Source organism: Chiloscyllium plagiosum, unplaced genomic scaffold (genome assembly GCF_037043375.1).
Source record: "Chiloscyllium plagiosum isolate Xiang-an unplaced genomic scaffold, Cpla_swu_hap1 HiC_scaffold_5, whole genome shotgun sequence".
Lineage (NCBI taxonomy): Eukaryota > Metazoa > Chordata > Chondrichthyes > Orectolobiformes > Hemiscylliidae > Chiloscyllium > Chiloscyllium plagiosum.
Window position 1 is genome coordinate 53,016,101 of NW_028270143.1, and position 1,132,810 is coordinate 54,148,910.

At 41.9% G+C, this 1,132,810-nt stretch overlaps 6 protein-coding genes and 2 long non-coding RNA genes across 38 annotated transcripts in view; 5 read left to right on the forward strand and 3 right to left on the reverse strand.

Annotated features, from left to right (window-relative positions):
* LOC122549861 (uncharacterized) overlaps positions 1 to 8,986 on the forward strand; it is a 73,638-nt gene extending 64,652 nt beyond the window's left edge. For 9 of the 11 annotated variants that reach the window (XM_043690002.2, XM_043690003.2, XM_043690008.2 and 6 more), the window contains 2 exons: positions 1,924 to 2,047; positions 5,175 to 8,986. In XM_043690002.2, the coding sequence (XP_043545937.1) occupies positions 1,924 to 2,047; positions 5,175 to 5,380 (330 nt within the window). In that variant the 3' untranslated portion in view covers positions 5,381 to 8,986. Of the gene's footprint in view, positions 1 to 1,923; positions 2,048 to 5,174 lie in introns of those variants that run through there. The other 2 variants (XM_043690012.2, XM_043690014.2) reach the window with 2 other exon arrangements.
* A 32,172-nt stretch (positions 8,987 to 41,158) lies between these two features.
* Positions 41,159 to 141,880, forward strand: tex10 (testis expressed 10). 3 transcript variants are annotated; one of them, XM_043690023.2, is made up of 15 exons: positions 41,159 to 41,212; positions 51,798 to 51,988; positions 54,369 to 55,084; positions 68,647 to 68,875; positions 73,608 to 73,720; positions 79,940 to 80,181; positions 80,814 to 80,952; positions 85,398 to 85,567; positions 93,489 to 93,666; positions 111,988 to 112,076; positions 113,426 to 113,559; positions 114,861 to 114,941; positions 128,925 to 129,106; positions 132,431 to 132,641; positions 141,064 to 141,880. In XM_043690023.2, the coding sequence occupies exons 2-15, from the start codon at positions 51,809 to 51,811 to the stop codon at positions 141,175 to 141,177; spliced, it is 2,778 nt and encodes a 925-aa protein (XP_043545958.2). In that variant the 5' UTR covers positions 41,159 to 41,212; positions 51,798 to 51,808; the 3' UTR covers positions 141,178 to 141,880. The 3 variants fall into 3 exon arrangements, with proteins under 3 accessions (XP_043545958.2, XP_043545960.2, XP_043545959.2); XM_043690025.2 differs by having other exon boundaries at positions 85,401 to 85,567; XM_043690024.2 differs by lacking the exon at positions 41,159 to 41,212 and adding an exon at positions 46,998 to 47,132.
* Positions 141,881 to 421,780, reverse strand: invs (inversin). 12 transcript variants are annotated; one of them, XM_087987167.1, is made up of 20 exons: positions 421,546 to 421,717; positions 416,108 to 416,178; positions 410,301 to 410,408; positions 356,792 to 356,927; positions 324,493 to 324,659; positions 304,758 to 304,931; positions 298,692 to 298,859; positions 294,547 to 294,727; positions 291,081 to 291,190; positions 283,099 to 283,270; positions 268,119 to 268,274; positions 259,703 to 259,932; positions 257,067 to 257,173; positions 244,180 to 244,389; positions 224,717 to 225,057; positions 205,512 to 206,229; positions 185,527 to 185,762; positions 185,145 to 185,225; positions 163,258 to 163,377; positions 141,881 to 145,049 (listed from the first exon to the last, which is right to left on the reverse strand). In XM_087987167.1, the coding sequence occupies exons 3-20, from the start codon at positions 410,301 to 410,303 to the stop codon at positions 144,934 to 144,936; spliced, it is 3,426 nt and encodes a 1,141-aa protein (XP_087843293.1). In that variant the 5' UTR covers positions 410,304 to 410,408; positions 416,108 to 416,178; positions 421,546 to 421,717; the 3' UTR covers positions 141,881 to 144,933. The 12 variants fall into 12 exon arrangements, with proteins under 12 accessions (XP_087843293.1, XP_043545962.2, XP_043545966.2 ...); XM_043690027.2 differs by lacking the exons at positions 416,108 to 416,178; positions 421,546 to 421,717 and adding an exon at positions 421,732 to 421,780; XM_043690031.2 differs by lacking the exons at positions 416,108 to 416,178; positions 421,546 to 421,717 and adding an exon at positions 421,732 to 421,752 and having other exon boundaries at positions 410,301 to 410,405.
* A 149-nt stretch (positions 421,781 to 421,929) lies between these two features.
* erp44 (endoplasmic reticulum protein 44) lies at positions 421,930 to 521,687 on the forward strand. Of its 2 annotated transcripts, XM_043690040.2 has the most exons (12): positions 421,930 to 422,076; positions 448,926 to 448,998; positions 452,763 to 452,802; positions 474,557 to 474,672; positions 486,975 to 487,159; positions 492,557 to 492,672; positions 509,011 to 509,068; positions 509,270 to 509,386; positions 511,377 to 511,488; positions 517,069 to 517,210; positions 518,873 to 518,975; positions 521,056 to 521,687. In XM_043690040.2, exons 1-12 carry the CDS (start codon positions 422,014 to 422,016, stop codon positions 521,155 to 521,157), a joined length of 1,227 nt encoding a protein of 408 aa, XP_043545975.1. In that variant the 5' UTR covers positions 421,930 to 422,013; the 3' UTR covers positions 521,158 to 521,687. The 2 variants fall into 2 exon arrangements, with proteins under 2 accessions (XP_043545975.1, XP_043545976.1); XM_043690041.2 differs by lacking the exons at positions 448,926 to 448,998; positions 452,763 to 452,802 and having other exon boundaries at positions 421,944 to 422,076.
* Positions 521,250 to 640,019, reverse strand: stx17 (syntaxin 17). 4 transcript variants are annotated; one of them, XM_043690043.2, is made up of 8 exons: positions 639,887 to 640,019; positions 606,782 to 606,953; positions 587,751 to 587,816; positions 530,564 to 530,792; positions 527,102 to 527,226; positions 526,722 to 526,772; positions 522,570 to 522,656; positions 521,250 to 522,215 (listed from the first exon to the last, which is right to left on the reverse strand). In XM_043690043.2, the coding sequence occupies exons 2-8, from the start codon at positions 606,902 to 606,904 to the stop codon at positions 521,970 to 521,972; spliced, it is 927 nt and encodes a 308-aa protein (XP_043545978.1). In that variant the 5' UTR covers positions 606,905 to 606,953; positions 639,887 to 640,019; the 3' UTR covers positions 521,250 to 521,969. The 4 variants fall into 4 exon arrangements, with proteins under 4 accessions (XP_043545978.1, XP_043545977.1, XP_087843296.1 ...); XM_043690042.2 differs by lacking the exon at positions 639,887 to 640,019 and adding an exon at positions 639,661 to 639,757; XM_087987170.1 differs by lacking the exon at positions 639,887 to 640,019 and adding an exon at positions 570,190 to 570,334 and having other exon boundaries at positions 606,782 to 606,921.
* Positions 640,020 to 665,953: 25,934 nt separating this feature from the next.
* nr4a3 (nuclear receptor subfamily 4, group A, member 3) lies at positions 665,954 to 696,217 on the reverse strand. Of its 4 annotated transcripts, none has more exons than XM_043690045.2 (8): positions 695,774 to 696,217; positions 692,463 to 692,716; positions 689,785 to 690,632; positions 687,518 to 687,647; positions 686,685 to 686,845; positions 684,618 to 684,817; positions 683,663 to 683,841; positions 665,954 to 667,527 (listed from the first exon to the last, which is right to left on the reverse strand). In XM_043690045.2, the coding sequence occupies exons 3-8, from the start codon at positions 690,628 to 690,630 to the stop codon at positions 667,271 to 667,273; spliced, it is 1,773 nt and encodes a 590-aa protein (XP_043545980.1). In that variant the 5' UTR covers positions 690,631 to 690,632; positions 692,463 to 692,716; positions 695,774 to 696,217; the 3' UTR covers positions 665,954 to 667,270. The 4 variants fall into 4 exon arrangements, with proteins under 4 accessions (XP_043545980.1, XP_087843298.1, XP_087843299.1 ...); XM_087987172.1 differs by having other exon boundaries at positions 692,546 to 692,716; positions 695,774 to 696,208; XM_087987173.1 differs by lacking the exon at positions 695,774 to 696,217 and adding an exon at positions 693,024 to 693,601 and having other exon boundaries at positions 692,546 to 692,716.
* A 270-nt stretch (positions 696,218 to 696,487) lies between these two features.
* Positions 696,488 to 698,054, forward strand: LOC148149932 (uncharacterized). The gene is made up of 2 exons (XR_015757193.1): positions 696,488 to 697,836; positions 697,942 to 698,054. It is a non-coding gene; the product is annotated as an uncharacterized LOC148149932 (long non-coding RNA).
* A 74,765-nt stretch (positions 698,055 to 772,819) lies between these two features.
* On the forward strand, positions 772,820 to 801,878 carry LOC148149933 (uncharacterized). The gene is made up of 4 exons (XR_015757107.1): positions 772,820 to 772,894; positions 792,868 to 792,934; positions 801,530 to 801,621; positions 801,744 to 801,878. It is a non-coding gene; the product is annotated as an uncharacterized LOC148149933 (long non-coding RNA).
* Positions 801,879 to 1,132,810: the final 330,932 nt, after the last annotated feature.

Genomic DNA, 1,132,810 nt, shown 5'->3' on the forward strand with positions numbered 1-1,132,810 from the left:
TCTGAATTCAGAAGCAAACTTTTGCAAGAATCTTAATGTGCAGCAGAGAAGAGCAGCCAGTTTTTGAATTTGGTTCGAGAATGATTAGGAAACAACCCAAACTCTGCCCAGGTTCAATTTAACTGTGCCGATGGAAGGAGGTTTCCCGATTTTTACTTTGGCTTACCAAGAGACTTATCTCCAATGGTTCTTTTGTCGGGCTATACATATTGCTCTTGATTTCAGTCGAGTTCCTTTGTTCTTTTAACATCTCTACAACTTTATGCAAGTTATTTATTTCCCTCCACTGTCGCCAGAATGCTTCAAACTGCTGCTCCTGCTCTAAAATTCAAACTAGTTCTTTTCAACATTTAGGAAAAGTAAGATGGTTATCATCGTTCTTGGGAATATAATCTTAAATAAGCTTGTTGATATGTTACAGTTGGATGAACTTTCTCAATCTAGAAGTCTGCTTCCTTTTTTCTGCATAAAGGTATATCGTGAAGTGGAATTAAATCTTGAGTAGACCTGAAAGATGGCTAACTTTTCTGTCAGAGCTGGAAATGTGTTGCTGGAAAAGCGCAGCAGGTCAGGCAGCATCCAGGGAACAGGAGAATCGACGTTTCGGGCATAAGCCCTTCTTCAGGACTTTTCTGTCAGTTCATTTTACTGTTGATGCCCATTCTGATTTGCAGTGCTGATGTTAAAATGATCCACACCAGATACAATTTCTGCACATCGAATAGCTGTCATGTTAACTATTTTAATTTACCGTAACAAAAACAACTAAGCTAAATCTGATGTCCTTTATTCTGAAATTGCCCATTGTAATTAAGCACCCAATCACATACCTCATGCTAATGTGGAATATGGTTTATTAAAGTTTTAATTTCAAACAAGTTTGGGGTAGTATATCCCAATCTTCAAAATATTCTTTGTTTCATTTATTTTTTCCCCACTTAAACTTTGGCAAACAGAAGACAATCTTTTCTTTCATATCAGTGAGTTTTTGGTTCTTGATAATTCTGTTCATAATCTCATGGTTGATTTATGTGAGGCAATTGTATTGGATACTTTTGAGTATTCTATTAAAGCTTTCACTCCTGGCCAATGATACTTTACAGAACAACCGAGAAGTCCATTGAGTCTTGCAAAGCTATCATGTGCAAAAGAAGTTTCATATGGTTAGTTGAAACTTAATATCTTTAGAACTCTTATTGTTTGTAGGAACTCCTGCCAGAAAGAAAATGCTGAATAAAATTAGCGTTTATTGCAGTATTTTACAGGTATTGTTGTTGAACTCCAGATAACTGAAGTCATTCACAAGCTAACTTGACTCCCAGATAATTTTTCAAGAATATGCTCATCTTGAGCAAGTGGAGAGTTGTATACTGTGATGATTTCATCAACTTCTCCTTTGCTTTTCGAACAGAACTGCTGCTACTTTCTACCTTGTTCTCTCTGTGCAGTCTTGAAACAGAATAGGAAATTTGTCTCAATTTTAATATTCTTTGTTCTCCCATTGATGTATTGATCACACTACAAACTGGATCTTTCAAAGACGGCTTTTGGAAGAAAACTTTTTATTTTGAAATTTTCGCTTCAGTTTTTGCTGCTAATTCCACAATTAGCTTTATTTCAACTAAATTGAATAAAGAACTTTTGAAAATCAGTACTGCTTGGGATCTGTTTTTATTTGTTTCATTGAACTCAAGTTTCATATTCTGATCTCAAATTGATTACCAAATTGATGGATAATCCCAGTGAACTTTATTTACTGTCAGCCTAAAATGCTTCGACATTTTAAATTGTAATAAATAAATTAGACTAGGTTTCTTCTTTTGGAAAAAAAATGTTCTTATGCTTTGTTTTTAACTAAACAGTGTCTAAATAGTTCTTGCTGTATCCCATTTCAAACCTTTTTTCCCTTGCCCAACCTCAAAGGACCCAGTCATGAGGGCTACATTGGATCAGAGAACTGCAAGATCCATCGGTACACCAGATGACTATTCCAGATATAATCCTGATGCATCAGCTTCTGCAGTACGAGGCTCAGAAAGCCCCAGAGGTAATTCAGATTTGAAAATTATCAGCAGCATCTCTATTTACAGGTGCCATTAGACAAACCATATTACCTCTTACCTCACTGGTTTCATTGCATTAAGTGTGGTTGACCAATTGAGGATTTTATCTGAAATTTAGCTTGGATTTTAAGGTAAGTAGGATAGTAGCAATTGTAATAGACAGCATCTGAAGCTATCATCAAAAGCCATTGAAATCCTCGTTTCTATGCTGGATCATAAATTCAGGTTCTTATAATTAGCTGGGACTTGATCTGCTTTAGTCAATCTAGTCCAACCTTTGGATTAGTTTAAGAAATGCTATCTGAAGGGCATTTTTCTACACATGAACCTGTGCTCCTCTCTGCCGTATCAGTTTGGTTCAAGGTCATGGACCCAACACAGGGATCCACATTGTGCAAGAAACAGCTGACAAAAGCTAGACTAATCAATTGCTTTTGTAGATTAGCTAATCTTGGGTGAACATTCAGTTGCCTGAAATCCATATATTTATCCATGATGGGTTTACTTTGCCTTGGGAATAAATGCTCCAAGTGGATTTGAAGCTGAGTTTCCACCTGCAAAATTTACCCTCTGCACCCTGCAGTTGGAGTGAATCTTGTTTTTTCATAATTTGAAAGCCTCAATGTTAAATCATGTAGAGGCTATAGAGGCACCACCATCATCAATGGGTCCCAATATCTTTAAAAACTCCACAGCAATATTTTTTGCTGCAATGATCTTGGATACATCAGCTGCTGAAGATCCATCTTTTTTTCATGCGTATCTTGGGGGACAGCTGCTGTTGCTGGACTTGAAGTTGTACTTTCAGCTACAAAATCTTCCCATTCCAACGTCAAATTGGAATGTGCAAGAGCTTCACTGGTTCTTTCAGACAAAATTGTTGAAGTCATGCACACAAGCAGTACCAGCTGTTGGAGGCACTATGATCATAATCAAGCAATTCCATACATTTTTGTTGCGATCATCAAAATACTCTACCCTAACATTCATGAGAGAACCTAACAGAATGCTATCTTCTGTATCAAGGAAGAAAACCATTTCTTCATGACATGGGAGTTTCCTCAGCCTTTTGTGTCAAATTTCTTGAGCTTTAGTGAAGAAATGGATTCAACCTTGTATCACTTTCACATCAAGAGAGTGTTGTCAGTGGCATTCTGTGGTAGTCAGGTACTGATTGCATTTGTAATGTCAGGGATTGTATAGAATCATAGACTGACGTTTTTGAAGGTTTCATGAGTTGTCCTTCTCCACTTGCCTTCAAATGCATGGAGCCAGTTTGTGTTCCTGCAGGACTTTTTTTCTGGCCAGCTACGGAGTGTCAGCACCACCTAACTTTATCAGGATTAAGCAATGCAGAGAGATCACAAATCTCTTTGAGTTCCACTTTTCTGGAGCTCATCAAGGAAGCACAAAAGTACCTTTTACATAATGATAATTGGGAGAAGGTAATGGTGCTTGTGATTTTCTGCATTTGCTGAGGCAGGGTTTTCCAAGTCCTGTGTCTCTTGATAGTGAGTGCATTTAATCAAGATGCCTCTTCAAACAATCTGTAGGTTTGCTATAGTTTGTTGAACTATAATAACTATATCGAGACCCTGTGCAAAATGGTGTTTGACAGTCAGCAGAAGTCACTAATTTTGCATAAGATGCAATCCATGAGGAGCATAGAGCACTCTGGAAATGTTCCAGTTCCCTTTTACTTCTAATTAATGAATTTTTATAAATTTGTTCCATTGCAAGCTTGAACTACTAGCTACTGAACACATTCCCCAAATGTTTTTCCTCCATCTGAAAAGTTAATACGCTAGTGCATACTTTTTATTCAGAATCATCATGATGTATATTGACATTTGAAGTCAACTAAAATACATTTGAAGGCATCAATTTACAACTGAAACTGAAATTCAGTTGGCCCTTTTTTGGCTAGTTCCTTGCACTTCAAATGTGCTTATGCATCTGTCAATTGTTACCAAAGGTTTGATTATTTGACTAAGAACTGGTAACTTGGGACACTTCAGAGACTATTCAACACAGGCCTAAAGTCCACCACATAATGGTGAACCTACTTTGAAGAAAGGATTCTCTTCCACTAGTTTTAAATACCCTCACTTCAACTGAAATGTGTGCTAAGAAAATGGAACATTCTTTTTGTTCTAGAGCACTATGGAATGGTGCAGTGGCGTACCTACTACTTTTTAAATTAAAGCCTGTGATTGAGTCAGAGACACCAATGCTGCAGGTTTCTCTCTCAAATATTAAATGAGCATTCTGATGGTGTGGCACTAGTGAGTAAAGGGTGAAACATAGTAAGGTAATTACACCTTTCACCCTAAAGATCTGCTTCAAGGACAGAAGAATAGTATTCTTCCTGCACCTGTTGCTGGTAATTTCCAAGGGCAGAGACGTAGACCTATCCTCAACCAAAGGAAATCAGAACAAATATTTCGAGATCCAAGTGCTTGAGGACTGCTGGTCTCATAGTCACTGCACCCTGAGGGATTTAGCCTCAAAGATCTACCCAAAGATGGCCAAATATTTGTGCCATCAAGTGCCACTAAATGTTACCACCATACAAGAATACTGCTCAAAATCACAGCTTTTACATTCAGTGGGTTGAATGCATATTCCTAACTCAGGAACTGCTTCAACCAGATCTGCATACAAGTGCAAGATGTCAATATAAATAGAACTATGTTCTGTTCTGAGCTTTTCTAATCTAGCCAGTAATTGGACTTATCTCTGTCCTCTATTTAGGCTTTGTATGGCAGAGAACTGATGAAAACAACAACACATAATTCTTGATATAGCATGTGGAATTTGTTTCTATTAATCAGTTTTAACATTGTGTGGTGTTTCAGATTTGGTTTGTCATTTTGATACTTGTAGCTGTCAAATCTTGGAAACTTTAGTTTATTTACCATTGGTCAGATATAAATGCTTCCTTTGTCATTGAATTAAAAATGCAATCTGTTGTGCTTAATGCTATCTTCCATTGCTTGCTCTATAATAGGATCTTTTGGTAGTGTCTTACTATAATTTTTTCAGACTTGGCATCACAATCCATGTTTATTGTAACAAAATCTATTCATGTTCTATTTTAATTTTTTTTAGGTGGCTATGATTGGAAACAGGATACATTGGCAACAGACGTGAGGCAATCATTTGACTCCTCATCATATCTATCCTCTTCTGCTGCCAGAGATTTTGCAATGTATCCCTCTTCAGGCAGGGACTATTCGTCAGATGACAAATCTGGGAGTCAGTATATGAACTGGGGCACAAGTGTAAACTCAGCCAATACCTATTTTGGTCGCTAAGTTCATTGCAAGGGTGTATAAAGAGAATAAAGGATGGTTGGGCACTGTGTTCTGAATGCAGCAGAGCTATAGCAGAGCCCAAACCAATCTGTTAATGTACATCTTTATTCAGTATCTTCTTCCCTCACCTTCCATTTCGTTTTATTTAATGTTGTGTACTTTTTGTATTTGTTTCTGAAATGGGCACCATATCTTTTAAAGGTAATGACTGCAGATCTAACCCATGCTCACAATTCAACTGAAATTCAATGAAATAATATACCACTGGAGCCCACCCACATGTAGTGCTTTAATAGCTTGCATTCTTTTCTCATCAAACATTAATGTGTACAGAAATTGTTGCCCTCAAAACTTTGTTTCAGGAGTGCAGTGTTATTTTTATTTCCCAAGTTTCTCTGTTCATCTTATAAGTGCAGGAACTAGCATTCGTTGATGGAAGACCCACATTATCTGTTGACAGTTAGACCAAGATGGACATCATAGAAGCTTCATCCTGTCCATGGAAGTCAGGAAGAAGGTATTATTGATAGATTGGAATGGGAACCCTGGATGCCAACATTCCTATACTGGAGGGATAGTAAGCAATTGTCGGAGATGAGATTAATCATTTGTGTAGTGACCTTTATTTCAGTCCAGAACCATATGTTATATTTACTTAAATTAAATGAGAGAGCTTTTCTACAATTCTGTACTCCTCATGAATTTATACATATAATGCAACCAGCAATTATATGCATAAGCCAATTAGAGATCGTTTAACTTGCATCTGGTATTTTAATGTTCAATTCCAATGGTAAGAATTTTTCAAACAAATTAGTCATAAATTAGAAGATAACTATATCATCCCCCAATGACAGAAAGCTTTAGAGACTGCTGTTTTATTCAATAACAGTGGCATTATAACATTCAGCTCATTATCCCAGTTTAAGTTGCTTTGACACATGCCAGTAGGTGATATAATGTGGAGAAAGAAAGGGTGGGGAAACTAGATTTGAGCTAGTATTGATATGGAAAAAATGCTCCCACTCTGAAATTGTCGACTGGGAAGACTGAAAAAGGAAAACTTATATTTATAATACTTCCTTAAAAGAAAAGCTTTTCCTTGACCAATGTTGACTTGCCTGACAAGTATGCAATTGCTAAAGCTGACCATTGATGCATCAGTTCATGGACTTTGGTTTGGTAGACATTTTAAGCAAAATAATGACTACAGATGAGTTTCACGATACTTTAATCGACAGTCAAATTTAATGCACAGTAAGTGATGCAAAAATGTAGCCAAGTTAGACAACCTGTCTAAATCTACAGGTTAATGAACATCTTATTTTTCTTGCTACTTAAATAGCATACAATGAATTATAAATTGTCCTTTACAACAATTTTTGAATTTGTTGGTGGGGAAATGCTGCATGTTCATTTGGGTGAGTGTGGCTTCTTCATTTTGAGAAACCTCCTCAATATATTCAGAGAAGTATAGAAAGACAGTTTCTAGATTACTTATTGAGCGTATTGCTGTATTATTTCTAATATGGAATAAATATTGGAGACTAGAGGCACTTGCGCTTTAGGCAAATTCCTTTTTGGAATTTTTGTTAATGTTGTTTGATTAGCTTGATTACCACTTTAAAAACTTAAGTTTAAGAATGTGAGTTCTTGAATACCGAATCGAAATTTTCTTCAGCTGACTATATTATTAAATGCAAGTGTTTGTTAACTGTTGTTTGAATACTGTATTTTCCCTGTAGCTTTTAAATTATACATTTTATGCATTACATCTACAGCTTGTAGGAAATGTTTAATATTAGACAATAGAATTGGAGTAATCTGTCTACTTTGGAGTAGATAAGTAGTGAGAGTTTTATTATATTAATACAAAGGTTTTTACCATCTTAGATTTGCAACTGTGATGTTTGGCCTGTAAATCTGTTTCGGTTCCAATCATTTGGCATTAATTTAAATTTGTGTGCATTTACAATTCAAGGTTTAATGCATAAGTGAATTATGTTCTTGAGAATAATGGTACTGTTTTGCAAACTGTAATTAAACAGTATTTCCATTATTTAAACTATATACATGTAGAAAAAAAGCTTTCCATACTTGAGACCTGATGAACAGAGCTTTTAAAAATGCATTTTGTTTTCCATTCAAACTTGCAACCAAAGTACTTTAATGATTATGCAAGTGGGTCCACTTATTGCTTAGTCAATTATTCTTCCATGTATAGTAACAAGGTTCCAAGTTCCGTTCTAAGTCAGTGTTGAGTTATCCAGCCTTAATTAGGGCACCATAATCAATTGTGGCATCCATCAGTTAGGAGGGAAATATTGACAGAGGTTCCTGTTCCTGATCACGGTTCAAGGATTCTTGCTGAAGTGTTTGCACAACAGGATTGACTTTGGTCAGAGCTAATCTCATACGGAGTGTCTTCCTGCAGTTGATTCATTTGCCGATGATCACTGTAAAGACTTGTATGTATAATGACTAATTGAGTTGGTAATGAGCAGCCATGAATTATGAGGATGGAACAGAATAAAATTACTAAAGAGGTTTTAAAGAAATACAGTATTTTGCATCTCCAAGCCTTGTGCTCTAGTAAACAGACAACTGAGGAAGAATGCATTCTATATTACAGCACAAAATTGAAGTAAGTTAGTGTTGAAGTAATTGGTTGGAGGGAATTAGATCTTATGGTATGATCTGAGTTGGGCAAGTGTTAGAACAGAGGCTCCATCCTTTGCCACAAAACAGTCAACACGTTAGTGAATTAGATGTTTTGGGTCACAAGTGAAATCAGTGTTTGATTTTGGGATCCAAAGTATGTTTGGCTTGTAGTTATGGAGTTATCCAGGCAAACTTACAGCAGAAAAACTCATCAATGAAATGTTAGTTTCTTCACAGATTGAAATTGCTATTAAATGCCAATACTTGTATCGTAAAATATAAGACACCCTGTAGTAATTTCCCCATAGGTGCACTCTACATTGGTATATAACTGAAGTGAGGGAAAAAATTAAAAATTACATGGATTTTTTTTATAACTAGGCTAGTTTTCAATATGCACGTTGTATTCTTTGGCCAAGTCAACAATTTGTGATGTGACATGTACCTGAAGGTCATGAAGTCTAAATCGTATCATATGCTAAGTTAATTCAGAGGATATTAGATCATAAAAATAACTTCTTAGGTACATTGGAATTTTTCTCCTTGTTTGGAAAGTTTTTTGGAGATTAATTATTTTGAATTTCATACTTCATATCTTTCCAACTGAGTATAGTGATTGCAGTTACGATCAAATTGTCTCGAGAACGTTTTTTTTGCTGTTATTTTTGCATTGATTGCATGGCTAAGTGGAACGAATGCTATTTTCGGTGAAGAACGATGAATGTCATTTTGTGAAAATTGTACATTTACTATCTTTTAAAAGTTTTGACGCTAAGCAATAGTAATGCTCAAAATGTAAAACTGCAGGAGAGGTGATCTATGTTCTATTTCTAAAATTTTTGAAAAGTTTGAATGTGTTTCATCATTGTCTAAATAATTTGTGTTTTTGCTTCTTTGTTTCTGTGACCATAAAAGGAATCGAAATAAATAGAAAATTGAACATTGTATACAGAACATTTTCTCCCTTACTCAGAGTCTGTAGTTAAGTAAATATTTGGTATTTCAAATCTCTCAGGAGAGCTGGAAAGACACAAAGCTATTATTGATCATTTTTGCAAAATAAAACAAACCATTGTTCCCTTATCAAGAATTAATAAACATCAATAGTTTCAGGAAAAAAATGAAAAGTTGGAAGTCAGCTATAATGTTAGACACTGTTACTCCATATTCCTAAATGTATAGTTCTTAATTCCACAAATTATTATAAATTCTTCTGGTGGTGTGGGTAAAAAGCCTGGCAAATTACAATCTCTCAATTCAGTCTTTTCAGCCTGGCAAATTACAATCTCTCAATTCAGTCTTTTTTATTTGGGCTGAGCTCTGCTCTTACTTGCATGGTTTAGTTGTGTTTGTCCTTCTCAACTCTGCTCCAAAGAGAGACTGGTCAGCATATTCATGGCCACCTGTCAGACTTACTATAGACCACAATCTCTTCTCAGAACAAAGTATGTTCAAGTACTTCTTTATTGCCATACCAGCCCCAATCTCCCCTTCCTTCTTGGATAAATAAATTATTTACTGGACTTTTCAAAACTTTATTTTTCAATCCCAATTGCTTATCATTCAGCCCTTAAACTCTCTCCCTACAAATAATTATTGTCTGGTGTTTACTGATGTGAATGTTACTTTAAACTTAACTGTCCAAGTTATGAATATTGTCCAAGTTAGTGAGTTTTGAGAAGATTTGTAGCTCAGGTTGAGGTTCTGGATATAAGTTTGCTCGCTGAGCTGGAAGGTTCGTTTTCAGATGTTTTGTCACCACATTAGCTAACATCATCAGTGAGCCACCGGTGAAGCACTAGTCGTATGGCCCGCTTTTTATTTATGTGTTTAGTTTTCCTTGGGTTGTTGATGTCATTTCCTGTTCTTTTCCTCAGTGGGTGATAAATGGGATCCAAGACAATGTGTTTGTTAATAGAGTTCCAGTTGGAGGGCCTTGTTTTGAGGAATTCTCACGCATGTCTCTATTTGGCTTGAACTAGGATGGATTTGTTGTCATAATCAAAGTGGTGTCCTTCCTTATCTGTAAGTAAAGATACTAGTGAGAGTGGGTCATGTCTTTTTGTTGCTAGTTGATGTTTTTGTATCCTGGTGGCTAGTTTTCTGCCTGTTTGTCCAGTGTAGTGTTTGTTACAGTTCTTGCAAGGTACTTTATAAATGATATTAGTTTTGCTTGTTGTCTGTACAGGGTCTTTGAAGTTCATTAGCTGCTGTTTTAGTGTGTCGGTGGGTTTGTGGGCTACCATAGTGCCAAGAGGTCTGAGTAGTCTGCCAGTCATTTCCAAGATGACTTTGATGTAGGGGAAAATGGCTAGGGTTTCTGGGCGGGTTTTGTCTGCTTGTTTGGGATTGTTGCTGAGAAGTCGGCAAACTGTGTTCATTGGGTACCTGTTCTTTTTGAAAACACTGTATAGGTGATTTTCCTCTGCTCTTCATGGTTCCTCTGCTGCAGCCTGTGGTGGCTTGTTGAAATAATGTTCTAATGCAGCTCAGTTTGTGGATGTTGGGATGATTGCTTCTGTAGTTCAGTATATGATCCGTATGTGTTGTTTTCCTGTAGACACTGTTTTGAAGATCCCCATGGGCTGTTCACTCTACTGTGACATCTAGGAATGGCATTTTGTTGTTGTTTTCCTTCTCTTTAGTGAATTGTATGCCAGTAAGGGTACTATGAATGATCTTGAAGGTTTCCTATAATTTATTTTGTTTATTGATGACAAAGCTGTCATCCATGTAGTGGACCCAAAGTTTGGGTTGGATGGTTGACAAAGCTGTTTGTTAGAGTCTCTGCATTATTACCTCTACTAAGAACCATGATATAAGAGATCCCATGGGTGTTCCGTTGGTTTGTCTGTCATATTGCTGTTGAAGTTGAAGTGGGTGGTATGGCACAGGTCCACTAGCTAGACGATATTGTCGTTGCTGATGAAGTTAGTGGTGTTTCGTGTCTGTGTCTTTGGTTTTTCTAATAGCGTAGTCAGTGTTTCCTTGGCTAGGTTGATATTGATGGATGTGAACAGGGATGTTACGTCAAAAGAGACCATTATTTCATCCTTTTTTATTGTGGTGTCTTTGGTTTTCAGAAATTCTTGGATGGAGTGGCATGAGTCGTCTTCTAAGTGTTTTAGTCTTGGCTAATCTGTAAATTGATATTCCAGGTAGTGAGACTATGGATCTGAGGGGGGCTCCTGGTTTGTGAATTTTGGGTAATCACTTGAAGTGTGATGTGTTTCATTTTTTGGAAATCGGTCTTATTTCTCCAGATTTCTGAAGTTTTTGAGTAGGGCTGTAATTCGGTTCTCTAGTTGTGGGGTCGGGTCTGTCGTCACTTGTTGGTAAGTGTTGGTATCTGCAAGCAGTGTGTTCCATTTCTCAATGTAGTCTCTTTGATTTAAAATGACTGTCAAGCTTCCTTTAGTCTGCAGGTAAAATAACAATTTTTTTTAGTCCTTCTTGTGCTTTCCTTTCTTGGGTATTGTGTGTTTTCCTTTTTCATGTTTAATGTTAGTGCGACTATCTGTCTGATAGTTTACTGGGTTTCTTTTGTGAATTCATTGTGTTTCAGTGTTGTTTCTAACACTGCTAAGAAATCTTACTTGTCCGCATCCTGGAAGTTGTACTTTAATCCTCTTACTAAGGCAGCTTTTTCAGTGTCTGTTGAGGGTCGGTCAGATAAGACTATTTTTTAAATCCATGCGTCTGTGTTGTTACTTTCTGTAAGTTTGTCTAGTTTGTTTTCATTTTCTGTGTTTGTCACTGTCTAATGTCTATGGCTTGTTGTACTGTGTCTGTGCATTCATGATCTGTTGCATTAGTGAGTAAAGCCTTTTGGCACAAAATTACGCTGTTGTATTTTAGGGAGTCTGTTGTGGGCATCATTACTCGTTTCTCTAAGTATTCTGTGGCCGTTTTACTGTTATTCTTTTAGCTAGTGGGGTGTTAAGGGGACATTTGTATTTAAGATATTTAGGTAGTACCTGTTTCCTTTGGCATTTGTGCAGGAAGTACAGCTGTTCATGAGTGGCATTGGTTTCCCATTTTCCGGCCAGTTTTAGAGTATTGCACCCATTGGTATTAGCGAGTTTTGAGAAGATTTATAACTCAGTTTGGACAAACAGGCAGAAAACTAGCCACATGAACATCAACTAGCCACAAAAAGACATGACCCACTCTCACTAATATCCTTACATACGGATGAGAAAGGACACCACTTCGACTGGAATAACACATCAATCCTAGGATAAGCCAAACTCTATCAACAAACACATTGACTTGGATCCCATTTACCACCCTCTTTTAAAAAAAGACAAAGTGACATCACTATAGGAAAAGACATCACCAACCCAAGGAAATCTAAACACACACACAAAACGCAGGCCATACCACCAGTGTTTCACCAGGGGGTCACTGATGATGTAATCTAGAATGGTGACAAAACATCTGAAAATGAACCTTTCAGCACAGCGAGCCAACTTACATCCATTGTCCAAGTCTTGTTGCCTATGCAGCTGGGCCAATTCAGTATTTTTTTAGCGGACGTTCCCACTTGTTGTCTTGTGCTGGAGGGAAGGTCATTAATGAAACAGCTGCAGATGGTTGGGCTGAGGACATCACCCTGAGGAATTCCTGCATTCACGTCCAGAGAGGCTTATTCACTACTGCATGTGTCAAGTCTGAACTTCATTTGAGGACTTTTTGTGTGCACTAATACCATGTGAGGTGGGATTGACTCAACAGATTTAGCAGCTCAACACTAGACATTCGTGAGGTTTGGAGCTTTAATGGCAGCAGAATTTATTTCAGCACAAGCTGTAATATTCTGGCACAGCATAAGCATGACTCTTCTGATTATGTTGAAGCCAGGGGACCAACTCTGCTTTAACAAGTTGAGTTGTATTGCATACTTTGAGCCACACCATACGTAGCTAATCTTAACTGCACACATGCTGAAAAGCAAAACATTATGATCCAAAGTTGATATTATTGGATAGGTCAGATCTCAGACTGAAACCTGGCCTGTTTTTAAACAAAGCTTTTCACATAAGCATGCAATACTGTAGATTTGCTTTAACAATAAAACAACTTTATTAACAAGAGAGGCGATAGACTTTTACTGTCTGCTTAAAAGTATAATCCAAAACGTGTTCTGTGCGAATTTGAAAAGAAAAGCTGCTTTTGCATAATACCCAACATCACTGGTTATATAGTCTTCACTCCAGAGTCTGTCACCTTGGTGGGTTTAAATCACTTGTGACTTTAACTTTGACTGAAACAGCAGATAGCTTCTTGCTGGACGTGAGGTTTTTAATGCACGTGAGGTTAAAATGTACTCAGCTTAGACCCAGACGAGAAGTGTTGAGACAATCACTAACTCTTTCCCCAGGGTTGATCTAATTTCACTATATCCTTCCCAGGACCACTGGTCCATACTCGCACCTTCATTTCAGGATGTCACAGTATTACCCAAAATGCAAAGAAAAACTTTTTTTTTAATTTGAAGGTGTTTTCCTTAAACTTTAAACTCTCCTACATGAAGCTTCTTTATCTTGTCAGTGGTAAAACTCTACAATGTTAAAAAAAACTGCGTTAATTCTAAAGCTTAGCCTCAAAAATGGTTTTAAAATAAATCATGATGAATTACAATTATTTCTGTAGCTAATCAACTTCCAGATACATAAAAAAAATTCCAAAAAAGTCACATGGTCTGTAAGATGAGGAAAAACAACCCCATACAACTGTTTAGATCAAAGCATTGTGCCATATCCAGTCATGAATGGTTGTCGACAAGCAATAAAGAAAAGGAGGTGGCTCCAAAAACATTCCCGGCTCCAAAAACATTCCCGGCTCCAAAAACATTCCCATCCCCAATGATGGTGAAGCCCTGAAGAAGGGCTTATGCCCGAAACGTCGATTCTCCTGTTCCCTGGGTGCTGCCTGACCTGCTGCGCTTTTCCAGCAACACATTTTCAGCTCTGATCTCCAGCACCTGCAGACCTCACTTTCTCCCCAATGATGGTGAAGTTCAGAATGTCAATGCAAAAGACAACACAAAAGTATTTGGAAACTCCTTCAGCCAGAAGCATGAAGTGGACAATCAATCTCAACCTCTTGCTGAGGTCCCCATTTTCACTCGTGCTATTATTCAGAACAATCACTTCAGGCAACAAATGGTATATATTTTTTAAAAAGCCGTAAGTATTGATGCAAAGGCTATTAGCCCCGACAAAATTCCAGCGATAGTACTGAAGGCTTATACTTCAGAACATCCATGCTGTAGTCAAGTTGTTCCAGCAGAGTCAGAAATGAAAAAATGGTCAGGTACTGTATTAAACAAAACACAAATCTAATCCAATATTTCCATGGCATCAGTCTACACTCAATCCTCAGGAAAGTGATGGTAGACATAATCAACATGCTGTCAAGTGACTCTCAGTGACAACCTGCACACCACTGGTCAGTTTGGGTTCTGGTGGGGTCACTTTGCTCCAGTTCTCAGTACAAATATTGGTGTAAACATGGGTAAAGGTGTTGAATTCTAGACATGATGTGAAAGTAGCTGACTTTTACAAAATAGCACATGAAGTCAGTGAGAATTTGAAGTCGGTGAGAATCAGGGAAGCCTCCCCACCAACAGTGTAGTTCCAATTCCCACACTGGCTCAGGTTACTATGAAGGACTCTCCTTCTGAACCTCTCCCCTTGCCTGAGGTGAGGTGACCCTCAACACCAATTATATCTCAGGATGCCATGGTGGCACAGTGGTTAGCACTGCTACCTCACAATACTAGAGACCCGGGTTCAATTCCCACCTCAGGCAACTGTGTGTGGAGTTTGCACATTCTCCCCGTGTCTGCGTGGGATTCCTCCCACAGTCCAAAAATGTGCAAGTTAGGTGAATTGACCATGCTAAATTGCCTGTAGTGTTAGGTGTAGGGGAATGGGTCTGGGTGGGTTGCTCTTTGGAGGGTCAGTGTGGACTGGTTGGGCCGAAGGGCCTGTTTCCACACTAAGTAATCTAATCTAAAGAGAGCAGTTCTATGGTCAGGTAGGACAATGGTGACTTTATTCTTTAGTACCTCTGATGGATATCAATGAGATTCATTGTTAATCATTTCACTAATTAGGGGAATGTGTAAAGTGATTGTTACTAGCCTCTGCCAATGAACCAATGCCCCTGGAAGCCATGTATCCTATCAGATCTTGACTGGAGCTTCCATTTCTGTTCGTCTCTGTCAGGAAAAAAAAACCTTCTGTTTCTACAGCACCATATCAACCCATTTGTTGCTGAAACTCTTTATCAAGCCTTGACTGCTTCCACTATACCTATTCCAATTCTCTTTTCCAGTGTTGTAGCCTCCATTTCCTTGGCTTACCAACACCTGGTTATTGTATCCAATCTTGCATCAGTTTCTACTGGCCAATCATCCCATCCTTAGTTGAAGCTGCCCAATTAATTCAACAATTCTAATCTAATGTTCTCACTTTTGTTGAAATGCTTAAAAGACTCATCCCTCAATCTCTGCAAACTCCAATAATACTCCCTTTGTTCAACTATTAATAGTCACTGGTCTGTGCCACCCAGGCCCCTGAAATCAGGAATGATCTCTTGACTGCCCCCTCTCCTTCCATCCACCCTCCTCTGGTTAGGATCTGACAAGAAAAAATGTGCATGTTAGGTGAATTGGCCATGCTAAATTGCCTGTGTGTTAGGTGAAGTGGTAAATGTAGGGGAGTGGGTCTGGGTGGGTTGCTCTTCAGAGGGTCGGTTTGGACTTGTTGGGCCGAAGGGCCTGTTTCCTCACTGTAAGTAATCTAATCTTTAAAAAAAAATGTGGTTTGCAATAAGAAAATGTATGTTTGCACAAGTCCAGATACATACAGAGATATAAACAATATTACTCTATCTCCCCATGTAGACAAATATTAATTGATTCTTTTGACCCTCATTTTAGAACTGGAGAAAATAATTAGTATCTATAATGGCTTATGATAATGTTATTGTTGCTGCTTCATCACATTGTAAAAGTTTTTGCAATTGAAAGTTACCTTCAAAGCATGAGCTGCCGGTTTATTTACCATTTCGGTTATAATTAACCATTCCACAAATTCCTGCCACCCCATGATCCTAAATGCAGTTTTAAGACTGTCATGACCATTTTGTTTTAAAATTTGATGAAAATATATTGGTGGGTATGAATCACATTTGCTGCAGAAACTAAACAGTACAGTCGTTTAAATTATATCTAAACACATTGAACCCCAAAACATCCTGGAATAGGCAACCAACTATTTCATTCTTTTTCACTACAATGCAGTCTTTCAGCCATTCCCAGGAACAGTAACTTTTGATGAGGTAAGATTAACCTAAATCTCTCTCTATAAGAACTGGTATATTCCATCACCTTACTTTTTTCAGGTCCACCTTAAACTCTACCTCTTTGGTTCAGTTTTTGGTCACATTTCCTAATATTTCTTTCTTTGGATTCACATCTATTGAAGTCTAATTTTAAGTAGTGTGGGACTTGAATTATCAGTCCCTTTCCTAACTTCAAGCAATATCACATGTCACAATGAAATACTTTTGTTGCAGAAAAATCAATATTAGAAATTACATATGAGAATCACAGTCATAGAAACAGACCCTTCAGTTCAACTTGTCCATGCTGACCAGATATCCTAAATTAATCCAGTCCCATTTGCCCATATCCCTCTTAACCCCTTTCTATTCATACAACATTTAGAAGGCATCTGGATGGTTATAATTGTACCAGCCTCCACCACTTCCTCTGGCAGCTCATTCCAAATACATACCACCCCCTGCATGAAAACTTTGTCTTTTTAGGTCCCTTTTATCTCTTGCCCACTCACCTTAAACCTATGCCCTCTAGAGTTGAACTCCACTATCCTCGGATGAAGTCTTTGCCTATTCACCCTATCAATCTCCCGCAAGATTTTATAAACCTCTACAAGTCACCCCTCAGCCTACGATGCTCCAGGGAACATAGCTCCAGCTTATTCAGCTTCTGTCTTTAGTTCTATACTTCCAACCCCACCAACATCCTTGGAAATATTTTCTGCACCCTTTAAAAGTTTAACAACATTTTTCCTACAGTAGGAAGAACAGAATCGAACACAGTATTCCAAAATTGGCCTAACTAATATCATTTTCAGCCACAACATAACATCCCAACTCTTACATTCAGTGCACTGACCAATAAAGGCAAGTGTACCAAATGCCTTTTTCACTACCTTGTGTACCTGTGATTTCACTTTCAAGGAACTATGAATCTGCACCCCAAGGTCTCTTTGTTCACGTTTACAAAATAAAATCAAGATTGATAACATTTTTTTAGTCTTAAAAACACTTCACTGATCAATGAAATGCTGACACTCCCAGTTGAGAGTAGTTCCAATAATAAGGACTCCCCAAGGTCAGCTGTGAATTTCACTGTTTGGTTTTTTATTTGGATGTAACTCAGATTTCCAAAGATGTAAAAACTTATCAAAAATAGTAATTACAAGTCCAAGGAATCCAGGAAATAAGTTCCAGCACTGAAAAAAAAATCTTTAAAATTAAAATGAGCATGATTCCCATCCACCATTTTGTCAGTATCCCCTGAGTCATCATGCTATCCCAAGGGTGTACCATGCATTGGCTGGGAATCAAACCTGGGCCTCCCACTTGGTTGGCAAGAATTCTACTACTGAACCAGTACTACAGCCACCTATATGTCCTAGCCAGGGGTTATATATTTTTGTGAAAGCAAACTCCTTACAAATCTTGCTTGCATATAACGAGAATTCCAGTACAAATAACAAATTTGCTTGTATGTATTCAGAAAACTTGCAAACTGAATTTATATATACTAATGTATATGGAATTGGCTCAGTAGCCTTTAGTGATCCACATTAGTTGAGTTCAGTCACGATAGCAACAGCAGTCTTTTGATGCTTAAATGTTATTCAATTACTTTTGCTGATAAATAACCCAATTACATTGTAGACTTATAATTTGCTTATATTTCCTGAACGCTCATTTCAGCTCAATCTAATTTTATTCCTTCAAAATACATTATGATTGCACCTCACAGCACACATTAGTCAGTAACATAAAGGATATATAGCTCTACCGCTACCATACGATCTCTGCACCAACAAATGAAATAGCTCTCACATGTAGTCTGTCATTCCCAAAAATCCAAGCATTTATATTCATCTTTAAAAGAAGCTCTGATTTTAAGCTCTGTCAAGTTGAGTGGCTCAGTCAAACCGAGTGCAAATGAACTGAGCAGCTTAAGCTTCAGTTATTATGGAATGCATAAAAAGCAGTACAATTGGTATACACAAACAACTATACGCAGGCTACATGTGATTTACACTAAATGTTTGAAGCAGTGTTCCACACTCAGATGCCTGAAACTGCTACATTACCTTAGTAATTGAGATAGTGATTGCATTCACGTTCTCTTTCTTAATCCTATAGATTCTGGAAAGATTCCTGCTGACTGGAAGATAGCAAAAGTGACTACTATTTAAGAAAGGAAGACAAGGGAACATGGGGAACTACAGACCTGTCAAACGGATGTTTGTCATAGAAAAATGTTAAATTTATAATTAAGTATGTGATAACTGAACATTTAGAGAAGAAAGGCAAAATTGGACAGAATCAACAGGAATTCTGAGAGGAAAATCATGTTTGAAAAGCCTGAAGTTTATTGAGGATGTTAATTATAGCATAGGCAAAAAAGAACTACTGAAAAAGTGATGTAATTTGCAACAGGTATTGCTGATTCCCCATCACACACTAATCTCTGGGGGATCCACATCAGCACCTTCCCTGGATAATGTTCAAAACAGTTTGTTTTATTTCTGAGGTAATTTTTTTGGGATAGGCATTCCTCGAAGAGAAGTGGCAGTTGATTAAACACAATGTAGGAACAAGTTACTACAGATGCTGGAGGTCACAGTGAGTCAGGTGGCATCCATGGAGAGAAAGTAAGCTAATGTTTCGAGTTGAGAAGACTTTTCATCAGCGCTGAAGTGGGCCTGATTTGATTATATCCTCTATACTATGTTTCTGTTGTTGGAGCCATTCTGAGGGGTGGTGTTGCCCTCATTCCTCTTTTTTTTTTGGCAGCAGCTTATCTTTCCAAATCTTGCTTGTCTTCGTCATCATTGTCATTACATTTGTTAGTCTCCGATGATGGGGCCACAGCCTTTGTTGCTGTTTCCCTTAATTCTATGCATTTTGAACAAAAGTTCCAACAGAAGTCAAGTCTAAATGTGTAATAATTATCATCTCGTTTTCAGTTTTTCTGTTCCACCATACCTTATGGACTTGCAGATTCTCATCCATTTTTCCACTTAGACTGAGTCTATTTTGTGTATTTAATTGTAACAAATGTTGTAATAGACCCCGCCAACATGCAGTCCAACTCTTCCTGATTCTCCAATACCTTGGCCATGTCAAAAGAGGGAGTTTGACCCCACCCCACAGCTCACCAATAGGATAAACAACACATTGAGGAACCTACAAAAAACAGACAGATAACCACGTTTGACCAAGGAAGAAAAAGACAACCAACTCCCATTCCTAGACGTGATGGTGCAGAGAACACCGAACGAAGAATTTACCACAAAGGTATACAGGAAAGCCACACACACAGACCAAGTCCTAAACTACAAAAGCAACCACCCCAACACACACAAAAGAAGTTGCATCAAGACACTGTTCAAATGGCCACAACATACTCCAGTACACCAGAACTGCAAAAAAGAGGAAGATGAACACCTCTACAATGTATTCGCCAAAAATGAATACCCCCGCAATTTCATCAACAAATGCCTAAGGGAAAGACAACGGAATGAGGACATGCCACAACCCAAAGGACTAGCCACACTATCATACATCAAAAACATTTCTGAACTGACAGCCAGACTACTGCGACCACTAGGACTCATAACAGCACACAAACCAACAGCCACTCTCAGACAACAACTCACCAGGACGAAGGACCCGATACCCAACATGAGCAAAACCAATGTAGTGTACAAAATCCCATGCAAGGACTGCACAAAACACTACATAGGACAAACAGGAAGACAGCGAACGATCCGCATCCATGAACACCAACTAGCCACGAAACGACATGACCAGCTATCCTTAGTAGCCACACAGTCAGATGACAAGCAACATGAGTTCGACTGGGACAACACTACTATTATAGGACAAGCCAAACAGAGAACTGCCAGAGAATTCCTAGAGGCATGGCACTCATCCACAGATTCAGTCAATAAGCACATCGACCTGGACCCAATATACCAGCCACTGCAGCGGACAGCTAGAACTGACAACGGGAAGCAGCAGGTACAAATCATTATAAATGCCGGAGGAAACATCACAGAAGTGCTTCACAGGAGGCTCCCAAGCACTGAGGATGTCACCTAGACAGGAGACGAAACGTCTACAACACAAATTCCCAGCTTGGTGAACAGAACCACAACATAATACCATCAGGCTGTCACCTGCCCTGTCCTAATTATAGATGGCAAATTCATGTACTCACCTGAATTGCAGGACAGTCTGGAGATTGATACAAGTATCCTGCTGACTTTACCCAGTCAGGGTGTGCTTCCAATTAAGGCTCAGGTAGGTTTTGATCATTTGTTAATTATATAAGCAGGCAGAGCTATCTTGGTCAATACCACTGTTCAACCAGCTACACAAGTGTACATTATCCAGTTAATGATCTGGAATCGCTAACGTAACAAGGAACTCATTGCAGTTACAAAAAACTGGTGAACTTCTTGCATTGTCAAAGAACGAAGCACTGATTGTGTTAACAAATTTAATTAACAAATAACGATGAACTGCTTATATTAACAAAGAACTGATTGCCCTTATGCAGCAGGTTCACAGCTATTCATTTGGTGTTGGTTATTTTATTATATGTAGAAAATAAGGTAGAAGGTCAGTGTGGAGGAGTCATTAGCTGAGTGATTCAAAGGTAGAGTGAGTGAACTGGAAAGTGAGCATTTGGTCAAACTGGGGAACCCAGGTGCTGTAACTAAGGCTAATTACAAGAAGAAAACACTTCAGAGTGAGGTTTGTGGAAAGGCATGGATTGAGATGCCAACCTTTAGTGAATCCAGCCGCAGATTGATGTTGTGAACCACAGTCTGACTTAAATATAAAGACTGGTGTGTAGAATTTGTGAATGTTTTTAGCCTTTAAAAGTAAGGGTCTGTCGTGTTTTATTTTCTTAAAAATAGCTGGTTAAGTATAAAATTGGTACTGCTGGTTTACTTTTACAAAAGAAAACAGTGACAGTGAAGTGTGAAGAGCAGGAAATCTAGAGTAATTTTAATAAATTAGATCAAATACAATTGTGATGAAAGGATGGATGATGTTTTGCTGCTACAATATATAAAGTTGTTGCACATCAATGTTGTACTGAGTGAACGTATCTGTAATAAATAAGCTTGAGGAACTTTGAGTCAAGTTGAGGAGCTGGAATCTGAGCTGCAGACATAGCGTCACACCAGGGAAGAGGGAAAGTACCTGGACATTTTGCTTCATAGGATGGTTACTTCCCTCACAAGGGAATTCAAATATTCTCTGTAATTAGGGACAGGAAGGTATGATTACAGGTAAAGCAAGTATAAGGCTGTTGCAATTCAGGACCCTCATGCCTTGAAATTGTCCAGCGGTTATGAAGTTCTTGCAAGCTGTGTGAATGGGAATGTGAACTGCAGGGACCTTGAGTGAGCTGACCACAGTACTGTGGTAGAGGGGGTCATTTAAGTGCGGAAAGGAAATAGGAACATAGTGGAGGTATAGAACAGTACAATTGGGGGATAGATGATCATTTCTGTACGTTCCAGCAGGAGTCCCAAAGACTGTGCTGTTGGCCTGGTGCCAGGTTTGAGGACATCTCCTTAAGCTGGAGAAGAACTTGAAATGGGAGAGGAGAGATCCAGTTGATGCCATCCAAATTGGTACCAATTACATTGATTGGACTAGAAAAGAGATTCTGCTGAAATACTTTGAACATTTAGGAGCTAAATTAAATGTGCAGAACCTCAAAGGTGGTAATATTTGGATGATTACCTGAGCCATAAAGGTGAGTATAGTCAAGGAGTTAAGACTATAGTTCAAAAATGGGTGTGGAATGTGTTTCATGTCAAAGGGCACTACATCAGTGCTATGTAGAAAGAAGCTATTCTGGTGAGACAAGCTTCCCTTGAACCACGCTGGAACCAAATCAAATAACTTGGACTGTAGGTAGGGAGGCGGGAGGGTGTTGATTAGGGATTGGTAGAGGTGAAATAAAATCTTACAAAGCAAAACACTATGACAGCATTACAGGATTGCTACTGAGATAATGATACCCAGTGTGGGAAGGAAGGACAGAATGTACAAATATAGAAAACAACAGTAAATATGAACAAGTGGTGACAAAGTGGTAAACATACTTGATCATTACTGCATGTAAAATTTGAAACAAATTAACTATTAATAACACAAATAGAAGTTAATGCATATGGTCTTCTGGCCATTACAGCTAATGTTGTGCCATTGTTTATGACTGCAATGAAAAGACAGGGAGTTATAGACCAGTGATCCTGATGTAAGTGGTGGATAAGTTGGGTTTACATAGTGATCAATACCATTAATTAAATATTCAGAAGAATGTGACTTTTTGAAAGGATAGAAAGGAAGTAAATGGTGGTAGTATGGTATGGAATAACTGCAACTGGGGGACTCAGTAATTACATTGAATGTGATTCTGGATGGTTGGATTTTCTTTGTCATTGCCTCGCACTTGTGGCATTAATGTTGCTTGTGACTTACCATCCAGGCTGGTTGTTGTCCACATCCTGCTGCAAACGGATGCAGATATTTTTAAAATTAGAGTCATAGTCATAGAGATGTATAGCACAGAAGCAGACCCTTCGGTCCAACTTGTCTTTGCCAACCAGATATTCTTATCTAATCTAGTCCCAGTTGCCAGCACTTGGTCCATATCCCCCTTAAACCCTTTCTATTCATATACCCATCCAGATGCCTTTTAAATGCTGTAATTGTACCAGTCTCCACCACTTCCTCTGGCACATCATTCCATTCACACACCACCCTCTGCGTGAAAAGTTTCCCCCTGAGGTCCCTTTTATATCTTTCCCCCTCACCCTAAACCTATGCCCTCTACTTCTGAATTTCCCCACCCCAGGGAAAAGATCTGGTCTAATTGACCTATCCATGCCCTTGATGATTTTATAAACCTTGATAAGGTCACCCCTCAGCATCTGATGTTCCAAGGAAAACAGCCCCAGCCTATTCAACCACTCCCTATAGCTCAAACCCTCCAACCCTGGCAACATCCTTGTATATCTCTTCTGAACCCTTTCAAGTTTCATAACATCTTTCTGATAGGGAGATCAGAATTGCACGCAATATTCCAAAGATGGCATAACCAATGTCCTGTACAGCTGCAACATGACCTCCCAACTCCTATACTAAATGCCGCCTTCACTATCCTATCTACCTGTAAATGCACTTTCAAAGAGTTATGAACCTGCACTCCCAAGGTATTTTCGTTCAGCAACACTCCCTAGGAGCTTACCATTAAAGTGTATAAGTCCTGCTAAGAGTTGCTTTCCCAAAATACAACCCTTTGTATTTATCTAAATTAAACTCCATCTGCCACTTCTCAGCCCATTGGCCCATATGATCAAGATCCCATTGTAATCTGAGGTATCCTTCTTCGCTGTCCACTGCACCTCTAATTTTGGTGTCATCTGCAAACTTACTAACTACACCACCCATGTTCACATCCAAATCACTTCTATAAATGACAAAAAGCAATGAACCCAGCACTGATCTTTGTGGCACTCCACTGGTCACAGGCCTCCAGTCTGAAAAACAAAACCTTCCTCCACCACCACCCTCTGTCTTCTACCTATATTTCATGAGATCTAACCTTGCTAACCTGTCTCCCATCAGGAACCTTGTTGAATGCTTTACTGAAGTTCATGTAGATCATGTCCACCACTCTGCCCTCATCAATCCTCTTTGTTACTTCTTCAAAAAACTCAATCAAGTTTGTGAGACATGATTTCCCATGTACAAAGCCATGCTGACTATCCCTAGTCAGTCCTTGCCTTTCCAAATACATGTAAATCCTGTCCCTTAGTATTCCCTCCAATAACTTGCCCACCATCATGTCAGTCTATAGTTCCCTAGCTTTTCCTTACCACCTTTTTTAAATATTGGCACCACGTATGCCAACCTCCAGTCTAGCGGCACCTTACCTGTGACTGTCGATGATACAGATATCTCAGAGAGAGGCCCAGCAATCACTTCCCTAGCTTCCCCAGAAGAGTTCTAAGGTTCATCTGATCAGTTTCTGCAGATTTATCCACCTTTTGTGTTTTAAGACATCCAGCACCACCACCTCTGCAATATAGTCATTTTTCAAGATGTCACCATCTATTTCCCCACATTCTGTATCTTCCATGTCCGTCTGCACAGTAAAGACTGATGCAAAGTACTTGGTTAGTATCTTTCCCCATGTCCTGTGTTTCCACACAAAGGCTGCCTTGCTGAACTTTGAGCGTTCCTACTTTCTCTCTAGCTACTCTTTTGTCCTTCATATATTTATAAAATCCCTTTTGGATTCTTCTTAATCCTATTTGCCAAAGCTATCTCATGTCCCCTTTTTGCCCTCCTGTTTTCTCTCTCAAGTATATTCCTACTGCCTTTATACTCTAAGGATTCACTCGATCTTTGCTGTCTATACCTGACATATGCCAAACCTAGTCTTTGTGGCCATTCCACTTGCCCTTGGATTAAGTGCCATGCAAAAGCATTTTGGAGCCCAGTTAAGACTCAACCACATTTCTGTGGCTCTGGAGTCACATGTAGGACAAACCAGGTTTAGGAGGCTGATGTCGTTCCTGCAAGAACATTAATGAACAAGATGGGTTTTTATGACAATCGATGATATCTCCATTATCAACAAATCATTTCCAGATTTTTACTGGTGGAATTTAAATTCTGCCATTATGGGTGGAACAGTGGTTAGCACTGCTGCCTCACAACGCCAGAGACCCGGGTTCAATTCCCGCCTCAGGCAACTGTCTGTGTGGAGGGGTAGGGTGTAGGTTTGCTCGCTGAGCTGTACGTTTGATATCCAGACGTTTCATTACCTGGCTAGGTAACATCATCAGTAGCGACCTCCAAGTGAAGCGTCTGTGTGGAGTTTGCACATTCTCCCCATGTCTGCGTGGGTTTCCTCTGGGTGCTCCGGTTTCCTCCCACAGTCCAAAAATGTGCAGGTTAGGTGAATTGGCCATGCTAAATTGCCCGTAGTGTTGGGTGAAGGGGTAAATGTAGGGGAATGGGTCTGGGTGGGTTGCTCTTCGGAGGGTCAGTGTGGAATTGTTGGGCCGAAGGGCCTGTTTCCTCACTGTAAGTAATCTAATCTGAACCAGCGAGCATTAGTCTAGACCTCTGGATACTAGGGAATATGTTGTGGGGCCTCTTTCAGAGATATCTGTATCGTTGACCACCATGGGTAAAGTGCTGGAGAACTGGAAGATGGCTAATTATGTGCCATTGTTTAAGAATGATTGACTGACTGACTGGTCAGGCTATAGACCGGTTATCCTGATGTCACTGGTGGATAAGTTGTGGAAGGGGATTCTGAGAGATAGGATTTATATGTATTGGAAAGGCAAGGAGTGATTATGGATAGTAAGCATGGCTTTTGAGTAGGAGATTGTCTCACAAATTTGATTTAAGTTTTTTTTTTGAAGAGGTTACCAAGAAGATAGATGGAGGCAGAGTGGTCAGTATTGTCCCGCATGGTAGATTCCTTAGTCAGGTCAGATCACATGGGATCCAGAGAGAGAGAGCCAATTGGATATAACATTAGCTCTACAGTGGAGAATACAGGCCTGGAGGCCTGTGACGAGCAAGGCTTGGTTCTGGGTCCACTATTGTTTGTCATTGAAGGAAAAATATAGGAAGTATGGTTAGTGAGTTTGCAGATTACACTAAAATTGCTGATATATTGAACAGTGAAAAAGATTATCTAACAGTACAATGAGCACTTGATGAGATGAGCCAATGGGCCGAGAAGTGGCAGATGGAGTTTAATTTAGATAAATGCAAGGTGTTACATTTCAGTAAGTCAAAATAGAGCAGGACTTATACAGTTAATGGTAGGGCCCTGGGGAGTGTTGTTGAACGGAGATATCTAGGGATGCAAGTACTTAGTTCATTGAAAGTATTGAAGGCATCGCACATTGACAGGATTGTTAAAGCATTTGGTACATTTGCCTTAATTGGTCAGAGCATTGGGATGTAATGTGTGGCTGCACAAGACATTGGTGAGGCCACTTTTGGAATACTGACTACAACTTTGGTCACTCTGCTATAGGAAGGATTTTGTTAAACTAGAAATGATACAGAAAAGATTAACAAGGGTATTGCTGAGACTGGAGAGTTTGTTATAAGGAAAGGCTGGATAGGCTAGGACTTTTCCCCTGGATGTGGAAGGCCGAGGGGTAACTTGATAGAGGTTTATAAAACCATGAGGGGCATAGATAAGATGAATAGTTGAGGTCTTTTTCCAAGGAAGGGAGTGGGTCCAAAACTAGAGGGCATAAGTTTAAGGTGAGAAGAAAGAGTTTAGAAGGGTCCTGAAGGGCAACGTTTTCACACAGGGTGGTATATATGGAATGAGCTGGCAGAGGAAGTAGCAGGGGTGGGTACAACTACGCATTTGAAAGACATTTGGACAGGTGCATGATTAAGAAAGGTTGAAAGGGATATGGACTAAATGCAGGTAAATGGGACTATTTCAATTTAGGAAACCTGGTCGGCATGGATGAGTTGGACTGATTGGTTTGTTTGGGTGCTGTATGACTAGTCCAGTAACATAACTATAATAGTTTCCTGATCTCAGTTTTCGTCCTGCCTCCTCCTGGTCCATGATCCCACCACCAAAATTCATGCAAGTATTCTTTGGAATGATATTAACATCTCCTTTAGAGATTTTTATTCCACAGCTTCCAAACTCTGATAAAACCAGTTTCCAGGTGAGGTTTGCTAATTCTTTATGCTTCAAGACAAGATACCACAAATCGTGAAGCTCCCAGGTGAGGAGGTATGAACTAGTTCTCCTTCTGTATTCAAAACTGCAAGAAATGGGAGAGAGGTTTATAGCTCCGAGGAAGTGGAGTCGGAGACACATTGGATAGTGAAGAAGGCGTTTGGTATGATTTTTCCTTTATTTGTCAGAGCATTGAGTCTTGGAGTCTGGAGGTCATGTCATGCCTGTACACGACATTGATTAGGCCGCTTTTGGAATATCATGTGCAATTCTGGTCTTCCTCCTATAGGAAGGATGTTGTGAAACTTGAAAGGGTTCAGAAAAGATTTATAAGGATGTTGCCAGTGTTGGAGGATTTGAGCTATAGGGAGAGGCTGAATAGGCTAGGGCATCCTCCATGGAGCATTGGAGGCTGAAGGGGTCACCTGAAAGAGGTTTGTAATATAATGAGGGGCATCAACGAGGTAGTTTCCTGGGTGAGGGATTCCAGAACTGGAGGGCATAGGTTTAGGGTGAGAGGGATAAGATTTAAAAGGGACCTAAGCGGCAACATTTCTACACAGGCTAGTGCATGTATGGAATGAGCTACAAAGGAAATGGTGGAGGTTGTTGCAATTGCAACATTTAAAAGGCATCTGGATGGATATATGAATAGGAATGGTTTAGGGGGATATGGGCCAAGTGGTGGTAAATGGGACTTGATTAATTTAGGACATGTGGTCGGCATGGATGAGTTGGACCGAACGGTCTGTTTTTGTGCTGTACAGTCTATGACTCTATGACCTGCCTTTGCATTTGTCATAAAGTTTATTTATAAAGTATCCCCTCCATTGTGGACAACTTTGTCCCATATCAAATGAATTTATGTTTGAAAGGGAGCCAATTTAACCAAATTTTCTCAAGTTAACAAAGGAGAGACTTTTGGTTACTAATTGTGAGAAGAAATAACAATATAATACGCGCACACACTGATTAGAAGTGGGAAGTGACTCCAAGTAAAGATGTAAGTTTTGTAAAGAAAAACTTCAGTGTCTAAGCTATTTGTGAACAGAGAATAGTAGACCATTGCAGCTTTTACAGTGGTTGTTGGCATTAGTGGTTGAATGGATGAAATTGAGATTCTTGGTTTTGTAACTTGATTTAAATTCTTTTGTCCTTTCAGTGGCTTGCAGTGCTGAAAGCAAACCAAATTATTTTCCTGCTTCTTTATTGCAGTGCAGAGGTGGTTAATGGGTATCCTCAAAAATGTGGCCTTCACAGTATAATTGTAGTGGACAGCAAAGAAGGTTATCTCCGATCTCAACAAGATCTTGATCAGATGGTCAATAGGCTGAGGACTGGCAGATGGAGTTTAATTTGGATAATTGTGAGGTGCTGCATTTTGTTTTTTTTTTGAAGGGCAAATCAGAACAGGACTTATACACTTAAGTCCTGAGGAGCTGATGTATGGGAGAATTCACATTTTTGGATCATTGGAGTCTCTTGTGGGGTAGAAGTGACTTGTACAAGAAGGACGGATTGCACCTAAATTAGAAGGGGAATAATATACTGGCAGGGAGACTAGAGCTGCTCAGGAGGATTTAAACTAGTGGGGTGGGGGGTGAGACCAAGGAGATAGTGAGGAAAGAGATCAATCTGAGATGGAACAATTTGAGAAAAGAAGCAAGTCAAATAGTCAGGGACAAAGCAGAGAACAAGGTAGGATTGACAAATTAAACTGAATTTATTTCAACGCAAGGGGCCTAACAGAGAAGGCAGATGAACTCAGGGCATGGTTAGGAACATGGGACTGGGATATCATAGCAATTACAGAAACATGGCTCAGGGATGGACAGGACTGGCAGTCTAATGTTCCAGGATACAAATGCTACAGGAAGGATAGAAAGGGAGGCAAGAGAGGAGGGGGAGTGGCGTTTTTGATAAGGGATAGCATTACAGCTGTACTTAGGATATTCCTGGAAATACATCCAGGGAAGTTATTTGGGTGGAACTGAGAAATAAGAAAGGGATGATCACCTTATTGGGGTTATAATATAGACCCCATAATAGTCAGAGGGAAATTGAGAAACAAATTTGTAATGAGATTTCAGTTATCTGTAAGAACAATAGGATACTTCTGATAGGGGATTTTAACTTTCCAAACATAGACTGAGACTGCCATAGTGTTAAGAGTTTAGATTAGTTTAGATTAGATTAGATTAATTACAGTGTGGAAATAGGCCCTTCGGCCCAACAAGTCCACACCGACCCGCCGAAGCGCAACCCACCCATACCCCTACATTTACCCCTTACGTAACACTACGGGAAATTTAGCATAGCCAATTCACCTGACCTGCACATCTTTGGACTGTGGGAGGAAACCGGAACACCCAGAGGAAACCCACGCAGACACAGGGAGAATGTGCAAACTCCACACAGTCAGTCGCCTGAGGCGGGAATTGAACCCGGGTCTCTAGCGCTGTGAGGCAACAGTACTAACCACTGTGCCACCGTGCCACCCACGGTGGAGAGGAATTTAAGCATGTATAAGAAAATTTTCTGATTCAGTATGTGGATGTACCTACGAGACAAGCTGCCAAATTTGACCTATTCTTGGGGATATAAGGCAGGGCAGGTGACTGAGGTGTCAGTGGGGGAGCACTTTGGGGCCAGCGACCATAATTCTATTAGCTTTAAAATATTGATGGTAAAAGATAGACCAGATTTAAAAGTTGAAGTTCTAAATTGGAGGAAGGCTAATATTGACAGTATTAGGCAAGAACTTTCAAAAGCTGATTGGGGCAGATATTCGTAGGTAAAGGACAGCTGGAAAATGGGACGCCTTCAGAAATGAGGTAACAAGAGTCCAGAGACAGTATATTCTTCTTTGGATGAAAGGAAAGGCAGGTAGTTATTGAGAATGCTGGATGACTGAGGAAATTGAGGGTTTGGCTTTAAAAAAAGGGAAGCATATGTCAGATATAGACAGGATAGATTGAGTGTATCCTCAGAATATAAGGGGAGTAGAAATATATTTAAGAGGGAAGTCCGGAGGCCACAAAGGGGACATGAGATAACTTTGGCAAATAGAGTTAAGGAGAATCCAAACGGTTTTTACCAATCCATTAAGGACAAAAGGGTAACTAGGGAGAGAGATCAGCAAGGCAGCCTTTGTGTGGAGCTGCAGGAGATGGGGGAGATACTAAACAAGTATTTTGCATCAGTGTTTACTGTGGTGAAGTACATGGAAGATATAGAATGTGGGGAAATAGATGGTGACATCTTGAAAAATGTCCATATTACAGAGAAGGAAGTGCTGGATGACTTGAAACACATAAAAATGGATAAATCCCCAGGACCTGATCAGGTGTATCCTACAACTCTGTGGTAAGCTATGGAAGTGATTGCTGGGCCTCTTGCTGAGATATTTGTATCATCGATAGTCACAGGTGAGTGCTGCAAGACTCTAGGTTGGCTAACATGGTGCCACTATTTAAGAAAGGTGGTAAAGACAAGCCAGGGAACTGTAGACCAGTGAGCCTGGCATTGGTGGTGGGCAAGTTATTGGAGGGAATCCTGAAGGACAGGATGTACATGCATTTGGAAAGGCAAGGACTGATTCGGGATAGTCAACATGGCTTTGTGCATGGGAAATCATGTCTCTCAAACTTGATTTGAGTTTTTGAAGAAGTAACAAAGAGGATTGATGAGGGCAGTGGTAGATGTGATCTATATGGACTTCAGTAAGGCATTAGACAGGTTCCCCATGGGAGACTGGTTAGCAAGTTTAGATCTCATGGAATACAGGGAGAACTAGCCATTTGGATACAGAACTGGTGCAAAGGTAAAAGACAGAGGGTGGTGGTGGACGATTGTTTTTCAGATTGAAGGCCTGTGACCAATGGAGTGCCACAATGATCGGTGCTGGGTCCACTACGTTTCGTCATTTATATAAATGTTTTGGATGCGAACATAAGAGGTATAGTTAGTAAGTTTGCAGATGACACCAAAATTGGACGTGTAGCGGACAGTGAAGAAGGTTACCTCGAGATCCTGATCAGATGACCCAATGGGCTGAGAAGTGGCAGATGGAGTTTAATTTAGATAAGCGTGAGGTGCTGGATTTTGGGAAAGCAAATTTTAGCAGGACTTATACACTTAATGGTGAGGTCCTTGGGAGTGTTGCTGAATAAAGAGACCTGGGAGTGCAGGTTCATAACTCCTTGAAAGTGGAGTCACAGGAAGATAGGATAGTGAAGAAAGCGTTTGATAGACATTTGGTATTGAGTACAGGAGTTGGGTGAGAGGGGAAAGATATAAAAGAGACCTAAGGGGCAACTTTTTCACGCAGAGGGTGGTATGTGTATGGAATGAGCTGCCAGAGGATGTCATGGAGATTGGTACAATTGCAACATTTAAGAAGCATTTGGATGGGTATATGAATAGGAAGGGTTTGGAGGGACATGGGCCGGGCGCTGGCAGGTGGGACTAGATTGGGTTGGGATATCTGGTTGGCATGGACGGGTTGGACCAAAGGGCCTGTTTCCGTGCTGTACATCTCTGTGACTTTATGACTCTATGTACAGGACATTGGTTAGACCACTGTTGGAATATTGCATGCAATTCTGGTCTCCTCCCTATTGGAAAGATGTTGTACAAATTGAAAGGGTTCAGAAAAGATTTACAAGGATGTGGCCAGGGTTGGAGGATTTGAGCTATAGGGAGAGTCTGAACAAGCTGGGGATATTTTCCCTGGAGCGTCAGAGGCTGAGGGGTGACCCTATAGAGGTTTACAAAATTGAGGGGCATGGATAGGATAAATAGGCAAAGTCTTTTCCCTGGGGTTGGGGAAGTCCAGAACTAGAGGGCATAGGTTTAAGATGAGAGGGGGAAGATATAAAAGAGACCTAAAGGGCATCTCTTCCACGCAGAGGCTGGTGCGTGTGTAGAATGGGCTGCCAGAGGAAGTGTTGGAGGCTGGTACAATTGCAACATTTAAGAGGCATTTAGATGGGTATATGAATAGAAAGGGTTTGGAGGGATATGGGCCGGGTGCTGGCAGGTGGGACTAGATTGGTTTGGGATATCTGGTTGGCATGGACGAGTCAGACCGAAGGATCTGTTTCCGTGCTGTACATCTCTATGACTTTATAATCAATCAGTGCTTTTCCTATTCTTGCCATGAATTGGAAAACATCATCAACTTTGCTTCCAATTTCAACATACCTGTTGTCTTTAAATGGTATATTTCTGAATCTTCCCTTCCTTGACTTGTCTCTCAATTCTGGACATAGACTGTGAACAAATATTAATCCTCTCTTACTTTGTCTTGCACCCTGCTTCCTGAAAGGATTCAATTTTATTCTCCTACTTTCTTCTTTGTATCTCTTTTCATTATGTAATTTCCCATTTCAGGACTTAGATGTCCTCATTTCTTCAAACTGAACAAACCCCAACCTTCCACATAAACCACAGTCATTGACAGCACCATCGACTATGTCCATCTGTTTCCTGCACTTGTACTCTCACCCCTTCTGGAGCCACATTAGGATTCACCTTGTCCTCACCTTCCAACCCATCACTTTCCATATTCAATGGATCAACTTCCACCATTTCTATCAATTCCACTGTGATGCTTCCACCAAACAAATCTTCCTTTCTCCTTTCAGCGCTTTGAAGACATTAATATTTGTAGCAGCCTGCTCCATTACTCAATCACTTCTAATACACCAGCCACAAAATGTTTTGTCGCGTGTACATCTGCCATTTACTGCTCTTTGCTCAATATCAAAGGTCCCAAATACACCTTTCAGATGAGACCTGTTTTAAGGTTAGAGTTTTGAGAAGATTTGTAGCTCAGGTTGAGGTTCTGGATGGTAAGTTTGCTCACTGGGCTGGAAGGTTCATTTTCAGATGTTTCCTTTCCATACTAAGTAACATCATCAGTGAGCCTCTGCTAAAGCACTGGTGGTATGGCCTGCTTTTTATTTGTGCTTAGGTTTCTGAGGGTTGGTGATGTCATTTCCTGTTATTTTTCTCGGGCGTGGTGAATGGAATCCAAGTCAATGTATTTGCTAATAGAGTTCCAGTTAGAGTGCCGTGCTTCTAGGAATTCTCACATGTGTCTCTGTTTGGCTTGTCCTCGGAGGGAAGTGTTATCCCAGTTGAAGTGGTGTCCTTCCTCCTCTCTATGTAAAGATACTAGTGAGAGTGGGTCATGTCTTTGTGTGGCTACTTGACATTCATGTATCTTGGTGGCTAGTTTTCTGCCTGTTTGTCCAACCTGAGCTACAAATCTTCTCAAAACTTGGTAATACCTATGGGTGCAATATCTTAAAACTGGCCCAAAAATGGGAAACCAATGCCATCCGACATAGTGTCAATGGAAACCAATATTAACTAAATATCTTAAATACCAATCTCTCCTTAATACCCCACTAGCCAAAAGAACAGCCGAGTAAAACAGCTGCAGAATGCTTAGAGAAATAATTAATTATACCTACAACAGACTCCATAAACACAACTGGGAAATTTTGCGCCAAAAAACTTTACTCATTACAGACCATGAATGGTACCTGGAACATCACCTTACAGATTAGCCAAGGAGCCACACCAAAGATTAAAACACTTAGTAGAAGACTCACACCACTCCATCCACTCCACCCAAGAATTCCTGAAGACCATCAAAGACACCAAGATAGAAGAGGATGAAATAATGGTCTCCTTTGATGTAACAGCCCTGTTCACATCTATCAACATCAACCTGGCTAAGGAAACACTGACTACACTATTAGAAAAACCAAAAACACATTCCCCAAACATCACTAACTTCATCAGCAACGCCATACCACCCACTTCACCTTCAACAACAATATCGACAGACAAACCAATGGAACACCCATGGGATCTCTGATATCAGGGTTCTTGGCTGAGACAGTAATGCAGAGACTTGAACAAACTGCTCAGCCAACCATTCAACCCAAACTTTGGGTCCGCTATGTGGATGACACCTTTGTCATCATGAAACAAAACAAATTATAGGAAACCTTCAAGACCATCAATAGTATCCTTACTGGCATACAATTCACTAAAGAGGAGGAAAACAACTGTCATTCCTAGATGTCGCAGTAGAGCGAACAGTCCATGGGGAACTTCAAACCAGCGTCTTCAGGAAAACAACCCGTACGGATCAAATACTGAACTACAGACGCAATCATCCCAACACCCACAAACTGAGCTGCATTAGAACATTATTTCAATGAACCACCACACACTGCAGTGCAAGGGAAGAGCAGAGGAAATTTTTGAATACCCAAACAGTGTATTCAAAAAGAATGGGTACCCAATGAACACAGTCTGCCAATCTTCTCAGCAACAAACCCAAACAAGCAGACAAAACCCACCCAGAAACCCTAGCCACACTCCCCTACATCAAAGACATCTTGGCAATGACTACCACACTATTCAGACCCCTTGGCATCATGGTAGCCCACAAACCCACCAAAACCCTAAAACAGCAGCTAATGAACTTGAAAGACCCGAAACAAACAAAAAGGAAATTTGATGTCATTTACAAATACCTTGCAAGGATGTAACAAACACTACATTAGACAAACGGGCAGAAAACTAGCCACTAGGATACATGAACATCAACTAGCCACAAAGACATGACCCACTCTCATTAGTATCTTCACATACAGGTGAGGAAGGATACCACTTTGACTGGGACAACACATCCATCCTAGGACAAGCCAAACGGAGACACATGAGAATTCCTAGAAGCATGGCATTCCAACTGGAACTTTATCAACAAACACATTGACTTGGATCCTATTTTACAACCCCTGAGAAAAAGAACAGGAAATGACATTGCCAACCCAGGGAAACATAAACACACAAATTAAAAGTGGACCATACCACCAGTGCTTCACTGGAGGCTCACTGTTACCTAGTATAGTGACGAAATGTCTGAAACAAACCTTCCAGCCCAGCGAACAAACTTACATCCAGATGATTTAACGTATATTTCTTTCACTTCACAAAATAAACTATTTCTCACAAGGTGATTAGTTGCATAATGGGGATATCAAATGCAGATTGAGTGACTGTTTTGCAGTCAGTCTGCAAGCATGACCCTAGTTTTGCATTGCTGATCATAGAATCATAGAGTTATACAGCACAGAAACCGACCCTGAAATCCAACTTGTCCGTGCCGACCAGCCTTCTAAAATTAATTTAGATTTGATTTTCCAGCATTTGGCCAATCGTCCAGATGACTTTTAAATGTTGTAACTGTACTAGCCTCCTCCACATCCTCTGATAGCTCGTTCCATATATGCACCAATCTCTACTTGAAAAAGTTGCCCTTTAGGTCCTGTTTAAATCTTGTCCCTCTCACCTTAAACCTATGCCCCATAGTTATGGACTGTGCTACCTTGGGGAAAAAGACTTTGGCAATTCACCCTATTCATGCCTGTCGTGATTTTAGAAACCTCTATAAGGTCACCCCTCAACCTATGACACTCCAGGGAAAATAGCCCAAGCCTATTCAGCCTTTTCATTTCCAGGGCGTTCTGGTATAACGCATGTTTCTTCAACGTGAAATGACTACAACACGATTGATGTATCGTGGACAGTGTTTCTATAACACAAACTTTCTACTGAGTGGGTATAGTGATTTTCTATAGTGATCTTCTACAGCATGATTTTCTATAGCAGTTTTCCCTCGCACTATTTTCTGGAGCATGGGGTTGCAGAGGAACACAATTGCCGTGTTATAGCAGAACAACCTGTAGCTTAAACCCTGCAAACCCACCAACATGCTTGTAAATCGTTTCTACACTCTTTCAAGTTTAATGACCTTTTTCCTATAGCAGGGAGGCCAGAATTGAACATGGTATTTTAAAAGTTGCCTAATCAATGTCCTGTGTAGTTGCAACACTGATTCTTCTTCAGTCCTCCAGTCCAAAAAAAACCCTTCACAATCACTGTCTCCAATCTTCAAGCCAATTTTGTCCAATGGTTAGCTTGCATTGGCATTTTAATTCTACATCTTAACAGATATCTCCATTCTTAGCCTCCTTCATTGTTTCACTATTGCTCAAAAAACAACAACTTAGAGTCATAGAGCTGCACATGGAAACAGACCCTTTGATCCAACTCATCCATGCTGACCAGATATCTGAAATAAATCTAGTCCCATTTCCCAGCATTTGGCCCATATTCCCTCTCAGCCATTCCTATTAATATACCCATGCAGATACCTTTTTAAATATTGTAATTATACCAGTCTCCACCACTTCCTCTGGCAACTCATTCTATACATTCACCACGCTCTGAGTGAAAAAGTTGCCCCTTAGGTCTCTTTTTTAATGCTTTCCCCTCTCATCCTAAACCTTACTCTCTAGTTGTGGACTCTCCCACCCTGGGGAAAAGCCTTGGCTATTTACCCTATCCTTCCCCTTCATGATTTTATAAACGTCTCTAAGGTCACCCCTCAGTCTTCGATGTTCCATGGAAGATTCAGTGTCTCCCTACAACTCAAATCATGCAACTCTGGCAATATCCTTAAATCTTCTGAACCCTTTAAAGTTTCATGACATCCTTCCCATAGCAGGGAGACCAGTATTTCAAAAGTGGCCAAATCAATGTCCTGTCCAGCCACAACTTGACCTCCCAACTCCTATACTTGATGCACTGACCAAGAAAGGCAAGCATATCAAACACCACCTTCACAATCCTGTCCACCTGGGATTCCAATTTCAAGGAACTTCTCTTTGACTTTACATTCAATTTTGAGATTGCAACTTTATAATCTAAAGCAGGTTCTGCAGATCCTGGAGATCTGAAATACAAATAGAAAATATTGGAGAATCTCAGGCAGCTCTGGCAGTGTCTGTGCAGTCAGAAACTGAGTTCACATTTTGAAATATGACTTTTCTTTGGAATTGAATGCGCCTGAAAAAATAATGTGCTTTATGCTGTCAAAAAGGAGGAAAGAGGAGCAAGTGGAACAGATGATAAGGATGCCCCAGACCAAAAGGCATAAGGAATACCAATGGTAATAGATATACAAATGAAAAGTAGCTATGAATGGTTGCTGTTAAGACTAGCTAACCTATTTTCAGCCATTAACTTAAGTTGTTGACGTTCCCATGTTAACATATCTTGCTTTGATACTAGAATTATGTTCTAGGCCTGTTGCAGTTGTCCAGTGAAACCCTGTTCGAAGCTGGAGCAACAACACCTCACTTTCTACTTTAGCACTTTATGGCCTTCAGAGCTTAACATTGAATTCATCAACTGCAGACCATGAACTGTGTCCTCCCTTTCAATCGTACTCCATTTTTCCCTCTCCTCAGTGATTTGTTTGTCTGGGTTTGCTGTCAGCAGAACTGATCTAATTTCTTCATCTAAATCTCTTTTCAGCTACCATTAGCACTCCTTTTGCTTTGGGGTATTTGGTCTGTCTTCCCTCGTTTTGGATCTGAAGGTTCAAAGAGTCATATTGGACTCAAATCATTCACACTGTTTTCGTCCTGTTTTTTTCTCTTGTTTTTGGACAGTATCTGTTCAGCACTTTGCCATTCATGCCTCCTCTTGTTACAGCATCACTTTTGCTTTGGCCTTAGCTTGTCATCCACTCTCTCCTGCCTTCCAGTCTTTAACAGATTTTCTTGTTTCCATTATCCACCTTTGCCCTATTTTACCTCCTTGAAATATTACACTTCTAATAGTTGGGGTAAATGTTTAATTCAGAGGCTGTTTGAGCTGCTGACAGTTGCCAGTATTCTCTTTTTTTTTCATTGTTAATGTTTCCAGTCCTGTTACCCTTCTTCAGAACGAGAGGCAGCTTCGAAAAGATGATATACTAATGACAGAGAGCAGAAGGAGCAAAGGATGTTTGGAGAGTGAGTCCAGAGAGAGAAGAAAAGATAGGCAGACAAAGGGTTTGTTCATAGTAGGCTCGGAAATAACACAAGCCAGAGAGGTGATAATGTAGATTAAGCAGTTGAAAATGGGTGGTTGAATTGAAGAAGGCCTATTTTATGACAGGACCTGGGATTGTGGGAGTAGGTAATAGACGAAGAATAAGTGTTCATGCTCTGAAATTGTTAAATTCAGTGTTTGAGTCCCTAAGGCCATGAGGTGCCTAAGTATCTCTGTTTATGATGAGCTTTGTTAGAGCACTGTAGCAGGCCTGAGACAGAAAGGTTGACATGGGAACATGGTGATGTATATTGAAATGGCAGGCATAAGTGTTCTGCAATCACCCAGTCTGCAATTTGTGTCTTCAATATAGAGGAAAACACATGTCTATCTCAGACACATGTCTGCTCCAGCAAAGCTCAAGGCAATATATGGTTTATTACCTACCCCAAAACCCCAGGTATTGTCTCAAAATGGCAAAATAACAGCCAATCCATTTTCAATTACTCAGACTTCCCATTATCATCATCTAGCTACTTCTTCTTCCCTGAGTGTTGTCTGGAAAAGCACAGCAGGTCAGGCAGCATCTGAGGAGCAGGAGAATCGACGTTTCAGGCATAAGCCCTTCATCAGGAAAATCTTTAGATGGGAGATCCCCAGAGGTGATGAGTTTGTGGATGGTCTGGGAGTTGATGGTTTGGTGATGGGAGGTGAGGTTGTGGTTGAGGGGTCAGTGGGAGGATGTGTCTGTGAGTTGGTGCCTGGCTTCAGCAGTGTGGAGGTCGGTGTGCCAAACTACTACTGCCACCTCCCCCTTGTCTGCGGGTTTGATGGTGAGATTGGAGTGGAGGACTGCCTGTTGGGAGGGTGGGAGGTTGGAGTGGGTGAGAGGGGAGGACAGGTTGAGGCGGTCGATGTTACGCTGGCGGCTTCTGCCGAAACGCCGATTCTCCTGCTCCTTGGATGCTGCCTGACCTCCTGTGTTTTTCCAGCACCACACTCTCGACTCTGACCTTCAGCATCTGCAGTCCTCACTTTCTCCTACTCCTTCCCTGGCCTAGTATCAATAATCCTTTGTCTGCCTCTGTTTTTTCTCTCTCACTGTCTGCTCATTTCTCTCCTCCTACCCTCGTATCAGCAGAAATACCATCTCTTCCTAGTTGTCCTGCTTTTAGTTGTGAAGGGGTCATTTAACTCAAAACGTCAATTCTGTTTTCTCTCCATAGATGCTGCCAGTGTTTCTGAGTTTCTCTAGCAATTTCTGTTTTTGTTTTATTTAATTGATATAATATGTTTTTGTTTTATTTCTGTTTTCATTGCCAAGATGTGGAAGTGCTGGTGTTGGACTGGGGTGGACAAAATTAAAAATCTCACAACATTAGATTATTGTCCAACAGGTTTATTTGAATGTACAAGCTTTCAAACCACTGCTCCTCATCGGGTTGCTAGTAGGGCGGGATCGGAGGGCACCAAATTTAGAATGAAAGATCAAAGTGTCATACAACTGATGTGATGTACTAAACAAACGTAGATTACTGTTAAGTCTTTAATCACTTAGAATGTGGATGCAGGTTTTGATTGATTAATATGTAAATCCCAGATTTTCTTTCAAGTCACAGCCCCAAGATAACTTAAGGTTTTATCAGTATATTTTAAAAAAGGTGACATCTCCACTCAGACAATGCATTAAATGAGTGAAATTTAAAGTCTGTCTGTATCTCAACCTTTAGTCACACTGGTTCTATTTCCAAAGTAGGAATTTATAAAATGTCACATTGACTGACTGCCGACAGATTGTGTGCTTTTCGAACAAAATAAAATGTATCTGCAATTGCAAATCGACAAACGCAAATTCACCCATAAACTTGTGTGTGTGAGGGAGAGGGAGATGTGCATGCTTAATAGAGTTTGTGCACGTGTGTGACGGAGGGTATGCCGTGAGTGTGTGTGTGTGTGTGTGTGTATAAATGTGCGGGTGTATAGTGTGGTGAGGTCACCTGTATTGTGGCTTCATGTCACAGGCGTATATTCTGTTACCCTCATGCACACACTCTCAAGCACACACACTGTGTGTGTGCATGAGTGCATCAGAATATATGCCTGTGACACTGTGTGTGTGTGTGTGTCTGTCTGTCTCTCTTTCCCCCTCCCTCTTTTGCGTGTGTGTAAGTCTATGGGGTGAATTTGCATTCGCAGATTTGTATTTGCAGATACATTCTATTTTGTTCAAAAAGCGCACAATCTATAAGCAATCAGTCCATGTTACATTTTATAAGTTCCTACTTTGGAAATAGAACCAGTCTGACTTAAAGTTGAGGTACAGACAGACTCTAACCTCACTCCTTTAATACATTGTCTGAGCTGAGATGTCACCTTTTTCTTAAGGTTTTATCTCTGGGCTGGGACTTGCATATTAATCAATCAAAACCTGCATCTACATTCTTAGTGATTTGAAGACGTAACAGCAATCTTGGTTTCAAGTATAAATTCTTCATCAGAAAAGGGCCCGTAGCCCCCACGCCACAAATTCATGATGAAGGGCTTTTGCTCAAAACGTGGATTTTCCTGCTCCACAGATGCTGCCCGACCAGCTGTGCTTTTCCACAACAACACTTTTTGACTGATCTCCATCTGCAGTCCTTACTTTTTCCTAGCAATCTAGATTTGTTCAGTACATCACATCAGTTGTATGACACTTTGATCTTTTACTATAAATTGTGTCCCATGATCCTTCCCCACTAGTTACCTGACGAAGGAGCAATGCTCTGAAAGCTTGTACTTCCAAGTAAACTTGTTAGACTACAATCCGGTGTGTGATTTTTTTTAACATCATTGCCAGGAGCTTGTCCCTCATGCTCAAGACTACATTTCCCAGAGGCCCGTGTCTTAGGACCTCGGCCGGCCGCCCTCTCACCGACTCTTGAAACTAACGGCGAACAGCCGCATAGACCGATGCAGCGGGAAGGAGCTTGATGGATTATGACAGAAGGAGAGAAAGCACACCGCAGGGACAGCCAGCACCGTCGTTAGTAACACAGGAACAAAGCGGCCACCTATGATGCGTGTTGGTAGAGGAGGAGGAGCCCGGGGAAGGACCCCTTGTGTTTCTGGCGGTTGGTGGAAGCGGCGAGAAGGCGGCGTGCCAGGTAAAGGATGTGGGGGATGGATATGACGGGGGCGGATTGGGGTGGTGAGTGTCTGGCATCGGGAGTGTGTGCGAACAACTGAAACCGGAGGCCGTCCCGCTCTCTGTTTCCTGCCCCGTGGTGGTGGTGGTGGTGCTGCTGAGACGCCTCAACGCATGTTGTATTATGTTGGCGCGGCCTGAGTGGGCCCCTTGCTGGCTGTGGGCTGTGGGGACGGGGGAATATTGATTCTCTTTCTACAGGTCCCCTGTTTTTGTCCAAAAGTAATGGAACCATCTGCAAATGCTAACCATCGTGTGGCAGGTCTGCAGAGAGATAAGAGTTAACATTTCAGGTTCTTGATCTTGCATCAGTGGATGAATTGTTTGAAATGTTGTTTTTCTCTTGTGATCCATGGTTTGATAAGAACTTCACAAGTGGATGTAGTATCATTGGCGTCCCCCCCCCACCACCACCGCCACCGCACAATTATTTTGAGTGAGCACAACTCTGCCAGAAAAATATTTTCGAAACATTGTGCGATTTCTTTTCTTTCTCCAGACACATAAATTTTGTGGACGTCCGATCAGTAAAACTGAAATAGTCTTTGTGCAGAACATGAAGTATAGATTAGGATTTGCAACAGATTTTGTGGAACTGATTTTAAAAGAGAAACTGCTGGAGAAACTCCATCAGGTCAGGCAGCATCGGTGGAGAGAGAAGCAGAGTTAACGTTTTGAGTCTGTTCTAATAAGTTATACCAGACTTGAAACATCAACTTTATTTCTTCTGCAGATGTTACCATATCTGCTGAGTTAATCCAGAGCCTTATTTTTATTTCAGATTTCCAGCATCCACAGTATTTTCTATTTTTTAAATATTTGTGAAATGATACTTATTTCTAATGTATGTGTAAACTTGTAATCTGATCAGGTTAGTGTGTCACACTGATATTGCACCTGAGGATAATATGCATTAGGGTATGATTGTTTTTCCCTAGTGATTCATGGTTGAGAACCTCATGAATGGATGTAGTATATTTCAGAACTTTGGTATAGCTCAGCATTGGTTGGCTGAACATCTGAAAATCAACAGAAATAATCATATCCGATGGAATTTGGAGAAACAAAAGTCAGTCCAGATTTCTGGTGCATGGTAGCTCCCCAGGATTGAAAGCTAGTACAAATGAAGAGCAGCAAAAAAAAAGAGGTAAACCCACATCGAATCATAGAGATACTTTGCATGGAAACAGACTCTTCAGTCCAGTTGATCCATGCCAAATAGTTATCCTAAATAAATCTAGTCCCATTTGCCAGCATTTGGCCCATATCCCTCTAAACCATTCCTATTCATAGACCCATCCAAGTGCTTTTTAAATATTGTAATTGTACTAGCCTCCAAAAGTTCCTCTGGTAACTGATTCTATACATGCACCATCCTCTCTGTGAAAACGTTGCCCCTTGGGGCCCTTTTAAATCTTGTCCCTCTCAGCTTAAACCTGTGCCCTCTAGTTTTGGACTCACCCAGTCATGGGAAAAGACGCTGTTTGTTTATCCTATTCATGCCTGTTATGACTTTATGAATCTCTGACTTTCTAGGGAAAATGACCCCAGCATGTTCAGCCTCTCCCTATTGCTCAAACCCTCCAATCCTGGCAATATGACAAGGTCTGTGACTCACTTTGTGGAATAACCAGAGATTGTTAATGGGTAGAAGTGGTGTTCAAGAATCACACAGGAAACAAATTGTGGAGATCTTCCCATTGTAGAAGAACCCACTTATGCAGTAAGGTTGAGAAAGTACATGTAAATTATTATATCTTGGAGTCTTGGAGTGTTTGGGCCATTGTACTGTGGTATTGGAAGAGGTGTTGTATTTCCTCTTTTTGCATGAAAAAAAGAGGGTTTGGAAGGAAATACAGGCATTCCCTGCCATTTTGGAGTCCTCTCACAAGTTGATTTGATTGCCAGTCAGAGCACAATGCAGGACAGTGGAAAGCAGCCATTCATAAGTATGAGAAATGTTTACATATTAGGTCTTTAAAAATTCAAAATAATGTATGAGATTGTATTCATAAGTATGAGCGTTTTAAGTTGGATAATTATAACTCCGGGACCCAATTACTTACTTAGTATGATGTCGCGATCGTTGTGTTGGCACACATCTTGTCAGGATACAGTTTATTCATGTTTTTGATCAAACTTACTTTGTATCTGTCTCTACGACTGTTATACAGTTTTCACTACAGTTTTCCTCATGCAAGTCTGCAACATGTGCTGGGGTTGATGTTTTCAAATCAGCCTGGTCAGAGATTTTATTACTTACCTCTGGAGCAGCCTGGTGAGAGATTTTACTACATATCCCACTGTCTCTGGGGTATGATGTAGGAAATCTCTCTGTGAGAGCCCCAAAAAGTGAGCTTTGCTTTATTTCTTTAATTTTTACTCCAAGCAAAATACTCCCAGTCAAAATTATTTGGTATGTATATAGTCCTAGAGTCATGGAGTCATAGAGGTGTATAGCATGGAAACAGACCATTTATATTTTGTTTCAATTTTGTTATTTGTAATAGCTCCAAGTAAAGTTAAATAACTTGTTGTAAATGGCTTGATATGTGATTTTTGTTCATGTCATGTGGATTTGTGGTAGGCATATGTCTAGACTGGAAAGCAGATGGGAATAATAATTTTCATAGAAACATAAAAATGGGATCAGGAGGAGGCCATTCGGCCCTTTGGAGCCTGCTCTGCCTACATTCACGGCTCTTATCTAACTCTGTACCCCTGGTCCCACTTTCTCCCCGTACCCTTTGATCTCTTTAGCCTCAAGAACTATATCTAACTCCTTGAAAACCGTGCAGTGTTCTGGCTTCAACTGCTTTCTGTGGCAGAGAATTCCACAGGCTCACCACAGAGTGAAGAAGTTTCTCTTCATCCCTGAACTAAATGGCTTACCCCTAGTTCTGGACTCCCCAGTTATTAGAAACATGCTTCCTGTGTTTACCTTGTCTGGTACTGTTAATATTTTATAGATGTCCCAAGATTCCCCTCTAATTCTTCTCCGCTCATCTTCTTAGTGAATGTAGGCTTGACTGATCCAGTGGGTCATCTTCTCTGAACAGATTGACCCCAGCACATGTTGACTCTGTTTTCTAATTAATGTTGCAGACTTGCATGAGTAAAAATGTAGTGAAAATTGTATCACACAATTGTAGAGACAGATACAAAGTAAATTTGATCAAAAACATGAATAAACTATATCCTGACAAGAAGTGAAAACACTTACATGTAACAAAAAAAAATTCTATTGCACTCAAGTTCAATTCTTACGAGGAATCAGTCTGGTAAACCTTTGTTATACTCATTCCAGAGCCAGAAAATCCTTCCCTTGATAATGTAACCAAAACTGTATACAGTACTCCAGTTTTCAGGTTAATTCCCTCAAGTTCTCATAACTGTTGTTCTTAGCTTGTTGAACCAATCTGGTCTCTGGTTTTAGAGAAAGATAGTGTGTGTATTCTGTAACCTCGTTCATGATTAACTTGCAGAAACCCACACAACATTTTTATTCAAATTAACAAATTTATCGCATTTTTCAATGCATGATTTCTAGTTATTCTTTCACTAAAGACTTTAACAGAATCAAAACTTCTTACTCTGGCAAAAGCTACCTAAACTATCCACGTGTAATAATAAATTAGAAATATCAATACAAATATTGTCAAGATTCTGGCCTTGTGACCTCTTTGCAGTCATAGAATATGACATTTTAACTAGAAACTGCTTTCTTCTGATTTGAAAAGGCAGGTTTACATCTGATGGTTGTAATAGTACTTAGGGAATAAATGCTCACTCTCCTTGAAATCTGATATGTCATTCAGAAAATGTGCATGAAAAGCATGATAAACTGACTTGACTTTAGAAAACCATGGATGTGATCTGGGCAAAAGTGGAGTGATCAGATTTACGGGAACTGATCTTGAACTTTTCTTTCACAATTCATTGGATTAAGGAATCTAAGAGAGATTTATAAAAGGAAAGAAAAGTTGTGTGTTTTTGCTTTATTCTTTGAACATTTTGGCTAGGATGACCACAGAACCTAAGCTGATATTGCCCTGAAGTGTTCATTTGATAGACTGCTACCTTTTCATGCTGTTTTTCAGAAAAAGAAACAAAAGCTTAAATTACGCGTATATAAAGAATCCTGTGCCACAATTGAAAGCATGTCAGATAACATATGTAAACTGACTCTTCTTCCCACTTCCGATACAAGAGTATTTTTTGTGGGTAAATTGACCCAAATAAAAGATTGTGTTTTAAGTGCAAGGAAAGTATACTTGTACACTATAAAGCTTTGTATAATTGTATTAGTAATGTGAAATAAACCAACTGAACTTTTCTAAACAAATAGATCATAAGTAAAGAGCTAAGGGAATGAAATAAGTTTATTTTTCTCATACTCTAATTCAGGAAGAAATCAATGTTCTTATCAATGCTTTTGGTACCACCTTACATCCAGTAACTCATCCAAATGATTGCTTGTGTTCAGCTTTGGCAGGCTGTTTTTAAAGTTGGTGATATTTAAATTCAAATCCTGTTGTCACTTGATATTCAGACATGTAGTTCTGGTGGCATTTCTTTCATAACCGTCAGGAATGAGAACTGTAATTGAAAGTGTATAAGGTATGAGCAGGTGGGGAAAACGTTTAGGGTTGCTTGACAAAATACTCAGCCAGATGACTTGGATCAGATAAGAACTTGCAGGAAACAGTGAGGTGCTCAGGCAAGGGTAGTGAGTTGATGAGGTGAAAAAGTATTCATTATGTAAAGTCAGATAGCAAGGTGAAAAGCATTTATTATGTGAAGTCACTTAACAAGATTAAGTCATGATTTGGAGATGCCGGTGTTGCACTGGGGTGTACAAAGTTTAAAAATCACACAACACCGGGTTATAGTCCAGCAGGTTTAATTGGAAGCACACTAGCTTTCGGAGGGACGCTTCTTCATCAGGTCATAGTGGAGGGCTCGATCCTAACAGAATTTATAGCAAAAATTTACAGTGTGATTTAACTAAAGTTATATATTTGAAAAATTGATTCTGTTAAGTCTTTCGTCTGTTAGAATACAGTGATAGTTCCACTTCTTTCATGTGTAAATCACAAAACCTTTTTAAAAAAAAAGTTGCATTCTCGGGTTAGCTGTTAACAATGGTGATAGCTAGACAATATGTTGGCAACATATTGTCTAGCTATCACCATTGTTAACAGCTAACCCGAGAATGCAACTTTTTTAAAAAAAAAGGTTTTGTGATTTACATATGAAAGAAGTGAAACTATCACTGTATTCTAACAGACGAAAGGCTTAACAGACAATCAATTTTTCAAATATATAACTTTAGTTAAATCACACTGTAAATTTTTGCTATAAATTCTGTTAGGATCGAGCCCTCCACTATCACCTGATGAAGGAACGTCCCTCCGAAAGCTAGTGTGCTTCCAATTAAACCTGTTGGACTATAGCCTGGTGTTGTGTGATTTTTTTTAACAAGATTTAAGAATATTCATTGTATAATGCTAGATGGCTTAATCTTTACTGTGGATGCTCGCTGATTGGGTGACCGTTACAATCAGTATAGATGTTGCCATATTTGGAAGCTGGTCCCTGTAAGTGACTATATAATTCCTTAAGAATCTACTGTTCGAGAGAAGACTGATGACTCATGTCTCTCTGCATGTGAGCAATCGTTCTCTCTCCCTCCAGGGCCTGGAATAAAGATGAAGGAGGTAAATAAAGCCATGCTGTGTCTCTGAATGTTTGCTTTGACTGATACTGGATAGGGATACGGGACGACAATATTAGCAGGATCCAAAGGAATAATTACAATCGGACGATATCAGTGATCACCTGGAACACTGGTATCTCGAGACGGGTGGCCCCACAAGGTAAGATTTAAACCTTGGTCCCTCTCGATATTCCTGTGTGTCGGAAATGGTCCCCTCGTTCAGTTGCTCTCTATTCTATGGACTCCTCGAACAATAATCAGCTCAGTGGAGAGAAACCATTTCATAAACGTGCTGACAAATAGAGGTTTGACTCCTCTGGGCTGAATTGAGGTTCAAGTCCCCTGGGTCTAATTGAGATTTGAGTCCTCTCTGTTTAATTGCGGTTTGAGTCCCCATGAGGAGTAAAGTGTAAAAAGGGTTAAAGTTCACTAGTGGTGAAATTTTGAGGTTCTGCGTGTCTTTGTTCTGGGGGAAGAGAATGTCTTGGACTCCAGTGCCCTGTGGCCCACTGCAAGGGCTTTCTCTTTTTCTAAGTGTAATTCCAATGAGAGGAGGCAAAAAATAAGTAATGCTGAAATTTAAGGTTGTATTAATACATAAGTTTAAAAAAAGAAAGTTTCAATGTAAATTGTGCCATGCTGTCAGTGTTTGATATTTAAGTTTTTTGGTTCGTGAAAGTACCGGTTCAGAAAATCCTTTTAAGTAACTGTTTTACCTTGTTTGAATCAGGATCTCAATTCAGTCTGTTTTGTGGGCTATGTAATGGGGCAGATTTTGTTTTTACATTGAAATTGTATAACATTGTGTCCTTTTTTTTAAAATTTATCAAACTGGTAACCGTAAAACAAATTGATTTGCGTGCCTTGAGCTCCTGATTTGTTTGCAATTCTACAATGTGTTTTTTTTAAAAACAGGCACAGTTGGGTCAGTGGTCATGCTTTAGCCAGATGAGAGTATTGTATTAAAATATCCTTGCTGCTGTGTTTTTAATACAGAGTTTTCACAAAAGCAAGAGTGCATTTTGAGTTTGATGTTTTTTGTTTTGTTTTGTTAAGATTTTAGAGAATATTAGAACTTAAGGCTGAGCTGTTTTCAGTTCTGTTAATTATTGTTACGACTTTATTGGCCCCCATCATATTGCAAATTCAAAGAATGTTGATCTCTGGCAAAGTTGCCACTGTAATTCCAACTGTTTTAGTTGGGAAATTTCATTTGGAGAACATATTTTAAAATATTCAGCATTTGTTTCCCACGAATATTTGAGATTTAAATTTGAACTGAAACTGCCTCTTCAGTTGCTAAAGCACAAGAAACATTTTGTTGCTTTCTTTCTGTTCCAGACTTTAGAAATAATTTTCTGGACAGCTTTCACATGAGCCAAATAACACTTTGTTAAAGAAAAATAATTTTTTAATAACCTGAATGGGGTCCTCCGAGGATTAAAATTTTAGGACCATTGATTGTTGCTTACAAATGACTGAATTGTTTAGACAGAACAATTTAGAAGTTTATGGATTGTACAAAACTTGATAATGTCATAAATAGTGAGCAGAGTAAGAATGTTGAAATAGGCAGGCACAATTTAGTGTAGTTGCATGTGTGACTGTTTTCAGACTGGTAATCACCTTGGCAAAGAAGAAATGAGTGTGGAAATGCAAAGAAACTTTAAGCAGCTAGCATAGTCTCTAGAGTTTCACCATTCACAGGTAAAGCACACCTTCGGACCACCGTCCACCTCTCCATAACCTGATCCAATTGATTCAATTAGCTCCCCAGTTATGAGCAAGAAAAGTGAAGAAGCTAACAATGCTAAAAAGGAGGTCTGTATGCTTTTTGATAGTGACTTTCCTGCGACATTAAACCACGTGAGCTTTACCTTTTTTCTTTTGATCATTTTAAGGGATATGTCGGTTCACTGATTAACCTAACATCACAACAGCCAGTTGGCTTTGTCACATTTTAACAGCAGAGCGGGAGTAGACGCAGCAAAGAATGCTGTGTTCACCAAGCCCACAGCTGCTGCACTGAGCACTCAGATGTGCTAATATCCTCCATCTGAAGCATCTCCGGAAAAATGGAAGTCTCGTCAGTTTTGTTAAGTATTCAACTGCCCTTATCCAAGAATTCAGATTTCTCTGAGAAATGGTGTGCAAGAACAGGATTGGATTTTGTTTTCTGAAGGAGATTTTGAAGAACTGGCTCGTTTCCATTCAACTTGGAGGGAATGGAGTGGTCACTAAGAACTTTACTGGTGAATTTTTTCCATGTGGGAGGATTCTTAAAACTCTGTTTACTGTAACGGACTAGTAACTTTTGTTGTTATAATGATTGTAAACTGTGTGAAGATAACTTAACTTAAATATTGGCTGTCAGAGTCTTATGGAAGCTAGTATTGCAGTCTAAGTGTCATGAAATGAAAAAAGGAGGGAATGATAATTTTTATAAAGTGTGAACAGGTACAGAAAGTTTTGCTTGACAAAAGGTTTAGCTAGCATAACTTGGATCAGATAAGAACTTGCAGTAAACAATGAGGTGCTGGAGGCAAGGGTAGCGGTGAAAAATCATTCCTTATGTAAAGCCATTTAACAAGATAAAAAAGCATTCATTCTGTAAAGTCAGTTAACAAGGTAAAAAGCATTCATTATGTGAAACCAGTTAACAAGGTTTAAGAACATTCACTGCCTAATGCTAGGTGGCTTAATCTTTACTGTTGATGCTCGCTGATTGTAATGGTCACCCAATCAATATAGATGTTGCCTTATTTGGAGGCTACTCCCCGTAAGTGATTCCTTAAGGATCTGCTGTTCAAGAGAAGGCCAAGAGCTCATATCTCTGTACACGTGGGCGATTGTTCTCTCCCTCCAGTACCTGGAATAAAGATGGAGGTAAAACCATACTGTGTCTGAGTGTTTGCTTCGATTGATATGGGGATAGGGAAATGGGACGACATCTAATTTCTAAATCTCAATTAGGGAATGAAAATAATGTCCTCTTTGCTAACTCTGACCAAATGAAGGATCCAGCCTGTACTCTGGCAATTGTATTCTCCCAGGTGAAACTTGAAACTAAGTGCAATTTCTTTGGGGTTTCAACAAATCTGGCAGTAGAAATAAATTTGGTGAAAATTTATTCTCAAGTCTGAGTTTTCTTTGGCTTTACTCTTTTGTGTTTTTGGTTTTGTCATCAGTAACCTTTTTATCCTTTTGCTATAATGTAATTGCCTATGCCTAACCACATCTATTTTTCTTTTAATGATTCTTTCTCTCTTTTCTTTCTACCCCCCCCCCAGCTATTTTTACCCACTCTGAGATCTATAAAAACCTCACTTGCATTGTGAACTAATCTACTAATATGAGAAATAGTGCAATTTGACAGTGATAGCGAGGCTGTGGTAGTCCAATCTCGCATTCAAGAATTTGAAGTAGTAACAAATTTTATGCATTGGTATATTTGTCTCTCAAATTAATAGTTAAACTTGGAATTTAAAAATATTGATAAAGTATCATAGGTGTAAGATTGGAAAAACTTTCTTATTGCTTTGCTTGTTGAACGTGGTGGGAAGATAACAACATTTTTTAATCTTGACAGCAGAAGTAGTATACTTAATCACTGGAGTGGTAATGAATGGTACTGTCCCTGCCTCTGGGTCAGAAGGTTCAAAGCACATCTAGCCCCGACATGTGTCGTAACATGAATGAACAGGTGAAACTATTAAAATAAACCAAAAATCTGTGAATGCTGGAGATTTGCAACAAAAACAGAAATTGGTAAACAGAGTCACTAGACTCAAAACCTTAACTCTGTTTTCTTCCCATGGATGCTGCCAGACCTGCTGAGTTTCACCAGCAATTTCTATTTTTAATTTAAAAAATGTGTGTTGTCGCAAGGTTATTTTAACTGGAGGAGTCTCCTCTGTCATGATGTCAGCAATACTCGGCTTCAATAGAGATTAGCAGATAATGCGCCCTTTAAAGCATAGAAATAACCCGACTAGGCAAGGCATTACTAGCCTTCCTGACTGACCTTCAGATGCAGGTACAGTGGCTCGGTTAGTGGGATAAGGGTGGCCTAAGTATTGGTAAGTAAAGTTGGTTCCCAGGAAATATCATTGGATGAAGTAACTGTCAAATAAAACAGTATTGTGTATTGATTAGTAAGTGTTTGAATGTACTATGCAATCATGGCCTGTACTCTCCTTTTAAGAAATGTAAAAAATGTCTTTGTTTTAAGACATGTGTGCAGCTCCTCTGAGGAACACAGAAGTACACAAGCTCTGTGTTTCTGGACACTCTGTGCCTGGCTGTATTAGAAATAAAGAGTGAAGTCTTAACAGCCAGGCCAATTGCGAGTGTTTATTGACCGATTGTGGAACCGAGACACCCTGCAGGGGGTTCAGATCTTCAAGCAATACTGGTAGCACATTAAACTGCAATAAATTAAGTGTTCATCTGTCATGTAGGTATGTACAAGATCACAAGAAACTGTGTGGCTGAGTCCTAAAGAATTTTTGTAAATGGATTTGGAGGATGATAACGATAATTTGGTGTAGCAGTAGTCCTTTCGGTTCTGCCTTCCATCTGATCACTGCCAATTTGAACTTCTTATTCTTTGTTCATTACACTTCCTCTCTGTATTTTCCTATGTTGGTCAGTTGAAAGCAAATTGATCAATGACTTCTAATGCAGTCTCTTGTAGATGGCCACTTGGAGGTGTGCAAGTGTCTCAGGGTGGCTCTTTTGGTTTAAAGTTAGAGGAAAACCTGAGGCATTTTCCATGAGGTCCACCATTTTGTTTTGACAAGTTAATAATCCGTGTTCTTTGCAGGGTAAACCAAGATGACAAAGAAGAGAAAGCGTCAAGATGACTTTCAAAAGGTGAAACTTAAAGTTGGCAAAAGAAAACCAAAAGCAGATAATGTAACCAATACCAAATTCAAAACACGTGCCATCCATGTTCCACAGCAACTGAAGAGTGATGCATCATTACCAACAAATCACCGTAAACTTAATATAAAGGTATGTGTTCTATCCCTGGTTTGGTTCATCTGACAGTCCAATCTGGATAAGTCCACTGCACTGTTCTGTTTTCCTTTTCTTGAAGGTAAATTTATATTTCGTGATCACCCAAGTGCCAGTTTGTGTGCTGTCAAGATAGTGAATGTGTCGACACACAGAGGTGATAGATCCTATTCTCAAATGCAGTTTCTATGTGAGTGCTTCCAGCAGGATAAACCTGGGTAGAAACCCTGATTAATCTCTTCCGTGCCTCTACCCTTGGACTACCAAGTCATTTGATCTGCCCCAAAAATTCTCTTGGCTGTCATGACTAAATTAGCACAAGGTAATTGCCTAGTCCCTGTGTTGGAGTATCTCATAGAGGGAAACTTTATCCCCTGAATTATCGAGTGAAGGATAAAAATGTGTTAATTCTTGTTGTTTGCTAAAACTTTACTATTTTCAGGAATTACCTAAAAGCTTAGCCCTTTAAAGAATGAACATTCTGGTTTGGCAGGCATTAGTGATGTACCGAAGTTTGAATGAACACACAAGAGGACTGTATTCAAGAGTAGTACAACCTTCGCATAAACCAAATCATCCGCCGACATTTCCACCACCTCCAAACAGACCCCACCACTAGGCATATATTTCCTTCCCCACCCCTTTCCGCCTTCCGCAGACAGTTCCCTCCATGACTACCTGGTCAGGTCCACCCCCTCCCCCCAAACAATCCACCCTCCCGTCCTGGCACCTTCCCCTGCCACCGCAGGAATTGCAAAACCTGCGCGCACACCTCCTCCCTCACCTCCATCCAAGCCCCCAAAGGAGCCTTCTACATCCATCAAAGTTTTACCTGCACATCCACCAATATCATTTATTGTATCTATTGCTCCCGATGTGGTCTCCTCTACATTGGGGAGACTGGACACCTCCTAGCAGAGTGCTTTAGGGAACATCTCCGGGACACCCAAACCAATCAACCACATCACCCCGTGGTCCAACATTTCATCTCCCTTTCCTACTCAGCCAAGGACATGGAGGCCCTGGGCCTCCTTCACCGTGCTCCCTCACCACCCGATGCCTGGAGGAAGAAAGCCTCATCTTCCGCCTCGGAACACTTCAACCCCAGGACATCAATGTGGACTTCAACAGTTTCCTCATTTTCCCCTTCCCCCACCTCACCCCAGCTCCAAACTTCCAGCTCAGCACTGTCCCCATGACTTGTCTTACCTGCCTATCTTCCTTTCCACCTATCCACTCCACCCCCCCCTTACCTATTACCTTCATCCCCTCCCCCACTCACCTATTGTACTCTATGCGACTTTCTCCCCCCCACCATCCTTCAGGCACTCTGCCTGTATTCCTGATGAAGGGCCTTTGGCCGAAACGTCGATTTTACTGTTCCTTGGATGCTAACTGAACTGCTGTGCTTTTCCAGCACCACTCTAATCATTACTCACTGAAATCCCCTTCCTACTTCATTATTCTTCCTACTTCATTATTATTCTCTACCTTGTTTTTGCTTTTGTTATTCAAGAAACTGCTTAAAGCTACCTCTTGGACCAAGATGTTGGTTATCTGAATCATTGTTCTCCATGTAATATAGGTACAACACTGCTGTTGTGGACGAAGATCTAGGTTTGTGACCCAGTAGTAGTCAGGTAATCATTTTAGCGCTCCAGGTCAAGTTGATGTGTGACTTAGAGAAATGTGGATGTGTGGGTGTTCACATCTATTTGTCACCCCTGTCCTTTAAATGACAAAAAGGAATTTATAGATTAGGTAGGAGAAATTATATTCTCTGATGACATAATCTTAAAATTAGAACAAGGAAACACTCATTCCACTCCCATGAGTGGGAGTATAGAACTCTCTGCCCAAATGGTAAAGAAACCCTCCTCTTATGTCTTCACTGGGAGACTCCATATTTTTAACTGTACCACCTTGTTCTAGATTTCCCGCTAGGGATTTGCCTTATCTGCATCTTCCCCGACTGGCCATCTTCATAATTGCACCTGCCTCCGTGATTTAGCCCAGCTGCTACTGAAGCCTTTATCTGTTCCACCATGATCTCATCTTTATTACTCTTCAGCATTGCTGTTCAGCCTCCGAAGTTTAATTCCGTTAAGAAGTTAAGTGTTTTGAGCAGTCTGACTTTATCTGTTCCATCTTTTATGTTGCGCAAGAAGTAGACTGTTTAATCCCTGTATTCTGTTCCACCATTCAGTGAGGCTTAGGCTGTATTTACAACTTCATTATTTTATTTCATAGAATTATTTCTCAACAAATTTGTTACTTCATGTTCTGGAAGATTTTGAAGCATTTGTGAGAATGTTTTGTTCATATTGCCATTAAAGTGTACAGATGTTAATTTAACTTTCCTTTTCCCTCTTAATAGGATCTGCTGACACAGTTGCACCATTATAGTTCGGGCATTAAACAGAGTGCTCTGATTGGTCTAAAAGACCTTGTATCGCAACATCCATCAGTAATCACATCTCACCTCTCCAATATTCTCAGTGACGTAGCAGCTGTGTTCACAGACAAAGACCCCACCGTGAGATCAGCAACTGTTCAACTTTTAAACTTTCTAGCTCCTCGAATCTCTGGTGAGCAGATGGCCCCTTTTTATCCTTTGGTTTGTGCACACCTTTCTAGTGCAATGACTCACATAGTAGAAGGGATACAAGAGGATGCCTTGAAGATCTTAGATGTTTTGTTGGAACATTACCCTGAACTTCTTACAGACCATAGCAGCATCCTGCTGAAGAATTTTCTGGAGCTAATTTCTCATCAGAAATTGACAAAGGAATTGAAAGCTGGAGGAAAAATATCTTGCTGGATGTTATCTGTCAACCCAAACCGCCGGGTTACTTCTCAGCAGTGGCGGCTCAATGTATTGAGTAGGTTAAGAAAATTCTTACAGGCAATTGTTGAAGGTTCAAGCCAATCTGTGGAGAATGAAGCCATTTTTGAGACTGATGACAGGATTGGGTCTGAGCATGTGACCACATTGCAGGTCAGCTGGGAGAATTACATAACTGGACAGCAGCGTATACAGTTGTACGAACACTCTGGATCTCAACCCAGTACTGTGATTCCGTTCAGGCTAAGGTGAGAATCTTTGGGCAGATCTCATTGCTCACTAAGGAAAGTTGAATGACTGCACCTTAAAAGAGTAGAAAGCTGTTTAATTATCCATTGTCTTTTAGTTGACTTTTTCATGTATGTTTGTTCTTTATATGGTAAAAAGTATTTATAAAGAAAGGTACCAGTTTTGCCACTTAATCTTTTTAGATGTTAACTCTATAAACCCTGTCAAATTATTTATTTAACATTTCTGCATGCCACCCATGCAATTTAATTCAGTTTCATCAGTAAACTTAAATAGAACATTATAGTACAGTACAGGCCCTTCGACCCTCTGTTGCGCTGACCCATGGAACCCATCTAACCTACACTATTCCATTCTCGTCCATATGCCTATCCAATGACCATTTAAATGCCGTTAGAGGCGACGAGTCTACTATTGTTATTGAAGGTAGTGTGTTCTATGCCCCTACTACTCTCAGTAAAGAAACTACATCTGACATCTGTCCAATATCTATCACCTCTCAATTGAAAGCTATGTCCCTCATGCTAGCCATCACCATCCAAGGGAAAAGGCTCTCACTGTCCATCCTATCTAACCCTCTGATTATCTTATATGTCTCAATTAAGTCGCCTCTCAACCTCCTCCTCTCTAATGAAAGCAGCCTCAAGTTCCTCAGCCTCTCCACATAAGGCCTTCCCTCCATACCAGGCAATCTCTGAGTAAATCTCTTCTGAACCCTTACCAAAGCTTCCACATACTTCCTATGGTGCACTGACCAGAGTTGTACACAATACTCCAAATGTGGCTGCACAAGAGTTTTGTACGGATGCAGCATGATCCCATGGTTCCGAAACTCAATCCCTCTACCAATAAAAATGAACACACCGTATACCTCCTTAAAAACCTTATCAACCTGGGTGGCAACTTTCAAGGATCTATGTACCTGGGCACTGAGCTCTCTCTGCTCATCTACACTACCAAGGATCTTACCATTAGTCCAGTACTCTGCATTCCTGTTACTCCTTCCAAAGTGAATCAACTCACACCTTTCTGCCTTAAACCTCATTTGCCACCTCTCAGCGCAGCTCTGCAGCTTATCTATGTGTCTCTGTAACCTACAACATCCTTCGTCACTATCCACAACTCTACTGACCTTCGTATCATCCGCACATTTACTAACCCATCCTTCTATACCCTCATCCAGGTCATTTTTATAAATAACAAACAACAGTGGACCCAAAACAGATCCTTGCGGTACCCCACTAATAACTGAACTCCAGGTTGAATATTTCCCATCAACCACCACCCACTATTTTCTTTCAGCTAGCTAATTTCTGATCCAAACTGCTAATTCGCCCTCAATCCCATGCCTTCGTATTTTGTGCAATAGCCTACCGTGGGTAACCTTATCAAACGCCTTACTGAAATCCATATATACCACATCAAACACTTTTACCTCATCCATCTGTTTGGTCACCTTCTCAAAGACCTCCAGGTTTGTGAGGTACGACCTACCCTTCACAAAACCGTGTTGACTGTCCCTAATCAACTTATTCATTTCTAGATGATTATAAATCCTATCACTTATAATCCTTTCCAACACTTTACCCACAACTGAAGTAAGGCTCACGGGTCTATAATTTCCAGGGTTGTCTTTATTCCCCTTCTTGAAGAAGGGGACAACATTTGCTATCCTCCAATCTTCTGGCACTATTCCTGTAGATAATGATGACATAAAGATCAAAGCCAAAGCCCTGGCTTCCTAGGATAAATCTCATCTGGCCTTAGGGGTCTTATCTATTTTTACACTTTTTGCAGAATTGCTAACACCTCCTTCTGCATCTCAATGCCATTGAGTCCAGTAGCCTGTATTGCCCTATTCTCCTCGACCACATTGACTTTTATTAGTGTGAATGTTGACGAGAAGTAATCATTTTAGCACTTCCCCTATCTCCTTTTGACTCCATGCACAGCTTCCCACTATTGTGCTTGATTCTTTTATTCCTGGTACAGCTGTTGAAAGCCTTAGGGATTTCCTTGATCCTATCTGTCAATGACTTCTCATGTCCCCTCCTGGCTCTTCTTCGCTCTCTCTTTAGGTCTTTCCTGGCTAACTTGTAACTCTCAAGCGCCCTAACTGAGCCATCACATCTAATCCTAACATAAGCCGCTGCCTTCCTCTTGACAAGTGATTTAACTTCCTTAATAAACCTCGACTCCTGCGCTCGACAACTTCCTCCCTGCCTGACCGGTGCATACTTGTCAAGGACCCACAGTAGCAGGTCCTTGAATAAGTTCCACGTTTCAATTATGCCCATCCCCTGCAACCTAAATCTTGCCTAATCACATTGTAATTACCTATCTCTCAGCTATACCTCTTGCCTTGCGGTATATACCTATTCCTTTCCATTGCTAAAGTAACCATAACCGAATTGTGGTCACTATGACCAAAGTGCTCAACAACTCCAAATCCAACACCTGACTGGGTTCATTACCCAATACCAAATCTAATGTGGCCTCGCCTCTTGTTGGCCTGTCTACATACTGTGTCGGGAAACCCTCCTGCACGCATTGGAGAGAAACTGATCCATCGAAAACACTTGAACTTTAGTATTCTCAGTCAATATTTGGAAAGTTAAAGACTCCCATTAAAAACTACCCTGTCACTCTTGCTCCTATCAAGGATCATCTTTGCTATCCAACTGTCTACAGTGGAACCATTTGGGGGCGTATACAGAAATCCCAACAGGGTAACTTCTCCTTTTTCCTGTTTCTAATTTCAGCCCATACTACCTCAGTAGAGGAGTCCTCAAACGTCCTTTCTGCAACTTTGACTAACCGTGCCACATCACCCCCTCTTTGACCATTTTCTCTGTTCTTACTGAAACATGTAAATCTCGGAACCTGCAGTAATCATTCCTGTCCCTGCCCGACCCATGTCTCTGAAATGGTCGTAACATCACAATCCCAAGTACTAACCCATGCTGCAAGTTCACCCACCTTATTCTGGATGCTCCTGGTGTTGAAGTAGACACACTTCAAACCAACTTCTTGTCTGCCGGTGCCTTCTTGCAATCTTGAAATCTTAGTTCTGACTTCACTACTTTCATCCTCCTGTATACTCGACCTACAATTTTGGTTCCCATCCCCCTGCTGAATAAGTTTTTAAATTCACTAGAAGAGCTTAAACAAATTCTCTTCCCCCCCCCCCCCCCCCAGGATATTGGTACCCCTCTGGTTCAGGTGAAGACCATCCTGTTTGTAGAGGTCCCAGCTACCCCAGTTATCCAGGAATACAAAACCGTCCCTCCTGCACCATCCCTGTAGCCACGTGTTCAATTCAAATCTGCTTATCTTGCTAAGGTATTCGATAGAGGTTATGATGATTTCCTTTTATTATCAGTGCCCATCCCAGGATGGGTGCAAGGAGGTGAGGGTGGAGATGGCTTAACCTGTAAAAATGTGAAGCTGGATTCCCTACCTGCAAAATGCATACCCATTGTCAGTTTTATAGTGAAGAACACTATAATGAACAGGTGCCCAGTCCAGAAGGAGGCATGGTGTCATGGTTTTTATTTTAATTGCGGGGAATGAGTGGCAAGAAGATGATGGTCGGGAGAACATGGAGTAATATACTTGAATCAGGATCGCAGAATGTATGCAAGAAACTGTGAGGCAACACTTGAATTTAAAAAAGTTTAATTGTCTCTCAGTGCATGGAGACTCCACAAAATGTTGTTTATAGTATGCATTGCAGAAATGTTTTAGTTGATCTCTCAGAAATCTCCACCGCACTCCTCGTAACTATTCCTTTTATTACACCTCTCTCTCACCTCTGCCATAATTGCCCCAACCCATTTGACCTCATTGCTCCCTACCAAATATGAATTGGATTATTTCATAGCTTTTTGTAAGAAATAAAACTCGTACATATGTGTATATTCCATGTCATTGTGCCATTACAGTTTTCTTGTGATTTCATAGAGTCATAGAGACCCTTCGGTCCAACCCATCCATGCCGACCAGATATCCCATCCCAATCTAATCCCAACCCAATCTAGTCCCACCTGCCAGCATCCGGCCCATATCCCTCCAAACCCTTCCTATTCATATATACCCATCCAAATGCCTTTTAAATGTTGTAATTGTACCAGCCTCCACCACTTCCTCTGGCAGCTCATTCCATACATGTACCACCCTCCGTGCAAAAGTTGCCCCTTAGGTCTCTTTTATATCTTTGCCCTCTCACCCTAAACCTATGCTCTCTAGTTCTGCACTCCCCCACCCCAGGGAAAGGACTTTGTCTATTTATCCTATCCATGCCCCTCATAATTTTGTAAACCTCTATAAGGTCACCCCTCAGCCTCCGATGCTCCAGGGAAAACAGTCTCAGCCTGTCCCTATAGCTCAAATCCTCCAACCCTGGCAACATCCTTGTAAATCTTTTCTGAACCCTTTCAAAGTTCGCAGCATCTTTCTGATAGGAAGGAGACCAGAATTGCACGCGATATTCCAATAGTGGCCTAACCAATGTCCTGTATAGCAGCAACATGACCTCCCAACTCCTGTACTCAATACTCTGACCAATAAAGGAAAGCATACCAAATGCCGCCTTCACTATCCTATCTACTAGTTACTCCACTTTCAAGGGGCTATGAACCTGCACTCCGTGATCTCTTTATTCAGCAACACTCCCTAGGACCTTACCATTTAAGTGTATAAGTCCCGCTAAGATTTTCTTTCCCAAAATGCAGCACCACTCATTTATCTGAATTAAACTCCATCTGCCACTTCTTGGCCCATTGGCCTATCTGGTCAAGATCCTGTTGTAATCTGAGGTAACCTTCTTTGCTGTCCACGACACCTCAAATTTTGGTGTCATCTGCAAACTTAGTAACGGTACCTCTTATGTTCGCCTCCAAATCATTTATGTAAATGACGAAACATAGAGGACCTAGCACTGTCCTTGTGGCACTCCACTGGTCACAGGCCTCCAGTCTGAAAAACAACCCTCCACCACCATCACCACCCATGAGCTCTAACGTTGCTAACCAGTCTCCCATGGGGAACTTTGTTGAACACCTTACTGAAGTCCATATAGATCACATCTATCGCTTTGCCCTCCTCAATCCTCTTTGTTACTTCTTCAAAAAGCTCAATCAAGTTTGTGAGACATGATTTCCCACGCACAAAGCCATGTTGACTATCCCTAATCAGTCCTTGCCCTTCCAAATACATGTACATCCTGTCCTTCAGGATTTCCTCCAACAACTTGCCCACCACCGAGGTCAGGCACACCGGTCTATAGTTACCTGTCCTTAACACTCTTCTTAGAGTGGCACCACATTAGCCAACCTCCAGTCTTCTGGTACCTTACCTGTGACTATTGATGATACTAATACCTCAGCAAGAGGCCCAGTAATTACTTCCCTAGCTTCCCACAGAGCTCTAGGGTATACCTGATCAGGTCCTGGGGATTTATCCACCTTTGTGCATTTCAAGACATCCAGCACTTCCTCCTCTGTAATATGGGCACTTTCTATATCTTTCCTTATCCTTTTCCCCAGTAAATACTGATGAAAAAACTCAGTGGCTCCACACAAAGTCCGCCTTGCTGTTCTTTGAGAGGCCTTATTCTTTCCCTAGTTATCCTTTTATCTTTAATGTATTTGTAAAAACCTTTTGAATTCTCCTTAATTTTATTTGCCAAAGCTATCTCATGTCCCCTTTTTGCCCTCCTGATTTCCTTCTTAAGTATACTCCTACTGTCTTTATACTCTTCTAAGGATTCACTCTATCTATCCTGTCTATACCTTACATATATGTCCTTTTTTCTTCTTAACCAAACCCTTAATTACTTTAGTCATCCAGCATTCCTTATACCTACTAGCCTTTCCTTTCACCCTAACAGGAATATACTGTCTCTAGATTCTCTTTATATCATTTCTGAAGGCTTCCCATTTTCCAGCCGTCCCTTTTCCCTGTGAACATCTGCCCCCAATCAGCTTTTGAAAGTTCTTGCTTCATACCGTCAAAATTGGCCTTTCTTTAATTTATAACTTCAACTTTTAGATCTGGTCTATCCTTTTTCCATCATTATTTTAAATCTAATAGAATTCTGGTCGCTGGCCCCAAAGTGCTCCCCTACTGACACCTTCGTCACCTGCCCTGTCTTATTTCCCAAGAGTAGGTCAGGTTTTGCATCTTCTCTAGTACGTACATCCACATACTGAATCAGAAAATTTTCTTGTACACACTTCACAAATTCCTCTCCATCTAAACCCTTAACACAATGGCAGTCCCAATCTATGTTTGGCAAGTTAAAATCCCTTACCATAACCACCCTATTATTCTTACAGAGAGCTGAAATCTCCTTACAAGTTTGTTTCTCAATTTCCCTCTGACTATTAGGGGTTCTATAATACAATCCTAATCAGGTGATCATCTCTTTATTATTTTTCAGTTCCACCCAAATAACTTCCCTGGATGTATTTACAGGAATATCTTCCCTTAGCACAGCTGTAATGTTATCCCTAATCAAAAACGCCACTCCCCCGCCTCTCTTGCCTCCCTTTCTATCCTTCCTGTAGCACTTGTATCCTGGAACATTAAGCTGCCAGGCTGTCCATCCCTGAGCCATGTTTCTGTAATTGCTATGATATTCCAGTCCCATGTTCCTAACCATGCCCTGAGTTCATTTGCCTTCACTGTTAAGCCCCTTGCATTGAAATAAACACAGTTTAATTTATTAGTCCTACCTTGTCTCTGCCTGCCCTGGCTGTTTGACTCGCTTCTGTTCTGATCTGTACCAGTCTCAGATTAATCTCTTTCCTCACTATCTTCCTGGGTCCCACCACCTCCTCTCCTCTCCCCCACCCCCTTACAAATTTAAATCCTCCTGAGCAGCTCTAGCAAATCTCCCTGCCAGTATATTAGTCCCCTTCCAATTTATGTGCAAACCGTCCTTCTTGTACAGGTCACTTCTACCCCAAAAGAGATTCCAATGATGCAAAACTGTGAATCCTTCTCCCGTACACCAGCTACTCAGCCATGCATTCATCTGCACTATCCTCCTATCCTTGCCCTCAGTAGTTCGTAGCACCGGGAGTAATGCAGCTCTTACTACTCTCAACCTTTTTAAATTCCTGCCAACTCTCTGTAATCGCCATTCAGAATCTTCACCTTTCCCCTTCTAATGTCGTTGGTTCCTATGTGGACAATGACCTCTTGCTGCACCTTCTTCCCCCATGAGAACATTCTGCACCCTCTCTGAGACATCATTTGATCCTGGCCCCAGGGAAGCAACACACCAGTTTGATTTTTCGTTGCTGGCCACAGAAAAGTCTGTCCCTACCTCGGACTAGAGAGCCCCCTAGCACCATTGATCTCTTGGAACCTGACATACCCCTCATTGCATTAGAGCCAGTCTCAAAACCAGACACTTGGCTGTTTGTGCTACGTTCCCCTGAGAATCCATCACCCCCTACATTTTCCAAAACAGCATACTTGTTTGAAATGGGTATAGCCACAGAAGGCTCCTGCACTAGTAGCCTACCTCTCTTCTCTTGCCTGGAGTTAACCCACCTAAGTGATTGTATCTGAGACTTTTTTTTCTCTTTTCTCCCCCCCCCCCCCCCCCCCCCCCCAGTACAACTCCCATCCATTACTTGCTGTTGCAAATTTCTCATTGCTTCTAAGCTCTCCAACCATTCCATTTGATCTGATAAGATTCGCAACCAGCAGCATTTATTCCAGATATAATCCGCAGTAGCCCTTAAACTCTCTTTAAACTCCCACACCTGACAAGAAGTGCATATCACTCTACTAAAGGCCATTTTTGCTCCTTCACAATCTACAGCCCCAGAAAATAACACCGTTCATTCCTCTACAAAACACTGCCCAGTTAAATTAATAGTTATGGCTTATATTTAAGTTTAATCAAGAGACATATCTCAAAAAACATATAATCAAGTAAGAACCCACTCTACTCACTACTGCAGACTTTCTGCAGGTCACACTTAAAAACAATTTACTCATCTGTTTTTGTGCTGTGAACTTCGCCCAAACAGTTCCTCCAAGATCAGTTGTGAATTTCACTGTTTGTTAATTTTCCCAGACATACTCCGATGTCCAGCGATACATGCATTCAAACAACAAAGGCAGTAACTGTGCAGGTTCACTGCTGTCAGTTTTTTTTCTCTCTCTCTCTGTACTGACCTCACCATATGCTTACTTTGTCTATTCTTCTCCCTTTTAAAACTGCTGTTGTTTTGACTTTCACTTTCCTCCAAAGTTCCAAAACAATGCAACAGCATATAAAACTGTAATTGCTGCTCCTGGAATTCGAGGAAATCACCTACAGCACCTAAAATACCTCAAAGGAGCAGCTGTTACAGCCAGAAATTTTTCCTGTCCTCCATCTTGGATTAATCTATAAGATTAATTATTGCCCTCAAATTTGTGCATTTTGCCTCCTAATTTTCTCCAAATCTTTGTGTCTTTTATTGAGGTGTGATATCATAAATATTGAAATTTAGCTGATATTTATGAAATGAACTCCCTTGCATGAAATATGGATAGTGAACAATGGGGTAACTGTACATTGGGCCTTATAGCAGAACTCATCTACAAGTAAGCTGTTCTAGTGGAAAAAATATCAGGAATGAAATCTCTTCCTGTTCTGTTATTTCCTTGTTACAATATGTGGCATGCTGTGCAGGGCTTTTACTTCTGCCCATTTTGAGATTCGGTATTTTAATTGGATGTTCGCTTAGCTTTGCTAAGGTACTGTTATGCCTTACTGAGGTAGCATGCTGGAAATTAAGCTCTGCTATTCCTGGAGTTGTCTTGTAAGTTTAAAAAAAATTGCCAAGTCCCTAGTTTACCTTTTGGATAGATGCTGACTGATGCATACATATTAACAAAGACACACAAAAAAAATTGGTGTTATGAGTGGATGGAATAAAGTACTGGGGAAACTGTTTGATAACACAAGCTCTCAGGATTCATAGAGATATTTCTTTTTGTTTCCCAAGATCTACAGTTCTCCATCTTTTCCTTTGCGTTCTCTCACCTTTCTCACAGCAATCACATATGGACTGATTAGCGAATGATAAAATCTCTGACATGTTGTTTAAAAGCAATGGCACAATTTATAACAGTCACAACTGGGAGAGGGTGGGGTGGGGGAAGGAATATGTATGTATTGACATTCTTTATGCTGTCAGTATTTCACTGGGGGGAGGAGGAGATAAAGGGAGAGGGACACTATCTGCCCTTTTGAAAGCTTCTGCAAATGTTCTTCACACCCACAAACTGTTCAGCTACTCAGCCAGTTAGCTTTGGTTAGGCTGTAATGGCCTTTGGCATGCACTACTGGTCATGATTCCAGAGCCCAATCAGTTTTGAACAGAGCAGTGTAAATACCAAACAGCCCGCACGATGAGCTTTAGTAATTTGCTTTTTCGAAGTACAATAATTGCTTCGTTGTAATAGATTCCTTTTCCCAATTCAGTTACAATCAAAATCAAGTAAAATAAAACCTACAGTCCATCTACACATCTTGGAGGTGCTTTGATAAATTTTGCCAGTTTAGGTACTTAGTGTTGATTTTACAGGTCTGAGGAACTTTCATATCTGCTTAACACCAAGGTTCATTGCTTCAATTCCTTTTTATTGAATTTTATTTTTGGGGAGGAGTGAATGTTGTATAAGCAACTGTGTTAGGTTTATCTCAAATGAACGGTCAACAAAGAAGGGACCTGCAATGTCTGAAATGTGAGCAATGATCTGCAATTTTTAAATGCTTACCTGGAATGCATGGAGAATGTTATTGCCTTTATGCTTTAATTAACCATAAATTACATTTTAATTTACATTGCAAAGACTTAATAAACTTTTCATTTTCCTTAACCTTTACATTGAATGGCCTCCTCCTTGACATAACCAATGTGATTATGACATCAATGAACTTATCCCTATGCTATCTCAATAACCCATCATGCCATTGATACTTGGAAATCAGTCAGTCTCTTAAGCGTACTCAATTATTGAATTTGCACTAATCACTGATAGAGAATTCCAAAGATTCACAGCCCATTTGAATAAAAAATGTTCTTGTGTCAAACCTAATGGTTTCCCTCTTATTTTGATATTGCGTCCCTTGGTTTGCTATGGGAATCACCTTTTGAATATCCACCCTGTCTACCCCTTTTAAGTATTTATAGTTTTCAATGAGGTCACTTCTCGTTCTTTGAAACTTTGGAGAATACATGTGCAGTTTTTTCCAATCTCTTCATAGGACACTCTGGAAACCAGTCTGGGGAACTCATTGCATTTCCTCGGTGGCAATAATATTTTCCCCAAGTTACAGGGACCAAGGTTTCATTGTTGAAATAAGGATAATAATACCACTAACTGCCTGCTCCACCTTATGTTAGCCTTCAGTGACTTAGTATTAAATGCACATCTACTGTTCCTACCAAAGTGGATAACCATCACTACATTTCATCTGTCATCCGACTAGGGCCATTTCAGAGGCACTTAAGAGTCAACCACATTGCTATGGGTCTGGAGTCACATGTAGGCCAGATCCGGGAAGGATAGCAGATTTTCCTCTCTAAAGCACTAATGAACCAGATGGATTTTTATAACATTTGGCAGTGAATGTATGGTTGCCATTAGCTAGCTTCATTCCAAATTTTTAATGAATCCACATTTCACAGTCAGACACAAATTCATGTCCTGGAGCATTGGTTTCATTATTTTCTCCAAGATCACCTTCTTACTAATAGTAATCTCCTTTCATTTCCCATTCTCCTATGTCTCTTAAATGTCTAGTTCTGGGATATTTCTTGTATATTTCTTAGCAAAGATTGATAGCTTCTCTGCCATTTCTTAGTTTCCCCAATATAAATTATCCTGACTCTATGTATAATCAACCCACTTTTGACTTAGCCAAATGTTTTCTTTCTATGGACAATGCAGAAGCTTTTACGATCCATTTTTGTATTTTGTTAGTTCTGTTCTTCATTTCTTTATCAATTTATTGGTCCTCCTTTGTTGTATTTTAAAATCCTCCCAATCCTCAATTCTATTTTTAATTCCAGCAGGTAGTTTATTAGCTTCCGAATGCTAGTTTCTAACCTTGGAATTGTAATGGACCCTGAAAATCTTGCTACACTATACGCTTTCTGATCAGCATTAAGCCAAACAGCTGATAATTTCTAGGCCATCATTTCTGTTCTTGACCAAAAGGTTAGAATTGGTAACAGTAGCATGTATTTGATACATGGTGTTCACATTGCACCATGTTACCAAGCCCTCTATCACCCTTGGTGTTTGACTTGTCATTGTTAGATATCCATCCCATTTTGGTGGTGTCATCAGTGAACTTTTGATGGTGTTTGTTTCCAATTTGGCAACATAGTCGTGGGTGTACAGGGGTCTGAGGACGCATCCTTGGGGGTCTCCAGTGTTATTGCGGAGGAGGTACAGTTACCTAGCTTCATGGATTGTGGTCTGTATGTCAGAAAGCTGTGGATCCAGTTGCAGAGGGTGGAACTGTGACCAAGGTCAGAGTTTTGAGGTATTCTGGAGGGGATAATGGTGTTGAAGGTTGAGTTGTAGTCAATGAGCAAGAGTCTGATGTGGGTGTCCTTTGATGCTAGATGTTTCTGGGATGAGTGTAGGGCTAGTGATATGGCATCTGCTGTGGACCTGTTATGTCAATAGCAAATTGTTGGGGATCGAGGCAGGCTGGGAAACTGGAGTTGATGTGGGTCATGACCAGCCTGTCAAAACACTTCATGGTTATTGGTTTCTTAGGTACAGGAGTGATGGTGGTTTTCTTGAAGCAGGTGGAGACTTTGGCTTGCAGGAGGGAGAGGTTGAAGATATTGATGAATACCTCCGCCATTTGGTCTGCACAGAACCTTGGTGCTCGGCCGGGGACACCATCCGGTCCCGTCTCTTTCTTTGGGTTGACTCACAGGAAGACCGATCTGACATCTGCAGCAGTAACTGAGGGAGCAGGTGTGTCCATGACTGTAGGAGCAATCAGGGCAGGCGTCATTGCATTGCTGGCATTCTGCTCAAACCGAGCATAGGGAGAGATGTGGCTTTGTCTGCAATCTTGCTCTGATTCACTTTGTATCTTGTAATGCATTTTAGGCCAAGCCAAAGGCGGTGGGTCTGTTTGGGTCTCACTTTGGTCTGGTACTGTCTCATGGCATTCTTGATGGCTTTGCAGAGGTCCTACCTGGATTTGCTGTATTGATCTGGGTCATCCGATTTGAATGCTGCATAGCTTGGAAGCAAACTTTCAGACGGTAACATTCCTGTGTATCTGTTGCTCTTGTTCCCCTAGGTGATAGTGGTCTTGGTTTGGAAGGTTCTTCTGTAAAAGTCTTAATGTGTTGTAACAGAATGTCTTCTAGGTGGTAAACACTTTTGCTACTGTTTGTATTGAAGAGTGCTCATGTTGAAGATGGTGGCACAGCGAACATATGCAGAATTACCCTCCTGAACTATCTCATTTATATTACTTATTCATCCTAATGCTTAGCCAACCCCAAAAAGCTATACTGTAACTCGTGGAAAAAATGTCTTCAGATTTGTATTTAGTGTCATCATATCTTTTTATAACTAGTTATTTGCATATAACCTTATAAAATGCTATTTGGTGATCACATTTATAATCCAAAATGTAAAGGTGTTTTTCAGCTATTGTAATGAAAATCTGTTAGAACTCATGGGTAATAGGTGAAGACTGTGTTTCCAAATTAGATTATCTTTTCATTGAAGTCATTGGCTTTTCCCGTTTTGCTTGGGGTTTATGTCTCACCATTGCATTGTTGCACCTGACCTTGTGTTCCTTTTTTCCTTCTTGGAAATCTCATGTCCATCTCTCGCCTCCCCAACTATCCTTCATTTCTGCAAAGAAAACTATATTGTTTAAACCTCATTTCTGCTTATTGGTTCAAATTTTAAGCGATTTTAAGGAGAAAAAGCAAAATCATTTTGATTATTTTAGAGCTGTTTTCTAGGAGTTCTTTCTGAGACTGGGTAATAAAACATGACTTCACCTACAGTACTTCAACCTCCTGGAGTTCGTATTGAGGAACAACTAATTTAAGGACAAGGGAAGCAGGCATGGGCTCCTTTTCAGCACTGAAGTTTAATTATACTGCAGCTCTTTTTCAGACGAGGGGATGTAGTGAGTGGTGGCATTTCTCAAGGACAGAATATCTGTTAGTGGTCTATTTTTGTGTTGTTATGGGAGCCATGTCTGTAATAATACTTGTTTTCACTTGGTTTGATTGCCCTTGCGTACCATTCTGTCGTTTTTCTTTCCTAGTATTCATGCTTTTCTATCACGTACAGGTCTTCGTTTTCTTTATTTTCCTTATGCTATTCTTTGTCTGTTGGCAAATATTTAAGAACATTTTTTTCATCGTTTTGAAAATAGACTTGTAACTGGTAGCAGTAAGACCTAAATGATGTATATTTGAAAAGAAATATTTTGTCGATTAATATCTCTTTCGGTAATAGTTCGTTTACTTTATCTATTTATGTTTTCCAGACCTCTTGACACTGAAGGTTTATCCTCTTTGGAAAATCTGAAAGGGTTTGTTCAGATACTCATACCCCTTCTTTTGGAGTGTTGGATGGAAGCCTCTCCGGCTCAGCTAACAGGTGCCATACCAAGTAACCTACTTGAACCAGAAGCCATGATGCTTAAGTTGCAAGTTCTCAGCATCATCCAACTATTATGGAAACTAATGCAGCGCCAAGATGAAAGTCAGAAACTGGTAAGATAAATGAATCATTGATTTTAAAAAATGAGATGGCATTCCTATAATGGTTCATTTTGTGATTGAGCCAGGGCAATTGAATTATCTTCCCCTCATTTTTAAAACAGAAAGATAGTTTTTACTGTTGCCATTTACACAGGTAAACAGGGAACATGCAATTATCATGTATGAAATAAAAACAGAAGTTGCTGGAGAAATGTAAAAGGGCTGATAGCAACTGTTGAAAGAAAAAAAGATAGAACACAGAACAGGCCCTTCGGCCCACGATGTTGTGCCGAACATTTGTCCTAGCTTAAGCATCTATCCATGTACCTATCCAATTGCCGCTAAAAGGTCACCAATGATTCTGACTCTGCCACTCCCACAGGCAGCGCATCCCATGCCACCACCACTCTCTGGGTAAAGAACCTACTCCTGACATCCCTTCACCTTAAATTTATGTCCCCTTGTAACACTCTGTTATACCTGGGGAAAAAGTCTCTGACTGTCTATCTATTCCCCTGATCATCTTATAAACCTCTATCAAGTCACCCCTCATCCTTCGCCGTTCCAGTGAGAAAAGGCCTAGCACTCTCAACCTATCCTCGTATGACCTATTCTCCATTCCAGGCAACATCCTGGTAAATCTCCTCTGCACCCTCTCCAAAGCTTCCACATCTTTCCTAAAATGAGGCGACTAGAACTGCACACAGTACTCCAAATGTGGCCTTACCAAGGTCCTATACAGCTGCAACATCACCTCACGACTCTTGAATTCAATCCCTCTGCTAATGAACACTAATACACCATAGGCCTTCTTACAAGCTCTATCCAACTGAGTGGCAACTTTCAAAGATCTATGAATATAGACCCCAAGATCCTTGTGGGCGACACGGTGGCACAGTGGTTAGCACTGCTGCCTCACAGCGCCGGAGACCCGGGTTCAATTCCCGCCTCAGGCGACTGACTGTGTGGAGTTTGCACGTTCTCCGCGTGTCTGCGTGGGTTTCCTCCGGGTGCTCCGGTTTCCTCCCACAGTCCAAGGATGTGCAGGTCAGGTGAATTGGCCATGCTAAATTGCCCGTAGAGTTAGGTAAGGGGTAAATGTAGGGGTATGGGTGGGTTGCGCTTCGGCGGGTCGGTGTGGACTTGTTGGGCCGAAGGGCCTGTTTCTACACTGTAATAATCTAATCTAATCTAATCCCTCTGCTCCTCCACCTTACTAAGAACCCTACCGTTAACCCTGTATTCCGCATTCTTATTTGTCGGGATTGAACTCCATCTGCCACTCCTCAGCCCAGCTCTGCATCATATCTAAGTCCCTTTGCAGCCGACAACAGCCCTCCTCACTATCCACAACTCCACCAATCTTGGTATCGTCTGCAAATTTACTGACCCACCCTTCGACTCCCACTTATAAGTCATTAATAAAAATTACAAACAGCAGAGGACCCAGAACTGATCCCTGCGGAACTCCACTTGTAACTGGGCACCAGGCTGAATATTTACCATTTACCACCACTCTCTGACTTTGACCGGCTAGCCAGTTCTCTATCCAACTGGCCAAACGCCCCACTATCCCATGCCTCCTGACTTTCCGCATAAGCCTACCATGGGGAACCTTATCAAATGCCTTACTAAAATCCATGTACACTACATCTACTGCTCTACCCTCATCCACATGCTTGGTCACCACCTCAAAGAATTCAATAAGACTTGTAAGGCAAGACCTACCCCTCACCAGTCCGTGCTGGCTGTCTCTAATCAAGCAATATCTTTCCAGATACTCATAAATCCTACCTACCACCGAAGTAAGACTAACTGGCCTGTAATTCCCGGTGTTATCCCTATTCCCTTTTTTGAACAGGGACATAACATTCTCCACTCTCCAGTCCCCTGGCACCACCCCCGTTGACAGTGAAGACAAAAAGATCATTGCCAACGGTTCTGCAATTTCCTCTCTTGCTTCCCACATAATCCTAGGATATATCCCGTCAGGCCCGGGGGACTTGTCTATCCTCAAGTTGTTCAAAATGCCCAACACATCTTCCTTCCTAACAAGTATCTTCTCTAGCTTACCAGTCCGTTTCATACTCTCCTCTTCAACAATACGGTCCCTCTCATTTGTAAATACTGAAGAAAAGTACTCATTCAAGACCTCTCCTATCTCTTGCGACTCAATACACAGTCTCCCACTACTGTCCTTGATTGGACCTACCCTCGTTCTCACCATTCTCATGTTTCTCACACACGCATAAAAGACCTTGGGGTTATCCTTGATCCTACCCACCAAAGCTCCCTCCTGGCTCTCCTGTATCCCTCCAACACTCTGTCTGAACCTTGTTTCCTCAACCTTATGTCAGCCTCCTTCTTCCTCCTTACAAGACATTCAACCTCCCTCGTCAACCAAGGTTCCCTCACACGATCATTTCTTTCCTGCCTGACAGGTACATACATATCAATGACACGTCGTATCTGTTCCTTGAAAAAGTTCCACATTTCAACGACATCCTTTTATGCTCCTCAGATCCTGTCTTGCAGCATCGTATTTACCCTTCCCCCAATTGTAAAACCTGCCCTGTTGCACGCACCTATCTCTGTCCATAACCAAGGTGAAAGTCACAGAATTGTGGTCGCCATCACCAAAATGCTCACCCACTAACAAGCGCATCACTTGTCCCGGTTCGTTACCAAGTACCAAATCCAATATGGCCTCCCCTCTGGTCGGACAATCTACATACTGAGTTAGAAAAGCTTCCTGGACACACTGCACAAACATTGCCCCATCCAATCTACTTGATCTAAAGAGCTTCCATTCCATACTTGGGAAGTTGAAATCGCCCATGACTACTACCCTGTGGCTTCTGCACCTTTCCAAAATCTGTTTCCCAATCTGTTTCTCCACATCTCTGCAGCTATTGGTGGGCCTATAGTAAACACCCAACAAGGTGACTGCTCCTTTCCTATTTCTGACTTCAGCCCATACTACCTCCAAAGGCAGATCCCCCTCGAACTGCCTTTCTGCAACCGTTATACCATTTCTAATTAGCAACGCCACCCCCCCCTCCTTTTTTACCATCTCCTCTAATCTTACTGAAACATCTGTAACCAGGAACCTCCAACAACCATTCCTGTCCCTTTTCTATCCACATTTCCATGATGGCCACAACATCATAGGTGAAAATGTGTTGCTGGAAAAGCGCAGCAGGTCAAGCAGCATCCAAGGAGCAGGAGAGTCGACGTTTCGGGCATGAGCCCTTCTTCAGGACTCATGCCCGAAACGTCGACTCTCCTGCTCCTTGGATGCTGCCTGACCTGCTGCGCTTTTCCAGCAACACATTTTCAGCTCTGATCTCCAGCATCTGCAGTCCTCACTTTCTCCACAACATCGTAGTCCCAAGTACCGATCCACGCCTTAAGTTCACCCACCTTATTTCTGATACTCCTTGCGTTGAAGTATACACACTTGAGACCATCTGTGTCTGCAAGTATTCCCTGTCAGTGCTACCTTCTCCACAGCCTCCCTACATTCTTGGACATCCTGAAAAACAGCTAACCTACTTGGTGGACTACAACTCCGGATCCCACTCCCCTGTCAAATTAGTTTAAACCCCCACCCCCCACCGAAGAGTGCTAGCAAACCTACCTCCCAGGATATTGGTGCCCTTCTGGTTCAGGTGCAGTACAGATCCCACCTTCCCCAGAATGCAGTCCAATTGTCCAAATTCCTGAAGCCCTCCCTCCTACACCATCCTTGCAGCCACCTGTTCAACTGCACTCTCTCCCTATTCCTTGCCTCACTGTCATGTGGCACCGGCAACGACTTCTGGCTGCACACCCTCCCCCTTAAGGATTCTGAAGACACGGTCCGAGACGTCTCGGACCCTGGCACCCGGGAGGCAACAAACCATCCGAGAGTCTCACCAAGGCCACAGAACCGCCTGTCTATCCCTCTAACTATAGAGTCTCCTATAACTAGCACTCTCCTCCTCTCCCCCTTTCCCTTCTGGGCCTCAGAGCCGGACCTCGTGCCAGAGACCCGGTCACTGCGGCTTATCCCTGCTAGGCCGTCCCCCCCCAACAGTATCCAAAGTGGTATACTTATTGTTGAGGGGAACGACCACAGGGGATCCCTGTACTGCCCGCTTCCTCCCCTTCCCACTACTAACTGTTACCCAGCTACCTCTGTTCTCTGGCGTAACTATGTCCCTGTAGCTTCTATCTATCAGCCTCTCGAATAATCCTCAGTTCAACCAACTCCAGCTCCAGTTCCCTAACGCGATCTGTGAGGAGCTGGAGCTGGCTACACTTCCTGCAGGTGAAGTTGGCAGAAGCATCGGTGGTCACCCCTACCTCAAACATCCTGCAGGAGGAACATTCCACTGCCTGCGCTGCCATAACTCTACGCTTAGTCTCCAAAACAAGAACACTAAGTAGCTTACCTGTTCAGCCGACTGAGTCTTTTAATGTTTTGAGTCTAGTGGCCCTTCATCAATTCCTTTCCTAAGAGACATTAGTAAACCAGATGGATTTTTATGATTTAAATTTTCATCATCACCTTTTCACTTCCCGATTTTTATTGAATTTAAATTCCATGAGAAGCTGTCACTGGATTTGAACCCATGTCACCAGCATACACCTGAGCTGCAGTATTACTAGTCCAATGATGCTATTGATGCATTACTATTTGCACAATATTATTTTGTCCAGTTGTGGTTGAATATATGCAGATTCTTTCTATGTTTTTCAGGAATCCTGGCTACGGAATCACTATCTCTCTGATTTTAAAGATCAGTTCATAAAAAATTTTCCTTATTCTGTGTTGGAAACAGCTGGACATAAAAAGAAAGATGGAGCAAAGAAGTAAGGAATAATGAATACCACTCACACATTTGTTATTACATTGAAGCTATAAATAGTTTATAAGTAGTTTGATGCAATTTACCACTTGTAGGCTTTAAATTTGAGGCTAATGGGTCAAACATCTTTACTACTAAGATTCCTAGTGATCCAGTGGTCATAGTTCAGTTTTTGCAGTGCATTAACCCACCCATAACCTTTGTAAGAGTTGGTGTTCTCCCTGTCGTAAGTCGTAGTACAAAGGGAGGGCTTGTGCCAATTGCAGCTATGCTGCCTCTTTGGTTGAGCTCTGATTAGTCCCATCCTTACTTGTTTTTTTTTTCTTTTTTTTCTTTTCCAAGTATTTATCTTATTCGCCTGGTTTCACCCTTTCTGGCAGTGCATTCCAGATCACCATAGTTTTCTCCTGTCACCTTTTTGTAGTCAAGTCAAGTTGCCATAGGGGTGTTGTCCTCTTGAGAGTGATGATTGGTCATAATTTAACTTGAGAATCAACACATCTCAGTCAAGGGGAAGGCTGACAAGGCAAGTCCTTCACGGGAACCTCAGCCAGTGCAGGAACTGAACTCCTGCATTGCAGATCAGCCATCCAGTTAATGAAGCTGACTGACCCCTACCAGTAGATTCCTTTAAATCTGTGTTCCCTGGTCACTGACCCTTTTCGCAGTAGATAGCAGTTTCTCATTATTTACTTGTGAAATTATTCATAATTGTCAAGTCCCTGCCTAACCTTCTGTATTCTAAAAAGTTCTCTCCGCATAAATGCAATTCCTAATTTCTGGTGCTGTTCTTGTAAGGTTTCTTTGAACTTGCTCCAAGGCCTTATTAATATGTAGGATTTATAATTGGATGCTGTATTCCAGCTGAGACTGAACCAACATTCAGCATAATTTTGTTGCTTAAAATCAAGAATCCAATATGTTTTTTGCAGCCTTCTCAACCTGTCTTGTCATGTTTAAAGGTTTTTGTAAACATTCAGACCTATGTGTCTCTGTTCCTGCTCTCACCTAACCGACCCCCCCCCCCCCCCAACAACCCTTTTAAAATTGTACTATTTAGTTGTTACCTCTCTTCATTCTTCCTATCTACATGATCACATCATGTATTTAATCATAGAATCGTAAAGAACAGAAGATGCCCTTCATGTCTGTTTCACCAAAGCTACACTAAATCTAAACTGGTCTCCCCTTCCAGCAGTCGACCCGTAGCCTTAAATGTTTTGACATTTAGGTACCTTTTTAAAGGTTGAGTTACCCAGTTCAACTACCCTCCCAGACAGTGCATTGCAGACCCCCTCACCCTCTGGTCAAATCTCCTCTAAACCTCCTGACCCTCGCCTTAAAATTATGCCCCCTTCGACTAAAGGGAACAGCTGTTTTCTGTTCACTCTGTCGATTCCCCTCTTGTACACCTCTATCAGGTGACCCCTCAACCTTCTCAACTCCAAAGAAAACAGCCTGAGCTTATTCAGCCTTTCTTCATAACTAAATTGTTCCATCCCAGGCATCACCTTGGTGAATTGTCTCTGCATCTCCATCTATGTAATCCCATCTGCCTTGGTACTATCCTTCATCTGCCATATGTCTGCCCACTTCAACAATCTATCTGTACCCTCCTTAATTCTGTTACTATTCCCTTATTCAAAGGGCAATGTACTGTACATGCTGGAAGCCTGCATTCATTGCTGGAAATACTCAGCCGATCAGGCAGTGACAAGAAAGAAAACAGTTAACGATTCTGGGCCTGTGACCTTTCAGCATATGAACATCCTTGAAACGTAACTGAAGTATAATGTTGGTTCTCTCCATAGATGCTTCTTGTCTCACTGATCTATTTCCTAGCCTGATTATTTACTACATATCCAAATTTCATTTCATCTGCAGTCTTTAACATGATGCTTTGTATATCAAGTCATTGTATATCCAAGTCCACATATGTAAATGGGAAAAGACTTCAGAATTGATCCTTGGGGGACTAAGACATACTTATCGCCAGAATGAAAACAGCTGTTCTGCACTATTTTTGAGAGTCTTGGAAACAAACATTATATTGAGTTTAGTTTTTGGTGCTATATAAGAACTGTTCTCTGAATATAACTACTATATCTAACCAAATTAATGCTTCATGTCAATTGTTAATATAGCTATATTAACAAAAAATACCGACCACTTTATTTTACAGTCACACCATCATTGAGAATAACTGGAAGAAAATTGATTGGCAGGTATCTCCTGCTTTATTTAAACATAAGTCATGTACACTATTTGTAGCATTCTAGATATCACTGTGCAAGTGACTGAAGTGATAGTAAGGAAACACTTTAGGTCTGGTGATCATTATGGAAAAGAATAAACCTTCCATAAAAATTAAAGTTTTTAAGTGGAGTAAGACAAATTTTATTGGTATGAAACAAGAACTTCCAAAAGTTGATTGGAGTAAACTGTTTGCAAGAAAAGAGATGTCTGATAAGTGGGAGGCTTCCAAAATACGATAATGAGAGATCAGCGCCATCCTGTACCTGTTCGAATGAAGGATAAAGCTGTTAGGATTAGAGAACAATGGATGAATAAAGATGTTGAGGTTCTAGCCAACAATTAAAAAAAAACATATTAGATGTAGACAACTGGATTCAAATGAATTGCTTGAACAATATGAAGAGTGTCGGGGCATTCGTAAGAGGCAGATCAGGAAGACAGAGGGGTGTAAGATTGCCTTGGGCGAAAAGGTTAAGGATAATCTAAAGAGGTTCTTCAAATATACTAACAGCAATAGAACAATTGGAGAGACAGTAGGACCCTTCATGATCGAAGAGGCCATCTTTGTGTTGAATCGCAAGAGATGGGAGAGATATAAGATGAATATTTTGTGTTAGTTCTTACTGTGGCGAAGGAAGTGGAGGCGAGAGAACTCGGAAATATTGTTATTTTTAAAACAGTTAACATTACAGAAGAGGAAGTGTTGGAGGTCTTAGAAACTATGGAAGTGGATAAATCTCCAGGACCTGATCTAGTGTATCCTAGGACACTGTGGGAAGTTAGGGAGGAAATTGTGGGGCGCCTTGCAGAAATATTTGTATCATTGTTACAGAGTGAAAGTCTAATTTGTTCACTGTTAGGATTAAATAATTAAATGGTTACTTGTTATCTACAAAGTGAGTACCAGGGATTCCTTTCACTTAAGCAAACTTTTAACAGATTATGTGGCAAGGTGCTCTTTTTGGGTATTTAGATTATTACGTGGATGACACATTTGTCATCACTAAGCAAAATAAATTAGAGGAAACCCTCAAGACTATCAATAATACCCTTACTGGCATAAAATTCACTAAAGAGGAGGAAAACAACAACAAATTGCCATTCCTAGATGTTACAGTAGAGCGACCAGCCATGGAGAACTTCAAACCAGCATCTACAGGAAAACAACACATATGAACCAAATATTGAACTAGAAGCAGTCATCCTAACATCCTCAAAAGAAGCTGCATTAGAACATTATTTCAACGAGCCACCATTCACTACAGCACAGAGAAACTACGCAGAGCAGAGGAAGATCACCTATATTGTGTATTCAAAAAGAGTGAGTACCCAATGAACACAGGTTGAGATTTCTCAGCAACAAGCCCAAACAAGCAGACAAAACACGTCCAGAAACCCTAGCCACTCTCCCCTACATCAAAGACGTCTCGGAAATGACTGCCAGACTACTCCGACCACTTGGCATCTTAGTTGCCCACAATCTCACCAACACACTAAAACAGCAGTAATGAACTTGAAAGACCCTAAACAGACAGCAAGCAAAACTAATGTCAAGTACAAAATACCTTGCAGGAACTGTAACAAACACTACATTGGACAAACTGAAAACTAGCTACCAAGACACTGAACATCAACTAGCCACAAAAAGACATGACCCACTCTTACTAGTGTCTTTAGATACGGATGAGGAAGGATACCATTTTGACTAGGGCAACACATTCATCCTCGGACAAGCCAAACAGAGAGACACACGAGAATTCTTTGAAGCATTGCATTCCAACCAGAACTGTTAGCAACAAGCACATTGACTTGGATCCCATTTACCACCCCCTGAGAAAAAGAACAGGAAATGACATCACCATAGGAAATAACTTCAACAACCCAAGGAAATCCAAACAGATAAATAGAAAGCGGGCTACACCACTAGTGTTTCATCCAGAGACTCACTGTAGATGTTACCTAGTATGGTGACGAAACATCTGAAAGCGAACCGCTCAGTGAGCAAACCTACATCCGTATAGGAGGCATGGTTAGTCGGTTTGAGGATGACACCAAAATTGGTGGTACAGTAGACAGTGAAGAAGGTTATCTAAGATTACAAGGGGAACTTAATCAATTGGGTCGATGGGCTGAAAAGTGGCAGATGGAGTTTAAGTTGGATAAACACACAGTATTGCATTTTGGTAAAACATACAAGGGCAGGACTTATACAGTTAAAAGTAGGGCCTTGGGTAGTGTTGTACAACAGAGAGACTTAGATGTTCATCTACATAACTTTTTATGCTTTGCATCACATGTGGACAGTGATTTTAAAAAGCTGTTTAGCACGCTTGCCTTCATTGCTCATTCCTTTGAGTATAGGACTTGAGACGTCATGTTGAGGTTGTACCAGATATTCATGAGGCCTCTTCTGGGTTACTGTGTCCAGTTCTGGTTGCCCTGTTAGAGAAGGGATGTTATTAAGCTGGAGAGGGTTCAGAAGAGATTTACTAGCATGTTGCTGGGTATGGAAGGTCTGAGTTGTAAAGAAAGGCTGGATAGGTCAGGACTTCTTTCACTGGAGCCTAGGAGGTTTAGGAGTGACCTTTATAGAGGCTTACACAATTGTGAGGGATATAGATTGGGTGATTGGCAGCTGTATTTTCCCTCTGCGAATTTTCATGACTATGGGGCATATTTTTCAGGTGCAAGGAGAAAGATTTCAAAAAGACATCAGGGGCAGTTTTCTTAGTGGTTCATGTGTGAAATGAACTTCCAGAGGAAGTGGTAGACATGGGTGCACTTGCTATGTTTAAAAGACATTTGGATAAGTATATGAATAAGAAATGTTTGAAGGGGTATGGGCCAAGTGCTGGCAGATGGAACTAGTTTAGTTTGGGATTATGGTTGGTATAGACTGGTTAGACCGGAGGGTCTGTTTTCGTGCTGTATGATTCCATAACTGTAAAATTGAAAATCTTACACACTTAGTTTTAGCGTAAGGTAATCGGACTTGGTATTATTTTGTTGGACAGCCGCATATCTTAAAATGGCTAATTTTTCAGTTTAAAGGAAACTTACCTTAAACTGAAATTAGCTGTGGAGTATTCTAATGTGCGTCTTTTTGATTGAAGTGTACGTTATTGTCAGTAAACTATTTTATTGTCTAGTTAATTGTATAAATTGCAACTGTCACTTAGAAGTGACTTTAAATATATTTATATTACAGTATCATTTGGGGGCAAGCAGATGTTTCAGATTATGTTAGTTCACAATGATTTTAGTGTAGTGCTTTCAAAGCATTTAAGTATAAATCTGTTTTACAAAATTGGAAGCAGATAACTAAGTTGATCATGTTGAGAGGAAAATTTCTATTTGAACTAGCAGCTTTTTGTTTTGAAGTTTTGCATCCTGTACCATTGCATATTGATGATGTCACTGGAACTGTAATCAAGTGACTGTAATTAATCCCGTGGAACATCAGTTCAAATTGCACCCCAGCAGTTAGTGGTATTTAAACTTAATTATGAATTGATGATGATGAAACTTCCAGATTGTTGTAACAACCCTTCTGCTTCACAGTATCCTCTGGGAAAGCAAATCAGTCATCTTTGCTCAGTCAGGTTGTTGACCCACCACATTTTGACTCTTAACTGCCCTCTGAACTAGGATAAAAAGTACTCCATTGTACTACAACACCGCAGAAAAATTGATAAAGCTACATTTAACCCAACTACATTGCACCCATAAGATAGAATTAACTATGATCTATGAAAACTTACTTCATTTTCTAAAGTATTATTTTTAAAACCACCCTTTTCTGATTTTAATTTAAGCATTACAACCTTGATTCCCCTCTGAATACCCTTTCTCTAAAACATCTAATTTGACAGCTAAAAGGTGCACAAATTAATGAGATTTTCTTTTTAATCTAATCCTGCATGAAGAGTAAACTAGAAGAAAATTGTATATTTTCTTTTATTTTTAGGGACAAACAAGCAGCAACATTCATGAACAATACAGACCATCCTCTTGCATTGAACCTTGCCTTGTGTCAAGTCATGGTGTCACTCACCAGTGCCTTAACTGTCCATCTGGATGCTGACTGGTTAGAGCAAATTCGAAAATTTATCTCCGAAAGCTTGTCAGATGGCAGGAAGTTGACCTCTCAGCAACTGAATGGGATGCTGATGTTGGTGTGGAGACTTGTACTTGTACAGTGCAACAGAGGTGAGATAAAATAGTGAACAAGATGGCAGTTGTAAAGTGAAAAGAGTTGGAAAATTCTTGTGTCGTAAGATAATACTTGTGAATTAGGTGCATGTGACATTTTGGCATGGATACATCTGTGAATTAAATTTTGTTTCTGAAAATGTTTTAAAGCAATTTTCATTTATTGTAGTATTAAAAATATTGATATCTTGTTTATTCGTTGAGTTTGATACTTGAAGTTATAGGGCAATAAATAAATGATTTTTCTGCATGAATTCTTTAGAAGCATTTTGAAAAATGAAGTTGTAATAAAGGAGAAGTTTAGTATTATCCAATTTTTATGCTTCTTGATGGACATTGAGTGCCCTTGGATTGCCTTGCCTCGATGGCTGTCCTTCACATGCAAACCTAAATTGATTCTTTGGTTAAACCTCTATCGGATGCTCACAGTTTTCACATCCATATATTTCCACATTCAAAGCAGAAGTACACCAGATCATTCAGATTGAATGGTATTTTTCCTTTGGCTCCATGGTAGTATCATCAAGACCAGTTTCTGTGCTCACTTCCATCTCCTCTGAAATAAGTGAATATAGTAATTGTTAAATTTTGACTTTGACATTTTCTGAATTCTTTATATTTGCTTTTAGGTTCCACTGAAGAACTGCTGAGGGCAGTTTACACACAGTATCAGCAGCAGGGTCTTTCACTTGCAGTTCGCACTATGCTGCTTAACTTCTTTAGTGGTCTTTATTTGAGAGAGAAAACTTCCAATCTTCAGTTTGCGAGGTAATATATTCTCATCAAGAAGGAAGTTTCCAACTCAAAATTCTTCCTTGTCAATTTGTAACTTGATTCCTCTGAAAAGGCTTATTATATCCAACACCAGAGTTCTTGCTTCTAGCCTTGCAGCATCACTGACATGAGGATGTAATTGCCCCATGTAAGTTTACTTGTGTGGTTTTAATTACAAATGTAGACATAACTGTTTATATTGAAATTTGAAAATAAGAATAGGATGCGTGAGTTTACAATAAGACTGCTGTTACATTCTGGTTCAATTATTCCCCACTTTAACCACATGTTGCTTCAAGCCAGTTCTTTGTGTTGCATGTAAGCAAACAAAATTAGTTTGTGGTGATAATACATTTTTATATGTGGGTTCTGCATCGAATTGAAATTCTAGCAAGTAATTTGTCCGCATGTCAGTCAGCATGAGGCACGCTAATGAGAATTTCATTGTTGGAGTTGTCATCTCTTGCCAATTACATCATATTGTTCTGAGAAATCATTTTACATTTTCATAAAATTCTTGTTTGCACTTTTTCCTCATAACTTATAACTTATAATTTCTACATCCATAAAGTGTACTTCAATAAAATAAATTCAATAGATGATATAATTTGTAATAATTGAATTGAATTGAATTTATTGTCATGTGTACCAAAGCACAGTGAAAAGCTTTGTCTTGTGAGCAATGCAGGCAGATCACATAATTGAGTAGCATAGATAAGTAAATAATAGGTAAACGGCAGCAAAAACCAAAACGCGGGTACAGGCGAATGCAAAGAGTTTGAGGGTCCATTCAGTATTCTAACAACACTAGGGTAGAAACTGTTTCAAAACCGGCTGGTGCATGTGTTCTGGCTTCTGTACCTTCTCCCTGATGGTAGAGGTTGTAGAAAAACACTGCCAGGGTGGGATGGATCTTTGAGAATGCTGGCAGCCTTTCCTTGACAGCGGGCCTGGTAGATGGATTCTATAGATGGGAGGTTAGCCTTTGTGATTGTCCGGGCCTAAAGTGCATTTATTGAATTGTATTCAATGTCTTATCAAAATTTTTTACTTGAGTACTTAATTTCTTCTTTATTTGCCATTTTTGTCCAGAGCTGAGTACCAGTTGTGTAGTTCAACATATGCAATTTTAGTTTAGTTCTTATCATTAATCTATTTCAGCAGCTTTTCAAATGATTATCAAGAAAAGATAGAAAAATGGAAAAACTTCACTTTAAAATTAAACATTTTAAAATAGTCCCTGTCTGAATCTGAATAGTGAAGAGATAATGGCAGCACACTGACTAGGATTTGTTAAAATTTGCTTTCTCTTTTCTCATTTATCCCTTCTAAAAAGAATACAAATGGTCTTGAATTGCTGCTATCAGTCATTTGTCAATATTAAAAATGAGAAAATGATGAATCGAAAGCCAAACCCTAGGGAGTCGTATTTAGCTAATATTTTCCTGGTTCAAAAGTTATGTTTCATTAATCTATCATTTCTCAATGTAAGTAGATTTTGTTCAAGTCTTGTTTGTATGTTCTGCTTAGTTATGTTATGGACCAGAGCTGGAAATGTGTTGCTGGAAAAGCGCAGCAGGTCAGGCAGCATCCAGGGAACAGGAGGTCTCCAGCATCTGCAGACCTCACTTTCTCCTCATGTTATGGACCAGGCCAGACCAGCTCAAACATTTCAAGGAGGTAGCCCAGACCCAAACATTTCTAGTTGTTTTAAGCAAGTGGAAATTCCAGGAGTGAAGCAGTTGGCCCAACCACTCAGTTTTAAACAAAACAGAATTTATTTACAGACTATTGATTGAAACACAAAAGAGAAAAGAATTTAGATTAACTTAACACAATCTGAATAGCCAGTTGACTATTGCAACTTAATGGTGCTGTTCCAAATACATGCAACATCCTCATAAACACCCCCCCCTCCCCTTGGCAAAAAGAGGTAAAATCAACACCGATTCTTACAGGAGAAATGCCAGAGAGAGAGAGACGATCAGCATGGAACTGCTTGTTTAGGTCCGTAGCAGCTTCTCTGGGTTCTCAGCTGAAACTTGACCAGCAGCTGCAAACAAAATAGCTTGCTAAAACCAAACCAAACCCTGAACTGGGAGAACTGGCCACTCCCCTTTCATTGTCCAAATATATTTTTTTCAAAGTCCTTAAAGTTTTTTCATGTTGATATTTCCAGATATATCGAAATGTCTGCCTTTACGACCCTTCTGAAAAGAATGTCCAAGGACAGAATAAATTTGTTAAAGGAGCGGCATCTTCACAGTTGTCAGTGAAAGTATAAATGGAGTGGTTTTTAGGGAAATGAATTTAGAGAAATTGAGCTTTGTGTCAGTTAGTGAGTGATACTTGAGCACATAGCAAATGAATGGGAGTGGGCTAGTAATAGTGATAATTGTCTAGTTTAGATTGCCCTTGCATTTTGTTAACTAGTTCATGGCTTTGATTGAATATTTTAGTTTAAATGTAGCATCTGGTACGTTGACAGAATCCATCATTGTGTTCGGCCTTCTGCTTCCCATTTATTGAGCTGTTTCGTAAAATCACTGAGACCTCTATTTTGGGCAGTAGCATCTATGATAACAAAGAAGTCAGGAAGAAGTACTATTAGCATTTTGTACTTTTGGCTGAATGCCCTTATTGACACTTCAGCCTTGCGTTTTGCACTTCCCTCCATGGTTGAAACTTCTCTGATAATTGTCTGACGTGACCTCAGCAACTTTCAGTTGTAATAGATAAAGTGAAGTGGGTTTGCTTTAATTGTGTGTTTGCTCAGTTACTTTGATATTTGTTAAACAGGTAGCTTCAGTAACATTAAATGTAAGTATAACTTTAGAGCTCAAATTTTGGCAATATGTGAGGTCGTTCCAATTTTAGAATCTAGAAAGCTGCTTCTACTTGGTGTTGGTTAGTGCTTAGAGATTTTCTGGAAAACCAATTATTATTAATGCATACATCCGACTAGGATCCCAGGCTCCACTCGCACTATTTGTATTCTGTTTGTTTATGCAAGCTGGTTGGAATGGCAGAAAAGCACTGGAAATGTTAATAAGAGAGTAGCATTGCAACAAATCTTTTATTAACCGGTACCCATGGAACCAGGAATGTGCTTGGTTGATCAAATATTTCAGATTATCAGAAGCTGCACATAACCGCAGTGAACCCTGACCATCTCTCGAACAATTGATGCAAAAACATTAACGCAGTGCCTAAATTCAATGTAAAAACACGCAGTAAGTAATGGAAACATAATGCAGGGGGTATACACGTCACTGTTACAGGCGAAAGTAAGGACTGCATATGCTGGAGATTAGAGTCGAGAGTGTGGTGCTGGAAAAGCATAGCAGGTCAGGCAGCATCCGTGGAGCAGGAGAATTGACGTTTTGGGCAAAAGCTTTTCATCAGGAATGAGACTGAGCGCCGAGGAGCTAGTGAGATAAATGGGAGAGGGGGGTGGGGCTGGGGCTGTGGGGGAAGGTATCTGAGAGTGCAGTAGGTAGATGGAGGCAGATGTAATGGTGATAGGTCAGACAGGAGGGTAAATGAAAAAGTGGGAAGGAAGATCACTGTTCTACTTTATTTATGGCAGTGCTGAGAGAACTTGGGGAAATGTTGGCTCACCTTCGATCTGGGTCAACTGGAACTGCTCCAGTTTTCTAGTTAAAAGGAACCACCAGGTCAATAGCACTGAGTCCAACAATCTGAAATCCAGAATGTCTTTTCATTACAATGGATTTATTCACCACAGAACTATAGGTGTAGAGCCAGCAGCTGATGGGAAAGGTGTGGTGGTCCTCAAAAAATGAGTGGGTCAGCGCAAGCCAGCAACATTCTATGAAAAGATAACTATCAACAAGAATGGTCACATTACCCTAAACAGTTTGTGACACATCTGCAAGAACAAGTATTGTGAGAACCTTTACATGACTGCATTTCGCTGTGAAGAACCAGAAAATAGTTGTGGTGAAGCAGCAGCGCACTTGGGTACCAAGAGTGTGTTAACTTGTAAAAGATGGACGATGGCTTATGATTAAAGGAAGATTTTGAGTAAATAAAGAATACTCAGACATCGTGGTAGATTGAGGTATTTGAGGTATATAATTTTTTTGCTGATCTATCGAGAGTGCTGGCTGATATAGTGCTGGTTCAAACAAGGTTTGCCTCCTGACCTTTGTTTTGCAATACTGTGAGTAGAATTGCATGCTTTAAGGACAGAGTTTAATGAATTTTCCATTTGAAGTAAAAAGTAGCTGGTCTGAAATCTACCTCAATGTAGAATGCCAGCATTTGGATGGAAAATTTTATAATGCCTAATACTTTGTAAACATTCTGAACCACAAAACATTTCAGGCAGTTTGGTGATAACACCCTTAATCGATGTTCATTTAATGGATGGTTTGTTTCCTGTTGATTGCTGATGTGCTTCTTCTCTTGGACAGAAGCAAGGTGCTGACACGTTGGCTAGCTGGGCTGCCATTACAGTTGGCTCAACTTGGTTCAAGGAATCCACTTCTCTCAGTACAATTGATTGATGTGATACATGCAGCAGCTGCTCGCTCGAACAAAGAACTTCTTCAGAGCCTCCAGAGTAATGTCTACAGGTTATATGGTAAGGCTGCTTTTAGACACTCAATTTGTTTATAAGATCATTAAAGAAAAATTCGAGTAGGCCCGTTGGGCTGGTTCCACCATTTGGTAAGATCATGGCTGATCTAATTGTGATGTTAACTGAACTTTTCCCTGAGAAACATGGACTCACTTGCTGATTAAAAATCTGTATAACTCAGACTTGAGTGTATTCAATGAACAACCTCTGTTGCTAACTGTGGAAGTGAATTCCAAAGATTAATGGTACTGAAAGCGAAAGTTCCTCCTCCTCTTTGTCTTAAATTGACAAATCTGCCTTTTAGTTCTAGATTTCCTCCTTAGAGGAAAACTTATTCCAGCATCTACACTGTCACGGCCCCTCAGAATCCTGTATGATTCAGTAAGAACATCACTCATTCTTCTAATTCCCAATGAGCATAGGCCTAACCAGACCAAACCCCCTCAAAATAGATCAAGGAGATAGGCTAGACCCTAATTTTTATCTTAAAGCAAGTATAAGGCACTGTATTCCACGTGTGATTCGATTGATCAAACTATTAGGCTTTAAGCGAAACACACTTTATTCTTACATCTCAGCAAAAATATAAACAAAAAATTAAGAATTGACATAACTTTAGCTCAACAAAATAATGTATTACTGAACTACAAAACCCCCAATTTCAACAGCTGAAAGCAAAAACTAAAACCTTGGGTTTGTGTGAGCTTGACCCAACCCACTCATGCTTGTCTAATTTAAAAATAACCAAAGCTGTTTACTCTGCTTTTTATGGAGCAGAGACCTCAGCATCAGATTTACCAAACCCTGCCTGCCCCCCCCCCCCCCCCCCCCAAAAAAAAAGAAACAAGACAGACAAATTCCTCGTAAAGGCTAATCCTCTATGAACCACTTCCAAAGTACAATTATCCATTATTGAGTAAGGAAACCAAAATTGTGCACAGTTCTCTAGATGCAGTCTCACCAATATCCTGTGCAGGGCAGAATGAATTCCCTACTTTTTGGACTCTATCCCCTTGCAATGAAGACCAGTGTTCCATTTATCTTGCTAATTACTTGCTGTTCCTGCCTGCCCATTTTTTTGTTCAGCCTGTTTGACTTTAGACCCTCAGCAGCGTGATTAACTCTTAACTATCCTCTGTATTGGCCTGGATAGTCACTCACAATCACTAGAAAGTCTCAAAAACAAAATTAAACTGCATGGACTGCCTAATGGCAAGGTGACTCAGTGATTATGAATGCTGCCTCACAGTTCCAGGGACTCTGGTTCGCCTCAGCAGCTGTCTGTGCAAACTTCAGACATTCTCCCTGTGCCTGTGTGGGTTTCCTCTGGGTGATCCGGTTTCTTCAAATCAGTCCAGAGTTGTGCAGCTTACGTGAATTGGTCATGCTAACTTACCCATAGTGTTCAGTGATGTGTAGGTTAGGTGCATTAATCGGGGTAAATGTAGAGTAATAGGGTTGGGCAATGGGTCTGGTTAGGTTACTCTTTGGAGGATCAGTGTGGACCTGTTGGGCTGAATTGCCTGTTTCCACTCTGTAGGGATCCTATCCCAACTCCGACCCATTCTATTTCCCCCTTTTCTCCCCTTTCCCTAACACAGTCATGTCAACTCTGCAAAGTATTGCTCATTTCTGTGGGTTAGTGCCAAAATTGGGAAAGCTGCATTTTTTTATTTTTCTCGCTTGCAGGTTGTATATGGAACTGACTGGGCCAACATTTATTGCCCATCCCTAATTACCCTTGAAAAGGTGGTGGTGAACTTCTGCAATCCATTTGGTGCAGGTGAAGGAGGGAATTCCAGGCTTTTGATCCAGCAAATCCAACTGGAGGGACAGCAATGTGTATCTCCAAGTTTGGATAGTGAATGACTTGGATGGGAACTTGAAAGTGGTAGTGGTCACCATGTATGTGTTGCTGTTGTCCTTCCCGATGATAGTGGTTGTGGGTTTGGAATGTGCTCTTTAAGGAACTTAGTGAATTTCAACAGTGCTTATTTTGTTTGTGGATGTGGTGTCAATCAGATGAGCTACTTTGGCCTGAATGGTGTTAAGCCTCTTTTATTTCAGTCTGGTTAAGCAACAACTTGATGCGGTCATACTCTCAAAATTTATACCTTGCAGACCCATGTCCCAGGCACTACCATTATCTTCCCTGGATATATCTTTTCCCATCAGCTGGACATAACCAGCAGAGGTGATTAGAACTGTGATATGGGGTTGGGAGGGAGTTTCATGGGAGTCCTTAACATCGACTCTAGACACTATGATGTCTCATGGCACCAGGGCAGGCATGGTCAAGAAAACCTTCGACTGATTACCGCATACTGTCCTTCCTGAGCTAAAGAATTAGTGTTCTATGTTGAACATGACTTAGAGGGTGGAAACGGTGCAGAATGTATTCTGGGTGAGGGATTTCAATGTCCGTCACCAAGAGTGGCTCGGTAACAATATTACTAATTGAGCTGGTCAGACCTTAAAGGATATTACTGGTAGATTGTGTGTCTGTACCATGTGATGAGGGGACTAACCAGAGGGAATAATCTAGTTGACCTCCTCCACACCAGTCTGCCTATGGCAAATGCATTGCTCACGATGGTGTCAGTAAGAGTGACCACTGCACAGCCCTGATGGAGTTGGAAGTCCTGCATTCAAATTGAAAATACTTTGCATCATGTTGTGTGGCACTATCACTATCCTAAATAGGATAGACTTTGAACAGATTTAGCAACTCAGGACTGGGCATTCATGAGATGCTGTGGGCCATCCAACACTAGTTTACAATGACATGGCCCATCATATCTCCCACTCTACCATTACCTTCAAGGGAATCAGCCCTAGTTCAATGAAGTGTGCAAGAGGGTATGTGAAGAGCAGCAGCAAGTATACTTAAAAATGAGGTGTTGACCTGATGAAACGCTGAACAGAAAGTGATGGAGAGAGCTAAGTGATTCCACAACCAGATAGATCCAAAGTCTGCAATCCTACTGCATTCAGTAAAGAATGGTGGTGGACAATTAAGTGCCTCACCGGAGAGGAGTAGATGGCTTTACAAATATCTCCATCCCCGAGCTCATCAATGTAAAAGCTAAGGCTGAAGCATTCAGCCAGAGGTACAGAGCGAATGATCCATCTAACTAGCTCCAGAGGTCATGATCATGGTTGTCAATCTTTAGCCAATTCATTCCACATGATCCCAATAAAGGGCTGGAGATGCTGGATACTGCAAAGGTTATGAGCCCTGACAACATTCCAGAAATAGTCAAACTTGCACCCCTGATGAAACAGTTTTCCAGTGCAGCTGCAACATTGGCATCTACCCAACATTGTGTAAAATTATCCAGCTATGTTTAGTACATGAAAAGCAGGACAAATCCAACCTGATCGATTTTTGCTTCATCCACCTATTCTCGATCGTGAGTAAAGTTATCAATTGTGTTAACAAGCAAGATACCTGCTCACTGATACCCAGTTTGAGTTCTGCCAAGGCCATCCAGCTGTCAGTACAGCCTTGGTTCATACATGGGAAAAAGAGCCGAGGTGAAAGTGACAGACCTTGATGTCAAGGCTTCATTTGACCAAGTGTGGCATCCGGCAGCCCAAACAAAACTGGAATCGATGGGAATTTGGAGGAAATCTTTCCACAGCTTGGAGTCATACCTGGCAAATATGAAGATGGTTGTGGTTGTTGGCAGTGAGCCATCTCAGCTCCAAGATCTCTCTGCAGGAGTTCCTCCGGTTAGACTCCAAGGCCCAGCCATCTTCAGCTACTTTATCAATGACCTTCCCTCCACCATAAGGTCAGAAGTGTGGATATTTGCAAATGATTGAACCACTTACAATACCTCAGATAGTAATGCAGTTAATGTTCAAATGCAGCAAGACCTGGACAATATCCAGGCTTGACTTGAAAAGTGGCAAGTAACGTGACTATAATCATTTCCAACAAGAGAGAAACTAATCATCGTCTCTTGACATTCAGTGGCATCCTGGGATTACTATTAACCAAAAGCATAACTGGACTAGCCCTATTAGTACCATGGCTACAAGAGCAGGTCAGAAGCCAGGAATCTAGTGGAGAGTAATTAGTTTTTAGCAGTTGCTGGGATGGACGTTCTTCCAGTGTTTCCTTCTGGCCTTCTTGCTTTGGATAGCTGGTGGCACAGTGGTAATGTCACTGGACTTGTAATGTAGAGGCTCATGCTAATTCTCTGGGGATACCAGCTCAAATCCCACCATGGCACCTGGTAGAATTTGAATTTGGTTAATAATTCTGGAATATAGAACGAGTCTCCGTAAGGGTGCCAAGAAGTTATCATTAATTATCCTAAGAACCTATCTGTTTCACTAACATGTCTCTCTTAGGGAAGGCCATCTGTCACTCTTAGCTGGTTCAGATTACCTATGGTACAAGATCCACAGTAATGTGGTTGACTTTTAACGGAGTGAAGTCTTGAGGATTGGATAGTGAAAAAGGTGTTTGGTATGCTTGCATTTATTGGTCTGTGCATTGATTATATAGTTGGGAGGTCATGTTGAGGCTGTATGGTTTGGCCATTTTTGGAGTATTGCGTGTGATTCTGGTCTCCCTCCTATAGGAGGGAAGTTGGGATACTTGAAAGGATTTAGAAGAGACTTACAAGGATGTTCCCAGGGTTGGGGGGTTTGAGCGAAAGGGAGGGGCTGAGTAGGCTGGGGCTATTTTACCTGGAACTTCTGAGGCTGAGGGGTGACCTTATAAATGTTTATAGAATCATGAGGGGCATTGATAGGCTAAATAGTCAAGGTCTTTTTCTTGGGATGGGGGAGTCCAAAACTAGAGGGTAAAGATTTGCAAAGGATTTAAGAGGCAACTTTTTCACGCAGAGGATGGTGCATGTCTGGAATGAGCTGCCAGAGGAAGTGGTGGAGGGTGGTATGATTACAGCATTTACAAGGCATTTGGATGGGTATATGAATAGGAAGGGTTTAGAGGGATATGGGCCAAATGCTGGCAAATGGGACGAGAAGGAGCCACAAGGGTGGCTCAGGGGCTCAACTCCACCTTCAGGTGACTGTCTATCTGTGGAGAATTTGCACTTTCTCCCTGTGTCTGCATGGGTTTCTGCTGAGGGATCAGGTTTCCTCTCAGTCCAAAGACATGCAAGGATTGGCCATTTTTAATTTCTCATAGTGTTCAGGGATGTGTAGATTAGGTGTGTTAGCCGTGGGACTTGCAGGCTTATAGAGATAAGGTAGGAAGATGGGTCTGGTTGGTATGCTGTTCGGCAGTTCAATGTGGGGTTAACGATAGAGATATATAGCATGGGAACACACAGTTTGGTCCAACTCGTCCATGCCGACTAAATATCCTCAACTAATCTTGTCCCATTTGCCAGCACTTGGCCCATATCCCTCTAAACCCTTCATGTACCCATCCAGATGCCTTTTAAATGTTGTAATTGTACCAGCCTCCACCACTTCCTCTGGCAGCTCATTCCATACATGCACTACCCTCTCCGTGAAAAAGTTGGCCCATAGGTCGCTGTTAAATTTTTCTCCTCGCTCACTGTAAATCTATGCTGAATGGCCTGTTTCCACACTCTATGTATTGTATGATTCTATGATTTTATTTAGAATAGCTGGTTGACATGGATGAGTTGGACTGAAGAGTCTATTTCCGTGCTGTCAATTTCTATGACCCCTTAAAAGCCAAGCAGTTCAAAGACAAGGGTGGGCAGCAAGTACTGATCTTGACAATGACACCCACAATCCAGTATTTAAAAATAAGCCTCTCATGTAGTTGTACCTCCCTGTACTTTTCTACAGACCAAATCTGAAATGTCTGGCCCGGGGGCTTCACAGTGTCAGTGTAACCTCCGTGTATTCAAGTGTCTGTAGCTCATCCTCCAGCTAATCATTTCAGCTGCAGACACTTAGTGCAGATATAATTATTGCGTATCAAACTGGCATCCATGAGCTTCCACATGCTATAGCTGCAACACATTATATTCCTCTTTTTGAAGTTAAAAATATAATTTAACTGTTGTCTGTAGTATTTCAGTTAGTTCAAATAGTTAAGCTAGAAATTTAATGGAGGTCTTATTTCCCAGTATTGGTTTAAACTATTGCCTGTGCCTAAATTCATAAAGTTTTAGTTCAGTAATCAACCACAAACAAATGCATGATTAAAGCGTTAAACATTATCAGCTTGTGGAAGCCTGATGTCAAATAAAATGCAGCACCTCCTCTCCCTTCTGCACCAGATTTCTGAGTTAGCAATTTATACCTTGTTAAAGTCAGACTCAAAATGGCACAATGATCAAAAGTAAATTTTATCATACTTGGGTTAAAAAAACTCATAAATTGGTGTCTTAGGTTTGTGCCTTCATGTTAAAACAGTATTGCATTTCACAGTAAATTATCTCAATTTTCAACTTTACTGTTAATAAACTTCAGTTATTTCATTCGTTAAGCTTGTTGGATACTGAGGAAAATATTGTTTTTTAAAAATTCTTCTATGGATTGTGGGCTTTGCTGACAAGGCTGAAAGTTTTTGCACATCTCTAGTTGCTCTTGAATTGAAAGACTCTTTCGGCTACTTCAGAAGGCAGTTAAGAGCCGATGACATTGCGTGGATCTGAAGTCGCCTGTACATTAGACCAGGCAAGGATGGCAGATTTCTTTAAAGAATGCGAGTGAACCAAATGGATTTTAATAATAATTGACAGTTATGTGGTTCCCCCTTCAGTGAATTTTTAATTCTAGAATTTTTTTCTATCGAATTCAAATTTCACTAACTTTATGGTGGAATATAAACCAAATCCCTAGAGTTTGGGGTCCTGGATTACTAGTCCAATTACATTACCACAATGCCACTGCTGGTGTATTAATGTAAAATTAAATAAGAATTGTGACTGTAAATGTCAGGATCAGTAGCCGTTAATGTTGTAAAAATAATTTTCATATTCACATTTTTAAAATTTTTCCTCATTTAAAGGTAATACCTCTTTGAAGACTGCATTGATTTGACTATTTAGAAAATTTTTCATTTTACACTGATTATATCCAGCCCATGAAAGTACTAATTTGTTCTCATGAGATTGAACATGCTAGAAATCCAGGTTATTGACTTGCATGAAGTGACTGAGCAACGTTATCTTAAATTTGCTGCTGAAACAGAGCTAGGTGGACAAGTAAGCTGTGAGGAGGATACATATTGGTGGCAAAATGATATAAGGTAGTTAAAGTGAGTGGGTAACAAGGTAGCAGAAATATGAAGCTAGGGAAGTGTGAAGTTATTCACTTTGGTCGTAAGATTAACAAAGCAAAACAGTTTTTCCTCTGGTGTGAAATTTCCTCTGGTACAGCAAATAACATGTTGGTCTTTGTTTCAATTCATGAAGAAATCTTGCTAAACTGTACAGGGCTTTGATGAGACTTCATCTGAAGTACTGTGTACACTTTTGGTCTCTACGTTTGCAAAAACGACAATCCATTTCTTAGTTGCTGTAATCAATGTTGAGACAATTTAAATTTATGATTGCTGGATTACTGTGGAATATAATGTGTCTGTATCAAAAAATACTTGTGATCAAATCCAAGCAAGTTTTCAGGACAAGCATGTTCTGATACTAAAGTAACAGTAAACCCTATCCTGGGTGAGAAATATTTGAGCCCATTAGTTAAAATCAGGTCATAAGTTAGAATTATTTGGATTCAGAAACATCCCAGAAAAGTAACTTCTAGAAATGCCACTTGATTTTTTTGCTGATATTTTATTTTCTAAATGGATTCCATTGCTCAGAAGTAATTAGAACTTAACTGGACCCATAGTGTAAGATTCCACTGGGGTTGGTGAAACAGAACTGCCGTTGTGGGGCTTGTCCTTCATGCATGAAATGAGATAGTGCATTACTTACTGATGCAGTTGTGTTATTTTACTTAGATCCACAAGATGGCACTCTGGTCCTACTTCCATCTGAAGCACAGCGTTCTTTGGTGCAGCTTGTTTATTTCTTACCGTTTATTTCATCTGAGTTATTGTCTTGCCTCAGTCGTTGTTGCACCATGGGAAGAGTGACCTCCAAACTAGCCATTAGTCTTATTCGTATACTACATATAAGGTAAGATTGCAAACTATTCAATAGTTATACTTTATTTTATTGAGTAAGTAAATGCCTAGACCCCAAAAAGCAATTAATACTCCTGTCTAGATAATAATTAATTGTTGTTTGTTGTTATCTCTTTGTATATTTTAAAGTGTTTATTTTTGAGTTTCCAGAAGTAATCATACTTAGTTCCTGCAACAAGGAAATAGAGAAAACCAAATTAATAACTAATTCCCCAGATAATTCTTTTAAAGGCCTGGAAGGTACTGTATATAGAACAGTGTAGTGGTCGATATATCATGAGACATTAATTGAGATAAAAGAACAGTAAAAGTAAAACAAGATAGCTAACTAGAAAGATGAATTTAAACAAACCTGTCCAGATAATTAGAATTTAGGTGGATGGGATAATACACAACAATTGGAAGCTTTTTCAAATGTGAGATGGTTATGGTACAGCTTTGACATATTCATACAAAATGTTAAGGTCAAACTGGAGTAGAGAACTTAATCTGATACCCGAGTAAAGAGGCTGTATCTAATAATACAAAAGCAAGCCAGTAGAACAGACGCATTATAATGTGCTTTAAAGAAAGGAGTGAAGAAACACAAGACAATAATATACAAGTAAGTAACTTCAGATTTTATAAACATGAGTGGAATTGTATGACTGATTAAAGGTGCAAAAGGAAATCTTATGAACATAACAGGTTTTTACAAAAGTGGTTGATGGGACTGAACATAGTATATAAAATTTAGTGGACTTAGTGGAAGACATTCAAAAATGCTGAAAGAATTTCAGCACTGTGCCACCGTGGGCGGCAAGGTGGCACAGTGGTTAGCACTGCTGCTTCACAGCGCCAAAGACCCGGGTTCAATTCCCGCCTCAGGCGTGTGGAGTTTGCACGTTCTCCCCGTGTCTGCGTGGGTTTCCTCTGGGTGCTCCGGTTTCCTCCCACAGTCCAAAGATGTGCAGGTCAGGTGAATTGGCCATGCTATTGTTAGGTAAGGGGTAAATGTAAGGGTATGGGTGGGTTACGCTTCGGCGGGTCGGTGTGGACTTGCTGGGCCGAAGGGGTGTTTCCACTCTGTAATGTAATCTAATGTAATCTAATGTAATCTAATCTAATCTAATCTAATTAATGAATGCAATAGCATTCTGACCTCAAGCCTCCTTCGATTAAATGGTTGGCAATGTTGCACAATTGTTCAGAGGGGACAAGTAATATAAGACTTTCTATATAAGTATCAGCAGTAAGGTGACCCTTTGAAGTCTTTCATGAAGAATAAGAATAATTGTTTAGTAAAGCTTAGGTTTGTTTTTAAGCGTGCATGATATGGGAGCTGGTGGACCCAATTGTGGTTCATTGTGGCCACTTTTTTAACAAGGGTTGGTTGCTTAAGAAACTCCGACTCAGAGTTGATGAGCTGGAGTCTGAGCTTCAAACATTGTGACACACCGAGGAAGGGGAGAATTACCTGGACACTGTTTCAGGAGGCAGTATAAACCCTTGGATTAACTGCCTTGAATTCGGTCAGTAATCAGGGACATGAGGCTATGCCTGTGAATGAGCGAGACAAGTAGGGGGATCCACGAGGTAGTACGGAAGGAGCCGAAGCTTGACTAACACGTTGAAGATTCTTTCTCCCTGTGTGAATGAGAGTGGGGGCTGTAGGGAGGATGAGCACACTGACCATAGCACCATAGTACAGGAAGCCATTCAAGAGAGGAGAAGAGAGAAGTGCAGTTGAAATAAGGGATAGTAAAGGGAAAAGGCATTATTTGACATGGTGAGGACTGAGAGTCCCAAAGGCTGTGTTGCCTGCCTGGTTCCAGTGTTCAGGATATCTTATCAGGACTACAGAGGAACTTGGAGTGGAAGGGGAAAATAATCCAGGCGTTGAGGTGCACATAGATACCAAAGCTATAGCTAGAAAGAGGAAAGCTGTTCTGCTGAAGGAATATAAGCAGCTCGGGGCTAAATTAAACAGCAGAACCAAAAAGGTAGTAGTGTCCGGATCCACAAGCTAATTGACACAGGGTCAACAAGATTAAAGATGTAAATGCAAAGCTCAAAGATTGGTGTGGAACAACATATTTGAATTCATAGGACATTGGCACCAATACCGGGAAAGGAGGGAGCTGTTCCGATCAAACAGGTTCCACTTGAATCATGCTGGGACCAGAATCCTGGTGAATTGTGGATAGGACTTTAAACTAAACAGTAGGGGAAGGAAATGTAGGCGGTTACATGGAAAATTATGGAAAAAGTTCAAGTGGGAAAGGGCTCAGAAGAGATTATTAATATTTCCAGAACAAATAAAAAGAACAGAGTATGGAAAGGGTCAGGAATCTTAACTGCAGGCACGGCAGATAAAGGGACAACTGTGCGACGGGTGTTGCGCTTAATTGCATGCAGTCTGCAAAACAAAGTAAATTAGCTTATGGTGCCCTATGAAATTGGAGGGTGAGCAGCTGTGGGTGTCACAGAGATGCGGCTGCAAAAGAATCAGAGCTGGGAACTAAACATCAAAGGATACACGTCCTATTGAGAGGACAGGCATATTGGCAGAGGGTCAGGGTTGTGTTGTTAGTAAGAAATTAAATTGTTGGGAAGAAGTGATTATAGGGTTGGAAGGTTTAGAATCTGTGTGGGCAGATTTCAGGAACTGCAAAGGAGAAAAGACCCTGATGGGATTTGCATACAGGCAACCTAGCAGTAGTCCAAATGTGGGGCAGAAATACATTACAAGATAGAAAAGGCACATAAGAAAGGCACTACTACAGTAGTCATGGGGGACTTCATGTGTAGGTGGACTGGAAAAATCAGGTTGGTAGCAGATTGCAAAAAGTGTAATTCGTAGAATGTCTAAGATGGTGTCTTGGAGCAGTTTGTGGTAGATCCCAGTAGGGAACAAATAATTCTGAATTTCGTGATGAGTGATTATGCCTGATTAGGGTGCTGAAGGTGAAGGAAGCTTGAGGGGGCAGCGATCAAAATATGATTGAATTCACCCTACAGTTTGACAGAGAGAGAGAGAGAGAGAGAGAGTTGGAAGTGGAACCTAACAGGGAAGATTGTGAAGTACTAATGGCAGGAATTTCTGGGGGTAATTTGAGAGGCACAGCAGAGAATGAAGGAATCATGGTTGGTAAGGAAAATCAGGGGCAGCAAAAAAAAGCATACAATGTGTTGAAGAAGAGTAGGAAGCCAGAGGATTGAGAACCTTGTTAAAAACCAACCGGGCACAACTGAAAATTCAATAAGTGGGAAGAAAATGAAATGAGGTTGAGCTAGCGCGTAATATAAAAGATGATTGGAAGAGTATTTAAGATACACAAAAGGTAAAAGAGACACAAGAGTGGACGCTGGACTGCTGGGAAAGTAGTAATGGGGAACAGAAAAAATGGCAGAGGAACTGTGTAAGTACTTTGCATTGATTTTCATGATGTAAGACACCAGTAGCATACCAGAGCTTCAAGAAAGTCAGGGGGCAGAGGTTGAGTGCAGTGACCATCAACTAAGATGGTGCTGGGAAAACTGAAGTCCGAAGGCAGATAAATCATCTGGACCAAATGGACGACACGCCATGTTCTGAAGGAGGTAGCTGAGGAGATTGAAGAGGCATTGATCATGTATCACTGGAATCAGGGAGGGTCCCAGCAAACTGGGAAATGGTTAATGTAATACCACTGTTTAAGAAAGGGGGCAGGCAGAAGATGAGAAATTATAGGCTGGTTAGCTTGACCTCAGCTGTTAGTAAGATTTTAGAGTCCATTATTAAGGATGAGATTGCGGCATACTTTGATATGGAGAGGTCATGCCTGAGAAATCTGTTAGTTTTTTGAGGAGATGATGAGCAAGTTGGACAAAGGAGAGTTGGTTGATGTAATCTATTTGGATTTTTTGAAGGCCTTTGACAATGTGTCGCACAGGAGGCTGCTCAATAAGATGAGTCCATGGTGTTATTATATGTTACTGGCATGGATAGAACATAGAAGAAGATGGCCTGTGGGGATCAAGTGATTATTTCTTTTGGAAGATGGTAACTGGTGACTAGTGAAGTTTCGCAGGGGTCAATGTTGGAATCACAGCTATTCAAATTATACATTAATGATCTGGATGAAGGAACCGAGAGCATTGTTGCTAAGTTTGCAGATAACACAAAGATAAGTGGAGGAAGCAGGAAGAATTTGGACAGGCTAGGAGTGTGAGCAAAGAAGTGGCAGATGGAATACAGTGTGGATATGAGATTATGTACTTTGGTAGGAAGAATAATGTCACTGTTTATTACACACGGAAATTCCTTGACTCTAGCACAGCTTAGTCAGAGTCAGCACCCAGAGTGTCAGAACCTGTGACACTTTTTTTTCAGAACCTTTGACTCCCTTTTTTTTCTTGCTTTTTATTTCCCCACACAACCGCCTAACAGCAGTAGTGCTTATTTTCCCCTGCACCCATGTCGTGTGTGTGCAGGTGTTGGACACACTGAAGAACAATAAGTGTGTAAATCTTTATTTATATTCCACCACCGGGAAGAAAGGAAACACCCGAGTGGCCAGCGATAAGCACTGCCCTTCTCGACAAAGAGCAATGCTGTGTGATCAAAAAGTGAAGGGGAGGGGGCAGGGATTAAATCAAAATAGAGTTGGAGGATACTGCTCCTTTTTCTATTTTTTCTCATTTTTTAAACCCCCACACTACCGCCTTACTACGGTAGTGCTTATTTTTTTCCCCAGCACCCATGTGTGTGTGCAGGTGTGAGACACAGTGAGAGATACAAGGTGTACAAATCTTTATTCGATTTCCACCACCAGGAAGAAAGGAAACACCCGAGTGGCCAGTGACAAGCAGTGCCCTTCACAAAAGGCAGTGCTGTGTGATCAAACAGTGAAGGGGAGGGCAGGGATTAAATCAAAATAGAGTTGGAGGATACTCCTCCTTTTCACTGTCAGCAAGGGCTCCCTGATTTGGATCAGATTAACAGCCCCAAACAGGGAACTCCTATTCCGAGGTCCAGCTGGGTGACCATTCACAATCATTGCAGGTGGGGACTGGGAAGTTTAAGTTTGGAGGGATTATATGTTGGTGAAGCAGCTGTGAGTAAAGGTGGGGAGGGCCTCTGTGTAGTGAAGTTGACGAGGGTTTGTCGTTGGGATCCGTGTGATTTGAGGGAGGTTATTTGTGGAGCGAGGGCTTAGTGGGTGTGGCATGCATATGTGTTGAGGATGTTTACTTGTTCAATGGATGTGGGAGTCACTGGCTTGGCTAGCTTTCATTCTGTTCTTAATTGCTTTCAGAAGGCTGTGGTGAGCTGCCGTCTTGTACCACTACACCCTAGACATGATTGCTACACCATAGTGCTGTTAAGGAGAGAGTTCCAGGAATTTCTCCCAGCAACAATGAAAGAATGGTGATGTAGTTTCAAGTCAGGATAATGTATGGCTTCATGGGAAGTTAATTTGTTCCACTACGTCTGCTGCTGGACGTGACGGTCAATGTTCCTTCTAAACTGCATGGCTGCACAGCTATTCTGAATCTTCCTGCTGTGAGCACTGGTGTATTCTCTTCACCTTTGGCTCAGTTTTACTAATGCCATTGAATATTAAGGAGCAGTTGGTAAATTCCTATTTGTTGAAGACGTCCATTGACTGGCACGTGTATTGCAAATGTTACTTGTCACTTATCAGCCCAAGCTTAGAAATTGCTCTGATATCTGAGGAACAAAGAACAAAGGAAATTACAGCACAGGAACAGGCCCTTCGGCCCTCCAAGCCTGCGCCAATCAGATCCTCTATCTAAATCTATCGCTTATTTTCTAAGAATCTAATATCCCTCTGTTTCCTGCCCATTCATATATCTGTCTAGGTACATCTTAAATGTTGCTATCGTGCCTGTGTCTACCACCTCTGCTGGCAATGCATTCCAGGCGCCCACCACCCTCTGTGTAAAGAACTTTCCACGCATATCTCCCTTAAACTTACCCCTCTCACCTTGAACTCGTGAACCCTAGTAATTGAGTTCCCCACTCTGGGGGGGGGGAAAGCTTCTTGCTATCCACCCTTTCTATACCTCTTATGATTTTGTAGACCTCAATCGTGTACCCCCTCAACCTCCCACTTTCTAATGAAAATAATCCTAATCTACTCAACCTCTCTTCATAGCTAGTGCCCTCCATACCAGGCAACATCCTGGTGAACCTCCTCTGCACCCACTCCAAAGCATCCACGTCCTTTTAGAATGTGGCAGCCAACTGTACACCGTATTCCAAATGTGGCTGAATCAAAGTCTTATACAACTGTAACATGATCTGCTAACTCTTGTACTCAACACCCTGTCCGATGAGGGAAAGCATTCCATATGCCGCCTTGACCACTCTATTGACCTGCCACCTTCAGGATACGATGTACCCGAACACCCAGATCTCTCCATGAATTTTCCCAATGACTTTTCCAATTTATCGTATACTTCACTCTTGAATTGGATCTCCCAAAATGCATCCACTCCCATTTGCCGGATTGAACTCCATCTGCCATTTTTCAGCTCAGCTCTCCAATCTATCTATATTCTGTTGTATTCTCTGACAGTCCCCTTCATTATCTGCTACTCCACCAATCTTAATGTCATCTGCAAACTTACTAATCAGACTACCTATACCTTCCTCCAGATCATTTATATATATATTACAAACAACAATGGTCCATGCTGGGAAACCACTGTGTGGAATACCACTGGTTACAGTTCTCCATTTTGAGAAACTCCCTTCCACTACTACTCTCTCTGTCTCCTGTTGCACAGGCAAGTTGTTTATCCATCTACCTAAAACACCCTGAACCTCATGCGACTTCACTTTCTCCATCAACCTACCATTTGGGAACCTTTTAAAATGCCTTACTGAAGCCCATGTATATGACATCTATAGCCCTTCCCTCATCAATCAACTTGGTCACTTCCTCAGAGAATTTGGTTACGTTGGTAAGACCTGCCTTCCCTGCACACAACCATGTTGCCTATCACTGATTAGCTTATTTTCTTCCAAATGGGAATCGATAGTATCCTTCAGTATCTTCTCCAGAGGTTCCCTATCACTGATGTCAGGCTCACCGGTCTGTAATTACCTGGATTATCCCTGCTACCCTTCTTAAACAAGGGGACAACGTTAGTAATTCTCAAGTCCTCCGGGACTTCAGCTGTGTTCAAGGATGCTGCAAAGGTATCTGTTAAGGTCCCAGCTCTTTCCTCCCTTGCTTCCCTCAGTAACCTGGGATAGATCCCATCCAGACATGTCCACCTTAATTCCTTTTAGAATACCCAACATTTCCTCTCTCCTTATGTTGACTTGACTATGAATAACCTATCCCTAACCTCAACATCCGTCATGTCCCTCTCCTCGGTGAATACCGATGCAAAGTACTCATTAGGAATCTCATCCATTTTCTCTGACTCTACATGTAACTTTCCTCCTTTATCTTTGATTGGGCCAACCTTTGTCTTGCTGCTCATATATGAATAAAAAGCTTTGGGATTTTCCTTAACCCTGTTTGCTAAAGATATTTCATGACCCCTTTTAGCCCTCTTAATTCCTCATTTCAGAAACGTCCTACGCTCCAGATATTCTTCCAAAACTTCGTCTGTGTTCAATCGCCTAGCCCTTATGTATGCTTCCTTTTTCTTAGCTAGTCTTACAATTTCATCTGTCATCCATGGTTCCCTAATCTTGCCATTTCAATCCCTCATTTTCACAGGAACATTGTCTCTCCTGTACTCTAACCTCTCTTTTAAAAGCCTCCCACATAACAAATTGGGTTTACCTTCAAACAGCTGCTTCCCAATCTCCATTCCCCAGCTCTTGCTGAATTTTGGTATAGTTGGCCTTTCCCCAAATTAACATTCTTCCTTTAGGACCACTCTCGTCTTTGTCCATGAGCATCCTCAAACTTATAGAATTGTGATCATCATTCCAAAAGTAATTGCCTACTGAAACTTAATCACCTGGCCTGGCTCATTTAGCAACACCAGGTCCAGTGTGGCCCCTTTCCGAGGTGGACTATTTACATACTGCTCGAGAAAACCCTCCTGAATGCTCCTGACAAATTTTGCACCATCTAGACCTCTAACACTAACTGAATTCCAGTCAATGTTGGGAAAATTAAAATCTCACCACCACCCTGTTGCTCCTACATCTTTCCATAATCTGTTTACATATTTGTACCCCTGTCTCTCACTTGCTGTTGGGAGGCCTGTAGTACAGCCCCGACATTATGACCGCACCCTTCCTATTTCGGAGCTCTATCCATATTGCCTCACTGCTCGAGTCTTCCATAGTGCCCTCCTTCAGCATAGCTGTGATATTCTCTCTGACCAGTAATGCAACTCTTCCACCCCTTTTACCTCCCTCTCTATCCCACCTGAAGCATCGGTATCATGGGATATGTAGTTGACAATCATGCCCTTCCCTCAACCAAGTCTCAGTAATAGCAATAACATCATACTCCCAGGTACTAATCCAAGCCCCAAGTTCATCTGCCTTCCCTACTACACTACTTGCATTAAAACAAATGCACCTCAGACTACCAGTCCCTTTGCACTCATCATCTGCTCCATGCCTACTCTTACCCTTAGTCACGCTGACTTCATTGTCTAGTTCCTTACAGACGTTAGTTACTACCTCCTTACTGTCCACTAACCTCCTCATTTGGCTCCTATCCTCCTGCCATATTAGCTTAAATCCTCCCCAACAGCGTAAGCAAAGATATTATGAATCATGAATAATGCTGAACATTGTGCAAGCATCAGCAAACATTCTGAATTCTGACGTTTGATGTAGAGAAAGTCATTGAAGCAGCTGAAGGCATTTGGGCCTATGGCACTACCTTGAGGAGCTCTGAAATGATGTCTTGTAACTAAGATAATTGACAACAAACCCAGCTGTCTTCCTTTTTACTAGTTATCACTCTGTGTCTGTATAAGAGTTTTCCCCCTAATTCAAATCGACTGGAGTATTTTTCAGGGTTCCTTGATGTTATGCTTGGTCATTTGCTGTCGTGATGTAACCCAAAATTCCTCTTGAGTTCACATCTTTTGTCTGTGTTTGGATCAAGTCTGTGATGAGATCAGGAATGAGTGGGCCTGGCAGAGCTCAAACTGAGCGTGAGTGAGCAGGTTAATGTTGAGTAATTGCTCATTGATAGCATTATTGATGATGTCATCCATCACTTGGTCGATGATTGAAAGTAGAGCAGCAATTGGCCAACATAAATTTGTCCTGCTTTTTTGTGACAGGACATCCTTAGGCGATTTTCTGTGTTGCTCATGTTTTAACTGTACTGAACAGCTAAGCTATGGTGTAGCTAGTTTTAGAAAAATATTCCTTCAGCATTGTTGGCAGAGTGTTGTGAGGCCCCATATCCTTTGCAATATGTAAGGCCTTTACTCATTTCAAGTCATCACTTGGGAGTGAATTGAGATGGTTGAAGGCTGGGCTCTGGGATTATGGGGAATTTGAGGAGGCTGTGGTGGGTTATCTATTTTTCATATCTGGGTGAAGATGGTTGCAGATGCTTCAGCTTTGTCTTTTTCACTGATATGCTGGGCTGTTGGTGTGAGGAAGTTATGTTTTGAGCCAGACCCCAAACCCAAAACCTCTGCACAAAGCAGTCTGACCTGGGCCGGCCATATAAATACTTTGGCTACAGAGCAGAGGCAAGAAATCCTGCAGTGAGTAACTCCCCACCTAATCCCTAATACCTGTCCGTTATCGACAAGACACAAGTCAGGAGTATGACAAAATAATCCTCACTTACCTACAGCACTCGTGAAGCATGACTTCATCCAGGACAGCAAAGCCTGTTTGATTGGCATCCCATCAAACACCTTCTTCTTTATTCACTGTCTTCACCACATATCCAAAGTTGTAGCTGTATGTAGCATCTACAAGTGGGGTACTATAAAAACTCACTCATGCTCCTTCAGTAGCACCATCCAAATTTCCAGTAGCAAGTCACCACTGCTTTCAATTGGCCCTTGAAATAACACATCTTTGTTACTTGGAACTTCTAAAAAATGTATTTTGATCATGTTTTATACTGTATTGCAATTCCTTCACTGTAATAGTCTTTATTGAAAAGGTTTATGATGCAAGTGGACATCTGAACCATAACTTTTCTCTAGAAAATGTAGCTATTTACAGATATATAGAAATGATCTTTAAGGTTTATTTTACTTTACAAATATTAGTAAGCTTGGATAATGACTCCTTGTTAGTTTCACATTGTCTTGTTCCAATAACTTTATATTTCCCAGTATAATTCGCCAACTGTAATTTGGAAGCAAAGAGCTGCTGAATGTTTCTATGACAGTTATCTAGATTACAACTTCTAAAAGTACTTGGTGTTGAAGAGGGGATTCCTTGAAGTAACATTTAGGCATAAGTTTGGACACGTTGACGTCAGCATCAGGTAGAACAACAGATCCAGAGTTGGAACTCTGTGATGCTTTGTAGTGTACCACACACACACTGACTTTGTGATTATAGTGATGCTAATAGAGCTTTCATTTAATGGTAAAGGGCATTGATTATCTGCCAAATTATCATCGTGCCTCAGTTCCTTTTATAGTAACTGGCTTGTAGCCAAACAGGTAGATTAGCTGTTTTTTTTCAAGTTGTGATTAATATAATCAATTCAACAATGATGCCAGTGAATAGGTTCCATTTTGTGGATTTTGCTAACTTGTGCATCAGAAAATAATGTTTAATGTCTAATGCAGTGGGATTTTAGTAAAATAATTGATGTGCAGAATTTGCTGACTGTTGGCTTCATATTTTTCTAAGTAATTTGGAGATTTCTTGAGTTCTTTTCGCATATAAAACAGTTTCCTATTAGCAACTCTTCTGGTGTAGCTTGTTGTGATACCTATGAATGCAGGTATTTGTTGAAGTATTTGTTTTCTAATAGCTTCTACAACCTCCTTCATGTTTCAAGCTAATTGAAGTGAATTTCGTTTTATTTCTTTCTCATTGCAGTTGTTAATAAAAAACGTTAATTTAAAATAAAATTAATAAGTGACATTCTTTTCTGTATTATTACTTACTGAGGAAACACCTCTAAAAATAACTTCATTTTATTGAGGATTTTTACTGTCCGTGTGATTTTTTTAAAAAAAAAATCCTCTTGCTGAAGATACTGGCTCGATCAGAAGTGTAATTCCACATTGTCAGTGGGGATTAATGCTGCATTAAAAAAATTGTTATGATAGTGTAGCACTAATTTCTGTGAACATTACTCCTCTTCACCTCACCTACCCTCATTAGGAGTGTGCAATTCACTTTAAAAAGACAGGAATGAATTCTTTCGTAGATTACTGTTCTGTGGGATAGTGGAAGCTATTACATTGGAACATATCAGGAAATCACAGACCAGTTAGCTAAACCTATGTCAGAGGAAAAATCCTGGATTTCATTATTAAGCAGATTATAGTAGGAAACTTCCAAAACAAAATTAAATAAGGAAGTTGTGATTGATGAATTTATTAGTTTTCTTTTGAGAGAGTAACCAGCAATGTGGCTAAAAGGAAACTTTCGATATGGTATACTTGGATTTTCTGATGATGTTTGACAAGGTATCACATCAAAGGCAATGACACACAATACAAGTTCATGTTGTAAGGGTAACATATTAATATGGAAGCAGGATTAATTAGCTTGCAGGAAGCAGACAGTAAGCATAATTGGGTCACTTTCATGTGTACTGCAGGGTTCGGTGTTGGAGCTTCAACTGTTTGCAATCCATATCAGTGACTTGGATAAAGGGACCAAATGTGGTGGGGTACATTTGATTAGAGGACAAAGATTGGTCGGGGATTAAATTGTGAAAAGGCCATAAGGAGACTGCAACAGGTGCAAGATAGTGAGCAGCAATTTGGCAAATGGAGTAGAACATGGGAAGATGTAAATGTGTCCACTTTGGCAGGAAGAATAAAAAGATTTAAATGGGGAGAAGTTACAGAACATTGCGGTAGAGAATAATCTGGAGTTCCCTGGCACACTTAGAACAAAAAAAAGTTAGTATACAGTTTCAGCAAGTGATGAAGAACACTGTGGACCGTTATTTATTGCAAGGAGAATGGGAGTATTAAAGAATGAATGTTTTGCTACAAAATACAGGTCATCAGGTAAACCACATCTGGAGTACTACACCATTTCCATCTTATTTGAAAAAGGATAGAATTCCACTAGAAGCAGTTTAGAGAAGGTTTACTTGATTGATTCCTGTGATAAAGGTGTTAGCTTACTAAGAAGCGTTTAGACACGTTTGGCCTTTATCTGTTGAAGTTTAGAAGAACGAGAGGTAAATTTATTAAAACATGTAAGATCCTAAAGGGACTTGACATGGTGGATGCTGAAAGATACTTCTCTTTGTGGGAATGAAGAGAACTTTGGGATACAGCCTAAAAATAAAGGGACTCCTATTTAATGCTGAGATTGGAACTTTTTTCTGTTGGTGTTTCCCAGAGAATAGTAGAGGCAGTGTCATTGTATATTTTAAAGGTTGAATAAGTTAGATTTTTGACTAACTAGTGAGCCAAACGATCTATGTGCGAGACAGGAAGGCGGAGTTGAGACCAAAGTAAAAAAAGTTCAATAAAATCAGCCGTGACCTTGTCAAACAGCAGAGCAGGCCAAGGGGGCCGATTGACACTCCTGCTTTTTAAAAAACTTCTGTGCACGTTTGTATGAGATTCTAGTGAGATATGGTCTGGTTCAAAGCTGGAGAGCTTCAGTCTTATGTTGCATTGTGTGTTCAGCTGATTTGTCATCTTTGTTTCAGCTTGAAGTTAGGAAAATCTGACCTCTCAGTTGGATATTGTAGTAGTAACATTAATTTTGCATTAAAAAACCCGTTCTGTGACATCAAACAAATGGTGGGGGAAAGAGAGTTCTGCTTTGTTCTCTTTCCTGACCTTGGATTTGGCCTATCATTAGAGACATGCACTTTTGTTTGGTCTGTTCACCATTCTTTTGAGAGAAAAATATATGTACTCATTCATCATCTGCTCTCCTCAGTTGGAGAGAGAAGTTGTGAACTGTTGCCCTTCAGTTACTAAAATAAAAATACTGGTTCCGTACCTGTGCAGGAATGGAGATATTTTTGCACCTTCTGAATTAAAGGGAGATAGTGGTATGGTGTGAACGTCACTGGATCATAATCCGGAGATCCTTCCATGTGGCAACTAATATAAGACTATTCTCTATTTTGGTGTCCATGAAACTATCATTATCATAAAAACCCAACTGTTTCACTAACATCATTCAGCGGAAGAAATTTGTCATCCTGACTTACATGTGACTTCAGACCCATGACAAGTGATTGACTGTTAACTGTCCCTGAAATGTCTGAGCAGGCCTCTTAGTTAAAAGACAATTAGTGATGGGCTCTCTTTACATGTACAATAATGTTTGTTCTTGTTTTTTTTTAAAATAGAGAATCTTGTGGCATAATTTTCATAATTAGCTGCTGGGGATTTGGTGCCCTCTTTCAATAAAAAAAAGTCTCTGACAGGATCATAATGGATGTCACAGCAAAAACTTGTGTTCCAGTTCTACCACAGGTCACTGAAATCTTCACCATTTTCTCTATCCTAATCACCTCAGCCTGAGTATACTGAAGACACTATTCCCACCTGACATCATGAAATTCAATCCAGGAATTCTACCTGCATCCTTTTTTGCTCTCTATGTTTCAAGTGCTCACTGAGAGCCTGCAGGAACATATACAATTATAGTTGCAAATACTTATAATACTCATGAGAGGAATATGTATCCTTAAAATTAAAATATACTGTGTTTTATTCAATGATGTTCCTGTTGTTTATTGAATTACCAAACATGTAGAACACTACTAAATGCTGACTTTGTCGGTAATACCCATATCCTGTGAAAGAAAAGAAAAAAGTTTTGTTTTAAATATCAATTAGTGGAGGCCGAATTGAGCAAGGAGTGACTCCAATGTAGAATGGGTTAACTGTACGAAATCTTAGTCTTTCAGTTTGTTTTAAAGAGAGAACATTTAATCGATTTTGTTTTACAGTCCCCCTGCCCAAGGCTCATATTGCCTTAGGACCTTTGTCATTGCTGTTTTGCAACATACCACTTGACTTTTGTTTAAGTCCCTTCCTGTTCTTGTCTTTTATAGCAAGCATGGCTTCAATGACAACAAATAGGTAGATAATTCCTGGTTAATACCTCAACCTTCCCCTGATTGTATGGGTGTTGCTTCACTCTGGCTGCCATTAGAAAATAGCACATATAACAGTACAGCACAGAAACAATCATTACAATCTAATGAGTTAAACTTTTCTTTAATTTTGTATTGACAAAACAGATGGTATCCTGTTTGGATCCTGCCAACACTATTTTTCTCTGATTTTGTCTTTATCAATCAGTGTCACCTTTGGCCAAATCCAGTGATCACCATCCGTCTCCATTAGAAATATTGGATAATTGGCAATCTTACATTTGAATCTAAATTGAATAAACATTATTTGTCACATTGTCATGATTCTACTGAAAGTAAATAAGAGGAATTAAAACTTACTGACCAAGCTTTATAACCTTGCTTCCACTTTATTTGTTTACATGTTATCTTTAAATCAGGTTGTTCAAAATGATTTTAAAACAACCAAGGACATCAAACTTTGAGTAAGCATCTGGAATATTTTGTGTTGATGCAAAGCATGTGATGTTTTATTTATAGAAACCATTTGTTGACCTGTTCAATGCACTGTGATCAAATGGATGCTAAATATTTTGGGAGATAGTGAGGATTGCAGAAGCTTGAGAGTCAAAAGTTGGTAGAGTAATGCTGGAAAAAGCACAACAGGTCAGGCAGCATCTGAGGAACAAGAGAGTCTACGTTTCGGGCATAACCCTTCTACTGTGGCAAGGGAAGGGGACTGGGAAATATTTAGACATGAATTTTAACCAACTACAATGGCTTTTCACTCTGATTAAAATACTTCTTAAAATTAGAGTTTTCGATTTGTTTTTCTCTCTCCCTTCTGAAGCATTGATCTCTGGTTGAAATGCAGTATTATTACGAATGTTCAGCAGTATTTGGCACACTTAGTAGCCATTGAACTAAAATAGAATTTAGTGGACTACTTGACTTGATCATGTTATGTATATCTTTTGCCATCATTTATGTGTTCTAAAATATAACTTCAGAAATGATATAATACATCTTTGAAATTTAAAAATTAATTATTTTAATTTTAAAAAATGTGGGCAAATGTTTGAAAAATTGATAAAAGTGGCTTTGAAGTAAATTGAACTCAAACAAGCTGGAAGTTCATTGCACCAAAATAGTGGAGCTTAGTGAGATTATTTGTTATCAATGAATTCAGTTAAGTTATAGCCAGAAGACATGCCGGTTGATTTTATTTTAAAAGAAATTAAGAACTGCAACTTTGGATCTTGTGTAACTTGTACCTCCTTAGAAATTGAGAGATAAAACCAGACCTCCACCTGATTGAGATGTATAAAATTATGAAAGACATAGAGTAGTCAGGAAGAAACTTTTCCCTTGGTGGAGGGATAGTGATCAGGAAGCATAGATTTAAGGCAAGGGGCAGAAGATTTAGAGGGAATGAGAGGAAATATTTTTTCACCCGGACAGTGGTAGAACTCTAGAACTCATTGTCTGTAAGGGTTGTTGAGGCAGAAACTCTCATAACATTTAAGAAATATTTAGACATACAGTTGTTAATACCAAGGGATACAAGATCTGTATAGGTCTAGTGCTTGCAAATGAGATTGTTTTTGACCGATGCAGGCCTAATGAGACAAAAGACTTTTTCTGTGCCCTATGACTATAACTCCCATGTTTCACATCTACTAAACAGGTATTTTGTTGAATACAATATATTTCTACTGTAATTTCAAGGATACAGATTCCACTCACCTTGTAAATAATTGAAACTGTAATTTCAGATGTTCCTGCCTGTACTGAGGGAACACTTGAACCATAGAAAGTATAAAGGATGGCGGTTGAATTTCTGGACTGACTTTTGTAATGTTAGTTAAGAATAGGATCCTTCGAACACCTGGGCTGGGAAGCAATCAGGGTGTGGAAAATGGAACGGGGGATAGCATGCTTGAATTGGAGCACAAGACATGGCTGTTGTACATGACAATGTTATTGTACAAGAGAAATCAGAGCAATTATGGTAAACTTAAAAGTATGGCTTATAGAAACCTGTGCAATAAACTTCACTAACTTTCGTATCATCCACAAACTTACTGATCAACTCTGCTATGTTATAGCCAAAATCACTTATGTGTATCACATACAGCAGGGGCCCAACACTGATTCCGTGGAGCCTTGGGGAGCAGTCAGTCTGTCTTTCAGGGAGTGGTCACAGTTTGAATTGGATTTTGGACTGTGGTTTCTATGAAAGGAAATCTGTTGATGCTACAGCATAAAGATTTGAAGCCCCCTTGCCTAACCTTCCATGAGCAGCTCTTGGAAGGCCAGACAATAAAAAAAACTAAATGATAAGCATTACTGCCTTTATTTGAGTGAACTGTAAATGTGACTCTGATTGACAACTTAGTGAAATCAACCAAAAATCACCATCTGTGCCTCTGGAACAACGCATAGTGAAAACCACATCAGTAATCTGGCCAATTTTGTTTCTTTCTTTTATTTACCCCTTAAATGTGTTTGTCTGTCTTTTGTGTGAATGGGGCTGGAAGCAAAGGCTGTTGGGTTGAAAGCATAGTCCAGATTATTTTGTTGTTTAATTTTTGTTCTACTAAAATAGTTATAATATTAGTAAATTGCTAAGTCTTTAGTTTACAATATAAATTGCCAACTGGAATTCATTATTCGGAATCTGGGACTGGCTATTTAAAAGTCTGGTTAGGAACCACTGGGGACAATTTTGAGGGTTTTTGAAAGTTTTACTTTTACTGTGTTGTGAATAAAGAGGTAGAAGGGCTGTTTGATTCAGCTGTCTGTCTTGATGTTGTGACACTAATGAGAAGTCAGATCCACGGGTAACCATCCTCTTATCTTGAAATTTGATAGAAATAGCAATTGTAAGACATTCCTGTAATATTGTCTCTGCAAACCATATCTTGATCTGGTTAACAGGTCCACAGAACAATAGCATTAAAAAAAATAAATCTTGCATTGCTCTTTGCCCCATAAAACCTACTCAGCTTGTGTCTTTCTTGTAATTTGTCACTTTTCAATCATGATTTTTCTAAAATTCAACAGCTTGAACTAAACTTTTCCTTTCAATGATTTCAGTGTTGCCAGTTAGAGACTCCAAAAGTAGTACTGAAGATACATAGACTTCTTTTTCCGGTATTTGTCAGTTCATGTATCCCAGTCACCATTAAAGTATAGTGGTTATGTTGAGTATTGTCCTCTACAATGTGTTTTTAAAAGCACATCCTGAATTTCTCAATATTTAGGATTGTGGAATCCAAATAGATAGGACTTAGAGGTGAATCAGACATTTTTTGGGGATTCATGCATGACTCCATGAGTTGAACATATAATGAAAGCAGAAATCTCCTTGCATTCTTGAGGGAGTCCTGCATCATCAGAGGTTTTGTCTTTTGATTGAGACATTAAAGTGAGGCTTATGTTTGTGCTGTTGGATTGATATGGCATATTTCGGAGCAAAGTGTTCTCTCCACTATTAGTACTTGAACAGCATCATTAAATAAAACCCAGTCACTGGCTGCCCTGTTTTTGTATTACACCCTTGACGATATTTCAGTATTTCATTGACTATAAAGTACTTTAGAACATCTCTGTTAGTAATGCCTATGTTTTATTGAATTATTTCTGTTCAGCATCACTATTATTGCCAATGTTCAATTTGCTCCAAGAGAAAGCAGAGTCTGGGTACATGATAAACATTTAATTATACTGGCATATTTGTTGACTGAGTTCCACAATTTAAAAAAGAAAGCAGACAATATAACTTGTTTTCAAATGAGCCGGCTTGATCTTTGGATGTCAATTAAAGAACAAAAACTTTAATGTGAAAAGTAATTAAATTTAAATTCAAATCTTTAATCAGTTTGGTTACACTTTGCTGTGCATTCTAATTTATTTTTGTATCCCTTTTCACTGCTAAAGTTAATTTCTATTAAAATGTTTTTATCAAGTGTGCTTTGAATTTTTTTATTCTCCGTTATCTAGGTAAAATTTGTGTACAGTCTCTAGAGAAGTCGCATTTTCCATATAATAGATGAAATGGTGTATGTTAAAATTTGAAGTATGCAGGACACTTTATGTTGTACTTTATTTAATTCCAGGTCATCTTTTGGTGGATGGACTTGTTCGGTTCCAGAAAGTCTGGTGAATGATGTGGATTACTTCAGTTTTCTGTTTTCTACATTGACAGGTATTTATGTCCAATATTCTTCTACTTTAAATATTAAAATTGAAAATTTGTTTGAATGCAGTAGGCCAGACTTTCCAGTTTAGCATTTCTTGATTTAATTCAATCAGCCTTTATTTATTTGTGGTACTTTAGCTGACCACATTAGTATCAGTACTGTATGCATACAATCACTCTCCTGTTTAGCAGTATTGCATGAAATATCATTAACATGAACTACATTATCTCTGTCCAATTTGAATAGAAAGCAGCACATAAATTGATTCTTTATAATATTTTTAAAGTCCTATTAGGAGTGTCGAACAATGAAAGCAAAATTCTGCAATTGCTGGAAATAAAACAGTATGTGAAAAATACTCTGGTCTGGCAGGGATCTGTAGTGAGGGAAAAATTCTGAAAGAAGGGTCAGTGGACTCGATGTTAACTCTACTTTCTCTCCACAGATACTGCCTTACCTGAGTTTTTCCAGCAGTTTCTGACTTTGAAACAAGTTTAGTGTTTTTAGGCAAATATGACTCCTTCAGAACAAAAGGAAGGTGAGAATGTGATGGGTTTTATGCCATCGAAAGCAAGTTAATAGCACAGAGCTACTTGGAAACATCCTGCTGGTTGTTCAGTGATGAACATCTTGCCTTTGTGGAAATGGCTACCAAGGTGCCAAGTGGACAGAATCTCCAGTGATCAGAATCACCATGGGGCTAGTAAAGGAATTCTTACCTTTTATTCAAAGAAACATTGTTTCATACTATAGTTAGTTTTGATATTATACTATGGATATTGACACTTCCATGCTAACAGTGAAATCTTAAAATTGTAGAATGCTTAGTAATATAAGCAGGCTAATCAACTTGTTATCTCTGAGCTTCTTTCTTAATTTACAAATGGGATTCTGGTATCATTTGCTGGACCAGCATTTATTACCCATTCCTAGTTGCTCTTGAGAAGGTGGTGAGCTGTCTCCTTGAACTGTTGTAGTCCATGTGCTCTAGGGGAGGAATGCTGTAAGGGAAGAAATTCCACAATTTTGACTGAACAACATTGAAGGAATGGTAATATATTTCTAAGTCTCGATGGTCAGTGGCTTCATTTGGGGAACCTGCAAGGGAACTGGCTCTTTGCAAGAGCTGTGCATCTTGTGTCATTCCTGTATCTTTTTCCTGTAGAGTAGACTTCATTGTAGCTGCAAGCATTGTGAAGTATGCTGATTTGTTAAAAAAGAAACAGACAATTTTTAAACCTTATTTTCAGAATGTTTTATCTGCATGGTATTCAGATATCTCAAAAGGACTACGTGGATAGGAAAAGGTTGTAATTGTTAATTGTCTGTCTTCTGTTCATTTCCTGTATTGCAGGATTCTCAGGAGAAGAATTGACATGGCTCCAGAGCAGCACCAGTAATCCTCATATAAGTCAGTCCCAGTTTTCGTCAGTGCGTCTTTATGTTACGGATCTTGACCAGTTTGCACACCACTGGGCCTTGACTGAGGTAACTTACAATACTTCGCAAGAACATGAAAACTAATGTACACTAATAATCCTGTGCCTGATGTTGTCCCTTCACATTCATAAAAGATTTGAGATTTCGAGAAAGCTTAAACCTTTGTAAGACAAAACACTCTACGTTTCTTGAGCTTTCTGTCTAGATGATATTCATAATTGTTTGTGATCTTTTTGCAAGTTTTGATGCATAACATTTCATCCAGGTGTTGCATGAATCTCTATACATAGCTAGACTAAAGTCTTGAATAGTATTAAGATATCACAGCTCTTGGTATAAGCTATTAGCTGGTAAAAGTTGACAGTTCCTGGGGAAATATGCATAAATTAATTATTTTTCAAATTTTGATTGTGTAATCTGTAAGCAAAAATTGAGAACTTATTGGCATATCACTTGCACACTTACAATCTGGTGATAATTAGATACTTCATATAAAATTACAGAATTATGAATTTGCAATATACTTTTCCACTGTAACATTACACAAATGCTCAAATCCATAGATAACTTCCTAATCTGTGCTGTTAATTGGATTAAATGCTTCGCTTGCAGTTTAATGAAGCTATACAAATATTTTTCTTAGATGTTGAAATTCTTAGTTGTTGCACAACATCTTTGCAACTTGCATCCATTTTCTGTTGGATTAACTATTTTAAATACCAAACTATTCCTTTCCTTTGTTGGGGAAAAAAATAAATTGGAGTTGGAGGGATCATAGAATAAAACTTTCAATTGGCTAATCAAATACAAGTCCACCTTTACAAAAGGCTGTTGCATTTAGTCTCACACTGCATGCCTTTTGGGACTCCACTTTACCCCCAAAAAATCTCAATTTCTCCAGCCCGTGCCCAATTTATAACCTCACCACATTTTGTATCATTTCAAAATTGTATTCCTTATACAAAATTCCAAGTCATTTAGATAAAACAAGGAAAACAATATTCCAGCTATAAACCCCAGGGGATTTCATTGCATTCTTGGGGGAAAAAAATCCTGTATGTCTCTTATCCCTTAACCAAATTTGCAGCTGAGCGCGTCCTTTATTGTTTTTTTTTGATTTATGTGGACACTTATGATTTCACATTTCAGTTGTTGTAGCATTTAAATGGAATCACCATATAATCTTTGTAAATATAATGTAGACTCAACTGAAGTTAAGTGCTAAGTATCTGTTGCCCATGTATGGAAAATATTGATGATATTTTAGAAGATAGCTGCCAAACTTGTTACATAGAGGATATTATATGTCATATTCTTTGTTATGAACTGCTTTTGTATTTATCTTTCAGGTGATATGTCAATGTTTATCAGCCATACCATCCAGAATCCAGTGCTGTGATATTTTACAAAGTGCCATTTGTAAGCATCTGGTAAGTCCAGTAATTGGTTGAATTGTTAATAGTGATCCACTTCTTGGATTACTGTGTTTTTTTAGTTGGGAGGGCACTGTGGACCTTCATGTTGCATTGGACAGAGAAGATCTGAACAGAAACGGCGCAGTATGTTGAGATGTCGGTTCAGTACGCCATTAGATCTTAACACACAAATCTGATTTTCCTATTCCACCAAATTCATAACATCATCTTTATTGCCTTAAGAAGGTGGAACACTGATGTCAGACACGTAGGTTTTAAAAAAAAGTAAAAAGTTGGAAACTTGCCACAAACCTATGACATTATGAAGGACGAGAAGTGACAACGTTAGAGCAAAGAGGAATGCTCAAAAAAGAACAGTCTGAAAGCTTTGAGTTACTAATATAAGTCATGGTCAATGTGACTAGTTTGAATCACTTGATTCTTGCTTCAAATCTTGGCACAAAAAAAATTACAATCCTAAATGTACTGAAAATGTAAGTTGGATAAATCATAACAGAATTATCAGTCACATGAAGAAGAAAAGTTGTGAAATGTGATGCACCAGATTTTGAGAGAATTGCTTCAAGTTATTTTAGTTTGATAACATTACATTTAAAATATTTTGCTTTTATTTTTGACCTTTCTTTAAAAAAAAGGCAAGGAAGAAATAAAGCAAATACTTATGTCTACTTTTAGACTTGAGCAGTCAATAAATGACTGTTGAGTTATGAAAGCAGCCACATATACTTTTGAAAGTTTCTGAAATGTTTGCGTCACAGTTGACATTTTTTTTGCCTTGAGCTGTAGTTATTATTTGTCTAATGACACTGTGTCATTGTAAATGAATAATGCTATTTATTCAGAGTAAGTGAAACCTGTGGCATGAAAAGTCTAAATTTTACTAGGTTTTGAGATTGAATTCAATGATTCTGACCGTTTTATTTTTGAGAATGAAACCTGTGACTTCTAATTTATTGAAATAAGTTGCTGCCTCCAAAAGTCACTAAATGAAAATCTAGTTTTATTCAATTTGGAATTGTTTTGGAAAATATTTTACCAGTATTTTGTGTTTTGATGGTGAAATCAGTTCAGCTTGAGGGAGAGATGCATGTTTGTAATGCAGGTTTAAAATAATTTAAATAGCCACCACAGAATTTGAGTACTGTTGAAAAATTTGCCTCAAGGCCTAACTGGACTTGTATGTCAGTAAACCTGGGAAAGGGACTGGAACAGTGATCCTTAAAAAGTCTGACTAAATCAACAAAGTGCATGCTGTCATTAAAGACAGGTTCAAGGTTGTATGCAGTAGACCTGTTGATTGGTATGGCCAGACGGTCTTACTGAAAACCATGCTAAAATAGCGTTTGCTATATTTTGGTAATAATAACAAACAGCTGTATGATACTTACAATAAGGGTTGTGCTCATGGTGCATTGTGTCTGCGTAACTGAGGCTCGCTAAGATGTACACAAGGAATTTCCTTTTAATTCATTTATGGGACTTGGGTGTTGCTGGCTGACCAACATTGACAGCCCATCCCTATTTGCCCTTGAGAAGGTGGTGGTGAGCTGCCTTCTTGAATCGCTGCAGTCCACCTCCTGTGGGTTGACCCACAATGCCATTAGGGAGGGAATTCCAGGATTTTGACCCAACAACTGTAAAGGAATGGCAACATATTTCCAAGTCAGGCTGGTGAGTGCCTTGGAGGGGAACTTGCAGGTGGTGATGTTCCCAAGTACCCTGCTGCCCTTGTCCTTCTAGATGGGAGTGGTCATGGATTTGGAAGGTGCTGTTTCAGGAACTTTGGTGAATTTCTGCAGTACATAGTCCACACTGCTGCTACTGAGTCGGTGTTAGAGGAATTGAATGTTTGTGAATGTGGCGCCAACCAAGCGGGTGGCTTTGTCTTGGTTGGTGTGAAGCCTCTTGAGGGCTGTTGGAGTTGCACCCATCCAGTCAAGTGGGGAATATTCCATTGCACTCCTGACTTGTGCCTTGCAGATGGTAGGTAGACTTTGGTGTATCAGGAGGTGAGTTACTATCCCCAGTATCCCTAGTCTCTGACTTGCTCTTGTAGCCACTGTGTTTATGTAGTGAGTCCAGTTGAGTTTCTGGTCAACGGTAACCCAAAGATGTTGACAGTGGGGGGATTGAGTAATGGTAATACTGTTGAATATCATGGGGTGGTGGTTAGAATATCTCTTATTTGTGATCATTGTCTGGCATTTGTGTGGTGTGAATGTTACTTGCCACTTGCTGGTCAAAGCCTGGATATTGTCTAGACCTTGTTTTATTTGGCTACAGCGCGCTTCAGTATCTGAGGAGTCGCGAATGGTGCTGAACACTGTGCAATCATCATCAAATGTCCCCAGTTCTGACCTTATAACAGAGGGAAGGTCATTAATGAAGCAGCTGAAGATTGGGCCTAGGACACTACCCTGAGGGACTCGTGGAGCTGAGGTGACTGACCGTCCACAACCACAACTATTCTACTTTTTGCCAGATATGACTCTAACCAGTGGAGTGTTTTCCCCCTGATACCCATTGATTCCAATCTTCCCAGGGCTCCTTGATGCCGTACTTGGTCTATTGCAGCCTTGATGTCAAGGGCTGTCGCTTTCATCTCGCCTCTGGAATTCAACTCTGTTGTAATGAGATCAGGAGCTGATTGACCCTGGCGGAACCCAAACTGGGAAAACTTGCTGTCTTAACCGTAACTGGTTCTGCACAACGTGAACTGGGCAAATGGTTGTAGCAACCCAATCTATTCAACCAATGTTGAACACGTTTTCTATTTGCTTGGTGAAGAAGTCCTTGACATTTGCAGAGACCATAAAGGATTTGCATATCAATAGCTATGTGTTATTCATCTGCTTATTTGGTATTGTTAACCTGTTCATCAGTGCGCCACTCAAGGAAACGTTTACTTTTGCACTCCCGCACTATACCATACGATCTCGACCCCTAGACCCGCCATCATTTTGGGATTCAGTATTCACTGCATTCTTGAACTTGGCAACTCGTGCAGTTGAGTTCAGTTTGAATAGACCATGTATGTCTAAAAAGATGGTGTTGCCAATGGATTCCCGCTCGACCCAGCTTACTCAAACATCTTTGTTGGATTCCACGTTCTTTGAAGCAATGCAACTTAACCTCCTCCCCTTGCATATTTATGATATGTTTGCTATATTTAAATCTGCAGCTGCATGAATTTCTTTGCATGTTTTAATGGGCTTCATCTTGTGCTTAAATCCACATTTGAAATGTAACATTCAAATGTGCTGTCTTTCCATGAAGTCCCAGTTGAGATCCGCCATGGGGTTTGCCACTATTGACTACTGTAAACCTACCTTCACTGCATTGGGTTTCATACAGTTTAGTGCACTACAAGACTGGTCTGAACGGCAATCTTGTGAATAAGGCCTGAGCTCTTTTTTTTTACTCTGAAAGCTTAATGCTGAAATATGGTGCATCAGAGACATCTTGTGTGACAGTGGCTACTGTGATCAGATCAATTCTTGCTGTATATTAATCTGAAGAGATCCTAATTTGGTGGCTCTTAGTTCTGTAAGTCTACTTCAGATTAAAGTATTTCAAAATCTTGAGCAACAGGTGAAGCTGTTATTGCATACTCTCAACGCACGTGGTGTTTGTCACTAACAGGAAGTGGCTGTCTAGTCAAAACACTGTCTGCCCGTCAGTAGTGTGGTATACAAATTTCATTGCTGGTGTGATGCCAGGTATGTAGGCCCAAAACTGATGGTTTGTATGAAACTATTCCATTGGTTGTTTGGCAACAAGCGATTTATGGATCCTACCCAGCCAGCCCATGCTTGTAAAACTTGCAGCGCACTGTCTAACTTTAATGGGATTTTGCAACTGGAGAACATTTAACCAATAATCCTGTCTGTGCAAAGAATGACAAGCAATTTAAGATTTTTGTCAGACTCTTGTGCTTGTGTGTACTAGAAGCAACATATTCAGACCCTTATTCTCTGAAACAGAACATGTACATGCAACGAACCTATTTCATCTTAGCAAAATAGGTTACAGCCATTTACTGTTTCATTTCTCGGGATAGTGTCCTGACCAATTAATCAATATCCCTGGTTTAAAAATTATATAAAGCCTGGCAGATACCTGCCAATCATCCTTCATTGATACATTCTTCATGCTAACACATTTACTAATTACAGAGGCGAAAGTGAGGACTGCAGATGCTGGAAACCAGAGTTTAGATCAGAGTGGTGCTGGAAAAGCACAGCAGGTCAGGCAGCATCCGAGGAGTGGGAAAATCGACGTTTTGGGCAAAAGCCCTACCTGATGAAGGGCTTTTGCCCGAAATGTCAATTTTCCTGCTTCTCGGATGCTGGCTGACCTGCTGTGCTTTTCCAGCACCACTCTGATCTAAACTTTACTAATCACAGTCCATTTCTCAACCAATCAGCAATCTCCTCTCTTGTAGTGTGAATGTTGTTTCCCCCTTGGCTTGGTATTCTTCCTAATTGTCTTGAGTATTAAATGTCTTTTTCAACAATACTCAAAAAGTGCAATATTTGTGAACAATTGCAGACAGAAATGAGTAGAATTGTCGTCATGTCATTCTGTTCCCGCCTCAGTTGAAGCAGAACACTCTCTCACAGTATAGTTTTACATCCTTCATCTTTATTCCGAGCCCTGGAGGGAGAGAGAACGATTGCCCATGTGACAGAGACATAAGTTCTTGGTCTTCTCTAGAACAGCAGATTCTTAATGAATTATATAGCCACTCATGGGGAGCAGCATCCAAATAAGGCAACATCTATATTGATTGGGTGATCGTTAGAATCAGTGAGTGTCAATAGTAAATATTATACCATTTGGTGTTATACAATGGATGACCTTAACTTTAATTGGCTTCGCATAATGAATGCTTTTTCACCTTGTTAACCCACTACCCTTGCCCTCATTGTTTACTGTAAGGTCTTATCTGGTCAAAGTCATGCTAGCTGAGTCTTTGCAACCCAAAACTTAACTCTTTCCTTACATACTCATACCTTATACACTTTCTCATTCCCTCCTTTATCATTTCATGATCACCACTTAGACGGCAATACCAACTTTCATAAGACTCTGACAGCTAGTATTTAAGTAAGCCATTGACAAACAACATACAGTCATTATAATAACAAAAATTACTAGTCCGTTACAGTAAATAGAGTTTGAAGAATCCTCCCATGTGGAAAAAAATTTACTAGTAAAGTTCTTAAATCCACAGGCCTTAGTGACCACTCCATTCCCATCCAAGTCGAGTGGAAACGAGCCAATTCTCCAAAATCTCCTTCAGTAAAGCCCAACCTGAAACAGTTTGTCCTTGCACACCATTCCACAGAGAAATCTGAATTCTTGGTAAGGGTAGTTAAGTACTTCACAAAGCTGATGAGACTTTGATCCTTCCATGCTTCAGATGGAGGACAATGCGCAGTGCTGCAGCTAGAGGCTTGGTGAACGCAACATTCTTTGCTGCGTCTGCTCCCGCTCTGGTGCTAAATGTAATAAAGCCAACTGGCTGTTGTGATGTCAGCTTGATCAGTGAACCTTCATAGCCTTAAATGATCGAAAGAGAAGATAAAGCTCATGTGGTTTAATATCCGTAGGAAAGCCACTGACAAAAAGTGTAGCTGCTTCACTTTTCTTGCTCGTGACTGGGGAGTGGTTTGAATCTGTTGGATCAGGTTGTGGAGGGGCAGGTGATGGTCCGAAGGCGTGCTTTACCTGTGAATGGAGAAACTCTAGAGGCAATGTCAGTTGCTTAAAGTTTCTTTTCATTTCCCCTCTCATTCCTTCCTTGCCAAGTGGTTATCAGTATAAACATAGTCACACATTTAACTCACTAAATTGTATCTGCCTATTTCAACATACTCAGTTGTCTTGAAGTCAGTTACTCTGTTCACTATTTATGGCATTATCAAGTTTTATACAATCCATAAACTTCTAAATTGTACTGCCTCAACAATTCAGTCAATAATAAACAACAATCAGTGGTCCTAAAATTAAACAGTTTGGTGCCTCCATTCAGGTTATTCAAAGATTATTTTCCTTTAATAAATTAATATTTGGCTAATGGGAAAGCTGTCAGGAAAAGTATTTCAAAATCTGGAACTGCAAGAAAAAAAACAATGTTTCCTGTGCTTAAGCCATTGCGGAGGCAGTTTCAGTTTAGATTTAAAATCTCAAATATTCACGGGAAACAATGCTGAATATTTTAATATATGTTCTCCAAGTGAAACTTCTCAAACAAAACAGTTGGAATTACAGTGGCAACTTTGGTAGAGATCAACATTCTTTGAATTTGCAATATGAAGGGGGCCACTGAAGTCTTAACAATAATTGAACGAATTTAAACAGCTCAGCCTCAAGTTCTAATATTCTCTAAAATCTTAAAACATCAAACTCAAAATGCACTCTTGCTTTTATGAAAACTCTGCATTAAAAAACACAGCAGCAAAGATATTTTAATACAATACTCTCATCTGGCTAAAGCATGATGACTGATATGATTTTCTTAATTAAACGGGCATTGTAGAATTTCAAACAAATCAGGGGCTCAAGGCCCTCAATCAATTCGTTTTAAGGTTACGTGTTTGATAATTTTAAAAAGAACCTAATGTTGTATATTAACGTAAAAACAAAATCTGCCCTATTACATAGCCCACAAAACACACTGAATTGAGATTCTGATTCAAGCAAGGCAAAACAGTGACTTAAAAGGATTTTCTGAACCAGTATTTTAACAAACCAAAATATTGAAATATCAAACACACAGCATGGCACAATTTACATTGAAACTCCCTTTTTTTTTTATTGACCCAACTATTAGTACAACCTTAATTTCAGCATTTCTCTTTTTTTAAGAGCCTCTAGGGGAAAAATCGCGCACATTTGAGACCCCCCCTTGGTTCACCCGGTGCTGATCCATGAAATGGAAAATTAGGAGTCAAAAAGATAGAGGTAGTGGCCCCAAAAGATCCACACCAGAGTTAGACAAAAATAAATCATGTCCACAGACTCCCAATCAACCACCACAGCAGAGAAAAAAAAATGCAAGCACTGGTCGAAGATTCCCAAAGCTCTGTGAACCCCACACCGCCTGGCACGTGTACACAAAAAAATCACTAAAACATCCTCACCTCGGTGGAAATTAGACCTAGGAACGCCACCCCACTACCGGATGAGGCCGTGAAGGAAAGAAAGACCAGCCGTATTCTCCAACTGAATCACACCCACAAAGAGTGAAAGCTTTGCAGCAGACTGCATGGCGCCCCAAAAGAAGGATTCGCAGAGTCGAGTCCACAAAAAAAAACCTGGAGAAAGCTTTCCCGGCAGTCAGTGCACTTTACTTTCGGGATCTAAGCGGACAGGCTCCACTTTCTCCTTTCCCAGTGATGCCATGCCGTCCCAAAAGTACTTCAAAGGGGAGTGTGGGGGACAAAGGCAGCAATTACAAGAAGTATCAAATTCTAACTTTTTTTAGACCCTCAAACCTCGTGTGGGTAGTGGACTTTCACCTCTTTTTACCTCGAGGATTCAAAACCCTTTTTAACTCTGGGGACTCTAACCCCGATATACCTAGAGGACTCTAACCCAATTTTAAGTCTGTGGACTCTAACCCCTTATTTTCTCAGTCAGATAAAGGTTAAGATTACGCTTCATTTAGAATTTTAAAGCATCGTAGTATGGGTGATCAGTGACTGTTCAGCTGAGAGGCATTAATCCCAAGCAGTGATTCCCTTGAGGCCCACACTCATCAGCTCTTGGGGAGACTGAAGCCTGACAGCCATCAGAAGTAAAAGCAAAATATTGTTAATTACGGAAATCTGAAATAAAAATTGAAATACTGGAAACTAGATTAGTGTTTCAGCTTGATTTAATTGGCCACTAACTTTAGATATTAACATTAGAAACATTCTAAGTGTGAACGTTGTAGTCATAAATGCACCAACCTTTACCAGAAGCACAGCAGTACTGACCTCTGGGGAACTCCACTACAAACAATCCTCTCGCCAAAAAGGATCATAAACTATAACTCTGTTTCCTATCACTCAGCCAATTTTGTTTCCATGTTACCAGTGACCTTTTTATTCTGTGATCTGTAACTTTGCTCAAGTCTGTTGTGTGGTACGATATCAAACACCTTCTGAAAGTCCATGTACACCATATCAACAGCAAATGTCATTGAGTCGTTCTGTAACTTCAAAAATCTCCATGTTAGTCATAGAGATGTACAGCATGGAAACAAATCCTTCAGTCCAACTTGTCCATGCAGAATAGATATTCTACATTTAATCTAGTCCCAATTGCCAGCATTTGGCTCATGTTCCTCTAAACCCTTCCTATTCCTATACCTGTCCAGATGTCTTTTAAATGTTGTAATTGTACCAGCCTCTACCGCTTCATTTTGCAGCTCATTTCATACAAGCACTACCTTCTGTGTGAAAACAATTACCCCTTGGATCCCTTATAAATCTTTGCCCTCTCACCGTAAACCTATGCTGTCTAGTTTTGGACACCTCTACGCTGGGGAAAAGACCTTGACTATACACCCTGTCGATGTCCCTGATGATTCCATAAATTTCTATAAGGTCACCCCCAACCCCCTTCTGACGCTCCAGGGAAAATAGTCCCAGTTTATTCAATGCCTCGCTATAGCTCAAACCCTCTAACCTTGGCAATAACCTTATAAATCTTTTCTGAACCCTTTCAAGTTTCACAACATATTTCCTAAAGCAGGGAGATCAGAATTGAATACAATATTCAGAAGTGGCCTAACTAATGTCCTGTACAGTCCCAACTCCTATACTCAATGCACTGACCAATAAAGGCAAGGCCTTCACTACACTGTCTACCTGTGAATCTATACGGGCTTCAATAAGGTCACCCCCCACCCCCACCCTTTTCAAGGAACTATGAACCTGCACCCCAAGGTCTCTATGTTTAGGAACACTCCCCAGAACCTTACCATTAAGTGTATAAATCCTGCCCTACCAAAGTGCAGCACTCCCATTCTAAATTAAACTCCATTTACAGTTTCTCGGCCCATCGGCTCACCTGATCAAGGTCCCCTTGTACTCTGAGTCTTCCCTAGCTTCCTGCAATGTCCTGGAATAAACTTGATTATGTCCTGGGGGTTTATCTACTTTTAAGACCTCTCAGCACCACCTCTTCTGCAGTGTGGACTTGTTTCAAGCCATCACGGTTTATTTCCCTTTGTTCCCTAACTTCCATGTCTTTCTCCATGGTAAATACTGATGCAAATTATTCATTTAGAATCTCGCCCATCTCCTGTGGGTCAACACATAATTGCCTTGTTGATCTTTAAGGGGTCATATTCTCTCCGTTGTTACTCTTTTGACCTTAATATACTCGTAAATCTCTTTTGGATTCTTCTTTAGCCTATCTGCCAAAGGCAAACACCATGTTTGGGGCAAATGAGAGCCACTTGGTAGATTTCACATGAATCACAGTGCAACTATTATATTAATGAATCATATAAACAGGGATGCAGCTAGCCTTTTGCACAAGGCAGTAATTCAGTGTAACAATGTGGATAATGACAGCCAAAGTGTGACATACTGAGACAGAGCATACAAAAGCAAGGAGAGCCAACAAGTAAGGGTAGAGCAGGAAAAATTACAACAAGGCAGAGCTAAAGGATATTTGTCTGAACACCTGTACTGTTTGTAACAAGATGATGGAATTGGTATAGTCATCTATTTCTGCTATGATACACTGCAGCTTCAGTACAGGAGCAAGAGAGGAGCCCAAATTTGGGGAACCAGCAGCAAGAGAGGACACAACAGCAGGCTATATTGAGGCCCCGAATCAGGGAATCAGCAGTGAGAGAGGAGGCAAGGTCTAACAGCTGCCACTTCAAGGGAAAATAAAATCAAACAATGATGTCACAGGAAATTGGTGGGTTGATTTTTGAAGTGCATTTTTTTTAGGACAAAGGGATTAACGGAGAAATAACAGGAGTTAATGAAAGTCCGGGCCAACGTAGTAAACCAGTAAGCCAAGTAGTGTAAGGGAATAAGTTTTTAAGACTAAGTAACTTTGTTTAAGACCTGTCAGACTGTCAAGTGCAATGTGTCACCTATAATATGATGGGAGTCAGCAACCTTACTGGTGTCCTAGTTGACCATATGTGCAGAAAGTGGTTTCAGCTGCACAAATGTGAGATGTGAGTTTGAGCTAGAATGGCGACAGAAGGCAGTGCGGCATATCTGCAAAACTAAGAATTATGTGGATAACATGTTCAGAGAGGTGGTCAAATCAGAGTTTAAGGGACTAGTGGAAGGAAGGTTGACTGCCAGGTAGTCCAAGGGAAGCAGGCAGGTAGTGCAGGAATTCCCCGGCAGTTGCTCACAAATTGGTTTTCCATTTTGGAAACCAATGAGGGAACTGGCTCCTAAGGGGAGCACGGCCAGAGTGACGTTTGTGGCACTGTAAGCAACTTGGCTGGACAAGAGGGCAGGGAGAAAAAAGGAGGAACTAACATGATCGGGGACACATTGGTTGGGAACAGATGGATGTTTCTGTGGCTTTCAAGTCTGATACCTGGGCGGTATGCTGCCTGTCTGGTGCCAGGACCCAGAATGTCTGAGTGGCTCGGGGTCCAGGTTGGCACTAGTGTCTTAGACAGGAAGGGGCATGTGGTCCTGCAATCAGAATTTAGAATGATGGGAAGAAAGGTAGCAAGCAGGATCCCCACAGGAGAGGCAATGGCTAAGTGATATTATTGCTAGACTATCTATCCAGTAAATGTTCTAGTGCCCTTGATTCAAATCTCATCATGGTAGATTGTGAAATTTAAATTCAAAAAGAATGCCTGGAACTAAGAATCTAACAAGAGCCATGAAACCCATTGTAGACTGTCAGAAAATGTCCTGGTTCACTAATGTCCCTCAGGGGAGGAAACTGCTTACCTGGTCTGGCCTGCCTGTGGCTCCAGACCCATGGCAATGTGGTTGATTCAGAACTGCCCTCTGGGCAATTAGGGATGGACAATAAATACTGGCCTGGGCAGTGACACATCATGTGAAGGAGTAAAAGAAATATGGTAATGTCCAGATTATTTCTAGTTGAAGTGAGTACAGAATTTGAGGTTAAGAGATGAATGTATGGTTGGAAACATGGCAGGAGGGAGGGCTTTAGATTGCTGGGAAATTGGGATTGGCTCTGGAGCAGATGGGGTAAAAACAATGACTGCAGGTGGCATCTGTCAAACTCGAAAATCCTCTGAACAGAATTGTGGGCATATTCATTGCAATGGTTCGTAGGGGTGGCTGACGGTCATCTTCTCAAGGTTACTTTAGGATAGGGAATAAATGCTAGTCTTACCTTGGATATTTAGATCTGAAAACCATTTTTAAAAAAGTGATGACTGGTCACATCGTTCCTAAAAATGAACTTTATTGTCATCCCATTTGTTCATAATTGAATCTTCAGTGAATCTCTTCAATAAACCATCTCTGATGGTGACTCAAGTTGGATTTGAATTGAATTGAATTGAATTGAATTTATAGTCAAGTGTATCGAGAAAAACTTTGTCTTGCGAGCAATACAGGCAGATCACATAATTAAATATGCATATATTAGTGAATAGTAGGTAAACAGCAGCAAAAACAAAACCACAGTTATAGACGAATGCTAAGAGTTGTGAGTCCATTCAGTATTCTAACAACAGTAGGGTAGAAACTGTTTTGAAACCGGCTGGTGCATGTGTTCAGGCTTCTGTACCTTCTCCCCAGTGGTAGAGGTTGTAGAAAAGCATTGCCATGGTGGGATGGATCTTTTGAGAATGCTGGCGGCCTTTCCTTAACAGCGGGCCTGGTAGATGGATTCTATAGATAGGAGGTTGGCCTTTGTGATTGTCTGGGCCGAGTTCATCACTCTCTGTAACTGTGTCCGATCTTGAATAGTACAGTTGCCATACCAGGTAGCGATACATTCAGACAGAATGCTCTCTATGGTGCACTTATAAAAGTCATGCCAAATTTCCCAGATGCCTGAGAAAGAAGAGATATTGTTGGGCCTTTGTAATCTGTGTGTTCACATGAGAAGTCCAAGAAAGCTTGTTGTAGATGACCACTCCCAGAAGCTCGACACTCTCCACTTGTCCCAGCTCTGTGCTGTTAATGTGTAGGGGGCATGAGTAATATCGGCTGAAAGTTGATAATTTCCTTGGTCTTGCCGGCATTGAGAGCTAGGTTGTTCTCAGTGCACCATTTTTCCAGGTCTTCCACCTCCCGTCTGTAGTCTGTTTCGTTGCCATCTGAAATTTGACCAACTATTGTGGTGTCATCAGCGAACTTGTAAATGGCGTTAGTCTGGTATTTGGTGATGCAGTCATGGGTATACAGCAAGTCAGTAGGGGGCTGAGTACGCACCCCTGGGGAGCTCAGGGGTGTGTTAGTGAGGATGAAATATTGTCCCCAGTCTTCACTGATTGTGGCCTGTGGTTCAGGAAACTGAGGGTCCAGTTGCAGAGCGTGGGCTTAGTCTGAGATCACTAAGTTTAGTAATCAGTCTTGAGGGGTTAATAGTGTTGAAGGCTGAACTGTAGTCAGTGAAAGTCAATCAAAACTGTAGTCTTATGTTGCTGTTCTTGGTGTCAGGATGTTCTAGGGAGGAGTGCAGGGCAAGTGATATGGCATATGACATAGATCTGTTGGTCCGATAGGCAAATTGAGTGGGTCAGGAGTAGTCGGGAGGCTGGAGTTGATTAATGCCTTGACCAGCCTTTCAAAGCACTTCATGATCACTGAAGTTAGGACCACTGGGCGGTAATCATTGAGACATACTGCATGAGCCTCCTTAGGCACAGGGATGATGTTGGCCCTCTTGAAACTGGCAGGTGCAGTGGCCTGCTGCAGGGAGAGGTTGAAGATGTCTGAGAAGACCTCTGCAAGTCGATCTGCACATGCTCTGTGTGCGCAGCCTGGAACTCTGTCTGATCCCGTTGCTTTCCATGGATTCACATGAAAGAAAACTGATCTTACCTCTGGTGCAGTGACTGCTGGGATAGATTGGTTAGGACTTGTCGGAATAGGTGCTACCTCTCCGCCGAAATTCTACTCAAAGCGAGCATAAAAGGCATTGAAACAATCTGGGAGGGATGTGTCATCGTCTGCTATCTTGCACTGTCTCTTTTTAGAACCTGTGATATCATTCAGTCCTTGCCATAGTTGCTGGGTTTCTAGTTTGGATCGGTATTGTTCCTTGGTTGTCTTTAATGGCTCTGCGAAGTCATTCTTGGATTCCTTAGATTTGAGTGGGCCTCCTGATCTGAAGGCCTCACAGTTCCTGTATGCCCATCAATGATCACCCATTCTCCATGTTCTTCCTCCCTCCCTCCAAACTATCAAGCAATTTACACTTGTTTCCCTATTGGGAATCCAGTCAGTTTTCTTTCCTGATAGGAAGACAGGTAATTGACCAGTACTTTGTTGGGGCCTTAATTCTGGGTGGGTTGAGAAAGTCTTGTGGATCTTGTTATCGAGCATTTAATGTTGAGGTGGTGAGAAGGGAGTGAGTATCTCTCCAGGGCTAGCTTACTCAATTATTTGTCCTTTTTCATTGCCTTCCTCACCACCTGCAAGGTGAAAATTGTGTCCTATTTTTCCAATAACCTTCGAAAACAAACTTCAAAGAATGTAAAATGTTGCTGAAACGTGTTTTCTTTAAACAAATATACAGAATTCTTTTTAAAAATTCCATTAGCACTCAAAGGCTTTTTAATTCTTCCCTGTATAAATTTGTTCTACCAGCAATGATCCAAAAATGATAGCACTGAGAATTAATCTAAATCGACAAGAGGAATGTGGATGCACTTAATTTTCCTTCTCTTGTATTTCTGATAGCATTGCTGGAAAATTTTGGTTTTGAACAAAAATAATTTCTGCAGAGTTAATTAGATGTTTCATATATGTAAACCCATGTTTCTCTCTTTCTCTTCAGGTGAGTGTTCATCTCTTGCCAGACAGCACCGCAGGGTCAATCTTAAAAGCAGTTGGTCAGCTCATAGATCCAGCCTTTATTCCTAATGAGTGTTTGTTGAATTTCCTTGCTGAGTGTTGCTACAGTATCCTTTACTTCATACTAACTTTGGAAAGGAACAGCAGAGGAAATGCACAAAAAAGGTAACTAAAATTCCTTTTCTGCTAACATTCCTCTATTTTCAGTAATATTCTTTCTTTGTCGATTCAGAAGATTGTTTTCTTCCTGTCTGTTAGTTTTATTTGTTCTTAGTTTTTATATTTCCAAATATTATGTACTTCCTGCACAGAAGTTTTTTTTTGAAAGTAACAATCCTCTAAGATGGCTTACACTGCAGTGTAATCCAATATTAATTGAGTTTTATTTGGAATCGTTGTTAAAGCTTCAGCCTGTTCGGTCTGCCTTTTTGAATGAGTATCTTTGTTTGGTCAGATTGATGGACTGCACAAAGTGTTAACTAGGTTTATAGATTATTTACATACACAATTGAGCATGAAAACCTTTGGGTGTGATATTGAAACAAATCCTATACACCTGTCAGACCTATGCGCATTAATGTACCATGGTTTTCAGGCAGCAAAAGGCTTATTTCTTAAATTCTTATAGTCGTTTTTAAATCCCATATGGCCTTGTCTAACCAGCTCTGTGACCTATTCCAGTCCTGTAACCCTTTGCGATATCTGTGCTTCTCCAGTTTGGGCCTCCTGTGTATTCTCAATTTTAATAATTCCACCATTAGAAGCTGTGCCTTCAGCCGCATAGGTTCTTGATGTTGACATAGTCTTTTGAAACTGCTGTACCTCTTTCCTTTTATAAGATGCTCCTTTTTGACCATTCCTTTGTTTGCCTGTCTCCTGTCTCCTTCTATCGTTGTCAAATTTTGTTTATGATGCTGCTGGGAAGCACTGTAAAACATTTTAAAGGTTCTGCTTAAATTCAAAGTGTTTTCATGTATTTGAGCAGATTGCATACTACTGATATGATACTAACTACTTAATGCTACTTGGTTTAACTCTGTACCTTTCTTTTAAACAGCAGGCTGTGGCATTCACAATTTCTTTTCCTAATTTTACTTCTCGATTATTTCCATTTTAATATTATTTTTCATCCTGTTTAGTTAGTTCTTCACAACTCTAAAGACAGAATGCTTATTGAGCAAACAACAGACTTCAGAATCTGAAATAAAAACAGAAAGCTCAAATCAAGCAGTATCTAAGGAAAGAAATAGATACATTTTCAGGCTGATGATAATCCCATTCCTTTAATGTTAACAGTTGCTTTCCTCATCTATACTGATCTTGCTGAACAATTAAGATAACAGGTGGACCAAAGGACTTGAGATGAATGCCTTTCATGTTTGCTAAGAGTCAGCCAAGTCTGACTTGGTCAAATTTTGGTATTTAATATGTTAAGTCATGTTGCGTTTATAGATCAGTTTACTCATGATGACAATTAATCAAAGAGACAGTATCTTAAAGCCATGCAATCCTTCATTAGATGACAAAGGAGGTTAGAGAACCGTTGGTAAAAAGTTGGAAAAAAATAAGGTTCTGCTTGGAAACTAATAAGTACAATGTTATTATAATCAGTTGCCTTTTTACTTGCATAGTTTGTTCTCATTCCTTTGTAGTATAATTTAAATAGCTGCTATTTTGATGGATACCAGTTTTAAAAACAGCAGAGAAATGTAAGTATGGTGGAACTGAAACCAGAACCTTAGAAAAATTTATATAAAATGTATCTCTAGAAAACAAGCAAAGGATTTATCTTTGTTAAAACACACTTAATAAAATGACATTCAACAATTGCTTACACAGTTTGTAAATGCTATTGCCAATCAGGCTATTACTTGATCAGATAGATCTTATTTTTAACTAAAGTCAAATTGAGTAATCTTGTTCATTGCTGTGGCTTCATTTATGTATCATTCTCTGTGACAGCAGGATAACAAAAATTATTGAAAATTCAGCTGCCGCGGGTTAAGGCTTGTTTTTAAGTAGACATTGATATGTGACACAAGTCCATCTTATTTGAGCTTAGTCTTTAAGTGGCTATTGGTATAGTAACCGTTAGTGTATTTTCTAATGAGATTATTTAAAATCACAAAGTTTCAGAGTGCTGCTCCTTCGTCAGATGAAGTGATGAAGCAGTGCTCTAAAAACTTGTGATTTCAATTAAACCTGTTGGACTATAACCTGATGTCATGTGACTTCTGACTTTGTCCAGCCCAGTCCAACACCAGTACCTCAATATCAGTGTATTTTCTGTCCTTGCTCCATATGAAATAAGGAATGAAACCAGACATCTTATTGCAGTACAAAGACTTAGCAGAATCCCAGTTCCCTCTTTTAGATTTGGATGAAACCATTTGGGGCTGTTTTCTCAAAGAACCTCAAATATTCTTTGCAGGTCCATCATTCAAAAGAAACACTATTTGTTGGTGAGATTCACGGTTTTTTAAATGGCTCTATTAGTTACTGTCCATTAGGAGAATTTTATAGGTTCTTTGCGTTTCCTTGAACTGTGTATGTTTTTCTTCTCTGAACAATGTCAAAGGCAATTACGTTTGCTCCACTGTCGCATGTGATTTGTGTCCATTAGTTTCCTAAGCCAGAGTTGGAAATTCATTCAATAATCTGACCACTTGTATCTGCAGTACATCATTTGGTTTTTACAGAATTCTCAGAGTTCATTAATCAGCTAAAATCTGTGTTAGATTATTAACTATACAGAAGTTGAATAAAACATTTTTGCTCGGAATGTGAGCATTGTTGATTAGGCTAGTATTTATTGCACTTGAGAAGGTGGTGTTGAATCTTTTTCTGTTGCAGTCCATTTCTTGGAGGTATGTTACCTTTAGTGAGGAAGTTATAGGATCTATTTATTAGCAACAAATGAAGAAATGGTTCCAAAGTCATCACATGACTTGCGCTATATGACTTGCATTGGACTTTGTAGCTGGCATGGTCCTACATATTTGCTGTCCTTGGCTTTTCTAGGTGGTAGAGCTTGTGAATTGAGAAATTGCTGTTGAAGGAGCCTTGGCGAGTTACTGCAGTGCATCTTGTAGATGGTACAAATTGCTGATGTTGTACATTGGTGGCAGAGCAGGTCCAAAGCTAGGTTGTTGTGTATATGTTACTTCATGACACCCAAAAACAGATGCACCATTTACAAGGTACAAGCCAGCACTGTGATGAAATACTTTTCACTTGCCTGAATGAATGCATCTCCAAAATAAAACTGCCCAGTTGAATATGATAGAGGTGGATGGAATGCTGATCAAGTCGGCTGTTTTGTCTTGGATGGTAATGAGCTTCTTCAGCGCTATTATAACATCTCTTGTAGATTCTACTTTACCACTTCATTTTTGTATTCTATTCCTTTTAGATGTAAAGACAAAAAAATCAATTTGCCCTTTTTTTTGGTATTTTTCTAATTGTGATATATTAACAATTTCTTTGCAGAGAATTGCTGTGGGGATCATGCCTTACTGCACTGGTCCGCATACCCCGCCTGCTGCGACTGATGCTGCAGAGTTTGCGAGTAACTGACACCTGCCAGGAGGAGCTTCCTGTCGTTGCACAGATCCTTCGTCTTCTGCTTCAACAAGTACAGCTTAGGCAGCATATGGTAGCAAATGCAGCACTTGTGCAACAGGTCATACAGGACATCACGGTATGACTGTCTTTCTTGACAATATTCCAAGCACACCAAACTCTTGTACTTATTATGAATGAATATCAATATTTTAAACACACTATTTTAGCATTTTCTAGATCCACCATCTTATGTGTTTCATTTTTGTTGTCTGACACCTTTACTAATTCAAAAGTGTGTTTTGAGGCTTAAATAAATTAGTGAAAGCACTATGGATAATTTGAATAGTCTGGAATAATTAGTTGGCAAATTGGCATTTTCGGGCAAAAGCCTTTTATCAGGAATGAGGCTTTTTGCCCAAAACATTGATTTTCCTGCTCCTCGGATGCTGCCTGACCTGCTGTGCTTTTCCAGCACCACTAATCTAGACTCTGATCTCCAGCATCTGCAGTTCTCGCTTTCGTCTGGAATAGTTAGTACTCTAGGCAAGTTAGCTTTGTACAATCTCCATCATATATAAGCTTCAAACTAAAAGCTAGGAGTCACTGTCAATTGCACTAAAGTCCATTCTTAAGTTGTTAATTATATCATTTGAAATATTTGTTTTTCTTCTAGGTGAGCAACTATGCTTAGTCACTAATTGACATTTTATGATTTTCCTTTCATTTTATGATTTTCCTTTCCTCTACTATCTCATCCCTTTGAATGTTCCATTCTGATCATCATGCTAACAGTTTTACACTCAGTGTGGTGCTGAGAAAGGCCACTTTTTTTATCTAAAATATTTGCAATTTCTGTTCCTCTAGCTTTCATTAGCTTTTTTTTAAAATAGATTCTTTCTACATTGTTACAGTTTGTTCTTTACAGCTGACATTGTCAAAGTGCATTCTCAATAAGCTGCTGAAAATAATTGAAACAAATTTTTACATGATATTTAATCTGAAGTTTGTAATTTGACGTTTTCAATCAATCTGATCATTGAAAAAGATATCTCATTATAACTCCACCAGACGAAACAGCAAAGTTTACAACACAGAAGAAGACTATTTGACTCATTATGTCTCATCCATCTGAAGAGCTATCTAATCTTATTCCTAATCGTTCACCTCTTGTTCTGTAGTGTTTTAGGGGGTTACGACACATCCGGTGCATATCCAGGTGTTCTTTTAACACAATAAGAGTTCCTGTCTTTACCACTCATTCAGACAGTGAGTTCCATATTCGTGTCAACCTTTGGTCGAAAGAGCTACTTTTCAACCCTGCCCTTTTCCGTTATTGATTGTTTTAAATCTATGTCTCAGGTCATAACCTTCCTGAAAAGGGATTCAGGTCCTTCCTACCCAGTGTATCTTGGCCCCCTCATAATTTGATGCACTTCAATTAAATCTCCCATCACCCTTCTTTGTTCTTAAGAAATCAACAGTAGTCGATCTGGTGTTGTCATGTGGTTGCTCAAGTTATACGCAATACTGTAGCTATGGTTTATCTGGTGTTCAATACATGATCCCAGAATTGTTAGAGTAGAAGGAGATCTGTTGTGTTCTACAATCTCACTTGGTATCAGACACACATCCCCCTCACTTCTCTCGTAAATTTATTTTTTTTTCCTCTTTCAGCTAATTATCCAATTCTCTTTGGAAAGCTCTGATTGAATTTGCCTCCTCCACAATTTCAAGCAGTGCATTCCAGATTCTAATTACCTGTTGCCTAATTACTTGTTTACTGATGTTACCATTGCTTCTTTTTGTCAATCAACTTAAATCTATGTCCTCTAGTTCTTGATTCTTTTACTCATAAGTTTCTCTTCTGATTTTGAACACTTGTATCAAATCTTATCTCAGTCATTCTAAGGATGCACATTACATGCCTTATTTGTGGGAAGAAAGTGAGGACTGCAGATGCTGTAGATCAGAGCTGATAATCTGTTGCCGGAAAAGCGCAGCAGGTCAGGCAGCATCCAAGGAGCAGGAGAATCGACGTTTCGGGCATGAGCCCTTCTTCAGGAATGAGGAAAGTCTTTTTTTGTGGAACCATTTTCATAAACGTTCTCTGCGTCTGCTCTAATTCCTTCATGTTCTTTCTAAAGCCTGGTGTCTAATATTAGTTGAGGATGAATCAGTATTTTACATAGATTTGCTATAACTTCCTTGGCTTTGTAGTCTTTTCTTTATAATACATAGGATCCCATTTGTTTTACTAAGAGATTCCTCAGTTTGTCTTGCCGCCAGTAGTGATATTTGCACAAGTGCTCCAGGTTCACCCCCACCTTTAAAATTGTACCTTTCAGATTAAATTGCCTCCTTGTTTTTCATGCCAAAATGCATCACTACACATTAAAACTTCATATGGCATTTCTCCACCTATTTCCTCAGCTGTTGATGTCCTTTGAAGTTTTTTGTGTCATCCATAAACCATGAAAATTGTGCCCTGTGTGCCCCAGCCTAGGTTATTAAATAGATGAAGGAAAGTCATAATTCTCATACCAACTCCTGAGAAACCTTGCTGTATGACTTCTGCTTTCAGTCTGAGCAGGAGAAAAAATCACCACTATAATCTGTTTCTTGTCACTCTGTCAGTGTTAAATTTGTTAAACTACTGGACCATTTCCATGGGCCGTGGGTAGTGACTTTGCTGACAAGTCTGTTATGTGGCTATTTTATTAAATGCTTTTTGGAGGTCCACGTACCTTAAATCAACCACATAACCATTATCATCTAATCTGTACCTTTATCAACAAAAATTAAAACAAGTTGAGTAAATGTAATTTTTTTCCTTAACAAATGAACTGGATTTCCTTCAATCAACACATGTCCAATTGGTTGTTAATTTTGGTATGGATTGACATTGCTAAAGGGGTTCCCACCATTGAAGTTAAATTGACTGACCTTTCGTTACTGGGCTTATCCTTGCACCTTTTTTTGGAACAAATGTGTAACATTTCCAATTCCTCCAGTTCTCTAGCAGCATCCAGTATCTGATGAACGTTAAAGGGTTATGGCCAATGCATCTGCATTTTCTCTTACTTTCACCAGTATTCGCATGTCCAACCCTTCTGATCCTGGTGGCCAACATTAAACACTATCATCGCTTCATTCTTTTCAGCCCACCCAGTCTCTTAGCTATCATTTATCATATGACTTGGCCACAGCTTCCTTGGTAAAGAAAGATGGCAAATATTCTTTCGGCATTTGGGTTTATGGTCTCTGCCTTCATGGAAATAAATGACTTCCAAAAGGTGTATATTAAATAATGGGCCTATAAGCAACTTTTGGCCACTAATTGGCCCTACTCTTCCCACCTCCTTGTTACTTAAATGCCTACAGAAGACTTTAGATCTACTTTTATTTTAGATGTCAGTATTGGCTCATTTTGTCATGTTTTTCACTCCTCCAGTGAAATTTCTATATTCTGCTTGGTTCTCACTTTAATTATCAACCTGGCACCTGTGATATGCCCCTCTTTATCTGCTTCATCATCTCTCCATGAGAATACCATCTTTCATTGTTTCTCTTTCCTTTCCACCTTGTGGGAATACACCTTGTCTACTTGAACTGTCTGTTTAAGGGTAACAAATTGTACTGTTACAGTCTTGTCTACCATTTCTAGCATAATCGACCTGCTCTTTATACTGTTTGCCTTAGTAAATAAAGGAAAGTATTCCTTCTTAGCCACTTTATCCAGCTGCTGTGTTATCTCGGGGATCAGCAAATTTGTGGTCACATTTCCACTGTTCCTTTTACGCTTCTCAGGATCCCACCATTTGTTATGCATTCCTTTGTTTTGTATGATTTCTGTAAATGACCATCTCCAACAAGAAAGAGATTAACCAACTCTCCCTGAATTCAGTGGCATTGCCATTGCTGATTCCCACTATATCAATGCCCTGTGCTTTACCATTGATCAGAAATTTAACTGGATCAGCCATGTAAATACAATAGCAGGTTAGAGATTGTAAATTCTGCAGCAAGTAACTCACCACCTGACTCCAAAGGTTTGTCTACCATGTACAAAGTGTAAGTCAAGAGTCTGATGAAATACTCTTCATTTGCTTAGATGGGTGCAACTCCAATAACACTCAAGACACTTGAAACCTGTTGGACAAAGCCACGTGTTTCATTTGCAGCATGCCCACTACCTTCAACATTTCCATCCTGTACTAGCAACACGTAGTGGTGTGTACCATAACGAAAATACATGGCAGCAACTTACCAATGCTTCATCAACTGCACCTTCCAAAATTATGTCCTTTACCACCTAGAAGGACAAGGGTAGCAGATACGTGGAATTGGGGGCAAGTTCACTAATGAAGCAACTGAAGACGTTGTGCCTTGAACACAACTCTGGGAAACTCTTGCACTGAGATGATTGACCTTCAAGAACCACAACTGTCTTCCTTTATCATATTACCTCTCCATTTTCTTTCCCTTGGTGAAAGAGCCCCGCCTGTTCAATATTTCATGATAGGTATAATCTTTAAATTTTGGTAAGATTCTTGTAAACCTTTTCTTGCACTTCCTTTATTGTCTCCACTTTTTTTTTAATAATAGAGACCAGAAACTGTGGTTTCTTTGATTTTCTGTACAAGTTTGCTGTAACATTTGTAGGAGCATAAGAAATAGAAATAGAGGATGACCAAACAGCTTGTTAAAATTGTTTCACCATTTAGTATCATGGCTAATTTATGTTAATTTACTTTTCCATATTATCCCAGCGTCGACTGAATCCCTTTATTTCCAAAATTCTGTCAGTCTCCATCAGAAATATCTTTATGTATACGTTCATGATCCTAGCATGTCTGTTACATAAGTACTGTAACAACACAAATAAAAGCAAAATACTAAGATTCTAGAAATCTGAAACAAAAACAAGTGCTCGCAAAACTCAGCAGGTCTGGCAGCATCAGTGGAGAAGCAAACTTGGGAACCGGACTCAAAACATTAACTCTGTTTTCTATCTCCCACCTGGACTTGAAACATTAACTTTGTTTCTCTCTCCACCGATGCTGCAAGAAATTTGCTGAGTTTCTCCAGCAAATTCTATTTTTATCTCAGCATCTTGTTTAGCCTTGGCAATGGGCAAGTTTTTAGAACTGATACCCCAAGGCAAATTCAACAGTCACTTGGAGAAGTGTAGATCAGTTTAAACAAAACACGATGGATTGAAAGAAAATCGCAATGAAATAACTTTTTAAGAATTTAATGCTATGTGGTGTATTAAGTTCTAAAAGTCTGATAAAATGCCATGTTAGACTTCTCAGTGAGATTGAGGACAGTTGTAGTATACATACAAAATTGCCTAAGTGACAGGAAGTGTTGTCGTGAGCAGTGGATTTTGTATTAAGCAAAGTATCCAGTGGGGTTTCCCAAATGTTAGTACTGTTACCACAGCTTTTTGTGAAACGTATTAATGACTTAAGAAAACTTGCAAAATTTTCTATTAAGTGCCCTGCTCATGAAGGCGGATGGTGATTGCTTTAATTATGCCATGGATAGACTGATGGAATGGAAGGGAGACTAGATGTAATTTGATGCTGAAAAGTGTGAAGTGATAGAAGAGACAATGAAAAAATGGGTGCAGCTCTGAAGTGGTGGCAGCAACAGATACAATTGAGAAGTTATCTCTGCATATATCATTAAAGGTGGCAGGGAGGTTGAGAAAACATTTCCAAAAACATAAAGGTCTCTAGGTTTTGGAGAGGGGCTGAATGGACTTTTCTTAAGGAGAGCAACGTGGGATTGGCAGGCACTCTCTGTGCTATAATTCTATGCCTTTTCATTTGTTTGAATGCTGAGTGTTTTGATCGGGGCAAAGTAATTTTTCTCTGCTTGGGGCTCTTTTTGAGATTTCCCTAAGGCTTACTTTCATGATTTTTGGCAGCTATCTTTTGGTTTTCAAGGTTTTCTTTTAGGGCAAAGTCCACATTCAAGAAATGCTGGGCCTGGTGACCAAGAATTTGAAACAATTCGTTTTCCTTTAATGACTGCCTGCCCGCCCCCCCAACCGTCCATCCCAACCCCAATGTCACTGAAGATTGATTTTAAAGAAAACTGCAGGATTGCATAAGACTAGAAAGTTGGGTTCTTTTGGGTCAATTAATCACCTAACGTTTTCCACACTTCAAAATATTTCTTAAAAAGGAATACTTGTGCACAACAATAACCAAGAAAGCTTGTATGCAGGCAAGCATTCCTCGAGCAAAAACAATGGCAACAAAAGTAAACTGGATTTTCCTAACAATATTTTATCTCTGTTATCACACTTTAAACTTTACTTCCAAATAACTTATTGGACAAATATAAAAGAGGCAGGAAACCATTGAAAAGATTTATTTTTATTTCAGTGGTGGTTTCTAAATTTAAACCCTCCCCCGGACCTGGCTTTTTAAAATTAATTATAAAGGTCAGGAAATGATAAGTATCTGGGAGACATAATTAACATAAACTGCAAGTGAGTAATGTTACCTGTTGCCCAAGTCTTCTTTTCCTCTTTCGTTGAATGGATGAGTCGCAATAATTTGTTGAGAAGGGCACTGTTAATTTATAAATAGCTTAAACAGAATCTGCTCAATTACTACTTTCCAGCACTTGCCAGAAACACTATCTTCCTCCCATTTTCTCCCGTAATAAAAACACACAGCTCCAAAAGGATTGCTTATTACAAAAATTAAAGGAGGAAATAGTTTTAACTATTCATTGACTCTCAAGTTGTAAGGTTCTAGTCTGGATAATTGTATCTGACTCTTTGAGGGGGTGGGGTGAGCTTCCTTTCTTGAATTATCTGTTTTCTTTTTCACTGCTTACTTGCCTTCATTTTGAGGATGAATTCGCATATTGCCCACATGTATTTTGTCCTGTGTTCTTGATGATGCACTGGTATAGTGAAGCGTGGAAAACTGACAGCAACTTCATGTTTCTACAAGTAATTGCATACTCTTATCTGCTGGTTGTTACTGTCAGTTACGTTTTGATAATGGTGAGTTCTGATGTCTCTCCATTATTTTTGTATCAAAATATGGGTCAGTAGTCTCTTGTGAAATGCATTCAGAACTCCAAACGTTCTAAACTATGGCAAGAATAGTTCACTACATAAGGATTTTTAATCAGAGGGGTTCATATTAAATATTCAGCTTTTGTAAAAACAGTTGACTTGGAGCCACATGCAAAAATTACATATTAATATATTACATATTAATATATATATTCATAAAAATTGCAGTTTAAAATGGAAAAACAATAATCTTGTTTACAAACATGGAGCTATCATGACATTGTGCAAGTGATTTGACAGGGACTTGTCTCTGCCACTGACATGAGAACATTTTTACACCAGTGTAGTTTACTGAATTGTTTTTATCAGTGATTTTGTAGTCTTAAAACTTTGAGGATTTTCACATTCTTTCATAGATAAATGGAAGGCATTTGCTTATTTACCTTCCCACTGTCATTGCCAATAAAATATTTCCGTGCCAATGAATAGTGAGTGGAGAGAATTCTTTCCTATTCCACTGTGTAATATTAACTGCATAAGCTTTGTCTCACTTTTTATGTTAATGCCTTGCAGCAAGTCATGTAGAAGTTAGAAATATATTTATTAACATTCACGGCTTAGTGCCTGGAAGACTGTCAAGTCTAACTGTGAGGTACATTTGTTAGCATTATGCAAGTGACTAACAAAGTGTTTTTTTAATATCTAATTTAGCAATAATTTGAATTCACCTTTATGATTTATGTGCATCAGAGGTTAGATGACATAGCTGTTAGTGATCCGTGCCTTCGGCAACTACTACTTAGCTCTTAAAATCGGGTTTCATTTGATGGAGGAGAAAGTGATGAGTGGATCTTATTTTCAACAACTGGTGAGGATCACAGTTGCCTCTTATTTCAAAGGCTTTTGTCTGTCTTAAATTTGAAGCAGAAAGGTTTTACTGGTATCAATTTAGCAACTTGTGACTGGGAGACAGGAGGCAAGAGAAAGTATGATTTTTCTTTTTAACATTTTGTTGTGTACGTTTTTAAAAATAGATTTATTCGTGAATATTGCTTCTTGTATCCAGAGATTCTGAATTTATTTTTAAAAAGCAAAGATTATCTTGGCTGACTGGGGTGAGTTACTTCCTCTTTCTCTGTGGTGATAAGTACCTGTACGCAGAAAAAGACTGGGCAGTTGAGTAACTTGCTCCTAGGAATTGGTTGTAAATGGTTTGATTAGGTGGTTATTCCCTTAACAAATTGGTAGATAATATGGTGATTTAGCTGGAGGTATAACCCCATGTCAGTCTACACAAAATGACCTGGTTGCACTGCTCTACTTGCCCAATGTTCAGTACAGATAGAAATCTGAGACCTAAGGTGAAATTACCATCATCAACTGCCCTTTTTCACTATTTACCAAAAATATGTAGCCTACATAGAACAGAATAAAACTGGATGTGATGGGTTTGAAAAAGTGCTGAGTGAAAGACAAAAGTTTGGCTTTTCTGACTTTTCATATTTTTTTTCAGAACTTCAAAGCTGAAGATTTCCAAGAGCAGTGGTTAATTGACCTTCATTATTGCTTCAGACTCTACCTTACAACACAGCACAGAAATTCAGCTAATTTCACAGTGACCTATTGAAATGCAAGAAATTCAGTAAAATATTGGTACTTGCTCTTAAGAAATGCTACATCAGAGAACAATTAGAAATGGGGTCTTGCGGCTCTATAACTTTACAAACATATGGAATAAGATACTGTATGCTCCGCTGTTGCTCAGGATAGAAATCTTTAGCTTGAAACCATAGGGATAGCAGTGGTTCATTTGTTCTATACTGAAGTTTAGATTTATTCATTAGTTGAGAGTGATGTAGCATTTTTCAAGATTAATGCATTTTTATTCTGTAAGTATGCATGGAGAGTATTCTATACTCTTATTATTCACAGGAAATTTCTGTTTGCAATAATATTTCCAGACTGTCCTCAGTGAAAGTGTAAAGATTTTGATAAACCTGCAGAACTGTCTTTTCATTGTGGTTTTTTGAGAACCAATTGCACGTGTGCCTAAAAATGTCTCTTAGCTACTTTCAAACTTGTTTCTGTCTCTCTGACCAAAGTCACTTTTGTCACATTCCATTTATACTTCAGTGGTGACAGAAAAACTTAGTTTTCTTTGTAAAGATGCAACTTGATTCTTTCTAGAATTTTCAATTGTGAATCTTGATTATGTATCCTTTCACTAATCAATCTATATGACAGCTCCTTTTTAATGGCAAAATATTTACTTGTTTTTGTTTGTGATCATGTATTTTGTTACAGAAATAAAAAAAAATCTTTATTGACAATGTATATATTCATTTAATAAAATCTATAAAAATAACTTTTAATAATGAGGCATTTCTGATACAAAAAAGTTGTCTTAACAGAACAATAATAAATATTTCCAGATACAGTTAAATATAGATGAAATAGATCTATAACTATTATGATGGACAGCAAGTCATGTAAGTTGTGGAGTACCACTAAATAAGTTGTGTACTGTGAATGTAACATTCATTCTATTTGCATGAATCAAAGCTGCTTGCTACATAATAGCTATATTTGGATATTTGTTTCCAAACTTGAAGCATAATATTGTACATTTTAGTGCTTGCAAGTGAGTGGTTAGGTAATATTTATTTATATATATATTTCATTGTTTTACAGTATTGATATATTGGTTAAGTATAATTTAATGTGAATTATCCAGTTGTGTGGATTAGGCAATTTTAATAAAACAGTGATGGTTTTAATTTAAATTTACAAATAACTGTAACTAAAAGTAGCCTGATATAAATGAAGGTACAACATTATTTTATCCTAACACATAATAGATTTTACCCCACTGCTGGAGAGGTTCAATGGAAATGTATTGTATCTATTGCTAGGTTTGTATACTATCAGCAAGATGCACTGCAGTAACTTCCAAACCGGTGATTGCTACCAGCTAGGAGGACAGTAGATGTAAAAAAAACACCATACCTGCAAGTTCCCCTCCAACTACACATCGTCCTGATTTGGAGCTATGTTGCTGTTTCTTAACTGTAACTTAAAAATCGTGTAACTCACTCCCTGTCAGCACTGTTGTGGGTTTCACCACCACTTTCTCTAGGTCAACTACGGATGTGCCATATTCCCCACATCCCATGATTGGGGAAGAGAAGTGTTGATTATTACTATATAAAAAAAAATGGGGGGGGGGGGAACCAGTTGTTTAAAGGATGGCAATGATTACATTTATATAATCACTACATACTCCTCTTTCAGTTGTGTGATTTTGGTCTAATTTCTTCTGAGTTATGGGTGGCCATAAATATTTATTTGCTTCAAATAAACTCCTGTGTTCTATGGCAATGAATGGAATAAGTATACATTTTAAATTTATGTATTCTATTATACTTTTCTAATACTCAACTATTATGTTTGTCTCACTGTTTGATTTGAGTGTCTTAACATTAATGAATTGCTTACATAATCAATTGGATATAGTCCAGTTAATTGTTTCAGTTAAAGTAACAGTACAAGTTTGAATTAGCATTAAGTTGATGAAGATTAGCAGAATACAAAGAACCAATAAGGTGTGGAATTAAAAGTTGCAATGGGCCTACAGCTAAATTTAAGGGGCTAAAATGTACTTAAATTGATCACCTTTTTAAAAAATATCATAGCTGAATTTAACAAAGTTATTGAAACCTCTTGCATGCAACATGAATTCGTGGACACTTGATCTGTGAAAATATCTCTGTTTACAGAATATGTCTGCCAATGTACGGAGGAATGAAAGAGGATGACCATTTATCAGAAGTAGGAAGTAAGTAGGTCTCTGCCTACTTACTTCCTAGTAGCTTAAAAGACAGATGTAAGAATAGAGATGATTTTCTGTTTGATTTAACAATTACACAAAAAAAAATCTAGAATTATCACTGTGATGAAAGTGGCTAGTGAAATATAATTGGAGATGATTCCTGAAACATGGAAAACATTGCTTAGGAAAAGATTACAGCAAACACTAATGTTGGACAATTTTTAATAAATTTTAGTAGAGAAAGGAATGAGAAAGTTTGGGCAGGTAAATTTTTAGATGCTCTAGCAAACAGGACCGAGATTTCATCCTGAAAGCTGTAAATATTTTTAGACTTAGGGAAAAAAAAATGAAGTTATAAAAGTAATGTGTTGGAGATTAAAATACATGAAATTACTAATCAGATGTAGTGAGCTGCATGTTAAATGCATAATAGTTTTCACTATAAGGGACCTGTTTAGTCCAGGTAGATCAAAATATACAGTATCTTAGCTGTGAAAATTTGAAGTAACGAGAGCAACAAACAGGTTAGTGGACTGGTTAACGTATTACAACTGGAGGTGAAATATTTTGGAAACAAAAACTAGAGAAAGTAAAGTTTAGTGCTAAAACTTTCAAATGAGAACCTGAGCAGAAATCTTTGTTTTCATAAATAGGGGTGTAATATCTAAAAGCAGAGAGAACAAATATCTGTTTAGGCTTCAATAAAATTTGTATTAAGTCTTTCCGGCCATGAAACTGTTGAGGTTGTGCAGGTGGAATACAAAAGAGGGGTAGAGAGGCAAAGAGACAAGGGAAACTAGCTGTTACGTAGATTAGAAGAAACCAGATAGGTGTCCAAAATCATGAAAGCTGTTGAAAATGGTAATAAGGAAAACAGTTGTCAAGTTACCACACAATTAGAAATTAAGGAAGATAAATTGTTGTCCAACATAAAATCATTATGGACTGAAGGGACGTAAGGGTTTACAAAGATTGCTGCCATCCCAGAATCCATGTAGTTTTATAAGTTTTAAATGTAAAAATTATGATTTTTAATTGGTGTGGGAAAATGACAGCGTAATGGAAATGTGTGGATACCACAGAGTTGACACTGGCATAACGGGTCAAGATTAGGGTGGTGCTGGAAAAGCACAGCAGGTCAGGTAGCATCCGAGGAGCAGGAAAAAGCCGATGAAGGGCTTTTGCCTGAAACGTCTATTTTTCCTGCTCCTCGGATGCTGCCTGACCTGCTGTGCTTTTCTAGCACCACTCCAATCTTGACTCTAATCTCCAGTATCTGTAGTACCCAATTCTGCCTATTGGCATAATGGAGTGCAACAGCAACCGCCATTAATGTAACAACTCTAAGAGGATTTAACAGAGTATTTTTCATATTCTTTGGCATTGTTTAATACCTGTAATCTATAACCTAGTTTTAAAGTCTTAAGAACATTTGCCCAAATGTACTTGACAGCTTAAGCCTCAGTGAAGTGCATAGGGCACGAGTACAATTCCATGAACCGACTTTGGTACATTTTCATGATGTACGTATTGGTTACAGTCCTGCGCCATAACTTATTCCTTTGGTCTAGCTTTGTAGGTCTTTGCTGAAGTGTGTGGTCTCATGTTGTAGGAGAACTGTTTGGAATTTCCAGTGTTTCCCAGGAGCTGAACATGCTGAAGTTTACTCACTGTGGATAAAAGCAGACATGTAAAAACATAACTTACTGATTGTATAAATATGTTTCTACTTAATCATCTGTTTTGTTACCATTATTTCATGATTTAGGATATTGTTGTTTATATACTTGGCAACAGAGAGGGTCCCTCTGGTGCAGTAGTAGTATCTACCATTGAGCCAGAAGGCCTGGGTTTAAACACTCACCTGTTGCAAAAGTGTGTAATATCATCTCTGAGCAGATTGATTAGAAGAAAAATCTATATTTGGCAATGGAAGTACAAACATTGCTTGTGTAAGTATGTTTAAGTCAGAGGACAAATAAGATAACCTTCTAGTCTTTCAGTGGCATATATTTCAGTGGCCTCTTGATAAACTGCTTCCAAATTCTAGCTCTTAATGTGTAGGCTAGGTTTTAAAATGTAATGAATATTTCTGCATCTACATTCTTTTTGGACCATCTTGTTGAAAACATATTCTCAACTGTGCCCCCCTCCCCAGTACTTTTACTGATCACTGTTCATGGCCAGGTGACTGATCCCTCTTAAAAGGGATATAAATGCATTCTATCTTCCCAATCCAGGCACCTCAGTTCTGAAGAAAATACTCCCAACTTAACTAAATGTATTGTATAGCTAAAATTCGCAATATTTGGTTTAAATTTCAGAATTTTTCTCTGTATCCTTGTCTGACTACAGCCTGTACTGAAGAATAAAAAGTGTACACTATACTTCATCCAAGCATCAACTAGGATTTTATGCAGTTCCAACATATCATCCCTGTTATATCTAAAAGGAAGTGTTGACATTTCTGGTCTGCTTCCTTTAAGTCAGCATCCTAGCATTCAAACAGATGTCATTAGTTCATTCTCTAAACTTGCATAAAACTCTGCTTCAACCTCTACTTGTAGCACTGCATGCAGTTCTAGATGCTGCACATTAGAATATATGGGAATACTTTAGATGGAGTATGAGAAGCTTCATTAGAATGGTCCTCCAGACAAGGAACTTCAATTTTGTAGACTCACTGAAGAAATTGAGACAGTTCTCTGTGGAAAAGAGATTGAAAGGAGATTTGATAGAGGTATTCAAGAGTGTTCTGGACAGAGTAGATAAGTATAATTTCTCACTGGTGGCAGAATTGAGAATAAAAAAGCACAGATTTAAGATAATTTACAAAACAAACACGGGAGCAGAAGGCTTTTCAAGCAGAGTGTGTTTAAAGTTCTGGACTGCAATCCCTGAGAATGTGGATTCTGGTTCAGATGAGGCATTTGACAGCAACTTTTATTATTATATGAGAAGGATGTACATGGGAGAAGGGAGAGCAATGGACCAAAGTACATTGCTCAGTTGGATAACCCATACAGTCACGATTATTAGAATAGTCTCTTCCTAAGTTAGAACAACTGTGATTCTGTGATTTCCCATCCTGATGCAACACAATATCTGCAATCCAGCTCAACAGCTTTGATGTGAAGTTTCTCCCAACTTCTTTTTTCCCAGTGGTGCTTTGCCATTGCCTTCCACTCTTGGGACCTGTCTTTTTGCCCTAGTCCTAAGTCTATCTCAGCTGGAATCGAATTTTAACTTATGGTCTTGGCATCATTCTGAATCACACATTAGCAAACTAACTAACTGAGCCAACCTGCCTTTCCATCAGTAGGAGCTAGTTTCAGATTTTTCCTTTGTGTGTGGTGACCAGAGCAATGCTTGATCAGCAAAGGTCAAAGTGATACCACAGGCAGATCTTAGGGTCACTGAAACTTTCTTTAAAGATGTGGATAACTCAAAAGAAGTATTGAAGAGACCATCTTTAATTAAGCCTTGAAAAGCAAATCCAGTGTTACAAAATTGAGGCAAAAGAAGTTCCAGATTGCTAAAAATGGATCTCTAATGAGGAGATAAAAGACTTCCTCATAAATCTGCCGAAGAAGAGTGGATGGTTATTCACATAGTGATATCACCCTGATATTATAAAGAGAGAGTGCAGGTATCAAATTAAGTTCCTATAGTAGGGCATAGAAAATGTAAGCATTGAGATATAGCATTTTCCCTGGTCATATCTCCATATGGATTTTACGCAATCCTGTAAAACATGTCAGACTGAGAAAACCTCCACCGATTGGGAACATTACTATCTATACCAGTTTTTGAAGACCTACTGCTGCCAAAAACTAAATCAGGATAACGTGGTATCCTTATAATTATGGATGTAACTTGTTTCCAGAACTCCTTCCTACAGTTAAAGTAGTGTAACAACAAACATCAATTTTTCACTCAGTATAAACTGCTGATTGATCAAATTGTATTTCAATGTTCCAACTTTACACCACAGTATACCTGCACAGTTACTGCCTTTGCTGTTTGCATTCATGTATCGCTGGACATCAGAGTGCGTCTGGGAAAATTAACAGTGAATTTCACAACTAATCTTGGAGGAATTGTTTGGGCGAAGTTCACAGCACAGAAACAGATGAGTGAATTGTTTTAAGTGTGGCCTACAGAACGTCTACAGAAGTGAGTAGAGTGGGTTCTTTCTTGATTATATGTTTTTTGAAATATGGCTCTTGATTAAACCTAAAATATAAGCCATAACTATTGGGCAGTGTTTTGTAGAGGAATAAGATGGTGTTATTTTCTGGGTCTGTAGATTGTGAAGGAGCAAAAATGGCCTTTAGTAGAGTGATACGCACTTCTTGTCAGATGTGGGCGTTTAAAGAGAGTTTAAGGGTTACTGCGGATTATATCTGCAATAAATGCTGGTGGTTGTGAATCCTATCTGATCGAATGGATCAGCTGGAGAGACAGTTAGAGTCTATGAGAAGTTTGCAACAGCAACAGTATGTGATGGATGGCAGGTATAGGAAGGGGAAAGTCTCAGATACAGTCACATAGATGGGTTAACTCCAGGAAGGGTAAGAGAGGTAGGCAGCTAGTGCAGGAGTCTTTTGTGGATATACCCATTTCAAACAAGTGTGCTGTTTTGGAAAATGTAGGGGGTGATCAATTCAAAGGGGAATGTAGCACAAACAGCTAAGTTTCTGGTATTGAGACTGGCTCTAATGCAACGAGGGGTGCATCAGGTTCCAAGAGATCAATTGTGATAGGGGACTCTCTAGTCTGAGATACAGACAGACATTTCTGTGGCCAGCAGTGAAAAATCAGAATGTTGTTGCTTCCCTGGTGCCTGGATCAAGGATGTCTTGGAGAGGGTGCAGAATGTTCTCACGGGGGAGAGGGGCTAGCAGGAGGTCATTGTAAGCATTGGAACCAACAACATAGGAAGGGAAAAAGTTGAGATTCTGAAGGGAGATTAGAGAGTTAGGCAGGAATTTAAAAAGGAGGTACTTGAGTAATATCTGGATTACTCCCAGTGCCATGAGCTAGTGAGGGCAGGAATAGGAGGATAGAGCAGATGAATGCATGGCTGAGGAGCTGGTGTATGGGAGAAGGATTCGCATTTTTGGATCATTGGAATCTCTTTTGGGATAGAAATAACCTGTTCAAGAAGGACGGATTGCATCTAAATTGGAAGGGGACTAATATACTGGCATGGAAATTTGCTAGAGCTGCTCAGGAGGATTTAAACGAGTAAGGTGAGTGGGTGGGGGGGGGGGGGGGGGTGCGGGTGGCGTTTTTGATAAGGGATAACATTATAGCTCTATTACAGCTGTACTGAGGGAGGATATTCCTGGAAATACATCTAGGGAAGTTATTTGAGTGGAACTGAGAAAGAAGAAAGGGATGATCACCTTATTGGGATTGTATTATAGACTCCCTAATAGTCAGAGGGATATTGAGAAACAAACTTGTAAGGAGATTTCAGCTATCTGTAAGAATAATAGGGTGGTTATGGTAGGGGATTTTAACTTTCCAAACATAGGCTGGAACTGCCATAGTGTTAAGAGTTTAGATGGAGAGGAATTTAAGTGTGTACAAGAAAATTTTCTGATTCAATATGTGGATGTACCTACTAGAGAAGGTGGAAAACTTGACCTACTCTTGGGAAATAAGGCAGGGGAGATGACTGGGGCTAGCGACCATAATTCTATTAGATTTAAAATAGTGATGGAAAAGGATAGACCAGATCTAAAAGTTGAAGTTCTAAACTGGAGAAAGGCCAATTTTGACGGTATTGGGCAAGAACTTTCAAAAACTGATTGGGGGCAGATGTTCGCAGATAAAGGGACAGCTGGAAAATGGGAAGCCTTCAGAAATGAGATAACGAGAATCCAGAGAAAGTATATTCCTGTCAGGGTGAAAGGGAAGGCTGGTAGGTATAGGGAATGCTGGATGACTAAAGAAATTGAGGGTTTGGTTAAGAAAAAGAAGGAAGCATATGCCAGGTATAGATAGGATAGATAGAGTGAATCCTTAGAGTATAAAGGAAGTTGGAGTATACTTAAGAAGGAAATCAGGAAGGCAAAATGGGGACATGAGATAGCTTTGGCAAATAGAATTAAGGAGAGTGCAAAGGGTTTTCACAAATACATTAAGGACAAAAGGATAACTAGAGAGAGTATAGGGCCCCTCAAAGATCAGCAAGGTTGCCTTTGTGTGGAGTTGCAGAAAATGGGGAAAATACTAAACGAGTACTTTGCATCAGTGTTTACTGTGGAAAAGGATATGGAAGATATAGAATATAGGGAAATAGATGGTGACACCTTGCAAAATGTCCATATTACAGAGGAGGAACTGCTGGATGTCTTGAAACACATAAAGGTGGATAAATCCCCAGGACCTGATCAGATGTACCCTAGGACTCTCTGGGAAGCTAGAGAAGTGATTGCTGGCTCTCTTGCTGAGATATTTGTATCATCGATTAGTCACAGGTGAGGTGCCGGAAGATTGAAGGTTGACTAACGTGGTGCCACTGTTTAAGAAGAGTGGTAAGGACAAGCCAGGGAACTATAGACCAGTGAGCCTGACATCAGTGGTGGGCAAGCTGTTGGAGGGAATCCTGAGGGACAGGATGTACACATATTTGGAAAGGCAAATGGCTTTGTGCGTGGGAAATTATGTCTTACAAACTTGATTGAGTTTTTAAAAGTAATAACAAAGAGGATTGAGGAGGGCAGAGCGACAGATGTGATCTATATGGACTTCAATAAGGGGTTCGACAAGGTTCCCCATGGGAGACTGTTTAGCAAGGTTAGATCTCACTGAATACAGGGACAAAATTGCCATTTGGATACAGAACTGGCTCAAAGGTAGAAGACAGAGGGTTGTTTTTCCAGACTGGAGGCCTGTGACCACAAGGATTGGTGTCATTTACATAAATGATTTGGATGCGAGATAAGAGGTAGAGTTCGTAAGTTTGCAGATGACACCAAAATTAGAGGTGCAGTGAACAGTGAAGAAGGTTACCTCAGATTACAACAGGATCTTGATCAGACGGGCCAATGGGCTGAGAAGTGATAGATGGATAGATTCAGATAAATGCAAGGTGCTGTATTTTGGGAAAGCATATCTTAGCAGGACTTATACACTTAATGGTAAGGTCCGAGTGAGTGTTGCTGAACAAAGAGACCTTGGAGTGCAGGTTCATAGCTCCTTGAAAGTGAAGTCGCGGGTAGATAGGATAGTGAAGAAGGTGTTTGGCATGCTTTCTCTTATTGGTCAGAGAGTATTGAGTACAGGAATTGGGAAGCCATGTTGCGGATGTAAGGACATTGGTTAGGCCATTGTTGGAATACTGTGTGCAATTCTGGTCTCCTTCCTATCGGAAAGATGTTGTGAAACTTGAAAGGCTTCAGAAAAGATTTACAAGGATGTTGCCAGGGTTGGAGGATTTGAGCTATTGGCTGAACAGGCTGGATATGTTTTCCCTGGAGTGTTGGAGGCGGAGGGGTGACCTTATAGAGGTTTACAAAATTGTGAGAGGTATGGATAAGATAAATTGACAGTCTTTTCCCTGGGGTCGGGGAGTCCAGAACTAGAAGGCATAGGTTCAGGGTGAGAGGGGAAAGATATAAAAGAGACCTAAAGGGCAACTTTTTCACGCAGTGGGTGGTATGTGTATGGAATGAGCTGCCAGAGGAAGTGGTGGAAGCAGGTACAATTGGAACATTTAAAAGGATTTGGATGGGTATATGAATTGGAGGATATGGGTGCTGGCAGGTGGGACTAAATTGGGTTGGGATATCCGGTCGGCATGGATGGGTTTGACCAAAGGGTCTGTTTCCATGCTGTACATCTCTCTGACTCTAATACAGTTGAACACCAAGTCCACAGTATATCAACCATAGGAGGAGCTTTAGAGTGATATCAGACTGAAAGTATGATTGACTGGTTCATAAAGGTTTTAAGAGGATTAGTAAAATGATCTGATAGACACCTCAAATCGTAGGAAGAACTGTCAGTTTTGTGATATAAATATGTTGGAGCAAATATGGCAGGTTGTAAGAATAGTGGAACATGACAAAGGCAGTGAGCATGAAGCAAAAGGAAATGTAGACCATTCACAAAATGAATCTCTGAAGATCCACTTAGCCTGCCCTGAAATGGTGGGATAGTTAGACATTATATTCTTGTACATTGAGGAAGGACAATGGAAATATTGGGTAACATATTAATCTAATTATAGAAAGAAACCTGTCGAGATAAACAAGGTGTACAATTTTAGTCATCATGGTGTGAAGGACTCAGTATACAAAACTTCATGCTTATTGCTAAAGGCCAGAAAAACAAGCTCAGATGAAAGCAGAGATCCAATAGACATTAGAAAGTCACTTGATTGAACTTAGTCAAAGACCTTCAGATATGAAATCGCTCCTCATCTGTCTTAAATGTGTGAGGGTTTAGTGACCCTCAGGTTCAAGTCAACCACTAGTCATCACTTCAAAATAACAGAGCAGCCCTTTGATCTCTGGTAACTTTATTTTGATTATGCCCTCTGGTACCAGACTTTTCGACAAGCGAAAGTACCTTTCTTCATCTACTGTCAAATCTCCTAAGAATCTTGTATGTTTTAATAACGTTGCTTTGCATTCTTCTATATTCCTATATTACAGGATTGATCCACTCAACCTCTCCTCAAAAGGCAGTCCCTCCACACCTGGGATAAGCTGAGTGAACCTTCTCTGGACAGTCTTTAATGCCAATATATATCTTAACTTTGTTTCTTCCTTTCTATCTTGTTAAGATTCTGTACCTAGGTATTTGCACCTAAGATGGCACCTTGAATGGTGACATTTTACACTTTTCACTGTATTCGAGTACACATGACAATAAAAATCAAAGCAAATATATCTTTCCTTAGATAATTGATCACAATATTCCAACTGTCTTCTAACAAGTGCCTTGCATAGGCTTTTGAGGATGAGTTCATGTAAGTGTGAGTTTTATGGTTTATATCGTGTATGTTTACATGTTTATATCATAGTGAAACATATTTGAAAATGGTGTTTCAGTATGGTATAAACATGTAAACACAAAAATGGTGGAAAAAACGTCTCTGCAAAAGAAGAAACCTTGCAGAACAAGCTGCACAGATCTTTCAGGTTCCTAGAAGAGACATAACTAAGGAAATTGCAGAAATCGATATCCTCAGCTTCCTCTTAAGTTCTGTTTTGTAGGCTGAGTGATGTATATATTTTTAATATTTAAGTTTGGATCTTTACTGTTGAATTAATGACAGATGAAGTTTTTTCTGTGTGAAGAGTTTAATTATTTATCAATATTTCTGTAGCCATAGTGCTTTCTTTAGTTTACCACTGAACAAGGTAAACAATTGTGTCAAGACTTCTACTGGAAAATTCTGGAATTGATGCTTTTTTTTAGGCATAAAGGAAATACCCATAGCTTGGGAAAAAAAGTTTTGGTGTTTAGTCTGGGGAAGTTCCGCAAAAGCTTTTGGTTGTATTGAGCAATTCTCTTGAGAAAGGGAGAAGATACAAACTAGATTACCTTAGAGGAGCTTAGTAATAGTCCCAGGGCAGAAGTGTTTAGATAAAACTCTGTAGAAACTGAGGACATTTAAATTCAACTGTATGAAAGCTCCAGGAATAATCTCTTGGATATTTCACACTGGGACTTGAAGTCACAGATAAATTAAGTGGATTGAGGTGTTGGAGAAAGATTTGTTTTCATCTGGGGTGAAGACTGTACAAAGGGTGTTACTGGATACTGTAGAGATGTTTCTTGGATTGGTAAAGAAAGTTTTTTGGAGCAATAGGATTATGATTTACTGTCAGTTTCAACATCTCTAAATTTGCATTATGTATAAAAAGTTTGTTATTTTATCTTCTTTCGTGAAATGAACATCTACTTTATTGTTAAAACCAAATATGCAACATTTTGTGCTTATGTTTCAGTAAGAGACCACCTCATTTTTAAAGAAGTCTTTTTAAAACCATTTCAGGTTGGATGCTTGGCTCAACTGGGATATTTTTCCCATTTTTTAAAGAAAAAATTCCAATCTATTTCGGAGTTGTATTATTGTGTGTCCCTTTGGGATTAAGGAGGTACAGTTTCATTCTGCAGAATAACTTAGTTGATAACCAGTTTGACCACTTATTGTAAGAATAAGTTTGCTTATAATAAACACTAGTTGACTGAAGTATGGTGATAGACTCTTCTGTTCTGGATAACAGCAATAAACAGAAATATTTTGACCATTCTGGTGATTAAATAAGACATTTATACTTTTAGTATGGCTTGTGGGGCTTGATTATGGTGTACTCCTCCCATCAGAGTTTAACAATGATATTAAAATCTAGTTCAGATAATAGGCTCCCTTTTTTAAAGCCACTTTAATCCTACTCTTCTGCATTCCTTTTTATTTATTAGAGTTAAAAATACGATAAGATAAAGATGTATAATGCAATATGCCTACCTTGGGCCCATATCCCTTTGCTTAAATTTAAATCTTAAGCGATACAAATTTTTATTAACAATTGCATTGGCATTGACTACTGTTTGAGGAAGAGAGTTCCAAACCTCCACTACTCTTTCCATGTAGAAGTGCTTTGTAACATCTCTCCTGAATGGTCTGGCCCTCATTTTTAGATTATGTCCCTACTTCTCATTATTCAACCACTGGAAATAGTTTATCTACCCTGTCTTTCCCTGATAATATCCTGAAGATCTTGATAAAATCATCCCTTAACGTTCTAAATTCGAGAATAAAGGCCCAATTTGTCTAATCTCTTCTCATTAACTCAACCCCTGAAGTTCAGGTATTATCGTTGTAAGCCTGTGTCGAACTCCCTCCACGGCCAAACATCCTTCCTAAGGTGTACAAAGTTGAAAATCTCACAACACCAGGTTATAGTCCAAAAGGTTTTTTGGGAAGTACTAGCTTTTGGAGTGCTGTTCCTTCATCATGTGCACAACCACCTGATGACGGAGCAGCGCTCTGAAAGCTCGTGCTTCCAAGTAAACCGTTGGACTATAACCTGGTGTTGTGAGATTTTCAACTTTGCACACCCCAGTCCAACATTGGCACCTCCAAATCATTTCGAAGGTGTGGTGTCCTAATCTGCTCACAATACTCTGTGGGATCTAATTAGGGTTTTGTATGATTGCAACATTGTACTCCAGCCCTTCAGATTTGAAGAGGAGCATTCCAATAGCCGCCTTGACTATTTTCTGCAACTGTGGTATTTTAAACAGATATACACCTGAACCCCAGATCTCATTGGACATCCACAGTATTAAATTTTGTACCTTCTAAAAAAATACCCTGATCTATTCTTTCTCGGTCTGAAATGGAATAACCTCACATTTTCTCAAATTAAAATCCATCTGCGACAGCTTTATGCATTCACCTAATCTATCAATATCATGTCATCAACACCGTCTACAATGCTGGGAGGAAGTGAGGGCTGCAGATGTTGGAGATCAGAGTCAAGAGTGTGGTGCTGGAAAAGCACAGCAGGTCAGGCAGCATCCAAAGAGGAGGAGCAGGTAAATGTTCGTATCTATCACATTCTCAGCTACTGCCCGTTTCCATTTATCTCTTAGCACCCCGGCCCATAAGCCTCATTCCTGATGAAGGGCTTCTGCCCAAAACGTTGATTCTCCTGCTCCTTGGATCCTGCTACGCTTTTCCAGTACCACACTCTCGATCACACTGTCCACAATGCTGCCCAATTTTGTGTCATCAGTAAATTTGGATATTTGATTTTTCATGCCATTATCCAATTCCTTAATGAATATTATGATAAATTTGAGGTCTCAAAACATATCCCTGTGGGACACTAGTCATGTCCTGCCAATTTGAGTACTTACCTATTATTCAAACCTTGTTTCCTGACACTCGACCAATTTCTTATCCATGTCAGTAATTTGCTCTCAATTCTGCAAGCTTCTACCTTAGTTGACAACCGTATATGTGGTTCTTAATGAAAAGCCTTCTGGCAGTCCATATAAACAACATCCATCAACTTACCCCTGTCCACAACCTTTGTCACTTCTTCAAAAAAATTCTGAAGTTTGTCAGGCATGACCTACCTTTCATGAATCCATGCTGACTCTCCCTGAAGTTTGAAGTAATGTTTGAAGTAATCAGTTCTATCCTTGATTATAAATGCCAACAATTTTCCTACCACAGATGTTAGACTAACTGATCTATAATTCGCTTCTTTCCATTGGTCACCCATCTTAATGAGCAGAGTGAGAGAAGCAAATTTCCATTGCAGAGATGGAACTCCTGAATCCAGAGAAATTAGATATGGTAAGGCATTGGTAGGGTGCTCCGAACTCCTTTAACATCAGGTCTCGGGGATGTGTCACTCTTCAGTTCCATTAATTTCCCCGTTATTGATGATTTACTTACGGTCATTGACAATCTCCCCACTCCCAGCCTTGAGGGTGCCAATAGAGATTGTTCTGCTATAACACAACAGCGGAATTTCTCTGCAATCTCGCCTATAGAAAACGCGCTATGGAAAGCTACAGAATTGCGCTGTAGAAGATCACTAATAGAAAATTGCTATACCATTCGGTAGCAAGTTTGCCTTATCCAAACAACATCCACAATTTGTCAATCACATTACAGCCAATTCGCACTGATGAAACACCCGTTATAGCAGAGTGACCTATAGTACTCTTAACCAGCTGCTTTATTTTTATATAACTATAAAATCTCCTCTTATTGTCTTGTTTACTGTGAACAGTCTCCGTTGCCTTACTTAAATCCGAAATTCTAGTATCTGATCTTTGCTTATCTCTTAAGTGCTGCATGAAACTCGATCATGTTATGATCACTATTTGACAAATGCTCATGAACTAGGTCAGTAATTAAATCAGGCTCAATGCTCATGACCAAATCCAATATTGCTGGTCCCTTTGCTGCATTCAAGGCTTACGGCAACAGGAAACTCTCCCATACAGACTAGACGTTCACAACCTTTTTGGTAGGTCTCTCTAAGATTACAATTGCCTATTCATGCCATAGATAGAATACCAGTGTGGAAAACAGGCCCTATGGCCCAACAAGTCCACACTGACCCTCCGAAGAGTACCCTGACTATTGCATTTAACCTACACATCCCTGAACACTATGGGCAATTTACCATGGCCAATTCACCTAACCTGCACATCTTTGGATTGTGGGAGGAAACCCACGCAGACACAGGGAGAATGTGCAAACTCCACATAGGCAGTTGCCCGAGGCTGGAATTGAACCCAGGTCCCTGGCACTGTGAGGCTACAGTGCTAACCACTCAGCCACTGTGCCACCCTTACTGGTTTGCCTTTGCTACATAGTTGCTTAATTCCAGCATTTATACCTTCTAGAACTTCTAAATTGCTACCAGTTTATAATGTGACACTACTGTTGCTTCTTTACTGTTTGTCAGTTCCACCCAGGTGTCCACTGGGTGCATTCCCCTCTTACATCTTCCCTCGCCATGGACATGATTTTGTAATCAGTAATGCTACTCCACCCGCCTCTGCCATTTTCTCCATCCCTACTGTGCCTAGTTTCCAGTCCTGACCATCCTGCAGCCATGCCTCTGTAATGGCTACAATATCATAGATTCCAATTTGAAGCTGAGCCTGCAGCTCATTTAATTATTCCTTACACTCGGTACATTTGTATAAAAAAAACTAATTCTGGCTACATCCTCTATTCAGTCCTTTAACATCTTTTTATTATTTCTTACTTCTGTACCTACTTTTGGTAGTCTTTCTTGTTCATTAAACTGGCTCTACTTGTTCATCTTATTAACCTCTATCTTCTCCATACATGCTGACCTGCTGCTCTAGTTTCCACCATGTAGTCAAATTAGTTTAAACTTTTCCATTCTGGTGCAACCCGTCCTTTCTGTATAGATCCAACCTGCCATGGAAAAGATCCCAATGATCCAGATATCTGAATTCCTTCGTCCTACACCAGCTCTTCAGGCGTGTATTCAACTGTACAATTTTTGTCTTTCTGGTCTCATTAGCATGTGGGATGGGAAGTAATCCCAAGATTACAATCCTGGAAGTCCTGCTTTTCAACTTGCTGCCTAACTTTCTAAACCCTTCCTGCCTGTGTCATTAAGTTCCAGTATGGACCATGACCTCTTGATGTTCACCCTCCCCTTGCAGAATGTCTTGTAGCCACTAAGAGAAACCCTTGACACTGGCACCAGGAAGGCAACACACCATTGTGCAGTGTTGCTTAAGGCCACTGAATGCCTAACTGCGCCCCTGACTCTTTTCATTCTCTTTGAGACGTAAAAAATCGAAACAGATGTAGGCTGTTCGGCCTCTCAAGCCTGTAACACCATTTAACATCACTGATCAATATTCCTCACGCCCACCTTCCTACTCTTTACACACAATTTGTGACTTCCCCTACTAATCTAGAATCTATCTCATTCTTAAATACACACAAGAACTCTGACCCTCAACCCCCAAGACACACAAACATCAGAAGAAATTCCTCCTCACCTCCATCTTAAATTGGCATGCCTTTATTCTGAGCCTGTGCCCTGTAGTCTTAGACTAGAAACATCCTCTCAGTCTTCACCCTGTCAAGCCCCTTAAGATCCTATATATCTCAATGAGATCAATCCTCATTGTTATAAACTCTAGAGATCCAAACTTTTAACCTTAGTTAACTTTTTCCTCATCAGACAATCCTCAAGAACCTTCTCTGAACTGCTGCAACGAAATAATAGCATTCCTTAAATAAGGGGATCCATTACAACTAATGTCTTCAATAAGATATCTTGATATGTAACACAAAAATGTGATCTGTAAATGTGCATATACACCAAGTGTCATCAAACAAAATTCTATTTAAATTGAGCCTAGATTCTCTGTTTATCTTTGTAAATGGTACCTTTGTCTTCTGACAAGTTGATTTTGCCAATTTATTTTTTAAAATTCTTTTGACAATAGATGATAACCTTTACACTCTCTTTGTTATTTACTGATCAGAACTTGAGCTTCTGCTGATGTGCAAAACATGACCTTGTTGGATTATGTACATCATGAGCAGGGAAGCATCAGTAAGGGGAGGAGGTGTCATCACCATCGAGCAAAGATTTCTGGCCATCTTAAAAGATTTTTCATCACCATATATATTTATTTACAATAATAAACAAAGAGTGCCACCCCACCCAATACCACAGGATTACAGAGAAATTAAAATTGGATAAGCCTTATCACTGCTAGCTTTCTCGTGCACATTCTGACTACACAGTAATGTCAGCTTCTTCATTCCTTAGACCTAGCTAACCAAAGCAGCATTCAACAATACCTTTGGCCCCTTGCTGCTGACCAGCCCTATCGAAATTAGTCTTGATCTTTGCTGCAAAGGACACAAGAGGACTGGGAAAAATCTCAAAGTACAAGGCTGAAATTCACCAACCCTTTATTTACTGCATTCGCTCATCCCCACTGGGAGCTATCCCAATGCTCTGGCCAGTGCCATTACTCCATTTTACATTGACAACCTTGAGGTAGTGAACCTCTCCATTTCAATGTGTAAGTAATTATGTAAATATAAATAGGTGGATCCTCATAAAAAGACACAATCCGATCACATTCAATATTCTTTGAGCCTGAACACCACCTTCCATGTCTTTTACACACCTGACATCCCGGATCTTGTCATGACATGGATTGATTTCAGAGCAGGCACCCCGTTTTCACCCATTCATAGTCCTCACAATCACCTATGTTGCTTTTCCTCTTCCCTGGCTAACTATCAACTATCCGCCCTTGAGCCCCGCCCCTCCAACCGCCACCAGGACAGAACCCCACTGGTCCTCACCTACCACCCACCAACCTCCATGTACAACATATCATCCGCCGTCATTTCCGCCACCTCCAAACGGACCCCAACACCAGTGATATATTTCCCTCCCCTCCCCTATCAGCGTTCCGAAAAGACCACTCCCTCCGTGACTCCCTCGTCAGGTCCACACTCCCCACCAATCCAACCTCCACTTCCGGCACCTTCCCCTGCAACCGCAAGAAATGCAAAACTTGCGCCCACAAAACTTGCGCCCCTTACTTCCCTCCAAGGCCCCAAGAGACACTTCCATATCCGCCACAAATTCACCTGCACCTCCACACACATCATCTATTGCATCCGCTGCACCTGATGTGGCCCCCTCTATATTGGAGAGACAGGCTGCCTACTTGCGGAACGTTTCAGAGAACACCTCTGGGACACTCAGACTAACCAACCCAACCACCCCGTAGCCCAACACTTTAACTCCCCCTCCCACTCCACCAAGGACATGCAGGTCCTTGGACTCCTCCATCGCCAGACCATGGCAACACGACGGTTGGAGGAAGAGCGCCTCATCTTCTGCCTGGGAACCCTCCAACCACAAGGGATGAACTCAGATTTCTCCAGTTTCCTCATTTCCCCTCCCCCCACCTTGTCTCAGTCAAATCCCTCGAACTCAGCACCGCCTTCCTAACCTGCAATCATCTTCCTGACCTCTCCGCCCCCACCCCACTCCGGCCTATCCCCCTCACCTTGACCTCCCTCCACCTATCGCATTTCCAAAGCCTCTCCCCCAAGTCCCTCCTCCCTACCTTTTATCTTAGCCTGCTGGACACACTTTCCTCATTCCTGAAGAAGGGCTCATGCCCGAAACGACGATTCTCCTGTTCCTTGGATGCTGCCAGACCTGCTGCGCTTTTCCAGCAACACATTTTCAGCTCTAACTATCAACACTCCCTTTGTCTGCCTAACATTTAGTCTCTCTCTCTCTCTGGACTCTGACTCCATCTGTCCACTTCCTCCTTTACCCCCACCCCTTGTCATCAAGATAAATACGAATACCATCAGTTCTGAAGAAGTGGCACTAGACCCAAAACATTAACCTTGGTTCTCTGCACAGATGCTGCTAGTTTCTGTTGAGATTCTTTGGAACAGTGTAGAAGGTTGAGAAGAGACCAGAAAGGCCTCAGAAGTGAAATGGAGAATTAAAATGACAGACGACCAGAAGCTTAGGCATATAGATTGGGGAGGTGCTCAGCAAAGCAATCACCAATCTATACGGTGTAATCGAGAGTTTAAAAAGTACGGTTTAGTGTTTCAGTAGCAGACTGATTAAGGAAGAGGCTAATTAGGTTACAGAGCTGGTAGTTGGCACTCTCTATGATAGAGATTATACATTGTCAGAAGCTGAAGATAGATGGTGATGTTACAAATAATTTTGCCCAGTGGCTGGAAAGACAAATGATATAAGTGATGAGAGTATACAGTTTGAGGTAAAGTTTAGATGTTGACTTTGTCCTTCACAATCTTCATTTGGTAAAATAGCAGCTCATTCAAGACTGGAGGCCAGAAAAGTAGTTAAACAATGTACATATAGTAGAAGAGTCAAGAGAGCTGGTGGAGAGCTAGAGTTGAAGGTCATTAGCAGACTTTCCAGGTTAACCCAATGTCTGTTGATGATCTAATCAAGACAAACACAAAAATAGAAAGAAAATGAGGCTAATGATGATTCATTAGTGACACTGCTAATTATAATTAGCGTGTATACACTCTGGTGGTTAAATTAATTTTCCACCTAAGGATTTTATAGTAATGAATTTGATCCTTCTACCCCATCCAACTTTACTGAAATATTAAATGTGCTTATGTTGTCAATGATACATGAGAAAATGGTCAGGAATCTTCAAGTTGACCAACTGCAATCCTTCTAACAATGATGGTCCCATAGTGATGTAAGTTGAGAAATACTATTCATGTGACCTGATATTGATAATGGGAAATGGTTACATATTGAAAGATGTGAGACTGGGAAGCGGTGTTCAGAGATGATGGTGTTTCCATTTCTTTGTGCTTTTGTCCATGCTAGTGGCAGCAGCCATTGCAACATAGATGTTTTTAGAATAAATTTAGCAAGTTACTGGTAGGTATCAGAGAGATAGGTGTGTGCATGAAGTAAGTATTGAATAATTTGAAAGAAATCAAACAGAGTATTCTTTTCTTGATAATATTAAACTCCTTGGAGCTGTTGTTGCTGCATCTATCCAGGCAAGTGACAAAGAGTCATAGAGATGTAGTGCACAGAACCAGACCCTTCGGTCCAACTCGTTCAGATATCCTAACCTAATCTAATCCCATTTGCCAGAGCTTGGCCCATATCCCTCTAAACCCCTCCTATCCATATAACCATCCAAATGCCTTTTAAATGTTGTAATTGTACTAGCCTCCACCACTTCCTCTGGCAGCTCATTCCATACACATACCACTCTCTGCATGAAAAAGTTGCCCCTTATGACCCTTTTACATCTTTCCTCTCTCCCCCTAAACCTATGTCCTCTAGTTCTGGACTCCCCCATTCCGGGGAAAATACTTGTCTATTTACCCTATCAATGCCCCTCATGATGTTATAAACCTCTATAAGGTCATCCCTTCGCCTCTGGCATGCCAGGGAAAACAGCCTCAGCCTATTCAGCCTCTCCTTGTAGGTCAAATCCTCCAACCCTGGCAACATCCTTGTAAATCTTTTCTGAACCCTTTCAAGATTCACAGCATCCTTCTAATAGGAGGGAGACCAGAAATGCCCACAATATTCCAAACGTGGGCTAACCAATGGCCTGTATAGCTGCAACATGACCTCCCAACTCCTATACTCAATGCTCTAACCAATAAAGGAAAGCAATAAAGGAACGCACTGCCTGCAACAGTTGTAGACACCAACTTTAAGGGTATTTAAATGGTCATTGGATAAACATATGAATGAAAATGGAATAGTGTAGGATAGATGGGTTTCAGATTGGTTCCACAGGTCGGTACAACATTGAGGGCTGAAGGGCCAGTACTGCGCTGTAATGTTCTATGTTGTATGTTCCTATGGTTTCACACAGACTGCCTTGTTGATCTTTGAGGGACCCTATTCTATCCCTAGTGACCTTCTTATCCTTAATGTATTTATAGAATCCCTTTGAATTCTCCTTAACCTTATTTGCCAAAGCTATGTCATGTCCCCTTTTTGCCCTCCAGATTGCCCTCCTAAGTATTCTCCTACTGCCTTTATACCCTTCTAAGGATTCACTTGATCTCTGCTGCCTATACTTGACGTATGCTTCCTTCTAGGTAAAAACAATGACTACAGATACTGGAAACCAGATTCTAGATTAGAGTGGTGCTGGAAAAGCACAGCAGTTCAGGCAGCATCCGAGGAGCAGGAAAATCGACGTTTCGGGTAAAAACCCTCCATCAGGAATAGTATGCTTCCTTCTTTTTCTTAACCAAAACCTCAATTTCTCTACACCTACCAGCCTTGCCTTTCACCCTAACAGGAATATACATCTCTGGACTCTTGTTATCTCATTTTTGAAAGCTTCCCATTTTCCAGCTGTCCCTTTATCTGCGAACATCTGCCCCCAATCAACTTTTGAAAGTTCTTGTCTAAAGGCGTCAAAATTGGCCTTCCTCCAATCTAGAACTTCAACTTTTAGATCCAACCTATCCTTTCCCATCACTATTTTAAAAGTCTATTTCAAAAATGTTGGACTTGATTCTCTCATTAATGGTGAAGGAGTTTTGAGGGATCAAGTGTTGGATCATTGCCTCTGCTCTTCTCCATTACCTTCACTGTTTAAAACTTCAACCATAAATCATGCTTTTCTTAAATGCTGAGTAAACGTTGGAGCTTTTCTCATAACCAACAGGCTTAAGGCTAAGAAAATATTGGGTGTTCTTATTCTAAACCATCTCTACAGCCTTAACATTCTTTACCATCCTCAGATTACAATACTGACACAATACCAATATAGAGATTTCATCCAGAGATTTGTACTTACAGTGAGCGTTCCCGTTGAAGGTAGTCAAGTCAAGCATAAGTTGGGACTGATTCATAGAACTGAGGGATGTGGTGCATGCTGATCTAACTCTTCGGAATATACCTTTGACAGGGCCTCCAGCTACATATAACAAGGTAAGAGGTCGTTTAATCAGATGGCGTGCCATTTACAAATTTCTGTAGCTTACTCCATTGTTCCATATTCTCAAAATGTGATCAACCATTTGTATTGATGTTAATCAAAGTGGATCAAACACTGTAAATTAATAAAGGTTACCATGTTGTACTTTTCTTGAATGATATTTTCTCCATTTCTTGTATAAATGTTGATATGATTAGTTGACATGGTACAATGGGTAGTTAATCAAAAAGATATCAGTGATGTGTTTAAAAGGTTTCCACTGATATATCACGTCAGCTGTAGCAGTGAACAACTTTGATATGACAGGAACTGCTGTTCAGCGACAATTCTTCCTCAAAATTTAACAGAATAGCAATAAAGTAATATGTTTAACTTTTCTTCAATCATTCATGTGATATAAGTATCTTTGATTGGGCCTGCATTTATTGTCTATCTCGAGTTACCCTTGAGAAGATGGTGGTGAGCTGTCTTCATGAACCATTGTAGTTCACCTGTTGTTAGTGAGAAAGATCTTGACCCAGTGACAAGATGGCAATACATCAGGATGGTGAGTGGAACTTGCAAATGGGAAGTCAAGAGGTGATTTACTCACTGTAAAGTTCCTAGTCTCCAACCTGCTCTTGGTTGCCATTGTATTTATACAGCAAGCCCAGTTCAGTTTCTGATTAATGGTAACCCCCAGGATGTTGATAGTGGAGGTTCAGTGATGGTAATGCCATTGTCAAGGGGTGATGACTAGATTCTCTGGTGTTGGGGATGATCATTGCCTGGCATTTGTGTGGCATGAATGTTACTTGAGACTTGTTAGCCCAAAATTGACCAGATCTTGTTGCATTTAGAAATGGACTGCTGCAGTAGCTGAGAAGTTGTTAATGGTGCCGAACACTGTGCAGTCATCATCAAACTTCTCCACTTTATGCTGGAGGGAAGGTAATTGATGAAGCAGCTGAAGATGGCGGGGCCAAGGACACTACCCTGAGAAACTCCCGCAGAGATGTCCTGGAGCTGAGCTGACTGACCTGCAACAACCACAACCATCTTCCTTTGTGACAGATGTGACCCATAGCTGGAAAAAAGATTATGAATCACACCTGGGACAAAGACAATCAGTCACAAAGATTCATTAAAGACAAAGTAAATCTGGACTAAACATATAGTTGTTCAATTATGTGGTAATTCCAATGTGCATAAACAGTTGATCAACCTAGAGATGTTGTGAAGAAACACCACTTTTGATATTGCAATGTCATACAAGTATGTGGACCAGACATGTTTTTTCTATTTGCCCACCATTAAATATGAACATGTTTTGCAATGTTTCCAGTGGGCATGTTAGTCCAAGCGCTTGTGTACAGGGATTTGAAACAAATTGATTTTAACAGGTCGCCTGTCCATAGTGAATTCGGCCAGCAGAGAGAACAATGTCAAGATGTTACCGCCCACGCAATGAATAAACATATTCTAAATGCTATATTACCATGTTCAGTTACACAACCTTAAAATACTTCCTATTTAATACAAATAGTTGGATAACTTTCCTACCTCTGTAACCCTTATATATGAAAAGTAATAATTAATCATAAATTGGAACTTATGAATCAACTAACCTGATTTGTTTGCTCAGTACATCAAGGGAATATGTTTCATCCCTAACGACAGTAACAGTTGAATGGTAAACGGAAGCAGATTTTGAGGATACCCTGAGGCTTTTGGAGCCGTTCAGTAGAAATGAGAAAATCTAATTGCTGTATAAGTGGCACCTGCTATCAAATACAATATACAGCTTCCCTTAGGTCTTTTGTTAGTTGCCTTATTAACACCTGAAGGGTATGACAGTTTGGGAAGATCACATTATTTTGCCCTTTATATTATTTCCTGCGATGCAAACCAATTGTTATTGAATGTTTTGCTCACCATTTAAATCAAATGTTTAAAGGCTGGCTGAATCAACACGATATCAAAATGCTGCTACGGAAAACACAATGTGTAACTAGAAAGTGATACAATCATGTTTATATATTACTGTAAAAAAAATTGAACTAATAGTTTCCAGTGCTTGCATGCTAACCATTGATAACAGCAGTATAATACATAATTAAAACAGTATCTATAAATATTGTCATGCTCACTTAATTGAATTATTTTATGTTGACAAATGACAACATTCAATAAAGCAAAAAAACTTCAAACCAATACCATGTCTACTATAACTAGCCATGAATACCTTACTCTCAGTTAAATCAAGTCTGTAACAGAACACATATGCCGATCGAACTATATCTAAGTTGTACTGAACTGTTACATGCTATATTTCAACAGCATATAATATACTTCAAACATAATCTGTTCGAGACATTTTGTCTCAGCCACACAATGTCAGTGAAACTGTAAAGAGATCTATACCAATTCTGTTAAGGCTACCGAATCCTGTTGCTCTGTAAAACTTTAAAAATTCTGATGTACAAATTGCTGCACAGGGTTTTCAGTTTTGTTTTGTATTGCTTCACAAAAATCATGGTAAAAATCAAAGACCAATGTGACCTGTCTATGCACACTACATCGGGAATAGTCTTTGACATTACCAGTGACAGTCTTGAACTTTTCAGACAGATATCTTCCTGTCACCCACAACAACAGTTGAAAGGAGCTGCACACTTCTCCTTAAGTCAAGCCAGTAATTCCCTAAGCTCCAATTTATTTTAATATAAAAGTTGGCTATACTGTATGTGAGAACATTCTCTTCAACTGAGTTCTACTTTACAGACGTCACCTCTACAGATAACAGTTTTAAACTTAATACCGAGTATTAATATTTCCTCCATACATTAAAAGTTAATTCAAATGCCTTGGTCAGAAAAGGCCAACATATCAGAAATCAAATGTTATCATCGGATCTTTCCTCAAGCAGTATAAACCATGTGCATGTTGAGTAATTAGAAGTCTTTGCAACTAATGTAGATACTTAGATCGACTGTGAGCATTTGTAGGAGTGTGATATTCAGATCTAGCACCTTGGGATGTCAGCAATAGCTGTCCAAATATCGATATGCACATTGTGGAAGCTGATGAGCCTGAAAACTTTCTAAAATTGTACAGATCACCTCTTGAATCATTGGTTATTCTGCATCTTGAAATGTCGAAGATCTATAAGACTGGAATAACCCTGTATTGAAAATACTGTAACTTTCATGACTGCAGGCACAATAGAGTCACAAAGGACACTTTAATAATTTCACAAACTTCAGTAAGTGGCACCTTGGACAGCCGTGAATTGGTCTGTTAGGCATCTGTTATGACTTTTTGCCAATATTCCACGTCCTCTAATATTATCTTCTTGATTAATTTTGAAACAAGAGATAAACTGTCTCAACATGTCAAATCATTGGATTTTCTTCACCTTTACTACGCGTACATTATGCCATATTAATATGTAAGCATGTTGGGTGTAGGGGAGAGGATAGAGCCACTAGAGGATAAAGTTTTTCATTCCTGATAAATAAACTGAGGAGGAGAAAAGGAACAAGACATATGAAACATTAATCAATTAAAGAAAGTAACATTAATAGGAATAAATAGTTTGTCTCTTCATTGTTATCCTCCAAATGAGATTTTGTCAAGTTGTATCACCGAATAAGGATGGATCTGAAGATCAAATACATAGATCAATGTTTCATATCATTCTGCTAAAAAGGAACATCCTTGAGGGATGAAGATTTATGGCTCAGATTAAACCTGTAAACTCAGTTCTATTTACCTTAATTTTTTTTTACTTGACAGTTATTTTGCTGATCTTAAGGTCTGTCGTTCTTGCATTACGAGTATCATTTATTCGCTGATGGGTTAATCATAAATTAAATACCTAAAACTATTTGCATCCAATGGTTTGAGATGTGCACAACTGAATGGGGAAGACACTCGGTATATATTCCTCAAAGGATCTTTCTTATATCTAAATGATCTATGAAGGCATAGTATTCTGATGTGTAAAGTGGGATTTTACAGTCAGTGGTAAACTAGGAACAGAACTGCTTATAAAGATCTTGTAATCTTTGTGTTGTTGTTTTTGCCACTTCTGATGACAGTTTTAACCAGGCACCAGGTCAAGAGGATCTCTTGCCATGCAGTAACAGTGATGTCAGCAAGCAGGTAGACAGCCAATCACATTGAAATATTCACACACAGCAATCCAGGAAGTTAACGACACTGAAATTATTCATTTTTAATTCACATTTTTAGACAATGAAATTAAATTATTTTAATTGGATATACATATAGAAAATATAAATGGAAATTAAAATATAAATGGAAACAAACTTCAAAAAGGATTACAAAAACATGGAATTCTTTTAATCATGATGGAGAAACTTAACATTGAACAAATATAAAACGCATTTTTCATGGCCAGTGAAGATATGCAAAGGTAACTGTGAAGTTAGCATGTTCTTAGTAAAAGCCCACCCACACCCACCAAAAGTGAATTTAGCAATTTGGAATAATTTGTCTTGGGACTGGTGCATCAAGCGTGAATTTTCTGGGCTTTGGGTGGTTGGCCCAGGAGTGAAAATCCAGCTGTCAGTTTGGTGATTTGCAGAAGAAAGACTTTGGTGTCACTTATCAATGTCACTGAACATTTTCTTTTTTCTGCTGAGTAAAAGGGACAATCACAGCCAGAGATGACCAATTCCTTCCCCACCCAAGATAGCCTCTCTAGTTCCACGATATATTTGTTCATAGATGTGCATAACTGAGGAGCACAGGAATAAGAAAACAATAATTAGCTTCTTTCTCATCTCTAGGTGATCAAGTTATGAGTTTGAAATATAATCAACACTGATGTTCTTTAACAACAGAACATTAGTTTGTTACACACAACAAGCAAAAGAAAACATAATAAGCTTGACATATACAACAACTTTGTTTTAACCAGCACCTTTTGTACTGGCACTCTTGATAAACTGGCATATATACCTCAATTACTGCGAGATTCACTGTTTATTCTGTCCAATTATTATAGTTTTTAAATTATTTACCTCAATGTAAATATGCTTGTTGTTCAATCACACGGCTACATGAAATATCAATGATTTGGAGTTGCCTATGTTGGACTGTGGTGGACAAAGTTAAAAATCACACAACACCAGGTTATAGTCCAACAGGTTTATTTGGAAGCACTAACTTTTGAAATGCTGCTTCTTCATTAGGTGGTTGTGGAGCAGAATGATAAGACACAGCAACTTTATATCAACAGGATTGCAGTGTTATGGAATGTAATAATAAACAAATTTAGCTTAGGTCTTTCATCTTTTAGAATTATCATGTTAGTTTCGGTTCCTTCATATGTAAGTCCCAGGACTTTTTTAAAGTTACATTCTCAAGATAGCTTTTAACAATAGGTGTCATCTCAACTCAGAAATATCAATAGTTGATTCGATTTCAAATCAATTTCTCTTCAAATACCACAATCTAAAGTTTCAACCTGTTTCTCAACACCATCCATTACAGAGACTTAGTCCCAAAGAATAATCAATTCCATCTCAGCTTTTTAAATCTTTATTTGAACTGCTTATCTGGTCTGATGCCATGAATCTCTCACATCTCTGATGGTCTAACTTGCTCAGTTCTAACAACTTGAAGATTTCTATTCAAACAGTCCTGGTTTGGAACCTTCATAGCCTAAAAACTACTTTTGCTGAGGTGATTGATTCCTGAACTGAATTGGGAAACCTTGGTTTCCTTGTTTGGAGAAACCATAGTGAAATAACTCCGCAAAGGCAGGTATCCCATCACCAAGGCACCCTTTATTTACACTGGGATATTAACACTAACTCAGTAACTCAGAGTTGGCTCTTAGAGTGAACAGAACCCCTGTCAATCGTGTCTATATCTGTCAGCCAGGGCTCCCTGATTGGACCAGGTTTACAGCGCTAATCAGGAAACTCATATTCTATGTGGTCTACCTGGCTGACTTCGTTCCAGTCACTACATCCCTTCCCCTCCAACTGCTAGGACGTAGGCCTGTTCTTTTTCCTGTAATTTCTCCTGGGATGTTTTCACACTAGGTCCGATTTCTCCAACTCTGCCTCGGATATTGGGGGAGTGCACTCCACCATATCCTGCTTCTTCTGTCAAGAGCGTCTCAGAAGAAATTCAGGTGATAACAGCGTCAAGGTTGTGACACCTGTCATGTCCATCTCATCCTCAGACCCTAGGCAGATGGGGAGAACCCATGGGTTCTGACAGCCTTGCCAGATGTTCTCCGGGGTCGGGTATGTTTTAAGAGGTTGCAGCTTTTATGTGGTCCTTGTGCTTGTTCAGCACGACGTCTCCTACCCAAACTTTGTACGTCATGGGACCTGACCTTGCATCAACCATGCCTCTTCTCCATGCAGGGCCATTCCTGTGGTTTTGAATCCAAATTTCATCCCTTGAAGTAAACTGTCTCTCTCGCTTAGAGGAGTCTTGTGCCTGGCATTGGCATTCCTGATGCTGTTTCACCTCATCCCCATGGTCTGGGAAGATCAGGTGTGAGTCTTCTCCCCATTAGGAACTCTGCTGGACCTGTCCCTGTGGTTTCTATAATCAAGCAGGAACCAGGACAGTTTGGCATTGAGAAACGCTGTAGGCTGTTTCTGTAAGACTGCCTTGAAAGTTTGAACTGGTCTTTCCACCAGACCACTGGACCCAGAGTCCCTCTGTTCAGGAAATGTCCTGAGTTAGGCTATGTAATTATCTTCACTCCAGTGGTGTTCCCTGAGCTCAACTGACCTTAAGGGGGGTGTCCACTTCCTTCAGGCATACCCTACAACTCATGCTCCAGTTGCCGCATTTCCTAATGACAGTTGTAGTGCCTGGCTGAAGTCCAGTTGAGCTTCAGCTAATAGGTGCTTTTATATGGTCACATCATTAATTCCACATACCAAATGGTCTCTCAGTATCTCATTAAGGGGTAAAACAAAATCAAATGCCTCTGTCAGTTGTCTTAACCTCATCAAAAATCCTAATACGGATTTCCCCAGTTCTCAGACTGCCAAGTAAAATTAATAGTGTCTCAGAATTAGAGGAGTCTTCGGGTCTTAATATTCCTTAACTAAATCCGTCAATTCTTGAAAAGTTATAGTATCTTGTACTTCATGGATGGTTAGGCTTCCAGTAACCAAAAAAGCTACGGGTCCACAAACTGTCAGGAGACCTACTCATTGCTTTTCGTCTGCCCCAATTTCATTTGCCTGGAAAAAATAACGCATTCTTTCCACATATTGGGTCTAGACTTTGATGGTGGGATCAAATGAGTCACAGCACCCCAATACCAGAAACCCTTACCCCAAATCAAAGATGACTGTTGCGAGCAAATCTCTTCAGGGACATGTTTTTCTCTCGTTGCCACTGAAATAACTCCATGAAGACCAATACCACATTACCAAGTCACCCTTTATTTACATGTGCATAATACATGACACAGACTTTTAGAGTGAACAGAATTCCGACATTGGGTAACTCAAGATGGAGGATGGGAAAATAATTGTGGCTTTAAGAGCTGTTCCTTTTTTGAGGTATATTAGGTATTGGAGGTGATTTCCTCTAATTCCAGGAGCAGCAATTACTGCTTCATAAGCTGTTGCATTGTTTTGGAACTTCTGGGGAGAAAAGATCAAAACAACAGCACTTTTAAAAGGAGGAAGACAAACAAAGGCAGAGACCACATAGTCAGAGAAAGAAACCGACACTGCTGTCTGCCACAGCAGTGAACCCAGCACAGTTAGTGCCTTTGCTGTTTGAGTTCAAGTATCTCTGGACATCAGAGTGCGTCTAGGAAAAATTAACAAACAGCATAATTCTCGGCTGACCTTTGAGGAACCTGTATGGGAGAGCTCCCAGTACGGGAAAAGCTAACCTTGCTGTAAATCTTCAGTACTGAGTACTGTGGGTTCATTTTGATTATATGTTTTATGGAGATCTGTCTCTTGACTACATTTTGAAAATATAAAACATAGATACTAACTTAGCCTGGAGCAGTCTTTTGTAGAGCAATAAGACGGTGCTATTTTCTGGGTGTGTAAATTGTTAAGGGGCAAAGATGGCGTTTAGTAGAGTGATGTGCTCTTCTTGTTGGATGTGGGACATCAGGGAGCGTTTCCATGTTACTGATGATTATGTCTGCAGGAAGTGTCTTTGGTTACGATTCCTATCCAATCGCATGGATCAGTTAGAGGCAATGAGTAATTTATAAGAGCTAGAAATTATGATGAATGGAAGTTATAGGATAGGAGAAAAACAGCAGATACAGTCAGGTAAATGAGTAGGAGAGAGAGGCAGATAGTGCGCGAGTCTCCTGTGGCTATTCCTATCTCAAACAAGTATGCTGCTTTGGAAAATGTAGGGGGTGATGGACTCTCAGGGGTATGTAGCACAAACAGCCAAGTTTCTCTACCGAGACTGGCTCTAATGTAATGAGGGTACATCAGGTTCCAAGTGATTGATTGTGATAGGGGACTCTCTCGTCGGGGCACGAGAAATCAGAATGGTGTGTTGCATGCCTGGTACCAGGGTCAAGGATATCTCGGAGAGATTGTAGAATGTTCTAAAAGGGGAGAAGAGCCAGCAGGAGGGTGCTGTACACATTGAAACTAACAACATAGGAAGCAAAAAGGATGCGATTCTAAAGGGAGAATATAGAAAGTTAGGCAGGAATTTAAAAAGGAGGGTAGTAATATCTGGATTACTCCTGGTACTATGGGCTAGTGAGAGTAGGAATAGGAGGATAGAGCTGATGTATGCGTGGCTGAGGAGCTGGTGCAGGGGAGAAGGGTTCACGTTTTTAGATCATTGGAATCTCTTCTGGGGTAGAAGTGACCTGTATAAGAAAGATGGATTGCACCTGAATTGGAAGAGGACTAAGGTACTAAGGCAGGGAGATTTCCATGAGCTGCTCTGGAGGATTTAAGCAAGTAAAATTGCTGGTGGGACCCAGGGAGACAATGAGGAAAGAGATCAATCTGAAACTGGTAAAGTTGGGAAAAGGAGTGAGTCAAATAGGGCAGGCAGGAACAAGGCAGAGAATGAGGTGGGACTGATAAATTAAACTGCATTTATTTTAATGCAAGAGGCCTAACAAGGAAGTCAATTGAACTCATGTCATGGTTAGGAACATGGGACTGGGATATCATAGCAATTACAGAGATATGGCTCAGGGATGGACAGGACTGGCAGCTTAATGTTCCAGGCTACAAATGCTACAGGAAGGATAGAAAGGGGGGCAAGAGAGGGGGGAGAGTGGCGTTTTTAATAAGGGATAGTATTACGGCTGTGCTTAGGGAGAATATTCCTGGAAATTCATACAGGGAAGTTATTTGGGTGGAACTGAGAAATAAGAAAGGGACAATCACCTTATTGGGATTGTATTATAGACCCCCCCAATAGTCAGCAGGAAATTGAGAAATTTGTAAAGAGATCTCAGTTAGCTGCAAAAATAATAGGGTGGTTATGGGGGAGGGGGGTGGACTTTAACTTTCCAAACAGACCGGTACTGCTATAATGTTAAGGGTTTAGATGGAAAGGAACTTTTAAATGTGTACAAGAAAATTTTCAGATTCACTATGTGGATGTACCTACTAGAGAAGGTGCAAAACTCTGACCTACTATTGGGAAATAAGGCAGGGCAGGTGACTGAGGTGTCAGTGGGGGAGCACTTTGGGGCCAGCGACCATAGTTCTATTAGATTTAAAATAGTGATGAAAGGGATAGACCAGATCTAAAAGCCGAAGTTCTAAATTGGAAGAAGGCCAATTTTGATGATATTAGGCAAGAACTTTCAAAAGCTGATTGGGGGAGGGTGATGTTTGCAGGAAAGGAGACAGCTGGAAAATGGGAAGCCTTCAGAAATTAGATAATACGAGTCCAGAGACAGTACATTCCTGTTAGGATGAAAGGCAATGCTGATAGGTTTGCGGAAAGCTGGATGAGTAGAGAAACTGAGGTTTTGGTTAAGAAAAAGGAAGCATATGTCAAGTATAGACAACAGAGATGGAATTAATCCTTAGAAGAATATAAAGGCAGTAGGAGTATACTTAAGAGGGAAATCAGGTAGGCAAAAAAGGGACATGAGTCCCTTAACTCTGGCAAACAGAGTTAAGGAGAATTCAAAGGGATTCTATAAATACACTAAGGACAAAAAGGTAACCAGGGAAAGAATAGAACCCCTCAAAGGTCAGCAAGGCAGCCTATTTGTGGAAACGTAAGAGCTTGGGGAGATACTAAACAAATATTCTGCATCAGTGTTTACTGTGGAGGAGGACATGGAAGATTTGAATGTGGGGAAATAGATGTTGACATCTTGATAAATGACCATATTACAGAAGAGAAAGTGCTGGATGTCTTAAAACACGTAAAAGTGGATAAATCCCCAGGACCTGATCAGGTGTACCCTAGAACTCTGTGGAATGCTAGGGAAATGATTGCTGGAACCATTGCTGAGATATTTGTATCATTGATAGTCACAGATGAGATGCTGGAAAAGTGGAGGTTGGCTAACGTGCCACTATTTAAGAAGGGAGGTAAGGAAAAGCCAGGGAACTACAGACCAGTGAGCCTGACATCAGTGTAGGGCAGGTTGTTGGAGGGAATCCTGAAGGAATGATTTAAATGTATTTGGAAAGGCAAGGACTGATTAGGGATAGTCAACATGGCTTTGTGCATGGGAAATCATGTCTCAAAAACTTGATTGAGTCTTTTGAAGAAGTAATGAAGAGGATTGATGAGGGCAGAGAAGTGGATGTGATCAAATGGATTTCAGTAAGGCGTACGACAAGGTTCCTCATGGTAGACTGGATAGCAAGGTTAGATGGGAGAAAGTGAGGACTGCAGGTGCTGGAGATCAGAGTCAAAAAGTGTGGTGCTGGAAAAGCACAACTGGTCAGGCAGCATCTGAGGAGCGGGAGAGTCATCATTTCAAGCAGAAGCTCTTCATCAGTAATGGGAAATGGGAAGTCTTCAAAAATGAGATAAGCATTTCTGATGAAGAGCTTCTGCTTGAAACATCCACTTTTGGATCTGCTCCTCGGATGCTGCCTGCCCGGTTGTGCTTTTCCAGCACCACACTTTTTGACTTAGCAAGGCTAAATCATATGAAATATAGGGAGAACTAGCCATTTGTATACAGAACTGGCTTGAAGGTAGAAGATAGGATGGCGGTGGAGGATTGCCTTTCAGACTGGAGGTCTGTGACCAATGGTGTGCCACAAGGATCGGTGCTGGGTCCATTGCTTTTCGTCATTTATATAAGTGATTTGAATGTGAACACAGGAGGTATAGTTAGTAAATTTGCAGATGACACCAAAATTGTAGGTGTAGTGGACAGCGAAGAAGGTTACCTCAGAGTACCATGGGATCTTGATCAGATGGGCCAATGAGATGAGGAGTAGCAGATGGAGTTTAATTTAGATAAATGTGAGGTGCTGCATTTTGGAAAGGCAAATCAGGGCAGGACTTATACACTTAATGGGAAGGTCCTGGGGAGTGTTGCTGAACCTGCTGACCTTGGAGTGCAAATTCATAGTTCATTGAAAGTAGAGTCACAGGTAGGTAGGATAGTGAAGAAAGCGTTTGGCATGCTTTCCTTTATTGGTCAGAGCATCGAGTATAAGGGGTGGGAGGTCATGTTGCGGCTGTACAGGACATTGGTTAGGCCACTTTTGGAATATTGTGTGCATTTCTGGTCTCCTTCCTATCAGAAGGACGTTGTGAAACTTGTGGAAGGGTTCAGAAACGATTTACAAGGTTGTTGCCATGGTTGGAGAGTTTGAGCTATACCTCGAGGCTGAATAAGCTGGGGCTGTTTTCCCTGGAGCGTCAGAGGCTGAGGGGTGACCTTATAGAGGTTTACAAAGTCAAAGGGGCATTGATAGGGTAAATAAACAAGATCTTTTCCCTAGGGTGGGGGAGTTCAGAACTAGAAGGTGTAGGTTTAGGGTAAGAGGGGAAAGATTTAAAGGGACCTAAGGGGCAACCTTTCATGCAAAGGGTGATGCGTGTATGGAATGAGCTGCCAGAGGAAGTAGTGGAGGCTGGTATAATTGCAACATTTAAAAGGTATCTGGATGGGTATATGAATAGGAAGGGTTTAGAGGGATATGGGCCAAGTGCTGAAAAATGGGACTAGATTAAGTTTGGATTTCAGGTTGACATAGACGAGTTGTTTGTTTCCCTGCTACACCTCTCTATGATTCTGCTTTATATCTGTCAGGCAGGGCTCCCAGCCTGGACAGGTAAACAGCTCCAATCAGGAAACACCTATTTCATGACCTTGTTCCAATCACTACATAATGTACTTTCTGAACTGAACTCCAGTCTAAAGTCTAAACAAATCTAATTGCCTTGATGTGATTACACTGCATATAATACACCCAGCAGTATAAACATTGCATCTGTTAAAGCTACAGGGATCCTAGGCACTTGATATCTGGTCGGCATGGACATGTTGGACCGAAGGGTCTGTTTCCATGCTGTACATCTCTATGACACTATGACTGCAATCACGTATCTTCTTTTAGATCTAATGTATTTTGATCACAATTTCCTAATGATTTCTTGATATTTCAAAATATTTCACAGAACTGATCCACATCTATATACCTCCATTTTAAAATGCAAAATAAAAAAAAATGATATTTTAAAAGCTCACCTTCCGCAATTAAATTAGGAGATAAACAGTATAATTTAAGCTTTAAAAAGGGAATTTTTCAATTCAATATCAGTGCTTCTAATGAACCCAGTTTACACAGGAACAAGACGAGGCCATTCAGCAGCTTGAGTCTGTTCCATCATTCTATTACATCATAGTTGATTGTTTTATCTCAAGTCCATTTACCAGCTTATTGTTCCACTTTGCTCAAGACCCTATGCCAACAGTTGACCTCAATTTTGAGCATGTCACTTAGTCAAGTATCCACAGACGTTTTGAGGAAGGGAGTTTAAGCTTTCAACTACCTTTTGTGCTAAAATGTACTTTCTTATTTTATATATAAACAGCACAGGTCTAATTTTAAGATTATGCCGTTTGGTCTAGATTACTCATGGATTCATACAACATGGAAACAGAGCCTTTGGTCCAGCCAGTCCATGCTGACCATGTTCCCAAAATAAATTAGTCATACCTGCCTGTGCTTGGCCTATATCTCTCCAAACCTTCTCTATTCATGATCATATATAAATATCTCTGAAAGATTATAACTTTACCAGAATCTACCACCTTCTCTGGAAGTTCATCTCCCACACAAATCATTTTCTGTGTAAAACAAAAAATTGCCTCTCATGTCCTTTGTATCTTTCTCCTTTCACCTTAAAAATATACTTCCTAGTTTTGAACTTCTCTACCCTTGGAAAAGACCCTTGTCATTCACCTTAGCTATGCTCCTCGTGATTTTATAAACTTCAATCAGGTCATCCCTTAACCTCCTATGCTCCAGCTTTTCCAGTCTATTTTTATATCTCAAACTCTCCGTTCCCGGCGAGATCCTGGTAATTTTTTTCTGAACACCCTCCTGTTTAATAATATCCTTCCTATAACTGAAAACTGGATACAGTACTCCAGAAGAGGGCTCATCAACATCCTGTACAACCTCAACATGACGTCCGAACTCCTGTACTCAAAGGTTTGAGCAATGAAGACAAGTGGGCTAAATGCCTTCTTAACCAGCCTATCGGTGATGCTATTTTCAAAGAATTATATATCAACTATAATTATATTTACAATTATAAATTATATTACTCATCTAATGCGAAAGTGTTATTTGAAATAACACCTTGTTTTCTTTAAGGTTGTGCTTAGGAAACCAGTGCTAACTCTACGAGGAAAAATCTACCCTGGAAACTCCAAGGATTGATAAAAATAAAAAGCTAAAGTTAACATATGAATACCATAAAAATCGTAAGAAATAAGAATAAAGATTCCTCTAGCTAGCTCCGTCACAGCTGATCCAACATTCCTCATATCCAGTTTACTACATTTTCCCCAATAACTCTTGAATTCCCTATTGATTAAGAATCTATCTATCTCAGCCTAAAATATTCACAAGGACTCTGCCCCATTAGCTTTCTTCATCAAGGAGTTCCAAAGAAACTCAACCCTCAGAGAAGAAATTCCTCTTCATCTCAGTCTTAAATCGTTACCCTTACATTCTAAGACTATATCCTCTTCCATGAGTGGCAATAATCCTCTCAGAATTTACCCTTTCAAGCCCCTTAAGAATCCTATATGTTCCAATGAGATAATACAGTTGTACAGCATAGAAACAGGGCTATCAACCCCACCTTATCTATGCCAAGTGCAAGCGGGCATCACAGCCGCTCCACATTTGCCACGGGACTATGCCTACATCGGTAAAACTATAGGAATTCATTTTGTGTTTTAAAAATGGCAGCCGCAGCTTAAACCCACAGAACTCAGCAGCTGCCGGTCCGCCCACGTGACCGGGACATGGGTGCCAGAGGACAGATCAAATCCACACTAGGCCAGACACTAACCATGACTCATAGACCGAAACTCCGGAGCTAATTAATATGGAAACCCATCTCCTAATCAAATCAAGAGACTGACTGAAACACACCCATATTCATCAATACAGAACCATCCTGACACAAAGGACAGGCATCCACCAGACAGGAACGAACAGACTAATACACACCAGCACCCCAAGGGAACAAAGGGGGGTGCTAGCCCCCAGCCCACACAGAGAGAGACAAGCAGATAGTACCCAGACCCGTTTACATAATCCAATTAGCACCCTATTGTGTGTACACTGCAACTCTCCTGGGACGGCAGGAAACCCACCATTTGCACCTACTCCAGCGATGATGGGGAACTATTATCCCATTCATACTCAAAATTCTCACATCCTGACAAAGAAAAGTATATAATGTGTAGCAGCGCGCGGGAACAGCAGAACAGCCGAGATTTGGACCTCGGTTGGTCTCCGCCGGTGTTACTGTATCAATAAACGTTACCGATTGTTGAACCGCACTCTGGGCTTGGACTGATATCATTTCATCCACGCTAACACAAGCAACAAAGAAACTCATCTCATTTACCTGCATTTGGTCATACACTACCAAACTTGTTTAGATGCCTCTTATATACTTGCCTCCATTACCCTCTCAGGCAACCTATTCTATATTTCAACTACCTTCTGGGTGAAAAATTATTTTTCCTCAGATCCCCTCTAAACCACTTGCTCCTCATCTTAAATCTATGCCCCCTGATCTTAGGCATGTCTGTCATGAAGAAAAGATTCTTACCATTTCCCCTATCTATGCCTCTGATAATTTTGTATACCTCAATCCAATCCCCCCACAGCCTCCTCTGCGCCAGGAAAAATAAAGCCAGCATAACCAGTCTTTCCTCAGAATGGAGGCTTTTCATCACAGGCAATATTGCAGTGAATCTTCTCTGCACTATCTTCAATGTAATCATGTCCTTCTGATACTGTGGCAATGAGAACTGCACACAGTATTCCATCTGTGGCCTAATCAATGTTTTAAAGTTGCAACAAGACTTCCTTAATCCTAAATTCTATGCAACAGCTAATGAGTGCAAGCATTCAGTAAAGCATCTTCACCATCCTGTACTGACACTTTCAGGCATCTATGGACTTGTATACCAAGGTCCCTTTGCTTCTCAGTACACCCTACCATTCATTGTGTAAATCCTTCCCTTATTGGACCTCCCAAAATGCATCACCTTGCACTTATCAGGATTAAATTCTATCTGTCATTGCTCTGCCCAATTTACCAGCTGATCAAAATCACACTTAAGACAGAGATCATCCTCACTACGAACACCACTGCCAATTTTTGTTTCATCTGCACAAAATTACACATTATACCATCTATTTTCATATCCAGGGCAATAATGTACATAACAAACAGCAAGCGTCCCAGCACTAATCCCTGTTGGACACCGTTGGTCACAGATTTCCAATTACAAAAGCAACCCTTCTGCTCACACTTTGCCTCCTATTTGCAAGTCAGTTTAGGATCGAGTTTGCAAACTTGCCTTGGATTCCATGGGCTCTTACCTTTGGACCAGCATTCCATTTGGGACCTCTTCAAAGGCCTTACTGGTCCATGTAAACCACATCAACTGCAGTACTCTCATCAATATATTTAGTCACCTTTTCAATGAAATTAATCAGAAGGGATCTCCCTCCAACAAATCCATGCTGACTATCCCTAATCAATGCCTGCCTTTCCATATGTTGATTTGTCCCTGTCCTGTCCATTAGAACTTTTTCCAATAATTTCCCAACCACTGGCACCAGACTAAACTAGGTAAAAACAATGACTGCAGATGCTGGAAACCAGATTCTGGATTAGTGGTGCTGGAAGAGCACAGCAGTTCAGGCAGCATCCAAGGTGCAGTGAAATCGACGTTTCGGGCAAAAGCCCTTCATCAGGAATAAAGGCAATGAGCCTGAAGCATGGAGAGATAAGCTAGAGGAGGGTGGGGGTGGGGAGAAAGTAGCATAGAGTACAATAGGTGAGTGGGGGAGGTGATGAAGATGATAGGTCAGGGAGGAGAGGGTGAAGTGGATAGGTGGAAAAGGAGATAGGCAGGTAGGACAAGTCCGGACAAGTCATGGGGACAGTGCTGAGCTGGAAGTTTGGAACTAGGGTGAGGTGGGGGAAGGGGAAATGAGGAACATTGATGCCCTGGGGTTGAAGTGTACCGAGGCGGAAGATGAGGCGTTCTTCTTCCAGGCGTCTGGTGGTGAGGGAGGCCCAGGACCTCCTTGTCCTTGGCAGAGTGGGAGGGGGAGTTGAAATGTTGGGCCACAGGGCAGTGTGGTTGATTGGTGCGGGTGTCCCAGAGATGTTCCCTAAAGCGCTCTGCTAGGAGGCGTCCAGTCTCCCCAATGTAGAGGAGACTGCAACAGGAGCAACGGATACAATAAATGATATTAGTAGATGTGCAAGTAAAACTTTGATGGATGTGGAAGGCTCCTTTAGGGCCTTGGATAGAGGTGAGGGAGGAGGTGTGGGCGCAGGTTTTACAGTTCCTGCGGTGGCAGGGGAAAGTGCCAGGATGGGAGGGTGGTTGTAGGGGGGCGTGGAGCTGACCAGGTAGTCACGGAGGGAACGGTCTTTGCGGAAGGCGGGAAGGGGTGGGGAGGGAAATATATCCCTGGTGGTGGGGTCTTTTTGGAGGTGGCGGAAATGTCGGCAGATGATTTGGTTTATGCGAAGGTTGGTAGGGTGGAAGGTGAGCACCAGGGGCGTTCTGTCCTTGTTACGGTTGGGGGGTGGGGTCTGAGGGCGGAGGTGCGGGATGTGGACGAGATGCGTTGCGTGGGAAGGGAAATTGCGGTCTCTAAAGAAGGAGGTGGGAACTGGTCCTCCTGGGAGCAGATACGGCGGAGGCAGAGGAATTGGGAATATGGGATGGCATTTTTGCAAGAGGTAGGGTGGGAAGAGGTGTAATCCAGGTAGCTGTGGGAGTCGCTGGGTTTGTAAAAAATGTCAGTGTCAAGTCGGTCGTCATTAATGGAGATGGAGAGGTCCAGGAAGGGGAGGGAGGTGTCAGAGATGGTCCAGGTAAATTTAAGGTCAGGGTGGAATGTGTTGGTGAAGTTGATGAATTGCTCAACCTCCTCGCGGGAGCACGAGGTGGTGCCAATGCAGTCATCAATGTAGCGGAGGAAGAGGTGGGGAGTGGTGCCAGTGTAATTACGGAAGATCAACTGCTCTACGTAGCCAACAAAGATGCAGGCATAGCTGTGGCCCAGACGCGTGCCCATGGCTACCCCTTTGGTCTGGAGGAAGTGGGAGGATTCAAAGGAGAAATTGTTAAGGGCGAGGACCAGTTCGGCCAAACAAATGAGAGTGTCGGTGGAAGGGTACTGTTGGGAACGTCTGGAGAGGAAAAAATGGAAGGCTTGGAGGCCCTGGTCATGGCAGATGGAGGTGTAGAGGGATTGGATATCCATGGTGAAGATGAGGCGTTGGGGGCCGGGGAAACGGAAGTCTTTGAGGAGGTGGAAGGCGTGGGTGGTGTCTCGAACATATGTGGGGAGTTCCTGGACTAGGGGGGATAGGACAGTGTCGAGGGAGGTAGAGATGTGTTCAGTGGGGCAGGAGCATGCTGAGACAATGGGTCGGCCAGGGTGGTCAGGCTTGTGGATCTTGGGAAGGAGGTAGAACCGGGCAGTGCGGGGTTCCTGGACTATGAGGTTAGAAGCTGTGGGTGGGAGATCTCCTGAGGTGATAGGTTCTGTATGGTCTGGGAGATGATGGTTTGGTGATGGGGGGTGGGGTCATTGTCGAGGGGGCAGTAGGAAGAGGTGTCCTCGAGTTGGCGTTTGGCTTCAGCAGTGTAGAGGTCAGTGCGCCAGACTACCACTGCGCCCCCTTTATCCGCTGGCTTGATGGTGAGAATGGGATTGGAGCAGAGGGATTGGAGGGCTGCGTGTTGTGAGGGTGAGAGGTTGGAGTGGGGGAGGGGGGTAGACAGGTTGAGGCGGTTAATGTCCTGGCGGCAGTTGGAAATGAAGAGGTCGAGGGCAGGTAATAGGCCAGCGCAGGGTGTCCAGGTGGATGCAGTGTGTTGGAGGTAGGCGGGAGTCCTGATTGTGAAAGTAAGCTCGGAGGCAGAGGCGACGGAAAAATTGTTCGACGTCACGGCGTGTATTAAATTCATTGATGCGTGGACAGAGGGGGATGAAGGTGAGTCATTTGCTGAGGACTGATCGTTCGTCCTCAGTGTGGGGGAGGTCTGGGGGGATGGTGAAACCTCGACAGGGCTGGGAGCTGGGATCTGGTGTGGGTGTAGAGCTGGGAGTGAGGGCAGAACCTGTAACTGGAGTGGGTGTGATGATGGGGGGAATGGGAGTGGAGTCATGAGCAGGGGTAGTGTTCCCCTCGGGGTTCTGGGGGGTGGGGATAATGACAATGGGGTCAGTGGGAATGCAGGTGAGTGGCGCTGGTGGGGGTGGAAGTGGTGGTGACCACGGCAGTAGGGGTGGCGGACGTCACTGAGCATGTGGCATCATGCCCCGGCCCCAACCCCTCATCTTCACCATGGATATCCAATCCCTCTACACCTCCATCCGCCATGACCAGGGCCTCCAAGCCCTCCGTTTTTTCCTCTCCAGACGTCCCCAACAGTACCCTTCCACCGACACTGGGCCTCCTTCACCGCCGCTCCCTCATCACCAGACGCCTGGAGGAATAACGCCTCATCTTCCGCCTCGGTACACTTCAACCCCAGGGCATCAATGTGGACTTCAACAGTTTCCTAATTTCCCCTTCCCCCACCTCACCCTAGTTCCAAACTTCCAGCTCAGCACTGTCCCCATGACTTGTCCGGACTTGTCCTACCTGCCTATCTCCTTTTCCACCTATCCACTCCACCCTCTCCTCCCTGACCAATCACCTTCATCACCTCCCCCACTCACCCATTGTACCCTATGCTACTTTCTCCCCACCCTTCTCTAGCTTATCTCTCCACGCTTCAGGCTCACTGCCTTTATTCCTGATGAAGGGCTTTTGCCCGAAACGTTGATTTCGCTGCTTCTTGGATGCTGCCTGAACTGCTGTGCTCTTCCAGCACCACTAATCCAGAACCAGACTAAACTGGCCTATCCCACTGCCCTTATTGAAGGAACCATATTAGCAAACATCCGGTCATCTGGCACTTCACCTGTGACCAGCGAAGTATCATCTCTCATTCTTTTAAATTCCAGTGAGTAAAACCCTAACCTGTTTAGCCTTTGCTGATTAGATACCTCCATACTGGGGATTATTCTCCTGATTGTCTCTGAACTGCCTCCAATGAAATGATATCTTTCCTTAAATAAGGAGAGCTGCTCAGAGTACTCCAGATTTGGCCTCACCGTGTATAGTTACAGTAGAACGTTTCTAGTCTGATACTCCAACGCCCTTGAAATAAGGGCCAACTTTCCATTAGCCTTCCTGATAATGTGTTGCACGTGTTCTACCTTTCTACATTTTGTGCACATGTATCCCCAAATCCCTTTCTGCAGTGTTTCTCCACTTAAGTTATATTCTATTCTTTCATTCTGTCTTGCAAAATGAACAACTTCATGCTTTCCCATATTATACTCCAAAGCCAACTTTTTGCCCACTTACTATTTTCTTGTTCCCCACAACTGTCTCCCCAGATTCATTTTCTTATGGGCCAATGTTACTTTAATCTCTTTCTTCCTTTTTATATATTTAAAGATGCTCTTATTGTCAGTTTTTGTATTCTTTGCCAGTTTGCTTTCATAATTTATTTTCTCTGTCTTTATCTTTTTAGTTCTTTTTTGCTGGATGTAGCTCTAACATTGTCAATAACAGCAAAGGATAGCATCATTCATACTTACGATTCTCCAATCTTTTGCTGTTTAAGGTAATTTTCCAATTCATTTTGCAAGTTACCAATTGGATAAGCTTCCACTATTCTTTCAGACAGAAAAATCTAAATCATAATGTGGCATGAAACAAAAATCTCCAATCTCCTAGATACTTTTCCAATTGTTTCAAATCCATGTCCTGTGATTAATGACCACCTTGTTAGTAGAAACAGTGTCTCCTTATCTACTCTATCCAAATTCCTCATAATTTTGTCACTTCTATTAAATTTCCATTTAACCTTCTCTCTGCTAAAGAGAACACCTCTGTTTTACCTGGAGCCCCCAATGAAGATCCCCATTCCATGACTTGTTCATGGGATATAAATGTCATTGCCTAGGCCAGTGTTATCATCTATCTCTTAAAGCCTAGACGGCAGCTAAGAGTCAACCAAATTGCAGGAGGTCTGGAGTCACATGTAGGCCAGACCAGTTAAGGATGGCATGTTTCCTTCCCTACAAGACATTAGTGAAACAGACGGGTTTTTATGAGAATTCATAGTCGTTACATGGTCTTCATTAGGCTAACTTTTAATTACAGTTGTTTTTTAATTCAAATTTCACCATCTGCCATGGTGGGAGTTGAAATTATGTCCTCAGAACAATTGCCTGAGGTTCTGAAATGCCAGTTCAGCGACATTACCGTTGTTCCTAGAATCTATCATTCTAAAGGAATAAAAGAATGTTTTGACAGTCCATCTTTGAAAATTTATTTGAAAATTTCATTTTCTGGGCACCTTTTTGATTACCAGAAGATTACAGATTAAATTGCTTAAGGAATAAATTCAAAATCCACATTAGTAAACCTAAGAGAGACTGTTACACTTCAGGTGTTATACTTGCTACAATATATAGTACAGACAATGTTAGTCTTAGTTCACTTTCACATCTGTGTCATGAAATTACATCTCCATGGCCCACTCCAGAGATTTATATAAATAATCTGGATTGACATCTCAGTGCTGCAATGGGGCTGTCATATTTTTGATGATCTGCCTTCTAAGCAGAATACTGAAAATCCCATGGTTCCATTAAAAAAAATGTGAGTTCTGAGAATACTGCCTACATTTACATTGGCTGCACCGAATTCATAAAAGGCGCCACATAGATGCAAGTCTTCTCTGCTAATGCTTCTATTATTAATTTAATGTTAGGAATGCCTTAGGACAGCTAGTGGTGAAACATAAACTGACACTAAACAATAATATTTGATGCAGATTTCAATAGATTTAATATTTGAAATTTTAAAAAATGCAATTCTGAATACTTGAAGGAAATGGCAACACTTCAACCAAGCTGTGGCAACATTGTAGTATCTAACAACACAAAATGTATTTCTATACTTACATGTTTTCTGGACAGAGATATGACCATTTCTGAAAGGTGATGATTGTTGTGAAATGTACCCTTTTTCTTCCTGAGGTTTCCCTGACAATTAAACAAAAAAACAAACAACTAATGCCTTGTACAAAGCTCACAAGTTCTATAAATAGCAACTGCTACATTGCAATAATTAACGTCTTTACTCAGGTACATATTAATTTATGTATGGCATAAAATCAATGAGCCTGCTTGTACTTATTGGTTGTCTAATTTTCAGGACGCCATTCACTCTCCTGAAAGAAACAGGATAATAATTTAACGAGATTCAATCTGCCCTTTTTAATCCTTCTTCCCATTCCATGCATATATAAACCTTATTAAGATGAAATTGTTGAAAACAAGTTACCATAAATTTGCTTTAACACTGAATGTTGCTTAGCCGTCCGTGCACAGGGACTCCTGTTGTTGAATGTTTGGCTGCTTTTTCTGGAAATAACATTCACGATATTGCCACTGAGATTCTTCCTCCAGGCTAGTTGGATGGTGAAGGCAGCCACCTCTTGCTTCCATGTCTTGTCATCATTGTCCCCATTCTGACGTCGGCAGCGAAGGAGCAACACCAGGGCTTTTCGTATCCTGTAACTACAAATATAAATACAGTACTAACACTTTTCGGAACATTACAAATTACATTTCCATGTGGCTGATCCCAAAAACCAATTTCCTATTTCCCACTTCCTCCAATAAACATCCAATTCTGAAACAAACACAAGGAACACTGAAAAAACTCAGCAGGTCTGGAAGCATGTGTGGAGAGAAACCAAGTTAACATTTTGTGTGTGGTATGCCTCTTCCCTTCTACTTTGTTTTCTTTCACACTTTTTACTCCACTGGTAGCTCATTGACCACTCTGCATATAAAATAGGTAAATGTAAATAGCTTGTGCACCTCCTCTAATCTAAATGTTATGCTGAGAATTAAAGAGTGACAACAGGAATAAGATGAAATCTTATAAGTTCACACGGTAAGCTACATTTCAGTAGCATGAATCATAGAATCCCTAGAGTGTGGAAATAGGCCATTTGGCCCAACAAGTCCACTCCGATCCTCCATAGAGTAACCTACCCAGCCCAATTCCCCCATTCTATTCTAAATTAGCCCCTGATTAATGCACCTAACCTACACATCCCTGAACACTGGGCAATTTAGCATGGCCAATCCACCTGACCTGCACATCTTTGGATTATGGGAGGAAACTGGAGCACCCGGAGGAAACTCACACAGACACGGGGAGAATGTGCAAACTCCACACAGACAGTCGCCCAAGGATGGAATCAAACCTGGGTCCCTGGCACTGTGAGGCAACAGTACTAACCATTGAGCCACTGTGCTGCCCAACAGAGCCACCATGCCACCCACCAGCACAATCAGGGTCCACGCCAATGAGAGGAGGGGAATCTTCCACACCAGGTCTGTTTTAGCCTTGAGAGCAAACCTGAGAGTGTAAACAGATTCTTGTGATAACAGAAAGACCATGGACGGAAGATTTTTGTTTAATGTATAAAAATGAAATATAAACAATATTTGTGGGAGGATAAAGATTGATGGTTTGTTGTTTTTATGGGGCAGAGTTTGAGCAGAGGTGTGGCAGAGCTGGATACAGCTAGACAGAATATCGGACAAAGTTTTGTTTGCCAATTTAAGAGTCTCTCCCTGAGGTTATCTGAACAAACACATTCATGAGTTCTCCTGTGGTTTGTGTAGGAAATTAAAACCAACAATGGTGTAGTCAAGCAGGAGAATTGTACCAGGTCCTTGCGTTACCTCTGAAAAGGGGTGAGTACATTTTATTTCCCAGCCACTGAGAGGCCTACCTGAGAAAATTCTGTCCAATTATCTCAAGAAGCTTAGGGGAGGCCTCAGGACAGAAGGTGGTGAGTAGAGGAGGCAAAGCCATGCTAGTGGGCTGTTATACGATTGCAGACAGTAGTCAAAGCTGCACAGATTAGGCTCGACTACTTGTAAGTAAAAACGTTGCTGAAGTGTAGCGGGGAAAGTAACCCCAGAAGATGATAAGTGGGATGGTCTTACAGGAGTCGAGATTTTATTGGTTTTGAACATCGAGAAGGAGAAGCCTCTGAAGTTAAGGTGACATTGGGATATTTAATATACAACTGATAGATTGTTTAATGAAAATGTTAGGATCTTGGGTAGTGGAAGCAGTACTGGAAATTGCAGAGGTATGCAACAGTCATTATGAATGTGTCCTTGACAAACCTTTGAAAGAGATCATAAAAGGAACAAAAGAGTTCAGAACAAGCTAGCGTACAGTACTCATTTGTGTGCTTTATAGATGAATAAAGAAAATAACAAGCTGCAGGGATTTGTTAAAAAAAGCTGCAGGGTATAAATGGTGACTGCAGGTAAGTAGTGTACCATACAATGGCATTGTATTACACGAGTAAAAAACTGTGAGCAGACCCAATGCTGCAACTGGATATACTGGGTATTGATTTATAAATGGAACATAAAACAGACTTCTCCCCTGATTTAGCTAAAATCAAATGTGTCAAGACCAGACAGCAGCTGTAAGTATTACCTCATAAAATGAGGTAATTAACCTTGGAAACATAGTTCACGATGCTTCCCCATCAAAGGGGATTCCGCAAACATCACAGATTCAAAATAGGCTTGATCAAAAGAGTTTAACAAGTGATTTTTTTTTCTGTGAATAGCATTGACCTCCATTTAAATAGTAAGCTTTTAAGTGCTGTAAAAATGAATTTTTTGCGGTGGTGAAGTTCGACATATTCCAAAACCAACAGACAAACTGGAGTTTAGCATATAATCAATTTCAACATACATGCATTTGTTCTCGCTTGCAGGAGAAAAAAATATAAATAGGAGTGAGAAAAACCTAAAACAAAGTGTGAAATATTACAATAAGATGTCATTGGGAAAGTAGTTTACCCTGTCTCTTTCAGAACAGCAGAGAATAAACTTTTTCTGTTGACAGCCTTTTAAAATCTTACCTCCCGTTCCATGTGGCTAATGTTTGATTTTGGACAAGACTGGGTTTTGGTTTCTAAATTTACAAAAATGATCAGATGTTACAAACTCATTGGGCTGTGAACCAAAGCCATAGTGGTTTTTATTTTTGTAACTTCAATAGATCTGAAGAAGCACCTGGTGATACAGCAAAAGGCCTAGGAGCCTTGCAGATAGCCTTGCATATTCAAGGATTTATCTATGGACCTCAAAACAAAAGACTTTCACAGAGTTGGCCTGTACTAATCAGGCCATTTGCTTTCTTTACAGAAAACTACCAAGCCCAGGCATAAGTGTTTCTGAAATTGAGATTAATAAAACATCATTTAATTTGTATAAAAAAAGGGGAAAGATTGTTTGGGAATAAATCAATTGATCAATAATAAACCTGTCAGCCCAACAACACTGCCAAGCCTGTACTTAACAAAAAAAGGCAAAGAGTATTGTTGCCACATTTAAATTTGGAATAATTATAAAAGAAGGGAAAGTTGAGCATAATCTACAAAGTTACTAAGTATGTAAATTAGCTCACTGAGCTTGAAGGTTTGTTTTCAGACGTTTCATCACCATTGTAGGTGACATCATCAGTGAGAGTCTCTGGTGAAAATTTTAGGAAAATTTGTATTTTTTAATGTTTGGAACCACATAGTAACTTTTGATCTCTGTTTTAAAAATATTATGAAAACTTTTTTCAAAGAAATTGGACAGTATAGTTTCTCTGAATCTGAATCAGATAGAATGATGATTAATGGGATGTTGTGGTTCTGTTCGCCGAGCTGGGAATTTGTGTTGCAGACGTTTCGTCCCCTGTCTAGGTGACATCCTCGTGCTTGGGAGCCTCCTGTGAAGCGCTTCTGTGATGTTTCCTCCGGCATTTATAGTGATTTGTATCTGCCGCTTCCGGTTGTCAGTTCCAGCTGTCCGCTGCAGTGGCCGGTATATTGGGTCCAGGTTGATGTGCTTATTGATTGAATCTGTGGATGAATGCCATGCCTCTAGGAATTCCCTGGCTGTTTTCTGTTTGGCTTGTCCTACAATAGTGGTGTTGTCCCAGTCGAACTCATGTTGCTTGTCATCTGAGTGTATGGCTAGTAAGGATAGTTGGTCGTGTCATTTCGTGGCTAGTTGGTGTTCATGGATGCGGATCATTGGCTGTTTTCCTGTTTGTCCTATGTAGTGTTTTGTGCAGTCCTTGCATGGGATTTTGTACACTACATTGGTTTTGCTCATGCTGAGTATCGGGTACTTCGTTCTGGTGAGTTGTTGTCTGAGCGTGGCTGTTGGTTTGTGTGCTGTTATGAGACCTAGTGGTCGCAGTAGTCTGGCTGTCAGTTCGGAAATGCTCTTGATGTATGGTAGTGTGGCTAGTCCTTTGGGTTGCGGCATGTCCTCGTTCCGTTGTCTTTCCCTTAGGCATCTGTTGATGAAATTGCGCGGGTATCCGTTTTTGGCGAATACATTGTATAGGTGTTCTTCTTCCTCTTTTTGCAGTTCTGGTGTACTACAGTGTGTTGTGGGCCACTGCATTCCGCAACCCAAAGGACTAGCCACACTACCATATACCAAGAGCATTTCCGAACTGACAGCCAGACTGCTGCGACCACTAGGACTCATAACAGCACACAAACCAACAGCCACTCTCAGACAACAACTCATCAGGACGAAGGACCCAATACTCAGCATGAGCAAAACCAATGTAGTGTACGAAGTCCCATGCAAGGACTGCACAAAATACTACATAGGACAAACAGGAAGACAGCTAATGATCCGCATCCATGAACACCAACTAGCCATGAAACGACACAACCAAATATCCTTACTAGCCATACACTCAGATGACAAGCAACATGAGTTCGACTGGGGCAACACCACTATTATAGGACAAGCCAAACAGAAAACAGCCAGGGAATTCCTAGAGGCATGGCATTCATCCACAGATTCAATCAATAAGCACATCGACCTGGACCCAATATACCGACCACTGCAGCGGAAAACTGGAACTGACAACCGGAAGCGGCAGATACAAATCACTATAAATGCCGGAGGAAACATCACAGAAGTGCTTCACAGGAGGCTCCCAAGCACTGAGGATGTCACCTAGACAGGGGACGAAACGTCTGCAACACAAATTCCCAGCTCGGCGAACAGAACCACAACAACGAGCACCCGAGCTACAAATCTTCTCACAAACTTTGAATTAATGGGATGGCCACTTGGAGTAAAAAGATAAGGACAGGTGTAATTATATGAAATATATAAAGCAAAAAGAAAGTGTAGATGAAATTAATTATTGACAGCTTCCTCTTGGAGATAAGACAGAAACTGAAGAGTGAGTCAGACATGTACACCTACTTAGCAAAATGATAATTGTGGTCAGAAGAGCAAGAAAATGTATTTTAATTGATGGCACATAATGCATGGATAAATTGATTCTAAAATAATGAAAGTGGTATTGGTGAAAGGAATAAAAATTAAAATTAAAATAATTGGGTTTAGATAGTTGAAGGCTCTAAGAAATTTTTTATCACAGAGGACTGTTAAGACTATGTCATTAAGTTTATTTGAGGCTTAGGTACACAGATATTTATTCAACAAGAGAATCAAGGATTATGGGGAACAGAAAGGAAAGTGTAGTTGAGAATTATCAGATCAGCCATGATCTCATTGAATGCTGGACTTGATGGACTTGATGGACTGCATGACTTACTTCTGCACCTATGTCTGATGGTCTTCAGACTATAGGGGCACAAAGGTGAAGGAAGAGCTGGAATATCTTTTAAGTCCACAAATAATTTGTTTCTGTAATTTTATGTACTGAAACCAGCCAACAATGCCCTTGGTATGCAACATCAGTCAAAGCCTTGGTTCAAGCTGTTGGCTTTATGTTTAGTAGTTGCCAAAAAGTTTAATATTAACTAATATCTTTAGTACATTGTATGCTATGCCCATTGATCCCTTTAACCCTAAGAATTATATCTAACTCCTTCTTGAAAACATTCAACATTTTGGCCTCAATTTCTTTCTGTGGCAAAGAATTTGACAGGCTCTCCACCTTGTGTGAAGAAATTTTTCATCTCAGTCCTAAATGTCGTACTCTATATGATTGCATTATGACCCTTGGTTCTGGACTGCCCGGTTATCAGGAACATCCTTCCAGCGTTTACCCTGTCTGGTCCTGTTAGAATTTAAGAGGTTCCTGAGCTCCCTTCATTCTTCCAAATTCCAGTGAATATAATCCTAACCGATCCAGTATCTTTTTGTACTTCATTTCTGCCATCCCAGGATTCAATTTGACAAACCTTTGTTATATCCCCTTCCATAGCCAGAACATCCTTCCTCAGATAAAGAGACCAAATCTGCACACAATACTCCAGGTGCTTTCCCTCGACCATCCTATATATTTGCAGCAAGATATCCCTGCTCCTATACTCGAATTCTCTCGCTACGAAGGTCAATACATCATTTGCCTTCTTCAGCACCTGCTGCATTCACATGTTTACTTTCAACAACAGTTGGACAAGGACACCCAGGTCTTGTTGCACCATCCCTTTTCCAACCTATCACCTTTTTCTTGCTACCAAAGTGGATTACCTCACATTTATCCAGAGTATGCTTCAGCCGTAATGCATTTGCCCACTCACTTGTCTAATTATAGAAGCCTCTGTGCATCCTTCTCACAATTCAGTCTCCCACTCAACTTTTTGTCATCTGCAAACTGGAGATATTACGTTTAGTTCCCTTACCTAAATCATTAATATACGTTGTAAATAGCTGGAGTCTAAGCACCGATCCCTGCAATAACCCATCAATCACCACTTGCCACTCAGAAAAAGACTCATTTATTCCTACACTTTAGGAATCAGTTCTCTATCCATGTTCATTCATTACCCCAATTGTTGTCTGTTGTATTGACTTTTACCTAGCAGAGGCTGAAAAGCAACCCTCCAATACTTGCTTGTACCTGTTCATGGACCACGACTTCATTATTGAATATAAAGCCATTGTGTTGCTGACCTTATCTCCACGGAAGCTCTTCCGTCTGCAGCTTCTATCCCGAACAAACCAAACCTACCTCTGTTCCAAATTCCATCAGCAAGATTGTTGCAATTGTACCAGCCTCCATCACTTCCTCTGGCAGCTCATTCCATACACATACCACCCTCTGAGTGAAAAAGTTGCCCATTAGGTCTCTCTTATATATTTCCCATCTCACCCTAAACCTATGCCCTCCAGGTCTGGACTCACTCACCCCAGGGAAAAGACTTGGTCTATTTATCCTAAAACATGCCCCTCATAATTTTGTAAGCCTCTAAAAGATCACCACTCAGCCTCCAATGCTCCAGGGAAAATAGCCCCAGCCTATTCAGCCTCTCCCTATAGCTCAAATCCTCCAACCCTGGCAACATCCTTGTAAATCTTTTCTGAACCCTTTCAAGTTTCACAACATCTTTCCAATAGGAAGGAAACCAGAATTGCAAGCAATATTCCAACAGTTGCCTAACCAATGTCCTGTACAGCCGCAACATGACCTCTCAACTCCTTTAATCAATATTCTGACCAATAAAGGAAAGCATACCAAACGCCTTCCTCACCATCCTATCTACCTGCGACTCCACTTTCAAGGAGCTATGAACCTGCACTTCAAGGTCTCTTTGTTCAGCAACATTCCCTAGGACCTTACCATTAAATGTATAAGTTCTGCTAAGATTTGCTTTCCCAAAATGCAGCACCTAACATTTATCTATATTAAACTCTATCTGCCTCTTCTCAGCCCATTGACCCATCTGGTCAAGATCCCATTGTAAGCTGAGGTAACCTTCTTCGCTGTCCAGTACACCTCCAATTTTGGTGTCATCTGCAAACTTACTAACTATACCTCTTATGCTCAAGAGTGGGAGATCATTTCCTCTTTTCTGCCAACTAAGGCCCAAACATCAATTCCAGGTAGAACAGCAATTTACTTGTACTGCTTTTCGACGGAGCATACTGTATTCATGTTGCACAATGTGATTTCCTGTACTCTGGGGAGGCAAAGCATGACTGCTTTGTGTGACATCTCCATTCAGTCCCCAAGTATAACCCCAGTCATTTTAATTCACTACTCTGACCTTTCTGTCTATGGAGTGCGAAAATATTCCAAAGCAGTTTGATACAAGATCAAAGAATAGCATATTATGTTCTGACTAAACACTCATTGTTGAATTCAACAACTAAAGATCCAGGGAATACAAGATGAATGATAGCACCCTGTGAAGCACCAAGAATTGGAGAGACCTTGGTGTGTATGTCCACCAGTCCCTGAATGAAATGGGACTGGTCGATAAAGTGGTTAAGAAGGCTTATGGGATACTTTATTAGTGTTTAAGAGAAAGAAGACAATGCTGGAAGTGTTCGAAAACATTGATTAGGCTACAGCTAGAGTACTGTATGCAGTTCTGGAATCCATATTATAGGAAGGATGTGATTCCACTGGAGAGGGTGCAGAGGAGATTTACGGGATGTGCCTGGGCTGGAAAGTTTAAGCTTACAAAGAGAGATTAGATCAACTGGAGTTGGTTTCCTTGGACCAGAGAGGATTAAGGAGAACACGATAGTGATGTATAAAATTATGTGCAACATAAGGTTGACGGAAGGAAACCTTTGCCCTTGGTAGAGGGATCAATGACCAGGGACATAGATTTAAAATAAGGGGCAGGAGGTAGAAATCTTCAGAACATTTAAGTAGTATCTAGATGTACACTTGCGATAGCAAAACACAAAAATACAAGATTATAGATCAAGTGCTGGAAAATGGGATTAAAATAGATGGCTGTTTTAGACCAGCACAGACTCATTGGGCCAAAGGCCCTTTTAATGTGTTATCGTTTCCACCTTGTTCTGTGTGGTTTTTCTGGGATTTTTCCTACTGGCTTGTTTCTTATACTCAGCTGACTGCTATACAGTTGTGCACAAAACATCTGGACACAACTTTGCCTGTTTATTGCATCCATTACCACACCTTTTGGCTTTTGTGTCATGAAATCTTTTAATATTTGATCTCTTCTGCCCTTCAAACTATCTCAGCCTCCCTTTGGTTTACCTGTCTTGCCACCCATTCTATTGGCTAAAAGCTTACATTGTTTCTGTGCTGAATACCTCTACGACTCTATCAAGTGGAAACGTTAATTCTGTTTTTCTCTATAGATGTTGCTTAGCCAGCTGATTATTTGACTTCTTAAAATTTCAGTAGTTGAGCTCTTATCAAAATTAGACAATAGGCACTCTGTTCCTTCTAAAGGAAAGTAATTGCCTGCAGAACTTGTATAGAGTTTAAAAGTGGGAGCTCTTATTCTTTTCTTGACCATTGCAATTATAATAGGCTGCATTCCAAATAAAAAAATCATTGTTGGAAGTTGTCATATTTCAAAAAGTATTATTACCATTTGAGATTATTTTGTATCTTTAACATAAGATTATTTTGTATCAGTGCAGACCTTGTAGGTCTGGAGAAATATTGTAGAAATGAAATCAGCACTGAAAGGGTTTAAAATAAAATTGCTTTCCTGGACATGAAGTAACCATAGGAGCATTACAGAAGTTAAATGAGCTACAATCTGGACACAGCTTTTACTGTGTAAAGCACGCTTATAAGTTTTAGGCCAAAGAAGATCAAACAGTAAATGACAGGATCTCCCTGGAGCTGCCCTATGTGGAATAAATATGCATTGAATCATTTCCCTTGTGTTGCTTGTTACTATTTTAAAAATGTAGATTGAAAAGCACAGCTGTTCTATTGCAATTTGAAAAGAATTCCTAGAAACCTCTGTAGACATTTATCAATGGGTAATAATGAATGCTGGTTCATACGTCAGGGTACAATATGCAAACTAAAAAGCTCATGTCCTCACCCGAGTGTCCCACTTTGCTGTCTTAGTTTTGGTGTAAATTTGTAATTAATAGAAACTTAACTTAGATATAAGGTTATAATATCCAATGAGGAACAGACTTCCTCCAACTTTCGTGATATGAAAGCGAAATGGGTTTGGTGAGTTTGGACATGTGTGCCACATTTAGCTGTAAAAGTAGTAGCAACTTAGCATCTGTGGAGAAAAATCAGAGTTAAACTTTCAGGTCCAGCAATCCTTCTTCAGAACTTCTCAGACCGTTCCTCACTCAACCTGAAATTTTAACTGTCATTTCTCTCTACAGATGCTGCCAGGCTTTTCCAGCAGTTTCTGATTTACAGTATCTGCAGTTCTTTTGGTTTTTATTTAGCAACTTAGATTATTTCACCATGGTCCAACTTTAATTCCGGTTGCATAGAAACTCTGCGATTTAACCTCAACAGGTTTCTTTATTAAAAAGCTATGAAAATGTACATTCTGCTTTTTTATTGTGATTTATATACTGAGTGTCATTTGTACACATTGCACAAGTTCACTTCTGAAAGGTTAGAACAGCAAAGTGATCCAAACCAACCTAACACTTCCTAACTACTTGCATCTAATAAAGGAAATCCATGGAGAGAGCAGGTTTGTATGTGTCAAACATGGTTATTAGAAGTCATATTTTAGACAACCACAGGATGACAACAGAAGAAAAACTGAAATAGTACATCCTCCCTGGGAATTTCTTCTAAAAATTCATAACAAGCTTGTTAGATAAGTGCAAAAATCAAAAAACATAAGGTAACTCTTGCCTATTGCAGCATTATATTCCAAAGCACTTCACAGGAGTGTAATGAATCAAGCACATATTAGAGTTGGTATTTAAAAGTTTGATCAAAAAGATAGGTTCTGAGAATCACCTTAAAAGAGTTGAGAAATGTAGAAAGGCATAGAGATTTCTGGAGGGAATTCCAAAGGCTAAAATCTATGTAGCTGAAGGCATGGTCACCAGTGGTGACCAGTGGTGAAGCAATTACAATTGAAGCTGTCAAGATGTATCGGAGGGTTGTAGAGCTGGTGGAGGTTGCAATCCATGGAGGAATTTGAAAATAAGAAGAACTTTAAAATTGAAGCAATCACATCCTGTAGTGCATCAGTGGGCACAGGGCTGTGCAGAACTTGATATTGGAAACAGACTTTTGGATAAACCTAATTTTATGAAGAATAGCCAGGATTGCTTTGGAAAAGCCAGATCCCAAGGTAAAAGAAGTGTGTATGAGAGTTTAAACAGCAGACAAGCTACAGTCAAGCAGAATCAAATGCTGGTTCCAGAGATTTAAGTAGCTGATCAGATGATGCAGATGTATGATTAGGGCATATGGTTAACCCTGGCAGTTGCCAAAAGGAAGAATGGATTTGGTGGCTTGGGAACTAAATTTGTGGTAATGATGAAAGGTAAAGGCTTCAGGCCTCCTGAATGTTTGTTGAAGGAAATGTCTTCTCATCTAGTACTGAATGTCAAACAAGAAATGCGATTAGATAGAGTGAAGGTGTCATAAGAGGTCGTAGGGAAGTATAACTGGGTATATAGCAGAACAAAATATAAAATGGATTTTTGAAAATACCGTGCACATTTGGACGTAACAGCTATTAGATATAAGGCATCACTACATGCATCACATATCTAAATGTATCAACGGATACCAGAAATATCTTAGGATTTATGCTCTGATCTGTACTAGGTCAGGGCATTTCATCAAGATTGGAAACAGGGGCATTATAATTAGCTTCAGTACCCTGGGCAATGAAGGGATGAAAAAACAACTAGAGTTCCCACTTGTAAACAAAAATCTAGTAACATCTGCTGGAAATTATACATGTGGGTATCAATGAGGACAGGATCAGGTTCAGCTTGACACTCCAATAATTGATATCTTAGAAACATTCGTTGGTATACTCAGATACAAAGTTTTTCTTAGGTGAGGCTTTGGAGGGCTGCTGGCATATGTGTAACATAATGTGGCAAGAATCAGTGCCATTAACACAGGAAAAGAATGAACCAAGGGCCCTAAGAAAAACACACCACCTTAAATCTTAGCTTCCAATTCAGTTTCAAATTTAATTAACAAATCATATGAGTCAACATTGAAATGTCTTGCAAGTTTGTCACAAGACAAGTGAAAAGATTCTCAATTGTTTACAAAAGATCAAGCTAATTTGAACAAGAACACTGTGACATGACTACAATTATGTTGCAGATGAGGTTGCCGAACCTAATAATCTATTTCTAGCTATTTTAAATAGGCTTCCCACAGTAATAAAAAAAATAGGAATATTCTTCCAATGAGCAAATTAAAAGAAAAAGCAGTTGTTGGAAAAGAAAGCTTGATAACATGAATCACGAGCTCTGGTTCAGTGTCTCGATCAGTAACTTTGAATACTTTCCCCTACAATATCAGAGCAAATACTAAGAATTGGAGCAACAGAAGAAGTTGTAGAAATGTTCAACCAAAATAATCTCTCTGCCTCGCATGCTGCAAGACAGGCAATAGATAGACTCGTTAATGCACTTATTCATACATGTATGTAGGTCTTTGAGATCTGAGCTGAACATTTAGTAATATATCTGCATTCCTTTTGTTGTAAAAGGTTTTCATTGAACATGGTGACGGTAAAATGCCGGTAAAGGCACAAAATCAGAAAATTAATCTCACTGTTCTAATTATCATGACTCAAGTTATCCATCTTCTATGAGCTGGCAAGAGTGGACACTGGCAAGTTTAAACTCAAAATTACTGACAGAAACATACAACAAACATGTATAAATAACTCATAAAGAATGAACTCCATCGTCACTGTCCTTCTTAAATTGACAGAAAGGAACTACCTTATTTGGGAACTTTGAACTACTCAGTTCAGATACTCATTTGTGAAATTATGGTAATTGAAACAAGTTCCTTGATTAAACAACACTGGATCATAGAATCCCTGCAGTGTGGAAGGAGGCCATTCAGCCATCGAGTTTGTACTGACCATCCAATGAGGATCCCACCCAGACATGGCCCCCTATCTGTATCCCCACATTTACCACAGCTAATCCTACATATTACGGACAATTATAGCATAACCAATCCACCTAACTCACACATCTTTGGACATTTGCATCGAGCCAAAAACGACTCTGACACAGGGAGAATGTACAAACTCCATGTAGACAGTCACCCAAGGGTAGAATTGAGCCCAGGTCCCTGATGCTGTGAGACAGCAGTGTAAACCACTGAGCCACCATGTCACCTGTAGATATGTATCATCTTGTTGGCATTTAAAGAGAAAAAAAGATTTTTGTTAATATCAATTATCAGATCATAGGAAGGATGCACTGAGACTTTACAGAAAGTGGATGTTATTTATTTCATTGCTGAGACTCAGAATTATAATGTATCCGCTTGAAGTTACAAGCAGATTTTTAAAATATTTATTCCCAAAAAGTAATTTACGAAACATGATTTTATTTATATGGTAGAGAAAGACCATCCTATTTACTATATAGTATTTGAAGTGTTTCACAGAGGTACAAGGGAAAAAAGAAATACAAAGGCAGAGAAGAAGAAGTGACCAGGAGTTGGATCAAAGAGGTGGAAGTGTGGTTGGGTTTAGCACAGCCAGCAATGGTAACGTAGAAGGAGAGGGATGCACAACAGGCGAAGCTCAGAGAAGAGTCATGTGTCTGAAGGTTGTCAAATAACATGTTACATAGATAAGGAGATGGAGGCCATGGGCAAGTTCAACACAACCAATCAAGTTCTTAATTTGATAGACTGGGTAACTAAGAATCAGTACAGGTTGGCAAAGTCAGGGACGTTGTGTAAATGAGACTTGGTTGGGCAAAAGAATGAGCTGGAGTGTTTAAAGGGCTGAGAATTGGGAGGTTGGCTGAGAGCATTCTAATAGTTGGGTCTGTAGGTGATAGTAATAGATGAGCAATTCACCAACAAACTGAGGCAGAGTGCAGGATGGACAATATTAGATAAGTAGAAACAGGTGTTCTGTGTGATAAAGAAAAAGGAACAAGAACAGATCCACACCCAATTCCAGAATTAATGCTGTGAGGTTGGGCATGGAAACCTTTGGTGGAGTTACTCTGGAAATAATCAGATAGCTAGTAGTGGAATCAGCAATGATATTCCAAGGGCTATTGAGCAAAGCATATTTGTTCAAACTGGATTTTGAAACATATTAAAATCACAAATCCCGTTCTGAGAAGTGTTTTCGGAGTTATGAGGAGAGATTATACAAATTAGGCCTGTTTTCTTTATAATTTAGAAGGTTAAGAGTGATCTGATTGAAGTCTTCAAGATAATAATAGGCAAATAAAAGAAAAAGAAAAACCAATTTCACTGGTTGGAGTTTCTCAAACTGGGGGGCATAGTCTGTAAATTAGGTGAAAAACAACTGCAAGTGAGAATTTACTGTATGTGCAGCCACATTGTCGATCTGCACATATCTTCAGCAGAAACTCAGAAGCATTCAATTCATGATGTCAACAACAACTGAAAAAGTTGTTACTCATGACACAAGTATGGGGAACATGGGAAAGTGGTACAAATTTTCATACTTTGCAATGTGATTTAATAAACTTATTAGCATAACATTTATACAATACCAGTGTGCACACAGAATTTGAAGTACAACATTTATCTTTCCCTCCACTTCAATGAAGAGTAACTGCAGCTCAATCAAAGATAGAGACAGGTTGTTTGGATTGCTGAAATGCTTTTGACTATAGTAGTTTGAATCTTTGGTCATTGGGAAAAGAGACACATTGCTTTGTATTAGTTATAGAGTGGGTGTGCAATGAATAACATGGGGAGTATTTTGAGTGGAGATTTCAGTTTATGTTTTAATATATTTCCAGTTCCACGTCCCTTTTCATTATTATCCTTCGCCTTGGCCAGCAATACTCCAATCCTATGAGTATCAATTAAAAAACGTGTAGCTACCTTTCTGTTGCAAAGCATTTTGTCGGAGATCAGCCACATATTGATAGGCCATTGCTAAAATGCATAGATACTTGCCAGTCTGTTTAAGGAGGCAGACAAGATGTTCATACATAGCAAATTTAAACTTTACTTTGGAAAATAGCAAAATAAAAAATTTTTTTAGATTTTTAGTTATTTTTTATATTGGTCACAACACAGAGACATACACCCAAACCAAATCAGCCTTGCCTCCTCCATATTTGCAATGCAATAAATTAAAACGTTTAAAGACTCTCAAAACTGACCCCAATGGTTCGTAAGCAGATTTTTTGAATAACCAATCCCAGACTTAGCAAATAATCAATTCTCAACACCAATTTGTAGCTTAAACAAAAGACGTATTCATTTACAATACAATAACTTTCATAGAGCAAAATTTAACAAAGTAATCTAATTAGTCTACGCTATAAACACAAAAATCTTAATTTTCAGACTCATTCACTCAAAATATAGACAGACAGACAAACAAACATAGTCATGGGATAAATAACAGAAAAGAGCAAAACTGGCTAGATTACTTTAGTGATTTTCACTATACAGTGTTCCACAGGTAGAGATGATGGTTTCTTGACTGATTTTCTGTTCTCTTAAATTCTAAGAGCTGATAAGGGAGGTTAGGCAGGGAGTGTTCAATCTTCATGTTATAACATCAATGTCCAATTTTTTTTCACCAGAACACACCCAAACCCAATTCAAACTCTGACCACTCCCTGTCAGACTGAGTGTCTCCTCCACAAGGTCCCAGTTATCATGCAAAATCTGAGTTTCTGCTGTCTGTTTAAACAATAATGCTCTTCCGCAGTGATGAGGAATCCATAGAACCTCTTGATGAAGAACCCAACCTGCAAATTAACTTCTCGGCCTGGAGTCATGAATAAATAAAAGCTTGTTGGGTCTGTTTTCCTTTTAACACAAGTCGTTATTCACAGTCCAAAGGTTATCTTTAGCTTATAGTTCCCAGATCACAGCTTTAACCCAAACTGATCAAAGAATAAAAACAATGAAAATTCAGCTATGGTTCTAACAGCATCAAGGAGCATGGGGAGAAAGTGGGAATTATGGCTAGAGATTCAGATGTGACCTTTTAATGATGAGCAGGCTCGAAAGGCCAAATGGCCTACTTCTGTTCCTAGTTTCTATGTCTAAATTGAAAATCAGGAAGGGTAATTAATTGTTCAGCAACTAGTTCAACAGTGCTTGCAGGCTATTGAAAAGAAGAAAGACTTAAATTATGTTATGCACACTGTGCATTCTTTGCTTGCATAGTACAGAATACATAACTTACAACTGTTTGGGGCAGCAAGACAAGGACAGAAGGATTTTAAGGATGAACTGAAACATACTCACTCTCTCATCAATCTCTAAGTTAGTGCCAGAGAAAAAGCAACAAAACAACAACCCATTCACCAATATCTACCTCCTCTCAATTAACGTTACAAAAGCAGAATGTCTGAGCATTGACTCATTACTGTTATGGGCATTTTCACTGCATATGTTAGCTGCTGCAATCCTATTTTACGCTTCAAAAGTATTTCACTAGCTGCAGACGTTCTGAGATTATGAAAGACATTAAATAAATACCAGTTACTTCTCTCTTTTTAAATGGATCATGTAATTTTTTTGAATTATGTTTTAGAGTGATAGTTTCTGTAGGTTTTTTCTACCACCTTATATGCCCATCAGGATCTATTTTTCACCATAAAGAGCTTTCTACTACCTCTTTTAAAATGCTTTATTTCTAACATGGGTTCTGTTTTTAAGGTTCCTCAACTGTTTTTGGTAAGCTACCAGATTTTCTCTCTTTTGAGTCTCAATGCTGCAAACTATTTCCACCATCTCTTTTTCCTCCACTTGGACTTAGTTTAAATCCTCTTGGGCTTCCTGCTGGCCCTAAATGCATTTTAAAATGCTTTTCCTTTCTTAATTATCTATTATTATTTTTTTCCTGATTACTTTAAAACAATTAGTGTTTTTCTCTACAGAGATTGATTATTCAAGTTAATTTTGCCATCACACAACACCCAACTTTCATCCTTCTTGCTACTCTCTCTAATTGCCTTTTACCATGTTTTTCCTGCCACAATTTCCTACTTTAAAACTTCTAGGAATGATTTTGACAGCCTGGCTTTTTTTTTAATCGTTCAATTGTCATTTGCTTGTAACACTTCTCTTCACACATACAACACTTTGACCACTCAATGGAAGTTCATAAACTATAGAAACTGAAGGTTTCCATATTTATACCTACAACATCACTAATAATTGGAAGTATATTCACTTTGTCTTAATTCACCATGAGGAATAGAGCAAGTGATCTATTAGTAAATTCTAAAATTCAACTAATACAAATTGCTATAGATAATGGAAAATAATTGGCCTAAAGTTCTGTAAAAGTGTTCTGGCTCTGTTGTCAGAAAATATTACTTTCATTTTGGCATATTTATTTCTAAATTTCACAGTTTCATAATCAGAATACCCATTTTTTAAGTTAAAAGAAGTAAACTTTCTATTTACAGAAATTGTATGCAATCATATGTAAAAACAACATTCATGTTACGTGATGACATGTCAAATGCACTCAGGTGAGGGATCAAAATTTATGAATGTAATATTGTGATGAGAGGTAGGACTTGAACTCAGAATCTGATTTAAATTTTCAGTTTGGTTACATTTGTAAAAGGATTATTCTGCAAATTAGCAGATTGTGAAAATAAGATCACAGATAGCTTTCAGTGCGATAATGCACTCAAAATCCGACAAACTTAGGTACCAAAAGTCATCTAACAATGTTAAAATATGTAATGGTACTTACATAATAAGGGATTTCTGAATGCTGTGTCAGATGTAACCAATACTGATGAGACATCCAGCATTCCCATTAGCAGCTAACAAATCAACTCAGGATTCCATAAAATTTGTGGAAAATCTTATTAAATCTTATTGAATTACTGAGGTGGCAGATGACAAATTAGCATTCATAACACAGAAACAGAACTCAGTACTGCCTAACCATTTGAAAACACAAAATATGCTGATTTTTTTTTCCTAGTGAATTTACTTTTATTTTTCCTTGTTCTATTATTAACTTCCCTAATGTCATCTCCTTCTTTGTTAATGTCTCTCTCTAATTAGTTCTAAAGTGTACACAGTCTAACCAAAATTAACAACCTCAAAAAAACCCTCTTGGTTTGTGAAAGTTTCTTCTCCTCTACTGCAAAATGCTCCTTGAGATTGGAAAAATCATCATTTCGTCACTTTCACACTAAATCTACTTAAAGATCTATCAAGGAGAAAAAAACCCTCAATGACAGGATCAGGTCTTACGCACTAACCACACCAAATTATTAGTGACCAAGCCAAGGATTCATTAGCAATCTATTTTTTAAATTTTAAACAGACTGTGGGAGTGATTTGCTTTATTCACCATTTTAATTCAAAAGGGAGCACAAGTATAATATTGAATTCCAACGCCCCTCCCCCAAGTCCCTCCTCCCTACCTTTTGTCTTAGCCTGCTGGACACACTTTCCTCATTCCTGAAGAAGGGCTTATGCCCGAAACGTCGATTCTCCTGTTCCTTGGATGCTGCCTGACCTGCTGCGCTTTTCCAGCAACACATTTTCAGCTCTGATCTCCAGCATCTGCAGTCCTCACTTCTCCTCCTGTCATTGAGCCAGGATAATACTTTGGTTTGGTCGTAATGGTAAAGTATGGAATATGCAGAACCATGAGATTATATATTGTGTTTGAATGTTGATTGTTAGCAACTCATGGCTGCCCAGTGTGAGCTGCTAAATTTGTTCTTTATTTATTCCATTTAGTACAGGCTACAATACTATGCAACGTGATGGAGGGTGTCCTCAGTGTGAAGTCAAGATTTTGACTCCGCAAGGACTGTGCGGTGGTCAGTTATGACCAGAGGCATCTGTGATGTATGAACTGCTGCAGATGAGATAAACTAGGTTTTTCCTTTGTGATTGTTCTCCCACCCTTTGCTGCAGACCCTATCTGGCCTATGTTGACGTTGTTAGCAGGGCAATAGGTTTTCAACATGTACTGAGAACAACAACAATTGGCCTAGCTCATGTGCAGAATGATACCATGGGTCAACTGAAAACCAGAGGCATCCTAATGATTATTGATCATTCCACCAGACTAAACACTCTGATACAGTGATTAAAATGGTTGATTCACAAATTGTTAACAGAGATATGGGTGATGAAAGTTACTTGCCACCTTGTTGAACTGAATGAAATCCAGAAATTTCAATGTTATTTGCTGCAAATGGGGCAGGAATTGTTAGAAATGATAAACCATTTATGATCAAGATCATGATCTAGGTCTAAGGCTGAAAAGGTGGGGAGATCATGTAACAGTGTTGTGGAGAAGAAGTGGGGAGGAAGAACCTGATCCAGGTCTGACACAGGGATAAAAAGGATCTGTCATTTTATCATTATCACTTTCTTACTCTCATGAATACCTAAGTTTCATTTTCCCAATCCCAATTAGTCCTTAGTCAGGTTTTCTTCCCTTCGTCTGTTGCTGCCATGCTCCAAGCTTCTGCTGATCTCTCTCCAAAGAATCCTTTTTAGCTCTTCTCTTCTCTTCCTCCATTTTCCTCTCCCTTTCCTGATTTTCTCTGCTCTTGATTGCAGTAGTACTGCCAGGCTATCTGACCTCAGATTTGTAATGCAGGTCTGCGAGGTGTGATCAACTACTAATTTTGATCCTGATGGCAAGAATTTCTACACTGAAAAAATTCTACCCTGACAATGTGCGCATACTCTCATGTGGTGTCTGGGACTTTTCTGGCTTCACAGACACTGTGTCAGCAATCACAGCAAAAAGAAATAACAGAGTGCAAGAACAGATATGTTTGACATAGGAATAAAATGTTAAAAAGTTTTTTTTTGAACGATGCAAATATGAATGATGGCAAAATTTTGATACTGATCACGTGTGATTGATGTGGAAGGCAAAGACGTTAAGAATAAAAATCAGGAAGAGAAATCAAGCTTGCTGGCAAGGAGCAACTGCATGTTCCAGCCTAGAAAAGGTCGAGATTGGTTTCTGTGGTCTCTTGGATTAGTTGGTCATATTTTCAATGACTGTTAATAATTCATCTTTAAATTTCAATATTATACTTGTGCTCCCTTTTGAATTAAAATGGTGAATAAAGCAAATGGGACTTGACCTCTTCCCTTTGCTTCATGATTGGTTTATGCCTTCAGCCATTAAGGCACCACAGCCAGGAATTCTTTCTCCAAATATTCAGACTTTTCATCTCACATCTCTTTTAAGACCTCTTAAGACTCACTCCTTCAATAATCTTTCACATAGTTAATCAAAGGATTTATGTGAATTACTACATGAATGCATTGTTCACGGAACAGACAGAAGCATTGCAACATAGTAATTTAATATTAATAAAGTGTCCTACCTTTTCCATGCCCTCTGAATAACTGCTGCTGCGTTATTCTTCTTCCGAAACAGCTCTTTTCGCAATCTCTCCTTTTCCACTATTTGTACTCGAATTTCCAAAGGGATAAGCTGGATATCAGATCGTCTATCATTCAAAGTGGTAAATGAACCTTTTTCAGTGCTAGGAGATTGCGAAGAACTAGTCCTGTCCCGAGGTGCATTTTCAATAGGATTATCATACATTCCACTGCGACCTTTAGGTTTTGAACAGGCTGGAGGATGCAAAACAGAAGTGATGGTACCAGAGCACTGGGCGCCAGTTTGCACTGCATTGACAGCATTATCAGTACTGTTTACAATTGCATATTTGGCGCTTCCAGGCCGACTTGAACCAGCAGGTGAGAATCGACCGCACTTTAGTCCTATCCAAGGCGCTTCATATTCTTGGGAAGATTCAGATGTTATTTTATGATGTCTGCCACAAATTAATAGAGGTGGGTTTTGTTGTTTCACTGATTTTTTTGTTGCACTGGCTGATCTAAAGCCAGTAGGTTTTGACTTACAGCCATTGGATCTGTTGGTACTTTCAGGGATCCTTCGATCACTGTCAGTGTTAGCATCTCCTTTTTCTGAAGGAGTGAGCTGTCTGCAAGAGTGTAGTTCACTAGGAATGCTTCCTTCATTGTATTGATGATGATCACAGACACGAGTACCCTTTGAGCTTTTCCTGATAAGTTCTAGAATGATGAAACAAATCACACATTAGTAAAAATAACCAATAAGTTATAACAAACACTTCTTCTTTTGTGACAATTGAGATTGCACCTACATATATGAAAAGCTCTATTCTTGGTATTGTCAATAAAAATTCATAACCATCTATAAATTTCTAAAATGGAGTAATTTATTCTGAAAAATGTACTGGTAAATTTCAAGATTATCTAGGTGACAGGTTTTAGTGTTGGAAAATAGAGCGTTTTTCAACTTTTTACACCAACAATTAATAAGCATCAAACACTTGAAGGTCAAGGAATGTACTTCCGCTGAGTTGTGTCCAAGCAATATATCTCACTTAACCCAAAGTGGTTAACCTCCCTAACACCTTTTATTTCACATCTTAGAACAGCTATCATTACACTGCTGCATAAATACTGCTAATGGGCTTCCTTGACTCCCATTCTCAGCTGCATTCAACTATTAGTGGCTCCTAAGGCTTTTCATGAGCCCTAACCTCAACATTGCAAGTCCTGGAAACCAATGTATGCATTGGTTTCCAGGACTTCTGAATGCCCTCAATGCATTGAGCTATTAACCAGCACCTCAATTAGTCAAACTACCAGGCTTGAAGCAAAACACACTTTTATTCTTACACTATAGTAAAATTACAAACAAAAGAAAGGAGAATTGCAATAACTTGACGCTATCGGAAAACTTAACAAAATAACAGATTATTTAACTACTAAACAGCAACTTTTCCGATGTACTAACATCCCATAAACACCTTGGCAAAGGTAAATTCAGTAAAATAGATTGTCTCACATGCAATTCTCCAGCCCAGGAGGAAAGAACATCAACAGACAACTCAGAGGGAGAGAGAACTCAAGTATTTTGCTGTAGCAGAGAGATATATAGCAGTTTTCAAACTTCAGTAGCTACTGAACATTAAACTAAAATGCTGGTTCTGTGGGATCTTGACCGCATCCCATCATGCTGCTTCTACTGTCCCAAGGCCTCACAAGCTGTTCCCTTTATTAGTTTGGAACAGTCAGCTCGACACCTTTGTCTCAACCTGTCTTCATGAGAATAACTAGGTGAAATTACACCTCTTAAAGCCATTGTATTGTCCCACAGAAACTCAGCTAATAGCAGCACCGAGTTAAAGCATTTTTAAAGGATCGCCACCATTTCCAAAACATTTCCCTTCTAAATTAAATAGATATCAGCTGATTCCACAAAACCAGCTAAAGTCCTATGTCAATCAAGATAACCTCTTATCCACTTTGCGTTTGACCATAAGACCATAAGACATAGGAGTGGAAGTAAGGCCATTCGGCCCATCGAGTCCACTCCGCCATTCAATCATGGCTGATGCGCATTTCAGCTCCACTTACCAGAGTTCTCCCCGTAGCCCTTAATTCCTCTAGACAACAAGAATCTATCAATCTCGGCCTTGAAGACATTTAGCGTCCCGGCTTCCACTGCACTCCGTGGCAATGAATTCCACAGGCCCACCACTCTCTGGCTGAAGAAATGTCTCCGCATTTCTGTTCTGAAATGACCCCCTCTAATTCTAAGGGTCCACGGGTCCTAGTCTCCTCATCTAACGGAAACAATTTCCTAGCATCCACCTTTTCCAAGCCATGTATTATTTTGTACGTCTCTATTAAGTCTCCCCTTAATCTTCTAAACTCCAACGAATACAATCCCAGTATCCTCAGCCGTTCCTCATATGTTAGACCTGTCATTCCAGGGATCATTCGTGTGAATCTCCGCTGGACATGTTCCAGTGCCAGTATGTCCTTCCTGAGGTGTGGGGACCAAAACTGGACACAGTACTCCAAATGGGGCCTAACCAGAGCTTTATAAAGTCTCAGTAGTACATCTCTGCTTTTATATTCCAACCCTCTTGAGATAAGAGACAACATTGCATTCGCTTTCTTAATCACGGACTCAACCTGCATGTTTACCTTTAGAGAATCCTCGACTAGCACTCCCAGATCCCTTTGTGCTTTGGCTTTATTAATTTTCTCACCATTTAGAAAGTAGTCTATGCTTTTATTCTTTTTGCCAAAGTGCAAGACCTCGCACTTGCTCACGTTAAATTCCATCAGCCATTTCCTGGACCACTCTCCCAACCTGTCTAGATCCTTCTGTAGCCTCCCCACTTCCTCAGTACTACCTGCCTGTCCACCTAACTTCGTATCATCGGCAAACTTCGCTAGAATGCCCCCGGTTCCCTCATCCAAATCATTAATATATAATGCAAACAGCTGTGGCCCCAGCACCGAACCCTGCGGGACACCGCTCGTCACCGGCTGCCAATCTGAAAAAGAACCTTTTATCCCAACTCTCTGCCTTCTGTTAGACAGCCAATCCTCAATCCATCCCAGCAGCTCACCTCGAACACCATGGGCCCTCACCTTGCTCAGCAGCCTCCCGTGTGGCACCTTATCAAAGGCCTTTTGAAAGTCTAGATAGACCACATCCACTGGGTTTCCCTGGTCTAACCTATTTGTTACCTCTTCAAAAAATTCCAACAGGTTTGTCAGGCATGACCTCCCTTTACTAAATCCATGTTGACTTGTTCTAATCAGACTCTGCTCTTCCAAGAATTTAGAAACCTCATCCTTAATGATGGATTCTAGAATTTTACCAACAACCGAGGTTAAGCTGATTGGCCTATAATTTTCCATCTTTTGCCTTGATCCTTTCTTGAACAAGGGGGTTACAACAGCCATCTTCCAATCATCCGGGACCTTTCCTGACTCCAGTGACTCTTGAAAGATCTCAAGCAATGCCTCTGCTATTTCCTCAGCCACCTCTCTCAGAACTCTAGGGTGTATCCCATCGGGGCCAGGAGATTTATCAATTTTAAGACTTTTTAACTTTTCTAGCACTATCTCTTTCGTAATGGCACCCATACTCAACTCAGCCCCGTGACACCCTTTAATTTTTGGGATATTACTCATGTCTTCCAGTGTGAAAACTGACGCAAAGTACTTGTTAAGTTCTCCTGCTATTTCCTTATCTCCCATCACTAGGCTTCCTGCATCAGTTTGAAGTGGCCCAATGTCTACTTTTGCCTGTCATTTGTTTCTTATGTACTGAAAGAAAATTTTACTATTATTTCTAATATTACTGGCTAGCCTACCTTCATATTTGATCCTCTCATTTTTTATTACACTCTTTGTTATCCTCTGTTTGCTTTTGTATCCTTCCCAATCTTCTGATTTCCCACTGTTCTTAGCCACTTTATAGGATCTCTCTTTTTCTTTAATACATTTCCTGACTTCCTTTGTCAGCCAAGGTTGTCTAATCCCTCCCCGGTTAATCTTTCTTTTCTTGGGAATGAACCTCTGTACAGTGTCCTCAATTATACCTACAAACTCCTGCCATTTTTGCTCTACTGTCTTCCCGGTTAGCCTCTGCTTCCAGTCTATTTTAGTCAGTTCCTCTCTCATGCCCTCATAATTACCTTTATTCAACTGTAACACCATTACATCCGATTTTGCCTTCTCCCTTTCAAACTCCAGACTGAACTCTACCATATTATGGTCGCTACTTCCTAAGGGTTCCCTTACTTTAAGATCTTTTATAGAGTCTGGTTCATTGCAAAGCACTAGGTCCAGAATAGCCTGCTCTCTTGTGGGCTCCATGACAAGCTGTTCCAAAAAGCCATCCTGTAAGCATTCCATGAATTCCCTTTCTTTAGATCCACTAGCAACATTATTTACCCAGTCCACCTGCATATTGAAGTCTCCCATGATCAATGTAACCTTGCCTTTCTGACATGCCTTCTCTATTTCCCAGTATATGTTGCGTCCCTGGTCCTGACCACTGTTAGGAGGTCTATACACAACTCCAATTATGTTTTTTTTGCCTTTGTGGTTCCTCAATTCCACCCACACAGACTCCACATCATCCGACGCTATGTCATTCAATACCATAGATTTAATTTTGTTCTTAACTAACAAGGCAACCCCACCCCCTCTGCCCACCTCTCTGTCTTTTCGATAAGTTGAAAAACCATGGAGATTTAACTGCCAGTCCTGACCCCCCTGTAACCAAGTCTCTGTGATGCCTACTACATCATAATCATTCACTATTATCTGTGCCATTAGTTCATTGGCTTTGTTATGAATGCTACGAGCATTCAGGTAAAGTGCCTTAATGCTAACTTCCTTATCATTAGAGATGTTGGAAGTCATATGTCCTAAGTTATCCTTGCTTTTTACTGCATTCTCAGTCTGCCCCAATTTTAAATGTGCCTGGAAACATGCTATCCTGCTACTTATCTTGCCATTTACCTCCATACTCCCTGTCGCTTTCACTTTCCCTTCCCCCCAACTCAGAAGTTTAAAGTCCTACTGACCACCCTATTTATCCTCTTCGCTAGAACATTGGTACCTGATCGGTTCAGGTGGAGACCGTCCCAATGGTACAGATCCCCCCCTGTTCCAAAACTGATGCCAATGCACCATGAAGTGGAATCCCTCTTTCCCACACCAATCCCTTAGCCACGTGTTTACTTGCCTAATTTTACTTGCCTGCTAACATGTAAACAAAGTAGATAGGAGAAGATAGATATATCTTAAGCCTTGGTACAAGTTATCTCTATCGAATGTTATTTGTGAATCCAATGTAGTTAATATTGTTTATAGCATGTCTAGTTACGTACACCAGCCCTTTCCCTGCCAACTGTTTGAAGTTGAAAGAAACCCTTTATAACCTTGGTGTCAAATTAGACTGAAACGAGCTTTCAACCACATGGCTGCACAAAAGACTGTCTATATCTATCTCCATAATATCAATCTAACTCCACCCTGCCTCAGCTCATGTGCTGCTGAAACCTTCATCCATCTTTTTTTTAAAACCAATGGTGTTTACTTGCTCCATATTACTGATAAACTTCTTACTTGCTGCTCTTGATAAAAACTGCCCATGTCCTAACACACACCAATGTGTGTGCTGACTTTCATGCACGATCACTTCATTTTATATACTATATATTTATACTCGAGACTTTTCCACAGTGCTGAACAGAGCAAATTAAAAATGTTGTACAATTAGATTAAATTTGATATTATAAAAACATAAGTAGGTTTGTCATCCTTGAAAGCACTTTTGTGTTTGATACTTATTTTTTACATATTTATTATGGATTTCTGGTCTTGCTCATAAGGATTTGGAGAATGAGGAAAGATAGCACCATAATGGTATATTTTAGGTATGAATACTGACTAGAGCTACTTTTACATAAAGTCAGTAGACACTGAAGACTGGTGCAGGTCAGCAAGAAGCTACATTCCACCTTTTGTACCCACAAAATCAAGAAAGCATTTCATAACAAACCAAAAACCATTTATCTGCAAGTTCACTTACAATAGGGAAATAAGCCACAGCTTACTCATGATTCATACTTTGTTAATACTCATGAGTATCAAAACCCGCTTCAACGCAAAGGGCTGAAATTTTCAGTCTGCTGTCAGCAAGTGGGCAGGTGGTCAGCCCATATTATTTCACAGGGGCTTCCAGTTACTCATCCCCTACCAGTGCTTAACTTTAAACAAGTATTTATTTTTTCTATTCTTTTCATGATCTAAGTAGATGTAGATAGACTAATATCTATTGTATTTCCTAATTGCCTTTGAGAACATCGTGGTTGTTATAAAAGGCAATTGGCCGGAAGAGGTTGATCTTGGACACTGCACTGGGTTCCACCCAAACTGACAATGTCATGCACCCTGGGATGGGGAAAGAGGAATCTACCCCTGGTTCCTGATAGTTCACCCTTTCCCACTGCCTCTGTAAGGTTTTATCCCCACTTCTGGTCTTGCTCTAACCAACTGCTCATCTTCTATGTTCTCACTGCTTCTCTGTTGTTAGTGATCTAGGAAACACTTCATTGTCTTTTAATTTTCTAATGAGGCATGTAACCAAGTCAGCTTTGTAGTTATTTCCTCCTTTGTTTCCTTAATCTGTAACAAGATCTTTTTTTGAGATCTAACTAAAAGGAAAAATAGGGGAGGAGTGTTCCAATCTTGATGCAGGTTATACTTCATCCCCTACTCTGGCCACAGTGCTTGGTCCTCATACATAGGCCTTGAACTAAATCATGTGTCTACTGTTATGATCCCATCTAGTTTTAGGTAGACGTCTTACACAATCTATTGACACCCTGCTAAACTGGTTCGTCTATGGCTTGTAGCAAAATTAAAGTCATGAGTTTAATTGATAGTTTAGGTTTCCTTACTACTTGACATATACAACATGTTTGGTGAAATTTATCCACGTCTTTATGTAATTCTGGCCATTAAAAATATTTTAGTATTTTAGCCTCTGTTTTGCTAATACTTAAATTACTTGCCACTGGCATTTTGTGGTCTACCTGTAAACTTGTATTACAATATTCAGTTTGAACCACCATCTGATGGACAACTGCCCATTCTTCATTAGCTAGAATTTGAGGTAATCTCCATTCTCCATTTGTCTTTCAAATCATAACACTCAGATATAGGCTCTTACACAACTTCTGAGTGGTGTGTTTGGTATAACATTCTTAATTCAGGATTCACCTGTTACATTGTTTTAAAGAAGATGAGTGAAGTTGGACCCCATCTTCCTTTCCTTCATTCCTATTATTCTATTTTTTTGACAGTTGTGTCTGTTAATGGCATTGCTACGTCAGTTTCCTTTTTCATTGCATCCTTGTCTTCCAGTCCAATTCTATGGACTTGAGAGCTAGTTACAACATAGTTATAGAATCAAAGAGATGTGCAGCATGGAAACCCTTCGGTCCAACTTGTCCATGCCGACCAGATATCCCAACCCAATCTAGTCCCACCTGCCAGTACCCGGCCCATATGCCTCCAAACCCTTCTTATTCATATATCCATCCAGATGCCTTTTATAAGTGTTGCAATTGTATCAGCCTCCACCACTTCCTCTAGCAGCTCATTCCATACACGTACCATCCACTGCGTGAAAAAGCTGCCCCTTAGCTCTCTTTTATATCTTTCCCCTCTCACCCTAAACAGCTCCATTTCCTCTCAATATTTTTATTGGTTTCTCTACTTTTCAAACAGCATATTCAGAATCTCCAGGCATCTGATTCTCTTTATTAATATTGAACGAAGAATTTTGTGACTAGTCATCTAAACTTTCCTAAAGAATCCGAGGAAGCAACATCTTGTCACACTACAGGTACAGTTTAATAACCAATTTCTTTATGATGCCCCTTTTTCTGAGGATTCTTTAGGCATTCCTACTACTGCAATTCTCCCAACTAACCTCTTAACAATTAGCTTTGGTATATCCAGACTTAATGCAATGGAAACATGTTACTTTCTCTACGTTACTGTTCGTCCTAGTATTTCTCTCTATTGCTCGGGCATCCTTCTGCTTGTTCCTTAAAGCTAGGACATTTTCCATTCCAGCCTTCTTACTCATCCAGTTTTCTTGCAGATTCCCATATTACCCTCTCCACACTTCTAATTATGGTACCTGCCAGGACTGCTGCTTTTGAAACTTATATTAGCTTTAAAGTTTACTGGAATACTATTTTTGAATACTTCCATCATCATGATTTTCCTTAGGTTTTACATTTTTTTTCTAAATTCATTTATCAAAACCACTGATTCTATGCTAATTCTTTTCTCTTACAAATTCTGCAAATGTCTGGTTAGGTTTGTTACTTGTTGCCCTAAACTTTAATTGATAAGCTTCAGTAATAAGCTCATAAACATGGATTATTTTAACAGTTTCATAGTCTGCAGATTGTGCTTTTGAAAAAAATTGGCATTCACGTTCATAATAGTGTTTGTCAAAACGCTCTGTAGTATTATTTTGGTCTCTATGTCTGCCCTGCTATCTTTACAAATGAGGTTAAATATCTTTCAACTTTATCCTCTGCAAATTTAGGCACTAAGTGCAGATTTCCTGTTAAATCAAATCTATTATTGGTATCAGAAGCATCTTCTGAAATATTAACTCTTCTTTAAGCTTTTTTCTAGCCAAATCATGTTGTCTGATTTCCATGTCTCCTTGGAGTTTTCAATATTTTAAAACACCACTTCCATATCTTTGTCATTCTCTTCTCGATTTTCCCAAGCTTGCTTATGTTAAATTCTTTTATTTTCTTCCTCAGGGCAGCATGGTGGCACAGTGGTTAGCATTGCTGCCTCACAGCGCCAGAAACCCGGGTTCAATTCCTGCCTCAGGCAACTGACTGTGTGAAGTTTGCACATTCTCCCCATGTCTGCGTGGGTTTCTTCCGGGTGCTCCGGTTTCCTCCCACAGTCCAAAATGTGCAGGTCAGGTGAATTCGCCATGTTAAATTGCCCGTAATGTTAGGTGAAGGGATAAATGTAAGAGAATGGGTCTGGGTGGGTTGGTCTTCGGAGGGTCGGTGTGGACTTGTTGGGCCGAAGGGCCTGTTTCCACACTGTAAGTAATCTATCTAATCTCTCTTTCCACCTTTCTTGCAATTCAAGGCTTTTTGTTTCTACATAATCTTAAGTAATTCCAGTAATGATGCATCAAGTTGAGAGTTCTTTTGTTTTAATTTCAAATGCTATGTAATTAGTTTAAGCATCTCATCTTTACAAGATTCTGCTTTTATTTCTACCTTCATCTGCTAACTCTTTTAGTTGAGCCTTGGAAAAAAAATACTTCAAATAATCCATTATTATATACTTTACTCCCAGCAACTCTTAGCCCAACACTCAATGCGATTCTGAAAATACCATGATTACAATATGCTTTAGCCCAACATTCCTAATTTATGCCTGGTATCTCTTTGTACTCACATGTTCAGCAAAGACACAGATTTTATTTAAATGCAATACATTCTGATCTCACGAGCTCCACTTGTATTACATATTTTTGTTTATATATTCATATTTATACTTAAGGACTGTGAGGAACTAAAATATAGAATTGTTTGGACATTCTAGATTTAAAGGATTGATCAAGCTTTGAAGACAGACTTTTTTTTGACATGGAAATGAAAGGTGTAATGTGAGCTGTGACTCACTTGCGAATTACTGAAATGTCAAGTAACTTTAGAAAGGAGACAAGCAAACCTTTTAAGAAAGATGAGAGATGAAGCTTATTCTTCAAATGTTCTACAAACCTGGTTTGGAAGAGATAGGAACTACATGCTAAAGGTCACCTAACAACACTCTTCTGAAGTTAGTTTCTGTTTTTCCAGGACACCTGTGTAGGTCGGAAGAAGGAAAAGACTTCCAAAATGTGCAGTAAACAATTCTCTATCTCTCTTCTTAAAAAAAAGTAAGAAGACAGCTGACAGCAGGTCAAGCTGGACAGATTTCTCTTGGTGTAGTATTATTGGGAACCAGATAAATTCCCAAATACTGGTATTACTGGCTAACTCATAAGCGCTGAACACTCAACAGTGGCAAAGAGATAACAAGTAACTGACTTTCCGTCTGAATTGAACACTCCAATATACTTTTCTAAGGTATGATTTGCCTGTATTGCACGCAAAATAATATTTTTCCATTGCATCTCAGTATGTATGACAAGAATAAAACAAATCAAATCAAAAATCAATCAGAATTTTGATTGCATCGACCGGAAACTCAAGGAATTGTGTTAAGTAATCTCATTTTATTTTTTGAGTTGCAAACCTTGGCCCAAGGGAGCATTTGTTTCATTTTGCTTTATTTTCTAAAAAAGTCAATCATTGCAGAGCATTATTGTCTTGTTTATTGTGGGAATGCATTGGTTTTGTATTAAGGGGAGAGAGTTCAATTCTGTTTTATTGCTTAGTTGTTAACATTTTTTCCCCTGTTTAACTAAATTTTGTTTTTAATAAACAAGTTAATTTTGAGTTTGTTAAGGCAATCTGGTGAAAGTCACTTGAATCACAACGCTAATGATATGGCTCATGGAGTAGAGGGGCTAGATTACCTGCCCAGCTCTCCTGCCACAGACATAACTGAACTACAAATAAAAGAAACAACAGAAACCAAAAAAGGTTTAATAAACTGAAGAAAGAAAATGCAAATGCAAGGAGTATACGTGTTTCACTTTGATACCCCACTCCAAAAATGTGCGATGAACTCATGACTGTTTCTTCCGTTACATGTAGCATGTCATCTTGGCGCTCAAAACTGAATTTAAGCATCACTTAAAGCTAGTCTGCATCTCTTAAAAGGGAAGTGCATTGTGGCTGAAATAAACTGTGAAAGAAGAATAGAAATGCAAAGCATTTCTTGAACGGTAAGAGGTTAGAAAATGTCTATGTACAAAGGCACCTGAATATTCTTGTCAATACATTACTGAAGGCTAACATGCAGGTGCAGCAGGCAGATAGGAAGGCTAGTGGTATGTCAGTCTTTATTGTAAGATTACTTGGGTATGGAAGTAGTAAAGTTTTGTTTCACTTATACAGAACCTTGGTTAGACAACATCTGGAGTAGAGTGTAGTTTTGATCCTTACCTTCGGAACAATGTTATTGCCATAGAGGGAGGTTCATTAGACTTGCCCCCGGAATGGTGGGACTGACCTCTGAAGAGAGGCTGGGAAAACTGGGCTTGTATCCTCCAGAGTTTTGAAGAAACAAAGAGTTGATCACCTTGAAACCTACAAACTACTTGAAGCAATAGCTAAGACATTTCCCCTGGGTAGAGAATCTAGAACAAGGGGGGCACAATTTTAAAATAAGTGGATACCAATTACAACTGAGATGTGGAGAAATTCTTTTACATAGAGGGCTGCTAATCATTGGAATTCTCCATCCTAGAGGGTACGGAAGAACAGTCTTTAGGCATGCTTAGATATGGCAGGTTTGTAAATATGAATAGGGAGGCAATGGACTAGTTGTTTATCACCAGACTAACAATCCAGAATCTCAGCTAATGTTCTGGGCATCTGAATTTGAAAGCCGCCACAGCAGATTGTGGGATTTGAATTCATTTTTAAGAATCTGGAATAAGAATCTACTGACCATGGAACCATTGTCAACTGTTGGACCGATCGCCTGGTTCACTCATGTCCTTCCGGAAAGGAAATAATCTGGTCAGGCCTAGATGTGATCCCACACCCACAGTGGTTGAATTTCAATGGTGTAACAAGTAACTTAGTTACATCAATTGCTGCAAAGTCTAAAAAAAATGAAACTGGATAGACAACCTGGCATCGACCTAGGCACTGGAAAAGACAACAGCAGAAACAGCCCTGACAACCCCGCAAAGTCTTCCTTAATAAAATCTGGAGGAGAGTACTAAACTTGGGAGAGCTATCAAGTCAAACAACAGCCTGACATAATCATACACACAGAATCATACCTTACAGACAATGTCTAAAACACCACAATCACCACCCATGGATATCTCCTGAACAACCAGCAGGGCAGACCCAGCAGAGTGACACACACTCAGGACGGAGATGCTCTGGGAGTCCTCAACATTTACTCCAGACCCCATGATGTCTCATGGCTTCAGATTAAACATGGGCAAAGGAATCTCCTGCTGATTAGTACACCGTCCTCCCTCCTGCAGATGCATTGATACTCCTCCATACTGAACAACACTTGGAGGAAGCACTGAGGGTGGCAAGGGCACCAAATGTATGGGTGGGGGATATCAATGTCCACCACTAAGAGTGGCTTGGCAAGAGTGCTACTGATTGAGCTGGTCGTAGAGATGTACAGCATGGAAACAGACCCTTCGGTCCACCTTGTCTATGTCTTTCAGATATCCTAAATTAATCTAGCACTATTTGCCAGCACTTTGGCCATATCCCTCTAAACTCTTCCTATTCACATACCCATCCAGATGCCTTTTAAATGTTATAATTGTACAAGCCTCCACCACTTCCTCTGGCATCTCAATCCGTACACACACCACCTTCTGCTTTAAAAAGTTGCCCCTTAGGTCCCTTCTAAATCTTTCCCCTCTCACCCAAAACCTATGCCCTCTAGTTCTGGACTCCCTAACCCCAGGGAAAAGACCTTATCTATTTATCTTATCCATGCCCCTCATGATTTTATTAACCTCTATAAGATCATCCCTCAGCCTCCGACGCTCCATTGCCCCAGCCAATTCAACATCTCCCGTTAGCTCAAATCCTCCAATCCTGGCAACATCCTTGTAAAACTTTTCTGAACACCTTCAAGTTTCACAACATCCTTCCAAGAGGAGCGAGACCAGAACTTCACACAATATTCCAAAAGTGGCCTTACCAATACCCCGTAGAGCAACATTATGATCTCCCAACTCCTATACTCAATGCTCTGACCAATAAAGGAAAGCATACTAATGCCTACTTCACTACCTTATCTACCTGTGACACCACTTTCAAGGAACTATGAACCTGCACTCCAAGGTCTCTTTGTTCAGTAACACTTTCCAGGATCCTACCATTAAGTATATAAGTCCTGCCCTGATTTGACTTTCCAAAATGCAGCACCTCACATTTATCTAAATTAAACTCCATCTGCCACTCCTCGGCCCACCGGCCCACCTGATCAAGATGGCTTTGTACTCTGAAGTAACCTTCTTCACTGTCCACTGCACCTCCAATTTTGGTATAATCTGCAAACTTACTAACCACAACCTCCTATGTTCACATCCAAATCATTTATATAAATGACAGGAAAAATATATTTGATCTCATCATCACCAATCTGCATCTGTCCATGATAGTTTCGGTAAGAGTAACTACTGCATAGCCCTTGTGGAGACAAAGTCTTTCCTTCACAATGAGAATAGCCTGGAGCATTGGAGGCTGAAGAGTGACCTTATAGAGGTTTGTAAAATCATAAAGGGAATGATTACGGTGAATAGCCGAGATCTTTTTCTTAGGGTGGGGGTGTTAAAAACTAGAGGACATAGGTTTAAGGTGAAAAGGGAAGGATTTAAAAAAGACCTGAGGGGTAACTTTTTCATGCAGAGACTGGCGCGTGTATGGAGTAAGCTGTGAGAGAGTGGTGGATGCGGGTACAATTACAACATTTAAAATGCATCTGGATGCTCAGGAACAGTTTAGAGGGCTATGAGCCAAATTCTGGCAAATGCGACTAGGTCAGATCAGGATGTCTAGTCGACGCAGACAAGTTGTTTCTGTGCTCAATAGTTCTATAACAACCTCGATCATGTTGCGTGGCACTATCATCATGCTAAATGAGACAAACTTTGTCTAGATCTAGAAACTCAAGACTAGGCATCATGAGGCACTGTGGGCCATCAACAGCAACATAATTCTTTTCCAGTGCAATCTACAACCTTATAGCCCAGCATAGCCTCCACTCAACCATTACCACCAAGACAGGGAATCAACCTTGGTTCAATGGAGAATACAGGAGGATATGCCAGGAACAGTACCAGACATACCTATAAAACAGAGTCAACCTGGTGAAGCCACCAAACAGGACTACTGGCATGGCAAACAACATAAGGAGCAAGTGATAGACAGAGCTAAGTGAGCCTACAATGAACGGATCAAATCTAAATCCTGCAATCCTGTCACATTTGCATCTCTTTCCTTCGCTATTGCTTCAAGTTTGTGCCTGAATAATTTTATGCTATTCTAAGTTAAATGTTATTTTGTGAATAAAAAGGCCCAGTTCACTCAAAAGATTTTAATCTGCTTTAAGCAGCTTAGCATTCATTCACCACTGTCTTAATACTCCCAATCATCTTGGCACCACTGCATCGACTTCCATATTAAAGCCATGAATTAGAGTGGGAAATAACAATAAAAATTATCCACTAATTTGAATGAAACAATGTCCAATTAGTATGTGCAGACAGCAAAACAATACATAGTATAATTAAGTAAGGAAAGGAAAAATATAACACCCTCCAATAATTATCTTTTGCAGTAACCTTTTAATTATCCTGTAATTAAATTAACAATTTATATTTATATTGCACCTTTAAAACTGCAAACTGTCCAAAATATCACAGGCGCATCACTCAGCAAATCTGATATCAAACCAGACAAAGAAATGTTACGGCAAATATCAAAATGTTTAGTGAAAGAGATGGGTTTAGAGTACTGGAAAGAGAGGTAGAGACATTTAAGAAAGACATTTCTGAGCTTAGAGCCATTATAGCTGAAAGCATAGCACCAATAATGGAGCAATCATAATCAAGAATGTTTGAGAGGATAGAATTAGAGGAGTGCTAATAGAAACACAGAAACATAGAAAATAATAGGCCAATCAGCCCTCCAAGCTTATTTTGCCATTCAATATGATCACAGCTGCTTATCCAACTCAGTACCCTGCTCCCGCTTTCTCTTCACACCCTTTAAGCCATTTAGCTCTAAGAACTATATGCAACTCCTTGAAAACCTTCAATGTTTTGGCCTCAATTGCTTTCCATGACAAAGAGTTCCACAGGCTCATCATTCTCTGGGTGAAGAAATTTCTCCTTGTTTTGGTCCTAAATGGACTACCCTGTATTCTTAGACTGTGACCCTTCTTTCTAAGCTCCCTAGTCATTTGGAACATTATTCTTGCATTTACCCTGTCTAGTCCTGTTAGAATTTTATAGGTTTCTATAACATAACCCCTCATTTTTGTAAACTACAATGAATACACTCCTAACAGATCCAATCTCTTTTCATCAGTCAGTCCTGCTCTGCCAGGTATCAGTCTGGTAATCCTTTGTTGCACACGATCCATTGCCAGAACATTCTTCCTCAGATAAAGAGACGAACATTGCACACAGTGTTCCAGGTAACCAAGGCCCTATACAATTGCAGCAGACTTCCTACTCCTGTATACGAATCGTTTTGCTATGAAGGCTAACATACTAACTGCCTTCTTCAACATCTGCTGCACCTGTATGCTTACTTTCAGCAGCTAGTGTACAAGGAGACCTAGGTCTCGCTGCAACTCCCCCTTTCCCAATCTATTGCCATTTAGATAATGATCTGCCTTCCTGTTTTTGCTACCAAAGTTCACCCTCCCACCCAGCTAAAAACAAATATAGTAATACAGAGAACCTCGATTATCCAAACGAGATGGGCAGGCACCGGTCAAGAGACTAGTAGCACATCGCACATGAGTCCCCAACTCCTCCGTCCCCCAACCCCATCCAACACAATCCTCGCCTTCCCATCTATCACCTCCCCAACCCTGTCCAACACTGCCCCCTCACCGCCTCCCAAACCTGTCCAACACTGCCCCCTGTCCGCCTTCTAACCCCGTTCAATACTGCCACCCTCCAGTCTGCCCCCAACCCTGTCCAACACCGCCACCTCCGTATGCCCCCAACCCCATCCAACAACGCTGCCCCAGTCTGCCCCCCAATCCCGTCCAACATTGTCCCCCAGTCAGCCCCCCAATCCCGTCCAACACTTCCCCCCAGTCCACCCCCAACCCTGTCCAACGCCGCCCCCTCACCCACCCCTATCCTCGAACAACGCCGCCTCCCCCAGCCCGCCCAACCCCGTCCAACACTGCCCCCTCAGCCTGCCCCCAACTCTGTCCAACATCACCCCCTCAGCCCGCCCCCAACCCTGTCCAACGCCGCCACCCCCAGCCCGCCCCAACCCCGTCCAACGCCGCCCCCTCAGCCCGCCCCAACCCTGTCCATCGCCACCACCCCCAGCCCGCCTCCAACCCTGTCCAACACCATCCCCAACCCCGTCCAACGCCACCAACCCCAGCCCACTTCCAACCCTGTCCAACGCCGTCCCCAACCCTGTCCAACGCCACCACCTCCCAGCCCGCCCCAAACCCTGTCCAACGTCGCCCCCTCAGCCCTGCCCCAAACCCTGTCCAACGTCGCCCCCTCAGCCCTCCCCCCAACCCTGTCCAACGCCGCCACCCCCAGCCCGCCCCAAACCCGTCCAACGCCGCCCCCTCAGTCCGCCCCCAACCCTGTCCAACGCCGCCACCCCCAGCCCGCCCCAACCCCGTCCAACGCCGCCCCCTCAGCCCGCCCCAACCAACGCCGCCCCCTCAGCCCGCCCCAACCTCGTCCAACGCCACCACCCCTAGCCCGCCTCCAACCCTTCCAACGTCACTACCCCAGTCTGCCCCTAACCCCGTCCAATGCCACCCCCCCAGTCTGCCCCCAACCCCGTCAAATGCCGCCCCCCCAGTCCCCCTCCAACCCTGTTCAACGCCGTCCCCAACCCCGTCCAACGCCACCACCCCCAGCCCGCCTCCAACCCTGTCCAATGCCGTCCCCAACCCCGTCCAACGCCACCACCCCCAGCCCACCTCCAACCCTGTCCAACGCCGTTCCCAACCCCATCCAACGCCACCAACCCCAGCCCACCTCCAACCCTGTCCAACGCCGTCCCCAACCCCGTCCAATGCCACCACCCCCCAGCCCGCCTCCAACCCTGTCCAACTCCAACCCAAACCCCGTCCAAAGCCACCACCCCAGCCCGCCCCCAACCCCATCCAATGCCGCTCCCCCAGTCCGCCCCCAACCCTTCCAACGTCACTACCCCCAGTCCGCCCCTAACCCCGTCCAATGCCACCCCCCCAGTCTGCCCTCAAACCCGTCCAATGCCGCCTCCCCAGTCCGCCCCCAACCCCGTCCAATGCCGCCCCCCAGTCTGCCCCAACCCCGTCCAATGCCGCCCCCCAGTCTGCCCCAACCCCGTCCAATGCCGCCCCCCTGTCCGCCCCAACCCCGTCCAATGCCGTCCCTGCCAATCCGCCCCAATCCCGTCCAATGCCGCCCTCCCCATTCCGCCCCAATCCCGTCCAATGCCGCCCCTGCCAATCCGCCCCAATCCCGTCCAATGCCGCCCCTGCCAATCCGCCCCAATCCCGTCCAATGCCGCCCCCTCAGTCCTCCCCAATCCCGTCCAATGCCGCCCCCCCAGTCCGCCCCAACCACGTCCAACACCACCACCCACAGTCCGCCCCCGACCCCGTCCAATGCCGCTGCCCCCAAGTCTGCCCCAACCCCGTCCGCCCCAACCCCATCCAATGCTGCCCCCCCAGTCCGCCCCCAACCCCATCCAATGCCGCCTTCCAATCTGCCCCAACCCTGTCCAATGCCACCTCCTAGTCCGCCCCCCAACCTCGACCAACGCTGCCACCCCTAGTCCGCCCCAAACCCGTCCAAAACCGCCCCTCAACCCGCCCATCTCCCGCCCTCTAACTCTGTACAACATTGTCAACCTCGGTCCACCCCCCAACCCCATCCAACAATGCCCCCCCCCCCCAGTCCGTCCCACAACCCCATCTAACAATGGCCCCCCCAGTCCACCCCCAACCCCGTCCAATAATGCCCCCCAGTCCACCCCAACCCCATCCAAAACCGCCCCCCAAAACTGCCCATCTCCCGCCACCCCCAACCCCTCCAACACCATCTCCCACCCCAGCCCGCCATCCAACCCCATCGAACACCACCCCCATTCCCCCCACCCATATCCCCCTCGCAACCCTGTCCAACACTGCCTCCCCATCCGCCCACCGCCCAAACCTGTCCAACACCACCCAACTTCCCCCCCACCCACAACCACGCCCCAACCTTGTCCAACACTGCCCCCCAATCCCATCCAACACCGCCTACTTTCCCCCCCACCCACAGTCCAACACCACCCCTCACATGCCTGCATCTGCCCCCCCCACACCTCCCTCCTCTCTGGGGTAGCCGGACCAGACATCAACAACAAGACTGCTGCTGTTGACTTTTGGGGGGTCCAAATTGTGCGCGTGTACACACACACACACACACACACACAAAACTTTTTACTGCAATTTTTTGACAGGTTCCAACTTTGTCCTGTAAAGGACAATGTTGGAGAGATCATCTGGGGAAGTGGCGTTTAGGGCATACGCCTGTGTAGACCTCTAGGGAAAGTGTGGGGAGAGAGAGCGAGGGCGGGAGGTCAGTCATTTGGCTCCCATTGATGTCCAGGACTGTTCCCGGCAACATTTCAGTAAGCCGAGTTCACTTTTAATCACTGTAAACAAAAAACTTGATCAATGTTGGAAACACATCTTTGATGTAATGTTTCCATCAGGACCTCGAGATCTCCTTCGGATAAATGATATTTGGATAATCGAGGTTCCTCTGTATTGCAGAGATAGTAAGGAATGGGGTCATGGAAGGAATTTACACTTTTCTTATTGGTATTCAAGGAGATGTTACTTTAAAGGGGGCAGTGATTTTTGTTGAAAACCTCATTAAAAAGTAATTGCAATTTGAAAGACATAAATGCTAAGGATATTCTAGTAGGGCCCAGTTAATACAGATGTTATTGTTTACATAGACAAATGGTCAGAATCATGAATATGATCTGTAAAACACAAGAGTCATTATAACTTCAACCACATAATAAGGACAGCGAACAGCTGGTCTGAACTACTCAAAATGAGTGTCTCTGATAATATACATAATTTTACATACATTTAGATTATAGGTGTCATGCTATCATTTAGCAATATGATGGGAGATCTATTAGCATTTATAAGAATGACTTCCATATCAGTAGATATTTCTTTTCTAAGTATTCTTAACTAATGCATGTAAACTATGTACTGAAAGCTGCCTTACCTTTTCTGTTCTTTATTCCTCTTTTTCCAGTTTCTATAGATGAAGTGTGACTTCGAATTGTGTCTATACTCCGCCAAGTTTGCAAGAGAGGCCTTATCCTTGCTGTCTTTTCAGATTTGCTTTTAGAACTTCTTTTAAAGTCTTCACTAATTCTCAGCTCCAACTGATCATGTTCTGAAATAGTAGGGGAAGTGCTCTCCCCATTTACTGGATAAAGATCTGCAAGTTGGCAATTGATTTCTAGATTTGCTACCTTTTGCTGTACATTTAATTCAGATTCCAATCTCTTTTTTTCCTTCTGAATCTCTGCCTCCTTTCTTTTGTTTTCCTCCTCACGCTTCCTGTAATTAAATAAAGATAGTGAAAAATCAAGCAAATACTTTGTTAACAGTGGGAAGAAGTGAATAGATCATTTCATGTTGTATACAATACCAACACGCTTGACAACATATCAGTGAATAAAAAGTATCAACTACTTTCATACGTATTATCAAACATTGATTGGCCCACATCTGTAAAACCGCATGCAGTTCTGGTTGCCGTATTATAAAAAATGTGCAGGGACATTGGAAAGAGTGCAAAGAAGCCTTTCAAGAATTATGCCAGAAATGCATGGGTATATCAGGAAAAGCCAAACAGGGTCATGAAAATGAGGTTGGAGGGGTGACCTAACAGAGATTATTTTAAAATTATGAAAGGTTTTTGAGAATATTTTCTCCTGGTGAAGAACATATCAATATAGGTTAGTGATCACAAATTCAAGTATGGAACTCAGAACAAACATTCTCACCCAAAAAGCAGATAAGAGAGGATAGATTTATATTTCCTCAATTACCTCTCCATTGTGACCTTATCTCAAGGCTTGAAAATTTCCACATCCCCTTAAGTAAGAACTGAGAGCAAAGTTGCAGGAGGGTTGAGGGGCGTAATGGTGGAAGGGAGAGGATGGTGGTGGTGGTGTTTGGGGTTAACAATGGTGTCAGGGACTTTGAAAATCCATTTTTCACTTTCTTTCAAAGGAGCTAAAAGGCCTCAAAGCTTTATTAGTTAGGCTGCACCCACAATTTAAGAGGAAAAAGAGGATTTATAAGGGCAGCACATCCATACGAGTTCAGTGAAATCTCCAGAGCAGACATTGTTGCCTCAGAGGTTGTGATCCAAGAATCACAGTTCGAGGTGCCTTGGAATAGACAGTTACCTTGGTCACCTTACATGAGGAAAGGTGAGAAGAGATTCAAGTAGAGTATAAACACTTGAATGGATTAGTTGAGTCAAAAGACCTGTTTCGGTACCATCTATTCTAAAAAATCCAATATAATACAATTGATTTCTGATTCAGGCACTCCCAAGCAACACTGGTCAGAAAATCACTGTCCCTCAAACAGATTTTCCATTCCTTAGCTGAATGAAAAATTAAAACTTGCAGGTCTGAAAGTTCCCAATTAACACCGTTCCTTATAAGGGGTGTCGACAGTGGAAAGCAGGGCTATCATCATATATTGAATCTTTTTTTTGTTGAGGGTTCTTAATCCTGCTTGAATGTTGCAGATGTAAGTGGATGACTCCTACATAAGCCTTTATTGACTCGTGTCAGAGAGAATGGCTGAAAGATCTGATGATAAGATCTCAACTTAATTTTTACTACCTATTACAGGGACCAATCTCATTCAAGTTATTATTCTTTCTGACGAAGTAGATTGTTTTGGAAAATTGTTTGATTAGAAATAAAGAGTTGCTACTAACTCCAATTAAATCCTCGACCAGAATCTACACATTGTGAAAGGAGATGACAATCCCTGGTATACCAGATAGGAATAATAATACTAGCTCATTTTTGATCATTTTAATCTATAGATCATTTAATTTATAGATCCGATCAGTTGTTTATCTGAGGAATTGGCAGGAGGGAGGTTGGAAGGTTGCACAAAACCCACGGAAATCAGAATTTCTTATGCATATTGGGATGTATTAAATCCATACCATGCATATGACATCGCAAACATCCTTGTTCAGACACCAGCCTGATCAATAAGCCTGGAAATGGGTCTGGTTGGAGGCAAGGTTGAACTGGGGATAGAAATGAGTCAACTGGGGAAGAGGAGTGGAGCAATACCATGATTCTATTGACGCTGGGATCCAGGAACAGCAGAAGGACCTTGGTAGCATAGTAAAGAAGTGATCAAAAGCCTGGCAATGACAGAAGGAAAATCAGAACTCTTGGGTTAGAGTGGAAAAATGTGAGGTTGGAGGCCTCAGGTAGGGCAGCGAAATTGAAGGTTTCAAGGGGAAGGTCAGGGTTGGGAGTGTTTTGAGTGTCAAGACAGCGGTGACGTTACGATTCTTTGCAAGATGGAAATTCCAAGTCAATGCTTCATGGCAGAGATCACATGACTACAGTAAGCCAGGAGAGACATTGATACAGAATGCATTTCTCTCCTAAAGGTTGGCCATGTGCAAGAGTTGTCGAAGCATACACACTAGTTTCAGTCAGTGGATGTAAAAACACTCAGCTCCTGGATTCACTAATCTTCACCTGGTTGAGGTTATTGGGTCTCAGATCAGCCATAATCCCATTGAATGGTGGAACAGGGTCAAGGGGCTGGAATGCTGTAGATCTGGAGTGTGGACTCAGTGGGCCGTCAGCTGTGGTAGCGCCTGGAGCAGGACTACTGCCTGCAGTAGGCCTGGAGTGTGAACTCAGTGAATTGGCGAAGGTGGCGATGCCAGGAGCAAGATCTCCTGGCTGTGGTATGCCTGAGACACCTTGCAGAAGCCCTGGAGCTGTGTTTGAAGAATAATTTCTTTTTATTCTTTTTGTAATTCAAAATGGGACTGGATTGCGGCGACAAAACGCTTTTCAACGTATCTTTCGAGGTACATGTGACAATAGATAATTCATACTCTGTTTCTATATCTCATCAGGCCCTGGAAACTTAGTCAACCACAGTCAAAGTTGAGAAGAGGATGATGTGGAGGTGCCAGTGCCCTATACATTTTGTGTCCTATGATCCTGTCCCACTAGCTTTCTGACAAAGGAGCAGTGCTCCGAAAGTTTGTAATTCCAAATAAACCTGCTGGACTATAATCTGGTGTTGTGTGATTTTTAACTTTGAGAAAAGGAGAGATGGTTGTGGCATCATTATCATATTAAGTATAAGTTCTCATTTCTCTGCCATTTTAGTTTAAACCCTCCCCTTAGTCAACCATCATCCTTACAGTCATACTTATGGTATCATACCTTACAGATAATGCCCAGACAACACCATCCATTGGGTATGCCCTGTCCCATTGGCAGGACAAACCCAGCAGAGCAAATTAGCATTCAATTGAGAGGGAGTTGTCCGAGTCCTCATTCCTATGAAGTCTCACAGCATCAAGTGAAATACAGGCAAAAGAAACTTCTGTTGACTGCCACATGCTGTTAAATAAATAGTGGCTAAAAGAGCAGGTCAAAGGCGAGGAATCCTGCAGCAAGTAACTTATTTCCAGGTTTCCTTATGTTTTCCCACTAACTACAAAGCATACGTGATGAGTATGATGGAGTACTCCCCAATTGCCTGGGTGAGTACATCAATAGCACTCAAGAAATTTTACACCATCCATGTCAAAGCAGCCCATTTGATTGGCACCACATCCTCAAACATTCATTCCTTCCACTACCGAGGCACAGTAGCTGCAGTTTGTAGCACCTACAAGATGGATTGCAGAAGTTCACCGGGGGTCCTTCGACAACACGTTTGAAAGCTGTGACCACTACCATTTAGAAGCACAAGGGCCTCAGATACTTGGGAACAGCAACACTTCTCCAAGCCACCCACCATCCTAACTTGGAAACATGTTACTGTGCCTTCACTGTTGCTGAGTCAAAATGCTGGAATTCATTTTCTAACAGTAATGAGGGCTTACCTACATTAAATGGACTTCAGCTACTTCAAAGGCTACTTGGGATGGACAATAACTGGCCAGCAAAAGCCCAAACCCTATGAATCTATTAAAAAAGAAGTGATAAAAGCTTGTAGGATGCCACTCAACATTCATGCATAACTGACCAGGAATTTCTCCCACATTTACCAGCTGCCATGGAAATGCAGGAAGGATTAACAGTATGACTATCAACTTGATTGGCTGCAGCATGAACCTTCCTTCTGTCAACCCGCAAGTAGGACTGCAGAGGCAGGAGCACCACCCACTGAACCCTAAGACTTCCTTGGAGTCATTGTACATTATTCTTCTTTCTTGAATTTTTAGGATTGTGGGAGGAAATTAGGCCATATATTATTGAAACAATAAAAACAAAAGGTAATAAAACTTACAGCAATATAGGTGATAGCTGCAGTGGATGACAACAAAAGAGGTTCAATATTCACATACTCTACGGAGCAAATATTGACAGCGCACTTGGGAAATCCTGCTAACCATACATTGAGGAATTAGGAAACATCTTGATTATTTGATTATTCATGAACAAATATGTATTTCATGAGCATCTTCACTGGTATAAAACCATAATTATCCTCCAAACAAGTCAAACTAACCAATCAACATAATGTTTAGAAACGGAACCAGGTTCAAATTAGAAAAAAATAAGAGCAGAATTTTATGGGTCCCTACTGGCATTTAGCTGGGAGTCTGCTTCTCTGCTGCATGTCTATGATCTGTAGAGAGTTTATAGGGGCTGGGTGAGGCCTAGGGTGGCCCATTTGCTCTTGCATTAATTAAGGCTACTTATTGTTCACTTGAGGGACACCTCCTATTCAGTCTTAATTCTGAGGCTGTTGGGAGTTCAGGGGTAGAGGGGAAGCCCAGCATATTTTACCCTGCTCAAGCCTCAGGTGAGAAAGGAAGTGGGAATCATTTTCAAGAGCCCAATAGTGTTCCAATACCCCAGCTTCACCATTAAGATCTTCCAATACCTACACACAGCTTCATTCCCCACCTTCCCACAGTGCGACTCTCCCTACCCCTTGCCCCCACACTTACCTGGGATTGGGGGAAAGTAGTGTCTCTTTATAATCTCAGTTTGGCTACTGTTGCCACTGGCACTGTTGGGACTACAGAGTTGCATGGCAGAACATCCACTCAAATGAGGTGCAAAAATTCCACCTTTAGTGCAACAAGGCTCCTATCACTATGCAAAGGCTTTTGAGGTGCATACAAGCCAATTCTTCAGGTGATGGGGTGGAAACCCGAACATTGAGAAAACCCTGCCCTGCCTTTGAAACTAATTGTATTGAATATTAATTTAAAACAAAATGTTTATCAACCTATTCAGACATGGTTCACTTCTGGCATAAGTCTGGACATTAGCACTGCACCACAAGACCCTCCTCAGAAGGTTAATTGTACATTGGCAGGTGTTGAACTGAGGATTCACCTGTAGTGACTCTATCTATAGGCTATACGTCCAGGTTCAAGTCTCATCTGCCATGCAAGTGTGAGATAACATGTCTGTACATTAGATTAGATTCCCTACAGTGTGGAAACAGGTCCTTCGGTCCAACAAGTCCACACCGCCTCTCCAAAGAGCAACCCACCCAGTCCCATTTCCCTCTGACTAACATACCTAACACTATGGGCAATTTAGCATGGCCAATTCACCTGACCTGCACATCTTTGGACTGTGGGAGGAAACCAGAGCAGCCGAGGAAACCCACGCAGACACGGGGAGCATGTGCAAACTCCATACAGACAGTCGCCGAGGCTGGAATCGAACTTGGGACCCTGGTGCTGTGAGGCAGCAGTGCTAACCACTGACATGTATAATCATTTAAGTAAACTGTTAAGGAGATTGAAATTGTGGTTACTGGATTGAAGAGAGATGTATATATTGTAACGTGTATCTCTTGTGAATAGGTCCTTCATTTTTTTTCCTCAATTTTTTGTACTGAGAAAGGCAGCCATCTCTGACTGGTAACATTCATGTAACAGACAAGTCCACAAGTTGCTAGAGGCAATATTTAAATCTGCCGAGCAATAGCAGAGGGGCTAACTGCAAGGTTTTCAACAGGTCATTCAGGACTGTTGAGGATCCAGTCACTGAACATCTTTCAAAAGTGATAACGGGCAGAATGTTATAGTGGCTTGAATGACATGGGCTATAGCAAGATCTGCGGCAGAATCGAGTTAGCAATTCAGCAAGGCCTATCAGGACTTGGGAGTATGTTGCTGCATCTTTTATGCATCTACTAAGCAGCAAGGAGGATTTCACTTAAGGAACTAGCAAGTTGCTAATTATGGAGGATTATTGCTTGTTACATGACTGATGAACATTAATAAGTGATGCCTTATTGATGCTCAGCTTCCGACCTCACCAAAGACAGCAAACAAACTACAGATCAAGAATTCTCAACCTAAAGGTCAGAGTGAGTACCTGACAATGTCAGCTTGATACTTGCTCCAAAAGACTTCCCTGTTGAATGGTATACCAAAGCAAACATAGGCTCCTTCTAATGGGGCCAGGAAAATAATAATGAGAAACCAGGGAAATGGCAGAGAAGTTGAATAAATACTTTGCATCAATCTTCACAGTAGAAGACACAAATAGTGTTCTGAAGTATTATATAATCAAAGGACAAAAGTGGGGAGGAAATAAACAAAAATGACGATCATGCGACATAAAGTATATAGGAACTAACGGGACTAAAGGTCCTGGACTTGATGGGTTGTATCCAAGTATATTAAATACAATCGCTACAGAGATAGTAAACATTGAGTAATCTTCCAAGTGTCCTGAGATTCTGGATAACCTAATGATTATCTGGTGTAGGACATTAACTGGAGACTCACCTGTGCTCACGTACTGAAAGGAGACAGAAACGGACTCCTCAGACTGGAGACAAATGAGATGCAATGTGTATTTTTAAAAAAAATTCATTCATGGCATCAGGGTGTTACTGGCTGGTCAGCATTTACTACCCATCCCTAGTTGCCCTTGAGAAGGTGGTGGTGAGCTACCTTCTGACACCATTGCTGTCGGTTGATTCACAATGCAGTTAGAGAGGGAATTCCAGGATTTTGAGCCAGTAACAGTGACAGAATGGCAATATTTTTCCAAGTCAGGATGGCGACTGGCTAGGAGAGAAACTTACAGATGGTGGTGTTCCTATGTGTTTATTGCCCTTGTCCAAGATGGAAGTTGTCAGATTTGGAAGATGTTGCCTAAGGACCTTTGGTGAATTTCTACAATACATCTTGTAGACAGCATTGAGCGTCGGTGGTGGAGAGAGTGGATGTCTGTGGATGTGGTCCCAATCAAGTGGGCTACTTTGTCCTGGCTGGTTTCAAGCTTATTAAGTGTTGTTGAGCTGTAGCCATCCAGAAAGTGTGAATTTCTGTGTTAGTGTGGAAACACATGGGCCCAGTTTTATTGTTCACCATCTGGCTGTGTTCTACCATTGAGTACTTTCATTTTTATTCCACTGGTTGTAGTGAATTAACAAAAAAAAAAGTACAAATATGTGATTATGCAAATTCACAACACTATACTAAAATAACTATAATGTTGCTTTTCTTTGTACTGTGCTGTTACTTGTAAATCATCAATAGAATACTGACAGACAGTAAATGTCATATTATTTAGACTTCTGTTCTAGTGGGAAACGATTGATTAATGTTAATACGTGGTACTGCAACTGTCACTACATTAGCACAAACCACAGCAAATGACAAGCTACTTATGTAATGTGTCATCATCATTCGCCAAGATCCATGTCAATGACAGGTGATGTCTGTTCAGTGCTATCTGTTATGGTAAAATCCAAACTCTATCTGTCATTGCTATCTGGTTGTACTTGTTCCATAAAGAGAACTGATTATATCTAGTGTCTTGAATCCTGTTAATTGATCTCAACGCTGTATGCCTGGCAGGTGATGCCGACCAGCAATCCCTGCGGCTCTGTTTACTGTTGAATATAGCCAGTGACATGGTAAAACAGATTGTAATTCTTCCTTCAGTGATATGGGGAATGGATTCAGGGGCTTGACTCTTCTCATTTATCAATAAAATCAATCTCCATTGCTTATAAATGAGTCTTTAATCGTGACAGGAAAGAACCATGAAGTCTGGAGCTAAATGGATACCTCATACAAAGATAGTTTATAAATAACAAGGCTACTTGTTATCTTTACTTCGTATGAATACGTGCTAAAGATAGTTGTGAAAGATAATTACCCATAACTAATGGCCATAGAATGCTGTGTTGTATAAGCCAAACCACAGCAAAGAATTACAATCTATCAACGTTTGATTTCAAGTTCTTTGAAAATTTACTTCCTCATATTACCAAAGCAAGAGATGCCTCAGCCCATTTCACATTAAAGTCAGTTGCTCAGAGAGGCTTTGTATTGGCGATAATATCAGGAAGATGCAAATAGAAACTCTGACGATAGCCAAATCTGCCCTCCTCACCCTTATCATCCAAAGTAAATTACAAATAATCTCATCTAGTGGTTTGGAAACAGACTGGGGTTGGGGGAGCAACACAGGATGATACAACCAAACAAAAAGGTTCTAACTCTGCCCATGGTGAAGATTCATATTTGCAAAAGTGAAAACACACATGATTTGGGTTGAAGCCATATGGAGAGACAGAGGATGAAATTATCCAGGCCTGGCGGTCAGAAATGAACATAATTAGATGGAATGCTGGAGAACCAGAACCCAGCTACGTGATTAACCAATGCGGATAGGCTATCAGTGTGGAATGAGTCCCTCAGACTGCACTATTGTTGCACGAAAGTGGGACCAAATCAAGGGCAAGGTGGGGGTGACTGCGAACCACCCCCCTCCACTTCCTCACTTAACACCTGCATGTGAGCCCCCTCCTTGTATCAGGCAACCATAAGAACATCCCCAAACAGCACCTATCTTTCCTGTGGGCAAATCTTAGTTCTGGGAGTCAAGGAAATGTTGTCTCACTTACTATGTTCTGGGGCTACTGGTCTCTGAATATTCTGAAAATGTGTGCAAAGATACAACATCTAAAACTTATAAACTGTTTTTTGTTTTCTGGTCGAAAACCCTGTGGCTCCCTGATTTCTGTAAAATGTGGTGGGTCTTCTCTCTTTATCACGTCGCAGATTTCACTCATAGAAACTCTCATGCTTTCAGAGCTGGCTGTCTAGCTGTTATCACCACCTTTGGGTTAGCTCAGGTCAAGTCCTTTCAGTAAGGCAGAAATTGACCATCCAGCAGACTATGTGGCTGTGATTCATAACAGAATTTAACAAAATTTAATGGCAGACAAAAGAATGTAAAGGTTTTGATATATATTCTTAAAACACACTGCTAAATAATGCAGGATCATGAATATAAAAATGGATCAAACAAATACTGAAAACCAATGACATGACAGTTGAATAATTGGGAAAGTTGATCTTATTTTTGGTAAATTTAAGAATTTTCATAAGAAATAGTATCAGCCTTAATCCCAACTGCAGAGCAACCACAATTTGACCCATGTGGTTTTGTGGTCTTTAAATAAGGGTGACAACCTATTTACAAGGTGGTTAAATTATGGACAATTTGTGGCAGTGCATGTGAAATCATGAGAGATTTACTTGTGACTGTCCTGACCTTTTACACGGTATGCTTTTTTAATTGGAAAGTACTTCTATTAAATAAATTTGCAATCAATTCATGCCCAGAATGGAGATTAAACAACTAACCTGTGGGACCACTGAGACGCTTTTTTTATTTTAGATTAGATTAGATTACTGACAGTGTGGAAACAGGCCCTTCGGCCCAACAAGTCCACACCGACCCGCCGAAGCGCAACCCACCCAGACCCATTCCCCTACATTTACCCCTGCCCCTAACTCTACGGGCAATTTAGCATGGCCAATTCACCTAACCTGCACATTTTTGAACTGTAGGAGTAAACCTGAGCATCCGGAGGAAACTTACGCAGACACAGGGAGAATGTGCAAACTCCACACAGTCAGTCGCCTGAGGCGGGAAAAACCCAGGTCTCTGGCTCTGTGAGGCAGCAGTGCTAACCACTGTGCCACCCACAATTTATAGTAAACACTTATAGTAAATGTATAAAACTAATTTCTCATGATAAATCTCCAGACACAGCAGATAGACATGCATGAAGAAAAATGAAATCAGCTGCTCAGAAAAAGACAAAACTGGGTGTGGTATTTAACACTGCAAATTATCTATCCTAACACCCATTGCACTGTCAGTCTCTTTTGATTCTGGAATTTGCAGTAGTCTTTGCTATTACTTGTTGTTTTGTAATTTCTGGGATCTTAAACTTTCATACAAATCATCAAGACATTTTGAGTGGTGTGCTTGGCGCACTGAATGCAATGGTGCAGTGCAGTTTATTCACCATTTATTTATTCTGATAAGGGGGATTTGTTGATATTTGTGAACAGACGTAGAAAATCTACTGATGGAAAATGGTCACTTGTACTTAAGCGATATGAACGAACGATATAAAATTGTTAAAACAATGATTAAATTGCATTTTTACCAAGACGACTTTTACAGTTTCAAAAAATAGCAGGCATAATGAAAATTGAGATCCAGCAGTCATTTATAAATTGGTAATAAGAACTGAAAGTCTTGCAGATGTTGTAAATCAGAAACAAAAACAGAGGTTGCTGGAAAAGCTCAGCAGGTCTGGCAGCATCCGTGGAGAGAGAACGAAGTTAATGTTTTGGGTCACTGGACCCGAAATGTTAACTTTGATTTCTCTCCACAGATGCTGCCAGACTGCAGAGTTTTTCCAGCAACTTCTGTTTTTGCTTCTGATTTAGAAATTGCTGCAAAGCAAGGTATCAGGAAGTGCAACACATAACACTTTGGAATGATAAAGATAAGTTTGTGAAATGGATTTTCCACATAATAAATGACTAACCCCAGCTTTGTGAATGTAAATATTGCATAAATATTCAAGTGAAATGAGTAATCAGTTAACACAATGCAAACAAGTTTTAGGAATTAGCATTGTGGTTATGTTGTTGGACTGGTATTCTGGAGGCCTTTACTAATACATTATTTACCTAAGAAGAGTCTGGAACTGGAGCAGGCCTGTAAATAAGTTTTTTTTAAAAATTGATTCATAAGGTGTGGGCTTCACTTGCTGAGCCAACACATATTGCCCATCCCAACCAGTCCTTAAAATAGTGCAAAAACAGATTTCCTTCAACCTCTGTAGTTCGTTTGGTTTACGTAGATTCTCAGTGCTGTTAGAAAAGGAATCCCAGAATTTTGACCCAGCAATACTGAAGGGACAGTGCTATATTTCCAAGTCATGATGGTGGGTGGCTTGGAGAAGGACTTGGAGGCGATGCAGTTCCTATGCATCTGCTGGCCTTGACCTTCTAGATGGTGGTAATCACAGCTTTTGAGGGTGCTGTCTAAGGTGCATCTTGTAGGTGCTACATACGGCCACTACTGTGCATTGGTAGTGAAAGAAGTGAATGTTTGAAGATGTGGTGCCAATCAAATGGGTTGATTTGATCTGGATGGTCTAAAGCTGCTCGAGTGCTATTGGAGCTGTGTTGGGGAGGAAATGAGGAAATTGGGGAGTACTCCATCACACTCCTGACTTATGCTTTGTAGATAGTGGAAAGGTATAAGGAAATCAGAAGATGTATTTATATGGCAGAATGTGATAAATCAACAGGAGGTTTTATTGCCTAAGTTTCACTTGATGCCATAAGGCATCATAGGGGTGAGGACTAGGACAACTTCCTCTTAACTGAATGCCACTTTGTTGCCATCTTTGCTGGGTCTGTCCTGCCAATGGGATAGGACATACCCAATGGATAGTGTTGCCTGGGGCATTAATGGTAAGGTATGATACTATAAATATGACTATGCCAGGATGTTGCTTGTCTAAGGGGAGGTTTAAACTAAAATGGCAGGGAAATGGGAACCTCTACAGGGAGACAGAAGAGAGAGAAACAAGGGTAAAAGACAGAAGACAGGATGGGAAATAAGAAAAGGGATAGGCAGAAAATTCAAGGACAAGATTCAAACAGACAGAAAAAAATAGCGTGAGTGGGGCGAAGAATGTTAAAAAGATAAGCCTTGATGCCCTGTGCGGCTAAATGCGCAGACCATTGAAATAAAGTGAATGAATTAATCTGCAAACAGACGTTAAAGGAATATTACAGTTGGGATTATAGAAATGGGGCTGCAATAGGGATGGGAACTGAATGTCTAGGACAGTCAAAAAGGAAAAGCAAGCTGGATAAAGACATACTAATACAATAGTGAGGAATCATATTAGCTCCTCTGAGGTGGAAATTATATGGACAGAACTTAGAAAGGGCATACAACAATAATGGGGGTTGTTTATGGACTCAAAACTATAGTGGTAACATTGAGGGAGGCAGTAAACAGGAACTTAGAGATGCAAACAATTAAGATACGATGTAATCACGAGCAACTTTATTCTGCATATAAATTGAGCAAATCAAATCTGCAACAATACAGGAAGAAGATCCTTTATCCGAACATCCGAAAATCGAAAAGCTCTGAAATCTGAAGGCTTTTTTGTGAAGTATTTTTTTCATTAACAAGGTTGTTTGGCATGCAAACAGTTAACCTAAGTTGACACCCATTTGATGCATGTCACTCAGATGTGACGTGGGTGGGGGCATGGCCAAGCACCGATAGGCCTGTGGCTTTTCTGTGAACACCCCCAAGTCGACACCCACTCGACGTGCGTCACTCAGATGCGACTTGGGAGGGCGTGGCCAAGCACCAAAGGCCTATTCTTACTTAGAAGTCTGCTCCTCCGATAAGAGTTTTTCAAAATTTTACCATTAAACTGTCACTTATTGTGAAAACTGAAAAATTCCAAAATCCGAAAAACAGCTGGTTCTGTGCATTTTGCATACAGGATCGTCTACCTGTACTGTAGAGTGAAATTCCTAAAATGTATATGGTTTGGGTTTCTAGATCAGTATGTTGAGGAACTAACTAGAGAACAGGCCATCCTAGACTGGATATTGTGTAATGAGAAAAGAATAATTCCCAATCTAGCTGTGCAAGATCCTTTGGGACAGAGTGACCATAATATGATAGAATTCTCCATTTAGATGGAGAGTGATGTAATTGATTCTGAGATTTTGATCCTGAATGGGATGATGGTGGATAGGTAATGGCAAGCCTTTAAAGAACATGTGAAGGAACTACAACACTTGTTCATTTTTCTCTGGCAAAAAAAAGGGACAAGTTGACCTAACCATAGCTAACATGGGAAATTAGAGATAGTATTAGATCCAAGTAAAGGGCATACAAATTGGCCCAAAAAAGCAGATCTGAGATTTGGGAGCAGTTTAGATTTTAGCAAAGGAGGACAATGATTAATAACAAGCAGGTCCCTTTTAGTCATAAGCAGGGTAAGTTATAACGGGGTACAAATTTAAGTAAATACATATTTTGGTTCTGTCTTCACAGAGGAGGACACAAATGTTGGAGAATGTGGGATGTAATGAGAGGGAGGAACTGAAGGAAATCAGTAATTAGTAGGAAAATGGCGGAATTTAGGGCAAATAAATCTACTGGACCAGATATCTACATTCCGGAGTACTTAAGGAAGTGGACCTAGAAATAGATTGATTGTTGGTCATCTTTTTTTATAGATTCTGGAACAGCTCATTCAGATTGTAGAGCAGCTAATGTAACCTCACTATTTAAAAATGGAGGCAGAGAGAATACAGGGACTTATAGACTGGTTAGCCTGGCATCGGTAGTGGGGAAATTAAGTCCATTGTAAGACTAAATAGCAAAGCTATTGGAATACATGGATCAGACGGGGTCAGCATGGATTAACGAATTGGGAAACAATGCTTGACAAAACTCCTGGAACTTTTTAAGGATTAACTAGTAGAGCTCATAACAGGGAGCTGTGGATGTGGTTCACTTGGACTTTCAGAAGGCTCTTAATAAGGTCTTGCACAAGAGACTAGCATGTAAAAGTAAAGCTGACATGGATAGAGAACTTGTTGGCAGACAGGACACAAAGAGTAGAACTAAATGGGTCTTTTTTCAAGCAGCAGGCAGTAATTATTGGGGTACCGCAGGGATTGGTGGTCGGGCCTCAGCGATTCACAATATACATCAATGATTTAGATGAGGGAACTAAATGCAATCTCTCCATGTTTGCAGATGACAAAAAGCTGGGTGGGAAGCTGAGTGTGCAGGGGATGCAGAGATGTTTCAGTATGATTTGGACAAGTTGAATGAAAGGACAAATGCTTTACAGATTAAGTAGAATGTGTATCATTGTGATGTTATTGACTTTGGTTGCAAAAAACAAGAAGTCATATTATTATCTGAAAGGCAATATGTTGAGAAAGAGAAAGGTGCAATGAAACCCAAATGTCCTTGTCCACCAATCACTGAAAGTAAACAGGTAGGAGCAGTCAGCGAAAAAGACAGCAAATAGCATGTTGGCCTTCATAGAAAAGGATTTGAGTACAGGAGGAGGGATGTTTTGCTGCAATTGTACAGGAGACCACACCTGGAGTTTTGTGTGCAGTTATAGACTTCTTATCTCAGGAACAATGTTCTGTGTATGGAAGAAATACAACAAAGGTTTATCAGACTGATTCCTGGAATGGCAGGATTGACCTATGAAGACAGAGTGGATCAGTTAGGATTATATTCACTGGAATTCAGAAGAATGAAGGGTGATCTCATAGAAGTGTATATAATTTGAACAGGTTTAAATAGGGTAAACATATGAAGGATGACTGTGGAGTCCAGAACAACGGGTCACAGTTAAAGATACATGGTATGACATTTAGGACTGAGATGAGGGAAAATTTCTTTTCCAAGAGAGTGGTGAGTTGGTGTAATTCTCTGCTACAGGAAGCAGATGACAACATCAAATGTTTTTAAGAAAATGTAGTCTTAGAGCTAAAGGAATCAAAAGGTAAGGGAAGAAAGTACTGAGTACTGAGTTTGTTGCTCAGCCACAATCATATTCCATGGTGGAGAAGGCTTTAAGGGCAGAATTGCCTCTTCCTGCTCCTATTTTCTATGTTTATAATCTGAGACAGCTCCACCAATTTTGGCATTCGCCCCCAGATTTTGCTGTTTTGGATTTTGATGCCAGGTGGTCTGTTCAGTTTCTTTCCTTTTTTGAGCTATTTTAATGTTTAGATACAACTGAGTGGTTTAGCAGGCCTATTCAGAGGCAACCATATTGCTGCAAATCTGGAATCTTATGTAGGCCAGATTAGGTTTCCTTCCCTAAAGTACATATCAGATCATGTTTTTTCACGGCAATCAACAAACGATGCCTGAATGGTCATCATTGGACTTTTAATGTCAGATTTTTTTACCAGGTCTCTTGATTACTAGTCCAACCACAGTACCACGACACTATCATCTCTCCCTGAGAGGTAGAGGAAAGGCACAAAGAACACTGGAAAGGTAATCCTGATAGGAGAATCCATAGTTAAGAAAGTAGAGGGTGTTTCTGTGGTTGAAGATCTAAGTCCAAGATAGTACATTGCCTCTCTGGTGTGAGGCAATATGTCAAGATAGTATGATGCCTCCCTACAGCCAGGTCTGGAATGACACTGAATGACTGCAGATCATTCTCTGAGTTGAGGGTAAACAGTTAGCAATTTAGTCCATATCAGTATCACTGAGATAGATAGGAAGGAGAGTGTGGTCCTACAGTCAGAATTTTGAGGGCTAGGTAGGAAATTAGCAAGAATTATAATTTCCTCAAAAATGATAATTTCCAGATTAACCATTTATACCATGTGTAAACGAATATAAAAATGGGAAGATAAAGCAGTTAAACGGTTTGGAGGAGGGGAAATGTCAGCTTACAAAGCAAATGGATATGGCAGCATTACAGGACCGCTACTTTGATAACAATATGCAGAGTGGGACAAGGGACACAGAGTGTACTAACATAAATAGGGTAAAAGGGGAAATATGGTAAAAAGGCAAAATTAATGGTTCTTTACTTGAATGCGTATAGCATTCAGAACAAAATAAATGAATTAACAGCACAAATAGAGATTAATGGATACGATCATACAACCATTATGGAGACATGCTTACAAGACGACCAAATTTGGGAACTTTTCTTGGCAGACAATTGCACTACGAAGAATAGTAAGCATGTGAGGTACCCACTGTACATGGCCCAGCCTTCAATGCCAGTGCATTCCATTGAAAAGACTTGAGTAGTTGTTCCCTCATGCTTTTGACCTAGACCTTGAATTGCTGCAGGTTTTGATCACAGGGTGGCAGAGGTGGCAAAGAAAAGCATTGCTGGAAAGTCCTGGGCAGAAGCTCCTGAGTGCCGGTATGTTGTTCCTGTTCCCAATGGATGCCTGCTGCTAGCACTGTCTCCTTGTCGAAGGGACGCTTGCCATTGACATTGAGCACCCATGCCTTATATGATGGAGTGCAGGTTTTAGTACATATCCCTCAGTCACCAGATGTTCCACTAGATCTGGATATTCACAGTAGCCATCAACCTTTTCATAGAGATAGCCAGGCACTCACATGCCTTAACCACCACAGTAGTGAAAATATTAGAAGACTCCTTCTTCCTTCAGCCCAATGTGCCTCTGGGACATCTGTCTTATGCTTCGTTCCTGACTGTGTAGGTCAACCAAGTCTTCTGCCTGTGTTAGAGCCCTTGCTGAATTTTCATTAGTTCTACTTTGTATTTTTATCAATTTTGGTTTGGATCTGTGAACCATGAGCTGAGATTGCCTTTGGAATATGAGCAGTAGCTGTGTTAAACAAAAGAACAAACAAACTGTTGTGAGGCAAGGTCTGATCTGAATGTTAGTTTCAGGCTGATGTTTGATCAAAGAGCTCCACAGATGTTTCAGTCCTGGGAAAAGCAATATGTTTAACCAGATCATTGATGCTTGGTCATAAACGAGGTTGGTACTTGGGAATTGTTGCCATCAAGTCTAGAAGGGAACCTGATGGTCAAACGGATGGAGAGGATTGGGTATTGGGTATCCTGTTCAGTTCCAAACTGTGTTGTTCTGAATGAAGTCCAGAGTCAGACGGTTCCGTAGGCAGGAGCTGAGGAAGGCGATATTGCTGTGGTAGTGAGTCTGTTTGAGGACGTGGCTGAAGAGCTTCAGGGCAGAGGAGAGGACTTTGGGGGCATGGGGGGGGGGGGGGGGGGGGGTACAGTGAGAGACTCACTGAGATCTTTGTAGAGAGAGGAGGAGAACTTCTTCAAGGTAGGCATCCTTCGACAAGGCTATGCAGTAAAGTTAAAATCAACTAGGTGGAATTGAGGACAGTAGATACTGAAAATCAGAGTCACGAGTGTGTTGCTCGAAAAGCGCAGCCAGTCTAATCCCACATGGACTCTGGACCCTATTCAGACCAACACAGTTTGGACCTGAACAGGATACCCAGTACACACTCCAAATCCAAAACCTTCAACAACAATTCTTTTTCCGGATCCTCTGCTCCACGCTATCAGCCATGCACCACCATCAACTCTAACTGCAGTTAGTCCTGTCCCAGCTCAAAGCCAAACCAGAGAACATTTCTGGGACACCCTCACTCACCAACCCCACCACCCGTGGCTGAACACTTCAACTCCCCCTCCCACTCTGTCAAGGACATGCAGGTCCTGGGCCTTCTCCACCGCTAAACTGTTACCACCTGATGTCAGGAGGAAGAAGGCCTCATATTCCGCCTTGGGACCCTGCAACCATGGGATAAAATGTGGATTTCAACAGCTTCCTCATTTCCCCTTCCCTACATTATCCCAGTTCCAAGCCTCCAACTCGGTACCGCCCTCCAGACCTGCCCATCACTTACCCCTCTGGCCTATCACCTTCTCCCTCACCTTCATCCACCTGTCGCTTTCTCAGCTACTTTCTCCCCAACCCCACCCCCTCCCATTTATCTCTCAGCAAGTAAATACCTTGTTGGGTGTATCACTGGCTTCCCCTTAGAGATGATGGATCTTGGATGTTCCCTGGCTGCTGGTAGTGCCTGCATAAGAGGAGAGGATTAGTTGGAGAAGATGTTTTAGAAGGATATGAACCAAACGCAGGCAAATGGGACTAGTTCTGTATAAGAAACCGAATTGGCCTGTTTCCATGCTGCACGTCTCTGTGACTCTAATTAGAATAAATTAACACTGATGGTAATGAGATAACAGCACAGCATAGTGGAGCTTAGTGCATTATTTATCCATTGGGGGCTCCCCATTAGCATATTAGCAGTTTTGTTCTTCTCTTGCTAGCTTTGCTGTCTTCTTCTTATATGGAGTGACGAGGTTGATGACCACCATCGTTTCCCCCTCCATCTATCTTAGACTTCTGAGCCTGAGAGTGGGTCAGCTTTTCCTGCATTAAGACAAAGGGAGGGAATGAATATGATGGAAGTGGATGCATGAGCAGTTACTTGTAACATTTATGCAGGAATGGTGCTGAGGTGTCCTCAGTGTGAGCAAGTAGGACAGGAAAGGTTTGTAGCTGCTGAAAATGGGAGGGGTGTAAGAACATGATGAATGAAATACTGAGGGTAGTAGTCCATCAGTCTTGTGGAGATATTTGCGCATGACTTGAGTTAATGATGTTTTAAATGTTAGGTAGCAGACAGAAGACAGTATTTATCCTTGTGGAGCATAGGAAATCATTGAACTTCTTGTAGTGCTGCTCGGCGTTCCTTTTAACACTGGAGATAGCACTGACCTGTGTTGTTTTCTCTGTCTAGGCTGGCTGGACCGGTGGCATGGCCTCTTTCCGTTGTCAACAAAGAAAAGTACCACTTTTCTCTCCACTAGCCCTTCTTTTAGAAGCTAAAAATCTGTCTTCTGGAATCAAGGAGTAAGCTTGAGCTTGCTTGTGTTATATCTTCATGGTTTAGAAACAAGATCCACAGTGTGAACTGGCTGTTTACGGCTTGCACCGTTGGAAGTGGCATCCAGCAGGGCTTCAAATAAGGCAATAGAGGCATGGAAGTCTCCGGCAGCGGCAAACAGTTATGCCTCACTTGCCACAAGATTCAGTGGTGAACACATCCAACATCTGTCACATAATTAATAAGGTGAAAACAGGAAGATTGTGCAAGGTATCTTGACCTGGGCCATGGCAGAGTTGATGCCTTGAAACGTCACCACATTTTAACTAAAAGTGGGAAAATTCAGCCTCGTGTGTCCCATTGAGGATTCTTCAATCTGATTTGTTGAAGAGCCTCCTGCTGCTTTCGCTGGTTACAGAATTCACAGCTTTATAGGAGAGGCCACGACACTAGATCTGATACCAGGTAAAAGAAAATTTCCACTAACAGGACTACAAAAAGTTAATCAGCAAATATACATAAGGTCAACAACAAAAGTTTGTTCCTTCAATATTTACAACAAAACCAAGACCAATGTTTAAGGAACAGATTTCAGCATTCTTGTGCAGCAAGTGTTTTTAAAATTGACTGGCATATAAGTTGACTGAATTTGAATTTATTATTCAGGATTAATACTCACTTAGCTGCATCCTTCCGTAGTTGTTCATGCTTCATGAGTAGATTTTTTCTCTCCTGGAAAGCCTTGCGGACCATGTAACCCTTATAAACAGCTTGGATTTTGGAAGCAGCAATGTCTTGAATTGCAGCAATAGATAGTGCTCCATGCTCCAGCATGTACTGAATAACCTCCTGATGTTCTCCAAGCAGGGCATAATCAAGTGGAGTGAACCTGAAACACCAAAGAGGCAACATTTAAAGCAGAGTTCAAAGACCAAAAAACTTCACTAGCTTTAAAATATATGCTGTCACATTCAATACGCAAACCTCTGCTTTCAAATTACACGTTGCCTCATGGCTAGAACAGATTATCTCAAAGTAATCTGCTTAATAATTGGGTCAGAATTAATGAAGGAAATACAGTGGTGACCCCGGAATCCAAACGCCCTATTGTTCGAACAAATTGGGATCCGAACAATTATTTCGAGAAAATTTTGCCCTAAAATCCGAACATCACGTACTGTTCAGGTCGCACATTATTTGTTCAGTTCGTCCCAGGAAGTAGTCGTGAAAGCATCTCTCGTGTGTCCATCGCTAGTTTACCTTGTGTTTTCACCTTGATTTGTGCTGTTTTTTAAAAATTATCACCCTTGTGCAATCACCATGGCACCCAAGAAGAGCAGTGAAGCAAATAAGAGTAAGTCCCTCTCCCTCCTTCCTCTTCTCCAGCTTCCACATGCACCATTAGCATTCCTCACTAAGGTAAATGAAGTTATTTTCATGCTTGTACATTTATTTCTTGTTTTTATAATTGTTACTTGATATTTAGATCATTTACTCATCTTATTTTACCTTAACCGTGTGTATTTGCAGTTAAAAGTGTCTTGAAACTATTCTTTTTTTGGGTTCAGAAACGGATTAATTCACTTTCCATTATTTCTTATGGGAAAATAGTTCCGGAATTCGAACTTTTCGCAATCCGAACAGCCTCCTGGAATGAATTCAATTCGGATTCCGAGGCACCACTATATCTCTAAATAGTATATTCAAACTAACGTAAAATAAATACATTTATTGAGGTGTCAGGCTGTTTCCATTATTTGAAGAACTTGCCTCAACCTCTGTTTGCCTCTCTGATCCACCTAACTAGATATTAAAAGAATATTGCCAGCTGCACCTTCAAATTTTATCCAGGAAATATTTGCTTCAGAAAGAAGCTTTCCTTGAAAGATTTAACAAGGAAGGGGAGCGGAGGGACATAGAGAGAAGTGAAGGAATTAGATGTAACCGACAGTAAGGAAAGAGATGGAAGGGAACATGCAATGGCTGACAGGCAGAAGAATTGAGAGACATATTGAAGGAAAGTTGGGACAGGTAATAAATAAAACGCATGAAAGGTAAAGATGAAAGGGAAAAAAAGAACATGGGAGGGAAGACCAAAGAAATATAGAAGTAAAGAAGAGAAACACTTTTATACAAAGTGGTAATTGTAAAGTTGACATAAGGATGTGAAAGATTGCAAATTTCGTTTCTATGGTTAACTCGAAAACATTTGGAAATCTTTTGTATTTATGGAACTTTATTTTCAAATATAGTCAAGATGACTTTCAATTTAACTATTATGGGAGTGTCCACTTTCTATAGGAGCAAGAGTAGATCTTTGTCCCCTATTCAATATGATCATGACTGATATTTGGGTTCAATTCCACTTTCCCACCTGCTCCCTATAACCCTTAATCTCCTGAGAGAGCGAATGTCTGTTCACTGCAACATTAAATTTATTCAATATGGGGTATCCGCAACTACCAAAATTCACAACCTTTTAAGTGAAATAATTTCTCCATAACTCAGCCTTAAATCATCAGATTTTGTATCTTGAGACTGTGTCATGTTTCAGATTCTTTAACCAACGATACAATCTTTCAGCATCTACCCTATCAATTCCCTCCAGAATCAATTCCCTTCAAACCCGCATTTATTGCAGAGGGTGGAAGTGGCTCAGAATGTACTCTGGCTGGGGGATTTCAATATCCACCACTAAGAATGGCTCGGCAGAGCACTACTGAACGAGCTGATAAAATCCTATAGGACATAGCTGCTAAACTGGGTCTGTAGCAAGTGGAGAAGGAACCAACAAGAAGGAAGAACATACCTGACCTTATCTTTTGAAGTGACTGTCTGCGTTCAGATTCTTATGTCTACTAATGTCACTTCTGTGCTTATATCATTCTTCATTATCAGGGTTACCCTTCCTCATTTGTCATTCTGTCTGCATTTTTGAAATATTATGTACCTTGGAATATTTATTGATTCCTTTTCATCTATGGCTGCAATGTCAATTAGATCTAAACTATTTACCACTATTTGTGTCACTAGTTCATCTAATGCTTTTCTTGTAATGTTTTTTACATTCAGATGAGAAACTTAACTTCTTTTTACTATTGTGTTAAAGTTTGTTACACACATTACACTCTTCCATTGCCTCAAGCTTTGTCTCTGTAAATCTCCTTTCACTTGAATTTCTGTCCTAGTTTGAAGTCCTGTCCATAGCCCTAGTTATAACATTGGCCAGAATATTAGTCCTAGCCCAATATAAGTGGAGGTATTCCAACTGAATATATTTTCCCTGAGTACATATGCCAATGCTCCAAGAACTGAAATTACTTCTTCCACACCACTCGTTGAGCCACAGAGATAATTGTGTAATCTGCTTGACCATGTCAATTGCAGGAGAAAATGAGGACTGCAGATGCTGGAGATCAGAGTCGAACAGTGTGGTGCTGGAAAGCACAGCCGGTCAGGCAATATCCCAGGAGGAGAAGAATTGACGTTTCAGGCATAAGTCCTTCACCATGTCAGTTGTAATGTGGCTCAGGTAATATTCCAGGGATGTTTTTGAAGTTTTGTGTTTTGTGTTTTAATGTCTATCTACTTAGAAGATAGTAGCACAGTGATAACATTGTTGGGCTATGAAACTAAATTTCAGGCTAATGCTCAGGGGCCACTGATTCAAATCCTACCATGACGGCTGGTGGAACCAAACTCAATTAATAAAATTTGGAATTGAAAGCAAGTCTCAAACATTGTGTCACAAAACTGACACTGGTATCATAAAAGCCCATCTGGTTCACCAATTCCCTTTAGGTAAGGAAATCTTCCACCTAAACATAGTTTGATCCAATTGTAACTCCTGACCCATATGTCAAATGCCCTCAAAAATGGGCTAACAAGTCACTCAGTTTAAAGACAAGGAGGATTGGGCAACAATTGCTGGCATCCCATCCCATTCAATGAAAAAAAAAACTGGATGAGTTTAAGTACACATGTGGGCTCCCTATGTCTGAAGAACTACACCCTTTGTACTCAGTCTCTCTCACTAGTAACCCAGTTCAAATTAGAAACTCATTGTATGGAAGATGACCAAGGTAAACCCAGGAGGTTTTGGTTGAAGAGGCGCAGTAAAAATAACATGCTCCAGAGTTAGCTGTGCCATTCGATTGTTATGCACTGTTTGAAACCAGCTTAGCATGGAGAATCATTTCATTGACGAAGGTGTTGCACTCTGAAAGTTTGTGATTTCAAATAAACCTGGTGTCATGTGACTTCTGACTTTGTCCACCCCAGTGCAACACCAGCACCTACACATCATGGCTACCACCTATTTCTTACGAACACATGAATGAATGATGCAGTTTAGAATACAAGTAGCAGGATTTTTGATGAGTTAATACATATTGAGGGTTGAAGTCTGGAAGTGGGAATAGCATGGATGAGAATTCCAGCAGTAAAGCAACTGAAGCGCTTCAGAGGCAGGAAATATTATGGAAGTGGAGTGGAATAGTCAGAAACTGAATATAAGGGTAAAATGGACGTGGTAGCATCAAAATCATCCTTCTGGCTAGCTGCACCAGGATACTTGATTAACATTCAGAACTCAGTATTTCATGCAGATGACACACTAAGGCTCAATTTGAATCAAGCCTCAGGCTGATGTTTTTGGGCATCACTTACCATTCCTTTGCTCGTCACATGTTTTGACATTAGCTATGCGTGAACTTATTTCATCTTGCCAAACTGCCTGTAAAATTTGCACAATTCCATTGAACATTTCCCCATGCTGTAGAATATGACTATACAAGCACTATCCCCTAAAGCAGGATATCAAAGTCTTGTTTACACCTAGTCCACTAACAAGAACGAAACATTTCTGCATCTCTAAGTAGCACTGTCTGCCAATCTCACTCAGCTCTTGGTTGGACAGTTATCTACTGAGTGTTTCTTAATTACTGTAAGTAATGGGGTAGGGCAGTGGCCAGATTTTAATGTGTGCAGAATACAACACATTAAATAAAACACATTTACTTGCAATAAAGAACCAGTGGAATTAATTAATGTACTAGTCATCAGATTTTATGTGTCAGAGATCTTACATAATAACACAATTTAATTTATTCTTTATATAATCTGAAAACTTTCAACCTGATAGAGATACATTTATTGTTGTGATACATGCATTGCGATTTTTACAACTTGTCGTAGCATTCAGACAGGGAGCAGTTCATTACATTAAACAACATAATCAAACTACAGGTCTCAGCTTTGTTTCAGTAGTGTATTCCTTCATCTGAGTCAGAAGCCCTAGATACCTGAGGAAAAAAATTTAGGCTCCAGTGCAATGCAGCACGAGCAGGTGCACTGCATTGTTGGACATTGTGTTTCTGAGTTGGGACATTAAATTCAGGGCCAAATAGTGTGGTGCTGGAAAAACATCCAAGGAGCAGGAGAGATGACGTTTCAGGCATAAGCCCTTCATCAGGAATGTGGAGGGGGAAGGGGGCTGAGAGTTAAATAGAAGGGTGGGGGGTGGGACTGGGGGACAGGTAGCCAGAAAGGTAATACGTGGATACAAATGGGGGGGCAATTGTGATAGATTGGTGGGGAGGGTGGAGCGGATAGGTGGGAAGGAAGATGGGCAGGTGGAACAGGTCAAGAGGGTGGTGCCCAGTGAGAGGGTTGGATGAGGTGTAGGGAGGGCAGATATAGAAATTAGTCAAGTCGATGTTGATGCTGTGTGGTTGAAGGATTCCAAGGTGGAAGATGAGGTGTTCTTCCTCCAGTCATCCGGTGGCTTCGATTTGGCAGTAGTGGAGGCCCAGGAGTTGCCTGTCCTTTGTGGGGTGGGACGGGGAGTTGAAGTGGTCGGCAACAGGGTGGTGGGGTTCTGAGGTGCGTGTCCCAGAGATGTTCACTGAAACACTCTGCGAGTTGCCTTCCTGTCTTCCTATGTAGAGGAGACCACATCAAGAGTGATGGACACAGTCAAAGCCTCATCTCTGGTGTCACTAATAGACTCAATGGCATTATTTTAAAAATAACATTGGAGTTAGGATCATGGAAACAGTGCAGAATGAAGTCATTCAGCTGGTGAGTGCATTAATAACCAAACGTCATAGAAATAAAAAAAAAATCTGTATAGATCTAGAGGTACAATGAGGAGAATTTTTTTCAGTCAAATAGTTTTCAAAAAGTGAAGTTCAACAGATTCTTGAGGATGACAAACTTGCAATGTTATAAACCAAAAAAACAAAGGAACGTTGGATTAAGCATGACTGCTGTTTCAAAGGGGGTAGCATAATTAGCCCAATGGCTTTTTGGTCAACATTCATGCCTCAATCAGCCAACACTAAAATAGATTATTAAATCATTCTTTCTTTGCAGTTTGTGTGATTTACTGCATATAAATCAGCTGTCATTAGTGCAACATTAACTTTAAAGATACTTAATTAATTGTGAAGTGTTTTGAGACTTGTCTGAAGTTATGAAAGGTGTGATATAAATTTCTTCCCTTTTTCCAAGATGTTGTTCTGTTTCCAGTATAAAAGATTAACAAAACAGTTATTGAGTTGTTCACTTGTTACTTAAAAAGAAAACCTGGTCACTCTTCTTCAGTAATTGTTTGAAGAGTTTACTGAAGCTTATTTTGCCAGTTTGGCGAGGGTAAAGGGAAGAAAAACATGACAATATAAACCACAATAAATCATTTATTTATTTATTAGATCATCATGGACACCTAGTCTGTCGTAGACACATCTTCATAATTTTTTATTTTACTTTGTTCCCGACTTTTTAAAATCTTGGTTCTATAATCCATTGGCAAGATCTCACTTTCATTATCTGAATGACATTATCTAAAGTAAATAACTGGAAGTATATCTAAAATTACAATTATCACAATTTTATGAGGTACATTGAGAAAATTAGCACTCTGAACTCGCAGCTTCTATCTACGTTCTTCTTCTTGGGTAGTCCCCTTGAATGGAGGGTGAATTGCTTCCATTCTGTTCAATGGATTCTGCGATATATAATAATGTGTAATCTGCAAACACTATCATATGTGGGACATTTGTCTGAAGTTTTTGCACTATTGATATTGCCTTAACTTAGCTTCTGCACATTCCCAAGAATGTCTCTAGAAGTGTTTGAACATAAAATAAGGAACAAGAGTAGGCCACCCAGCCCTTTGAACCTGCTAGCCATTGAATAAGACTATGGCTGATCTAATTTTAACTTCAATTCTCCAGTCCTGCATAGCTGAATAACATTTCATTCCCTTCGTAATCAAGAGTCTACCTACTTTTGCCTTTAAAACATTTAAAGATTCTGCATCCACTGCCTTTTGAGCAAGGGAATTCCAAAGAATCAGAACCTTATGAGGGAAAAGTATGTTACCTGTCTCTATCTTAAATGGTTGACCCTTCATTTTTCAACTATGACTGCTAGTTCAATATTCTCCCACAAGAGGAAGTATCCTTTCAACATCCACCTGGTCACCTCAGGGTCTCCTATCTTTCAATTAAGTAACTTCTGACTCTTCTAAACTCTAGAGGAAATGGGCAGCCTCTCTAAACTTTCCTCATAAGGCAATCTGCTCATTCTAGTTATTAAAATTAGAAATGGAATTATATTTTATTGCCACATGTACTCAAGCACAGAAGTACCTGAGTACAGTGGAAGTGTACAGTGTCTCCATTTCCAGTGCCATCTTAGGTACAAAGGTACCTAGGTACAAAATCTTACATAAAAGTAGAAAAAAAACGAAAATAAAAAAGTTAAACATGATCATTCTTTTTTGTCTTAGCTGAAAAATAAAGAAATAAAATTAAAAGTTCTGAGGTAATTAGCCATGCTGGGCTTGCACTCCCTACATAAGCTCAATTTCCTCTGCTTTGGCTCTCTGGGAGATCTCAGGATGCCTGCACTCTCTGCAGATACTGAGGTCATCCCTCACCGCCACATTGCTCTCTCTCTCTCTGCCTGCACTGGGCTCAATCTCAAACTGTCAAAATCCTGATCCAGGCCCCAAACTACTGCCACACTCTGGACTTCTAGCTGACTGCCAAAGTCCTGATCCAGGCCCCCAGACACTGCCACGCTCTGGACCCAATGAAGCCACAGTGCTGTCTCCATTGTAGCCTCCATGACCAAGTTTTCTCCAGAAGGCAAGTAAATAGCAAAAATCAAATTTAAAAAAAAGAAAAAAAAAGGGGACAAGCCCACTCAGCTGCTGCTATCTTTCATGTTAGTCTAGTAAACCGTCAGTGAATTGCTTCCAACGCATTAACAGCCTTCCATAAGTAGGTGACTAGTACTGTAGACAGTACCCCTGGTGCAAATCTCCAGTTTGGTACCTTTCTTATTTTGGGCAGTCACAAGCCAGGGACTCTCACGAGCCGACAATTGCTTTGAGGGCAACTCTAAAGGGTTTTCACTGTCCTTCTGGAAATCTTCTGCTGCAACTGAGTTGTGTGTAGGTCAGCTGCTTTGGAGTCTGGTATCAGGCATACAAATGACACATTCTACTTAGTGGAGTTGCTTTTTGAGTGATTACTGCCTTGACTCTATGGGACTAGTTGGACAAGGATCTTAGTTTTCTTGGTTTAGTGAGGAGCATATCTTCTCATTAGCTGTGGAGGAGGAATTGACTAAGATTCAGCTAATTAAGTGCTATCTGCATACTGAAACTCCGTAACTAACATTGCAGTGATACTGGTGTTGGAATGAAGGTGGTGTAGGTTGAACATCTATTCAGTAAATTATCTTCCTGTCGATAATTTTTTGGAGGGAGGTGCAGTATTGCCAAGAGGAAGATGGAGAAGAAGGCTGGTGCAACATACAGACTAGTTTGACTCAGTCTTCACTGAGATGGAGTCTGTGGTTTTTTTTTTTGGTGAAGATCAGTTTGAATGCCAGTGTGGATTAGGTAGAGGGCAGTGTAAAATTTCAGAGGGAAGCCAAATTGGAGGAGGATACACTACAAGCTTGCTAAATTGACAGAATCAAAAAGTCGGGTGCGGATGAAAAGGCCGTAATTAGTGGTTAGCACTGTTCCTTTCATTTTGGATTTATCATATGGTAAAGATTATATCTAATGTGTCTCTTGATGACTGAAAATCACACTGAGACCCTTGAAGGAGTTCTTCAGCCAATGAGAGGAGGCACTGAGGAGGATTCTTGTTTTCCTTGAAGCAGATATCAGGGAGAGTATTGTGTATTTACTGCAATCAGAGTTATTTCTCTTCTTGAATGTGGTCAAAATTACATCAACTCTGAGATCTCCTGGCATGCACTCCTTCCCAACTGGAGGATGTGAAGTTGTGCCTGATGTATATCTCTCCTCAATTTCAGAATTTCAGCAGGAATTCCATTTATTCCAGAAGCTTTATAGTTTGCACCTGTTAAATGTTTTGCAACTTTGTTCTAGACTGAGATAATATCAAGACTGAAGATATAATTTACATTGATGAATTCGGCAACATGTGAGCATGACTGCCTCAGGATTCTTGGGAGTTCCTGTCCATTACTGATTCTACAGGCTGGGCCCCTGAGTGCCTATAATATTAGGCAAAAATGAGGACTGCTGATACTGGAGATTAGAGACGAGAGTGTGGTGCTGGAAAAGCACAGCAGGTCAGGTAGCATCCGAGGAACAGGAGCCCTTTCTGCTCCTTGGATGTTGCCTGACCTGTGTGCTTTTCCAGCACCACACTCTTGTCTGCCCACAATATTATTGCAAGGTATAATGAAAGATTGTGTGCAAAAGTTCAATAATTTGTACAGAGTTTAGAATGCTACCTCCCAATGTTTGTGTTATGTTTTGGAATTCTTGATGGAATACACAGGAAATGTGAGAAAAAAAGTGGGTAACATTAAATCAATAAATATCTTCCCCATTTTTGGCAAGATTTAAAGATACAATAACACACGTATGCAATTGCACGGATAAGGAATGCTTGTTTAGCAAAAGGAAAGTTCAGGAACTGCAAAGATAACCAGGTGTACTGTGCACTAAACATAGGTTGCTCGCTGTAGAATAAAGTGAAAATTACACTTAGTGAGATTCTGCAGCATGTAAGGATTTTCTTTTTTTAAATATCAAGATTCTAATTTTCTCATTTGAATTGTACTTTCACACATTTCTGTCCATTGCCTATGCTGTCCAGCTAATATCTCAGTTCTGACATTGTTCAAGTAAATTTTCTTTAGCTGTTTGGTAGTACAGAAATTGAGCACTGCTGAAAAATGATACATTTTGATTAAGCTTTTTATCTTGTACTCCTCAGGACCTTTGGAAAGAATACAAGTTTAAAGGGAAAACCAAAATGTATACTTCATGAGAGGAGAGTGTTGACTGGTTAGCAAATATACCCTGATTGGTAAAGGCATGCACCATTGAATAATTGACAGTTAACAGTTAGTTTACATTTTAGACAAGATAGGTTGATTCTGATTGGTCAGGATATTGCTGATTCATTTCTCAGGCAATGTGAAAAGCTTTAGTAAAATGAGTCTTTTTTATGGTAATCCTATATTGTGTACCAGTTCATCACTGGATCTTTTGGACAATTTAGCATTGACTGCAACTTTGAACTTATACTTTTGATTTCTACAGAATATAGAAAAAAAGTTCCTTCACAGAAACAGGCCATTCAGCCCATCATACTCATGCTCGTTCAATAAACCAGCCGTTCCTCCTTAACCCACCTACCAGCATCTGGTCATAGACTTGCAGTTAACACTGCTTTAGGTGGAGATCAAGGTTGCTTTTAACTAAATTGACAGTTCCAACCTCAACTACCAAACCAGGCAGCGAATTTTAGACAATTACCAAATTCTGGCTGAAAATGATTTCCTCATATTCACTCTAATTCTTCTACCAATCACCTAAATTTGTACTCTCTTCTAACTGACCGCTCTGCAAAGGGAAATAAGTTTCCCTATCCACTTTCTCCAAGCCCCTCATTATTTTGTACATCTTAATTGAGTCTCCACTCTGTCATCTCTAAGGTAAATAACACTATTCAATTATTCCCTAAGAGCTTCAATTTTCAAGTCTAAGTCATTTAGTTAAATAGTACTAATGTTCCCAGCAGTAATCTTTTTGGAACATGTTTTTGCAGTATAACCTTAACATCTGGATAATCTTAAAAGAGATGACCTATCAAGAGAGATACTTTCCATCTGTGTCAGATCAGAAGAGACTGTGCCCAGCTCACTATTGTCCAAAGTAACAAAAAATAACTTATTATAATGAAACAGCAGCTTCTTTTCTGTCACTGCATTTTCAGTGAGAAGGCCTGCCAAATCATGCATGACACTAAAGTACAAATAGTTCTTCTCTAACACGATGGTTGCATTCTTGTGTGTCATAGAAAAATCGCGCTTTATAAATAGCGCTTAAAGTGTTGGTGGTGTAATCGTGTTACAGCCAAAACATTTTTTACAAATTCGTGCTTTAGAAACAGTGTCCCTAATTTGTCAATTGTGTTATAGCAAATTCGCGTTTACAAAACGTGTTACAGCAGAACAACTTGTAGTACAGATGAATCGAGTCAGATTTTGTTCTGCCCCATTAAGTTTGTTCCAAACAATCAACGTGGCCAGAAATCTCTGTGGTAACCTCTGAATTAGACTGAAAAGACGGACAAACAATATAATCTGAACCCTCTGCTAAAGCTATACTTGAATCACCAACTGAAAGTTGCAACATGGGGGAGTAGGTATGTTACACTGTAGCTGATGCATCCCATTTATGTTTCGCTTTAAGAGGAAGTAACGTTTTCCCTTTAATCTTGTTAAACTGCTTGCGATAATTAAGAACACATTTACTGAAATTAGAAAGCTTGAATACTGGCACAGCTGTCATCAATTCAGTCCATGTGCCATAAACCTGTTATCAGACTTGGAGTCTTTGTCAGTTTTTTCTCATTATAATTTTGTTTATTTTACTTGTTTCTTTAAAATCGTGAGGTATTTTGGTCCATCAGTCTGCAACCATAACAGATATAGTCCTGTATTAAATCAGTCATTACACAGTAATGTGAAGAATTGTCCAGGTAATTTATATTTTATTGTCACAAGTCAAAAACAGTCCTTGTCTCAAACAGCTTTGAAGATTGCTCTGAAAATAGCTTGATTTTGTGTAGTCTTGAAGGTAGTATAAGTACTAAAAGTAATAGTGCAGCTTCTGAAAATCCATCAGCTAAAAATGTGTACTAATTAAACAAATACAGATTCTTCACTTTGAAGTTACTGTACACTATAAGGTTTTCTGCTGAATTTACCATATTGTAAAAATATGACAACGTAAGAAATAGGAGTAACAGCCCCTTGAGCCACCTCCACCACTCAATACAATCATGGCCAATCTTCACTGGCTCTTAGGTGAACGATACCCCAATTTTTAACTTATCCATATTTTGAAGTTCCTCCATGCCCTTTCTGATTCCACATCTTTGTAATTTCTTCCATTGCTACAATTTTCTAAGAACATTGTGTTCTTCTAATTCTGTCCTGTTGTCCATTCTGGCCATTCTCTTCACTCTACCATACGAAGACATGCGCTGTCACCTTGGATCTGGAATTCACTTCTTAAACCTTTCCACCCCTATTTTTCTCTTGTGCTTTCGGGGAATACTTAGGGTCAACTATTAATAATGATTGATTTGTTATGTAATGTAAGGTGGTTGATATCATTTAATGTTTGAGTTTGGATCTTTGAAGTTAAACAAGCGAAAAATAGGCTGTGTGTCTGAAGATGTTTAATAATTAACTTATATGAATTACTGTAGCCATGGTGATTTTTACAACAGTAAAGAGAAAGACGTCTTGGTCAGTAATGGGATTTTTGTTATCTATCGGGAGAGTTTACAAGTAAACAATGTAAACAATGCAGTACATTAACATTTCAGATAGAAGATTTTTGAATTGTTTTGGGTTTGGGTAAACACTCATAACTTGAAACAAAAGAGATGTTTTTAATTTCAGTTGGGGCAATCCTGTTGCATTCTTAACTGAGGGTGGATGTGTAAAGCAGTTGTCTCTGAGAAAGGGAGAAGATAGTTTGGAATTTAACAGCTTGTTCAGTCAGTGTAAGGTGTTTACTTAAAAGTTCCAGACCAGAAGTGGTTAAAACTCTAGAGGGGTGATTTCAAACACAGATAACAAACTAAATTATATGATAAATCAAGGAAAATTCTCATGGCCAGGAATTGCTAAGTCAAATCCTGCATGGGATAGAGTAGGGAATTGTTTCTGGTGTCTGTCGAGATTAATGGGATTATATTTTTAGTATGTGTGTTTCAAAATATTTAAATGTGTGTTATATGTAAATAGTTTGGTATTTTTTATTTTATCTTCATTTCTTCTGTTTTATTGTTTAAACAAACTTGTAACATTGTATGCTTATGTTTCAGTAAGAGGCCACTTCATTAAAATAAAAAAAACTATCGAGTTGAGTTTCAGCCTGGGATCTTACTTGTCCAATAATAACATTAGCAGAGGTCATAATAATTAGCTGAATCAGATCAAATAATATGAAAAACAAGTTGAGTGAGAGCTTTCATGTCTTACCTCTCTTCATTGATCTCCATATGATTAGGAAAGGCACTATAGCCCAACAGAAGCTTCACAGCATCCAGGTACCCATTGTTGCATGACCAATGGAGTGCTGTCCGTCCCTGAAAAACAAGACCAATTGTGTAATCACTGTTTCGTATTTGAGAATGTAAATCAACTTGCTTCTCAAACATTTAGAAAGGAATTTTACAGCTTCAATCTTCTTCATGGTGACTATTTGGTAATTTTACATTTTTTTTATCTAATTAGATATAATCTTATCTTTGTTAAACCCAGATGATGTTCATTTCCCAGGGCCAGAGAAGATACAGGTGCCACGCAATTCTGAGTATCTCTGCAATGACAACAGTGCTCATCGACCAGTGGGATGGTTTGGTTTCTCAAAATTATATAACTAGGTCTCCACTAGGAGCATTCTCAACAGAGTCATAAAGAGTTCACTAATATCTTTTAGGGAAAGAAATTGGCTGTTCTTATTGGCTGGTCTGTCCTACATGTCCCTCCAGTCCTCCAGCTGACTCTTAAGTGCTGTCTTAAGTGGCTTTGTAAGCCATTCAGTTCAAAGGCAATTAGTGATAGGCAACAGATGAAGACTTTGCTTGTGAAGTTGCAAAAATATCAGGAAAGAGAGTTCTCAACATCCCTCTCACTATCATTTATCTGCACATGTGGACAGCCAGAAATAAAAGCAAAGTTCTGTGGATGCTGTACTGAATGTTAACTCAGTTTCTTTCTCCACAGATACTGCCAAATCTGCAGTGTTTCTCTAACACTTTTTGTTTTTATTGGAAAGCCAAGAAAGCTGTTATTGGGCTTGCATCAAAATCCTTCACTGTCGTTTCAGATGAGTATAAAGCATCACAGTAATGGGGTGGCACCATGGCTCAGTGGTTAGCACTGCTGCCTCACAGCACCAGGGCCCTGGGATCGATTCCAGCCTCAGGTAACTGTCTGTATAAAGTTTGTACATTCTCGTCGTGTCTGTGTGGGAGTCTCCAAGAGCTCCAGTTTCCACCAAGTACAAAGATGTGTAAGGTAAGTGGATTGGCATGCTAATGCCCATTATGTCCAGGTATAGGCTGGCTAGGTGGATTAGCCACTGGAAATGCAGGGTTACAGGGATAGGGTAGAGGGGATGGGTCTGGGTTGGATGATCTTCAGAGGGTTGGCATGCACTCGATGGCTTGAATGGCCTGCTTCCACATTATAGGGGTTCTACAATTGTTAAAAAATCAGCATATGTCTACAAGGTGACTAAGAACAAGAAATAAATACTCTAGGGGTTTTCAGACTATTAAGCATACCATAATTTGAGCTTGTAACAAGACCAATATAGTAAATTTTATACAGAAGTCATCTAGAAAATGCATTAACAAAATGCTTTCATAAGTTCCCTGGAAAAAAAAACATTGTGGAATCCTTGCTGTTTGTTATTTATTTTAGTGACTTGTATGTGAATATTGAATTAATCTCACAACACCAGTGGGCGGCACGGTGGCACAGTGGTTAGCACTGCTGCCTCACAGCACCAGAGACCCGGGTTCAATTCCCGCCTCAGGCGACTGACTGTGTGGAGTTTGCACATTCTCCCCGTGTCTGCGTGAGGTTTCCTCCGGGAGCTCCGGTTTCCTCCCACAGTCCAAAGATGTGCAGGTCAGGTGAATTGGCCATGCTAAATTGCCCGTAGTGTTAGGTAAGGGGTAGATGTAGGGGTATGGGTGGGTTGCGCTTCAGCGGGGCGGTGTGGACGTGTTGGGCCAAAGGGCCTGTTTCCACACTGTAATGTAATCTAAAAATCTAATCTAAACCAGGTTATAGTCCAACAGGTTTATTTGGAAGCGCTAGCTTTCAAAGTGCTGCTTCATCAGGTGGTTGTGCAGCATGGTCCTGCTCCACAATCACCTCATGAAGAAGCAGCACTTCGAAAGCTAGTGCTTCCAAGTAAACCTTTTGGACTATAACCTAGTGTTGTGTGATTTTTTTTAAACTGTGTCCACCCCATTCTAACACCAACTCCTCCAAATCATGAATATAGAAGGTATAATTAGTAATTTTGCAAATGACACAAAAATTGGTAGTGTTGTTGATAGTGAGGAGGATGGTCTCAGGCTAAAGTCTGATATTGATCAGCTGGTAAATTGGGCAGAACAACTGAAGGTGGCATTTATTCCTGATAAATGCAAGTTGATGCATTTTGGGAGGTCTAATTAGGGAAGGATATACACAACGAATGTTAGGTTCCTTCGGAATACTGAGGAACAAAGAGACCTTGGTGTACAAGTCCATAGATCCCTGAAGATGTCAGTAGAGATAGAAAGGGTGGTGAAGAAGGCAAATAGGTAGTTAGCTTGACATCAGCCGAATGTACAGATTCCGCTATAAAAAATCATTCAATGAAGAATCTAAGTCCTGGCAGGTACTGAATCACAATAAATGTTCAAAATCAAGTTATTATTCAATAGAGATACATTCTATTATGATCTTAATAAACTAACAAATGCAAAAGCTATTGACTGCATAATTGAAATCCATTCTACCAAAGAAATCCGAAAATTGAGAAACTTAACAGAAAAAAAGGCATTATCTGCATAGCAACAACATTCTCTTTGACAACATATTTGATAGACTACCTCTTTGTCTTGTATATTGGGATCAGCTTTGTTTTCCATGAGCACTGCCATGCAATTAATGTAACCTCCATATGCAGCACACTGCAAAGGTGTTCTTCCAGCATAATCCTGCACATTAGGATTGATCAGATTCTGAATCAGGATCTGACACACATCTGCATTCCCACCAAGGGCGGCCCAGTGCAAAGGACTATGGCCATCTTGGTCAAGCAAATCAACTCTTGCACCACCTGTAAAATTACAAACAAGAACTTAGAGGAATTCTTCAACGTTCAACATTTGCTTTTGAAAGATTTAAGAAATTCTAATGTTTACTTCAACTATTAGATCAACAGGGATCGGGGTCATTGTGACCTGTTAATTCTTTGAAAAATCACTTAATTTCACAAAATGCTTCTTTGCACAAAACCCAACAAATATCTCCTTTTTAAATACATATTGAATTCAATTTTGAATTTTACTACTTAATCTGTTTCACCATCTTTTTAAATTATTGCCTTCTAGACCATAACTTACCGAAAACAAAATCCTAATTTTTCAATGGTGGATTAAATATATTCTATTCCTAATAAGTATATAGACTCTTTGTCACAGCTGGATATTGATTTATAGTAGTTAAGTGAAAAATGCGAATACTGGTTATACAATTTCTTGCACACATTTTAGCCACAGTGGAAGTCCTTCTAAGGAGACAGGAAATTCTTCTTTCAGAAGGTCATTACTGTTTAGAAATGTCCTCTCCCAGCAAGGGCCATCAAATACATTGGAGGCTGAAAGATAGATTTTCAATTGACAAGGGACTCAAAGGTCCTGCAGGAAGGAGGGGCAGGTTGAAAAAGTGTTAAGACTCCAATCAGATAAGCTACTGTCGGCACGGTGGCTCAGTGGTTAGCACTGCTATCTCACAGCACCAGGGTCACAGGTTCGATTCCAGCCTTGAGTGATTGTCTGTGTGGAGTCTGCACATTCTCCCTATGTCTGCATGGGTTTCCTCCGGGTGCTCTAGTTTCCTCCCACAATCCAAAGATGTGCAGGTTAGGTGAATTGGTCATGCTAAATTATCCATAGTGTTAGATGCATCAGTCAAAGTAAAATGGGTCTGGGTGGGTTACTCTTCGGAGGGTCAGTGTGGACTTGTTGGGCCGAAGGGCCTGTTTCCACACTATAGGGAATCTAATCTGAATGACAAAAAAGGGTTGAGTAGTTGAATAATCCACGATATAAACCATTTAATTTGATTATAGTTTTTAGCTTGAGAAAGTATGTTAGTATTGGGGGAAACATTGTAATGCAGTGTATTGGAGTATAATTTACTGATTCGAGAGAAACCAGAGAAGAAAATTCCGGAAAGGGTTATCATCTCACTCAAGTCTGGAACTTCTTTTTTTAAAGAAAGGGGACATCTGAAAGCCCAAACTTTTATTTAAAGGATGAAGCCTTAACTTACTGCAGTTTGAAATGGAAGATATATTTTACTACTCAGGAATCAAACAAAGCAAACACTAAATGCCACCTGAGGTTATCCAGAATCAACATAGCTTAAATATGAAGTAACAGGCGAATTGCAGTTAATTATAAACATAAATTACACTTTTTGTGGCGCATAAAACTAAGATAGATCCTAACAACTTGCTCAGCAATCTATTGATCACAGGTGGCACAGTGGCTAGCGCTACTGCCTCACAGCGCCAGAGACCTGGGTTCAATTCCCGCCTCAGGCGACTGACTGTGTGGAGTTTGCACATTCTCCCAGTGTCTGCATGGGTTTCCTCTGGGTGCTCCGGTTTCCTCCCACAGTCCAAAAATATGCAGATTAGATGAATTGGCCATGCTAAATTGCTCGTAGTGTTAGGGGCAGTGGTAAATGTAGGGGAATGGGTCTGGTTGGGTTGCGCTTTGGCAGGTCGGTGTGGACTTGTTGGGCCGAAGGGCCGGTTTCAACACTAAGTAATCTAATCTAATCATCAATCTTATAAACTCTGTCTTCCTTATAAAGAATTACAATTTCTTTCCTCCTAGTATCCACCCTGAATCCTCGCCAAAAACAGCCGATAAACAACTGCAGTTCCATGGGCACAATCTTCCCTAAAAAAAGCACACATCTGCAGAAATTCCTCAATTTTGATTACAATGGTATGGATGCAATGGATCGACCAATATTATCATTAAGCAACAGAAACAGTTATAGCAATTGTATATTTGTCTTTTCTTAGCTTTTGGTTTTAGCCTCCATTGCCTTCATCATAGTTATACTGCACCATTGGGATCAGCATCTGAGCCCTAATAGCTCTCGGTCCTATTAGGTGATCTCAGCAATTTTCAATTTCCTCAGAAATTTTGGTTACCAATCTTAGTTTCAGCCTTAATTTCCTTAGGAACTGGAAGTGTCAATTCCAAAGTTCATTTTCCCCTTCTTTTTTGGGTCTGTCTCAAAAAATGCAAGCTTTGAAATCATGGATTCAATCACAAGTGTAAATTTTCAATCTCAAACATGAGAATACAGTAAATGGTGAATAATGATAAGATGTCTTTTCATGGTACAGGAGAGGAAATAAGAAGATCCGGGTGACCCTCAGATTGCTTTCATATATCTCTTAGAGACTGACACAACATTGCAGTGGTGGAAACCTGGAAGTTTATGTTGCGCCTGTGACAAGGTCAAGGCGGAGTTGTGAAGAGGAGAACTGTGACAACATATGAAAGTTAGTTAAGTAAATGTTGCGATTGTAGATATTATGGAGTTTAAAAACTACAATTATTAAATTGACAGAAGAGAAGTCACTGATATTGAATTGGATTTGGGATTTTCAATCCAAACAGAAATATTCACTCTTCAGAAATGCAAAAGGGATCAGTAATGGCTCGATAAATCTATCTTGAATTTCCCCAGATTGTAATGAACACTTTTAACATTTGGTTACAATTTATTAATTTGCTAGGGTGAACCAATTACTTGATGGACAAAATTTGAGTCTTCAAGGTATTAACAGGAAAAAAAGTAGGTTAGATAAAGATGAACTATTTCCACTAGAGAGAGATTCTAGAACGAAGGGACATTGTCTAAAAATTAGGGTCTGACCATTCAGAAGAGATGTTATCTCCACTTTTATACCCCATTCCCTTTTAAATAAAGGCCCATATTTGCCTTCCTAATTACTTACTGAACTTGGATGCTCTCTATTTGTGATTCATGTACAAGAACTTCCAAATCTCTTTGCTCTGTAGTTTTTCTTGATTTTAAAAACTCAGCTGCTTTCATCATCGTGCCAAAGTGCATAACATCACCTTTTCCTATATTACATTCCTACATTTTACCCACTCACTTAACGTGTTCACTTCTCTGGAGTCTCCACTCTTTTAGCATTTTGCCTTACCTTGAAAAGTCTTATAATAACATATTGCTTCAACAGTATTGTCACCATCTTTCCCTACATTACATTCTATTCTTACCTGATATGGCCTCCAACTTAAAATGTTTTAGAACATTAAAGGTCTTATATAAATGTTAGCTACTGTAGTTGAATGCTCAATATTGTTATTTAAAATATAAAGGCATTGCAAATAGACAGTGAAATCTATTCCACATCATATGTAAAAGATTACAGTATAGTGGCCAATAGGATTTCTCCTACTATTAATATGGAGTGCCAGGGTTTACATTTATTATAGTTGTCTAGATGTAAACTGAAAAGAGTTCAGAATCCTCAAAAAATGTAAAAGCAGCATCAGAAACCTAATTTAGAAGATAACTGCTTCAGTAAAGAATTTAAACCACTGACATGGAGCTGATTGGTCATTTGTACATAAAGAAATAAACGTTAATGGTAAGAATGAGGTACAAAATGCTCTGAGTATAATAATCTTTCCTTAATTTAGTCATTTATGTTAAATTGCTGAAAAATGTGTTGCTGGAAAAGCGCAGCAGGTCAGGCAGCATCCAAGGAGCAGGAGAATCGACGTTTTGGGCATAAGCCCTTCTTCAGGAATGAGGAACCTGTGCCAAGCAGGCTAAGATAAAAGGTAGGGAGGAGGGACTTGGGGGAGGGAATGGAAGGAGGTTAAAGTGAGGGTGATAGGCCGGAGAGGGGGTGGGGGCGGAGAGGACGGGAAGAAGATTGCAGGTCAAGAAGGCGTTGCTGAGTCCGAGGGTTGGGACTGAGATAAGGTGGGGGGAGGGGAAATGAGGAAGCTGGACAAATCCCTTGGGGTTGGAGGGTTCTGAGGCGTAAGATGAGGCGCTCTTCCTCCAGGCATCGTGTTGCCATGGTCTGGCGATGGAGGAGGCCAAAGACCTGCATGTCCTTGGCAGAGTGGGAGGGGAAGTTAAAGTGTTCAGCCACGGGGTCGTTGGGTTGGTTGGTGCGGGTGTCCCAGAGGTGTTCTCTGAAATGTTCCGCAAGTTGGCGGCCTGTCTCCCCAATGTAGAGAAGGCCACATCGGGTGCAGCGGATGCAGTACATGATGTGTGTGGAAGTGTAGGTGAATTTGTAATGGTTATGGAAGGATCCCTTGGGGCCTTGGAGGGAAGTGAGGGGGGAGGTGTGGGCGCAAGTTTTGCATTTCTTGCGGTTGCAGGGGAAGGTGCTGGGAGTGGAGGTTGGGTTGGTGGGGGTGACGAGTCGAAGAAGGAGTGGTCTTTCCGGAACGCTGATAGAGGAGGGGAGGGAAATATATCCCTGGTGGTGGGGTCTATTTGGAGGTGGTGGAAATGACGAAGGATGATACGATGTATCTGGAGGTTGGTGGGGTGGTAGGTGAGGACCAGTGGGGTTCTGTCCTGGTGGCGATTGGAGGGGCGGGGTTCAAGGGCGGAGCAGCGGGAAGTGGAGGAGATGCGGTGGAGAGCATCGTCAACCACGTCTGAGGGGAAATTGCAGTCTTTGAAGAAGGAGGCCATCTGGGTTGTTCGGTATTGGAATTAGTCCTCCTGGGAGCAGAAGCGGCGGAGGCGAAGGAATTGGGAATATGGGATGGCGTTTTTACAGGGGGCAGGGTGGGAGGAGGTGTAATCTAGGTAGCTATGGGAGTCAGTCGGTTTATAGTAAATGTCCGTGTTGAGTCGGTCGCCTGAGATAGAAATGGAGAGGTCTAGGAAGGGGAGAGAGGAGTCTGAGATGGTCCAGGTAAATTTGAGGTTGGGGTGGAAGGTGTTAGTAAAGTGGATGAACTGTTCAACCTTCTCGTGGGAGCACGAGGTAGCGCTGATACAGTCATCGATGTAGCGGAGGAAAAGGTGGGGTTGGTGCCAGTGTAGCTGCGGAAGATGGACTGTTCCACATATCCGACGAAGAGGCAGGCATAGCTGGGGCCCATGCGGGTGCCCATGGCTACTCCTTTGGTTTGGAGGAAGTGGGAGGATTGGAAAGAGAAGTTGTTCAGAGTGAGGATCAGTTCAGTCAGTCGAAGGAGGGTGTCAGTGGAAGGGTACTGGTTGGTTCGGTGGGAAAGGAAGAAGCGGAGGGCTTTGAGGCCTTCGTGATGGGGGATGGAGGTCTATAGGGACTGGATGGCCATGGTGAAGATAAGGCGTTGGGGGCAGGGAAGTGAAAATCATGGAGGAGGTGGAGGGCATGGGTGGTGTCCCGAACGTAGGTGGGGAGTTCTTGGACTAAGGGGGACAGGACCATGTTGTGGTATGCAGAGATGAGTTCGGTGGGGCAGGAGCAGGCTGAGACAATGGGTCGGCTGGGGCAGTCAGGTTTGTGGATTTTGGGCAGGAGGTAGAAACAGGCGGTGCGGGGTTGTGGGACTATGAGGTTGGAGGCGGTGGATGGGAAATCCTGAGGAAGCTGGAGAAATCTGCATTCATCCCTCACCCCACCTTATCTCAGTCCTAACCCTCGGACTCAGCAACTCCTTCTTGATCTGAAATCTTCTTCCCGACTTCTCCGCCCCCACCCCCTCTCCGGCCTATCACCCTCATCTTAACCTCCTTACACCTATCGCATTCCCAACGCCCTCCCCCAGTCCCTCCTCCCTACCTTTTATCTTAGCCTGCTTGGCACACCTTCCTCATTCCTGAAGAAGGGCTTATACCCGAAACGTCGATTCTCCTGCTCCTTGGATGCTGCCTGACCTGCTGCGCTTTTCCAGCAACACATTTTTCAGCTCTGATCTCCAGCACCTGCAGTCCTCACTTTCTCCTATTTATGTTAAATTGTCTGATATTTTACTTTGTACTTCTTCCTATTATTTACTAAACAAATATGACGAGACAAATCTCATTTTCCAACAGTAAATGACTTTGAATTATCAGAGAAGATTGCTTAACTTTGAAACATTTGAATACAGTAGATAATGGAGACAAAAAAAAACAAATAAATCAAAATATGATTCCTGAAATCCCAGCAGTTATCTCAGAAAAGCATGTTAAAAATAAAGCATAAACTCGTGATCCTGGTGATAATTAGAAATCACTTCTTCAGTCTTGCAAAATAGTATTTGTTTAATTAAAAATATGGTAACGCATTACTCTAAGTAACTCTGCATAAGCATCCATGATAGAAATGAAGTGACAGGTTCTGTATAGATTACTTGTGGATTGAATTAAGAAAGAAATGTAACATTAGCTGCATTGATACTTGATTAACAAATGCAACTTAGAGTCATAGAGATGTACAGCATGGAAACAGACCCTTCGGTCCAACCTGTCCATGCCAACCTGATATACCAACCCAATCTCGTCCCACCTGCCAGCACCCGGCCCATGTCCCTTCAAACCCTTCCTATTCATATACCCATCCAAATGCCTCTTAAATGTTGCAATTGTACCAGTCTCCACCACTTCCTCTGGCAGCTCATTCCATACACGTACCACCCACTGTGTGAAAAAGTTGCTCCGTAGGTCTCTTTTATATGTTTCCTCTCTCACCCTAAACCTATGCCCTCTAGTTCTGGACTCCCTAGCCCCAGGGAAAAGACTTTGCCTATTTACCCTATCCATGCCCCTCATAATTTTGTAAACCTCTAATAAGGTCATCCCTTAGCCTCCGACGCTCCAGGGAAAATAGCTCTAGCCTGTTCAGCCTCCCCCTATAGCTCAAATCCTCAGAGGTAAAAATGAGGACTGCAGATGCTGGAAACCAGAGTCTGGATTAGAGTGGTACTGGAAAAGCACAGCAGGTCAGGCAGCATCCAAGGAGCAGGAAAATCGACGTTGCGGGCAAAAGCCCTTCATCAGGAATACCGGCAGGGAGCCTGCAGGGTGGAGAGATAAATGAGAGGGGGGTGGGGGTGGGGAGAAAGTAGCATAAAGTACAATAGGTGAATGGGGGTGGGGATGAAAGTGGTAGGTCAGAGAGGAGGGTGTAGTGGATAGGTGGAAAGGAAAATAGGCAGGTAGGACAGGTCATGGGGATGGTGCTGAGCTGGAAGATTGGAACTGGGGTAAGGTGGGGGGAGGGGAAATGAGGAAACTGGTGAAGTCCACATTGATGCCCTGGGGTTGAAGTGTTCCGAGGCAGTAGATGAGGCGTTCTTCTTCCAGGCATCGGGTGGTGAGGGTGCGGCGGTGGAGGAGACCCAGGACCTGCATGTCCTTGGCAGAGTGGGAGGGGGAGTTGAAATGTTGGGCCACGGGGTGGTGTGGTTGATTGGTGCGGGTGTCCCAGAGATATTCCCTAAAACGCTCTGCGAGGTGGTGTCCTGTCTCCCCAATGTAGAGGAGACTGCATCGGGAGCAACGGATACAATAAATGACATTGATGGATGTGCAGGTAAAACTTTGATGGATGTGGAGGTGAGGGAGGTGGTGTGGGCGCAGTTTTGCAATTCCTTCGGTGGCAGGGGAAGGTGCCAGGACGGGAGGGTGGGTTGTTGGGGGGCGTGGACCTGACCAGGTGGTCATGGAGGGAACAGTCTTTGCGGAAAGCAGAAAGGGGTGAGGATTCTGTTCCTTCAGGATTATAATGACATGTGGAAGAGGATTTGTAGAAATGCACCTTGTCAGCAATAATTGTGGTTTGGTGGTTACTGGTGATTGTGATTCACAGGCCAAATGATTGGATGGGAAGTGAAAAATCCTACAAAAATATAAAATATGAAAATATGTACAGAAGTAAGCCATTTTGCCTCTCCAACTTGTCCTGCCATTCAATATCATCATTGCTAAAAAAGACAGGACAAGTTAGAAAGTGTGTGAGAATGCATATGGTACCACAATTATGAGGGAAGCAATATCAGAATTTGAGAGTATGTGAGGCATTTCTTTATCAGAGGAACAATTTAAAAGAGAAACTTGCCTTTTGTATGAAATGCCTTTCGCATGTTAATCAATGTTTGATTCTAGTTAGCTTTTTGTCAAAAATGTTTTAAAAATTGATACCTTGTCCAACAGTTTTCTCTCTTTTCGTATTATAGTTATTCCGTTGTTTTTAAAATATTTTAGATCTCCATGGGAATTAGAACAAAATCTAACCTTCAATGAGTGTATGGATCACTTCTTTATGGCCCATCTCACAAGCCCGGAAAAGTGGTGTATGTTTCATCACATCCATGGCATCCACTTGTGCCCCATACTTCAACAGAAGCTTCACTGTGTTAACATGACCAGAGAGGACTGCAGCATGTAGAGCTGGATGCATTGAAAGAAGAAATATTTGTATCAAATGGACATTTTGACATAATGTAAATAATACACACAAGTACACAGAAATGGACAGAATCACCCAGTTTAATTTCTTAACATTAAGGAAAATTTTAATGCATAAAGAGTAAACATTATCCATTACGGTACTTCAAATGTGAATGCAGATCTTTTCAGTTAAAAGTCAAACACAAGAGTAAGTAAACTCATTTATATTCTTTAACGGGCATGTAGTCTGGTGATTATATTACTGGAACAATAATTCTGAGCTCTGAATGTGATCCAGTGAAAGTTCAAATCCAATCACAGCAGTCTGTGAATCTGAATTCAGCTTCAAAAATCTGAACATCAATAAAATATTGCTAAGAAGAGACACAAAGTTGAGACATTTCATCTTGCATTCATTAGAACTGAAATACAACGGAACCAGCTTTAGAAAGGAAACAATTTACGCAACAAGAGAAGTGGTTCTTGGTTGGTTGGTTTGCATGAAGATGCAGCATAAACTGTTATCTATCATACTTAACTGATTAAATGCAAACCAGGAAAGTTGACTTGGTCAGAGCACTGCAATGGGCATGCAGCAGGGATTGGCTGTCTCCGAAGTCCTGCCCTCAGTGAAAAAGGTCCAGTGTGTGTGGTCATTTTCTTTCTGCCTATGAAGAACTGGGCCCTGTGTGTAAATGTAGCATGGCACTAAGGATGGGTATTTATAACTTGAATATTGTAGCTGTAGTTACAATGACAGTTGTTTAAACAGAAGTTGTTAAAGAGGAAAAAGCAACATTCTCTCTGAATGAAACAGTTTTTCTGTTTGGCAGATTTTAAACAGGTCATGACGTTGAAGCAGGAGAAGCAAAACTCTGAGAAGACAGAGAGCGAGAGAGAGAGAGATTATGTTAAAGTAGCAAAACATTCATGAATGCGTGATTATATTTCTGCTGAAGTGTCCTTTTGGAAATCATTACTCTTCCATAAGACCATAATATATCAGAGCCAAATTAGGCCACTCAGCCCATCAAGTCTACTTAGCTATTTTCTCAACCCCGCTGCGCCTTTTGATCCTGTTAGTAATCAAGAACCTATCAATTTCTGTCTTAAATACACTCAATCACTTGGCTTGCACAGCTTTATGTGGCAATGAGTTCAACAGATTAAGCACCTTCTGGCTGAAGAAATTGTCCCTCATCTCAGTTCTCAAGATGAGGGCTGCGCCCTCAGGTCCCAGACTCTCCTACTAGTGGAAACATCTTCAATGCATCCACTCCATCCAGGCCTCTCAGTATTCTATAAATTTCAATTAGATCCCCCCTTTGTCTTTCTAAACTCGATTAAATACAGACCCAGAGACGCCACTCACTATGATTTGACAAGCCCTTTATCTCGGAATCATTCTTGTAAACCTCCTATGGACCCCCTCTAAGGCCAGAAGATCCTTCCCCAGATATGGGGCTCAAAACTGATCACAATATGCCAAATGTGGTCTGACCATAGACTTATACAGCCTGAGCAGTTCATCCCTGCACTTGTATTTGAGCCCTCTTTTGCTTTCTTGACTGCCAACTGAACCTGCATGTTTACCTTAAGAGAATCCTGAAATAGAACTCCCAAGTCCATTTATGCTTCAGATTTACAAAGCCTTTATTCATTTAGAAAGTAGTCTATGCTTTGATTTTTCCTACCAAAGTGCACAATTCATACTTTCCCACATTATATTCTATCTGCCATTTCTTTGCCCACTCTCCCAGCCGGTCCAAGCACTTCTGCAGCCTCCCTCTCTCCCCAACACACCCTGTTCCTCCACCTATATTTGTGTAATCTGCAAATTTAGCAACAATGCTCTCAGATCCTTCAGATAGACTATTAATGTATTATGTATAATAGTTGTGGTCCCAACACTGACACCTGCAGAACTCCACTAGTCACTGGCTGCTACCGTAACATGGCCCGACTAGTCAGCCATTCCTGTATCTATCCCAGTACCTTGCCTCTAACACCATGGATGCTTACCATATTTAGCAGCCTCCTGATCAGCATCTTTCAAAAGCCTTCTGAAAATCCAAATTGATCATGACCACTGGCCACACCGGCCCTCCGAAGAGTAACCCACCCAGACCCATTCCTCTACATTTACCCACAACTAATGTACCTAACAATATAGGCAGTTTTGTCAGAGATAACCCCCCCTTGATGAAACCATGCTGACTTAGCCCTATTTTACCACACACTTCCAAGTACTTTGCAAACTCGTCATTAATAATGGACTCTAAAATCTTACTAACAGCCAAGATCTAGTTTCCGGCCTGTAACTTCCTGTCTTCTCCCTTATAATTCCATCATAATACGTCTCTAGCTCACAGGGTTCCTTCATCTTAAGCTTCCTAAATCTAGTTTGCCTCACTACACCTCACGAAATCCAGAATTGCCTGTACCCTAGTGGGCTCTATCACAAGCTGCTCCAAAAACATCATCTCGTGGATAATTCCACGAATTCCTTTTCTTGGGATTGGCTACCAAACTTATTTTCCAGTCCACCTGCATTTTGAAGTCCCCCATGACCAACTGTAATAGTGCTTTTCTTAAATGCCTTTTCTATCTTCTGATTAACTTTCTCCCCCACATCCTGACTATTGCAAGGAGGTCTGTACATAACTCCTGTCAGGGCCTTTATTCCCGTGCAGTTCCTCAACTCTACCGACACAGATTCTGCACCTCCCAATCCTATCGCACTTCTGGTTATCAATTTAATTTCACTTATCACTAACAAGGCAACACTGTCCCCTCTGTGTATCTGCCATTCCTTTTGTTAGTACAAGTAGTCCTGGAATTTGGTTCCTAGCCCTGATCACCTTGCAGCCACATCTTTGTGATACACACATTGTATCCGCAAATTTCAATCTGCGTTACAAACTCATTTACATTGTTTCTGCACACACTTAAGTACAACACAGTTAATCCTGTGACCAACCCTCCTTCTCATAGTTGTCCCCTTATCTGCTGTGTCTGAATTTAGATTTCTGGCCCTTTCTGTACCCCCCTGTCATATTACTTGTTCTGGAAACTTTAACATCCTTTGCTGAGCCCTCCTCCCCGTTGGGCGGCACGGTGGCACAGTGGTTAGCACTGCTGCCTCACAGCGCCAGAGACCCAGGTTCAATTCCTGCCTCAGGCAACTGTCTGTGTGGAGTTTGCACATTCTCCCTTGTGTCTGCATGGGTTTCCGCTGGGTGCTCCGGTTTCCTCCCACAGTCCAAAAATGTGCAGGTTAGGTGAATTAGCCATGCTAAATTGCCCATAGTTGTTAGGGGTAGGGGGGGAATGGGTCTGGGTGGGTTGTGCTTCGGTGGGTCGGTGTGGACCTGTTGGGCCGAAGGGCCTGTTTCCACACTGTAAGTAATCTAATCTAATTAATTATTTCAATAATTTTGCATGCAAATAAATCTATGCCCAACACTCACTATTTAACATACAACACTAGTTCTGCAGTTCGCAAGGACTTTGGTCACAGCATGATTCAGGCAGAGTCCATCCGTCCCCAACACTGGTGCCAATATTCCATGAATTCAAACCCATTTCTCCCAAACTTTGGGCCACACGTTTACTGTTTTAATATTGTTGACTTTGCGCCAATTAGCTCGTGGCTCAGGTAATAACCCAGAGATTAGCACCTTTTAGTTTCTGCTTTTTAAGTTAGCCCCTGTTGCTCATATTCCTTCATTAGAACCTTTTCTTCTTTCCACCTATACTATTGGTACCTATGTGGACCACAACAACTAGATTTTTCTCCATCCCACTCAAAGTTCCTCTGCAACCCAAATGAGATTCTTGAACCCGGGCAACAGACAGGCATCACCGTCTTCGGGGAGAACCGTTCTATTCCACTGACTATAGTCTCCCTGATTACAGCTAAATTTCCCTTTTCTCCCCCACTTGAATGTTGTTGTGTCCCACAGCGCTATGGTCATAACATCCCTACAGTGTGGAAGCAGGCCATTTGGCCCATCAAGTCCACACCCATCTTCTGAAGGCATCCAGCCCTATCCCTGTAACCCTGCATTTCCCATGGCTAATTCACCTAAACTGCACATGTCTGGACACCATGGGCAATTTAGCATTGTCAATCCATCTAACCTTCACATCTTTGGTTAGTTTGCTCATCCTCTCTACAGTCTCCATTCTCATCTGCACAGGGAGCAAGAATCTCAAAACTTGTTAAACAAGCTCAAGGATGGAAGCATCTTCAGCATTACCTCCTGGATTCCTCTACCTGACTTGCTCATAGTTGCACATTCCTGTCCCTGACCATTGACCGAAGTCAAGGTAGTTAATCTAAGGTGCGTGATTGCCTCCTAAGACATAGCATCCACGTAATACTCCCCCTCCCTGGCATGTCATAGTGTTCGGAAGTTCAGACTCCAGTTCACCAACTGTGAGCTGGAGTTCCCCAAGCAATGTGGCAGCACGGTGGCACAGTGGTTGGCACTGCTGCCTTACAGCGCCAGAGACCCGGGTTCAATTCCCACCTCAGGCAACTGACTGTGGAGTTTGCACATTCTCCCTATGTCTGCGTGGGTTTCATCCGGGTGCTCCAGTTTCCTCCCACAGTCCAAAGATGTGCAGGTTAGGTGAATTGGCCATGCTAAATTGCCTGTAGTGTTAGGTGAAGGGGTAAATGTAGGGGAATGGGTCTGGGTGGGTTTCTCTTCAGAGGGTCGGTGTGGACTTGTTGGGGTGAAGGGCCTGTTTCCACACTGTAAGTAATCTAATCTAATCTAAACAAACACTTGTTACAGGTGCAGTCACTGAACGACAATGTGTTCACCAGCTCCCACATCAAGCACGTACAACTCATCACCCAACCCTGCATCTCTATTTTATTTACTTAGTTCTTAACTTGCTTTTTGTTCAATATTTCTGACTGTAACCTGTAAATGTTTCTCCTATGTACCTTCAATCTGAAAGTAAGCTATAATATAGTCAAACTATCAAGCTCTTACCAACCAATGAATATATGGTTTTCCTGAAATGTCACTCTATTTTGTGCTGGGTCCCGATTCTGGGTCTCAATTTATCCTGTTAAAGAAACTTACAAACTATGAGCTAGAAAAGCAAGCAAACAGCACCTCTTCCCCTCTCCACCAAACTCCCACACTGACTCCAAAATCTCCAAACCATATACTCACTCGGGCTGTGTCTCACTCCCAATGTGATCTCTCCTTCCTGAACATGCAAAGATTACTCTCACAAAGTGTACTGTGAAGGACTATTTGTGGCTGGCAGCAATTGTCTTGGTGCACAGTTGGGCTGTACACATGCAGCCAGTGGCAGAATTCAAGAAGATCCTGGCAGTGGCAGGTACTTTCTCTGTTAGTGAGTGCAAGATGTGATGAGAGTGGTGCCGTAGAGGTGTGATGCAGACATACTGAGGAGAACAGCAGAATACTGAATGAGATACTTGTGAGAGCTCATTTATAGAAACTCTGCATTATACTCCTGAAATTGACATTTATCTGATTTTTGGTAAAGTTCAGCTTTTGGTCACCATCATTGAGACTTGCTGTCAATTCTGGATCTGTTAATTGAATTTCAATTCCACCAGTTGAGATGTGAACCCTGACCCTCAAAGCATTAGCCTTGCCCTCTGGATTATGCATCCAGTGATATTACACAATCTCTTGTTTGCTGTAATAAATATTCTTCAATACTTTCTTTACATGTGCAACTGTTAATAGAGTCATACAGCATGGAAACAGACTCTTCGGTCCAACTATTCCACACCGACAATGTTCCCAAACTAAACTAGTTCCACTTGCCTGAGTTTGGCCCATAGCCCTCCAAACGTTTCCTATTTGTGTGTTTATCCAGATGTCTTTTAAATGTTGTGACTATATCTGCATCTGCCACCATGGGCACCATGGTGGCTCAGTGGTCAGCACTGCTGTCTCACAATGTCACGGACCTGGGTCCCATTCCACCCTCGGGCAACTGTCTGTGTGGAGTTTGCACATTCTCTCTGCGTCTGCATAAGATTCCTCCAGGTGCTCTGGTTTCCTCCCATAGTCCTAAAATATGCAGATTTGGTGGATTGGCCATTCTGTATTGCCTATGGTGAACAGGAATATGCGGACTAGGTGGATTAGCTATGGTAAATGCAGGGTTACAGGGACAGGGTAGGTGGGTGGACCTAGGTGGGATGCTCTTCGGAGAGTCAGTGCAGACTCGATGGGCCGAATGGCCTGCTTCCACACCGTAGGGATTCTATGATTCACTGACATTCCACACATGAACCACTCTCTATGTAAGAACATTGTTCCCATGTCGTTTTTAAAACTTAATCCTCTCAGTTTAAAAATATGCCCCCTAGTTTTGAACTCTCCCATTCTTGCCTTTCACCTTATCTATGCCCATCAATTTATTGAAACATTGTCCTTTAGTTTATAAAGGACAAAGAAAATATGGTTTGATATGAAAAGGGGTGTCCATGTACATCTGCGAATATCTCTATATATAATCTTAGTTTTTGTTGTCATAATCGAGATGCTGGCAATCTGCTGTGGATTTATAGTTAAATGTTCAATGTGCTCTGTTGCTCATTAGAATTAAGGTATTTGGCAAGCAATCCCTTGCTGTTTAGAAGGTTTGGCGCGATCAGGTATTTTACTGGCAGGTATTTTACTGGCTGATTCTTCCTAAATCCGAAATTCAGCCTTTTTCCCTCCTCTTAAGAAATAGATGCTGTCATTCTGTTAAACAAATAGCATTTAAGATGCCTATAACTGCAAGACAATAAAGAGCTGCTGTGTCAGCATGGCTTGTTTTTTCCACTATCAGTCATTCTAATGCTGTTTGCTTGTTTCCCACTTCAAGTACACAAGTTGTCTTGTAATCAAGATATTCAATGTTGGAGTCACAGTGATCAAGGGGATTCTCAGGCCAAGCAAATACAAAAAAGTCTTTGTCTGTGCAGCTAGCTCAGCTACCGTCATATCCAGTAACTGACGACAGCACTGTGGAGTGGCTCCTGCAAATGTGCTACTTGTTTCCTACACTAGGGAGGAGGAATTTCACTTTCATCATTAACCTAAACAATGAAAAGCTTTCAATGCTGTCAGTATCTATGGATAGATGGATGGATTGAATTTCTTAAGGCACAATATCCATTTGTCACCATGGAGCTAAGCAATGGTAACAGAAGCAATGAACACACCCTATTTTTATTACTACACACTTTTTCTGAGAGCAGCTAAAGACACAACATGCAGCTGCCGCAGTTTCGTCTGTTACCAAAGGGGGCATCCTAACGCTTCCCTAGTACAAACAGTATAATGTGCAAGTATCTCGAGGTCGAAACTGAGAAAAAGATGATTACGCACATTACAAGGTCACTATAGATCACAAATCAAATTGTCCTGCAGTGGCAGGCTGATCAGAACAATATTACACAATAAACTTAATTAGCACACCCTGACTTTAGTAAAGCCTTCAACAAGGTTTCACATGGTAAAAACAATGACTGCAGATGCTGGAAACCAAATTCTGGATTAGTGGTGCTGGAAGAGCACAGCAGTTCAGGCAGCATCCGAGGGTAGACTAACTAGTAAAGTTAGATCACATGGAATTCAGGTTAAGCTTGCCAGTTGGATACAATTGGCTCATTAGTAGAAGACAAAGAGTAGCGGTGGTGAGTTGCTTTTCAGATTGGAAGCCTGTCACCAGCAGTGTTTTGACAATAAACAATAGACAATAGGTACAGGAGTATGCCATTCAGCCCTTCGAGCCTGCACCGCCATTCAATATAATCATGGCTGATCATTCCTAATCAGTATCCTGTTCCTGCCTTATCTCCATAACCCTTGATTCCGCTATCGTTGAGAGCTCTATCCAACTCTTTCTTAAATGAATCCAGAGACTGGGCCTCCACTGCCCTCTGGGGCAGAGCATTCCACACAGCCACCACTCTCTGGGTGAAGACGTTTCTCCTCATCTCTGTTCTAAATGGTCTACCCCATATTTTTATGCTGTGTCCTCTGGTTCGGCACTCACCCATCAGTGGAAATATGTTTCCTACTGCCAGAGTGTCCAATCCTTTCATAATCTTATACGTCTCAATCATATCCCCTCTCAGTCTTCGAAACTCCAGGGTATACAAGCCCAGTCGCTTCAGTCTTTCAGTGTAAGGTAATCCTGCCATTCCAGGAATTGACCTCGTGAATCTACGCTGCACTCCCTCAATAGCCAGAATGTCTTTTCTCAAAATTGGAGACCAGAACTGCAGACAGTACTCCAGGTGTGGTCTCACCAGGGCCCTGTACAGCTGCAGAAGCACCTCTTTGCTTCTATACTCAATTCCTCTTGTTATGAAGGCCAGCATGCTATTAGCCTTCTTCACTACCTGCTGTACCTGCATGCTTGCCTTCATTGACTGGTGTACAAGAACACCCAGATCTCTCTGTACTGCCCCTTTACATAAATTGATTCCATTTAGGTAGTAGTCTGCCTTCCTGTTCTTGCCACCAAAGTGGATAACCATACATTTATCCACATTACACTGCATCTGCCATGCATCTGCCCACTCACTTAACTTGTCCAGGTCACCCTATAATCTCCTAACATCCTCTTTTGTTTATCAGTTATATAAATGATTTGAATGAGTATATAGAAGGCATGGTGAGTAAGTTTGTGGACAACACCCAAATCAGTGGCATAGTACGCAGTGAAGATTTCAAAGGGATCTTGATCAAATTAGTCAATGGCCTCAAAAATGACAGATTGGGTTCAAACTGGATAAATACGAGGTTAAATGCATTTTGGTACAACAAACAAGGGTAGGGTTTATACAATCAATGATAGGACTTTGGGTCATGTTGTAAAACTGAGGGATATAGAGGTTCAGCTGCATGATTCTTTTAAGTTTGCATCAAATGTAGACAGGGTGGTTAAAAAGGTGTTTGGCATGCTTGCCTTCACTGTTCAGTCCTTTGACTATAGGAATTGGGAAGTTACATTGAGGTTGTACAGGACATTGGTGAGGCTTCTTCTGGAATACTGTGTCCAGTTGTGATCGCCAAGTTACAGGAAGGATATGACGATACTGGAGAGGGTTCAGAAGAGATTTACCAGGATGTTGCTGGGGTATGCAAAGCTTGAGTTATAAACAAAGGCTAGATAGGCTGGGACTTTTCTCACTGAAGCATAGGAGGTTGAAAGACGACCTGATAGAAGTTTGTAAAATAATAAGGTAGAGATAGAATTAATGGGAGTTGTCTTTTCTCTAAGATGGGGGATTTCAAGACTAGGGGACACATTGTTAAGGTGAGAGGAGAGAGATTTTAAAAAAGGTGAAGGGCATTTTTTTTTTTACAGAGAGAGTGGTTCATGCGTGGAATGAACTTCCTGAGGAAGTAGTGGATGTGGGTACAATTAAAACATTTAAAAGATATTTGGATAATTATACATGAATAGGAAAGGTTTCAGGGATATGGGCCAGGAGCATGCAGGTGGGACTAGTTTAATTTTGGATTATGATCGGCAAGGACTAGTTGGACTGAATGGTTTGTTTCCATGCTGTATGACTCTATGATAGAAGATTTTGAATGCAACATGTCATTTGGTTCCTCAGTGATCCTATCAGTAAGGCTGTGGCATAAAGCTTGGTTTAGACTTTAATTATTTCTTTGCCTTCCTTTGTGGAGTCATGCTTTTGAATTTTAGTTGTTATAAGGTAACTTCTAAAAGTACAGTTTAGACTGCTTTTGTGGAAAAGACATACATTCACTGCAGAGGTTGGGTGCATAGTTCTATAGGAGAAAGTGAGGACTGCAGATCCTGGAGATCAGAGTTGAGTGTGGTGCTGGGACAGCACAACTAATAATAGTCCTAACCCAAACAAACAACACCCTACTATCTTTCCAGACAATGGGTAGATATTCTCTTAAATTATCAGTTCATTTGTAATGAGGTCAAGGGGTTTCAGTTACTTTCATCTTACTCAGAGAGTAATAGGTATTGTCTCCCTTGAAGGAGTACACCATTTAAATTCCCATGGGAATTCTTATCCTTCTCTGTCATAGCATATGATTGTGTATCTGAAGAAGATTAAGCAAATGAAACAGTGACAATAAATTTTATAATTTCTTTGATAAAAAGATAAAAATATTTCTTTGATAACAAGATAAAAATATTCCAATGTGTTTAATGGGAAAAAGTAGGGTAATTTAAAACTAGGTAGAAGAAATAAACAGAATGAGCTAAGACCATTACCAAAAGTTTGGTTGAAAAGATAAGCACAGTTAAGGCTTTCAAAAGGGATAAAACAGAAAAGTAATGATATTTAGGTAATGAATTCTAAAATGTAGGATTCTGAGACAACTGGTCTGTCACCAATATTGGGATGAATAGAAGGAAAAATGAACAACGAACCTGAGATTGAAGACAAGGTTTCATGAGGGGACATGAGGCTGAAAGAGGTTGCAGATGTAAGGTGTGATGAGAAGATGTGCAGACAACAATAAAAATTTTTCAGTTCACTGGCACACAAGAATTCACGATAATCTAACAAGCACAGGCTTACTGAGTAAGCAAAACTTATTACGGACACTGCCAATGAAATAGATACCAATGGATTCTTATCCCCTGTTCCTTAAAAAAAGGATGTCATAATCAATAACTGTAGTTCAGTATTTGATAATTAGCAATTAATTGTAAATCCTGTGGATAAACCAAGTGTACGTAGATATAAATATCATTAAGGTAGGAAGGGGAAAACTTTAGGAAAATCTGTATATAATGGAGCCAAATACAGTACCTAAGAAAATGTCTCCTACACTTAGAATCAACCATCACAGGAGGAAGACATTCATATCTACACTAATTCTTTGAAAACATAGCTCCATATACCTATATTTTCCCCGTAGCTGTGCAATTCTGTTCTTTTTGAGATGTACTGAAAACTCTTTGCAAGTTACTGATGAATCTGCTTTACTTTCAGATAGAGCATTAGAGATCGCACAACTCAATGCATGTATCTAAAGAAAACTTCACTCATCACTTTCGCTAATTAATTAAATTCAGCAGGACTAGATAACAAACCCATCAGTTAAAGCAATTACTTTTTATTTAGCCTGATCATAATCCTTTATAATAATCATATCTGCTGAAACCATCTCTGCTTTAGGAATGGCAATAGATCTTCTCAAAACTCACTAAGATCCTCATAACATAAGAAAGAGGAATAGGAGAGGCAATTCAGCCCTTCAGCTTGCTCCACCACTTAACACGATCGTGTTTGATCTCATCTTAGCCTCAATTTCACTTTTTTGTCCACTCTCTACAATCCACCACTCATTAAAAAACTGTCCGTCTCCTCAAGTTTATTAAATGCCACAGTATCCATTATACTCTTGGATAGTGAATGCTACAGATTCACAACGCTTTGAGGAAAGTAGTATGGAGTATGGCAGTATAGTGAATGGTATGAATTTATTCTCTACCTCCCCATTACCCCAGCTTTATCACAAAAGAAGAGAGGGAATGTCTCATCAACAGTCATCCATCTTTCATCACTAGTTACATTTTTATTAACCTTTTCCTCCCACAAATGCAGGATCTACTTGTCAGCTCAATTTTTATTTGCTGATGTGATTTTTTAGAATAGTTAATTAAAATGTTGCCTCAGACCTATTCCTTTGTAAATTCACATTCTGCTTTCTTGACCCCAAACACACCAACTTCTGCCTTTGCAAGAGTAGAACATTGTGCAAATTACCAAAATTGACACTGCACTGTCAAATTTGTAAATATCCTAATTTTATATTCGGAGAACCAGAATTTCAGTTCATAACTCAAGCGTGCAATTCACAATAGCACAGTGAAGTGAGACAACACAAAAATGGCGTAGACAAAAAAAAGTGTTTCTATTTCACAAAATCAAAACATGTATGCTAAGGAAATATGGGCAAGAAGAGAAGATTTAAAATTAGAATGGGATGAAACGCTGATGAAAATGGGCTCAAAGAATAGAGAACATTCATGTCCAAAATAACTTTTCTGATCTTAGATGTAATATCTAACCACAAAGTTGGCTTTTGAATTATTTTACAAGCTGTTAAAATAGCAGATAAAGTTTACAGTGAATAAGGTTTACAGTTGAGATAACTTCAGGTTTGGTCTGACCAAAACCACTAAAATGTATTTTCTAGTTTGACAAACTTTGAATCAGATGTTTACAGAGCCAGAAAGGCTTTGTGCATTTGCCAAATGACACCAGAGACCTGACCTGATTTCCACGTTTTGCCTTGAACCATGCACCCACTATTTACACTTAGTGGGGATGGCGTGGTCCTTTTGAAAAGATAAAATACACTTTTGAAAAACAAAGATGATCTTTAGAAGAAGAACTAAAGTTTGCTTTGGGATTGTTAAGGGTAAACAGGAATGCTGCAAAAAACAGAATTGATCAGTAGAACTGCCAAGCTGTCAAGTCACTTAAATCCCCAAATCCTTCAAGTTCAAAAAAGCCTGCTGCAGCTGCTTGCAATCTTGCTAGCCCTCAGCTGACATATGCCTGAGGACTATCATTGAGGATCAGGTGCTGACTGACTGATTCCACAACCTATTATCATCACAGTGGGGAGTAGTATTTACACAACTGATTGACAGCTCTAAGTGACTATAAAGGCTTTGTGTGTGGCTATGAATAAAACCTTTGCTTTCATAAAGAATTAAACATTTGAAAAAAATTAATTGAATGGGCTTTCAAATTAATATTCTTTTCCTTAAAAAAGGTGAGAAATCTGCGATAGACACATAGGACCTTATTTTATTTCAATTCACCAGGGTTCCTGAGGGCTGTCTATGGTGGATACTAGTTTAATTGAAATAAAGGGTGTAAGCGAAAGGTGTGGTGGGTGGGGTAATGGGTTGGTTTGAATTGGCAAGAGGCTAGCTGCTGGCAATAAAGGGCAGTTCTATTAACATTATGTTTACAACTGAAGGCTGACTCCAACTGGCATTATAAAGGAAGACTTTCAGGCATGTTTACGATGTGTACCAGAATTCTGTGGATTGCACCAACGACTGATGAAAAGATTATGAATCAAATGAGGAAGAAACTCAAAATTGGCATTCAAGCTTCTGAAGCTTTCAAATAATGCATTTCAAAATTTAGCAGGGTAAGTCAGATGCAATTCTATGCCTACAGTTTTAATTAGAAAATGTCATTCCTATTGCAATCTGAACCCAATCTGGACAGAAAAATATGGCTGCTACGAAGAATGAGATGGAACAGCTGTGGAGTCTCATCAAACATCTTTACTGGTTAGGCACACAGACTAGAACAGATGAAAGTCCTGGTGTGTTGAAACTTATCCTGGCCACAAAACAAAATCAAAGAGGGCATCTTGAGAGTTAACAGAACTTTAAAAAAATTGAAAATAGAGACAAGTATACTAAAGTTCCCAAACTTGAGTGATTCCAAAATTATTACATTAATCATTTTTTAGAGGTGTCTTGCATGCAAGTTTTGGTTACGGATTTTACAGTACAGGAGGATTTGTGAAAATCCTTGCTTTTAGAAAATGAGAAAAGTTAAGTGCATGTTAGCTACTGAAACTCTGTCTCTAGTTGATGATATTGACAGGTCTAAGATCTTGGAAGAAATGTTATATATAAAAAGGACTGAAAAACAACCCTAATAGAATGTTAGATAATTGGTCGTTGTGGACGGGATGGAACCATTCACCACAGCAGATTCGCTGACGATGATTAGCCACTGCCTTTTGACCAGCGAGGATGCTTAGCCACCGCCCATTAGCCACTGAAGACGATTCGCTGCCGCAAGTAAGTCGCATATTTTGAATATTGGTGGTATATAAAATTGTCGTTATATTGGTTAAGGTAGTGTTTGCGTTGTTTCAGTAACAATTTATTTTCGTTACAGGAGAGTTTTTTTAAGCTTGTATTTTTGGAACAGGAATTTTTAGTATGGAAACAGAAATTATTAGTAAACGTGGAAATAAGAAGTTTTACCATGATGGTTTTATATATATTTTTGATAAACTATCCAAGAGTGATTCAAGTATTAAGTTTTGCCAATGTGAACAAAGGGGCCGATGTAACGGACAGATCCACATATTGTATATTGTATTTTAGCAAAAAGACTTGATGGGGTTCATCCAATATTGTATATACTTCTACTAAATAAGCAGCGGTCAATGTATGTATGTTTCAAATGGTGAAGTCCTTGGTACCTAATCCCAGACCACAGTATATCCATTGTGACTTTGAGCAGGCAGCTATCAGTGCTATAAGAGAATGTTTTCCTGAAGTTAGAATTAACCAATAAAATGATATTTATTTTACCTCTTTTTTTTTAATCAATATGTAGTATGTAGTTGTATAAATAAAGGGGACTGAGAAATATGAAAGAACAGACTGGAGGGAAAACAATCAGTACATATATATATATTTCCAGTGGCAAATAGTCTCTAGAGGTCAAACAACCCCAGTGGAGAAATACTGGCTGCGAATTATTGGCGGTGAATCTGCCGTGGCGAATCATCACCAACCCGTTGTGGAATAACAACCACTTCACAAAAAATATACATGAGAAAAGTGAGGTTTAGTATAGATAAAACCAGCTAAAAGCAGGTACTGGAGAGGAAGAAAATCTCTAAGATTAGGTAGTCATCAACTATCACCAACATAGGCCATTTGATCCCCCCAAAACTGCATGGATGATAACCAAAGTGAGTACTATGCATAAATAGTTTGTCCAGTGCAAAAGTGGCTCAATGGTTTAAACCAGAAAACTAACCTGTTCCCCCGTATTTATCTGCCATATTGATGTCAATGTCTGATTTTATTCTTAACATGATTCGAAGGACATCATCACTACCCTTTCCTGCAGCCCACATAAATGCTGTCCGTCCTTCCAGGTCTGGGTCATCTTTCACTGATGGATGCTTCAAGAATACTTCAACAGTCTCCTATGCAAGAAAAAATTTAAATTAATTCCACAAATTTGCATTCAAGTTTATATAAACCACCTTTCAGCAATCTCTCATGAACACAGCTCCTTTTTCATTGGACACCACCTCCTAATAAAAGGCTGGATTTCAAAGCACTCTGCTGGAGGAGTGGGGAAAGCCCCTAAGTAATAAATTACAGGCCACTTAGGTGTCTCTTGCTGCTTGTGCTACTATTGCACTTGCAACATGGAAAGGTGGAGACAAGGCACTGCAGTGCAGGTACTTTTCACTGCACTCACAGGTGACAGGAAAAAAGGGATGACTTCTTTTAAGGTAGCCTTTGTGCCCATCAGAGGAAGATCATTTCTCTTCATGCATCCAAAATCTGGCCAAAAAAAAGCCAAGACCTCTCCTCACCTTGCCATTATACATCTGGAAACTCAATCTGTAACACTCAATTCGCAAGTAAAACAACTGAAGTTGATAACCAAATTGTTCCTTCAAAAGCTATAAAGCAAAGAAACTGCTAAAATGTTTTCTTGAATCTCTGAGACTTAAGAGTGCCAAGATTTTTACATTCCATATTAATGTTTTAATAGATCAGAACAAAATAACATGTGAGAAACTGACAGATTTGCCCTTAGAAAGATTAGAAGTAATAGTTAGGAACTTAGAGGTGGAGTTCTGCCTGAGAGCCAGGAAAATCAGAAAATGGAAAATGAGCTAGAAACTGAGGATAATGAAACAGATAAATCAAAATGGTATATTGGCTAAGACAAGAAATAGAATCTCAGCAAATTAAAAGCAAGATATTTCCAGGAAAAAACAGGAAAAGGGGTAGAATATGGAAAAATGAAGAGGAAGAAAAGGGAAGAAGAGAGAATTCCAGGCAACAAAGAAAGATAATTTAAACTGAGGCAGCTCTGGCAAAGGAAGGAGACCAAAATCTGATGACAGAATGAAACATAACTCAGACTCTAGTTTGCCCATTTAATTCCCAAGTCAGGAGAAGCCAGGAAGGAAAGGGAGGTGGTGGTGCTCTGATATTTAAGGATGACATCAAGGCGGTAGTGAGAGCTTACATGGAGAAAAAGGTTGAATCAATGGAAATTAGAAAGGGGACTTAGCCTATGGGCAACCAAATAATAATATCGTGGTGGGGCAGGCAATTAAAAAGTAACTGATGCATGTAAAAATGGTACTGTAATTATCATGGGAGATTTTAATTTACATATTGATTGGTCAAACCATGTCGGTCAAGGCAGCCTTGAGGAGGAGTTCATAGAATGTATCGTGATAGTTTCTTCGAACATCACATAAGGGAACCTACGAGGGAACAAGCTATCCTAGATCTGTGTAATGAGACAGGAATAATTAATGGTCTCATATTAAGGGATCTTCTTGGAAGAAGAAATCACAGTATGGTTGAATTTAAAATACAGTTGGAGAGTGAGAAGGTAAACTCCAATACCAATGTCTTGTTCTTAAACAAAAGGAGACTATGATGAGACCAGGGAGAAGTTGGCTAAGGTAGACTGGGAGCAAAGACTATGTGGCAGGACAATTGAGGAACAATGGAGGACTTTCAAATCAATTTTTCACAGTGCCCAGCAAATGTATATACCAGTGAAAAGAAAGGACTGTAAGGAAAAAGGAAAATCATCCATGGATATCTAACAAAATACAGGAGGGTATCAAATTGAACCTAATGCATTCAAAGTGGCAAAAATTAGTGGGCAACTAGGGAACTGGGAAATCTTTAAAAGGTTAACAGAAAGCCATGAGAAAAGCTATAAAGAAAGGTAAGATAGATTATGAGAGTAAACTAGTTCAGAATAAAAAAAAACTGATAGCAAACATTTTTACAAATATATAAAACGAAAAAGAGTGGCTAAGGTAAATAGTGATCCTTTAGAGGATGAGAGGGGAGTTTTAATAATGGGAAATAAGGAAATAGCTTAGGCATTCAACAAGTATTTTGTGTCATTCTTCACAAGACACAAATAACATGCCAATTATTGATGACAATGTGGCTGTGGCAGATGAGAACCTAGAAACAGAAATTATTATCACTAAAGAGGTAGTGTTGGGCAAACTAATGGGGCTAAAGGTAGATAAATCTCCTGGTCCTGATGGAATGCATCCCAGGTAAATAAGAGATGGCGGGTGAAATAACAAATGTGCTTATGGTAATTTTATCAAAATTTTCTGGACTCAGGGATGGTTCCAGCAGATTGGACAACAGTAAATGTGACACCACCATTTAAAAAAGGAGGTAGACAAAGGTCCGGTAACTATAGGCCAATTAGCTTAACTTCTGAAGTGGAGAAAATGCTTCAATCTATCATCCAGGAAGAAATAGTGAGAGATTTGGGTAGAAACTGTCTCATCAGGTGGATGCAGCTTGGGGTTCATGAAAGGCAGCTGATGTTTAACTAATTTGCTGGAATTATCTGAGGATATTACAAGCGCAGTGGACAATGGGGAAATGATGGATGTGGTGCATCTGCATTTCCAGAAGGCTTTCAACAAGGTGCCACACAAAAGGCTGCTGCATAAGGTAGAGATATATGGCATTAAGGATAATGTATTAGCATGGATAGAGATTGATAGAACAAAATGTGCAGAGGACACAAAGTCTGCAGTGGGATTACAGATAGGCTAAGTGAATAGGCAAAGGTCTGACAGATACAGGACAATTTTGTTAAATGTGAGGCCATCAATTGTAGTAGGAATAACAGCAAAATGGATAATTTAAATGGCAAAAAATTGCAGCATGCTATTGTGCAGAGGGACCTAGGTGTCCTTCTGCATGAATCATAAAAAGTTGGTTTGCAGGTGCAGCAGTAATTAAGGTGGCAAATGAAATATTGTCCTTCACTGCAAGAAGAAGAGTTTAATAACAGGTAGGTTATGTTGCAGCTGTATAAGGTGCTGGTGAGGCCACACATGGAGTACTGTCTACAGTTCTGGTTTTCTTCTTTGAGAAAGGATATAGTGGCACTAGAAGGGATGCATAGGAGGTTCTCAAGCATGATTCCAGAGTTGAGAGGGTTGTCTTATGAGCAGAGATTGAGTAGACTGGGATTATACACATTGAGATTTAGAAGAATGAGGGGTACCTTATAGAAGTATATAAAATTATGAAGGGAATAGATTAGAAGCAGAGAGGTTGTTTCCACTGGTGGGTGAAAGTAGAACTAGGGGGCATAGCCTCAAAATAAAGGACAAGAGATTTAGGACTGAGTTAAGGAGAAACATCTTCACCCAAAGGGTTGTGAATCTGTTGAATTCCCTGCCCAGTGAAGCAATTGAGGCTACCACGTTGAATATTTTTAAGGCAAAGATAGCTTTTTGAATATTAAAGGAATCAAGAATTATGGTTAAGCCGCCGGGTAAGTAGAGCTGAGTCCACAAAAAGATCAGCCATCATTTAATTGAACAGTGGAGTAGGCTTGAGGGGCCAGATGGCCTACTCTTGCTCCTATTTCTCATGTTCTCACGCAAGTCTGATGAGGAAGAGATGAACATCTTCTTCATTTCTTTTGAAAACTTAGCACAGCAGTTAATGTGACCTGCCCATTATTGGTCACTGCTACTTCAGAGCTAGATGATAGAGAAAGCTCACAACGTTTATTCCCTCTTACCTGACGAGAGGGCCATTGACTACGAGGCAGCAAAAATATGTTTTTTTTAAGTACATAATAGTTAGTGTCAGAGGTGTACAAGCAAGAATTCAAAACTCTGAAGAATTGGCCTGCCTAAACCTACTTGAATTACGAACAACCTAAGCAGCTTGCTTTTGACACTAAGTAATCTAATCTAATCTTGACCAGATGCTATGGGCACTTAAAATTGAAGCCATCTAACAAATCTTCATGAGGTTATTCTGTCAGAAGATTTCAAAGGCTCCATATCCTTTCCAATTCAGATTCATATTGATGAACGGGGACAGCAGGGTTCAAGCAGGTTGCAATTCTGCCTAACAGATGGCACAGGTTTATGGTGAAAGGGGAAAGATTTAGAAGGAACCTAAAGGACAACTTTTTCATAGAGGGTGTGTTATGTGTATGGAATGAGCTGCCAGGACAAGTGGAGGGGACTGGTACAATAACATTTAAAAGGCACCTGGATGGGTCTATGAATATAAGGATTTAAAGGGATATGGACCAAGTGCTGGCAAATGGGACTAGATTAATTTCAGATATCTGGTTGACATGGACTTGGACTGAAGGGTCTGTTTCAGTGCTGTACATCTCTATGACGCTGTGACTCTAAGTACTCTTCAACTCAGGTAAGCTGAATTTTGGAAGCCATCACAGACCAGAGAGAGATTAGGGTGAGGTAAAGACCTTGGAGACAAATTGGAGAGCAAAGGGAGGCCAGGCAGAGAAGACAGAACTATTTCTGATCATTAAGACAAGGGAAATTTGAGGACAGACAGATAGGAATTTGCCCCTTGTTGATATATTTGTATCATTGATAGTCACAGGTGAGGTGCTGGAAGACAGGAGGTTTGCTAATGTGGTGCCATTAATTAAGGAAGGTGGTAAGGAAAAGCCAGGGAACTATAGACTGGTGAGCCTGACATCGGTGGTGGGCAAGTTTTTGAAGTGGATCCTGAGGCACAGGATTTATATGTATTTGGAAAGGTAAGGACTGATTAAGGACAGTCAACACGGCTTTGTGTGTGGAAAATTTTGGCTCACTAACTTGATTGGGTTTTTTGAAGAAGCAGCAAAGCGAATTGATGAACTCAGATGTGATCTATATGGTCAGAAGTCACAAAACACCAGGTTGCAGTCCAACAGGTTTATTTGAAATCACAAACTTTCGGAGGGCCGCTTCTTTTCACTTCACCTGATGAAGGAGCAGCGCTCCAAAAGCATGAGATTTCAAGCAAACATGTTGGAGTATAACCTGGTGTCATGTAAATTTTGACCTTGTTCACCCTCAGTCCAACACTGGCACCTCTGCATCGTGATCTATCTGGACATCAGTAAGGCGTTCGACAAGGTTCCACATTGTACACTGTTTAGCCAGGTTAAATCACATGTACTCGAAGGTAGAAGAGAGAGGGTGGTGGTGGAGGGTTTTCTTTCAGACTGGAGGCCAGTGACCAGTGGGTATCCTGCGGGTGCCCCGGTTTCCTCCCACAATCCAAAGATGTGCAGGTTAGGTGAACTGGCCATGCTAAATTGCCCATAGTATTCAGGGATGTGTAGGTTAGGTGCATTCATCAGGGGTAAATATAGGATAATAGGGTAGGGGAATGGTTCTGGGTGGGATACACTTCAGTGGGTCTGTGTTGACTTGTTGGGCCGAACGGCCTGTAGGGATTCCATGACTGGTGCTGGATCCACTGTTTTTTGTCATTTCTATAAATTATTTGGATGTGAACATACGAGGTATGGTTAGTAAGTTCGTAGACAACACCAAAATTGGAGGTGTAATGGAAAGCCAAGAACGTTTCCACAGAGTAGGTCAGGATCTTGATCAGATGGGCCGAGGAATGGTAGATCGAATTCAATTTAGATAAATGTGAAGTGCTATATTTTGGAAAGACAAGTCAGGGCAGGACTTATACATTTAATGGTCAGGTCCTGGGGAGTATTTACGAATAAAGAAATCTTGGAGTACAGGTTCATAGTTCCTTGAAAGTAGAGTCGCAGGTTGACAGGATAGTGTAGAAGGTATTTGATATCCTTGCCTTTATTAGTCAGAGTATTGAGTACAGGAATTGTGGCATCATGTTGCAGCTGTAAAGAACATTCTTAAGGCTACTTTTGGAATACTGCATTTAATTCTGGTCTCCCTGCTATAGGAAACATGTTGTGAAACTTGAAAGGGTTCAGAAAAGATTTATTGGCATGTTGCCAGGGTTGGAGGGTTTGAGCTATAGGGAGAGGCTGAATAGGCTGGGGCTGTTTTCCCTAGAGTGTCGGAGGCTGAGGGGTGATCTTATAGAAGCAACAGTCATAGGGAATTCCACAGTCGAAGGTTCAGACAGGTGTTTCTGTGGAAGTAAAAATGATGACATGATGGTATAACGCCCCTGTAGTCCTACGGTTAAAGGGGTCACAGAGCAGCTACTGGACATCCTGAAGAAGGGTTATACCTGAAACATTGACTTCTCCACCTCCACATGCTGCCTGACTGGCTGTGCTCTTCTAGCCTCCTGCTGGTCTCCTTCTGGGGAAGGCAGATCAGCCAGTAATCATGGTCCACATTGGTACCAATGACAAAGGAGGGAAGAGGGATGAAATCCTGAAGGCAAATTTCAGGGAATTAAGAAGGAAATTAATAAAAAAAGACATTGAGCATTAATATCAGGATTATTCCCAATGCCACAGACCGGTGAGCTTAAGAACAGGAGGACTCTTCAATTGAACACATTGTTGCAGAAATAGTATAAAAGGGAGAGCATCACATTTCTGAGGAATTAGGACAAGTTTTGGGGCAGGTGGGACCTGTACATGTTAGACTGGTTATACCTTTATGGGACTGGAACTGAGATTTTCACAGGTCAGTTTGCTAGTCCGTTGGTGCAGGTTTAACCTCACTTGTCAGAAAGATAGGAACCTGTGGGTTAACCCAAATTGGAAGATTTAGTTTTAGATTTTATATTTAGACTTTACTGACATTATTAACTCTGCTATGCCCTGTCACAATAACTGTGGCCCATTATAATCTCAGTACAGAACTTAATAGACAAAATTTGCAAACTGATTCAAACTGGAGAGCAAGGTGTAGAGAAAGAGAGCAGGTGAATTCACAGCAAAAGATGTATAAGACAAGTTAGATAAAATATTTTTGGCCAAATGACTGGCACAAGAAATTTAATATGCATAATAATTGGATACGAGGATAAATGGACCAAATATATACTCCATGAAATATGCCAAAGAAGACTGTACAATGGGGATCATAAAGGTGGACAACAGGAGTTAAACAGGACTTCACCATGTCCAGTCATTGTAGAACACTAACTTTTTTGTTTAATTATTCATTTACTCGATGTGGTTGTCGCTGGCCAGACCAGTATTTGCTGCCTATTCCTAATTGGCCTGGCGACAGTCATGGTATGCTGCCTTTTTGGACTGCCGCAGTCTCTGCTGTGACGGTGAGAGTTCTAGGATTGTGACCCAGTGACAACAAAAGAATAGAAATATAGTTCAAGTCAGGATGATAAGTAGCTTGAAGGGGAATTTGGTGGTGGTGCTCCCATGTATCTGATGTTTTTGCCCTTCTAACCAACAAACAATACACTGTATAGCCAGATTAGTAGCCATGGTGTCATACGAATATTGCATATTGTTCTACTGTACTTTAAAAAAAACTCAAATTTGATCCTAACCATAAAGAATGATTTAAACTCGGAGTGCTGCAGAAAAGAACAACTTCTAGTATCAACTAATTTAGTTACAAGGTAACAGCAGAAAAACTACAGGAACTTACATCATTCTAGGCCATAAATGAGTAGAGATCAATGCAGTTCACTTTTCTGTTTCCTAACATTTGACTCAGGCAATCTATTTCACTTCAAAGTGCTTGCTTGATTTTGCCTTGAAGATATCTAAACTAGCATAGTCAAAAAACAAAAATCTTTGACTTCAGTCAAAATGCTGATATTTGTCTGTTGATGACCTCTGGCGCCGATCTCAACAAAATTGCTGGGGGAGTAACATCATTTAACTATGAAGAAACAAATAGTACTTATTGAAAATGTTAACTAAAACTGTAATATTCACTCAAAATACTAATTCTGCACAATTTAAAATGGCAAGAAATGTCTTTTTCTTTAGACTTTTCCTTGAATGGTACTTACAGCAAAATTGCTCTGAGCAGCATAATGCAGTGGTGTGGCTCCTTGGCTATCTGATGGAATAGTACCAGACTTGTTCCTTTCCAGTAGAAGGTGTCCAATTTGAGCATGACCTTAACACAGATATAAAATTATGATTAAAATACAAACACTTGAAAATAACATAAGTAAACAATGTACAGTCAACCAGAATTGTATAACTTCTAGGTTTTCAGAGTTATTCGTATTACGTTATAACAAAGACATCTGGCTACATTCTGGTTCATTCAAGGTTAAATCGCGGTATTTAAGAGGAAATTAGATTGTTATCTGAAAAGAAAAGATGTGCAGGGCTGTGAGAGAAGGTGGGGGGAGTGACAAAACATAAATTGCTCCTACTGAGATCCAGTGCAGATGAGACAGGTTAAATGGCCTCCTTTTCTGCTGCAATAATTTTGTTATTTCATGATAGAGATTTGTACATACAAACACCATTTTGTATTTCAAAAATTTGACTTACATAGTAGAAAACTGAAATTAAGTATTTTTAAGAATAATTTGATCATCAAAAAGTATTATACACTAACTAGTCAATATATTTTGGTTGCAACTACATAAGCAATGTAATTGTAAACATTTTTACATGTGTAGCTAACTTTAGGCAAGAACTGCTCTAATGTATTTTTGGAAAAGATCTCCCTGAAGTCTATTCTCAGCCAACTGTCCTGCCTGTCTCAAGGTGGGGAAGAATAGAGAAAGATATCAACTGTATCTTGCTTTTCTACTCCTCTGCTGTAAAGAATTTGGGATAAGAACACAAACAGGCTCAAATGCAATGCTTCCTAAAATTCAACAGTCTATCAGTAACCAGTATTTAGTTTGCACATAAAGAATGGTCATTAGATACAATTCAGGACTGTACTGGCTTCCCTACAACCATGCATCGGCATGTCACCAAAACACACATCAGGAGTAGAGTGGAGACAATTGTTGGCTGGTGGAGTATGCACAAAGAGATAAAGGTCAGAACCATTCATTCTAACTGGAATTTATCAATATACATTAATTATTTGATCAAAATTAACAACATCATAGAGGAAATAAATTAAATGCAGGTGCTAGGAGAAGAAACCCACTGAGACTTTCATGAGTGAGTAATTCCCTTCATGGATATAACCAAACTTTGTTAATTGCAGAAAACGATTGTGATTATTCTTACTGGTAATGCCAAATATGATGATAAGTTAAGATTAAACATACGAGAAGATAAAGGCATTAAAGAGGGGGTGACATAGAATGCTTTGTGTGCTTACCTATTCCCTTTAGTACATTTATTAATGAGACCTGTTGACAATTTTTTGGTCTGCACAGGTCAGGAGAAGACCTTGAATATGTCAATTCAAAATTGTCAGCATTATTGAATCACATTAATATTGGCGGATTGTGGGAGATGAAAATGTGTCCTTTAAAGAAAAGGACCATGGTCGAGAAAGACTGAGAGAATTGTTATCTTTTCCATCCTTTTTCACAGAGACCAAAGGCAAAATGAAGGCAGGACACTTCATTCAAAAGGTTCTCCTCTATAGTTCATACCCAACCTATGCTTCAGCTCAAAACAAGGGTTTGAGGAGAATACGAAGGGCTATAAAGAGTCCCACAGCAAGCTGTCACTCAGCACTCTGAAGTAGAGGTCAGCCTTGGTAACATTAAGGACATCTATTCTTAGTATCAATGGATCGGTGTAAATAAGGCAATAACATTTGTTCACTTGTGGAATGTGTGGCAGTACTTCCTTCTCACCCGGGGTCTAGAGGCTGTGTGTATTTCACAGTGGGAGGTTGGATAACTGAGTTTCTGGTTTATATTGAAGACTCTTACCAAAACTCATACTCAATAGGAAAAGGACTTGTAATATAATAAGCTGAGCGGAATATGCACGCAATAGAGCAATCCTGATACATTTTCATGTATACCATACTGAGCAGGTTTGAATTTAGGAAGCTCAGCTCCCTAATCTTGACTGTTCTGGAATGTGAATGTCTCATTACCCTTACAAGCTAGGAAAACACAAAAGAGAGAGAAAGAGAGAGAGAAAGAGAGAGAGAGAGACAGGACCGAAGCTGGTGGAAAGGTTAACTTTTTATGGTCTGATTTGAGTTTACACTTGCTTGTCATGGATTGAATGTTTGTGTGTTGTTCCCTGAAGCTTGAGATCTGGGAATGTTATGAATTTAATTTGCATTCAGAGAATCTAGGATGATTTTAAAGGAAAAAGCCATTTTGTAGGATAGTGATACTGGGCATGTTAGCTGAGCGACGTTACCTCATGACCTTTTCCACATTGTTTAGACGAGTCTCTCATTATGGACAAAGCACTTGCCCATTGGCCTGGCTTGAGCAAATTTTCCCACTTTGATGTGCATGTAGTTAATTAGTCAAGCGTACTCCGACCTGGCAATTAGTTTCTCTTCCTCTACAAACTTTTGCCATTTTATTGCTGCTTATCTGATTAAGGACATGTGGCTTTTTGTAATTGTAATAGCAATTTCTGTATAAAGACAGCTTGTTTGCAGCAATAAAAAGAGTAGCCTGAGAGAGCTCTTTGGGCTAAGAGCTGGCCTCGCTACTTTGCTAATGGTTTTAAAACCTGAGATACCTACAAACCAGGCTTGAGCTCTGTTAAAGTGTAACATTGATGCCATTGCTAAATAAGGGTAATAATTTAAACTAAACTGTCTGTAAGAGTTTTATATTCCAGACTACCACAGAGTACGATCTCTGGGATGAATCAAGAAAAGCTTACAGGTCAAATCCATCAGGGATTCCCTGAGCCATCTCGAATAGGTACTTTAACAAGGTCAGGTCAGGGGGGTCGTGCTGCGGTAATCTGAGGGTCAGATGAGTAGTTGATGAGTCATGGAGGCTAGTTAGATAGAGTAATTGGAGAGTCAGGGGATTAAAAAGGGGTGCGTTTGGAAGAAAAAGTTGGGGTGGTCAGTGTGAATAATTGGAGGTCAGTTCTGAAGTTAACCAGGAGTTAGACTAGGTTCTTTTTCTGTCTACACAGTAATCTGGAAGACACTACATATTAAAATAAGCAAGTCACTCACAGCTGGTGAAATCTTGGTGAACTGTAAAATGTAAACTGCCCAAGGAGAAAAAGTAATTGTGCTCGTAAACATTTGTAGCCCTTCCACTAGAAATAAAATTTAAAGGGAACATTCATTTGGGCAACTGGCTAAAAAAGTTTGCATACTTTGTTGGGAGGACTACATGCGAACAAAATTCAAATTTAAAATCAGCCATGATAATTGCACCATGATTAGAAACAACAAAAATAAAGAACAATTAAACTCAGTTAACCCAGAATTTAAAACCATGTTCAAGTTAATTTATGTAGATTGTGCATAACCTGTCCAAGAACTGTTGGACACATAATCATAATATGATTGCCTAAAAATGTCCTAAGTGCAATTTTAGCTCTAATTACCCAATAAAGCTGCCCAGTGCAGAGGAGTTCGAAATAAATTATCATAAGATGTTATATTGCATCCTTCATACAAGGTCAAAACATCAACTACAGCATCATTTCCGTCAGCAACAGCAAAATGAAGTGGCGTTCGTCCTTCATAGTCCTGCCAGTTCAACAACGATTCAGTAGGAGCAGCTTCCTACCAAGGTGGAAAAAATAAGAAAGTTATAATATGTACTGCTACTATTTTTTAAAAGTAGTAAAATCCTCTAAATAGCACATTTTAGAAGGTGGTCACTTTATCTAGCAGCCTGAGAGATTGAGGAGGGATTGTAAGAAGTTCCCCAGAAGCATCTTGTTATCTAAGTTGTATTCAGTACTGAATATTCGTGAACATGCCTGTTTATATGGGGAGTAAAGCCACAGTTAAAGTCCTGGCACCCAGGGCTCAGTTGCAAAAACGGCAATGAGGTAAGCTGGAAGAGCAGGAACAATCGAGGATTCAACAGTTACAGTTACAGCAGGTGGAGTTATTTTACAACAATTTTGACTTATCAAGCAAGAAAGAAAGAAATTCTGTTGAATAATGGTGAGTTATAAAATACTTTCTATAGAGAAGAATATCCGTAAGGTCCAGGTTAAAAGAAAGGTCACAGGTTTACGGTTTTATGACTGTTTTAAGGTCCAAGAAAATATAAACTCCGGCTAACACACATTAAATAATTTTAAAGTGAAAACAGCTTTTTGTTTTCAGGATACAGCCATGTTTTGAGTGACAAAACTAAACCAATTTTAGACCAAAATACGTAGAAGCAGAAGTAGGTCATTCAACCTGCAAAGTCTGATCAGCCAATTCAGGGAGATCACGGCTGATCTGGTAATCTAGGTAAAACCAAGGATTGCAGATGCTGGAAACCAGATTCTAGATTAGAGTGGTGCTGGAAAAGCACAGCAGTTCAGGCAGCATCCGAGGAGCAGGAAAATCGACGTTTCAGGCAAAAGCCCTTCATCAGGGCTTCCTGATGAAAGGCTTTTGCCCGAAATGTCGATTTTCCTGCTCCTCAGATGCTGCCTGAACTGCTGTGCTTTTCCAGCACGACTCTAATCTAGAATCTGATCTGATAATCCTCAATTCCACTTTACAAATCTACTTCACTGCCTTTTTCCCATAACCCCTGATTCTCTTACTGACTAAAAATGTCTATCTAAGCCTTGAATAAACTTCATGATCTAGTCATAAACCTCTGACCACTTATTCTGAGATTATGCCCTCTGGTCTTCGACTCAAAACTGATATCTGTGGCATTTCACTCATTATGTTTTGCTAACCCAAAAATGGTTCACTTATGCCTACTTTGTTTCCTGCTAGCAAACCAATCTTCTACCTAGGCTAATAGGTTACTCTTTCTACAGCATAATCTCTTACGATTTGTGATAATTTTTGATGTGGAATGGTCTTCTGGAATTCAAAGTCCACCACATTTACAGATTCTCCTTTATCCATGTTGCTTGCTATTTCCTCAAAGGATCTAAGTAATTTGCTATAATCTTAACAAATTTTTAACACTTTCTCTGTACTGTAATTGTTTTTACACCAACTGTCCTGCAGGTTCCTGCTTTCTTTTTCCTCCTTTCTTGAAGAGAGTTTTACATTTGCTATTTTCCTATCTGATGGGATCTTTCCAGAATCTAGGATATTTTGGAACATTAAAACTCATGCATGAAAATCTCGGTAACCATTCCTTTTTAATCCTGGGAAGATCAATAAAACCTGGAGACCGATCAGTCTTTGGTTCCAATAGTTGTCTCAATATCCTCTCCCTGCTGATTGCAATTATTTTAAATATTTCAATACTTCCTTATCCTGTTTTATAACTATTTCTATGTCTTTATCTTGTGTTTTCCACCACAAAAACAGAAGCAAAACATCTATTCCAATACCACTTCCTTGTTTTCCATTAATTCCATCAGCCATAGTCTCTGGAGAACGAATGCTCACTTTAGTCACTTATTTCCTTTTTAAAACCTGTGGAAACAATTACTGTCTTGACATTGATATCCAGCTTTCTCTCAAATTTCTTATTTCATAATTATACTTTAAGTCTGTTTTTGCAGTTTTGTTATATGCTGATCACCTTGCAACCTGCCAATAACCAAACCGAATTGTGCCCTTTTTATTTTGATTTGATACCATCTTTAACTTGTCTAGTTCACCATGGATAATATTTCCTTCCCCATGAAATAGCTCTTTAAATCTCAGTGACTGCATTTCTATTGACCTAACCCTAACTTAATTCCCAACTTTGTTTAGCCATATCTATCCTTATATTGTCTTACTCTCCTTATTTAAGGTTAACCAACCTGTATTAAACATATTCTTCTCTTTCTCAAACTGAATATGAAAATCACTCAACTGATGATTAGAGTTACCTCAGGGCACCTTTCTTATGCAGTCATTAAACAGTGCACATTGTAAGGTCTAGAATAGTTAGTTCTCTGCTGGCCTCTAGAAGCCCTGAAGAAGGGCTTATGCCCGAAACGTCGATTCTCGTGTTCCCTGGATGCTGCCTGACCTGCTGCGCTTTTCCATCAACACATTTTCAGCTCTGGCCTCTAGAACAAGCTGTTCTAAGAAATTGTTTTGAAAATACTCGAGATAAAAAGAGGGTCGATGAAAGTAATTTGGTGGATGTGGTGCATATGAACTTTCAAAAGACATCTGATTAAGTACCACACAACAAGATTGCCAGCATAGTTGAAACCTATGGAATAAAGCAGATAAGCATTAATTTAAGATTGTTAGCTGACAGGAACCAGGGGATAGAGATGAGTGGTTAGTTTTCAGATTAGAGGATGGCACAGAGTAGAGGCTTTGTACTATAGGGAAGGATTGAAGTTGAGGTATTAACAATGGATTGTTCTACGACACAACATTTCACAGACTGGTCAGAACTTTACACTATTAAGAATGAACGTGATTTTGGTCAGAAAATGACTATTTTGTTGGTTTATTTCAAACTAAAAGACTAATAAGTTAATCTGACATGAATTCACACTGATTGGAAAAAATGACTATGGAAGTTAGCTGATTGATTTCACTTCATTAACATTTTACATATTTAGTTGTTTTTCTTTCTTCATTCACAGGATGAGGATGTTGCTGGCAAGGCAGCCTTTATTGCTCATTCCCAGTTGCCCAGATAGCAATTAAGAATCAACCACATTGCTATGGGTCTGGAGTCATATGTAGGCCAGGCCACATAGGGATGGCAGTTTCCTTCCTAAAAGGACATTAGTGAACCAGATGGGGTTTTCTGACAATCAACAATAGATTCTTGGTTATTATTAGACTCTTAATCCCAAATTTTTCTTTGAATTCAAATTCCACCATCTACCATAGCCAGATTCAAACCCAGGTCCCCAGAACATTATCTGGGTCTCTGGATTAACAGTCCAGTGATAGTACCACTGGGCCATTGCTTCCCCATTTGATTATCATCTGGGTGCAGATGAATTCTTTTCCAATTTTTAAAAATCTTCCTGTGGAGCTAATAAGAGCAGAAGTGTTCCCTTGGCTTTAGAGTGCACACAATCATCCTTCCCCCAACTCACCAATATCCAATCCAAAAAGCAACTTCCATTCCTTTGAATTTATCTGAAGATGGAAAGCAGTGAGATGATTCAACTTGTCCAGTGAGCTGCCTGTGCAACCCTTCCCAAAGGTACAGGTGAGCTCAAAGGACCAATTTCTGGCAACATTCTTGATTTGAAATGAGGCTGAGTCCAGACTCCAACCTAGCTCAAGATGCTTTAAGTTGTACATTGTGATTGCTATTAATCTGCTTTCCCAAGAGAATCAGTTGGAGGATAGAGATTAACAAAATTAAAGCTAATCCTGTGAAGATTGATCTACTGTCTACTGATAGCACCTGTTACTGAATTACTTAAATTTGAATTGAACAAAAAAACCCTATTATTCCAATTACTAATTCAATTTACTGGTTAATTAATTTTTAAAACACAAAAGGACAGTGAATTATTAATAGACTGAAGTTATGATGCAACAACAATACAGCAAAGAAATTCCTTTTTGGTCCATTCCCACAACAATGCAATTTCTATTGTCTTCAGTCATTGCATAGAATTTTTATCAACATGCTTACCAGAATGCATTTCACTGTGTGAATGGCTGTAGTGTCTTTGTTACTGGCAGCCCAATGGAGTGGGATTTTGCCTTCAATGTCAGGAATGCCTATATTGGAATCATGTTTTATCAGCAGTTTCACATGTTCTGGATGGTTGTAGTAGGCACTCCAATGTAATGCTGTTTGCTGGAAAAGTTAAAATAATTAAAAATAAGGCAATTAAGATTACTATTAATACTAGGTTATTTTGACTTTCTTGTTCAAAATAACTTCTATATTATTATTCTATTATAACAGAGGTGGATAAAGGCTTCACAGTAAATTATCAGTCTTAACTCTTCTATTATATTAAAATATTGAACAAAGACCAGGTGCTTCTGAGAATGCATTACATAGTCAATGCATCAGAACTTCGGAGGCATCCAGTAATGCATTTGTCTGAGGAAGAGAAACATAAAATATTATTTAAAATAAATAATTCCAAATCAACCATAATTCACTTTTCATTGACAGAACAAGAATGGTATTAGAAGAGCCCTGGGTGTTGGTTAACAGGAAAAATGTAATTCATTACATGGATAAGAAGGAAGCAAGAATGAGAGAAGGGTTAGAAAAAATACATTTGAAATATTGGGCCAAATCTTCCAAGAAGTGAATTTAGATTGCCATTCTGCTTCTTTTAAACATACCCTACCAAGAGTTCAAAGTTTCTAGCCTGAAGTTTCAATTTGGGCCTCTTGAGAAATGCATTGTAACGGTGCCAGAAGCCTTGCAGTGCAGTGCAGAATCAGCACTGAATGTCAAACTACATCCCCCTTTTTAAAGCAGTATTGCACATTCTCAGAATTCTGGGTGAGGTGATTGAATGGTTAGGACAGCAGGGATATATGCTGCCAAGTAGGTAAGGGAATATGATGGCGGATGGATGAGAAAATATGTGGCAGATAAGTCAGTGTTGGGGGTACAGCTGCAAATGCATATGTGAGGGGGCGACAATTAAGTACGTGAGGCAAAAGAGTGGAAAGTGTGGCTGACCGGGCATGATGCCTGGTGGGTGAGGAGGTACAGTGCCAGAAAGATGATAGGGTGTGCCTGGTGGGTGCGGGGGTAGGGTAGTAAGTGGGTGGGTGAGTGATTAGAGTGGCAAGGACATGTGAAGGGAGACGATAGCAGGTGGGTGGGTGAAATAGTAGGATGGAAGGTACATGAAGGAGGAGTTTGGTGTCAGGTGGGGATTTAAAGGCTTTAGTGTTTATTGAAAGTCAATAAATAATCATGCAGTTGGCAGGTTTCAATCTGTTTAACTTTTCCTGTTGTTAACTTTAACAACAGGAGCAAGTCATTTATATCCCTCAAAAGTTTGCAACTCAGTCTCAAAAGTTTGGGATTTTTCAGGGGTGTTCCAGACAAAATGTAATTACCTATTGAAAGTTTAAACTTCCTAAGCAATTACTACATAGTCAATGCATCAGAACTTCAGAGGCATCCAGTAATGCATTTGTCTGCACATGTCTAGACTCCCAACTATCTGGGGATCAGAAGATCTAGGCCATATTAGTTATGTCAATAATATTTAGAGAAAAAAAAATCAATAAATATATATTTTCCTGGATCGAGATTAGCAAACTATCCAACCAGTACAACAATTAGCCTTATTGATCTAATTATTACTTAGTCTATTTTCTTTTGTCGACATATTTCAATTAAATTTACGGATATATTTTTTAATTCAAATTTCTCTGTTGATGTCCAACAGCAGCTGCTGATAAGCCCTGAATGGAAATAATTTGTTTTGATTATATTTCCATTGCTAAACATTTTGCACTTGAGTTTATTTAAATGAAAACAGACAATTGATTAGTTTTATGTCAGTACATTTGCATTGCTATAGCAGCTATGAATGCAAATAACATGCTACAACAAATAAATAAAAATGATCAGTGTGAATAATTACTGTATACCACTCATGGTTAGAAGCATAATACCTGAACTAACAAATCACATTATTTGATGGACTATGTTATTTTAAATCTAGTCCTAACAATATTATACTTTCTGTAATTTGGAACATCAACATGATATATATGTTTTTACAGTTTTATTTTGTTTCCTCGTCTATGGCTCCATCCTATATACATTAAATTTAACTGCATTGTTACAGTCTATTGAAGAATTCTTGAACATATGATTCTGTTCTGTAAGGTGAATCTATCCACATTAGGGAACATCATTTTTTTTTCAAGTGAAATGAGTGTCGCACTGAAGTAGAAAATTATCTTTGTCACCCAACTTGAGTGTCTTGACTATGTTATCCCAACAAGATCACTTAATTTCAGATTTTTGAACAGTGATTTGAAGATTAGTATTAAGAAAAGTATTGCTTATTTGAAATACTCTTTAAAACCTTCTTCCTTGAGTAAGTTTTTTTTGTGGGATGTGAACATTGCTGGCAAGTCCAGTATTTGTTGCTCATGTGTAATTGCCCTCGAGAATGTGGCGGTCAGCTACCTTCCAGCTGCAGTCCATCTGAGACAAACGTTGAGATAAGATTGACGAATATGCAGATATGTATCTGGGGAGATGCTGAAGCAACTGTTATCTCAGTTATGCAACGGACTGAATCAGTAGATCATAACTGGAGCAGTTTCATAGAATTGTCTTCTGGTTTCAGCAATCTTTGCTTAGCATCTGCATGAAATTACCAAATCATTTACAGCAGTGAAAGAGTGTGCTGACTTTCCTGGCTGATGGGATTGCTGGTTAGAACGTGTGCAAATGATAACTAGGTTTTCCTTGGGACTGGAATAAACTCTGATGGCAGCTGAGACTATCTGAAAATTTATGAAGGTGTCATCTACATCATGTCTAAGAAGAATACCTTCAGCATCAAAGCCTACTGTGTTTAGGAAAGCATTGCCATGGAACTGTTGCCATTTCAAATGGAGAGCCAAAGCAACACAGAAGCTGCAAAAATGGCATCTTCTGTAATTCACACTTATATACAGTGGAACCTCGATTAGCCGAACGAGATGAGTGGGCACAATTTCACTCTGATAAGTGATTATTTGCTTAATTGATTCAATGCCTCTCCTCTGGGGCTGGAGTTTCATTTTTTCTTGCTCTGCCTGCCTTGCTCCCTCTCTCTGTCCCTTGTTTCTGAGCAGACACACACTTGTGTGTAAGGGACCTACAGCATTGCTGAAGCCTCCTACCACCACCACCGCCCCCGCCGCCGCCACCACCCCCACCCCACACCTTCAGTTCAATGGGATTGACACAGTGAGCACTTGCTAAGTTCGCTCCCATTTCAGAAGACTAAGCAGCAGCACACTGCGTGCGAGCCCCTGTGCGCCCCTGTCCTGTACAGGACAATGTTGGAGAGATTATCTGGGGAAGGGAGGTTTAGGGTACACCCCTGTGTAGAACTCCAGGGAAAGTGTGCAGTGGGAGAGACAGAGAGGATGGGCGGTCAGTCATTTGGAGAGCCTGAGCTCCCATCGATATCCAGGACTGTTCTCGGCAGCATTTCAGTAAGCCAAGTTCATTTTTAATCACTGTAAACAAAACACGCTATCAGTGGTGAAGCACCTCTTTGATGTAATGTTTCTATGGGGACCTTGAGATCTTCGGATAATCCAAAATTCAGATAATTGATATTCAGATAATCGAGGTTCCTCTGTAGTTGCATTAGTCCTTCAATGATATTGCGGGACAGCAGAAGACGTAGGGACTCTCAGCTGTGTGGACCTTAGAATACATCTTCCTTGGGTAAGCCTCAAGATTTCTCTTGATGTTTATCAGGTTGCTCTGAGAAAAACACCACTCTAAAACGAGCTGCAATAAGTCAATACAAAAGCAAAGGTGACCATTTGGTTTCAGAACTGTAATCATGCTTGAATACACAAAGTATTGTGGCAGGTATAACATCCTGTTCCTCTAACTTTATCCAACAGCAGATTTAAGATCCTTCCAGGCTCAGTTCCACCATTAGCTGCCTACACCTGAAAATGGTAGGAGATGTGAAAGAAAGGTTTTCCAAAGCCGTGGAAAAAGCAGGAAGCACCGTTTTGAAGTCCTGGCATTCTGGTTCAAACACAAGCAACAAAACTGCCTGGCAGGGGGGCTGACAATATGCCAAAAGAAAGTCAATTTAAACAACAATGACCAAAGGGTGTGATAATTGTGGTTAGCAATCTGGAATCATGGTCTACTGGGATTCTCGAGAAGCTGCTCTTGCATCAACTTGGTTAGTTTATTGACAAGTTTTACCAGGTTCTTATCAAATGAGGACATAGGGTTCACTCCTCTTTGGATAACTTTATTGAACTCATTAAGTCAATGCAAAGGTCAAGCTGGACATTTGTTTTGGAACAGAAATAGAGCTGGAACACAGTAGATGCTGGAACTGATCTAACATCCTATCCAGTTCACCCTTAATATACCAGACAAGGGATCCAACAAAGGGGACAAGACAGCAATCTACGGCAGTTGCTCATCAAGTTACATTACTGATTATGTTAAAGACTTGAGAATTTCTGGTCAGTTATTTTCCCAACTCTTACACTCAACGTTCTGACTAATGAAGGCAAACATGCCAAACACCTTCTTTACTACTCTGTCTACCAGTTACGCAATTTTCTATGAGCAATGGACCTGAACTCCTTCGTCCCTCTGCTCTACAATATGCCCCAGGACCCTCCATGAACTCAAGAGTGGAGTGCTGGAAAAGCACAGCAGGTCACGCAGCAGCCAAGGAGTAGGAGAATTGACGTTTTGGGCATAAGCCCTTCATCAGGAATGTTCCTCGATCTCCAGTATCCGCAGTCCTCACTTTCCCTGATCGTGAACTGTCTAAGTCCTCCCTTGTTTGTCTGAAAAGGTGGGATCTGCATGGCGACATCAGACAGCAACCTTACGTGCAGGAATGGAATCCACGCTGTTAGCATCACACTGCCTCATATACCAGCTGTCGAGCCATGAACTAACTGATCGCTTTGTGTGAGAGTGCCAGTAACTCCCCAGTCATTGGATGCAATTAAATGCCAATTGATATATAATTAGCAATGGACAATCCACCTAACTTGCACATCTTTGTACTATGGGAGAAAACTAGACCACCAGTGGAAAACCATGCAGACATTGGGAGAATGTGTAAACTCTACACAGCACCAAGGACCTGGCTAACCACTGAGCCACTGTGCTGCCTGCATTAAGTTATTTATTTGAAATTATTCAAGCGATTAATTTTTCATTTCAAGATTGAACAGCCTAACAGCTCTGACCAATAGTGGAAGTTTAGAAAGCTGGGTGGGAGGTCAACAATTCCCAAAGGTATTTCTAACATGTATATTTAAATTAAATAAAAATATTTCCTAAGCAACTCTTACAGCACACAACTACTGTTATATTCATGACAATATCACTGTTATTCTCACAAGGACTTTGTGGAAATTTAATTCCAGCAATAAAAAACTACTCTCTCAACACAGTGTTGAAACGTCAGCCCATCACACATTCATGTATTTGAGGTTGATCTCACAACCTTCTGATTCAAAATGCAGAATGCTAACAATTAAGGTAATCTTAAACATTTAATAAACCGCACGTTTTACTTATCTTACTGAAGTTACAATAGGCATGCATACAAGGTACATGATGTCACTAAAGAATATGCTCTGCCGTCCAAAAAAAAAGGTATAGGTAGATGGGATCTCCCTCTACTTAAGTACGGAACAGAATGAAATTACTAATGATCTTTTGAGTTGGTTTGATTATATGATGTGCTTTTGCTGCTCTGAGTCTGCCATAAAAAGGATATAGGGCATGGTTAAAAGCATGAGTATGGGAGCTGAAATGAGAAAGGTCATAGAACTTATAAAACTCTGTCAGATGCAGAGAACCTGGAATCAGACAACAAAACATTGATTTGCTACAACTAAATCACAAGGATAATCTTTGGGGAAATGTAAATTAGAACTATTCAAATGGAACAATTTATTTAGAGCATTATGCTCCATAATATCATTATAAACAATACTGTAAATATTAGCTTTTAACATAGTTCTTTTGTATAATCTCTAATACCTTGTTTTTATCTTGGGTGTCCACTTCTCCCGGAGCCATAGACTTTAGCAGCAAAGCCAAACATTTAGGACTTTTGTGGCGTGTAGCTAAATGAAGTGGAGTCATCTCCTCAAGATCCTTCTGCATCCAGTTGGCACGTCGGTTAAGCAGCAGCTTCATGAAGCGGTAATTTCCCTGCACAAACAGAACAGAAAAGTATTTGTTTTTACATCAAAAAATCACTATTAAAAATAAATTTATACAACACTTATTGTGAGCATAAGTATTGAATAACTGAACCTAATAATAACTAAGATAATCAGAAGGTTATGAGTTTGAGTCTTAATGTTATCCATTTGGAAGCTTTCACCAATATCTCTGTGGTGCAGCTGTATTGCATTCAATTGGAATTGGTATTAGGTGACTGAAAAAGGGCTCTTGTGGTGAAATGGTAGTATCCCTTCATCTGGACCAGGAGGTCTGGATTCAAGTCTCACCTGATCCAGAGGTGTGAAATAACATTTCTGAACAGGTCGATTTAAACAAAAATAGGTGACTGATAGACAGTTACTTTAAAAATAACATTTCATTGTTTGTGATTTACATGAAGAGGCATGTAACTGAAATGGCCTGCCTGTCTGCCTACCTGAACATATTTCCACATTAGCAGATGTGTTAAAATGACTACTTTTGGAATTTTGTTTTATATATGGCACTGATCCATGTCTTAGATTTTAAGAAAAAATGGATGAGTTTCTTTTAAAAAGAAGAAAATCATCTGCTAATTCAGCTGATGAAACACCTGAACCCAAAGAACAAAATTCAAGAACTGTTCAGAGAGTGTAACGAGAGCTATCTGGTCTATGGAAGTTCATGGACAGGAGATGTACCTGCCCTTTCCTTGTATGTTTCATCTGCAGAGAGAAGTTGGCAAACACAGCAATGGTACCAAGTAAGTTACCATTTATTATGAAACATCCATCTCTTACAAACAGACATATTCACTACCTCAACAGCTTAGCAGAACAAAACATCAAGCAGACCCAATGCCTGAAGGGAGCGTGGCAGATACCAGAATACAAGCTCAAGAGGTTAGTTCCTAAATGGCTGAGCTTATAGGAAAACCAAAGAAGCCCCAAATCATTGTCAAAACCTTAATCATGCCTGCATGTAAAGGAACATAGCGCTGATGTTAGGAACTGATGCTGCAAAATAGTTAAATAACTATTTTTAAGAAGCGACTGAGTCATCCAGCTAGTGAAGAAAATAACAAATACCCATGTGGGAAAACACCTTATCCGCACCATGTGATGGAGTATTTACAATGACTATGATTGTGAACTAAATGGATTGTGTATCCAATCTTCTGATTCATTAGAAACGCTGATGTTAAAGTCAAAATAAGAATTTGTAGAAGTATAGGTGGACTGGACAATAAAGCTGAAGTTTGGAGACATGACTTCAGGCTGGTGGTGTTCAGGCTGTCCACATTTTCACTTTGAGTGCGAGCAGCAGTTAAGGTAAGACAGTTTGTTTTAAAATTACTTACCGGTAGCGGGCAGCGGTGTTTTTTTTCTCTTCACAGAAAGAGCGGGAGCAGCAGGGGGAAGTGACGAAGACCAGAGGGGCAGCCGGGAAGGAAAGCAGTGAGTATAAATACTCACCCTTCGACGCCAACGGTCACGTCGAGTGCGAGCAGCAGCTAAGGTAAGGCAGTTTGTTTTAAAATTACTTACCGGTAGCGGGCAGCGGTGTTTTTTTTCTCTTCACAGAAAGAGCGGGAGCAGCAGGGGGAAGTGACGAAGACCAGAGGGGCAGCCGGGAAGGAAAGCAGTGAGTATAAATACTCACCCTTCGACGCCAACGGTCACGTCGAGTGCGAGCAGCAGCTAAGGTAAGACAGTTTGTTTTAAAATTACTTACCGGTAGCGGGCAGCGGTGTTTTTTTTCTCTTCACAGAAAGAGCGGGAGCAGCAGGGGGAAGTGACGAAGACCAGAGGGGCAGCCGGGAAGGAAAGCAGTGAGTATAAATACTCACCCTTCGACGCCAACGGTCACGTCGAGTGCGAGCAGCAGCTAAGGTAAGACAGTTTGTTTTAAAATTACTTACCGGTAGCGGGCAGCGGTGTTTTTTTTCTCTTCACAGAAAGAGCGGGAGCAGCAGGGGGAAGTGACGAAGACCAGAGGGGCAGCCGGGAAGGAAAGCAGTGAGTATAAATACTCACCCTTCGACGCCAACGGTCACGTCGAGTGCGAGCAGCAGCTAAGGTAAGACAGTTTGTTTTAAAATTACTTACCGGTAGCGGGCAGCGGTGTTTTTTTTCTCTTCACAGAAAGAGCGGGAGCAGCAAGGGGAAGTGACGAAGACCAGAGGGGCAGCCGGGTAGGTATTTTCCCTTTAAAAGCGCGCAGGAGAAGAACCCGAGGCACTACAGAGGTAGTGTCTCCCACCCGCCCTCCTCCTCTAACCTAAATAATAAGACCCGTTGTGGTAAGTAGGTAAGTGCTGCATTTTGTTTGTTGTATTCTTTAGACCCAGATTTTTTAAAAAAGGTTACTTTCAGAGGGATAGCAGTGAAGGCAGTGCAATGTTCCTCTTGCAACATGTTTGAGGTGAGGGATGCCATGGACGTCCCTGCTGATTACACTTGCAGGAAGTGCACCCATCTCCAGCTCCTCCAAGACCGTGTTAGGGAACTGGAGCTGGAGTTGGATGAACTTAGGATCATTCGGGAGGCAGAGGGGGTCATAGATCGGAGCTTTAGGGAAGTAGTAACTCCAAAGATGGCAGATAGATGGGTGACAGTGAGGGGTACTCGGAGGAAGCAGCCAGTGCAGGGACCCCCTGCGGCTGTTTCCCTCAAGAACAAGTATACCGTTTTGGATACTTGTGGGGGGACGTCTTACCAGGGGTAAGTAACGGGGCTCAGGCCTCTGGCACGGAGCCTGTCCCCGTTACTCAGAAGGGAAGGGTGGAGAAGAGCAGAGCAATAGTAATTGGGGACTCGATAGTTCGGGGCACAGATAGGCGGTTTTGTGGGAACGAGAGAGACTCACGTTTGGTATGTTGCCTCCCAGGTGCAAGGGTACGTGATGTCTCTGATCGTGTTTTCCGGGTCCTTAAGGGGGAGGGGGAGCAGCCTGAAGTCATGGCCCACATTGGCACCAATGACATAGGTAGGAGGAGCGCTGAGGATGTTAGGCAGGCTTTCAGGGAGCTAGGTTGGAAGCTCAAAGTTAGAACGAACAGAGTTGTTGTCTCTGGTTTGTTACCCGTGCCACGTGATAGAGAGTCGAGGAATAGGGAGAGAGAACAGTTAAATGCGTGGCTACAGGGATGGTGCAGGAGGGAGGGATTCCAGTATTTGGATAACTGGGGTTCTTTCTGGGGAAGGTGGGACCTCTATAAACAGGATGGTCTGCACCTGAACCTGAGGGGCACCAGTATCCTTGGTGGGAGGTTTGCTAGTGCTCTTGGGGGGGGGGTTTAAACTAACTCTGCAGGGGCATGGGAACCCAGACTGTAGCTTTAGGGTGCAGGACCAGGAGTGTAGGGAGGTTAGGAACATGGCATCAAATACAAAGGAGAGTGCCTGTAAACAGGAAAGTGGCTTGAAGTGTGTATACTTCAATGCAAGAAGTACACGAAATAAGGTAGATGAACTTGCAGCGTGGGTTGGTACCTGGGACTTCGATGTTGTGGCTATTACCGAGACATGGGTAGAACAGGGACAGGATTGGCTGTTGCAGGTTCCAGGGTTTAAATGTTTTAGTAGGGTCAGAGGTGGGGGTAAAAGAGGGGGAAGTGTGGCATTGCTTGTCAAAGATAGTATTACAGCTGTGGAAAGGACGATGGATGAAGACTCGCCATCTGAGGTAGTTTGGGCTGAGGTTAGGAATAGGAAAGGTGAGCTCACCCTGTTAGGAGTTTTTTACAGGCCTCCTAATAGTCCTAGAAATGTAGAAGAAAGGATTGCGAGGATGAATCAGGAGAAGAGTGAAAGTAATAGGGTGGTTGTTATGGGGGACTTTAATTTTCCTGATATTGATTGGGAAAGCTATAGCTCAGGTTCGTTAGATGGGTCAGTGTTTGTCCAATGTGTGCAGGAGGGTTTCCTGACACAATATGTAGATAGGCCAACAAGAGGTGAGGCCATACTGGTTTGGTTCTGGGTAATGAACCAGGCCAGGTGTTAGAATTAGAGGTAGGTGAGCACTTTGGGGACAGTGACCACAATTCGGTGACTTTTACTCCAGTGATGGAGAGGGATAAGTGCGCACTACAGGGCAAGAGTTATAGCTGGGGGCAGGGAAATTATGATGCGGTGAGGCATGACTTAGGATGTGTGGCTTGGAAAAGTAAGCTTCAAGGCAAGGGCGTAATTGATATGTGGAGCTTGTTCAAGGAGCAACTATTGAGTGTCCTTGATAAGTATGTACCCGTCAGGCAGGGAGGAAAGGGTCGTGTGAGGGAGCCGTGGTTTAATAAGGAATTGGAATCCCTTGTTAAATGGAAGAGGGCGGCCTATGTAAAGATGAGGCGTGAAGGTTCAATTGGGGCGATTGAGAGTTATAAGGTAGCCAGGAAGGACCTGAAGAGAGAGCTAAAAGCAGCAAGGAGGGGACATGAAAGGTCCTTAGTTGGTAGGATTAGGGAAACCCTAAGGCTTTCTATAGGTATGTCAGGAATAAAAGAATGACTAGGGTAGGAATAGATCCAGTCAAGGATAGTAGTGGGAAGTTGCGTGTGGAGGCTGAAGAGATTGGGGAGACACTGAATGAATACTTTCCGTCAGTATTCACTCAGGAACAGGACATTGTTGCCGATGTGAATACTGAGTCACAATTAAGTAGAATGAATGGCTTTGAGGTATGTAGGGAAGAGGTGTTGGAAATTCTGGAAAGGGTGAAAATAGCTAAGTCCCCTGGGCCTGATGGCATTTATCCTAGGATTCTCTGGGAAGCAAGGGAGGAGATTGCCTTGATCTTTATGTCCTCGTTGTCTACAGGAGTAGTGCCAGAAGATTGGAGGCTAGCAAATGTGGTTCCCTTGTTCAAGAAGGGGAGTAGGGATAACCCTAGTAACTATAGGCCGGTGAGTCTCACTTCTGTTGTGGGTAAAATCTTAGAGAGAATTGTAAGGGATAGGATTTATGAACATCTGAATAAGAATAATGTGATCAAGGATAGTCAGCATGGTTTTGTGAAGGGCAGGTCGTGCCTCACAAACCTTATTGAATTCTTTGAGAAGGTGACTAAGGAGGTGGACGAGGGGAAAGCGGTAGATGTGGTTAATATGGATTTTAGTAAGGCATTTGATAAGGTTCCCCATGGTAGACTACTGCAAAAAATACAGAGGTATGGCATTGAGGGTGAGTTGGAGGTTTGGATTAGGAGTTGGCTAGCTGGAAGAAGACAGAGGGTAGTTGTTGATGGCAAAGGTTCATCTTGGAGTGCCGTCACTAGCGGTGTTCTGCAAGGATCTGTTTTGGGACCATTGCTGTTTGTCATTTTTATAAAAGACCTGGAGGAGGGGCTAGAAGGTTGGGTGAGCAAGTTTGCGGATGATACGAAAGTCGGAGAAGTTGTAGACAGTGAGGAAGGATGTAGCAGGTTACAGCGGGATATAGATAAGCTGCAGAACTGGGCAGAAAGGTGGCAAATGGAGTTCAATGTCGCTAAGTGTGAGGTGATTCACTTTGGTAAGAATAACAAAAAGATGGGGTACTGGGCTAATGGTCGGATACTTGGTAGTGTGGATGAGCAGAGGGATCTTGGTGTCCATGTACACAGATCTTTGAAAGTTGCCACCCAGGTAAATAGTGCGGTGAAGAAGGCATATGGCGTACTGGCTTTTATTGGTAGAGGAATTGAGTTCCGGAGTCCTGAGGTCATGTTGCAGTTGTAGAAGACTCTGGTGCGGCCGCATCTGGAGTATTGTGTGCAGTTTTGGTCGCCATACTATAGGAAGGATGTGGAGGCACTGGAACGGGTGCAGAGGAGGTTTACCAGGATGTTGCCTGGTATGGTAGAAAGATCGTATGAGGAAAGGCTGAGGCACTTGGGGTTGTTTTCATTGGAGAAAAGAAGGTTTAGGGGTGACTTGATAGAGGTGTACAAGATGATTAGGGGTTTAGATAGGGTCGACAGTGAGAATCTTTTTCCACGTATGGAGTCAGCTATTACAAGGGGGCATAGCTTTAAATTAAGGGGGGGGGTAGGTTCTTTACTCAGCAAGTCGTGAGTTCATGGAATGCCCTGCCAGTAGCAGTGGTGGACTCTCCCTCATTATGGGCATTTAAGCGGGCATTGGACAGGCATATGGAGGATAGTGGGCTAGTGTAGGTTAGGTGGGCTTGGATCGGCGCAACATCGAGGGCCGAAGGGCCTGTACTGCGCTGTATTCTTCTATGTTCTATGTTCTAATTATCTGATTAGATTAGATTTGATTAGATTCCCTACAGTGTGGAAACAGGCCCTTCGACCCAACAAGTCCACACCGACCCTCTGAAGAGTAGCCCACCCAGACCCATTTCCCTCTGACTAATGCACCTAACACTATGGGCATTTTAGCATGAGCAATTCACCTGTCCTGCACATCTTTGGACTGTGGGAGAAAACCGGAGCACCCGGAGGAACCCACACAGACATGGGGAGAATGTGCAAACTCCACACAGTCACCCAAGGCTGGGATCAAACCTAGGACCCTGGTGCTGTGAGGCTGCAGTGCTAACCACTGAGCCACCATGCTGCCCATGTTGGTGTATCCAGTTCTGTAGTACTGGCTGTGGTTTGGGTTTGCAGGCTTTGGGCAAGCTGTACCTTTGATATTGACTTACTCTACTCCTTCAACTGTGCCGTTTCTCACTGTTTTCCCTTGCATTATCACCCACTTCTTCTGCTACTCCTGCTCAAGTTTTCTAAACATCTTCAGTTATTCTCAATATGTCACTTACTCTAATGGCAATACCACTTCTATCCTTCCCCATTTTCCACTTGAGTACTTTCTATAGATCATTTTAATTTATTCACATTCTTGCACTTCACATGTCTTGTACTGTTTTTTTTAAAATATCTGAAATATATATTTGATCATGGTTTTGCTGTACTCTTGCTGTTTGTGACAACATATCTCTGCCATCTAGCATTTTCAACAATGGCGTGCGTGAAAAACAACAGGAGTGAGTGTTTGTCAGAGAAGCAAGATTTTCGAGTGGCCCATCAATTCCTCCTCAGATGAAAAGGCTCTGTGCACATCAGCAGGGCCAGGTTTGCCACCATTCTCAGCAAATTGCAATTTACTCTGATCCATGATTCATGAAGAGTTAGAAATGGTTGCGTTTAACAGACTTTGAAAATGTGTCTGGTCTCACAGTGGAAGACTGTGTATTTGTGCCAGTGTATTTGAAACATTAATGCTTTTGATCCTTCTTTTAGCTTATTGTATGCACTATGATGCAAATCTCTCTTGTAAGCTGTAACCATAGTAAATGCAAGTACATGTGACATTCATGAGCAATAAATTCAGCTGAACAAAGTGGGTAGGCCGTGGAATTGTTTGTCTCATTGGTGTGTGCCTTAATACCGAAAGGGTCAAGAACCACTGCTGTAGGGTACTGGATGGTAAGGGAGTTAGTAATGTGATCACCAGTATCAAGAATCCAATCTGACAAATTACCATACAGCAGCCCGCCCTCAACTGTCAGTAAACTGATGGAAACTGTCACTGACAGTCGCTCATATTCAGAACGAATCTGCTCATTGATTTTTAGTTTGGTTTGTGAATGAATTCCCCTGTGCCAGGACTCAATACAACCCTTGGTCCAAGCAAGGGCTAAGGAGCTAAACTCATGAGAGGAGGTCAGAATATTGGCCCTCAACATCAAAACAGCATTTCCTTAGTGCGATTAAAAGGATTTAGCAAAATCTAAGGGAATATGAATTGAGGGAGAACTCTCCATTTGTTGGGAGTTATATGCAGTACAACAGATGATAGTTGTAGTTGTTGGTCAACCCTGGACATCATTTCTTGAATTCCTCAGGGCACTGTCCTTGGATTAACCACTTTCAGCTATTTCATCTATGATTTCTCTCCATCATAAGTCATTAAAAGTTACTCCTCCTCAGATACTGAAACAGTCAATGTTCATAAGCAACAAAATTGGACAATATTTCAACTTGAGTGATAAGTAACTAGTAACATTTAATCCACAGAAGTGGCACAGAATGGCCATCCCCAAAATGAGAAAAATTAGCCATCTGTCTTAACATTCAATAATATTACTATCACCGAAACCACCACCGACAAAATTCTGCGGATTACCATTGACCAGGTAATTGACTGGATCAGCCATGACCGCAGCAGCAGGTCAGGAACCAGAAATCTTCCATTGAGTCATCAACCTCTTGATTCCCCAAAGTCTATCCATTATCTGAAGACTCAAGTCAGAAATGTGATGGAATGCTCTCCACTTGCCTGGAAGAGGACAAATCCAACGTCTTATAAGCTAAAATCATACAGGACTAAGAAGTCTGCTTGATTAGTACCCTTTACCACTCCCTAAAATATTCACTCTTTCCATCAGCAATGCACAATCCCCACATTGTGCAGCATCTCCACAGGACAAATGCAACTCATCAAGATTTCTCAGCGTGTGACCTCTGTCAGCTAGAAAGTCGAGAACAACAGAGGGAAACACGAAGACCCACAATTCCCTGCCAACTGACACACCATTCTGATTTAAACTAATCAACCACTCCTGTACTCTGACTTCTGTATTCACCATCACCTTTGCAAGGCAATCGCCACCATTTGAAGAACTACTACAGCCCATAAAAAAATTTTAAAAGGGCTACAATTATGCAAATTGGCCAAAATAGAAGCTGAACAATCATAAGCACATAATAATTAAATTCTAATATTGAAAATTATTTAAAATAATCCAGGCAAAATTAACAATTTTTCGAATGTTCATGGGCTGACAATACTGTATGCACATAACTTTCATCTTTTCAGTTGTCAGCTGGCTCAGTTCATGACCTACCTGTTTGCAGTAATTTGCCATTGAAATAATTGATTTTCAAATATTAAAGCTTGCTACCTTTCAAGAATCTGAGAAATATTCTTCACTTCCTCAAAGTAAATTTATTTGAATAATATACATCAGTTATATTGCTTGTGAATTTTTAGTCATTCATGGAAATGAAAATATTATTTCATGTGAAATTGTTAAGCATTTCTGTTGCTGATTTCCATCCTAAGATAATTCTTATTCTGAATAATTGCAAATGTATCAATATCATTTATTAAAGAGATTGGTCACCTGAAATCTTAAATGTTCATTTTGGGAAAATTGCTTAAATGGAAATGATTCAGTTTCCCTTCAGTTTATTTTCAGACGTTTTGTCACTACACTAGGTAACATCATTAGTGATGCCTCTGGATGAAGCACTAGTGGTATGGCCTGCTTTCTATTTATGTGTTTAGGTTTCCTTGGGTTGGTGATGTCATTTCCTGTTCTTTTTCTTGGTGGGGGGGGGGGGGTGATATTTGGGATCCAAGTCAATGTGTTGTTGATAGACTTCCGGTTGGAATACTATGCTTGTCAGAATTCTCATGCATGCCTCTGTTTGGCTTGTCTTCGGGTGGATGTGTTGTTCCAGTCAAAGTGGTGCTCTTCCTCGTCTGTATGTAAGGATACTAGTGAGAGAGTGTCATGTCTTTTTGTGGTTAGTTGATGTTCATGTATTCTGGCAGCTAGTTTTCTGCCTATTTGTCCAGTGTAGTGCATGTTACAGTTCTTGCAAGGTATTTTGTCAATGACATTACTTCTGCTTGTCGCCTGTATAGGGCCTTTCAAGTTCATTCTCATGCAGGAGACATCACCAACCCAAGGAAACCTAAACACATAAACAGAAAGCGGGCCATACCACCAGTGCTTCATCCACAGGCTCACGAACGATATTACCTAGTATGGTGATGCAATGTCTGAAAACGAAACTTCCAGCTCAGTGAGCAAACCTACATCCAGAAAATGTATCTTTTTAATTCACTAAATACATAACCAATGTGGTGGAGGACTATCACCCATAAATGCAAGCAGTAAAAACTGGCAACTACATCAGACAACATGTCATCTGAATACAATGTTTTTCCTTGTTATTGTCAAAAACACCATGACTACAACATAATTATTTGTGAATGAACATATTACAAAGCTATGTATGGATTCTGATCCTTACCCTCTCCTGAACACAATTATCTATCTCCATATGCTGCTAATATATTTGCACCTGTATTAAATTATCAACTTAGTGTTGCAACATACATTACATTATACAGTCTGGAGTCACATTATCTTCTGTCAGTTTTAAAAATTAATTAAATACAGTGCAGAAGCTGGAAAAGTGATATTACATTTCTAATTTTTAAAATCTTAAGAAGTGATTCTTTATGGCCCTATAAAATAACTAATTCTGTGTGTAGATATAATGGAAACAATGCAAGAATTCCTCTTTTAATAGCCTTTTCGAGGAAATTGTTCTCTTTCAGCAGTCTGCACTCATAGGGCAGTCTGAAAGATTGAATAGAGTTTTTACAATGTCATCGAACAGGAACACTAATGGTAATTATCTTTGGTTATTTAATTTGCTACAAAACACCTGCAGAAAATTAAAATTCAACGTTTAGTTTGAAAATGGAAATATTGATAAATCTCTAGAAGTTAATTTCCTCCTGTCTGGAATCCCTTTTAGTCAGAATTGAAAAGTAAAGTGCTGCAAAGAACTCAGAAATACAGATTGTGAACATAAAGGAATCTGGAATCAAAGAATATGTGCATGCATGAGTACTGGGTGTATTGGTATTATGCAACAAGATAGAATTAATTAATGAACTCACAGTGAAGGTGTCCCTAGATAGTAGCAATCATAAGATGATTAAATTTTACATTCAGTTTGAAGCAGACAGGAGTGGGTTGAAAACAATTTTTAAATATTCAAATAAGAACAATTTTTAGAGCATAAAATCAGATCTGGCTACAGTGAATTGGCAAATTATGTTGAAGAAAAGGTTAATAGAGATGCAATGGTAGACATTCAAAGGAATACTACAAAGTACAGACATTTCAAGAAGTTATAAATATTCCGAGGGAAGATATCTATGCAAAGACAGGTGGGAAGACAAAAAATTGAGAAAATATAAAATCAAAGAATGACAAAAAATTAATAAGGAAAAAAATTATGAGTGAAAGATTAGAGTCGAGGAGATAGCTAGCCAGAAAAATAAAAATACTATAAATATTTAAAGAAGAAGAATTACAATGTGAAAAGTAGTCCTATCATCCATCATAGGGAACATGCTGAAAGCTATTCTTAATTAGCAGATCAAGCTAATCAAAGTCAAAAATGATTTTATGAAGTAGTGGTCATGGTTGACCAGAGCTCTACCTGACAACAGCCCACTGATTGTTATATCTGGCGCTGATTGGTTAAACTGAGAGAGAGAGAGAGAGAGAGAGAGAGAGAGACTTCCAGAGCCTACAGACAGAAACGTAGATCTTTCCTTCTCCATGTAGATAAAAGACTGAAAAACCAGAAAGCTTAAAATAAAGAATTCTAAAACAAGGAAAGGCCCAAATCCAGCTGATCAACCATTGAATCAAAGAAGGATCTTTACCCCTTGACAGCAGCATGTTTAAAGGATTGTAAGAAAATAATTTTCTAGCTGGTGATCTGGAGTTTTGATTTAAATTTTGTTTACCATCTCTATATTCTTTTTCCACCCATAGTATGGGTATTAAGTCATTTGTTATTTGTACTGATTGTGTGTCAGCATGTATTTGAGGTGTGGTATAAAGGAATATAGCTTAAGTTGCATAACATTAATTAGAAATATTTTCTTTTTCTGTTCTTCTTAAAGTTGTGAGTTATAGTAGTTATTTTTGGTTACTGATTCATCCTGGTTTTGTACTGGATAGCAGTCAGGCAGGTAAATTGGTCATTTTGATGGATTTACTGAGATTGTATACATCTAGAAATTTTTTAAGGCTTATGGAACACTGAGACAAGACTTTGTCATGACAGTTTGTACATGGTGTGTATGTTTTGTGAACTTTGTGAGCAAAAAAAAAAACTGGGTGAAGAGCTAGTCACTCAAACATGATAATGGACGACTGCATAAAAGCCACATCAAGGGTTTTTGACTCTTCACAATCACCTTGAAGATATACCTTAAGGCTATATTCTTTCTGGAGACCAGTGGACAGTGCACAAAGCCTCTAATAGGGGTCTTCCAGTTGCTGTACCCTTGGGGCTATTGTGCAATGACTTGTCATTTCAAACATATTCCATTTATTTCCCTGGAGCTCCTCCTTCCTTTGAGAACTGTGGGAGCTGAGATCAAGAATGGTGACCATCCCACTCAGCCTTAGAAAGACTAGGCTCAGAAGCATCTTCTGTGCTGATGCCAGTTTCTTACAAAGTTGGCATAAGAAGAGAACATGGTCAGTGCATTTTCCACCCAACACCAGAACTCTTACTGCCTGTGGAACTTGGACATTGTTGTGCCATGTCTGTAAAAATAAAAAAAATGCCCCCACCTCGCAGCATCTCAAAACAACCCAGGGGCTGAGGCAGGCAGCACTACCCCTCCTGCGACTCTATTTTTGCATCCAAACCTATGGGTGTGCAGTCAGCATCGATGGCTAATGTTACTGAGACTGTCAGCAGAGAGGGTTGGAACATCCACGTGTAAAGAAAGTATGGGAAAAACATCTTGAGGCAAACACCCAGATAGCATGAGCCAGCTCATGTGCAACTCTGATTATGCTTGAGACTATGATAATGCTCACTTTGGCCAAATTTGCACAGTTCACAGCAGACTTTTTTTTTTATTCTGGAAGGTACCTAACTATTCTAATCCCAGTCAGGGCTCCTGGCAGATTCTGTCCCCAATCCTGTAACCACAGCTGTTAGCAGATGTCATTCAAACCTCAGGAGAATGAAACAGATCGCTCTGCCTAGACAGTCCCTCAAAGAGATTAAAAGGAATGCCTATCTAAGGAACAGGTGCAAGATCTGCCAGTACAATGTGATCACCCATCAACAGGTCCAGCTTCTTGCAGGCAGAAGCAAGCCAGGCCAATAAATCTGAACAGTAAACACAAGGTCAATTCCCTAGAAACTGGTGCAAATGAATAAAATGGGCCCACATGTCTGCCCACTGGGTGGCAAAAGGAAAGGGGAAAGCACCTATTTCTAGAAGGTACCAAGGTACTGGTGTTGAGTTTTAAGGTGTTCTCTGTATTGCTGTATGGCCTCAAATCTAAATTGTTGTCTCTGCTGGCCTAGATTCCTGCAGGAGTCCAAGGAGCTCCCTCCTCCTTTGATTGCTGAGTTGGATGTTGTAAAATATAACCCACCCCCTGCAGCGTCTGGATGGAATTGTGTGTGTGGGTGAGTGTGAGCATGTGTGTGTGTGTGTGTGTGTGAGTGTGTGTGTGTGTGAGTGTGTGTGTGTGTGAGTGTGTGTGTGAGAGTGTGTGTGTGTGTGTGTGTGTGAGTATGTGCATGCGCGCGAATGTGTGAGAGAGTGTGCGCATGTGTGAAAGTTGTGTATAATTGTGTGAAAGCGTGTACGTGTGTGAGCGTGCTCCTACTGACTGAGTTTCCTTCATTATATTTCAATGTTGTTCAAGCACACGTACTAAGTACAGTTACTGAACAATTATAGAAAATCAATTTGCTTTTAAATAGGTAACTCATATAACCCACAGTCAAAAGTAGTTCTGATAATTCTTCTTACATTTCATATCCAAACTCAGGGCTGGCCCACAGTACCATGACCTCTGCCACAGGGACAGCAAGGAGGCTATTCCCCAAACAATATCAGCTGGAAGGGGAATCAAACCCCAACTGTTGACACCAATCTGTCTATACCAGCTGTCCAACTAATTGAGCTAACCAACCCATGAGGGAGTCAGAGTTGCTGTGGCAATATACCCTTTAAACTGCATATTCTACCTGAAGCTATAGTAAGTGATGGTAGAGACTCTGATCATTCTAGCTGCTGCAAAATAAATAATCATCTTATAAATACAATATTCCATGTGGCCAATGCCCTTTTCGTTAAAGGATTCAACATCTTCCTAAGAATTGTAGAATTGCTATCGACCTATATCCTAACAGTTAAATTTTAAATGCATCGGAAATATTAATCCTGCTTTGCTAAGTAACCAAACATTATGTGGATATTGTGTTGCAAACTGCAGATCATAATTTGGACTTATTAACCTTCATGCACCAAAAAGCACATGAAGCAGCTTGAAGCACACATTTATATCTGCTTTCTGAAACTTGTCTTTTTCTTCCATGGAATAGGTCACTAGCATGAAGCCAGAGGCGAGAAGCAGTTAGAAGAACTTGAAGGTTGATGTTTAACACATTTGGCTGCATAATCAAATTGACTTCCATGGTCATTAGATCCTGTAGTGAGATTAAAACCAGAATTTCTGCCTTATTAATATGATTGCTACTTAGTGGAGCACAGGACATCCCCCAATTATGCCTCACTCAAAATAATTGGAAACAAATTACGTAAACTATTTGAAGACAAAGACTTTCAAACCAGATGACTATACCAGTCCAGTCAATAAAATATATTGTGCATTTAGCCATTTCCACCTTTCCAAACCTGGGGTCCAGATATATAAGAACATAAAAGTCACATTACAGAGAACTTAATTGATCCGTACTTTTGGAAATATGGAAGAAATTCTAGGTATTCGTGTACGATACAAACTGTTTTCAGAAAAAAATGAACTGAATTTTAATCCACAACACTTATTGCAATAACCAATACAAGTAAACCCTGTCTCTAATCATATATCCTAGAACTTATATTCAAAATTGGAGATCGCTGTTAGATTTTTAACTAAAGAATGTGGTTATAAAGAATCTGAAAGATAACTGAATTGCATTGCTATCAGAAAGCAATCATATCTTCTCCAATGAAACAAAACTCAATACATCTGTGGAACAGAGATCATTACATCGCTGAACAAGAGCACAACTTTTGAAATGTTATTTGCATTACCCCTGTTTTACTCTCACCAATCCAATGAGTAGTGCACAGCAAGATGGCAAAACTGGTATTTACTTTTTGTATTTCCGAACTGTTAATAAGGCTGTAATTAATAAAGATGTAATTGGATAGAAAGAGCGGCCAGATTGCTTTATGAAACGTGGGCAAAGATTACCAGAAGGAATTCATTAACACATCTAGGATGCAATTAAACTCTGCTGTCTGGGCTGTCAGGTCTCTATCATACTGTAATCATCTCCAGGTCCACTGTAGGAGGAGAATCTTAAGCAAGTTTCATTACCAGAGTTTGTAAGGATAGATAATAGTAGTGACAGAAAACAAATGACAAATTTCAAAGATTATGTGACATGTTCAAAAACATTGAGAATAACATGAGATTCTGTACAGTTTGAGGCATATATATGAATTTATACCAGTGCAATTTCTTCAACTTTGCTCAAATCTATAATGTTTTTTTCTTTCGTACTGGCTTAACACCTAACAGTTTTACATGACTTCAATATATTCGTAATGAACAATAGCATGGTGACCCAGTGGTTAGCACTGCTGCATCACAGCACCAGGGATTTGGGTTCGATTCCAGCCTCAGGTGACTGTCTGTATGGAGGTTGCACATTCAATCCCCTGTCTGCATGGGTTTCCTCCGGGTGCTCCGGTTTCCTCCCACAATCCAAAGATGTGCAAGTTAGGTGAATTGGTTGTGCTAAATTGCCCATAGTGTTCAGGAATGTGTAGGGTGGGTGCATTAGTCAGGGGTTAAATGTAGGAGAATGGGTCTGGGTGGGCCACTCTTCGGAGGGTCAGTTTGTATTTTTTGGGCTGAAGGGCCTATTTCCATACTATCGGGATTCCAATTCGCCGAAGTTAGTTTTATTAATTTCCTTCATAATCCTGACAATGTAATTAGACCCCTAAGTTCTTTTTTCATCTTTTCCCAAGAAAATAAAAAACAATGTGCATTTATAGAAGAATAAGGGAACTGGATGTCACAACTTCCTCAGCCTTTCCTTTTTAACTTAAACACCAATAGGGATCACCTTTGTTATTAATCTTTGAACTCACTCAAGGGCAGTAATACATTAATTGTGATTGGGACCAGATTTAAATGCAGTATTCCTAATGAGATTTTGTTCTGCATTATTCACTCTCCATTCTATTTCTTTGAAGGTTACAATGTCAAGTTCGTAAATTTATTAATTCAATTCAACCTGTGCCTGATTACGCTACCTGCTTTGATGATAATTCCCCCTTTACAGCCACTGAACAAGAAGATTACACAAAGAGCATAGGTAGCTCTAAACAGTATTATCCCCGATAAATGGAGAGGTTCTATGAACATTCTCCCTCATCTAAGGTTTCATTATTTGGGTCCCTCCATACTTATAGCATTTGATCAATAGATTCTCCATGATAGGAAAGGATAAAACTAAATCATATATTTCGCTTTCATTAAAGAAGATATGAAGAAACAGGATTAGGAATCAGAAAAAGGAGGTGGTTACATTGTAAAAAATGTCATTTTCAATGAATGCTAAATAGAGTAGAATTTAGTTTGATCCAATCCTGTCATGGTAGATGAACTGATCAAATGCTATAAATGTAGAGGAATGTAGCCACATCAATATATTAACTTGCACTTACGTAATTTTTTAATCTGAATTGTTACCTATTCAATTTTTGAGACTCAGGCACAAATACAGATAATTTTAAAATTCATAATCTAGAATCTCTACATTATCTAAAACTAAACTGCTTCTTCTACCTTCTAGGTTTATTGCTAAATGTATGTCAAAGACACATTTTTAAGAAGTTCTGCCACATGAGAATAAAAAGTCTTTTAATCACAATACCATCTGTCTCTTGCACAATAGTGACTGTCATGCATTTAAACCTTTTTATAAATATCTCAGTCCTATTCTGAACCTCATTCAGAATACTTTGTTGGCAAGCCTTTAGAAGTTCTGCTCATCACCTCCTTACTCTAGTATGAGCAAGGATGACAAGTGACAGCTTCACAGCACTGACAGGGCAGACCTACAGCCCACCTTCCCTATTCTCAATCCAATTAGACCTTTAATCCTCTAGATGAAAGGCCCAACTATACATGTTCCACATGACAAGGACAGGTATTGATTATTTGTCACTACAGTTAACACTGCCCTTGTTGAAGCTATTCTGACAGAAGCAAGCCTCTCAAATTAGACAGCATTTTACCTGCCCCAGAGGACAAATGGCAAAACAAGTGAAGGCTAATAAAAGGTATAAAAATGAACAAATCATAACATTATGACAGGTTGATTGTTCCCAGCAGTTCAGACAGTGTATTCTGTCAGACTAGTAACAGGACTTGCTCCTCCTCCTTTGCCTATGGTGATGTTTCAACTTTGACTGAATGAAAGGCCAGAACAATTAAGGAATTTGACCAGCAAAGAGAAGCCTGCATAGTAACTATCGTCAAGAGACACAATGTCAATAGAAGGCTGCATTTGTCAATAGAAACCTACATGACAGGCATATGTCTCAAACATTATCCTTACAAAGTGCTCTCTGTTTTCTTAAGTTTTGTTTCCATCTATAGCTCAAGATCACACTTTATTTTATTGTTTTGGCTTTTAAATCAGCATAGAACACAAAATTTAAAATAAAACTAATGTTTTAAATGCATTTGCTACAGTTGAAGTTGGCATATACTGACCAACAAAATAGGCAATCATTTTGATAAAGATAAATGACAATAATAGTCTCGAGATGGGGATGACAGCTAGATTTTTTTTAATAAATTGCTGACAGCAACTTAATTATAAGTTATAAAAAGATTAATGCAATATGTTTGACAGTACTATTTCTAATCACACAAAATTTTCCAAAAATAAATGTCAGTCAAATAAAATACTCCCAAAAGCATTTCACATTATTTTACAAACGTTGTAACACAAGTCAGATACAAAAAAAAACAGGCTTTTACAAAATATATATTTATTAACAAAGAAATGTCACATATCTATTGTGAAAACTGCAACACAAATTAACATTTTTTTTGTTTTTTTTGCTTTGTATGGAAATCCTCACTCCAAACTAGAGAAAACACTTGACTCTTCAAGAAATGCTGCTTGAATTTTGGTAAAGCTGAGGTCTTATTTACTGTTAAGTGTGAAATATCTTGCAGTTTAACTATAAAAGTCAAGAAACAGGCTTTTTCAGAAGATTACAAACATTGGCAAACCTGTGCAGTATGTCATGCTCAGTGAACATACATCTTATTCATAACTGCCAGGATACAAATTTTGTTCAAGGACTCTTGAAGTAAACTTTTCCTTACAACAACTGGACATTGTACTTAAAAAGATGGTCGCCAAAGGTCAAGTAACCTTTTGTGATTTCTAAATAAACAAGGATTAACTCATGTCTAAACATGCTTCTGGAAAGTAATTAAAATGTAAATGCTGATGGATGGAAGATTCTCCCTTAAAAATACATTCAAAACGTGAGTACCTTTGAGTTTGTATTGCCCGATTGTCTACATTTGAACAGGAATTAAAATCAGTATGTATCTCACTAGACGCAGTGTCTGTGAGCTTGAATGTTAACTTATTACGAGCAGATATTAGAGCTACCATTCTTCCCCATTGGGTAACAATGATATACAGCTTTGAATCAGTTGCATGGACAGTAAAATATAAAGCATGTGGTCACATGACTTCAGAGAACAAAGTTCATTACTTTAAGAATCATCATAAGTCAAGTGAATCTCAACACCAACAGGGTACAAGACGACATATGACCTGGTAAGAAGACCACAATATGGAGAAGTAGAAGTAGGCCATTCAGCTAATTGAGCCTGCTTCGCTTTTCAATGAGATCATGGTTGATCTGATAATTCTCAACTTAATTTTCCTGCCTTTTTTGTCATTACCTTTACTGATTAAAGATCTGTCTATCTTAGCCTTGATACACTTAATGACTCAGCCTCAATAGCCTTCTGTGGTAAAGAATTCCACAGTTCACAATCCTCTAGGAGAAGAAACTCCTTCACATCCCTGTCTTAAATGTGCGGCTTCTTATTCTGAGACATGTTCCTTACATTCGTAATGGACAATTTGCTCAAAAACCCTCCATATAACCAGTCAATCAAGGCAGTGAGACTGGAACTAATTTGTTCCCACCTACAAAAAGAATGTCTCTCTTCTTCAAAGATGCATGGTTGCAATCTTAAATGACAAACCCAGAAACATACACGTTTCCTTCACCTCAAAAGAACCACAAAATAAGACCCACCAATCCTTGTAATAAGTCCAACTTAAAGAACTGACTCAAATGTGATTTAGTTTATTTTATGCTTTTTTTATTTGTATTATTTTATTATTATTCTGTTAATAATCTAAGTAAAAGACATCTGTAAAACTTATGAATAAACATTTATCTTTTCTTTTCATTTATACTTACCAGGAAGTCTGTTTCATGGCCATGGGATAAACAGTGAGAGTACTGTGATATACAAGTATTGCAGTTGCATGGAATAGGATGCAACGGAATTTAATAATGCATCATTGTTCACATATTCAAATGTACTGGTAGATCTGATGAAGATAACACCATAGAACTTTGAGACAAAATGTTCCAATTTTATGAAATGCATATCTTAATGATGCTCACCTTTTGTGCTGCAAGATGTAAGGCAGTCCTCTGGCTGCGGTCTGCTTTGTTGATATTAACTCCAGCCTTAATGAGTGCCTCAGCACAGTCCAATCTGTCAGCAAGTACACAATACATCAGTGGGGTCCGACCAAACTGGTCTTCTGCATCCTTTATATTTGGATTTGCTGGATTTAAAAAGTTGGGAGGAAAGAAAAAATTAAGAATTAATTTAAATAAGTAAACACATTAACTATGAGAGTCATAGTGTCAGATATATTCATTAAAATAAAATAAAGAACTGCGGATGCTGCAAATCTGAAGCAAAAACCGGAATTTCAGCACGTCTGCCACTTGTGGAGCGAAAGCAGAGTTAATATTTCTGGTCCAGCGATCCTTCTTCATAAGATTATTGTCAAAGTGGATCAAGCACAAATACAGATGATATACTGTTATATAAATCTCACTTCTTGATGCATGAACTATTGTCATAAATTTATATGAATTAATATCCTTTTTGGAATTGGATTTCATAACAATGGATGTAGGTTACTTCTACAGTGTTTTCTTCTTTTGAAATAAGTAAGTCAAATTCCTTCCAGAACCACATTTGGTAATTCATTTAGTTTTCAGTTCAGGAGCATTTAAGATTGAGCAAGCTTTTTAAATTCAGTTTCGAAGAAACACAAGTTAAGTTCAGAACCAAGTGTACTGACTCTCCCAGGAGGACTTCAGGGCAGTTTGTGGAGAGTTTTGTTTGCAATCTGCATCTTATTGGAACAGAAAGATATAAACTCTCATATGTGAAAGATTCATATTGTCAGACTTGGAAAGGTCTTATCAAAGTGTCTCTGCACTCTATGGCAAAAAAAGTGTAAGGAATCAGTAAAGTTGAAGTAGAACACTAGAAGAGGAGGGATAGGCAATTCAGCCCCAAAAGTGGGCTCTGCCATTTAATATAATCACAGCTGATTTCATCTTGGTCACAAGCCTGTTTTCCTCTTCGCTCTCCATAACCCTTCAACCCACTATTAATTAAAAAGCTGTCTCCTCCTTAAATTTATTCAATGTCCCAGCATCCACTAAACCCTGGAATAGTGAATTCCACAGATTCATGACCCTTTCAGAGGTGTAATTTCTCCACATTTGTTTTAAATCTGCTACTCCTTATCCTAAAACTATGACCTCGCATTATAAATTGCCCACAAGAGGACACATACTCTCTTAGTTTGCTTTGTCAAACTGCTTTAGCACCTTATATACCTCAATTAGATCTCCCCTCATACTCCTAAATTGGAGACAGTGCAGGCCTAAACTACTCAATCTCTCTACACAAGATGAGGCCCTCATCTCTGGAATCAATCTAGTGACCTCTTCTGAACTGCCTCCAATACAACTACATCCCTCCCCAAGTAAGGGGATCAATTTTTACAACAATCCCAGTGTGGTCTAATGAATGCCTTGTATAGTTGCAGCAATGTTGCCCTGCTTTAGCAATAAATGCCAAAATTCTATTTGGCTTTCTTATTACCTACTGCATCTTCAAACTGAATTGAATTGAATTTATTGTCACATATACCGAGGCACAGTGAAAAGTCTGCGAGCAATACAAGCAGATCGCATAGTTAAGTAGCATAGATAGAAAATAATTAGGTAAATAGCAGCAAAAACAAAAACCCAGGCGAACGTTAAGAGTTTGTGAGTCCGTTCAGTATTCTAATAACAGCAGGGTAGAAACTGTTGCGAAACTGGCTGGTGTGCGTGTGTTCAGACTTCTGTACCTTCTTCCCGATGGTAGAGGTTGTTGAAAAGCATTGCCAGGGTGGGATGGATCTTTAAGAATGCTGGTGGCCTTTCCTTGAAAGCGGGTCTGGTAGATGAATTCTATAGATGGGATGTTGGCCTTTGTGATTGTCCAGGCCGAGTTCACCACTCTCTGTAACTGTCTCCGATCTTGAATGGTACAGTTGCCATACAGGTAGTGATACATCCAGACAGAATGCTTGTGATGACACACCTATAAAAGTTGGCAAGGGCATTCGTTGTCAAACCAAACTTCCTCAGCTGTTTGAGGAAGAGGAGACATTGTTGGGCCTTTGGAACCAGTGTGTCCACATGAAGAGTCCAAGAAAGCTTCTTGTGGATGACCACTCCCAGGAGCTTGACACTCTCCACTTGTTCCACCTCTGTGCTGTTAATGTGTAGGGGGCGCATGAGTAACATCCCGCCGGAAGTCAATAATGACTTCCTTGGTTTTGCTGGCATTGAGAGCTAGGTTGTTCTCAGTGCACCATTTTACCAGATCTTCCATCTCCCGTCTGTCGTCTGTTTCGTCGCCATCTGAGATTCGACCAAGTATGGTATGTCATCAGTAAACTTGTAAATGGCATTAGTCTGGTATTTGGTACAATGCAGTGAGTACAGTAGGGGACTGAATGTACATCCCTGGGAAGCTCCAGAGTTGAGTGTTAGTGACAATGTTGTCGCCAATCTTCAAAGATTGTGATCTGTGGGTCAGGAAACTGAGGATCCAGTTGCAGAGATGGGACTTAGTCCGAGCTCACTAAGTTTAGTAATCAGTCTTGAGGGGATAATAGTGTTGAAGGCTGAACTGTAGTCAATGAGTAGGATTCTTACATAGCTGTTCTTCATATTAGTTTTCTACAATTCATGCACAAGATCCCTCTGCATCTTCGCACTCTGGAGTCTCTCTCTCCACTTATATACGTTGCCTTGCCATTCTTCTGACCAAAATAGATAACCTCACAAATATCCATGTTAAGCCATATCTGCCAAATATTTGCCCATTAACTTAAGCTATCCATTTTGATTTGTTAATGTTTTATTTCTTCATTGCAACTTACTTCTCCACCTATTTTAATGTCACCTCCAAATTTAGCTATGGGATCTACTATTCCCACATCCAAGTCATTAATAAAAATTATAAATAATTGGGGCAAAAGGATCAAATCCTGTAGCATCCCACTATTTACATTTTGCCAACTCGAAAAATGATCTATTTATCTCAAATCTCTACTTTCTGTTGGTTATAGAAGCTTATGCTATCTGTTTTTATTTTTTTGTGCTGGTTTCTTTCAAAATTTACTATTGTTCTTTTTATCACTTTTGTTAGTGACCTTTGTTACTTTTTAAAAGCTTCCCAATCTTCCAGCCTGCAATATGGCATGCCATAGTTTTATTCTATTATCTTTAACTACCTCTTCCACATGGAATGTAATTTCCTCTGACTTTCGTGTCTGTAAAGAAAAACTTGTCCAAAAGCTTGTTGAAACTTTGGTTTGTTGTATGCTTTGATGTCTTTCTGTTTGTCTTCTAGATTTAGATAGTTTTCTTTGTTGTTTCTTTCAGTGTTATTGATGGTTATTCTGATATTAAAGAAAACCTGCAGCCTTGTGTGGAAGTATTGAGTGACTAGCCGCTATCACTAAACAAAGAGAAAATAAATTCATCAAGCAGGTTTCACTTTGGGACCAAACGTGTCCTGTAGTACCATTAGGTAGGATTGGAACATCACAATACTCCAATTCATAATACAGTACTCAGGAAAAAAATCTCTACAGGCTGCATCCTTTACTAAGTATTTGGATGCAACTACTGAAAACCAGTGGAACTTCAAGATCAGCAAAGGATCCCCACTTTCTATATCAACATTTGGCAGCCACAACACTGGGGATACATTTCTGAAAAAGTATATTTTCAAAATACCATTTGTAAGGGAACAGAACAATGCAATGTATTGGTTGCGATACACTGAGTAAAGATACAGGAACTGCAGGCATTAGATGTTCTTGTCCTTCGGCCTACTTCCTCCTACAGTGCTAAAGGTGGACTGTAGGACGACCTAGTATTTGGACAAAACCCAGCATGTCCTTTGGAAGCTTAAGTTGCAGTCCTTCCCGAAGAGAACTGGCAGAGTTCTGGATTTACATTCCTACAATTATGTGTACTGCAACTCTCATTTCTAAAATAGAACAGTAATTTACTGTCACTTGTATTTTACAAATATTATAGTGAAAAGTGTTTAAATCACCATACTCCAACACCTATATTAATAACAGAAATCAAGTATTAAAAAATTAAGACAAAGTCCATCTTTGTACAATTCACAGCTCATGGGTTCCCAAGGTTGAGGAAAAAACAGGAACCACATTTTCCACCACGGCAGAAAGTCAACATTAAAGCCATTGGAATCCCAGGTTGGACCATCATGCTGTTGCAGACACTGCAGAAGCTGCCTCCAAGACCCACCTCATCGCTGAAGCAGACCAATGGTTGCAATCCCAGGCTGGAAATAGCCACAGAGGACACCCCAAGGAATCCCAAGCCACTGGATTCTCACTGAAGATGTTGAAGCAGACCACCACTCTGGAGGCCCCACAAGAACATGGCCGCAACGGCCACGAGGAATGGACCACACTGCCTTCACCGTAGCAAGTCTCCTGAAACATCCTTTCTCCATCAAAGCCATTAAAAAGAAAGATGAATTTTGATGTTAAGCATCAGTAAATGAAGAATGATGCTGCAGAACTGGTGATCAGAAGCCCAAACACTTCCTACCTACCCTGTGGCTGCCATTTTAGACCATAAGACATAGGAGCGGAAGTAAGGCCATTCGGCCCATCGAGTGCACTCCGCCATTCAATCATGGCTGATGGGCATTTCAACTCCACTTACCTGCATTCTCCCCGTAGCCCTTAATTCCTTGTGACATCAAGAATTTATCAATTTCTGCCTTGAAGACATTTAGCGTCCCAGCCTCCACTGCACTCTGTGGCAATGAAGAAATGTCTCCGCATTTCTGTTCTGAATTTACCCCCTCTAATTCTAAGGCTGTGCCCACGGGTTCTAGTCTCCTCGCCCAACGGAAACAATTTCCTAGCATACACCCTCTCCAAGTCATGTATTATCTTGTAAGTTTTTTTTAGATCTCCCCTTAATCTTCTAAACTCCAATGAATACAATCCCAGGATCCTCAGCTGTTCCTCATATGTTAGACCTACCATTCCAGGGATCATCCGTGTGAATCTCCGCTGGACACGCTCCAGTGCCAGTATGTCCTTCCTGAGGTGTGGGGACCAAAACTGGACACAGTACTCCAAATGGGGCCTAACCAGAGCTTTATAAAGTCTCAGTAGCACAACGGTGCTTTTATATTCCAACCCTCTTGAGATAATTGACAACATTGCATTTGCTTTCTTAATCACGGACTCAACCTGCATGTTTACCTTTAGAGAATCCTCAACCAGCACTCCCAGATCCCTCTGTACTTTGGCTTTATGAATTTTCTCACCGTTTAGAAAGTAGTCCATGCTTGTATTCTTTTTTCCAAAGTGCAAGACCTCGCATTTGCTCACATTGAATTCCATCAGCCATTTCCTGGACCACTCTTCCAAACTGTCTAGATCCTTCTGCAGCCTCCCCACTTCCTCAGTTCTACCTGCCTGTCCACCTAACTTTATATCATTGGCAAACTTCGCTAGAATGCCCCCAGTCCCTTCATCCAGATCACTAATATATAATGTGAACAGCTGCAGCCCCAACACTGAACCCTGTGGCACACCGCTTGTCACTGGCTGCCATTCCGAAAAATAACCTTTTATCCCAACTCTCTGCCTTCTGTCAGACAGCCAATCCTCAATCCATACCAGTAGCTCACCTCGAACAACATGGGCCCTCACCTTGCTCAGCAGCCTCCCGTGTGGCACCTTATCAAAGGCTTTTTGGAAGTCTAGGTAGATAACATCCACTGGGTTTCCCCGGTCTAACCTACTTGTCACGTCTTCAAAGAACTCCAACAGGTTTGTCAGGCACGACCTCCCCTTACTAAATCCATGTTGACTTGTTCTAATCCAACCCTGTTCTTCCAAGAATTTAGAAACCTCATCCTTAATGATGGATTCTAGAATTTTACCAACAACCGAGGTTAAGCTAATTGGCCTATAATTTTCCATCTTTTGCCTTGATCCTTTCTTGAACAAGGGGGTTACAACAGCGATCTTCCAATCATCCGGGACTTTCCCTGACTCCAGTGACTTTTGAAAGATCTCAACCAACGCCTCCGCTATTTCCTCAGCCACCTCCCTCAGAACTCTAGGATGTAGCCCATTGGGGCCAGGAGATTTATCAATTTTAAGACGTTTTAGCTTTTCTTGCACTTTCTTTTTTGTAATGGCAACCATACTCAACTCAGCCCCCTGACTCCCTTTAATTGTTGGGATATTACTCATGTCTTCCACCGTGAAGACTGATGCAAAGTACTTATTAAGTTCTCCAGCTATTTCCTTATCTCCCATCACTAGGCTTCCAGCATCAGTTTGAAGTGGCCCAATGTCTACTCTTGCCTGTCGTTTGTTTCTTATGTATTGAAAGAAACTTTTACTATCATTTCTAATATTACTAGCTAGCCTACCTTCATATTTGATCCTCTCCTTCCTTATTTCTCTCTTTGTTATCCTCTGTTTTTTTTTGTAGCCTTCCCAATCTTCTGATTTCCCAGTGCTCTTGGCCACTTTATAGGATCTCTCTTTTTCTTTGATAGATTTCCTGACTTCCTTTGTCAGCCATGGCTGTCTAATCCCTCCCCAGATAATCTTTCTTTTCTTGGGGATGAACCTCTGTACAGTGTCCTCAATTTTACTCACAAACTCCTGCCATTTTTGCTCTACTGTCTTCCCTGCTAGGCTCTGCTTCCAGTCTATTTTCGTCAGTTCCTCTCTCATGCCCTCATAATTACCTTTATTTAACTGTAACACCATTACATCCGATTTTGCCTTCTCTCTTTCAAACTGCAGACCGAACACTACCACATTATGATCGCTGCTTCCTAAGTGTTCCCTTACTTTAAGATCTTTTATAAAGTCTGGTTCATTACATAGCACTAGGTCCAAAATAGCCTGCTCCCTTGTGGACTCCATGACAAGCTGATCCAAAAAGCCATCCTGTAAGCATTCCATGAATTCCCTTTCCCTGGATCCACTGGCAACATTATTTACCCAGTCCACCTGCATATTGAAGTCTCCCATGATCATCGTGACCTTGCCTTTCTGACATGCCTTCTCTATTTCCCGGTATATGTTGTGCCCCTGGTCCTGACCACTGTTAGGAGGTCTGTACATAACTCACACTATGGTTTTTTTGCCTTTGTGGTTCCTCAATTCCAGCCACACAGACTCCACATCATCCGACGCTATGTCATTCAGTGCCATAGATTTAATTTTGTTCTTAACTAATTTTGTTCTCATCCTCACTCCGGATTATTAAATAAAGACTGTGTCGTGTTTTAAGAATTCTTCTTTGTCTCAGATTATCCCATAGCATCTCATAAACAATGCTAGTGATCAAAATTTGGAAAAATGTGGTAAACCAACTTGCAAACAGCAATGCCTCACAAACATCAAATGATATTTGATCAAATATCAGATCATTTATGTCTTGTGGGGAATGAATATTGTCCTGGATACTGGGCAACATCCTGCTCTATTCTGGTTAGTGCTGTGGAAATACTTTGCAACCTCTTCAGTTTATCATTTCACCAAAAAATGCTGCAAACATCTTACGAATGGTTTCCAAGTCAATGCCACAAGTCTGGCTATAGAATTTTGTTCAGTGGCAGCCTCCAAACAAACTTTAAACCAATCATAATTCTAAATGTCTATACTTGTATCATAAAGGAAAATTCCATAAGTTTACAGATAAAACAATTCTCTCTTAGGGTCAGACAGGCTATTCAATTGTAAATTTGAATCTTGTTAAAAACCTAGTTATAACTCATTCAACAAGACATATCTTCTTCAAGGATTTGCACACTGAGGCTAACCCCAAGATAAGTGGAAATTCATTCCAACACAAGTGATTTCAGAAGGTACAACCCGAGACTGCTTTAACAGTGCACCACGCAGAAGAGCAAGGAATCAGTGACAGCAACTCCTGGATTTCCTCATTTAACTAAGTGTGTGTGGTCACCAGAAGATCACGTCAGTTTCAGATTTGTAATGGCAGTGAAAACTGAAAAACTCACAATCATTACAACCACAAAAATCTGGTGATAGGATTTCATAGCCATCTGGTCTTTTTCAACATAAAGCTAGTCATTACTTAGGTAACTCTGGAATGGGGTTATGAATAATGTTCGCAAGATAATCGTAACCATCTGTAGTATCACTGTGTTATTGTGCCCCACCGGAGTTCTGAAATAGTTCTTACGAAAATCAGAATTAACATCCTCTGTAGCTGCCATAAAACGTATCTTGCTCTTTATGAGCTGCCTGCAGCCTTTGCTGACCACTTCATTTCCACCACTCCTTTGTTGTCAATCTGGGCGAAACTGCACTCACGGTTACATTTGCATCTATTTAATCATAGTCCAAGAATCACTGGAAATGATTTCTCTTGCTAACAACCCCATCATCTCTGGTGCCCTGCAAGGATGCATCATTGACCGCCTCCTAATTGACATTTATAGATATTTTTCATCAACCTATTCAGACATATTGTGACACACCTCTGAAGCAGGTGGGGCTTGAACCCAGGCCATCTGGCTCAGAGGTTGGGACTCTACCATTGTGCCACAGGAACAATAATTTTGATTTATGAGCTTCTCCTTTGTGACATCATCGAGAAACACAGCTTCAGTTTTCACAAATGTGTCAATGGCAGCCATCTCTACATCTGTTAGCCTTTCCACTATCTCTAATTTGTCAAAAACTCAAAGATTGAATGAGCAGAAACTTCCTCCATCTACATGAGGGACAAGGACATTGACTGAGATTCTGTCAGGCTGACATGGTCTTACTCACCAGTCAGAAGTTTGAGGAATACCCATGCATGAGAGAACCCTGAAGAAAGTCAGTCACTAAGTGGTCAGCTTTCTCCACAATCAACATCCTCAGTGGCAGCTGTTTTGAAGCAGAGAATGCTACAATTCAAAAGAATCTGATAACAGGACACATAAAATAATGGTAGGATTAGGTAGAATCAACAGCGATTTAAGAAAGGACAATCATGCTTAACAGACCTTTTGAACTGCTGTGAAGATGTAACTAACAAATCAGATTCAGTGATTTAAATAGGATCACATGAATGAGGGAGAATGAACTGGCATGGATTTAGAAAACAGTGTAGGAATAAATGGTAATTTTCAGATTGGCAGGCTGTGATGAGTGGAGTTCCACAAGGACTATTGCTGAATAACCTTTGTGTGCTTGAAAGTCAATTTTATACCTGTTGACTTGGAATTTTCCTTAATGATAAATAAATGATGGATTTAAAGTTTGTGACATTTCAATTTCTACCTTAATACCATCTGTAATTTTAAATTTTTATTCTGTACATGTAGGGATTTAATGTAATGCTTCCAAATCTGCAGATGGTACAAAACTGGGAGGAAGTGAGAGTTGTTAGGATTATGCAACAGACACTTCAAGGGAATTTGGAGAGTGAGTGGCTAAACATTTGGCAGACGAAATACAATGTGGATAAATGTGAAGTCATTCACTTTGGAAGAAGAAACAGAAACAAACAAATTTTTTTAATGGTGAGAGAGGTTGAAAAGTTTTGGACTTTAAAGGTATTTGGTTCTTGTTCATGAGTTACTCAAAGTTAATATACAGTACATCATGACAAAGGTAGAAAATGATATGCTGACTTTTATTAAAAGAGGATTTGAGTGTAAAAGTACAAAGCTGTCTTACTGTAACTGTATAGATGCTTTTCAGTCCAAATCTGGATATTGTCTAAGGTTGGCTGCATTTGGAAATGAACTGCTCGAGTATCTGAGGCAACATGAATGTTGCTGAACATTGTGCAATCATCAGCAAAGATTCCCACTTCTGACTTTATGATGGAGAAAAGATTATTGGCAAAGCAGCTGAAAATAGGGCCTAGGTCACTAACTATCCTGAGAAACTCTTGCAGAGATGCCCTGGATGAGATAACTGGATGTCAACAACCACAACCATCTTCCTTTGTAGCAAGTATGACTCCAACCAGTGAGATGTTGACCCTAGCAACTATTGATTAAAATATTGCTCAGCTCTTTGATGTCACACTTGGTCAAATGTGACCTCGATGTCAAGGACTGTCACTCTCATCTTAACTATGGAATTCAGTTCTTTTGCCCAGGACTGTAGGTTAGGTGCTGAGTGGCCCTGGTGGAACCCAACTGACATGAGTGATTAAGATATTGCTAACAAAATGCTGTTTGATAGCACTGCTGATAACACCTTCCATTGCGTTCCTGATTATTGAGAGTAGACTGATGGGGCAGTAATTTGTTCTGTTTATGTACAAAACATACCTGGGCAACTTTTCCACATCGTTATTTAGATACTGTTGTTGCTGTACTGGAACAGTTTGGCTAGGGATGCCACGGGTTCTGGAGCATATACTATTATCAGAATATTGTGTTTGATATGATGTGGGCTGATTTGAACTGGCCAACAACTAGCATCTATGATGTTGGGTACCACAGGGCAGGGCCGAGATAGATCATCCACTCAGCACTTCAGGGTGAAGATAGCTGCGAATGCTTTTGTCTCATCTTTTGCACAATATTTTGGGCTCCCTATCAATAAGAATGGGGATAATTGTGGAGCCTCCTCCTCCAGTGAATTGATTAATTGTCCACTACCATTGACAACTGGTTGGAACAGGACTGCAGAGCTTACAGCTAATCCATTGGTTGTAGAATTGCTTAGCTCTGTCTGTTACTTTCTGTTTCTGTGTTTGGCAGGCAAGTAGTCCTGTTTTCTAACTTCATCAGATTAATACTTTATTTTGCGTGTACTTTATGCTGCTCCTTTGGCACGCCCTCCTGCATACTTCATTGAACCAGGGTTGTTTCCCTGTCTTGATGGTAATGGTACAGTCAGGTTTTGCTGGGCTGTGAGGTTGCAGATTATGTTGGAGTACAAATGTGCTTTTAGCCCATGCTCCCTCATACATGCCCAGTTTTCAGGCACAAGGTATATCAAATGTGAAGGTGTGACTTCATCTCCACAAGGACAGAGTGATGGTCACTCTTGCCAATACTGCCATGGATAGATGCATCTGCAGCTGGCATGAGGATTAAGTCAAGAACATAGAATAGTTTCCTTACCTCTGAATAAGGAGATTCATGTTCATGTCCCACCTGCTGCAGAACTGTCTATCATAACATGTCTGAACAAGTGGATTAAAATATCTGTTACACCCATCTTTTTTATCCCCTTCTCAATCCTGTCTAAAAATAACTCTTCATATCAGGATACTGAGCTATTTCATCTTTGCCCCTCATTAAACCAATTTTCTTTTATAGCAAAGATACCATTTGCATGGTGTGCATTATTCATTATACTCCTTATGTTTACACACATACCATTCAATACCGACAATTTCTGTACATTTTTAACCTCTCGCCTCTTCTATTTTTCAGTTTCCTGCTCTGAACTTGACCCATGTTCTTATTTCCCTGTCAATCTAGGTTAGCCACTCCCCACCAAAACTTACAAATCTCACTGCAAGGATCTTTATCCCAGTCTTGTTCAGGTGTAGGGGGTCTGCCTTGTACAGGTTCCATCTTTCCCAGAATTTCAGAATTAAGCTCCACCATTCTGCATTTAAATTTTTCATACAATGGTGTGGACATTTGTTATTCTCATACCAACAGGCTGCAGGTATAAGAACAATCAAAGTTTTAGTGTGTGAGTATAGATCAGCATTAACTAATCTAAAGCAAGGGCTGAACGGTCTATTCCTGTTTCTACTTTTTAATGGAAACTCATCAATTACATGCGCTATGTCAACCTGAACTACACAAATAAGGTACAAGATTGAAAACATTTAACATTAAAACATTCAAATACATTCTTCAATCCAGCATACAATACTAATAAATGGCATGAAATAAATTTCAAAATAGTCATCAGTAACTAGAGAAATTAGAGAGCTGAGAGTGATTTGAATTCCAAAAGAAACAAAGGCAAGTTTAAGCAGTAATTTTCATTGGGAGAATTCTGACTCTTGGGTCTGTTTCCATTCTTAAGTAACATATTCGTACAGTTCATTATATTTGAGGAAACAAGAGGATTTATTCAATGTTAACTGGCAATATTTTTATTTTGTCCAATAATGTTCACATAATACTTGTACTATTGAATGATCAAGGAAAAGAAATCTGCAATTCATTACTAGTTTAAAACTCTAAATGTGGACGTTCATGCTATTACACCATATAAGTACTACAGTAAGTCAGTTTTCTGGCAATTCAATGATTCATTACTGTACACATATTGCATGCTGCCATAAAGAACTAGAAAGAGATTAAAATATTGGGTAACTTAAATATATGACGTAAACCAAGATATTAAGAGTAGAGGAGCAGACAGATTGAAAAAAAAAATGCTTTTTTGGATAGTTAGGACTAGAGGTCATATTCTAAAACTTAAACCAGGACCTTCCAGGTGAGAATTAGGACACACCTCTACAAAGGTTTCAAGAAGTTTGGAACTTAATATCAACCACAATTTGTGAAGTGAGTCAAATTTTAATTTTAAATCTGAGATTGACAGGCTTTTGTTGCCCAAAGAGATTAAGGGATTTGGGCAAATAAATATTTGGGTCGCAGATCAGCCACAATCTTACTGAACGATGGACCAAGCTTGAAGGGTTAAACCATCTATTCCTGTTCCTGGGCATCCAAAGGCAGGAGTAACTCTAGGTACTTAGCATTAAAATATAACAATAATTTTCTTTGGTAATGAAGCTGCCACATTAATCAATACACTGAGTGCATAAACGCTAGCATAAATTCAGTCATAATTAGACAAGAACGTTTTGAAGGACTTCCTACATGATAACTTCAAAACCACATATTTAAAATTCAGTTTTTTTGTAAATGAAAAAATGAAATTTACAAAAATTGTACCTTTTTAACTTTCTTAGCCAAATATAGGGCAAAAACAAAAGCTTGAAGCACTTAATTTATCCATCTTCATTCATTCAAACTTGCATAGTTGTACAGATTTCGTTTAGCAGGTATTTATAAAAGGATTGTATTATTTCATTTACAGTTAAATATTTCTAAAGATATCCAACACATAACTGAAAACACTTGTACTTCATTTTTGCCAAGTTTCTAGTCTAGAGTTTCGCTGTTGCTATTCGGTGCTCATCTCAAATCCATTCAAAAATGAATGCGAAATCTGCCAATTCTCTTGTATTCAATCTGGCTTAGCTGGTGGTACTCTCAACTCAGAAGGATGATAGTTTGAACCCCACATGGGCCAGGATTTTATCAGTCTTCTGGAGATAATCTGGGAAATGGGAGGATTTGTGAAATGATGATGGAAAGCAGAAGGAGGAACCCCATGAGGAGGCCTCCACAAGGTAGTTCCAAAAGCAAGAACAAGTTGGACTGTCTAATAACTGGAGGTGGGTGGTCAAGTAATCCAGTCAAGTGGTACTTGACAGCCCTTTTACAACCTCCATGATGTTTTAGAATGCCATTCAATGGGTTTATTATAACAGACACGTGTTTCCGAAGATTTTGCCTCAACCATTTGCTGGGTCTCAATAAGACACGTGATCTAAAGCCTTGTTTACAGATCGTGGGGTTACCTTTAGTCCACTACTGAATTTTGATCTGAAATTGCTCAGTCCTGATATGTGAAAATTATGTTTTGATACCTATCCACAACACACCCTTCAAAATTTTGAATATGTATCTTTCGTCCTGATGAAATCTGTACATACATTTTAGGACTGAAAGTGGCTCATTTTCACAAGTCATGATTTTTGAAATAGTTAACATATTCACAAATCATTTTTTCCAGCCCTTTTGAAGAACCAGTTGAGGTTCTAATCAGCACCTCAACAACTGCGACAATCCTGGCACCTGCCTCCCACAGAGTTTTATTTTGCTCCATTCCTTAACAGCTTGCAGTCTAAAATTCAGACTTCATTTCAAATCCCTCTCACTTATAGCTCAGTTTAACTTCAGGAACGAACTGGATTTCTCAATTCTACTTACCAGCATTACCAGTGAGAAGTCGTCAGTAATAATTTGCTTTCCTATTCTTCTTACCCAAGTGAATAATCACCTATTTTTTGACATTATATCCCAACTGGCAACTTTTGTGCCCAGACACCTAATAGCTTGATCTCCCCCCTCTTGCCTCCAATTGTACCTGCAGCAGATTTGATGCCAGTATAGTCTGTCCTTTTTCCCGAGCTATTAACATACATTGTAAATGGATGAGATCTCAGCACTGATCCATATGGCAAGGTTATTCGTAATTCTTAATTTACAGCAACTGTGGTTTCACACGACCATTTGTATGTTATAGCACGCGAGCTACTCAGGTCTCTCAATAAGTCCCTTTTTTTTTGCAAGTGTCATTTATGCAGTTGGCATTTTTTTCTGGACATATCTAAAGGTACTGTTTTAATCCACCTATTCTTCTCACAATAATACATCTTGGTGATAAACCATTTGATGATAATTCTTCCCTCAATTAACAGAAATTAGCTGAATGTTCACAAAACCATCCTTAAGACCTAAATGCCCTCTACATTGATGGCGCAACAACCAATATTGTATGGAGTGCTCCACAGGCAGCTTGACAAGAGCACTATAAAGTTCTAGCACAACTCCTAGAGATCTGAAACTAGTGAACTTGCCAATATAATAAAACATTTTTTTTGTTCTTTGCCACTTTACTCTCAAATCTTTTGATAAACTCTACCCCATTTTTCTACATTACAATAAAAATTGCACTTACAAATTACTTCATTGTCTGTAAAGTGCTGGGAAATCTGTGAAATAAATTCAAGCCTTTCTTTCCCTTTACTTCAATATGCTGGGTATTATCACTGGGTTAATCATTCAGAGGCACTGATTACATCAAATTTAGCACGGCAGCTGATTGAATTTAAATTCAATCAATCAATATATCTGGAATAAAAATGTGAGTCTCAGTAATAGTGATCTTGAAACTTTTGGATTGTCAGAAAGATCCATCTGATTCACTAATGTCATTAATGATATCTGCCTCCTTATCTAGTTGACCTGACGTATGATGTTAGACACAGCTGTTTGGCTGACTCCTAATTAAATTCTGAAATGGCAAAGTAAGCAATTAAGCTGCATCAAAGGAGATGAAAAATATTAAGACCAAAATGACCACTTAGCATTCCTCTCCCAAAACTGAAAAGGATAAGGGCACATTATGCCCTGACAACCCTGAAAAGTACTCTTCACTAACATACGGGGATTTCTGCCAAAATTTGGGAGGTGTCCCACAGAGAAGTCAAGCAACTAAATTAATTCACAGGATGTGGGCTTTATTGACTGGGCCAGAATTTATAGCCCATTCCTAGTTGCCCGCAGAAGTTGTGGTGAGTTACCTTCTTGCCCATTTGATGTACCTTCTTAGGAAGGGAACTCCAGGATTTTGCAACTGATGAAAAGGTGTAGATTTTCAAATCAAGAAGGTGAATATATTGGAGGGAAATTGCAGGAAATGTATCTACTACACTTGTCCTTCTGGATGGTAGTAATTGTGAGTTTGAAAGATGATATCTGTGGAGCCTTAGTGAATTTCTTCAGTGCATCTGGTAGTTGGTATACATGGCGGCTGCTGTATGTTAGTAGTTGGGGGTTGGAATTTGGTGACAATTAAATGGGTTGTCTTCTCCTGGATGAAGTCAAGCTCCTGAATGGTGGACGGTTTTGGGTAGTCAGAAGGTGAGTTTTTCAATGAAGGATTTCTGGCTTTTGGCCTGCTCTTAGAGCCACTGCTCGTCCATGCAGTCTAGTGCAGTTTCTGGTCAATGGTAACCCCCACGACCAAGATATTGGTAGTGGGGGAATTCAGTGATGGTAATGCATTCTAACCTTACAGGGCGATGGCTAGATTGCTTATTGTTGGAGATGGTAATTGCCTAGAACTTGTGTGGTGCAAATATCACTTGCCAGCCAAAAATGGATATTGTCCAAGTTTTCCTGCATCTGGACACTGTTTTGATATCTGAGCAGTTATCAACAAATATTCCCATTTCTCACCTGATGGTGGAAGAAAGGTGATTGATGAAGCAGCTGAAGATGTCTGAGCCTAGGACATTGCCCATTGGGATTCCGGTACAGATAGTCTGGCGCTAAAATAATTGACTTCCAACACCTTTGGGCTGAGTATGGCTTTAACCAGCAGAGAGTTTTCCCTCTGATTCCTATTAGCTCCAGTTTTGCCAGGGTGTTTTGATGCCACACATGGTCAAATGATACCAAGGACAGTCGTATCACCTCACCTCTGGAATTTGGATTTCGTTGATATTTGAACCAATAATGAGGTCTGGAACTGAGTGACCCTGGCAGAATTCAAGTAGAGCATCAATAAGCAGGTTATTGTTAAGCCAGCACTGCTATTTAGAGAAGGGGTCATCAACAGAACTCTCCCTTAAATGATAATGAAGACTAGACTGAAGAGGTAGTGATTGGTTGAGTTGATTTTTGTCTTTCTTTCTGAGTGTACATGACATATCTGGGCAATTTTCCACATTTGCGACACAGATGAAAGGATTGTAGCTGTAAAAGAACATCTTGACTAAGGGCACGACCAGCCCAAGTACATAAGTTTTCAGAATTAGTGATCCTAAAAGTCCTCAATATGTACTGTAATTTCAGAATACCACATAGGTAGGAAGTTTCAGTGTTCTCTGCAAGTTTCTGCTTTGAGCTTTAACAGATTCCTTTCTATTAAAATTTGAAAATTAGGATAGACATCATTCCATAGGGTCTTCCTAATATTGTTTGCTGCTTGGTGAAATATGAGAAAATACTGTCATTTCTACAATGACAGTTAAAGTGGAAAAAGAAAAAGCAAAAGCAATGAGACAAAGAAAAGACAGAAAAATTGTGAGAAATTATTACAGTAAAACCATGTTTAGCCAGGACTGAAGGATACTAAATCCTTCAGTCCTTCATTACTTTTGCCAAACAATGAGAATACGTTTTGCTATAATCTATCATTGTTTCAAAGTAGGAAAAGGCAACATCCTCTGCCTCTCCCCACACCTTGAGCGGAAATGGCATGTCCAGAGCTCTTGTCATCAGTCTGTCACCATGATTATAATTTTTAATGAGTGAAAGCAGCTGCAAATCTGAGAAGGATATCAGCTTATTTAAAGTTGGAATGGTATTATCACAGGTTGTAGAATTCAGTTTAGTTTCAAATCTAATACTCTTTTTGATAAGGTTTCACATCAGCTGTTGTTATACCGCTGTCATCTTTATCAAGCAAAAACTAACTCTTCCTAGTGATTTCTACTTGGTGATTGGCTGAAAGCTTTTCTTTGCAAAGCTATTCAAGAAGGATACTGTTGATCCAATAATTGTAGAAAATTAGTGACAGCAGTCTCAAAAGTGTAAACAGTCCATCCCTTTCATTGGTTTAATGGGTGCACCTTGTCACTTTTGATGAATTCATGGTTTCTGTAAGAAGGGTGAAACCCTGCAACTCCAAATCTACAACCTGAGAGAAACAAGATAGCAAGTGATAGCCTTGAAGCTCATGCATATATTATTTCAAATATCTAGTTCATAATTCAAATGTTTTACAATGTAATGGTTGGTTTCATGAATCTAATTTTAGGTTGGAGGTTAAAATATAAATTAAGTAACTGAAGTGAATCTATTCAAACAAGTTGGGAATTAATTATTTAAACACTACATTTAGCATACAAGATCAGAGGGAGACTTGGACAATAAATGGCCCATTTCTTATCCTCTTGATAAAGCCAGTGTGTCTATTGGTATCTCCAGGAAAGCTGAATGCTAACAAATCTGGGAAAGAGAATTCTAAACCATGATTAGAGATAAAACATCATTTATAGTACAATTAATCCAGAATCAAGGAAAACATAAAAACTTAAAAGCCAAGTCATGTATATATTTCACAGTAGATCACGTGTCTCATGGCCATCGAGGTAATAATTCAGGCTGCAACTTGGTTAGGAGGGTCTATTGTTTAATTAAATGAAGGAAGCAGTACACTGGTAATTTCAGAAGCCTAGGTTAATGCTCTGGGGGCCTGAGTTCAAATCTCTCCACACCAGCTAGTAGAATTTAAAATTTAAATGATAACATCTGTAATTGAAAGCTCATATATATTAAATCCATTACTGTATTATTGTTTTTTAAAAAATCCATCTGGTTCATTAACATCCTGTTGGGACAGAAACCTCCCATTCTTACCTGGTCGAGCCTAATTGAGACTCCAAATCCACAGCAAAGTGGCTGACTCCTTATGTTCAAGGACAACTGGGGAGGGACAACAAACTCTAGTCTTGCCAGTGAAGTAATCTCTTATGAAAGAATAAAGAAAAAATAATGGGCTGGCTTGCAGCAGGGAATTTAGGTAGAGTCAGTTGTACCTTTGCTTTGGTTAAAACTGCGTCTCATTGAATCGAGTGCACCAACAGGAGGTCATAGTCAGTTAGGCCTGCATTTCAAGCACAGAAAATAAAAACTTCATTGTACAACAAATGGAAATACAGGTGGAGCTGTATTTCAGTTTGGATGTTGTGAGAGGAAGGCAGATGGAAGATTGGCTTAAGCTAGCTAGCAGCTAGAAGACAACATGCAAAGTGAACTTCACAGAGCTGTGAAGCAGAAACCAGTCAGCTTGGGAAGTTGTGAGAACACTGGGGGGTCTGCCAGCAAACTGACCAAGTAGTTGAGGCATCCACAATCATGAAGTTGATAAAGAAAAAAGCGGAGGATTTTGTAACTAGAACACTGGGGGGTCTGCCAGCAAACTGACCAAGTAGCTGAGGCATCCACAATCATGAAGTTGATAAAGAAAAAAGCGGAGGATTTTGTAACTAGAACACTAATGGGAGCAACTCCATAGAATCTGAACTCAGAGGAATAGCTCGAATACCATGGAAACAAACTCAGGAGGGCTGTGGGATAGCTTTTGAGTTGGTTCCAGGAAAAAATGGATTTAGGTTCAAGAATTTGAAAGAAATATCAACTCTTGTGAGTGGCAAAGAATTGCTTTTATCGCACATCACTTTATAAACTAGAGAATTAGTAGTACTTATCTTGTTTAATGCTTTTGCACATATTATAAAGTTTATTTTGCTTTAAACTTTGAAACCTTTGGACATAGTTCTGTCAGCTAATTGCCAAGTGTTCAGACTTTTTCTTGAATCATTAATGGCTCCTAACAGGATCAAAATAGTCTGTTCCATGTTAGGTTCCACTTACACCTTAGTTTTTAAACAATTCCCAGTAAGTATTCTCTGGAGCTATTTACGAGTGAAGCACAAGATTAGGGAGAACTGTGATCAACATACTTTTCCTTGTGACGTTTTAAGTGGTTTTCTTGGTTGCTCTACTTAAGCGCATTAGAAGCAAAAGAACATTCTATAATTGTATGATAACAATTCAATTAGGACAAACACTTCTACAGAAAAGCAAAAGCAAGAATAATTTTCCCTTACAATGCTGTGCAGTTTAAGAATGATATTGTCATCTTTGGGAGATGAGGTGCCACATTTGTCTTCACATAATTGTAATCTTTCTACTGCTATATACAAAATGCTGCAAGAATAAATATATTAAAGTTGTGTTAAATAAAAGCTCCATCATGTCCACCAAAAATTATTATGGCCTCAGAAAATTAGAAAATAGTTAAGGTTAAATGTTAAAACAGAAGTGGCATCAAAAGCATGATGAAATGTTATACACTGTCACACTGAAGTTCTAAATGGAAATGAGTCAGAATTTAATCTACGTCATGGATAACAGAATTGGAATGCTTCAGGACAATTTCTTTTTGACAGCCTTTAAACAAACAAAGTTAACATTGTCCTGCTGTTTAGGATACCAGAGAATTTCTTGAAGCTGATTCTATCACTCACAACTACAGAGCTATATTCAAAACACAGACAAATTTGCAGAAACTGACTATTCGGCAGGAAATAATTCTGCATAATCCTTTTATTGCTTTTAATCTGGATTTTTAAGTTTACTAAAGGAAGAGGTTTGAAAATCTTGCCATAGATTACCACCAAAGTAATCGTGCATTTTTCTCAAATCACTTCAAGTTGAATTTTTTTTTTTGTGAATTCAAATAACCTAACAATTAACTATTGGACCATCCCATCTTGACTTGCATAAAAAACATTTGCGCTTTGGTGATCATTGTTTATAGGCCAACGATCCAAAAGATCGTTCAACGCAAAAATATTCAAACAATGTTAGGTTACGCATGGCTGTCAAAAGAAAATTTAATTGTAATATGAAAGAGTCAGAAAAACGAGAGAGCTCAACAGAGTCTGTTATGATTGTAACAAGATCATCCAGGTAGACCTCATAGAATATGAGTTCCCTGGTTGGGGCTGTAAATATGGTCTAATTAGGGAACCCTGGCTAACAGGAAAACAACACAGGAGTGTCAGATATGCTGTTCACTCAGAGTTGGTTCTGAGGGAGCTGGACCAGCGTCAAGGACTTTCCGTACATAAAGGGTGAATTGGTGATGGGATACCGGCCTCTGTGGAATTATTTCAGTGGTGATGAAAGTGGGATACATTGTAGGAGCCCGAGATAGCTCATCTACTCGGTATTTCTGGCTGAAGATTGCTGCAAATATATCATCTTTCGCACTGACGTTTTTGGCTTTTCCAGCATTGAGGAAATGCAGCAAGTGGAGCATATGGCTTACATGGTATACTAATGAAAATGGACACCGTTGCTAGTCCAAATGAGCTTGGGGAACACCATATGCCTCACTCAGGGCATATCCTGGCAGTTCATTCCACGAATGGAAAAGTGTATAAAAAAATTGCCCCTCAGGTACTTTTTAAAATCTTTCTCCTCTCACTTCAAAGATATCCCCCTTCTTTTGAACTCAACTGCCCAAGGGAAAAGACTTTGCTTATTCACCTTAGCTAAGTCCCTCATGATTTTATAAGCCTTTACAAGGTCACCCCCAAACACCTAAATGCCAGTGAAAAATGTCCCAGCCTATCCAGCATATTCTTAAACTCAAACCCTCAAGTCCCACAGCATTCTGGTAAATCTTTTCTGAACCCTCTCCAACTTAAAATCCTTCCTATAGCAGGGTAACCAGAATTGTACTCATTACTTCAAAAGTGGCCTCACCAAAGTCCTGTACAACCTCAAAATGAAGTCCAAATTCAATACTTAATGGTCTGAGTAATGAAAGCAAGCGTGTTAAATGCCTTCGTAACCAACCTGTCTACCTGTGATGCAACTTACAAAGAACTCTGTACCTGAACCCCTAGGTCTCTCTGTTCAACAACACTACCCAGTCCTGCCCTGGTTTGTTTCATAAAAATTCAATACCTTGCATTATTCCAAATTAAACTCCATCTGCTACTCCTCAGCCTATTGACCCAATTGATCAAGATCCCTTTGTAATCTTAGATAACTTTCTTCACTGTCAATTATACCACTAATTTTGTGTCATCTGCAATGTACTAACCATACCTCCTAAATTCTCATCGAAATCGTTTATATAACTGATAAACAAAAGTGGTCCCAGCACTGATCCCTGGGGAACACTGCTGATCACAGGTTTTTGGTCTGAAAACAACCCTCCATCCCTCTGCCTTCTACCGTCAAGCCAATTTTGAATCCAACTGGATTTCTCTCTCTGAAGCCCATGTCATCTAACTTTAAATCTTCCATGCAGAACCGTGTCAAAGGCTTTACTAAATTCCAAGTAGACAACGTCTACTGCTCTGCCCTCATCAACCTTTTGGTTACATCCTCAAAAACTCAAGTTCATGAGACACGATTTTCCATGCTGACTATCCTAAATCAGTTCTCAACTCTCCAAAATCATGTAAATCCTATTTCTCAGAATCCTCTCCAACAACTTACCCTCCACCGATGTCACACTCACAGGCCTACATTTCGCAGGCTTTTCCTTACAGCGTCTCTTAAGTAAAGCTACAACATTAGCTACCCTCCAGTGCTCCAACACCTCACTCGTAGCCATAGATGATAGAGATATGTCTGCAAGGGGCCCTGCGATTTCTTCCCTAACTTCAGACAATATCCTGACATACAGTCAATCAGGTCCCAGAGATTTAACTACCTTCATGTTTTTAAGATCTCCAGCAATTTCTCTTCATTTTACTTCCTAACTGCCAACTGAATATGCACCTTAACTTCAAGAGAATCCTGAACCAGGGTTCCCAAGTTCCTTTGTATTGCAGATTTCTGAAGCATTTCAAAAATAGTCTATGCCTCTATTCTTCCTACCCAGGTGCATAACCTTACATTTTCCCATATTGTATTCCATCTGCTACTTCTTTATCAACTCTCCTTGCCTGCCCAAGTTTCCCTGCTTCAATTTTAGCCATCTCATACTACGTGCCCACCTATTTTTGTTTCAACTGCAAACTTAACGACAGTACCCTCAGTTCCACCATCCAGATCATTAATGTATAAAGTAAATACTCGTGATCCCAACATAGATCTCTGCTGAACTCCACTGGTCCCCATCTGCCATCCTGAAAAATACCCCTTTATCCCTACTCTCTGCTTTTTGCCAATCAGCCAACCTTCTATCCTCGTCAGTATCTTGCCCCTAAACTTAACTTATTTCAAAACCTCCTGTGCAGCACTCTGTCAAGGCCTTTGACAAAGGAAAACCAACAGATCATGTCCACTTGCTCTCCTTTGTCTAATTTGCCCATTACACCTTAAAAGAGTTCTAACAGATTTGTCAGGTATGATCTCTCTTTGACAAAGCCATGCTGACTCAGCCCCATTTTAACTGGCACTTCCAAGTACTCTTTAATAATGGACTCTAAAATCTTAGCAATGACCGAGGTCAGGCTAACCGGCCTATAGGTTTTGTCCTATAGCCATTGAACCTGTAGGTTCAGCCATTGTCCAATCCTCCAGCACCCTCCCAGTGATTTCTGAAAGATTGTCACCAAAGCCTCAACAATCGCCGCAGCCCGAGGTGTAGTCATAGAGTTGTACAGCACGGACAGACCCCTCAGTCTAACTGATCCATGCTGACCAGATATCCTAAATTAGTCTAGTCCCATTTCCAAGCATTTGGCCCATATCCCTCTGAAACTTTCCCATTTATACACCCATCTAGATGCCTTTTAAATGCTGTAATTGGACAAGCCTCCATCACTACTTCTGGTAGATCATTCCATACACGAACTAATTTCTGCATGAAAATGTTGCCTCTTAGGTCCTTTTTAAAGTTTTGCCCTCTCACCTTAAACTTATGCCCTCTAGTTTTGGACTCCCCTACCCCAAGGAACAGACTTTGTCTACTTGCCCTTCGTGATTTTATAAATCTCTATAAGATCATCCCTCAGTCTCCAATGCTCTAGGGAAAACAGCCCCAGCCTGTTCAACCTCTTCTTATAGCTCAAACTATCCAACTCTGGCAACATCCTTGTAAATCTTTTCTGAACCCTTTCAAGTTACACAACATCCTTCTTTATAGGAGGAAGATCAGAATTGCACGCAGTACTCCAAAAGTGACCAAACCACTGCCCTGTGTAGCTGCAACATGATCTCCTAACTCCAATACTCAATGCTCTGATCAATAAAGAGAAGCATATGGGCGGCATGGTGGCTCAGTAGTTAGCACTGCTGCCTCACAACACCAGGGTCCCAGGTTCGATTCAAGCCTCGAGCAACCATCTGTGTGCAGTTTGCACATTCTCCCCATGTCTGCGTGCTCTGGTTTCCTCCCATCTAAAGATGTGCAGGTCAGGTGAATTGGCCATGCTAAATTGCCCATAGTGTGTTAGGCGTATTAATCAGAGGGTCTGGGTGAATTACTCTTCGGAGGGTCGGTCTGGACTTGTTGGGCTGAAGGGCCTTTTCCACACTGTAGATAATCTAATCTAATATCAAACGCCTTCTTCACTTTCCTACCTACCTGCGATCCATTTCAAGGAACTGTGAACCCACACCTCCAAGGTCTCTTTGTCCATGTGGTCTGGGTGATTTATCCACCTTTTCCCCACACAGCTTCCTCAGCACATTCTCTTTAATGATGGCCACTACATTCACCTCTGCCCCCTGTCTCTCATGAAGTTCTGGTATGCTGCTAGTGTCTTGCACTGTGCAAACTGATGCAAAGTACCTATTAAGTTCTTCTGCTATTTCTTTGTTCCCCATTACTACTTCTCCAGCCTCAATTTCCGGTGATCCAATGTTCACTACTGCCTCTCCCTTACCTTTTAGATATCCAAAAATAAGACTCTTGCAATCTTCTTAGCTAACTTACTCTCACATTTCATCTTCTCCCCCTCTTGTTGTGCATTTTTAAAACTTGTTCTCTGTTGGCTTTTAAAGGCTTTCCAATCTTTCATGTGTTGCTCTTGTCTGTCTAGATGGAAGTGGTCATGAGTTTGGAAGATGGATCTTTGGTGAAGATGAATGGACCTGGTGGAACCAAAACTGAGCATCACAGAGCAGGTTATTGCTAAACAGGTGTTGCTTGATAGCACTGCTAAAGACACCATTCATCACTTTAGAGATGCTCTAATAAATTAATAAGGTGGTAATTGAATGGGCTGGATTTTGCATGCAGGACATACATGGGCAACTTTTCACACGGTTAGGTAGATATCAGTAATGTTCTAGCTCTACTGAAAAAGCATGGCTAGGGGAGCAGCAAGTTCTGGAGCACAAGTCTTCAATACTATTGCCAGAATGTTGTTGGGGCCAATAGCCTTTCCAGTATTCAGTGCCTCCATTCGTTGATATCACATGGAGTGAATCAAATTGGCTGAAGACTGGCATCTATGACGCTGGGGACTACTAGAGGAGGCCGATCATCCCCTCAACAATTCTGGCTGAAGCTTGCTGTTAATGTTTCTGACTTATCTTTTGCGCTGATGTGCTGGGCTCTTCTGTTATTGAGGATATCTGTGGAGTCTCCTCTTCCAGTGTGTTGGTTAAATGTCCATCACTACTCATGACTGGATTTGGCACGATGCAGACTTCAGATCTGATCCGTTGGTTATGAGATCACTTAGCTCTGTCTATCACTTGCTGCTTATACTATTAAGCACACAAGTAGTCCTGTTTGGTAATTTCACCAGGCTGACACGTCATCTTCAGGCATGCCTGGTTCTCTCCTGGCATGCCCTCCTAGATTCTCCATTGACCCAGGGTAGGTTCCCTGTTTGATAAGTGGGAGATTTGCCAGGCCATGAGGTTGCAGACTGTGTTGGAGTACAGTCCTGCTGTTTTTGATGATTCACATCACTTCATGGATGCACATAGCCTGATGGACAGAAACCTGAGGCCTAGACTTGAAGAAATGGTCCCGGTTAAACTGACGAATGACAGTACGTGAAGCATGAAGAGCAAGGAAATGTCAAGCTATCAAAAAAGTTGAAAATAAGAACTGAGCATGTGCAAAAGGATTAAAGAGCAGAGGGTCTGGTCAAGGAATCAGTGAAGAAAGGAAGGCCAAGCAGCTGAAGAAACAAATCCAAGCAGGATGATTGCAGCTGGCAACAAGGCCTGGATGACTGAGGGGGCAAACAATATTTGCAAATATACATTTAAATTCTAAATCTAATATAATCTTCCAAACATTTATAAAATCTTACATCTACGCCTTGTATTATAATTGTCTGCATTTAAACTGGGAATGAATAAAGACTGGAGCTGGAAAAAGCACACCAAGTCAAGTAGCCATGATTTAAGAGATACTGGTGTTGGACTGGGTGTACAGAGTTAAAAATCACACAATACCAGGTTATAGTCCAACAGGTTTAATTGTAAGGCACAGAATTTATAGCACACATACACACAGACACAAACACCTACGTGCACACATATACATATATGTTTGTGGGGTGAATTTGTACTTGCAGAGTGACATTGTACTTTGCTCAAAAACTGCATGAATTCATGTTAAACTCTGTTATCTCACTTTTTAGATTAGAATCAATTTAAACATCATGGCACAGACAGAGAACACAGGGGGCTAACACTTTCAACATATTGTCCAGCTAACACCAATTGTTACAGTTAACCCGAGAACGCAACTTTTAAAAAAAAGCTTTGTGATTTACACATGAAAAAAGTGAAACTATCATGGTGTATGAATAGATGAAAGACTCAACAGACAATCAAGATATTTTTCAATGTATAATTTCAGTTACATCACACTGTAAACTTTTGCTATAAATTCTGCGTCTTACAATTGTATCCTCCACAATCACCTGAAGAAGGAGCGGCGCTCCGAAAGCTAGTGTGCTTCTAAGTCAAATAGCAACAGAGAAGGGGGTGAGTCAACGTTCCAGGTCGAAAACTTTCATCCGGACTGGGGGGAGGGGAAGGGGGAAAGTGGGTGAGGTGGCGATAGGTGGATGCAGGTGGAAGATGGCTGTGATTGGTCAATGGAAAGGGTGGAGTGGATAGGTGGGACGGAAGATGGACAGGTAGGATCAGGTTAAGGAGGTAGGATGGAGGAGGGGGGCTGGGCCTGGGATGAGGTGGGGGTGATGTGGAGATTTGGAATCTAGTGATTTCTCTGTTAAGGCCATATGGTTGTAAGCTCGCGAAGCAGAACATGAGGTATTCTTCTTCCAGTTTGCTTGTGGCCATGTGTTGACAGTGGAGGAGGCCCAGGATGTGGGAGTGGGTGGGGGAGTTGAAATGGATGGTGACCGGAAGGTGGGGTTGATTAGAGCACGGACCATAAATGTTCCCTGAGCCAGTTCCCGAGTTTGTGCTCAATCTCTCCGACATAGAGAAGACCACATCGGGAGCAATGAATGCAGTAAATCAGGTAAGAGAAAATGCATGTGAATCTCTGCTGGGCTTGGAATGATTCTTTGGGGCCTTGGATGGAGGTGAGCGGAGAGGTATGGAGGCTGGTTTTGCACCTCTGGCGGCCACAGGAGAAAGTTCTGAGTGTGGAGGGCAGCATGGTGGGGAGTGTGCACCTAACAAGGGAGTCACAGAGGGAATGTTCCTGTGAATAGTGGACAGGGATGGGGAGGAAAGTATCATTTTAGTGATGGGATTAGACTGCATGTGGCGGAAGATGACGCATTGGATTTGGAGACTGTGGGGTGAAATGTGAGGACCAGGGGGACTCTACCCTTGTTGTGGTTCAGGGAAGTTTTGTTTGAGGACAGAGACGCGGAAAATGGAGGAGATGCAATTGAGGGGATTATTGATCCCGGGGATGGGAAATTGTAGTCCTTGGAGTAGAAGGACATCTGGAATGTCCTGCAGTGCAAGTGCTCATCCTGCGAGCAGAAATGGTGGAGGCAGAGGAATTAGAAGTATGGGATTGCATTTTTACAGGAAGGGTGTGGGAAGGAAATTGCCTCAACAAAGTTGTCATGGTATACTATAATTGATCTCCACAAGAAGAGATTTCTTGAATATTTGCCCAAAATACCTAGTATTTGATTTATTATGGATATTCTTTGCTCAAGATTTCTTAACACTAGAAACGCTCTTTCTGTTGTGGTTCTGTTCGCCGAGCTGGGAATTTGTGTTGCAGATGTTTCGTCCCCTGTCTAGGTGACATCCTCAGTGCTTGGAAGCCTCCTGTGAAGCGCTTTTGTGATGTTTCCTCCGGCATTTGTAGTGGTTTGAATCTGCCGCTTCCGGTTGTCAGTTCCAGCTGTCCGTTGCAGTAGTCAGTGTATTGGGTCCAGGTCAACGTGCTTATTGATTGAATCTGTAGATGAGTGCCATGCCCCTAGGAATTCCCTGGCTGTTCTCTGTTTGGCTTGTTCTATAATAGTAGTGTTGTCCCAGTTGAATTCATGTTGCTTGTCATCTGCGTGTATGGCTACTAAGGATAGCTGATCATGTTGTTTCGACTATAAATGCCGGAGGAAACATCACAGAAGCGCTTCACAGGAGGCTCCCAAGCACTGAGGATGTCACCTAGACAGGGGACGAAACGTCTGCAACACAAATTCCCAGCTCGGCGAACAGAACCACAACAACGAGCACCCGAGCTACAAATCTTCTTACAAACTTTGAACTCCATTTCTATTCACTCTCAATCTTCATAATTTAAACACATCAAATGTGACCGTAATCCTTACAATTCCGATAAAAATAGTCCCAAACTTTCAGAGCATTCTTCATGTTGAGAATGTGTATAGGATAATAAGCAGGCAGGGAAAGAGTTAAGTTCTGAGTTTTGTGAAATAAGAGATTCAGCTGAGCATGACTCAGATCAGGTAAGAATTTACAGTTAACAATGGGGTGCTAGAGACAAGGGTAATGGATTAACAAGGTGGCAAAGCAGTCATTATGTCGAGCCATTTAACAATACTGGAAGAAATCAGCATGTGAGGTCAGTTTAACAAGGTGAAAAGTATTCATTATGTGAAGCCAGTTCTTCATTGTGTAACAGCAGATGGATGTAATCTTTACTATTGACACTCGCTGATTGTAACGGTTACCCAATCCATATGTATGTTGCCTTATCTGGATGCTCCTCCCTGTAAAATGACCGTATATTTAATTGAGAAACTGCTGTTCCAGACACTAATGTCTCTGTGCACATGGGTCCCACCTGGTCCAAAGGTATGTAATAACATCTTTGAAAGATTACTTAGAAAATACCAAGGAGAATAAGGAAACGTAACAGAATAATTTCAGACATTCTTATATCAAAAGAGTAACCTTGGCAATGGCTGACAGTTTACCAGGAGAAATGAGGTGGGACATCGACAAGCTGTTTAATTAATTATTCTTATCTTCTGGGTGATATGCAAAAATCCTAGTTTGAAAGTCTTGGTCTGAAGATTCAATAAACTTGCTCTAAGTTGTGTCATTGATTGAATGTAGCCTTATATAATTGGCAGTTGGTAATGCCACACATTTAGGTGAACATTAACAGTAACATTTGGAAGCTTGGATGCAGATGGTGAATTTGTATAGAGTTACCATACCTAGAAACTATGCTTTGGTAGCCTTTAAATCACATTTTGACATTTTTATTCTGTGTAACAGAAGATAAGGCAGCCTACTTGCGGAACGTTTCAGAGAACACCTCTGGGACACCCAGACCAACCAACCCAACCACCCTGTGGCTCAACACTTCAACTCCCCCTCCCACTCCACCAAGGACATGCAGGTCCTTGGAATTCTCCATTGCCAGACCATAGCAACACGACGGCTGGAGGAAGAGCGCCTCACCTTCCGCCTCGGAACCCTCCAACCACAAGGGATGAACTCGGATTTCTCCAGTTTCCTCATTTCCCCTCCCCCCACCTTGTCTCAGTCAAATCCCTCGAACTTTCTTCCTGACCTCTCCGCCCCCACCCCGGCCTATCACCCTCACCTTGATCTCCTTCCACCTATCGCATTTCCAATGCCCCTCCCCCAAGTCCCTCCTCCCTACCTTTTATCTTAGCCTGCTGGACACACTTTCCTCATTCCTGAAGAAGGGTTCGTGCCCGAAACATCGATTCTCCTGCTCCTTGGATGCTGCCTGACCTGCTGCGCTTTTCCAGCAACACATTTTCAATACTAGATGAGAGGCAACCACAGAGGATGACAGCTACCACACAACCAGCAAGCAAAGCTGAGATGTCAGTAGTTTAATGAGAATGGAATGAATTTTCATTCATTCAGAAAATTCACTCAGAAAACCAACTTGTAACAAAAGGTTGACAACAGTAAGTGAAATTATTTACAGAGAAAGTGATATCATATTCAAGAATATCAATGAGATTTAGCTGTATTAATCAAAATGGTAAGGGTTCGATGGTCGATTTTATTTGACTTCAATCAAATTCTCTCCATCCTGATTTCATTTTGCTTTTATATTTTCAAAGTATGTCTTTGGAATGGAATAATAAAAAAAAGGGTTTCTGTTATCTTAAGTGCACCAAAACAGATTTAAATGCTTATAAAACAGAGGTTGCTGGAAAAGCTCAGCAGGTCTGGCAGCAACTGTGAAGAGGAATCAAAGTTAACGTTTTGAGTCCAGTAACTCCTCCTCAGAACTGATGGTAGCTAGGAAAATGTCAGTTTACATTCAGAACATAAGGTGGGGTGGAGGAGATAAGGAGTAAACAATAGATAAGGTTAAAGCCCAAAAAGAGACAGCAGTTGGACAGACAAAGGCGACAACAATGATCTGGCTGGGAGGGTGAATAGCTATCTATGGAGACTGTTCGTAGCTAACAATAGGTAGTGTATAATGGCAAATTATGTAATAACAAAACCTGGCATGTGAGACAGAGGGATGGGACATGGGAGAGTTCAGGCCCTAAAATTATTGAACTCTATATCAAGACCAAGGGGTTGCAGGGATCCAAGCAGAAATTGAGGTTTTATTCTTTCAGCTTGCGCTGGAGCAGTGCAGCAAGCCTGAGACAGAGACATTAGCCAAAGAACAGTGTGTTGTGTTGAAGTGTCAGGCAACTGGAAATTCAGGGTTGTTTTTGCAGTCAATGTTCTGTCAATGTCAATGTTCTGTGAAGCAGTCACCCAAACTTAGTTTCCCAGTGCAGAGGAGACCAAATTGTGACCGGCAAATGCAGCAGACTAGATTGTGAGAAGTGCAGGTAAAGTGTTGCTTCACCCAGAAGGTATATTTGGGCCCTTGCATGAGGTGGTGATAAATTGGCAAATGTTACAGCTTCATAGGTGCAGAGCAAGGTGCTGTGGGGATAGTGCTGAGAATGGACCAAGTTATGTCAGAGGGAAAAATTCCTGCAGAAGGCAGATGAAGGAAAGGAGGGGAGCATGTGTCTGGTGGTGGCAAGTCACTGGAGGTGGCGGAAATGACATCTAATGATCTTCCGGATGTGAATGCTGGTGGGATAGTAGGCAAGGACAAGGGGAACCCTAATGCTGTTGCTGAAGGGAAGAAAGGGGGTGAGGGCGGAAGAGCAGGAGATGGGTTAGACCCGGTTGAGGGTGCTGGGAATCCTCGGATGAGGAAGGTGGACATTTCAGATGCTCCCTTGTCGAAGTTGGCCTCATCGGAACATATGCAATGGAGACGGAGGAACTGGGAGAATGGAGTGGAGTCTTTACAGGAAACATGGTGCGAAGATGTATAGTTCAGGTAGCTGTGGGAGCTTTTACAGTGGATATTAGTGGCCAGTCTTTTCCCAGATATGGAAATAGCGATGCCGAGTAAGGGAAGGGAGAAGTCAGCGATAGATCAGGTGAAAGTAAGGGCAGTGTAGAAATTGGAAGCAAAATTGATTAACGTTTCCAATTCAGACAAGAGAGGGAAGCAGCGCCAATGGTATCATTGATGTATCGGATAAAGAGTTGTGGGTGGAAACCAGAATAGGACTGGAACAAGGAATGTTCCACATATCCCACGAAGAGACAGACATAACTGGGGCACATGCAAGCATCCATTGCCACCCCTCTGACTCTGATTCGTTGCCCCAACGTGGTCTCCTGTACATCGGGGAGACAGGACACCAACTTGCAGATCATTTCAGAGAACATCTCTGGGACACTCACACCAACAAACCCCACTGCCCTGTGGATGAACACTTCAATTCCCCCTCCTACTCCACCAAGGACATGCAGGTCCTGGGCCTCCTCAATCGCCAAACTCTTACCATCTGATGCCTGGAGGAAGAACGCCTCATCTTCCGCCTTGGAACACTGCAACCACTCAGGATCAATGTGGATTTCATCAGTTTCCTCACTTCCCCTCCCCCAATCTTATTCCAGTCCTAAACCTCTAACTCTACACTGCCCCCTTGACCGGTCGTACCTGTCAATCTTCCTTCCTTCCCACTTCCGACCTATTTCTCCCATCCACACCTTCATCTACCTATCACATTCCCAGCTACCTTTCCCCAGTCCCACCGCCCTCTCATTTATCTCTCAGCCCCGCCTGTCCACAAGTCTCATTCCTGATGAATGGCTTATGCCCAAAAAATCAATTCTCCTGCTCTTCGGATGCTGCCTGACCTGCTGTGGTTTTCCAGCACCACACTCTCAAGTCTGATCTGCAGTCCTCACTTTCTTCACCCCTCTGACCAGAGGGGATTGAGAGTATAAAGGGATCACACATCCATGGTAAACAGGAGGTGCCTGGAGCTTGCAAACTGGAAATTCTGAAGCTGATATAAAGTGTCAGAGGAATCACGGATGTACATGGGCAGGGACTGGATCGGGGAGAAAAGACTGAGTCAAGGTAGGCAATTTTGCTGAATCTATACTCTTTGAATCACCTTACCGAAATGGAGCAATATTTCATTTACTTTTACATGTCAGCTGTATAACTCTTGCAACCTTATAGTAATTAACTACAAAGATAAGGTTGCTCACCTGCTATGAGTTTATGCAGTGCACACCTGTCTCCATTGACTGCAGCAGCATGAACTTGAGAGGTCAGTATTGATCCATTAGACAACCAATTCTCTGTAACATTTGTACTTCCATCAGATCGAGGTACAATTCCTGCCTGAGTAAAGAACAAGTCAATCAAATAGTATAGAATATTCTAGGTCAAAAATAAGATGTCTTTTTTCTAAGCATGCCTCCAAATTCGAACTTAACTATACTAAGAATTTTCTAGGCTTAGGTACGTGTCAGAAAAATACTAATATCAATTTTAAAATAGCATTCAGTTGTTACAATTGCTTAAACAATGCACAGAAGAGTGGATACTGGTTTTGTTTTCCCAAATTAAAAAGTAGACTGTCGCAAACAGCCCTTCATGTGGAAGGCACCGGGGTACAAAACAGGAGAAAGGACTTAGCAACACATGAGTGAAACATTTGTAACAAGCATGGATCTTACATCTGTGGATTAAAAAAAAGGAAGGAAAATCTCAAGACATGCAAGCCAAATTTCACGTCAAAGCACCAGGTAAGAATATAGCTCGGAATATAATTTGATGCAATCAAGGTGTGGTGAGGATTTAGGAAGAAAAACAAATTTACAGAGTGGCACACTTCTAAATTAGCAGAAACTAGAAATAGGATCTGGATGTAGGTTTGCTCACTGAGCTGGAAGGTTCGTTTTCAGACGTTTTGTCACCATACTAGGTAACATCATCAGTGAGCCTCCAGATGAAGTGCTGGTGGCATGGCCCACTTTCTATTTATGTGTTTCGGTTTCCTTGGGTTGGTGATGTCATTTCCTGTTCTTTCTCTCAGGTGGCAGTAAGTGGGATCCAAGTCAATGTGTTTGTTGATAGAGTTCTGGTTGGAATGCCATGTTCTAGTAATTCTAATGCATGTCTTTGTTTGGCTTGTCCTATGGTGGATGTGTTGTCCCAGTCGAAGTGCTGTCCTTCCTCATCTGTAAGGATGCTAGTGAGAGTGGGTCATGTCTCTTTGTGGCTAGTTTCTACGCTTCTATGGATTACACAAAATTCACAAACCAGGTGCCCCCCTCAGACCCACAGTCTCACGGCCTGGAACACTAACTTATAGATTGGCCAAGGGGCTACGCTAAAGATTAAAACACTTAATAGAAAACTCACGCCATTGCATCCGCTCCACCCAAGAATTCCTGAAGACCATCAAGGACATCAAGATATAAGAGGATGAAATAATTGTCTCCTTTGACGTAACAGCCCTGTTCACATCCAACAACATCAACCTGGCCAAGGAAACACTGACTACATTATTAGAAGAACAAAGACACAAACACCAAACACCACCAACTTCATCAGCAGGACGGTATCGTCAAGCTAGTGGACCTATGCATTACCACCCACTTCACCTTCAGCAACAAAACCTACAGACAACCCAATGGAACACCCATAGGATCTCTGAAATCAGGGTTCTTAGGAGAAGCAGTAATGCAGAGACTCGAACAAACAGCTCAGCCAACCATCCAACCCAAACTTTGGGTCCGCTACATGGATGACACCTTCATTGTCACCAAACAAAACAAATTAGAGGAAACTTTCAAGACCATCAATAATACCCTTACTGGCATAAAATTCACTAAAGAGGAGGAAAACAACAACAAACTGCCATCCATTGATGTCGCAGTAGAGCGAACAGCCAATGGGGAATTTCAAAACAGCGTTTACAGGAAATCAACACATACGGACCAAATATTGAACTACAGAAGCAATTATCCCAACACCCACAAACGGAGCTGCATTAAAACATTAGTTTAATGAGCCACCACTCCCTGCAGTGCAGAGGAACTATGAAGAGCAGAGGAAAATCACTTATACAGTGTATTCAAAAAGAATGGGTACCCAATAAACACAGTCAGATTTCTCAGCAACAAATCCAAACAAGCAGACAAAACACGTCCAGAAACCCTAGCCACTCCCCTATATCAAAGACATCTCGGAAATGACTGCGAGACTACTCACACCTCTTAGCACCATTGTAGCTAACAAACCCACCAACACACTAAAACAGCACCTAATGAACTTGAAAGACCCTATACAGACAACAAACAAAACTAATGTCATATGCAAAATATCTTGCAAGAACTGTAACAAAAACTACATTGGACAAACTAGCCACCAGGATACATGAACATCAACGAGCCACAAAGAGACATGACCCATTCTCACTATTACCCTTACCTGCAGATGAGGAAGGACAACACTTTGGCTGGGACAACGCATCCATCCGAGGACATGACAAACAGAGACGTGCATATGAATTCCGAGAAGCATGGCATTCCAACCAGAACGCTATCAACAAACACATTGACTTGGATCCCATTTACCATCCCCTGAGAAAAGGAACAGGAAATGACATGGCCATAAGAAATGACATCGCCAACCCAAGGAAACCTAAACACATAAATAATAAAAAGCGAGCCATGCCACCAGCATTTCATCTGGAGGCTCACTGATGATGTTACCTCGTATGGTAACAAAATATCTGAAAACAAATCTTCCAGCTCTGTGAGCAAACGTACATCTGAACCTCGACCTGAGCTACAAATCTTCTCAAAAGTCGCTAACTAGAAATAAGATGTAAATAGAAAGGACTGTTATGTAGAGATAAGATTTACAATGGGAGAGGTTGGAAGCTAGAAATGACAGAATAATCATACTTCAAATGACACATCCTATTTTTCTTTTGTCACTAGGAATGAGGAAAAGACGTCAGTTTCAAAGATACTGGAATATTATATAGCTATTGAATGGACTTGGGTGTATATGGAATTCAAAGCCTTTGAAAAGAAGAAATGTAGATGTTAAAGGAATAAACCATGTTTTCTTTAGACAGAAATCAAAATGAAAGAAATCTGGGAGTCAATTTGAGATGAACACTAAGATCTGAGGTCTTAGAATTGAGTCAATGAGAAGATGTGCTTTTTTTTGGCTGGGCCTCCAGATACATGAAGGGACTATTTTATCCCTAGAGGGGATTCACAAAATAGCTGATTCTGAAAGCGATGAAGGTTTGTGCATGGTTTCAGCAGCAGATGGGCTGAGATATGGGGAGGTGGAAAATATCATCAAGATGCAAATGGGTGATCTTTGTGACAGGGTGCATGTGGAGTCAGAAGCTCAACGTCGAGTCAGGCTCTACTTTTCGTCATTTACATAAATGACTTGGATGCGAGCATAAGAGGGTATAGTTAGTAAGTTTGCAGATGACACCAAAATTGGAGGTGTAGTGGACAGCAAAGAAGGTTACCTCAGATTACAACAGGATTATGATCAGATGGGCCAATGGGCTGAGAAGTGGTAGATGGAGTTTAATTCAGATAAATGCAAGGTGCTGCATTTTGGGAAAGCAAATCTTAGCAGGACTTATACACTTAATGGTAAGGTCCTAGGGAGTGTTGCTGAACAAAGAGACCTTGGAGTGCAGGTTCATAGCTCCTTGAAAGTAGAGTCACAGGTAGATAGGATAGTGAAGGCGGCATCTGGTATGCTTTCCTTTATTGGTCAGAGTATTGAGTGCAGGAGTTGGGAGGTCATGTTGTGGCTGTCCAGGACATTGGTTAGGCCACTGTTGGAACATTGCGTGCAATTCTGGTCTCCTTCCTATCGGAAGGATGTTGAGAAACTTGAAAGGGTTCAGAAAAGGTTTACAAGGATGTTGCCAGGGTTGGAGTATTTGAACTATGGGGAGAGGCTGAACAGGCTGGGGCTGTTTTCCCTGGAGCGTTGGAGATGGAGGGGTTACCTTATAGAGGTTTACAAAATTATGAGGAGCATGGATAAGATAAATAGACAAAGTATTTTTCCTAGGGTGGGGGAGTCCATAACTAGAGGGCATAGGTTTAGGGTGAGAGGGGAAAGATATAAAAGGGACCTAAGGGGCAACGTTTTCACACAGAGGGTGGTACGAGTATGGAATGAGCTGCCGGAGGAAGTGGTGGAGGCTGGTACAATTGCAACATTTAAAAGGCATTTGTTTGGGTATATGAATAGGAAGGATTTGGAGAGATATGGGCCAGGTGCTGGCAGGTGGGACTAGATTGGTTTGGGATTTCTGGTCGGCATGGACAGATTGGACCAAAGGGTCTGTTTCCATGCTGTACACCTCTATGACTCTATAGAGTCACCAGTTCTACAAGTAGTCTCATTAAACCTGAGACAATGACTGTGGAGGGACTGCTATTCATGGCTGTGATCTTTCACAATGTTTAGTTCAAAAATTCCTTTCTCATCCAGACTGGCAGCCAAATTAAAGAAAGTTATGTATAATGACATTTGCAATCTTAGGTTGACTCAAAAGGCAATAACATTATTTTATTACAACATTAAGAATCTGGCAGCCAATTGTCAAACAGTAATGACTCAAACACCACTAAGATAATGATCAGTTAATCTCTTTTGGTGATGTTGTTTGGTGTTGCCAGGGTTGGCTAGGACATTGAGGAGAACTCCTGGTTTCTCTTTGAAACTATGTCATAGAATATTTTATGGACACCCAACTGGGAAAAGGAGTCCAGAAGGCCTTTGACAGGGTGCCACAAAAGAGGCTGCTAAATATGATAAATAAGGTCCCATGCTATTTGGGCCAAAGTACAGGCATGGATAGAGGATAGAGGCTGACTCACAGTAGGCGCAGAGCAGCGTTAAAGGGATCTTTTTCAGGATGGCAGTTGGTAACTAATGGAGATCCGCAGTGATCAGTCATGGGACCACAGCTGTTCATTATACATTAACAAACTAGATAACAGAACTGAGCGCATTGTTGGTAAGTTTGCAGTTAACACAAAGATTTTTGGACAGACAGATAACGATGAGGAAGTGGGGGATCGCAGAATAACTCGGACAGGCTTGGAGAGTGGACAAAGAATTTACAGACGGAATACAATATAAAATCGTGTGAGGTTATGCACTTTGGTAGAAAAAGTAGCAGTATAGGCTATTTTCTAAATGGGAAAAGTGTTCCAAAAATCTGAAGCTCAAAGTGACTTAGGAGGTAGAGTTCAGGATTTTCTTAAGGTTAACATGAGCTTCAATTGGCAATCAAGAAGGTAAATGCAATGTTTGCATTCATTTCAAGAGGGCTAGAATACAAGAGCAGAGATTACTTCTGAGGCTGTAAAAGGATGTGGTCAGACTGAATTTGCAATATTGTAAGCAATTTTGAGCCCTCTATCCAAGGAAGGATTTGCTGGTTTTCGAGTGGGTCCAGGAGAGGTTTATAAGAATGATCCTGGGAATGAAGGGCTTGTTTATGAGGAGTGGATGAGGACTCTGGATCTGTACTCCATGAAGTTCAGAGGATGGGGTATCTTACTCAGACACTATACAAAAATGAGAGGCCACGAGTAGAACATACCTGGACCTGAGGGCACAGCCACAAAATGAAGGAATGACCCTTTAGAACTGAGGTGAAGAGTAATTTCTTCAGCCAAAGCTGGTGAATCGATGGGATTTATTGCCACAGAAGGCTGTGGAGGTCAAGTCACTGGAGTCTATTTAAGGTATAAATAGATAGACTCTTGATCAGTATGTTGATTAAGGAATACAGGGAGAAGGCAGGAGAATGGGTTTGAAGCAGACTCAACGAGCTGAATGGCCTAATTCTGAATGGCCATAAATCTGGCTAAGGTTTCTCAACTACAACCACAGGGATGCCAAGACAGCAGACTTCCTAGCAGCACTAGAATGCACACTCAGAAACAATGGACTGACAGAAGAGCCACAACAAACAGTGAGACAAAGTATCGTACCCCTGATAACAAGGAAAAGACAAACACATAACCTCAACACCAAGGAGAGGGAAGCACTAAAAGCACTAAGAAACGATAAGAATGTAATCATACTACCAGCAGACAAAGGCAGAGTGACGGTCATCCTGGACAAAGCAGAGTACATCCAAAAAGCACAACTACTTGCAGATACCAACACCTACCAAAAGAGGGAGTTTGACCCCACCCCACAGCTCACCAATAGGATAAGCAACACAGAGGAACCTACAAAAAAAAAACGGACAGATAACCAGGTTTGACCTCCAAAGAATAAAACCTGAAAGCAACAACACCCCCAGATTCTATGGACTACCGAAAGTGCACAAACCAGACATCCCACTCAGACCCATATATTATCGCTACCGGGGACACCATCACACAAACTGGCTAAAGAACTACAGCAGAAACTGAAACACCTGATCAGCGGATCCAGACAATGTATACAATCAACACAGGAAATCTTGGACATCATCAGAAATATACACATAGACAAGGAAGAAACTATGGTCTCATTCGATGTAACGGCACTGTTCACCTCTATCGATAAAACCCTAGCCAGAGAAACAATAGCCAACCTGCTGGACATACAGAACAGACAACAAGACGGGGAACCTATCAACAAAGACTGCATACTCAAACTAATGGACCTGTGCCTCACAACACACTTCACATTCAACAACCAAATATATGAACAAATCAACGGAAGACTCATGGGCTCACCCATCTCTGGACTCATAGCAGAAGTGGTAATGCAAAGGTTAGAACAAACAGTCTTACCGCAAATTCAACCCAAACTCTGGGTCAGATATGTGGATGATACCTTTGTAATCATTAAAAACACAGAAATAGAGAACACACACCGGATCATCAACGCCACACTCACAGGAATCCGATTCACTAGAGAGGAAGAAAAGGACAACCAACTCCCATTCCTAGACGTGATGGTACAGAGAACACCGAACGAAGAATTCACCACAAAGGTATACAGGAAAGCCACACACACAGACCAAGTCCTAAACTACGAAAGCAACCACCCCAACACACACAAAAGAAGTTGCATCAAGACACTATTCAAAAGGGCCATAACACACTGCAGTACACCAGAACTGCAAAAAGAGGAAGAAGAACACCTCTACAATGTATTCGCCAAAAACGGATACCCACGCAATTTCATCAACAAATGCCTAAGGGAAAGACAACGGAATGAGGACATGCCACAACCCAAAGGACTAGCCACACTACCGTGCATCAAAAACATTTCTGAACTGACAGCCAGACTACTGCGACCACTAGGACTCATAACAAAGTAACAGCCACTCTCAGACAACAACTCACTAGGACAAAGGACCCGATACCCAGCATGAGCAAAACCAGTGTAGTGTACAAAATCCCATGCAAGGACTGCACAAAACACTACATAGGACAAACAGGAAGACAGCTAACGGTCCACATCCATGAACACCAACTAGCCACGAAACGACATGACCAGTTATCCTTAGTAGCCACACACTCAGATGACAAGCAACATGAGTTCGACTGGGACAACATTACCATTATAGGACAAGCCAAACAGAGAACAGCCAGGGAATTCCTACAGGCATGGCACTCATCCACAGATTCAATCAATAAGCACATCGACCTGGACCCAATATACCGGCCACTGCAGCGGACAGCTGGAACTGACAACTAGAAGTGGCAGGTACAAATCACTATAAATGCCGGAGGAAAGATCACAGAAGCGCTTCACAGGAGGCTCCCAAGCACTGAGGATGTCACCTAGACAGGGGACGAAACGTCTGCAACACAAATTCCCAGCTCGGCGAACAGAACCACAACAACGAGCACCCGAGCTACAAATCCTCTCCCAAACTTTGAAATTATGGTCTTATGCATCTAAAAGACAACACCACTGAACACTGCGGCACTCCTTCACTACTGCAAAGGTGATAGCCTAGATTTTGGGCTCAGATTTTTAAAGTAAAACTTGAATCCACAATCCTCTGATCCAGAGATACGATAACTATGAAAAAACTGAAAGAACTGCAGACGCTGCCAACCAGAAACAAAAACAGAAGTAGCAGGAAAAGGAAAGCAGGTTTGGCAGCATCTGTGAAGATAAATCAAAGTTAATGTTTCAGGGCCGGAGACCCGTCCTCAGATGATCTGAAACGTCAACTTTATTTTCTCTTCACAGGTGCTGCCAGACCTGCTGAACTTTGCCAGTAACTTCTGTTTTTGTAGACGGTAACTATGGCTGGGCTACAACCTACACCAGTTCAGTTATCATAACGAGTAGTTCGACAACAAAAAGTTAGTAAAAGGGGATCAAAAGAAATACTGAAAATAGCTAACACTAATTCTTTTATCATAAAAACATACCTTTAATTATTATCCTTTACTGTGTAGTAGATATGAAGTTTCGAGGCCAGATTTTAAAAATAAATTTTAAGTGTTCTCCTCAATCAATCCAAATAAGATGAGGAATAACCAATACAATATGCAAACAGTTTATATTTTTAAATTTGCTCATGGGATGTAGGTGTCACTGGAGAAACTAGCATTTATTGCCCATCTGTAATTGTTCATAGACAAATGCTGTAGGTTTAGGAACACATGCAGGTCAAACTCAGTACAGATGACAAATTTCCTTTTCCAAATGGCATGAGTGAATCAGAGGCGTTTTACAACAATCAACAATTGTTTCCATTAGACTGGCTTTTTTTTCAGAGTTTCGTCAAATTCAAGTTTCACTATCTGCCATGGTGGGATTTGAACCACTGTCCCCAGGACATTCGTCTGGGGTTCTGGATTACTGGTCGAGTGACATGGCCACAATGTCCCCATGTTCCCCAATATGATGTCAACTTTAATTATTGCCATTGAAACCAGAACAGATTTGACAGAAATTCAATAAACGTATCAATCAAACTAATTTTGAAAAATGTTCAAAAAGAAAAAAAATCTCACATATGCAGCACTGAAGAGTTTTTGTTGTTCATATATTTGCAGTAAAATTTGTAATCATTGAGAAATACAGCTTTTTCTTGTGGGTTTTTGTAAGCAGAATGGAATATATGAGAAGATATTCATTGCAGTAATCCACGTTTTTTTTTTAATGGTATTTGAACTTTGGCAATTTCTAAGCGACCCAAACAAGCGTCATAGATCCACCACATCATTACCATAGCATTCACTTTCAGCACACTTGCGTGACAGGAACTCCTCAATTACTTAACCAGCCCTCCCACAGTCTGGAACCTTAACAAATGCTTTGGAATGCATCAAGACTTCACACGAAAGACCAGAAACACTCTTGTGCCAAAAACTTTAAGAGTTAACCCAATCACTTCTCGAATTATTCTATATATTGTCAAGTTGCTTGGCTGATTTTTAAATAAAAAGATTGTGAACCTTCCTGCTTCGCCAAACGTCTACCTCCAATGAAGCTAAAATGGCAAATCTCATGAAACTTTAAAACTAAACTGAAAGCAGTTGAGTCTGTGTACTATCCATAATGTGAATCATACAGAAACCATTTAGCCTTTTAACTTAAAATAATAAAGAACAGTATCAAAGTCATTTTAGCTCAGTCTCCATTGTCGATCAACTGTTTGTGTTCTGAAATAAAAATGAGCAAAGCAACTTTTTAATTTAAATACATTCTGAAAGTGGTCCCTTTTTCAATATAATGAATTGTGGTTATGTAAATCTAACCAACTGTTTTGCTGTTCAATTTTTAAAGAACCAATGAAAATATACATAACGAGCAATTTCCTTCACCTCCCCCATAAATTAATAGTTTTTTTAAAAATAGAAAGTGAAAGGTTAAAGTACTACAAATGGAGTCATACAGCATGAAAACAGACCCTTTGGTACAACTAGTCCATGCCGAACATAATCCCAAACTAAATTAATCCCTCCTCCCTCCAAACATTTCTTATTCATGTACTTATCGAAATATCTTTTAAACATTGTAACTGTATCCACATGCATCACTTGCTTTGGAAGTTCATTCCACACACAAACCACTGTGTAAAAATGTTGCCCCTCATATCCTTTTTAAATCTTTTTCCTCTCACCTTGAAAATATGCCCCCTCATCTTGAAATTCCCCACCATAGGGAAAAGACACTTGCCATTCACCTTATCTGTACCAGTCATTATTTTATAAACTCTATAAGGTCACTTCTTAACCTCCCATGTTCCAATGAAAAAGTTTCCAGCCTATCTCGCTTCTCTTTATAACTAAAACCCTTCAATCCTGGCGACATCCTGGTAAATCTCTTCTGAACCCTCTACAGCTTAAAAATATCTTTCCTTTAATAGGGACACTACAACTGGACACAGTATTCCAAAACAGGCCTCACCAACACCCTGTACAACCTTAACATAACATCCCAATTCCTATACTCAGAGGTCTGAGCACTGACGGTAAGCATGCTAAACACTTTCTTAATGACCCTGTCTACATATGTTGCAAACTTCAAAAAATTCTGTACCCGAACCCCAGCGTCTCTCTCCCCAAGGCCTTCCTTTTAATTGTATAAGTCTTGACTTTGGAGAAAGTGAGGACTGCAGATGCTGGAGATCAGAGTCAGAGTGTGATGCTGAAAAAGCAGAGCCAGTCAGGCAGCATCCGAGAAACAGGAGAATCAACATTGAGTATACTGATGAAGGGCTTATGCTTGAAGCGTTGATTCTCTTGCTCCTCGGATGCTGCCTGACTGGCTCTGCTTTTTCAGCACCACACACCTTTACTAAGTCTTGACGTTGTTTTACCGAAATGAAAAGCAACAAAACTTCACCTTCATTGTTAAAATTATATAGCCTTCCATTTGTTGATATTTCTTAGATGTTTCCTGCAAACAGCAAGAACACCTGATCATTATTCATAAAGACTATTTAGCTTCATAGATCTGTGCTGATACTTTAAATCAGCAATTAGAGTAACTATCATTGCACCACAAAACAATAAAACTAATTTAAAGAAAGTTATTTTCAGAACTCACCACTTGCTTCTGCCTATGCAATAGATTCTGTAAAGGTTCTTGATAATTACAAGTCAGCAAATGTCACTCCACTATTTAAGAAGGGGAGAAGAGGGACAATGGAGAATCGCAGATCAATTAAGCTTGACATCCACCTTCTTTTTAAGTCATTCACGGGACGTGGGCACCCAACATAAATCCATTTATGGCAATATATTGCAGCATTTTAGGTTTTGTCTTCAGCACAGATATATCCAAATTTGGTGCTATTTGAATTTGTCCCACTGTGCGGCCTATGTAAGTCATTTTTGCTTCACCAAATTTACTTGTAACTATTTTCATGACCATGTTGATTCTGTGTATCTTATCAGACAGTTCATTCAAGCAGTGTAAACATTCTTCCTAGGTTTGGCTGAACATAACCTAGTCGTGACATAAAGGTGAGTTACTTAGACCAATGACTTTGTTGTTGAATTGTTAGAACATTGCTGGTGCAGGTTTTATTCCAAATGGCACGACTTAACATTCATTTGCTGGTAAAAAAGCTGATATTTCTTTGATTCTGTCATTCAATGCAAATTGCTCAAAACCTTTTAGCAAATCGATATTGGCAATGAATTATGCATGTCCAATTCTTTCAATACAGTTCTCTAGTCTAGCAACAGGATAACATTCAGCTCTTGTTATCACTTTGACTTATGATAATCATAATAAAAACCTTGTGACCTATCTGGTTCATCATCATAATGGGTGAGCTCTAGGTACTCAGTTTAGTAATGTGATTGCCTGTCATGAAATTTATCTCTTCACTCACCTGAGGTAACTTCTCTGGACTGAGCCTGTAAGGATGTTGTTTTATGGGTGACATCTCCCCATATTAACATCAAAAAATGTTTTCATGGCTTATTCAGATATATTAACTTATGAGTCTAATAGCCTCTGTAGTCACTTTGATAGGATTCTATCTTCCAGAAAAATATTGCATCTAGATGTTTAAGTATCTCCATACTATCCGATCTAATTACTAGAGAGTCAACTTACAACTCTTCATTTCTGATTCATTCTGCAATTGCTTTCATAATTTTATTTTATATCCTATTTTTTTCACTACCTAACAATCCTCCTTGTCATAATATCTCTTTAACATATTAACATGACAAACCCATTGATTTTTCTTCTTGTCTGGAGTATTCACGACATAGCTGCCATTACAGAGTTTCTGTTTGCAGATTGAACATTGCTGCTAATGGTTGCCCAGAAACAGATAATAACCTCACAATCAGTAAAACAAAACTTAGCTTTGGTTTTTATCTGCTCTATTTTCATTGATTGTTAAATACATTATATCTGCGAATTCACATGCTTTGATTAATTTTTCTCAAACTTGAAGGGTAGCCACTGAGCTTTAGTTTATGAAATTTCTCTTTAATCCATTTAAGAATCCTCTTACCCTAGTGTCCATGCATCAGTTCAAAAGGACTGAGTCCTTGCCTCTAATTGTAACATTGCTTGTCCAACAACCATTCGGTTGGGCAGAAATTTACTCCCATTATGTATTGGGAAGAGCCAAAATCCTTGCCGCAAACAATTTCCTATCTGATAATTCCATCCTCCTCGTTGATTTAACTGTCTTACTAATAAGGTTGATTGCATATCCTCAATCTGATAAACAATTGAAGGCGGCCAAATAGTTTTTACAGGCAGGCAAATGACCTTTCAAGAAGCACTTTCAAATTGAAAATGTTTCCAGTTTCTATTGTAATTAAGTACGTAAAATACATTATACACACACATACATATTGGCATGAAACTGAAAAAAATCCATTGTCTACATCACTATAAACAGCAAATTAAAACTGACTTCGATATTTTCAAAAACTTTTATGAAAATTGCAGATTGCAATAATTTTTTTGGCATAGATTATGCAATTTAGAAGTCCACCCAATTCTCCAGGTCAAGCAAACAGCATTGCTCACTGAAACTACAGTTCATGTGACATCTCACTTGAAGTGCAAGGGTGGTCATGCACTAGTGCACAAGTCAAATGTTAGTATGCAGATACAGCAAGCACTTAAGGAGGTTAATTAAATGTTATCGTTTATTACAACGGGAATTGAAACTGGGTATGGAAGGTTGAATTATTAGTAAAGACTGGATAAGCTGGGACCTTTTTCATTAGAACACAGGAGGTTCAGAGGTGACCTCATTGAAATTAATAAAAATAACGAGGGGTATAGATAGAGTTACTGGTAGTTGTCTTTTCCCTAGAATGGGGGATTTCAAAACTAGGGGGCACATTTAAGGTGGGAGGAGAGAGATTTAAAAAAGACATGAGTGGCAAATATTTTACAGAGGATGGTTCACGTGTGGAATGAACCAGACGGGGAAGTGGTGGATGGGAGTATAATTACAATGTTTAAAATACGTTTGCATAAGTACATGAATAGGAAATCTTCAGGAATATGGCAAGAAGGAGGCAGGTGTGACTAGTTTAGTTTGGGATTATGTTTGGTATAGACTAAAGGGTCTATTTCTGAGCTGTATGACTTTATAAATCGATTACTATGTGATGCTTCAGTTATGATTTGGAGACGCCAGTGTTAGACTGGGGTGTACAAAGTTAAAAATCACAACACCAGGTTATAGTCCAACAGATTTATTTGGAAGCACTAGCTTTCGGAGCACTACTCCTTCATCAGGCGATTGTGGAGAATAAGATCGTAAGACACAGAATTTATAGCAAAAGTTTCCAGTGTGACGTAACTGAAATTATATATTGAAAAAGACCTGAATTGTTTGTTAAGTCTCTCATCCTTTAGGATGACCATGTTGGTTTCGGCTCTTTCATATGTAAATCGCAAAATTTGTTTTATAAGTTACATGGACACAGGGAGCTAACACCTTCAATACATTATCTGGGCCGACATGACACCAATTGTTAAAGTTCACTTGAGAATGTAACTTATAAAAAAAGTTCTGCCAAAGGAAGTACAGAAGGCTGGTACAATTACATCATATGAAAGGCATCTCGATGGGTATATGAATAGGAAGGGTTTAAAGGGATATGGACCAAATGCTGGCAAATGGGACTAGATTAAGTTAAAAATCACACAACACCAGGTTATAATCCAACAGGTTTATTTGGAAGCACTAGCTTTCGGAACACTGCTTCTTCATCAGGTGGTTGTCCTAGATTAATTTAGGATATCTGGTCAACGTGGGTGAGTTGGACCAAAAGATCTGTTTCCATGTTGTACAACTCTATGACTACTTCTGCTCCTAATCCGTATGCTCATATTACAGAGCTACAGATGCAAAGTCAATTCAGTTAAACGAAACCTTTGCACTAAGGCCACTAGATGGAGGTGGTGCACTAATTATCTCACTGTGCCTTTCAACAAAGTATTTGTAAAAATTGCTATACTGTTAAATAGTATATATGTATACATTATCTCAATCACAATGCCCTGGATTCGTGGATTGTGCAAGTTTACACCAGGCCCACAGACCTTCCAAGATGCAGAAAAAAAGTTTTGCTGCAATATCTGACTTTTCCTGGGTGAAAGGAATAACTGATTGTACGTGTAGAGTTATAAAAATCTACAGCAGAGAGTAAAGGCCCTTTGGCACATTGAGTCTGCGCCAGTCAAAAACAACCAACTAACTATTCTCATGTCATTTTCCAGCACTTAGATTTGAGATTTAGATTGAAGTTTAATCATCATACGTACTCCAGTATGGGGTACAAGAGTACAGTGAAAAGTGTACAATGTGACTACACACGGCGCCATCTTAAGCGCAATGCACCTAGGTACAAAATCTTACAGAAAAATAAAGAAATAAGTTACAAACTTCAGCACTACAGTCTTCTTAGTAAAGAAATGAAAAAAAAAAGTTAAAGCAGTCCTCTCTTAAGCCATAGGCCAGCAGACACTCCAAGCTGGGCTTTCCCCCAACAGGACTTGCTCTTCCCTGAGCTGGGCTAAGACTTGCCTGTGTTTGCCTGCCACCCTCACCACCGCTGCCGACCTCCATCGGCCAGGACCACCACCTCAGCATCCTTCACTGCAACTTGGGCCTGTGCTGGGCCCCAGCTGCTAACATGCTCTGTTGCCGCGTTAACTGCCTTGCTGCAGACTCCTGCTCCAGTACCACTCTAGATAGCAATTAAATCATGATGCTGTTGACCTTCAATGTCCATCATCCACCACTGTCACTGCCTCCATGACCAAACTCCAAAGACCAAAGAACCAAAATAAAGACACAGCAAAGCAACAAAAGAAGAAAAACATAGAAAAGTGGTTGGAACTGACAAGTTCTGGTGAGGAGCCCTAGTCCGCCACCATTTTGGCCCATTGCTTTGTGTGCCTTGGCACAGCACATCTAAATACTTAAATGTTATGTGAATTTCTGCCTCTACCACCCTCACAGGCAGTGAGTTTCATATTCCCACCACCCTCTGGATGAAAAAGCTTTTCCTCACATCTCCTCTAAACTTTCTGCTCCTTCCCTTAAATCCATGGTCCGTGAGGGGTCATTGATTCCTCCATCAAGGGGAGGAGTTTCGTCCTCTCTACCCTATCTATGCCCCACAGAATTTTGATTTGGAGATGCCAGTATTGGACAGGAGTGTACAATGTTAAAAATCACACAAAACCAGGTTATAGTCAAACAGGTTATTTGGAAGTACTAGCTTTCGGAACGCTGCTCCTTCATCAGTTGTTTGTGGAGTATAAGATCGTAAGTCACAGAATTTATAGCACCAGTTTACAGTGTGATGCAACTGAAATTATACATTGAAAAAGACCTGGATTGTTTGTTAAATCTCTCATCTTTTAGAATGATCATGTTGGCTTTTTCATATGTAAATCCCAGAACCTTTTTTTTAAAAAGTTACATTCTCAAATGAACTTTAACAATATGTGCCATGTCAGCTCAGATAATGCATTGAATGTGTGAGGTGCTCTGTGTCCCAAAACTGCATGAATCCATGGAAGATTCTGTAAATCCCTTTTTTAGAAATAGAATCAGTCTGAACACTGGGCACAGGCAGTCTCACACAGGGCACCAATAGTATCATGTTCCTGATAGGTCGGAGAGATTCATCAACAAAAGGCACTCCATTCTATCAACGTTTGGATGGGATTAGACCACCAGATGATATTATGAATGTTCAATTTCCAGACAATGTCACCATGTTTAATCTGGAGGAATCTTGCCTGACTCAGCTATGCCATGCACATGACTGCCTGTATAGCAACAAAGCTTTTAATGACGTGGTTAAAAATCACACAACACCCAGGTTATAGTCCAACAGGTTTAATTGGAAGCACTAACTTTTGGAGCGCTGCTCCTTTATCCTTTAAATAACATGGCTCTTCACTCCCCTGAGAAACATACAGAATGGGGCCCAGCAGCATTATCATGGGAGTTATATTCAAATGTGGAAGATCATTGAAAATTCAGTTATTAAAGATAAATTTTCAGGTGCTTGACAGATCTAGTGACATATTATAATATTCAACTGCCAAAGTGGTCAGGATATTGGTTATCTATTCACCCTGCACAATTTTGGGTACTCAAAAGAGATAGGTGCCAAGGAAGGACCCATGTCATCAGAACAGGAGGATGAAGAGGAAGGCAAGGAATGGCTGGTGGTGTCAGAAAGTGAGCCATTTTAAATACATGGTGGCCAGCGATGGATCGGCAGATGCCAAGAGTCAGTGGTTGATGCCACGCAATATGTAATGGTCACCAAAGACTTATTAAAAACAGCAGAAATTGATCACAAGTAACTCACAACACAGAGTATTCACTGTAAAGTGGCAAACCTGAAACCTTCAAGTTAAAGATGCTAATGCCATCATTATGGATTGTGCTCCAGTGTCACTCAGAGGAAACAGGGGCACGCCGCTCCCCACTCTAGCTGCATGATTATGAAGAACATGGTTTCTGACCTGAGCATGCAGGGACCTTGTCTGTGCTCACTGGCATATGTACTACAGATCCCGTTCTGACACACAGCTGTGGAAAACAAGGGTGTCAAAAGCTGCACAGAACCCCTCATGCCCTTCCTTGATTGCAAGTCTTATGTATTCTTTCAGGTAGCCTGGAAGAAACCAACTGCAGGACTGCAGCTGCTGACCTCTCCAACCACCAGCACAGGAGTCCTATTTGATTCACATGTCATATACACCATGGAGAGCAGTGCTCGCATTATGAACAGGCTGGTCCAGTTAACTAAATGTATGGTATCAGCAAAATGATAGATCTTCAGCATCCACAACACAAAGATAAAATCCCCTCCAGCAGCTTCAATTATTTATTTTACACAACAGATGCTTTAAGGTAAAAGCTTCATAGTACACTGAAAACACTTCTGTTAGCTACCCCAATTAAAGTCTACCTGTAGTCAGCTTATATCAAAGCAATAACACATTGGTTTCAGGTCATTTATTGAATTTTCCTGCTGTAAGAAACAACATATTTTTCATTTTTGGGATTGTGAACAGAAAAGGGAAGTTGGACCACAGTAACTAAAGGACCAGGAAAATTTTGCCACTTGAAAATCAAGTGCTGCATATATTGTTGAATTGTGTGATAACATATTCATTTGAAGCAGTAAAAGGGAGAATTTAAGACTGAGGACACCAAGAATCTTCCAAGTTAAGAAGCTGTAGGACAACAGCTATCTAATTGCTTGAACCGCACAGTGTTAAAAAGTTGCAACTTCCAGGAGCCGCCGTTCCTGAAGAGAAGTCCAGAGTCAATAGAGAGAAAGCACCTGCCTCTTTCTCTCTCAGCCCACATGGGGAAAAGACTGAACAACAATGAAAGCTTAGAAGAATAAATTCTTCAAAAGACCTCAGTCCACCTGATCAGCCATTGATTCAAAGAATGACCATCACCCTAAAGGCAAAAGTGTGTTAACATTGCAAAAATCAACAGGACTGTGAGAAAATAATTTTACACCTGGTGTTCTGGACTTCTAGTCTTCAGAATTTTACTTAACCTGCCTATATTATTTTTCCAACCATAGTTTGTGTGTTAACCAGTTGTCTTTTGTTTATCTTAAGTATAACTGAGGTGTATTTTGGGACTTCTAAATGTATAGTTTAAATCACACAGTAGTATATTAGAAATCATTTCATTTCACTGCTCTTGCTAAAGTTAAGTCATTTGCTGTTACTGATTAACCTGGCGTGACTGCTTTTATCCTGCGGAGCAGTCAGACAAATTGGTTATTTTAGTAGTTGCTTTAGATATTATACATTTATACACTTTGCAGAATAGTGGGACATGATTATCAGTGCACTCTTCCCAGATTATTAAAGGTAGTAGAACAAGTGGAGAGAGTACTTAATAAAGCAAACAATGTCTTCAGCTTTATTAATACAGGCATTGAATAAAAAAAGCAGAGAAGTGATATTGATTTTGTACAGGACACTCATTAGGCCTTCGCTGGAGTAGACTGTTCTGTTGTGGGTAACACACTATAGGAAAGATGGGAATGCATTGTAGACAGTGCAGAAGCCATTTACAAGAATGGTTCCAGGGATGAGAAACTTCAGTTGTAAGGATAAATTGAAGAAGTGGAGAGAAGGCTGCTGTGGTAGAGATTTTCAAAATCATGAGCAGTTGGGCAGAGTAGATAGGTAGAATTTTTAAGCTCTTTTTTCCCTGCTGAGTTTAATCAGTATCACATAATTACAACAACTTCATCTCATCTCTTTTCCTGAAAATGTGCAGTGGCGGGAAGTTATTGTATGATTTATAGTTTAGTAATACTAAGTGCTAATAGCATCACCATTATTTTGAGCACAAAGTCTATTATTCAGCCTTAAAAAAAAAACAATGGTTATAGTGTTTCCATTCAAAAGGATGAGATGAGCAATATCATTTTGAAAAACTGAAAGCAGGTATACAACAAACTAGAACAAATTAGATCTTGTGGTATTGCCAACATATTTTACTTCTAGTGTTTTCAGCCATACAGTTAACCCCAAAGCCCGAGAAATCCTGTGAAGTAAATGTAAAGATTCATATCTTTGATATTTCCAATAACATTCAATACAAATGTCAACTTTTTTTGTAATTTTCTTACTTTGACAAAGTAGTTATACAAAAGAATGACCATTTTATTTTTGGTTCATATAAGTTCTGTTTTTAGCATTCGTTTGTGCATTTGGAGATTTAGAAGAATTGCCAAAATTCACCCTCATTGTTCAAAAGTGCTCAACTTAAATTGAAAGTTAAAAATGAAGTTTCTGTATCAACATAGTGTTAGGAAGTGCAGCTCCCTGTACACCAACACAATATTCTGAGGAATAGAAGGAAAGTAGGTCATGATTAGGTTTCCCTATGACTAACACCAATATTTCCCTCCGTGTATCTGTTTTAATCAATTTATAAATCCACTATTTGTTAATGTTTTCATAAGTTATTAAAACAAGTCTGAGATTGAGATCTCAAGTGGATAATGAATGATATAGTTTCCTATAGGGTTACTTTTTTTTGTAATATTAAGCATTATTAAAATTAGAGGAACAATGACCTTGTACGACCATTCTCTTAGTTGCTACCAGCAACTCACTGAGAGCAGGTCAAGGGCCAGCCTTTCTTGACTAGAGAATTATGAATCATAAACACACCATGAAACAGGGAAAAACCCATAAAATTCCGCTGTCATTGTGCAAAAAAATAATTAATTTAGCCATCAAGTCCACACAAAAGTTCAGGGCACTAACTATTTTAAGGTAACTTCCATAATTACATGCACTTGTTCTCCAATACCTGACCATAATTTTTGTGTAGTGTTCAAAAGAGATATGAAGATATAGAGTCAGAGACGTACAGCACGGAAACAGACCCTTCGGTTTAACTCATCCATGCTGACCAGATATCCCAACCTAATCTAGTCCCATTTGCCAGTACTTGGCCCATATCCCTCTAAGCCCTTCCCATTCATATACCCATCCAGATGCTTTTTAAATCTTGAAATTATACCAGCCTCCACTCCTTCCTCTGTCAGCTCATTCCATACCCGCACCGCCCTCTTCATGAAAAAGATTCCCCTTATGTCCCTTTTATATCTTTTCCCCTCTAGTTCTGGACTCGACCACCCCAGGGAAAAGACTTTGTCTATTTACCCTATCCATGCAGCACCTCATATTTATCTAATTCAAGCTCCATTTGCCACTCCTCAGCCCTTTGACCCATCTGATCAAGATCCCGTTGTAATCTGAGATAACCTTCTTCACTGTCCATTACACCTCCAATTTTGGTGTCATCTGCAAACTTACTAACTATACCTCCTATGTTCACATCCAAATCATTTATATAAAATGATGAAAAGTTATGAACCCAGTACTGATCTTTGTGCCACTCCACTGGTCACAGGCCTCCAGTCTGAAAAGCAATCCTCCACCACCACCCTCTGTCTTCTACCTTCGAGCCAGTTCTGGATCCAAATGGCTAGTTCTCACTGGCAGAGGTTCCAATTTGTCTGGGTTAAGGGATTTTGTAAATGGTTAACAGATACTGCCTAAGACAACAATCAGGGAAAAGGCTTTTAAATTTTTGGTTCGAACACGTACAATGAAAAGAGAGCAGCCAGTTCTCCCAGTTCAGCGTTTTATTTCCTGGTTTGGTTTGGTTTTAGCAAGCAGTCTGTTCAAAGCTGCTGGTCAAAGAAAACTGCTGGGGAAAAAAAAAGATTCCCTGATTCAATAGATGTTTCTTTCTGACTCACTCTCTAACATCTGTCCTGTAAGAAACCTGTGTTTGTATTTATCTTTTTGCCAAGGGGTTTTTTTTATGGGGATGTTGCAGGAAATTAGAACAGCTGTTTGTTAAATTGCAGGGATATTATGTTGGTTGGGTTTTCATATAAGTTTATTCTAAATTCTGTTTGCTTTTGCCTGTGTTTCATTCGGTGTTGTGTCAACACATTGTGTTTTACTTGAAGCCAAGTGATTTTATCCGCTGGAATTTCCACCTTACATCTGCCTAAAACAGCTAGAAAAGTTAGGGTCTGAGCTACCTTCTTGAAACGTATGGGGGGGGGGGGGGTTCTGGACTGATCCTGAACAAAAGGCATAAATACATTGAAATGATGAATATTAAAATGTAACTTTTTTTGAAGTGGTGGCTGTCAACACATCATTTGGCTGTGACAATATCTGCTCCAGGCAGATCTCAAACTCAATACAATATGTAATTAAAATATGGACGATCACAATTACTTGTGAAATTCAAATGCGGTTTTGTTCAGGATGAACTGTCAATGGAACAAGACTGTCACACCTATCAGCAGATTTGACTTTCTACTTCAATCTGGACAACAGAGGCATTGAAACTCAATGTCTTTTCTTGAGTGACATTCAAAAGCTGATTTAACTTGAAAGGGTTAAGGCAACCATGGCTGTCTCAAATTGTTTAAAGGATGAAAGATGTCATGTATTGTGAATGATTATACATACTCCAATCTGCAGGCACTATTCACAGCTTGATAAGGCTGCATTCTCATACCTGGGTTGTTTTTATGCTGCTTCTGGCTCCCAACTGCCTCTGGTCTCAATTTAAAAGTACATTTTTTTCACTTATGCAGCCTAGCATTTGCCCTCACAGAAGACTTTTTTTTCCTTGGTGGTGGCTATGCTGAAAGTTTATTTTTGATGTGGTGTTCATATATTTATACAAACTACCACCCCCCTAATGGCTACAGGTGCAAAAACACTTGGTCAACAAACTATGGTTAAATTCCCTAAATTTTAAGAAAACAGAACATAAAACAGTACAGAACACGAACAGACTCTTCGGCCCACCATGTCTTTGTCAACCATGATACCATTCTAAATTAATCTCAACTGTCTGCACATTTTCTCTTTTTCCTATCTGTTCAGGTAGGAAAATGCCTGTTATGCTTTGCGAATATATCTGCTTCTACCACCTCCCCTGACAGCACACCCCAGTCACCTACCACCATCTGTGTAAAAAACGTACCTTGCACCATCTCCTTTAAACTTTGTCCTTCTCACATTAAACCTATACCCCTCAAATATTTCACATTTTCACCTGGGAAAAAAGACTCCAACTATCCACCATATCCATGCCTCTCATAATTTTACATACTTCTAGCTCAGCCTTCAACACTCCAGCGAAAAGAATCCAAGTTCGTCCAGTCTCTCATTATAGCTAATACACTCGAATTCAGGGAACATCCTGATAAACATCTTTTGCACCCTCTCAAACACCACCGCATTCTTCCGATAGTGTGGTGACTAGAACTGCATATAATATTGCAAATGTGACTTAACTAAAGTCTTAGACATTTGCAGCAGGACTTGCCAACTTCTATACTTAGCACCCCAACCGATGAAGGCATTTGTCTTCTTTACCACCTTATTTATTGTGGTGCCACTTTCAGGGAGCTATGGACTTGCACTCCAAGATCTCTTTGTGTATCAGTGCTCCTAAGGATCCTGCCATTTGTTGTACACTTTTGTCTTGTATTTGACCTTCTAAACTCATCTGCCATTTCTCTGCCCAACTTTCCAACTGTTGTATCCTTTAACAACCTTCCTTACTACCCATAACTCATTAACTTTCACGTCATCTTCAAACTCACTAATCAGACCACTTAGATTGTCATACATATCATTTATACATATTACAAATGAGAGGTCCCAGCACTGATTCTTGAAACATAACTGATCAAAGACCTCCAGTCAGAAAAACACCTCTAACTACGCTCTGTCTCATATGACCAAGAAAATTTTGTATCCAATTTAGCCAGTGTTAACCACTGAGTCACTGTGGGGCGAGCATGGTGGCTCAGTGGCGAGCACTGTTACCTCACAGCGCCAGGAACCTGGGTTCTATTCCCACCTCAGGCGCCTGTCTGTATGGAGTTTGCAATTCTGTTGTCTGCGTGGGTTTCCTCCAGGTGCTCCAGTTTCTTCCCACGGTCCAAAGATGCAGATCAGGTGAATTGGCCATGCTAAATTGCCCATAGTGTTAGGTCCATTAGTCAGGAGTAAATGTCGGGGAATGGGTCTGAGTGGATTACTTTTCAGAGGGTCAGCGTGGACTGGTTGGGCCAAATGGCCTGTTTCCACACTGCAAGGAATCTACTCTAATCTGCCAACTCATCATAGATTCCAATGCTATTTAATTTTCTGTACCAAACTGGCATGAGGGACCATTTCAAATGCTTTAGTAAACATCCACTGCTCTACACGCAATTATATTCGTCACTTTCTCAAAAAACTCAATCAAGTTTGGGAGACAAGACCTCCCCCACATTCAGTAATGCTAACTATCCCCAATAATTCCATTCTTCTCCAAATGCAAGCAAGTCTGTCCCTAAACATTTCAATAATTTCCCTATGACTGATATAAAGCTCACCAGGCTATAGAGTCATCGTCCTAGAGATGTGCAGCACAGAAACAGACCCTTTGGTCCGACCCATCCATGCTGTCAAAATATCCCAACCCAATCTAGTCCAACCTGCCAGCACCCAGCCCATATCCCTCCAAACTTCATATACCCATCCAAATGCCTTTTGAATGTTGCAATTGTACTAGCCTTCACCACTTCCTCTGGCAGCTCATTCTACACACGTATCACCCTCTGCGTGAAAAAGTTGTTCCTTAGGTCTCTTTTATATCATTTCCCTCTCACACTAAACCTATGCCCTCTAGTTCTGGACTCCCCCACCCCAGGGAAAAGACTTTGTCTATTTATCCTATCCATGTGCCTCATAATTTTGTAAATCGCTATAGGGTCACCCCTCAGTCTCCGATTCTCTAGGGAAAACAGCCCCAGCCTATTCAGCCTCTCCCTATAGCTCAAATCCTCCAACCCTGGCAACATCCTTGTAAATCTTTTCTGAACCCTTTCAACTTTCACAACACCTTTCCGATAGGAAGGAGACCAGAATTGCACGCAATATTCCAACAGTGGCCTAACCAATGTCCTGTACAGCCACAACATGACCTCCCAATTCCTGTACTCAATACTCTGACCAATAAAGGAAAGCATACCAAAAGCCTTCTTCACTATCCTATCTACCTGTGGCTCCACTTTCAAGGAGCTATGAACCTGCACTCCAAGGTCTCGTTGTTCAGCAACACTCCCTAGGACCTTACCATTAAGTGTATAAGTCCTGCTAAGATTTGCTTTCCCAAAATGCAGCACCTCGCATTTATCTGAATTAAACTCCATCTGCCACTTCTCAGCCCATTGGCCCATCTGGTCAAGAGCCTGTTGTAATCGGAGGTAACCTTCTTCGCTGCCCACTAAACCTCCAATTTTGGTGTCATCTGCAAACTTATTAACAGTACCTCTTATGCTCATGTCGAAATCATTTATATAAATGACAAAAAGTAGTGAACCCAGCATCGATCCTAAAGTTACTCCACTGATCACAGGCCACCAGTCTGAAAAACAACCCTCCACCACCACTCTCTGTCCTCTTCATTTGAGCCAGTTCTGTATCCAAATGGCTAGTTCTCCCTGTATTCCGTGAGATCTAACCTTGCCCACCAGTCTCCCATGGGGAACCTTGTCGAACGCCTTACTGAAGTCCATATAGATCACGCCTACCACTCTGCCCTCATCAATCCTCTTTGTTACTTCTCCAAAAAACTCTATCAATTTTGTGAGACATGTTTTCTCACGCACAAAGCCATGTTGACTATCCTTGCCTTTTTAAATATGTGTACATCCTGTCCCTCAGAATTCCCTCCAACAACTTGCCCACCACAGACATCAAGCTCACAACTCTATAGTTCCCTGGCTTGTCCTTACCACCCTTCTTAAACAATAGCACCACATAAGCCAACCTTCAGTCTTCCAGCACCTCCCCTGTGACTATTTATGATACAAATATCTCAGCAAGAGGCCCAACATTCACTTCCCTTGCTTCTCACAGAGTTCTAGGGTACACCTGATCAGGTCCTGGGGATTTATCCACCTTCATGCGTTTCCTGATTTATCACCATTGCCCTTATTAAACAACGAAACAATATTGGCTATTCACTAGTCTTCTCAGACCTTGTCTCTGCCAAAATACGAGACAAAAATCTCTGTCAAGACTCCAGCAATCTCTTCCCTTGCCTCCTTCAGTATCCCAGGTAGATCCCATCAGATCTTAGGGGCTTACTTACATTAATGTTTTTCAAGATACCCAGCATCTCCTCCTCCTTGATATCAACAGGTCCCAGAGTATCAACATACCGCTCTCTAATCTTACCATCACCCACATTCTCTTTGGTGAATACCAATGCAAAGTACTCACTGAGGAGCTCACCTACTTCCTCTGGCTCCTTGCATAAATTCCCCCATTGTCTTTGAATGGATCGACCCTTTTCCTGGTTACCATTTTGCTTCTTATGTGTGTATAAAATACCTTGGGATTCTCTTTAATCCTACTTGCCAAGGGCATTTCATGATCTAGTCTATCCCTAAATTCTTGTAGAAGTTCCTTCCTGCTTTCCTTTAAACACCTTGTTTGATTTCAGTTTCCTAAACCTTACCTATGCTTCCTTTTCCTTTTTGACTAAATTCTCAACATCTCTTGGCATCCAATGTTCCCAAATCTTGCCATCCTCATCTTTTTTCCTGACAGGATGATGCTGATCCTGAACTCAAATGAACTTGCCTTCAAAAGATTCCCACATGTCAGATGTGGATTCACCCTCAAACAGCCGCCCCAATCTAATTTGTCCTGGTCTGCCTTTGGTCATCAGCCTTCCCCAATTTAGCCCTTTCACTTGATGTGACTTGATCAAAGTTTTTAAGATATTACCTTAAGCAAAGGGTAAAATTGGGGAAACTATTTCTGTTACTGGGGAGTTTATGACCGGAAACATAGGCCTGAATTTGCAGTGAGTTTGCTGAGAGCCGCTACTGGCTAGAACATAGGGCCTTTTGTTTGGGTGACCTTTTCCGTGAGGAAGAGGATCGTTTGCTAGCTCCAGGTGCTGTGGATCAAGGAGGAGGTGTCTGCCAGAAAAGGAAATTGTAGGAGGATGAGGCAATAGCAGAAGAGATTTATAGGGATGAGAAGGCTTGAGATGATAGAGGAGGTGGTAAGGTAGTTCAGGGGAGAAGATGTTTGCAAGAAGAGCGTGGGGAGGAGAGAGAGAGATTTCAAGGATAGGGAGTCAGGAAGATGGCAGATGAGAAAGACCAGTTTAAAAGGTGACAACAAAGGAATATTCAGCTAACTCAAAACCAAAAAACCTTTAAAGCACTAAGATAAGGATTTGACACTAGGCAATTGCACCACCTGAGTCATTTTTTCCACAAAGTTTGGTATTTTTCTGATTCCCACCACCTGCATCGAGGATGAAAGCCCAACCACAGTTTAAAGATTAGAGAACAAAATTAGCAAAGATTTCTTCGTGCAAAGAGTGGCAGAAATTTGGAATCTTTTTTGCAAATGGCAATTGAGGTGCTGTACTCACAAAAAGCTGAAAAGCAGTTTATTTCTAATAAAAGCAAAGTATCTATTGATCTCTTCATTCCAGTACATAGACTGTATAAAACATATTCTTTGGATAATCAATGCATAAAATACCAATCTTGTCTACAAAAATAGAGGAGGAGCAAAAAAGATTAAGATAGGCTGAATGCTTCATTTATCCTCCAGTCGTTCATCTGCACAGACCCTAAGGTAAGTGGAAGAGTGGTGAATTAAAGCTTGTTGCAGGTTTAAGAAAAGTAATCTGATCATCAGTCTAATTTTTGATCTTGAAGTCCAATGCAATATGCTAATTTTCATGGCTCCAGGTACCCACAAAACTTGACAATACTTTTTTTTGTTAAACAAGTCAATCCAAGTGGTTAAGATTATATTTGCCACAGCTTATTAAATGATGATTGTTTTGTATACTTATGTTACTGGGGCATTTCATCTATTCTGGAGATTAATTATATGGATATACAGACCCAAAAGGTTAGCTAGCATCATTAATCATATCTATTCTCAACAGCAATGTTACTACAGGGAAGGTGGGACTACTTGTGCATTTTAAAATAGCTAGTATATTAAAGTTACAAATTAGTTGTCAATTGTCCAGGTTGGAAAATGTATGGTACAAAGATATACACCACAGCATATACAAATGAGGTACCGATGATATTGTGCTGCGAAAAAGTATACACGTAGATTCTCATAATCATGGCTGCATTTATAACAGAGAGCCACTGTTTCAATACGTTATGATGCCTGGCTTTATCAGGTTAGAGTGTGACATGAGCCTATCACTGACAACTCCATTTGGCTGAATGGCAAAACTTGCTGGGCGAAATCTCAGCCATTCATTTCAATGCACGTTACCACACCATGCTGGTGCAGAGTCATTGCCACTTGGCAACTTTAGTATTGAATACAGGGCACCAATAGTCAAAGAGAAAGTCTATCAACTCTAAGTTCTGGGATTGCCACCCTAAATCTCTCCACTTCATTTTATTCCTTTCAGACACTCCCTAAAACCTACCTCACTGTCATTTTCCCCAAGATCTACTCAAGTGCTGTGGCATCATATTTTGTTTTATGTTCTTTATCTGAATAATCTTAAGATTTATCTATTAAGTTAAAGGAACTACCTACACACAAGTAGTTATTTAGCATAAAATTTCTCACTTCAACAAAAAAGACAAAATACTGCAATATAAAATAAGAACACAACACTGTAAAGACTGATCACTGTAACGGTTTGTCAGGAACTTTGCCAGTGTTTACATTTCAGATTCATGATTATCCTCTCCTAAAGATGCTGCCTGCTTTACTGCCAATTTCCTGTATTTTACATTTTTAAAACTTATAATTCGTCAGTATTGACTTGGGTGAACTATGGTTACTTCTGCATGAAGTGCTGATGAACTGAGGTTAAAAGAAAATGTGGAAATGTCAACTTTGGATCAACTATAACAGCTGTTTGCTTTGCTTTGGAGGAACGAACTAGAGAGCAGGCCATCTTAGACTAGGTACTTTGCAATGAGAAGGGAATCATTGCCAATCTAGCAATGTGAGACTCCTTGAGGATGAGCAACCATAACATGATAAAAAATTTTTATCAAGGTGGAGAGTGAGGGAGTTGATTCGGAGGCCAGGTGCTGAATCTTAATAAAGGAAGCTATGAAGATATGAGGCACGAGTTGACTTTGATAGATCGGGGAGAGTTACTTTAAGGGATGAGAGTGCATGGGTAATGGCAAACACTCAAGGAGCACATGGGGGAACTGCAACAACTGTGTGTTCCTTCTGGCACAAAAGCAAAATGGGTAAAAGGGCCAATTCATGGCTTAAAAAGGAAATTAGATATGGTATTTGCTCCAAGGAAGCATACAGATTAGGCAAAAAATAAAAATCTGAGGATAGGGAGTAGTTTAAAATTCAGAAAAGAGGATCAATGGATTGATTAAGAAGGGGAAAATACAGTCTGAAAATAAGCTTGCAGGGAACATAAAGACTGACACTAAGAGCTTCTATAGGTACACGAGGAGAAAGAAATTGGTGAAGACAAATGTACGTCCCCTACAGATAGAAATGGGGGAATGTATAATAGGGGACAAAGAAATGACTAAGCAACTGAATACATACCTTGGTTCTGACTTCACAAAAGAGGACACAAGCCTGATACTAACTTGACCTACTCTTGGGAAATAGGGCAGGGCAAGTGACTGAGGTGTCAGTGGGGGAGCATTTGGGGTAAGTAACCATAATTCTATTAGTTTTAAAATAGTGATGGAAAAAGATAGACCAGATCTAAAAGCTGAAGTTCTAAATTGGAGAAAGGCCAATTTTGATGGTATTAGACAAGAACTTTGAAAAGTTGACTGGGGGCAGATGTTCGCAGGTAAAGGGACGGCTGGAAAATGGGAAGCCTTCAGAAATGAGATAACAAGAATCCAGAGAAAGTATATTCCTGTCAGGATGAAAGGGAAGGCTGGTAGATACAGGGAATGCTGGATGACTAAAGAAATTGAGGGTTTGGTTAAGAAAAAGAAGGAAACATATGTAAGGTATAGACAGGATAGATTCGAGTGAATCTTTAGAAGAGTATAAAGGAAGTAGGAGTATACTTAAGAGGGAAATCAGAAGAGCAAAAAGGGGACATGACATAGCTTTGGCAAATAGAATGAAGGAGAATCCAAAGAGTTTTTACAAATACATTAAGGACAAAAGGGTAACTAGAGAGAGAATAGGGCCCCTCAAAGATCAGCAAGGCGGCCATTGTGTGGAGCCGCAGAAAATGGGGGAGATACTAAATGAATATTTTGCATCAGTACATACTGTGGAAAAGGATATGGAAGATATAGAAGGTGACATCTTGCAAAATGTCCATATTACAGAGGAGGAAGTGCTGGATGTCTTGAAACACAAAGGTGGATAAATTCCCACGACATGATCAGGTGTACCCTAGAACTCTGTGGGAAGCTAGAGAAGTAACTGCTGGGTCACTTGCTGAGATATTTGTATCATTGATAGTCACAGGTGAGGTGCTGGAAGACTAGAGGTTGGCTAACGTGGTGCCACTGTTTAAGAAGGGTGGTAAGGACAAGCCAGGGAACTATAGACCAGTGAGCCTGACATCGGTGGTGGGCAAGTTGTTGGAGGGAATCCTGAGGGACAGGATGTACATGTATTTGGAAAGGCAAGGACTGATTAGGGATAGTCAACATGGTTTTTTGCATGGGATATCATGTCTCACAAACTTGATTGTTACTTCCTCAAAAAACTCAAAGAGGATTGATAAGGGCAGAGCAGTACAAGAGATCTATATGGACTTCAGTAAAGCATTCAACAAGGTTCCCCATGGGAAACCGATTAGCAAGGTTAAATCTCACAGTATACAGAGAGAACTAGTCATTTGGACACAGAACTGGCTCAAAGGTAGAAGACAGAGGGTGGTGGTGGAGGGTTGTTTTTCAGACTGAAGGACTGTGACTAGTGGATTGCCACAAGGATCGGTGCTGGGTTCTCTACTTTTTGTCATTTGCATAAATGATTTGGATGCGAGCATGAGAGGTACAGTTGGTATGTTTGCAGATGACACCAAAATTGAAGGTCTAGTGGACAGCAAAGAGGGTTACTTCAGATTACAACAGGATCTTGACCAGATGGGCGAATGGGCTGAGAAATGGCAGATGGAATTTAATTCAGATAAATGCAAGGTGCTGCATTTTGGGAAAGCAAATCTTAGCAGGACTTATACTCTTAATGGTAAGGTCCTAGGAAGTGTTGCTGAACAAACAGAGCTTGGAATGCAGGTTCATAGCTCTTTGAAAGTGGAGTAACTGGTAGATAGGATAGTGAATAAGGCATTTGGTATGCTTTCCTTTATTGGTCAGAGTATTGAGTACAGGTGTTGGGAGGTCATGCTGTGGTTATACAGGACATTGATTAGGCCACTGTTGAAATATTGCGTGCAATTCTGGTCTCCTTTCTATCAGAAAGATGTTGTGAAAGTTGAAAGGGTTCAGAAAAGATTTACAAGGATGTTGCCAGGGTTGGAGGATTTGAGCTATAGGGAGAGGCTGAACAGGCTGGGGCTGTTTCCCTGGAGCGTCGGAGGCTAAGGGGTGACATTATAAAGGTTTACAAAATTATGAGGGGCATGGATAGCATAAATAGACAGCCTTTTCCCTGGGGTGGGGAGTTCAGAACTAGAGGGCATAGGTTTAGGGCGAGAGGGAAAAGATATAAAAAAGACCCAAGGGGTAACTTTTTCATGCAGAGGGTAGTACGTGTATGGAATGAGCTGCCAGAGGAAGTGGAGGAGGCTAGTACATTTGCAACATTTAAAAGGCATCTATATGTTATATATGAATAAGATGGGTTTGGAGGGATATGGGCCAGGTGCTGGCAGGTGGGACTAAATTGGGTTGGGATATCTGGTCAGATTGGACGAGTTGGACTGAAGGGTCTGTTTCCATGCTGTACATCTCTATGACTCTATGACATGTGCAGTTGTTTCTGTAGTCTTGACAGATGCAACTTGCTCAGGGAACAGTATTGGGATATCTTCTAAATGCTCTTTAGGATAACAATCAGGCTTCACTTTGAATTTGTAACAGGAAGTTTGCAGAAAGGGAGAAGTTAAGAGCTGGTAAAAAACCCTTTTATTTAAGCATCAATTGATGTCTTAAACTTTATCTAAACAAGGCAGCTGTAAAATCCAGGAAGGTATTTTCTATAAAGTGACTCTAACAATTACCTGAAATCATGTGATTTCTCAAAAGAATCATTAAAAAGAGTTCTTTCATTGAACACTTTCAGAAGAAATGAACCAGGTTCCCACTGAACTTGAAATAAATGAACTTTTCCAGATTCCTTCAAAACACAAGCCCTCAAAACAAAACAGCACTAAATATGTAGCTTTCATAATAACATCAATATCCCATGAATTAATTATAAAAGACTTTTTGCTGCTGTATAGTTCCTGACATTCAAAGTTTGTGCGAAGATTTGTAGCTCGGGTGCTCGTTGTTGTGGTTCTGTTCGCCGAGTTGGAAGTTTTTGTTGCAAACGTTTCGTCCCCTGGCTAGGCGACATCATTAGTGCTTGGGAGCCTCCTGCGAAGCGCTTCTTTGATGTTTCCTCCAGTGTTTATAGTGGTCACTACAGACCACTATAAACACCGGAGGTAACATCAATGAAGCGCTTCGCAGGAGGCTCCCAAGCACTAATGATGTCGCCTAGCCAGGGGACGAAACGTTTGCAACAAAAACTTCCAGCTCGGCGAACAGAACCACAACAAGTTCCTGACATCTCACCAAATAGGAAACACACTGTTCAATCTTTCAGGATCCTTTCAATGCTTGAAACATTGAACTCCACTGCCAAAGTTCTGCACACACTATCAATGTCCTACACATTCCTGCTCCCTTTGACATGGATTATAGTGCTAACCAACTTAATGTCAAAAGAAAACTTTAATATGTGGTTCTCTTATCTTTATCTGTAAAGGTTCAAGGCCCTAGCACCACAAGGTAACCACGGAGCACAGATATTTCAGACAGTTGAGAGACTAGAAGAAATTACAGAAAGGAGGGATAAGGCCATGGAAGGATTTGTAACCAAGGGTCAGACTTTGAAAATTGGGTGTAGCCAGAGAAGCCAGTGTAGGTCAGCTAACACAAGGATGATGGCCAAGTAGGATTTGGCGCAAGATTAGATCAGCAGAGATTTGGATGACTTCAGGTTTACAGAGGTAGAATATGGAGAAACTGAGCAGGATCATATGTAAATAATCAATTTTGTAAATCAAAAGGCGTAAATGATAATTTCATGTGCTGAAGCAACACAACAGTTGGATGATATAGAATAAGTGATCACAGCAATGGCATAGACACACAGTTGAAAGTTCATCCTGGGTTCAAATATGACACCAAGACTGTAACTCGTCTACTTCAAACTCAGTAATTCCAGGGAAAGGGATGGAGTCAGTGACAAAGGAATAGTTTGAGTGGCAGGAACAAAGGACCATTGCTTCAGTCTTCCCAATATTTAATGGTAAAAACTTCTGCTCATCCAGTACGAGATATTAGGCGAATATTTTGAAAAATAAAGACAGTAGAGGGATTGAGAGAGCTAGTGAGATAAAGCTAGGTGTCCTCAGCATACATGTGGAACTGGTACCATGACTTTGGATGACAACACCAAGTTAACAATATCACTAAAATAACTAATTAACAACTCAAGAAAAATAGTAGTACAGGTGGTGTGTCAAAACTGCAGTATGTGGGAGCTCAAGGATACCATTGTGGTCCAGGGCAAATAAACCTGTGGTAAATGTTTGAAGTTTATGCAGCTTCACCTTGGAGTTAAATCAGAGTTAATGGTTCGGGTCCAGTGAGCCTCTCAGGAAGGATATTAACTCTGATTTCTCTCCACAGAGGCTGCCAGACCTGCTGAGCTTTTTCAGCAATTGCTGTTTTTGGTTCTGAATTCCAACATCTAGCTGGAATTTGGTTTTGGTTCACCCTAGAGTTTATGAACTGGAGGCTGAATTACAAATAGGATCCAAACTCAGGTCCCCAGAACCTTTGCTGGGTCTCTGGATTGCAATAATAGCACTAGACCATTGCCTCTAATCTCCACCACTGATGCACATTGCCACACACTGCTGCCATCAAAAAGATGTACTGCAGCAATTTACCAAGTCTTTAAAGCCTGCACCTTCCAGACCCATGACTTCTCCACCAAGAAACATAAGAGCAGTAGACAAATGGGAATACTACTTATACACCTGCATTTTTTTTTTGTTGCAGGGTGCCCTGCATGGCAATAGCTTGTAAAACCAGAAGTCAATGTATCAGCGCACCAATTGCGTGTGTGTAGAACCTCATAGGAACCTTGCAATGACTAAATACTCCAAGTTTCCCTTCACTATCCTGACTTGGACCAGTATTACCATTCCATCACGGTTCCTGAAACTCCCTTCCTTATGGCACTGAGTGTTCCTACACCCCAACGTGGGGGTGCAGCAGTTCAAGAAAGGACTCAACTCATCATCACCTTTGCAGGACAATTTGGGATGGACAATAAAGCTGGCCTGGTAAGTGGTGCATATCCTATGAATGAATGTGTATACTTCACAATTTTTACATTATAGCTTATTGCACATAGGAAAAGTATAGAGTAACACTTCACAACAAAATTAGAAAGCTCTAACAACTGTAGCATATTGGAATGTAATGTGGAAACATGTGGTGTTTGATAGGAGAGACAGATGTACAGAGTATTTCTTAAATACAGAGAAATTGGAAAATGATGTCAAAGGGACCTGATTCTCCTTGTCAATAAGTCACCGAAGGCTAACATGTAGGTGCAGCAAGCTGTTGGGAAAACTAATGGAAAGGAAACTTTTATCGCAAAAGAATTTGAGGTAGTGAGGTCTTACCTCAATTATATGCCAGCTTGGTGAGATCATACCTGGAGTACTATGTACAATTTTGGTCTCCTTATTTGAATGATTTATTGCCATTTGCATTTTAATGAAAATACTGCGCAGTTAAAAGCTTCAACTGTTGGCATGATCCATTTTGAATAGTTTAAGAATGAAAAGATATAACCGAAAGAAAGTTTATCTTCATTCTGCCACCCCTACCATGAGTCCTGAGCTGGCTCACCAGCAACACCTGCACAGGAAAGATATTACTGCCGTAAAGGGAGTGCAACGAAGGTTCACCAGACTCAGTTCCAGGACGACATGACTGTCCAATGAAGAGAAATTTGGCAAACTAGGCTTGTACTCTCTAATGCTTTTAATAATCTGCAACGGTCTCACTAAAATGTACAAAATATTTCAAAGGATAGACAGGGTAGAAGCAGCTAAGATGTTTCCCCGACTTGTCTTGAAGTGGGGGCATAATTAAAAAATAAGGAAGCTCCACTTAGAATCGAGATAGGAAAGATTGTTTATAAAATGGTTGTGAATCTTTGGAATTCTCTACCTCAGAGGGATGTGAAAGTTAACAGATTTCAATTTGAGGTTGATAAATTTCTGGTTCCCAGTGTTGTAAAAGATAGTAAGGGCAAAAAGCACTGAAGTGTTCAATTAGCCATGATCATATTAAATGGCAGAGCAGGCTCAAATGGACTGAATGATCTACTCCTGCTCCTATATTTCTATAGTTATGCTGGTGAACTTTATTTATCTTAATATAGACTGGCACGATAACAGTACAAAGAGCAAGAGACAGGCAAGAATTTCTGAAATAGGTTCAGAAGAATTCTCTCCATCAGAGTAGGAAGCAAGTATTGTTGTATCTAGTTCTGGGAAATGAGGTGGGTCAAGATAATCAAGTGACAGTAGGGGACATTTACAGGTTCATGGTATCAAGTTTAAGTCAGTAATGGAGAAAACAACAAGGAGCAATCCAGAGTAAAAAATTAATTGTGGGATGATCAAACTTAGTGGAACTTGGGCAAATCTGGACAAGGTAAATTGGAACAAAGTCTGGCTGACAATCTGCAAGGCACTACCTTCAAAGGAGAAATAGTTAAGGTACACTAAAGATATATTTTCATGAGAAGAGATGGTCAGACAAACATTTTCCAGAACACATCAGATAACGACTATAATTGTGAGTAAGGTAACAGTTGAAATAAAAATGGACAGGTTTACCAAACCATGTAACTTTCAGCTGCCGAGCTTTCAATTAATTCAAAAATGTGGAGAATTTGCCCCACTAGCTACCTGACTAAGGAGCAGCACTCCAAAAGCTTGTACTTCCAAATAAACCTGTTGGACAATAACCTGGTGTTTTGTGATTTTTAACTAAGTAATTCAAAGGCATGAGGCTTGAACTTATTCTTCTTGTTTGCAGAGAATAATGTTTGCATATATAATTGCAAATCACCAGTAAAAAGCCTAAATGACCATGTTAAAGCTCAATGATTATTTTCGATTGGTTGTTAGTTTGTGGTTCAAAAAAAGAATTGGCAGCTAACATGAAAGGGAAGCAAAAATCTTTTAAGAAGATATAAATACTAAAAGAATTGTAAATCAAGGAGCGGGTCCAATTAGAAGCCAAAAAGGAGGCTACTTCGTGAACCTTTTCAAAAGAACACTTGACAAAGCCAAGATAGAGCAGCAAAAATTGTGCACTTGCAAATACAATCTGTTTTATGGAGTCATTGATTCTGTAACACTTTCAAAGAAAGGTCATGTGCCCCAGTTTTAATGTCCCCTTTAAGCTGTGTAGCTACCCAGACATCCTGTCATGTTGACTAACGTGCCAATGCACTGGCTTACTCATGTGCAGGTTGCAGTTGCATGCGGAATTCAGAGGTCGGCAATGGCCGAGTGGTATTATCACTAGACTATTACTCCAGAAACTCAGCTAATGTTCTGGGGACTTGGGTTTGAGTCCTGCCTCGGCAGATGGTGGAATCTGCATTTAATAAATAAAAAAGCTGGAATTAAGAATCTACAGGTGACCATAAAACCATCTCATTCGCTAATGTCCTGCAGGGAAGGAAATCTGCCATCCTCACCTGGTCTGGTCTACATGTAACTCCAGATACAGAGTAATGTGGCTGACACTTAACAGCCCTCTGAGATGGCGGAGCAAGCCACTCAATTGTAGCAACTGATACAAAGTTTAAAAAAAAAGAAACCAAACAGCCCACCTAGCATTCACCTAGGCATTGGGAAATACAACGTCAGAAACAGCCCTGTCGACACGGCAAATGCTCCTTACTAACATTTGGGAGCTAGTGCCAAAATTGGGAGACTGTCTCATAGACTAGTCAAACAACAGCCTAACATTGTCTGTAAGGTATGATTCTGTGAGCATGACTATGTCCCAGACAACACCATCACCATCCCGGGATATGACCTGTCCCACTGGCAGGACATACCCAGCAGAACTGGTGGCACAGTGGTATACAGTTGAGAAGGAATGCCCCGGGAGTCTTCAACATTGACTCCAGATCTCGAAGTCTTGCAGCTTTAGGTTAAGCCTGGGCAAGAAACCTTCCAGCTGATTACCATGTACCATCCTCCCTCAGCAGATGAATCAATATTTCTCCATGTTGAACAACACTTGGAGAAAGCACTGAGTGTGGCAAGGTCATAGAATGTCCTCTGGGTGGGGGAATTTCAGTGTCAAGTGTGGCTCGGCAGCAACACTACTGATTGAGCTCGTCATGTCCTAAAAGACATAGCTGCTAGACTGGGTCTGCAGTAGGTGGTGAGGGAACTAACAAGAGGGAAAAACGTACCTTACCTCATCCTTACCAATCTGCCAGCAGCAGGTGCATCTATCCATGACAGTATTGGTAAGAGCAACCACCGCATAATCCTTGTGGAGACAAAGTCCTGCCTTCACACTAGGAATAACCTACATCATGTTGTGTAGCACTATCACGGTGGGACAGACTTCAACAAAGCTAGAATTCAAGACTGGGCACCCATCCTGGGCACTGTGGGCCAACAACAGCAGCAGAATTGTACTCCAGACAATCTGTAACCTCATGACCTGGCATATCCCCCACTCAGCTATGACCATCAAGCAGGGGAACAACCCTGGTCAATGGAGAGTGCAGGAGGGTATAAAGGAGCAGCATCAGGCATAGCTACAGATGAGGTGTCAACATGGTGAAGCCACCAAACAGGAAGACTTGCATGTCAAACAGGAGAGGCAGCAAATGATAGCTAGAGCGAAGCGATCCCATAACAAATGGATCAGATCTAAGCTCTGCAGTCCTGCCACATTCAGTCATGAATGGTGGTAGAAAATTAAACAACTCACTGGCATAAAATACCCCCATCCTCAAATGATGAAAGAACCCAACACATCAGTACAAAAGATTATTCATCTTGGCCTCCACCAGTTGTCCCCAGCATTACAGATATCTGTCTTCAGTCAATTCAATTCACTCCATGTGATATCAAGAAATGGCTGGAGACACTGGATACTGCAAAGGCTACGGGCCCTGACAATATTCCGGGAACAGTACTGAAAGTTTATGCTCCAGAATGTGGCTCTCCCTTAGCAAGCTCTTCCAGTACAGTTACAATACTGGCATCTACCCAAAAATGTGGAAAATTGCCCAGTACACAAAAAGCAGGACAGATCCAACCCAGATAATTATTGTCCTATCTGTCTATTCTCAATCATCAGTAAGTGATGGAAGATGTCATCAATTGTGCTATCAAACAGCACCTGCTCCATAAAAAAACCTGCTCGGTGACGCCCAGTTTGGATTCTACCAGGACCACACAACTCCTGACCTCATTATAGCCTTGGCTCAAATGTGAATACAAGAGCTGAATTCTAGAGGTGAAGTGAGAGCTATAGCCCATGACATCAAGGCTGCATTCAACGGAATGTGACATCAAGAAAAACTGGAATCAATGGGTATCAGGATGAAAACTCTCCACTGGTTGAGGTTGTATTTGCTTTGAACAATATAGAGGCTTGGGCTGACAAGTGCCAAGTAACATTCGCACCATGCAAATTCCAGACGATGAACATCTCCAATAAGAGACAATCTAAATGCTGTTCCTTGACATTCAGTAGTGTTACCATCACTGAATACACTACTATCAACATCCTGCAAGTTATTATTGACCAGAAACTCAACTGGACTCACCACATAAACACACAGTGGCTACGAGAGCAGGAGAGGGGCTAGGCATACTGCAGCGTGTAACTCACCTCCCGACTCCCCCAAAGCCTGTCTAACACCTACAGGGCAAAAGTCAGGAATGTGATGGAATATTCCCCACTTGCCTTGATGAATGCAGCTCCAACAACACTCGAGAAGGTTGATATCATCCAGGACAAAGCAGTCTGCTTGACTGGCATGATATCCACTCCCTCTACCACTGACGCTTTATCTACAAGAAGCACTGCAGAATTTCACCAAATATCTTCAGACAGCACCTTCCAAACCTATGATCACTTCCATCTAGAAGGACAAGGATAGCAGACACATGGAAACATCACCACCTGCAAGTTCCCCTCAAAGGCACTCCCATCCTGACTTGGAAATATAATTGCTGTTCCTTCATTGTTGCCGTGTCAAAGTCCTGGAATTCCCTCCCTAATAGTATTGTGGGTCAACCCATAGTAATGGTTCAAGAAAACGGCTCCTTCTCAAGGGCAAATAGGAATGGGCAATAAATTCTGGCCAGCCAGAGACACACACATCCCACAAATGAAGTAATTTTTTAAAAATTGAGGAATTTTGTTCAATTTGTGGCAGTAAACCAAATGGGGTACTTTCTTCCTTGTTCTGATTTTGGTCAAGTTCTGTTTTTTTGTACTTTTTCTTGTTGAGCAAGAACGCCACAAGATGACATCTTGACAGCCCTGCAGCAGCCCAGTTTGAAACCAATTCCCTGCTTGCATGAATCTCAAATCCGGCAGGTCCACAAATCCTACATTCACTGTTCAGCACTTAAGTTAAGAGTCAATGAATCTGGCCTCTGATCCTGCCTCGAATATTGTCTAACGCTTTTCCTGTAACCTTCAAGACCTGCTACATGATTGTTCTTCAGGCAGTTGTTACAAAAGTTCAACAACTACTGTTACAGATTAAAAAAACAAATTCCATGATACAAGCTATACATTAGACTGATAATGGCTGCTGCTCATCACATGTTCAACATGTGATATCACAGTAAATATCAATCATGTTTGTATGACACTTTTCCTCTACATTTATGATACACAAAGAAATCTCGATTATCCCAATTTCAGATTATCCAAAGAAGATTTCAAGGTCCCACAAAAACGTTACATCAAAGAGGTAAGTGTATTCGATTTACCTGTACTGAAGAACATGTGAAAACGCTGGCAAAACAAAGACACACAAGCAGCTCAAGCATTAGCAACTGGATACTTTTTAAAAGGGTTGTTACACAGTCCTTTGCAAAAGTAAGTATTTTTACAGGGTCTTCCTGTCACTTTACCGGGCCGTTCATTAAAAAAAAATGGCTGAGGACGTAAATGCATGCGCAAGGCAGTGCTTCTGTCTTTCTATTGCAAGACAGTGTTCCCGGAAACTGACAAATGCTCTTGAGATCATAGCAGCTGTTCGGGACCTTGTTTAATGCTGGGATTTGATATACAGTATTTATGTGATGGTAAGTCCTTCTCATCTTAACCTGTAACTTGCAGACTGCAAGGATTAGTTTATTTAAATGGCAGATTCATTAAAATTACAGATTTAAACAAATTCTCCGGTAGAGCACAGCTTTAGATCAGTATGGCTTCTCTTATTTAAGGTAAAAGCGATTATCCAAACGAAACAGTGCCCGTCTATCTTGTTTGGATAATCGAGGTTCCTCTGTAGATTTTGGTGTACATAGCACCAATTTAGAAACTGCAGGTGACACACAATTAGGAAGTTTTATGAGCGGTGAGCAAGATAGTGACAAACTTTGATAGGTTGATGGAAAGATGGGACATATAACTGACTAAATTTATTGCAGGGAAGTGTGAAGTGATTAATTTTGGTGTGAAGAACATGGGGTAGTAATCTAAAACAAAACGTACAAAAGAATCAGAGGGACTAAAGAATAAGATGAAATGTGATAGAAATTTTCAAAATCATGAGGTGACGGGATAGAATAAATAAGGAGAACCTGTTCCAGTTTGCTTCAGGATCGAGAACCAGCAGACATCGATTTAACGTGATTAGTAAAAGAAATAATGCTGACTTAGAGAAAGACTTTGTGTTTATGTGGTGGAGGCAGACTAAATTGAGTCCTTCAAAGGACAATTGAATAAATGTGGTATGAAAACATTTGCAGGTCTAAGGAAAAAGCAGAGGAACGCTGTGCTGTTAGCAATGGCCATCTTTTGATGCAGCATTAAACCATGATCCTGACTACACAATTTTGAAGAAGACGAAGGGAGGAATTCCCAGAGTACTACCCCATATTTCTCCCCCTTTCAACATTGCAGAATCAGATTATCTGTTTATCATATCACGTTTTGGAGTTGATCATGCAATTATAACAGTGCCTATACTTCAAAAATACTTAATTGACTGTAAAATGCTTTGGGATGTCCTAAATTTGATAAAGGCATAACAGAAATTCAAGCCAATGTTTCTTTCTCTGTCTCTCATAATGGGCATTTCCCTTTGGGTCCTTCATCCAGAATCACAGAATTGTTAGAGCACAGTGGAAGCCATTTGGCCTGCCATGGCCACATTGTCATAGATGAGGGGACTGAGGGCCTGATTGCTAAACTGGCATGGAAAACATTAACTGATCAATAGTGTGCATTTAAAGATGAGATAGGTAACTAAAAAGAACACAAAGTTAGGTAGAAATGTATGTGGTGAAAAGTTTGTGCGAAGATCTGTAGCTCGGGTGCTCGTTGTTGTGGTTCTGTTCGCCGAGCTGGAAGTTTTTGTTGCAAACGTTTCGTCCCCTGGCTAGGCGACATCATCAGTGCTTGGGAGCCTCCTGCGAAGCGCTTCTTTGATGTTTCCTCCGGTGTTTATAGTGGTCTGTCCCTGCCGCTTCCGGTTGTCAGTTTCAGCTATCCGCTGTAGTGGTTGGTATATTGGGTCCAGGTCGATGTGTTTGTTGATGGAGTTTGTGGATGAATGCCATGCCTCTAGGAATTCCCTGGCTGTTCTCTGTCTGGCTTGCCCTATGATAGTAGTGTTGTCCCAGTCGAATTCATGTTGCTTGTTGTCTGTGTGTGTGGCTACTAAGGATAGCTGGTCGTGTCGTTTCGTGGCTAGTTGATGTTCATGTATGCGGATTGTTAGCTGTCTTCCTGTTTGTCCTTTTCGTGATTAGTGCAGTCCTTGCATGGTATTTTGTACACTACATTCGTCTTGCTCATATTGGGTATCGGGTCCTTCGTTCTGGTGAGTTGTTGTCTGAGCGTGGCTGTTGGTTTGTGTGCCATTATGAGTCCTAGGGGTCAACAGATGCCTAAGAGAAAGACCACGGAACGAGGACATACCACAACCAAAAGGACTAGCCACACTACCATACATCAGGAGCATCTCGGAACTGACAGCCAGACTACTGCGACCCCTAGGACTCATAACGGCACACAAACCAACAGCCACGCTCAGACAACAACTCACCAGAACGAAGGACCCGATACCCAACATGAGCAAGACGAATGTAGTGTACAAAATACCATGCAAGGACTGCACTAATCACTATATAGGACAAACAGGAAGACAGCTAACAATCCGCATACATGAACATCAACTAGCCACGAAACGACACGACCAGCTATCCTTAGTAGCCACACACACAGACAACAAGCAACATGAATTCGACTGGGACAACACTACTATCATAGGGCAAGCCAGACAGAGAACAGCCAGGGAATTCCTAGAGGCATGGCACTCATCCACAAACTCCATCAACAAACACATCGACCTGGACCCAATATACCAACCACTACAGCGGACAGCTGAAACTGACAACCGGAAGCGGCTGGGACAGGCCACTATAAACACCGGAGGAAACATCAAAGAAGCGCTTCGCAGGAGGCTCCAAGCACTGATGACGTTGCCTAGCCAGGGGACGAAACGTTTGCAACAAAAACATCCAGCTCGGCAAACAGAACCACAACAATGTTGTGAAAAGGATATAACAAGGTTGCAGACCAATATAGACAGTTTAAGCAAAGACAAAGATCTGGCAGAAGAGAGTATAATGTGGGAAAATGTAAGATTGTTCAGTTTGGCAGGAAGAATAAAAAGCAGGGTATTACTAGAATGGAGAGCAACTGGAGAATTTTGAGGTGCAGAAGAATCTAGGTGGTCTAGTGCACAAGTCACAAAAGGTTCATAAACATTAACCAATGTTAAACAGGCTGGCATTGTTAGGATAATATTTATCCTTTTTTAAACAATGCTCGCAATTCTCTTGTCTTCTAGCGTCACATCCAATTCTAAACACGACTGGAAAATTATGGCCGTGCCTTTGCAATTTCCACTCTCACTTCCCTCAGTATCCTTGGATGCTTCTCATCCAGTCCAGGTGCCACATCAACCTCAAACAAATAACCTATCCAATAATTTCTCCTCATTAATTTTAAATGCTTCAAGTCTCTGAGTTACTTTCTATTTACTCAAGTCACGGACAGCAACTTCTTCTTTCTTAAAGCCAATTGTAAAGTCTTCATTTAACACCTCCGTCTGCCCAGTCTCTCTTTGGTTCATAATCGGTCTCAACCTTTTATTATTTATGTGCTTGTAGAAGACTTCAAGATAGGGTTTGACCTTATGCGAGTATCATTTCGTACTTTCTCTTCATTTCTCTTATTTTCTTTTCAACTTCCCTTCTGAATATTTTATATTCAGCCTGGTCCTACACGAGCACTGCAGTGCCAACTGCAATCTATATCTGTGACACATGGAACAGAGCAACAAAAAGTGTCATGTAATTACGATATCTTCCATCAGTGTTGCCCACATAAGAGCCTTGGCCTCACTTGAAGAGACAACCAATGATGACGTGGCTAACAGTACTGGTCGGAGGCTTACCAGACGATCATGATAGAGACTAGCAGAATACATATTTCACTCCTGAATGTACATCGCACTAGAGTGGCAGTAGAATGGACATCACCAGCTGGGAAGAGAAAAAAAACCAACCTGGCAAAGTACTTTTAAGGCCCTTCAAAATGGAACTCAACCTGAGCTGTTTGTAATGTATTGGGACCTGCGGCAAAGTCTTGTTATCCAATGTTCTGTGCAAGGCTGAATTTACTAAGCAAGTGAATCACGGTTGTATTATCCACCTGACATTCATTAGAAGCACACATAATTCTTTATCTTAACATCTACAGGTAGACTAGATTAGATTCCTACAGTGTGGAAACAGGCCCTTCGGCCCAACAAGTCCACACTGACCCTCTGAAGAGGATCCCACCCAAACCCCTTTCCCTCTCCTATATTTACCCCTGACTAATGCACCTAACACTATGGGCAATTTTGCACGACCAATTCACCTGACCTACACATCTTTGGATTGTGGGAGGCAACCAGAGTACTCAGAGGAAATCCACGCAGTCACGGGGAGAATGTGTGAACTCCACGCAGACGGTCAACCAAGGCAGGAATTGAACCCGGGTCCCTGGCTCTGTGAGGCAGCAGTGCTAGCCACTGAGCCACTGAGCTGCCCCAATCTTTAACATGATGGTTGCGTCCTTGTGCAACTCCATGTTATAGAAAAATTGCACTCTAGAAACGGCATTTAAAGCATTGGCAATGTAATCGCAATACGTATGTTTTATAAGTTCACACCTTAGAAACACTGTCCTCAGTTCAAAACATGCATTATAGCAGAACAACCTGTATCCCATTCATCATACATGAAGTTCTGGACTTAGTGTCCTACCTTTTCTGTTCATGGGAATAAATCTTTAATATACCTAACATATCTTTTAAGAGAGTTCATTAATCACCTATTGTTTTTCCTGACAATTTTAATTTATCTGGCCCAGTGTCATTCTTTCCCATTGAAAAAGTTGACTATTTTGGGATGGGCAAGAAATGCTGGGCTAACCAGTAACTGTCTCATTTAAAAATGATTTTTCCCCAGTTAATTATTTCCAGTTTGAATTTTTTTTCCCTTTTCCAGAGCGAACCTAAATCTTATGCGCAAGGATCACCATCCTCTAACTTTTCCTTTACTGACACTTGATCCACTTCACCCACTTCGGTGCCTTCTTTGTCATTGGACTGGGATCATAATGCCATATAAAATTTTCCTGAACACAGTCGAGGTACTCTTGCCAATCTTTGCTCTTTAAACTATTACTATCCAGTGTATATTCAGATAATTAAAGCTCACCCGTTATAGCTTTGCTATATTTCTGCAAAATAACTGTTCCTTGCAAGCTTGTTCTTCGACATCATTCTCAATTGTTGGTGACACAGAAATATAATGCACCTTTTTAGTTCCTTCGGTCTAACGAAATGAAATATTTCTTTGATCCCTCTGGTGTATCCTCTACCTCCAACACAGCAATATTTTTACAATGTTCAACTAACTTAACATTTTCCATATGTAACTTCTCACAGTTTATATGCTGTGTACTGAACATTCTTCAACCCATTAATCAAAAATGTTCTCTTGCATACATCAGAAATTGTCTCCCTTAGTTTTATATATTTTCAATGTACATTAAAGTAATCAAGGTTATCTAAATATACTATTTCTTTTCTTTAAATCTAATATTGAAATTTGACAAATTCTCTCATCTATCACCTTCTTACCATTTGGATTTCTACCCAAAACTCCCAATGAGGTAACAACTGCCTGTTAGCTCCTGAATTCAAGGCATTTTCTATTCTAGAATCACATGTCACATCCTTTCCAGTTCGAACATTATGTTTAATTAGTATTGCCATATCTCATTCTCTTTCCATCTTCTCCATAATGCCAAAATATTTGGTAATCTGAAACATTAAGAACCAATTTCTTATCTCTTTTGAGCCACATCTCTAATGCAATCATGTCAGACTCTCATGCAATTACTCGTATTTGCAGCTCACCAACTTCATCAGTTAGACCACAGACATTAAAATAAGTCTATTATCTGTTTTTTTGATTCATACTTTTTTTCCTCAAAACCATACCTTCAATTTTTGGAATGTTTCTGATTTTATTGCTGTTTGTATCTGTATCCTCTGATTTCAATGCTGCTCTTTCTTTTCTCCTTTGAAATTAATTTTCCAACAGTCCAAGTAAATTCCTATGCATGTTTCATATGAAATTTCACATGGAATGCCAATATTTTCCAGGGCTCAATGTATCCAAATTTTGCAAATTAATTTGGTTTAACAAATTAATTTAACTACATAAATTTCAACTTTATATGCTTTCCACTTGGCTTGAGAGAGTCAAATTACTTTGCTGGACAGTTGCTGGTCAGCACTCCATTATTCATACTATCCAAAACAGTGATACCATTTTTTTTAGATGTGGATGACTTACAATTTACTTTAATCCATTGAATGATACCAGAACTGAAAAGGTTACCAGGACTGATTGATCAGGCTGAGATCGTTTATTCACAAAAGCGAAGACTTCAGGATGATAGAAGAGTTTAATAAGGTACATGCGGATATTGTTGCTTGCAGGCATGATCAAAGCCATAAACGTAAGATAGCTACCAATAAATTCAAGTAGGAATTCAGGAAAAACATCTTTCAGGCAGCACAGTGGCTCAGTGGTTAGCACTGCTGCATCATAGCACCAGGGAACCAGGTTCGATTCCAGCCTCGGGCAACTGTCTGTATGGAGTTTGCACATTCTCCTTGTGTCTGTGTGTTTCCCCTCTGGGTGCTCCAGTTTCCTCCCACAGTCCAAAGATGTACAGGTCAGGTGTTAGGTGCATTAGTCAGAGGAGGGTTGGGTCTGGGTGGGTTACTCTTTGGAGGGTCGGTGTGCACTTGTTGGGCCTAAGGGAATCTACAGTGGTTAAAATATGGAACTTGAGCGATGAATAGCACAGATGAATTCAAGGGTCAAATAGTTAGTATGTGAGGGAAAAAATTGTTGACGAGGGCTGAGGAGACTTGCACGCAGCATCGACACTGGCATGTAGATATTTTCTCATCAACCTGTTCAGAGATATCATAACACACCTCTGGAGCTGGTGAAATTTGAACCCAGGCCTCCAAGCTTACACTAAGAATACTATCACTGTACCACAAGAGGCCTCCTAACACTGGCATTGATAGTTATTTTAGTAAACCTGTTACGGCACATCTCCTGATCGTGAACCTCTGATAAAGCTACTCCTTTAACAAGGCTGTATTGTCCTTGGATTTATTCCAGAGAGGTCATAAAAGACACATTCTGAAAAATCTGGTGTTGAAGGGTTTCAGGGCAACAGGGCAAATTTGTTTATATCTAACAGATAATGCCGCAGACAGAAAGCTTTCGAGTTTTAAAACACTTGTACAATGAAAGGGGAGTGGCCAATTTTCCCAGCTCAGTTTTTCTCTGGTTTGGTTTGGTTTTAAACAGTAGTGTGGAAAAGGCTGCTGAACCCAAATAAGCAGGTCCAGGCTGGTATTCTCTTTCTGCTTCTATCCTGTAAGAACCGGTGTTTGATTTTTATGGGCGGCATGGTGGCACAGTGGTTAGCACTGCTGCCTCACAGCGCCAGAGACCCAGGTTCAATTCCCACCTCAGGCGACTCTCTGTGTGGAGTTTGCACATTCTCCCCGTGTCTGCGTGGGTTTCCTCCGGGTGCTCCGGTTACCTCCCACAATCCAAAAATGTGCAGGTTAGGTGAATTGACCATGCTAAATTGCCTGTAGTGTTAGGTGAAGGGGTAAATGTAGGAGAATGGGTCTGGGTGGGTTACGCTTCGGCGGGTCGGTGTGGACTTGTTGGGCCGAAGTGCCTGTTTCCACACTATAAGTAATCTAATCTAATCTAATCTAATGTAATTTTACCTGGTGTGCCAAGGGGTGTTTATGGGGATTGTGCCATCTTATATTGCTTCATCTTGCCAAAACATTGTATATCTTCAGTTATGTGAAATCAAACCCATGTTACCTACTTCATCTTTTTTTGTATCAACAAAAGGTCATTTGAATACATAAATACTGCACGTGAATCATGTATGGTTTACGGTTCTTCTCACAAGAAAAAGACAGAGTTCAAATTTAGAAACAAACAGATAGGAATGAAACATAAAAACTGGATGGAAATGGAAAGGACTCTGGCCCATCATGCTATCCTTTGGGTGAGCAAGTAGGTAGAAGATATAGTTGTTTCCAGCGTGTGCAGCAGCAAAGCGGTGGGGAATGGGCATCAAGGTGATGTCAGCAGAGAAAGCAGCATCTGCGGTCAGCATTGGAATCAGAGATGATGGGCTTCAGCTACAGCGATGTAGCAGGCCCAAAAAGTACTCCTGGAGAGGACTGTGATGCAGCGGTGTTGGTGGGCTCAGAGCCCGTTGTGGAAAGCCCGACTAATATCGGGCAGAGTATAAGAGAAGATGATGAACTCCGGTTTTGCTTATATTTAAGTCTTACATCTTAATTTCAGTCTTCTATCTTAATATCTTCTCGAAGTCAAAATGGCTTCAGAGCATGGTGACATATTACACTTGTATTTAACAAATAAATAGTGACAAGTGACAATGAATCATTCTATTCAATTCAATGTTGAAGTTAGTAGCAGACAAATAAAGAGGAAGCCCATTCAAGTTTTTTTAGTAATTAAAATTAGAGTGTCGGGCATCGAAAAGGTAAAATAACTGGGAAAATAATTTGATTGGCGAAGTACAAAGAGTTAACAAAGGGAGTAAGAAAAAATTTGCTATGAACAACATATTCTCCTTAACATATATCCCAAATGGAACTTATAGATATTGGTGGCTCATTGCTCTGCAAATACAAGTTTTGCTCCCAACCACTTTTCACATGAATGGAGAAATAGAAGTTAAAGTTATGGCGAGAGACACAAATGAGAGAAAAAAGGAGGCAAGATAAAGAACCAGCTAGGCAGAGGAAAAATACACAAGAGTGTAACTATTACTTCTGACTTATCATGTAATGATATGGAATGTTGACGTAGAATATATTAAAATGCTGGCTTTGACATGTTCTTGGAAGCTTCTCTCTTACTTTTAAAACACTCATTCTTTCCCCATCACTTCTATTTGTAATTCTTCTGGTCACTTTAACAATCTTTATTTGAAGATGTATTTTTAAAATTCACTTTTTATTCACCCAGTTTTCCTACGTGACTTATGTTTAATTCACTCATAGGATGTGGGCATTACTTAGTCCAGCATTTCTTGCCCATCTCTATTTGCCCTTGAGAAAGTGCTGGTGAGCTGCCTTCTTATTACTGCTGCAGTCCAAATGCTATCGGTGGACTCACAATACCGTTAGGGACCAAATCCCAGAATTTTGACCCAGCGACAGTGAGATCAATATATTTCCATGTCAGGATGATGAGTGGCTTAGAGGAAAACTTGCAAGTGGTAGTGTTCCCATGTACCTGCTACCCTTGTCCTTCTAGATGCAAGTGGACATGGGCTGCACTCATCCAAGCAATTGATGAGTATTGAGTCAGACTTATGCCTTGTAGATGGTGAACAGGCTTTGGGGAGTCAAGAGGTGATTCACTCGCTGCTGTATTCCAAGCCTCTGACCTGCTCTCATAGCTACTGTGTTTACGTGGCAAGTCCAGTTCAGTTTCTAGTCAATGGTAACCCCAGGATGCAGATAATAGGGGATTCAGTGTTGGTAATACAAATGAATGCCAAGGAGCAGTAGATAGATTATCTCTTATTGGAGATGGTCATTGTCTGGCATTTGCTGGCACGAATGTTGCCTGAATATTGTCCATCTCATGCTACATTTGGACATGGATTGCTTCAATATTAAAGGTGCCGTGAATAGTCCTGAACACTGTAATCATCAGCAAACATCCCCACATCTGACGTTAATGATAGAGAAGGTCATTGAAGTAGTAGGTGAAGATGGTTGGGTCTAGGGCATTACACTAAGCCACTCCTGCACAGATGTGCTGGAGCAGAAATGACGACCTCCAACCATCTTGTGTATTAGGTATGACTCCAACCAGTGGAGAGTTTTCTCTCAATTCTCAATTCCTACCGAATCCAGTTTTGTTCGAGCTCATTGGTGCAACATGTAGTTAAATGTGCTTTGATATCAAGGGCTATCACTATCATTTCACCTCTGGAATTCAGTTTTTGTCAATGTTTGAATCAAAACTGTAATGAGGTCAGAAGCCAAATGATCCTGCAGGACCCAAACTGGGTATCACTAAGCAGCTTAATAGTGAGCAGGTGCTGCTTGACAGCACTGTTAATGATACCTTCCAACAATGTCCTGATGATCAAGAGTATACTGATGGGCACAAGTCTTCAGAATTATGTCAGGGACCACGGCCTTGGCAATATTCTGTGTCTTCAACTGTTTCTTGAGATCATGTACAGTGAATCAAATTGACTGAAGACTTGCACCTGTGATGCTGGACACCTCTGGAGGAGGCAGAGGTATTTCATCTACTTGCACTTCTGACTGAAGATTGTTGTAAATGCTGTGGCGATGCTGCTCCTTTGTTATTCTGTCCTTGTTTCTTTTGAGAGGCGTCATAAATGCAGAAGGTTCCGATGTGTCTGGTTTAGATGGGATTTAGGAACAATTTGAATAGCTAACAGATACTGCCTCAGGAAAAAGGCTTTAAAGTTTTAATAAAAACACTTGGCGAGATTTAAGAAGATTTGTAGCTCAGGTTGAGGTTCTAGATGTCGGGTTGCTCGCTGAGCTGGAAGGTTAGTTTACAGACATTTTATCACCATACTAGGTAACATCATCAGTGAGCCTCTGGATGAAGCACTGGTGGCATGGCCCACTTTCTATATATGTGTTTGGGTTGCCAAGGGCTGGTGATGTCATTTCCTGTTGGTTTTCTCAGGGGGTGGTAAATGGGATCCAAGTCAATGTGTTTGTTGATAGAGTTCAGGTTGGAATGCCATGCTTCTACAAATTCTCGTGTGTCTTTGTTTGGCTTGTCCTAGGATAGACGTATTGTCCCAGTCGAAGTGCTGCCCTTCCTCATTGTATGTGAGGATACAAGTGAGAGAGGGTCATGTCTTTTTGTGGCTAGTTGGTGTTCCTGTATCCTGGTGGTTAGTTTTCTGCCTGTTTGCCCAATGTAATGTTTGTTACAATCCTTGCACAGTATTTTGTAAATGACATTAGTTTTGCTCGTTGTCTGTATAGGGTCTTTCAAGTTCTTTAGCTCCTGTTTTAGTGTGTTGGTGGGTTTGTGGGCTACCATGATGCTAAGGGGTCTGAGTAGTCTGGCAGTCATCTCCAAAATGTCTTTGATGTAGGGGAGAGTGGCTAGGGTTTCTGGATGTGTTTTCTCTGCTTATTTGGGTTTGTTGCTGAGAAATCGGAGGACTGTGTGGGGGAAACTATTTTTAAGGTGACAGGAGAATATTTATAAAGGATATTAGGGGCAACTTTATTTTTAGAGAGAGTAGTTGTATGTGGACTGAATTGAGAAATGGTGAATGCAGGTCCACCCAAACATTTAAAAGACAGTTGGATAAGTACCAGTCCTTGAACAGGAAAGGTTTGGAGGAATTTCCATGCTGTATGACACTACAAACAAAAGTCAAATACAAAAGTAAAACATGGCAGATACTGGAAGTCTAAGATGAAATTAGAAAATGCTTGAAAAGTTCAGCAGGTCTGACAAAAATGTTGCAGCAAAAAAAACACAATTAAGGTTTCACGTTAGTGATCTATCATCAGTATTCTGTTGAAAAGTTGTCAACTTGAAACATTAACTGTTTCTCTCTTCACAGGGACCACCACAGCTGTTAAGTGCTCCAAACAAAACTTAAAAGAAAGGAACCTACATGTACCTCCAGATTCAGAGTTCAGGTAGTTATTCCCCATTGTGTAACCCTCCAAAATATCAAAACTCGGGCAGACCCCATGTTGCACTGTCTAGTTAATGCATCATAATGCAGTGATCAGTATTGGAGTAGATCAATATGGCAGCCAATGCATCGCTCAATGAGTTGTCTAATATCTAAAGGCTTAGAGGTGATCAATGGTTTTGAGGTAAGCAGTTGCCAGTAACAGGCTTAATCTCTTTTAAATATTAAATATTGGTGCAGTAGGGATTGTACATTCAGTCAGATTTTCCTTCAGTATTTTCAATGTTTTGACTGGAGATGGGAAGAACCACTTAAGAGATTTATCCTCTCTTAAATCTATCACAAATTATAATGACTCAAATTATTCTAAGATTACAAGTCAAAAAGATTCTACTCGTTAACCTTTAGAGTACTTTATTCCCCTAAAGATGTACACAATACAAAAATATCGAAGATCTGATAATGGTTCTACACCTTAAACATGAATCTGCAATATTCTTTATTTTCTTGATGTTAAACGGCAATTTCATTAAGTTCAATACCTATGAAAAAACTTTTCAGATGGCAGGGTTTCCCACCCTGTCACTCAAGGTTTCAGCAGGAATCATAGCAGCCTTACAGCTATTTGATACTTTGTAGTACTTCCATTTGTCACTCTGACGAAAATCCTGCCTCAGAGAGCTGCCTGCCTATGTGACTGGCTAACAGCTCTGTCGTACCAGCAGTGGTGACCAGGACTGTGAATATTAGTTGTTCCCAAATTTTAAGCCCCATAGTCCAAGTCTAGCTAAGTACAGAGGTCTCACAATGGGGTGGAGAGGTGAGAACGAGGGGTATGAATCTTGATGGTGAAACTGGAAGGGAAGGAGATTCTGTTAGGTAGCTGATGAAGAAAGGTGCCTATGAGAGAGTAACCCAATCCCCTTTGTAGGCCCAAGGCCTGAACAGGGTATCATGCCACTTTCCCCCCCTGCCCCGCCCCAAACTCCTCCCACAGTGTCAAATATTTAGGATGGGTGGGAGGGGGGTACAGGGCCTCAATTGGGGTTAAAGTGGGCAGGTGTGTCTAGGTCTCTCCCACCACCATAAAATTGCAGACAGGGTCAGGGTGTGTCACCTGGGAACTTTTATGGGCCCTGCTGCCTGCAAGCACACCTCTGGGGACTGTAAACTTATAAATAATAATTGAAAGAACTGCAGATGCCGTAACTCATCCCTGTGCCTAAGACGACTCATGCAGCATGTCTCGATGACTACCGCCCCAGTGGCCCCAACTTCGGTGGTCATGAAGTGCTTTGAAAGGCTGGTCATGGCATTAATCAACTCCAGCCTCCCCACTACTCTTGACCCACTCCAACTTGCCTATCAGACCAACAGATCCACATCAGATGCCATATCACATGCCTTCGCTCCTCCCTAGGATATTTTGACACCAAGAACAGCTACATAAGAATCATACTCATTGATTACAGTTCAGCCTTCAACACTATTATCCCCTCGAGACTGATTACTAAACTTAGTGATCTCGGACTAAGCCCCACTCTCTGCAACTGGATCCTCAGTTTCCTGACCCACAGGTCACAATTAGTGAAGACTGCGGACAATATTTCAGCCTCACTAATATTCAATAATGGAGCCCCCCCCCCAGGGGTGCATACTCAGCCCCCTACTGTACTCACTGTATATCCATGACTGCGTCGTCAAACATCAGACAAGTTCGCTGATGACACCCCCATAGTCGATCGAATCTCAGATGGCGACAAAACAGACTACAGACCGGAGGTGGGAGACCTGAAAAAATGGTGCACTGAGAACAACCTAGCTCTCAATGCCAGCAAAACCAAGGAACTCATTATTGACTTTCAGCAGGATGTTACTCATGCCCCCCTACACATTAACAGCACAGAGGTGGAACAAGTGGAGAGTGTCAAGCTCCTGGTAGTGGTCTTGGACTCTTCATGTGGATGCACTGGTTACAAAGGCCCAACAATGTCTCTTCTTCCTCAGGCAGATGAGGAAATTTGGAATGACAGCAAATACCCTTGCCAACTTTTATAGTTGCACCATCGAGAGCATTCTATATGGATGTATCACTACCTGGTATGGCAACTGTACCATTTAAGATTAGAGACGGTTACAGAGAGTGGTGAACTTGGCCCGGACAATCACAAAGGTCAACCTCTTATCTACAGAATCCATCTACCAGGCCCGCTGTCAAGGAAAGGCCGCTAGCATTCTCAAAGATCCATCCCACCCTGGCAATGTTTTTCTACAACCTCTACCATCAGAGAGAAGGTATAGAAGGCTGAACTCACACACCAGCCGGTTTTGAAACAGTTTCTACACCACTGTTGTTAGAATATGGAATGGACTCACAAACGCTTAACACTCGCCTTTTTGTTTATGTCGCTGTTACCCATTATAAGCTTAACTATGCTACTTAACTATGTGATCTGCCTATATTACTTGCAAGACAAAGCTTTTCACTGTGCCTCGGTACATGTGACAATAAATTCAATTCAATTCAATCAGAAACAAAACAGACATTGCTAGAAAAGCTTAGCAGGTCTGGCAGCATCTGTGGAGGAAAATCAGAGTTATCATTTCTGGTCAAGTGACCCTTCCTTAGAACTGTAAACTTCGAAATGTGATGTTCAGTAAGAACAGAGTGAAAATGGCTCTCAGTTATGTTCATAGTCTTCTGTGAAGCACTTAAGCAAGAGCACATGCATTATACAGGTGATGTACTAAAAGTACAAGTAGAGGCAAATGATGGACTTACCATGATTGGTAGACTTTGCCTTTTGCTCCCTGTCCAACTGAAAACATTTGCAGCTTTGATATTTGCACGCAAGACATCATTAATTATCTCTTAAACGACTCATTTCTTCTGAAAGGAGAAAGTGGCCCATGTCAGTTCTTTGAAAGCAAACAAATCTTTACCATCTAAAGACAAAAAGCTTCAACTACAAATTAGCAAAATAAGAAATAAATGTTTTAAAGAACCAACTATAAAAACAAAAAAAAGCAAGGACTGTGCTCTTTAATAGTAGCATCCGGCATGTTAAACTGAGATTGCAAAATTGTAATTTTTCCTTCAGTGTTTTGCAGTGTATATATTGCAACCTGTGATAAACATAGTGTATAGCTACATGGCTGTATGCTAACAGTTAGACTGCAGCATCTGTAATGTTAGACCATTTGGGATTAGGACCTGTTTGAAGGTTCTACTTAAGTCTAGGTCAACTATTATAGTGTAAAGATAAAAATGATTGTGTGTCCGGTGTTCAATCCTCAACTATCTAAAGCTAAGAATCTGTTCATGGTATTTATACACAATCTGGAACTTGTAAAACTCGAACACATAGGATCATCAGATAAGATCCTATTTATAACTCAACCAATTGGTTAGCCTGCTCCTGACCCACCCCAAATATCTTTTCATCTAAGTTGAAATGGCTGTTAAAAGTGAAATGAGGAAATTAGAAAAACACATAAGTGACTAAGATCTAAAGTGCTCAGCCAGAATATGTGATGGAAGCAGCTTAACTCAATACAATCAAAATGAAATTACATGGTTATTTAAACAGGAACAACTTGTAGACGAACAGCAGAAAGGCAGAAGAACACACAAAGTGAGAAACTCATTTGGACTCCTTTTACACCGTAACAATTCTACAATTCTTCAAACACCCATCCACATCATCAGCCACTCTCATTTCAATGCACTTATGGTTGAATTTTAGTGCAAATAAGGGTGGGATGGGTTCGAGTCAGATATCAACATTTGTAACATCTGAATTCCAAACTACTTACTGGTTTTACAAAGCTGGAATGGAGATAGTGGCCAATCCACTCTCACAGTGGGTTGGTAAATTAAATATTTTAATGATGGTGCTGGAAGCCCTGACTTAACCTGTTTTTCCAGTGAACTACCTTATTTTCCAGACCTTGAATGCCAACATTATGCTACTAACTAACACTTACACAGCCATAATCAGCTCACCAAAGCTCAATCTAAGTTCTGGTAGAACTACTCAGCTCCAAATCTTGATACAGCATCAATCCAAAAATGAACAGGAGCTGAATTCCAGAGGTGAGTGAAAGTGACTGCACTTGACATTAAGACAACATTATCTACAAATGGATCACCAAAATGTCCTCATAAAATAGAAGTTAATATCAATCATGGGAATACTCTCGAATGGATTGGAGTCATATTTAACACAAGAAAGATGGTTACGCTTATTGGCTATAAATTTCTTAGCTTCACGCCATTACTGCAGGAGTTTCTCAAGGAAGAATCCTAATCCCACCCATCTTCAGCTAACTCGTCAATGACCTTCCATTCACCAGAAGGTCAGAAATGGGCTAGCACTAAAAATCGTTTTTTCTGACCATTATGACATGGGACTGAAAATGGTGTTTCCTACAACAATGACTACACTTCAAAACTACTTCATCAGCCACAAATCACTTTGAACATGTGGAGCTTGGAAGGCATTGTATAAATGCAAATCTAATTTGTCCAATGATTCATACCAAACTATAATGTTCACAGTCAAAACATTATCTACAGAAAACAGAGTTTCCAATGTAAATCCTTTCACTGATTTAACCACCTCAAAAATTTAACCACCTCAAGAACATCACATTTCATCCTGAAATTAGCCCATCTACCATTGAAGCTCTCACACATGCAGTCAACAATTCTATCTCACTACTCCAATGTTCCCTCTGTTTGCCTCCTACTTTTGAGCCTCAAGAAGCTCCAAACAAAATTGCTCCTAATAGCCAATTGCACACAAGGTGACTCTTGGTTCTTGAAGCCTCCAAATTAAATTAATTCCCTGTCTATTAAGTGTCAACCATGGCTTAGTGGCAGCACTCTGTGGATCAGATTGTTGTGGCTCCAACACCAACGACCACATAATCCAGTTGAAACTCATGATGAAATATTGAGAGTGTTCCATTGTCAAAGCAGGCGTCTTTTCCACTGAGACACACAGTTAAGGGCTAAATGTTCTCTCTGGCAGACCTAAAATATCTGAATGGTATAATTTCAAAAAAGAACATCGGAGTTTCTCTCTAATGTCTTAGCCAACACTTACCCTTCAATTAATTTAAAAAAACAAATTCACTCATCATCAGCACATTTCTGTGCAAGAGTTCTTGCTATGTGTAAGTGGTTGCTGTATTTTCATTATAGCAAATCAAAAAAGTATTAATCTTTCCTCCCCTTTAAATGTTTCTGTGTCCACATCTCACATAACTAGTTAGCCTATTTTCTCAATGATTTATCTTTGCTCACAACACATACCCTTAGTCAAAATCTTCATTCCTCTAATTTATTTTGCAGTGTTCCTCCCAAATATCCTTTTCCTGCAACTACTTCTCCAGACTACTTTCTCTAAACTCATCTGCCCCTCAAACTTCCTGTTCACATTGAAATCCACCCTACAAGCATTTTGTTAGTAACTCTTATCTGCCTTCTTTGGCTCTGCATTTATTTTCTCATGTCTTGTAGCATAGTTTTATATTAAGGGAGGCATATGATTGTTGCCAGAATAACTAAGTCAGGATAATGATAAGAATAGTTGGGAGAATTGATGAATAGGTTTGAGCTAAGTGGGAATGATATTTTGGTGGATATGAAGAACCTCTAAGGCAGAGAAGTTGAGGTGTTCAGTGTGGAGAATGAACTTGAGGAGTAAGGAAAGTGGAACTGGAATCAACAGCCATGCTGATACCACTGTGGCTGAACACAGCCACATGGCAGATATTCAATTTGAGAAACAAACCATTGTGGACTAGTCAGGCTCTTGATCAAACTTATTTATCATTGTGTTGTGATTAGCTAAGCAAACCTTTCTTAACCCCATAAAGAAAAGGATCTTTCTTCTTCTGGCAACTGAGTCATCTATATTAACTAAAGTGACAATACATGCTAAATCATGCAAAACATCTGTTGATCTCAGTCTTGAAAATTCCACTTGTTCAATATCCACAAAGTTTTGATGGAAGAGAAATCCAGATTTCTATTACTCCATGTGTTTTTTTTTTCGTATTTCATTAAAAATGGTCCTATTTGAATTTTAGGATCGTGACCCCTCCTTCATGGCCACAGAGCTCCCAGTATCTACCCAGATTGAATTCCTAAACATTTTAAACACCTTCTCTGGATCACTTTAAACATAAGGAAATACAAAGGATGTTTACGCAATCTGCTCTTATGACATAATTCTTTAAGCCCCAGGTTGTGCAGAAGTGATCTTGAGGCACAATGATAGAGTACTTCCTCTGAGCCAGGAGCTCAGATTCAAGTCTCATTCAGAGTTGATAGCCAAGGAAGATATATTTAACACAATCAAACTGGTTGAGTATCATATTTTAAGTCACGCACAAATTGCAGTATGAGTGGAAGAAATTCCTAGCCAGCCATATGAGCCTCTACCATTACTATTCATAATTCCAGGCTACAGTATGCATGTAAAAAAAAGTATGTTTCCACTGCAACTTGGACCCTTGAGGCTGGTTAGTTGGACATCCAATGTGAACCAGATTGGTGCCAACAGCATGTTGGTTCAATCTGCCCTCTGACTGAGATGGACTGGTACCTACTTCCTGTCCTTCTGTGTTGGAGGTCAAGGTACTGAGGACCAGACCCGCCTTCGAGCAAAGAACTCAAGGTGAAGACTGCCATGCTGGGGATTATATCACATTCTAAGTCCAATTTTCATGAGGCAGTGTTCAGAATGGCACACAATACAACAAATTACCTAATTAATCTAACTCCAAAACAATGTAACAACGTTATCTCCAATTCCATATACTTTAAAGTTTTGTTCAAATCAACTAGTCAGACCTGACCTACCCTTTACAAAACTACGTCAATGATCGGATTGTGCACCTCAAAGGACTGAGTGATATGGTCTGTCATGATACATTCCACAAACTGCTCCCCACAAGTGACAATAAACTGACAATTTTGATTTTCTCATTTCCCCTTCTCTATTTACTTTGAGGAAGTGATAGTCACAGCTTTCCACTTCAAGAACATTATTTCTGAATCCAGAGGGCTTGGAAAATTTGACAAACAAAGCTATAATTTCCTCACATTTTTTCTTAACGCTGTATCTCGTGTGGAAGTTGTCAGATTCAAGAGATATGCTTATCCCAAATTCTTTTACTTTCTCTAAAAGCATTTTTTTCCCAAAATCTTGTCTTAAGTCTTGAAAATTCTTCCCTTGGCTTATTTTTTAAAAATATTTTCATGGCTTACATTTTAGATTTCAAAGATCTGCTGGCATTTTGTCCTCCTCTTCAATCATAAGGAGCCATAGATAACAAAGGACAATCGGCATATCTCAACAAACAAAGGCCCAATAACCTCCACAGGTGTTTGAGATGTATCCTTAACATCACATGAAATGAACAAGACATCTGAGGCACAAATGCCAAATATATAGTACTAATCAAGCAGAGATGGGAGCACTAGCTTCAACATATGCACAAGTTGGAACACAACCACATTCCCAAAGTTGTGTTATGCAGAGAGACATCCTGTACTAAGTGACCTATGGGGTGCCCAAGGCAGTGATTCAAGGATGTGTCAAAAGAGATATGAAGGACCTCAACATCAATCACAAAAGTAGAAAACTCCAGTTAACAACTGATACAGAATCACAAAACTGATGCAACACAGTAACATAGAACACAGAACAATACGGCACAAAATCAGACCTCTTTGTCCATCATTTCAATGCTGATCATGATGGCATTCTGCTATATGTGGTCCATGTCCCTCTATTTAATACCTGTTCTTGAGTCTGTCTAATACCTCTTAAACTTTGCTAATGTATATACTTCTACCACATCCCCTGGCAGCATGTTTAAGGGACCTACCACCATCTGTGTAAAAAATATTCCTTACACATCTCTTTTAAACTTTCCCCGACACACTTTAAACTTATGCTCCAATTAAGCCCATTGTGTCAGTGTTGTTTCTCCAAATGAGCATCACATTTCGTGCCATTCTCCTGTCTTTTCCCAGAATATCTAAATCCCTTCTGAACGTCTTCATTGGATTTACTTCCACTGCACTCACTGGCAATGCATTCCAGACCCTTGCTGCTTGAAATTGTTCTTCCCATATTATTTGTGTTTCTTTCACTAAATACTTTAAAAACCGTGCTCTCTTGTTCTTAATCCTTGCACGATGGGAAAGTTTTCTCCGTATTTATTCTGTCTAGACCACTCATGACTTTGACTATTTCCATCACATCACTTTCAGCCAACCTTTTGTCAAGGAGGACAGACTCAGCTTCTCTGATTTATCTTAATTAGAACCATTCACGTAAACCTCTTCTGCAATCTCTTTTATTCCTTTACATTCTTTAGAAAGCGCAGTGCCCAGAACAGGATATAATACCTGCTCTGATGCCAAACTAGGGACTTACAAAAGTTAAATATAGCCTTATTCTTGCAAACAATGTCACTATTAATATAAAGCAGATGCTAACCCTACAAATAAAGTGTCAATAGTGATCATCCCGGAGTACCAGTAAGGGACAGCTTCACATGTAGTACCTGTAAAAGACTTTGCCTTTCCACAAACAAAAACAGAAGTAGCTGGAAAAGCTCAGCAGGTCTGGCAGCATCTGTGAAGAGAAATCAAAGTTAATGTTTCGGGTCCAATGACCCTTACTCAGAGCTTCCAAAATCAGCCAGTTCACCTAGTTTAAAGGTATTAGGATCCACTCAATAGAGCATGCTGATTCTCAAGCCCTGTTACTCATGGGGTCATCACAAAAGGTTAATGATTTATTCGAAGTATATAAAGTCCCCAATTCACCCGTCTAGTGGAATCAGGTTAACTGAAAACATTGAGCAGACACGTGCACTTAACAAGAACATATATTCATTACAAATAGATTCTAGCCACATGTCATCAAAATTATGAATTATAAACATATAACTCTACTAGTTGAAACTCTTAACTCCATTTTAAAATATCAATACAGACAAATATAAACACAAAGAAACAGGATGGTTGGAAAAATAAAATGAGGGGAAAATAAAGTTCAATAGCACTAGTTCACAGCGTTGATGAGATTTTCCTTTTGCTTCCACTTTTGATCTTCACTTTGAGTATTTATGATTTTATTTAAAACATCTTGTCCACATCCACTTTTCTCTTCATTTGTGGAAATCTCTCCTTTCAGCTGAGTTCTGAATCTCACCTCATTTACTTAAAAGCTGAGAGAAGACTGATGTCTTTGAGGAATATGGACTGGTTTTGTCATTAGAACATTTACATGTTTCAATACTTCTTCCTGTTACTTATAAGTTTGCCCATTAACAATTCAGCCTTAAAAATATGCCCCGAGTCTTGAAATCCCTCTCTCTCGAGAAAAGACACCTGCCATTCACCTTACCTATACCTTTCATTATTTTATAAACCTCTTTAAGGTCACCTCTCAACCTCCTGCGCTCCAGTGAAAAAATTCCCAGCCTATCCAGCCTCTCATAGAGTCAGAGATGTACAGCATGGAAACAGACCCTTCGGTCCAACTTGTCCATGCTGACCACATATCCTAAATTAATCTAGTCCCATTTGCCAGCACTTGGCCCATATCCCTCTAAACCCTTCCTATTCATATACACATCCAGATGCCTTTTAAATGTTGTACCAGCCACCACCAACTCTGACAGCTCATTCCATACATGCACCACCCTCTGCATGGAAAAATTTGCCCTATGTCCCTTTTAAATTTTTCCTCTCTCTCCTTAAACCTTCATTCTCTAGCTCTGGACCTCCCCAACCCTCATGATTTTATAAACCTCTAAGTTTTCTTAGCTTCCAATGCTCCAAGGAAAATAGTCTCATCCTATACAACCTCTCCAGACAACTCAAACCTCCAATTCTTGTAAATCTTTTTTGAACCCTTCCAAGTTTCACAACATCCTTTCTATAGGAGGTAGACCAGAATTGTACACAATATTTCAGAAGTGGCCTAACCAGTATCCTCTACAGCCACAACATGACCTCCTAACCGCTATACTCAATGTGCTGACCAATAAAGGAAAGTATATCAAAGGATTTCTTCACTATTCTATCTACCCGTGACTCTACTTTCAAGGAACAATGAACCTGAACTCCAAGGTCTCTTTGTTCGGCAATAATCCCCAGGATCACTTCATCCAAGAAGCTCATTGACTGAATGTTTGAACTGCTTCTAATGAAATTATACTCTAAAGTAAGGAGCAGGATTCAGACTTGACGAATTTATTCCTTCTGGTGTAACAAACACAAAGAAAGGATTGGACTTTTATGGTAGCAGACCCAAAAATAAAGGATAGTTCTCGAAGTCAGCATATACCACAGTAATCATTTCATACGCTTTCCTCCCCATACCCAGAACTGCATAAGTAACAGCTGTACCTGGAAGATTTCATCCTTGTGTGACTCAAAGGAATGCAACTTTAGTTTCAGGTTTCTTAAATCCCATAATGCTACAATCTTATCAGCTCTTCTTATAACTCAAACCCTCCATTCCCAGTAACATCCTGGTAAATGTCTTCTGAATCCTCTCCAGGTTAATAATATCCTTGCTATAATAGGGCAAGCAGAACTGCACACTGTAGTCCAGAAGAGCCCTCACCAATGACTTGTACAACCTCAACATGATATCCCAACTTCTATACTCAAAGGCCTGAGTAATGATGGCAAGCATGCTAAACGCTTTCTTAACCACCATATATATATATATGTGATGCAAACTTCAAAGACTTATGTACCTGAGCCCCTAGGTCCCTCTGTTCTACAATACTGCCTAAAGCACTACTTTTAATTGTATAAGTCCAGCCTTTGTTTGTTTTGCAAAAATCAATACCTCGCATTTATTCAAATTAAACTCCATCTGCCATTCTTCAGCACATTGACCCAATTCATCAATATCGCTTTTGTAACCTTAGAAAAAACTTTCTTCAATGTCCAGTATACCACCAATCTTGGTGTCATCCGTCCACCCACACTAATCATGCTTTCGATATTCTCATCTAAATTATTTATATAAATGACAACAAAAGTGGACTCAGCACCAATCCCTGTCAAAGGAGCAAAACCTGACCTTCTCTTGGGTAATAGGGCAAGTGACTGGTGTGATAGTAGAGGAACACTTTGGGTTGAGTGTTCATAATTCTATTTGTTTTAAAATAGGTATGGAAGAGAATAAACCTTCCATAAAAACTAAATATTTAAATGGAGTAAGAAAAATTTTAATGTTATGAGACAAGAACTTTCAAAAATTGATTGCAGTAGACTGGAATATTGTGTGAAATTCTGGTCTCCCTCCTATATGAAGAATGTTGAGAAACTTGAAAGGGTTCAGAAAAGATTTATAAGGATCTTGCCAGGGTCGGAGGGTTTAAGCTATAGGGAAAGGCTCAATAGGCTGGGGCTATTTTCCCTGGAGCGTCGGAGGCTGATGGGTGACCTTATAGAGGATTTTTAAAATCATGCAGGACATGGTTGAGTTTATAGACAAGGTATTTTCCCTGGGTTGGGGGAGTCCAGAGCTAGAGGGCATAGATTTAGGGTGAGAGGGGAAAGAATTAAAAGCAATCTAAAGGGCAACTTTTTCACACAGACTGTGCGTGGAATGAGCTGCCAGAGGAAGTGATGGAGGCTGGTATAATCACAACATTTAAAAGGCATCTGGATGGGTATATGAATAGGAAGGATTTAGAGGGATATGGGCCAAGTGCTGGCAAATGGGACTAGATTAGGTTAGGTTATCTGGTCGGTATGGATGAGTTGGATCTAAAATTCTGTTTCCATGGTGCACATTTCTATGACCTCAAGAGAGGGGGAAGACTGAAAAGAATTTTGTCGACTAGATGTGAACTACAAGTTTAGTTCAGTGTAAATACTTCATTTTTTAAATTTAACCTGTGAGGGTCAGTGTAGACTTGTTCTCCTTGTGTCAGTGGAATAAAGCATCTCTGCTTCATGATTTTCGGCTTGTGTATATGTTTAATTGCCACAATACACCAACAGGTTTAATTATTTGATGGTTTCCTTCTTGCCACTACTGTTAACTTGTCACCAATTTAAACACTTTAACATGACATTTGTCCTTGGCAATTTTGATGTTACTGCAGCAAATTGTTCTGAATACTTTGTCTAAAATCACATCAAATAAATCGTATGGATGGAGGATTGGCTGATTGGCAGAAGGCAGACAGTAGGGATATTTTCCAGGCTGGCAGCTGGTGACAAGTGGAGTTGCACAGAGGCCCATGTTGAGACAACAACTATTTATGTTATACATTAACGATCTGAATGGAGGAACAGAGTATTGTTGCTAAGTCTGCATATACACAAAGAGTGATGGAGGGACAGGCAGTGTTGAGGAAGAGGAAAGGCTGCAGAAGAATTAGACAGGCTAGGAGAGTGGGGAAAGAAGTGACAGATGGAATACGATGTAGGAAAGTGTGAAGTTGCACATTTTGTTAGGATGAATAGAGGTGTAAACTAAATAGGCCAGAGCATTGTAAATCTGAAGCACAAAGGGACTTGGGAGTCCTAGTTCAGGGTTCTCTTTAGTTTAACATGCAGATTCACTTGGCAGTAAGGAAGGCAAATAAAAAAAAATCAGCTTTCATTTCAAAAAGGCTAGAATAAAATATTAGGGATGTACTGATGAGCCTAAGACTCTGGTCAGACTGCATTTTGAACATTGTGAGGGTCAGTGTAGACTTGTTAGGCCAAAGGGCCTGTTTCAACACTGTATTAATTTATCAATATCTACATTTTGGGCCCCATAGCAAAGAAAGGTTATGCTTCATTGGAGAGGGTCCAGAGGAGGTGTATGAGAATGATTCTGGGGATGATGGGCTTGTCACAGGAGGAGTGGTTGAGGATTCTGGGTGGCAGAATACTTGATGGCATTCAGAAGGCTGAGGGTGGATTTCATTGAAAGTTACAGAATACTGAAAAGCCTGGATAGAGTCGCAATGGATGAGATGTTTCCACTAGTAGGAGAGACTAGGACCCAAGGGCACAGCCCTCAAATGAAATGATGGTCCTTTAGTACTGAGATGAAATTCTTCAGCCAGAGAGTGGTTAATCTATTGAACTCATTGCTGCAGAGAGTTGTGGAGGCCAAATCATTGAGTGCACTTAAGACAGAGATAGATATGTCCTTGATTGGTAAGGGGATTGAGAGTTATAATGGGGGAATAGGGCAGGATAATGGGATTGAGAAACATATGAGCCATGACTGAATGGCTGGTGAAGCAGACTCGATGAGCCAAATGGCCTTATTCTGCCCCTATCGCTTATGATCTTAAGGTCTGTATGGTATGTCGGAACACAGCTGCTAACTTGTATTAAGTAGCTTTCACTAACGGGGAGATGGAAACGAATCACTCCATTTTGTGAAATGTTGGCCAAAGCACGGGATGATCTATTGGCTTTTCTTCAAATTGTGCAACAGAATATTTAACGTTCATCTGACAGCCCTAGTTGCAATGACACCTCCAACAACACAGCATTTTCTTTGTAGAAAGCACCAACCAATCAAGATTTTGTACTCAACTTAATTATCAAATAAGGTCTAAAATTACAACTTTCTGATTCGGAACGATATTACTTTTACGGGATCAAAATGTTATTTGCATGCATATATTAAGTTTAAAAATTCAAAACCAATCAAGCAATTTTCATTAATTGGGTGTGGTTTGAGCTTGTCCTCAGATTCTTCAACTCTCAAATGCCAGTGAAGTATTAAGTTCAAAACGTTTGGCATATTAAACACATTATCATACTATCCATAGGACTATATCGGTAAACAAATAATTGTACTTTTCCCCTTAGTCAAATAAAACAATTTACCAATTTTACGCTACACACCTTTGAACACCAAAAGCGAGAACTTCATTGAAAATTAAAAGAAGTTCTAATTAAAAAGATTTCATTTGCGATCACTATCTCTCAAGTTCAATAGTTGGACTTTATTTACCTACAGCTGCTGAAAGGCCTGGGGACAAAAAAGAGAAAACTTTTCAACCTCGAGCTCTCTCCATTTTACTTCTTCATTTGTATAACAACTGAGACAACTTCCCCCGTCAGTGTCCGGAAGAAAAAAGAGAATCAAGGAGCTAATCTCCCTTCGGCAATTAATTAAAACATTATTTTACTTTTTTACCAACAAAATAGATGTGTCTTCAGCGCCGGCCTAACACTGCATACTGGTCCCTGTAGTCTCTCTGCTCCACAAGCTGCTCTCAAACAGGCGATGGTGCCGTGACTGTGAAACTACAACTCCCGAGATGCTATGAAGTAGCACAGGAAGTGTTTGCGCATTGTTCTCCCCGCCCCTCCCGAAGCAGCGGCTTGTGGTTCCGGAGGCGGCCTGCGGTGTAAGTGGAGCGGAGAGAGGGAAGCAGTGTGGAAGCCCCACCGGCCAGCCCACTCACTCACCACTACCATGAAACCTACAGCGCCTCTGCAGCTCTCTCACTCCATACGGCACATCCTCCTCTTCCTGCTGGTGAGTTCCTTTACTGATTTTAGTTCAGTCTCTGGACTTGGAGCGGCCCCCCCCCTCAAAAGCCGGTTGGACAAGGCGGTGAGCCTGAGTCCGCCGCAGTCTGGTTGGCGGGGTTGGGGTTGGGGTTGGGGTGTGTGTGGAAGAGGCCCCGTCTGTGCCGCCACTCTCTGAACTGTGGCCCCAGGTCATTACCCCCCCCCCCCCGAGGCTTCAAGGCTCGCCTCTTGATTGTGACAAAATAAGATGGAGTTTAACCGGCGTGTCGTCGCCTTGGTTTATATAACTTAGCGCCGTCTTGTTCTGTATTTTCCATTCATTAGCCGCCGGTTTAATCTCCCGGATCTGCCCGTCCGTCCTGTGTGTGTGTCCACTTTTCATAGGTGGAGAGTTCAGGCCCGGCACCCGGAAACAGAGAGGTGTAATGCTGCTTCCTTATCCATCCAAACCAAACCTGGCCCACAGAGAAACATTTTCATTTCATTGGAATGACCTGATTATAGTTCAGCAGCAAACAATTGAATTTATATCCAGCTTTTTTTACTGAGACAAAACGTTCAGAAAATCCCCACTTGACAGTGATCTGAAAAAAATGGACTCAGAACTAATGAAGGAGATATTAGAGGAGCGATTAATAGTTTGGTGGGGGAAAGGAAAAGTTGCAGAGAATTCCAGTGAGTTGGGGCTTGACGAGGCAGCCGCCAACGGTCCACCATTTGTACGAGGGGCGAGAGATTGATGGGCATAGATTACTGGCAGAACTGTGGGAGGTTACTGAGATAAGAGGCACGGCTATTAGATTTAAACATAAGGATATTGATGTTAAATCTCAGGCGTTGGAGTACAAAGAGCCAGGCTGACTACTGGAGATTATGGAAGGTGAAGGAGGCGTTTTGGAATAATTGTATGAAGGAAACAAAGATGTGGATTAAGATTTCACTCTTTCATGTGGCCTGAGACACAGATAGAAGCCTTTGTGATGGACAGTCAGAAGTTCAACACAGATTTCACAGGACAATTAAATTGCAAACAATATAGCTCATTCTGATTGTGGGGACAAAGGATAGGTGACAACAGTGGCAAAGGTATAAAGTTTCTGACAGGATAGGTAATGGTTTCAGTTTCACATGTATATCTCAGAAATGTTGAGGAAACCAGATACAATAAAGGTGTTAAATTCCAACAAATCCGATTTGTTGTGGGATATCTGTATTCCAGATCCTAATCAATCTTTTCAGTACAGTTATAATGCTGGCAATATCTATCTTTATAATATGCAAAATTGCCCAGGAATGTTATATCTACAACACAGGACAATCTGGCTAATTACTAGTTCATTATTTAAATCATGATTTCAATCAAAATGATGGAAAGAGTTGTCAACGGTGCTGTGAAGTGGTGACTGCTGATTTGAACATAAGTGAAAGCAGGTTAGCGATTTAGGTTTTGCTGGAACTGCTTGGCCATAGACTTCATTGTAGCACAAGTCCAAAGGTGAAGGTAAGAATGACTGCCCTTGATATGAAGGCAACATTTAACTGAGTAACACAAATGAGTGCATCATTAGGAACAGTGGCAAACACTCTCGTGGCTGGGATTCATACTGGCACAAGAGCAAATAGTTGCTGAAGGCAGTCATCTTGAACTCAGAACATTGCTTCAGGAATTCCTCAGGACAATATTACATACACCTATCATTCATTGCTTCGTCAAAAATTTTTCCTCCTTCAAATTCAGTGGTCAGATCCAAGATGGTTCTTTCACAGCATCTCCCGAAGCTACATTCTCTGGGTTCATGTGCATGTTGGATACCATGCTGGTTTTGACTTAATTTGTTGTTCCTTTCATTCGTGTTTTTAAAAACTTGGAGTTCCATACATAATAGTATTGTGAGAGCATTTCCAGTCCATAGCCTGCAATGGTTCAAGAAGGCAAGCTTCTACCATATTCTCAAAAAAGTAAGTCAGCAATAAATACACCCACATCTGAAGAATTAATGCAAAAATACTTGTAGTTGATTCAAGACTGGATGCCAGACACACAATCAAAAATGTGTGTTGGAGCAATCAAGAAAGTTGGAGCAGTCAATCCCTGGTCTTACCAGTGTACATTTGAGATATGGCCCAAATGTGCTTTATGATGCTATCAAGGAGTAACATGAAGATGAAGACATCAATAATTCCCAGAAATTATAGGACAGTATTAAAGATGAAAGATGATTGCACAGATGTCAGTGAGAGAGGTATTAAGATGTGAGGCAAAAGAAAAAAAATCAGCTGATTTTTCAGTCACAAAACAAGGTCTATTGTGACAAAGAGAATGTCCCTACCTTGGAGCCAGGAGGCCGAGGATCCAGTCCTACCTGTTCTAGAAGTGTATACTGCAATACCATCTCTGACCAGTTTGATCAGAAAGTATCTAAAATTGAATAAATTCACAATTCATCGAATGAACACAGATGTTTTCGATAAATTTTAGGCAAAGTATATGAAATGGTGATGAAAACAGAATTAGAGAATTCAAAGAGAATAAATAATTAATTACAATTAATTTAAATAATTAATAAGAGGGGGAAGTTCTAAGTGGGCTGCTGTTTTAAAGAGATGACACAATAGGATGTGTGGGTTCTTTTGCTACAAAGTTTTGAGATTCTCATTTTTCTAAAGGCATTGCTTAGTTTTAATATTACTGATATCTTTAAATGCTGAATGTGCATCTTCAGCATAAATTTTGCTGAATCAATAAATCAGTCAATTCTTGTTTAATTCATTTGCATTTTTTGGACTGAAATATTTCATATTTCAGAGAAACTAAAATGATATCTTGAACAGTTAAGACCAAAGTAAATCATGTGGACTTATTCAGATAATTCTGATTTCTCAGTGGAGGTCCTAACATTCAACCCAACATTGGAGACGTCGCAATTGTGCTTGCTTATTTTGACACGTCATCGCAAGTGAATGAGACTAACTGATTATGAACTAGGACTAACTAACTACATTTAATGTTTCACATGCAGCCAACAGGATGCTTTGTAACTTGCTGATAGGTTTTGCTGTAAATAAATTACGAGCCAAGTTAGAGAAGATTGAATGATGTAGTCATGGCCTTATGTCTTAGGCAACTAGGTTGGAGATTGTTTTAGACCTGTAAAGCCTGACAATATTGCCCTTTAATGTAACATTACACATCTTTGAGTAAATAAAACTATATTGTGATGAATCAGCCTCTTCCATTGGGGTTAGCAATTCAAGGACTCAGTGTCAGAGATGTACAGCACAGAAACAGGCCCTTTGGTCCAAATCGTACATGCCGACCAGAAATCCGAACCTAATCTAGTCCCATTTGCCAACACTTGGCATATATACATGTACCCATATACACCTATTCATTTACCCATCCAGACGCCTTGTAATGTTGTAATTGGCAGCTCATTCCATACATGCACCACCCTCTGTGGAAAAAGTTGCCCCTTAGGTCCCTTCTTGAAAGTTTTCCCTCTTGCCCTAACCTATGCCCTCCAACTCTGGACTCCCCCACCCCAGGGAAAACACCTTGTCTATTTACATTATCCATGCCCCTCATTTTATAAACCTCTATAAGGTCACCTCTCAGCCTCTGCTGCTGCAGGAAAAATAGCCCCTGATTCATGTTCCAACACACTTGGCTTTGGTAAGTGAGACTTTTCAGTGCTTTTTATGGCAATTAAAGGCATTATGACCCATCCCCAATAATCCTTTAAACTCAATGTCTTCTGATCATTTATTTGGTGAAGTGAATGGGTGGCATGGTTTTCATTGGAAGCAGCAATTTCTGATTATTCTGGAAGCTTCAGTACATGTTGGTTTTTTAAATGCAATATTTCATCACAACCAATCAGTTGGGATAATAAAGGAGCAGCTGTACCTATAGAGAGAGTAATCCAGCTACACAAATGCATCTGAATTTGATGTTACAAATTTTTTGTTCTGTATCATGTAAATACAGACCGAAACTTTTGGCCAATTATTTGAAAGCTGTTTTGTCATGATTTGTATTCCTTACTATAGTCTTGCTTTAATGGAGCAGCCAAAATTGTGTTGATATAAGTGAACAATTAAAACTAGAAATGCTAGAAAACCACAGCAGGTCATTCAGCATGAGAAATGATTAAAGGTGTAAATAAAAGCAAACTTTGTGGAGCTGAAGATCTGAAATAAGACAAAGTGCTGGATAAATTCAGGTCCAGACAGCACCTGCAGAGAGAGAAATGGGAGTCAACTGTTCCAGTTGAAATTGACTCTTCTTCGGAAAGCAGATAAGTTTGAGTTATGTAACTTGTAACAAATTGAACGGGTAAACAGTTCGGTAAAATTGGAACAACCAAGATACAAGGTGAAGGCAAGGAAACCAACATGTCTGCTGTTATTTACAGGCTGTTAATGTGTTATATGACTAGAAAACAATTTAACAATTTTTTAAAAACTTGAGTAATAAAGAGGGAAAAATTGAAGATTATCAATGCAGCAGAAATGAAAATAATTAAGTGCAAACTAAGCAAAGGTTGTAACAAGATGTGTGTGCTGATAAATTTCAAACCGTTTCACCATCTTTCCTTGATCCAGTTACTACTGAAGGTTGAACCACACTGCAACTTCAGCATCCAGCTTTGTTCCAAGCTGTGCTCGCCCAGCTATGTCTGAACTCTCCATTTCACTTAGCCTTTCATAAGCCTCAGCTTGTCAAAAATATGCTAACGATATTCTATGCTGTTACATTCCCCTTGTCCATCAACCTTTCTTCATTAGTTCTGTCCTATCAAGATGTCCGATTCACATTTCTCATCCACATTTTATAGTCTCTACTTAGCCAAATCCCTCGATCATCTGCTAGCTCTACAAGACTCCAAGAAGTCAGACTCCCCACCCCTCCACCACACCCTTTTTTTGGGGGAGTGCATACTTTCAGCTCTTTAAAAACCCCATAATTTGGCGTTTGTTAAACAGTCTCCATCTATTACTCCTCTTTTTTTGTATAGGCCTTGTTAAAAGCCACTTCTTTATAACTAATCTTTTTGTCATTACCTGAAATCTTCTCTGGCATTACATTTTATGTAATGGTTAAACTTGTGTGAAGCTTCTTCAGGATTATTTTGTTAAAGGTGTTAGATTAATACAAAATGATAATTGTTAAGTTTCACTTTACAGTAACAGTATCTTTTGTTATGGGCATAAGCATGTATATAATTGCAGTATTCAATAAATCTTAATATTGAGTCTAATTTGAATCATTCTAAAATCTAGGGTTGATTTGCTTTTGTACAATGTATTTAAACTTATCTGAGGTACTCTTCATTTCCCATCATACACAAGCTGAACTCAAACAGCTATTTTGAAAGTGTAGATATTCATTCCTAAGCTTTCTATGCATAAATAGTCATTGTCTTTCATGTATTCTATATTATGAAATTATTTGTAGTTAAGAGTACTTAATTAGCTATGAAAACTTACAACATCCTTGTGATGATAATTACTACTAAAATGTTTAAACTACTTTATTCATTTCAGTTAGGTTGTGGCTTTCACAAAGTGCTTTGGAAATACCAAGTGTATTGGCTATTGTACTGCACGGAAACAGCTTATTTATGTGACAATTTATTTATGGACAGTATTGAGCTAATTTGACCTGTTCACGCAGTAGCCATGTCAGTGAGGACACAGGGAAGACTTCTCTGTTTTCAAATAGTGCACTTCAGATCTCTTTTGGGAGGCAGATGCAACCCAACATAACGTTTCACCTGAAAAACCGAATCTCTTCAGTCAAGTATTGGAATGTTAATCAACATTTAGTGATTAATCTCTACAATGAAGTATGACCCCAGAGCCTCTTGATTTAAATGAGAGCATGCCAAAATTAACAATGTATCAGTTTTGAATTCAAAAGAACAGTAATGCATGATAATCTCATCTTCCTGTGAATGGAAGTTTGTATTAGAACTCCCCAACACTTTTTGTTCTAAAGATTTTGATTTGCTTTTCAAAATTCATTTTGAATTTTTTTACAGCTATACTTGGCAATAAGTAGTTACTTTGAGATAGTTAAGGATTAGCAACATACATTTGTCAGAGTGAATTGTTTTTTTTTTCAAATGTCATTAAGAGCTTTGGGAAATAATAGACAAATGATAAATTCATGTAAATTAATATTTGCAAGAGAGTTTAAGAGAACTAAAGTCTTATGAAGTTTGGAAATGTGCCAGATGGCTGCCTTGTGTGCTGTAAGATTACGATTCTTGATATTCTTTAATTGTGAACTGCATTAATATATTCAATATTGAAATGTAAGACTTCTTGAAGCTTTTTAATCCATGTTTGAACACAAAATGACTTGGCTTCTTGCCAGCCAAATGTAGCGTGGTATAAACATCCTGCATTTAAGGATGTTCATTGAGTAACTACCATTGAAGGTGTTTGCCAAAATTAATAAGTCTTCTGTCTTTTGATTTCTTTGGAAAAATAATGCAGGGAGTGGTATCTATGTTTTACAAACACTGTTTTATTTTTCCACTCATCTTGAAGTTTGATTGTGATAACAGTGCTGATTAGATCTTAAATCATGTCTGTTAATAAATGTAGCTTGCACATCATCTCAAAAAGTAAAATAATTTTGCTTATTTTTAAATAAAATTGCTGGCTTTCCTTCATTAGGAATGCATTATTAGTTGATCTTGTTTAAAATTGTGGATCAGAAGACCTAGCCAACAACTGAAATTAGAAAACCAGATCCTGTTATCACCAGGTGCATCCTCAGTAATAATACCTTTATGATATGGTTAAAAGTGGGGCAGCTAATGGTTTCAACATGTTCAACTTTGTTAACAACAATTCCATGCCCAACTTCAGCAAGATGCTCTAGAGGCCCGTGATATTAGGGTACCTGGGGAGGAGGGTAGGGTGTGTGTGCACAGATACCAGTAATTATGATCTTTCCACTTTTTTTGTTCCGAAATTTTGGCTACTTTCCTGATCCACAGCTCCCAAATGCTGGAAGCCATCCTTGTGCTTTTGTTACCCTCATTCTGAGTGGGGTAGTGTCTTCTGAAAATTTGCAAACAAATTTGCAAAATACTGTGACCTTTGGACTTTTCAATCACAGGAAGCTGCAGCTTTTCACTGCTGACCATGTTGACACAAACTATCGCAGTGACACATTCCTTGCTTCGCTTTCCACCATTACAAATTTTATGTCTAAACATTAAAGAACAATGTGGCAAAAAGCAAAAAACACTCTGATTACATCTCCATTAAAAATGACACTTAGTGCATTTCTGTTCAGGACGTTAGACAGACCATTCACTTCTGAAGTCGATAATGTGGTGCTGGAAAAGCACAGCAGGTCAGGCAGCATCCAAGAAACAGGAAAATCGACGTTTCGGGCAAAAGCCCGTCATCAGGCTTTTGCCCAAAATGTCGATTTTCCTGCTCCTCTAATGCTGCCTGACCTGCAGTGCTTTTCCAGCACCACTCTGATCTAAACTCTATGCCCACAACCCCTGGGCATCCCCTCATAGTCACATATCATTCAAGATACAATGCAGTGACCACCCCACCTCCAGAAACAATGTAATGCAAATCATCCCTTAATGGTCAAATCTGTTGCAAATCATTTTTTGTTTTGTAACTTTCGGGGAGTAGTCAAATTCCAACTGTAATGTTCTCATTGATTTCTGGATGAAAGTGTAAATCATCCCTGAATGGCAAGGAAATGGCCATGTAAACCTCCCACATTCCACCTATAAGACAAAGACACACCACCTTATTTCCTGCGGCATTTTATTTGAGGTCGGTAGAGCAAGTTAACTCTTTAATATCTCAACCTGAAAACTTGGATTTGAAGCAATGGGCAAAGAAACCAACAGCAACATGAGGGATCTGTGACCTGAAACTCGGGTGTAGGTTCAATTGGATAAGTACTTGGGTGCTTCAGGGAACAAGACAACAGGGAAAGAGCAGGGAATTAGGATTAACAGGATATCTCTACAAGCAGGTATGCTGGTTTAATTGGCTTGTTCTTGTGTTGTTCTGATTTGTACATTTTCCTGTGCCATTTGCACAGTTACATTTAACTTCCTTTACAGTTTCTTTCAACTCTGGATGTACATGTTTTAGCGACACTGGTTTGTGTTCAGCATCCATGGATTCCTGTTAAACTGAGATCTATGAGATAATGTGTTCGTGAAGTTTGTTTATATTGTGAATGTTTGGTGACTTACCCCTATCAAATCGATGACAGTATGGGAAGGTGATACTCATGAGAACAACACCTGCAATTTTCTTTCCATACCCCACACTGGACTTATTTTGTGCCATCTATCAAATTGGCACTGGGCCAACATTTTCTAGCTACCGCTAATGTGAAACTTTCATTGCAAAGGAAAATGTACCTGTTAGGGGAAAAAAGTACATCATCATTAAGAATACATTGGTATATGTACCTATAAACCTTTCTCTTCCCCCTTCCCATTTTCCTTGATAATATGTACTTATTGTTCGAAACATACGATAAAGGAATAAGAGTAGGCCATTTCCCCTTTCAGTAAGATTATGGCTGATCTGATTCTAACCTCTATTCTACATTCCTGTATATCCCCAATAATCTTTTATTCCTTTGGTATGCAAGAATTTATCTCTGCCTTAAAAATATTTTAAAATTCTGTATCCACTGCCTTTTGAGGAAGGGAATTTCAAAAATTCACAATCCTCTAAGAGGAAAGAAATGTTTCCTCATCTCTGTTCTAAACGGGCACTCCAATTACTTTTAAACTATGATACTCGTTCTAGATTCTCCTACAAGAGGAAAGATCCTTTCAACATCTACCTGTTCAAGACCCCTCAGGATCTTGCATGTTTCAATTAAGTCACCTCCAACTGTTTTGAACTGTAGAGAATACAGGCCAAGCCCATCTATTCTTCATGAGGCTCATTCCAAATATTAGTCAAATAAACTTCTATGAACTGCTCCAGTTCATTAACATCCTTCAGGAGGTATGGTGATCAGTGCCTCACAGCGACAGGAACCCAGGTTTGATTCCAGCCTTGAGCAGCTGTCTATGTGGGCTTCCTCTGAGTGCTATGGTTTCCTCCCACAATCCACAGATCTGCAGGTTAGGTGGATTGGTCAGGCTAAATTGCTCAAAGTGTCCAGGGGTGTGTAGTCCAGGTAGAGTAGCCATGGGAAATGGAGGGTTACAGGGATAGGATGGGGGTGATGGGTCTGGGTGGATTGCTCTTCAATGTGAACTCAATGGGCTGAATGGCCTACTTACACACTTTAGGGATTCCATGATTCTACTCTACTCCAGATGCGCACTTGACAATGCTGTATATAACTGAACTGTTGCGCAATAATACCATTGGGTCAAACGTGCTGGTTTGTGGAACCAGGCTAAAAGAGGCCTAGCAAGGTACGTTTTAAAGGTACCTTTTGGCTAGGAGGAACAGAACTCCTAACCCTGTAAGGAAGGTTTGGGCCTCTTTGACTTGACTTTTGTCAAGGGTTTCTAATGGCAACCCCCTACCTTTTGGGCACTCATTTCTCTTTTGGACTAGGAAGTTATCAAGTGGCATATTATGCTGATCTGATAAGGTCAGTTGAGCTTGACTGCCGTTGCTCCCAGCTAGGCAGTTACTTTGCCATGTTCTCATCTAGGGGTTAAAATTAGAATCAAGATATCAGCCAGATGGTTATTCTCTGCACTTTGAAAGCTTTGATAGTTCCTAAAATTGTAGAATGACTGCCTAAAACTGAACAGCTTTAGTAATACATCTCATTGCTGTTCTATAATAAAAAGTAACAGTATACCATCTCTGCCCAATCTCTTTCAGCCTCCTCCTTAATGAGCTTGATACCATTCATTAAATGTTTCCTGTTTATTCCAAGTATATATGCCATTGAGGTAATCTGTATTGAATTCTACTTGCAAATGTTGTCAAGGTCTTTGTTAGGTCTTAGCAACATTAGGAGAGTCCACTGCTTTAAAACTCCTATGCAAGTAAGTAACTGTGTGCTCTTTGAATCACACTCATAATTCTGGAATTGATTTTGGGGTGAGATTAGAATTCTACATTCGACCTCTTTTCTAAACGAAACACCCTATACCTTGAATAAGTACCACCTGTTCCTTATGTGACATTTTGCTGGAAAGTTTCAAGGTAAATAATCTGAAGTACATGCAGCTAATTAAAATAATGTAAGTAGATAGCACAATCTGACAAGATTAGTCTTTGAGTCCTCTAGCAAAGCATTGTGTGTGCCTAATGGGAAATTTTATAGGGTTATAAAAACAGGAAGCATTACAGGTGGTGACCTAATTAAGTAGTAATTGGAATTTTGCTTTACCACCGATGGATTCAGATTAATACACAAATTCAGTGTATTTGTGGGGTTCAGGTCTCAATCCATCTTGTTGTTCCTCCCTGTAATTAAATGGCATTTGTATGCCATGAATGCTCATTATATTGAAATATTTTGTAATTGTGTCATCTTCATGATAAAGTGAACATCTTTATGGCAATTCCATTCATGCTCTTTAAACATGACATGAAGCAGTTGGCTTTATACAGTAGTATCCGAGGTCCTTGGTTTTACTTGTTTGAATTTGTTGCACAAAGAAAGAGAACAGAAGAATGGTAGTTGCACAAGGACTTTGAACTAGCAAGAGGCAATGAATAGTGAATGGCTGCTGAATGAATCCAAGCAGGATCCAAGGGAGAACAAAAGATGGGGTCAGAGAGATTGAAGAGTAAAGTGGGAGCAGTGATAGTGGGAACAGTTAGTCATAGGTCAATCTAAATAAAAGCAAAATACTGTGAATGCTGGAAATCTGAATTCACAGCAGTGCTGAAGAACTCAGCAAGTCTGGCAGCATCTGTGGAGGGAGAAACAAAGTTAACTTTTCAAGTCCAGTATGACTCTCCTTCAGAATTGCTCCGAAGGTCTGTGCGTACACTAGTTCAACCCAAGATCTCAGCTTGCAGATACATTTTAGGGCTTTGAGTGTAGCTACATTTTAAATGTTGCTACTGGGAATAACTTCAATCAACATCCTTCACAGAGCACAGAAAAGATCTCAGCTTGCTGAGCCTGCGCATTCAGCCATATTCACCTGGATAGTGAATACAGCATTGAACAACAGTGAGAAATTCAATAAATAGTGAACACAAAGACAGATTATTTCTTCCACAGTGAAGGAAATGTCCCTAACTCCCTCTAACTATACATACATGGGAGTACATATAGCTCTTGTGACTAAGCTAGTCTGAACGAATAATAATGAATGAAGTGAAACAAATGTAACATGAAATATTTACAAGTAAAATTCAAACTAGAAAAGCGCATGTGCCACCTCTGTAATCTTTAAGCCTTCATGTTGAAGGCATGGAGTTAAGCAAGAAAGTTACCTGCATGGTGGAGAGGTCCCCCTGTTCATCCCAGAGACAACTTTATAACATATGAGAAGGTGAGGACTGCAGATGCTGGAGATCAGAGTGAAGAGTGTGGTGCTGGAAAAGCACAGCAGATCAGGTATTCTGAGGAGCAGGAGAATCGAAGTTTTGGGCAAAAGCTCTTCATCAGGAACGCTCCTCGAATGCTGCCTGACCTGTTGTGCTTCTGCAGCACCACAAACCCGACTCCAATAACATATCTGTATTTGCTTCATTGTCATCAGTAGTAGATTTCAGCATTGAATAGCATTTGCATGATCGTGGGTCTTCCCAATGCATGTCGCTGTCACTTCAGATTTTAATTGGAACTATGTAAAAACCAGAAAAAAAAACAGTGTGGCACACCCTTTCTCACACTGTTAAGAATAGAATGGCACACCACAGTTAAAATTTTATCTATTATGCCAGAATGACTTCCTTTTGTACAGAAAATATCTGTGGTTCTGGAGAAGTCTAGAAATCCCAGTGGGGATTTCAGTGTTCACCTAAGACATTTATTAACGATCGATCTTGATGAGCTATGATCTGCCCCACTGAAATTACACAGGCTTTGCTTTTTGGAATGTTCTCCGAGATGCCTCAGTTTTGAATTTAATGATTTGTCACATTGTCTTGCCAGTGTGAATATTTTTAGGATGTGAGGTACTAATGTCAGACCAGTTAAACAAATCACTAAAAGTGATTAAAGTAACCATCAAAAGCTGATCAAGCATTGGGATTCAGAGAATTACAAAGACTTTGAAGAACATTGCTACTTTAAGCAGACAGCAGAACTCTTGAAAGGAACAGCAAGGTAAATGCAGTACCCCACACTAAAACCTTTATCTCCATGCTGATGAGGGATTTAGGAAAGACAGTATGTAAAGACCTATTAAAATAATAAAAAGACTAGCCACACTTGGCAGCTACAGAACATTTAGAGATGAAGGATCTGTTGAAGCAGTCTCGAATCGAGATTTGGCTGGGAAGAAATTTTCAGAACTCCAGAAATAAAGAAAAGACACCTGTGGGCAAGGAAGAAAGCATGCATGACAAAGGTATCCGGTTGGGAAAAATAGCAGTTTATAAAGAAACTGGACTATCCCAAAAAAAAGGACGTCTCGTTATCCTGTAGAATCTTATCAAATGTTTTCAACCAGTATCCTCTGGTTATTGAGTTTCCAGTGGGAACCCATTCACAGTGAGAGTCACCACAAGACATGAAATCAAGGGCCTTCAAATTAATTACATCAAGGCCCCAACATCAGGAACATCACCGAGCATATTTGATAGAAGACCATTTAGAAGATGGAGTTTGACAGGAAGATAGAAGAAGTTTTAAACTATGATAACAATGGGAGATCCATAATTTAGACCACAGATTTGGTTGGAACACTTAGCAAGGCTGCCAACCACAGACGTTTATTTATAAAATTGGATGGAGGGTCAAGTATTGTGTATCAGCTGTGAAAGACAGGAAAGCATCCATTTCATCTGCGAAGAAACAGCAAACCAGAAATAGCTCCACCTAGCCACTAAAAAGTAGGAAGCCACCATTTTTATTGTAGCAAGGCAGGAAAGCCCCTCATAAGCAGTATACATATACACTATTGCTTTTTAAGAGGATTGAAACTTGATTAAAAGAAAATTGTACAGCATTGTATAATTTGGTAAAATGGCAATGCTATAAGCTTAAATTTTGCAACTACATTCAGATATTGCTCATTTAAAATGATTTGGAGATGCCGGTGTTGGACTGGGGTGTACAAAGTTACAAATCGCACAACATCAGGTTATAGTCCAACAGGTTTAATTGGAAGCACTAGCTTTCGGAGTGCCACTCCTCCTTCAGGTGGTTGTGGAGTGCACAATTGTAAGACACAGAATTTACAACAAAATTTTGCTATAAGTTCTGTCTTACAATTGTGCACCCCTCAACCACCTGGTGAAGGAGCGGCGCCCTGAAAGCTAGTGCTTCCAATTAAACCTGTTGGACTATAACCTGGTGTTGTGTGATTTTATAATTTAAAATGGCTTTCAAGCAATATTAAGAAGTAGTGGCGGAAGACTTAATACCAGCTCAGATTAGATGTCAGAGAAAGGCCAAACAGTACAGAATTGGACATTTTCTTCTAGAAAACAGCTGTGAAGGTACAGAATTTCTTCAAGCTAAAATACAGTAGACAACCCTTTATCTGAAATCCGAAAGTCAGAAGGTTTTTTGTGAAGTGTTTTTCCTCATTAACAAACTTGTTTGGCATGCAAACAGTTACCCCAGGTTGACACGCACTCGATGCGTGTCACTCAGATGCGACATGGGTGTCGTGGCCCAGCACTTGACAGGCTTCAATTCTTCTGTTTCGGGGCCTGTTTTAGTCAGTGAGTCTGCTCCTCTGGTAAGGTTTTTTAAAATTTACCATCAAACTGTCACTTATTCTGAAATTTGAAAAATTCTGAATCCCGGAAATAAAGGATTGTGCACCTGTACTAAACCTCAGGCTGAAATCACCAAAACATAAAGGAAGACACAGATACTTTTGAAGAAGTGCCAGCAGTCTTTGATAAATGAAAGCAAGAATGCTGGAAATCACAGTTGTACGTGGAGAGAGAGCAAGCTAATGTCTCAAGAATGGATGACTCTTGATCAGGGCTGACATGAAATGTGGAGGGGGCAGCATTTATTCAATAGTGGGGTTGTGGAGCGCTGGGGGAGAGAGGATGTTGATAGCCCTTCCACACTTCACGTCAGCTCTGATGAAGAATCATCTAGACTTAAAGCTAGCAGGAAACTCGTCACCCGGACACATAATCACCAACTGGCCACGGAAAGACACAACCCAGTATCACTAGTTTCTATACATACAGACAAAGAAGGACACCACTTTGACTGGGACAACACACACGAGAATTCTTTCGAGGCATAACATCCTAATCAGAATTCCATCAAAGAGCACATCAATTTTTAGATCATATCTAACATCCCTTGGGGAAAAAGAAAGAACCGGAAATGACCTCAAAGAAACCAAAACCTATGAATGGAGAGGTGGGACATACCACTAGTGCTTCACTGGAGACTCTCACTGATGATGTTAGTTAGTATGGTGATGTAATGTCTGAAAACACACCTTCAAGCTCAGCGAGCTAACTTACTTATCATCAACCTGAGCTACAAATCTTCTCAAAAATTGCTACTTTGAAACATTAATTGCTCTCTTGCCACAGATGCTGCTTGGCCCTCTGCGATTGATAGCATTTTTGTTTTCAGTTCAGATTCCAGCATCTGCAGCAATTTGCTGTCACATAGTCTTTGGTTTTTTTTATTCAGAATGATTTTTTTTGCAAGAACAAGATTTAACTAAAGAGTTCATGACCAAGGAACTCCACAGTTAATTGTAATCATGACCTCTACTGATTAATGGAAAGCTGTGACTTTGGAGCATTGCAATCAGAATTCATAAGAGTCAGATTTGTTGGAATTATTGATGAATCTTTGTTAGATTTATTACAGGGCAAAGAAGACTTGACTTTGGAGAAAGCAAGTCAAATTCTGCTAGAAGCAGAAAACCGTGAGAGTCACAGAATGAGAGGAGATGGACAGTCTTTTCACAGGAAAGGATTCATCCACTTTATAAAATTCTGTTCACAGATTAACATTTTAGGAAGGTTGGATTCATTAGTTGCAAGCCTATGATGGCTAATAACAAGCCCTTCTATGACTGGCAAGTTGGCCCACAGTAGGTGTAATCACTGTTGGGGCCTATTGGAAAGCCGCCTCCTTGATGTTGGTTCTTTTAATGTCAAGGGTATCTATAGCATTCCTGATGTAGAAACTCTTAGCATCGCAATCAGTGGCCTCCACTTCCATTGTCAATAGTTGATATGCCATGCAGAGAGAGGCTTCTTCAGGGAAGCCTTGAATATTAGTGCAGGACCCCTATGTTCTGTTACCTGCAGTCAGCTCATATAGCATGATTTTGGGCAGAAACTTTAAAATTTATAAACACCAAAGACACACATGACAAATCATGAAGTAGGCCAAACAGCAGATAGTAGCAGTCAATGTCAGCACTGATGAATAACAAAACCTCTCAGGCAATGCCCAGCTATGAGGAAAAATGCTACATAAGTAAAGAATTAAAGGTCACTTTGAGACAATGTGCAGACACAGCTTTAGAACAGGAGAAAGACAAATGCTTACTTGTACAAGGATGATAATGTGATGGAACCATCACCACTGGAAAAGTTACCTGAGGCATTCCTTGGGGAAATTGGTGGTTTGTTTCCGTGCTGTACATCTCTACGACTCTGATACAAGATGTTTTAGGTGGAATAAGTCTTGAGAGTGAGATATGCTACAAGTTACTGCAAAGAAAGAGTTTGCAAGTTGAAGCTACTGTTATGGACTAGACTAACCCCCTTAAAAATATATTAAGAAGATAGCTTACACTCAAGCTTTTTCTAATTTTAAACATGTCAGGTGTTGTGTTCCAGATGCAATTTGATTGGTCAACTACCCGAATTCAAGCAAAACGCATTTTATTTTTACACTACTACAGTTAAAATACAGACAAAATAAAGATTAAAGAATTGGCTTAAATGTAACTTAACAATGCTCAAATGCTTAACAAAATAATATATATGTACTCAGGACATTATGTGCAACATTTTTTTTACACCATGGTTCATCTGTGGAATGAACTGCCAGAGAAATTGGTGGATGCAGGTACAATTTCAGAGTCTAAAAGACGTTTGGATAAGTTCATGAATAGGAAAAGTGTGAAGGAATATGGGCCAAGCACAGGCAGAAGGGACATAGTTGGTGTGGTCTGGTTGAACTGAAAGGTCTGTTTCCATGCTGTCTGATTAGATTACTTAGTGTGGAAACCTTTCGGCCCAACAAGCCCACACCTACCCTCCAAAGAGCAACCCCCACAGACCCATTCCTCTACGTTTACCCGTTCACCTAACACTACGGGTGATTTCGCATGGCCGATTCACCTAACCTGCACATTTTTGGACTGTGGGAGGAAACCGGAGCACCCAGAGGAAACCCACGCAGACATTGGGAAGAATGTGCAAACTCCACACAGTCACTTGCCTGAGGTGGGAATTGAACCCAGGTCTCTGGCGCTGTGAGGCAGCAGTGCTAACCACTGTGCCACTATGTTGCCCAATGACTCTATTGTGTTAAACTCTTGATTCACTTCAAGTATGTTCCACAGTTCTGGCCAACATTACTATAAATGGGATATCAAGGTATCAGTGAGAATGGAAAATATATTCGCAAAGAGTAGAATTGGGGCAGTTTACTGACCAGAAATAGCTCATTAGTCTGGTGCTCTAATTTGCTTGGGAAAAAAAGGCTTCAGGGTCTAATATAAGCCTTAGAATTGTGAATAGATTTGCTAGGGTAGATCATAGAATCCCCACAGTGTGGAAGCAGGCCATTCAGCCCATCAAGTCCACACTAACCTTCCAAAGAGCACCCCACTAAGACCCACCCCTCTACCCTATCCCTGTAACCTGCATTTCCTGTTGCTAATCTAGCTAGCCTACACATCCCTGGACACTACAGGAAATTTAGCATGCACCTAACCTGCATATCTTTGGACTGTGGGAGGAAACCAAAGCACCCATGGGAAGCCCAGACAGAAACGGGGAGAATATGGAGACTCCACACAGACAGTTGCCCGAGGGGAGGACTGAACCTGGGTCCCTGGTGCTGTGAGGCAGCAGTAACAGCTACTAAGCCACCTGTGCCACCCATATCTAGGTGTAGACATTTTTATTTGTTCATGGGCAATCTATGGGCACCATTCGTTTATCCAGAATTTGTCTATCCCAATTACCTTGAGAAAGAGGTGATTAGCTGTGTTCCCTATAAATTTTCCTGCTCCTCACGGACCTTGAACACCATGAATAGTGGAAAGTCTGTACTTTGGCATGCAAATTGGTGTATGTGGAACCTTCACCTAGCCATGCCCTTAAATGTAGTATTGGTGGTCAGCAGCCTTCTTGAACTGTTGCAGTTCGTGGAGCATAGAGATATCCACAATGGCATTAGGAAGGGAGTTCCACAATTTTAACCCATGTACTAATCCCATCTGATGTTACTACTGGACAAGTTAGATCCAAGAATGAAATCTGGCCTGATGGATCAGAGTTTGTTTTTGTTAATGTAATGTGATGTTCTTTTCCTGAAACCTTAGCACGCAAGGCTGCAGGTTTGTCTTTAACAATAAAACAAGTGAATTAAGCAAAAATAAGATAAAGAAATTAAACAAAATCAAGTCATATATATATAAAAAACACATTTTGAAAGATTTCAAAGCACAACAAAACAAAATCCCATCTCCTCCCCAGCACTTACCCTTTACAATTGGTCAAATCCAGAGAGAGTTTTTTTTCCCTATCCTGCTGCTTCTCACCTCCTGTCCTTTGAACAGCGGCCTTTTTCCTTGACCACTCTCTCAACTGAACTGTTGCACTTTCTCGGCTTTGAATGGCCATTGCAAGTTTCTGAACAAGCACTCATCTAGAAATTTCATAAGCTAAACGTTTTTCATACAGATAGTGTTCCCTAAAGAGCCCTAAACAATCTTTTCTTGGAGAGACAATTCTGACCCCAGTTGGGTCTCTTTCAAACTGCACCCAAAAAACTTATGAACCAAGTTTAAAAAATACTTACACACCCTAGATTCTGCTAAGGCTAACAATTTAATGTTTTCTGTCTACTTTCATAAGTTACCACCAGATAAACAAATTAGCATTAACACTCCACAGGTCCTTGCACTCGCCTGCTTCCAAACACATGCTGGTTTAAATGTCATGTGTCTGGAAAACTGACCTAATTAATTTTTAAACTCTTTCACTAAAATAAACGTACACCTGTTTTCCACCAAGTTAAATTCAAGTTCTCTTTAAAAAGAATGATGATTATATATAACTTTACACCTTTCATCATGCCCTGAAACACTAAAGGAATGATATTGTTACAAGTCGGGCTGCTGGTACTCCCATGTATTTGCTGCCCTTTACCATCTAGGTGATAGAGTCACAGGTTTAGAAGGTGCTGTTGGAGGAGTCTTAGTATGTTACTACAGTGCATCCTATAGGTCATGTACATAGTTACTCTAGGCAGCAGTGAATGTTGAAATTGGTAGATATGATGCCAAAAAAAAGCTGCTTTGTCCTGGATGGTGTCAAACTTCGAGTGTTGATGGAACTACATTCATCCAGGTAAGTGGGGAGTATTCCATCACACTTGTTGGAGGGAGTCAAAATTCATAGGTGTAAAATAGTTATGAAAAATCCGATTAGGAATGATGCACTCTAATAAAGTGTAGTTGAAGTGAGTAATATGGGAAAAGGGAAAGCTCGGTAAACAGAATGAAGGAGAAAGAAATAGAAAAGTATATTAATCTACCTATAAATAGAGATGTATGAGAGGAGGCTTGAGTTACATGTAAATGTTAGTCTAAAGCAATTAAGGCAGAGTGGCTTAATGGAATTCCATATGAAAGTAAGTTCACAAATTTTATATTTTCCATTACATGGGATCTACTCGTCATCTACTGACTCCTTAATCATCAGTAAACAAAGCATCATTTGGTATTACAGAACATCTGTATTGTTGAAAAGCTACATTTTGTTGAAGCTTTTCATCTTGCGCTCATCAGGGCATTTCACAAGAATTCCCAGTTCAACTGGAAAACCAACATTATTTATACTGCATGCGAAGAGAGCACTAGTTAGCATTCAGAGTTCACTTGCCAAATGCAAGACAAAAAACTTTAACACAACATGATTTTTCATTCAGCACTGTGTATGTATTTTGTGTTTGTTCGTAGATTATATCATTTCCAGTTTGTCTAGAATGTCTCTGTCACTAATAATCAAATCTCTAAGTTTGTTGTGCAAACTCCTACAATCAGCTGTGTTTTTACAATAATGCCATTGCTGAAAATATTATCTGAAAGTAGGGTACGTTGGGGCCATTCAGCAAGTTAGTTAAAATATGTAGAAGGAGCAGATGAGCTTTTAAACATTAAAACATAAGAGTAATCCATTCGGCTCTTCAATCTTGCTTCACCATTCAATATGATCATGTCTGATCATCCAACTCGGTACACTTGCCTCACTTTCTCCCTATATCCTTTGATCCCTTTAGCCTTAAGAACTACTTCATGAAATGTTTTGGCCTCAGTGACTTTGTGATGGCTATCTCCCTCTCCTGATCTTGCGTCAAGGTCTAGATCCAGTTCAAAGTTGGATCTTTAATACCATGGAAGTGAGAGCACTGCGCTTTTACATCCCAAATGTTTCAAAACTACTCCTACCTTGCTTCTCTCCTCCCAAATCCTTGTTCACAGTGAGAGTTGCAGAGAGAGAAGCAAAAAGCAGGAGTATTTATAAAAACTATGCATCATAAACTGCTGAACCACCAGCACTTGCATGACCTAAGCTCCATCTTTGGATTGAATATGGATCTTGAATGGGATGCAAGTCTAGGAGAAGGAAGCGTTGAAAGGGTGGGTCGGGAAGATGGGGAAGATGCCACAACTTGAAGGGTTGAGGAGCATCTTTGGTCAGTAGCAACCAGGAGGTTTTTGGAAACATGATCAAGGTGAGACAAGTAGTGTAAGGACCAAGTTTATGTTTCTTTCATATTCTTAAACTTATTTCGGTTTACCAAATTAAGGTGCTACAAAACCTAACAAGTGAGAACTTTTGGTATTCTACAGACCCTTGACAAAATTTGGATTGATATTTTTTGGCTTTCTTTTAATCATGGATGACATCATGAAGCTTAGGACTGGGTTGAGGAGGAACGTTTTCTCTCTAAAAGGTTGTGAATCTATGGAATTCCCTACCCAGTGAGACAGTTGAGGTTACCTTGTTGCATGTTTTTAAGGCAAAGATAGAGTTTTTAACAGTAAAGGAATTGAGGATTATGGTGAGCAAGTGGCTAAGTGGAGCTGAATCCACAACAAGGTCAACCATGATTTTATTGAACGGTGGAACAGGTTGGGTGGCCAGATGGCCTACTTCCACTTCTATTTCTTATGTTCTTGTGTTCTTTTGTTGGATGAAGAAATAGATATCTTGTGTTGTTGCGTTAAAGATGTTAATCTGACAATCAGTATTTTGTGGTTATAGGGTCATAGGGATGTACAGCATGGAAATAGATCTTTGGTCCAACCCGTCCATGCAGATCATATTCTAAATTGATCTGGTCCGATTTGCCAATATTTGGCCCATATCCCTGTAAACCCTTCCTATTCATAGACCCATCCAGATGCCATTTAAATGTTGTAATTGTACCAGCCTTTCAATGTTCCATGCTTACCGACTGACTTAGTATTTGCTGAAGTACTGTTTTTCATTGCATACTAACAAAAACTTGCACTTATATAAAATGTTTATATATCCCACGTCACTTCAGAGAAACACCACCAAACAAATTTTAGCTCCAAATCCCACACAGATATTAAGAAAGGTGACAAATAATAGATTTCAAGTAGTATCCTAAGGGAGGAATGAGATAGAAAGCATTCAGTAATCCATCTTAAATGTTGTCTTGTATCTAATCTCTCTCTCTCCTCTCTAAATTACTCAAGGCATAATTGCCTCCAAGCCTCATCCTCCCTCTCTCTCTCTCTCTCTCTCCAAAAACACATTTTTGAATGTCTCCGTTGTCTGCATTTCACAGGGATCATTCCCTCCAGGACACTCTAGTCCATTCTAATCTAATCTAATCTAATTCCACAACCACCAACGCCACTCCACCTTTCCACATAACCGCAGAAGGTGCGATAGCTGCCCCTTCACTATTCCACGCTCACCGTGCAAGGGTCTAAACAGTCTTTCCAGGTGAAGCAGCTTTTCACCTGTACCTTCCTCCAATGATGTGTATTGTATTCATTGCACCAAATGTGGCCTACTCAACGTTGAAGAAACCAAGCACAGACGGGTAACTGCTTTGTGGAACAACTCTGGTCTATGCGCAAGCAGAACCCAGACCTTACATTAACCTTTCATTTTAACATCACTCCCAGTTCACATCCCCATGTGTCTGTCCTCAATATTCTAGTGCTCCAGTGAATCACAGCGCAAACTTGGGAAACAACATCTCGTCTCCAGACTAGGCATTTCACAGCCTTCTAAACTTAATATTAAGTTCAACACCTTCAAATTGTGAACTAACCCCCATTTCTTCCCTTTCTTTTAGCTTGTTATATTCTGTTATCGTGCCCCCCCCCCCCCCCCCGATACCATGACTTTAGGATATCCCAAACTGTTGATAACCATGAAATATTTTTGAATTTTTTAAACTTTTGTAACATCTGCTGTGGTTACTCCTTATCAGAAGCTCATAAATGAGTTACAAAGTCCAAATCTAATTGTACCCAGGTAGGAGGTTTCTAATTTTTGTTTGTGCCAACGTGCCCAAAAAAAAACTTGTTTTATGTTAGCATCAGAATAAAGTCTTTTTTTTGTTTTTGAAACAAAATCTAAGGAGTAGATGCCATGATATGACTAACATATATCTTATTGTTGTATAAGAGAAGAGACTTGAAGCACAGACCGCGTAAAGTTGTCCAAACTTCATGACAGTTGAAGAGAAAGAAGTTCCCCTCTGAAACTGTTACAAATGTCTGTGCCTCTTTGTTGTCCTGGTTTGTTAGAGGGCTGTAGTTAATCCCAGAGAATTGCATGCTGATTGATGGCTTTCAGACAAAATTTCAAGGGTGATTGTAAAATAGTTTACTCTCTGGGTAATTACATTAAACTAGCAAACAAAGGAAAATTCAGCTCTGTTACCCAGCTCTGGAGGGTATATATGTTCAGTCTCCAAGCATAACAAGATAAGCACACATGGAGAAGCGAGAGTACATCAGGGACAGGAGTGATCTGTGGACTCCTGTGGACTTTTAGCTAAAGGCACTAACTTCAGCATGTCAATCTGGATTAGGCCAGGGAAAGATGACTGTTGGGTTTTTAGAAAAAAAAAGTTACCATTCATTTAAATAGTATCTGCTTTGGATCTGTGACATTTCCCTGAAGAAGGGAAGTCAGAGAAAACAGATTTGCCAGAAATTAGTTCAGCTATCAAACCATGCTGCATACCAGATGTAAATGCTAATTAGAAAACCTACAGCAAAGGGGAGAACGGATTACTAATATCCTCTAGGCAGCACTGTACATTAGAGGTGAAAGCCTTCATCGCATCAGGCAAATTTTTATATGCACTGAACCACAGGAAAGCCTGTCATTGCTCCCTTATTGACAACACAGCATGTGTCTGCTAACCTTGTCAATTTAAAATGCTGTAGAGAAAAAATTAAAAAGGCTGCAGAAGACGTAAAAGTGAAAACTGTTTCAGAAATTAAACTTGATTTTCTATATTAATATTGATTAAAATGATGTGCCTTTAGTACAACTTTAGCTTTTATTATAATTAAACTGCAGCTGAATATAAATGGTGCAATTAAATGGCATTTTAAATTGATAATTCCCTATGCAAGTTTCTTATATTGCATGAATAAATTGTCAAGGAAATGCAATACAAGTACAAATTGCAGTAAAAGGCAGTGTTAGAGCAGTGCCTTTGGGGCTACAAAAATGATTAATAAATATAATGTAATCTGTAGTTAGATCTACATTACTGTACACTAGAGGGCATGATTTTAGATTTTTCCAACCTTAAATTCAACACCATTACAATCAATGTGTCAATTTCTGGACTTCCACACCACTTTCAATATGGAAAAAAGTTCAGCTTTGATTTAAGATACTTCAGTCAAATTAAATACTTCGTGATCAGCTTTCATTAGCTGTAAAAATTGCAACATTTGAAACTTGATTTATATATTTGTTTCTGTGACAAAGACGTTACTGGGGGGTATGAAGTCTAGTCAGTCCTCCGGTCAGCACAAACAAATCATTTGAATTCCTTCACAATTCTTTGATTCCTTTATTCAATGTTACTTTGGGGTCCTTAAATCAGATTTTGTGTTCATGACATAGGGAAAACGCGAGGCAGGTGGGACCTGTTTCTGGCACTCCTGCCTCCATTCTCATTGTCTGATGTTTTTAGGTGTGCAGGCAACTAAGCCTGCACTGAGCAGTTCCAAAGTCAGCAGCTTCACTGTCTCAGTGGTAATTTCAGCTTCCTAGCATTTTTGAGGCTTCTGGAGGAAAAGGAGCTCTAGATTTTTATATATCTTTTTAAGGCAGAGATCATTCTTTAATTTTGTTCTCAAAAGGTTAATGACTATTAAATTGATCCCCAAAGTAGAAATGTCTTCAGACGCATAAATATTTTATCCATTGATTAAAGTGCTGTTTTGCAGTGAAGTTTTGAAATTCCAATTTTACTGTGTCGATTGTATCCTGTGCTTTGGTGTTTTTCTTGGTCGACAAATCGACTGTCTGTTCAGTGTTGGAAACAGTGTAACAAAGGTTGAATTCTTTGATTCAAAGATCAAGCTGCCTGTTTCACTCTTTCAAAAGCCTTGATGCATTCATTTCTAAAAGCTTTTTTGACAGTTGTACGATGGAATCTTATGGATTGAGTCCATGAGGGCATCTTGATATAGATACTCATGAGACTGAATTTGTTTTTTATCCCCAAGAGATTTATGACCTATTAATAGGATTTATTTTTCCCAAATGGATTATGAATGACTTTACTTTGCTTGACAGTTTATGACCATCTTAGACTTCCCTGCCGTTATTAAAGAGATCTTGAGCAATGGACATTGTTGATAATGGGATTGGAATCTGAAAGCAGCATGGCAGTAATGCAGCAAGAGTTCGGTCATGTCCAGAACTGGGAAGATGTTCCAGCGAACAGAGGTGGAACTTTTAACTTGCCCACATTTACTCACCTCCATTCTCACCTTGTGACAACATTGAGAGGTTGTGGTCTTGACCCCTGGCATTCCACCATGTAAGTAGCATGGATGGGATCTGTCGGACAAGAGGTGGTGTCACTGCATCAGGAAATCTGAAGTCACAATGCCCACCTCAACAGGGAAAATGTAGCTCCTCGTTTCACTGCTTATTTGCTATGGAAAAAATTCTGAATGCTTTTGATTGTTATTTTTCTGAGCAATCTCAATTATGTTGCCAATTTTGGCTTGTTTTGTACATCACCTTACTCCATCTAACATTAGTCTGATAATTCATGCGTAGACTTGTTTTTATACTTAAACAAAACTTTTTTTTTATTCTTAGCCTCTGCAGAGCTTCTCTTTGCATCTGTGTTTTTATTACTGCACTTCTTGTATTAACAAAGTAGTCTTGAAAGTGTCCTGATTTTCTGTGGTAACCCTGTCTTCTGAAATACTTTCTAAGTGTCTTTGTATACCTATCCCCAATATACTCAATGTTTTCTGAATATCTAGTTTCCAAAATGTAACATTTATTTAGCATTTCTCTCCTCAACTGTGAGACTTGACATTTGACTTGTACTCTCAGCTGATATCTTGATAAGTAAATAAAAGCTGTAGATTGCTAGGCACTAAGGAAAAATGTCTGTGTTCCCCTGGAGCTTGTCTATGATGGAATCTGACAGTGTTGTCAGTTGGCTGTCTTCCATGGATTTGGAAAATAAATTTTCAATCAGCTAAAGTTGGTTTTTTGTGCTGGATAATTTGGATTACTATTCAAAGTAAGGTGCAAAAAAATTATGCCCTTCATAAAGTGATGTACTATTTTAGCTTCATTTTTAGCAATAATATAGTTTTATAGAAATAAACTCTAACTTGTTAAAATTGAATTGCAGCCCTGTGAAATTGCTGAACAGTAAATCATTTTGAGTGAGCCACTGAATTCTTTAATAGCTTAATCCTTTCAGAGAATGTACTGCCATCTCAATGTGTAAAATTAAGAGTCATCAAAAAAATGTATTTATTGGAGGTAGAAAGCAGAAAAGGAGACAGGTCCTGGTTAGTTAACGTAGATCACAAAGATAAAAAGTTTCAGTTGAAGGCTGCAAAGCATTGAAATTAATCCACGTTTTGCACCTATGTAATGTAATGAATTAGCAGAAGTTGAGGTTGGAGCATTCTGATACCATCAGATCAACGTTTTTGCTAAGTTGTCCACACTTTTATCATTTAAATACAAACATGAGTTAGGAGCGGGATTATTCTTTTGAGTTTTCTCTGCCATTTAATAAGATCATGGTTGATCTGATTGCAATCTCAAATCCAGATTCCTGCCTAAGTCTGATCATTTTTCACACCTTGCTTAACAAAATATATATCTACCTCTGCCTTAAAAATATTCAAGGACGTTGCTTCCACCACTTTTCTGGAATACTGTCAACCCTCAGAATTTTGCCTCATCTCTGTTTAAATGAGCTATCTCTGACTTTTAAACAGTCACCTAGTTCTAGATGCTCCCAAAAGAGGAAGCATCCTCTCCTCATTTACCCTGTCAAGACCCTTCAGGTTCTTTTGTATTTCAATCAGTTGCCACTGCTTTCTTTCTACTTTTGAATTGAAATTTAAAACTAAGACGCTCTTGCATTCTTTGAGTAAATGTGGAATTTTGATTCATGCAAAAGTGAAACGGTATTGCTTTAATTCTGATCCAGAATGTATGTATTTTTATTCTGGCATTGTAATGTTGGACGAGAAAGCTATTTTCATTCATCCTGATTTACTATTTTGTTTTACTAAATAAGTGTTTTGGATCTGCCTTCTGCTGTGCCTTCTCTTAACAGTTGATGAGTGCTATTAACTTCGCAATATCATGGATGATATTCTGGGCATGGTCGTGGTTCTAATGCCATGGTCGTAACTCATACTGAAGCATTGCATTGTAGATGTAACTAGTGGTGGTTGAAGGATGTAGTTGGCTGAAAAACAGGCTTTGGTTTTTTCCTAGCCAATGAAGAGCCATGTTTGCTAATAATTTTTCTCAATCTAGACTAGATTGTGTAACAGGATGTTAAAAAAGTGCTCTTTTTTGAAGAGAAATTGGATAAAGGAACAAAAAGGCTGAGAAAGTGGAAATAGTATTTATATTTTAAGCATTTATTTACATAACGTCCAGTTAATATAGTTCTAAAATTATTCCTGGAAAGCAAGTTAAGAAATTGTGATCCCATCAGGTGTCTGGTAGTTAAATTGTTGCGGTTCTTACAGTTTCTTCTGTGTACAATATAAACATGAGTTTGAAAATTGAATGGTTTTTACAGTGCAGAAAAGGCTCAACTCCCTTGAGATTCAGATGATAAATCAGAAACCTAATTCCATTTTTTGTTATGTAGAACCATTATGAATGATTTGGTTGTCTTCATTAGTTGCAACCATTAAATAAAGAAAACAATGTTATATTATCATTTGTAAAAACTTTGTTTTCTGTTATTTTCAGGCAATGTGGTTTAATACATCAGCTCATAGCGAAATAGTAAATCTTGATAGTGGAAATATTGATGAAATCTTAGGTAAGTGCTCCTACAGAATTTTATGCAAATTTTTTTCATGAGACTGGGAATGGACTTGGTTTGTATGGACTCTTAGAATGTAATCTAGTCAGGACTATATCATATTTGAAAAAGAAAAGAAATGCAAGACTATGGAAAAGTGCTGAGGGATTAGATTAAATGTGTTACATATCATTCAGGAAAATGAAGTGAATAGTTTGTTTTGGTATTGTAGGCTTCTGTGGAATTATAAAAGGTGCAATCACGTAGACTGAACAGCGAGACATCCAACTACTTCAGTTTGGATGGTACACAACCCTTTCCAGTATTATGATGATTCATTTTCAGTTGGCAGTCTTCTGACTATCGCTATCCTTCATTTTCAGCTCCTTTTTACAAAAAGCTTGTAAGGTGTTCAAATATCTGCTAGACTAATGGTCAACAGTTTACAGTGGTGATAATGATTCAAGCTTCGAGAGACGTATCTTTGAATTCCATACTATGTTCCATCTTAATTAACATTCAACATTCCCAGTTTTTGTCTTACTGCACCTAGTTTTAATAATTTAAGAGCTATTTGCAATTACTAATACATGAACCAGAACTTCTCTGGTTAGTTAAATCAAAGCTTGAACTGTACAGTGAAATCAGAGCACCACTATTTAAAAATCTGAATTTTTCTTCTATTGTAATTGTTTAAAATGCCTGTGAAATGAAAGTCAATGATTATTATTTTGTGAGTTCATTGCTATATTGTACTACCAGGTAAGAAATTTTACATACGCTTTATTCAAAAAGATGGTTATCACATGAAAGCTACAACTTAGATTAATAATTTTCCATATGTTGTAGGAATTATATTACTGGGCGTGGAATTTAATGAACACTGGTGAGCTGGCCCCACTTCCATTGCAATTCAGGGTCCCTTTCCCCAGGAGCAGGGACCACCATTACTGCTGCAGGATCATCACTGAAGCCTGGAATGAGCAGTAGGGATGGCCTCATCAAAACGAGTCAATAAATCCCTGGTGGGAAGAGGATTGAGTTTTAAGAGCAGATAAAGATCTTCAAGAATGGAGGGAGATAGAAAGAAGGAAACTATAAACCAATTAGTCTGACATCTGTCATTGGAGTAAAACAACCGCTACAATCCATTGTTAAGAAAGTAGGAGCAGAACACTTGAAAAGTCATAAAGAATGAATTGTGTTTGTGAAAGGGAAATGGTGTTTTTCAACTTTGAGAGCTCTCTTTATGAATGTAACAAGCAGGGTGAATAAAGGGTACAAGTAGATGTAATGTATTTAGATTTCCTTATGTTGCACCTTATAAAAGTGCAACATAAGGTTAATTGTATTAACTAAGAGCTCGAGTTATCAAAAGTGATGTGTTAGCATGCTTCAAGGAGTGGGGCAACTGACAAGAAACAAATGGAGCAAATGGATAATATTTAGGTTGGTAAACTGTAACCAATGAAGATCTCACCCTAGTGCTAGAATCTCATGTATTCATTATGCCTTAGAATGACTTAAATAAAAGGACCAAATATATTGTAGCCAATTTTGTTACTGATACAAAGGTGGGAGGGAAGCAATCTGTGAAGAAGTTGTAGAGTTTGCAGAGAGATTTAGGTGGGCAAAGAATTGGCAAATGGGGTATGTGGGAAATTTGAGATGGAGATTTGGGTAAGAAGAATAAACAAGCAAAATATTATTTGGGTGAAGAGGGACTGCCGAATGTTCATTACAGATAGATTTAGGTACGTGATTTAAAAGAAAATCACCAGGCATGTCCAGCAAGTAATTGCAAAGAAAAAGTTACAAAGAACAGTACAGCACAGGAACAAGCCCTTCAGCCCACCCAGACTACGCCAACACATAATGGCTTTCCAAACTAAAAACCTCTCGCCTCTACATGGCTCATATCCCTCTATTCCCTACCTACTCACATCTGTCAAGATGCCTCTTAAATGTTACTGTTGTATCTACCTCCATCACCAGCTCTGGTAGTGCATTCTGGCACTTATCACCCTCTGTGTAAAAATTTGCCTCTCACACGTCTTTTAAACTCACCCACTTTTACCTTAAACCTATGCCCCAACTAATTAATATTGCTACACTGGGAAAAGATTTCTGACTATCCATTTTAACCATTCCTGTCATACATTTGTCAACTTCTATCTGGTAGCCCCTCATTCTCCAACATTCAAATGAAAATAAATCAAGTTTGTCCAATCTTTCAACATAGCCAATACTATCTAAACCAGGCAACATTGTGATAAACTATTGCTGTATCGTCTCCAAAGCCTTCACATCCTTTTTGTAGTGTGGCAACTGGAACTGTACACAATTTTACAAATGTGGCCTAATTAAAGTTCTATACAGCTGCAACATGACTTGTCAATTTTTATACTCTGCCCTGACCAATAAAGGCCATGCTATATGCCTTCTTGACTGCCTCATCCACTTGTGTTGCCACTTTGCACTTGTGGACCTGTATGCCTAGATCGCTCTGTATGTTGATGTTGTTAAGGGTTCTGTCATTTATTGTACTCTTCCCTCCTGCATTTGATATTCCAGAGTACATCACATTTGTCTGGATTAAACTCCATTCTCCATTTCTCTGCCAAAATCTCCAACCTATGTCCTACTGTATCCTCTGGCAGTAGTCCTCACTACCTGCAGCTTCCCCAATCTTTGTATTGTCTGCAAATTTACTAATCAGACCACTATGTTCTCCTCCAAATCATTTGCAAACGACAGGGGTCCTACCACCGATCCCTACGGAACTCTACTGGTCACAGATGTCCAGTCAGAAAAACACTCTTCCACCACTACTGTCCTCTATGACTAAGCCAGTTCTGTATCCGTAAGAACATCAGAAATAGGAGCAGGAGTAGGCCATTTCCACACTGTAAGTAATTAATCTAATCTGGCTCCATTTAGTAAGATCTTGCCAGCTCATCAGAGATCACATGTGACTTTACCTTTTGCATCTGCTTGATATGAGGGATGTTGCGTAGCCTTTACTGCTGATGTGATCAGCTTGATATACATGCCATCTACAACATTCTCAGCCTCATGGTTGCTCCATAGTGGGTCCATCTGCAGCTCCAGACAGTCCATGTGGTAAATCAGGAGCTGATTTAGGAAGGCAAATGGAGTGCTGGTCTTTATTGAAAGGGGTTGGCATAGAAAAGCCAGCACATCTTGCTGCAGCTGTAACAGGCACTGGTGAGACAGTATCTGCTGTACTATGCACAGTGATTGGTCTCCTTAGTTAAGGAACCGTCCTGCCACCCAAAAAGCCTTGGGCATACTTGCCAGGGTTCATCTGGTGGGTTACACTCAAATACAGTCCCTACTCATCATTGTTTGAATATTAGTGCTGACAGAATGAACCACTTAAATGGATTTTAAGTAATCACTACGGGTCTCATTGGCTTTCAGGTGAGAAGATAGTCCTTCATTCTTCATAGACCTTACTGCCCTGTATTACATTGCACCCTCCCCATTTCAATATCCCACACATCTCCCCCAACTACCGTTTTGCAGCCTGCATCTGGAGGAGCATTAAATTCCACCCTCTGTGTTTTTACTTACAAACATAGAATTTGTAATATCTGTGTTCGTGCGGTATTGTAGCAATGTCTTTTTAGCTAATGATCAGAATTTTAAGTGTTGTGGAAAGTACTGTTCAAAAGTTAAGTCCTTATAACCTTTTTTATATCTCTCTCTCTCTCTCTCTCCCCGTCCCCACCCCCACTCCACTTCTCCCCCGACCCCAGGCAATGCAGATGTTGCACTAGTCAATTTTTATGCAGATTGGTAAGTGAAACATAGATAATGTGTGGTTTGAAGATTGATTTCCATATTACCTTTCAGGGTGTGGTGACACTGGCAAGGCAGTATTTATTGACCATTCCTAGCAGCTGTATACTGGTAAGCTTTCTGCAAGTGCTGTAGCTTTCGTAATATTGTTCCCACCATGTTCTTACATGGTAAATTCCAGGATTTTGATGTGATGAGGATGACTAAAAAGAAATATGTGACTTTATGATGGCACTTAAGCAGTGGTGCTCTTGTTCTTGATAGTAGAGATCATAAACAGAAATATATTTGGCATGTTGCACTGGCAGACTGATGTTTGAGGGTGTCAGTAATTGATTCCATAGGAGGGACATTTATCAGAGTAATTGCTCTGTCCATTGTTGTATTGACTACAATGGTTTGTAAGTTTAAATCAACTTGACAGTATTTATACTGGGAGCTTACTTGCTTTCTTGGGTATATTATGGACTGCTGATAGATGCAAAGAAAACTGATCATGTGTATTGTAAATAGCTGATAGGAACATGTGTTAACTGTTACAGTTGTAAAGGATTGATAATCTTAGAAATGCATTTTGACAGGAAACATATCTGTACTGAGAGAAGAGAGAATTGATAGGGTGTTCATATTTCCTTTGTGAGGCAGTATGTTACTGCTTCAAGAACCAGTGGAGTCCTTATTTGACCTGAGGCTGAGTAATTCAGAGAGGAAGCTAAAAATGTGGGATAATGCTTGGGGTGGGGGGGGGGAAACGTCAAGCACATAATTATGATCAGTGTAAGAGCAGAACAAGCTACTTTTTAAAACAAAATGTATTTGACTGACGAGTAACCGCGAATGAGAGAATCATCCAGAGTAAATGGATATTTAGTACTTAAATAGGAAAGGAAAAGGATACAGTTCTAGTACATTTCAGTAAGGAAGAAAGGGCTACATTTTGAAGTTGGAAAAATAAATTTATGTTAGTGGATCTTTTTCATGTCTCAGTGTATCATTTAAGAGCAAATGAAGTGCTGTTGAGTTTTATTCCTATTCTAATGTAAGAAAAAACAGCAGAGATTGCATGCTATAGTTTCAGCTCTTAATTGAGAGAAGAATATTGGTCAAGACACTATAAGAATTCCCTTGTTCTTCGCATGCTGCTGTTGGATTTTTAAATATCCATTGGAAAGAGCAGAGATGGCCGCAGTTTACTGGGTCTTGGAAAGAAAGCAGTCCTGTTGACGTAGCACTCTTTCAATACTATACTGAAGCATTAAACTAGATTTTATATTCCAATCGTGGAACAAGCCTTGAACCCATAGCCATCTGACTCAGGTGATAGTGCCACCTCTCAACCAATGCTAACACTGTGATTAGATAAATGATGTTTGATCAAATTTGAAAATTTACAAAACAATATCAATAAATGGGACAGATAAAAGACAGGGAAAAAAAAATTGAAGTTTATATAGAAAAGTTCCTTAAAAGATTTGAAAAAAGGAAGACAATAAATAAGGAAGGTGTATTACTAGATTTTGTCAATCTAAGGGCTACAAATAGTTAAAACAAGAAATTCTAAATACTTGCTTTTCACATTATTTTTCAAAGAGAAATAGCATTGGAGAAGTTATGGGCAATGACCAAATAGCAGTTGCTTATGTCAGATGATGGAAGCTCAGGAAGAAGTAGTAGAAGCATTGACAATAAGTTTCCAACCGAAGGATAGCAGATTATAATAGTTCCTTTTCAACAAAGCACAGAGCATGTTACTTTATCTTTGGTAAACTATTGGAGTTTTTTGTATGGAATGCAGTTTCTAAATACTGAGAGAAGAGAGTTAACCATGTTTAGTCAGTATGGATTTCAGATTTCAAAACCAAGAGCTGAGGAGACTCCTGCAGTCTGGCAATATCTTTTGGAGAGAGAAAGGCTTGAGTTCATGTTTTGAGTTCTATATGATTTTTTTCAAAACTTCACACTTGACCTACCTTATAGAATTGTTCAATAGAGGATATAGATTATCTGTCATTTTATCTGGAGTTTCAGAAGCTAATTTGATATGATGCATGTGAAAGACTCTTGGCTAAAATGATGGCAAGTAGAGTTAGAGAAATGTAACCTGATGGGTAGAGGGATAGTTGGAGGGGACTAAGCAAATTGAGGTAAAACCAAGTTTCTCAAAGTGGTAAGATGTGGTATGTATACTACTTTTTGAGCTAACTTAGATCAATTCTGTGAATGGTTTGAATTTCAAATTTAAGGGAACAATGTTGAAATTTACCAATTATGTGAAATTGTGCATGTTGAATTATGGTGACAATAGTGAAAAACACAGGAAAACAAGAGTTAGCAGGTGAGGGAAATGGGGTGTTGTTCAGAATACAAGAATGTAGTGTTGAACACATTTGAAGTAAGAAAATAAATATTTTCAGATTTTAAATAAAGAAATTTATACAATTTATTAAGAAATTTCATGAGCAATCAAATACTGAAAAACTATTTAAATTGTATTGCATGTACCAGCTAAAATAAGCCCCCTCAAGTAAACGATATAAGCCTCAAAGTCCAATTTAACTATGACCCAATTAGTGGTGGAATTTCGATCAACAGCCTTTGTCTCTAGGTATGTCCAGGGCTGAATTCTTGTGCAGTATGGTTATCTAGAGTTGCACTGCTGAAACATTCCAAAGTTGAATTCATATAAGATTTCCTGTCTTAAGCTCATAGTGGGACATTATTTATGACACTTCTGAAGTCACCAAATCTGTATCTTGCTTTCTTATCAGGAGTAGCTTCTCTGTTTCCTGTTATATTCAGTGTAAGCTAGCTGTTCAAAATGCATTCTGGATCAGTGATGCTGGAAGAGCACAGCAATTCAGGCAGCATCCGAGGACAGGCAAAATCGACGTTTCGGGCAAAAGCCCTTCATCAGGAATAAAGGCAGAGAGCCTGAAGCGTGGAGAGATAAGCTAGAGGAGAGTGGGGGTGGGGAGAGAGTGGCATAGAGTACAATAGGTCAGTGGGGAAGAAGATGAAGGTGATAGGTCAGGGAGGAGAGGGTGGAGTGGATAGGTGGAAAAGGAGCTGGGCAGGTCGGACAAGTCCGGACAGGTCAGGGGATCGAGTTGCTGGAGGTTAGAAGCTAGGGTGAGGTGGGGGAAGGGGAAATGAGGAAACTGTTGAAATCCACATTGATGCACTGGGGTTGAAGTGTTCCGAGGCGGAAGATGAGGCGTTCTTCCTCCAGGCGTCTGGTGGTGAGGGAGCGGCGGTGGAGGAGGCCCAGCACCTCCATATCCTCGGCAGAGTGGGAGGGGGAATTGAAATGTTGAGCCACTGGGCGATTTGGTTGATTGGTGCGGGTGTCTCGGAGATGTTCCCTAAAGCGCTCTGCTAGGAGGCGCCCAGTCTCTCCAATGTAGAGGAGACCGCATCGGGAGCAACGGATACAATAGATGATATTAGTGGATGTGCAGGTAAAACTTTGATGGATGTGGAAAGCTCCTTTGGGGCCTTGGATAGAGGTGAGGGAGGAGGTGTGGGCGCAGGTTTTACAGTTCCTGCGGTGGCAGGGGAAAGTGCCAGGATGGGAGGGTGGATCGTAGGGGGGCGTGGACCTGACCAGGTAGTCACGGAGGGAACGGTCTTTGCGGAAGGCGGAGAGGGGTGGGGAGGGAAATATATCCCTGGTGGTGGGGTCTGTTTGGAGGTGGCGGAAATGTCGGCGGATGATTTGGTTTATGCGAAGGTTGGTAGGGTGGAAGGTGAGCACCAGGGGCGTTCTGTCCTTGTTACGGTTGGAGGGATGGGGTCTGAGGGTGGAGGTGCGGGATGTGGATGAGATGCGTTGGAGGGCATCTTTAACCACGTGGGAAGGGAAATTGCGGTCTCTAAAGAAGGAGGCCATCTGGTGTGTTCTATGGAGGAACCGCTCCTCCTGGGAGCAGATACGGCGGAGGCGGAGGAATTGGGAATACGGGATGGCATTTTTGCAAGAGGTAGGGTGGGAAGAGGTGTAATCCAGGTAGCTGTGGGAGTCGGTGGGTTTGTAGAAGATGTCAGTGTCAAGTCGGTCGTCACTGATGGAAATGGAGAGGTCCAGGAAGGGGAGGGAGGTGTCAGAGATGGTCCAGGTAAATTTAAGGTCAGGGTGGAATGTGTTAATGCAGCCTATCTTGCCATTAACTCTTTCACCTCAGCACATTCCTTACATAGGCGATCTTAATTGTCCATTTTGTCACAAGGTGGCTCATTACCAAGCAGATCTTAAAATAGTTGGTGGTTTTCCTCCATTTCCCTGGGTATGATTAATTGGTAAATTGCTTTTAATTTATAACAGTTTGGCTGTGACCTTTTATCTCCAGAAAACAGTTTATTCCAGGAAGAATTATTGCTGATTCTTTCAATCAATGAACAGTTATTGAAGTTCTGAAGTTAACATTGTCACAATAAGTTAATCAGGCAGGCGGGGCTCTGGACAAGGTCTAATTTAAAACATAACATTTCTGATGGTGTAGCACTCTCAGTACTGCACTTGAAAGCTCAAACTCTAGATTGAGATTTTAACATATAACCTTCTGACTCAGGTGAGAGTGTTACCACTGAGTAGTAGGGGTATACCTATTTTTAAAAAAAATGAAAATTCTAGCAGAACTGGACAGGGTAAATATAAGATGTTCCTAATGCCCAGGGGGTCCAAAATCAGGGGTCACCATCTACAGATTGGGGTAGTCTACTTAGGACTGAGATGAGGAGAAAAGCTTTCACCTGACAGTGGTGAGCTTGTGGAATTACCTGCCACAGAAAGTGATTGAGGGCAAAACATTGAATGTTTTTAGTGCGAAAGAGATCAAAGGGTGTGGGGCAAAAGCAGGACTGTGGTGCTGAGTTGCATAATCAGCCATGATCATATTGAATAACAGAGCAAGGTCAAAAGGCCAAATGGCCTACTATTCTTCATATTTTCTTTATTTCTAGTGCAAAGCTGTGCTGATGCAGAACTGTTTCAAATTGTTAGCATAACAGAGTACTGTCATTTAGCAGGGGGAAGAAACCCATATCATTGTATCTGGAGACTCAAAAGAAAATGGTAAATTTGAGAAATGCATATCATAAGCACTTTTTGTTGCCCATTAGTGGAATAAAGCAATCAAAGGAATGGCTTTCATTAACGAGCATTTTACCAAGAATGAGAGGCTACAGTTGTATAGCGCAATGTCTCTTGAGCTTTATCATCATGGACTATTTATGTGAGCCAAAAGACCCTGTGGATCACTAAATGTGGGTGATCTGAATTCCATCTCTCCCCTTTTGTTCACCAGACAAAACTACTTGAGAGTTAATGGGAACATTGATAGTGCGTTTGATGAGACTCCAAAGAAGTTATATTAAGACAATATCCCACCATTGCTGGAAATCTGAAACAAACATGCTGGAGAAAACCAGCAAGTCCAGCATCTGTGGAGGGAAATAGAGTTAACGTTTCGAATCTGGTATGACTCCTTCAGAGTTTGAGGTTATGTCTGGTTCCAAGTTAGAGACCTTCAGTGGCATATCAAGCTTCACATAAGGCTAGTTCCTCCTTTTGGTTTCCAGTACCTGAAGTGTTGAAAATCTCACTTTGTGCTAATACATCTGCCACTTTTCATTGTGCTATATGATGACTCATGCCATGCATGTGGAAGTTGGTCTGATTGTGTGTTGTCACCCAGGTGATGGAGATGAAGGTTTTGGTCTGTTCTCTCATACCATTTTGACTTTAATACTGCACTAGAGTGACTTGGACTTTGCATGTATCTGTGGACCACCAGAAAGAGTCCAGGGCCACAATTTGAGAACCACTGTGATAGTGGAGATAGGAGAAGATTAATTTTTTTTCCACAGTTTAGAAGATTAGCTGGTGGCCAAGATTATGAATTTTGGGATAGCGTATGAAAAAAAAAATTGTTTGGGCTTGTAGGGCAAAAATCATGAGGCTAAAAAGTGGAGAATAGAGAAACTTTTTTTTTGTGCACAATCCTGATTAAACATTTGATAAATACTTTTATTTATGCTGCCCATATACAAGAATATGTAACATGGGAACAGGAATGAATACATATGAAATAGGAGCAGAAGTGGACTAATCAGCTCCTTGAGCCAGCCCTCACTTTCATAAAATCATGGCTGATTTATTTATGATATGGCTTCCACGTTCTCATCTACCTCGATAACATTGATTCCCTTGTTTAGCAAGTATGTATCCATCTGTCTTAAAATTATTTAATAACTATACCTCTACAGTCTCAAGGCAGTCCCAAATTTGCACAACCCTCTTTCTCCTCACCTCTGACCTGAAGGAGATCACTAATTTGTAAAAGAATGCTCCTAGTTCTAGACTGACACAAGAAGAGATATCCTTTACACTTTCATCTTGTCAACATCATTTAGATCACCATTCACCCTTCATTCAGCCAACTTGATTACATGTTATACCTGAATACTAACCTTCTATGGCTCATGTAAGAACACCTTGGTGGGCCAAGGGGTGGCATATGGAGTTTAATTTCTATAACTGTGAGGTGTTGCATTTTGGAAAGGCAAATCAGAGAAGGACTTATATACTTAATGGTAAGGTCCTGGGGAGTATGGCTGAACAAAGAGACCTTTGAATGCAGGTTCATAGTTCCTTGAAAGTGGGGCCACAAGTAGACCGGATAGTGAAGAAAACGTTTGGTATGCTTGCCTATATTGGTCAGTGGATTGAGTGTAGGAGTTGGGATGTCATGTTGCAGCCATACAGGGCATTGGTTAGGCCATTTTTGGAATATTGCATTCAATTTTGGTCTCCTTCCTATAGGAAGGATGTTGAGACATGTGAAAGGCTTCAGAAGAATTTACAAGGTTGTTGCCAAGGTTGGAGGGTTTGAGCTATAGAGAGAGGCTGAATAGGTTGGGGCTGTTTTCGCTGGAGTGTCTGATTCTGAGGGGTGACAATATAGAAGTTTATAAAATCATGAGCATGGATAAGGTGAATATGTTGTTAAAAAAGTATGTTTTCTCCAGGTTAGAGGAGTCCAAACCCAGAGAGCATAGGTTTAAGGTGAGGGGGGGGAAGATTTAAAAGGGACCCAAGAGGCTACTTATTCACCAAATGCTGGAAAATGGGACTAGATTAATTTAAGGATATCTGGTCAGCATCGACGAGTTGGACTGAAGGGTCTGTTCCACGCCGAGCAGCTCTGTGACTCTATGACCTAGATCCTTCTGAACCTCTGAAATCTGCAGATGTTCTCCACTTAAGTAATACTCTGCTTTTTCGCCAAAGTGAACAACTTCACATTTTCCCACATGATATTATATCTGCTAGATTTTGCTCACTCACCCAACCCATCTGTATATGTCTATATCTTCCATAAGTCATTTTAACAACATACTTTTCTACCTATCTTGGTATTATCTACAAATTTATTTATCATTCCTTCTTTCCCCTCAGCGAAGTCTTTGTAAATTGTAAACATTTTCTAAGCTCCCTAGATTCAGCAATGCTTCCAGCAGACTGGAAAGGAGCAAATTCAAGGAAGGAAGGAAGGAAAGCAAAATGACAGGAAAGTATCGGCCAATTAACTTGAGGCCCCACCACAAAACCCTGTGGGATTCCACTTATCACGTCCTGTCAATCAAACAAACACATTTATGCGTACAGTACCCGCAGGGGATATGTTCCAAGACCTACCACAGAAGCCCGAAACTGCAGACAGGAGCTAACCCATTCATTTCAATGGGAAATTTACCTTCCTGGCAATGTCCTGGTTCTTGGTTCCGGAAGGTTCCCTTTTATGTTTTTGGGCCATGGGAAACCGCGCATAAGTGAAACCACGGAAAACGATTCCCTGGATACGGGGCTCACCCTGTACTCAGTTTTCTGCTCGCTACGCAATCTTCTATCCAATGTATTACACCTTACGCCATGAGTCCTTTATTTTCTACGCTCACTTTTTATGACACCTTGTCAAATGCCTTTCAGATATCCAATTATAGTATACCCACAGCGCATATTCCTCCTTCAAAAAAACTCCAAAAAGGTGGTTAAATATGGTTTTTGTGAAAGGAAAATCATGCTGTTTCTGATAATCTTGAATTTTTCAAAGTACCTCTTTGATGTTCAACTCTAACACCTTTTGCATCACCAATGTCAAGTTAATTGGCCAATAATTTCCTGTCATTTGGCTTCTCCCCATTGTTGAATTGAGGGGTGATCTTTGCTACTCCATAGTCTGCCCAAGAGAGTCGAAAAAATTAACAGCAGTGCGCCTATCTCATTAGCAACCTCACTTGAGACCCTTGGATCAAATCCATTTGGACATGGATACTTGTCAGCCTACAAATCCATTAGTTTGCATAAAACCTCTTTCCTCCTAGTCATTGAGGGTCTCTTTGTTCATGATTGCAATTTTTTGGTATTTCTCTTTCCCTTCCGCTTCCTTATTTCAAACTATTACTGGAATACTTTTTGTATTCTGTATGGTGAAGATAGAAGCAAAATATTTGTTCATTTCATCCACTATTTCTTTATTAGCTACCATTAACTTCCCATTCTCATTCTAGAGGACCAACATTCCATTTTAATTTTTTCCTTTCTGAATGCTTGTAGTGTATATCTGAATCTTGTATATCTGAATATCTGTTTTTAATTAACCTAGTTGGCTTCTCATTCTCTCGTTTCTTCCATCTGATTAACTGTTAATCATTTCATTCTCTATATTCTGACGAATCATCTGACCTGCAACTCAATTTTGTGCCGTTGTATTCTTTTACCTTCAGTATGATGCTTTCCCTAACTACTTTGGTTAACTGCAAATGATGGGACTTCCCTTTAGAATTTTTGGTGAGGGTTTTATTTTGAATGTCCTGAAATATGCCTGAAATATCTGACCATGTCTCTCTCTAACTGTTATCACTCATCTCTGGTAAAATATTTATCTTGGGAAATGTGATGAAGCTGTGGGTGAACTATATCTTTTAAGAGAGTTAAAAGCTAACAGTGACAGCACCAAGTGTTCTCAATAAGACACAATGTAACGTGCTCCAGCTACTGGAATAGCTGGTTGCCTGGAAACAACAAAAAACAGATTCTAACTAGGCCAGTCAGTTTAAATTATTCCCCTTAAATATACCAATTTCCAATCAAGTTTAAATTGGCTTTTAAGATTGTCAATGTACTCAATAACACAATCCAATGCTGTGGGATATAAGACTGGGGGGAAATTGAACAGTTAGGAGGAGAACTGCCAAGCTCCAGCAGGTAAAAGATTGCCTGAAAAATAGCTGTTAAAAGTATCTTTTTTGATCAGTAACCTGTGAGGTAGAATCCCTAAGAAGAAGAAAAGAAGACACAAAGATCCAAATAGAAGAACCGAAAGCTGCCTGGTTTTGAGATAAGTGTTATTTTGTAAATCTTAGTTGGGAGTTTTATCGGACTAGTATTATAGAAGGAAAGGTAACAGATAGGTTAGAGTAGGGAATTGTAAATAATTGTTAGTTAATTATTCTCTGTTATACTTTAAGAAATAAAGTTGTTAATTTTTACTTAGTTTTTGGCCACTCAAATCTTTACAGATTACTGCACAGGATAAATCTGTGTTGCTGGTTTTAAATTAAGCAGGAGAGTTTGCTCCGTGTCGTAACAGTTTGGGGGCTCTGGTCCATGATCTGAACTGGTTTTGACAGATTTTGGGGGTACAAAAGATCCCAGCAGATTTAAACACTTTCAGGTAAGTGTCCGAGGTCTTTAAATAAAACATAGGTGAGACAATTTGTTTAATTTTGGGGACTTGTGATTAATTAAATTCAAAATGAAAGAAATAGCTCTTAAAATTGCTAAATAGGTTCTAGGATTTGAAGACGATTCTCAAATTTGCCAAGAAAGTTTTAGAAGGAAAGAAAAAGGCCATGCTTCTGGAATTAGCAAATAAGTTAGATTTGGGTTTAACAAAGGATAAAAGTAAAGCTGAAATTGTAAAGAGGGTACTCAAACACTTAGGTGTTGCAGTAGAGGTAGAAAAACTTGAATTACAGTTGAAGAAAATGGAGTTAGAAGATAAGCAAAGAGAGAGGAAAGAGAGAAGGAGTGAGAAAGGGAAAGAGATAAAAGAAAGAGAGAAGAGAGAGGCAGAAAAAGCAGAGAGAAGGTTTTTAATTGAGCAAAGAGAGAAAAAGGGAGAGACAAAAAGAGAGAATTTGAATTTGAGAAGTTGTGACTTAGTCAGCAAAGTCAAGTTAACAGGATGGAGACGAAAAGAAAAGGTAGTGATATATATAAATATGTCAAAACTGCGCCACATTTTGATGAGAAAGATGTTGAAGCCTTCTTTATTTCATTTGAAAAACTGGCTAGTCTGAGGATTTATGGGTAATGCTAGTTCAGACTAAACTGTTAGAGCTAGTGAGGTATTTGGTGCCATGTCAGATGAGGGGTCAAGAGATTTTGAAGGGTTTAAACTGGCTATTTTATTATCAGTTGGTACTTGAAGCATACAGACAGCGGTTCAGAAACACACAGAAGAAGCCAGGTCAAACTTATATGTTGAGTTCGAAAGAATTAAACACAGTCATTTTGATGGATAGGTACGTGCTTTGAAAATAGATAGGTCATTTGAGGCTCTAAGACAGTTTATTCTGCTGGAGGAGTTTAAAAATTCACTTCCAGAGATGGTGGTAATTCATGTGGAGGAACAAAGTTCAGAAAGTGAGAAGGGCAGCAGAATTAGCAGATGAGTACATGTTGGTGCATCAAACAAGCTTCCGGCCAGAATTTCGTTCTGTGAGGGATAGAAGTTGGGTGTAGGGAAGATCCTACAATACTAAACCAAGAGTAGAGAGCACTAGTAAGGGTTTACCACAGGATAAAAAAGAAGCCCAAGAGTGTGGAAAGGAGGTGAAGGCCTCGGGTGTGGTAAAGTGGGACATGTAAGGTGTCGACCACAGTGCTGATCATTAAAGAAAGACTCCGTGGGAAAAGATTTGGTAAAAGAGGCCAAGCCAGTGGCATTACTGAAGGTAGTAAACAAGACCCCATCAGAGAGCAGCGGGAGCTGGGCAGAAGTGAAGGCAGTGCGCAAAGCCGTTCGGGAAGGTAAGTGATTGTTATTAGTTGTTGTGTTCTAGACCCCAGGTCCTACAAAGTCGGGCCTCCCTCCTCCTCTAACCTAAATTAAGAGTCCACAGACTTGTCCCAAAAAGAAGGTCCAAGGAAGTTCCTATGGATTGAAGAGTGAGGCTTTTGCTCAGGAGTCTTTGACAAGCAGGTTGAGTGAAGTGATTACGCCACAGTTGAAGAGGGTGAAGACATGACTGCCAAGCTGGTTCAGTGTACTACGTGCTTGATGTGGGAGGTCAACGACTCTGGTGTGTCTCGCTCGTATAAGTGTGGAAAGTGTGTGCACGTTCAGCTACTGACAGAGCATATTGCAGCACTGATGAAAGAACTCGAGGACCTTAGGCTCATCCGAGAGAATGAGATCTTTCTGGACAAGACTTTCAGCGAGGTTATTATACCAATCATACCAGAAGAGAGCAGACAATGAGGAAGGCAGAGAGGAGACAGGTGTAAGAGACCCCGGGGGAAGTACCTGTCAGGAACAAGTTGAATCTTTTGGAAACAGTAGAGACAGATGACACTGCCAGTCCGAGAGGCGGCCAGGTCTGTCAATCAAAAGTTGGCGCAGAGGCAGAGCGGAAGAGTCGGACATCGCACAGAGCCGTGGTAATAGGGGACTCCATAGTGAGAGGAACTGACCGGGGTTTTTGTGGCAGCAGATGGGACTTAAGCATGGTGTGTTGCCTTCCTGGTGCCAGGATTAAAGACATCACAGGTGGAGTGCAGGAAATCCTCAAGGACGAAGGTGAAGAGCCAGAGGTGGTGGTACATGTCGGCACAAATGATGTCGGGAAGAGGAGGAGGAACGTGCTACAGCGGGACTTCGGAGAACTAGGAAGAAGGCTGAAAAGCAGGACGTCCAGGGTGGTTATCTCCGGTTTGTTTCCAGTTCCTCGGGCTGCTGAGGCCAGAAACAGGGAGATAATGGACTTGAACGTGTGGCTGGGGAACTGGTGCAGGAAGCAAGGATTTAAATTCTTGGATAACTGGGGTATGTTTTGTGGTAAGCATAAATTCTACAAGAGAGACTGTTTGCACCTTAATATATTAGGGACCAGCATTCTGGCAGGCAGGTTTGCTACTGCAACACAGCTACGTTTATACTAAGTAGAGGGGGGAGGGGACAAACTGGATGTTTTAGAAGGAAATTGAAGGGAAAGTTAGAACAAGAGAAGTCAAGAAAGACAACTGTATCAATGAGGCAGAAAACTCAGAAAGGGATCATGCTGTAAGGTTGAGTGAAATAGGAGTTGATGGGAAGGGTGAGGGCAGTAACAAATTAAGAATACTACACATGAATGCACGAAGCATTAGAAATAAGATGGATGAGCTTGAGGCTCTTTTGGAAATTGGCAGATACGATATTGTGGGGATAACTGAGACGTGGCTTCAAGTGGACAGGGCCTGGGAAATGAATATTCAAGGCTACACGTGCTATCGTAAGGACAGACTAATAGGCAGAGTGGGTGGGGTGGCAATGTTGGTAAGAGATGATATTCAGTCCCTTGCGTGGGGGGACCTAGAATCAGGGGATATAGAGTCAGTATGGATAGAGCTGAGAAATACTAAGGGTAAAAAGACCCTCTTGTGAGTTATCTACAGGCCCCCAAACAGTAGTCTGGATATCGGATGTAAGTTGAATCAGGAGCTGAAATTGGCCTGTCGCAAAGATGTTACGAGAGTTGTTATGGGGGATTTCAACATGCAGGTAGACTGGGAGAACTTTGTGGAGTGCCTCAGCTGTTCTGGAGCTGGTGCTGGAGCCGACCAGGGAGAAGGCAATTCTGGATCTGGTATTGTGCAACGAACCAGAATTGGTCAGGGACCTCGAAGTGAAGGAGCCATTGGGAAGTAGTGACCATAATACAATAAGCTTCAATCTGCAATTTGAGAGGAAGAGGGTACAATTGGAAGTGACAATATTTCTGTTGAATAAATGGAACTATGGAGCTATGAGGGAGGAGCTGGCCAAAGTTCAATGGTGCAATGTCTTAGCAGGGATGACCGTGGAGGAACAATGGCGGATATTTCTGTGTATAATGCAGAAGTTGCAGGATCAGTTCATTCAAAAAAGGAAGAAAGATCCTCTGAGGAGGCATGGGTGGCTGTGGCTGATGAGGGAACTTAAGAAACATATAAAGTTAAAAGAGAAAAAGTATAACATAGCAAAGATAAGTGGGAAAACGGAGGACTGGGAAGCTTTTAAAGAACAACAGAGGATTAATAAGAAGGAAATACGCAGAGAAAAAATGAGGTACGAATGTAAACTGGCCAATAATATAAAGGAGGATAGTAAAAGCTTTTTTAGGTATGTGAAAAGCAAAAAAATGGTGAAGTCTAAAATTGGGCCCTGGAAGACATAAACAGGAGAATATATTACGGGGAACAAAGAAATGGCAGAAGAATTGAATTGGTACTTCAGATCTGTGTTCACTGGGGAAGACACAAGCAATCTCCCTGAGGTAACAGTGGCTGAAGGACCTGAACTGAAGGGAATTTATATTTGCCAGGAATTGGTGTTGGAGAGACTGTTAGGTCTGAAGGTTGATAACTCCCCAGGGCCTGATGGTCTACATCCCAGGGAACTGAAGGAGATGGCTCGAGAAATCGTGGATGCGTTGGTGATTATTTTCCAGAGTTCGATAGATTCGGGATCAGTTCCTGCGGATTGGAGGGTGGCTAATGTTATGACTTTTTAAGAAAGGTGGGAGAGAGAAAGCAGGAAATTATAGACCAGTTAGTCTGACCTCAGTGATGGGAAAGATGCTATTATAAAGGATGAAATTATGACACATCTGGATAGTAGTAACAGGATAGGTCAGAGTCAGCATGGATTTATGAAGGGGAAATCATGCTTGACTAATCTTCTGGAATTTTTTGAGGATGGAGCTCTGAAGATGGATGAGGGAGATCCAGTAGATGTAGTGTACCTGGACTTTCAGAAAGCTTTTGATAAAGTCCCACATAGGAGGTTAGTGAGCAAAATTAGGGCGCATGGTATTGGGGGCAAAGTAATAACTTGGATTGAAAGTTGGTTGGCTGATAGGAAACAAAGAGTAGTGATAAACGGCTCCATTTTGGAATGGCAGGCAGTGACCAGTGGGGTACCGCAGGGATCAGTACTGGGACCGCAGCTTTTTACAATATATGTTAATGATATAGAAGATGGTATTAGCAATAACATTAGCAAATTTGCTGATGGTACTAAGCTGGGTGGCAGGGTGAAATGTGATGAGGATGTTAGGAGATTATAGGGTGACCTGGACAAGTTAGGTGAGTGGTCAGATGCATGGCAGATGCAGTTTAATGTGGATAAATGTATGGTTATTCACTTTGGTGGCAAGAACAGGAAGGCAGATTACTACCTCAATGGAATCAATTTAGGTAAAGGGGCAGTACGGAGAGATCTGGGTGTTCTTGTACACCAGTCAATGAAGGTAAGCATGCAGGTACAGCAGGTAGTGAAGAAGGCTAATAGCATGCTGGCCTTCATAACAAGAGGAATTGAGTATAGAAGCAAAGAGGTTCTTCTGCAGCTGTACAGGGCCCTGGTGAGAGCACACCTGGAGTACTGTGTGAAGTTCTGGTCTCCAAATTTGAGGAAAGACATTCTGGCTATTGAGGGAGTGCAGCGTAGGTTCACGAGGTCAATTCCTGGAATGGCGGGATTACCTTATACAGAAAGACTGAAGAGACTTGTATACCCTTTAGTTTAGAAGACTGCGAGGGGATCAGATTGAGACATATAAGATTATTAAAGGATTGGACACTCTGGCAGTAGGAAACATGTTTCCAATGATGGGTGAGTGCCAAACCAGAGGACACAGCTTAAAAATACGGGGTAGACCATTTAGAACAGAGATGAGGAGAAACTTCTTCACCCAGAGAGTGGTGGCTGTGTGGAATGCTCTTCCCAGAGGGCAGTGGAGGCCCAGTCTCTGGATTCATTTAAGAAAGAGTTTGATAGAGCTCTCAAGGATAGTGGAATCAAGAGTTATGGAGATAAGGTAGGAACCGGATACTGATTAAGGATGATCAGCCATGATCATATTGAATGGTGGTGCAGACTCGAAGGGCAGAATGGCCTACTCCTGCACCTATTGTCTAAGAAGAGCCGAGGACCTACAGGAGAATGCACAGCCTCGGCAGGGGTTGGATATAGAGTTAGTACTTGATCTCTACAAAGAATTCGCCTCGGTAAAGTTTATTCAAAGAACAGGGGAGAAGGACAAGAAGTTATAATTTTGAGAGATACAGCATCTAACCAGTCACTGATGGTAAGGGATGAGCAAATATGCACTCTTTCTGATCTGTTACCTGAGAGTGTGGTCATTTGTGGGATAGATGGACAGCAATTTCGCTTTTCCCATGTAAGATCAGGTTGGAGTGCCAACTTAAGACTGGGGAAGTTACAGTGGGAGTGATTGACAGGGTCAATTCCAGGAATTCAGTTTGTTGTTAGGAATGATTTGGCAGGATCCAAGGTGGGAGTGACACCCCCTGTTGTGGAGAAGCCCAAGGAAGACCAAGAAACTGAAGAGTTAAAACAGAAATATTTAACTCTTTATATTAAATATTTAACTGGTATTTTCCCAGACTGCATGGTAACCAAATCTCACTATCATAAGTCACAGCATGAAGCGAAAAGTAAAGAGAAAGATAAAGGAGTTGAGGTTCAGTTAGCAGGTACTCTGTTTGACGTAATGGTGCAGGAAAAACCTGAACAGGCAGAGGGCCAGACAGAAGTGTTTAGTCTTAAAAGGCCAAGGGACTTATAACAGCAAGACAAGACTAAAAGATATGTATGTGGATGTATACTCTGAAAAGGAGCCAAAATATTCTGGAGGGTTATTATCTGAAAGATGAAATCCTAAGGCAGAAATGGAGACCGCGGCAGGTTAGTGCAGAGGAGAAATGGAATGCACCAAATTGTAGTGCCAGTAGCATACAGACAGGTGTTACGGGTAGCACATGAACTACCTGTAGGAGATCACCTAGAGGTACGAAAGACTCAGGCTAAGGTACAAAATTATTTTTTATTGGCCTGGAATGCACAAAGATGTGGTTAATTTTTGCCATACATGTCATACATGCCAAATGGTAGGTAAGCCACGAGCGGTAATAAAACCAACATCTTTGTTGCCAATTCCTGCATTTGAAGAAACTTTCACGCTGATTATAATTGATTGTGTAGGTCCCCTCCCGAGAACTAAAAGTGGGAACCAGTACTTGTTGACCATCATGGATGTGTCTGCCAGATTTCTGGAGGCATTTCCATTACAGTGTATCAAAGCAAAAAGGGTAGTAGAGGAGTTAGTAGCTCTCATCACACGGTATGGACTGCCCTGAGAGATTCAGTCGGACCAAGGGTCAAATTTTACTGCTAGGCCATTTAAAAAGGTTATGGATAGGTTAGGTATACAGCACTTTAAATCCAGTGTGTATCATCCTGAATCCCAGGGAGCTTTTGAAAGATGGCATCAAACTTTAAAGACCATGTTGAGAGCATACTGTCAGGATTAGCTGAATGATTGGAATAAAGGTATCCTATGTATATTGTTTGCCATTAGAGATGCCCTAAGCAAATCTACTCAGTTTACTACCATTTGCGTTAATATTTGGTCATGAAGTGAGAGGCCCTTTGAAATTAATTAAAGAAAAATTGACAGGACCAAAGTCTGAGGTCTCACGCTTAGATTATTTATCAGAGGTGAGGGAGAGATTAAACCAAGTTGGTGAGTTAGCTAAACAGCACCTAAAGAGGGCACAGTATAGAATGAAGCACGTGGCAGATAAAAGCTCTGAGACTCTGACGTGTTAGTACTGTTACCAGTGATAGGAGATCCCTTCAAAGCCAGGTTTAGTGGTCCCTATCAAATTGAGAAAAAGTTGAATCAGATGAACTATTGAGTAAAGATGTCAGATAGGGGAAAAAAAAAGGTATTGAGTATGTCGTATGAACATGTTGAAACAGTATTATTCTAGAGAGAAAGAACCGGAGAAATAGGTGAGGAATCAAATCCAGATGATGTGGATTTTGATGTGCCTCAAAATAGATTACAAAAAGTAGTCCTTGAGGTGTGGGATAGTTTAGTGAGCTATCTGTCTCAGGAGCATAGAATGCAGTTGAAAGATTTGTTACTGCGGTAAAAGGACATATCTAAGAAACAAATGGGAGGACTAATGTTTTTGTACATGAAGTAGACGTAGGATAAAACAACACCACTATCAGCTTAATCCTTTCAAAGCCAGATAGGCCCAAATGGAGGTGGAGGCCACGTTCGATGAGAACCTCATCGAACCAAGCCAGAGCATCCTAGTTCCCAAACCGGGCGGTACTCAACAATTCTGCGTGGATTATCAGAAGGTCAACGCTGTTACAAAATTTGACTCCTATTCAATTCCTAGATTGAATGACTGTATTGAGAAAGTCGGACAAGCCAGTTACATCACCAAGTTGGACTTAATTCGTGGTTACTGGCAGGAACCTTTATCAGAGTTGGAGCTTTATCAGTTTAAAGTGATGCCCTTTAGAATGAAGAACATGCCTGCCACATTCCAAAGACTCATGAACTTAGTTGTGGCTGGGTTAACAAACTGCAGTCTATTTGGATGATATAGTGATATTTACTACGTCCTGGAAAGATCACATGGTACAGTTGGCAGAGCTCTTTGAACGACTACGAGAAGCAAAACTGGTGATACACTTAAAAAGACAGAATTAGCGAAAGCAGAGGTGACGTTCTTGGGACATAACATACGTCATAGAAAGTTGACCCCACGGAATGCAAAGACTAAGGCCACCGAGGAATTTCCACGACCAACCTTGAAGAAAGAGGTGCTTTGATTCTTAGGACTTCGCGGATTCTATCAGAAGTTTCCAAACTTCAGTGGTGTAGTGGCACCGTTAACTGATTTGCTGAAGAAAAACACAAGGTTTTGGTAGACAGAACCATGACAGGAGGCATTCGACCATTTGAAATCAATATTAACCACCAAACCAGTTTTAGCTATACCAAACTTCTCAAAACCTTTTACAGTCGCCATTGATGCTAGTCACATAGGAGTTGGAGCTATACTCCTACAGGAAGATGAGGATGAAATGCCAGTTGGTTCCTTTTCAAAGAAGATCAACAGATACAAGAGGAAATACTCCACAATCGAAAAGGGACTATTGAGTTTGGTACCGGCCTTACAACATTTTAATGTGTATGTCACGAGCAATGTGTCTGAAATGGTTGTGCACAGTGACCACAATCCGCTTTCATTCTTAGAACGTTTTAAAAATAAGAATATGAGACTATTTCATTGGAGTCTTATGTTACAGGCTTTAAATTTTAAAAATCATACGTGTTGCAGGTCGGAAGAATGTAATCACAGATGCCTTATAGTGGATTTAACTGAGTTTAAATAAATACAAATCTTATCTTCATAAAAGATTAGAAGTTAAGGTAAATTTATGTTAATGTTATCTGTATGTTAGGGTAATGTGTTTTAAAAGTAGAGAAAAAAAAGAAGCCATGTTTTCATTATAATGGTTCATTTTTTCTTAAGTGGGTGGAGGTGTTATGAAGATATGGGTGAACTATATCCAGGTGTTCTCACTAGAACACAATGTAACATGTGCTCCAGAAAGTAGAGTAGGTGGATGCCTGGAAAAAACAAAAAACAGATTCTAAAGGGGCCATTCAGTTTAAATTATTCCCCCAAAAAAACACCAATTTCTGATCAAGTTTGAATTGAGTATATTGACCATCTTAAAAGCCAGTGACACAATCCAATGTTCTGGGTATAAGACCGGGGCAAATTTGAACAGCTGGGAGGGGAACTGCCAACCCCCCAACGGGTAAAAGATTGCCTGAAAAATAACGCTCTTAAAAGTACCTTTTTTGATCAGTAACCTGTGAAGCAGAATTCCTAGTACCTTTATGGACAATTCTTTCAACCTTAAATTATTGCATTAGTTATAATATATCTGCTTAAACATGTTTTTATTTGAGATTGTATTGAAAAACATTAGGAATAAATAGGTCACCTTTCAGTTTTATTTGGGAACTACATTTGTGTCTTATCTGTAGTCAAAAAGGAATTTAATGAGGAGCAGGTGACCTTAGCAATGTCCACTTATAAATCAAATTTCTACATTTCTGGAATATATATCTTTAAGTAGATGTAAGTCCATTTGCTTTATACCATCTGCAAAGTGAGTTTTGCATTGCAGATGTTGAAATTAATTATATAAATTTGGCTTGAAGTACAGACAACGCCAACATTTTCAAAAAGGTTCTCAGACAAAGTGAGAGTTATTGTTCATGTATAGGTGAGGGGTAACCTTTAACAAGGTTTATAAATCATGAAGGTCATGGATAGAGTGAATTGCTAAGGTCTTTTTCCTAGGATGGGGTAATCCAAAAGTAGAGGGCATTGGTTTAAAGTGAGAGGGGAAAGATTTGTGTTTGGGATCAGATTTGAAATGTTGATCCAAACATTTTAGACAAGAACCTTATCAAGTAAAGAAACTAAACCACACAGTCTGATTCTCAGAAAATACAAATATTTATGTTGTGTATCATTGCTGAGTGACATGGCTATCCTTGTATAAGTAAAACACTACAATACCATGGATTCTGGAAGCCCAGGAAGAGAACATGATATTTTCAGGTCTCTGCAAGTCTGAGTTGTGCAGCATAGAAACAGATCCTTCAGTCTAACTCTTCCATTCTGGCCAGACATCCCAATCTGAGTTCCATTTGGCATTTGGCCCATATCCCTCTAAACACTTCCTATCCAAAACCCATCCAGATTGCTGTTTAAGTGTTGTAATTGTACCAGCCTGCATCACTTCCTTTGGCAGCTCATTAATATACACACCATCCTCCATGTAAAAAGGACCTGTTTTTCAAAGATGTTGCCAGGGTTGGAGGGTTTGATCTAAAGGCAGAGGCTGACTAGGTGGGGAATGTTTTCTTTGGAGTGTCAGAGGCTAAGGGGTGATTTTTACAGAGGTTTATAGAATCATGAGGGACATGGATAGGGCAAATCAACAAGACCTTTTCCCTGGGGTGGGGGAGTCCAGAACTAGAGGGCATAGATTTAGGGTGAGAAGGGGAAGATTAAAAAGAGACCAAAGGAGCATCTTTTTCATGCAGAAGGTGGTGATGTATGGAATGAGCTGCCAGAGGAAGTAGTGGAGGCTGGTACAATTACAACATTTTAAAAGGCATCTGGATGGGTATATGAATAGGAAGAGGTTAGAGGGATATGGGTCAAGTGCTGGCAAATGGGACTGGATTCGGTTAGGTTACCTGGTTGTCATGGACGAGTTGGACCGAAGGGTCTGTTTCCATGCTGTAAATCTCTGACTCTATGGCTTTAAATCTTTTCTGTCTCACTTGAAACCAATGCCCTCTAGCTTTGGATTACCCCACCCAAGGAAAAAGAGCTTGGCTATTCACCCTATCCATGACCCTCATGATTTATAAACCCCTATAAGGACACCCCTCACCCTCTGACACTCCAGGGAGAGAAACTCCAGCCTATTGAGCCTTTCCCTCTAACTCAAACCCTCCAACCCCATCAATATCCTTGTAGATCTTTTCTGCACTGTCTCAAGTTTAACAATATCCTTCCTAACAAAGTCGATCAGCATTCATGGAACAAACAGACGAGTTAATATTTTCAGTACTTTTCATTCAAGATGATAAAACTTACATTTGGGCAAGCACATCACAACCAAAAATAGGAAAAGTAATATAAATCTATGTGTAAAATAGAATGCAATTGAGTGTAATAATGTAACTTTAATCAAATAATAGACAAAATAAAAATATTACTTGATTGAGATTGGCATTCATATATGACTGATGAGTTTATCTCTCTTTCCCATATTTGCCCTAGTTTCTGATTGTACTAATGTACCAATCCATCTGAAGTTTTGGTTTAGAAGAAGTGTATACCCTAGACAAGTAATGTCTCTTTTCTCTCAGATGCTGACTCATTTGCAGTTTTTTCATGCACACATCTGTGCTTTGAATTATTATGAGATTTTGTTTTGAGCATAACCAAATTCAAATGTAAATCAGGTTTAGGAAGTTATAGACATCAAGTCTCTTAATGGTCAGTAATATATCTTAATGCTTCTCTGCCATAAGAGTTGTTCATCTCACCTGCCCTTATTTTGTTACTACCTTTGTGTTTCTTGTAAGAGATGGAAATGTTGATGATATTAACAACTGATGGTCAGTAGGAAATACCAAGGATACCTATATATTAAATAATATGTAAAGTTATAGGGAAATAGTAGGTGAATGGCACCAAGTCATAATGCTTGTTGGAATGCTGATACAGACACAATGGACCAAATGGCCTCCCTGCCATACCATCTTGATTCAGATATGGTTTCCACAAGATTGTAATATTTGCACCAATAATTAATTATATGAAATTGGGATTTTGAACAATTGACAAAGAGGAAAGGGAAGACTAACAGTGCAATAAAATACAACCAAGAAACAATGCAAGAAATAAATGAGAGAATAAGTTAAAGAACTGCTTAACAATTGAGAAAATGATTGCATATAATCTTGCACAGTTTAGACTTGGGTGCAGTTACTTCAATTTCTTTTCTATTAGGTGTAGATTCAGTCAAATGTTACACCCCATCTTTGAAGAGGCTTCCTCGGTTGTGAAAGAAGAATTTCCAGACTCTAAGCATGTAGTCTTTGCCAGGGTTGATTGTGACCAACATGGTGAGTAACAAAGTTTCCAGATAACTTTTGAAGTTGGGTCAACAGCAAAATGTTTAAAGTAGCAGTAAACAAAGCAGCACAATATATTGATACAGTTTGTTCGAGTGTTTTGTCCTTTGAACAGCTACCCACTGTTAATGTCATCTGAATGTTGCCTTTTCTGCTGTCTAGCACTATTGTTAAACTGGAATTTTACCTAGGCCCCAAGTTGCATTATTAATGATGAATAGCTAAATTGTTTTAGTGAGTTTAGCACAAGTATTTTGAATACTGATCAAAGTACAAAATATAATTTAATTTCACTTTGAATATTTTTAAATCAAAATAGGACTAAAAATCATATTGTTTCAAAATAGTGTGCTCACGTTGGCTTGATACTTGATATTTTTCAGGGAAACATAATGGTCAATATATTAGTTGAAGATTAAAATCCGGAAGTTGAATCAAAGCTTTGCTTTTTTTCTGTTACGAAAAAGACCCCACAATTCCTACAACATTTGAATAAGGAATCAAATTTTTGATGCTTCTTTTAGACAGTCATTGGAAATTTAAGTTCTTACAGGTCATTCTGAGAAATATCTTTCTTGGGCTTGTTGCAACCAAATTCAACCTTCTTAAAAACACGTACAAATTACGAGTTGGAATAGGCCGTCATGACTGATCTGAATGTGGCCTATAGTGCATAGAATCATAGTCATAGAGTCACACAGCAACTTGTGTGTGCTGACCCAGTTTCCCAAAACTAATCAAGTCCCACTTGCTTGCATTTGGCCCCTATCTCTTCACATCTTTCTTATTAATATACCTATCCAAGTGTCTTTTTTAAATATTGTAACTGTACCTGCATCTATCACTTCCTTTGGTAGATCATTCCACATATGAGCCATCCTGTGTGAATAAGCTGCCCCTTGGGTCCCTTTTTAAATCTATCTCCTCTTGCCTTAAAATATGCCCCCTACATTTGAACTCCCCCACCCTCGAAAAAAGATCTTTGCTATTCACACTATCTATGACCCTCATGATTTTATAAACCTGTATAAGGTCACCTCCCCAATCTCCTAAGCTCAAGTGGAAAAGGCCCCAACATATCCTTAACTCAAACCCTCCAGTCACAGCAACATTCTGTTCTGAATACTCTCCAGTTTAATAATATCCTTCCTATAGCAAGGCAACCAGGATACTGTACACAGTATTTCAAAATTGGCCTCACCAATGTCCTGTACAACCTCAACATAACGTCCCAACTCCTATACTCAATGGTCTGAGCAATGAAGGCAAGTGTACTAAATGTCGCTTTAGTTGTGCTTTAAGGGAGGAGATTCCAGAATTTTGACCCAGCAACATTGAAGAAACAGCTGCTTTATTTCTAAGTCAGGATGATGTGCAACTCAGAGGACATGCAGCTGATTGCTAATATACATTGGATGCCAGCCAAGTAACATCAGAACTCATATGCTTGCTGCAGAAAGCCATGATACACAGGAATTTGGGAGTCCTTGTCATGATTCACAAGTTTCTAGGTATTACGGAAGGCAAATGGAATATTGGTCTTTATTTCGAGAGGAATGGAATATGAAAGTTTTCTTGGGACCAGATCAGAGTCAACCTGCCTGTTTAAAAGGCACTAGTCAGACCACAGCTGGAATGCTGTGTACAGTTTTGGGTTCCTTCTTTAAGTGAAAGATGCACTGGCATTGGAGGCAGACCAGAGCAGATTCACTTGGCTGATAGCAGATCTAGAGAACGATCTTATTGGAAGAGGTTGGATAGATTGAGTCTGTAGTCGTTAGAATGTAGAAGAATGAGAAGCGACCTTATTGAAATATACAGGATTCTTGCAGGACTTGAAAGATTGGATACAAAAAGGTTATTTCTTCTTGTGGGAGAATCTAGGAGCAAAAGAGCATTATCTCAGAATAAGGGATTAAACAGTTGGAACGGACAAGAAGCAATTTCTTCTATTGGAGTGTTGTGAATCTGTGGAATTCTTTATTGCAGAGGGCTGTTCAGGCTGAATTATTAAGTAAATTTAGGGTTGAGAGAGGTTTTTAATCAGTAAGGGAATCAGGAGTTATGGGGAAAAGGCTGGAAAGTGGAGTTGACAGTTATCAGATCTCTTTGAATGGAAGAGCAAACTTGATGGACTGAATGGCCGCCTTCTACTCCTATATCTTATAGTCTTCTGGACCTTCCTCCAGTTGATCTGTAACCAATGAGCACCTCTATCATTGTACTATAGAAGCTGAGTGGCCTTGTTTAAAGTAATTCTGCTGTTCTCGCTATCTGTTATGCACTATTGAATAAAGTACCTTTCTTTTCAAGTTTTGGAATAGTGTGTATTTAAGTATTGACTGCTCTGCTATGTGCCTCCCTTGGATTGCTGACAGCACACTGCATCCAGCATAGGCAGCACACAGGCTTACCATAAATTAGATTGGCTCATGAAAATGGCACGGAGCTTTACAGGTTTTTCACTTGCTGATTTGTATTGCAAATTAACCACCTCATTTCTGTGTGAGACCTGAAAGACTGAGCAGTCACCCACAGCTACATCAGGTGTGTTCATCTGGACACAACTATCTTCTATGTATGCTTATATATGTTTATCAGATGAAACTGGGAAATTGTTTCCAGCTCTTACCTGATAACAAGTAGTTTGGTGATACAGACTTGCATCTTCTGGATTAGTGGTGCTGGAAAAGCACAGCAGTTCAGGCAGCATCCGAGGAGCAGGAAAATCAACGTTTCGGGCGAAAGCCCTTCATTGTTGGGAAAAAAAAAGACTCATTCAGTTGAACCCTTTTGACTCATACTCGTTACAATACTTTGGAAGAACACCAATTGAAAGGGCAAACCGACATTTATTCTGTGTGACAGAACGTTGACTGATTGATTGGCAGATGGAGTCTTGTATAGAGTCATTACCATGGAGAATATACCAGTTAATTATGATTGATAGTTAACTGCCAGGCTTCGTGTAAATTTTTTTAAATAGGCAGGTTGACTCTGATCTGGTCCCAAGAAAAGAACCAGTGAATGGTTACTTGTGTTGAGTTGAAACAGTTGCAGTAAATGTACATGTTCTTTCTGTCTGTGAAGTATAGAACTCTGTGTATGATCATGAACTTCTGGTACATACATATGTACCACACTTTGAACCTGGCTGATCCTTCTAAACTGGTTGTCAGCATAGTTTGTTGCACATTCAGAAATATCAAACAAAAATTGTACAGTTACAAAATAACATCATCTTTTGACCTCTGGCCAAGTTTTGTAAAAGTAAGCCCATTGGATATGGTCAGTAACTGAAGGCACAGCTGTTTGTTTTGATTTCCCAAGTCTTCAGCACTGCAATTCATATGCGTTATTCATATGTGTGATAGACAGAACATTTTGTTTTGCTTTGAGAGATGTGTCCTGTTAGGGTGAACTGAATGTGGAATAGTTAACTTCACCTGTTAGTCCACATTTAAACATCTTTTTTGTTTGAAGTAAGACTGAGCACTGTTCAGAACCATAAGTGATAGCCTTAGGGCCATTTATCACTTTGTGTGATATGTGTAGAGAAGTGGTGATCATTCCAGGCATTACAATTGACCTGAAACCTAACAATAGTGGCCCAAAAAACAATGTATTCGCTTCGCATTCTATGTTGATTGATGCCCAGTGATAGCAATGTGTAGCACCTACAAGATGCAATCTCACTGACTCAAATTTCAACAGTACTTCCCAAAACAGTGACCTCTGTCACCGAGAACAAAGGTGGCTGATGTATGGGAACACTACCATTTGGAATTCCATTACAAGCTGCACACCATCTTGCCTTGGAACTATATCACAATTCCTTTACTGTTCAGTGAGTCATTATCCTAAATATTCCTTGAAACTGCACTGTTTTATGGCTAGACCTTAAGAACTGTATCAGTTCAAACAGACAGCTCACCACTTCTTGCAGGACAGTTAGGGATGGGTAATAAATCCTGGCTGAGGCCAGGTAATTCTTCATCCCATGAATGAATTAAAAACATATAGTCACTGTTACAAAAGAAATGTGGCAGCGAAGTTGCAAAATGCAAGACAATGACTAAACAAGCTATTTTAGTAAATTATTTCAGGAATGAATGCAAATCAGGACACAGTTCTTCAAATATCTTTCAGTAGAGGGTGGAAATTGAATGCCTTATTTCAAAGACGGTATCCCTGACAATGCTACACTGGGGATTGTGCAATCAAGTTTCTGTCCATTGATTAAAAGCAAATAGGTGATAATTACTGTAGCAGGAAGCAGAGTTAGCAGTTGCAGTTTGGGTGCAAGTCGTCAGTACTCTATAAAAATACAGGAGAACCTCGATTATCCGAATGTGATGGCGGGCACTATTTCGTTCGGATAAGTGATTCTTCCATTAATCGATTAAATGTCTTTCCTCTGGGGCCCCTGCACCTCCCCCTGCCTCCCAACCGTCCAACACCTCCCCTGCCCTCCAACATTTATGCCCCCACCCTCTCAACCCTGTCCAGCACTGCTCCGTCCCCTCTGCCCCGTCCCCTCATCCCCGTCCAGCACTGCCCCCGCCCCTCTCCAGGGCAGCCGCACTGGACACCAACAATAAGACGGCGGCTGCTGCTGCTGCTTTTGTTGGGTAAATCTCCAAACCACACGCACGCGCGTGTTTTATTTTACTGGAACTTTTTGACAGGTTCCACCTCTGCCCTGTAAAGGGCAATGTTGGTCAGATTATCTGGAGAAGTGGGTGGGGGTGGGGGGCGGGCGAAGTGGATGGTGGTGTTAGGGTACACTCCTCTGTAGAACTCCAGAGAAAGTGTGGCCAGAGAGAAAGGGCGGGAGGTCAGTCATTTGGAGACGGTGCCTGTTTAATCGCTGTAAACAAAAGACGTGATCACTGTTGGAAACACGTCTTTTGTTGTAATGTTTCTATCGGGACCTCGAGATCTCCTTCGGATAATCGAGGTTCCACTGTAGATAGGTTTCACTATTACACAATGTAACTCGGCCTGAATGCAACAGTGTGCAAGTGCTAACTGTGGAGTTTGGCGTAGAAGAGCATTTGTTGTAGAAACAGTAGAGGTGTTGCTTTTTATCTTTTCTCAGCCCCGAAAAGCTGGTGAGTGTTCAAGGTTTTAATCGAGCAAACAGCTGGGTGATTGATGAGTTGAAGATTTTATCCCTTTAAACACAGGCTGTAGTTTACTTGGGAGATATAGTTATTGTGTAATATTTATAACTTAACTAGTAAATGACTTGGAATAATTAATGATAACAGTTCTTTTTCTAAACATGAAACCTAATTGTTCAATAAAATACAATAAAGATGGCAGGGCTAATGTCATATTGCACCTTTAACATATGGATATTGATAGACACCAGTCTCATTTGCAATAATTACATCTGTGGAAATTATCTGCAGCTTGAGGATCTTCCATCCCAGGCCAATGACTCTATGACTATGATTCTAGTTTTGGGCACTGCAGTGCATCGGGGGCACGAAATTTACCTGAACACTTTGTTTTAGGAGACTATCACACCCTTCAAATTGGATATCTCAGATTTGTTTGTGGTCTGGTATAGAACATTACCAAGTCGACACATGAAGAAGTTTTGCGAATGAAGACAGCTGTGGAGTAGACCTTGCAATTGCCCAACTTATTGTTTTTTATGATTTGGATGGGGAAAGAGAATTCATGCAAAAGGAGATTTGAAAAGTACGAAGAAAGGACAAGGCAATATTATTGAAAAGTGATCTCTGTAATAATGCCAGTGTGTGAAAAGAAGGGAAAGCAAACAAACATGAACACTCCCAACAAATAAGGTCAGAGTAAAGAAAATAATGCAACAGACTTCAAATCTGTTTATCTGAATGTATGCAGCATTTGTGACTGATTTGATAAATCAATAGCGCAAATAGAAATAATAGCCATTGCAGAGATATGCTTGCAAATTGACCATGATTGCGATCTGAATATTCGAGGTACTTGGAAGGACAGGAAAGGAAAAGGAGATAATGTAGAACCATAGAATCTGTTCAGTGTGGAGGCAAGCCATTTGGCCCATCAAGTCCACACCAGCCCTCCAAAGAATATCCCACCCAGACTCATCCCTGTAACCCTGCATTCCCCATGGCTAACCCACCTAGCCTGCACATCCCCGGATACTATGGTCAATTTAGCATGACCAATCCACCTAATCTGCACATCTTTGGACTGTGGGAGGAAACTGGAGCACCCGATGGGAAGCAACACAGACACTGGAAGAACGTCCACACCGACAAGTCACCCGAGGCTGGAATCGAACCAGAATCCCTAAATCTGTGAGGCAACCGTGCTAACCACAAGCCAACAAAAATATGAATTTATGAGCTTCTAACTCTAACTAAAACGCAACCCCTTTTTAAAACCCGTTAACACAAGCAGATAGAAACAGACATACAAAATAAAATTGTGTGTGGATGTACAAAAATTTGGTGAATGCAGTTCAAAAGCACCAATCCACAGGATTCAGTGAGCAGTCCTTTTGAATTTTCTGAGTCCTTCTGATCTGCCCAGTGAGCCTGGCATCAATGGTCGGTGAGTTGTTGGAGGGGATTCTGAGAGGTACGATTTACATGCATTTGGAAATACAAGGACTGATCAGGGATAGTCAGCATGGCTTTATGCATTGGAGCTCGTGTCTCTCAAATTTGATTGAGCTTTTTGAAAAGGTTATGAAGAACATACCTGAAGGCAGAGTAGTAGACATTGTCTACATGGACTTCAGCAAAACCTTTTACAAGGTCATGCATAGTTGACTGGTTCATTAGGTTAGAACATGGGATCCAAGGATAGAGAGCCAACTGGTTACAAAATCAGCTTGATGGTAAAAGACAGAGGGGTAGTGGTAGAGGGATGATGTTCAGACTGGAAGCCTGTGACCAGTGATGTGCTGCAAGGATTGGTTCTGGGCTCACTATTGTTTGTCATTTACATGAATGATTTAGATGAGAATATAGGAGGTATGGTTAGCAAGTTTGTACATGACAAAATTAGTGGTATAATGGACAGTGAAGAAGGTTATCTAAGAGTACAATGAGGTCTTGATCAGACAGTCTGAGAAGTGGCAGATGAAGATTAGATGATTAGATGACCTCTACTACTTCCTCTGGCAGCTCATTCCATACATGCACCATACTCTGTGAAAAGGTTGCTCCTTACATCCATTTTAAATGTTTTCATTTTCACCTTTAACCTACCCCCTCTAGTTTAGGATCCCTACTCTTGGAAAAAGACCTTTGCTATTCACCCTACAATGTCCCTCACAATTTTATAACTCTCCACAGGTCACCCGCCAACCTCCTACGCTCTAGGGAAAAATGTCCCAGCCTATCCAGCCTCTCCTCATAACTGAAACCCTCCAGTCTTGGCAGCATTCTTGAAAATCCTTTCTACACCCTTTCTAGTTTAACAACATTCTTTCTATAGCAGGGAGACTAGAATTGTACACAGTATTCCAAAACTGGCCTCAGCAATGTCTTGCAAAGCTGCAACATTGTGTCCCAACTCTCATACTCAATGCTCTGACTAATGAAGGCAAGTGTGCCAAACTCCTCCTTTACCACCCTGTCTACATGCAACATTGTTTTCAAGGAACAATGAACCTGCACCTCTAGGTCCCTCTGTTAAACAACACTCCCCAAGACCCTACCATTAATTATCTAAGTCCTGCCCTGGTTTGCCTTACCAAAATGCAACACCTTGCATTTATGGGGTGGTACGGTAGCTCAGTGGTTAGCACTGTTGCGCCTCAGTGCCAGAGACCTGGGTTCAATTCCCGCCTCCGGCAACCGTCTGTGTGGAGTTTGCACATTCTCCCTAATCTGCGTAGGTTTGCTCCAGGTGCTCTGGTTTCCTCCCACAGTATAAAGATGTGCAGTTAGGTGAATTGGCCATGCTAAATTGGACCATAGTGTTAGGTGCATTAGTCAGGTAAATGTAGGGGAATGGGTCTGGGTAGGTTGCTCTTCAGAGGGTCGGTGTGGACTTGCTGGGCCAAAGGGCCTGTTTCCACACTGTAGGGATCCTAAACTAGAGGGGGTAGGTTAAAGGTGAAAATGAGAACATTTAAAATGGATGTAAGGAGCAACCTTTTCACAGAGTATGGTGCATGTATGGAATGAGCTGCCAAAGGAAGTAGTAGAGGTGGGTACAATTACAACATTTAGAAGTCAGACATTTGGGCAGCTACATGAATAGGAAAGGTTTATAAGGATATGGACCAAATGCAGGCGAATGGGTCCAGTTAAATTTGGGATACCTGGTCGGCATGGACGAAAGAGTGTTTCCATGTATGATCTCTGATCTTCTTCTTCATCTTTCCAAGTCCTTTTAGTTCCTACTGCAGACATAGGACACACTAATTGTTCAGTTTCCCAGGCACTGGTTAGAAGCAGCAGCTTATAAGCAAATGGTAAGTGAGAATAGCTAGCTATCTTCCAATTCTTTGTTATCTCTCCGCAGGAAGAGAGACAACACTTGGCTATTTAGAATCTGGAGGCTTTCCAATGCTGTATTATTCATACACACTGTCTACCTGTCCAATAACCAATCAAAATCATTATCATACTGAGCCCTCCTGACCCACTTAACTAGTTCTGATTGATAAACTAATCAACAGATATCTCTATACATCTCCACACCCATATTTATCCAATTCATTAGATCTTGCTGCAAACTATTATTGTTTAAGTCATCTCCTGTCATGGGTTGAATTAAGATTAAAGTCTATTTATGCAAAGTACTTAAATACAAATAAAAAGTTCATGCATAAATTCACTGGCAGCATTACACCAATACCACCACCATCAGTACACCAGACATCTCCAGATATACTTTAAGGTTTTTCAATGTTTGAAGCACTTACTATTGCTCTACATTTTGATGCTGCCAAAGACATCTGTATTCAAATGTAGTGTACTTAATGTTGCACATAAGGGTCAGCATCAGTAGACCATCAACATCCTGCAGACCCATCTCCTGCCCAGACACCCAACCAAAATATCAGGCATTATGCCCAAAGACCTTGGATGAGCATGAGTGAGTGAGCACTCACACATTTTGTTCCAACCCTGATGTCTTACATTTAGGTTTGCATGCTGGCAGCAGCAGGACCAGCCACCATAGTGGGAGGCAGTGGCACACTGGTAATATCACTGATTAGTCATCCATTGTGCCAGACCATTCAAGGGAGCTTATCCATTGGATTGTAAACCCTCAAAATTCCTTGGATTCTGGAAAAGCCCTAGCAGACTGGAAATCATAAATGCAACACACAGAAAGGGAGATAAAAAATTGGTAACCAAAAGGCCAGTTCTTGCATTTGCTGTTTGGAAAATGCTGGTGTCTCTTATTCAGAAAGTGGTAGCAGGAAATTTAAAAATCATTATACAGTTGTTCAGATTCTTCATTATTTTGTGGAAAGGAAATAGTATTTGCCAAGTTTATTAGAGTTCTCTGAGGATGTAACAAGCAGAATGATTAAAGGGGAACCAGTAGATTTAGTTCAAAATAAACTAAAGCTACTAGCTCTGAATATCTATAAAGATATTCAATAAGATATCCCTTAAAAGGTTCATCTCATTGAAAGCTAATAGAAGGCCTGATCTCTGAGACTAGTCATGAATGGCCTATTGTCCTTGTCTTCCTTGAAGAAGCTGCAAATTCATTTTTATCCTGACTACTGAGATGTTTTGTTCCTTTAAACTTTTGGATAGGTGAAAATGTCAATGTCTCCAAGATGATGGAAGTTTGTCATTTATTAGTTGAACTTTGCTGATGTCCACCCATCTGAACTAAACCAAAATGGGTTCATTTTCTGCTCAGAGCTCAACAATATCTCAATTGAATAGATACGTGGAACATATTTTCAAGATTCTGACTAGGTTATTGTATCTCATTAAACAAAATCTGAGTGTGGTGCTCTAAATTTGTGCTGCACTGATGATATATCCTCTGATCACTTATACCTTCTGGCCTTTTTTAATTGAAATAAAATTCTTTGCGTCTACTTTGTCCATCTTCACAAAGCTTTAATGATACTTTAGCGACTGTCTCTGATTCTAAATGGAAGTCTTATTGCTTTTTGATTAAACCCATCATTCCTACATTGAATCTAAATCTTTTGTAATCCAGATTTGCAGAACCAGAAAACCAGGAGTGACACATGAAATTAATTTTCCCACAGAAGGATGCTTCTGAACGTTACATTTGGAAGCATTCTGGCTATTGATTTATTTTGTGTGAATGTTGGAGTGCAACTCTTGTTGCCTAACACAAAGGCCTGCCTTAGTAATGGTAATTGCACTGTTGCATACAGAATTTGATGCCAGAACACATCTTTGACATTGAAGATGGTGCATTTTAGCAAGTCATTCTTTAAGTCCATGCTGTGCTCAGTTTTTTTGCAGTTTATTCAGGGGACAATTGTAGACTAATTAATAAAGGTTATCTTATATAAATCAGCAATTTTATTTGATTTAAAATATGTTTTCTCATCTCTATCCTAAACGATCTACCCTTATCCTGAGACTGTCTGCTGTTAGTTCTAGGCTCCCAAACATCCTCTCTGCATCTAGTTTTAGAATTTTATCTGCTTCAATCAGGATCCTCCCCCACCAGCCAAAATCCTTCTAAACCCTAATGATTACAGACCCAGTTAAACCATTCTCTCCTGCCATCCCCAGTATCAGCCAAGTGAACCTCTGCTGCACTCCCTCTATGGCAAGTCTATCCTTTCTTAGGTAGGCAAACAAAAACTGTGCACACGACTCTGTGCACTTTAGAGAAGGAAACTTGCTATCCTTACCTGATCTGGACCGTATGTGACTTCAGACCCACAAAAATGTGGTAATAAATGCTGGCCTACCAATGACACCTACATCCTGTGAACAAATTAATAATAGGTGTGATCTCATCAAGGCCCTGCATAATTGCAGTGGGATATCCCTTCTTCTGAAGTTTCATCCTCTTGCAGTGATGACAATACACCATTTGCCTTCCTAATTACTTGCTGCACCAGGGCACACCCAGATTAAGTAATACTGTTCCTTTTGGATTTTCACACCAAAGTGTATAACTTTACAATTAGCCAAATATTGTATCTGCCTTGTGCTTGCCGAATCACTCAACTTTTCTAAATTACCTTGAAGCTTCCTTGCATCCTCCTCAACTCTGAATCCCCCTCAGCCTTCTGTCATCCACAAACTTGAAAATGTTGGATTGGTACCCTAATCTAAGTCACATATATGTAGTGAATAGCTGAAGTCCAAGCATAGATCCTTGTGGACCCCAAAGGTCTGTTTCTCAAAAATGACCCATTTATTTCCACTGTTTCCTGTCTGTTGACCAATTCTTGATCCATGCCAATATATTACCTGCCACTCCGTGTTTTAATACTCACCACCCTCTTGTAGCAGACCTTATCAAAAGCCTTCTGAAAATCTAAATATGCCTCATTCATTGATTCTCCCTTGTCTATTCTTCTAGTTACATCCTCAAAAACTCACGTAAATTTGTTCAGCATAATTTGCCTTTCATAAACACATGTTAGCTTTGTTAATACTTTCCAAATATCCTGCTTTCATATCTTTAACAATAGACTTCAGCATTTTCCTTTCTGCTGATGTGAAGCTAACTGGTATCTGATTCGTTGTAGCTTCCTCCTCACTAAATAGTGAGGTTACATTTGCCTTTCTGATCTACTTAAGAGTCTGCAGAAGTTGACCATCACTGCACCCAGTATTTCTACAGTCACTTCCTTTAGTACTCTGGGATATAGATTATCAGCATTTAATCCGATTAATTTCAACAACAATGTCATCTTACTTGAGTTCTAAAGAAGTGTGATCGGATGCAAAATGTTAACTCTGCTTTCTTTTCCACAGGTGCTGCCAGACCTGCTGAGTTTTTGTTTTGTTTCTTCTTACTAATGCTGGTTTACTTCAATTCTGCCCTCTCACTAAACCATTGGTTGCCTTCTCCCGAAATAATCTTTAAGCAATTATTTAAAGCTGTTATCTGTCACATTTGAGTGAATTTTTGAAATAAATTTCTTTTAGAAAATCATTAGAGTTTTTTTTTACTATAATATAGTTGTCTAGGTCTGTTTTTCATTCAATTTATAGGCTTGTGAATTGTTTTATTTCCATTTTTTGTGTGTTTCAATCTGTCTGCAGTTGTTAAAGTTCAATAATTTCAGGTATCTTGAATTATCATTGCCTATAAATTTAATATCATTGTCACTATTTTCTTTACAGCGGATATAGCACAAAGGTACCGAATTAGTAAATATCCAACATTGAAATTATTCAGAAATGGGATGATGATGAAGAGAGAGTACAGAGGTCAAAGATCAGTGAGTGCACTTGCAGACTTCATCAAGCAGCAGAAAAATGATCCTGTTCAAGAGATTCTGAATCTGAGTGAATTGGAAACAATTGATGTAAGTTTGCACATTTAACTTGGGAGAGTTCAAGCAATTTGTGATCTGATTCCAAAACCAATGCTCTGTCAGTGATTTGTAACAGTGATCTAAATTATGTGCTATCCAAGATAAAGGTCTTGCTCATAATTTCATGATAATCTATTTAAAATGTAGGCCTCCTGAAAGAGTTAAACTCATCAATTCCTAAGCTTTTTTTTAAATTCTAATTTGTGTGCACCCATTTTAGAAAAATCTCAATTAGAATTATCAAGTGGTGATACTTCCCAGAAAATTGTTGTTATTTTTGCATGGCATAACTTATTAAAATGAATACATTTTCACTGTTGCCTTATTGACAAGAGTATCAGCTATGCTAGACACTTGTAGAAAATATCAAAAATGATTACTGAAACATTGTGAGACTTTCAAAGTATTGGGTCTTTTCAGTTGATGCACATCTCCTGGTTTCTTGCAGCAGTGTTCAAATGTTTTTTAAACAAAGCCACTTTTGTCCTAGTTTCCGTAAAAAAAAAATACAGTATCAGATCATATCCCCATCAAGGTTGGTCTGCCATTCATTATGATCACAGCTAGTCTTGGACTTCAACTCCACTTTCCTGCTTGATCCCTGTAATCCCTTGATTCCTGAGCGATATGTCTGTCTCAGTCTGAAGGAATCATACAGAACTTGAATTGTTAATTCTGACTATCTTTCCACAGATGCTGCCAGACATGCTGAGTTTCTCCAGCACTTTGTGTTTTTCACCTTTAAATATATTAAATCATACATCCATAGCCCTATGGATAGATAATTCCATAGATTGATATCACTAAGGGATTCTATGATTCTGTGACTCTGACTGAGAAGAAATTTCTATTAATTTCAAGCCTAACTAGCTTATCCTGAAATTGTGCTCTCATTGATTGTAGACTCCCCAGCCACAAAAAGCCTGTGTCTACCACATGAAGTTCCTTCAAAATCCTGTTATTCCAGTCTCCAAAGAATACATACCCAGTTTACTCAGTCTCATCGGCTAACACTCATTCTCAGGATCAGCTAAATGAACCTCCACTATACTGCTCTCAATGAAAGTATATTCTTCCTTAAAAATGGAGACCAAAACTGCACTTAACATTCTGGATGTAATCTCCTCAAAGCCCCATAAAGACATAGCAAGATCTCTTTATTCTTATTTTCCAAAATGCCATTTGCTTTCACAATTGCTGCCTGCAGACTAACTTTGTATCCCTTGAATGAGTACACTCAATTCTGGACATCGCAATTTACCAGTTTCATTTCTTTTTAAAAGAATCTGCTTTTCTATTCTTAGGAGCAATATGAATAATTTCAGACTTATCCATATTATAGTCCTTATGCCACCTTGTAACTCACCCACTTAACCGGACTTTCTCTTTGTATGCTTCTCATACTTACTTTCTAAAACATTTTGTATCATCAAGTTTAGACAAAGAGACAATGGTAATGTATCAAAGTTGTGAGTATAGATTGTAGATAGCTAAGGCTCCCGTACTGACTCTTGCAGCACTCCATTAACCACATCATGCCGACTTGAAACAGCTCCATTTGTTTCCATTCTCTGCTTCCTTTTTGTCAATCAATTGTCATGCTAATGTATCACCTCCTCCGTCCTGGACTCTCCTCTTTTAGCCTTTTATGACACATTCTCCAAAAATTCTAATAATGGTCTTGTCATTGCTAACTTTGAATCTGATGGGAACATTCCATCTAGTAGGGAATTTTGGAAAATCATAACCAGGGCATCCATTAACTCATCAGCTATCTCTTTGAAATCCTTATGTGGGCCATCATGCCTTGAAGAAATGTTAGATTTTAGTCCTCTTGGTTTCTCCTGTACCTTTTCTCACTCTTATTAGCCCTTACAGTATCCTGTACTTCGGCCATCTACTGTGAAGGCACAGACACAATATCTATTCAATGCTTCTGCTCATTCTAAGTGACAATATATTCTGCTTCTAAGGGAGATATTTTACTCTTTCCTTATATACATATAAAGTTGGATTTTGAGAGTTTTTACATTGCTGATTAATTTGGCCATATTTTAATTTTTGACCCTTTCCTTTACACCTGTTAACAAAAATTTACATCAATTACCATTCTGGAAAACATGCAAATACTCTAACCCAGGAAACCTCTGCATAATACTTCTCCAGGCTGCTGGTGAATATACCTAGTGATAGAATTGAAGTTTACCCTCGTTATGCCTAAAATGCTGCTGCCAAATATTAATGTTTGTTATTATTCATGCTTGTTCTTGATAAGGGAAGCATACTGTTTTGTAATGTCTGTAAATTTGCAATCAAGTAGTCTTAATTTAGCTGTAGAGTGTATTAAGCTTTTTCAATGGAACCATGGGGAAAATGAGTAGGACTTCCTACAACAACAGGCTATTTGGATTTGAGAGATTTCTCAATGCCATCCCTTGCAAAACAAAGTGAAAAGTAAAAGCAAGTATTCTGAAGTGTTAAAACCAGCATACCACTTAATCCCTCTGGAATCAATTTACTGAGATCCTGTTGACATCCTCTGCACCCCCCACCTCCCCACAATTCCTCATTACTGTGTCTCCACAATAAGCTGTAACAATGTTTAAAATGTACTAACTGCTTACATTTTATCATGATGCAGTTTTGTTCTGATAACTTAATTAATATGTCAGGACTTTCAAATATCCATCTAGCCATTTCTTGAAAATTGACCAGAAATCAATGTTAGAATTCTGCCCTGAACACACTCCTGTAGTTTTAAATTCGACTTGCCTTTCACAATACATAGTTTTGTTACAATACCAGTATCACAAATTTATGTAGAAGCATTTGTCTTAAGGATGCACAAATAATCTAGAATCTAATGATAGAGATGTACCCTTCGGTCCAACCCGTCCATGCCAACCAGATGTCCCAACCCAATCTGCTCCCACCTGCCAGTACCTGGCCCATATCCCTCCAAACTCTTCCTATTCATGTACCCATCCAAATGCCTCTTAAATGTTGCAATTGTACCAGCCTCCACCACTTCCTCTAGCAGCTCATTCCATACACGTACCACCCTCTGCGTGAAAAAGTTGCCCCGTAAGTCTCTTTTACATCTTTCCCCTCTCACCTTCAACCTGTGCCCTCTAGTTCTAGACTCCCCGACCCTAGGGAAAAGACTTTGCCTATTTATCCTATCCATGCCCCTCATAATTTTGTAAACCACTATAAGGTCACCCCTTAGCCTTTGATGCTCCAGGGAAAACAGCCCCAGCCTATTCAGCCTCTCCCCATAGTTCAAATACTCCAACCCTGGCAACATCCTTGTAAATCTTTTCTGAACCCTTTCAAGTTTCACCACATCTTTCCAATAGGAAGGAGACCAGAATTGCACGCAATATTCCAACAGTGGCCTAACCAATGACCTGCACAGCCACAACATGACCTGCCAACTTCCTGTACTCAATACCCTGACCAATAAAGGAAAGCATACCAAATGCCGCCTTCACTATCCTATCGACCTGCAACTCCACTTTCAAGGAGCTATGAACCTGCACTCTAAGGTCTCTTTGTTCAGTAACACTCCCTCGGACCTTACCATTAAGTGTATATAAGTCCTGTTAAGATTCGCTTTCCCAAAATGCAGCACCTAGCATTTATCTGAATTAAACTCCATCTGCCACTTCTCAGCCCATTGGCCCATCTGGTCAAGATCCTGTTATAATCTGAGGTAACCCTCTTCGCTGTCCACTACACCTCCAATTTTGGTGTCATCTGCAAACTTACTAACTGTACCTCGCATCCAAATCATTTATGTAAATGACAAAAAGTAGAGGACTCAGCACCGATCCTAGTGGCACTCCACTGGTCACAGGCCTCCAGTCTGAAAAACAACCCTCCACCACCACTCTCTGTCTTCTACCTTTGAGCCAGTTCTGTGTCCAAATGGCTAGTTCTCTCTGTATTCTGTGAGATCTAACCTTGCTAATCAGTCTCCCTTGGGGAACCTTGTCAAGTGCCTTACAGAAGTCCATATAGATCTCTTGTACTGCTCTGCCCTCATCAATCCTCTTTGTTACTTCCTCAAAAACTCAATCAAGTTTGTGAGACATGATTTCCCACGCACAATGCCATGTTGACCATCCCTAATCGGTCCTTGCCTTTCCAAATACATGTACATCTGTTCCTCAGGATTCCCTCCAACAACTTGCCCACCACCGATGTCAGGCTCACTGGTCTATAGTTCCCTGGCTTGCCCTTACCACCCTTCTTAAACAGTGGCACCACGTTAGCCAACCTCCAGTCTTCCAGCACCTCACCTGTGACTATTGATGATACAAATATCTCAGCAAGAGGCCCAGCAATTACTTCTCTACCTTCCCACAGAGTTCTAGGGTACACTTTGAGGTCCTGAGGATTTATCCACCTTTACCCATTTCAAGACACTTCGTTCTCTGTAATTTTGCAAGATGTCACCATCTATTTCCCTACAGTCTATATCTTCCATAACCTTTTCCACAGTAAATACTGATGCAAAATACTCATTTAGTATCTCCCCCATTTTCTGTGGCTCCACACAAAGGCCACCTTGCTGATCTTTGAGGGGCCCTATTCTTTCCCTAGTTACCCTTTTGTCCTTGATGTATTTGTAAAAACTCTTTGGATTCTCCTTAACCGTATTTGCCAAAGCTATCTCATGTCCCCTTTTTGCCCTTTTTCTTAACGAAACCCTCAATTTCTTTAGTCATCTAGCATTCCCTATACCTACCAGCCTTTCCTTTCATCCTGGATTCTCGTTATCTCATTTCTGATGTTGGGGATTAAAAGTTTATCCCAACATTTGTGAATTATTTATTTACTTAGTTACTTGTTAATGACAGGTATAGAAAAGACCTGTCGATTTATGTCGTTTTTAGTGTTAAGTGGTTCCATAGACTGGTATAATACCACAGAGTCCCTGATTTCTCTTGTGTTTCTGTGGACTCTCTTTTGTACCTGTTCAATTAAGGCTTGCCCGGAGCAACACTAGTGTAAGGACTGCAGCAATTCAAGAAAGCAGTTTAACACAAACTTTTTGAGGGCAATTAGGGATGGTTAGTAAATGGCTGGCCTAGCCAGCAAAGACCCTATCCCGTGATAAAGTCTTTTAAAATGACTTTTATTGATTTGCTCAGTTACAGTTGATGTTAGGAAGCAGAAGTGTGCAGGATATATATTCTCAAACAAAAATTTTTAATTTAACTAAGGTCAAATTCCTGATCATTTTGCTGTTTTGATCATTTCATAAAATAAACACTTGATTTCACTTGCAGAATCTGTACAGAACTGGATTGTAAGACTTTTCACTTTTAAAATCATACACATCAGTTGAACAATCCAGAATGTGGCTATTGTATTTTACAGCGCAGCAAGCGAAACATCATTGGATTTTTTGAACAGAGGGATTCTGACAATTACAGGGTCTTTGAAAAAGTGTCCAATATCTTACGGGATGATTGCGTCTTTCTGGCTGCATTTGGGTAAGAATGAACTAAATTTGTTTTTAATAATTTAATAAGCACTTTTTTGAGTGGGATGTGCTTTGTATGAAGATTTTTGCTTATCTTCCTGTAGTATTCCCAGAGCTAGAGGGTGGGCAGGTAATTTGCTCCGAATCCTCTGCTCGAGTTGCTCTGTAACTTACTGCTAATAGTGTATGAGAATAGCTTAGTGGAAGCCATTCTTTCATGATTCTCTTACTCATACCCTGCTATATCAGCATAACTGAGACTTCAAGCTTGATTTGTGCTTTGTAATGGCAGTGTGCATCCTACAGCTTTGGTACAGTGCTTTAAGATTCAGTACATTTAAGTTTTTTATTTGTTTTGTTTGTAAAAGTGTTTATACAATGCATTTATTGTTTCACAACATGTAATGTCATAAATTCTTCTTTCAAGTTATTTAAATTCATCCATCTGCACTCTTAAATTTTGTTGTTTGTCAAAAATTATTCAGACAAATATGAATTAGAGAAGTTGTTGTGAAAATGTTACTTTGAACATATTCCATTTATCATGCAGTTGAATGCACTAGTTTATTTGCTCTGGAGTTAAAGGAAGATGTATAATTTCAGGCTTTAGTTAAATAGTGATTTTAAAAAAAACTCTTCATTGCTTCAAACTAATCTGCTCCTTACAAGGACCCGGTGGGATTGATGACAACTAATAATACTCTTTTCCAGAACTGATAATTAAGTGTTGTTTGCAGCTGTTGTATACTTATCAGGAACAAAAAATCATGCTGTATTTTTGTCAGGAAAATAACTTGCTTAATGTGTAATTGTGTACCGTGTAATGTGGACTTACTTAGGGATTGCTACAGCACATGTCATACAACAATGCTGAAGGGATCATGCTCTCTCAGGCATGGTATGAAAGATACTGAGGAATTATTAAAAATGTTTCATATTTTCCTCCGGTTCAGACAGTAGAATAAGTGTCTCCATATTGATATAACACACATTCATCTTGGGGATAATCTATTACAAATAGTATATGATTAATGTAGGTAGCATATTGTAAATGAAAACAAATATTCCAGAAATAATTCATAAAATTATGTAATTGAATTATCCTATCAGCATAAATTTAAGATAAGTCTCTATTTGACCATGCACTAGGTTATTTTCACATTATCCTGCATAACTGTGAATGCAACAAGAATTTATTGCATTCGTTTTTAACGTTGAAACTGCGTCTGAAAATATATACAGCAGTATGGGGACTGTTTGGCAGTAACCCCACATTTCTGTATTTTAGCTTTGAACTGGGTGCTGGCTGATTTTCTGGTCTTCACATGGCCAGAGTCCAGACAACTTAAACATTAAGCATCTGTGCAAGGCAGTGTCATATTGTGGACAGCTTAGATTCAGCTCTATGAACCTTTCCTCAAGTGTATATTCCATTTTAAAATCTTTAGACAATAGCAAGTTTGATATTGCCTTTTACTTTTTAAAAACAGTCTTTCTGACAATTCAGATTGGTTAGGTGCATTAAGAACAGACTAATTTAAAAGTTTGAATACATTATGCAGTTCTTAAAAGTAGATTTTTTTCCCTCTAGAAATTTATCAGTTAATTAGCATTTGAAGTAATTGAAACTAATTTGCATTTCACAATGTGGCAAACTTGTTGAAGGAAGTGGGATTTAGGCATAATTCTTAAAGGAGATGGACAGGTCCAGAGATTTACGTGGAAAATTCCAGGACCTGGAGCTAAGTAGAACATAGAACATAGTACAATACAGCACAGAACAGGCCCTTCGGCCCACGATGTTGTGCCGAACATTTGTCCTAGCTTAAGCACCCATCCATGTACCTATCCAATTGCCGCTTAAAGGTCGCCAATGATTCTGACTCTGCCACTCCCGCAGGCAGCACATTCCATGCCCCCACCATTCTCTGGGTAAAGAACCTACTCCTGACATCCCCCCTATACCTTCCACCCTTCACCTTAAATTTATGTCCCCTTGTCACACTCTGTTGTACCCGGGGAAAAAGTTTCTGACTGTCTACTCTATCTATTCCTCTGATCATCTTATAAACCTCTATCAAGTCACGCCTCATCCTTTGCCGTTCCAATGAGAAAAGGCCTAGCACACTCAACCTATCCTCGTACGACCTATTCTCCATTCCAGGCAACATCCTGGTAAATCTTCTCTGCACCCTCTCCAAAGCTTCCACATCTTTCCTAAAGTGAAGCGACCAGAATTGCACACAGTACTCCAAATGTGGCCTAACCAAGGTCCTGTACAGCTGCTAATATACCATAGACCTTCTTATAAGCTCTATCCACCTGAGTGGCAACTTTCAAAGATCTATGAAAGAGATCTAGACCCCTAGATCCCTCTGCTCCTCCACCTTACTAAGAACCCTACCGTTAACCCTGTATTCCGCATTCTTATTTGTCCTTCCAAAGTGGACAACCTCACACTTGACAGGGTTGAACTCCATCTGCCACTCCTCAGCCCAGCTCTGCATCATATCTAAGTCTCTTTGCAGCCGACAACAGCCCTCCTCACTATTCACAACTCCACCAATCTTGTATCATCTGCAAATTTACTGACCCACCCTTTGACTCCCTCTTCCAAGTCATTAATAAAAATTACAAACAGCAGAGGACCCAGAACTGATCCCTGCAGAACTCCACTTGTAACTGGGCTCCAGGCTGAATATTTACCATCTACCACCACTCTCTGACTTCGACCGGTTAGCCAGTTTTCTATCCAACTGGCCAAATTTCCCTCTATCCCATGCCTCCTGACTTTCCGCATAAGCCTACCATGGGGAACCTTATCAAATGCCTTACTAAAATCCATGTACACTACATCCACTGCTCTACCCTCATCCACATGCTTGGTCACTTCCTCAAAGAATTCAATAAGACTTGTAAGGCAAGACCTACCCTTCACAAATCCGTGCTGACTGTCCCTAATCAAGCAGTGGCTTTCCAGATACTCATATATCCTGTCCCTCAGTACCCTTTCTAAGACTAACTGGCCTGTAATTCCCAGGATTATCCCTATTCCCTTTTTTGAACAGGGGCACAACATTCGCCAGTCTCCAGCCCCCTGGTACCACCCCCGTTGACAGTGAAGACGAAAAGATCATTGCCAACGGCTCTGCAATTTCCTCTTTTGCTTCCCACATAATCCTAGGATATATCCCATCAGGCCCGGGGGACTTGTCTATCCTCAAGTTGTTCAAAATGCCCAACACAGCTTCCTTCCTAACCAGTATCTCTTCGAGCTTACTAGTGCGTTTCACACTCTCCTCTTCAACAATACGGTCCCTCTCGTTTGTAAATACTGAAGAAAAGTACTCATTCAAGACCTCTCCTATCTCTTCGGACTCAATACACAGTCTCCCACTACTGTCCTTGATCGGAACTACCCTCGTTCTCATCATTCTCATGTTCCTCACATAGCCTAAAATGCCTTGGGGTTATCCTTGATCCTATCCGCCAAAGATTTTTCATGCCCTCTCTTAGCTCTCCTAATCCCTTTCTTCAGCTCCCTTCTGGCTATCCTGTATCCCTCCAACGCTCTGTCTGAACCTTGTTTCCTCAACCTTATGTAAGCCGCCTCCTTCCTCGTTACAAGACATTCAACCTCCCTTGTCAACCAAGGTTCCCTCACACGACCATCTCTTTCCTGCCTGACAGGTACATACATATCAAGGACACGTTGTATCTGTTCCTTGAAAAAGTTCCACATTTCCACGACATCCTTCCCTGACAGCCTATGCTTCTCAGATCCTGTCTTGCAGCATCGTATTTACCCTTCCCCCAATTGTAAAACCTACCCTGTTGCACGCACCTATCTCTCTCCATTACCATGGTGAAAGTCACAGAATTGTGGTCACCATCACCAAAATGTTCACCCACTAACAAGCCCATCACTTGTCCCGGTTCGTTACCAAGTACCAAATCCAATATGGCCTCCCCTCTGGTTGGACAATCTACATACTGAGTTAGAAAAGCTTCCTGGACACACTGCACAAACACCCCCCCCATCCAATCTACTTGATCTAAAGAGCTTTCAATCAATATTTGGGAAGTTGAAATCACCCATGACTACTACCCTGTGGCTTCTGCACCTTTCCAAAATCTGTTTCCCAATCTGTTTCTCCACATCTCTGTTGCTATTGGGGGGCCTATGGTAAACACCCAACAATGTGACTGCTCCTTTCCTATTTCTGACTTCAGCCCATACTACCTCCAAAGGCAGATCCCCCTCGAACTGCCTTTCTGCAGCCGTTATACCATTTCTAATTAGCAACGCCACCCCCTCCCTAATCTTACTGAAACATCTGTAACCAGGAACCTCCAACAACCATTCCTGTCCCTCTTCTATCCACGTTTCCGTGATGGCCACAACATCGTAGTCCCAAGTACCGATCCACGCCTTAAGTTCACCCACCTTATTTCTGATACTCCTTGCGTTGAAGTAAACACACTTGAACCCATCTCTGTGTCCGCAAGTATTCCCTGTCAGTGCTACCTTCTCCACAGCCTCCCTACATTCTTGGACATCCTGACAAACAGCTAGCCTACTTGCTGGACTACAACTCCGGATCCCATCTCCCTGCCAAATTAGTTTAAACCCCCCCCCGAAGAGTGCTAGCAAACCTACCTCCCAGGATATTGGTGCCCTTCTGGTTCAGGTGCAACCCGTCCTGCTTGTATCGGTCCCACCTTCCCCAGAATGCAGTCCAATTGTCCAAATACCTGAAGCCCTCCCCCCTACACCATCCTTGCAGCCACGTGTTCAACTGCACTTCTCCCTATTCCTTGCGTCACTGTCACGTGGCACCGGCAACAACCCAGAGATGACGACTCTGTCCGTCCTAGCTTTTAGCTTCCAGCCTAACTCCCGGAGCTCCTGAATGACCTCCCCACCCCTCTTCCTACCTATGTCGTTGGTGCCAATGTGCACCACGACTTCTGGCTGCACACCCTCCCCCTTAAGGATTCTGAAGACACGGTCCGAGACGTCTCGGACCCTGGCACCCGGGAGGCAACAAACCATCCGAGAGTCTCGCCCATGTCCACAGAACCGCCTGTCCATCCTTCTAACTATAGAGTCTCCTATAACTAGCACTCTCCTCCTCTCCCCCTTTCCCTTCTGAGCCTCCGAGCCGGACCTCGTGCCAGAGACCCGGTCACTGCAGCTTACCCCTGCTAGGCCTCCACCCCCCGCCCCCTGCCCCCCCCCCCCCCCCCCCCCCCCCCCTCGCCCCAACAGGATCCAAAGCGGTATACTTATTGTTGAGGGGAACGACCACAGGGGATCCCTGCACTCCCTGCTTCCACCCCTTCCCACCTCTAACTGTTACCCAGCTACCTCTGTTCTCTGGCGTAACTATGTCCCTGTAGCTTCTAGCTATCACCCTCTCAGCCTCTCGAATAATCCTCAGTTCATCCAACTCCAGCTCCAGTTCCCTAACACGTTCTGTGAGGAGCAGGAGCTGACTGCATTTCCTGCAGATGAAGTCAGCAGGAGCATTGGTGGCCACCCCTACCTCAAACATCCTGCAGGAGGAACATTCCACTGCCTGCGCTGCCATAACTCTACATTTAGTCTCCAAAACAAGAACATTGAGTAGCTACCTGTGGACTTTAAAGTTAGGTTAGAGGAGGAGGATGGGAGGGAGGCCCTACTTTGTAGGGCCTGGGATCTAGAATACACCCACTAAAATATCAGTCACTTACCTTCCCGACCAGCCCTGCGCTCCAACTTCACTTCCGCCCAGCTCGCGCCGCTCTCTGCAGTGAAAAGACCGTTGGCGTCGAGGTAAGTTCTTAAATATCAATCACTTACCTTCCCGACCAGCTCTGCGCTCCAACTTCACTTCCGCCCAGCTCGCGCCACGCTCTGCTGTGAAAAGTAGCTAAAGGCAACATAGGTGTTGGGACAAATCAAAGTGAGATCCCCAAGAATCAGTGAATAATGTTTGAGAGAGGTTGTAGCATTGGACAATATGCAAATGGGAAGAGGCAAGGATAGATTTAAACAAAGTTAAGCATGTTAAGGGTTTTTAAATAAGGGCTAAATTAGGAAGGCTGGGCCTCATTCCTCTTGAAAGAGAATAGTTGAGAAGTGACCTGACAGAAGGCCGAGATTATGGAACGGTTTGATTGTTGAGTCGTTATGCTGAGATTATGACCCCCTGTTCTGGACATTGCAGCCAGAGAATTGGAAGAAGATACTTATGAGTTTAGATAAATGTGGAAGAGATGCGGCCCAAGTGAACTACAAACCCCAGTGAAAAACTATTAGGTCATACAGCATATTTTTATTGTTCGTTCATTCACTCGTGGGACGTGGGTGTTACTGGCTGACCATTTATTGCCCATTCCTAGTTGGCATTCAGACGATGGTGCTGAGATGCCTTCTTAAACCACTGCAGTCCACTTGATACATACACAATACTGTCAGGAGGGAGTTCCAGGAGTTTGAACAAGTCATCACTGAAGTAGTGGAGATACATTTTGGAGTCTGGATTGTGAGTGGTTTGGAGGAAAGCGTCCAGATGCTGATGTTTCCATGTATCTGCTGTTGATCTTTTTAGATGGTAGTGGTCATTGGTTTGGAAGTTGCTGCCTAAGATGTTTCTGCAGCACATCTTATAAATAGTGCACACTACTTGTTGTCGAAGAGAATGAATGTTTGTGGATGTGGTGCCACTCAAGTGAGATGCTTTACCCTGGATTGTGTCAAACTTGCTAATTATTGTTAGAGCTGTACTCATCCACGAAGAAGGGAGTATTTCATCACACTCCTGATTTGTGCCTTATAGATGTGGACGGACTTTGAGAAATCAGGAGGTGAATTATTCAGATTGTCTAACCTCTGACCTTCTTTTGTAGCCTTGGTATTTATATATCTAATCCAGTTCAGTTTCCGATCAATGGTAATCCCCATAATGTTGATAGTCAGGGATCCAGTGATGCTAATACCATTGAACATCAAGTGGCACAACTACTTTAGATGCTGTCTCATTGGAGATTTCACTGGCACTTGTGTAGTATGAATACTACTTCCCACTTGTCAGCCCAAGTCTGGATATTGTCCAAATCCTGCTGTATTTGGGCATGGACTGTTTTGTTATCTGACGAGCACAGCTGGTGCTGAACATTGTGCAGTCATCAGGGAACATTCCCACTTCAGACTTATCATGGAGGGAAGGCCATTCAAGCAGCTGAAGATGATGGACCTCCAATAATCACAGCAACTTCTTTTTGTGGCAGGTATGACTCCAACCAATGAGAGTTTTCCACCTGATTCCCATTGACTGAAATTTTGATGGAGCTCTTTAGTGGCACACTTAATCAAATGCAGCCTTGATGTCAGGAGCTGTCATTCTCATTTCACTTCTGGAAGGTCCACTTTTGAACCATAGCTGTAATGAGTTTCTCTGCATCAGATACTCTGTAATGATGTAAGTGTCTCCCCGTTGCATTAAATGGCAACTGAGTAACACAGTCTGGTTCCTAGGCATGAGGTTCTCAACCCTTACGAATGCCTGCTTGACTGTGATTCTGCACTCATCCTGCGGATTCTACCAACTACTGACCACTAGCTCACAGTTCTAGAAAATAAACCAAAGTCTAATGATGTACATATTGGCCTTGTGCCTGACCATAACTGCTGTTCACCACCTGTTATCTGTAAATATCTATGTTTTGCAGCAAAACTCACATGCAAACTCAATAAATCAAGTGAATGCTGCATGTCAAAGAACTGTCTCGATCTGATGGGAAATTGGTCAACCTTTTTACAAACTCATCAAACTAAAACTCAGGAAATAGAAGCCAAGTTTCACCAACATTCCCTCATAATTCAACCCTCAAGTGCAGGTGTTATCCGGGGAATGTCTGCATTCCCTCTATAGAAATGGTCCTGTATCTCTCTCACACTGAGAAATCACATCTGCTATCATGTTAAAATGTCTGAAAGTAAGCTCACTGAGATAAACCATCTCATTAAAGTTTTCTGGCATTCTCTGTGAAGCACAGTGGGATGTTTTTCTGCTTACAAAGTGCTATACAAAATCAAGTTGCTATAAATGAATGAGGTAGAACAACTAGATTAACAATGAGTAAGGACGTATTATTGATCAAGCCATGGAACATAGCATTGAAAAGATATTGAACCCCATATGAAATGCTGAAGGCAATCTGAAATGAAGCAACAGACTCTAGTTTTAATCTTCCAAGTGTTTTTTTACATGACTGGTTCCAGTGTAATAACTGTTCAAAGAGTGATGGAACTATAGATTTTTCAGTGCAAACCAGCAGTGGTAATCTCTTGAATCCATAGCCAAGATAAAAGTAATACAGCATCAGAAATTTGAGCTGAGTCAGCCATTTAGCCCTCAAGCCTTCTATCCCATTCAACAAGATCAGAGCATGCCTATGTGTCCCTGCTTCAGTGGATGTAAATAATTCCTTGGCACTATTTCAGAGAGGAGCAGGGGAATTATCCCTGGTGAATATTTATTCTTCAAATTACATTTTAAAAATTGCTTGGTCCTTAAAAACCACATTATTGTTTATGAAGGTTTGATGAGCATTATTGGCTGCCACATTCAGTACATCACAACAGTAACTGCATTTCAAAAAGTACTCAATTGGCTCTAAGGTGTTTTGGGATGTCATAACTAGTGTTAACATGAATATTTCTCTGTATAACACATTGACCGTCAATGTGTTTTGTAAAAGTACCTCTGACAAAGAACTCTGAGGAAATAATAAAATAATTGGTAAAACTTGAAATTGATGTAGAATTTTAAGAGGATGAGTTAATAAAGCTCTGTAAGAAAGAACAAGAAATTTTAAGTTTTCTAAATTTATGCAGCAGGGTAATGCTAATTCTCTGCAATCACTTAGAGTTACACAGCACGGAAACAGATTCTTTGGTCTGACTCATCCATGCTGACCAGAGATCCTAAATTAATCTAGTCCCATTTGCCAGCATTTGACCCATATCCCTCTAAACCCTTCCTATTTATATAGCCATCCAGATACCTTTTAAATGTTGTAATTGTACCAGCCTCCACCCTTTTTACTGCAGGCTAGTTCCATAAAAGCACCACCCACTGCATGAAAAAGTTGCTCCTCTGGTCCCTTTTAAATCTTTCCCCTCTCACCTGAAATTTGTGCCCTCTAGTTTTGGACTCCCCTACCCTAGGGAAAAGGCCTTGACTATTCACGCCCCTATTCTGCTCTTTGATTTCAAGTATCTCTGGAATTGTCTAAAAAAAATTAACAAACAGTGAATCGGATGGGCATGGGCCAAGAAGTGGTAGATGGAGTTTAATTTAGATAAATGTGAAGTGTTGTATTTTGGAAAGGCAAATCAGGGCAGGACTTAAACACTTAATGGTAACGTCCTAGGAACTGTTGCTGAACAAAGAGACCTTGGAGTGCAGGTTCTTAGTTCATTGAGAGTGGAGTCAGATAGAATAGTGAAGAAGGCATTTGGTATGCTTGCCTTTATTGATAAATGGATTGAGTATAGGAGTTGGGAGTTCATGATGAAATACTGCGTGCAAGTCTCTGGCCTCTCTGCTGTAGGAAGGATGTTGTGAAGCTTGAAAGGGCTCAAAAGATTTTCAAGGATAATGCCAAGTTTGGAGGGTTTGAGCTACAGAAGCGGCTGAATAGGCTGGAGCAATTTTCCCTGGAACATCAGAGACTGAGGGGTGACCTTATAAAGGTTTATAAAATCATGAGGGGCATGGATAGGATAAATATATAAGGTATTTTCCCCAAGGTGGGGGAGTCCAAAACTAGAGAGCGTAAGTTTAGGGTGAAAGGGAGACAGATTTAAAAGGGACCTAAGGGACAACTTTTTCACACAGAGGGTGGTGCATGTATGGAATGAGCTCTCTGAGGAAGTGGTGGAGGCTAGTACGATCACAACATTTAAATGAATGTGTGTATAAATAGGAAGGCTTTAGAGGGTTATGGGGCCAAATGCTGGCAAATGGGACTAAATTATTTAGGATACTTGGTCAGCATGGACAAGTTGGACCAAAGGTCTGTGTCCGTGCTGTATGTCTCTGTGACTCTGACGCACCTTAAAAATGCATGCCCTAAGCTTGAAATCCCCCATCTGAGGGAAAAGACAACTACCATTAACTCTGTCTATGTCTCTCATTATTTTATAAATTTCCATCAGGTCACCTCTTAACCTCCTATGCTCCAGTGAAAAAAGTCCCAGCCCATTCACCCTTCCATTGTAACTCAAACCTTCCATACCCGGCAACATTCTGATAAATCGTTCCTGAGCCCCAGCTCCTGATTATTTCCATCCTATAACTGGGCAAACAATGGGAAACAGTATTCCAAAAGAGGCCTCACCAATTTCCTGTACAAGCTCAACATGGCTTCCCAACTCCTATAGGAGAAAGTGAGGTCTGCAGATGCTGGAGATCAGAGCTAAAAATGTGTTGCTGGAAAAGCGCAGCAGGTCAGGCAGCATCCAGGGAACAGGAGAATCGACGTTTCGGGCATAAGCCCTTCTTCCTGAAGAAGGGCTTATGCCCGAAACATCGATTCTCCTGTTCCCTGGATGCTGCCTGACCTGCTGCGCTTTTCCAGCAACACATTTTCAGTTCCCAACTCCTATACTCAAAGGACTGAGCAATGACGGCAAGTGTGCCAAACGCCTTTTTAACCACTCTGTCTATATGTGACGCAAACTTCAAAGAATTATGTACCTGCATCCCTAGCTCCTACCACTAATTGTATAAGTCCTACCCTTGTTTATCATACAGGTTGTCCTGTTATAATATGTGTTTTGTCAATGCAAATTCGCTATAACATGATTGACGAATTGGGGACGCTGTTTCTACAGCGTAAACTTTTAAAGCGTATTTTGGTTGTAACTCGATTACAGCACCAGCCCTTTAAGTGCTGTTTCTAAAACACAATTTTTCTATAACACAGGGTTGCGCAAGAACACGACCATCGTGTTATAGAAGGACTGACAATACCAAAATACAATACCTCACGTTTATCCTGATTGAATTCCGTCTGGCATTTTTCAGTCCATTGACCCATTTGTTCAAGATCCCTTTTTAATCTTAGTACGCAGTGAAGAAGGTTTTCTATGACACCAATTTGGATGTTGTCCGCAAACTTACTCACCATGTCTTCTATATTCTCATCCAAATCATTTATGTAAATGACAAACAAAAGAGGCCCTCGAACCTGCCTCTGTGGAACGTCACTGATCACAGGCCTCCAGTCTGAAAAGCAACCCTGCTCCATCACACTGCGTCTCCTGTCATTAGGCTAATTATGTATCCACTTTGCAAGATCACCCTGTATCTCTGTTGTATATCACAGGGACCTAGTATCACAAGGCTGGTCCCTTTTTTTTCTAAAAGCTGTTCCTTTTCTCAAGGATACTGTCTCCTTGATTTTTTTTTCAGAAGAGTCGTAATCCAGCTCCCGGTTTCGGTTAGACTGGTTGGGTACAGAGATTAAAGGATATTGAGAAGCCTTCTTGTTCATATGTAAACAGATGAGACTTGAGGCCAAAGGGTCATGTTTTAGAAGTGACCTGTATAATGAAAGGGGAGTAGTCCAGAACTAGTTGGGAGCTCAGTAGTAGACTGTGTGGACAGGCCCTCTCTCTCTTTCTGCCCTTCTAACTTCAACCTATAAGCATCTGTTCCTTTTTTTAAAACTGTGTTTTAAGGGGGTTTGCTTCGTGGGACTGTTGTGTATATTAAGAACAGCATAATTAAGTCTAGTTTGGAGAGACTGAATTCTGTAGGTGTTCTTTATTCTGTTATTTGTGTTTCATTGTGTAATTTTGTGAATAAATTTGTCTGTTTTAAAACCTAGTAGTAAACCTCGTAGTCAACCTAGCTAACTTACCCCAGGTCATTTTCACTGTATACTTACTGAAACAAATTGCAAAGTTATGGTCTGGGTTACCTGCTCAAGAATGTTTCGAGTGGTCTGGCCTGGCCCATAACACAAGGGCTTCAGATATATAATTCTTTGAAGTTTGTGTCACAGGGTGGTTAAAAAGGCACATTTCATGCATTTGCCTACATTGCTCTTGAGTGTTGAAGTTGGGAAATCATATTGAGATTATACAGAATATTGGTGAGCCCTGTTCAGGAGTACTGTATCCAGTTCTGATCACCCAGTTTTAACAAGGATATCATTAAGCTGGAGAGAGTTCAGAAAGATTTATAAGGATGTTGCTAAGTCTAGAAAATTTGAATTATTAAAAAAAAAGGCTGGATAGGCTCAGATTTGTTTCAGTTTATAAAATAATGAGGTGTCTAGATAGGGTTAATGGTAGGTGTCTTTTCCCTCGGGTGGTTTTTCAAGTCTAGGGGGCATATTTTTAAGGTGAGAGGAAATTTAAAAAAAGAAATGAGGGACAAATCTTTTGCAGAGGGTGGTTCACAAGTGAAATGAACTTGCTGAGGAACTGATGGATATGGGCACGGTTACAATATTTAAAACACACTTGGGTAAGAACATGAATAGGAAAGGTTTAGAGGGATATGGGCCAGGAGCAGGCAGGTGGGTCTATCTCCTTACATATTTGCTTCACACTGGCTATTGGAGGGGGTGGGGGGGGGAATCGTACGATCCCAATAAGGTGATCATCCTTTCTTTGTTATTTCCATCCAAGTAACTTTACTGATGTTCTCCCGTAATGTTAACCTGATCCAAAAATGACACACTCTCTTGTCCCCTTTTGTATCCTTTCTATAGCATCTATACCCGGAACATGAAGCTGACAGTCCTGCCCTTCCTTGACCCACATTTCTGTAATAACTAGGATATCCCAGTCCCAGTTTCCAACCATGCCCTGAGCTCCTCTGTCTTACCTGTCAGACCTTTTGCATTGAAATAAACAATGTTAGTCCTACATACACACACAGGCAGACACACGTGCGCATACAAACCTGAGACACACCTAGTTTAAAGCCTTACTAATCCAATTATTAGAATGTTGTTGGCCACGCCACTTTAGAAAGCATCTCATGACCTCTTATGGGATAGTCAGATATACTAAGGTGATGCTGTGGACGTGACACTTTAGTTATGAGGAGCTATTCCAAAAATTTGGTATTGTACATTGACCAAGCATTTCTGAGGACATTATTGTAGCCTAAATAGGAAATGCTTGTGACACATTTTGAAGGAATTGCCTGAGATGTTGAAAATTCCTCTACACCTGAAACCATCTGAAAGTCTCCATTTATTATCAAACAAATAGGTTTGGTAGTATGACCGAGTGGTCTAAAGTGCTGGAGTCAAGTTCCAGTCTCAGCTGAGGTGTGGGTTCGAATCCCACCGCTGTCAGTGATCCAATCGATTTGGCAGCCCATCCCTTTGCTGCTTTGGATTTGGGATGGCACGGTGGCTCAGTGGTTAGCACTGCTGCCTCACAGCACCAGGGATCCAAGTTCAATTCTAGCCTTGGACGACCATCTGTGTGGAGTTTGCACATTCTCCCAGTGTCTGCGTGGGTTTCCTCCCACGGTCCAAGATGTGCAGGTCAGGTGAATAGACCATTCTAAATTGCCTGTAGTGATAGGTGCATTATTCAGTGGGAAATGGGTCTGGATGGATCACTCTTCGGAGGGTCAGTGTGGACTTGTTGGGCTGAAGGGCTTGTTTCTATGCTGTAGGGAATCTAATCTCATCTAATTCGGAGGATTCTGATTCTGTTTTGGTTGGGACGGGGGAGCAAACCCCAACACTAAGAGTGAGCCCTGAAGCAACATCAGCAAGGTAGGCCCAGTGGCAAAAAAAGGCACCTGAAGATCAGCACCTTCATTGTTGGCTGAGTCTGGCGGTGGCAGGAGGGCACAACAGCAACATTGACTGCGTTGCTACTCTTTTGATGTTAGTGTACACGCTGGCAAAGGTAAATCATCACAGTGGTGAAAGATGGCCCCTGAGGATCGACAACTTTGATGTTGGTTGAGTCTGGCGAGGGGGCGGTGTTTCTAAGTTGGCTCAGAACTCATATGGAAATGGAGTTCTCTTTAAGCTGCATCTTTCATTTTCTGTTATTCTTAAACTATCAAAATGGTGTCAGATTATATCTTGAATGAAAACTTTTCACTTTGTGTGTTTCTGTAAAATATGCAAGACACTAAATCATTCATTCAAATTAAGTAAATCGTTACTCTGAAGAAGTGTGTCTGTTAAATACAGTCTAACTCTTGAGTAACTATTCAACTGGCCCTATATAGAGGAACCTCGATTATCCGAATGAGATGGGCAGGCACTATTTTGTTCGAATAATTGATTTATCCGGTTAATTGATTTAATGGCTTTCCTTTGGGACTCAGTTTTCTGAAGTTTCCTTTTTCCTCACTTTGCCTGCCTTGCTCCTTCTTTTTATCAGTGTTTTGTTTCTGAGCAGACACACACTTGTGTGTAAGGGACCTGCAGTATTGCTGAATCCTCCTGCATTACCCACCACCCAGTTCAATGGGCTTGGCACAGCGAGCACTTGCTAAGTCTGCTCCCCATTCATGAGATCTAGGCAGCAGCAGCACTGTACGTGAGCCCCCACTCCCCCATTTGCCCCATTCCGTCCCCACCCCCAGTCCTGACCCTGTTTCCGGGGCAGTCGGACTGGACACCACCAGTAAGACTGCTACTGCCTTTGAGAGGTTAGTCTCAAAATAGTGTGCGTGCACAGCTGCATGCACAACCTTTTACTGCAACTTTTTGACAAGTTCCACAATGGTGGAGAGATTATCTGGGGAAGGGGGGTTTAGGATACACCCCCTGTGTAGAACTCCAAGGAAAGTGTGGGGAGAGAAAGAGAGGAAGAAGGCGGGTGGTCAGTCAGTCATTTGGAGACGGTTCCTGGGCTCTCATCGATATCCAGGACTGTTCTCGACAGCATTTCAGTAAGCCGAGTTCACTTTTAATCATTGTAAACGAAAGACGCAATCAGTGTTGAAACACCTCTTTGATGTAATGTTTCTATCGGGATCTTGAGATCATCTTCGGATAATCTGAATTTCAGATAATTGATATTCGGATAATCGAGGTTCCTCTGTACTTGCCTTTCACATCCCTAAGTACACCTCCGCATGATATTTAGACCCCCACACTCTGACATAATATTCCCCCACTCACCCCTTAGGACCAGTCAAAATGATTGCATGATTGTGTACCTTTAAATTTCAAAATAGAGCTGCAACTGCTTTGCTTTGTAAAGGGGCTGTAGTTTGCTTTCTCCTCCTTCCCCACCACACAACTGTTCTGCTGTTGGAAAGAACTGTCAGGGTGGCAGTATGGCTCCACATTTCTGAAGGAGTCCTGATGAAAATCGCCTGGGAGAAGGATTGAGCTTTCCTCTTTTGCAAAAAAGGGCAAAATGGCAATGTGAAAGATTGATTTTTCTTGGAAAATATGGTCTATTCCAAACCTGAATAGTAAGGGAATTGATAGAGGTGAAACAAATTAACAAAAAGTGCTGAGATGAATCAGGAAAATATAGTTTCTGTTGGGTGAATTGAGAGCGAGGGGCCATAAATTTTACTTTGAATGAAAACATGTCTCCTAACTGCTTCATTCTTTTCATAGAGTGTTGTCATGTGAAATTATCTACCAGAAGCTCATGGGAATAGAGTTTATAATTACTTTTTAAAGCAAGGTAGATAATGCTTGGAGAAGAAAAGAATTAAAAGGGCAAGGGGAGGGGAATGGAAGGAAGTGCATAACTCATATGGGCAGTGGGATGAAAAGCCTCTTTCCATACAGTAAAATATGAATTTGTGAAAAGGAGAAGTGTCATTGGAGTAAAGTAATTCATACTTCTGAGCCAGTTGCATTAAATGCTGGGGTTACTTGGATCTCTCTTTTTAGTGTTTCTCAAAGCCAAGGGACCATGTTGACATTAGTTTATAATTCTCTGATATATGCAGAATCAAAACCATATAGAATTCAATTAACTAAATGTGACTTTTTGAGCAATAGTCTATTTCAAGTTATATTCAGTACTTGCCTATGAGTATATTCGGTTTGCATTTGCATTACATCTCGGCAAATACATCAAAATGAGTTGAAGACAGCAGAAGATGTCAATTTCATTTGCGAACTGCAATATGAACCCATTCATTTGCCAGTACTTTTGTTCCACTAAATCATGACATTCTATGACTACTTGTGATGAAGGAGAGATGGATTACATACTGGCTTTGCAATGGATAATTCTGGTTTAGAATACAGAGTGGGTACTGAATAATTTTGCAACAGTGAAACTAATGTGAGTGATGTCTATCCTGATTGTTCTATTTCCCTTTTTTAGGAGTGTTGCTAAACCAGAGAGATATAGTGGTGACAACGTAATTTACAAACCACTTGGGGTAGGTTCAAAGACCCTCTTGACAGTAATTGCTCAAATCACTTTGCCTGCTGTTTGCTATTTAAAATTTGTAACTAGTTTTTCTTAATAGTTGAGCAGTTATTCAGTAGCATTTACTCTGATAATATTGTGAAACTATTGAATGGTTCAACATTTTATTTGGTTCTGACTTTACGTGTGTATACTTTACTCTATTCCTTAGGAAAATAGTCCTGACATGGTGTATTTGGGTTCATTAACAAACTTTGACCTCACATTTGCCTGGACCCAAGATAAGTGCGTTCCACTGGTTAGAGAAATTACTTTTGAAAATGGTGAGGTAAGCATTAATTTAATCCATATTCATTGCAAATAAAAAGGTCTATACTAATACTGTGAAAATTGCTGAACTTATAGCAATCAGCAATTCTGAATCTTTCCCCTTCAATATTGCAGTGAGGGCAAAACATCCACTTATAACACTAAAAAATATTGTCACTTCGTCGGACAGCTGATTGAAAATTGAAAAAGAAACAATCTTGATCTTCTGACTTAGCTTGTTCACCTAATTGAACAGAGGTTTAAGTGAATAATGTTCACATATGTGCTGCAACATCATAGGAGTCTAGCCTGTGTTGACTTGTATTTTCATCCTGTTCCTTTTACAGTCCCATTTTCATATTAAAATTATTTCTATCTTCTATTATTCAGTGTTTTTTTTTGATCAAAACAAAACCTATACAAATGAAAGGGCCAATATTTTGTTGTGCAAGAAACTCTTTCAGGTCAGCCTCAGAAGAAAAAAAAGTTGGCTTCAGCTTTTTTTAGATTAGATTAGATTACAGTGTGGAAACAGGCCCTTCGGCCCAACAAGTCCACACCGACCCGCCAAAGCGTAACCCACCCATACCCCTACATTTACCCCTTACCTAACACTATGGGCAATTTAGCATGTCCAATTCACCTGACCTGCACATCTTTGGACTGTGGGAGGAAACCGGAGCACCCGGAGGAAACCCACGCAGACACGGGGAGAACGTGCAAACTCCACACACAGTCCCCTGAGGCGGGAATTGAACCCGGGTCTCTGGCGCTGTGAGGCAGCAGTGCTAACCACTGTGCCACCGTGCCGCTTTGTTTGTGCCTGAATCAGCTGATGTGGACTGAAGTGAAGAGTTTCTTCCATCCATGCCTTTGAAGAGAGCTTGGATGTCTGAATAACTGAAGTTATATATTTTTCTTTGGGTGGTAGCCCACTGGTTCCAGATGATCTTGGTTCAGTCATACTTCTGTGCAAGTATAATGCAAATCTTGCAAAGATATGTAGTGAAGTTATTGAAGTGTTTACTACTGTTCCTATCATACCTGTTGGTCAGTTAGCCTGTTTCTTAAGATCTATGGCTGAAATGCATCCTAAAAGGCCATATGCAAGCCTTCAAATAGTTAAACATTTTACCCCAGTAATTGCACCAGAGCAGACTAGGTAAACCTGTAAATAACTCCCTCTGCAGGTCGAATAATTTTTATTTTCCACAAGGAACAGTAATATGTAACTCATTTTTCAGGAAAGGCTGCTGAGTAGACTACATTCACAACCAGTTTCTGATCTAAATAAGTGATTTGGTAATAAAAGGTCAAAAGCATTTTTGCTGGTGTGCACATCTCTGAAGGAAGAAGAATAGTAGAGATAGAAAAGATAGCACTGAATTTTCAGAATGAATTAAATCAGCTATAGAATTGGGAAGAAAAATGTGAAATGAATGGTAACACCAGAGTAAAGTATTGTAAATTGTTAAACACGCAGCTTATTCATATGTTAGATTAACAAAGGAAGAATTCAAAATTGACTTGGGTATAGTAATTGGCTCGGTTGACTAGGCAACATGGCAAGATTTATTTTTCCAAACAGTGATAGAATGTATAGACAGAACAGTGAAGATTTAGAAGTTTTGCAATGGTCAGGCCACACTTGGATTACTGAGCTAAGTACTGGAGAAGTAACTATTCAGAGAATGTAAAGAAAAGCAGCATGAAAAAGCATAAGAATAATCTTAAATTTTAAAAAGTAAATTTTAAAAATTGATATTACAAGCAACCTCCTTACTATGATAAAAATTTTGAATAATTTATTATACATGGTAACAATGATTCTAAAATTAGGACAGCTCTAGTACCAAATGAAGGGGCTGTGGCCCAGTGTCCATTATCACATTGGATTTACACTGTAAAGACTTAACAGTCAGAAACAAAATAACTTCCCTAAATCATGTTGAAAACTGGTCATTGCAAAATAGGTTATTTAAAACTTTTGATGCAATTATACTTTTCAGGAGTTAACTGAAGAGGGCCTGCCATTTCTTATACTATTCCACTTGAAAGAAGACACTGCAAGCTTAGAAAAATTTCAGCATGAAACTGCACGACAGTTGATCAGTGAAAAAGGTATTTGTTTTTAATCAGTTGTCTTAATATATAATAGTAAGCCATTTAATCCATAAAGTGTATTTTTAAATAGCATTTTCATGTTCTTGGGTATCTCAAAGCACATTGACAATACTTTGGATGTAGGTTTGCTCGCTGAGCTGGAAGGTTCATTTCCAGACGTTTCATTACCCTACTGGGTAACATCTTCAGTGGGCCTCAGACGAAACAATGCAGAAAATTCCTGCTTTCTATTTATATGTTTGGGTTTCTTTGGTATTTTGTAAAAGAAAACCATGCAAGGACTGTAACAAACACTACATTGGACAAACAGGCAGAAAACTAGCCACCAGGATACATGAACACCAACTAGCCACAAAACGACATGACCCTCTCTCACGAGTGTCCTCACATACAGATGAGGAAGGACACCACTTTGATTGGGACAACACATCAATCCTAGGACAAGCCAAACAAAGACATGCACGAGAATTCCTAGAAGCATGGCATTACAACCGGAACTCTATCAACAAACACATCAAGTTAGACCCCATCTACCATCCCCTGAGAAAAGGAACAGGAAGTGACTTCACAACAGGAAATAACTGCCACAGGAAATGACCTCACCAACCCAAAGAAACCCAAACATATAAATAGAAAGCAGGAATTTTCTGCATTGTTTCGTCTGAGGCCCACTGAAGATGTTACTCAGTAGGGTAACGAAACATCTGGAAATGAACCTTCCAGCTCAGCGAGCAAACCTACATCCAAAACCTCAACCAGAGCTACAAATCTTCTCAAAATTCACTTTGACAGTACTTCCAAAAGGACATCGTTGCAATGTTGTAATGTATGGAAAAAGTACAGCAGGTTTGCACATAGTAAGGTTCCACCATACGTAGTCAGGTTTCTTCATCCTGGAGTGTGAAGAAAACCCAGGGTTTCTTTTCACTATCAACTGTAAACTCTTCACTATTTCTATGCTTATCAAGTGTGAGGAGCTGATGTAATTTGTCACTGCTTCTACATGTCCATAAGCTGCCATCTTTTCCATTAGCAATAAATGCACACTTTTCTCTTGCCCCCTCATATCATTTCCAATTATATTTTGTAGAGACCCACTTGTTGCTGTTTTAACCTTAACTCCTGTTGAATTGCACATTACCCAGCTTTCTCCTTATCTCTCAATCTCATCAACAACACCTTGCTCTTCAAGTTGCTGCGCTCACCCTTCTGTCTTTGCAGGCTGAAGCTTTACCTCTAATTTCTCTTTGCACTCAGATGCTCAAAAGTGTTGCTTCCCAAATCCAAGCCCATCTTTCATGTAACATTACGTTTGAAACTTGCTGGTCCAGCTTTCATCCTGTCACAGCATTAAGACAACCTTAAGTGGTGACCATGGTGCATTATCCTTCCTTAACTTCTCTGCAGCCATTGTTATGAACTAAACTAGTAGTCTCCACTATCTTTCCTCCATTGTTAAACTGAATAAAATTGCCCTCACTTGATTTTGCTGTTGCAGTAATATCATGAGACACTTCATAGTAAAGTTAATCAAATATGATTTGATGTTGAGTCATATAAAAATTTTGGGACAGCTGACCAAAGACGACTACAGCCATCACCATTGTTAACAGCTAACCTGAGAATGCAACTTTTTAATAAAAAGGTTTTGTGATTTACACATGAAAGAAGTGAAACTGTCATGGTATTCTAACTGATGAAAGGCTTAACAGACAATCAATTTTTCAATGTATAATTTCAGTTACATCACACTGTAAATTTTTGCTATACATTCTGTGTTAGGTTTGAGCCCTCCACTACCACCTGATGAAGGAGCGACGCTCTGAAAGCTAGTGTGCTTCCAATTAAACCTGTTGGACTATAACCTGGTGTTGTGTAATTTTTAACTTTGTACACCCCAGTCCAACACCAGCATCTCCAAATCATACTTCAGACTAGGTTTTAAGGAACATCTTAAAGGAGAAAGGAGTAATAAAAAGATTTTGGAAATGAATTTCAGAGCTTGGGAATTTAGCAGTTGTGCCTTTTGAGTGCCAGTTGTCAAGACCATTAGTAATATGCACAAGGCCAGAATTGGAATAGAGAGGACCAAGGATTGGAGGCGGTTACGGAGATAGACGACAAGAGATTTGAGCATAAGGGTGCTAACTTTAAAAACAAGGACCAAGGAGGAATGTAGGTTAGACAGCACAATGATTGACAGGTGAATTGTACTTAGAGTTCAGGCACCAGCAGCAGAGTTTTGGATAACGTCAAAATTGTAGAACATGCAAAACTTGGGGAGACTGTTCAGGGGTTCATTGTAATAGTTACTAAAGCATGGATGAGGGTTTTAGCAGTAAATTAATTAAGGCTTAGACAGAGGTGGATATTATTCAGGACTGCAAATGTTCAGATTTATCATGATCAGATAAAACACCAAGTTTATAAATGGTCTCAGACAATAGCCTAGGAGAAGGCTGATGTCTGTGACTAGGAAGTGGAATTTGTGGTTTTGGCTTTCCCAGTGTTTAGTTGGAGGAAATTGCTGTTCAATCAGAACTGCTGTTAGACAAGTGGTGTGATAACAGAGGCAATGGACAGATGGGAGAGGTGGTGGTTAGATCATACTTGTGTATGTGGAGACTGATGTGTTTTCGGCTGATGGCCAGTGTAGGAGCTGGATAAGAAGACATTGCAAGTGTAGCTATGACCAGAAAGTTAGGAATGGAAACAGGCCATGCTCTTCTACCCAGCTGGACAGTGAAGAGGAGGCATTGAAGGAGGGCTTGTTCAATCAGAGCCACAACATTTCTAGCAATTACTACTTTCCTTATACTATCTGATTTCCCCTAAAATGTTCTGCTTGGCTCCCTCTTTCATTTTGTATATTGTCCTTCAGCAGTATGAATCAGTTATTTCAGGCCTCCTTCTATATGTACAGTCATAAAATCAATCTATATCTCTCCACTACTTCTCAACTCTTCCAGCGAAGTCCAATTGCTTATGATGTCCAATCTTTAATCAAATTTTCCTCTAATGTGAAGTCTGAGACTATTGTCTTTGGTCCTCATTTAAAGGTCCAGTGACCTGTCACTGTTTCTGTCCCCGTCCTAGGGATTGTCTTGTGCTGAACTGAAGTTCTGAATCTCAGGATCCAATTCAACTTGAGTTGAATTTCCAAGCCAGCACAACAAATCACAGAAAACAGCTACTTTGCCTCTGCTTTAACCAATATACAGTTGAAATATTTGTTCATTCCTGCATCGCCGTTTAATTGTTTCAATGCTGTCTTGACCAGCCTCCCACCTACTCTCCACTAACTTTAGAACATCCAACCCTGTATAGTAATCCTCTTCACCTGCCACCAATGTGCCTGCTAAGCAGCACGAGACCACAAATGGTCTGGACGATACCGCACAGGCTTTGTTCTGTAATTGTGCAAAACAATTTAAAGGTACTACAAACAAATCCATGTCCTTGCATTTAAATGTTGCCTTGGCTTTTACCAATCTTATCTCTGAATTCCTGTCACCTCCCAATTCTGGATCCTGCTTTTTGGGCGATCTTCAATCTTGAGCTTTCTATGTTCTTCAATCTAGAATTCCTTCTCTTAAAAGCCTGACATCTATTTCTTCTTAAGATCTTCATTGTGACCCACTTATGAAGCTTTTGGTCACCCTCCTAATAAGTCTGATTATGGGCAATGACCATTCTTGTTTGATTGCATCTGTGAATCATGGTTACTTTTCTCTGTCAGGCAGTATTAATACAAGTTATTGGAAAATGGCTTTGCTGTGTTGTGACATATAATTAATAAACACAAATGCTTGACTTTTCCATTTCTCCACACTCCTGTCCAATCTTTCATATGGGAAGTGTCAAAAAAATTCAAAATATTGGCTTTGGAAACACAGACTCATTTATTCAACAAATGCAAGTCTACTCTTGAAAATAGAGTCACTGTCATTTTATGTTCCAGCTGTCAACATTATCCAGATTTTTAAGCATTAAAGCTATCTTCACAAATTGGTGGCTTTGAGAGATTTTTGTCCAATGTACTTGGTACCTGGGGTTTAGAAACAACACTTGAAAAATGTCAAGTCTGTAACACCATATTCATTAAAAATATTTTAATACAGTTCATTATTACACACTATTTTATATTGTTAATTTTATCTATTATATATGCTCGCATTGACCTTCAGCAATGCAATTACAAGATTGTTTTATGTATAGTATGTATATCTGGAAGATTTAATATTTTGTTAAACTTTGCGTTAGTTATGAACAGTGAAGTTAATACTTGTCATAAATAGTGAAGACCAGCTAGCCTCTGTGACTGCAGCAATACAGATCTGCTTGGTAGGTGTGGTGCAATGTTAGCCAAGTCACAGCTAATTGTGTTGTCTCTTTTATAACTTTTGATTCAATTATGACTTTAATTCATATAGTTGCACAAAGCCACATTGACTACATAAACATGTTTCAAGATGAAACACACTTCCTCACGGAGTTAACTGCCACCATCTTGTTTTTTTGACGAAACACTCAGCATCTTTTTCCTTATGTTATTGTGATTCATCCTGCTATAGTTTAATGTTACTTTAATATTGTAGTTCATTTGAAAATTATGTTATGATAAAATTGATTATCATGATAATGTTCAGTCTTAGCAGCATGACCCTTCAAAAATCTTGAATGCAAAAGTTAACTATAATATCGAAAGGAGTTTGGTTTTAAATATTAAACAAAAAACCAAAAGAACTGCGGATGCTGGAAATCCGAAACAAAACCTGAAATTGCTGGAGAAACTCAGGAAGCTCTGACAAAGGGTCACTTGGCCCAAAGCGTTACCTCTGATTTCTCTCCAGTGTTTATTAATTTTTTATAGGAAAACTAGAAATTGTTTTCTTAGTAATTAATATTGTAGGTTATTTGATGCATGAAAAAGTCACCCCTTAGGCCCCTTTCAAATTTTTCCCCTAAACCTATACCCTCTAGTTCTAGATTTCCCCCACCCTAAGGAAAAGTCCTGACTATTTACCCTATGAATATCCCTCTGATTTTATAAACCTCTATAAGGTCACCCCATGGCCTCTGATGCTACAAGGAAAACAGCCCCCATTATTTGATGAGAGATTATTGGAAGACATGCTAGAAGTATTTTTGCAGGGATAAAGAAGCAGTAAATACATATATGGTTGAAGGATCAGTAACAAGTGGGCATATACAACAAATAGAACAAGACACTTTGCAAACATTTTATGAAAATGGAATGTGTAATTTAGTGGTGTATAAATGTAAACTTGTGTAAGGAGGTTTATATAAACATAAATAGGTATAATTACTATAAGTGTGTCTCTATTTAAATATGTGTTTCCTAAAAAAACATTTATTGATTTGAAAGCTGTGACATATTAATACAAAATCTCTAAATGTTTGAAAATTCCCATTTGGGAGGGATTGAAGAAGAAAGAAGTAATGTCCTTTCTCATTTTTACATATAAGCAATGTCAGTCTGTTGTTATACTGCATTCAGGTCAAAGAACTCTTGGTATTTATGTGACAGTGTTAACACATGAATAAATTATGTAGGTACTATAAACTTCCTGCACGCTGACTGTGACAAGTTCCGTCATCCTCTTCTGCATATACACAAGACACCAGCAGATTGCCCAGTTATTGCTATTGACAGCTTTCGGCATATGTATCTCTTCCCAAACTTTAAAGACTTGGAGTAAGTATAGTTTTCTTATTTATTTAATATTCTCTAAATACAAACTATTAAAGATACTAAATCATTTGTGCTCTAGTCTCCACAGAAACTAGTGTTTTAGCCTAAATTAATTGCCCAAATCTTGTTAATGACCACAACCCACCTTTTTATATTAGGTAAGTGGACTGCGCAAAATTTATCAAGTTTCCTGTTTCCACTAAAATACCTTGTCATTTTTTAAACTTAAAAAAGTGAACAATATTTTGACATAAGAAATATATCTACAGACTTGAGTTTCACTGGTGTGGGGAAACAAGACACTGTCAGCATCCACTTGTATTTAAAACTGTAAAGTGAAATTTCCCCACATGCAAAATATATTGTTTGAAATAAAGCTTGTGGGTGCAAGCCAATGTTTGATTCAGTTTTTTTTAAACTGATGTATTGCATTGATAGTCTTAATTAGAATTTATACCTCCTCTATTGATTATGCATTGGAACAATTGATAACAAATGTCTTCTGTCTAAACTTTTAGCAATGTCTATCAAAATTATATTCTAGTGCTCCCTTCAATAAAGTGAAAAAAATGTTTGAGGTACAAAGGAGGTGGTTTCCAGGTAGAGCACACATGTTATTACATGATTCCAGGTCATTCAAATGATTGGATTAGGGAAGTTTCTTAATCCAAATCTCCGTACACTGACTTCTAATGGAAAGGGGATTTGTTCATTGTCCTTTGACCTTTGTCTTGGTGATTTGTATAAAACTTGCGCATACCTGGAGATCCATCTGCACGTAGCTATTACCTTCATGAAATTAACTTCCCAAATTGTTAGCACATGGGATGTTTTGACACATGACCACATATCTGTACCATTAACAGATGCTTTTCAGAATCATGAATCAGAACAAACAAATGTAAAAAATTTTTTTGGTATGCATTGGCAGAACAATTTCTTTGTATAACCATAGATGCTGTTAAGCTTATACTTTAAAGAAATAACTGCACCAAGATATTTAATTTAAAAAAAACACTTTGCAATTTGATTTGATGTTTAACTTGTTTATAAGTTATCTGTAGCTTTCTCGGGGATCCAGTCTATAAGATGCAATATATTCTTCAGAGCTCTTGAGACCAACTAACAGCAGTTCCCATGATTGCAGCAAATTTGACATTTTATAGATAAAATTGATTGCTGCATTTTAGCACTTTGCAGTAGGTGACAACAGATGATCTAAGATGAAATTTAAATTGATCTTTCCTCAGCATTCTTGTCTGCTATATATGCAATTACTTTGCTCTATAGGTCCTTTTGAAAGCTGTCTATCAATACCAACTACCTGACTGTTGCTTGTATTTGTAAACTCTTTGTTTGACACCTGCTGTTGGCTGCTTTTTGGCTGCTATACAGAAAAGCTGTTGCAGGGCTATGCACTGTGGGAGTTATTGAGGGGCAGCAATAGGCTGTCATTGCTGTAATGCCCTAAGGGGATAGAAGAATCCCAGAATCCAACAGAGTATAAACTGGCACTTCGTCTTCTGCCTCTTTTCAATTAAATAGCCCCTGACTAACTCAAAAATGAATCAATTGGGATTGACTTTTTAAGTGGCTTGTTTTTATTTCCTGTTTCATGCTCTGTCTACTTTGCCCAGCTAGTTGACGGTTTTATTTTAATTTCAGTACTCCAGGTGCACTGAAACAATTTGTATTAGATCTACACTCTGGCAAATTACATAGGGAGTTCCACCATGGCCCAGATCCCACTGATGATGCTCCTGGCCAGGTAAGATACGTGTGTTGTGAATTTTGATTATTAAGATAAAGTAAAAGATTCCCTTGCAGTGATAGAAATTGAAAGTAATAGTTGTCATGAAGTGTTATAAATATTTAATCTCAAGCATAATCAGTTTCCAAATGTCTTAGTTCTAATTCCTCTAACCATGACTCATTTCATGATATCTGGTCTGTACAGTACAGCCTATACTGTATGTTAAATTTTAAGCAGGAATCCTAAACATTTTAATTAATTGCAGTTTTAGTCTCATGGTATTTGTAATTTGGTTTAATGCATAATGAATGGAAATAATCACAATGTGGAATCTCAGTCCTGTGTTGAGCGGTAGGATGCCATAAATCCAGACTGAAAATCAAGTCTGGCTATGTATTAAATCTATTGTTGACATTTAAATTTAAAAATCCACGTGCACAATTTTATAATCTGCACTGATTTCTTGGATAGTTTCATTCAGCTTCGATTTCCCATTTAATTTTATTTTTAAGGGTCAGTATAACTAATGCTGAGCAATACATGGTGTCTGTAATGAGCAATTAAACTAATAATATCAAATCATGGTGTGTTACTGATTATATTCAAAGTTGATTACCAGGAAATCAAACAGATTAAATAGTCAAGAATGTCTTGGGGCAAATGGCTTCTGTGCTGAAAATACTATATATTATTTAATATTTGTAAATACTATATAAATGTAACAATTAATCATGCCATGAATTGACATTTAAAGATTTCCTTTTCATAAAGCATCTCCTCACACCTTATGTTTTAAGAGTTTCCCATATGGAATGTCACTAAGTGTTTTGAGTTTGGACAGCTGATGCATTAATATCTCCTATATTGGTAAAAAGTACAATAATCTTGTCTGCACCTGCAAGGCAGAGATATAAACTGATAATATTGAGAAATACTTGGATATAGTTTTAACCATTTCCATGAACCTCAAGGAAAAGGAATGCTATATTTCATTAAAAACCTATATAAGTAACAGTAAAATCTAAGTTTTAAAACTGTCATAACTTCCAATTTACTGTGGCTGTGGAAATCAAAAGAGACTGCATAAATAGAGTCCTCATCTTGGGAAACTCTACTAATCAACATTTGATTATTTGAACTTTATTTAGAAATTTCCACTTGATTAACATTTGTTATTTGGAAAGTCATATGTAATGAACAAGGGAAATTGAGAATGTAAATTCCACATTTTTAATCTTAAGATTTTTTTACCTCCAAATTAAGCACAAAGGCTTTATTTAATTACTGTTTACAGTTGGTGTCAATTTTCTTCATAGCATTAAATTAAAATATATACCAAAATTGAAACCCTGCTTTCATTCACTTCACCATAGAACGACGTAAGTCTCCTCAGTCCAATATAACTAAGCAAAGCAAACTATTGCAGGCCCCAAAGTAAGAACTTCATTATCAATAACATGTTCAAAGCATTTAATTTCTGGTTGCATTTTTCCTCAAAAAAACTTGCACCATTTTCATCAGGGAAATACTACTTACCATAAGCAGCTTTAAACACATGAAGAAAAAGAGCATTTGTACTGTATCTGGACTTCAAGGGTTTCCATTCCATTTCCCTTCACCTCCAAAAGGTCTCTTCTCATACTTGGCTACATTAATCTATCCTGCCTCCTTTAAATTCTTTATACTCCATCTATGTCAAACACTTTCCTGCCATTGGTGAATTTAAACATAGGTTTCCTTGTCTGAGAGGCTAATAGAGGTAGGAGATCTCAAGATCGTTAAAAAGTATGTGTGTTGGCACTTTAAATGCCATAGTATTCCAGCTTTGTGCCAATTGCTGGAAAATGGGATTAGTACAAATAGGTCAGTGCAAACCCAAAAGGCAGAAGGGCTTTCTGTGCTGTACGAACCTCTATCCAAGTTTAACAATATACACATTGTCTAGGGAATCTATCAATGAGTTTCCCATTGAGTATCTTAAAATTCCATTCTCCCTTGTCCATCCAGTCAGTCACTTTTTGGAAAAAAGTCAAACTTCTGTTGAAGTTCCTACTTTATTTCTATTCACAAATTCATACTTTGTTTTTAATCCTAGCCGAGTGAAGCCGCAAGCAGCCCCCCAGAAAGTTCATTCCAGAAATTAGCTCCAAGTGAACACAGGTACACCATCCTCAAGAGAGAGAAAGATGAATTATAGATCTATGAAGGAACTGTACAAGACCAGAAATCAAAGAGCTTTGCCTGATGAGGTGCAGAAATACTAAGCCTATATTTTCATAAGTCTGTGTGTACAGTTTTTATTTTGGATAAAACAAAAAAAATTGTTTGACAAATTGTTTTTTTTTTTATTTTTCTTTGCTTCCCTGGCTTGTGAATATGTTGTTGTACTGTGGTCATTCAGTGTAGTGGATTTTAATAAAACTGTTAAATGTATAACTGTTGGAAAACACTGATCATTTGCAGATCCTAAATTTTTCTAATAAAAGGTAATCTCTTGTACTAGGATTTGGCAAGAGTATGCTGGCTGCATACTGTCCCATGAAACAAGCCTCATCTTTTGGTATTATTTCCACATCTTGTCGATGCATTTTTTTCTTTAAGAGGAAGGTGTTCATTTGTTCCTTGCTATGTGGGAGTGGCTTGAGGTGTTCATGTTTCACATTCCATGAGAATGTGTTGATCTCTTTCTTTTGAGGAAACAACAATAAAATAAGTGGCCTACCACGATTGATGAATAGATTTTGTTCAAGCTATGTTCATACAATTTACATTCCAAATAGTTTTTAAAACGATAAATATTTTAATAAAGCACTTAAAATATACAAGAAATTAACATTTAATGATTGTACATTTGTTATCAGTATTTACACTGATCATCTGTCATTAAAAATGAATAATCAGATTAAGATTCTGGTGGAGAAAATTCCTACAGTTTACAAATTGTATATAAAATTTGTTTTTCTTTAAGCTAAAGCGTGGAAAATGACTTAAGAGCTAGGTTTACATAATTTAACTAGATTTTTTTCCAGCTTGAGTCAGCTCGGGGCAGCTGGAAGAAAGTGAGAGTTCCTGGTCTATCGTCTGCTGCCGTTTCTTCAGTAACAATCTCCCACCTGTGAAGCCCAGTATCCCTCCACTGACTGCAGCTGCGACCCCCACAATTTTGAAGCCTGCCAGGAGGCCAATAGGCCCTCCCATCACACCACCAATGAGAGCACCTGCCACCGGCAGCATTGCAAGTTTATATTTAGCGGCCTGAAAAATCAATGAAAAATAGGTTTAACAAAGACACAAACTAGATTGTAAGTTACTGTGTGATTTCTTGCTGTCTTAAGAGCTGGTACCAATCCATCAGTGTAAAGTCTTTCTTTACTGCAGCTGTTCTCTGGATGATTACTATGTACAGAGTAGTGCTAGTTGGTTTCACTGCATGGGACCATCACAATACAGATTGATTTTATTTTTGACATGCAGTGTGTCACTTCTCCCTTATTTTCTTAATTGCTGTTTCCCTCAACATTAGAGAGGCCAGATCAATCAGTTGGGTTAATTCAGAGTATTGCTGGCAGGTAGAGTGCCATTGATTACTCAGCAGGCAAAGATCCCTACCTTGGCCAGATTCTTGGTTCCCTCTTCAACATTCTCAGCAGCAGTACTGACATGGTCTTCAATGCTGTCAATCTTCTCCTGTTGGGTCTAGATGTAAAGGAATTATGTGCTAGCTTTCCAGCTGGGAAGCAGCAGTCAACCAATACACACAATTATAATTCCTATAATCAGAGTTTGCAACATCTTTCATCTGCTAGTCAATAAATCTACAATTTCTTAAAAGTACCACCTTTCCTGCTAGACTGTTTAGATGGTTTGCCAAGTGTTTAAAAATTTATCAACATTCAATCTGTTCTTAAATGATCACAATCATGCCATTTTAACCCATTAGAGGGCACCAATTGTTTACACTTCCTTGATTCGCAAAAAGCCTTCACATTTTTTTAATGTCCTAATGGCTACAATCTAATCTGCTTCTATCAAATGGTCATACTTAGAGTTCCTTATCTCAGCTGTGCCACAGCTATATTTACAGAATGACTTTGGAAGGAAGAAAACTAGCATTTACAAAATAAATTTCAATAATTTAACTTTTCAATACAGTACACGAAAATTTGTTCAGAAACATTTTTGAAAAAGTCTGATTCTAGAATAGTATAGTCTTTCAAATTCATCATCACTCCCTAAGATTGTGACATATCTTGTGTGTAATGATAGATTACAATGACTGGTTCAAAAAGCAGAACATCCAATCTCTTTACTTGTAATTTATACATTACATGGTTGTAGCACCTTTCTAATCTTTTGAAACAAAATAGATAGGAGGGAGAGGAATTTTGGTAGCTCAATTAATCTCTTAAAAGGGAAGTAATTTCTAAATGATTAGAAATTACTTCTACATTAATTTATCTAGTGTTCTCATTGTGCTGTTTCGACAGTATTTTCTAATTCATGAAATCAGCAGTTTCACAAGAATGATTGTAATCAATGTAAAACTCAAAACAACTTCTGGCATCCAGACATTGTGTAGTTAAATGCAGTGATTGAATCAAACTTTTCTTCTAGAGAGTGAGTTACTATAGTCCTTACAGGCAGAAACATTCAAAGCTAAATCTTCCAGCCATTTCCTGAATCTTTGGTGACCAGGCACACAACTGAAGATTGTGTCAGGACCCTGTGGATGTCCTGGCATGCAGGTCTGAGGGGCAATTCCCTGCAAATGGATCAAACTCTGTATACTGAGCTGAATAATTTTAAACCTTGTCTAACATGTGGGTAACCTCAACTGATTTGCCACTTAATCATATCACCTGTTCATTAACATTCAAAGAGTGGATGTTTAAGCATGGTAGCCATGCACCATAAAAAGGTACATACGTTGTCTTTCCTTTCCTCCACTGTCTTTCTCTGCGATAGCTAGGATTAGATGATCTGGGCTTTACCACTTTGAGTTTGCAATAAATCTCTTGGATAAAAGGTGTATTCATTAATTATTGGTGAACAACAACTCAAGACTTGATCTTTTAGCTTCTACTTGAAAAGTCTTATTATGTTTCAATCTTTTTTTTGTTTCACAGTAAAATAATTGAGTTGAACAGCAGTCAATGGTTTTTACTTCATGGTTTGCTATAGGTGAGAATACCTGTGATTGGCTGCATAACCTGCTTAATTACACTAAAAGTAAGTAAAGTTACCATAGTCCCGGAGGACCATAGGACTGTTCTTTGGACAACTAACTGGACGTGGTTTAACCTGAGGGTCACCATATCTCAGGCAAGGCTGGATACTTCCCACAGCTAAAACTAAAGGAACGCTAACAGGAAAAGTTGGAATTCAGGTCAGAAATTGACACATATCTCTGGACAGGCACTACCACCTACATTTGCCATGGACCACGTAATCCCTAGAAATGAAAGGAAGGCTGCAGGTATTTTAAGTTCTTACAAAATAAGGTTTCCTTTATCTGCTATGATTTATGCTGAAAGGTAGACAGGACTGGCTGCAAAGAGATTTAAGTTCAGCGGAGATTTAAGTTCAGCCTTAATCATATAAAATTCTTAATCCTGACTGAAGAAATAGGACTAGTATTAGTATTACTAGGACTAGTATTAAAAGGCTACTTCTACTCTTTAAATCATACCTGAATGTAAGGAAGTGGGGGAGGGAGCTGTTTTATTAAAGAGATGATACAGTAGATTATACCCTTTGTCATCAAATATATTTTTTACATTGAGCCTGCCTCCTGTTCCTTTCAAGGGGGCTGTCATGCACAATTGTATTACTTTTTGAATATGTTGTTCAGTAATATGTCACTAATACTTTTCATCGCAAGTGATGTGGACTTTGAAAAAAGCCACAATATTCAAATGTATTTATTCGGAAGAGCATTGATTGGTCACTTATCCTGACATTTGGGACGTGTTTTGGGAAATCAGATAATACAGGAGAAACACTTTCCTGGGGTGACATATTTTTGCTGACTACTGTATTATCTGTGACCAGACAGCCAAGAGCCAAACAGCTAGGCCTGAAACCAGAATGGGCATCCTTTGCGCAGTGTCTTTCAGGAAAGGTCAAACACAAAACATCCATACAAGCCTAGGCTGCTCCTGGGAAACGAGGCTGGTTTGTGTATTGAAATATGGCGAGCAGACTCACTGGTGTCCTGGGTTCCTGCCAAATAAAACCTGGTTGAAGTGTCCAAAGCATAGACAACATCTCTCAAGGACTGCAGGATACACACTTCTAAAGGTTAAAATTTATAAAATATAACTTGTAATATTGTTTGGTTCTGGTACAAATCTAAAGGCTGTTGAGATTCAGGCTTATATGTCAGCACTGGACACAGCACTGCTGTACTAAGACATTAAAGAGATGATGCAGTAGATTATGCCCTTTGTCATCAAATATATTTTTTACACTGGTCCCACCTCCTGCTCCTTTTGAGGGGGCTGTCATGCACAATTGTATTACTACTTGAACGTGTTATTCAGTAATATGTCACTAAGCTTCCTTTAATAAATGCCTCTGCTTCCATCACAAGTGATGTTGGCTTTGAAAAAAGCAGCAATGTTCAACTGTATTTGTTTGGACGAACATTGATAGTAATTTATCCTGACATTTGGGACATGTTTTGGGGAATCATTTGAAAGGAAATTCCAGAATATTTATAAAACCAACTTCATGGTGGGAAATTTATAATATCTAGTCCCTATTTTTATATATGTTATTATCAGTATTTTTGAAGTAGACAAAAGAGATTCTTGCTGGTTAATCGCCAGAACCACAATGTTGCTGCATTAATTCTGTTGGCCATTTAAAAATTTATTTAGTCAAAACAGTATCAGTAGCCTTGTGCAATGCATAATTGTCTGCTTTTCCACACAACTATATAACATTAAAACCCATTATTTTTTGTCATTCTGCAGTAATGGACCACTGCTATTTGTATCCATATAACACAAATTTCCTCTTTCAATTAAGAATTTTTTGAGATATGGTCACAACTGACATAGCTCAGCACTATTGTGGATTTAATGTTACCATTTCCAATTCAAAGGAGAACAATCGCGTATTTCATATTTACTAGGTCCTTATTTTCTAAATTTGAAAAGTCAAATAACTGCAACATTTTGACTATCAAACCTTACAAATTGTGGATGAATTACAAATGAGCCAAAATAAATCAGTTTTGGAGTTTCCAAACTAGGCTGATAGAATTAGTACATGGAACCGATTGTAAAGATAATAATCACCTTTTGCAGGGAGGAGCAGGGGGTGTAATACATGAATTAAAAGCAGAAAAGGTAGAGTTACCATTCGGCAAATAGTGGAAGAAAATACAGAAGCAAGAGAGGAAATTACAATACAAAATTGTTTGAGAGTAGCAATTACAGATACACGCCTGGAGCAGTCATGATTGCACAGCTCACAAAGGCTGGCTCTGGTCCTGTTGTTATTAACTCTACGGATGTGTAGTCATGTTTAATTTTATACCAGAGTTATTATAACTGGTGTTAAGTGTAACATTTCCAGAACCAAATGGTCAACAATGATATTGCTTATGTGTTAGAATATCTTTTTTAGTTCACAGAAATTCAATTTGCTGTACTTAGCCACAAATTATTTTGCAGATCCAAAACATATGACATGAACTAAAGAAATAGATTTTCCTTCATTCAGTACATAGGTAATTGGAAGATAAATACTTACATGAAGTAACTGAGAAAATTCATTTACCAAGTTGCTAAGATCAATTAAATCCTGAAAAATAATTATGTAAATGAACATTACAAGCTACTCAAACATATCCCAGAAACAAAATCATTAAACATGAACATCTAGAAGTGCCTGCAGTAAACCTCACTATTAGTTTACATAATTTAACAGAACAACATAAATTAAACACCCTTATTATTTACTTAATCAGAGTACATGCACTATATAATATGCTACATATATTTTGAATTACTTAAAAATTAGAGCGTAAACCTGGATGACAACAAGATTAAAACTAATTTGCATTTGTGGTGCAAAGATATATCATCACTAATTATTATTTCACATTATTGTCTTGAAAGATTATGTCTTACTTCTTCCAACTTCTCCCAAGATTCAGCAGCATCTTGATCTTGTGGAATCTGTGGTAGTGGCACATTCAGCTGAACCAGATGTTGGGACAATGGTGAGCCAGAATCTGGGGAACTCATAATTGTTCCTACAGCAAAAATAGTTATTCAATGCAATGTCCAACTGTGCAGTCTTAAAAGTCTTAGATATGTAATTAGCTTCATCAACTCATTTTGCAGTTAACTCCTGGAAAGGGACAAAAATGTCACTGTTCCGAACAGTTTCGCATCAGAATAGGGTCATGTTATTTGTTCAGAATCCTGTAATTTATTTCATATGTAATTTAATTTAACTGCAATTTAACCTAAAAAATACACTGTGTAAAAAGATAATTTCTTGGCTGAATGATAATTTAGTTAGGGCAGGTCTGTCAACAAAGTGACAACTAATCTTCATTTAGAAACGTAAAGTCACATTGTATTCTTGTTAACTTCAATAAAACGGTAAGAGTTCCTCAAATTATCAGAAATGTTTAGTAATTTATATCTTCTTTCTGCTCCAAGGTTTTTGAGGCGCTGGGTGGGTGAATATGTTGGTACAATCCCAGTTAAAATGTTTCCTTTGAACAGAAATAGCCCATCACTATAACCAGGCTTTCATTGCTGCCTGGGAATATTTTTAAAATATTTAATCCTACAATTTGATTCTGAAAATATTTCTTGTTACTATAGGATAACCATTTTACTGTGCTACAGAAAACTTCTATTTTAAATATTAGCTATCTCTTCAATAAAATGTCAGAAATAATGGTTGTGATTTATGTTTACAAGTTTTTCTTTTAGGAGATTAATTTTATTAGGAGGCAATAGAATGCCATTGGTTCCTTTGTTTTGGCTTTCCCACTACTCTTTCTTTCCCCTTATCTCCCTTAGCAGGAGATTGATAACAAGACAAAATCCTCAGAATCAGTGCAAATATGATGGGCTGAACAGTCTTTGTGCGCCATAACAATTCTGTAACAACCTGCTCAATGATGTTCCATTTGGCTTCCATTGAAGCCACGCAGTTCCTAACAGCCTTGTTTCAAAATGGGACAAAAGAGCTGAATGCCAGAGGTGATGAGAGAGTGACTGCTCTTGGTATCAGGCCATTTTTGATCAAATATGATTACAACAGTCAATGGGAATTGAGGAAATCTCTGCTGATACCTAGCGCAAAAGAAGATGGTTGTGGTTATTGGAGGTCAGTCATCACAGCTCCAGGGCATCTCTGCAGGAGTTCCTAGACTCAACCATCCTCAGGTGCTTCATCATTGACCTTCCCTCCATTGTAAGGTCAGAAGTGGGGATGTGTGCTCAGGGTTGCACAGTGTCAAGCAACATTCATGCCACACGAAAGCTAAGCAATAACTATCTCAAACAAGACTGCAGCAAGCCTTTGTATGGGGAAGATTGTCTCTCACAAACAGTTTTTTTGAGGGAGTGACAAAGATGATTGATGAGGGCAGAATGGTAGATGTCCAAATGGACTTTAGCAAGGGCTTTGATAAGATTCCCCCATCATTGTGGCGTGGACTCGATGGGCCAAATGGCCTTGCTTCCACTCCTATGTCTTATGGTCTCATGGCAGGCTTATACAAAAGTCACATGGGACCTGCTTTGAACGGGTAAGATGGATACAGAACTGGGTTAGTCACAGAAGACAGAGGAAGGGTGTTTTTCTGACTGGAGATCTGTGACCAGTGGTGGTCCGCAGGGATCATTGCTGGGACCACTGTTGTTTATAATATAAATAAATAAATGATTTAGAGGAGAAAGTAAGTGGCCTGATTAATACGTCTGTGGATCACACAAAGATTGGGGAGCTGCGGATAGTGAGGGGGATTGCCACAGGATAAACCAGGATATAGACAGTCTGGAGACTTGGATTGAGAAATTGCAGTTGGAATTTAATCCGGATAGACGTGAGATGATGCATTTTGTAAGGTCTAATGCAGGAGGGAAGTAAATGGTAGAACCCCTTGAAGGATCACCATACAGAAGGATCTGGGTGTGCAGGACCACAGTTCCCTGAATGTGGCAACACAAGTGGATAAGGTAGTCAGAAGGCATATCACATGCTTACCTTCATCGGTTGGGGCACACAATATAAAAATTAGCAAGTCATGTACAGAACTTTAATTAGGCCACATTTGGAATATTGTGTATAGTTCTGGTTGCCACATTACCAGAAGGATCTAAAGGCTTTGGAGGGGGTACAGAAACAGTTTACCTGGATGTTACCTGATTTGGAGGGTATTAGATATGATAACAGATTGGTAAAACTTGATTTGTTTTCAGCTGAAATTTGCAGAATGAGGGGCAACCTGATGGAAGTTTAGGAAATTATCAGAGACACCGAGAGAATCAATCCTTGGAGTCTTTTTCCCAGGGTAAACATGATAATTACCAGCAAATACAGATTTAAGGGAACAGGAAGTACTTTTAAAGGAGATGTGAGGGGCGAGTTTTTACACAGAGAGTGATAAGTGCCAGAGGTGGTGATGAAGGCAGATACAATAGCAATGTTTAAAAGGCATCTTGACAGATACTTGAATAGGCAATGAATAGAGGGACAAGACCGCAAAGAGGCAAAAGGTTTTTTTGTTTACAAAGGCATTGTGAATCGGCAGTCTTGGTGGCCCAAAGAGCGTACTCCTGCACTGTGCTGCTCTTTACTAAGAGAAAATCTAACCATTTACCTTTAACATTCAATGGCATTATCATTGCTGAAAGCTCCACTATTGACATCCTGGGAGTTACCATCGAACAGAAACTGGACTGGTTTTATAAATACTGCGACTACAAGAGCAGGTTAAAGTCAGGAGTGTGATCAAATACTCCCCACTTGACTGGATGGGTACAGCTCCAACATCTCCCAAGAACTTTGACATCTTCCAGGTCAAAAGGCATCGCACTTCATTGGCACTACATCCACAAACATTCACTCCCTCCATCACTGACAACTCATTAGCAGCACTGTATATGATTTACAAAATGGACTGCAGAAATTCACCAAGGATCCTTAGACAGCCCCTTCTATAATGTGACCGCTTCCACCTTAAAAGGGCAAGACTAGCAGATACACTGGAAAATGACAACTGCAAGTTCCCCTTCATCCACTCACCATACTGACTTTATATGGCTTGTACAGTCTTCCATTTCTACCCATATGGGGAAAGGCAACAACATGACAAATTACATACAAAAAGATTATTATTATTCTAATAACAGCCTATATCAGAAGGAAAATAAAGTGCAAACATACCAAATGCATGTAAAAGTACTCATACATCAGAATTATAATAGGAATAAAATTACATTACAAATATAATCCTCATTGAAAGCATACTGTTGTTTAAATAAGTAGCAAACCATCGGTCTCTGTTAAAGAGATGAAAGAGTCATTATTATTATTATTATGCATAACTAAATCAAATGTATTACCTTCGACAGTCTGGGACCTCACTAGTGACGAGTGTGATCTTTGTGTATTATCCATGTTCCAGCGTCCACTCGACTCCTCTAGAATCTCTGAATGGAGTTTCAGGAACTCCAGCACTGCTGCTGCTGCATGCACCTGTACAGGGTTCATTATTTTCTCTAAAGCTTGTGAATCTTCATCTCTTACCCGAAGGCATAGTGTTTCCATTTCTCTCATGTTAGCTCGTAGCTGCTGTGGGATAAAGTGAGGAGGAAAAATGTCTTTGAATAACAGGTATTTCAATTATACTTATTTCAATTTTAGTGAATTGTTGTCCTTATAAAGGTAAGGAATACACTTGCAGCACTCTCAGAAACATACCCTTGTCAAAAGCGAAGTAACCCTATTTTAGTTTACATAACAAATTGTTTTAACTGTAAACTCAGAAAAGCCACACATGAACCTATCGTTATGATCAAGGTTGGAGGGGCAAACCAATCTTCTTTCCAAATCCAATTTCTCCACTGTTCATAACAAAGTTTGAATTTAAAATGGACAGTGATATTGTCAGTTATATAGAATACTGAAATCTATTTATTTTAGTATCAGATACAAATTAGCTGGTTTTGTTAACAAAAATAATAATGGATCTATTACAAACAATTTACTCAAGCAAAAATTATGAACAGAAGTTTTAGACTGTATTAATCTGCATGTATAACTACCATTCTTGAAAACTCAGATAGATTTTTATGACCAGATAACCTTTCTCATCAATTGTCGTAAAATCCCAACTGATTTGCTAATGCCCTTCAGGGAAAGATATTTGCCATCCTTACCTGGTCTGGCCTACAATGTGACTCCAAACTCAGAGCAATATGGTCGACTCTTTACTACCTTCTGGACTATAAAGGATGAGCACAGCCAGTGACGCCCACATCCAATGAACAAATATTTTTTAAAATAACATGGATAAATGCACGAGTTAATGAAGCAAACAATTAGGTCAATTTCTTGTGCTGTAGTCCCAGTCTAACCCATTGTAATTCAGGACTCTGCTCGCTCTGTTACTCGTGATGTTAACAAACCTTTTTTGTTGAGAGACATTGAACTCTATCCCACCCAGAATCTATCGTGTGCTCGTCATTACTTGGTGCAGCTTCCAAGTAGTCTTCAACTTTTTTAAAAATTCATTAGATGTGGGTATCGCTGGCTGGGCCAGCATTTATGGTCCATCCCCAATTGCCCAGAAGCAGTTAGCAATCAACTAAATTGCTGTGGGTCTGGAAAGACCCATGTAGGCCATACTAGGTAAGGTAAATGGCATTAGACATCAGTGAACCAGATGGGTTTTTCCAACCATCAAAAATTAAGTCACTCGGTTGCAGATTTTGTTGAATTCAGATTCTGCCATTTGCCATGGCTGGATTTGAATCCAGATCCCTTAAACATGAACTGTGTCTCTGAATCAACAGTCTAGCAATAATACCACTAGGACATTGTGAGGAAAAGCAGAAGATGATAATCAATAGTAGGTTTCCATGTCCAACCTGTTGTCATGTAATTTCAGGGGCACTGAAGTCAATGTTGTACAGTCCCAATTCCACTTCTTTGTAATTGTATACATCAAGTTGTGGGCCTATCTGACAGTAAACAGAACATAACCAGGGATTAAAAGAAAGGAGTCTGGGATATTGGTTGACAGCTGTAATTCAGTGAGTAAGACTTTGTTAGAATTGTGAGATGGTTGCTCCAAATGTGGAATGAAAAACTTATTAGAGATTTCTGGAATTTTTCTTGAGCTTAGTGAAAATGCCCATAGCTGAGGAAGAGAGACTTGTATGAAATACATCTTTTTTTAATTTTGTTTTTAAAAACAGTTGACAGAAGTGAGAAAATGTTTTTAGAAGTGTTTGAAAAACTGGCTATATTTTTGAAAGCAAGTAACCTGACAGCATGACAGGCATTGAAAATAACAAACCAAGGATGTGTTCTTGTTGGCAACAAAAAGTTAATTGATAGCTGTCACTAGTCCACAGACCAATGATAGGGACCTTTCGCTTGCCAATAAACATATGATTGGTTCACAGGTGGCTGAGTTGCTAAGACAGAGAGAGGGGAAAAATAATGTGCAGGTCTTGGTCCAGCCCAGAAGGACTTTAAACTAGAAAGCGGGGGAGAAGGGAGGGGTAAAACTCCAAAAAGTATAGTGGCCAATGGGAAACAAAGCAGCAGGTTAACATCTGTGGGGGTGGATTCAACCGCATGGAACAGTATACAAAAAAATGAAAAGAAAGGAGAGGTTATTAAAGTCTCCAGCACACAAAATAGGACAGAGTATTTGGAAAGGGTTAGAAATCAAACTTCAAACACACTGGATAAACAAATGATAATAAAAAAAATGGACAGTCAATATAGGACTGAGGGTGATGTATCTGAATACATGCAGTGTACAAAATAAGGCATTATGGCGCAGATCGAAATTGGCAGGTATGATGAGGGCATCACGGAGACGTGGCTGCAAGGGGATCAGGGCTAGGAGCTATATATCCAAGGATATACATCCAATCAAAAAGACAGGCAGGTGGGCAGAAGTGGTGGGGTTATATTAGTAAGAAATTAAATCAATAGCAAGGAAAGAAGTAGGGTCAGATGATGTAGAAACGGTGTAAATGAAGTTGAGAAGTTGCTTAAAAATAACAATGGAAGTTATGTACCAGCTTCTAAACAGTAGTCAGGATTTAGGGCACAAGATGCACCAGAAGATAGAAGAGGTGTGTAAGAAAGGCAAGGTTACTGTGATCATGGGAGATTTCAATATGTAGGTGGACTTGGAAAATCAGGTTGGTAGCGGATCGCAAGAAAAGGAATTTGTGGAATGTCTATGAGATGGCTTTTTGGAGCAGCTTGTTGTGGAGCCCATTTGGAAACAGGCAATTCTGGATTTAATGATGTGCAATGGTATAGACTTGATAAAGGACCTTAAGGTAAAGGAACCTTAGGAGGCAGTGATCATAATATGATGAATTTACATTGCAGTTTGAGAGAGAGAAGGTGGAATCAGATGCAATGGTATTACACTTGAATAAAGGCAACTACAGAGGTCTGAGGGACCAGCTGACCAGAATGGACATGATCTACATGGACTTCAGTAAGGTGTTTGACGAGGTTCCTCATGGTAGAGTGGAAGCAAGGCTAGATCTCATGGAATACACTGAGAACTAGCCATTTGGATACAGAACTGGCTTGAAGGTAGAAGACAGAAGGTGGTGGTAGATGGTTGCTTATCAAACTGGAGGCCTGTGACCAGCAGAGTGTCAAAAGGATCGATGCTGGGTCCACTGCTTTTCGTTTTTTATATATAAATTATTTGGATGTGAACATAGTAGGTATAGTTAGTACGTTTGCAGATGACACCAAAATTGGAGGTGTAGTGGACAGCGAAGAGGGTTACCTCAGATTACAACAGGATCTGGATCAGATGGGCCAATGGGCTGAGAAATGGCAGATGGAGTTTAAGTTAGATAAATTAAAGTGCTGCATTTTGGAAAGGCAAATCAGGGCAGGACTTATACACTTAATGGTAAGGTCTTGGGGAGTGTTGCTGAACAAAGAAACCTTGGAGTGCAGGTTCATAGTTCCTTGAAAATGGAGTCGCAGGTAGATAGCATAGTAAAGGTGGCATTTGGTATACTTTCCTTTATTGGTAAGAGCATTGAGTATGGAAGTTGGAAGGTCATATTGTTACTGTACAGGATATTGGTTAGGACACATTTGGAATTTTGTTTGTAATTCTGGTCTCCCTCCTATCAGAAGGACGTTGTGAAATTTGAAAGGGTACAGAAAAGATTTACAAGGAGGGTTTGAGCTATATGAAGAGGCTGAATTGGCTGGGGCTGTTTTTCCTGGAGTGTCAGAGGCTGAGGGGTCACCTTATAGAGGTTTATAAAATCATGAGGGGCATGGATAGGATAAACAGACAAGGTCTTTTCCCTGGGCTAGTGGAATCCAGAACTAGAGGGAATAGATTTAAGGTGAAAGAGGAAAGATTTAAAAGGGTCTGAAGGGGCAATTTTTTCACGCAGAGGGTATTGCATGTATGGAATGAGTTGCCAGAGGAAGTGGTGGGGACTAGTACAATTACAACATTTAAAAGGCATCTGGATGGGTATATGATTAGGAAGGGTTTAGAGGGAAATGGGCCAAGTGCTGGCAAATGGGACTAGATTGGTTTCAGATATCTGGTTGGCACGGACGAGTTGGACCAAAGGGTCTGTTTCTGTGCTGTACAGATCTATGACTACACCCCAGAGTTCTGAAGGAGATAGCTGAAGAAATAGTGGGAGGCGTTAGTGGTGATCATTCAAGAATTACTGGAGTCAGGGAAGATCCCAGAGGACTGGAAATTCACTAATGTAACCCCTCTGATTAAGAAGGGAGTAAGGCAATAGACAGGAAATTACAGGCCGATTAGCTGACCTCAGTCACTGGTAAGATTTTGGAGTCCATTGTGAAGGATGAGATTTCTGCATACTTGGAAGTAAAATAGGGCAAAGTCGGTATGGTCTCATCAAGGGGAGGTCATGCCTAACAAAATCTGTTAAAATTCTTTGAAGAGATAATAAGCAGGTTAGACTAAGGAGAGCCAATGGATGTTATCTACCAGGAGTTCCAGGTGGCCTTTGATAAAGTGCCGCATAGCAGGCTGCTGAGTAAGATAATGGCCCATAGTGTTAAGAGGCAAGGTACTAGCGTGGATAGAAGATTGGCTGTCTGACAGAAAGCAGAGAGTGGGGATAAAAGGGTCCTTCTCAGGATGGAAACTGGTAACTAGTGCTGTTCCATAAGGGTCAGTGTTGGGACCACAACCTTTCACTTTATACAGATGAAGGAACTGAGGGCATTCTGGCTAAATTTGCAGATGATACAAAGGTAGGTAGAGGGACAGGTAGTATTGAGGAGGCAGGGAGGATGAAGAAGGATTTACACAGATTAGGAGAGTGCGCAAAGAAATGGCAGGTGGAATACAATGTGGGAAAGTGTGAAGTCTTGCACTTTGGTAGGAAGAATACAGGCATAGACTATTTTCTAAATAAGGAGAAAATTCAGAAATGTCAAGTGCAGAGGGACTTGGGAGTCCTAGTCCAGGATTCTCCTAATGTAAACTTACAGGTTGAGTCAGTAGTTAAGAACGCAAATACAATGTTGGTATTTATTTCGAGAAACTAGAATATAAAAGCGGGGGTGTACTTCTGAGGCTTTATAAAGCTCTAGTCAGATCACATTTAGAGTATTGGGAGCAATTTTGGGCCTCATACCTCAGGAAGGATGTACTGGTCCTGGGATGGGTCCAGAGGAGGTTCATGAGAATGTTTCCAGGACTGAAAGGCTTAACATATGAGGAATGTTTGAGGATTCTGGGTCTGTACACAATAGAGTTTGGAAGAATGAGGGGGCATCTAGTTGTAACTTACAGAATCTTGATGGCCTGGACAGAGTGGACATTGGGAAGATGTTTCTATTGGTAGGATAAACTAGGACTCGAGGGCACAGCCTTAGTGTAAAAGGGAAAACCTTTTAGAAAGGAGATAAGAGAAACGTCTTCAGCCAGAGAGTGGTCAATGCCACAGAACGCTGTGGAGGCCAGGTCATTGAGTATATTTAAGACAAAGATAGATAGGTCCTTGATTGTCAAGGGGATCAAGGGTTTTGGGGAGAAAGCAAGACAATAGGGTTGAGAAATGATTGAATGGCAGAGCTGATTCAATGGGCTAAATGGCCTAATTTCTGCTCCTATATCTTATAGTCTAAGTTTTCAGTACTCTGCAGTTTAAAAGCTCAGTTTAAATCAGAAGAAAACGAGTTACCTTTTCTACAGCAGATGCTAAAAGATGTGGTTTTTGAAATGATCATTCAGGGACATTGTACAAGTGAATAGTTACCCTATACTTTTTGCAAACCAGTGGAAGCCTCCAGAGAAAAGCTTCTGAACAAGTGGCCTTGTTAGCTGAAGAAGGATCATTTCAACAGCAGAATCTGGAAACAAAGATCTGGGAAACTGACATTCCCGTTTATTCTCTACATCTGCCAATATCTGTTTTTCATTTTTTGTCCACTACCTTCCGCAAATACTCGTTAAAGTTCATTCTGATTTGGAAATGTATCACCATTCCTTTATCAGCACTTGATCAAAATCCTGGAATACCCAACCGAATAGTACTGTGGGTTTAATTGCATCGTGTGGACCAAGTGGTTCAACAGACAGCTCATCACCAACTTCTCAAGCATAATTAGTGACACCCACATCCAATATATGGAAAATTATTCTCTTTAGAGTCTTGAACTTTCTCCTTTAGGTTAATGTCAGTAAGAAATTCTGCCTGTGTACCAAATAGATCGATGATTAGTTACAACTTTCAATATTTTTCACATGCGATTAGTTGTTCTTTGGTTCACTATAAGCAGCCTTTTATAAAAGCTTTTGCTTTATCTTCATATTACTTTGAGTTGTGAATTACAAGAGTTTAGTATGAGTACTTTGTGCTACAACTTTATGATGGAAATTCATTTTAGTGAATCACAGTCTTACAGCATGGAAGCAGATACTTCGGTCCAACTCGTCCACACTGACAAGATCTAACCTGGTCCCGTTTGTCAGCAGTTTACCCATAACCCTGGAAACCTTTCCTATTCATGTATGCATCCAGATGCCTTTTAAATGTTGTAATTGTATCCACCTCCACCACTTTCACATCTAGCTGTCACCTCATTCTTTGCCCCTTCATGAAATTCTAAGTCACAATAGCTGCAGGATGTTATGCAAGGTTCACACATATTGAAGCTAAATAATTAACGTTTAAAATATAAAATTTACTCTTCTCTCTCATTTTGATCAACAGTGAAATCACAAAAGAAATGTTGCAATATAGCTTTAATTTAGAGAGTTAGTTGGTGATAAAATCCCAGATTGTGTGCTTTAAGATTAGCGATATCAACTGCCAGTTATGTAGGATCTGGGTTCGATTCCAGCCTTGGGTCTGTTTGTAGTTTGCACGTTCGCCCCGTGCTCGTGTGTGTTTCCCCCGGGTACTCCAATTTCTTTTAACAGTCTGAAGGTGCAGGGGTTAGGTTGTTTGGCCATGCTAAATTGCCCTGAAGTGTACAGGGATGTGCAGGCTAGGTGAGTAAGCCATGGTACACGCAGTGTTATGGGGACCCATAACCCTGGGTCAGGATGGGATGCTTTTTGGAGGATCGGTGAAGACTTGATGGGCCAAAGGCCCTCTTTCTGCACCAGAAGGATTCTATAATACCGAAGCATAGGGATGCTCAATCATTTGAAATGACTGGTGGTGGTTTAACCGGATGGCCACCATGCCTCAGGCAAGGAGAGACAGACTGAGAAAGAGAATCCTTCATGGTTATCTCAGCCAATGCAGGAAATGAAATCTGCCATTAGCTTCAGTCTACATTGCAAACCAACTATCCAGCCAACTGACCTAACCAACACCCTTGAATAGATAAGTAATGTCCCAGAAACAGTGATAAATTAGGAAATGGAAGGTTGGGGAGGGGGAAGGAACTCAGGAAAATTACAATCAACAGAGAAGTGGAATGGTAGCAAATGTAACTCCTGTATTCAAAGAGAAGAGAAAACAGGAAACTGTGGGCCAGTTAACAATATTTTTTGTAGACAAAATATTAAAGTTATTATTAAAGAAGTTATAACAAGGCACTTGGATAATTTCAAGGTAAATAGGTAGTGTGAACATGGTTTTGCGATATGGAAGTCATATTTGACCAATGCTTTGGAATTATTTGAGGAGATAATACATGCTGTGGATAAAGTTGAATCGATAGATGTACTGTATTTAGAATTCCAAAAGATATTTGACAGGTGCCACACCAAAAGTTACTGCAAAAGGAAATTCATTGTGTAGAGAGTAGCGTATTGGATAGAAGATTGATTAGCGATCAAGAAGCAGAGCGCAGGTGTAAATGTGTCATATTCAGGTTGACAAAGTGTAACAAGCGATGTGTTACAGGGATTAGTGCTGGCACTTCAACTGTTTATAATTTATATGGACACCTTAGGTGAAGACTCAGAGGTATGGTTGCAAAGATAGGTAGGAAAATAAGTTGTGAAGTCGACACCAGGAGGTTACAAGAAGAGAATGATAGGTTAAGTAAGTGGGCAAAGATGTGGAAAATGGAGTATATTGTGGGAAAATGTAAAGTTGCTTATTTTGGCAGGAAGAATAAAAGTGAAGGACATTATCTAAATAATGAGTCATTGTAGAACTCTGAGATACAAAAGGATCTAGGTGCCATCATGCACGAATCGCAAAAGATTCATATGCAGGTACAGCAAATCATAAGGAAAGATTAATATTAAAGTAGGGTGGGAGTGCTTCAATTATACAGGGTACTGGGTGAGACCATGTTTGGATTACTGCACATTGCATTGATCACCTTACTTAAGGAAGAATGGAAACGTGCTGAAGGCTGTTAGAGGTGGTTTACTAGACTAATGGGTAGGTTGTCATATGACGAAATGTTGGACAGACAAGGCTTGTATCCACTGGAGTTTAGAAGACCAAGAGACCTGGCTGAAACATGCAAAATCCTATGGGAGAAATTAGAACTCAGGACCACTGTCTAATAATCAGTGGTCACCCTTTTAAAACAGAGATCATGCAATTTTCATTTCTCTCAGAGGGTCGAGAGCTTTTGAATTTCACTCTGAAAGCAGAGTTCATGAATATTTTTTAAGGCAGAGGTGCGTACATTCATGTTAAGCAAAGGGTTGAAGGTTATCAGGGATAGACAAGAATGTGAATTTCAGATTATAATCAGATTAGTCAGGATCTTATTGAGTAATTGGGGAGGCTTTAGGGGCTCAATGGCCTACTCCAGCTCCTGATTCTTATGCTCTTACGTAAGAATGTTATTCTATTCAGCTATACTGGGGCTTCACTACATCTTTCAATTCACTCAATCTTCAAATGCAATCCCCAGTAATATTTTGAAAACATACAAGGTGGAGGGGAGGCATCCCACTTATTGAGGACCAATACATTCAGAAACCTGCTGAGCCACATCCATAATTCAGTAGGACATGTTACCATTTAGGAAGGGAGAGAGAAGAAAGAAGTTGGGCTTTATTTCATTGAATAATGAGTCAAGACATGAACATTCCATCTAAATTTTCTTTGATGTGAGCAGCTTGTTATTTCAATGTTCAGTACCCTTAAAAATGTTTAAGTGTCTATGTAATGTGGAACAACATGTGAGCTGCCAGCATGATAACTTCCAGTTTGCTATGTGGTTGCACATGATGAAGTGTAGTAGGAAAACTGCCAGACCTCTGGCAAGTCGTGACAGACTGGGAAGCGCATGCCTTCCAGTTAGTTGGGTTCCAAGTCAACTGAGTCAATCCACTGCTATTGTAACAATTGTCAGTTTGTGCTAGGCCAGCAAATAGAATACCACATTCTACTGGAACAACCCATCTCATTTGCAGAAATAAAACTAAAAATAAGTTGTAACCAAATTTGTAAAAATACAAAATTTCCCCACAAAACAATAAAGCTTGTGAACATTCAAAATAATGTAAAATGTCATGAAGCAGATAAGCAAATGTCAACTTGAAATGAAAGGTCTCAATCTTCCAAAAATATTGTTTACCAACCTGTATCAGCATCAAATGTGGTAATAAATTTTTGTCAAGTCCATTTTTAGGTCTTTGTGTGGTTTGTGTTTTCACAAAGCCTGTACCTAGTGCAACTGTAATTAATTACTTCAGACCACATAAATGCAATGAGTTAATTCAGTGCCTAACTAAAACTTAAAATCTTTAAGATCTCGAGGGTAAGTTGATCATGAATGAGGCTCACACAGCATTTACATGGCACAGAATTGTGAAATTTCCACTGTCTGGCAGATAACCAACCATTTCAGTGTAGACTTCTGCTCTTGGAAATGATTTTCCAAACTTCACCTCATTCACGTCGTCTCGGACGCAAATGCTTCTAAACAATGCCTGAAGTTCGGACTACCCAAGGCACAATCTGAACTCCAGAGTGGGGAGGGGCTTTATGTATACAAGAGGCAGCTAGATATAGCACTTGGGGCGAATGGGATCAAAAGGTAATGGGGAGAAAGCAGGATTAAGCTATTGAGTTAGATGATCTGCCACAATCAGGATAAATGACAGAGCAGGCTCGAAGGGCTAAATGGCCTCCTCCTGCTCCTTTCTTCTATGTTTCTATGTTCATCACTGATTATGCCTGGAGTCAAACCTAAATGCGGTCACTCAGCCTCACACCATCAGAGGCCTGGCTGCTTTACTCACTTCACCAGAAGAATTGCTCTGTTGCTGGTCCACAAGATCATAAGAAATAGGAAAAGGAAGCTGGTCATTCAGCCCCTCAAGTCTATTGTGCCATTCAACAGAATCAAGGCTACTCTCACATACTTCAAATTCGCTTTCCTGCATTAAACTCCATCCAGAACAAGAGTTAAGTTAGATAAATGTGAGATGCTGCATTTTGGAAAGGCAAATCAGGGCAGGACTTATACACTTAATGATAAGGTCCTGGGTAGTGTTACTGAACAAAGAGACCTTGGAGTGCGGGTTCATAGTTCCTTGAAAGTGGAGTTACAGGTAGATAGGATAGTGAAGAAGGCATTTGGTATGCTTTCCTTTATTGGTTAGTGCATTTGAGTATAGGTGTTGGGAGGTCATGCTACAGGACATTAGTTAGGCCATTTTTGGAATACTGCATGCAATTCTGGTCTCCCTGCTATAGGAAGGATGTTGTGAAACTTGAAAAAGTTCAGAAAAGATTTAGGAGGATGTGCCAGTGTTGGAAGGTTTGAGCTATTGGGAGAGGCTAAACAGGCTGGGCCATTTTCCCTGGAGCGTCTGAGGGGTGACTTCATAGAGGTTTATAAAATCATGAGGGGTGTGGATAGGGTAAATAGACAAGATCTTTTCCCAGGGTTGGGGAGTCCAAAACTAAAAGGTATAGGTTTAAGGTGAGAGGGCAAAGATAAAACAAAGGGACCTAAGGGCAACTTTTTCACGCAGAGGGTGGTGTGTATATGGAATGAGCTGCCAGAGGAAGTGGTGGTACAATTACAGCATTTAAAAGGCATCTGGATGGGTATATGAATAGGAAGGATTTAAAGGGATGTGGGCCAAACACAGGTAAATGGAACTAGATTAATTTATGATATCTGATCAGCATAGATAAGTTGGACCAAGGGTCTGTTTCCATGCTGTACATCTCTATGACTCTACGTAGATACAGTAACTAGGGAAAAGGCCATACTTAATCTTGTATTGGTAAATAAGTCTAGCCAGACGATTGAAGTTTCAGTGGGAGAGCATTTTGGGAAGAGTGACCATAATTCAGTAGGTTTTAAGATAGTTACGGATAAGGATAACACAGGTCCTTGGGTGAAAGTGCTAAATTAGGGGATGGCTAATTACAAAAGTATTAGACAGGAATTGGAGAAATTAGCTTGGGGGTGGCTCTTTGAGGGTAAACCCACCTCTGACATGTAAGAGTATTTTAAAAGCTAATTGGTCAGAGTTTAAGGCTAGCATGTTCCTGTAAGAATGAAAGATAAGGATGGCAAGATTCAGGAACCCTGGATAACAAGAGATATTAAAAGTTTAGTAAAAGAAAAGCAAAGTGTGTCCAGCAGGCTAAGATAAAAGGTAGGGAGGAGGGACTTGGGGGAGGGGCTTTGGAAATGCGATAGGTGGAGGGAGGTCAAGGTGAGGGTGATAGGCCGGAGTGGGGTGGGGGCGGAGAGGTCAGGAAGATGATTGCAGGTTAGGAAGGCGGTGCTGAGTTCGAGGGATTTGACTGAGACAAGGTGAGGGGAGGGGAAATGAGGAAACTGGAGAAATCTGAGTTCATCCCTTGTGGTTGGAGGGTCCCCAGGCAGAAGATGAGGCGCTCTTCCTCCAACCGTCGTGTTGCCATGGTCTGGCGATGGAGGAGTCCAAGGGCCTGCATGTCCTTGGTGGAGTGGGAGGGGGAGTTAAAGTGTTGGGCTACGGGGTGGTTGGGTTGGTTGGTATGGGTGTCCCAGAGGTGTTCTCTGAAACATTCCGCAAGTAGGCGGCCTGTCTCCCCAATATAGAGGAGACCACATCAGGTGCAGCGGATGCAATAGATGATGTGTGTGGAGGTGCAGGTGAATTTGTGGCGGATATGGAGGTGTCCCTTGGGGCCTTGGAGGGAAGTAAGGGGGGAGGTGTGGGCGCAAGTTTTGCATTTCTTGCGGTTGCAGGGGAAGGTGCCGGGAGTGGAGGTTGGGTTGGTGGGGGATGTGGACCTGACGAGGGAGTCACGGAGGGAGTGATCTTTTCGGAACGCTGATAGGGGAGGAGAGGGAAATATATCCCTGGTGGTGGGGTCCATTTGGAGGTGGAGGAAATGACGGCAGATGATACATTGTACATGGAGGTTGGTAGGGTGGTAGGTGAGGACCAGTGGGGTTCTGTCCTGGTGGCGGTTAGAGGGGCGGGGCTCAAGGGTGGAGGAGCGGGAAGTGGAAGAGATGCGGTGGAGGGCATCGTCGACTACGATTGCGGTCCTTGAAGAAGGAGGCCATCTGGGTTGTACGGTTTTGGAACTGGTCAATTTTCAACGTTTCAGAGAACACCTCTGGGACACCCGGACCAACCAACCCAACCACCCCGTAGCCCAACACTTTAACTCCCCCTCCCACTCCACCAAGGACATGCAGGTCCTTGGACTCCTCCATCGCCAGACCATGGCAACACGACGGTTGGAGGAAGAGCGCCTCATCTTCTGCCTGGGAACCCTCCAACCACAAGGGATGAACTCAGATTTCTCCAGTTTCCTCATTTCCCCTCCCCCCACCTTGTCTCAGTCAATTCCCTCGAACTCAGCACCGCCTTCCTAACCTGCAATCATCTTCCTGACCTCTCCATCCCCACCCCACTCCGGCCTATCACCCTCACCTTGACCTCCCTCCACCTATCGCATTTCCAAAGCCCCTCCCCCAAGTCCCTCCTCTCTACCTTTTATCTTAGCCTGCTGGACACACTTTCCTCATTCCTGAAGAAGGGCTTATGCCCGAAACGTCGATTCTCCTGTTCCTTGGATGCTGCCTGACCTGCTGCGCTTTTCCAGCAACACATTTTCAGCTCTGATCTCCAGCATCTGCAGCCCTCACTTTCTCTAAAAGAAAAGCAAGCATTTGTAAGGTTTAGAAAACTGAAATTTGACAAGGCTCTTGAGGAATATAAAAGGAAGAAGGAAAGAACTTAAACAGGAATTAGGAGAGCTAGAAGGATCCTGAGATGTCCTTTACAAGTAGGATCAAGGAGAAGCCCATGGCATTTTATACGTATATTAGGAGCAACAGGGTAGCCAGGGAAGAATAGGTCCACTCAAGGACAAAGGAGGGAATTTACGCATGCAGCCACAGGAAGTGGAGGAAATCGTTAATTAGGACTTTGCATCAGTATTCACCAAGGGGAAGGATATGGATGATGCTAACATTCGGGAGGGGTATGTTGATTCCATGCATGTTGATATTGAGGAGGGGGTGGGTATTCCGTATCTGGGAAACAGGTAGATAAGTCCCTAGGGCTTGATGGGATGTATCCCAGGATACTGAGGGAGGCAAGGGAGGAGATTGCTGGGGCCTGGAGAGAGAACTTTGTATCCTTTTTAGCTACAGGCAAGTTTCCAGAACACTAGAGAATAGTCAGTGTTGTTCCTTTGTTTTAAAAGGGCAATAAGGATAATCCTATTCGAAAAGACTCTTAGGACACAATTTATTCGCAGTTGAAAAAGAAAAGACTTATTTGGGATAGTCAGTATTGCTTAGTCTGGCGGAGGTTTTGTCTCACAAATTTGATTACGCTTTTTGAGGAAGTGAAAATGATTGATGAGGGTAGGGCAGTGGAGGTTATCTATATAGACTTTGCTAAAGTTTTTGACAAGGTCTCCTGGAAAGCTAGTCCAGAAGGTTAAGTCAAATGCGATCCACAGTGAGTGGTAAGTTGGATACAAAATTGGCTTGGTCATAGAAAACAGAGGATAGTTGGGGAGGAGTATTTTATGACTGCAGATCTGTGACCAGTCATGTTTTGCAAGAATCAATGCTAGGACCTCTGCTGTTTATAATATATCTACAGAGGAACCTCAATTATCCAAATAACACAGGCAAGGAGTATTTTGTTCAATTAATCAAATGCCGAACAATTGATACCAGATAACATAATAAGCCATGCATCCAGACCTTGCGATCTTGTTCAGATAATCCAAAATTCAATTAATCGAATGCCAGATAATAGAGATTCCTCTGTGTAGATATATATGATTTTGATGAATAGGCAAATGGTCTAATTAGTAAGTTTGCAGATGACATAAAAATTTGTGGAATTGTGGGTAGTGAAGAAGGTTGTGAAAGAATACAGCAGGATATAGATCTGTTAGAAAGTTGGGTGGAGAAATGGCAGGTGGAGTTTAATCCACACAAGCATGAGGCAATGCATTTTGGGAGGCCAAATGGAAGAGCGATGTAAATAGCAGGACACTTAGGAGCACTGAGATACAGATGATCTTTGGCCCATAGCTGCCTTAATGTGGCAACACAAGTGGATAAGATGGATAACATGATGTTTGTCATGCTTATCTTAATGGTTGGGGCACAGAGTATGAAAGTTGGCAAGTCATGTTGTAGCTGTATGAAATCTTAGTTAAACCCCATTTGTAGCATTGTGTACAGTTCTGGTCAACGCACAACAACAAGGATGTGGAAGCTTTAAACAAGGTGCAAAAGAGGTTTACCAGGATATTGCTTGTATTGGAGTATATTAGCTATAAGGAGAGATTGGACAAACTTGGATTGTTTTTGCTCGAGTGTTGGTGGCTGAGGAATTACCTAACAGGAGTACATAAAATTCTGAAAGGCATGCGTAAGCTGAATAGTAGATGTTTTCTCAGGGTGGAAATGTCAAATACTAGGAGCCATACGTTTAATGAGAGAGGGGAAGTTTAAAAGGAGATGGGAGAGACATTTTTTTTTAAAAAAGCAAAGGGTATAGGTGCCAGCAACACGTGCCAGCAGATATGTTATAAAAAGAAACAACAGCAATATTTAAGAGGCATTTGGGCAGACATATGAATGGACAGGAACAGAGGGGTATGGACCATTTGCAGGCACTAAGGATTAATTTAGAATGGCATTATGGTCAGCATAGACATAGTGGGCTGAAGGCCTGCTCCTACAGTGACCTGTTCTATAAGCATCAGTGAGCAGCTTATTACAAAGTGCTGCTTGAAAGCACTGTTAATGAAACCTTCCAGCACTCTGCGTATGACTGAGTATAGACTGATGGGGTAGTAATTAGCCAGTCTTGGACTTGTTTTGTTTATAGTGTGCAGAACATACCCTGGGGAGTTTACCACACATTTGGATAAAAGCCAGTTTTGTAGCTTTATTGGAACAGCTTGGCAAGGCTGCAGCTAGATTTGGAGCACACCTTCAGTACAATGGCCAAAATATTGTCAGGGCCCATAGCCTTTGTGATATCCAGTTCATTCAGCCGTTCCTTGACATCACGTGGAGTGAATCAAAGTGGCTGAAGACTAGTTTCTGTGATGCTGAGGACCTCTCGAAGAACCAGAATGGATCATCCACTTGGCACTTTTGACTGAAGATGGTTTTGAATGCTTCAGCCTTATCTTTTACAGTGATGTCTGGGTTGTTCCATCATTAAGGATGGGGATATTTGTGGAGTTGTTCAATTGCCCACCACCATTCATGACTAGATGTGGCAGAGCTTAGATCTGATTCGTTGGTTGCGAGCTTGCTTGTCCATGTGTCTATAATTTGCTGCTTATGTTATTTGGTATGCAAATAGAGTCATACAGCACTGAAACGGACGCTTCGGTCCAAATCGTCCATGCTAAACAGGTTTCCTAAAATGAACTAGACTCATTTACCTGCATTTGGCCCATTTCCCTCTAAACCTTTCCTGTCCATCTATCTGTCCAAATGTTTTTAGGTGTTGTAACTGTACTCGACCCTACCACTTCATTTAGCAGTTTGTTCCAATTATCGCACCAGCATCCAAGTGGAAAAGCTGGCTCTTAGATATTTTAAATCTTTTCCCTCTCACTCTGATCTTATGCCCTCTCGTTTTGGACTCCCCTAACCAGGGGAAAGGATCTTGGCTGTTCACCTTATGTATGCCCCTCACAATTTTATAAACCTCTGTAAGGTCACCCTTCAGCCTCTGATGCTCCAGGGAAAAAATGTCCATGCCTCTCCTTGTAAATCAAACCCTCCAGTAAACATCCTTGTAAACCTTTTCTGCACCATTTCCAGTTTAATAACATCCTTCCTGCAGCAGGGTGACCAGAATAATACAATGTACTCCAAGCGTGACTTTACCCATGTCTTATACAGATAGTTCTTCTATAATGCAATGGTTGCGTTCTTGTGCAACCCTGCATTATAGAAAAATCATGCTTTAGGATCAGCGCTTAAAATGTTGGCAATGTAATCACGTTAAAAGTTTGTGCTTTAGAAACGGTGTCCCCAGTTCAGCACTCGTGTTACAGTGAATTTGCATTAATGAAACGCATGTGATAGCAGAATGACCTGTAGAGCTGCAAATTGACATCCCAACTCCTATATTCAATGCTCTGACTAATGAAGCCAAGTGTACTAAATACCTTCTTCACTACTCTATCTACCTGTGATGCCACTTGCAAGGAAGTATGTACATGCATCCCTAGATCTCTCTGTTCGACAACACTCCCCAAGGCCCTACCATTAACTGTCTTGTTTTATGTCATCACCAAGCCAACATGTTGTTTTTAGATATGCTGTGCTACCAACTCTGTGGGCCTATCTAGTCATTGGGAAAGGACAAACACCCATGAGGATGGGTGATGGTGTTGTCTGGGACATTGTCAATTGGTTCTGATTTGTGCTGGCACTTAGATGGATTGTGAATTTCAAAAGTTGAAATGAGAATACTCTGCCTCCAATTTGAATAACTTATCAGCCAAGGCAAAGCTTGCCCAGACAGTATGACATGTAGGACATGGGGACAACAAACCTGACAAGGCAGCAACCCATAAAGCATCACAGTTTTTTAAAAAGGAAAAATTGCAACAGTGGCAGAAAGATGGGTTACTTTTTCACAGATGTACAATGAAGGTGACCAGACAATGTTGTTCCCTTCGATACTGTATAAAGATGTACTGCAGGAGGTGCACCAAAAGGCAATGTTAAAAGCACATATGTCAGCTGCATGAAGAAAGGCTATCAACCAAGAAACTGAGGTAATTCACATCTTTAACAGAAGTTTGTTAATTTCAAGGAAAGACCCACCAAGGTTGGCATAAGTTTAAGCAAAGAATGTTTGCACCATTTCTTTCTTTAGGCTTCATTACTTTAAGCAATGGACATAACCACATAGTATTTCACTGTATCTACACTGCATGGCATTTTTTTCTTCCATGTTCAACTAGTAGCTGTAAAACAGTTTTACAGCTGTAAAAAAAACCTACTGGATGTGACTTTCAGACTTGGATGTTCTATAGCTCTTCCAGACAACTTCCCATCTGTCACATTCTAAACATCAACTCAAACAAACTTTCAGCTCATTTAAAACTTTACTGTTATCTCATTATACACTCTGCCCAGTTACTAACCATCCCTGTGGTCACTAACCTACAATGCTTCGAGTTTCTATCTTTGAGCATAAACCCTTTGTTGCCCTTGACCCTCTAATCTTTAGCATTGCAAATTGTTACCACTCAGAACTTTATATTCAATCTAACTTTGACCTCTTATGCATTCCCTTCCACTTGCTCATAATTGGCAACAGCCTTTGTCTTACACTTCGGAATTTGTTCATTAAAATTCTCCTCTTCACCTCCTTGCCGCTGTTCATGTCCCTCTTTTCCATTAAGACCTGCCTAAAACCTCAATTTTGACAAGTTTTAGGACACCTGTCAAAATATTTCCTTCCTTGCCTTTGTTAAATTTAGGCTAATTGGACCTGTATGAAGTGTCTTTAGACTTTTTGCTATGTTCAAGACACTAAGTGCAAGTTATTGTTGGTTGGAAGTTTCTCAGTGTGGTCAAAAATCATGGCCATACAGCTTAGCCTTGGTCTCCTATTGGCTAGCACTCGTTTCTTTTACAATTTGAAAATACAGCATAACGAAGACATTATAATTGTTTTCTGGATATACACAATGGAAATTCTACTCATGATTTGAAAAGCCTGATGTTCACAATTGTCCCACATGCAAATTATTTTGCATTCAAGGGAACCCTGTCAACCATAAATGCTATGTATTCTGCCAAACTGCCATGGTAAAAATATGAGAACCATAGAAGCTCTACTGTGTGGAAGCAGGCAATTCAGCCCGTCAAGTCCACAACGATCCATCCAACCCAGACCCACCCCCCCGACCCTATCCCTGAGACCCTGCATTTCCCATGTTCAATCCACCTAGCCTGCACATCCCTGAACACTACAGGACATTTAGCATGGCCAATCCACATTACCTGTACGTCTTTGGACTGTGGGAAGAAACTGGAGCACCCAGAGGAAACTTACACAAACACATGGGGAATGTGCAAACTCCATACAGTCACCTGAGGTTAGTAAGTATCTCTCTAGGCAACATAATGTTGACATGAGGCCTATGAGCACTGTCACTTCCTTTTCCTGACTCCAAATCACCTTTAAGAACAAGGAACTTCTCGCAGTTGTTGCATGAACTTGGCAGACAATTTTACAACATGCACAGTCCTATAACACCAGCAAGGCCTTTAAAAAAAATTCAGCAAAATATTTCAGTATTATTGAGCTGACAATTTCTTGCTAAACAAGAACAATATTGTTGGACTGCATAAGGCACATCCAAAAAAAATCTTGACTCAGTCAGCAGATCTACTGTGCATTGCCAAGCAGAGTATTACATTATTATTGCAAACTGATAGAGGTAAATAATATAAATGAGGAAAACAGTGTTAAAACATCTCTAACGAAAGGATGATGCAACAGGTTAATGGTTTCCTGCATGATCTCTTTGCAAAAAAGCACCAAAGGAAGATCAATGAAGGGGATCAATTTTTCAAAGAAAAAAAATGCAGGATGTGGTAAGAAACAAATTCTTACATTTTAGTTAAAAGATGAAAAGTTACTGATTACTGGAAGTTGTGTAAATTTAGCACAGAATGATTTGGGGGTACTGTACATAGAGTCATAGAGATGTACAGCATGGAAACAGACACTTCGGTCCAACCCGTCCATGCCGACCAGATATCCCAACCCAATCTAGTCCCACCTGCCAGCACCCAGCCCATATTCCTCCAACCCCTTCCTATTCATATACCCAAACAAACACCTTTTAAATGTTGCAATTGTACCAGCCTCCACCACTTCCTCTGGCACATCATTCCATACACGTACCACCCTCTGTGTGAAAAACTTGCCCCGTAGCTCTCTTTTATATCTTTCCTCTCTCACCCTAAACTTATGCCCTCTAGTTCTGGACTCCTCGACCCCAGGGAAAAGACTTTGTCTATTAATCCTATCCATGCCCCTCATAATTTTGTAAACCTCTATAAGGTCACCCCTCAGCTTCCAACGTTCCAGGGAAAACAGCCCCAGCCTGTTTAGCCTCTCCCTGTAGCTCAGATCCTCCAACCCTGGCAACATCCTTGTAAATCTTTTCTGAACCCTTTCACGTTTCACAACAGGAAGGAGACCAGAATTGCATGCAATATTCCAACAGTGGCCTAACCAATGTCCTGTACAGCCGCAACATAACCTCCCAACTCCTGTACTCAATACTCTCACCAATAAAGCATACCAAACGCCTTCTTCACTATCCTATCGACCTGCGACTCCACTTTCAAGAAGCTATGAGCCTGCACTCCAAGGTCTCTTTGTTCAGCAACACTCCCTACAACCTTACCATTAAGTGTATAAGTCCTGCTAAGATTTCCTTTCCCAAAATGCAGCACCTTGCATTTATTTGAATTAAACTCCATCTGCCACTTCTCAGCCCATTGACCCATCTGGTCAAGATCCTGTTGTAATCTGAAATAACCCTCTTCGCTGTCCACTACACCTCCAATTTTGGTGTCATCTGCAAACGTGCCAACTGTACCCCTTCTGCTCACATCCAAATCATTTATGTAAAAGATAAAAAGTAGAGGACCCAGCACCGATCCTTGTGGCAATCCATTGGTCACAGGCCTCCAGTCTGAAAAACAACTCTCCACCACCACCCTCTGTCTTCTACCTTTGAGCCAGTTCTGTATCCAAATGGCTAGTTGTCTCTGTATTCTGTGAGATCTAACCTCGTTAATCAGTCTCCCATGGGGAACCTTGTTGAATGCTTTACTGAAGTCCAAACAGATCACATCTACCACTCTGCCCTCATCAATCCTCTTTGTTACTTCCGCAAAAAACTCAATCAAGTTTGTGAGACACGATTTCCCACGCACAAAGCCATGTTGACTATCCCTAATCAGTCCTTGCCTTTCCAAATACATGTACATCCTGTCCCTCAGGATTCCCTCCAACAACGTGCCCACCACCAACATCAGGCTCACTGGTCTATAGTTCCCTGGCTTGTCCTTACCACCTTTCTTAAACAGTGGCACCACGTTAGCCAACCTCCAGTCTTCCCGCACCTCACCTGTGACTATCGATGATACAAATATCTCAGCAAGAGGCCCAGCAATCACTTCTCTAGCTTCCTACAGAGTTCTAGGGTTCTCCTGACCAGGTCATGGGGATTTATCCACCTTTATGCGTTTCAAGACATCCAGCACTTCCTCCTCTGTAATATGGACATTTTGCAAGATGTCACCATCTATTTCCCTATAGTCTATATCTTCCAAATCCTTTTCCACAGTAAATACTGATGCAAAATACTCATTTAGTGTCTCCCCCATTTTCTGCAGCTCCACACAAGGCCGCCTTGCTAATCTTTGAGGGGCCCTATTCTCTCCCTAGTTACCCTTTTGTCCTTAATGTATTTGTAAAAACTCTTTGGATTCTCCTTAATTCTGTTTGCCAAAGCTATCTCATGTCCCCTGTTTTCCCTCCTGATTTCCCTCTTAAGTATACTCCTACTGCCTTTATATTCTAAGGATTCACTCGATCTATCCTGTCTATACCTTACATATGCTTCCCTCTTTTTCTTAAACAAAACCTCAATTTCTTTAATCATCCAGCATTCCCTATACCTTTCCAGCCTTCCCTTTCACCCTAACAGGAATATACTTTCTCTGGATTCTCATTATCTCATTTCTGAAGGCTTCCCATTTTCCAGCCGTCCCTTTACCTACAAACATCTGCCCCCAATCAGCTTTCGAACGTTCTTGCCTAATCCTGTCAAAATTGGCCTTTCTCCAACTCTTCAATTTTTAGATCTGGTCTATTGTTTTCCATCACTATTTTAAATCTAATAGAATTATGGTCACTGGCCCCAAAGTGCTCCCCCACTGACACCTCAGTCACCTGCCCTGCCTTATTTCTCAAGAGTAGGTCAGGTTTTGCACCTTCTCAGTAGGTAATAGGGAAAGCTAATGAAATGTTGGTCCTTTCTTTCAAAGTTAACGGAGTATAAATATTGGGAGATATTGCTAAACCTCTACAAAGCATTAGTCATACCACACCTGCAATACCATAAACAATTTTGGTTCCCTTTTCAAAGTAAAGATGCACTGCAACTGGAGGCAATCCAGGGAAGGTTGACTAGATCAATACTGGGTATGAAGGAACATAGGAACTAGGAGTGGGTGTATGCAATTCAGCCCTTCAAGCTCACTCCACTACTTAATATGATCATGGCCGATCTTATCCTGGTCTCTACTCCAATTTTCTACCCGTTTCCCACTGCCCTTTATCCACTTTTCAGAAACATATCTACAGTCGGTTCTGATATAATGTGATAGTTCCGTTCTTGTGCGATCTCACATAACAAGAAAATTGTGCAATAGCCACATCATTTAAACTAATGGGGCTGGAATTGCATTCTAGTCAATATAGGTAAGCAAGTTCACATTTCACAAATAACAGTCTAAATTCTTCAATCACATTAAAACCAAGTCACAGTGAAGAAACACGCGTTATGCAGAACTGATTGTGTTTCTTTCTGAAACTGTTATTGATTCTGCACCCACTGCACTCTAGGGCAGAACGTTCCACAGGTTCACAACTCTCGAAGAGAAGTAGTTTCTCCTTATCTTTGAGCCTACCGCCTCTCACTCTATATCTATGATCTCTTGTTCGAGACTGTTCCGCTAGGGAGGACATTTGTTCAACACCCACTTTATCAATCCCCTTCAGCATTTTATATACCTCAATCAGATCCCACCTTTCCCCACCCCCTCAATTCTTCTGAATTCCAGCAAGTCCAGGCCTAAACTTTTCAACCACTCCTAGCATCACAGCCTTTTTATTCCTGGAATCAAACTTGTGAACCTTGTCTGAACTGCTTCCAGTGCCACTACGTCCTTCCTTCAAGATTGGAGACCAAAACTGGACACATACTCCAGTTGTGGTCTCACCAACACTTGTATAACTGTAACAATACTTCTTTACTTTTATAATCCAACCTTTTTGCAATAAATGCCAAAATTCCATTTGCCTTCCTTAGTTTATGTCGCACCTGCATACCACTTTCTGCAAATCATGCACAAGGACACCCAAATCCCTCAGCAGAGATGCACACTTAATCTGTTTCCCAATTAAGTAATGATTTGCCTTTTTATTTTTCTGCCAAAACAGATAAACCCGCATTTATCCATATTACTGAGGGATCTTCCTGAGAGATTCAGTAGGTTTGGACAGTACTCACTGGAATTTAGAAGCATGAAAGGCAACCTTATTGAAACATAAGGTTCTCAGGGGGCTTGAAAGAATAGATGCTGAGAGGGTGTTTCTCTTTGCAAAAAGTCTAGGACCAGAGAGGCATAATCTTAGAATAGGCAGGCTCACATTTCAGACAAATTGAGAAGAATTTTCTTCTCTCAGAGGGTAATTGAATCTGTGGAATTCCTTAGCACAGAGCTGTAAATGCTGTGTCATTAAGTAAATGCAAGGCTTAAACAGACCAATTTCTCTTCAGTAAGGGAATCAATGGTTATGGGAGAAGATGGTATAGTGGAGTTTAAGATAACCAGATCAGCACCAAGCTCATTAAAATGACAGAGCATACTTGATGGGACAAATGCTCTACTTCTGATCCCACATCCTATGGTCCAAAATATGACAAAAAAATCTTGCATAGTAAATAGAATGCAACGTGCAAAACTATAAATTGACCTCTTCCATGGCACACTTCTGAAATCTACGCTGTTTTTACTCCATATAAATTTAAAATGTTAGTATCTAAACATTCTGAAAAGGTTTGACCTTCAGCAGTGTTTGCAACTATCTACACTTTTATCTCTCCACCCTGGAGGCTCCCTGTCTCTATTCCTGATGAAGGGCTTTTGCCCGAAACGTCGATTTTTCTGCTCCTCAGATGCTGCCTGACCTGCTGTGCTTTTCTAATCTAGACTCTGGTTTCCACCATCTGCAGTCCTAACTTTTGCCTAACTATCTACACTAATCCCACTGCACTCATATCTCAAGTGCTACAAGCTCTGCATTTTTGCAATCTGATCGGATACTCCTCACATCCAATTTCTAGCCCTTTCCCCATAATCTTTGACCCTGCTGATCAAGAAACTATCTAGATAGTGGGTGGCACGGTGACACACTGGTTAGCACTGCTGCCTCACAGCGCCAGAGACCCGTGTTCAATTCCCGCCTCAGGCGACTCTGTGTGGAGTTTGCACATTCTCCCCGTGTCTGCGTGGGTTTCCTCCGGGTGCTCCGGTTTCCTCCTACAATCCAAAAATGTGCAGGTTAGGTGAATTGGCCATGATAAATTGCCCGTAGTGTTAGGTGATGCGGTAAATGTAGGGGAATGGGTCAGGGTGGGTTGTGCTTCGGCAGGTCAGTGTGGACTTGTTGGGCCAAAGGGCCAGTTTCCACACTGTAAGTAATCTAATCTAATCTAATCAGCCTTAAATACACACTAGATCCATGCCACCACTCTGAGGCAACGAATTCCAAGGATTCACAACCCTTTGGGAGAATAACTAACTTCCTCTTCAACTCAATCTTAAAATGGCATCCCTTAATCATGAGACTATTCCCAATGGCCCTCAACTATCCCATGAGGGACAGGGCACTGTGAAACGAGAATGAGAATTATGGGAGTAACAGAAGGCAGGAGTATGCAGAATTGGATATATTTTGCAGAGGTCTGGACAAGTTAGTACTTATGACGGGTTGTGGATTGAAGGCGGGGTTAGATATCCGGTCGGCATGGACGGATTGGACCAAAGGGTCTGTTTCCATGCTGTACATTTCTATGACTCTATTACATGTATCTAGAGTACAGGTATGTGGGTGAATTTCACACAAGTAGCTAAGGCACAAACATTGGTGAACAATGTTGCAAATTTAAAAATGGTTTTGGTGAAATACATCATAGAAGGTTTAGAAATTCAGTTGAGAGTCAAAACAAGACACCAAGATTACAAATGGTATATTTCAGTCAAAGTGGAGATGATTTCAAAAGCAAGGGTGCATAATCTGAATACATATAAATGACAGGTTCAGCCTTTCTGATGGGGAATTGGGGGAAGCTCTAACTCATCCAGGACAACAAACCACATTGAGCACTACATGACATTTAGACAGAAGAGTGAAAACTACTGTATATTGAAAAATATGTGCCAAGCATCAAAAATAAATTTTAGTGACGAGAGAATATCATCAGATTCAGCAACACATAAATCAGTGAGGAGCAGCAATAAACAAAATTACTAGAACGCTAAACAATATAAAACACTTATGAATCTGTATCCCTTCTATGAGGCCCTTTGGTCCATCGAGTCTGCACTAACTTATCGACACTAATCCCACTGCGCTCATTTCTCAACATGAGCCAACACTTTTAGGAGAGAAATATGTTAAAATTATTGAATTGAACTGAATGAACTGTATTGTCAAGTACTCAAATGAATACAGTGAAAAGTTTACAAATTGCTACATGCGGTGCTCTTTTAGGTACAAGTTCTTCAGTACAAGTTCTTCAGAAAAAAAATTAGGAAAAGAAAGAAATAGAAAGTCCAACATTACAGAATGTAGGAATAAATTAGAAATATAAAGTTCAGAACAACAGTTCTCCTAACCCAGTCCACACTGGCACCTTGTCTCTAATTTTCCAATTTCTACTTTTTACAGACATAAAGAGACATGGTGATTCCATCTATTTCTTTGGGAGAATGTTTCTAGAATTTGTTTAAATGTACTCATTCCATTGAAACAAAAAACATTTCAAATTAAAAACTTTTTAAAAAAATACTCTTCATTAAAAATGTGAAAAGCATTCAATAGTAGAAATTGTACAAGGCTTTGATTGGCATTATTCATTTATCAAGGATTTGCACAGTACCACTTGGAAAACTTACAAACAGCTGAATTCCAGTGGTATAGAAATGAAACACAAAATCAGGAATGTGTTGCAGAATGGGAGATATAAAGTAGGAAATGATCAGTAAATCCATGTATGCAAAAAAGAACAAGTCTTTCTCAGAGAACAGTGAGAGCTGAATCATGGAATATATTCAAAGCTGCATTATAATTGACCAGGGAATCGAATTATGGGGAAATACAAAAATTGGTATTGAAATCACAAATCAGAACTGCCATGATCTTATCAAATGGTGAAGCAGGCTGCTGGGGATGAATAACAATCCCTGTGCCTATTTGTTATATTTTTGTTATGGGAATTCTATCAACGGTCCAACCATTTCACATTCTCAAGTGTCACCTTAAAAATAGATTTTGTTATGTGCATTTACTCAGTGGTACAGCAATAATTCTTATTCATTCGTGGAAAGTGGGGTCACTGACAAATCCCAATTGCTCCTGAGAAGCTGGTAGCTAGCTGTCTTCTTGAAATGTTACTATCTATCTGGTGCAGGAACACCTACAGTGGTGTTTGTGAGTTCCATGATTTTGCAGCAATGAAAGTGAAGGAACAATAATATGACTCCGGTCACAATCGAGTGTGGTTTGGAAAGGAACTTGCAGATAGTGACTGTCCCATCTGTTTCCTTTGTCCTTCTAGGTGGCAGAAGTCATGGGTTTGGAAGGTGCTATTGAAGAAGCTTAGGTGAGTTACTTCCACACATCTTGTAGCTGGGACCTGGCTGCCACTTTGCATCTGTGGTAAAGGGAGAGAGTATAGTGGATGCAGAGCCAATCAAGTGATAGATTTTGTTCTGGATTGTGTTGAGCTACTTGAGTATTGTTGCTAAGACTCATTTAACCAGGTATCATGTTCCTGACTTACAATCATAGAATCCCTACAGTGCAGATCAAGGCCATTCAACCCATCAAATCTGCATTGACCCCATCCCAACATTCCACCCTATCCCAACAACCCTCATTTACCTAACCTGCACATCTCTGGACACTACAGGGCAATTTAGCATGGCCAATCCACCTAACCTGCATATCTTTGGACTGTGGGAGGAAACCAGAGTACCCAACACTAACCCATACAGACACAGGGAGAACATGCAAGCTCAACATAGACAGTCAGCTGAGGCTGGAAGCAAATCAGTATCCCTAGTGCTGTGAAGCAGCAGTCCTCACCACCTTACCAACTTGTCCCCTTTAGGCGGTAGACACTATTTGAGGAGCCAGGACATGAATTACTCACCTAGCAGTCCCCATTCTATGACCTGCTGTTATAGCTACAGTATTTATATACTTAAAACACTCATGACGTAGATGAAGGAAGCGAAGGCATAGATGATTGAAGTGAAGGCATAGTAGCTAAACTCATAGACAATACCAGATAGTATGAAAAGATGTTGTGAAGAAGACATAAGGAAATGGTAGCCAGATAAAGCTACACTGAGTGAGTGAGCATAAATCTAGTAGATGGAGTATCATGTAGGCAAGTATGAAGATGTTCACTTTTGCAGGAAGAATATTTAAATGGAGAATGACTACAGAATTCCAAGGTGCAGAGAGATTTAGGTATTCTGGTGCACGAGTCACAAAAGGTTAATATGCAGCGGCAGTAGTTAATCAAGAATGCTAAGAGAATACGATCCCTCGTTACAAAAAAATATTAAACATAAAAGTAAGGATCTTACACTTCAGTCAGTCCAGAATGAGGGGACACCATTCAAATATTAGGGGGCACTTGTCCTTTCAGTACAAAGATGGGTTTTTTCTTCAGTGGAACAATGCAACTTTGGAACACCCTGCCTCAGAAGGTGGAGGAGGTAGGATTATTGAATATTGTTAAGATAGATAAATTCTTGTTAAGGAGGTGAATCAAGATTTAGTGGGAATGTGGAATTCAAACCACAAACATAACTCTCGATCTCAGTGAGTGGTAAGGCAGGCATGAGGGGCCAAATGGTCTACCTTTGCTCCTATTCACATATGGCTGGTCCAGTTCAACATCTGGTACTGATATATACTGACCCCAGAAGTTGACAGTGGGGGACTCAACAATGATAATAACATTGACTGTCAAGGGAGATGGTTAGATTCTCTCTTGTTGGAAATGGTCAGTGCCTTGGCACTTGTATAGTACAAACATTACTTGTTACTTTTTCAAACCAGACCTGAATGCTGTCCTGGATTTGCGGTATATGGACATTGGCTGCTGAAGAGACAGAGGTTCACCTGCCTCTCTTCCAACCTAGTTTACTGCATCAGGTGCTCCCAATGTGGTCTTCTCTACATTAGGGAAGGTTCACCGAGCATCTCAGCTGGGCCCACAGGGGCCTTTCAGTCACCACCCATTTTAATTCCCTTTTCCCACTCCCTTTCTGACATGACCATTCTTGGCCTCTTCCATTGCCACAGTGAATCAGACTGCAAACTGGGAGGAACAAAACCTCATCTTCCGCCTGGACAACCTACGGCCTGGAGGACTCATCATTGAGTTCTCCAATCGCAAATAACTTCCCTCCCATCCCCAAACTCTATTCCTAGCCCCTCTTCCTCCCTGCCACCTACCAGATTCATTGATCAACCAGGTCACACCCTCTACCTGTCTTCACCTATTCCCACTTCATCACCCTTCCCCGCCACTCTCTTTATCTGCAGCTCCCTCTATACCCACCCCCAGTCCTAAAGAAAGGGCAACAACAGAAACATCAACTTCTCCACCTCCTGATGCTGCCTGGCTTGCTGTGTTCTTCCAGCCTCCTGCCTGTCCACTTTGGATTCCAGCATCTGCACGTTTTTTTGTCTCTCTTTGCAGTATCTGAGACATAGAAAACCATACTGAATATTGTGCAATCATTAACCAACATCCACTTCTGATCATGTGACAGAAGCTTTACCCAATGATGTAACACTCTTTGGATGGGGGAGGAGGAGTCTAGCACAAGGTCTTACTGGAGATAAATATAGTGACGCGCCTTGTTTGCTATCATTTTTATTGTTGTGATTTACAGAATTTGTTGCAATATCACTCCAAATTCAGAGTACGAAATAACCTTGAACACATCAGTAAAAAGATCAACAGCTTTTGAAGGTGGACCATTAAATAACTCTGCATTAATGCATCTAATTTTAAACAGATATCCTCCCTTGACACGATGCAGTTTTAATTCCATACCATGCCAGTATGGTTGTGTCATCCTTGACTCATTACACTGCTCACCATGAGTAGTAGTTTCCATGTACAACACACCACGCAACCGTTCAAATTCACAAGTCCATGCAGCTTGTAATTAAAGCTTCTTTGAGAGGGTGCTCCAGTTTTACTTGAGCAGCAGTTAATACAGGCTACTAATACAGGCTACTAATACTGTAGTTTCAGAAAGTCTTAAAAACAGAAAACAAATAAAAAACAAAGTAGCAAGGCCACAAGTTATACAGTATTAAATATTATCTGCAATATTATTACATGCTGTAAAAACCTCAGCAAAATAAGCCACAACTTTATTGAAAGTTGGTGTCAAATCAGCCACCATTAGCATGCTTCCAGCATGATACACAGATCTAATCGACCTGCCCCAAAATTGTTAAGATAAAACACTGATATATTATCATTTATTTACTTTGTTACCGGGGCATGTGATATGCTGGTAGAAAAATGAAATCCAAATGCTACACGGTTCACTCCGTGTGATAACACAGCACCCGTAAAACCCACGTTCAAACAGGCATCTTGCAACTGAGATGCAACAAACGTTGGAGCTGTCCGTTATGACACAATAATGTCATTATTGAATGTCCTTAAGGTAGTAAAATGCCCCGAGACACTTCTCAGGAGCATTACCAAACAAAATCTGACACCAAAGATACTAAGAACTGTTCACCAGAAGTTTGAAGGATTGTCTTAAGGAAGGAAAAGCAAGGAGGTTTACAGAGGAAGTGACAAGGCTTTCAATGGAGAAATGACTCAAACTGTGGTTTGAGATAAGGCTGGAGGAGGTTAGACCAGTAGGGAGGGGCAGTGCCATTAAGTGATTTGAAACAAAATTTTAAAATCAAGGCATTGTTTATTTGGGACTGATCAACATGTCCAGAGTGACAGATGAATCAGATTGGCTGCAATTCAGAACAAACAGGAGTTTTAGACAACCTCGGGTTTAAGGACAGTGGAAGACAGTCAGGAGATTTAAATAGTCAAGTCGAACGGTAACAAAGGCATGCATGAAAGTGTGTTTCACTGGATAAGCTGAGGGAATGGTGGAGTTAGGTGATGTCCCCAAAGTGAAAACAATCATTTAGTGATGATAAAGCAGGTAGCTTTATCTCAGTCAAATATGTCATCAAGATTGTGCACAGTCTGATTCAAGCCTCAGACAGTTATATGGGAGAGGAACGGACTCAAAAACAAGGAAACTGATTTTTTGGGGAGTGGATGAATGGAGTCAATGGCAAGGGAATATAATTTCTTGGAGGAGGGGACAGAAAACAATAACTTCCACCTTCCTGATATTTACTTGGGGAAAACTGACAATCATACTGACACGTTAGGGACAAGAGAAGCATTGAGACAGACAGTGGAGAAGTCAAGCTGGGGGTGACCAGCACATATGTGGAAGTTTCTGTTACCAAATGGCATCATGCAGATCAGAAAGAGGAGACAGATTCTTGAGAGTCATTGAATTTAGTGGTGCAGGAGTAGGAAGATCATGCCCCAGCTACAAACAGGTATATGAAAAGACACCAGTGAGTGCTGTCCCACCCACCTGGATGCCAGTGGCATTTGAGGGGGATGGTGTGATTAGCCCTGTCAAAAACTTCAGCCAGGCCAAGAAAAGCGAGGGAAAGTTTCCCTTTGTCACAGTCACACTGGATTTCATTTGTGACTATGACACATTGGACATGCTGTTTGGACTATGTCTGAAAGTATTTTTGCAATGTTATGGAGAGGACCCTAATTAAAAAGGTAACATCTCTAACTCAAAACTTACACATTACTGTTTTTAATATAGATGATTAGAAAGTGTGAACAGAATCCAATTCTTAATATTTGTGTGTCTCTCCATATTACGAGTAATTAAAAAGTAGTAGTATCAAATGCTGTACTACCTAAGGTTAATTGCAGAGATATATGTTCTTACCTTACAAATACAGTAGTTGCAAAAGCATCTGAACCTACATGCAGTTGAAAAATGATGAGTAATTTTCAGCAGATACGTTTCCACGACTGGTTATGAAAACTTAAAACTTTTTAAGGGAACACCGACAACTCTGTTCCAAAGCAGAACTAAAACAAAAATAAAATTTACCAAGTGTGTGTCTGGTTCCATTTGATAATTCCAACGTTAGACTTACTTCACTTCTGACTAAATCTGATGCACTGAAACATGGAAATATTTATGGCATAAAAGGAGATCATTCAGCTTATTATGTGAAATAGAAGCAAAGTGGATACAACAGCAATGTTTAAAAGGCATCGTAATAGATATATGTATAGGCAGGGAATAGTGAGATCCGGACTACGTACAGGCAAAACTGTTTGTAGTTGAGAAAGGCATCACATGTCAATGCAGTCTTGGAAAGCTGAAGGGCTTGTTGCTGTGCTGTACTATTCTTTGTTCTTTAGTGTGGATACTGGAAATCTGAAATAAAAACAGACAATGCTGGAGAAAGTCAGCAGGTCTAGCAGCATCTGTAGAGAGAGTAACAAATTTAATGTTCAAGATGACTCTTCTTTGGAAGTGAAAAGGGCTGATGGGAGCCCCATTCAGTTCTGAATCTTAGACATATTAGTTTTGAAACATTATTTCTCTCTCAAGAGATGCTGCCAGATCTGCTGAGTTTCTCCAGCACTTTCTGATTTGATTTCAACTGCCTGTGTCAGCTGAGAAAGAGCTATTGAGCAGAGTGTTTTTTTATTACTTCTAACAAGAGTGTACACTAATGAACATTTTAAAATTATTTTCATAGAGTGTGGAATTTTATTTGGAGTATATGCCCTTGACAGCAGCCGTTGTCCTTTCCAGGATAACATTTCTGGTTTATCTACCCCAAACTTAGAATCTTAGAAGCTCTACAGAGTGAAAACAGGCCCTTCAGCCCAACAAGTCCACACCAACCCTCTGAAGAATCTCCCACCCAAACCCATTACTCTGTATTTATCCTTGACTATTGCGCCTAACCTACACATTACTGAACACTACGGGCAATTTAGCACGGCCAATTCACCTAACCAGCACATCTTTGGATTGAGAGGGGAAACCGGAGCACCCAGAGGAAACCGCAGACATGGAGAGAATGTGCAAACTCCATACAGACAGTCGCCAGTGGCTAGAATCGAACCCAGGTCCCTGGCGCTGTGAGGCAGCTGTGCTTACCACTGAGCTACTATGCTGACCTGAAGGCACAAAAGAATCTGTATTCCCGACGGAGTTCTGGGACAGTGATTAACATCCAAATAGAAAACCACTCAGCGTGTATATTAAACTGTCACTCACAAAGGAGTTCATGATGCTCATGATCCTCAAGTAATTGGCCATCTTGATGCAACAGTACATGAGAACACCACCATTGGCTAGATCATTTCCAAGTTTCACACCATCCTGACTTGGAAATATATTGTTGTTCTTTCAGTGCCACTGAGTAAATATCCTGTAACTCCCTCCTTAATGACATTGTGGGGTTACCTACAAATGGACTGCAGCGGTTCAAGAAAGTTCCTCACCACCACCTTCTCAAGGGCAACTAGACATAGGCAATAAATGCTAGCCAGCCAGTGACACACACATCTCATGAATGAATTAAACAAAAACCTGCTTTATCATCTTTTAACGTGTACAATAAGCTTCCTCTTTCAATTTTTACATTTCTTGCCACTGGTCCTTATGGTTTAGGCCCCTTGCCTTGTGTTGATTAAATACTGCTCATCAATATGAGAAGTAGATTTACTAAATATCATTTTTTCTTCCTTCCATATGGCATGCACATCAATGAGTTTGGATCACAAGTTTGGATCTTAGCCTCCTCCAGCAATCTTAGTGCAGACGAAAAAAAACTTGAGCCTACACAGAAAATGGAATCCCCATCATGTCCCCAGAAAGCATAGTAATATTATAGCTACAGCAAGATATTACAGGCAGCAATAAAATGAGTCACTCGTTAATATAATTTATTATTGGTGATTAAAGGAGGAATCCTAGCTCCAATACCTGAAAAACTTCCTTCTCTTCCACAATTAGCACCATGACAACAACACAATGTCCTAAATCTTTAACGCACCATGATTTTAAGATTCCTCAAACAGTTATTTAATTAAAGTTTGAGCACCTTAGTTGTCTTGATGACCCTGGAAAGATGGGCAGTGCCTGCTTACACATGCTGCAGGTGACCTGCTGGCCCTGGGCAAAAGGCACAAGAACAAATGCTCCATAATTTCTTGCTCTGCCAGCTGAACAAACACCAATAATTGGAAGGAGGCATGCCAGAGATGGGTGTCCCTGAAGCTGAGTGGGATTGGCAATAATCCAACTGCAACTTCCCGCAGCTGGTGTATGTAAGGGAGGAGGAGCTCACACAGAAAGGGAGTGGGATGTTGGAAACTACAATTTCTTGTCATGGTTGTGGTATGTTCGCCGAGCTGGGAAGTTGATTTGCAGATGTTTTGTCCCCTGTCTAGGTGATATCTTCAGTGCTTTGGAGCCTCCTGTGAAGTGCTGCTGTACTGTGTCTTCTGAAATTTATTTGATTCCATTTCTGCTGCTTCTGGTTGTTCGTTGTAGTGGCTGATATATTGGGTCTAGATCAATGTCCTTGTTGATGGTGCCCGTGGCCGAGTGCCATGCTTCTAGACATTCTCTGGCTGTCCACTGTTTAGCTTGTCCTATGATCATTGTGCCGTCGCAATCGAATTTGTGGTCCTTATCGTGTGTGCGTATGGCTACTAGGGACAGCTAGTTGTGGCGTTTAGTGGCTAGTTGGTGTTCATGGGAGCAGATTGCTAGTTGCCTGCTGTTTGCCCTATATAGTATTTCGTGCAGTCTTTGCATAGAATCCTGTAAATTACATTAGTCTTGCACACAATGGGATATGCCAGCCACTACAAAGCACAACCAGAACTGGCAACCAGAAGCAGCAGAAACAGAACCAAATAAATTTCAGAAGACACATTACAGCAGTGCTTCACAGGAGGCTCAAAAGCACTGAAGATGCCACCCAGACAGGGGTCAAAACGTCTGCAAATCAACTTCCCAACTCGGCAAACATAACCACTACCATGACAAACGGCACCCAAGTTATAAATCTTTACACAAACCTTGAATTACAATTTCTGCTCATTGGCCTCAAGAGGATCGACCAGCTCAGCTAAAAGGTAGTGTCTTATGCAGTGTAGCATTTTCTCAATTACTCATTCGAACATCCGCTTATGTATGCTAACTCCTCAAGCTACGTAAGCACAGAAGAAATAGGAGCAGGAATAGGCCAACTGGCCCCCTAAGCCTGCTGCCCCATTCAACAAGATCATGGCTGATCTTTTCGTGGACTACACTTACTCACCTGCTTATCATAACCCTCAATTCCTTTACTGGTCAAAAATCTATCTTTGCCTCAACGTGGTAACCTCACAAAAATTCCACAGATTGCCAATCCTTTGGGTGAAGAGGTTCCTCTTTAACTCAGTCCTAAATCTGCTTCCCCTCAGTTTGAAGCTATGCCCCATGTTTATATTTTCACCCATCAGTGGTGGAAACAATCTCCTTGTTTCTATCTTATCTATTCCCTTCATGATTTTATGTTTCTATAATATCCCCTTCATTCTTCTAAATTCAACCGAATGTAGTCCCAGTCTACTCAATCTCTCCTCATAAGCCAACCCTCTCAGCTCTGGCATCAACCTAGTGAACCGCCTATGCACCCACTCCAGTGTCAGTACATCCTTTCGCAAGTAAGGAGACCAAAACTGCGCACAATACAGTTTATAAACTCCATCCCTCTAGCAATGAAGGACAATATTTTCCTTCTTAATTACCTGCTGCACCTGCAAACCAACTTTCTGTGATTCATGCACAAGAACACCCAGATTCCTCTGCACAGTAGCATGCTGCAATTTTTCACCATTTAAATAATAGTCTATTTTGCTGTTATTTCTACCAAAATGGATGACTCCATATTTCTCAACATTGTACTCCATCTGCCAGACCCTTGCCCACTCACATAACCTATCTATATCCCTCTACAGACTTTCAGTGTCCTCTGCACACTTTGGTTAGATTCAAGCATTTTCCCCATGACAGAAGTTAAGCTAACAGGCCTATAGTTACTCGCCTTTTGCCCCCCTCCTTTTTTAAACAATGGCATCACATTTACTGTTTTCCATTCTGCCAGAACCATCCCAGAATCCAGTGAATTTTGGTCAGTTACGAGTGCTTTTGCTATTTCCCCCGCCATCTCTTTTAATACCTTGAGATGCCTTCCATCAGGGCCAGGAGACCTGTCCACCTTTAGCCCCATTAAAATCCACAATCTTTTATTGGGGGGGGTAAAGGTACTACTATTACCGCTATTGTCAATGTTACCACTGTAGATGCTTGAGTGAGAACACTAATTTAGTGGCACTTCATGGTAAATTACAGATATTTCCACCTTGTATACTGACACCCCTAAGAAGCAGTTGATATAGTTCACTTGTTTTAAATTCTGCATTAAAAGAATTGGACACCTAATTAGACAAAGAGACACCGGTTCCAACCTTCTAAAATCCAATTAAAATCCATTTTTTAAAGTTCTGAATACAATTTTGACTGAAACAAGAAATTAGAAGTTACAAGTTACATCACCAAGCTTTGTTGGATCCCAGCACTAAGCTGAGCAAGGTGTATTGTAAAAGGGCAAGAACAGGAACAGATCAAAAAGTGACAGAGGGCTATTAGGACAGGCGACTGAAGATATGTGTAAAGTAGCATCGTAAAAACAAAAGATCAGAAATTAAGCTAGGGAAAACAAACTTCGGTGTCTGACTGTCAACTTAATCAACTGGTTGAACATTGCTGGAAGTGATGGCAAATTTAACTAATGAGCAAAATTCAGACCTGAGAATAGAACAGTAAGCAATGCACTATAATAGTGTAATCACTGTACATACGACATTCTTTTTAAAAAAACTGGATTAAAGTAAGAAAGTAATAAAGAAGATAAAATACAGCACAGGATTGTGGCAATAAAAGTATGATTTTACTCTGGCATTATTGCCAGTGTCACAGTCTCAATGTATAAACACATTAATTATAGCATTACTGTTACTGTACAAACATTACAGAAGAATAAACCTGCTCAAAACAACTACTGCATTCTACTTGCACTACATGGTTACTGGTTCACAATATTAAAAAAAAGGTAAATCAGTGTTTTCTGTGTGAGAGCCAGTCCCTGCAAATATCAACATATTCTCTTCCAAGAAATCCTTGCAAATAATTCTAGTCGTGGAGATCATTATACATATTGTAAAAGCCCTGAGGACACTTGTTCTACCTTCTGAAGTATACTGTTATTAGCAAATAGCAACAGAAGGATATGTTAATGTCAACAAAAAGAAAATTTAACTTACACAGAAATCTGATGATCTTGTAAGCCATCTTGGATATTTTAGGTTAGATGAGGGGGAAGGGTTTTTTGGTTCTTGTTTTGACATCAATTTTTTTATATACTTAAAATTGCATACAGTTTGTGCACAAGCTAAATTATCCAAACATTGACCATTAATTTATCAGGAAGTTGACTGTAACTGAAACAATTCTAAGACTTCAGCAGAATAGGAAGAGCTTTAAAAGACAGTTCCTACAACACAGACTTCATTGGGAGTACGTTACATCAAAGGTTGATGATAAATAAAATCAAAGTTATTAATAGTGTTTGATTCTGAAGTACTATACAATATTTAAGAATTGAATTGGTGCAAGATGACAGGTCATTGACTTAAAATGTTAATTGTTTCTACTTCACAGCTGCTACCTAACCAGCTGAATATTTCCAGCATTTCGTCTTGCATTCTTTCATGGATTGAAAGAGCCACAGAAAAATTGCCTGCACTGCTTTATCAAAAGTTATAATAGCTCTGTCACATCTACCTGGCAAATACCATGGGAGTATCTAGCTCTAGAAGTGGGCCAACTCACTGAGTTACAGATCTATGCAATGAAAAAAAACTTACATTTACAGGATATAATACCATTCACACATTCTGAAAACCCCAAAGCATTTCAAAGACAATGGAGTACTTTTAAAGTGTAGTCATTTCTGTCATATAGGAAATATGAGTTCCATTCTCTTCGCCAAGTCAGAGGTTATGGGTACAAGTTCCAATCCAGGACTTAAATAAAAAAAACTAGGTTGACACGCGTGTAGTTCTGAAAAAATGCTGCATTCTCAGAAGTGCTGTCATTTCAGTGCGACATTAAATGAAGCCTCATTCTGCAACCTCAGGTGGAAGATCCAATGGTAATATTTCAAAGAAAGACAAAGAAATACTGCTAGTGCCTCAATTAACAGGTTTCCTTCAAACCATATGTTTAAAAAATGATGTGGTCACTTTGTTTATTACTGTTTGTAGAACCATGTGAACCCATGTTTCTCTACATTACAATGATTATACTTCAAAAGAACTTTATTGGCTGTGAAGCACTCTGGAGTACCCTGACAATATGAAAAGTACTAATAATATAAAGTGAATTGTTTTCGCAGCTATTCTGCCTTCTTGACCTCCCAAACTACCATAGGGAATCACAGTGTCAGCCAATGAGCTCCTACCACATACATTAAATAGTGTCACAGGTCAGCATGGATACAAGGTGGAATTAGTTAAACGTCTATCAGAAAGAAGACACACATGCTGAATGGATATCTAAGAACAGTCAAGCCGCAAATTAGCAGAAGATTGAAAGACATACAGATGATAATTATTGTGGGTTTGCTTATGGTGCCATTGCCCAGGTCTGCACTATATAGTCTATACCCAGTTTCACTTTCCCCGTCATGAGCCGAGGCATTAGAATAAATACCCTTCAGTTCTACAATTTGCATATTTAAGTTGAACTGAAAATATGTGGTCAAAGTCTTTGCTATTTCCTCTCTGACCTTCTTCAACAATACACCGAGGCCGGGTGAATCATCTATCTCAAGTCCCCTTTTTTGTTCAGAACCAATTTCTTTCTGACAGTTATTTCAACAATTGTTCTAATTCCTCCTAAGAACGCCAACCTTCCTCTTCCCATCATCCTATAAAAATGCAAAGTAGATTTTAAGCACCTTCAGTATTTATTTTCCTCCAGAATGAGATTTCCATTGGGTGATATTACCTTCTTTTTAAATAATTCTTTACGTACTTAAACGGCTCCAATTTCTTCACACTAACGGACAATCTTTTTGTATTACCTTCAACCCTCCTAATCTCCTTACAATGTGCGTTACATTCTTCATTATTCTCTTTAGCAATGTTAGTCCCTATTTCATCAAACAATGCCGAGGCAACATTTAGAAAGATGGCACTCTTCACTCCTGTACACAGGCACTTAATATTAAGCAACCCTACATATTACAAAAGTCTCTCTTCCCAATCCACTGCCACTACCAACATACCACCACCACACCCCCAATGTAACCTTTACATCTTTGGCAAACCTCAGGGTTGCACTCGGAGAATTCCAGTCAGTTGCCCAGCCAGAAATCATCAAAAATTGCAAGGAATCATGCAGTTCCATTCCAGTCAGTGGATTTAAATATGAAAGATAATAGGCAAACAATGAAAAGTGCCCATTTTTTGCCATACCCATTATGAATTTCTGCTCAAACTATTTTAAGCGGAAAGGATGGAGTATTAGTATAAACTACTCAGTTATCATTCATCATCTTTGACTTATCTGATAACACACTAATTTATGACGTGGTGGAGAAAATAAAGCTTAGTAATTTTCCAAGATTACTTAAAACTTCCAAAAAATGCTCTGCTGATATCATGACTGATGTTCATGGGAAACTGTGACATTGTCCATTTTGGAAGTGGGAACAAAAGAAAAAAGAAAAGAGTATAATTTAAATGGAAGAAAAACTGCAGAAGGCTGCAACACAAAGGGATTTGCAGGTACTTGTGCAAGAAACAGAAAAAGCTAGCACATAGGTTCAGCAGATAATCAGAAGGCTAATGGAATGTTGGCCCTTTTTTAAAATATTTTTATTGAAAATATTTCTTTTTTACAAAATTATAACAATAAACAACCACACGACTCTATAAAAAAAAACAAAGAACAACACAAACAGAACGAAACTATACTCATGTACAAGATAAACAAATCAGTCAAAGTAATAAATAAATAACACCGGTCAGCGCCACGAAACAATAGCTCCTGACCTTCAAGAGCGTTCAATATTACGGCTGCATGTATTTGAAATTCTACCTCTCAGGACACCAAGTTCGCCAAACTAAATCATCATGGCTACACAAAGGCCCTAATTAAAATGGCAGACAATACTGCTTCCAGGTAACCCAAAAAGGGCTGCCACGTCTCATAAAAGTTTTCAGGTTTTTGGTGCACCATATTTGTGAGAAAGTCCAGGGAAATATGTTCCATGATTAGCTTGCGCCAACCCAACAGACCCAGGGGTTTCTCAGGCATCCAGCACATCGAAATGCTTTTCCTCGCACAAAAAGTAAGAATATTAAAAAGTTTTTACCCATGTATACTGGGCAGGCCCAGGAGAAGGGAGACTAGTTCCATCTTAACTTTGGTCCCCAAGACCGATTCTATTACTCCTGCTGTACGTACGTACAAAGCTTGTGGCAGGACCACAGACAATGAGTGAGATTACCAGTACTTATTTTACACTTGGGGCACATTGAAGATACTCTCACCTTAAACTTCAAGAGATGGGGGAATCCAAGATGGCAGAAACCTAGGAGGATTGCATTTGCTGGGCTCCGTTCCACAACAGCGGCAGGACAGAGCTAGAAGCCATCCCAACCATGTTACTGTGAGTAAAAAAAACAGTGAAAAAACTACAGAACCTGAAAATTTTACTTACCTTTGTTTTTGCTGCAAGAGAATGCCAAAAAAAGGAGGAAGTTAGCCCAGGGCCGGGGTTCAATCCATTAAGGCGGCAGGCTTGCTTACACACCAGGCCTTGGTTGAGAAGCTTGCCAAATCTCGTGAGGTCCTTGGGAAGGAGACTGAAGGAAAAAAAAAATCAAGGAAAAATTAGCCCCGGTTTGTGCTATGCTGCAAGACCTGGGGAAAGGACTGACAAGCTCAAGTACCGGGCCAGGGGTGAAAGCAGAGGCTGATTCATCCAAGAGTCAGATTGAATCTCTGGAAACGCAGGTCGATGGTTTGCTGGATTTGGTGGATGACCTTGAGAACAGGGGCAGAAGAGAGAACCTTTGTGTTGCTGGAATGCCGGAGGGGACAAAAGGTGAGAGGCCAGTGGAAATCTTTGAGAAGTGGCTCCCAGAATTCCTTAGTTTGGAGGCTGAAAAGGGAAGGATGAAGATTATAAGAGCCCACCACGCCGCGGCATGAAGACCAGGAATGGACTAATGCCCTCGCCCTGTCTTGGTATAGTTCCATCATTATAAAGACAAACAGAAATCTTCCAGAACCCAAGAGAAGAATCCAATGGCGTTGGTGTGCGAGGGCTCCAGAATCATGTTTTTCCAAGACATTTCAGCAGCAGTGATTCAGAAAAGGAAGTCCTATGACTGCATCAAGAAGAGACTGAGAGCACTTGGGATCCACTACTCTCCAAGATATCTAGCGATGCTTCAGATTAATTATAATCGATCTGTACATTTATTTGACTCGCCAGAGAAAGCGAGGAACTTTGTGGACACGCCGATGTAAGCCGGACGATTGAATAGACACACATAACAGAATTGTTCAGGTTTGTCCTTCTTTAAAGAGGACTTGGTAGAGTCTCCTTTTATTGGTAATACGTTGTGTTAAACTATGCTCAGGATGCACAGAGCTCCCGACGTCCCCAACAGTACCCTTCCACCGACATACTCATTCGTTTGGCCGAACTGGTCCTCACCCTCAACAATTTCTCCTTCGAATCCTCCCACTTCCTCCAGACCAAAGGGGTAGCCAAGGGCACACGTATGGGTCCCAGCTACCCCTGTCTCTTTGTTGGCTACGTAGAACAGTCCATCTTCCATAATTACACCGGCACCACTCCCCATTCCCCACCTCTTCCTCCACTACATTGATGACTGCATTGGCGCCACCTCATCAACTTCACCAACACATTCCAACCTGACCTTAAATTTACATGGACCATCTCTGACACCTCCCTCCCAATCCTGGACCTCTCCATCTCCATTAATGACGACCAATTTGACACTGACATTTTTACAAACCCACCGACTCCCACAGCTACCTGGATTACACCTCTTCCCGCCCTACCTCCGCCATATCTGCTCCCAGGAAGACCAGTTCCACCACAGAACACACCAGATGGCCTTCTTCTTTAGAGACCGCAATTTCCCTTCCCACGTGGTTAAAGATGCCCTCCAACGCATCTCGTCCACATCCCGCACCTCCGCCCTCAGACACCACCCCTCCAACCGTAACAAGGACAGAACGCCCCTGGTGCTCACCTTCCACCCTACCAACCTTCGCATAAACTAAATCATCTGCTGACATTTCTGCCACCTCCAAATGGACCCCATCACCAGGGATATATTTCCCTCCCCACCCCTTTCCGCCTTCCGCAAAGACCGTTCCCTCCATGACTACCTGGTCAAGTCCACACCCCCCTACAACCCACCCTCACATCCTGGCACCTTCCCCTGCCAGCGCAGGAATTGCAAAACCTGCGCCCAAACCTCCTCCCTCACCTCCATCCAAGGCCCTAAAGGAACCTTCCACATCCAAAGTTTTACCTGCACATCCACCAATATCATTTATTGTATCTGTTCCTCCCGATGCAGTCTCCTCTACATTGGGGAGACTGGACGCCTCCTAGCAGAGCGCTTTAGGGAACATCTCTGGAACACCCGCACCAATCAACCACACCACCCCGTGGCCCAACATTTCAACTCCCCCTCCCACTCTGCCGAGGACATGGAAGTCCAGGGCCTCCTTCACCGCTGCTCCCTCACCACCTGACGCCTGGAGGAACACTTCATCCCCAGGGCTTCCAGCTCAGCACTGTCCCCATGACTTGTCCTACCTGCCTATCCTCTTTTCCACCTATCCACTCCACCCTCCTCTCTGACCTATCACCTTCATCCCTTCCCCCACTCATCTATTGTACTCTATGCTACTTTCTCCCCACCCCCACCCTCCTCTCATTTATCTCTCCACCCTTCAGGCACTCTCGATTTTACTGCTCCTTGGATGCTGCCTGAACTGCTGAGCTTTTCTAGCACCACTAATCCAGAATCAGGATGCACAAGAGTATTTATCTTTAATTTCTAAGTTAAGTTATACCAAGGGATAGGTAACGTATTTCCTTTTAACTTACTTGTGTATATTACTAATCTTGTTTTTTTCCTACCGGGTTGCCTGTGTTTGTGGCGCGACCCTAGCTGGTAGGAGTTAAGGGGGAGTTCGAATACTTAGTAGAGTTTTGGGATATGTAGGTGCCCCCACTGAATGGGTGGGGGGTAAATTCCTCGAATCAGTGCCTTTAGCGTTTTTATGCTTTTCCGTTTCTGGTGTAAAGAGTTTTTGCAAGTTTTGTAGGTTTGAGAGTTGTAGCTGCTTTAGGTTATGTAGTTTTTGTGTTTTATGGACTTTCTTCTACTGAAGCTCAGCTATTTGTAGTTTGAGTTCTCCCTCTCTGGAGTCTAAATGGTGCTATAGAAGGTTATGTCTAAAGATTTGTTCATGTGGTGTACCTGGAACATTAAGGGGAGTCACTCGTCAGTCAAGAGGGAGAAGGGACTTTCCAGGCTTAAAAGGGAGAGGGTGGATGTTACTTCGTTGCAGGAAACACGCCTGGATGATGCAGAGCACCTGAAACTGCAGCAGAATGGGTATGACCAGCTTAATTTCTCATCGTTCAATACTAGGAGTAGGGAGGCAGCCATACTTGTTCGGAAGAATCTCCCATTTAAGTTGTTAGAGTGTATTAAAGACACACAGAGGAGATTTGTAATCCTTAAAGCTTTGATAAATGGAAAAGAATCTTCAATGTTTATTGTCCCCTGGCACAACTCCTCACGTTTTTGATAGATGCATTTTTTAAAATGGTTAGCCTCGCATCTCAGCATATTATCGTAGCAGGGCAATTTAAACGTCTAATAGACCCTATGGCGGACAGATTGCCCAAAGGCCCTCCGATATCATGTTCATGATTTAAGCAATTATGGGATGCGTGTGTTGAATTAGGATTGGTAGATGTTTGGAGGCACCTTCACCGTACAGGAAGGGATTTTACGTTTTTCTCGAACCAGCACAAATACCATACCAGGATTGATCTCTTGTGGACTCCCACAGCGCATTTGGGCTCAGTGGTGTCATGTACAATTGGCAATATCACTAATTCTGATCACGCTCCAGTGTAAATATACTATGGTAGGTTCAAGGCACTGGTGTCCGGACCCCTTCATCTTAAGGATAGCAGATTAACGAAAGGATTCTGGGTAATCCAAGATGGAGGATGGGAAAAATTTCTGGCTGTAACAGCTACTCCTTTTTTGAGGTATTTTAGGTGTTGGAGGTGATTTCCTCAAATTCCAGGAGTAGCAATTACTATTTCATATGCTGTTGCATTGTTTTGGAAGTTTGGAAAAAAATAGTCAAAACAACAGCAGTTTTAAAAGAGAGAAGAACAGACAAAGTAAGCATATGGCGAAGTCAGTGCAGGGGAGAGAGAGAGAGAGAGAGAGACAACTGATCTTAGAGGAACTGTTTGGGTGAAGTCACAGCACAGAAACAGATAAGTGAATAGTTTTAAGTGTGGCCTACAGAAAGTCTGCTGTAGAAAGTGGAGTGGGTTCTTTCTTGATTATATGTTTTTTGAGATATGTCTCTTTATTAAACTTAAAATATAAGCCACAACTATTAATTTAACCTGGGGCAGTGTTTTCTAAAGGAATAAGACGGTGTTATTTTCTGGGTCTGCAGATTGTGAAGGAACAAAAATGGCCTTTAGTAGAATGATATGTGCTTCTTGTCAGATGTGAGAGCTTAAGAAGAGTTTACAGGTTACTGCAGATTATATCTGCAATAAATGCTGTTGGTTGCGAATCCTATCAGATCAGTTGGAGAGACAGAAGCAATGAGAAATTTGCAACAGCAACGGTATGTGATGGATGGCTGTTATAGGAAGGGGGGAAAAGGCTCAGATACAGTGACATAAGATGGATTAACTCCAAGAAAGGTAAGAGTACAGGTAAGGTATGTTCTGTGGTTATACCCATTTCAACAAGCATGCTGTTCTGGAAAATGTAGGGGGTGATCGATTCACAGGGGAACATAACATGAACAGCCAAGTTTCTAGTATTGAGACTGGCTCTAATGCAATGAGGGGTACGTTGGGTTCCAAGAGATCAATTATGTTAGGGGACTCTCTAGTCTGAGGTACAGTCAGAGGTTTCTGTGGCCAGCAGTGAAAAATCAGAATGTCATGTTGCTCCCCTGGTACCAGGACAGGGTGCAGAATGTTCTTAAGGGGGAAGAGGGGCCAGAAAGCGATCATTGTCCACATTGGAACCAACGACATAGGAAGGGAAAAGGTTAAGATTCTGAAGTGAGATTACAGAGAGTTAGGCAGGAATTTAAAAAGGAGGTTCTCGAGAGTAATATCTGGATTACACCCTGTGCTACGAGCTAGTGAGGGCAGGAATAGGAGGACAGAGCAGATGAATGCATGGCTGAGGAGCTGGTGTTTGGGAGAAGGATTCACATTTTTGGATCATTGGAATCCCTTTTGGGGTAGAAGTGACCTGTACAAGAAGGACGGATTGCACCTAAACTGGAAGGGGACTAATATACTGGCAGGGAGATTTGCTAGAACTGCTCAGGAGAATTTAAACTAGTAAGGTGGGGGGGAGTGGGACACAGGGAGATACTGAGAAAAGAGATCAATCTGAGACTGGTACAGTTGAGAAAGGAAGCGAGTCAAACAGTCAGGGCAGGCAGGGACAAAGCAGAAAACAAGTTAGGACTAATAAATTAAACTGCATTTATTTTAATGCAAGGGGCCGAACAGGGAAAGCAGATGAACTCAGTGCATGGTTAGGAACATGGGACTGGGATATCATAGCAATTACAGAAACACGGCTCAGGGATGGGCAGGACTGGCAGCTTAATGTTTCAGGATACAAATACTACAGGAAGGATAGAAAGGGAGCCAAGAGAGGAGAGGGAGTGGCGTTTTTGATAAGGGATAGCATTACAGCTGTACTGAAGGAGGAAATACGTCCAGGGAAGTTATTTTGGTGGAACTGAGAAATAAGAAAGGGATGATCACCATATTGGGATTGTATTATAAACCCCCAAATAGTCAGAGGGAAATCTCAGCGATCTGTAAGAATATTGGGGTGGTTATGGTAGGGGATTTTAACTTTCCAAACATAGATGGGGACTGCCATAATGTTAAAGGTTTAGATGGAGAGGAATTTGTTTAGAGTGTGCAAGAAAATTTTCTGATTCAGTATGTGGATGTACCTACTAGAGCAAGTGCAAAACGTGACCTACTCTTGGGAAATAAGGCAGGGCAGGAGACTGAGGGTCAGTGGGGGAGCACTTTGGGGTCAGCAACCATAATTCTATTAGATTTAAAATAGTGATGGAAAAGAACAGACCAGATCTAAAAGTTGAAATGCTAAATTGGAGAAAGGCCAATTTTGACGGTATTAGGCAAGAACTTTCAAAAGCTGATTGGGGCAGATGTTTGCAGAAAAAGAGACAGCTGGAAAATTGAGAGCCTTCAGAAATGAAATAATGAGAATCCAGAGAAAGTATATTCCTGTTAGAGTAAAAGGAAAAGCTGGTAGGTATAGGGAATGCTGGATGACTAAGGAAATTGAGGGTTTGGGTAAGAAAACGAAGGAAGCATATGTCAGGTATAGACAGGATAGATCGAGTGAATCCTTAGAAGTGTATAAAGGCAGTAGGAGTATACTTAATAGGAAAATCAGGAGGGCAAAAAGGGGACATGAGATAGCTTTGCCAAACAGAATTAAGGAGAATCCAAAGGGTTTTTACAAATACATTAAGGACAAAAGGGTAACTAGGGAGAGAATAGGGCCCCTCAAAGATCAGCAAGGCGGCCTTTGTGTGGAGCCACAGAAAATGGGGGAGATACTAAACGAGTATTTTGCATCAGTACATACCGTGGAAAAGGATATGGAAGATATAGAATGTAGGGAAATAGATGGAGACATCTTGAAAGATGTCCATATTACAGAGGAGGAAGTGCTAGATGTCTTGAAACGCATAAAGGTGGATAAATCCCCACAACATGATCAGGTGTACCCTACAACTCTGTGGGAAGCTAGAGAAGTGATTGCTGGGCCTCTTCCTGAGATATTTATATCATCGATAGTCACAGCTGAGGTGCCGAAGACTGGAGGTTGGATAATGTGGTGCATTTGTTTAAGAAGGGTGGTAAGGACAAGCCAGGGATCTATAGAGCTGTGAGCCTGACGTCGGTGGTGGGCACGTTGTTGGAGGGAATTCTGAGGGATAGGATGTACATGTATTTGGAAAGGCAAGGACTGATTAGGGATAGAGAACATGGCTTTGTGCGTGGGAAATCGTGTCTCACAAACTTGATTGAGATTTTTGAAGAACTAACAAAGAGGATTGATGAGGGCAGAGTAGTAGAAGTGATCTACTACTCTGGACTTCAGTAAGGGGTTCGACAAGGTTCCCGTTGGGAGACTGGTGAGCAAGGTTAGATCTCATGGATTATATAGGAAGAATTAGCCATTTGGACACAGAACTGGCTCAAAGGTAGAAGACAGAGGATGGTGGTGGAGGATTGTTTTTCTGACCGGAGGCCTGTGGCCAGTGGAGTGCCACAAAGATCTGTGCTGGGTCCACTACTTTTCGTCATTTATATCAATGATTTGGATGCAAGAATAAGAGGTATAGTCAGTAAGTCACCAAAATTAGAGCTGCAGTGGACAGCGAAGAGGGTTACCTCAGATTACAACAGGATCTTGATCAGATGGGCCAATAGGCTGAGAAGTGGCAGATGGAGTTTAATTCACATTAATGTGAGGTGCTGCATTTTGGGAAAGGAAATCTTAGCAGGACTTATACACTTAATGGTAAGGTCCTAGGGAGTGTTGCTGAACAAAGAGACCTTGGAGTGCTGGTTCATAGCTCCTTGAAAGTGGAGTCGCAGGTAGATAGACTAGTGAAGGCGGCGTTTGGTATGCTTTCTTTTATTGGTCAGAGTATTGAGTACAGGAGTTGGGAGATCATGTTGCGGTTGTACAGGACATTGGTTAGGCCACTGTTGGAATATTGCATGCAATTCTGTTCTCCTTCCTATCGAAAAGATGTTGCAAAACTTGAAAGGGTTCAGAAAAGATTTACAAGGATGTTGCCAGGGTTGGAGGATTTGAGCTACAGGGAGAGGCTGAACAGGCTGGGGCTGTTTCCCTGGAGCGTTGGAGACTGAGGGGTGACCTTATAGAGGTTTACAAAATTATGAGGGGCATGGATAGGATAAATAGACAAAGTCTTTTCCCTGGGTTGGGGGGGGGGGGGTTCAGAACTAGAGGGCATAGGTTTAGGATGAGAGGGGAAAGATAAAAAGAGACCTAACTTTTTCACGCAGGAGGATGGTACTTGTATGGAATTAGGTCCCTGAGGAAGTGGTGGAGGCTGGTACAATTGCAAAATTTAAACGGCATTTGGATGGGTACATGAACAGGAAGGGTTTGGAGTGATATGGGCCGGGTGCTGGCTGGTGGGACTAGATTGGGTTGGACGGATTGAACCGAAGGGTCTGTTTCCGTGCTGTACATCTCTATGACCCTATAACTGAATTCTTTTGTACTGAATCCAGGACTTTTTTAGACATGAATTCAGATTCGGCCAGTAATCCATCTCTAGGAAACTGCTAAAGCCTATGCACGTGGTTTAGTTATTTCCTATTCTGCCAGTAAGAAACGGCATCAGAGTGAGCAGCAAAGCTTACTCGAGACACGCCTGAAGGCAGCTGAAAAGGCATACATTGATAGGCCCTCATTGGCTAAACTGCAGAGGATCACAGCACTTTGGTCTACACTGAACTCCATGCTCCCACAGACATCTAAGAGGGAGCTTACATTTGCAAAACAAAAGCTGTTTGAGCACGGGGATAAGCCAGGCAAGTACTTAGCGTACCATGCCAGGAAAAGGAGTGCTCCCCAATCCATCACCACAATCAGGGAAGATGCTGGAAATTTAACCTATGATTCTAAAAGAATTAACACAGCATTTAGGAAATTTTACTCTAAACTATATCAGTCTTGAAGTTGTGAGGATGTGTGGGCTAGGGTGGAGTCTTTTAAGAGTTTGGACCTTCCAGGAGTGACCCCTGAGCAACAGTCTCTCCTTAATGCCCCATTGTTGGTGCAAGAGATGCAGGAGGCTGTGAGGCAGCTTCAGAATGGAAAGGTGCCTGCTCCTGATCCTGATGGACTTCCCAGTGAGTTTTATAAGGAATTTCTAAGTATATTGTCAGAACTGCTGCTAAGTATGTTTAACGATTCACATAGTCATGGCTTCCTTCCACCATCTTTAAGAGAGGCAAATATCTCTCTTATCCTTAAAAAAAAGGAAGGACCTGCAGGACTGTGCTTCCTATAGGCCCATCTCACTCTAAATGTTGATTTCAAAATCCTATCTAAGACGTTTGCACTAAGACTAGAAACTGTGCTGCCTTTCATCATTAAGGAGGATATGACGGGTTTTATAAACGGTCACAGATCATCAAATAATGTCAGGTTACTTAACATGATCCAAGTATGTCAACAACGATCAATACAGGGATTCGTGATCTCTCTAGATGCAGAAAAGGCATTTGACCAGGTCGAGTGGCCATATTCTTTTTATACTTTAAAGCGGTTTGGCTTGGGCAAGGTCTTTATCAAATGGGTAAAGGTTTTGTATAGTGACCATCTTGCCGTGATCCTCACCAATTGTGCACGATCAGGCAATTGTTTGCAAATGATTATACAGTCATCTCATGAGGAAGCACCACCAAGTACCTTACAGAATATTGAATACCAAAGTCCCTCAGTTTTTTTTTTAACCTCATCAAATGACTTCCTTTTGCAGATCACAGATGCAGAAAAGTCTTGAAAGAACATTATCCTGGATGCCTTATAAATTGAGGCCTGTGGATCCTTCCCCAGCACTTTGGAATCTTCCATAGTTCTCTGCTTGCCCTGTAGAACTGGAATCGCACCAAAACCAGGTGGGGGCGCTGGTCCGGCCAGACCATTGCACCATAACCCAGTGAACTCTGTCGACCTTCATCCAGCCCGCCCCGGCATCGTAGCAGCCAGTCTTCAAAAACACTTGCTTGCCTCCGCTCCCTACAGCAGATTCATGACAAGGATATTCTTTCTCCTACCTCTATTTTCGAGGTTGTCAACTTGTTTGGTTAAGGCCTGGACCTGTTTCTCGAGGGCCTGGATTCACTCTGTCGAGGACTCGATCACGGTCTTCAATGTTGCAGTCCGCTGCTCGACCTCTTCCATCTGCTTTCCAAGTCCTCCAAGCTCCTTCTCATGCTTGTACAGCATGGCCGAAATCGACCCCAGCCGAGTACGACTCTCCTCAACCGACACCTCGATCATCTCCCAAAGCTGCACAAATTCTACAGCCATGGTCTGCTGGGTAGGTGATTCCATTGCAGCTGCGGTCACAGTCGCGGGCGTGCCCGATGCTGTCAGTGAATGCCCAGTGTGTTGGGACTTAGTTGAACTTTTCCCTTTAGTCATCTTTGCTTAACAAAACAGGATTTAAACAGTTCCACAACCCTTTAACAATAATTTTTTCCAAAAGAAACCTAAGTGGGGGCAGGCAAAAACACCACTACGCCTGAGTTGGGTGCAGACCTTCCAGTTCACCACCATCTTGGATCCCCGACCCTTACTTAAACAGTTGGAGTATAAAAGTAGGCAAGTCTTATTGCAACTGTATAAGGTGCTGGTGGGATCACATTGTGACGACAGTGAGTAGTTTTGGTCACGTTATTCAAAAGATATTATTTCACTGAAGGCAGTTCAGAGAATGTTCACTTTGATGATCCATGATATGGAGTAATTATCTTATGCTAAAGAGGTTGGGACTCTACTCACTGGAATTTAGAAGAATAAGATACAATCTCATTGAAACATAGAGGATTCTTAAGGGTCTTGACAGGGTGATTCCTGAGTGGATCTTTCCTCTCATTGGACAGTCTAGGACCAAACGGCATAGTCTCAGAGTAAAGGAGCAACAATTTAAGACTGAGGTAAGGAGGGATTTCTTCTCTTAGAGGGTTGAGGATCTTTGGAACTCCTTGCCATAGAGAGCTCGAAGGACAAATTCCTTGGATGTATTTGAGGCGGAGATAAATAAATTCTTAGTAGAGGAATCAAGGGAAAGGGTAGGAAAGTGGATGTGAGGAATGTCAGGCAGCCATGATCCTAATGAATGGCAGAGCAGGCTCAGGGGCCAAACAGCCTTCTCCTGTTCCTATTTCTTATGGTCTTTTGACGGGAGGCTGTTCAAAATGATTGTCCCAATCATGCATCTTGTCAGGTTATTCCTTGTAACATCCCCTTAAAACTTTCCATACTGTGTATTCTTTGTTAATATTATTTTTATAAATATTTTAGACAATAGGCAGATTCAATTACATAAACATACAAATTCTAACAACAAATATGTTACAAATGAACGATGTATAACTGTTACAACAGACCACAGACTGTTATAGATTATAACTTGTTATAACCCATACCTCAGTGGTTTCGATTCTACAGTATTTGTCAAAATAAAGTTGCAACAGTCGGTCAACTAGAAATGTCAGCAAAACTGACAGAAATCTCTCTATCCCTCTCATCAGTCATTGATGGTGAATATTGTGAAAGTCTTTAAGACGTAGTCAAAAAAGTCATGAACTACACAAAGAAATTACTAAAACTTACACGGGCCTAAACTTCCCCCCCCACCCCACCCCCCCCCCCACCCCCCCGCCAAAAAAAATTATGTTTCTACTGCTCCTACCTCATGTTAAAATGCTTAATGTGATCAAAGCTGATGTTTACTTAATCAAAAAAAAGCAAAAGTCTGAGTCACTGAGACTTGCAGTCCAAATAATACCTATTGAAGGTTTTCAATTTTTTGTGGTCACTTAAGCGCAACCACACACACTGGTTTCTCTTTCAAAGTAAAACTAACTAACTTCTTTAACAGATTAACTTGCAACGGCTTAACAACAACATTGGACTAAAACTGAAAATCCAAAAATTCAAACTGATCAATGACTAAAGCGGAGAAGCAGTGCTATACAATGACAGACTTCAATCAAGATTAATCAGATATAAATGTAAGAATAAAATGTCAATATTAAAATAAAACTTGGGAGGGCTCCAGTGTGTCAGTCAAGTTGACTGCTCTGTCTTGAATTGTATAGAGCTTCTTGAGTGTTGTTGTAGTCCTAGATGAATGCAGCTTCAGAGAGTAATCCACCACAGTCATGTCTTGTAATTATGAGCAGACTACACAGGGTCAGGAGATGGATTACTCATTGCATAATTCCCAGAGTTTGACTTGCCCTTGTAGCTACAGTATTGTAAGTTGGTCTAGCTCAGTTTCTGCTCAGTAGTTAAACGGCTTCTGCCCAAGGATCTGTTAATGTCAAGTTATGAGGAAATGGTTAAATTCTCTCTGGTTGGAGATGGTCTTTGTCTTGCAATTGTGTGGCACAAATGTCACTTGCCCTTATCAGCTCAAGCCTGAATGTTGGAATAACTTCAAGTACTGCAACCCCACAGGAAAGTTCCTGGCTGATGAATCAAATATCCAACGTGATCTCAAATTTCACAAACATAAATTGTGAAAGCTGACATAGGGAAGTAGGTAATACTGAGCCCCAAATGTATTTTTCTTTCTTTGTCCTTCTCTCAAAAGATTATTTAGTTAAATATGCAAGATGACAACCCAAACTCATCCCCCAACCCCCAAGATAATGGGCCTAACCAATAGTTGAACAAGACTATGATCTAGCTTAAGCTGAAAATGTGTTGATGGAAAAGCGCAGCAGGTCAGGCAGTATCCAAGGAGCAGGAGAATCGACGTTTCGGGCATAAGCCCTTCTTCAGGAATGAGGAAAGTGTGTCCAGCAGGCTAAGATAAAAGGTAGGGAGGAGGGACTTGGGGGAGGGGCGTTGGAGATGCGATAGGTGGAAGGAGGTCAAGGTGAGGGTGATAGGCCGGAGAGGTCAGGAAGAAGATTGCAGGTTAGGAAAGCGGTGCTGAGTTTGAGGGATTTGACTGAGACAAGGTGGGGGGAGGGGAAATGAGGAAACTGGAGAAATCCGAGTTCATCCCCTGTGGTTGGAGGGTTCCTAGGCGGAAGATGAGGCGCTCTTCCTCCAACCATCGTGTTGCTATGGACTGGCGATGGAGGAGCCCAAGGACCTGCATGTCCTTGGTGGAGTGGGAGGGGGAGTTGAAGTGTTGAGCCATGGGATGGTTGGTCCGGGTGTCCCAGAGGTGTTCTCTGAAACGTTCCGCAAGTAGGCGGCCTGTCTCCCCAATATAGAGGAGGCCACATCGGGTGCAGCGGATGCAATAGATGATGTGTGTGGAGGTGCAGGTGAATTTGTGGCGGATATGGAAGGATCCCTTGGGGCCTTGGGGGAAAGTAAGGGGGGGAGGTGTGGGCGCAGGTTTTGCATTTCTTGCGGTTGCAGGGGAAGGTGCCGGGAGTGGAGGTTGGGTCGGTGGGGGGTGTGGACCTGACGAGGGAGTCACGGAGGGAGTGGTCTTTTCGGAACGCTGATAGGGGAGGGGAGGGAAATATATCCCTGGTGGTGGGGTCCGTTTGAAGGTGGCGGAAATGACGGCGGATGATCCGCTGTATATGGAGGTTGGTGGGGTGGTAGGTGAGGACCAGTGGGGTTCTGTCCTGATGGCGGTTGGAGGGGCGGGGCTCAAGGGCGGAGGAGCGGGAAGTGGGGGAGATGCGGTGGAGGGCATCGTCGATCACGTCTGGGGGGAAATTGCGGTCTTTGAAGAAGGAGGCCATCTGGGTTGTTCGGTATTGGAACTGGTCCCAGTTCTGAGGATCTGGCTTATTTTTCCTTAACAGTTTTCATCTCAAACACAGTGAGTCAGCCAACCAATACAGCCAATTTAGTCTGACAATTATCACAAAGAGATGTAGTCACAGGAAAAACAGATGAAATTAATGCATCAAATAAGACAAATTCAGGAAACCCAGAAGCAGAAGTAGGCCATTCAGCCCATTAAGCTTGCCTTGTCATTATAGATCATGGATGATAGTCTTCTTAATGCCATTGCCCACATTGGTTCTTCTATGTCTGTGCAACAAGTAACATCCTCAAGACGTCCAATAATTTTGTCAAGTTCAATTTCTCTTCTATAAATCCACGTTAGCACTGTCCAATTTTTCCATTTTCTTTTATAAAATATTCAGTTATCATACCTTGTATAGTGGTTGCTGACATTTCCTCTACTACAGTCGTCAAGTGACAAGTCTAGTTCTCCACTTTTCCTCTATCTTCCTTTTTAAATAGTAGAATTACATCTGCCAGCTTCCAGCTGGCAGGAACAGTTTAAGAGAACTAAAGAATGTTAAATGATAACCCATTAATGCATCCGTTGGATCAACTGCTATTCCCTTCTGAGACCTGTCTAATGACAAATCCTTCAGTGCATTTTCTAATCCATCCTAAGCAATTTATCCTCATCCTATACCCTCAGTTTCCTTTGCTCAGATTTAAGATTTTAATTTCAGAATGAATTGTCACATTCAAAACTTCATGTAAAATTCTATTACGATCACTATTTCCCAAAAGTTCCCTTTCTCATCACACACCAAATCCAAAATAGCCTGAGCCCCAGTTGATCCTCAAAATACAGTTTCACATAACCCATCTTGTGCACACTCCAGACTATCTTCACTTTGGTGTCTGGCTAGCAAATGTTAAACCTCATAATCCTAAAATGTTGCACAAATACTTCTGGGGTCTGAATGACCTGAAACTAGCCAGGCTGCCTATATGGAGCATTAGATGATAAAGCAAGGTCCCATGAGCTCTCTCAACTTGACATAAAGGATTTTATGGTACTGTTTGAAAAATGTTCCTAGCCAACATTCATCCACTCATCAAAAACAGACCACTTAATCATTTAGTTAAATGCTGCTGTAATATATTGATGTGTGCAACTTAGTTCCCATGTTCTCCTGCATTGCAACAGTGACTACTCTTCAAAAATATTGCATTGACTATAAAGTGGCTTGAGATGTCCTCAGGTAGTGAACAATGCTTAAACAAATTAAAGTCTTTCCTTCTTTTCTATTACAGAACCAATATTTAAAATAAATAGGCAAATGTTAATCTGCATCATAAAAATCTAACCATTGTCCTCTAAAAGTACAATTTCTGAGCTTTTGTTTTGTTTTTTAATGGCATGTAAGCATCACTGACAAGGCCAGAATTGTTCTGGAGAGCAGTTAAGAGTCAAGCACTAGGGCTCTTGGGACACATGCAGGCAGGTTTCCTTTCTAATGGATATTAGCGAATCAGATACGTGTTAGTTCCATGGTCCCCATAACTATGAATACTTTTCAATTTCAGACATATTACTGAATTTAAATTCCACTATCTGTTGTGGTGGAATTTGAACTTTTGTCCCCAGAACATTATCCTAGGCCTCTGGTTTAGTAATCTAGTAACATTCTCATTACATTACAGTCCTCACTTGTCTTCTCAGAAATCCAATGCTCTTCATTCAACTTTGTAAGAAGGGACTAGAACATTTATCATTCTGCTCAAAACAATGTTTTCGGAATGACGATCCTTTCTTGCAAGGTTGTTTACATAATGCAGCAAGTTTAAGAAGTACTGATACTTAAATTGCACAGTTGGCTTGAGACTTTTGCAAAAACTGGGTGTAATATATCTGAAATCACTCCTTATTTTGAAGGGTAGAAGACAAAATGAAGAAGAAATTATTGCATTTGCAAAAGGAAAAAGTTAGGCTAGTGCATCTTTAGCCAAATGTAAAGCACATGAAATTATCCACTTTGGGAAGAAAAGTGGAAAAGCAAAATATTTTTAAACATTTGGAATTCTCTTATCCCAAAAGCTGTTGATAGTCAGTCAATGTGGATTTTCAATAGTGAGTTTGACAGATTTTTGTACACTAAAGGGAATTAAGACCATAAGATGCAAAAGCAGAAGTAGGTCATTCAGCCCATTGAGGAGAAAGTGAGGTCTGCAGATGCTGGAGATCAGAGCTGAAAATGTGTTGCTGGAAAAGCGCAGCAGGTCAGGCAGCATTCAGGGAACAGGAGAATCGACGTTTCGGGCATAAGCCCTTCTTCAGGCCATTGAGTCTACCCCATCATTCAATGAGATCACAGCTGATCTAATAACTGTCAGCTTTACTTTTCTGCCTTTTCTCTATAACTCTTCATTCCATAGAAAAATAGAAAATGGGAGCAGGAGTACGGCCAATCAGCTCTTTCTGCCTGCTCCACCTTTTAATATGATCATGGCTGATCATTCAATCAAGTATCCTGTTCCCAATTTCTTCCCATACCATTTGATCCCTTTAGCCCAAGAACTATGTCTAACTCCTTCTTGAAAATATTCAATGTTTTTAGCCTCAACTGCTTTCTGTGGCAGATAATTCCATAGGCTTTCTGGATGAAGAAATATCTCACCTTAATCCTGAAAGGTTTATCCCATATCCTTAAACGGTGACCCCTGGAGCTGGCTCCCCAGTCATCAGGAACACCTATGCTGCATGAGTCCTGTTAGAATTTTATAAGTTTCTGAAAAATTGTCTCTCATTTTTCTAAATTCCAATTAGAAATTGTCTGTCTCAGCCTTATGTATACTTAACAAACCATTAATAATAAAGATTTCCACAGGTTCACAACCCTCAGAGAAGAAACTCCTCCTCATTTCTGTCTTAAATGCATGGCCCCTTATCCTGAGATATGCCCTCTGGCCACCATTCTCCCACAAGGAGGAACAATCTTTCCATGTTTACCCTGTCAAGTCCTCTAAGAAACTTGCATGCTTTAATAAGGTCACCTCTCATTCTTCTAAACTCCAATGAATACAGGCCCAATCTACCCAACCTCTCTTTGCAGAACAATCCCTCCACATCCAGTATCAGTTGAGTAAACCTTCTCCAGGTAACTTAATACTAGAATATCTTTCCTTAGATAACAGGCCTAAAACTGCTCACAGTATTCCAGCTATAGCCGGATTGGTGCCTCATATATAGTTTTAGCAAAACTTCCTTACTTTTACATTCCAGTCCCTTCAAAACAAAGGCCATTGGTCCATTGACCTTCCCTTTTACTCACTGAACTTGGATGCTAACCTCTAGTGATTCATGCACAAATCCCTCCGTTCTGTAGCTTTCTGCAGTCTTCTTCATTTAAGTAATATTCAGCTCCTCTATTCTTCCTGGCAAAGTGCATAACCTCAAAATTAAGGAACATAGGAACAGGGCAGGGATATGAAGTTGATATGGACTTTCAGCATAACATTGACTAGCAGAGCACACCCATGTGGTCATATGGCCCACTCCTGTTTTTTCTACATATATGTACTTATACTTGAATGCTTTAAATTAGCTGTTTCACTGTGTTTACATGTTTGCCAATCAACAGTTAAAGCTTTAATCACGAATGGAAAAGGTGAATAATTATTGGCTTGAGTCAAATCAAACAAGATATATTAAGCCACAAAATTTAGAATCAATTATTTAACACAAGCTTAACTTCAATCATACACTAACAGTTTATCAGCATCACTACAGGAACGGCTGAGTTCTGCTGAGAGATCTTACAATTAAAAGTGTTTAAGGACTCTAGAATAGGATTCCTAAAAAGCAAATTAAAAATAATGCTATTTTCTAATTAAATTAACTACTCCAGGAAGTTACAATGTACACATAAATTCTAAAAGTGCTGAAGCTGTGAAGCAATCTATTTTATTTTACTACTTTGACAAAACATATTTGAAAGATCCCCTTTTCAGATTAACAATACAGATAAGCAAACATATGTAGGCGGAAGAATTCCTGGCAATGGTACTCAAATCATTTTCAACTTAAAAACTGTATAGATTAGATTACTTACAGTGTGGAAACAGGCCCTTCGGCCCAACAAATCCACACCGACCCGCCGAAGCGCAACCCACCCATACCCCTTCACCTAACACTATGGGCAATTTAGCATAACCAATTCACCTGAACTGCACATCTTTGGACTATGGGAGGAAACCCACGCAGACACGGGGAGAATGTGCAAACTCCACACAGTCGCCTGAGGTGGGAATTGAACCCGGGTCTCTGGCGCTGTGAGGCAGCAGTGCTAACCACTGTGCCACCATATGCTAAGCTAAAAAGAAGGCACACCACATTATTTACCTGCACCGTACGGCTTGCATTAATGTGCTCCTGGTGCAGCTTGTCCCATTGACTCCATCGCCGATACTGTAAAAAGAAAGTATCAGAATAATAAAAATAATGTAAGTACTCTTGGACAAGTGTGATCCAAGTGGTATTAAGAATCGTGATTTTTAATTTTAAGTACCATTCTACTTTTCTGATTTACTTTTAGTATGTATACTTTAAAAATATTCAATGTAATGAGTAGTGCAGACTGAGCATTACAGAAAGGAGTTGTCTGAGTAAGGAGGGGCGCAAAAAGGTGAGGCAAATGCAACGGGACAACATTCAGCAGCCTTGACCCCTCCCTGATACTGGGTCCCTTAACTAGATATGGTGTCTGTTAATGAAGGGTCCACTCCACCCACCCCACCCCCCCCCCCCCTCCCACCCCCACAAGGTCACCAGCAAACCTAGCCTTGTTGGCTGACCAGCCTTCAGAAGATACCAGAGGTATTGCAAGTTCCATTATATCCACTGATTTCATGCGGGCTCAGGGATAACCAGTAGCTCATTAAGAAGCCTAATTGGTATCAATCACTCATAGATTTGTGCATTGGGCTGATCCCACTCCCAGTTTAATTTGGGAGAGTTTTACCGAAATCAGGAATCCAACTCTCGAAATTCTCTCAATCCCCCCACCATCACGCCTGCTCGAGTAGTCTTGTAATAAATTACATACTTTCACTATCTGAAACTTTCACCTGAAAGGGCTATGATTTGGAGAAGCAATTACTTTGAGGTAATTTAGGATTGAACTTGTCCTGGATTTGAAATCTATATTTATTGTGTTATTGCTTCTGCACACTGCAACTATTAAAAAGTATATTATACAAAATCATGGTATGCAGGAATGAGGATTGAAAATGCTTTGCTTTCTGGTGCAATTAACTGGACGGGACCAGTTTAGTTAGCAAATTATTTTACCCAAATTGGCTGTTCACTTCTCATACTTCCCAGAGGGTTCTCTCTGATTACTGCACGATAGCAAAAAGATTACCACAGTAAAGAAACTGAAATATGTTTACAAAATTACAGACTCACAAGTACACCAATGTTCTAAAATCATACATGCAGTAAAATCTTGCAAATGAGAACACTATGTTTTCTTTAAAAAAAACAAAAGCTCTCCAAACCCACACACTAGCTTAGATGTAGATTCTAACAATTTTCCAAATGCTGCGACTGCAATGTTAAAATAATGACATGAAATGCATTCACAATGTCTACTCAATTAGTTTTGCTTGTGCGCAGCCTACGTAGTTAAATACACAGGACTTTTACTTTTCTCTGTGCAGCGGCACATTGCAATAATTTGATTTTAATTTTATTGTCACGCATATTTTACATTAGAAATAACTAAAGTAGTGAAAAGCTTCCATTTTTTGCCACAAAATGATGCTGCTTTGAATAATTAAAGATATGAAAAAAACATAGACTCTCTTCATGCTATATCAGTCCTGAGCCAGCTCATCATCAATAACGCTTGCGCTGTCTACCCTCCACCACTGTTATGTTGCCATCTACACCTGACACAACAAATATCAAAGTCGTCGATCCTCAGGCTGCACCTTTGTCGCTGCTCTAATACTCCTCCACCACCTCCTCATCGCCTCCTGCACCAGACCAACCAACATCAGAGTCACCTCTCTTGCTACTGGGCCAACCTCATCCATGTTGCCATGTTTCTGGTGCCACTTATAAAGATAAACTCGTGATTGGCACAGATAGGAACTTCTGGGCTGCCACTAGGAATGCCACTTAAATTGATTTTTTTTCCATATCTCTAAAAATGTTTATGCACATTCACCAGAAAGGAAGTGAAGGACATTTTTAAAGATTTGCAATTCTAGGCCAGCAGAGGTTAGCAGGTGAGTGCAAAAGACAGAGCTTCCCAAAATTAGGTCAGGAAACCAAGTGGGATTATGAGCTATAAATTCTGGGGTCATGAGATCTGAGACAATAATGGCCACAGTAAAGCTTTACCATAAGACCATAAGACATAGGAGCAGAAGTAAGACCATTCGGCCCATTGAGTCCACTCCGCCATTCACTCATGGCTGATGGGCATTTCAACTCCACTTACCCGCATTCTCCCCGTAGCCCTTAATTCCTTGTGACATCAAGAATTTATCAATTTCTGCCTTGAAGACATTTAGCGCCCCAGCCTCCACTGCACTCTGTGGCAACGAATTCCACAGGCCCACCACTCTCTGGCTGAAGAAATGTCTCCACATTTCTGTTCTGAATTTACCCCCACTAATTCTAAGGCTGTGTCCACGGGTCTTAGTCTCCTCGCCTAACGGAAACAATTTCCTAGCATCCACCCTCTCCAAGCCATGTATTATCTTGTAAGTTTCTATTAGATCTCCCCTTAATCTTCTAAACTCCAATGAATACAATCCCAGGATCCTCAGCCGTTCCTCATATGTTAGACCTACCATTCCAAGGATCATCCGTGTGAATCTCCGCTGGACACGCTCCAGTGCCAGTATGTCCTTCCTGAGGTGTGGGGACCAAAACTGGACAGAGTACTCCAAATGGGGCCTAACCAGAGCTTTATAAAGTCTCAGTAGCACAACAGTGCTTTTATATTCCAACCCTCTTGAGATAATTGACAACATTGCATTCGCTTTCTTAATCACGGACTCAACCTGCATGTTTACCTTTAGAGAATCCTCGACTAGCACTCCCAGACTTTGTACTTTGGCTTTACGAATTTTCTCACAGTTTAGAAAGTAGTCCATGCTTGTATTCTTTTTTCCAAAGTACAAGACTTTGCTCACATTGAATTCCATCAGCCATTTCCTGGACCACTCTTCCAAACTGTCTAGATCCATCTACAGCTGAAAATGTGTTGCTGGAAAAGCGCAGCAGGTCAGGCAGCATCCAAGGAACAGGAGAATCGAGGTTTCGGGCATAAGCCCTTCTTCAGGCTGTAGATCCTTCTACAGCCTCCCCACTTCCTCAGTACTACCTGCCTGTCCACCTAACTTTGTATCATCGGCAAACTTCGCTAGAATGCCCCCAGTCCCTTCATCCAGATCATTAATATATAATGCGAACAGCTGCAACCCCAACGCTGAACACTTTGGTCAAGTTAAAGTTATTCTCTCACTCTATGAGGCCCTCTCTCTCTCTCAGTTCTCCCAGGAGGGCTTGGAATGATGATAACCCTCCAAATGGAGTCACAGTGGGAAAATGTTTGAAAAGCACTCGCAAAGTATAAGGTTGAAGCATTTAGAATCTTCTATAGCTTCAAGTGCTGAATGGACAATCCACCTCCTCCTGAGGATGCCTGCAGCACAGATGACGGTCTTCAATCAACTCAATTCGCTCCATGTGGTGTCAGAAAACAGTTTAGCATACTGGAGACAGAAAAGGCTATAGGCCTGACAAAAGCCCATTTAGAAGACTGATGACATGCACTCCAGAACTACCTGAAACCTTTGCAGTACAGCTACAACAGTGTCATTGACCAGATAATGTAAAACATTGTCCATGTAGGTCATTCCATAAAGATCATAATACATAGGAGCATAAATATGCCTTCAGCCCAACTCTGCTGTTCAAATCGGAAATACTTGGAGAGCTGTTAAGAGTGAATCAGATTGCTGCAGGTCTGATGTCACTTGCAGGCCAGGTAAGATTTCCTTCCCTAAAGGATGCAAGTGAACCTGAAACTTTTTATTGACAACAACAGTTATGCAGTCACTATTAGACAACCTTTTTATTTCAAATTGCTATTGAATTCAAAAGTTATCACTATGATGGAAATTGAACTCATGCCCTCAGAACATTCGCCCGGAATTCTGGATTGCTAGTCCAGTAACATTACCAATAGACCATGGCCTCCAACCACAACCATAGTGTCAAGCATGGTATATTAATATATATAAAGGACTGGGCTAACAAACAGAAAACTGAACATTGGGATAATGGAGAACTTTTGTAGGATGGCAATGTGTAACTAACAGAGTGCCACAGATATCAGTGGTGGGGCCATTTGACTTGAATAATAAAAATGAATGTACTAACACTAAATTTGCAGATTACACAAATGTAGGTGTGAGGGCAAGTGGTAAGGATGACACAAAGAGTCTGCAAAGATTAAACGAGTGGGAAAGGACTTGGCAAATGGATTATAATATGGAAAAATGGAAAATTATGCACTTTGACAGAAAGAATAGAGGAGATGAACTTTATTTAAATGGAGAAAAACCACAGAAAACTGCAGAGTTATAACAGAACATAACATACGAACGAGGAGGAGGAATAGGCAATTCAGCCTCTTGAGCCTACTGTCAGTTAATGTGATCATGGCTAATCTCATCTTGAGCTCAACTCCACTTTACTGGCTACTCCTTAGAACCCTTCAAATGAGTACTGATTAAAAATCTGTCTCTGGGGATCTAAGATGGCAGCGATCTGAGAAGATCACACTGCAGAGCTTCACATCGCAGCAGGAGCAGGACGGTCATTTAACCCACCCAACCAAGGTCATCAGGATTTCTTGGGGCATTGGAAAGATTGTGGAGCCCCAAGAAACATTTAAAAATTGACTTACCTGTATTTTCAGTCATCCAAAAATGCCTAAAAAGGGAGGAGGAGCATCTGAGGCCGGGCCTGCTGCTCAGCCTGCAGCAACCTCGGAGCCAATATATCTCCAGGATTGGCTGGTGCTCATGCTTCTGCAGCATGAGAGAGACTGGAGCCAGCTTCTCTTCAATCTGTTTCCAGTGAACCAGCTCTCGAAATCTTGCAAGGTGCTGGGGAAACAGATTGAAGAGAAGCTGGCTCCAGTCTCTCTCATGCTGCAGAAGCATGAGCAGCAGCTGGGAGACCTGGAAAAGAGGACGGATGAGGTGGAGCACATGGTCACAGTGGTGGAAGCTGATGCCAGTTCATCTAAGGAAGAGATCCAAGCCCTGGAGACGCAGGTTTGTAATTTGCGTGACCAAGTGGATGATCTTGAAAACAGGGGCAGGAGAAAAAACATTCGGATCATCGGTCTGCCTGAGGGTAAGGAAGATGAGCGGCCTGTGGAATTTGTTGAAGATTGGCTTCCGAAATTCCTCGACTTGGAGACTGGAATGAGAGGATTGAAGATAGAGAGGGCTCATTGGGTCGCAGCACGGAGGTCGGGTCTGGGTCAACGCCCTTGTCCTTTCCTGGTGCAGTTCCATCATTACCGGGATAAGGAGAGAGTCACGGAGGCTTCCAGACACCAGGGGAAGGATCCAAAGGCCCTAATTTACGAGGGGTCTAAGATCATGTTTTTTCAGGACTTTTCAGCGGCAGTGATCCAGAAACGAAAATCGTATGATAGTGTCAAGAGAAGACTGAAGGAGCTTGGGATTCAGTACTCCGAGATATCCGGCAGTGCTTCGGATCACCTTAGATGGATCCATGCATCTCTTTGACACATTGGAGAAGGCAAGAGACTTTGTGGACAAACTAACCTAATTTAAACAATTGTAGTATGTATATATATTGTTGCTTGGGTATGCGTTTATCATTCTGTAAAAGAAATGGAGGAAATCCGGTTGGAGCTTTGTTTTTCACTCTTTTTTTCCTCTATTGATAATAATTTGGTTCAAACTATGTCTGGCAGTGGTTAAGATGTACATTTTAAATTTCTAAGTTAGGACATACCAAAGGATGGGTGGGGTATTTATTCCCCGCCTTTGTGTTTTTATAAAATAATTTTTTTTATTCATATTGATATTCTATGGGGTGTTTATTCTTTTTAGCTTGTGCTTGCGATGCGGCTCTAGCTGGGAGAAGTGAAGGTGGTTGAGATGGTTAGATGCCTATTTATGGGCAGTTCGGGACGGGTATTGCCCCCTCCGGGCAGGGGGTGAGCTCCCCTACTCAGCTCTATTGGCGCTTTATATGTTGGTTTTTATTTTTAATAATTTTGTATGTTTGTTAAATGTAGTGGTTTTAGTTTATGTAGTTTTTATATTTGGTGGACCATGTAACACTAAGGCTCAGCAATTTGTGGTTTGGGTTCCTCCTCTCTGGAATTTAAATGTAATTGCAGAAGATTATGGCTAATGATTTGATTAAATTGTGTACCGGAATATCAAGGGAAGTCACTCACCAATTAAGAGGAAGAAGGTACTCTTGAGGCTTAGAAAAGAGAAGGTGGATATTGCTTTGTTATAGGAGACACATTTGGATGACAAGGAGCATCTGAAATTACAGCAGAATGGCATTGACAGAGTTTATTTTTCATCATTTAATACCAGAAGTAGGGGTGTGGCTATATTGGTAAGGAAAAAGCTCTCATTTAAATTGTTGGAATGTGTTAAAGACACATACGGGAGGTTTGTAATTCTTAAAGCCTTGATAAATGGGGAAGAATATGGCATTTTAAATGTTTATTGTCCCCCAGCTTATCATCTTAAATTCTTGGTAGATGCTTTTTCTAAACTGATAAGTCTCAAGTCTTGGCACATCATTATAGGGGGAGATTTTAAGTGCCTCATGGACCCCACAGTAGACAGGCTGCCTAAAGGTCTCTCAATACCCTCTGCACAAACTAAACAGCTATTGGGTCTGTGTGGGGAATTAGGGATGGTGGACGTCTGGAGGTGTCTCCACCCTACAGGTAGGGATTTCACGTTTTTCTCCAATCCGTATAGATGTCACACGAGGATTGATTTTTTTCTGACCCCTGCGGTAGCCCTGGATCTGGTGGCATCCTGTACAATTGGTAATATTGCCACCTCTGATCATGCTCCAGTGTACCTCATGGTTAAAATTAAGGATGTTACAGTGGATTCAAGGTACTGGCAAATGGACCCCTTTATTCTCATGGACAGCAAGTTTGTGGAGTATTTCTCTAGGGAATTTCGGGCATTCCTAGACATCAACATAGGCTCGGTTGATACCTCATCTGTTCTCTGGGAAACTGCCAAAGCTTATGCCAGGGGATTAGTTATTTCATATTCCACAAGTAGGAAGCGGCAGAAGGATGAGCAGCAACGTCTCCTTGAAGCACGGTTGAAGGCAGCCGAGAAGGCCTATTTTGAAAGGCCCTCGTTGGTCAAACTACAGAGGATTACGGCACTGCAGTTTACACTAAATTCAGCGCTCACGCAGACAGCAAAGAAGGAGCTGGCTTTTGCAAAGCAAAGGTTATACGAGCATGGTGACAAGCCAGGCAAATACTTAGCATACCTTGCCAGAAAGAGGAATGCCCCACAAACCATTACAGCGATTAAAGAGGGGTCTGGGAACCTAACATGTGATTCTAAAAAGATTAATTTGGCGTTCCAGAGATTCTACTCTAAGTTATACCAATCTGAGAATTGTGAGGAGGGGCAGGCCAAAATGGAATCCTTTTTTAGAGATCTGAAGCTCCCGGGTGTGACTCCAGAACAACAGTCCTTTCTCAATGTCCCCTTATCAGAGCAAGAAGTGCAGGAAGCTGTGAGACAGCTTCAGAGTGGAAACGTGCCCGGTCCTGACGGACTTCCCAGTGAATTCTATAAGGAATTTATAAGCATACTGTCAGGCCCGATGCTGAATATGTTTAATGATTCATACAGTCATAATTATCTCCCACCATCTCTGAGAGAGGACAATATTTCACTTATCCTTAAAAAAGGGAAGAATCCGGAAGACTGTGCTTCATACAGGCCCATCTCACTCTTAAATGTGGACTTTAAGATCCTCTCTAAGGCTCTTGCGTTAAGGCTGGAGACTGTGCTATCTTCCATTATTAAAGAGGATCAGACAGGCTTCATAAAGGGTCGCAGATTCTCCAATAACGTTAGGAGGCTGCTTAACGTAATTCAAGCATGCCAACAGCAGTCAATACAGGGATTGGTTATTTCTTTAGATGCAGAGAAGGCATTTGACCGAGTTGAATGGCCGTATCTTTTCTATACTCTAGACCGATTTGGGCGAAGTTTTCATAAGATGGATAAAGGTTCCTCTCGCTGTACCTCTCGCTGCGGTCATTACCAACGGGGTACGATCAAGCAATTTTAATATTTCTAGGGGCAGCCGGTAGGGCTGTCCCCTTTCACCATTACTTTTTACGTTGGTGATTGAACCATTGGCAGAGGCCATTCGTGGGGATCTCAATATATCAGCTCCAGAAGTGGGGTCAAAATTACATAAGATCTCACTGTATGCAGATGATGTTCTAATTTTCTTGACAAATCCAGCAGTCTCAGTGCCTTGCCTGATACAATGCATTCATGCGTTTGGCGCTTTTTCAGGTTATAAGATTAATTTTGCTAAATCAGGGGCTATGCCTATGGGTGGTCTTATGAAAGAGTTGGATCTTGAGAGTGATTATAGATTCCCATTTAGGTGGTCACAGGGGGGTTTTGTGTATTTGGGCATATTCATTACTCCAGTTCTGGATTGGCTGCTCAAAGCCAATTTTACTCAATTATTTGAAAAAAATTAAACAAGATCTCCAAAGATGGGAGGCACTTCCAGTCTCATGGTTGGGTCGGATAGCGCTTATTAAGATGAATATTCTCCCTCGTATGCTATACCCTATACGGATGCTCCCCCTGATTTTCAATAAACAAACACTCAGGAGACTGAGCGGCTGGTTCAGCTCCTTTATCTGGCAGCACAAACGGCCCCTCAGTATATTAGCCAAACTGCAGTTGCCTCACAGATTGGGGGGAGTAGACCTTCCGGACATTAAAAATTACTAATTAAGCTCGCTTTTGACCTACGTAAGTGATTGGGTTTGTGGGGACCCTCTTTCAATATGGCTAGATATCAAAGTCTCCCAGGCAAGGTGCCCCCTTACCAGTTTGCTATTTTTGGACAAAGTGAGGACAGTTAGGGAATATTGCCATAACCCAATAGTCATCAATACTGTTAAAGCATGGAGGACAATTCTGCAGAGGGAAGGTAATATTGGCAAAACATCTTTGTTTACACCTTTAGTGGGTATGCCGAGTTTTCAACCAGGTATAATAGATTCAGGATTTAAACGTTGAGCAGCTAGGGGTGTATCTTGCATGGGTGATTTATTTGAGGGAGACGTAATGATGTCCTTCGATCAGTTAGTACGGAAGTACGAGTTACCTAATAGAGACCTCTTTCGTTTTTTTCAAGTTAGGGATTTTATTAAAAAAAAACACACTTTTGACTGATACCTACAAATCTGACATAGAAAGAGGGGTACTAAGGGCTAAGAGTACACTCTCTCTCAGTACTCTATATCACCAATTGGGGGGTGCCACCTCAGATGAGTCTGATCGACTCTGCAAGGTGTGGGAAAGACAGCTGGGTGTTGAAGTTTCTTCAGAGGCTTGGGAGGATATTTGGGAGAATGCAAGGAAGATATCAATTTACAATAGGACCCGTGCTTTACAGTTGAAGATTCTCCACAGGGTCCACTTAGCCCCAGACCGTTTGTCAAAATTTAAATCAGGGGTATCTTCAACATGTCCCAAGTGCAAGGTCTGTACGGGTACTCTTACCCATTGTCTTTGGTCTTGCGACAGGCTTCAAACATATTGGAGGGCTGTGGTGGGTGCAATGGAGAGGATTTTAGGTGTAGGGGTGGAGAAGGACCCTATTTCGCTCCTTTTGGGCCTACCCATTGTATTTCCTGCAGACTCGCACAAGGAAAACTTTTCAATATTCTTACATTCTGTGCAAGGAAGAATATCTTGCTAGGTTGGATATCAGAAAACCCCCCAGGCCTGTCGGGTTGGTGGAAGATTGTTATGGAGTATATTCCCCTGGATTTTCTCACAAATATGATACACCACAAAACTGAGAATTTTTACAAGACATCCTTTTTGAAATACCTGGACACAGATATAAAAACAAGGGCTTTTATATAGCCTTAACAATTGTGTTTCATGAGTCCAATATCCAGGGAGGAGGAACTGTGAATGTATGAGTGTTTTGTTTGGCTGGGCTGAGTTATTACTATTTATTTGTTTGTTGTTAGGTATTTATTTAGTTAGTTAAATAGCTAAATAGTTTAGGTTTTTTTTTAATTTTATACTTCTCTATATATGTTTATACATTTGTATGGGAGGGTGGGTTGGGGAATTTTTTTTATTATTTGGGTTTAGTTTTGTACTATTTTTGTACTGTTTTGAATTGCATTGTTTTGTATTTGCTGTAATATTTAAAAATCTATTTTTTCTTAATAAAAATACATTATAATAAGAGAAAAAAAAATCTGTCTCTCTCCTCCATTCAGTGTCATTGTGTTCATCACACTCTGGGATAGTAAATTCCACAGATTCACAAGCCTTTGAGAAGTAATTCTTCCTCATCATTGTTCTAAATCTGCCACCCATTGGCCTAAAACTATGGCCTCTTGTTCTAGATTGCCTCACAAGGAGAAACATCTGCTTTACATCCTTTCATTCTTCTAAACTGTAACAAGTATAGGCTTAAACCATTCAAATGCTCCCCATAAGACAAACTTTCCACCTCTGGAATTCATCTCATGAACCTTCTTTGAGCCGACTCCAGTGCAAATACATCTCTCCTCAATGAAGAGGACGAAAATATGAAGTACTCTAGACACAGTCTTACCAATGCCTTATACAGTTGCAGCAGCATTTCCCTACTTTCATACTCTATTCTTTTAACAATAAATATCAAAATTCCATTTACTTTCCTTCCTACCTGCTGTACCTGTATGCTAACTTGCTGCAATTCAAACTTGAGGATACCCTCTGCACTGAAGTATTTTGAAGTTTATTTCTATTTTAAAAATACAATAATAATAATAATAATAATAATAAATAATAATAATAATAATAATAATAATGAGGGCAAGTTTAATGATAGCCTTTATTGCAAAGGGAGTGAAATATAAAAATAGGGAAGTCTGGTTAAAACTATATCAGGCACTAGTTTTGGTCTCCTTATTTAGGGAAGATATATTGGCCTTGGAGGCAGTCCAGAGAAGGCTCACTAGGTGGACCTTGATTTTTCTGATGTGTAGAGGTAGAGTTAGTTGGGCTTTAACACTTTGGAGTTTATAAGAATGAGAGACAACCTCAGTGAAATATTTAAGATTCTTAGAGGTTGGACAGGGTAGATGCTAAAAAATTGTGTGTAAGAGTCAAAGACCAGAAGGTATATTTTCAGACTGAAAGGTTGCTCATTTAAGATAGCGATAAGGAGGAATTTCTTTTCTTGGAAGGCAACAAACCTGTGGGATTGTTTACCACAGAAGGCTGTCAAGGCTGGATCAATATACTCAGAGCTGAGGAATGCAGATTTTTAATTAGTAAGGGAATAAAGTATTCTGAGGAAAAGTAAGAAAATGGAGTTCAGGATTATCAGATCAGCATCTCAATGAGTAGTGGAGCAGACGTGATGGAGTGAATGACCTATTTCTGTTCCTACATCTTATGATCAACCTGCTCATTGTTTGGTTTAGAGTCATAGAGATATACAGCACAGAAACAGACCCTGCGGTCCAACTTGTCCAGGCCAACCAGATATCCCAACCTAATCTGGTCCCACTTGCCAGCACCCAGCCCATCTCCCTCCAAACCCTTCCTAGTTTCTGCCAGAACTCTTGACTTCAGGCTTCTTTGCAAGCTTAATGCAACATGGACAAAAACAAATCTACATTTTAGAAGTGAGTTACTACCCTTCACATCAAGAAAACATTTGAGCCGGTGTTGTATATTATAAAATTGAAGTTAACAGGAACAAAGGAGAGGCTGTTCATCATACCCAGCACAAAGATGGTGGTGGTTGTTGAAAGTCAATAGTACTTACACAAAACATCACTGCAGGCGGTCTTCCAGGTTCAAAATACCTCAATTCTTTATCAATGACTGTTCCACCATTACTAATGATTGCAGTGTTCAATTCAATTCACAATTCCTCAGATAACACAGAAGTCTATGACTGAATGTAGCAACATTCAAGTTTAGGTTGAAAACTGTCAAGCTACATACTTAAAAAAAAAATTATTTACAGGATGCAGGCATCACCAGGCGTGCCAACATTTACTGCCTACCCTTCATTAACCCCGAGGTGATGGTGAACCGCCTTTTTAAAACATTGCACCCATGTGATTAGATACATCCACGGTGTTGTTAGGGAGTTCTAAGATTTTGGCCCAATAGCACAGTTCAGTTTTTGGTCAACAGTTACATTCAGGATATAGGCTTGCACACTGAGCTGGAAGGTTCATTTCCAGACGTTTCATCACCCTACATCATTTCCTGTGATGTTATTTCCTGTTCTTTATCTCAGGGGGTGGTAGATGGGGTCTAACTCGATGTGTTTGGTGATAAGAGTTCCAGTTGGAATGCCATGCTTCTAGGAATTCACGTACGTCTCTCTTTGGCTCGTCCTAAGATGGATGTGTTGTCCCAGTCGAAGTGGTGTCCTTCCTTATCTGTATGTAAGGATACTAGCGAGAGTGGGTCATGTTATTTTGTGGCTAATTGGTGTTCATGTATCCTGGTGGCTAGTTTTCTGCCAGTTTGTCCAATGTAGTGTTTGTTACAGTCCTTGCACGGTATTTTGTAAATGACATCAGTTTTGCTTGTTGTCTGTATAGGGTCTTTCAAGTTTATTAGATGCTGTTTTAGTGTGTCAGTGGGTTTGTGGGCTACCATGGTGCCAAGGGGTCTGAGTAGTCTGGCAATCATTTCCAAGATGTTTTTGATGTAGGGGAGAGTGGCTAGGGTTTCTGGATGCATTTTGTCTGCTTGTTTGGGTTTGTTGCTGAGAAATCAGCGGACTGTGTTCATTGGGTACCCATTCTTTTTGAATACATGGTATAGGTGATTTTCATCTGCTCTGCGTAGTTCCTCTGTGCTGCAGTGTGGGTTGGCTCATTCAAATAACGTTCTGATACAGCTTCATTTGTGGATGTTGGAATGATTGCTTCTGTAGTTCAATATTTGGTCCTTTTGTGTTGTTTTCCTGTAAGCGCTAGTTTGAAGTTGCCCACTGGCTATTCGCTCTACTGTGACATCTAGGAATGGCAGTTTGTTGTTGTTTTCCTTCTCTTTAGTGAATTTTATGCCAGTAAGGGTATTATTGATGGTCTTGAAGGTTTCCTCTAATTTGTTTTGAACAGGAAATGACATCACCAACACAAAGAAACCCAAACATATAAATAGAAAGCAGGAATCATGTACAGTGCCCACTGAAGATGTTACCTAGTAGGGTGACGAAATGTCTGGAAATGAACCTTCCAGCTCAGCAAGCAAACTTACATGCAGAACCTCAACTTGAGCTACAAATCTTCTTTAAAACTAGCGAAGTTACATTCAGGTTGGTGGTATTGGAGGAATTCAATGATGAGACATGTTAGACAGGTGGCATGATTGAGATACATAAATTATTTAGTCTTGAATGTAGGAGAGTTTAAAAGTAGGTTTGCAGATGATACAAAAATTGATGATGTGTGCAGTTCTGGAATTCACATTATAGAAGGCACGTGACTGCACTGGAGAGGGTGTAGAGAAGACTTACCAGGATGTTGCCTGTATTAGAGAGTTTTAGTTATAGGGGTTGTTTTCCTTGAAGCAGAGGTGATGGGAAGGATCGTGACTGAGGTATATGAAATAATGAGGGACATGGATACGGTAGACAAGAAGCAACATTTTCTCTTGGTGGTGGGCTCAATGACCAGGAGGCATAGATTGAAGGTAAGAGGCAGGAGGTTTAAAGAGGATGAGATGAAAAATTTGTTTTTTTTTTAATTAGGGGTGTCAGAAAGTTTGAACTCACTGCCTGAAAGGTACACATAGAAACCCTTATAACATTTAGATATTTAGATGTGCACTTGTGATGTCAAGGCATAGAAGTCTATAGGACAACTGCTAGAAAATAGGATTAGAATAGTTAGGTGCTTGCTTTTGACAAGTACAGATTTAAAGGGTCAAAGGACCCTTTTTGCACTGTGGACCTCTATGATTAAGTGTCAGACATGACCAACTCAAACAAGAAAAACAACAATCTCTGCTTGAGATTCAACACCACCGTTGCACCACTAAGACTAGCTTAACTGTTTAAATCTAGCCTGCACAAAAGTGGCTGGAACAGATGCACTAAGTGATTCTGACCTGGAAATGCCAAAATTAAGGCTTTCAATCATTTGATGGAGAAAGTAAAAGGTGAAGGTTAAAGCAGGGTTAAGAAGATTCTATCCCTCATCTCTGCCAAACAAACACAGTGGCTTGATGGTTAGCACTGCGGCCTCACACCCCATGGACCCAGGTTCAATTCCAGCCTCGGGCAACTGTGTGGAGTTTGCATATTCTTCCCGTGTCTACATAGGTTTCCTCTGGGTTCACCGGTCTCCTCACATAATCCAAAGATGTGCAGGTTAGGTGAATTGGCCATGCTAAATTGCCCATAGTGTTCAGGGATGTGTAGGTTAGATGCATTAGTCAGGGGTAAATAAAGAATAATAGGGGAGGGGAATGGGTCTGGGTGGGTTACTCTTCTGAGGTCGGTGTGGATTTGTTGGGCCAAAGGACCTGTTTCCACACTGTAGGGATTCTATGAAATACACACAATGACTGTGGAAACTGATAGTTATTGAGGTTAATGCCAGCAGTCCAATAGCAAGATTCTGAATGCAGTGCTATAATAGGTTAAATGATCTTACGCAAGTGGGTGAGGTTAATGACTGCACCATCAAATGTCATAATCTTTCAATTGGATCATTGATCTCAGATATACCTCGTGCACCACACCCTTATTACTCAACTGACAAAAGAACTCTATCAATCAAGACTGATACCTTACATACGTAAGATCCACCCCACCCTCAGATAATTAAAACTACTGCAAACCCCACACCTACATATTGCATTTGAACAGTGGAGAAACAATAAAATGACGGAAACAAAGAAGATAAACCATCAATTCCTTTCATGCTTACAGATCCTGATACAGTGTGTAAAATAGGCAAGAACAGGCAGAGTTTCAACAATGAGACATAATGAATGGCCTGCAGCCAGGACAGGGTGCAAGGATAGTACAGATACCACATCACAGGAGGACAAAACTGGCAGGAGTTATACTGCAAAGATGATAACTTCAATGGTCTAAGTTTTAGGAGGTGGTTGATGGTATACACAACAAAACATTTGGTACATTCAAAAGAAATATAGAGAAATTTAGCACCTGTGTTATTCATAGAATTGGAGCACTTCATTTCCCAGGTGAAAATGGTGGCCAACTTCATTAGTGCATTTATAGCCTTCAACCATGATGCAAAGAATGATAGCCAATGTCTCAGCTACCACTGCAGCACTAGCAGCTACCACGAGAAATCTTAACGCTGCAGTGGAATCTCAGACTGCTGTCATTTATGATCAGATTGCTATCATATTAGTTTAGCAAGGATAGTACAGATACCACATCACAGGAGGACAAATCTGGCAGGAGTTGTACTGCAAAGATGAAAACTTCAATACCACTGCTCAAAGAGCTTATGGGGGGGGGGGGGGGGGGGGCACAACAATCTAGCAAAATGTCCTCCAACAAGTTATTATGATTGCTGAGATTCCACCATCAGGGAGTAGCAGTGATTCCATGAGCCCCCTGCTATCTGATCGGAAGATGATATCATTCACATCTGCAGTCTGCTCCAATGAAATTCAGCACACACAAGCATTAAGAGATTCCTAAGGGTGATTCCTCTTCTTGCCTGGTGGTCAGGCCTGCCCCTTTATGATGGTGAGTGTGAAACAAGAAGAGAGTTCTTGAGAGTTGCTCAGCTCGTACAGCAAGGAATCTCCAGAAAGGATTCAGACAGCTAAATCATTGTTTCAACACGCCAACGGTCTACTCTATTACATTCCCTGTGGCAGCAGGTTTCCAGTTTGCGCATGCTGTGTTAATGTACATGAGGAATCACAGTAACAATCCATGTCATCAAAAGGCATCACTTTTCACTTAGTAGCTACCCTTTGGTTCACTGGGGTGATTCAAATGCTGCTATTACAAATGACTGTCACAAAATGAAGGCATTGCAACTGCTGCCAGGGTAACGTGCATTCACCAGCCTGATAGGCTGCTATAGTTACACATGAGCTGGATGCTGAGGGAGTGAGGTTCTCTTTCAGCTCAAGTATATGACGAAGCTAACTTTTACTGACTGCATGAACATTACCTTGTGGGCAATGATAACTTGTACCATGGAAAACTTGGAATACCAAAGCTCACTATGTTTACTTGTCTCTGGCAAGACAGAATGAAATGTAAAATAAATCAGAAAATGTTATTAAGATTCAACAGATCAGGCCAAATCTGTGGAGAGAGTTTCAGGTTGATGCCCTTTCATCAGAGCCGGAGAATATTTCAAATGGTTTTAATAGCAGCTGGGAAATCGCTGAGGGATGGGGAGATGGGATTCACTCACAGGAAGGACAAGAGAGAAAGTCTAAAATTCAGCAAAGATTAAATGACAAAAATGTTGAAAGCACAAGGCTAAAAGAGATGATAATAGAACAAGTAAAGAAACAAGACACCGAGGGGCCTCCACACCCTTATTCCCTTTTCCTCCATCTGACCCCATCCCTTCTTCAAATTTAATTCCTTGCCATGCTTTCATTTAAATTTTCAAATCTCCCCCACTCAAATGTTGATTCTCAGCAAAATCTTTATCTCCTTCCACCCACATTTCAGCAAATTTCCAATTTAGAATAAAGTCAATTCTGTCGTTCACTCCTTGTGCACATCTTTGGCTGGGAGTCTTCTCTCCACAATCTCCAGCGGACCTTTTATTCCATCTTCAAAATTCTCTCCCAAGCTAGACTTCTCCTCTGGCCAGGAGCAAAATGGAACACAATCAACTTGCCTGGATATGGCTCCAAAAAGACTGACTAATCCTGGACAAAGCAACTTGCTTGACTGGCACATCTACCACCATGAACATTCAGTACCTTTACTATAAGGCACAGTAGCAGAGATGTGCACCATCTATAAGATGAATAGCAGCAAGTAGCCAAGTCTCCTTCAAAAGCACTTTCCAAATCCTTACCTGGAGCACTGGGAAGGACCGGGACACATGGGAATACCATCACTTGCAAATTCATCTCCAAACCACACACCATCATGATTTGGAATTACATCACAGTTCTTTCAGTGTTCTAGATCAAAAGCCTGAACTCCCTTCCTAATGGCTCTGAGGGTGTTCCTACAACTCAAACTGCAGCATGCACCAACACTTCTTGCGATCAATCAAAGATGAGTAATTAATGATGGCCTTGTCAATGACACCCACTTTTCAACAGAAAATTATTAAAATTCTGTGGTTTGGCTATTAACTGAAATCCATTGCAAGCCCATTGACTCCCATCACTACCCAAAGGCAGAGGAAATCAACCAGTAACAAACAGAAACAAAGTTTCAAGCTCTTCATGATCACTAGGTGTCACAAAATGATTTACAGCCAATGAAGGACTTTTGAAAGGTTGTTACCATTGTAGAAATTGGGCCTTTCATAAACAATATCTTCTAGGAATAAATAGAAAAAAAAATGCTTAATAAGCATTGAGAAGACCACCTCAGAAATGAAACCATTTTATATCTCTCTTCAGAGCACAAATAGTCCCTGAAAACATCAAAATATCTTAAATTAGGCTTCCATATTGACAGTCCTAAATTGGTGGGACAATGCTTTGCAAATTATTTACTTTTGCAAGTGTTTAAAACGGGCCAAGAGATAACCCGCAGTATGACATTAATTAAAAGGCTGACCTCAAAGGGAGAGAAAGATAACCATCCTGACATCTTGAAGACCTGTTCCATAATCATTAACAAGATAATATAGTGACTACCACACCCTATAATTCAAGCATATTAACTAGTTCTCTTCAGACTGCAGGGATAGTTAGGCAGCTGCCCTCCTAAAATGAAAGATGGACCAGGAAAGATGTAGATAATCTCAGGGAAGAGTTTCCTAACATCCAGATAGAGAGCAAAATGCTGCCATCACAAGTTACTGAGATGAACACACATTCTGCCAACCAGTATCTATCCTCTAGTAAGAGTGAACTACCCTCAACTGTTATTAGTTCTAAACTTTTTCTATCTATTTAGCTCACATAATATCTAAATAAACTGCTAATTTTTTATACATTATTTTCAAATTACTTGTGGAGAGGTGACTATTTTAGATAACTGTGGCCTCAAAACTTCACAAATGTAAGAAACAGAGCAGCAACCTGTGCACAGCAAACTCTTACAACAACAACAACGCAATCATGAGAAGATAATTTGTTTTTCTGTAATGCTGATTGAAAGATAAATATTGGCCACCAGGAATAACCCCTGCCCTTGCACTTTTTCAAAACTGTGCCATGGGTTCTTTTATATGGCATATCATGTCAGCAGATCTCCTGGCAGGAGCAGTTGCAAGCAGCAGGAAAATTGCCCAAAGCTGCAGTGCTCTAGATAGCATTTAACCAAACCTCTGGATCATTAAGCAGCACTTCCTACTCTTTGGATTCCAATGTCCTGGAGATAAAAGCCAATAATCCATTCACGTGGAATTATCCAGCCATCAAACTCCTTTAAGCTAATGAATTTCAAGTAATGAGCATTTCAGAGGAAACTTTATTTTAAATCATTCACGTGATGTGGGTGTCACTAGCTAGGCAGCATTATTGCCCATCCTAATTGCCAGGGGCCAGTTAAGAGTCAACCACACTGCGTGGGTGTGAAGTCAGGGAAGCATAGCAGTTTCCTTCCCTAACAAGATATTAATGAACCAGATGGGCTTTTCTGACAGTCGGCAATGGATGCATGGTCATCATTAGACTCTTAATTCCAGATTTTTATTGAATTCAAATTCCACCGTTTCCTGTGATGGGATTTGAATCCAGGTCCCCAGACGTTATCTAGATCTCTGGATTAACAGTCCAGCAGTAATACCACTAAGCCATCGCCTTCCCATAACTTCATAATTATCCAGTGTATTCTGCTCTTGAAACAGACACAGTAAATATTTTATTTCAAATTTACACCGCTTAAATGAAAATATTTATAAAAATTCCACAAACCTTCTCAATATTTATCTGGTGCTTTTGGAGCCGTTCCAAATCGGTTGGGATTGCAACTTTAACAAATTTCTGGATAGTTGGTTCCAGTCTTCGAAGGCTCAATTTTGCAGCATCTTTCGCCATGCTGTTTCCAAACAGCAATTAGGGTCTTTCCGGTTAAGTCACATCAGACCTTAAGTCAAGATTAAAAGCAATGTTTCAAAAGGAAAAATACTGATTTTGCAAGGTCTTTCAAAAACTCTTCTTTTCATCACAAAGTTCAATGTCTAATAAATAAACATGTTAGATTAGATTAGATTACTTACAGTGTGGAAACAGGCCCTTCGGCCCAACAAGTCCACACCGACCCGCCGAAGCGCAACCCACCCATACCCCTACATTTACACCTTACCTAACACTACGGGCAATTTAGCATGGCCAATTCACCTGACCTGCACATCTTTGGACTGTGGGAGGAAACCGGAGCACCCGCAGGAAACCCACGCAGACACGGGGAGAACGTGCAAACTCCACACAGTCGCCTGAGGCGGGAATTGAACCCGGGTCTCTGGCGCTGTGAGGCAGCAGTGCTAACCACTGTGCCACCGTGCCGCCCATTTTCATATCAAAACATTAATTTTGCACTGTAGTTATGTTAAATAATGACTTTTAATAAGATATAAGATATTCAACATTTTTACATCTTTTTCCATTCGTGTTAAACTGCATACTTATTCTTACCCTGCTTCCCATCACCTCAGATATAAATTGCAAATAAAATTGTCAAGGACAGTTCATGTCCACAACCTTATTCTGTGCTCTCACAATTCTTCTTCACATCTAATTGGTCATTTAAAATATGGATACAATATTATCTATATGTTAGAAAATCCACAAAAGTGCTTCTGATTAGTAAACACCATGCAAAAATAATCAAAAAATCAGTTGAATTGAGAAATAAATCATGTCAGCCACACCTATTTGTGATTTTTTTGTATAAAATTCTCTCTCTGAAAATTAAAAGATGCATACTTATTTTTATCTTATGCCAGTCAAGATCTATCTGGGTTGAAACATCAAAAATCACACTGCACACTGTGAATTATCCATGTGCAATGCTAGCAGTGATCTATCAGTTTTAAATTATTTGCATTAACTAAAAAAACACAAATGCAATGATGTTTCTTTCAATATGGTTTGGGCTAAGCACAAAAAGTTTCAAATTTAAATTATTTTCATATCAAAACATTAATTTTGCACTGTAGTTATTTTAACAGAGAACCATTATTGCTTTCGTTTCAGTTTTTGCACGATTTTTAAAAAATTCTTTTCAGGCTATCTTATACAATTTCACTCAACTAAAGGAAACACATGATTTGCTCCCATGCCTCTTTCAAAGCTGTGAAATATACTATTGCTAGTAATTGAAGTGACTTAGATATATAATTAACTAACTGCAAAGTTGTGGAATTTCCTGAGAGAGTATAACTTAGATGACACATCCAAAATTGCATCTACTCATACACCCATTTTGCCAATTTCAATTTATTCTAAAATTTTCTATCAACCTCAACTGCTCAACCTCAATATAAAATTTAGCGCAAATGAGGAAATCATCAAAATTTGAGCCTTTTAAGTGTGAAATTCAAACCATACATCCTGCTTTAAGTGTAAAAATTAAAGTTTTGAATATTTAACAATTAATCCACATTAGACACAACGCGATTAAGAAAAAACAACTGGGTACGCTTTTTAATGTTTTGTGCTGAAACCATAATAATGCATTCAAAGAAACAAAGACAAAAGTTTTCATTCAAATATCTACCAAAGCCGAAGAAACATCAGAAAAATTATTTTATTCCTTGCTCAACCTAGAATTCAGAACTTAACTTCTACTGTAAAACAGAAATATCATGTGTGTTATGGCCAGTTGAGGAGGAAGAATTGGTTCCCCTCTTTTTAAATCTTTCTTAGTCAGTTACAGCAAATATTTTTAATTATTTTAGCACACAGCTATCACAGTTTAATTCAAAATGAAGGAGCCAATTGCCAAGGTTTTCTTGATTGAAATGATGAGCAATTTTATTACCTGCTCAGCCTGAGAAGAATCCAATAAAAAGTGACATCAGACACACAAACAAGTTTAAAGAGAGAGAGAGAGAGATCTGGACAGGTAAAAACAAGGCTACACAGTTTAAAAGTCCTTAGAGTCTTTGACATGTCACCTTTTAAATCTAGGCCAATGTTGGTTCATTGTTGACACATGTCCATGGTAAATAGCAGATTCTGTAGATATCTTTGGATTCTCAGTGAATACTTGTTACCAAGGTTTGTTTCTCACTGGGTTCTACATTCCAAGATAATGAGAGAAGCAGGCAGGGAAGCTCCTTGGTGATTGTAACAAAGTCAGCCAGGTGGACATCATAGAATACGAGTTCCCTGATTGTACCAGGTTAACAACCCCAATCAGGGAGCTCTGGCTGACAGATAAATACAGAAGCGTCAGATATCCTGTTCACTCAGAGTTAGCTCTGAGGGAGCTGGATCAGTATCGAAGACTCAACATACTTAAATAAAGGGTGATTTGGTGAATACCAATCTATGTGGAGTTATTTCAAGTGCCAGCTCCTATTTTCAGAAATTAATTTTACCTTTTCTCTGTTCTGCTGCTCAAAGGCAGCTGTTGCCATATAGGTCAGTGTATATTCTGGAGTTTAGCTCAACCGTCTTTTGAACTTAGATATTACTAAACATATGTGATTAAACAGGAGATGGAAGTTCTTGATGCTGACTCAGTTGCCTTGTTTTCATGTGTTTAGACAAAAGCTGGGTTGATTGCTAATACTACAAGTAGGTGGTGAAGCAATTGCGAATGTGCAGAAGCGCAGGTTTGCAATCAAACGGAGTGTGGCTTATTGAAATCAATAGATATAACACTGTGGCAGCACTGAATTATCAGTGTATGGGTTTTAGTATCGTTGCAGCACAGTCCTGCTAAAACATCCACATAAAAGTAGTAATGAATTTTAAAAATGCTGACCCAAAGGAACACTCAGAAAAAGCGCTCACTGCCTCACACTCCCGAGGAAAGTGGCGAGCCATGCAGCAAACACCAGCAAGATGGCAGCCATTTTCATACTGGCAATTCTAATAGCTAAAATGGCAATCTCAATAAAGATTAGTTTGTTATTACACTTCTGTCTCATAAAGCTTGCCTCAATCTGTGACCACTGCAGCCGTTCTAGGTCTAAGTGTTTTCGTTCCTGAAAACTATTTCAGTCCATGAAAAAAGTCTGATATAAGAATCAGATGATGGGAAGTTAAAATTTGATAGCCCATATTCACCATTATCCTAACACCACCTTTTCAAGAAGAAGAAATGCAACATTTCTCCCGTTTGATTACGGTGCACATTCCTCGCTGGTTATATCGTCCAAGAACTCTAGCAAGTTTGACAAGCATGACTTTCCCTTCATGAAACCGTGCTGACACTGGTGAATTTAACTTTGTTTTTTCAAGGGTTCAGTTATCTCCTCCTTTATGATTGACTCCAGAACTTCACCGCTGTGGAAGTCAAACTAACTGGTCTATGGTTTCCCATTTTTTTGCCCAGCTCCTTTTTTGAATAAGGATGTCGCATGTTTCCAATCACTGGTACCTTTCTAGAATCCAGGGAGTTTTGAATATCATAATTAATGCATCCACTAGCTCTGCTGCCATTTCCTTTAATTCGCTAGGGTACAGGCCATCAGGCCCCAAGTACTTAGCTGCTTTTAATCGCATCTGTTTACTTAATACCTTCTCCCTAGTTTTGTAATTTAACCAAGTTCTTCTGTAGTAACTGCAGTTTTGGGAAGAAATTATCTTCCACTGTGAAAACAGTGACAAAACATTGGTTTAGTGCCTCTGCCATTTCTGAGTTTCCCATTATTATTTCACCATTTTCAAATGGTATGAATTATAAATTATATGGATGAATATATGAATTAACAGTACTAAAAGCAAACATATATTCTGCATTTACTATCTTTGTTCTAACCTGGATTCAAAACCCGTTCTAGGACTGGCAATCACACTTCTCCCCTTGGCTATGCCATCCTTTCAAGTATAAACCCTTAACTGCCCACTTTCATAATCCCTGTACCATCTCCCAAAATTATCGCACACATGTGAAATGTACAAGTGACAAGAATTGCTTGACGCTGATTCAGTTACATAGTTTTGGTGTCTTTAGATAAAACGGCAATCTCAATGCATGTAGATCTCACAAAGCTTACCTCAATCGGTGGCCTGGTGAGAGCTTGCAGCTGTTTTAGGTCCACTTCCTTTTTAAAAACCATTTTACTCCATGAAAGTCTCAGGTATAACAATAAGAGGACAGTTTAAAAATTTGGTGGTCCATATTTACTGTAACTCATATGACCCTTCATCACAATGCCAATTATTCTAAGCTAAGGTGAATTAAATGCAAGGATCTATGCATGAACTAAAAATATAAGTTCAAGCCTGTTGTGAAAACATACACATGGTAGTCCCCAGGTTTTCTCAGGTAGCTACTTTGTGCAGAGCTTTTGTTGCAATTATGCAGGAAATTCAAGACTCAACCATCATATGAAATTTTCTCAAAGCAGATTGAGCCAAGATTGTGAACTTTCCACATGGGGAATCGTGGGTGTAAACTCATATTATTCTAATGATGCAGCTCATCAGTACACCGACGCATGGTTGTGCGGGCCTGACTTTTGTCTTATATCTATAAACAAATCCTATAGAAATGCATATATGGAGAGCAAGTTGTGGTTTGGGCCTTTCTCCCACAAACTTTCTGTCTTAGAGGGAAATCCCCTGTTGCATTCATCAACTTCAATCATATTGAAACCAGATTAATATAAACCATTGCTGAATGATGCATATAGTCATGTTTTTATTTCTTTACTTAAAGATTTAAGATGATTCAATTTTGAAAAACTAAGCATAAATTATCTTCTAAAGTAATTCCTTTAATAAATGGCTAATGTTCAAGTATTACATTGTCCTCTTGATCACAAGGCAAGTTTGTTTGTAAGTGGGGACATAGGAGTAGGAGGAAACCATTTGGAACCTTGAGTTGTTCTGCTATTCAGTGAGATAATGGCTGATCTGCAACCTAACTCCATACATTAGAAATATTCAATATTGTTTGTGATTCCACGATTGGGAAGTACTATCTGAACAATCCTGAGTTTGCCAAGAATTGGACTAACAACAACTTCAAAGACTATCAGTTGAACTTGATATGTGGCTCACTTACGCTTGCTAAAAGTTACAAATATTAACCCTCAATGTGTGGTTCTCTGTAAAAGGAATTGGTTTGGCATTGCCTTTTCAATTAAAGAAAAGGTTGTGGGACACTGCCCCCTGCTGCATTCGCTTTATCAGGTCTCAGCCAATCACAGACAATTTGCTTTTTCAAATGTAAACACAAGTTATGTACTAACTGTTCCCGATTGAGCTTCGACAAGTAAGGGTTCCATAGCCAATCAATCAATCAATCATTCAGCATCCTGTATCTCATGCAGTACAATTTTCTGTTCCCAAGACATTTGGCAATCATCTGTCTTGATGAATGCAAGACAAAAACCTTCAACACCAATCTTTTTCAGTAGTTTACATTCTTTACTACCAAACAGCTAATTTTATAAATGCACATTTTCCTCATGTTCCTTAACTTCTCTGGCTAACAAAAATCTGCTAATCTCAAATTCGAAATTTACAATGTATATCATGCGAATTGTGGAAAGCAGTTACAACTTTTACTATCATCCTAATCTCAGGAGTCACATGTAGATCAAACCAGTTAAGGATGACAGATTTTAATACAGGTAAGTACAAGGACATCAAAGTAGATGTAACTGAAGTGAACTGGCAATTTTAGCTGTTGCCCAGAAGAGTTGATGTTACATACTGGAACGGATAGAAGATTGGTGAGCTAACAGGAACCAGAAAGCAGGCAAAAATGTCTCAAGATTGTTGCAATGAGTGATGTGCTACTGAGAATAGTGCTGGGGTTTCAACTTTACTCTATTTATATAAATGGAATGAAGGGACTATAAGTATGGTTTCAAGCATTGCTGACACAAAGCTAGTTAGCAAAGTAAACATATGAAGTCAGGATGATGATGGTACAAAAGGGATATAGGCAGGTTAAGTGAGTGGACACAGATCTGGCAAATGGAAAGACATTGTAGAGATGCAGAGTGACTTCAGTGTTCCAGCGCATGAAGATTAGAATGCAGGTACTGTATATCAATTAATTAGGAAAGCTAATAGAATGCTTTTGTTCATTGCAAAAGGAATTGAATACAAAAGTAAAGAGAAATTGGTGAGACGATATCTGGAGTATTTTGTACTGTATTGGCCTCCTTATTTAAAGAATATAGAACAGTACAGCACGGTACAAGCCCTTCAGCCCTCGATGTCGTGCTGGCCTTTTATATTACTCCAAGATCACTCACCTACAAAACATTCATTTTACTATCATCCAAGAGCTGCTTAAATGTTCCTAATGTATCAGACTCAAGGAAAGATAAGCTGGTTTTCTTAGAGTTATTACAGCAGACTATTTATTCTGCTCAGCTCATGTTTAGGTGCTTCTCACTGAAATGGCTTTGGGAACCATTCGAACGGAGACAAAAATTATTGCATGCCAGTTAGGACAGAAGACTCTGGCAAGTGGGTGAAAGGATCTGGAGGGAAAAAGAAAGGATTGGGTAGGCCTTGATCAGTCCCCAGGCCCATGTACTATGGATGATGACTCCATCATCCTTTTCCTGGCCCACCCACACTTGACTGATAACCATGAACTGAAAAACAATACTGTGCTTCAATGAGGCTCTGAACAAATATTCTAAGGCTTCCTTCCATCTGATTTCAAATAACAGACAGCGAATTAGACTGATCATGCTCAATGCACTGGTTTGCTTATTGATAGGGAAACAGTTCAGGGATTTACGAGACGAAAACTGAGAAAGGGTGAGTTATCTTCTGAGGATTAGAAGTGCAAGATGTAACTGGATTGAAAAAGGTACGGACGTGAGGAGACTTGACAAGGTGAAATCTTGCAAGATTCCAAAATTAGGGAATCATTATTTAAGAATAGGACCATTTAATACAGAAATAAAGAGATTTTTTTCCACTCATAGAACTCCCTTCCAGGAAAGGATGTAGAAAAAGAGCCTTTGAATTTTTTTTCAAGGCAGAGGTAGATGGATTTTTGATAAAGTGGGTGAAAGGTTACCGTGGGTAGGTAAAATGCCCAATAATGAAATCTTGAACGGTGCAACAGGCTCAGGGGAGGGGTTAGCCTACAGCTGCTGCTAATCTGTATGTTCCTGTTTCCTTCCCTGAAGAATATTCATGAATAAAATAGTTATTTTACTCACAATTGGTGGCAGTTTCATATGCTGCATTCAAGACTAGCTTTAGTATCCAGATTGTATTAATTGGATTTAAATTTCAGTTGCTGTGGTGGGATTTGAACCCTAGTGCCCAGAGTGTCTGGATTGCTAGTCAGTGGCATTCCTATTGCACCAACACCTCGCTCTTAACCTTCTAAATTCAATGTTTACCACTCAAGTTGTTTAATCTCTCCTCATAGTTTAACCCTTGGAGTCCAGTTATTATTCTAATAAATCCACATTCCCTCCAATGTCCTTCCTAAAGTGAGGTGCACAAAAAAATATTCACAATGCTCCAGAACAAAGCAGATTTTAATTAGCTGAAGCACAACTTCTACTCTCTTGTATTTTAGCCCTCTAGATAAGAGGAGGAAGCTTCCATTAATCTTCAATTATTTTTTGAACCTGTTTATTTCAGTTTAACGATGTGTACACCTAGTTCCCAAGCAACTTCAGTGCAATACTCATTGCCATGCAAATGGTACAGTTTAAAAGCACTTTCACTGTGTGCATTTATGATCTGTTATGGCTACCTGCGCAATGGACATTCTGATGGAGTCTGCACAAGCCTCTCAATCTGTCATTTAAAGAGCTCCAGCAGCCATGGGCAGTTACTGAAGAATAGTCTCCACCACAAACCGATGCAACCAGTGCAAGGGCAGATAACTATCAGCTGAGTGCTGTCAGAAAGGACCATTGAGCCTGGCCCCAAATGTGCAGACAGATCCAAAAAAAAACAAAACTGAATATCATTTCACAATTTTAATATCAAGAGCCTTTTTGAAATATACGTAGCCACCAAGGGCAAACACATGCACATATAATTATAAATTTACAGAAATTATTACAAAACTGAAATCTAAAAGAGACTTGAATTTGAGTAACCAATACCGCCTAACTAAATATTCATCCAGTGATATGTGCTGCATGATGGGAAAAAGTGAGTCATTGTACATGCTCTTCAAATCTGTAAAGTCTCAAGTCTCTGTTATCAGAATACATGCATGAAGGTTAGACCCAAATCTCCTCTCAGAAATTTCAAGTTATTGGCTCCCTTTAAAAGGATCATGTTGGTACTGGAGTAGATATAGGGACTAAGAGATGGTGTAAGTGAAGGACTCCTCCAAATTGAGGGACAGTAGAATCTCACCATTGTTCCAACATAGCTACCCCCAATCACTCAGGCATACAATTGAAATTAAAAATACTGCATACCATGTGTGACAATCTCACATTTTGTCAAAGTTTTTTTTAAACCTTGCACTCATAAGGTCATTTTAGAAGAATACAAATTTAAAGCGAAAACTAACTTTTATGCAACATGAGAGCAGAGTGCTACTTGGTTGGCACATGACATCTCATGTGTAGAGGAACTCTCATAGAGAATGTACCTACAAATAATGATCTGATAGTTAACAGCCAGGCTTGGTAAATGATAAACCAGGCAGGTTGAGTCTGATTGGTCAGGGCACTGCCCTGAGAAATGAGCTGGTGAATGTATATCACCTAATTTAGAGTTGAAACAAGTACAGTGTGTGTACACATTCTGTCTGCAAAGAATAGGGCCTTGCATATAAACATATGCAGCTTCCCGTACACAAAAGTGCACAATATTGCAAGTCCGAGTGCATCTTAACTTGGTTGTAATTTCTTGCACGTTCAGGATTATCCAAGAAAAGTTGTCTAATTGAAGATTTAAATCAAACGTAGAGTCAGTACCATTCTTTTCAGAACAGCCAAAGGTTATTTAATAAAATTTGCCAGTCTTTCAGACTTAAGCCTACAAACCTGTCATCATACTTGCAAACTGTTGGGACACATTACCCTGATCTCAGATAGACTTATCAGGGCCAAGAGTGACTACCATGGAACCTTCCATGACTTTGCATGACAGTGAAAAGTAATCCAATGAGCATAGCCATTATCTCACAGGATGGCTTTGATGCACCCTATTTCAGCATTATATTTGCATGGTGAACAAATGACTTGGGATTTATTTATAAGTTGCTAATAAGGCCTACTTACAATGTGTGAAATAATAGGGACTTCGACATGTATACTAATCAGTGAAGATAGGACTGTGGTAGACTGTACTGGAGAATTCCTGACTGATTTCTCAACTAAGGAAAGAGAGCTTATTTGACTGTTCTATCTCAAGCGTGAATTCGAGCACAAGGTGGAACCCATTAAGACAAAGATATGCTGCCTATCACGTAAATGATTAACATGGGGTAGGAATATCAGTGCTGGTGAGATGCCAGGTACATAAGCTGTACATCCCAAAAAGTCAGCAGTTTATATTAAACGATATATCCTTTCAGCTGTTTACAACAAACAAGGCACTGAATGCACCCATTCCTGAAGAAGGGCTCATGCCCGAAACAGCGATTCTCCTTCTCCTTGGATGCTGCCTGACCTGCTGCGCTTTTCCAGCAACACATTTCAGCTCTGATCTCTAGCATCTGCAGTCCTCACTTTCTCCACTGAATGCACCCAACCAGCTTGCAAAATGTGCAATAGTGTTTAACATTAGCTGTGATTCTGTAATTGGACAACGTTTACTAGATAATCCTGAATATGTGAAGTATTACATTGACAAATAATTTAAGATTGTCAGTTGGGCTCACAGTCAGTGCAATTACTTAGCCTGGAAGTTACATTAATATAGAGCTTCCTGAACTTTACAGACTCAAAGAACATGTACCCACACTATAGCTGTTTCAAACGAACAAAATACGCAACAGTCATTTGGTACTTCACTTCTCAGGAAAAGCCTTAATCAGAGTCAACCTAACTGGTTTAAAATGTAACAATGCCTGGCTGTTCACTATCAATTAGCATTAATGGGTACATTTTCCTTGGCAACACCTCTATCACTTGAGTCCATTTGCAACCAGTCAGAACTTCTCATTGAAATGTAGAAAAGAAAAGTCGACCATTCAGTCCTTCGAGCCTGTTACACCATTCATTATAGAACATAGGACATTGCAGCGCAGTACAGGCCCTTCAGCCCTCGATGTTGCACCAACCTGTGAAACCGAGCTGAAGCCCATCTAACCTACACTATTGCATTTTCATCCATATATCTATCCAATCACCATTTAAAAGCCCTTAAAGTTGACGAGTCTACTACTGTTGCAGGCAGTGTGCTCCATTCCCTATTACTCCAAGTAAAGAAACTACCTCTGACATCTGTCCTATATCTACTGCCCCTCAATTTAAACCTATGTCCCCTCATGCTAGCCATCAACACCAGAGGAAAAAGGCCCTCACTGTCTATCCTATCTAAACCTCGGATTATTTTACATTTCTCAATTAAGTTATCTCTCAACTTTCTTCTCTCCAACGGAAACAGCCTCAAGTCCCTCAGCCTTTCCTCGTAAGACCTTCCCTCCATACCAGGCAACATCCTAGTAAATCTCCGCTGCACCCTTTCCAAAGCTTCCACATCCTTCCTGTAATGCGATGACCAGAACTGTATGCAATACTCCAAGTGCGGCTGTACCAGAATTTTGTACAGCTGCAGCATGACCTCATGGTTCCAAAACTCAGCCCCTCTACTAATAAAAGCTAACACACCGTCTGCCTTCTTGACAACCCTATCAACCTGGGTGGCAACTTTCAGGGATCTATGTACGTGGACACCGAGATTCCTCTGCTCATCTACGCTACCAAGAATCTTACTATTAGCCCGGTACTCTGCATTCCTGTTACTCCTTCCAAAGGGAATCACCTCACACTTTTCCGCATTAAACTCCATTTGCCACCTTTCAGCCCTTTCTGTAGAGTGTAAACATCCCATCTTTATTAGAGTCAGAGTCATAGAGATGTACAGCACGGAAACAGGCCCTTCAGTCCAACTCGTCCATGTTGACCAGATATCCTAAATTAATCTAGTCCCATTTGCCAGCATTTGCCCATATCCCTCTAAACCCTTCATATTCACATACCCATCCAGATGCCTTTTAAACGTTGAAATTGTACTACCACAAATGCATATTGCAGTGGAATGATATTAATCAGGACATGACAGACGCACGCAAAATGGCAGTACAATTACCATGAGTGACTTCAATCTAGCGAGTTTTGAGAAGATTCGTAGCTCAGGTTGAGGTTCTGGATATAGATTTTCTCGCTGAGCTGGAAGGTTCATTTGCAGTTGTTTCATCACCATACTAGGTAACATCTTCAGTGAGCCTCTGGGCTTTGTCCAGAGGCTCACTGAAGATGTTACCTAGTATGGTGATGAAATGTCTGAAAATGGACCTTCCAGCTCAGCGAGCAAACCTACATCCGTGACTTCAATCTGTGTCTTGATTGGATAAACCAATTGAGCACTAAAGCTGTGGAGCATGAGTTTCTGGAGTGTATAAGGCATAATTATGTCGCAGTATTTTGAGAAGCCGATGACAGGACATGCTATTCTCGATCTAGTATTATGTAATGAAGAAGGGGCAACTGACAATCTTGTTGTAAAAGAATCTTTCAGAATAAGCCACCAGCATATAATAGGATTGTACATTATGTCTGAAAGTGAGATAGCTCATTCTAAAGCAATGGGACTTTAATCAGGGATGTCATGAAGGCATGAGACACAAAATGGCTGAGGTGGATTAAGAAAATATATTAAAAAGTAGAAACCAAAAGAGAAAATGCGGAAAATCTCAGCAAGTCTGGCAGCATCTGTAAGGAGAGAAAAGAGCTGACGTTTCGAGTCTAACTGACCCTTTGTCAAAGCATTAAAAAGTATGACTGTACATTAGTAATGCACAATCTTAAAAATAACCATTACATAAAGAGCAACAAAACATTCCTTCAAGGTGCAAAAAGTCAAAAATGTTAGTCAGCCATGGCTAACAAAGAAGTTCAGGATTGCATAAGATATAAAGGTTTCATCAGTCATCTTTGTCACTTCTTCAAAAGATTTGACCCCAACACCTATCCTCTTCATGCTTGTAAAAATTATTTTTACCAACCCATTCAGAGATGTTATTACACACCTCTGGAGCAGGTGGGACTTGAGCTCAGGTCCTCCAGTCCAGAGGTATGATACCACCACTGCATCTTCATGCTTAAAAGTGAATTCTTTTGTTACTGCCTTCAGTTGTCAGAAATAGTAGTAATCCTAAGGATTGTGACATTTATAAATGCAATAAAGGACCAAGAAACAGATAAGGGAAATTAGAAAATGAACGCAATCTAGCAGAAACCACAAGAACAGATTGTAAAAGCTTCAAAGTGAAGTTAAAAAAAAATGTAATTTAGCTGAAATAAATGCAGGCAGAGTCAGGAAAATGTACAATTGGGAATTGCGAAACAGCACAGAAGCCTAGTGGTTGGTATACGTCAGGAAAATCCCAGAAATCTCCTATAAACTGAGATTCAAGTGGTTTGGGAAAATGTGGAGTTGATGAAGATTGGCATTGTAAGAATGGTGTAATAGAGAATTTACTGGAGCTGAAAGTGTATAAGTCCTCAGGAATGAGAGGCATCTCATTGAACGTTACTAGATACATAAAGAGTAGATGCAGGTAAAATATTTCTCCTGGTTGGGAAGTCTAGAACTAGGTGGGGTGGATTTAAAAATAAGTGGAATACCACGTGGTCCCAGGATGAGAAGAAATTTTGCTTTACTCAGAAGGGTTGTAAACCTTTGGAATTTCATAAGAGGGAGGGCTGTGGACATTCACAGATTTCTAGTTAGTGGTGCCATACAGAATAATGGGGATGGAGTGGGTAAAAGACATTGATGAGTTCAAACAGCCATTATCATAGAGTGGTAAGGGAGGGTAGAAAGACTGAATGGCCTACTCCTTTTCCTATGAGAAGTCCAGCTTAGTGCAAGATAAAAAGCTTCAAAGTAGTCTTTTTTCAGCAGTCCCAACACTGTTTGACAGACTCTCTTGGAATCAACATGATAACATAGCGAGGTAGAATTTAATGAATTGCTTTATGAAAATGCCAGCAAAATGGCAAATGGCCTCATTGTGTTCTTTCATTTCCCTCGTTTATTTGTGGACAATCTGACAACAGTCCCCAACGAAGCCTACTCAGCGCTTCACTTTCATCAGTTGTCACAAGCAGACGTCATATACCATCTTGACATTGCATAATTTTGAGAAGGCAATAATAAAAACATCATATACAAGCACGATGATGCAGTACCGGTATCCCGACAGCTGAACAGAAGGCCCAGATTCACGTCCCATCTGCTCCACAGGTGTGAAATTACATCTCTGAATGGGGTTGGTAAAAATACAAGCATGTAGAGGATAGGTACTAGGGCCAAATGCAAAATGCAAACCAAATGCATCAGATTCAATTTGCATATAAAAGGGCACGATCATTAAACATGTGCTGTGAGTGTGGGAAATCATGTCTCATTAACTTCATTGAGTTTTGTGAAAAAGTGACAAAGACGACTGATGAAGGCAGGGCTGTGGACATTGTCTAGATGGACTTCAGCAAGGTGTTCGACAAGCTTCCACGTGGCAGACTTCTTAGCAAGGTTAGATCGCATGGAATCCAGGAAGAGCTAGCCAGTTGGATACAAAATTGGCTTGAAGGTAGGAGATAGAGGGTTGTGATGGAGGGTTGTTCTGCGGTCTGGAGGCCTGTGACTAATCATGTGCCAGAAGAATTGATGCTGGATCCACTGCTTTTCATCATTTACAATAATATGGGATGTGAATATAGGAGGAATGATTAGTAAGTTTTCAGCTGACACCAAAATTGGTGGCGTGTTAGACAGCGAAGGTTACCTCAGAGTACAATGGGACCTTGATCAGATGGGCCTGAGGAGTGGAAGATGGAGTTCAGACAAGCGTGAGATGCTGCAATTTGGTAGGGAAAATCAGGGCAGAAATTATACACTTAATGGTCTTGGGGAGTGTTGTTGAACTAAAAGACTTTGGTGTGTAGGTCTGTACAGGACATTGGTTAGGTCACTTTTAAGATTAGGTTAGATTACTTAGTGTGGAAACAGGCCCTTCGGCCCAACATGTCCACACCGACCCGCCGAAGCACAACCCACCCAGACCCATTCCCCTACACTTATCCCTTCACCTAAAACTATGGGCAATTTAGCATGGCCAATTCATCTAACCTGCACATTTTTGGACTGTGGGAGGAACCCAGAGGAAACCCACGCAGACAAGGGGAGAATGTGCAAGCTCCACACAGACAGTCGCCTGAGGCGGGAATTGAACTCAGGTCTCTGGTTCTGTGAGGCAGCAGTGCTAACCACTGTGCCACCATGCCGCCCACATTTTGGAATACTAAATTTAGTTCTGGTCTTCCTGCTATAGGAAAAATGTGAGAGACAGAGTCATAGAGATTTACAGCATGGAAACGTACCCTTCGGACCAACTCGTCTATGCCAACCAGATATCCCAACCTAATCTAGACCCATTTGCCAGCCCTTGGCCCATGTCCCTCTAAATCCTTCCTATTCATATACCCATCCAAATGCCTTTTAAATGTTGCAATTGTACCAGCCTCCACCCCTTCCTCTGGCAGCTCATTCCATACATGTGTGAAAACGTTGCCCCGCAGGTCTCTTTTATATCTTTCCCCTCTCACCCTAAACCTATGGCTCTAGTTCTGGACTCCCCCACCCCAGGGAAAAGACTCTGTCTATTTTTCCTATCCATGCCCCTCATGACTTTATAAACCTTTATGCGGTCACCCGTCAGCCTTTGATGCTCCAGGGAAAACAGGGCCGGCCTATTTAGCCTCTCCTTATAGCTCAAATCCTCCAACCCTGGCAACATCCTTGTAAATCTTTTCTGAACCCTTTCAAGTTTCACAACATCCTTCTGATAGGAAGGGGGCCAGAATTTCATGCAATATTCCAAAAGTGACCTAATCAATGTCCTGTACAGCCGCAACATGACCTCCCAAATTAGTGCTCTGACCAATAAAGGAAAGCATACCAAACGCGTTCTTCACTATCCTATCTACCTGCGACTTCACTTTCAAGGAGCTATGAACCTGCACTCCAAGGTCTCTTTGTTCAACAAAACTCCGTAGGACCTTACCATTAAGTGTATAAGCCTTAAGATTTGCTATCCCAAATGCAGCACCTCGTATTTATCTGAATTAAACTCCATCTGCCACTTCTCAGCCCACTGGCCGATCTGATCAAGATCCCATTGTAATCTGAGATAACCTTCTTCACTGTCACCTACACTTCCGATTTTGGTGTCATCTGCAAACTTATTAACAGTACCTCCTATGTTCATATTCAAATCATTTATATAAATGATGAAAAGTAGTGGACGCAATCCTTGTGGCACTCCACTGGTCACAGGCCTCCAGTCTGAAAAACAACTCTCCACCAACACCCTCTGTTTGAGCCAGTTCTGTATCCAAATGGCTAGTTCTCCCTGTATTCCATGAGGTCCAACCTTGCTGACCAATCTCCCATGGGGAACCTTGTCGAACACCTTACTGAAGTCTATATAGATCACGTCCAACACTCTGCCCTCATCAATCCTCTTTGTTACTTCCTCAAAACTTCAATCAAGTTTGTGAGACATGAATTCCCGCACACAAAGCCATGTTGACTATCCCTAATCAGTCCTTGCCTTTCTAAACACTTGTCCATCCTGTCCTTCAGGATTCCCTCCAACAACTTGCCCACCACCGACATCAGGCTCACTGGTCTATAATTCCCTGACATGCCCTTGTCACATTTCTTAAATACTGGTACCAAGTTTGTCAACCTCCAGTCTTCTGGCACCTCACCTGTGACTATCGATGATACAAATATCTCAGCAAGGGGCGCAGCGATCACTTCCCTAGCTTCCCACAGCATTCGAGGGTACACCTTCAAATCATAGAGATGTACAGCATGGAAACAGACCCTTCAGTCCAACCCGTCCATGCCAACCAGATATCCCAACCTAATCTAGCCCAATTTGCCAGAACTTGGCCCATGTCCCTCTAAACCCTTTCTATCATATACCCATCCAAATGCCTTTTAAATGTTACAATTGTACCAGCCTCCACCACTTTCTCTGGCAGTTCATTCCTTTGCGTGAAAAAGTTCCCCCATAGATCTCTTTTATACCTTTCCCCTCTGACCCTAAACCTATGGCCTCTAGTTCTGGACTCCCCAACCCCAGGGAAAAGACTTTGCCTATTTATCCTATCCATGCCCCTTATGACTTTATAAACCTCTACAAGGTCACCCCTCAGCCTCCGAAGCTCCAGGGAAAACAGCCCCAGCCTGTCAGCCTCTCCCTATAGCTCAAATCCTCCAACCCTGGCAACATCCGTGTAAACCTTTTCTGAACCCTTTCAAGTTTCACAACATCTTTCCGATAGGAAGGAGACTAGAATTGCACGTAATGTTCCAACAGTGGCCTAACCAATGTCCTGTACAGTCGCAACATGACCTCCCAACTCCTGTACTCAAGACTCTGACCAATAAAAGAAAGCATACCAAATGCCTTCTTCACTATCCTATGTAACTGCGACTCCACTTTCAAGGAGCTATGAACCTACACTCCAAGGTCTCTTTGTTCAGCAACACTCCCTAGGACCTTACCATTAAATGTATAAGTCCTGCTAAGATTTGCTTTCCCAAAATGCAGCACCTCGCATTTATCTGAATTAAACTCCATCTGATCAGGTCCTGGGGATTTATCCACCTCAAGACAACCAGCACTTCCTCCTCTGTAAAATGGACATTTTTCAAGATGTCACCATCTATTTCCCCACATTCTATATCTTCCAAGTCCTTCTCCACAGTAAACACTGATGTAAAATACTCATTTAGTATCTCCCCCATTTTCTATGGCTCCACATAAAGGCCGCCTTGATGATCTTTGAGGGGCCCTATTCGTTCCCTAATTATCCTTTTGTCCTTAATGTATTTGTAAAAACTCTTTGGATTCTCCTTAACCCTATTTGCCAAAGCTCTCATGTCCCCTTTTTACCCTCCTGATTTCTCTCTTAAGTATACTCCTGCAGCCTTTATACTCTTAAGGATTCACTCGATCTCTCCTGACATATGCTTCCTTCTTTTTCTTAACCAAAACCTCAATTTCTCTAGTCATCCAGCATTCCCTACACCCATCAGCCATTCCTTTCATCCAAACCGGAATATACAGTCTCTGGACTTTCATTCTCTCATTTTTGAAGATTTCCCATTTTCCAGCCATTCCTTTACCTGCGAACATCTGCACCCAATCAGCTTTAGAAAGTTCTTGCCTAAAACCGTCTAAGATTGGCCTTTCTCCAATTTAAAACTTCAACTTTTAGATCCGGTGTATCCTTTTCCATCACTATTTTAAAATGAATAGAATTATGGTCACTGGCCCCAAAGTTCTCCCCCACTGACAACTCAGTCACCTGCCCTGCCTTATTTCCCCAACAGTAGATCAAGATTTGCACCTTCTCTAGTAGGTACATCCACATACTGAATCAGGAAATCATCTTGTACACTCGACAAATTCCTCTCCATCTAAACCCTTAACACTATGGCAGTCCTTAACACTATGGTTGGAAAGTTAAAATCCCCTACCATAACTACCTTATTATTCTGACAGATAACTGAAATCTCCTTACAAATCTGCTTCTCAATTTCCCACTGACTATTATGGGGTCTATAAATCCCAATAAGATGATCATCCCTTTCTTATTTCTCAGTTCCATCTAAATAACTTTCCTGGATATATTTCTGGGAATATCCTCCCTAAGTGCAGCCATAATGCCATACCTTATCAAAAGTGCCACTCCCCCTCCTCTCGCCTCCCTTTCTATCCTTCCTATAGCATTTGTATCCTGGAACATTAAGCTGCAAGTCCTGGCAATCCCTGAGCCACTTTTCTGTAATTGCTATGATATCCCAGTCCCATGTCCCTAACCATGCCCTGAGTTCACCTGCCTTCCCTGTTAGGCCTCTTGCATTGAAATAAATCCAGTTTAATTTATCAGTCCTAACTTGTTCTCTGCTTTGTCTCTGCCTGTCCTGACTGTTTGACCCGCTCCATTTCTCAACTGTACCAGTCTCAGATTGATCTCTTTCCTCAGTGTCTCCCTGGGTCCCACCAACCCCACCCAACCTTACTAGTTTAAATCCTCCCAACAGCTCTAGCAAATCTCCCTGCCAGTATATTAGTCCCCTTCCAATTCAGGTCTAATCCATCCTTCTTGTACAGGTCACTTCTACCCCGAAGAGATTCCAATGATCCAAAAATGTGAATCCTTCTCCCATACACCAGCTCCTCAGCCACGTATTCATCTGCTCTATCCTCCTATTCCTACTCTCACTAGCTCATAGCACCAGGAGTAATCCAGATATTACGATTCTCGAGGACCTCCTTATTAAATTCCTGCCTAACTTTCTATATTCTCCCTTCAGAATCTCAATCTTTTCCCTGCCTATGTCGTTGGTACCAATGTGTACAATGACCTTCTGCTGGTCCCTTTTCCCTTTGAGAACATTCTGTACCCTCTGAGACATCCTTGATGCTGGCACCAGGGAGATAACACACCATTCTGATTTTTCGCTGCTGGCCACAGAAACGTCTGTCTGTGCCTGTGACTAGACAGTCCCCTAACACAACTGATTGCTTGGAACCCAATGCACACCTCATTACATTAGAGCCACTCTTGATATCAGAAACGTGGCTGTTCGTGCTACAGCTGATGAAAGTCCATCAGCTCCTACATTTTCCAAAACAACATACTTGTTTGAAATGGGGATAGCCACAGAAGATTCCTGCACCACCCGCCCATCTCTCCTACCTTTCTTGGAGTTAACCCATCTACCTGACTGTATCAGCAGCTTTTCTCTCTTCCTATAACAGCCATCCATCATCCCCACCCCACCCCCAGTTCTTGTAAATTCCTCACTGCCTGTAACTGTTGCTTTAACCAATCCATTCGATCTGACAGGATTCACAACCAACGACGTTTATTGCAGATGTAATCCTCAGTAACCCTTAAACTCTCCTGAAACTCCCACATCCAACAAGAAGAGCATATAACTCTACTAAAGGCCAATTTGCTCCTTCCAATCTACAGACCCAGAAAATAGCACAGTTTTATTGCTCTACAAAACACTGCTCCAGGCTAACTTATGGCTTATATTTTTTAAATTTAATAAAGAGACAGATCCCAATAAAAACATATAATTAAGGAAGAACCCACGCTACTCACTATTGTAGATTTACAGCAAGCCTATACTTAAAACTATTTACTTACCTGTTTCTATGCTGTGACATCTCCCAAACAGGTTCCTCCAAGATCAGCTGTGATTTTTGCTGTTTGTTAAGTTTCCCTAGATACACTTCGATGTGCAGCAATACATGAATTCAAACAGCAAAGGCAGTAACTGTGCAGATTCACTGCTATGCCAGCTGGCAGTGTGGGTTTCTTTCTCTCTCTCCCCCCCCTTACAGACCATATGCTTGCTGCCTTTGTCCATCTTTCTCCCTTTTAAAAGTGCTATTGTTTTGACTTTTTTTTTCAAAAGTTCCAAAGCAATGCAACAGCATATAAAACAGTAATTGCTGCTCCTGGAATTCAAGGAAATCACCTCCAACACCTAAAATACTTCCCTCAAAAAAGGAGCAACCTGTTACAGCCAGAAACATTTCCCGTCCTCCATCTTAGACTACCCAGAATCCTATCTTGTTAAACTTGAAAAGATGCAGAAAACATTTACAATGATGTTCCTGGCATTGGAGGGTTTTAGTTATAAGGAGAGGGTGAATAGGCTGGGACCATTTTCCCTGAAGAATCAGAAGCTGATGGGTGACCTTATACAGAGTTTTATAAAATCATGAGGCGCATGGATAGAGTAAACATTCAAGGTCTTTATCCCAGGCTAGGGGAATCCAAAACCAGAGGGCACAGGTTTAAGGTGAAATGGGAAAAATACGACAAAGGGACCTAATGGGCAACTTTTTCATGCAGAGGGTGGTGTTCGCATGGAATGAGCTGCCAGAAGAAGTGGTGAAGGCTGGTAGAATTACAACATTTAAGAGGCATCTGGATGGGTATATGAATAGGAAGGGTCTAGAGGGATATGGGCAATGTGCTGGCAAATGGGACTAGATTAGTTGGGATATCTGGTCGACATGCACGGGTTGGACAGAAGGATCTGTTTCCATGCTGTACAACTCTATCTTTAAGTTATTTATCAACACTTTCCTGCAAGTTTGTTTCCCTTTAACATCAAGAAGGACTCTTTTCTGACTTCAGTGTGGCATTCAGGATTCTCCCTTTGCAGACTGCTGTAAAGGACTGTGGCCTTCTAAACTATCCTGCTGCATGCAAGGAAAAGCAAAATGTTTAACATTAGAATGAGCCTGGGAGAGTTGAGACAAACAATAGACTCAGTGTGAACACCAGATGTTCTTAATTAGAGGCCTGATGCTAGCTACGCTGGCTTTGTCATGGTTACCAAATGAATGGGTCACATCTGATTAGATAAGAAATTTGCAACGTCTTAATATCAGAACTGTCTCCTTATTTTGATTTGGATTCGAATAGAGCGGAAAGATATGAGGCATCTTATCAGAAGTTCAGTCTTTGTCTTTAATTAAAAAATGACTATAGTAGGCCTGGACATGTTAATACAAATTGAAGGGAATCTTAAAATGGATGTGAGAGAATGAATCTTTTTGGATGGATGCTAATAGCGACGTTCCCTGAAAGAACAGATTTCTCAAATTAAAGGTATAAAAAGTTGACACTTGACTCACCTGAAATAGAAGGTTTAGAAGAGAGAATGTTTTGGAAACAAAAACAGTGGAAAACTCAGCAAGTCTGGTAAATAATGTGGAGAGAAAGCAGAGCAGATCCAGTGACCCTTCTTTGGAACATGTTTTGGAAAGCTGTAATAAGCTTGGAGTCGAACTAAATCTTTGAAATGAGAAAAATGTTATGAATAAAGGTTAATAACCCTGTGTTTAATTTTGACAAAAGTAAATTGCGAAGTGCATCACAACTGTTGCTAATATTTAACAACTTGTATACTGACAATGCACATGTAACATTGGTTAGGCCTACGATCATAAGATAACCAAACAAAAGCCATATTCAACAACTCACCACAGATGTCACCAGAAACAAAGCTACACATCCAAGAACTAACCACTGCTAAACAGCGAGCTGATCTGCATACAAGATTGTATCTCTGAGCCTATATAAAAGACCAAAAGCTTTATCTTGCTAGATGTAAGACAATGTTAAATGTCGAATGTAGCTCTATGTCTATAATGATTTTGATCTAGCCAATGGATGTCAATTCTTCATACTCCATAATGCTGAACTTTGTGATGTGGTAGTATTGTTATTAACTATCAAATAAAGTAGATAGTTAATAAAAGTCTGTCACTGATTTTGATTTGAATAATTCCAGATATTTGTAGGTTAGTTACTACACTTGCAGAAATAACTTGCATTTCCAGGGAGCCTTTAACATAAACCAAATCCCAAATCACTTCACTGAAGTGCAAGTAAAACGTTAAACATCAAACCAGAGGAAGGGAGATAGGCAGGGAATAATCAAAAGCAAGATGATGTGTGCTTTGGGAAGAGAGAAATGGAGAGCTTTAGGCAAAATGCCCTAAGTGTAGAACTAAGCAGTTGAAGACAAGACCATCAATATTGGCTGAAAGCAAGGAGATGCACAAGAAGCTAGAGACACTAGAGCAGAAAATTTAAGGAAAAGTATAAGGAGTAAGTTGGTTGCAGAGTTAGATGAGAATAAAGCAATGAAGGATTACAACATGAGGATGGCATTTGAAAGGCCAGGTGCCACTGCAAGATCAGTGAAAACAGAAGTTACAGCAAGCAAGATAACAAAGCCTAAAATGTATAGAGGGAAAGGCAAAGGGTGAGCCAAAACAGCAGCAGGATACTTACATGTGGATGTTACAAGGGCACAGGTGATCATTTTAAGATCAGGCTAGGTCAGTTAGAGGTGGAGTTTGTTGATGTTACGAAGGAAGCTTTAGGAGGTAATTAGGATAGAGAGCAAATGGCATCAAAAGCCAATGCATTTATATAGCAATTTTTACCAGAGTCTAGACCTGCTCCTCGGATGCTGCCTGACCTGCTGTGCTTTTCCAGCACCACTCTAATCTAGAGTCTAGTTTCCAGCATCTGCAGTCCTTGTTTTTACGTTGCAATTTTTACCAGGCATCCCAAAGCACTTCACAGCCAATGAAGTACTTTTCAAATATGGGCACTGTTGTAACGCAAGAGATGCAGAAGCCAACATGCGCATTGCAAATAGCAATATGATAATAAGTGATGTCAGCTGAAGGACAAATATTAGCTCTTATTTGAATATGTGGCAAGGAATATTTTATATCTACTGTACCAGGTAGATGGGACCTCAGTTTAACATCCCATTTGAAAGATGGCAAAATACACTGGAGTGTCAGTCTATACTTTAGTACTCAGGTCCTAGAGTAAACTTAAACACAATCTCAGAAGTAAAAGTCTGCTAATGGAGTCAAACAATGCCATGATTGAACAGCAAACAAAGGTGCAAGACTGGAGCCAGGACAATAGAATTCCTGGCAAGGGAACAAAATTTGTTGAGGGTGCTGTAAATGACAGGTATGACATTCCGAAACCTTTAGGTGGAAAAAACTGACTATCAAACACTGGATGCAATGTTACAGGACAGATATTCTTAATTATACATTACTGCTCAAAATAAACATGTTCAGAGCATAATAGGTAAATGTTCACATATGAAGCAAAAATCAATATCTAATGCTCAAAATAAATTGGGGCGACAAACAATTTCAACCCCAAATCCCCAAAATGCCCTGGAGAATTTGATGGGCGGGAAGTGATAAGGGAGATAGGGAGGAGGAAGAAGGGTGATGGGGAGTTAATTAAGGGCTGGAGGATATGGGCTGTAGAAGGAGGGGCCACAAAAGCAAGACAGGAGCTGCTAAGTGAAGGGATATGGAAGAGGCTAAAAAAAGGAGTACAGGGCATAGGGCAGTTTTAGAACTTTAGAGAAAGGAATATTAAGCTAACTGAGAACCAGGAAACCCTGAAGTCACTGATATAGTGAATTCCTTGCAAATGTAGGAGTCTCTGGCTTAAGGCCGCAGAACTTCAGGAGCCACTAAATGAGAGGGAATTCATAACAGATGTCATCATAATGACCATTGTATCTACTGGGTATTTTAACACTGAACAGTTAAATTTCAGAAAAATTTGCATGTGTTACCATAGCTCAGAACGTCTGACACTCTGACTTACTTGAGGTACAGTGACTATGTCAGAGACAAACATGCAACTGTTAATTTGAACATCACGAGATCACGAAAGGTGTGATTACGCTGATGGCATTTTGTGCAGAGAAGTGTTAGTTATTTTCAAACTTTTGACACTAACTTAAGCCAATCTCATCTCAATTTAGAGACCATAGTGTCTTGAGAATAATGTTCCCTGTTTGTGACATTATGGTTAATGGAGTGCTGATGATTACTGGGGAAATTGATGAATTGTTCTAATTCTATTACTGTGTCCAAATACCCATATGCATATATTATCTTGCATTTGTGACTGCTTTACCAAATAAAGGAGTTCATGAAACTGCAAAATTATTTTGATAATAACTATTACTGACAATAACTAAACAAAGACTTTACAGCAATGTATAGCAGCGCATATGAACAATTTCAAGTTTACAATGTTCCAGGTTGATAGAACCTTAAAAAAAATCTGTTAAGCGCTTCTCCAGCATGAATACTTTTATAGTAAAGGCAGAAAGAATTTTAAAATAGTTAACCTGCAAAGTGAAACAGTTAACTTTCCAGGTCGATGACCTTTCATCAGAAGGATCTGCTGAGCATTGCTAACAGCATCTGTTTTTATTTCAGATTTTCAGCATCTGCACTATTTTATTTTTGTACCAACTATTTATTGCTGATGATGCCTGTTTTATTTCAGCTTTACATAATGTTTATTTCATGCTTTTTAGCAACAAATTTGGTTTTACACATCCTGACTCTTCTGTCAGTTAAATTAATGGTCATTCACAGTAACTGATGAAAAAATGGCTAACATTCTAACAAGGGGTTATTTTTCAATTGTCCCAGATCATATTCATTTGTCAGATGTAGCCTTTGAATGCAACTGTTTATGTTTGGTCAATACAGCCTTTCCTATCTTCTTCAATTTTCCAGATCTGAAATTGTCATTGACATCTTCTGTAGACAAATAACCTATAGATGCTATGTTTTATACACATCGATTCAAGTGTAAATTCTCAAAGTCTTGTTACAGATCTGTTCATATCAAAGGAATTTAAGCAGCAAATGAGATTAAGTACAGTACCATATTGCTTAACCTTTTCTGAACAGCGGACATATACTCTGACAGCACGTCAGCAACAGAAAGGTCAAAGGTAATGTTCTCTCTCAATGGGCAATGATGTAGCAACTCAGTGTTTCTGAGCTGGCTGGATATTCTGAACAAGAGAAATAATTTCCATTTAACCAAGGTTTGATCAGGGATAGTCAACATGCCTTTGTCAGATAATGCCTTACAAATCTGGTTGATTTTTTCGAGGAGGTGACTAAGGGCATAGATGAGAGTAATGCAGTTGATATAGTCTGTATGGATTGCAACAATGTCTTTGACAAGGTTCCACACAGGAGACAAATAAAGAAGGTAAACGCACGTATGATCCATGGTAGCTTGGCAAGAGGAACTCAAAACAGGCTTTAAGCTTTATGGTGGAAGACAGACGATGGTGGGAGAAGACATTTTGTGTGACTGAAGTCTCATCTCCAGTGGTTTACCACAGGGATCACTGCTGGTTCCTTATCGTTTGTGATATCTAAAAATGATATGGAAGAAAATGTGAAGTGGGGGCATTGATTAATTAAGTTTGTAAATGACATGATGATTGACTGCGTGGTCGACAGTGAAGAAGGAGGTCTTAGGTTACAGGAGGATATAAATGGATTGCACAGATGGGCATATCAATAGCAGATGGAATTTAGCCCTGATATGCATTAGGTGATGCACTTTGGAAGAAGTAACAAAACAAGGGAGTACTCAATGAATGGTAGGATGCTAGGGAGCTCAGAGGAACAGAGAGGGCTGAGGGTGCTTGTCCACAGATCCTTGATGGTGGCAGGACAGGTTAATAGGACACATGCTTTTATCAGTCAAGTCATAGATCAAAAGAGTAGGAACATTATGTTGGATTATGTTGGTATTGATTTTTGGTTAGGCGAGAGATGCAATAGTGCATGCAGTTCTGATCCACCATAAGAAGAAGATGATTTTACTGGATTGGACGGACAGGAGATTCACCACAATGTTTACTGTTTTTGGAGCACTTTAGCTCTGAAGAGAGGCTGGATAAACTTAGATTAGATTAGATTACTTACAGTGTGGGAAAAGGCCCTTCGGCCAAACAAGTCCATACTGACCTGCCGAAGCGCAACCCACCCAGACCCATTCCCCTACATTTACCCCTTCACCTAACACTATGGATTTAGCATGGCCAATTCACCTGACCTGCACATTTTTGGACTGTGGGAGGAAACCGGAGCACCCGGAGGAAACCCACGCAGACACCTGAGGCGGGAATTGAACCCGGGTCTCTGGCACTGTGAGGCAGCAATGCCACTGTGCCGCCCACTACTTGAATTGATTTTTTTTGGACTAGAGAAATTGAAGGAGAACCGGAGAGAGATATACAAGATTATGAGGGGCAGGGCAGATAGAAGGTAGTACAGGGTGACCCCCTACATCCACAGATCCAGTTTCCGCAGCCCGAACACATTATATGGAATGTTCCAGAACCAGGGACCAGGAACTGCTGGGAAGATACATTTCCCATTTAATTGAAAGGATTCACACCTATCCGCGGGTTCTGGCTTCCACAATAGGTTTAGGAACTCATCCCCCATGGGTACAGGGGAGACTACTGTAGTTCCCTTTAGTTGAAGGATCAATAACAAGGGGTCACACTTTTAAAGTGGATGGCAGGTTTAGAAGGGATTTGAGGAAATACTTTTTCTCGCCCAGAGGGTAGTAAGTGTCTGAAATATACTAGAGGGTAGCCGAGGCAGGTAACCTTTAAAACGTACTTGGAAATGCACCTTGAAATGCCATTCAAGGTTATGTGCCAAGTGTTGGAAAGTCAAGATATAGTACAGATTCAATGGGCCAAAGGGCCACTGCCATACAATAAAATTCCATGATCCTATGAGTACATGTCAGTGCCTTTAAGTTACTGCATATGCATGACAGCATGATTAAATTAAAGGACTTGGATGAGTGAGCCACTTGTAGCAAAAAATAACTCAGCAAAGCATGATCAAGAGAGGTGGCAAGGTGGTCACACTGAGTTAGATGAGGCTGTATTTGGAAATTAAACCCCTATCTGTGGATAACCTAACAAAGGGCTGCCAATAAATGAGGCCCAAGTTGGAGTCCCGCTCGATCCAGAGGTGTGCCATGATATGTCTGAACAGGTTAATTACAAATATCTACAAATGAGGAAAAGGAAGTCAAACATAGATCTTAGTCTATTCCCTTTATCCTGTGGGATTATAATCATCTGTGGAGAAGGGATATGCTAGAGCTGCTCCTCCTCGGAGCTTTACTGCTTCTGCAACATAGCTAAGCTGTGTTGCAGGCATGTGTCATGAGCGAGGGAAGGCAAGACTCAACTCAGTAGACACTGAATCACTTGAAAGTTACTGGACAAAGTTGCAATTCCCAAAGAAAAAAGCAATTTTCAGGCTAAAATACCTTTCTGTCAGTATTACGTTTTCACTGTAGCTAAGAATCTTGTTGAATTTAACTTTTTTTTTGCTAGAGCAAACCAGATTAGTAATCATTTTCCACCATTCACTCACCTCATCCAACCTGGCAAGACATAGAAACATTGTGGAATCAATGCTTTAGCAGTATAAATCAGAGAATGCAATTTAAGATTAATGACTTTATTTGGATTTTATAGATCTGAATTGGTTACCTGACAGATATAACAAATTGGAACTACCAGAGCAAAAGCCAAAGAGAATGGTGTCACACTGGGACCCCATGCCAAAGATCCTTCTTGGAGATCTAAATCTTCATACGCACACAACCCACCCCTCCTTGCCTGGGGAAAGACCTGAATGCCAGCACCAAGCACTCACAGATCAGCCTGCCAGATGTCCAGGTGTAGGGGTACGTTGTTTTGATCTCAGCTACATGCTTCCCTAACTTTTTCCCCATTCTGAGCCTATTTTGAGCTTTGATGTAGAGATGCCAGTGTTGGACTGGAGTGGACAAAATTAAAAATCACACTACTTGAAAGTCTAATGACCCTGAGTTTGGAGATCCAGTCAACATGACAGAATGGGAGGTGGATGTGTGGGTGTGTAGGTGAGGGGGTGGGGAGAACTTTGGCAAGCCCTGTTTTAGCCCCAAATAAAAAATGGCATTTTCCCTTGCAGCAACGATAATTTTTTATTCCCTCAACAACCACAATTTGACCACTCTAAACAAGACACCACTTTGTGTTGTATTAGAACAAGTTTGCACTATACCTACTGTTTTATTTAATCACTTAATTTAACATTTTATTCTTGACATTTTCAGTTTCCATTTTTCAGATTATGTTCATAGGTGACTCTTAGCTCTCTAAATGCTTAGGTATGCTTTCACTTTCCCTGAACTCTAAGTAATGCATTATAAAGTGCCTGGTTCCTCCCTCTCCATTCTGCAGTCTCTTCTGCCCTGCCCTCAGTCTCATCATGTCCTAGACCTTGGCCTGACATGTTCCCCATGCTATTCTCTTTCAGATGATGCAATTAAATACAATAAGCAACTTATTTATCATCCCATGACTTCCTTGTTGTGTAACCTGCCACTTGGTGCAGCAGGACTGCTCTGGCTTTGCTGCACGCACATGTTCTGTATCACTTGTGAGTATACCATAACATATATTTTCATTGCTTGAAAAAGGAGTATCTTAATTCAGAGTCCCCAGCACAAGTCCCTGTTATGGGACCTTGAAGTTCAGTTAACACAGTTCTGTTTTGCAGTATTTTGTATTTGCTGGTGACTTCTTTTTCATCTACATTTCGGGCTTAGAATCATCTTTTACTGTTGTTCTTTTACTGGTTGATAAATTCACTTACCAGCCCCTTACTTCACCCCTATGTTCCAGCCCCTTTTTCCATCTCTGCCCCAGACCCCAGCCTCTCATTCTACTCCAACTTCACAAATAGACAGTCAGTACGGATTTACAGAAGGGAAATAATGCTTCACAGATCTATTGAAAATGTTCAAAGATTTAATAGTTAAATTGATAAGGGGGAACCAACGGTTGACTTGGACTTTCAGAAGGCTTTTCATAAGGTCCCACATAAGAGACCCACATGTAAAACTAAAGCGCATGGGGCTGTGGGTTGTGTATTGACGTGGATAGAGAACTGGTTGACGACGGGGGGGAACAAAAAAAGAGTAGGAATTAATAGGTCTTTTACTGGGTGGCAGACAGTATCTACTGGGAGTCCACAGGAATCAGTTCTTGGACCCCAGTTTATTCACAAAATGAATTAATGATTTAAGAGAAGGGAACTAAGTATAATCTCTCCAAGTTTGCAGATGACATAAAGCTCAGCAAAAGGGTTATCTACTTTGGTAGCAAACACAGGAAGGCAGGTTATCTGAATGGTGACAGATTGAGAAAGAGGGAGTTGCTATGAGACCTGGGTGACCTTGTACACTGTCACTGAGTATAAGCATACAGGAGCAACAGGTGGTGAAGAAGTCAAGTGGTATGTTGGCCTTTACAGAGAGACAATTCAAGAATAGAAACAGGGATGTCTTGCTGAAACGCAACCGGGCCGTGGTGAGACCACACCTAGAACGTTGTGTACATTTGGGTCTCCTTATCTGAGAAATTGTGTTCTTGTTATAGGGGAAATGCAGCAAACATTTAATGGACTGATCTCTGGGATGGCAGGAATAACGAACGTGGTGAGGTTAAAACAGTTACGATTATGTTTGCTGGAGTTCAGGAAAATGAGGAGGGACCTCATAGAAACCTACAAAATCTGAACAGGACCAGACTACAAGGGTATATGCAGGAAGGATATTCCCAGCAATGGGAGACTCCACAACCATGGGTCACAGTTTAAGGATATGGAGTAAATCATTTAGGGCTGGGATGAGAAGAAATCTCTTCACCCAGACCGGTGACTGTGTGGAATTTGCTGTCACAAAAAGAGGTTGAAGCCAAAACATTATGTTTTCAAGAAGGAGTTAGATATAGGTCTTAAGGGATGGGGTATGAGTATGGGGATAAAAATAGGAACAGGATACTGAGTTGGATGATCAGCCATGATCATTTTGGAAGGTGGAGTGAGCTCGAAGAAATGAATGGTCTACACTTGCTCCAATTTTCTGTTTCCAGCCCCTCAAGTTCTCCCCTCCACCCTCCAACATTCTGGTCCCTTTTCTCCCCCCCTCCCCAAACCCACTTTACACCAAAAACTTTGGGACGAGGAGATCATAGCTAGTAAGTCGGAATAGTAAATGCAGGAGGAAGAAGTAAAAGTCTAGAAACCTGGCAGTTGCGGGGGGAGGGGTGTTCGTAAGGGGCTAGAAATTCGGAGGGGGGAATGTTGGGGCATAGATACTGAGGGTGGAAAGTGAGGGTTGTTGTGAATGTCTATCAAGTGGAAGGAAAGGCTTGAAAGGGGAGGGTTAGACGCTTCAAATAGAGGAGAGCATTTAAGAAGTTTTGAACAAGTTAATAGTTAACTGCAAACAGGAAATCTGAGATGTTGCATTCCTCTTAAATTAAATTAATGTGGAGTCAAATCTAAAGCTGTAGCAGTTCAAGATAGGCTGGGCAAAGTGATGGATATTATTGCAATGAACATTGTGTTGACTGTACAATTTGGTATTGACAAATACCAAAGACAAGTATTTGTGTGTTATTCATATTTCAAATATTGAGAGGTGCAGTGGCTGTATTCAAGACAAATATATAATGATTTAGCACCAATCCACTGAAATTATATTTAGGGTGTTGGCTTTTTGAGTATAAAAGTGTCTTTTTTAACAAAGGAAAGGGACTGTTACTAACTTAAACCTACAGTCTTGTGCTAATTTTAAACGATATGGTTAAAGGGGATATTGATGAATTCTATTTCTGCTGCTATGCAAATCCAAATCCGCAATATCCCATCCATTCAAATACAGAAGGTATCGTTAGTACTTGGGTATGTCATGCATCACTTAATGAAGGAGTTAATGAAACTGAAACGAGAGCCCCTGAAAACCAACAAGTAGTCCTTGAGAAATCTGAAGAGAGCCCCCTGAAAATAAACTTAGCTTGAAACCTGCTTTAGAATGTTTCAATTAAACCCAACTCCATCATATCCTCAAGAAGTGCATTCGAGATTTTAACTGCTCACTCCACAAAAAGGTTTTCTCAGATCTCTTTTGCTTGCTTTGCTGTTTAACGTTTGCTCTCTTGTTCTCAATCCTTTCACAAGTGTAGGAATAGTTTCTCCCTATCTACTCTGTGCAGATACCTTGAGTTTGAATACATTGCTAATTTCTCCTGTCTTCGCAACTGAAGTCCCTCATCCATGGAACCATTCTCATTTTTATTCTGAGCACTCTTTAATGCCTTCATATTTTCTTTTAAAAGTGAATTGCACAGAACTAGATGCAATAACCTAGCTACGATTATAAGTTTGTAGATGACACCAAAATTAGTGGTGCACAGGACAGCAAAGAACATTACCTCAGAGGACCTTGATCAACTGGGCAGATGAGCTCAGGAGTGGCAGATGGAGCTTAATCTAGTTAAATGTGAAGCACTACACTTTTGATAGGGCAAATCAGGGCAGGACTTGTGTACTTAATGATAACGTCCTGGGGACTGTTGCCAAACAAAGAGACCTTGGAGTGCAGTTTCTTAATTCCTTAAAAGTAGAATCGCAGGTAGACAGGCTAGTGAAGGGGACATTTGCTATACTTGTCTTTTTTGGTCAGTGCATTGAGTCATGTTGCAGCCATACAGGACATTAGTTGGGCCACTTTTGGAATATTACACACAATGCTGTTCTCCCTGCTATAGGAAGGATGCTGCGAAACTTGAAAAAGGGTTCAGAAAAGATTTCAAGAATGCTGCCAGGGTTGAAGTGTTTGAGCTACAGGGAGAGACTGAATAGGCGGGGACTATATTCCCTGGAGCATCGGATGCTGAGAGACCTCAGAGTTTTATAAAATCATGAAGGGCACGGATAGGATGAATAGTCAAGGTCTTTTCCCCAGGGTGGGGGAGTCCAAAACTAGACAGCATAGGTTTAAGGTGAGGGGGGAAAGATTTAAAAGGGACGTAAGGGTCAACCTTTTCATGCAGAAGATGGTGCATGTATGCAATGAAGTGATGGAGGCTGGTATAATTAAAAGGTATCTGGATGGGTATGTGAATAGGAAGAGTATAGATGGATATGAGCCCAATGCTAGCAAATGGGACTTGATTATTTTAGGCTTTCTGGTTGGCATGGACGAGTTGGACCGAAGGGTCTGTTTCAATACTATACATCTCTATCACTGGGTTAAGTACCCAATTCAAATTCAACAAATCCATCTTGTTCTTTATTAACCTCTCAAATTTTGCAGCCTCCTTTGATAACATGTTAATACACTCACTGTCCAGAGGTTTAAAAGTTGAACATTCTAGGCATATTGGAGCTTCACTTTGAGATATACAAGTCAAGTCAAACTAATAGGCTCTATGTGCAAGTTTTACTCGTTTCTGCTTCTAGATGGGAGTTAGAATTTGCAAGTGTCCCCCTGCTTGCCACATGTACAATGTGCATGCACATCTGGGTGACTATACCAACCCACACTGGTACTGCAAGGTTTCTGCTGTGAGTGCGGCTCAAATCTGGGATTTAGAGATTTACGCTGGAAAGTTGCACTCTTAGTCTGGGTGGATGATGGGATACTGTGTTGGGTTGGCGGCACCAATCCTGGGTTGTCCTAACTTGCCACTTGATGACCTTTCTGCTCCGCCTGTGGCCATTGAGCCAAAAAGACAAAGGCAGCAACTCCCCATTTGCACTTTGAGGGATCCAGGACAAATCGTCCCGGGGGGAAAAAAAAAGGACGGATTTCCGTAAAAACACTGGCCACCTCTCAACACATTGGCGACAGGGCAAGCCGGACCTCCGGCTAACGGTATCCGACGTCTGGCACCAACCACCGAGTACACCGATGTCCCAGCGGGTACCACCGGGCATCTGAACTCAACTTTTCAGCAACAGGTCGCCGTTGTTCAGGGATTCAGGTTGTGGGAGGAGCCGAAGCTCTGCTCGTACCCGGCTCCGGGCCCGTCTGACACGGGGAGGGGAGAGACTCCAGCAACTCGGCGGAGATGGGCGGGCTCTCTCTCACACTCTCTCACTCTCACACACACAACTGAAGACCTACCTCGGGGCCCTGCCCACCCACGGGGTAAAAACCCGAAGACAAACCGCTCTCCCGTTCGACTGCAATCGCAGCAACTTGACAGACCAGCCACTTCCGGTGCCACCTCAAAACAAACCCGCCCCGCGACAACCAGGCGCGGCTCCATCGGGCCTAGAGACTCACAGCTCAACGTGGACAAGTTTACAAATCACCCCAAAAAATGGGGTGAAGTTTGCAGTGTCCTTACCATTAGACCAGGAGGCCTAGGTTCACGTCCCACCTGTTCCAGATGTGTGCAATAGCAGGTTGATTGGAAACTGTCGGCACTCACCAAAGGAAACAGTTTCAGTGTGTTTTCTTTTACTTTCGTTCTCCACCAACAACCTTTTTTTCTTAAATCACGCAATGCATTTACACAAATACACATTTTAGATTAAGCTGCTCAAATAATGTAGAAACCAGCCTAGAGGGATTATCGCTAAACTACAAATCCAAAAATTGAGCTAATCACATTTTCTGTGTTTCTATAAAAGTGTGGAAGCATGCCATTCGGCCCATCAAATCCGTACCGACCCTCCAAAGAGAATCCCACCCAGACCCACACCCCTACCCTATCCAAGTAACCCTGTATTTCCCATGGCTAATCCATCCTGCCTGCACATTCCTGGACACTATGGAAAATCTAGCTTGGTCAATCCACCTAACATGAACATCTTTGGACGGTGGGAGGAAACGAGAGCAACCAGAGAAAACCCCAGGTTTGCTATTTAGCCTTCCAGGTGGTGTTCCGACTTGTATTAAAGCCCACCGTTGAATTTGGCCTGCAGCTATGGGTGACACTGTCTTGTTCTCTTCAATTAGATCTAGTAGGGGTTTGTGGTCTGTTTATTATTACATCATTTATGTTCGTAAAGGTGTTGATGGAACTTCCCAACTCCAAATATGACCAACAAACCTTCCTATTTTATTTGGAGGTATTTACGCTCTGCATTAGCCAAAGCTTTGGATGCATATACTATTAGGCATTCTTCACCATTGGACCACCTATGAGCTAATTCTATCCCAACGCCTTTTGGAGAGTCATCAAATATCAGTCCCAGATCTCACTTGAGATCTAGTGTGCCAACTTCTCAGAGGATGATAGCTGTTTTGTCAATTCCCTGAAGGCTACAGCTTGGCTGTATTTCCAAGACCAACCCTTTAAGAGTTGATGTAAAGGTGCCAGGATGGAAACCAAGTAATGTATGAATTTTCTGTAATAATTCACCAGCCCAAGGAAGGATCTAAGCTCTGGTACAGACATGGGAGCTGGGGCATCTTTGATCGCATCACTTATCTTTAAATGGGTGTAACCCAGTCATGTCAATCCTGTAACCCAAGGAGGTCACTTGGGTGCTTGGAACACAATTTTTCCTTCTAAGGCATGCACCCATCTGAGAGAAATGTCTATGGATTATGTCTAAGTTCTCTACATGCTTATTAATCTTTTATTAATCTAGATCAATGACGACCTGGGGTAGACCTTGTAAAATGTTCTCCATTATCAGCTGAAAAATTGCACAGGCTAACAATACCCCAAATGGCAGTCTCATATATTCATACAAACCTTTCTGCATATTGATTGCAGCATATTTCTGGGAAGCCTCATCTAACTGCAATTGCAAGTACGTATGGCTCATCTGCAGCTACATGAAGGACAGCGCCCCTAGCCAGCTTTGCATATAAATCCTCTGCGAGGGACTGGGTATTCATTCAACTGCAAAAAGCGGCTTGTTTAAAATACACACAAAAGCAAACTGACACATCAGGTTTCACAATTAGCACAACTCGATTCACTCCACAAACTGGACTGGTTTGATGATTCCTTCGCTTTCCAGCCTTCTGATTTCTACCTCTACTTTTGTCCATAACATAAAAAGAACAGGGAGGCCTTACAGAATCATGGAATTTCTTCCTGATCAACGTGCCGGGTGACCTTGACTCCTTTGATAGTCCCTAGACTTTACTAAAAAAAACCTCCAAGTATTTAATTAGGACTTCACCAAGGCAGCCATTTTCTAATCAAAAAATGTTGAGCCAAACTAGGCAAATCTTTCTAACCAATTTCACCCAATCAAACTTAGGCCTGAGCTCTTTACTACAATCAGTGGTAAGTGAACAAGCTGCTTCCCATAACAGGCTGGAATCAAGTAATACCCTTTCTCTTTAAAGATAATACAGCTGAGGTCTTGTGCAACTTAAGGGTTAAAGTCCAGAGTGAAATTATTAAAGACTGGTTTTGTGATCATTGAAACAGCCACGCCAGTAGTATCACCCTCCATTAGAACCGGGTGACCATTTAACAGGACGTTTATTCTGACTTGAATGTTGCTAAGCAATATAACTGTTCCAAATCAGATGTAGGTGCACTTTCCAGGTTGTGCTTTCTTCTGCATACCGGCCAGGAGTTCTCTTATTCTATTTATGTCTAGTGGGACTCTTTTGCTGTCTTAAGGCTGCATACTAGCAACAATTACAATGGCTCCACTGCCCAGATTGCCAAAAAAAATTAACCATTTAGCTGAGGCTTGACTTTGTTTTGGGGTTTTGCTGTGGGCTGACCTAGAGTCCCTCTGTTCAGGACATGTCCTGAGTGAGGCTATGCAATTGCTTTCACGCAAGTACTGTTCCCCAAGCTCAATTGGACTGACAATGGTGTCCACTTCCATTGGAATATCCTGCAACTATTATGCTTCAATTGCCTAATTTTCCAATGATAAAGCCAATTGTAGTCTCTGTTTGAAGTCCAGCTGGATTTCAGCCAATCGGCACTTTTGTATGGTTATATCATTAATCCCACATACTAACTGGTTTCTCAGCATATCATTAACGATTAAACCAAAATCATATGCCTCTGCCTGTTGTCTTAATCTAGTCAAAAATTCTGAGAAAGATTCCTCTGGTTCTTGAATTGCCAAGTGAAACTGAAATATCTCAGAATTAGAGGAGGCTTGCAGTCGTAATGTTCTTTAAGTAAATCCATCGACTCTTGAAAGGTTTTTGTATCTGGTGCCTCAGGGAAAGTTAGGTTTCTAATAACCAAAAAAGCTGTGGGTCCACAAGCTGTCAGGAAAATTACTCATTGCCTTTCATCTGCCCCAATATCATTTGCCCGAAAAAAAATGCATTCTTTCTACATACTGGACCAAATCTTCAACAGCACGATTGAATGAGTCAAGCTTCCTAAATAATGGCATGATACCAGAAATGCTTACCCCACCTCAAAGACAAATGTTGCAAGTGAATTTCTTCAGGAGCATGCTTTTTGCTTGTCACCACTGAAGTAACACCACAGAGGCTGGTATCCTATCATTAAGTCACTCTTTATTTACATGTGGAGAGTCTTTGACACTCAGAACCAGCTCTCAGAGTGAACAGGATGTCTGACACTCCTGTTCTTATCTGTCAGCCAGGACTCCTTGATTTGATCAGACTAACAGCCCTAATTAGAGAACTCATATTCTATGATGTCCACCTACCTGACCTCATTGTAATCTCTACAATAGTGAACAATTAAACAACTTACTGAAGGATGCAGTTTCACAAACATTCCCATCCGCAATGATGGAAGAGCCCAACCCATCAGTGCAAAGATAAAGCTGAAGCATTTGCAGGAATCTTCAGTCAGAAGTGCCAAATGAATGATCCCTCTTGGCCTCCTTCAGTGAACCCCAGCATCACAGACACCAGTCTTCAGCAAATTCAATTCACTCCATATTACATCAAGAAATGATCGATGGCACTAGGTACTATAAAGACTATGGGCCCTGACAACATTCCAGCAATAGTGCTGAGGATTTATGCTCCAGAATTTGCTGCTCCCTTAGCCAAGATCTTTCAGTATGATTACAACACTGAAATCTACCTGAAAATGTGGGAAATTGCCCAGGTATATCCTGTACCCAAAAAGTAGGAAAAATTCAACCTGGTCCCAATAGTGTACACTCAATCATCAGTAAAGTGATAGAAAGTGACACAAACAGTGTGATCAAGCAGCACCTGCTTAGCAGTAACCTGCTCAGGGACGGCCAGTTTGTGTTCAGCCAGGGCCACTCAGCCCCTGACCTCATTACAGTCTTGGTTTAAACATTAATAAAAGCTAAATTCCAGAGGTGAGGTAAGAATGACAGCTCTTGGCATCAAAGTTGCTAGAGAAATTTACCAAAGATCCTTAGACAGCACCTTTCAAACCCATGATCACTTCCACTTAGAAGTAGATACATGGGAACTCCACTAATTTAAGGTTTCCCTCAAAGCCACTCACCATCTCGACTTGGAAATATAATCACCATTCTTTCACAGTCACCAGTTCAAAATCCTGGAATTCCTTCTCAAAGGCACTGGGGGCCAACTTACAGCATGTAGAATGTAGTGTCATGTAGATAGTGCACTGTGCTGGTATTGAGCGTCAGTGGTGGAGGGAGTTGATGTTTGTGGATGTGATGCCAGTCAAGCGGGGATGCTTTGTCCTGGATGGTGTCGTTTCTTGAGTGTTGCTGGAGCTGCACCATTCAAGCAAATGGGAAGTATTCCATCACAATCCTGACTTGTACTTTGTAGCTTGTGGACAGACACTGGGGAGTCAGGAAGTGAGTTATTTGTTGCAGTATTCCTAGCCTCTGACTTGCTCTTGTATCCACTGGTGGTTAAATGGTGAGGCCAGTTGAGTTTCTGGTCAATGGTAACCCCAGCATGTTGTTAGTGGGGTATTCAGTGATGGTGACATCACTAAATGTCAAGGGCAATTATTTCATTGTCTCTTATTGGAGATGATCATTGTTGGACATTTGTTTTGCATGAATCTTACGTGCCACTTATCAGCCCAAGCCTGGATATTGTCCAGAGTTTTTTGCATTTGAAAATACTCTGCTTCAGAAACCAAAGCAGTTATAGGGGGACACTGGAATTTTAATGCCATCAGGTAGATTCCACATGATTTTGTAAAAAGGAAATTGTATTTCACCAATAATACATTTCTTTTGAGGAAGTACCAATTAGCAACGTGGATTAAAAAGGAACTTGTGGATATGGTTCTTAGATTTCCAGAGGACATTTGAAGGCACTACTTCAAAAACAAAATAATAGCTCATCTTGTCAGCGATAATATATTAACATGGAGTGAGGATTGGTTAGCTAACAGGATAAAAGTGGGGGCATGAATGGGTTCTTTATGCATGGAGTGGAGTGCCACAGGGATAAGTGCTGTAGCCTCAGTTGTTTACAATGAATGGCTTTGATGAAGGAACTGAATGTATGGTTGATAGAGTGATTAAAGGCACAAAGATAGTGTAAATCATGAAGGGGAGGTCAAGTCTGCTGAGTCATGAAAGCAGGTTATGTGGTTGGGCAAAAAATTGGCAGTTGGAGCATAATTTGGAAAAATGTGAACGTATACACTTTGGCAGGAAGAATAGAAAAGCAGCATATTCTCTTCATGGAGGGAGATGGTAAACCTCTATCGTACAGAAAGATCTGCGTGTCTTGGTTATAAATCACAAAATGTCAATATGCAAATACATCAAGTGATAAGGAAGATGTAGTGATTGTAACAAGGTCAGCCAGGTGGACGTCATAGAATATGAGTTCCCTGATTGGGGCTATTAATCTGGTGCAGTCAGGGAGCCCTGGCTGACAGATATAAACAGGAGTGTCAGAGGTTCTGTTCATTCTGAGGACTGGCTCTGAGTGAGCTGGATCAGTGTCAAGGACTCTCCACATATAAATAAAGGGGGACTTGATGATAGGATACTGGCCTCTATGGAGTTGTTTCACCCACAATGTTTCAAACTTTGGAAACCAACAATTATTGGGAGCAAGACGTTTGTTTGTTATCTGTTTCAAAATCTTGTGAATGTTAATCTTGCAGATTTTGGGACTTTTTGTATAAAATAAAATTAATTTAATTTAATTTAATTTTTCCAGAATATTTTAGAAAGGTGTTTATTTCTACAAAATGAATGAATATTCTATGAGGTACACCTAACTAACCTCGTTACAATTACTACACCATCCTTATCACTTGATGGATATACAATTTGTTCAAAAGAAGGAAATGTTGACCTTTCTTTTCTTTTACACTGCCACACATTGCTCCCTGGCTGAGAGGACTAGCAGACAGGTTACTTGAATGAGCTGTCACTTATGTTTTAGACAAAACCTCAATACCTTGATACTAATATGATTTGTCACTGAATGAGCTCTGTGTAGCATCAGGCTGCCCAAATAAATGATGCAATACAGTGACAGTGATGGACATCCAGATAACAAATATCAGGATTGTTCAATAATTCAAATGTAGAAAAATAGATTGTGAAGCTCAAGTGCAAACATTGCAGCAAGGATACACAGTACGGATTGTTTCCCAGCTGGCATCTGGAGGAGGCTTATTTCCACACGCACATATTACTTCTCAAACTCAAGATGGAGCATCATTTTCATTAGCAACGTTTTCTTGTCTCTGATTATTTTAAATAATAGCTCCTGCTCACCAGACACATACAATAAAACAATACAAACAGGATTGCCCTAAAACACATAGTCTACTGAAAATTCACAGGCTTGCTTCCAGCTGAACAGTGACAAAGTTTCACTGATAACCCCCACATCTGACTCTTGTGAAGTATCAGAGTTTAACAAAAGTCATCTCACTGAAGTAGCAATTATGGACATAATGGCCACGATGGTAGCTGCTTAGGTCCTGTCAAACAACACGTGGAACTAGAATAGCACTGCTGTGTGTTGACCACTGTTGACTATTTTGGCTGCCTCAATAGACTCCCATTTTAAGAAGCTAAGAGGATGATTGTTGCCACAGCTCTTCAGAGTTATTATGGATGGGAAAAACAAGCATTAAAGGAATAATTTCACTGTCTATCAAGGATTTGAATGCAGAAGATAGAAATAAGTTGACTTCTTACTGTTCCTTTGATATCTCGAGTCTCAGACCAGGCCAGATATCTGGAGCCCAGGTGATAGCACTGATACTGCTAAACTATGGTGTACACTGCATTATCCTGATGCCTCTCTACATGAAAGAGACCAAATTTATGCAAATTTGCATTGTAAAAAATCCTTTATCTTGATACAGCTCAGGCAGGAGGTGTGCATTGGTAATCAAATCCCAACACTCCAAAATCCATACCAAAGGGGGAATGTCTTATTTAATCACTAAAATGGTCAATATGTTTCTTTCAACATTGTAATCTAGAACAAAAGAGACTTTCATCAGGTTCTTCAATAAGCTCAAAAAAACATTTATTGAAGGTAAAATCTATCTTTACAATAAGCAGTAAAATAGTTTATCAAATAAGCTCCTACACAGTTTTAAATGATATCTTCCTTTATCCCAAAGACACATGTATTCATACACAGGACAAGACTTCACAGCTCTTCAGGGTTATCATGGATGGGAAAGAGAAACATTAAAGGAATAATTTCCCTGTCTGTCAAGGAACACAGAAATAAGTTGACTTCCTACAGTTCCTTTGATACCTGTTGACAATCTGATTGTTGTCAGTTGAATGGAAGATCTTCAGCCAAGATTTCAGCTGGAAACAGTTAGGAACCCTGATATTTGTTTCACAAATACTTCATTGAGAGTGAGAGTTTCTTTCCTTACAGTTGTGGTGGCACAGTGGCTAGCACTGCTGCTTCACAGGACCCAGGTTCGACTCCACCCTCGGGTGACTGTCTTGTGGAGTTTGCACATTCTCCCTGTGTCTGTCTAGGTTTCCTTCCACAGTCCAAGGATGTGCAGGTTTGTGAATTGGCCATGCTAAATTTCCCATAGTGTCTAGGGATATATGAGGTTACAGGGATAAGGTAGTGGGGTGGGCGTGGGAGACTCAGTGTGGACTCACTTCCACACTGTAGAGATTCTATGAAATCTCTCTAACAACTGCCGCATTTGGGTTTATACTAAAGAATCCACACAAATACCGGTGCAGAGACTGTTATTAGGCAATGACCACACGGATAGAGGGTTTTCTCAAGCTTGCTTGTCCAGCAATTACAGTAATAAACCTTATGTTTTGTCTCTCTTTTGAAAGCTTTAGCTTGTATTTTCCACAAAATCTGCTGACTTTAGTGATCAGCATACAATCCCCAGTCTTTATTGATCCTTTGACTTTTGAGCTCATGAAGTCCCATGATAAAACTTTGCCTCCTAGAAATTATCCAAATTTGCCATTTCTGATTTTCATAATCCATTCCAATGGAATAAATCAGCCACAATCTGACTGAATGCGGCACCAGATACGATGGACTGAATGGCCTATTTCTGCTCCCATATCTTTTAGCCTAATAACACTGCCTACCCCTTTTGGTATGGGCTATATATAGGGGAAATGACGATCCATCACAATAAGGCTCTGCTTAAAAACATCCAGATAAGCCATAGCATACACGATTACTGGCCAAGTGCTGAAAAATTAGATTACGATAGATAGATGCTTGATGACTGGTGCAGATACAATGGGCCAAAGGGCCTTTTGCTGTGCTGTAAAATCTCTGTGACTTTATGAAGTTCTGGTGCTAAGCTTGGGGAAAGGGGAGAGAGAAGAAATAAACTGAAGGCTCAATGACATTAGCAGTGTAAAATAAAAGGATGTTTTTATCATCATTGTGTGAAAGTTACAATAGGGTACAATTTTTATATTGGGCAGGTTAACTAATCTCTTACTGTACCTTCAGTAGAGAGTAGTAGAACCTGAGAAACAAAGCTAATAGCTGCATTTTCTTTTTGCAGGACTTTTTCTGAAGTTACAGCAAACAATTGAAACAACTGCATAACCTACAGACATTATTATTTTAGGAAATATCAGACCATTGTTGAATCCTGCAGGAATAATACATGCAGGATTGTGGATACTTATAATTAGTTTACAAAACAACATATGGTCCATGTATCAATGCTTCATTAAATGAATGTATTCTCTTCCTTTAGCTACATATTCAGTTCTTAGTTCATCAATTTTACAAACAGGAGTTAGATCTGGTGCCTCAAATTCTTATTGATCTGTTCAAATGTCCAGATCTTAATCATTCTCCAGTGGGACGTGAATGTCACTGGCTGGCCAACATTTATTGCCGTCTCTGTTACCCTTGAGGAGGTGGTGGTGAGCTGCCGCCTTCAACCACAGCAGTCCATGTGCTCCAGGTAGACCTTAAATGACCTTAGTAAGAAAATTTAATGGTTTTGACCCAGTGACAGTGAACAACGATATATTTCCAAGTAAGATTGGCGAATGGCTTAGAGGGGATCTCGCAGGTGGTGCAGTGAATAGGATTTTTGACCAACAGCTCACCCCAATTCATAGCCTTGTCCTAAATCTCAGGGAATCTGATAATGAGAGTGCGTGAAACACTTTTGTTGTGTCCAAACCAACAACAGGTAGTACGTTCAGTGAAATGATAAGCAAGGGTTAGTTCTTAATAGTGGAGAAAACTCAGTCAGGGTTTTCAATGAATGCTCCCACAATCCCATTTCTTTCACAGTTGCCTGCACAAAGTAGGCAGAGTGCAAGAACAACCAGAACTATTTCAGCTGGAATGTGGCATTGAAAAAAAAAGTGGACTCAGCAGAAGCCAACACTGTTCTAAATTCTTGATTTTTGTGGTAATTGTTATTATTTGGTGACTATCTCATTGCTGTTGAGGGTGATGGCTCTGTGCAAATTGCCTGTATTGCTTTTCCTACATTACAACAGTAACTACATTTCAAACATCCTTCATTGACTGTAAAATGTTTAGAGATGTCTGGTGATTATAATAGGTACTATATAAAAGTCCTTGTTAAGTATATAATTTTGATTCATTTAAAATTTCCCTTACATACAGTACAAGGAATTTCAGTTATTGAGAATTGCCATCATCTTTCAAAAAGTACTTTAAGTGAATTTATTATTTCACTTCATAATGGGAAACAGAATGAAAGCCTGAATGATAAAGATGCATTCAAAGATCAGTTGTAAATACATGACTTAAAGGATGATAACCTCTTGGCATGAACGTCAATGTCCTTAGAAAGAAGCTAGTGAACTATGAAATGATTGAATGATATAGATGGCCAATAGATAAATTGTACTGTACTTTGTATTTAAATTCTGGGTCCAGCCAAACGGCTAGTCGCATGCATATCTTTGATCCTTAGATTAGATTAGATTAGATTTCCTAAAGTGTGGAAACAGGCCCTTTGGCCCAACAAGTCCACACCAACCCTCCGAAGAATAACTCACCCAGACCCATTTGCCTCTGACTAATCCACCTAACACTATGGGTAATTTAGCATGGCCAATTCACCTGACATGCACGTCTTTGAACTGTGGGAGGAAACTAGAGCACCTGGAGGAAACCCACGCAGACACGGGGAGAATGTGCAAACTTCGTACAGACAGTCGCCCCAAGGCTGGAGTCAAACCTGGGACCCTGGTGCTGTGAGACAGCAGTGATACCCACTGATCAACCGTGCCGCCCCTTGCATTTTTGTTTTCAAGTGTAGCATAATAATGCTTTTAGTAGTATGAATATCACTGGTAATCTATAAATTTTGGACTGACAACCTTTACAATAAAAGCTCAGCAGCTGAAAGGTATAGATTTAAAGAAACATTAAACAAATGCACATTTATATAAATTGCACCATTGTGGCTGATAGTGAAATATGTATATCAAGACAGCAACCTAATATTTGTATTTAATTTATTACACTGAATAGACAGAGCAGCCATTCATGTACAGCTTTTTCACCTCCTTTTCTTTCTGAAATGCATAAAACAGGAAATTAAAAACTTGCACTATATTTAACTGTTTTAAAAATATACGTATGGAGGAGGAGTAGACTATGTTGGGATCTAAAAATGACAAGATCAATGATATGCATTGCTACTGTAAAATCTCTCAGTTGGATGCTGTATTGATAGAGATAGCAGTTGACTGGGTGGGTGGATGGAAACTATGAAGCACAGAAATGGTTAAAAGTCAGTTAAAATATCTCCTGATAACAATACTATTCATACACATCAAAGAGTATGAAAATGCTTAATTGACAAAGTGATTGTTGATAGTAGGCCAGAGAAGAACAGAAACTACATGAATGATAATCGGGATTAGGATTAGTTCAACTAACACTTGGAATATGAGCTTCTGACTGTTGTAGCTCTGTGACACCAACAGTTCTCCAGTCGCAGCAACAGCACTGATACCTCACAACTCTCTTACCCTTGTGATGGCACAGCAACCTACACTAATTCTTCAACTTCTGCTTCCATTTTCTTCTCCAGGCCCTCACCATCACCAATCATAAGCCCTGAAGAAGGGCTTATGCCCGAAACGTCGATTCTCCTGTTCCCTGGATGCTGCCTGGCCTGCTGCGCTTTTCCAGCAACACATTTTCAGCTCTGATCTCCAGCATCTGCAGACCTCACTTTCTCCTCAAAGATTGCTACTCCAATCACAGTCTGCTTCTCTTCCATAGGCTCACTTGTGAACCTATCAGCCGCAAACATGGGAGAAACGCAGTCTGTGATTGAATTGAATTGAATTGAATTAAATTGAGTTGAATTAATTGTATTGTGTATCGAGGCACAGTGAAAAACTTTGTCTTGCAACCAATACAGGCAGATCACAAAGTTAAGTAGCATAGATAAGTAAATATTAGGTAAACAGCGGCAAAAACAAAAACACAAGTACAGATGAATGTTAAGAGTTTGTGAGTCCATTCAGTATTCTAACAGCAGTGGTGTTGAAACTGTTGTGTTCAGGCTTCTGTACCTGTACCAGGTACCTGCTGTACCTGTACAGCAGCTCCTCAGCAATTGTCAGTTCCACAAATAGGGGTGACCTTTCCCCCATTAGTTGCCCCTATCATAACTTATTTCAAACACTTTGGAAGATTTTGGAGGTGCATTGTTAAGATAAAAATCACACAACACCAGGTTATAGTCCAACAGGTTTATTTGAAAGCACTAGCTTTCAGAGCGCTGCCTTCTTCACCAGGTGATTGTGGAGTATAAGATCGTATGACACAAAACTTATAGCAAAAGTTTAGAGTGTGATGTAACTGAAATTATACACTGACAAAGATCTAAATTGTTTGTTAAGTCTCTCATCTTTTAGAATGGACATGCTGGTTTTAGTTGTTTCATAAGTAAATTCTAGAACTCTCTTAAAGTTACATTCTCAAGTGAACTTAAATAATAGGTGCCATGTTGGTCCAGAGGATGCATTGAAGGTGTGAGGTGCCCTGTGTGAGGCTGTCTGTTCCCCAATGATCAGACTGATTCTAATCTTAAAAAGGGATTTACAGAATCCTACATGGATTCATGCAGTTTTTGAGCAAAATAAAATGTAATTCTGCAAGGACAAACACCCCACAAACGTGTGTGTGTATGTACGGGGGTATGAGTGTCGGTGAGAGAGTGTGTGTATGTGTGTGAGTGTAAAGGGGTATAAGTCTGTGAGAGGGTGCATGTGTGAGTGTGGGAGTATATACATTGGTCATGGTGGGAGGTGCCTTCATTTCAAGGTTGTGGCGCCTGCTGTAGAGTTGGTGCACGAGATGATTGAAGGGTTTGCGAGATGTGTGGTGGCAAAGTCTGTCCGCGTAGTCTGTGTTGAAGGTCAATTTGAATGGGTTTGTGATCCCTCTTCCTTTTGGAATCTTTCCTGTTTTCCTGCATTTCTGTAGAAACAGGTACTCATGTGACTCGGTCAACATTGTCTAACTTATTCGCTGCAGGCAAGGATGCCCTGAGGCATGTACATTGGTGAAACCGAGCAGAGGCTACAGGAACAGATGAATGGACACCGCACAACAATCAACAAACAGGAGTGTTCCCTCCCAGTCAGAGAACACTTCAGTCCGGAACATTCGACCTTGCACCTTCAGGTGACCATCCTCCAAGGCAGACTTTGGGACAGGCAACAACGCAAAGTTGCCGAGCAGAGGCTGATAACCAAGTTTGGTACCCATGGGGGTGGCCTCAACTGGGACCTTGGGTTCATGTCACACTACAGGTCATCCCACTGTACTAAACACACACACACACACACACAGTTTGTGGGGTGAATTTGTCCTTGCAGAATTACATTTTATTTCGGTCAAAAACGGCATGAATCCATGTAAGATTCTGTAAATCCCTTTTTTAGAAATAGAATCAGTCTGATCATTAGGGCACAGACAGCCTCACACTGGGCACCTCACATCTTCAGTGCATTATCTGGGTCAACATGGCACTTTTTGTTAAAGTTCACTTGAGAATGTGACTTTAAGAGAGTTCTGGAATTTACATATGAAACAACTAAAACCTACATGCTCATTCTAAATGTTGAGAGACTTAACAAACAATCCAGGTCTTTTTTAATATATAATTTCAGTTACATCATACTATAAACTTTTGCTATAAATTCTGTGTCTTACAATCTTATACTCCACAACCATCTGATGAAGAAGCAGCGCTCCTAAAGCTAGTGCTTCCAAATAAACCTGTTGGACTTTAACCTGGTGTTTTGTGATTTTTAACTTTGTATACCCTGGTACAACATCAGCACCTCCAAATCATGTATTTTTAACACTGCTTTCCATGGAACATGCACACAAACTGACTTACCCTCGGACTACAACCATGCATGTTCATGTACTCTCTCCAATTGTAGACCCAGCTAGATATCAGCCTATTATTTTTATACTGTGCCAGTATCTGAATTGGCATCAGCGAGTGTTAGATCAAGTGATGGTGCATCTTCCTCAGAGGTCTATCCGTCCTCTCATCTTTCTATTTGAAACAACGGGGCTTCAGCTGAAGTTCCTGAAGATCTTAAGGTACTAATGCTTTAAGGAGAGAAAGGGGGGGAGCAGGGGTACAGAGAGATACACAGTCTCTCCTTTTACCATTTCCATTTTATGCCATCTTTTTGGATAAGGGGAAGGAATGAGTGGCCATGCATAAGACAACAACTTTTCTTTATACTGGATGACCTTGGCAGTGCTAAGTGCAACTACTTGTGGTGACAATAATCCTAAGAACCATCTGCGCTCGGGCACTGAGAGTCTGGATCCTTGCTTGTACTGCATCCATTATTTACCTTTCCAATATTTATTTGATAAATTTCTCCTGTAAGAGGGAGGGAAGAATGTCACCAATTGGGTCAGTATTTTTGGAAGATGAGCCTGTCACTACTGAGCAGCTGGAGATATGTGGAGACAATTGACACATAATGTTAGTAACATTGGTAAGCATGGGAGGATGAGGCATAGTTAAGGATGATAGGGTGAGTCCTTACTGCTGGAGTACACTGCTGGCTTGTGTTTTTTTATAGAAGCATGAATTCAGAAAACGCTGAGCTGCAAAGCCTAATTTTTAAATCATTTTGTCAATGTAACATTTTGATGTGTGGAGGACGGTGCAAAGAATTTTCAAGTTGCTGTAAAAACTAATTGGAAGCTTGGATAAACATTTTCAACTGCCCAACTCTATAATAAGACAGTAGCAAAATAAACTTACCTTAATTATTTTGGCTAAAGAGCCTTTGCTTAATCGCCAAAAACGCCATGCATGAGGGACATGTAAGCTTGCAATTCAGTAATGAATACAGTAAAGAACAATATGAAACAATAATAAACTAATCAGGTCAGCTAAGGTGAGGTTCCACCTGACTTAAAAGCAATTAGTCACCTAATACTGAGACACAAGATTGGGCTTAAAAAGTGTATAAGAGGAAGAATCTTGTTAACCTCAACATATAATGAAGAGGGGATAGACCATGGTCTCCTCAGCACTACAACACAGCAGCAATGAACACAAAGCAAGAAGCAGCACCCAAATCAACCAGCTTGTACTCGTGACAACAGATTAAGATAAATGCCTTGCTAAGTATCATTTTGTTGACTCACTTGTGCTTCTACTTGATGAACTTTTTGCTGCTTAAATCAGAAGCCTCATATCTGGAGCTGTCAGTGACTAGTTGGCACTAAAAGTCTCAAATGTGACTCAAATTTACAAGGTGGATGATGAGGATGTGGTGCATTGAGCACTGTGAGGGCTGGCTGTTAAAATGAATTCACTTGCTGCATCCACCAGAGTTATTAAACATATAGCAGGACTGCTGCCAAGTTTGTGGTGCTTTGCCATAGGCATTCTTAAGCCTTGCCACTTCCTCCCACTCTTTTTACAGGGTTAGGTCTGGATGTTTTTCCAGACCCTTGCTGGAAATACAGTGTCTTTTCTGGTCTGGATTTTGACAATTATTCCAGGGCTGCATCATATGGGAGTCCTCTACTTCCTTGCTGGGTCATTGCTTTTTCCAGAATTGTAAGAAAGTAATTGCTCAGCAGCCTGCAATGCATCCCTGCAATTTCTCGATTTATGGGGACCCTACCTTTAAAAGGAGAGCATTCTTTCTGAAGATTGATTCGGAGATGCCGGTGTTGGACTGGGGTGTACAAAGTTAAAAATCACACAACACCAGGTTATAGTCCAACAGGTTTAATTGGAAGCACACTAGCTTTCGGAGCGACGCTCCTTCATCAGGTGATCACCTGATGAAGGAGCGTCCCTCCGAAGGCTAGTGTGCTTCCAATTAAACCTGTTGGACTATAACCTGGTGTTATGTGATTTTTAACTTTCTGAAGATTGTAAGTTAACTCACTGGCATGAGCAGATGTCTACGCAGGACGAACTGGGAAATGCTTGTGGCCAGACCACAATCATGAAATGAGATGGAAAGATGAATTTTGAATGTTACCCATACCTTTTGGAATTAGCATTAACAACGCAGTTAACTGCTCCCCATTCCTATCTAAGGTTCAAATATCATTAGGGAAATGAATTTTGCACCCTCTGAACATTCACAGCTGCTGACAAAGGTCAGGGTTGGGTGGCCACAAAAAGCAGTGGGCACAAACTCATGGTAGGATTGTGACACCTATTTGTAAACCTGTCATTTCTGCCTTACGATCCTACAATCCTGCTGTCAATCTTATAACACCCTGCATATAGCAGGCTGTTGTGTTTGCCGCAGTGGGTCGCAGCAGAGGGGATTTAAATGCTGAAGCTGTAAACATGAAACCTTGTTTTGTCACTTCTGTAGCTATTTAATTTTTTTGTTAGACATTGCTGGATTCTCAAGGGCGTCTTTCACAAACTTAACTATAGTCTCCAGGGCCACCAAGAAAATTTAATTGCAGCCTTTGGGTAGTCTACAGCATGTTGTCCCCAATGGAGATTCCACTGTTTACCTTTGTAATTGCTACTTCCACCCACATTGTGTGAACCAAAGACATTGGGGATTTTGTACCATCCATCCAAAACCAGCTGGATCTTCACTGCGGCGTCCCACTCAGGATGACTTCCAAGTTGTAACTGAAAAATCCAAGAGATTGACATATGCCTACCATCTTACCTTCTGCTTGTGATCTCACTGGAAAGTCTCACCCAATTGCTACAGATATCACTTTATACAGGTCCAGAATTTATCTTCTTTGGTTTACCTCACCCTCCTAAGTGGTGTCATAGATATGTTTCCATGCAGATCCTTAATCTATGAAGGAGGGACACACGCTGGTGCATGGTGAGAAGGAGCACAATTACCAAAGCCATTGCCTCTTGCCATACTAGCATGTAGTACACAATTGTCTTCTTCAGAGGATTGAAGAGATGGTAAGTAGTAATGGGCAGATGGTTACCTCATGGCATTGGGAAAGTAAACACTGAATCATTTATGCAGGATACTGGAGGAGGGGAATAAACTGATTATACCTTCTTGCAAAAGTTGCATGTAAGTTATGGGTACAATTTTCCTCCACTAAGCCAATCAACATTAGCTAAAGATTGACTTCTTATATCATAAAATCATAAGTTGTATTTTAAAAGTGTTCTATTAATCAAAGACGACTTGCTGTGAGTGCAATATGATTAATATCTAAACAAAATTAACGATAACTAACTCACATCTTAGTTAATTGTGAACTGTCCTTCCAGCGTGTCTTGTAAGATGTTAATCATTACTGCCGCAGTGACACATCATCTAACAGTATGCGATTACATGGCCAGCTTATAGAGACTAACAGAATAGGTATCTTGGCTGGGATTTTCCATTTTCCACTGTAACATTCATTCATCCCACATGTTCAATTCTACTGCTGGTAGATTTTCTGGAGTCAGCTAATATGTGCATTCTTGGACAGAGAAGGAATTCCTTCTGCCAGTATTGAGCATTTGTGCTGGGAATGGCAGAAAAAAATTATGCTGCTACAGGACTTTAAATTTAGAAGTTTAAAGGACTAGGCAGTGCAGTGACAAGAGAGGAGGGCACATTTCAAATAAGTTTCTTTGGGTCCGACAGGCACATAATCCCAGCAAGACCAGGTTAGAGCAGCAGACGTACCCCAAATGGTTTGTAACTACAGTTTCATCCATCATATTTCAAATCCACCTAGATCACTCCTCAGACAGCTGTTCTCACCACGTCCTGAGATCCATGCTCAGTACCATGCATTACCGCATGCACACTCTCAACCTCTGTCTCTATAAGCACCACTTCATGCCATCTCAGAGCTATCCTGGTTCCCTAGTTCCACTTAATTCTTCAGTTCATTCAACGTTTTAACAAGGAGCTTTCAGGAATGAAAGAACACAAGTTGCAACAACTCCGAGTTACCCACACCTCTCTGGAATCTTCCTCGCCTCCCCTTTCCTCTGACTCCATCCCTTCCTTGATCAGATATTTACCATCCTCTCTGATTTTTTGTTGGCTGATGCTGCGTGATCTTAATTAGCAAAGGGCTCCATTTTATCCCTTTGTGCCCCATACCTCAATGAAGTTTGAGCATGAAATGACATTGAACTCTTCTTACATCACCTTTGCCACCGTGCTCATTTCTCCCCATCCCACTGATGTCTCCATCCGCCTCCAACACTCTCCCTCCACCTGGACCCCTCCCTCTGGTCTCTTACTTGTTCGTTAAGAACTATCAACGTGACATTGTTTGTCTTAATTTCTCTCGCCCCCCTATTCAAACCTTTTGCTTCTGAACTGGCTGCACTCTATGCTTTCAGATCCAGCTCTAACTTTGTAATCAAGCCTCCTGACAAGGGTAGTGCCTTTGTTGTCTGGTGTACTGACCTCTATGTTGCAGAGGCTGAGTACCAGCTCTCAGACACCTCTTCCCATCTACCCCTGGACCATGACCCCATCATCCAACCTCAAGCTATTGTTTTCACAACTGTCACTAAGCTCATCTCATCTGGGGTCCTCTGCCAGCACAGCTTCCCACCTCGTAGTCCCCTAATTGCAGACAGCCTGCTTCGACCTTCTTTCTAAAATCCACAACCGCCTGGGCAGACCCATTATTTCTGCCTTAGGAACTTACTTCTTCATGTCTTGAATCAATTATTTCTCCCCTTCTCTAGTTCCTCCACACCTACGTCAGCAATTCTTATGATGTGTTGTGTTCCAAAATTTCCAGATTGCTAACATCAGCTACAACCTCTTCACCACCAACACGTAATCCCTTTACACATCCATCTTCCATCGGAATAGTCTCAGGGCTCTTTGCTGCTTCCTGGAAAAAAGGCCTGAGCTGTCCCAATCTACCACCATCCTCCTCTGCCTGGTTGAGCTCATTCTTACATTAAACAATATCTCCTTTAACTACTCAGATTTTCTTCAGATCAAAGATTTTACTGTGAGTACGCACATGGGCCCCAGTTATGCCTGCCTCTTTATGGGGTACGTGGAACATTCTGTGTTTCAGTCCTACTCAGGCCTTTTCCCACAACTCTTTCTCTCGTATATCAATGACATCATTTGTGCTGCTTCACTCTCATCTGGAATTGGAAAAACTTATCAACTTTACTTCAAGTTCTACCCCGTTCTCATCTTCACTTGGTCCATCTATGACTCCTCTCTTCCCTTCCTCAACACCTTTACTTCCATTTCTGGGGATAGGCTGGTCACCAATATCCACTACAAATCAAACAACTCCCAAAGTTACCTGGACTATACATCCTCACACCCCGTTTCCTGTAAAGGCTCTACTCCATCTCCTAGCTTCTCTGTCTCCATTGCATCTGTTCTAACAATGCCAGCTTCTACAAGGGGGCCTCCAAAATGTCCACCTTCTTCCTCAGCCAAGGATTCACCGCCTGTGGTTGACAGGGCTCTCAACCATGTCCAACCCATCTTCCACACTTCAGCCCTCACCACGTCTCTTCCCCCCCCCCCCCCCCCAACAAAAGCAATAGGATTCCCCTTGTCCTCATCTACCATACCACCAACATCCACAACCTGAGGATAATTAGCCGCCATTTACATCACCTCCAGTGGAATGCCACCACCAGACACACATTCCTCTTCCCTCCCTTGTCACCCTTTCACAGGGACCATTCAATCTAGCCTACTGTGTTCACTGCTCACAATGTGGCCTCCTCTACAAAATACAGAATTTGCGACACTTTGCAGAATATCTCTGGTTTATCTGTAAAACTGACCTCAAATTCCAGTTGTCTGCCACTTCAATGTACCACTATGTTCCACACAACACATTATTGCCTCAGGCCTGCTGCAGTGCTTCCACAAAGCTCAATGCAAACTGAAGGAACAATACCACATCTACCACTAAGTATCTTAGAGCCCTCAGTACTCAACATTGAATTTAACAATTTTAGAGCATGAATGCCTTACTCCCACGTCTATTACCCTCCTCCGTACCCTAAGGTCCTACTCTGGATTAACTGCTCCCAGCACAAACAACCCATTTCAACTATTCACACTTCCCGTTCCCATCTATTCAGCATTTATCTCTTTCCTGGATTATCATCAACAATCTTTCTGTCTGTTTCTCCTTTTTATCTCTCTCTGGACATCCTATCTGTTTACTCAACTCACTCCTCAAACCCCCAACACCGTTTCCTGCTTTCAGTTTTGACCAAGGATCACTGGGCTCAAAAGTTAACTTTGCTTTTCTCTCCAAACATGCTGCCAGAACTGTTAAGTTTCTCCAGAATGTTCTGTTTCTGTTTCAAACAAGAGCATGTTTCCCAGGGGAAGACAGCGGAGAAAATAGCTGATTGGGGGAGATTACTAAAATCAAGAGAGAAATGGCTCTGACCAAGAAAGAGTTAGTGATCCGACAAGTGTGAGCAAAGTGAGGAAAAATCATCCACAGACCCAACAATGCATTGTACGCCAATGTGTTACAGTTCCCCATCATTTAGCCTTGCTGTGTTTCAAGGTTTTAACAGGGAACATCTGCAATAGTCTCAATAGGCAGCTTTACATTTCCATCTGACACCTCCAAATCAAGCTACCCTCACAATTTGACATTTCTGTACCCAATTAAACGACTCAGAGGCCTGGATTTTCCATCTGGGGTAAGAAAGAGAAGTCAGCCCAGTCAGTGTTTCATAAAGAGAAAGGTATAGATAGGAACAACTCCATTGTACCCTGAAAGCCAAGAATGTGAGCTATCCTAAATTCATGCGAATTTAGACGAGTCCAGTCCAGGCTATGAATTTCTTAATCAAACAGCAAGTGTTAAGCTGCAATACAGACCTTAAAGAACTGGATACCCTCATTGCAGTTTTGGCAACTTCTGTTGTTATGACAAATTTGGAAGTACTTTGGAATGTTTGTGGAGGAATTGTCGTGATTTCCTGGATTTGCGATAGAATGTTACTACATCCTCACAGGGAGGTCAAAGGATTTGGTGACGCACAGAGTGAAAGAATTCAAAGTTTTCAGGGCAGCTCCTTTGGATCAACAGTACAGCAGGGAGATTTAGTAAAGGCTATGGAGAGGGAAATGCTGTGTGATGCCCTCTGCCAACTTCAAGGTAGACCCTTGTGTGCTCCATTATATTGACAAGATGGCATCTGGCAGGCTGACAAAATACATGGAATTAATGGCCAATTTGTAGACACAGTCAGTCAGTGTGGCATTTTATAAATTCCTGCTTTGGAAGTAAAACCAGTCAGACTCCAGGTTAGAACACATTCAGATTCTAAACAAGGCCTCACACTTAAAATGTATTGTCTTACCTGAGATGTTACCTTTTATGTACACTGATAAAATCTTCAGTTATCTCGGGGGCAGTGACTTGAAAGAAATTCTGGGATTTGCATTTTAATCAATCAAAACCTTCATCTACTCTCTAACTGATTAAAGATTTAACAGTAGAGAGTCAGCCATTTTAGTTTGTTCAATACATTCACATCAGTTGTATGACCTTTTTTTTTAAAGATTAGATTCCCTACAGCGTGGAAACAGACCCTTCGACCCAACAAGTCCAAACCGACCCTCTGAAGAGCAACCCACCCCACCTCTGACTAATGCACCTAGAATGGCCAATTCACCTGGCCTACACATCTTTGGACTGTGGGAAGATACCGGAGCACCTGGAGGAAACCCACGCAGACACTGGAAGATTGTCTGTGTGGAGTTTGCACAGTCACCCAAGGATGGAATTGAACCTAGGACCCTAGTGCTGTGAGGCAGCAGTGCTAACCACTGAGCCACCGTGCCACTCATAACTTCTATGTCTAATATCTCCTTTCTCATTACACCTGGAAAAGGAGCAAAGCCCTGAAAGCTAATGTTTTCAAATAAACCTGTTGTACTATAACCTGATGTCGTATGATTTTTGAGATTATCCAACCCAGTCCAACACTAGCACCTCCATATCATGTCTATTTGCCAATGCTGTACTACTCGCTCGCGCTCTCTCCCTCTTCACCCCGCACCCCCCTTCCCTCCCTGGGCAGCTGTGGAGAAACAAGTGACAAATCTCAGGTATCTGAAAGCAAGACTTCAGAGGGAAAGGGTTGGTATGAGGGGAGCAGTGGGTTGGGTATGAGTCCCATGGTTACAGCATCAGTAGTTTCCTTATCATGTCAAAGAGCAGGATGAAGATGTGTGGATACTTGAGAAGGTGCGCAAGGTAAAAATGAGCTGTTATCTTCAACGTTCCTATCAATGCTCCAATATCTAATTTGGTGGCTATGTTGGGCAGAGTGGGTTCCTCAATGTTAGCATCTTCTGAGTGCTGTCAGCTGCCTTGGAGCTTACTTTTCCATTCTGTCTTTGTTTACTTTCCTAGTCTCATTGGCTCAGGAAATACACAGTTGCTTGGCCGGTTTCCTGTCACTGCACTGATGTCAACTCGTATTTTCAAGAACAGTTTGCAGGGGCAAATCTAACCACAGACAGGCATCTTTAGAGGCTCTGCTGCAGCCAAATCTCTGGTCCACCCCTTTTCATCAATGACGCAATTAATTCCATTCCTGGGAGGAAAGAGAACGTTCCAAATAGGGGACCCATGGGCATTTGGAATGCCAAGAATAAATCTGGACTTTTTACTACTTGTATACAGCTTCTTTCAAATATGTGCCCTGCAACTCCACGAATGAAGTATTTGACTCATAGTAATTAAGTATCTTGTTAGCTATTGAACAGCTTTAAAGGATCATTGTTGTGGGTGTATCATCTTTGGTTGATTGCTTTAATTCTGTAACACATGATTTGCATGCTACAACATTTGCTTGTATTTCTGTTAGATGCTTGGCAACTTCAAAGAAAAGCTGGCCACATGCTTTGGGCAAGAGAAGAAAGTCACTCCCTACCTGAAAGGGTGGCAGAGGCAGAAACTCTCACAACATTTAGTTGTGCACATAATGCTAAGGCACATAAACCTGTGAAAAAAGTGCTGGAAAATGGGATTAGAATAGTTAGGTGCTTGTTTTTAAATGGACTGAAGGTTCTTTTTCTGTGCTGTAGACCTCTATGACTATGACTCTTAATTTTCCAATCTAAAAATTAATAAATGTTTGTGTGACGTGACCAACACAATTTTAGTCAATTAATGTTCATCAGCCTGTCTTTGAATATACATCACGGGCAGCAAGGGTAGTGGTTAGCACTGTTGCCTCAGAGCACCAAGGACCCAGGTTCAATTCCACTGTTAGGTGACTGTATATGTGGACTTTGCATATTTTCCCCTGTCTGTATGGGTTTCTTCTGGGTCCTCCAGTTTCCTCCCACAATCCAAAGATGTGTAGGTTGGGTGGATTGGTCATGCTGAATTGCCTTGTAGCATCCTGGGATGTGCAGGCTAGGCGGATTTAACCATGGGAAATGCAGGAGTACAGGGATGGGGGGAGGGGGCAGAGGAGATCTGGGTCATTATGCTCTTGGGGAGGGGGGGCAGGGGGTCAGTATGGACTCGATGGGCTGAATGCCTGTTTCCACACTGTTGGGATTCAATAATCAGTTTTCTCTGTCCTAATGTGTGCTTTTCTCTTTATCTACTTTTGTTGTTATTTAAAGCAGTAATTCAATTTTTTTTCAATTTACTTTCTGCTAACCACATTATATACAAAAAACCCTGCTTTATTACAGAAACAAAATCTCTGAGATCACTTACAGTCCTCACCTACCTTTTATTAACATTACACATGAGACATTCACAAAAACATACAGCTTACTCCTACTGCTAACCTGTATATATTTGGAAGTTCAACTGATGAATCAAAAAGCAAAAATGTTCCTTATAAATTATCCGAACACCTCAACACAGGCCTTTCAACAGACAAAAAAATCCAGGTATACCCAGCCCAGTTAGAAGCCATCACTACACTAAATCATGTCTGGCACAACATGCACAAACCTACGTCAGGCATCCTCAGACTTAATGTCAAGTTGGGATCCACATTGGGGTATGCAGCAGACCAAAAACAGGCTTACTGATTTAGTCCTCTGCTGCTCTCTGGTGCTGCCACCAACTGTTGTCTGCTCTAAAATTCACTTCCTCCCACCATTTTCTGCTTAGTCCTGATTCCAGCTACCTTTCCCTCTCCAGCAGCTCCCAACTTGGTTCCCCCAGCTGTGACTCTGTTGTGAGGTATTGCTGAAAGAAAAGCCAGCACTTGCAGCTGATTGAAAGAAAAACATGGCGTTAGAGGAGGTTGCCAAGGTAACAGAGCTCTGGGAGAAATGTAAAGTGACAGTGTGAAATGCAGAAAGGGAACGGTATCATGTAAAGAAGAAAAATAGCATGGAGAGAGAATTCAAATAAAAAAAGAGTAACAGAAACAATAAAGGAGTAAAGAAAAGGAGAGTGTAATGACAAAGAAATTACCACAGCTCTTCTAGATGCCCTTGACACTAAGCAGCTATAAGATGACAATTACATTAGAGGTTGGTTTAATCTCCCCATTCTACAGATGGTTGCTATTTGAATAGGAGAGACATTCCAAAGGAATAGCCAATTTTGACCATTCCATGCAGCATAAAATCCCCTCACATCTAGAATGCTCCCAAGCTCAATGTCCTTGCAAAGTTATGCCATCTTAGCACAGATTAAATAGAACATGATCTACCGTACTGGATAAACTTAAGTCACATGAGATCTATATTTGATATATCAATTTATTTTAAACACTGAATATATTTTGTCACTAACCCTCCAGGAACAATAAATTTATTGACACACAAAGGTAAGACAGAGCAGTATTTTTGAAATGGATCCACAAAACTCAAAAGCAGCTAACAGTATTCCTGTTTAACTGAAGGTCTTTTATGCCTTGCAAAATGTCTATAATTAAACAATAACCGTAAATGAGATTAAGACACTAAAGAGTGGGTTCTAAACTTACACAGAAAATTGAGTCTGAGTGTTAGACAGTGTATTTCTAACAGGAGACACAACTTCTATGTTTTCCATCCCATTTTACTCTAATGTGAAAAGGGTATACAGTTCTTATATTAAAACATAAAATTATTGGGAGAAATTCAAAGAAGTACATTTGTGGAAAATTTGCCCTTAAAAATTGGGATTATTTTAAAGTAAGTAAACTATCCATCAAAAATGAACATTTATCATTATCCCATATGCTTTTATATCATTGGCATTCCATATGCTATTTTAAAATTAAAAATTTATTGTTTAATTTAGTGAACAAAAAACCTGAAGCCAAAGTGATAGCTGTCATGTTAACAATAAGCTAATAATCAATTGCTTATAAGGTAGTGACAAACTCCATGAATTAGTTTATTTAGCACAGTAAAATATTACAAGTTAAAAAAAATGGGCATTACAACAAACCAACTTATTTCTGAGTGTGAAGCTTGCAGACACAAAAGCAGACTGTCAGGCAGAGTCGCAACATTGTATGCACACAGCACATGGTATCCTCAGTGATTAACTCTCTTAAAGGCAAGGCACACAAAACAATAACCTTCAAGTACTGAATATAAAGTGATTAATCTGGCACTTAATTTTTAGAGGAAATAATTCTTGGATATGTGCAGCATTGTTTGTGTCTCTCCACAAATGAATCAGGGTTCTCTTTTTACTGAGGCATTAGCACTGGAGGTTGCTTGAATGGGAGCCCGGAATTGTAACAAATCTGTTTAAGGACCACGTTAACCCATTTTCTAAATATGATATTTCACAAGAAACAGTGATTTCTTGTATTTCTCATTGATAATTTAATGAAATGTTTTAAGTTAGTTAATGACACAAAAATGTGAGAAAACACTGACCAAATAATCATAAGTAAGAATCATAATTACATAGTATAGTTCAAGTTGACATCAGTAAAAATAACTAGCTCTGTGACATTATAATTACATTTAAATTAAAACTGATTAACTGGACGGTAATCCTTTTTAAAAAAAGGAAGATATAGACCATGCAAATAGTGAAACAAAAAAAACTGATCTAATATAGACAATGTTTGGATTTTTCATTGCTCAACAGCAATCTTGATTATTCTGATTCAAATGAAATTTTATCAAAAGTAATTTCATATTTTGTCTTATAAAATAGGTTACTTTAAAAGACCCTAGCATTACAATACTACCATAAAAGTCATGACTATCCCATGGTTTACTGAGTGACACCAGAAACGCTAGTTCATGCTTGTGACTCTCTAGAAGGCACCTTCCAACAGCCATCTTATCCAGGCCTAAAAGCTGACTGTCATAAAACCTACTTTTCATTTTGGGCTATTTTCATGTAACGTTTTGTGGCTCATCATTGAGCAGTCCCAGTCAAGGCCCAGTACTGTGTATTTAACCCATTCTGTCAATTACTTGAGACCAAGAAGATAAAGTAATACATTTAATATCACATTTTGATTATGTTCATTGCCTTAAAACATAAATTGAAATAAAATATAAATTGAATCAAAATGGAAAAAGTGCAATGTACCATTGATAGAACTGAAAATAATGTAAATGGGTGCAAGAATTTCAAAACAAATCTTCCAAAGCCAAGTGTGTTCTGATAAAACGTTATTCAATTTAATATTTTAATTTACATTTCTGTCTATGTACAATGTACTGAACATCTGAAAACACACAGGTTAACACGATAAAACACTGTCGAATGCTGAAGGAGCATAGAGATGGTTTGTGAATACACTCTGTTGTCAAAAGCAAGGCACTGCCCTTTAACAGCTAGGGTTCCTGAATTCAGCCTGCAGAGTTACTCTGAGCAACTGGCAATTGTCGCAATAAATACAGGCAAAGCCATTACAATAACATGCATATAATCTTTATACAAATAAAGACATTATGCAACAAAAGTATTTTTGTATTAGTATATGGCATCAACAGTATAAACATCATACAAAAACTTTTACGAACACGGAATGTATAATGCAGCTGACTGCATCCCTTCTAGCACCTACATTCTTACAACTACAGTATTCAGTAAGACCTGCTTGATTTGTAAAACAGTCTGGTGGATTAACCAATTCTGACTCAGAAGATCTTGCCCTTGTACTTCAATATTCTTACGCCCAAGCTCTGTGATCATCCTTTAAAACACTGCATAAAAGATTGTTAAAAATTAAAAGTGTGTTTTTTATACTCCGTATATTTTTCTCTAAGCAATGTTTAAGTGCTCTTCCGGTTCACAAAGTGTCCCCACGTCACATGTATATGTATCAGTACAAATATCATAATTCAAGTTCAGGTAACTTTGTCAGTAAAAGTTAGTGCCAACAAATTCTGTATTTCAAATTCTTTTAGTATTACAATAAATTAGAGTTTAAAAAAAATCAAAACCAACAAAAAAATTTCCAAGTTGTAGCACTTTCAAAAAAATTGCACTTGAACGTGAGAGCCAGCCTTTTATCGCTGCATTCTAAAATCAGAATTTTTCATCAGAGATGCCTTCTTGCACCACTATTTGCTGTACATATGACACATCAGGAGCTATACTAAAGGCATCAATCACAATAAAAAGCGTACTACCTTTGTAACAATTTTGTTGTTGACATTTTTAAAAAGTTTCCTATCACCCAAGAACGTTGGGACGACATGTTACAGACTGAAAAACGTCAGATAATCATTTCTATCATGACGGGTCTCGTTCCCAAGTGGCACGTCAGCAATTCCCATAAGCAGCAAGCAGACAGTTTTTATTTTTAAAAATGTATCGGATCCTGCAGAGTAAAGCGCCAGGAGAAGTCCTTGGACGTGGGTAGTTGGAGCTGCTTTCTAGGGGACAGAAGCCAGTTCACCAGCTGTTGTTTTCACCACAATCCACTGAAGTGTGCACTAGCTTGCCAAGAAGATAGAGGTAAGACGTCTCAGAAAGGCAGTGTATCCAGAAATAGCTTGTCAATAATAGCTGGGGGTGGCACTAGGTCCTCTAATTTTAGGTAGAAGATGCGTTGGAGCCCCTGCGTGCAAAGAGTACGCAACTGAGGTATGATGCCTAGCACCTTGGACCATGGCTGCCCTTTGTTTTCCCCGGTACTGTTAAATAACGCGTGTTCCTTCAGGCAGCTGACGATTCGAGTTTGCAACTCTTCCACTTTCTTTGGTTCTTTTAACCCATGGCGATCTGCAGGGAGATGACCAGCAATATTAACACTCTATTCTGACATTAACTAAGCAAAGGCACGTTTCTTTGCCGTTTACAGTGCACTTTCAAACAAGGTCAGCCTAACTTTAAAATTTTATCAATACAATGGATATGTGCAACATGATTTTAGATTTGAAATTTTGTTTTATATTTCGTTTCCAAGGTCGCAGAATGAAAAAGTTTCCTCATTTGGCAGCTGCAAATGTGCTGGCTAGTTTCAAACAACCCATAAAAAGGGATTAGTCTGGGAAAAAGAATACTCAAAATAGATCTTTGACAAATCTTAGCAACATTTAGAATCAATTCAGGGCGTTTAGAATACAAAGTTGTTTGCTTCCTAAACTCAATCAACATTTAAAATCATTTTTAAAATTGTACTAAAATATCACATAGAACAATTACTTAATGCCTTCAATTTTACTTCTGCAAAAATCATTTCTGGTCAAACTTTAGCATCCAGTCTCCCCAAGGTAAATAATGCCATTTTTCTTTTCCCATTTCAACTCAGTGTAATTGCAGGTTCTGATCAATGGGTGCCACTGTGGAGGAGATTTCAGAATCCATCCTTCACCTTGTTTTTCAGAATCAGTTCTGAGAAAGGGTCACTGGACCAGAAACATTAACTCCGATTTAGATTAGATTAGATTAGTCTGGAAACAGGCCCTTCGGCCCAACCAGTCCACACCGACCCTCCGAAGAGTAACTCACCCAGACCCATTTCCCTCCCACTAATGCACAGCCAATTCACCTGACCTGCACAATTTTGGACTGTGGGAGGAAACCGGAGCACCCGGTGGAAACCCATGTAGACACGGGGAAAATGTGCAAACTCCACACATACAGTCCCCCGAGGCTGGAATCAAACCTGGGACCCTGGCGCTGTGAGGCAGCAGTGCTAACCACGGAGCCACAGTGCCACCCCATTCTCTCCACAGAAGCTGTCAGACCTGCTGAGCTTTTCCAGCAATTTGTTTTTATTTCAGACTTATAGCATCTGCGGTTCTGTTTTTTTGTGTACTTTTGGGTCCTTTAGGTAATTTGTTCTCCCATCCTAGCTGGTCAGAGGTATGTACCTTCCAATCAGTTCTTGCTTTAAAACAATGTGGCAACTTAAGATGTGGGGGACTGACAGGAATGAGCTGTGGCATAAGCAATGGTTGAGAAACCATCGGGAGTTAAGGACAGAGGGAAATCAGAGCATTCCAGGGTGCCAGCTATGCTTGTGAACAGGCCATGGGGCAAAGTATTTAGAACTCTGCCATTTCACATTGCTTTCAGTACCACTGGAAATAAAAGCTTATTTGCTTCAGCAGCTTCCCTCCTCACCACACCAACCACCACATTACACACAAAAGAAAACAAAAGGCAAGAAAAGCAGGCAAAAGGTAATGGATACGCCAGAAAGCACTAAGGGATGAGGTGACGGACAGAAAACTGAACTGAAAGAATAAACAGAGATAAATAAATGAAGGTGCAATTTGCTGTAAGCAATAATCACAGGAAACACGTTAGTAGACAACATAAAAAGCACAAAATTATATTGACTGGAATTAAAATTTTAGTACTGAAAGCAATAAAAGAATTTTCCTTTGAAAATGGTTAAATCTGAAAGCAAACTCAGAAGAGTTTGGATTGCAGTTTATGATATTAACCACAGAATTTTCTTGAATAGAAAACAAGCAATCCTTTATCAAATCAAAACACAGTTTCTTTCCCCTTCCATGAGCGTTATGCAACATGTTTTTAAGTTGAAAAGATTCAGGAGTATACAGGAAAGGATAGATTTTTAAGCAGCAAGAGAAGAAGTTAAGGATGTAAAGCAGAGTAGCACATACAAGTAGTATAGCAGATCAGGAAGAAAGGTGAATTTAAAAAGGTAACATAGGCATTTGAGACAAGGTTATATCACGAACTATATAAAAAGTCTGAAGCTAAAGATAGCATCTCTGTAAATCATTTACAACAAAATAAATGAATGAATACTGCAGAATACTTTATTTGTAGAAGCTTTTCCAAAAAACGTAGCAATCCTTGAGATTGGTAACATTTAGAATCCAAAGGTTGAGTAAGAAAATGATTAAGAATAAAAAAAACAAAGTGAGAATAAGAGCCTTTAAAATAGATTGGAAAAGCTTCTACATATAAAAATGAAAAGAGCCACAAGTGAGTGTGGGTCCTTTGAGGAAGAGAAATAAGAAATTATCATGGGGAAATTTTAATGGTAAAAGAACAAAAAAGAACATTGTTAATTCCCAAGTGTTCTCACAATCTAGTAAGAATGAAAATTTAGTAAAAGGCATCGTAGGAATCAATAAGGCTAAAAGTCAGTCATAGAATTGTACAGCATAGAAGCAGACCCTTCACATATCCTAAATTAATCTAGTCCCATTTGCAAGCATTTGGAGCCATATACTTCCAAACCTCTGTTTTTATGTACCCATCTAGATGCCTTTAAATGTTGTAATTGTACCAGCCAATAACATTTTCTTTGCAGCTGATGGCCTGCATCCTAGGATTTTAGAAGAGGTGGCATCAGAGATGATAAATGAATGGTTTTAGATTGACTGAAATTCCCTAGATTCCATGGTTGAAAGGTGGCAAACGTAATCCCACTATTCAAGAATGAGAGGGAAAGCAAACAAGGAATTATGGATTTAGTCCCTGACCTCAGTCGCAGGGAATATGCCGAGATCTATTATTAAACCATAAGATGTAGGAGCAGAAGTAGGTTATTCAGCTCATCAAGTCTGCTCATGGATGATCTGATGATCCTCAACTCCACTTTCCTTCCCTGCCCCATATACTTTAATTCCCTTACTGATAGACAAACGTGTCTATCTACCTCAGTGTTGAATATACTTAATAACCTAGCATCTACACTACCCTTAGATAGTTTCCAAAGCCAGTTTTTCTTATCCTTAAATAATGGGACCAAAGCTATTTGCAGTATACCAGGTATACTCTAACTAGTACCTGGTATAGTTTTAGCAAGGCTTCCAAATTTTTAAACTCCATTCCTTTGAAATAAAGGCAAACATTCCTAATTGTGCAGGATGGCCAGAAATCCCTCTGTGCTAGTTTCCTACACTATTTTTCAATTTAAATAATATTCACCTCTTCAGTTCTTCCTGCCAAGGGGCATTACCTCATTTTCCAACATTATATTCCATCTGCCAGCCAAGGGACATAACCTCACATTTTCCAACATTATATTCCATCTGCCAAATTTGTGCCTACTGACTTAACTTGTCTATATATCTCTACAGGCTATGTGTAACCCTCACAATTTGTCTTCCTACCTATTTTTCTGTCATTGATAGACTTGCCTTTAGTACATTCACTTTCCTCATCCAAGCCGTTATTATGTTGCAAATAATTGTGACCCCAGTAATACTATCTGTGGCATGCCACTATATAATCAGATTGCTATCATTAAAAATGTTCCCTTTGTCCCATTCTCTGTCTTCTATTAGTTAGTCGATTCTCTATCCAAGTTAACACACATATGGCTGTGAACCATCTTCTTGAATGTCTGTCATTGTTCTTGAATTGTCTTTGCTGCTAAACCTCTTTCCCAATCCACACCAGCTGGCTCTGCCCTCCTTCCTCTGTAATTACCATCACTTAAATTAACACAGCTGTTTCTGACCTAAGTTTCTCCCTCTCACACTGAATGCTAAGTTCTACCTTGTTATGGTCACTGTTTTCTAGGGCATCTTTTACGCAAAGATCATTTGTTGGACCTGACCCATTATACATCATCTGACCCAAAATAGCCTGATCCTTGGTTAAATCCATTACATCATAACAGAAACCTGAAAAGAAAAATCAGAATATGAATGGAAAAAGTCAATATGGACTTATGAAAGGGTCATCATATTTCATGAATCTGTTAGGAATTGTTGAGGTTGAAAATAGCAGTATAGATAAGAGAAAACAATGACTGTAGTGTTTTTAGATTTTGATAGAAATATTTGAAAAATATGCCACACATGAGGTTATTGCACAAAATTAGGGTTCTTGGGGATTGGAGGCAGTGTAATAGCATGAATTGAGAATTGCTTTAGGGACAAAACAAAAAAGAGTAGAAGTGAAGATTGATTTCCAGTTTGCCAGGCTATAATATATGAAGGACTTAAAAAACGTTATTTACAATGAAAATGATTTGATCAGGGGACCAAATACAGTCAGGTTTACTTGAGTTTACATTTATTGAAGAAAAGGTGGAGTGAATTCACCTTCTTTCATTACTTCCCCTCTCTATCTCATCTGAAAATTTTGGAATTATAATGTTCAGCCACTTTTCCTATCATTTTTCTTCGGCCGTCTATCAGTAATAGCCATCTATCAGTAATGAAAAAGGTGGGCGGCACGGTGGCACAGTGGTTAGCACTGCTGCCTCGCAGCGCCAGAGACCCGGGTTCAATTCCCGACTCAGGCGACTGACTGTGTGGAGTTTGCACGTTCTCCCCGTGTCTGCGTGGGTTTCCTCCGGGTGCTCCGGTTTCCTCCCACAGTCACAAAGATGTGCAGGTTAGGTGAATTGGTCATACTAAATTGCCCGTAGTGTTAGGTAAGGGGTAAATGTAGGGGTATGGGTGGGTTTCGCTTCGGCGGGTCGGTGTGGACTTGTTGGGCCGAAGGGCCTGTTTCCACACTGCAATATAATCTAATCTAATTGATGATATACCAGAATGCACAAGAGTGCGTAAAACAAACATCAAGAGAATTTGAGGAAGAGATATTTATAGAAAACAAGAAAGAGATGAGACAGTAAGTACATAAGTATTTAATTTATCTTACCTTAACACAAAAAGAGTCAAGGAACTTGGAGAATGGAGCAGGGAGTTGAAAATAAGGCAGATGAGATGTGGGTGCAGAGGAGTATGACGTCTTAGCTATTACTGATAGACGGCCGAAGAAAAATGATAGGAAAAGTGGCTGAACATTATAATTCCAAAATTTTCAGATGAGATAGAGAGGGGAAGTAATGAAAGAAGTGGTTGTAATATTAGTTAAAGAAACATTTACAGCTGTGAGGAGGGACATGTACGAGGACAATCATCAAATGAGGCTGTGTGTGTTGAAGTGAAGAACCAAAGGGAGCCATCACACCTGTGAGAATGTACTACAGTTTGCAAAACAATCAGAAGATGATGGAAGGGTAATTATGAAAACACAATTGTGATATTAAGGCAGTAACAGTGGGTCATTTCAACTACCCCAATATTAACAGGGATGTAATCATTACAGTGTGCATATAGAGTGTAAAGTTCTCAAGATGCATTTAATAGAAGTTTCCTAGCCAGTAGGTAGCAAGCCCAAGGAGAGAAGATACGGTTCTGGACTTCCTTTTACAGAGCTGGAGAAGTGGAAAAAAATTACTGTTAGTAGAACATTTTGGCAGTAGTGATTTTAATTCTGTTAGACTTATGGAAAAAGGCAAGACCTAATTGAAGCATATACAATTATGAGAGACATAGGAAGATAGGAAAAATGTTTTCTCTTAGTTGAGGGATGAATAATCAGGGGGCATCAATTTAATTCTTAGAATTGCACGACTGATGTATGAAGACAGACTGGATTGATTAGGACTTTATTTACTGGACTTTAGATAAATGAGGGGTGATCTCAGAAAACTATAAAATGCTAACAGGGCTAAACACAGGAAGGATGTTCCCGATGAGTGGGAAATAAGTCCAGAATCAGAGATCACAGTCTAAGGATATGGTGTAGGTGATTTAGGACAGAGATGAGGAGAAACATTTTCACCCAGAGTGTGATGAGCCTGTGGGATTCTCTGAATCTGAAAGCAGTTAAGGCTATGACATTCAGTGTTTTCAAGGACTTAGATATTGTTCTTAGGGCTAAACGGATCAGAAGGTGTGGTGGGAAAGTGAGAACAGGATAGAGTTAGATGATCAGCCATGGTCAAATTGAATGGTGGAACAGGCTCAAATGACTGAATGGCCTATTCCAGCTCTTATTTAACTTAAAGAGCAGGGGAATTGAAGTTTTATTTCACCAGAGGGTAGTGGGTAGCTGGAACTCATTGACTGAAATGGTGGTAGAGGCAGAAACTATCACAACATTTCAGAAGTATTTAAAATGATTTCTTAAGTTTCAGAGCATTTACAAAATACGGGCCAACTGCCATAAAATGGGATTTGAGTCAATAAGTGCTGGATAATCAATGCAGGGCCTCTTTCTCTGCTGCAAAACTCTATTACTCCCAGAATTTGTCAGAGTCAAAGTTTTCAACTAGATCAAGGCCAATTTTACCAAGCTATCATTTAGGAAAAAAAGTGGATTATAAATAGAGCTTAGAAATAGATTAAAATAGTATTAGCAATTAAAAAGGTAAATTCATGTCAAAGTAGTGACAGGCATTCAATGAGGACACAGTGAATGTTCAGAAAAAGAACTGTTCCTGCAAAGAACAAAAATGGAACTCCCAAATCCAGAAATCTCTGGACGTCAAAAAGGGAAGCTAATGTCAAATACTGAGGGCTGGAATTTCTTGACTTGAAGTGGCATGTAATGGAGGCAGGAAAACAAAGCAAGTGTAGAGGAGTATCAAAATGCTTAGGATGAAACGAAGCATATGAGGAACATATATTCTACGGTTTACTGGGCCCAGATTTGTTCTGGGTTGCAAAGCAAGCTTCACTTGGATGCAATGTTCGTCGAAGATAATGGACAGGTTGCTCCTAAAACTTTGAGGTAAGATAATACGACAAGTATTTCAATCAAAGAAAGAAAAAGTTGCATTTATATAGTATGTTTCATATCTGGAGAAATCTCAAAAGTGATTTACAGTACAAGCAAAATTTGGTCCTTTACAAGTGTTGAGTGTGTCTGTTTTGTTTCTGAAGCTTGTGGCATTTATGTTGAAGCTCCTATTCCCAATCAGTGGATAATGTCAAAAATAGACAGCTAAAAGCTAGGCACTTAAAAACTTAAAATGCAGTTGTAAGTGACTCAGGGAGAGTGCGACAGGGTATGGGACTTGGAGAACACGATTGGTATACAGAAAAGGGAGTGTGGAAAGCTAGGGAATGCTTAGATACAGTATTAAGGTGAAAGGTGAAAGGTGAAGTTGTAGTTATGAGCCCAACATTTCTGGAATCAACAGCAGTATCATTGTGGTGAATGGGAACGGTGTTGAGAGAAGTGCAGTCAGAGTAAGGTTAAGTTAAATCTGTACTAATTGAATGGGTAAATTGCAGAGAATTGTTTCATATGAACATACAAATTAGGAGCAAGATCATCATTCAACTCCTTAAGACTGCTCTGCAACTTGAAAAGTACTTACTGATCTAATGTGGTCTCAACTTCACTTTCCCACCTACCCCTTCCCTTTGACTTGCTTGTTAATCAAGAACCTAACTCAAAGTTAAAAATATTCAATGATCCTGCCATCACTACTCTTTCAGGAAGCGTATTCCACAGACTTATGGTACTCTGATAAAAGATATTTTCCTCATCTCTGTATTAGTGGGAAACTCTTTCTATTAAAAACGGTCGCCCCTCATTCTAATCTCTCCCACAAAGAGAAACATCCATTCAGCATACACCCTGTTAATTTCCTTTCAGGATCGTACATGTTTCAATAAGATCACCTCTTTTTAAAAAAACTCTAATGGATACAGGCCCAAACTTTTCTTATAAGATCATTTCTTCATCCCAGGAGTCAGCTGGATGAACCTTCTCTGAGTTGCTTCTAACAGAATTATGTCCCTTTTTAAGGATCAAAGATATATACAGTACTCCAGCTGCGTTCTCACCAATGCCTTGTCCAACTGCAGCAAAACATGCCTATTTTATATTCCATTCCCCTTGAAACAAACAATATTCCATTTCCCTTCTGAAATAACTCTACAGAGGCTGGTATCTCATCTCCAAGTCACCCTTTATTTACATATGGAGTGCTTGACACTGGTCAGCTCTCAGTGAACAGAACCTCTGATACCCCTGATTATTCTTTGTCTTTTTTCTTTTTGTTTATTTTTCTTCTCCTGACATTCCTGGTTTTTCTCCCTCTTTATTTTCCCCTACACTATAACCTAACAGCGGTTCACCCTTTTTTGAAAGTGGAGAGTCCTTCACACACTGCCCTAGCTCCCTTAAAGCCAGCTCCCAGAAGCTCTGACACTCCTATTTATTTTTCTTTAAAGCAGGATTCTGACACTCCTGTTTTTCTTTATTTTCCCCCACAGTACCGCCTAACAGCAGTACACCCGTTTTTTTTTGCTTTTTTTTTCTTGGATTGAACAGAGCCTCTGACATTTCTGTTTTCTTTTTAGTACACCCGTTTATTTTGTTGGTCAGGGCTCTCTGATTAGACCAGATTAACAGCCCCAATCATGGAATTAATTCTATGAGATCCACCTGGCTGACCTTGTTACAATCACTAGAGGCAAAGGGATAGACCAATTAAATCACAGATTAGTCAACCTAAATTCAGTGATGGGTAAAGGTATTGGGAGAAACATAGAGAAACAATTGTAATCATAACTTCAAAAATACACCGATAAATCAAGGACTGTTAGTATGGATTTGTGAAGAGAAAGTAGTGTTTGACCAATTGAACTAAATTGAGGACGTAGCTTTTTGACATAGTTAATGTGGATTATTGGCAAGCCTTTTGTTAGGATCTACATGGCAGATGGGTCATAAGGCAGAAGCCCATAGGACCCAAGAGAAAGTAGCAAATGGGACACAAATTTGGCTTTGTGTCAGAAGGTAATGGTCAGCAGAAGTTTGTTTCTTGTGACTGGATAGCTGTTTCCAATGGCATTCAGCAATTCCCACCACTAAACCCCTTGCTTTTCATGATTCATTAGACTTGAATGAAGGAGTCATTGTTTAGATGTTTGCAGATGATATGAAATTTGGCAATATGTTCAGCATTGAGGAAGATTGATAGATTCCTGCAGTCTACAGCAATGAACTGGTCAGGTGGCAAAAAAAAATTGGTAAAATATATTCAATCCGGAGAAGTGTGAAGGAAAAAAAGGCAAAGGAATGCACAGTAAATAGTGGGATATGGAGAGGTGCAGAGGGACATTGGAATGTCTGCCCGAGCATCCCTGAAGGTGGCATGACAATTAGATAAGGTGATGAAGGTGGAAAGATTTCATTAGCAAGGGCTAACCAGAGTCAACGACTGTGAATGGTTCTGATCAAAGCATTACAAGGAAGGACGTAATCACTTTAGAGGGGTTACAAATGACATTTACAAGGACACTGACAAGAACAAAGAGATTTAGATATGGCAAAAGATTCAATATCCAAGCATTTGCTTTCTTTTAAAAAAAAGACCCAGTCATCACTGTTTCAAAGTGGTTTACAATAGTCTGAGGGGCCTAGAATGGATCGGAAGAAGCAGGAGTATCTTAATAGAGATCAACATTGAGGGGCATAGATTTAAAATAATTGGTACAGGAATTAGAGGGGAGTTAAGGAGCTTTATTTCCACAAGAGCCAGAGAAAAAAATCTGGAGCTTAACATGTGAAATGGTGATAGAGATAGAAAACCTCATTGCAATTGAATATGCATACCAACAGCTGTAATAAGACTGTAGGACAAGAACTGGTAAATGGGACTGGGCTGGTGAGCTCTTTTCAGCTGGCACATGCTCAGTGGGAATAGTGGTAATGTAACTGGATTGATAATGCAGAGCCCCAGGTTAATATTCTCAGGGCATAGGCTTGAATTCCATGATGACAAGTGATGACATTTGAATTCAATACTTAATAAGTCTGTAATTATAGTTAGTCTATTGGTGACCAGGGAAGCATTATGGATTGGCATAAATCCCCATTTGGTTTACTAATGTCCTTTAGCAAGTTAAATCTGCTGTCATTATATGGCATGAACTACATGAGACTCCAGGTGCACAACAATGTTGTCAACTTCCCTCTAAATTGGCCTAGACAGCCAACCGATCAGTTCAAGGGCATTTAGGCATGGACAAATGTGGGCCTTACCTGTGATGCCCACATTTCATGTAACTATAAAAGAAGGCTTCCTTCTGTTCCTTAAATTTCTATAATTATACTATAGTCTCTCTCCTGGGATGAGGGCAGTATCCTAACAGAGAAGATTGAGTAGACTAAGTCTACATTCCCTGGAGTTTACGAATGAAGGGTGGTCCTTGCAACATATACATTTTTTAAAGGGCTTGATGCTGGGAGGATATTTGCACTGGATAAGACATCCAGAACTAATGTGTTCACTCAAGGGTCGTGCATTTTCGTAGCTCTCAAACCCAGAGAGTAATAATTGATGCTCAGTCATTAAATTCCAAGATAATTGTCAGGAAAGTAGAGTGATGTAGAAGATCAGCTGTCATATTACTGACTAGCAGAGAAGGCTCAGACACCTATCTACCCCTGCTCTTATTTTAGGTCTTTCAGATAGGGCAATTTGAGTCAGGGACAGATCTAGGATTTTTGGATGATTTGAAATCATTTAATTATGCACAAAATAATAGGAGCAAATAGATGATATAAAGAACTTAAAATGAAAAACAAAGAAACATCATTATTTTTTCTTGCTAATTTTATAATTAAAACTACTATTAAAGATTTTGCAAATTCAGGTCAGGAGGTGACAAGAAGTCAAAAGGTGCATAGGAAATATTAGCAAATGAAATTAAAGCCTAGAAAGAAAGTGCCAGAAACACTAATTGTTGAAATGTAGTCTATGGCAGGAATATTAAATAAAGCTTTTGCTCTGGCATTTATAAATATTTGGGGGAACAATCTAATTTAAGGAAAAAAACAAAACTAACAGCAGCAATAATAGAAGAAGAATTGATTATGAATATATCACAAGAACACATAGTGGGGAGGTTACCGGACTCTGAAGGCATAATCCTAGGCTATTGAGAAGAAAATGTGGAGTAGAGAAAGAAGATTTGATCTCTTTTTAAATGAGAACTATGTCAATGAGCATGAAAGTGGCCAATGCAAGACTATTGTTCAAGACAGTTGAACTGGATAACAATAACCAGTTAATTAAATTTCTGCTTTCACTGCAAGTGCTTTAGAAACCATAATGAGATAATTAGTAAATAATTAGAAAAATGTTGCTAAAATAAGACAGCAACTTGAAGCTTTTTGACTTGCATTCATGAAAAAGGCGTTGCTAGAAAAAGACGTGAACAATGGGATACCATTTTATACATCATGGGAAGAGGGTGCTGATTGGTTGAGCCATCATTGGCATGGAGTTGCAGCAAAAACAATTATGACATAGAACAGAAATAAAGCCATTTAAGCCTGTCAAGTCTGGCTCACAATTTATGTGATCATGGCTGATCAAACACTTCAGCACCTTTTACCCAACCTATCTCCATAGGCCTCTATTGGAAATTGGAGATTTGTCAATCTCAACCTAAACATATTCAAAGACTGAGCTTCCACAGGATCTCTGTCATAGAGAATTCCACACGTTCACAAGATTCTGATTTTGAAAAAAATTCATCTCCCAAGTGGCATCCCTCTTACTTTTAAATTGTACCCTTGGTTCTAGACTTCCCAAACGGGGAACCATCTTACCTGCATCTACCCTGTCTGTCTATTCTATTAAGTATTTTGAAAGTTTTACTGAAATCACCACTCATTCTTTGAAACTCTCAAGAATACAGGCTTAGTTTGCCCAAACTCCCTTCAGAGAACAATCTTGTCATTCCAGGATCATGCTTGGTGAACCTTCATTACACTCCTGTATGGCAATAATATCTTTCCTGACATAAGGGGATGGAAACTGCACACAGTACTTTAGGTATGATTAAACAAGCTCCTGTACAATTGAAGTAAGACTTCACTACTCCTGTCCTCAAATCCTTTTGTAATAAAGGCTGACACTTCATTAGCCTTCCCAATAGCTTGCTCCTGCTCACAGATGGAATGTTCTGATGTCAATCATTCATTCAACCTAATGGTATGTTTAATAATGGGGGCAACTAGTAACCAGAATTAGGAAGTTCAAATTATAAGCTGTAATTTAACTCTACGTTTTTCAGGGTGCTCATGGCATTGTAGTCATGACCCTGCCTCTAAGTCAGGAGGCCTGGGTTCAAGTCCGCCCACACTCTACAGGTGTGTAGTAACATCTCCGAACAGGTAGACTAGAAAATATCCTCTAATTCTAAGCTTGCAACTAGCTTGTGAAGCCAGTTATAGAATTCTTAGGTGGCTATGTAAATAGTTTGTTTGGTAAGGACTGTTGGCAGGGTTAAATGTGATGAGGATGTTAGGAGATTACAGGGTGACCTGGACAAGTTAGGTGAGTGGGCAGATGCAGTTTAATGTGGATAAATGTATGGTTATCCACTTTGGTGGCAAGAACAGGAAGGCAGATTACTACCTAAATGGAGTCAAGTTAGGTAAAGGGGCAGTACAAAGAGATCTGGGTGTTCTTGTACACCAGTCAATGAAGGCAAGCATACAGGTACAGCAGGTAGTAAAGAAGGCTAATAGCATGCTGGCCTTCATAACAAGAGGAATTGAGTGGAGAAGCAATGAGGTGCTTCTGCAGCTGTACAGGGCCCTGGTGAGACCACACCTGGAGTACTGTGTGAAGTTCTGGTCTCCAAATTTGAGGAAAGACATTCTGGCTATTGAGGGAGTGCAGCGTAGGTTCACGAGGTCAATTCCTGAAATGGCAGGATTACCTTACACTGAAAGACTGAAGCAACTGGGCTTGTATAACCTTGAGTTTAGAAGACTGAGAGGGGATCTGATTGAGACATATAAGATTATGAAAGGATTGGACATTCTGGCAGCAGGAAACATGTTTCCGCTGATGGGTGAATGCCGAACCAGAGGACACAGCTTAAAAATACGGGGTAGACCATTTAGTACAGAGATGAGGAGAAACTTCTTCACCCAGAGAGTGGTGGCTGTGTGGAATGCTCTTCCCCAGAGGGCAGTGGAGGCCCAGTCTCTGGATTCATTTAAGAAAGAGTTGGATAGAGCTCTCAACGATAGTGGAATCAAGGGTTATGGAGATAAGGCAGGAACAGGATATTGATTAGGAATGATCAGCCATGATCATATTGAATGGCAGTGCAGGCTTGTAGGGCTGAGTGGCCTACTCCTGCACCTATTGTCTATTGTTCTAATTTTACTGTTAAAATTTTAGGTCATGCAAAATACATTCATTTGAACTTTACTCATGTCACCTGAGAATATGATTGCTAAGTAAGAGAGCAGCCTGGTATATGACATACTATCTAGTAGTATGTTGGACTCAAAGTTGGAGTAATGTCAGTTTAAGGTACAGACACATCATTAACTTGTTGGAGGTTCTAAAGTTTAGCTTTAGCTGGGAAGTGGCAGTATCTAGGCAGAGACCTAATGAGGGCAATGTGCTGGGAAAAGGTCTTCACTTTAAATAGAAAAGTAGTGTTAATCCACTTGGGCCCATCATAATGTTTTCTATTATCAGAGTGTGAAGCAGCTTTGGTCAAGACAGAGGTATTTGATCTGTTCAGATACCTTTTCATAAGTGAACTGGTTAAAATGGAAAAGGTCAAAAAGAATTTAAAAAGTAAAATTTATTTCTGGCTACCTACTACAGATAAACTAAGGATACCATTAACTATTCAAGAACTGGTGCTCAGTATTCAGGCTACGGTGTAGGCGTCAGTATCACAAACATACAGCCTGAAATTCTCTAAGAAAATCAATGTGACACAAGAGTTAATCCAAAATGTTGCAAGATTATTCCTCATATTCAATCATGTTTATTCATACTCATCTAGTTTCCTTCAAATGATTTCACCATTTACAAACTTTTGAAACACATTAGCAGATCAAGAAGCAGACCTTTACAGAGACAATACATCAATTACCACATGTGCCACTACCTTACAAAACAAGTACTTGAGGACATCACTGCACCCATGTGACTGAACAGCTGGACATCTGAATTGATTTGCTGTTTTTAAGCAAAATATCAGGAAACAAAACCACAATCTGTTAATGCATATTCAACAGAGTCCCAAGCAGATCCCTTCAAAATGCAATCATCAAGCTGGCAAAATAGTTTGCAATTGTATTCAATATAAAAACTGAATCAGTCCTGCCAGTGTAGTCTCATTAAGGCAAAAGTGACTGAGATTACAAAATTTAGGATAAAAACCACAGGATAGAGAGGTAATACCAACGCTGCCTCACACATCTTATCCATAGAACACAGAACAGTACAGCACAGGATAAGGACCTTCAGCTCACCATTCTATGCCAACATATGATACCTTTCTAAACTAATACCACCTACCTGCATATGATCTATAGCCCTTTATTCCCTTCCAGTTCATGTATCTGCCTAAATGCCTCTGAAATGTTAATGTACCTGCTTCTTCCATCTCTCATGGCAGCATGTTCCAGGCACCTACAATCCCTCTCAAAACCTTGCTTCGCAAATTTAAATCTCATTTAAACTTTTCCACCTCTCACCTTAAACCTCTCTAGTATTTAAATTTCAACCCTGGGGAAAAAGACTGACTGTCTACCACACCCATGCCTCTCAATTCTATCAGGTTGATTCGAACATTTGGCAATAACAATCCAAGTTTGTCCAATCTCTCCTTATAGCCAATACACTCCAAAACAGGCAATATCCTACCTAACCTCTTTTGCACCCTTTCCAAAGCTTCCACATTCCTTTCTATAGTGTGGAGACCAGATCTGCATATAATGCTGCATAAGTGAACTGAAGTTTTATACAACTACAACATAACATCCCAACTGATGAAAGCATCCATGCCACAGGCCTTCCTTATCACCTTATCAACTTGTATTGCCACTTTCAGGAAGCTATGGACTTGCACCCAAGATTCCTCTGTACGTCAATGCTCCTACGTGTCCTGCCATTTACTGCATATTTTCCTGTTGCGTTTGACCTCCCAAAATGCATCACGTCATACTCATCTGAATTAAACTCCATCTGCCATTTCTCCATCCAACTTTCTAAATGATCTATATCCTGATGCATCCTTTGACAAACTTTCTCACTATCCACAACTCCAATTTTCACGTTGCCAGCAAACTTACTAATCAGACCACCTACATTTTCATCCAAATCATGTATACACATATATATCAAAAACAGAGGTCCCAGTAATGATCCTTGCAGAAAATCACTGGTCACAGATCTTCAGTCATAAAACACCCCAGCATGATTTTACTCTATCTTCTATGACCAAGTCAATTTTGTATCCAATTTACTGACTCACCATGGCTCTCTTGTGATAATCTTCTGGACTAGCCCCACCATAAGGGACCTTGTCAAAAAGTTTATTAAAGACCATGTAGACAACATTGGTTAGCACTGCTGCCTCACAGCACCAGGGTCCCAGGTTAGATTCCAGCCTCGGGCAACAGTCTGTGTTGAGTTTGCACATTCTCCCCATGTCTGCGTGGGTTTCCTCCGGGTGCTCCGGGTTTCCTCCCACAGTCCAAAGATGTGCAGGTCAGGTGAATTGGCCATGCTAAATTGCCCGTAGTGTTTGGTGCATTAGTCAGAGGGAAATATGTCTGGGTGGGTTACTCTTCGGAGGGTCGGTGTGGACTTGTTGGGCTGAAGGGCCTGTTTCCACACTGTAGGGAATCTAATCCACTGCCATATCCTCATCAATTATCTTCAATGCTTGATCAAATAGCACGATCAAATTGAGGGGCAAGACCTCCTCCACACAAAGTCAGGATGACAATCCCTAACAAGTCCACTCTTTTCCAAATGTGAATAAATCTAACAATCTTCTCCAATAATTTCCCTACCATTGATGGGAGGCTCGCTGGTCTATAAATTCTTGGGTTATCCTGTTGTAATTCTTAAATGGAACAAAATTTGCTATTCTCTGTTTATTCGGAACTTCACCTGTGGCTAAAGAGGATACAAATATCTTTGTCTAGGCCCCAGCAATCTCCTTCCTTGCCTAGATCCCATCAGGGCCAAGGGACTTATCTACCTTAATGTTTTTCAAGATACCCAACATCATCTTCTCCTTAAATTTTGACGTACTGTAGAATATCACAGTCCACTGACAGTAAACATTTGCAATATTCTTCATTGAAAAAGATAAATAATTCCTACCTGTGATCATAACTAGAGCTGCTAGACATGCAAAAGCTGAGACATCAAAATTAAGGCTCTGTAAATTTGTAGAGAATTCCTTGATCGTGTCAAGCCATTCACCAAATCCACGAAGGCACTGAAGTCGATGCAAGACAAGCCCATTACAGAATACAAACTTGTCCTCTGATGGAGCAGATCTGTAAGTAATTGTGAAAAATGTAATGAACTGCGACATTATAATCCAACTGTAACTTTTACAACATATGATCAGCAGTATTTTACATTCCAGAAGAGATCTGAATTTATGAGACAGTTGAGAGAATCATTCAAGTTTTAAAATGCAGCTATAATTTGGCTAGATAACACACACACACACACACACAATATATATTTGTTGCTGACACTGTCTATGGTGCCATAGACAGTAGAGAGAAAGAGAAAGTGAGCTAACAGAAGATGGTCTAAGATTCTAATTCTAGAGGATGGCAAACAAAGGGCTGCACTTTTGCATATGCTGACAGATTCAGCATCTGGTGTGTTTTATTTGTACACCATAGGTTATATTTTAGGAAATTTGGGGCATTGAATCTCGAATGATTTGGTTTCATTCTAAATATGCTTACTTAGTCAATTATTTAGTGACATGCTTACTTCGTCATCATCTCACATTGCCTGTTTTCAATGACAAGCACAATGCCACCTGGTGTCATCTCAAGTACATTGGTTACTTTCCAAACATGTTTGGAATGCAACTAAATCATTCAAGTTTTGTTGTGGCAAATTCCCTAAAATACAGATTTATATATTCACATCTAGAAATAGAGCACCGTCAACTAAATCGAATGTCAATATACAAAACTTCCCAAATGTATGAATTTCTAGTTGTTCATTTCTTTAAAAATAGCACATGGTCTGTGTTCTGGGTAAGGATGAATTCGGCACAATGTTTTTTCAGAATATGTTGAGAATTTACCTGTGGGAAAGTCTCAGTACAAAGAGTTCGAGGAAAGCAGATTCAATAAGTAAAGTCTGATCTTCCTTAGGGAGGTCACTGAATCCTGGTATTTTTTCGGCCCAGCTCTGTGTGACCTCCACAGATGTGGCGAGGAGGCCATAGAATTGACGGACGTAATCAGCGTCAGCGCCAGATGTCGGTTGTTCAGCAGCACAGAACTGCAGGGGAGAAAAGCAACATATTAGTCAAGGTCAGTTACACAAATTAAATGTCCTAAAACACAACAGGAGAAAGGAAAAGGTGTCCAGAAACCTTCTGAAATGAATAATCATTGACTGTAAAAGATATGTTCCAAAAGCTTTGCATCTTGATGAAAGAAATTGCTTGGGTCTTTCCTATATCCAGAGACATTTGATATATTACATTTCAATTTTAGGAAATATTTTAAAAAATTATTTTACCAGGTTATAAACTTCATAACTGATATCATATCAAAATGTACTTATGAAAGGAAACTTGCAATGGCTAGTAATATTCCACAGTCTCTTTTATTCATTCTGCAGACAACCTTTGACCAGATAGGAAAATTATGGACATCTGTTCAATATGCAGATATATCAGAAGACGTTCAACCATGTTGTTCATTGCAGTATCAAATCATAAACTAATTGAAACATGATTAAATAATCTTTTCCTCTGAACTGAATATTTAAAGAAATGCAAATAACTAGAGTTTTGACAACAGTTTGTTAGCAATGTTCTTCTAATTAGGATTAATTGTAACATTGCACAAACCTTTCCTTCATCTTTGGTTTTGAAAGAAAGACTTATGAAGAATGAATACAAATAACATTGTAAGGTAATTGTGATCTCAACAGAAATGTTTGCTGTGGAGACATTAAACTAAGGAAGAAGTGAATTAAAATGACTGCATGGAACATTCCTATTTGGAATGTTCAGAGAAAAATGGTTAAAAGCTGATTTGCTGCTGTGCTAATGGCAAGTTACACATTTAGCTCTCAAATCAAGCATATTGTTTGTAAATTAAATTTGAAATTACTGGAATAATTTCCTCACTACACAGGCATGTTACCATCTTAAAATATTAAACAGCTAGATTACTTTAGCTTCGGTTTTGGAGTGCTAAGTTTTAAGGGAGGGGTGGCACTTCTTCTAGGTGTGCTAACAGCATTCTTTGAAGTTGCTCATCCAGTACTGGTTTTCACCTTCAAATGACTGCCAAAAACACAATAGTCCAACAGTGGACAACAAAATATTTTTTTTTTTAAAACAAAAAATAAACAGCTTTAAGAAAATTTGTAAACATCAAATGAAAAAATAATTGATTTCCATTAAAAACAAAACAAATTATAGCAGCCCCTGGAAGTGTTTGCAGCAAATCTCATTGTTGCAAACTTGTGGGGCTCAGTATAGTCCTTATCAGTCATCAGCTAGTATCGGAGTTTCATTGCTAACATCTTGATTAAAAATATATCTAGACTGTTGCTAAAGGGTTATATTATGGAGCTTCTGTTGCACAGAGAAAATATTTATTATGACAAGCATTTTTTTCACAATTTAGTATGGAGTTTCTCTTTATTTATACTGCACCTGATAACAAGATAGGAAATCTGTGTAGATTTGTTTCTCCACTGAGTATATTAAGGACCAGCTACTTTCAAATTAAAAGGCAGAATATACAATCCTATACAATCAGGTTTGCCAACAGGCTCCAAAACATTGATCATTCATTTTTAAATAAACTATATTCCCCCAGTTAATCGTTTTTGAGTTAATATTGTGGAACACATCCAAGTAATCTAGAGCAAAAATCAGATTATTTTCAGAAAGTTTATAGAAGTTTCATATCAAGAATATGTTCTGAAACCATAAATACTTTAAAATTTGATGAAATGTTTTGTCACCCTCATACTTATTAGCAGTAAATAAAACAATTGCTTAAGAAGGAGTGATACTATAGTCAGCTCAGTGTCATCATCATTTCATGGTAACAGCTATAGCTACTGTAGGTGTTAAGATGATATCCTCTTCTCTTACTGTGTTTATATCTATGTGAGCTCTTACCTGAGTGTAATTGTGGCTGCTGGGAGTGGAGTCCACAAGTGCCCGCACAAGAGCATTCATCAAACTGATTGGAGGTGAGGGAGGGGATGGTTCCTGAAGAGGACTTTTTGGTTTGGAGGGCAGACGACCTCTTCTCCCTTTTAAACTATCTGTGCGGACCACTGGGGGGGGGGGAGGGAGAAGAGAGAGAGAGAAGACATTTTAAAGAAGCTCCACAATTCATAGACTCTAAAGAAAGTATGCCGATGAATTAAAATAAAAATGAATATCTTTACATTTTTGAACTACAGTACAAATTTTCATAAATTTACAGATCTTACAGAATTTAAAAGGTGTGCTAAAAGTTGTGTTTGTAACACTAAATTTTTGTGTAAAATTAAAAACAAACTTTCCAGATGTGGAGGTTTATAATTTGTGAAAACGTTGTAGCCAAATCTGAATTAACATTGTAGCATCAGAATATGTTGATGCTTTGTTTTGTTTTTGTTATTTGGTTTCCTGTTGGGTTCATTCGGAAGAGTCTATTACCCCACTATCCTGCCAGATATTTACAGCGCGCTTTTGAAGATGGTGATTTTTTTTTTAACTACAAACAGGAAATGCACAAAACACGCCAAATTTAGAAGGTCTGGTTAGTCAAGGCATTTAGATTGACAATGCATTGTTTTCTCCCGCCCTCAGCGGTGACAGGTCACGATCACAACCAAGCAAACATCATTGCCAATTATACAACAAACATTAAAACCTTGGTCGAGTCTTGACCATCTTGTGAAAAGTGGAGGGGAGCTTGAAGAACAGTGGGTTTAGGCACCACGACAGCTCCCAGCTCTCACCTTCTTTAACCATGCCTACGCTAAGACACTTCTGGAACCTGCAGTACTGGCATCGATTGCGCCGCCTCTTGTCCACCGGACAGTTTTTGTTCGCCAGACAGACGTATTTTGCATTCTTCTGCACGGTCCTCTGCAAAGTACAAATATTATTACAGGATGTTTTCATGTCGAAAATAAAATAGGAGCTGACAAAGCTCCCTCTAATTACAATATGAAATGCGCCAACGCCACTCCGATAATTAGATAAAATTAATTTCCTAACACGTTAGCCTGCAGGAAAAACAATTTTACTGGTGTTAGCTGCTGACAATGAGAATCAGCCACATTCGAGCTGGGAAACTCTCAGGAGACAGGCAGCTTTAAATGATGAAATTATTTCTGAAATTACCGGGTCATCACATTATACCGTTGGGTATAATATCCCTCCCTCTTAATATACCTCCGGGGATCATTTTCCACTTGGCTTATTCCTGCGGTGATTACTGACCTTATTAAAAGAAATTTAAAATGATTTGGGAGAGCGTCTCTTTAACCGACGTTGGTTTAAAAATAAAAAAAAGCCAGCTTGGATTTCGCTAATCAAGACTGATCAGTACAATTTAAATCACATTCGGAGTTACAGTTTAATTAAATACTATATATCTTGATAAAAAAAAGTAATATAGCTAGACTATTGCTAACGGGTTCGCTGTTCAGAAGTCAAACGTGTTTTTTGGTCATGGTTTATTTTTCAGTAACGGGAAAGGGAATCCCCACTGAGCTCGCTTACCCGGGATCCCTAACCAGATCGGAAAAAGTTTGGTAAATTATCACCTTTACAAAACAACAAAAACAAAAGAAAACTATTATCATAATTACAGATTGCTCGACTTTAGAAAACGCCCCTTAAGTGATGCAGTTAAAAAAGACTCATTAAGGTAATTACTACCCAACAATAAAACGTTCTGTCGCATTTTCACATTATTGTCCAAGAAAAGGAGAGTCACCCCCTGCACCAAATATAGAGCATCACTCCAGCCAATCTGGAAAACCTGCCTGTTAATGTTAACAGGTACGGTGGAATGTCTGAAGGAGACAACAGCTCACATTATATTAGGCAGACCCTATTTCTATGCCTAAATTCTGACTGCATTTAATAACATTTTTAATAATAATAACATTTTTAAAATGCTATCCAGGGGATACTACATGTTTGGAAAAACAGGCTCTGCATAACAGCTAGAGACTCGACGTTTCGGGCATAAGCCCTTCTTCAGGAATCATTCCTGATGAAGAGCTTATGCCCGAAACGTCGATTCTCCTGCTCCTCGGATGCTGCCTGACCTGCTGCGCTTTTCCAGCAACACATTTTTCAGCTCGGCATAACAGCAGACCAAAAAAAGTTTCCACAGTGAAACACAGAAGCAACCTTAATTGTTAGTACAGTACTTATGTCTTCTCGTTCCATTCCGTTTAGATTGTGTTTTGAAAACAAACCTTTTGGCAAATCCTTTTGTCATAACAATATCTTCCTTCGGATCTTGAGATACCGAAGCTTTCTCAGTTTTAGCTCTGCCCCAACCACTTTGATGCGATTTATGATGTTCCGCCCCCTCGCACTTTAGTGTCTAATAGTTTGAACGGATCACTAATAGCCTTTAGTTCCATAGTGTATAACTTGCCAATGAAACCAGAGAAGTGGCTTGGTTCAAACCTAGTCTCTCCGGCGAATGCACTGCTTCTGAAAGAAGATCTCGCTTTTTCAAACATTTCAGTTGCACATTTTTAACGTGCAGATTATGTATCACTGACCAGTTCGGTTTCCTTTCATTACTGATCAAGGTAGATATTTTTCTAATCAACCTGTTCAGAGAGTTATTGTACATCTTTGGAGCAGATGAAACTTTAACTTCCCACTCAGCTGGGCACGCTAGTACGGATCTAAAACAGCCCTTTCAAGTTAGATGTGCAAGAACTATTCTTTTATTTAAAAAAAAAGTTTAAGAAGTCCTTTTGAAGTTTGCTTCATAAATTTGACCATGGCCGTAGTTCAGAACTGCCACATTGACTGTAAAGCGCTTTGAGAGATCAGATGGTACTGCGGCGTTATATAGATGCAAGCCTTTCTTTTTGAACGCAAGCCGCTTTTGATTTTCATAATGTTGTGTGCTTTGCGAATAATCCCACACCCCAACACCCCTCCCCCTCCCCTCCAAAAACAAATACAATTTTCCCCTTGGTCTGAAGCACAGTGCAGGGAAGTCAGATAAAACGAAGGTGCATCCTACCTTAAAAAAGCCTTTGCATCCCTCGCAGGTCCTCACGCCATAGTGCTGGCAGGCTGCATTGTCCCCGCACACAGCACACATCCCCTCCCCAGAGGAAGACCCTCGGCTGGGGGGAGACGGCAAGCTCTGGGCACTCTGACTGAGGGTCATTGGGTGATAGCCCAAACCCGAGCCCTTGACTAAATGCAGGGGATACTGGCGAGTGTCCATCACAGCTTGTGCAGAAGTACTTTCTGCTCCTATGGACATGTTCAAGGTGGGTTCGTAACACATGTGGCTGCTGGAGGCTGGGGAGTGTGGTGGGGACTGTTTGAAGGCAAACAGCGGAAACCTGGGCGGGGCGGTCTTCATTGGAGCATCTAAGATATGACCTGTGGCCATGCAAGTCTGGGTCACTGGAGGTAACGTGTGAGGCTCATCCCACAAGGAGGTCTGTGGAGTTGTGAACTGAGGCGTGGTGGGGGTTGATGGAGGAGATTGCTTGAAGTAAATGGAGGTCGAAGGCATGATGTCCTCTGTTTGATGTTGGATCGATGGCTGATAGTTGTGATGGGGAGAATCTTCCAGTTTAATGAAGGGTCTCTGTGAGGAGGAAGAGTGCATTTGATAGACGCACGATGGTTTGAACTCATAGCTGCCAGAGTACCCAGTCTCCATGAAAGTGCTGAAACTGGGCAGGGAGGTGGTGGCTGTGATTTCGGTGCTCCCCAGGTCCATGCCAAATTTCATGTAAGGTGATTCAGTATGCACTAAATCCGAGCTGTAATCCCCAGCATAAGCGTAGTTCTGAGCTGCAAAACTGGCACCTTGTGGCGAAGAGCTGTATTGGGTTTGCACACAGGGCATGTCTAAGAAGAAACACAAAGACTGAAATGACTAAAAGGCAGCAGCAGCAGCAGCACTGATTTGTTATTATCTCATAGCACGGCAAGCATTCACATCACTGAGGAAGGAACCCTTACTACATTACATATCGTACTGAATTCAAGAGCTCAGAGCCCACATTGCTTACATCGTCTTTTTATTTCCTGATCCGCCCATATATTTATATGTACAGTAAATTGCAATTGGGGCTTTACCCAAGTGGTAATCTAAAAATGGTCAGCATTCCTTTCTTAGAACCTGCATCATCTCATTTTGCTCATCAGAGCCTTTAAAGTTGCCGAGTATCTATAGAGCAGGTGGGAATTCCACAGCAGCCTATGTCACTGTGCGGCGGTGCTTATAGATATGTGGACAATTGTCCAGACTCCAGACAATGCAATGGATATTATTGTGCATCTGTGGAGATCAATGGATAGATGATGTTTCCAGCCAAGATAATTAGTGATGAAAATAATGACGTTTTCTCATTAATATCCTTGCGTGTGTTCTGAGTCAGGAGCTGTGTCTCTGAGTTGGGAGGGTTGGTGAGCACTGGCCACGAAGTGATATCATTTTTAAATGCCAAATTCTGTCCTGCAGAGTAGCTAATACAGCAGCAGATCCTTTCATTGTTTTTGCAGACTACAGCCTGTAACCGAACTGTCTCCTGAGAAACTGGAGGATTTTACTTCCTACCAACAGTATGTGATATGAACAAGCAGAGATGCGCTTTTCAGTCTGTCGAAGATCAGTGACTGGTTTTCGAAACCGAAATCAGGTGACAAAGGAGCCAGTTACGGTTAGTTAAAAAGGTAAACTCCGAGGGAATTCGTATAATATTAGAAAATATTATTAATACATGCCAATTAATGAGATCAACTTTCAAATCTCGACAACAAACCAAAAAAAGTGTTCAACCATTCATACTAATGAGGAATGGATTTTTTTTTTAAAAACTGGGTTACACCTAGTTAGCACGAGAGAAACCGAGAATATGATTGGGCAACTGATTCAAGGAACAAACCCAGGTATTTCTCAGTTACGTACATGTTTTCTGTACATTTAAGCAACTTTATCTGCATGTGTCTGCCAATTCATGTATAGACCCCTACAAGGAGTTCAAGCAGCTGGGTTTAATTAACATCTTCCTGATTAAGGGTTTTTGCCCGAAACGTCGATTTTCCTGCTCCTGGGATGTTGCAGCACCACACTCTCGACTCTAATCTCCAGTATCTGCAGTCCTCACTTTCGCCTTAATTAATATCTACCCTGGTGCATACCGTTCATATTTGTACAATCATCATTGCTTGTGCGGTTTTCTGTATGCAGAGAACCTTAAAACAGGTTCCTCTCTGCAAATACGTTCTTGGATGTGGGCAGATTCCTGTGGACTTAAGCAGGTTTTTGTACATTTATAAACGCCCGGACATCTGCACGTTTCCATGTGAATGCAGACCCCCCGGATAAAGCAAGTTTCTTTATGCAGTGATCCCTTTTTGTAGTATCCCAGTATATCCATTGGTTTCAGAATGTTATAGGCCCATAATCAACACACCTATTCCTTTTCTAGATTAAAACGGAAGAATCTCAAGTTTTGTTGCTATCCCAGTGAGCAGTAACCCAGGTGAAACATCCCCGACAGCCAAAGTACAGGTAGATAACTGAAGTAGAACGAAGAGGAAATGAAAAGGAAACATGAAAATAATGAAACAATAAGAGGACGAGAAAGAAGTAGCTCAGTCGACCCCTGATCAACTACAATGGTAGCCCACCATCACAACGTACAGAGAGAATCGCCTGATTTTGTAACGAACCTTCACGTGTATGACACACTTGTGCGTGTATTCTGTTGTTTACATACAACCATGTCGCCTCCAGTGTGTGTGCCAGTGTGTACCTGTGTGTGCCGAGGGGCGGTGATATGTAGCACGCTGAATGTTGGCTCGGTGGGCTGCTGCCAGAGGCTCGGCCACTGTCGAGGTGGTGCCTCCGGGCTGGGAGCTGTCAGCTGTTCGCTGGGGTGACTCGGAGCTCCGGCTCGGCGGGGAAAGCTCTTCCGAACCAAGATCTATCGAGAGAGAGAGAGAAAGAAAACAAGAGAGCTCAGGGCCAGGGACCAGCGACTGAAGCTGCGCAGCTTCCTCTTGAAAAAAAAATGAAAAGCAGACACCCAAGTCAGAGGATGGTATAATGTAATGCCTAAAAAAAAAAGTGTGCAGTTGTACACAATTGTTAATGACCGCCAAAATATAACTTCAAAACAAATACTTGTCATGAAAACTACCATCGTATCAAGTTTACCCGGAATGGCAAAGATTTAGGACACTAGACCTGGTTATGTGTCTCAGGAACTGAACCGAATGGAAACAACTCACTCTTCGCCAGGCGGATGGTCCAGTGCAGGCACTAAGACGCAGTGATGGCCCCCGGGGTTACTGGCCCTCAGCTCGGACTGAGTTAAACAGCGATGCCTTGGGAAAGTTAGCGAATGCGAGTCAGTCTTGTACGTGCTGCCCTCCATATTTGTATCTGGGATGTCAGGGAGGCTTCTGGTCTGCCCGGAGCCTGACAGTTTACACCAGTCTTAGTGTGTGGTTAAACCTTTTCCCATGGGATGTCAGGAAGGAAAGTGGGACTTGCCCACATGCTTTGCGATCACCTGGCGCTCTACTAATGCATGTTCACTGAACGCCTGCAGCGTTGTTCAAAGCAGACCAATTCATTTTCGCTATCATTTGTCCAATTCGAGGAGTCCAACAGTTGAGCTACAGCGCCCCCTCTCAAATGCATTTAATCTGACTGCCACTCAGGGGAAAAACAACTTTATAAAAAGTTACAATAACTCGCCAGAAATGGTATTACCTCGTTAAACGATGTGAAGATTATGACACACTGAAAACTCCATTTAATCACTGCCTGCAGAACAGATCTTTGCTGAAAATGCGGGTCGGTTCTACCTTACAATCAATATTAAATAGTTTTAGATTTGGAAATAAACCATGATCCTGTGCCTCCTGTATCGTGACAGTTAAGGCATGATTTGATAACTCAACTGGAGATCGCGGTGACAACTACGGCACCAAAGCCTTTAATCTTGGGTACGTACCCCCACGCCCCCCACCATGAAAATTTATACTTTTTAAAAACATTGTTTCCATGGTTTACTTGGAAAATGCAGTCCTACAATATCACGGTTAACCGGACGTTCATAATCCGACAGCGACTTCTGAGCTTTATTCTGGGGTTGAGTCAGGTAGGAAACAGAAGGAAGGCGTTTTCGGACAACTTCTGCCCCTGCCATCGGAAAGAAACGGTCACAGCCACTTCACCCCCGGGGGCTCCGCTGAACAGAAACACGGGGAGGGAGAACACAGTCTAAAACCTGCAGAGGTGCCGAGTTCTTGTTTATATCATTCCGTGGTCATCTTCTACACTTTTACATCTTACACCAAAGTAAAACCTGTTTTCCGAATATCTTTCCTTTTACTTCCAGAAATGGTCTAAGTATTGTGATGTATTGTATGGCCTCCCGCTTTAATTGAAACAAATATTTTGTAAGGCTACATTTAACTACCAAGTTGCTTAGCGTCCTCGGCGAACTCTTTTGCACATTATTCCCGCTGAGGGGTGAATGCTCAAAATCAGCTGGTTACCTAGAGAACAGGCGATGTCTATTTAAACATCCGCCTTATTACCGGCCGCCTCATCTTCCATACAAAGTCAGGCAGAACATCAACTGTGGGGAAATTTTAATTTAGTTTGAATTTATTCAAGGAAACCACTCTATTAACTACGTTTTGCGACTAACAAATGAAAATTCATCGCCCATGACTACAGGGTAGTTAAAGAAAATTACACAAAGAAGTGTTTTAATGATATTAAAGCGATACCAAAATGGAGCATTGGATCTGTATCGAGAGCAGCACTTGTTGGCACCAACTACCCAAGTCAGGGTCGCACCTAGTTAGGGCAGTCCGGACAATTATTGGAGATTTCATATATCAGACACCTTACCATTAAAAGAAGCTAATACATTTTTTTGTACTTCCACTATTATTTTGCCACAAATGGTTAAAATGAAATAATGAAAGATATAGCTAGAGTGTGTTAAGAATTTGCTACGGTGAGGTTTTGATCACAGAAATCTCAGTATATACAATTCTTCGAAATCGACTTCTGACCCGGTTAAAACTTTCCTAAATTTACAAACTCGCCGGGGTGTCAAGTCACCCCTCGCTCGGCACCGCCTCAGAAAAGTGAAGTTTATAAATTCCACTGCCAATTTTGGACTTGAACTGTTGACCTTCCCGCGCGGAGCCTATTCCCGTTTCTACTACTATCTTCATCAATGCGAATATAAAGCGATTCTATTGAAAATTCCAATGTAAACGCCCAGGTGCACAGTTACACAAATGTATAAAAACGTGCTGCACTTGCTACTACCGATTATTACTCAACAAAAAGTAAAAGTTAAACAGATTCGCTTCTGAAAGTGAAACTATTAATAAAAGAATTGCAAAAATATATTTTAAGCCAAGACTAGGACCAGCATCTTAAATGATCACACGTGTTAGGTCAACAGAGTGCACAATTAGACGTGGTTATTTCTTAACTGAAACTCCGAATATCCCTGGATGTATCCGGGATAGACGTGCAGACCGATAATCAACACTAATACCATTCCAACGTGCTGCATTTCAACTTTATAAACACACCCAGTACCATACCCCCGTCAGAATGAGATCGGAGTGAAGTCAAATGAACACTAAATAACTATACATTTTCACTTGAACATAGCTAATTATACATCCAACTAAGTGCAAGACAAATTGCATCTATTCATCACATCATCGCAAGCACAGAGCCCCAGCATTACATTACCATGACAACTACCAGAAATACCCTAATACCCACTGATCTCCGATTGTCACACAACCCAAAGCCGCTGATTAACCCATAAATTCTCAAGATACAAGGGACAGGCATCAATGCACAAGTTCTTAAGTATGTTCCAGTCAGCGTTAACACAAAGCATCACTATAGCTCATTGAATTGTAGTCACTTGTTCTATAGCATACCCATTGTAACTTTCATGATGTCCACTGAGTAACTGATTGATACGTACTTGATTGCTGTGACGGTTCCGTTTTTACATATAATCAAATAGCCGTCCGAGTTGTGTATAGGCGTCCAGTCCAAATCATGGATGTTGTACAGAAAAACTTGTCTTTAAAATATCACTCCCGGTAAATGATTTAGCTGTAGTGCAGATTCGGATCCTTTCTCTTAACGCGAGTTCATCAATAGAGGAAAAGTGCGAGAAAGTCTTCTTTAGCCCCTCTTGTATTTGTAGGTCTCTCCTCCGATTGCAATGTGCCTTTGTTTATGTGCAGACAGATAACAGTACAATTCCTCACTTTGTGAACGTCATTTATGTTTAAGGAAAGGGGGGTGGGGAGTTTGGCGAGAGCTGCTCTCCTATTGGATGATCGCCGGTATCTCCATAGAGCGGCTGGAATGCAGGCGACGTCAATTGTGACGCTGCCGAGCCGTCTACGTCACGCGGCGGCACGGCACGTCAGCTGGCTTTTATTGTGTCTGCTTTTCTCCCAGTCTCGGGCTGGGCCCTCTGTCACGCGACCCGCGCGCACAGTCACGGTGCCGTAGCTCGCAAGTAGCTAACAGCGTAAAGAGAACGAGACGCTTCGCTCTCCCGTTCAGCTTTATTGTCATTTATGAACCCCGCGTCGGCGCGTCATTGCTTCTGGGCGCCCAATCGTCGCGCGCCATTGGCGATGGAACACCACTCCCCTTTCCCCGTGCCCTCGTCACGACCACACCTCTCGGTTGTTCTCCCCGGGATTGTGGACCAATAGGAGCGCGGGAAGCTAGGCGCGGCCGGAGAGGGGGCGGTCTGGAACTTGTGCGCGTGAGAGCGCCCCGCTGACGCACGCCATTGACGCAAGCGGGAGCTAAATTTAGCAAGCCTGGGCCAATCCATCGATTGAGATAGCACAGATCTCATTCATTTCTGGGGCGTACCGTTTATTTTAGGAACTATTTTGTGATCCAGTGAAACCAAATATAGTTGTGGATAGGTATTTTTAGTCATAGCAATCTCGTTTTGTTAATGTACAGAAATGCTTTTTTTTACGTAACCTAATTGCAGATTGGAGCGACTAATGAAATAATTATTGTGTTAATTCATTATGATATCCGAATTCTCATACAATATTCGGAGATTTGAGTGTTTGGATTAAAACAATAGTACGGTTTGATTTTCATTTATCTCGGCATTTTTTGTAATTATGCCTGTTTGTTTTTATTTGTTTATTACATATGTATCTACTGTCGAATTGTAATTAGCTTGGTCTCAATGCTGGAAAAACCTATGCACCTTTTTTGTGTAAACAATTGGAAAACGGAAGTTGGAATAAATCTTACACTGGGGAATTTATTAAATGTTAAACAGTTTTAGATTCCACCCTTTTTTAATTATTTGAACAATAGACACATTCTTGTAATTTTGCCAAAACGCCTTTGCTTTCACAAATTTATTACGCACTAACGCCTTACGTATTTTTTTCAAATGCTGTGGAGACTTACTACGTTCTAGATATTGCTTCATGGGATGTTCCGCTTTTGTTTTGAAGTGAAATTTTTTTTGTTGGAAAAAAAGTTTGTGTTTTAATTCCATTATTACACTAGGCGGGTTGACCACTTCGTGGGGAGTGTTATTTAGGAAGCGTCGCGGTTTGGCAGCTTCACCGCAGCGCCTGAGGCTCTTGGCAGGTGAATGAGTGAGAAAGAGGGAGGGAGGTGGTGAACCCTTGTTCCACTTTATAAATAGGCAGACGGAAGGGAACGTTCCTATTACGCACACGCGCGGATTACGTAAAGGAGCGTGTTCATAATCAGGAGACGTCTGATGACGCAGGCACGCAGGCTGCACGAGGTGAGTTCCGGCCCTCGTTCCAAAAACAGATTTTATGCCTTCATTCTGGGGATTACATTTTTACCTAAATGTTTACATTATGCAAACCTTATTCCTGATTTTTAAGTATCTAGTCTACTTAAAAAATGTTCCCCCGCTAACGGCCTAAAGGAACAAAGTTTTTAAAAAAGGTGCTCCATTACCAGGCTATAAACTACACATTTGTGTGCAAAAAACTGCACTAGATTTCTGTGGTGAGTATAACGCAAGAGATTTGTTTTTATGATCAGATTGTTGTAACTTTTTATTGTAAAGTTTTTTTTTAAGAAAAGCTTGAACTTCTTTTTCTTTCCCTACAGATGAATCCCAGTAAGAAGCATTTTATTTCGGAACCCACATTTATGTTCTAATGATCTGTTTGCAGCACTTTTTGAATAATAAACCTGCAAATAAACTGTTTAAGAAATACAAATGTTTTAATTATTTGTGTGGAAAAGTTGGAGAACTAATACATTTCAATACAAGTGTGTGTGCCTTTTCCTTTTTATGCTTTAGCAACGTTTTGAAATGTGGAAGAAATGTCACTAGATGTGCTCCTAGTATCAGAACTAACTCAACACCAAACATACATTTCTTAATAAACTGGAAGTTTAGTTTCTATAGGATATCTTGATGGATAATGCCAACAAAACAGTTTATTATTGCTTCAAGTTACTAGCACAGTTTGGCACTGCATTTTATACATATTGCCACAAGGCAACATTTCAACTGTGTGGTGAATATGTGAGTAGTATTGAACTTTTAAAGGATAATTTCCACTTTTATATTTACAAGTCTTTCTGGAGGTGTGGGAGCAGCAGCAAGCTAGTTATCTAGTTCAAATGACATCAACCATGATCATACTTAGAATAGTTAAGTGAAAGCATATTTTTGAGTTAGATAATTTGTTTTCATTTTCTATTTCACTTTTATTTGCTTTCTTTTCCTGCCAGCTTTCAGCATGGATGACAACTACCATCATATCAGTAGAAAAATGTAATGTAAGGTCACATGTGGTCATATGTGAGCAGTTACATAATGTGTTACAGAATAAGAAAGTTCACATGTCATGCTGAAATGTTAATGATTGTAGTACTGTTAGGTTAGTGTAAATGATTTAAGATATGTCATAAAGTTTTATTTATACAACCAGTGGATGTTTCCAAGAGCTTTACAGCTATGGAACTGCTTTGTGAGTTGGTCATTGTTATGATGTAGACATTCTATGACCAGTTTTGATCCTGCACTGAATAATTAATTGGATTAAAAACAGAAAATGCACAATTTCTGCAAGAATAATATTCATCTCGTAAATTCAACTGAGAAGATATTCTTTTTTTTCAGACAAGGTATAATCTGCTGAGTTTTCTGTTTTTATTTCAAATTTTATCCTCTTAATCTTGAAATTATTCCACAAGATCTTTCCTAACAACACATTGAGATTTACTTAATTTGATTGTTTTTGTGCAAGTGGAACTGGTAGCAGCAACATTAACTCGTGGTACTTGACACGTCTTACATGTAGGACTATGTCCATGCTTAAGCAAGTTGTTTGCAGTTATTGTAGCTTTGAGACTATTACTCAGTGAGAGTTTATTCATTATCTTAAAGCAGCTTTGATCAGTAACAAAATGTGTTCTTCCAGAAGTCATGTTTTGTGCACTATATGAGTTAATCCCATTGATGTGTGACTCATAATTTGCTTATACTTCTAACAAATATTTAGGGTTACCTACTGCAACCTTTCCATATCACAATTTATGAAATGACAATTCCAAATTAAACAGTTTACTAAAATGTATACATGCAGAAATCTAGTTTGAAATAACCATTCAATATATTCCACTTCTTTTTTAAATCTAATTTTCTAACTCCCTCCAGGTTTATATGTTGTATTTGTTAACTAGGAATGAGACAAACAGGTTTGATTTGAACACTGCACTATACAGTCCAAATTATACTGAAGTACTGCTTTCCTGCTCATTTTGTTCAATTACATAAAAAGTAACGCTTTTAATGTATATCACTGTTTGAACTTGGTAACAGGTTACAAATCAAGAAACGTATGAATTTATGGGACATCTTGAATTCTGCTGAAAAGTGTAATCTGATACTACTGTGTTGAGAAGACACATGGCTTTGGGACCATGTAAAAGAAAGTTAAAGTGTCTACCCATCTATACCTTTACTATCTGAATTGAAACCAAATACTGAATCAAATTGACTTGGAGAAGATATTTCCACTATTAGGAGAGAGTGAAGGGATGACCCTTCAGAGTTAGGATGCTAGGACTTTCTTCAGTTGATCTGTGCAGGATATTGTGCAGCAATGACTGTCCTCATTCTGATTTAGAGATGGTGAAGCAGCTAAAGATGATTAGGTCTGGGATATGTCCCTGAAGAAGTAGAGCTCTTGTGGGCTCCTGATGCAGCCCAGAAGACTTAGATTCATTCCCAGCTGCATTAAAAGTCTTTAATAACAATCTTGTGTAACACAAAGTGATTTTAAAAATATCCACCTTGAGCAACTGCAGTGATGTCTTTGCACTGAGACAGTTGACCTCCAGCAACCAGGACCATCTTCCTTTGTGACTACGACCAGCAAAGAGTTTTCTCCTTGATTCACATTGATTCTAGTTTTGCTAGGGCTCCTCCAAACTCAGATGTTGCTTTGATGTCAAGAGCGGTCACTCTCTCATATCTCTAGGGTTTAACTATTTTGTTTTGTATTTGGACCAAGTTCATGGAGGCCTTTCTCTTTATCCTGCTCCAAACGTGTAGAGTCATGACCTCAAATTTGCAATCAATGTCTTTTTCAGATAATGAGAGATACCTTTGGACATCTTGTGATATGTAGCTAATTACTATGTCATGACACAACTCCAGCTTTCCGAGCAATCTAATGATCTTATGATTTGCAGTTAACAATAACACAGAAATTTGTATAGTACCTTTAACGTAACAAGAAGTCCTAAGGCACTTCACAGGACCATTATTTTAAACCAAAGATTGACACCAAGCCACAAAGACTAGTTTGGTCAGAAAATGAAAAGTTTTCTCAAAGAGGTAAAAATCACACAACATCAGGTTATAGTCCAACAGGTTTAATTGGAAGCACACTAACTTTCGGAGTGACGCTCCTTCAGGTAGTTGTGGAGGACCTGATAAAGGAGCGGCGCTCCGAAACCTAGTGTGCTTCCAATTAAACCTGTTGGACTATAACCTGGTGTTGTGTGATTTTTAACTCTGTACACCCTAGTCCAACACCGGCATCTCCAAATCATGACTTTCTCAAAGAGGGAAGTCTTAAAGAAGGAAAGGCACAGGGAAGGGTATTCCAGAGCTTGCAGGCCTGGACATTTAAGGGCACAGTAATTACTGGTGGGGTAGTTATAATTATCAATGCACAAGAGGCCAGAATTAAAAGGACTGTATTACTTTGAAAACTTGTGTGCATGGTGGAGGTTACAGAGATAGGGAGAGACAAGATATGGAGTGATTTGTAAGCATGGATGAGAAGTTAAGTGAAGTTGCTTGGTTTGAGGTCGTCATTGGTTAGTAAACACAGTTATCAGAGGATAGAATATGGGATACCAGCTTGGAGTGATTTAGAATAGTTAGTTGCAGAGATATGAAGACATGAACAAGCAACAGCTGAGCTGAGACAAGTGAAATCAGTTGATGTTATAGAAGTAAAATAGGTGACCTTGGTGATGGCAAAATTGAGGTCGGGAACTTTGTTTGGGATCCATAGCAATATCAAAATTGTGAAAACACTGGCTTAATCTCAGCCTGTTGGAAGGGAGAAGGATGGATTTGTAGTGAGGGAGAGTTTGGAGCAAAACGTCTGGCTTCAAACCTCTGAATATATAACTAGGAAATTTGTGCCCATTCATTACAAGATGTCGGATTACCAGTCTGATAATTTAGCAACAGTAGAGGAATTAAAAGAGGTGATGAGGTAGAGTTATACAAGTGAAAACTAACTCTGTGTCTTTGGATGATGTTCCTCAAGGCCAGTATATAAGTGAGACATAAGATAGCAAGGATAGATCTTTGGCTGATACCAGAGGTAATGGTGTGTGAGCAGAAAGAGAAGCCATTTCCAGTGATTCTTTGGGTATGACTAGATAAGAATGATGAAGCAACAAAACAGATCTCTGACATCAGGATCCAGAATTAAGGTATCTCGAGGATATCTGCTTTCATGAAACTTGAGTATATGTGACCTTTTTACATTGGGGTCCTGAAGCTGAAATAGCTAAGATGTCTTCATACCACTGAATGAAAATGACAAAATTGAGAGGAACACAGTACATAAGGCAGCAGGGATTTCTGAGATGAGACAACAGGGATGAATTACTGAAATAATCATTATTGTTTAATCATCTGTAGCTTGTGATTTTATCCTGATTTTCTCTGCTGGTACCTTGTGTCTGCCAACTCTGCCAGTATGTAGTACACAGTAAGAGGGTTGAAGTAGTTCAGGACCCATCTGTCAGTGGCAGAAAATATACCACTAGTGAGTCTAAATAAAACAGAGTTGAAAATCACACAACACCAGGTTATAGTCCAACAGGTTTAATTGGAAGCACACTAGCTTTCGGAGTGATGCTCCTTCATCAGGTGACTACCACCTGATGAAAGAGCGTTGTCTGAAAGCTAGTGTGCTTCCAATTAAACCTGTTAAGACTATAACCCGGTGTTGTGTGATTTTCAACTTTGTACACCCTAGTCCAACACCAGCATCTCCAAATCATAAATAAAACCGGCAATTGTTGGTTAACAAGATGGTTTATTGCATGATAATAATTACGGCTTACGTTACTAGTTCAGCATAGATACTAGGATTCTAGGGAGCTATATAGAATATATTTGCTTCCCATGAAAGTGTGTGTTGGATTTCTGTTTCCACCCAAGGACTGTGTGTGACATCATTAGATTGGGTCAAGCTAATGCAACTTCAACATTACCTCTTTCAGAAACATGAAAGTTCTCCAGTGCAGCTGACTTGCAAAGACCTTACCATTTAAGAAGGAGGACAATCATTTACATGTACTTCTATTGTATGGTAACCCATATCATTAAATGAGTGGCATTTCTAAATGCACTTAGATTGATTCAAGCATTTATGTAGTAATTTAAAATAATTTATAATTGGAAACAATATTATTGTCTGTATAAGGCAAAAGTTGTTACTCATCTAGTTTTTCAATGTCAAATGCAAGAAGGTCTTGAGTTTGAAGGTAGAGTAATTGAACGTGTATGGTTCATTTTAATTTCTATGGTCACGAAAACTAATGTTAAAGGCACACACCCCCCAAAAAAAACATACAAAAGATTACATTTACAAAATACCTTGCAAGAACTGTAACAAACACTACATTGGACAAACAGGCAGAAAGCTAGCCACCAGGATACATGAACATTAACTAGCCACAAAACGACATGACCCACTCTTACTAGTATCCTTACATATGGATGGGGAAGAACACCACTTCTACTGGGACAACACATCCATTCTAGGACAAGCCAAACAGAGGCATGCGCGAGAATCCGTAGAAGCATAGCCTCCTAACCGGAACTCTTATCAACAAACACGTTGACTTGGATCCCATTTACCATCCCCCGAGACAAAGAACAGGAAATGACATCAACCCAAAGAAACTCAAACATAAAGGAAAGTGGGCTACACCACCAATGCTTCATTCGGAAGCTCACTGAAGATGTTACCTAGTAGGGTGACAAAATGTCTGAAAATGAACCTTCCAACTCAGTGAACAAACCTACATCCAGAAGGTTACACAGCTACAAAGAGATGAAGTTCATAATTTTCTGTTTGCACTCTTTTCACAGGACAAAGGCACCCAGTTGCAGCAATGCCAGCCCAGTCATCATCACCCAAATGAGGACTGATCTGCCACCATGTTGTGGACTTTGCCACCAGTAAAGTATTTGTAACTGATGTATAAGAACTGGACGTGTGAAATGTGGCATTGAAAAAAAATTACCAGACATTTATTACACCTCTGGATAAACTACAGTCAGTGTCTGTACTATCACCAGACTATTTAGTTACAAACTATAGAATGCTTTCAGCATGTCATGCTTCAGGTGGACCCAGTTAAGATGGAGTCTGAGATCTTTACATGGTCATGTCATGCTATGGTGCAGTGATGATAGAAGCTTGATTGTGAGACATCGCACAACAAAGAAATCGATTTTAGTGATTACACAGCAACGTACATAGCTGGTAAATGAATGAGCAAAATATAAAAGCAGATGAAGAAGTTACAATCTGTGCTTCAAGATTGATGGAAGTATCAGTGCGGGAAATGGTAAGTCTAGCAATTTAAAGATTGGTCTTTTAGATCTGAAATTTGCTTTCAAAACTAACTCAGAACAGCTAGGTGAGAGGATCCCTATTTCGACAGCTTTAAACTCGTCATTAGTTGGCTCTCACTTAGATGTTCCTGAATGCTGCTGTAGTAAAGGTGGACCAGAGAATGCCTTTATTCCAAAAAAAGCCAGGAAGTAGAGCGATTGGAGGAGTGGAGTGAGAGAATGAGCAGAGAGTGATAAGACGGTGCTATTTTCTGGATCTGTGGATTGTGAAGAAGCAAATATGGCCTTTAGTAGAGTGATGTGCTCTTCCTGTCATATGTGGGAGTTTAGGGAGAGTTTCCATGTTATTAATAGACCACTAGTGAGCCTAAATAAAAGAGTTGAAATTCACACAACACCAGGTTATAGTCCGACAGGTTTAATTGGAAGCATACTGGCTTTCGGAGCGATGCTCCTTCATCAGGTGACTACCACCTGATGAAAGAGCGCGTCCGAAAGCTAGTGTGCTTCCAATTAAACCTGTTGAACCATAACCTGGTGTTGTGTGATTTTCAACTTTGTACACCCCAGTCCAACACTGGCATCTCCAAATCCTAAATAAAACAGGCAATTGTTGGTTTACAAGATTATGTCTACAGGAAGTGTCTTTGGTTGCGAATCCTATCAATTGCATGGATCAGTTGGAGACATTGAGGAATTCACAGGAGCTGGGGGAGTGATGGATAGCAGTTATAGGAATGGAAAAAAGCTGCAAATACAGTCAGGTAGGTGGGTTAACTCCAGGAAGGGTAGGAGGGGTAGGTAGGTAGTGCAAAGACTCTTGTGTTAATCCCCATCTCAATCAAGTATGCTGTTTTGGAAAACGTAGGGGTGGTGGACTTTCAGCTGAATGTAGCACGACCAGCCAAGTTTTTGGTACTGAGAATGGCTTTAATGTAATGAGGGATACGTTGGGTTCCAAGCGATCAAATATTATAGGGGACTCTTGAGTCAGAGGCATTGCAGTGAAAAATCACAATGTTCACAAAGGGGAGAGGGACCAGCAGGGGTTTGTTGTATACGTTGGTACTAATGATATAGGAAGGGAAAAGGATGAGATTCTGAAGATAAAGAAAGTCAGGCAGGAATTTAAAAAGGAGATCTTCGAGGGTAGTAATATCTGGATTATTCCTGGTGCTATGAGCTAGTGGGGGTAGAAATAGGATAGAACTGATGAATGTGTGGATGAGCAGTTGGTACAGGGAGAAAGGTTCACATGTTTGGACCATTGGAATCTGTACAAAAAGGACAGATTGCACCTGAATTGGAAGGGGACTAATATACTGGCAGAGAGTTTTGCTAGAGCTGCTCAGGAGGATTTAGACTAGTAAGGTGGAGTGGTGGCACCCTAGGAGATAGTGAGGAAAGAGATCAACCTGAGACTGGTATAGTTGGGAAAAGGAGCAAATCAAACACTCAGGACAGGCTGGAACAAAGCAGAGAACAAGGTAGGAGTGATAAACTGCATTTATTTCAATGCAAGAGGCCTAACAGGGAAGGCAGATGAACTCAGGGCATGGTTAGGAACATGGGACTGTGATATCATAGCAATTACAGAAACATGGCTCAGGAATGGATAGGACTGGCAGTCTAATGTTCCAGGATACAAATGCTACAGGAAGGATAGAAAGGGAGGCAAGAGAGGAGGGAGAGTGGCACTTTTGATAAGGGATAGCACTACAGCTGTACTTAGGGAGGATATTCCTGGGAATATGTTCAGGCAAGTTATTTGTGTGGAACTGAGAAATAAGAAAGGAATGATCACCTTATTGGGATTGTATTATAGACCCCCCACCACCACCCAATAGTCAGTGGGAAATTGAGAAACAAATTTCTAAGGAGATTTCAGTTATCTGTAAGAAAAATAGGGTGGTTATGATAGGGAATTTTAACTTTCGAAACATAGATTGGGACTGCCTTGGTGTTAAGGGTTTACATGGAGAGGAATTAAGTACAAGAAAAGTTTCTGATTCAGGATGTGGATGTACCTACTAGAGAAGGCGCACAATGACCTACTCTTCGGAAATAAGGCAGGGCAGGTGACTGAGGTGTCAGTGGGGGAGCACTTTGGGGCCAGCGACCATAATTCTATTAGTTTTAAAATAGTGATCAAAAAGGATACACCAGTTATAAAAGTTGAAGTTCTAATTTGGAGGAAGGCCAATTTTGATGGTATTAGGCAAGAACTTTCAAAAGTTGATTGGGGGCAGATGTTCGCAGTTAAAGAGACGGCTGAGACATTTGTATCATTGATAGTCTCAGGTGAGATGCTGGAAGACTGGAGGTTGGCCAACTTGGTGCCTCTATTTAAGAAAGGTGGTAAGGAAAAGCCAGGGAACTATAGACAGGTAACATTAGTGGTGGGCAAGTGGCAGGGAATCTTGAGGGTCAGGATTTAAATGTATTTGGAAAGGCAAGGACTGATTAGGGATAGTCAGCATGGCTTTGTGCAGGGGAAATTGTGTCTCATTAAATTGATTGAGTTTGCTGAAGAACTAATAAGGAGGATTGATGAGGGCAGAGTGGTGCACATGATCTATATGGACTTCTGTAAGTCTTTCAACAGGATTCCTCATGGTAGACTGGTTAGTAGGGTTGGATCAAAGGGAGTACAGGGAGAACTAGCCATTTGGATGCAGAACTGGGTCGAATGTAGAAGACAGAGGGTCGTGTTGGACGGTTGTTTTTCAGACTGGAGGCCTGTGACCAGTGGTGTGCCACAAGGATTGATGCTGGGTCCGCTGCCTTTTGTCATTTATATGAATGATTTGGATATGAACATAGGAGGTATACTTAGTAAGTTTGCAGATAACACCAAAATTGGAGGTGTAATGGACAGTGAAGTTTGGGTTCTCACAAGCAATTCCATCTCCCCTCTTTGCAAATCACTTTCAGATTAATAATGAGATCATGGTTACCATGTGGGTTCTTCCTTCAGCAAAAGCAGATTTGTGTATACTAAATGCTGGGCTTGAAATGTACTCAATCACTACACAGGAACAGAATTACATCATTTAGTTAATTGGGTTTGTACTGCTAGGATTACCTGTATATCATCTTGATTAATCAGTCTTTGTTCTATATACAATAAATTTTTGTAATACTTGACACTTCAGCAAATGGAATCTCCCCCACCCACTGATGTCAGTTTGAAGTGATGTGAAGAGAATCAACTGAAAGTCGAAATATTTTCCCCCCAAGGTTTACAGTGAAAAGTGCCAAACGTAGAGAGGCTCAAGTCTCTGCAAGAGGTTTCTGTCAAGGCATGTTTTTAGTTCAACTCCTAGCCTTGTCATGAAGTTGTTCATGCTTTTATGTTCAGGTCTGAAAGATAATGTTGGCTAACAACTTTTTCGATTTGCTGCGCCATCAAACCCTGCTGGATAACAGGAATTTTATTGCGACTTGAGATTGTTTTTCCAACTAACAATATGTGGACTACAGCAGTTCAAGAAAGCAGCTCACCACCTTCTCAAGGGCAATTTGGGACAGGGAATAAATGTTGGCTAGCTAGCAACATTCACATCCCACGAGTGAATAGAGGAAAAGAAATCATATCAGAGAATTGATAGAAGATATTGTTTGGGTTGGTGGTTTGCCATTCCAAAACTGAAGATGGACAGGGTGGGTTGGTTCTTAGTCGGGTGATAACATGGTTTAAGTTCTGACCATTGCTTTGTTGACAACAAAAGCTCATTAGAACTTTTGGTAAACCCAATGTCAATTCACCTTCAAGATTAGAAATACAGCATTATAAGAATACCCCAATTTCAAAATTAGTCTTAAGACATCACCTTCCTTGGCTTAAGTGTTAGGCAAGACCTTAAAAAAAAAAGTCTTAGGTTTATTTGTAGAGCACCTCCTCTCATTTAACATCCATCACTTCCTCTTCTGGTGCTGACGTTTTCTCTCCTTCCATTGCACCAGTAGGAACCTTTTGTTGTAAAAATCATACCAGGAATCTCTGTCCATATAACATAATCTTTGATCCAAGAAAATATATTCCATTCAAGGTGGATTAAGGGCTGGGCAGAAATTCTGACCAACCTGAACTCTAATGAGAATCCAGATTTTGGTGTCATCATTGCTTCTTAGAAATATCTCAACACTTGGTGTGATCAAACAGTTGCCTGCAGAATCTTGCTGTGAAACTAGGGTGCACAGCTTCCATTACAATGATACTCTACTCAAATAAGTCATTATTGAATGTAATGAAACCTGATTAACTCAGTAATATTTTCAGTGGTTAACTGTGGACAAAGCTGGAGTGAGATTATACCAACTTGATAGGTTGCTGTACTGGACTGAACCACAGGCATCGGGAGATAGTTATGAAGAACTCAATGTGTTTCATTAAAAACAATAGAATGGCACTCAAATTGTGGAACCAAAACTTTCTTTCATAGTATGATTCAACAATATTGGACTTCCTAAAGTAGGCTTTTAACTTCATTATGGGCAGTAATCTGATAGATTTTACTGATTACCCAATTTTCATTTAATTGCCCTAACTCCCTTGGTTCTTATTATCTGCAGTTAAATGTCATCCTTTAATTGTGTAGCCTGTCATGAATTAGGTAAACCAACATTAGGCAAATGTTAATCAAACAGTGGATTTCAAAACAAATTCAAGGCAGTATGAGGTCGGAGAAGCCAAAGGAACAGGTTTTCAGAGTGTCTTGCAGCTTTCAAATTTAAGTTTTTTTTAAATCTGTCAGTCCCAGTCCACAACTAACCTGACTGATCAACTCAATAACAATAAATTGGGAATCTTTTTCACAAGGCCGTAACCTACAAGAGCAAGCTTGTGGAGTGGAAGGGTTGAGGGGTGTTTGATAGATATGGTTCACAGGCTAACGAGTTCGACTTGGAGACACTCCTCCTGTTCACAAAGAATTCTGCAAGGCATTCACTCACTGGAGATATTTTCTAATCAACCTTTGCAAGTTGAAGCTGGGCCTTCTGGCTTACAGGTAGGACATTACCATTCCTTCACAATAACCCACTCACTTGATATATTCTAACCAGCCTCCTCCAAAATGCTATTTCACACTTCTGGAGCAGGTGGGACTTGAACCCAGGCCTCGAGCTCCGAGGGAAGGGTGTTACCTCTGTGCCACAAGAACCCACTCCCACCTACTTTCACCTGTCAAGTTACCTCAAGATTTGGGAGTTCTGGTTGGCACTGGTTAAAAATAGAATGCTAAAATTAAAGCAAGAAGCTTAATTATAACTATTAAATGACCAAAGTTGTTCCTGAAAACTGATTTGTCATAACTCCCTTTATCTTTGATAAAATAAACTGGGCAGGTCAGGTCTCTGTTTAAGATTTCATTTCAACTTCTAACATTTGATCCAGAAATTCGATCCAATCATTTTTGACAATTTCTAGATCCGTAAATTAAAGATGCTAGGATTTAGAACTTACCAATTTTTGACTACCTTAAATTTCATAATGAGTTATGATTCCACAGAAGGCAACCTTCAGTACCTCTTTCAAGTAAGCCCAGAGAGTGATTATTTGAATATTAGTTGTGATACAGTCTTTTTCTGTGCCTTGTGTACTGTGAAACCCAGCAAACTGTGAACATTGCAACATTTAGGAACAGGCAGTTCCAAGAGATTCCTGTATTTGAGTTCCAACGGATGCTAGATTCAATTCTGCCCAGGAAGTAGAATGGGGCTTGTTCCAATGATTTCACTCAAAATTGTTCAAGGGGTCAGTGGAGAATGGTTCAAAGCTTACATTCAATTGAAATAGATCCAGAAGTAAGCTCAAGTTAGAAAAGTGTTACAATTAACTTGAATCTATTTTCAAAAACACTGTCGGGACCTGAGAGCAGTGCATTCCAATGGGATATAAATATTTGACATGGAGAATCTGCTTTCCATGATCAACTAAAAAAAGTTAAAATAATGTTAGACTTCATAGACAAAGTATAAATTGCATAAAAGTGGGTGGTAGGTCAGAAGATTGGGGAGAATATTAAAAGGAAAAAGCAAAGAATGAGTAAAAGATGAATAAGGAAGATAAAATTAGAGCATGAAAGAAAGCTAGCCAGAAATATTTAAAAAAGGTAAAAAAAAAATACAATTTATACATGATTTTGGATAAGAGGATCCTTTAATTGCTTAAGGGACACGTAATTGCTATATTTGCTGATGAAATAGGGATAGGTAAGGTCCTCTGTGAAGAGGACCTAAAGAGGCTATAAAGAGATATAGATAGGTTAAGTGAGTGTGGCAAAATCTGGCAAATGGAGTACAATGTGGGAAAGTTAAATTGACCATTTTGGCAAGAAGAATAAAAGAACTTTTTTTTAGAAGGAGAGAGATATGGGTTTCCTTGTGTATGAATTGCAAATACAACAAGTAACGTAAGGGCTTCCTCCCACTGTTGCTGGTATTTTATCAGCCGTGGATGGGAACTTAGTCACAAGGATAGACTGCTATGTAAGTGCTGGTGGTTTCTCTCTGTTTTGAGGGTGAGGTCCTCTTCATTGGAGACCTTGGCCTTTTACTGGAATACGGAAGAATCTTCAATCAAGTTGAAAAATGTCTTCTGCCCATGAGAAAACTTCTGCAATTGGCCAGACACAAATATGAAATATAGAGTGGATATAGGCCATTAAGCTCTTTAAGGAGAAAGTGAGGACTGCAGAGCTGAAAATGTGTTGCTGGAAAAACGCAGCAGGTCAGGCAGCATCCAAGGAGCCGGAGAATCGACGTTTCGGGCATGAGCCTGAAGAAATTCCTGACGAAGGGCTCATGCCCGAAACATCGATTCTCCTGCTCCTTGGATGCTGCCTGACCTGCTGCGTTTTTCCAGCAACACATTTTCAGCATTAAGCTCTTTAAGCCTGATCGACCAGTCATGGCTGGTCACACAACTCCTATCGTCTTTCCACTTTGTCCCATACCCTTTGATCCCTTTAGCCTTGAGAATCATAGAAACTTCAAATACACAGTGATGATATACAGACAAAGATTAATATATACAATGTATTAATTTGTAACAGTTGACAAGTAGGGGGCCTAAGTTTGATGCTGGAGTCCAAAGGCATGTACGTGTCAGGAAGATTTGGATAATGATTCACAATCCTCCAAGCTCAGTGATACTGAGGGCAATTGCATCATACTTCAAGTAGTTAAATAGAAGCTGAATTCTCACTGAATACCCACAACACAGTGCATGTGCTCTGAGCCATTGGAGCACCTCATTGAGGTGGTTCCAAAGTGATCTTACCTTTTTAACAATGCAACTAATGATACAATCAGGATTTATCAGGTTCTGAAATATAATCTTTTTAATTGGAACAATTGTGTATATGTATATATGCGTACATTTGAATTACCATAGTAAATTGGAGAGAGGACTGGATTACTTCTCTGGTGTACTGCTGTGGAAGTAAAATCACATTATTGATTTTCAAATCCCATCACCTGATTCTAATATGAGACCTAATTGTTTTAAAAAGGAGAGGTACTGACATGAAATGGCTGCTGTGATCACCTGAACAGGTTAAGTCAAATTCATGAAATCATCAGCAAGATTAGTCAGTCTGAGGCAAAATTAACATTATTATAAAGGAGCACTGAAATTCAGATCTGTATCTCTTCTTTGACTCGTATCTTTTCTGGAAGTTACACATTGAGATGAAAGATGAGTGACTTTATAGAGGTTTACAAAATTATGAGGGGAATGGATAGGGTAAATAGACAAAGTCTTTTCCCTGGGGTTGGGGAGTCCCAACTAGAGGGCATAGGTTTGGGGTGAGAGGGGAAAGATATAAAAAAGACCTAAGGGGCAACTTTTTCACATAGAGGGTAGTATGTGTATGGAATGAGCTGTCAGAGGAAGTGGTGGAGACTGGTAGAATTGCAACATTTAAAAGGCATTTGGATGGGTATATGAACAGGAAGGGTTTAGAGGGATATGGGCTAGGTGCTGGCAGGTGGGACTAGATTGGGTTGGGATAACTGGTCGGCAGGGATGGTTTGGATCGAAGGGTCTGTTTCCATGCTGTACATCTCTATGACTCTACAAAACAGCAAAGAGTAGACTCAGGAATACACTAATTGTCTCAGCCTGCTCCTGCCCCACCGAACTCATCTCCACCTACCTCGATACTGTCCTATCCCCCTTAGTCCAAGAACTCCCCACATATGTTCGAGACACCAACCACACCCCCACCCCCTCCAAGACTTCCATTTCCCTGGTCCCCAACACCTCATCTTCACCATGAACATCCAATCCCTCTGCACCTCCATCCGCCATGACCAAGGTCTCCAAGCCATTCATTTCTTCCTTTCTCGACGTCCTCAACCCTTCCACCGACACTCTCATTCGTTTGGCTAAACTGGTCCTCACCCTTAACAATCTCTCCTTCGAATCCTCCCACTTCCTCCAGACGAAAGGGGTAGCCATGGGCACCCATATGGGCCCCAGTTATGCGTCTCTTTGTTGGCTACGTAAAACAGTCCATCTTCCATAGTTACACCAGCACCACTCCCCACCTCTTCCTCTGCTACATTGAGGACTGCATTGGCGCCACCTCATGCTCCCGCGAGGAGGTTGAGCAATTCATCAACTTCACCAACACATTCCACCCCGACCTTAAATTCACCTGGACCATCTCTGACACCTCCGTCCCCTTCCTGGACCTCTCCATCTCCATTAATGATGACCGACTTGACACTGACATTTTTTACAAACCCACCGACTCCCACAGCTACCTGGATTACACCTCCTCCCACCTTACCTTCTGCAAAAATGCCATCCCGTGTTCCCAATTCCTCTGCCTCTGCCGTATCTGCTCCCAGGAGGACCAGTTCCACCACAGAACACACCAGATGGCCTCCTTCTTTAGAGATCACAATTTCCCTTCCCATGTGGTTGAAGATGCCTCCAACGCATCTCATCCACACCTGCACCCCTCAAACCCCACCTATCCAACCGTAACAAGGACAGAACCCCCCCGGTCCTCACCTTCCACCCTACCAACCTTCGCATTAACTGCATCATCCGCCGACATTTCTGCCACCCCAAAACAGACCCTACCACCAGGGATATATTTCCCTCCCCACCCCTTTCCACTTTCCACAAAGACCGTTCCCTCCGTGACTACCTGGTCAGGTCCACGCGCCCCAACAACTCACCCTCCCATCCTGGCACCCTCCTCTGACACCGCAGGAATTGCAAAACCTGCGCCAGTACCTCCTCACTCACCTCCATCCAAGGCCCCAAAGGAGCCTTCCACATCCATCAAAGTTTCACCTGCACATCCACCAATGTCATTTATTGTATCCATTGCTCCCGATGTGGTCTCCTGTACATTGGTGAGACTGGACAACTCCTCTCAGTGCGCTTCAGGGAACATCTCCAGGACACCCGCACCAATCAACCCCACTGCCCTGTGGCCCAACATTTCAACTCCCCCTCCCATTCTACCGAGGACATGCAGATCCTGGGCCTCCTCCACCACTGCTCCCTCACCTGGAGGAAGAATGCCTAAACATCTGCCTTGGAACACTTCAACTCCAGGGCATCAATGTAGACTTCACCAGTTTCCTCATTTTCCTCTCTCCCCACGTTACCCCAGTTCCAACCTTCCAGCTCAGCACTGTCCTCATGACCTGTCCTATCTGCCAATCTCCCTTCCCATCCACTCCACCCTCGCCTCTGATCTTTCACCTCCATCCCCACCCCCATTCATTTATTGTACTCTTTGCTACCTTCCCCCACCTTCCTCTCTGACCTATCACCTCCACCTCCATCCCCACTCCTATTCATTTATTGTTGTCTTTGCTACTTTCCCCCACCCTCCTCTCTGACCTATCACCTCCATCCCCATCCCCACCCCCTATTGTACTCTTTGCTCCCTTCTCTCCAGCCCCAACTTCAGTGTCCAGTGAAAAAGTAACTTGAAATGGCAATCCTTCAGCAGGATCTCAAGGATGTCTGCAAGCTTTGCCACTTTGGAGGGAACAGGGCAATGTATAAACCAACAGGGCTTGGGTTTCAGTCTCAATTTAAGATTATTCAGAAAAATCTTTAAACTGAAACTGCCTGTACATTTCTGTCTGTTTGGACGGTTTGATAGAATCATAGAACCCCTACAGTGTGGAAACAGGCCCTTTTGCCCAACAAGCCCATACTGATCCTCCAAAGAATAACCCACCCAGACTCATTCTCCTTCCCTATTACTCTATATTTCCCGTGACTAATACACCTAACTTACACATCCCTGAACACTATGGGCAATTTAGCTTGGCCAATTCACCCTAACCTCCAAATCATGGTTTTCTATTTTTCTTGGGTTTAATAGGTAATAAAACTCCACTCTATTTCATTTGAGAAAACCTTGGAATTGGTTTTCTTCACTTTTAAAAATCTGTTTAAATAGGTTTAATTGAAGAATGATTGCCATGTGCTTAAAACAATACATTTTTGTTGCAACCAACTGAAATGGGGTTAGAATGAGAGGAGCTGATCAACTCCTTACACCTTGTCATTACAAGTGACATTTCCACTGTGCTACCACTCCCTCAAGGCTGCAAAGAGGGACACTGAACACGGTGTAATCATCAGAGAGCATGATCACTCTGACTGTATGATGGAGAAGCTCATTGAGGAAGTAGCTGAAGATGGTTCAGCCTAGGACAATATCCTGAGGAACTTCTACGGCAATGTTCTGTGACTGAGATGATTAGCTTTCAATAACCACATCCATTTTTCTTTGTGTTAGATATGACTTCAATTATTGCAGAGATTTTCCACTGGTATTTTTTTTCTGATATGTGGCTTTGAAAATTCTGAGATGTGATGTGTTCATGGGTTGGTAATGGCCTACATTCAACCTTAGTCAATTTGTATTTTCATTAGTTTTATGTAACCAAAATAAATTGCAAGCAGTAACTTAATGTTTTCAAGAACCTTGCTGCAGATGAAAACCAATTTTTGGATGTTTAGAGATTTCATTTCCTGCTATTTAATATGCAGTGACATTCTGTAATGATGAAGAGGTTCACAAGGGAATGAAGTTTATGAAATCACTTTGACTGTTTAGCAAACCAAAATTCATAGATAGTCACTACAAATACAGACTTTAAAGAACTACATAGTGCTACTTTCAACTATTGTAGATAACGGTTCTTGGTTCATAGGACTCTGTACGTAGATATTAAAGTGCTTGCGTTATCAGACAACTCTTATTGCTTTTTGAGAATTGTGGCATTTAAATTGGAAATGTTTGATTAGATTTCTCTTGCCAAATTTATTTTCTCTTCTCCCTGAAGAGGTTGACTGTAGATGGATGTTATTTTAGAGTGGTAATTGTCTTTCAAAACCTCACCCAAATAGTCATCTGTCTCCTCACCGAACAAGAATCAAACTTGAGACTCCAGAGACTATATTAAAATGTGGGATCACATCAGTACAGGTCCAAAGCCTCTTTTGTGGTTTTATTTGAGCATGTTGGTTAAATGCCGATTGGATCAATGTGTTGATATCAAAATTTTCTAAAGGTGATCTCATTGTATTAGTTATTTGAAGTTCCTTATGCATACTGGGCCTCATGCGGAAAACCTGGATATCTGGCTTGGCAGCAGCCCTTAAAGACTGATTGCTCCTTCTTATTAAAGATACATGAGTGTTGTGTGAACTATCCAGTTGACTATTGATCTGCTGCAGCTTAACTGTTGTCATACAATAACCACACATCTATTCCCCAAGTGTGTATATACATTCCTGCATTCTTGAAGGGCCCACTTCCACAAGACTGAAATATTCAGCTCTTCTCAGACAGAAAGTGAATTTTCAAAGGTGTTAGTTGTCTGCTGCAGGATTATTAAGTCTTCACAAAGAAGTTTCACATTTGAATGAGCACAGAATGGAGGGAGAGGAAACTGCCACAAAAGCACTATGGATCTTTACAATTTGGATGGTGATATAGAGTCAAGATTAGAGTGGTGCTGAAAAAGCACTGCATGTCAGGCAGCATTGAGGAGCAGGAAAATTGACATTTCAGGCAAAAGTCCTTCATTAGGAATGAGCCCTGATGAAGCTCATTCCTGATGAAGGACTTTTGCCCGAAACGTCAATTTTCCTGTTCCTCGGATGCTGCCTGACCTGCTGTGCTTTTCCAGCACCACTCTAATCTTGACTCTAATCTCCAGCATCTGCAGTAACCACTTCTGCCTGGATGGTGATATAGCTGTCCACCATTGTCCTTGAGGTAAATGCCAGTGATAGTGCGGTGGGTTGTCTTTCAGGGCTTATCTAATTGAATTACTGAAGTAAGGTAGTCATTGTGAAACTGTCAGAATGAGAAGGTATAATTTTAAAATGTGTCCATTCAAGAGTGAAATCAAGAAGCAACATTTCACACACAGGCTGGGAGAAACCTGGAATTCTTTCATTCAAAAGACAATGAATACTGGATCAAATGGAGAATTCAAGTTTGAGATTAATGGATTTTTGTTGGGTAACAATATCATGGAATATTCTGCAAAGGCAGAGAAATGGAGTTCAGGTAGAGATCAACAATAATCTAATTGAAGAGTAGGATGGGTTTGTGAGCCTTTTGCTGTTCTCTTCTTTCCTAGATACATACAGAATCCCCCAGGGTTGGGAGGCCTGCCTGTGACACCATTTCTGCATATGGCAAGTAGGAAAGAATAGTAACTCTGGTCCTTGTGTGAGTAAGAAAAGTGGGAAATCCATGTTGAATTGATTAAATAATGGTAAGCATTCCTTGTGCCAAGTCATTGTTACATAAAGTAATGGTTCTGAAACAGTTAATATTGAGCTGTATTGAGCTTCACCAAATCTGATGATATCACATGGTATTTGGCTGGAGAAACAGTCTTGCATGAGACCCTGATAGAGACAGCTGTGATGCACTGGCTCCTGATAGTTGTGTTTATGCCTAACTAGTAAATGTTAGTAATTACCATCATGCAATAAACTACATCTTAAGCAAGATAAGTGCCTCTTCTTGTGGAGACTCTGGTGGTTTTTCCTATACCAGTGATAATTCAGTGAGCTTTTAAACTCATCATTGAAAAGACAATTGGTGGCAATGACCTACCTTAACAACAAGCTGTAATGGTTGGTAACCAGAAAATTTGACGACAACATAAGTAATATGTGCAAAAGCTGTAATTTTCTATGTATACTTTAGGCATCTTTGTATCATTTTACAGGTGCTTAATGTTTTTACACACACTGATTTCACTCTTCATAACTTCTGTATCCCAAAATAATTTTTTCAGGTGTCAGCCCATCACAAACACTATCTTGCTTCTATGTCACAGGTTGTGGTCTGAGTCCCATTTAAAAAAATTGAGTATTTCCTTAGGCAAACATCTGTGTAGTTCTCAGGGAATTAAGAATTGTGGGATATCGTGAGGTCATGAAAGAGGGAACTAACTACAGATTATTTCTCCTCTTTGAAATAATGTGAAGAATCAAAACATTTAACACACCAAGTACAGTTTTGATTTCTTCCCATCATTGGTACATTTCACATATTGTTTACAATGTATACAATAACTATAGAGTATTAATTTTAAGTGCACACAGTTTTAAAAAATTTGCTCATGGGATGTGGTCATTACTGGCTATCACCCATCCTTAATAGCCCTGAGGGTAGTTAAGTTACTAATATTTCTGAGAGTCTGGAGTCACGTTTAGGCTTAACAAAGGAAGGATGGCAGATTTCTTTCCCTGATGGACATTAGTGAGCCAGACATTTAAAAAATTACAATGACCAATCAACATTAATAGGCTAGCTGTTTAATCCAGACTTTTATTGAACTCAAATTTCACCATCTGCCATAGAAGGCTTCAAATCTATGTCTTCAGAACACGAGCCTAGGTTTCTGATTATTGGTCTAGTGGCATTACCACTATATTACCACCCACCTGTCTGTCCCCACTCCCCAGTGAAGTAATGTCTCCATGTTTCTGAGTTCACTTATAGAGTTTGGTGCTGTCATAATCTCTTAACTTTAACCCAACTTGATTGCATACAGTTTGAATTACTCGCAAGCCATTAATTTGATCAGAGCCTGACACTTAATGTCACCAAATATAAGAATTGGCAGAAATCAGAAAACTTATTTTGAATGATACCTCCACCCACCGAAATGAAAAACACTAATCACTTGAAAGTTTAAATTTATAGAATTTCATTTAATCATTTTGAAGATCTGAAATGATTAGCACTGTTAGTCAATATTCCTTGCCCTTTTTCTCAACAGAAGAACCTCTTAACAATGCATCAATTTCATGGTTTTTAAATTTTTTACATCAATTGCATGGTATTACAGTACATAAAAATTAGAGCAGGAACATAAACCATTTAACTCAATTCATCTGTGCTAGTGTTTAAGCTTTGTATAACTTTCCCACCCACTCACATCTCAATTTATCTCGTCATTTCCACATATTCTTTCATCATTTTGTGTGGGATACATGAAATGTTTTGTTCCTGTCTTGCTCAGGTTTCCTCCCTCATTTCTGCCTTGGTTGTTGGGGCCCTCAACTATGTCTGTCCCCTTTCCTGTACTTCCATCCTCACTTGTTCTTCTTCCTCCCAGTGCAATGAAAGAATTCCTCTTATTCTCACTGTCCACACCACAAGCCACCACATTCAATGAGTCATATCCCAACACTTCTGCCTCTTTCTGAGTGATGTCACTACCAAACCTATCATTCCTTCCTCTCTCCTTTGAGCATTCTCTTGGTCCATTCTACAGTCACCCCAAATAATCTTTCCCCTTTTCACTGTATCTTCTCATGTGGCACAGTGGCTCAGTGGTTAGCACTGCAGCCTCACAGCACCAGGGACCCAGGTTCGATTCCAGCCTCAGGTGATTGTCTGTGTGGAGTTTGCACGTTCTCCCTGTGTCTGCGTGGGTTTCCTCCGGTGCTCCGGTTTCCTCCCACAGTCATAAAGATGTACAGGTCAGGTGGATTAGCCATGCTAAATTGCCCATAGTGTTAGGTGCATTAGTCAGAGGGAAATGGGTCTGGGTGGGTTACTCTTCGGAGGGTCGGTGTTGGGCCAAAGAGCCTGTTTCCATACTGTAGGAAATCTAATCTAATCATGCAAGCACAGAGATAAAACATCTGCCATTTTATCTCCTCCTTTCTCACCATTCAGGTTTGCAAACATTCCTTCAAATTGCAACAGTAGTTTACTTGTATTTTGTTCAATTTAGTATATTGTAATTGTTTCTCTCAGTATGGTCTTCCCTGCAGTGGGTGATCACTCAGTCAAATGTCTCAATTCAATCCATAAGCATGATCTTGAACTTTAATTCTGTATGCCACTCCCACCCTGACCTTTCCACCCTAGGTCTTCTGCACCAGTCTAATGGAACAACAGCTTGAGGAACAGCTCCTCGTTTTTCAACTTTTAATCTTTTAGACTAAACATTGAGTTCAATATCCTCTGCCCCCTTTTAATGTAAGTGTTGGGATGGGGGAGTAAGTGCAGCAGTCGGGCTTGTACACAAGCCCGGCTCCCTTTCAAAGTCTAAATGTAACTGGACCTTACAGAGACTGCACAGTGCAACACACAGCAGAGGACAGAGGCAACATTGCTTTAGTCCCCAATGTTTTTTCATCAGCTGCTTAGCAGCAATGTTCCCCAAACCATTTTGTTTTCTCTGATGTGACCTTATTTTCATGCCTTAGCCTTCATGCAGCCCTAGGTAAAAATTCAGACAACAGGAATTAGGCCTCAGTGACTATTCAATTAGGCCATGCCTTTTAGTAGAAAAAATGCGGGCATTTTAAAGGCACTTGCAACTGTCAGGGAACATTATGAGCATTGTGGCTTCAGTTGTTGCTTTGGAACCTGCAACCAATGATTTGGGGTTAGTACCGTCTTTTGGCTTTCATTGTCATTCCTTGTTATCCCTTAACCACTCCTGCCCATTGCTGAATCATAGACCTTCCCTTCACACGTTTTCCTGCCTTTGTACTTGCTTAAAGCTTGTTACACATGTTTTCCAAAAGATTATTGACAGGTAACATTGAGGTGAACTTTCAATCTCCATAGGTGGAGGATCTGAGGGAGAGGAGGACACAGAATCAAGTGCCTAAATAATATGCTTGCTTTCTAATATGGTCCTGCAATCTCTTGACCTGGATGCTGGCAAGCTGCATGAACATGGCAATACAGCACTTTATCCACTTGATTCCAGGTATCAGGCTTAGAAATGGTTGTGTGACCATATTTCTGCGAAGGAATGGGAAGCTGACCACGGAGGCCAGTCATCTTAACTCAATGCATTACAAGGTACTGTCTCCCTTAGATGGTCCAATTACTCCTCTGTCCTCAGGTATATCCAGGTATCTATTTGACACAGTTATTTGTGCATCTTCAACTAATGCTGTCTCTGGTACATTCATTGTGAACACCAAGAGCTGATCTGCATTTTTTCTCCATGCTACATTTCACTTGTTGGAGATCAGTGCTACAATGATGACCACTGGCAGTACAATTCCTCATCAGCACTTCTTGGCCTTTATGAAAAACATAGCGTTAGGCCTTGTTGTCTCATTGGAAAACTGTTCTCTGTCAACAATGTCTTTTGACACAGGTAGTTTCAGCAAATCAAATGCTGTGCCGCAAATCACTTTACCATTAGCAATGCCAGAGAATTTTGAGACGTTGAGTGGGCTGTATTCCAAAATATTAACAAAAATTGGCTCAGTGTTTTGGACAGTGATCTTTCTTCTCAAGTTATTTTTAACGAATGTTTCATTGTTTGAGCTAAACTTTCTGCCAAATCATTTGCAGCTGGGTGATAAGGAGCTGGTTGGATCTAGGCACAAGTGAGTACTGCAGACGCTGGAGATTACAGCCAAGAGTGTGGTGCTGGAAAAGCACAGCAGGTCAGGCAGCATCCGAGGAGCGGGGAAATCAACATTTCGGGCAAAAGCACCACACTCTTGGCTGATTGGACCTGTTGCATTCCATTCTGCTTTATATTGTCCAAAAACTCTTGTGATATAAACTGTGGACCATTATCACTAACAAGATGTTTCAGATAACCAAACCTCACAAAGATCTCCTCCAAATTGTCAATGGTTTCTTTTCTGAAGATGTGTCTCCATGATGGCAACTCAGGCCATTTAGTATGTGTGTCAACCATGATGAATAACATTCACCCATCAAAATCTGGATTCTATGCCATGGTCTGTCTGGCCATTCCCGTTGGTATAATTGTGCTAATGAAGCTGGGCTGTGAACTCTTGCACGAGCGCACATATTCCCATCTTATCCTCAATTTTGGAGTTGAGCCCTGGCCACCAAAACTAGCTTCTGGCTATTTCCTGCATTCTGACAATGCTGCACTCACTTTTCTCTAATTGATTTAACACACGTTCCCCTGGCTGTTGTGGAATGATGACCCTCAACCTGCAACAACCTACTTGTACAGATATTCTAGTTTCTGTGTGATGTATTGCTTCAGTTCTGGGGTGGTTCCTGTGATCTTGCCACGAAGTACAGTACCTTGTCCATCACTTTTGGTAGTAGTGAATCATTTCTAGTGTATTTCTTAACATGTCCTGGAGTATTCACTACATGTTCAAAGTAGAAAATGCCTACATAACGGCTGTTTGTAGTTTACCTCTTTGGCAAAGATAATCAACATTCCTACGTAAGTTGCATTGCTGATACATAATTGTAAAATTGTGAGCTGATAGCAATAACTTCCATCTCTGCATACGGCTCACTGCTCAAAAAGGTATCCATGTATGAGGCCCAAATATTGTGGTCAATGGTCTGCAGATAAATTCTTAAAGGGTCACAAATGTATTAATGAAATCATCTAAAGCCAAAATGACCCCAGAGCCTCTTTCTCTATCTATACATAGTTCACTTCTGCTTTGTTTAATGATCTTAATGCAAAAGCTGTTGGCTTCTCTTCATAAATGGTTAACATGTGAGAAACGATTGCTACTACTGTTAATGATGCATAATGTGCTAATAGTAATGGTTACTTTGACTCAAAATGTGTCAGAACTTCTGACTTTTATAAAGCTTCTGGCTCATGCAGAAGTTCTTTCACATTGATTTTCCTATTTCCATTCTTGTCTTGATGTAATAAATTGTGCAATGGTTTGAGAAGTTGGCACACACATGCCGTGGTGATTGAGCAAACCCAAATATTATCCCATTTGGTTTACATTTTTAGGTTCTATTCCCTCAGTTATAGCTTTTTTTTTAAGGTGATGTGTGTAGTTCTTTAACATCAATGACATGGCCTAAATAGTTGACAGAAGATTTAATCATTTCAAATTTGTCTTTCTTCACACATTCGTCATAATCTTCAAGTCTCAGCAGGGTAGCATCTAAATTGTGAAGTTGCTGTTTTCCACCCCGTCATTAAAATATCATCTAGGTAGCACTGAACTCCTTTCAATCCATTTAAAATCTGATCTGTGGCAAGTTGGAATAACACAGGTACTGATGTGATTGCCAATATTGTATTTGAATAATCCTTTGTGTGTTACAATTATCAAGTATTTCTGTGACTCAGCATCTAAATTCATCTGGAGATAGGCTTGACTAAGGCCACTTTTACTAAAAGACTGACCTACAACTAGTCATTGATTAAAGTTAAAGGATACAGTTTAGCACACAGTACTGGATTAATAGTGACCTTAAAATTATTGCAGATGTGTACAATCTGTTTTTGTTCATCACTGATACAAAGACAAGGCTCAATCACCCACATTTATTGGTTCAAGGACTTTGTAAGGCACTGATCTAACCTTGCAACTTTTCGCTTGATACTCATCCTTGATTTTCAACTTGACAGAGATCTTCTGCATGCTTTCCAGGTCCCCATTAATAAAATGGCATTTTCTTTAGAATTTGTGATAGATCAGTCTCAAAATCCAACAAGCGATTTACTTCAGCCCAGTTGAGTTTGATTTTCTCCAATCACAGGAGAAAGTGAGGACTGCAGATGCTGGAGATCAGAGCTGAAAATGTGTTGCTGGAAAAGCGCAGCAGGTCAGGCAGCATCCAAGGAACAGGAGAATCGACGTTTCGGGCATAAGCGCTTCCTGAAGAAGGGCTTATGCCCGAAACGTTGATTCTTCTGTTCCTTGGATGCTACCTGACCTGCTGTGTTTCTCCAATCACATTCTCCTTTTGATAATGTGTAAGAACGTATATTCAGACTGACTGCGTGATTAAACATTCATATTGATACAAATCGCTAAAAGCACTGCTTTGCCTGTGCATGTTCTTACTACAGTGTTTGAGGGTTGCAGCACAATGTGACTCAGCTCTTTTCTATGCACACTTTCAGGTATCAATGGAACTCTGGTGTTCCTCTTCATTCTTAATAGTTGCCACTCAGTAAGGGAGTGAATCAGTTGTTGTCAAACCTGCCATTCAATGTACTTCTTTCTCTGCTGCTCTTTCTGCAAACAGCTTCGTTTATGCCAGCAATTTGTTGCTGTGTGACCTGTTTTTCCACTCCGATGGCTGCGTTGGTGCTTGCCTCTCAGCCACCATTTTGTGAACTGTAATGCTTATGCTTGTCGCTCAGCCACCATTTTGTGAACTGTAATGCTTATGCTTGCCTCTCAGCCACCATTTTGTGAACTGTAATGCTTAACCTTAACTGTGAGCTTCTTTGGCTGTTAGTTCCATTGAGACTGCTGCTTCCACTGCTTTCTTTAAGTCCAGGTTCCTTTCTGTCAGTGATCTCTTCTAGATTGCTTCACATCTTAAGCCACATGCCAGTCTGTCTCTGATGGCATAATTTAACTTGTCTGCAAATTCACATCATTCTGCTAACATTGTTAAAATTGCTACAAACCATAAGATAGATTCACTATTTTGTTGGTTGCTTGTGTGCAATCTGAACCTTTCAGTAATCACCAATAGTTGTGGTGAAAAATGGTTCTGTAGATTCATCTTTTTTTATAGGTTTTGGAACTTGGCTTCTCTGTATCAGACTCCTCAGGAGGTTGACAAGATTAGAAGAATCCCTACACCCCATAATACTCAGGAATGCAGGGAACGATATCTGTTATCTTGAACAAAATAATGGAATCTTTCTGTGTAGGGGTTGCAACTATTTTATTCACTTGTAAGATGAGGGCATTGCTGGCTGGCTAGCATTTATTGCCTGTCCCTAGCTGCCCTTGAGAAGTTGGTAATGAGCTGCCGTCTTAAAACATGCAGACTACCTGCTGTGGGTTAACCCACAATATCACTAAGAGGGAATTTCAGGATTTTGACCCAGCGATGCTGAAGGAACTGCGATATATTTCCAAGTCAGGATGGTGAGTGGCTTGGAGGGGAATTTGAAGGTGGTGGCGTTCCCATGTATTTGCTGCCCTTGTCCTTCTCGATACAAATGTTGTGACTTTGGAAGGTGCTGTCGGTGAATTTCTGGAGTGCATCTTGTGGATGGTACACACTGTTTCTACTGAGCGTTGGTGGTGGAGGGAGTGGATGCTGATTGCCAGTCAAGCTGTTTGCTTTGTTCTGAAGGGTGTCAAGCTTCTTGGATTGTTGTTAGAGCTGCACTCATTCAGGCAAATGGAAAGTATTTCATCACACTCCCGACTTGTGCCTTGTAGTTGTTGGGCAAGCTTGGGGAGTCAGGAGGTGAGTTACCTGCCGCAGTATTCCTAGCCTCTGACCTGCTCTTGTAGCCACTGTATTTATGTGTTGAGCCCAGATGAGTTTCTGGTCAATGAAAATCCCAGTGTTGATAGTGGGGCATTCAGTGATGGTAACACTATTGTCAAGGTGCTGTAGTTAGTTTGTCTCTTATTGGAATGGTCATAGCCTGGCATTTGCGTGGCATGAATGCTACTTGTCACTTCTAAGCCCAAGCCTGGATATTGTCTAGATCTTGTTGAATTTGAACACGGACTGCTTCAGTATCTAAGGAGTTTCGAATGGTGCTGAACATTATGCAATCAACGCCGAACATCCCCACTTCTGACCTTATGATGGAGGGGAGGTCATTGATGAAGCAGCTAAAGATAGTTGGGCTGAGGAACCCCTGCAGAGATGTTCTGGTGCTGAGATGACTGACCTCCAACAACCACAACCATCTTCCTATCTGTTAGGTATGACTCAAGCCACCATAGAGTTTGCCCCGATTCTTATTGATTTCAGTTTTGCTAGGGCTCCTTGATGCCACACTTTGTCGATTGCTGTCATGATGTCAAGGTTCATCACTTCACCTCATCTCTGAAATTCAGCTGTTTGTCCATTTTTGAACCAAAGCTGTAATGAGGTCAGGAGCTGAGTGGCCCTGGTGGAATCCAAACTGGGCATCACTGAACAGGTTATTGCTGAGCACGTGCTGCTTGATAGCACTGTTGATGACACCTTCCATCACTTTACTGATAATCGAGAGGATACTGATGGGGTGGTAATTGGCCAGGTTGGATTTGTCCTGCTCTTTATGTACAGGACATACCTGGGCGATTTTCCACATTGTTGGGTAAATGTCAGTGTCATAACAGTTGTAACAAAATAATGGAGTCTCTCTCTTTGTAGGAGTTGCAGTTCTCTGTGTTAACATCATATATCACTGCCATTTTATGAATATGTTTTAAAATGGAAAGGGCTTGCTTGAAAATTTTAACATTACCTTGCTATCTCTTGTTTAAAACTATGTACTTCTGAACCTGCTTGTATTTGTTTTCCAAAATGTGCTCCTAGCTCAAAACATTTCCATGTAGCATACAAATTAGTCACAATGTTCCTTTGGGATGGAGCATGTGGCGAGCTTCTTCGGCAACGTTCATCTCTTCTCTAGGCTGAATTTTTAAAAATCTGACTGCACCTGCCTCAGTGCAGCAATTGTGTCTTTTGAGTTTTTTTCTTTGTATGGAAGTGGATCGAGCACCCCGGAGGATCTCAAAGCAGCATTTATCCTAATCACCTGTTTTGTTGTGTTACTTTTTGAGGAGTAGGAGTCCACAGTGTTGATCAACAGCAAGACCTTTACTTAAAGGAGGTGTTCACTCTCCAAGGCAGTAAGCTGGACTGAGCTGGTTCTCTCCAAAGTGGCCAATGATGTCATCGTGATGACATGTGATGGACTCTTAAAGTGACAGTCGAACACACATAAATACAGCATCCTACAAATAGTGGACAGATGGTCTGTTTTATTGATGTTGGTTGAGGAGATGGATGTTAACCAGGATGCTAGGCAGAATCTCTTACTCTTCTTGCAATAAATGCAAGATTATCGATCCTTCTGCCATCTGTTAAATCAGCAGTTACAATAATGGCTACTACATTGCCTTTACATAGGCCCACCTCTGCTTTCTTGAATTGGAAGGCAACTACTTAAAAAATTGTTACAAATTGTGTTGGTACTGACATAATACAGGTCCAAGATTCAGATCTCAGAAAAGCACCAAACATCCAGCTCCCAAATCTAGCACAAACTTTTTCTCTACAGGTCCTTCTAGACCAATCAATTTTCCTAGAATTTTCAATTCATTTTATTTCATTCTCCTCCATTACTAATGTCGCTTCTCCTACAATGCTTTTGTACTATTTGCCTCCCTGGTGTAGTGAGTTCTGCATTCCCACCACTCTCTGAGTGAAGACAGTTTCCTTGAATTCTTCATTGGACATATTAGGAATTAAAATATTTATGGCTGCTAATTTTGGACTCTCTATTGGATCCTCTCATAATTTAAAGACTTCCATTGTGTTTTCATCTATGGAGAAAAAAGCCTCCATCTGTTCAACCTTTCTTTATAGTTATTAACCTTTCACTGTTGGTATCATCCTTATAAAGTTTTCTCACACTTTCTCCAGGGCTTCTTTGTTCTTTTTGTAATATACTGATCAAGCTGTGCACAGTGTGGTCAAATCAGTTTCTATATTAGTTTAAAATAAATTCTGTTCTTTTTAGTTCTATTTCTCTGGAAATCAATCTTAGAACATTGTTTGCATTTTTATGATCATGTTATCCTGTCGTGCAACTGTTAAAGACTTGCGAATATCTACCCTGACATTCCTTTGTGCCTGTTATTTATTAAGTAATTTTAATTTGAAGTATGTTCTTGAGGCAAATTGGATTAAATTAAGTAAAAGTATAGGCTGACATAGTGGCATTGGCTATTTACATGCTAATGAGCAGTAAGATTATGAGGGATTGCTGCAGCTGCAAGTTGGTCACTGCTCAGTTCATGATCTAAGACATAACTGGGAATATCGAACAAAGTGTGCATCTCCCAGAAGGTTATTACAAACATCGGAGAGACAGTTACACTGAACTGTGCCTGGCGATATCTGAGAACTAGCGAAATGAGACATTTTTTGACAGTCTGGATATTCTAGGTCCCCATGCACTCGCTCTTAGCTCTAGACATAAGGCTAGGCAAAGATGTATTAAAGCAGTAAAGAGGGCAAAAGTTTATAAAATAACCCTTCACCTCCAAAATATTACTTTCAGTGTTGCTGAGAAAGAACACATTTTGTTGAACCATTTCACCTTGCACTCTTCAGGATATTTTGCAAGAATTTAAATTAAAAAGGAAGACCATCATTTATACTGCATGACAGGAGAGTGCTGATTGTTTTGCAAGTGAACTCTGGTTGATGTATTGACATGAAGAATATGTCCATTAATGTTGATTGACAGTTAATAACTAGGTTTTGTTTATATTTTAAACCAGGCAGGTTGTTTTGATTGGTTAGGGTGTTGCCCTGAGAAATCTAACAGTGAATAGTTGACGAAAGTGAGGACTGCAGATGCAGGAGATCAGAGTCAAAAAAGGTGGTGCTGGAAAAGCACAGCTGGTCAGGCAGCATCTGAGGAGCAGAAGAGTCAACATTTCGAGCATAAGCTCTTCAACTTGCTGAAGAGTTTATGCTCAAAACTTCAACTCTCCTGCTTTTCAGATGCTACCTGACCCCCTGTACTTTTCCAGCACCACACTTTCTGACAGTGAATAGTTAGCACCTACTTCAAGTGTGCTGAAACAGCTGCAGTACGTGTACATTTATAACTTTTCTCTTCATTTTGACATTAGGTGCCTCAACAACAAAGGAATGGATCAGAAATCAGGTGCATTCAAAATAACATTCTTTTTCTGTGAATGGCTGCATAATTAAATGTTAAAAATACTTTCTAATAAAGAAAACATTTTGTCTTCTAACAACTTCTCAGTGATATTTGCTTACAAAAGAAGCAGTATGTGACATAGAAAATTAGATTGGCAATGGGAGTTTGTGATCTTGGTATTTAAACAATCAGATATTTATTTCGTTAGACAGAAGTTATTGAATGAGTTCAGTTTTAATGACTATCTAAACAGTTCTGTTCATGGTAATTTCTATTTCACATGAGTTTCAAATGGTGATAATCTCTGTTTCTACCTCATCATGGAGTTTTAAAAATTCTGTTATGGAATGTGGTACCATTTCTAATTGTCCATTGAGAAGGTGGCTTGAGCAACCTCATTGAACTCCTAGCCATGATGAAAGTATTCTCATTGTTCATTAAGGAAGTTTCAGGATTCTGATTGATCATTGATAGAAGAACAGCAATATATTTTCATGTCAGTTTGGTACCTGACTTGGTGATTAATCTGTACATGATGGTTGTCTCAAGTAGCTGCTTCTCTTTTTCTTCTAAGAATAGACATCTACTTTGGAAGGTAATGGCAAAAGAAGCTTAGTGAGTTTTTGCCATGCATCTTGTAGGTGGTACACCTGTAGCTGCTGTGCCCATTGGAAAAGCATGTGTAACTTTAAAATGACAAATAGGATGTCGATCAAGCTTCTTGAGTGTCATTAGACTTGCAATCAACCAGACAAGTGCAGAATATTCCATCAGAGACTTGACTTGTTTCTTGTAGGTGGTGGAAAGACTTTGAGGAATCAGGCAGTTAGTCACTTGTTTCAATATACCTTGCTGTTGACCTGATCTTATAGTCTCAGGATGTGGCTGGCTCAATGGGAAAACTGCTCTTATGCATCTCAATAATTAAACAATGGCAAACAGTGTAATTATCAACTTACCTTTGCAAGTGAGAGGCCTAATATCAAACCTTAAATTGGAATCACCAGAGCATCTAATTATTAACAATGAAAATTTCAAAAGCCTATCAGTGAAAGGGTCACAATATTAGGTGATATGTTTTCTCGTCCACTTAAAACTAAGGTTTCTTGTGGTTCACAACACTTTTTTGGAGTGTCATAAACTATGTATTGTTCTGGGAAGAATTGGACTGTCCAACCTTGTAATGGAGTCAATAACAGTGGGACAACAACAGAAAGTGCTGGACAAACTATGCAGGTTTGGCAGCATCTGTGGAGAGAGAAAGTAAGTTAATGACCCTCATCAGTAAGGGAGGGAGTGCTGCATGCATGTGGCTACCTACACCCTTATCCCATGTGTAAAATTAGCTGCAAACAGGAATATTGGCTATAATCTGGAACTAGTTACAGCCTGTTACTGTTAAAGGTCTCTAGAATCAGCCAGATGGTGAAAATCCTTATTTGTATTCTACAATATCCATTGGGAAATTTTAAATTTAGTTAACTTGCTTTTATTAATTCCAGGTTTATTTTGTTATAAGCATAGAATTATCAAATTGTTATTTTTAAAAAAATCACATTTGGGTCACCAGGGAAGGATATATACTATCCTTACTTAGTCTGACCTTACTGCAAATTTCAATCTGAACAATATGGTTAACGCTTAACTGCCCTCTGAAGTAGCTTAGGAAACTATTGTGTTGCACCCCAAAGGCAATTGGGATTAGAAATAATAGCTGACTTTTCAGTGATTCCCTCATCCCAAACAAAAAAAAACTTTATTTTGTGCTTGGTATGTCTCCAGTCAGAGGAATATTTCCTCCATCTAATCCTTCAGTTTTGCTTTAATTCCTCAAAAGTAGGCTTGGTTAAGGGCAGTCAGTCCTAACCTCTGGATATCAGATCCTTGGGCTGCATTTGGACCACGGCAGGAATTAGGCCTGAAGCTGAATGTTTGGGTTGTGCCAGAACCAGATGGTCAGTGAGCAGCTTATTGCTGAGAATGGATAGCATGCAATATACAATATCATCATCAGGGTCACTTTTGTCCACTTTAACCATTTCTTGGAAATTTATTACCAGTAGTGCAATTTTGTCATTTTTGTGTGCCATGTTGAGACCTCAGAAAATCAGATTAAACTTGATAGAAAGCTATAGCTTAAACATCCTTATGTAACCACATATAACATAGCACTAATAAAAATGCTGATTAAACTGATTCTTTTGTGACAAGACCTATTCAGAAAACTGCTAGCAGTTGTTTGGTCTGAACTTGCTTTTAGTGAGTTCTGACCAAACTTCTGTGTGATGATGACTCCATGTTTACACATTGCCTTAAATTTAATACAGCTAAGATATATTTCATGAAATAAAGAAAAAAATCAATTCAATTGCAAAATATTTTAACATTAACTGTATTTCAAAATGTGAAGCAATTCTATGTTTCTCTTTGTGTGAAGTTTAAAAAAACAGATTAAGTATCAGCCTGTGCTTTACTTTGGGGAGCTTTGCCCACTTATAATACACATTGTAAATTAAGTTAATGATTAGATTAGATTCTCTACAGTGTGGAAACAGGCCCTTCGGTCCAACAAATCCGCATCGACCCTCTGAAGAGTAATGCATCCAGACCCATGTCCCTCTGACTAATGCACCTAACACAACGGGCAATTTAGCATGGCCAATTCACCTGGCCTGCATGTCTTTGGACTGTGGGAGGAAACTGGAGCACCCGGAGGAAACCCACGCAGACACGGGGAGCATGTGCAAACTCAACGCAGTGGCTAGAACTTTCCAATAATTTTCCATCCTGTGGCTGAATATTCAATATCAGTTTTGTTGGGTGGTGCTCCAAACCAGCAGCATCTTGTCAGATGTTCACTCCTAATAAATTCATGCTACTTTGATAAAAAAGTTGAACAGCTTGGTTAATGTGGTTTTTACCCAAAAGAATTACTACAGTTTTAAAGTCCTTCAATACATGTGAAGTATTTAGGATTTCCAAGAATCACCATAGAAAGGTATGGAAATCTTCTTTCAATCCTAAAATGAAAATATGGCCAATTATATTTGTTAAAATGTATATAATTGTGCAACATTGATATCAATGTCTAATTGAAATGGGTTGAAATTTACAATTTCTAATATTGAATAACCTTAACTCTTTGTTTCCTGTCCATGAACCAAAGATGTTGCTGAAAATAGAGGCAAGTGGTTTTAATGTACTTTCCTGGAGGTGAGTATGGAGGTTCTCTTTATCTCCTACTGTAACCTCAGTGTAACAGCCATATGAATTCCAAAGAAATGATCAAAATCACAGTCACTGCAGTCTTAGTACAGTTTGTTGAAAAATTGAGAAATCCTGCACAGAAATCTTACACCAGAATTAGTGATCCTTTTCTCTCAGTTGTAAATTTAAAGTTGTAGTTTATGCTCCCATTCTCAACAACCTACCCAATATATCAGTCAAACCTAAGTGTATCCTCACTCAAAAATCCCCACACCTACTCTTACCCCCTGCGCACACACACACACACACAGCCCCATCTTCAGCCACATAAATGCCAGTCAATGACAATCTCCAACAAGATAATTTAATCATCTCTTTTTACTATTACTGAATCCCCCACTAAAAACATCCTGTGGGGAGGTGTTATCATTGACAAGAAACTGAACTGGAGCAGCCACATAGATATTTTTAATTAACCTGTTCGGATCTGTTATGACACCCCACTGGAGCAGGCAAAACCTGAACCTGAGTCTTCTGGTATACCGCAATATCACAAGAGCCCCTCATCTATATAAACACAGTGACTACAGGAGCAGATAAGAGGCTAGGAATACTGAGGTAAGTAACTCACTTACCAACTCCCTAAAGCCTGTTCACCATTTGCACTGCACAAGTCAGGAGTGTGATGGTATACTCCTCACTTGCCTGGATGAGTGCAGCTCCAAAAACACAAGAAATTTGGCACCATCCAGGACAACACTGCTCACTTGACTGGCACCACACCCACAAGCATCCACCACCACAGTAATCCACCAGTGCACAGTTGCTAGAGAGTGTATGCTATCCACTAGAAGCACAGCAGAAATTTACCAAGGCTCCTTAGGCCACATCTTCCAGACCCCCCACTTCAGCCATTTGCAGGGTGTTTTCCAAGGTGCTCATGATCCTGATTTGAAAATATATCACTGTTCCTTCAGTATCACTAGGTTGAAATTCTGGAACTCACTCTCCAACATCATTATACATGTTGCTACATCAAGTAGATTGCAGTGGTTGAGGAAGGCTCCCCACCACCACCTTGAGGACAATTAAGGATAGGCAATAAATTCTGGCCTATCCAGTGATGTCCATACCAAGTAAACAAACTAAAAAAAGTTCACAAGCATAGCCAATTCACTCAAAAACAAAGAGGTATGGACAGGCACATACAGACCCACACAAGCTTTTTCTTAGAGGTCAACGTAATAGGGAATTCTGGCTGCTGAAATAACCCATTAGATTAGACTGTTCCACAAACTCCAGTAGACCACCTCTAGGACTGTGCTTGTTTCTGTGGCTCAGTTCTAATCCAGAATCCAGTATGAACAGTCTTCTGGGCATGGGGAAAGAGATCTAGGAATCACAGACAATATTTATCTCATAAGTATATTTCTTATCCCCTGTATATCTAGTGTTGAGGTTGAGATTTGGTGCAGGTTTTGCACTCCTGACATCATTTGTTAGCAATTGTCCTGCCTCCAGATGAGTAAATCTGGAGAAAAGTGCAGGTAAGGCTTGATCCTTGCTCCTGAAGCCTGGAGAATAACAAAAAAAAGATAAACCCACATGGGGCATGGAATAACGTGATAGGGGTTGAGAGGAGAATGGTGGGGGTAATCCTCTCAACCCTCCCTCAGGATTTTGGTGCTGGAGGTGGAGAGTATGTGGTTGCTTCAGACACGGATGTGGTGGCACATGCATCTGCTGCCCGAAAATTGAACCTCATCCAATGTTCTCTCTTTCACTTCCTTTCTTAACGCTCAGCCCTATTTGCTTCGCACATCCACAAGTAAAGGGAATAACTTCTTGTGCACAGCCTCTTTTTCTCCTGGGCAGTTAGTTCTGGATTGCTGCATGGCCAGGCCACACATTAGTGCAGATGGGATTGAAGGTTGGTTCCATCGCACAGACCACTCAAACTCTGTCAAAGGCTCTCACAAAATTTGTTGCTCCCTTAGTTCCTCTCATCTTCCTTTTCTCAGTCAAATGGAAATAACATTCAATATGCTGGAATCTCCAGCAGCATAATCAATGCCAAATCTTGATGTGCTGGAACAATCACAAATAGACTCTCCCTAGGTGATGTGCCTGAGACTGATAAGTAGGATTACTCTTCAAAGTGGAATTATGAGTTGAGACCAGCAATCTACCTTGGTATCAAGTCAACCTTAGTTGACTTTCTCCTGCACTGCATACTTTTGGATTGTTTTCATGATAGGTGATCTTTTGTGAGCCCATTTCACTTACTGGAGGTTTCCATAACAAGTATCTCAATTGGATCAGGCACCAACAGCATTGATATTCTGTTAACTTGTAAAACAGGAACGGCTCTCATCAGCCAACACCATCTGTCATTTCTCAGAATTCCTGGCAGACATTCAGCACGATCTGACAGATATACCTGTTGACAGATCTAATTTCTGTTCCCTGGTTGAAAGAATTGAGTGAGTCATAATGAGGTCAAATAAGTGTAAGCTTCTACAAACCTGTCCTCCAGTCAACAAATCTGCTTTGGATAATTATTCTTTGTTAAAGCTTTGTGAAAAACGGACGCCATATCCTTTTTGTAATACTTGCAAATCACTCTTGAGCCTGGCAAAGAGAACTGGTGGGAGGATAGCAATTTAAATCTCAGCCAATAACAAAGGACTCTTCCTCATGCTTTTCAAACCAAGATACAAGAATATAAAATAATCAGAATCTTACTAGAAAGCTGCATAATCTTTATTAATTATGGACACTGGATATTATTGAATGGCACTATTAAAGGTGTTATTTTTCTCAAATGTCTACAGGACATTTTAAAAATATTCCCTTTCTGCCACTGTTTAGGTTCACATCAATTCAATATTTGGCAGTAGGCAAGCTGATGTGGAAAGATTTCCTGAACATTGTGTAGATTGTGATCAGAGCGCAGGATTATGCCTGTTGTTCCTGAACTTAGTTTGTTGAGTCAGCAGGATGTTGCCCAATTTTCTGCATGTGCCATTATAGGCTGCTCTTGAGTGCTTATAGACCAGGCCAGGCCCCTCCTCAAAATATTTTAAGAAGGTAGTCCAGACCCTAACTGTTTATTCTTTTCACAGCAGACGCAGAGTGGATATTCCAGGAGTGATGCAGCTGATCAAACCACTCGGCTTCAAGCAAAACAGAATTTATTTAAAGACTATGGTTGAAGCATGCACTAAAGAAAACAGAATTTACAATAACAACATAATTGATAACCCAACTGACTATCGCAACTTAATGAAGCTTTTCCAATCCCTGCAACATCACATAAACACACCCCTTGGCAAACGGTAAATTCAAACATTGGTTTTTACAGGTAGGAGAGGTTTCAGAGAGAAAGTTCAAGCAAGAAACATCTGTTGAAGCATGGAACCTCTTTTCATGATAGCTGCTTCTCTAGCTTCCCAGCAGTGTTCTGACTGCTTGCTAAAACTATAAAAAAAACCTGAATTGGGAGAATTGGCCACCCCCTGCCATTGTTCAAAGTAACCATTTCCAGATAAATTGGCACCTCTGTCTTTACGATCCCTCTTGAAAAGACCAAGGACAACATAATCTTGTTAAAGGGGCAGCCTGAACCCAGTATCTGGTCAAGTATGGGCATTTGGGGAGGGGCTAGGTGGAGTTCCCAGAGCTGTCTCCACTTTCCCCCTGTTCACATTCCCAACCTTCAGACAAGTGCTTGACACTTCATTGCTTGGATATTTGAGCATTGGAGTTAGGATGTTATGTTGAGGTTATACAGGACATTAGTGAGGCTTCCTCTGGTGTACTGTGTATAGTTCTAGTCATGCTGTTATAGGAAGGATATTATTAAACTGGGAAGGGTTCAGAGAAGAATTACCAGGATGCTGCTGGGAATGGAGGGTTTGAGATATAAAAATAGACTAAAATGACTGCAATGTTTTTCACTGAAGTGTAGATAGGTGAGGATCATAGATAAGGTGAATGACAAGGGTCGTTTCCCTAGGGTGAGGGAGTCCCAAACTAGGGAGCATATTTCTAAGGTGAGAGGAGAAAGATTTAAAAAGAACGTGAGGGCAACTGTTTTTACACAGTGACTGATTCGTGTGTGGAATGAACGTCCAGAGAAACTGGTGGATGTAGTACGGTTACAACATTTAAAAGACATTTGGATAAGTACATGAATTGGAAAGGTTTGAAGGGATATAGGCCACATGCAGGCAGGTTATACTTGTCTAGTTAGGAACATGGTCGACGTGGACTGGTTAGACCATAGGGTCTGTTTCCAGGCCATGTGACTCTATGACTCATATTCCCAGAGCATGAATCTGGGGTACGCTCTCATGGCTGTCAAAGGTAGCACTACAAGGACAGTCTGAAGGCTTCACTTACTTGTTTTGATGTTGTCTTCATGTTGTAAGAAAACTCATCCAGAATCACGGTGTTGGCAAAGAAGGAAAAACATGCTCTCCTTCTAAAGCAAGTGCATATCACGACAGAGTGAAAACCTCTAGTGAAATCCTGAGTCAGCAACTCATCCAAAACCCAGTCTTCAATAGTCACCTGTGCTATTTGTAGCAGGATCTTCCTGCCACAGATTGGCCTGGGTATTCACCTACCAAACAGCCGGCTAATGAACCTGGTTACCTTCACCTGGATGAACAAACAAGAAGCAATCTGGTTGTATAAATTATGTTGTTGTAATTTCTTGGTTGTGGAATAGTTTTAACATTCTGGTAGGATTTTCTCCTCTGAGGCTAAGTGTCATGGAGGTTCTGCCACTTTTGGTGGGTTTTCTCATGTGATTGCATTCTTTAAAGCTCGATATGTATGCATACATAGGTTAAAAAGGGAAGCAATGGCCTTGTGATATTATCACCAGACTATTAATTCAGAGACCCTAGTGGTGTTTTGGGGACTTGGGTTCAAAACCCACCATGGCAGATGATGGAATTTGAGTTCAATTCAAAATACAAATCTGGAATTAAGAGACTGATGAGAACCATGGAACTGATGACGATTGTTAGAAAAGACATACTTAGTTCACTAAAGCCCTTTAGGGAAGGAATCTGATGGCCTACATGTGATTCCAGACTCAATACAATATGGCTGAATCTTAACTGGCTTCTGGGCAATTAGAGAGGGGCAATTAATGCTGGCCCAGCCAGTGACACCCACATCCGTGAATGAATAAAAGAAATATTTAGTAGTGTATGAGCAGGACATTCAGCCTCCCACACCAGGAATCTCTGGGCACTATGTTTAAAAGAACATAATTTCACTCTGAGCCCTGGCGCCATATGAAGATGTTGTTACCTGGACCCCAACCTATACTGGAGATGAGAGAGAAGAGGCAGGGATCGGCCTCAAAATTCAGTGACAGTACCCTCGGGTTGCTTCTGCAAGGGTCTGTTTGAATGCAGGGAGATCTATGAGGAGAAAGTGAGGTCTGCAGATGCTGGAGATCAGAGCTGGAAATGTGTTGCTGGAAAAGCGCAGCAGGTCAGGCAGCATCCAGGGAACAGGAGAATCGACGTTTCGGGCATAAGCCTTTCTTCAGGAATGGGGAAAGTTTGTCCAGCAGGCTAAGATAAAAGGTAGGGAGGAAGGACTTGGGGGAGGGGCGTCGGAAATGTGATTGGTGGAAAGAGGTCAAGGTGAGGGTGATAGGTCAGACTGGGGTGGGGGCGGAGAGGTCGGGAAGAAGATCTCAGGTTAGGAAGGCGGTGCTGAATTTGATGGATTTGACTGAGACAGGGTGGGGGGAGGGGAAATGAGGAAACTGGTGAAATCCGAGTTCATCCCTTGTGGTTGGAGGGTTCCTAGCCGGAAGATGAGGCGTTCTTCCTCCAACCGTCGTTTCGTTGTGGTCTGACGATGGAGGAGTCCAAAGACCTGCATATCCTTGGTGGAGTGGGAGGGGGAATTGCGGAGCGTTTCAGAGAACACCTCTGGGACACCCGGACCAACCAACCCAACCACCCTGTAGCTCAACATTTCAATTCCCCCTCCCACTCCACCAAGGATATGCAGGTCTTTGGACTCCTCCATCGTCAGACCACAACAAAACGACGGTTGGAGGAAGAACGCCTCATCTTCCGGCTAGGAACCCTCCAACCACAAGGGATGAACTCGGATTTCACCAGTTTCCTCATTTCCCCTCCCCCCACCCTGTCTCAGTCAAATCCATCAAATTCAGCACCGCCTTCCTAACCTGAGATCTTCTTCCCGACCTCTCCGCCCCCACCCCAGTCTGACCTATCACCCTCACCTTGACCTCTTTCCACCTATCACATTTCCGACGCCCCTCCCCCAAGTCCCTCCTCCCTACCTTTTATCTTAGCCTGCTGGACAAACTTTCCCCATTCCTGAAGAAGGGCTTATGCCCGAAACGTCAATTCTCCTGTTCCATGGATGCTGCCTGACCTGCTGCGCTTTTCCAGGAACACATTTCCAGCTGCAGGGAGATCTATTCAACAGGGATAGCAACAAAAGGTCATCACAGAGACAGTGTGGGGTGGATGTGGCTGAGGCACTTGGGGTATGATTAACCCAGTAACCACTGGATCCGGTCTTGTAAGAGGATGAAAAATCAGTTGTGGTCTGCCAGAATAAGTGTTACTGTCTGCTAAATCCTTCATGCCACAATGATTGTGTCCTACCATTGCAAATCTGCCAAGTACAGGGCTATCTCACTACCTTCTTTGAGGCACGTATTTCCATCACGTGCCTCATGTCTAATCAATGTCTGTCACTCCATTGCACCTACCTGTGCTGGACTCCGAACAGCACAGTGATACTGCAGTTCACATAGCAAGGGATCTCCAGCACACAGCTTACACATCCCTAGCTCACTAACCTTTCATCACATCACAACAGATTTGAAATGAACTCTCTGCTATATTTCTAAGGGAGGGACTTGGATGCCTTTAAAAATTATCCAAATAACCTGAAGTTGTGATGAGATTTAGATGGTGATTTGCCAGTGAGAAACAAAGTCACATTAACACTGCTCAACATCCACTGTGGATTAAAAGCAATCAATTCTTGTGTAAGAGCTGCCACAATGGCTGATTTATCGTATCTATTTATAGCCAAAATGATTCTGCCTCTGGTGATAACCATCGATTTAAAGTGTTTCTAAAGTATGACAAAGCAACAGATCAGGATTGATGTTATCGTTTGATCTTTACATTGAAAAGTTTTGTGCTTTATTTTGGATCATCTCACATTTCTTGCCACATTTCTTGGTGTTATGGGCTGGATTTTTATGGAGACATGGGGGTGGGGGGGTGGGGGGGAGGGGTGTGTATGGTTTGGGGCTTCTCACCTTCTCACCTGCTGTTTGGTGAGCTGGAACAAGACTTACACTCCCTCCTCCATGGTGGCTCACTGGTATTAAATTCCACTTGCAGCCAGGGGTGGTCAACTAGACATGTTCTTGGGCTATTTGCCAGTTTGCACATGGGGTCTAACTTTATGATAAGTTGGTAATTTCTGTTTGGAAATTGGAAGCAGTCCAGAGAAGGTCACTAGACTGATTCTGCAAATGGAGGACTGTCCTATGAAGAGAAGTTGAGTAGATTGGGCTTATACTCATTGGAATTGAAAAGGAGAGGTGACCTTATTAAAACATATGAGACTCTTATGTGGTAATATGGAGAGGTTGTTTCTCCTTAGAACCACAAGGCATAATCTCAGAATAAGGAATCACTGATTTAACATTGAGATGAAGAGGAATTCCTTCTCCCAGAGGGAAGTCAACCTGTGGAGTTCTTTACCACAGGTAACTGCTAAGACTGGGTTGTTAGGTATCTTGAAAGCTGAGATAAACAGATAGGACAAGTTGGGAAAGTGGAGTTGAGGATTATTAGTTTGCCATGATCTTATTTAATGGCAGTCCAGTTTCGATGGGCTGAATGGCCTACTTCTACTCTTACTTCTTTTGGTCTTATGGGTGTACCACTGTGAGAAATTGAAAAGAGATACTCTTCCTACCAACAGAATGAAAACATCTCCAGTGGACATCAAGAGGGTGCGGTTAGAGGTTAAAGAAGAGGCAGCAGAAACATAATGCCACACTCCTGGATTCAGGAGCTGGTGTAATGACCTCAGTAAGTTAGAAAGGTGACTACAGTGACACATCACCTCACCCACTCACACTGCCTGGTCAGGTCTATGCCAGCTCATCTCTCCTTACACCCTTTGCTTGCAGGTCATTCTTTATTCATGCTACCTCCCACCATGAACACTCACTCCCAATCTTTTGTAATATATTGCTAGCCCTCAAAGTTGGCCTCAATGAATTGCACTCCATCTATTGGATAAACACACCTGATCAGAGTCATTCAGAGGAGTTTAGTAAGAAAAACAGAGAATTAGAGAGAGAAAAATAGAGAATTGAAGGACATGATCAAAATGTCTCACAGTGGGCTGTCAGAGTGGGCTCCCAGTTAACCAGCTGATTCAATTAAATCAAAGCCACCACCATGTCATTTAGTACTTTAGCTGTGTTGAATTGATTCCTAAATATTTTCTAATCAGCCTGTTCAGAGATTTTATTAGACAGGTTTCGAATAAGTGGGACTTAAACCCAGGCCTCCTGCCTCAGAGATATTAACACTACCACTGCACCACAGGAACCTGTGATATTATTTCTACTGCAAGTGAAATGAGAATTCTTTTTCAAGGAGGGATGGTGATGAATGAGAGATGCATTGACACAATTGCAAGTGTTTCTCACCCACCTAGTCAAAACATTACTTCTCCCAATTTCAGAGCAGGCCCTTGCATGCAGGCAGGAGGAGGCCAGCCTATGGCAGGACCCTCAGCGGCTCTGAAACCTGGAGGATGTCAGCTAAGAGCAGCTCAGCAGTCAGTGCAGGCATCTGAGTAGCATGACTCAGATTGTGCTTAAGCCATACACACAAGTGTTTGTAGCTTGTGGCTGCAGCAATAAAAGGAAAAATGCTTTGTTTTTTAATTATGCGTATTGGTTTCTGTGAAAATGTTGTTTTAGTAATTGTTTTCACAGCTATTCAGCTCACCAAACTTTTTATTCCTTTTCACAATCTTTCCCATCTTGTTCAATTGTGGGTCATTATTTTCTAACCCATTTGTGATGATTGCAGGGACGTGAATTCATGAGGACTACTGGAAACTGTTGAAGGGTTGATGAGTTGGTTGCCACATAGAAATGTTGAAAATAGGAAGTATTTTCCCCATGAGCCTGCCTCACCATTCAAAATGATCATCCTTTCAGTGCTCTGTTCATGCTTTCTCTCCATACCCTTTGATTTCTTTAGCTCTAAGAAATATATCTACCTCCTTCTTAAAAACATTCAATGTTTTGACCTCAACTTTATGTGCTAGACAATTCCACAGGCTCACCTCACTGTCTGGATAAGTGATTTCTCCTCATTTCAATCCTACATGGCCTACTCCATCTCCTTCGACTGTGTCCGTTGGTTCTGGACCGCCCAGACATTGGGAACATCCTACATGTATTTAATCTTGTAGAGTCTTGTTAGACTTTAATAGATGTCTATGAAACAGCTCTCATTTTTTCTAAACTCCATGGATAATATCCTAACCCCTCCAGTTTCTCTTTATATAACAGTCCTGCCAGGAAGCAGTCTGGTAAGCATTCATTGCAGTTAATTTAACACCCGGAAGATCCTTCCTCAGGTAAGGAAACCAGAACTGTACATAATACTCCAGAAAACACCAGGGCCTTGTACAATTGCAGAAAGATATCCCTGCTCCTTAAATCTCCTTGCCTTATCTTCTCACATCATATCATTTGCCTTAGAAACTTAGACAAATAGGAACAGTAGTAGGCCATGTGGCCCTTCGAGCCTGCTCCGCCATTCAATATGATCATGGCTGATCATCCAACCCAGTATCCTGTTCCTGCTTTCTCCCCACAGTTTTTGATCCTGTTAGTCCTAAGAAGTATATCTTCTTCACAGCCTGCTTACTTTAAGTGACCTGGTGTAACAAGGACACCCAGATCTCATTGCACCAACCCCTTTCCCAATCTGTGCGTTCCTGTTCCTGCTCCAAAAGTGAATAATCTCACAATGATCCTCATTATATTTCGTCTGCCATGCATTTGCTCACTCATTCAACTTGTTGAAATCACATTAAAACATCTCTGCTTTCTTCTCATAGTTCACCCTCCTCACAGCTTACCTGCGTCATCTACAAACATGGAAATATTACATTTAAACAAAGAACTGTGGATACTAGAGATCTGAAACCAAAACAGAAATTGCTGGCAGCATCTGTGAGGAGAAAGTGGAGTTAACATTTTGAGTCCAGTGACTCTTCACGAGGCACGATTTCCCTTTCATAAACCTATGCTTACTCTGTCCAATCCTGTTGTGGTTTTCCAAGTAAATTGCTATTGAATCTTTCATAATGGCCTCTAGCATTTTCCCCACTACCAATGTTAGCCTAACTGAACTATAGATTCCTCTCTGCCCCTACCTTTTTTAAATAGTGGAGTTGCATTAGTAATCCTCTGACCCATAGAACTGTTCCAGAATCTATTGAATCTTGAAAGATGAGTACCAATGCATCCAATTATTCTACACCTGCTTCCTTAAGTACTCTGGGATGTAGATTATTGGACCTGGGATTTATTAGACTTTAATCCCATCAATTTCCACACCATTTCCCTAGTACACTGATTTCTTTCAGTTCTTCCTGTCACTGAGTTGTCCAATGTTTTTATTTTTTTGGGACATTGTATGAGTCCTCACTTGTGAAGATAGAACTGAACTATGTATTTAATTGGCTTGCAAACTCTTTGTTCTCCATGATGACTTCTGCTGTTATCTTTACTAATCTTCTCTTCACATACCTATAAAAGATTTTAGAATCAATTTTATGTTCTTCACATGCTTACTGTCATATTCTATTTTCTCCCTCTTAATCAATCCCTTTGTCCTCCTGTACTGAATTTTAAACTGCTTCAAACCTTCCGATCTGTAATTGTTTGGCCAGTTTGTATGCATCATTCTGGATCTCATACTATCTCTAATATCCTTTCTTAGTTGGTCTACCTTTTCTGTTTTATTTTTATGCTGGGAAGAGTGAACAATTGTTGGAGTTCATCCATGCATTATTTAAATGTTTGCTATGCCAATCCACCATCATTTTTAAAATAACTAACTCATTAATTTATCAGAGAAAACTTGAACTTCATACCATAGTAGTTTCCTTTAATTTGAATCAGGATCCTAATCTCAGAATGAACCATTCCACTCCACATTCCAATGAAGAATCCTATCATGTTATGGTCACTCTTCCCCAATGGGTTCCACATGGCTAGATTACCAATTGCTCCTTTCTAATTACACGATATCTGGTTCCTCAATGTATTGGATCCAGGAAACAGACACGTATGCACCCTCCATGGTATTGTTACTAATGCAAATAAAAAGTCACCGATAATTGCAGCTGTAATTACAGCTACAGCTTAATTGCTTGATGTCTAATTTCCTGTTTGATGCCTTCCCCAACATTATCATTACTGTTTTTGCTGTCTATATTCAACATTTTCTGCCCCTTGGTGTTTATAAGCTTTACCCATACAGGTTCCACTTCACCAGAGCTGATAACTTTCCCCAATCTTATGTTAATGCACTCTTTAACCAGCAATGCTACCCCACCTCCTTTTCATTTTTATCCGTCCTCCTAAAAACTGAATATCTGTCCCTGGTCACCCTGCAGCCAAGTCTCTGCCAATACAACTATATCATACCAGAAAGCAAGGTAGAGGGCATGCCCCTCTCTACATTAATGGAGATGGTTGATAGTGTCAAGTTCCGAGGAGTGATGATCACCAACAATCTGTCCTGGTCAACCCACATTGAGACAACGGTCAAGAAAGCACAACAATGTCTCTACTTCCTCAAGAGGCTAAGGAAATTCTGCATGTCCATAAAGACTCCTACTGATTCTAATAGATGCAACATTGAAAGCATTCTAGCTGAATGGATCATAGCTTAGTACGTCAACTGTTCTGCCTTGGACCATAAGAAACTACAGAGAGTTGTGAGCACAGGCCAATCCATCATGCTAGCCAACCTTCCATCCAGTGGCTCTATCTATACTTCTCTCTGCCTCGGGAAGGCATTTGCCTCGGCAAAGACATCTTCCACCCCGGTTGTAATCTCTTCCAACCTCTTCCATCAGGCAGAAAAAACAAAAGCTTAAACACACATACCAACAGAATCAAGAACAGCTCCTTTCCCCACTGTTATTAGACTAATGAATGGATCTGTCAAATTTTAAGTTTAATATATTGATCTCACTGTTCGTACACTTCTCTGCAGCTGTAACATTGTATTCCTCACTGTTCTATTACCCTAATGTACTTTGTATGGTATAATCTGCCTCTTCTGCATATAAAATAAACCTTTTTACTGTATCAAAGTACATAGAGTCATGTGACAATAAGAAATCAAATCAAAAAACTTTGTGAATAAGCCTCTTCTTGGAGATATTGTAGGAAACAGCGGTGTGGTGATTGTAACAAGGTCAGCCATGTGGATCTTGAAGAATGAGTTTCCTGATTGATACTGTTAATCTGGTCCAATCAGGGAGGCAGGAGTGGGTACTGCAGGTGCTGGAGATTAGAGTCAAGATTAGATTGATGCTGGAAAAGCACAGCAGGTCAGGCAGCATCTGAGAAGCAGGAAAATCGATGTTTCGAGCAGAAGTCCTTCAGCAGGAGGGTTTTTGCCAGAAATGTTGATTTTCCTGCTCCACAGATGCTGTCTGATCTGCTGTGCTTTTCCAGCAATACTCTAATCTTGACTCCAATTGGGCAGCCCAGGCTAACAGATATAAACAGGAATGTCAGAGGTTCTGTTCACTCTGAGAGCTAACTCTGAGAGAGCTGGATTAGTGCCAAGCACATGTGAAAATAAAGGAGGACTTGCTGACAGGATACCAACTTCTGTGGAGTTATTTCAGATAGCCTTTGCATTGGTTACAGAAACACTGATGCATTAACTGTGTATTAATAGCTGTGGCATTTTGGGGAGCAGTCTGAGCAGCTGCTTTTGCATTGCCTTCAACACTCCCCTCCTTTTCTTTATCCTCTCATCAGCCGAATCATCCGAGGGGAATTGAAAGTCCCCCTGCATGCTCAAGCTCTACCTGCTGTGTAATGTGTGAAGTAGAGCAAACCATAACCATTCTGGCACCTGTTGTTAGAGGTAACTGAAGCATACCTGCAAATCTGTCTGGATTTGCTGATGGCATACTCAATTGCACTTCTTGACAGTGGTGGAGATTTCATTCACTATAATTCTGTTGAGATTCAGGTGTCAGGTTTGGATGGATTTGCTGTCAGCATTCCTTGTCACTGAGCTGTTATCCCTTTCACTGTATTTCTAATAGCGAAGAGACGGGAGAGTTTGGACAACAGCAGAATAAAACCACAATGATCACAGCTCAGGAATTTTTTTAAACAGTGGCAGAAAGGTCTCTTTGTAATCACAGTTCAGTTTTACATTCATGGCGTTGAAGCCCTGGTGATACACAGACATTTCTGGTGGTTCTGGCATTGCCCTGCAACCGTGAGGAGCCAATCCTCTCATTCTGACTGTCATCATCAGTGGAAAATTTGACATAATTGTCAGGCCCCCGGTAAAGAAGCCAACCATCCTTTGTCTCACGTGTGTGCTGATGGGTGAATGTTACTTGTGCCTGTGGCAGAACCCTGGATGGATTTGGAGGCAAAACATTGAGAGTAGTGGACACTGTGATAGCCTTTTGGTAAACCATGGCCACACAGTCCAAAAGGCATCAGGTCAACCTTTACAGGGAGGCTGCAAATGTCTGCTACCACCTGACATGACATTTTGCCCCTTTTGAGACACTGGTGTTTAGATTGTCCAAGAAACTGATCCTCTGCCTGTAGACCCTGTTTGTGGGAGGTACCACTTGCAAGCTTCACTTCTCTGCTAGTCTCCCTCTTTCTTTATTCCTATACATTTGTTTTCCCTGCTTTGCTGGCACACTTTCTGCTGGCATCCTCTCTCTGGGTAGTCACAGGTCAGTGTGCTTCAGATTCTGATACAATGACTTGCCATCGTGGTCCTGAATTGAGGTGTACCCTTAGGCAACTTTAGTGGCACCGATCTGCCTGTGAAGAAAATAATCTGACGGTGAACGCACCGTGAACAAACCTTTGCCCTCAAGGCGATAAGAAAACAGAATGCCCTGAAATTGATGACCCACAGAATTATGGAATTATTACTGCGTACGAGATCATTTGGCCCATTGTATCTGCACTGGTTCTCTGAGCTTTCTAATTTAGTGCCAATCTCCTGCCTTTCTCTGGAACCCTACACATTGCTTCTAGTTAAATCACCATCCAACGCCCTCTTGAAGACCTGAGTTGTACCTGGCTCCACCTCACTTCCGGGCAGTGCATTCCACATCCTAACTACTTGCTGTGTAAAAATTGTGTTTAATCTCATTTTGCCTTTGCTTCTTTTGTAAAATCCTTTTAAGACTGTACTCTCTGATTCTCAATCTTCTCACAAGCAGAAACAATTTCTCCCTATTCACTCTGTTAAGACTTCTCATCATTTTGAAAACATTTATCAAATCTCCTTTTAACCTCGCTTCCAAGGGCAACAGTCTCAGTTCTCCAGTCTTTCTTCACAAATTAAGTGTCTCATTCCTGAAACGATTCATGTAAATCTCTTCCGCACTCTCATCCTTCTTGTATCATGTGGCACCCAGAAATGTACCCCGTGCTCTAGTTGAGGTATAACCAGTATTTTACATAGGTTTATCATAACCTCCCTGTGTTATCATCCTTTCTCCCATTAATGATAGTTAGAATACTATAGATATTTTTAATTAACCTGTTCAGGTGTGTTATGTGTTTTGTTACACTCCTTTGGAACAGGTAGGACTTGAACCCAGGCCTCCCGGGTCACAGGTGAGGATACTACCTCTGCACCACAGTGCTTTATTCACAGTCTTCCCAACCTGTCCTGCCATCTTTGATGACTCATGTATACAGATACCCAGGCCTTTCTACTCTTACACACATTTTAGTACATTTATTTTATATTGTCTTTCCATGGCCTTTGTATTTACGTGTCTCACCTCATATTTTTTTGTGTTGAGTTTCATCTGTCACCTATCCACCCACTCTACCATTGTCTAAATGTCCTTTGTTTACAATTCTTCGCATTTTGTCTCATTCACAAACATTCAACTTATCCCCTTGTCCGAAGGAGACATAAATTAATTTAAAGAAGAAAAAGTGTGGCTATGATAGGTATCAGGTAGTAAATAAATTTGCAAACCAAACTGAATGCAGAGGGATCTGAGGGAAGGGAGCTCCAAATTTGTTTGTCCTACCTTTCCCTTTTGAGGGAATATATCTTGATTGTGCCAAAAATGATCTTCCCTTTAAAGTTACAGCTGTCATTGTTCACGTATTGTTTCTGCTACCAAGCTTTTCATTCCAGTCTGTCCAGTTCAGCTCCATTCTTGTCCCATTGAAGTTGGCTCTCTGCCAGCTGGTTATTCTTACTGATTCGTGATTGACTAATCACATTTTCCACCATCATCCTAAACTTTATCATATAATGATCATTATCCCTTAAATGTTACCTGCTGTCCTTGACCTCCTTGTTCAACCTCATTCCCAAGAACCAGGTCTAGCAATGCCTCTTGTTGGACCAGACGCACACTGCTGTAGGGAATTCTCCTGAACACAATCTAGGAACACTTGTCTCTTACTGTCCCTTACACTACCACTATTCCAGTCTACACCTGGGTAATTATAGTCCCCCTTTATAACTTTGATGTTTACACCTCTATGTCATGCTTGTGCAGATTTGTTCCACCTGTCATTCCCATCAGCTGGTGGTCTGCACACACACTGGGTAATGGAGTTGTTTTCTTCTTATTGCTTACTTTTAGCTAAACTGGTTCTGTCCTTGCACCCAGTGAAGCATTCTCTTTCTCCAGTGATGCAATGCTCTCCTTAACCAAAAATGCTGACCTTCTTTCTTTTCTTTCCTAAATACTGACCAGGAATATTTAACACACATTCCAGCCCTTTCTTAATGAAGGAATTGTAATGGTTATTGAATTTGCTATTGTCACAATGTCCCACAAGAAATCTGAGACTGTAACTCTTTAATCTTATTAACTATTGTGCCTTTACATATATGCAGTGTAACCCTGATTTACATTTCATTACCTTCTCCTTTACTCCCAATCAATTTACTAACTTGCTTTTTTTCTATAGTTTTCTGCATCTTCCAGCATTTGTGCATCCTGGTATTTCTGATATCCTCCCCTGGTTCCCACACTTCTGCTGAGTCAGTTTAAAAGCTCCCCAACAGCACCCAGTAAAAAAAACTGCACAAGGTCCTGGGTCAAGGTTCTGTTCAGATGCAACCCTTCTGGCTTGTATAGGTACCATCTCTCCAGAGCTAGCCCCAGTATCCCAGGATTCCAAAGCCCTCCCTCCTGCACTCCTTTCTAGCTACACATTCATCTGCCTTGTCTTCCTATTTCTACATTCACTGGCATGTAACACTGGGAATCATCTGAAGATTACTACTTTAGAGGTTCTGCTTGCTAATATTCTACCTAGCTTCCTAAAGTCTGATTGCAGGATCACATTCCCCCTTACTGCTAATCTCATTAGTATCTACAAGAACCACAATCTCTTATGGTTCACATTCCCACAGAAGAACGTCCTGCAGTCATTCTGTAACATTTTTGACACAAGCACCAGGGATGCAAGAAACAACACTGGAATCACATTGACAGCACAGAAATGTCTGGCTGTTCTCCTAACTAAAGAATCCCCTTTCTGTCCTGCCCTTCCACATTCTTTTCTCCCCTCTTGTGCAGCTGAGTCTCCCATGGTGCCAGGGGTTTTCCATTGCTGCTATCTACCAAGGAGCTATTTCTCTCACTGATCTTCAGAACAAAAACTAGTTTGCAATCAGGAACTCTATCCTGTTTCTCTTTGGCTGCCTAGGAGACCCCATTCCCTATTTACTTGCTTACCCCTAACTTGAGGTGTGACCATCTGTCTAAATATGCGATTCATGTACTTCTCTGCCTCATGGATAAATCTTAGTAACTCCAGCCAAAGCTCTGAAACCTGGAGGTCTAACTTATGCAGCTGATGACACTTCCTAAACATGGGCTCATCTGTGTTACAAGAGTTATCCACAATTCTCCACACACCAGAGGACTGGTATATCCCCTTGGCTGAACTGTGCTGTCTTAAAGCTTTAAGTTATTTTAATAACTTTAACTTCAAGTATGGTTACTTAAACTTACTTTAACCTTGAATTGTACCATTAACTACAAAATGGAGATAAGTAGAGAGTAGAAATGCCTCTCCCTTACTCACAAATCATCTCCCTTTTCTCTGCCAATATATGTTTACTTTTACTGTTCTTTTTTATAATCTTATTTTTATAAATTACTGGAGTTGAAACACAATTCCTAACCTCAACTGCCTAAAAGTCATGAGTTTCCTGTCATGCCATTAGTGGACTATTTTCAAACTTAAGTGGATCCTAGCTCTCAGAAAGGTGTTCCCTTGCAACTCCGACAGCCCTTATCCCCAAAAGGGAGGTGAAAGGCTCCATGTGGATTCTATTTCTCTCAGTTTGAAACTTAAGTCCATCATTTGCCTTATATTCAGCGTGACTTTCAAGTCAGTCTGGAACCTATGCACCCGACATTAAAGTGGAAACAGTGTCAATATCACTGTTTTTCAGCGATTGGCATCTGGAAATTGGCGAGCCGAAAATGGTACTGCAGATGCTGGAGATTAGAGTCAAGATTAGAGTGGTGCTGGAAAAGCACAGCAGGTCAGGCAGCATCCGAGGAGCAGGAAAATTGATGTCCTGATGAAAGGCTCCTGCCCAAAACATCAATTTTCCTGCTCCTCAGGTGCTGCCTGACCTGCTGTGCTTTTCCAGCACCACTCTAATCTTGACTCTGGAAATTGGTATTTGGTGCACTAGCAGATGAGAGGGCTGGTTCCTGGTGTTCTGTCAATTTCACTGCTTTTAACATCCAAATCACACGCAAATTCACTCACTCTTTCATATTAACACTCAGCCCATACATTTAAACGGATTTAATTGGCACTGGAGTCCTGTTGGGACGCCTGCAATGGTGATAAGATGTAAGATAAAATACATGAAAACTACAACAGGGGAACAGGGCATTTGGACCAATCAATCCATGTTGATTATTGCTCTATAAATGAATCAGGTTGTTGCATTATATTTGCATTCTATTCCAAATATAATTTTTATAAAATTCTTTTGGAGCATTATGTGTTACTGTCTTCTGCAATCAGGTGCTTGAGGGTAAGCAGGCCAGTGCAAAGCTCCACGTTTCCAGGTTTGAAGCTGGCGATTATGTCAAATGGGTACTGAACCTTCAATATAACTGGGTCAGTAGTTATGCTGAGGCTAATCAGCATGTGACCACTAAGAGGATTACAAAGTAAATAATTCAGAAGCTGCAGACGATGCCTTCATGAAACTTCAAAAGTAATGGTTTAGTCTATTATGGATAACAGCATTAACAAATTATACTAATTAGCATGTTAAAGTAGAAATTAGATCAATATAAAATAAACTCTCACCAACAACTACAAATCGATAATTTCTGTGATCATGAATCTCAGTGGATGTGATTTTCAGCAACATGCTCAGGTACTAATGACCCTTTGAGGTGACCAAGATAGTGTCTTGAGCTGCAACATCAGTTTAGATCACAATGAGCCTAAGTCATTATCTTGGTAAAGGAGGGTGATTCATTGAGGACTTAGAAGTAATTGATACTGCTGCTGTGAAGTTCACCGTTTTTAGGCACCTTATAGGAGTAACCAGGAGATTTGTTTGAAAAGTGATTGGTCATCAACGTGTTGTTACGGGTCCCTCCTGGTCTGGACAAGAAATAAGAGGATATCCTTTCTTCTCTTGATTTGGAGATGCCGGTGTTGGACTGGGGCGTACAAAGTTAAAAATCACACAACACCAGGTTATAGTCCAACAGGTTTAATTGGAAGCACTAGCCTTTGAAGCACTACTCCTTCTGTGTCTTACAATTGTGGACGCCACAACCACCTGATGAAGGAGTAGTGCTCCAAAAGCAAGTGCTTCCAAATAAACCTGTTGGACTATAACCTGGTCTTGTGTGATTTTTGACCTTCTTCTCTTGACCTCCTTCCCCAGAAGCTTCGCTGTCATACCTGAGAATCTTTGTGCCCGCTCACTCAGTTGCTGACCCTCTTGCAAAGTGCCACTCTGTACTGTACTGGTTAGAGAACTTCCTATATTCAGTGGTAGTGGCCACATGGAATCTGCATCACTGCTCCACAGAAATTGCATCTAATCAACACTTAAGAGTTAAACCTGCAGTATTCCAGTTTAGCATTTCTAGGCAAGTTCAAATTATGGTCATCAGGACCAAGACAGTGTCTTGAAATAAGCAGGTCTAATTAACACTGCATTCATTTAGTCCCTGTGTTCACCCTTTGTATGTAGGCAAAGAACATCAGAGTTAGGAGCAAGAGTCCGCAATTCAGCCCCTAAGGCCTACTCTGCCATTGAATACAATCATGGGTGATCTCATCTTGGCCTCAACTCCACTTTCTTGCACACTCTCCATAACCCATTAACCTGTCACTGATTAAAAATTTCTCTTGAATGATCTAACCATAAAGGAGAGTAGGGTATAATGATCATACTAAATTAATATTCATTGAGATCTGGAGAGCTCTGAGAACGGAGAAGGTGAAGGGGGATAGATGGGGAAAAGACACAAGGGCAGGGGGTGGGACTTGAGCCTTTGTTGCCTTGCAACACATACCCCTTGAAATGTCAGGATGTGACACTCCACATTGAGAACTCCTGCATTAAAGACTGGGAGCCATTAATTGACATAAACAAACCAGGAGCAACAGGCTAAGGGAGTGGGAATGTTTGTGGTAAAGAAATAAAGCATTACACCAGAGTAAAGTTAAAAATTGACCTTCTTAAGGTGACTTAAAAGAAGTCCTAGGATTTACATATTAATGAACCAAAACCTGCAACCCATTCTAAAAGATGAAGGACTTAACAACAATCAAGGTTTGTTCAATATATCGTGTGTGGGCAGCATTGTGGCTCAGTGGTTAGCACTGCTGCCTCACAGCGCCAGGGACCTGTGTTTGATTCCAGCCTCGGGCGACTGTGTGAAGTTTGCACATTCTCCTCATGTCTGCGTGGGTTTCCTCCGGGTGCTCTGGTTTCCTCCCACAATCCAAAGATGTGCAGGTTAGGTGAATTGACCATGCTAAATTGTCCATGGTGTTCAGGGATGTGTAGGTTAGATGCATTAGTCAGGGATAAATATAGGTTAGGGGAATGGGGCTGCGTGGGTTACTCTTCAGAGGGTCGGTATGGACTTGTTGGGCCGAAGTGCTTGTTTCTACACTATAGGGATTCTATTCTATTCTATTCTATATCATTTCAGTTGCATGATAACTGTAATCTTTTGATATAAATTCTGTCTCTTATGGTCTTATTCTCCACAACCACCTGATGAAGGAGCAATGTTCCGAAAGCTAGTCTTCCAAATAAACCTGTTGGACTGTAACCTGGTGTTGTGTGATTTTTAACTTTGTCCACCCCCCAGTCCAACATTGGCTCTTCCCTATCATGGGTCCTAGAGTAAATGTCAGTGGCAGAATAAAAGACAGCCATGTCTGACGGCAAAAATATGAAAACAAGATACAGACAGGGCCTTGCAGTCAAAGTGGAGGACAGTATTCATTGTGGAAAGTTGTTAAACTCCATGTTGAGTTGAGAAGCCTGTGAAATCGTTAACTGGAAGATGAGATACTGTTCCTTATGTTTGCAATGGGCTTCACTGGAATATTGCTGCAGACAGAATGTAGGGTGTGGGAGGCTGGCCAGGAGTGTGTTAGAATTATTAGGCCTGTAGGTGACAAAAGCATTTTCTTAGCAGTGGAAAGGCTGAGGCAGGGATGGAGACTAAAGGTGGAAAACGGCAGTATTCATGACGACCCAGATATGTGCACAGCTCAGGGTCAAGTATGACAATGACGGTGTGAAAAGTCTGATTCTGCATCAGTCGACAGGGAGACAGATGGAATTGGTGATGAGAAATCAGAGTTTGCACCGAGGACCAAAGGCAATAGCTTCAGTATTCCCGGTTGGAGGAAATTTCTGCTCATTCTTTGCTAGGTATAGGACAAACAGTCTGATAACCTAGGGACAGTAGTGGAATTGATAGCAGGTATTCATGCGGATGGGTTGGGAAGTTTATACAGAAGGAGAGGTTCAGGGATAAGATGGCAGTAAATTCAGAGGAGAAAGAGCACAGTGGATTGAAATGGAGACAGAAATAGTGGAGATGAGAAGCAGCTCTGTGAGGAGGTTGAGGATCAAACAATGACAACACCTCAGTGAGAAATTTAGCATGGATTTAGATGAGCTTTAAAGATAAAGTTCTTTCTTTACCACAACCTGTTGTTCCATTTTTATTTTGTCATTTAATGGCTCTAAATCTCTAATGCAGGAGTTCTCAATGTGGGTTATCATATCCTGATATTTCAGGGGTGTATGCTGATTTTAAGTAAGAGGTGAGGTAGGGTTAACAAGTTAAGATGCTGAAAGAAGGAGAAGGTGACAAAGAATGAAGGGATGGGTTAAGCAGTGATTTTGTGATAAGGCACACACCAACACCGGTGTAACAGTTTGGGCAGGACAAATGGTAAAATGTATAGTCAGGCGGGGAGGCTTCACTTAGGGAGAAAGTTTATTTCAAGTTCGTGATGTTGATACAGTTTCCCACAATGTATTGCTGCATGGCCAGGTGAACCGACATTCTGCAGGAAGAAATGGGAAGGGGTCACAAGAGCTGATCTACCAGCAGTGTCCACAACATCTGCACTTGTAAGGAGGAGCTGAACTGAGAGCAGACTGATAAGGTAAACCCACATCAGCCCTGTGGTGCATGACAGTGAGAGCATAGGATTGGGCAGATGAAGTTACAATGGGAGCCTTGATGTACACCCACGACTGTGCTGCCAAATTCTGAACGAATGTCATCTATAAGTTCACCGATGACACCACCGTAGTAGGATGGATATCTAACAAGTCAAATACAGAAGGGAGATAGAGGGCTAGGTGACATTGTACAATAGAACAACCTCTCTCTCAACATCGGCAAAACTAAAGAACTGATTAATGACTTTACTAAGAAAGGAGGAGGACATGCTCCCATCTACATCAACAGAGCAGAGAATGACAGTTGAAGAACGTCAAGTTCCTTGGAGTGACGATAACTGACAACCTGTCCTGGACTTCCCATGTAGATTGAACAGTCAAGAAGGCACAATAATGCATCTTAAGACCATAAGACCATAAGACATAGGAGTGGAAGTAAGGCCATTCGGCCCATCGGGTCCACTCCGCCACTTAATCACGGCTGATGGGCATTTCAACTCCACTTACCTGTATTCTCCTCGTAGCCCTTAATTCCTTGTGACATCAAGAATTTATCAATCTCTGCCTTGAAGACATTTAACATCCCGGCCTTCACTGCACTCCGCGGCAATGAATTCCACAGGCCCACCACTCTCTGGCTGAAGAAATGTCTCCACACTTCTGTTCTGAATTGACCCCCTCTAATTTTAAGGCTGTGTCCATGGGTCCTAGTCTCCCCGCCTAACAGAAACAATTTCTTAGCGTCCACCCTTTCCAAGCCATGTATTATCTTGTAAGTTTCTATTAGATCTCCCCTTAACCTTCTAAACTCCAATGAATACAATCCCAGGATCCTCAGCCGTTCCTCGTAAGTTAGACCTACCATTCCAGGGATCATCCGTGTGAATCTCCGCGGGACACGCTCCAGTGCCAGTATGTCCCTCCTGAGGTGTGGGGCCCAAAACTGGACACACTACTCCAAATGGGGCCTAACCAGAGCTTTATAAAGTCTCAGTAGCACAACCCTCTTGAGATAAATGACAACATTGCATTCGCTTTCTTAATCATGGACTCAACCTGCAAGTTTACCTTTAGAGAATCCTCGACTAGCATTCCCAGATCCCTTTGTACTTTGGCTTTATGAATTTTCTCACCATTTAGAAAGTAGTCCATGCTTGTATTCCTTTTTCCAAAGTGCAAGACCTCGCATTTGCTCACATAGAACTTCATCAGCCATTTCCTGGATCACTCTCCCAAACTGTCTAGATCCTTTTGCAGCCTCCCCACTTCCTCAGTATTACCTGCCTGTCCACCTATCTTCGTATCATCGGCAAACTTCGCTAGAATGCCCCCAGTCCCTTCATCCAAATCATTAATATATAATGTGAACAGCTGTGGCCCCAACACTGAACCCTGTGGGACACCGCTTGTCACCGGCTGCCATTCCGAAAAAGAACTTCTTATCCCAACTCTCTGCCTTTTGTCAGACAGCCAATCCTCAATCCATGCCAGTAGCTCACCTCGAACACCATGGGCCCTCACCTTACTCAGCAGCCTCCTGTGTGGCATCTTATCAAAGGCCTTTTGGAAGTCTAGAAAGACCACATCCAGTTGGTTTCCCTGGTCTAACCTACTGTCACCTCTTCAAGGAATTCTAACAGGTTGGTCAGGCATGACCTCCCCTTACTAAATCCATGTTGACTTGTTCTAATCCAACCCTGCTCTTCCAAGAATTTAGAAACCTCATCCTTAACGATGATTCTAGAATTTTACCAACAACCGAGGTTAGGCTAATTGGCCTATAATTTTCCATCTTTTGTCTTGATCCTTTCTTGAACAATGGGGTTACAACAGCGGTCTTCCAATCATCCGGGACTTTCCCTGACTCCAGTGACTTTTGAAAGATCTCAACCAACGCCTCCGCTATTTCCTCAGCCACCTCCCTCAGAACTCTAGGATGTATCCCATCGGGGCCAGGAAATTTGTCAATTTTAAGATCTTTTAGCTTTTCTAGCACTATCTCTTTTGTAATGGCAACCATACTCAACTCAGCCCCCCTGACTCCCTTTAATTGTTGGGATATTACTCATGTCTTCCACTGTGAAGACTGATGCAAAGTACTTATTAAGTTCTCCAGCTATTTCCTTATCTCCCATCACTAGCTTTTTAACATCAGTTTGTAGTGGCCCAATGTCTACTTTTGCCTGTCGTTTGTTTCTTATGTATTGAAAGAAACTTTTACTATCATTTCTAATATTACTAGCTAGCCTACCTTCATATTTGATCCTCTCCTTCCTTATTTCTCTCTTTGTTATCTCTGTTTGTTTTTGTAGCCTTCCCAATCTTCTGATTTCCCAGTGCTCTTGGCCACTTTATAGGATCTCTCTTTTTCTTTGATACATTTCCTGACTTCCTTTGTCAGCCATGGCTGTCTAATCCCACCCTGGATAATCTTTCTTTTCTTGGGGATGAACCTCTGTACAGTGTCCTCAATTTTACCCACAAACTCCTGCCATTTGTGCTCTACTGTCTTCCCCACTAGGCTCTGCTTCCAGTCTATTTTTGTCAGTTCCTCTCTCATGCCCTCATAATTACCTTTATTCAACTGTAACACCATTACATCCAATTTTGCCTTCTCTCTTTCAAACTGCAGACTGAACTCTACCATATTATGATCACTGCTTCCTAAGTGTTCCCTTACTTTAAGATCTTTTATAAAGTCTGGTTCATTACATAGCACTAGGTCCAAAATAGCCTGCTCCCTTGTGGGCTCCATGACAAGCTGTTCCAAAAAGCCATCCTGTAAGCATTCAAGAATTCCCTTTCTTTGAATCCACTGGCAATATTATTTACCCAGTCCACCTGCATATTGAAGTCCCCCATGATCACCGTGACCTTGCCTTTCTGACATGCCTTCTCTATTTTCCGGTACATGTTGCTCCCCTGGTCCTGACCACTGTTAGGAGGTCTGTACGTAACTCCCACTATGGTTTTTTTGCCTTTGTGGTTCCTCAATTCCACCCACACAGACTCCACATCATCCGACCCTATGTCATTCAGTGCCATGGATTTAATTTTGTTCTTAACTAACAAGGCCACCCCGCCCCCTCTGCCCACCTCCCTGTCTTTTCCTGAGCTGTCTTCTTTCTCAGGCAGCTCAGGAAATTTGGCATGTTCATTTGGACCCTCACTAACTTCTACAGATGCACCATTGAAAATATACTGTCCGGGTGCATAACGGGCTGGTATGGCAACTGCTCTGCCCAGGATCGCAGGAAACTACAGAGGGTGGCGTGCAGAGTCCAGACCATCCCAGGAGTCAACCTTCCATTCACAGATTCCATTTACATGGCCTACTGCCATGGAAAGACTTCCAACATCATCAAAGACCCTTCAGACCCCGGTAATGGTCTCCTACAACCTCTTCCATCAAGCAGAAGACATTGAAGCCTGAATACATGCATCAGTGCAAATTCTTCCCAGCCATATGCTGGTCTTGCTAATATTCATCTCTCTTGTGCGCACTGTGCAATGTTACCTGTGTGCATCTACCCAAATCTATTGTTCTGTACATCCTTGCTTACCATGATCTGCCTGTACTACTCATAAACAAAGCTTTTCACTGAACTTCAGTACAAGTGACAATAAATAAATCAATAATCTTTAGCAGGTTGCAGTGAGTGCACTGAAGGAAGCTGTAGGCCTATTCAAGATGGAGAAAAGGCTGGGATAATGACAGAAGTATGAAAGGTTGAGGATCGAGTGCTGTTTGATTGGGTTTGGAGCTTGGGAAGACCAAATACTTGAGAAGGGAGAAAAATAAAGCATTACAACAGGACAAAAAGTTCTAGGAGGGACAGAAAGAAGTAGCGAGGAGGAGGAAATAATGAAATGGAAATAGTAGAGATGGGCTTAAATCCATAGCAGTCAAAACGTGTGGTGCTGGAAAAGCACAGCTGGTCAGGCAGCACCTGAAGAGCAGAAGAGTCAATGTTTCAAGCAAAAGCTCTTCATCAGGAATGTGGTGGGGAGGTTGCAAGTGGGGCTGAGAGATAAATGGGCGGGGAGATGGGGCTTGGGGAAGGTAGCTGGGAATGCGATAGAGAGATGAAGGTGCAGGGTGATGGTGATTCAGTCAGGGGGAGGGTGGAGCAGATAGGTGGGAAGGTAGATGGACAGGTGGGACAGTTCAAGAGGGCGGTGCTGAGTTGGAAGGTTGAATCTGGGATAAGGTGGGGGGAGGGGAGATCAGGAAACTGGTGAAATTGATATTGATGCTGTGTGGTTGGAGGGTCCCAAGGCAGAAGATGAAGTCCATCGCAACAGAGACTGCATATTTGAATAGTGATGAGGCAAACTCAATAAATGTTATTTTGTGTTGCACTTCACTTAAGGAGTTAGATTTTGGTGCACCAACATGCATTTTTAAATGCATGTTATGATTGTGGTTAATATATCCAGCCAAGGGATGTTCAAAGAAATGTTTTTTTGTTAGGGCTGGCTATAAGAAAACTGGTTGATGAAACAACCATAGGTGGGTGGATTAAGGTTGCCGACTAAAGTTGTGGAACTCCAGCAGTGATATCTTAGACATATTCCAAGAAGATCTGATTGAAACCAAAAGAGCAGGGAGACCTAGGCTTGGGGAACACCAAGTTAACAGTCTCATGGCAGTTGAAGCTATCTGGTGTAGATTTATTCACAAGGCAATGGCAAGGATGTACTTGAGGAATGTGATAAATATATAGGGACGTGCTTGAATGTTTGTATTCAGTAAAACAAACTTTTATTTAATATGTTGAAATTATTGACAAATTCCCAAATTTTATAATGAAATAAGACAGAAGTTTGAAATTACCACAAAATAACTAATTGCAACTGAAAAAGAGGCAGCATTTATTCAGCTTCTGTTCTGTGGCATTCTGGCCACCCACCCCAGAGAATAGCACTACACTACATTTTGTCATGAACGCCGTCACCAAAGGTGAGGGTGGGAAAGATGCTGAACAATTGGCACATTTATTTTTATTTCCACATTGGATGTGGGCACCGTTGGAGAGGTCAATATTCATTGTCCATCCTCAGGTTGGCCAACAGCCCTTGGCAGTTGTATTTCTGGCTCCAGGGCTTTTATTATCCTGGCAGAAAGCCCGCTACTAGTCAGTCACGTCTGAGTGACACAAGATGCAATAGGCTTTCCTGAAAAAAGATGACACAGGTTCTCATTGGCTGTCCAGCTGATGATTGAGACCTTTGACATCTCCACAAGACTTGACCCCAGAACTTGAAATACTCTCCGACAAGATCTTTTCTAATCAAGCTGTTCAGAGATGTTCTGACACACCTCTGGAGCAGTGGAACTTGGACAGAAATCTTCTCACCCAGAGCTAGGGACATTACCATTGCACACCAAGAGGCGGTAATGACTCTGACAACTGATTCCCCAATTAACGTCCATCAGTTCCATACAATTAAACACAAGTTATATCAAATTAGTAACGTGCTGTGTCTAATCCACATGAACCCCATAAATAACCTCCAAAATTTTGTATAAAAATAAAACAAAGCCTTCAAAGTTCAAAAATAGGAAGCTGTCTCCTAGAGTTGAAAAAAGTCATCAAATTAAGATGATGGTTTCCTGAACTCCCTTAGACACAGTTACGAAACTGTTTGCATGTGTTACCAATCCTTTATCTTTAATTGCTTTATTTCAGGACAAAGCAAGCAGACTGTACTGAGCAGTTTCTACTAATTTAGCGACTAAAATACTTTGCATAGAAAATTTTGCATTCCAGGCCAAATGTGCATTCTCCAAATCTGGAAAACAAATATGCAGAGTGCCATGTCTTTGCATACAGTAGCTACATTTATACTGACGAGCTATGCCTGATAAATAAACATCAAAAATATCAACAAAAGGCAAGATACAGCTTGCTGCTGGAAATCTGTAATGAAAAACACAAAATGTTGGAAACGCTCAGTAGGTCGGGAAACTTTCATGGAGACACAGAGGGGTGGGCGACAGAGTTTACATTAAGCTTTTGTTGGAACTGGTCTGATATAAGTAGTTAAAAATATGGAAGACTTTGTCATGATCTGGATAGGAGAGGCCTCTCTAGCTTCTGCCATCTGACAGGTGTTGAGCCTAAGAATTGTTGACAGGTCCCTGCAGCACCTCAAGCCTGATGTTTGCAGCAAGTTCAATGAGATTCTGTGGTGTGAGGATTTAGATTTATATCATTTCTGTCTAGTTTCTGTGGTATTTTCTGAAGCATTCTCAACATCTTTGGGTAGATTTTTGTTTCAGTTCCTTTGACTCAAATTAATGGAAGGAGAGTTCATTGGATTTGGTTGCAAGGATGTGACTTCCCTCTCCAATTGATTTTTCACTTTTGCCCTCCACAGGGCAATTCTTAAATCTCAGGCACCAATCTATTTCATGCAATGTTTTAAAATTAAAAATTAAAACTAAAACTTGGAGGAGGGCAGGAAAGCAGCATTGTATTATAAGGTGATAAGGCGGGGGAATTCTCTATAGTTATGGCTAGGTCTAGAGGATAATTCTGCATGTCTAACATTGAATAGGAACTAGGCCTTTGCTTATTGGTAATGAGTATAGGGAGGGAATTAAGTCAGAACCCTTTACCAAGCTAAGGGATCAAATCACTGTACTTCTTTTATATTAACAGCAAGCAAGCATATGTAGTTAAGGAGTTTCACAAAAACAAATTGTCAAACAAAACTTAATGCTAAGTGATGTAAGGAGATGTAAGGCTAGCAATCACAAGTTTAGTTAAAGTGGTAGGTTTTGTGGAGTATTCTAAAGGAGGAAAAGGAGGTAGATGGATTTAGGGAGAAAGTTTCAGAAGGTACTGCTGAATAATGCCTTCCCCTCCGAACCACTCGATCTCATTCTCATGCGATTTGTACACTGAAGCACAGCAGCAGATACACTGTGTAGGTGTGAGAAATAAAACCAAATTCTGCATTACTTGTTCAGTTCATGAGATGCTCTGATGATTAGGGCCATTCAATCTCTTTCACACATACTTGTGTGCATTGAGAGCAAAATGACCTGCAGGACTTTAAAGGGTTAACCTAAAATGGGGAAATTTTGGAAGGATTGAAGGCCCCTTAAAATTTTACAGCAACTTTAATACGCAGTGTTATCAAACTCCAAATGACACCAAACCACATCAGGAGCTAATAGGACAGATGAGAAAGAGATGGACATTGATGAACATATTAAAGAAAGAAAGAAAGGTATAGAGATGGAAAGATTGAAGAAGAGAATTTTAGAGCTTAACGTCTCAGTAAATGAGGGTACAGCCTTAGTGGAGTGATTACATTTGAGGTCCTTAAACAATAAGAGCTATTGTAAAGATGCTCAATGAGGAAGGAAGCAAGTTAAGTGAATATTTCCTCAGCTTAAGATTTTTAATTATCAGTTTAAAATCCACATTCTGGACAGATAGATCTATATACTTATTGACTCATTGTACTGAGCCTGAGTTGATGAAGTGGAGTCTGCAATTTGTCCCTGCTCTTGGATATATGTCCAGTTTCCTGCTGACTGATATAGAGGGGGTACCAGGTAATGCAAACTGTATCTGTGATGAGAATGAAATGGAAAGGATGTGGAGGAGCAGCAATCTACTGGCCAGGGGACCAGCTTGCTATCTTCTGCAGATGTACCACATCGTTTGTACACTTCAGAGTGTCTGAGCAATTCTTTTTGTACAACGCACCAACAAAATAGAGTCATAGAGATAAATAGCTCGGAAACAGACCCTTTGGTCCAACTCGTCCATGCCGACCAGATATTCTAAATTAATCTAATCCAATTTGCCAGCACCTGGCCCATATCCCTCTAAACCCTTCCTATTCACATACCCATCCAGACGCCTTTTAAATGTCATAATTGTACCAGCCAGCACCACTTCCTCTGGCAGCTCATTCCATAGATGTACCACACTCACCTTTTAAAGCTTTCCCCTCTCACCTTAAACCTACGCCCTCTAGTTTTGGACTCCACTACCCAGGGAAAAAACCTTGTCTATTTACCCTATTCATGCCCCTCATGATATTATAAACTTATATAAAGTCACCCCTCAGTCTCCAACACTCCAAGGAAAGTAACCCCAGCCTATTCAGCCTCTCCCTATAGCTCAAACCCTTCAACCCTGGCAATACCCTTGTGAATCTTTACTGAGCCCTTTCAAGTTTCACAACATCCTTCTTATAGCAGGGAGACCAGACCTGAATGCAGTATTCCAAAAGTGGCCTAACCAGTGTCCACTCCACCCTACCCTCACCCCTGACCTATCACCTACATCGTCTCCCCCGCTCACCTATTGTACTCTATGCTACTTTCTCCCCACCCCCCCCACCCTCCTCCCACTTATCTCTCCACCCTTCAGGCTCTCTGCCTGTATTGCTGATGAAGGGCTTTTGCCCAAAATGTCGATTTTACTGCTCCTCGGATGCTGCCTGAACTGCTGTGCTCTTCCAGCACCACTAATCCAGAAACTAACCAGTGTCCTTTAAGCTGTAACATGACATCCCAACTCCTATACTCAATGCACTGACAAATAAAATGGAGGTGCCAGTGTTGGACGGGGGTAGACAAAGTCAGAAGTCACACGGCACCAGGTTATAGTCCAACAGATTCATTTGAAATCACAAGATTTCGGAGCACTGCCCCTTCATCAGGTGAAATGAGAGAGAAGCACACAGACACAGAACTTATGTGCAGAGAGACCAAGGCAGAGAGATCAAAAGATAATATAATTGTGAGTGGAGTGTTGAATAATAAATCTCTGCAGGTGATGAAGTATGTTAGATGGTATGAGTAAAGTGTCATGACACGAAGATTGGTGGAGTAGTGGAAAGCATAAAGGACTGTCAACAGGAGAATATAGATAGACTGGAGAGTTGCGCAGAGATGTGGCAGATGGAGTTCATTGAACATAGAACATAGAAAAATACAGCACAGTACAGGCCCTTTGGCCCTCGATGTTGCACTGATCCAAGCCCACCTAACCTACACTAGCCCACTATCCTCCATTTGCCTATCGAATGCCCGTTTAAATGCCCATAAAGAGGGAGAGTCCACCACTGCTACTGGCAGGGCATTCCATGAACTCATGACTCGCTGAGTAAAGAATCTACCCCTAACATCTGTCCTATACCTACCACCCCTTAATTTAAAGCTATGCCCCCTCATAATAGCTGACTCCATATGTGGAAAAAGGTTCTCATGGTCAACCCTATCTAAACCCCTAATCATCTTGTACACCTCTATCAAGTCACCCCTAAACCTTCTTTTCTCCAATAAAAACAGCCCCAAGTGCCTCAGCCTTTCCTCATACAATCTTCCTACCATACCAGGCAACATCCTGGTAAACCTCCTCTGCACCCGTTCCAGTGCCTCCACATCCTTCCTATAGTATGGCGACCAAAACTGCACACAATACTCCAGATGTGGCCGCACCAGAGTCTTATACGACTGCTACATGACCTCAGGACTCCGGAACTCAATTCCTCTACCAATAAAAGCCAGTACGCCATATGCCTTCTTCACCACACTATTTACCTGGGTGGCAACTTTCAGAGATCTGTGTACATGGACACCAAGATCCCTCTGCTCATCCACACTACCAAGTATCTGACCATTAGCCCAGTACCCCATCTTCTTGTTACTCTTACCAAAGTGAATCACCTCACACTTACCTACATTGAACTCCATTTGCCACCTTTCTGCCCAGCTCTGCAGCTTATCTATATCCCGCTGTAACCTGACACATTCTTCCTCACTGTCAACAACTCCACCGACTTTCGTATCATCCGCAAACTTGCTCACCCAACCTTCTAGCCCCTCCTCCAGATCATTTATAAAAATGACAAACAGCAATGGTCCCAAAACAGATCCTTGTGGAACACCGCTAGTACCTGCACTCCAAGATGAACCTTTACCATCAACTACTACGCTCTGTCTTCTTCCAGCCAGCCAATTCCTAATCCAAACCTCCAACTCACCCTCAATGCCATACCTCCGTATTTTTTGCAGTAGCCTACCATGGGGAACCTTATCAAACGCCTTACTAAAATCCATATACACCACATCTACTGCTTTACCCTCATCCACCTCCTTAGTCCCTTCTCAAAGAATTCAATAAGATTTGTGAGGCATGACCTGCCCTTCACAAAACCATGCTGACTATCCTTGATCACATTATTCCTATCCAGATGTTCATAAATCCTATCCCTTACAATTCTCTCTAAGACTTTGCCCACAACAGAAGTGAGACTCACTGGCCTATAGTTACTAGGGTTATCCCTACTCCCCTTCTTGAACAAGGGGACCACATTTGTTATCCTCCAGTCTTCTGGCACTATTCCTGTAGATAACGAGGACATAAAAATCAAGGCCAATGGCTCTGCAATCTCCTCCCTTGCTTCCCAGAGAATCCTAGGATAAATGCCATCAGGCCCAGGGGACTTATCTATTTTCACCCTTTCCAGAATTTCCAACACCTCTTCCCTACATACCTCAAAGTCTGAGTTCAATTCAGGCAAATGTGAGATGATGCATTTTAGGAAGTCTAATTCTAGAGCGAATTATACAGTAAATGGAAGAGCCTTGGGAAAAGTTGGTGAGCAAAGTTGGGAGTTCAAGTCCATGGTACCCTGAAGGTTGTTGCACAGGTGGATAGAGCGGTCAAGAAGGCATATGGTATGCTTGCCTTCATTGAATGGAGTATTGAGTCTAAGAACTGGCAGGTCATATTAAAATTGTACAAGACATTGGTTCGGCTGCATTTAGAATACTGTGTACAGTTCTGGTTGCCAGATTACCAAAAGGATGTGAACACTTTAGAGAGGGTGCAGAGAAGGTTTACAAGGATGTTGCCTGGTATGGAAGGCGCTAGCTATGAAGTGAGGTTGAGTAGGTTAGGATTGTTTTCATTAGAGAAAAGGAGATTGAGGGGGGACTGATTGAGGGCTACAAAATCATGAAGGGTATAGACAGGGTAGAAAGAGATAAGCTTTTACCCAGGGTGAGGGACTCAATAATGAGAGGTCACGCGTTCAAGATGAGAGGTGAAACGTTTAAGGGGTCACACATGGCAAGTACTTTACACAGAGGGTGCTAGGTGCCTGGAATGCGTTGCCAGCAGAGGTAGTAGAGGCAGGCACAGTAGATTAATTTAAGATGCATTTGGACAGGTGCATGAGTAAGTGGGGAGCAGAGGGATACAGATGCCTAGGAATTGGGCGACAGGTTTAGACAGTGGAGTTGAATCAGCTCAGGCTTGGAGGGCCGAAGGGCCTGTTGCTGGGCTGTAAACTTTCTTTGTTCTTTGTTCTTTTAACAGCTAAATAACAAGTGACTATAATCCAATTAAATGAGGCAGAGAGATAATTACAAAAAATTAAAAATAAGGTGGTGCTGAAGACAAACTAAATGACTGGAATGAGATGTTATCTTTAAGAGTTATATGCCGAGGGTATAACCAAAGTAATAGGTAATCCAAAGCTGAATAAACTGATTACGGTAGAGAGATAGTCACAATTTATCAAGGTGATGGTGTCCAAACAGGATAGTAAGGAAGATTTTACAGATACAGAACACTGTGGTGGGGTCATATGCAATGTGACATGAACCCAAGATCACGGTTGAGGCTGTCTTTATGGGTACTGAACTACTGTAAAGAAGTATACCGACAACTGAACAACCAGGAACACCACAGAAAACTACCTGCTGATCTGACCAAAGAACACACCCATCAAATCAATAGACTGATCAAGGCTTTTGATCCAGACCTTCAAAGTAGCTTATGCACTATCATCCCATGTACTTTGCGCAAAGGAGACTTCTACTGCTTTCTGAAAACACACAAAGCCAACACACCTGGATGTCCCATCATATCAGGCAATGGGATCCTGTCTGAGAATCTCTCTGGCTTTGTCAAGGACATAAGACCATGTGACATAGGAGTAGAAATTAGGTCATTCAGCCCATCAAGTCTGCTTCACCATTCAATTTTCTCACCCCCATTCTCTCACTTTCTCCCTGTAACCCTTAATCCCCTTGACAATCAAGAACCTATCTATTTTAGTCTTAAATGCACTCAATGACCTGGCCTCCACAGCCTTCTGTGGCAATGAATTCTATGGACTGATCATTCTCTGGCTAAAGACATTTCTCCTTATCTTCATTCTGAAAGGTCTTCCCTTTACTCTAAGGCTGTGAACCTCCTCTGAACACACTCCAGGGCCAGCACATTCTTCTGGAGATATGGGGTCCAAAATTGCCCACAAAACTCCAAATGTGGTCTGACCAGAGCCTTATAGACCCTTGAAAGTACATCCCTGCCTTTATATTGAAGTCCTCTCAAAATAAATGCCATCTTTGCATTTGCCTTCCAACTATTGACTCAATCTGCAAGTTTACCTTGAGAGAATCATGGACTAGAACTCCTAAGTCTCTTTACACTTCAGATTTCTGAATTTTGTCCCCATTTAGAAGATATTTCATGCCTCTATTCTTCCTACCAAAGTGCATGAGCTCACACATTCCCACATTGTACTCCATCTGCCAATTCTTTGCCCATTTTCCTAACCTCTCTAAATCCTTCCACAACATCCCTGCCTCCTCTCTGCTACCTGTCCCTGTACCAATGTTTGTATCATCTGAAAACTTAACGAGAATGTCCTCAGTTCCTTCATCTAGATCGTTAATGTATAAAGTGAAAAGTTGTGGAACCAACACTGAGCCTTGTGGAACACCACTAGTGACAGGCTTCCATCCTGAGGACCCTTTTATCCCCACTCTTGCCTTCTGCCAGACAGCCAGGCTTCCTGTTGTATAAGGAACTCCCAGCTTCTGTCATGACACTACAGATTTCTTACTTAAATTCAGCACCCACTGACCAGTTAAACTAGGAACATTCCTCGTCACAATGGACCTTTCGGCACTCTACTCCAGTATCCCCCATGACAACGGTATCACTGCAACAGCCTCAGCACTCAACACCAACAACTGCCAATCTCCAGGCACCAACATAAAACTCATCCGCTTCATCCTCGACCACAACATCTTTATCTTCGCCAACCAGTTCTTCATCCAGACACGTGGAACAGCCATCGGGACCAGATTTGCACCCCAGTATGCCAACATTTGCATGCACAAGTTTGAACAAGACATTTTTTGCTGTGCAGGACCTCTGACAAATGTTACACACCAGATACATCAATAACATTTTCTTCCTTTGGACTCGTAGTGAGGAATCACTGAAACAACTACATAGCGATATCAAAAGTTTCATCCTACTATCAGACTTAGCATGGACTACTATTCTTAGACACATGGATTTCCATCAAGGATCGACACCTCAGTACCTCACTCTATGGCAAGCCCACAGATAACCTCACAATGCTGCACTTCTCGAGCTTCCTAAACATATTAAAGAGGCCCAACCCCTCCAGACAAGCTCTATGCATACACAGGATTTGTTCAGATGAGGAGGAACACAATGGACATGTAAAGATTTTTAGGGACACCCTCATAAGAATGTGATACAATGCACAACTCATCGATCGCCAGTTCCGACGTGCCACAGTGGAAAACTGCAATGACCTCCTCAGGAGACAGACACAAGACATGATTGATAGAGTGCCCTTCATCATCCAGTACTTCCTTGGAGTGGAGAGACTACGCCATGTTCTTCACAGCCTCCAAGCTGTCAATGATGATAATGAGCATCTCATCAAGATCTTCCCTACTCCTCCACTTCTCACCTTCAAACAACTGCCAAACCTTAAACAGACCATCGTTTGCAGCAAACTGTTCCAGCCTTCAGGACAACATCGACCACAACACCACAAAACCCTGCTGTGGCAATCTCTGCAAGACATGTCAGATCATTGACATGGATACTACCATCACATGTGGGGATACCACTCACCAAGTGCATGGCAGATACGTATGTGACTTGGCCAGTGTTGTCTACATAAGTTGCAGGCAAGGATGCCCCAAGGCATGGTATATTGGTGAGACCATACAGACTCTACGACAACGGATGAATGGGGCTGCGTTCCGAAAGCTTGTGACTTCAAATAAACCTGTTGGACGTTACCCTGGTGTCATGTGATTTCTGATTCTGATCAATAAAGGAAAGAATACCAAATGCTTTCTTCACGATTCTATTGACCTGTGACTCCACTTTCAAGGAACTATGAACATGCACTGCAAGGTCTCTTTGTTCAGCACACTCCCCAGGACCTTACCATTAAATGTATAAGTCCTGCCCTGATTTGCCTTTCCAAAATGCAAACACCTTACCTTTATCTAAATTAAACTCCATCTGCTAGTCCTTGGGCCATTGGCTCATCTGACAAGATCCCGTGTCATCTGCAAACTTACTAACTATACTTCTTATGCTCACACCCAAATCATTTATATAAATGATGAAAAGCAGCAGACCCAGCACCAATCCTTGTGGCACTCCACTGGTCACAGGTCTCCAGTCCGAAAAGCAACCCACCACCACCACCCTCTGTCTTCTACCTTCGAGCCAGCTCTGTATCCAAATGGCTAGTTCTCCCTGTATTCCATGTGTGTTTTAACAAGATGTTGAAAAGCAGAGCACTGTGAATGCAGGTGGTATTACAAAACTGAAAAGCTGGTATTTGTGGAGAGAGAGAATTAATGTTGACATAGAGTCATAGAATCAGAGAGATGTACAGTAAGGAAACAAACCCTTTGGTCCAACTTGTCCATGCCGATCAGATATCCTAAAGAAATGCAGTCCCGTTTGTCAGCATTTGGCCCATATCCCTTTAAATGCTTCCTATTCATATACCCATCCAGATGCTGTCATTGTACCAGCCTCCACCACTTCCTCTGGCAACTCATTCCACAAACCCTCTGCATGAAGAAGTTGCCCCTTATATCCCTTTTAAATTTTTCCCCTCTCACCTTAAACCTGTGCCCTCTAGTTCTGGACTCACCCACCCCTGGGAAAATACCTTGTCTATTTACCCTACCCATGTCCCTCATGATTTTATAAACCTCTATAAGGTCACCCCTCAGCCTCCGACACTCCAGAGAAAATAGCCCCAGCCTATTCAGCCTCTCTCTATAGCTCAAATCCTCCAACCCTGGCAACATCCTTGTAAATCTTTTCTGAACCCTTTCAAGTTTCACAATATCCTTCCAATAACAGGGAGACCAGAACTGCTTGCAATATTCCAAAAGTGGCCTAACCAATGTCCTGTACAGCTGCAACATAACCTTCCAATTCCTGTACTCAATGCTCTGACCAATAAAGACAAGAATACTAAAAGCCTTCTTCACTATCCTATCTACCTGCGACACCACTTTCAAGGAACTATGAACCTGCACTCCAAGGTCTTTTTGTTCAACAACACTCCCTAGGACCTTCCCATTGCAAAATCTGGTGCAGTTATACAAATGAAGATCTGAAGGGTGGTTCCTCATGACTGTTGTTAGGCACATAAGATGTTGCAAATGTAAGTTTTTGTGTAATGGTGAACATCTGCAGTTTAGCAGTAGTGCCATTTGGTTGTCCTGCTTTCTTTGACCTAATACTTAAAAAAATTAAATTGAAAGTTTACAAAAGAGAGAGTGAGGTGGGAAATTAATCAGGTCACCAATATAAAACCAGATCTGCATATTTAAATATCTATGAACTACACAATAAGCCAAATTACTGGATGTATTTTGAGCATTTTACAAGCAAATGTCACATTGGTTGAAATCGTTGTCCCTCTAAAAATTCTCTTCTGTACAGGGGAGAATTCTGTTTATCTTGGGCGTAATAATAATGAATGGAATTTCTGGCAAAAATTAGAAAATGAAGATCCGAATACCAATGCCTTTGCATATTCTTTATGAGACATTCACACTCGGTGGCAGAGCAATATAGATGGATGGTGCACACAATCTGGGAAACCTTGTAATTCGTGTTGTGAGTGTTGACCATAGTGAATTGCTGATGGGTGGTTAAGATTCTACCTTCTGTATTTACACAGGTGGGAATATTCTCTATAGTAGAAGAATTTTAACCACAGCACTCATCCCCACAGCGGAACTTGAAATCACAGAAGTATTACGGTGCAGAAGCAGGCTGTTCAACCCATTATGTCTGCATCAGCTCTTCAAATGAGCATCAGGACTTAGTGCCATTCTCCCGCCTCTTCTCCATACCATTGCACATTGTTTATATTTAAATAATCATGTAATACCCCTTTGAATGTCTCAATTAAATCTGCCTCCACCACACTTACAGGCAATGCATTCCAGACTTGAACCACTTGTTGTGTGAACTTCTTTTCTCACATTGGATTTGTCTTCTTTGCAAATCTGTGCTCTCTCATTCTTGATCCTTTTATGAGCAGGAACAGTTTCTCTCTGTCTGCTTTTTCCAGGTCCCTCATGATTCTGAAAACTTTGACCAGATCTCTTTGAGCAGTGCAGGTCAACTTTAAGTTGTGTTATTAAGTGTTGGAGTTTGGGTCTCCTACTTGACACATCCAGCCAATCAACAATGCAGTTCACCCTGACTGCACTCAGAATCATGTGAACAACATAATCATACCATACTGTCTTCATTATATGGGATAATTACTCATTATGAAATTAGTGTTCATTTCAATGAATTTTCCAAGTTAGTTCATAAAGGTCTAGGTTAGCTCTTTGCTGTTGCTTAGTAGTTTGGAAATTTTCTTCAGGTTGAACATTTTGATATGGATTCTGTATTTACTGCAGTACATTGAACAATTTGAGCATTTTGTGCTGTAGGTTCTATTGGGGAGGTGTAAGTAAAATTTGTTCAATAATGTACAGACGGTTGATTTTCTCAGTGCAATATGCAACAGAAAGATAATGATGAGCACGGGTGAAAGTCTTTTTTACACTTCCTTCGAGAAGTTAAGAACTGAAGGAAATTTTTTTGATATTTTAAACTGGATTTTGCAAAAGATTGAGCAATTTGAAAGTTTGCTGTTACTTCCAACTAGAAAATGAGTCAGTGCAGTACATATTTGAAAAATATAGCACTGAAGGCATACTTGCAGACAATGGGATAATTCAACCCTAACAAAGGGGACTGATATAATTGCAAAGAAAGATTACAGGCTTGGCTGAAAGCAAGTAAAATAGGAGTTAAGGTTTATAAAATGTTTTCTTCACTATGATGGAGACAGATACTTTTGAGGTGGTGCCTAACTAATGTGGACTGTGAGACCCTGCTTTGTGAACTATCCTGAAATTAATGAGATCATGGACTCCTATCAAGGCAATGACTAAGAATTAAATTGCACTGAGAGCCACTTTTCATGTGAATAAACAATTGCCAAGTGAGATTACTGCAGATTACTTTCTTGAATTAAAGAAACACTCTCTTCACTATAGGGATGGTGCAAACTGAGAAATTGACCTTTAGATCACATTTGAAGCAGGCCACAAGAACAACAAAATCAAAGTGAAGCCTTTGACTGTGCTGAGTTTACAATGGCCAAAAGACAGAATAGCAAAAGGGAAAAAAAATCTTTTTCTGAGACATGGGGGGGCCACTGGATTTTACAAAGATCCAGGCCCCGGAAGCCAAGCTCACAGACACAGAAATTTTAATAGTATACTTGTTAAGGTAGCCACCAACCACTTAAATGTCTCATTTCTAGTCAAGTGTTTTATCAATGGGAAAGTCAGTCACAGCTAGACAGTGTGCAGGTGGGGAGCAAACAGTGCCAGGTTATAGTAACAGTGCCAGGTCATAACCATGCACATGGTCAAGTTCATGATAGATCTAAAGCCAGTTCAGGAGTTTGTAAATCCTAAAATGCTTATTTAATAGATATGAAACAGAAATTGATGTGATTGAAGAGTTGTATTAAGTGAGAGAGCAAGAAAAATAGTACATGGAAGATAAGAGGATTGGAGTTCAAGTTATAAATCCAATGCACACAGTAAAAATAACAGTCAGAGTGGAATTTAGAGAGTTCAGTTTTGTCTGAAAATCACAGTGAAAAACTACTGCAGTGATAAGGAGAGACATGTGATTGATGCTGATCTAAAGGAGCTAGGTACATTCACATATCTAGTGAAGATTAGAGAGAGACTCCATAAGTAGATCATTGTACGAAGGAAGAATTCTCACAAAGTGTCAACATGATAAATCCCCCGTAGTCCAAGTTCCGCTTTCAGTCCAAAGTAAAAGTCAGAAAGTGAAAATCAAAAAGAAACATTCACAAGCATTTATTCCATCTACCATCGAGGCTCAGTGGCAGCATTGTGTACAATCTACAAGATGCACTACAGAAATTCACTAAAGATTTATAGACAGCACATTCCAAACCTATCACCATTTCTATCTAGAAGGAAAAGAGCAGCAGGAAACCACAACCATATGCATGTTCCCCTCCAAGCCACTCACTATCCTGGCTTGGAAATACTGTGTTGTTCCTTCACTGTTGCTTGGTCACATGCTTAGAATTTCCTCCCTGATGGCATTGTGAGTCTACCTTAACACATGGACTGCAGCAGTTCAAGAAGGCACCTTCTCAATGGCAACTAGAGACGGGCAATAAGTGCCCAGACCCCACAAGTGAATAACAATCTGCAACACAACCTGTTAAATTTTCAGGTATTATTGAAATTGGTTTAGTTATATTGCTTTCAGGGAGCATATGTACTATGCTATTTTACATTTTAATGTGTAGATTATTTGTTGTCAAATGGGGAGGGATGTAATATATTGCAAGATTTGAGCTTTTTGTTATATTGCTTTCTCTGCTGCCCTCTCTGTTGGGAAAGTGCAAATAAAGTTACATTAATAATGGCTGCCTGCAGCTTAGCATGTGTTAGTCATCCTCCATGGAATGCATAAGACAAACAATCATCAATTCTCCACCGTAACACGAATGCAGAAAACATTTTGAAGCCGAATAAGTTTGGGCTATTGAGCTCACATTTTAAAGCTGCTGTGAAAACACCTACTGTACTGCCATATTTTTTTAACAAAATGTCAATCATTGCAAGCAACAATTCAAAAGTAGTTGGTAAGCTTGGTTGGATATTTCTGCAATGTTGCTGATTTATCTTTAGGGTCATACAAAACTATGCATAACCTTGAAAAGTTGAATGGAGTCCATGAGAGAGGAGGATGCATGGCAGGTGGAAGAAGCTATTTTGATAGATTGAATGCCCCTTTTTTTGCTTGTTTTTCTATGTTCTGTGTTGCTATGAAGCCTTGAATTTAGTAAATATTTAATAATAAATCTCTGTTTTACCTTACGAAACACAATTAGCCTGAGTTATTCTTTAATTGAATTTTTAAAATTTGCCCTGCCCTTTGTATTCTGTGCTTTGTCACTGAGGTTGGGTTCTCCCCAACATTAACTGCATTTGCATGTTCTCTGAGTTGGGACAGTCCCTTTAACCACAGAGGCACAACAGGACCATGAAGTGGAGCAGATGCATTGCAACTTTCATATACAATTTGTCAGTGTGGGATAAAAACAGGTAGGAAATAAAATGTTCTCTTATACTTCAAAGCTGAGGGGCTTTGTTTTACAACCAGTAGCAACATGTTCTACTTCAGATTTATGCATAATTTCATTTTCTTGAAACATACATAGTTCAAAATACCAAACCATTTCCTGTGTAGATAGATATACATGAATGCTGCTTTCCATCTCCCTTAAAGTGACAGTATACTCTCGGGCATGGACCTGTATTCTCACTCATCATGGTACAATGTATTGCAGCACCAATGAAATGTAGCCTCATGTTGCCTGGAATGTTCATGCTTCCTCTTAAAATACACAGAAATGCCACAGCTTTGCCACATTGCTAAAGATCCGCAACGAGTCTGAGCTTTAACAATGTAAATGTTGCAGAGATGTTGGGGATTGAAAGACTTCTTGTCTTCCAATAGGGTCAGTTAGTAGATTAACTTACTCTACATTACAAGATAGTTATTACACTAATGATAGAAAATAGAGCTCAATTTACCAGCTTTTTGCATTATGTTGAAATTTACTTTAGCAAAAAGCAATTATATTGTAATTTACCTTAGCTTTATTATTAATAGACAGTCTATAAAGGACATGCAATAAAATTAGATCTGGCTCAGTAAATTTAAATCAATTTTATAATATTTCCTACTCTCCTTTATTAAACAATCTGACCTGATAGACAAGCCATCTACTAATTGAATATTTTGACCTTGGTATCCTTTCTTGGGTCTTGAGCCTGTAGTGTCAGAGGCATGGCAAAATTGTCAATCTTTTGCGAGCTGACAAATTAGGATACCATGTCTACATTTGTTGTCTAAAGAAGGGCAGTGGGCAGGTTCAAGAGCAATGTGGATGTCTGGTGGCCTTTTTAATGTGGGCCTGTTCAGTATTGGAGACAGTCTAAATTCCTGGCTGAATGTAGCATCCAAGAAGTGCAGAATGGATTGCAGAAGAGAAGAATGATGCCATGATTCAGTGAGATAATGTGGAGGTGGTGAGGGCCCACAGAAAGTTATTTTTACCCTGAGAGTGGGAGGAGGCAGTCAACCGTTATAATGACTCAGGTCTGGCTAGAGATGGAATAGCAGGTCTCCACCTGCAGAATTGTCAGAAAGACTTGGATCTAGTGCTGTAAGTGGTTCAATGATCTTCTGTGGTGTGGCTAGATAGCAGACATCAGATCTGCTTAAATCTGGAGGTTCACACACTGTTAATATGCAGCTAATACAAGTCCAAGCAATACTGAGGCTTGTTCTCCCAGGTCACTCCATGAGTGAAGGATGCAATAGCAGCATGGTCATCCATGGAAGCAGTGGACAACGAGAAAATGTTGATAATTTGCAATGTCTTCTTTAAGTCTGCTGCCATCTCAGGGGATGATGGGAAACCTATCATTCATGAAACTCCACTGATTTACCCTGCAGGAAAAAAGGAGCTCACAGTGCTGGGGGAAGGAGGTATGAAGTGAGGGGTGGGTGGGATGTGGTGTGGCCAAAAATGCCATCCTAATGCCAACTAAGGAGGCAGCAATCAACTTGGAGGATGCTCTCACTTGGAGAAAAGCAAGATCCTCATCTTGGCTTGGAGTAGAAGGGGTTGGGGTCGTGGGGAGGTGAGAGGGGGTGTGCCTGAGAGAGGAAACACTAAATGCATGAAAATTGGCACACTTTTGGAACAGTTACCAATTTTTGATCTTGCGGGAAGACTATGAGCATTGTGAAGTAGCCAAACACAGATTCATTAATGTTTTATTTACATGACAAGACCAATGTTGAGGTGTCATGATCCAGTGAATACTGCAGAGGATGAATGAAACTTTGAGAAGACAACATCACATGATCCAAGCACACCAACCAATGGGTGGAACCTGTGCTGTGAAGGGAATGTTTGCCATGGGGTGAAGGCCACATCATTAAACTAGGAGACAGGGCAGAGGTGTCTGATGATAGTCCCTCTATTGGAGGGTGCAGCATAGTGCCAACCATTATCAATGCACCAAAAAATGTGGACCACTCAGAAATATATTACTCAAAAGATGTAGGAGCAGAAGTAGGCCATTTGGCCCTTTGAGTCTATTCTACCATTCAATGAGATCATGTCTGTTCTAATAATCCTCAATGCTACTTTTCTGCTTTCTCCCCCATAGTCTTGATTCCTTTACTGATTAAAAACCTGTCTAGCTCTGCCATGCATATACTTAATGTCTTATTGTCAACAGCCCTCTGTGAAAAAGAATTCCACCTCAACTCTTTAGCCATTACTCTGGAGTCAAGCCTGGCTCAAAGGAAGATGGTGCTGGATGTTGGGGGACAATCATCTCAGTCCCAGAACATCTTTGCAGGAGTTATAGAGTCATAGAGTCATAGACATGTACAGCATGGAAACAGATCCTTCGGTCCAACCCGTCCATGCCAACCAGATATCCCAACTCAATCTAGTCCCACCTGTCAGCACCGGGCCCATATCCCTCCAAACCCTTCCTATTCATATACCCATCCAAATGCCTCTTAAATGTTGCAATTGTACCAGCTTCCACCACATCCTCTGGCAGCTCATTCCATACACGTACCATCCTCTGTGTGAAAAAGTTGCCCTGTAGGTCTCTTTTATATTTTTCCCCTCTCGCCCTAAACCTATGCCTCTAGTTCTGGACCCCTCCACCCAGGGAAAAGCCTTTGCCTATTTACCCTATCCATGCCCCTCATAATTTTGTAAACCTCTATAACATCACCCCTCAACCTCCGACACTCCAGGGAAAACAGCCCCAGCCTGTTCAGCATCTCCCTACAGCTCAAATCCTCCAACCCTGGCAACATCTTTGCAAATCTTTTCTGACCCCTTGCAAGTTTCACAACATCTTTCTGATAGGAAGGAGACCAGAATTGCACGCAATATTCCAGCAGTTTATCCTAGGCCCAACAATCTTCAGCTTTTTCATTAATGACTTTTCCTCATCATTAGGTCAGAAATGGGATGTTCACTTAATTGCACAATGTTTAACATTGTTTGCAACTCTTTGGATACTGAAGTGGTCCATGAAGCAAGTCCTAGACAATATCAAGGATTCTGGATTAGCAGTTCAGGCAGCATCCAAGGAGCAGCGAAATCGACATTTCGGGCAAAAGCCCTTCATCAGGAATAAAGGCAGAGAGCCTGAAGAGTGGAGAGATAAGCTCGAGGGGGGGTGGGGTGGGGAGAAAGTAGCATAGAGTACAATAGGTGAATGGGGGAGGGGCTGAAGGTGATAGGAGGGTGGAGTGGACACTGGTTTGGCCACTTTTGGAATACTGCATTCAGGTCTGGTCTCCCTGCTATAAGAAGGATGTTGTGAAACTTGAAAGGGCTCAGTAAAGATTCACAAGGGTATTGCCAGGGTTGAAGGGTTTGAGCTATAGGGAGAGACTGAATAGGCTGGGGTTACTTTCCTTGAGACCGCATCGAGAGCAACGGATACAATAAATGATATTAGTGGATGTGCAGGTAAAACTTTGATGGATGTGGAAGGCTCCTTTAGGGCCTTGGATAGAGGTGAGGGAGGAGGTGTGGGCGCAGGTTTTACAGTTCCTGCGGTGGCAGGGGAAGGTGCCAGGATGGGAGGGTGGGTACGTAGAACAGTTGATCTTCCGTAATTACACCGGCACCACTCCCCACCTCTTCCTCCGCTACATTGATGACTGCATTGGCGCCACCTCGTGCTCCCGCGAGGAGGTTGAGCAATTCATCAACTTTACCTACACATTCCACCCTGACCTTAAATTTACCTGGACCATCTCTGACACCTCCCTCCTCTTCCTGGACCTCTCCATCTCCATTAACGACGACCGACTTGACACTGACATTTTTTACAAACCCACCAATTCCCACAGCTACCTGGATTACACCTCTTCCCACCAACCTCTTGCAAAAATGCCATTCCATATTCCCGATTCCTCCGCCTCCGCCGTATCTGCTCCCAGGAGGACCAGTTCCACCACAGAACACACCAGATGGCCTCCTTCTTTAGAGACCGCAATTTCCCTTCCCACGTGGCTAAAGATGCCCTCCAATGCATCTCGTCCACATCCCACACCTCCGCCCTCAGACTCCACCCCTCCAACCGTAACAAGGACAGAACGCCCCTGGTGCTCACCTTCCACCCTATCAACCTTCGCATACACCAAATCATCTACCGACATTTCCGCCACCTCCAAAAAGACCCCACCACCAGGGATATATTTCCCTCCCCATCCCTTTCCGCCTTACACAAAGACCGTTCCCTCCGTGACTACCTGGTCAGGTCCACGGTCCCCTACAACCCACCGTCCCATCCTGCCACCTTCCCCTGCCACCACAGGAACTGTAAAACCTGCGCCCACACTTCCTCCCTCACCTCTATCCAAGGCCCTAAAGAAGCCTTCCACATCCATCAAAGTTTTACCTGCACATCCACTAATATCATTTATTGTATCCGTTGCTCCCGATGCGGTCTCCTCTACATTGGGGAGACTGGGTGCCTCCTAGCAGAGCGCTTTAGGGAACATCTCTGGGACACCCGCACCAATCAACCACACCGCCCCGTGGTCCAACATTTCAACTCCCCCTCCCACTCTGCCGAGGACATGGAGGTCCTGGGCCTCCTTCACCGCCGCTCCCTCACCACCAGACACCTGGAGGAAGAACGCCTCATCTTCCACCTCGGAACACTTTAACCCCAGGGCATCAATGTGGACTTCAACAGTTTCCTCATTTCCCCTTCCCCCACCTCACCCTAGTTCCAAACTTCCAGCTCAGCACTGTCCCCACGACTTGTCCGGACTTGTCCTACCTGCCTATCTCCTTTTCCACCTATCCACTCCACCCTCTCCTCCCTGACCTATCACCTTCATCCCTTCCCCCACTCACCCATTGTACTCTATGCTACTTTCTCCCCACCCCCACCCCCCTCTCGCTTATCTCTCCACCCTTCAGGCTCTCTGCCTTTATTCCTGATGAAGGGCTTTTGCCCGAAATGTCGATTTCGCTGCTCCTTGGATGCTGCCTGCACTGCTGTGCTCTTCTAGCACCAGTAATCCAGAATCTTGTTTCCAGCATCCGCAATCATTGTTTTTACCTAATATCAAGGATTGGGCTGACGAGTGGCAAGTAACACTCACACTACACAAGTGTTAGGTAAAGGCCATCTCCAACAAAAGAGAATTTAACCATCTGTCCTAGATGGTCAATGGCATGGCCAACTCTAAACTATCAACCCTTTACAACATGAGGTTGTTATTGGCTAGAAATTGAACAACCATGTAAATACTGTGGCTATAGGAGCAAATCAGAGGCTGGTAATCCTGCAACAGGTAGCCCTAGTGACTACCCAAAGTCTGTCTCCCTTCAAAAAGGGTCCTGAAATACTTTTCACTTGCTTCACTGAAGACTCTTTCATCGGTATTTTCCAAATTTGTGATCTCAAGCATTACTTACTTGTAGGACATGGCAACATTGCTTGTAGGTTCAGCTCCCATTCAAAACACACACTATCCTCAACTGGAACTTATATCCCTAATCCTTCGGTCTAACCGGGACAAAATCCTGGAACTCCCTCTCTAATAACATCACATAGGTTCAAGAAGGCAGCTCACCAACACCCTCTGAAGGGCACTTACGGATGGATGCTAAACATTGGCCTAGCCAGTGATGTCCACATCTCTCATATTCAGGGCATCTGTCTTTTGTATTTTAAGCTATCACCATAAATGTCACTAGCCCAGTAATGTTATAGAAATTAAAGGTGACTGGGACTTTCTCTGCTGTGACCAGTGGCTGAGTACCTGCCCAGTGAGACCTGAGGTCCTGATCCAGAAATATGCAGTTGTCTGTGACCAGTTTCCACAAGAGATGCAGCTTTCCATGCTACTGCTTCTCCTAAAGGCCTACAATACTCTCCTTTGAAGGAAATACTGTTTTATAACACTTTACCCACCTCCAACCAGCCTGTGACATGTTGCTGCCTCTATTTGCCTGTTCTGCTTTCCATTCTGCTATTTCTCCACAGTCCATCCATCCGTTGAATAACTGGACCCCATGACTGGATGCCCACAACACTACTGTGCTGTGCTCTGTCCATGTGTCCTCACTGATTCTGACTGTCCAAGCCAAACCAACTTTTATTCACTGTCCCATTTTACCAATTTAACATCAGAAGGTTGACTACTCCATGGAAGTGTCTGATAGTACACAGTTACATCCCTGTATGCCTATCTATTTCATATTAATGACTGCATTAGCCTTTCATTGTGCAGTCGATTCTCACTGTATAGCTGTATCACCTGACATGACAAGATACTGACACAGCTAACAGCTCACGTGACATTGAAGAGATCTGATTTCTGATGGTGTGGTCTAAATCTACTTTTAATTAATTATAATTGGCCACCTTTGGCTGATGGTTTTCTCTTGCCTGTGGCAAGATTTCTGAAGGCGGAAGGTGTGAATTGTTGCCATGTCCTCTGAGCTTGCTCCCTTACCTCCTATCACTGCAGAACATGTTTGAGGGACAGAATGGCTTAGTCATGCCTCTACTGTATATGTTTATCTGTCCACAGCTCCACTTCAAATCTGTCTCATGGGACTGGGAAGATTCTGTCTGTTGTATGTAACATTGCAGATGTAGGCATGATGTAGAACATATTCTAACTTCTGGAAGATTTACCCAAGATGTTTTTCTTGAGATTCCATATACGATATACCTATAGATTGCAAGGAATTTCCATCAAATACTGGGAAACCTACTTAGTTTGTTTTCAGTTTCCACCTCTCCCCTGTGGAATAGTTACACCTCCTGACTAGTAGATGTACTTCCACGAGCTTTAAAGACAATTCAATTTAATTTGAAAGCCTCTAATGTGCCCAAAAAGAACAATTGATTGGTCATCCTGACATATCAGATATTTGCTGCATTTCTCTATACTGTTCTGAAATTCATTTTATTTATATAGTTTTGGGTCAGGTAACCTTTTTTTAAAATGAGCTGTGAGCTATACAGCAAGTGACTTTTTTCCTAACGTGGGACAGCAGCTCTAATGTTTTCTGCTAAGTGGTTAATATTGCTTGGGTTCAGAAAATTGCATATCCATGTCTTTCTGCTCTAGGAAATTTGCTTAGTTTGTTGCAACTACCTGATATATACTCGGATTGTTTACATGTGCTTTACAAGAACAAAGGCTTCAATTCCGTTTTTCTGTGAAAAAAATTCAATGAAAAGGAAAATGTAACATTTAAAAAGTGTGAGAATCATGATTGACTTTGGTGGCCAAATGAATATAAAATATATTGCTGCAAGAGCTGAAGGCTAATTCTGAGAACTGAGGTTGGCCCAATAACTTCTCTAGACAAAAGGATTTGCAGTTTATGTGCAGCTTTTCTCAAATAATTGAATTGGAAGCTGCAGGAGATGAACAATTACCATTTGGAGGAAGATTTCTTTCTCTTCAACACCAGAATTTAATTGATGCACATTGTAGCTTGTGAACAATGCTTCCATGCAGCTCAGTATAGTTACACTGCCATTTAAAGTATATGCTGGAAATAAAGTATTCTTCCTAAGGTATCCTTTCCATCCCAGAATATATCTGGACTTCTAAAATATTGACAATATAACTGGTTTTTCCAATGTTATCCATGTGATATAACTAGATGCATTAAAAGTTCATGAGTTATTACTGGATTTTTCAAGTATTCATATGATATGAAAGACATTTCAAATCGTAATAGGTATTACAACATGTGCCAAGCATTTGTTGGGTACATACAATTTTACCATCATATATGAAATAGCGTAAGCAATATTTTATACCTGGCATGTTCTGGTCTAGTACTACCGGCTATGGAGCAATTTCTCACTGAAGCCAATTACCAGTGGTAGAAGCCGAAAGAAACCCAGAGACATCCCATGAACTATGCCATGGAACACCAACACTGTCATTTTAATTTCTTCAAAATTTGCCTCCCTATTGAATTACATTTCATTCTATTTTACTACAATAATGATTATTTTGTTTCTAATTTACTGCGCCATCAAAGAGTCTAAGAATATTCTTATAATGAAATGCTGTAATTACATTTTTTTGTTTGAAAGAACTTTTGTTATTTTGCAGAACTTACAATGGACTAAAGTGAGCTATAAATAGAAACTGGCTTGTTCACATATAATACCTAATAGCTGGCAACCAAAAGATGTGCCGTCCAAATATGAAGTAGACAGGAAGTTCTTTATAGTAGAGATTTTTTTCTCATATGTTTGAATTATTAAAGACTGGTCTGAAACCATTGTAGTTCACTTTCATCAGAATTGATTTCAGACAAAGTCTAGCCTGTGTTTTGTCATGCTCTTTCTACGCTGTATTTCCAATGACACAAAAGAATAAATAATCAACGTCTGAAATACGAAGCAGTGATGTAAATGTGCTTGTGTAATAAAGAAGATGAAAAAGCTTTTTATCAATCCATTAAGTAACAGCCTACAAGAACATTTAGATAACACCACTTAGTGGCCTGAGCAGACCAGCCGACTGTATATGATGGTAGATTATTGGATTACAATGCACACTGACTCTACAGTTTTTTTTGCAAGCTGTGATTGTCACTTGTTAAATGTACAGTGATTATTTCACAATGATCTACCAACAAATCCATCACCATCTATTCACGACAGGTATCTGTCCCAGTTTACCATTGCAACTACAGTTGTTAAAATGATGACCCCAACTGAGGGGAACTTCTTTCAATGAATGTCGCAGAATGTATAATGTTTAGTCATTTCATGATCACAGCCTGCAAATTTGAGTAAGAGCTTGTCTTTAGTTTTTCTGTTTAATTAAACCCTGTGATAAGATCACTGTCTTTTATTGACCTTGAGCAACTTTTTTGTACAAAATGAATTCATAGGTCCACATGCCAAGGTTTCCTTCAGTATCTAATCAAGGTGACTCCATCCTGTACAAAGAGGATTTCATGTCAGTTATGATGGGATGTGAGAATGCAGAGAAATCTTCTGTTGGAGGAGTTGCTATGCTGCATCTCCTTAAGTGATGATTTTATTAAATAATTGTTATGATGGAACTAGTTGCACAGTAACAACAATAGTTTGTCAAAATACTGCAGTGTCCACCGGTACAGGATGTGGGAGTTCATTTCTTTCTGTGCAGATAATTCAGTTTTGGGATGTGGGTAGCATTGCCTTGGTGAGTTTTACTATCTCTGAGAGAGTGACAGTGTCCCTTCTTTCTGAATTATTGCAATCTGTAAGGTGAATGTTTTGCTAAGCTTAACAGCTTTTGGACACAAATGACCAGTTTGCTAGACTACTTCAGACAGTCAGCTAACTTGGCATGGGATAGGAGTCAGATATTCAACAGAGGAGATAGGAATGAAAAGTTTCCTTCTCAACATCAATGAATCTCAAACTGGGGTCTGTGACTCTTGAGTGTCGATTCAGACTTTATAGTGAAATGTTGTGACTCAGAAACCAATGCAATATGTGATTGAACTATTCAGGGTTTGGTGGGAATTTTCACAACGAATAGAGGAAGTGGCTAACATTAGAGCTGACAATGTTGTCAAAGAATAAATGTTGAAAAGTAAAAGGATAAAGTCACATTTATGAAGGCAGTAATTCAGCTTGAAAGAACAGTTGCCAGTTAGGAGAGGGAATCAATATTTTTATATTGAAAATATGTTTGACTTTGTTTAAAATTAGTTAAAATCCTTATTAGATTTGGTTGTTTTGAGGTGCTGAAAATGAGGTTCTGACATTCATAAATATCGAGGAGCATTAGTGAGGTGGAGGCTTTTGTGGTTTGGTTTTTACTTTGAGTTGCAGCCAAGGAAAGGAAGCAGAAACACTTTGCTTAACGGTTTTCCTCCCCCACTGCAAATAGAAACTGCAGATCATTGAAAATAAGCAACATATTTTAAATTTTTATTTTATTTTGATATTTTAGATGATCAATTAATTTTTGCAATTAATTTTGTGAATGTTTTCAGGGTATACAAATTATAAGTTTGGGGATGCATGAAATGAGCTCTCAGTGAATTGGCAGTCAACTTTTCATTGATCTGGAAGTTAATAACCAAGTGAAAAAAAAGGGGGTGGGGGGAGCGGGGGGGTGGCTAGGAGTTTCCAAAAAGAGTTTGAATATTTTTCTGAAAACTTTAGTTGAAAGAGGATCAGGAATAGTGTAAAAAAAGCATCTGCCAAGTTTTGCTGCTGGCACGGATCAATGTCAGCCCAAGAATTCCAGGGAGGTGGTTGAAATTCTAAGCCAAGTGCATCTGTCCAGGTTAGCACTGCTACCTCACAGCGCCAGGGACCTGGGTTCAATTCTAGCCTTAGGTGGCAGTGTGTGTGGAGTCTGCACATTCTCCCCCTGTCTGCGTGGGTTTTCTCTGGGTGCTCTGGTTTCCTCCTACAGTCCAAAGATGGGCAGGTTAGGTGGATTGGCCATGCTAAATTGCCCATAGCTTCTGGGGATATGCAGGCTAGGTGGATTAGCCATGGGAAATGTAGGGTTGCAGGGATAGGATAATAGGGGTAGGTCTGGGTGGGATGCTTTTCAAAGGATTGGTGTGGACCCAATAAGCCAAATGGTGTGCTTCCACACTGTGGGGATCCTAAAATTCTATAAGATAATTGTCCACTTATTATGAAAATGAGAGAAGTATAAACTTTGTGTTTTCCCTTCTCTAGGGAACAATCTAATTTTAAAAAAAATTGAAGCAGCTAGCATGATTTTCAAAAGGGCCAATCCTGACATAATTATTTGAGGAAGTGATGAATATAATGAATGGAGGTGACGAGATCAGTATCATGTTCATGAATTTGAGGAAAACATTTCTCAATTTACCATAAGCAAAAAGCGATTAAGTGGTATGGAATTAGGGAAAAATTGAAAATGGATTAGAAGATAGAGTGGCACGGTGGCTCAGTGGTTAGCAGTGCTGCCTCACAGCACTAGGGGCCTGGGTTTGAGTCCAGCCTCGGGCGACTGGTTGTGTGGAGTTTGCACATTCTCCCTGCGTCTGTGTGGGCTTCCACCAGGTGCTCTGGTCATGCTAATTTGCCCATTGTGCATAGCTTAAGTGCATTAGCCTTGAGAAATATAGGGGAATGGGTCTGGGTGGGATACTCTTCGGAGGGTTGGTATGGATTTGTTGGGCCAATGGCCTGATTCCACACTGTAAGGATTGTATTCTAATCTAAGAATGAAAACAAATTGGAAGACAGGGCATTCTGGCAGGGTTTGGGGCAATTTGGCTGCTCAATCTCCTAAAATAAAACTGACTTCTATCTTTGCAGCTTCTATGCTGATTGCGAACCTTCACTTTGGACTCTTGTCATACCAGTGGAAGGACATTATCTTTAAGGTTGTAAAATGCAATTGACACCCAACTGGACTACTACTGCTTTGGAAACTGATGATTATGGGTCTTTGTTTGCTTGGAAACTATAGATAAGGTAATCGCAGTCAGAGGGTGGAGGATCCAATTGTGGATTGCAGATAATTACAGAGGCAATTCCAGGTATCTAACTCAGAGGGTTTGGCTTCATTTCTAGAAAATGTTCAATAATCTGAAACAAATAATCAAGATGAATGATTGCATATTCACATGAAATCCACTACCCACCACACCACCAATCTCTCATTCTACTAAAACACAACACCCTCTCACTCACCTAGCAACACTTCCTGACACTCTGGACTCATGCCCAACCTTCTGATACACTAGCTCAGTCTTACACAGGGATTAATGCTGCCAGCCTTTTTTCCACCTCATTGCTGCTTCCATGGACATATAAGTGTTGAGCTATGACAGGCTCGTGAATCCAAAACCAATGCAAAGCCATCATTATCATTCAGTCCTCTGTATTCCAGGACAGGGTTACACATAACCACAGCAAGTGGCAGAAAACTAATGGGGACAGATATGAATACACAGAAGTACATAGCCAGGAGGCTGGAAGAATACAGCAAAGCAGGCAGCATCAGGAGGTGGCAAAGTCGATAAATCAGGTGTAACCTGAAGAAGGATTATATCTGAAATGTTGATGTCTGCGCCTCCTGATGCTGCCTGGCTTGCTGTGTTCTTCCAGCCTCCTGTCTGTTTACTTTGGATTCCAGTATCTGAAGATTTTTTTGTCTCTATGAATACATTGAAAGCTCATTTGGAGCAAAGAGATCCTCCTTACCACCTCACCATCCTTCCTCTAAAGGGGTCTCTATTCACCTGATAGTAAAGGTTCTGTCTTAAGAACTGTGAAGTTATTGAGGATATAGCAGATCATCAAACATTTAGAGACAAGCCTCAAAGAGAGATCACCAGAACAGTCCAGGCACTGTTTCAGTCATTACAATGCACTGATAGTATTTGTCATGGTGTTCCTGCTTGCTGCACAGCTCTCATTGTAGGATTGCTGAAGGAACTCATTAGCTATATCCCTAGATAACTGATGTCAAATTCTGGTTCTTAATGGTGGGCCAAAGATAGTGATCATAGCGTTCAAAAGGAAAGTCTTCTGATCATCTATGAGCTGAACAAGAAGAACAACAACTGTTATAGAAAAGCTCCCTATTACCACATACAGCCTGTGGTGTGTGCGTGCAGTTGATAGTTCCTTGCACCTTTGGGAATTCTCTGCTCTTGCAAGACCAGGTGCTGCCTCCTGTTTCTCTGTGGTCAATGAGAAAATAACACAGCCTGCCTCCCTTTTTATGCCAGATCTTTGTCACCTCCCTGATGGGTAAAGATGTTGATAAATTGCCTTGTCCTGCCTGGAAGGATCCACTAGGGTAGACATGCTGGGCACAGTGATTTGACAGTGACTGGCAGTGCTGACCTCATTATGCTGTGAAGCAGCAGGTTAGCTTAAGGGAAATTGCATTGTCCTATGATCATATCCAACAGTGAAATGCAGATGCCTCACATCTGCTGCAGGCTGAGCTAGACATAGAAGGGCATGCTACCTGTCACATTCCCAGCTACCTTCCCCCCAGCCCCACCCCCCGTCCTATTTATCTCTCAGTACCCTGGCCCACAAGCCTCATTCCTGATGAAGGGCTTATGCCCGAAACATCGACTCTCCTGCTTCTTGGATGCTGCCTGACCTGCTGTACATTTCCAGCACCATACCCTTGACTCTCATCTCCAGCATCTGCAGTCCTTACTATCTCCACAGAAGGGCATTCAGATGACCTGCGGTCATTATCACCTTCTGTTGAGAGCCCTTCTCCTCTTCACCTCCTGCCTGTGTCCTACTTTCTCTCTGCAGCCTCTGCTTCATTTCCAAGTCATGCTACAGTCTCAGAGGAACTGCTCTGATAGGATTCCCAAAACCTTCAGAGAGAGGTGGGCACCACAGAGGGTTGGAGAGCATTATTTCCCCTTCCAGCTCCATTTTAGTTTAACCCCCTTCCTTGCTTCCTACCCAGCCCTATGTTTGTTACTGTTGCACTGGTTCTAGTGGGCAGTGCCTGTTAATTGTTGAATAAGAGGCGTGATGAATCGGTGATTTGTGAGAAAAACAGATCCTGTCCATTCTGAGAAGGCCAGTGAGGTGCTACATTAGTGTTACTGTTTGTTTGACATTGTGATCTATTCAGTCTGCATACTGCCAGTGCACACACACCACACCCTGTGCTCATAGCTTACCGGGCAGGATGTGATATATATGTCACACCTGAAATGGCTAAAAACATTCCAGCTGCCAATTTTGGAATTTAGCCCTTCTATATATTGGACACACAGAGTTCGATTTCACACCATAGATGGTGAAAATGTCTATTTGTTAAATGCTGTCTTGTCTTTCACACAGTTAAAAACACAAAGCCTTTGGATTTTTGTAGTTTTGAATCTCGACAGGTTGCAGAATAGTCATCTTTTATCTAATATTTTCCTAAGGTTCACACTTGGTGATCATAGAAACCAAAGCCTCTCATTAAGCCTTTTGATTGTTCCATGTGACATTTTTGTAACCAAGTTAGGAGGGGTGGATGTTTCATATCCCATTCCACCCCCTGGCTACAACAAAGTTTGAACTTAAAAGGTGAGGGGATATTTTCCATTATGTAATCATATGTTAGCCCATATGTACCTCAGTATCAGAAACCAATTAGCCAGGTTCTATATGTTAGAACTAGTTAATCACAAAAAAAACTCACTTGAGCTGTTACAGAGATACTTTCTATTTAAATTACTTGGAGGACTTGCATTTTGAAAAATTGTGGAGAATAGATTTATTTCAGGTTTTCTGGAAACACCTGAAATGGATTAAGTAAAAAAATTTTTGAGATGTAGGTTTTATTGTTAGTTGTTGATAGTTCACGGTGGGTATTGAAGATAATTTTTAAATTAATTTTCCTGGAAATCACATGATTGGTTCTAAATGCTTGGTTTGCTGTAGGACCCTGCTGGGGTTGGTACTGCTTTTGTTTAGTTCACCTGGAGGAAAGCTTGTTAAGAACAAGCTGATTACTCCGAAAAGAAAAAAAAACTCTTGTTGAATTCAGGTGAAACCTATTTGTTCTTTTGAAAGAGGGAGTGAAAAAGAATCACAATATTGTATTTCTTGAGCAAGCTCTATCTACAAGAATGTGAAGATAACTGTGCATAATTAGTGATTTTACCATGCCATGCCAGAGCAACAGAGTGACAGATGCAGAACATTCATTTATCATTTTGCCTTCCACAATAACTCATTTTTATTTTTAAAAAATGCGGTTATGTTTAAAAAAGTCAATTTTTGCAGAAAATATTTTCTTTTTTTCCTTTTTTTCCTGATATGCATCCACATATGTTTGGGGATGTTCAGAGGAATAAGCATTTGTACTCCAATATTACTGACCATGTAATATTAACCAATTATTTCATCTTTATTGAATAAGTTTTGTTTTGATAATAAATCAATAATCATGTTTATTTAAAAAGTCCTGGAGATCGATCATTTAATTCAAAATCCCTGGATCTAGAAAAGGTTGGTCATTTTGGTAACTGGATAAAGTATTTTTATTTTCTCTTGTGACCAATATAATAGTGGCATTAGAATGTACTTCCCTAGCCTTGGTTATAACGAAGCAAAGTGTGATAATTATGAACAAGAGATTTTAAATGTTTTCCAAATATATATAATCAGGCTTATTCACAGATTATCCAAATGCTGGCCTGCAGCTGAAATCACTTTGCACACAACCATTGGCACTGGAACCCCTTCCTGACTCAGTTACAGCGAATTGAATACTTTTTTTTTGGAGACAGTAATGTAGAATCAGACTTCTTCTTTAAGGTCCTCTTTTGTTTGTCATTTATATAAATGATTTGGATGAGAATGGTTAGTAAGTTTGCGGATGACACCAAAATTGGTGGCATAGTGGACAGTGACAAAGGTTTTCTAAGATTACAAAAGGATCTTGATCAAATGGGTCAATGGGCTAAGAAATGACAGATGGAGTTTATTCTGGATAAATGAGAGATATTGCATTTTGGTACCACAAACAAGGGTAGGGCTTATACAATTAATGGTAAGGCCTTAGGTAGAGGTGTAGAACAGAGGGACCTAGGGTGGGCTGGTACATAATTCTTTAAAGTTTGCATCACATATAGACAGCATGTTAAAAAGGCATTTGGCACGTTTGGAATTCATTGCTCAGTCCTTTGAGTATAGGAATTGGGACATTATGTTGAGGTTATACAGGACATTGGTGAGGCCTCTTCTGGAGTACTGTGTGCAGTTCTGGTCACCCGGTTATAGGAAGGACATTATCAAGCTGGAGAGAGTGTAGCAGAGATTTACCAGGATGTTGCTGGGTATGAAAGGTTTGCGTTATAAAGAAAGACTGGATAGGCTGGAACATTTTTCGCTTGAGTGGAGGTGATTGAGAGGTGACCTGATAGAAGGTTATAAAATAATGAGAGTTGTAGATAGAGTTGATGGTAGTTGCTTTTTTTTCCCTAATGTTGGGAAATTTAAGAATGGGGGCACATTTTTAAGGTGAGAGAAAAGAGATTTAAAAAAGACATGAGGGGCAAATTTTTTTACACAGAGGTTGGTTCACATGTGGAATGAACGTCCTGAGGAAGTGATGGATGTGGGTACGATTGCAACACTTAAAAGACATTTGGATGGATGCACAAATAGGAAAGGTTTGGGCGGATATGGACCAGGAACAGGCAGGTGGGACTAGTTTAGTTTGGGATTATGTTCAGCATGGACTGGTTGGACCAAAGGGTCTGTTTCTGTGCTGTATGACTCTATAACTCTAAGAGCTCTCCACTTGAGATGTTAAAATCTTTAATGACTTTCAACTTACAAACTTTGATAGAAGAAGTTTCAAAGAAAGGGAGAGAGGGCAAAGGTAATTTCCCCTGTAGCAAGTTCACTTTGTCTGTCTGTCGCCAAACCAGTGTTTTTTCCACTAAATATATCGTGTGACCTTTGTCTGAAAATGTTATAAACTCAATGTCTCCATCAATCAGTTTGGTCTTTACAAATAACACGTTTCTGCTACCATAGCTGATGCCTTTTGCTTTGCAACATGTTATTTCCAAAACATTTAAGATATAAACATGTTCAGTCAATTATAAGTTAATATCGTAGATAATACATCTTCATAATATCTTAATGGCAACAACAATTTGTATTAATATATCCCTATTAACATTATAGAAATTCTTAAAACACTTCATTGAATGATTATCAAACAAAACTTGACACTGAGCCACATAGAATTATATAAAGAAAAATGACCAAAAGCCTGAAGGCAAAACTAGACTAGGGAGAGATCCAAGAAAGAAGCAATTTTATTTGTACTGCACTCTACTGAGTCATTGAAACGTATCAAAGAAATTCTCTTAATAATAAACTTTGCAAAGTTTGGTAACCACAGGAATGGCCTCAACTGGGACCTTGGGTTCATATCACACTACAGGTGACCCCACTGCATGATATGTATAATACATATAATACACACACACACCTACATTCACACCCACACAGACCGTCCCTCACACACAAGATGTCTCATATGCACACACATTCACCCCTGCACTCACTCCAACACATGCACCCTCTCCTACATACCTCATTACACTCACACATACACTTAACCAAGCTTACATACACATATATACATACACATTCTATCATGTGCACTCACCCACACGCGCATACTCACATGCACACTCAATCTGTCGTTCCTGCATGCGCACACATATAAGCTTATAGGGAGGATTTATTTTTGCAGAATTGCATTTTATTTCGCATGAATCCATGTAAAAGTTTGTAAAACTATACAGAGGGTTTGTCAGTCTGACACAGCATTGGGACACAGACAGACTTCACACCTATTGTTTAAAAAGCTGAGCTACCTTGAGAATGATTTGGAGGTGCTGGTGTTGGACTGAGGTGTACAAAGTTAAAAATCATACAACACCAGGTTATAATCCAACAGGTTTAATTGGAAGCACACTAGCTTTGGGAGAACCGCTCCTTCATCAGGTGGTTGTGGAGGACACAATTGTAACTGAAATTATACATTGAAAAATACCTTGTCTGTTGAGTCTTTCATCTATTTGAATACCATGATAGTTTCACTTCTTTCATGTGTAAATCACAAAACCTTTTTTTAAAAGTTGCATTCTCAGATTAACTGTAACAATGGTAATAGCTAGACAATATGTTGAAGGTGTTAGCCCCCCATGTTCTCTGTCTATGCCATGATGTTTAGATTGATTCTAATCTAAAAAGTGAGATAACAGAGTTTTACATGAATTCATGCCGTTTTTGAGCAAAGTACAATGTAACTCTGCAAGTACAAATTCAGCCCACAAAATATATGTGTGCATGTGGGTCTTTGTGTGTGTGTGTGTGTGTCTCTCTCTGGGTTGGGGGTTGTGAGTGTGAGAGAGAGTGTATATGTATGTGCAGTGAGTGTAGAGTGTCTTAAGTCTGTGAGGGGGGTGCATGTGTGTGTGTGTGTCTGGGGTGCGGGGTTGTGAGTGTCTGTGAAAGAGTGTATTTGTGTGTGCATGAGTGTAGAGTGGTCTAAGTCTCTGAGAGGATGCATGTGTGAGTGTGGGAGTGTATGCGTCTGTAAGGGTGTGTGTGAGTGTCTGTATGCGTGTCTGTGTGTGTGTGTAGGAGTGTCTGTGTGTGGTGGTCATCTGTAGTGTGACATGAACCTAAGGTCCAAAGCTAGTGACATGAACCCAAAACTAGTGTGCTTCCAATTAAACCTATTGGACTATAACTTGGTGTTGTGTGATTTTTATCTTGAGAATGTAATTTAAAAGAAGTTCTGGGATTTACATATCAAAGAACAGAAACCAGCATATCCCATTATAAAATATAAAAGTTTTAATCTGAGATTGTTTACTGTATCACATCTCCATGACACTGGACTCCTTTGGCTATAAATTCTGTGAGCATGATCTTAACCTCCACAACCACCTGATGAAGGAGTGGCGCTCTGAAAGCTAGTGCTTCCAAATAAATCTGTTGGACTATAACCCAGTGTTGTGTGATTTTTAACTTTGTCGAGCACAGTCCAACATTGGCACCTCCAAGTCATATACAAATACAACAACAATATCCAAGAAATAACAATGAGTTGTACAAACAATTGATCTGTTATTTAAAGTTTTGAACTCAGAGTTGAACTGAGAATTGGATAGGACATTGGGAGAACTCACGGTGGCTCAGTGGTTAGCACTGCAGCCTCACAGCACAAGGGACCCGGGTTCAATTCCAGCCTCGGGCAACTGTCTGTCTGGAGTATGCATGTTCTCCCTGTGTCTGCGTGGGTTTCCTCCCGGTGCTCCGGTTTCCTCCCAAGTCCAAAGACGTGCAGGCTAGGTGAATTGGCTATGCTAAATTGCCCATAGTGTTAGGTGCATTAGTCAGAGGGAGATGGGCCTGGGTAGGTTGCTCTTCGGAGGGTCGTTGTGGAGTTGTTGGGCCGAAGGGCCTGTTTCCACACTGTAGGGAATCCAATCTAATCAAACTCCCTGCATAGTGTCTTGGGATCATCAACACTTACCTGAACAAATCAGAACTCAGTTACACCTCTTCTGCAGGATGACACCTTCAACAATGCAGCCCTCGCTTTCTTCATCAATCTGAAAATGCATGCACATATCCTGAAGTGGGGCTTGACACATCAGCTTATATTCCACTTGATACAATATGATCATCTTTGAACAAAATACTTATTATTGAGCAGATAAGGATAAAGCTAAAATCAACAAGGTCCATTGACATTTCTGTATTTTTAATTGGTTCAGGATTGGTCAGTTCTCGTTAGATCCCAATAGACAGTATCCCATTCATTGCTGAATGCTTGGGGGTATGTGTGCTTGTATTTTTGATGAATAGCTAAATAATGTGACAATATAGGCTGTAGGCATCGTACACTATATCATACGATATGTAACTGCAGAGTTAGGAGCCATTAAAATTATGACAGGCTCACACATCTGGCTTTGTCTTTTAAATCCAGACTTGATTTTCTGTGTAGCTGTAATAGCTCAAGAGTCACCATGGTTACACAAGGCCCAAAAGTTCAGGTTCGACCAAGTTTAAATTTGCTTCTCTCTGCCCTGTGTCAGTCTTCTCAAAATTATACAACTAACTAGCCCATGCTTGGGATTGTAAATGTTAAATATATGAAATACTGACAGCAGTTGAAATCTGAATGAAAGTTTATTGGCTACACTAATAGAAGCAATATCTGGTTGAGTGTCCCAATTGTTCTAATCATCCAATTGGAATTGTTCTTCAGAGGCTACAGTTTTGAATGCCCAATTTCATTAATATTTGGTTTGCTAATAAAAGTGAGAATGGAGGGACTGAGAGATAGCTTATTCTCTAAAGATTTATTGTCCAGATTGTCTTTATTTCTTTGTTTAACAGTGCATATGGCACTTATTTGCCAAAATTGATTCACTGGTGCTCACTTTTGGCAGGGCCACAGAGCTCCAAGTCTCACTACAGCCTTGATCCAAGTATTATGAAAAGAGCTGCATTCCAGAGGTGAGGAGAAATTTATTGCCCTTGATATTTAGATAGGATTCTTTAATCTTGGGCTCTGAATGGCTGAGGTATAAAGCTATCATCAATTCTCCTTTTTCTGCTGAGTCTGAGGGCCTGTTTAATTATCAGTGGTAGAGGACAAGCCTCTGGTGAGTCTTAACAAAAAGTGGAGATAGTTCATTGCATGACAGCAACAGATACAAGTTACATTGACTGGTTAAGCATAATTATGTAAGTCTATGAGGATCTCACATAAAATGGCCTGATTTTCCACCCGAAGACTGTGTGACTCTATAAAATTGTGTTGCGTTTAATGCAATTCAACATGAACTCTTTCAGAACCATTACCTTATATACCCCAAATTCTTACATTCATGTACATAACTACTTCTATACTTTCTATTGCCCCATTGCTCCCCTAAGTCCCTGATGTCATAACTGCAGGCAGTATGGAGGCTGCACAATTCCTCCAGAATGCATTCCTTTCTCACTTGGAACGTTAATATGTCTGGCTTGAGGACTATTAACCTTGTTTATAATCCTGACCTTGATTGCTTTGTAAATCATTTCTTCCACTGGAGGATCTGTTATTTCTTGGATGGAAGATATTGTTCCTACTAAACCCAGCAGTTTTCTCAAATTGAGGCAATAATCAAAAGCTGCTAACACTTTTTAAAATGTATATGTGTCTCCTTTAATATTTGTGATTTATAATGTCACTCACTGGAGGACCCATTGAATATAATAATATATTAACTTTTTAAGCTTTAGATTTAATGTTTAATTTTGAAAGTAATTTCGTATCTCAAGAATTGTTTTCTCCAAGATATCCAATGCTGTGTCCTGTTTGGATTATCTCTGATATTTAATCTTTTTGGAAGTATTATTTCTCCTTCCATCTCTTAATATGTTCATTTATTCTTATTCTTTTAAAGCAGTTTTATATCTTTAGCAGGTACAGTTAAAGTCACCACAATCCAAGAGGACTGCAGGGCTGCTTCCCCATTTAACAGGGAGATTCAACTGGAGTGATTTAACTTAAGGGATACCATGCCTCAGGCAAGGAGACAGGGTGAGAAGGAAAATCCTTCAAGAATTGAATTCATGCTGTTGGCATCTCTCTGCATCACAAACCGACCCCATCCAGACAACTGATATCACAAAGTACAATGGTGAAAAAATCTATTGGACCAATGTGTAGAAATTTCCAAAACACGAAGTGAGTTAACATCTTTAAGCAGTTGGTAAGAGGGAAAATGTATAGTACAAACAAAAGGGTTGAGAACGCTACAGGTGTAAAAAAGAATCACCACCACAGTGAATACATACCATGAGACACGGCTACAGTCGGGAAATCCGAATCACCGCCAGGATATACCGAGGGCACAGTGCTAAGAACATCATAAAACAGAATTAAAGCAATGAAATGGGGCAATTTAAATCCTGAAGCAAAGAGAAATTAACAGAAAAAAAATCAAATATTTTTGAGTCTGCAATAAGAATCATGTTCCATTTTTGTCCACAATCAAAAATAAAGACAAGTAAAAAGGTTTATCGCATGAAGACACACAGTTCAAGTTACCGAAGCTGGTGAGATATTGCTAATAAGACCTAGATGATATATCTATCCTGTTCAAATTCCAGAGGTATTCGCCCAACATCCGCATCCAAGACTTAAGGACATCATCAGATTAGATGGACCTTAATGCAATTTTCAAAATTAACATTTTCAAATCCATTACCTTAAAGCATGCCTCCTCCTACATTTTATCTCACAGTTAACATTTGTAAATCCATGTATATGATTATTACGTTTGCCACTATCCATTAACCCTCAAGTCTCTGACATCACAAAGTCAGGCATTCTGGAGGTTTCACAAATCTTCTCACATGTGTTCTTTTTAAAGTTTGGACTTGGAGATATGATAGGTTTTAAGCCTAGGCACTATTGACCTTAGTTGTGAGCTTGACCATGATCCTGGTCTGGTCCTTGCATGGTCTGTTTACTCTCCCTCTGCTTGACAACCTTCAATCTCTTAGATGTCCTCTTTGGAGTAATCATTCCTGACAATCCAGGTGTTTATTTAGTTACCTTATCTCGAGGTCCCATAATCATCTGAATGTCTTTTGGAGAGGAACTCTTCCATGCTGAGTAAGGCAATAGTATGTGGAGAACTTTAATCTTATGAGTTTTAACAATGGAAGGTGGCTGTTCAGTGAAGGCAACTCCTTTCCTCTTGGACATAGCCTGGATTGTGATCACCTGTAGCACACCCTGAGTAATTAGTTCCAGTGCCAAAAAGTTCTGGAGAAACTCAACAGTGGAGAGAAAGCAGATGTTTTGAGTTCAGTGATGCTTCTTCAGTTACAGGGTCCGTTTTGTTTGTTCATATTCTTTTGGATTAATTTTAAAAATTCAACTCCATAGGTATTGCATTTTTATGAGGCATTTCGACAGACACACAAACAGGCATTGAGTAGAGAAATGTGGACCACGTACAGACAGTTGCAGACATGATCAGCACGGATATTGTGAACCAAAGGGCCTGTTCCTGTGCTGTACTGTTCTGTGTTCTATGTTCTATTTTAACTTGCCAAATGAGTTACAACATTTTGACACAGCTTGGATTTATTTCCATACCCTATTTCAATCTTTTTGTCACAACAAGATTAAATTAAAAAAGAATTTCCTTGTATCTTGAACTATCAGAAAGGCAGGAAGGATGGAAATAGAAAAGGCAGAAAGTGGCTAAACAGAAATTGGAAAAGAATGGATGGAGCAAAAATGTTTATTTTCCTATTTCTTTATTTGTAAAATAATAGTTTTATTGTTGTGATACAAATATGATCTTTACAGGTAATAAAACGATGGATGTGAAATCCTTCCATTTAGTCATTTTACTGGAAGTGGCGGCATGACTAGAGAACAGGATTTCCTGTTTCAAATTAATGTTTACTTTCTCACTGAAGTCACAGATGGCTGTACTTAGCTGAATAGATCTATTTTATGTGAACCTTCGTGGGCTGGTAAGGTGATGTAGGTGCTGCTATATGGACAGCAATTTGAATGCTGGAAATATCAGCAATGAGTTCTCCTGTCAGTAATCAGAGATGTTATATTTAGTAATGAGGCTTTCGGTTTTTGAACAAGATCCAGCTGTCTGAATTGTTTTGCAGTTTCTCCAATCTTCATTCTTTGTTCCTTGTATCCTGGGTGTTTCAGGATTGATAGGAATGCACATCCACAAATTGAACTACAAATCATGGTGCCTGGTGGACACAAATTTCTGAAAGGCAGATTCTTTGGAGTTGAAATTGCAGTGTGCTGCATTAGTAATGAACATAGCAGCATGAAAGTCCTTTGTTTCTATTTAATCCCAGATGCTAAGACCTGTTTCAAAAACCCACAAAACTGGAAGCACTCAGCAGGAATGGGAACATCTTTAGTGAAAATAAACAGGTTAACATTTCAAGTATGAACCTTGTATCCAAAGGATTGCACTTATTAATTTTAAATGGATTATTGCCTTTTCTTTAACAGCTTCAATCCATTTTGCTGTTATTTAAGAAAAATTACGAGACAGCTATATAATTTGAAATAGAATTCTCACATCTTCCATTCACAAAAAATGGTAAAGTTAACTTTTAAAATTGGTCAGTATTGTGTATCACAATAAAAAAAAGACATACAAATTGTCAAATGTGAAAATGTTTATGTTTCTGGCAACATTGTTCATTCACTTTAGGACTGGACTGAAACATGAACCTTACACAGAATCCCAGTCTTTTCTGATAAATTTTAAAAATTAACATTAGAAGTTAATTATAGAAGGAAATGTTAGAAAGAATGAATGAGGTTTGTAACAACATTATATTCAATGGACTTTTCAATGACACGATTCTAGTATTCAATGTTTCAGTTTGAGTCTTTCCTCTTCAAATCAGGCAGAGCTTAAGGAGCAGCGTCAACACAGTCAAGGAACCAAACAATTTTCACACTAAACAGTGCAAGACTGAAGAATGCTAAATCTAGGTAATCACCAGATTTCAGCCAATCCTATATCAAGAATTAGAATGCATAAATGCAAATATGACGATATGAGCAGAGCAAGGCTCTAATGAGAATTGACTGGATAGTATTTTACAATCATGGTCTAGACTTTCTAATTAGCTGCAATGCCATGTTGGTCAATCATGTCATATAAGAATACAAGAAATAGGATTGGGTCGATGGTATGGCCCATTGAATCTTCTCCACCTCTCACTACTATCATGGCTGATCTTAGGCTTCAACTCTGACTCCTGCCTACTCCCCTTATCCCTGGATTCCCTGAGTAATCTGTCTGTCCCAGTCTTAAATAAATTCAATAATGAATCATCCACAGTCCTTAGGGTGGAGAATTCCATAGTTACGCAATCATTTGTGCGGAGAAATTTCCCCTCATCTCAGTCCTAAATGATCAGCTCCTTATCCTGAGGCTATGCCCCTGTGTTTCACATTTCCCCAACCAGCAGGAATGATTTCTCAGCATCTACTCCATGAAGCCCCTTCAGAATCTTGTAGGTCTCAATGAAATTACCTCTCTTTCATCTCAACTCCCAAGAATATAACCCCAGTTTAATCAGCTTGTTATCATAGGGCAACCTCCTCATTCCAGGAACCAACTCAGAGAGCCTTTTCTGTACACATTTAATGTGAAAATCAAAACTACTTGCAGTACTGCAGCTGTGGTCTCATCAAAACCCTGTACAATTTTAGCAAGACTTATTTATTTCTGCACTTCAGTCTAATTATAATAGTCATGACCACTAAGTCTCCTTTAGCAGAACCTCCCAAACCCATCGCCTCTACCATCTAGGACGCCAAGATGTTTCACAGACAGAAATCTACCAGTGTTTGTTGCATTAGGGAGCAAAAAACTTTCAACAATTTCCAGGGGCTTATTGTAAATCTGTAGTTTAGCACTAATACCAGGACCTACCTTTCCTTCTGGACTTTTTCCCTACGCAGAAGACAACTCCACTCAAACATCACTTAGAAATCCACCAAATGTGCCACTGGCTATTGTGTGCAGGCATTGAGCGTTCCCCATCACTGAGCATCACCAGATCTGGATAACTAAGCGAGTGAATGTGCTTTAATGCGCTCTGCGAGAAGGCATCCAGACTCCCCAGTGTAAAGAAGACCGCATCGGGAGCAACGGATACAATAAATGACGTGTGGAAGTGCAGGTGAAACTTTGATGGATGTGGAAGGCTCCTTTGGCATTGGATGGAGGTGAGGGAGGAAGTGTGGGCACAGGTTTTGCAATTCCTGCACTGGCAGGGGAAGGTGCCAGGAGGGGGAGGGTTGGTTGTTGGGGGGCGTGGACCTGACCAGGTAGTCACGGAGGCAACGGTCTTTGCAGAAAGTGGATGGGGCAGGGAGGGAAATATATCTCTGGTGATGGGGTCCATTTGTAGGTGGCAGAAATGTCGATGGATGATGCAGTTTGTGCGGAGTTGGTGGGGTGGAAGGTGCGTGCCAGGTGGTTCTGTCCTTGTTGCAGTTGGAGGGATGGGGTTTGAGGGCGGTGGGAAAGGACGTGGATGAGATGCGTTGGAGGGCATCTTCAACTCCAAAGGAGGGGTAATTACAGTCTTGAAAGAAGGAGGCCATCTGGTGCTTTAGGGAACATCTCCGGGACACCCGCATCAATCAACCCTACCGCCCCGTGGCCTAACATTTCAACTTCCGCTCCCATTCTGCCGAGAACATACAGGTCCTGGGCCTCCTCCATTGCCACTGCCTCACCACTCGACGCCTGGAGGAAGAAAGCCTCATCTTCCGCCTCGGAACACTTCAACCCCATGGCATCAATGTGGACTTCACCAGTTTCCTCATTTCCCTTTCCCCCACCTTACGCCAGTTCCAACCTTCCAGCTCAGCACCATCCTCATGACCTGTTCTACCTGCCAATCTCCCTTCCCACCTATCTGCTCCACCCTCCTCTCCAACCTATCACCTTTATCCCCACCTCCATTCACCTATTGTACTCTTAGCTACCTTCACCCCAGCCCCATCTCCTTCCCAGTTATCTCTCCACCCTGGAGGCTCCCAGCCTCATTCCTGATGAAGGGCTCCTGCCCAAAATGTCAGTTTGCCTCCTGAAGGAAGAGTAGCCTGATGGGATTGTTTTATTCACTCATGGGCTGTGGGCATCATTAGCTGGCCAGCAGTTATTGCCTGTCCCAATGAACAGAACTAAATTTTATCTATTGTTTTGGCTGTCCCTTGAATTGAGGATAATACAACTGAGAGTCATGAGTTTCTGCTGTGGATCTTCATTGTGACTGACCAGACTGACCGTTGACCCACAGATCTTTTCACTTATGGGGCAGGACATCCTGCACGGTCTTTAGATCCAGGGCGCGGGATTTGCTTCCTTTTCTCCCATCTGTGTGACCGCTCTGCCTCATCGCTAAGGTGATTGAACTCAAAGCTTGATGTACAAGTCATTGTCATTTTGATTGACAGGTAGCCAGTCCCAATCATTAAATAAAAATAAAAAATACAAAGTGACTAGTTTCAGAGATTTTGCACAATATCTTTTCATATCTGAGATTTGAGTTGAGTTGTTTTTCCATTTTCTTGCTATTCAGTCATCTTAGCGCCTCTCTGAATAAAATGACCAATTTTAATGGCCAAGAAACTGGAACTGGCAAGAGAGTGTGTAATCGCTATTCATTAGAAATCCTTCATCTGAAAAACTAAACAGGATTTCATCTTCAACAGCTCCAAATATGCATAAGCCCATGTTTAAGTTCACCATTCAGTGGGTTACCAAATAAAGTTTGATAATTCTTACTGCTTTGTGTCAGTCCCAGTATAACAATAGCACTCTCACTTCAGAGAGAGAAAGTTGTTGGTTGTAGACCCACTTTCAATTTTTGAGCATTTAATTTGACAATGTAATGCAGTACTGAAGGAATACTGCATGGTTTAGACTTCTTATTTTTCTGTTGAGATTTTAAAGCTAAAATACCTATTTGCCCTTATTATAGATGTGGAAAAACCCATGGCACTACTTCATGAGAGTAAAGCAGCCCTCCTTTCTTTGCTTTGGAAGCCCCTTCAGCATTCATTCCTGGACATGAAAGAGACCTGTTCCTAACATTGCACTAGTCTCTTTCATTGTTCTTCCATTCAGAAGGGTTTATTGGCTCGCACATTGAGTTGCAGCTCTTTCTTGCCACTGCTAAGCATCTTTCTGGAATGCTGTGACTAATGCATTAAACTCAAAATAATGGAGGAAGTAAACATGCATTCCACTCCTCCACATGGCCCTATATTGGTGGTCTGATACTGTAATTCTGAATAGAATGGGTCACTATCAAAAGGACCTCATGGCTTGAATCTTCTAAATCTTTTGCTTTATCAGCTATTTCTGTGACTGGGATGTTGCGTCAGTCAGTGTTGGCAGATGGACGTTTGATTTCTAGTAAACTGCAAGCATGGACTGACACTTTATAATGCAAGAACTGCCTTACGTACTTAAGATTTATTCATTTCTAAAGTGGTTGCAAAATGAGAGCCTTAAAAATCTCAATGATTCATGAGACCTGAAGAAAGAAATAACCATGGACTTATATCTGAAATAAAGGTATTTTCCTCATATCAGTTTGATTTGTGGAAACCTAATTATAAACAGTTATGATCCAAATATGACTGACCTGTTGATCATTTCCAGAATTTACTTCTTGAAATTTCCTTCCAATTTGTTTGTTATGCAGTCATGTTTGGTTAACAGAAACAGCATATTAACCCTTGCTTTGGAGAAATGTGGTTATGCTGCATCTTTCAAGATTCTTGCTGAACTCTGGATGTTGTGGTTATTTCACTGTTTTACGTAACTTGGTATTATTAAGAATTACTTTCCTATTTTGTTAAAACTTTGTCAACCAAAACCAATTTCCTGTACTATTGAGGCATTTCTTTCAAAAGAACATTGGTACTGGAAAACCTGCCCAAGATTTGTGGTACCAAGAAGTTTGACATAAGTGTAATATGTGCCTGTATTCATTCTTAAAAAGCCTAGTTAACATGAATTGTTATTAGTCACTTTGCCTGCTTAAGTATTGCAACATTAGATTTTTAAATAACACTGGAATAATTGCTGTTTTTATGAACATTATAAGCAGAGGAACAAAACAAATATACTGCGTTGCATTTGTAGATTCATAATACAGATGTTATAGATTTGGAAGGTTGTGATAGAAGCTATCAAAAATTTCATGATCTATTTTGGTGTTTTAAATTGTAAATTTCAAGGAATATAAAATGCATCTTTCATTTGGTGATTTTTAAAAACATTTTGATGTATTTGAAATTATTTTCTCCACAATTCTATGTTGAAAAGGCGTGTTATAGGTCTCTGTCCATAGACTGCCTGTTTCTTGGACCTCTGTAGATGAGTGACTTAGATTGACCTCTCCACCGACTTTCTCTCTAACTCTTTCTGTAGTGCCTTGGAACTATGCTTGGAATGTCCATGTGGGCTATTGTTTTCCTGCTGATTTTCTCTCTTGTATATTCGTATGTTTGATTGTATATAGTTGAGTCAGAATATTTGAAAAGACCATGAAAAGTACTGGCATATCGTTCTGTAAAGTGCGTGCAAGCAGGAAAATCAAATTGGAATATCTTGGCAAGTATTCAGGCTGTGCTTACTGGGTGCTAGGATGCAATTCCTTCAGTGCTTCCTTTGCTGTGTTGCATTTGTGGTTCTTTTGTTGCTGTGTTTTGACTGCTCCTTTCTTCCCCCCACAGTCTTATTCTTTGTCTGATCATCTCACTAAATGGAATGGTTCAATAAAAGGATTTCAGCACTAGCTCAGGATGCAGCATCTCACCCATTTTAGCTTCACTGGAGAGAATTTTCAAATTAAACCCCTTTGAATAGTGGCTTGTTGTTCTGCTTTCTACCTTGACTTCTGACATCGTATGTGCTAACTATGAGGATTCCTGTGTAATGACGATGTTGCTATGGTGGAGTATTTGTTCTTTGCTTATCTGTTAGTGATGTTTCGCCTATATGGTAATATATACTTCCAGACTACAATCACGGAATCACAGAATTGCTATAGTGCAGAAGGAGGCCAGTTGGCTCATCATTGCCAGACCTAGTTATTTTAAATTCCAAAATGGCAGTTTGAGAATTTGAATTTAGTAAAACAAAATCTGTAAATAAAAGCCTGGAATCAGTAAAAGTGCGCACAAAATTGTTGGATAAACCCAAATGTTTTATTAATGTTTTTTATGGAAGGAAACCTGCCATACTTATTCATTTTTGCCTACATGGAGACCACTCCCGTACCAACATAGCTGACTTTTCACTGCCTACTGCAGTGGCTCAGTAAGCCACTCACTTGTATCAAACTGCTTCCAGCCATTCAGGTAATTCAGCCCATGATCACATTCTCAGGGTAGCTGGAGATGGGTAACACATGCTGCTGCTGTTTGTCACTCGCGCGTCTTGAGAATGAATGAAGAACGATCAGAATCTCACGATATTAAGTCCAATGGTTTATTCACTTGTGGGGTGTGGGGCATTGCTGGTTGGACCCGCATTTATTACAAGTCTCTTGTTGCCCTTCAGAAGGTGCTGATAGGCTACCTTCTTGAACTGCTGCAGTCCATGTGCTATAGGCAAACCCACAATGTTGCTGTGGTGGGAATTCCAGAAAGAAGTTACATCTCTCCAATCTGTGGTTAAGGTCTACTGCTTTAAAGGCTATTTTCTTCAATACCGCTTCCCTTTTGAGACCTTTACTGCACAGTTTGTGATTGCCAGTGCAGGTCATTTGTTGTGTTGCCATACTCTTACCAGACCATAGGGGCTTCTCTCATTAGAGAGAAGCGACCGATGGTGACTAAACCTGAGGGCCCCCAGACCTCAGGTGAAGGAAGAGGTTGAAAAGGAGAGTCCTTCATGGTAACCTCAAACCAGTGATGGGAATTGAACCCATACTGTTAGCCTTACTCTGCTCTATAAACCAACAATCCAGCCAACTGAGCTAAATCAATTAGTACAAATCATATGTGGTAGATTAACTTCCACTACCTCATAAAACATCTGCCCTTCACTGTGAACTCTGATTGCAGAGGAATCAGTGGGAGTTAGTTTACATGACAGATACCACGAGTAGGTTCTTGTTGAGACAGATGTCTTGAAATTTATGAATAACACTATTTACACAGCTACAATATCACAGACTTATAGACATAGTCTGTGTATTGTACATTACATACACACAGCTGACTGACTACTCACTTCACTGAGTGCATGGCACAGAAAGTAAAGCTAAAGGCAAGGCTTTATACTAAAACATCACATCATAATGTCATGTAACTGTCTTAAAGGTACAAACCTGCCTGGTCTCGAATCTATGCCATAACACAATGGAAGCAAAGCTTTGTTGGGCTAAGATTCAGCTGAACTTTCATTTTATATACCAGTGATGAAGTCAGAAATATGGAATTCAACCAGTTGTACAGTTTACCTCTGAACTGTAACCTTCCTTGCCAACTTGCAACTTGATCTGGATTTGCCCTGGATTAGATGGGAGGGAATTTGTTCACCTCGTTCGGTAAAAGGATATTTCCCATGGGTCTCCTGGAGCTGGGGAATTCATATGCAAAACAGCAAAGTTGGGTTAGAAGTCAAAGTGCAGTACTGGAGTTCCTGTGTATGTGGTGGAGGTGGGGAAGGGAGTCTCACTGCACAGCCATTAGTTTGAAATCATCTGATCCTGTCTTGGAGAGGCCTCACTGATTGCAAGAGCCAAACAAACAACATGAAGGATTGGTGGTGACTCATATTGCTCCTGCTAATGGCCTCTGATGAACAAAACACACAGCATCACAGCTGCTGCTTTGCAAATGTGCGTGGGGTGAAGCAGATTAAAGTGAGCGTGTCAGCAGAATGCTCCAAGCCAGCATTGTGTGCCAGAGCTGCTTGATATTCCTTGCCAGCTGTTTCTTGATACTACTCACACTCGTCTAAATCCCAGCCTTGCTTCTATTCCTCGATGATGATAATGTTATTGTTTAGGAACCGGAACGCTGAAGGAAGACAGTGTAAATAACTCATGACGTATCTCAGCATTGCTCTCTGCATGTGTGTTGCTGTAATGTTATAGATAGGGTGTGTATATCTGAAGGTAATGCAAACAACAGCTGCTCTAAAACATTCTCATTAACATGCAATAATAATTATTACGTGACCTGTGCTTCTTGAGTTTACTGCTGTATATTTGAATACCCTGTTATCTCTCCTTTGTAAATGCACACTAATAAGAGTTGTCCCTTCCAACAGGCCAGATGCAGTTGTGGAAATTCTATTTAATGCTTTCTGCTAAGGCATTAAGGAAGGTGTGTAATACGACTAAGTAGAAGGGCATTGCTGGAGCAGTTCTGCTGTGTGCTGTCACCGGGCTAATTTAAGCTGCAGGAACAAATTACTGCAGATGCTGGAATCTAAGCTGTCTTTTCTTCAGTGTCTGGCCCAGAATGGGAGCTGTTGAATGTGAAGTGTAGCTGGCAATACCAAAGCTAGATTGTAGGCTATAAATCACATAGCCCACCATGAGAGAGCTTGACACATGCGTGCTTACAGAAACACAGCTCCGTTTCCTTGACGGCTACAGTTTAATGTTAGGAGAATGCAGGCAGAAGTGTCAGCTTTCTTCTTTTAACATGTGTACAATTTGGGTCCTTTAGACTGAGCACTTTTTAAACTCTGCTGGAGACATACTGCAGAGAGTGTCCTATCTGAGTGGTGTGTGGTTCTTCTGGGTTGGTATGTTTAGGGCATTCCTGAGTCCTTTCAGCTGTGCTGTCATTTTTGGTAAAATGTGCCATCAGATTCATCTCATACTGACAGAAAGATAACAACAGCAGCTTTTGAGTGTTGCTCTCCACATGATATAATATTCAACACTTCAATGTACTTTGTGTTGATACTTTACCTTCATCACCTCAAATGACTTCCATTACTTGCTACAACTAGTACTTTACCTCATTGTTATTCTTTCTCCATATACAGGGGAATTACATCCATAGAATGCGCCATTCATTTCCAAATGTTTGTAATATTTCAGCTAACGCAGCTAAAACTTTAAATCCATTTTAAAAAAATGACAAAGGAAATAGCATTTTGTGATACCCCTACAGTAGAGAAGTAGACCATTCAGCTCATCAAGTCTGCACTGATCGTCCAAAGGACATCCTACCCAAACCCACCCTGCATTTCCCATGGCTAATCCATCTAACTTGTGCATCCCTGGACACGAAGGGCAATTTAACATGACCAGTCCACCTAACCTGTAAATCTTTGGACTGTGGGAGGAAACCCATCCACACAGATTGTCACCTGGGGCTGCGATCGAATCTGGGTCCCTGGAGCTCTGAGGCAGCAGTTCTAACTACTGAGTTACTGTGCCATCCATTGAAATTTCAAAGAACAAAATGATGAAATAACGTATAAAAAAGTGTGTGCAGGAATGGTATGATCTACAGAAATTACAAGAATTACAACAAGTATGAAGCAGTGCTGTCAAAAAGTTATGGTTTTGTGTTTTCTGTATTAAAAACACTTGCAGCTTCCTGCTGTAGAGTTGCATAAACATGCTCAGATCTTGAAACTCCATATGTCTCATGTAATGAGAATTCGGTTTAGGAGGAGGTGGGGGTAGAGAACAGGAGACATGTGTCTACCTTAAAATGAATTGTGCATGTTCCTTTAAAATTTGAATTCATTTGTAATTTCATTTCTCAGTGGACTTGCAGAATGAGATATTGTTTTCCAGTATTTTCTCTAGCAGTCAGTATTTAGAGATACCATGCCATTCCTTGATTATATTAAGTAGAATGAGCACAAGCAGGCTCCTTCTGGTGAAGCCAACATTGATGCGACCATATTAACTCTAAGACAATGTTGAGTATTCCTCAAATCTCAACGCAGACAATGAGAAAGAAATTGGCTCAGCCTAGAAAAGTGTGTAAAACCCCTTGGACTGTATGATTGACTAAAAATGTAGATTGTAAGTATAACCTGCAATTATAATTGTAGTGAGGCACCTACTTACTGTATTGAATGAAACTACTTTACGTTTTACATAATGTCATCTTGGAACTGTTATGTAATGTACCCTTAACAATTTTCTCAATAAAGTATATTTTGGGTAAAAAAATGACCTCCAGTCTCCTGAGAAAGCTGCACCTGTCATTTGGCTTGGCAAGTGAGCTGATGGACCGAGTACAGTAAAGGTCCTGACTAGTAAAACAACTCTTTGGCATCTTGTCAGCTCAATGGAACTGAGTCCTGAGGCTCAATGTGGAGCAAGACTCAGCCTGATGTCTCTGGGTACTTTACCCTTGTGTGCTACCCACTTTACATCAGAATCTAGTGTTAGTTAATAATGTTCCATGTGCAAAGTTCCATGTTATGGAATACCTATCCTATTCCAATATCTAACTCAAACTGCACAGTACCTCTAACTGTAATCTATTGAATGTATGCACTTTGTTAAATGTTGCAGGATATCATTTGTGTCTAGACAGTACAGAAAAATGCGTCATTTTCTTAAGTATTTTGATAAGCCTCCACTCCAATTCTAACCTCTTTGTGACTTCCTCGATTTGTGCTCCAATTACTCACTGAGCCTTGTTGTCAGACTGCCTTGGCTAAGTGTTCCCAAAAAGATCATCGTAATCCCACATAATCTTTCATTGGATAGTCTAGATTTCCTTTTTTTCATATACTTTTTTTGCCAAACAAACGTTATTCCCACAAATGACAATACCTGAATTCTGTTTAATGTTTCCTTGGCGATGATGTCAGTGATGGTTTAAAGAGAAAAACATTTGAACAGCTGTAATAAAATCAGAAAATGCTGAATCCACACAAGAAGGAATGGAATGCGGAAGCCGACTTTTTCTGAAATAGTACCTTTGACATCTGCCCTATATTGTTTGAAGATAGTTGTTCAGTTTTAATTTTTGGAAAGCAAAACAACTCCGAGCAATCGATTTGTGAGTTGAACAATGCTAAATGCCAACTCGTTGCTGCAAGGTCAGCACCAATCCTAGGTGCTTACTTTTTGGTATTTTCAATTTTGCCCACTTTGATGTCTCCTTGTGTCACTTCCTCCCTGAGGGGTCTTTTTATCTTTACCTTTTGGTTGATGACCTGCTCCAAGGCTAATACTCTAATCATAACAGAGGTAAATTAGGAACTCTACTATTCCTCAAATCAACTGGATTAGAACATTGAAAAATACAGCGCAGTACAGGCCCTTTGGCCCTCGATGTTGCGCCGATCCAAGCCCACCTAACCTAGGTGGGCTTGTCTCTGATATCCACTGCTGGCCCTCTCCTAACCATACAGCTTGAACAGAAAAGATTGTCATCATCCTTCTTTGCCCTGACTCATATTTGCAAGTACAAGGTATTGGACCTATTGACTGTAACAGGGCAAAGGTTCCTAGGAGGAAGGTGCACCCTGAGCAAACTGAACAAGATGAGACTCAGTGAAGTCACCGCATGTCGAGCGGCTCATTCAGTTTTAATGAGACAGCATGGAGCTTCTAAAAGAAGAGCATGAGCAGATTAACAGCATATGTGGGAAGAAGGCTTTTGTACAACAGTGACATGAGCTGAATTCTTCACAGCATCACAGATTTGCAAACGGCTGTGAAACAATGAGTCAGCGAGTAACACACAATACAGCCCTCGGAGTTCAGATGTCACACTTACTCCTCATGACATCAGCATGTAGTTCCGCTGTAATTTCAGACTCTGTTACGCTGATCTTGCCCTGCAGAGCTCTCCACCTGAAGTCTAATAAAGTCATTACTAGATGTTTGCAGTATGTTGATTTTCAAACAATGGAATTACTATGGTGACTGTGAAACACACAGAGCAGTTTTGTTCCTGTTGTAATACTTACAAGTAAATGTCGAACGACTATTTGTGCTGTTTGTAAGATGAATGCTATGCAGTTCTCCAATAGAACACATAACACTTTCTGAAATTTCATGTACTGTGAGACTATGAGCCCATGCATTTGCATTTAGCACAACACAAGGTTTTGTTAGGACAAAACTGCTCGGTTTTACAAAACAGACCATTAAGACATCCCACATGGAATATATTATACTTTTTGATATGATTGCATTGAAACCCCACTTTGTTACCATTTCACTGTGTTGCCCTTGACAACAGAAACAAGAATGTCTGGACACATCAAAACTGTGACATTAATTGTCATTTGATAGATAATTACAACCACTATCTCATATTAGAAATTGCAAGGATATAAACTGAGTTTGTTCAATATGCAACGTTTTATTTGTTATGCCTGTGCAAGATGAGTGGAATGTGGCCATTTCTGACACAATGAGGGTTTACAATTTAAAACTTTAAAGAAAAGAAATTAAAATTGTTTCTAATGTATGCTAATCAGTCAACATTAGTTGGCAACTTTAAATTTTAAATGGAACAATTCCGACTTATCCTGCTTATGTAAAAGTGGAATTTAAAGGCTGGTCAATTTTAAGTAATATGCTGCGCAGAATCACAGACCTCAGGTCCCTGTCTGCAGCTGATATTCAGATTTTGGAATGCCAATTAAAATAAAAACTTCTAATCAGATAATTAAAAATAATACTTTGTTACTATTTTAAATAGCTTCACTCTGTCCACGTCTATGGATTTTGTTGAAAGAGGGAGGAAATGTCCTGAAGCTGTCTTAGATTGTGATTGATGTTTTGTCGCTGCTTGGCAGGTGTCCAACAGCCTCTGCCACTCCCTCTGGACATTCTCCCATATCGGTGTCTTTTGCTGGGCACCTCCTCCCACCTTCGAGACTGAGAAGAAGTATCCTAATTCATGACATGGCACTTTAGAACATGATTTAATTGTTTAACACATTCATTTCATTTTCTGTTTTCAGTTCTGCACTGGGCATGAATGCATGCAACATTTTGACACATTTGCGTCTCAAAGTCCACTTCCCTAACTTACAACTTTTCCAAATAATTCACTGCTCTAATGTTGCAATATGACCTAGTCCTCTGTTAGTTCTGTTCTGCAGTAATGGTGGCCTTTTTGACAGGTGAGTCACACTTATATACCTGGTTCCATCTGTCAAAATTGGACAACCAGTTTCCGATTGTCCAATGTTTAGTTTGAAAGAATAATAAATGTCTCCTATTTTTCTTTACGACCTGAAGTAGTGGTGTTATTCTGCCTATTTTTGCAACTGCACCCTTCTTATCTGATTGAGAAGTTAAAGCCATTTATATAAGATCATTGTTAATTTTAACCAGTATCATGTCCCACTTAAGGCCCATGATTTGTCATCTCCTCAAAAACAGTTGCACAATTACTCCTTAAGCAATCTAAAAGTTTTAGTAACCGAGTTGCCCTGTTACCCTGGCAATGGATTATTTCCACATGCAGTATCTTCAGTTTGAATGTACCAAAGGTTTACTTATGTAAATATATTAACTTGTGACTGCAAAAGCAGATCAGCTATCTAAAAATTCTGTGGTAAATGCCTCACTTCCTGACTAACCAAAACCTGTCCACTATCTACAAGGCACAAGTCAGGACTATGATGGAATACTCTACATTTACCTGGATGAGTGCAGCTCCAATAACACTCAAGAAGCTTGACACCATTCAGGAGCCCTTTGTTTGGCATCTCATCCACAATCTTCAACATTCAATGCTCCATTTTCTACCCGCCACACTCCACCCTCCAGTGGCAGCTGGATTGTATCATCTACAAGATGCACTGCATAAATTCATCCACTTTCCTCTAGCAGCACCTTCCAAACCCCTTACTACACAGAAGGACAAGGGCAACAAATACATAGCAACACTACCACCTGCAAGTTCCCTTTCAAGCCACATACACCCTGACATGAAACCATGTTGCCTTTTCTCCAATGTCAGGGGATCAAAATCCTGGAATTCTCTCCCTAATAGCATTGTGGGTATACCTATCCTCCATGGATTGCAACAAGGCAGCTAATCACCACCTTATCCAGGGCAATGGAGTGCTGACTCACCTTGCTGATACTCTCATGGCTGTTCCTGACTGTTTGTTCATTTTCATATTTCAGCTGGTGACTGACTGACTGTGCCTTCTTAAAGTGTTAATGCTCTTAAAGTGGTAAATTAATTTTCCTTTAAAGGCATTTTCTTTTTTCTCCAAGGTCAAAAGGATTTTGTTTGCCCACCACTGATTACCTTGTCATATTTATCAGATAACATCAACGTGTGGTATTTTGGTTTGGGAGGTTTGTTGACACTAATCTTTTCTCTCTGTGCTGTGTCTTGGGCCCATCTAATTACCAGTGGTAGAGATAAACCATTGGCAAGTCTAAACAGAAACGATATCTATTGCAATAAACTACCTTGCATTTAAGGCAAGTATTTTGTTTAGAAAACTTGCAATGAACTACCCAAACCATAATGTTCCATGCTGGAAGAGATGTTATCCAAAAATAAGACATCCTTTTACTGCTAACCTCAACATTATGATAGTATGATCATTATTCCATTAAAATTATACAAATGACTTGTGATTTATGTGATACGTGTCATTCTCCAGAACTAAATCTAGGAATGCCTCTTTCCTCAGTTAGCTGGGAACACACTTCAGAGCGTTTCCCTTCTCTCTGCCATACGTACTACTCCTGTCCAGTTAATATGTGGATACCAGAAGTTCCCATTGTCACTACAGTATGATTTTTCCTCTCTCTATAAGTTTGCCCCCTGTACCTTTCTGAATAATTGTTAGCTTATGGGATTCAACCAGAGTGTGTGTAATGCCACCTCTAATATTTCTTAATTCAAACCAAATCAATTCTGTCCTTGACTGTTCTAGGAATTCTGTCACTCCAGCAAGGTAACCTTATTTACCAAGCTTTGGATGTTTACATACTGTAAATCCAAATCTAGAGAATAGGCTATTCAGCTGCTTGCGGCTGCTTCTGTTTATTAAAGTCACAGCTAATGTCAAATCTCAGCTCCACACTTACACCTTCTTCTGATAATCTTTTACACCTTTGTCGCACCACCACTTATTTTGTTACCTTACTATTTCTTACTGGAGTGGCATCCATTTCTATAAAATCTTTCTCCACCTGATTTCCTTCTTATTGCTCTCTCCTTGTTCCCAGTTTTCTTTATGAATTTTTTAATCAACCTGTTCAGAAACATTATGATAGAGCTCGAGAGCAAATGTGACTTGAAGCATAGAGGTGGGGACACTACCATACTGTTACAGAACTCTTCTAATCTTGTTTTTAGCCACCCTTTTATGCACCCTTAAAAATTGTACTCTACCATTTATATTGTCTCTCCTCATTTTTCGTTTCAAACTATTACAATTCAGGCTTTTCAGCATTACATTTCTTCTGCTATGTGTCAACCCATTTCATCACCCCAACTATGTCTTTCCAAAGTTTGGTCCTATGCTGCTCAATTGCTCTTTGCTACTTTTCCAAACTTTCTGTCTCCCACAACCTTGAAATTATGGTCCTTATACCCAAACTGAATCATGACTTTTCTCAAGTTGATCAGGCCAAAAACTACTATGAAGAATTATCAGACACAGCAAGCAAGGCTGCTTTTGCCAAAGCTGCAAAAGGTGCATTGAGCTAGCACTTTTTCCCCTGAGTCAAAATGTTTTGGGCTCAAGACCCACTGTAAAGACTTGAGAACTAACACCTCTGCTGGCACCTGAGTGCAGTACTGAAGGACTGTTGCATTGTCAGAGGGATGGAGATTTAAACAACTATCCCATGTTCCTTGTCAGCTGGATGTAGAGGATCCCCTGGTTCTATTTTAATGAAAAGTGGTGGAGGTGAGGGATTCTTCCCAGTCACCTGGCCAATATTTAACCCTCTACCAAGTTAAAAAGAAGACAGCTGTTCTGGTTATTATCTGTTTGCCATCCATGGAAGCTTGTACTGTTCAAATTAGTTGCTACATTTCCCACATGACAGCAGTGACTAAACTTATAAAAGTACTTTATAGAATATATAGCACTTCAGGATGTCATGAGACTGAATAATGTTATACAAATGCAAGTGTCGGTAAGAATGGAAGTGACAGCACAGAAAATGATGAGGACATGATGTATACAATTAAAGCATAATAAATAGCAGCTATGACTAGTTACATATCTGTTCTGGGATCTGCATGGATCTCTTGGCAGCCATTCTGCTGACGAGAGCCAAGAATTTCAAGTTCTCAAGTACAATGTTATTAGATTAGGAAATTCAGCTTTTCAGGTCAATCAGGCTGCCTGTCACAAAATGGTGGGTTCAACAACATTGGACCAATAATTGTGTTTAAATAAATGGTGTTATTTTAAGCTTGATTTGTCATGGCACCTCGAGGCTGGTCAGACTTACAACTTACTTAAAACATGAGTTGTTTAAGAGTGCAAGGACATACGTTTGGAACATTTATGACATTTTTGAGGAGATTTTGTGGATGTATTGGTTCAAAAAAGGGTTGGTAATCTGCTCCACCAGGTTAACATTCAGGCAGTGAAGTTGAAAATTTCCCCATTGAATTTTAAAAATAGTCCTTGAATTTTGGAATGATTGATAAAGAATGTTTTGCAGCATATTTTTGGGCTAGATCTCTGAAAGAGGTATCCATTTTGTTCCTTCTCTCACACTTTTCACATTAACTACTAAAATAATTTCTTTTTAAAAAATGCATCAACTTTACTCTTAAAAGCATTCCGTTTCTATCAATCTTTCTAATGGACCATTCTATTTCCACAAGCCCTCCACATAAACATAATTTTAATGCCTCCCCTCATTCTTATGGTGATGATCATACATTTCTTTCCTCTACTTTGTGATTCACCAAGCAGTGGAAATAGTTTTTTTTCCAGTTTACCTCAGCCAAAGCCCTATCATTTTGATCACCTTTATCAAATCTTATTTTAATTCTGTCTGTTATAATAATAAGAGACTCAGTTTGTTTAGCTTCTCATCGTATCTAAAGACTGATATCTCCTGAGTTTCTTCTCCATACTATCCCCTGGACTTGACATTCCTCCAAGGATTACACAATATTAGCTTCCCTTCAATATTTTCGTAGGCTTACTATGGTATTGAAATGTATAAGTTATTCCCATATCTTACATTCAGTAGTGCATTAGTTTGTCCTGTACTTAGTTGAATAACAATTTTAACCAGGCCATAATAAAGGCATCCTCTGCTCATCTGACCTTGATACTTCGGGAGTGAATTTAGTCTTCTCTCATGTATTATGGGCTCCTTACAAATCAAGAGGTATTTTTTATGCTGTGCCCAATTTATTTTTCATAAAAGTCAGTGACCTAATTAACCTTTTCCTGATCACCTTTGTCCTTCTATCTTTCTCAGAGATTAAGATAAATGATTTTTTTCACCTGCTAGGCTTAGCTTCCTTCCCAAGCTTTATTTATGCCTCTTTATCCTTTTTACCTGTATTCTCTGGAATTGGGAAAGTTATCCAAAGTCAATGAATAGACTTACCTGTCAACAAACTGGACATGCAATTCTAAAGGTGTGCTCTCAGCAAAGAGAATACCTTACCGGGCATGACATTTATCTTGATTGCTCGTAGAAAATGGGTTGATTATGTTTCAGCAGCCATTTTAAACACCGACAGAATTTATTTTCCATTGAATAAATGGCTGTCATCTGCCAGAGAGTCATCAGAGTGAGATCATCCATATTGTGCCCTTTTCTTTAAAGTAGATGATAAACTGAAAGGAGACAACAAACCAAGTATTAAACAACATTTAGTCGTACAGAAACTGAGTATTAGTGAAAACAAAATTACATTTTGTTGAAACTTTTCATCTTGCACTCATTAGGACATTTGTAAGAATATCAATGTAAAGGGTAATCCACTTTATCTTGTGTGGGAAAAGAGTACTCATTGATTGACAAGTGGAATCTGACCTGGAGAATGCATCAGTTAAACAATATCTGACAGTTAATGAAGCTCTATTTAAATTTCAACCCAGTGGGGTGTCTCTGATTGGTCAAGGAATGAGCTATAAAATGTCACCAATTTTGTTCAGTTGGAACAGGTATAATGTGTGCATCTGTCCTTTCTGTCTGCAAACAACAGTACCTTGTGTATTAGACATGTAGCTACCAGTATGTACACACACCACACTTTGAGCTGTCAGTCTTAATTTGGATGTCAACATCATGCTTAACATGCTTTGAATTATTTCGCAAATATTATCCAGTAGCAGAATCACACCTAATGTTTGACAGTGTTTTGCACTTTAAAAGTGTTGGTGCTTGCTTATGGGAGACCTTGCCCATTGTGAACTGCTAAAGGGACATGCTATTTCATATGATTTGTCAATCTTTGGGATGTCTGACCTATAAACTGAGCATCACACAGGAACTGAAACTCATATATCACATTGTCAATTTAAGTGATAGGCAAAATGTCTTTCTGACTTGGTGGTGTCATCTCAGATGGACCATTCCATCTCCTAGAAGCCCTTCACATCAAAACAATTCTAACTTTCATTCTTATGATGATGATATTAAAGTTCTGTCTACTACTTTAGTGATTTGAATCCAACTCCAGTGTTTCCTCTAAGCTGAATGGTCATTTTATGAGGCTCCTCCAAGGTTCTGCACATTTTGATCTGCGTGCCAATACATTTACTCCTGGTTTTGGAAGTCACTGCTGTGCATGCAGTTCAGAGCTCTGCATATCAAAAAATAAGTTACAGGGTGTATTGCATGACCTGTGTTGCTGTTGTATAGTAACAGGGTGAAACAGCTTGTTTTACCTATTGCGCAAATGTCTTGGGCCCTATTTAGTGATTAGCCAATAAGACCAGTCTTATAGTGTGTGGAACTGTAGGAATCCAACAGGTATATTGACCAGTGAGGGTTGGCATATAGTAGACAGTAGTATGGAGCTCCCTTGGCATGTTTCTCATCTAGGATGTTGAAGCAAGGAAACTCATTTGACTGCTCCATTTCAAAGGTGACTTTGAGAGCAGAATGAAGCTCATTAAAACATGGAAGGAATTTGTATCTGCAGCTGTGGAGTCCAATGTAGCAAATGTATCATCTCCACATTGGAAATATGGAAGGGGTATGATGGCATCATTCCATAAAATATAAGCTTCTTGTGGAAAGCCATGGAAAATTTGGTCAGGACTGAGCCTGAAGAGGATCCCAGGGCAATTTTGACAGAGCTTTAAACCAAATTTAGCAATATGAATTTCTGAGTTTGTATGTTCAACAAATAATGATTCACATGACTGTAGCTGTTGTAAATCACTACGATATAGTGCTGTAGTGCAAATGTGGCACATTGGTGAATAGAGTGGTGAATGCCAATTGACCATATGGATGTGGCATTGCTATTGATATGGAAGTCCTGCGTGGTCCTCACAAGAACTCTTCATCATGTGCATGGAAAATAAGTCAAAACCATTTGAACCAATTTGTCCAGCTGTTTATTCATGTTGTGCAGCACCAGTAGTTGATAAGATAGAGAGGAAAGGGACATCACTTTATGTGTACTGGACAGCCTGTATATACATGGACACAATGAATTGTGAGGCCAAATCTTCTCCTATATATTGCTCAACAGCTCATTTCTCTTAGATAAGACCAACAAGCGTGGAACTTATGAACTCAACAAAACCAATTATTGATTCTGATGTTTTAGTGCACCTCTGATGATGGTGCGGTAACAGAATAGGAACAGCATCAAGGAAATTCCCAAGTGATTTTGATGATATTTCATAAAGGAATATTGCCCACACACAAAAAACTAATGCATTACAAAGTGAGCAGCAGAATTCCAACCTTTCTTTCGCTTACAATAACTTATGAATATTCATTGTGTGAATCAATTTATTAGGCATTGTTTTGCTTGCAGTGAAGACACATCAGGTGATGTTTGAATCATTTACTAATTAGAAAAGGGGCATGAGAGCTGGCTGCTACTTCTTACTGTTTAACATCCTGACAGAGGTGAATGAAAATATGGTTCATAAACAGTACAATAACAGGGAACTGGAGAGGTGATTACCTACAAACTTGCACAATGAATTTAACAAATAGAAAGTTGCAGACTAATTGCTAAATCACAACCATTTGGAAATTGTTTCAAATTAATCATTGACACAACAACTGACAGAGGAAGTGAACTTAATGTGTGAGACAACCGGGGAAAGTTAGATTCCAAGGAAACACTGGAAAATTATAAGTCTCGTCTAACTCAAGGGGAACTATTACGCACCAAATTCCCACTAATTTCCCAACTATACTTCCTGCTGACCTCTTAGATGTTTAAACCCCTGACAACCATCCGGATGACCATTCCACCCCATCCCCACCCCCGGACCACGCCCATTCCAACACCAAACCTGACAAACCCCCTCTCCATTGGATCCTACAATTCCCATGACCCACCAGACCCAACAGTCCCTTCTCCTCACCAGATCTGATACACCTTCCATAGGTTTCTCCCCAGAGATACTATGCAATCAGCTCAGTTTTTAAGACATTGCTTCTGTTCTTGTTAAAGATGACGAGGGGAGTGGATCTGTCTTTGAAGCAGTAAGTAGCCAGGTAGCTGCTTAATTAAGCCATATTTTCATAAACCCACATTAATAGAATCTTACTTTATAAATTACTTTGCTTTTCCTGTCAAACTTGTGTCAGAAAAAAGGCTTTTGTAATTTAATTTTATTCTCACATCTAAGAGTTTGTGTTCAAGACAAACTGGTTGAAGAGCAAGCAAGGTCAAGAATTGTCTTCAAGCTTAGCCTTCTGAAGTGTTCTGTTATTGCATATTAATACTAAATACAACTAGATGTGATGTTCTTAGAAATACCAAACTCTTATCATTTCATTGTTAAGACTCTATTCCATGAACTCTATCAATCTATCGATCTAACTCCGCCCACACTGTGGTATTTATGCCTCGTAGGAAAGCTCCTTGACATAACCATAATATTGCTTCCGAGTCCTAAGCCCTTCTACTACACCCCCTCCAAAGCTTTTGTCACACCTCCCCATCATAAATATTGATTAACATTTATAAATACCTTTAAATTAATGACTTAGATTGCTTCTTTTTACAACTTTACTGTATATCTTTTCTTTATCTTGCCATCCTTCCCTAATTGATTTATCAGCATTGATAGGTGCACAAGGAAAGTCTATTACAAGGTAAGGAAGCTCTTGAGGTAAAGTGGTTGAACATTTTTTTCATTTCTTTTCCTCTGCTGGCCTCTGTAAGATCAGAGATTTAATTGATTTGGCAGCCTGACCATATAGACGGAAGAGCTGATACTTGCTGTCGGATCTTGTATTGATGAAATTCTAAGAATCATTAGCACCTGATCAAGTAATGGTGTTACTTCTCTGTGAAAAGACTGATGATGTTTGCTGATAGTTAATTGTTCATTATGTACAGAAACTTGTTCATTGTCCTGTTCTTCAAGGTTCTGTTCCAAGGCGTGAATGTGTTGGCTTCGAAACAATTTATCTTTATTCTTTGTGAGTTACTGTAGCACATCTTCGAACAGTGACTTCTTTCCTGCCATGAATATATTGTTGATGTAGGCTGAACAGTTTTGGCGCCACTGATGTGAGGTTTTGGAATCAAATCTGTGCTAAGATACTGCAGTATTAGATTGTTTAGGATTTCATGTTGAAGTTGTCATCAACAGTATACTTTTCAGGCTGTTCTCATCTGGGTTGAATGCTCTATTGTACTTTAAATAATCAACATTCTCTGTGGAGTATTCTGCATTAAATGGAAACTTTGCTGAATAATACCTCTTGAACAAATTTCTAGACACTGTATCCACTGCTATTTGGGCTGCTCACCCTAGAGCTAGATCATCCATTGAAAAAGTTCAGTGGCTGATTTATCAAAGACTTTGATGATAGTTCTGTTATAAATGAGCACTTGTTGTAAGTTTCTCTTGTTGCATACTTCAGATAGCATACACAGGATGTTAATGAAGCTATCTGTAGAACTCATGGAAGTATTCTGCAATTGCATTTATAATTTTTCCAGTGCCTTATTTGTTCTTGAAGTGAACTATTGATGAAAAGCTTTTATGAGATTGTCAAAAATAATTTGTTTCTGATTGATCTCTTGTCTACGTGACATCATCTGATACGGTTCTTGTGTAGTACCAAAGTGTGCTAACGTGTTCGGCATTTGATTTGGTCTCCAATCTGAAACTGTTTGACATCTTACAAATGATATTTTCCACGTTTGATAAATTGCTGATCTACCTAATAGAGCTGAGAGCTTGAATTTCTCTGATGGAAAGGTTGGTACTGATTCAGTTTGTTGCATTGCCTAATGTTCAATAGGTACTTGAAGTTGTTGATTATTTTCTTGATTGAGGTACTGAATGTTAAAAATTTGATCTCCTTGTCCTACACTCATTCAGAGCTGAAAATGTGTTGCTGGAAAAGCGCAGCAAGTCAGGCAGCATCCAAGGAGCAGGAGAATCGACATTTCGAGCATGAGCCCTTCTTCAGGAATGAGGAAAGTGTGTCCAGCAGGCTAAGATAAAAGGTAGGGAGGAGGGACTTGGGGGAGGGGCATTGGAAATGTGATAGGTGGAAGGAGGTCAAGGTGAGGGTGATAGGCCGGAGTGGGGGTGGGGGCAGAGAGGTCAGGAAGAAGATTGCAGGTTAGGAAGGCAGTGCTGAGTTCGAGGGATTTGACTGAGACAAGGTGGGGGGAGGGGAAATGAGGAAACTGGAGAAATCCGAGTTCATCCCTTGTGGTTGGAAGGTTCCTAGGCGGAAGATGAGGCCCTCCCCTTCCAGCCGTCGTGTTGCTATGGTCTGGCGATGGAGGAGTCCAAGGACCTGCATGTCCTTGGTGGAGTGGGAGGGGGAGTTGAAGTGTTGAGCCACGGGGTGGTTGGGTTGGTTGGTCCGGGTGTCCCAGAGGTGTTCTCTGAAACGTTCCGCAAGTAGGCGGCCTGTCTCCCCAATATAGAGGAGGCCACATTGGGTGCAGCGGATGCAGTAAATGATGTGTGTGGAGGTGCAGGTGAATTTGTGACGGATATGGAAGGATCCCTTGGAGGGAAGTAAGGGCGGAGGTGTGGGCACAAGTTTTGCATTTCTTGGGGTTGCAGGGGAAGGTGCCAGGAGTGGAGGTTGGGTCGGTGGGGGGTGTGGACCTGACGAGGGAGTCACGGAGGGAGTGGTCTTTTCGGAACGCTGATAGGGGAGGGGAGGGAAATATATCCCTGGTGGTGGGGTCTGTTTGGAGGTGGCGGAAATGACGACAGATGATACGATGTATATGGAGGTTGGTGGGGTGGTAGGTAAGGACCAATGGGGTTCTGTCCTGGTGGCGATTGGAGGGGCGGGACTCAAGGGCGGAGGAGCGGGAAGTGGAGGAGATGCGGTGGAGGGCATTGTCGATCACGTCTGGGGGGAAATTGCGGTCTTTGAAGAAGGAGGCCTGTCGAGGGAGGAAGAGAGCTTCTTCTAGGAAGGCATCCTTGCAAGAGGATTCGCAGTAGGTTAAAATCAACAACACATTTTCAGCCTCCTGCTCCTTGGATGCTGCCCTACCTGCTGCGCTTTTCCAGCAACACATTTTCAGCTCTGATCTCCAGCATCTGCAGACCTCACTTTCTCCTACACTCATTCAGTTGACTTATTGTATTCTTTCATTGATCACTCATGTTATCAGACATTTGTTGTTATAACTATTACTGTTCTCCTATGAAAACTGAAAGCTGTTGATGTTTCTTCTGTTCTAAATGCTGTGTAAAATTTAAACTTTTGTTTTCCTTTACCAATATGATGTTTTCCTAGAGATGAACAAAGCTATTCCTTTTCTAAGATGGCTGAAAGATGACCAAAGATCTTTGGGTAGTAGCTTTCTCAACATGGCTTCAAACAATAAGATTCATTGTTTTTTTGGCAGTATTTAAAATGTCCATGGTGAGGCTGAAATCATGGAATTCTCTACATAACAGTACCTACACCACATGGACTCCAATGGTTCAAGAAAGCAGCTCACCACTGCTTTCTCAAGGACAATAAATGATGGCTCAACTAACAATATTCACACTACCTGAATTAATAAAATAAATGCTTCCATAGATTTCTCTTCTTCTGAGGTATTTTTGCAACAAATTTGACATCATCTGATCAAATTCATCCTCTTTTCCCCAGTCTCTGATGCTGTCTTTTAACAACTACATGCAATAAACCGTCTTAATTACAGAAGAAAACTTGTGTTTATCTCCCAAACTGTTGAATTGGTAAATATTTAACTAAAGTCACTGTTAGGGCTGTGAAATTCTGAATTCCAAGAAACAATTCATCCTCCTGATTTTTTTCAATCAATCAATGTTTCTGAAGAATGTCTTAACTTGCTGGTGACAATTTTGGCAGCGAGTAAGTAGTCTAAAGCTGCTAAATGACTGCCAAAATTTGAACTCTGCTTCCTGGCGTATATATAGAACATAGAACATTACAGCGCAATACAGGCCCTTCAGTCTTCGATGTTGCACCGACCTGTCATACTAATCTGCAGCCCATCTAATCTACACTATCCCATGTACATCCATATGCTTGCCCAATGATGACTTAAATGTACTTAAAGTTGGCGAATCTACTACTGTTGCAGGCAAAGTATTCCATACCCTTACTACTCTCTGAGTAAAGAAACTACCTCTGACCTATATCTATCACCCCTCAATTTAAAGCTATGCCCCCTCGTGCTCGCCGTCACCATACTTGGAAAAAGGCTCTCCCTGTCCACCCCATCTAACCCTCTGATTATCTTATATGTATCTATTAAGTCACTTCTCAACCTTCTTCTCTCTAACGAAAACAATCTCAAGTCCCTCAGCCTTTCCTCGTAAGACCTTCCTTCCGTACCAGGCAACATCCTAGTAAATCTCCTCTGCACCCTTTCCAAAGCTTCCACTTCCTTCTTATAATGCATTGGCCAGAACTGTACACAATACTCCAAGTGCGGCTGCCCCAGAGTTTTGTACAGCTGCAGCATAACCTCATGGTTCTGGAACTCAATCCCTCTATTAATAAAAGCTAAAACACTGTATGCCTTCTTAACAGCCCTATCAACCTGGGTGGCAACTTTCAAAGATCTGTGTACATGGACACCGAGATCTCTCTGCTCATCTACACTACCAAGAATCTTACCATTAGCCCAGTACTTTGCATTCCGGTTACTCTGACCAAAGTGAATCACCTCACACTTGTCCGCAATAAACTCCATTTGCCACCTCTCAGCCCAGCTCTGCAGCTTATCTATGTCTCTCTGTAACCTACAACATCCTTCGCCACTATCCACAACTCCACCGACCTTAGTGTCATCTGCAAATTTACTAACTCATCCTTCTACGCCCTCATCCAGGTCGTTTATAAAAATGACAAACAGCAGTGGACCCAACACCGACCCTTGCGGTACACCACTAGTAACTGGACTCCAGGGTGAACATTTCCCATCAACCACCATCCTCTGTCTTCTTTCAGCAAGCCAATTACTGATCCAAACTGCTATATCTCCCACATTTTGTACAATAGCCTACTGTGGGGAACCTTATCAAACGCCTTGCTGAAATCCATATACACCACATCAACCGGTTTACTCTCATCTACCTGTTTGGTCACCTTCTCAAAGAACTCATTAAAGTTTGTGAGGCACGACCTACCCTTCACAAAACCGTGCTGACTATCCCTAATCAAATTATTCTTTTCTAGATGATTATAAATCCTCTCTCTTATAACCTTTTCCAACACTTTACCAACAATTGAAGTAAGGCTCACTGGTCTATAATTACCAGGGTTGTCTCTACTCCCCTTCTTGAACAGGTGAATCACATTTGCTATCCTCCAGTCTTCTGGCACTATTCCTGTAGACAATGACGATTTAAAGATCAATGCCAAAGGCTCGGCAATCTCCTTCTTGGCTTCCCAGAGCATCATGGGATAAATCCCATCCGGCCCAGGGGACTTATTTATTTTCACACTCTGCAGGATTTCTAATACCTCTTCCTTGTGAACTTCAATCCCACCTAGTCTAGTAGCCTGTATCTCAGTATTCTCTTCGACAACATTGTCATTTTCTAGAGTGAATACTGTCAAAAAATATTCATTTAGTGCTTCCCCTATCTCCTCTGACTCCACACACAACTTCCCACTACTATCCTTGATTGGCCCTAATCTTACTCTCGTCATTCTTTTGTCCCTTAAATACCTATAGAAAGCCTTAGGGTTTACCCTGATCCTATCCGCCAACAACTTCTCACGTCTCCTCCTGGCTCTTCTGAGCTCTCTCTTGAGGTCTTTTCTGGCTACCTTGTAACCCTTAAGTGCTCTAACTGAGTCTTCACATCTCATACTAACATAAGCCTTCTTCTTCCTCTTGACCAGAGATTCCACTTCCTTCATAAACCACGGCTCCCGCGCTCTACAGCTTCCTCCCTGCCTGACAGGTACATACTTATCTAGGACACACAGGAGCTTTTTCTTGAATAAGCTCCACATTTCTAATGTGCCCATCCCCTGCAGTTTCCTTCCCCATCCTATGCTTCCAAAATCTTCCCTAATCGCATCGTAATTGCCTTTCCCCCAGCTGTAGCTCTTGCTCAGTGGTATACACCTATCCCTTTCTATCACTAAAGTAACAATAACAGAATTGTGATCGCTATCACCAAAGTGCTCACCTACTTCCAAGTCTAACACCTGGCTGGGCTCATTACCCAGTACCACATCTAATGTGGCTTCGCCCCTTGTTGGCCTGTCAGGAAGTCCTCCTGCACACACTGGACAAAAACTGACCCATCTATGGTACTCGTGCTATAGTGTTCCCAGTCAATATTTGGAAAGTTGAAGTCCCCCATGACAACTACCCTGTCTCTCTCACTCCTATCGAGAATCATCTTTGCTATCCTTTCCTATACATCCATGGAACTAAAGGGAGGCCTATAGAAAACTCCCAACAGGGTGACCTCTCCTTTCCTGTTTCTAACCTCAGCCCATACTACCTCAGTTGACAAGTCCCCAAATATCCTTTCTGCAATTGTAATACTGTCCTTGACCAACAATGCCACACCTCCTCCTCTTTTACCATCTTCTCTGTTCTTACTGAAATGTCTAAATCCTGGAACTTGCAACAACCATTCCTGTCCCTGCTCTATCCATGTCTCAGTTGTTGGTTTTGCCTCCAAGGGATAGAATCTGCTTTGGGAATCTGGTAATTCAGCCTCTTTTCAGAGGCGTTGAACCAGTCTAAACTCTTTAGTTGCTAATAGGCCGTTACCCCTTTTACTGTTTCCCTCAAAAGTTTGTTTCTCCTATTACTGACTGTAAAAAGCTTTTTGGGTGGTTTCTCTGCAGGAGTTTTCTGTTTAGAAATTTTTCCTTCACAGAAGCTGTTCAACTCTGTGTCTCTTCTGGCCACCCCCGTTTTAAAGTCCAATGTTAACCCTGAATCCATTGTTGATGATTTTTATGGAAAAGTGATTTTGTTTGAGTTCTTTTTATTCAAATGATTTCAGGTCTGTTTTTTGATCTTCACTAAGGCCACAATTTTCTAGGCAATTGATTCCATCACTGCTATCATCTACTGTGATTTGCATTTAAACCCAAATCTAAGTTAGGATTCAAGATAGACTGGTTGAAGAGAAAGTAAAATCAACAAATGTTACGGTTACATATTCCCAGAAATCTATCAATTGAAAAATCCTCGACTTCTGGCCACACTGTGGCAATTTATACGTTGTGCGAAGTAGCTACATGACAGCAATGTGAGGTTACTCCTGAGTCATAAAGCCCTTCAACAATTTAAAAAGTTCAAAAGTTCATACCTTACAAAGAAAAAAAAAATCTTGCATTTATCTCTCTCATCATAAGGATCTATCAATGCACTTCCCAGAATCAGAGAATTGTTGTGGTTTGGAAAGAGGCCATTTGGCCCATTGTTTCTCTGCATTGACTGTCTTTAATTACATGTCAATGTCCTGCTTTTGCCCTGTACCCTGCCCATCATTTAAATAAAAACCACCATCTCGAATGAACCTGCCTCCTCCAATTTTTTTTAATTCCTCACAGGATGTTGGCATCACTGGCAAGTTCAACATTTATCACCCATCCCTAATTGCCTAGAGGACAGTTAGGAGTCAACTGCATGCTCTAGGTCAGGAGTCACATGTAGGTCAGCATTTTCCATCCTGAAAGGACACTGGTGAATCTTCTGGTGATCTGGGTTCAAATCCCACTATTGCAGATGGTGGAAGTTGCATTCAATAATTTTTTTTTAAAAATGGGATTAAGAGTCTAATGTTAACACTGAATCCATTGTTGGGAAAACCCATCAGGTTCATTAATGTCCTTCAGGGAAGGAAACTGCCATCTTTACCTGGTCTGGCCTACATGTGCCTCCACATCCACAGCAATGTGGTGACTCTTAACTGCCCTCTGGGCAATAAATGCAGACCTAGCCAGTACTGCTCTCGTCCCATGAATGAATATGGAAAAAGCGATGATCATCTGACAGACCAGTGCATAGGTCATGTTGCAATGTCATCCTTCTAGCCTGTGAGACCAGGAGGCTGTACAGTGAGTGTCTGCAGCATCATTAATGTTCAGGGTTGGAAGAACTTTCTAGTAGGACATCAATTTTACTTCCCAAAAGGACACTAGTGAACCAGTTCAGTTTTTAACTGTAATCAATAATGTTTCTAGGTTATTATCTGACTTTTTAAGATTTAAATTCTACCACTTAGTGTGATTTGAACATAGGTCTGCTGAATGTGTTCTGGATCTCTGTATAACTAGCCCAGTGACAATACCACTAAACCTTCACCTCCCCAGTTTTTCCACTAGTCCCTCCTCTGTGTCTCAATGTTGATGCTTGTTTGATCATTTTTCCTGTGTAGAACCTTTAGGACGGTTTATTCGTATCAATGCAAATTGTTATTGAGCAAATTTAAGAGAAAATATAACTTTCAACACATCTATTAGCAACTCACTTATGGAAAATAAAATTGGGAAACAAGTCCAGGAAGTGTTGGCTTTGAAAATGACCCCATAAAAAAAGATACTAAAATTGACTTTAGTGCAGATGACTAGCTGTGCCCTGTTTTCAGTGGCTTGCCATGCACCTCTCTCTCTCTCAGCAATGTTGCTGTCTCCTGCAGTCATCATCTGCCCCCGGAAACCATTAACTGCAGATCCTGATTGCAGAGGGACAGCAGTGATGTTGGGAGCTGGAAGCAGGTGTCAGCTCACTGCACTCCTGCTGTGAGACCCGGGAATGCAAGCTCTATGATGCTTTCACTTCCTGCTGGCACATAAGCTATTTCTGAGAAGGAGTCTTTTGAAGCAATGTTTGCTTAGTGGGGAATTGCTCAGCAGGTCATATCAAATCAACAAGCAGGCAGCTTCATTCCATGGACTGAGCTTTTAAACTCCTGATATACAATATGGCTTAGATTCAGATTCAAGCTCGTTGTGCTTATCGCCAACATTGAAGCTTAGCCCGAATCTCAGGCCTACGGCCATAGTAGTCTGAAAAACATTTGCTGTCAGCTGATCTCAGAAACTAAGCAGATACAGGGCCTGCTTCGTACTTGAAATGGGAGACTGCCTGGGAAGTTTCCTGGTTATTTGGTGGTAGAGGCAGGAAAAAACTGTCCTGTCGTATGTAAGAGCACTTCTGGATATAAGCCTTAATCTCAGTTAATGACCTGGCTGAATTAGTGTACACATGTCAATGCTTCTCCCCAGGGCAATCACCGATCTTTATTTGAGGAGGAGTGCTGCTCCTCTTCTTATTGAAACACTCTCTGAGTTGCACCGTCAAATTGTGTATCATATAGTGCACCAAGACAGTTTCTAATACCCTCTGTGATGTACAGCTCCTTCAGATCCATCAAGGCAACTGAAATTCATTTTCAACAAATGAATCATTCTTTTAAGTATGGATTTGGTGGAGGAGTGAAGTACATTGTGTATCTCTTCCACTGTGCTCAGAAGCACTGGGTGTACCTCAGATGTCAACCAGGATTCAGCTATCAACCTGAGCTGGGGCCTTTAAATGCTATGGGACCTCTGAAATGTTTCATTCATTCATGGGATGTGGGCATCGGTGGCTGATCCAGCATTTATTACCCATCCCTTGAATACCCTTGAGAAGATGGGTCATGAATCACATCTTGAAGTGCTGTAGTCCATGTGGTGTAGTACAACCATAATATTGTCAGGGAGAAAATTCCAGGGTTTTGACACAGTGACTGAAGGAACGGCAATATTTAACTGAGTCAGGATGATGAGTGGCTTGGAGGGGAACTTGCAGATTCTGGTGTTTTTATTGTTTTGCTGCCCTTGTTCTTCTAGATGGAAGTGGTCATCAGTTCAGAAGGTGCTGTCTAATGATATTTGGTGAATGTCTGCAGTGTATCTTCGAGAGAGTACACTCTGCTGCTACTGAGTGTCATTGGTGAGGGAATGGGTGCTTGTGGATGTGGTGCCAATCAAGCAGGCTGCTTTGTCTTGGTTGGTGTCAAGCTTCTTCAGTGTTATTGGAGTTGCACCCATCCAGACAAGTGAGGAGTATTCCATCATACTCCTTACTTATGCCTTGTGGATGGTGGACTTGGGGAGTCAGGAAGTGAATTACTCACAACAGTGTACTTAGCGTCTGACGTGTTCTTGTAGCCACAGCATTTTACGTGGATGGCCCAATTCAGATTCTGGTTAATGCAATAAGTTGCATAAAGTGAAAGCATCATGAGAGCCCCATGGGAAATAAACAGATGTGCGTGACTCAGTGCCTGTGGTCACTGACCAATTGCACATTGAGAGCGTGAATGCCTTTCTGAATCACTTATGCTGCTGGCTGGTCCACATAGAGCAGTTGATGACCCTTGGCATTATTGGGAAATGTATAGTGGCCCAAAGCCCATTTGGCCTTATCTGTCGAGTAATTGATGAATTTGTTTGCATAATCGATGTGGGCATTGGCAAACTCCTGTGTATTACTGTGTGTGACCGCCTGTAATTTATAAAGAATGGAGCCACAGAAAACACCAGTCCTGAATCCAAAAAAAGGAGTGCTGGAATCACCTTGAGAGTCACTAACATGGGAAACCTGTCAAGTCCTCACATCTGGAGCTCTTACATGATCTTGGTTGGTCTTGCTTGTACAATCCCCTATGTTCCAGTAAAGGAAGTCTCAGTCTTCTCAAGAATTGCCTCTTTAACATCTGCTATGAGAACTGGGAATGCATACCCATACAAGTGCCATTGTGTGTGATACCTTCTCTGGATGAATGAGACTTGTCTGCTGCTGGTGTTGCACCAACAGTCAGTTATTGACTACCAAAAGCCTTACCTTCTCGTTCCCTTGACATCTCAGCCAGTACTTGTTACCCATCCCTAATTGCCCTTGAGAAGGTTGTGGTGAGTGGCCTTTAAATATATTTTCGATGTAAAGATGTGATGAGACAATTTTCATCAACACCACCAAAATTACAAACAAAGAAAGAAGGCTCTTCAGTTGTTCAGGGTTTGATCCAGGAAGTTACTCTCAATGTTTTAAATAATTGTTTGCAGGAAGTAGGCTTGGCCAGCATTTATTGTTTATTCTTTATTGCCTGATTGGGTGATGGTGAGACAGTTTCTTGAGTGTTTGCAGTGTTGTTAGAAAGTTGTTCCATGTTGGGATGGAGTGTGGGTTGGAATGGTGCTTGCAAGTCATGGTGCAGCAGGCAGTGATGAAGGTAAATGGTAATCTGACCTTCATGACGAGAGGATTTGAGCATAGAGCAGGGATATCCTGTTGCAAAGACCTTGGTGAAACCACACCTGGAGTATTTTGTGCAGTTTTGATCTCCTTACTTGAGAAAAGATATTCTGGCTATAGAGGGAATGCAGTGAAGGTTTACCAGACAGATTCTTGGAATGGCAAGACAGAAGTATGAAGAGCGATTGGATTGGCTAGGAATACAGAGTCACAGAGGAATACAGCATGGAAACAGGTCCTTCAGCCCAACTCGTCCATCTGACCACGTTTCCTAAACTGAACTAGTCCCATTTACCTGCATTTAGTCCATTTCACTCTAAATCCTTCCTACCCATGTACCTACCCATGTACCTACCCATGTACCTACCCATGTACCTACCCATGTACCTACCCATGTACCTACCCATGTACCTACCCAACTGCCTTTCAAATATTGTCAATGTACCTGCTTCTACCACTTCTTCTGGCAGTTTGTTCCATATATGCACCACTCTCTGTGTGAAAAAATCGCTCCTCGGGTCCCTTTTAAATCTTGTCCCTTTCACCTTAAACCAATGCCCTCTAGTTTTGGACTCCCCGATCCTGGGGGTCAAGACGTTGGCTATTCACCCTGTCTATGCCCTTCATGATTTTATAAACTTCTATAAGGTCACCCCTCAGCTTCATACACTCCAGGGTAAAAAAAGGTCGGAGCCTATCCAGCCTCTCCTAATAACTCAAACTCTTCGGTTTTGGTTACATCCATGTACATATTTTTTGCACTCTTTCCAGCTTAATAACATCCTTCCTGTAACAGGGTGACCAAATATTTATTGGGGAATCTCATAGAAACCCGCACAATTCTAACAGGACTAGCAAGGGTAAAGGCAGGAAGCATGTTCCGGATGCTCTGGGAGTCCAGAACTAGGACTCACAGCCTAAGTTTGGGGATAGGCAATTTCGGTCTGAGATGGGGAAGACCTTTCTTCACCTGTAGAGTCTGCAAAATTCTCTGCCATGGAATGTGGTTGAAGCCAAACATTGAATTCATTCAAGAAAAAAATCGGATATAATTCTTAGGGTTAATGGGATCAAAGTGACATGAAAGCAGGAAAAGATATTGAGTTGGATGATCAGCCATGGGTGGAACAGACTTGAAGGGCTGAGTGGTCTACTTCTGCTCCTATTTACTTTCTATGGTCTTCCCATAGATCAGATGCCATTTTTCTTTTAGGTGGTAGGGGACTTGAGTTTGGAAGGTGCACACAAAGGAGCTTGCGCAGTAACTGTAGGGCTGGCACCATGTATTGGTGGTGGAAGGAGACAGGGAAGTATTGAAGGTGGTGGTGCAACCAATCAGGTGAACTGACTTGTCTGAGTGACGTAGGCTTCTTGAGTGTTGTTGGCACTGCACCCATCAACTTCTTCCATTGTCTACAGTCAAAGCTTTACTACCTCACATTAGGTTCCTCTCACTTCGATCTCAATTCCTGGCAGCAACAGTGAGTTTGGAGACAATCTGACAAGGTGGTATATGTCAGGTTTGTGTTAGGACCTGTTGGCTTACACCTTCCTGTCACTGTCAGACTTATCCCTGTCACTCTCCTAACCTAAGCCAGTGTCCAGTCTTCAACCTCCCCAATTCCCCAGACAGTCATCCTCCAATTGGAAAGGCCATCTCTCCCTGCTGATCTATACCTATCCGATCAATTTTCACCTCTGATCCCAGATCTTTCCAGTATCATTCTTGGAGTTTAGACTAAACCTGTCTCCCTTCCAAATCAACCCCAACCCCAATGACTGTGTAACTTCGCTCTGCCAAACAACACGAGATAGACCTCAATGTGGACAGTTACTGACAGCCCCTCTTTTAGGCATCTCATTTTCTTACCTCAATTGACTGTCTCCACAAACCCCCTCTGCCCAGCCACACTCAGGCCACAAGGTCCTTCTAATTTCACTCTTCCATACCCTGAACTCCACTCTCTGACTTCTTCCCCTTATCTTTCTTCCCCTATTCCCCAATCTGGCCTATGTTCAACGTGACTGAGACCCTATGCAAACTGCCAATCTCCTACTCCTTTTGCCTGTACTTTGGAGATCAACGGAGAGTCCTGCTGTCCTCAGACATGACTGCGCAAAACTGGCTGTTCCATGCTGTCTTTAAATGACCATGAACACAATGTCATCAGTTTCATGATCTCTGCTCACTGTATCTTGACACTTGGGCTTACTTTCTAAATGTTTTAACGTAGATATTATTAATTTGAAGAGCATGATGGGCTGAATGGATGGCATGGTAAGTCAGTGGTTAGCCTCACAGTGCCAGGGACCTGGGTTCAATTCCAGCCTCTGGCAACTGTCTGTGTGGAGTTTGCACGTTCTCCCCGTGTCTGCGTGGGTTTCCTCCGGGTGCTCTGGTTTCCTCCCACAGTCCAAAGTTGTACATGTTAGGTGGCTTGGCCTATAGTGTCCAGGGTTGTGCAGGCTGGGTGGATTAGCCATGGGAAATATACAGTTATAGGGTAGGAAGTTGGGTTTATGGGATGCCCTTTGAAGGGTCATTCCAGACAGTGTAGGGATTCCATGAATGGCCTCATTCTGTGCAGTAATAAATGTTGTGATTCTGTGATACCACGAGTGTCATGACATGCAAGTGTATAATAAGTGAGATCCTGCCAGGGCACGCTGACTTGCCAGTACCACACCATTGACTTAATCTCCTTGTCTAAAATTGCCATTTGAACTACAAATGCTTATTTCTTACTTATGTAAATTACTTTATTACATTTCCTGCTTTTCCAGGTCCCATGAAAGCCTTCCATACCTCCCCGCCCACCACTCCACTTGCTTTACCTGACTGGGGAATCTCGAACAAGAGGCTTAGAATCAAGAGGACAAGTCATTCATTTAGCACTGAGATGAGAGAAAAGTCTTCACTCAAAAAGGTGATAAATTTTGGAATTCTCTATCACAGAGGGCTGTAGATGTTCCATCATTACTTGTAGGGAAAGCTGAAATAGACAGATTTTTGGTTTCTCAGAAAATTAAATAATACGAAGCGTGGGTGGAAAGTGGAATTAAAGGCCAAGATCATATTGAATAGTGGAGCAGGTTCAACAGGCCACATGGTCTTCTCCTGTTCCTATTCCCTCGATTCATATTCACTACTTCTCATTATATTGCAATATTCAACATAGATGGAAAGTAGTATTTTCACTACTCCCTAATGCCATAAAAAAACTGATTTACTTGGTAATACTGGGTTCTTTCCAAAGCCAGTGTCCAGGTCATCTCCCAATAGCCTGATAGGAAATTACTTTAATGTGGACCAGGGGAAAGTGGTGTTCTCTCAATCCCCTCATTTGCTCAGGTTGGAATTATTCACTGCCCCAGGGTCCTTTGAATCTCAGTGTATCCGCAATTTGATGAATCCTACCCAGCAGTGCTGAGGAAGATAGAATGTCAGTCAACACAATGAATGTGCTCAAGCAGTGTATGTGTGTGACCATTGTTCAGCAATATCTTTTAGGTAGTTCAACTAGGTAGCATTTTGAGCAAGTGAGTGACGAGAAACTGTTTCTCAGAAGCAGGGAAAGAAAAAGTACATTGGTTATGAAATGGTTAGAGGTTATTTTTGATAAAAGACGGTTTAGAATGGAATAATGAAAAGTGATAACTATCTGTGTAAAACCTCACTATGCATGGAACCAGTGATTAATAACTTTCTGTGCTGCCAGTGGGCAGCTCGGTTTGTGATTACATATGAGTGAATAGACAGAAGACATTATTATTTTCTTTAATGATCGGAAAGTGATGCCCGAACAATGTGACATACTAATGGTATTTTCCGAGTTCGTCTAAAACCAAGGAATTGGAACCAGCAGTGACGACTAGAAGTTGATGTAATGCTTTAATCTGCCGCTCTGTAAACCACTTCCTCCTCATGTAGGCTGTGGGTCGGATGACAAGCAAAAGCTGTCCAATAACCAATGTGATGAGGTCAGAGAGCATACCAGAGCTCTCGACTCTTGGTGCATTTACTGAATGAAGACACTTCAGCAACTGAAAGAATTCATTTTCACTGAACAAGCCACTGTTCCATTGTGTAAGAAAAGACATGTGACAAGTAGTTTCAGGCTCAGAGTATTAGAAAGGCTGGTAAAAGCAGTTACGAAACTGACTTACTTTGAGGTTAGAGATAAATAAGAGGTGTTACAAAATATAGCAGATGGTTGTTTTAAAAATTAACTCTTCAGAACATGTCCACATGTTTAAAGAGAGACAGAGCATTGTGCGATAGAGAATGCACAAATGCTGTAAGAATGCTTTAGCTTCCAAAGGCTATAATATTGTGACTGAATATTACTGTAAATACTCAATATTTTCATTTAAAGAGCAGGTAATATTTATAATCATCATCTAAGTCAAATGGTGTCAAACCTTCCTGAAAAGCAGCAAGATTTAACCTATTTGAAAACAAGTGGATCTTACTCACAGTCAGATTGTAAATTTTGTTGACTGCTGGTTGATAAATCTTCATTTGCTTTACAAACCTTCTGCTTTTTTTCCAACCACTGACATCCACTGAGGTACAATTCCACCTGATCCCAGCACCTTCTGGTTTCCTGCTCAATTATGTTCAGATTAAACTTAGGCCACAAGCATCAATAAATAAACCATTTAACCAAAGAAGGCCTCCCATAACTGTATCCTCAGTCGCCTCCTGTACATATACACACAGCCACTTAGAGCAAATTACAGGATAGTAACCAGGAGAGTTGTGGCTGATCTGCTTCACTGTTTCAAACTTGAGTCTAGATCTCCTGGTCAGGTTCAGAAACTCTATTTCTGGCCCTCATCAGACAATAAACGTACACATTAACGAGCCTTTGGTGTTCTGAGTGATCATTTAGTGAAGGATCCTTAAGAATCATCTAAGCACAGGAACCCTCAAGAGCGGCGCAGGAAACTTGTATAACAACCAGGCCACTGCCTTTTTGCAGCATCAGCTGCTGTTTTCCAGGAGGCTAAGAGTTTAACTGCCCTAGAGCTGCTTTGAAAAGCTACAGAGAGAAGGAAGATGTGTAAGGTAAGTGAATTAGGGGATAGGTTGGGTCAACAGATGGGCAGGGTGGCAGATGGGCAGCATGGAAATGTGAATATGGTGGCATATAATAGATGGGCAGGCTAGTGGGTGGGTAGATGAGTCAGGAGCTTGCCTGAATATGGGATTATTAATCATAGCCAGCTACCTCCTGTCTCCTTCAGGACTTATCTGTGGGTCACAGTCTGCTGAAATGGACAGCTGCTCCACTCGTGAACTGCCCAGTGATATGTAGCAGGAGTCCCTAGGTCTCAGCTTTAAACTAGTACCAGGTTTGAAGTGAGATCACAGCATTGTGGAGTTTACAATTACCCATCTCTAACTGCCCTGAGGTGGGAATTCTGCACCTTCTTGAACTGTTGCAGTTCTGGACGTGATAGTGTTCCCACAGTCACATCAGGTAGGCAATCTCAGTGATGATGAAGGAAATGCTTTATGTATCTAAGTCAGGATGGTGTATAACTTGCATAGGAGCTTGCATGGGATGTTGCTGCTCTGTCTGATGTTCTTGGTAGTAGAGATCATTGAAGGCAGAGGGACTGTAGAGGAAGCTTGGTGATTTGTTACAGTGCATTCAGTAGATAGTGCATATTCCAGCTAAAGTGTACTTGTGATGAAGGGGAGTGGTTTGTTGGCTCAAGTTCTCCGTAAGCTGGCATTGACCGCCTCATTATTGACAACTGGGCACTGGAGCTGTGGAGATGATAAAGGGTCTCTAAGGAATGTGGAGGTGTGTTAGCCATCCCACAGTATGCTGCCAGGAGATCCACACCTCTCATTGGAGCACAGGAAAGGCATATCAAAAAGAAAGGCTTATATTTATATCAGAGAAAGTGAGGACTGCAGATGCTGGAAATCAAGTCAAAATGTGTGTTGCTGGAAAAGCACAGCCAGTCAGGTAGCATCCGAGGAGTAGGACAGTTGATGTTTCGAGCATAAGCTCTTCATTCCTGATGAAGAGCTTATGCTTGAAACGTTGACTCTCCTGCCTCTTGGATGCTGCCTGACCGGCAGCAGTTCCCTAAAACCATTTTACAGTGCTCCATGGACTCAGGTTTAAGGAGGCCTAGTGACATTTTTATGGATGGCCAATGCTGGCACCTTATGGGATTTGCCACCTCTCCCAGTATGTGATCATGGGTGAGGTTTGTTTGAGGTATTTTGCTGCCACCAATCCTCATTTGTCTTTGCTTTTGTCTTGGGTCTATCTTGTGATTAGTGGTAGAATATACACCATTAAAGAATATCTGTAGGAGAAGTACTGTTCTGAGAGAAGAAGGTTGATTGCATGATTGCAACCACGTTCTAGTCAGGCATATTGACTAGGGCCATCAGGAGCTGGTACTGAGACCTCTGCTCCCTCTGAAAGCTACAGTAGGATTCTTTGTCTCTAGGCACAGATTGTCACCTCAGTAGAATGGACAAAGCCAGTGTAACATGAACATTAATCCATTCAGGACCATTTCTTTATACAGGTCATGTTGCTATAATGAACATTTTGTCAATGCAAATTCGTTATAACACGATTGACAAATTGTGGGCACTGTTTCTATAGCATTTGCTTTTAAAGCATGATTAGGTTGTAAGTTTGCTGGCTGAGCTGGTAGACATTTAGCCACCATCCTCGGTAACATCATCAGTGAGCCTCCAGTGAAGCATTGATGTTCTGCCTCGTTTGGTCTTTCTTGGTCTGTTGTGGTCGGTGATATCATTTCGAGTTTTGTTTCTGAGAAGTTGGTAAATGGGGTCCAAATCTGTATGTTTATTAATATAATCTCAAAGCGTGTATTGGTTATAACGTGGTTTGAATGGTGCTGCTATTAGATGGTTTTCTTATAATGCGAGATTGCACGATAGCAGAACTATTGCGCGATAGTAGAACTGACTGTACAAAAAACACCAAATTCTCAAGGTCTATTAGAGATGGTCAATTAATACTGGCTTAGTCAATGATGCCCATGTCTCATGAAAGTATTTTTTCAGAAAGTACTTTCTATGTGTAATCACTGTTATAAATGTAGTAACCAATTTGAAATTTTCAGAGTCAGCAACGGATTTACCCCCCCCAGCTCCAAACCCAACCCCCCCCCCCCCCCCCCTCCCCCCCCACCCAGTCCAGACCTAACCATCCCCTTCCACATGCTCTGGAACTCTACTGACCCCTTTCACAGGATCCAACTCCTGCTGACCCTGCTCTGGGCCAAATATCCCAGCCTTACCCACCCAAAACACTTCACCCCATTGCCGGTCACCTAATACCATGGCATCCTACTTACCTGCCACCCTACTCACCAGCAACTTGCCCCGACCAACTAACAAATACCCACTTACCACCTATCCACCTGGCACCCTACCCTGGCCCCCCAATTACTTATCAATTGGCACATTACTTACCTAGATTTCCACTTATCTGGCAGAGTATCCTACCTACCTTGGGCACTAACCCCTTGCCCACTGCCACCTACCAGCTGGTACTTTTTAATCTGGAACCTACTCCCCGTGGTATTTCCCCTTACATTATCGTACTTACCATTTGACAGCAGATGTTCCCTGTGATTCTGGGCCTTCCGATCTCAGAATACAACCAAAGCAGAAATTGCTGGAAAATCTGAGCAGGTCTGGCAGCATCGGTGGAGAGAAACCAGAGTTAACGTTTTGGGTCGAGTGACCTTTCCTCAGAAATGTGTGTCAGAATAGGGCATCTGACCTTTGTGAAAAAGGGTTTTGAGTTTGCCTTCCCCTGACAGTGCCGCCTCTGAGGCATCTGTCATAATGGAGATACAGCTCCACATATTTGATTGAGCCCTGACTGGAATTTCAAGGCAGAAAGGCATGTGTCACAAAAAAAAGGAGCAGGGTGCCATACCTTGGAAACATCACCCCTGATATCAAGGAATGCCAGTTTGAATCTCTCTTGTTGGAGATGATATTGCTCGGTTCTTATGTGGCACAAATGTTACTTGCCGTTTGTCAGCCCAAACCTAGATATTGTCCAGGTCTTGCTGCATTTGGACATGCGCTGTGTTAACATCTGAAGACTTGTAAATGGTGCAATTATCAATGAACATTCCCACTTCTGACCTTGTGAAGGAGGAAAAGTAATTGATGAAGCAGCTGAAAATGATTGGGCCCAAGGACCTGAGGAGTTCCTGCAGAGATGTCCCAGTGCTGAGATGACAGACCTCCAACAACCACAGCCACCTTCACATATGTCAGGTGTGACTCCAACCAGCAGAGAGTTTGGCCCCTGATACCCATTGATACTAGGGGATGTAATTAGCCAGAGTGAATTTGTCCTTTACCTGTACAGGAAGTGCCTGGTGAACTTTTCACATTGGTGGATGGTTACCAGTGTTGAAGTTGTACTTGAACAGGTTGGCTAGAGCCTGTGATATTAGAAGTAGGATATAAGCATTGATTGAGGTTTGGTTAACTAATACAAGACAGAGAATTGTGATAAGGGAGGCATTTTCAGCATGACAACCCATAACCAGTGGAGTGCCACAGGGATCAGTGGTGGGGCCATGATTATTTACAATAGTTACTAATAACTTGGATGAGGAAGATAAATGTCTCAAAGTCAACTTTGCAGATGACAAAAATAGATATGAAAGCAAGTGATAAGGATGACACAAACAGTCTACAGAGAGATATAGAATAGACAAAAACTTGGCAAATGAAATATGATATAGGGAAATTTGGGGTTATGCATTGTGGTTGGAAGAACAGAGACGTTGCATATAATTTAAATAGAGAAAGACTGCAGAAAATTATGGACTGAGGGATTTGGGACTCTTTGTCCATGAATCACAAAAAGCTAGCATACATGTTCAGCGGATAACAGGGAAGGTAAGTGGAATGTTGGTCTTTTTTCAAAGGGAATAGATTGTAAAAGTAAGGAGGTTTTTCTAAAACTGTACCAGGTACTTTTCATGCTAACTGGAATACTGTGAACTGTCCTGGGCCCATTATCTAAGGGAAAAACATATTGGCATTGGAGGCAGTTGGCTGGATGGCTGGTTTTCAGTGTAGTGCAAGTTCAACACTGGCTGAGGTTACTGTGCAGGACTCTCTTCCTCAGCCTCTCCCCTTGGCTGGGGTATATTCACCCTTAGGTTAAACTTGGCTAATGAGAGAGTAGGACTGTGATGACTTTACTCTTATGAGGAAAGGTTGGACAGGTTACCGGTTGGAAGTTAGAAGAGTAAAAAAAAATAACATATTTGATTCTGAGGGGTCTTGATGGGTAAATGTGGAAAGGACATTTCCTCTTGGAGGAGAGTCTAAGATTAGTTGGCACTGTTTGAAATAAGGGTTCACTCAATGAAAACAGAAACTAGAAGTATTTTTTAAGAAGCATTTTTTTCTCATAGAGGATTGAAAGTCTTTGGAACACTCTTCCTCAAAACACAGTGGAGACAGTGTTCGAACATATTTAAGGCAGAGGTGGAAAGCTTCCTTTTAAATAAAGTTACTGAAGTAGGCGGGTATGTGATGTAATCAGATTAGCCACGATCCTATTGCATGGTGGAGCAGGGTCATGAGTTTGAGAGGCCTCCTCAGCTCCTAATCTATGCGTTCATAAATGAACTAGACTTCTACATGAAATGGCAAAAATAGTGTGTGAAGTCACACATTGGTCAGCTTTACAGTTTGTGCATTGGGAAATTGCTCATGTTGGGATTTTCTGGCTTCAAGCAGAAGTTCAACTGATAGATGTGAACCCAAATATAGTCATGATTTGGAGATGCCGGTGGACAAAGTTAAAAATCACACAACACCAGGTTATAGTCCAACAGGTTTAATTGGAAGCACTAGCTTTCGGAGCGCTGCTCCTTCATCAGGTGGTTGTGATCTCAATTAAACCTGTTGGACTATAACCTTGTGTTGTGTGATTTTTAACCAAAATATAGTTAGTTAAGGGTGGAGACATTGGGCTAAAACATTGCCACATGTCAGTATTGAGGTCTGGACTGACTGAATCTGACAATCAGGACCATTTTCTTTCTATATGTCAGGTTTAACCCCAGTACTGGGGATAGTTGGTGGAGGATGACCCCCAGGGATAGTGCTAGAACTCTTTATTGCAGTAAAGGTTTGATACAGTCAGGATTATGGAGACATGGCTGCAAAGTGATGAGAGGTGGGAACTGGAAATCCCTGGGTATTCAGTCTTTAGGAAGGACAGACGAAAAGGAAAAGGCAGTGGAGTTGCATTCCTGATTAAAGTGGACATTAGTGCAATAGAGAGGAAGGATATTAGCTCCAAAGATGTCGAATCTGTATGGTAGAGTGTGAAACACCAAGAGGGAAAAAATATTAGTGGGGGTTGTATATAAATACGCAAACTATAAGAGTGGTATTGGGAGTGGCATTAAACAGGAAATTAGAGGTGCAAGCAATAAAGGTACAGCTGTAATTGTAGGCAATTTTAATCTGCGTATGGACTGAGCAAAGCTAGCAATAATAGAAACAATTGTTTAGTAACAATACCATAGAGGAGGAATTCCTGAAGTGTATACAGGATGGTTTTCTTGACCAACATGTTGAGGAACCAACTAGAGTACAGGCCATCTAAACTAGGTTTTGTGTGATCCAAAAGGAATAATTGGCAATGTGGTTGTGTGACGCCCCCCCCCCCCCCCCCCCCCCCCCCCCCCCTCTTTAGGGAAGAGTGACCATAGAATTCCTCATCAAGATGGAGAATGATGTAGTTGATTCTGAGATTAAGGTTCTAGATAGAGGAAATTACAATAGTGTGAGGTGTGAGTAGGCTAAACTAGATTAAGGGATGGTGGTGGAAAGGCAATGGCAAACATTCACAGTTGTTTGTTGCTGTTTAATACAAAAGTAGAATAGGAAAGGTGACCAAACTATGGCTGACAAGGGAAATCACACATAGTGTTAGATCCAAGGAAGAGGCTTACAAATTGTACAAAAGAAAACCCACCAGACCTAAGGAATGGGAGCAGTTTATAATTCAACCAAAGAGAACAATGAGATTGTTTAAGAAAGGCAAGCTAGAGTATATGTGTCAGATTGTGGGAAATATAAAAACTGACTGTAAAATTTTCTATAGGTGTATGAAGAGAAAACGATTATTGAAGACAAATGTAAGTCCTGTATAGTCAAAAACAGGGGAATTTACAAGAGAGAACAAAGAAATGAAGAAGGGCTTATGCCCGAAACGTCGATTCTCCTGTTCCTTGGATGCTGCCTGACCTGCTGCACTTTTCCAGCAACACATTTTCAGAACAAAGAAATGGCCAACTAACTAAAAACATACTTTGGTTTGTGTTCACAAAAGAGGACACAAACAACACACCAGAGTGGTTGGGGAATGCAGAGTTTAGAGGGAAGGAGGAACTGAAGGAAATCGTGCTAGGGAATTTGATGGGATTAAGTTCAGATAAGACCTGACAATCTACATCCCAGAGTGCTTAACGACTGGCCCTAGAAATACTGCATGCATTGGTGATCATCTTCCAATATTCTATAGACTCTGGAACAGTTTCTACAGATGGCAGAGTATCTAATGTAACTCCAAACTTGCTTTCTTCAGTCACATCTAATGTAACCCCTCTATTTAAAAAGGGGGGCACAGAGCAAACTAATAACTACAGACAACTCAGCCTGGCATTGGTAGTGGAGAAAATGCTAGAGTCCATTATAAAAGTTTTAGTAGCAGAGCATTTGGAAAAGAGTGATAGTATCAGTCAGACAAAGTCAGTGTGAATTTACGAAAGGGAACTCATACCAGAGAAATACATCGGAATGGTTTGAGGATGTGACTAGTAAAGCTGAGAAAGGGAGTTGGTGGGTGTGGTTTACTTGGACTTTCAGAAGCTTTTGACAAGATCCCAAAAAGGAGATTATCATGTAAAATTAAGGCACATAAGACTGGGAGCAAAGTACTGACATAGATAGAGAACTGGTTGGCAGACAGGAAACAGAGTAGGAATAAAAAGATCATTTTCCAAGTGGTAGGCAGTGGCTAGAGGAGTACCATAGATATCAATACTTATACCTCAGCTATTCACAATATATATGAAACATTTAGATGAGGGAATGAAATACAATATTTCCAAGTTTGGAGATGATACAAAGGTGGGTGAAAAGATGAGCTTATGAGGAAGCTGCAGAGATGCTTCTGTGTAACTTAGACAAGTTAAATGAGTGGGCAAATGCATGGGAAATGAGATATAATGTAGATGCATGTGAAATTATAAACTCTGGCATTTTCCCCACTACTGGTAAGACCATTTGAGAGTAGCAGAATTAGGCCATTTGGCCCATCAAGTGTACACCACAATTCGATCATGGCTGATTTCAGGCTAATTGGACTTCAATTCCCTGTTTTCTCTCTCCTTCCTTTTTAAATATTAGGTTTATACTATCTCTCCTGCAATCCATAGGAACTGTTTGGAGTCTATTGAATCTTGAAATTATTTACATGGCCACTTCCTTAAGCAGTCTGGGATGTAGATTATTTTAGGGATTTATCTGCCTTTAATCCCCTCAATTTCCCCAACACTATTTCCCTACTAATATCGATTTCATTCCATTTCTCTCTCTGTCTAAGTATTGTGTTCCTGAACATTTTTGAGATGTTATTTGTGTCCTTCTTTGTGAACACAGAACCAAAGTACTTATTTAATTTATCTGCCATCTCTTTGTTCGCCATTATATCTTCCCCTGTTTCTGACCTTGCAATAATGCTGTATAGCTTTTGCTCATCATGAAGGTAGCTGCCAGCATCCTCCAGGAGCCGACAGGAGCTGCTTGGTTTAGTGTGGCAGAGGAAAGCCACTTCCTGGCCTAACTAGAAGAATCTCGAATAGTTATAAACATATAGGCTATTGCGTATTAGCAACTAGCTCCAGATTACAGGGGAGTCTTGAAACTGGTGGTATGGAGAGGGCATTGTCTGGTCTGTCAAGGTGAGGCTATCAGTCCCGGCTGGGTGGTGCAGTGTTGAGTTTGGCAGTGGAAGGAGTGTTGGATCCGAAGAGGTTTTGGGTTGTGAGGTGCAGTGTTGAGTTTGGCAGTGGAGGGAGTGTTGGTTCCAAAGGAGAAGGGGTTTTGGGTTGTGAGGTGCAGTATTGGGTTTGGCAGTGGAGGGAGTGTTGGTTCCAAAGGAGAAGGGGTTTTGGGTTGTGAGGTGCAGTGTTGAGTTTGGCAGTAGAGGGAGTGTTGGATCCGAAGGGGTTTTGGGTTGTGAGGTGAGCAGGATTGAATCATCCTGATAGATATCTCTAGTCTGTGCTGCCCCAATGAGTATCTGACCATCTGGACCAAAATTTCTGACGTTATTTTTTTCTTAATGTGAATACAGTGCATTACAGAGCTGGAAGACTAGAATGCTTTGTGCCTAACAATTGATACATATGAAACAGTCTCTTAAACAATGGCTGCAGAGTCTTTGTTCTTAAGGAGGGAGCAGTAATAACTCACACTGTCACAAAGTCAGGGACATACACCTTAAAGCAGTACTATCCAATCATTTAAACTGTAATCACAGATAGCAGAAACCTCATTAGGACTGGAGATCCAGTGTCACCCTTACTAAATTATAGCTGTTCAAACAATATCTGCAGTTCTGTTTTATAGATCAAGTAATAGATGATCTCAAGAAAAGAGCTCTAAAAATCTTGCTTGCCATTGGCTGGGAGGAGCTTCATATCTGGTCTTTTTATGAAGATAAAAAGGAAAGCCAGTGAAGTATAGGAAGGATCAGAAGACCAGCTGAAATTAAGAATTAACTTCAGGATTAAAGGATTCCAAATCATCTCACACTGACAGCAACTCCAAGATTCTACTGACTATTTTGTCAGAAGAAGCCAGTTAATTAAAAGCTTTTAGGAAGGAAGATAAAGGGCCTTATCATTGATGCATTACTTGAGGAAAACATTGTGGCAGAAAAACAGCAATTGCATGCTTTAGATGAAGCGAACACAGCTGCTCACAGTGAGTGTTCATTTTAGTTTATGTTGTGTCCAGCATCAGACAGTATCAGACAATGGATCGCAATAAATTGCTTAGCCATTTCAATGCAGGTGTACTAATAGGGAGTGACCTTGTCACTCCTCTATTCACAGTCATTGTGTCTAGCAGAACATATTGCATGTACTATCAAATCAATGATCATTAAGTGTTAAGCAACTATATAAGATTGATACATTGCATTACTGCATCTACAACATTGTAGCACCAATGGAGAAAGAATTATTATCCTCAACACAGCTTGGTCTCAGAAGACAAGTACAATCATCTTTGCCCACCAACTAATTGTCTTCCCACTCTGAGACATAGGCGTTTTTTAAAAGTCAGAGGACAGAGGAGAAACACAATGGACAAATAGGTAGATAGCGATTAAAATTGCACACAGGGCAGAGAGTGCAAATTAGAAATACACATACAAATACTTTGATACCAGAAAAGCCTTCCAAAACCTGCAATCAACTCAGCCATATAAAGACATTACTGATCATAGTGCCAGACTGTAAAATAACAGAAGACGGTTCAGACCAATGTATGGATCACCAATCATGCAGAAAGACAGTGAGGAAGACCACTCTGACAAGATAATGGTGTGGCGATGCTGGAGTGACAGTGACTAGCAGCAACTCAACCAGGTTGTCAAACAAGTACCACCGAGAACAATGTGTATTTCTCCAGATGAGTATACAATCATCAGGTCAACTGGAGTTTTGTAAAGCATCACATTGAAGTTTGAAGCATTAAACTTGCAAACTCTATTTGTATAACTATTGAAACAACAATATGTTCCTATGAATAACATGTAGATCTTTAGAGATGTCTTCATTTTTGGAAAAAGGGGGATGTTGTGTTATATCTTGCGGTCAGTACAACAGTATGCCTAAAGACAATATGTTTCAATTATAAGACATTTCCAGACACTGGTGGAAACTTGTTACAATCCACACTGTACCCAGTGCAGCCACTGGTTCTGCAATGTACAGGAACAACATGATCTTGACCTCACAGTGAGAGTGAAGGCAACATTCAGTATAAGATTGGATGATGCTCCACCGTCGAAGAGTGTGATGCTGGAAAAGCACAGCCAGTCGAGCAGCATCCGAGGAGCAGAAGAATTGGCGTTTCAGGTTTGAGCCTTTCATTAAGAATTTTATTGATTCTCCACTGTATTTAATAATACAACAGGGATTTCTTAAAGTAAATACAGTGTGAAGTTTTCCGGAAATTAGCATACAGAACATCCTAAATGGTCTTATTATTTGTTTGTATCATCTCAAAATATCTATAGGCTTTCAGAAATAAATATTTCCAACAGTCCTAGATTCAGAATATGGCTTTATAGTCTAGTGAATGACAAACGGTATTATACAGTAGTTATCTTCTAACAGTAAAAAAGGCGCTAGAATCAGAAATGTCTGTGACAACCACAACACACGGATGGGTAAAACCTATTCTGCTCCTTTACTAAAAGGGGGTTAAATGATTTTTCGAAGAGTCACAGAACAGAATCTGGGATGACTTTATGAAAGAACAGAGTGAGTTGACTGCTGTTAATGTTCATTAGTCCTACCTCTATTTTTAGAATTCTCTGATGCCCTTTATGAAAATACAAAACAAAAATGATGACGGCAAACCAATGTGACGTTGTCAATGGACTGATTGGAAAGAAGGCTAGAGATCTTGACTGTGTTGTTCTAACTTCGCAGTTATGTAAAAGTGCTGACATAATCTGTCACATGCTTGGCTTTGCTGTTTATTTTAAAATAATGAATGGGCAAAGAGCCCATGTCTTAATGAAAAAGCAGCCCTGCCTTAACAGAGAGCACTGTTCTTCCCCATAGAGTGTTTTTCTAAGCAGGTCACGTGGATTCAGCAATGACATAAATGCAATGGAAAATATCACTGATGATTGATACTGGACATGTTTTTACATCAAATATCCACTGGCATATAGTTCAAGACAAAGAAGGCGCTTTGTTTCAATCCTTTAAATGGAGAAGTTCGTGGGGATGCTGTTGTTGATTGGTCTGGGTCTGTTAAAACCGAACTTCTTATCCCCAGAAACAAATAATTTCCCATCACAAGATACTATTGATGGGATTCAGGATGGATTTCTTGATGCTATTTCTTCTTGCCTCCTTTGCTACAAGGTAGGTAACTACAGCCTGAAATTATTCAACAACAAGATGTCAGAACATTGTAAAGTTTTACTTAAAAATTGATTTTGATACAACACAGTCTGGGCCCGCACCCACTCTTTGTGAGTGGAACAGATTGAAATGATGAAGTCAGTCAGGGCCCATTGCTGAGGCTAAAAGCAAAGGGTGCCCCAGTTTGAGTGAGCATCAGCACTGCAGGCCACATTGTTGCTGGTGTCAGCCAATTCATTGTTAAAGATGATGGCCTGCGCTTGAGGTAAAAACAATGACTGCAGATGCTGGAAACCAGAGTCTAGATTAGAGTGGTGCTGGAAAAGCACAGCAGCTCAGGCAGCATTCGAGGAGCTTTACCTCAAGCACAGGCCATCATCTTTAACAATCCTCGGATGCTGCCTGAACTGTTGTGCTTTTCCAGCACCACTCTAATCTAGGCCTGCATTTGAGAGCTATTGGGCCCAATCTGAGGGGCTGCACCTACTGAATGAGGATACATGCAACCTCCAGCTCCAGCAAGTAAAGTGTGGGGTGCAAAGATCTGACTGGCAGGGGTGGGGTGGGCTTCTGAGAGATGGCAGTGCTGTTGCCATGGGACAACCATTGCATTGGGAACCCCTACACAAACTATGTGGGCTCAGGAAGGAAACTCACCTAGAGCCTGTAGAATGGTAGGTGGCACCAATAATACTTCAACTGTCAGTTGCATGAGCTCTTAAACTCACATCGATAGTGAGAAGCTCCTATCCCCAAACTATAATTGCTCTATTTTCATTAGACATCATGTTTTCCTATAAGTTTCAGATTTTTGAAGCTCAAGCCTGCATCATTTCCCTCATTTCTTTTCAGTTTTGCTGGTGTTCTGCACTATGGAATTTGTCACTGCCTCTGGATATTAAAAATAACACTTGCCCCATCTTCACCATGACACATACAGATGGAATATTTACAGCAGCTCTCCTCCTCGTAGCGCACCCCAAACTGTTTCACAGCCAAGTGGGGAATGTTTTTAATTATATGGTGTGTCATTTGCTATTTCCTGTTTCTAGAAATAAGCAGGATATATATTGGAGGATATCTCTGAATGCGGTAGAGTGGTATACAATGACAAGATTTAGGGAGTAGTGTTTGTTATTTTGGATACCAAACTGGTTGGATATGATCGTATTCCAGACTCTGAGATGGAGTTTTTTATATCCACATTAACATGCAGTATGACTCTGTCTGGCACTTTTTGTAACAATGCAACTCATGCAAAGAACTATGTTCAACTAGATTGTCTGCTCAAGTTCATGTTGGGGCGTTAGCCTACAACGTTTCCAGCTGGGTGGAGTGATGGTCCTGTGAAGTGAAGCCAATGATCACTAAATTAAGAACCAGTCTTGCAACCATCATGCACCAGGTACTACCGCCATGAGAGAGCAGCCCTATGGTGCATGAGGACTGTAGTGCCTTTACCTGTACTGCACTGCCTATGAATATCCACTCTTCTGTATGTAAAAGGTCATAAATGAAATGTGTTTGAAAGCTTCAATCATAGCAGAAAGCAGCTCATAATCTGGTACTAATTGGCTTTAGATGAACAACAACATTCAGGAAAACACAAAGGTCTGCATCGCTTGAGTGAGGAGAATGGTTTGATTCTCCAGTGCTAACAATCTCTTGCAGACATTAAAAACCAGAAAGAAATATGTTTCCTTTCATTTATTATTTTAGAAACACTTTCCTCCTTTATTTCCAGCCACTTATTTCTGCCTCTCGGGTTGCTAGGTAACCTGTTTGCATTTGCTGGGTTGTGAGATTCATAAGAAAACCTTTGGGTGAAATGACCTGCCTTTTGGTTTTGTTTTTTTTCCTTTTGGGGAAATAACTGACTTTGCCTCAACATCTCCACGTCCTTAGTGGAATGAGTCAAGTTTTGAGGACTAGTAAGCTGGTAATGGTAAGTAGTTATCATACATACGAACCTATGTTCACTGGATTCACCACATGCTCCAATTTTCTTCTAAACACATAACCCCAGTGCAGACATATAAGAAAAACATGACAAATTAAATACCAAGCCCACGGAGATTGAAGATATGTTGTATAGGCAAGCCGTCTATTGATTATAAAAGACTAAGATACGACCCAATGGAAGTGTTTAAATGATTAAGGTATTTGATAATGTCAAGTGCAAAACTATTGCCCCTGGTAGGAGACTTCAAAGCAAAGGGCACAATATTAAAATTAGAGTTAGGCTTTTTGTTGTTTATTCTTTTATGGAATATGTGTATTTCTGGCAAGGTCAGAATTGTTGTCCATTCCTAATTGCTCTAATTGGAAAAGTGTTCAGGAGTGATGTCAGAAAGTACATTTTCACATAACAATTAGGAATTAGAGTCATGGATAGAGTCAGAGAGATGTACAGCACGGAAACAAATCCTTCGGTCCAACCCGTTCATGCCGACCAGACATCCCAACCCAATCTAGTCCCACCTGCCAGCACCAGGCCCATATCCCTCCAAACCCTTCCTATTCATATACCCATCCAAATGCCTCTTAAATGTTGCAATTGTACCAGCCTCCACCACTTCCTCTAGCAGCTCATTCCATACACGTACCACCCTCTGTGTGAAAAAGTTGCCCCATAGGCCCAGCGATACATGAATTTAAACAGCAAAGGCAGTAACTGTGCAGGTTCTCTCTCTCTCTCTCCTGCACTGACCTCATCATGTGCTTCCTTTGTCTGCTCTTCTCCCTTTTAAAACTGCTGTTGTTTTGACTTTTTTTTTCCAAAGTTCCAAAACAATCGTAACAGCATATGAAACAGTATTTGCTGCTCCTGCAATTTGGGGAAATCACCTCCAGGACCTAAAATACCTCAAAAAAGGAGCAGCTGTTACAGCCAGAAAGTTTTCCTGTCCTCCAACTTGATTACCCAGAATCCAATTGTCTCTTCTGAAGAGTTGCTGAGGCCAGGCAGCAATTGCAAATTTCAGGAATGCGATTGATAGATTTTGTTGGACAGGATTATTAAGTGATAGAAAACCTTGGCAGCTAATGCAGTTGAGTTACAGAGTAGTCATGATATCTAAGAGAATTTAGGACAGGCTGATGAGCTGAATGGCCTGCTCTTGTTTCTATCTTCCTTCATATTTTTATAAATGGAGGAAAACAAACCATCAAGTGGTAAGTGTAATCTGGCCTGTGTCAGAATGCCATACACTACATTCAACCACACAACACAACCAACAACAGAAAAAACAACTGGTGCCTTTAAAGTCATAAAACACCTAAGTGCTTACCAGAGGTATTTTAAAATAAATACGACAATGATGCATATCGGGGCAGACAAACAGAAATTTAGTGAAATTTTCTTGAGCAGGCCTGAGGCCGAGGAGAGTGCCTGGCTGATAGTTCTAATTCCTGGCACCTGTGGTTGCAGGAGTCCAGAGGAGCCTATCAGTTGGGTTGGTCAATGTCCAAAGCGCTAACCTGTGGTAGAGAGCAATCCAATTGCTAGGCTAATTGGCCATTGATTTCTGTACTTCTGAACAAACACATTCTTTGGTCAATAGGAATCCTCAGACCCTGCTTCCTTGCTTATCATGTGTAGTGATTTGTTGACTTTTCCTTTGGACCTTGCTGGCCGAGTGCAGTGTGAAGCAAACTCCTGCACTTTGTAATGCCTCATTTTCACCCATGACCTCCTCCTTTGATGGTTCATGTGGCCCTGTCCTGGCCCTGCTTTCTTGACCTCTTCTACACCCACCCTCTTTTAAATTATTTCAATCCTATTCTCCAGCCTGCTCACTAGAGCTGAAGTTATCTGCATTGAACAATTTTCATGTCTTGGGGCCACTTGTTACTGATGTGGAAAATGCCTGTTGTGCTCTGATTTTGGGTGAGGCTCATAAGGTTATGGAGCAGTTTGAAGTGGCACTGATACTGTTTTAAGTTTACCCAATGCCCCCAGCTATCTACCACAAGAAGTGGAGCTATAAATGTTGTACTATGTGATGACAAAACAGTCTCAATGCTCATGAAAACAATAGCCTTTTGTTCTTAGTTTTCAACTAAATATTCAGAACAAACTCGTGGAGATTATGGGCAAAAAATAAAATCTCAGCAGCTCTAAGCATAATATTCCTGTGGCATCACCAGCACTTCTGCTCGAAAGTTTAATCCTCTGCTCCAGATGTGCATTTGTGATTTTTCTAACATAAAGGCATAATACTGCAGATGCTGGACATCTGGAATAATACTGTGGATGCTGGACATCTGGAGTAATACTGCAGATGTGGGACATCTGGAATAGTACTGCGAACGTTGCACATTTGAAATAATACTGCTGATGCTGGACATCTGGAGTAATACTGTGGATACTAGAAATCTGGAGTAATGCTGCAGATGATGGACATCTGGAATAATACTGCGGATGGCTGGACATTTGAAATAATACTGCACATGCTAGACATCTGAATTAATACTGTGGATGTTGGACATCTGGAGTAATACTGCGGATGCTGGATATCTGGAATGATACTGTGGATACTGGACATCTGGAGTAATACTGCAGCTGCTGGACATCTGAAGTAATACCGTGGATACTGGACATCTGGAATAATACTGTGGATGCTGGACATCTGGAGTAATACTGCAGATGCTGGACATCTGGAGTAATACTGCAGCTGCTGGACATCTGAAATAATACTGCGGATGCTGGACATCTGAAATAATACTGCAGATGCTGGACATCTGAAATAATACCGTGGATGGCTGAACATCTGAAATAATATTGTGGTTGGTGGACATCTGAAATAATACCGTGGATGGCTGAACATCTGAAATAATATTGCGGTTGGTGGACATCTGAAATAATACTGTGGATGGCTGAACATCTGAAATAATATTGCGGTTGGTGGATATCTGAAATAATACTGTGGATGGCTGAACATCTGAAATAATATTGCGGTTGGTGGACATCTGAGGTAATACTGTGGATGGCTGAACATCTGAAATAATACTGTGGATGGCTGAACATCTGAAATAATATTGCGGATGCTGGACATCTGAGGTAATACTGTGGATACTGAACATCTGGAATAATACTGTGGATACTGCAGATGCTGGACATCTGAAATAATACTGCAGATGCTGGACATCTGGAATAATACTGAAGATGGTGGACATCTGGAGTAATACTGAGGATGGTGGACATCTGGAATGATACTGTGGATACTGGACATCAGGAGTAAGACTGCAGATGCTGGACATCTGGAATAATATTGTAGATGCTGGACATCTGAAATAATACTGCAGATGCTGGACATCTAGAATAATACTGCTGGACATCTGAAGTAATACCGTGGATACTGGACATCTGGAATAATACTGTGGATGCTGGACATCTGGAGTAATACTGCAGATGCTGGACATCTGGAGTAATACTGCAGCTGCTGGACATCTGAAATAATACTGCGGATGCTGGACATCTGAAATAATACTGCAGATGCTGGACATCTGAAATAATACCGTGGATGGCTGAACATCTGAAATAATATTGTGGTTGGTGGACATCTGAAATAATACCGTGGATGGCTGAACATCTGAAATAATATTGCGGTTGGTGGACATCTGAAATAATACTGTGGATGGCTGAACATCTGAAATAATATTGCGGTTGGTGGATATCTGAAATAATACTGTGGATGGCTGAACATCTGAAATAATATTGCGGATGCTGGACATCTGAGGTAATACTGTGGATACTGAACATCTGGAATAATACTGTGGATACTGCAGATGCTGGACATCTGAAATAATACTGCAGATGCTGGACATCTGGAATAATACTGAAGATGGTGGACATCTGGAGTAATACTGAGGATGGTGGACATCTGGAATGATACTGTGGATACTGGACATCAGGAGTAAGACTGCAGATGCTGGACATCTGGAATAATATTGTAGATGCTGGACATCTGAAATAATACTGCAGATGCTGGACATCTAGAATAATACTGAAGTTGGTTGACATCTACAATAATACTGCGGATGCTGGACATTTGAGATAATACTAAGGATACTGAACATCTGGAATAATACTGTGGATATTGGACATCTGGCGTAATACTGCAGGTGCTGGACATCTGGAATAATATTGCAGATGCTGGACATCTGAAATAATACTGCAGATGCTGGACATCTGAAATAATACTGAAGATTGTAGACATCTGGAGTAATACTGAGGATGGTGGACATCTGGAATAATACTGCTGATGCTGGACATCTGAAATAATACTGTGGATACTGGCCATCTGGAATAATACTGTGGATACTGGACATCTGGAATAATATTGCAGATGTTGGGCATCTGGAATAATATTGCAGATGCTGGACATCTGAAATAATACTGCAGATGCTGGACATCTAGAATAATACTGAAGATGGTTGACATCTACAATAATATCGAAGATGGTGGACATCTGGAGTAATACTGCTGATGCTGGACATCTTGAATAATACTGTAGATGGTGAACATCTGGAATAATACTGCAGATGCCAGACATCTGATATAATACTGTGGATGCTGGACATATGAGGTAATACTATGGATACTGAACATCTGGAATAATACTGTGGATACTGGACATCTGAAATAATACTGCAGATGCTGGACATCTGGAATAATATTGCAGATGCTGGACATCTGGAATAATACTGAAGATGGTGGACATCTGGAGTAATACTGAGGATGGTGGACATCTGGAATAATACTGCTGATGCTGGACATCTGAAATAATACTGTGGATTCTGAACATCTGGAATAATACTGTGGATACTGGACATCTGGAATAATACTGTGGATACTGGACATCTGGAATAATATTGCAGATGCTGGACATCTGAAATAATACTGCAAATGCTGGACATCTAGAATAATACTGAAGATGGTGGACATCTGGAGTAATACTGAGGAAGGTGGACATCTGGAATAATACTGTGGATACTGGACATCTGAAGTAATACTGCAGATGCTGGACATCTGGAATAATATTGCAGATGCTGGACATCTGAAATAATACTGCAGATGCTGGACATCTAGAATAATACTGAAGATAGTGGACATCTACAATAATACTGAAGATGGTGGACATCTGGAGCAATACTGCTGATGTTGGACATCTGGAATAATATTGTAGATGGTGAACATCTGGAATAATACTGCAGGTGCCAGACATCTGAAATAATACTGCGGATGCTGGACATCTGAGGTAATACTATGGATACTGAACATCTGGAATAATACTGTGGATACTGGATATCTGGACTAATACTGCAGATGTTGGACATCTGAAATAATACTGTGGACACTGAACGTCTAGAATAATACTGTGGATACTGGACATCTGGAATAATACTGTAGATACTGGACATCTGGAATAATATTGCAGATGCTGGACATGTGAAATAATACTGCAGATGCTGGACATCTGGAATAATACATGAAGATGTTGGACATCTGGAGTAATACTGAAGAAGGTGGACATCTGGAATAATACTGTGGATACTGGACATCAGGAGTAACACTGCAGATGCTGGACAGCCAGAATAATATTGCAGATGTTGGACATCTGAAATAATACTGCAGATGCTGGACCTCTAGAATAATACTGAAGATGGTGGGCATCTAGGGTAATACTGAGGATGGTGGACATCTGGAATAATACTGTGGATACTGGACATCAGGAGTAATACTGCAGATGCTGGACATCTGGAATAATATTGCAGATGTTGGACATCTGAAATAATACTGCAGATGCTGGACATCTAAAACAATACTGAAGATGGTGGACATCTGGAGTAATACTGCTGATGCTGGACATCTGGAATAATACTGTAGATGGTGAACATCTGGAGTAATACTGCAGATGCTGGACATCTGAAATAATACTGCGGATGCTGGACATCTGAGGTAATACTATGGATACTGAACATCTGGAATAATACTGCAGATGATGGACATCTGAAATAATACTGCGGATGATGAACATTTGAAATAATACTGCGGATGATGGACATCTGAAATAATACTGCGGATGATGAACATTTGAAATAAGCCTACGGATGGTGGACATCTGGAGTAATACTGTGAATACTGGACATCAGCAGATCGTGGACATAGAGTCATAGAGTCATAGAGACATAAAGATGTACAGCATGGAAACAGACCCTTCAGTCCAACTTGTTCATGCCGACCAGACACCCCAACCCAATCTAGTCCCACCTGCCAGCACCCGGCCCATATTCCTCCAAACCCTTCCTATTCATACCCATCCAGATGCCTTTTAAATGTTGCAATTGTACTAGCCTCCACCACTTCCTCTGACGGCTTGTTCCATGCACGTACCACCCTCTGAGTGAAAATGTTGCCCCGCAGGTCTCTTTTATATCTTTCCCCTCTCACCCTAAACCTATGCCCTCTAGTTCTGTATTCCACCACCCCAGGGAAAAGACTTTGTCTATTTATCCTATGCATGCCCCTCATGATTTTATAAACCTCGATAAGGTCACCCCTCAGCCTCAATTGCTCCAGGGAAAACAACCCTAGCCTATTCAACCTCTCCCTATAGCTCAAATCCTCCAACCCTGGCAACATCCTTGTAAATCTTTTCTGAACCATTTCAAGTTTCACAACATCTTTCCGATAGGAGGGAGACCAGAACTGCATGCAATCTTCCAACAGTGGCCTAACCAATGTCCTGTACAGCTGCAACATGCCCTCCAACACCTACACTCAATACTCTGACCAATAAAGGAAAGCATACCAAACATCTTCTTCACTATTCTATCTACCTTCGACTCCACTTTCAAGGAGCTATGAATCTGCACTCCAAGGTTTCTTTGTTCAGCAATGCTCCCTAAGACCTTACCATTAAGTATACAAATCCTGCTAAGATTTGCTTTCCCAAAATGCAGCACCTCACATTTATCTAAATTAAACTCCATCTGCCACTTCTTAGTCCATTGGCCCATTTGATCAAGATCCTGTTGTAATCTGAGGTAATCTTCCATGCTGTCCACTACACCTCCAATTTTGGTGTAATCTGCAAACTTACTAACTGTACCTCTTGAGCTCACATCCAAATCATTTATATAAATGATGAAAAGTAGTGGACCCAGCACCGATCCTTTGGAATAATACTGCGGATGGTGAATATCTGAAATAATACTGCGGATGCTGGACATCTGGAATAATACTGTGGATGGTGGACATCTGAAATAGGAAGATAGGACCAGGAACAGGCCCCTGAGTCTGCTGCACCGCACAAGTACCAGGCAATGACTATCACCAACAAAAGAGAATCTAACCATCTCCCTTTGACATTTGATGACAATAACATTGCAGAATCCCTATGCAGTAACCAGTGACTAGATACTGATCTGGACCAACCATATAATCACCGTGGCTGCACTAATAGGTAAGATACTAAAATTTTGAGAGGATTAACTCACCTCTTGATCCCCAGTGCCTATTTACTAGGCACAAGTCAGGAGTATGATGGAATTCTATCCACTCGCCTGAATAATTGCAGGTCCAGCAACACTCAGGAAACTCAACACCATCCAAGACAAACCATTTTGTTTGATTGGAACCTCGTCCGACATATTGAACATTAATTTCTTACACCACCAATGCACAGTACACCATCTCCAAGATGCCTTGCAGCAACCCACCAAGGGTCCTTTGACAGAATCTTTCAAATTTGTGACCTCTACAATCTAGAAAGACAAGGGCAATATGTACAAGGAACAGCCACTATCACCTGCAAGTTTCTCTCCAAACTCTTATACAATCTTATCTTGGAACTATATTGTCATTCCTTCACTGCTGCTGGGTCAAACTCCCTTCATAAAAGCACTGGATGTGTAACTAGACCCCATTCCTTTATTACAACAATGACTACAGTTCAAATGTGCTTCATTGGTTTTGGATATACCAATGAAGAGTGTTGTATTAATGTGTGTGTTTCTTTTTTCTTCTTTTAAGATTTGAGCTATTGCTATAAATACACAGATGTAGCAGATCACAGTATCCTAATTCAATATTGTGTTTCAGTTACAGCTTAGCATATCCCTCACCGAGCCGCCATTGCTCCATAACATGAGTCCATTTAATTTAATTACTTTTTACAGGGCTTAGTGCATTGTATGCTGGGAATACTGCAGGAACTGGGAGCTGGAATTCTGGGCAACAGCTGGCAAAAGTTCCCTTTAAACCTGCCATTCTTTGGCAAAGGCAAATGTACAGGAGCCAACAGCAAATGTCAATAATCATCCTTTGGAAGCTAAAGGTATGAGGTTTGAGAATGACCCACACTCCTTTTGGAGCAAGACCCCAAGGGAAATGTCTTTCCCCCTGATGAATTTGTGTATCAACTGGGACAGAAGATAGCATTTCACAAGAATCCATATAATACCTTCTGATTGGTGGGAGGGAACAGCTTTAGTCCCTATTGCAGCAGTAGTTGATAAATTTTCCTTCGCACTATATTAATGTGGCTGGGTATACCTTATTGGTGGATTTGGGAATGGGGGGAGGGGTGGATGCATGATGGTGGGATGGTATATTTCAAACACTACTGGTATAGCAATGAATACACCTTAACTGCTAAGACTGTGCAAACAGCAACATTTTCAGATTTTGAGAAGAAGCCTGAATACTTAAAAGGAGAGTGCTGTCTCTACCAGGAGCAGTTCAAGCTTTTCAAAAGCAACATGCTTCAATGGCATCGCCTAGCAGCAATGGGAATGAGAGCATTCAGCAGCCGCTCTGAACCACTTTAGACACTCAAACATGACAGGTACTTGGAATCCAATGCATGAGCCAGTACCTTTCAGTGGAACTCTTCCACAATCAGCTCTTGTTATTTTCTAACAGAAGCCTCTAATAAAACTTGCACAACTGTTAAAACCTCTGCAAATCTTCATATGTTCAGATCTTTCAAACATTTGTCTCATGGATGTCATCATCACATCACACTGATTACTTTCTCTTTGTGCTTGCAAGCAAGAAAATAGATCACACAGTGCCTTTGGAAAACGTTACAATTAAGTCAGCATCTGTTACACAGCCTTGGATTTGAAGTGAGGAGGTTTCTTTCTCTGGGTATCTATCAGTAGCTATCAAGCTCGTCAGCTTTGTCTAGCACTGACTTCAGATTTGTGAGCCATTTACTATGACATATTTCATATGGTATCTGTCTGAAGTAATCATTTCATTGCCTCAGTCTTGCTCCTTCCTGCGCCACTGGTGTGTAAATATTTGACAGCTCCCTTTCTAATCCATCAAACAGTAACCACAAGTGGAAGAGCACAGGAACTCAGAGTTCGAACAGAATCATAGGTAGTGTTTAAAGTACCTGTTAATAGTTTCATCAACACCCAACAAAAACCAAGGAACGAAAAGGCTTCAACCAGAATTATTTTTTATACAAAATTATAGTATTTTCACTCCAGGAAAGATGATAGGCCACATACATTTGCAAGTAAATAGATTTGGTGTTGTTTTATGATCCACACCTTGACAAGTTTGACGATTCCCTTCTTTTCTAAAATGCACATTAGTACATTTTGAACTTGGAGTTAAGGTAAGGTTTGCTATTGTTGATTCAAGGAATATTTCCAACTTCAGAATTAAGGACCTATCTATCAGGCTTAACACATATATTTTTCAACAATGTGAAAACATCCAGTGAACATATATTGCTCAAGGAACTGTCACAGCTTGAGTTCAAAATATGTACAAAAAACAGTATGTGGTTGTATGGCAAAGAATGTCATTATAAAGTAATACCAGCAGATGAATCATGTAATCAGATATGTTGGATGTTTAAAAATGAGTAACATTTAGGGCGATGGTGTATGTTTTGTTTACTATCTCCAGTGAATTGTTGAGGTAATGTCACACCAGTTTATATTTCAATTTGTAGCATCCATCCATCTCCCATTCTCCCATGATGCACCAGGAATTCAGCACTTCATGGCAGCAGCTTGTCAGGCCAAAGGTAACTCAATGTTTCCCTTTGCAGATTTTGATGAAACCAGTGTCATTTCAGGTAATGAACTTTGGCTTCCAAACCACAATTTAAAGCATCGCGTCCAGTAGCTTGCTGAGGTGTGATTCCTTGGTCTGTCTTCAGACTCTGATGTGATCATTCAAATACATGATATATCCTTCTCTCAATCACACAAACAGTAGATTGCATTTTCCAAAATCTTTAGTAAGTGAATACAAAATTTTATTTTGAATTACCTGATTTCCCTGCAGTCAGTGTCATTCCCCCTATTGATCCACATATAAATGGTGTGGTTCACAATCTCAAAATGTTCTGCAAAGCTATACAATAAATTAAATGCTTTTGAAGTGTTGTCACTTGTAATGTAGGAAAGGTAATAACTAAATAATCTATTTTCACTGCTGTTGTTTGACAATGTTATGTCTGACAAGCATCTGAAAAGTTTAATACTGCGGAGTGGCATGGTGGCAAAATGGTTAACACTGTTACCTTACAGTACCCAGGGACCTGGGTTTAGTCCCAGCCTTGGGTGACTGTGTGGAGTTTGCACGTTCTCCCTGTGTCTGCATGGGGTTCCTCCCACAGAACAAAGATGTGCAGGCTCGAAATAGATGAAGAAAAAGAGTCTTTGGACTCGAAGAATGATTTTTTTTTCTCTTCACATATGCTGCTAACCTATTGAGTTTCTACAGCATTTTCTCTCCCTACTTCATTTTGTTTTCTCACTTTTGAAGGTAAGCCAAAAGAAGGGAAGAACTTGGTAAAAGTTCTCCCTGTGAGAAAGAATATTTCAAAGCTACATTTGATTCATCACAATGAAGTCTTTGGAAGTAATGTTGGGGAATGAGTCTGGGAGGGTTACTCTTCAGAGGGTTGGTGTGAACTAGTTGGGCCAAATGGCTTGTTTCCACGTGGTAGGGATTGTATGAATTCCTTATAGGGGACAGCAGGATGGCTCAATGGTTAGCACTGCTACCTCGCAGTGCCAGGAACCCATGTTCAATTCCAGCCTCAGGCGACTGTCTGTGTGGAATTTGCACATTCTCCCCGTGTCTTCCGAGTGTTCCGGTTTCTTCCGAGTGTTCCGGTTTCCTCCCACAATCCAATCCAATTTAGCATGGCCAGGTGAATTGGCCATGCTAAATTACCAATAGTCTTCAGGGATGGGTAGGTTAGGTTCGAGAGTGTGTTGCTGGGAAAGCACAGCAAATCAGGCCCATTCCTGATGAAGGGCTTATGCCCGAAATGTTGATTCTCCTGCTCCTCAGATGCTGCCTGACCTGCTGTGCTATCCCTGCAACACACTCTTGATTCTGATCCCCAGCATCAGAAGTCATCACTCTTTCCCTGTGAGATTGGGTGCATTAGTTCAGGGTAAATGTAGAATAATAGGGTAGGGGAATGGGTCTGTGTGGGTTACTCTTTGGAGGGTCAGTGTGGACCTGTTAAGCTGAAGGGTCTGCTTACACACTGTAGGGATTCTATTCTATTCATTCCTCTGGTGAAGTTAATTCTGGTGGTCCGTAAAGGATTGCTCCAGACCCCCATCACTTCTCATTGACGTGTTCCTGTCCCCATCTGCAACAGTTACTGCGTACACACTGGTGGCCCCCAGATCGGTCTCACGATTCCTTCCCTGGTAATTTAATTAAATTGCTTGTACTGGATGAGGAGTATAAATAAACATTGGGAAGATTGAAACTATCGTCCCCAGTCCCAACCATAACATCTGATCCTTAGCCACCGCCTCCCTACCTCACCCTGGTAAATATCTCAGGCTGAACCAGATCATTCAAAACTGTGGAATCAAATTTGTCCCCAAGATGAGTGTCCACCAACTTCCACCTTCATTTCACCCAATTCTGCCACTGTCACACAACAAACTACTACTGAAGCCATACTGACTCTGCTTGTTTAAATTATGTGTTCTAAATGTTCTTTTATTACATCCTTTATAATTGACACTAATGTTTTCCCAATGACAGATGTTAAACCAACTGGCCTATAGCTACCTGACTATTTGCATAAGGGCGTTGTTATATTGACAGTTTGACAATCTTCTAAGACTTTTCCAGAATTTCAGGATTCTTGGAAGATTAAGGGACTTATTGGCCTTTAGCTTCGTGGGTTTCACTAATGAGAGCTATTATGCTTATGTTGTCTTCCCTCCCTTTAGTCTGTAATTATTTCATATTTGTGGAAAGCTATTAGTACCCTCTATTGTGAAGACTGATATAATGTATTTGTTCAACTGTTTTGCCAATTCCATTGTGATTTCCTCAGCTCCACTCTCCCTAGAGCCTAAAATCATTATTACAGGTTGTTCTGCTATAATGCAACAGTTATGTTCCTGTGTGACCTTGCACTATAGAAAACCGTCATAGAAAATCGTGCTGAAGATAATTATAAAAAATCGCTATGCCTGTTCAGTAGAAAGTTTGCATTTCAGTCGAAAGTTTGCATCCACAATTCGTCAATTGTGTTATAGCCAATTCGTGTTGAAAAAACATTCTTGTAAAGAAGCTCCTAGTGTCTGGTTTTATGTTACTTGCTAATTTGCCCTCATGGTTCATTTTCACCTGCTTTATTATTTTATTTGCCAGCCGTCAAAAATTGAAATGTTATTTGCTTTTTTATTGCTTAACACATTAATTGCAAAAGTACAAACACAAACCAATGCAATTAATTAACATCAAGGTGCAGTTTTAGTCTTATCCAAAAAATATAGGAGGGAAATCTAGAGTATCCCGTACTGTGCCTCCAACACTCTCTCGCTCCTTACCCCTAACACTCTCACTCCACACCTTGAACACTCTCTTTTCACACCCTGAGTTCCATAACTCCCTACCCTGAACTTTCCAAGTCTGACTGGTTGCAGATACTAAAATCTACCCTCACCAGTTCTTAGCTCTTTGTGACGGCCATCAGAGTTTGTAAAGACCAATGGTTTCATTTATTTTGGTTGTAGTTAATTCACATTCGACAAAATACAAAATAGCCTTTAGTGAGATTTCATCCAAGCCTCTGGAGTGCAATACCCAGGGATAAGGGTAAAAGGAGAAAACCAGAAAATGATGAAAAACAGGTTTATTATAATATGTGGTCTAATGTTAACAGCATCTTTAAACAACTGCAGCTGTGTTACGTTTGCACACTGTTCACCCCTTTCATGATGCTGCTTTTGCTGAGATTGGTTCAGCCAATTCAGGAATAGCTAACATTACAAATCAGCAATCCTTTTGGACAAGCTTCTCCAACCAACACAATCCAACACAATGAGAAAGGCATTTTGTTTTCCTCTGGTGGCTACCTATAGGCAGCACATGGGCTGTGTGATTGTCGAGGTACACTGCTCGTTTGATGAAGCCTGCACACAGCAACCTAATACATCCTCTAAACAAGCCATCTGGAAGCCTGCTGTTGATCCTGCAAATGTTTCTGCTGAATTAACACTGAACCTGTTGCTTCAGAAAAACCAATGAATGGGCAGTGACAAGTTTAACAAGATTATAACTGCTAAATCGTCTTTCTCAAATGTACCTTAATAAAGCCTGAAGGTTTATATGGGCTTTTCATGTCCCCACGGCAACACCTTTTCTATCATGTTGCCATAGGGACAGTAAAGGCCTTAATAAACCTCTGATGTTAAAATACATACTCTTGCTTGAAACAGAAATGATAATATCTCAAAATATGTCTCCCAAATGTTTAAATTAGGACGTAGTCTTTTCCAAAAGAAATGAAAATGATCAACCAAATTAAATACTTGCGTATGATTGTAATATATTTGCTTTTAGACTCCTTGTTGATTTATAAAAAGTACTGAGCTTACAATGTCTGGCAAAGTTGTGCACATTATCTACTCCAGAAAGCAGAGAATAGAGGTGCCCAGGCTTTTAACGTTAAGAATTTCACTTTTGGTGATATTAGTTTAGCTTTGTTAGCTTTTGTTTGACCACAAAGATAAGTGGTTTATGTCAGAAAAAGTACTTTATTTGATAGTCTGGGAATGGAATCTCAAAATATATCTTAGTAGTTTGATGCACACTTTTTATTTTCTACTGTCAAACCATTAAACATAATTCAGCTCCTTGCAGTGTTTTCTTTTGTCAAATAGACACTTTGTAATGCTGCAGAATTCTGGAAATGCAGAAATGATTACTAATCCATCTGCATGGTTACTAACCCAATTTGTTTATTGCTTTCATAAAAGCTGTACCTTCATCCTCAGACTGTAATAAAGGAGCATTTGGAATTTGAGGTATAAACCTGTAGAAGTAGAATACAGATCAACAATTTGGATTCTCTTCATTGTCTGTTAGCAGCAAGAACAGCCAAAATGAACCACATGCATTGAAGTAATCATTGAGCCATTTGCATCATTATATCAAATGACTGGAATGTCATAACATTCAAGGCTATAGACCATGTGCTGGAAAATGGGATTAGTGTAGAGATGTTGGTGGTGACTAGATGGGCTGAATGTCCTCTTCTGTTCTGTGGAGCTGTATGGCTCCCAACTTCTGGCTCAATGTTCCTGAAATGCTGTTTGAAACTCTCCAATAAGGCATTCAATGTTGTGGTCAGTGGTGAGAAACAGTGCCTGCCAATACCACACTGTAAGCCTCACAATGCAGTCTAGCTCCAGTTTGTTGTATAAATTGATGGTTCTAAAGATGCAGGCCAATCAGCCCATAATGTTTGCTCCACCATTCAATGAGATCTCGGTTGTTCTGATAATCCTCAACTCCACTTTCCTGCCTTTTCCCCAGAACTCTTGCTTCTCTTACTAATTAAAAATTGTCTATCTCAGCCTTGAATGTACTTAATGACCAGGCTCATTGGCCTTCTATAGTGAAGAATTCCATAGATTCACTACCCTCAGAGATAAAACTCCTCCTCATCTCTGTTATAAATGGGCAACCCCTTACTCTGAGATTTTGCCCTCTGGTCCAAGACTCCCACAAGGGGAAACAACCTCTACACATCTACCCTGTCAAATCACTTCAGAATCTTGTATGTTTCTGTAAGGCTTCCTCACATTCTTTTAAACTCCAATGAGTACAGGCCCAACCTATTCAACCTCTCTCTATAAGAGAATCCCTTCATACCTGGTATCAGCTGAGTCAACTTTCTGAAAACTGCCTGAAATGCCAGTGTATCTTTCCTTAGATAAGGGGTCCAAAATTATGCGCAGTCTTCCAGGTGTGGTCTATCTACTGCTTTGTATTGTTTCCCCAAAACTATCCTATTTTTATACTGCATTCCCATTGAAATAAAAGTCAACATTCCATTTGTTACTCCTATTTTCTGACAAATGGTAGCTTTCTGTGATTCATGCCAAAGGCACCCAAATCCTATTGGGCAGCACATGGTTCCCACTACTGCCTCACAATGATAGTGTCTCCAGTTCGATTCCGCCTCAGGCGACTGTGTGTGTGGAGTTTGCACATTCTCCCTGTGTCTGCATGGGTTTCCTTTGGGTGCTCTGGTCTCCTCTCACAGTTCAAAGATCTGCAGGTTAGGTGGATTGGTCATGTTAAATTGTCCCATACTGTCCAGGCATGTGTAGACTAGGTGGGTTAGCCATGAGAAATACAGCATTACAGGGTTAAAATGATGTGCTCTATGGAGAGCTGGTATGGAGTTGATGGGCTGAAAGCTGTGGTAAATAGAGAGGAGGAAAGCCTTCGACTCCAGGTTGAGCTGACTAGAATGTCAGAACAGTAGCAGATAGAGTTTAAATCCAAAATATGTGAAGTGAAAAATGGAACTGCAGAAGCTGGGGAGATACTAAATGATTATTTTATATCAGTGTTGCCTGTGGAGAAGGATATGGAAGATACAGGACATAGTGAAATAAATAACGATATCTTGAAAAATGTCCATATCACAGGTGCTCGCCATCTTAGAACACATAAAGGTGGAGGAGTGGCAGATGGAGTTTAATTTAAATAAATGTGAGGTGCTGCATTTTGGAAAGACAAATCAGGGCAGGACTTATACACTCAATGGTAAGGTCCTGGGGCGTGTTGCTGAACAAAGAGAGCACAGAGTGCAGGTTCATAGCTCCTTGAAAGTGGAGTCACAGGTCGATAGGATAATGAAGAAGGTGTTTGGTATGCTTGCCTTTATTGGTCAGAGCATTGAGTACAGGAATTGGAAGGTTATGTTGCAGCTGTACAGGACATTGGTTAGACCATTTTTGGAATATTGCATGCAATTCTGGTCTCCCTATTATAGGAAGGACATTGTGAAACTTGAAAGGGTTCAGAAAAGATTTACAAGGATGCTGCCAGGGTTGGGGGTTTCAGCTATAGGGAGATGGCAAATAGGCTGGGGCTGTTTTCCCTGGATCATCAGAGGCTGAGGGGTGACCTTATAGAGATTTACAAAATCATGAGGGGCATGGATAGGATAAATAGACAAGGTATTTTCCCTGGGGTCAGGGAGTCCAGAACTAGAGGGAATTGGTTTAAGCTGAGAGTGGAAAAATTTAAAAGGTACCTAAGGGGTAATTATTTTCATGCAGAAGGTGGCGCGTGAATGGAAGGAGTTGCTAGAGGAAGTGGTGGAGGCTGATACAATTACAACGTTTAACATGCAACTGTGTGGGTATGTGAATAGGAAGGGTTTAGAGGAATATGGGCCAAGTGCTGGCAAGTGGGACTAGATTAGGTTAGGATATCTGGTCTGCATGGACGGGTTGGACCGAAGGGTGTGTTTCCATACTGTACATCTCTATGACTCTATGAGAGGGGTCTCCGGAGCTGTGCCTCCAGCGTTGGCAAAGTTTAAAGGTTGGGGATTAGGGGGGGTTTGTGGATGCAGGGTAAGTGGCTCAGGGGGTCATGGGGCGAGGTTGGGCTGGTAACTGGGAGATCAGGGAGTCTGTGGAAATGGCAGTGGAGGTGTGGCTTTTGGTGGCATTAACTTGTCGAGCCAAAGCCATCATCTACTCAGATTGGGGTGGACTTGGCAGTGGCATGAACAGGCCCTTAGTAACTGACCACTTAACAGTCTCAGTTGGTGGCAGGGTGGGAAGACCAGAGCCTAATTTCAGCTGGAAAATGAGAAACCCATAGAGCCCACCCTCTGACCTAGCTGCTGACCCCTTTCTCCCCTGTCTAAGAAACCCTATGCCACCCTTCTCACTTGTGGCATGGATCTCTTGGTGATCTTACTCGTCTCTATGGGTACACTGCCCATAGCTGCCACTGCTAACCCCAGCACTGTCTGTAAGAGACAGCTACTGGACTCTGATTGACTGGCAGCCCTTGGCAAGGAGGTAAGATGTATGCCCCTAGGTTGCTGTCCTGGTGAAGGATTCCAGTGTTTGTTTAGGTGGCTGTTCAGCCATTAATTTGGTGGCACTTCCACAAAGGAAGTAATGCAGAGTTGCTGCTAGCTCTCTGGGTAGGAGGATGGATTCCTGACACTTTGATTAAAGACAGCCCCTGATCTCTATGTTGAAGGTGTGTGGAACAGATGTCATCAAGGATAGGATTGGATGATGCTGACTGATAATGCACTGGGATATTGAGCAGAAACTTGGAGCAGTCAGTGAGTGAGTGACCAGTTGTAGTTGTCTGATTTAGCCCTCACTGATTATGCGGAATTTTTGGAGACCTTTTTAGTTGGATATATTTGGCCACTGCAAGTGGGATTCCTACTTACACCAGGGATTGGGAATGAAATTGATTATGAACATTTTGAGACTGCAGCACTAGAACTCATTGCATTCAGGCAGATTGGAGCAAGTTGATTATTTTATTAAATTGAGTAACACTACCCTCCACCAACTGCATTCCTCAATGGAGTCACTTAAAATGAAATCCCTTTGCATACTCTGCAGCAATACTGTATCCAAGGAACATACTGTAGCATTCCTTGGATTCAACTCTGCAATGATGGCAAGATGGAAAATAAAAATCATTAAATTTAGGACTTGAAATCCATGATTTGAATAATGTACCCCTGTTTTGATAATGCTTGCTGCCATTTTGAGTGAACTCCCTGGAGTGGAAGCGATTTGCAGGCACTGGCCACTGTGGATCCTGAGCTGATTTACTTGCCTGCTGTAAATCTAGCCTGAAGCCAGTGAAAGATCAGGGCTTCACTATTACAGCTCACCCAGTTAGAATGTGGGTCACCTGGACAAACTACTGGAGCTGCTGTTAACAATGAAGCAACGCCTCAGGAAAGCCTGCAAAACTAAAAGCAAAGGAGAAAAGAAAAAGCTCAGAGGTGGAAGGTAAAGATGGGACACAAGGGACATTATTTTTGACATGGGCTGGATCTTAAGCAATATTTCTCCATTTATTGATATTTGATAAATCCTTTACATGGTCATCAAGTATCCACAAATAAGAACTATTACAGTACAGTGTCCTCATTTCATAGAATTTTCCAAATTCCAAATTGCCAGGGAATTCCCACAGGGCTCATTTACTGTGAGCAGCCTCATTCAACTCTTCATTTCCTCTAGAGTTGACTATTCCAATGTACTGGCCTCCCACTCACTTTACATACCATAATGTAAACTGCTTTCATCCAAAACCCTGCTGTTCATGTCCTGATTTGCATAATCATCCCTGTTCATTAATCATCCCTGTGTTGACTAATCTGTATCAGCACCAGGTTAAGCAAGGCCCCAATTTAAAATGCTTGTCTTTCTATTAAAATTCTTCCATGACTTTTCCCCGCCCTATCTCTGCAATCCACTTCAGCACCAAAGCTAGGATCTGTTTGCTCCTCTAATTGTCTTGATTTTAAATCATTCCTCCATTGATTGCTGTGCTCTCATTCACTGAGGTCCCAGGTTCGGCAATTCTCTCCTTGAACATCTCCAATTCCCTTTCCTCCTGCAAAATGCTCCTTAAAACCTCACCATCCAGGAAATATGTTGTTGCATACGTGATGTGCCAAACCCCTGTTCCTGGATGTCAAATTCTATGACCGTGCTTTGACTTGCTGGTTAAAAATCTGCCTGATCAGATCTCATCTGCAATAACGTCCAATCTAAGTTCTTTAGGAGTTTGTCAGCTACTTAACTGCTGAAATAACAGCCAGCTAAATTAATCCAGCTCTGGAGAGAACTGTTTCAAGTACTATGTTGGAAAATGGGAAGCCTTCAGAAATGAGATAACAAGAATCCAGAGAAAGTATATTCCTGTCAGGGTGAAAGGGAAGGCTGGTAGGTATAGGGAATGCTGGATGACTAAAGAAATTGAGTGTTTGGTTAAGAAAAAGAAGGAAGCATATGTCAGGTATAGACAGGATAGATCGAGTGAATCCTTAGAAGAGTATAAAAGAAGTAGGAGTATACTTAAGAGAGAAATCAGGAGGGCTAAACGGGGACATGAGATAGCTTTAGCAAATAGAATTAAGGAGAATCCAAAGGGGTTTTACAAATATATTAAGGACAAAAGGGTAACCAGGGAGAGTATAGGGCCCCTCAAAGATCAGCAAGGCGGCCTTTGTGTGGAGTCACAGAAAATGAGGGAGATACTAAATGAATATTTTGCATCAGTATTTACTATGGAAAAGGATATGGAAGATATAGACTGTAGGGAAATAGATGGTGACATCTTGGAAAATGTCCAGATTACAGAGGAGGAAGTGCTGGATGTCTTGAAACTGTTAAAGGTGGATAAATCCCCAGAACCTGATCAGGTGTACCTGAGAACTCTGTGGGAAGCTAGGGAAGTAATTGCTGGGCCTCTTGCTGAGATATTTGTATCATCGATAGTCACAGGTGAGGTGCCGGAAGACTGGAGGTTGGCAAACGTGGTGCCACTGTTTAAGAAGGGCAGTAAAGTCAAGCCAGGGAACTATAGGCCAGTGAGCCTGACCTCGGTGGTGGGCAAGTTGTTGGAGGGAATCCTGAGGGACAGGATGTACATGTATTTGGAAAGGCAAGGACTGATTCGGGATAGTCAACATGGCTTTGTGCGTGGGAAATCATGTCTCACAAACTTGATTGAGTTTTTTGAAGACGTAACAAAGAAGATTGATGAGGGCAGAGCAGTAGATGTGATCTACATGGACTTCAGTAAGACGTTTGACAAGGTTCCCTACGGGAGACTGATTAGCAAGGTTAGATCTCATGGAATACAGGGAGAACTAGCCATTTGAATACAGAACTGGCTCAAAGGTAGAAGACAGAGGGTGGTGGTGGAGGGTTGTTTTTCAGACTGGAGGCCTGTGACCAGTGGAGTGCCACAAGGATCGGTGCTGGGCCCTCTACTTTTTGTCATTTACATAAATGATTTGGATGCGAACATAAGAGGTACAGTTAGTAAGTTTGCAGATGATACCAAAATTGGAGGTGTAGTGGACAGCGAAGAGGGTTACCTCAGATTACAACAGGATCTGGGCCAGATGGGCCAATGGACTGAGAAGTGGCAGATGGAGTTTAATTCAGATAAATGCAAGGTGCTGCATTTTGGGAAAGCAAATCTTAGCAGGACTTATACACTTAATGGTAAGGTCCGAGGGAGTGTTGCTGAACAAAGAGACATTGGAGTGCAAGTTCATAGCTCCTTGAAAGTGGAGTTGCAGGTAGATAGGATAGTGAAGAAGGTGTTTGGTATGCTTTCCTTTATTGGTCAGAGTATTGAGTACAGGAGTTGGGAGGTCATGTTGCGGCTGTACAGAACATTGGTTAGGCCACTGTTGGAATATTGCGTGCAATTCTGGTCTCCTTCCTATCGGAAAGATGTTGTGAACGTTGAAAGGGTTCAGAAAAGATTTACAAGGATGTTGCCAGGGTTGGAGGATCTGAGCTACAGGGAGAGGCTGAACAGGCTGGGGCTGTTTTCCCTGGAGCGTCGGAGGCTGAGGGGTGACCTTATAGAGGTTTACAAAATTATGAGGGGCATGGATAGGGTAAATAGACAAAGTCTTTTCCCTGGGGTGGGGGAGTCCAGAACTAGTGGGCATAGGTTTAGGGTGAGAGGGGAAAGATATAAAAGAGACCTAAGGGGCAACCTTTTCACACAGAGGGTGGTACGTGTATGGAATGAGCTGCCAGAGGAAGTGGTGGAGGCTAGTACAATTGCAACATTTAAGAGGCATTTGGATGGGTATATGAATAGGAAGGGTTTGGAGTGATATGGGCCAGGCGCTGGCAGGTGGGACTAGATTGGGTTGGGATATCTGGTCGGCATGGATGGGTTGGACCGAAGGGTCTGCTTCCATGCTGTACATCTCTATGACTCTATGTTTCATGCCTGCCACAATTGTGTTGGTTTGGAAGGTGCTGTCAAACAAGCTTTGATGATTTTCTGTATGCATCGTGTGGATGGTGCATGCTGCTAATACTGAGTGTTGGTGGTGGAGGGAATTCCTGGATTTTGACCCAGCAACAGTGAAGGAATGGCTAAATTGCCTGTAGTGTTAGGTGAATGGGTCTGGCACTTCGGCAGGTCGGTGTAGACTTGTTGGACCGAAGGGCCTGTTTCCACACTGTAAGTAATCTAAATCTAAAGCTAAAGCTAAAATGAAAGCAGGTACAACTCAACTAAAAGTCACATGGCAATGCCAAGCTAACTATTCTACTATGTACAATTACACCATTTTATAAAAAGAAAAAAACAATTGCATGCAATACCATTTGGAGCTACAAGTTACTACATACAGATAGTTAATAAAGTGATAGGTTTGCCTTTTAACAAAACTGAGTTCATTCTCGTCTGTCCCACTTCCATCAGTCTCTGCTCATGCATTCCATCCATCTTCTCGAAAGTGCTCAGGTATTTTAATAACATGCATTGTTGGCAGTCTGCCTGTTAGCTGCCTATTTCTAGGATGATATTCATTTTCTGGGAGTGTCATTGTTGTGACTGCTTGATCAGATCATTTGTCTTTCAGGTTCAATGTTTCTGCTGGGCTAATGACTTCCTGAGCCTTTGCTCCTTGTTTTGATTCAAGTGAAAGCTGCTTCTTATTCTGTGCTCCAATACACCTTTCACAGTGAACCTGCATGGATGGTCACACTCAGATGGTCAATGAGGCAAGAACTTTGCTAGCTAGTTCATAAATCCAACAAGTTACTGTACAGCTTTCACATCTGTGGTCACTGCACCTCTGCTACAACATTCGTCTTGCCAGGATTGCATTGCCAGCAATGCATTTTTTGCTATCAATATATGACCGTTATTATTGACATAAGGATTTTCTAATCGCGTCTTTTTCTTGTTCAGTTTCAACTTAATCTGGTGATCTCTATCTTGCAGTCACACTAGATTCTGATTGTGAACTGCAATGGCTTCTTCCATCATGCCTTTACATCTGTAGACTAGCCCATTATCCCCAATAGATTCCACTTGGGAAGGTCACTGACTATCTTATGCTGGCTGCATTGTTTCTTTAGAGTTATGGAAATGTGAAATGGCATACATAACCATCTGTATCTTCTAAATGCACCCAGGATGGAGCTAGAAAACTACTGCTTTAATTAATTTATTTTTATTCACTCACGGAATGAGGACATCACTGGCTGAGCCAACAGTTATTGTCCATTGCCCTTGAGAAAGTGGTGGTGAGCTGCCTTCTTGAACTGCTGCAGTCCATGTGTGGTATGTAGACCCACAATGCCCTTACGGAGGGAATTCCTGGATTTTGACCCAGAAACAATGAAGGAATGGCAATATATTTCCAAGTCAGGATGGTGAGTGACTTGGAAGTGAACTTGCAGGTGGTAGTGTTCCCATATCTCCTGCCCTTGTCCTTTGAGATGAAATTTTGTTGATTTGGAAGGTGCTGTCAAACAAACTTTGATGATTTTCTGTGTGCATCTTATGGATGGTGCATGCTGCTAATACTGAGTGTTGGTGGCGGAGGGAGTGGATATTCGTGGATGTGGTGCCAGTCACATGGGTTGCTTTATCCCACATGGTGTTATTGAGTGTTATTAGAATTGCACTCATCCAGGCAAGTGGGGAGTACTCCATCACACTCCTGACTTGTACATTGTAGAAGGTGGACAGGCTTTGGGGATCAGGAGCTGAGTTATTTGTTCCAGTATTCCTAATCTGTGGACACTTCTTGTAGCCATTGTATGTCTATGGCTAGTCCAATTCAATTTCTGGTTAGTAGAAATCCCAGGATGTTGATAGCGGGAGGATTCAACGATGGGGTCTGTACATATGCCCTGGGGTTGAAGTGTTCCGAGGAGGAAGATGAGGCGTTCTTCCTCCAGGCGTCTGGTGGTGAGGGAGTGGCGGTGAAGGAGGCCCAGGACCTCCATGTCCTCGGCAGAGTGGGAGGGGGAGTTGAAATGTTGGGCCATGGGGCGATGTGGTTGCTTGGTTTGGGTGTCCCAGAGATGTTCCCTAAAGCGCTCTGCTAGGAGGCGCCCAGTCTCCCCAATGTAGAGGAGACCGCATCGGGAGCAACAGATACAATAAATGATATTAGTGGATGTGCAGGTAAAACTTTGATGCATGTGGAAGGCTCCTTTAGGACCTTGGATGGAGGTGAGGGAGGAGGTGTGGGTGCAGATTTTACAGTTCCTGCGGTGGCAGGGGAAGGTGCCAGGATGGGAGGGTGGGTTGTAGGGGGAGGCGTGGACCTGACCAGGTAGTCACGGAGGGAACGGTCTTTGCGTAAGGCGGAAAGGGGTGGGGAGGGATATATATCCCTGGTGGTGGGGTCTTTTTGGAGGTGGCGGAAATGTCGGCGGATGATTTGGTTTATACGAAGGTTGTTAGGGTGGAAGGTGAGCACCGGGGCGTTCTGTGCTTGTAGGGTACCTAGTTCACTGCCCTGATCCCCTTGTGGCCATGTCTCCGTGATACCCACAACATTGTACCTGTCAATTTCAGTCAGCGCTACAAGCTCAATTACCTTGTTTCGTATACTGTGTACATTTAAGTACAACATCCTTAGACCCGCATTGACTGCTCTCCTTCTCACAGTTGTCCCCTTAGGTGCTGCGCCTGAAGTTAGATTCTTGACCCTCTCCATATTCTTTGTCCTATTACTTGTTCTGGAAACTTTAATAACCTCTGCTGAGCACCCCGACCTGAAACACCCCGCCATCCCATGAGCCAATTTAAAGTGCTTGTGACCAGCCTATTAAACCTTTCCACTAGTATCCTGGTCCCAAATCAGTTCCAGAGGAGCCTGTCCTGGTGGTACTGTTCCCTCTATCCCAAAACTGATCCCATGAAATGGTACCCCTCTTTCCCATCCCATGCCTTTAGCCAACTGTTTACTTCCTTAATCTTTTTATCTCTTTGCCAATTTGCACATGGCTCAGGTAATAATCCAAAGATTAAAATCTTTCAGGTCCTGTTTTTTTTAAACTTTGTTCCCAATTCCTGATGTTCCCCAAACAAGACCGCGAACCTATTCTTGCAGGTGTTGATGGTCTCAATACAGACCACAACAACTGGACCCTCCCCTTCCCACTCCAAAATCCTGTCAAATTGAGTCGAGATGTCCTTCACCTTGGCACCAGGTTGGCAACACACCATGCGGGGCTCTCACTCATCTTCACAAATGATGTCATTTGTTCCCCCTAATTTGAGAATTCCCTACAACTATCACTTTTCTTTGTTCTCCAACTTGAATGGCTTCCTGGACCATGATGCAGTGGTCAGTTTGACCATCCTCCCTGCAGATTCTTTGCCCATCCATACAATGAGCATGTACCTCATACCTGTTAGACAAGATCAAGAACTCAGACTCCTCCAGTGCTACGTTTGCTGTTGTCTTATGACTTACAGTCAGTATACCTTGAAGAGATATGCTCCTGACACAACACTGTATCATAGCATGTAAGTCAGGGATATAAAGATTGCATACTCAATTTTCACTTGAAGTGTGACATGCCACTGCAAACATCTTCTTTACTTGTAATCCAATAGGTTAATACCAGCCCTAATAGTTAAGTGTCTCAGAATGTTGTATTTGCATATAATACTTAGATGTAATACATGTCTATTGGATTCTTCTACGCCTCATATCTATGTTTAGCTTCCTATATTGTCAGGAATAACATACGTTTGGATGTATCAGGTAAACTACTTGATTGGAGGTAAAACACACTTCATTGACCATCCAGTTAAACATGATAGTGAGCTGTTGAACTTGGAGGGGCAGGCAAAGCTCGAAACCAATGGAGGATGTGAGGAAGCAGGCCTTTTAAAATGCTAGCTGCACTGTCTGACTGTTGGACATTTTGTCATGATTGGAATGAGGGCAAGGTGGATCTCATTGACTATGAATTCCTTGATTGGGGTTGGTAACCTGGACCAATCAGGGAGCCTTGGCTGATAGAGAATAACAGGAGATTGATCACCCAGCATTGCCCTTTGATGAGAAGGGCATTGCTTGTCACTGGCCACTCGGGTGAGAGTTGGATCAGTGTGTGCGCATGTGCAAGGACTCTCATCCTTGAAGGGGACGGTCCCTGGACCAGCTGCCCCACATCCAGAGAGCTGAAGGAAGGAAGAGGAGGAAGAAGGAAGAAGAAGGAAGGAGAAGGAGAAGGAGGAAGAAGAGGAGGAGGCAGAAGCAGAAGGAGGTGAGAGCTTTTGAGTCTGGGGCCTACTTTTGGAGCTGCAGCTTGGCCTCACCCAGGTCAAGGGAGTGTTGCTGCTGACCTGGGGCCCACTCCCACTGCTGGTCTCTGGGACCCTGCCTGGACCTGCCTCAGCTGTTGCTGCTTGGGGCCTGCCTCACTGCTGCTGCCTGGGACTTGCCTTGGGGCGCCTCCCAGGACCTCCACCACTGCTGCTGCTGCTGCTTGGGACTTGCCTTGGGGACCCTCCCCAACAGGCCTGCCCCCACCGCTGCAACCAAGGGCCTGTCGACAATGCTGAGGCCTGCCTCCACCACTGCCACTGCTGGAGACCCACCTCTACTGCTGTTGCCTGGTACTCAATTTTGGGGCTGCCTGGGACTTGCCTTGGGGACCCTCCCCAACAGGTCTGCTTCCACCACTGCGACCAAGGGCCTAACTGGGACTCGCCCGAAGCCTGCCTCCACCGCTGCTGCTGCCAGAGGCCCACCTCCACCGCTGCTGCCTGGGGCCTACCAATATCCAGCAGCAGAGTATGGTGAGCCCGAAGGTCGCGGGGCCCAGCCGCACCTACGCCGGGGTAGCCGCTGCCTTAGGCTCGGCTGTCCCAACCCCAGCCGCAAACGCAACCCCTTTCAGGCACTTAACTAAACGGCTGGGGGTCAAGGCCTATCCCCATCCTAACATGTCCATCGAGGCCTGCAACAAGGCCATGGCTAGTGTGGTCGGCCCACTGGCCATCGTCACTGCGGCCCGGATGTACGGGAAGGCCGTCTTTTTCCTAAAGACCGAGCAGGCGGTCCACCTGGCCATGGAGAGGGGGCTCACTGTGGGTGGCACACATTTGCCCGTCGACCCTTTTGAGGTCACTGCCCAGAGGGTCGTAATCTCCAACGTCCCGCCCTTCATTGCCAGTGAGCTCCTTCTCCCCCACCTCAACACCTTGGGGGAGATCCGGTCAGGGGTCCAACTGCTCCTGCTGGGTCTTAAGGACCCCGCCCTCCAACACATATACTCCTTCCAACGCCAGGTGTTCATTTGCCTTGCCCGGGAGGAGGTCACCGAGGGCTCTTTCACCCTCCTCCACGAGGGCGCGGCCTACTGCGCCTTGCGGACGGCGTGCGGTGCCACCTGTGCCGCGAGGTGCGGCACATTAGAAAAAATTGCCCCACCCAGAAGGGTGGGGGTTTGAGGCCAGTTGGCGGTGCCAGACCAGCCCCCATCATCTCGGTGGGGGAGGGGTCGGTGACCGAGGGCGACCTCCCGGAGGAGGGCTCATGATTGGTGGCGGACACCGGGGACGATGCGGACTCTGTCTGCAGCGACATTTTCGAGTCCCAGGTGCCCTCCACCGATCTCCCCTCATCCCCTCGAGGAACTCCGGGAGTTTGTCGAGGAAACTCTGAGTCGCCGGGATAGAGCCCAACTGGCACTTGACCGCTGGAGCTCATTCGAGAGAGCTTACTGATCGGCCCACGCTGCTCGCCACGCGCCTGGGCTCGACATTAATGAGCGAAAGCGAGTCAGGAACTTCCTGGGGGCACTCCTGGTGAGGGCGAGGGACTTCTGTGCCCCTCCCTCATCCTCCCAGTAAATGTATATATAGGTTTGTTAATTGTACTGGTGGTGGTTGCACAACGCTTCCGACATGGAGACAACTATAGCCAGCCTCAACATCAACGGCAGCAGGGAGTCACAGCGCAGATTCCAGACCTCCTTTGGGACGGGAGGTATGCGGTGTGCTTCCTGCAAGAAACCCACACTACCCCGGGAGACGAAGCCACCTGGCTCCTGGAGTGGCGAGGGGGGGTCTACATGAGTCACCTCACCCGCAGATCTGGCGGGGTGGCTATCTTGTTGGCCCCGCATTTTCAGCCGGAGATCTTGGGGGGTCAGGGAGCCCGTGCCAGGCCGTTTGCTTCACCTGACGGTTCGGCTGGGGGGCGCGGTGCTTCACTTGGTGAACGTCTACGCTCCCCTGGCCGGGCCGAGGCAAGCGAGCTTCTTCGAAGAAGTGTCCGCTCATCTCGCTTCCATCGACGAGAAGCAGTGCGTCGTCCTCGGGGGAGATTTTAACTGCGTCCTCGAGGGCAGGGACCACGGCGGAGCCCGCTCTGGCTGGGCGTTGGGGAGGAGGTTGGGGGACTTGGTCAAGTTCTTCGACCTGGTGGACGTCTGGCGGAATCTCCATCCCGACTCCATCGCCTTCACCTTCGTGAGGCCTGGGGTCGGAGCGTCCAGAATCGACCGCCTGTACGTTTCGCGGGCGTACGCCTCCTGTTTTCCGAAGGCCTCCATGCGGCAGGTGTCATGCACGGACCATCACCTGGTGTGGGCAGAACTCCTTCCATTCGGCGCCAGGCTCGGCTCCGCGTACTGGCACTTTAACAACCTGCTGCTGGAGGACGAGCGGTTCCGGGACTCGTTTCGTCGTTTTTGGGCCGGCTGGAGAAGGAAGCGGGGAAGCTTCCCCTCCCTGAGGCTATGGTGGGACGTGGGCAAGGCTCACGTCCGCGTCTTCTGTCAGGAGTACGCGAGGGGGTCGACAAAGAGGCAGAAATCCAGGATCGGGGAGTTGGAGAGGGAGATGCTCGACCTGGAGTCACGTCTCGGTCAGCCTGACGCGGACCCGGCCCTGCGCGGGGCGTACGAAGAGAAGAAGGCCGCGCTCCGGGACCTGCAGCTCGTCGGGGCTCGGGGCGCGTACGTGAGGTCGCGGATCCAGCTCCTCCAGGACCTGGACCGCGGCTCCCCCTTCTTCTACTCGCTGGAAAAAAGGCGTGGCACCCGTCAGCAGCTCCTTGTGCTGCTGGCCGACGACGGGTCCCTCGTCTCGGATCCGGAGGGCATCAGGGCCCACGTCCGAAACTATTACACGGCCCTGTTCTCTCCAGATCCGTCCAGCGAGGATGCTCGCAGAGTTCTGTGGGAGGACCTGCCGCAGCTCAGCCCGGAGGTCGCCGGAAGGCTCGACGCTCCCGTCACCTTAGAGGAGCTGACCGGCGCCCTCGACCGGCTCTCGAGGGGCAAAACCCCGGGGCTGGACGGGCTGACTGTGGAGTTCTTCAGGGCGTTCTGGGTCGTCCTGGGGAGCGACTACGCACAGGTCCTGGGGGAGTGCCTAAATGCCGGACAGCTGCCCCTTTCTTGGCGCAGGGCGGTCATCGTTCGCTAAAGAACTGGTGTCCGGTCTCCCTCCTCAGCACGGACTACAAAATCTTCGCCAGGGTGTTGTCTTCTCGCCTGGCCTCCGTGCTGGCCCACATGATTCACCCGGACCAGTCCTACACGGTCCCGGGCCGGAGGATACACGATAACGTCCACCTGATCCGGGACCTGATCCATTTCTGTCGACGGGCTGGTCTGCCGAGCGCCTTCCTGTCTCTCGACCAGGAAAAGGCGTTCGACAGGGTCGATCACGAGTACCTGCTCGGGACTCTGCAGGCATTCGGGTTCGGGACGCAGTTCGTCGCCCGGATCCGACTTTTGTACGCCGCCGCAGAGTGTCTGGTTAAAGTTAACGGGTCCCTGACGGCGCCCCTTCGCTTCGGGAGAGGAGTGCGTCAAGGCTGCCCCCTGTCCGGCCAGCTGTATTCCCTGTGCGTGGAGCCTTCCCTGCGCCTCTTGCGGAGGAGGTTGTCGGGGCTGGTTCTGCGCGGCACGGGCACGGGGGTGGTCCTCTCGGCCTACGCCGACGACGTGCTCCTCACTTTCACCGACCCGGCTGACCGACCTGGGGAGGATGCGCGAGTGCCAGGCCGCGTACTTGGTAGAGTCTTCCGCCAGGATCAACTGGGCCAAATCTTCCGGACTACTGGTGGACTCTCTGCCGGAGGAGTTACGGGGTTCAGCTGGAGTACCACCCATCTCCTCTACCTGGGGGTCTACCTCAGCCTGGCTGAGGAATCCTGGCCAGCCAACTGGCAGGAGCTGGAGCCAAAGTCTCGGCTCGCCGAGGCCGCTGGACAAGACTGCTCCGAGTGCTATCTTACAGGAGTCGAGTGCTGGTCATAAACCAGCTGGTGGCTGCCATGCTGTGGTACCGGCTGGTCACTTTGGTCCCTCCTCCTGGCTTTGTCGCTGACGTCCAGAGAACATTGGTTGACTTCTTCTGGGACAAAAAGATGCACTGGGTCGCTGCACAGGTTCTGAGTCTCCCTGTTGAGGAGGGTGGTCAGTTGCTGGTGTGCGTCCGCACCCAGGTCGCGACGTTCCGCCTTCAGACCTTGCGGCGATACCTTTACGTCGAGCCTCCTCCTAGGTGGTGCGCCCTGGCGACGTATTTTTTCCGCCAGGTGCGTTGCCTCAACTACGACACGCAGCTCCTGTTCGTCGACCGTGACGGTTTGGAGGTCGCCCTCAAGATGCTGCCTGTCTTTTACCAGGACCTGATCACTGTTTGGAAAATGGTCGAATCGCGTCGCGCCTATCCTCCGGCTGGAGTAGCGGCTGTCGTCAGGGAACCGTTGCTCAGGAATCCGCACCTCCGTACTCGCGGGTTCGAGTGGCTGTCGGAGGGGAGGGCTGTGGCAGCGAGGGTGACCAGGGTCGGGGACGTGCTGGGGCCTGGGCTGGACGCTGCCGCAGGACATAGCGAGCAGGGCAGCAGTAGACGTTCGGTACGTGGCCACCGCCATCCGACGCCTTAAAATGGCGGTGCTCGGACTAGACGTAGTGCACCAGTTGGAGGATGCTTAGGTGTGCGGTGGGATCCCGCCTGCGCTCACCCCAGCCCGGACGGAATTTCACATTGGCCCCAAGGTCCCGTACTTTCCCGGGAGCCTGTGCCCCACAACCTGAGCTGCCTCCGGATTTTCATTTTGTCCCTTTTTAAGGATGTCCTGTCTCGACAGCTGCTGCACATCGTCCACCTCTTCTCCCTCATCCATTTGCCACTGGGCGGTGGGGATCCCCAGTGGAGGGCTCTCTAGCGGGAGTCCTCCCCCTTTCTCTCGGGGAACTGGGGTGGAGGGTGCTGCACGCAGCAGTCCCCTGCAACCGCAGATAGCGATGGTTCACGGACTCCCAGCCCAACTGCTTGTTCTGTGGAGTCTGTGGACCACGTGTATATTGGGTGTGGGCGTTTGCACTCCCTTTTTGATTTTCTTAAAAACCTCCTCCTCTGCTTTTGGTTGCACTTCAGTCCCACGCTCCTGATCTTCGGGCACCTGGTCCGTAGGAGAGAGGGCAGGTCTGAAGACCTCCTCGTGGTACTGCTCCTGGGCCTGGCCAAACTGGCCATAAACAGGTCCAGGCAGCGGGCCGTGGAGGGGCTCGTTAGGGCCGACTGCCTGCCCCTCTTCCTCGGTTACGTTAGAGCCCGGGTGTCCTTGGAGAAGGAGCACGCGGTGTCCACCAACACCTGGTGTTGTTCGGGGCGAGGTGGGCGCCGCAGGGAGTGGAGTGCATCATTTCTCCCTCCAACTCTATTTTGATTTAGTCCCTGCCCTCCCCTTCACTGTTTGATCACACAGCACTGCCCCTTTGATGTGAAGGGCAGTGTTTGTCACTGGCCACCCGGGTGTTTTCCTTTCTTCCTGGTGGTGGAAATCGAATAAAGATTTGTGCACCTTGTGTCTCACACCTGCGCACACACACAACAAAAAAAAGAAGAAAAAATGAAAGAGATTATAAAATAGAATAAACAGAAGATTCAGAGTCTCCTCATTCTCGGGCCTGATTCCGAGCTGGCTGGTCAGAGTAAATGTACTATGCACACGTAAATAAAGGGTGACTTGTTGAGGGGTTACTGGCCTCTACATGGTTAGTTCATATTTGAAATAAAATCTGACTGTACGGGGTGATGTGCCTGGAAGGTTTGCAGTCTTGTTTGCCTCTCGAGAGTACAGGCAGCTAAACTGACTCCAATCATCTGCAGAAACCTAAAGGCTACTGGAAAAAAACTCCCAGTCAGCCCCCTTTAATTGAAGATGCTGGTGTTGGAATGGGGTATACAAAATTAAAAATCACAACACCATGTTATAGTCCAACAGGTTTAATTAGAAGCACTAGCTTTCAGAGCACTGCTCCTTCAGCAGGGAATGTCTAACCACCTGATGAAGGAGTGGTGCTCTGAAAGCTCGTGCTTCCAATTAAACCTGTTGGACTATAACCTGGTGTTGTGATTTTTAACCCTTTTAATTGGCTTTAAGTGGCTGTTAAGGCCTTGAATTGGTTATCCTCTGGTATGCTGTTCTATAGCCCTGCCCCCTCACACAGTCCCAGCTTTGGTAAACTGGCATTGGGATCTGTGGCACCATCTTTGAGGTTTGCTTGCTTATAATCCTGGGCTGAAAATGTGTTGTTGGAAAAGCGCAGCAGGTCAGGCAGCATCCAGGGAACAGGAGAATCGACGTTTCGGGCATAAGCCCTTCTTCAGGAATCCTGGACCCATGGCCCTAAGAGTCAAGGCCACCATCTCTGACCCTTGTACTGCTTAATGCCCCATAATACAGGGAGGTTGCACTTTTCCATTGAAGAGGCTGCAATTTAAACACCAGCAGGTGCTTCCAGCCTGCTGTAGTATCCAGTTAATGGGACGTCAACAGAAAGCAGGCAGTGAATATCCCCCAGAAGTTAATGGGCTCATTTGAACTGAGATACTGTATTATCATTAAGATTTGTCAAAGCTCTAGGGTCCCAGCTTTGTCATGGAAGAGCAGGTGGCAGTAAATTTGATATAATTTAATAAAGAGTGAAATGCTGCTCTAAATATGTATTTGAAACTGCATTGCAGTGCACGTGAACATTTACCATGTACAGAAAGATCAATTTGCAGAACGAAAATCCTAGAGAAGGGTTAGGATCCTTAATCTGAGGTATGTAAGGAAGTCGGGGTTGACCTGTGTTTTTTGTGTTTGTCTCTCTGTCTTCAATGTGGTGCTCCTTGCTTGTGTGCTGGAGGGAACAGTCTGTGCCACTCTCAGGAGTTTCTTTAGAAACTAATCTCTAGCCTGGTCTCCCTAGCACTGCTGAATGCTCCATCCGTCCAAAGGCAAAAGTCCAGTACTTTCACCTGTTATTACATCTCCTACTTTTCCAATAACTAATTAAACAGAAAGTGTGAATTGGCAAAGAGAACTCAGGTCAATCCCAGCAAATGAGGGAAACCAGGACGTGAAAGTCAGGAGAGGGCGCGGTTTGTACTTTGGTTACCTGGCCCACAATGTAGAGCACCGCTGAATTATTGCTTAATTAGTTGCATCATGTGATCACTGCAAGATCACAAAGCAGAAAACTCATAAGTTGATGCGTTGTATTATTAAACTGAACTGGAGATCACAGATTAGTGCCTTAACATGCTAAGTCAGCTACTGCCCTGAACTTGATTTTTTACTGACATCATGCAATTTACAGAACTTCCTCTTCACAGCTAAGGTACTTGCGAAACATACAGACTGAACCAACTTGGCTTGAAAACTACAGAATGGAGCTCCAATCTTACTATTATATTTATTTCTTTGTTTTTAAAACTGTTTTGTCCCTCTGGAAATTCCAAGGTTTGGGCTATGATGTATTTTAGCAAAAAAAATCATATGGGGGAATTATTTTACTTGTGTACAAGAGGTTAATTTTGATCACGTGTTAACATGACCAAGAAATTATGAAGATCACTGTTGATGCATTTCAAAGATAATGGGGATGCTTCCCAATAGCTCAGTGAGTTTACCCAACAAATAGCTGAGCCATACAGATCAGAAACTCTCTGCAGCATCTGTTCTTATTTGAGCCTAAGGGAGTGGAGTGGGGGAACAGGAATATAATTAGTCTCACTGTCCTTGGGTTGGGAGATGACAATTAATCGAGAGTTCTGTTATTATTATTACCTTGATGAACACATATTAGTGTGAGATGGGGACAGCACTATCAGATCAGACCTCCCTGCTGTGTAATAGTGTTTTTCATATTCATGGCTACTTATATAAATGATGCATTAGTTATTAAGTCAGGCCACCTGGACACTTTCTTGGGATCAGTAACATTGAGAGATACTTTTGAGAAACTCCAAACAGCTACTGAAAGTCCTCCTCCTGTGGCAGTTGATTTTCAATGTTCTATACTTCTCACATGATACAGTGATCCAGACATGTAACTGTGGAGACTACTTGAGACCTGAACTCAATATTAATTTCAGGGAAGTAATTTCACCGAACTAGTAATTCAGAACCCCAGGTTATCATTCTAGTGGGTTCAAATCTTACCATGGGGGGCGAATGGTGAAAGGATCTAATGGCAACCATTGTTGATTGTTGTAAAAAAGACATAACTGGTTCACTAATGCTCTTTAAGGATGTAAATCTGCCAACCTTACCTTGCTCGTCTAAAGGTGACACCAGACACATAGCAATGTCATTCACTCTTAATTGCCTTCTGGACAATAACTGCTGGTTTAGCTGGCAGTGCCTACATCCCATGAATGAACAAAAAAGAATCACGTTCCTGGAGGGTTCAGAAGAGATTTACCAGGATGTTGCCAGTTATGTAATGTTTGAGTTATAAAGAAAGGTTGGCTAAGCTGGGACTTTTTTCACCGGAACTTAGAGGGTTGAGAGGTGACCTTATAGAGGTTTATAAAATCATGTGTGGTATAGAAAGGATTAATGGCAGGTGTCTTTTCTCTAGGATGGGGGTGATTTCAAGACTAGGGGGCTTTTTTCTAAGATGAGAGGAGAGAGATTTGAATAAAAAGACATGAGGGGCAAATTTTTTACACAGAAGATGGTTCACTTGTGGAATGAACTTCCTGAGGACGTGGCAGATGCAGGTACCTTACAACATGTAAAAGACCCTTAGATGAATAGGAAAGGTTTGGAGGGATAAGGGCCAGGAGCAGGCAGATCAGACTAGTTTATTTTGGGATTATGTTTGGTTGGATCGAAGGATCTATTTCCGTACTGTATGAATCTTTGACTTTATGTTCAGGTGATCCAAGGGAATTCCTCTCTGGGACAAAGCAAGTTACATGTCAATAATCATAGATAAGTCTGGAGGCAGCACAATGCAGTATTTTCATATTTTCCTTCTGCTACAACCTCTAGGCCCTCCTCTAACTAAATTGCTGTCAAGTCACGACTGGAAATCAGACAAGAGTCTTATAGCCAAGAGACAGTGGATAGGTCTAGGAAGGTAGTGCTCAGTGTCATTTGTATACATATGAGAACTGCTAATGACACCAAAATGCTTCATGAAAGGGAGAAGTGAGCCAACGGTGCCTCCTTGAGTTGCTCCTGAAATGACAATGCAATGATAGGAAAGGAAAGCTTCACTGGAGACGGTTTGGCTTTGACAGAATGGACAAGTGTGGAACCAAGCAAGAACAGCCCTACTGACTCCTACAGCAGAACAGATGTAGTGGAAGAGGATGGGGTGGCCAACTGCACCAACAGGTTGAAGAGGAATGAAGGATATTGCAACATGGTCACAGTCCCAGAGAATGTAGTTTGGATTGTTCCATGCTGATGGCAGGCTGAAAGGTTAATTGGACAGAGGAGTATGGATCTGGGAGGTACCGACATGTTTAAGATCGTTGGAGAGAAGAGGGAGACTCACCATAGTACAGTAGTTTTTTTAGGTCAGAGGGTTAAGTGCAGCATTGGCTGGAGGAACAAAACAATGAAGGTAATTTTTAAAAGGAGGATAGTTCCTGATGGGTAGTGCTCATTTACCATGTTAAATAACAAGGGGGCCTACAAAGACAAAAATTAAATATTGCCAATACTGGAAATGCAAAGTCAAAACAGAAAATGCTGGCTGCAACGTTTGAGAGAGTTTTTGGCCTTTCATCAGAACTACCAGGCTTAAAAACTGTTTCGGACGGCCAGCAGTTTAGTCGGGCAAAATGGTTTCATATGGATCCACAATCAGAATGGACAGAGGCTAAGGAGAGGTAGAACAGAGAGTGCCTGGGAGAAAATAAAAGTACTGAAAACTAAAGGAGTTAGGATAGAAATGAGAGAAATGAAAGGTATCATGTAATGTTTTTTTAATGTACATTTGCTCATTACATAGCACAGACCAAAAAAAAACACTGTCCAAGGTATTGTCTTCAATTAGTAAGTAATCAAGAAAATGATCAGTCTTTTCTTATCCATTTTTAATGGCTACAGTCAATTTGTACCTTGTTAAGGAGAAACATCAAGGGCTACAGACATTCATGAAAAATAAATGGTGAATGCCAAAAATACAGTTTTCCCCTGAAATTCCTCAGGAATAAAAGAGGACTCCAGAGGCTGTGTTTTCCAGATGTGTGCTGCTGCTAATGAGGTAAGCATAATTTTGAAGCAGTTTCAGAAAACAATTCTCCATCTATAATTTTAGCTTAATTGTAATAATCTGCCATTGAGGAGCAAAGAATACTTACAAAATACCTGAGCAATTTATGCACAATCATTGGAATGCTAATCATAATTATTGTAACAGAAATGATACCTAATATTGCGTTAATTGAGTCATCTAACACTAGTGACTCTGTGCTCTCAGATACAAAGAGAAAAGCATATGTTCAATATTATAAGCATCTCCTGCTTGGTAGCAGTATTGTGAACAAGAGATCTATGCTAAATGAAAAAAAGATTCCTTTTTAGAAGTTTTACTGAAGTAAATTGTCTTTTAAATCAATGGCTGTCAGTAGGCCAGAACAGTCTGAAGATTGTAACTCAGAAAATCTGAATGCTTTCCCTCCTGTTAATGTAAAAGCACTGACACTGATTGAATATGATATATTATATTGTGTGTTTTGTAAGAGCAAAAACACATTTCACAATCTATAAAGTACTACACCACTTTGTTTTCCCACTCTAGTTCTTTCTGTTGTAATTATTTTACCGGTTTGGCCTGCTCTGCCTCTACTCTTCTGTATGTAGTCAAGCCTTAGATCTCTCTGGGAGGTCAATGGAAATTAAATTCAAGGGAAATGTAAAATGGCCAGCCAAACAGAAGCCAAGAAATCCAGTAAGACATTGAGAAGAAACGACCCAAAGTATGTGCAAGCCACTGTGAAAGACAGGGAGTGTTGAAATATGCAATAATATGGATGCATTTAAGAGGAAACTAGCCAAGAACATGTGGGAGAATGAAATGAAGGTTTACAATGGTAGATTTAAATGAGGAAATAGATGAGGAGGCTTGCGTGAAGCAGAAACTCTGGCAAATGGCCCGTTCTTACACAACAGATCCTATGTAATCCTATGGACTGGATTTTCATAGCGTTGGGACGACTCTACAGATACTTAAATATGGTGATTGGGACCCAGATCCAATAGTTGCCAGTGGGGAAGGAGAGTATGCCTTGATTCACAGAGGAGGGAAACCGAAGCTCAGCAATGGCCATTTGACCTCTATATGAAATTCAAATGGACCCTAATTGGCTGCTATAAGGGCCTTAACTTGCTCAGCAAATCGCACATTTATGGAGAAGTCATAAACTCTCTTGAAGAGTGGATAGTTCTGTATGTCTGCATGATGTGAAGTTTTTTTTAAATAATCTGAACCTTAAAAGACAGGCTGCATTTGTCAGTCAGACTGAGGAAAAGATCTGCTGGACTGATCTAACTAACAAGCATAGGTGAGAACCAAAATAGTAGCATTCAGCCATGCAGTTTCATTACAGCTCTTTGTTGACATTTCCCCATTAACTATCATTAGGTACTTTTGACCGCGTTGCGTGAACAGAAATTTCTCAGCTCGGATTTCTGAGTTCACAGTTTAATTGTCAACTTAAAGAAGCTATTGAAGGATTAACTGTCTTTGATTTAGGGTTTATAAAGCCATAAGACAACAAGATATAAAAGCAGAATTAGGCCATTTGGCCCATCGAGTCTTCTCCGCATTCAATTCAATTGAGCATGGCTAATATGTTTCTCAACCACAATCTCCTGTTTTCTCCCTGTAACCCTTGACCCCCTTACCAATAAAGAACCTAATTACCTCTATCTTAAAAATGCTCAATGGCTTGGTCTGCACAACCCCCTTGGCAATGAGCTCCACAGATTCACCATCTTCTGGCTAAAAACCCTTAGTTCTAAAGGGTCATCCCTTCAATCTGTGTTTGTGTCCTTGGGTCACAGTCTCTTCTACTAATGGAAACATCTTTCCACATCCACTCTATCCAGGCCTCAATATTCTGAATGTTACAGTCTGATATCCCCCTCCACTATCCTTCTAAACTTCATTGAGTACGGACCCAGAGTCCACAACTACTTCTCACATGACAAGCCCTTCATCCTAGGACCGTTCTTATAAAGCTCCTCTGGATCTCCCTCCAACGCCAGCATATTCTTCCTTAGATAAGGTGCCAAAACTGCTCACAATATTCCAAATGTGGTCTGACCAGAGCCTTATACAGCCTCAGCAGTGCATCTCTGTGCCTGTACTCTACCCCTCTTGAAATGAATGCTAACATTGCTTATGCCTTCCTAACTGCCAACTGAACCTGTGTGTTAATCTTAAGAGAGTCTGTAAATAGGACTGCCAAGTCCCTTTGTGTTCTGGATTTCCAAAGCCTTGCCCCATTTAGAAAATAGTGTCCGCCTTTATTCTTCCTACCAAAGAGCCTAACCTCACTCTTGCCCACATTGTACTCTATCTGCCAATTCTTTGCCTACTCCCCTAGCTTTACACTCTGTTAAGCAGCCTCTGCACTTCCTCAACACTATCTCCCCCTCCACCTATCTTTGTGTCATCTGTAAATTTGGCAACACTGCCCTCAGTTCTTTTATCCTGATTGTTAATGTATAATAGTTGTGGTCCCAACACTGACCCCTGCGGAACTGTTATAGTCACCAGCTGCCATCCTGAAGATGACCTCATTATCTCTACTCACTGCCTTCTACCAGTCAGCCAATCCTCTATCCATGCCAATACCTTGCCCCTAACACAATGGGCTCTTATCATACTTAGCAGTTTCCTATGTGCGTGTGAACAGAAGTTTGTTTTTGCAAGAGATTAACCATTTGAAGAAATGTAAAAGCTTTGATTGGGTTTTATCAATTGGAATGTTTTCATTATCAAGTGTGATGGGATGAGAAGACCTTACATAGGAACAAGAGTAGGACATTCTGTCCCTTGTGCCTGTTCGACCAATTAATAGGACTATGGCTGATCTGCAGTCCAACTCCATATACTTGCCTTTGGTTCATATTCCTTAATGCTTTTACTTAACAAATATATATCTAAACTCATATTGAAAATGAACAACTGCATCCACTGCCAATTGTAGAAGAGAGTTACAAACCTGTATTGTAGAAGGTTTTCTCCCATTTGATATGTTTCCCAAGGTCTGCCTTTGTAGATACTGCATGAGATATAATGGAGGTGACATGAAATGTATGAAGGGTCTTGGCAGGGAATTCAGGGGAGGCTGGAGCTGGCATTGAGTTATCGTGGAGGGTAGAGAGACTGTGAAGGTGAGTTTCTTAAAATCTATTCACTCATATTATGTGGGCATGGCCTTTAAGCCAACATTTATTGATCACCCCCAGTTGCCCTTCAGACAATGTTGATGGTAAGGTGTGTGTGTGTGTGTTTGAAAACTGCTATCTAAGAAGCCTTGGCAAGTTCTTGCAGTGCACCTTGTAGTTGGCACACACCACAGCTTCTCTGCATCACTGGTGAAGGGAGTGAAAGTTGAAGGTGATAGTTGGTGTTTCAGTTAATCAGGCTGCTGTGTCCCGGGTAATCTTGAGTTTCTTGAATGTTCTTGCCATTTTCCAGGCAAACTGAGAGTGTTCTATCATGCTGCTGACTTGTGCCTTGTAGATAATGCACAGGATTTGTGCAATCAGAAGGTGAGTTATGTACTGCAAAATTCCCAAACTTTGTCCTGTTCTTGTAGTCACAGAATTTATATGGCTGGTCCAGTTCAGTTTCTCAGCAATGGTAACCCCCAAGATGTTGGTAATTCTAGTTTCAGTAATGATACTGCCTTTGAATGTTTGGGTGTGATGTCTGGATTCTGTCTTGTTGTATGGTGTGAATGCTACTTGCTGCTTCTCAGTCCAAGCCTGAATGGTGCCTGGGTCTTTCTGCAAGGAAGGTCACTGGTGAAGCTGAGGTAAAGCTTAGGACACTACTCTAAGGAACTGTTGCAGTGATGTCCAGTGTCTGAGTTGACTAACCTCCAACAAACACAGCATCTTTCTTTGGGTTAGGTAGGATTCCAATCATTTCATTGACTCCAGTTTTGTCAGGGGTCCTTGGTGCCACACTTGGCCAAATGCTGCCTTGATGTCTTGGCGAGTCACTTTTGTTTTATGTGCATCTTGCTTTTAAGAGAATTTCCTTTTGAGAAATCCATGTGCTGTGTGTATACAACATTGCAGCTCTGTCGGCCAGTTACTCTTCTGTGGGTTCACAAGATGCACGTAGAGAGCAGTTGGTTGCTGCAATGTCTGTAACATAACTTCTAATATCTTCTAACTGTTTTAAATAAACTAACACAGGGAGTTGATCAATCCCTAGTAAGTGAATGACTTTTGGACCATTACTAACTTGGCATGGTAAAGCATGACGCTGATGAGGCATATCCTGCTTGATCAGTCAGCAAGCAAACCAATCAACAAATAGAACACGTGGGCAGCAGTCTTTAAATTGTGTTAAAGTACATGAACTACCCCCGATGTCTTTCCTCATTACAACATCAGAAAATGTGAAAAACACAGCTTGCTGAACTCCCAAAGAAGTGGCCAGTTTAATTCACATGAGAAAGATAAATGATCAAAGTGTGTGTCTATTAGCGAGCGAGTGAGTGACGGTCAAAAGCATACTGTCAGAATGCCCACAACATTTCCTAAGTTAAATTAAGATACAGTAGATGTCCTGACAGTTTTGAAAATATCTAAACAATGTAAGGAGCTAATGAACTAATGGCGTCCAGAGTCCATGTGGAAGATCCCAGGACAGTTCCCTTCCAACTGCATACCACTATGCCACCACCTCTGCTAAGCGTGTCCTATTGGTGGAGTAGGACACACCCAGGAATTGGGATAGTCATGCCTGGGACATGGTCTGTAAGGTATGATTCCATGATTGTAATTACATCAGGCTTGACTGGGGTTGCCCAATTTTGACATCAGATGCAGATGTTGGTATGAAGAACTTTGGAGGGTCACCAGGGCTGTGTGTGCTGTTGTTATCACTGATGCCTTGGTTGACCACAGTTGTTCTGTCCTGCTCTATTTGTTTTATCGGGTTGGCTGACAGTGAAACGAAAACAAAATACAGCAGATGCTGGACATCTGAAATGATAAAAGAAAGAAGGCAACATTGATTGAGTCTACACTAAAGAAGAGATATGCTGGATGCAAACTGTTAACTCTGTTTCTCTCTCCCCAGATGCTGCCAGGCTTATTGAGATTCTCCAGCAATTTCTGTTTTTAATTACGGTTGATAGTGTGTTGGCATTGAATAGAGGTTTGAGAGACCATGGTGTCCATGGTGGGAGTGATGATTCACGGCATTGAGTGGGTGTGAGGGACAACGGTCTAACAATTTCTAAAACACGTCCTAGGTTATAAGTAGCCCACCTTGGGGCACTCAGCCGCCTCATGGGTGCCTACATCTGCTTCAGGATTGGGGAAGCAAACCCATTCCGACACTTGTTCCCTGGGATTGAATCTCAAATGTTCCTGGTTCCTTCTACCTTGGTAGAAATAATAAGTCAGGAATACTGGCCTTGGAAGCCAATATCTGGCTCTTTAGTTGTTCATCCCTTGTTTTATTTACAATATTGCATGGATTTAGAATTACATGCACAGAATTTACTAATGGAATTAGGGGAAACGATCTTCTGATTTTAATTAAACGTTTTTGTTTTCTGTTACAGTATCTTATGAACCACCTGGCTACTCTTGAGAGGGTGAAAATGGTATGGTGGTTTAGTTAAAGAGATCATTGGATTGGTAATAACCACTACCACTACACGTAGCTCTAAAATTTACTTGGTATGCAAGAAGAAATTGTTTTTCTCCTTTTTGTCTCTCTCTATACTGAAGCTATGTGGATCCTTACTATGCCATAGTTCCCATGCAGATTACCTATTTTTCACATGTGAAGCTAGACAAAGGTGGAATCACTATGACTAGGCACTTTTTCAATTTTAAAAGCATACTTTTTAAGAAGAAACATGCATTTTCTCTTTCTGTTGTTAAAGATGTTCAAGGATTTTTGATACTGACATTACCAGCTTCAATGAACTACTCCCTGACTGTCATTCCTTTTCATTTTAAACCAATTGCAATAACAGAGATGGTGGGAGTTAGAATCGCAATAATTTGACTGGTAACTTTTCTTCTGTTTGTTCGGAATGAAATTCTCAATTTATAAAGTAGCTTTCTCTGGAGCTATTGATAACAGCAACAATTTAGAGTGATTTGTCATCAAAAGAAGTGATACAGAACAGCAATTTAGTTCAAATGTAACTTAGATTGTAGCCTATAAATTTCCAGCTTAGAAAATGATCCCAATTTTTCAGCTAATAAATGCATGTTTAGGATCATACTGGCATGAAAAGTTGGCCTTAATATTTCAGCTTGGAAATATGTGCATGTAGGGTTCGGCTCGCTTTATAAGTAAATACACGGCAAGAAACAAGTGATACGGGCCATGTTGCCAAGAAGCTGCTCAGGAATTTAAGGCAGATAGAACTGAGAAGTGGTCTCCTGCAAAACAGAACAACAATGAAGCTGGTTTCTAGTTAAAGTCATAACACGTGCTAAACTGCCAAAAATAAATTATGCTGCTGTGACAATATTCGGTGTTAATGGGAAACTGGTGTGAGAACGGAAGAATAAGGAATCTGCCATCAGAAATGAGCAAGATGAAATGTGCTGTGGGAATAGGGACCAGCCACTGGCCTGATCCTGACAAGTATGAATCAGAATCCATCTCCAAAAACTTTCAGAATAGTTACTTCATTACCAAAAATGCAATATGCATATCCCAACTTAAGCAAACCAAACCGAACCCTGAGTCTAGCAAGGATTTCAGAGCAGCAGCTGGTTGGTGTAGCTGCTTTAAAAAACAGAAATGTTTGATGTTGATTGCTTATGAACTATCAACATCACCAGACAGCGGTAAATCATGAGCGTTGATTATGTCATATAGGTAACATGGATAAAACACTCAGTAAGTGGACTGTGTAGTGGAAAGTTCAGCAACAAATGTAGTGAAAGCCATGCACAGGACATGGGAAGACCACTGTGCACAGACCTCAGAGCTCTGTGCAGTCAAAAAGAAATGAGAGGAATACTTGTCTCCACAATCAGTAAAAACTGTGTCTCCCACTTTCATCTTCCGTAATAACTCTCATCCCAAGAGGTAAACAGTCCACAATAGGACAGGAAGAGTCAGGACAGATGGGGTAGTTCACATCATTAGACTCCTCACTCCTCATAAGGAGAAGGTTTTAGCTCTGACCGCCCTGAGCAAACCCAGCACTGTATTGGAAGCTGCTCTTGACTTGCTGTGAGGGAACCCCAGAGTGAAAGCTGGTGTTGGGTCTCAAAATGCAGCATTTAGATTGCCTGTTGCTTTCCCACCTGCCCTGACCTGGCAGTGATGGGGGTGTGGGGGCATCAGTGGAGGCATCAAATGGCTCACTTACTCTTCAGGTCCTTAAGTGGCCAAATGAGAGTGCCCAGTATTTATCCTGGTCAGCAGGAGGCCAATGCCAAGTGGTTAGCTCAGTAGCTTTTATCTGATGGGCTCGTGTCAGGCAAAGGGGGTGTCCGAAAGCACTAAGCCCCAAAATTCCAGCTCCTACTTTATCCCTCAAAACTAGTATCCCTCCCACCTCACTGGCAAAACCCTGGTCCCTTCACTCTAACCTCCACAACCATCAAGCACCATGCAAACATACTGTGCAGTTGGCCAATCCAAGGGATTCTTTCATGGATGGAAGGGGGTGGAAGTCTTACGCTGAGACAGTTAATGGCCAATGGGAGTTTAATTGCTGCAGGCAAGCTAGGTTTTTGTAGGTGGATTTTCGAGCATCTTGGTGAGGGTGGGTGGGGAATATAATATCCAACCTTCTGTTCTAAATGTGATCTGAATTGGCTGTGCAAGGAAAGTGCAGACGTTCAAAAAGAAACAGAATTGTTTCACCATCAATGGAAGAAACAGTGATTTAAAAAATTGTTATGTAAAATAATTTGATTCATGCTTAAAATGATTAATTTTAAAATGCTTAAAAATATTATTCCCTACGTTGAATTCTACTATTACTAACATATGTCTTTTAATTTATCCCAGATTTCCTTTGTTTTTTAATCTATTTTACTTCTACAGTTTTACTGAAGGTAATATTTTCATGCGATAGAAACACAAATGTCATTAAAGGAATCACCTGTCATAATCCATATATCATGCAGAAAAACAGAAGCTAGTCTATCACTAGCACTCTTTTCTGGAAAATTAATGCCCTTTTAATACAATTTGTGCAATGTGCCTTTAGCATGGATTGTTAATTCAATTATTGGTGAGGATAAAGAAAAGCTCTGATTAGCTAAAAACTGTTGTTAAAACCCTCAATGAACTCCGGCCTTGTTTCTCCCTCAGGACCTCCCATTGTTCTGCTTCAAAGCTGCTGCGATTGTTAATTCAAGAGAATCCCAGGGAGCCGCAGAAACTAAACTCAAAAATGTCATTAAAAATAAATGGAAATGTGTGTGCTGTATCAATAGTCAACTGGCCGCAGAATACAATCTAATATATTTGTTTACCTTGGTTTCAGCACATCAGCATCCATATGCTTGTTCAGTCTCTCCTTGTGGGAATCAAAAACATTCCCTTGCCCACTAATAACTATAATAAACACACCTTTGAGTTCATTGTTATCTCATTATCAATCTATTGTTTAATGGTGATTCAATGTCCCCCACCAGACCCCTGCTCTCCCCCCTCAGACACTAATGAAATGTCCCAGGGCTGATCATTCATTTAAACCAATTCTCCACCTGAGTATCTTGGTGGCATAGGTAATTCATCGCCGCGCAGACAATTCAATCAATCACCAAAGTTAACGACCAAGTAATGCAGCTTCAGGCCAACAGCATAATGATAGTGAAATTCTGCACATTATTAATTTCCTGTGTATGACCCTTAGATCTACCTTTGCAGCACTTCCCTTCACCTCGCCTCTGTGCTGTCAGAGTGTTTGTTCAACGTGCAGTTTGGATGCACCAGAATTTTCTCCACTTAAACTTTGGGCAGATTGATGTCATTCTCTTCAGCCCCTACCATCTTTGCTGGTGATTCAAGCCCCTCCCGAACTACTGTATAAGTTTGAACCAAATCATTTGCAGTTGAGAAGCACCTTGGATGGTTTACTACATAAGGGACACTATATAAATGCAGATTGTGTGGAACGTTTAGCAAGTATTGGAAAAATTTACAGTCTTGCTGTATTTTTAGATCCAGTACCAGTCCTCCTGCGCAAGTTCATTGCTCCTTTTGGGTTTGAATATTTTTTACCAATCCTGAATTGTCAGTACATCCGTGATGTATCACTCAAAGATCAGCTCACACTGTTCTCAGGTCTGAGGATCATCAAATTATTCATATACGCTATCACATAAGATATGACGTCTGATATCTGAACAGTCAGATGTTACAAACAGAATTTGTGCTTTCCCATCGTATAGAGGGGTAGGAACGTCTTGGGAGGGTTTGATGGGGACAGCGTAGAAGCAGATTTACTCTGCACCGAGGTCTATGCTGACCCTGTCCTGGGAGTGTTTGATGGGTATGGTATTGAGGGAGTTTTACTTTCAGTTTAAAAGAGTAGAGGGGTAGGACAACACTGCTACATAACATACAATTTAAAGTAGTCAATTTCTGTTAAATGACTTTTCATTGCAAAGTACATTCTGTTAGGAAAAATTTATAAAATGGAACAAAAGTATTGATAGTACAATCACTAGCATATTTCAATTACAATGAAAATAGTTCAGTACAGCTACTTTTTTTAGTTCATAGTCATTCAACGGGTGTATTCATGTTTTAGATATTCACAATGCAGAACTGAAATTGTTAATGTTAGTGATCACTTCATCAGGGCCTAATGGTTATTATTACCCTGTGGACCTTGATCATGTACTTCAAATTGCTTGGGCTACTAATGAACAATTTAGGATTGGTTATAACCATGATGCCCCCTCTCTGCATCAAAAATAATATGTGATTGTTGTACCATATGAAGTAATTAATCTATTTATTCTGTGTCAATGAATAAATCTGACAGCCCAGACAAGTGATAATTCTCTGGAGAGCAAAATAAAAAAAAAGATGAGACACTTGAGGGAGTTATCATTTACTGGTCCGCACCATGCAACACATTGCAGAACATCTTTAAGTCTGGCTCTAGCAATGCCTCTTGGAATATACGGACCAGCGCATCAGTGTTGATATGGTTACGGGTATTCTTTCACTTGTGACTACAATTCACTCATCCGTTCAGCATTTCCAGTTTGGACTCCTGTGCTTTAGTCAGCCACATTATCTAAGGAATATTAACTCTTGCTTCAGAGGATGAGAAAAGATTAATATAAGTTTTAAAAATACAAGTAGGAAGACCAAGTCTAAGTAAATTAGCTGATCTTAGCTGCAGCATCTGATGAAATGTTTCCATCTGTCTCTGCAACATTCTCTGAAGTAGCAAGAGAGGTATCATTTATGATCCAGGGTGTGTGTGTGTGTGTAAGACGTACTTGGATCTCTGTCAATGTTGCCACATTGAGTATAATGATATGGGAATGCCACTTATTTTAGGAACACGGCCCTTACCAATGGTTATAAATGTGCATGATTGCACTGATCTTCAAGAGAGAAAAGAATGTAGGTGGAAAAATAACAATTATTCTATGCCCCATTGATCACCGATAAGCATCTAACTTGGCTTTGGATTATTTTCAATGGTTTTATATATTTATTTTTCACCTAAACCAGGTATTAGGTCCCTTGTATATATGTGATTTAGCACTTATTTTAGAATCTTTTGCTGAACTTTGGACCTTCTCCCTTCAGCTTTTCCAGCTTTTCCTATTCAACTAGGTCATCACCTATGAAGAGGCAAATAATACATTCTTTTGGATTCATGTGGAACCAGGAGGTACAGAGGTACAGACAATAGATGCAGCTTGAAATTCATTTTCTGAGATGGGATAGTTTCATTGTAGAGGTTTGACAGCTGTCAACAGCTCAATCACATTATTTTGATGAGGTTTAAGGTTTATTAAATTGGTCCTAGGCTCCCCCCTTGGGATGTGATACTGGTTGCCTACACAGCAGTTAGTCTGGGATCTAAAACAGGCCCAGATGAATTTCTACCCCATTACCTTTAGGCATTGAAGGGATAAAGTAAAAGTCCACAAAATAGATATAGCCTTTTAGCTGAGAAAGAACAGGAATCCTATAAGTGTGGAACAGAATATTGTGATGTATATTTACAAGATCTGACCATCTTGTTATATTGCATTATCTCCTGCCCTCTTTATTAGGGAGGTGTAAATATAGTTTGAGCATTAGTGGCTGCCTACGGTTAAGCAAGTCAGTATAATGCACAACAGGAAGATGTTGACGAGAGTGGGATAGAATATTCTTTCCCATCTTATTTGAGTAATTAAGGACTGAAGAACATTGTGATACACGTTTGAACTTCTAAAATTAATTTTGAAAATTTTGGGCTATTTGTAAGGTCGCTTTGAGTGAAACATCATGCTCTGATGTAGCTCAGAGAGTTAGCATAATATGTAATTTGAAAAAATGGCACTGAAGGCATACTTGGACAATAATGGGGGAATTGAACATTAACTGGTGTAATTACAATGGTTTCACATTTAGCTGCAAATAAATAAATTAGGAATAAATGAATGAGGATAATGTAAAAGCTTTCCTCACCATGATGTGTGGAACCAATATGGTCTGATAGGGCACAAATTAAAGTTTTGAACTTAACAGCATGACAAATGAGATTGCACTGATGTATATTTACAAGATCTGACCATCTTGTTATATTGCATTATCTCCTGCCCTCTTTATTAGGGAGGTGTAAATATAGTTTGAGCATTAGTGGCTGCCTACGGTTAAGCAAGTCAGTATAATGCACAACAGGAAGATGTTGACGAGAGTGGGAAAGAAGCTTCTGTGAAAAGAAGCAATTGTCAAGTGAGAGTGTTGCAGGTTACGTTCTCAAATTAAAGGGCCTGCCCTGTCAATATGAGGTGTTGCAGGAACTTGGAACTTGACCTTAAAGGAACTTAAAGGAACTAATGTCAGTTGCCCAAAGAGTAATGAACTTCAGGCCCAGCTTATGAACAAAGGCAATAAACTGAACACAGATGGAAGGTGCAAGAAGTCATGGAAATGGCAGAAAGAGACATTTGCAAATGCAAAAAAATTCTTACCCTGAGTAGGCTGGAGGAGTTCACTGGATCCCAACTAGGTGCAGGCCACAGTAATCAGGTTCAGTCTCTGAGGCAGGGGTTCTGATGGGTTATGATGAGAGTGAAGTGACTGATTAATATTCAGCTTTCATCATTTGGCTTAATACATGAGAGTTTCATGGATTTAAAGTGGTTTTAAGTTTAAAATGGTCTAAAATGGCTGCTGCAATCACCTGACCGGCTGAGGTGAGACATATAGAGAAAGTGAAACTCATCATTGCTATTTTAATCAAGAGGCTCTAAAAATCAGTGAGGCATCAAGACATCTGTGCTCCTTGTTTTACTCATACTTACATGAGAACTGCATGGAGACCAGTCCCACTTCTTCAATCTATCCTCATAACTGAAGTGTCTTATCCCTGGAACTATTCTTGTAAACCACTTCTGCGCTGTCTCCAATGCCTTCACATTCTTCCTATAAAGTGGCACTCAGAACTGGACGCTGTTCTCCAGCTGACATCTAACAAGTGTCTTATACAGAGTCAACAACACCTTTTTACTTTTGCACTCCTATGTCACTACTAGTAAAGACAAGGAAACTGCTGTTCTCCACCTATCCTGCCACTTTCAATGATCTGTACACATATGGATTCAAGACCCTTTGCTCATGCACCTCCCCTTAGAATTATACCCCTGATTTTATTTTGTCTTTCAATGTTCTTCCTACCAAAATGCATTACCTCTGTCTTCTCTGCATAGAAACCCATTTGCCACCCACCCACATTCTCCACCAACCTACCACTGTCCTTCTGGAACTCTGCACTGTCCTCCTCATAGTTTATAATTCTTTCAATGTTTGTGTCATCTTCAAACTTTAAAATTGCACACTGCATATCAAGATGTATGTCATTAATATAGATCAGGAAAAGCAGGGGTTCCAATACCAATACCTGGGAAATTCCGTTACAAACTTTGCTCCAGACTGAAAAATATCCATGGAGCATTACTCTCCATTTCCAATCACTAAGCCGTTATTTTTATTTTCACTTGTGGAACATGGGCATCACTGTCTGGGCTACCCGTTTGTTGCCCGTCCCTAGTTACCCTTGAGAAAGTGGTGGTGAGCTGCTTTCTTGAACCGATGCAGTCCACCTGCTGTAGGTTGACCACAGTGCCCTTAAGGAGAGAATTCAAGGATTTTGATCCAACAACAGTGAGGAATGGTGATATATTTCCAAGTCAGGATGGTGAGTGACTTGGAGGGGAACTTGAAGGTGGTGGCGCTCCCATGTACCTGCTGTCCATGTCCTTCTAGATGTGAATGGTCATGGGCTTGGGAGGTGCTTGGAAACCAGAACAAGTAGCTGAAAGAGTCAGCTCACTGCTTGATCCGAGCAACTCACATTGAAAGATGCAGGAGGGACAGTCTGTGTTCAGGGAGCAGGCTATATTCCTGGGCTGCCTGCTTGTTCTCTTAGTGCTCATCATTTAGCAACTACCTGCAATCTTGCAGCACCCACGCCTGGCCATTCCTTACCTGTTACCATGTTGACTTTTCTGCCAGGGACAAAGGCTCTCCTTCCTGTGGTATTGAGATGCTATTTTGCACAGACACAGGGCCAGTATACTTGCAATGCTTGGTCGCAGGCATCTGCTTGGGCAGTGGACATTTGGTTGGGTGGCACACATAGACATCAAAGTAACTCCTACAGCATGTGTCAGCTGTCTGCCTGCCAGCCAAACACGCTGCATGTTCATGTGACCAAATGGTCATATTGGAACCTGAGGTGGTAATGTCCACAGTCTAGTCTACAGGTGGCCGATGCCAATCAGGGGACCCCAGTTGCATTAGTCATGGGCACAGTTTACACAAATTTCAGATGCTTGACTGTAGTTAGCTGCCCACTTGGGACACCCAGCATTAGAGGATCTGTCCTATTCCAGTGCAGGGGAGTGTGCAGTGGTCAGCCCTAGAGGCCCAGCAGCAGCAGTAGCAGTAGCAATAGTAGCAGCAGCATTCAGCAGAGTTGCGTATTATCAGGAGGGGAGCTGCACACACAGCGGTCAGGGCCTGGTCCATCATGTCTAGGGGCTGAGCATTGAAATTGGGCTGATTTGGGGATGACAGTCCTGGGGTCTCATCTGTGAACCTTTCAGGAGCATTCAGGGATTTAGGGAGGGACCTATGGGAGCAGCAGGAGAACTTTTGCCGCAAAGTGGTGGGCAAGGCAAGGATGGTGGAATGGGGAATGGCAGGTGGCGGGGGGGGGGAGGGGGTGGGAGGTGAACTTTAAGGGCATTTTTACAAACAGGAACAGAACAGTGACTGGCAAAATGCAGGCTGTATGGGGTTGGGTATGTGAAACAGCATTGGAGGGCTTGGCAGGTTACAGGAGGGGGGCTTATTGGCAGTGACCACTGCTGCGGCCTCCACAGGGGGACAGTAGAGGAGCATCACTAAAGTGTAATTCCTGACTTCAGACAGCAGGAAGGGCAGTTATGTGCTGCAGTTGAATATTGTGAATTTCCACGTGGGTGATGGGCGGAAATGGTTCGGTTTGTGCGAGGTAATAGAGGATATGGAGGCAATGGGTAGGAATCCAGTGCCCAGGTCTTGCCCAGTGCTGACGGTGTCAACCATGAGCTGCAGGCCCTGCCAACACTTGTCATTCTTTTGGTGAGAACTACTTCTGGAAATTGACTGAGTCACCTCCCAGAGGAGGCAGAGTAAGTGATGGACGAAAGTGTAGGTTCCATAGTTGTTTGATGCTATGATATTTTAGCAATAAATACATGAAGTATACATTTGTAAAGCCCAGCTGCATTCAATTTGCAGCTATTTCATATCCCACTTGCCCTGTCTGTACAGTGAAGGTGATTAGGGGGCAGACCCTTGTCAAAGGCAATCTGTACCATAGTATTGGTGCTCGCAAATTGAACTTGAGCCCTTTAAAAATGTTGAAATTAGCAGCACTGACTTTAGAAAATGCTAATTCTGGCTGAAGAGGAGCCATTATTTGTGCAACCTCCAAGAATCCTGTGTGAGTCACACACCAATTTTTCCTCAACTGTCCTGTCAGTGTAATGATGTTTGTACTGAGTGCAGTGAGATGTTGAGCATTTGATGTGGGTCTAGGGCAGGAAGGGTGTCAGACCATTGCAGTCACTTCCACCATGTTGTTGCTTAGAGTGAGCCTGAAGAATGGCTGTCTGATGGAGACATGTCCCTCATTATTCTACTTTTTTAAATTAATTAATCAGATGAGGACATCCCTGATTAGGCAGCATTTATTACCCATCCTTAATTGCCTAGAGGATAGTTAAGAATTAGCCACATTGCTGGATTATCCTGGAGCACCACATCCTAGAGCACTCTCCTGTACCTGCTGTGTTTGAGGGTTCAGGGCCTTACGAGGCTGGATTCTGGGGACAAGGACCATCTTGTACAACCTTGGCTGATAGCATCATTGTGTAATCCCGTGACTGATACAAAGCACTGTTGTAATGCTGCCCATGCTTTGACCAGGGCTGTGGGAGAGCAGAAAAGAGGGCTGTTGAAGATGTGGTACTGACGCCTGGACTGACTGAGCAGTATAGCCCAGGCAGAGTGGGCAGCATCAACCTGCCGTGCTGTGCTCTATACAATTGGAGCAGACAACAAGGAGATGTGGTGGATGCTGAGGCACTGGCATAACAAGACCAGTCTCCTGAGGCGGAGGACATTGTGGAGGAGGAAGCTATCCTTGTCCATGAGAGAACCCAGCTGTGTCAGGCTCTGTAAACCAGAGAGAACCTCACTGACACCCACTTTCAATAGACGAAATTTGGGTGCAACAGACAGCTGTGGACTGTAAAATGTTTGTTGATCAAAGTCTGGTTTGTTTTGTGGGATGGACTTCCACCTATAGTGGTTTTCTTTCTGTTCATTTTTGCTCTCTGTAAATAAAGCTCATGTTTGGAATTGTCCAATTGCTTGCCTGTGTGTGACATTCCCCTAGGGGACAATGATAAGCTGTAGGTATTCAGTGAGCATTGGGAACTTACTGGTGTTCAGAGGGAATGTAGCTAGGGATAGATAAAGTGTGTGACTTTTTGGCGAAACAATGACTATGGTTAGAAAATGGGGTTGTATGTGCGAGGGAGTGTCACCCATGCTGTCTAGTTCTGTGTGTCTTCTGTGCCATGACAGTGCCTGTGAGGGGCATTGCTGGATTTCCAATGCTTGTCCAGGTACACTTGCCAGAGATGTTGGTCTTTTTTGCGGATGTTAGCTCGGTAGTTGAGTTGTTCTGGAGATGTTATGTGGTAAAATGAGATGGGAATCAGATGTCAGAGACACCATGGAGCAAGGTGGGTAGTTACTGTGGTGTGTTTGGTAAGATATGGTGAAAACACTCATGACACCTTATGACAGAAATCTCTCCAAAAACGCTATCACAACTTCGACTTAACCAAAAACATGCAAAATTCAGTCCCATGTTTCTCTTTTCTCTTAAAAATTCATCCCACACTTTATAACAAATTGCTAATGTCATAATTGCATGTTAAACACATTACTAGGTCTAAGTTCAGTTTGTTTAAGCCTGCCGTCAATACCAAAGTATGAGAAAAGCAAGATAAAGAAATGAGTCATAATGCACCAAGAATGAAGCTTAGAGAGCTCGGTACTAGTCAGAAATGGTGATTTTTCACAGAGGTTATAAGGAGAAGTGCATCACCGGAGTTGTAAAGAAGCTGAGTGCATTCTTGTAGCTAAGGGAGATTGAAGAGAAGCCCTCTGTGTATCATATAGATCATATGCATGAAAAAGGAAATGGGACAAAAGGTGAGCACGATAAACCTTCTTTCATTCAAATGCCTCCAACAGTCTAAAGTTCAACTCATGAAAGAGAAAATCAGAATGAAACAAAATTTACCTGCATTGCAGAACTCACCAGGAGAGTAAAGTGATTCAGGGACTCTGATTTTCACCAGGACAGATAACATCCCTCTCAGAATGAATGTGGAGGAATTTCCCACAAATTTCAAATTTCACCCCAAAATCCAGTCTCTTTCGTTTCCAATACATAAATAGAAAATATTATCTACAATATTATTTTTCTTGAATGTAGTCTGTAAAAGAGAAATGTAAGTAATGGATGTATATTTTTTCACCTATATGCAAACTTGCGGATTTTAAACTTGTTGTTGGGATATGAGCACTGCTGACTGAGCAGCACTACCTGCCTTGCAGAAGGTGGTGGGGAGCTGCCTTCTTGAGCCAGTTCAGTCCTTGGCTGTTGGGACACTCATAGTGCTGTTAGGAAGAAAATTTCCGTATATTGGCCCCGTGATGATGAAGAAACAGTGATATATTTCCTTAAGTCAAGGTAGCAAGTGGCTTGGCGAGGTCCTTGGAGATGGCCATGTTCATTTGCATTTGCTCCCCTTGACTTTCTAAATGATAGTGGTTGTGGGTTTGGAAGGTGCCACTTATGGAAACTTGGTGAATAGTTGCAGGGCACCTTGAACATGGTGCACATTGTTGCTACTGTGTGTTGATGTTAGAAGGAGTGAAAGTGAAAGTGAATGTGAATGTGAATGGGTTGACCATCAAGCAAGCTGCATTGCCCAGGATGGTATTGAACTTCTTGAACATAGTTGCAGCTGCATTCATTCAGGAGACTCAATGAGTTGGCAAACGTGATGGTCAGTGTGGTGAGTGTAAATAGGCACTAAGTTGACACAGGGCTCTAAGGAGCCAGGAGCTGGTCAAGCGGGCATTGCCTTGTATGGGTGAGGCATTGGGAATGTGTCAGCTGACAGGGTGTGAGAGGTGAATGCTGGTGGAATGCTTTATATGTACAGCTTTTGGAGAGATAAGGTATTATTTTTTCATCTGTTTGTGGGTCACCTTTGGTGGAGGTAAAGTGCAGTTCAGAATTATAAAAAGACACCTTGTCTGTAAGAAGGGTATCTATGTTTTGGGACTTAAAGAGTTGAGAGAAATATTTCAAACAAATTGCAGTTTAAAAAAAATACTGCTTTGGTATTTTGGAGTGTCTAGTTATATAAAATAATTATTGGATTGTGCTACATGAGTGATTTTCCAGACTATCATTTCCAATATGAGATACTTATTAATAGGTAGCTCTATTATTGAATGGAAATGGTGACTCAGTGGTTAGCACTGCTGCCTCACAGCACCAGGGACCCAATTTCGATTCCAGCCTCGGGCAACTGTCTGTGTGGAGTTTGCACATTCTCCCCACGTCTGTGTGGGTTCCCACAGTCGAAAGATACAGGTTAGGTGAATTGGCCATGCTAAATTGCCTATAGTGTTCAGGGATGTGTAGGTTAGGTGCATTAGTCAGGGGTAAGTATAGGGTAAGGGGAATGAGTCTCGGTGGGTTACTCTTCAGAGGGTCGGTGTGGACTTGTTAGGCCAAAGGGCCTGTTTCCGCACTGTGGGGAATTTTAAGTACTTGAGTGAGATTGTTTATTGACATAAAGTATTAACCAGATATGACAAATTTATTTAAGTTATTGAACACTGAAGTTAAGTCTTTGTTTTCATAAGGGGTTTGTTCTAGCAATTCCACTGCATTGGATGTTCATTTTGCATCAATAGGAGTGTACTTTTTTCAAAGGTGATATAACCAATAGGGCAGTAAATTTACTGGTAACATTAGTTTCTATCTTGATGCCTTTGAATCAATGCCCCAGCTGGATATTAGGATGTGTCTTGGAGAGGAAAGGGCAAAGTGTGACTGGTGGGAGCTGCGTTTATAGGGAGCTATAAGGGGCCATGGGGATGACTGGGGGAAGATGAGCTAAATGGAGCAATAACACGGATGATGTGGCAATGGGAGGCTACGATAGGTGGGCATACATTTACACAGGTATTGAGGGGATGGCAGGGAGATGGGTATTTGAGTGAATGGTGACTGAAGGGATCCTGAGGGGTAATGAGGTGGCAGGAGGGCCATAGTTTGTCATGGGCAGGGCATAGGTAGTGAGAGGTTGAGAGCAGAGGGTATGGTGTCTGTTTTAATTTTAATTTTTAAACTTTACATCCAAGATTAAAGTACCCAGGCAAGCTTTCTGCCCAACTCACCTCGGGAACTGTGCTGCCTCCTAGGGTCTTCCAGGGCTGTTTGACTCCCCCCAATCCAACCTGCAGCCCTGGAAATCCAAATTCAAGTGGCCATAGGGTGTAGGTTTGCTCGCTGAGCTGTAGGTTTGATATCCAGACGTTTCATTACCTGGCTCGGTAACATCATCAGTGGTGACCTCCAAGTGAAGCAAAGCTGTTGTCTCCTGCTTTCTATTTATATGTTTGTCCTGGATGGGGTTCCTGGGGTTTGTGGTGATGTCATTTCCTGTTCTTTTTCTGAGGGGTTGATAGATGGTATCTAGATCTATGTGTTTGTTTGTGTCGTTGTGGTTGGAGTGCCAGGCCTCTGGGAATTCTCTGGCATGTCTTTGCTTAGCCTGACCCAGGATAGATGTGTTGTCCCAATTGAAATGGTGTTTTTTTTTCATCCGTGTGTAGGGCTATGAAGGAGAGGGGGTCGTGTCTTTTTGTGGCTAGCTGGTGTTCGTGTATCCTGATGGCTAACTTTCTTCCTGTTGTCCTACGTAGTGTTTGTGGCGGTCCTTGCATGGAATTTTGTAGATGACGTTGGTTTTGTCCATGGGTTGTACATAGATCTAGATACCATCTATCAACCCCTCAGAAAATGAACAGGAAATGACATCACCACAAACCCCAGGAACCCCATCCAGGACAAACATATAAATAGAAAGCAGGAGACAACAACTTCGCTTCACCTGGAGGTCACCACTGATGATGTTTCCTAGCCAGGTAATGAAACGTCTGGATACCAAACCTACAGCTCAGCGAGCAAACCTACACCCTAAACCTCAACCTGAGCTACAAACCTTCACAGACCTTCAAGTGGCCATTTTTAAAGGAGAGGATTGTGGAGTCTGGATTTCCCAACTCTGACCCAGAACTGAAAATTTAGTGCAAGATCTTTGCAATTAAATGAATCAATGAGTGTCATAATTCTTACTATTGGATGGAGTTTGTATTTACAGCCAAAATTCAAAGTTGGTGCAGTCAAAGATTTTGACAAAGCAGAATATAGTTGCAGACAGGAAAAGAAAAAAATGTATGAATTACTCTAGAAGTGTAATTCATATATATTTTGGTTGTGATGACTTAAAAACATATTTGCAATCCAACCATTAAATTTCAGATATTGTTGATACTGGTTTGGTTATTGTATTCTCAGAAAATATACCCTACACATTTGATGGAGAGAGTGTAGTATATTGCAAAATCTGAACATTTTGTTATGTGGCCCTCTCTGTTTCCCGCTCTGTTGTGGAAATGTTAATAACTGTGGAAGCTGTTTTTGCTGGACTGCTTGTTTACAGCTATTTTAGTCAGTCATGATATTGCTCTCCCTGGCTTGGCCCCTTGCCCTGAGTAGCCCCTAGCCTGCTATAGCATTCTGTAACAACCGCATAACTTCTGCTTTTCGCACATAACTCCTGAATTGTTGACCTTCAGACACCTGTTAAGCAAAACCGCAACCCAGCCAGACATAATCAACAGGTGAATGTAGTATCTGGAATATGTCCGAAAACAATAGCTTGTTATGTACAGTCCTGAGAAACTGTCAACTTGGCATCTGTTGCACTATATAAGTCCGCAGTGGCCAGGAGCACTTTGATGTCACTGGGCCATGATTAGGAAAGGTGTGCTCCCCATGATATCATGCAATAAAATTTGTCAATACTCAAGGTCTGAGTCCAGAAAATGTCTTCGACAATCTGGCGTTAGTCGGCAGGATTCCTTATTTATAAGATCCTGAGCGAATCTAAAGTGTAAAGCAGCTGCATGCATGACCCTAACCTGAGTCGACAGGCTGATCCCAAGTTAGGGAAAGCCGCTATGACAAGGTGGGACTGGAAAGCCCATTGCCATGAGAAATTATTTTAAGGTGACCTTGAAGGATTGACAATGACACCAGTGTTTATTTGCCTGTCTTTGTGTGTGTTGTTGTTCATTTCTCCACAGATCGTAGATCCGCACTGCAGAACTGAGAAAGTGACAACGGGGTTGATGACTTCTAAACGTAAGAAAGACAGGCTGGGCCCGGGGACGAGTAAACCATGTCCTGTTGAGAAGGACAGCCAATGGCCATTTGTCCCCTTGAAAAAAATGCAGAAGCGCCATGGTAGATACATTCGATGCAACAGTAAGGTAGGAGGCTTGGTGCTGCCAGGATCACCGGCCGATATTGTTTGAATGGAGACAAGAGACAGTAGATATGTTATTCCTTTCAATTCCAACTTACACAGGTGGTCCCACGGCAACTGGCCTTATGGACGCTCCTGGAGGACAAACATTGAGGGTGGGTATGGTGACCCCTCTTGGAATACTGATTACATGCTCTGGTGTTTAGATACATTTAAAGAAGTTGCAAAAGGCCACCAGTCCCCTAAAAATAGATTGCCATCAGCCTCCTGGGAACCCCCCCCCCCCTCCCACAAGCAACCAGAGGCCTCGGGGGTTGGGGGAACGTGGGGAGGGTGACACTGGTGAATCAGGACCATGAGAAATCTGACCCCACTGTCTCCTCCATAACCACCACAGGGTCTGAGATCTGATTACAAAAGAGGCTGAAGCCTCCTGCTGCTCAGCTTCCCTGGTTAGTGATAGGGAACATTCTTCTTGAGAAGCCCTGGACCCATGCTGAGGGCATGCTCCAAGATGCCCCTGATCCACTCCAATGCCCGACACCATTTTATAATTGGCTAGTACAAATCTGCAGGACTTACAATTGTTTGCCCCAGGATGTCCACACTTTGATGCATCTGGTTTATGGAACCCACTGGGCAGCCATTAAAGCCTCCCCTGTGACCCCTGTGGACCTCTGCAGACGCTTGGGCAGGGTGGCATGAGGCTACTATTAGGCCTGCAATTATGACAGCAGCACGGCAACAGGCGAAGTTATGCACTGTCTGCAAAAAGCTAATGAACCTATGCTTGTTCTCCTTGTTCGCTGTCAGCAAGTTTGGGAATCATCTGCGGGCATCCCTCTCTCAGACAATGATCATTTATGGTTCAGACTCTTGTCAATTGCATGTAGCCCCACCACGCCCACACCTTCAAATCTCATAACCTCAACTGGTAGACCATGAACTGGGATTCCCGCCTCACTGCCCTTACCAATCTGGATCGGCAGGGTCTTTTCACTTATAAGAAGGAAAAGGAGGCATACACCCGATTAACACAAACATGGAATCAGAGACGAAGGGGGACTGGGGCAGCAAGGAAGGGCTAAAGTAGAGACAGATGCAGAACATGTGGAAAATTAGGCCACTGGCTGCGAGAATGCCGGTCCATTCCCCTCAACATTTGTCGCAGCAACAGCCTCAACAGGCCGCGTTCACTCTTCACCAGCCTTTTCCCCACGCCCCTAATGCCTAGGGGTGCACCATGAGGAAGGTTTTGCAGGCCACCCTCAATATGACTCTCCCACTCCCTGTCAGAAAACCCCATGATGGATGTTGAAATGGAGGGGTTGTTTTGTCTCAGGTTTGGTGGACTCCAGAGCCAATCAATCAAATGCACCTCCCTCAGCAGCCCTTCCTCTCAGCTCTGACACAGTTTCCACTGTGGGTGTGTCTGGAGTGGCCATGGTTGAACCCCTCCCCACCCCGTTCCTACCCCCGTCTCAGTCCGTCGGTGATCCCTGACACTGTTATAATCTCCCCTTCCTGTCCGGTTGCCCTTCTCAGCCTCCAATCTCTCTGCAAGCTGCTCTGCACAGGGCCTCACCTTGGAGCTCCCTGATTCCAATTACCCCTTTTTACAAACTGTCATGGCCACTCTTCTACCTCTGTCCTCTTCTACTCCTTCCCTTTACGCATGGACATTCCCAGGCAACCCTGTGTGCGCTTGTCTTACCTCTTTCCTCCCGCATTTGCCGCATGCCCCTCTGCGCCCCAACACCGCCTTCCTTCGCTGGATCGTTCAGACAGGCCGCTTTCTGTGCAAGCTTCAGTGCACTGCCACTTACATTACCGACCCTAATCCACCTTATTCCGCTATTAGATTAGATTACTTACAGCGTGGAAACAGGCCCTTCGGCCCAACAAGTCCACACCGACCCGCAACCCACCCAGACCCATTCCCCTACATTTACCCTTTCACCTAACACTACGGGCAATTTAGCATGGCCAATTCACCTAACCTGCACATTTTTGGACTGTGGGAGGAAACCGGAGCACCCAGAGGAAACCCACGCAGACACAGGGAGAATGTGCAAACTCCACACAAGTCAGTCGCCTGAGGTGGGAATTGAACCCGGGTCTCTGGCGCTGTGAGGCAGCAGTGCTAACCACTGTGCCACAGTGCCGCCCACATCTACCACGCAGACCCCTACCTCAATCTGCCTTCCACACTGACATTGCTTGGATTTTATTACATTGGGAATGAAGGATTAGCCACTGACGTTTGGCTCAATGCCGAACGACCGCTTTTCTGAAATTACCCCATCTCATTTCCTCATGTTTCAATCATTGTTAAAGCCCCGAGGCACCCGAAAGATTTGGGGCCCATGTTACACAGACTCTGCAGTTGGCCGAAAGAATTTAATGCCCTGGACCTTGTGAATCCTGACTCCATGCAGATTGCCTGCTTAGAGGAGGTTTGCTTGCATTGTTCTCCATCGTCCGAAGAAATGACCTTTAAGGAAACACTTAGGAGGCAGCGAACATAATATGGTAGAGTTCAGTCTGCAGTTTGAAAGAGAGAAGGCAAAATCGGATATGATGGTGTTACAGTTAAATAAAGTAATTACAGGAATGTGAGAGAGGAACTGACAAAAATTGACTGGAAGCAGAGCCTAATGGGGAAGATAGTAGAGCAACAATGGCAGAAGATTGAGGACACATCATCCCAAAGGAAAGAAAGATTATCTGGATGGTCTTTAGTCAGTCATGGCTGACAAAGGAACTCAGGAAATGTATCAAAAAGAAAAAGAGAGCCTATAAAGTGGCCAAGAGCAGTGGGAAATCTGAAGATTGGGAAGGTTACAAAAACAAACAGAGGATAACAAAGAGAGAAATAAAGAAGGAGAGGATCAAATATGAAGGTAAGCTTACAAATAATATTAGAAATGATAGTAAAAATTTCTTTCAATACATAAGAAACAAACAAGAGGCAAAAGTAGACATTGGGCCGCTCCAAATTGGTGCAGGAAGGCTCGTGCTGGGAGATGAGGAAATGGCTGAAGAACATAACATGTACTTTGTGTCAGTCTTCACAGAGGAAGACATAAGTAACACCCCAACAATTAAGGAGAGTCAGGGGGCAGAGTTGAGTATGGTAGCCATTACAAAAGAAAAAGTGCTAGAAAAGCTAAAAGGTCTAAAAACTGATAAATCTCCTGGCCTGGAGGCTACATCTGAGAGTTCTGAGGGAGGTGGCTGAGGAAATAGTGGAGGCATTGGTTGTGATCTTTCAAAAATCACTGGAGTCAGGGAATGTCCCAGATGATTAGAAAATCGCTATTGTAACCCCCTTGTTCAAAAAGGAATCAAGACAAAAGATGGAAAATTATAAGCCAATTAGCCTAACTCGATTATAGGTAAAACTCTAGAAGACATCATTAAGGATAAGATTTCTAAATTCTTGAAAGTGCGGGGTCAGATTAGAACAAGTCAGCACAGATTCAGTAAGGGGAGGTCGTGCCTGCCAAACCTGTTAGAATTCTTTCAAGAGGTAACAAGTAGTTTAGACCAGGGAAACCCAGTGGATGTTATCTACCTAGGCTTCCAAAAGGCTTTTGATAAGGTGCCTCACAGGAAGCTGCTGAGTAAGGTAAGGGCCCATGGTGTTCGCGGTGAGCTACTGGTATGGATTGAGGATTTGCTGTCTGACAGAAGGCAGAAAGTTGGAACAAAAGGTTCTTTTTTGGAATGGCAGCCAGTGACAAGTGATGTCCCGCAGGGTTCAGTGTTGGGGCTGCAGCTGTTCACATTATATATTAATGATCTGGATGAAGGGATGGGGGTATTCTGGCGAAGTTTGCCAATGATATGAAGTTGTGAGGAGGTGGGGAGGCTGTAGAAGGATTTAGACAGTTTAGGAGAGTGGTCCAGGAAATGGCTGATGAAATTCAATGTGAGCAAATGCGAGGTCTTGCACTTTGGAAAAAAAGAATACAGGCATGGACTACTTTCTAAACGGTGAGAAAATTCATAAAGCTGAAGTACAAAGGGATCTGGGAGTGCTAGTATAGGATGAGTCCGTGATTAAGAAAGTGAATGTAATTTAGTTGTCATTTATCTCAAGAGGGTTGGAATATAAAAGCAGCGATTTGCTTTTGAGACATTTATAAAGCTCGAGTTAGGCCCCTTTCAGAATACTGCGTCCAATTTTGGGCCTCACACCTCAGGAAGGATATACTGGCACTGGAGTGTGTCCAGCGAAGAATCACACAGATGATCCTTGGAATGATAGGCCTAAGATACGATGAATGGCTGATCCTGGGATTGTATTCATTAGAGTTTAGAAGGTTATGGGGAGATCTAATAGAGACTTACAAGGTAATGCATGGCTTAGAAAGGTTGGGCGCTGGGAAATTGTTTACGTAGGGTGGGGATAACATGACTTGTGGGCACAGCCTTAGAATTAGAGACGGTCAATTTTGAACAGAAATGAGAGACATTTCTTCAGGCAGAGAATGGTGAGCCTGTGGAATTCATTGCCATGGAGCACAGTGGAGGCTGGGATGCTGAATGTCTTCAAGGCAGAGATTGATAAATTCTTGATCTCGCAAGGAATTAAGGGATATGGGGAGAATGTGGGTAAGTGGAATTGAAATGCCCATCAGCCATGATTAAATGGTGGAGTGGACTCGATGGGCTGAATGGCCATACTTCCACTCCTATGTCTTATGGTCTTATGATCTTTACCTTACAGACCCTGTCACCCTCCCCCTCCTATGACAGCTCCTTATTACTCAATAATGTGCCACCACCATTATGGGCACACCTCTCCAATGATGCAGACCTAGTCATATCGGCTCCACCTTTTATGGTCACTGTGAAACATAGGGCTGTCCTACCCTCTATTAGACAGTACAAGTTGTCACCAGCTGCCAAAGAAGGTAAAAAACCAGTCATTGATTCCCTCCTACAGCAAGGCATCCTGGTGCCTACCACCAGCCCCTGCAACACTCCTATCCTCCCTCTTCTTAAGCCAGGAAAAACAGGACAGTGGAGATTTGTACAGGACTTGCGGGCAGTCAATGCCATTATTGTCTCCTGCTCCCCAGTGGAGCATGAGAAACTTCAACCCTCTGTAGCTTTTTATGCTGTCTGGTTACCACCCCTTTTTTAAGGGAAATGCTGACCTGCTGTAATGGTGGAAAAGTCCACCACTATTGTGCTCGATTACCATTGCACAGTTTTCGTTCCTCATTTGGTCTCCCTGCTGCTTAATTCAGTAACAACTAAATATTTTACAACGTCGAGGAGAACTGGCTATGAGGTCATCCTATTTCCTCGCAGTAATCTTACACTTCAGTGCGCCCCTGCTTTAAACTCAGCCACCCTTCTCCCAGTTATACAGTACTCCCTGGCAGAGAACCATGATTGGCTGCATGTAGTTCAAGAGGTTGTCACCCCCCCATCCCGACCTCTCTGAAACTCCATTAGACAACCCAGACATGAACCTTTTCACAGACAGCTCCTCTTTTCGACCCTCAGATCACCAGATGCTTGCTGGCCCAGCGATATGCACACCTTTTGAAACCCTCGATCCACTTCACTGCCAGAAGGGACCTCTGCACAAGCAGCCAAACTGCCGTTACCAGAGTCTGTATCTTTGCTGACAAAAGGTCTGTTAACACTTACACCGACTCCAGACATGCCTTTGGAGTGGTACATGATTTTGGAACCCTGTGGAAACATAGAGGATTTATTACCTCTTCTGGAAGGCCCTTGCATCGCGGCCTGCTCATCAATAATCTTCTACAGGCCATTATGCTCCCCTCCACCGTGGCAAGGATAAAGTGTGCTGCCCATACCACCGCTGATGGCCCAATCGCCCGAGGAAATGTTTGTGCTGACCAAGCTGCGAGACAAGCAGCATTAGCTCCCACTGTGTGGGTACGACAAGCTCCAAAGGCAGGAGAAACAACAAAGGTTTTAGATTGAGTAGAGAGAACATGGGCCACACAGCAACATGCTCCACAAGCTGAGAAAGACAGCTGGACATGCATAGGAGCTAAAGAATCCCCTTTGGGGCTGATGGAAGGTTCATTTGCCCTAAAGCCTACTTGCATATTCTTGCACTGGCTGCCCATGGGGTCAGCCATACAGGAGAAGGAGGAACGATACATGCAGTACGACAAACTTGGAATGCACTGGGATTTGGAGCAATAGCACATGCGCTCATATCAAAATGTCTAATATGTCTACAAAATAATAATGCTCAACTTTAGCCAAGAATGATCATCTGCCAGTTCCGGACGGATCCTTTAATCATTTACAGATCGATTTCGTTCACTTTCCAGCTAAACAGGGTTTTAAGTACATGTTGGTAATTGTCGACATGCTTTCTGAATGGGTAGAAGCAGTCCCCACAAGGAAAGACGATGCTCAAACAGTGGTCAAATGCCTCATGAAGGATGTGATCCCTAAGTTTGGAATTCCAGGGAGCATTAACAGTGACAGAGGCACTCACTTTACTGCAGCAGTCACAGACACTGTTAGTAAAGCACGCGACATCACGTGGAAATATCATATTCCCTATCAGCCCCTGTCCTCAGGTATGGTAGAACAGATGAATAGTATCCTTAAAACCACTCTGACAAAGATCACACAGGACACAGGCCTGCCTTGGCCAGAAGCCCTACCCTTAGCCCTGTATACCATAAGAAACCAGGCCAACGGAACCACAGGACTTACCCCATTCGAGGTCTTGATGGGGAGACCAATGCCCATGGGGGCAAGACCTCTTAGATAAGGCATTACTCTTGACACAGGAAACTCTTCTGGATTATGTCAAAGCACCTCTGTAGGATGATTACCCATAACCATAATCGGGTAAAAGAGGCCATTCTCGCATGTAATGACGACACAATGCATCCCTTCCAACCTGGAGACTATGTCATGGTAAAATCATTGGAAAAGAATTCTCTCCCTCCTGGATGGAAGGGCCCGTACCTCGTCCCCCTGGTAATCCAGGCAGCTGTCAAGGTCGAGGGAAGACCTGATTGGATGCACAGAAACCACGGCAAGGGAGCGCCTTCCCTGGAGGGACATGAGGAGAAAATGCCAGAGCTCGCCCGCCAGCTGCAATATGTGGAGACTGATCACCATTTCAGCCTCTGTGATCCTCATTGCCTTGTTCTTGCTGACTGGGCATGAGGGAACAGGGAAGATGGGATAATGAACTCTGTCAATAGGGAATTGCATGTCAACACTTTTCTTCACATGACTTACATTTACGTACAGAAGGTTAACCGCTCTAGCTGCTGGGTATGCGCCCATATCCCCATACACTCTAAGGGAGGAATCACTCTGACACCCATTCCATTTAATGAATCCAAGCTGAATGGTGGTTGGAACAAAACAGGTGCTCGAATATGTGTACTTGGGGGGGTGGTAGGTTTGACTGGGAGTCTCACGACTCTTTGATGTGAGGCCCTAATGGGACCATTTATTCTACTAATGATAAGTTCACTTGGGCATCCGCAGGTTATAATATGGAACAGTATAAGGGTTGGTTCCAGCCTCACTACAACCTGTCACATACACCCCTGGCTCTGTTCCTCACTAATACCACAGGGAAGGGTACACCCATGGGAATCATCTGCTTGAAAAGCAGCCACACGTCAGGGTTGGAATGCTGGAATTAGTCAATGTTCCCTTTCCCTGCTTCTTACCCCGTCTGCGCGTCCATCTACTTTTGCTGGGAGTATCCTTTACCTTGAAGTTTACAACAAAGCTACCAAGAATACCACTTTCTCCACTCTTTGGACTTGAACTCAGACCAATTACTTGAGAACTTATGGTGGCACCTATTTCATTTGCGGCCACAAGGTCTACCTCTGGCTGCCGCTCTCCTGGGCTGGTAGTTGCTATCTAGGATGTGTGGTCCCCTTTATTTGCCATTCGCACTCCTCCCCATTCAAACGGCCTTGCAACAAGAGAGCTATAGCTGAAACTGAGTGGTTCTTTGCCATTCTCTTCCCCTCTGATGGGACCGTTCGACTGGCAAAGGGGGTCAGAAAATTGGCCTCAGTCCTTGAAGAAATAGCGAATGACACAGTAGCAGCCCTTGACCAACTTACTTCGGAGGTAGTTGCCACTTGCACAGTCGCCCAAAACAGATTGGCTTTAGATTATCTACTGGCTGAGAAAGGGGGCACCTGTGTGCTCATTGGCTCCAAATGTTGTACCCATATTCCCGACTCCAATGAGAACATTACCAATCTCAGCGATCACATTCAAAAGGCTGCCTCCAAGCTCCGTGACACCAGCTCCCCTTGGGATCTGTGGAGTTGAATGGGTGGATGGTTCAGTCCCTCCTTCAGGGCCTTATGGTAATTGTTGTCTTTTGTGTTATCATTTCAGTTCTTGTCATCTGCCTTAAGCAGTGCTGTGCTTGCTTTGGCTCATTGTTATTATCCTCAATCTCATTAACTTTCCAGTTGGTCAAGGTCCCCATCACTGAAAGCTCGTAACCTGACACAGAATCCCAGGAGCTGGAACCTGCTGGTTCTGGTACATTGTACCCTGAGGACTACCCTTCTGATTTTGAGGCACCACTGCCAAACAATCCCCCAGGCTCTGGCTACATCCCCCCTTTGTCAGGAGACCCTGACCTGTTGCTTTGATCTTATGATCAATAAGGAGGGATTGTGGAAGCTGTTTTTGCTGGCATAGAATTTATAATCAGAGAGATCAAAAGATCATACAAATTGTGTAAGTGGAGTGTTGACAGGCCAATAATAAGTCTCTGTAGGTGATCAAGAATGCCAAACAATGTGAGTAAAGTGTCAACAACTGAACAACAAGTGAAGGGATGACCAATAATCCGCGATTAATTGAGGCAAAGAGATAATTACAAAAAAAACCTAAGATGGTGCTGGAGACAAACCAAATGATTGGAAAAACATGATAGGTTTAAGAGTCCCATGCCGAGAGTCTAACCAACTTGAAGGCCTGAATGCTCTTTCCCCTCTGAGTCATTTACTTCTGATTTTTGTGTTTTCTTTCTTCTGAAATGCCTCTGTGGCAAACTATAATATGTTTCCCAAATGCAAGGTAGAGTTTTAAGTTCTGAATGAAAACTCTTTCAGGTTTTTAACATACTTTCTAAATTTCCTTTATACACAAATGACTTTCTAAAATTTCTGTTGTTGACTTTTTAAAACTGGACTAAGAAAATTAATTGAAAAATGGTGCTTAGGATCTCAAAGGGTCTTAGTATGTTCATACAGCAGTATTTTATTGTTTATCTGATGTTTAACCTTAAAGAACTGAAGGCAAGGCAGAGGCCTGTTGCCTGCGTCAGGGCTTTGGTGATCCAGTGTGTGGCAGCAGCTGAAGGCCTGGACTGGGGCTTTGATGGTCTTTGGTGGTCTCCCAGGAGTGAGCTCAACATCTGCAGCTCGACAAGAGCAGGGGAGATCAAGCCAGATGGGAAAAGCAGGCCAAAGTGGAGGAGATCGAACCCCTTGAAGGAATTGCGGCCCCAGCACTTAAGAAAGACTTAATACTAACAAAGACTGTAATGTTCAACCTCTAACTTTGTTCCTTATTTCTTTCTACCTTGACCTTAAGTTTTTGTACATCAGTACTTGTACCTAAAATGGTGCCATGGTTGGCAACATTGTAAACTTTTCGCTGTACTCCTATAGTCCTGTACTTGAAGGCACGTGACAATAAAGTCTAAATCAAAAGATTCAAAAGATTTATGTGGCATTTATGAACAGGGAAGTGAGGAATAAGTTTTATGAAACCTATTCAATATGACAACTCACGATAATTTAAAACCATGTGCTTGAAACCAACTGCTCAGAAATCTGTGTGAAAGTTTAACAGAGGTGAATGTTTCCCTTTCAGGGTTGAAGGAGACATAATCCCACATAACCTCCCAGCTTTTTAGGCCTTGATAACCAAATGTAGGCCTATTGGTCCTATCATTGTTGAAGTACCAAATGAACCTGTACTTAAAATAACTTGCAGTACCAATTAGTTCTGAACTGAGGAATGAGGGGAAAAAATCCAACTCACAGCATTATACTGCAATTTGCCCTGCTGCAGCAAATTCTGGTCAACAAGTCTTTAATGGTACGTAAAATATTTCTGAATATTGCCCTACAAATAGACCTGACAGGCCTCTAAAATGTTTGCCAATTCACACAAATTGAACGTTACAGTTAGTCATCCATTTCTCACACTCCAAAGTCACCTGTTCACACATTCATTTGCAATGTAGTTTTAGCTATCATTATGAGATCAACTTCCTTAATAACTGGAGAGAATAGGATCTGTCAATCCTCTCTGAAAAATATTGGAGAAAACATAAACGTCAAAAATGTATGATAGTTATGAATTTCTCACTTAATTTAAAATGTGGGCATATGTTTATGTATACCCAACCTGTTTTATAGAAGCTATTTTCATAAAAACTAAATTAAATTACAGCTTTAATGTAATAACTTGTTCCAAGGAGTTTCACAGGATCATTTTAAAACAAAGAATAGAGGAAATATGTGTATGATGATTTAAACACTCTGCTGATGAGACAATGTCTCCACAGATAAAAACCCAATTAACTATCTTTCAATGTCAAAATGTAAGAATTGCACCCAAATTTGATTACATTGCAACACGTCAATTTTAAAATTCTCATCTTTGCTGCCTTCATGTATTCACAACTCACTATCTTTTATAATCTCTCCCAAACCACAACCCTCCCTCTGCCCTATTTATGGCCTGTTGAGGATCCCCAGATGCTCTGTGATTGGTGTCTGAAGGCAAAGAAGGAAATAACAGTTCTTGTGACTTTAAGTCAAGCAAAGAGAAAACACCTTCCCCTTCAATGCTTACAGCATCTCAAGATACATGCTAGCAATGATTCATGGGAAGTGAGATGCTGAGAATCAGACAAGTGAGCAAACAACCAAATTTGACTGTTTGCCACAGGGGCAATGAAGATGGAGATGAATCCTGACAGGCACACACATGACAAGAACTTGGGCAGAGCAGGAAATGGCAATTCATAAATTGCGATGGCACATTCCCTCTAAGGGCCTTGGTGCATAAAAATGCCTAAAACAGTGGGTTCAGGACTCATGTGACCAGGAGAGGTTGAGTATTCACTGACCCAAAGCAATTGAATTGATCATGTACAAGTACCACAGGTAAATCTTCTATCTGATTAAATTCTACAGTGATTCTGATAACAGCAGTTCGATCGTCATTAAAAAAAAGGTGCTAGTTCTTTCCATTTACATGAGATGCTGGTATATCTCCTCTGTTTCCATCTTCCTTTCTCCCACCACTCCCCCATCCCCACCCCCACACCCCACTCCCCTCAGCCCTCCTCTCAAACAATCGTGTGGTTGGACGAGCAAAATGACAAATGTTACTTGTGACATAATGGGCACGGAGGAGGTTAAATAATATATTTGCAAAATGGTGCATTTTAAGGTGGTGATATTTCCTCGCAACAGTGCAGTTGCCAAAGCATTTCTCAATGAGCTAACTCTTGAATTTATGAGGGCTTTAGTTTGATTTTTAGGTGCTTTTACATCACTGCATTACCAAAAGAGAATTAACAGGAAATACACATATTATCTGTGTTGATTTAGGTGTCCATAAGACTGAGGATATTGTACTGCCTTTATGTTAATATAAGCACTTTAATACCCCCATCATTACAACCGCATTTCTATTCGACAGCTTTAATGTAATAACTTGTTCCAAGGAGTTTCACAGGATCATTTTAAAACAAAGAATAGAGGAAATATGTGTATGATGATTTAAACACTCTGCTGATGAGACAATGTCTCCACAGATAAAAACCCAATTAACTATCTTTCAATGTCAAAATGTAAGAATTGCACCCAAATTTGATTACGTTGCAAACACCTCAATTTTAAAATTCTCATCTTTGCTGCCTTCATGTATTCACAACTCACTATCTCTTATAATCTCTCCCAAACCACAACCCTCCCTACAAATTCCCTCTGCCCTGTTGAGTATCCCCAGATGCTCCGTGATTGGTGGCTGTGTCTTGATGTGCCAAGTTCTTGAAATCCTTTTCTAGATCTTTCTATCACTCTTTCCTTCTAACTCCAATCACTAGCACCAGATCTCCTATGCTACATCGCTATTCATATAGCAGTTTTGACAGTGAGTACTCAGGAGCATCTTAGGCAGGTCTCAGCCAATGTCCACACAAGGACATATTGAGCTGGAGATGCTGGATGAAGGTTTTCTAAGATTACAAAAGGATCCTGATCAAAAGAGACCTAAGGGCCAACTTTTTCACTCAGAGGGTGGTATGTGTATGGAATGAGCTGCCAGAGGAGGCTAGTACAATTGCAACGTTTAAAAGGCATCTGATTGGGTATATGAATAGGAAGGGTTTGGAGGGATATGGGCCAGGTGCTGGCAGGTGGAACTAGATCAGATTGGGATATCTGGTTGGCATGGACAAGTTGGACCGAAGGGCCTGTTTCTGTGCTGTACATCTCTATGACTCTAAATTGGTCAATGGGCTGAAAAAGGGCAGTTGGAATTCAATCTGAATAAATGCAAGGGATTGCATTTTGTTACCGCAAACAAGGATAAGGCTTGTACAATTAATGGTAGGGCCTTGGATGTTGCTGGAGAACTGAGAGACCTAGGGATGCAGGGGCATAATTCTTTAAAGTTTGTGTTACATATAGGCAGGATGGTTAAAAAGGTGTTTGGGATGCTTGCCTTCATTGCTCAAATGTTTGAGTGTAGGAGTTGGGACGTTATGTTGAGGTTGTGCAGGACATTGGTGAGGCCTCTTCTGGAATACTGTGTCCAGTTCTGGTCACCCAGTTATAGGAAGGACATTATCAAGCTGGAGAGAGTGTAGCAGAGATTTACCAGGACGTTGCTGTGTTTGGAAGGTTTGCGTTATAGAGAAAGATTGGATAGGCTGGGATTATTTTCACTGGAGTGTAGAAGGTTGAGAGGTGACCTGATAGAAGTTTGTAAAATAATAAAAGGCGTAGGTAGAGTTGATGGTAGTTGTCTTTTTCCCAAGTTGGGGAGTTTCGAGTCTAGGGGCACATTTTTAAAGTGAGATGAGAGATTTAAAAAAAGACATAAACAGCAAATGTTTTTACACAGAGAACGGTTCACATGTGGAATGAACTTCCTGAGGAAGTGGTGGATGCCGGTACAATGACAACATTTAGAAGACATTTAGATGGATATATCAATGGGAAATGTTTGGAGGGATATGTGACTAGTTTAGTTCGGGATTATGTTTGTCATGGTCTGGTTGAACTGAAGGGTCTGTTTCTGTGCTGTATGATTCTATGACTCTTTGACTCTTGATGATTTTCTTCTCCACAGCCCTAGCTGCTTGTGGTAGTGAAGCTGCTAGACTCTGTTCCTAGCTGGGATCAGCTTGTTGAGCACAAATTGCAGATTGAGCCTCCTAATGTACTGGCCTGTGTACCTCAACTATTAACTGGATAAACGTCTTGAGCTACCAGGTTGTTGGGATGAAGTTGATACTGACATGTTTTGTCAGACAAAATAGGCAGAGTCATACCCTGTTCTTCAAACTGCTTTATCTGACTTGTGAACATTTAGTGCTGACGCAGATTGCTTCATTCCCCAGAACTGATACCTCTCACCCTCTAAAAATCAACAACATCTAAAACTAGTGGCACTTCTCAAGCATTAAGAAGAAATTGAACAGTTTTCACATTCCTCTGTGAAAACCTGTGACATTCTTTTTTATTCACTTATGGGATTTGGATTTACTGCCTGGACCGTCATTTATTGCCCATCCCTAGATGCCCTTCAGAAGCTGATGGTGAGCTGCCTTCTTGAACCACTTCCGCCCATTTGATGTAAGTACACTCACAATTCTGTTAGGGAGGGAATTCCAGGATTTTGACCCAGCGACAGTGAAGGAACAGCGATATATTTTCAAGTCAGGATGGTGAGTGGTTTGGATGGGAACTTGAAGGTGGTGCTGTTCCCATGTATCTGCTGTCCTTGTCCTTCCAGATGGAATGGTCATTGTTATGGAATGCACTGTCTGAGGAGTCTTGGTGAATTTCTGCAGTGCATCTTGTAGATGGTACACACTGAGTCGTTTGTGGTAGAGGGCATGCACCTCAATGGATGTCATGTTAATCAAGCTTGATGCTTTGTTCTGGATGATGTCAACTTTCTCGAATGTTCCTGAAGCTGCACCCACCCATTCCTGATGAAGGGCTTATGCCTGAAACATGGACTCTCCTGTTCCATGAATGCAGCCTTACCTGCTGTGCTTTATTGCACCACACTTTTCCACGCTGAACCCATCCAGGCAATTTGGGACGATTCCATCACACTCCTGAATAGTGCCTTGCAAATGGAGGACAGGCTTTGGGACTCAGGACGTGATATACGTTCTGCAGCATTCCTAGTCGCTGTCCTGCTCTTGGAGCCAACTGAGCTCCTGGTCAATAGTGGCCTCCGGGATATGGGGAATTCAACAATGGTAATGCCACTGCATGTCAAGCAGTGGTGGTGAGATTTTGTCTTGTAGAAGATGGTCATTACTTGACATTTGTGTGGCACGAATGTTATTTGCCACTTGTCAACCTAAAGGGATATTTTTCAGGTCTTTCTACCTTTGGATATGGACTGCTTCATAGTATAAGGAGTTGTTAATGGTGCTGAGCATTGTGAAATTATTGGCGAACAGCCCCACTTCTAACTTTACGATGCAGGGAAAGTCAAATATGACCTTCAGGGGCAGGGACAGTCACTGTCATCTCACCTCAGGAATTCAGCAGTGTTGTAGGACCAAGGGTGTAATGAGGTCAGGAGCTGAGTGGCCATGGCAGAACCCAAACTGAGCATCTTCATATATTAAAGATATATATTATTGCAGATTGTTGTGTTCCTTTGTTAATCAACTTGTCTTTGGTGTTGGCAGATCTTTTTCATGATCATTTCTAAAGGGCTACCTGAATAGCCTCCTCAGTGATAACCAGCACTTGGTGCCACTGGGTAAACAAGGGAGGGGGAGTGAATCTGCCTCCTGTTACACAGCCTGCCCAAACTCTCTCTCAATTAGCCTCTTGACAAAGCTGCACCAGTGAGGCCTGCACCATGTATGCCTCATCTGAAACTGCCAGCTCACCTTCCACACCTGAAAAGAAAGCTACTTTAGGCAGGAAGTTCAGTAACAATATTCAGCACAAGGAACAGGCCATTGGTTCATAGAATCATTACAGCACAGAAGAAGACCATTCAACTTGTAAAGAGCAATTCACATACACAATTTCCCTGTCCCCTCCATCCCAGTACATTTGTCCCCTTCAGTAAACCTGACAGCCACTTTCTCCTTCCTCTATCTCGTTCCAAAACACATTCTGAAGTGCAAAATGTCACTGTAAATGGACTGATTGCTTGCCTCAGTATAGATATAACTTGCTCTGTTTTTAACAGAGAAAATACAATGTTAAACTGAAACCGCTGAATAGAAAATGCAGCCTAGATTTAAATATTAAATAGCCTTCTGGTTGGTGGAGTTTTGAAAGAGTAAGGCTCAGAACTGCTCTGATCACCTGACATGCACAAGTAATGTTAGCGTACTGCTTAGTTAGACCGATCAGAAGGATCCCAGGTTTAATTTCCAGTCATTGCTGAGTCACCTGACCTCTGGAAATGCTGCATTTCATCTCAGTGACTGGGCGAGCGAAACTTCAGCGAGGATTCTCTGTCCTGATCTCTGCCTGCGGTCTCCTGCATGTCAGGAGAGGTCAGGATCAAACACAGCTGCGATCCTTTTCGAAGTCGGTGAGTCTGGCGACACTCAATATTTAGGCTCACAAATGAAGAATGAGCAACAGCAAATAGGATGATGTATCACAATCAGTTTTACTGGCATTGTTTCAGGGACAGGCATTTTCCAGGAATCTGGGAGAATTCTTTCCTTGATTAATGCCATGCATCGCCAGAGCAAAACACAGTTCCTTGGCTTAGAGTTTCATTCCAAAGACAAAACCCGTGTCAAAGGATTGCTGTATTGGGCTGTGATTAAAATTAGTGCTTGTCATTCTGCAAATTTCAGTAAAATCAATTAAAGTGCAAAGGACTATCCAGCCCTCTTCCTTCTTACCCATGAATTTACTTGTCTACGGATTTTTGGCTATTAATGAGTACAGATTGTTGATTGATTATTCTTGATTAGTTTTCAGGTGGTGATGATTCTTCAGTTTGAGAGGGATCTTACATTTTAAAACAGTTTTTAGACAATTCATGCTTTATTTTGTGTATATTTGCTGCGCTGAGAACTGTTTCCATAACAGAAAGTGATGGAACTGATTTGGGTACGTAGGCCCATTGGCTTGTTGTCAGTTAAAGTAAATGCTTGAAGGAATCATTGGATTTGAAGAAAATGAGTCACCAAGCATAGATTCTGGAAAAAGCAGCTTGAGACTTAACAACAAGATTCAATTCCTTTTTTGGACAATCAACTGAGTTGACAGATGAAGATAACATAGGACCAGGAGTCGGCCATTCAAGACAAAAAGGGCTGATCAAACACATCAATGCCTTTTACTCACCCCATCCCCAAAATCCTGTATGTCACTGGCAATCAGAAACCTATCAATCTCTATCTTAAACATACTCAAAAACTGACCTTCCACAGCCCTCTTTGCAGAAAGTGCCAAAGGTTCTCCACCCTCTGAAGAAAAAAAGAATCCTCCAAATCTCAGATCTAAATTACATCCCCCTTATTATTAAATTGTGCCCCTGGTTCTAAATATCCTAACCATCTTACTTGCATCAGCCTTATTCATCCTTTAAGAATTTTGTAAAGTTCAATGAGATCAACACTCATTCTTCGAAACTTGAGAGAATACTGGCCCCATTTATCCAATGTCTCTTCATAAGACAGTCCTGCCATCCCAAGAACAGGCGGGTGAATGTTCAAGGCACTCCCTCAACGGAAATATTATCTTTCTTGAGATAAGGAGACCAAAACTAGGTGTGGTCTAACCTATAAAATTGAAGTGAGACTTTACTACTCCAGTACTCCTGTCCTCTTGCAATAAAAGCTAACATTCGCTTAGCCTTCTAAATAGCTTGTTACACCTTCATGTTCGACTTCAGTGAATGATCAACAAGGACACCTAAGTCCCTTCTCCTTCCAACCTTTCACCATTTAAGAAATATTCTGCATGTGTTCCTCCTGCCAAAGTGGATGAGCCTCACATTTATCAACTCTATATTCCATCAGCCATGTTATTGCCAATGTACTAAGCCTATCCAAATCTTACTAAAGCCACTTTACATCTTCCTCACAGCATGCATTCCCACTTAGCTTTGTATCATTCACAAACCAGGAAGTATTACATTTGGTCCTCACCTTCAAATTATTGACATATATTTTGAACAGATGGGACCCTTGTACTGATCTTTGTGGTACTCGCTAGTCACAGCTTTCCAACATGAGAATGAATCAATTATACCGACTCTGTTTTCTGTCTGTTAACCAATCATAATCCTTGCCAGTACATTACCTCCTATCTCATATGCTGATTGTTTTTTAACTTGCATCCTGTGGGAGATCTCAGCAAAAGCCTTCTGCAAATCTAAGTACACACATCCATCAGTCTCCTTTATCCATTATGTTGGTAACATCTTCAAAAAATGTTTGTCATACATGAATTCCCATTCACAATTCCATGCTAACTATGTCCAAACTGATCACAAACAACCACGTGACTATTTATCTCATCAGTTATAATAGCTTCTAGCACATTTCTACTACTGACGCAAGGCTAATAGTTGTGTAATTCCTTGGTTTCTCTCTCACTCCTTTATTAAATACTGGGGTGACATTTGCTACCCACCAATCCACAGGAATCATTCCTGAATCTATAATATTTTGGAAGATAATCACCAGTACATGGGTTATTTCCATAGCCACCTCCTCCATCATTCTGGGATATAGATCATCAGGTCCTGGGGATTCAGCCCCATTAATTTCTCCAGTACAATCTCCTTACTAGCATTAATTTCCTTCAACTCCTCATTCTGTCTTGCCAATTGGATCTTGACTTCTGGGAGATTTTCAGTAACTGCCTCAGTGAAAACAGATTCAAAGTAATCCTTTAGCTTCTCTGCTGTTTCTCTATTCCCCATTATGAATTCTCCTGAGTCTGCCTGTGCTCACATTTATTTTAGCCACTTCATTTTAATGAGCTTGTAGAAGCTTTTACAGTCAGATTTTTAAATTCACTTGTGGGATATGGGTGTCACTAGCTGACCAACATTTACTGCCCATCCTAGTTACCCGTGAGAAGGTGGTGGTGAGTTGCCTTCTTGAATTACTTCAGAGTCCTGCTGTGGGTTGTCCCACAATGCCAATAGGGAGGGAATTCCAGGATTTTGACTCAGTGGCAGTAAAGGAACAGTGGTATATTTCGAAATCAAGCTGGAGAATAGCTTGGAATAGAACTTGCAAATGGTGGTGTTTCCATGTACATGCTGTCCTTGTCCTTCTAGATGGAAGTACTCATAGATTTGGAAGATTCTTTGGTGAATTTCTACAGCGTGTCTTGTAGATAGGTACACACTGCTGCTACTGTGTGTCAGTGGAAGTGGATGCTTGTGGATTTGGTGCCAATTCGGTATGGTGTCAAGTTTCTTGAGTGTTGTTAAAGCTGCGCTCATCCAGGCAAGTGGGAAACATCCCATTTCACTCCTGACTTGTGCATTGTAGATAATGGATAGAGTTTGTGAAGTCAGAAGATGAGTTACTTGCCACAATATTCCTAGCCTCTGAACTGATCTTGTAGCCACTGTGTTTATATGGATAGTCCAGCTGGGCTTCTATGCAATGGTAAACCTGGGATATTGATAGTGGGGATTCAGTGATGATAATGACATTGATTGTCAAGGGAGAGCAATAGTAAGCTTGACTCTTATTGGAGATGGTCATTGCCTGGCATTTGTGTGGTGCGAATGTTACTTGCACTTCTCTGTCCAAGCCTAGATATTGTCCAGGTCTTGTTGTATTCAAACATGAACTGGTTCAGTAGCTGAGGAGCTGTGAATGCTGCTGAACATTGTGTAATCATTGGTTAACACCCTCACTTCTGACCTTATGAATGAGGGAAGGCTATTGATGAAGCTGTGAAGATGGTTGGGCTTAGGACAACACATAGAGGATCTCCTGCAGAGATATCCTGGAGCTGAGATGACTGACCTCCAACAACCACAATCATCTTCCTATTTGCCAGGTCTGACTCCAACAAGCAATGATTCCCATTGATTCCAGTTTTGCTAGGGTTCCTTGATGCTGCACTCAGTTGATTGTGGCTGTCACTCTCACCACAACTCTGGAATTCAGCTCTTCGGTCATGGTTGAACAAAGACTGTAATGAGATCAGGAGCTGAGTGGCCCTCGTGGAACTTGAACTGGGCGTTTGCTGGGTCAACATATGGGATCCATGTTTGCCAGACACTATGACACTGTCACAAAAAATACACAAAGCAACCATTTGCAAAGCCCATCTCAATTTAATTTGGAATAATTTCCTCTCTCAATTGCTCTTCCTGTAGAGTGAGAATGCTTAGGAAGCAGACTCTGAATACAGTTGATTTGCTACAAGTTGGCATTGCTTACAAATTGAATTTAAAAATCTCAATGATGTGCAAGTGGATGGCAATGACAGTACAAAAGGCTAAATCTGGCTGAACGGAAACCACAACACATCCAACTTCGAAAAGTCCTGTCTGAGCAACACAACCTCAATCCTCACCTGTCTTTTCAGTCATGATTCAGAGATGCCGGTGTTGGACTGGGGCGTACAAAGTTAAAAATCACACAATACCAGGTTATAGTCCAACAGGTTTAATTGGAAGCACACTAGCTTTCGGAGTGACACTCCTTCATCAGGTGATTGTGGAGGGCTCGATCGTAACACAGAATTTATAGCAAAAATTTGCAGTGTGATGTAACTGAAATTATACATTGAAGAATTCTTCAATGTATAATTTCAGTTACATCACACTGCAAATTTTTGCTATAAATTCTGTGTTACAATCGAGCCCTCCACAATCATCTGATGAAGGAGCGTCACTCCGAAAGCTAGTGTGCTTCCAATTAAACCTGTTGGACTATAACCTGGTGTTGTGTGATTTTTAACTTTGTCTTTTCAGTGTAATGGTAGTCCATGGTGCTGAATGCAATGTGCAGGTTAATATTTGATATGTGTTTGTCATGGTGTAAAACCTTCCAAAAAAGCTCAACACAACTCCAACTTAACTAAAGAAAAATGTAAGATTCAGTCCTTAGGAGTTAGACTGGGTTTTAAGAGTAGAACAATTCCTGAGTAACTATTTACTTAACTGCAGTGGAACCCTCTGTATTCCCTGATTTAAATGGAGACGTTCAGAGGATTCCTGCTGAGGGGAATTGCCCAATTTGCTGAATAATTAGTTCAGAGTCTGCTGTGTAGGGAATTCTGCAGGCGTCCCCATTATCAACTCATTTTTCAAACCTTTGCTTCAGAGTAGTTATCCCACAAAATCAGACCTTAGCCTCTTTCTCCGTATTACGAAGAAACATGTGAATTATCTCAATGAAGGTAGTGTGATAATGGAACGTTGCATTCTCAAATGTGTGAAGATAATCTTGTTTGACTTAGCTTAAAGGAAATATAACCTCAGTCTACAATGGAGCAGGACTGTAATTTGGTAAGTGTGAACTATTTCAGGAGAGTAAGAAAATTAGATTATACATGGAGTTTGTATGGCCATTGGAATAGACTAAACAATAACAAAAGAGCTGACTTAAGAACATATAATTTGCAATGAAATCTGTGATATGTTACTTCAAATGTAAAAAATAAATCTTGCGGAATGATGATGATTAAATTGTGTGAAAGAGGGACTGTATTAATTAGGAGTGTGTCTGAGATGAAAGTTAATGCTGATAGAGGTATTTTAAACAAAGCTTTAGAGAGTTACTGAAGAACTCCTCTTGACTAAAGCACAATAAAGGTAAGTTCATGATTTTAGTTTGTTAAGATGGGAGAGCAGAGAGTGGAGGTCAGGTATTCCATGAAAGAGAGAGGGAGAGAGAGAAAGCCAGAATCAAAGGCCCAGTTATTTTGAGCTGCTCTCTCAGAACTCCATCTGAGGAAGCAGAAAGTCGAATTGGCAGAGACCTAGCATCAGCTCGTCAACTAGTGCTTTTAGCCGGAGGTAAAGCACGATACAGGGGACCCAAGGAAAAATGACTGTTTCACACAACGATATTATATCATATAGGGAATGAGGAAGTATAGGAGATTGATACAATTGCAACATTTAAAAGGTATTTGGATGGGTATATGAATTGGAAAGGTTTAGAGAGCCTGGAATCAGACGACAACAGTGCCATTGGGGCGAGCTGGGTAATCAGTGAGGTGGCTTTGGTAAGATACGGTGAGAAATCTTATTGAGTCTCACAGCAGGAAGTCCTCCAATATAACCCAGCACAACTCACATTTGGCCAAAATAATGTGGGCTTACACAATTATAAGTAGGGCCTTGGGTAGTGTTGTAGAGCAGAGAGATCTAGGGGTTCAGGTATATAATTCTTTGAGTTCCATCAAATATAGATAGGGTGGTTAAGAAGGTGTTTAGCACATTTGCTTTCATTGCTCAGACTTTTGAGTATAGGAGTTGGGACACAATGTTGAGGTTGTACAGAATGTTGGTGAGGCTTCTTCTGGAGTACTGTGCCCAATTCTGGTCACCCTGTTATAGGAAGAATATTATTAAGCTGGAGATTTACCAGGATGTTGCCATGAATGGAGAGTTTGAGTTATAGGGAGAAGCTGGATAGGCTGGGAATGTTTTCACTGGAGCTTTGGAGGTTGAGGGGTGACCTTATAGAGGTTTATAAAATCATGAGGGGCATGGATAAGGTGAATAGCAGGTGACTTTTTCCTAGCGTGGGGGATTTTAACACTAGTGGGCATATTTTTAAGGTGAGAGGAGAAAAGATTTTAAAAAGACAGGAGGAGCAATTTTTTACACCGAGACCGGTTCATGTGTGGAATGAACTTTCAGACGAAGTGGTTGGTGCAGATGCAGTTACAATGTTTAAAAGACATTTACGTAAGTACATGAATAAGAAATGTTTGGAGAAATATGGGTGAACGCTGGCGGGGGTACGAGTTTAGGTTGGGATAGTGGTCGGTGAGGACTGGTTGCAACAAAGAGTCTATTTCCCAGACTAAGTCACCACCCAGCAGATATCTGCTGAAAGACCTGCAGCCCTTGGTTGTTGTGTACCTGGTCAAACACTATCAGTTCAGAGCTGCCTGCACAGTTCCTGACTTTTGCCCTGGATATGGAAGGCTAGAGGAATTTGGAGCCCTGCTTTGATGACAAACGTCTGCAGATCCTGCAGGAGCAGCAGAGGAGACCACAGCATCAAACCATGTCAGCCTGGTCTGTGGATCACACCACATGCAGTGTAGCCTCAAGCATTAGGAGGAATGCCCTGCAGCATAAGAAGAAGGTCAATGATTATCTGCAGTCTGCCAATGTACATGCCTACTATCTTCTCCCTGAAACCTTGCGCCCACTGATTTTCCACTCAATTCCCACCAAGGCTCATGCTCTGCCACTATGACTATTACCTACACAATATTCCTCCACTCACTCTCCTCCGGCTGAACCAACACCGCTCATTCCCTTATGCCCTCTGCTTGGCCTACTGAGGACATCTCCCAACTGTCACCTCACAGCTGTACCACCCATCTCTGTAATAGCTGCCTCTCCCTCATTCCAAGGGAAAACAGCCCCTAAAAGGGCAGGAAGACTCAATGGATGGTAGATGTCTTTGACATTTAGCTCCTCATCTGGATAGCATTCTAACTCTGACCACCCCGAACAGCTTACTGACTGTGTCCGAGTCCCTGGAACGAGATCACAGGCTGCCCTTGATTTACTGATACTGGACATTCTGAGCGAAGGCCCTCTCCATCTATTTGACTGAGGATTGCTGACAATTATGACCAGCTCCCTGGCTTTGTCTCTGCTCTATGAGGCAAGGCACAGCAGGATTCTCAGTCTGGTATCTCTGGCTGAGGGGCAAAGTGCAAAAAGATAAGGGAATACAAGACAGGAATTCTGTGAGCATTCAGGAATGCTCGCTTCCTTTTTACAGCCTTATACACTTGAGTAACTGTTTTAAATGTGGTGAATCGAAATTCCAAATCTCTCTCCTCTTCCTTACCTTCTGGTTTTTCCCAAAACGTAATGATGACATATTGATATTAAGATGTACCATTCTACACTTATTGATATGTAATCACATCTGACACCCTGTTGTCAAGTTCACTACTTTCATGCTGCCATCCTGTAGTTTCCTTTCACGCTCAGAATTATTTACAAAATTGCTGTTTCAGTGTGGTTTATATATTCTGACACCCTCTAGCCTAATAAACAAAGCTTTGAAACTTTTTTCTGCCTTCTATAACAGATTTTGGAGAAAATTCCTTTGATCTTGCACTATTTTTAGCTGCGTCCAAACAATTTCACTGCAGTCATGGGTTGTTTTTTGGCCTACTTTTGGGGTTGGAGGATGAGAGGGAGCAGCCATTAGGAGACAGGAAGAATAGCTCTGAGAAAAGTGAGGAAGAAGAAATAGTGCATGAGACCCATAGTGGAACTTCAGAAATAAGCTTCATTGAAGAGCAAAGTCTCAGGTTCCTTCACTTGATAAGGAGTCTGTCACCGAGCACCATTGCCTGCTGCAGACACTGTGTGGGGTGAGACAAAGGTTAAGGCTGTGAGAGAGAGTGAAGCAAAGTGGGAAAGGGACTCATTTTTGTTTTCATTCACCGGTCGAGTGCATCACTGGCTGAGGGCAGTTAAGAAGTCAACCATATTTCTTTGGGTCTGGAGTCACATGTAGGCCTGACCACGTAAGGATGGCAATTTCCTTCCCTAAAGGACAATAATGAACCAGATGGGCTTTTCCAACAATCAACAAAGGATTCATAGTCACCATTAGACTCTTATTCAAATTTCACCATCTGCCATGGTGAGATTTGAACCCTTGTCTCCAGAACTCTGGATCTCTGAACCAATTGTCCAGTAATAATAGACCATCAGCTATATCATTAGGCTATTGCTACTGTGAGAAGTGAGGCTGGAGGTGCTGTGAGCAGGAAGGAAGAGGATAATATTCTTATTTTAACATGTCTGTTGAAATAATTGGATGTCTTTGGTAATGTAGCCATGATCTGAGAATTAAGCCCCTGGAATTCCCTGTATAAATTACTCTGTCTACCTTCTATTTCCTCCTTTGCACCAGTTGCCAGTCCCTTCACTTGATACATCTTGATCTACTCCATTTCATTGACAACTGCTGTGTGTGCTGGCACTTTGGCAACATTATAGGATGGAGCACTGTCAGATATTTGCAACTTTCTCACTGCTCCCTGACTGTGAGATTGCCAGCATGGGTATGCCACACGTGTGTGCTAAAACATGCAGAGTGGCTACAACACCACCATGACAAATAGCAGCTCTTGCTGCATTATCACCAGATCTGCCATTTTGGATCTCTCATGACCCTTTAACACTTGCTCTTCATTGCTCCCAGCTCAACTAGAGTCCATTCCTGAGGGAACTGCCAACCCAGAGCTTGTCAAAGGGATCAATATTCTACTTTCAGTTGAAGGGGTTGGATTTTTGTTGGTACTACAAAATGAATGAAAACGCTGGGTCACATTTTTATTTGAGGAGTTGATAGAAACTTTTCGATTCACAAGGCAATCTCACAGTCAGGGAGCAATGAGAAAGTTGCAAAATCTGACAGTGCTCCATCCTACAATGTTCCCAAAGTGCCAGCAGTCGTCAATGAAATGGAGTAGGTCATGATGTATGAAATGAAGGGACTGGTAACTGATACAAAGGATGAAATAGAAGTTAGACAGAGTAATTGATAGAACCTTAAATAACAGGCAGAGAGAACTGTCCCATCAGGAGACAGTGAGCTTTCACTGATGGGAATTTGTTGCACCTCCTCATCCACTGCTGCATCATTTGGAAATGAATCACAAGCATCAGAGAAGGGAGACTGTGTGCAGAGGGAAGAGGCAAAGGACTCGAAATAAAATAAAACCTTTACACACTGAAGAAGGCAGCATTTCTCCTCGTGACCTTGATCAAGCAGAGTGTGTGACACATCTGTGCATTCTATCATGGAGATAATAACATAACCATATAGCATCATAAATGTAGATGTGTCTATCCCTCATCTGGGGCGGCACAGTGGCTCAGTGCTTATCACCGCTGCCTCATAGCACCAGGGACCCGGGTTTGATTCCCACCTCGGGCAACTGTCTGTGTGGAGTTTGCACGTTCTCCCCGTGTCTGTGTGGGTTTCCTCCGGGTGCTCTGGTTTTCTCCCACAGTCCAAAGATGTGCAGGTCAGGAGAATTGGCCAAGCTAAATTGCCCATAGTGTTAGGTACGTTAGTCAGGGGTAAACAGAGGATAGGGGAATGGGTCTGGTTGGTTACTGTTTGGAGGGGCAGTGTGGACTTGTTAGGCCGAAGGGCCTGTTTCCATACTGTAGAGAATCTAATCACTAGCTCTCTACTGCTACCTTCTGTTATGTATGACCACGTTCTGCAAATTACAGGAAGAATGGCAGGGCCTGTTTGTAATATGTTTGGGTGAAGGGCTGAGCTGGATTAGGTGAGTAGGTGGAAGTATTTGGGAAAGGTGGGTGAGGCACATCCATCATTAATAAGAGGGTGAGGGTGAGGTGGAGTATCTGTATGGTAGGCAAGAGACCTGACACTGATGGATAAGTGATCGGGATGTGGTGCGCTGAGCAGAGGGGCTGTTAAGGTTGAAGATACATTCACTGGCCTTGGCAACTTGTTGACAGTCCATTAACTGTGCCCTTTTCATGATGAAATGAGAGATGAACTGCTGGTTTTTAAATTGTAGTTAAATTCTTTGGAGATAAAGTCTTGAATGTTTAGAAGGACTTTCCAAAGGATTGTTCTAGTGGCACCTAGACTGATCCTCAGAGTAATATGAATATGCAATGTTGCACATTAATAATCATGAATTTCAATGACTGAATTTCTACAGTGTTTTATTTACTTACTCACAAACAGAACATACACATTTATGATTAGATGTATTATGATTGCATTAAATCAGTTTAGTTTGCAGACTGCTCACGTTGTTGCTCTTAAATGCAGGAAAGGGCATGACACATGGCTATAAAAAGATGGCAGGAAGAGAGATTTGATTTTCAGCAAATAAGAATTATTTTAGGAAATGCTGTTCAATGGAGCCCCATCTTGTGCTAACTGCTGGAGGGCTCTGCTGGCCCAGGGCCAGTCATGAATCAATGATGCTTCATTATGTTGCTTCATTGCACTGAAACATGGCAGGGTTTCCAATCAGGATTAGGCTCATGTCTTGAAGCTTGAATGGGACTTCAGATCAGTGAAACCAATGTCCAGGGCACTTTTCGAATTGCACACCAGTGGAAACTTCAAATCAAAATCTACTACCATAAGAAGGGCAAATATTATGTAACAATTGCTGAATCTTAGGACAGTTGAATTTGTTTTCTTCATGGGCAAGAAACACACATTCTCAGTTCCAGAGTGGAATATGCACTAAAATCTATATACCTAGAAATACAAAAGTGGCAAGTGCTCGTATTCAATGTTTCCCATGGTTTCTGGGAGTGGGGTTTTTGAGTCATCACTTGTCTCTGCCAGTTTAACTGGAGATGGACAACATATAACTTGGGGACCTAATTAACATGATTGTAACATGGAACTGAGCAGGATTGGCACTGTCAGTTTCCCCCTTCCTTAAGGAGTAAATCAGCATTAGACAAAGATCATGTTGTTCAGCCTGTCTGAAACTTCCAGCATCCTTGCTGATTGAGGGCATTGAGGATTTTAGCGTGTTCCTGCCTGTGCCTCTTTCTCAAACTCCTAGCTCACCTTTATCCTTTACATCTGGCCTGGTGAGCAGTAAATTGATAGTGTCACCCTGTGGTCCTCTTGCTTCCTGCCCCAATCTTTCCTCCCTCAGCCTTTCCCTTCAGAGGTGATGTTACCAGAAGCAGTCTGCTCACTCACAATAGCCTGAGGAGAAAGCGCAAGGGAGAACACAGCCCTATAGAAGACATATTGTTGCTTGATCTAGAATTCTCAGCGCCAGGGCAGACACTGGTATTGCATGTAGCGGGGAGGCAGGTATGGAGCTGGGATCTACATTGAGCCCAAATGGGCTGCAGCCAGGACAGGGAAAAAGATTGGTTTGTGTCTCAGCTCACCAGAGCAACAGGGAGTAAGGGAACAGCAGGGACCTTTACACACCTCAGGCATGTTCCTTTATCCAGTGGATAATGCAAATCTTAACTTCAGCATCCTGCCTATGTCCCAAATGCTGATAGAAGCACAGAAACACGGAAAATAGGACCAGGAGTAGGCCATTCAGCTGTTCAGGCCTGCTCTGTCATTCATGGCTGATCACCCAACTCAGTATCTTGTTCCTGCTTTCTCTGCATCCCTTTGATTCCTTTAGTCTTAAGAACTAGATCTAACTTCTTTTTGAAAGTCCTCACTCAGCCTCACCACTTCCTGGTGGCAGAGAACTCCACAGGCCCACTACTTTCTGGAGGATGAAACCTCTCCTCATCTCTGCCCTGAAAGGCCTACCACATAGGCCTGTGACCCCTGGGTTTGGACTTTGATAACATCCTTCCCTTCTCTACCCTTTATAATCCAGTTAGATTTTTTCCTATGATTGACAAAGCTATCAATCTCAGTTCTCAAATTAATGTTAATCAATTGCTATTTGCATAAGCATGTTCCAAGCTTCATAGAATCGCTCTAATGTGGAAGCAGTCCATCTGGCCCATTGACTCCACACTGACCTTCCAAAAAGCATCCCACCCAGACCAACCAATCCCTGCACCCTTTCTTTCCCATGATTAATCCACCTAGCCTATACGCAATGGGGTAAATTAGCATGACTAATCCACCTAACTTGCACAGGTTTTGACTGTGGGGGGAAAACCAGAGCACCTGGAGTAAACCAATTCAGACATGGGGAGAATGTGCAAACTCCATACAGACATTCGCCTGAGGATGGAATCAAGCCCAGGTCCCTGGCGCTGTGAGGCGACAGCGCTAACCACTGAGCCACCGTGTTATCCCCTTCTACCAACCTTTGTGTGCCAATGCCACAATCAAGTGAAATAATTTTTCACTTTCTAATTTATTGCTTCCCCTTAACATCTTGACAGCGTTAAGCAGATATTCTTCAAAGTGATTTTAACTGTAACTGGCTCTTCAAGTATCATGAATACATAATCTAACTTATGGCTCAGCACTTGTTCTTTGCAGAGCTACACACAAATTCATTTCCTTCACCTGTTTGGTCCAAATTAGACATCCCATAAGAAGAGGATGATCACTTTGATGGGATTGTACTGTAGGTCCCTCCAATTGTCAACGGAAAATGGAGGAACAACTATGTAGGGAGATCCTAGACAGCTGTAAGAAAACTGGAATTGTATTAGTAGGGGATTTTAACTTTCCAAACATTGTCTGAGACTGTCATTGTGTTAAGGACTTGGATGAGGAATAATTTGTTAAATGTGTTCATGAAAACCTCCACAGTCAGTATGAAAATAGCTCAACTCAAGGAGGGGAAAAACACAACTTCCTCTTGGGACATTAGGCAGAGCAAGTAACTGAGGTATTAATCGGGGAGCACATGGGAACAATGTCCATAATTTTATTAGATTTAAAATAGTTATGGAAAAGGAGTGGCCTGGTCTACAAGTTGAAGTTCTAAATTGTGGCAAGGCCAATTTTGAGGTAACTTCCAAAAGTTGACTGGGGGAGGCTGTTCATGGGTATTAGAACATCTGGCAAATGGAAGGCTTTCAAAAGCAAGCATTCAGGGACAGCATGTTTCTGTTAGTGTGAAGGGCAAGGCTAGCAAGAGTAAGGAACATTGAATGACAAGTAATATTCCTGATGAAGGGCTTATGCCCGAAACGTCAACTCTCCTGCTCCTCAGATGCTGCCTGACCTGCTGGGCTTTTCTAGCATCATAATTTTTGACTCTGATTCTCCACCATCTGCAATCCTCACTATCCCCTCGTAATATTGAGGCTTCAGTCAAGAAATAGAAGGAGACATATGTCAGGTATAGAAAGCTGGGAGCAATTGGATCCCTTGAGGAGCCTAGGGGCAGTGGGAGTACACTTAAGAGAGAAATCAGGAGGGTAAAAAGGGGACATGAGATAACTTTAGCAGATAAAGTTATGGAGAATCCAAAGGGTTTCTACAAGTATAGTAAGGGGAAAACAGTAACTATGGAGAGAATAGGGCCCTGTAAAGATCAATGAGGCCATCTATTTGTGAAATCACAGGAGATGGGTGACATCCTAAATGAATATTTTACATCAGTATTTATTGTGGAGAAAGACATAGAAGCTAGGGAATGTGGAGAAATAAAAAGTGATGTCTTGAAAAGGGTCCACATTACAGAAGAGGAGGCGCTGGAGGAATTAAAATGATCTGATCAGGTGTATCCCAAGACATTGTGAGAAGCTAGGGGGCTCTTAGCAGAAATATTTATATCATGGATAGCTGTGGGTGAGGTGCTGGAAGATTAGGAGATGGCTAATTTTGTGGCATTATTTAAGAAAAGCTGCAAGAAAAACCCAGAGAACTGAGTCTGATGTCAGTGGTGAGTAAATTATTGGAGGGATTCTGAGAGATGGGATCTACATGTGTTTGGAAAGGTAAGGATTGACTGGGGATAGTCAACATGGCTTTGTGCTTGGGAAATTGTGTTTCACAAATGTGGTTGATTTTTTTGAAGAGGTGACCAAGAGGATAGATGAAGGCAGAGTGACTGACATGGTCTACATGGACTGTAGCAAGGTATTCGACAAGGTCCCACATGGTAGACTAGTTATTAAGATTAGATCACCTGGGATCCAGGGAGAGTTTGTCAGTTGGATACAAAATTGACCTTATCGTAGGAGACAGAAGGTGGTGGGAGACGGTTGTTACTTGGACTGGAAGTGTGATGCAGGGATCGGTGCTGGGTCCACTGCTGTTTGTCATTTGTATGAACAATTTGAATGAGAACTTAAGAGACATGATGACAAGTTCGTGAATGATACCAAAATTGGTGGTATAGTGGACAATAAAGAAGGTTATGTAAGATTACAATAAGGTCTTGATCAACTGGGCCAGAGGGCTGAGGAATGGCAGGTGGGCTTTAGTTTAGATTAATGTAAGATGCTGCATTTTGGTAAGGTAAACTGGGGCAGAACCAATTAATGGTAGGGCCCTGGGAAGTGTTGTCAAACAGAGACAAGGGGTGCAGGTGTGTAGTTCCTTGAAAATAACACACAGGTACACAGGGCGATGAAGAAGGTGTTTAGTACACTTGCTTTCATTGGTCAGAGCATTGAGTACAGGAGTTAGGACGTTATAGTCTGACAGTAGAAGACATTGATAAAGCCACATTTGGAATGCTGTGTACAATTCTGGTTGCCCTGCTATAGGAAGCTTGTTATTAAACTGGAAAGGGTGCAAAAAAGATTTACAAGCATGTTATCGAGACTGGAGGGTTTGAGTTATAAGGAGAGGCTGGATAGGCTTGTTTGTCTGGACTAAGAGATGATCTTGTAGAGATTTATAAAATCATGAGGGGTATGGACAACATGAATGACCTAGGTATTTTCCCCTAGAGGAGTCCAAAACTAGAGGGCTCAGGTTTAAGGTGTAAGGGGAAATATTTAAAAGGGACTGAGAGGCAACATTTTCACACAGAAGGTGGTGCATATATGGAATAAACTGACAGAAGAAGTAGTGGAGGTGAGGACAATTATAACGTTCAAAAGACATTTGGACAGTTACATGGATAGGAAAGGCAAATGCAGGCAAAAGGGGCTATGTGACTTATGTCACCTCAGCCAGTGGAGCTGTGTGACATGAAGATAGTGCTCCTTTCAAGATTTCCAGTACATTCTGTGGATACTCAGGTGGTTCCCTTCTCAAGATGGTGCATTCTGCTGGAAGCAGCTGACACACCATCAGGAAAGCACGAGGGTTTTAGTGATGCTGCAGAGATCAAAGCTTGCACTGTTTAGTTTTAAATCAAGCAAGCAATAAAAATTATCGCACCAATGTTAAGGAAAAAGAAAGGAACATTAAAGAGTTGTTTATCTGAAAAGCTGTGTTGAGATGAAAAAAAAAGCTAATGACAGATACTTAACTGAAACATATTTTCAAGAATATCCTGTGACATGACAGCCCCCTCATTATTTGGTGTGGAAAATGTTAAGTACTGTTTGCTTATTCAGCATCACAGAATTCCCATGGCTTCACTGCTCTGGCTTCCCTTTGAGGCAGAGTTTGACTAATCTCCACTGGACTGTCTGGGACAAGAGGCAAGCAACATGGACAACCCTGTCTCTTTGTGTTGACAGCAGTTTGACCAGCATTTGTGGAGATGTTCGACCCTGGAGCCAATATAAGACAGCGAGAGTCAGGACAGGAGCAGAAAATTAAGAAATAGATTCCAAAACTTGTTATATTTTAAAAACTACAAATTATAGTGGACAGATAAGATTCATGGTAACACTTTAACTAAAATTTTCTCTGAGATGTGTAGCCAAATAAAGAATTTCTGAATTCACTCCTGTAATAATTATAACCAAACCACTCAGCTTTTTGCATTTCTTTAACATCTAAGTTTGTCTTTGTAAGTCAAGGAGACAGTTTTTGGAATACCGTGATAATAGTCCATATGACAAGTAGTCTGACGATAAGGCAGTGTCGAAGCTCAAACACCACACTAGCAGATTGGCCACTGAAACATTATGCCTCAATATACATCTATTGAATGGCTTCAGCTTGGCTTCATATTCTACATTGAAAGTTGGAGCTACAGGCTGCTGATTGCAATGAAGATTCTCCCAGCCAAAAGAGTAGTGAGTTTGAAAGACATCAAAGCTATCGTATAGGAGTGAAGTTACTTTACTGAGTCACTCAGCAAGCTGTTCCAATCGCAATAACCTTCAGCCAGAAGTGCCAGTTTGTGATCTATCTCAGTTTCCTCCAGAGATTTCCGGTATCATAGATGCCAGTCTTCAACCAATTCAATTCACTCCATATGGTGTCAACTAATTGTTGGAGTCACTGGATAATACAAAGGCTATCGGCCCTGACAACGTTCCGGTGATAGTATTGAAGGTTAGCGAAGATTTGTAGCTCATTTTGAGGTTCTGGATGTAAGTTTGCTTGCTGAGCTAGAAGGTTAGTTTTCAGATGTTTCATCACCATACTAAGTAACATCTTCAGTGGGCCTCCGGATGAAGAACTGGTGGCATGACCTGCTTTCTATTTATGTGTTTAGGTTTCCTTGGGTTGGTGATGCCATTTCCTGTGGTGACATCAGTTCCTGTGGTGATGTCACTTCCTGTTCTTTTTCTCAGGGGTGGTAAATGGGAACCAAGTCAATGTGTTTGTTGATAGAGTTCCGGTTGGAATGCCATACTTCTAGGAATTCTCGTGTGTGTCTCTGTTTGGCTGATCCTAAGATACTGTGTTGTCCCAATCAAAGTCGTGTCCTTCCTCATCTGTATGTAAGGACACTAGTGAGAGTGGGTCATGTCTTTTTTGTGGCTGGTTGATGTTCATGTATCCTGGTGACTAGTTTTCTGCCTGCTTATCCAATGTAGTGTTTGTTACAGTTCTTGCAAGGTATTTTGTAAATGACATTAGTTTTACTTGTTGTCTGTATAGGGTCTTTCAAGTTCATTAGCTGCTGTTTTAGTGTGCTGGTGGGTTTGTGGGCTACCATGATGCCAAGAAGTCTGACTCAAACTCAGGTCTGATCCCATTTAACACCCCTGAAAAAAAACAGGAAATGACATCACCACAGGAAATGATGTCACCACAAGAAATGAAATCACCAACCCAAGAAAACCTAAACACATAAATAGAAAGTGGGTCATGCCACCAGTGCTTCATCTGAAGGCTCACTGATGATGTTACATGGTATGGTGACGAAACGTCTGAAAACAAACCTTCCAGCTCATTGAGCAAATCTACATCCCGTATTGAAGGTGTGTGGTTCAGAATTTGTCACACCCATAATAAAGTATTTCCAGTATATGTACAACACTGGCATCAACTTAAAGTGTAGAAAATTGCCCATGTCTTGTACACAAAATGCAGGACAATTCTAACCTGGCCAATTACCACCCCAACAGATGATCATCGTAAAGTGATGGAAGATTTCATCAACAGTGCTATCAAGCAGCATCTACTCAGTGATGCCCAATTTGGGTTCCACCAGGGCCACTTAGCTTCTGATCTCCTTATAGCCTTCATTCAAATATGGACAAAAGCGGTGAAAATTCCACATCCACAAGCTTCCAGTCCCTCCAAAAACAAAGTTCAGAAGCAGCAGTATGTACCGTCTACCGTCACCAAGGCTTCTTAGACAATATCTTCCAGTAGGGGAATCAAAACATCTAGGGAAAGGATTCACTGCCACCTTTTCAAGGGAAATTAAGGATGAGCAGTAAATATGGTTAGCCAGTGATCCCCAAATCCCATTTTGTCATGGGGGATAGCTCCAGACCATAATAGTGACTCAACAGCCAGTGCCATCAAACCTCCAGCAGCATAGAGTAGTTTGAGAAATAGGTGCCGTATTCCAAGCTTCAAAGTTCATTGGCCTATTAAATACAACACAGAGTTTTACTCCACAGGCTATCGCTGGTGTAGGAAGTTGGAAAATTTCAAATAGAATGGTTAAAGTGTTATATTCCCCTGGATTTATTTCTGTTCAAAATTGCTTATTTTAATGCTTACAGGTCAATGTACTGTACAACCAAGATAGTCAAAAATCTCTATAACTACTGATATAACTCCAGATTATTTTTAGTTCCAATGAGATTTTAATGACAACATATTTTTTTTATAAGGTGGTCATACTGCCAGAACGTGACAGTGGAGTAAACCCAGTGCCTTTCTAATAAAGCTCTGTGTGAACCCATAGATTGTTGTGCCTGTAAAGTATCAAGTAACCTTTGAAAAGAGATACGAAAGGAGGAGATAACTAAGAGCCAACTTTGGGCAGAAAGCTCTCTTCTGCAGATTGTATCCAAACTGTAGCATGTTTGTATTTTAATGTTCTAGGAATATATGAAAAAAATAGGTTAAAAAGCAATTGCAAACTTTGGTCTGTGTGAGTTAGTGGCTGAGATGCCAATGGGCTGTAAAAGTGACAGCTTGAAGATAGTCACTAGACACACCTGTGCTGTAGGTAAAAAAAGTCTCTCTCTCTGAGTGCAAGCAGCAAAGCCAGTAGGGGAATCAAAACATCTAGTGAAGTCAGCATCAAGACTGAAACATGACCAAAGCCCATCAGCTACTTGCAGGGCCATGAATCTAAAAATCACCTGCTTCATGGCCAATATTAGTGTTACTGGTATCATCCCATTGAATGGCTGCAACATTCTACCAACCACTTTTCACAGAATCCAGAAACGGTTTGTATATCGTTTTAGCAGTTATCTTTTTATTCAAATCATGTATCCAATCTCTGTGTATGTGTGTCACATTTTATAGAGTCATAGAGACATAGAGTTATACAGCATGGAAACAGACCGTTCAGACCAACCAGTCCATGCCAAACAAGTTTTCCAAACTAAACTAGTCCCATTTGCCTCACATCCCTCTAAACCTTTCCTATTCATGTACCTATCCAAACGTATTTAAATGGTATAACTGTACCCTTGTTGTGCCCTTGATCAAGAAGGGCAGTAGAGATGACCCAGGCAATTATTGACCAGTGAACCTTATGTCTGTTGTAGGAAAAGTTTTGGAAAGGATTATAAGTCATAGGATTTATAATCATCTAGCAAGCAGCAATTTGATTGCAGATCGACAGCATGGTTTCATCAAGAGCAGTTCATGTCTCACAAACATCAATGTGTTTTTTGAAAAGGTGGAGAAAGTGAGGTCTGCAGACGCTGGAGATCAAAGCTGAAACTTTATTGCTGGAACAGCACAGCAGGTCAGGCAGCATCTAGGGAACAGAAGATTCGACGTTTCGGGCACATGCCCTTCTTCAGGAATGAGCAGAGAGTGTTCAGCAGGAGAAGATAAAAGGTAGGGAGGAGGGACTTGGAAGAGGGGCGTTGGAAATGTGATAGGTGGAAAGAGGTCAAGGTGAGGGTGATAGGTCGGAGTAGGGTGGAGGCGGAGAGGTCAAGAAGAAGACTGCAGGTCAGGAAGGCGGTGCCGGGCTGGAGGGATTCGGCTGAGACAAGGTGGGGGGAGGGGGGATGAAGAAACTGGTGAAGTCCAAGTTCATCCCCTGTGGTTGGAGGGTTCCCAGTCGGAAGATAAGACGCTCCTCCTCCGACCGTCGCGTTGTTGTGGTTTGGCGGTGGATGAGTCCAATGACCTGCATATCCTCGGTGGAGTGGGAGGGGGAGTTGAAATGCTGTGCTACAGGGTGATTGGGTTGGTTCGTCCGGGTGGCCCAGAGGTGCTCTCTGAATCGCTCCGCAAGTAGGCGGCCTGTCTCCCCAATATAGAGGAGGCCACACCGGCTGCAGCGGATGCAGTAGATAATGTGGGTGGAGGTGCAGGTGAATCTGTGGCGGATATGGAAGTTTCCTTTGGGGCCTTGGAGAGAAGTGAGGGGGGAGGTGTGGGCGCAAGTGTTGCACCTCCTGCGGTTGCAAGGGAAGGTGCCGGGAGTGGAGGTTGGGTTGGTGGGGGTATGGATCTGACAAGGGAGTCGCGGAGGGAGTGGTCTCTACGGAAAGCTGATAGAGGAGGGGAGGGAAATATATCCTTGGTGGTGGGGTCCGTTTGGAGGTGGCGGAAGTGACGGCGGATGATGCGCTGTACATGGAGATTGGTGGGGTGGTAGGTGAGGACCAGTGGGGTTCTGTCCTGGTGGCGGTTGGAGGGGGGGGGCTCAAGGGCGGAGGAGCGGGAAGTGGAGGAGATGCGGTGGAGGGCATCGTCGATCACGTCGGGGGGGAAATTGCGGTCCTTGAAGAAGGAGGCCGTCTGTGTTGTGCGTATTTTGAACTGGTCCTCCTGGGAAAGGTGACCAAGCATGTGGATGAGGGTAGGGCAGTTGACGTGGTACACATGGACTTCAGTAAAGCCTTTGATAAGGATCCACATGGAAGGCTGTTGAGTAAATGCAGGGGCATGGGATTGAGGGTGATTTAGCAGTTTGGATTAGAAACTGGCTTTCTGAAAGAAGGCAGCGAGTGGTGGTTCATGGAAATATTCAGCCTGGAGTAATGTTACTAGTGGTGTGCCACAAGGATCTGTTTGGGATCACTGCTGTTTGTCATTTTTATAAATGACTTAGATGCAGGCATAGGTGGATGGGTTAGTAAGTTTACAGATAACACTAAAGTCAGTGGAGTAGGGGACAGTGTGGAAGAATGTTGCCGGTTGCAGGGGGACTTGGATAAACTGCAGGATTGGGCTGAGAGGTGGCAAATGGAGTTCAATGCAGCTAAATGTGAGGTGATGCACTTTGGGTAGAATAACAGGAAGGCACAGTACTGGGTCAATGGAAAGATTCTTTGTAGTGTGGATGTGCAGAGGGATCTTGGAGTCCATGTACATAGATCCCTGAAAGTTGCAACCCAGGTGGATAATGCTGTTAAGAAGGCATACGGTGTGTTAGGTTTTATTAGGAGAGGGTTTGAGTTCCAGAGCTGTAATGTCATGCTGCAACTATACAAAATTCTAGTGCGGCCGCATTTGGAATATTGTGTACAGTTCTGGTCACCCCATACAGGAAGGATGTGGAAGCATTGGAAAAGGTGCAGAGGAGATTTATCAGGATGTTGCCTGGTCTGGAGGGAAGGTCTCATGAGGAAAGGCTGGGAGACTTGGGTCTGTTCTCATTGGAGAGAAGAAGACTAAGAGGGGATTTGATAGAGACATACAAGATGATCAGAGGATTAGATAGGGTAGACAGTGAATGTCGTTTTCCTAGGATGATGATGTCAGCTTGTACGAGGGGGCATAACTACAAATTGATGGGTGATAGATTTAAGACAGAAGCCAGAGGCAGGTTCTTTACTCAGAGAGTGGTAAGGGCGTGGAATACCTTGCCTGACAATGTAGTTAACACAGCCACATGAAGGAGTTTTAACAATCCTTGGATAAGCACATGGATGGGATTGTGTAGGGGGATGGACTTAGATTAGTTCACAGGTCAGCACAACATTGAGGGCTGAAGGGCCTGTTCTGCGCTGTATTGTTCTATGTTCTATGTTCTATGTACCTGCGTCCACCACTTCCTCTGGCAGTTCGTTCCACATTCCACACACAAGCCACCCTCTCTGTGGCAAAGTTGCCCCTCAGGTCCCTTTTAAATCTTTCTCCTCTCAATATATCCCTTGTTTTGAACTCCCCCACCCAGGGAAAAGACCTTATCAACGCTCCTCATGATTTTACAAACCTCAACAAGGTCACCCTTCAACCTCCTATCCTCCAGTGAAAATAGTCCTAGCCTATCCAACCTGTCCTTATAATTCAAACCCTCCAGTCCCAGCAACACCTAGGCTGATCTTTTCTGAGCCCTCTCCAATTTAATAATATCCTTCCTACAGCAAGGCGACCAGAACAGTACACAATACTCCAAAAGTGGCCTCACCAACATCCTGCACAACCTCAATGTGACATCCCAACTCCTATACTCAATGGTCTGAGCAAGTAAGGCAAACATGGTAAATATCTTCTTTACCACTCTGTCTGTATGTGGCACAACTTTCAAAGAGCTACATACTAAAACTCCTGGATCTCTCTGTTTGATAACACACCCCAGGTTCCTACCATTAACTATATAACTCCTACCCTTGTTCACCTTACCAAAATGCAATACTACACATTTATCCAAATTAAGCTCCATCTGCCCAATTGATCAAGATCCCTTTGTAATCATAGATAACCTTCTTCACTGAAGACCACACTACCAATTTTGGTGTTATCCACAAACTTACTAACCATGCCTCCTAAATTCTCATCCAAGTTGTTTGTATAAATAATAAACAAAAGTGGACCCAGCACCGATCCCTGTGGGACACTGCTGTTCACAGACCTCCAGTCTGAAAATCCACCCCACCACCATCCTCTGTCTCCTTGCGACGATCCAGTTTTGTATCCAATTGGCAAGCTCTCCCTAAATCCCATGTGATCCAACTTTACTGATTAGTCAACCAAGTGGTACCTTGTCAAAGGTTTTACTAAAGTCCATGTAGACAATATCTACTGCTCTGCTCTCATCAATCTTTTGGTTATAGCCTCAAAAAACTCAACCAAGTTTGTGAGACATGACTTCCCATGTACTAAGCCATGCTGCATATCCCTAACCAGCCCTTACCTCTCCAAATGCATGTAAATCCTATGTCTCAGAATGCCCACCAACAGCTTATCCACCAATGATGTCAGACTCACTGGTCTACTGTACCCAAGCTCCTCCTTAAAGCTTTTTTCAAATAAAGGCACAATATTAGCCACCCTCCAGTTATATGGCACCTCACTCATGGCTGTATATATTACAAATACCTCTGCTAGGGGCCCTGCAATTTCTTCTCCTAACTTCCCACAATGTCCTGAGATACACTTGATCAGATCCCGGAGATTTATCCACCTTTATATTTTGTAAGACCAGCAGCACCTCCTCTTCTCTGATGTGAACTCTTTACAAGACAGCAATATTTATTTCCTTGCATTCCCTAGCCTCCATGATAAGAGGGTGGTGGTGGAGGGAGGTTTTTCAGACTGGATCCCTGTGACCAATGGAGTGCCACAAGGATCGGTGCTGGGTCCACTACTTTTCATCATTTATATAAATGATTTGAATGTGACATAAGAGGTATAGTTAGTAGGTTTGCAGATGATACCAAAATTGGAGGTGTGGTGGACAGCGAAGAAGGTTGTCTCAGATTACAATGGGATTTTGATCAGATGAGCCAATGGGCTGAGAAGTGGCACCTCAATTTAGATAAATGTGAGGTGCTGCATTTTGGGAAAGCAAATCTTAGCAGGACTTAATGGTAAGGTCCTCAGGAATGTTGCTGAACAAAGAGAACTTGGAGTGCAGATTCATAGCTGCTTGAAAGTGGAGCCGCAGGTAAATAAGATAGTGAAGAAGGTGTTTGGAATGCTTTCCTTTATTGGTCAGAGTATTGAGTACAGGAGTTGGGAGGTCATGTTGCGGCTGTACAGGGACATTGGTTAGGCCATTGTTGGAATATTGAGTGCAATTCTGGTTTCCTTCCTATTGGAAAGATGTTATGAAACTTAAGAGGGTTCAGAAAAGATTTACAAGGATATTGCCAGGGTTGGAGGATTTGAGCTATAGGGAGAGGTTGAATAGGCTGGCGCTATTTTCCCTGGAGTGTCATAGGCTGAGGGGTGACCTTATCGGGGTTTATAAAATCATGAGCATATGGACGTACATGGAATAGTGTAGGTTAGATAGGCTTCAGATTGGTATGACAGGTCAGCGCAACATTGAGGGCCGAAGGGCCTGTAATATTCTATGGTCTATGTTCTAAGAGGGGCATGGATAGGATAAATAGACAAAGTCTTTTCCCTGGGGTGGGGTAGTCCAGAACTAGAGGGCATAGGTTTAGGGTGAGAGGGGAAAGATATAAAAGAGACCCAAGGGGCAACTTTTCACGCAGAGGGTGGTCTAAGTATGGAATGAGCTGCCAGAGGATGTGGTGGAGGCTGGTACAATTGCAACATTTAAGAGGCATTTGGATGGGTATATGAATAGGAAGGGTTTGGAGGGATATGGGCTGGGTGCTGGCAGGTGGGACTAGATTGGGTTGGGATATCTGGTCGGCATGGAGAGGTTGGACCGCAGGGTTTGTTTCCATGCTGTACATCTCTATGACTCTATGATAGGAAATATTCATTTAGTATCTCAGGTGACTCCCGTGGTCCCACACATAGACGACTTTGTTGATCTGCAAAAGCCCCATCCTCTCATTAGTTGCTCTGTTGCTGTTAATGCACTTGTAAAATTTGTTTGTATCATCCTTAACCTTGCCTGCCAAGGCTATCACATTTCCCCTTCTTGCATTCCAGATTTCCCTCTTAAGAATACCCCTAAACCCCTATACTCTTCAAGAGATTCATTTGATCCTAATTGACAATACCTAATGTATGACTCCTTATTCTTGATGAGAGCCTTAATATCATTATTCAACCATTGATCCCTACTTTTACTAGCTTTACTCTTCAATCTAACAGGAACATTATGCCTCTGAGATCCTTTTATTATCTTTCCTCATGTTTCATAGTTAATATATTCACCCCTTTCTTAACTAAAGAGAACTGGGTTAATTTGGTTCCTTTCTAAAACAGAAATACATTTAGATTGAGGAAAGGAATCCACCAGGGAAGGGATCCATTTTAAACTAACTACTTTGTAACCAGTTGAGAGAGAGCTTGAGATGAGAATGTTTTCAAGAGGGGTTAGTTATACTGTTTGGGCTAATGGCATCATAGAGGATGGGGAGAGAGCAGGAACAGGATACTGAGTTGATGATCAGCCACGATTATATTGGATGGTGGGGCAGGCTCAAAGGGCTAAATGGCCTACTCCAGCTCCTATTTTCTATGTTTCTAAGGAAGGGAACCTGTTCATCCCTCCTCACCCACTTAGTGGTATAGCCACTTGGGGATAACCCATCTGGGTTATAATGGCTTTGGAATTTCTCTCCTGGCAATTGATTGTAACGCTGTTACCACTGAACCAGCACAAATTGTGTAACACACAGTCAGGAGCAGAGAGGAAAATAAGATATGCAGACATATGATCATCAGGAAACATTTAGAAGGGAAATTTATTGGAAAGCACAAAATAGATTGGAGAAACCATTTAAACATATGGGGCTGGACTCATTTTTCACAGTGACATTGAGCAAACTCAGTCAGTTTAATGGGTCTCATTGCAGATGAATGAAACTTACCAGGGGCAGTCCAAGTAATGTGAATTATGACTTAATTCTTCCTTTGATGTTTGAGTAATTGATTGTGATGAAAGTAGGTAATAGATCTATTCGAGCATCTGGCAATAAATCAGTATATTTTGGTCAAATGTAGCTCAATGTCCTGGTGCCGAGAGAGGAAGTCTGGAGATGCGCTCAAATTTGTGGAATCCCAGAGAAGTGTGTGTAACTATTCCAGAACGTGAAGAAAGAGTGCCAGACAGGAGGAAGAAGCAATGTGAGTGAGACTGAGTGTGTCAAAGCCAAAGTCAGATTGCAGTAAGGACCAGCACCAAGCCCCTTCCGCTGCCTGATTGTCCTGGATTTCAAACTGATGCCATCATCACTGAGACATTGTCAATCATGTTTACAAATGACATTGAGCTCTGTTGAGGGAATGACGAGCACCTGACCGAGTGTCTGGAGAACTGGATCGGAGCAGTGGAAGATAGTGTCATGAAGATCTGTGGACCGGAGACCAAATGTATGGACTGTCAGCTTGAGCCTCGGGATGAGGATCAGAATGAAAGTATAAAGAGTCTGGGTGACAGCGTGGAGAAAGAGGGACGTTACAAGGATCAGTGTAGCAGAAGCTGGAAGTGTGGAAATGGAATTGTCAGCAGCACATTCCTGATGAAGAGCTTATGTTTGAAATGTCGCCTCTCCTGCTCCTCGGATGCTGCCTGACCAGCTGTGTTTATCCAGCACCACACCTTTTGACTCTGATCTCCAGCATCTGTAGTCCTCACTTTCTCCTAGCATCATTTTAACTCTGGTTAGAGAAATTGGAAGCAGTGCAGTGTAATGTTGTGATAGAAAACCATTGCTGAAATTGAGAAAGATAGAAAAGCAGGAGGCTGGAAGAACACAGCAAGCCAGGCAGCATCAGGAGGTGGAGAAGTCAACATTTCAGGTTTAACTCAACTGTTAAAAGCAGTTGTCAGACTGTCGCTATTACTGAGTGCTGAAACCTGGACAATAGCAAGGAAATAGGAACTACAAATGGACAAATGGATACTGGTGAGATGCGGATGTGGAGATGATATGTGGAGTGATGAGTAAGGAAATGACAACTCAATAACCAGCACAACAAATGGGATTTGGGCAAAGATTGTGAAGCGTCAAAAAAGGAACTGGGAAGAAATCAAAATCCATTGAAGAGAGAGATGGGACTGCGGTGAAACAAGTGATAGAGGTGGGAGTGAGTGCCAAGAAGGAGAACAGGGAGGTGTAACACACGATGGAAAGATGTGGCAGTGAGAGACCTAAATGCTATGAATTTCTGGATGAATGTGGGACTGACAGGAGGTGGTGGAGAACGGGAACAATCAGCTTTGTGGTGAGCTTAAGTAAAATATGAGAAACAAAAAGGAGAATTAAAAGGAGATGAAGAAGGAACGAAGAAGAACCAAAAGCAGAACCTGTAGTGAACGAATACAATAGGTCATTCGGCCCATTAGCTTCGTGTTACCAGATCCACCCAATCCAATCCTAGTCTTGCACAATCCTCCTACCCTTTACTGTTTCCATTTTTAAGTAACAACTTCATTTCTTTTTAAAAGAATTTATTGTCTCTACCTCCTCAAAGAATATGAGACTCCCACCTTATTCTGTGTAAACATTGTTTTTTGAATAGGCAGAAGTGAGTACTGCAGATGTTGGAGATTAAAGTCAAGATGAGAGTGGTGCTGGAAAAGCACAGCAGGTCAGGCAGCAACCGAGGAGCAGGAAAAATGACGTTTCGGGTAAAAGTCCTTCATCAGGAATGCCCCGATGAAGGGCTTTTGCCTGAAACATTGGTTTTCATGCTCCTTGGATGCTGCCTGCCCTGCTGTGCTTTTCCAGCACCATTCTCATCTTGACTCTAATCTCCAACATCTGCAGTAGCCACTTCCACCTAGTTGATTTTAACCTTACTGCATTGCCTCGTCCAAGGATGCTTACCTTGAAGAAGTTCTCCTCCTCTCTCTACAAGGACCTCAGTGAGTCTCTCTCTCACTGCAACCCCCAAGTCATCTCCTCTGCCCTGAAGGTGCCCTGAAGCTCTTCAATCACGTCCTGAAACGCACTCGCTACCACAGCACATCTCCTTCCTCAGTGCCTTCCTCCGGAACCAACTGATCCCACATGGACTCTGAACCACATTTAGACCAACACAGTTCGGATTGTTTTTTGAATTTCAGTCACCTGACTATGGTTGTGCAGTGGTGATGTTACTGGATTATTAATCCACTGTGTTACACTAGCGATCCAGCAAAAGTGGGAGTGACTCCTACTTTAGCAGTTTGAGAATGGGAATTCAGTTTTAAAATTCTGGAAGTAAAAAGGTGGTCTCAGAAAAGGTGACCTATAGGATGCTGTAGGATTATTGTAAAATTTCTCTACCATCCACTAAGAAAGCAAATGTGCAGCTCTCTCACCCAGAAGAAGTATTAAACAACTGCTCCAGCATGTCTACAGCCCAAGAATGAAATAGAAATAAATCCTAAATACAACAGTGAGAGAAGGACTGGACTTACCATAGAAGCACTGTTTCTGCAAAGGCAGGTCAGAGGCTAGGAATATTGCAGTGAGCAATTCATCTTCTCACTCCCCAAACCCTGTCCACCATCCACAAGACACAAATCAGGGGTGTGATGGAATACTCCTCTCTTACCTGGGTGCATGCAGCTCCAACAACACTCAACAAGCTTAACACCATCCAGGATAAAGCAACCACTTGATTGGCACCACATCCACAAACATCTACTCCCTTCACCACCAATGCTCAGTAGCAGCAGTGTTTATTATCTATAAAATGCAAAACAGAAATTCATCAAGACCATTTAGACAGCGCCTTCCAAACTCAAATATTTCCATCTAGAATGACAAAGACAGCAGGTATATAGGAACCATCACTGTCAAGTTCCTCTTCAAGCAACTCACTATCCTGACTTGGAAATGTCTCACTGTTCCTTCACTGTCGCTGGGTCAAAATCCTGGAATTCTATAGCATATGGACTGCAGTAGTTCAAGAAGGCAGCTCACCACTGCGTTCTCAAGGGCAATTAGGAATTGGCAATAAAACTGGTCCAGTTAGCATTACCCAAATCCCACAAGTAAATAAATACTCAGATTTGACAAGAGACAATTTGCTTGACTTTCATAAATTTGCAAGACAATATGTCAATTCATTAATATTTATTACTTCATGGGATTTGATAAAGCCAATGTTTTTGATTATCCAGAGTTGCTCTTAAGAAGGTTATGTTGAACCACCTCTTGAACCATTGCAGTCCATATGGAGTGGGCACACCCACAGTTAGGAAAAGCGTTCCATGGTTTTATTCCAGTACCACTGAAGGAACAGTGATGCACTTCCCAAGTCAGGACAATGAAGGGCTTGGAGGGAGCACTACAGAGGATGGTGTCCTGTATTTTTTGTCCTTGTATTTCTGAATGGTAGCTTTTCAAGGCAGATTTGTCAAGTTGCTGCAGTGCACCTTATAGATGGTACACACACTGTTGCCACTGAGCATTAGTTTAAGGTAGTGGTATGAGTCAATTGAAATGGGAGTTGCACAGGGATGCTGACACGGGGCATACAGACACAAGATGGCTGCTGAGCCATAAGTTGGTCACATAGCACTCAAGATGGCCACTGAACCATTACATGGAAAAGTACAGCGAGCATACACAGATACTGCCTGAGGCCGACAGGATACTAGCACAATACACACAGAACATAGATAATTATTTTAAGGCAGGTTGGGGAGAGAATACACATCAGTAATGTCTACTGCCTGCTGAAGAGTCTGAGTCCAGCCACCACCTTCAATAGAAATGTTAACTACCTGAGATTGCTTGTATACAGGTGTTAATACCATAGATTTGCAGTAATGGAAAACAATCTTCCTTCTCAGGAAGAACGATCACAACCAATTCCTGCAGCAATGGACTTCTGCGTAGCTGCTGAAACTGACAATGACTCTGTAACATTCCTCTGAAACTGACAATGACTCTGTAACATTCCTCTGAAACTGACAGTGACTCTATAATGTTTTCTGTAAACAAACCATGCTGTACAAAGACTTGATATCTGAAACATTATACCATGAAATGTATAAAACATCGTGACGTGTACTCCGTAGGGGCGAGAAGGCTTGCAGCTAACAGCTGTGCTGCAGGACGTCTCTCTCTCTCTCTCTCTCTCTCTGTCTCTCTCTCCAGAGCTCCGGTTTCTTTGTACAATAAGCTCTGTTGTTGAATCCCGATTCTGACTCTGAGACTGGTGATTATTCCCCACAACGCAAGCAATCCAACTATTAGAGTCAACTGATCCAGGTAAGTGGAGCATATTCCATCACACTCCTGGTGTGTGCCTCAGACGTCAGGACATGAGTTATTTGCCATTAAATTCCTAAATTCTCATAATCATTGCATTTATTTGGCTTGTCCAGTTAAAATTCTGGTCAGTTGTAGCACTCAAGATGTTGATTGGAGATGTCTGAATGATGCTAATGCCATCCAATGCCAAATAGAGATGGTTAGATTCCCTTTTCTTGAAAATGATTACTGCCTGGCATGTGTGTGACTACTTACTTGCTTCAAATGAGATCAAACCAGAATGTTGTCCAGGTCTTGTAGTATCTGGACAGGGACTGCTTCAGCCATGAACAGGTTCTGAATATTTCACAATCATCAGCAAATATCTCCACGTCTGACCTTATGATGGAGAGAAAGTCATTGATGAACAGCTGAAAATGGTTGGGCCTGGGACACTACCCCAAGGAATTCCTGCAGAAATATTCTGTAGCTGAAATGATTGATCGCAAACAACCACAACCATCCTCCTATGTGTCAGGTTTGACTCCAACCAATAGAGAGTTTGCCCCCTGATACCCACTGGTTCCAGGTTTGTTTAGGATCCTTGATGTCACATTCGGTCGAATGCAGTCTTGATGCCAAGGGCTGTCACTCTCTCACCTCTCCTCTGGAATTCTGCTCTTTTGTCCATGTTTGAATCAAGACTGTAATGAGGTCAGAAGCTGAGCGGCCCTGGTGGAACCCGAACTGGGCATCACTGAATAGGTTATTGCTGAGCAGGTGCTGCTCGATAGCATTGTTGATGACACCTTCCATCACTTTATTGATGATTGAGAATGGACTGATGGGGTGATAATTGGCCAGACTGAATGTATCCTGTTTTTGTGAGAAGGATGTACCTGCACAATGTTATCTTGCCAGGTAGATGCCAGTGTCGCAGCTAGTTCAGGATCAAAAGCCTTCAGTACTATTACTGGAATATTACCAGAGCTCAGTATCTCATGTTGTCAGCAGTTTAATATAATGCAGAGTAAATTGTACTGGCAGATGTGATGCTGGGGACCTGAGGTGGGGGCTAAGATGCATTGTCCATTCAGCACATCTGGCTGAAGATGTTTGCAAATACTTCAGCCTTATTCTTTGCATTGATGTGCATGGATTTCCCAGTTGTTTGTGGAATATTTGTGGAACCATCTTCTTCTCCTCCTGTTGGTTGCTTAATTGTCCAGCACCACATTCTCAGGTGAATATAGGAGGACTATAGAGTTGATATCTGATCCATTGGCTGCTTGATCACTTAGCCTTGTCTATCACATGCTGTTTCCAGTGAACGGTTTGAATCCTGCTTCGTGTTGCAGCTTCATCAGGGTAATGCATCACTTTTCATTTTACCTGGTGTGGTTCAGGTGTGCCATCCTGCACTTTTCATGCATTGGTCGCCTGCTTTGATAACGATGGTATAATGGGGCCATGAGGTTTACAGGTTGTGGCTGATGGCCCAAAGCACCTTGTGGATGGTGGATTTAGATTAGATTCCCTACAGTGTGGAAACAGGCTCTTTGGGCCAATCAGTTCACACCGACCCACCGAAGAGTAACCCACCCAGACCCACTTCCCTCTGACTAATGCACCTATCCCTATGAGCAATTGAGCATGGCCAATTCACCTAACCTGCACATTTTTTTTCGACTGTGGGAGGAAACTGGAGCACCCGAAGGAAACCCACGCAGACACGGGGAGAACGTGCAAACTCCACACAGTCAGTCGCCTGAGGCTGGAATCAAACCTGGGACCATGGTGCTGTAAGGCAGCAGTGCTAACCACTGAGCCACCGTGCTGGTGCGAGATCTATTTGAAAGCCAAGAACTCACAACAATACTATTTCCAACTGTTTCTTTGAACTATCACTTTGCCAAGACCTGTTTCTACAGCACATGGATGGTGTTATTGGGAATGTACCCAGTTATATTTGTACAATTTAAGGATATCAGTGCCATGATAAGGATTGGCATTTAACAACATGAAGTACCAGGCTAAAATCAGCAAGATAAACTTAGTCGAACCCATTTATTCCACCCACAGAGTCTATCTGATCCAGGTAAGGTCAAGGATATTAAATAAATGCTGAACCCACAGGATAAAAATGAGCTGTGACATTGCTGCAGATTTTTATATGTCCTCTGCCATATATTCTGAAGTATATGGACAAGTTGGCACAGCTGAAGAATTTGCTCAAGAAGAACGTCCCCGATATATGGCAAGATGACCACCAGTACATCTTTGACTCTCTCACACTGGTTCTATCAGCAAAATTGTTCCTACTACAATACTTTGTCTCTAAGGAAAGTCATAATTCTTCAAATGAACACATCACAAATAGGCCTAAAGTATGTGTTCTGCAAGACAAGAAACCTTTTGTCTTTGGTTTGAAAACTCTGACCTTTATGTAAGCCAACAATACCAACAAAGAGCATAATGAGGGTGGGCAAAGTCAGAAGTCACATGGCAACAAGGTTAGAGTCCAACAGGTTTATGTGAAATCGCACGCTTTCAGAGTGCAGCCTCTTTGACAAGTGAAGTGACAAATGAAGGAGCAGCACTCCAATAGCTTGTGATTTCAAATCAACCTGGTGGACTATAACCTGGTGTCACGTGACTTCTGACAATATAGAGCATGGTAGGTTAGCTCTGGTATCTGGCATCATGCAGTTTCACACTGACTTAGTTCGCAACAAATGTACTGGTGAAACAGACTATAAGTCATTAGATATGATCTGCTGTGAACCACTAATGAGTGCGCTGCCACATTTACTGGGTCCACTTGTGTCTAAGTTTGTGTTGACATTTTTTGAAGGGTTATTCTCTGTGAGGCCTAGCAAAGTTTCTTGCAATATCGAATAAAACTCACCCAATTAATTATCTACCATGCTCGTATTGTGTTTCTCACGTCCAATTTATCCCTCATTTTACCATGTACCTTTCCCATAACAACTTACTACTCAGTGGATCTCTCCTGAAAGTCTGGAATCCCTTGCCAGTGCAGTATAAAGGTTTAAAATGGCACAGCAGCTATATTTCCCACCGCACCTAACCGGCATGACTGACACTCTCTCTTACATACAACCCCCATTGATCGATGTTTAACTACCAGGCCACACACCTTACCTGTCTACAGCTACATCCTGTTTGAACACCCTCTCCAAGTCAGTACTGTCCTATCCCCAATGCCAACTATAGACCCATATCTTGATACTGTGCAATAGGGAAACAGCACCATACTGGTAAACAATTGGACAAATACAATGACAAACATAAGCTTTTGCTAACAGAAATCAGAAGGGAACACAAATGAAGCAAATGAAAGCTGAACATCACCTCCACAATGCCAATCAGATTTCGAATTCATGACCAAAGATTATTCCTCACGTTGCCTACTGCCTGCTCCACTCAGTTTTCTTCTGTTGGATCCAGGAATCTCAATGAGATTCTGTCTGGCTTGTAGTGTCCATCACAGCCTAGCTCGGTCACCTCTTGAGGGGCCCTCTCCCTGAGATCAGGAGGGACTTAAGACCATAAGAAATAGGAGTGGAAGTAAGGCCATTCGACTCGAGTCCACTCCGCCATTCAATCATGGCTGATGGGCATTTCAACACCACTTACCCGCACCCTGCCCGTAGCCCTTAATTCCTTGCGAGATTAAGAATTTATCAATCTCTGCCTTGAAGACCTTCAGCGTCCCGGCCTCCACTGCATGCCATGGCAGTGAATTGCACAGGCCCACCACTCTCTGGCTGAAGAAATGTCTCCTCATTTCTGTTTTAAATTGACCCCCTCTAATTCTAAGGTTGTGCCCATGAATCTTAGTATCCCCGCCTGATGGAAACAAATTCCCAGCGTCCATCCTTTCTAAGCCATGCATTATCTTGTAAGTTTCTATTAGATCCCGCCTCAACTTTCTAAACTCTAATGAATACAATCCCAGGATCCTCTGCCATTCATCGTATGTTAGGCCTATCATTCCAGGGATCATCCGTGTGAATCTCCGCTGGACATGATCCAGTGCCAGTATGTCCTTCCTGAGGTGTGGGGCCCATAACTGGACACAGTATTCTAAATAGGGCCTAACCAGAGCTTTATAAAGTCTTAGTAGCACCTCACTGCTTTTACATTCCAACCCTCTTGAAATAAATTATAACATTACATTTGCTTTCTTAACCAGGGACTCAACTGGCAAGTTAACCTTTAGAGAATCCTGGACTAGCACTCCCAGATCATTTTGTACTTTGGCTTTATGAATTTGCTCACCATTTAGAAAATAGTCCTTGCCTGTGTTCATTTTTCCAAAGTGCAAGACCTTGCATTTACTCACACTGAATTTCATCTGCCATTTCTTGGACCATTCTCCTAAACTGTCTAAACCTTTCTGCAGCCTCCCCACCTCCTCAGAACTACCTGCCTCTCTGTGTAACTTTGTATCATCGGCAAACTTTGCCAGAATTCCCCCAGTCCCTTCATCCAGATCATTTATGTATAAAGTGAACAGCTGGGGTCCCAATACTGAACCCTGCGGGACACCACTTGTTATCAGCTGCCATTCCAAAAAGGAACCTTTTATCCCAACTCTCTGCCTTCTGTCAGACAGTCGATCCTCAATCCATGCCAGTAGCTCACCTCGAACACCATGGGCCCTCACCTTGCTCAGCAGCCTCCCGTAAGGCACCTTATCAAAGACCTTTTGGAAGTCTAGGTAGATAACATCCACTGGGTTTCCCTGGTCTAACCTACTTGTTACCTCTTTAAATAATTCTAACAGGTTTGTCAGACATGACTTCCCCTTACTAAATCTGTGTTGACTTGTTCTAATTTGACCCTGCTCTTCCAAGAACTTAGAAACCTCATCCTTAATGATGGATTCTAGAATTGTACCAACAACCGAGGGTTAGGCTAATCGGCCTATAATTTTCGATCTTTTGTCTTGATCCTTTCTTGAGCAAGGGTGTTACAACAGCAATTTTCCAATGATCTGGAACTTTCCCTGACTCCAGTGATTTTTGAAAGATCACAACCAACGCCTCCGTTATTTCCTCAGCCACCTCCCTCAGAACTCTCGGATGTAACCCTTCGGGGCCAGGAGATTTATCAGTTTTTAGACCTTTCAGCTTATCAAGCTTTCTTCTTTGTAATGGCTACCATACTCAACTCTGCCCCCTGACTCTCCTTAATTGTTGGGATATTACTCATGTCTTCCACTGTGAAGACAGACACAAAGTATTTATTAAGTTCTTCAGCTATTTCCTTATCTCCCAGCACTAGCCTTCCTGCATCAATTTGGAGTGGCCGAATCTCTACTTTGGCCTTTCGTTTGTTTCTTATGTATTGAAAGAAACTTTTACCATCATTTCTAATGTTACTGGCTAGCTTACCTTCATATTTGATCCTCTCCTTCCTTTTTTCTCTCTTTGTTATCTTCTGTTTGGTTTTTGTAGTCTTCCCAATCTTCTGATTTCCCAGTGCTCTTGGCCACTTCATAGGCTCTCTCTTTTTCTGTAATGCATTTCCTGAGTTCCTTCATCAGCCACGGTTGTCCAATACCACCCCCCCACCCTGGATAATCTTTCTTTCCATTGGGATGTACCTCTGTACTGTGTCCTCAATTACACCCAGAAACTCTTGCCATTTTTGCTCTACTGTCTTTCCCACTAGGCTCTGCTTCCAATTTTCGTCAGTTCCTCTGTCATGCCCCTATAATTACCTTTATTTAACAGTAACACCGTTACATCCAATTTTGCCTTCTCTCTTTGAACTGCAGTCTGAACTCTGCCATATTAAGGATGCTGCCTCCTAAGTGTTCCCTGACTTTAAGGTCTTTTATAAAGTTTGGCTCGTTACATAGCACTAAGTCCAGAATAGCTTGCTACCTTGTGGGCTCCATCACAAACTGCTCCAAAATGCCATCCTGTAAGCATTCCATCAATTCACTTTCTTTGGATCTACCGGCAATATAATTCACCCAGTCCACCTGCATATTGAAGTCCCCCATGAACACCGTGACCTTGCCTTTCTGACATGCCTTATCCATTTCCTGGTATATCTTACTCCCCTGGTCCTGACCACTGCTGGGAGGTCTGTACATAACTTCCATTGTGGTTTTTTTGCCTTTGTGGTTCCTCAACTCCACCCACACAGACTCCACATCATCTGACCCTGTACCATTTACCGCCATAGATTTAATTTCATTCTTTACTAACAGGGCAACCTCACCCCGTCTGCCCACCTCCCTGTCCTTTCGATAAGTTGTAAATCCTTGGATGTTTAACTGCCAGTCCGGAACCCCGTGCCACCACGACTCTGTGATGCCCACCACATCATAATCATTTATGATTATGATTTGTTCAGCCTGAGGCTGGTGAATCTATTAAACTCACTGCTGCAGAGGCTATGGAGGCCAAGTCATCGAATGTATATAAGGTAGCGATAGTAAGGTTCTTAATTAGTAAAGTGATCAAGGGTTATGAGGAGAAAGAAGCAGAATGGGGTTTATAAAAATATCTGCTATGATCAAATGGCGGAGCTCCTGGGCTGAATGGCCTAATTCTGCTCCTATATCTTAAGGCTTTATGGCACTGCCCCCAGCCTCCCCACCTCCTCCTTGTCCATGCTGATGATTAGCCCCCATCACTTCCCAACATTGTCATTTGGTTGAAGGATTGTGCAGTGTGCTTGCTGTACTGGCAGCTGGCCCATGCTGTAGGTGTTAGATTGATGTCTTGTTACGCCAGTCACCTGTTACCTTGTTACCCCTGCACCACCCCTATCCACCTCACCCAACTGACAAGTAGCCTGTCTGTGTGTCTGCATTAAAGAGCACCTCAAAATGGCGCTGCACCACCAACTAACTGAAATTACACAGCAAAAGAAGTCAAAGTAATACAAGGTGCTGGGGCCATGCAGGTTGGCACTAAGTGAGTGAAGAAAAGTTATGAGAGTGAGTGAGCTGAGATGTGGTTTGCTCCATTCTGTGATAGTTTACTTTTCAAAATTTCCAATTGTTTGACAACTTAGCAACACAGTGAGCATGATCACCTTTGAGACGATGCGTGCTGTTTTCAGTTTATTCAGTGTCCTGCCAGTGAGGGTATTGAATTTAACCTTAACAACAGTTCTTCAATTTTGTTGAAAGCCCAGGAACTGAAGTGGTGAGTCTGATCTCTCCACAGATGCTGGCTGACCTGCTGAGCGACTACAGCTCTCTTGCATTTTTGTTTTGGATTTACAACCCATTCAGTGCATCGTTTTTTTTATTTAACTAGATTATCTGTTTTGTGCACTGTGGAAAACACGAATAGCTGTTTTGATGAAATTACTTTCATTATTTACTGCAGTTATAAAATAACGTAGGAGGTTCTGGCAGGGAGTCAATAGTATTTAGCAAGCTTCTAAGTAGAAGTAAGTAAATTGAAGTCAGTGATTCCAGTCATTGGCTCTGTTATTCCATGTAACTATGCTATAATTATGCTTATGATACTCAGAAAATTAAGACTAGCTTCACAAAATCATCAAATTGTTCCAGCACAGAAGGAGACCATTTGGGTCGTTGTGTCTATGCCAGCTCTCTGAATGACCATCATGACTCAGTGTCACTCTCCTACTCTTTCCCTATAGCCCTGAATTGTTTTTCTATTTAAATAACCATCCAGTGCTCTCTTGAATACCTCAATTGAACCTGCCGCCACCATATTTCCAGGTGGGGTGTTTCACATCCTAGTTATTTACTGTGTGGAATTTCTAATATCACATTTGCTTCTTTTGCCGATTACTATCTAATTGCGCCGTCTTGTACTCAATCCTTTTAAGACAGTGAATGGTTTCTCCCTATCCATTCTGTCCAGACAGTTGTGATTTTGAAAACTTCAATTAAATCTGTTCTCAGCCTTCTCCCCTCCAGGGAAACCAGTGCCAACTTCTCCAATATTGCTTTCTAACAGAAGTTCCTTATCCATGAAACCATTCTTGTAAACATCTTCTGAACACTCTCCAGGTTATTCAGCTCCTCAAGCCTGGCCCAATGGCTACAATGGAGTTCTTTCAATAGCCCTTTCAAACAGGATGATGTTGGTGTTGTGTTAGACCAGTAATCAAGAGAGCCAGGTAATGCTCCCTATACCTTCAGATTCCATCTTGCCAGATGGTGAAACATGAATTTAAAGTTCTACAATGACCACATAACAATTGTTGATTAAACCTATCAGGTTCACATGTCCTTTAGGGAAGAAAATTTGCTGTCCTCAACTGGTCTGGCTTCCATCTGACCCCAAATCTCCAGTAATATGGCTGACCCATAATTACCTTTGGTCATTGTCTTCGCAAGCCACTTGATTCTATCAACCCCCTAAAATGTCTCACAGAAATTAAACCTGACATTGATATTAGACCTGATATTGACCTTGGCATCAGAAATGTCAACAAATGCAGCTTGTTGACCCTGCAAAGTCATCCTTACCAACACCTCTGGGCTAATGCCAAAATTGGGCGAGCTGTTTCACAGACTACTCCAACAATAGCCCAACATAGTCACCCTCATGGAATCAGACCTTACAGACAATGTAAAGTCCCAGACCTGACAACAACTCCCCATGACAATTCCCACATTGTTCATCAGTCCCTGCTGGACCTGACCTTCCCCTGTTGGACCTAACCATTTTCCTGCTGGACATGACCTTCCTATTGCTGGACCTGGCCATTCACTTCCTTTCTTCTGCTGTATGGAGCTCACCCACTACTGGACCCAACACAACAGCACATGCTGACCTACCCTAAACATTAACCCTCACCCCCTTGCCACCTTGCACCCTGGCATCCTACTTCTTCCCACTGAATCTTAATCACCTGGCACGTTACTCCCCCATTCATCTGGCATCTGAAGCCAGGCAGTTTACCCTCCCAGCTGCCTAACATCATCCTTCTAGATATTTTCTAATTAACCTGTCCAAAGATGTTATTACACCCCACTGGAGCAGGTGGGACTTTTACCCAGGTGTCCTTCCTCAGAGGTAAGGTCACAACCACTGCACGACAAGACCCTAAACATATACACAGTAGTTGTCAAAGCGGCTGTCAGCACCTTTACACCTGCTGGAAAAGGGAGTATGGTTTGGCTTCTCTCTGATAGTTCAGCCATTCAAGGGAACTGTCTGGATGGAAACATGACTCTGCATTTCTGATGGAGCCCTGAGTGGAATCTCCTCCCATTAGTGCAGAGAAAACAGAAGGACCAGATTGCCAATATGCGTGAGATTGCCAGTTCATAGAATCACAGAATCCAAAGTGTGGAAACAGTTCCTTCGGCCCAACAAGACCACACTGACCTTCCAAAGAGTGACCCACCCAGACCCATTCCCCCCATCCCATCACTCTACATTTACCCCTGACTAATGCACCTCACCTATACATCCCTGAACTCTATGGGCAATTTAGCACAGCCAATTCACCTGAACTTCACACCTGTGGGAGAAAACCAGAGCACACAGAGGAAACCCACACTGACACAGATAAGGAAGGACACCACTTTGCTTGGGACAACGCATTCATCCTAGGGCAAGCTAAACAGAAACACGCATGAGAATTCCTAGAAGCATGGCATTCCAACCAGAACTCTGTCAACAAACCCATTAACTTGGACCCCATTTACCACCCCCTGAGAAAAAGAACAGGAAATGACATCACCAACCCAAGGAAACCCAAACATATAAAATAGAAAACAGAAACACCAGCAGTGCTTCATCCAGAGGCCCACTGAAGATGTTACCTTGTATGGTGATGAAACATCTGAAAATGAACCTTCCAGCTCAACGAGCAAGACAATGAGAACCTCAACCTGAGTTACAAATCTTCCCAAAACTTGCTAATGCTTGCTGTTCATCCCCCAGTGCCTCGAAAGTGGAGGTAGTTTACCTTCTTAACTTCTACATTTAATTTGCTGCTTGAAGGAAATTTCCACAATTATGACTAGTCCTTAGGAACAGTGATATAATTCACAGTCATGATGGTATGGAGATTGAAGGGAAACATGTAACTGGTGGGGATCCCATGCATGGGCTGCTATTGTCCTTCAAGTTGGTTGTGACTGCAGGTTCATAAGAAGCCAGACTAGTTGAGAATAGCAAATTTCCTTCCCTAAAGGGCATTTGTGAACCTGATGGGTTTAATCAACAATTGTTTTGTGGTCATCATAGAACTTTAAATTAGAAGGAGCCTTGGTGAAGTACTGCTGTGGATCTTGTAAATGACAAAGATGGTATATTTGAGCTTCTTGAATGCTGTCTGAATGTATGGGCTATCATGTACTTAACATGTGTCTTAAAGTTGCAAACATGCTTTGAGGAATCAGGAAGTGAGATACTTATGGCAGAATTCCTAGTCTCTGATCTGTTCCTCTATCTGTTGTACATAACAGCTGATCCAGTCAGTTTCTAATAAGTGGGAAATGTCAGGATGTTGGTTTCAGTGATGGAGAGCATATTGCACATCAAGGGGAGATGCTTGCAATTTGTTTCGTTGAAGATGGTCATTGTCTGACTCTTGTGTACTGTGAATGTTATTGGCCACTTATTAACACAAGTCTCAATATTATCCAGGTCTTACTACATACAGGTATGGAATGCTTCATTGTCGGAGGGGTCATGATAGTACTGAGGACTGTGAAGCAAGCAGTCAGGTAGGTAAATGGTATCTTGCCTTCTCTACAAGAGGGTTTGAGTACAGAAACAAAGAATCTTTACTGTAGCTGTAGAGGGCCTGTGTGAGACAATACCGGGAGTATTGTGTGCAGTTTTGGTCTCCTTATCTAAGAAACGACAATCTTGTTGCAGAGGGAATACAGAGAAGGTTCACCGGACTGGTTTCCTGAGCTTTGTCATCTGAGGAGAGATGATGTCTATTGGTCTATCTTCACTGGGGTTTAGAAGAATCAGAGGGGATCTCATTGGAACAGATCGAATTTTTACAGGGTTGGACAGACTGGATACAGGGGGAATGTTTCCCTTGGAGGAGAAAGTGAGGTCTGCAGATGCTGGAGATCAAAGTTGAAACTTTATTGCTGGAACAGCACAGCAGGTCAGGCAGCATCCAGGGAACAGGAGATTCGACGTTTCGGGCACAGGCCCTTCTTCAGGAATGAGCAGAGAGTGTTCAGCAGGAGAAGATAAAAGGTAGGGAGGAGGGACTTGGAGGAGGGGCGTTGGAAATGTGATAGGTGGAAAGAGGTCAAGGTGAGGGTGATAGGTCGGAGTAGGATGGAGGCGGAGAGGTCAAGAAGAAGACTGCAGGTCAGGAAGGCGGTGCCGGGCTGGAGGGATTCGGCTGAGACAAGGTGGGGGGAGGGGGGATGAAGAAACTGGTGAAGTCCAAGTTCATCCCCTGTGGTTGGAGGGTTCCCAGTCGGAAGATAAGACGCTCCTCCTCCGACCGTCGCGTTGTTATGGTTTGGCGGTGGATGAGTCCAATGACCTGCATATCCTCGGTGGAGTGGGAGGGGGAGTTGAAATGCTGTGCTACCGGGTGGTTGGGTTGGTTCGTCCGGGTGGCCCAGAGGTGCTCTCTGAATCGCTCTGCAAGTAGGCGGCCTGTCTCCCCAATATAGAGGAGGCCACACCGGCTGCAGCGGATGCAGTAGATGATGTGGGTGGAGGTGCAGGTGAATCTGTGGCGGATATGGAAGTTTCCTTTGGGGCCTTGGAGAGAAGTGAGGGGGGAGGTGTGGGCGCAAGTGTTGCACCTCCTGCGGTTGCAAGGGAAGGTGCCGGGAGTGGAGGTTGGGTCGGTGGGGGGTGTGGATCTGACAAGGGAGTCGCGGAGGGAGTGGTCTCTACGGAAAGCTGATAGGGGAGGGGAGGGAAATATATCCTTGGTGCTGGGGTCTGTTTGGAGGTGGCGGAAGTGACGGCGGATGATGCGCTGTACATGGAGATTGGTGGGGTGGTAGGTGAGGACCAGTGGGGTTCTGTCCTGGAAATGTTTCCCTTGACTGGGGATGTGGGGGAGCGCGAGTGGTACAGGGATTGGGCGTTCCAGAACGAGAGATCGCAATCTCACGGTGTGCCGTTTCAGATTGAGTTGAGGGAAAATTTCTTCAGTCAAAAGGTGAAGAACCTTTGGAATTCTGTAGCACAGAAGGCTGAGGAAGTGAAGCCACAACATAATAACATGAATATGAAACTGTACAATCCTTGTGGAGATAATGTCCCACAAGCAAAATAGATAGATTTCTCAAAGTTAAAGATGTCGAGAAGCATGGGGAAAGCAAGGGAGTATGCTGTTTGAGACAAGAGCATCATCTATGGTAGTGGTGAAGTAGGCTCGATAGGTAAACGGCTTACTTCTGTTTCTTATGTTATACAAATTCAGTGATTGTCTGGAAAAGCCCTGTGTGAACTTATGGAATGCCAACCTGTAGAATGTCAGGGAAACTTCAAAGAGAAAGATTTAGAGGGAAGAGATATTGAGAAGTTGGCTACTTCTCTCAGCTGAAAGTCATTGTCTGTGGATTATGTCCCAAACTGGAGACATGATTGTGCTTTACCCTTCCTGGCATGTATGAAAAGAGGTGTTAAAAAGCAATTGAAACCTCTAATCTGTGTGAGTTAGTGGTCTAATGTAACAATCTTGTCTAATGTGCTGTGAAGATCTTAGTTTAAGGACAGATATTAGACACCCCTGCACTGTAGGTAAAGAAAGTCTCTCACTCTGAGTGCTGAGGGCAGGCAATCCAGTGAAAACACTGTCATGAGGAAAACAGGACAAAAGCTTGCCAGATAACTGTGGAGCTAAGAATCTTAAAATCACCTGCTTCAAGATGAACGTCAGTGTTACTGATATCATTCAACAATTAGCCATCATGTTCCATCATCCACTCTTCACAGAATACTTCAGAGGCTGTTTGTATATTGTTTTAATAGTTATCGTTTTACTCAACTCACACAACTAATCTGAGAAAGAGAGAGAGTGTGTGTGTGTGTGACTTTATTTATCCTTTCTTGCATTTAGTAGCTAATACATTCACCTTTTCTTGAACTGAAGAAAGCTGAGTCCATGTGGCTCCTTTCTAAAACAGAAATACATTTAGATTGAGGAAAGGAATCCACCAGGGAAGGGATCCATTTTAAACTAACTACTTTGTAACCATTTGAGAGAGAGCTTGAGATGAGAATGTTTTCAAGAGGGGTTAGTTATAGTGTTTGAGCTAATGGCATCATAGAGGATGGGGAGAGAGCAGGAACAGGATACTGAGTTGATGATCAGCCACGATTATATTGGATGGTGGGGCAGGCTCAAAGGGCTAAATGGCCTACTCCAGCTCCTATTTTCTATGTTTCTAAGGAAGGGAACCTTTTCATCCCGCCTCACCCACTTAGTGGTATAGCCACTTGGGGATAACCCATCTGGGTTATAATGGATTTGGAATTTCTCTCCTGGCAATTGATTGTAACGCTGTTACCACTGAACCAGCACAAATTGTGTAACACACAGTCAGGAGCAGAGAGGAAAATAAGATATGCAGACATATGATCATCAGGAAACATTTAGAAGGGAAATTTATTGGAAAGCACAAAATAGATTGGAGAAACCATTTAAACATATGGGGCTGGACTCATTTTTCACAGTGCCATTGAGCAAACTCAGTCAGTTTAATAGGTCTCATTGCAGATGAATGAAACTTACCAGGGGCAGTCCAGGTAATGTGAAATATGACTTATTTCTTCCTTTGATGTTTGAGTAATTGATTGTGATGAAAGTAGGTAATAGATCTATTCGAGCATCTGGCAATAAATCAGTATATTTTGGTCAAATGTAGCTCAATGTCCTGGTGCCGAGGGAGGAAGTCTGGAGATGCGCTCAAATTTGTGGAATCCCAGAGAAGTGTGTGTAACTATTCCAAAACGTGAAGAAAGAGTGTCAGACAGGAGGAAGAAGCAATGTGAGTGAGACTGAGTGTGTCAAAGCCAAAGTCAGATTGCAGTAAGGACCAGCACCAAGCCCCTTCCGCTGCCAGATTGTCCTGGATTTCAAACTGATGCCATCATCACTGAGACATTGTCAATCATGTTTACAAATGACATTGAGCTCTGTTGAGGGAATGACGAGGACCTGACCGAGTGTCTGGAGAACTGGATCGGAGCAGTGGAAGATAGTGTCATGAAGATCTGTGGACCGGAGACCAAATGTATGGACTGTCAGCTTGAGCCTCGGGATGAGGATCAGAGTGAAAGTATAAAGAGTCTGGGTGACAGCGTGGAGAAAGAGGGACGTTACAAGGATCAGTGTAGCAGAAGCTGGAAGTGTGGAAATGGAATTGTCAGCAGCATTTCAACTCTGATTAGAGAAATTGGAAGCAGTGCAGTGTAATGTTGTGATAGAAAAGCAATGCTGAAATTGAGAGAAGAATCTACAAGGCAGTTGTTTGACTCTCATCTCCCATACAGAGTGGAGAAACCTGGGCAACATTGAGAAAAGAGGAACAACAAATTGGAACTAGTGATGCACCTCAAACGTTTAGCTTTGGAAGACTCTCTAAGGAGGTGCAGAGGTTAAGATTAAGTTAAAAACAGTTTGCAGTAAGCTGGCTTTATGCCATCCACATCTGTGCCTTACAAGCTGAATTAAAAATACAGGGAATCAGGGGAATAAGTAATAAACTTACGAAGAAAAATGACAGCTTACAGAGTTCTAGAAGCATGTGACGAGGCACATTATAAAAATGCAACATAGCAAATACTAGATGAAAACCTGGGTTACAAGCCGAGAATGTCTGGTTGATGGGAGTACTGGAGAATGCAGGGGCTGCTCAGAGAGAATTGACAACAACATGTTTCCTGTCCTGAAGCAGACCATGCCCCTTGTAAAACCAAAATTAGATAATTCCAGATGCAAATTAGCCAACAATGAGCAATGAGATCTGCAGTCTCTCCTTGATATGTGTTGGGACAAACATATCCTGATGATTTCAGGCTTTACTGACATAATATCATTTTTTTTGTTCATTCATGAGTTGTGCCTGTTGCTGGCTGAGCCATCATCCCAGGTTGTTCTTGAGAATTTGGTGGTGAGCTGCCTTATTGAACCACTGCAGCCCATGTTGAAAATACTCTCCTGCCTAACCTATCTTGTACAGCAAAACCTATTTGTATGGTCACACAAGCCATGGCAAAACCAGAGGTGGAGGAAAGTGGAGAGAGAACTCTCACTGTTTTTAAAGAAACATTCATGACCACGTACGGAATCCAGTCACCAATGGAGGAAAGGGCTTTGAGGGAACAAACGGACATTTCAATAGAAATGGGCTCTGACATCCTCCTCCTCATGTCAAAATGAGGAATGCTTAAGGCCTCACATGCAGAGTTAAAGAGTGATGATTTTAAGTTGATCATCTTAGCTGCATGCTCCCTCAGTTTAAAAACTGAACTGCACTGGTACACTATGACCAAAGGAGCAGTGGATGTAATCTATATAGCCCAACCATTATGTGCAAATTTAATGATGCCTACTAGGTCTTGTACACAACCCTGATCTGCCATGGAGCAAGTCAGAGAATGCAGACAGCAGAAAGCAATTGAGCCATGGGACTGAATTTATGTCTGCAAAATAAACAGAGCACACAGCAAAAGAAAGGAGTTGGATATAATTGGGGAGTTCAGGTATGTCAAAGACTCAATATATATGTTATTTTCAAAGCATTTATTAACACCTTGGGATTTGATAAAGCCATAATTTGTTGATCATTCCTAACTGTCCTTAAGAAGATCAAGGTGAAGCATCTTTTTGAACCATTGTAATCCATGTAGTGTGGGTGCACTGACAGCACAGTTAGGAAGAAAGTTCCATGGTTTTCCTTCTGAAGGTAGGTTTGTCAAGTTGGGGCAGTGCACCTTGCAGATGGTACAATTTGCTGCCACTGTGAATTGGTGATAGAAGAACTGAACATTTAAGGTGGTGGCTGGCAGTCAATCCAACCAACTGTTCAAACCAATTGATTCCAGCAAGTGAAAAGTACTCCATCATATTCCTGATGTGTGCCTTGTTGACAGTGAACTGCATTTCACAGGACATGAGTAATGTAGCGCAGAATTCTTAGTTTCTAATCTGCTGTTATATCCACATCATTTATATGACTGGTCCAGTTTAGATTCTGATCAATGGTAGCCCCAGGATGTTGAGAGCACAGGATTCAGACACGGTAATGCCTTGAATGTCAAAGGATGATGCTGGGATTCTGTATTGTTGTAAATGGTCATCACCTGGCACTTGTTATTTCTCAGCCTAAGCCTGGATATTTTCCAAGTCTTGCAGTATTTGGACATGGTCATGCTGAATATTATGCAATCATCAGTTTATGGCCCCACTTCAAATCATACGATGATGACAAAGTTCTTGTTGAAGAAGCTGAAGCTGCAGAACCTAGGATATCCCCAGTGACAGCCCAGCAGCAGCACTATGCTGGGTCTAAGATGATTAGCCTCTAATAATTACAACTACCATCCTTTATGATCAGTATAATTCTAACCAGAAGAGGACTTTACCCCTGTTTTGCATTGATTCTGGTTTTGCTGAGGCTCCTGGGTGCCACACTGGGTCAAACACAGCCTTGATGTCGAGGACTATTCCTCTCATCTCCCCTCTAGAATTCAGCTCTTTTATCTTTGATTGAACCAAAGGACTAATGATGTCAGGAGCAGAGTGGCCCTGGTAGAACTCAAACTGAGTGTCAGTGAGCAGGCTATTGCTGAGTAAGTGACACTTGAAATCACTGTTGCCACCCATTCCATCACTTTGTTGATGATTGCGAGTAGGTAGTTGGGCTATAATTGGCCAGATTGGTTGATCCTGCTTTTTGTGACAGGGCTTACTGGGCAATTTTCTATTTTGCCAGGTAGATGCCCATGTGGTAGTTGTGGGATGGCTAGGTCTGGAGCAAATACTCCAGTATTTTTGTCAGAAAGTTACCAGGACACATAAACTTTGCAGTTTCCAATGCATTCAGCAGTTTCTTCATATTACATGGAATAAGTTGTATTTGGGTTGTAGACTGATAGCTGTGATGCAGGGCCCTGAGGATGTTGCCAAGGTGGATCACCTACTCAACATTAATGATTGAAGCTGGTAGCAAATCTGCAGCATTGTTGTTTGTACTGGTGGGATCTTCCATCATTTAGAGGGGGTTATTTGTGGAACCTCCTTCTCCTCCTCCTGTTAGTTTTTCAACTGTCTCCCACCACATTCACTGGGGTATATACGACTGCAGAGCTAATATCTGATCCATTGGCTGTGGGATCACTTGGCCTTGCCTATCACATAGTGCTTCCAGTGAATGACTTGAATCTAGCCTTCTGTTGTAGCTTCATCACTTTTCATTTTACCTGGTGTGGTCCAGGCGTGCCATCTTTCACTCTTTGTGAAACCAGCATTGGTCCCCTGCTTTGATGAGGTTTACAGGTTGTGGCTGAAGACAATTCCATGATGGCTGATGGCCCAAATCGCATCATGTATGCTGTTTGAAATCTATTCCAATCAGCATGGGGGTTCTGCCATACAGTCATTGGAGGATGTCCTCAATGTGAAGATAGAACCTTGTTTTGTGCAGGATTGTGCATTTTTATATAGTGTTTGTTTCTTGCTGCATGTAACTGATAGGGAAAAATACTCCAATTGTGTCAATACATTAGGAAAATACATGCAATTTGGAAAACATGAAAGTGGTTGCAGTGTGCTGTATGGCCCTCCAATATGATGCTGCCCCACACTTTAAACTGAAGTATCACAAATGTACCATTATGATTCCTCTGAATATGGACATTACTTATTTTGAGCATTTTCTGGAATCAACAAATACCTTCTTCATCTGTTCACAGTTTCAGGACACATGGACAGTAAAAGGTTACTTGCTGACTCTGTGGTCCTGGAAAGGAATCTCGCTTGAGAAGACGGCACATAGTAGACAATGACCTTGAGTCCATTGTTGGGAAATGTACAGTGTACATCTGAAATCCTAATATCCTTGCCCCCATCCCTTCCCTAATCCTAACTCAGAAAATGACCCCTAGTTTGTCCTATTAACCACCTTCCTTCCAGCCTCTTCTAAAGCTGAACTTGACTGGAAACCCAACATTGATGCTTATTCTTCACAAAACCGTTCATTAAATGGAACCAATTTACACCCATTTCAGCTCATCCATGGAGCAAGCTATCATCCTCATTCAATATGGGGCAAAGAGCACAATGATTTTTTTTCTCAATATCCTCTCCTGTACGTCACCTGGAAGCAAGTATGTATGATTTACCTCCCCATAAATTTCCATATGACCCTCAGATGAGCATCTCTGACAGGGCTTCCATTATATTGAGCCACAAGCATGAACATACAAAATAGATGGAGCTTTATCACACAATTTTGTTCTGACTTTGATCATGGCTACTATCCTGGTGTATCTAAATTGAATAAACACATTGATAAATACTCTGTATTATTCACAACTTACTGATTACATCAGATCTTTCCAGCCACATCTCAAATCTGTGTATGGACTACTATATTACCAATTGATATTTTCACTTGTGAAAGAGGATGATTTATTTTAAAGAAAAAAATTCTAATTCTTGGAGTTACTTACTTTCACATGAGCAAAATCATTCTCCTACAGACAGGAACAACCCTTCTTAGTTTTCTGCAAAGTTGTGATTGCTTCCTAAATATCCCTCAACGCATATACCTTTGAGTTATTACCCAGTAATTCCCAATACAGACATTCTATGTGAAATATTTGTGCATAACTACTTTGGAAACAACTCTATTATAGCCATTTTGCAGCTGTTATTCTTTATAGTTTAGTGAATGACAATGTAAAAAATCCACATGAGTCTTGTGGTGCAAGTTAACATAATGGTAGGTTTAAATCTCACCCAATCTTGGAGCTACGTGGTAATTGTCTGAGCAGGTTGTTAAGAAATATTCTAAGGGTCTTATTGTGCAGTGGTAATGACCTTATCTCTAGGTTGATAGGTCTAGTTTCAAATCTCGCCTGCCCTAGAAATATTTCATAATAACGCAAAAGTGAGGACTGCAGATACTGGAAACCAGAGTCTAGATTAGTGTGGTGCTGGAAAAGCACAGCAGGTCAGGCAGCATCTGAGGAGCAGGAAAATCGATGTTTCGGGCAAAAGCCCTTCATCAGGAATAGAGGCAGGGAGCCTCCAGGGTGGAGAGATAAGTGGAGGCTGGGGAAGAAGGTAACTAAGAGTACAATAGGTGAATGGGGGTGGGGATGGAGGTGATAGGTCAGAAGGGAGGGTGGAGCGGATGGGTGGGAATGGAGATTGGCAGGTGGGACAGGTCATGGGGATGGTGCTGAGCTGGAAGGTTGGAACTAGGGTAAGGTGGGGGGAGGGGAAATGAGAAAACTGGTCAAGTCCACATTGATGCCCTGGGGTTGAAGTGTTCCAAGGCAGTTGATTAACAACATTTAGAAGAGATTTACTGCACAAAATGTCAGCAATTCTGGTCAGGCAGAACACTGTCAGAACTGAGCAACACTTCCTGAAACTGCGCGTGTGTCAGAAATAATCCCATTGTGAAGTGGATCCCGTTCCTGTTCACACTTGACATCTTTATTGCATAATCATGTTAGCAGCTATTACTGATTTCTTTTTCTCACAAATGCTGTTAGAAGAAGTAAGACATCCCAAAATGTTACCTGAGATCATTTGAAGAATGGAAAGCCAGAATACGTACCTTTCTGATTTAAATACAGAAGTAGGACAGCGGGGGGCAGCTAGAATTTTGCAAAGGGAGTTAGATATGTAGCTGAAAAGCAGAAATGTGCAGAGTCATGGGAAAAGAGTAGGGAAGTGATCCCAAGCAAAGTGCCCTTTTTTTCTCTCTGCGTGTTTTGAGATCCTGTTTATATTCCAAGTAGAAATTCCTGGAAGTGGGAGATCCAAGATGGCGGTGATCTGAGTAGATCTGCTTTGCTGACCTCTGCACCCCAGCCCAGCAATGGTGATATTTTTACCCACCCCACCCCACCCCCACCCCAATCTTATTTTTCTCTCAGAGAAAATTGATGTTAAACAACTGTGAAACTATTTAAATACATTTGCAGTGGAACCTTGATTGTCTGAGCGAGACGGGCGGGAAATTCGGGTGCCGGAAACAATTGGTAGATAGTCCATGAGTGCCGGTTGTCCGAGTGTCTCTCGATAATCTGGCAACTCGCCTCTCAATTATCCAGCAATCCACCTCTCGATTATCCGGCAATTCACGTCATAATGCCATTTAAATGATAATTGAGTGGTGGCTTGCCTGGTGCTATTTTTGCAGGGCCTTGAGATCTTGTTCAGATGGTCCGGGATTCAGAAGGTTGATGTTTGGATAGTCGAGGTTCTACTGTAAATCCTTTTAGAGCGAGAGAGGATGACGAAAGGAAAGCATACAGCCAAGCCCCAACACATTCATCGAAGGCATCGGGCATGCCCGTGACTGTGACTGCGGATGCAGCTGCAGCTCCCTCAGCAGCCGAGAAAGAGTGACCTGCCCAGCAGAATGTTGCTGAAGAACCTGTGGCGATTTGAAGGATGATCAAGGAGTTGATGGAAGACAATTGTACTTGGCTGGGGTCGATTTCGGTCATGCTCCAAACGTTGGAAGGGTTCGGGAAGTGAGTTGAAAAGGTCGAGTGGCGGTCCGCAGCACCACAGACCAAGGTCAAGTCCTCGGCAGGATCCAGGCCCTGGGAAAATAGGTCCAGGCCTTGACTGAACAGGTCAATGATCTAGAAAATTGAGGTAGGAGGAAAAGTATCCAGGTCATTAGGCTACCAGAGGGAGTGGAAAGTGAGCAGCTAGCAAGCAGTTTCTTGGCTGGGAAGGTTGACAGAGCTCACTGGGTTGCGGTGCATACATCTGGTCAGGGTCAGTGTGCCCGCCCGGTCCTGATATGATTTCAAAGCTCCAGGGACAAACAGAGAGTCCTGGAATCTTCTAGAAAGATGGGGAAAGATCCACAGGCCCTGACTTATCAGGGAACTAAAATAATATTTTTCCAGAACTTTTCTGTGGCGCTGATCTGTAAAAGGAAATTGTTTGATGCAGTCAAGAGAAAATTAAGGGCCCTTGGTATTCAATGTTTGATGAGATATCCAGTGGTACTTCCTATTACTCATGAAGAGTCAGTTCGGTCATTTAACTCCTCAGAACAAGGGAAAAATTTCTTGGACACTTTAAAATAATTCAGATGGATTTATATCCTGGACAATAACTTTTGGTTTTTTTTTTCTCTTGCTATGTTTCTTGTAATGTTATCCTTTTCTTAAAAAAACTGCTGTTGGTATGTTTATTTTTCTCCAATTAGGATTGGTGTTGGTATATGGTTGGGGGTGGGCACATTGCTCATTATTTTGTCTGTTTCCTTCTGTTGCTTGGGTCTGGGGTGCGGCTCGAGCTGGATGGGGGAATGGAGATATGTGTGGGAGGTGTAAGCGCCCTCTATGGGCAGGGGTTAGAGTCCCCCATTAAGTGCCTTTTTTATTTTGTCGTTAATTCAGTGGTTTTTCATAAGTAGACTCCATGGGTCTTCTTTTGAACATGCCCAGTGTACTGTGAGTTGAATTCTTCCTCTCGGCAGGTCAAAGCTAGTTGTAAAGGATCATGGCTAGCAGTGTTCTTAAATGGTGCACCTGGAATATGAGAGGAATCCATTGGCCAGTTAAAAGGAAAAAGGTGTTGGTGAACCTTAAATAGGAGGGGCTGGATATGGCCCTGCTGCAGGAGACTCACTTTAACAACAAGGAACACTTGAAGTTACAGCAGGCTTGGTTTAATTGGGTATTTTTCTTGTCCTTTAACACTCAGAGCAGGGGAGAAGCCATACTTGTCCAGAAGAATTTTCCATTTAATATTGTGTTACAGATGAATATGGTCAGTTTGTTATCCTTAAAACCCTAATACATGGCGAGGAATATGGTATTTTGAATGTCTATTGTCCTCTGGTCCAACTCCTTAAATATTTGACTGATGCACTATCTAAGCTGATGGCTTTGGCATCGCGGCATATTATTATGGGAGGGACTTTAATTGCCTTATGGATCCTGTGCTGGATAGAATGCCCACAGGCCCCCCAAAGCTTTCTCCACAATCTAAACAGTTGGGTGATCTATGTGTGGAACTGGTGTTGGTAGGCATTTGGAGAGATCTCCATCCTACGGGCAGGGACTTTATGTTCTTTTCCAATCCTCATCAATGCTATAGAAGGATTGATTTTTTTCCTAACTCCCATGGCTCTTCTAGGTTCAGTTGTATCTTGTTGAGTTGTGAATATTGCCATCTCTGATCATCCAGCAGTATATTTAGTGTTCGAGATTAAGGGTAATGTAATGGGGTCTTGGTACTGGTGAATGGATCCCTTCATCCTTAAGGATAGCAAGTTCATTGAGTATTTTTCTGGAGAATGTGAAGCACCAGGGGAGGGCAGCAGTTGCCAGGATCATGGCACCATGGTGGGGTCTGCTGTTTAGAAGGGCGGGAAAAAGACTTGTAGGGCCATAGTCATAGGGGATTCGATTGTAAGGGGAGTAAATAGGTAGTTCTGTGGCTGAAAACGAGACTCCCGGATGGCATGTTGTCTCCCAGCGCTCGGGTCAGGGATATCACCAATCGGCTGCAGAATATTCTAAAAGGGGAGGGTGAACAGCCAGTTGTCGTGGTGCACATTAGCACCAATGATATAAGTAAAAAATGAGATGAGGTCCTGAAAGCAGAATTCAGGGAGCTAGGAGAGAAGTTAAAGAGGAGGACCTGAAAGGTAGTGATCTCGGGATTGCTACTAGTGCCACTTGCTAACCAGGGCAGAAATGAAAGAATAAGCAGGGTGAACACGTGGCTTGAGGGATGGTGTAGGAGGGAGGGGTTCAGATTTGTTGGACATTGGGACTGGTTCTGGGGAAGGTGAGACTATACAAATTTGACGGTCTACACCTGAACCAGACTGGAACTAACGTCCTTGGGGGAGTTTTTGCTACTGCTTTTGGATAGGTTTTAAACTAATATGGCAGGGAGCTGGGAACCAGAAGAGAAAGCTACGAGACAGTGAGGTGGAAACTGGAGACTGTAAGGATCATGAAGTTAGCATTACCAAGGGGAAGAATAGGCAGAGAGCAGATGAATGCAAAAGAACTGGCGACCTGAAGTGCATATACTTTAATGCCAGGAGTATAATGGGTTAGGCAGATGAACTTAGGGCTTGGATTGGTGCCTGGGAGTATGACATTATTGCGATCACAGAGACTTGCTTGAAGGAAGGGCATGATGATTGACAACTAAATGTTCCAGGATATAGATGCTTCAGACAGGACAGGGAGGGGAGTAAAAGGGGGTGAGGGGTTTCATTGCTAGTCAGGGATGATATCACAGCTGTGCTATAGGAGGACACTATGGAGGGCTTGAGCAGTGAAGCATTATGGGTGAAGCTGAGAAATAAGAAGGGTGCAGTTACATTGGTGAGGCTGTATTACAGGCCTCCCAACAGTGAGTCTGAGGTAGAAGAACAAATAGGTGAACAGATTATGGAAAGATGTAGAGGCAACAGGGTGGTGGTGATGGAGATTTTAATTTTCCCAGCATTGATTAGGATACACTCAGTGTCAGAGGTCTGGATGGGGCAGAATTTGTAAGGAGCATCCAGGAAAGTTTTCTAGAGCAGTATGTCAATAGTCCATCAAGGGAAGGGGCCATATTGGACCTGGTGTTGGGCAATGTGCCAGGCCAGGTGGTAGAAGTTGGGAATAGCGACCACAATTCTGTAAGTTTTGGAATACTCATAGACACAGGTGAGAGTGGTCCTAAGGGACGAGTACTAAACTGGGCCAATGCCAATTATATCAGAATTAGGCAGGAGCTGGGAAACGTGGAGTGCACACAGCTTTTTGAAGGAATGTCCACATTTGATATGTCGGAGGCTTTCAAAGATAGGTTGAAGTTAGTGCAGGATAGTCAAGTCCCTTTGAAAACAAGGGATAGGAAAGGCAAGATTCGTGAACTGTGGATGACAGGAAAAATCATGCAACTAGTCAAGAGGGAAAGGAAAGCGTACATAAAGTCCAGGCAGCTTACAACAGAATGAGCCTTGGTGGAATATCAGGAGAGTAGGACCAGTCATAAACAAGGAGTCATGCTAAAAGGGGTCATGAAATATCTTTAGCGAGCAGAATTAAGGAGAATTCCAAGGCCTTTTCTTCTTGTATAAGAAGCAAGGGGGTAACTAGAGAAAGAATTGGTCCACCAAAGGATAAGGAAGGAAGGTTGTGTGTCAAATCTGAGAAAATGGGTGAGATTCTCAATGATTACTTTGCATCAGTGTTCACTGAGGAATGGGAAATGATGAATACTGAGATTAGAGATAGAAGTTGTTTACTCTGGATCACGTTGACTTAAGGAGGGAAGGTGTGTTGGTTAGCTAAAGGATATTAAGGTGGACAAATCCCCAGGATCAGATGGGATCTATCCCAGGTTACTGAGGGAGGTGAGAAAGGAAATAGCTGCGGCTCTGACAGATATCTTTGTAGCATCCTTAAACACAGGTGAGGTGCTGGAGGACTGGAGGGTTGCTCATATTTTCCCCCTGTATAAGAAGGATAGTAGGGATATTCCGGTAACTATAGACCAGTGAGCCTGACATCAGTGGTGGGAAAGTTGCTAGAGAAGTTACTGAGGGATAAAATCTATTTTTATTTGGAAAAGAATGGGCTTATCAGTGAGAGGCATAATGGTTTTGTGTGGGATGGATTGTGCCTTACCAACATAATAGAGTTCTTTGAGGAAGTGACCAGGTTGATAGATGAAGGAAGGGCTCTAGATGTCACACACATGGACTTTAGTAAGGTGTTTGATAAGGTTCCCCATGGTAAACTAATGGAGAAAGTGAAGTCACATGGTGTGCAGGGTGTTCTAGCTAGGTGGATAAAGAACTAGTTGAGCAACAGGAGACAGAGACTAGTAGTTGAAGGGAGTTCCTCAAAATGGAGCAAGGTGACCAGTGGTGTTCCACAGGGGTCAGTGCTGGAGCACTGTTGTTTATGATATACATAATGATCTGGAAGAAGGCATTGTTGGTCTGATCAGTAAGTTTGCAGCCAACACAAAGATTGGTGGAGTAGCAGAAAGCATAGGGGACCGTCAAAGAATATAGGAGAATATAGATAGACTGGAGAGTTGGGTGGAGAGGTGGCAGGTGGAGTTCAGTCCAGGCAAATGTGAAGTGATGCATTTTGGGAAGTCTAATTCTGTAGCGAACTATACTGTAAGCGGAAGAACCTTGGGAAAAGTTGATGAGCAGAGATTTCTGGGAGTTCAGGTCCATGTTACCCTGAAGGTGGCTGCACAGGTGGATAGAATGGCCAAGAAGGCATATAGTATGCTTGCCTTCATTGGATGGGGTATTGAGTTTAAGAGCTGGCAGGTCATGTTAAAATTGTACAAAACATTGGTTTGGCCACATTTAGAATACTGTGTACAGTTCTGGTCGCCACATTACCAAAAGGATGTGGACTCTTTGGAGAGAAGTTTTACGAGGATGTTGCCTAGTCTGGAAGGTACTAGCTCTGAAGGGAGGTTGAGTAGGTTAGGATTGTTTTCATTAGATAAAAGGAGATTGACGGGGGACCTGATTGAGTTCTATAAAATCTTGAAGGGTATAGACAGGGTAGATAGAGATAAGCTTTTTCCCAGGGTGAGGGATTCAATAACGAGAGGTCACGCGTTCAAGGTGAGAGGTGAAGCATTTAAGGGGTATCTACACTGCAAGTACTTTACACAGAGGGTGGTAGTTGCCTGGAATGCATTGCCAACAGAGGTAGTAGAGGCAGGCACGGTAGATTCATTTAAGGTGTGTCTGGACAGATGCATGAGTAGGTGGGGAGCAAAGGGATACAGGGCTTAAGAATTGGGCGATAGGTTTAGATAGTGGATTTGGATTGGCTCAGGCTTGGAGGGCCGAAGGGCCTGATCCTGCTCTGTAAATTTTCTTTGTTCTTCTTCTTTTATTTTTGGCCACCAACTTCGGTACCTAGTGATCCGTCCATTCTTCTGGAGACTGCTAAGGCCTACGATAGAGGGATAATTATCTCATACTCAGCCAATCAGAAACAACGAAGGGGAGAGCAGCAGCATCTTCTCAGGGCACGATTGAAGGCAGCTGAGATGACATATTACAGTAGACCATCAGTCATCAAGCTGCACCGGGTCACAGCCCTTCGATCTGCCTTAAACTCCATGCTGACACATTCAAACAGGAAGGAGATTTCCTTTGCGAAGCAAAGGTTGTTTGAGCATGGTGATAGGCCGGGTAAATATTTGACATATCTGGCTATGAAGAAGAATGCCTTCTGATCTATTGCTTCTATTAGGGAAGGGAATGCTTACTTGTAATGCTAAAAAGATCAATTCAGCATTTCGGAGGTTCTATTCTGTACTGTATCAGTCTGAATGTTGTGAGGATAGACGGGATAAAATGGAGTCTTTTTTAGGAACTTGATCTTCCGGGGATGTCTACTGAGCAGGCGTCTCTCCTTAGTGCTCCGTTAACAGTACAAAAGAGACAGGAGGTGGTGAGGCAATTTCAATGTGGAAAGGTACCCAGCCCTGATGGTCTTCCCAGTGGGTTTTATAAAAAACTTGTAAACATACTGTCAGGACCGCCTCCTGCCATCCTTGAGAAAGGCTAATGTCTATATTTTCAAGAAAGGGAAGGCCCCGGAGGACTGTGCTTCTTACACACCTATCTCGCTCTTAAATTCTGATTATAAAATTTTGTCTAATATTTTGGCATTCAGGTTGGAAGGAGTGTTGCCCTCTATTGTTAAAGAAGATCAGACGGGTTTTGTAAAGGGTCACAGATCCACTAATAATGTTAGGAGACTGCTTCACATGATCCAAGTATGTCAGCAGTGATCGGTTCAAGGGTTGGTGGTCTCTTTGGACACAGAAAAGGCATTTAATCAGGTGGAATGGCTGTATCTCTTTTACACTCTGGAGCGGTTGGGTCTGAGTGAAATGTTTACTAGATGGGTAAGGATCCTTTACAGTGATCCTCTGGCAGTGGTTCTCACCAATAGTATAAGGTCTGACAGTTTTAACATTGGTAGAGGCAGTAGGCAAAGCTGTCCCCTTTTACCTTTGCTTTGAGTCACATTGGTGATTGAGCCATTAATGGAGGCCATTCGTGGACCCTATTTTAACTACCCCAAAGGTGGGGCCGAAGGTGCATAAGATTACACTATGATGTTCTTATTTTTCTCTCGAACCCAGCGGTCTCGGTGCCCTTTTTGATATGGTACATTCATTCATTTGGTTATTTCTCAGGTTACAAGATGAATCTTTCGAAGCCAGAGTCTATGCCAATTGGGGGGTCTTAGGGGAATACCTGATGTGGAAGGTGGGTTCCCCTTTAAGTGGGCACAGGGAGGTTTTCTTTACTTGAGCCTCTCTGTTACCCCGAGCCTTGATCAGTTATTTAAGGCTAATTTTGTTCATTTGTTTGACAAGATTAAACAAGACTTTCAAAGATGGCAGGCCCTTCCAATATCTTGGTTGGGTCGATTCGCTCTTATCAAAATGAATGTTCTTCCTCGCTTATTGTCCCCTTTGTAGATGCTCCCTTTGCTCTTTCCTGGGCAAACATTTCGGAAATTGAATGGCCGGTTTAGTTCTTTTATTTGGTGTTGTAAGTGGCCCCTTATTAAGCTTGCGAAACTGCAATTGCCCCAGGGATTGGGGGGAGTGGACCTCCCGGACATTAGAAGATACTGAGCCCTCTCCTATCTTTTGTAAGTGCTGGGCCTGTGGAGACTTGGCATTGACATGATTGGTCATTGAGGTCTCCCAGATGAAATGTCCTCTTTTCAACCTGTTGTTTTTAAACAAAATGAGGACAGTTGCGGAACATTGCCAGAATCCAGTAGTTACTAACATGGTCAAAGCATGGAGGGCAATGAGGCAAATGGAGGCTAATATATCTAAAACATCTTTTCTTACTCCCACAGTTGGCATGCTTGGTTTCTGGCCAGGGATTGCCGAATTTACCTCCCTTAGATAAATGTGGGGAAAAGCTTTTTAATATTCTCACTTTTTGTGTGAGGAAGAACATTCTGACTTGCAGGGTGTCTGAGAACCGTCCGGGTTTGTCGGGGTGACATAAGTTAATTATGGAACACATTCCTTTAGACTTTCTGACAAACATGATGTACCAGAAAATGGACAACTTTTACAAGACATGGCAGCCCTTTTTTGAATTATTTGGAAGCAGAGCTGTCCGCTATTTTGATTAAGGCTTTTGTCTAGCCATGTCTTGGTCTTATAAACCTAATGCCACAAGAGGAAGAACTTCGAACAAATGTGGGTTTAATAATTGATGCTCTCGAAGGTTGAGAATTGTAGTCTTGTTGTACTGAGCTGCATTATTTATTTATTTACTTATTTGTAATAAGTGTAGTTTCTTTTGTAGAGTTGTATAGTAGTTGTCTTTTTTTGTTTTTGATGTTATGTTGCTATATTTTCATATTTTTGTAACTTTCTGATTTTGTCAACAAAAGTTTTTCAATAAAAATATTTTTAAAAAAAAGAAATTCCTAGAAGTATTTGAACATTGTGAAGGAAAAATCTAACTATTTATATTTCTTATCAATTTATTCATTTTCCTCTTTGCTGCAAAGAGAACTGACATTTGACACTGCCTTCTGTCCTTTTGAGTAGTGTGAGAATGTTGACAAATACGTTCTATGTAAGTTTAAAAGTTTTGTTTTTAACCTGTGGGGGAATAACAGAGTTTTTGAGCCAACTGATGATAAACATGTTTCATTCTTGGGTCAATACTGACTCGATGATGTTAGTTACACAGCCATTTATAATTTCAGACCAGATGTCATGCAATCCTATTCTGAGGAGAAGGATCCCGCTGCTGAATGATTCCTGATGGATGAAGCTTTGTTCTTGGCTGACTTTGGAATGTGGCCTTTTTATTGCAAAAGTGCCAAGGAAAAGATCCCCTCTGATCCTTGCGTCAAGCCACACAAAAAAAACCAATTCCCAGGTTTCATCACATCTGATGAGATTCAATATTATTCTGGGCTGACATTGAGCATTTTGGTGTTTTTGACTTCCACCGAGTCTCAGGGTCCTGCATCTCTTGCTTTGAAATAATTAAATGGGCAGAAGTGAAATGTCTGATTTCAAATCAGCAAATGCAAGATAATGTACTAATTGAATTCATCTATCACCCCGAACACATTCATTCTGCAGATGGAATATAAATCCTGAAATTAATATTTGAAAATCGCTACCATTTGATTATTTAGTCATTAACAAAGATATATAAAATATTTTTGCTGAGGCCTCTTCTTTCCCCTCCTCCGCTCATACTTTGCCCTGTTATCATGACAGAGTAAGCCGGAGGTGACTGGTGGTGACTGTTCTCATGCTGATGATTATTAGTTTATTATTGAAGTCTAATGGTTAATCGGTGCAGTAAGTTAATAGGTGCAGTGAATTATTGCTGGAAATGACTGGATCAATTACAGTCAAATGATAAGGCTTTTATTGTAGTCGTTGAGTTACTCTAATGTGTTTGTGGATTATGTTATGGTCATTTAATGAGTCACTTTATAGCAGCATGGATTACACAGTGACACTGAATGTTGTACTTATGTACCAGAGACTATTAAATGGCCCAAAGACACAAGCGAAGTGTTTGGTTGAAAGCAAATTGCCAAAAGACCTGGGACCTGTCTGGACAACAAGTTGTCTGCTGCTGTCTTATACGGGACAGAGTAAAAGATAAGGAAGGGGGAGGCATAAAACTACAGAGAGGGATTGTACAAATTAGATAAATGTTTACAACTGCATTATAACTGAACAAGTAATAATTGCAATCATTTTTGGGAATGTGTTCAACTCATTCAAATATACATTCCACAGGGTTGTGTACAGCGTGTTAAGCTGAGCAGAGTTCCCTCTACTCTGCTTCAATCTCTGAACTTTGTGTCTCCTGCTCCAGACATTGGTTTGTCATCTGTGAGTGAGGATGACAGTTTTATGTCATGCTTTTATGCCAGTGCTGATCAAAATGCATTCTTTTAACACAGTGGGAGTTATTTTCTCATCACTGGTTAGCTAGTTGAACTTCTGAGTGATCTACACTGGAAGACATGGTGGCACTGTGATAATTGTTGTTCTCATGGTTAGCATATGTTAAGAGATATACTCATAATATCATCACTGTCTCTTTTTGCCCAAGGAATCTAATATTTGTACATAATTGGATTCTTCAATCGCAAGATACCCGTGCACAATTTCTTATGTTATGGGTGATAACATAAGCATTAGCTCATTGGCTAGAACATCCTGTTGTCTGTAATGACACACTGTGGTGTTGTCCATGAGAGATTCTACTCTCTTGGTGGCAGCTATTTGAAAAACTAATTGAAGACCAACTGGAAAACAGCCTTGGACATTACGGAATTCAAATAAAATGGATGTTTCTTGTTTAGCAGTTCAGTTGGTATGATTACAGTCAGCTGGACATAGCTAGAGATAGGATATTAGTCTGAAGAAAACAAGGGCTAGTTTTGTTATGATTACAATTTCTGTTACTTTAAATAGAAGAAATTTCAAAGATTGCCTTAATTATATAAAAAAGACTGAAGTGCACTTTTGAGCTGGAGTCTAAGGCTGGTGCATGAGAAAGCAGAGAAGTCAAAGTCTAGAATGCTCTGTCCCTGATAGTTGATACATAAGTAAAAGTTTCACTAACGTCAGCTGCAAAGTATTTGTTCTTGAGGAAAGACCAGTATTAACTCATGCCAACAACATGTCAGGGATGCATGGCTTGAGATGGCACAGTGCAATGTTTTGAGGATGAAATCATGGATGGCAGAAATCACATTACGGATTATGTACTCAGTAACACTCTTACTGAATTACCACAGTTCAAATAACACATGTAATTCTATATTCCAGATGAAGTGATAAATAATCATGAATAAAGAGATTTTAACAACTTGCTTGCTAATGGCAGCAAGGGGCTTCTCTGAATTAACACATCCAGTCTCTCCAGAAGAATCCAGAAAACTGTGGAAATGTTTTTGAAGACCAGCCTGAGATAAGAATTAACATGAGGATTAACAGACTTCAACTCATGTCATACAGAGATAAAGTCTTCAAAGCCTTTAGCAGAGATCTTTCGGGCAAGAAACAGGGCCAAACCATTGATATGTTTCTTGAGGATGGGAGCAATTACGAATCCATAGGAGTCGGCCAACAATAATTACACACTTCAATTGCAGCCAACACTGTCATTTCAATCAGCAAAATGTAGTAAATTAACAAAACCTGTTATCTTAGCATAAAAAAGGACGTTATGCTATATTTCATGGCCAGTAGATCAATGTGCCGATTAACAGCCTTTCTCTTGATATCATCACTGTATTATAGAATGAGACCTGAGGATATAAAGATCTAATACTCCATTTCGCCTTGAATCATCTTGACTGCAAGCATGCTTCACTGTCGTAACTTAATATTTTAATATGATCCCAGAGATATACATGCTTACAGGATGTCATTTTTGTAGCTAGTTAATTGTAATAATGTCTTCTGGGTTCTTCCATACCACAAGGTCTATACCCAGTTTCACATGTTAGGAGTAAGCATTGTGTTGGAAGGAGACTCAAACCAGTAATGTTACTGCATTAGCTACCCGGGGACTATACTAACATTTGGATTCAAATCCTATTGAATTTAAATTCAGTTAATAAATCTGGAATAGAAAGCTCGTCAGTAAATTGACCATGACAATATTGTTGATTATTGTAATAAAGACTCATGTCCATTAAGAAGGAAATCAACCCTCTTTCCCTCTTCTGGTCTATCTGAGATTTCAGCTCCACAGCAATGTGGTTGAATCTTACCTGCCGCTGGAATGGCCAAGTCAATTCAAGTTGGAGCTGAGTAACAAGCACTGTCTTGCCAGCAATGGCCACATTCCATAGAAGAATAAAATATAAAAAAAGGAAATGATCAAAGAGATTGTATGAAAAATTAAAAGAACTGCAGACGCTGGAAATCAGAAACGAAAACCCCTGAATACAAATGGGAGGATGAACTATTACCGTTTTACCTGTTTACTTTTTATTGGAATGTGTGATTAAAAACTAAAATAGAATTATTTTCCTCTCTGATAGAGAAATGTAATGCCCAGAGGACAGGAAGAGAGAGCCTTTTTAAAAAAAATACAAATCTCCATTATCGTATTTAACTTATTAAAAGTGAACTCTTGCTGGTTTTCAAAATGGCTGCTCTCAAGCACTGGATGAGCAAATTCGCTGCTTCCAGAAATGTCCAGAAGAGCAGAACAGTCAGAATAATTCAATTCAGGAGATAGAGATCTCTTGAATTAAATGAACTGAATTATACAATTGTTTAAAAAAACAGAAACTGGTGGAAAAACTCAGCAGATCTGGCAGCATCAATCCCCTATGCTGGGTGTAAGACTCAACTCCAGAGCTGAAAGGACAATGTGTAGCCAACTCTTGCCACCCAAACCCCACATTTTTATTTCTCTTGTGCAATTCTATGCTCACCATTACTCCCAGGTGTAATGAAAGGAAAAACAGCATAAGAGCATGACTTTCTCAAAAACTAGTCCATGGTCTGATTTTGACAGATTGAGGCATTCTGCAAGGAAATTTGTAGATGACGTTGGTTTTGTCCATGGGATGTACTGGGTCTTTTAAGTTTGTTAGTTTTTGTTTGAGAGTGTTGGTGGGTTTGTGTGCTACTAGGATTCCGAGGGGTCTCAGTAGTCTGGCTGTCATTTCTGAAACTTCTTTGATGTATGGTAAGGTGGTTAGGGTTTCTGGCTGTGTTTTGTCTGCTTGTCGTGGCTTGTTCTTGAGGAATCTGCGGACTGTATTTTTTGAGTATCCGTTCTTCTTGAATACGTTGTATAGGTGGTTCTCCTCTGTTTTCTGAAGTTCGTCTGTGCTGCAGTGTGTGGTGGCTCGTTGGAATAGTGTTCTGATACAGCTTCGTTTGTGTGTGTTGGGATGGTTGCTGGTGTAGTTAAGTATTTGGTCAGTGTTTGTCGGTTTTCTGTATACGCAGGTTTGTAGTTCTCCGTTGTCCTTTCTTTCGACTGTGACATCCAGGAATGTGAGTTTGAGGCATTCTTCTCAGTGATCGTGCCTATTGTCATGATTTTGCAATTAAAGTGATATTGTTGGGCCCTATGGCAAAGAGATCCTGTTTCATTGTCGAGAATCTCAAAATATTGTCCAAGGAATAGCAGTGTTTTACGACAGACAAGTGAATTGAATTATTCTGACTGTTCTCCTCTTCTGGACATTTCTGGAAGCAGCGAATTTGCTCTTTCAGTGCTTGATAGCAGCCATTTTGAAAACTAGCAAGAGTGCATTTTTAATAAGTTAAAATAATAACTTATTATTTTAATAAGTTATTAAATAAGTTAAGATAATGTAGATTCTTATTTTAAAAAATAGGGTCTCTCGCTTCTTGTCCTCTGGGCGTTACATTTCTTTAACCATCAGAGAGAAAAATAGTCCTATTTTATTTTGTTAATCACGCATTCCAATAAAAAGAAGTAAAGAGGTAAAAAGGTAATAGTTCATCCTTCCATTTGTATTCAGGGGTTACACACACATATATGGTTATCTGAGGCAATCTATGGTCAGGTTTCCTAATAAGGTGGATGGTAGGGTTTGAGGGTCTTTCAGGACTTTATGGAGATCTGGAGATCCATTCTGTTTCCTGAAAAACTGAGTCTTGGGGGTTTTAACTGAGACATACTTATACTTTAACTACACCAATGGCAGTTACTAGTGCTCAGGACAGTTAACTTTCTTTGTCGCTTGGTCTTGGGGACGGAGTGGTCCAAACCTGTCCCCATACCCGTTTGGAACACTGCTGCCCTCAGGTGGTGGTACTACACTATGTCTTTACAACCAAGTGTAGCACCTCCCTCACTGTTGATTTGTCTATGTGCGAGAAGGTTTTAATTAACCCGACTTTTGATTCCACCACTGAGAATATGTGCTTTATCTAACCATTGCAGAAAGAAGGGCTCTATCTTTCAGCTGCCTTTCCTTCAATCTCTGCTACTTCTGCCCCAGCACACTGGCTGCTTTTTGACTCCGTTACTTTCTCAGTCTGATTCAGCATCCTGACCTTCTGAGGATTTTTACAAAGGTTATCTCCACCTTTTTGGATCCTACGGTCCCCTGCAGGGCCACTGAACCTTTGCAGAACTTACTGAAGTGCTTCATTCTGAGCTGTCTCTGCATTTCACTAGCAGCCAGGACCAAAGCCTTTTGCACGATAGGTCCCTTTTTGCCCTTTTTGTTTCCTCAGGGTTTCCTTGTTCCTGTTTATTTTGGCAAGCTCCAGCTGGTCTGCTTTCATTTCTCTGCCTGCTTGTCTCCTGTGCAGTATCTTACTGGCCTGGGCCTTTTGGGATGACCAGGACTTGGATTTCCAACCACGTTATTCACAAATAGGAATACTGTCCCTGCTACTGGGAGCCCTGGAACAGAATTGGGAGGAAGGTTTAAAACTCTCCTTGACATTAAAGATTGTCCCATCTCTAATGAAGTGATAGATGTGCACACTTTAAGGATGGGTATAGGAACACTGTGCCCAAGGGCAAACCTCTAGCAGCTTTCAAGGAGTTCCTCTTGGTGGGCACACTGACGCCAAACCCTCCCAGTTGGTTCGATTCTGCAGCCAGGCTCCTTGTGATCTCTGATCGTCATTGGCACAGTATCTCACTTAGGACTGACTCAATGGACATGCACCTCCTCCTGACGTCCCGACATTCAAGGCTGGAGGGGTCTATTTTATTGTATTACAAACACCCCAGTCTCTGGGCTTTGTCCTATCAGACTTGCGGTTGACTTTGCACACCCTCATTTGTACCCCTGGCTAAGGAGTGGCAGTTTCACTTGGAATTCCCCATCCATTAATTGGACTGTACTGAGGGGGTAGAACATTGCAATGGCTAAACTATCCTGCTCTAGGAACATCTATTTATCAGCATGTAACACTTCTAATGCCAGGTTAAGAGAAGCTTATGTAAACTCTGAATTAGTTCTCTTTACAAGCAAAACACAGAGATTTCTTTCTAGAAGTAAGACTTCTGAGGGATATTAAGATCAGATACAGGTGTTTAGCTAAATTTGGAGCTGCCTGCTCCTCTGGTGTTCGGAGCAGATTGACAAAGAGAAGTCAAAGATGTGTAATTAAATGGGATTCAGACAAAACAGTGGTTTCAGATATTTGATGGGGGGCTTTGAGTGGAGATATTCAACCAATGAGGTAGATTTGATGTACACATTGTCAGAAACTATCCTGTTTTGCTGTAAATAACTGTGGAGCCACTTGCACTAAGCTGAGCAAGAATTGATATCAGTGGTCTCCTTTATTCAGAACTGGCTGAGAAAGATACCTTATCTCCTAGTACTTTGTGTTGGATGCTCATGCAATGCAAGGAATGTCATTTTCCAGGAGATGATTAGTTCACTTTTGTCCTAGCAAATCTGGAAGCAATTAACTTTCAAATTTTGCATTTGATAGCAGTCAAAATAAAATTCGACAAGAGTCCATTAAAAAAAGAATGCAAACAAAATAATATGGGCTAAAATCTGCTAAGGGTCTGATTGACTCGGCTAAGGGTCTGATTGACTTGGCTAAGGGTCTGATTGACTCGGCTAAGGGTCTGATTGACTTGGCTAAGGGTCTGATTGACTCGGCTGTGGAGAGATTTATGGCTGATGCAGACAAGAAGCCCAATGAGGTCTATCTTGAGTTGGGGAGCATCTCACTCCATCTTCTGTGCCATTGCTGAGCTGCGAGGTGAGTTGCTCACGAGACAGAGAAGATACCAATTAACAGGGGAATTATAGCTCATTAAATGCCTTATGATGTTATAACTTGTCTCATTAATATTCAGCTTCCGATCTTACTGTGTGCAGTGTTGGTCTCCTTTTCTGAGGAAGGATGATCTTGTTCTTGAGAGAATGCCGTGAAGGTTTACCAGGCTGGTTCCGGGAATGGCAAGACAGACGTATGAGGAGAGATTGACCGGGTTAGGATTGTTTTCACTGGAGATCAGACAAATGAGGGAGGATCTCAGAGAGACTTATAAAATTCTAACAGGACTAGATAGGATAAATGCAGGGAGGATGTTCCCGATAGTGGTTGGGTCCAGAACTGGAGGTCACAGTTTGAGGATTCAGGGTGGACCATTTAGGATGAAGATGAGGAGACATTTCTTCACCCAAAGAATGGTGAGCCTGTGGAACTCATTCCACAGGAAATAGTCGATGCCAAAACATTGAATGCATTCAGGAGGCGGCTCGATACAGCACTTGAGGTGAATGGGATCAAAGGTTATGGGGAGAAAGCAGGATTAGGCTGTTGAGTTGAACAATCAGCCATGATCATCATGAATGGTGAAGCAGGCTTTAAGGGCCAAAGGCCTCCTCCTGCTCCGATCTTCCATGTTTCTATGTTTCTATATTACCAAATATGCTGACAATCTGGACATCAGGAATTTTTGACATGGAGATCAGAACACATACCTGGTGATTTCAGCTCACCATTGGTTGCAATCAGCCTCCACGTTTCTCAGGACCAATCAGCATCTCAGGGCACACTTCCTGAGAAGCATTCACCCCTTGGCATTTGGCATGTGCAAACCCCTCCTGGCTATCATGGCACCTCTCAAATTCCATGTAGTCCACACAGGAAAGGCAGAGGTGCATTGCAGAGCACAGCAACAAATAGCATTGAAAGGCACAGGAATAGACAGCCAGCTCATGGCATGGAGTAGGCTGCATCTCAGGGAGACTGACTTGATGTATTCATGCTCACAGACCCAAACAGGTATTAGCAATTTACAGTTTCCACTCACCAGTTATGAAATGGCTCAGATGCCACAAAGCCATGCTGTCCTCAGCATCTAGCTGGCATGGCTGACACTCCCTCACATATACAACACCCGTTCTCTCATTCTCCTTGCTATGTAACCACCAAACAACACACTTTGATTCAAATTTGGTAAGGTACAGTGGAAAATCTGATGGGCCTCAGGGCAAGAATCCCTCCAACCCAACTTCCACTTAGCCAAAAAAAAGGTAAGATACAGCCTTTTTTAAATATATAAATAGTACAATTTATGATCCCTCTCTTCTTACTGTCTTGGCTTTACAATTGGCAGATATTCTTTAATATAGATCTAAAAATCTAGCCTCAACCAACTTGTGGAGAAGTTCAACTATATTGTTGGAGACAGAAAACAGATGAATGCTTGATTTAAAGAAAGGGTCTTCTGTGAGCCATATGCAATCTGTCCGATCATAGATTCTCCAGACCTGTTAATATCTTTGTACTTTCAAGATTGGAGGCTCAGTGGTGGCAGGAGCTCTGTAATCAAGACACAGGATTTGTTGAGCATGCTCTGTATCATGGCTAAACAAGTCATGTCAGCCTGTAAATCTTTCCAAAAGACCTGATGGCCGGCGGTAAGAGTGGGATGGCCTCCTGATCAGCCATCTTGCAGAAGATAAGGGCTAATCATTGCAGCACACTACCCATGAGTGCAGACCAGTCCAGAAGAAGCTATGCCTAACACATGGAAACAAGAACAGGAAATAAAACAGACATTGAAGACTATCCCTGATAAAACCAAGTCCTTTATTAGATGTCAGTGACTGGCAAAGTATAAGGTGTCATTTCATTTTCTGTAAAGGAACTAGAAGAAAAGTAATTTTAGCAGGCATTATAGATCATTAGACAGTCACTCTTACTCAAAATAGAGATCTTGGGTCACTGTGATACATTTGATTTTTTGTAATTTCAATGTTAAAATTCATTATCAATTTCATAAATTAAAAGATAACCTCTATTATATAATCAATTATTATAAGTCAGTCTAAAATCTCTGTTTATCTTTCCTGTCATTTCCTGATATTACAAATATTGACTTGCATCAGAACCTTATAAATGGGTCCTAACTGAAGCAGCACAGCACGACTGCTGTTATTGTATAATGGTGGCAACTGTGACAGGAAGGGAAAATTTAGCAGCAATGATGGAAATGACATCCTAAATGGTGAAACTCAGTATTGGAAAGGAAAAGGAAGAACTGCCGATATAATAAAGAATTGGAAAGACATTTGAGAGTCTAAAATCATTCTTTGGGTGTGGAAGACTTTCACAACTCCCTTGACTATGGTCTGTGATGTTATGCAAATCCATGAAGACTATTTTACTCTTGGAACAGCACACAGCCATCTGTTATTCCCTGTATAATGTACACAGGGTGTTCTGCAAATTGCAGCAAAACTGAACCCAATACAAGTCAGCTCATATAAAATAGGGCAAAAAATACTCACTAAAAATGGTTTGCAGTGATTGAAGGGTGGGTAACAGATTGGGGTTCAGATAAAACTCAAAAGTTGCCTGAGCTTTGCTGTCATCTTTTGTGATGTCATCTGAACCCCTCTGGCTTCTAGCACTCTCCGTACTTGTTATTCTCTGTATTGTAACCTGCTGTGAGCCATGTGGCAACAAAGTGATAAATTCTCAAAGTGATAAATTCACAATAGTTCCCAGTTATCAATCAATGCTACTTCAGCTCCACTTTTAACTGCATTGTTTTCATTTGATTGACACTGTCAAGTACTTTCTTGTATAATAGGTGTGAGGTCACGGGTAAAAGGTTTGATCTTAAGGTTCAGATACTTTTCAATTTTAGTAATTAGACCATACGGTTTATGATGTTGTTCGAAGCTTCTAATTGTAATGACAGATCTTATTAATTCCTTCAACAATGAACAAGCTTTGCAACTGCAGATTTTACAGAGTGCTGAAGTAATTTCTAGTAATGGCTACATAATATACTTTGTGAGATATAAGATTGGTGTTTATTTGAAGCGATGGGTTCGACTGGCTGGTATCCTGCATAGAGGATTTAAAGTTGTTGGCTTCTTTAATTAATACCTCAGTGTGGTGTGAGAGACATAGCCCTGAGAAGTCTGCTCTGTCTCCTGGACCATCTTCAGAAGCAGTTATGTAACCCCCTTCCTCAGTTCTTTATCAAACCCACTTGATACTTTTTTCTGGGTAACAGTCAATGTCAGTCAGATGACAATTTTCTACAATGTCCAGGTTTTCTAATAACCTTGCATCCTTTTGTTGCGGATTGTATCTCTTTATAAAGACTTTTTTAAAGATCCATTTTAAACCTTCATTTGTTTCCATAGGAAGAATGTAAGAATGGAAATTTAGACAGAAGATTCTCTCTCCATACATTCCATTTTGACTGCATATTTTTGCCCAGGGTTGGCTTATTTTCTCTAGTTTGCACCCATGAGGGAGTTTTGGTTCTATGGGCAGGAATAATCATCTGGAACATTGACCAACTGGCCAAGGCTGAGTTTAGGGAGGCTATTCAACCACATCGACTTCACAGTTGAACCTTATCCAATGTGCACACACACTTTCCAGATTAAATCAGGGGATACTGAGCAGGATGGGAGTTTTACTGCTCTTTCCACTTCACGAGCTAGGAGGAGGCATTTATGCAAGGTTAATGTGTCCAGCTAAAATTAGTGCAGACTTAGCCTGAAATCTGACCTGTACAGTTCATTTTCAATTCTGGATGCTCCGTTTACTCGTTGTACCATGTGGGCAGTTCAAAATGGAGCGATTGAACTGTACTGTAAATCTCTTCTTGATACACTCTGCTAGAATTTGCTGGGGACTTTTGGAAAGGTGCTAATGCCAATCAAAAACACGTTTAGTGGAAATGGTTACTTTTGATTGTGAATGCTGTTTTATAAAAATGTCAGTGCAGGACTACAAAAGAGATATGATCTCCTGAAAGGACTTTTAATTCTAAAGTAGATCACATTATGTACATTATATTCTATATATAGATCAATGCTTTGAATGCACTGCTTTCTGTCTAACCCACGCAGTTCCTTTTCATAAATAGGTCTTAACGGTTTTATATTTCTTACCTGCTTTGGAGCTGTTTGTAAAGAGGCTGACTGTGCTCAGTTTGAGAGTAACTGAAAGAATGTTGGCAACCGACTGAAGGGAAAGTGGGGGAGGGGAGTCGTTCTGTAGGGGGGTTTCCTAACTACAGTAAACCTGCTTATAATCAAAAGCATTCTATAGTTAGCAAGAAACGACGTTCACTTCAGTATCACTCATTTCCTTCGAATGGAAATCTAACAAACTGGCACACCTCACATAGTACAAGTGGATTTGACATCACCAAACAGCAACAACAACTTCAGTTTAGATAACACCTTTAAAGAACTGAAGTAGCAGTGGTACTGAAATACAGGGGTAGGCAAAGTGAAGTCAACACATATCATCACCACACTCTCCTCTCTAAATTAGCAAACTTATTTCAGTTAGTAGTGTGACAGAACGGAAAATAATTCAATTGACAGAATTGAAACCTGAAGCTCTGAGATGGCTAACATTAATTAATTATGCCCCACCCAAGACACTTCACAGGATTGGTTACCAAACCAAGAGCTTGCATACTTAAAGGACACAAACACTCTCTCAAGTTTTCATGAAGTCAGTGACTTCTGTACCATTATTCCATTATTGCAGATTGTGACAAACTGGTCATTCTAAAAAAGGAGCACAAAGTCTTCAATTTATAGACATTCAATTAGCATCTGGTAGAAAATATTTGTGCTTCCAATATTACAGATTCATACTTGGATTGATTCTGTCTCTTTAGTATTCCTGGTTTTCAAAAATGTCTGATGGCAAATAGGAAGGAAGAAACCTCACATTATGCTGCCACGCTGAGGGGGTGTGATGGATCAGTGCCTGGCCATATATCAGGTTGTCTCATGGCACTACATTCAGTTAGGCCTGGCTGTTCTTAACCAAAGCTCAAGGATACAGGAACAAAACAGGGATAATTCTGAGCACTCAAAGTGAATGGTATAAAACTGCAAGAAAATCAGCCAGCCTGTGGCAGCTATTCCTGGCCTCCCAATTAGCATTTTCAATTCCGTCACCTTGCTTACTGAAAGATGTGCATTGATGCCCCAAATCAATTCAGCCATTCTGTAACTCATTGCCAAGGAGGCTGGTGACAATTTGCAGTAAATATTCTGCAATCAAAACCACACTAACCCATCAGCAAGCTTAATGAATTTAAATGGAGTTTAGAAAGCAACCTAATCTACGAACAAAGTGGCTATTTCATGTTTATCAGACTAAGTAAGAAAATAAGCAGGAGGAACAGGATTAGTTCATGTGCCCTCTCAAACTTATTTTGCCATTCAGACAGATCAAGGTTGATTTTCCATCACAAATCCACTTCCAGGTTTTAAATCTTTTTGATCACAAAACACTAAAGCAAAATTGGCCTGAACACAAGCCCCACATAGTTCAGCTGAGGCACTTCGCAACATTTGAAAACAGCACTTCACAAAGAAGAGTCATGTGTGGCAGCATCAGAGAATAACTGGCCGGGCGTGTGCAGTCATTTGACCTCCTTGACCCTGTCATTCACTCCAGTTGTTCCCTTCCCAGCCGGCTCCTCAGTGACACATGTCACATGTCAGGTGCTGTCCAGCTTCAGCAGTCTCCTACAAAAAGCAGGTTACACTTCTCAAGTGTCCTTACATAATCACAAGCAATTCAAAATCAGGCCACCATCTTCTGGAAAACAGAGTCCAATTTCATTTACTTTCCCTGTGGATGGTAATTCTAATTTAAGCACTGGTTTCTTTTCCAGTGTTCTATAAAAAGCTCCTGTTTGTCTCGTGTAAGTGCTCTCATGGTAAAGTGATACTATGACTATATTTACATCCTTTCCACGTTTAGACAAAGGCTATTTTTAATTGGTTTCTATTTGCAGGAGCTGTCTACGTCACTCAGAGTCCATGTGCATTTCATATTTTATAGACAGGCTATTTTTGATTTACTATGCTCATCAGCCAAGAGGAGGACCTGCTTTAGTGTGCATGAACGGCAGAAACACTGAGCTTTGAAAACTCAGCAGCCCACAGCCACCAGCAAGCAATGCTTTTCAGTTTTATTGTAAACTGCCCAGAGTGAGCAGGTTTCTTGCCTTGGCTGAAAGTGTAAGCTGTAGCTCCGGAGTACTGATCATCACTGATTCCATTTTCCATGGTCGGAAGTTGTTTCCTGAAAAGGCTGAGTCTGTGCAATCTGAATAAATTCTTTAGCCTCTGCACAATGAGCTGAAACATTGCCATCTCACCAGCACCATGACTGCAAGCCCAGAAAAATCAACCTCATCTCATCAAACATCACTCACAATCCAATCACTGCTAATGAGCCAGTTCCTCTTTCATCACTCCTTCCAGTGGCACTTATCTGATTGTCCATTTCCGTCTTAATGCTGTAACTCTTTCCAGTTCAGGTTGGTCTTTCTTTCCTATTTCTGCTTAAGTTTATTCTTTGCATTTTAAAAATTTTTAGGACAAGTTTCACTGTAACACAACAGTCAGGAGAAAGTATAGGTCATTTGCTGCCAAATCCGTTTGGCGGGCTGTTAATAGAATGGCAGGGTGGTGGTTTCCTGACTTCTCCTTCCTTCAATCCCTGCTGGAAATGACCTGCTCTCTGCCAGGATCCTTCCCTTTCGTTGTTCCAGATAAGAGGCTCAAGGAACAGACAGTACCTGGACCCTATAGTTCTTCCTGGTCCAGAGCCTGGTACAACAATGCCCTGTGCCACTGCGCCACTCACTGTTTGAACAGCTTTAATCATCAGCTCAGAGCAGGAAATGGAATTATTCCCATCCCCATATCATCAGCCATCTTTAAAGAGTTGGCTAAGGTTTGTCATGGTTTCCTTAATTAAAATAAGATTGAATTTCTCAGAAATTCTTGCAAGTTCCACATCGGAATAGGAAACGGAGCAATGATTAACTACTTCTGAGGTATGTACAATGTAAGTATGATGAGAACACAAGAAAATTTGTGGATGACAAAACACTAATTGACTCATCAAATTCTAACCTCTAATAGATTCACTTCTCTGTCATTACAGCTAAGTGTATTGAGAACAGCCTAATGCTTTGACTTGCATTATTTTGTTTGGGTGAAGTCATTTCTTTTGTTCAGAGGTTATTTTTCATTTGTGAACTGTCACCCTGATTTCTTGGAGTTCTGAAATAATGTGCTTCATTGGTCTTAGTTATGTTATTTAATATTTTGCATCATTCCTTAAGGACTTCCCTTAAAAGCCCCATGTCTAGATTTTATTTTATTTGTTTGCAGGATGTGGATGGCTGGTCCAGCATTTATTGCCCATCCTTAATTGCCCTGTAGAAACAGGTGGTAGGTTGCCTTCTTGAATCACTAAAATCCTTGGGTTGTACTGTAAGGGCTGCAAGGGAGGGAGTTCCAAGTTTGACCCAGTGACAGTGAAGGGACTGCCATACAGTTCCACCTCAGGATGGTGTGTGTGTGATGTGAAGAGGACCTTGCAGTTGATCATCTTCCCGAACTGAGTGTCAGTGAGCCTGTTATTCCTGAGTAGGTGCTGTTTAAAAGACTGTCACCAAATAGCCTCAGACAGCACCTTCCAAGCTCTCTACCTCTTCCATCCAGAAGGTATAGGTCAGCAGAAAATGGGAACAGCGCCACCTGCAAGTTCCCCTCCAAGCCACTTACCATCCTGATTTGGAAATATATTGTCGTTCCTCCACTATCGCTGGGTCAAAATCCTGAAATTCCCTCCCTACAGGGTATACATATAGCACATGGGCTTCAGTAGTTCAAGAAGGCAGCTCATTACCAGTTCCTCAAGAGCATAGGTTAGGTGGGCTTGGATCGGCGCAACATCGAGGGCCAAAGGGCCTGTACTGCGCTGTATTCTTCTATGTTCTATGTTCTATGTTCAACTAGGTAATGCTGTCCCAGGCAGTAATGCCCTGGTCCCACGTGTGAACTTGAAAATAACTCTGCTGATGATCGAGATGGGACTGAGAGGGTGGGAATTAGCCAAGTTGGATTTGACCTTTTTTTTTGAGGTTGGGACATTGTTGGGTAGCTGTACAAAAACAATCTGGCTAAGGGTATGGCGAGTTCTGGAACAACTAAGCTCTAGCAGAATTATGGGAATGTTTCCAGGGCCCATAGTCTTTGCAGTATGCATTGCCATCAGCTAATTTTTTATGTTAGATGGAATGAATTGAATTGGTTGAAAATTTTTGTCTGGGAAGTGGGGATGTCAGGACCAAGCTGAGTAGGATCATCTGTTTGACACTTTAAGCTGAAGGTTATGACAAATATCACACCCTGTACAAAGCCAAGAAATGGTTAAACAAAAAAGACTAGAAACAAAGAGATAATGAGAGGCTGATTATTCATCCAACCCTTTTTGTAGGAAGCAATCTCTTACAGGCATGTTTCCTTCCAGACATATTCTGAAAAAGGAGTTAAAAACTAAGTACAACCCTTTGTCTATGGGTGTGAGGGCCACAGTTTTGAACCAACTATTAAACAGCCTTCTGCACTGCAGGTAAAAGAACCTCTCTCACCCTGAGCCAGCCAGTGAAATTAATCAGGGCAAAATAATTCAATGAACTTGCAACGTCAAGATTCTCAAAACCAAATACAGAGGAACCTCGATTATCCAAAGGACACGGGTGGGGAATGTTTTGTTTGGTTAATCGAAAGCCAGATAACATAGTTTAGCCAAGCATCAGGATCTTGTTCGGATAATCCAAAATTTGGATAATTGAATGCCAGCTAATCAAGGTTCTTCTGTATTCAGCCTCCATTGTCAACACTACTTGTTCCATCTAATACAATGACTGCAATGTTCTATTATCTCATCTTTATGATGTACTTTTTTAAAATTTGCACCTATTTTGGACTCACTGCCTATTCCTAATCTGTGTGAATGTATGCTACATTATGCTTTTTTCTTTGTTTACTTTTGTTAACTCAAGAAAGCATGGGTTATATTAGCCCCTTTTATAACATGAATTCATTTGATCTCTTGGAAGGATGTACATGGGAGGGGATGCTTTTTAAATTAATCTTGTTGTGACCAACTGAGGTGGCGTATGAATAAAGAAGAGGAACCTTTTCATTATTCCTCACCCAGGAGCTTAACTGTTTGGAAATCCATCTGAAACCCCATAACAAATTGGGAGACCTTGCCTGGGGCCATGTCATAACAACAGTGCTGCTGTGGCATTGCCCTCCTACACTCAGTGTTAATCCCTTGGCTTGATAGTAATGGTGGAGTAGTGGTTACACCAGGCCATAGGGATTATGGTTAACTCCTATTGTGGATGCCCACATCACCCCATTGATGCGCAGTTTCGAGTTGCTAGATCTTTTCAAAATCTGTCCCATTTAACATAACGGTAATGCAGCACAACACAATGGAGAGTGTCCTCAGTGTGAAGACATAACTTTACCTTCACACAAAGACTGTGAGGTGGTCCCTCTTACTGATACTGTCACAGACAGACACATTTACAACAGGGGGTTGGTGAAGAGTTAGGGTCAAGTAAAACCTTTTCTCTTCATGTTTCCCTCATAAGAATTTAGGAACATCAGCAAGTCATTTGGCCCTTCAAGCCTGTTCTACTATTCACTGAGATCATCATTGGTCTGTGTCCTAACTCCAAATACCTGCCTCTGGCCACATCACTTAATACAACTGGATAATAAAAATCCTTATCTATGTCAGATTTAAAATTAAAAACTGATCTAGCATCAACTGCCTTTTGTGGAAAAGACTTTCGAAATCTACCATCAAGTGCTTCCTAACATCTCTCCTGAATGTCTGGCCCTAATTTTTAGACTATGACCCTAATTCTACAATCTCCAACCAATGGAAATAGTTTATTTCAGCTACCCCCTGTCTTTTTCTGTTATTATCTTAAAGACTTTGATCAGATCACATCTCAAAGTTCTAAATTCTAGAAAAAACAGGCCCAATTTGTATAATCAGTCCTCATAACTTAACCCCTGAAGTTCAGGTCTTATTCTTGTAAACTTACATTGTATTCCCCGCAAGGCTGATCTGTCCTTCCTGAGATGTGGTGCCCAGGTTTGCCCACAGTACTCCATGTGGGATCTCACCAGGCTTTTGTATAACTGAAGCATAGCTCCTGTATCCTTGTACTCCATTCCTCTATATGTAGAAACTAGCATTCCATTAACCTGTCTGATTATTTTCAGCTTCTGTTTTTTACAATTGAAAGCCTCTTTGGTCTTCCCCTGTATTTAACTTCATACCATCTAGAAAGTACTCACCTTCTATCCTTTTTCACTCCAAATTGAATAAGTTCACGTTTACGTTGAACTCAATCTACCACAGATTTGCCCATACACAGGCTATTGATATCCTCTTGGGGGAATCGGTTTAACTCAGTTGACTGGATCATTGGTTTACTGAACAGTATGATGCCAACAGCGTGGGTTTAATTCTCATCACCAAAGGAGGTTATTATGAAGGATTCTCCTTCTCAATCTCTTCCCTTGCCTGAGGTCTGGTGGCCCTCAGGTTAAATCACCACCAGTTTCTTCTCTCTGATAAGAGAGCAACCCCTATGGCCTGGTAAGACTATGGCGATACAACAATGACATCCCTTTGTAATTTTGTGCTATCATCTACACTGTCTGTAATGCCAACTAACTGTGTGTCATCAACAAATTTGGATGTACACTTTTCTGTGCCATTATCTGGGTCAATAATAAATAATGTAAATAATTGGGGCCCTAACATAGATCCTTGTGGGACACCACTAGTCATAGAGTCATAGAGATGAAAAGCACGGAAATAGACCCTTCGGTCCAACCTGTCCATGCCGACCAGATAACCCAATCTAATCTAGACCCATTTGCCAGCACTTGGCCCATATCCCTCCAAACCTTCCCTATTCATATATCCATTCAGATACCTTTTAAGTGTTGCAATTGTACCAGCCTCCACTATTTCCTCTGGCAGCTCATTCCATACACGCACCACCCTCTATGTGAAAAAGTTACCCCTTAGCTCCCCTTTATATCGTTCCCCTCTCACCCTACACCTACACTCTCTAGTTCTGGACCCCCCCCCGCCCCAGATGTCTATTTATCCTATCCATGCCCCTCATGATTTTATAAACCTCTATAAAGTCACCCCTCAGCCTCCAATGCTACAGGGAAAACAGCCCCAGCCTATTCAGCCTCTCCCCATAGATCAAATCCACCAACTCTGGCAACATCCTTGTAAATCTTTTCTGAGTCCTTTCAAGTTTCACAACATCCTTCTGATAGGAAGGAGACCAGAATTGCATGCAATATTCCAACAGTGGCCTAACCAATGTCCTGTGCAGCCGCAACATGACCTCCCAACTCCTGTACTCAATACTCTCACCAATAAAGGAAAGCATACCAAATGCCTTCTTCACTATTCTATCTACCTGCGACTCTGAATCTGCCATGTCACATCCTGCCAATTTGAGCACTTCCCCATTATCCCTACTTTCTGTCACCTGCCACCTAACTAAATTTGCAGCCATGTTGGTAATTTGTCCTCACCAGTTGCTGCATATCGAATCTCTCAATTATGTCCTTTAGGACTCAATCAGTTTATTCAAATATTGTACTGCTAAATCACTCTTGGTAGTAGACATTGAAGTCGCCCACTCTGAGTACATTGTGTGCCATTGCCACCATCAATCTGTACTCCAAGTAGTGTTCAACATGGAGTAGTTAGATTGATTGATTAGCTAAGGGGCTGGGGTTCAGGTTGTGCAAGGTGACAATCAGTAGAGGTTTTCCTTGGCCATGTTTGACTGATGACTGATAAAATGCAGTGGTGTAAGGGGCCAATGCTGAAGGCTCCCAGGATGACTCCTTCCAACTGTACTCCACAGTGTTGCCCTTCTCTGAACAAGTTTGTCATGCCAATGGGACAGGCATATGTAGGATTGAAGATGATGATCTATAATGTATAACCGACATTGCTTGACTAGTCTGTGAGATATTTCCACACAAGGCCCTGGTATTAGTAAGGAGGACTTTGCAGGGTTGAGTTTGCTGTTGCTGCTTCCAGTGTTATAAAGACTAGTGGTTTTGTGAAGCTATTTCCCACCCCCAAAAAAAGGGACAAAGAAGTTCAATTCAGGGGCTGATTTGTCACCATCCCATTGAGCTGGATCTTCACTCATGGGCAGGAAACATGAACAGAGATTATTCTTGGATTCTGAACAATCCCTGAGAGAAAACAGTTTTTTTCTGTTTTTTTTGACCAGAACGTTCCCCAAATTAGCATTAAGACAGATTCACTGTCCAATTACCATTTTTCAGAGTAACAGATCAGGATTCCATATTACTTCCAGACGTATTGAACTTTTGGACAAGACATGTATTTGTTTAAAAGAAATGCTGCAAGCTGATATTGTAAATCCTAAGAATGGAATTCACTGGCTGCTGAAAGATTCCCTGTGTGACCTCCTGGAACATTACATCTTATAGAATGTCACTGAAACTTCAAAGGGAAAGACTTCAAAGAGCGGAGTTGCAAGGCAATCTAAACACCTCTTCTCAGCAGGAAAATATCTCCCATGGTTTATATTCCAGACTGGGGACATGAGCTGAATTTGTGTTTATGTTCTACTTTTCCATAAATATACATGAAATTAGCAGCAATGCTTGCTGTGTGTGTGTTAATGGGCTGGTGTGGACTAGTGTGCTGGGAAGGTTACAGCTTGTGGACAAACAGTACAGATCCCTGCGCTGCAGGTAAAAACAAAAGACACTCTGCCCGTCTCAATGCTGGAAGCCAGTGAACAAGGGAAGCAATTAGGGCAAAAGAATTCCAGCTAACCCACAAAGCCAAGAATCCTGAAATGTTCTACTCAACTTTCAACATCAATATTCAGTAATAGCCAACATAATGTTCCACTATTTACTGTTCATGAAAAACCTGGAGACTGAACCAAATATCTTTTAACCTTTAATTACTGTTTAGATTCACTTCTCATGTCTTATCTGTGTGTATGTGTCTTACATATTTGTTTCTTTTTGTATGTAGTAACAAATAAATTTACTCTTTCTTTAACTCAAGAAAGTGTAGGTAATTGATATCTTTAAAAAAAGGTCATTTTGTCTGGGAGAAGGGTAATCACTAGGACAAGGATCCTTTTAACTAACCTGTGACCAATTGTCAAGGAAACTGAATTAACCACATGGACAAAAACAAAGTGGAGAACCACATGTTGGAAGGTAATGAAACTTTTGTGAAATTATCACAATATCTCTTCCCAACTGACCTATCCCTCAATTTATTCCACCTGAGCTATATTTATCTCGAAGGGCTTCTGACATCATCTGTTTTATGTAAAACAGGAATAGTCATTTATTACTGATGTAAAGTACTTTACAGAATTCTAGGAATGGCTATGATACCAACTCTTAAAACCACCTAGCATATTACCTCAAACTGCCCCTATTCTCCGCCAACCCCCCAAGCCGACACTTAAACCTGATAGACAAGACAGAAGGTTATTAGTGGAGGTTAGATATTAGGTTAAAGATAGAAAGAGAGAAAAGATGATAAGCCTGGACTCAAAGCATTGAAAATGCAGGCCATCAGTTCCAAACGCTGAATGTGTTAAATCCCTTTGAGCAACTCTCTGACAGTTTGGTGAGGAAAGAGCTAAAGCTTTTGAAACAGTTACCAAGTTTTCTTCTTCTGGGCAGTTTCCTCATGGTGCCCGACCAATTGGACACTCACTTGTCTACACAGGTTGCATTCTTTCAAAAATTCTCTGTCCAGCTACTCTACCTACTCTTGTACAAATATTAAATCTTGCATAAATAATTCATATTAATGGTCCGTTTTAATATCCAGGTTATTTATACGTAGAAGAGAAGCCAATTGAATTCCAACCGCTGACATTTAGAAGCATCGAATCATAGAATACTAACAGTGCAGGTTCGAGTCTGCACTGACCCTTCGAAGAGCATCCCACCCAGACCCAGCCTTCCAGCCTATCCTCATATTCCCACACTTACCATGATTAACCCAGCAAAAGTGCCTTTCCACAATCTGACAGTGAATTACACAAATTTTTTGTCTTGTTCTTTTTAACATCATTTTCATGTTCAGTCTCTTATTTCCCAGCGGATGTTTTCATAAGCTTTTTGAAAATCAAAGCAACTTCTACTTTGGGATTGCCAATATCTAGTTTATCTGAAGCAGGCTGAGATATTAAGCAAAACGGTTTCATCTTGCAGACCCTCGATAGCTGCTTTTATTAAGTTATTCTATGCACAGATATGGGATGTTATCATTGGTGTTAAGCTTATTGGCCATTTGGTTTGTCTTGGTTTTGCTATCCTTCTAGAATCGAAGTTGCTGTGTCCTGCTTCTGGGCTGTTGACACCTCACTAATATTCACTGGTTATTCTCTGATGTTCGCCAGCTACTGACCATGTTGTCATGGTGATTGCAACATGCCACAAATGTGTAAGCTGGTTATGCAGTGAAGAGAATCTAGAAAACCATTGCAGATATAAATAAGGGTTTTTATCCAGAGACAGTTTAAAAACCTGTCATTGCTGAGGTTCTTTTCCTTTTGCACATCATTTTCTGTTAAAAACCGACAATCATTGATACTGCCATCGTTTATGTGATGGCTTCTAGGTGAGCAGTTGTTTCAATACCAACTTCAACCCAGTAAATAATGACCACCCAATATTAAGGTGCATTTTACCACAGTCTAACAGAGTAATAAGCTATTTATAACATCAGACATAAATATTATTTCAGTCACTTATTAGAGAGTATATTAAGTTAACTTTAATCATGCAATTTCAAACTAATTTTGTGGATTTGTATAATGCAAATCTGCAGTTTCTTTTATCATAATGTGTCTGTCAGAAAGATTACCACATTGATATTGCAACTTAATTGGTTCCAAATGTACTTTACATCATGTACATGTTTAATGCTTGGTCCCGACACTGTCCTGCATTGATAAGTAAGTGGATTTTTGTTTTCCTCCTTTTATCTTTTCTACACATTCCATTTCCGGTGGGTCAGACCAATGGCAATCTTTACTTATTAGATTAGATTCCCTACAGTGTGGGAACAGGCCATTCGGCCCAACAAGTCCACACTGACCCTCGGAAGAGTAACCCACCCAGACGCATTTCCCTCTGACTAATGCACTTAAGACAATGGGCAATTTATCACGGCCAATTCACCTGACCTGCACATCTTTGGATTATGGGAGGAAACCAGAGCACCTGGAGGAAACCCACGCAGACACGGGGAGAATGTGCAAGCTTCACACAGTCGCCTGAGGCTGGAATCGAACCCAGGTTCCTGGCGCTGTGAGGCAGCAGTGCTAACCCCGAGCCACTGTGTCACAATTGCGTGGATCAGAAACTGATCACTGCTGCAGTATATGGTACCTTCAGCTGCTCTGATGCCGCAGGTATAGAACTTGCTGAGTGGAATCCTTTATTTAAATAATCTGAGCCCAGGAATTCTGCAGCAGTCACATATGCGATCAATATCATGGCAATCGAGTGGCTTTACTCCATCAGTAACTGTTGGAACGTGACATAAGCTTTCTGAAGAACCAAAGTAATTCTGCTATGGGGTTGCCAATCTCTAGTTTATCTGAAACATCTTGAGCTATTAATTTAAGACTGAGCCTGATCCTCCTCTTTCCTAACAGTGAGGCCATTCTCATGGGTGTTCTTGGGGTCTTTTGGATGGCAAATAGGGACAGGAATGTTGGTTGGACTTTTCTCTCCTCAGCCAGGGGCTGCTGATGCTGATTGAAATGTGACAGACCCTGTTAGTGAGCTACTTGGACCTTTGTGTGACTATGCTTCATTATACAACAGGGATAAGGAGCAGTTAATGGCAGGAGTTAAGTGCAAGCGAATGGATTGTGCATTGGAGGAACTGGAGCCAATTGTAAGTCAATGAGGTCAGGTACAATGAAGAAATAAGATTATTGGAGAGTGCAGAATATAAATGTATGGGAGGGGATCTTGGCAGCAGAGTTTTGAATGAGCAGAGGTCTATAACTGGCAAAGAATAGGAGGCCAAGTACAGCATCTTGCAAATAGTCAAATCTGGAGGTGACATGGATAGAACAGAGAGTTTCAGCTGCACGATATGCTGAACTGAAGCTGAGGCAGAAGACCTTTGTGATGGAGAGAGAATAGCATCATTAACTCAACCAATGGTGGGGTGATAAGATACCAAGTGGGTATAGGATGTGAGATAATTGAAGGGGTAGGGTGCCAGTTGGTGAGATTGTCGGATGCTGGGTTGGTAAGGGGGTGAAATGTCAGGTGGGCATGACCAGGGAGAAGAATGATGGGGCCTGGTGCTTGTTCTTTTCCTGAGTCACTTATACCTCCATATCACCCCACACCAACCATCCCATTCTTCAGGGATCCGGAATTGGAAATTATGATCACTGTTGAATCAAACTGTTTTGTACTGAGATTTTTTGAGTTTTGTATTCTATTCATAACTCAGAAGACTATAAGGAGCAAAATTAGGCCATTTTGTTCATCAAGTCAACTCCCCCATTTGATCATGGCGAATATGTTTCTCAACTCCATTCTCCTGTCTCGATCCCCTTGCCAATCAAGAGCTGATGTATCTCTGTCTTACATATATTCAGTGGCTTGGCCTCTACAGCCTTCTGCAGCAATAAGTTCCATGGATTCAGTATAGAATCCCTACAGTGCGGAAAGAGGCCATTCGGCCCATTTAGTGTGCACCTTGGAGGGGGCAGTATATCTTGCTGAAACACAATCAATCTCACACCTGTACTATGTGACAGTAGCTTATCTGGCAAACACACTACACATACAGCAAGCAGGCAGCTATATCTCAAAGTCTTCGGGGAGTAGACTTCATTGAAATTCATGGAGGCTCCCATCAGTCAGGGGGTTGGGGACAGTAAATGCAGGGCAGACTCCCATACCAGACCAGGCCTTCAGCTGGGGTAAGATGTCTGATCGGGGTGATCTCAGTCAGGGGTCCATCCTGTACACTCCATAGAGCGGGTCACGTTAAGTACTATGACTCCATACTGGCCAGAATGGGATTAGGGAGATATGTAGGTATCAGTCAGGGGCCCTGGCAGCTCTCATCCAGGGCTGGCTAGTTTGATCCGTGTGGGTGGGGTGGTTCACGATCAGGAGTCCCCTGGCATCAAGGTGGGAGTTGTATGATGACGCCTGTCATTGTCACCTCAAATGCCAGCAGCTGGCAAGGAGAGCTAGGCACCTTGGGCTCAGATAGACAGGTTGGGTAGGTATCTGAAGTTGATGGGAAAGGCAGTCAGGAAGGAGATCTGGATTTTCACGACCTCACAGACAGGGAGAAGCTGGATAGGACTGCTGCACACTGACAGCAGGATCCCTGTGAGAGGTGCAGTGGAATGTATAGTGCTACTAACTCAGTTGGTGGGACATGAATGTTTCAGCATCCCCACTGTGGTGGGCTCAGGCTTCTCCTGCAAGAAGTGAGTGAGGAGTGGGCACACCTCCACTAACATGTGCTCGCTTTGTCCTGTTATGAGCTGCCTACTCCTGGAATGAAGGAAAGAGATGGAAGTGGGTGGCGCAGCTGTTAGTGCTGGTGCAGGTGTGCGAAAGTTGGTGACGTATTCTGAGTGGGTAGGCAGTGCAGAGTGAGTGATGTGGGAGGCTGGGAATGGCGGGGGGATTGAGAGCGAGTGGGTGAAGTCATAGTGAGAGTGGCAGAGCATGAGGCACAGTGGGAGGTGGGCACAATAGCTGAGATAGAGAGGGTGTGAGGTACCAGAGAGAACAGTGCAGTACTTACCAGAGAAAAGAAGGTCACAGACCTTCTCGCAGCACTGCTGGCCATTCCTCCAGTCCATTCCATGGATATCACACTGACCCAGATAGTGAGCTCGGACCAGGCTGCCAGGGTCTGTGGAGTGGCCTCCTCTGCCAGTCCTCCAGGAAAAGGACACTCCTCCTTTGCACCATCCCATCCACCAGGCCCCTGTTGGAGAATCAAGGCACCATTTTCCCCTTTTCTGATTTGTTTCAAAAAACTGTCCTTAGCTGAATCGGGCAGCTTCGGAATAGCACGATTTGTCCAGGTGTTCAGCCACCTTTGACAGATGGCATGGATGCCAGCGATGCCAGGCTTTCGGTAATATCTAGTGAGTGGCGAGTTGTTCCAGGAGCAGCAGGTGGTAACATGTGACTTGAACCAGGAGAGAGGGTTACTGCAGGGGGAGGGGAGGGAACAAATGAGGGAAGTTTTGATACAATATGGCGAAACATCTCACTGGGCCGGATGGAAAGAAACCCCTCGTGAAACTCAACAAACCTGACATTTCACCAAAATAATGTAAGATTCAGTCAAGACACTTAGACTCAGACCACACCACACCATCAAGAGGAGGGCTGTCCCAGGGCCAGACACCTTTGAGAGGTTACGCACTGTAGTTTACTTTGCTTTGTAACAGTCTGAATGTGGCCAATTCATATAAAAATGTAATTTGCAAATGAGTTAGATGATTGAACTGCAAATATAAGAGATATCCATGTACATTATCCATATACATTATCCATGTACAAAAATCGTATTGGACTTTAGGAATCAAGGCAGAAAAATAATAAAGTGAAAGTAGTAAAAAAAGAGAAATAAAACAGTAATGGTAGAGTGGTCGTGGGCCAATTTGTTAAGTGTAATCTCTGATGTACTGATAAAACCGAAAAAGGAAGCAGCATCCCATTCAGCAAGCTGTCCTCCAGGTCTGTCCACTTCTTTTGAAGGCACCTTCACTGGCCCCACAAAACTAAACATTGACTGACAGGCTTGTTGACAGGCAAGGCTTATTCAGAAGAAACTGATTTTCTCACTTTGCCATAGATTCTCCTCTGCTACTGGGAGAAAGTGGCTTTAAAATGTAAAGTTGTTAAAGCCTCCATCGTTTTTGATGCAGTAAACTGCAAGTTCTGAAGTACCCAACACCCACACTGCGCCTCGCATTAGGAAGCCTGAGGCTGCTCCAAAACTGGGCCTCAGCCCACACTTAAATGATGTTCACAAGCTGACAAATATTTTGAAGAACAGTTATGCTAGATTTAAAAGGTTAACTGTGTTTTTTCTCTCCACAGATACTGCCAGACCAGCTGAGTTTCTTCAGCATATTCTAATTTGATCTCATATTTTCATCATCCACAGTGTTTTGCTTTTATTTGATCTGAACAAGCTGCTGGTGCCTATCACACTCCTAGCGAGACCTTATCTTTTCACAGAAGTGAATTTCAGGCTCCTATCTTGTTTTGTAGAATTATAGAATCCCTACAATGTGGAAGCAGGCCATTCAGCCCTTCAAGTCCACATGATTGTCTGAAGACCATCCCACCTAGATTCACCTACCCCCTCCCACCCACCCTATTCCTGCAACCCTGCATTTCCGATGCCCAAATCCACCAAACCTGCATAACTTTGGATGTTGGGAGGAAAGCGGAGTACTCAGAGGAAAACCACACAGACACAGGGCAAATGTGCAAACTCCACATAGACAGTCACCTGAGAGTGGAATCAAACCTGGTTCCTTGGTGCTGTGAGGCAGCAGTGCTAACCACTGAGCCATGTGTTTCAAGTGACCTCAATTATGCATTGGAAAGGGAAAGGAGGAAAATAGAGGGGATTGGAGGATGGCAGTGGTCATGACTACTAATGCCCATTAGATGTGCTTCATTAGTCTGACGCCACTTCTGATACAAAAGATTTTTGGAGCTCACTTTTTCAGCATTGGGTCCTAGCGAAGGAAATGTCCACACCAGAGAAGCATGAGAAGGACAGGTCTGGCTTTGTTCCACTCATGATACCCTCATTTCCCAGAGGTGTCCTGTAAGCATTGCTATGCCCCTTCACTAACATACACAAATTAACTGGAGCAGATTTCTGATTGGTACCCATTAAATGCGCAGTGTGTAATTTGAGCTTTTGTTGAGTAGGCAGGCTACCGAATTCAGTGTTTATTCATGATGATACAGTGAGGCTGAAAAAGGTGGGAATCATGTTGGAATTGATAATTCATTGGTACACTCAAAGTAGCATTCAGTCACGTTGTGAAGTTATTTTGTTATCTCACATACTGCAGTATTCTGGGTCTCCTCTACTGCATGTTCACACTCTGGGGAAGTTATATAATGTTATTTTTTAAAATACTGTTTCAGATGGTTTCAGATAGACATTTTCAGCTCCGGTTTGGGTCGACATCTTTCACATATCTTGATGGAAGCAGTTTCCGGCCACATGCAATTCGACCTGTACAGCATTTAAGCTTGGGCTATTATAGATCTATAACATTTATGCCACACAAGTGCCAGGCAATGGTCATCTCCCACAAGACAGAATCTAACCATCACCCCTTTGATGTTCAACAGTATTATCATCACTGAATTCCCTACATCCCTAACATCATCAAGGATCACCACTGAGCAAACTGAACTGGGTCAGCTATATAAGCATGGAGACCACTAAACAAAAAAAAACCCCAAAACACTCAGGATGCTGGAAACTAGAAACAGAAATTGCCGGAAAACGCAGCAAGTCTGGCAGGAGAATGTTGTGAAATTTGAAAGGGTTCAGAAAAGATTTACAGGATTGGAGGATTTGAACCTTAGGGAGGTGCTGGAGAGGCTGAATAAGCTGGGGCTGTTTTCCCTGGAACATTGGAGGCTGAGGGGTGACCTTATAGAGGTTTATAAAATCATGAGGGGCATGGATAGGGTAAATAGACAAGGTTGTTTCCCTGGGGTGGAGGAGTCCAGGACTAGAGGGAATTGGTTTAGGGTAAGAGGGGAAAAGTATAAAAGGTACCTAAGGGGCAATTTTTTCACACAGAGGGTGGTACATGTGTGGAATGAGCTGCCTGTGGAAGTGGTAGAGGCTGGTACAATTAAAGCATTTAAAAGGCATCTTGATGATTATATGAATAGGTTTAGAGGGATATGGGCCAAGTGCTGGCAAATGGGACTAGATTAGGTTAGGATACCTGGTCGGCATACACAAGTTGGACTGAAGGGTCTGTTTCTGTGCTGTACATCTCTATGACTATGATTCTAAGAGCAAGTCAGAAGCTGGGAATTCTGCAGCGAGTAACTCACCTCCTGACTCCCTAAAGCCTGTCCACCATCTATATTGCACAAGCCAGGAGTGTGATGAAATACTCTCCATTTGCTTGGATGAGTGCAGCTCCAACAACTCAAGCAGCTCAACACCATCCAGGACAAAGCAGCCCACTTGATTGGCACCACATCCACCACCTTCAACATTCACTCCCTCTACCATGGACATATAGAGGTAGCAACCTATACTATCTACAATTGCGAACAGCATTATGGGGGTAGTCTAAACCCCCATATGGGGGCAGCAGTTCAAAAAGGCAACTCATCACCATCTTCTCCACCGCAACTAAGCTTGGGCAATAAATATTGGCTCAGCCAGTGACCCCCACACCCACTGAATGAATTTTTTAAAAGCCTGTAACAAAAATCATACTTTTTTTTGTATACATTGAACAATAGCCATTTGAATGGCCTCCCTCGGTGATGTACATTTTCTATAGTTCTATGTTACACGTTCAAGAAAGTGAAACCTGGTCTTCCATATCAGGCTTCCCGAACCTCCAGTGATGGAATGTTCGTTATATCCCAGCTTGGTTTACAAGCTTGCATCCAACAGTGCTTTCAGTGGAAGGAATTATTTTCATATGCCATACACAGGAAACTTGCCATGGTCTTGTTCACATCCATTTCTAATATGTGTGCATACAACAGTATGTCGGCAATCCCTATGGAGACGTGTGCTGGAATCTTATAAGTACATAAACAAATATGGGTTATGGCAAAAAATCTGGGATAATCAAGTAGAGGTCCAGCAAGGCCTTTCTCAAAATCAGGAGCGACCATGTCACATTTTCCAACAGAGTTCTAGACATCAAGGCAAACATCTTGCCATAGAGTGGCAAATGGATTATGAACGAAGATTACCACTGAATTTCATCTCAGTGATATGCAGTAGCATTTTGAAAAGGCAAACCAGTGCAAGACTTATATAGGACCCTGGGGAGTGTTGCAAAACAAACAGACCTTGGGATAGAGGCACATTATTCTTTGAAAGTGGAGTAGCAGGTAGACAGGGTGGTGAAGAAGGCGTTTGACATGTTTGCCTTCATTGGTCTTAACATTGCGTACAGGAGTTGGGATGTCATGTTGCGGCTGTACAGGACATTGGTGAGGCCACTTTCAGAATATTGTGTGCAACTCTGGTCACTCTTCTATAGGAAGGATGTTGTTAAACTTGAGATGGTTCAGGAAAGATGTACAAGGATGCCGCTGGGACCAGAGGTTTTTAGCTATTGGGAGAGGCTGAATAGTCTGGGGCTGTTTTCCCTGGAGCGCTGGAGATGAGGGGCGACCTTATAGTAGTTTAAAAAATCATGAGGACCATGGACAGGGTGAATAGCCAAGGTATTTTTCCCTGGGCGGGGGAGTCCCAAACAAGAGTGCATAGGTGTAAGGTGAGAGGGGAAAGATTTAAAAAGGACTTGGGGGTAATTTTTCACGCAGGGGGTGTTGTGTGTATGGAATGAGCTGCCGGAGTAAGTGATGGAGGCTGGTACAATTACAGCATTTAAAAGGCAGCTGGATGGGTATATGAATAAGAAAGGTTTCAAGGGATATGAGCCAAATGCTGGCAACTGGAACTAGATTAGATTGGAATGTCTGATTGGCGCAGAAACTGAAGGATCTGTTTCCTTGCTATATGATTCTATGATGATGCTATTTTGTCATGTACCATATAGAAACTATACATTAAGAATTTCCAACATGAAAGTCAGAGCAAGTACCTAGTGACTGCAGTTTGCCACTTGCTCCTCTAGACCTCAATCATGGCGCTCAATATTGCAGAGCACACCCTATGGACAGAAACTGTTCTCACTCCAGGTCCACAGACAAAGTCAGGCAGCCATCAGTCAAAAGAGTGAATGTGTTGTTGGATGGCACAGTGCCTTATAAATATTAGCATGTAACATGCCTGTATGTGATAGGCCCACAGTGGACAATGATGAGATGCTGGACTACAGTGTACAGTGTGGATAGTGTACACTGATTTACAGAGGGTTGTATGCTAGAACAAACTGAGGACTGCAGATGCTGGAGATCAGAGTCAAGAGTGTGATGCTGGAAAAGCACAGCAGATCAGGCAGCATCCGAGGAGACGAAGTATCGGCTTGTATGAAGCTAGACCAGTGAGGTGTGTGACCTGTCACTTAAATAGTGACTGGGGTTGGAATATTCTGTTGATGTGTAACAAAATATCAGCCCAACCAGCTCTATGCCACAGGAGATACTGGTTAGTGACTGCTGCACAACTGTGTTGACTGTGCAGGGTATCTTCGGACTCCCATCTCCCGCTTGACTGGGTGCCTAGTTCCGAGATGGTGTCACAGCAATGATATCAATCTAATCCGGGAAATTCCGAGAATTGGTGACTCTTATTTAATAGCATTAAATAAGACGGGTGTAATTGGAGCATGGTGGGTTGTTCATGGGAAGAGTTCGGGATGATTGTATGAGAAAACTCATAAATCCACACAGAGAAAAACACACCATGAAATTTGACAAAAATGGCAGTTAGCCAAAATATCTCCAGATTCAGCCACAGGGTTGGTCAGTTAAGAATATAAAAAGTGCCATGAACTCTGAATTTAACCCAACATTCTGTCTTTACCAACCAGGGCATGGCTTTCCCCAACTTGGTGAAAGTCACCAGGGTCAACCAGTGGAGACTGGTGGCTCTGTGAGATTGACAAGCTGAGAAATGTTAAAAGACTGAAACTGCACATGCGCTTCCTTGCCAAGGTAAAAGGCCTTTGCTCAGAGCACTTGTCCTGAGAACATGCTTTCTCTGCTTTACAAGTGATTACCAAGATTTTGGATGCCATTTCTGTTAACTTGGAATTTAGATACACAGAACATAGAACATAGAACATAACAGTGTAGTACAGGCCCTTCGGCCCTCAATGTTGCGCTGTCCTGTGTAGCCAATCTGAAGTCCATCGAACCTACACTATTCCATTCTTGTCCATACGCCTATCCAATGATCATTTAAATGTCTGTAAAGTTGGCGAGTCTGCAACTGTTGTAGGCCCCTACTACTCTCCTAGTGAAGAAACTACCTCTGATATCTGTCCTATATCTATCACCCCTCAATTTAAAGCTATGTCCCCTCGTGCTAGCCATCACCATCTCATTGTCCATCTGATCTAACCCTCTGATTATCTTATATGTCCCAATTAAGTCATCTCTCAACCTTCTTCTCTCTAACAAAAACAGCCTCAAGTCTCTCAACCATTCCTCATAAGACCTTCCCTCCATACCAGGCAGCATCCTAGTAAATCTCCTCTGAACCCTTTCCAAAGCTTCCACATCCTTGCTATAATGCGGTGACCAGAACTGCACATAATACTCCAAGTGCAGCCACACCAGAGTTTTGTGCAGCTGCAACATGACCTCATGTTCTGAAACTTGATTCCTCTATTAATAAAAGCTAACACACCGTATGCCTTCTTAACAGCCCTATCAACCTGGGCGGCAACTTTGAGGGGTGTATGTACGTGGACACCGAGATCTTTCTGCTCATCAACACTGACAAGAATCTGACCATTCATCCAGTACTCTGCATCCTGTTATTCCTTCCAAAGTGAATCACCTCACACTTTTCTGCATTAAACTCCATTTGCCACCTCTCAGCCCAGCTCTGCAGTTTATCTATGTCCCTCTGTAACCTACAACATCCTTCAGCACTAACTACAAGTGTATCGACTTTAGTGTCATCTGCAAATTTATTAACCCAACTTTTGATGTCTTCATTCAGGTCATTTATAAAAATGACAAACAGCAGTGGCCCAAAACAGATCTTTGTGGTAAACTACTAGTAACTAAACTCCAGGATGAATATTTCCCATCTGTCTTTTTTCAGCTAGCCAATTTATGATCCAAACTGCTAAGTCGCCCTCAAACCCATGCCTCTGTATTTTGTGCAGTGGCCTACCGTGGAGAATCTCATCAAACACCTTATTGAAATCCACATACACTACATCAACAGCTTTATCCTCATCTACCTTCTCAAACAACTCAATAAGGTTTATGAGGCACGACCTACCCTTCACAAAACTGTGTTGACTATCCCTAATCAATTTACTCTTATCCAGATGATTATAAATCCTATTTCTTATAAACTTTTCCAACACTTTACCCACAACTGAAATTAGGCTCACATGTCTATAATTACCAGGGTTGTCTCTACTCCCCTTCTTGAACAAGGGACCAACATTTGCTATCCTCCAGTCTTCTAGTACTATTCCTGCGGACAATGACAACATTAAGATCAAAGCCAAAGGTTCAGCAATCACATTCTCCTTCCTGCTGTCAGCCTTCACTGCAGCATGGGAGCATGTACTGGGGCCTCTGTTGAGAAGTAAGTGGAGTAGCACCAGCAAAAGCACCATGTGCAGCAGGATCTATATCAGCAGCCACGTGTGCCTTGTCCTCATCCACATGATACTCCACACATTTGGAAAGCTGCATCGAATGCTATCCAGCTCAAAAGACATCCAGTGAAGATTCAGACAGCCTTGGCCATATTGCACTTCATTCTTGTAGTTACTCAAATCTCAAGATTAATCTTCATTGAGCCCATTCTGAACCCTCGACTGACTTTGAAGAAAGCCCATTCTACTCACAAAATCAGGACATCATCACAGTCACACTCTGATCGGAGTGTGAGAAATCTGGAAGTAGGGCACTAATAAAATAACCAGGTTCCTAACTCACTGCCAGTCTCCCTGTGATAAAATTCTACCCACTCTCAGGCCTGGTGACATATTTAATGTGTGTGCCTCTTCCCCATTTCAGGACCTTGCTCTCCAAAGACAAATCTTTTAACAATTGTTGGAATGAAAACAATTTAGTATGACCTAAATGAATCTCACTGTTGCACTCTCCACTATGGAGTAACTCTACGTCAACTCATTGTCACTGTTGATTTCAGATATAATTATCAATTTATAATGTTTCACTTTGCATTTATTTGGGAAGTGGCTGGAAGGGTAATCTTGGCAATTCACAGAATTCTCAGATTCTCCACCTGGATTGAACTCTCATCATAAATTTATATCAAAATGAAACCTGATTTAACTGTGCACCTGGCACTGGTACAACATGCTTAGAAAACTGTGCCATGGAAAGACAAACATACCTACATGTGTTATTCATTGGGATGTAATGGGGTCAGTTTCTAACTTTGTGCTTCTGGTATCGAACAGCACACACCTATGCTTTCTGAAAATTCAGAACGGCATTGTACACAATGTATGGACTCTATCCAGGGAGACATCAGGGAGAGCTCCAAGATGTAATTGTATGCATCACATGTAATATTTATGAGAGTAACTTCTATCTTAGGCAGGGTGTCAACCATACATCAGATCAGCTACTCAACATGTTCCTTGGAGAAAAATTTCATTTCCTTCAAGCTGCCCTGTGCAAATTAGATTTAATCTCCAGAGTTAGACAATGCTGACAGTCACTATTTGTACAGGCTACGTGGGTCCTTCAATGATATCAATGGTCAAATTAATCTCTCTCCTCCACTGCCATTGTACACTCTGCGTATTACAGACCCTCTCTGTGAGAAACATTGCTCATTATCATTTTGTCTAACATATATCCTGTCTGTTAGATACCCCATTCATTGTACACTCACTATTTTCTACACGATCCATGGCACATACTTGCCTTCCTACACCTTGCTCATTATACACTCTATCCATTATACATTCTGTTTTGTATGACACCAACAGTGTAAGGTCAATCCCGCATCGACTGAGGTTTCCATGAAAGCCCTGCCTTCTCAACCTCACCCCACGTCTGAGGCATGGTGACCCTCAGGTTAAATGCACCACCAGGCCCTCTCTCTCTAATGAGACAGCAGCCCTATAGTCCTCTGAGACTATGATAATGTCACTTCACATTGTAGATCCAATCCTTTATATTCCTTGTCTCAATTCACTCTTAACATACCCTGTCCATTTCACACTGTCTGTTATATAATCTGTGAGTTGCACACAGTGTCCGTTATATACCCTGCCCCAATACACTCTGTTTATTAAAGACCATACCCATCTTACACCATGTCCTTTATACTCTGTGCAATATGAACCCTTGTCCCCTATACCAGACCTGTCTATTAAATAGACTGTGAGTTATATCACTATCTGGTAAACACCCTCTTTATTGTAATCCCCTTCTGTTATACATCCTATCATTTATTCACTTTGTTTATTATACACAGTCTTCATTATAACTTGCACAATATATACATTTTACTTTATACCCACTGCACATCTGTCCCCTATACAACCTGTGCATTTTAAACGTTGTCCCTTTTTACACCTTGTATATGAAGAGTATCCATTTTAACTCTCTACATTCCAACCTTCTTCATTTACACTTGTTCGTTCCAAATCCTGCACATTATACACATTAAATCTACTATTCACTATATATTGTTCATACTTATACACTCTATCTATTAAATGTCTCTCCTGATGGAGGACTTATGCCTGAAATGTTGATTCTCCTGCTCCTCGGATGCTGCCTGACCTGCTGTGTTTTTCCAGCAACAGACTCTCGACTCTGATCTTCAGCATCTGCAGATCTCATTTTGTCCTCTCCATTATAAACTCTGTTCACTATATGTCATATCCACTTTCCCAATGTACACCCTGCCCATTATACACCCTGTCCATACTGCCTCTTCATAGCATACACCAGCACCATCCCCCTTTTCCTCACTACATTGCTAACTGTATCAGTGCCACCTTGTGCTCCCACGAGGACGTTGATCAGTTCGTCAACTTTACTAACACCTTCCACCTTCAACTTAAGTTCACACGGATCATCTTTGTCACCTCCCCTCTCTTCCTAGACCTGTCTGTCTCCATTTCTGCTCACCGACTCAACATAGACATCTATTTCAAACTCACCAACTCCCACAGCTACCTTGACAACACTTCCTCCCAACTCCTCACCCTGAGAAAATGCAATCCCTTACTCCCAATTTCTCTGCCTCCACCGTACCTGCTCCCAGGAGGAGCAATTCCACTGCAGGACATCCCAGATGGATTCCTATTTCAAGGACTGCAATTTCCCCTCCCACATGATCGACAATGCACTTCTTCCACTTCCCGCACCTCTGCCCCTGAACACCACCTCTCCAACAGTAACAAGGATAGAACCGCACCCCCCTCCCCACTTCTCATCTTTCACTCCACTAATCTCCAGATACAGTGCATTATCCTCTGCCATTTCCGTCACCTTTTCAACTCATTATACACCCTGTCCGTTATACACTCTGTCCATTATACACCCTGTCCATTAAACACCCTGTCCATTAAACACCCTGTCCATTAAACACCCTGTCCGTTATAAACCTTGTCCATTATACATCCTGCCCATTATACACCCTGTCCATTATACACCCTGTCCGTTATACACCCTGTCCGTTATACACTCTGTCCATTATACACCCTGTCCATTATACACCCTGAAAATTAAACACCCTGTCCATTATAAACCCTGTCCATTATACACCCTGTCCATTATACACCCTGTCCGTTATACACCCTGTCCGTTATACACTCTGTCCATTATAAACCCTGTCCATTATACACCCTGTCCATTATACACCCTGCCCATTATACACCCTGTCCGTTATACACCCTGTCCGTTATACACTCTGTCCATTATACACCCTGTCCATTAAACACCCTGTCCGTTATAAACCTTGTCCATTATACATCCTGCCCATTATACACCCTGTCCATTATATACCCTGAAAATTAAACACCCTGCCCATTATAAACCCTGTCCATTATTCACCCTGTCCATTATACACCCTGCCCATTATACACCCTGTCCATTATACACCCTGCCCATTATACACCCTGCCCATTATACACCCTCTCTGTTATACACCCTGTTCATTATACATTCTGTCCATTATACACCCTGTCCGTTATACACCCTGTCCATTATACACCCTGTCCATTATACACCCTGTCCATTATACACCCTGTCCATTATACATCCTGCCGATTATACACCCTGTCCATTATACACCCTGTCCGTTATACACCCTGTCCGTTATACACTCTGTCCATTATACACCCTGTCCATTATACACCCTGAAAATTAAACACCCTGTCCATTATAAACCCTGTCCATTATACACCCTGTCCATTATACACCCTGTCCGTTATACACCCTGTCCGTTATACACTCTGTCCATTATACACCCTGTCCATTATACACCCTGAAAATTAAACACCCTGTCCATTATAAACCCTGTCCATTATACACCCTGTCCATTATACACCCTGTCCATTATACACCCTGTCCGTTATACACTCTGTCCATTATACACCCTGTCCATTATACACCCTGAAAATTAAACACCCTGTCCATTATAAACCCTGTCCATTATACACCCTGTCCGTTATACACCCTGTCTGTTATACACCCTGTCCGTTATACACCCTGTCCATTATACACTCTGTCCATTATACACCCTGTCCATTAAACACCCTGTCCGTTATAAACCTTGTCCATTATACATCCTGCCCATTATACACCCTGTCCATTATATACCCTGAAAATTAAACACCCTGTCCATTATAAACCCTGTCCATTATTCACCCTGTCCATTATACACCCTGCCCATTATACACCCTGTCCATTATATACCCTGAAAATTATACACCCTGCCCATTATACACCCTGCCCATTATACACCCTCTCTGTTATATACCCTGTTCATTATACATTCTGTCCATTATACACCCTGTCCATTATACACCCTGTCCGTTATACACCCTGTCTGTTATACACTCTGTCCATTATACACCCTGTCCATTAAACACCCTCTCCATTATAAACCCTGCCCGTTATACACCCTGTCCGTTATACATCCTGTCCTTTATACATCCTGTCCATTATACACCGTGTCCATTATACACCCTGTCCATCATACACCCTGTCCTTTATACACCCTGTTCATTATACACCCTGTCCATTATACACCCTGTCTGTTATATACCCTGTCCATTATACACCCTGTCCATTAAACACCCTGTCCGTTATAAACCCTGTCCATTATACACCCTGTCCATTATACACCCTGTCCATTATACATCCTGTCCATTATACACCCTGTCCATTATACACCCTGTCCGTTTTACACACTGTCCAGTATACACCCTGCCCATTATACACCCTGTCCATTAAACACCTGTCCATCATACACCCTATCCATTATACACCCTGCCCATTATACACCCTGCCCATTATACACCCTGTCCATTATACACCCTGTTCATTATACACCCTGTCCATTAAACACCCTGTCCGTTATACACCCAGTCCATTATACACCCTGCCCATTATACATTCTGTCCACTATGCACCCTGTCTATTATATCCCCATCCATTATAATACCTTGTCCATTATACACCCTATCTACTTTCTCATTATAAACACAGTCCATTTCCACATGCCCCATTATACACTCTGCCCATTATAATATCCTGTCCATTAAACACCCCGCTCATTATACACACTCTGCTCACTATACCCTCCTGCCCATTATAGAATCCATACAGTGCAGAAAGAGACCATTCTACCCAGATCTAGGCCCTCACCCTATGCCCATAACCCTGCTAACCCACCTTGCCTGCACACCCCTGGACATTATGCAGTAATTTAGCATGGTTATTCCACCAAACCTGTACATCTTTGTGACTGTGAGTGGAAATTGGGGCATCCAGAGAATACCCATGCAGAGATGGCAAGAATGTGCAAACTCCATACTGCCATTCATTTAAGGATGGATTCAAACCTGGGTCCCTGGCGCTTTGAGGCAGCAGTACTAACCACTCTGCCACTCTTTATAAAACCCATCCACTATACACCCTCATTAACTGTCCATCCTGTCCATAAACACCCTGGCCATTATACCCCCTGCCCATTATTCACCATGTCCATTCTATGCTCTGTCTATTATTCACTCTGTTCATTATACACACTGTCCATTATACATGCTATCCATTAAACACTTGGCCATTACACCCTCTGTCCATTGTACACATTGTTCACTATACAGTCTGTCCATTATACATCCTGTTCATTTTACGCCCCTATCTGTAATACCCTTTGTCTATGAAACACCTTGTGCATTGTACAGGCTGTCCTTTATGCACTCTGTCTTTTATATTCTTTATTACTTATCTATTATCCACTTTATCTGTCCTCGTCCCTGTCCATTATATTCCCTGTCTGTTTTATGTCCTGTCCATTATTCACAATTTCTATTATACACTGTCATTTTATATCCTATCCATCAAACACCCTTTGTTTTTACACCCTCTGCTTTATGCACCCTGTTCATGCTACACCTTCACCTTCAGCCACACTATTATACAACTGTCCCTCATAGACCCTGACTGTTATAAGCGCTGACCATTGTGCACTCTGTTAATGAGATACCTTGTGTGTTGTACACAATTTCATTTACATACTTTGTTCATTACACACCCTGGTGTACCCTTTAAACATCCAGTCTGTTACCCATCTCACTGGTTACATACCGTGTCCACAACACACAATGTCTATTACACACTCTGTCCACTTTGCACCCTGTACATTGTGTACATTGTCTAATGGAACTCCTGTCAATATATGCCCTGTCCATTAAATACCCTGTCCAGATACAACCTGCCATTATACAAAGGAGCATCAAGAATCTGATGAGGAAATGGAAAAGTGGATATGAATGCAAATTAGCAAAATCGTAAATGCAGACCGTGAAAGGAGAAATGTTAGCAAGGGTAAGAGTTGGCCCCGTTCCAGGTGGGAACAAGAGGATTTACAGTGGAAAACAGGAGAGAGAAACTAAATGGTTACTTTGCACCTGCCTTCATGGAAGAAGAGACAGAAAATTTCCCAGAGGTATGAGATGATCAAGGGACTTGTTTCATTGAAGAGCTGAGAAATATAGTATTGTTAAAGAAAGGTAATACTTGAAAAATCTCCTGGATTGGGAGTTGATCAGTCTCCTGGACCAGGTGAGCTTCATCTCAGAATATTGAAGAAAATAGCATTACAGATAATGGATACAGCAGTGGGTATCTTTCTTAATTCCATAAATTCTGGAAACATTTCTGCTGACTGGAAAGTAGCAAATATAACTCCATTATTTCAGAAGGACGGTAAGGCACAATGGAGAACTATAGACCTGTCAGCTTGACAAGAGGAAATATTAGAATCTGTTCTAAAAGATACAATTACTGAACATTTCAAAAAGAATGTTAAAATTAGACAGCGTCTACATGGATTTATGAAAGGAAAACGTGTTTGACAAACTTGGAGAGTTTTAAGATGGTACTTTGTAGCAAGTTAAAAATCACACAACACCAGGTTATATTTTTTGTACACCCCAGTCCAACACTGGCACTTCTGAATCAGTACTTTGCACCATAGACGAAGGGGAGCCAATGGATGTGGTGTCTTTTGATTTTTCGAAGGTTTTTGATGAGGTGTCACACAGGAGGTTAGTAAATAAAATTACAGCACATGGTAATGGGAGGAAGACATTGGAAGGGGTTGAGAATTGATTCGTAGCTCAGGTTGAGGTTCTGGATGTAGGGTTGCTCGCTGAGCCGGAAGGTTAGTTTACAGACATTTTATCACCATACTAGGTAACATCATCAGTGAGCAGAGCAGAAAGCAGAGCAGGAATAAATGTGCATCCATGGTTCAGGGCACCTCACTTAATGCTAAAAGAGGTATGGTATAAAAGACATAGAGACACCAAATACGATGAAACAAATGTGGAAATTTTCATCAGAAACTGCCACATCTGAGTAGAAGGAATTCAATGACTTCAGGTTCATTCTAAAGCTGGAAGGGGTTAGACATCAAAGGATTATGCCACAGGTGATCAAGGAACAGCTGGTAAAAGATTTTAAAGGGCCCTTAGGTTGGAACCGAAACAAAAAGCTGAATACCCTAAAGTTAATTGCATTGAAATGAGAAATTTGCTTCAGACCATCAATGAGATGGAAAGCTGTGATTCTACCAGTATGGCAGAAATTCTCTCTACTGTTAGCAAAACCACAGAGTCTAATTCATGGTGATGGATGAGAACCTCAAAGTACGATGGATGCTTTTAAAACTTCGATTTTAAATTGTGTTTTCTAGAAGCGGACTGTTACAGTCAGAAATAAAAACACTGCAATTGTAAACTTACTGTTACCTAGTAAAGTCCTGAGTGGGATCCAGGAAATTTCACTTCATAGAGTGTCCGAGAGAAGTCAAACAAAAAGAGAGGTGTAACAGGAAGAGATATTGAGGGAGCTGACTACCTTGCTCCTCTCAGCAGAATGCATCCTTTTCAGACTTTTTTTTAATTCTAGGAATATAAACAAAAACGTTAAAAACTGACTGCAACCTCATCTGTATATGCTAGTGGAGGAAAGTGCTACAAAAATTGGTGAAGTGGTAAATAGTGAGTAGGATAGCCTAGACTACAGGAGGTGTAGATGGGCTGGTCAGGTGGACTGATCAGTAGCAAACTGAATTCAGTCTGGATAAGGGTGAGGTGATGCACTTGAGCACAACAAACCAGGTAAGGAAATATATGATGAACCAAAGGATGCTTGGAGGCACTGAGGATCAGAGGGACCTTGGTGTGCATGTCCATTGCTCCCTTAAGGTAATGTGATGGTAGATAAGTTGGTAAGAAGGCCGATGGGATGTTTGAAACAAAAAAATGAAATCGCTGGAAAAGTTCAGCAGGTCTGGCACCATCTGTGGAGAGAAATCAGAATTAACATTTCAGATTGAGAGACCCTTCCTTTTGGATATTTGCCTTTACTAACCATGGCACACAACTTGAAAGATGTGCGGTGATGCTGGTGCTGTTTAAAACACTGGTTAGGCTACAGCTAGAGTATTGTATGTAGTCCTAGAATCCATATTATAGGAAGGACATGATTGCATTGGAGAGGATTCAGATGTTGCCTGGGCTGGACAGTTTTAGTTTTAGATTTCTTTGGAACAGAGGAGACTGAAGGGGGACATTGAAAAAGATGTGTAAAATTACAAAGGATGTCGATAGGGTAGACACTTTACACGTGTGATACTCATGGGTTTCACCAGACTTTGCCAGATAGTCACTGAATTACATTGGCAGTCCTTTTTTTCCTCTTTGTAGCAGTCTTCTTTTTTAGAAAAACAGACATTTTACAATTACAAGTGAAAAATGTCCATAAATACTTTGGGATTCTGCAGTCTTGTCATAATACCAACATACTACCATTCTTCCAAGTTTGAAGAATAATGAAACCTTTAGCTCATATGAATTTGGAAAGAGGAATGGTAAATGTAATTATATAAACAAAGGTATAAGAATGATAGTTATCAGAAAACAACTTGGAGGGTAATGGTGTATAAAGATCTGAAAGGATTAATGCTTAATTGAGTGAAACAAGTACCGACCACTGTGCTGATGTCACGAGGAATTGGTGGGATACTGAAGAACAGACCCAAGGCTAGGTCCTCCCCGCGGTCTTGTAGCAATATGTAGCTTATTCTTATTCCTTGTAAGTAACTACAGAGAAACAATTAACAATATCCTGTTTGACTTATCAGATTCTTCTAATTTAAACAGAAGCTGGTCACCATCACATACATTAGCCCAAGGAAGCATCTTAAAAACCCACATACTTAAAAGATGTGGTTGCATATACAACACATTAAATACCCTTTCTTTTAAACACCTTGTCTGTTATTGCCCATTATACACCTTCTTCCTATGGTGCTACAATCTATTCACCCTTTCTGTAAATTATACATCCGGTGCATTATTCACCCTGTCTATGATAAATACATTGCTCAAAGAAAAATTATATAAGCTGGATAACTGTGGCCAAACCGACATAGGCTGTTTTACCCTCACATCAAAATTGGAAGTTACTCTTTAGTAGCTCTATTCAAATGCAGCAGTGCAGGAGCGAATATATCCATATATATTAGGAAATAGCATGCATCCCATCGGAGATTGTAAATGGATCATTAATTTTATTCTTTGAACAAGCAATGGTTCAGTTACTATGCTTCTTCACAATGGTTTTAATTTGGTGTGAAGTGTTGTCTGTATGTTGCTTTGGATTAGTGGCACCTGAGGCTACTCTCTGGAGTTCAGCAATAGCAGAAGCTAATAATGTCATTGGAATTCAGATAAATATTTGCAAATGCATAACTCAGCATCAGTAGCCATACAGTATCCTGTTTTATTGTTCCGTAATGTATCTTCTGAGTCTCTCTGTACTGTATCATAAAATTAAATAAATAGTGACTGCAAAGTCCAATAAGGAACATTCATAAATTGCTTCTCAAATGAGTTGCCTTCTTCAGTGGAAATTGGTTACAGGGAAAGTTGAGAGGAAGATTGGAAATGAAAAGTGACATTGCCACAAAATGCATCTTTTTTTTGGCTTTTAAAAGTATAATTTATTAACATGGTAAACATATCTGAAATACCATTCATTGAAGCATTAATCATAAGTCAGGTAGCTGAATGAATATAAAACCACATTATTACTATTTACACATTGGATGCTGCTATTTCTATTTTAACACATGTTGGGAAGTTATTATCTGATCCACTATAATGAATCCTAAGACATTTTCAAAAAGAAAGAAACTTAACAGAGGATTTTTCTAAGAATTAGCAACTTTAAGAAATTCAGATGGGTCACAAATGACAGGATTCCTGAACTGACATCATGGGCATATCATCATCACCAAGAGTGTGACAGCACAAGGAAAAATCCCATTCTCAGCTTCTTAAGGATGGGTCATGAATGTTACCTGGCTAAGAATCTCCCATATGCCACAAACAGGTTCTGCATTCTCACAGACACTGATCATCAAAGAGATGCATTTTTCCAAACCATATATAGAATCATAAAATGGTGAGAGGACAGAAAGTCCATTCAGCCCATTGTCTCAATATTGTTCTGCTTCCTATGGTACTACAATCTTTTCCTTTTCAGACAATGATCCAATCTCATTTTGAAACAAACGCATCCATGACACTCTCAGGTAATGCATTTTAGATCCTAATCACTAAATGCATGAAGGAGGTGTTTCCTGGTGTTTTCATTGCTACTTTTTGCAATCAGCTTAAATCAGTGTCTTCTGGTTTCTGATACCTCCATCCATGGGAACAGTTTCTCCCTCTCTGACCTGCTCAGGTTCCTCACGATCTTGAATTTTTACAGTAAATCCTCTCTCAACCATATCCACTCCAAGGAGAACAGTCCCAATTTTCCTCAGCTATGGAACCATTCTTCTGAAATATTATGCATTCTTTATATCTTCAAATACTTCCTAAAGTGTTGCATCCAGATTGCACTCTATCCTTCAATTGAAGCTAAAGATATTTTTACACTAGTTTACTCATAAGTTAGCTACCCTTTGCCCTTTTAATAAATTCCAGGATCCTGTAAACTTTATTAGAAACTTACCCAAAACTGATCACTATCAATTACCTTTGCACAGTTAAACCCAGATCTCTCTGTCCCTCACTGCTTTTGTCACTGTATCATTTGTATTGTTTCCCCCATGTTCATCCCATCAAAATGAATCATACCACACTTCTCTGTGTTAAATTTCAACTGCCAATTGTTCCCCTTTTACACCAATTTGTCTTTGTCCTCTGGAAATTCTACACTATCTTCCTCAGAGTTGTCAATGCTTCTGAGTTTCATGACAATCACAGATCTTCAAATATTGGCACGGAATTTCTGATGGCTAGGCAGTTGTTATCCCAACATAGATGGGACTTGCACATGGGGACTCTGCGGAATCCTCATCATAGCATCCAAAGGAATTGCCGGGGAAACTGAATTTTCCACTTGGCAATTTATTTGAACCTGGAACCCTCGGAAAGTCACCTTTGAAATTGGAGAATTCAGAAGGCTGCAACAAAATTAAGTAGTTACTCAGGAAAAGTGAGAGCATTAAAGACATTGCTTAACTCTTCAGTAACTATTCAACACAAGGGGTGATAGCTTTAAAATATTGGGAGGAAAGTATCGAGGAGATGTCAGCGGTAGGTTCTTTCTACAGAATTGTGAATGCATGAAATGTGTTGCCAGCAGTGGTGGTGGAAGCAGAGTCATTAGGGACAGAGAGTTTTGAGAAGATTTGTAGCTCAGGTTGAGGTTCTGGATGTAGGTTTGCTCACTGAGCTGGAAGGTTCTTTTCCAGATGTTTCGTCACCCTACTCGGTAACATCTTCAGCAGGCCTCAGGCGAAGCACTATACATGATTCCTGCTTTCTATTTATATGTTTGGGTTTCTTTGGGTTGGTGATGTTATTTCCTGTGGTGATGTCATTTCCTGTGATGACATAATTTCCTGTTTTTTTCTCGGGTGGTAGATGGGGTCTAACTCAATGTGTTTGTTGATAAAGTTCCTGTTGGAATGTTATGCTTCTAGGAATTCTCGTGTGTATCTCTGTTTGACTTGTCTTAAGATGGATGTGTTGTCCCAGTCGAAGTGGTGTCCTTCCTCATCTGTATGTAAGGATACTAGTGAGAGAGGGTCATGTTATTTTGTGGCTAATTAATGTTCATGTATCCTGGTGGCTAGTTTTCTGCCTGTTTGTCCAATTAAGTGTTTGTTATAGTTCTTGCACGGTATTTTGTAAATGACATTAGTTTTGCTTGTTGTCTGTATAGGGTCTTCCAAGTTCATTAGCTGCTGTTTTAGTGTATTGGTGGGTTTGTGGGCTACCATGATGCCAAAGGGTCTGAGTAGTCTGAGTAGTCCAAGCTGTCTTTGATGTAGGGGCATTTAAGCAACTGCTGGACATGCACATGGACAGCAGTGAGTTGAGGGGTGCGTAGGTGAGGTTATTTTATTTTAGGTTAGGAATAATCCTCGACACAACATCGTGGGCTGAAGGGTCTGTTCTGTGCTGTATTTTTCTATGTTCTATGTTCTAACAGACCTCACACTTACCTCCCAGGCCCTCAACACCACGCATTTACAGCCCTTCCCCCATCCCCAACACCACCCACCATCCCACCCCAGCCCCCAGAGCCTGACACCCCTACTGTGTTCTGGGCTCACTCCCTCTTCACCTTTCACTGACCTCACAGCTCTACACCCGACAGCTCTTGACTCACACCAGACCCAACTCCTTTTCCTCAACACTGGACCCGACCACACCCCCTTTTACTCTGGTACCCAACACCCGCCCCTTTGCCCTTGGACCTGATCCCCCATCACCTGCACTGGACCCCATGCCATTCACACCCCAGCAGCCAGCCTCACTTTGGCTATTCCAAACTTGAGCACCACATTACTCACCCCACCCCCTCAGCACTAACACCCCGGAACCTCATCACACCCAATGCTTTCATCCCTCTGAGCTGACCTCCCCTTTGCCACTCTGAACCTGCCCCCTTCATTCACTGAGCGTCTTGGCATCTTACCCCATACCCCCTTCCACGGCTCAGGGTGCACTCTCTCCTTCCCATCTCAGGACCCAACCTGCTTCCACCAACAAACACGAACAATCATTGGGGCAGGCCCGTCCCCTCCACAAAATCAAACCCAACACCCATCCATCCTTATTTGATCCAATTTCTCCCACTCACCCTAACCTACTCTAAACATGGCATCTCCTATCTGGCCCTTTTGCCACATTGTGGCATTCTATCCACTGGTCACCCTTCCCAGCTGGCACCCTACCTGCCTGGTATCCTGGTACTCTATGCAGCTGCTTACCCAAAGCCTTACTCCCTATCGTCCCAAAACCCTAAAGCACGCTAACCATTTGTCAATGACTCTCAAAGTGATTCGTGATTCAGAATACGGCAGCTGACAGCTGGGAGACAGAGTCATGGTCTGCCCTCCCCCTTACTGTTGTGTGTTGGGAGGGAACTGTCAGAATGGAAGTTCAGCGTGGAAATTCCTCTCGGAGCTCTCTCCTTTTAGTGAAACAGAAGGGGCAATGAGGCAGCCTGTGTGAGATTGTCCCTCCTCAAAAAATCCAGTTCACCATTTTGTTGTATATTTAAAAATACATCTAAGGGCAAAACGTGTTGATATTCATTTTGAGTGTGCTAGAAAATAATAGATAAAAATATGGTGTCATAATCTGCAGCTTTCCTTTTCATTTCTGATGGCTGCTTGGTTGATCAAACTGGGCAGTTGTAGTATCCACCCTTTCTACTGCATTCATACAGCTTGCTGCAATCTCCTTTCTTGTCCTGTTCACCCTTTCCTTGCACTTGCCAAGTTTCCTGTGTTCATATCTATTACTGCATTTACACTACAGTAGGTTCGAGTTTTTAATCATTCATTAATAAATGAAAATGTGGCCTTATAGCCCAAAGATCAAATATATGGACTGCAGTGTCATTAAAATGACCTATTTATTTGTACAAAGTTAAAAATCACACAACACCAGGTTATAATCCAACAGGTTTAATTGGAAGCTTCCAATTAAACCTGTTGGACTATAACCTGGTGTTGTGTGATTATTAACTTTGTACACCCCAGTCCAACACCGGCATCTCCAAATCATATTTATTTGTAGTTTGCAATCATTTGCTTTCCATTTGCTTGGGGAGAATATACAAGAGAAGAGAAAGGAGGAGGAACCAAGAATAGGTTGCTTTTAAAAATAACGTTGTAAAACATTACAAGAACCAATTCAGATCAGCTTTTGTGACAAGATCTTGTAATACATAGAGAAACGATAACACACAATCAGATATTTTCATCATAAATCTCGGGTTAGTTTTCTTTCAGAATATTATTGTTTGGAGTTCTTCCCTTGGCATTAAAGTTTAGAGACAGATGAGATAGGTCTAAAGAGATATTGTGTCATGACTCCTCTTTTTAATATCCTGGAATAAATTTAAGTTTAAAAACACCTCTGAATAGAAAATTGAATAGGTTGATTAGAAAATGCCTTAAAAATATCTATTAGCTGTACAGTTAATAGAGTAATCTGTATTTGCATTTTGTGACTCCTGCCAGGGCATGATACAGTGAAGACCCCACATGTGAAGAGTATGACCTGAATAGCAAACGTGAGCACTGCAGTGAGAAAGAAACAGCTTGTATTGCCAGATGGGTTCGATTCCATGTTTTGCAGGTAGTTTCATCTGATACAAAACTGTAAGTCAATCTTGAGGCTAAGTCTTTTAAAATGAGCTCAGTTATGTTTGTGACATCACTGGAAGTACCAGGAAATTGTGTTACGTTTAGAGACACAGCGCACGTCATAGCCACAACAACCAACTTGCATTGACATAGCGCCTGTAGTAAACCATGCCAAAGTGCTTTACATGAGTATTAGCAAGCTTTGTTTTTAACCCAGGTAAGGATATATTAGGCCAGAGGATCAGAAATTTGGTCAAAGGTGTAGAATTTGCAAGGAATCTTAAAGGAGGAAAGTGTGATTGTCACGTGGAGAGATTTAAAGAGGGAATGACAGAACTTAGAACTCACAACATCTGAAAGCATGACCACCCAAGCTGCAGCAATCAAAACTGGGGATGCTGGAATTAGAAAAACACAGATACAGTGCGACTGTGGAGGGAAGGGGGTGTGTGGCTATGGATTGATTTGAAAACGAGGGTATTTGAAAGCTAGGCTATGGTTTTAGCTACAGCCAGAGTAGTTTAGTTGTGTGTAAATCGTATTTGGAGACCTTTGAGACATAAGCAGCAGAGATTTGGATGACCTTATGTCTACAGAGGGTGAGAAATGAAAGACTGGCCAGCAGTGTATGGGAATAGTTAAATCTGTAGGTAACAAAGACATGGATGAGGGTTTCAGTAGCTGATGAACAGGGATAAAGTCAGGCATCATGATGGAGGAGGGTATAGGCAGGTTTTGAGATGGTGCAGTGACGTGATTGGAAGATCTTGGGGTCACATAAGGACCAAGGCTTAAAGCAATTTGGCTGAGTGTAGGACAGTTACCTGGGAGACAGCTGGGATTGTTGACTGGGGATGAATTTGTCACGAAGACGAAAGACAATGGCTTTGTACTTTCCAGTATTTATGTGGACAAAATTCCTGCTCATTCAGTACAGTGTATAAGACAAGCATTCAGGCAACCTAGAAACAATGTCGTGACTCCTGCCAGGGCATTATACAGTGAAGAGAATTGATAGAGCATGTATAAATGTAGAAAGTCACCTCTGTTACTTTGCAATATTAGTTTTAACTCTTGTGTGTACATAAAAGAAGAGATTCACTGACCCTATGTACAGACAGCCATCTCAGAAGGGAAGTCACTGGTTCAGGGTGAGATGTTCCTGTATCTGAGTTATTTGTCCTTGCACCCGTGTTCAGAGGATTAAAAGATTTACCTGCCTCACTGCCCACCTCAGGAAAGAGTTGGGAGGATAAAGTATTTTAAGGGAAAGGAGTCTTATTTTTTCATCAGATAATATTGATTACTCCAAAAGAGCTCCTGGGAATGGTTTAAATCTTGTTTGATCTTCCCTTATTCTCACCATCACCATATCACACCTCAATCTGCAACATCCAGAGATGAGCACTCGACTGGATAATTATGGTTTCTGCATCTTCACACATTGTCTGAAAACCAGATTGCTGAATTAGTCCTAATCATTATCAAATCCCTTTGGTTTCTCCGACAAAGCGTGTTTCCAGTGAAAATAGAATGATATTATGCTTGTCAGTACATCTACGTATACATTTGGTGAAAGGAACTGAGAGGAAAATAGCATTGCTTGGAGCTGCTGTCATTTTGATAGAAATTGTTTGCAGTGCTAGCTGGTCAATCAGAGACAGGAAGCGGTCAAGTAGCCAAAGGCAATTATAATCAAAGTCTTTTCGGACCATATTGAGTCCCATGTAAAATGAAGGATTCCTCCAATGAGATTTGAACTGAAAAATTCTCTGGTTTTTACTTAGAGTGAAAAAAAGAGATGTTTTTCATTTCTGAGGTTGAAAGAAATAAGAGGCTGCAGTTATATAATGCTGCATCATAGTTCTCAGAAATATCTCAAATTACTTGCCTTGGAAATGAATGGCTTTGGGTGATTGGCAGCCATTGTACATTTTATATAATTAATGAAAATTGATGCGTGTCTTTGGTGATATTCATTTGATTTCTATGGTAACAGTCACTGTCATTTAAACTCACTTTAGTTTCAGCACAAGGAAGAAACCATACTGGATTAGTTAAATCAAAGCTAGGAGTTAAAATGGTCAGGGCCTTCTGCTTAGCTGCCTCCAGTGGGGTTCTCTTTACACCCTGTACTCTCTCCGAGCAGAGAGTCCGTGTTGTTTGGGGGAGCAGCTGGACTGAGTTTCTGCCAAAAAGGACAAAACGCTTGTTGCCCTGTGAATACGTATCTGAACAATCTCTCTTCAGAGACAGCTCATGCATTTGAGACGTGTGAATGTGCTGTCACCTTGTAACCTGTACTGAACATGAAAAATCACACAAAACCTGGGATTGCTCTTTTTCCCTCCCACATCCAGGCAGGTACCTCCTGGGAAACAAAACTTAGCCTCACAATGAGATTAACTGATTCATTCTTTCCTCATTTCACCCATGCGCAGGATAATTCTTGCTATTATATTGACGCACTATGCAATTCAAAATTGAAAACATTGTTCAATAAAAACCATTCCCCATAAATGAAGGGCCCTGATAAGCATATAGTACGTGTGAGTGATTGTGCAAAATGCCCTTATAGCTTGAATAATGTGTTCACTGCACTTGGTAGTGCATTTCCGAAAGAATATGGCTACATAAACATGAGATTCGGAAGTTCGAAAGATCATACAACAGAGATACTTTATTACATTGGCACTGTGCCATTAAAACATGAATTGAAATTAAGGATAAACCAAGCATTTATATGGAGGAAGCCTGTGGTTTATGAAGTAACTCCATTGAGGTTGGTATCCCATCACCAATTCACTGTTTATTACACATGGAAATTCCGTGAATCTGGAACAGCCCCGTCAGAGTCAGCAACCAGAGTGTCAGAACCTGTTTATATCTGTCAGCCAGAGCTCCGTTTTTGGAGCAGATTATCGGCCCCAATCAGGGGACTCTTATTCTATGGGGTAAAAACAATGACTGCAGATGCTGGAAACCAGATTCTGGATCAGTGGTGCTGGAAGAGCGCAGCAGTTCAGGCAGCATCCGAGGAGCTTTGAAGTCGATGTTTCGGGCAAAAGCCCTTCATCAGGAATAAAAGAGGGCTTTTGCCTGAAACGTGGATTTCGAAGCTCCTTGGATGCAGCCTGAACTGCTGCGCTCTTCCAGCACCACTGATCCAGAATCTTATTCTATGAGGTCCAGCTGGCTGACCTCATTACAATTACCACGGTTTCTGTTTTGTTGACGACTCATTTGTCTGTCTGCTTCATCTCATCAGAGTTCCTTCCCCCAAAAGACATCTTTTTTTTCCAGAGAGGGCCCATTCAACTGCTCCAATGACCCTCCTTCACCATCACCACCTGCTGCTGGAAGTTCTGTTACACTATGGTCAGTTAGTATATTCAAATATATTGAATTGGAGTCTTGAGTTATCACGGTCTATCACTCAGAAAAAGGGCATTTAGCTCATTGAGACTGAGTTGGACAAAAACACCCACCTAACTAGTCTAATCGCATTTTCCGGCACTTGGCTCATAGTCTTATATGCCTTGGCATTGCATCTTAAATACTATGAGGGTTTGTACCTATACCACTATTACAGGCAGTGAGTTCCAGATTCCCACTATCATACGGGTGAAAAAATGTTTCTTCACATTCCTTTAAACCTCCTGCTCCTCACTTTAAATCTATATCTCCTGGCCGTTGATCTCTCCACCAAGGGGAAAGGTTCTTCCTGTCTACCTTATATATTCCCTTCATGACATAAAACGACAAAATCATGTCCTCCCTCAGTCCCCTCTGCCTTAAGGAAAACAATCCCAGTCTGTCCAATCTCTCTTCATAACTAAAACTCTCCAGCCCAGGCAGCATGACATCCCAACTGGTTTGCCGATGCTGCCTGTGATCACCGGGAGCTGGTTTGCCGATGGTGCCTTTGATCACAGGGAGCTGGTTTGCCGATGCTGCCTGTGATCACCGGGAGCTGGTTTGCCGATGCTGCCTGTGATCACCGGGAACTGGTTTGCCGATGCTGCCTGTGATCACCGGAAGCTGGTTTGCCGATGCTGCCTGTGATCACCGGGAACTGGTTTGCCGATGCTGCCTGTGATCACCGGGAGCTGGTTTGCCGATGCTGCCTGTGATCACCGGGAGCTGGTTTGCCGATGCTGCCTGTGATCACCGGGAGTGGGTTGGCGATGCTGCCTGTGATCACCGGGAGCTGGTTTGCCGATGCTGCCTGTGATCACCGGGAGCTGGTTTGCCGATGCTGCCTGTGATCACCGGGAGCTGGTTTGCCGATGCTGCCTGTGATCACCGGGAGCTGGTTTGCCGATGCTGCCTGTGATCACCGGGAGTGGGTTGGCGATGCTGCCTGTGATCACCGGGAGCTGGTTTGCCGATGCTGCCTGTGATCACCGGGACCTGGTTTGCCGATGCTGCCTGTGATCACCGGGAGCTGGTTTGCCGATGCTGCCTGTGATCACCGGGACCTGGTTTGCCGATGCTGCCTGTGATCACCAGGAGAAGTCACAAACTTGCTGCTGTCACCTCCAATCGCCGGGAGACTGTTCCCATTCCATGAATGGCCCGGTCTCACTGCCATGCTAATGCCCGTGACCCAATCACAAAAGTCTTTGAAGAAACCAAGAAAAATAGTAAAAAGCAAAAATAAAAAGAATACAAAATAAAGGAAAGCAGATGGGAGTGGCCGAGCCAAACGCAGGCCTACCATTCCTCCATTGATATACCAGCATGGATAGAGGATTGGCTCACTGATATGACGCAGGGTGCTGGGGGGGGGCAGTGTCAGGATGGTAACCTGTAACTAGTGGAGTGCCACAGGGACCACAGCTATTTGAAATATATTAATGATTTGGATGAGGGAAATGAATGCCCTATAGCAAAATTTACTGAGAGCACAAAAAATAGTTGTGATGAGGATGTGCCGGTGTTGGAGTGGGGTGGGCAAGTTAAAAATCACACAACACCAGGCTATAGTCCAACAGGTCTATTTGGAAGCACCAGCTTTCGGGCGCTGCTCCTCCATCAGGTGGTTGTTGGTAAATAGCGAGTAGGTAGGTAAATAAATAGGTGGGAAGACAAGTGGTGAGTATGACACAAAGCGTTTGTTAACAGACATCGATAACTTAGTGGGGGTAAACCTGGCAGGTGGACTGTAATGTGGGGAAGTATGAAGTCTGCCTTTAGGCAGGAGGAATAGAGGAGCTGAATATTATTTAACTGGATGAAGACTGCAGAAAGCTACACAAGAGAGGGATTTGGGAATCCTTGTTAATGAATCACAAAAAGCTGGTATCCAAGTTCACTGGGTATAAAAGAAGGCAAAAGGAATGCTGGCCTATATTTCAAGAGGAGTGGAGTATAAAAATAGAGAGTTTTTAAATAAATTGTACAAGGTACTATTCAGACAGCAGCTGGAATACTGGGAACAGTTTGGGCCCTTTCTACAAGGAAAGATATATTGGCAATGGAGACAGTCCATAGAAGGTTCACTCGCCTGGTACCAGGTATTGAGGGACTGTCTTATAAGGAGAGTTGAGTAGGTTGAGTCTGTGCTTGTTTGAAAGTAGAAGAATTAGAGGTGACCTGATTGAAATAAGGGGAGTTGAGAGGGTAGATGTGGAGTGGGTATTTTCACCGAGCAGAGAGTCCAGGACTGGAACGCATATTCTCAGAAGAAGAATTTGTAAATAAGACAGAGATGAGGATGAATTGTTTCCTCGAGGGTAGTGAATCTATGGAATTCCTTACCACAGAGGGCTGAGATTGAAAGGTGAGTAATCATGACGGGAATCATGGGCTACAGGGAAAAGGCAAGAAAGTGCAGCTGAGGATTATTAAATCAGCAATGACCTCACTCAATGGGCTGAATGGCCTACTTCTTAGACTAGAATAGCCTTTATTGTCATGTGCACGTGAATGAGCGCAGTGAAAGGTTTGTAATGATGCCCCTTAGCACTACCTTAGGTACAGGGTACCTGGGTACACATACTTTCAATGTGACGGAATTGAAATAGTAAAAAAAAATGATTAGGATGGGAATACAGAGTTTAAGAATCCAAAATGGGAATAAATCTTGTTTATAAAGAACTAAAGTTCTAGATCTTTCCCAATATGGGGCTGTCTCCACGTGCTGGCCTCCATCCAGGACTCACTGTGCTCCCTGCTCCAGGACTCGGTCTGCTCCTGGCTCTGGGACTCACTCTGCTTCCCGCGCCAGGATTCAGCCTGCACTCGGTCAGCTTCGTGCTCCGGGACTCGCTCTGATCCCTGCTCTGGCACTCAGCCTGCACGCTCACTCTGCGCCCCACTCCAGAACTCAGCCCACATGCTCACTCTGCTCCCCACTCCAGAACTCAGCCCACATGCTCACTCTGCTCCCCACTCCAGAACTCACCCACATGCTCACTCTGCTCCCCACTCCAGGACTCACCCACATGTTCACTCTGCTCCCCACTCCAGGACTCGGCCCACACTCTTACTCTGCTCCCCGCAGGACTCAGCCCACATGCTCACTCTGCTCCCCACTCCAGGACTCTGCCCACATACTTACTCTGCTCTCCACACCAGGACTTGGCCCACACGCTCACCTTGCTCCCTGCACCAGGACTCGGCCCACATGCTCACTCTGCAACCACTCCAGAACTCAGCACACACACTCACTCTGCTCCCCACTCTTGGAATCGGCCCGCATGCTCACTCTGCTCCCCACTCCTGGACTCAGCCCACGCAAACACTCTGATCCCCACTCCAGGACTCAGCCCACACACACACTCTGCTCCCCGCTCCGGGACACAGTACATACACACACTCAGCTTCCCACTCCAGGACTCTGCCCACATTCTCACTCAGCTCCCCACTGCAGGACTCGGCCCACATGCTTACTCTGCTCCCCATCCCAGGACTCGGGCCACACACTCACTCTGTTTCCAGCTCCACGACTCGGCCCAGACGCTTGCTCTGCTCCCCACTCCGGGCCTCGGCCCACATTCTCACTCTGCTCCCTACTGCAGGACTAGGCCCACACGCAGACTCTGCTCACCGCTCCAGGACCCGGCCCAAATGCTCACACTGCTCCCATGTCCAGGACTCGGCCCACATGCTCACTCTGCTCCCCGCTCCAGGACTCGGCCTGCACGCTCACTCTGCTCCCCACTCTGGGCTTCAGCCCATATGCTCACTCTGCTCCCCTCTCCAGGACATGGACCGCACGCTCACTCTGCTCCTCACACCAGGACTCGGCCCACTCGCTCACTCTGTTCCCTGCTCCGGGACTCAGCCCACATGCTCACTCTGCTCCCCATTCCAGGACTTAGCCCGCACGCTCACTCTGCTCCCCGCTCCGGGACTCGGCCCACATGCTCGCTCTGCTCTCCACTCCGGAACTCGGCCCACATGCTCACTCTGCTCCTCATACCAGGACTCGGCCCACATGCTCACTCTGGTCCCCACTCCAGGACTCAGCCCACACGCTCATGCTGCTCCCTGCTCCAGGACTCAGCCCACATGCTCACTCTACTCCCCACTCCAGGAATCGGACCACATGCTCAGTCTGCTCCCCGCTCCAGCCCTCGGCCCACATGCTCACTCTGCTCCCAACTCCAGGACTCAGCCCACATACTCACTCTGCTCCCCACTCCAGGACTCGACCCATATGCTCACTCTGCTTCCTGCTCCAGGACTCGGCCCATATACTCACTCTGCTCCCCGCTCCAGGACTCGGCCCACACGCTCACTTTGCTCACCACTCCAGGACTCGGCCCACATGCTCACTCTACTCCCCTCTCCAGGAATCGGCCCACATGCTCACTTTGCTCCCCGCTCCAGGACTCGGCCCACATGCTCACTCTGCTCCCTGCTCCAGGACTCGGCCCATATGCTCACTCTGCTCCCCGCTCCAGGACTCAGCCCACACACTCACTCTGCTCACCACTCCAGGACTCGGCCCACATGCTCACTCTGCTCCCTGCTCCAGTACTCAGCCCACATGCTTACTCTGCTCCCCACTCCTGGACTCAGCCCATATGCTCACTCTGCTCCCCACTCCGGTACTCGGCCCACATGCTCACTCTGCTCCCTGCTCCAAGACTCGGCCCACATGCTCACTCTGCTCCCTGCTCCAAGACCCGGCCCACATGCTCACTCTGCTCCCCATTCCGGGCCTCGGCCCACACACTCAGTCTGCTCCCCAATCCAGGACTCGGCCCACACGCTCACTCTGCTCCCCGCTCCAGGACTCGGCCCACATGCTCACTCTGCTCCCCACTCCAGGACTCAGCCGACGCAAACACTCTGATCCCCACTCCAGAACTCAGCCCACACACTCACTCAGCTTCCCACTCCAGGACTCTGCCCACATTCTCACTCAGCTCCCCACTGCAGGACTCGGCCCACACGCTCACCCTGCTCTGTGCTCCAGGACTCGGTCCACATGGCTCTCTCTGCTCCCCACCCCAGGATCGGGCCACACACTCACTCTGTTTCCAGCTCCACGACTCGGCCCAGACGCTCACTCTGCTCCCTACACCGCGACTCGGCCCACACGATCACTCTGCTCCCGATTCCAGGACTCGGCCCACATGCTCACTCTGCTCCCTGCTCCAGGACTGAGCCCACATGCTCACTCTGCTCCCCACTCCAGGACTCAGCCCACATGCTCACTCTGCTCCCCTCTCCAGGACTCGGCACACATGCTCACTCAGGATGCCTCTCCAGGACTCGGCCCACACGCTCACTCTACTTCCCGCTCCAGGACTCAGCCCCCATGCTCACTCTGTTCCTTACTCCAGGACTCGCCCCACTTGCTCAATCTGCGCTACGTGCGAGGACACGGCCCACACGCTCACTCTGCTCCCCTCTCCAGGACTCAGCCCCCACGCTCACTCAGCTCCCCACTCCGGGAGTCGGCCCACACGCTCACCCTGCTCCCCACTCCATAACTCAGCCCGGACACTCACTCTACTGCCCGGTCCAGGATTCGGCCCACATGCTCACTCTGCTCCCCACTCCAGGATTCGGCCCACACGCTCTCTCTGCTCCCCACTCCAGGACACAGCCCACAAGCTCACTCCGCACCCCACTCCGGTACTCGGCACACATGCTCACTCTACTCCCTACTCTGGGACTCGGCCCACATTCTCACTCTGCTCCCTACTGCAGGACTAGGCCCACACGCAGACTCTGCTCACCGCTCCAGGACCCGGCCCAAATGCTCACACTGCTCCCATGTCCAGGACTCGGCCCACATGCTCACTCTGCTCCCCGCTCCAGGACTCGGCCTGCACGCTCACTCTGCTCCCCACTCTGGGCTTCAGCCCATATGCTCACTCTGCTCCCCTCTCCAGGACATGGACCGCACGCTCACTCTGCTCCTCACACCAGGACTCGGCCCACTCGCTCACTCTGTTCCCTGCTCCGGGACTCGGCCCACATGCTCACTCTGCTCCCCATTCCAGGACTTAGCCTGCACGCTCACTCTGCTCCCCGCTCCGGGACTCGGCCCACATGCTCGCTCTGCTCTCCACTCCGGAACTCGGCCCACATGCTCACTCTGCTCCTCATACCAGGACTCGGCCCACATGCTCACTCTGGTCCCCACTCCAGGACTCAGCCCACACGCTCATGCTGCTCCCTGCTCCAGGACTCAGCCCACATGCTCACTCTACTCCCCACTCCAGGAATCGGACCACATGCTCAGTCTGCTCCCCGCTCCAGCCCTCGGCCCACATGCTCACTCTGCTCCCAACTCCAGGACTCAGCCCACATACTCACTCTGCTCCCCACTCCAGGACTCGACCCATATGCTCACTCTGCTTCCTGCTCCAGGACTCGGCCCATATACTCACTCTGCTCCCCGCTCCAGGACTCGGCCCACACGCTCACTTTGCTCACCACTCCAGGACTCGGCCCACATGCTCACTCTACTCCCCTCTCCAGGAATCGGCCCACATGCTCACTTTGCTCCCCGCTCCAGGACTCGGCCCACATGCTCACTCTGCTCCCTGCTCCAGGACTCGGCCCATATGCTCACTCTGCTCCCCGCTCCAGGACTCAGCCCACACACTCACTCTGCTCACCACTCCAGGACTCGGCCCACATGCTCACTCTGCTCCCTGCTCCAGTACTCAGCCCACATGCTTACTCTGCTCCCCACTCCTGGACTCAGCCCATATGCTCACTCTGCTCCCCACTCCGGTACTCGGCCCACATGCTCACTCTGCTCCCTGCTCCAAGACTCGGCCCACATGCTCACTCTGCTCCCTGCTCCAAGACCCGGCCCACATGCTCACTCTGCTCCCCATTCCGGGCCTCGGCCCACACACTCAGTCTGCTCCCCAATCCAGGACTCGGCCCACACGCTCACTCTGCTCCCCGCTCCAGGACTCGGCCCACATGCTCACTCTGCTCCCCACTCCAGGACTCAGCCGACGCAAACACTCTGATCCCCACTCCAGAACTCAGCCCACACACTCACTCAGCTTCCCACTCCAGGACTCTGCCCACATTCTCACTCAGCTCCCCACTGCAGGACTCGGCCCACACGCTCACCCTGCTCTGTGCTCCAGGACTCGGTCCACATGGCTCTCTCTGCTCCCCACCCCAGGATCGGGCCACACACTCACTCTGTTTCCAGCTCCACGACTCGGCCCAGACGCTCACTCTGCTCCCTACACCGCGACTCGGCCCACACGATCACTCTGCTCCCGATTCCAGGACTCGGCCCACATGCTCACTCTGCTCCCTGCTCCAGGACTGAGCCCACATGCTCACTCTGCTCCCTGCTCCAGGACTCAGCCCACATGCTCACTCTGCTCCCCTCTCCAGGACTCGGCACACATGCTCACTCAGGATGCCTCTCCAGGACTCGGCCCACACGCTCACTCTGCTTCCCGCTCCAGGACTCAGCCCCCATGCTCACTCTGTTCCTTACTCCAGGACTCGCCCCACTTGCTCAATCTGCGCTACGTGCGAGGACACGGCCCACACGCTCACTCTGCTCCCCTCTCCAGGACTCAGCCCCCACGCTCACTCAGCTCCCCACTCCGGGAGTCGGCCCACACGCTCACCCTGCTCCCCACTCCATAACTCAGCCCGGACACTCACTCTACTGCCCGGTCCAGGATTCGGCCCACATGCTCACTCTGCTCCCCACTCCAGGATTCGGCCCACACGCTCTCTCTGCTCCCCACTCCAGGACACAGCCCACAAGCTCACTCCGCACCCCACTCCGGTACTCGGCACACATGCTCACTCTACTCCCTACTCTGGGACCCGGCCCACATGCACAATCTGCTCCCCACTCCAGGACTCGGTCGACACGCTCACTCTGCTCCCTACTCCAGGACTCGGCCCGCACGCTCACTCTGCTCCCCGCTCCAGGACTCGGCCCGCAGGCTCACTCTGCTCCCCTCTCCAGGACACGGCCCACACGCTCACTCTGCTCCCTACTCCAGGACTCGACCCGCACGCTCACTCTGCTCCCCGCTCCAGGACTCGGCCCGCAGGCTCACTCTGCTCCCCTCTCCAGGACACGGCCCACACAATCACTCTGCTCCCCACTCCAGGACTCGGCGCACATACTCAAACAGATCCCCACTCCAGGACTTGGCCCACATGCTCACTCTGCTCCCCGCTCCGGGACTCGGCCCATATGCTTGCTCTGCTCTCCACCCCGGGACCCGGCCCACATGTTCACTCTGGTCCCCACTCCAGGACTCAGCCCACATGCTCACCCTGCTCCCCACTCCAGGACTCGGTCCACATGCTCACTCTGCTCCCCACTCCAGGAATCGGACCACATGCTCACTCTGCTTCCAGCTCCAGGACTCAGCCGACATGTTCACTCTGCTCCCCGCTCCAGGACTCGGCCCAGACACTCACTCTGGTCCCCACTCCAGGACTCGGCCCACACGCTCACCCTGCTCCCCGCTCCAGAACTTGGCCCACATGCTCACTCTGCTCCCCACTCCAGAAATTGGCCCACACACTCACTCTGCTCCCCACTCCAGGACTCGGCCCACACACTCACACTGTTCCCCACTCCGGGACTCAGCCCACATGCTCGCTCTGACCCCACTCCTGGACTCGGCCCACCCACTCACACTGTTCCCCACTCCAGGACTCGGCCAATATGCTCGCTCTGCTCCCCACTCCAGGACTCGGCCCACATGCTCACTCTGCTCCCTACTCCAGGACTCGGCCCACAGACTCACTGTGCTGCCCGATCCAGGACTCGGCCCAAATGCTCACTCTGCTCCCCACTCCAGAACTCGGCCTAGCCCGCGCACTCCGCTCCAGTACTCAGCCCACATGCTCACTCTGCTCCCTGCTCCAGGACTCAGTCCACATGCTTACTCTGCTCCTACTCCAGGACTCGGCCCACATGCTCACTCCGGACGCCTCTCCGGGACTCTGACCACACACTCACACTGTTCCCCACTCCAGGACTCGGACCACACACTCACTGATCCACGCTCCAGGAATCGGCCCACATGCTCACTTTGCTGCCCGCTCCAGGACTCGGCCTAGCTCGCGCACTCTGCTCCAGGACTCAGCCCACATGCTCACTCTGCTCCCTGCTCCAGGACTCAGCCCACATGCTTACTCTGTTCCCCACTCCAGGACCCGGCCCACATGCTCACTCTGCTCCCTACTCCAGAACTCAGCCCACATGCTTACTCTGCTCCCCACTCCAGGACTCGGCCCACATGCTCACTCTGCTCCCCACTCCAGTACTCGGCCCACATGCTCACTCTGCTCCCTGCTCCAAGACCCGGCCCACATGCTCACTCTGCTCCCCACTCCGGGACTCGGCCCGCACGCTCACTCTGCTCCCCGCTCCAGGACTCGGCCCACATGCTCACTCTGCTCCCCACTCCAAGACTCAGCCGACGCAAACACTCTGATCCCCACTCCAGAACTCAGCCCATACACTCACTCAGCTTCCCACTCCAGGACTCTTCCCACATGCTAACTCAGCTCCCCACTGCAGGACTCGGCCCACACGCTCACCCTGCTCCCTGCTCCAGGACTCGGTCCACATGCTCACTCTGCTCCCCACCCCAGGATCGGGCCACACACTCACTCTGTTTCCAGCTCCACGACTCGGCACAGACGCTTGCTCTGCTCCCTACTCCGCGACTCGGCCCACATGCTCACTCTGCTCCCGATTCCAGGACTCGGCCCACATGCTCACTCAGCTCCCCACTCCAGGAATCGGTCCACAGGCTCACTCTGCTCCCAGCTCCAGGACTCAGCCCACACCCTCACTCTGCTCCCCACTCCAGTATTCAGCCCACATGCTCACTCTGCTCCCCACTCCGGGACTCGGCCCACAAGTTCACTCTGCTCCCTGCTCCGGGACTCGGACCACACACTCACTCTGATCCCCAGTCCGGGACTCGGATCATATGCTCACTCTGCTCCCCACTCCAGGACTCGGCCCACATGCTCAATCTGCTCCCCACTCCTGGACTCGGCCCACACACTCACACTGTTCCTCTCTCCGGGACTCGACCCACATGCTCACTCTGCTCCCCACTCCGGGTCTCAGCCCGGACACTCACTCTGCTCCCCGCTCCAGGATTCGGCCCACATGCTCACTCTGCTCCGTACTCCAGGACTCGGCAAAATCGCTCACTCTGATCTCCACTCCAGGACACGGCCCACATGCTCACTCTGCTCCCCACTCCCGAACTCGACCCACACACTCTGCTCCCCATCCAGGACTCGGCCCAATCGTTCACTCTGATCCCCACTCTAGGACTCGGCCCACATGCTCACTCTGCTCCCCACTCCAGGACTCAGCCCACATGCTCACTCTGCTCCCTGCTCCAGGACTCAGCCCACATGTTTACTCTGCTGTTTACCCACATGTTTACCCACACGCTCACTCTGCTCCCCATCCAGGACTCGGCCCAATCGTTCACTCTGATCCCCACTCTAGGACTCGGCCCACATGCTCACTCTGCTCCCCACTCCAGAACTTGGCCCACATGCTCACTCTGCTCCCCACTCCAGAACTTGGCCCACACACTCACTCTGCTCCCCACTCCAGGACTCGGCCCACACACTCACTCTGCTCCCCACTCCGGGACTCAGCCCACATGCTTGCTCTGACCCCACTCCAGGACTCGGCCCACCCACTCACACTGTTCCCACTCCAGGACTTGGCCCACATGCTCACTCTGCTCCCCACTCCGGGACTCGGCCCACAAGCTCACTCTGCTCCCTACTCGACTCGGCCCACACGGTACCGCTCCACACTCCGGTTCTCAGCGCACACGCTCACTCTGCTCCCCACCCCAGGACCCGTCCGACACACTCACTCTGCTCCCCACTCCAGGATTCGTCCGACACACTCACTCTGCTCCCCACTCCAGAACTCGGCCTAGCCCACGCACTCTGCTCCAGGACTCAGCCCACATGCTCACTCTGCTCCCCACTCCAGAACTTGGCCCACATGCTCACTCTGCTCCCCACTCCAGAAATTGGCCCACACACTCACTCTGCTCCCCACTCCAGGACTCGGCCCACACACTCACACTGTTCCCCACTCCGGGACTCAGCCCACATGCTCGCTCTGACCCCACTCCTGGACTCGGCCCACCCACTCACACTGTTCCCCACTCCAGAACTCGGCCAATATGCTCGCTCTGCTCCCCACTCCAGGACTCGGCCCACATGCTCACTCTGCTCCCTACTCCAGGACTCGGCCCACAGACTCACTGTGCTGCCCAATCCAGGACTCGGCCCAAATGCTCACTCTGCTCCCCACTCCAGAACTCGGCCTAGCCCGCGCACTCCGCTCCAGTACTCAGCCCACATGCTCACTCTGCTCCCTGCTCCAGGACTCAGTCCACATGCTTACTCTGCTCCTACTCCAGGACTCGGCCCACATGCTCACTCCGGACGCCTCTCCGGGACTCTGACCACACACTCACACTGTTCCCCACTCCAGGACTCGGACCACGCACTCACTCTGATCAACGCTCCAGGAATCGGCCCACATGCTCACTTTGCTGCCCGCTCCAGGACTCGGCCTAGCTCGCGCACTCTGCTCCAGGACTCAGCCCACATGCTCACTCTGCTCCCTGCTCCAGGACTCAGCCCACATGCTTACTCTGCTCCCCACTCCGGGACTCAGCCCACATGCTTGCTCTGACCCCACTCCAGGACTCGGCCCACCCACTCACACTGTTCCCACTCCAGGACTTGGCCCACATGCTCACTCTGCTCCCCACTCCAGGACTCGGCCCACAAGCTCACTCTGCTCCCTACTCCAGTACTCAGCCCACATGCTTACTCTGCTCCCCACTCCAGGACTCGACCCACATGCTCACTCTGCTCCCCACTCCAGTACTCGGCCCACATGCTCACTCTGCTCCCTGCTCCAAGACCCGGCCCACATGCTCACTCTGCTCCCCACTCCGGGACTCGGCCCGCACGCTCACTCTGCTCCCCGCTCCAGGACTCGGCCCACATGCTCACTCTGCTCCCCACTCCAGGACTCAGCCGACGCAAACACTCTGATCCCCACTCCAGAACTCAGCCCATACACTCACTCAGCTTCCCACTCCAGGACTCTTCCCACATGCTAACTCAGCTCCCCACTGCAGGACTCGGCCCACACGCTCACCCTGCTCCCTGCTCCAGGACTCGGTCCACATGCTCACTCTGCTCTCCACCCCAGGATCGGGCCACACACTCACTCTGTTTCCAGCTCCACGACTCGGCCCAGACGCTTGCTCTGCTCCCTACTCCGCGACCCGGCCCACATGCTCACTCTGCTCCCGATTCCAGGACTCGGCCCACATGCTCACTCAGCTCCCCACTCCAGGAATCAGTCCACAGGCTCACTCTGCTCCCAGCTCCAGGACTCAGCCCACATCCTCACTCTGCTCCCCACTCCAGTATTCAGCCCACATGCTCACTCTGCTCCCCACTCCGGGACTCGGCCCACAAGCTCACTCTGCTCCCTGCTCCGGGACTCGGACCACACACTCACTCTGATCCCCACTCCAGGACTCGGCCCACATGCTCAATCTGCTCCCCACTCCTGGACTCGGCCCACACACTCACACTGTTCCTCTCTCCGGGACTCGGCCCACATGCTCACTCTGCTCCCCACTCCGGGTCTCAGCCCGGACACTCACTCTGCTCCCCGCTCCAGGATTCGGCCCACATGCTCACTCTGCTCCGTACTCCAGGACTCGGCAAAATCGCTCACTCTGATCTCCACTCCAGGACACGGCCCACATGCTCACTCTGCTCCTCACTCCCGAACTCGACCCACACACTCACTCTGCTCCCCATCCAGGACTCGGCCCAATCGTTCACTCTGATCCCCACTCTAGGACTCGGCCCACATGCTCACTCTGCTCCCCACTCCAGAACTTGGCCCACATGCTCACTCTGCTCCCCACGCCAGAACTTGGCCCACACACTCACTCTGCTCCCCACTCCAGGACTCGGCCCACGCACTCACACTGTTCCCCACTCCGGGACTCAGCCCACATGCTTGCTCTGACCCCACTCCAGGACTCGGCCCACCCACTCACACTGTTCCCACTCCAGGACTTGGCCCACATGCTCACTCTGCTCCCCACTCCAGGACTCGGCCCACAAGCTCACTCTGCTCCCTACTCCAGTACTCAGCCCACACGCTCACTCAGTTCCCCACTCCAAGACTCGACCCACAAGCTCACTCTGCTCCCCACTCGACTCGGCCCACACGGTACCGCTCCACACTCCGGTTCTCAGCGCACACGCTCACTCTGCTCCCCACCCCAGGACCTGTCCGACACACTCACTCTGCTCCCCACTCCAGGACCCGTCCGACACACTCACTCTGCTCCCCACTCCAGAACTCGGCCTAGCCCACGCACTCTGCTCCAGGACTCAGCCCACATGCTCACTCTGCTCCCTGCTCCAGGACTCAGCCCACATGTTTACTCTGCTCCCCACTCCAGGACTCGGCCCACAAGCTCACTCTGCTCCCTACTCCAGAACTCAGCCCACACGCTCACTCAGTTCCCCACTCCAGGACTCGACCCACAAGCTCACTCTGCTCCCCACTCCAGGACTCGGCACACACGGTACACTGCTCCATACTCCGGGTATCAGCGCACACGCTCACTCTGCTCCCCACTCCAGGACCCGTCTGACACACTCACTCTGCTCTCCACTCCAGAACTCGGCCTAGCCCACGCACTCTGCTCCAGGACTCAGCCCACATGCTCACTCTGCTCCCTGTTCCAGGACTCAGCCCACATGCTTACTCTGCTCCCCACTCCAGGACTCGGCCCACATGCTCACTCCGGACGCCTCTCCAGGAGTCGGCCCACACGCTCAATCTGCACTACCTGCGAGGACTCAGCCCACATGCACTCTCTGCTCCCCTCTCCAGGACTCAGCCCATATGCTCACTCGGTTCCTCAATCCAGGACTCAGCCCGCACGCTCACTCTGCTCCCTATTCCGAGACTCCGCCCACACGCTCACTCTGCTCCCTACTCCAGGACTCGGCCCACAGACTCACTGTGCTGCCCGATCCAGGACTCGGCCCAAATGCTCACTCTGCTCCCCACTCCAGAACTCGGCCTAGCCCGCGCACTCTGCTCCAGGACTCGGCCCACATGCTCACTCCCGACGCCTCTCCGGGACTCGGACCACACACTCACACTGTTCCCCACTCCGGGACTCGGACCACACACTCACTCTGATCCCCTATCCGGGACTCGGACCACACACTCACTCTGATTCCCGCTCCAGGAATCGGCCCACATGCTCACTTTGCTGCCCGCTCCAGGACTCGGCCTAGCCCGCGCACTCTGCTCCAGGACTCAGCCCACATGCTCACTCTGCTCCCTGCTCCAGGACTCGGCCCATATGCTTACTCTGCTCCCCGCTCCAGGACTCAGCCCACACACTCACTCTGCTCACCACACCAGGACTCGGCCCACATGCTCACTCTGCTCCCTGCTCCAGGACTCAGCCCACGTGCTTAGTCTGCTCCCCACTCCAGGACTCAGCCCATATGCTCACTCTGCTCCCTGCTCCAAGACCCGGCCCACATGCTCACTCTGCTCCCCACTCCGGGATTCGGCCCGCACGCTCACTCTGCTCCCCGCTCCAGGACTCGGCCCACATGCTCACTCTGCTCCCCACTCCAGGACTCAGCCGACGCAATCACTCTGATCCCCACTCCAGAACTCAGCCCATACACTCACTCAGCTCCCCACTGCAGGACTCGGCCCACACGCTCACCTGCTCCCTGCTCCAGGACTCGGTCCACATGCTCACTCTGCTCCCCACCCCAGGATCGGGCCACACACTCACTCTGTTTCCAGCTCCACGACTCGGCCCACACGCTCACTCTGCTCCCGATTCCAGGACTCGGCCCACATGCTCACTCTGCTCCCCACTCCAGGAATCGGTCCACAGGCTCACTCTGCTCCCCACTCCAGTATTCAGCCCACACGCTCACTCTGCTCCCCACTCCGGGACTTGGCCCACATGCTCACTCTGCTCCCTGCTCTGGGACTCGGACCACACACTTACACAGTTCCTCACTCCGGGACTCGGACCACACACTCACTCTGATCCCCACTCCGGGACTCGGACCACACACTCACTCTGATCCCCACTCCGGGACTCCGACCACACACTCACTCTGATCCCCGCTCCAGGACTCGGATCATATGCTCACTCTGCTCCCCACTCCAGGACTCGGCCCACATGCTCACTCTGCTCCGTACTCCAGGACTCAGCAAAATCGCTCACTCTGATCTCCACACCAGGACTCGGCCCACATGCTCACTCTGCTCCCCATCCAGGACTCGGCCCAATCGCTCACTCTGATCCCCACTCTAGGACTCGGCCCACATGCTCACTCTGCTCCCCACTCCAGAACTTGGCCCACATGCTCACTCTGCTCCCCACTCCAGAACTTGGCCCACACACTCACTCTGCTCCCCACTCCAGGACTCGGCCCACACACTCACACTGTTCCCCACTCCGGGTCTCAGCCCGGACACTCACTCTGCTCCCCGCTCCAGGATTCGGCCCACATGCTCACTCTGCTCCGTACTCCAGGACTCGGCAAAATCGCTCACTCTGATCTCCACTCCAGGACTCGGCCCACATGCTCACTCTGCTCCCCATCCAGGACTCGGCCCAATCGCTCACTCTGATCCCCACTCCAGAACTCAGCCCTCACGCTCACTCAGTTCCCCACTCCAGGACTCGACCCACAAGCTCACTCTGCTCCCCACTCCAGGACTCGGCCCACACGGTACACTGCTCCACACTCAGGGTCTGAGCGCACACGCTCAGTCTGCTCCCCACTCCAGGACTCGTCCGACACACTCACTCTGCTCCCCACTCCAGGACCCGGCCTAGCCCACGCACCCTGCTCCAGGACTCAGCCCACATGCTCACTCTGCTCCCTGCTCCAGGACTCAGCCCACATGCTTACTCTGCTCCCCACTCCAGGACTCGGCCCACATGCTCACTCCGGACGCCTCTCCAGGACTCGGCCCACACGCTCAATCTGCACTACGTGCGAGGACCCGGCCCACATGCACTCTCTGCTCCCCTCTCCAGGACTCAGCCCATATGCTCACTCGGTTCCTCAATCCAGGACTCTGCCCACACGCTCACTCTGCTCCCCACTCCAGGAATCGGCCCACATGTTCACTCTGCTCCCTACTCCAGGACTCAGCCCACATTCTCACTCTGCTCTCCACTCCAGGAGTTGGCCCACACACTCACTATGCTCCCCACTCCAGGACTCGGCCCACACACTCACTCTGCTCTCCACTCCAGGACTCGGCCCACACACTCACTCTGCTCCCCACTCCAGGACTCGGCCCAATCGCTCACTCTGATCCCCACTCGAGGACTCTGCCCACATGCTCACTCTGCTCCCAACTCCAGAACTTGGCCCACACGCTCACTCTGCTCCCCACTCCAGGACTCGGCCCAATCGCTCACTCTGATCCCCACTCTAGGACTCAGCCCACATGCTCACTCTGCTCTCCACTCCAGAAATTGCCCACACAGTCACTCTGCTCCCCACTCCAGGACTCGGCCCACACACTCACACTGTTCTCCACTCCGGGACTCAGCCCACATGCTCGCTCTGACCCCACTCCAGGACTCGGCCCACAAGCTCACTCTGCTCCCTACTCCAGGTCTCGGCCCACACACTCACTGTGCTGCCCGATCCAGGACTCGGCCCAAATGCTCACTCTGCTCCCCACTCCAGAACTCGGCCTCGCCCGCGCACACTGCTCCAGGACTCAGCCCACATGCTCACTCTGCTCCCTGCTCCAGGACTCAGCCCACATGCTTACTCTGCTCCTACCCCAGGACCCGGCCCACATGCTCACTCCGGACGCCTCTCCGGGACTCGGACCACACACTCACACTGTTCCCCACTCCGGGACTCGGATCACACACTCACTCTGATCCCCACTCCGGGACTCGGACCACACACTCACTCTGATCCCCGCTCCAGGACTCGGATCATATGCTCACTCTGCTCCCCACTCCAGGACTCGGCCCACATGCTCACTCTGCTCCCCACTCCAGGACTCGGCCCACATGCTCACTCTGCTCCCCACTCCTGGACTCGGCCCACACACTCACACTGTTCCCCACTCCGGGACTCGGATCACACACTCACCCTGATCCCCACTCCGGGACTCGGACCACACGCTCACTCTGCTCCCCGCTCCAGGACTCGGATCACACACTCACCCTGATCCCCACTCCAGGACTCGGCCCACATGCTCACTCTGCTCCCCACTCCAGGACTCGGCCCACACGGTACACTGCTCCACACTCAGGGTCTTAGCGCACACGCTCAGTCTGCTCCCCACTCCAGGACTCGGATCACACACTCACCCTGATCCCCACTCCAGGACTCGGCACACATGCTCACTCTGCACCCCACTCCAGGACTCGGCCCACATGCTCACTCTGATCCCCACTCCAGGACTCGGCCCACAAGCTCACTCTGCTCCCTACTCCAGGACTCGGCCCACACACTCACTGTGCTGCCCGATCCAGGACTCGGCCCAAATGCTCACTCTGCTCCCCACTCCAGAACTCGGCCTCGCCCGCGCACTCTGCTCCAGGACTCAGCCCACATGCTCACTCTGCTCCCTGCTCCAGGACTCAGCCCACATGCTTACTCTGCTCCTACTCCAGGACCCGGCCCACATGCTCACTCCGGACGCCTCTCCGGGACTCGGACCACACACTCACACTGTTCCCCACTCCGGGACTCGGATCACACACTCACTCTGATCTCCACTCCGGGACTCGGACCACACACTCACTCTGATCCCCGCTCCAGGACTCGGATCATATGCTCACTCTGCTCCCCACTCCAGGACTCGGCCCACATGCTCACTCTGCTCCCCACTCCGGGTCTCAGCCCGGGCACTCACTCTGTTCCCCGCTCCAGGATTCGGCCCACAGGCTCACTCTGCTCCGTACTCCAGGACTCGGCCCACATGCTCACTCTGCTCTCCACTCCAGGACTCGGCCTACATGCTCACTCTGCTCCCCACTCGCGCACTCAACCCACACACTCACTCTGCTCCCCACTCCAGGACATGGCCAATCGCTCACTCTGATCCCCACTCGAGGACTTGGCCCACAAGCTCACTCTGCTCCCCACTCCAGGACTCGACTACCAAGCTCAGTCTGCTCCCCACTCCAGGACTCGGCCCACACGGTACACCGCTCCACACTCCAGGACTCAGCCCACATGCTCACTCTGCTCCCTGCTCCAGGACTCAGCCCACATGCTTACTCTGCTCCCCTCTCCAGGACTCGGCCCACATGCTTACTCTGCTCCCCTCTCCAGGACTCGGCCCACAAGCTCACTCTGCTCCCTACTCCAGGACTCGGCCCACAAGCTCACTCTGCTCCCCACTCCAGGACTCGGCCCACACACTCACACTGTTCTCCACTCCGGGACTCAGCCCACATGCTCGCTCTGACCCCACTCCAGGACTCGGCCCACAAGCTCACTCTGCTCCCTACTCCAGGTCTCGGCCCACACACTCACTGTGCTGCCCGATCCAGGACTCGGCCCAAATGCTCACTCTGCTCCCCACTCCAGAACTCGGCCTCGCCCGCGCACACTGCTCCAGGACTCAGCCCACATGCTCACTCTGCTCCCTGCTCCAGGACTCAGCCCACATGCTTACTCTGCTCCTACCCCAGGACCCGGCCCACATGCTCACTCCGGACGCCTCTCCGGGACTCGGACCACACACTCACACTGTTCCCCACTCCGGGACTCGGATCACACACTCACTCTGATCCCCACTCCGGGACTCGGACCACACACTCACTCTGATCCCCGCTCCAGGACTCGGATCATATGCTCACTCTGCTCCCCACTCCAGGACTCGGCCCACATGCTCACTCTGCTCCCCACTCCAGGACTCGGCCCACATGCTCACTCTGCTCCCCACTCCTGGACTCGGCCCACACACTCACACTGTTCCCCACTCCGGGACTCGGATCACACACTCACCCTGATCCCCACTCCGGGACTCGGACCACACGCTCACTCTGCTCCCCGCTCCAGGACTCGGATCACACACTCACCCTGATCCCCACTCCAGGACTCGGCCCACATGCTCACTCTGCTCCCCACTCCAGGACTCGGCCCACACGGTACACTGCTCCACACTCAGGGTCTTAGCGCACACGCTCAGTCTGCTCCCCACTCCAGGACTCGGATCACACACTCACCCTGATCCCCACTCCAGGACTCGGCACACATGCTCACTCTGCACCCCACTCCAGGACTCGGCCCACATGCTCACTCTGATCCCCACTCCAGGACTCGGCCCACAAGCTCACTCTGCTCCCTACTCCAGGACTCGGCCCACACACTCACTGTGCTGCCCGATCCAGGACTCGGCCCAAATGCTCACTCTGCTCCCCACTCCAGAACTCGGCCTCGCCCGCGCACTCTGCTCCAGGACTCAGCCCACATGCTCACTCTGCTCCCTGCTCCAGGACTCAGCCCACATGCTTACTCTGCTCCTACTCCAGGACCCGGCCCACATGCTCACTCCGGACGCCTCTCCGGGACTCGGACCACACACTCACACTGTTCCCCACTCCGGGACTCGGATCACACACTCACTCTGATCTCCACTCCGGGACTCGGACCACACACTCACTCTGATCCCCGCTCCAGGACTCGGATCATATGCTCACTCTGCTCCCCACTCCAGGACTCGGCCCACATGCTCACTCTGCTCCCCACTCCGGGTCTCAGCCCAGACACTCACTCTGCTCCCCGCTCCAGGATTCGGCCCACAGGCTCACTCTGCTCCGTACTCCAGGACTCGGCCCACATGCTCACTCTGCTCTCCACTCCAGGACTCGGCCTACATGCTCACTCTGCTCCCCACTCGCGCACTCAACCCACACACTCACTCTGCTCCCCACTCCAGGACATGGCCAATCGCTCACTCTGATCCCCACTCGAGGACTTGGCCCACAAGCTCACTCTGCTCCCCACTCCAGGACTCGACTACCAAGCTCAGTCTGCTCCCCACTCCAGGACTCGGCCCACACGGTACACCGCTCCACACTCCAGGACTCAGCCCACATGCTCACTCTGCTCCCTGCTCCAGGACTCAGCCCACATGCTTACTCTGCTCCCCTCTCCAGGACTCGGCCCACATGCTTACTCTGCTCCCCTCTCCAGGACTCGGCCCACAAGCTCATTCTGCTCCCTACTCCAGGACTCGGCCCACAAGCTCACTCTGCTCCCTACTCCAGGACTCGGCCCACATGCTCACTCTGCTCCCCACTCCAGAACTTGGCCCACATGCTCACTCTGCTCCCCACTCCAGAACTTGGCCCACATGCACACTCTGCTCCCCACTCCAGAACTTGGCCCACAAGCTCACTCTGCTCCCCACTCCAGGACTCGACTCACAAGCTCAGTCTGCTCCCCACTCCAGGACTCGGCCCACACGGTACACCGCTCCACGCTTGGGTCTCAGCGCACACGCTTTCTCTGCTCCCCACTCCAGGACTCGTCCCACACACTCACTCTGCTCCCCACTCCAGAACAAGGGCCGAGCCCACGCAATCTGCTCCAGGACTCAGCCCACATGCTCACTCTGCTCCCTGCTCCAGGACTCAGCCCACATGCTTACTCGGTTCATAAATCCAGGACTCAGCCCGCACGCTCACTCTGCTCCCTATTCCGAGACTCCGTCCACACGTTCACTCTTCTCCCCACTCCAGGTCTCAGCCTGCACGCTCACTCTGCTCCCTACTCCGGGACTCAGCCCACATGCTCACTCTGCTCTCCACTCCAGGACTTGGCCCACACACTCACTCTGCTCCCCACTCCAGGACTTGGCCCACAAGCTCACTCTGCTCCCAGCTCCAGGACTCGGCCCACACGCTCACTCTGCTCCCCACTCGGGGACTCAGCCCACACGCTCACCCTGCTCCCTGCTCCAGGACTCAGCCCGGACACTCACTCTGCTCCCCACTCCAGGACTCGACCCAATCGCTCACTCTGATCCCCAGTCGACTCGGACCACATACTCCGGGACTCAGCCCACATGCTCACTCTGCTCCCCCCTCTGGGTCTCGGCCCACATGCTCACTCTGCTCTCCACTCCAGGACTTGGCCCACAAGCTCACTCTGCTCTCCACTCCAGGACTCGACCCACACACTCACTCTGCTCCCCACTCCAGGACTTGGCCCACAAGCTCACTCTGCTCTCCACTCCAGGACTCGACCCACACACTCACTCTGCTCCCAGCTCCAGGACTCAGCCCACACGCTCACTCTGCTCCCCACTCGGGGACTCAGCCCACACGCTCACCCTGCTCCCTGCTCCAGGACTCAGCCCGGACACTCACTCTGCTCCCCACTCCAGGACTCGACCCAATCGCTCACTCTGATCCCCAGTCGACTCGGACCACATACTCCGGGACTCAGCCCACATGCTCACTCTGCTCCCCCCTCTGGGTCTCGGCCCACATGCTCACTCTGCTCTCCACTCCAGGACTTGGCCCACACACTCACTCTGCTCCCCACCCCAGGACTCGGCCCACATGCTCACTCAGGACGCCTCTCCAGGTCTCGGCCCACACGCTCACTCTGCTCACCACTCCGGGACTCGGACCACACACTCACTCTGCTCCCCGCTCCAGGACTCGGATCATATGCTCACTCTGCTCCCCACTCCAGGACTCGGCCCACATGCTCACTCTGCTCCCCACTCCTGGCCATGGCCCACACACTCACACTGTTCCTCACTCCGGGACTTGGCCTACATGCTCACTCTGCTCCCCACTCCGGGTCTCAGCCGGGACACTCACTCTGCTCCCCGCTCCAGGATTCGGCCCACAGGCTCACTCTGCTCCGTACTCCAGGACTCGGCCCACATGCTCACTCTGCTCCCTGCTCCAGGACTCAGCCCACATGCTTACTCTGCTCCTACTCCAGGACCCGGCCCACATGCTCACTCCGGACGCCTCTCCGGGACTCGGACCACACACTCACACTGTTCCCCACTCCGGGACTCGGATCACACACTCACTCTGATACCCACTCCGGGACTCGGACCACACACTCACTCTGCTCCCCAATCCAGGATTTGGATCATATGCTCACTCTGTTCCCCACTCCAGGACTCGGCCCACATGCTCACTCTGCTCCCCACTCCAGGACTCGGCCCACAAGCTCACTCTGCTCCCTACTCCAGGACTCGGCCCACACACTCACTGTGCTGCCCGATCCAGGACTCGGCCCAATTGCACACTCTGCTCCCCACTCCAGAACTCGGCCTCGCCCGCGCACTCTGCTCCAGGACTCAGCCCACATGCTTACTCTGCTCCTACTCCAGGACCCGGCCCACATGCTCACTCCGGACGCCTCTCCGGGACTCGGACCACACACTCACTCTGATCCCCACTCCGGGACTCGGATCACACACTCACTCTGATCCCCACTCCGGGACTCCGACCACACACTCACTCTGATCCCCGCTCCAGGACTCGGATAATATGCTCACTCTGCTCCCCAATCCAGGACTCGGCCCACATGCTCACTCCGCTCCCCACTCCGGATCTCAGCCCGGACACTCACTGTGCTCCCCGCTCCAGGATTCGGCCCACAGGCTCACTCTGCTCCGTACTCCAGGACTCGGCCCACATGCTCACTCTGCTCTCCACTCCAGGACTCGGCCTACATGCTCACTCTACTCCCCACTCCCGCACTCAACCCACGCACTCACTCTGCTCCCCACTCCAGGACACGGCCAATCGCTCACTCTGATCCCCACTCCAGGACTCCGCCCACATGCTCACTCTGCTCCCCACTCCAGGACTCAGCCCAAACGCTCACTCTGCTCCCCACCCCAGGACTCGGCCCACATGCTCACTCAGGACGCCTCTCCAGGACTCGGCCCACACGCTCACTCTGCTCACCACTCCGGGACTCGGACCACACACTCACTCTGCTCACCACTCAGGGACTCGGATCACACACTCACTCTGCTCCCCGCTCCAGGACTCGGAACATATGCTCACTCTGCTCCCCACTCCAGGACTTGGCCCACATGCTCACTCTGCTCCCCACTCCTGGGCTCGGCCCACACACTCACACTGTTCCTCAATTCCAGGACTCGGCCCATATGCTCACTCTGCTCTCCACTCCAGCACTCGGCCCACATGCTCACTCTGCTCCCCACTCCTGGACTAGGCCCACACACTCACACTGTTCCTCACTCCGGGACTCGGCCTACATGCTCACTCTGCTCCCCACTCCGGGTCTCAGCCCGGACAATCACTCTGCTCCCCGCTCCAGGATTCGGCCCACTTGCTCACTCTGCTCCGTACTCCAGGACTCGGCCCACATGCTCACTCTGCTCTCCACTCCAGGACTCGGCCCACATGCTCACTGCTCCCCACTCCCGCACTCAACCCACACACTCACTCTGCTCCCCACTCCAGGACACGGCCAATCGCTCACTCTGATCCCCACTCGAGGACTTCGCCCACAAGCTCACTCTGCTCCCCACTCCAGGACTCAGCCCAAACGCTCACTCTGCTCCCCACCCCAGGACTCGGCCCACATGCTCACTCAGGACGCCTCTCCAGGACTCGGCCCACACGCTCACTCTGCTCACCACTCCGGGACTCGGACCACACACTCACTCTGCTCACCACTCAGGGACTCGGATCACACACTCACTCTGCTCCCCGCTCCAAGACTCGGAACATATGCTCACTCTACTCCCCACTCCAGGACTCGGCCCACATGCTCACTCTGCTCCCCACTCCTGGACTCGGACCACACACTCACACTGTTCCCCACTCCGGGACTCGGATCACACACTCACTCTGATCCCCACTCCGGGACTCGGACCACACACTCACTCTGATCCCCGCTCCAGGACTCGGATCATATGCTCACTCTGCTCCCCACTCCAGGACTCGGCCCACATGCTCACTCTGCTCCCCACTCCAGGACTCGGCCCACATGCTCACTCTGCTCCCCACTCCGGGTCTCAGCCCGGACACTCACTCTGCTCCCCGCTCCAGGATTCGGCCCACAGGCTCACTCTGCTCCGTACTCCAGGACTCGGCCCACATGCTCACTCTGCTCTCCACTCCAGGACTCGGCCTACATGCTCACTCTGCTCCCCACTCGCGCACTCAACCCACACACTCACTCTGCTCCCCACTCCAGGACATGGCCAATCGCTCACTCTGATCCCCACTCGAGGACTTGGCCCACAAGCTCACTCTGCTCCCCACTCCAGGACTCGACTACCAAGCTCAGTCTGCTCCCCACTCCAGGACTCGGCCCACACGGTACACCGCTCCACACTCCAGGACTCAGCCCACATGCTCACTCTGCTCCCTGCTCCAGGACTCAGCCCACATGCTTACTCTGCTCCCCTCTCCAGGACTCGGCCCACATGCTTACTCTGCTCCCCTCTCCAGGACTCGGCCCACAAGCTCACTCTGCTCCCTACTCCAGGACTCGGCCCACAAGCTCACTCTGCTCCCCACTCCAGGACTCGGCCCACACACTCACACTGTTCTCCACTCCGGGACTCAGCCCACATGCTCGCTCTGACCCCACTCCAGGACTCGGCCCACAAGCTCACTCTGCTCCCTACTCCAGGTCTCGGCCCACACACTCACTGTGCTGCCCGATCCAGGACTCGGCCCAAATGCTCACTCTGCTCCCCACTCCAGAACTCGGCCTCGCCCGCGCACACTGCTCCAGGACTCAGCCCACATGCTCACTCTGCTCCCTGCTCCAGGACTCAGCCCACATGCTTACTCTGCTCCTACCCCAGGACCCGGCCCACATGCTCACTCCGGACGCCTCTCCGGGACTCGGACCACACACTCACACTGTTCCCCACTCCGGGACTCGGATCACACACTCACTCTGATCCCCACTCCGGGACTCGGACCACACACTCACTCTGATCCCCGCTCCAGGACTCGGATCATATGCTCACTCTGCTCCCCACTCCAGGACTCGGCCCACATGCTCACTCTGCTCCCCACCCCAGGACTCGGCCCACATGCTCACTCAGGACGCCTCTCCAGGACTCGGCCCACACGCTCACTCTGCTCACCACTCCGGGACTCGGACCACACACTCACTCTGCTCACCACTCAGGGACTCGGATCACACACTCACTCTGCTCCCCGCTCCAAGACTCGGAACATATGCTCACTCTACTCCCCACTCCAGGACTCGGCCCACATGCTCACTCTGCTCCCCACTCCTGGACTCGGACCACACACTCACACTGTTCCCCACTCCGGGACTCGGATCACACACTCACTCTGATCCCCACTCCGGGACTCGGACCACACACTCACTCTGATCCCCGCTCCAGGACTCGGATCATATGCTCACTCTGCTCCCCACTCCAGGACTCGGCCCACATGCTCACTCTGCTCCCCACTCCAGGACTCGGCCCGCATGCTCACTCTGCTCCCCACTCCGGGTCTCAGCCCGGACACTCACTCTGCTCCCCGCTCCAGGATTCGGCCCACAGGCTCACTCTGCTCCGTACTCCAGGACTCGGCCCACATGCTCACTCTGCTCTCCACTCCAGGACTCGGCCTACATGCTCACTCTGCTCCCCACTCGCGCACTCAACCCACACACTCACTCTGCTCCCCACTCCAGGACATGGCCAATCGCTCACTCTGATCCCCACTCGAGGACTTGGCCCACAAGCTCACTCTGCTCCCCACTCCAGGACTCGACTACCAAGCTCAGTCTGCTCCCCACTCCAGGACTCGGCCCACACGGTACACCGCTCCACACTCCAGGACTCAGCCCACATGCTCACTCTGCTCCCTGCTCCAGGACTCAGCCCACATGCTTACTCTGCTCCCCTCTCCAGGACTCGGCCCACATGCTTACTCTGCTCCCCTCTCCAGGACTCGGCCCACAAGCTCACTCTGCTCCCTACTCCAGGACTCGGCCCACAAGCTCACTCTGCTCCCCACTCCAGGACTCGGCCCACACACTCACACTGTTCTCCACTCCGGGACTCAGCCCACATGCTCGCTCTGACCCCACTCCAGGACTCGGCCCACAAGCTCACTCTGCTCCCTACTCCAGGTCTCGGCCCACACACTCACTGTGCTGCCCGATCCAGGACTCGGCCCAAATGCTCACTCTGCTCCCCACTCCAGAACTCGGCCTCGCCCGCGCACACTGCTCCAGGACTCAGCCCACATGCTCACTCTGCTCCCTGCTCCAGGACTCAGCCCACATGCTTACTCTGCTCCTACCCCAGGACCCGGCCCACATGCTCACTCCGGACGCCTCTCCGGGACTCGGACCACACACTCACACTGTTCCCCACTCCGGGACTCGGATCACACACTCACTCTGATCCCCACTCCGGGACTCGGACCACACACTCACTCTGATCCCCGCTCCAGGACTCGGATCATATGCTCACTCTGCTCCCCACTCCAGGACTCGGCCCACATGCTCACTCTGCTCCCCACTCCAGGACTCGGCCCACATGCTCACTCTGCTCCCCACTCCTGGACTCGGCCCACACACTCACACTGTTCCCCACTCCGGGACTCGGATCACACACTCACCCTGATCCCCACTCCGGGACTCGGACCACACGCTCACTCTGCTCCCCGCTCCAGGACTCGGATCACACACTCACCCTGATCCCCACTCCAGGACTCGGCCCACATGCTCACTCTGCTCCCCACTCCAGGACTCGGCCCACACGGTACACTGCTCCACACTCAGGGTCTTAGCGCACACGCTCAGTCTGCTCCCCACTCCAGGACTCGGATCACACACTCACCCTGATCCCCACTCCAGGACTCGGCACACATGCTCACTCTGCACCCCACTCCAGGACTCGGCCCACATGCTCACTCTGATCCCCACTCCAGGACTCGGCCCACAAGCTCACTCTGCTCCCTACTCCAGGACTCGGCCCACACACTCACTGTGCTGCCCGATCCAGGACTCGGCCCAAATGCTCACTCTGCTCCCCACTCCAGAACTCGGCCTCGCCCGCGCACTCTGCTCCAGGACTCAGCCCACATGCTCACTCTGCTCCCTGCTCCAGGACTCAGCCCACATGCTTACTCTGCTCCTACTCCAGGACCCGGCCCACATGCTCACTCCGGACGCCTCTCCGGGACTCGGACCACACACTCACACTGTTCCCCACTCCGGGACTCGGATCACACACTCACTCTGATCTCCACTCCGGGACTCGGACCACACACTCACTCTGATCCCCGCTCCAGGACTCGGATCATATGCTCACTCTGCTCCCCACTCCAGGACTCGGCCCACATGCTCACTCTGCTCCCCACTCCGGGTCTCAGCCCGGACACTCACTCTGCTCCCCGCTCCAGGATTCGGCCCACAGGCTCACTCTGCTCCGTACTCCAGGACTCGGCCCACATGCTCACTCTGCTCTCCACTCCAGGACTCGGCCTACATGCTCACTCTGCTCCCCACTCGCGCACTCAACCCACACACTCACTCTGCTCCCCACTCCAGGACATGGCCAATCGCTCACTCTGATCCCCACTCGAGGACTTGGCCCACAAGCTCACTCTGCTCCCCACTCCAGGACTCGACTACCAAGCTCAGTCTGCTCCCCACTCCAGGACTCGGCCCACACGGTACACCGCTCCACACTCCAGGACTCAGCCCACATGCTCACTCTGCTCCCTGCTCCAGGACTCAGCCCACATGCTTACTCTGCTCCCCTCTCCAGGACTCGGCCCACATGCTTACTCTGCTCCCCTCTCCAGGACTCGGCCCACAAGCTCATTCTGCTCCCTACTCCAGGACTCGGCCCACAAGCTCACTCTGCTCCCTACTCCAGGACTCGGCCCACATGCTCACTCTGCTCCCCACTCCAGAACTTGGCCCACATGCTCACTCTGCTCCCCACTCCAGAACTTGGCCCACATGCACACTCTGCTCCCCACTCCAGAACTTGGCCCACAAGCTCACTCTGCTCCCCACTCCAGGACTCGACTCACAAGCTCAGTCTGCTCCCCACTCCAGGACTCGGCCCACACGGTACACCGCTCCACGCTTGGGTCTCAGCGCACACGCTTTCTCTGCTCCCCACTCCAGGACTCGTCCCACACACTCACTCTGCTCCCCACTCCAGAACAAGGGCCGAGCCCACGCAATCTGCTCCAGGACTCAGCCCACATGCTCACTCTGCTCCCTGCTCCAGGACTCAGCCCACATGCTTACTCGGTTCATAAATCCAGGACTCAGCCCGCACGCTCACTCTGCTCCCTATTCCGAGACTCCGTCCACACGTTCACTCTTCTCCCCACTCCAGGTCTCAGCCTGCACGCTCACTCTGCTCCCTACTCCGGGACTCAGCCCACATGCTCACTCTGCTCTCCACTCCAGGACTTGGCCCACACACTCATTCTGCTCCCCACTCCAGGACTTGGCCCACAAGCTCACTCTGCTCTCCACTCCAGGACTCGACCCACACACTCACTCTGCTCCCAGCTCCAGGACTCGGCCCACACGCTCACTCTGCTCCCCACTCGGGGACTCAGCCCACACGCTCACCCTGCTCCCTGCTCCAGGACTCAGCCCGGACACTCACTCTGCTCCCCACTCCAGGACTCGACCCAATCGCTCACTCTGATCCCCAGTCGACTCGGACCACATACTCCGGGACTCAGCCCACATGCTCACTCTGCTCCCCCCTCTGGGTCTCGGCCCACATGCTCACTCTGCTCTCCACTCCAGGACTTGGCCCACAAGCTCACTCTGCTCTCCACTCCAGGACTCGACCCACACACTCACTCTGCTCCCCACTCCAGGACTTGGCCCACAAGCTCACTCTGCTCTCCACTCCAGGACTCGACCCACACACTCACTCTGCTCCCAGCTCCAGGACTCAGCCCACACGCTCACTCTGCTCCCCACTCGGGGACTCAGCCCACACGCTCACCCTGCTCCCTGCTCCAGGACTCAGCCCGGACACTCACTCTGCTCCCCACTCCAGGACTCGACCCAATCGCTCACTCTGATCCCCAGTCGACTCGGACCACATACTCCGGGACTCAGCCCACATGCTCACTCTGCTCCCCCCTCTGGGTCTCGGCCCACATGCTCACTCTGCTCTCCACTCCAGGACTTGGCCCACACACTCACTCTGCTCCCCACCCCAGGACTCGGCCCACATGCTCACTCAGGACGCCTCTCCAGGTCTCGGCCCACACGCTCACTCTGCTCACCACTCCGGGACTCGGACCACACACTCACTCTGCTCCCCGCTCCAGGACTCGGATCATATGCTCACTCTGCTCCCCACTCCAGGACTCGGCCCACATGCTCACTCTGCTCCCCACTCCTGGCCATGGCCCACACACTCACACTGTTCCTCACTCCGGGACTTGGCCTACATGCTCACTCTGCTCCCCACTCCGGGTCTCAGCCGGGACACTCACTCTGCTCCCCGCTCCAGGATTCGGCCCACAGGCTCACTCTGCTCCGTACTCCAGGACTCGGCCCACATGCTCACTCTGTTCCCTGCTCCAGGACTCAGCCCACATGCTTACTCTGCTCCTACTCCAGGACCCGGCCCACATGCTCACTCCGGACGCCTCTCCGGGACTCGGACCACACACTCACACTGTTCCCCACTCCGGGACTCGGATCACACACTCACTCTGATACCCACTCCGGGACTCGGACCACACACTCACTCTGCTCCCCAATCCAGGATTTGGATCATATGCTCACTCTGTTCCCCACTCCAGGACTCGGCCCACATGCTCACTCTGCTCCCCACTCCAGGACTCGGCCCACAAGCTCACTCTGCTCCCTACTCCAGGACTCGGCCCACACACTCACTGTGCTGCCCGATCCAGGACTCGGCCCAATTGCACACTCTGCTCCCCACTCCAGAACTCGGCCTCGCCCGCGCACTCTGCTCCAGGACTCAGCCCACATGCTTACTCTGCTCCTACTCCAGGACCCGGCCCACATGCTCACTCCGGACGCCTCTCCGGGACTCGGACCACACACTCACTCTGATCCCCACTCCGGGACTCGGATCACACACTCACTCTGATCCCCACTCCGGGACTCCGACCACACACTCACTCTGATCCCCGCTCCAGGACTCGGATAATATGCTCACTCTGCTCCCCAATCCAGGACTCGGCCCACATGCTCACTCCGCTCCCCACTCCGGATCTCAGCCCGGACACTCACTGTGCTCCCCGCTCCAGGATTCGGCCCACAGGCTCACTCTGCTCCGTACTCCAGGACTCGGCCCACATGCTCACTCTGCTCTCCACTCCAGGACTCGGCCTACATGCTCACTCTACTCCCCACTCCCGCACTCAACCCACGCACTCACTCTGCTCCCCACTCCAGGACACGGCCAATCGCTCACTCTGATCCCCACTCCAGGACTCCGCCCACATGCTCACTCTGCTCCCCACTCCAGGACTCAGCCCAAACGCTCACTCTGCTCCCCACCCCAGGACTCGGCCCACATGCTCACTCAGGACGCCTCTCCAGGACTCGGCCCACACGCTCACTCTGCTCACCACTCCGGGACTCGGACCACACACTCACTCTGCTCACCACTCAGGGACTCGGAACATATGCTCACTCTGCTCCCCACTCCAGGACTTGGCCCACATGCTCACTCTGCTCCCCACTCCTGGGCTCGGCCCACACACTCACACTGTTCCTCAATTCCAGGACTCGGCCCATATGCTCACTCTGCTCTCCACTCCAGCACTCGGCCCACATGCTCACTCTGCTCCCCACTCCTGGACTAGGCCCACACACTCACACTGTTCCTCACTCCGGGACTCGGCCTACATGCTCACTCTGCTCCCCACTCCGGGTCTCAGCCCGGACAATCACTCTGCTCCCCGCTCCAGGATTCGGCCCACTTGCTCACTCTGCTCCGTACTCCAGGACTCGGCCCACATGCTCACTCTGCTCTCCACTCCAGGACTCGGCCCACATGCTCACTGCTCCCCACTCCCGCACTCAACCCACACACTCACTCTGCTCCCCACTCCAGGACACGGCCAATCGCTCACTCTGATCCCCACTCGAGGACTTCGCCCACAAGCTCACTCTGCTCCCCACTCCAGGACTCAGCCCAAACGCTCACTCTGCTCCCCACCCCAGGACTCGGCCCACATGCTCACTCAGGACGCCTCTCCAGGACTCGGCCCACACGCTCACTCTGCTCACCACTCCGGGACTCGGACCACACACTCACTCTGCTCACCACTCAGGGACTCGGATCACACACTCACTCTGCTCCCCGCTCCAAGACTCGGAACATATGCTCACTCTACTCCCCACTCCAGGACTCGGCCCACATGCTCACTCTGCTCCCCACTCCTGGACTCGGCCCACACACTCACACTGTTCCTCACTCCGGGACTCGGCCTACATGCTCACTCTGCTCCCCACTCCGGGTCTCAGCCCGGACACTCACTCTGCTCCCCGCTCCAGGATTCGGCCCACTTGCTCACTCTGCTCCGTACTCCAGGACTCGGCCCACATGCTCACTCTGCTCTCCACTCCAGGACTCTGCCCACATGCTCACTGCTCCCCACTCCCGCACTCAACCCACACACTCACTCTGCTCCCCACTCCAGGACACGGCCAATCGCTCACTCTGATCCCCACTCGAGGACTCGGCCCACATGCTCACTCTGCTCCCCACTCCAGAACTTGGCCCACACGCTCACTCTGTTCCCCAATCCAGGATTCGGCCCAACCGCTCACTCTGATCCCCACTCTAGGACTCGGCCCACATGCTCACTCTGCTCCCTGCTCCAGGACTCAGCCCACATGCTTACTCTGCTCCCCACTCCGGGTCTCAGCCCGGACACTCACCCTGCTCCCCGCACCAGGATTCGGCCCACTTGCTCACTCTGCTCCGTACTCCAGGACTCGGCCCACATGCTCACTCTGCTCTCCACTCCAGGACTCGGCCCACATGCTCACTGCTCCCCACTCCCGCACTCAACCCACACACTCACTCTGCTCCCCACTCCAGGACACGGCCAATCGCTCACTCTGATCCCCACTCGAGGACTCGGCCCACATGCTCACTCTGCTCCCCACTCCAGAACTTGGCCCACACACTCACTCTGTTCCCCAATCCAGGATTCGGCCCAACCGCTCACTCTGATCCCCACTCTAGGACTCGGCCCACATGCTCACTCTGCTCCCTGCTCCAGGACTCTGCCCACATGCTTACTCTGCTCCCCACTCCAGGACTCGGCCCACATGCTCACTCTGGACGCCTCTCTAGGACTCGGCCCACACGCTCAATCTGCACTACGTGCGAGGTCCCGGCCCACATGCACTCTCTGCTCCCCTCTCCAGGACTCAGCCCATATGCTCACTCGGTTCCTCAATCCAGGACTCAGCCAGCACGCTCACTCTGCTCCCTATTCCGAGACTCCGCCCACACGCTCACTCTGCTCCCCACTCCAGGACTCGGCCCACATGCTCACTCTGCTCACTCTGCTCACTCTGCTCCCTACTCCGGGACTCAGCCCACATGCACACACTGATCCCCCCTCCGGGACTCGGCCCACATGCTCACTCTGCTCCCCACTCCAGGACTCAGCCCACATTCTCACTCTGCTCTCCACTCCAGGAGTTGGCCCAAACACTCACTATGCTCCCCACTCCAGGACTCGGCCCACACACTCACTCTGCTCTCCACTCCAGGACTCGGCCCACACACTCACTCTGCTCCCCACTCCAGGACTCGGCCCAATCGCTCACTCTGGTCCCCACTCGAGGACTCTGCCCACATGCTCACTCTGCTCCCAACTCCAGAACTTGGCCCACACGCTCACTCTGCTCCCCACTCCAGGACTCTGCCCAATCGCTCACTCTGATCCCCACTCTAGGACTCGGCCCACATGCTCACTCTGCTCCCCACTCCAGAAATTGCCCACACACTCACTCTGCTCCCCACTCCAGGACTCGGCCCACACACTCACACTGTTCCCCACTCCAGGACTCGTCCCACGTGCTCACTCTGCTCCCCACTCCAGGACTCGGCCCACAAGCTCACTCTGCTCCCTACTCCAGGACTCGGCCCACACACTCACTGTGCTGCCCGATCCAGGACTCGGCCCAAATGCTCACTCTGCTCCCCACTCCAGGACTCGGCCCACACACTCACACTGTTCCCCACTCCAGGACTCGGCCCACAAGCTCACTCTGCTCCCTACTCCAGGACTCGGCCCACACACTCACTGTGCTGCCCGATCCAGGACTCAGCCCACATGCTTACTCTGCTCCTACTCCAGGACCCGGCCCACATGCTCACTCCGGAGGCCTCTCCGGGACTCGGACCACACACTCACACTGTTCCCCACTCCGGGACTCGGATCACAAACTCACTCTGATCCCCACTCCGGGACTCGGACCACACACTCACTCTGATCCCCGCTCCAGGACTCGGATCATATGCTCACTCTGCTCCCCACTCAGGAACTCGGCCCACATGCTCACTCTGCTCCCCACTCCTGGACTCGGACCACACACTCACACTGTTCCTCACTCCGGGACTCGGCCCACATGCTCACTCTGCTCCCCACTCCGGGTCTCAGCCCGGACACTCACTCTGCTCCCCTGTCCAGGATTCGGCCCACAGGCTCACTCTGCTCCGTACTCCAGGACTCGGCCCACATGCTCACTCTGCTCTCCACTCCAGGACTCGGCCAACATGCTCACTCTGCTCCCCACTCCCGCACTCAACCCACACACTCACGCTGCTCCCCACTCCAGGACACGGCCAATCGCTCACTCTGATCCCCACTCGAGGACTCGGCCCACATGCTCACTCTGCTCCCCACTCCAGAACTTGGCCCACACGCTCACTCTGCTCCCCAATCCAGGATTCGGCCCAACCGCTCACTCTGATCCCCACTCTAGGACTCGGCCCACATGCTCACTCTGCTCCCCACTCCAGAACTTGGCCCACATGCTCACTCTGCTCCCCACTCCAGAACTTGGCCCACATGCACACTCTGCTCCCCACTCCAGGACTCGACTCACAAGCTCAGTCTGCTCCCCACTCCAGGACTCGGCCCACACGGTACACCGCTCCACGCTTGGGTCTCAGCGCACACGCTTTCTCTGCTCCCCACTCCAGGACTCGTCCCACACACTCACTCTGCTCCCCACTCCAGAACAAGGGCCGAGCCCACGCAATCTGCTCCAGGACTCAGCCCACATGCTCACTCTGCTCCCTGCTCCAGGACTCAGCCCATATGCTCACTTGGTTCATAAATCCAGGACTCATCCCGCACGCTCACTCTGCTCCCTATTCCGAGACTCCGTCCACACCTTCACTCTTCTCCCCACTCCAGGTCTCAGCCTGCACGCTCACTCTGCTCCCTACTCCGGGACTCAGCCCACATGCTCACTCTGCTCCCCCCTCTGGGACTCGGCCCACATGCTCACTCTGCTCTCCACTCCAGGACTTGGCCCACACACTCACTCTGCTCCCCACTCCAGGACTTGGCCCACATGCTCACTCTGCTCTCCACTCCAGGACTCGACCCACACACTCACTCTACTCCCCGCTCCAGGACTCGGCCCACATGCACACTCTGCTCCCCACTCCTGGACTCGACCCACACACTCACACTGTTCCTCACTCCGGGACTCGGCCTACATGCTCACTCTGCTCCCCACTCCGGGTCTCAGCCAGGACACTCACTCTGCTCCCCGCTCCAGGATTCGGGCCACTTGCTCACTCTGCTCCGTACTCCAGGACTCGGCCCACATGCACACTCTGCTCTCCACTCCAGGACTCGGCCCACATGCTCACTCTGCTCTCCACTCCAGGACTCGGCCAACATGCTCACTCTGCTCTCCACTCCAGGACTCGGCCAACATGCTCACTCTGCTCCCCACTCCCGTACTCAACCCACACACTCACTCTGCTCCCCACTCCAGGACACTGCCAATCGCTCACTCTGATCCCCACTCGAGGACTCGGCCCACATGCTCCCTCTGCTCCCCACTCCAGAACTTGGCCCACACGCTCACTCTGTTCCCCAATCCAGGATTCGGCCCAACCGCTCACTCTGATCCCCACTCTAGGACTCGGCCCACATGCTCACTCTGCTCCCCACTCCAGAACTTGGCCCACATGCTCACTCTGCTCCCCACTCCAGAACTTGGCCCACATGCACACACTGCTCCCCACCCCAGAACTTGGCCGACAAGCTCACTCTGCTTCCCACTCCAGGACTCGACTCACAAGCTCAGTCTGCTCCCCACTCCAGGACTCGGCACACACGGTACACCGCTCCACGCTCCGGATCTCAGCGCACACGCTCACTCTGCTCCCCACTCCAGGACTCGTCCCACACACTCACTCTGCTCCCCACTCCAGAACAAGGGCCTAGCCCACGCATTCTGCTCCAGGACTTAGCCCACACGCTCACTCTGCTCCCTGCTCCACGACTCAGCCCACATGCTTACTCTGCTCCCCTCTCCAGGACTCAGCCCATATGCTCACTCGGTTCATAAATCCAGGACTCAGCCCGCACGCTCACTCTGCTCCCTATTCCGAGACTCCGTCCACACGCTCACTCTTCTCCCCACTCCAGGTCTCAGCCTGCACGCTCACTCTGCTCCCTACTCCCGGACTCAGCCCACATGCTCACTCTGCTCCCCACTCCAGGACTCGCCCCACATGCTCACTCTGCTCTCCACTCCAGGACTTGGCCCACGCACTCACTCTGCTCCCCACTCCAGGACTCGGCCCACCTACTCACTCTGCTCTCCATTCCAGGACTCGACACACACACTCACTCTGCTCCCAGCTCCAGGACTCAGCCCAAACGCTCACTCTGCTCCCCACCCCAGGACTCGGCCCACATGCTCACTCAGGACGCCTCTCCAGGACTCAGCCCGGACACTCACTCTGCTCCCCGCTACAGGATTCAGCCCACGTGCTCGCTCTGCTCGCCACTCTGGGACTCGGTCCACACACTCACTCTGATCGCCAGTCCGGGACTCGGACCACACACTCATTCTGATCCCCGCTCCAGGACTCGGATCATATGCTCACTCTGCTCCCCATTCCAGGACTCGGCCCACACGCTCACTCTGCTCCCCGCGCCTGGACACGGCCCACACACTCACACTGTTCCTCACTCCGGGACTCGGCCCACATGCTCACTCTGCTCCCCACTCCGGGTCTCAGCCCGGACACTCACTCTGCTCACCGCTCCAGGATTCGGCCCACATACTCACTCTGCTCGCCACTCCAGGACTAGGCTCACATGCTCACTCTGCTCCCCACTCCCGCACTCGACCTACACACTCACTCTGCTCCCAGCTCCAGGACTCGGCCCAATCGCTCACTCTGATCCCCACTCGAGGACTCGGCCCACACGCTCACACTGCTCCCCACTCCAGAACTTGGCCCACACGCTCACTCTGCTCCCCACTCCAGGACTCAGCCCAATCGCTCACTCTGATCCCCACTCTGGGACTCGGCCCACTTGCTCACTCTGCTCCCCACTCCAGAACTTGGCCCACACACTCACTCTGATCCCCACTCCAGGACTCGGCCCACACACTCACACTGTTCCCCACTCCGGGACTCAGCCCACATGCTCGCTCTGACCCCACTCCAGGACGCGGCCCACACACTCAAATGTTCCCCACTCCAGGACTCGGCCCACATGCTCACTCTGCTCCCCACTCCAGGACTCGGCCCACAAGCTCACTCTGCTCCCCACTCTGGGACTTGGCTCACAAGCTCACTCTGCTCCCTACTCCAGAACTCGGCCCACACGCTCACTCTGATCCCTTCTCCAGAACTCAGCCCACATGCTCACTCTGATCTCCACTCCAGGACTCGGCCCACATGCTCACTCTGCTCCCCACACCCGCATTCGACCCACACACTCACTCTGCTCCCAGCTCCAGGACACGGCCCAATCACTCACTCTGATCCCCACTTGAGGACTCGGCCCACATGCTCACTCTGCTCCCCACTCCAGAACTTGGCCCATATGCTCACTCTGCTCCCCACTCCAGGACTCGGCCCAATCGCTTACACTGTTCCCCACTCCAGGACTCGGCCCACATGCTCACTCTGCTCCCCACTCCAGAACTTGACCCACACACTCACTCTGCTCCCCACTCCAGGACTCGGCCCACACACTCACACTGTTCCCCACTCTGAGACTCAGCCCACATGCTCGCTCTGACCCCACTCCTGGACTCGGTCCAACCACTCACACTGTTCCCCACTCCAGGACTCGGCCCACAGGCTCACTCTGCTCCCCACTCTGGGACTCGGCCCACAAGCTCACTCTGCTCCCTACTCCAGAACTCGGCCCACACGCTCACTCTGATCTCCACTCCAGGACTCGGCCCACATGCTCACTCTGATCTCCACTCCAGGACTCGGCCCACATGCTCACTCTGCTCCCCACACCCGCATTCGACCCACACACTCACTCTGCTCCCAGCTCCAGGACACGGCCCAATCACTCACTCTGATCCCCACTCGAGGACTCGGCCCACATGCTCACTCTGCTCCCTACTCCAGAACTTGGCCCATATGCTCACTCTGCTCCCCACTCCAGGACTCGGCCCAATCGCTCACACTGATCCCCACTCCAGGACTCGGCCCACATGCTCACTCTGCTCCCCACTCCAGAACTTGACCCACACACTCACTCTGCTCCCCACTCCAGGACTCGGCCCACACACTCACACTGATCCCCTCTCTGAGACTCAGCCCACATGCTCGCTCTGACCCCACTCCTGGACTCGGCCCACCCACTCACACTGTTCCCCACTCCAGGACGCGGATCATATGCTCACTCTGGTCCCCACGCCAGGACTCGGCACACATGCTCACTCTGCTCCCCACTCCAGGACTCGGCCCACACACTCACACTGTTCCTCACTCCGGGACTCGGCCCACACACTCACACTGTTCCTCACTCCGGGACTCGGCCCATATGCTCACTCTGCTCCCCACTACGGGTCTCAGCCCGGACACTCACTCTGCTCCCCACTCCAGGACTCGGCCCACACACTCACCCTGCTCCCCACTTCAGGACTCGGCCTGCACGCTCAATCTGCTCCCCACTCCAGGACTCAGCCCACACCGTCTCCCTGCTCCCCACTCCTGGAGTCAGCCCACATGCTCACTCTTCTCCCCACTCCAGGTCTCAGCCCGCACGCTCACTCTGCTCCCTACTCCAGGACTCGGCCCACATGCTCACTCTGCTCCCTACTCCGGGACACGGCCCACATGCTCACTCTGCTCCCCACTCTGGGACTCGGCCCACATGCTCACTCTGCTCCCCACTCTGGGACTCGGCCCACATGCTCACTCTGCTCTCCACTCTAGGACTCGACCCACACACTCACTTTGCTCCCAGCTCCAGGACTCGGCCCACACGCTCACTCTGCTCCCCACTCCAGGACCCAGCCCACACGCTCACCCTGCTTCCTGCTCCCTCCTCCAGGACTCAGCCCGGACACTCACTCTGCTCCCCGCTCCAGGATTTGGCCCACATGCTCGCTCTGCTCTCCACTCCGGGACTCGGACCACACACTCACACTGGTCCCCACTCCGGGACTCGGACCACACACTCACTCTGATCCCCACTCCAGGATTCGGATCATATGCTCACTCTGCTCCCCACTCCAGGACTCGGCCCACATGCTCACTCTGCTCACCACTCGGAGACTCAGCCCGGACACTCACTCTGCTCCCCACTCCAGGACTCGGGCTACATGCTCACTCTGCTCTCCACTCCAGGACTCGGCCCACATGCTCACTCTGCTCCCCCCTTCCGGACTCGACCCACATGCTCACTCTGCTCCCCACTCCAGGACTCGGCCCGGACGCTCACCCTGCTCCCCACTCCAGGACTCGGCCCGCACGCTCACTCTGCTCCCCACTCCAGGACTCGGCCCGGACGCTCACCCTGCTCCCCACTCCAGGACTCGGCCCGCACGCTCACTCTGCTCCCCACTCCAGAACTTGTCCCACAGGCTCACTCTGCTCCCCACACCAGGACTCAGCCCAATCGCTCACTCTGATCCCCACTCTAGTACTCGGCCCACTTGCTCACTCTGCTCCCCACTCCAGAACTTGGCCCACAGGCTCACTCTGCTCCCCACACCAGGACTCAGCCCAATCGCTCACTCTGATCCCCACTCTAGGACTCGGCCCACATGCTCACTCTGCTCTCCACTCCAGAACTTGGCCCACATGCTCACTCTGCTCCCCACTCCAGAACTTGGCCCACACACTCACTCTGATCCCCACACTGGGACTCAGCCCACATGCTCACTCTGCTCCCCACTCCAGAACTTGGCCCACACACTCACTCTGATCCCCATTCCAGGACTCGGCCCACCCACTCACACTGTTCACCACTCCAGGACTCAGCCCACATGCTCACTCTGCTCCCCACTCCAGGACTCGGCCCACATGCTCACTCTGCTCCCCGCTCCGGGACTCGGCCCACATGCTCACTCTGCTCACTACTCCGGGACTCAGCCCACATGCTCACTCTGCTCCCCCCTCCGGGACTCGGCCCACATGCTCACTCTGCTCCCTACTCCAGGACTCGGCCCACATGCTCACTCTGCTCCCCACACCCGCATTCGACCTACACACTCACTCTGCTCCCAGCTCCAGGACTCGGCCCAATCGCTCACTCTGATCCCCACTCGAGGACTCGGCCCACATGCTCACTCTGCTCCCCACTCCAGAACTTGGCCCATATGCTCACTCTGCTCCCCACTCCAGGACTCGGCCCAATCGCTCACACTGATCCCCACTCCAGGACTCGGCCCACATGCTCACTCTGCTCCCCACTCCAGAACTTGGCCCACACACTCACTCTGCTCCCCACTCCTGGACTCGGCCCACACACTCACACTGTTCCCCACTCTGAGACTCAGCCCACATGCTCGCTCTGACCCCACTCCAGGACACGGCCCACCCACTCACACTGTTCCCCACTCCAGGACGCGGATCATATGCTCACTCTGGTCCCCACTCCAGGACTCGGCACACATGCTCACTCTGCTCCCCACTCCAGGACTCGGCCCACACACTCACACTGTTCCTCAATTCCAGAACTCTGCCCATATGCTCACTCTGCTCTCCACTCCAGGACTCGGCCCTCATGCTCACTCTGCTCCCCACTCCCCAACTCGACCCACACACTCACTCTGCTCCCCACTCCAGGACTCGGCCAATCGTTCACTCTGATCCCCACTCCGGGACTCAGCCCACATGCTCGCTCTGACCCCACTCCAGAACTCGGCCCACATGCTCACTCTGCTCCCCACTCCAGGACTCGGCCCACAAGCTCACTCTACTCCCTACTCCAGAACTCAGCCCACACGCTTACTCAGTTCCCCACTCCAGGACTCGACCCTTCAAGCTCACTCTGCCCATACGGTACACCGCTCCACTCTCCGGGTCTCAGCGCACACGCTCACTCTGCTCCCCACTCCAGGACTCGTCCGACACACTCACTCTGCTTCCCACTCCGGGACTCGACCCACATGCTCAATCTGCTCCCTGCTCCTGGACTCAGCCCACATGCTCACTCCGGACGCCTCTCCAAGACTCTGCCCACACGCTCAATCTGCACTACGTGCGAGGACTCGGCAAACATGCTTACTCTGCTCCCCTCTCCAGGACTCAGCCCATATGCTCACTCGGTTCCTCAATCCAGGACTCAGCCCGCATGCTCACTCTGCTCCCTATTCCGAGATTCCGCCCACACGCTCACTCTGCTCCCCCCTTCGGGACTCGACCCACATGCTCACTCTGCTCCCCACTCCAGGACTCGGCCCGGACGCTCACCCTGCTCCCCACTCCAGGACTCGGCCCGCACGCTCACTCTGCTCCCCACTCCAGGACTCGGCCCACACGCTCACCCTGCTCCCCACTCCTTAACTCAGCCCGGACACTCACTCTGCTCCCCACTCCTGGAGTCAGCCCACATGCTCACTCTTCTCCCCACTCGAGGTCTCAGCCTGCACGCTCACTCTGCTCCCTACTCCAGGACTCGGCCCACATGCTCACTCTGCTCCCTACTCCAGGACTCGGCCCACATGCTCACTCTGCTCCCTACTCCAGGACTCGGCCCACATGCTCACTCTGCTCCCCACTCCGGGACTCGGCCCACATGCTCACTCTGCTCTCCACTCCAGGACTTGGCCCACACGCTCACTCTGCTCCCCACTCCAGGAGTCGGCCCACATACTCACTCTGCTCTCCACTTGAGGACTCGGCCCACACGCTCACTCTGCTCCCCACTCTAGGACTCGGCCCACATGCTCACTCTGCTCCCCACTCCGGGACTCGGCCCACATGCTCACTCTGCTCTCCACTCCAGGACTTGGCCCACACGCTCACTCTGCTCCCCACTCTGGGACTCGGCCCACATGCTCACTCTGCTCTCCACTCCAGGACTCGACCCACACACTCACTCCGCTCCCAGCTCCGGGACTCGGCCCACATGCTCGCTCTGCTCGCCACCCCGGGACTCGGACCACACACTCACTCTGATCCCCACTCCGAGACTCGGACCACATACTCACTCTGAACCCCGCTCCAGGACTCGGATCATATGCTCGCTCTGACCCCACTCCAGGACTCGGCCCACCCACTCACACTGCTCCCCACTCTAGGACTCGGCCCACACACTCACACTGTTCCTCACTCCGGGACTCGGCCCACATGCTCACTCTGCTCCCCACTCCGGGTCTCAGCCCAGACACTCACTCTGCTCCCCGCTCCAGGATTCGGCCCACATGCTCACTCAGGACGCCTCTCCAGGACTCGGCCCAAACGCTCACTCTGCTCACCACTCGGGGACTCAGCCCACACGCTCACCCTGCTCCCTGCTCCAGAACTCAGCCCGGACACTCACTCTGCTCCCCACTCCAGGACTCGGCCCACACACTCACTCTGCTCCCAGCTCCAAGACTCGGCCCAATCGCTCACTCTGATCCCCAGTCGAGGACTCGGCCCACATGCTCACTCTGCTCCCCACTCCAGAACTTGGCCCACACGCTCACTCTGCTCCCCACTCCAGGACTCAGCCCAATCGCTCACTCTGATCCCCACTCTAGGACTCGGCCCAGTTGCTCACTCTACTCCCCACTCCCGAACTTGGCCCACATGCTCACTCTGCTCCCCACTCCAGAACTTGGCCCACACACTCACTCTGATCCAGACTCCAGGACTCGGCCCACACACTCACACTGTTCCCCACTCCGGGACTCAGCCCACAAGCTCATTCTGCTCCCTACTCCAGGACTCGGCCCACACGCTCACTCAGTTCCCCACTCCAGGACTCGGCCCACACACTCACTGTGCTGCCCGATTCGGGACTCGGCCAAGCCCGCGCACTCTGCTCCAGGACTCAGCCCACATGCTCACTCTGCTCCCCACTCCAGGACTCGACCCACATGCTCAATCTGCACTACATGCGAGGACTTGGCCCACATGCTTACTCTGCTCCCCACTCCTGGAGTCGGCCCACATGCTCACTCTGCTCCCCACTCCAGGACTCGGCTCGCAAGCTCACTCTGCTCCCCACTCCCGGACTCGGCCCACACGCTCACCCTGCTCCCCACTCCATCGCTCAGCCCGGACACTCACTCTGCTCCCCACTCCTGGAGTCAGCCCACATGCTCACTCTGATCTCACTCCAGGACTTGGCCCACCTACTCACACTGTTCCCCACTCCAGGACACGGCCCACATGCTCATTCAGTTCCCCACTCTAGGACTCAGCCCACACGGTACACCGCTCCACACTCCGGGTCTCAGCGCACACGCTCACTCTGCTCCCCACTCCAGGACTCGTCCCACACACTCACTCTGCTCCACACTCCAGAACCCGGCCTAGCCCACGCACTCTGCTCCAGGACTCAGCCCACATGCTTACTCTGCTCCCCACTCCAGGACTCGGCCCACATGCTCACTCCGGACGCCTCTCCAGGACTCGGCCCACACGGTCAATCTGCACTACGTGCGAGGACTCGACCCACATGCACTCTCTGCTCCCCTCTCCAGGACTCAGCCCATATGCTCACTCTGCTCCCCACTCCTGGACTCAGCCCACACGCTCACTCTGCTCCCCACTCCAGGACTCGACCCTTCAAGCTCACTCTGCCCACACGGTACACCGCTCCACTCTCCGGGTCTCAGCGCACACGCTCACACTGCTCCCCACTCCAGGACTCGTCCGACACACTCACTCTGCTCCCCACTCCGGGACCCGACCCACATGCTCTCTCTGCTCCCTGCTCCTGGACTCAGCCCACATGCTCACTCCGGACGCCTCTCCAAGACTCTGCCCACACGCTCAATCTGCACTACGTGCGAGGACTCGGCAAACATGCTTACTCTGCTCCCCTCTCCAGGACTCAGCCCATATGCTCACTCGGTTCCTCAATCCAGGACTCAGCCCGCATGCTCACTCTGCTCCCTATTCCGAGATTCCGCCCACACGCTCACTCTGCTCCCCACTCCAGGACTTGGCCCACATGCTCACTCTGCTCCCCCCTTCGGGACTCGACCCACATGCTCACTCTGCTCCCCACTCCAGGACTCGGCCCGGACGCTCACCCTGCTCCCCACTCCAGGACTCGGCCCGCACGCTCACTCTGCTCCCCACTCCAGGACTCGGCCCACACGCTCACCCTGCTCCCCACTCCTTAACTCAGCCCGGACACTCACTCTGCTCCCCACTCCTGGAGTCAGCCCACATGCTCACTCTTCTCCCCACTCGAGGTCTCAGCCTGCACGCTCACTCTGCTCCCTACTCCAGGACTCGGCCCACATGCTCACTCTGCTCCCTACTCCAGGACTCGGCCCACATGCTCACTCTGCTCCCTACTCCAGGACTCGGCCCACATGCTCACTCTGCTCCCCACTCCGGGACTCGGCCCACATGCTCACTCTGCTCTCCACTCCAGGACTTGGCCCACACGCTCACTCTGCTCCCCACTCCAGGAGTCGGCCCACATACTCACTCTGCTCTCCACTCGAGGACTCGGCCCACATGCTCACTCTGCTCTCCACTCCCGGACTTGGCCCACACGCTCACTCTGCTCCCCACTCTAGGACTCGGCCCACATGCTCACTCTGCTCCCTACTCTGGGACTCGGCCCACATGCTCACTCTGCTCCCCACTCCGGGACTCGGCCCACATGCTCACTCTGCTCTCCACTCCAGGACTTGGCCCACACGCTCACTCTGCTTCCCACTCTGGGACTCGGCCCACATGCTCACTCTGCTCTCCACTCCAGGACTCGACCCACACACTCACTCCGCTCCCAGCTCCGGGACTCGGCCCACATGCTCGCTCTGCTCGCCACCCCGGGACTCGGACCACATACTCACTCTGAACCCCGCTCCAGGACTCGGATCATATGCTCGCTCTGACCCCACTCCAGGACTCGGCCCACCCACTCACACTGCTCCCCACTCTAGGACTCGGCCCACACACTCACACTGTTCCTCACTCCGGGACTCGGCCCACATGCTCACTCTGCTCCCCACTCCGGGTCTCAGCCCAGACACTCACTCTGCTCCCCGCTCCAGGACTCGGCCCACATGTTCACTCAGGACGCCTCTCCAGGACTCGGCCCAAACGCTCACTCTGCTCACCACTCGGGGACTCAGCCCACACGCTCACCCTGCTCCCTGCTCCAGAACTCAGCCCGGACACTCACTCTGCTCCCCACTCCAGGACTCGGCCCACACACTCACTCTGCTCCCAGCTCCAAGACTCGGCCCAATCGCTCACTCTGATCCCCAGTCGAGGACTCGGCCCACATGCTCACTCTGCTCCCCACTCCAGAACTTGGCCCACACGCTCACTCTGCTCCCCACTCCAGGACTCAGCCCAATCGCTCACTCTGATCCCCACTCTAGGACTCGGCCCAGTTGCTCACTCTACTCCCCACTCCCGAACTTGGCCCACATGCTCACTCTGCTCCCCACTCCAGAACTTGGCCCACACACTCACTCTGATCCAGACTCCAGGACTCGGCCCACACACTCACACTGTTCCCCACTCCGGGACTCAGCCCACATGCTCGCTCTGACCCCACTCCAGGACTCGGCCCACCCACTCACACTGCTCCCTACTCTAGGACTCGGCCCACAAGCTCATTCTGCTCCCTACTCCAGGACTCGGCCCACATGCTCACTCAGTTCCCCACTCCAGGACTCGGCCCACACACTCACTGTGCTGCCCGATCCGGGACTCGGCCAAGCCCGCGCACTCTGCTCCAGGACTCAGCCCACATGCTCACTCTGCTCCCTGCTCCAGGACTCAGCCCACATGCTTACTCTGCTCCCCACTCCAGGACTCGGCCCACATGCTCACTCCGGACGCCTCTCCAGGACTCGACCCACATGCTCAATCTGCACTACATGCGAGGACTCGGCCCACATGCTTACTCTGCTCCCCACTCCTGGAGTCGACCCACATGCTCACTCTGCTCCCCACTCCAGGACTCGGCTCACACGCTCACCCTGCTCCCCACTCCATCGCTCAGCCCGGACACTCACTCTGCTCCCCACTCCTGGAGTCAGCCCACATGCTCACTCTGATCTCACTCCAGGACTCGGCCCACCTACTCACACTGTTCCCCACTCCAGGACACGGCCCACATGCTCATTCAGTTCCCCACTCTCGGACTCAGCCCACACGGTACACCGCTCCACACTCCGGGTCTCAGCGCACACGCTCACTCTGCTCCCCACTCCAGGACTCGTCCCACACACTCACTCTGCTCCACACTCCAGAACCCGGCCTAGCCCACGCACTCTGCTCCAGGACTCAGCCCACATGCTTACTCTGCTCCCCACTCCAGGACTCGGCCCACATGCTCACTCCGGACGCCTCTCCAGGACTCGGCCCACACGGTCAATCTGCACTACGTGCGAGGACTCGACCCACATGCACTCTCTGCTCCCCTCTCCAGGACTCAGCCCATATGCTCACTCGGTTCCTCACTCCAGGACTCGGCCCACACGCTCACTCTGCTCCCCACTCCTGGAGTCGGCCCACATGCTCACTCTGCTCCCCACTCCAGGACTCAGCCCGCATGCTCACTCTGCTCCCCACTCCGGGACTCGACCCTTCATGCTCACTCTGCTCCCTACTCCGGGACTCAGCCCACATGCTCACTCTGCTCTCCACTCCAGGACTTGGCCCACACGCTCACTCTGCTCCCCACTCCAGGACTCGACCCACACACTCACTCTGCTCCCCGATCCCGGACGCTGCCCACACCCTCACTCTGCTCCCCACTCCAGGACTCGGCCCACACGCTCACTCTGCTCCCCGCTCCAGGACTCGGCCTACACGCTCACTCTGCTCCTCACTCCAGGATTCGGCCCACAAACTCACTCTACTCCCCACTCCCGGACTCGGCCCGCCCGCTCACTCTGCTCCCCACTCCAGGACTCGGCCCACATGCTCACTCAGGACGCCTCTCCAGGACTTGGACCACACGCTCACTCTGCTCACCACTCGGGGACTCAGCCCATACGCTCACCATGCTCCCTGCTCCAGGACTCAGCCCGGACACTCAGTCTGCTCCCCGCTCCAGGATTCGGCCCACATGCTCGCTCTGCTCTCCACTCCGGGACTCGGCCCACACACTCACTCTGCTCCCCGCTCTAGGACTCAGCCCGGACACTCACTCTGCTCCCCGCTCCAGGATTCGGCCCACACACTCACTCTGCTCTCCACTCCAGGAATCGGTCCACATGCTCACTCTGCTCCCAGCTCCAGGACTCGGCCCACACACTCACTCTGCTCCCCACTCCTGGACTCGGCCCACACACTCACACTGTTCCTCACTTCAGGACTTGGCCCATATGCTCACTCTGCTCCCCACTCCGGGTCTCAGCCCGGACACTCACTCGGCTCCCCGCTCCAGGATTCGGCCCACATGCTCACTCTGCTCCGCACTCCAGGACTCGGCCCACATGCTCACTCTGCTTTCCACTCCAGGACTCGGCCCACATGCTCACTCTGCTCCCCACTCCCGCACTCGACCCACACACTCACTCTGCTCCCCATCCAGGACTCGGCCCAATCACTCACTCTGATCCCCACTCGAGGACTCGGCCCACATGCTCACTCTGCTCCCCACTCCAGAACTTGGCCCACATGCTCACTCTGCTCCCCACTCCAGAACTTGGCCCACACACTCACTCTGATCCCTACTCCAGGACTCAGCCCACATGCTCACTCTGCTCCCCACTCCAGGACTCGACCCACAAGCTCACTCTGCTCCCCACTCCAGGACTTGTCCGACACACTCACTCTGCTCCCCACTCCAGAACTCGGCCCACATGCTCAGTCTGCTCCCCACTCCAGGACTCGGCCCACACGCTCACTCTGCTGCCTTCTCCAGGACTCGGACCACATGCTCACTCTGCTCCCCACTCCAGGACTCGGCCCACATGCTCACACTGCTCGCCACTCCAGGACTTGGCCAACACGCTCACTCTGCTCCCCACTCCAGGACTCGGCCCACACGCTCACTCTGCTCCCCGCTCCAGCAGTCAGCCCGCACGCTCACTCTGCTCCCCGCTCCAGCAGTCAGCCCACGCACTCACTCTGCTCCCCACTCCAGGACTCGGCACACACACTTACTCTGCTCCCCACTCCGGGATCGGCCTGGACACTCACACTGCTCACCACTCCAGGACTTGGCCCATACGCTCACTCTGCTCCCCACTCCAGGACTCGGCCCGCACGCTCACTCTGCTCTCTGCACCAGGACTGAGCCCACATGCTCACTCTGCTCCCTACTCCAGGACTCAATCTACAAGCTCACTCTGCTCCCCACTCCAGGACTCGGCCCACATGCTCACTCTGCTCCCTACTCCGGGACTCTGCCCGCATGCTCACTCTGCTCCCCAGTCCAGGACTCAGCCCACACGCTCACTCTGCTCGTCACTCCGGGCCTCGGCCCACACGCTCACTCTGCTCGTCACTCCGGGACTCAGCCCACATGCTCACTCTGCTCCCCACTCCAGGATTCGGCCCACATGCTCACTCTGTTCCCCACTCCTGGACTCAGCCCACAAGCTCACTCTGCTCCCCACTCAAGGACTCGGCCCATACACTCAATCTGCACCCAGCTCCAGGACTCGGCCCACACGCTCTCTCTACTGCCTGCTCCAGGACTCGGCCCACATGCTCACTCTGCTCCCCACTCCAGGGGTTGGCCCACATGCTCACTCTACTCCCTGCTCCAGGACCCGGCCTGTGCTCACTCTGCTCCCTGCTCCAGGAATCGGCCAGTGCTCACTCTGCTCCCCACTCCAGGACTCGGCCTGTGCTCACTCTGCTCCCCACTCCAGGACTCGGCCTGTGCTCACTCTGCTCCCCACTCCAGGACTTGGCCTGTGCTCACTCTGCTCCCTGCTCCAGGACTTGGCCTGTGCTCACTCTGCTCTCCACTCCAGGAGTCGGCCTGTGCTCACTCTGCTCCCCGCTCCAGGACTCGGCCTGTGCTCACTCTGCTCCCCACTCCAGGACTTGGCCTGTGCTCACTCTGCTCCCTGCTCCAGGACTCGGCCTGTGCTCACTCTGCTCCCTGCTCCAGGATTCAGCCTGTGCTCACTCTGCTCCCCACTCCAGGAGTCGGCCTGTGCTCACTCTGCTCCCTGCTCCAGGACTCGGCCTGTGCTCACTCTGCTCCCTGCTCCAGGACTCGGCCTGTGCTCACTCTGCTCCCCACTCCAGGAGTCGGCCTGTGCTCACTCTGCTCCCCACTCCAGGACTCGGCCTGTGCTCACTCTGCTCCCCACTCCAGGAGTCGGCCTGTGCTCACTCCGTTCCCTGCTCCAGGACCCGGCCTGTGTTCACTCTGCTCCCTGCTCCAGGACGCGGCCTGTGCTCACTCCGTTCCCTGCTCCAGGACCCGGCCTGTGCTCACACTTGTCTATTCCTACATCTTATAGTCTTATTAAGAAAAAGTAACTATGAAAGCAGACATTAGCATATTTTTTTGTCGACCTCATGCACCTGTAAGTCCAAGTGAAGAATATGGAAGATCAAGAACAGTTTGTCACTGCTCTGTGGAGCTCACTTAGGGATGAGAAGAGGACAGATCTAATTCCGCCAGATTCATAGAATCCCCAGAGTGCAAGAAAAGGTCGTTTGCCATCAAATCTGTACCAACCATCCTAAGTGCACGCCACCCTATCCCCTGGAATTTCTTTCCCCAATGGCCAATGTTCCTAACCTGCACATCTTTGGACTGTGGGGGAAACCTGAGCATTGCGCAGACATGGGGAGAGCATGTAAGTTCCACACAGACAGTCATCTAATTGAACCAGGTCTGTGGCACTGTGAGCCCCTGTGCCACCCAACATCATTGCAGGAGATCTTCACAGTGGCCAATGTCCTTCCAAGAGTCACTTTAAATTTCATGAGATTTCTTTAGTAACATAAGGAATGTATATGGGATAACTCGTCGGTCAGAATGGGATGGAGGAGATGATGCTGGAGACAATGTAAAGCAGGAATGGGAAGGCAGATTTTCTGAATGTAGATTTCTGAGCTCAACTTTACTCACAGGCTGCATGTCAAAAAATAACAGGCATCATCACTGCAATATCCCCTCCTTTCATTGAAATAGGGTGGAATATTATTGAACTATGTCTTTCTGCTATACAGTACAGATGGTTAAGCTTTTCACTGGTGTGATCACTCAGAAAATCTTTCCCCAATGTCTGAAAGACTACCTTGTCTGTTCCTTCAATTGAGAAGTGAACAGATGAAGATTTATGTCGCTCGATTTTGAAAGATGGCCGCTTTCTATGTCTCCATGAAATTGGACTAACTGAAGGAGTTGTGGAGTATTTTACAGTGAAACCTGTACAGGAGTGAAAGTTCAGTAGATTGAATTCCATCATTTAAGGTTATCAGGATTGGACACCCCTTTCTCCCTACCCCACTGACACAGGTCTTGAGCTCCACTATAGAACATGTTCTCTTGACTAGTTTCCAGATGCAGGAGTTAAACAACACCCCACCTTCACACGTCAGACAGAATCAAGGTTCAGAGGCAGAAATTTGGGAACCAACAGTAGAAACATGGTGTGAGATGACACAGTGAGTGACCGGTTCTCTGGATAGTTTCACATTCATGTCCAGCCACCATCTGAAGATCCAATTCAATCCAATAGGACCATTTTAGATAAGAAATGGTAAGATGGTCAGCAATCCAGAGTGGTTACAAAACTATTAACTATCTGTCAATCTGCACATATCAACAGAACTGGTCATAGCTCAGTATATGAGCACAGTACCTCAGTCAGGTTGGACATCACTTCCATGCTGAAGAGTATAGGTTCCACCCTTCACTCAAGTTGGAGTCAGACTCCTCCATGCTTTGGAACAATGAAAATAAATTCTGCAGTCGGTCTGCCAGTGCACCAAACATATCAGAGGGCAAATTCACCTGGGTTTATCTATAAGCCACCCCATCAAGGTTAGCACAATTACGGTAAAATATATTTTCAACTTCCATCATCTGATTATAATACCTGGGACCTTTATCAACTTAAAAAAGGGTTTTTAAAAAAAAGAAGCAGAGTCTTAAAATGGCGACAGTGATCACTTGACCACGGATTCAGGCAACTTTAGGAAACCAGCAGAGAGTGAGCAAAATCATCAGAACTGATTCTGCTGCATTTGAAGTATTGCGTTCAGGTTTAATAGAACATAGAACATAGAACAATACAGCACAGAACAGGCCCTTCAGCCCACGATGTTGTGCCGAGCATTTGTCCTAGCTTAAGCACCCATCCATGTACCTATCCAGTTGCCGCTTAAAGGTCGCCAATGATTCTGACTCTGCCACTCCCGCAGGCAGCACATTCCATGCCCCCACCACTCTCTGGGTAAAGAACCTACTCCTGACATCACCCCTATACCTTCCACCCTTCACCTTAAATTTATGTCCCCTTGTAACACTCTGTTGTACCCGGGGAAAAAGTTTCTGACTGTCTACTCTATCTATTCCTCTGATCATCTTATAAACCTCTATCAAGTCATCCCTCATCCTTCGCCGTTCCAATGAGAAAAGGCCTAGCACTCTCAACCTATCCTCGTACGACCTATTCTCCATTCCAGGCAACATCCTGGTAAATCTTCTCTGCACCCTCTCCAAAGCTTCCACATCTTTCCTAAAGTGAGGCGACCAGAACTGCACACAGTACTCCAAATGTGGCCTAACCAAGGTCCTGTACAGCTGCAACATCACTTCACGACTCTTGAATTCAATCCCTCTGCTAATGAACGCTAATAAACCATAGGCCTTCTTACAAGCTCTATCCACCTGAGTGGCAACTTTCAAAGATCTATGAACATAGACCCCAAGATCCCTCTGCTCCTCCACCTTACTAAGAACCCTACCGTTAACCCTGTATTCCGCATTCTTATTTGTCCTTCCAAAATGGACAACCTCACACTTGACAGGGTTGAACTCCATCTGCCTCTCCTCAGCCCAGCTCTGCATCATATCTAAGTCCCTTTGCAGCCGACAACAGCCCTCCTCACTATCCACAACTCCACCAATCTTCATATCTTCTGCAAATTTACTGACCCACCCTTCGACTCCCTCTTCCAAGTCATTAATAAAAATTATAAACCGCAGAGGACCCAGAACTGATCCCTGTGGAACTCCACTTGTAACTGGGCTCCAGGCTGAATATTTACCATCTACCACCACTCTCTGACTTCGACCGGTTAGCCAGTTTTCTATCCAACTGGCCAAATTTCCCTCCATCCCATGCCTCCTGACTTTCCGCATAAGCCTACCATGGGGAACCTTATCAAATGCCTTACTAAAATCCATGTATACTACATCCACTGCTCTACCCTCATCCACATGCTTGGTCACCTCCTCAAAGAATTCAATAAGACTTGTAAGGCAAGACCTACCCTTCACAAATCCGTGCTGGCTGTCCCTAATCAAGCAGTGGCTTTCCAGATACTCATAAATCCTATCCCTCAGTACCCTTTCCATTACTTTGCCTACCACCGAAGTAAGACTAACTGGCCTGTAATTCCCGGGGTTATCCCTATTCCCTTTTTTGAACAGGGGCACAACATTCGCCTTTCTCCAGTCCCCTGGTACCACCCCCGTTGACAGTGAAGACGAAAAGATCATTGCCAACAATTCAGCAATTTCCTCTCTTGCTTCCCACATAATCCTAGGATATATCCCGTCAGGCCCAGGGGACATGTCTATCCTCAAGTTGTTCAAAATGTTCAACACATCTTCCTTCCTAACAAGTATCTCTTCTAGCTTACCAGTCCGTTTCACACTCTCCTCTTCAACAATACGGTCCCTCTCGTTTGTAAATACTGAAGAAAAGTACTCATTCAAGACCTCTCCTATCTCTTCCGACTCAATACACAGTCTCCCACTACTGTCCTTGATCGGACCTACCCTCGTTCTCGTCATTCTCATGTTTCTCACATACGCCTAAAAGGCTTGGGGTTATCCTTGATCCTATCCGCCAAAGATTTTTCATGCCCTCTCTTAGCTCTCCTAATCCCTTTCTTCAGCTCCCTTCTGGCTATCCTGTATCCCTCCAATACTCTGTCTGAACTTTGTTTCCTCAACCTTATGTAAGCCTCCTTCTTCCTCTTTACAAGACATTCAACCTCCCTCGTCAACCAAGGTTCCCTCACACGACCATCTCTTTCCTGCCTGACAGGCACATACATATCAAGGACACATCGTATCTGTTCCTTGAAAAAGTTCCACATTTCCACGACATCCTTTCCTGACAGCCTATGCTCCCACCTTATGCTCCTCAGATCCTGTCTTACAGCATCGTATTTACCCTTCCCCCAATTGTAAAATCTACCCTGTTGCACGCACCTATCTCTCCCCATAACCAAGGTGAAAGTCACAGAATTGTGGTCACCATCACCAAAATGTTCACCCACTAACAAGCCCATCACTTATCCCGGTTCGTTACCAAGTACCAAATCCAATATGGCCTCCCCTCTGGTCGGACAATCTACATACTGCGTTAGAAAAGCTTCCTGGACACACTGCACAAACACCACCCCATCCAATCTACTTGATCTAAAGAGCTTCCAATCAATATTTGGGAAGTTGAAATCGCCCATGACTACTACCCTGTGGCTTCTGCGCCTTTCCAAAATCTGTTTCCTAATCTGTTTCTCCACATCTCTGTTGCTATTGGGGGGCCTATAGTAAACACCCAACAATGTGACTGCTCCTTTCCTATTTCTGACTTCAGCCCATACTACCTCTAAAGGCAGATCCCCCTCGAACTGCCTTTCTGCAGCCATTATACCATTTCTAATTAACAACGCCACCCCCCCTCCTTTTTTACCACCCTCCCTAATCTTACTGAAACATCTGTAACCAGGAACCTCCAACAACCATTCCTGTCCCTCTTCTATCCACGTTTCCGTGATGGCCACAACATCGTAGTCCCAGGTACCGATCCACGCCTTAAGTTCACCCACCTTATTTCTGATACTCCTTGCGTTGAAGTATACACACTTGAACCCATCTCTGTGTCCGCAAATATTCCCTGTCAGTGCTACCTTCTCCACAGCCTCCCTACATTCTTGGACAGCCTGACAAACAGCTAACCTACTTGCTGGACTACAAGTCCGGATCCCATGTGTCACCTTGTTATAGGAAGGATGTTATTAAACTGGAAAGAGTGCAGAAGAAATTTTCAAGAATATTGCCAGGGCTCAAGGACCTGAGTTATTGGGAGAGGTTGCACAAACAAGCACCTTTTTCTTTAGAGTGTAGGAGACTGAGAGGGGGGATCTTGTAGAAGTGTATAACACCATGAGAAACATGGATAGGGTGAGTGCACTCAGTCTTTTTCCAAGCGTTGGGGAATCAAGGACTAGAGGTCATCAGTTTAAGGTCAGAGGGAAAAGAATAAAAGGGAACCTGAGGGGCAACTTTTTTACACAGAGGGTGGTACGCCTATGGAATAAGCTGCCAGCGGAAATGGTTGAAGCGGGTACGTTAACAACATTTAAAAGGCATTTGGACAAATACATGGATAGAAAAGGTTTAGAAGGATATGGGCCAAGTGCAGAGAAATGGGGTTACTGTGGATGGACATTTTGGTCACATGGACCAGTTTGGGCTGAAGGGCTGTCTCCATGCTGTCGGACTCTATGACTCTCTGACTCTGTGATATTTCAGTTTCTCTAAAGACATCGTAATCAAACCAATGAGGCAGGTGTCAAGAAAATCACATTTCCTGTTTTAGTTTACAATTGTATGATAAGTTGTACCTCATAGGACATGAAAGGTTGCATCCAAATATCCAGATTGGAAAGACAATGGGGTCATACTCAGGGAAGCAGAAATGAATATGTTTAAGTAGCTCCCTGGCACAGTAGCAGAGGAGAGGAGGAAAAAAAAACAGATTGGTAACAACAAATGCTGGAAGACTCTCTCCCTATATCCTTCACAACTTGGAGATAAAACGAATTGAATAAATATCCATTTACTGAGATCTCAAGGATTCTAGGAATTTTAATACTTTTGAAATTAACTAGCAATTAACTACACAGCTGTGGTCTCAGTTCAACATTAATAATTCAAAGACTGTGAGAGCTTCTTTAAAATATTGCTTAATTTTTATTTTCCTACTGAGTTAGACACACCCCCTTTTTAAAACTTCATACCTATGTTTGCACATGTTTGATGATACATTTATTACTTTACTTGATGTTAATGAGTAATAAAATTCCTTTTCCTTTCATTCCTTGGAATTGGCTTCTTAAATTTGGTTGTTACTACTTTAAATAAAGTGTGAAATGAGAAGGATTGGAGTGAGAGTTGGAGTGAGGTAGAAAGCAAGATGTGTGTTTTTGTCAAATGGGGCAACTTGGCCTCAAAGGTATGATCTTTATGGTAACAGATTGCTACGCATCACTTCCTTCAAAGGAGAAGAATGTCAAGGTGCCAGAGGATAGTTGACACATGAGCAAGGATGCCAACTTACTAGTTAGTTTACATCTCAGAATAGTTAGTGTGGAAGGAGGCCATTTGGCTTGTTGTGCCTGGCCCTGCTCTCTGGATTAGCAATTCATTTAGTGCCATTCTATCACCTTATCTCCATCACTCTGCACAGTCTTCCTTTTCAGATAAGAATCCTTTTGAATGTTTCAAAAGGAAGAAGGCAGCTTACGTAAGGTGGAGGAAGCAAGGATCTAGCACATCTTAAGAGGATTACAGGCTTGCTAGATAGGAGCTCAGAATTGGACTGAGGAGAGCCAGGAGGGGGCATGAAAAAGGCTTGGCAATAAGGAATAGGGAGAACCCAAAGGCATTTTACTCATACGTGAGGAATAAGAGAATGATCAGGGAGAAGGTTGGGCCAATCAGGGATAGCGTACGGAACTTGTGCGTGGAGTCTGAGCAGATAAGGGAAGGCCTAAATGAGTTTTTGCTTTGGTTTTCACCAAGGAAAGGGACCTTGTTGTAAATGAAAACTTAGAGGAGCTGGGATACAGTCTTGACCAGATCAAAATTAATGAAATTGATGTGCTGGAAATTTTGGAAAACATTAAGATTGTTAAGTCCCCAGGGCCAGACCAGATTTATCCGAGGCTGCTCTGGGAAGTGAGAAAGGAGGTTGCTAAGCCACTGGCGAGAATATTTGCCTCCTCACTCTCCACGGGAGTCGTACTGGAGGATTAGAAGGAAGCGAATGTTGTTCCTCTTTTCAAGAAGGGGAATAGGGAAATCCCTGGCAATCACAGACCAGTCAGTCTTACGTCTGTGGTCAGCAAAGTTTTGGAAAGAATTCTGAGGGATAGGATTTATGACTATTTGGCAAATCATAGTGTGATTAAAGATAGTCAGCATGGCTTTGTGGGGGGCAGGTCATGCCTCACAAATCTTATTGAGTTCTTTGAGGAGGGGTCAAAACAGGTCGATGAAGGTTGAGCAGTGGATGTGGTGTATATGGACTTCAGCAAGGCATTTGGTAGGGTTCCCCATGGTAGGCTCATTCATAAAGTCAGGAAGTATGGATTCAGAATTGGCTGGCTGACAGAAGGCAGGGAGTGGTTGTAGATGGGAAGTATTCTGCCTGGAGGTCAGTGCTGAGTGGGGTCCCGCAGGACTCTGTTCTTGGGCCTCTGCTCTTTGTAATTTTTATAAATGACTTGGATGAAGAGGTTGAAGGGTGGGTTAGTACATTTGCAGATGACACAAAGGTTGGAGGTGTCGTCGATAGTATAGAGAGCTACTGCAGGCTGCAGCGTGACATAGACAGGATGCAGAGCTGGGCTGGGAAATGGCAGATGGAGTTCAACCTGGATAAATGCAAAGTGATGCATTTTGGAAGGTCTAACTCGAATGCTGAATATAGGATTAAAGATAGGATTCTTGGCAGTGTGGGGGAACAGAGGAATCTGGGGAGCAAGTACATAGATCCCTCAAAGTTGCCACCCAAGTGGATAGGGTTGTTAAGAAAGCATATGGTGTTTTGACTTTCATTAACGGGGGATCGAGTTTAAGAACCGCAAGGTTTTGCTGCAGCTGTACAAGTCCTTGGTGAGACCACACTTGGAAAATTATGTCCAGTTCTGGTCGCCCTACAATAGGAAAGACACAGAGGTTTTGGAGAGGGTGCAAAGAAGGTTTACCAGGATGCTGCCTGGACTGGAGGGCTTGCCTTATGAAGAAAGGCTGAATAAGCTCAGACTTTTCTCTCTGGAGAGGAGGAAGAAGAGAGGAGACCTGATCGAGGTGTACAAGATAATGTGTGGAATAGATAGAGTCAATAGCCAGAGACTTTTCCCCAGGGCAGGATTAACTGGTACGAGGAGTCAGAGTTTGAAAATATTAGGAGGAAGATATAAAGGAGATATCAGAGGTAGGTTCTTTACACAGAGAGTTGTGAATGCATGGAATGTGTTGCCAGCTGTGGTGGTGGACATGCACATGGATAGCAGTGAGTTGAGGGGTGCGTGGTTTAAGTTACTATATTTGACATTAGGATTAAACATTGGCACAAAATCATGGGCCTAAGGGCCTGTTCTGTGCTGTACTTTTCTATGTTCTATGTTCTATGTTTCAATTCAACCTACCACCACCACCCTGCCTGGTAGGGTATTTCAGACCTTAGCCACTTGCTAAATGGAAAGATTTTTCTCATAATTTTTTTTCTTGTTTTACCAAAATACTTTAAATCTTGATGAATGGGAAGAAATTCTCCCTGCCTACATTGTCCAGAGCGCTCATGATATTGAAAACATATGAAAACAAATCTCCTCTCAGCCTTCTGTTTTTCTGAGGAAACAAGTCCAAACTTCTCCAGTCTATCTTCATAGCTAAAATGCTTTATCTGTGGACTCACTTTTAATGCATCATTTCTGAACTCTCTCCAACGTCCTCAAATCCTTTCTAAAATATGGTGCCCGTAACTAGACTCAATACTCCAGCTGAGACTGAAGCAGTGTTTTCTTGAAATTGAACATAACCATCTTGCTGTTCTACTCTGTGTCACTATTGACAAAGCCTACTATACTGCACGAGTGCAGGCCAGAGGGGTTTGTGTATATGTGTATAGGCCATTAAAGGTGGTAGGGACAGGTTTAGAGAGTAGTTAATGAAATATATATATCCTAGTTGTGGTACTGTTCGCCGAGCTGGAAGTTTTTGTTGCAAACGTTTCGTCCCCTGGCTAGGCGACATCATCAGTGCTTGGGAGCCTCCTGCGAAGCGCTTCTTTGATGTTTCCTCCGGTGTTTATAGTGGTCCACCACTATAAACACCGGAGGAAACATCAAAGAAGCGCTTCGCAGGAGGCTCCCAAGCACTGATGATGTCGCCTAGCCAGGGGACGAAACGTTTGCAACAAAAACTTCCAGCTCGGCGAACAGAACCACAACAACGAGCACCCGAGCTACAAATCTTCGCACAAACTTTGAATAGATTTCCTAGGTTTTATTACTAGGGGCTTAGAGGACAAGAGCAAGAATGTCATGTTAAAAATTACACAGAACATGAGTCTGACTCAAGTATTGTGTCCATAAGAATTATGTGGAGGCCTTAGAGAGATTGCAGAAAAAATTCCAGGCTGAGGAATTTCAGTTATCAATACAGACAGGAGAATAGGTGACTGTTTTCCTTAGAGAAAAGAAAGTTTAAAGGATACTTGATGGAAGTACTCAAAATCATGAAAGGTCTGGACAAAGTCAATAGGAAACGTTCTGCAGTTGAGGAAGATTGAGAATGAAAGGGTCTAAAAGGGATTTAAGGAAGCTTGGGAAGTGATTGCTGTGCCTCCTCGCTGAGATATTTGTATCATCAACAGCCATGGGTGAGGCGCTGGAAGACCGGTGGGTGGCTAATATGGTGCCATTATTTAAGAAAAGCTGCAAGGAAAAGCCAGGGAACTATAGGCGAATGAGCTTGATGTCAGTAGTAGGGATGTTGTTAGTAGGCATTTTAAAAGGCAAGGACTGATTAGGGATAGTCAACATGGCTTTGTGTGTGGGAAATCCTGTCTCACTAATTTGATTGGGCTTTTGAAGAGGTGACACAGAAGATTGATGAAGGAAGAATGGTAGTTGCTGTCTTAATGGACTTCAGTAAAGTGATTGACAAGTTCTGCATGGTAGAGTGGTGAAAAGAATGAGCTGCCAGAGGAAGTGGTGGAGGCTGGTACAATTACAACATTTAAAAGGAACCTAGTTAGATCACATGGGATCCAGGCAGAGCTAGCCAATTTGATACAAAATTGGCTTGAAGGTAGGAGACAGAAGGTGGCTATAGAGGGTTGATTTTCAGATACTGATGATAGTGACAGGGATCGGTGCTGGGTCCAACACTTTTCATCATTTATGTAAATGATCTGGGTGTGGATATAAAAGTCATGGTTAGTAACTTTGCAGATAACACTAAAATAGGTGGTGTAGTGAAGGTTACTTCAGAGTACAAAAGAACCTTGATCAGATGGGCTGAGGAGATAAATATGAGGTGTTACAATCTGGTAAGGCAAACCAGGGTAGGACTTATACACTTAATGGCAGGGCCTTGGGGAGTGTTGCTAAACAAAGAGACCTTGGTGCAGGTACATAGTTCCTTGAAAATTGAGTCACAGATAGACAGGGTGATTAAGAAGATAGTAGGCATGCTTGCCTTCATTGCTCAGTATAGGAACTGAAATGTCATGGTGCAGTTGTACAGACATTGACTTGGCAACTTATAGACTACTGCATTAGATTTTAGTCACCCTTCTTTAGGAAGGATGTTGCTAAACTTGAGAGGTTCAGCAAAGATTTACAAGGATGTTGTTGAGACTATAGGGTTTAAGCTATAGGGAGAGGCTAACTAGGCTGGGGCTTTTATCCCTGGAGTGTAGGAGGCTGAGGGGTAACCTTTATAAAGTCATGAAAGGCAAAGATAGCCAAGGCTATTTTTATTAGTAAGGGGGAATCCAAAACTAGGTTTAAGGTGAGAAGGCAAAGATTTAAAAAGGACCTTAGGGGTAACATTTCCATGCAGAGAATGGTATGTGCATGGAACGAGCTGCCAGAAGTGGTGGAAGTTGGTACAATTACAACATTTAAAAGGCATCTGGATGTGTATATGAATAAGAAAGGTTTAGAGGGATATGGGCCAAATGCTGGCCAATTGGACTAGGTCAGATTGGGATGTCTGGTGGGCGTGGATGAGTGAGACTGAAGGGTCTGTTTCTGTGCTGATGATTCTATGACTCTATAACTGTTAAAACAAACATTGGAAACATGAGGAGAAACTTTTTCATGTCGAGTCGTGAAGATCTGGAGATCTGGAATGCATTGCCTGAGAGAGTGGTGCCAGCCAGCTCAACCACGTCTCTCAGAAAGGAATGGGATGATTATCTGTGAAGGGAGAATATGTAGGTCCATGAGGATAAGGTAGGCGAATGTAATACAATCGGTGCATTACTCTTTTACAAACATGATTTACCAAGTAACTGCTTTCTGTGCTTAACAATTCTGTGATTCTGAGATTTTGCTAATGAAACTTTATCGAACTTCACTCCACGCCAGACTGATTTTCTTAAAATATCCATGTATTTGCTCAGTCATCACCATTGATATTAGTTTAATTATTAGCTTGAAGCACAGAAGTTTCCACTTGTAAGTTTAGCTGGGGCAAGCCATGCTCCCTGACAGACGAGCTCCTGTCGGTATTCCTCCTAAGTATAACCTCAAAGCTCACAGCGATTAAGTTCACAGTGTCCCTTTTCTCACTGGGACAGCAGCAAACCTTGGACCCTTTTCAACACAAGCGTGGCTACATGAGTGCTGGCTTTGTCTTTGTACTCTAAATACGGAGGGGGCTGCACCAGGGACATCTGCTGGGTCATGGCCCTTGAACCATTTGCCTTGTGATCAGGTTGTGACTGTGGTCGCTCATCTTTGTGACTGTCTGAGGTGACATATTATTAGAAAAAGGTGGTGATATTTTATTCCTCCACCAGCTGCCTTTATCACAAGTTGCCTGTAGCAAAATATAGCTCGAGCAATCTTTGGCATGGAGTTTAAGCGAAGGTGTGAAATATGCCAGGCACTGCTTCTAGAAGTCAGGGGCATATCTGAGGTTCTTATGTTGCAACACAAGACCATCACTTGCTACTCTCCTGAGTTTAAGAGCAAATATCCATGAAATCAGCTATCTAATTTCTGCTACTATATTCACTTGATTTTCACTCCTTGTTTCCTGTGGGTAGGGATCCATATTTGGATATCTTCTGGAACTTGTGTTGTTGGCAATTTCCATGGGTGGGCATAAACAGCTACTGAACAGACTATTTGTATATGTGGGGGCATCGGAGCCAAGGCCAACCCTGTTCTTACTTTTCTGTAACTCAGCACTGTTGGGAAGTGGTGACTGGATATTGATTCAAAGCCAGATGAAAAAGAATACTCTCCTAATGGGCCCCAAAACTGTTCACTGTGATCTGACTAGTATGTTGTATAGTTTTAGCAAAACCTTCCTACATTTATACTCCATTCCCATTAAAATAAAAGCCAGTATTCCATTTCCCTTCCCTTTAACCCACTGAAATTGGCTTCCAGCTGCTTGTGCTCCATGCTTTCTGCAGTTTTTTCCTATTAAAATCCTATTCATCTCCTTTACTCTTCCTATAAGTGTGCATGACTCTATGTTTTCCACATTATATTCCATTTGTCGCTCAATTAACCTGACTATATTCTGATGCAGACTTTTTGTGTTATCCTCACCACTTGCCACCATACTTATTTTTGTGTCTTCCACAAACTTGGCCATAAGACATCCATTTCCTCATCCAAGTTATTAAACTTATATTGTAAATGATTGTGGCCCCAGCACTGATCTCTGTGGCACTCTACTAGTTATAGACTGTCATCCTGAAAATGCCAAATCTTAATCAATGCTAATATATTAGGTGTGTTAGGTTTTATTGGTAGAAGAATTGAATTCCAGAGCCATAATGTCATGCTGCAACTATAGAAAACACTAGTGCGGCTGCACTTGGAATATTGTGTACAGTTCTGGTCACCCCATTACAGGAAGGATGTGGAAGCATTGGAAAAGGTGCAGAGGAGATTTACCAGGATGTTGCCTGGTCTGGAGGGAAGGTCTTATGAGGAAAGGTTGAGAGACTTGGGTCTGTTCTCATTGGAGAGAAGAAGGCTAAGAGAGGATTTGATAGACACATACAAGATGATCAGAGGATTAGATAGGGTAGACAGTGAATGTCTTTTTCCTAGGATGATGATGTCAGCTTATACAAGGGGGCATAACTACAAATTGCAAGGTGATAGATTTAAGACAGATGTCAGAGGCAGGTTCTTCACTCAGAGAGTGGTAAGGGTGGGGAATGCCCTGCCGGTCAGTGTAGTTAACACAGCCCATTAGGGAGTTTTAACAATCCTTGGATAAGCACATGGATAATGATGGGATGGTTTAGGGGGATGGGCTTAGATTAGTTCACAGGTCGGCGCAACATCGAGGGCTGAAGGGCCTGTTCTGTGCTGTATTGTTCTGTGTTCTATGTTCTATATAACCTCCTACACCATGGGTTCTTATTTATTTAGTAACCTAATGTGTAGTATCTTATCAAACGACTTCTAAGTATCCAATTACATTGCATACACAGCTTCCCCTTTATCTATAGCAAAAGCAAAAATTGCTGGAAAAGCTCAGCAGGTCTGGCAGCATCTATGAAGAGAAATCAGAGTCAATGTTTCGGGTCTGGTGACCCTTCCTCGGAACCCTCAGTTCCCCTTTATCTTTCCTGCTTGTGACCTTCTTAAAGAATTCTCTAAACTTCTTCGGCATGATTTCCCCTTCTCAAAACCATGTTGACTCTGCTTGATCATATTTTGAGTTACTAAAAGCTCTGCTATTTATAATAGACTCTACCATTTTCCCAATAACAGGCATTAACATAATTGGCCTATAGTTACTTGTTTTTGTCCCTTTCCCTTTTCAAACAAAGTGTCACATTGGCAGTTTTCCAGTCCTCTGGGACTTTACCAGACTCTCAGGATTCCTGGAAGTTTAATACCAGTGTATCCACTCTCTCTGTAGTTACTTCTTTTAATATCCTCAGACCCCATGAGGTGCAGTGGACCTATTGGTCTTTAGCCCCATTAGTTAGCACTTTTCCTCCAGTGACAGTCATTGTATTTTCTTTCCTCTCTTCTTTTTGGCTCTTGACTATTTAGTAATTTTGGAATGCCATAATTATCTTCTATTGTGAAAGTTGACACAAAGTACTTCATTCAACTCTTTGCATTCCCATTGTAATTTCTCCAGCCTATGGACTCTAAGAGTCTATGTTCACTTTGACTTCTCTGTTTAATATACATAAAGAAATATTTGCTGTCTGTTTTGATCTCACTTGCATGTTTATGCTCAAGTTTATTTTCTCCCTTGTTTTTAAGATGTCTTTTGTTGGTTTTAAAATTTTCTCAATCCTCTGGTTTACCACTAATCTTTGCCACATTGTTCTTTCAATCCGACGCTATGCTTAACTTCCCTGGTTAACCATGGTTGACTTATCCCCTTTTTAGAATCCTTTTCCTCACTGAGATATAAAATTGCTATGATCGATTTTCTTAAAAGGCTGTCAATGTTCCTCCACTGACTTTGCTGCCAACTCCTTTTCTAGTTCACTCCAGCCAGCTTTGCCCTCATTCCTATGTAGTTACACTTATTTATTTGGTGGTTCTGACCCACATTTCTCCTTCTCAAAGTGAATGCTAAATTCTACCATGTTCTGATCGCTGTTTCAGAAGGGATTTGTTACTCTGAGATCATTTATTAAACTTGCTTCATTACACATCACCAGATCTAAAATAGACTGCTCCCTGGTTTGATCCACTATCTGTGTTGTTCTGGGAAACTGTCCTGAAAAACACTGTATGAATTCTTCCTCATGGTTTCCTCTGGCAATCTGAACATCCAAATCTACATGATGATTAAACTCACCCATAATTAATGTATTGTCATTGTTATAAACCCTCATTATCTCCTGATTTATTCTCTGTCCCACCACATAGCTCTGTTCAGGGGGGTATAAATTATTCCTTTCTTTCCTTTGTCTCTTTTTATTTCTTACCTCCACACATATGGATTCAATGTCTTCCAGTCAAAATCATTTCTTGCTATTATACTTATTCCATCTTGTACTAACAAAGCCACCCCACCACCCTTTCCTTCCAACCTGTCTATTCGAAAAGTCACATACCCTTAAATATTTAGTTTCCAGCTTTGATCTCCTTGTAACCATGTCTCCATAGTGGCTATAAGATCATGCCTATTCATCTATATTTATGCCATTAGTTCATCTATTTTGTTCTAAATACTAGAACAAATAACTTTGCCTTTTTAAAATTTTTTTTCCCCTTTTGATTCTATTCACTGCAGTCTTCAATGCTTGTACATTCTATCCTTCCTGGCCCACTCAGGATATCATTATCCAAACAGTTGCCTTGTGATGGCTGGCTTATACATCGTTGCAAGCTTGTCATCAGATATTATAGCTTGAGGAGCATTACTGTACATCAAGCAGAGAGTCTCCAGCAATAGACATATTGGAAAAATTTAAAGGAAAAGTTTAAAGGAAAAATCAAACTGTTTGGCCAAATTATGAATGCGCTTTCTGTAGTCATCAAGTCCTGGTGTAGGATCTGGACTTGAAGCTTTTGATTCAGAGACAGGAACACTACCCATTACATCACAATTCCTCCTTATTGTGATAACAGTGGCATTCAGTAATTTGTTTCATTGCTTCTTGATTTTTTAATGCTGTCTACAATGCAACAGTATCAAATGTAAAATGCATTAGGTTACTTTGGCCAGAATTAATGTGTTTGCAAATTCTTATGTTAACATGTAGCAACAAATTATAGCAATTGACGAAGAGCATTATGACTAGTAACATCTGGGTGTGGAGGTGGAATACATACAATTAACTAAAGTCATTGTATATCGTAAACAGTATCAGGCTTTACTCGATCACATCTAGAAGACGTATTTGGATTAGATTTTAATCGCAGTGGAAGCCTAAAACAAACACAGTCCAAATTCCCTTCAACAAATGAGAACGTGGGTCTGTGTAGCATTGTCAGAAATACAGAGGCATTATGCATTAATGATTACACTGCAGGACTCCGAGATACATCACCTTTAAACTTCCTACTGAAATATATTTGAAGAATTTTCTGAAGTTATGTATTATTTATCAGTATAATTCACAGCAATCTTACTGTCATCATCTTACAGTAACTTTTCCCAAGAATCTCATGAATCTGTACCGCAATGTAAACAGAGACGGTCAAAAGATTTGGAATTTTGTGGTATTCCTTCTTTTATCTCCCTTTATAGCTGAAAATTAATGTTTGAAGCTATCAAATCATCACACATTCACATTAGAACAATACTTTAAAGAATGTATTTGAGGAAGATTTTCAATATTTGATGTATAAAATGCATTGAAAAGAATTGGAAATCCAATGCAGTGGAGCAAAATTAACAAAGGCAACTTACAAATCATGATGAAATACCTCAGACATGACTTTGTGTGACAGTGCTTTAAAATGCCAGATATGTATGGGGTATTAATATATATGGAGAATGCAGGAATCTCACTTCCTCTGGTCTTTTCCATGGGTGCTGGAATGATGTTAATTAACAGCGAATATTTTTGATGGAGATTCTGTATCTAGGAGCCCTAAGAAAACTGGAGTTAACGGGAATCAGGAGTAAACATTCCATATATCGAAGTCATACTTGGCACACAGGAAGATGGCTGTGGTTGTTGGAGGTAAGTCATCACAGCTCCAGGACATCTCTGCAGGAGTTACTCAGGGTAGACCCAACCGTCTTCAGCTGCTTCATTAATGACCTTTCCTCCATCTTAAGGTCGGCAGTTGGGATGTTCGCCAACAATATTCAGCACCATTCGTGATTCCTCAGATAGTGAAGCAGTCCATATTCAAATGCAGGGAGACCTGGATAATATCCAAACGGGCTTTTTAAAATTCAATAATGGGATGTGGGCTTTAATGGTTAAACCAGTATTGATTGCTCATCTATAATTGCCCTGAATTACTTGAATTACTGCAATCCATGTAATGTAGAGCCATCCCACAGTATTGTTTGGAAGGGGTTCTCAGGATCTTTACATAGCAGCAGTGAAGAAATGGTAATATATTTCCAAGTCAGGATGATGTGTGGCTTGGAAGGGAACTTCAAAGAGGTGGTGTTCACGTATCTGCTGCCCTTGTCTTTCTGGTTTCTGGAGTTTGTGGATTTATGTGAGTGACTGTTGTGCATCTTGGGGATAGTGCAAAGTGGTGTTACTACGTGTCAATGGTGAAGGGAGTGCATGTGGAATGTGGTTATAAGAGATTCCCTGCCTGATGCACTTCAGTTTCTAGTCAATGGTAATCCCCAGGATGTTGATAGTTGAAATTTCAGCAATGGGAATGCCATTGGATGTCAAGACAAAATGGTTAGATTCTCTCTCGTTTAAGCTAGTTATTGTCTTGCATTTGTGTGGTACGTATGTTACTTGCCACCTACCAGACCAAACCTGGATATTATCCAGGTCTTTCCGCACATGAGCATAAGCTGCGTCATTTTATAAGAAAGACGAGTGGTTCTGAACATTGTGTGATCATTGGTGAATATCCATACCTCTGAGGCTGAAGGAGTACTAAACTGCTCTTGTCTTACTACTCTGCAAGTCACAGCATACAATACAAGTTGACCAATTAAACATCTTATCCACATCATTTCCTATGCTACAAAGTCTATCAACTAGGTTTCTTAATAAATGCAATTATTGGTTTATTATCAAAACAAAACTTATTCAATAAAAATGCAACATTTGGTTATCATACACAGTCAGTAATGTAAATGTTGATCCCTCTAAATATTCTCAAAGCACATCCAACATATTTCCCTGCAGGGTTTGGGTGTCCTGAAATTAAAAAAAAAACACATTTTTGAAGGTAACAGGATAAAGTGTGGAGCGTTCTGGAGCCTCAAACTCTGACATTCTGGCTGATGCGGTAAACTCACTAATTACTCAAAGTCGCTTTTGAAATTTTGCAGACATGCCTTGTTCAGGAAATTAAAAAAACATAATTAATTCCTTGTCTTAGTTGAGAATTCAGCCAGGGTGTTTTCTACTACTTTCTAATGCAAACCTACTATCACTGGTCACTCTGCAGTTTGAAATTCCTACAGTTCCATGCACTAAACGATTAGCCTTAGCAGAAACCTCCTGGATAGAGCCTGAAACATTCTCTGTGCAAACTTACTTGAAAGAAGGCACATCAAAGTCATCCTGCAGGATAATGGCCACCCTGATCAGATCTTTCCTTGTATATTGAGCAAACTCGTAGAAGGCCCTAAGTCCTAAGACACCCTTGGATTGGTTGCTAAATGCACAAGGAAAGATACACCACTCCAAATTAACTGTATATCAGTGTCTGACAAGTTAGTCATGCCAACTGGGTCAGCAGAAGGTACTGCTGATCGCACAAGATTGAAGGAATTATTTAATTTTCTTTCAGCAACAGACAAATCTTCAAAATCTGGTCATTTGACACCAAAACCAGTGGTAGTTACTAGGAGACTCTTAATGCATCCAATTCATTGGAACAACTGCATCAAAACAGCATGGTCAGCTTTACTATCTGTCTATGATTAAACCTGATAAAATGATGATGATGTGTTCCAAAAGCATATGACATAGAATGGAAGGATCACGTACAAGTTTACATCATTACTGAACCAAAAGCAGATTACATATTTTGCTGAAACACAACTATCTCTGACATGATTTCCACAAACTAAAGACCATCCAATGGAAACAAATCTCCAACAGTGAATCGATGCCAAAAGATGTCATCAGCAAGCAGCCTCTGGGAAATCAAAGATCCACCAGGGTTGCAGTGTGGCAATGAATTGTACCGAAACATTTTGACCTCAAGTAGGAGTCTTTCAACCCAACCCAATCCAACCAAGTTGTCAATCACTCATAACATCAGAGATTTGGTGGAGGTGGGGTGATGAAAAACTAATTTTACTTTTTGAAATAATTGCAAATAAGAATTTAACAACTGGTAAAAAGCTTGGGGTAGGGGCGGGGAGGGGCCAGCAGCTCGTCAAAGGCATTTAGTTTATGAAAGGGTTAAATGACATCAGAGTTGACCTCTTAGCAGCGGCTAACCACTGATTTTGTGTTTGTTACTGATGCTGTGCGAGAATATTTCAGTTGTAACAGTGGAAGCTTACTTGGGTAGTATTATGGTAAGTTGAAACTTTATTGCTGGAACAGCACAGCAGGTCAGGCAGCATCCAGGGAACAGGAGATTCGACGTTTCGGGCACAGGCCCTTCTTCAGGCCCTTTCCTGAAGAAGGGCCTGTGCCCGAAACGTCGAATCTCCTGTTCCCTGGATGCTGCCTGACCTGCTGTGCTGTTCCAGCAATAAAGTTTCAACTTTGATCTCCAGCATCTGCAGACCTCACTTTCACCCCTAGTATTATGGTAATATCATCAGACGTGTAATCCAGAGCCCTAGAACTGTAGAGATATCGATTTGAATTCCACCTTGCAGAACTTTGAATTCAATAAAATTTTGAATTTAAAATAGCTCATCTAATTAATGTATTAATCATTGTTAATTGTTATAAAAGCTCATTTAGCTTCTGGGTAAGGAAATCTGCCCTCTTTTCCAGGTCTGGCTTATTGGAGATACAAATCAATCTTTCTTCATGTAACAGGTAACTGGTCTGGTTTAACAGTGATCCAACAGGTTAACGGTCAAACAGCTAATTTTCAATTTGACATTGGGGTCAAAGTTACTCCAATTTCTGAAAATGAAACCTTGGTTAAAGTGAATGAAACCGACAGAGAACTGCATGAACACCAATTTGTAACTCTAGGCCTATAGAAATGAAGTTTACTTTTAACTGCCCACTTAAAGGGCCTGCAGAGACAACTATTTGAAAGGCAATCGTGAATGGGGAACAAACCTTGTTTTCTTCAGCATTCCATGTAAGAAAACAAAAAGCTTTTCAGTTGAACTTGATGTCTCACAGGAGGCCATGATGTATCTCAAATGTAATGCAACTAAGGTATTAAGTAGCATATAATAATCCTACTTAATGCTGATCAAGATTAAACCTAACTTCAGATAAAGACTTTGTTTGGCTATGCTCCCCCACATGGGATCAGTAACTTAGCCCAATTCCAAAAAGAAGAATTAATGTCAGAGAATCTAGCCAAGACACCCAGATAGTTCAGGAGGATGACCATACAATGTAAAAGTTTATTAGGACCACCGTCCCCCCTCCTACTATCCAGAACATTTTGCTTCACCTTAAGTTAAAGAAGACATTTGAAACTGTTAGGGCCTTGTAAAGTCTAGGATTCGTAACACCTCTGTCTAAAAGTGAAAAAGCCATAAGCATAGTAATGACTATTTCCATAATATTATCAAACTTCAAGTTACAAAATTGTAAAATTTTTAACACCTATTTAATTACACATGGAAAGGTGACATTCTTTCCCCTTCTATTACATTTCACTATGAAGGATTCCATCTTGAAAATGTTATCAGGCTTGGCCCATAATGTATGACAATTAAGATTTAATGAGGAGAAAGTGAGGTCTGCAGATGCTGGAGATCAGAGCTGAAAATGTGTTGCTGGAAAAGCGCAGCAGGTCAGGCAGCCTCCAGGGAACAGGAGAATCGACGTTTCGGGCATAAGCCCTGAAGAAGGATGCTGCCTGACCTGCTGCGCTTTTCCAGCAACACATTTTCAGCTCAATTAAGATTTAATGCTCAGCTTGTGTCTCAACTCTTTTGCGAATTAGACTTTCTTTTTTATGATTGATTCACTTTCTTTTATTTTATATACGGCTCTATATGGCTTTTCTATGTCCTTGGTTAAAAATAAAACCTGTACTTTGGTTTTGCATCCTTCATGTGCTTTTACTAAAATTTGACTTGGATTTGGCACAATCTGGACTCTGATATTATTTGTCATGCACCTTGTCTTGTTGCTGCCTTTAACAAGCCTGGGATCTAAAACCTGTGTTTTCCATGCCCTGTATGTGAAGTATAAACAAACTATAAGATTACATTCAATTGACATTTAGACTTAGATTAATGACCTTGTAGACAAGCCAAACTGATGTCTTGTTGCATTGTTGAACAAGTATGTCACCAATCTTTTCAGTCCATCATGAAATTCAGAACTGACAAAAATGTTTCCTCCACCTCCTGCCCCATTCTTTCAGGCATGGTAAAATCAACCACACATAAGTTCTTCTCAAAATCTTCCTTTCCTGAATTGGGTCTTTACTTTTTAGTCCAATTTATTTCTCATATCAGATTGTGCATGCCTTTTCATCTTCTGATATCCATTATGATTAAATCTATTTATAGCTGTATCAGTGTGACAGTTCCATTCATGAAAGCCATCCTTGGATTAGGAGTTTTGAAACAAGAATTGTTTGATTAATTATAATGCTGCACTATTAAGAACCATCAATACCATAGATTTATATGTGACAAATATGTTACCTAAAGGAAAATAGATGATCTAAATTATTTCTTTTATTTACAGTAGACTTCCCATTGGTACCTCCAAAAAATTGATTAAAAAATTAAAATTTAACAATTCACTTAACTAGAATTTGCCTGCAGGCTACTGAGAACACAAACCGATAAATGTCTAACAGATCCGTTCCATTAGATAACCTCTTATTATGTTACAGAGTTTAAAACTAATAAATATTTCAGATGCCATCAAGCACTCGATGCCTGAGGAACTCTTTACAGCTTTTCTTCATTCATCTTTTCATTGCGTTGAGTGGAACTGACTGCAGAATCAATGGAAGCTTTCCTCATGATTATATGGTTTATCAAACACACGACTGGGTAACTGTAGAGACCTGTTTTCTTGCTGCAGGCTTTCAAACAATAGCTTCAATTTTAAAGGTTCTGGTTTTAACTGACTTAATATTATTTTTGGTGCCAGTTTGTAGGTACTTCATTGGTTCCTAACCATGAAACAATAGTTACTTTTCAGAGAGTAACTTAATTATGTTGTGATTAAACTGCTCAGTTTATACTTCTGTTTGAACAGATTTGAGCAATGTTGATGGCTGGTGTGTTGGCTTGGCCACCCTTGGGCTTTCAATTGTATTTCCTTGTGAAACGTGTCAGTGAGGCGGGAAGGATTTCCTTACTGGACTGGCCAGCTGTCAATATGTCAATCTGTGTCTGTCACTGAGACCTCACAGAAGCACTGACACCCACCATGATTTCTGACTTTAAGAGCAAATTCCAGAAAAAAAATGTCCAAATTCCAATAGCCACAAGAAATAACATAGGTTCAACCCTGAATCTCCTGATATATTTGGTAATAGAAGGACCTGGACAGGAGTTCTAGCCTTGCCGTGAAGTACGAGATGGGTGTTATGTTTCAAAGAACGATTGGAGGCCTGTTGAATAACAGAGAAGCTTTTATTGAAGGAGTTGTTCACTCTAAAAGGCAGTTGCTAGACTGAGCTGTTTCCCTCCATAATGATCAACAAAGTCGTTGGGATGTCATGTGATCAGACCCTTAAAGTGACAGTTCAACATACATAAATGGCCAGCACACCTCCCCTTTACATCAGAGGCCCCTGCAATTAAGACATTTACAATATTTACCATCACATATGCAACAGTCAGTAGATAAGACATTCCTGAGGACGTTGATTCCTATGTGAATTTAAATAACTCCACAGAGGCCAGTATCCCGTCACCAAGTCACCCTTTATTTACACGTTGCAAGTCCTTGACTCTGGCACAGTCTTGTCAGAGTCGGCTTCCAGAGTGTCAGAAACGGTGACACTCCTGCTTTTTTTTTTCCCACCACCAGGAAGATAGGAAAACACCCGGGTGGCCAGTGACAAACACTGCCCTTCACATCAAAGGGCAGTGCTGTGTGATCAAAAACAGTGAAGGGGAGGGTAGGGACTAAATCAAAATAGAGTTGGAGGGAGAAATGATGCACTCCTCTCCCTGCGGCGCGACACACCTGTTTATTTTTTTTTTATTTTTTTTTAAACAGTGAAGGGGAGGGCAGGGAGAAACCCCTGTTTATTTTTTTTAACCCCCACACTACCACCTAAGTGCGGTAGTGCTTATTTTTTTCCCCCAGCACCCATGGTGTGTGTGTGTGTGCAGGTGTGAGACACAGTAAAAGACACAAAGTGCATGAATCTTTATTCAAGTTCCACCACCAGGAAGATAGGAAAACACCCGGGTGGCCAGTGACAAACACTGCCCTTCACATCAAAGGGGCAGTGCTGTGTGATCAAAACAGTGAAGGGGAGGGTAGGGACTAAATCAAAATAGAGTTGGAGGGAGAAATGATGCACTCCTCTCCCTGCGGCGCCAACCTCTCCCTGAACAACTCCAGGGTGTTGGTCGACACCGCGTGCTCCTTCTCCAAGGACACCCGGGCTCTAATGTAACCGCGGAAGAGGGGCAGGCAACACTCCTGCTTTTATCTGTCAGCCAGGACTCCCTGATTGGACCAGATTAGCAGCCTTAATCAGGGAAATCATATCCAAGGAGGTCCAGTTGGCTGACCTTGTTATATGAATGTTGGCACATTCAAGTGTCTGTTTCCTTTTCTTGTTGCTTTTAACCTCTGATGTTTTGAATGCACTAGGTACATCACTTTTATTTTCTAAAATGACTGAATGTTTGTAAGTTTACACAATATTGTGGTACCCTGTACTAAGATACCGTGTCCCTCAGATGGTCCAGTCACTACTTTGTCCTCAGTAATATCCAGGTCTCTATTTGCCAGTTATTTGTGGATCTTCAAGTAATGTTGTCTCTGACATTTTCGTTCTGGTTACCAAGAGCTAATCTGCATTTCTTTTCCATTCTAGATGTCTCTTGTTTGTACAATGTAGAGACCAGTCCAGTCTGTGCTACAATAATGGCTGGTACCCATTTCTCAACAGTGGTATAATCCCTCACCAACATTCCTTGGCCTTGTTAGAAAGCCTGCGGGATTCAAAGCTGTGAGATGTACAATGGGCCATTCATATATCAACTCTGCCCTCATAGCACAGTGTGAAGAGTTTCTCAGCAGAACAACATGCTGCTTCTCACAGGTTCAAGGAGAAAGTGAGGGCTGCAGATGTTGGAGATCAGAGCTGAAAATGTGTTGCTGCTCTCACAGGTTCAAGTCTGTTTGACAGGACACTCGAGCATTTTTGGGCAACTCCCAGGTCTATGTACACTCTGAAACATTGAAGGGTTCCAATGGTAGAAAGGCCAAAAGGAAATCCCTCAAGATTCCCCCTCAACTCAAAAAGAGACTTCACTGCACAATATTTGGCTATGATATCCTGTCAGATGTCTCAGGAACTCCCAAACTATGTGAAGTTTCCTTTTGAATGCCTCCCAACACTTGAAGAGATAGAAGTAGATAGGCCTTTGACTGTGACTTTCATGGCACTCAATCCCAATCTACTGCACATGGGAACTTCAGGCCAGTAGTGCAAAGACCAGGATTGAAGACTGACTTTTATCTCATGTCTTTGTGGATTCTGGAAAGGGGGAAGATGCCAACATGTCTCTCACCCTGACTCCTGTCTCTCCTCCTATCACAGTCTGAGATATTTACAGGAGATTACAGTTCAGTAACAGTACATTTCTCGTTCTGAAACTTCCTTACCACCATCAGAGATAACAAGCCGGGGTTCCTCTCCAGACAGCCACTGATTTAGAGCCGCAATCATTTTTAGGTTGTATTGCCTCTTTTCTAAATATAAAAGGAAGCTGAGTATGTTCACAGATGTTCCAAAGCTGTGATCTGAGATTATAATTCATGGTCATGCCAGTAGACCCTTCAAACTGGGCCATTCAATGATATCAGCCATATGATCATATGGATAATGAGACATTAATTCAGCAACACAAAATGTCAAGATTGAAAAAAATAATAACGTCCACATATTCTTTGCACTAAGTATGGGTTGTTTATCAGATTAACAACAGGATCTTAGCAGTTAAACAAGTACAAACCCAGCTCATTCTTGCCAGGAGTGGCTTTGAATGAGTTTAACCTGGCCTCCAAGAACTGATGAAGTATTGTGCTATGAGGGAGTACAGGGCATTTGGCCTGGTCAGAGTCCTCATCCTCGGGTGATTACTATCAATCCCCGTGTCTTCTGTATACCGTACATCCCTCCTTTTGCCAGCTCCAGTTGTGAAGGGAACAGCATTCCACAATAATCAGCACACCCTTTCTGGACTATACTACAAGATTCTGTCAGAGTAGAAGACATCAAAATCTCATCTTGACGAGGTTGAAGTATGGATGCTACATTTTCATTCTGTGTCAGCCTGAAGGTTTTGTAAAGGTGTGATGAGCCAGGTTTGGCGGGGCATTCCTTGAAAGCAAATCTTCGCAGGACTTATACACTCAATGGTAAGGTCCGAGGGAGTGTTGCTGAACAAACAGACCTTGGAGTGCAGTTCATAGCCCCTTGAAAGTGGAGTCGCAGGTAGATAGGATAGTGAAGAAGGTGTTTGGTATGCTTTCCTTTATTGGTCAGAGTATTGAGTACCAAGAGTTGGGAAGACATGTTGCAGCTGTACAGGACATTGGTTAGGCCATTTTTGGAATATCGCATGCAATTCTGGTCTCCTTCCTATCGGAAAGATGTTGTGAAACTTGAAAGGGTTCAGAAAAGATTTACAAGGATGTTGCCAGGGTTGGAGGATTTGAGCTATAGGGAGAGGCTGAACAGGCTGGGGCTGTTTTCCCTGGAGCATCGGAGGCTGAGGGGTGACCTTATAGAGGTTTACAAAATTATGAGGGGCATGGATAGGGTAAATAGGCAAAGACTTTTCCCTGGGGTGAGGAAGTCCAGAACTAGAGGGCATAGGTTTAGGGTGAGAGGAGAAAGATATAAAAGGGACCTAAGGGGCAACTTTTTCACGCAGAGGGTGGTACGTGTATGGAATGAGCTACTAGAGGAAGTGATGGAGGCTGGTACAACTGCAACATTTAAGAGGCATTTGGATGGGTATATGAATAGGAAGGGTTTGGAGGGATATGGGCCAGGTGCTGGCAGGTGGGACTAGATTGGTTTGGGATATCTGGTCGGCGTGGACAGGTTGGACCGAAGGGTCTGTTTCCATGCTGTACATCTCTATGAATCTATGACTCTATGAATCCCAGCAGCCATCCCTGTATGAGCCAAGGATGTTGGAATGAGGCAGGAAGGTGTAATTTGCAGAAGCAATGTAGCAGCTCTCAGGATAGCTGGTGCAGAACTCCATGATTTAATGTTGACAGTCACTTATAACTTGAGCATTGACGGCATAGAAGCCTTTTCTGTTGATAAACTCCACAGATTGGTGAAAGCGATGATCACAGCAATGCGGGAGCAGAATGGTTGGGAATCCAGTGCCTGGGCTGTTCAACTGTCTTTAGCATGGGGCAGGGATATGGACAGCTGTGTTTGGGAGAGAATACCAACATTCACATCCCGGATGTATGTATGGGTCGAGTATTACATTGCACAGGACCCCAGTTTTTCCCTGAAAAGAGCTGCTAGCATAAAGTTTCAGGGCTGCGATAACCTTGATGGGATTGTTACCTTGTCCTTCAGAGTACAATTCCTGCTCCAGCAGATGAAACAGTTTGCTGATCATGGGGAAGGGCATGATTCATCTGTCAGAAAATGGAAGTGATGCCTGCAGAAACAGTGCTGATGGGGCTCTTGTGGTAGACTGGTGTTGTCCCTGCACTGGGAAGCAGAATTCTGCTGGTATGTCTCCACAGAAGCACCCTCTTCAAACAGAAGGTTCCCTTCCACATCACAAGTCATGCTGTTGCTTACTTACTGCTCCGGTTTTCAAATCCAGCAGCTGTGAAATGTTGTCTTCCATTTGCTTGCGATGGAATGTGCTTGCAAAATGGAACTTCAGTCCCACATTGAAGTGCGTTATTCTCAATCACCCGATTACCTTTAACATGCATTCTTGGACAACGAATAAGCCGCAGATGATCTGCAAATTGAAGCCAGGTGGGTGGCACTACTGTATCAGTGGAGGTTGATTACTTCACTTACCCTCAGCGGGGCCTTCAATTCCAGGCGTTTTACTACTTTCCTGAAGAAAATCTTAGTCACTTATTCTGCCTACACTGCACGTGTTCAGCCATTTTGTGAAGTTCTTGCGCAGTTGACCTTTGATCCAACATATAAAGTTTCCAATCTCGTTTCAGTGTGGGTGATTCATTGGTTCTGTCTGTGATGTGCTAATTTATCCAATCCTTCACATTCCCTTTAGTGCTGCCATCTGTGAGACTGCATTCCGCCGCCCCAATCTCCCACCCCGGCAGTACCATTCAGCACAGGCCTTGCCCTGTTCATTCAGGCCTCGGGTCCACTGCAGAAGGTGCCATCTTGTTTCCACCCCCTACATCCAGCAACTTCGGGCACTGAGCATCATTGATATAAATGGACAAAGGCAACAGCAGGTACTGTCCATTGCCCTACCGCAGGAAGTTTTGTAAAGCCATCTTGCAAGTTTCATATCAAGCCATAAATTTTGCAAGACGGTCCTGAAGTTTGACACATGACATTGTTCCTCAGTACTACTGTGGCAAACCACAGAGCTAAAGTGGGAAAGTATTTAAAGTTCTTACACTTTGTATTACAGTGGAAGGAAAGATATTGAAGAAGCATGTTTAGTAACATGAATTTCGGACTTTATGTAGAAAGTGTTTATATTCATTATTACTATGAATACTTAAGTATTTACATGCTTTAATCCATATTCATTTGTCAACTGGAATTTATAAATTGAAAGGACATTGAGACGTTGGTGGTGTGGACAGACAGATGGTTGATGAAGTATGAGATGATGCAATTTGGTTGGAAGAACATTGAAAATGAACAATAAAAAATAGAGGGCACAATTCTAAAAACTGTGTAGGAGCAGAGGACCTGGGTGTATATGTGCACAGCTTATTGAAGGTGGTAGGACGGTTGAAGAGAGCAGTAAATAAAGTAAACAGTGTCCTTGGCTTTATTAACAAGGGCGTAGAGTACAAGGAAGGAAAATATGTTTACCTTCTACAAGATACCTAGAGTCATACAGTCATACAGCAATGAAGCAGACCCTTCGGTCCAACTTGTCCACTCCAACCAGACATTCCAATCTGACCTAGTTCTATTTGCTAGCATTTGGTCCATATCACTCTAAACCCTTTCTATTCACACCCATCCAGACTTGTTAGACCTCAACTAGAGTTTTGTGTATGTATGTGAGTGCCACATTATAAGAAAGTAAAATACATTGGAGAAATGCAAAAGTAATTTACTGGAATGGGTCCAGAAATGAGAAACCTCAGCTACGTGGATAGATTGAAGAAGTTGGGACTGTTCACCTTGAAGACAAGAAGGGTAAGAAGAGATCTGATTTCCAAATCTTGAGCGAGCTGGACAGGGTAGATGGGGTAGTTTCTGCTTGGAAAAGGAAAAAAGAAAAAAGAATAGATTTAAAGAGAAGTGCAAGGGTGATGTGAGGCAAAACCTTTTGATTCAGTGAGTTGTTAAAAGGCATTAAATACACTGTTTGCAATCATGGTGGAGACAGCTTCAGTTGAGGGCATTGTATGTTTATTTAGATAGAAATTCAAAGATATAGGGAAAAGGCAGGAGATGGGCACAAAGTAATACAACTAGTACAGAGGTATGATGCGTTATAACAATTCGGTGATTCTGAAATTAACTGCATTTTGCAAAAACAAGCTCAAAATGCCTTCCTCTCTGTATTGCTGCATTTTGGGAGGATTAACAAGAGCTGGAATTTATGCTACTGATGCATTGTTTTACACCAAAGTAAGAAAGAAAAGCAATTGTATTTGAAAGCAAGTTGTCGTGTGCTTTGGTGTCGGTGATTCAGAAATAATAAAAATGGTAGGCTGGAAGAAGCAGCTCTCCCTGGTATCCAGGTTTGCAGTAGATGATGCTGGTATTTCAAAAAAACACATTTTCACCTTAATCTCTGTTCAATCTGAGCTCACATGAATGACATTGGCAATTGGCAAGGATGGCAATATGTATTACATTCCATGGGTATTGTTTAAAGCTGGAAGTGATACAGTGCATCAATCTAATTTCCATACTGGTAAAAAGACACCTTGTGACATGCAAAACATTCCATGAGCCTGCGTGTTTGTTATTCTTTCTCTTGACAGCCTGATTTGCAGCAACCCTGCCACATTGCTGGGGACTATACTATGCAAATCACCATTTCAACATGTTCAGTACATTCATTGCACTGAAGTGTTTCCAGTGGAAAATGTGATTGAATGGGGCTTTTTTCTTTCAACAGGGAGTTGAAGTTTTGATATGTGATAACGGTAATAAAATCTAGTGGAAGTAACAGCCTAGAGCATGTTCCATGTCATGTCGCCACCGCTGTGGCCACATCCTGTAAGTGCCACAAGGCTTTTTTTGCTCTGAACAAGTCTAGCACTGGGCAGAAAACAGGAACTTGCTGTTATCTATTTCTCCTCTTCAAAATTCACCATACTGCCTACTCACTGTCTACCACTATAAGGGCCCATCCAATATGTTCCACTGTGACTCACCTTTAACCTATTCAGCAGAATCTAGATGTGTTAGAACAGATGAAAATCCCAGACACACACAGATGTCTAGGTTGAATTGTAAGGTATTATTTCAATATCTCCATATCTCATACACATTTGTAATGTTGGCTTTTAATTAAGGGGCTTCCCCAAAGCTTAGGCACTTGTGCAGCTACATTTAATCCTCCTAGCACTATCACTGCATACCTGAAGAAGTTCTGCTTTCCTTAGTCTGGTGTTTCATTTAAATGATAAGATGGATCTTTAAAAAAAAAATCAGCAAGACTCCATATTTTTGTCTGATTCTGTTTTAATATTTAGCATTAAGAATTTTTTTGGTTTCCATTCAAGAGACATTTTACTTTGCGTTTTACATCCTTGGGAAGAGAAGTTTCGTGTTACTTTTGAACTTGATGCATATTTAATTTCTTCATCCTTCTCCTGATGGAGCTGATGCACAAATGCTGTGTTGGTTAAATTAAAAAAACACTGTAGACAATGAAAATTTGAAATTAAGGCAGAAAGTGCTAGAGAAATCCAGCAGAAGATGCAGCATTGAGAGAAACAGAGTTAACTCGGAGTCCAAAACAAAGTTAACTTCTTGAGTCCAGAATGAGTTTTCTTCAGAACAGAAAGAACCTGTAGAATTTCTCCAGCACTTTCTGTTTTTATTACTGGTTCTACAGTTACTTTGGTATCTAAATGGAGTTTTCATCCATCAATCTGAATCATGGTAGGCTATTCAACCATGAAGTCAACACATAAAAATAATTCTGCTGAAGCCAAATACTGCAGATGTTCAATATATGAAATAACAACAGAAACCACTGAAAATACTCTGCCGGTCTGGTAGTAACTGTGGAGAAAGAAACAATTAACATTTCAGGTTGATCGCCTTCCATCGGAACTGGAAAATATTAAAGATGTAACAGATTCTAAATAAATTCAGAGACAAAAGTGTGTATGTAGGTGGTGGGAAGGGTGGGAGGATTAGATCAAGCATGACAAGGGAAACTGAAAGTAATGAAGATAAGAGAAATCAACAATTCTATCAGAGAGAACAGAAGATCTTCAACATGGGCATTCCTAGAAGTGGCAATGAATTAAATATTAATACTAAAGCAAAATACTGCACATGCTGGGAAGTCTGAAATAGGAAGAGAAAATGTGGGGGATGTTCAGCAGGTTGGGCAACGTCAGTAGAGATGCAAACACTGAGCAAATGGGTTGAAGTTTACCATGAAACATCTCTCCTCACTCATTCTAACCCACTCCACTAACCCTTCCTACCTTCTGTGCTGTCTATTCACTCGCTCAGGACATCTTTCCCCCATTTGCACCAACATTAGCAGCCATGCTAGCCACTTCCATCTCACTCAATCCCTTCCTTTGAGTCATTCTGGGGGCAAACAGCCCACAATAGGGGGCAGAGAGCCAGAACAAATGTTGGGGTGCTCAACATTTGGCTGCTTATCCTTTTACAAAGAGAGAATCCTGGCTCTGGCCAGTGCTCTTACATTGCTGCTCAAACTCCCAAGTGAGAATCAACATCTCTTTCTGAACTGGTCTCCCCATTACCATCTCTCTCAAACATGCTCAAATGTCGACCCCTACTCTGTGATCCATTCATTCTTATTATCTGCAAGAATGAGTGTGACACTTTGGCAAAGCGGCCAGCCCCACAAGACATTCCCTCCACTACCCCTGAGGACGAGAGTACAGATCCCTCTGAGGATACCCTGCCAGGGCTGTCTCCTGGCCCCTAATACTGCCACTTGGGTCTGTTTAAGGGACTATTGGCCCAGGTCACTGGTACTCAGAGGACTTCCAGAGACCAGTGACCTGCTCTGGCCCAGTCAGGAGGAGCCATGGTGTCAGCAAGAAAGAACTTTGTTCACAAGCCCAAGCAGACCCAGGAGCAGCAGGCTGGCTTGACAGAGGCACTGGGCAAACAGAGTCAAAGACAACACTGCTGGTACCATGCTGTCTCTGTTATGCAAACATCTGACTACCTCCATGGGTAAGTCGAATGGTTACCATGGAGAGTCAGGTCCAGTACTCTCAGAGTCTGCTGGATAACCTACAGTTGCCATTGGTGCTCAGCACTAACAATAAGGTGACAGGGGATGTAGGAGCGTAACCTCTCTCCAGTGCCCCTCCCTCACAAGGATACAGGACAGTGCCAGTGCATGCACAGTCAGAGGAGAAACCACATACAGTCAAAAGATGACCTGAACTTCCACCTCCTCTCCCTGCCTGCCACCCTAAGGGTGTGGGAGGTCAAACTGAGGATGGTGTACCTGTCTCTGGGCAGGACACACTCAGCGTTGTTTAGGTTGAGCCGCAAATGATCCTGGGGTCATCGAAGGCCAGTGGGCTCCAGCATAGAGCAGACTTCCTCCACCCCAGCCCTGGGACTGCACTGGGACATGGTGGCAAGGGAAGGAAACAGATCCTCTGAGGACATATGGCTGAACTTGAAAATAACTTCTCACATTTGTAAACATATGTTTGCTTTTCATCATCAACTTTGTGAGTGAATGTCATCTATCCACGACTATAACATTGAAGATACAGCCCTTAGCACTGTGAGAGGTTTGATGGTCCAAGTCATGAACTGAGTAGCTCCTGTGCCATGTAGAAACCTGGAAGGTAATTATTAATTTGTCAGTCAGGGTGAATCTTTTGAGTTATGTAAATATTCAGATGAGTTCAGAAACCTGGATGTGCATATGCAGGATATGTCAGATCTGAATGTCTCAGCCATAGCTAAAGTTCTTATAATTAACTGTGTGTCTAACACACCTCGCCTGCAGAAGGAATGACCATGGTGCGAAGGTTATTTATTTTCAGGATGGCCGTAAGCTTTCCATTATGAGCTATGTCAAAGGCTGGCCAAATTACCTCAGGCTGCTCTACCAGCAGTCAGTGAACAATACTATTAGCAATAGTCTGGCAAATTATTGTCAGCATGGACTGATTGGACCAAAGGGTCTGTTTCTGTGCTGTATGACTCTATGCGAAGGCTGAGGGGTGACTTTAAAGAGATTTACAAAATTATGAGGGGCATGGATAGGGTAAGTAGGCAAAGTCTTTTCCCTGGGGTCGGGGAGTCCAGAGCTAGAGGGCATAGGTTTAGGGTGAGAGGGGAAAGATATAAAAGAGACATACGGGGCAACATTTTCACACAGAGGGTGGTATGTGTATGGAATGAGCTGCCAGAGGAAGTGGTGGAGGCTGGTACAATTGCAACATTTAAGAGGCATTTGGATGGGTATATGAATAGGAAGGGTTTGGAGGGATATGTGCCGGGTGCTGTCAGGAGGGACTAGATTGGGTTGGGATATCTGGTCAGCATGGACGGGTTGGACCGAAGGGTCTGTTTCCGTGCTGTACATCTTTATGACTCTATGACTCTAAGACTTCACCTCTCCTTCCCTTTGTTAGTTAAAGGATGTGCAGAAAGAAAGGAGTTCACACAAAAAAAATTACATACTGTTGTAAAGTTGCAAAGTTTTAAATATTTAACAATGAAAAACATGAGATTTACTGTTTCACCACAATGAAGTTCCCATAAGTTTGGATTTTCTTGCCGAAAATAAACTACAGTGTCATACAATGAAACCCATCGAGGGTTTGCCTACTTATGTCTACTTCTACTTATCAATTTTTTTAAAAAAACAAATGGTAAACTCCACGTTAAATCCTATTGCATAAAGGACAGACTGTTTGTGGTTAATTTGATTTTCCACAATGGAACATACCACTGTGGCTACAATGAGGAATGAAAGACTACATTTAGACATTGGACGTTAAACACTTCCAGATTCTCAAACATTTTGGTGGCAGTTATAATAGTTCCTTTCTCAGATTATCTTTTTCTTGATTGCTAACTGTAATGAAGATTAGTCAAGTAGGTTCACTGCTTTAGACCTGCATATACTTTTCACTAAAACGCAAGCAGAGGAGAATGGCCACTTATTGCTATAGGTATAAAAAAATCACCTCTGGTGCCCTTACTCATGCTCAGTAAGGTGATGGCTGCAGGATGAAACACATTTCCCAATTTTCTGAACACCATCAGTCTGAAAAATCTCCCAGATTGAGAAAATACATACAGATGGAATACTTAATACAGAAACATCGATAATAGGAGTAGGCCATTCAGCTCATTGAACCCACTTCTCCAATCAACTTGATCATGCCTGATCCTTTATCTTAAAGCCATAATTACACTCTCTACTCATAACCCTTGATGCTTTTAACCTCTAGAAATCTATCCATTTTTTTTTCTTAAATATATTTGGTGATTTGGCCCCCATTTAGCCTTCTATGATAGAGAATTCCACAGTTTCACCACCATCTGAATGAAGACATTTATCCTCATCTCAATCTGAATGGATACCACTTATCCTGAGACCACGGCACCTTGTTCTAGACCCCCAAAACAAAGGATGTACCACCCCTGCATCCAGTCTGTCCAGCCCCAGCAAGGCTTCACATCATTCAAAGAGAGCCCCTCATCTTCTTCCAAACTCCAGTGGATACAGGCCCAAGTGACTCAACCCCCTCCTCACACAACAAACCTACCATCCAGGAATCAGACTGGTGAACCTCCACTGTGCTCACTCTATGGCCAATATATCATTTCTTTGGTAAGGAGACTAAAGCTGCATGCGATACTCTAGGTGTGATCTCATCACTGCCTGAGACTTGGGGTTTAGAACAGAATGCTCAACACATTTACTACAATACAGGAGCAGAATTAGGCCATCTGGCCCATCATACTTGTTGTGCCTTCGATTTTGGCTGATGAGTTTCTCATCCTCGTTCTTCTGCCTTCTCCTCATAACCTCTGATCCCATTACTAATCAAGAATGCTTTTGAGAGTATCAAAGCTCATTTTATTCACTCAATTTATTTTAAGACTCTTATACTTTATAAACAGATACCATCACACCAGTGTGGGTAAGAATCAAGTCGAGATCACAAAGATGAAAGGCCATATTGCTCACCCAGTACATTGTGTGACTTCTGTACAATGGTTTGATTTGTATTTTTGGGGTGTCTGAAAAACAAGATTGGCTGGAGATGAAAGAAAATAATTGTCAAAATCTTAATCAGTCAAGAGAAGGGGTCATGGGTGGTATTTATTGGCCTCTTCCAGGTTTGAAGAAGGAGCATTTAATCAGGTGGCTGGGCGCTATGAGGGATCCCACAAGGCTTTAGGCAAGGCCCAATTAATTTTGTGGATGGCCTTCATTATTGAGGCCATTACGTAGGCAACTACAGCCTACTGTGGGCTTCTCCCATTGCACTGGGATCTGAAAACTGGGAGATGGGGCAGATGCCACGCAGGAAGTTTGAAAAGCAAACCCTGTTGAGTTTAGTTGCATGTAATTGGTCAAGAGGGTTTGGGGCCAAGGGTGGTGGGTGTGCATTGGTAAAGTCCAGTCCCTTATTGTCACATACACAATGCCTAATTGAGGAAAGCAGCATTGTTCACCCCAAACTGACCTAAAGAAATTGATAGTGAGCTACAGGCCATATAAAGGAGGGACACCCATAGTGGCAGTTAAAGTGTTGTAAGATTTTGACCCAGCAATACCGAAGGAATGGCAATATTGTACCAAGTATGACTTGGAGGTCAACTAGCTAGTGGGCATGTTCTCATGCATTCAATGCCCTTGTGCTCCTAGACAGCAGAGGCAGTGGGTCAGGACAGTGCTGTTGAAAGAAACTTAATGATTTGTTGTGGGACACCTTTAACATTGCACACACTGGGGTGATCCAAGATGGCGGCGAACTGAAAGGTCTGCCTTGCTGAGCTCTGCACCCAGCCCAGGCGTAGTGGTGTTGTTGCACTCCCCCGCCACTTAGGTTTTTTTCAGAATAAATCGTTGTTAAACCATTGTGGAACTGTTTAAATCCTGTTTTGATAAGCAAGGATGACTAAAGGGAAAGGTTCGACTAAGTCCCAACACACTGGGCATTCAGTGACAGCATCGGGCACGCCCGCGACTGTGACCGCAGCTGCAATGGAATCACCTACCCAGCAGACCATGGCTGTAGAATTTGTGCAGCTTCGGGAGGTGATCGAGGTGTCGGTTGAGGAGAGTCGTACTCGGCTGGGGTCGATTTCGGCCATGCTGTACAAGCATGAGAAGGAACTTGGAGGACTTGGAAAGCAGATGGAAGAGATCGAGCAGCGGACTGCAACATTGAAGACCGTGATCGAGTCCTCGACAGAGTGAATCCAGGCACTCGAGAAACAGGTCCAGGCCTTAACCACACAGTTCGACGACCTCAAACATAGTGGTAGGAGAAAGAATATCCATGTCATGGGCCTGCTGTAGGGAGCGGAGGCAAGCAGCCAGCAAGTGTTTTTGAAGACTGGCTGCTGCGATGCCGGGACGGGCTGAGTGAAGGTCGACAAAGTTCACTGGGTTATGGTGTGATGGTCTGGCCCGGACCAGCGCCCCCACCTGGTTTTGGTGCGATTCCAGTTCTACAGGGCAAGCAGAGAACTATGGAAGATTCCAAAGTGCTGGAGAAGGATCCACAGGCCTCAATTTATAAGGCATCCAGGATAATGTTTTCCAGGACTTTTCTGTGGCTGTGATCTGTAAAAATGAGTAATTTGATGAGGTTAAGTGAAAACTGAGGGACCATGGTATTCAATATTCTGTAAGGTACCTGGTGGTGCCTCGTTTTACTCATGAAGGGTCTGTATAATCATTTGATTCCTCGGAAAAAACAAAATACTTCCTGGACACTTTAAGATAGACTGGATGGACTAAAGGATATTGGCAATAATGTTTTTCCTTTGCTTTCTGTACTCCTATTATTTTCTTAAAGAAAGTGTTTTTGTGGTTTTTTTTCGGATGTTAATTGGTGTTAATGTATAGTTGGGGTTGGGCAGAGAGCTCACCCTTTTTTTATTTGGTTTTATTACCCTTTTATTTCCTCTCTTTCTTTTGCTTGGGTTTGGGGTGTGGCTGAAACTGGAAGGAGGAATGGAGGTGTATGTAGAGGTGTAAGCACCCCCTGTGGGCAGGAGGAGAGTCCTCCAGCAAGTGGCTTTTGTATTTTGTACTAGGTTTAGTGTTTTTTTTTGTAGATGAAGTTTTTGGAAGTTCTGTTAATCTGTTAAGTATAGTAGTTATAGTGCCTATAATTTTTAGACTCTATGAGGCTGTTTCTATTTATGCTGAGCATTTTGTAAGTCAAATTCTTCCTCTTGGGAGTTCAAAGGTTGTTGTAGAGGGTCATGGCTAACTGTGTTCTTAAATGGTGCACCTGGAACATTAAGGGGAGTCACTTGCCAATCAAGAGATAAAAGGTGCTGTCGAATCTTAAAAAGGAGAGGGTAGATATTACCCCTTTGCAGGAGACTCACCTTGATGATACAGTAGTGTGGGTTTGATCAGGTGTTTTTCTCGTCCTTCAATACTAAGGGCAGGGGAGTGGCCATATTTGTCCAGAAGAATCTCCCATTTAAGTTAATAGATCATATTAAAGATGAGTATGGGCGGTTTGTAATTCTTTAAGCCTCAATATATGGTGAAGTGTATGATATTTTGAATGTTTGTTGTCCCTCGGCACACCCCCTTACATTTTTGATTGATGGCCTTTGAGTCGCATCATATCATTATAGGGGGGATTTTAACTGCCTTATGGACCCTACAGTGGATAGAATGCCCAAAGGCCCCCCCCCCAAAACTGTCTTCAGAATCTAAGCAGCTGGTTGATTTATGTGTGGAACTGGGGCTGGTGGATGTTTGGAGACGTCTCCACCCTACAGGTCGGGACTTTATGTATTTTTTCTATGGCGTAAGTGCCATACGAGGATTGATCTTTTCCTAAACCCCGTGACTTTTTTGGATTTGGTAATATCCAGCGCAATTGGGAGTATTGCATCTCCGATCACGCAGCAATATATTTAGTGGTTGAGATTAAGGGCAATGTAACGATACTGGCAAATGGATCCCTTTATTTTCAAGGACAGTAAATTAATTGAGTACGTCTCTAATGAATTTAAAGCATTCTTGGCCATCAATTCGGATACGGCTGTCTATTCTTTGGGAAACTGCTAAGGCTTATGCCAGAGTGATAATTATTTCTTACTCTGCCAGTCAGAAGCGACAGAAGGGAGAGCAGCAGTGGCTGCTCAAGGCACGATTGAAGACAGCCAGGTTGGCATATTGTGACTGGGCACCGGTGGTTACATTGCACTGGGTCATAGCTCTTTGGTCTGCCTTAAATTCCACACTCACACGGACAGCAAGGAAATAACTTTCCTTTGCGAAGCATAGGCTGTTTGAACATGGTGATAGGTCGGGCAAATATTTGGCATATCTGGCTCGGAAAAAGAATGCCCCCAATCTATTGCCTCAATCAGGGAAGGGACTGGATTTCTCACTTGTGATTCTAAACAGATTAATGCTGCATTTCAGAGGTTTTACTCTGAACGATACCAGTCAGACTGTTGTGAGACTAGATGAGATAAGGTGGAGTCCTTTATTAAAGAACCTATTCGAGATGGCTTAGAGAATCCCCGACGGACTTGACCTGTCAGCCGCTCTTGGTTCACCCTGGAGATCGTACTCTGTGGTAGTCTGGAATTTAAAACTCTTACAGACAGTTTAGTTTAAATTATTACCCTTATTTACCAATGGCATTAATGGTACACTATAACATAGATACCTACAAGCTAGGCTTGAGCTAAGGTTCTAAAACCATGAGGAGAGTAGCGGCACCAGCTCTTACCCCTAAGAGCTCTCTCAGGCTACTCTTCTTATTGCTGCAAACAAGCTGTCTTTATACAGAAATTGCTATTACAATTACAAAAAGCCACATGTCCTTAATCAGATAACCAGCAATAAAATGGCAAGTTTGTAAAGGTAGAGAAACTAATTGCCAGGTCTGAGTACACTTGACTAATTAACTACATGCACATCAAAGTGGGAACCTTGCTCAAGCCAGGCCAATGGGCAAGTGCTTTGGCTAGTACATCATAATGAGGGACTAGTCTAAACTATGTGGAAAAGGTCATGGGGTCACCTCCCTCAGCTAACATTCCCGTATCACTATCCTACAAAATGGCTTTTTCTTTTAAAATCATCTTAGATTCCCAGAATGCAAATTGAATTCATAACATTCCTGGATCTCGAGCTCCAGGGAAAAACACACAAACATAAGGGGGTTGCATTAATGGGTGAGCCTTATTCATACATTGTACATCAGAATGATAGAAGAGTGAGCAAACAACATTTGGATCGGGGTCATTAGCTTGAATAAGGAAAACATTGGCAACAGAAAGGGGATGAGGGGTGCATAGTATTTTTGGTCTTTCTTCACCTTTCCAGCTTGTCTTGTTAACTACAGTAGCTACTGATTGCAGAGGCTGTATAAAGGTATTTCTGCCAGTAGCAGTAGGTTGGATAGGAGAAGGTTCCATCGAGAAGGTATAAGTTAACAGTCTCAGAGCAGTAGATGCCTTGGGGTTCTGAGATTTTGGTACTATGTGTTCAATGCTGCAGTTGGTATGGTTCCTTTTGGGAGGGAACAGACAAACATTTCAAAGTAACAGTTTTCGGCTGATGGAGTGGATGAAGTTATGGAATCATGCCATCTCATGACAACTGGCATAGATGTGTTCTGAGGGTGACAATAATGTCGAGAGTGATGTTTGGATGTGCAATGTGAATAGCTTAAATGAGTTTCAGCTGGGCAGCTGCATTCATAGCTTCCAACAGTATTGATACAAGTTTCATGGAGCTGACAAATTCTATCTTCAGAAGGAGCAGTGGGGAAGATAATACATTCATCGTCATTGGAGCATCCCGAAGCACCAATTCCATTGCCAGTGTAACTGTGACTAAATTGGCATTCTACACCTAAACCGCTGGTTTCGTTTCTGCAAGTGGTATCGGGGTGACAAGTGAGACCCATTTGTGTTCTCACGGTATCAAGGGTAGTGTTCAGAGTTGCAATAGGGGTAGCAAAATGAGTATGGTTAGCAGAGAGAGTGTTGTTAATTTCTGCTGTTTCGTGGTCATCGGGATTGTCTTGTCATGAGTGGTAGTAACAACGTCAATGATACTGATGGTGGTAAATGATGACATGGTTGTCAGTGTAGGGGGAAGAGTCATTGATGGGTATCTAACGGTCTCATTGTTTCGGCATGTGGCATCCTCTGAAGTATTGTTTCGATTGATAAAATTAATTCCTGTGACATTGTTCATTTCAACAAATGTACATACCACCTTAGTCATTTCTCCATTTGATCCATTAGCATTGACAGAAATTCCGTTCATACAGTCACATTGGAGGTTTAGCCTGTCGGAGATATTACAGATGAGCAGATTACATCTGGGTACATGTACTTGGGCTGGGTTTTCATTGGATGATTGCATTTGTACTAATACTAGGATTGTGAGGGCAATACAAGCTTGCAATGTCCTTTGTAGACTCATATTGAACATCCTTTTACTTTTACTGCAGTTACAGTTGTCAGAAGAACTTGATAAGGACCTTTCCAGCAAGGGCTCAATTTTTCCTGATTAAAATCTTTCAATAGTATGTTGATATCTTTAAACGTTGGAGCTTTTTCTTCTTCCTTCCCTGGTACCCAATAGGCTTCTTTGACCTGTTGATGATAAGACTGCAATGCTTTGGTTAGCTTAATCAGGTACCTGTGCATCTCTTCTGCCATGACATGCATATCAACAGGACGTTGGGCCATCCATGGTGCAGACCAGAGAGTCCTCACAGGCTTTCCATATACTAGTACAGCTGCCGAGAATCCAGTCTTTTTTCTGTTTCATGGTTCTCATATTAAAAGGACCAATTGAGAGTACTTGCAGCCAATTAAGACCTGTTTTCTCTACCAACTTGCTTCGCTGGCCTTTTAAAGTACCATTGGCTCTTTCTACAATCCCCGCTGCTTGGGGGTGGTTGGAACAATGGAATTTTTGATTCATATTCAAACTCTTACAGAAGTGGGGGCCATTATCGGAAAAGACCATTACTGGTATTCCAAACCTGGGTATGATTTCCCTTAGTAGAATTTTACAGTTAGTTTTTGCTGTGCAGTCAGTGTAGGGATGAGCTTCAATCCATCTACTAAATACATCAATTATCACTAAGCAATATTTATAACAATGGCATCAAGGTAATTCTATAAAATCTAACTAGTTAGTATCAAAAAGTGCATTTAGCAGGGAGTTTCACCTGGTGGGCACTTTACTCCTTTCCCAGGATTATACTTTTGACAAATTAGGCAATTTGCAGCTGCTTGTTTTGCTTTTTCTTGCAGGTGGGGATTCCATCAAGTTTGGAGAATTCTGTCCCCCATTCCCTCCTTACTTACATGTGTATGCGTATGAACATAATCAATTAGAATAGGCAAAAGCAAATTGGGCAGACATGTCTGTCCTACCAGCATAGCCCAACATTCAGTATAACTATTTACATAACAACTATGAATCGTCCATCTTTGTTTTTCCTCATCAGAGGCGTCCCCCTGATGGGTCCGTATTTGCGCTAGGTCAGGCATGGTCGGGGTATCAGAAGAGGAAAAAGGAGGAACTTCCTTTCGTTTCCTGATCATCATTTGAGTGACCATATATCTGTTCAAAAGCTGCCTTCTTAGCAGCTGCGTCAGCAGCTTGGTTACCTTTAGTGACATCAGAAGCAACGGAGGAATGAGTGGAACATTTGATGATTGCCAATTGAGAGGCAAGTTGAATAGTGCAGAGGAGGTTAGCAATGTCGACAGCATTGAGGATATGGGTTCCTGATGAGGTAAGAAAGCTAAGCTGTTGCTAGAGTTGACCAAAATCATGGGTACATCCAAAGGCATAGTGGGGGTCAGTGTAGATATTAGCTGACTTCCCTTCAGCAAGTATGCGAGCACGGGTGAGAGCAACGAGCTTGGCTTGTTGGGCAGAACTGGGTGGATCGATGGAATAAGATTCTATTGTTTGACAATTGCATATCCTGACATGCGTTTGCATAACAATTAGAGAAACCATCAAAACCTTGTAGGGCTTAAACATCATCTGAGATTTGAATGTCAAAGGCATTTACAAGATTTGCGGGAAGCGATGAAACAGTGGCTCCAGTGTCGACCATGAATTCAATATCATGACCATTAACGTTAAAGGCTAGCATAGGTTCATCCTCAGGGCTAGCAGTAACCATGGGAAGATTCAAGGGAAAATGATGACATCCATCAGGTAGTCAGGTTCGGAAAGGGTTCTGTGCAGTAAAAGGGGCAATCTTCTGGGGTCCCTGGGGAGGGGGATCAGAAGGTTGCTGGCTCCTTCCATTCTGATGATCAACAGGGGGCTATCTCAGGAAAGAGCAGTTCTTGGACCAATGTCCTGATTGATTACAGTTGAAGCAAATGTCTGGTCGTTTAGGGGCTCTAGAAGGTGGGAGAGACGGAGAGGAATAGTAAAAGGATATATAGGGGGTAAGGGGTATCATGGGCTGTTGGGAAGGGTACATAGGAGAACCCCAAGGTCCATTGGGATGTTGTTGATATACGGTGCCAGTCCTATTGTCTTGCCAGACAGTAAGCCAGTATGAGGGTTCCATTCAATAGCCTGACTGGCCTTGTGGACGGGAAGATCTATTTGGAGTTCTGGTTTTAGGTCTAGCCCCTGCAGTTCAGGCAAATTTGATCTTGACCTTAACTGTTGAGGCATTACTGTTGGGGTCCTTTAGTTCCCAGAACTAACATACTTCTCAGTTGAATTGGTCAACATTGGCATCCTGCCAGTGCGTATTATGGATTTTAATAGCTTTCTGTACCTGGTCAGGAAGGACAGTCAATCATAAGGTATTAAATTGGGGTGATTGTCCTTGTGGGTACTGAGTGTCACCAGAGTAAGCACCATAACAGTCCTTAAAACGGACAAGGAAATCGTCAGCTCCTTTGCTTTAGCGAGGTTTACAGGGGAGGACCTTACTCATGTGGATTGCAAGGCGCACTGCTTGACGGACGCAGATAATAATCCAGTCTGACCTATTAGGTTCACCTGGATGCATAATCATGAGTTGGGTATGATTATTATTTTGTAAAATTTCTAAGAACTTGTCCATTTTTCAGGGGAAAGAGTACATTCTATAAGGTTTCGTAAGTCTTGGGAGACTGCATTGTAAATGGTTCTAGTCCTATTAATATAATTAATGATTCCTTCAAGATTCTTTCCATAGTCTGGAACCTTATTGATGATGCTAGAGAGTTGATGAGGCTTCCAATGTTGATAAAGATTAACAAGTGGATTTTGTCCCAGATTCTGGGCAAGTGGGTCGGGGACTCTTCTAGTCTGGAATTTTCCCCTTGGCCTTTCATATCAGGGTGACTGTGAGGACTAACATTAAGGTCCCTAAACTTTGACAGTCATTCATCAATGTCTTCAGGACTCATTTCTGGTGAGGCAGTGGTACTCAAAGATGCCTTCTTAGGATTCCCTTCATGTCTTAATCTTTGTTGATTCCTAGTGCGGGTGGTAATGGGATTATGGTAACCTCAATCATCCGAATTCTCATTATGCTGGACAGGAGAGGCCAATGAGGAGAAAAGGGTATGGGCCTTGGCATGTTCATCCTCAGAATAGAGGTTCAGGCGCTTTCGTTTCATAGCACGTCTTTGCTTTGGTCCTACTATGGGTGGGTTTCAAGGAAGTCTCTGTTGGGGAACCGGAAGAGGTCGGTTAACAGGAGGGGGGTGTGCATAATAAAAGATCTCCTCCTCCAAACTGATACAAATTCCTCACTTTCAGGAGAATCAATGTCCTCTAATAATGGGTCTTTGGGATAGGTGGTGTATAAGGAGTTGTCCTTGTTGCCTGTCTGGTCCTGTGCGGCTGCAGCTGCAGTCTGATTTTTATTTACTGGTTTCTCTTTTCTTTGGGGCATCTGAAATTTCAGGTTGGGTTGGGATTCTCTGCCTTCTTTATTTTTTGCTATTTCTTTTCTCTAGCTAATTCTAATTCTGTTTTTTTTAAATCATGTGCTTTACATTTGCCTTTTAGTTCTGTCCAATCTAATTCAAATCCGGTCTCAGTTAATGGACTTTTTAACACAGTTAGTCTCCATGAGGACTGCATGGATTTTTCCCATTTTTCTTTAGCTACATTTTTCACACTGATATGGCTTCTTTCTTTTTACTCCCACAACCTTTTTCTGTATCTCTAGTTCAACTTCCATCAATAGATTTAGATCATGTATGCTTCCCAGAGGCCAGTCCTTATTCTGTTTGGCAGCTGCACCCAAAATTCCTCTTAATTGTTTCTCATTATTAGGATGCACACTCACTATCTCTGTTAAGGAACATTTGCCCTCTGTCTTATTGAGGGTCGCACCCATATTTATCCTATTTATTATATACCTTCACAATATTCTTACCATTGTCTCTTACCTTCGCAAGGTCTCTATTTTTAGTGCCTATTTAAACGGTCTCATTCAGGGTTCCACCAGGGTATGTCTGAAATGGGGGAAGCGGCACACAAAAATGCAGCCAGAGAGCAACCAAGGTATAACCTTACCTTGTGGGCTCGTTGGTCTTGAGTCCAACCTTCAAATGAAGCTCCTCTTTTCTAGTTTCACTCGCATGTATCCTTTGTTGGAACTCTGCTCACAGCTCCAAATTGACCTGTCAGCCTCTCTTGGTTAATCCCAGAGATTGTACTCTTTGGTAGTCTGGAGTATAAAACTCTTACAGACAGTTTAGTTTAAATTATTACCCTTATTTACCAATGGCATCAATGTTACACTTTGACATAGATACCTACAAGGAGAAAGTGAGAACTGCAGATGCTGGAGATCAGAGCTTAAAAATGTGTTGCTGGAAAAGCGCAGCAGGTCAGGCAGCATCCAAGGAGAAGGAGAATCGACGTTTCGGGCATAAGCAACACATTTTTAAGCATAGATACCTACAAGCCAGGCTTGAGCTAAGGTTCTAAAACCATTAGCAAAGTAGCGACACCAGCTCTTACCCCTAAGAGCTCTCTCAGGCTCCACCTCTTATTGCTGCAAACAAGCTGTCTTTACACAGAAATTGCTATTACAATTACAAAAAAGCCGCATGTCCTTAATCAGGTAAGCAGCAATAAAATGGCAAAAGTGTGTAGAGGAAGAGAAACTAATTGCCAGGTCTGAGTATGCTTGACTAATTAACTACATGCACATCAAAATGGGAAAACTTGCCCAAGCCAGGCCAAATGGTCAAGTACTTTGGCTAGTACATCATAACGAGGGACTCGTCTAAACTATGTGGAAAAGGTCATGGGGCCACCTCCCTCAGCTAACATGCCCAGTAAAAATATCCTACAAAATGGTTCTTTCTTTTAAAATCATTTTAGATTCCCAGAACGCAAATTATATTCATAACATTCCCGGATCTTGAGCTCCAGAGAACAACACACAAACATTCAATCCATGACAAGCCAGCGTTCACTCAAATCAAACTACAAAGAGTTAACCTTTCCACCATCTTCCATCCTCTTTCTCTCTCCCTGTGTCCCTTGAACCCTTTGGTCAGTGAATGTAACTTAGAGAAGAATGTTTTCTCTCTCTCACTCACACATGAACATCTTCCAACTTTCTTACTATGTCAGTTTCAGCCTTCATATTTTCCTAGCTTTTAAGATAAAATAATGAGACATTCACATTCCAGAACAGTCAAGATTAGGAAACTGAGCTTCCTAAATTCAAAATGTATCAGGGTTGATCTAGTATGTGCATATTCCACTCAGTTTAATAAACTACAAGTTCTTTTCCTATTGAGTATGAGTTTTGTTAAGAGTCCTCAATATAACCAGTTAGCTGACATCCCACTGTGAAATATGTCAGCCTCCAGCTCCCAGCGTGAGAAGGAAGTACTGCTACACGTTCCACAAGTGAACAAATGTTATCACCTTATTTACATCGATTTATTGACACTAAGAACAGATGCCCCCAATTCTTCTGAACAAATGGGCCCCTCCGTAGTCATGCGCTTTACCGCATTTACTGAGCAGGTGTGTAACATCTACGGCTACAAGCTTTCTCAACTTTTTTAAGAACCTAAATCTTTCAGGCCCAACCTCCAAACAAACATCTCTCCTAATGCCCCATTAACAGTGCAAGAGATACAGGAGGCGGTGAAGCAACTTCAAAGTGGAAAGGCACCTGGCCCTGATGGTCTTTCTAGCAAATTTTACAAAGAATTTATAAATATACTGTCAGGGCCAATGTTGGGCATGTACAACTACTAGTACAGTTATGATTGCCTCCTGCCATCCTTGAGAGAGGCTAATATCTCACTTATCCTTAAGAATATTATTGTAATCCAATAATTCTTAATACTGTCAAAGCGTGGAAGGCAATGCGGCAGAGCGAGGGTAATATGCCCAAAACATCTTTTCTTACACCTATAGTTGGTATGTCGGGTTTCCAGCCAGGGACAATGGATCCTGGGTTTAAACTCTGAGCAGCTAGAGGAGTTTCCTGTTTGCGTTATTTGAGTGGGAAATAATGATGCCCTTTGACCAAATAATCCATAAGAATGGGCTATCTAGCAGAGACCTTTCTTGTTTCTTCCAGATTAGAGATTTTATCCAAAAAGCAACAATGCTTTTGACTGACTTAGAATCATAGAGATGTACAGCATGGAAACAAACCCTTCTGTCCAACTCATCCATGCTGACCAGATACCCCAACCTAATCTAATCCCACCTGCCAGCACCCGGCCCATATTCCTCCAAACCCTTCCTATTCATATACCCAACTGATTTGGTGCTTCATGCCAAGAGGTGCATCAATAGAGGAGAAGGTTGAGGGAGTGATTATGTCAAGTGTTGGATGCGTGTCGATTAAGGCGACAGATTTGTCCTAAGTTGGTGTCAAACTTCTTGAGTATTGTTGGAGTCTCAATCACACAGGCAGGTGCAGCGTGTCCCATCACATACAAATGCAGAAAATACTGAAGAAATTCAGCAGGCCTGAACAGCATCTGTACAAAGAGAAACAAAGTTAATGTTTCGGGTCCAATATGATTCTTTTTCAAAAGTTCTGAAAACTTCACACCAGATTTAAAATATTAATTCTCTTTCTCCCTCCACAGATCCTGCTAGACTTGCTGAGTTTCTCCAGTGCTGTTTCAGATCTCAAACATCTGCAAGATTTTGCTTTTATGTGAGTAGTCCCTCACAATCCTGACTTGCGTCTTGTGAATAGTGGACAGGCTTTAGGGATTCAGGAGGTGTGTTACTTGCCAGAGAATGCCTAGGAGCTAATCTGCTTTTGATGTCACGTTATTTATCATGCTCACAGACATGGAATGCTTCAGTATGAAGATTGTCAATGGTACTGGACATTGCTCATGAGTAAACATTCTCACTTCTGACCTTATAATGTAAGCAGCTGCAGATGGTTGGGCCGAGGACACTCCTCTGAGGAACTCCTGCAGAGATGTCCTGGAGTTCAGAGGATTGACCTCCAACAAATTTATTTTAAGTATGACTCAAAATAATGGGGAAGCCTTGCCCCAAATTCCACTGACTCTAAATTTGCTAGGGCTCTCTGATCCAAAACTTAGTCAAATGTTAGCTTGACGTTTAAGGGTGGTCACTTTCACCTCTCTCTCAAGTTCAGCTCTTTTGCCTATATTTGTCTTGGAATAATCGGCAAAGGAAATGGGACGGTCTTGAATCCTGAATGTGGTGGAAGAGAGGTTCAGAACAGTTAGTCAAGATGAAGAAATAGCAGGGGGAAGGGAAGAGGCCCTCAAGAGGGCATCAGTCTAATCATCTCTAAGTGTTGGCTGGTAGAAAATTCACTGGCTTTGAGTTCACCTAACACAGCTCAATTATTCCCAGCGTGATTACTCTCAGATAACATCCAAAACAATGCATAGGAACTCTGCTGAGACTACAAGTTCCACAGAATTGCGAATTGAACACTTGATGTTAATTTGATAATTCAATAAAATGTGAAGAAAATAAGGATATTGCTCCTTCCACAGTGGAGGAAATGCCCCTAACTCCCTGTCACGATGAATGCATGAAACATTCTGATATGTTTAGCTATCTGATTCAGCTAGTCTCAATAAATAATGCAATAGTTAAATTTAATTTCGAAAAACCTACAATATTTTTTCAGGTTTGATGTTATGGTTATATAGTCAGACAGGAAAGTTGTGTCTGTGATACAGAGCCTCCCAGTTTGACCAGGAGGCTTTTCAATAGGCTGTCCAGGGATGTAGCATTATCTGCTAATGTCAGGTTTCACCAATGAAAAGCTTCCTCTGGCACTAAATTGAATATGTTTTGCACACCCCTGACACTTCAAATTTTAATTATAAATCATATGGGAACTGACAAAAAGAAAGCAGAATTAGAGCACAGATCTGTTACAATTTCAGCAATAACACAGTCGACAAAATTCCTCCTATTAATTGTTTTACTCCACAGATGCTGCCTAAACTACTGGGTATTTCCAGCATTTTTTTGCTTTCTCCTATTCATCTTTAACACTTGCTATATTCCAAATAATTTAAACATCAGCTCTGAGATGATTGAAACCAGTTTCTTAAAAGATTGGGACAAAATCATTACTTAAATGAGAAAATTAGACCTCAGTTGAATTAATATGCGCATTAAAATGACAAGGGAAGCCATCTCATTATCAGTCCCTTGAGGATATCCGGTATCAGTCTCTCTTCAAGGATGAGACAAAATTCATCAGTTTAATGATCAAGTATTTCAATGAGAATGAAATGCAATCTGTGCAGATCTGTTTTCTATCAGAGGCTCAAGTTGTTTATCAGGCTGCTATTGGATTGGTATTTACAAAAACTGTACACAATGTAGAAGAAGATTTCACACAGATTGAAATCTGATACAGGAGAAAATAGTTTTCATGGTTTTGCCCCATTAAAACTAAGTGTTGTTCACAAACTGGCTTTGAATCCAATGCATCATCATTTAAACTAACCAAGCAACATCATTCTTTGCTAATTATACAGCAGCATTTAGGATACTTTCATTTTGCTTTCAGTGAGTAATTCTCAAACAAGGGCTGATTGTAGATATCGCAGACAACAGAAAATTGCAGGTTTTGCTCATGAAATCAAATAATTTGTGCCTAAGTGATAACCTCACTTTAGTTCCAAGAGATAAACATATCATAGCTATCATCATGGCTTAGTAATATAAAAAAAGAACTGTTGGTGCTGGAGATTTGAAAGAAAAATAGAAATTGCAAGTAAAACTCAACAGGTCTGGCAGCATCTGTGGGGAGAAGGCAGAGTTAACGTTTCAGATCTGGTTATGCTTCATTAGAACTTCATCAGTGTCTTAGGGGGTCTATCTTTTTCCAATACTTCCCCAGAATTTCATTGCCCAGGAAGGTAAGTTTCCAACTTGCTTACGAGTCCACGATGACATTTAAAAGTTACTAATATGTTTTCAAAGCCTTGAGCTAAATTCTAAACAACCTAAAAACATCCTTAAGACGTCCCAAGACTTTCAACATCTCATCTATATCCAGCATTTCCTGCCCTTGGTTTGAGGTGGGGGATGTTTGGAGAATGGTTGTACAAGTGACAGATGGCCCCACAGACAGAGATCAGGGGGCCTCAATTTTACTGTGTCTAATTCTTCATTCATCAAACATCAACACTTGCATTTCCTCTTTCCAGATTGAAGTTAATTAATTACGTGCCAAACCATTGTTAGTTTTTCTTCTCCCTTACCAATAATATTTCATTGTTTTTAATTGTTGCTGAACTTAAACTTTTCATCCACTGCAGGAGTAATATAGAGGACATTCCTTTTGAACATTCTGCATAACTTAGATGCAGAAAGATGTAGCTATGAGGGGCAATGTAAACACTAGTGTGTATGTGAACTTTCAAAGTATGTTGCTTAAAGCAGCAAATTCTCCCTCCTTTTCAGTATTGTGGACTGATATGCCTTGACTGCAATGGTTGAAGAAGGCAACTCACTATCATCTTCTCTAAGTGCTGACCTACCCAGTGATACCCACATTCCCTGGATAAATGCAAAAAGGGTTAATACGCACAGTATCACTCTGGGTGGTGTTTGATTTTTGTGATGCAGGGCGAGTTCACCAGTTGAAGATCCAAAAGCAACCCAGTCAAGGCCATTCTAACCACCAGTCCTGGACTTGATATAGCACCAATCAGCCAATTGTCTGTTTGCTGCAAGGATTGTTGGAGACTTCAGGGCAGGTCACAAGTAATGTCACTGGGCCAGTAATCAGACCTGTCGCTTAATGCTGTGAGGATATGGGCTCAAATTCCACCACAGCAGATGGTGAAATATGAATTTCTCATCGCCACACTATCAGAAGAATGTGGAGGCATTTGGAGAGGGTACGGAAAAGGTTTACCAGGATGTTGCCTGGTTTAGAGGATTAATGATATGAGAAATTGGACAAACTCTGTTTGCTTTCACTTGAAAGTATGAAGCTGAGGTGTGACCTGCTAGAGGTTTACAAAATTATGAGAGCTGTGGATAGAATGGATACTCAGAATCTGGACCCTGGGTAAAAATGCCAATTACCAGGGGATATAACAGGTAAGTTAAAGGAGATGTGAGAGGCAGATTGTTTTTTTACACAGAGGGTGGTGAGTGGCTGAAATGTGCACCCAGAGGTGGTGGAGGCAGATACAATAGCAATGTTTAAGATGCATCTTGACAGACAGATGAATAGGTAGGGAATTGAGGGATAGGGATACCATAGAGACAAAGGTTTTTAGTTTAGAAAGGTATCATGTGTTGGTGCTGGCTTGGGAGGCCAAATGGCCTGTTCCTGTTCTGTACTGTTCTTTATTCTCTTTGACTTCAAGAGCTGCCTGTACTGGCAGTGCCACCCACTGTAGTAGCTACTGCCTGCTGTTCTGTTCATAGGATGATGCTGTTAAACAGATGTGTGTACATATATCCAGAATATCACTGTACTTACTAGTGTAAGACAGTCTGTGTACCAAAGCAACAATGTGTATCTTTCTGCAGCACATAACAAGATCTGAAAACTACATTCAATGTCAGTTTTGCAAATCTTGTAAAATCTTGTAAAATAGTATGAACTTGTGGGAATCACAAGACATTATTCAAACGGAGCTAGGAGCAGAACCATAGCTGGAGACCTGGAGAAAAGTAACTGAAGTCACCCTGACTGTGTGAGCAAGGGGAACTGGTGCGAGTAAGGGGAACTGGTGCAATTATGTCATCACTAAGCCCCATCAGTTAATCTGATGCTGCATTTGCAAACTTAGATCATTTAGATTTAATCGATATTTTCACTTGACACTCTGTGAAGAAAATCCATGCATTGTAAGGACCCAGCACTCTTGTATTTAAAGGGTTAAATAACAACTTGCAGTGAGATGCTTTTGACTTTTTTCTGCTCTATGTGAATTTATGAAAATAGTCTGCAGCGTTTATGGAGATTCCTTTTTGTAGGCTGGAGTCTAAAATCATGGAGGATGCTGTAATCATTGGATCAGCATCTCACCCACAAACTTCAACAGGGTCCCTCCAGCACTTATGCACAGCAGCACCGGGTGTACCATCTATAACATGCACTGTAATTACCTTCCGTAGCACCTTCTAAACATGTGTGCTCTACAAACTAAAAATAGGAGGACAGATATACGAAAGCACCACAACCTGACAGGTCCCCTCCAAGTTTTATATCATCCTTCACTGTCATTGGATCCAAATCCTGGAACCCAATTCCATCCCCACCATGAAATGTAGTCATTCAAGAGAGTGGCTTACAACCATCTTCTTGTGGTCAACTAGGGATGAGCAGCAAACGCTGACCTACCGAGTGACATCAACATCCTGCAAATGAAAAAGAAAACTGACCAACATATGTGGGTCTGTCCTTATAATGTTTCTTGGTTAGAAATGTAGCCATGAAATGGAGTAAAGGCTGCAGGAGGGGAAATACTCCCAAAGACCTTATTGGAAGTTGTTCTCCTACCTCCACAGTCACTAAGGCAGCTCAGGTTCAACAAAGAGGTTACTAAACTAAACCATTTCCTTCAAACTGGGAAATCGTGGAAGCCATTTAATCCATACAAGGATGGTCTGTCATCTTCTCACTCAGGGAAGAGAAGCAAGATTAAAGGGCATATGACCTCGGCAGGACAATTGGATTCCTAGTACAACAGGGGGCCATTGGTTCTTTGCTGGTGGGTGTGCAAGCCCCCAACCCACTCCCCTTTCCCCCAAAGGTGAGGTACAGGAACCACAAAGGATTCCAGTTCAGTGTAGGGCAGCATTGTGGTTCAGTGGTTAGCAGTGCTGCCACAAAATGCCAGGAACCCTGTATCTGTGTGGGTTTCCACCCGGTCTATAGATGTGCAGATTAGGTAGATTAGCCACGGTAAATTACCCATAGTGTTCAGGGATATTTAGGTAAATTTGCCACGAGTAATGCAGGGTTATAAGGATAGGGTAGGGGTGTGGATCTGGGTTGGATGCTCTTCGAAGGGTCAATGTTACTTAATGGGCCAAATGGCCTGTTTCCACCCTGTAGGGATTCTATGATTCAGTTGTGTGACAGTGCCAATGTCACATCATTAATGCTCAGCAACCTGGCAGCAGTGATATCTGCACATTGCTGATTAACTGCTCTGCAAAAAGTGTGTGCATACAATGAAAGCCAGGTAGTTTCACAACAACAGTGCTGGCATTATATCAGGGTTACACATTTCCAATCAATCAGAATGGAAGCACTTAAAGTCATACAGCACAGAAACAGACCCTTTAGTCCATGCCGAACAAAATCCCAAACTAAACTGCTTTCTCTTGGCCCATATCTCTCCAAACCTCTCCTATTCATGCATCTATCCAAATGTCTTTTAAATGTCATAATTGTACATGCATCCACCATTTTCTTAGGAAGTTCATTCCACACGTGAACCACACTGTAAATAATTTATTCCTCATGTCTTATTTAAATCTCTCTCCTCTCACCTAAAAAAGGGTCCCCCGAGTCTTGATATCCCCTATCCTAGAGAAAAGACAACTACTCTATCTCTCAAATTTTATAAACTTCTATCAGGTCACCTCTCAACCACCTATGCCCCAGTGAAAAAAGTCCCAGTCTATCCAGTCTTTCTTTATAACCCAAACCTTCTAGACTCGGCAACATCCTAGTAAATCTCTTCTGAACCCTCTACAACTTGATAATGTCGTTCCTATAACTGGGCAACCAGAACTGGACACAGTACTCCAGAAGAGGCCTCACCAATGACCTGGACAACCTCAAAATGATTTCCCAACTCCCATACTCAAAACAGCTGAGCAAGGAAGGCAAGCATGCCAAACCATCCGGTCTATATATGATGCAAACTTCAAAGAATTATGTATCTGCATCCTTAGGTCCCTCTGTTCTATAACACTATCCAAGGCCCTACCATTAATTTTATAAGCCCTACCCTTGTTTGTTGTACCAAAAATCAAAACCATCTGCCTTTTTTCAGCCCATTGGCCCATTTGATCGAGATCCCTTTGCTTCTTCACGGTCTACAATGCCACCAATTTTGGTGTCGACTGCAAACTTACTAATGATGTTGTGATACAAAAACCTGAATTCAGCTCTAAAAACATTGAACTTGCTTGGAAAAAACACCAGCTACATAAAAGGTGCTTAATGCCAGAAATGCAGTGGGTTTATTTGGAAATTGAGACAAACTCTTCACAGGATTGGTATTGGGCTTTCAAATGTTTCTATCTTATATTCACAACTCACATTCATAAACAATGCAAGTTGACACAGTTCACTGAAATCAAAATTTAGGAATTATTGAATCAGCGCCAGTTGTCCATAACCTAACTAGTTAAACAAAATAAGTAGTGGGAAGAACAGTGGACAGTGTAATTTAATATGACAATAAAGTAATATTTCCCTTTTGGTTGATTAAAATTATGAAGCAATGGTTTATTTAGGATTGAAGGTTAAACTCCAATAAAAGTACAAGTTCTAGTTTCAAGGATGAAGGTTGCCAACCAACTTAATGCTGGCAACCAAAGCCCTCAAGTGCGTGCACATGGGCATCAGAAACAAGGTGGCGAGTGTATAATTCCTGATGAGTACTATAAAGAAAGCAAGCACAGGGATATAAAGTTAAAATGATCTCCTGGACTCCAAATCTGGTTGAAACTCTCACTCTGTTTTGACCAGGGCCTCATGGTGTCAGGAACAGGCCAGGAGGCAGCAGGGATGATGGGAGCAGTACTCCAATTCAGGCTTTCAGGCCCTCTCACTCTACATTGGTGACCCAGCAGCCACAGTCCAGTCAATTTTAGTTATTTTCTTTTACAAGTTACTCAGTGTCTCAGGTTAGAGGCTCCTTCATTCTCCCTTATCGCCACTGGCAGGCTAAACAGCCTCCTATTGGTGCTGCAGTCTCGACAGTCTCCCTGCCAACCATAACTAATGGCAAGGACATCAGCTGACCACCACTAATTGGCCTATTCAGGGATGATCACTACTGGATACATATTGGGGGCACCTTACTGACCAATATCTGGGTAAATTATAGTGAAATTCTGAAAGCATAATGATAAGACAAACTCAACATAACTGGGGGCTTTTGTTATTCAGGTAACAGAGCAATAAGTGGTTTTATTTATTTAAAATACTTGATTGAACAATAACTATAAGACCATGAAAAATACATCACTACACTTTCAAAAAGTATTGACTAGTAAGGATATTACTTTCTAAATATAGGCTTTCAATTCAGGCCACACAACGTCTGTTTTGTTTTGATCCTATGCTATGCACACACAAAACTTAAGACATATCTCTTCCATTTTTGACTGGAAGACAAAAAATGTATTGTTGAGCAATAGGTGTGACTTAACATAATCTATGTTTTATTGAGTTATCGATCAACAGTAATATGTGGCATTTATATAGTGCTTTTAGCAGTTAAAATATCCCAAGATGCTTTATAGGATTAAACAAACAACTTTTAACACCAAATTGCACAAGATAATATTAGAACGTGACAAAATATTTTGTCAACAACATATTTTAAGGAATATCTTGAAGACACAATAGACACAGAGTAGGGAGGGAACTTGAGAACACAAGACAGGCGAAGGCACAGCCACCAAGCTTGAGTCAATTAAAACTGGAGACACCTCAAGAGACCAAAACTGGACAAGTGCAGTGACCTCAGAGCGTAGTAGAACTGGAGAAAGTTAGATGACACAGTGAGGCCAGGTCATGGATGGACTAAATAAGGATAAGAAGATTTAAAATCAAAGTGTTGTTAAAATCGGAATCAATGGCGATCAGTGAGTGCAGGCTGATAGGTGAACATCTATAGATAGCAGAGTTTGAATAAGTTAAAGTTTATGGCCGGGATCTAAGATGTGACATCAGTCAGAGTCCCGATCTTCTTAAAGGTGTCAAACCCATCAGCTGAATAGAACCAATCTAGTACATAATTCTTTAATCTGAAAATAGGGAGTTTATGTTTATCGCTGAAAATGTGTTGCTGGAAAAGCGCAGCAGGTCAGGCAGCATCCAAGGAGCAGGAGAATCAACGTTTCGGGCATGAGCCCTTCTTCAGGAATCCCGAAACGTCGATTCTCTTGCTCCTTGGATGCTGCCTGACCTGCTGCGCTTTTCCAGCAACACATTTTC

Bases quoted from the DNA above. Each gene is read 5' to 3' on its own strand.
- tex10 (XM_043690023.2), top strand. From the start codon at position 51,809: ATGACAAAGAAGAGAAAGCGTCAAGATGACTTTCAAAAGGTGAAACTT. The intron at 51,989-54,368 runs GTATGTGTTCTA...CCCTCTTAATAG, and splicing joins ACCGTAAACTTAATATAAAG to GATCTGCTGACACAGTTGCA. The intron at 80,953-85,397 runs GTAATATATTCT...TCTCTTGGACAG, and splicing joins TCCAATCTTCAGTTTGCGAG to AAGCAAGGTGCTGACACGTT.
- invs (XM_043690027.2), bottom strand. The intron at 291,191-294,546 runs GTAATTAGAGCT...ATCTGTGTTAAG, and splicing joins GCACTGGGCAGCTTTATTGG to GTCATGCTCAAATTGGACAC. The intron at 145,050-163,257 runs GTAAGTACAAAT...TTTTATCCACAG, and splicing joins CTTCAACGGGAACGCTCACT to TGAGTAAACTTCAGCATGTT.
- erp44 (XM_043690040.2), top strand. From the start codon at position 422,014: ATGAAACCTACAGCGCCTCTGCAGCTCTCTCACTCCATACGGCACATC. The intron at 448,999-452,762 runs GTAAGTGCTCCT...CCCCGACCCCAG, and splicing joins AAATATTGATGAAATCTTAG to GCAATGCAGATGTTGCACTA. The intron at 517,211-518,872 runs GTAAGTATAGTT...TTTTAATTTCAG, and splicing joins CCAAACTTTAAAGACTTGGA to TACTCCAGGTGCACTGAAAC.
- stx17 (XM_043690043.2), bottom strand. From the start codon at position 606,904: ATGGCGAAAGATGCTGCAAAATTGAGCCTTCGAAGACTGGAACCAACT. The intron at 526,773-527,101 runs GTAAGACATAAT...ATTATTTTTCAG, and splicing joins CTTGGGAGAAGTTGGAAGAA to GATTTAATTGATCTTAGCAA. The intron at 522,216-522,569 runs GTAGGGATCTTT...TTGATTTTTCAG, and splicing joins GAACCAAGAATCTGGCCAAG to GCCGCTAAATATAAACTTGC.
- nr4a3 (XM_087987174.1), bottom strand. From the start codon at position 690,630: ATGCCCTGTGTGCAAACCCAATACAGCTCTTCGCCACAAGGTGCCAGT. The intron at 687,648-689,784 runs GTAGGATGCACC...TGTACTTTGCAG, and splicing joins GATGCAAAGGCTTTTTTAAG to AGGACCGTGCAGAAGAATGC. The intron at 667,528-683,662 runs GTAGGAATTATT...ATCTCCCTGCAG, and splicing joins AGCTCTAGTTATGATCACAG to ATCGCCATGGGTTAAAAGAA.